The sequence below is a fragment of the Astyanax mexicanus genome, chromosome 13 (genome assembly GCF_023375975.1).
Source record: "Astyanax mexicanus isolate ESR-SI-001 chromosome 13, AstMex3_surface, whole genome shotgun sequence".
In the NCBI taxonomy this organism is placed as follows: Eukaryota; Metazoa; Chordata; class Actinopteri; order Characiformes; family Acestrorhamphidae; genus Astyanax; species Astyanax mexicanus.
In genome coordinates, this window is record NC_064420.1 from 48,947,501 (window position 1) to 49,910,000 (window position 962,500).

General features: G+C 37.3%; 21 protein-coding genes and 6 long non-coding RNA genes across 61 annotated transcripts; 11 read left to right on the forward strand and 16 right to left on the reverse strand.

The window, feature by feature from the left end:
- Positions 1-102,842: 102,842 nt before the first annotated feature.
- dhx35 (DEAH-box helicase 35) lies at positions 102,843-126,390 on the reverse strand. Its single transcript, XM_022666443.2, has 21 exons — positions 126,295-126,390; positions 124,332-124,459; positions 123,034-123,126; positions 122,673-122,750; positions 121,201-121,305; positions 120,361-120,422; positions 119,623-119,692; positions 118,378-118,437; positions 115,488-115,600; positions 114,627-114,723; positions 113,805-113,963; positions 111,601-111,811; positions 111,334-111,458; positions 109,831-109,885; positions 109,521-109,711; positions 107,878-107,955; positions 107,199-107,328; positions 106,975-107,056; positions 106,302-106,373; positions 105,835-105,946; positions 102,843-104,566 (listed from the first exon to the last, which is right to left on the reverse strand). Exons 1-21 carry the CDS (start codon positions 126,332-126,334, stop codon positions 104,525-104,527), a joined length of 2,103 nt encoding a protein of 700 aa, XP_022522164.1. The 5' UTR covers positions 126,335-126,390; the 3' UTR covers positions 102,843-104,524.
- A 1,554-nt stretch (positions 126,391-127,944) lies between these two features.
- LOC125780652 (uncharacterized) lies at positions 127,945-134,040 on the forward strand. Its single transcript, XR_007423923.1, has 3 exons — positions 127,945-128,180; positions 130,031-130,094; positions 133,837-134,040. It is a non-coding gene; the product is annotated as an uncharacterized LOC125780652 (long non-coding RNA).
- On the reverse strand, positions 131,302-141,227 carry rab5if (RAB5 interacting factor). The gene is made up of 4 exons (XM_007233824.4): positions 140,937-141,227; positions 134,037-134,140; positions 132,909-133,038; positions 131,302-131,980 (listed from the first exon to the last, which is right to left on the reverse strand). Exons 1-4 carry the CDS (start codon positions 141,051-141,053, stop codon positions 131,939-131,941), a joined length of 393 nt encoding a protein of 130 aa, XP_007233886.1. The 5' UTR covers positions 141,054-141,227; the 3' UTR covers positions 131,302-131,938.
- A 984-nt stretch (positions 141,228-142,211) lies between these two features.
- zhx3b (zinc fingers and homeoboxes 3b) lies at positions 142,212-169,682 on the forward strand. Of its 4 annotated transcripts, XM_022666447.2 has the most exons (4): positions 142,212-142,757; positions 142,841-143,007; positions 163,229-166,840; positions 168,899-169,682. In XM_022666447.2, the coding sequence occupies exons 3-4, from the start codon at positions 163,408-163,410 to the stop codon at positions 168,907-168,909; spliced, it is 3,444 nt and encodes a 1,147-aa protein (XP_022522168.2). In that variant the 5' UTR covers positions 142,212-142,757; positions 142,841-143,007; positions 163,229-163,407; the 3' UTR covers positions 168,910-169,682. The 4 variants fall into 4 exon arrangements, with proteins under 4 accessions (XP_022522168.2, XP_007233884.3, XP_049319069.1 ...); XM_007233822.4 differs by lacking the exons at positions 142,212-142,757; positions 142,841-143,007 and adding an exon at positions 144,275-144,494; XM_049463112.1 differs by lacking the exons at positions 142,212-142,757; positions 142,841-143,007 and adding an exon at positions 152,017-152,212.
- A 1,925-nt stretch (positions 169,683-171,607) lies between these two features.
- On the reverse strand, positions 171,608-268,877 carry plcg1 (phospholipase C, gamma 1). Of its 2 annotated transcripts, XM_049463109.1 has the most exons (34): positions 268,567-268,877; positions 261,129-261,426; positions 233,794-233,946; positions 232,674-232,767; positions 231,653-231,700; positions 218,621-218,705; positions 217,051-217,134; positions 215,925-215,947; positions 215,060-215,129; positions 213,873-213,974; positions 210,887-211,005; positions 204,900-204,985; positions 203,777-203,897; positions 201,088-201,256; positions 199,395-199,517; positions 198,619-198,720; positions 195,577-195,764; positions 192,715-192,915; positions 192,035-192,154; positions 186,568-186,748; positions 186,115-186,192; positions 185,918-186,021; positions 184,958-185,051; positions 184,524-184,590; positions 183,017-183,180; positions 182,637-182,733; positions 181,384-181,608; positions 180,607-180,755; positions 179,694-179,808; positions 179,425-179,586; positions 178,266-178,354; positions 177,147-177,412; positions 176,865-176,896; positions 171,608-175,682 (listed from the first exon to the last, which is right to left on the reverse strand). In XM_049463109.1, the coding sequence occupies exons 2-33, from the start codon at positions 261,340-261,342 to the stop codon at positions 176,887-176,889; spliced, it is 3,903 nt and encodes a 1,300-aa protein (XP_049319066.1). In that variant the 5' UTR covers positions 261,343-261,426; positions 268,567-268,877; the 3' UTR covers positions 171,608-175,682; positions 176,865-176,886. The 2 variants fall into 2 exon arrangements, with proteins under 2 accessions (XP_049319066.1, XP_049319065.1); XM_049463108.1 differs by lacking the exon at positions 176,865-176,896.
- Positions 249,389-250,548, forward strand: LOC125780650 (uncharacterized). Of its 4 annotated transcripts, XR_007423918.1 has the most exons (5): positions 249,389-249,529; positions 249,800-249,868; positions 249,914-249,979; positions 250,205-250,295; positions 250,518-250,548. It is a non-coding gene; the product is annotated as an uncharacterized LOC125780650 (long non-coding RNA). The 4 variants fall into 4 exon arrangements; XR_007423920.1 differs by lacking the exons at positions 249,389-249,529; positions 249,800-249,868 and adding an exon at positions 249,616-249,688 and having other exon boundaries at positions 250,160-250,295; XR_007423921.1 differs by lacking the exons at positions 249,389-249,529; positions 249,800-249,868 and adding an exon at positions 249,616-249,688 and having other exon boundaries at positions 250,428-250,538.
- A 4,034-nt stretch (positions 268,878-272,911) lies between the features above and the next one.
- On the reverse strand, positions 272,912-317,154 carry top1b (DNA topoisomerase Ib). Its single transcript, XM_007233821.4, has 21 exons — positions 316,999-317,154; positions 316,580-316,604; positions 303,099-303,204; positions 301,096-301,222; positions 300,024-300,082; positions 299,803-299,892; positions 297,092-297,188; positions 296,868-296,962; positions 296,158-296,273; positions 294,812-294,933; positions 293,786-293,908; positions 293,480-293,667; positions 290,151-290,295; positions 288,456-288,599; positions 287,586-287,771; positions 282,099-282,167; positions 281,473-281,587; positions 279,882-280,009; positions 279,379-279,473; positions 279,115-279,264; positions 272,912-274,690 (listed from the first exon to the last, which is right to left on the reverse strand). The coding sequence occupies exons 1-21, from the start codon at positions 317,029-317,031 to the stop codon at positions 274,588-274,590; spliced, it is 2,316 nt and encodes a 771-aa protein (XP_007233883.3). The 5' UTR covers positions 317,032-317,154; the 3' UTR covers positions 272,912-274,587.
- Positions 317,155-319,336: 2,182 nt separating this feature from the next.
- Positions 319,337-337,228, reverse strand: zgc:114123 (uncharacterized protein LOC569174 homolog). The gene is made up of 16 exons (XM_022666452.2): positions 336,843-337,228; positions 336,725-336,756; positions 335,460-335,639; positions 333,185-333,310; positions 332,768-332,830; positions 331,748-331,924; positions 331,377-331,457; positions 329,232-329,370; positions 327,665-327,741; positions 327,499-327,547; positions 325,662-325,786; positions 324,976-325,083; positions 324,043-324,110; positions 323,930-323,957; positions 322,334-322,461; positions 319,337-319,862 (listed from the first exon to the last, which is right to left on the reverse strand). The coding sequence occupies exons 1-16, from the start codon at positions 337,096-337,098 to the stop codon at positions 319,694-319,696; spliced, it is 1,806 nt and encodes a 601-aa protein (XP_022522173.2). The 5' UTR covers positions 337,099-337,228; the 3' UTR covers positions 319,337-319,693.
- Positions 337,229-339,292: 2,064 nt separating this feature from the next.
- ncoa6 (nuclear receptor coactivator 6) lies at positions 339,293-365,176 on the reverse strand. Of its 5 annotated transcripts, none has more exons than XM_049463107.1 (15): positions 365,055-365,176; positions 362,564-362,870; positions 355,113-355,268; positions 353,622-353,744; positions 352,610-352,732; positions 350,933-351,691; positions 350,057-350,200; positions 348,474-349,959; positions 348,205-348,326; positions 344,548-347,982; positions 343,244-343,291; positions 342,920-342,950; positions 342,426-342,467; positions 341,920-342,071; positions 339,293-339,907 (listed from the first exon to the last, which is right to left on the reverse strand). In XM_049463107.1, exons 2-15 carry the CDS (start codon positions 362,826-362,828, stop codon positions 339,855-339,857), a joined length of 6,939 nt encoding a protein of 2,312 aa, XP_049319064.1. In that variant the 5' UTR covers positions 362,829-362,870; positions 365,055-365,176; the 3' UTR covers positions 339,293-339,854. The 5 variants fall into 5 exon arrangements, with proteins under 5 accessions (XP_049319064.1, XP_049319061.1, XP_049319060.1 ...); XM_049463104.1 differs by having other exon boundaries at positions 343,256-343,291; positions 350,867-351,691; XM_049463103.1 differs by having other exon boundaries at positions 350,867-351,691.
- A 2,830-nt stretch (positions 365,177-368,006) lies between these two features.
- LOC103022494 (glutathione hydrolase 7) lies at positions 368,007-395,648 on the reverse strand. 2 transcript variants are annotated; one of them, XM_049463128.1, is made up of 16 exons: positions 395,478-395,648; positions 394,924-395,121; positions 389,445-389,671; positions 388,435-388,586; positions 387,282-387,396; positions 383,685-383,752; positions 382,377-382,450; positions 380,878-381,071; positions 379,906-379,993; positions 379,256-379,383; positions 378,005-378,093; positions 377,204-377,356; positions 375,968-376,085; positions 375,732-375,869; positions 374,096-374,195; positions 368,007-372,623 (listed from the first exon to the last, which is right to left on the reverse strand). In XM_049463128.1, the coding sequence occupies exons 2-16, from the start codon at positions 395,093-395,095 to the stop codon at positions 372,448-372,450; spliced, it is 1,992 nt and encodes a 663-aa protein (XP_049319085.1). In that variant the 5' UTR covers positions 395,096-395,121; positions 395,478-395,648; the 3' UTR covers positions 368,007-372,447. The 2 variants fall into 2 exon arrangements, with proteins under 2 accessions (XP_049319085.1, XP_022522157.2); XM_022666436.2 differs by having other exon boundaries at positions 394,924-395,648.
- On the forward strand, positions 383,240-610,711 carry LOC125780655 (uncharacterized). The gene is made up of 2 exons (XR_007423926.1): positions 383,240-383,507; positions 608,038-610,711. It is a non-coding gene; the product is annotated as an uncharacterized LOC125780655 (long non-coding RNA).
- Positions 398,986-420,320, reverse strand: LOC103046495 (tumor protein p53-inducible nuclear protein 2). 2 transcript variants are annotated; one of them, XM_049463164.1, is made up of 5 exons: positions 419,956-420,320; positions 414,299-414,374; positions 412,025-412,362; positions 410,315-410,876; positions 398,986-409,508 (listed from the first exon to the last, which is right to left on the reverse strand). In XM_049463164.1, the coding sequence occupies exons 3-5, from the start codon at positions 412,146-412,148 to the stop codon at positions 409,238-409,240; spliced, it is 957 nt and encodes a 318-aa protein (XP_049319121.1). In that variant the 5' UTR covers positions 412,149-412,362; positions 414,299-414,374; positions 419,956-420,320; the 3' UTR covers positions 398,986-409,237. The 2 variants fall into 2 exon arrangements, with proteins under 2 accessions (XP_049319121.1, XP_022522163.2); XM_022666442.2 differs by lacking the exon at positions 414,299-414,374 and having other exon boundaries at positions 419,956-420,317.
- Positions 475,587-484,802, forward strand: snai1b (snail family zinc finger 1b). The gene is made up of 3 exons (XM_022666437.2): positions 475,587-475,997; positions 479,420-479,956; positions 482,746-484,802. Exons 1-3 carry the CDS (start codon positions 475,922-475,924, stop codon positions 482,925-482,927), a joined length of 795 nt encoding a protein of 264 aa, XP_022522158.2. The 5' UTR covers positions 475,587-475,921; the 3' UTR covers positions 482,928-484,802.
- On the reverse strand, positions 534,104-558,550 carry LOC103045586 (6-phosphofructo-2-kinase/fructose-2,6-bisphosphatase-like). Of its 7 annotated transcripts, none has more exons than XM_049463135.1 (15): positions 558,346-558,550; positions 550,191-550,316; positions 549,191-549,287; positions 548,604-548,670; positions 547,270-547,344; positions 546,883-546,939; positions 546,335-546,456; positions 545,470-545,677; positions 545,100-545,246; positions 543,316-543,420; positions 542,695-542,824; positions 541,743-541,805; positions 540,666-540,730; positions 537,546-537,671; positions 534,104-535,968 (listed from the first exon to the last, which is right to left on the reverse strand). In XM_049463135.1, the coding sequence occupies exons 1-15, from the start codon at positions 558,425-558,427 to the stop codon at positions 535,909-535,911; spliced, it is 1,530 nt and encodes a 509-aa protein (XP_049319092.1). In that variant the 5' UTR covers positions 558,428-558,550; the 3' UTR covers positions 534,104-535,908. The 7 variants fall into 7 exon arrangements, with proteins under 7 accessions (XP_049319092.1, XP_049319094.1, XP_049319095.1 ...); XM_049463137.1 differs by lacking the exon at positions 558,346-558,550 and adding an exon at positions 557,592-557,926; XM_049463138.1 differs by lacking the exon at positions 558,346-558,550 and adding an exon at positions 557,610-557,911.
- On the reverse strand, positions 562,313-593,798 carry LOC107196953 (structural maintenance of chromosomes protein 1A). Its single transcript, XM_022666444.2, has 26 exons — positions 593,387-593,798; positions 592,133-592,321; positions 591,906-592,018; positions 590,763-590,966; positions 589,209-589,447; positions 586,296-586,554; positions 584,780-584,920; positions 584,580-584,662; positions 583,196-583,295; positions 582,851-582,958; positions 582,355-582,540; positions 580,900-581,079; positions 580,599-580,745; positions 578,976-579,113; positions 578,736-578,852; positions 578,058-578,164; positions 577,155-577,296; positions 576,375-576,520; positions 574,167-574,320; positions 573,265-573,375; positions 570,103-570,259; positions 569,059-569,213; positions 567,316-567,467; positions 567,138-567,207; positions 565,109-565,219; positions 562,313-563,002 (listed from the first exon to the last, which is right to left on the reverse strand). Exons 1-26 carry the CDS (start codon positions 593,493-593,495, stop codon positions 562,922-562,924), a joined length of 3,699 nt encoding a protein of 1,232 aa, XP_022522165.1. The 5' UTR covers positions 593,496-593,798; the 3' UTR covers positions 562,313-562,921.
- On the forward strand, positions 597,173-799,850 carry LOC111191435 (suppressor of cytokine signaling 2). Of its 2 annotated transcripts, XR_007423900.1 has the most exons (4): positions 597,173-597,872; positions 605,607-605,884; positions 606,701-607,509; positions 799,691-799,850. XR_007423900.1 is itself a non-coding variant. In XM_022666448.2 (3 exons), the coding sequence occupies exons 2-3, from the start codon at positions 605,614-605,616 to the stop codon at positions 607,195-607,197; spliced, it is 768 nt and encodes a 255-aa protein (XP_022522169.2). In that variant the 5' UTR covers positions 597,250-597,872; positions 605,607-605,613; the 3' UTR covers positions 607,198-608,916. The 2 variants fall into 2 exon arrangements, 1 of the variants encoding a protein (XP_022522169.2); XM_022666448.2 differs by lacking the exon at positions 799,691-799,850 and having other exon boundaries at positions 597,250-597,872; positions 606,701-608,916.
- On the forward strand, positions 618,952-632,768 carry smim29 (small integral membrane protein 29). The gene is made up of 5 exons (XM_022666438.2): positions 618,952-619,193; positions 622,611-622,852; positions 623,811-623,836; positions 626,371-626,476; positions 628,660-632,768. The coding sequence occupies exons 2-5, from the start codon at positions 622,745-622,747 to the stop codon at positions 628,723-628,725; spliced, it is 306 nt and encodes a 101-aa protein (XP_022522159.2). The 5' UTR covers positions 618,952-619,193; positions 622,611-622,744; the 3' UTR covers positions 628,726-632,768.
- Positions 637,017-658,796, reverse strand: hmga1a (high mobility group AT-hook 1a). Of its 4 annotated transcripts, none has more exons than XM_022666451.2 (6): positions 658,655-658,796; positions 656,728-656,823; positions 653,086-653,106; positions 647,410-647,493; positions 644,092-644,157; positions 637,017-640,828 (listed from the first exon to the last, which is right to left on the reverse strand). In XM_022666451.2, the coding sequence occupies exons 2-6, from the start codon at positions 656,812-656,814 to the stop codon at positions 640,760-640,762; spliced, it is 327 nt and encodes a 108-aa protein (XP_022522172.1). In that variant the 5' UTR covers positions 656,815-656,823; positions 658,655-658,796; the 3' UTR covers positions 637,017-640,759. The 4 variants fall into 4 exon arrangements, with proteins under 4 accessions (XP_022522172.1, XP_007233025.2, XP_007233028.2 ...); XM_007232963.4 differs by having other exon boundaries at positions 647,410-647,496; XM_007232966.4 differs by lacking the exon at positions 653,086-653,106.
- Positions 675,461-714,607, forward strand: si:ch73-181d5.4 (death-inducer obliterator 1). Its single transcript, XM_022666455.2, has 16 exons — positions 675,461-675,548; positions 677,643-677,700; positions 678,431-679,334; positions 680,780-681,089; positions 683,010-683,261; positions 686,211-686,418; positions 699,083-699,569; positions 700,281-700,440; positions 701,258-701,341; positions 702,719-702,835; positions 703,900-704,047; positions 704,744-705,410; positions 706,934-707,093; positions 707,213-707,302; positions 707,403-707,598; positions 708,892-714,607. The coding sequence occupies exons 3-16, from the start codon at positions 678,448-678,450 to the stop codon at positions 714,009-714,011; spliced, it is 8,886 nt and encodes a 2,961-aa protein (XP_022522176.2). The 5' UTR covers positions 675,461-675,548; positions 677,643-677,700; positions 678,431-678,447; the 3' UTR covers positions 714,012-714,607.
- LOC125780648 (uncharacterized) lies at positions 684,581-685,530 on the reverse strand. The gene is made up of 2 exons (XR_007423914.1): positions 685,385-685,530; positions 684,581-684,860 (listed from the first exon to the last, which is right to left on the reverse strand). It is a non-coding gene; the product is annotated as an uncharacterized LOC125780648 (long non-coding RNA).
- LOC107196930 (transcription factor-like 5 protein) lies at positions 715,891-746,988 on the forward strand. Of its 4 annotated transcripts, XM_049463150.1 has the most exons (11): positions 717,486-717,629; positions 717,905-717,942; positions 719,109-719,356; positions 720,819-721,255; positions 723,497-723,641; positions 725,599-725,758; positions 726,847-727,039; positions 729,068-729,209; positions 731,172-731,302; positions 737,626-738,130; positions 746,402-746,988. In XM_049463150.1, the coding sequence occupies exons 3-9, from the start codon at positions 719,111-719,113 to the stop codon at positions 731,262-731,264; spliced, it is 1,416 nt and encodes a 471-aa protein (XP_049319107.1). In that variant the 5' UTR covers positions 717,486-717,629; positions 717,905-717,942; positions 719,109-719,110; the 3' UTR covers positions 731,265-731,302; positions 737,626-738,130; positions 746,402-746,988. The 4 variants fall into 4 exon arrangements, with proteins under 4 accessions (XP_049319105.1, XP_022522179.2, XP_049319107.1 ...); XM_049463148.1 differs by lacking the exons at positions 717,486-717,629; positions 717,905-717,942 and adding an exon at positions 715,891-716,050; XM_049463149.1 differs by lacking the exon at positions 717,905-717,942 and having other exon boundaries at positions 717,494-717,629.
- On the reverse strand, positions 737,487-793,544 carry col9a3 (collagen, type IX, alpha 3). Of its 2 annotated transcripts, XM_049463129.1 has the most exons (32): positions 793,255-793,544; positions 792,248-792,319; positions 784,987-785,022; positions 783,754-783,825; positions 783,480-783,533; positions 778,656-778,691; positions 776,284-776,307; positions 776,134-776,187; positions 774,852-774,905; positions 773,825-773,866; positions 773,355-773,411; positions 773,187-773,240; positions 771,988-772,041; positions 771,581-771,634; positions 770,116-770,169; positions 768,577-768,630; positions 768,424-768,477; positions 766,138-766,191; positions 765,940-765,993; positions 764,022-764,066; positions 763,640-763,693; positions 761,816-761,869; positions 755,569-755,622; positions 755,329-755,400; positions 753,652-753,687; positions 752,467-752,511; positions 751,342-751,374; positions 746,414-746,560; positions 743,748-743,802; positions 742,167-742,349; positions 742,004-742,081; positions 737,487-738,108 (listed from the first exon to the last, which is right to left on the reverse strand). In XM_049463129.1, the coding sequence occupies exons 1-32, from the start codon at positions 793,312-793,314 to the stop codon at positions 737,924-737,926; spliced, it is 2,034 nt and encodes a 677-aa protein (XP_049319086.1). In that variant the 5' UTR covers positions 793,315-793,544; the 3' UTR covers positions 737,487-737,923. The 2 variants fall into 2 exon arrangements, with proteins under 2 accessions (XP_049319086.1, XP_049319088.1); XM_049463131.1 differs by lacking the exons at positions 792,248-792,319; positions 793,255-793,544 and adding an exon at positions 785,831-785,890.
- Positions 797,662-807,815, reverse strand: ogfr (opioid growth factor receptor). The gene is made up of 7 exons (XM_022666457.2): positions 807,484-807,815; positions 805,130-805,198; positions 804,929-805,010; positions 804,758-804,836; positions 803,811-803,877; positions 800,757-800,905; positions 797,662-799,067 (listed from the first exon to the last, which is right to left on the reverse strand). Exons 1-7 carry the CDS (start codon positions 807,607-807,609, stop codon positions 797,897-797,899), a joined length of 1,743 nt encoding a protein of 580 aa, XP_022522178.2. The 5' UTR covers positions 807,610-807,815; the 3' UTR covers positions 797,662-797,896.
- A 16,364-nt stretch (positions 807,816-824,179) lies between these two features.
- Positions 824,180-828,515, forward strand: kcnk15 (potassium channel, subfamily K, member 15). The gene is made up of 2 exons (XM_007232968.4): positions 824,180-824,466; positions 826,818-828,515. Exons 1-2 carry the CDS (start codon positions 824,184-824,186, stop codon positions 827,744-827,746), a joined length of 1,212 nt encoding a protein of 403 aa, XP_007233030.2. The 5' UTR covers positions 824,180-824,183; the 3' UTR covers positions 827,747-828,515.
- Positions 828,516-832,396: 3,881 nt separating this feature from the next.
- LOC125780646 (uncharacterized) lies at positions 832,397-836,709 on the reverse strand. 8 transcript variants are annotated; one of them, XR_007423907.1, is made up of 4 exons: positions 835,910-836,709; positions 835,620-835,764; positions 835,098-835,184; positions 832,397-834,894 (listed from the first exon to the last, which is right to left on the reverse strand). It is a non-coding gene; the product is annotated as an uncharacterized LOC125780646 (long non-coding RNA). The 8 variants fall into 8 exon arrangements; XR_007423909.1 differs by having other exon boundaries at positions 835,881-836,709; XR_007423912.1 differs by having other exon boundaries at positions 835,098-835,126; positions 835,852-836,709.
- A 979-nt stretch (positions 836,710-837,688) lies between these two features.
- Positions 837,689-855,065, reverse strand: LOC103042417 (TLD domain-containing protein 2). Its single transcript, XM_022666463.2, has 6 exons — positions 854,894-855,065; positions 844,710-844,949; positions 841,941-842,093; positions 840,388-840,483; positions 840,198-840,271; positions 837,689-839,051 (listed from the first exon to the last, which is right to left on the reverse strand). Exons 1-6 carry the CDS (start codon positions 854,921-854,923, stop codon positions 838,916-838,918), a joined length of 729 nt encoding a protein of 242 aa, XP_022522184.1. The 5' UTR covers positions 854,924-855,065; the 3' UTR covers positions 837,689-838,915.
- A 33,043-nt stretch (positions 855,066-888,108) lies between these two features.
- On the forward strand, positions 888,109-889,058 carry LOC125780654 (uncharacterized). Its single transcript, XR_007423925.1, has 3 exons — positions 888,109-888,367; positions 888,596-888,780; positions 888,966-889,058. It is a non-coding gene; the product is annotated as an uncharacterized LOC125780654 (long non-coding RNA).
- The last annotated feature ends 73,442 nt before the right edge of the window (positions 889,059-962,500 follow it).

The window sequence follows — 962,500 nt, forward strand, 5'->3', positions numbered from 1 at the left end:
AAACGAATTTCAAAAATGGTACCTTTTAGAATAATAACCAATCCAAATCATGCTGCTAAAACAATCATACACAAAAATAAATTAATACAATTTACTGGATATAATAAAACATAGAAAATATGAGAAAACTAATGAATACAAATATTTTGCTACTAAAGCATGAGTAGACTGATAAATTACTGTGCTAATCAGTTATTAAAAAGTCTCATTCCCTCGTTTTTTCATTCATTTTAAAATGTATTATTGTGGTCTCTAGTATGAATAAATGTTATGTGAGCTGTTTTTTTTTTTTTTTTGTGAAAAAAGTGCTCCGGTGATCCAGTATAACACTGCTTTAGTTCTGTAGAGGAGTGGAGCAGGAGAACTGATAGGATTTCGACTCTTGCTGACTGGCTAACAACACTGCGAGGCATCAATACAGACAAGAATTAGAAAGGTTTTAAAATAAATATATATTTTTTACACTAATAACAGTCTTTGCAATGTCATATGTTACTTTACAACATGTGTAATAATGCTCTGCTAAGTAAAGTTCAGCCACTGGTCTAGTCTTAGAGTCTCTGTTAAACGCCAAATCCACCGGAGATCCTATTTAAACATATAGTTACACGCAGAGGTGAGTATTCCAGGTCCTGAAAGTAAAAATTCACCCTTTACTAGTGTAAACAGAACTGTTCTAAACATACACCTACCTATCTCACTTGTACTTGGCTGGTGGTGTTTTTCCTCCATAGACTAATTCTAACCATTTGTTTCTTAGCTCTGAATTACTGGGTAAAGTATATAAACACTGATGTGTTATTCGCACAAATAACACAGGAATGAACTGCATGCTGTTCCTAGCGCTGTTAGCACCTATCTGACGAGACGGCGTCGCTGCCCGGCTTTCTGCCTGTGGGCGGTCCCAAGCCGAGGTGGGCGGGGCCATGAATACTAATTCACGGCTTGACGTAGACATGGTGCTTTTCCTGATCGACTCGTTTTTCTGAATATTTTCTTTTACTAGATGCTGCAGAGAATGAAGGTTGAGGAAGAAATTAATAACTGAGCAGTACAGTGATTTATCAGTCTACTCATGCTTTAGTAGAGTTTAGTGTTCAGCTATCACTTGCACCATAACTGCATTGGTCCATATATGTAACTTTCTAACAGTATAGAAGATAAAAGCCTTGGAAATATAAACATATCCAGACAGCATTAAAAAATAAAGCAAATCTATGAAATGCAAATAATTATGTTTCATAAGTTACTCAGAAATTCTCAGAACACAATAGTTCAGTATTGGCTCACTACTAAACTCTACTAAAGTAATGTTCTGATCAGTTATTTATCTTAGTATTACTGAACTCTACTAAAGCATGAGTTGACTGATAAATCACTGTGCTGATTGATCAGTTATTAATCTGAACTCTATTGAAGCATGAGTAACACAGAGATTAATAACTGATTGGTACAGTGGTTTATCAGTCTACTTATGCTTTAGTAGAGCACAGTACCACTAAGATACGTAAATAACTGAACAGCACAGTGATTTATCAGTCTACTCAGGCTTTAGTAGAGTTCAGTAACACAGAGATTAATAACTAATTGGCACAGTAATTTATCAGTCTACTCAGGCTTTAGTAGAGTTTAGTATTGAGTCAACACTTGCACCAAACTGCATTGGTCCATATATATAACTTTCTAACAGTAAAGAAGATAAAAGCCTAGGAAATATAAACGTATCCAGACAGCATTAAAAAAAATAAAGCAAGTCTATAAAATGCAAATAATTGTAATAAGTTACAGTTTATTAGAGTTCAGTAGTGCAACCCCTTACAGTATGTGCATTATTACTGTATGTAAAGCGTACTGTAGCTCTGTAGACGTCGATGGCTCTACAGGTATATGCCAACGCACACATAAAAATGACTGATTATCCCCACCGTACCCCACCATATGCCAAAGCAGCTTGGCCTCTTGTATTTTGCACTGCATTACAAGTTTTTATTTTTTGCATGATTAGGTCCAAACAGACACAAATAGCACCGTCTCCCACCGAGATCAGACACTTCAGAACTGCAGAACCTCCAGCATCAGCGAGATGAGCCGGCTCACACTCGGGCCTGGCGCCGGGAGCTGGGCTCGGGCGGGGAGTGTGGCGGGGAGGGGGTACAGCCTGTGCCTGTAGTTCTGTCAGCTGAGTTTATAAAACACAAAGCCTGGAATATTCCAGAACAGCGCTGACGTACCTGCAGAGCCACCGGCCTTCTGCCACCAGAACCTGCTGTCCAATCAGCCGCTTAATGCTTACACTACTGTATAATACACTACTGTAAACCTAAGAGAGGACTGGGGGGGGGGGGGGGGTATATAACACTAGTATTCACATAGTTTCTAAATTTATTTAAACAAAATTACTTATTTAAAACCAGTCTGATATCATATACATACAATTGTCAACACTGTCCACTGACTTTATTCTAAAGTTAATTACAGGTAGACACTATCGCTGAAATTACAGGTAGATGCCTTAAGCATATACTGTAAATGTGTGTGTGTGTGTGTGTGTGTGTTGTGTTTGCTGTGCCCCTCCTGTTAATATCATTAGGCTAATTTGCTGTGTTCAGTCCCCTAGCCCCCCCATACACACACCCCCCCCCAGCACCTCCACTCCCCTCCTCTAACCCCCCTCCTGCTTTTCTTATATTTCTCTTTTTTTATTGGGCTTATTACTGTAATACACCTTATTACCTTAAACAACGTTTACATTATATAGACAAAGGCATTGGGACACACTGTATGTTCATTCATTTTAGTTTAATTTAATACATTATTTGATTTACATAAAAAAAAATACTGTTTTAAATTAGGTGATCAGATATCCACTTACTATACATATAAAATTACTATATATGAATATACACAATATAATGGCACAATATATATACATACAGGTGTTTCACACAGTTTTCTAACATTCACCATCAGTTTGTAGTCAGTCCCCCGTTAGGCTACCTTATGTAAACTTGTAGATCATATATAATGATTAACTGTCTGGGTCTTTGTGTTGTAGGCCTTCCTGTCTGTTTATTTTCCCTTGTTTCCCTGTTCCTCCTGTGTCTCCGCCTTAAATATTTTCACCTGTGTTTCATATGTAGCTCCGCCCCCTTGTTAACCGTCCCAGGTGTTTCCTCTTTGTCTGTGTGTATTAATAGTCCATGTGTTTCCGTTCTCAGTTGTCGGTTTTTGTGCGTTTTTTTGTTGGTTATTGTTGTGTTCTGGTTTCCTATGTGTTCCTATGTGTTCTAGTTTTTATTTTTTTGTTGTTTAATAAATTACTTTGTCTGATAATTACATTAGAAAAGTAGAATGTCTGTGCAAAAATGTGCAATTGATATGAGAAAAATAAAAACATCAATTACATAAACTCACAATTTCGGAAAGTTTAATCAACTCAAGTTTTTTTTATTAAAATTATTTAAGTAAATTCAGCTTAAACAAGCTTACAGTGTATAATCTGTCACATACACACTATTACTACTATTATTATATAAATATTATAATATTTTAACCACATAAAATCATTTTCTATACAATAATTCATCTATTTAGGTGAATTATTATCATATTATTACTATTACAATATACAGAGCATTTTGTAGTGCCCACCCAATACCCCGCCCCCCCCCCCTTCCTCTCCCATACTGGTGCCCACCAGAGTGCTGAGTCCAGCTTTGTGCTTGTAAGCGGCCTCTCTACATCTGGGCCGTTCTGACAAGCAAGATTAATACCTCAGTCTAACACACACACACACACACACACTCTCATACACACACTTATACACACACACACACACACACACACACACACTGGCAACAAACACACACATATACGCACACACCTTTTCAAAACACTGTACTGTCTAAACTCTCCTGGACAAACTCCTAACAAAAAGCCCTCTCTCCATCACTCTCTTTTTCGTTCTCTCTCTCTTTCTCTCCATCTCTCTCTCTCTCTCCACCCACGCTCCTCCTCCTCCTCTCGGCCGATCCTCCACTTCTCCACTCCTCCACTCTTAAATAGACTCTCCAGGCCTCAGAAAAACAGGCTTTCTGCTGATCTGCCACTTTTCCTCCCCACCTCTCTCTCCGTCCTCCTCCCTCCCTCCCTCGCTCTCTCTCACTCTTCCCTTTCTTCCTCTCTCTCCTCCACTCGCATCATCACACTCACCTCTCCTCTCCTCCTCCTCCTCATCCTCCTCTTCTCCTCCTCCTTTTTGCCGACAGATGAACGGATGTAAGGGAGGAAAGCTGGGGAAACACAAGCTCACACTCTTGAGCAGCTCAACTCAACATAAGTCAAATTATATTTAGTGATATAGAGCATTTTAAGCTCTCCTTCCGCTAAAATCCTATTTTTCTTGTTCTTTTGTATATTCTGAAATACAGTAGGTAGCTTTCTGAGTTGTTTATGATGCTGCACATGATGAAACTCTTCCTCAACCTCTTCCTCATTGTCTGCAGCAGCTGGTAAAAGAAAATATTCAGAAAAACGAGTCGATCAGAAAAAGCACCGTGTCTACATCATCCCGTGAATTAGTATTCATGGCCCCGCCCACCTCGGCTCGGGACTGCCCACAGGCAGAGCTGAAGCCGGGCAGTGATGCTGTCTTGTCAGATAGGCGCTAAATAACAGCGCTAGGAACAGCATGCAGTTCATTCCTGTGTTATTTGTGCGAATAACACATCAGTGTTATTAATGCTTTACCCAGTAATTCAGAGCTAAGAAACAAATGGTTAGAATTAGTCTATGGAGGAAAAACACCACCAGCCAAGTACAATTGAGATAGGTAGGTGTAAAAACAGTTTAGAACAGTTCTGTTTACACTAGTTAAAAGTAAAAATCCACCCCGGGGTTCTGTTCCAAAACCTTTCTGGACCTGGACTACCCACCTCTGTGTGTAAGTAACTATAAGTTTAAATAGGATCTCCGGTGGATTTTGTGTTTTACAGAGACTCTAAGACTCTAAGGTCAGTATAGGCTGAACTGCACTTAGCAGGGCATTATTACACATGTTGTAAAGTAACATACGACATTGCAAAGACTGTTATTAGTGTAAAAATGTCTTTATTTTAAAACTTACAGTGATTTTAGCCAATCAGAGGCAATATGTATGAATATTCATAAACAAAAGCCAAAGTCCTATCTATATTACAGTGTAATTAGCCTATATTTGTGCATTAAAGTAGTCCATTGGTGGAGCATCTCGCAACTTGCATTCTTGTCTCTGTAGTCATTCTGTTGAATAAAATGATAGAATAAATATTTTTCAGCCTGCTAAACACGAGTGAGTGAATGAGTGTGTTACGGATATGAGGCATTACAGTTACATGTTGTTACATCTTTTCCACTTTTTGACACACGTAGAATCTGGAAGTTGTTCTTTATATCGTTTCTGTATTACACAACAACTGGATCAATAGAAATCCTACAAAATTAGTTGGAATTAAGTAGCTAAGAAGGTTTTTTGGAGATGTTTTAGTTCAACAGACACAATATGCTTTATATTCTATACTGCTCATCTCCTGTCTTCAGTAAAATCTATAAACCCTGTCCTGATTCATTATTAAGAGGTTTGAATCATTCAAAAGCTGCATTTCCTGTCAGATACTGGGCTTTAAATGGCTCTTCTGGACACTTTCAGTGTGTTGGAGGTGGAGATCTCTGTGAAAATGTGCTGAGAGATGTAGACCACGACCTGCCCGGCCACATCCGACGATTTTAAAGTGTAGGAAAGTGTAGAAAACGAGGGGAAAAGCACACAGGATATACCTCACCTCACTGTGGTTAAAGAAAAGGAAGTGAAGTCTGTTTAGTCTGTTTATATAGATACAGCTCTGGAAAAAAATGAGAAACCACTTAAAAATGATGAGTTTCTTTGATTTTACCAAATTGAAAAACTCTTGAATATAATAAAGAGGAAGATGGATGATCACAAACCATCAAACCACCAAACTGAACTGCTTGAATTTTTGCACCAGGAGTAAAGCAGCATAAAGTTATACAAAAGCAGTGTGTAAGACTGGTGAAGGAGAACATGATGCCAAGATGCATGATTTTAATTGTGATTAAAAACCTGGATTATTCTACCAAATATTGATTTCTGAACTCTTAAAACTTTATGAATATGAACTTTTTGTTTTCTTCGCATTATTTGAGGTCTGAAAGCTCTGCATCTTTTTTTGTTATTTCAGACATTTCTCATTTTCTGTAAATAAATGCTCTAAATGACAATATTTTTATTAGTAATTTGGGAGAAATGTTGTCTGCAATTTATAGAATAAAACAACAAAGATAATTTTACTCAAACATAAACCTATAAATAGCAAAATCAGAGAAACTGAATTAGAAACTGATTTTTTTTTTTTTTCATTTTTGTTCCATTTATGTAGGGAAAGCTATGTAAATAATTTGTAAAATTTTAAATAAAGGGAAAAAATAAAGCAAGAAATAATAACAGTAAATTTAAACGATGAAATGAAATGATTGGTAATAAATGAAGAAAATGAATAACAATTAACTAAAAAAGGAAAAAGTAAGAAAAATAAACATTTAGATAATAAATAAAGAGATAAAGAGACAAAGATAGATGATAAACTCAGTTAAAACAGTCACAGGTTTTTTGATGGTGATTAAAAACTAAAAGTTTAGCTAAAAGCAAATTCTCCTAGTTCACTAAAAACTTAAATAAATGACATAAAGGGATAAACTTACAAAATCAGCAGGAGATCAAAGGTTAAATCCCTATTTTCCCCACTTTGTATCACTATTACATCCCAAATATCATCTTCATGGTGTTTTATCTTTAGTAAATGAGTGTTTAACTGCTGTAGGAACATCTCTTTGATTCAGAGCTCAGCTGAGGTGTATTTTTATTATTAATAGTGTAACAGAGATCTGACCCTGCCGTTTCTGTATAAACAGTTTTATCTGCAGCTACAGAGAAGCACCAGCGTATAAACCCCTCCAGAACAGTGCGGTTAAACCCCGCTCAGCTCTGAGTAACACTCACATGAGCTCATTCACATTTCAAAGTTAGACAGATGTTTACTTTACTCCTTTAATTTCTGTTTAATAGGCGCAGCTGTGAGGAACAGGAAACACTGTACTAACACTTACTGTGTTTGGATCTGTATCAAAGAAAGCTTTCATCTGTCCTGCTGTAGCTTAAAGCAGAACTCTTCCACTCACTGACTGTGGCCACTTTATTGGAAACACCTACTACTATAACTAGTGCTTCCACTCACTGACTGTGGCCACTTTATTGGAAACACCTACTACTATAACTAGTGCTTCCACTCACTGACTGTGGCCACTTTATTGGAAACACCTACTACTATAACTAGTGCTTCCACTCACCGACTGTGGCCACTTTATTGGAAACACCAACTGCTATAACTAGTGCTTCCACTCACTGACTGTGGCCACTTTATTGGAAACACCTACTACTATAACTAGTGCTTCCACTCACTGACTGTGGCCACTTTATTGGAAACACCTACTACTATAACTAGTGCTTCCACTCACTGACTGTGGCCACTTTATTGGAAACACCTACTACTATAACTAGTGTTGTTCCGCTCACTGACTGTGGCCACTTTATTGGAAACACCTACTACTATAACTAGTGCTTCCACTCACTGACTGTGGCCACTTTATTAGAAACACCTACTACTATAAATAGTGCTTCCACTCACTGACTGTGGCCACTTTATTGGAAACACCTACTACTATAACTAGTGTTGTTCCGCTCACTGACTGTGGCCACTTTATTGGAAACACCTACTACTATAACTAGTGCTTCCACTCACTGACTGTGGCCACTTTATTGGAAACACCTACTACTATAACTAGTGTTGTTCCGCTCACTGACTGTGGCCACTTTATTGGAAACACCTACTACTATAACTAGTGCTTCCACTCACTGACTGTGGCCACTTTATTGGAAACACCTACTGCTATAACTAGTGCTTCCACTCACTGACTGTGGCCACTTTATTGGAAACACCTACTACTATAACTAGTGCTTCCACTCGCTGACTGTGGCCACTTTATTGGAAACACCTACTACTATAACTAGTGCTTCCACTCACTGACTGTGGCCACTTTATTGGAAACACCTACTACTATAACTAGTGCTTCCACTCACTGACTGTGGCCACTTTATTGGAAACACCTACTACTATAACTAGTGCTTCCACTCGCTGACTGTGGCCACTTTATTGGAAACACCTACTACTATAACTAGTGCTTCCACTCACTGACTGTGGCCACTTTATTGGAAACACCTACTACTATAACTAGTGCTTCCACTCACCGACTGTGGCCACTTTATTGGAAACACCTACTGCTATAACTAGTGCTTCCACTCGCTGACTGTGGCCACTTTATTGGAAACACCTACTACTATAACTAGTGCTTCCACTCGCTGACTGTGGCCACTTTATTGGAAACACCTACTACTATAACTAGTGCTTCCACTCACTGACTGTGGCCACTTTATTGGAAACACCTACTACTATAACTAGTGCTTCCACTCACCGACTGTGGCCACTTTATTGGAAACACCTACTACTATAACTAGTGCTTCCACTCACTGACTGTGGCCACTTTATTGGAAACACCTACTACTATAACTAGTGCTTCCACTCACCGACTGTGGCCACTTTATTGGAAACACCTACTACTATAACTAGTGCTTCCACTCACCGACTGTGGCCACTTTATTGGAAACACCAACTGCTATAACTAGTGCTTCCACTCACCGACTGTGGCCACTTTATTGGAAACACCTACTACTATAACTAGTGCTTCCACTCACTGACTGTGGCCACTTTATTGGAAACACCTACTACTATAACTAGTGCTTCCACTCACTGACTGTGGCCACTTTATTGGAAACACCTACTACTATAACTAGTGTTGTTCCGCTCACTGACTGTGGCCACTTTATTGGAAACACCTACTACTATAACTAGTGCTTCCACTCACTGACTGTGGCCACTTTATTAGAAACACCTACTACTATAAATAGTGCTTCCACTCACTGACTGTGGCCACTTTATTGGAAACACCTACTACTATAACTAGTGTTGTTCCGCTCACTGACTGTGGCCACTTTATTGGAAACACCTACTACTATAACTAGTGCTTCCACTCACTGACTGTGGCCACTTTATTGGAAACACCTACTACTATAACTAGTGTTGTTCCGCTCACTGACTGTGGCCACTTTATTGGAAACACCTACTACTATAACTAGTGCTTCCACTCACTGACTGTGGCCACTTTATTGGAAACACCTACTGCTATAACTAGTGCTTCCACTCACTGACTGTGGCCACTTTATTGGAAACACCTACTACTATAACTAGTGCTTCCACTCGCTGACTGTGGCCACTTTATTGGAAACACCTACTACTATAACTAGTGCTTCCACTCACTGACTGTGGCCACTTTATTGGAAACACCTACTACTATAACTAGTGCTTCCACTCACTGACTGTGGCCACTTTATTGGAAACACCTACTACTATAACTAGTGCTTCCACTCACTGACTGTGGCCACTTTATTGGAAACACCTACTACTATAACTAGTGCTTCCACTCACCGACTGTGGCCACTTTATTGGAAACACCTACTACTATAACTAGTGCTTCCACTCACTGACTGTGGCCACTTTATTGGAAACACCTACTACTATAACTAGTGCTTCCACTCACCGACTGTGGCCACTTTATTGGAAACACCTACTGCTATAACTAGTGCTTCCACTCGCTGACTGTGGCCACTTTATTGGAAACACCTACTACTATAACTAGTGCTTCCACTCGCTGACTGTGGCCACTTTATTGGAAACACCTACTACTATAACTAGTGCTTCCACTCACTGACTGTGGCCACTTTATTGGAAACACCTACTAATATAACTAGTGCTTCCACTCACCGACTGTGGCCACTTTATTGGAAACACCTACTACTATAACTAGTGCTTCCACTCACTGACTGTGGCCACTTTATTGGAAACACCTACTACTATAACTAGTGCTTCCACTCACTGACTGTGGCCACTTTATTGGAAACACCTACTACTATAACTAGTGCTTCCACTCACTGACTGTGGCCACTTTATTGGAAACACCTACTACTATAACTAGTGCTTCCACTCACTGACTGTGGCCACTTTATTGGAAACACCTACTACTATAACTAGTGCTTCCACTCACTGACTGTGGCCACTTTATTGGAAACACCTACTACTATAACTAGTGCTTCCACTCACTGACTGTGGCCACTTTATTGGAAACACCTACTACTATAACTAGTGCTTCCACTCACTGACTGTGGCCACTTTATTAGAAACACCAACTACTCTAACTAGTGCTTCCACTCGCTGACTGTGGCCACTTTATTGGAAACACCTACTACTATAACTAGTGCTTCCACTCACTGACTGTGGCCACTTTATTAGAAACACCTACTACTATAACTAGTGCTTCCACTCACTGACTGTGGCCACTTTATTGGAAACACCTACTACTATAACTAGTGCTTCCACTCACTGACTGTGGCCACTTTATTAGAAACACCAACTACTATAACTAGTGCTTCCACTCACCGACTGTGGCCACTTTATTGGAAACACCTACTGCTATAACTAGTGCTTCCACTCGCTGACTGTGGCCACTTTATTGGAAACACCTACTACTCTAACTAGTGCTTCCACTCGCTGACTGTGGCCACTTTATTGGAAACACCTACTACTATAACTAGTGCTTCCACTTGCTGACTGTGGCCACTTTATTGGAAACACCTACTACTCTAACTAGTGCTTCCACTCGCTGACTGTGGCCACTTTATTGGAAACACCTACTACTATAACTAGTGCTTCCACTCGCTGACTGTGGCCACTTTATTGGAAACACCTACTACTATAACTAGTGCTTCCACTCACTGACTGTGGCCACTTTATTGGAAACACCTACTAATATAACTAGTGCTTCCACTCACCGACTGTGGCCACTTTATTGGAAACACCTACTACTATAACTAGTGCTTCCACTCACTGACTGTGGCCACTTTATTGGAAACACCTACTACTATAACTAGTGCTTCCACTCGCTGACTGTGGCCACTTTATTGGAAACACCTACTACTATAACTAGTGCTTCCACTCACTGACTGTGGCCACTTTATTGGAAACACCTACTACTATAACTAGTGCTTCCACTCACTGACTGTGGCCACTTTATTAGAAACACCAACTACTCTAACTAGTGCTTCCACTCGCTGACTGTGGCCACTTTATTGGAAACACCTACTACTATAACTAGTGCTTCCACTCGCTTACTGTGGCCACTTTATTGGAAACACCTACTACTATAACTAGTGCTTCCACTCGCTGACTGTGGCCACTTTATTGGAAACACCTACTACTATAACTAGTGCTTCCACTCACTGACTGTGGCCACTTTATTGGAAACACCTACTACTATAACTAGTGCTTCCACTCACTGACTGTGGCCACTTTATTGGAAACACCTACTACTATAACTAGTGCTTCCACTCGCTGACTGTGGCCACTTTATTGGAAACACCTACTACTATAACTAGTGCTTCCACTCACTGACTGTGGCCACTTTATTGGAAACACCTACTACTATAACTAGTGCTTCCACTCACTGACTGTGGCCACTTTATTGGAAACACCTACTACTATAACTAGTGCTTCCACTCGCTGACTGTGGCCACTTTATTGGAAACACCTACTACTATAACTAGTGCTTCCACTCACTGACTGTGGTCACTTTATTGGAAACACCTACGGGGAGACAGTATGCAAACAGGGTCTATTTTCAGCCGCACTGTAAATATCAAAGAGAGAGGTTCAGGCAATGTCACTGTCCCAACTACTGACTAATGATGCTCCCTGCAGGGGGTCCTGTATCACACACACACACACACATACAAACACACACACACTCGACCTCTGCCGTCTCTTTCTCTCTGTCTAATACTGTGATACATACTCTGCGTACTTGCTACCAGAAGTGTCCTGATCAGACTACCTTAAGGCAGCATTATGCTTTCATTATAGCTTTCCTTAGTGAAAAAAAAGTAGATTAAAGTATATATATATATATATACAGCTCTGGAAAATGTTTGAGTAAAATGAACATTGTTGTTTTATTCTATAAACTTCAAACAAAATTTCTCCCAAATTCCAAATAAAAATATTGTCTTTTAGAGCATTTATTTACAGAAAATGAGAAATGACTGAAATAACAAAAAAGATGCAGAGCTTTCAGACCTCAAATAATGCAAAGAAAACAAGTTCATATTCATAAAGTTTTAAGAGTTCAGAAATTAATATTTGGTGGTATAACCCTGTTTTTTAATCACAGTTAAAATCATGCATCTTGCATTGATGTATGTTCTCCTCCACCAGTCTTACACACTGCTTTTGGATAACTTTATGCCACTTCTGGTTTTCAACGTGGCTTATTTTTTTATTTATCTTATTTTAAAATATCCTATATATCTTATTAAAACTCTGTTTTTTTATTTATTTATTATTTTTCTTTGACTATCCCTGCCCTATATATTGGCTCGGCTACATTGTAAATGAATCAGAGTGTATGCATTACATTTCATAATACTTGAAATGCCTCATGCTGTGTATCATGTGTGTGAGCACGCCCTCTGCACATCTTTCACTATTAAATATGGCTTATTTTTATTTAATTATGACAAACCAAGAGAATTCAAAGCCATTCAGATCTAATAAACACTTAATTTCTTTCTGGAGTGACTGAATAACATCATCGTATCCAGGAGGTATTTGCTTTTAAACTCTTATCTTCTTTAATCAACATTGCAACTAAATTACACACATGTTAAAATACATAAACACTGACGTTACATCATCAGGTTATCGTTTTATTTTATTTTAGAGTTGTTTTATCTCTAAATCTACTAATTAAACCCAGTTTTCTGCTTCTGTTTCTAATTAAACACTGTAATATTTCTACACACACTGATAAAAACATGCTCTTATGGTTTTATTTGCCGTGTTTCTGCTGAGTAATCAGACTCCTGTCTCTGTGTTTGACTCTACCTGCATGGAAACTGCGCTGTGTTCTGTCTGCTGCAGCAGAAACAGCAGCTAAAAGCAGGGAAAATACTGCTGCGTAACACAGTCTGTCCCTGCAGCTCCAAATATAGACGCACTATTCCTACTGTACGTCTATTTTTATATTTTTGGGTAATGATGATATTCTGTATCAGAGGGTTTCAGATTATCTGGGAACGGTTTCAGCAGTCTGGCCGACGCTGTTTACACCTTTAACAGAACAATCTGTATTAAAATGCTCATTAAATTAATAAAAGGGATGAAAATATATATAAATATATATATATATATATATATATATATATATATATATGTATATATATATATATATATACATATATATATATATATATATTGCAGTGTAAGCGTAGACTTGCTAATACATCTGCTGTACAGAAGAGATGAGCTAAATCCCTATTCAAAAGAAATATGTTTAATTTGTTCTTATCTGTAAAAATCTGCCAAAAAAATCAGTGTAAATAGGTGTTAAAATTAGTGGGTTAAAATGTGTGTTTCACACAGACACACACTCTTCTCTGCCGCAGTAAACCTATGGTCGACACACCAAAAATGAATCACTATTAAAAATAAATACAATTCAGTGCAATTCTCTATTACTGTTGTAGAAAGTTTAAAAATTTAAAATGTAATTACATAGAAAATGTAATTGAATAAAAAATGTAATTACATAATCTGTATATCAGTGTCAGTTACACAGAGCAGAATATTTTGTAGGTGTTCTCATAATAAAATCTAAATAATTATTTTTAATATTTATAATATAAATAATTACAACCCTAATAAGACGCCACACAAAAGAGCTGTTGCATTAATATAAATTTCACAATTTATACTAATTTATACTAAACACACTTTAACATGTGAGAATATACACACACTATGCCCTATTTTATTAAAGTTTATAACTTTATTTCCATACTTTAGTTTGTGAAACTCTTATATTATATTATAAAGACGTATTAAACACACAGAGTGATCATATTTTAATGGTTTATTTATTTTATTTTTGATTATTGATTATGAAGCTTACAGCCAATAAAAAACCCAAAGATCAGTGTCTCAGAAAATGAGAGTATTAGAGTATATAACTGAGACCAATTGGTGCTTTTGGTAGGCAGTGTGGGCAGTGTGCCAAGTCCTGCTGGAAAATGAAATCCACATCTCTATAAAAGTTGTCAGTAGCAGAGGGAAGCTGTAAGATATGAAGTGCTGTAAGATTTTGTGGGAAAACAAAACTGCACTGACTTTAGACTTGATAATAAAACACAGTGGATCAACACCAGCAGATGACAGACATGACTCTCCAAACCATCACTGATTGGTGGAAACTTCACACTAGACCTCCAGCAGTTTGGACTGTGTGTCTCTCCACTCTTCTCTCCACTCTGCTCCCTTCATTTACTTTAAATGAAATGTAAAATTTACTGATGATCAGTGATGGTTTGGAGATTTCATTTTCCAGCAGGACTTTTTTTTAGATGCACTAGTATAAGTAATTACATCATAACCTGTACAACTGTAATTAATCTGTAATTAAATTGTACTTCTCATGTAGTTACACTGTTATTACATGAATTGATTTTTTTTACCTACACAGTTATTACAGACAAATACACATTATTACATACATACATTAATTAACAAACACAATACTACATATATTCAATAGTAATGTATTGTGCAGTATTTCACTACTGTTATGACATGTTAAACAGCTGAAAAATATATTTCCTCACTTAAAGATTGAGCTCTTATCATCCGCAAAATTATATGTTTACGTTGAGTTGAATTAATGGATCTGTGAAACTTTTTAAATCATAAATTAAATAAAAAACATATATACGTATATGTTTACATGTATATATATTTATATATATATATATATATATATATATATATATATTAAATACAAAACATATATATATATATATATATATATATATATATATACATATATACGTAAATATATATATGTATATGTATATATATATATATTTACATATATATACGTATATAAATTCTAAAACAATATAAAATACAACAAATATTAAAATCATGCATTTTTGATAATAAGATCTCTGTTAAACCCCTGCATACAGACAGTATGTATGGTTTATATATTATGTTTTTTTTTTCACTTTTTATATTATGAAACATAAATATAAAGATATAAAGAACAATATAAATATTACATGTGAGATTCCAGTAGATCCGCCTCCTGCATACAAATATATTTCAAATTATACTTTAGATTTAAGAGATAATTCATATTTATATTCTGGTCTATTCCTAATTAGATTCTGACACAATATATTTTAAATGTATATTTGTTTTCAGATTACTGGTGATTAGTCATTTTTTACATACATAATTATCATATTCATACATTTACCTAATTGTATATATTATTATCAGATATTATTAATATGTGGCTGCACATTTAAGCATATATTTCTTTGTGTTAATTGTTTAATTGATATTTATATAATATTACTTTTTGTTACTGTATTCAGTCCTATTTTTTAATACTAATAAAATTGTTACCTGTTTAAATAGAAGCTGTTGCCAAATCCTTTTGAATTCCTCCAGTAGAGTCAACATAAAAAAAAAGCAAACAGCAAAAACCTCATATCTCCAAAATTGAAGATATTAAAGTTTACAGAAGATCTTCACTATGGAAATCCATGTAAAACAGATTTAATTCAGTCATTTTGGAGCATTCCTATTGGTCTATTCATCACAGAATTCTAATACAGATTCAAAAAATGTATGTATATTTATTAATATTAAATATATTGCAATTAGTATATATCTATAATTTTCCAATCTATCTATCTATCAATCTATCTATAACATTAATTTTGCTATCTAAAATTTAGTTCTGCCTAAAATTTTAAATACCTTAAAATTTACCTTAATGGAAAGGTTGCCTAATCTTTAGAAAATCCTCCAGTAGATCTTCCTTCTCCTCCATACAAATGGTTTTTAAATTGTACTGCATGTATAAGTGATATATGCATGAGGAATTTTATTAATAGCTATTAAAACTTAATCAGACTGAAATGAATTAAATGAATATTAGAGATCTGGGGTCTGAACCCAGAACCATCCGGGTCAGATCACCTGTACAGTCCATCTACCTCACCTGCAGCTTTACCTCACACAGTCCTGACCAGTCTCACACACTGTACAGAGCTCTGGCACCCCCTAGTGATCACACACATACACCCAGAGTATACAGACTATTACAAATATATTATTACTATTAATAAACTGCAATAAATACTACTGCCACACTTTAGATCTGTAAATACAGGTAAAGAACAGCGTGTGAGTTCTTTTTTAAAATACTAAAACAAATTGTTACCTGTTTAAACAAAAGTTGTTGCCAAATCCTTTTGAATTCCTCCAGCAGAGTCAACATAAAAAAGCAAAAAGCACTCATATCTCCAGCGTGTGAGTTTAAATCATGTGTGTTTGTTTTAAAAATAAAGAGCTTTTCTCCTCTAAAGAACAGCGTAATATTGCGTATATTACTGATATATGAATATAATCTGTGCTCTATAGTTTATCATTTTATCTGTATCTGTATTTCTGTGGTTCTGTGGGGATATTTTCATATGGAAGTTGAGAACATGAACATATATTTTGTCCTTAATCTACTTAATATGGTTATAGGTTTATCTATCTATCTATCTATCTATCTATCTATCTATCTATCTATCTATCTATCTATCTATCTATCTATCGTGACAATAAAAATATTATATAAGTTGTATCCAGTTATTTATCTCTCTGTCTGTCAGTCTAGACAGTTGTCTTTCTGTCTGTCTGGTCATCCACGCATCCATCAGTCGCTTTATTTGTCTACCTTTCTGTTTATCTGTCTACCTTTCTGGTTATCTGTCTGTCTGTCTGTCTGTCTGGTCATCCACACATCCATCCATCTATCTGTCTACTTTTCTGGTTATCTATGTACCTTTCTGGTTATCTGTCTGTCTGTCTAGCCAGTTGTCTGTCTGTCTGTCTGTCTAGCCAGTTGTCTGTCTGTCTGTCTGTCTGTCTATCTGGTCATCCACACATCCATCCATCTGTCTATCTGTCTACTTTTCTGTTTATCTGTCTACCTTTCTGCTTATCTGTCTACCTTTCTAGTTATCTGTCTGTCTGTCCGTCTGTCTGTCTGTCTTGTCTGGTCATCCACACATCCATCCGTCTGTCTATCTGTCGACTTTTTTGCTTATCTATCTACCTTTCTGGTTATCTGTCTGTCTGTCTGTTTGTCTGTCCTGTCTGTCTGTCTGTCTGTTTGTCTGTCCTGTCTGTCTGTCTGTCTGGTCATCCACACATCAATCCATTTGTCTATCTGTCTACCTTTCTGTTTATCAGTCTTTCTCTCTGTATTTTGTCTCTATGTTCATCTATCTATCTATCTATCTATCTATCTATCTATCTATCTATCTGTCTGTCTGTCTGTCTGTCTGTCTGTCTGTCTGTCTGTCAGGTTATCTTATCTGTCTATTTTTCCATCCATCTCTCTGTCTTTCAGTCTAGCAAGTTATCTGTCTGTCTGTCTGTCTGTCTGTTTGTCTGTCCTGTCTGTCTGTCTGGTCATCCACACATCAATCCATTTGTCTATCTGTCTACCTTTCTGTTTATCAGTCTTTCTCTCTGTATTTTGTCTCTATGTTCATCTATCTATCTATCTATCTATCTATCTATCTATCTATCTGTCTGTCTGTCTGTCTGTCAGTCTGTCTGTCTGTCAGGTTATCTTATCTGTCTATTTTTCCATCCATCTCTCTGTCTGTCAGTCTAGCAAGTTATCTGTCTGTATGTCTGTCTGTAATCTATAAGGTGTTATATTCTACACTGAAATGACTCTCAGGTACGTGATCTTAAGGTGGATTTAAGGGGGATTGCTCGCTGGAACCACTTCAGAAAACCCTGTTTGGCAAGAGAAGAGACAATTTACCAGGTTGAGAACAATGAAAGATCCACTGTTTATACAAAAGAACAGAAACAATGCTTTTAGATCATTTTATAAAGATTAATTACATTTTCTGGGTCCAGAAGTGGTTCTTTTCCGCCAGCAAAGATCTACACACTGAAATGACTCTCAGGTACGTGATTTAAACTTAGATTTAATGTTGAATGCTCACTGGAACCTCCCCAGAGAACCATTGCTTTGCGATTAAGTAATCACCATTAAAACCATGTTAAAATCACTTACATCACTGGCATTTTAATGTGTAGAAGTTCGCTGGGGTAAAAGAAGCACTTTTAGAACCAGAAAAGCCTCTATATAACTATATATGTAAGGGCCATAGAGCCATTGTTCACAAAAGAAGAGAACCAATGCATATAGAACATTTTCTAAAGATTATTACAGAACCATAAATACATTTTCTGGTTACAAAAGTGGTTCTTCTCCATCATCAAAGATCTACACACTGAAATAAATCTAACACACTTGATTGTAAGGTGGATTTAATGGCGATTGCTCACTGGAATCTCTCAAGAGAACCCTGTTTGACAAGAGAAGAGTCAATTTACCAAGTTGAGAACCACGAAAGAACCATTGTTTGTACAAAAGAACAGAAAAGGTGCCTATAGAACAATTTCTAAAGAATAATACCGAACCATGATACTTCAATATTTAAATAATGACATTTTCTAGGTCCAGTGACCTAAAATGATTGATAAAAAAACAGAAAGTACAGGTTTCAGCAAGCAATCGCTATTAAAACCATGTTAAAATCACTTACATCACTGGCATTTCAATGTATAGAAGTATGCTGGGGTATACTAACCACTTTTAGAACCAGAAAAGACTCTATATTACTATATATAACTATATATATGGCTATATAAGGGCCATTGAACCATTGTTTCTTAAAAAAAAAAACAGAAACAATGCATATAGAACATTTTCTAAAGATTATTACAGAACCACAAATAACTCTAACATACTCTAACTCTAACTAACGTACAGGCTGGAATCTCTCCAGAGAACCCTGTTTGTCAAGAAGAGCCAATTACCAGGTAAAGAACCATGCTAGAACCATTGTTCCTACAAAAGAACAGAACCAATGCATATAGAACATTTTCTAAAGATTATTACAGAACCATAAATAAATTTTCTGGTTACAAAAGTGGTTCTTCTCCATCAGCAAAGATCTACACACTGAAATAATTCTAACATACTTGATTTTAAGGTGGATTTAATGGCGATTGCTCACTGGAACCTCTCCAGAGAACCCTGTTTGGCAAGAAGAGCCAATTACCAGGTAAAACCATGCTAGAACCATTGTTCCTACAAAAGAACCGAATATTTGCATATAGTACATTTTCTAAAGATTATTACAGAGCCATAAAGTCCAGAAGTGTTTCTTGTACCCCAGCAAAGATCTACACACTGAAATCACTCTAACATACTTGATTTTAAGGTGTATTTAATGGCAATTGCTCACTGGAACCTCTCCAGAGAACCATGTTTTGCAAGAGAAAAGACAATATACCAGCTTGAGAACCATAGTTTCTACAAAAGAACAGAAACAATGCATGTAGAACATATTCTAAAGATTATTAAAGAACCATAAATACATTTTCTGTGTCCAGAATTGGTTCTTGTACCCCAGCAAAGATCTACACACTGAAAGAACCGTAACGTACATGATTTTAAGGTGGATTTAATGGCGATTGCTGGCTGGAACCTCTCCAGAGAACCACTGTTTCTATAAAAAACAGAAAGGCATTTCAATGTATAGAACTATGCTGGGGTAGACAAACCACTTTTAGAACCAGAAAAGCCTCTATATAACTATATATGGCTATATAAGGGCCATTGAATCATTGTTTCGTACAAAACATTTTCTAAAGATTAGTACAGAACCATAAATACATTTTCTGTGTCCAGAAGTGGTTCTTCTTCCTAAGCAACATCTACACAGATCTACACTCTACACACTGAAATGACTCTCAGGTAAGTGACTTAAACGTAGATTTAATGGAGATTAGAGAACCCTGTCTGGCAAGAAGAGCCAATTACCAGGTAAAGAACCATGCTAGAACCATTGTTCCTACAAAAGAACAGAAACATTTGTATATAGAACATTTTCTAAAGACTCATACAGAACTATGACACTTAAAAATTTAAATAATGACATTTTCTGGGTCCAGAAGTGGTCCTTCTACCTCCGCAAAGATTTACACACTGAAATGACTCTAACATACGTGATTTTAAGGTGCATTTAATGGCAATTGCTCACTGGAACCTCTCCAGAGAACCCTTTCTTGGCAAGAGAAGAGCCAATTTACCAGGTTGAGAACCACGGTGTGTGCTAAGGAACAGAAATAATGCATATAGAACATTTTCTAAAGATTATTACAGAACCATAAATACATTTTCTGGTTACAAAAGGTGTATTTAACGGTGATTGCTCGCTGGAACCTCTCCAGAAAACCATTGTTCCTACAAAAGAACAAAAAACAACCCTGACACAAATATTACTTAAAGAAACGTTATTTTCTGTTTTTAAAAGTGGTTCTTCTTCTTAATCAAAGATCTACACACTGAAATGACTCTCAGGTATATGGTTTAAATGTGGATTTAATGGCGATTGCTCAGTGGAACCTCTCTATAGAGCCAATTTACCAGCTTGAGAACCACGGTGTGTACTAAAGAACAGAAATTATGCGTATAGAACATTTTCTAAAGATTAATACAGAACCATAAATACATTTTCTGGGTTCAGAAGTGTTTTTTCTCCCCCAGAACACTGAAATAAATCCAACGTACATAATTTTAAGGTGGATTTAATGGCGATTGCTTGCTGGAAACTCTCTGGAGAACCTTATTTCTGGCACTTTCGCGTTGCGCCGTGTGATATCCGGTGTGTTATTCCTGTGGCAGTGATTTGAGTACACTTCTGGTTCTAAAAGTGGTTCTTCTCCCCAAAAAAACTGCTTACATATACTTGATTTTAACCTGGTTTAATGGCAAATGCTCGCTGGAACCTCTCCAAAGAACCCTGTTTCGCAAGAGAGAAGACAATTTACCATCTTACAGAACCATCAATACATTTTCTGGTTAAAAGTGGTTCTTCTTCTTAATTAAAAATCTACACCCTGAAATAACTCTAACATTTTAAGGTGATTTTAAGGTGGATTTAATGGCGATTGCTCACTGGAAACTCTCCAGAGAACCCCTTTTTGGCAAGAGAAGAGCCAATTTAGCAGGTTGAGAACCATGGTTTCTACAAAAGAACAGAAACAATGCATGTAGAATTTTTTTTTAAAGATTAAAACAGAACCATAAATACATTTTCTGGGTTAAGAAGTGATTCTTCTACCCAGTAAAGATCTACACACTAAAATGACTCTAACGTACATAATTTTAAGGTGGATTTAATGGCGATTGCTTGCTGGAAACTCTCTGGAGAACCTTATTTCTGGCACTTTCGCGTTGCGCCGTGTGATATCCGGTGTGTTATTCCTGTGGCAGTGATTTGAGTACACTTCTGGTTCTAAAAGTGGTTCTTCTCCCCAAAAAAACTGCTTACATATACTTGATTTTAACCTGGTTTAATGGCAAATGCTCGCTGGAACCTCTCCAAAGAACCCTGTTCCGCAAGAGAGAAGACAATTTACCATCTTACAGAACCATCAATACATTTTCTGGTTAAAAGTGGTTCTTCTTCTTAATTAAAAATCTACACCCTGAAATAACTCTAACATACGTGATTTTAAGGTGGATTTAATGGCGATTGCTTGCTGGAAACTCTCTGGAGAACCTTATTTTTGGCACTTTCGCGTTGCGGCGTGTGATATCCGGTGTGTTATTCCTGTGGCAGTGATTTGAGTATGCGTCTGAGTGGCGTAAACTTAGTGCAGCACTTTTTTTTTCCTTTTCCCCGCTGCTCTTAAACACCAGCTCTCGGCGTCTCCTCTGGATTCGTATCTAATTATCAGACTGGAGTTATGAAGAAAAAACTTTCTGCAATCTTGCAAGTCTTAATTTGGTATAGTGGGAGTTAACACACCTGCCATATTCCTGCTGACGGTGTGCTTTGACTGAAGGGTCTGTTGTTTGTTGTGTTGGTGGAGGGAGAGAGCGAGGGATGGAGAGAGAGAGAGAGAGAGAGAGAGAAGCAGACAACATCGCTCCAGAAATCTCTGACCGCTGCCAATACTCGCACGGCCCCAACATGTGAAAACGTTGACTAGCGGATGATTGATGGTAGTTATTTGTGGCTTTCTAACCCTCATCCCTCCTCCTCTCTTTCTTCTTCTCCTCCCCCTCTCGCCTCCCTCGCTCCTTCCTTCCACATTCCACCACTTTTACCCATCTTTCCCTCATCGCTCCCTCGCTTTCTCACACTGCTGTCCAGCTCCAGTGTGGTACAGTATACTGTATATACTGTAATTGGGAACCAGTATACAGAACAGTACAGTCTGCAGAGAGACAAACATATATTGCAAAAGTATTTATTTTTACATTTTGTCACCTTACAAACAGCATGGTGGCTTAGTGGTTAACACACTCACCTCCCAGCACTGAGGTCTTGGGTTCAAGTCCCTATCTGGGTGGAGTTTCCATATTCTCCCTGTGCCCAGTCCAAAAACATGGAAATCAGGTAAACTGAACACTCTAAATTGATCTGGTGTATATGTTTGAAGTCTGTGGTATGTCTGTCCAAAATCTCATCTTGTGTTCTCAGCTTAATTACTCAGGAATCCCTTCACACACAAACATAATCCATATATGGTTAGAAAGGGCGGAGCTTACTCTTTCTAAAAATAGTGATCACATCCCAGTGCGGTAAAGCTAAATCTATAAGAAACACATTGAGAAAAACACCTAAAAAAGTGAAAAGTCTCCTTCCCCAACCGATATTATTTACCTTTAGTGCTTCAAACACATTTATATGATGTTTCAAACCAAATAATATCAGTAAATAAAGACTCAAAAGTGTCCACAGAAAAAACAGTGTGACTAAACTACCTGCTTTACTCAAACTAAAGCTATAGGTATGGTGTGCGCACTACTTACTTATATAGTTTTTATTTTACTCGCACATTTTTACTTTTAAGTAGTTATTTTGCACTAAACATTTTTATTTATTTAGACAAAAAATTTTACATTTTTGTATTTAGTTTTCTTTGTGTGTCCTGATCCTCAAAATACTGAAAGGTATAGGCTGCTCTGAGTGTCAGGTTTTTAGTATCTACATGTATCCTAGAGGTGTGATTATTGATTATCAAGAAAAATAATAAATCTGCCTGATGCTGTTTCTCCATGTATTTTATCAAAGTAATAATTAATAAGCCATATAATGAACTCAAATCATCAATATTCTTATGCTTTTAACACATAAACACTCTAGTTAAACCATTTTTTTAAATCTCTAGATCTTAGGTGTGAATATATTTAAAGTCTATACATTCAAAAATAAGTAAAAATATTTTTTTTACCAAAACATGATCAGTTCCAGGAAAATATAACAGTTCTGCTTCCTTTTACATTTTAAATGATTATATTTTTGAGCAGCCGTATGTCTTCTGGAGTAAAAGAGATCAGGGCATGTGTCTGTCTGATATAATTACTGTGTTATAAGACCTGAAAGAGGAACTGAAAACAAAAACGGAGAAAAAACACACCAAAACAGCCTAGAGTTCAAAGGGTTAATTGGCACTCTGTTCTGGGTAAATGCTGTAGTGCCCGATGCAGTCCTCCAGGTGGACGGTTGTTTCCGGTTGAGAGTAGGCTGTGCGCTATTGGCTGCTGCTTCTGTATGTATGAGTATGAATGCTTGTGTGTAAAACCTGTAAATTGAAAAGTGTCCTTGGGTTTCTAGAAAGGAGCTATATAATAGTAATAAGTTGAACTTTATTAATTCGTTCATTCATACAACCACAAATTCAATGTATTTTATTGATATTTTAAGTGATAGACCAACACATAGAGTAGGACATAACTGTGAAGTGGAAGGGAAAAGCTTTATTTAACATGGTTTTAAAATGTTTAATCTAATAAAAAAGGGTGGCGTGCAAAAGTATTCAAGTATTCACTATCAATATTTAATAGAGCCACCTTTCGCTGTGCAGTTACAGCTGCAAGTCTGGGGTTTGGGGATTCGTCTCCACCAGCTTTGCGCATCTAGAGACTGAGATTTTTGCTCCATTCTTCTTTATAAAACATGAATATTCTTTCATCTAAACCAGGGGTGTCCAAACTACGGCCCGCAGGCCATTTGCGGCCCGTTTCCTTTTTTGGAGCGGCCCGTGAGGTATTTTAGAAATAGAATGAAAGTTGGCCCGCTGTTAAGCAGGTTTTTATAATGTGAGATTCAAAGTTTGAACACTAGGTGTCAGAAACGGGCCAAAGAGTCTAAAAGCGGAGAGAGTGCGCATTTCTAGAACAGAAAAATGGGCCAAAGAGTCTAAAAGCGGAGAGGGTGCGCATTTCTAGCGCAGAAAAACACGGCAAAAGAGTCTAAAAGCGGAGAGGGTGCGCATTTCTAGAACAGAAAAACGGGCAAAAGAGTCTAAAAGCGGAGAGGGTGCGCATTTCTAGAACAGAAAAACGGGCCAAAGAGTCTAAAAGCGGAGAGGGTGCGCATTTCTAGAACAGAAAAACGGGCAAAAGAGTCTAAAAGCGGAGAGGGTGCGCATTTCTAGAACAGAAAAATGGGCAAAAGAGTCTAAAAGCGGAGAGGGTGCGCATTTCTAGCGCAGAAAAACACGGCAAAAGAGTCTAAAAGCGGAGAGGGTGCGCATTTCTAGAACAGAAAAACGGGCAAAAGAGTCTAAAAGCGGAGAGGGTGCGCATTTCTAGAACAGAAAAACGGGCAAAAGAGTCTAAAAGCGGAAAGGGTGCGCATTTCTAGCGCAGAAAAACGGGGCAAAGAGTCTAAAAGCGGAGAGAGTGCGCAATTCTAGCGCAGAAAAACACGGCAAAAGAGTCTAAAAGCGGAGAGGGTGCGCATTTCTAGAATAGAAAAACAGGCCAAAGAGTCTAAAAGCGGAGAGGGTGCGCATTTCTAGCGCAAAAAATTGGGGCAAAAGAGTGTAAAAGTGGAGAGAGTGCGCATTTTTAGCTCAGAAAACGGGCCAAAGAGTCTAAAAGCGGAAAGGGTGCTCATTTCTAGCGCAGAAAAACACGGCAAAAGAGTCTAAAAGCGGAGAGAGTGTGCATTTCTAGCGCAGAAAAATGGGGCAAAAGAGTGTAAAAGTGGAGAGAGTACGCATTTTTAGCTCAGAAAAACGGGCCAAAGAGTCTAAAAGCGGAAAGGGTGCGCATTTCTAGAACAGAAAAACGGGCCAAAGAGTCTAAAAGCGGAAAGGGTGTGCATTTCTAGCGCAGAAAAACGGGCCAAAGAGTCTAAAAGTTGCCGTAATGAAGGAGTTTAAGTAAAATCTTAGTTTACACAACACTGTCAAAGATAGATAAAGATAGTAAGTAAAGTAAAATGGTGTGTAAATGAAAGTAATCAGGAAAAAAGTATTATTTAAAGTGGTATATTTCATTATTTGTTTTATTACAGAGTGTGGCCCCTGACTTCAAATATATTTCTGGAAAGGATATGATATGAATGTGAATGTGGAGTGTGTGTGGAGACGAGCGGTCAGGGTTTTGGTGCGGCTGTGGCCGAGTCTGAGTTTCATTAAATGGTCAATATATCTTGTGTTTTCTGCATCATTTAATCCACATTACAGAACAGCGTTTAATTTCTAAAGTGCCTTTCACCAGCTCTACCACCTCCGGGCACACAGCGCCAACAGCTGGACACACACACACACACACATATATCTCAATATACACACTCTTAAATGCACAATGGGCTGTTGTTACACCAGTAATACACAGCAAAGGACACATATTTTTTTATATGTACAAAAGTAATGGGTTTTCTGCTCCAGAGAGTCCTATTCTATTGGCAGTACTTCTCTATCTACAGTCACTAGACAAGCTGAGTGTTTGTGTGCATTTGAACATATCAGAAGAAATTGGGGCTGCAAGATATTAAAATATCTTTTTTGACAATATATATCGTGATACTAAACAATGCAGGACCCATGATGTCACCAGCCCCGCCCCCACCCCTCCGCGCGCTGTCTCGCGTCCGGACCAATCAAGAGCTGAGTCAGCACCGAGCTCAACTCAAAACTCAAGAAAAACATAGCAATTTAAATGGCTTTTAAAAAGGTAAATAAGAGCGTTTGTTTTTCTGGGATTAAAAGCATGAATTCAGCTGTAACTGGAAATATCTGCGCTGAAAAACCTTGTGGTTACCTTGTATTTTCTCCTGCCCCAACGCCCCCCCCTGCCCTCGCGCTCCCCCTCCCTCTCGCGCTTCTCAGGCAGCAGCAGCCTGTCACTCACACAGAGACAGCGCTGTGTATTTACTTCTTGTGTCAGGGAATCAAACTATTGCAACATGACATGTTTGATTTATTTACCTTAAATGACATCACACGTCCTGTGATGTGACTATTGCGCATGCGCACATCGCGAAGATGATGTTTAAATGATATATTGTGCAACCCTAGAAGAAATAGAATTGTTTGGATTAAAATCAGACACAAAAACTATTTTTTGTTCTGTTTTGTTTTATCAAGAATTCCTCTCACAGCCACATAATCTGTTATCTGGTCTAATTAAACAGCTACATTTAAACACAAAGCTCAACAATGAAATCCCATCATTTACTTTCACCTTATTCTCTTACCTGAACCTGCTCTTTAGAACCTGCTCTTTAGAACCTGGGACATCATGTACCTTGTCATATCTTCTATTATTCTGTAACATTAATCATCTGATACGCATACAGACAGTACTAGTCTAGCACCTCGTCTAGATTTAGACATTTTGTTGGTTATCAGAGACAAACTTCTGTTTATTAACATCAATACCAACATTAATTTATGGTTTCACTTTTTAGGGGTGCATGAGCGCCTCTTAAAAGGGGTAGTGATGCTAAAATAGTGATAAGCATTCACTATTTAAGGTGTCCATAAATATTTTTGGTGTATTTCTCTCTATTTTTCGTCTGGACACTCTCTCACTCTCTCTCTCTCTCTCTCTTTCTTTCTCTCTGTCCTTCAGTAGCTGAGGTGTGAGGGGGGTGATGGATGATGAGCAGGAGCTGTGACAGTAATAGCAGACACACACACACACACACACACACACACACACACTAACCCGTCTCCTACTTACTCATCCTTCCCTACTTTCTTTATATATGTACTCTCTCTGCCAGCGGCTGTACTAAATATAGATATATAGAATCATACAGATGTATTTGCGCTGTGATAAATGGACGCATCCGTTACTGCGCTGCAGCCGAGATGGAGATATTAATGAACAGCCGACTGGAGAACGTAGAACACAGTGATAGAACCTGATAATGTACCGTTTGTGAAGGGAAGGATTCTTTCTATCTTGATGTCAGAACAGATTAAATATGAATGAAAGGTATAATTGCTACATTGTCTATCACACAAAATATATTCAGTTCCTATGATGTTCCTCATTTTATTCACGTTCGCCGCTTTCCAGCTCTTTGTCTTATTTTCTGAGCTACAACTGCACATTCTCGCTGCTTTATAACTCTTTGGCTCGTTTTCTGTGCTACAACTGTACACTCTTGCCACTTTTAGACTCTTTGGCTCGTTTTCTGAGCTACAACTGTACTCTCTTGCCACTTTTAGACTCTTTGGCTCGTTTTCTGCGCTACAAGTGTACACTCTCGCCACTTATCAACTCTTTGGCTCGTTTTCTGAGCTACAACTGTACTCTCTTGCCACTTTTAGATTCTTTGGCTCATTTTCTGTGCTACAAGTGTACACTCTCGCCGCTTATCAACTCCTTGGCTCGTTTTCTGAGCTACAACTGCACACTCTCGCTGCTTTATAGCTCTTTGGCTCATTTTCTGTGCTACAAGTGTACACTATCACTGTTTTTAGACTCTTTGGCCTGTTTTCTGCGCTACAAATGCACACTCTCGCCGCTTATCAACTCTTTGGCTTGATTTATGAGCTACAAATGCACACGCTTGCTGCTTATCAGCTATTTTTCTTGTTTTCTGAGCCACAATTGCACACTATCACTGCTTTATAACACTTTGGCTCGTTTTCTGTGCTACAAGTGTACACTATCACCGCTTTTAGACACTTTGGCTTGTTTTCTGTGCTACAACTGTACACTCTTGCCGCTTTTAGACTCTTTGGCTCGTTTTCATTTTCTGAACAAAGCCCAGAATCCGCTCTGAAAGGAGACCACATCACACCCACCCAGTTTAAAATGATTTTGCATGGTCTGTGCAATTACCCATTCTCACCAGGGAGGGCCCTAAATCCCCCCCAAATCCCAAAACTTACGGACATCAGCTTCAAAAAACAGTGTTCAAAAACTCCAGCAGCACTGTTGCTGTATCTCATCCACTTACATGTACAGTACTGCAGAGTAAAGCCTTAAAGAGTTAAGAGTAAATAGTAAAAAAAGAGAGATGCACACACACTCTCGCTCTCTCCTAAACACACTTTACACAGAACTGTGTATCAGAAATGCAGTGTTTTATTAGACGAATTGCATCATTAAATAACATTATAAAAGCTGAAAATGCACCATTAATTTCCCCAAAACAGGAACACACCAAACCAGCCCGGCCTCGCGCCTCAATCTCCGGCGAGCCCCATTTCTCCAGGGCCACATTTCCCACCATTCCAGCCCATTATGCAAATAGGCGGAGCTGCAGAGGGCCGATTTGCGGAGGCGGGCGTGGGGCTCATCACGCCGAGATGTGCAAACAAATGGCTCTCTAATCGTCTGGCCTGGAGAACAGAACCGGACTAATCGAGCAGGCAGCCGGGCCAGCGCCGGCCCCACACCCAGCCAACGAATAAATAAATAATTAATGAGATCACTCACATGCAGCTTCAAGCCCCATCAGCTCTGCAGAACTGTTTAAAGGACCGGTAATGTGGTGGACCTTCTCAGAGGGGGTGGAACCGCAGCGTCTAAATACTGCTAAACATTCAATACACACAGTAAACTACAGTATTCCTAATATACAGCTCTGTAAAACATAAAAGATCACTTAAAAATGCTGAGTTTCTTAGATTTTAGCTAATTTAAAAAACTCTGGAATATAATCAAGAGGAAGATGGATGATCACAAGCCATCAAACCACCAAACTGAACTGCTTGAATTTTTACACCAGGAGTAAAGCAGCATAAAGTTATCCAAAAGCAGTGTGTAAGACTGGTGGAGGAGAACATGATGCTAAGATGCATGATTTTAACTGTGATTTAAAAACAGGGTTATTCCACCAAATATTGATTTCTGAACTCTTAAAACTTTATGAATATGAATATGAATTCTGATTTTCTGCAAATAAAAGCTCTAAATGACAATATTTTTTTTCTAAATGACATTTTTTATAGAATATAACAGCAATGTAAACCTATAAATAGCAAAATCAAAGAAACTGAACTGATTCAGAAACTGAAGTGCTCTCTTTTTTTCCCAGAGCTGGTGCATTTAAAAAAATTAGAATTTCATGGAAAATTTACTTTATTTCAGTAATTCAGTTGAAAATGTGAAACTCATGTATTATATAGATGTATTACATTCAGAGAATGATCTATTTTAAGTGTTTATTTCTCTTATCGTTGATGATTGTGGCTTACAGCCAATAATATAAAACCAACTGGTTCTTTTGGCAGTGTGGGCAGTGTGCCAAGTCCTGCTGGAAAATGAAATCCAGCATCTCTATAAAAGTTGTCAGTAGCAGAGGGAAGCTGTAAGATATGAAGTGCTGTAAGATTTTGTGGGAAAACAAAACTGCACTGACTTTAGACTTGATAATAAAACACAGTGGATCAACAGCAGCAGATGACAGACATGACTCTCCAAACCATCACTGATCATCAGTAAATTTTACATTTCATTTCATTTGTAAATCAAGGGATCAGAGTCTGGAGGAAGAGTGGAGAGACACACAGTCCAAACTGCTGGAGGTCTAGTGTGAAGTTTCCACCAATCAGTAATGGCTCGGACAGACATGTCATCTGCTGTTTCACATTTTGAACTGAATTATTGAAAAAAAGTAACTTCTCAATGATAAAAAGTGTGAGATTATTTTGCATTTTTTAAGAAATAATGATTTAAATCAAAATTATTTTAAGTAATTTGGCTTAAAAATAGGCAAAAAAACAACTCATTGATTTATTCTGACTCTTGTGTCCAAATTCAAGGCAAAAAATGTAAATTTTGCATAATTCAAGTTTAACTTTACTTGATTTAAGATTATTGCGTATTTTTAAAAATCCTACTTGTATAAATGTGCTTATTCCATTGGCAGATTTAGCTAAATATAAATTTATATATTTCTATTTACATATACTGTATACTGTCATTTCCGGCAATATATCACGACTTTTACCACACGCTTTGAACACTGCTAATATATGTTTTGTTTTGTTTATTTGGGTGCTTTACTCACCAAAATTAACTGTTTTCAGAAAAGAAAAGTTTCGGTGCCAAAGCCAAAATGCAATATAGGCTATAGACTATAGCAATGCCTCACAAAATGTGGAAACTGTATTATCTAATTGTAACACTAGAGCATTAATAATCAGAATGTTATTAGATATTAGAATATAGATAACTGATGGTAACCACAGCAGCCCTGTAACAGATCATGAGCGGGAAATACTAATTAAAAAGTAATTAATCTACTTTTTTCTTTTAATTTTACGACTTTACTCTCATGACTTTTCCTGGTAGACTACTGTATTTTTTTAAACCATGTTGCAGCACTGTTGTTGATACATAACATTTTTTGTGTACATCGCCTATTTAATTAAAAGTGCCACTTATAGTCAGGTGTGGCCTGTATATATGCCATTTTTTTTATTAGTGGGTGTGGCTTACATGTAGGTGAGCTCAATAACCCAGAAATTACCGTATTCTGTCTAGTTTTTGCCAATGGAAGTTTCTCTGGACAGTACAGACAGTTTTTAAAAAAAAATCAGGATAAACTCTTTATAATACTTTTAAATTTAGAAGAAAAAATGAATGAATGTTCTACTGAGGGCTCTTTTGAATGCTTTTCCGGACAGTGATGAAGAGCAGTGAGGAAGAGCAGTGATAAAGATGAAGAGTGAATTGATGAAGAGTTGGGACAGTTAAATAGGCGTAGTAATTCTGCACCTATAAAGAGACAGGCAGGGCTCCAGCCACCCAGATCCAGCTCGGCGTGATCCCGGTGTTGCCGCTAGCGCCGCCGCTGCTACAGCGATGTCACTTCCTGCCCGGGAAGCCGAGGGCGGCGGTGAAGGGTAGGCGGAGGGGGCGGCGGCGCAGGAGAAAAATTGGGGCTCGCACCTGCAGCGGCGTAATTAATGCCATTGCCACCGTCCAAAAATAAATCAGCACCTCAACCAGACTTTTCTGTTTAGGGTCAAAATCTCTTCCTCTCGTCTGCGAATTAATCACCCCGCCGCTGCTGCTGAGGAGCGCTGTCGAGGCGGACGGCGAGCAGGAGAAAAAACGGCTGCTCGTGCATTTCTCTCCTCCGTCCGCTCGCTAGAATAAACAACAAACAGCAGCATCAGAATGTGGAGCACGGTATAATTAGCTATTCCACCCCCACCCGCCACAAAAACACGCAATAAGAAAACAAATTCACCTTGATTAATAGGCGAACCTTTAGCGTTCATTTGTCATGCTGGAAATGCCGGTGAGCGAGTGTGTGTACGCGGCGGGGTGTGTACGGCGTGTGTGTACGATGCGGTGTGTGTGAAAGGTTAGGGGTCGCCTGCGGGATGGGCTGGGAGGTGTGTGTGTGGAGCGTGAGGAGAAGGGGACTTTTGTTTTGGAGGCAGTGAAATACGGAACGGAGGCTTCAGCTCCAGCGCTTTTTTATTTAGGATTATTATTTGAGTGTTTTCTGATTGCAAAAAATATTAATATTAACTAGTACATATCTGATTATATCTGTATATTTGTACAGGTCAAAAGTTTGGAAACACGTTCTCTTTTTTAATGCGTTTTCTTTATTTTCATGACTATTTATGAAGATGTGGATTTTTTTATACTTAACAAAAAAAGTGAAACAACTAAAAAAAATACGTTTTATATTCTAGTTTCTTCAAAATAGCCCCCCTTTGCTCTGATTACTGCTTTGCACACTCTTGGCATCATTCTCTCAATGAGCTTCATTTAAGAGGTGGTCACCTGAAATGGTTTGTTTTCCAACAGTCTTGAAGGAAGGAGTTCCCAGAGGTGTTTATTAGCACTTGTTGCTCCTTTGCCTTCTTCACTCTGTGCTCCAGCTCACCGCAAACCATCTGGATTGGGTTCAGGTCCGGTGACTGTGGAGGTTCAGCTCATTTTTTATTAAGTACATAAAACTCCACATGTGTTCATTCATAGTTTTGATGCTTCAGTGAGAATCTACAATGTAAATAGTCATGAAAATAAAGAAAACACATTGAATGAGAAGGTGTGTCCAAACTTTTGGCCTGTACTGTATATGTACATTATATATACATTTTTATAGACAAGACAGCCAGAAACCACATAAAAATCCAATTTTGAATATGGATTATGTCACACGGAGCTCTTTTGATACCGGCGCCAGGCGCCGATACACCACTAATGCTAACAGTTAATGCCATACATACTTTTCATGTTGAGCTACTGCTAATTTCCAGCTAACCAACTCTGTGGGTGCACACACATTGTTTGTAGCAATAGTTTAACAAAAGTACCACAATATAGTAGAATAATCACACACACACAGGTTTTCAATGTTTTTAATAACTTATCTTAGCGTGGTGAGGGGGAGCCACGTTCGTTTGTTTGTTTGTTTGTCTTTTCTCTCCTGCAGCACTTCCAGGTGACCAAAGGACCAGAACTCTGGAAGCCAGCTGGCTTTGTAGTGCCTGCCTCGTTATGATCCATGATCTCATCCAATTGCTGTTAATTAAGAGTAAATTAAGGGTTGTGAAGAGACTAGGGTTTTGTAATGTGAACGGATGTGTTGTATGTAATATGTGTAACAATTTGACTATTTGTAAATCTTGCCATTGTTTTGTAAATTGGGAGATTAATGGGGTTTTGTAGGTCTGCAGCTGTTTAGGGTTAATTGTAGGGGAGGGGCTAGTTGGTATTTAAGCCCTTAGAATGGGGGGTTGGGCGGCCATTTTTGCAACGGCAGTTTGGGTTGTAGCTCTGAGCTGTGCAGTTTGTTTTTCAGACTGGGAAGTTTGTACTTTATGTTAGTTATATGTTTGTTTTCCTTTTGTTAGTTTCATTGGCCTATATTATTTGTAGCACTTTGAAATTTCAACTTTATTTTTGTTAATTTTTGTTTTGCTCATTTGCTCACTTTTGGCACACTCGGACTGTAAATAAACACCTTCCTTGCTTGGAGTTGCAACTTTTGGCTGTGTCATCATTTTGTCACGGAACCCACGTGACATATGGTGTCAGAAGTGGGATGGCCAGCCGAAGAAAACCAGCCCGAGTAACCCAAAAGAAAAGCAACACCGACACCACCAACACCAGGCCTTCCACTCGAGCTACTACCTCCATACAAAGGAAAGATGATGCCTGGGAAACAGCTCAGTCGGGAACAGAGCAAGAGCAAAGCGAAACAGATGGTCAGAACTACATTACCAAGGGGGCCAGGCCGAAGACAAAGGGTGGTGTTCAAGCTCCTTCTGTAGCGACCACATCGCTAACAGACGTGGTACGAGACTTCCTCACAACTCAGCAGATGCGAGATGAGGTTCGCCAAGAGGCGCAGATGCGACGTGACGAGGCCATGCGAGAAGAACTACGCAATTTTCTCACCGCAATACGGCCACGCCAAGAACCTCCCCTCTCACACCAACTCGCCGTTTCCAGCATGCTTGCAGGGGAAAGCCCAAGACTCGACCTGCCACCAGTAACCCCAAAGCCAGAGCCAGACCGCGACAGCCAACCCTATGTAGTAAGCCCAGAATACTCACCAGTATACTTACCAACAGCATCAGACCCAGCACCGCAACCGCCCGCCGCCGTCCCAGTACCACAGCCTGTTAGGCCTGCATACCCACAAATGACGATTTACCCAGGACGAACCTGTGAACCAAAGCTACATCTTTACCAGCATGGAGAAGACATGGAGAATTTCCTGCTGAGGTTTGAGCGCCTCGCACGTACATGGCAGTGGCCAGAACGGGAGTGGGCAGTTAGGCTGGTTCCACTACTCACTGGCAAAGCCCTGGAAGCATATTCGGCGATGGATGAGGACCATGTAGATGACTTCCAGGAGCTGAAGGAGGCCTTGCTGCTGAAATTTGACATCACCAAGGAGACGTATCGACAGCGGTTCCGGAGGAGCACAGTACCAGCTGGAGAAACGCCAATGGAGACCTATCATCGCTTGAAGCATCTTTTCCGTCGGTGGGTGCAACCAGAGAAACACACCAAGGAGGAGATCGGTGAGAAGGTGATTATGGAGCAGCTGTTGAATGTCCTGTCCCCAGAGGTGCGGACCTGGGTCCGTGAACATGAGCCAGATGATGGAAAGACAGCTGCTAAGCTAGCGTTGCAGTATATCAATGCCCACAAGGTGACAACCAACCGCCCAGTGTTCACTCACAAGCCATCACAGGGCCATAAGCCAAGTGCAGGTAACTCTGGGGGTGGGGATTCTACTCCCATAGTTGGAGGTTACAATACTGCTCACACCGTTGGGGGTAATGCATTGGTATGTTTTTTCTGTCAACAGAAAGGCCACAAGGCATCTTTTTGTCCCTTAAGGAAGCCAAAACTGTCTGGGTTTTGTTATGTGCCAAGGGAGGGGGATGCCAGATCTGAGGTTAATGAGATGGGACCAGTTAACAAAAAAGTAAAAGTTAATGGGGTTACACTTGATGCCATGATGGATACTGGTAGCACTGTGTCGTTAATCAAAAGGTGTCATGTACCTTTGAACTGTCTTGATTATCAGAACGATACCGAAATTGTATGTGTACATGGAGATAGAAAGCAACATCCAGTGGCAGAACGTACTGTTGAAATTGATGGGGTAAAATATTTACTGCAAATGGTGGTCGTTCAAAACTTACCTTTTGATGTTATTCTGGGGAGGGATGTACCAGTTTGGGGTGATATACTAGGATCTGTTGTCGGTGTGTCTAATGCAAATGATGTGTATGTGTCATGTCCTGTGGTTACCCGTTCCCAGAAGGCTGTGGAGCCACTACCGGGTCTGTCAGATGACTTGATCCAAGGTGGGGATAAAGGGCCACGGAAGTCGCGTCGCCAGAGACGCTTAGAGAAGTACAGCCATGGGGTTTCTTTTCAGAACATTGATACTGAGGGGTTGAATGTTGATTGGGATGTGCCATATGACATTGTCAAGCTGCAACAGGCAGATACCACACTAAGTTTACTGTTTCAAAAAGCCGAGTCTAACATCTCTGAGAAGTTTGTCTCAGACAGGTACCTGATAGAGAATGGTATTTTGTACAATCAGTCGGATGCAGGGGTGAAACGATTGGTAGTCCCAGTTACCTGTAGACCTTTTGTTCTCAATTTAGCACATACTATCCCATGGGCTGGGCATTTGGGGCAACAGAAAACCTATCTTAGGTTAGGTGCAAGATTTTTTTGGCCAACCATGTACACTGACACACAACACTACTGCAAAACATGTCCTGTCTGTCAAAAAACCTCTGGTGTCCGCAGGTCGGCAAGAGCTCCGTTGTGTCCATTACCTGTCATCTCCTCTCCTTTCCGCAGAATTGCCATGGACATCGTGGGGCCCTTGGAAACAAGCAGTTCCGGGTACAGGTACATTCTAGTGGTGTGCGATTATGCCACCAGGTACCCAGAAGCATTTCCATTGCGAAGTATAACTACACCTAAGGTTATTAGTGCTCTTGTTCAGTTGTTTTCCAGAGTTGGCATTCCTGAAGAAATCATTACTGACCAAGGCACAAACTTCACCTCGCGCTTGATGATGCAGCTTTACCGACAGTTGGGGGTCAAGGCACGGAAGACCACACCGTATCATCCCCAAACTGACGGGCTCGTCGAACGGTTTAATCAAACCTTGAAGTCGATGCTCCGCAAGTTCGTGGATGACACAGGCCGAGATTGGGACAAGTGGTTGCCTTTTCTGTTGTTCGCCTATCGGGAAGTGCCTCAAGCATCAACCGGCTTTTCGCCGTTTGAGCTCCTGTACGGGTGGTCAGTGAGGGGGCCACTAGACCTCCTGAAGGGTTCGTGGGAAGGTACCACCACCAACGAGTCCAACAGCCAAGGCATCGTCCAGTATGTGCTGCAGATGCGGAATCGGTTGGAGAAGTACCAGCAAGAAGCCCAGGTGAATCTTCAGGAAGCCCAACGTGACCGGAAGAGGTGGTATGACCAACACGCAAGAATGAGGGAGTTTCAAGTAGGCCAAAAAGTGCTCCTGCTGTTGCCCTGTTCTTCCAGCAAGTTGTTGGCCAAGTGGCAAGGGCCATACACCATCCAACGAAAGATCAGCCCGACGACGTATGAAGTCCACCATCCAGAGAAGGGTAAGCCTCTTCAAACTTACCATGTGAACCTCCTCAGGGCCTGGCATGAGCGAGCAGACCACAAGACGGTGCTGTTTGCCCAGTACATAGAGGAGGAGATCGAGCCAGAAGAGCTGTTGCAGGCATGGAGTGGTGAGACGGAGGTGACCCTACCACATCTGGTTGGTGAGAAACAAATGGATTTGTTTGATCTGTTCAGTCATTATCCTGCACTCTTTCAACAGAAGCCAGGGAGAACTACGCTCCTGGAACACACAATCCGTCTTAAACCTGACCAGATCCCCATCAGACAACCACCATATCGCATTCCTGAGAGAATGGTTGGGGCTCTAGAGAAAGAGGTTCATGCCATGTTGGACCTAGGCGTAATAGAGCCGTCAGTGAGTGAATGGAGTAGCCCGATCGTGATTGTGCCGAAGAAAGATGGGTCCATAAGAGTGTGCCTTGACTTCCGGAGATTGAATGCCAGCTCGCACTCCGATGCCTATCCAATGCCACGTATAGATGAGCTGTTGGAGAAGGTAGGCCATGCCAATTTCATCACGACTTTAGACCTCTGCAAAGGATATTGGCAAGTGCCTTTAGAACAGAAGTCCAAGGCTTACACTGCTTTCCGCACACCAATAGGCCTGTTTCAGTTCTGTGTGATGCCCTTTGGACTTCATGGCGCACCTGCCAGTTTTCAGCGTTTGATGGACCAAATACTTGAAGATTGTTCTGACTGTAGTGCTGCCTATTTAGATGATGTTGTCATTTTCAGTAACACTTGGCAGCAACATCTGGAGCACCTACATCGTGTCCTTGAGAAGATCCAGCAGGCGGGCCTGACGCTGAATGTGCAGAAGTGTGAGTGGGCCAGAGCTGAAACGAGGTACCTGGGTTACCAACTGGGAAAAGGGACCATCAGACCACAAGTGGACAAGGTACAAGCAATCAGGGATAGTCCACGTCCAACAACCAAGACCCAGGTAAAATCTTTCCTTGGCCTAATTGGTTGGTACCGAAGATTTATCCCTCACTGTGCCACCATTGCTACTCCTTTAACTAACCTGACAAAGAAGTCTGCCCGTAACCCTGTCATTTGGAATGATGAATGTGAATTTGCCTTTAATGCTTTAAAGGAGTGTTTGTGTGCCTCTCCTGTACTCCAGACCCCTGACTTCCAAAAGCGCTTCCTTGTCGAGGTAGATGCTTCCGGATGTGGCCTGGGAGCTGTCCTTGCTCAAGGAGAACGAGGTGAGGAGCGACCTGTATTATACCTCAGCCGTAAACTACTGCCACGAGAAGCAAGATATTCAGCTGTGGAGAAGGAATGCCTAGCAATTAAGTGGGCACTAGATAGTTTGAGGTATTATCTCTTGGGCCGGGATTTTGATCTTTACACAGACCACAGAGCACTGACGTGGATGAATACCATGAAGAATAAGAATGCCCGGGTGACAAGATGGTACTTGGAGTTACAGCCTTTCCAGTTCTGTGTCCATCACAAGCGAGGCCAGCAGAATGTTGTTGCTGACTACCTGTCCAGGCTGCCCAGTTTTGCCACCCAAGGAGAGGAGGGCGGTAATGTCACACGGAGCTCTTTTGATACCGGCGCCAGGCGCCGATACACCACTAATGCTAACAGTTAATGCCATACATACTTTTCATGTTGAGCTACTGCTAATTTCCAGCTAACCAACTCTGTGGGTGCACACACATTGTTTGTAGCAATAGTTTAACAAAAGTACCACAATATAGTAGAATAATCACACACACACAGGTTTTCAATGTTTTTAATAACTTATCTTAGCGTGGTGAGGGGGAGCCACGTTCGTTTGTTTGTTTGTTTGTCTTTTCTCTCCTGCAGCACTTCCAGGTGACCAAAGGACCAGAACTCTGGAAGCCAGCTGGCTTTGTAGTGCCTGCCTCGTTATGATCCATGATCTCATCCAATTGCTGTTAATTAAGAGTAAATTAAGGGTTGTGAAGAGACTAGGGTTTTGTAATGTGAACGGATGTGTTGTATGTAATATGTGTAACAATTTGACTATTTGTAAATCTTGCCATTGTTTTGTAAATTGGGAGATTAATGGGGTTTTGTAGGTCTGCAGCTGTTTAGGGTTAATTGTAGGGGAGGGGCTAGTTGGTATTTAAGCCCTTAGAATGGGGGGTTGGGCGGCCATTTTTGCAACGGCAGTTTGGGTTGTAGCTCTGAGCTGTGCAGTTTGTTTTTCAGACTGGGAAGTTTGTACTTTATGTTAGTTATATGTTTGTTTTCCTTTTGTTAGTTTCATTGGCCTATATTATTTGTAGCACTTTGAAATTTCAACTTTATTTTTGTTAATTTTTGTTTTGCTCATTTGCTCACTTTTGGCACACTCGGACTGTAAATAAACACCTTCCTTGCTTGGAGTTGCAACTTTTGGCTGTGTCATCATTTTGTCACGGAACCCACGTGACAGATTAAAATATGATTATAACTATGCTTCAGCATCAGCAGCCAGAGTCAGAGAGAGTACAGTAGGTCATGCTGTTTCTCTCTGGGTGGGTACAGTAGGTGGCACTGTCTCCTTTCATTTCTCCATTATGAAGCTGGTCAGCACAGGCATCTGTTAGCTAATGTATTAGAGCTGGAGATGTGATGTTTTCCTTAAAGATGTTGCAGATACCACAGCAACCCATACACAGATACCACAGCAACCCATATACAGATACCACAGCAACCCATACACAGATACCACAGCAACCCATATACAGATACCACAGCAACCCATACACAGATACCAAAGCAACCCATGTACAGATGCACATCCTGATAACCCAGGGACAGGTCTCACTCTGTGAAATCAGGATGTGCATATACAGATACCACAGCAACCCTTATACAGATACCACAGCAACCCATACACAGATACCACAGCAACCCTTATACAGATACCACAGCAACCCATATACAGAAACCACACCAACCCATATACAGATACCACAGCAACCCATATACAGATACCACAGCAACCCATATACAGATACCACTGTAACCCATACTCAAATACTACTGCAACCCATACTCAAATACTACAGCAACCCATACACAGATACCACAGCAACCCATACACAGATACCACAGCAACCCATACACAGATACCACAGCAACCCATACTCAAATACTACAGCAACCCATACACAGATACCACAGCAACCCATAGAGATAGCACAGCAACCCATACACAGATACCACAGCAACCCATACACAGATACCACAGCAACCCATACTCAAATACTACAGCAACCCATACACAGATACCACAGCAACCCATAGAGATAGCACAGCAACCCATACAGATAGCACAGCAACCGATAAAGATACCACAGCAACCCATACAGATACCACAGCAACCCTTATACAGATACCACAGCAACCCATATACAGATACCACAGTAATCCATGCAGATATCACAGCAATTCATAGATATACCACAGCAACTCATACACAGATACCACAGCAACCCATATACAGATACCACTGCAACCCATATACAGATACCACAGCAACCCATATACGGATACCACAGCAACCCATATACAGATACCACAGCAACCCATATACAGATACCACAGCAACCCATACAGATACCACAGCAACCCATATACGGATACCACAGCAACCCATATACAGATACCACAGCAACCCATATACAGATACCACAGCAACCCATATACAGATACCCCTGCAACCCATAATCAAATACTACAGCAACCCATACACAGATACCACAGCAACCCATACAGATACCCCTGCAACCCATACTCAAATACTACAGCAACCGATACACAGATACCATAGCAACCCATAGAGATACCACAGCAACCCATATACAGATACCACAGCAACCCATACAGATACCACAGCAACCCATATACAGATACCACAGCAACCCATATACGGATATCACAGCAACCCATATACAGATACCACAGCAACCCATATACAGATACCACAGCAACCCATACAGATACCCCTGCAACCCATACTCAAATACTACAGCAACCCATACACAGATACCACAGCAACCCATACAGATACCTCTGCAACCCATACTCAAATACTACAGCAACCGATACACAGATACCACAGCAACATATAGAGATACCCCAGAAACATATAGAGATACCACAGCAACCCATACATATACCACAGCAACCCATACACAGATACCACAGCAACCCATACAGATAACACAGCAACCCACAGCAATGCAGATACCACAGCAACCCATACACAGATACCACAGCAACCCATACAGATAACACAGCAACCCACAGCAATGCAGATACCACAGCAACCCATACACAAATACCACAGCAGATTTCCTACATAGTAAATGAATATTGAAGTGATCCAGACTATAAAGGAACACATATGGAATCATGTAGGAACTTAAAAGTGTTACAGCGGTCCTGATGAGAGCCAGTTTCATCATAAAGGTTTTTGATGGTCTTTGCGATGAATGCACTTGAGGAAATTTGTTGGCTTGATGACTGGCCTTCATTTTTAATGAAGTAAAAAGTGCTTTTTTTTTACAATTTTACATCAACTGTACCTCTTTGATGACTTTAGTATTAATCTATAATTCAGATTTTTTTTACCTGTAATAAATCAAAAAATATATATATATATCATTTTGTTGTACAATAAGAATAAATACACAGAGTAGAAAGATTGTAGGCTACAGTGGAAGGCGATTGCTATTTTTTTACACTTCCTTTTTTCTCTCTCTCTCTCTCTCTCTCTCTCTCCCTCTCTCTCTTTCTCTCTTTCTCTCTCTCCTTCCGGCCGGAGAGCAGATGATTGAGTGCAGGTGAAGTGTTGGAGTCACACACACTGTTAGCTCATTCACGTCAGTATAAATCTGAGGCCGGTCTCAGTCAAGGCCGCGCTGTGCCTCGCCTCAGTCTGACTCGCCTCGCGCCTGCTGTTAGCGCTGTCAGCCGGCCGTGAGGAAGAGCTGCTGCTGGATAACTGTAACACTATTATTCACACGGATACGATCCTCATCACCAATCACATGTCCTGACACGTCCTCGTATCTGTGCACATCAAAACGTGCGTACAGTAACGCTAAAAAAAAACAATATTTTATAAAATACAGTAACTATAACCATATGAAATATATCTAATGTTGATATTGTGTGTGTATACATGGATCAAGCATAATATTATGACCATATACAGCTCTGGAAAAAAATAAGAGAGCACTTCAGTTTCTGAATCAGTTTCTCTGATTTTGCTATTTATAGGTTTGTGTTTGAGTAAAATGAATATTGTTGTTTTATTCTATAAACTACAGACAACATTTCTCCCAAATTCCAAATAAAAATATTCTCATTTAGAGCATTTATTTACAGAAAATGAGAAATGGCTGAAATAACAAAAAAAGATGCAGAGCTTTCAGACCTCAAATAATGCAAAGAAAACAAGTTCATATTCATAAAGTTTTAAGAGTTCAGAAATCAATATTTGGTGGAATAATCCTGGTTGGTTTTTAATCACAGTTTGGTACCACTTTAAAATAAGACCACCTTTATAAAGCGTTTATAAATGGTTTACAGTTAGTTTATTAATGGTTACTAATTAGGTTGTAAATGCCTTAAAAATCATTAATAATCAGTTATAACACATATGTAGAAAGGGCAACAATACAGACGGCTGTGGGTTCACTATTTGGCAAACAACAGGTCATTGTTGCCCTTTCTATGTATGTGTTATAACTGATTATTAATGATTTTTAAGGCATTTACAACCTAATTAGTAACCATTAATAAACTAATTGTAAACCAGTTATAAACCCTTTATAAAGGTAGTCTTATTTTAAAGTGGTACCCACAGTTTGTTTCATGCATCTTGGCATCATGTTCTCCTCCTCCACCAGTCTTACACACTGCTTTTGGATAACTTTATGCTGCTTTACTCCTGGTGCAAAAAAAAATTCAAGCAGTTCAGTTTGGTTTGATGGCTTGTGATCATCCATCTTCCTCTTGAGTAATGTTAAATCTTAAATCATTTGAGTTCAAACAATGTATGGGTTTTCAGTGCAGAAAATAGATCTATTCTCCTATTCTAACTAAAATAAAAATATATATAATATGCCCCCTTTAAATTATGGCCATGCTATCAGATAGGGCCTTTAAACGAGACATTTGGCGTCTCGTCATTCACTCAGAAGCTGCTATGGTACGTGTCAGTGTCAGTGTCGGTGTCGTCTGAGATCAGGCACAGATCAGAGGTGCAGATGTGGGAGGTGGTGGATGTGAAGTGTGAACACGCTCACTAATGTGTCGACTCTGCTGAAGACGCTCGGCGGAGAGCGCAGCGCTTAATCTGCGTTTACGCCGCGGCGCGCGGCGGGGTCATCCAGATAATAAATTAGCGCTGCAGCTGTTCCAGCGTAAGTGTTTGACAGTGACAGACTCTTCACTCGGTCCCTCAGCTTTACGCCCAGAGCGCTGGATTTAACTCCACAGCTCTACAGCGCTACATTTTACAGCAAACATTATGATAAACAGCTTTTATATTAATATAATCATCACTCAACTTCACGTAAAAGAAACTCATTTTGTATCTAATCTAAATATCTGATATTACTCATTTTCACATTGTTGTACTAATACCCTATAGTGAAAAAAGTAGATTAAAGTATACATTACATTACATTACATTACATTACATTACATTTGGCAGACGCTTTTGTCCAAAGCGACTTACAATAGTCAAGTACAATGTAAAATAAGTTTAAAGGAAAAACATCTTTGGATAGGGATAAAAGGAGGTCAAAGGGGAGTAATAGGATAGAGGAGTGAAGGAGGGGAAGAAGGAAATGAGGTTAGAAGTAGTTAGTGTTTTAGAGGTGTTAGGAGAGTAAGTGCTCTTTGAAGAGCTCAGTCTTCAGGAGTTTATTAAAGATAGTGAGAGATTCTCCTGATCTGGTAGTAGAAGGTAGTTAGTTAGAGGTGTTAGGAGAGTAAGTGCTCTTTGAAGAGCTCTGTCTTCAGGAGTTTATTAAAGATAGCGAGAGATTCTCCTGATCTGGTAGTAGAAGGTAGTTAGTTAGAGGTGTTAGGAGAGTAAGTGCTCTTTGAAGAGCTCCGTCTTCAGGAGTTTATTAAAGATAGCGAGAGATTCTCCTGATCTGGTAGTGGAAGTATACTAAGCATTATTATTATGCTATAGTGCACTAAATTGTTCTTGTAGCCACATTATTATTAATCAGTATATTTAAAGAGTGATAAAATTACAGTATAAAAATAGTACAAAAGTCTTACTTAAATTGTGCTAAGTGTTCTTAACTGTACTAAAATGGAACTATTTTAAATATACTTAAGTAACATTTAAACACTTAAACTACTTCATGTATGTAAACCCATATTTTAAATATGCTTACATTAAAATTATAATACATTTAATAATGAGTATTACAACTGTATCACTATTAATATTATACACCAGGTATGTTAGAAGAAATGTACGAAAAATTGATGTTAAATATATGTGATCTATTTACATTAGAGTACAAATATACTTCTTGTTCCTGTCTGTTGTAAGTAACACACTTCTAGTATACTTTGTTGGGTATAAAAATATATATTTTATACACTGAACTACAATTTTTAGCGTGTTACAAATTTATTTTTACTTTATTTTTTTAATTATTAGTAGTAATTTAAATTACTTTCTAAAAAGTTACATGATGCATTGTACTTTAAGTGAACTGCTGTAACAGGTGTTTTTAACACACTTTGCTAAAAATGTACAAAAGTATATTTGTAAATAAGTATGTTAGAAATATATTGAATTACATTAAACTAAAAGTGAACGTTATAGTATTCTATTCTTTAAAACACTATATTGTACTTTTTAAAAAAAAAGTATGATCAAAGTTAACTTTCATGAATTTGATGAAAGCATAATATTAATGTAATTTTAACATATTTTAAGTAAGTATATGTTAATATATTTACAGCATACTTAGACATTTCTCAATATGTTTTAAGTACAATTAAGTATATATTTTTTTCACCAGGGACTACAATATCAAAGAAATTAAATATCAAACTATTTGTACTTTTCTTTTAAAGGAAACATTAGTTAGAATGTTAATTATTAATTTAACATAATTATTAAGTTCTTTACTCAAAATCTCTCTCAAATAAAGAGAAAGAGATCTCACCAGCTCTATTCTTACCAGAACGAGCCATTTAAGGGCTCTGTTGGCCATGCCCCATGTTTACTCTAAGCATTACTTAATTCTCCCTTATCTGCCGACTTGCCATAAACAGTAGGTATAGATCCCACCCTCAGACAAAGTCTACTTCTCAACCAGCAGAGTGAAATGATGTTTCTTAAACTGAAGATCTAGTGGGTGGGGCTCTGATGGGGGTTGACAACTGAGGGGTGGAGCCAGGGTGGTTCTATTCTATGCAGGTTTCCTTAATATGACATCACAATAAAGGAGGAGCATCCAAACATCCAGATCATAGAAGCAAATTATTCCTAAAAAACAGATGGATGAATTTCTTGGTGTTTTGAGTGTTTATAAGGGCAGTCTAGACCCTGTGATGTCATAAAGAAAAAGAAGAGAGTCTTATTCCATTGAAACTACTGGATTTAGCTTGTTTCAAGTATTATTTATTGAACAAAGCAATATTATCTGGTTGTAATTCCTAAACGCTTTATAGGATTTCTAGGATTTTTGTTCAACACCTTGACTTAAACCTAAAAGGCTACACTTCATTATTTAAGATTTACCAGTTTAGTTTCTGAATCAGTTTCTCTGATTTTGCAGAAAGTGAGAAATGGCTGAAATAACAAAAAAGAGCTTTCAGACCTCAAATAATGCAAAGAAAACAAGTTCATATTCATAAAGTTTTAAGAGTTCAGAAATAATCAATATTTGGTGGAATAACCCTGGTTTTTAATCACAGTTAAAATCATGCATCTTGGCATCATGTTCTCCTCCACCAGTCTTACACACTGCTTTTGGATAACTTTATGCCTTTAATTCAAGCAGTTCAGTTTGGTGGTTTGATGGCTTGTGATCATCCATCTTCCTCTTAATTATATTCCAGAGGTTTTCAATTAGTAAAAGTTCACCTCAGATTAGTTGAATTCATGCTAATTGTGGGTTTACAGTGAATGATGGACAACCAAGTGTCCCCAGTGTCCCCGTCTTTTCTGAAAACTGAAATACGGTCACTGTACTGTAATGTCTCTGTTAGTAAAGTGTAGTATATACTCTGCACTCGTGCACTGTGCTGCAGCTCTAGCTCTGTGTGGTCTGTCTGCAGTCTCTCTCCGGATGGTACCTGTGTTTTTTCCTGTGGTGGGACAGCGCGTCTCCTCTGCCCTCATTATGGGGTGAATTAGCGCCCGGCGCAGTCCTGATCAACCCCCCGGCGAGCGCCGGCCTCCTCCTGCCCTTCCTCTCCGCAGCGCTGTCTCTTCATTCTTCTGGCAGCTCCTCATTTCTCCATTACAAATCACCGCCGGCTCCCCTCCGCATGCATCACGGGCGAGGAGCCGGCGCCCCGTCCCAGCCGCTCGCCCCCTTCATTTATTACACAGTTTGTTTTCACTCTTATCCACGGCCTCGCCCGGCCCCGCCATCCATCACCCACACGCCTGCCCGTCACTGCCGGCTCCCGCCATCCCCGCCGCCACCGCTGCCTCTCTCTCTATATACATATATATATATACTGTCTCTCTCTCTACTGCTGCCTCTCTCTATAAATATATATGTACTGTCTCTCTACTGTCTATACTGCTGCCTCTCTCTTTGTATACACATATATATATATATATATATATATATATATATATATATATATATATATTGTCTCTCTCTCTACTGCTGCCTCTCTCTTTGTATACACACATATATATATATATATATATATATATATATATATATATATATATATATTGTCTCTCTCTCTACTGCTGCCTCTCTCTATATACATATATATATATATACATATATATACCGTCTCTCTACTGCTGCCTCTCTCTATATACATATATATATATATATATACATATATATATATACCGTCTCTCTACTGCTGCCTCTCTCTATATGTATATACTGTCTCTCTCTCTCTATACTGCTGCCTCTTTCTATATATATACTGTCTCTCTGTTCCTCTCTACTGCTGCCTCTCTCTATACATATACTGTTTCTATATTTATACATACTCTCTATCTCTCTCTACTGCTGCCTCTCTCTCTATATATACGGCCTCTCTCTATACATATTCTGTCTCTCTGCCTCTCTTTATTGCGGACTCTCTCTATACATATACTGTCTCTCTGTCTATATATATATACTGTCTCTCTGCCTCTCTCTACTGCTGCCGCTCTCTATACATATACTGTCTCTCTCTCTCTCTATATATATATATATATATATATATATATACTGTCTATCTCTCTCTACTGCTGCCTCTCTCTAGACATATACTGTCTCTCTCTATACATATACTGTCTCTCTCTCACTCTCCTGCTGCCTTTCTCTTTCTATCTCTCTCTCTTTCTCTCTCTCACTCTTTCTCTCCTTATACATGTATATGTATATATATTGCTTCCTCTCTCTATACATGTATACTGTCTCTCTATATACTGTCTTTCCGTGTATACTGTCTATCTACTCTCTCTCTACTTCCTCTCTATATATACTGCCTATCTCTCTACTGCTGTTTCTCTATATACTGTCTCTCTCTTTAATGTCTCTCTCGCTAATGTCTCTCTCTACTGTCTCTCTCTCTCTCTATACTGTCTCCCTCTATATGTACTGTCACTCTCTCTCTTTACTTTATCTCATTCTCTATACTCTATCTTTACTCTCTCTTTGTCATTCTCTTTTTTCTCTTTCTCTGTTTCAATTGATGTTTGATCAGCACTTGCTAATGGAAAACACAGGTGCGACACTGACTGAATAAAACCCAGATACACAGCGGTGCAGAAAATCTGCAGGTGGTTTGGTCTGGAGTGCAGGAACTGAACTACAGGTAAAGGAAACTCCAGTGTTAAGGTGTAGCTCCTCTTATTGCATGCAGATTACCTCTCTCTGCTCGTATCTCTCTCATCATCAGCTTCTCTTTTTCTCATTTATCAGACGGCGGTTGATAAAACACAGGTGGTCCGCAGGCCGCTGTGGTGTAACAGCTGTATGCTCACACTGCTGATGGGAAAAGCACACGCTGAGCTAAACGGCCATTAATCACATTCACAACTATCAATACGCACTCAGCGCCGTATTCTAATCACTTAACCGGCCCAGAGTGAATCACTGCACGCTGTGAGCACTATTGGACTCCTGCCATTAAAACCCATTAACAATGTAATCACAAGTCAATCACAAAAACAATTACAATAGCAGCACGTACAGATCACTCTTATAACACTGAGGCTGGACTGGTTATACAGCTGTATCAGACGTATTCATCAATATATTACATTTAATGTTAATAAAACCACCAAAATGTTAAACGTCTGTTCACAAGGACAAATCAAGCAAGACACCACTGGTCACCATCATTACCAACCACTGCACTCAGTGAGATTGGAGATTTGGGCATCACTAGTGATAGGGGGAGTCCTTATGTGTGGGTTGGGTAATTGGGTGTGTAAATTAGGGAAAGAATGGGAAAAAAATAACAAAGAAATAAAAGGATTTTCAGGCATTTCTGTTTCAGAAGTGTTGATTATTCTATTAATGATGTAATTTTCTTTAAATGAAGATGCATTGTAACACAGACAGACAGACAGAGAGCGATGATAGATAGATAGATAGATAGATAGATAGATAGATAGATAGATAGATAGATAGATAGATAGATAGAGAAGCACATATATATAGACAGATAGACAGACAGACCGACAGACAGAGAGAGAGATGGAGGGATGGATGGATGGATAGATAGATAGATAGATAGATAGATAGATAGATAGATAGATAGATAGACAGACAGACAGACAGACAGACAGACAGACAGATAGATAGATAGATAGATAGATATAGAAACACAGATATATAGACAGACAGATAGACAGACAGACAGACCAACAGACAGAGAGAGAGATAGATAGATAGATAGATAGATAGATAGATAGATAGATAGATAGATAGATAGATAGATAGATAGATAGATAGCACATATATATAGACAGATAGACAGACAGACAGACCGACAGACAGATAGATAGATAGATAGATAGATAGATAGATAGATAGATAGATAGATAGATAGATAGATAGATATAGAAACACAGATATATAGATAGACAGACAGACAGACCAACAGACAGAGAGAGAGATAGATAGATAGATAGATAGATAGATAGATAGATAGATAGATAGATAGATAGATAGATAGATAGATAGATAGACAGACAGACAGACAGACAGAGAGAGAGATGGATGGATAGATAGATAGATAGATAGATAGATAGATAGATAGATAGATAGATAGATAGATAGATAGATAGATAGACAGACAGACAGACAGACAGACAGGTAGATAGCAAGTCCATGCTCTATGGATTTTTAAAATGTTCAAGTTGTAGGCCTGTGCCAAAATGTCTTAGTTTTGAGTATCGGAAATGCCTCACAAATGGGCGAAAAATGTCAAGAAGTTTAATAATAATAATAATAATAAGCAGACCAAAAACAATAGGGCTTTGCCCCTCCTGTACACATGCTACGCCTGCCCCTTCGGTGCGACGGATGGAGTCGGAGAGGTTCAGCTGCGTTTCAGAGGAATCACACTAAACGCTGTAAAACAATGATGGTAAAATACGATAATTATCGACGTTACGGCTGCAGAGTTCTTTCGGGGAAGTTTTGACAGAAGCTTTTTAAGAGTTCTCCTGCCGGCGCTATTAAATGCAACTGGATGCTGGACGTGGAGGCGGTGATCATTGACCCGGGGTCCTGTTTTCCTGTAAAGCCCGACGCGTCTCTGAACGTTTCCCTCAGACATGCTGCAGCGCAGTGAGCACGATCAATAGTGTTAATTGTGTTTTCAAGGAGCTGCTCACTCTGAGAGAGATGTTTGTGTATGGAGGGGGGGCATAAGATATGAAAGTATATGACAAAGAAAAATATGCACGGGTTACAGAGGTATAATAAGGTATATTACAGTCCACTGTACACTGTATACCTGGATAAGTTCTCAAATAATTAGAAAATTAGATGGCTATAGAGTTAATAGAGAGTATAGCATACAGCCAAAAGAGTAGCAGCTTAGAAAATATGATGCCTGCTCCTACAGCCTACAACATAGAGGCCAGGCAGCTTATCATGATATACTCTACGAACGACAAGTGTACCTAAGGTAGCTCTGGGGCAATGACTACACACTGACGGTGGTCGTCCGAATCCTGGGGGGCACAACCAATATAAGTAGATAGATTATGCCTTCTCCCAGATCAAGTTACAGCTCAGTCTAAAGCATCAGAAGCAGAGCAGATTATTTTGTTTAAACTAATTGTGCAGGTAAATGATGGACTGGCAATAAAAAACAATTCAAAATATGATTATACTTTAAACAGGTAAACTGTATACTGACTCAATTGCTGTTTTTTTGTATGAATTGGCCACAATTATTGGTGCAATAAAAATAGATTAATTTAAAATTACACTTTGTATTGTATGAGTGTGTATGGGGTGTGTAAGTGTGTATAAGTGTGTATGGGGGTGTGTATGAGTGTGTATGGGTCCAGCAGGGTTGTGGTGGTCCGCTAGGGGTCTGGTGGGTGTTCGAACGGGTTGTGGCAGTCCGGTGGGGGTCCAGTGGGGTCAGGCAGGGTTGTAGCGGTCCGGTAGGAGTCCGGTGGGGGTCTAGTGGGGGTCCGGTGGGGTCCGGTAGGGTTGTGGCGGTCTGGTGGGGGACCGACAGGGTTGTGACGGTCCAGTGGGATCGGTGGAGGTCCAGTGGGGGTCCAACAGGGTTGTGGCAGTCTGGTGGGGGTCCGGTAGGGTCGATGGGGGTCCGGTGGGGGTCCGGTGGGGGTCCGGTGGGGTCCGGAGGACCGGCTGTCGGCGCGGGTGAGGAACGGCCGGTCCGATTCACTTGTTATTGCTCTGTCCGGGTGACAAGTATACCTATAGAGTGAGTATTTATTTGGGGAATGTTTTGTTCTGTTTTGCCGGCGTGATGAATGTTTCTTTTATAAATCCATCCGCCGGCGCTTTTACACCATAAACAATATTTCTGCAGCTGAAGATTCCTTGTGCAGCACTCTTGAGGAACCTTGAGATTTCCTGGCCGTGATTTAATGGCTCATAACTCCTGAAAGGCAATTCTTCTTTTTTCTGCTTCTTCTCCTCCTTCTGTCTGCTCTCCGGCTGCTCTGCTGCAGCTCCACCACTCAGATCTGACTCTACAGATCCAGGCTGGAGTTACGCTCTGAATTAACTCCATCTGAATTAAATATACTATATCAGAAAACAAGACGAACAAGATGTTTGGGACCACTTTAAAATTAAGCTCCTTTATAAAGGGTTTATAAATAGTTTATAAATAGTTTAATTATGGTTATTAAACCATATTTAATCTATGTTTAAACCTGGTAAACCTCTGATCTTTCTGAATACTCATCTTACTTTGTCTTTTTTATCAGTCAGAATTAACATATCTAACTAGAAAAGTGCATTTCCCGAAGGAAATGTGGAATGGTTGCTCAGGTCATGGTATGATATTGCTATGGTGTTGCTAAAAGGTTGTAATGCGATTGTTTAGCTGTTGCAAGGTTGTTGCTATGATACCCTGTGATCTCTGTGGTGGTTGCTATGGTGTTGCTAAGTGGTTGCTAAGGTCTTGTCGTATCACTACTAGGGGTGACCGACTGTCACAGTATGTAATGCTCCCAGATCATCACCATGATATTTATGTTATTGTCACCAATATATATTATACAATTATAACCAGACATTTACCTTTTCTGTGTTAAATCAGTTGCTATGGTGTTGCTAAGTGGTTGCTAAGGTGTTGTCGTATCACTACTAGGAGTGACCAACTGTCACTGTATGTGATGCTCCTCAGATCATCATCATCAACAGCAGCAGGTGCAATGCATTTAACCTGGTTTACTCACTAAAGACAGTCCAGGTTTTCAGGTTAACACTCCCACCACCATGTTTAACAGATGAGAAAAAGGGGAAGAAACTACAGAAACTACAGAAACACTGAAAGTGAGTCTACTGAAATGAATGGGTTCTTTAATGAAGGTAAAGGGTTTAGCACACTGAGCTTTTGTTCTCTGAAGGTTATTAACAGCCAGTTTATTCAGCACAGCCTGGAAAAGACATGCTCATACATGTGAACACACACACTCACACACACTCACACACACACACACACACACACACACACACACACACTCTCTCTCTCTTTAGCACAATTTAAATTGGCAATAAATACACAGCAGTCGCCCCTGTGTAAAAATCATTAGGCTGATATCTCTAATTGTGTTTTTCTCTCCTCTTGCATAATCCCGGCGTTCATTAACAATGTATGAATTAATTAATGTCTTCATAGGATTTCTCCGAGCTGAAGCAGGGAGATAAAGAGCATCCTCCCGCTCGTTCTCTCGCTCCGCTATCTCACCTCCCTTTCCCCCCGTCCTCTTAATTCTATGGTTTCCATGTCGTGTCGATAGCTGGATTAATTTCACAATATATCAGGCTCATTGATCCCTCCGCCAATGTTATTTCATTTCTTATAGGTACTAATTACATACAACAGGGGGAGCAAATTGCTCCGTAACTCGCTCGGGGCTTGTCCAATAGGAACAGGCCAAAGAGGATCAACAATAAACACTGTTCTACAACAATCCATACTCTAAAACAGAACTACAGCTCGGTTAGAAAACCGAAAAACAGTTAAAAACAGTGAAATACAGAGAAAAAAAGAGAAAAACACAGAATAAAGTATTTTCTATTAATTGATAGGAAGTATATTGTACAACTGGTGTTCCTAAAGGTGGCCAAAGTCGAACTAGAATGTAGGTGTTTCTAATAAAGTGGCCAGTAAGTGAAAGTAAAATAAAGATGTTTCAAAAAAAGTGGCCAGTAGGTGAAAGAAGAAAGAAGGTGTTTCTAATAAAGTGGCCAGTAATCAACCTAGAGTATAAGGGTTTCTAAAAAAAAAGTGGCCAGTAAGTGAAAGAAGGATGTAGGTGTTTCTAATAAAGTGGCCACTGAGTGAAAAACGAAGTTTGGTGTTTCTAATAAAGTGGCCATTAAGTGCATGGAAAAAGAAGGTGTTTCCAATAAAGTGGCCAGTATGCAAAAAGAAAAAGACAGGTGTTTCTAATAAAGTGGCCAGTAAGTAGAAGAGGAAAGAAGGTGTTTCTAGTAAAGTGGCCAGTAACTCAAACTACAATGAAGATGTTTCTAAAAAAGTGGCCACAGTCAGTGAGTGGAAGCACTAGTTATAGTAGTAGGTGTTTCCAATAAAGTGGCCACAGTCAGTGAGTGGAAGCACAAGTTATATTAGGTATAGTAGGTGTTTCTAATAAAGTGGCCAGTGAGTGAGTGAAGAACAAGTTATAATAAGTATAGTAGGTGTTTCCAATAAAGTGGCCAGTGAGTAAGTGGAAGCACTAGTTATAGTAGGTATAGTAGGTGTTTCCTATAAAGTGGCCACTGATTGGAAGTAGCAGGTTGCTAATAAGGCTAATTCAGATTAGCAGGAGTTGAATAAGTGCCGTTAGCTCCTCCCTGTAGTTCATTTGGTCCCGAAGGCTAACATGTCCCGGGTCCTGAGGTCCTGTGTCCTGGGGCTCGTCCCAGTTTGCGTTCTGGTCCAGTGTTAATCGGTGTCTCTCGCCCCCCTCTCTCTCTGTATCTATCAGCTGCTGTAATGAAGGGAAAGGTCAGAGCGCTAATAAAACTATTAGCGTAGCGTCGTCCCCGCGATGTCTTAATGCACTTTTAATTCCTGTTAGCAAATTTCATCCCCCAGCAGTTTCGTCTCGTCCTAATGAGAAATAAAACGCCGTGAGCCGGGAGGGGGGGGTTGTTGGGGGTGTTGGGGAAGTAGCTGTGGTGGGGTTGGTTGGTGTAGGGGGTGGTCGGGGGGGTGTTCCCGGTGGTTCTCCCCTGCTGGGCTGCACGGTGCTGGGTGTTATTCACGGGCCGAGGGCCTGATTCTGCTGGGTTAATTACAGAGCAAGCCTCCATCTGTTCTCACTCAACTCCATCTCCATATCATCCTCAGACACATTAAACCTCCTTTATTCTCTCTCTCTATCTATCTCTTTCTCTCTGTCTCTCTTTCTATCTCTCTCTGTCACTCTTTTCCTGCCTTATTCAGCAAGTATGCTCATCCCACAATCACACATTTGTAAAACAATAAGACTCAAATAAATCAACTTCTTCATTTAAAATAATAGTTATAAACACTTAAAGTTGTTTTTAAAGAGTTAAAACTAAAACCAGAGGTTTACATTCACTCTACATAAAAAGAAACACAGACACAGAGTTTACAGGTAATTCTATCTAATACTAATGAAGTAAACTTGTGAATTTGTAAAAAGTACTAAAATGATCTATCTACCAATTTCTCTCTCTTATTATTCTGCAATTTAGCAAATCTTAGCACTTAATCTTAACACAGAAATATATGCAGCTTTGGAAGCAATGAAGAGAGCACTGCAGTTTTTCAATCAGTTTCTCTGATTTTGCTATTTATAGGTTTATGTTTGAGTAAAATTAACATTGTTGTTTTATTCTATAAACTACAGACAACATTTCTCCCTAATTCCAAATAGAAATATTGTCATTTAGAGCATTTATTTACAGAAAAGATGCAGAGCTTTCAGACCTCAAATAATGCAAAGTAAACAAGTTCATATTTCATAAGTTTTAATCAATATTTGGTGGAATAACCCAGTTTTATATTCCCAGTTTTTATGCATTTTGGCATTATGTTCTCCTCCACCAGTCTTACACACTGCTTTTGGACAACTTTATGCTGCTTTACTCCTGGTGCAAAAATTCAAGCAGTTCAGCTTGGTTTGATGGCTTGTGATCATCCACCTTTTATACATGTATATACAGTATGTATATAGCGACTATGAGTATTTACCTGCAGGAGTTATAGTTCGCTGTCTGATCTCACAGCTCAGCTCCTCCCCCTCCCCCCCGAGCTTTAAGTCTAATAGAGTCCAATAGATCTGCAGTAAATGCAGTCATTACTGCACAGAGTCCGGGAGAAAAACTCTTAACGCAAACATTAGAGGCAGGAGGCGGGGCAGACGCACTCTATTACCAAACTCAGCCTTTTAATCAATAAAGAGATAAAAGATATTTTAATCAAAGACATATTTCCTTGTTTGTGTAATGCCTTTCCGCCGCGCGCGTAATCTTTAAACGGGTGAAAATGATGCATAATGCACTCCCCGAGAGCCACTCATCCATATACAGGCGAAAGCAGGCCGTCAGCAGAATCGCGCAGTCGAGCCGCGCTGCAGGTCCAGGCGCTGCGAGCGCCGGCCGCTAAATTGCATTACCGCATTTATATTAAAGAAAATTGCATCCTGTAAACTCAAATATTATCCCTGCCTTCCCCCGCCACACATACAGCAGCAACACATTACTTACACACACACAGCCTAATACACACACTAACACACACCACTAACACTGGCTATTAAGACCAGGGCTATTTGTCCGACACTCTAGCATCCGCCGGCTGATATAACAGCATTAGCAGGGTAACCCGAGCCACCCCTCACCTGAACTCAGGCCAGGATAACGAGGCGCTGGCCGGATCGGGGGCGGATCGGGTTCCAGGGTAGCGGGTTAAACGGCTGTTGACACAAACAGACGAGAATAAAAAGAACCGGGGCGGCTACGCTAACCCAGACTAGCGCCGCTACCTCTTTCATCCCGTCGCCGCAACCGGCAGCAGTTTTATTGCCAGGGTTAAGTGAAACTCACCCTCCCGTTAGACAGACGGCTCCCCGGCCCCGCGGGGGACACCAGGGTGTGTTAGATGGCACGTTATCAGATTAGCAGTAAACAGCTCGGCCCAGCTGATGAAACACTGCTGAAATTGCTGAAATTGAGGTCCATTCCCCAGCAAAGCCACAAATGACAGAGATGGGGAAGCTCCCGGCCCGCTCTGAAGCATGATACCCACTCAGCTAGCGTCCAACAGAACCACCGAGTCCATTAATATACAGCAGAGAAACCTCTGGAACATGATCAAGAGAAAGATGGATGATCACAAGCCATCAAACCAAACTGAACTGCTTGAATTTTTGCACCAGGAGTAAAGCAGCATAAAGTTATCCAAAAGCAGTGTGTAAGACTGGTGGAGGAGAACATGATGCCAAGATGCATGATTTTAACTGTGATTAAAAACCAGGGTTATTCCACCAAATATTGATTTCTGAACTCTTAAAACTTTATTAATATGAACTTTCTTTTTTATTATATCAGCCATTTCTCATTTTCTGCAAATAAATGCTCTGAATGACAATATGTTTATTTGGAATTTGGGAGAAATGTTGTCTGTAGTTTATAGAATAAAACAACAATGTTCATTTTACTCAAACATAAACCTATAAATAGCAAAATCAGAGAAACTGATTCAGAAACTGAAGTGCTCTCTTCATTTTTTTCCAGAGCTGTATATTGAAGTCATCCAGTAATCTTAAAATTCTTAAACAAACCAAATTACCAAAGCTGTTATCTGGTGTGCTGGTGTTAAAATGAATTAAATTGTTGTTTTATTCTATAAACTACATACAACATTTCTCCCAAATTCCCCCAAAAAAATTGTCATTTAGAGCATTTATTTACAGAAAATGAGAAATGGCTAAAATAACAAAAAAGATGCAAAGTAAACAAAGTAAAATTTCATTTTCATAAACTTTTAAGAGTTCAGGTTTTATGTTTTTTGGATACCCGGATTGGGTTAGCACCCGAACATCCCTTTCAGACAGCTTCCTCTTACAGCGTCCACAGTTAATCCTGTTGGATGTGGTTGGTCCTTCTTGGTGGTATGCTGACATTACCCTGGATACCGTGGCTCTTGATGCATCACAAAGACTTGCTGTCTTGGTCACAGATGCTCCAGCAAGACGTGCACCAACAATTTGTCCTCTTTTGAACTCTGGTACGTCACTCATAATGTTATAGTGTGCATTGCAATATTTAGAGCAGAACTGTGCTCTTACCCTGCTAATTGAACCTTCACACTCTTACTGCTCTTACTGGTGCAATGTGCAATTAATGAAGATTGACCACCAGGCTGCTCCAATTTAACCATGAAACCTCCCACACTAAAATGATGACAGGTGTTTCAGTTTCATTGTCCAACCCCTGTATAAAATGCTGTATGCATTTGAATTAGAGAGAGAGAGAAAGAGGGAGGTAGAGAGAGAGAGCGGAACAGTCCCTCTAATGGTGATTCATGCTCAGCATCAGCTCCCCTGGCAGGCCGGGTTCGATCCTGTGCTCACTGCGCTGTAACACGATCCCCGCCAACATCATCATAACTGCATGTTGGTGGTGTTTGGGCACTGACTTATTGATTGGCCTGTTTTTCACCCACCGGTCATGATGGATAGACCGAGCTCTCGCTCCGAACAACAGCCGGGGGAGGAAGAGCGGTCCGAGGTTCCTGCAGTCCTGACGGGACGGGGGGTCAGAGGGTAACCGTCCTGTTTGCGCCGCTCTGTCATTAATAGGTTTCAACACAGGACACACACGGCGCTGGACACGGTTCTGACAGGTTCCCACACTGACCCGTCACTCAGCGTCCCGAGGAAGCAGCGCTGAGTTACACTGAATACAGCAGGACATTCTTTACATTACGTACCAGCAAAGTCCTCCAGGAAAAAGACTGTCCAAGCAATTGTCCTACACTGAAAAAATGATGAGTAAAATTTACTTAAATTAACTTTCTGCATTTGCTTTTTTTAAGTAAATCTAATTTCAGATAAATTTAAGTAACTTCAACTCAGTTTCAAGACTTAAATGTTACAGAGTAAATAAGTAAACTGAACTTTTGTCAATACTTAATTTATTTTTACTGAATCAATCCTTTCTTTTAGTAAACTTCACTTAATTTTTGCATACAATATTACCTAATAACAATTACTTCATTTCTACAGTATTACTTAAATAATTTATGATACACAATATATTATAGTTCCTGAAATGTAAATATTTTTAGTTAAAACACACATATTACACTGTCTCAACACATGGGTGGCATGTTTATACTAGTTTACTAAAAATAATGTATTACATGCCATCCATGTGTTGAGACAGTGAGTTGTGGTCTGTTTACAAAATAAATAAATAAAATATTTAAAAAAATAAATTATTTGATTAATATTGTATAAATGAAGTAATTGTAATTAGGTAATATTGTATGCAGAAATTAAGTATAGTTTACTAAAAGAAAGGATTGATTCAGTAAAAATAAATGAAGTAAAGTTCACTAAAAGAAAGGATTGATTCAGTAAAAATAAATGAAGTAAAGTTTACTAAAAGAAAGGATTGATTCAGTAAAAATAAATGAAGTAAAGTTTACTAAAAGAAAGGATTGATTCAGTAAAAATAAATGAAGTAAAGTTTACTAAAAGAAAGGATTGATTCAGTAAAAATAAATGAAGTAAAGTTTACTAAAAGAAAGGATTGATTCAGTAAAAATAAATGAAGTAAAGTTTACTAAAAGAAAGGATTGATTCAGTAAAAATAAATGAAGTAAAGTTTACTAAAAGAAAGGATTGATTCAGTAAAAATAAATGAAGTAAAGTTTACTAAAAGAAAGGAAAAAATGTACTCATCATTTTCTTTAGTGTGTGTTCCCCACTGTCCCACACTTCATCTTCTCATCAGATCATTAACCTCATGGCCTGAGACCTGACAGATATATTCTCTATGGAAGTCCCAAAAAAACATTAAATCATATGGACTTAAAAGCCAGACGGATCTTATCTTATAAAACATATAAAACATACAGTACTTATTATAAAATTCAAATGTTCTTGTACACCTCAAATCAGATCTTGTTATATTGTAGGTCCATAAATCAGATCATGTATTAGTGTGGTTCTGTCACATCTGGTGCTGTTAGCTCCTCTGTTTCTCACACACCCAGCTCTGACAGAGGTTCTCAGTCTAACAACTACATTACCCAGAACGCACCACCCGCTGACACGCACACACCCAGTCACACGTCACCTCACCTGCTCCAACCAGGAAGCCCCGAATATTAGTCTGGCACTATTTAAGGACACCTCTCACACACTTCTGTGCCGGGTATTGTTGGATTTTCCTCATTACTAAGCGTTACTCTCTATTGTCTCTGTTATCTTCGTGTATGACCTTGTTTTGTTTTTTCTCGACGCCGATTTTTGGATTATCTCTGATTGTGGATATTTTTGTGTATGACCTGGACTGTTTCACGTTTTTCGATTTTGGATTACCTCTGATGTTGGCCTGCTTGTGTTTGAACTCTGGACTGTATCTCACTCATGGTATGGTTATCCCTACGTTGCTTCTGTTTACCGGTGCTCTAACTTTGTTTGTACGACTACCCTTTTTTCTGCCTGCTATTTTAATAAACAACCCGTTTTACTGCATCTGCGAGTGTCTGTATTCTGTGCACACCATGACAGAATACCCGGCCTCTCTCGATCAGACAGCAGATGCGGATATGCTAAGATCAGGGTTGTTTAATCAAGGCAGATTGCTCGGTCAGCACCAGCAAACACTCGCCGGTGTGACCCACGCCGTTACTGAGTTAGCTAGCCAGCAAGCTAACCAGCAGCAGCAGCTCTCTAGCATTCTCGAGCACCTCAAGGGCTTAGCTGTAGCTAACGCTAGCCCTGTAGCTAACACTAGCATCATTAGCTCTCCTGTCTCCGGCTTTCAGGTGTGCAAGCCGGAGTATTTTGATGGTTCCCCGGAGAAATGCAGCGGATTTCTCTTACAATGCTCCGTATTTTTTAGTAACGCTTCTCCCGCCTCAGACAAAGCTAAGATCGGCTTTATTATTTCGAGGCTGTCTGGTAAAGCACTCGACTGGGCTACGGCGGTTTGGGACACCATTTCTGAAACCTGCTATTCGGAGTTTTTGACTTTGTTTCGAGCAGTTTTTGATCACTCACGCTACGGACAATCCTCTGGAGAGCTTCTACTGGCGTTAAAACAAGGTCAAAAAACTGTTGCTTCATATGCCACGGAGTTTCGCACTCTGGCAGCTGGCAGTGGCTGGAACAACGCTGCACTCATCTCTGTGTTCAAGAATGGACTTAACCCTGAAGTTTTGAAGGAGTTAGCATGCAAGGATGAATCCCTTACCTTGGATCAGCTGATTTCCCTCTCCATTCGGTTAGACCAGCTGCTCTCTCGCCAAACCAAGACCAACCTCCACGTACAACCCACTCCAGCAGAGCTACCTCACGCTTCATCAGACTCCACAGTGGAACCCATGGATGTTCAAAAGTCCAGATTATCTCCAGCGGAACGCCAACGCCGCATTCGGTTCCATCTTTGTCTCTACTGTGGAGAGGCTGGGCATCGCAAAGCTGCATGTGGTCTCCTGACCCGATCCGTGAAGGCTCCAGCCCTGGGAAAGCGCGTGGGGGGCTCTCCACGCGCTAACGTGGTACGTAATTCTATCTCTAATCACAAAGCTAAATGTTTTACGTTACCCGTTATTATCTCTTCACCCACTGGTATGTTCTGTGTCCCAGCGCTTGTAGATTCCGGGTCGGAGGGGAACTTCATCAGTTGGGACCTGGTCAAGGAACATGGCATCCCTACCCGTGACCTGCGCCGTCCCATTTCTATTCACGCTGTGGATGGGAAAACTGTACGCTCCAAGGCTATCACTCGTCAGACACTTCCCGTCGCTCTTCAAGCCAGCGCTCTGCATCACGAGGAACTGCCCCTGTTTGTGCTTCCCTGCTCTGAACACCCGGTGATTTTGGGCATGCCATGGCTCAAGTTTCATGATCCTGTGGTTTCCTGGACTGATGGTGATATTACGGTTTGGTCTCCCTCTTGTTATGAACATTGTTTAGCTCTTAATGAGTTAGCTTTACAGTCTACCTCGGTAGAGAGTCCTGACGCAGTAGATACTCCTGTTATCCCCTCTGAATACTCTGATTTTCTTGATGTCTTTAGCAAAGCCAATGCCACTAAATTGCCTCCACACCGTCCTTATGACTGTGCTATAGATCTAGTGGAGGGAGCTACGCTGCCCAAAGCTAGAGTCTATCCCCTCACCCTCGATGAAGAGAAGGCTATGGCAGACTATGTTGAGGAGGCACTCGCTCAGGGTTTCATCCGCCCGTCTAAATCTCCGGTTGGTTCAGGGTTCTTCTTTGTCAAGAAGAAAGACGGGGGGTTGAGACCCTGTATAGACTACCGTGGGCTTAATGACATAACTAAGAAATTTGCGTATCCGTTGCCCCTCATACCCAGCGCTCTCGAGCAACTTCGTGAAGCTTCCTTTTTTACGAAATTAGACTTACGCAGCGCGTATAATTTAATTCGTATCCGTGAGGGTGACGAGTGGAAGACTGCCTTTACCACTACTAATGGGCACTACGAATATTTAGTGATGAGTTTCGGTCTCGCTAACGCCCCGGCAGTCTTCCAGTCATTCATGAATGACATATTTAGGGATATGATTGGGAAATATGTCGTTCTATTTATAGACGACATTCTGATTTATTCAGCTGATTTTGAGTCTCACGTGATCCACGTACGTTCCGTTCTCCAACGCTTACTGGAGAATAGCCTTTATGCCAAAGCAGAGAAATGCGAATTTCACCGTCAACAAGTCTCCTTTCTCGGCTATGTTATTAGCTCCCAAGGCGTCCTGATGGACGACACCAAAGTTTCAGCTGTCACTGACTGGCCCGTTCCGCAGTCTATTAAGGATCTCCAGCGCTTTTTAGGTTTCGCAAATTTCTATAGGCGATTTATCCGCAATTTCAGTGGTATAGCTGCCCCTCTTACTGCTCTGACCAAGAAAGCCACTAAGATCCTGAATTGGTCCCCCGAAGCTGAGCAAGCTTTTAATAAGCTTAAAACTGCATTTGTGTCCGCGCCTATACTAGCTCACCCTAAGCCCGAACTCCCGTTCGTTGTCGAGGTCGACGCTTCTGATACTGGGGTAGGGGCTGTTTTGTCACAGCGTAGTGGGTTTCCGCCTAAAATGCATCCCATAGCCTTCTTTTCACGAAAAATGTCTCCTGCGGAGCGCAACTACGGCATAGGGGATAGAGAGCTTCTTGCTGTCAAACTGGCTCTCGAAGAATGGCGTCACTGGCTGGAGGGGGCCGCGCACCCATTTACTGTTATCACTGATCACAAGAATCTCGAGTATTTACGCTCTGCCAAACGTCTTAATCCTCGCCAAGCTCGTTGGTCATTATTTTTCTCTAGATTCGATTTCTCTATTTCGTTTCGCCCTGGCAACCGTAACACTAAGGCAGACGCGCTATCCCGAGTCTATACTGCTCCGGATAGCGCATCTCAGTCTTCCGAACCTGAACGCATTCTTCCTCCGGCCGTCAAAATTGCAGCTATTCGCTGGGAATTAGATGATCTCATTCAACAGAGTGTAGCGCACTCACCGCCTCCTGAGGGGTGTCCCTCTCACAAAACTTTCGTTCCTGGACAATTTAGAAATCGTCTTATTAGCTGGGCTCACTCTGCTCTCACCTCGGGCCATCCCGGCGTTACGCGCACTCTGCAGCTAGTATCAGCTCGCTATTGGTGGGAAACCATGCGAGCTGACATACACGCTTTCATCTCCTCCTGTTCCGTTTGTGCTCAATGCAAAACCCCAAAAACCCTTCCAGCCGGTAAGCTTGTTCCTCTACCTGTACCAGAAAGACCCTGGTCTCACATAGCTGTAGATTTCGTCACCGATTTACCTGTCTCCGAGGGTTACACCACAGTACTCACTGTTGTGGATAGATTTTCCAGGGGGGTTAAGTTTATTCCTTTCTCTGCCCTGCCCACTGCACTTCAAACTGCACAAGCCATTTACACACACGTGTTTAGACATTATGGTATTCCAGAGGATATTCTCTCTGATCGGGGTCCTCAGTTTACTTCCAGGGTTTGGAAAGCATTTTTTGAACATTTGGGTGTTCATGTTAGTTTAACCTCAGGGTTCCATCCCACTAGTAACGGTCAATGTGAACGTGTTAATCAAGAATTAGGCAAGTTTCTCCGTCTGTACTGTTATAAGCACCCCTCTGACTGGTCTCAGTTCCTTATATGGGCTGAGATTGCGCAGAATTCTCTCACTAACTCCACTTCTGGTCTCACACCGTTTCAGTGCGTTCTGGGTTACCAACCTCCGTTAGCTCCGTGGACAGCCGTGTCCTCTGAGGTTCCTGCGGTGGACGACTGGATGAAGCGGAGCGAGCAGGTGTGGGAGGAAACTCACCAGCAGGTTTCGGAGGCGTTACGCAAATACAAGGAGCAGTCCGACAGACACCGAGGCAGTACCCCCCAGTATCAACCCGGGGATCGAGTGTGGTTATCCACCCGGGACTTGAGGTTTGAGGGGGAGTGCAGGAAACTTCTGCCTAAGTATATTGGGCCTTTCAAGGTTTTGTCTCAAATTAACGAAGTTACTTATAAGATTGAACTTCCAGCCCAGTATAGAGTCCATAATTCATTCCATGTATCTCTCCTGAAACCTCTTGTCCCAGGTCCACTCGCAGAGGGTCTTCCGGATGACGTACCGCCCGCGGCTGTGGAGGGGGAGGCTTCATCCACCTACGCGGTGAAAGAGGTGCTGGATTCTCGCAGGCGCGGCGGTGGGCTCCAGTATCTCATTGAGTGGGAGGGCTACGGCCCCGAGGAGCGCTCTTGGGTTGCTGCCAGTGATGTGCTGGATCCGGCTCTTTTGGCTGAATTTCATGCTAGTCATCCGGGCAAACCTGCTCCTAGACCCCGTGGGCGTCCCAAGCGCTCACTTTCCTCGTCGGTTCCGGTTCATCGGGGTTCCCAGCTCCGCAACCCCCGCCTGTCCGGCACCTCTGTGGCTACTCCTGTTCCTCCCGCCGGTACTCCCTGTCCGTCGGGTGGGCGTCGTCGTGGTCGTCCTCGTTCCGTTCCCGTTCCGACTCCCTCGGGGGGAGGTACTGTCACATCTGGTGCTGTTAGCTCCTCTGTTTCTCACACACCCAGCTCTGACAGAGGTTCTCAGTCTAACAACTACATTACCCAGAACGCACCACCCGCTGACACGCACACACCCAGTCACACGTCACCTCACCTGCTCCAACCAGGAAGCCCCGAATATTAGTCTGGCACTATTTAAGGACACCTCTCACACACTTCTGTGCCGGGTATTGTTGGATTTTCCTCATTACTAAGCGTTACTCTCTATTGTCTCTGTTATCTTCGTGTATGACCTTGTTTTGTTTTTTCTCGACGCCGATTTTTGGATTATCTCTGATTGTGGATATTTTTGTGTATGACCTGGACTGTTTCACGTTTTTCGATTTTGGATTACCTCTGATGTTGGCCTGCTTGTGTTTGAACTCTGGACTGTATCTCACTCATGGTATGGTTATCCCTACGTTGCTTCTGTTTACCGGTGCTCTAACTTTGTTTGTACGACTACCCTTTTTTCTGCCTGCTATTTTAATAAACAACCCGTTTTACTGCATCTGCGAGTGTCTGTATTCTGTGCACACCATGACAGGTTCCGTAAATCAGAGCTGATAATAAAGTTGATCTATAAATCAGATTGTATAATAGATTCCTTAATCAGATCTTGTAATAGTGTAGATCCGTAAATCAGATCATATATCTCAGAAATGATTTCAAATCTCTTATCAGATCTCATTACAGATTGTTAAGTCTAATCTAACTCTGTGTCCCCTGAGAAGCTATTCTCATAATTGTTCTGTGCTATAAATCTCAGAATTAGAGAATTTCAGATCTCAAAATCTGAAATTCAAAATCTCAAATTCAGAGCTTTTAAAAATTAATGTCATTATGAATCTGATGTCTCTAAAGTTTCATATATTGTTACAGAACTCAAAATCTTGAGTTTTTTTGCTATTGATCTCTAAATCAAAACTTAAAATCGGATTTTCTTATGTAAACTACATACAAACAAAAAGTCAGTCCTTACAGATTTTTCATTTCTTGCTTTGGGTTTCAGAATTAGACATCATTGCACAAAATTTGATTTAAATTTAGATTAATCAGATGCTTTTACTGATTCACCAAATACCAAACTTTCAAAATTATATCTCAAAATTGTATATACTGTAATTACAGATGCCAAGATATGATCTCAAAATCAAATATAATTACAAATCTAAATAGTGTCTCATTGTGGTTTTAAGGCCACATATGGAATGTCTCTGATATAAGTCCACATTAAATTGGTCCACAAAAATTCAGGCCAAACATTGAGTTTGAGCCACTTCTGCCTTGTGAAATAAGTGTAGCCCAAGCCCCCTGAAAAATGTGGTGAATCTCATACGATCCAGTTAGTTCCTTTCTTGCTGGAAAGCACTGGGATGTTTATGAAGTCCCCCAGCCCATCCCGTCCCACGCTGCTGTCCTGAGGGGTTAGACGGAGTCATGGCAGCGCCTGCAGGAAGCTCTGGCCCGTCTCTCCGGCTCGAGGAGGAAGCAGCGGCGGCTGGCAGGGGAAGATGCCGCTGTATTGTTCTGCCAGCTGCCTGACAGGAAGTGATTTAGCACCGGCGAGGCCCGGGGGGTTGGGGTCAGGAGCGTAGTGCCACGGCCCGGCCCGGCAGCTCCACGGCCGTAAGATGGCAGCATGAATCATGCCTGACCCGAACCTGACCTGAGGCCTAGTACCATCTCAGCCTCATCTACGCCCCCCCTCCCCCTCTGAGCCCCCACCGCCGACACTAAAATGACAAATCTGGTGTTTATTTACTCAGAAAAAAGGAAAGGGTAAAAAAGAGCAGCAGGGCGGAAGAGAAAATGTCTAGAAAATCAATACGGGAGTTACAGGGGCTTGGCCTCCGATCGGAGTTTTTTTTCACACAGGCGTCCAATAAGATTCCCACACTAGTAGAAGTGATGTGAAGGCCTTAAGCTTTGCCAGGGGCATGCTGTCATTTATATCAATCATTTACTGTATCGAAAGACCACTGTCGAATTGTGAGGGACTATTTGAGTTTTTGATGCTGCCTTTTGGTTTAAGAAATGCTCCTGCTTCATTTCTGCACTGCAATTAGATTGTCAAAATATACAGCTCTGTATATCAGTTTCTGTGATTTTGCTATTTATACGTATATAATTGAGTAAAATGAGCAAAATGTTGTTCTATTCTATAAACTTCGGTCAACAATTCTCCCAAATTCCAAATGAAAATATTGTCATTTAGAGCATTTATTTGTGCTTAGCAGAGCTTTCAGACCTCAAATAATAATGCAAAGAAAACAAGTTCATATTCATAAAGTTTTAAGAGTTCAGAAAAATCAATATTTGGTGGAATAACCCTGGTTTTTAATCACATTTTTTCATGCATCTTGGCATCATGTTCTCCTCCACCAGTCTTACACACTGCTTTTGGATAAATTTATGCTGCTTTACTCCTGGTGCAAAAATTCAAGCAGTTCAGTTTGGTGGTTTGATGGCTTGTGATCATCCATCTTCCTCTTGATTATATTCCAGAGAATTTTATTTTGGTAGAAACTCATAATTTTTAAGTGGACCTCTACAAACACCTGCTAACCTGGATTGGTATAAATCCAAGATTCGTTATAAATCTTGTAACCAAGTGGAGACATTCCTGGGAAACCTTGCTGAAAGTGTGTTGGTGACCACTATCCTGCTGAAAGATGCTATTAGTTGGAAGTCCTGCCATGAAAAGCAGTAGCACATGTATCTGCAGAATGTTCTGTACATATCACTGATTTGTTACTGATCCTTGTATCAATACTAGGATAGAATACTAGATAATTGTAAATCACTAAAAAGCTGAATGATATGAAAAGTATGTTAAAATAAAATAAATTACTATTACAATAATGACTATTCATCATATGACAAAAAGTAAGATTAAACCGTTAAAGCTCTGAGGTTAATAGAGACAATGAAGATCCCTTGTACTGTTAGTATTATAGTAATAATAAAACTTGAAATACTAGGTAAAACTAAAAATATTGTTTAAATATTTACATTAGCATTAATATTGTACCAAAATAAAAATGTCAGAGAAAATAACTCCTCCCATCGGGGACGGGATGCAGCTGCTGACATTATTTAACCACTTAATTCTTAATTCTTTACACCAACGCTTCCCCAACCTCACTTACATTCAAGTACAGTTTACTCATGATTGGGGATTCACATATTCACTTCTCAGAAATATATTTGTTACATATTTATATTTATATGGCACATCAGTCTTTTTTATAATCAATGTCATTGAACCTTGCACTTTGCTCTGTTAATTATTGATTAGTAAGTTTTGTATAGCCTTATATATTTTCTATTCTTTTGTGTTTTAATTCATGCCTAAATTTCCTTTGGAATAAATAAAGTATCTATTTAAAAAAAAATTATATGGCAAGTTATACTGAATGAATGAATGAATCAACAGACAGAAATGAGTGGAGTGGAGACAACCAACAAATCTGTGTTTTGCACCATGTGGCACCATGGTCAGCACCATGAGAGTAGAGTCTGATGTCACATATTCAGAAGGTCTGGTGTCATTGTATGGGATACAATATTGTACAATACCATATCACCTTTAGTCTTTTATTACAGGCACTTTAGACTTTGGTTTCCTACCAACAGAGAATTTTATAGCTGGATTATAACAGGACTCCATTAGGAACCTCTACAACCCTCTACATGCTGATCTGTCTGGCATATTGAATAATGCATTACATGTGCATTACACACTACTACTGTATAACTTTTATCTTTATTCTGAATAGCATTACAATCCCACACTCTCTTCCTTTTTACTGCTAGAAAACTGTGAACGTCTGTAGAGTGGCAGGTATCATCAGGGCAGGACAGTCAACATGAATGGATGGTGGGGTCACCATTGATTTGTGCAGCTTTTGACAGACAGCAGCGAAGGAAATCCATAGAGGCCGCCTAACCCTCCGAACCCTCGGAGCGCCGCCGCCTCACTCGAAATCGACAAATCAACACGTAAGGCCTTGCTTCAGGCTGACAGAGATGAAAACACGGCCTCAAAAACACAGCCATCAAGGTTCCTGTCGTATCTTACATCATCCTGCCGCTCGCCAGTCAAAAGAGGAGAAAAATAACCAACAGCGGCCGCAGAAGAAGCCTTGGCCGGGGGATGAAAGTGTGAGAAAATGGGAAGTAATTCTAAACCATTTTCTGTCCGGGAGCAACCCTCTTTCACACACATGCACACACACTCCTCTCGCCTCAGGAAGACAAATGGTTCAGAGCCAATGACGGAGTGGCTGGCCCACAAATCACCCGCGCTGGCCGGTCCAAACCGCCCCCCCGCCGGCCCCCTCCATTAGTCATCAGCACGCAGGGAGCAGGCCCGCCGCCGTAATTAGACAAGGACAAATGTGCGGCCGCGGACACCGGTGGCTCCGGCCGCTAAATAAGGGCCCCGTTACCGTCCCGGCCGGTGGGCGGAGGGGCAGGGGGGCCAGGATTCCTCCGGACCGTGGCGGGAACCGCTCATTTGTTATTCAGTGACCCGAACACCAACGAAAGCCGATAAGAAGCGTCCCGAATCTCTGGAAATCTGGTTAACACCCTGAACTCAACCCTGAACCAGCGGCCAGAGAGAACGAGAAAATGGCCTGCCAAGATCCAGGGCCAGAGCTTTAGGCCAGAAGATCTGGAGACAATTAGCTTATTTCTGAAAATAGTTCTTGATGTTGTCCCCTATTCTGAGGGTTCCCTGTTAAATTACAGCTTCTAAATCCTTAAGAGCAGAAATGTCCCAAAGACCCAAAGATCCCCAAAGCCCACAAAGCTCCTGAGACCCTCAGTTTTTATGTTTTCCCTGCTGTAACATTTTATAAATATCTGTCAAATTAGAGCAAAAAAAAACACTTTATTGTGTAGGCCACAAAAAAACAGTACTACTGTACCTATGTAGGCCTTACAACACACCAAAAGAAAAAATATTGTTATATAGCAAATCATACCACATATTGTTATAATATTTTATATATAAAAGGTAAAAATGGTGCATTTAGGTTAAACTTCCAAAGCTATAAGAGCATAACCGACCCAAAGACCCCAAGATCCTTAGTTTTTATGTTTTAAGCTTTTATAATTATCTACAATTATATTAGAGCAAAAAAAACACAAAGTATTGTGTAGGCCACTATGTTCACAAAACCCACAGGACTCATCAAAAGTTTAAGGATACCTTTTATTATAGAAATTCATATCATATAACTCAATTTGAGTACTAGATCAAGCAAAAAAACAGTACTACTACACATAGGCCTTAAGACACCTTAAGAATAGCAAACCATAAGACATATCATTACAATATTTAATGTTTAAAAGCTGAAAATGGGTTTTAAGTGCTGACCCAAACTGACCCAAAGCCAGTTTTTATGTTTTTCCTGCTGTTACACTGTCAGTTCTCTCTAAACAGCCTTTACAATTATCTATAATTATAATAGAGCATCAAAAACACAGCATTGTGTTGGCCACTGGGTTGCCAAAACCCACAAGAACCAATTCAAAGTTTAAGGACACATTTTATTAAAGAAATTCATATAATATAACTACATTGTACTATAACTACAAGTACTAGATCAAGCAAAAAAACAGTACTACTACACATAGGCCTTAAGAGACCTAAAACAAATAGCAAATCATACCACATATCATTACAATTACATTATTTAATATTTAAAAGATAAAAATGTGTTTCAAGTGCATTCAAGTCTGGTATATTAGAGCAACAAAAACACAGAATTGGGTACACCACTGGGGTCAAGCAAAAAACAGTGCTACTGTAGGTATGTAGGCCTTAAGACACGTCAAAAGACAAATTATTATTATATAGCAAATCGTATCACACACAATTACAATATGTTATATTTAAAAGCTAAAATGTGTTTTAAGTGCATTCAAATGCTACAAATGTTTGTTTAACTTGTTTGTACTCAACATATTAAGTCCAGCTAAGGTTAAGCTTCCAAAGCCATGAGAGCAGAACCGACCCAAAGACCCCGAGATCCTCAGTTTTTATGTTTTCGGCTTTTATCATTATCTTTGAATCTATTAGAGCAACAACAACACAGCATTGTGTATGAGGTCAGTGGGGGAAAACCCTTTAATTTGCTGAGAGAAACCTTTAAGATAAGTTTTTTAATAGAAGAAAAATGTTTCTTAAATGTTTCTTGATGCACATTGATTTATGCTTTCGTGAAGTTATAGTTAACAGGGTTTATACTTTTTAACCAATACATTTCCATGATTTTTTCATGACTTTTCTATGCCTTCAAGGCAAATTCTATGACCATACAACTTTTAAAACAGTGCAGACATGGACAATAAAACAAAAATTAACTAAAACTATCTAACTAATCGAAATTTATTATATAAAAGGCCTAAAATGAATCGGACAAATAATTATTAATAATAAATGTGTTTCAGATCCTGAGAGCTCCATTGTGTCGGGCTAAATTACTGAATTAACTCTGAGTTGATGTATTTGTTAGCCCAAAAAAAAGTTTCTCCATCGATTAACAGAATCAAAGATTTGTAGACCAAATGTCCATAACTTCTACAAAACTTTCTTGGTATTTTTATTTTTCCAAAACTTATCCAGGCCTGGAAATTTCTATATTCAAATTCTATGACTTTCCAGTTTTTTGTGAGTGCACGAACCCTGAATTAATCAATGAATCTATACTTGAAACATTACATATCTTTACACAAATTGTTTGCACATTTACACTTTATGTCATCTGTATTGTAATGTTTATTTCATGTTGCACTATGATGATTCTGGGGGAATGTAAATAAGCTCCACTTTGTACTATAAAAAGCATCTTAATTTCACTTTATTAATGTTTTTTTTAACAGACATTCTCAAACTTAGCCTAATAATCCAAATACAGCTCTGGAAAAATTAATTAAGAGACCACTTCAATTTATGAATCAGCTTGCTTTTTGTAGGTTTATGTTTGAGTAAAATGAACATTGTTGCTGCTTTATTCTATGAACTACGGACAACATTTCTCCCAAATTCCAAATAAAATATTGTCATTTAGAGCATTTATTTACAAAAAATGAGAAATGTCTGAAATAACAAAAAAGATGCAGAGCTTTCAGACCTCAAATAATGCAAAGAAAACAAGTTCATATTCATAAAGTTTTAAGAGTTCAGAAATCAATATTTGGTGGAATAACCCTGGTTTTTAATTCTCTTCCATCAGTCTTACACACTGCTTTTGGATAACTTTATGCTGCTTTACTACTGGTGCAAAAATTCAAGCAGTTCAGTTTGGTGGTTTGATGGTTTGTGATCATCCGCCTTCCTCTTGATTATATTCCAGAGGTTTTCTATTTGGTAAAATCAAAGAAACTCATTATTTTTAGGTGATCTCTTATTTTTTTCCAGAGCTGTATGTTGTTACAAAAGGACTGTAGTTACAGACCCATACTCAGGGCCTTATCACGCCACTGCTTTGACCTGATTTACCCCCAAAAAAAAAACAATATAATAATTATATGTTTAAGAAAAAAACTGTTCAAATTAAAGTTTATAAACTATGTGTAGAGACCCTGCATTACGAACATTCCTCTGACCAATACGTCATCTGTTTCTTCTCTTCAGGTTCAACCAAAATAAATAAATAACAGACAGGAATAAGTAAATTAAAGTGAAGCACGGGCCGAGCAATAAAAGGTTTGAGAGTACATTAGAGGAAACATTAGGAGGAGGGAATTAGCGAAAACGTCAGCCCGGCCCGAATCGAATTACACACACCGCCGGCGCTCCACTCCGCAGAAACTGCTGCAGTACGGAAAGCGTCCGGCCCGAATCCACAGAGGAGCGGTGAGTAAAGATTGTTTGGGGTGACCCGTGTGGGCAGGGGGGGGGCGCGGCGCTCCGGGGCCCAGGGGCCGACCGGCACGAGCGCGCCGACGCCGGCCGCGTTACGCTGGAGCAAGCACTATTGATTCCCACCTAATTTCCTAATTATTTTCGTATTGGATTTCGGATTTCATAATCGTCATCAGGACACATTAAAAGAAACCCAAAACCCAAGCAGGATTTTTTCTGCCGCGGTAAACATTTTTTTTTGTTAAAGTTAAAAGAGAGAAAAAAAAAGAGCTGTGAAATGAAGCTGTATATTCAATTTCTCTCCCCAGCTGCTGGCCTGACCCTTTTTTCCCTCCAAAACGCAGAAACTCCGCGGAAAAGCAACGCGCTGCGACAAACAGCGGTGCGAGAGGAACGCGCGCGAGAGGGGAAAATGAAGATGTTGTGCTGACTGGTTTGCGAATGCATGTGTTTAGCATCGCACATTTTCTGCATGATCTGCCGCTGCATACATACAATTGTACACGACTTAGCCTGAGCTGTTCTGCTAACTGTAGCATTCGGAGGAGGGGAGGGATTTGCTGGAAGAGGCCTGAACTGGAGAAACTGTGGAGAGTAAACTACTATCTCCATTAACTCAGATAAATTATAAACAAGATGCTGCAGAAAAAACCCTTTGGTTCCTAAAACACCTTCAAACAAACTGTTTCTTAAAGTACTGTACTTCTAAATGAGATGTGTGATTCAGGAACAGGCGTCTTCAATTCTAGACCTTCTGAACCTCAATTGCAATCACTTACTTACAACAAAAATTCACACAAACATTTAATTAAATGATAAGTAAATGAAAAGTGAATGTCTGGAAGGGGATGGTTAACTGATTCCACTTCCACTTATTCTAGCAGTTGCTAGAATATGTTACTGCTGGTGTATTTGACATGGTGTCCCATTTCTTTCTTACTGGTTGCCATGTCGTTGCTATGTGGTAGCTATGGTGTTGCTAAGTGGTTTGCTATGTGATTGTAAGGTGCTATAATATTGCTATGGTATTCCAGGTGGTTTTTACAGTGTTGATAAATGTTACTAAGTGGCTGATGTGGTGTTACTAGGTGGTTCCTATGATGTTGCTATGTAGTTGATATCTAATTGCTGGGTGGTTGCTACAGTGTGTCTAGATGATTGCTAAATGGTTCCTATGGTATTGCTATAATATCCCAGGTGGTTGATGCGGTGGTTGGTTGGTTGGTTGGTTGGTAGGTAGGAAGATAACTGGGTTGGCATGTAGGTAGTTAGGTAGGTATACATATAGGTTGGAGTATTGACAGGTAGGTAGGTATATTGACAAGTGGATGGATAGGTTGGTGGACAGGTACATAAATAGGTGTTTAGGTAGGTATATAGGTAGATAGAAAGGAAAGGTAGGTAGGTAGACTGACAGGTGGGTATGTAGATAGATAGATAGATAGGTAGGTAGGTAGGTAGGTATATTGAAAGGCTGGTATGTAGGTAGATAGAAAGGAAAGGTAGGTAGGTATATTGACAGGTGGGTATGTAGGTAGGTAGGTAGATAGGTAGGTAGGTAGGTAGGTAGGTAGGTATATTGACAGGTGGGTATGTAGGTAGATAGAAAGGTAGGTAGGTAGGTATATTGACAGGTGGGTATGTAGGTAGGTAGATAGAAAGGAAAGGTAGGTAGGTAGACTGACAGGTGAGTATGTAGATAGATAGATAGATAGATAGATAGATAGATAGATAGATAGATAGATAGATAGATAGATAGATAGATAGATAGATAGATAGATAGATAGATATATTGAAAGGTTGGTATGTAGGTAGATAAAAAGGAAAGGTAGGTAGGTATATTGACAGGTGGGTATGTAGGTAGGTAGGTAGGTAGATAGGTAGGTAGGTAGGTAGGTAGGTATATTGGCAGGTGGGCATGTAGGTAGATAGAAAGGTAGGTAGGTAGGTATATTGAAAGGTGGGTATGTAGGTAGATAGAAAGGAAGGGTAGGTAGGTAGACTGACAGGTGGGTATGTAGATGGATAGATAGGTAGGTAGGTATATTGAAAGGTGGGTATGTAGGTACATAGAAAGGAAAGGTAGGTAGGTAGATAGGTATGTATATTGACCGGTGGGTAGGTAGGTAGGTGGGTAGGTAGGTAGTTAGGTAGATTGACAGGTATGTAGACAGGTAGCTAGATTGACAGGTACATAGATAAGAAGGTGCGTAGAAAGATAGGTAGATTGACAAGTAGGTAGACAGGTAGGTTGGTTGACAGGTACGTAGGTAGGTACGTTGGTTGGTAGATTGACAGGTAGCTAGGTAGGTAGATACATAGGAAGGTAGGTAAATAGGTATATTGACAGGTGGGTAGTTAGGTAGGTGGGTAGGCAGGTAGGTAGGTAGATTGAGAGGTACGTAGATAAGTAGGTACATAGGGAGGTAGGTAGATTGACAGGTACAGAGACAGGTGGATAAATAGAAACTTTGTCTCCTGTTATGAAAGTCTGATGAATCACTGATGTCCACTAAATTAGCTTTCTCTTTTCCTTATAGATGTATTATAAACTTTCACTGATGCTCTGTGAATCACGCTTTATACACGGGGGTGGGTTTCTCTCGGCCGGCAACACTGCGAGAGCTGTCACTCTCGTCTTTCTCAACACAGAAGAGACTGAACAGCTGTCGGGAAGTGAAGGTGTGACCTGCTGTCGCAACTGGAATTTAGTCACCATTAAACATCACACCCTTCCACAGAACTCCGCACGGCCACTTCCTCATACACAGGAAACGACAGGCCGAGAGTTCCTCAGCGCCGAGCACAGCAGCGACCAGATCACTCCGCCACTGATTCCGAGAAAACGCTGCAGATATCAAAACTGAAAGATACATTTTATATAGAGAGAGAGATTTGGGTCAGTTTGTGTTATATAGTTTATATATATTCAAACGTACAATTATAAATTGATTTATCATAATTGGGCTCAAATGATTTACTAATAAATGTCATAATGAGCCAGAGGGTCGTTGGTTTGAATCCTGGGTCATGCTGTTGCTCCATCAGCAGCCAGAGTCCGAGAGAGAGAGAGAGAGAGAGAGAGAGAGAGGGAGAGTACAGTAGAGCATGTTGCTTCTCCATCCGCAGCCGGAGTCTGAGAGAGAGAGTACAGTAGATCATGCTGCTTCAGCAGCCAGAATCTGAGAGAAGAGGGAAGTTCATATGAATGGGGACTAGGTAACTGGCATTGCAAATTGGGAAAATTAAAAACAAAAGTCATAAAAAATAAAGTGAATAAATAATATATGATTAATGTTTATAAGTCAGGCCTAAATAAACAAGAAAAAGTTAAACATACTAAAACCCTAATCTGTGTGTCTTAAATTCCTAGAAAGCATTCCCTCTGATTTACGATAGGAAACAGGTGCGCACATTTTTTTGTAAATGTGATGAAAAACATCCGTTCAGATGAAATGTGAAATATGTATCTGCATCACTTCTGCAGTTCTGCTTTCATTTTCATACATACTGCTCTTTTTCTGAGAACACAGGATACTGCTGTTCCTGAACTACAGGACGGAGAGCGTCTGGGGAAAAGAATTCTGGGAAATAGAGTTCAGTTCAGCTGGGGCTTAAAATGAGGATGAAATAATGCAACAATGTTTTCAAGCTGAGAGAAGTGTTTACAAGCCGTGCTTATTATGTAGAGGAAAACAACATCAAAACATCTTTATATCTGTTTAATGTGATCTTTATTTAACAGTTATCTGAAAAGTTCACACTCCTAAACTCATGATCGTGCTCTGAAGAGCAGCGCTTCACATGAAGTTTCAGTTTCATCGTCTCCAGCATTACAGGAGCTATCAGGCTGTTCCAGTGTATGAAACTGGGCTTATCACTGAAAATGTATTATGCACTATTGTGCATATGAAGTGCCCTTTTTGCAGTGAAATAATGCATAATACATTTTTTTAATAACGCAACTTCTTTGGTTTGTCCCCTTCTGCGGCTATGTTCCCAATGTTTTTAGAGATCTCTTTAGATGGGGCAGTTGCGATATGAGCCCTCTTATTGAGTTCAAACAGACAAATCCATCCAACTATTTATGTCTGTTACCTCACTATCTTTCAACTGAAGACCTCACTCACCGCTGTTGTCCATTTTCCCTTCTATGCAGTAAATAATAATCCCAATGCTGTGAATTAGACATGTTTCAGATGTCAATACCACATATGAAATATATATGTGACCAAGTCAGATTTGGGCCATTTTCACCTGCTGTGTGAACATAACCATATATGTCTCCTTCTGCTAAAATCCACCTTTTCTTGTTCTTTGTGAAATACTATAGGTCTCTCTGAGTTGTACATACAGTTGCAAGAAAAAGTATGTGAATCCTTTGGGATTATACTTGTATTTCTGCATAAATTGGTCATTAAATGTGTTCTGATCTTCATCTAATATACAACAATAGACAAACACAGTCTGCTTAAACTAATACCACACACAAAAAAAATATATGTTTGCATGGTTTTAGTGAACACAACATGTTAACATTCACAGTGAGGGAGGAATGTAGGTTTAAATCGGATCTCCGGTTGATTCTGCGTTTTATCCAGACCTCAAATAAACACTATGGAAGCACGGTTAGATAAAGTAACTCAACAGAACACCGGTCAAAGTGGGCACCGTTCGTGTCGGATTTTATGACACAGAGCAGACTCTGGGTCTTCAACGTGGTCAACGTGCCAATCAGAGGCAATATGTTTGCATGTATGAATATTCATGAGCAAGAGCCAAATCCTGTCTTTATTCAGAGACCACTAATTCAGTGATCTAAAACAGGGCTAAATAGAAACACCTGAGCACTTTTTTCACAAAAAAATGGCTAACGTGGCATTTATTCATACTGGAGACACAACTAGACATTTTAAAATAAATAAAAAAATTATGGAATGAGACATTTAAAGAAAAACAATGTAAATATATATATAAATGTCTCTATTAGTCTCTATTAGTCAGGTAAATAGAATCACAATCAGTGAGTGGAAGAACAGGTTATAGTAGGTGTTTTCAATAAAGTGGCCGTTGTTCTGGTCTGGCTGTAGTAGAGTGTATGAAGCTGTGTGTAATTAGTCTGAGTGCAGAGCTCAGGTCTTTTCCCAGCACGACTCCGTTTCCTCTTCTCCACCTTTCTGAGAATCACTCATACATCAGCCATGCTTCTGACACCAACCTCACACGCCCCAAAAATTATACGACAGGAGGATGGATATATAGACAGAGAGAGAGAGAGAGAGAGAGAGAGAGAGAGAGAGAGAGAGAGAGGAGCTGAACGCTTGATGCTGAATGTTTGATTTCCTGCACAGACTGAGAATATCCAAACACTCTCACTGATCACTGACTTTATTCTTTATGTTTATTTGGGTTTAGAATTCTAATCTAATGTTATACAGAGTTAAATAAATTACAGGTAGACACTCTCACTGATCACTGACTTTATTCTTTATGTTTATTTGGGTTTAGTATTCTAATCTAATGTTATATAGAGTTAAATAAATTACAGGTAGACACTCTCACTGATCACTGACTTTATTCTTTATGATAGTTTATTTGGGTTTAGTATTCTAATCTAATGTTATATAGAGTTAAATAAATTACAGGTATACTCTTACTGAACACTGACTTTATTATTATAGTTTATTTGGATTTAGTATTCTAATGTTATATAGAGTTAAATAAATTACAGGTAGACACTCTCACTGATCACTGACTTAATTCTTTATGTTTATTTGGGTTTAGAATTCTAATCTAATGTTATATAGAGTTAAATAAATTACAGGTAGACACTCTCACTGATCACTGACTTTATTCTTTGTTTATTTGGGTTTAGAATTCTAATCTAATGTTATATAGAGTTCAATAAATTACAGGTAGACACTCTCACTGATCACTGACTTTATTCTTTATGTTTATGTGGGTTTAGTATTCTAATGTTATATATAATTAAAAGGAGAAATCTTAGCATCTTTAGTAACATTTTTTTCCTGATTTAAACTGTGCTCTCTAATCCGGCCACATCAGCTATAAAGCATTTTTAAAACTAGTGCAGTGTAAAGCCGTAAATGAACCCATTAAATCACACCACAGGAGCACTTAGGTAATGAAGAGGCTGAAGAATGGAGCAGGAAAGCTCTGAGGGGTCCTCAGGGGTCTACAGGGGTCTCCACTGGTCGACTTTGGGGTTCCTGTTTTACTAGAGACCCTGTTGGTACTGATTTGTAAGTGAGTAAATCCTGACTTAAGTACAAGCGACAGGGTACTGAGTTACACACAATGTTTTAATACGTACATTTTTTGATGGTCGCTTTTGTGACTGCACTTGAGGATATTTTCAAAGTTCTTGAAATGTTTCGGATTGACTGACCTTCTAATGAAGTCATTTTTTACTTTTCTTTACTTAGTTGAGTAGTTATTCTCATAATCTGGATTCGAACATTACTCAAATATTCACTATTGACTGTATACCTGTAACTCTACCTCTTCGATTCAATTCAAGTAATTAACTCTTGATGAGTTCAGCACAGCTGTTAACTGAAAGCCACACCAAATCATAAAGTTGACTAAAAAATGCCAAGATAGTATTCATTAAGTATGTTTATAATTAATAATATTAAAGGGCTCATTCTGCTAAAATCTTTTTCTTGCTCTTTGTGAAATACTATAGGTCTCTCTGAGTTGTTTATGATGCTGCATAGGAAACTGTTCCTCTGCCTCCACTGTCTGCAGTAGCTTGGAGGAAAGAAAATCCTCAGAAATACGAGTTGATAAGAGAGAGATGTCAGGGTGTCTACATCAACCAGTGAGTTCATGGCCTTGCCCACAGGCGGAGCTTAACCCAGGCTACAGCATTAGGAGCTATAGCTAAGGGGGAGCTAACAGCTCTGTTTAATCTGTTTAAAGCTTTTGTTTACAGAGCTAGTTAGCGTAAGCTATCTTGTGTAAGTAACTGTAGGTTTAAATTGGATCTCCGGTTGATTCTGTGTTTTATGAGACATTAAATGAAAACTAGGGAAGCACAGTTTGACAAGGTAGCACAACTCGGCAGAACACCAGTCAAAGCAGGTGCTGTTCCTGTTGGATTTTATGATATAAAGTGACTCTGGGGTTTCGGCGTGGTGAAACTGCCCAAACACCAAATCACCAAGTCTGAGGTAAGAGTTTAGTAGCGTTAGTTTAGCTGAAAGAAATGTCAATAACGTTTCTCGGCCACTCGAGTCTGATGTTAAGTGAAGTTTAAGGGTTAACTTTATCGAGCACTCAGTGTTGTATCTTTATAACTAAAGCTGTATCTCTGAAAACATTTAGTCCTTTGAATTTTAGAGCTGTAAAATTGACTGTAGGGGGAAGGCAGAATGTAGGCGTTCTCTGCTTCAGTGCTGTTAACCAATCAGAGGAGATATATTTGCATGTGCAAGCAAGAGCCCAAAACCTGTCTTTATTCAGAGACCACTATTTTAGTGATCTAAAACAGGGATAATAGAAACACCTGAGCACTTTTTTTCACACGGCTCACATGGGATTCATTTATACTAGAGACACAACTAGACATTTTAAAATTAATTTAAAAATGATGAAATGAGACATTGCAAATGTAGAAATATTGCATATTTGGTTAAATATAGACAAGATATAACATGATTCAACATAACACGTCTCAGACCGCCTTCATTGAGTTTACAGCCTAGCCTATATTATAGCCTATGTTCAATTTTATAACCAAACCACTTAAGAATACTATTTTTTGTCATATGGGTTTTAATATTATCTCAATTAAGTAAAGAAAATTAAATGTATCTGATATGAAAATGTAAAGGAAAAAAAAGACTCTACTACTTAATTGGTAGACTCATCCCCTTCTCTCAGGACAATTGTCTCAGAGCGCCTTCATTGAGTTTACAGCACAGCCTATATTATAGCCTATTTTCTATTTTATTACCAAATCATTTACATTACCACAGCTTATCTTTGTTTTAACCATGTACAGAAGTGGTGTTGAATCTAGGATAATGGACCATTAAATGGAGAAAGCATGTGTTGTGGTCAGACCAATCAGAATTCCAGACCTTTTTTGGAAGAAATGGGCTCAGTCCAAAAGCCTCTTATGGAATAGGTTTTGTGGGGTGTCCTCAATCAAAAAGCAAAGTCATGTTTGAAAATTAAAAGCTGGCAAAATGTGTTATAATCTGTATATAAATATAATATATATATATATATTTTTCCTATGGGATTTTACAGTATCTCAATTAAATAAAAAAAACAAATGTATCTGTAACTGATATGAAAATGTAAGAAGAAAAAGACTCTACTACTCAGTTGGTAGACCCGTCCTCTTCTCTCAGACCAAGTGTTTTAGACCAACTTTATTGAATTTACAGTACAGTATTAGTATATATATATTAATATAAGTCCCAATAGACAATCCACTTTGTACAAGTGAATCCACTATGTAGAAATGAAGCCAAAATTATCTGCCTTGTTGTCAATTTTGCAATTTTGTCAGTTTTCACTGAGTTTACAGCACAGCCTATATTATAGTCTATGTTAAATTTTATTACCAAACCACTTAACAATACTATTTTTTGTCCTATAGGATTTTATATTATCTTAATTACAGTTTTTCCACATTGTTTACACAAAAAATGTGGAACTATGCACACAAATCCAAAAACATGAAGTTCATGTCAAAGTCAAGTCAAAGTCAAAAGTCAAAGTGGTTTTTATTGTCATTTCAGCTATATACAGAGTACACAGTGAAACGAAACAACGTTCCTCCAGGGACCATGGTGCACATAAACACAGTGTAGACAGAACAATAGTGCAACAGTACAAAAGTGCAGACAGACAATACAACACAATACAGACAAAGAATAATAAATAACAAGACAGTGTGCAATAGAGTCCAGTGAGGTAGTAGGGTTTTTTGTGCTTTCCATTTTCTGGGGTAAGTGGGGTAAGAGTGTGTGTGCATGTACAGAAAAACCATCAGTTCAGTCTCTGCAGTTGAGGAGTCTGATGGCTTGGGGGTAGAAGCTGTTGCAGAATCTGGTCGTGCTGGACCGGATGCTGCGGTACCTTCTTCCCGAAGGCAGGAGGGAGAACAGTTCGTGTGAGGGATGGGTGGGGTCATTCACAATGCTGGTTGCTTTGCGGATGCTGCGGGTGGTGTAAATGTCCGTGATGGAGGGGAGAGAGACGCCGATGATCCTCTCAGCTGTCCTCACAATACGCTGGAGGGTCTTGCGGTCAGAGACGGTGCAGGTCCCAAACCAGGCAGTGATGCAGCTGCTCAGGATGCTCTCAATGGTCCCTCTATAGAAGAGTGTGAGGATGGGTGGAGGGAGACGGGCCTTTCTCAGCTTCCGGAGGAAGTAGAGACACTGCTGGGCTTTCTTGGCTGTAGAGCTGGTGTTCAGGGTCCAGGTGAGGTCAACATTGTGTCAACAATGTTGTCAGCAATGTGTCAACATTGTGACTCCAAACTGCTAAACACTAAGCACAATTCCACATGTTCTCACTCAAATATCATTCTAAATCACAGCTTTGCAAATCGCTAAACACAAATTTCATCATTTAGAAAACCTTGGTCACCTGAGAATCACTGACCTTCAAATACAAAACTCTAATTACCAAGTAGTCTCACACAAGTTGCAGCTATGTAAACTTAACTAGAAGAATGTTTCAATCATTTGTCAGAGTATAAAAGAGGCCTCACGTGACTGATACAGCCCTCCTATGTTGTCATCGGGATAATGTAAGTTTCCACCGGGCAGCTCTGGTCAATGACTGGTCCTCTAAATCCACCGTTTGTTGTGCTGCACCTTCCACCATGATTTAGATGAGGTCCTCTGGTCTGACCGATATCAGAGGTCTGATGAACAGTGATCTTTTTCTTTGCCTTTTGCAATAAATACATTTTTGTTTTCTCTTTACATGTGAACTAATTTTCCTCATCATGTTTCTCATTGTACTTACATATGTGAAAATTACAGTTTTGCAACAAAATACAAAAAAGCTTACATTTTTGCCACATATACATGTAGTACTGTAATGCTATATGGGGGGGGGGGTCCTACACCACACCAAATAAATTTAAAGAACAGAAAGCCAACATATTTCCATGGACTTGTACACATTTGAATTTGTACAGTGGCCTCATGAAGTCAAAAACATAACCAAATACTTCTGATAAGGTTCGGTACTGGGACCCCTTCTCTTCTCCATATACACCACCTCTCTTGGTCAGGTTATCCGCTCACACGGATTTTCCTACCATTGCTTTGCTGATGACACCCAGCTATACCTGTCGTTCTCACCTGAAGATCACTCAATCTCTGCACGGATATCACAGTGTCTCTCTGACATATCCTCATGGATGAAGGAGCATCACCTTCAATTAAATCTCTCAAAGACTGAACTTCTGGTTATACCAGCAAAACCATCTTTTCAACACAACTTCTCTATAAGTATCGACTCTCTCTCTCTCTCACCGACAAAGGTTGCTAGGAACCTGGGTGTTCTGGTTGATGACCAACTCTCCTTCACGCACCATGTGGCCTCAGTTGCTCGATCCTGCCGCTTTGCGCTCTATAACATCCGAAAAATTAGACCGTTCTTGACGCAACAGGCCACCCAACTCCTGGTGCAAGCGGTCGTCATCTCACGCCTCGACTACTGCAATGCCCTGCTAACTGGCCTCCCGGCCTGTGTAGTAAAACCACTCCAGATGATCCAGAACGCAGCAGCACGTCTGGTCTTCAACCAGCCAAAACGGGCACATGTCACCCCGCTGCTCATTGAGCTCCACTGGCTACCAGTTGATGCTCGCATCAAATTCAAAGCTCTTACAATCGCCTACAAGGTGATGACAGAACAGGCTCCTTCCTACCTGCACTCGCTCCTGAAGGCTTACGTTACCTCCCGGCCGCTGCGCTCCTCCAATGAACGTCGCCTCGCTTTGCCAAACACTCACACAAAGCAATCCAGACTGTTCTCATACAGAGTTCCCCAATGGTGGAACAAACTACCTTCCACTACCAGATCAGGAGAATCTCTCACTATCTTTAAGAAACTCCTGAAGACAGAGCTCTTCAAAGAGCACTTACTCTCCTAACACCTCTAACACACTAACTACTTCTATCCTCATTTCCTTCTTCCTCTCCTTCACTCCTCTATCCTATTATTCCCCTTTGTCCTCCTTTTATCCCTATCCAAAGATGTTTTACCTTTAAACTTATTTTACATTGTACTCAACTATTGTAAGTCGCTTTGGACAAAAGCGTCTGCCAAATGTAATGTAATGTAATGATAATAGTGCTCTGAATTGATCTTGTCAGTGTTTTTTTGATGCTCTGCAGGAGATCATAAATAAATAGCTGTGTATGTTGTTTTGGTGGAAGGAATCAGTTTTGCTAGAGATTTGTGGAGTTTCAACAAAGCAGTTCATAATTTGCAGTTTGCGTTTAGAGTTTTGAGAAATTGAGCCAAGTTTATAGAAACGCGTTTAAACATTTGGGAAAAAGTAAAGAAAATCAAATGTATCTGATATGAAACTGTAAGGAAAAAAAGATTCTACTACTCTACTACTTATTAGTAAACCCGTCGCCTTCTCTCAGACCAAATGTCTCAGGTCGACGCTGATTCTATCTGGTGGACTTTGTCCAAAATCCTGGATGAGCAGGTGCCTACAGCCTTAACAGAACCCTCTGAACCTGAACCTTCATGAGGCATTTCACACACTGTCCGCTCTGCTGGTTTCTGGAACAGTCCTGGACATAAGCCTGTTTTTCAGCTGAGAGGAAGTGGACAGGAAGTGGTCGAGCGTATCTAAAAGAGAGAGAGGGATCAGTGCAGTCGGGTGGAGGTGTGAGGCGGGCAGTGTGTGGGGTCAGGGTATCAGGGTTTAAACAGCAGTGAAGATGTTTTTGGCCTTGATCACCGTGCAGATCGATCTGCGGCTGATTCCGCTCTCAGATACGTCTTATTTTATTAGTGGCTTCGGCCTTCCGCCGCCCCATTCCCGCGTGATCAATACGACGGGCCGGACGGCCCCTATTTTTCTCACTTTTAGTGCCTTAACGCTATTTAACCGTGTCACCTGATAAACGAGGGTTCCTCCCGAAACGCTGATTTCCTATCGATTTCTCCCTCAGTCCCTCCTTCACTCCGCCCGTCACTCCGCCACTGTTTTTATCTCCACTTATCTCCTCATACCCCTCCACGTTTACCGAGACGGAGCTGAGTTTAACATGAGGCGCCTACAGGTATTGTGTCTAGTGTAAATCACAATGGACAATTCTGTATACAGTTCTGAAAAAAATCAAGCGAGCCCTTCAGTTTCTGAATCAGTTTCTTTGATTTTACTATTTATAGGTTTATGTTTAAGTAAACTTCATTTTGTTGTTTTATTCTCTAAACTACAGACAACATTTTACCCAAATTCCACATAAAAATATAGTCATTTAGAGCATTTATTTGCAGAAAATGAGAAATGGCTAAAATAACAAAAAAAGACCCATAAATAATGCAAAGAAAACAAGTTCATATTCATAAAGTTTTAGGAGTTCAGAAATTTTTAATCGCAGTTAAAGTCATGCATCTTGGCATCATGTTCTCCTCCACCAGTCTTACACACTGCTTTTGGATAACTTTATGCTGCTTTACTCCTGGTGCAAAAATTCAAGCAGTTAAGCTTGGTTTGACGGTTTTCAATTTGGTAAAATCAAAGAAACTAATTCATTTATATACATATATTTATATATATATATTGTGGTAGGCCCCTGGGGTTAGGGGCGTGACCACTGTGACCCGGAAGGAGGAAGCTCACAGAAATACACAGACACGGGGAGTAAATGAACCCAAAACATACCTTTATTTTCTTAAACGCCCTCCACCACACCCAGAAACAAACTTAAAAGAACATAGCTCGGCCCAATGGGGCTCTAGAGTCTATATATCACTTCGGGGTCGTTTTAAAGGTCCGTGCGGCCTCAGCTCACTCCTCCCAAGTCCAAGTCTCTCTCGAGTGTGAGCTGAGGCAGAGTTTTTATGCCTGTCCCAGCTGGCGGCTTAATCAGTCCTGAATGCACACCGGCTGGGACAGACATGGCTGTGAGTTCCGGCGTGGGGCGGACCCACGGTTCCCCCGCCTCCTCACGCCACAATATATATATATATATATATATTATATTTGTCAACTATATATCAAATTACTTTACCTCAGCTGTGTTTATTCTCTTTACAGCTGAGATAAAGTGATGCTACTACAGAACAGAAGTCTCATGTTAACTATGTCTAAAAATGGTGTCCACTTTGTTCTTCACAACAAGAATGAATAGAACCATCCAGACTGTTCTCAGCAACAAGTCTCTTTTATTATGGCTGTTAACGTTAAAGCGTTATAAAAGCGTTTGTAGCGTCTTAAGAAGAACAAATGTGATTAATCACAGTTAATCATAGAATATAGTTGTGATTAATCTGATTTTTTTTTATTGGTTGACACCACTACTCTTTACACATATTAATGACATAAATGTAATTTGGGAAATGCTAAAATCAGTGTTAGGATCGCCCTGGCCCTTATATGGTGCAGTACTGGAACAGGTTTTACTGTTAAATCACTGGAATTTAGTCGTGAAAACTGGTTTTAAGCAGCTCTGTGTGAGAAACGAACTCTCAGTTTCCTCCGCCGTCACTTCAAACAGCAGAGGGAGAAATGTTGCTTTGCTGAATAAATTCACGCAGAGCTGTCCTGAGGTATTTATTGAATGTCAAACAAGTGAAATATGAGGCTGGGTGCCAAAATGTCACTTTGATAAATATAAAAATATTGAATTTGAATATAAAACCTTTCCCTGTGGAGCTCTGAGTCAATGTACAACAACTTACAGACCATTTCACTGCTGTAACATCACCCTCCTCACTTTCTCACTTTTTGACGCAATGTAAAAAAAATATGTGTTTTCCTTTTGAGGCATATAGTGGCGTGCAAAAGTTTGGAAACCCTGTTCAAAATGTCTCTTAATGTGAATACTTACTTCAGCTGAAGATCTTTAAACTCCAGACTGATCTTCTAAAGATATAAAGTCAAAGATAAGCGTGTCTCCTTTTTTTTTAACTATATTTGTTTTGTAAAAAAAGGGAAATAATATCATGCAAATGTTTGATTTTTCAAGCCTCATACATTTTGGAAACAAGTTGTGTGATTGATATTTAAGTTAAAACTCAACTTCTGAGCTGCAGTGAACGATGAAGTATGTTTGGAGAAAAAAAGCTGGAGATTTTCATAGAAAGAAGTCTTCATACTCCAACTGTTAAACATGGGGGAGGATGGATCACGTTTTGAGCTCGTCCTGAGCCTGTGGCATAAGGAATATTTCACTGGTAAAGGTAATATATACAGTGTTAATTTTTGTCAAAAAAGCTTTCTAAGGATTTACGACTCCAGAGAACCACAGTGATTCACTATTTTTCACAAATGAAGAAAACATGGAACACTGGTGAACCTTCCCAGGAGTGACCGGCCAACCGAAATTACTCCAAAAGGGCATGAACAACTCATCCAGGAGATCCCAAAACAAAATCCTGAAAGAGAATGTCTGGCCATCTGTTCATTACCTTAAGCTCAGGCGTAGTTGGGTTCTGCAGCAGGACAATGACCCAAAGCACACAAACAACTAAATGAAGGTTTTGCAGTGATCTAGTCAAAGTCTGATTGATTGAGATGCTGTGGATGATCTTAAACAGGAGGTTTATGCTGGAAAATCCTCCAATGTGTCTGAATTAAAACAATGAAGAGAAGAACAAAATTTCTCCACAAGGATGTGAAAGACTAAATGGCAGTTATCACTAAAGCTTGATTGCAGTTGTTGCCGCCAAGAGTGGCAAAACCAAGTTATTAGGTTTAGGGGGAACACTTTTTCACACAGGGCTAGATTGGTTTGGATGTTTGGATTACTTTAATAAATAAAATTATAATTTAATTTTTTTTTTATGTTTACTCAGGTTATCTTTGTCTGACATTAAAGTTAATAAATTTCAGTATAACAAAAAAAGCAAAAACAAAAGAATACTTTTTACTAGAATACTAGGCAAAAACGTTTTCACACTACTCTATAGATATAGATACAGCTCTGGAAAAATATAAGAGAGCAATTAAAAATGATGAGTTTCTTTTATTTTACCAAATTAAAAACCTCTGGAATATAATCAAGAGGAAGATGGATGATCACAAACCATCAAACCACCAAACTGAACTGCTTGAATTTTTTGACCAGGAGTAAAGCAGCATAAAGTTATCCAAAAGCAGTGTGTAAGACTGGTGGAGGAGAACATGATGCCAAGATGCATGATTTTAACTGTGATTAAAAACCAGGGTTATTCCAACAAAAAATGATTTCTGAACTCTTAAAACTTTATGAATATGAACTTTTTTGTTTTCTTTGCATTATTTGAGGCCTGAAAGCTCTGCATCTTTTTTTTATTTTTTTTTTTTCAGCCATTTCTCATTTTCTGCAAATAAATGCTCTAAATGACAATATTTTTATTCAAATATGGAATTTGGGAGAAATGTCGTCTGTAGTTTATAGAATAAAACAACAATGTTCATTTTACTCAAACATATAAATAACCTATAAATAGCAAAATCAGAGAAACTGATTCAGAAACGGAAGTGCTCAGTAGCATCTCAGAGCAGAAGTTTTACAATATATAAATAATCTAGAGCTTTTCTATAATAAAGGTAAAAAGGTAATAAATTCAAATCCACACCTCAGTTTTTAAAGGCAGACTCTGAATACCTGAACCTGTGCTGTAATCCCGGGGTTATACAGTGCGGTAGTGCCCCTCACTGCAGGTTTATTAGACCCATCAACCCTTTTACTGTGGGTTAAGAGATAAAGTGACGTTTACTGCACACTATACTACAGCAGCATTCACACACACACACACACACACACACTGCTATTAAGCCAGACTTATACTGAACAGCTCAGGAAAACTGTGTGAATATAGTGTATCAGACAAGACACGACGTGACAAGACAAAACATTTGATATGATACAGTATGTGTGATTGTAGTGATAAAATATCAGAGTAATTACAGTATTTATAGAGTATTTATTAGAGTAAATCTGTTGTGTAACTGAAAGGAGTCTCTAGTTTAGACTCTGTTGGATCCTCTATTCTGGATATAAGATGAGAGAGATTGAGATGGTTGGGTTTGGAGGAGGTTCTACAGGTTCTGACTGGATCCTGCAGCACATTTATCTAATTTTGTTACCTAATTTTTTAGTTTCTAATCACCATCAGAAAGTCTGTGATTGTTTTAAATGAGGTTTTAAATTAGTTTCTTTTTCTTATTATTTATTTATTTATTTTTTATCTAGTTCGTTTTTTTATTGTTATGTTTTTTTATTTTAATTCCTATTTAATCATTTCTTAGCATTCTTATTATTTTACTTAAATTTTACTATTATCATCTTTTTCTTCATTTTATATTTTATAAAATATTTTATGGTCTTTTTAGAATTTCCTATTTTTTTTCTTTTTACATATATATTTTATTAATCTATATTAAATGGTGATTTAAAATGTGTATTTCTTTTATCTATTCATTTCTTTTTACTATTTTGTTCCTTATAATTTCTAATTGCTTATTACATGTTTTCAATCCCTTACAAACTGTAAATGCTTGGCAGCATTGTAAATGAGGGTTATCCTCAATGTATTAATAAGTGAAAATAAAGGTTGATTGATTAATTGATTGATCGATTGATTGATTGACTGACCTACAGGTGTTGCTACAGCTGGACCTGTAGATCCTGCTCTACACGCAACTCTTTTTAATACTCTTAGTTTTAAAAGAAACAGTGGTTCCACTTTATAATAAATGTGTGTAATAACTGTGTAGTTACACATTAACAATACGTGTATTAACAGTGTAACTACTGATGAATTTCTCATTGTTACAGCTTTATTACAGTTATACAGGTTATATAATTACAGATATGTGTCAATGTCAATTTTAACTTGTGTGTAATTGGTTGGGTGTACTTTCACTTGTATCATAGTGTGTAAATTTTTGCATGTAATTAATTAATCAATCAATCAATCAATCAATCAACCTTTATTTTAACTCGGAAGTACATTGAGGGCAACCCTCATTTTCAGTGTAGCCGAGTGTTTACAAAAACAGGGATTAACATGACAAAGAAAATAATAGCTACATTTAATCATTTTAAATTAAAAGAAAATTTAAAACAGCGAATAAAAGATAAAAATAGATACAAATAAAACGTAAAGTTTAATTAATGATTAATAAAATGAAAACAAAAGTAAAAATTAAGCTAAACCTAACTTATATAGTACAAAAAATAATAATATAATAATATTATTAATAATAATAATAATACATAATAAAAAATACAAAAATAAGACAAGACCATTAAAACTTGGTTCTTGTCATATCTCCACAGTGAGGGGAAGAAAAACCGTGTAAATAAAAAAGACGTAGAATCTTAAAATAATTATATATCAAGTTTTGAATAATGTACATTATTCTCAGATTTTTTTTTTACTTAGGGTATTTTTGAAATCTTAAAATGTTCACTTGGTATCTTGAAATAATTATTTATTTTGTTTCAATACATTCCTCTTAAATCAGATCATATAATTTTGACTAATGACTGACATTCGAGAATCTTGAAATAATTTTATTCCTTAAAGTTTAGACTCGGTATCATAAGGTAATGAATTATATTCTTAAAATTACATTTTCTTAAAAGTTTGAAACAATGACTTAGTTTCTTTATATGATGATTAACCTTCTCAAAAGGATTGAAAGTGATTTAGTTTCTTTTAAAAATGACTAATTTTGCTAAATATTGAATATTTCTTTAAAGTTTTTTGTCTCAATACTTTCCTCCATATTATTGAGTATTAAGATTTCCTCTGAAGATCAGCTGATATCTCCTCCACAGCGAGGTGAGGGAGATTAATGGTGTAAATCAGATTTTTCAGACCGGGCTGCTGCTCTACATCCTCCTGTTTTAAAGGGTGAGCAGCGTGGATCGTGAGCGCCACCTTGTGGCCAGAGAGCATCTTTATCCTCATCCAGCCAGCACCCCCCACCCTCTCCTCCACCTCCTCCTCCTCCTCCACCAGCATCAGCGCCGAGCATGTCGCCCACAGCCCTGTGGGTATTAATCATAGGCAGGAGAGTGTAAAATTCAATCGCCTTCCTCCATCCATTTGAGGAGTAGCAGCCTGAAGGCCGGCCTTGTACCTCACTCGCTCCGGAGAGAAAGAGAGAGAGAGAGAGAGAGAGAGAGAGAGAAATATATATATAAATAAATAAATAAAGGACCCTCTCCCCACACTTCATCAGAACCCCCGAGTTGGTAACAAATGGAGTGTCTGTGCGGTGGATCTGTGCCATCAGGAACTCGCCCTCTCTCTATTCATTTAATTCTGCGAGGAGGAGGAGGAGGAGGAGGATGAAGGGTCACGCTGGGAGCGCTAGGCCTCGCCGCCGCCGCTCCCCTCACTCACGCTCCACACTACCTTTTAGGAATTGTTTCTCAATAAGAAATGATCAGTCCATTTGTCTGCGGCGGGCGGCGCCGGCTCCCAGCTCGGACCTCCAATATTTTTCGTTTGACCTGATCAGGGCAATAAACCCCAACCAGACACTTTCAATTTGTCACCCGAGCCCCGCCGCCCGGGAGCTCCGCCGACTGATTACATCCCCTACAACACACACACACACACCTCTATACCACACACACACACCTCTGTACCACACACACACACACACACACACACTCGAACATCGGGGTGTATTCCTCTCTTTACGGGACCCTTCCACTGACTACAATTGCTACGTGAGGCTGTGATGCATCCTCACAGTCTGTTTCCCAGTCAATTCAGTTCTAATGATATTTCTTCAAGTTTTGACTTAGTACAGTGTTACACTGTAAATTCTGACTTAATTAGTAATATTCTTATAATTTTTAAGTTATTTTCTTAAAGGTTCTCAATTTCAGCTCTGAAAAAAATGAAGAGAGCACTTCAGTTTCTGATTTATAGGTTTATGTTTGAGTAAAATAAACATTATTCTTTTATTCTATAAACTACAGACAACATTTCTCCCAAATTCCAAATAAAAATATTTGAGTCATTTAGAGCATTTATTTACAGAAAATGAGAAATGGCTGAAATAAAAAAAAAAATAAATAAAAAAAACAGAATAAGCCTGGTTGGTTTTTAATCACAGTTTTTCTTTATGCATCTTGTCATCATGTTCTCCTCCACCAGTCTTACACACTGCTTTTGGATAACTTTATGCTGCTTTACTCCTGGTGCAAAAAAATTCAAGCAGTTCAGTTTGGTGGTTTGATGGCTTGTGATCATCCATCTTCCTCTTGATTATATTCCAGAGAGCATCAGTTAAAGTAAAGTGGTGAAGAGGTAGAGTTACAGGTATACAGTGAATAGTGAATATTTGAGTAATGTTCTAATCCAGACTATGAGAAGAAACAACTACTCAACTAAATAAAATACAACGAAAGAAAACAAAGAAAACAATCCAAAATATTTTCAAGAACTTCAAAAGTATCTTCAAATGCAGTCACAAAAAAGACCATCAAAAACATTAGACTGATGAAACTGGCTCTCATCAGGGCCACCCCAGAAAAGGAAGAGTAACAGTTTCCTCTGTTGCAGAGAATAAATTCATCTGGGTTACCAGCTTCAGAAACCTAAACCTCAATTCAATTCTGTTATTTTCAGATGCTAATACATAGTTTGTCCATATAAAATATTTAATTTCAGTAATTTATATTATGATTTTAATTCATTTACATTGGGATTAAAAATGTGTCTAAGTCAGAAAATAACTGCTGTGGAATCTTTACTTTACTTTACTACTATTTTCTACTGGGATTTCCATTAAATCAGTAAACTGAATGAAAGAGTTGAGACATGAAATATAAAAACGTAATATAATTAAAATAATGGCTTACAAAGGTAAATTATGACTTACTTTCTCTAAATATTGAATTAGTATTTGACAATATTGACTTTTAACAATTATATCTCTCTAAAATCTGACTTATATTAGAATGACTTATACTTGAGATCTTGAGATTAAAATAATGTAATTTCTCAAAAGTTTGACTAAATATCTTGAATTTCAGGCTGAATATCTTGCCTTAGAATATTATTTATAGCTCTAGCTCACTTGAAATTTTAAAAATATATATTTTTTGTTGTTTGTTTTCTTTATTTTATCTTCTTTATCTAGTTATAATCCCGAAACCCTTTATCTGTGCAAACAGTAATTTGTGATTTGCAGTTTTCCATAAGATAAGATAAGATAAGATAATTCTTTATTAATCCCACAATGGGGAAATTTACAAGGTTACAGCAGTGCAGAGGAAAGGACAGAGAAACAGATCAGGAAAATGTATAAACAAATAATGATAAATCTATATATACAAAAAACGATTGCAGGAAAAAATATAAAGATACTTAAAAAATTATATATAGTAAGAAAAACGTATATACATCTAGTGCATAGAGATATGATTATGGTGGGGTGGCCCAGTGTTATTGCACAAAGAGTAACAGTGAATAAATATGTAGATAAAATAAATAGTAGATAAAAAAGGTGAGAAATATAAAATATATTGCACAGATGGTGATAAGGGGATCACAGCACTTGTAGTGAGATGGATATTGCACATGGTAAGCATTACAGCTACACTGAGTAGTATGTAGGTTTGTATGAAGTCCTGAGATAGTAATGCAGTTTCCATGCAGTTTCTCTGCTTGTGCCCCTGAACTGTGAGTCAGGATTCACTGCAGCAAAATCTGAGCTCCACAGGATTGTGGAGAAACAGCTTCATGTGGTGAACAGTGGCACGAGCAGTACCCACTCGATTATTGCTAAACAATTTCACAATATATCGGTTTCTGCAGTAAAACTGATCCTTTAAACTCAGCAACTTTTACTGCTGCAGCGTTCGCTCGAACAATACTTACATTACAACACAGTGTTTATATCTCCTCTTTATCCTCTCTCTTTAACATATAGATACAGATATATGTTCTGTATTTATCTTAAATTAATCTTTTGTAGAACCTTTATATTTTATAATATAGTCTACTATAGTATAGTATAGTAAAATAGCTAAAATTATGTTTTAAAATTTTTATACTATATATAAACTATATACTGTATCTGGCATTTTTGCTCAGTATCTGGAGATTCTGATGTACTTTCTCTATTTCTTTTTTATTTAGTATGTTGAAATTAGTTAATTTCCCATAATTATGGCTTAATATTTTTAACTAATGACTTTTTTTTATTGAAATTCTAAACATTCAAAAAATCTAAAATTGACATTTCTCCTTAAAAAACTTTTTTGTATTTTGTAATAATGACTTTTCAAAAGTGCCAAACTGTATCTTGAAACAATGACATTTCTAAAAAAAAAAAAAAAAAAAAAAAAAAAAAAAATTATATATAATCTTAAAATTTGTGTTTAGTCTTTTGGAAAAAATGACATTTCTCAAGAAATATACTTATTTCACAATAACAATAATGACTTGAATTCTCAAAATTGACATTTCTAAAAAAGAAAAAAAAGAAAATTAGATATAATCTTTTTTTGTATTTAGTCTTTATTTGATTTTATTTAGAAAAAAATAGTTTCTCAATAAATTGGCTCTATTTGGAAATTATGTAAACTAAATTTGTTAAAATAATAAATTATTCATCTAAATCTTTACTTAGTGTCTATAGTGTCTTTAAGGTCAGTAATGCTATTGTAATTTTAATTTTGTAATTTTACTGTCTCAAAACATTTAAATGTTCTGTTTTTAAAATATAGGAGACTCAAAAAAATACTGGAATTGTAAAAAATGGAAAAAATAAGAGAGCACTTCAGTTTCTGAATCAGTTTCTCTGATTTTGCTATTTATAGGTTTATGTTTGAGTAAAATGAACATTGTTGTTTTATTCTATAAACTACAGACACAATTTCTCCCAAATTACAAATAAAAATATTTTAGTCATTTAGAGCATTTATTTACAGAAAATGAGAAATGTCTGAAATAACAAAAAAGATGCAGAGCTTTCAGACCTCAAATAATGCAAAGAAAACAAGTTCATATTCATAAAGTTTTAAGAGTTCAGAAATAATCAATATTTGGTGGAATAATCCTAGATTTTAATTACAGTTAAAAGCATGCATCTTGGCATCATGTTCTGCTCCTCCACCAGTCTTACACACTGCTTTTGGATAACTTTATGCTGCTTTACTCCTGGTGTAAAAATTCAAGCAGTTCAGTTTGGTGGTTTGATGGCTTGTGATCATTTATCTTCCTCTTGATTAAATTCCAGAGAAAACTCCATTTTTAAGTGGTCTCTTTTCTTTTTTCCATTGCTGTATATTTTCTAACATTTTTACATTTTTCGATTAAATATTGTCCAATTACAACACAGTGTTCATGTACCTCAATCACCTACAATTCGGTCCCCACTAAGCACTGAATACACACACACACAAACACACTCAAACACAGGTAAAAATTCCTCCCTCTGGGGTCTTTCTGGCCACACCCTCCACTGTTACTTCCCAGGCCACGCCCCTCTCTGTCAATTCACAGGCCACGCCCCCTCGCTGTCACTTCCCAGCAGTTAAAAATTCAGCAATTCAGATCCAGACTGAACAGAATGATGAATTAAATGCGCTGTATTTAACATAATGTGCACGGGTCCCCACACCGCTGAGTGAAATGCAGCTCAGGACTGCAGACAGCAAGATAAAGTGTCCCGCCATCCGCTGCTTATGATTCATCCTGCAGAAAATCAGCATTAATCCACAAATATTAGGACTGAAGTACAGAGCAGCACTTACGGATCCGTTCCTAGAGGACAAAGCCCGAATACATTACAGTCCTGAGTCCCGCTGCGTTATTAAAACCAGAGCGGGACGCCGCTGAAATATTTAAACACAAATTCCAACAATTTCTCACTATTTCTGCATAAATCAGACGCTGACTTTTACACAAAGTCATTCAGAGAGAATTCAGACTCTTCAGATTTCTTTAGAGTGGAGGTAAACTGGGGCGCGTTTCCCAAAAGCTTTATAACACTAAGAATTCATTAACCCCTTAATTTACAAAACCAGTTGTTTTTGCAGTAAAATAATTTAAATATATAAAACCCTATATATATATATATAGGGTTTAAAATCTCCTACAGGACACTTGGAGAAGCTGCCTGTTCACTTTCTCTCTACTGCACTTAATAATTAATAATAATTCCAGATCCGTAACAGGAATCAACCCAAATTCTGCAGGTTTAAAAAAAGACGTAAAAACTAAAAAAAACATAACGAAACTAAAAGTTTGGAGGACATGAACTGTTTGATTTGTATTCAGGAAAGTATTGATTTTAAAATTAAGTTGAGGAAAGAGACAATTGTATGATTTTATGGTTTTTGAACCTGGATTGGTTCTGTTCTCTCTGCAATTTTTTACATTAATAACATGTTTACGGTGGGCGCCGAGTGCTCCAGCGGTCTAAAGCCCTGCCACTATGGGAGGTCGCAAGTTCGAATCCCGCTCATGCAGCTTTGCCATCAAGCTGCCGGCGCTCAGAGGGAGCGAAATTGGCCCCGCTCCCTCCGGGTGGGTAGATGGCGCTCTCTCCCCACATCACTCCTAGGGTGATGTGGATCAGCACAAGGCTGTGTCTGTGAGCTGATGTATCAGAACCGAGTTGCAAGGTTCGAAAAGAGGCGAAGTCTGACTTCACATGTGTTGGAGGAGCATCTTTGGGGCACCACTAGTGATAGAGGGAATCCTAATAATAAGTGGGTTGGGTAATTGGGAAATTTGGGAAAATATCTGGATTTGTGTGCACAGGGCCTTACAGTAGCCTTCCAATTCCCTTAAACAATGGTAGTCATACTTTTGTTCTAGTACACAGACACAAGTACTGTTCTTTTAATTCAGGGGTGTCCAAACTACGGCCCGCAGGCCATTTGTGGCCCGTTTCCTTTTTTGGAGCGGCCCGTAAGGTATTTTAGAAATAGAATGAAAGTTGGCCCGCTGTTAAGCAGGTTTTTATAATGTGAGATTCAAAGTTTGAACGCTAGGTGTCAGAAATAGGCCAAAGAGTCTAAAAGCGGAGAGAGTGCGCATTTCTAGCGCAAAAAAAAGGGGCCAAAGAGTCTAAAAGCGGAGAGAGTGCGCATTTCTAGCGCAAAAAAAAGGGGCCAAAGAGTCTAAAAGCGGAGAGAGTGCGCATTTCTAGCACAGAAAAACGGGCCAAAGAGTCTAAAAGCGGAGAGAGTGCGCATTTCTAGCACAGAAAAACGGGGCCAAAGAGTCTAAAAGCGGAGAGAGTGCGCATTTCTAGTGCAGAAAAATGGGGCCAAAGAGTCTAAAAGCGGAGGGAGTGCGCATTTCTAGCGCAAAAAAAGGGCCAAAGAGTCTAAAAGCAGAGAGGGTGCGCATTTCTAGCGCAGAAAAACGGGCCAAAGAGTCTAAAAGCGGAGAGGGTGCGCATTTCTAGAGCAAAACAACGGGCCAAAGAGTCTAAAAGCGGAGAGGGTGCGCAGTTTTAGCGCAGAAAAACGGCAAATAAGTGTAAAAGTTGGCGTATTTAAGGAGTTTAATATTAAGAGACATCATGAAATGAAACATCAATTTGAAAAATCTTAGTTTACACAACACTGTCAAAGATAGATAAAGATAGCAAGTAAAGTAAAATGGTTGGAAATGAAAGTAATCAGGAAAATATATTAATTAAAGTGGTATATTTCATTATTTGTTTTATTACAGAGTCTGTGGCCCCTGACTTCAAATATATTTCTCCTTCTGGCCCCCAACAAAAAAAGTTTGGACACCTCTGTTTTAATTGATTTATTTTAAATATAACTCCTCTCCTGAGCTCTAAAGTTCTCCCAAAGCTAAATATTAACTCACCTGTTTACCGTTATATAGCGTTTCTAAACTTTGAACAAGTCTAATTACTGAACGCACATGACTTCCCTGCTGCGGGTATTACTAACCGTGTTAAAGATTGACCAGAGACCAGAACAACACGTAAAAAACCTGCAGAAAGGCCTGGAAGACTCGGCCGTGCCGGGGGGTCAGCTGGGCATCGGACCCTCGGCCAGGCCTGACCGGTAAACAGGATCCGCGGGCCTCGTGACTCGCCTGTGCGTCATGAATTTTACAGAAGAGCCTGCAAATCAATAGCAGCCGCTATTACACATTATTACACCATTACAGCACAACATCCTGCTGTTTAAAGCCCAGCGCAGGAGGGGGGAGGGGGGGGGGGGCAGAAAAATCACATTACTATTGACATAAAACGCATATTTAAACTAATACCAGCAAATGTTTTGGGGGTTATTTATTTCGCTTCTTTTTTCTTTTTTTATTTGATGTCGTCCAAATAAGAACGGAATATGGAACATGCTGACATTCACTCTGATCAATCTAATCAAATAATACTTTATTGTTTTTCTTATTTATACATTTTGCACAAGTTAAGAATGTAATAAACTGATATATATATATATATATATATATAATATATATGATATATATGCTCTGATGTTGATCCATAATGTGCCTTTTGTGTTTGTGTATGTAAGTATTGGGACCCCTGCTCATCATTCACTGCTTCCTCTGAAATTAAAGCTATAAAACAAGAGTTTATTCTGCTTTTGTTGGAGTAACTGTGTCTCTACTGTCCAGAGTAGACTTACTAAAAGCCAAGAGGAAGATGGATGATCACAGGCCATCAAACCACCAAACTGAACTGCTTGAATTTCTGCACCAGGAGTAAAGCAGCATAAAGTTATCCAAAAGCAGTGTGTAAGACTGGTGGAGGAGAACATGATGCCAAGATGCATGATTTTAACTGTGATTAAAAAACAGGGTTATTCCACCAAAAATTTAATATTTCTGAACTTTTAAAACTTTATAAATATGAACTTGTTTTCTTTGCATTATTTTCTGCAAATACATTATGTAAATGACAATACTTTTAGTTGGAATTTGGGAGAAATGTTGTCCTTAGTTTATAGAATAAAACAACAATGTTCATTTTACTCAAACATAAACCTATAAATAGCAAAATCAGAGAAACTGATTCAGAAACTGAAGTGCTCTCTTCATTTTTACAGAGCTGTATATACTTATGTGTATATGAATATATGTATATACATATTTTCGTCCTCTTTCTTTATTTTTTTTTCTTTTTGTACACATCTTGTATACAACTACATCCTGATAAGGGGGTATGAGATTTGTGTGTCCAGAAGTGCATACTCAGGCCAACACTGCCACCTTTTGGTAAGGTTATGAAAAATCTCATTTAAGAAAATTTGAATCCACTGCTGTAAGATTTTTGTGGGAAAACAAAACTGCACTGACTTTAGACTTGGTAATAAAACACAGTGGATCAACACCAGCAGATGACAGACATGTCTCTCTAAACCATCACTGATCATCAGTAAATTTTACATTTCATTTAAAGTAAATCAAGGGATCAGAGTCTGGAGGAAGAGTGGAGAGACACACAGTCCAAACTGCTTGAGGTCTAGTGTGAAGTTTCCACCAATCAGTGATGGTTTGGAGAGACATGTCTGTCATCTGCTGGTGTTGATCCACTGTGTTTTATTATCAAGTCTAAAGTCAGTGCAGTTGGGTCATTCTCCATTTGGAGTGGGAAACCATGTCACAAGTGTTGGAAGGTTTCAAAAAAAGTTTAAAAACAGACATTTTCCTTTTGATTTCAAGATGGGATAACACCAGTGAGAAATTGACCAAAACTTTGCATTTTATTTTAAAAATATATTAAAATCTATTTGGAATTAAGCTCTGAATTTTGCATATTTGGTAAGTGGAGTTGGTAATAGACATTTTAAGGTTGTTTGTTTCTGGGACAAATTAAATAAGATTTTTTTTTTATAGTTTCCACTTGAATTCCCACTCTAAATGGAAAATGACCCACTGCATGCTTCCTTCTGCTGATAACTTTTATGGAGATGAGAATTTCATTTTCCAGCAGGACTTGGCACACTGCCCACACTGCCAAAAGTACCAATTGGTCTTATTATATAATATTCTAATTTTCTAAAAGATACAGATTTTTGGGTTTTCATTGGCTGTAAGCCAAAATCATCAACAATAAAAGAAATAAACGCTTAAAATAGATCACTCCGTGTTTAATACATCTATATAATATATAGTATAATGTATAATATATAGAGTTTCACATTTTCAACAGAATAATTTTGAGATGCACATTTAAATGTTGTGACAGTGCAGAAGCTTAAATCTCACAATAAAAGAAACAATAGGCAGGTTATTTGAAGTTTGTACAGGTTTATTGTTTATTGTTTGGGATCGTACAGAGCTCACAGGTGAAGGGAAATCTGGGAGGAGTTTCTTCTGGTTTTATCTGATTACATCATCTTACTCTTCCAATAGTTACGCAAGACTAATTGAGTTATTACGTACGTTAACTTACGCAGCACTACGTAACATTTTCACAGTGTCTGAGAGTTTATCTGAACATGCACAGATGATTAAACTGGTTCTAAACTTGAATTAAATCTGCACTCAGCCTGTAGTTCAGTGTGTAGCGCTGAGCCGCTACTCATACACTACTCGAGGTAATTACTAAGTTGGTATATTATCATGTATATCACCATGCAGACATTAGCAATAACGCTATAGGAGTAACCTTACTGAAACGAGAGCAGGTGTGTGGACGTTAAAATGCCAACTGTGTGGGTTTGTGCTCGCTTTTAAAATGTAGTTTAGCTGTAAAACTACTAATAATGAAGTTAAAATAGAGATTTACATATGAAAAAAGGTAAAAAAAAAAAAAAAAACTGAAAATAACAATTATAAACACTTTAATACAACCGGTTTATCCAATATTTCTCATTATTAGACTTATAAAGTAAAAATAAAGAAAGAATAAAGTAAAACAAAGGGAAAAAACATGTGCACCTTACACCTGTATCTACAATATATTACATTGCAGACGTCCCAGAATTTATTTACCTCTGTATAATAGAGCATCGTTTAAGCTAATCAGGAACTCACAGTGAGAACCAGCCAGGCTAAAGTTCACAGTATCTTCTAAACTTGGTGGAGGTAGTTACACACACTGTTAGTTACCTCACATCAAAAAAAATAAAAATCCATACATATACATTACTGTCTGCTGACATTACACTCCAATTATATAGAGTTATATGAGCCAAACTGTTATAAAAAAAAAAAAAAAACTATTAATTGGTGTGACCAACTGTCTCTCGGTACTCTCTCAGACTCCGGCTGCTGATGGAGAAGCAGAATCACATGACGAATCAAAGTGACGATCCTCTGATCATAGACTTAGACTGCTGAAGCTTTAAACAATTTCAAATAAAACACAAAATAATAAGTATATACAACTGAAATTAATCTTATAATATTCCTACAACAAGTCAATAATGAGAAATATTCGAAATAATCAAAATCACACATACTGCCTATATTTAAGATGCTTTAACCCTCCTGTTATGTTCTCAGGTTAAACTGACCCATAATTTATAAATATTAGATTTTGCTTAATTAATACAAACATGGTGAATTTTTAGTGCAATCTAAATTCTCACCCCTTACAGAGCATGGTTTTAGCATGATAATGCTAATAGTAAAAAGAAAAACAAAAACTCAACCAGAACAGTGTATGTAATACAAATCTAAAATTACATAAATAATATAAATGTTAGTGCTGTCAATGTTAGCATATGAACACATTACTAATCCGGAAACTTTAATGAGTTAAATGTTTTAAAAAGCATGGTACCACTTTAAAATAAGACTACCTTTATAAAGGGTTTATAAATGGTTTACAATTAGTTTATTAAATGGTTAATAATTAGGTTGTAAATGCCTTAAAAATCATTAATAATCAGTTATAACACATACATAGAAAGGGCAACAATGAACTGTTGTTTGCCAAATAGTGAACCCACAGCCATCTATACTGTTGCCCTTTCTACATATGTGTTATAACTGATTATTAATGATTTTAAGGCATTTACAACCTAATTAGTAACCATTAATAAACTAATTGTAAACCATTTATAAACCCTTTATAAAGGTAGTCTTATTTTAAAGTTGGACCAAAAGCATTAATCATTTTAACATTTTTGTCCCAAAGACCGGCCGTATTTCATTCTTTTGGTAGATTTTGGTTAAGTAAGTGTTTTTTTTTTTAGTTTTAGCTATAAAATCACAGCATACTGCATACTGAGTTCAGAATAAAATTAACTAGTCTGTCTCCAGGGGTGGGAATCACAGGGAATCTCACGATACAATGCCCACGATAATGAGATCACGATACTGTGATTTTGCGATACTCTATATATAACAAGATAATTCTCCACGATACTTTACAGCATTTGTGTTCCTAAAGAGAATAAAATGCGCCTAAATAATCAAATTTCAGGAATTATGGATTTATTGGTGTCAGTTTCACACAATTTGACAACCAATATTATTCACGGCAGGTTTACCCTATTCATTTGATTATAGAACCACCACCTGGACTAAAGAGTTCATAAGTGTAAACTGCAAACTCAAACTGGGGGCGAGTCTTAGGAAGTTTAGAGCGCCTATGTTTATATGTTCTATATATATATATATATATATATATTATCGATAATGCATCGCAAAAAAAAATGACAATATATTGCAGTATCAATATATTGTCCCACCCTTATCTGTCTAAGAAACTAGCTGAACTTAAAGCTGGTATATAACAACAGCTCACAAAGAACAATCTGCGCTCAAAAGGGAAAACGATACAATTAAACAAACATTTTTGGGTATAAACAAAATACTATTGACGAGATTTTACATTGATTCTTTTATTTAACATTTAGAAAATCCACTATGAAAAGTTTTAGTGTAAAGTAAGGAAAAATTGTGATTAGAAATGCATTTAATCTGTTTTACATGTATTTACATGTTTATTACACTGACTAAGGCCAGACAAAAATATTTCATGATCCAAAAATGATCCAAAACTATGTTTTTTTTTTACTGCATTTAAAGATTTTAATCTTTGAAATGGGTCAACATAACAGGAGGGTTAAATGCCAAAAGATCATCTCTGCAATTAGAAAATATTACAGCAATGTAATGAGGACTGCAGATTGTATACAGAAATTAAACTGGAAAATTACTATTACAATATTAATATAAATTGGTACTGAATTTTGTAATTCTTTGTTACATTCAGCATATCTCAGTAATAACTAATAATGAACCACATTAAACTCATATACTCTCAAAATAATGAAATAATGCAGAGAAAGTTTGAGGAATTTGAGGCTGATTCTACCTGAATGAATGAATGAATGAATGAATGAATGAATGAATGAATAAATGAATGAATGAATGAATGAATGAATGAGTGCAGCAAGTGGATGAATAATGAACGCTCATTTTTAGGCACTGGTATAAAAATGGCACTTCCCTTTGGGTTTAACTGCTAAATAACTACCAATGGTTTTATTTCCCATATCGTATACATTAAATCATGGCATTTTAAATACGATTCAGCTAGTTTTGGCACAAAATGGTGAAAAAGGCCACTAATATTTCATCTACACAGTATTTTGTCTGGTGAGGATTTCACTAGTCATTAGAAACAGTGGTTTAATGGCTGTACTGGGATTCATGCACTGCAGTAAATTGGCTTAATGGTTTAAAACACAAGCACTCATACAAATCTACATCCGGATCTTTCTTAAAGGAATGGAGTTCTATGGAAAATCAGATGCTATTATTATTTGGGTGCTGGGTCATTTATTCTCAGCACTACAGTGATTAGCTGGTACAGTGAGTTGATCAGATACAGCAGCAGTGCTGCTGGTGTTTTTAAACACTGTGTTTAAAAACTGGTCACATGACCACCAGTTCCACGTGTCCTTAATGTAATTCCAACTTTTACCTCTAACTCTTACCATTAATTTACATGGAATTTCACTCTTTCATATCAATTATCACATATATTTATTAGTAAAAGCTCCAGATAGTTACTGATCACTATAATTACTTTACTACTAGTAGAATCTGTCAGTTCTGCACTGTAATTCTGACTAGTTAAAACTAAACTTTCTATAAATGACTTACAATAATAAGTTATCTGTAATTTAGTCATTTCAGATAATTTCCAATTACTGCATTTCGAATATATGCAGTTTTAGCTCTACATAAATGTTGTTTTAGGCAAATTTCCAGACTAACAATGGAGATACCAATTATAATTTCTACCAACTTAAAAATGTGTGTAAATATTTTATTATATACTTTTAATGGGACAAATATGAAGATACACAAGAGATAATTTGATACAGTGTAAAGTAGTCAGTGTTCAGCTACAGTATAACAGTGTAAATTTACTGTTTCCTCAAAATAACTCACTTAACACACATTATTGTCTAAACCACTGGCAACAAAAGTGAGTACACCCCAAAGTGACAAATAAATGGACAAATTGTGGCTTTTATTTATTTATTTTTTTAATTAATGGCTGCGGGTTGAGTTATTTTGAGGGAACAAGTAAATTTTCCTTGTTATACTGTAGTTGTACACTGTATTAATGTCATATCTTCCGTGTTGTCCCATTAAAAGATAAAAAAAATATTAAAATAAAATATATTATATTATATAAAATATAAAATATTTACACATGTGAGGGATGTAGCTATATTGTAATTATAGTAATTATAAATAAGAGAGTGAAATTTCATATAAACCAATGGTAACATACAGTATTACCATTTAGAATTACATTAAGGATATATATATATATATATATGCCTGGTCATGTGACTAGGCAGAATATGTTTATAGATCCGTAGATCTGATATTATATACTGTAGTACAAATAAATAAAATAGAAGATCATTGAAAAGTTACTTTATTCCAATATATGTACATCCATATAATATGAGTTTCACATTTTTAACTGAATTACTGAAATAAAAGTAAATATTTTGAGGTGCACTAGTTCATTACAGAGATCTGTATTTTGATTTATATTTTACTGGTGAATTCTGTGTAAAACCATTATATAGGTTATATGCACGTTTGATTTTTCATCAACCCCATTCCTTTAACTAACATATAAACTAAATTAATCTCTCTATATTCTCCTCTCTCTGTTACGACGCCATGCAAGAACACAAAATAAAGCTGTACAAAAATAAAACCCGAGCTTCTGACCCTTTAATAACCTCCAGTTCTGAGGACAGACGCTCGATTGGTCGATTGGTTTATGCTCGTGTGCTGCTGGTGGAGGTACTAACTGGAATATGGAGAATTAAATATATAATACAACAATTTACACAAATACAAATCTGCCCTGCTGCCTGAAAAACGCTCACTGTCAGTGTAGAGGTGTGTGTGTGTGTGTGTGTGTGTGTGTGCTCAAGTGTTGTAGGATCATCAGTTCACCGGCCAGTGGTGATAATGGCTTATGCCAGTAGTGGGCAGTGTGGAGGAGAACGTCTCAGAAGACCTTCGTCCGTTTGCTGCTGCTCAGAGAACCGTGCTGAAGAGATAAAGAGAACGAAAAATAAGAATTCATATTTTATAGTATTTTTATAAACAGTACCAGTCAAAAGTTTGGATCCACCTCTTCTCATTCAAAGCGTTTCCTTTCTTGTTTGATGATGTTTTTATATTGAGCAGGAGAATCTCTCGCTATCTTTAAGAGACTTCTGAAGACAGAGCTCTTCAAAGAACACTTACTCTCCTAACACCTGTAACTAACTACCTTCTACTACCAGATCAGGAGAATCTCTCACTATCTTTAATAAACTCCTGAAGACAGAGCTCTTCAAAGAACACTTACTCTCCTAACACCTCTAACTAACTACCTTCTACTACCAGATCAGGAGAATCTCTCACTATCTTTAATAAACTCCTGAAGACAGAGCTCTTCAAAGAACACTTACTCTCCTAACACCTCTAACTAACTACCTTCTACTACCAGATCAGGAGAATCTCTCACTATCTTTAATAAACTCCTGAAGACAGAGCTCTTCAAAGAGCACTTACTGTCCTAACACCTCTAACACACTAACTACTTCTAACCCCATTTCCTTCTTCCCCTCCTTCACTTCTCTATCCCTTATTTCCCTTCGAACTCCTTTGAGCCCTATCTATCTTAAATCCTATTACTTTTGTACTTCATTATTGTAAGTCGCTTTGGACAAAAGCGTCTGCCAAATGTAATGTAATGTAATATTGTAAATTTAATATTGAAGACTATATTAAAGCTATACAGCAGAGGGTCGGCAATAGTCGAGCATGAAACATCTGGCTCGTGAGGTTGTTTGAACTATAATGAACTATAATGAACGATAATAAAAACCATAAAAAATAAAATAAGACGCTTCTCTGGTGAGCTTTTGTTTACATCCCTCCCCTGTCTCTGTCGCTCAGTGTGATTTTAGTTTCCAACCGTTTTTGTTTTTCCACCCATTCTTGGGCTCCTGATCTCCTTATAAGTGCGTTTTTTCCTGTCCGTGTCTCAATTCACTAGCCGGGGCAGCGGTAGTGTATTGGAGCGTGACTCTGATGACACGGGTTTGATCCCAGGTGAGGAGCGGTGTGTTTATTTATTTATTTTTTTGCCCCCATCTCTAGCATTGTTAGCCTGTTGTGAGCACGGGTTAAAAGCGCTGTATTTGGGAATGCTGCTGGGGTGAGCGGAGATCATGTTTCACTACAACACAAGTCCATTTCACACCGGAAGTTATTTGGGTGAATTTTTACTTTTACAACACCTCGAGTACGAGGCTAGCGCTTTCTCACCTTGGCCTGCTTATAAAAATGAGGTGCCAGTTCCACGAGCCAGGCCGACTCCACCGCCGTCACGTCCCGCATGAAATACTTGGAGGTCTGAACCACCTCATTAAAGACCACCCTGTAAAATACAGGAGGAGTTATTAAAATATCATTCCTTTTATATTTGGGTTTATTCTAAAGTTATATAGAGTTAATTACAGATAGACACTCCCACTGATCACTGACTTTATTATAGTTTATTTGGGTTTAGTATTCAAAAGTCAGTGGTCAGTGGCAGTGTCTACCTGTAATTAACTCTATATAACATTAGAATATTAAATCCAAATAAATAATAATAATGCTATGTAGAGTTAATTAAAGGTAGACACTTTCACTGATCACTGACTATCTTTTTTTTGGGTTTATTTTAACATTAACATATATTAAGTCTTTTTTGCTGGTATCTTTTTGCAATTTTTTTTATATTTACGTACCATTTTTGAGGCTTTTCTCCGTAAAGCACTGAGTTGGGATGGATGTGGAGCTCCCGATCGTCCCGCAAAGTTCTAACAACACAAAACACATTGACTGCCATTAAAAAAAGTGGTGCTGTTTTTTGATATGAAATGTTTATTTTAAGCAATCCAAACTTACATTAAATAATTTAATTAATACAAAATAGACAAGTTTGGCCTAAAGAGCTGCATGAATATGGAGTTAAATAGCTGACATAAGTATTTCGTACCTTCATTTTTTGTGTAAATGGTGTAACTTACAAATTTGAACATTATTTTTTTTTGGCTGTTTTGAAATTGAGAGGTGGTGAAATTCACTAAATAACAAACAAACAAACAAACAAACAATCACACCTATTCATTCACATATTTTTGTTTCAAAACACGCAAATACAAATTAAGGCCATAGATTTTTGATTCTTTATTTATTTTTTATTATTTTAAAAACAGCAAATTTTACCACTCCTAAGTTCACAACACAAAAAAAATATCCATAAATAATAATAAATCAAATTTATGAATTATACCACTGAATATTTCAAGTTTCTCAAATTTAAACTGACTTTTATGCTCCACACATAAATGACAGGAACAATTTACTGCATTACAATAAACTGTCAATGGTTTTATAACAGCATGCTCATGCCCGCACCTGTATGATCCGGAGTGATGCAGCCGGGCTGCGTTAGCGAAGAATCCCGACACGATACACCTGAGAATTACATCCGGGTCACCTGATGAAGACACAAAGGGACTATAAACTTCAATTTTAACTTTAAAAACAGGACATTAGTGGGTTTTAGACCACCAAATTCACACAACAACTTCCCACAATCATTAAGGGATTATTTAATGCATTAATGCGCTTTATCTGACCTTCGCTGGACGTTCGAGGCACCTTGAACTTGTTGAGCAGGCGCCGCAGCTGCTCTCGCACGCTCATGGCTCGCACCAGACCTTTATAGTTCAGGAAATGCTCCTGACACCACTGAGAACTCTTCTGATGCTGCAGCAATAATAAAAAATAAAAATGCATTAAATTATGATCTTATTTTACCCCAGTTTTTCAGTATTTACATGTTTTATTAGTGCAATCTGAGCATTAGCCATCACAAAATCATAATTTATTCTATAAAACTGAACAAATTAAAGCAGTTAATTGTAGAACTGCACTTAAGATCAGCATCACACATTTTATCTAGTATTTTCAGATTTTCTGAAGGGCGTGGTGGTCTGGAAATGGAGTGTGTTTAGGTACATTTCTGGAGTTTTGCTTGTTTAACAGTCAGACGTTCATTGCTATCTTGGCAGTGAATTGTCAACACAGGCAGTTTTTTTCAAAATGCAAATCCACCAATGTCAGAGCACATTTTGGTTTATTTTACGTTACGCCCAAAACGCACCCTTACACACTGCACTGTGCACGGTTAATGGCTTAACTATAGATCACTAAAAGAGAGCACTTAATCCTTTATGTATCAAAAATAGAAATCCATTTATATATATTTATTATCTGATATAATCTTATTATTTTAAGAAATCATGTCATATTTACCTTCACAAAAGCCTCGTAAACATTCAGCATGGTCAGGTGATCTCCTTCAGCCACTGCAAACTTCCTGTGCTCTCGAGCCTGAAGTTCAGCAGGAACAAGAGAAGCCAAAGAAAAATTAGGCAGGAATTTAAACATTTTAAAATAAAAGCACTTAAGTTAACAAAAATAATATTAAATACAGTGTATTGCATTATTAACAATACAAGTTTATCAGATTTCTACGGTGGCCGAGAAAGCCCAGCGCAGTGCAAATTGAAAAGCGCTGCAAAAGCACAAAACACATCCATCAAAATTACAACACAGGCGCAGCAAATAGAAAAACGCGCTGCAAATAGAAAAACGCGCTGCAAATAGAACCACAACACAACGGAAGTGAGTCACAACACAACAGAATTTTCCCGGGGGACCTTAAAAGATGCTGTACCAGCTGTATACAAAGGACAATAAGTGGCAAACAAGCTTCTGAAAAGTAAGTTATGTTTATTACCTGTGATTACCACGGTTGTGTGCCTATTATTAAAAGTTCTGCTTCACAAAACGCCTTGTGTGCCACTTATTGTCCTTTGTACACATAGTGAAGTCCGAGACGTTACTGAAGACGCAGCTTAGCTGGTACAGTATCTTTTAAGGTCCCCCGGGAAAATTCTGTTGTGTTGTGACTCACTTCCGTTGTGTTGTGGTTCTATTTGCAGCGCGTTTTTCTATTTGCAGCGCGTTTTTCTATTTGCAGCGCGTTTTTCTATTTGCTGCGCCTGTGTTGTAATTTTGATGGATGTGTTTTGTGCTTTTGCAGCGCTTTTCAATTTGCACTGCGCTGGGCTTTCTCGGCCACCGTAGATTTCACCACAAGTCAGTGACCCAACATGACTGGATATGTTTGATGCTTGATGCTTGACATTGAACTAAATATGTATATTGGATGGACTTCAGTTTATTTCAGTTTTGCAAAACCTATACACAAATTAGAACACTTTAAAGATACTTAATATAGAAAAGAAGAGGAAATATAATAATACAATATATAAAACCAATTGGAAAAAATGTTCTTGCAACTTAAAGCACTTAAGTTAACAGAAATAAAATAAAAAACAGTATATTGCATTATTAACAATACAAGATTATCAGAATTCACCTAAATTTAGTACTGATGCTTGATACTGAACTACATATGCATATTGATTTGACTTAAATTATTTTGGTTTTGCAAAACATATAAAACACAAAAGAAAAGGTTAAAAATACATAATAAAGAAAAGAAAAAAAAAATCATATATCTTGCATTTAAACAAATTAATACAAGATTTAGCTTATTTTGCCTACCCTTTTTACCTAACTAATATATATATATATATATATATATATGTTGTAGTGACACAAAAATAAAAACAAGTAATATTTACATCTACACAGGTGAATACACCTCACAGTCACATGAGTGCTGCCAGTATTGCTGCAGAGGTTGAAGAAGTGTGCACCACACCACATCACACATACCACACCATACACCACGTACTGTATTTGTATATTGTAACACTACAAAATATAAAATCAATTGAAAAAATTGTTCTTGCAACTTAGAGAGAGAATAAAAAATAAAGTTTAACAGCTAAAACACAAAACAGAAAGCAGAAACAGACTCTTACAGCGGCTTTCTTCTGATCCGACGGGAAAACGAAGATGTTCTGGATCTGCATCATGGCTGCTATGGTAACGATCTCCTTGGAGCATCCGAAGTTTCCGGACTCCAGCAGCATCTTTGCGAACATGGGGCTGAGGGGGAACTCGGCCATGCGGATCCCCATCGGCTCCGTCAGACGCCCGTACTGATCCAGCCCTGCACAGGAAACACGGGGGTTATCTTTACAAAACGCTGATAAATCATACTGCTCTCTCTGTTCGATTAGATTAGATTTAGTAATTTCAGAGTAAAAATAAAGTGTAGCTTCATCTTACCACCGAGAGCATACAGCAACTCCAAGGCCTGCACCATGGACTGAGCCGGCGGCGGCTAAAACACACGAAAAAAAAGCACAATATATTAAAATATTGCAATGGTTTCTACATGTATAGAACATTATTCTAAAATTGACAGAGAAACTAAAAATATCAAGGATCATGTTTAGTCCAGTATGAAGCTACAATACACCCTGATAACTAAACACCGCATTTACAGATTGCTGCAAAATTTTGTATGCAGTTCTGTCTCAGTCAGATATATAAATAAAAGTGTTTTATTTGGACTGTAAGGCACACTTTAAATCCTTTAATTTTCCCAAAAATCGTCAGAGCTCCTTATAATCCGCTGCTCCTTATGTATGAATTCTCTCTTGTCAGGTATTAAGGAGCAGTAAAGCTACTCTGCTGAAGTACAGAGTTATACAGGAGTTTCAGTGAAGTTTTTCCAGCACTAAGGCTGGAGCAGTATTAGCACTAGCCGCTAACCGCAGTGCTAGCTCTTTCGCTTTTCGTTCAGAGGTGAGTATATATTAGAATGTAGTCTGCATGTTTGCTGTGATAAAACAAGCTACATGGGATGAAACACTAGCTGACAGTGCTACACTCAGGAACCCTTAGGGTTCCAATATCCCAGAAAGCTATCAGGCAGCATTTACTAGCGCTAAGCACTGCTGCTAACTGTGGCTAGTGTTTTACCCACCGAAATAAACAGTTTTAAAAGAGAAATCTGTGTAGATTAACATCCAGTACTTGTTTGACTTCAAAAGAAAATGTTTTTTTACAGTTTCGTTTACTTAGGTGCCCCCAAAGGCGAGAACTGCAAAATTAGGAGGTGAACATGGCGACACCCCTGTTCCTTACTAGCGTCGCTTAAAATCGGTCCTTAATCCGATTTGCCCTGTGTATGAAAATAGACCAGAAAATTGAAAATCCAATTAGAGTGCGCCTTATAGTGCAAAAAAAATACACTAATTACAAGGGGAGCCGATTAGACAGTGGATGTTGCCACAAGAGGGCGTAAAAGGGCTTTGTCTTGGGTAGTGCACCTCCTGGTGAGAGACCACTGACAACTAGACATGACTCTATGATGCACTCGATATGTACACTGCTTCTGGAACAGTTCCCTCATATGAAAAGAGTACTTAAAGCTGATGTCCATAAGTTTTGTGATTTGGGGGATTTACGGTCCTCTCTGGTGAGGATGGGTAATTAAGAATCATTTTAAACTGGGCGTGTGTGATGCAGTCTTCTTTCAGAGCGGAAAAATCAGATTCCAGGTTATGTTTAGTCAGTTTGTTTCTTTGGTTTTACTATGAGTAAATGAAGCTACTGAGCTCTGAGTTTCCTCTTCTGAAGTCTCCATTGCTCCACCAGCCACTCGCATTCAGCCACTCGTGTTCCCATTAAACACAGTATTTTATCCATATTTTTCTCCACTAAGAAATAATTCTGCTTTCAGTTTAGAAACTAAACAATACAGACAGCCGCTTTAAAACTCACAGACAGGAAGCTGAAGCGGAGAACGTTGTCGATGCCCAGTGCTTTCAGCTGGAGGATGACTGGGGCCAGGTTACTGCGCTGCATTTCAGGAACTGTGGATTCTGGAAGCTTCTCAAAGTCTTCCTCTAGAGAGGAAAGAGAGAGAGAATACAGAAAATACAGCGTACAGTAACGTTAGTGATGGCAGTGTAAATACAGTACATAGGAAAGAGACTTAAAACTTTTTTAAAGCTTTTGTTAATTTAATATATCAGTGACTGTAATTACCTGTGTAAAGTCTGAAGCACTTGCCGGGCCGGTTGCGTCCGGCTCTTCCGGCCCGCTGAGCGGCGGAGGCTTTAGAGATGGGCGTGACCACCAGCGACTCGATGGCGGTGCGAGGGTTATACGCTCGGAGCTTCACAAACGCACAGTCTATCACAAACACGATGCCGTTTATAGTGATGGAGGTTTCAGCGATGTTAGTGGCCACCACCACCTGAGAAATGAGATAAATACAACAATTAATATTACATAAAATTTCTACAGATTAGATTCTCTGCCTGAACCCCGGTCAGGTCGGGCTCTGTTTTTCAATGCTATTTTTATTTTATATTTTACATTACATTACATTACATTACATTACATTACATTTGGCAGACGCTTTTGTACAATATTTAAGTGCAAATAATAGAAGAGGTTAAGTACAAAAATAATAGAAGTTAAAAATAAAGCATCTATAGATAGGGCCTTAAGGAGGTCAGAGGGAAATAATGGGATAGAGGAGTAGAGAAGAGGAAGAAGGAGATGAGGTTAGAATTAGTTAGTTTGTTAGAGGTGTTAGGAGAGTAAGTGCTCTTTGAAGAGCTCCGTCTTCAGGAGTTTATTAAAGATAGTGAGAGATTCTCCTGATCTGGTAGTAGAAGGTAGTTAGTTAGAGGTGTTAGGAGAGTAAGTGCTCTTTGAAGAGCTCTGTCTTCAGGAGTTTATTAAAGATAGTGAGAGATTCTCCTGATCTGGTAGTAGAAGGTAGTTAGTTAGAGGTGTTAGGAGAGTAAGTGCTCTTTGAAGAGCTCTGTCTTCAGGAGTTTCTTAAAGATAGCGAGAGATTCTCCTGATCTGGTAGTAGAAGGTAGTTAGTTAGAGGTGTTAGGAGAGTAGGTGCTCTTTGAAGAGCTCTGTCTTCAGGAGTTTCTTCAAAGAGCATGGTGTATAAAGTTATGGTGTGATAATCACAACAAAGCAAAGTAATAAATCAAACTGTTTTTTAAAAAGTTGCACAAGTGAGCAGTGCCTTTATTACACACTTGACTTGCAGCGCTGTGCAACACAGTGTGCAGTCTTATTACTGTTTTTGGTGTTTTTGCACATAGACTATAAGCTCAATATAAAAGAAATTGTTTGTTTTAGAAATTATTTTAAGCTGTGGATCATTGTTCGGACTGTTCGTGTTTTAAACAGTCTGAAAATGTTTTTGAAAAGTCGAGTTTTAACGCTCGACTTACTAAAAATACTGGGTTTAATTTGGGCTCAATTAGCAAGATGCTAACTGGAAGCTAAAATCATCAAATGGTGTGAAGGTGTTCAGTAATCTTTTCATGTGACATTACAGAAATAAAACTTGATTGCTCTCTTCTGAAAATAACTCAACACACCGCCATTAATATCTAAATAGCCGCAACACAAGTGAGTACACAGTGAAAATGTGCAAATTGTGCTCAATTGTATTATTCTGTCATGTTGTTGAGTTACAAGGTTTGAATGAGGAGTAAATTTTATGTAGTGTTTTGAGTTTATTCCCTCATATTTGCCTCTGGATATTCAGCATGACACCTCATGGCAAAGAACTCTAAACATGTGAGAAATGGATTGTTGTTCTCCAGAAGATGGTGGTGGTCCTGGATGTTAATCTACACAGATTTCTCTCCGGTTTATTTGAGTTTATAATTCCAAATTTCTCCAGCACTAAAGCTGGAGCATTAGCATTAGCAGCTAACTGCCACCTGACAGCGCTACACCAAGGAATCCAGAGTGCCCTGATAACCCAGGGTGATATTAGCTAGCGGTTCATCCCACGTAGCTTGTTTTAACACGGTAAATGCGCAGACTACAGGCCAATAATATTAACCTCTAAACAGCAAAAAAGCTAGTGCTGTAATAAGCATCTAATGCTAATTCTGCTTCAGCAGTGCTAGCTGGGGTTAGCGGCAGGCTATAGGCCAATAATACTCACCGGTGAACTGGGAATTATCGGTTAGCGTTTAGCGAAAATTAAAGGATTTTAAGTGCAACTTATAGTGGGAAAAATACGGTAAAATAAATATTCAATTTATTTTTTTGCCCTAACCCACACCCCTACGTGATTCCCTTTTTTTTTTATTACTGGGGAAGCTTAAAGTAAACTGTTCTAAAATGTTAATAAAATCTTAAAATCAATATACACCTAAAGCAATATAATAATTTCACGTTAAATATACTTTACTACACTTTACCTTCCGGACAGTAGGGGGCAGCCTCTCAAACACCTTCATCTGCTCAGCGTAGGGGAGGCCGGCGTACATGGGAAGAACACGAAGGTGCTTTTTAATCCCGTATCGAGAAAGAGTCCGAGCCTGATCCTGCAGCATCGATACCACCTTCTCAACCTCCTCCTGTACAGAGAAACACACATATAACACACATATATAACACACACATACAGTACAGGCCAAAAGTTTGGACACACCTTCTCTTTTTCAATGCGTTTTCTTTATATTTTCATGACTATTTACATTGTAGATTCTCACTGAAGCATCAAAACTATGAATGAACACATGTGGAGTTTTATGTTCTTAACAAAAAATGAGCTGAACCTCCACAGTCACCGGACCTGAACCCAATCCAGATGGTTTGGGGTGAGCTGGAGCACAGAGTGAAGAAGACAAAGGAGCAACAAGTGCTAATAAACACCTCTGGGAACTTTTCATTTCAGGTGGCCACCTCTTTTAGAGAAGCTCATTGAGAGAATGATGCCAAGAGTGTGCAAAGCAGTAATCAGAGCAAAGGGTGGCTAATTTGAAGAAACTAAAATATAAAACATGTTTTTTTAGTTATTTAACCTTTTTTTGTTAAGTACATAAAACTCCACATGTGTTCATTCATAGTTTTGATGCTTCAGTGAGAATCTACAATGTAAATAGTCATGAAAATAAAAGAAAACGCATTGAAAAAGAGAAGATGTGTCCAAACTTTTGGCCTGTGCACACACATCACCAGTTATAAACTAAACATGGGTTCCAAGTAAAATGGGCAGGGAGTGGAAGTAGATGTCTGACCTGTCCAGTGAGAAATGCCAGCACATCTCCATCCTCCTCAGCATCATGAATCTTCAGCACAGTCTCAACAGTTGCCTTCACGTAGTCTGGCACCGGACTATAAACACAAACACACACACTCTCAGTTCATATACTAGTCAATCTCAAAAAATTAGAATATCATTGAAAATTTACTTTATTTCATTCAACTCAGTTGAATTTAATTGTTGATTATGAAGCTTACAGCCACAGAAAACCCAAAAATCAGTGTCTCAGAAAATTTGAATATTATATAAGACCAAATGGTACTTCTGTGTGCCAAGTCCTGCTGGAAAATGAAATCTTAATCCACATCTTCATAAAAGTTGTCAGAAGATGACATGTCTCTCCAAACCATCACTGATTGGTGGAAACTTCACACTAGACCTCCAGCAGTTTGGACTGTGTGTCTCTCCACTCTTCCTCCAGACTCTGCTCCCTTGATTTACTTTAAATGAAATGTAAAATTTACTGATGATCAGTGATGGTTTGGAGAGTCATGTCTGTCATCTGCTGCTGTTGATCCACTGTGTTTTATTATCAAGTCTAAAGTCAGTGCAGTTTTGTTTTCCCACAAAATCTTACAGCACTTCATATCTTACAGCTTCCCTCTGCTACTGACAACTTTTATAGAGATGAGGATTTCATTTTCTAGCAGGACTTGGCACACTGCCCACACTGCGAACCAAAAGTACCAATTGGTTTAAGTTATATAATATTGTAATATATTTCTGAGATACTGATTTTTGGGTTTTTATTGTCTGTAAGCTTCATAATCATCAACAATAAAATAAATAAATGCTTAAAATAGATCACTCTGTTTGTAATTTACAGCAGAGTCACCTGACAGTGTAGAAAACGTCCACAGGGAAAGTTCTTCCCTCCACAGTCAGAATCCCGCAGGTATCTTTACTCGGGTCTCCAGATTCATTCAGGTTGAAAAAGTCTTGAAATTTCTGTAGTAAATAAAATGCAAGGTTGCAGTACTGTAGATTTAACCTTCAAATCCAAAATAAATTAAATAAATAAAAAAATACACTTAATCCCCAAAAATGCTAAACAGCTAAACATGTGCTGTATTTATTAATATACCTCACAAATGTTCTGACACATTTTTCTGACATATTTTAAGTATTGATAGTTTTGTTTTTGTTTATTATTTAATTTATTTTCTTATTTTAATCCAAATAATCTAAATAATTTAATCATTTAAACATTTAATAAATATTTATATTTATTGCGTAGGACAGGGATGGGCAACTGGCGGCCCGGGGGCCGCACACGGCCCTCGTCATCACTCAGTGCGGCCCGCGAATAGATCAAAAATAATTTCATAATAAAAAAAAAAATAAAATAAAAAATAAAAAAAAAACATAATTCTAATTTTGACCGCTAGAGGGCCAAACAACCACGAAAATTGACATTGACATCCAGTCCATTGTGAGCCAGCAGGCCAAACCACAGCTCTCTCATTAGCTTCAATAAATGTTGGGCCTCTGTGGTCTAGTTTTCTGCTATTATTGAATGAGCTATTTGCAATCAGTTTTTAAATCTTTTTTGTTCTTTGTTATAAATGAGTTCAAATGCCTTTTGCACTTTTATAAGCAAATGTTTTGTCCTTGTTGCTTATGAAGGACTTGTTATAATGAACTTATTTTACACAGAGGAACTACTGTATTTGCAATCAGTTTTTTAAGCAAACTTTTTGTTCTTTGATATGAAGGACTTCCTTTTTGCACTTTTTTTAAGCAAACGGTTTGTCTTTTGCCGTATTAAAATGCATTAATATGCAGAAAATAGTTGTTGATAAATGTTGGTGCTGTAAACATACAGATATAAATTCATATAAAATTTGTTCTTATTGAAAATCATTTGTAGCGTTTTTCATATTCAATTATTTGAAGTGCGAGGTCATGTGGGCCTCCAATGGACATGCTGAAAAAAATGTGGCCCTCTCCATCTTGGAAGTTGCCCATCCCTGGCGTAGGAGGTCAACTTTTAGCATTTATGTGAAAAAAGAAAGAGAAACAATCATTCATTTTACTACAACTCATCTTTAAATTAAATAAATAAAAAAAGATATAAAAAACATGTAAATGAGCTCTGTTCTGATTGGCTGTCCTTTGTAGTCCCTCGTAAAGCAGTCTAGGCTTAAACACTCTTTACCACTTCAATATGAGTGTACTGCTGTAAAACACGGTCCAAATTATTATGCAAGAGATATTTTTCTCAGATTTTCCGAAATGGTGAATGCAAAATGACCCGTTAAGTATAAATCCAAATTTTATTCAACAAACCTCCCAAATTATAGCAGTATTTTTATTTATTTTAATAAAAAACTTAAAATGTACTGTTTTACAAAATTAAGCAGGCCACAGGTAACAAGTCATGGCTTAGAAATAGCATAGAAAATATACTGACTGTCATTTGCATTGACCATTTAGGAAAATCTAAGAAAAATATTACTTGCATAGTAATTTGAAACAAGGTGTAGCGTCAATTTGTGCATCCGTGTAGCAATATATAAAATATGTTTTTTAAATGCTCACAATTATGTTATCTTGACCCTTATAAATAAACTTGTTAAATTATTTAAATTATAAATACAGGTCAAAGTAAAACATAATAAATACAAGCTCATAGTGTTAAATATACAGTTATTTCATATGAATCATGAGAATTTTGCTTGACAATAATTGCAATAAGCAGACAATAATGCATAACATACAGCTCTAAAAAAAATAAGAGGCCATTTAAAAATGATGAGTTTCTTTAATTTTACCAAACTGAAAACCTCTGGAATATAATCAAGAGGAAGATGGATGATCACAAACCATCAAACCACCAAACTGAACTGCTTGACTTTTTTGCACCAGGAGTAAAGCAGCATAAAGTTATCCAAAAGCAGTGTGTAAGACTGGTGGAGGAGAACATGATGCCAAGATGCATGAAAAAAACTGTGATTAAAACCAGGGTTATTCCACCAAATATTGATTTCTGAACTCTTAAAACTTTATGAATATGAACTTGTTTTCTTTGCATTATTTGAGGTCTGAAAGTTCTGCATCTTTTTTGTTATTTCAGCCATTTCTCATTTTCTGCAATTAAATGCTCTAAATGATGATATTTTTATTTGGAATTTGGGAGAAATGTCGTCTATAGTTTATAGAATAAAACAGCAACACTGATAAATTACAAGGCAGATGTTCCTAATAAAGTGGCGAGAGAGTGGCGGTACATGAAAGGGGTTTCTGATAAAATGCACAGGGAATGTAGGTAAAAGAAAAGGTGTTTCCAATAAAGTGGCCAGAGAGCAGAAGAACAAGTTAGCAAACCTCCACAAACCAGCATCACATAGCCTTTAACAAAATCTTTTAATGAAAATCGTTAGTGTCACTTAATACAAATAATTTAACTGTGATTAAACCGCAGTTAACTAAATGTAATGAAGTGTAATTAAGGATTTGTTTGAGAGTAAAGGTTGATATTAAAGGTGTGAGACTGTGGGTTTGGTGTGAACCGGAGTGAAAGTGCTGATGTGGGTTTAGAGGAAAGTGCGCTCAGTGCAGTTTTACAGCTTTTGCAGAGGAATAACGCTCTCTCTAATTCCACTCTGGAGAAAAAGCATTAAAGACTGCCCTTTATCTCCAATACTCACCTCCACTCATAATCCCTCTCTCCCTCTGCACTCATCCCTCTCTCTATTCTCTCTCACACTGAAACACTGAGTTACCTTAGCATCCAGCGTAGCCGACGCCACGATCAGCCGCAGATCTCTTCTCTTCCGCTGAATCTGTGAGAGAGAGAGAGAGACAAAGAGCGAGAGAGAGTGAGAGTCAGAGAGAGAAAGAGAGAGAAAACAGAGAGAGAGAAGAGAGACAAAGAGCGAGAGACAAAGAGCGAGAGACAGAGAGACAAAGAGCGAGAGACAAAGAGCGAGAGACAGAGAGACAGAGCGAGAGAGAGAGACAGAGCGAGAGACAAAGAGCGAGAGACAGAGACAGAGAAAGAGAGAGACAGAGAGAGAGACAGAGAAACAGAGAGAGAGATGGAGAAAGAGACAAAGAAAGACAGAAAGAAAGACAGAAAGACAGAGAGACAGAGAGAGAAAGAGAGACAGAGAAAGAGACAAAAAACTTTTAAAATAACTTGTTGTGATTTATTTCTGTATGCCAAATACCCCACTCACTCACTATGACTCTACCATCACTTGTATTGCCCCCGAACACGAGTGAAGGGTTGGTAGACAAGCGAATGCCTCCTCCGATACATGTAGTCAGACTCCGCCTCTTTTCCAGCTGCAGCCAATACAAATAGAGCATCACAACATGCTCAGAGGAAAGCACCAGATCCCCAGCTATAACAAATCAGTCAACAGCCGCCTGTGTCGACCAGGATCACAATGGGATTGATGAAGGGAGGGAGGACGACACCTACTGTACCCACCCAGAGAGAGCATGACCAACTGTGCTCTCTCAGACTTCGGCCGCTGATGGAACCAGTTATCCTCGAATCAAAGTGACTAAAATATTGCGCCATATCACCCATCCATCGTTTTAGCAAAAGAAAATTCACACTGTTCTCATTTCCCATTATATATCTACTAGAGACAGATGATATCTGTCCAGTATCATTTATTTTACTTTAATCCTGGATATATGGAGATATATAGAGTGCATTATTATTAGTATCATGACATTCTGGATCATTGACTTCTGTTACAAATTCTTGTATTTTTTAATCTCTCATTAAAACATTTTATCCTGCTTTGATGGAGTAACTGTCTCTACTGTCCAGAGAAGACTTTAAACACAGTGTGTGCGTGTCCTTCAGTTCTGTAGATTTTTAAAGACTTTCTGTTAATCTGAAAAGCTTGGTGTCCTTACAACTTTCTCCTGACAGTGTAATAATGCAGTAAAGAGAGAGAGAGAGAGAGAGAGAGAGAGAGAGAGACAGAGAGAGAGTACAGTAAAGTCACCTTCTTGAGAAGGCCGATGGCAATGTCAGTGTAGAGCGTCCTCTCATGAGCTTCATCCAGCATCAGGACACTGCAGGACAGAACAACACACACAAACATTTATACCAGCTCAATAACAATCCAAAACCTCCACACACACACACACACACACTACGACGAGGGTCGGCAACAGACTAAATAGGCAATTGGCTGAAAAAAATATAAACAATAGAAAAATAATAATAATAAAATGCTTCTCTGGTGAGCTTTTGTTTACATCCCTCCCCTGTCTCTCTCTCTCTCTCTCTCTCTCTCTCTCTCTCTCTGTTGCGCTCAGCGTGACTTTAGTTTCCACCTGTTCTGGTTTTCCACCTGTTCTTGTGCTCCTGATTTCCTTATAAGGGTGTTTTTTTTTTCCCTGGCCATGTCCCAATTCACTAGCCGGGGTAGCGGTAGTGTATTGGACTGCGACCCTGACGACACGGATCCCGCATGTGAGGAGCGGTGTGTTTATTTATTTATTTATATATTTCCTTTTATCTTGGGTTTACCTGCTTTGAGAGCAACTGTTCTGCAATTGGGTTCAACAACCCTCTGGGCTGGAGAGCTACTAGTCTGTAGCAGCACTCCATCCCATTACACTTCATTTTACAAAACAGAATTTTTTTTTTTTTTTTTGTGGTTCGCGGCCAAAATTAATTGGCGACCCCTGAACTACAGCATCTGGTTCTGGTCACATGCTTTAGAGACGAATCCAACCTGTACTTCTTCAGCAGGGGGTCCGCCATCATCTCCCTCACCAACATCCCATCTGTGAGGAACTGCAGGAAAAATAAAAAATAAAACACCACATCAGGTTCGCTTGTAAACTCTTCCAGCTGCATTTTTCAGCAGGATAATGCGCGCCCACACACAGCAAGGACTTAACTGGAACTGAAACACTACCTGGGGTGAATGCTGCTGCTGCATGCATTAGAAGTAGTGCTGGGCGTTTTACGTGATTAATTTGGTTAATTCAAATTACAGTTTCAATGCAATTTTTAAAATGGTGTAACCACGATTTTACATCTTTACATACAGACATTTTATCTTTTTAACACAAAATATCTGAAAACGCTCCTCATTTCTGAAGTGTTTATCCATCTTACCTGGTTACCGCCGCCTCCCACAGACTGACCCACGCATATATTCTAAACAGTCGGCTCAGTCTGAGGACTAAGCTCGTACATAACTGTTCCTGCACTTTCCACACAAACATCCGGTGGGATAAAGCTTATATATTTATCTAGAAATCCATAATTGGTGAGGATCCATCATTTATTGTGGAAAACAATAATAATCTCTCCTTTAAAGTTTTTTCTGTGACTCGATTAGGGCATTTTTTTCTCAATTTTATATCTTTTTTTTTTACAGTTAAACCTAGTTTTGAACCATTTCTTTGTCATATGTATTTAAATTTTATTAGGAGGTAAATAAAATCGATTAAAATCAAAAATCTGATTTTTTTTTTTTTTAGGCCATAATCACCCAGCACTAATTGGAGGGTATAGAAATATCAATATATTTAAATGCATAGCTGATATACTACAGAATTTATACCTTTATGCGAGTAGCATGAGGATCTGAACAGTCATCAAAGCGGATGGTGTATCCAACCTCATGCCCCAGCAGTGCTCCACGCTCTTCTGCTACACGATTAGCCACCTAAAGAAACACACACACACACACAGTCAGGTATCCGGTACATATTTTACCTCTTATTTTAACCATTTTAGTAGTCGACTAATCTGACTTTTTTTTTTTTTTTTAAGATTAGTCGATTAATTATGATTTGTTTTATCATGCCCTACACTTGTGTTTCCTATTGGTGTGTCTCTAGATCTATTGGTGTGTCTCCAGATCTATTGGTGTGTCTCCAGATCTATTGGTGTGTCTCCAGATCTATTGGTGTGTCTTGACAGCTAAACTTTCAGGGCCCTTTTGAAAACGATTCTGCAGCACATTCTGATAATTGACGTATCAACATAAAATTACAATGCAAATTATAGGAGACATTTACACAGACCCGATGTTATTTTCAGATAATTTTACTTAATTAACTAACAACACGTCTATTGTGTAACCCATTCAAGCCATCTAAGCCAGAACAAGCCAAAAAAAGTAATGTTTTATGTGCATTATTGAGCCAAAACTACTGAGAACTGTTTTTCTGGTCTACAGTTTCCAGTTTTTCCCCATTCAAAGAAATGGGGAGCTGGTTTTGTATGACTGAAAAGAACTACCCAGTTGCAATGCAAAGACAGCCGTCAAGAGAACATACATAATACATGAAGTAACAATGCAGAGGATGGGGCCATTGGTGGGCAGAGCCAATGGTGGCCAGGGCCAGTGGTGGGCGGGACCAGGGGGTCCTGTCTCTAATTGTTCATCTTTCTGTATATCTGTATATCACCCACTTCAAACACTGATCAGGTTTAGCATAAATATAAAACAATAAGGGTTTGAGGCAGATGTGTGTACTAGCAATTTGCCATATCGTATCGTATGCAATAATAAACGCCAACATTTTTAAATATGGTGAATGATATTATACTCTGAAATATGGTGCCATAATCACACACGCGTAATTATCACATCAGGGTTCTACTTTTTTTTTTTTTTTTTTTTTTTTTTTTTTTACTGTTTTTAGCAAAAGAAAAAAATCACACTCTTCTCATTTAACCATTATATATCTACTAGAGACAGATTTTATCTGTCCAGCATCATTTATTTTACTTTAATCCTGAATATGGAGATATTTGGAGTGCAGTATTATTAGTATCATGACATTCTGGATCAATGACTTCAGTCACAAATCTGATAAAATTCTTGTATTTTTTTTAATATCCAAGTTAGGGATGTGCCATAACAAAAAAAAATCATTTTGTTGCAGTAGTGTATGCTTTAAATATATTTTTTTCAATATTTATTTATTTTTTTCATATCACCTAGAGTATTGCTATCATGAAAATAACATGGAATATTGTGATATTATTTTAGAGCCATATCGTCCAGCCCTAGTGTGTACACACCGAGGTAGCCGCCACCCTCCTGGGCTGGGTTACACCAATCACCTTCCCTTCAGCAGCCCATCCAGCCTCCAGAAGATACTGTGAATCACACACACACACACACACACACACACACACAATAAGACACAGCGTGACAATGCAGAATTGATCTGAAGTTAAACTGCGCCTCATTAAAGGAGTGAGAGAAATCTAAATATTGCAGAAATGCACATTTCACTCCAGCGCAGCCCCAACTTCATCAAACCTGCACACATCAAATCACTCACACATCAGCTCTGCTGATGACCTTCAGCACAGCCTGAACCATCTACTACTGCTCAGAACTGCTTATGAGACATTATTATAATTATTATTATCTTACCTGAGGAATCTGTGTGCTCTTCCCACAGCCGGTCTCTCCCACAATCACCACCGTCTGAAAGCTCTCCACCAGGTACAGAATATTGTTCCTGTGCTGTGGACACAACAAGAACCGTCATCTCAAAAAAATAGAATATCTTTGAAAAGTTACTTTATTTCAGTAATTCAGTTGAAAATTTGAAACTTATATATTATATAGATGTATTACACACAGAGTGATCTATTTTAAGCGTTTATTTATTTTATTGTTGATGATTATGGCTTTACAGCCAATAAAAACCCAACAATGAGTGTCTCAGAAAATTAGAGTATTATATAACTAAGACCAATTGGTACATTTGGCAGTGTGGGCAGTGTGCCAAGTCCTGCTGGAAAATGAAATCCACATTTCCATCAAACTGCACTGACTTTAGACTTGATAATAAAACACAGTGGATCAACACCAGCAGATCACAGACATGTCTCGCCAAAGCATCACTGATCATCAGTAAATTTTACATTTCATTTGTAAATCAAGGGAGCAGAGTCTGGAGGAAGAGTGGAGAGACACACAGTCCAAACTGCTCGAGGTCTAGTGTGAAGTTTCCACCAATCAGTGATGGTTTGAAGAGTCATGTCTGTCATCTGCTGGTGTTGATCCACTGTGTTTTATTATCAAGTCTAAAGTCAGTGAAGTTTTGTTTTCCCACAAAATCGTATCTATTTACAGATCATTAGCAGTGACACTGAGGCGTTTAAAAACTCCAGCAGCACTGCTGTGTCTGATCCACTCAATATCACCAGGTTTGAACTCAATTTCAGCTTGCATTTCACTCCCTTATAAGACAAAACTAAAGGTAGAAAGAGACAAAAACCAACAACAACTGAAGACAGGCTGTAGTAAAGGTCTGGCAAAGCATTATAAAGGATGAAACCTAGTGTTTGGTGATGTTAGGAATGACTTAAGGCAGTTACTGCTTGTAAAGTATTTTCAACAAGTTCATTTGTCCAATTTATTTTTCAGCCCCTAAAATGAGGAAGTTTTAAAAATGGCTGCAATTCCTAAATGCTTCATATGATATTTTTGTTCAACCTCTTGAAACAAACCTGAAAGTCTCATTTTCACATATTTATGGACCAAACTGTACTAAATATGTACAATATCCCTCAAACCATCTCAAAATACAATATGCTTCAGCTGTTAATCTAACATTCTGCTGGATTCAGATCAGATCAGGTGACTGGGAGGAACCTCGACTGAAAATTACCGATACAACTCATAGTCATGTACTGAAGACCTGATCTGGATGCTTCTGTTACCTTAAATACAGGCAGTTTCTGCCTCTGTTTCTCCACAGACAGGGTGCTGTGGGGGTTGTAGATGAGCACTGGCCCGCTGGGCTCCGTCGACAGATCTCTCTCCTCAGAAACACCGGGACCCTCACACCCTGCAACACAGATTCATCTCAGATCAGAACAAAATCAAATGCAATAAGAAAAAACACACACAATATTGCATCACAGTATTTTCATGATACACAATATATATGACTTAAGAATCTTAAAGTGTAACTAAAACCTCTGATTTTAGCTGACTCCAACCTCTTAACCTCCAACCTCCAAAAAAAAAAGTAAAGGGTAGTTTGGGAGGGGCACTGGGTGATGTATGGGTTTAGGGGTGGGGCAGGAGGGAAAGCTAATTGGGCTAAACAGTGTGCTTTTGATCGTGATGAGGCACAGATGGTTGCACAACACCAGGGGGCGGTATTATTGATTGATTGATTGATTGATTGATTTGCATATTGTGAGTGTCTGCGTACCAAAGTACGCGGAAACATCATCTACAGCACAGTTAAAACTCTACATAATGACATATCAAGTATCTGAGGGATTTTAAATACCTTGCCCTCCTCCACCTTCCATTTGAGGATGCCCCACAGGTGCTCAAATGATTTTAGGTTAATAATACAAGTATCATATTGTATATTTAATATTTTGTACCACGGATCAAATTAAACACATTCACGTCAAACACTGAATGATGCAAAAATTTTGATATATATATATATATATTTTTTTTTTTTTTTTTACATTTCTCCCATTAAGTTGAATCAACGTGCAAGTATAAACACACAACATACATCCGAATTTAGACCTTAAATTACACTGGACAGATTTGGATGATCTTTTCAGAATCAATCTCTTCATTATCTCCTGCTGGAAAGACCATGCTAGGTCCCTCACAGTCAAAGAAAACACAAAACACACAATATAAACAAACAGAAATACAGGAATGTATAAAATACTTCATTGACACATTCAACCAATACATTATCTAGGATTTTGATGTAACAGTAGAACCTGTTCTCCGGAGACATATCTGACCAGTCTACTGCATCATCTTCAGCGTAGATCTAAGTTAGATGAGATACAGAGTTCTGTAAAGCCCCCAACACATGGGTTAGATACAAGGATGTTTTGTTTTTTTAGTGCAGTCTGATCTGTAGACTGAGGAACAGCAGGATTATCAGATATAATCAGACCTAGATTTCCCCCTTTATCTCTCCAAGATCCATCTTTTCATTATCTCCTGCTGGAAAGACCATGCTAGGTCCCTCACAGTCAAAGGAAACACAAAACACACAATATAAACAAATAGAAATAAAGGAAAATATAAAATTGCACACTTAAATTCAGCAATCATGCAATACATTATCTAGAACTTCGACATAACAGTTATTGACACAACTTAAACCCAAGTCGAGCCTGTTCTCCGGAGACATGGATATCCAGTCTACTGGATATCTTCAGTCCAAAACTAAGTTAGATAAGATACAGACTGGTTAAATGGAGGGATGGAGGGATGAATGAATGGATGGATGGATGGAAGGATAGATAGATGCTGTGTTTTTTTTAGTGCAGTCTGATCTGTAGACTGAGGAACAGCAGGATTATCAGACATAAACAGACCTGAGAAATCTGTTAAGGCTGTAAGAAAGAGAGAAAGGGTATAAAGCAGGGGATGAATAAATGAATTAATGGATTGATTGATGAAGGAATGGATGGATGGATGTGGGCAGATGTTTATGGTTCAGATCTGCATGGGACAGTAGTGCAGCAGCAGCAGCAGCAGCAGCAGGGCTGCAGTGAGACAGAAACTGCACACACACACACATACACACCACAGCCTACTGTTCACACACACATACACACACTACAGCACACACACTCTGAGCTGAAACACAGTGCTCTGTGTGTGTAATAAGCAGAGAAAAGCTCTTACCGGGCTTCCAGAACCGCATCGTGGAGTGGGGCGCCGCCATCTTACAAAACTACGTCATTTATTTCGCTATAAAGAAGTTTAGTGAGCAGCAGAGGGCGCCACTGAGTCACTATTAAATCCCACATTAACCCTTTAGAGCCCAGAGCCATTTCTCAATATTAGATATTACAGTGAGCAGCAGAGGGCGCCACTGAGTCACTATTAAATCCCACATTAACCCTTTAGAGCCTAGATAAATACAGTGCAAATCATTTATGTTTTATTATTATAATAATAAAAATATGTCTGAGAATATTTTTTTGCAACAGTAATGTAAATGACACATCAACAATTTCCCAACTATTATTAACATTTTGGTTCCAAAACCTTTTAATAAAAGCTCGGTTTTAATGGTCAATTAGCAGAAACAAATATTACACTTTTAATAGTAGGTATACATATATATATATATATATATATATATATATATATATATATATATATTTTTTTTTTTTTTTTTTTTTTTTTTTTTTTTTACGGGTAATGACAGTTTAAAAACACTTTTATATGTTTCTTTCCCCCTTTTTTATGGTTTTATGGTACTGGAATGAAAAACATACTTTAAAAAACATTTTAGAAAACATTATTAATACTTTTTCATAAAGAATCATTTTTCGTTTAGGGAATGAACCTCATTCGTTGAGATCCTATAAATCTACCTATATAGAGCTTAAACCAGAAAGAGAGGGAGAAAATTGGAAAATTGACTTGTTTCATGGTTTTTAATAATATTGAAATTGAGCAAGAGATCAAAAATACTTTTATATGTTTTTTTTTTTGGGTAAAAACCTTTTATAAAACATTACTAATATCTTTTTATTAAGAATAATTTTTCGTTTTGTTGAGATCCTATAAATCTACCTGTAAATGAAGCTTAAAGCAGAAATAAAGGGGAGAAAATTGCTTGTGTGTTGGTTTATAAATCAAATAAATTATATAAAATAAATTATATATATATATTTTTTTATTTTTTTTTCCTATTCTTTTGTGGTTTATGGTATTGACATGAAAATAGTCATATATTCTTTCCCTCTTTTTTCTGTTTTTTTTGTGTACTGACATGAAACAAATAGTTAAAATACTATACAGATTTAACATTTTATAAAACATTATTAATAATTATTAATTAAAAATCGTTTAAGGAGTGAACCTCATTTTGTTGAGATCCTATAAATCTACCTGTAAATGAAGCTTAAACCAGAAAGATAGGAGGAAATAGATTTAATGTTGGTTTATGTGGCAGTGATATTTTTGTAAAATATTTTCATATTTTACACTTTTTCTTAACTGAAATAGAAGGAGGTTATTTTTTACACCTTGTTTAATATAAAAACATGTAAGGTTGAAGGGGTTTACTTACAATTCTTTAAAATAAATACATAAATAAATAAATATATAAATAAATAAATAATTGTAAAGGAAACAATAGCTTGTGCATCACTTTATGTTTTTAAATAATTAATATTTTTTTGTTTCTGGAATGTAGTACATTGCCTACTGTACTTAAAGCAGAAAGTCCGGCACACAGATATTCAATAAAAAATATTTAACTGTGTTAACTTTTATGTTTCAGAAATTATTGTGCAGTTTATATAATAATTATATCTTCCGTTTAATCGCTCATTTAAAACCCAGCCTGCAGATCTGATGATCGGTAGAACATAAACACTACAGGGTGCTGGCGGAGATGAGTTGTAGATCAGCGGGCCAGGCGGCAGCGCTGCACCTGCCGGACTCACAGCTGGTCTAATCAAAAGCGCGGGAATTCAATTCTGAGGTAAATCGTTAGCTAAGCGGCTAATTTACCTCAGCGTCCTGTATAACCCGCGGACGCTTCGTTTGCTCAGGTAAATGTTTATTTTTTTTAATAAAGCGTTCCATATATAGTCATATTCTATTACTGTTAATTATATATGATATTTATTATTGTATTTTTAAAGAAACTCGCTATTTTCTTTAAACAATTTACTAATGTTAAACAACTGTAATTAGCTAATTAGCGTATTTACCATATTATAGCAAACTACATTAGAGGTATAAATGTTCAGCTGGGTGGAATTTACTTGTTGGCCTTAAAAATGAGGGCTAAAGAGGGAAAAAATAAAATTTTTAACATAACTGGCTGTGGTTGTGTGGGCAAAAGAAATATAGCTAGGTATAATTGTGACTTTTGGTACTGTAACTAATTTTGTTTTATATAACGTTATATTAATTGAGGTTAAAAAATTAATAGGTTAGTTAAATATGTAACAGTTAACCTAAATCACTTTATAACAATAGAAAACTAGAACTAAGGCTAAAACACTAACCTAAATTCTTTTAAAATAGAAAAGGAAAGTTTGACTTGGAAAAGCAGCTAATAATGTTCAAAATACTGCTTTTGGAGTCCAAAACATATGTCTAAATGGTAGTGTGAAAATAATTTCAGCTAATGGGTCTGTGTCCAAAAACTAATGGCGAAATGCTGAAGTCAAAAATATTTGGTTCAATGGTGACATGCCAATACTTTTGTCAGATAGAAATTTGTCCAAAAACATTTGGTTTAATGGTGGAATGCCAAAAAATTTTGTCAGATAGAAATTTGTCCAAAAACATTTGGTTTTATGGTGGAATGGCAAAACTTTTGTCGGATAGAAATTTGTCCAAAACATTTGGTTTTATGGTGGAATGCCAATACTTTTGTCAGATAGAAATGTCTAAAACCTTTTGGTTAAATGATGTAATGTCAATACTTTGGCTGATATAGAAGTGTCCATAAATATTTTGCTAAATGGTTGTATGCCAAAACTTTTGTCAGCCAGAGAAGTGTCCACAAACATTTGGATAAATAGAGGAATACCAATATATTTGACTGCTAGATAAGTGTCCAAAAACATTTGATTTAATGGAGGAATGCCAATACTGATATAGCAGTGTGCAAAAAACTTTTGGTTAAATGTGTGTGACAAAGCCATCACCCAGAAGAATTACATAATACCACACTGTACTGTATTTTTAATATAACGTTTCAAGGCATGTCTACATCCAATACAATGAGATGTACAAGTGGGTCATAATTAAAAAAAATAGGCATATGTGCAAGAATATGTAAAGTGTATATAAAACATCTGATTCAAATAATCCATTTGTTATGAAAAACTTCCAAAAATATCCACAAGGACTCCCAAGCTTTCAAAACTTATATTTTTTCTTGGAAAAAATATTAAATAATATAATTTATAATTTATAAATAACATAATTTATTTATTTACACTGCTTTAAATCTATAATAATAATTAATTAAGTACACTAGCCTTTACTACTTTAATTGTACATTGTAGCTAGCTATATATGTATATATGTATTGTGCTGCTTTTTAGAACATATTTTAAAAAAATAGTTGTTACTGGACACTAGGGCTGGGCAATGTTGTAAAAAAAATTACCTTGATATTCTTTAAATATATTAATGATTCATGATTAAATTTTTTAGTTCTATACAGGCAGCACTTTTTATTGTGTTTCCTGTATTTTAATTTTTTTAATATTTTTATTTTATTTTATTTTACGAATAGTAAGCAGCTCCTTTTAGCCTTATGTGCAAAAATTTCAGTTTTGAAAAAAATTACAATATGAAAATGATTCTACCCCTTTAGGATAATGTCAAGAGTTTATTATGCCTAACTCTAAATAAAATATGACCTCATTTATTTTAATAGATTTCCAAGATGGCGACTACCTTCACTGAATCAATCTCCACGATTCAGGACTCGTCCCTAATTGGTAAGTGATGATATTTTTATTTTATATTGATATTTTAATAGTTGTTACTGGACATGTATCTTTTATATTTATTACATATTATTTATTTAACTTTTGCCTAAATCATCTCCTCATGATGCATGATTTTTACTATAACATAAAGTTTACTTCTTGTTAATAAAGGCTATAGGCTATAAATATTGCATAGTTGTTACGATGGTTGAAAAGCCTACTTACAATTACAATTACAACTTATTATTGAGTTTGATAAATATATCAATGTACTTACCTGTTCAGTACTGTCAGAAATTGATGAAGTGTTGTTATCCCAACATATCTCAAGGTCTCCTAACATTTTGTAAATATTGTTCCAGATGTGCAAAGCTCCTCCCATTTTGCACTGCATTGTGGGATTATGGTTTATAATATAACCACACTCTAAACCAACCAGTTCTAAATATGTATTGTGAATATTTACTTAACTGAATACTTTACTTAACTGACACTTATCTGTAATGCATACTTAAAAAGCAGTCAAGATGCACCCTTAATTTAAGTGCAATGAGCAGTACTGAAATCAGACACAGTGCCATTGTTGCACCAAAATTTAGATCGGGGGTTCAGTACATCTTTCCACCTACTTATTTATTAATGCATTATTCCTGTAGTTATTTACTTACCCATCCATTCTTCAACATCCATAAGAAATAAATGCTATACCTTCTAATGCTATACCCTGTAACACAATGTTTTATAAACGGATTTTGTTCTAGCCATATTTTAATATACATTAATACTGAAGACAAATAAATAAATAGATAATATTTTTCTTTGTTCAAGGAATGAAAATCACACTTTTTAAGTCCTCTCCCTCGAATAGGGCACTAAGAAATCTTCGGCAACTTCGGTTTTATTTTTTTCTGTTTTCAGTCACATTTCAGATTTTTAGATTTTTAAATCAGGTGATTTAAAAATGTAATCCAATTAATTACATGCTCTGTGATTAATTTAGATTAATCATATTTAAATCATATCAATCATCAAGGTATTTTAAATTTAATTCAAATTAATTTCAGATGAGGAGTAAATGAATAAACAGATAACTGGCATAGACTTAAAAGCTCACTGTAATGAACATCAGTTATTATTTCTGAATTCCACTTTTATTCCTCAATTCTGTGATTCTGTGCTCATATCAATATCCTAAAAGAAAAAAAAAACACACATCTGTTGGAAAACCTGGGGCAGACAAAGCCCGTGATTTAATGCAACTCCTCAGAAAAAAAAAAATCAGGCATAAAATACAGTCTGTCCATAAGTACCAGGTACAGTACTTTAAGCTGACATGTACATTTGCACTTCTATTAATACGCTATAAAATACTGAGAAGTACAGAATGGTCACATCAGATGAGACATAACCGAGAAACACAATGAATTCATCAATACATTGCAGACCTGATGAGAGTAAGAATTTAAACTATACAGAATGTACACTCCTGTTAATTTATCTAAGCAGAACATGGGGCGAGAATATCTGATCTAGAAGCTACTGTATGAGTGTATGTGTGTAGGGGGGTGCTTAAATCTTAAATTAATGTCTAACTCTGCAGATTCAAAGTCATTCATATGAAAGAAAATTAAATAAAAGCATTGAATCATAACACATGGCAGTGCACTGGACAGTATTAGCTTAAAAAACTCAATGACCCATGGATCAAGAAGTCATTCGTTGTACCCATGATGCACCTCGGTCTCCAGGCTCCGCTATGCTGCTGGTGGCGCATGCGGAACGCCTCAGAGACGCACCCATTCCAGCCTTACATCTGTATGTTCATGTTTCTATAACGGGATCTCCTCAAGTTCTCAGTCGTAGTGTAGCGCTGTGTAGAATATTATCCACACCACCTATTAAAACAGTAGATAATATTTAGCATATTAACATTTATATATCAATATTACCTTAAAACATCAGCTTTAGATCATCATCATGTTGATGCTCCACCAACTGTTATGGAGTGTAATTTTGGTGAAGCTGCACAGTTCCTCTCTCCAGAACTGTGTAGCACTGCTTAACCCGAATTATAATAAAGGTGTAAAATCCTGTAAAATCACTCTATTGATTCAGAACTTTTGCCCCCACTACAGATGCTGCTTCTGTACCACTCAGCTTGTCAACAAATGCATGTGTGCTTCTGTTAATGAGTGGTTGTTTAAAGCATTAGTGTATTTATAGCAGGGGGGAAAATGGAGGTCCAGGATAAAAAAATAATAATAATTAAAAAGTGGAGACATTTTTTATCAATTTTATTTAAAAATATTTTTTGAATACATACAAATATTGTTTTCTCCACTTAGTACTTCTTGGGAATCTAAGCTCAAAAAAGAAAATGCCTTTGGACAGAACACTTTTGGTCAATATTTGCAAAACAGCTTTGAGCCAGTAATTGCTAATTAAATACTGCAATTATTTACATTACTCATGTCCATTATTTAACCATTATTAATACGTTTTCCATATAAATACCATAAACTCGCTGTTTTTTTTGTTTTGTTTTTTATATATATTTGCTATTTTTCGTTCCCTGTGCAATACAGAAATGTTTGCACTTTTACACATGCACTTGTTGACAAGCTAGGAGAACCAGAAGCAGCATCTGAAGTGAGAGAAACATGTGGACTGAGGTGGTAGAGTAATATTACAGTATTTGACACCAATATGTTAAACAGTTTTATAGAGAGAGTGTTCTCCCCCTATTACAGTCTGTAGCACATCGCCATTATTAAAAACTTGTTTGGCATTTTTATAATTTCTGACCATACAAAGGGAAATTACCAAGAATAAAGCAAAAGAAGTCATAAAGCCTTCTTTGGTCAGTTCCCATGTTCCCCCGTACTCCTCCTCGTCCACTTGCTGGAAGCTGCTGAAGTAGACGTACAGGACCCCCGCGTTGATGACGCAGAAACTGAGGGGCAAAAAATAAAAAATACGGATATTGTACAGATACAGATATGACATAAAAGACAGTTCAGGCCCTAAAAAGCAAAACCTTAAAAACTTAGAGCTTACATATTTACAATAGAAAGATGTATTTTTATACAAGGATTGCGCGGAATTATGGGACTGCCAGGGACTGTAGAAATTGTTGCAAACCAAATTATAAAAACAACTAACTTGAACTTAGGGCATCAACTTAGGGCTTTTTTGGAGCCAGGTGCGCTTTCTCTGATGGTTCAGTACGCTTAGTCAAGTGTGAAAGCTGATAGAGTACCAATACTGGGTCCTTCTAAAAACGGCGGTCTGGGATTCGCTTGAGTGTTAATTTTCACAGGTGACTTTGATTTAGTTTTAATCTTTTAACTAAAATATATATTAGACTTTGTCACATTTTTGACATTTACTTATTATTATTTATTATTAGTTTTAGTCAAATAAATGTATTTTGTTCATATGTTCACTATTTTAACTAATGTTTATTAAAACTAAATTCTTGCCACATTATATGTTTTTTTAAACATAAATGTTTTAAAGCAACTGAAATATAATAACAGTTAAAAGCGAGACTAATAAAGCCAAGTTTCTCAAATTATACACTTCTACTGCAGGACAGTTTTTTACTAACATTACTGGCTTCCAGTAGCCTAGACTTTCATTAAAAAACAAGTATTCTCAAATATTACTTATTCTTGCTGGATTTAACGTTAACTTGTGTTAAATGTATGTAAAAGTTTATTCCACATATTTTGTTTCCATGGGAGCATAGTTGAACTTATCCCACTGGTATGGCGGAGGAGCTTGGGGCTGTTCTACCAGATAATCCAGATGACTCCAGTAAGGTATGGATAACCAACATTTCTACTTACGTAAGGTAAGAGTATTTGTACTTTATTACTCAACAACTCTGACAGCATTTTATAGCTTACTTTTTTTTTATTTTCTGTGAGTAGGTGCTGTTTAACTTACATGGCTATGCCCAGGAAACCCTTCAGTGGAGCGACTCCCCAAATTATTCCTAATACGATGGCGATGATCTGACGAAACCAGTAGACAACATCTAAAAATTCATCCTGTAGAGGGAAAAAAAAGAACATAAAACAAATGCAGGAAATACAACATAAAATTTGATATACTAACAAAGGTCCAATAATACAACTGCAAATAGACAGGTGTATGCATTATTAAGTGTAATGCACTCTAAAGCACATTTGTTTAAATTTGCCTGACAAATTTATTCTTCTGTTTCTCAGAGACACTGTTTTAAAACATATGCTCTTCTAATTTAATGCTTTTTAACCGATTAAAGAGTAAATCTGAATTATTAATCTGTATATAAACTACTGATAATTGCTTATGCCTAATTCTAATTGTTGTGGTAATCACAACTACTAGTTATGTGTGCATTGACATTTTTATTGACTGCAAAACATGCTGTAGTTTATTTCCAAACACTATAAACTGGTCAGACAAGAGCTTTACCGCTCTCTAACCTCTAATCTGAACTAGGGCTCAAATTTCACAGATTAGGATCAGAGCAGAAAACACATTTACCAGAACCAAAAACAGTTACTCACAGGAAACTTCATACCTTTTAATCTGAATAGGCTGTTTTTGTTTAGGCAATATTTTACCCATAAATAATTGTATAATAATATTAGTTATTTTTGTAGTTGATATAATAAGAACAGTCTCATAGCATAATAATGAAACTACATATTTAACTTTCAACAACTTTTAATTTAATGTTAAGTTTATTATTATTTAATTTTACAAATATTTAATAATTGCAATCAGAAATAAAATAAAATAATTTTTAATCAAAGTCAGAATGTTACAAACATTTTGTATGGCAATCAATTTTTACATAACTTTGAATATACAGTTTTATTTTTATATAAAGATGTGCCTATACATAGTATATATCTATTTTTAGGGTATTGAGAACCAAACAAAAACACTATATTACACTAAACTACCCTATATTACAATGATTTAAAATAAGAGATATATAATACATTATTATTAATTAACAAGAATTTATTTGTTGAGATCCTATATGTTTACCTAAATCAACCTAAATGCTAGTCAAGACACAAAACTATATAATCTATACAACAAAACACATAATTTTATAATTTTATAATAATTTTATAACATATACTGCGTGTGTTACTCCTGTTTTAAAGGGAGAGCTCAGCCCACACAGGCCTTTATCTACCCATACGCCACGTTAGATTTGTTCGCCTGGATTATCTTCTTAAATCCGTCTGGCAGTTGAAATCTCACAGGATCCCACTGTAACAGTACCGCATAGACACACACTGTGTCATTCGCACCAATTATTTGGGCAGAAGGGTTGCCGGAACATCCTGTCTCAAAAATTGTTTGAAATCAATGATATTTTAGTAAGCACTGCTCTATATAGGGTCTAACACTTGTTGCTGGTGTTCCAATTGTCAATGGTATCCTTAGCTCCCAATAAGATGTACTATTAAGACCCCTAATACACTTAAGACTAGTGTCTACACCTGCTGCATGATTTAAAATAAATAGCACACTACATACACTGAGTATCTACGAGTTCTACACCTATAATACTGTATTAAACATCCCAGATCATTAAAAACTACCAAATACAGGGTTCATACTGTCATGAATAACCTGGAAAAGTCATGGAATTTTTAAAATAGCAGTTTCCAAAGGCCTGGATACGTTTTGGAAAAATAAAAATGCACAGAAAAGTTTTGAAAAAGTCATGGAAATTTGGTCTACAAATCTTTGTGCTTTACTTTATCAGTGGAAAAAATCTATTTTGAGCTAATAAATACGTCAGCACATAGTTAATTCAGTAATTTAGCCCGACACAATAGCGCTCTCAGGATCTGTCACTAATTTTTTTCTTAAAAATTGTGTGTCAGATTTATTTTAGGCCTACTATAATCAATTTTGATTATAGATTTTGTTGATTTTTGTTTTTATTGTCCATGTCTGCACTGTTTTAAAAAATCGTATGGTCATAAAAATGTGCTTTGACGGTATGGAAAAGTCATGAAAAAATCATGGAAATTTATTGGTTAAAAAGTGTGTGAACCCTGCAAATATCCGTCTTTTTTTTGTAACAAAGGGTTCATCATTATGTGCAATCACTGTAAAAGTGTATAAGTGTACAGTTACCTCACAAGCTGCAAATGTCACAAAAACACTCTTACAAACATCCATAAAAATAACAGTACTACAGCAGTTTAGCCTTGCCCATAAAGCCTACAAAATGAGTAGTGTTTCAACCTAGACTGCTATTTTGAGTGAGTCACAAAAAGGTCAGCCAATCAGAACAACTCTTGCCATATTTTCTATGATCCTTTAACTCACATTCTTCTCTATTAAAGCCTCTTTGAATGTTGCTGACACCTTAATGTTATTATATGCTTTTTGTTTGTATACTCTTCATGTAATACTTTCATACTCATTCGGTCGCATTTATACTGTCATAATCTATCTCTGTGATAATTCATTTCAAGCACAGTGTCCTCTCCTTTACGCTCATACTCACATTTCTCCTATTCCTTTTCATTACTTATTTACTTATTCTGTCTCCCTTACATATACGAACACTAGCATCGAACAGTAACTTCTTTATATGTTGTCTCCTTTATACTGTCCATTATACTGCATTTTCCCTTCCCACCCACCCATATATATATATATATATATGTGTATATATATATATATATATATATATATATATATATATATATATATATATATATATATATATATACACACATATATATATATATATATATATATATATATATATATATATATATACACACATATATATATATATATATATATATATATATATATATATATACACACATATATATATATATATATATATATATATATATATATACACATATATATATATATTAGGGGTGTCACGATCTCGATATTTTATCGAAATCGAATCGAAATGAGGTCACGATCTCGAGTATCGAAGTCAAAAAGAGGATCGACGATCCCTCCCGCGCGCGCTACGCAAATAGCGCAGCGCGCTACGCAAATGGCGCGGCACCAACACAGCGCATCCTATTCATTTAAATAGAGATAGCCACTGCATGAGCGCAGTCGGCGGGAGTGTGATCACTGTTTTTATCTGTCCAACGGGGGGAGGGGGGGCGGGGGTTGGGCGCGCAGGTTTTGTATCTGTATCTAACGGAGGGGTGGGTGCGCGCAGGTGAGAGCGTGTGAACTCGCTGAAATGCGTGTGTCAGTGTGACTTGAGAACACTGACTATAGATCACAGTGAGGTGGATTAAAAATCTTAAACTTATAATTGACTACACCTGTTGCTTTCCATTGAATTAAAAAAACATCTTTCTCTCAGATAAAGTAAACACAAGCGTGTTTCTGACTAAAATAAAAGCTTTTCAGGAGAGATATAAGTTATGTGTAAATATTTATAAGACAATACCCACATCACTTATCTAACCAGCCTGTACTGATTTCTGCCCCCCAATAATGCTTTCAATAACCTCTTGTAACCCCTGGGAGCCAGGGGTTACACTCTAATAGCCTTTAATAGTCTTCAGTAGCCTTTAAAAGACTTACCTGGCGGCCGTGGTGTGTCCACTAAACTCCGTAGTTATAAACATCCTGAGGTTAGCAGCGCGCTAACTGACCTGTTTATAATGTAATCCGAGCAGTGCCTCCGTGTCGGCTGTTCTAACCTGCTGCTGTTAGCTGCTTGGGCTGAAAGATGAACTGTAGTGAGCTGTATTATCCGGTTAGTGGGGTTAAAACCTTTATTTGTTTACAGAAACAGTAAAAACGGACTGGCTGAGCTCTGTAGCCCGTGGCTGGGCTGTACTGAAGTAGTGACTGAGTGAAGAGAGCGGGGCTTGTGCTGCTGCTGCTAGTGGTTGGATGAAGAACTGCAGCTTCATGTAATGAGCAGTTTCACCAGCCATCCACACACAGCTCTGATAAACTGCTTGTTTTAATAGTGCACACTGTTGCTACCAAAAAAAGTCACTAGATGGCATTACCATATATATCTTAATAAATAATAATATTTATAATAATAATAATAATAAATATATTATTTAAATTTTATGAGGCATAAAATAATAACAAGAAAAAAAAACAAGAAAATCGAGAATCGAATCGAATCGTGACCCTCAAATCGAAAATGAAATCGAATCGAGGATTTAGAGAATCGTGACACCCCTAATATATATATATATATATATGTGTGTGTATATATATATATATATATATATATATATATATATATATATATATATATATATATATATATATATATATATATATATATATATATATATATATTCAAATAATCACTCACTCATTTCTCTTTTGTACCCCTTGTTTTTTTGTGTAACAGAGCTATCCCTTGCCCTAAGAATTTGTACAACCTTTTAAGCAGTTATAGTTATAGCAGTGGAGCGCTAAAGTTCATCAACCTAACTGCTGGTTAACTAGTTAATTTTATGGCCTTTTATGCCTTCAGAAAGTGTAAAAAATGATTATTGTCCGACCCTTAATTGGACTAGCTTTTATTTTATTTTTCCGTTTCACCTTAAATGCTGCAGCCATCTGTTGCACCATTTAAGGTGGACAGGAAAGTTAGCTAGCTACTGAACTACATACTGAGACAAACTACTTGTGAATTTCTTTGTGCTTGTTAGCCCTAAAATATTGAAACTACACATTAAACTATGGTAATACAGTGGTTTCCCCTCCCCCTCCATTCTAACAAGAATCGAGACACCCTCCCCCTAGGTGTGTACATGCAAAACAGAAGGGTAGGGATAAGTGGCTCAATTTAAGATAAATGTTCTTTCCTTTATAGCCTCTTTTAATCCCTTAACACTCTCTTACTCACATTCTCTTGTATTCTCTCACCATTAACACTGATAACTCGCCTCTTTTACACTTTTTACACTCTAAATACTCTCCTACTACTCACTTATTCTCTGTCTCTCCCCAGTCGTTATCACAATTTAATCTTGTTTACACTCTCAACTCTCTTTGTAATCTCTCTCTCTTCATATTCGAACAGTCTCCTTTTTTTTTTACTCACTCACACTGTCACTCCTTTATACTTATTTTCTTTCTCTCTACACTCTCATATCAATGGCTTTCTCTCCATTATACTCTCATACTCATTTATACTAACAACATACTAACATCTTCTCTGTCTTCTATATTCCATCATTTATACTGTCTTTGACTCTTTATACCCTCATACTCTCTCTTTATTCATATGCACTTTCATGACAAATTCAATATACTCCTCTTTATACATTAATACTAAAATTTTCTGTTTTACAGTCTTATTTAAACTCTCTCACCTTCTACACGTTGTATATAGATTTTTTTATACATATTTTGGACACTTCTGCCCTGTCCTCTACACTGCTGTAATATTGTAATTACTAAAGGATAATCTTATGCTCCAGTCCTCACACTCTTCCCTATACCCCTTATTTTTGTCTTTTATAGTTTTTCTTTTATACTGTCTGTCAGCTTTTGCATCCTCATACTCATTTGTTTACTTACATTTACACTCATTCATAGTCTTTACCATTAGACAAACATATTTTACGAATATAGTCTCCCTAATACTGTTTGTTTCCTTTATATATTCACATTCTCTCACTCTAATTTGTGTTTATACTCTCTTCTCTATACTTTAAGTCTCTTTCACCCTCTACTTCTCTTCTATACTCCTCTTACACTCCTTTTATCACCTTTATACCACAATACACATTCACTCACTCACTCACCTTCACTCCCCAATACTTCCATTCTCTCTGATCCTTTTATATTCAAAATAAACCTCTTTACACTTTTGTACTCATTCACACCCTCCTATTTAAGTGCTTATAGTCTCTCACACCCAGTCTCTATCGCTGTACCCATGTTTTACACTCAAACCTCTCACTTTTAACATTGTGTGCAATGTCTCTACTTACATACTGTTTGTTTACTTGGTCACTGAATACCAAAACACATATTTTGGGAAATTATTTTTCATTATCATATATTTTTGGTATATTTTTGTGTATATTTCCTGACATTTTTGTGTTGCTGTAATATTGTAAACTGGGTGGCATTAATACTCCATACTCTCTCTCTTTTTTACATCCTCATACTCGTATTTCAATACTCCCAATCTCTCTTTCTCTAAATCCTATATTCTCTGAACTACTCATTCTCTCTGATTTCTATACTCAAATACTCGTATTCTCTCTCTGATTACAATACTCAAAATACTCACATTCTCTCTCTGATTACAATACTCAAAATACTCACATTCTCTCTCTGATTACAATACTCAAAATACTCACATTCTCTCTCTGATTTCTATACTCAAATACTCACATTCTCTCTCTGATTTCTATACTCAAATCCTCGTATTCTCTCTCTGATTACTATACTCAAATACTCACATTCTCTCTCTGATTACTATACTCAAATACTCACATTCTCTTTTTGATTACAATACTCAAAATACTCACATTCTTTCTGATATCTATACTCAAATACTCACAATCTCTCTCTGATTACTATACTCAAATACTCACATTCTCTCTCTGATTACAATACTTAAACCCTTACAAACTCTCTCTCAATTATGTACTCAATTACTTACATTCACTGACTTTGATTTATAGTTACTCATATTTTCTGAATTCTATACTAAAAAACTCACATTCCCCCTCTGATTTCTATACACAAAAATGCTTAATTTTTTTTCTTTCTTTGACTTGTATAGCCAAATACTAACATTCTCTCTCTGATTACTATAGCCATATATAATGTGTTTATATGTACCTTATCCTCCCACACTGCTTTGCTGCTCACTGCTTTACTCCATGTGTTCAGTTTGACTCCGTTACTCTGAGCTGCTGATTCCTCTTTCTTCTTGCTGCTGCTGGTGCTGTTCTTCATTCTCGGGTTCGGGTTCTGGTTCTGTCTCGATCTCGGATGAGTTTTGTGGTTTTATGTTTTTAAGCTGCAGCTTCTTTTGGCTCTATTTCGCTTTCAACGCCGTTCATTAATGCTGTGTGCTAAAGCCTCACTGCGCATGCGCCTCTCTGGCCATTCAGACACTGCGACGTCTGTACTTCTCAACCAATCAGAAAATTTCCTTTAAATCCGAGAAATGGCAAGGAAAACACTAACAGCGCCACCTGTTGGAGAGGAGTGCGCAAGGAAGCGTTAAATAAATAAATAAATAAATAAATAAATAAATAGTGCACTATGAATTCAATTAACCATACAGTATTATTTTACGCTATATGATAATAAATCAACAATGTAAAAAAAGATAACTAATAATATTTAACTTAATGCATAGATTATTTCTCATTATTAATTAAAGTTATTTACAGTAGAGTTAAATAAAATAGTGAACAAGAAATAAAGTAATAATACAATCAAACGAAACCATAGTCAGTCATAAAACATTCAACATCAAAACAAAAATGACAAAAATACAGTTATATTAATACATACATTTATTTTTATTATTAATTAAAGTTATTTACAGTTAAATATATAAACAGTTAAATCATAAAACATTTGACATCAAAACAAATGACAATAAACAGATATATAGTTCAGTAAAAGTGTTTATTTCATTTTAAAAATGTTTTAGGAACATACAGTCTAGGTGAACGTGCAATAGAAGAAAGCATAAATGCAATACAGTTAAAATATTTCTCAAATTAAACAACATAATAAAATACATTACAGTCCTAACTCCCAAAAGTTAAAAGTAAAATGTGAACAATGTCAAGTCAATCCATCTAGTACAAATGAACAAGTACAAATAAACAGTGCAATGAAATTCTGTTCCTCCGGAACCAATACAGTTCAACATGGAACAACAGTACAATATAGACAACAATAAAGTAAAGATGTTCAACAAATTGTGCAACATAGAACTAGAACACTCTATAAATTCAGCAGACATGAGACAATATAGTAGACAGGACAGTGCAGTACCAACACATTACAGTCTATTTGTGTGTAAGAATAAGGTGTAGAGATTTGTAACATACTGTAACAGGTACATGGTCACAGCAGGTAGAGAATATACCTTACTAGGTGGTATTCAGAATTAGCAGCAATTATTGCTAATAGGGATGGAAACAGTTTCAGTCACTGTGTATTGAGAGTGTTTGTGTATGTGAGGACTGAGGGGGTCATCTACAATGCAGAAGTAAATAAAAAACAGAATTAAATCATTTTCCAGTCGAAATAAACATACATTTTATTCACAATATAACTTGGAACACAAATTACATGTGATTTCCATGATGTTCTATTTGTGAAAGGTCTGGAGGGCAGGCAGGTAAGTTCAGCATCCTAGCTCTTCTTCTGTGAAGCCATGCTGCTCTAATGGGTAAAGTATGTGATTTAGCATTATCTTACTGTCCAATATCCAATGCCTTTCCTTAAAAAAATGTTGTCTGGATAGGCACAGATGTTCTTCTAAAACTCCTCTATACTGTTCATAATCTGTCGTAATCTGTCTCTATGTGTGTCTATCTGCAAGGCTGCAGGCTACCACCATCCGACCGTCCCAGGGCGTTAAATATAACACAGGCATTCGCTTTCGGAACGAAGAATTTGCGTGCAGTGAAAATGGTAAGCAGTTCATAAGGTGACCACCTGGTGGTTGAAATATAACTGGAAGTTTTCCTCATGCTTAACACAAAGTCTCTTTACAGATAGAGTCCTACCTTTCAACATAGAGCCAATCAGCTTGCTGGTAAAGCTGGAAGAGGAGGAGGGACAAGGTGGCACTATTGGAAAAAAGCCCCTAATGGATGTAATTGTGGTTGGTGGGTCCTGGGTCACCCTGTCAGTCAACTGTGGAGCTTCAAAAGCGGCAAAGGTAAGCAGGGAAACTGTGCCACTCACAGGCTTACACAGGAAAAGCTGATGTGGACAGACTTAAGTGTACCAATGAGACACAAAAACAACTGATGACATGACAGTAAAAAAAAAAAACACAAATGAATACAACAGTAATGTTTAAAAATAATATTAATAATTTTGTGATGTACAATTTTTAGTTTAAAGCTTCGGGTTTGGAATGGTTGTGAAGCCTGGATGTCAGTCTGTCTATCTGTTTGCCTATTTGTTTGTCTGTTTATATATCTATATATCCTAGAGTTGGACAATATACTGATATTTAATTTTATTGTGATAAAATGTCTTACTATATTGATAATAAGCATATTGAGAATACCATCCGTGCTTAAAGATTTTTATTACAGAGAGTGATCTGTGCACGAAAGAGTATTTATATTGCAGGATCTGCCACTGCTGTTGCTTTTTGTCTGTCAAAATATGGCTTTTATACAGTTTGCATCCATATCAGAATTACATTCTATTGACTGAAATTAATATATATACATTGTAATATATATATATATATATTTGCCTTATTGTCCAGGCCGAACACATACCTTTTATTTATTTATCAATACTATATAATAGATCTGATTCTCTCAGCATTAACAACTATTTAAAAAGCTTATGACCCTTCTTAAAAACGGCGAACAAATAAAAAATAATGGACCTGTTTTTTGCATGTAAGATAATTAGCTCTAGCCCATTTATCTGTCTGTCTGTCCAAAATACAGACTAATACACACACACACACACACACACACAGGGGTGGACGTGTTGCTTGCTAGGTCAAAATTTCAGCAAAACATATATTATGTGTTATATGTGTTATAGATTTTTGCGTCTGGCCCTAATATATCCCTACTATTTATCTATCACTATTATCTGTCTGTTTGTCTGTCCAAAATACAGATAAATAAAGACCAAAAACAACTTCAATTTCACATTAAACAGCACCAGCACAAACATTTAAAAAAGAATGAACAAACAATAATGAAATAAATAAAAAATATCAAAAACTACCATTGCTTTGAGTCATAAAAGAAATATAAATCAGAATAGGTCATCATTTCTGATTTATGCTCCTTAAAACGCTGAGACAATTGTGAATAAAATATTTTGCTGAAATTATGACCCAGCAAGCCACACACACACACACACACACACACACACACACACAGAGGTGGGTGTGTTGCTGCTCCATGATGTCAGCAGGGCTGAGCTGATGACGCAGCGAGCCACGTGACCCGCGGAGGTGGGGGTGCGTTTGGTGTCTCTGGGCCTGTTTGAGCACAGCGGCAGCAGCAGCAGCGCGAGCGGAATAAACACACGCGGAGAGGAAGGAGCAGGAGGCCGCGAGACCCGACCGCTCACTGTCTGTATCTCTCACCTGTCTAACGCTAAGCTCTCCATTCATTTACACCCGCGCGCTGCCCCGGGGTTCTGTTTGGACCGCGCGAGCGCTCGGTAGGTCTACTTTAGTACCTGTTTCTCTGTTTAGGGGGGCGCGCGCCTGTGGGGGCAACATAAACTGTATGTAGAGTTTTGTTTGTGTGCGTGCGTGCGTGCGTGCGTGCGTGCGTGTGTGTAGGGGGAAAGTTGCGCGCGCACGATTTGGGTAACTGAGGTGTGTATTGGGTAAGATGGCGACAGTAGAGGTGGGGGGCGAGTCTAGTTTTTTTGGGGTGGGGGGGCTTTTTGGGTTTGATGTGTGTGTGTGTGTGTGTGTGTGTTGGTGTGTGTGTCGCCCCGACACACTCCAGATGGCAACAATTCATAGATCAGGTCCAGGCTGCTTTCAGAATTTCTTGGTGTGTGTGTGTGCTTTGGTTTTATTGTGTTACTAACACACACACACACACACACACAGTTATTCTAGTGTTTTGTGTGTGTGTGTTACAGCCTTTATCTTTATCTAATATATATTAATATAACATAGCAGCAACTATTGTTCAGCACCTCCTGGAACTCCTTCAAGATGCTGAGAAAACTATTCTAGCTGACTCTCCCTCATGAAGACACTGAGATTAAAATACCAAGAGTGAGCAGATCTGTCCTCAAAGATATGTGTGATACTTAATTAGAAGAATCTATAGTATAAAACACATTCTTGTTTGTTTAACACCTTTTTTACCTTAAAAAATTCCATGTTTAGCTGTATAGCTTTAATATCTTTCATTTTAAATTTTAAATGTACATTATAACAAAATAATAGTAAAAAAAAATCACATTGGATGAGAAGCGGTGTGTCCAAACGGTTGTCTACTACAGTAAACCACAGTATAAAATGTCAAAGTTTTGACAAAGTGGATTGCCACCCTATAATTTAGTGGTGTAGATGTAAACAGTTATTTAGCTTTAGGTAGGGCTAGAAAACATTTCAATATCAATATATATATATATATAGTGAAACGTTTCAGTGGTGGTGATTGCGGCATCTGTCCCTGATGGAGTTTATTACAGGGCACATTACATCAACTGGGAAACTCTTGTCATCAGGTAGTTCTGAGGCTTTATTTAGGTATTATCTATTTAAATTTTAATGTATTGACTGAAATGAGGAAATCTCTTGTGTTGTAAATTTGCCCATATCATCCAGCTCAGGTTCAGAGAGGATTAAGTGTGAACTTGTGAAATTTGCTGTAGAGAAACTTCACACAGTGATGCTACTTACTCTGGCGGGAAATGTGTGGAGAGAGTGAGATATGCCAAAAGTTTTATCGTAATATATCTTATTTAGGGATGCACAATGATATCGAAATTCTCTCTGTATTGAGCAATAATAGCTTTCTTTTAGAAACATTGGTTCAATGCCTATATTTGGCCAATGTTTTACACTGATACTTGCTTATGTATTTATTGTATGCTGGCCGACACTGACCAAAAATTAAACTAATTTTTTAGGAGAAACCTTTCATTTTATTGTTGTTATAAAGCTGTTTGGAAGCTAAAATATAAGAAAAATATATGTTAAATTTGTTTTTTTTTTTTTAAGTTATACTGGGGTGTAAAGTCTCTCTGTAAGTTAATAAATAAATATGTATATTGGCATCGACATTGACTGATATATACATGAGTAATATCAACATCGACCAGGAATCCCCCGCATCTCCAATCTTATTGTGTGTAATATGTTGAGGATACACACACCGCATATGAATTATTGGTCAAATCTGTTATAGTGACATTGAGTAAATATTTCGTAAAAGAGTTCAGTTCCATCCACAGATTTAACATGTATTTATTAGGTCTGTAATTCAGATGTGACTGCTGTTCTTGCTTTTAGTTAATTATCAGCTGATAAAGGTTTGCATCATTATTTGTTTTGTCTGGCTTGGGAATGTCCGCACTTGAAGAAGATGTGAGGTGATTGTGTTGTGAGTGGTCAGTGTGCTCATGGTCTGATAGTGGATATAGATGGACGGGACACCCCTATCCCAACATTTCTGAAGTAGTGTGTCGGTAATTTGGCCTTCCTTGACCCACAGTCTACAGAGAATACACCATAGAAGGTTAATATAAAGCTAATATACAGGGTTCGTACAGTCGTGAAAAATCTGGAAAAGTCATGGAATTTGAAAGTAGCATTTTCCAGGCCTGGAAAAGTTATGGAAAAGTCATAGAAATTGGGTCTACTTTCTGTTTCCGTTTATCAATGGAGAGAAACTATTTAGAGCTAACAAATACGTCAGCTCAGAGTTAATTCAGTGATTTAGCCCTTACAAAATGGAGCTCTCAGGATCTGACACACATTTTATTATTAAATATTGTGTGTCAGATTAATTTTAGGCCTACTATAATCAATTTCGTTCCTAGTTTTAGTTGATTTTTTTGTTTTATTGTCCATGTCTGCACCATTTTAAAAATTGCATGGTCATGAAAATTAGAAAAATAATTTGGAAATTTATTTATCTGGTGGCATCTGGCTAGAATTGTCCATGTGAAAAGTCTCAAAGTGGCTCTGGCAAAAATCACATTCACATTCAGTGCAGGAGACCCCATACACTTAACAAAAAGATATTTCTATAAACGTGGCACTGAGCAGTATTCACATATTTCAACATATGCAATTTTTATTAGTACAATATTTTGTTGTTTACAGGGGAAGTGTGCAATTCACCACTTGTATCTGATAGAAGTTTAGTTTGGGTTACTGTTATTTGTAACTTCTGTAAATATTTTATATGCATTAATGCATTAATAAACTTTTGTTATTTATTTGGGTATATTATAGTTTCTAATTGTATTGTTTGTAACACTGGAGGGGGTTGCACTTTAATGCCATTATACCTGGTAGCTCAGTAAAGCATTCATTAGCTTTGGTGTGACATGGCAAAAGTTATGATGAGCTATGATGCTAGTACCTGTCCCATTTGGCATGTTAGTGTTCATTGTCACTGTCTTGCACACATCTTGTAACTACAAAACAAACACTTTACAGTCAATGAAAAAATTTGACACAAAATCAAGCAAATAGCTGCCAGGTCAAATAAAAAAAAAAACAGCTACACATATAAACACAAGGGTTATGTAGCACTGCAACAGTGTAGCCTGTATTATGATAGGATTGGACCTAATATTTGACCAAATTTAGTCTCTCTGACCCATTTTATAAATACACAGATCAGTAAAAGATACAGCCAGGGTGGAAAGACCCTGAGATGGCATGTCTGAGCTCTGTGGTGGTAACGTGGGGAATTATGTCAATAATGCCATTCCATACATGCTCAGACTCTTGGCCTTGACTGCCATAAAGGGATGTCCTGTCTGTGGAGCAGTGAAGGTTATGGTCATGAATATTAAGGCCTGAGAAATTAATGTGGACAATAAAAAGGCTTAATTAATTTAGCATCTTTTAGAACATGCGTGCCAAAAATGTTTATTGTTTTCTGTGTTATTAATGTAGAATATAATAATATGGCTAAATATACCCATTAATAAGAAGTTACTTGCTTTAAATGCTATTAAATAATCATTAAATTATTGGCATAAAAATGTATGCAGTATTGCTCAAACTAATTGATGTATGGTTATGTGCCTACAGTATATTACTTTAAGAGGAAATATTTTAGTATTAATTTGAGTTGGTTGAGATTGGAGAAAAATGCATAGATTCCAAACCAACCAGTAAACAGTGTCCGTATTCAGAGTTTTATGTGAAGTTATAATAATAGTAAATGGGTGTTAATCTGAAAAAATAATGACATGTCATTGGAGACTATTTAGTTGCACAATAACCTGTATGTATTGCTCTGCCATGAGTATACTGTATGACAAGAAATACATTTTTATTCAAAATTGTACTCAGAATTATAATAGACAGTGTATATAAACATTTGGTGTAATGCCATTTTGTGATGATGCTTTTAAAGGCTTGTCAGTCCCTTCTATTCATCATTACTGTTCACCTGTACGGTAAATCCCTCTTTTGACTAGTATCTGGATTGCATCCCAAATCTAATTGCTGCGTGGCTCGAAATATGTAAATTTGCTTATTGTTCAGCAATTATTACTGGTGTTTTTGTTGTGCTGGGAGGAGTTTCGGTTGTACTGGCAGGGGTTGTGGTTGTTTAGCTCAAATTCATGTCAGACCACATCCTGTAGTGCTGTGGGCGATTTGTATTTGTATCAGATTCAAAGGTCTCTCAGACCACCTCCTGATATGTTTTTGTGATCAGATTTTTATCAGATTTAAATGTGTTTCAGACCATTTCTAAAGTGTTGCGTAATTTGGATTTGCACTATTTTACTACAGACTATTTTCTAAAGTGGTTTGAGAGATCAGATTTGTATCCGTTTTAAACACATTCCATGCCACCTCCTGAAGTCCTGAAGTGTTTTTTTTGTGATTGGATTCATGTTGGATGTAAATGTTTCTTAGATTACCTCATGAAGTGGTTTATATAAATGGAATTGTAGTATATGTAAATGTTTCTCAGACCACCACCTGAAGTGAAACATTTACTTTGATCTGATTTGGATCTTTTGTAAATGTGTCTAATACTACCTTCTGAGGTGGTGTGACAGATTTAATGGTATGTCTCAGACCAGCTCCTAAAGTGTTATATGTGATCTGATTTGTTTGTATCTGTTTCAAATGCATCTCAGGCCGCCACCTGAAGTGGATTTTGTGACCAAATTTGTATCAGATTTAAACGCGATTTAGACCACCTTCTAAAGTGGTTTGAGTGAACAGATTTGTATCTGTTTGAAAGACATCCCATGCCACCTCCTGTAGTCCTGAAGGTTTTTTTAGTGATTGGATTCATGTTAGATGTAAATGTATCTCAGATTACCTCATTAAATGTTTTGTAAGAATGGATTTGTATTTGTTTTTAATGTATCTTAGACCACCACCTGAAGTGAACTGTTTAATTGATCGTATTTGGATCAGTTTTAAATGCGACTTAGACCACCACCTGAAGTAAACCGTTTGATTGATTGAATTAGAATCTGTTTAAATGCTTCTCAGACCATCTTCTAAAGTTGAAAGTTTGAGTGATGCGTTAAATGCGTTTCAGAACACTTGGTGATTCCGTTTGCATTGGTTTTAAAAATGCCTCAAACTATTTTTTTTTATAAGTGGTTTGTGTGATTAGATTTGTATCTGTTTTAGATTATTCTAATTATCAGATTTATTTAGGCCAGAATATTGTTTTATACCAAAACCACTTAATGTTATACATAAAAAACAGCCATTATTGTAATATGCATTTTAGACTATTTAAATGTACATAAGCTATGTTCTGACAGGCTGAAAAACTTGAGAGGGAGAGGGAGGTGGGGTTTTTCTGCTGTAAGCTAAAGGCCAGTTTATACTTCTGAGTATACTGTGTGCAGACTCCTCTGCATAGCGCACTCGCAGGGTACGCATAAGCCACAGCATTGGTTCAATTCAGAAGTATAAATTTGCCTGAAATGAGGCATGTGGATGTACACTCCTGCCTGGGCCAATTTTGCTGGTTAATTTATGTAAATGGACATAGTAAATGGTGTCCATGCTCTATGATACAGGCCCTTTAAATTTAAAACATAGACTTATAGACCATCCACTCTTAGTTTATATAGTTCATAAGGAAATCTTATATCTCGGTTTTTGAGTTTTATCACAATTTGACATGATTTGATTTTGAACCTGGCAGTTGAGGATGTTTATACTGATATCAGTATTTGATGATGAATGGACCAATAGAAATGATCCATACATTAACATAGATAGAAAGTAAATCTCCTATGTTGGGCGACGGCGAGAATAAACATTAAGCGTCTTTTGTACGTGTATTAGTGTTGTGTTTTTGTACAGTTAATTTTATTCTGTTTTCCTGAGCGCGCTCTGAGCTCAGCACGGGTCTGAAACCGGGCCGAGGGCGGCGGGCCGCTGTGTTTAGAGCTAGCGGTTTTGGTCAGCTCGAGCTGGCATTGCACCGGCTCTCGCTGGGTAAGAGGCGGTGATGTCAGCCATTTTAGGTTGGACAGCAGATCGCGTGGTGTGCCGCCATTTTTCCCCCCTCCTCTCTCTCTCTCCCTCCCTTTCTCTGTCCCTCTCTCACCCTCTCTTTTTTCCTCTCTCTTTTTCTCTCACCCCCTTTTTTAAACTGAATGTTAATAACTTAGATTCTAGCAGCATCTGTTCCACGGTCTTCTCTGTGCCTTAAAAAGCCGAGTTCTGGTCCGACGTTAGTTGAGACCTTTGAAGTGACCGGTGTGACGCGCTGACGCCAGCCTGCCTGCACTGGCATTGAAAAGCAAATTAAGCCGTCAAAGTGGGCCGAGGCCTCTTGGCATGGGTAGAAGTAGGCCGTTCCTGTTTAACCTGATAAAGGCCTGAGTGACCGAACACACGATACCTATACATATCCTCTCTGATTTATAGGATTATCGTGATTTTATTCTACACTATGTGGACTAAAGTATTGGGACACCTGCAAATTTATTGTTACTTGTTAAATCAAAAGTTGGTCCTACTTTTGTTTGAGTGACCATTTCTACTGTCTCAGAAGGGTCTAGATATTGAGGAATTGTTGTTGTTGTTGTCCCCAAATCATCCCATCCAACAGTAGTGGATGGAGCTTCATTATTCCAGAGTTCTGTTCTATTGGCAAATCATCTTCCTCAACAGGGACTAGACAGATTGTGTGAGTGCATTCCACATCTTTGTCAGCAATGGGTGCAATACGGACAAGACAGAACACAGTAATGTTATTGTGGTTTTGAGAGTTGCAGCGTAATGTGTGTAGGTGTGAGTGTATGCTGTCCTTGTTAGGTGCAGGTGTGATGGATCACAATATAAACCAATAGGGAGTTGGAATGGTATATGTTTATACTTCTCTACATCCAATCACAATCAGATTCACTCTCTTATCTGGATGGAGAGATTTATCTGGATAGGTTTTTTTTTTGAACGTTAAGAAGCTGAAAATGATGCAAGCTGAAATTAAAGGGTATTTTTAAAATACAAGGAGTAGAAAGTTCAGATAATTGAGTGAAAAAGTAAAGTATAGATAACCGACATTTCTGCTTAAGTAACGTAACTTTTTAAAGTATTTGTACTTTATAACTTGACACTGCTGGTCTCAGTGCCAACTTTACTGTCTTAATTAAACAAATATGGCACTTTTCCTTGTCATATCAGCTGTCAACTTAGTTATTTCTCTAAGTAAATAATAAACTCACTGTGTTGTTTGATGATAAGGTGACTAATTGAACAATCTTTCTTCTGTTGTTTACTCTCTTTGCTCCACCAGTCAAAAGTATATTGTTTTATACAGTGTAAGTAATAATAACTCAAATAATACAGGTCACTTTTCCCAAATTCCGTTAGGTAATGTAAAGCCTGTTTGTGTAACAGAGCTGATGTATAGCGTTCAGTCGGTTTGACCCGTACGCTCCGAAGCTCAGAGACACTGTGTCCTCATCAGATCTGATGAAATTAAGCAACGCACTCTTGCCCAAGCGAGCAAACCCTGTCCAGCCTGCTCACACAGAGCCGGAATAGGCGAGGGGGAGCTGTGGCGGGATGAAAAGGAAAGAAGTCGTAGCCGCTTGACCGTAGTAACTTTTTGCTGGACGGCTACTCCTCAGAGAAAGATACGGACACCGCACGAGGCGCTGAAATCGGAGGACGGTTCGGACTCGCAGGCTTGTGCGGAAAAACAGGCCGGTGAGAGCCAGGAACCTGATGTTGAGTGAGTGTGAAAGAGAGAGAGAGCGGGAGAAAGAATGGACGAGTGAGAGAGGGGGATTCTGGGGGGTGTTGAGGGTGGCAGGTTGCCATGGGGATAGTAACACACCAGTGGCGTAGCCGACCTGTCTCCCAGCAGACTGGGCCGAACTTGTTGAGGGAAACGGAGGTGGGGGAGGGGAACAGCCGTCAGGCAGACGCTGGTGGTGGTGGGAGGGGGGGGGTAGTATTACACACTCTGCGGAGTGGACACACACTTACACCGGCCACTCGTAACGAGAATGACAACTAATGTTTTTTTTTATGTTTGGCGAATAATCTATCAGTTAAGAGTCGATTATAATTATTCGATTAATTGTGATTCTGAGGGTCCGTCTGGGGTACATTGCAAACTCAGGTGGGGTGTGGGCGGGGTCATATTACACACTCTGCAGAGTGGACACACACATGCGCACACATCCATTTACTTGTAACTAGAATGTCAACTAATGCTAATACTTTTGTCGATTAATCTACTGCTTGTTATTCCATTGATTACTTGGGCTAAGGCTCCAAGTACATTACATTACACGTTCACGGTGGGGTGTGGGCAGGGTAATATTACAGAGTGGTAGTGTTATAGAGTGGACACACACATACATAGACAACTTGTAACTAGAATGTCGAAAAATGTTTATTCATTTTGTCGATTAATCTGCTATATGCTGTTTTTTTTTTCTTTGTCTGCCACAGAACCACCACTAACTAATAATATTACTACTAAGTCAAACTATTCTACTTCCTCTGGTGTCAAGTAGTGTGTGAAATGTGGGTTATGTATACTTTACTGGAGTAACTATTTTACATTTTCACACAATTATCTGAACTTTCTACTCCTTACATTTTAAAAAATAGCCTCGTTTCTCCTATTTCACTTCAGCTCGTTTTCATTCCGGCTTCTCATCTTTCAATAAAACCCCTATCCAGATAAATCTCTCCATCCAGATAGAGTGAATCTGATTGTGATTGGATGTAGAGAAGTATAAACGTATACCATTCCGACATCCTATTGGTTTATACTGTGATCCATCACACCTGCACAGGTACGCAGAAAGAGCATAGCAGATGGATTTAGCCTAGCATGAAGATGATCCCTGCAGAGACTCAAGAGAACTTGAGGGAAATTACATTACTTTTATACTTCAAGTAGTTTTAAAGATTGGGTGACTAAAAAGCTTGAGTTGAAACTTCAACTTCTACCGAAGTATTTTAAACCCTAGTATCTATATTTCTGCCTACGGAGTAATGAATGTGAATACTTTGAACACCTTTGCATACTTCACTGTTTTGTGTTATAGGACTATAACAATTTTAAAATCAGATATGCTTGATTTTACTCGTCCAGCAGTGAACGATTGTGTGCTGTAGTGGTGTTTTTAGGCTCTGGCTGCACCAAGCTGCCAAAATAGGCAGTCGACGGGAAGGGCTGAGTTGGAGGGGGGTGCGGATGGTAGTTGGGCAACCCTGAATCAGTGGTGTGTGGCGAAGGGCAGGCATGCGGGACATGTGACGTGGCGTATTAATGCGTTCACCAAAGAAACAAAAACATGCTGTGTACCCACAAGCCTCTTGTGTTTGAGCTTCAAGGAGGCCATGGAGTCAAATCCACAGCATGCGGGTGCAGGACATCGTCTGGCCTTGGATGAATGTGGGTTTCATGTCAGACAGGTGTGTGTGTGTGTTGTGTGTTTTGTTATGTAGTTTATAATGGTTTAGTTATCAATCAAACTAACATAGACTTAAATACTCAAAACTAATATATTGTAATGTATTATTGAGGACCTCTAGAATATTTGTTATTGTAGTTATGTAATGCTACCTATAAACCTAATCCTGACCCTAAATATAACCATACTAACCTTACTTAACCCAAACTCTAACACACATTTTTAGTTTTGCTATATTTATGAGGACTGAAAGAGATTTATGTGTTTATAGTAGCCAAGTAATTCTTAACCAAAACCATACTAATCTTAATCTTAAACCTAAATCGGTTCTGAGAGCAGAATCATATATTAGGGACAAATAATAAAACACCAAAGCAGAATTAAATATCGTGTGTATATATATATATATATATATATATATATATATAGTTCTATTTTTAAGTAGCTTTTTTCGTGCAGACTGATTCCCTCATACATTGTATAGCTATTGGACACATTAAACACTATAGTAATCAAAGGCTCTTTTTAAGGCCTTTAATGTAAATGTTGAATCTCTCAATCCAGATAGAGTGAATCTGATTGTGATTGGATGTAGAGAAGTATAAACATATACCATTCCAACTCCCTATTGGTTTATACTGTGATCCATCACACCTGCACACATCATCCATCAGCCCATAATCCAGCAAGAACATAGCAGATGTATGTAGTCTAGTATGAAGATGATCCGTGCAGAAACTCAAGAGAACTCCAGTCTAACTAAGCTTCTTTAATATATTTACATTCTACTAAAATGCATAGGGAGCAGCCTAGTGCATCCCAAATTATATTATCAACATTAACATTTTAATATTTTAACATTATAGGCATTATGGCTGTGGTGCCGCCTAAGCTTTTGTTCCTAATAGCTTTATTGTTTTCCCTTACATTACTTTTACTTTTATATTTTGAGTTGTTTTGAAATCAGTACATTTTATACTTTATTTAAGTGGATTCTTCAACTTCTACAGAAGCATTTTAAACTCTAGTACCTATACTTTTACCTACAGAGTAATGGATTTGCTCGTTGTTCCCGTTACAGTCGGCTCCAGCGTGTGGTTACTGTAAGTCTTGACTCATAGCGCTTCATCTGTGACTTCAAATGGACTAGAGTAGATTGCAGACAACCTTTTTTGAGCCAGGGTTGAATGTGGGTTTCACCAAGGACAGCAGTGTGTTGGCGGAGCGACGGTAACTCCGCAGGAATTTTAAAATGAGATACGCAGGCGAGGCCCTGCGGGTTACGTGAGCTGGTACGTGTCCCAACTTTCCATGAGGGGGGTGTGTATATGTGTGTGTGTGTGTGTGCTTGATTGAGATTTGGTTGGAGACCCTATTAAACATTTAAACATGCACACACTGCAGTATGGTTCTCAGGTTGGTCTGCTGGCTGAACAGTCTATGGCGGAACATTCCAGGGGCTTCGGAGCGAGCCAGGGACGAGGAGTAGGAGGAGGAGGAAGAGAACGGGGGAGAGGAGGGTGGGACGGTGAGAGAGAGAGGGGGAGAAGGAGCGTGTGATTGTTGATGGGGGTGGAATGGCGAAAAGGGTGGGTGGGTGCGGTGGTGGTGGTAGCTTGGGGGGGGTGGGTGTTTGTATCAGGGCAGAAAATTCCTCACCAAAGCACCTCACTGCTTCCTCTACCCCTCTGTGAAACACACACACACACACTCCCTTACCATAGACTGGCCTTTCGAAATGTACAAATGTATATACTTTATATGGATTATTTGCTTGTACAATCCTGTTACAGAGAATTCAAAGAATATTTGTGTCCCCAGAAAGAACCAAATACAAGAACATCTATAAATATGTTTGGATGCATAGAAAGTGTAGATTGTACACTGATATCTAGTGGGCAGGGTTTAAACACAAAACTGAGTGAACCAACGTCTGACATCAGTCTTTATATGTAAGCTTGTAAACTATTAATTAATCAAAATCATACTTTTAAAAATCGATACGGTATTGCAGTTCATAATATTCAGATTCTTCGACATATCAATATTTTCTTACACTCTTAGCTTTAGCGTACACTGTACACCGTAGCCTGACGTGCACCATGATTGGTCTGCTGAGTCTCGTGTTCCCGCCCACACCTTCCCACCATGCTGATTTAAACGGCAGTGCGATGCAGAGTTGCGAACACACAAATGCGAAAGTGTAAATGTGCCTGCTGCATAGGGCGCTCACACAGGTTACGCCATAGACAACGGCAAGCTGACTCGACACACACGTATAAACCAGCCTTACTGCACACTCAGCTGTGAACAAGCCCAGCCGCTCCCACAAAAAGTAGACTGAGGTACCCATGAAGAGACAAATATAGAAACACCTTTCTGCTTGTTTAGCAACTGCCCAGAATGTGCATAGACTCACACTATGTTATGCGTTTTTGTTTTTAGCTGTTTTGAGGACCAATTTAAATTATCCTGTCGTTAGGACACTGTGCAATCAGAAAGGTGAAATATAAGAATGTTTATATGTTCATAAACACACAGTATTGGTTTAAAACACTTTGCTGCTTATTTAGCAACACCCAAAATGTACATAGACACACACGTTTTCATTAGGACACTTTCATGAGTTGTTAGAAGTGGCCGAATAGGAGTGGACAAAAACGTCCATACTTTAACACACACCAATTGACCGGTCTCCCAAAAGAAAGAGGTTTGATGGCGTTCACACTCTTTCCTTTGACAACCCCCTCAACACCCCCACAATACACACACACACACACACACACACACACAAACACTCTCTGAATCGCTCACCTCAGCATAAGCTTGGTTGCCCAAAAGGGAAAAAAGGAATGAGGTTCAATATGGTTCACTTACTCTAGCCTACACCAGTTAGCAGTACCGGTATGTTTGTTATACAACATTATTGAGACCTGCCTTTGATTTTTGCAGTATTTTGATTAACTGTGTTGCACATAACCAAATCCTAACATTAACCATAATCCCAAAACCAAGCTGTACTTGGCCTTAACTTTAAATCTACTACCTTAAAGGGGAAATATGATGTGAAATAGACTTGGGTTGTAGTCAACATTATGACTAATACAAACTCCTAACGAATAGCCCATCTTCGTTCTCCCCCAGCATTCTGAAATAATATAGTGCTTTTAGCCTATGCTCCAACAAGCTTACAATGCTAGTGATGGGGGCATAGCGTTACCCATACAAAGAAATGGCTATTTTTACTTCATTGACAAGCTCAAAGTAGCTTCACGCTTTATTGGTAGAATTCTGAGAGCCCTGACATTTAAAACAAGGTGCTGAAAACTTTAAAAGTGCACAGGTAGTTTATAAAAACACTGTTTATACACACAGTACCTTAAGATAGTTCTCCTGCATCGTAAAATTAATTCATGATAAGTCGAACGAATAGGTGGGATATAGGGGAACAGATTGCAAAATCAATTCTGTGGAAATTCATGAATTTCAAAGGTATTTTCAGCAACAGCTGGAATTCATGCATTTCTACTGAACTAATTTTGCAATCTGTTCCCTATCCTACCTATTCCTTTGTGCTCATCAGTTGACTTATCGTGACTTTAATTCCAAGAAGGCGAAGCTATGACCCTATCTCTAGCCTTGTAAGCCTGTCAACCCAAGTCCAGTTCACAAAAGAATCTCCTTTAAATTTGGCAATAACCTTAATCTTTACGTACAAACACACTTGTTTGTTTTACTATATTAGAAAACATATAGTATGTAAAGTACTTCAGCCAAACTTATCCTCAACAGCACATCCACAACCATTCTAGGCCTAAACTAAAAACTTTAACCATAGCCTTGTGGTTGTACACTTAATATGCGAGATTCGTGTCTCCAGAAAAAACATAATGCAAGAATTCACATTTAAGTAAATGAATGATTTGATTAGAGATGGTGAAACTTAAAATGAGCAAACAGAGAGTTTAAAAGAAGCTGGTCTGTAACAGTTACCGAACCCCCCCCCTTCACCCCCCACTCGCACACCTACTCTAACACACTCTCGCTCGCTCACCCCAACTTGGGCCCGGTTGCCCAACCCCCACTCCTCACTCCCTCGCCCGTCTTCCCTCAGGGCCGAACCCACGTGATGGACGACAGGCTCTGCCCACTCTCCGCAGCTCCTTTTGTGTTGGTCATGTGACCCTGCAGTCTTGACAGGGCCGTGCCCCGTCATGCAGAACGCGGTGGCAGCGGAGAACCGCAGGCCTGGAGAAAGGAGCTAAAGGGCATTTCCATCTCCTGGGTACTGGAGGGAAGAGAGGGTGGTGGGGGTGGATACAGAGGAAGGGCTGGGGGTGTAGGTTGTAGTCCTTCCGTCGTGACGGATCCTGGCTTCCCTCGTCCGTTTCTGGCGGGATCTGAGATTTTATCGCCACCAAAGAGATCAAAGAGAAGTCACAGCTCTCTGTCAGGGAACAAAATAAAGTGATATACCGGCATTCTGTTCTCCGCAAATAAACTGAAGGCAAATGTGAGGCTGAGCGATAACGTGGGGTAGAAAATTGTTGTGATATTCTTAATTTCCTCATTCATAATAATATGAATTGGTTATATCGTAACACATAGATTCAACTGGTAGGCCTGTCACAATAACTACATTATCGACTTATCGTTCAATAAATTGTCATGACTTTGGTCATTTTAATAATTGTGATATCGTCCATTGTGTTGGCACTTACAAAATGCACTTGTGGCCACCGTGACCCGGTAGTTCAGGGAGTGAATTAACTCAAAATAAATCTTTATTAGGAAAAATGCCCACCGTCAACACCCAAAACTAACTTAAACAAACATAATAACGGCCCAGTGCGGCTCTAGTAGCTTATCTTAAGTGTCTCTTAGGTACTTGTTGCCACAGCCTTCCATTCACAATCATCTTTATGTTGGTTCAACGTGGGCCAGCTGGGACAGACAGTGGCTGCACATCATCTGCCTCCACACTTCGCAAAATTAGGTGCAGTTCCAAAATTAGGTGCGGAACAGGAATAGAAAGTTTATTGTCTTTAAAAGGATACATTCAATTGTTATGATAATATTATGTTATCATTTTACCAAATTAGTGGTGTAAAAATGCCAACAATATTGTTTATTGCAATAATTTCTGGGACAAAATATCCTTTGGCAAATTTATACTTCTACAGCGAATAGTTGAAATAGAGGGAATAGTTATTGGGCACTCACTTTTCTTTTCTTTTTTCACGAGAAAGGCAGCCAGTAGGGCATATTGTCTTTCGTTTGCCAATCTACAGGGCAATTTGTCAATGTTTTTCCAACTATGGGTAAAACAAGGGAACCTAAGCTTAAGTCTGCCAGTGTCCATGCCCTACCTCACAGCCTCGGCAGAATCTGTCATTGGTCCACCAAACCTTGTGTCCCCACCTACAGTCTCAGAGTATAGTTGGCCATGTTTTCATCTTGGTGGGTACAGAGGAAGGGCTGGAGCTGGCTGTACAGACACACCTTCCGTCGTGACAGATCCTGGCTTCCCTCATCCGTTTCTACCGGGAAGTGGGATCTGAGATTTTAAAGCCACCAAAAGACATCAAAGAGAAGTCGCAGCTTTCAATCAGGGAACAAAATGGAGTGATTTTCCGACATGCTGTTCTCAGTAATTAAACTGATGGCAAATGTGCACGATACCTAGGGTTGAAAACTTGTGATATTCTCAATTTTTTTCTCATTAATAATAATATAAATCTGTTACATCTTTAGTATATTTACATAATCAATTCAGCTGGGCCAATGTATGCTTCTGTTACCAATGTTCGCCATCGAAATGTGTGGCTGAGCGATACTTGGGGGTGAAAACTTGTGATATTCTCAATTTTCTCATTAATTATTATTTAAATCTTAAGTATTTTTACATAATCAGTTCAGGTTGGCCAATTTGTGCTTCTGTGAACAATATTCGCCATAGAAAGAGGGGCACAGTTAGCTAATGTATCAGGACTGGGGATCCAGCCCCCCCCCCCCCCACCCCCCCCCAAGCACTTTCGCTGCCTACTGATGCTACACTGGCAGCAGTTGGAAAAGAGGTGGCTGATAACTTCAGATATATAGCATTATGTGTTTTGATGTTAGAAAGAATTACTGATCCTTTAATATTATCCATTGTTAACCCTCTACATATTTTCTGGGAGGAAAAAAAAATATTTTTGAAAGCTTTGGAGTCCCTGTTAATATAGCAACAACTTAAATTTAGATTTAGACTTTTGATGATGAGCTAATACCGGTAATTTGAATCGGGTGTTTTAGAGCAATAAGGCACCCAAAACATGCAAGATAGAAGATCTCAAGGACCAGAGATGAGAACTGAGTGTTCATCATGATTAATCCAACAAAAATTGTCTTTTTTTTTTTTTTTTTTTGCACAAGCCAATGAATAAAATAAAAACTAAATAAATCAAGAATACATTCAAATATAAGCAGTCAAATATACTTCTTTACATATTCTTGCACAGATACATATTCTTATATTCTTTATAATCCACTTGTACAACTCATTTTATTGGACTTCAATGGTATTCAATGATAAGATATGCCTTTTTTGGTCATATCGTCCTGTATTATATTAATCCATCATTAAACCAGTGGCATATAATGGCCTTAAAGTGACAGTATTATTGTTTATTACTTATATTTGTGCAGCAACATCTAATGTGCATTTCTCTAATATCTGATAGTAGTAGATTACAGCCTTGAATGAATCCAAGATCTCGACTAAGGCCTTAAAAGTGGCAAGGACTGTCTGTCTGTTTGGCAGGCCTTGATTATAGTTATGGTAGAAGCAGGGTCACTTTTTAGACATTAGAATTATATTTATAGGTTTTATCATGGCTGTACCAGACAAGCCACGTTTATTAAAACTGTGTCCTTGTTTCTTTTTTTCTTTGTAGTTCTATAATTGTAGTCCTGTATCTGTTTCTCTGTATACTTTATTATTCTCCTCCTTTCATCTTGTTCTTTAATAACACATGATCAACCACCACAGAACAGCTATTATTATGTTGGTGGTGGTGTATGAGGTGTTAATGTGTATTGTGCTTGGATCAGATACAGCAGTGCTGCTGGAGTTCTTAAACACTGTGTTTAATCTCTCACTGTCCTCCACTCTATTACACACTCCTACCTACAGCTGCTTCAACTTGTAGATACAGGCCTACAAGATGCTGTGCGCTGGATATTTCTGTTTGGTGAACATTTCTCAGTCCAGCAGTAGTAAAACTGAAATGTTTAAAAACTCCAGCAGCACTGCTGTATCTGATCCACACAGATGCCTGTAAGGTCCGGCGAGGGAAGAACAGTGTGAAAGGGGGATAATAATGCAGAACTACAGTCTAATTATTATAAATATAAAACTACAGAGTGTTTCTATGGATGTATCATTGCTTATACTGTGGACAGAGAATGTAAAACAAATGAGTTTAATTAAGTTTTAATGTTGTGTGTATATAGTCAGTGTATATTTACAGTTGTATATTCGTAAGTCAAGCCAAGGAGCTGAGGACTGGCTCAGGACCACATGTATGTTGAGGGTCACTAAATGATTGTTGTGTCTACTGGCAGGATGGGACAGAAATGAAGGATTAGGCTTGTTTGGAGGCATCCTTTCATCTGTTTTCAGTCATTAATTAGCCGTCAGTTTAGCTGCTTCTGTTTGAAGTAGCTCTTCTGATTTATTGTTCCAATAACTGGCGAGCGGCGGCCTCTTTTAGGGTCTCGTTTTGTAGTGATAACAATGGAGAAGGGGGTGTGCTCTCTGAAAGCAGAATGAGAGGCTGTAAACGGTTCTTTGAAAACCTGGCAGAGGCTGACATAAAAGTAGCCGTAGTGTTTGGTGTGATGAGGACCAACTGTTTGCTGAAGAGTCTTCAGATTAGGTTGCTGTCAGCTTCCTTTTGAATGGCAGAATTTCAGGCCCAGGATCTGTAGTTTGGCTCGGAGTAGATCGGTCTCATATTCAAGCCGTCTGTTCGTTTAGTTTTCTGATGTGTTTTTATTACACTGATATGCCGCATGATAATACTTGTGTCTGTCCCATGATTTTTGTCATATCTCATAGAATCTAAAGATTCTATTTTAGCCAGATGCCGCCAGTCACGATCATTACCACCCACTGCGCTGTCCAATAATAGTAAATGATGAATAAATAAAGGAACATAAACCTTAAAGGACATGATAAACTTTTGTTGAATAGGCTCTGAACTTTTATTTCATCACCATTTAACTAAAGGAGGTCCAGGCATTTGTAATATATATATATACACATATATATATATATATATATATATATATATATATATATATATATATATACTTTCATTTAATTTCTCAACCCTTATTTTATGGGTTGGTTTGGTAAAAATGTTGAAAATGAGGGTTTCCTTCAATGTGCTTGGAGTTTAATTAAAGGTTAATTGCGTGATTGATTGAAATGATACCTAGTCCATCCTAAATTTGGCTACTGTCCACTGTGAGTGTTGTCGCTACCTAAAATCTTTTTTGTAATTCTGTTTCTTTCTTTCTTTCTTTCTTTTTTTCTTTATTTATTATTTACTGTTTTTGTTTTTGCCCTATAAATATTTAACTTTTTATCATTTGTACAACTTTGTTGTCAAATTAGATATTAAATATCTCTAGATTGCATATGGTTTATGGTTTACTCTTTACTACTTTTATTTAACCTATTTACTGTAACTTAGATGAGACAACAATTTCATTCCCTTTTAATTTTTTCGTTCTAGAAAACTGAGACCAGTTTATATAGAACCAGAAGCATTTTATTAAAGCATTTGAATTCGTAAAATGTTTGGAACAGATATGTAGTTTAATCTCAAACTCTAATTCAGCACTCCTACAGTCTATAAAAAAGGCCAGATGAACAAACACGGATTCACACACTGTCCTGTAGTGATGCTCTCAGGATGTTCAGTATATGTTACTTATGGCCGTCATGAGTTCTGAAGTGAAGGACAGAGTGCTATAAAGAACTTTACACAGCTCTGAGAGGGCCAGTGAGACATACAAGTCAGCATGGGTTCTTCTGAGTTAATTTCTTAACCCATATTTTGTTTATTGACTTCTTTCAAAGTATTTCAAGTTTAATTATAGGTTAATTATGTAATTGATTTAAAATGATACCTGGTCCACTAAAAATTTCCCACATTTGGCTCCAAGCCCACTCCACAGATTTGAAAATCCCTTAGGATAGGGTTCGGTTGTCATCATGTTGCTAATAAACTCTCTTTTTTTTGTGTGTTTTTGTTTTATAGGCTGAATATGTGATGCCTTAAATACAACACCACCCACCCATAAAAGAAGAGGAACAGCTATTGTGGACTGACGGCTCACTGTCATGTTCCACACCATCTTCCTGTCCATGGGCAACTTATAGGTGTGAAGTCTTAGTTGAATTAAGACATTTCAGTGGAGACACCTTTTATCAAGAGCCATGGCCAGCAAGAGGAAGTCCACAATTCCCTGCATGATCCCTGTGAAGACCATGCATCTGCAGGATGAGCTTGAGAAGGGCCGGAATTCTCCTTCGTCCAAGGAAAGCAGCTTCTTCCACAAGGAGGAAGCGAGTGGGAAAGGCTTCCATGGTCTGGACGAATCTTCTGGGCAGGATTCGAGTGATGCGCAGAAAGACGGTGGCACTTATACCTGCAGGCCCTGCAATTTTGAGACCCAAGACCTGAACCTCTTCCTGGATCATGTCTACAGTGGGCACCCAGAGTTTCGTTCAGAGCCCACCTTCCTATGTGTGGACTGTGGAGTCAGTGCTGTGAAATTTGAAGGGCTCGCCTTGCACAACGCCAGGGTCCACCCTAGCACGATGACCACCATTCTTCAACTGAAAAAGAAGGACAGGAAGGTCATTGTGGAGCAGAGCCTCGTTGTGGGCGCTGGGGAAAGTGCTGGTTCAAAGGAGTCTGAGATTTCCATCACCAAGACGCCCATCATGAAAATGCTGAAGGGAAAATCTGAGCCCAAGAGGATTGTGGTTTCCCATCCCATCACAGATGAGCCTTCATCAACCATCAAGCAAGTGGAGGCGAAAGATTCGCCAGCAGTTACGGTCACCCACGTCCCTACCATCGTACACAATGGCGCGGCAAGCAAAGTCACCTTGCCCTCTGCAATACAGATCGTCAATGGCTCTGGAGCGTTGCCTATGCTAAAAACAGCCATGACCCAAGTTGTCTCTGTGGTTCAGAACAGGAGTCTCAACCAGCATTCGTCATTGTCCTCCTCCTCCCCATCCTCCTCCTCATCCACCACATCCAACTCCAAGAATTTACCGAAAGTCATGATTCCTCTGAGCAGCATTCCCACCTACAGTGCGTCCATGGACAACAGCAGCTTCTTAAAGACGTCCTTCAGCAAGTTCCCCTACCCAACCAAGGCTGAGCTGTGCTATCTGACTGTAGTTACCAAGTACCCCGAGGAGCAGATCAAAATCTGGTTTACAGCACAGAGGCTTAAGCAAGGAATTAGCTGGTCACCGGAGGAGATTGAGGATGCCCGCCGGAAGATGTTCAACACCATCATACAGACGGCGCCCCCTGCTGGTCAACAGCAGCAGCAACAGCGTCAGATTCACCATAGCACTCCTCAGCAAACCATCACAGTCCTGCCAGCCTCTCTAGGGGCAAGCGGTATCCCTCACATATTACAGGGAAGTCTGGTAAGCCAAGGAGGAGTCATTGTTACTCAACCCATGATGGCTAATGGGATTCAGGTCAGCAGTGCCCCTGTTGCCCTGGCTGTTACACCCAAGCCACAGGCTGCAGCTAAGCCCACAATGCAGGCAAAACCTGCTGCAGCCCTTGTAGCTGACAAGGGACTCAACATAGTGGTGGGTTCTGTTGGAAGCAGCAATAGTGGGAATTACACCATCAGCAATAGCAGCAGCAACACAAGCAGTATTATTACTAGTGCCAGCACAAACACCAGCCTGTGCGGTCATGCGAGTGTTATTAGCATTGGTAGCAGCAGCAGCATCATCAGCAGCAATGGCAAAATAAATAATAACAGCAGCAGCAATAGCAACAATGGTAAGGCCAATTTACCTAGCACTAATAGCAGAAGCAGTACACCCAATGACAACAAAAGCAGCACTAATGGTAAAGGTGGCACTGCCAAAGGTAGTGTGGAGAGTAAAGGCAGCACTGATCCTAAAGCAAACGCTAAGAACAGCAGTGACAACAGGAGCAGCAGCAGCAGTGGTAGCCCCAATGTTTCTGCCAGCAACAGCCCAGCTCCCACAAGTACCACTGACAGCATCCCCACTAAATCTGATTCCCCTTCACCAGCTTCTTCTAACTCGCGCACTCTCTCCACCGCAAGCTTCCTAGACCCCAGCTTTTACAAAGCCAAAAAATCCCAAGAACAGCTGTTAGCCTTAAAGGAAAGCTTCCTTGTCAGCCAGTTCCCCAATCAAGAGGAGGTAGACAGGCTCACGAGCTTAACTGGCCTGACAGTCCGTGAGGTGCGCAAGTGGTTTAGCGACCGTCGCTACCATTTTCGCAATCTCAAAGGTTCCAGGTCAAGCAATGGTGGTCAAACATCAGCAACCAGCAGTCCCAGCTCTTCTAGTGCCCCTGCCTCCACTGCTGCTGGAGATAATTCAGACAGCCCTGCACCAACAGAAAGACCCAAAACCCCTCAAAAGATGCCTCTGAGCCCTACACGGCAGCAGCAGGCGACGACACCGCCCACACCTACGAGACGTACTCCACGAGCTCCATCTCCAGACTTCACAGCAATACGGTACAAAGAGAGGGAGCCACACCAGGTCCGTGCTCTTGAGGCTAGCTTTGCCCAGGACTCTGATCCATCTGGAGAAGAAGTGGACAGGTTGCGAGGGGAGACCAAAATGACTCGACGCGAAATCCACGGCTGGTTTTCGGAGAAGCGCAGGAGAGTGGCAGCAGAGAAGAAGAAGGAAGAGTTGGAACGGGCGGAGAGGGAGGAAGATGAGGAAGAGGAGAAAGAAGGAGAAGAGGGGGAAAGGAGGGAGAAGGGGAAGGCGGAGGCAAAAGGTGATAAAGAAGACACGGAAGAATCGTTGTCAGAAACACAGGAGCAGGACAAAGACGAGAAGCTGAAGGAAGACTCGTCTGGTACCGAGCCAAAGGTCAACCCGATAAAGATTAATCTCAAAATGCTGAAAGTCACTGAATCCAACGGAAAAGGTGAAGTGGAAGGAAGTCCGCAGCCAGAGACTACTAAAGTGCCTCCCTCTGCTCCCCAGACATCCACCCCACCACCACCATCATCATCATCATCTCAACCATCCCAAACTGCATATCGAGGCAAGAAGACACCTGAGCAGCTTCATATACTAAAGCAAGCATTCGCTCGCACCCACTGGCCCAGCAGCCCTGTGTACAATGAACTGATCGCCAAAACTGGCCTGCCTCGTCCAGAGGTGGTGCGATGGTTTGGGGACTGTCGCTATGTCCTAAAGAACAATCAACTCAAGTGGCTTGAGAGCTACCAGTCCATGGTAGACGAGGAAGACTTTCTGAAAGGTGACCTCAGCGTCCTTCAGGAACACTTGAATGCCTGTGGTAAGCTGGAGGAGAATCAGCTGGAGGAGCTGGCCAAGTCAAGTGGCCTAAGTGAGGAGCTGGTCAAGAGGTGGTTCTCAAGACAAACAAAAGCACCCGCTGTGTCCGACGACGCAAAATCAGAAGATACAGAGCCTGTGGAGCCTGCAGAGACAAAGGCTTCTCCCTCCACAGCTAAAGGCAAGACGGCCTCAAAAACAGCACAGCAGGACGACGAGGAAGAGATGGAGGAGTCGGCGACCGTCACCGGTAAAGATCAGACCACAAAGGTGGAGACTGGAGAAGAAGCTGCTGGTGATGATACTGAAGGTAAGGAGGCTTTTTGTTTAGGTCTTATTTCGAAAGGTGGTATCTGTGGAAATGTCCTAAATGGATCTTAAAAAGGTTTTAGGTGGAGCTGCAACTAATGATTATTTTGGTAGTCGATTAATTTGCTGATTATTTTCTGGATTAGTCAACGATTATTTCTGCTGTATCCTCCACCTCTAAAAACAATGGAAACAGCTTATCATGAGATTTAAAAGGCATTTAAATGTCTAGATGTTGTTTAAATGTGGAGAATACTGATTATTTAGTGAGTAAATACTTAATCTGTTGTGTTTGGGCACTTTTGGAGACAGACTAAGTTGAGTGTAACCTGTGTGAATGAGCCATTTACCCATCTGCCATTGCACTTCTGTCCCCAGCACTTTGTGTAATTCGGTACTGTTACAAATCGACAATGAAATCTGTTGTTTCAATTTTAAATAATCGACTTGCAGTCCTTGTTTTAGGCCACAAATCTTATCCAATCTCTTGTAAAACTACAGTATCTCAGGCATCAAGAAGTGTATTCATATATTTTTTTCTGGTTTATTAACTTTCGGTGAATGAGATTTTAGGCTCTGTTTACACCTCGTCACTTCATGTGACTAGTGCCTGGATTGTGTCTTGATAAACTTCTAACCACATGCATTTACACTTGTATTTTTAATTAGTCAGACTGAAATTGTTGTTTACTGCTACACTTTAGTTTATCATAGATTGAGATTTATACCTTGTATAAATATGTATATAAATAATCAGCATTATTATTATTATTATTATTATTATTATTATTATTAGGTTGCAGTACATTCTTAAACTGTATAAAAATTAAACATGTTGCTGTAGAACAGCTACAGGTTAACCTACTGACTTGTTTCCATTAAAAGCTCCTTTTTTCTTTACAGTTTATATCATATTTACAGCTTTTTTCCAGTTACTTTTTTCTTCAAACCACTTTGTCTGTTTACCCTTCTGTTATCTTTGAGATCAAATTGCGCTCATTTACATTTAGTTTATAATGACTTTGAATATTTTTGTGCTTTAATTTTATGGTTTTGTCTAATGTTTACTTGTTTGTCCTCTTTAAATTAAACTAACATAATAATGTATGTTTTTTGTTCTGTACACATTTTGTAACCAGAGAGTGATAGTTTGTGGTCGAGTATACTTCTAATCCAACCACAATCAGATTCACACACATACCATTCCAACACCCTATTGGTTTGTACTGTGATCCACACACACTCCAGCAAGAACATAGTAATATTTTAAATTTTTAGAAAAATGTGCACAGTCAAGGAAGCATCTGCAGCCGTGTGGAGTCAAACGCTGGTCTAGTGCTGTACTGTCTGCAGAGAAGTCAGAACCCCTCCTGCTTCTGTTTCTTACTGAATTAGTTATTTTATCAGAGTAAAATAGAGCAGTAGCTACAGCCCTTTTAAATATATTATTACTGAAGCTTGAAGGATGTTTTGAATGTATTTTTAGACTGGAGAAAGAAGGGAATTGTGGCTTCAGGAATAACCTATAGTAAATTTATATTAAACTTGCGTCTTGCTTGTGCAATAGAGCTTTTGAGATAACTCTTTGACCACTTAAACATTAAGCATTTAATGTCTATCTATAGTGTTTATGGAACAATTAAAAATATTAGTAATATTTTGTGACAGTAAAGTTGTTGGTGTATCTCTTTTTTTTTTTTTAGGTCTATTGTATAAATTCCTTCGCTTTTTTCTGCTAATGAAGTCTGATTTCTTCATACATTGTCTAATTTTGTGATACTAATCAAAGCCTTAATTTAAAGCCTTAGTGTTTTTTATTATATGTACTCCTAACAGTACAGTAACTCACACACCTATATTAAAGCCCAGTCATGCAAATAATAATAATGAAATAATTAAATCAGTACTTTTACACTTTTACTTAAAGAGTAAAGTAATGTTGATACTTTTCATACCTTTTGATTAAGTTTTTCTCCATGGTGTTTTGTATTGATGATAAAATCCAGAATTTAACTCCAGTGCTAATATATTATTTGTGTTTTATTTCTGTGTTTTCCAGGTTCTGACTGACGAGGCGAGACGGGACGGGACCATGAGTGAGTGTATGAGAGGGACGGATTGTGCCCCACGGGAGGTGCAGCACAGGTGGCCTTTAACTGCGAGTCGAGTGTGTGTGTGTGTGTGTGAGTGTGTGTAGATGGCAGATGTGATTGTAAGAGAATCACTGGAAGAGGAGGAGGAGGAGGAGGAGGAGGAGGAGGAGGGCTCTCCAGAAGTGATGCCCAGTTTTTAAACTCTTCACCCTGACGTCAACCAGCCACTCCACACCCCCTCCACAGGGGGAGGGGATCTCTTAGCCTGTTTTATACACCCAGGATTAATTTTTTAGGGCTACATTTCAACTCCAAGTGGAGAGATATGGGACATGAACTGAGGAGGTTCTGAGACGAGGCCTTCAGACTGGACGGACTGGGTCTGCTGGACTGTGATCGAGCGTGGGAGAGACGGACTTGTTTCCAGGAGACGTAGTGGTTGTTCGGTAGATGTACGGTACGATTCATACTGCACAGCTCTCAGAGCTTCATTTTTGTGCTTTTTGTTTTGTGTCGGGACGTTGTGATGACTGACGGTGCACGTCGAGGAGACGTTTATCTGTATTCCATAGCTGAAGCATCAATACTGGAGCACATTGTCTTTGTGTTACATTTTTCCTCTAGGAAAAAAAATAAATAAATCATGATTGTTTAAAGCGTCGAACGGTTTCACCAGTACGAGTACTGCTAGGATTGTTGTATAATTTTTACAGATATTTGCAGAATAAATGGAAAAATTAACAAAACAAATCTGTGGTGCGATAATTGGTATTTCTCCGTCTCCAGTGTCTAATTCCAACAGTTAAAAACTGCACTTTTACTGGTGAAACAAACTGGAAATCTCCAGCAAAAAAAGCAAACAAAAAAATCAGAGGGGGCAAATTTGCCCATATGTCTATTTTCTTCAATTCAGGTCCTTTGGATCGGTCAGCTTGTTTTCCATTATGTGGTGCTTTTAGTTTTGTTTTTTTTCTTCCGCTTGGACTGCCCCTTTAGGTCAGGTACTGTAATTCACTTTTACACCACTGGTGTAAATTAAAATCTTTAAGCTATACACTTACTAGTGCATCTCAAAAAATAAAAAATAAAAATAGAATATCGTTGGAAAGTTACTTTATTTCAGTAATTTAGTTAAAAATGTGAAACTCGTATATTATATAGATGTATTACACACAGAGGGATCTATTTTAAGTGTTTATTTCTTTTATTGTTACGGCTTACAGACAGTGAAAACCCAAAAGTCAGTGTCTCAGGAAATTAGAATATTCTGTAAGGCCAATGGGTACTTTTGTCAGTGTGCCATGTCCTGCTGGAAAATGAAATCTGCATCTCTTGATATAACAGTGGCTCAACACCAGCAGATGGCAAGGCTTTTAAAACCATCAATGATCTGCTGGTGTTGATCCACTGTGTTTTATTATCAAGTCTAAAGTCAGTGTAGTTTTGTTTTCCCACAAAATCTTACAGCATTTAATGCTTTCCTTTTATGGAGATGAGGATTTCATTTTCCAGCATGACTTGGCACACTGCCCACACTGTCTAAAGTACCAATCGGGCTTATATAATATTCTAATTCTCTGAGACACTGATTTTTGGGTATTTATTGGCTGTAAGCCATAATCATCAATAAAATGAATAAATGCTTAAAATTGATCACTCTGTGTGTGTGTAAAACATTTATATAATCTAAATTACTTAAATATCATTAACAAGTTACTTTAATTAAGTTTTTTGAGACGCATTCGTATATTTCTGGAGCTGAGAGGGCTAGAATCATTATTTTACACTAATATGACTTGTGTTACACAGCTTTAAACAGTTCTGGAAAGCGTAACTAAGTAGCTTCACCATAGTTACATAGTACAATAGCTACTCCTTCTTCGTCAGAGAGAATGCAACTTTTTCGTTTTTGATAGTTACAAATATTAATACTGCAACCTGGAGTATCTGCCGATTTAGACCTTTTTCCCCCTCTTTAAAATAGGCTGTTTTTTATTTAACAGAGCAACCCCTATAACAGAAATATGCTTTTAAAACAATGTTTTAAACAAATGTTTTACTTCCCTATACAGCCTAGAATACCAGCACCAGTTTCACCTTCAGTCAAGTAAGTGAAAAACACATACATTTAGCCCATTTAATTTATGCAATGGTTCATTTTATTATATTTATTTATTTATTTTTAGTGTAGTTCTGGCCAAATGCTTTTAATTTCAGTGCATCCCTACAAATTTATTTCTTTTTTTTAAATGTTAAACCCAGTGATTTTTGGCAAGTATCGACCCAATCCCAATACTAAGCTAAGCTACTAACATATCGTCACACCTTCGCTCCCTATTAAGTGTCAAATTTACATATTATCGCTGTCCAATGAAAAACTCATCTTCAAAACAGCAACTTTACAGGAGAGAGAAAAAAACCTTGTAAACTCTTAATGGAAGTCAATGTAAAAAGAGTTTATTCCAGGTCATTTTGAAGAGTTTTCTATTGGTCCGTTCATCAAGAATTTTTTGTACAATTTAAGGAACAGTTTGTCTGTTTAAATTATGTAGTAAATTAAAAATCGACACAAACAGAAAAGTGTTTTTCATTGGACAGCGACGATATACATATGTTGATAATACACAAACATTTTAAACCAAGATAGTAATAAAAGAAGTGCAGGCGACTCAGCGTAGTTGAATAATTACTTTATTTATTTAATTCTCAGGCTTGAATATGTTTCATATGAAAGGCAAAAATTAAAATGTATACTTTCCCCCCAATGTAGCATAGGCACATTACAGAAAAGGCTTCGTTTGTAAATAAGAGCATTGGTAACAAAACGGTGATGTCAGAAACAAATCATAAAAAAAGGCATACATGTCCAACAGGGTCTTTCATCGATGTATAAATATGTATATATGTACACACACACACACACTCGCGCACACACTCTTACGTACACATAGACTTAGGCACATTGAAACAAATGCGACAGGGCTGGGGGGGAGGGCAGGGACAGAATTACAGAGCCAGAAGATACAGATAGAACACAGAGTGTCAGTAATAAAACAGTGACTTACGCTGAAAACTAACCAAAGACATGCATGATGATTAATGTTAATACTAGTGAGGGTGGTGGTGGTGGTATTTTTATGGCCTTTTCTTGTCTTTATTCATTGGAAATGACTGCATTTTCTGAATGTTATAGACAAAATGAGCATTGGAATTTAACTTAACTTCAAGTAAAAATAATAAAAAACGTTCCCAAACAAGGCTGTTTACACCTGGGGAACCTTTATAGACCCACCATATCTTAATACTCTATGCAACACTTAAGCAATACTGTATTGTTGAGTATACTTGATTTCAGAATGCCCAAACTTCAGTCACATAGACTCTTTACAAACATACAGACACCACAACTATATGGTGCCTGATAAATTTATTTGGTCCGTTAAGGCAAAGAAAAAAAAAAAAAAAAAAAAGGAAAATTAACAAGCAGGGATGCACCAATATTAAAACAAACATTTGTGTAAAAAGCCAAATATGTTATGTTTTTGGTCATTAATTTTGCAACTTTTGTCACCATTGCATAAATTAAATAGCCTAAATGTATCTGATAGTCATCAAAAATGTAATTGTGTTGGGGAATATGTTAAAAGACTGAGTAACTTATACCAAACAAAGTGCTTTTTTTTTTTTTTTTTGCTTTTTTTTGGCCAGATATTCAGTGCATCCCTATAATAACAGTGTATTTCCCTGCAAATGTTCCTTCCGACATTTCCTTCTTTTTGGCCCATTTCAAATACAAAACCATCTATTTATAATCACCTGGAAAACAGTAACATGGAAAATTCTCATACTTCAGGGTTTTCTGCAGAAAATCGGCTAGCCAACTATGTATTTCACCTAAATGGCCGCAGTAACAAATTTAACCCACAGATGCTGCTATTCAGCTTAATTTTACTGTCTATGCACATGCAGGGACTTAGGGCGGCCACCTTGACTAAGTATAAAGCGCTGTGGGGAAACCCTGGACTTGAGGTAATAACAGAGGTGTGTCACAGATGAATTAGTGCTGAGTGGAGCTGCTACAGGAATGTAAAATGTTGAATACTGAGGATCTGGAATGATGAACAGTAGTGTAAAAAAGAGAGAAAATGTCAAGATTCAAGATGGTTCAAGCTGTTTTTAATGCAACACTGAAAACATCTAAAAATGGCATCATCTTAAAGGAGAACTCCTGTGTAAAATTGATTTTAGGTGTAGTAAAACATGATAAAAACTACTTACCTTTGTTGAATAGCACACCTTCGCTTTCCCACAGCTTTCTGAGATACAGTACTTTTGTGCTTTTTGCCCAGCACTCTGTACAACAATCGTATCGGGGCATGTTTTGTCCCAATAAATTGCTTTTTTATGCCGTTATCCCGCTCAAAATAGCTCCACACCTCCTTACTAGAATCTGGAGAGCCCTGACGTTTAAATCGAGGCATGAGTAACTTAAAAAGTGCACAAGAAGCTTATTAAATATCACTGTTTACATCCCATAGCGCTTCTTTGTAGCTCCAAGCACCGCCATCAATGTTCTGATGAAGACAGACATATATGCATAGACTCCACATAGCCTGCCTCCTGTGAAATCTATGTATATATATATATATATATATATGTCTGACATTATCAGTACAGTGATGGCGGCGCCCGGAGCTACAAAGAAGCACTATGTGATGTAAACAGTGGATTTTAATAAGCTTCTTGTGCACGTTTTAAGTTATTAATGCCTCGTTTTAAATATCAGTGCTCTCCAGATTCTAACAAAGAGGTGTGGAGCTACTTTGAGCTGGATAACGGTGTTGCCCCGATACGGGCGTTGTACAGAGTGCTAGGCAAAAAGCACAAAATTACTGAATCTCTGAATGCTGTGGGAGACTGGAGGTGTGCAGTTCAACAAAGGTAAGAACTTTTATCATGTTTTACTACACAAAAGTCCATTTTACACCAGAGTTCTCCTTTAAGAAGAAGATTTAACAGATTAAACAAGGCTGGACTGAGCACAATCCAAGAGCTGAAGACACTGGGCCTCATTCACCAATGCTGTAATTATTAATGTTTTTGAAATGTGCTTTTGGGAAATGTCTTAATTGTTTAAGTGCTGAATTATCCAAAGCTCTGACTGATTTATGATGATCGTACTGTCTAATTTAGGTTATGGGTTAGTGTTTGAGTTATTTGGCTAAAGGACCCCATGGGAATACATCGCAGAAGACTAATATTACCACCCACAGTGAACAGTGCAGTGTGTGGTAATGATGGTGACCGGCGGTGTCTGGTTAGACTTGTCAAGATCATGATTTGGATCCAAAACTACTTATTTTTGCACATATAAGTAAAGATTGTCTGTGAATGTCGATCTTCGCGAAAAGTTTTTAAATTAGACTTTAAGAAGATTTTTTTTTATTTTTCTTAAGGATGATTGGTGAATAAGGCTCATTTTTATCGTAAATCTATTGTCCTGCTGCCTCGTCCACAATACAGAAGTCCGGATAACGAGAAATGTAATCATCAAAATAAGAAAAATACGATTCTTTGTCGTTGCTTACTAAATAATAGAAACACTCATTTTAAACGTTGCTGAAAGGAAAAGGCTTGTTTAAAAAGGCCTCTGCAAAACGCCTGGTCCCGTTTTCCTGAATCTGCACAGGGAATCCAACACAAACAAACCGAGGCCTCTTTCCTGAGCTTTCTCTTATGGCTGCCTGGGCGTCTGCCTGACTTTAAAGACACAGAACTCACAAAAGTGAGAAAATGGGAAACTTAAATAAAAAAAAAAAAGTGTTTGCCGGGGGGAAAAAGCAGACACTGGATTCGGTCAGTTTGTAAAGTGAAACGTGAAAAGTGAAGGTGGGAGAAAAAGAGAGCGTGAGCGAGCAAGTGAGCGATTGAAGAAAAGAAAAACATATTAAAAGAAAAAGGCAAGCAAAGCCCTTGTGTTAGACACATACGGTACTTAAAAAAATGGAAAGAAAAAAAAAATCACATTATGAACGTTAAAAATTGCTGTTTAAATAATAATAAATTTGAAAACAAAATTAAAACAAAAAAAAGAAACAAAACGTGAAGAAAGAGAGAGAAAGGCTCTTTGAGAGCAGATCAGCTGCGGCTGTTCTCTGGTAGACAGCAGAGCTGGAATAAATATATATATACCTATATATTTATATACGCCAGAGAGAGAAGGAAAACTGAAGGAAAAAAGGAAAATCCTAATCTCGAAGCAGTTTCAAACAGATGCCGATAACACGATTCCCTCCCAGCTCTCGACCGCTGGGCTTTTATCTTCTTCATCCCCTCGTTCTGGAGACTGCTGCATGTCCCGGCCTTCGTTCTTAACGCCCCCTTCTGGCCCTTCGCTCACACGAGGCTGAACAGTTTCTCCATTCTCTCCACGGGCAAAAATCCCTCCCACTCTCTTCCTCTCAACACCGTCTCATCTCCAGGGAGGGAGGCAAGGGGAAGGAGGGACAAGAGAGAGAGATATAGAGACAAAAGAAAGGGAGGGAGAGAGAAATAGAGAGAGAGTTCTGCCTGAAATGTAGGCCAAAAGCGCTGGCGACAACGTTTCAATAGAAACAGGTTTCACAGCAGTCCATAACATCGTGAGCAGTGATAGACCCTCGCGGTGGCCCTGGGTAGGTTTGTGGGTGGGCGTGAGCTGGGCGGGGCTACACGCGGTTATCTGCACTCACTCGGGTCCTTCGCATTAGCCTGGAGATTAAAAATAATAATCAAAATCATCATACCATAAGGTAAGTACAACCCAGGGTTCCTGCACCATTTTAAAAGTGGAATTTAATGCTTTTTAAGACCTTGATAAATATAATTTAAGACCCCAAAATGTAGTTATAATTTCTTTGGAAGAAATGTATTGTATTGGAAACCGCTGATAACAGTATGTTAGCTAGCTCTCTGCTAACCTTAGGTCTCTCCTCAGTAACTAGCTAGCTCGCTGATTATGTTAGCTAACTCACCGCTAACATTAGTTCTCTCCTCTGTAATGTAGATAGCTCGCCGCTAATGTTAGCTACCTCTCCGCTAACCTTAGTTCTCTCCTCGGTAACTAGCTAGCTCGCTGCTTATGTTAGCTAACTCACCGCTAACATTAGTTCTCTCCTCTGTAATGTAGCTAGCTCGCCGCCAACCTTAGTTCTTTCCTCGGTAACTTACCTAGCTTGCCGCTAATATGACCTAGCTGTAATGTAGATAGCTCGCTGCCAATGTTAGCTAGTTCTCCACGGATTAGAAGTACACGGTGGGCCACTGTGTTTTCCCACTGGCATTAAACGCACTGTCTAAAAAATAATAACTGCAGCAAAGTTCCAGTAGATTTAAGACAAATTAAAATCCTGGTAATTAAGGTCTTAAATTAAGACATTTTAAGGATCCGCAGGAACTCTGCAACCATAATTTACCACACCAATCAGCATCACCATAGATCAGCATTATCATTAGTTTAGCTGTCAAGGTGCAGTTAAACCAGCAGTGAATCTTAACCCTCACCAATATGAAGAAGGAATGGAGGACATGATAAAAAGAATCAAACATTATAATCGACAGATTAGTCGACTACTGAAATATTCATTGTTTGCAGCCCTACACCACGTGTCGTTACCATCACCACATACAACCATCACCATATTTTAAATCACTGTACTGAATTAAACATGACCTGAGCTGTGTCCCAAATCTATGCCATGTTCTCTACTGTAGGGTTCCAGTATTTTGAAATGTTGTGCAGAATTTTGAGGGCTCTTTCCTTTATATGGTCACCAGAATTGGGTCATCAGCTCAATCACTGTTTCTTCCAGAATCAGAGGCATTAAAAAAAAAGTGTACATCCTGCTTTAGTAGAGATTTGATGGTTTAAGATGTTAGATGTTCATCACCCACCTCATCCTCCTCAACTCTCCAGCTAATTCCATCTAAAAGTGTTGGACAGAGAACCATCAACAGGTCAAAATTAAATGGGGACTTTATATTTATATACCCCTCTAGCCCACACCTGTTTATCTGCTTCAGAGACTCTATTGTCTATTCTATTGGCAGTACTCTTCTTCCACTGGGACTAGACAAGCTGTTTGTGTGCACTTGCACATCTGTGTCAACAATGAGTGCAAGTTAAAGTAGCTAAACGAGGCATTCATTACAAGAAGTGATGAATAAGTGACGCACCTCCTGTTCTGCGGGTCGACCACGTGCTCCAGCAGGGTCTCCTGGGATACTCTGAAGTCGTCCAGAGGAGACTGATAACGGGCCTCGAACGACCCCTCCCTGCCCCGGTACCCAAGCGCCTGTCCCGGAGACGAGGGCAGAGGGGACATGGAGGAGATGGAGGACACGGACGAGACAGAGGGCAGGGATCGGTTGGTGGACACCAACTCAGACACGCCCACAGCTCCCGCCCCCAAAAACGGACTCAGCATCTCTCCGTTCTCATGCTGTCAGTGAGAGAAAGACAGAAAATACTGTGAGACAGGCAGGAAGACTGACAGCCAAAAACAACAGCAGATCTAGAAAGATAGCCAGCCATGATGGGTGGAAAACAAAACAGGTAACATAATTTAACAGAGACTGGTAGATACAGTATGTGGACAGAAAGAAAGAAAGATGGATAAATAGAGACAGGGTAGGTGAACTGATAGAATAGGTGGATGAACAGAGATAGAATAAAGATGTGGATGAATAGAGACAGGGTAGGTAAAAAAAAAAACAGATTGATAAAATAGAGACAGAAGGTGGATGAACAGAGAGATAGGATAGAAAGAATAGGTGGATAAAAGATAGAGCAGGTGTATGAACAGCTAGATAGACAGATAGAATAGATAGAGTAGACAGAATAGGTGAATAAATAGAGATGGACAGAATAGCCTGAATAGGTGGATGATAATATATAAAAAACATAAAAAATAGACAGATTAAGTGGACATAGATAGATAGAAACTAAAACAAAGAAAGACAGATAAACAGAAGTTAGACAGAGACCGACGGATGGATGCGTGGATGACCAGACAGAAAGATGGGTGGAAAACTAGACAGGTAAGATAACTTGACAGATGCAGTATGTGGACAGACAGATGAGTGGATGACCAGATAGAAAAAAAAAACAAAGACAGGAAAGGAAAAAAACAAGACAGAAATACAGGAATATATATAGAGAAAACGACAGGAAAACAATGAGGAAGATGGACAGACAGGTAGACAGAGAGAGGAAGATAGGAAAAGACAAATACAAGATAAATAGACAGGATGACAGAAGAAGAGACACAGACGAGACAGGTTTCCCCTGCTTACCCTGCCTCGAGTTATTTCCAGATGTACGAGCAGCGAGGCTAACTCCAGATCCTCACTGTAGCTGTTCTTCAGAGGAACCGACCTGTAGCCTGCAGAGAACAGCACCATCAGTTTATCAAGTTCATCAACCAGACTTCAGCAGGTCTGTGTTCAGGACATCACATGCACAAATATACTGGGAACTGAACAGAGACGTTTTTAATGAGGAAACGAGCCTCTGACTGCAATATGAATGGGATGTTCATGATGTTTTTATCACTTTTTCTCAGTGATGTAAAATATGCTTCTGAAATAGTAATCCGGGTTCACACACCTGTTACAAAGTAAGATTCAAGCACTTTTAAGGCCCATTTTCAAGTTTTTCCAGCACCTTTCAGCTGTGGTAAATTAATGATAACTGTGATCTCAAAACTGTGATTTAGCGATATTCAAAATATCAAGATATCGCAAAACTATTCTCCACACTTTACAGCGACTATGCTACTGAGAAACAAAATACCTCTAAGTAAGTAAACAGCAGGAATTATGGATTTATTGGTGTCAGTTTCACAAAATTTAAATACCAATGTTCTTCACCGCATTTTTACCCTATTCATTTAATTCAGCAGTTAATGTAATATGTCAAATTTGGGGGATGAGTTGAGAGCATTTATACATAACTTACATATACTCAAAATTATTGATTTGTTTTGTTGTCACACTGCAAGAGATGGTATTGTTTTTTGTAAGCACAACCAGAATTGTGTTTGGTAAAAACAGAAGGAGAAGAAATTAAAGCCTATTTATTTTTATCCTCTGCAATTTTTTCTTTAATCAAATTTATCTAGTCAGATTATTATTATTTTTTTTTATTGTAAAGTAAATGTAGTTCGAATTTCAAGCACTTTCTCCAAAATTCCAGCACTTTCCAGGCCTGAAAAACAGAACGTTAAAATTCAAGTATTTTCCAGGATTTTAAGCACCCGTATGAGTTATGCAACCTTTAATTTCTGACTTGCATATATATTTTTAAACCATATTTTGACCTATGCATGGCTAATTAGCTTGCAAATACGACCCAAAGTTCAAGACCAGTGTTGCGGTACACCATGAAAATTCTATTCAAAAGGTGAGTGACTGCATTGTGTGTTCAGTGTTAGTATATTCTATAACTGCATACCTGTTTTGAGGCAGTTGATTGGGAAGGTGGCCTGAGCGAGAAAGTTCTGGTCGTTGAACATGTCGATCTCGTACACAACGAAGCGCAGAAAGGCAAAGGAGGGGTTACACACGTTAAAACGGAAGGGCTTCCGAGGCCAGATGGGGTTCAGACCATTATCAGCTGAAAAAAAAGAACAGAACAGATGGAAATTAATTCATTTTAATCAGTTAAGATCATTTATTATAGATTAATATAATACAGAGAAAAAGTGTCTTCGTAATCCTCACCCTCAGAGTCCGTCTTCTGTTTGGCACAGTCGTACTCCGCCCCACACACCTCGATTTCAATCAGCGGGCACACGATGCCCCGTCCATGCTTGGGCAGGTGGCGTGCCCCCAACACCTTTAGAAATAAAGGTAAAACTTATTCTTTAAACTACTTATGTACACTATATGGACAAACGTATTGGGAGACCTGCTCATTTACTGTTTCTTCTAAAATTTAAAGGGTATTAAAAGAGTTTATCCTGTTTTTGTTGGAGTAACTGTCTCTACTGTCTCTAAAGAAGACCTTCTACAAAAGCGTTTTAACATCTCTAAACCTCTAAAAGTATGGGATGGATCTCCATCATTCCAGAGAACACAGTTCTGTCCGGATAGAACAAGCCCTATCCGGTCAGGATTAGTTTCTCAGGGGGTTCTGGGGTAATTTTGTCTTTTAAGCGGGTTTTCATCCTCTGTGATTTTATTCCTGTCCAGAACGATTATGTACGTGTTTTTTAATCTCAGACATCCTCTGATAAATAAATTGGAGTCTGAATTATCTACTGTTTTTAACTGAACTCCTCCAGTGCTCCTCCGCTAATTTTAGTCCCGTCCGGACGCACATCTCTGAGTTTCGTCTCCTCACGTTTAATAAAATAGCTATTTGTCCACTGCCGCACACCGTAATTACACTTTGGGCACACGTTTCCACAGAGATTGACTTAAACACAACAGCGAGTGGAAATGGAGGAGCTACTGAACCCAATGTCATGTGACCGAGAAAGTCTAAAAACTCACTGTTCTTCCTGTTTTCTCAATTGCAGTCCGGATGGAGGAGTTTTATCACTGAGTAGAAGTGTGAGATATTTTCACAGACACCCCCCTGAGAAAGTAAACCCAGGGCTTAAGCATCCACAAACAGTGCATTTGCTCGTACCTCTATTATCAGTGTGATTGGCTCCACCCCTCTCAGAGAGTGCTTATCAAAAGGATCGAAGGTGTCGTCTCGCATGATTGGCGGCTGCAGCACGTAGCCACTCCTCCCGTTGAGCATGAAGAGAGCCTGGTTAATCTGCATGGGTTTATCTGAGGGGGAGGAGAAGCAGCAGCTCAGCAGAGGAAAAACAGTGCATTTAAAAAAAATATAAAGATTCACTATTTTCTATGTCTTATGTATATATTTATTATGTTGTCTGTGTAATGCTGGGCTAGACCTTGCCGACCTTGACAGAATTTATGAGTACCGTATTTTTCAGACTATACGGTGCACTTAAAATTCTTTACTTTTTCCCAAAAAATGTCAGTGCGCCTTATAATCCAGAGCTTTTTATTTATTACCTTAACCAGTCAGGTTGTAAATAACAGTAAAGTCACTCTTATACAAAAGTTTCAGTTTAGTTATCCAGCAGCATTAGCATTACCTGCTAACTGTGCAAAGCGCTAGCTCTTCGGTCATACAGAGGTGAGTATTATCGGACTGTAGCCTGGCGGCTAGCACTGCTGGAGCAGCATTAGCCGCTAACCACAGTGCTAGCTCTCTTTGCAGTTCAGAGGCGAGTATATCAGATGTATCCTACATATCCTCAGAAACATACAGTCTGAGATTTGCGATAATAATCGTACATTTTTTTTATATAATCTGCAGTAAGGATCCTACGATGCTCTCAAAAAACACAGTAATATGGAATCTGATCAGCATCACCCGGATTCTCACCTGCAGTCTGGAAGTTGAGGGCGACCAGCTGGCTGCCGCAGAGCCACATGGGTAGGGGGTCGTAGTTGGAGGAGTCGAGGCGCTGGCCGCGAGGGTAAATGCGCGAGAGCTGCAGGCGATTGTACTGCAGGAACTTCTTCCCTTTAATCCGGTTCACATATTTCTCGGCTTTCGTCTCCGGGAACGAGGACATGTCCCTGAAACAGGCCCGCTCCGTCCCGATCTCTGCACAGGACACAGTTACTGATCAGCAATCCACACACACTCTCGCAAACACTCTTACTTTACTCTCTCGCACACTATTAGTTTACTCTCGGGCCCTTTACTATCTCGCACCTCTCTACTCTCACGCCCCTACAATCTACACAATTGCGCCCCTCTACTCTCACGCACCCCTACTCTACTCTCTCGCAACCTTATACTTTACTCTTTCACACCCTTAACACTCAAACTCTTTTACTTTACTGTCTCACACCCCTTTTACTTAACTCTCTCGCGCACCCTTTACACTCGCACCCTTTTACTTTACTCTCACACCCTTTACTCTCGCGCACCCTTTACACTCGCACCCTTTTATTTTACTCTCACACCCTTTACTCTCATGCACCCTTTAACTTAAGTCTCTCACACCCTTAACCCTCGCATCAGTTTACTCTCGCGCACCCTTTTACTTTACTCTCTCATACCCCTATACTTTACTATTTCGCACCTTTTTTACTACTTTACTCTCTCGCACCCTTTACTCTCTCGCACCCTTTCACTACTCTACTCTCACACCTCTTTACTTTACTGTCCCACCCTTTTACTTTAACTCTTTCGCACCTATTAACTTCACTCTCTCGCACTCTTTTTACACTTTCGCAAACACTTTTTACAGGATCTGCTTGTTTTTATATTGTTAAAATCACTGTGAGCGGCATCCACTACAACTTTGTATAAAATCAAAGGCTCCAGTTTCCAACGTCTTTATGACTGTGTGGGTTTTGGTTTTCAGCATTTTCAGAACATGGCTTTTATAATAAAACACAAAAAGTAAAAAACTGTGTTTGGTAAAAGATTTATTTGTTGTAACTTTGTTGCTTCTTGGTAATAAATCATATACTGTTGGAAAGCCTATTAATTTCCCCTTTAAAATGGTTCTACATTTGTAAGAAACATGCCCTTGTGATAAGTTAAAGGTCTTTTACCCATATATATTTATACCAGGGTCAGAAAATACCAGAGTATCTTTTAAATACATGAAGAGCTCTTACTGTCTTCATCAAACGGAACCGGCCGGCAGTAGACCACCAGGTCTGAGAGCTCCAGTGCAATCTTCTTCCTCCTCTCCATCATCTTTCCCTCCTCCAGCTGAGGAACAGAACAGACCAGACCACCAATCAGATTATTACTTTATTTAAAAAAAAAAGAACCACACTCTTTATATTACATCATATCCATGTTCTAAAGGGCAGAGATGTGGTTGGTCTTTACATTTTTAAACAACTAAAAGCAGACTGAAAATCTCTGATCACTGAAAATCAGATTGATGTGTGGAGGAATTTACTGTATTTAAGAAGTGTTTGCATCCATAGTCACTTTATATATTTTTTCATACTGCAAACAATCATTTGCATCCACCTGACAGACAGACCTTAGCCTCAGAGGTCATGGTGACCTCACGGATCTTCTGCACCCAGTCCTTCAGTTCCTCCGGAGAGCTGGCAGCCACGTCCAGCATGGGACTGGTACGAGTAGAACCCATCGGCATCAGGGTGAAAACGTGGGGTCTGCTGCCCTTCCCCTCCGTCCTGATCACTAAACAGAGAGAGAGAAAAGGGAGATTTTAATCATACTTCATTAACAGTGAGGCAGATAAAAACATTAGCAATCAAGTAACATCAAAAAGTGAAATATAACACACACACACAGTTCTGCACAGTTTCCTAAAATTTAAAATTAATTTTACTTTTTAACTAAACCTATAAAACCCTACAGGCCTCATTAAAAAAAATAATAATAATTCTTCCCACTAAAAGTAATGTTTCTCTGGTTCGGGTCGAGCCATTTATCAGCTGCCACTTTTTCTGAGTTTCTGGCTGCACAGAAAAAATAAATACAAGTGATAAAACTTTGGGGGGAAAAAGAAAAAAAGAAAGAGAGACTGCACATATGAGAGAGATAGATAAAGGCAGAGGGAGCGAAAGGTGGAGAGATCACACGTTAGAGAGAGATGGAGAGGGATTGAGGATACACAAGAGAGTGGGAAAGAGTGATAGAGAAGGGGAGAGAAAGAAAGAAAGCACACAAGAGAAAGAGAGTGATGGAGAAGGGGGGAGCAAGAGAAACAAAGCACACAAGAGGAAGAGAGTGATAGAGAAGGGGAGAGAAAGAAAGCACACGTGAGAGAGAGAGAGAGAACACAAGAAAGAGGGTGACAAAGAAGGGAACAGAAAGAAAGCACATGTGAGATAGGGAGAGAGAAAGAGAACACAAGAAAGAGTGATGGAGAAGGGGAGAGAAAGAAAGCATATGTGAGAGAGAAAGAGAACACAAGAAAGAGAGTGATAAAGAAGGGAAGAGAAAGAAAGCAAATGTGAGGGAGAGAGAGAAAGAGTGATGGAGAAGGGGAGAGAAAGAAAGCATATGTGAGAGAGAAAGAGAACACAAGAAAGAGAGTGATAAAGAAGGGAAGAGAAAGAAAGCAAATGTGAGAGGGAGAGAGAAAGAGAACAGAGGAAAGGGTGATAGGGAGAGAAAGAAAGCACATGTGAGGGAGAGAGAGAAAGAGAACACAAGAAAGAGAGTGATGGAGAAGGGAAGAGAAAGAAAGCACATGGGAGAGAGGGAGAGAGAAAGAGAACACAAGAAAGAGTGATGGAGAAGGGGAGAAAGGGAGAGAAAAATGCATGCTAGAGAGGGAGAGAGTGATAAAAACAGGGAGAGCGTGAAATTGAGAGCACAAGCGAGAGAGAGAGAAATGGTGCACACAAGAAAGAAAGCACACACACGAGAGAGAGAGAGAGAGAGAATATAGTTTAGTGTGCTGTAAGGATTGTATATGGAACAGAAAATCACAGCACAGTACTTCCACCAGCCGACCACCAGAGAGCGCTGCAGCACAGCTTCCCACATCCCAAACCAGAGGAAACTACACTCACTGATCTGACAGGAAGACACGTCCATACTTCCTCTCAGCAGATCTCCCAGAGGACTGTTCTCCGTCGCCTGCAGAGAGAGAGAGAGAGAATGTGCAGTGTGTGTGTGTGTGTGTGTGTGTGTGTGTGAGTGTGTGTGTGAAAAGAAAAGCAAAGAAAACGTCAACACAGTGCAAGAGCATGAAAACAAACACACCTAACAGCACAGATTTACTAACTCTGATACTAAAGGTGAATCATTTTTTACTTAAATAAAAAAATATATAAAATTAAAATATAATCATAGAAAATTGCTATACTTAACAAATCTTTCAATAAAAAAATAGGGGAATAAAGTACTGTGAACAAAGAAATATGTTAAAATGACTAAATTAACTACTAAAGCAAAACAAAAAACAAAAGTTTATCATAAAAAAAAAAAAAACTAAAGCACTCACAGATCTGTCGGGCTCCACGGCTGTAGGACTGATTTCCTCCACATAATTAGCAGGAAACCAAAGCTGCTTCTTCCCCCCAAAATCACCTTTCCACCTGTGGATAGACAGACAGAGACAGAGAGGCAGAGAGGCAGACAACGAAAGAGAGACAAAGAAGGACAGAGAGGGGAAGAGACAGAGACAGAAAAAACAGGCTTATTTTTAGCATATGGACTGAATTAATTGATTACTGATCAGTAACTCCAGTGGAGAATTAAACACTAATAGACTTTACTGTAATTAAATAAACTTCAGGTATTTAATTACAGTAAACTATATTTAATTACAGTAAACTATATTATTTGCTACAGTACTACAATCAAAGTAAACTCTATTATTCAGTAGAGGTATTTAATTACAGTTAACTCTTATTTTCTTCAGGTATTTAATTGCAGTTAATATGATTATTCTCTTTAAGTATTTAATTACAGTAAACTATTATTCTTTACAGTATTAAAAGTAAAGTAAACTATTATTCAGTACAGGTATTTAATTACAGTAAACTATTATTCTCTTCAGGTATTTAATTACAGTTAACTCTTATTCTCTTCAGGTATTTTATTACAGTTAATTTGATTATTCTCTTAAAGTATTTAATTACAGTAAACTATCATTCTCTACAATATTTAATTACAGTAAACCCTATTAGGTAAACTTCAGGTATTTAATTACAGTAAACCATATTCTCTACAGTATATAAGTACAGTTAATTTTATTATTTCGTTTAGATATTTAATTACAGTTTTGGTTTTTATTCTCTTGAGGTATTTAAATACAGTTAATTTTATTATTGTCTTCAGGTTTTTAATTACAGTAAACTATATTATTCTTCGCTACAGGCATTTAATTACAGGTAATTTTATTATTATCTTCAGGTATTTGTATTTGTATGATTAGCAGTTCTGGGGTTTCTTTACTCACCAGCCTCCTTCCTGTTTATCCACATTCTGAATGATGGAGTTTTTACTGAAGGACAGTTCATCATCCCGCTGAGCTTTATACTCGTACATCGCTTTTACAGTGCACTGTGTACACACAGAAAACAGTCAAGTGTAATTAAATCATTACAGAAAATTATTTGTAATCTAATTAACTTTAAACTAAAATATGTTAAATACCTTAAATGTGGGCATCTGATTGGCTTCCACGTAAAAGCCTGGGTTACGTCCCTCATACAGAGCTCCATAATCAGGTTCCTGCAAAAATGAGACCATAAACTTTATAAAAATAAGAACTGCTGCTTATTTCTGTAAGATGCTCATTGCCCGTTTTCCAGAGATCCGAAGGTTTTTTTATCGATTAACACCACTAATCTAACACTCTGGAAAACTGCTGCTTATCCAGCACTGAACAGTTTCAACACGATTCCTTTAGCTTTCTAACAGCTGCTGCTGTAATTCTGCAGCGCATGGTGTTGTATGTGGTTAGTGATGTTTGTTAGCTCTACAATCAATTCGGTCAGCTGAAAATACCAATACCGACATATATATACAATCGTGGCAGAGTGTTTGTGTGTGTGTGTGTGTGTGTGTGTGTGTGTGTGTGTGTGTGTGTGTGGCAGCTGTACTCACAGCAGTTCCGATCTTCTCCAGTGTCTCCTCGTTGATTGGATAGCGCAGCTTCATCTTGCGGTACAGCGGATGCTTCTCATAGTAGCTGATCAGATCCACCAGACTGTCGAACTCAGAGGTACCGAGAACCACCGTCTGCCCCTCCTGCAGCACCCGACAGTGCTTAATCTTCCCCTCCGCCCTGAGAGAGAGAGAGACCAGAAAGAGAGAGACAAGAGAGAGAGAGACATAGAGAGAGAGAGACCAGAGTGAGAGAGAGAGAGACAGACCAGAGAGAGAGAGACCAGAGAGAGAGAGAGAACATTGTTGGAACATTCAGGGTCTTTACTCCTCAGGGTTTGGTCTGAAGATTAGAGATCCTGAATTTATAAAGAACACTGTAGGTGTAGACATCCTTGTTCTCACAGAGACTTGGTGTCGTGAAGACATGTCCACCCACTGTCCCTCAGGCTACTGTGAGGTTATTGTGCCCTCAATCAAATTAAGCACAGTCCAGCGCGGCCGAGACTCTGGAGGTCTCTCGGTGTGGTTCAGGGAAGAACTGGCCAAACACATTACAACTGTTAAATTAGGAAAATCACACTGCTGGCTAAAACTCCATAAACAAATTGGCATATCAGAGACAGATACATACCTCTGTGCTGTCTACATTCCTCCAGCAGAATCCCCATATTATGATGAGGAGTACATCAGCAGCCTCCACACAGAGATCAGCCATTTTCAGGCCCAGGGAAATGTGCTGCTATGTGGAGATTTTAATGCAAGAACTGGATCTAAATTAGACTATGTAGATCCACAGGGCAACAAACATGTGTTTGGTCAGGGCTCTCCATACCTCACACCATCACTCAGAAGCAGAAACAGCCTGGACTGCTCAGTAAATAAGAGCGGTAAAGAGTTAGTGCATCTCTGTCGAGCCTTAGGTCTATACATGCTTAACGGCAGGATCAGAGGAGACTCTTTAGGGAGGTTCACGTATTGTTCAGCTCTTGGAGCTAGTGTAGTAGATTACGCCATTACTGACATGGATCCCTCCTCCTTCAACGCATTCACTGTCCGACAGCAAACCCCTCTATCAGACCACAACCAAATTAATGTGTACCTGAAATGGTCACATCCACCCAAACAAACAGCAGCAGAGTCCAGTAAGCTGTACACAGTCCACAGGACCTACAGATGGGCTCCAGATAGTGCAGACAAATTCATCCATGCACTTCAATCAGTTAATGTATCTAACAAAATCACTAACTTTATTAACACAGATTTTGAAAACAATAAGCAAAGTGTAAATCATGCTGTGAGTGAAATTAACAGCATTTTTCACATAGCATCTTCTATGGCTGAACTCCAAAAAATTAAACGGAAACCAGGCAAAAAAATGAAAAAGGAAAAATGGTATGATTACGAGTGCCAATCAATTCGAAAAGAATTAAGAAAATTATCAAATCTAAAACACAGACAACCAGAAGATCAGGACCTGAGAAAAAAATATTTTGATACTCTTAAACAATATAAACACTCAATCAGAACCAAAAAACTAAACTATACAAACAAAACTCTGAGAGACATAGAAGATTCTATTGAACACAACCAGTTCTGGGAGATGTGGAATAACTTGAGCAAAACAAAATCACAGGAAATACCCACACAAAATAGTGAAATGTGGAAAAATCATTTTGAAAATCTGTACAAAGAAATCTCAGAGAAAGATCTAAATTCCAATTACAATCTGATCACACAAAAATTACAGTCATTTGAATGTGCAATTAAAGACAACCAAAATCCTCTCGATTATCCAATTACACAGGTAGAATTGGCTCAAAAACTTAAATCATTAAAATCTAAAAAAGCCTGTGGTCCTGACAGCATCAGGAACGAGATGCTTAAAAACAGCACTCCTGATCTGCAGAGAGCAATGCTCAAATTATTCAACCTCGTCCTGAGTTCAGGCTGTTTTCCTGACATCTGGAGTCAAGGACTCATTACCCCAATCCATAAGAGTGGAGACAAATCAGATCCCAACAATTTCAGAGGCATCTGTGTGAGCAGTAATCTGGGGAAAGTGTTTAACAACATTTTAAATAACAGAATTCTGTCTTTCCTTACCGAACACGATGTCCTGAGCAAGAATCAGATTGGCTTCCTTCCAAATCACAGAACTACAGACCACATTTACACCCTACACACCCTAATTAACCAACACGTACATCAAACCAAAAATGGAAAAATCTTTGCCTGTTTTGTAGATTTTAAGAAGGCATTCGATTCTATTTGGCACAAAGGACTATATTATAAACTTCTGGAGAGTGGTGTAGGGGGTAAAGTTTATGACATCATTAAATCGATGTATTTGGAAAACAAATGTAGAGTAAGAATTGGAGACAAACATACAGAATTTTTCACTCAGAAAAGAGGAGTGAGACAGGGCTGCAGTCTGAGTCCAACACTCTTTAATATCTACATTAATGAGTTAGCGGTGCAGCTGGAACAGTCTGCAGCTCCTGGTCTCACTCTGCAGGACGGGGAGGTGAAGTTCCTGCTCTACGCAGACGACCTGGTGCTGCTGTCTCCCACTGCACAGGGGCTACAGCAGCACCTGGACCTGCTGGAGCAGTACTGCCAGAACTGGGCCCTGGCAGTAAACCTGAAAAAGACCAAAGTTATGATCTTCCAAAAGAAGCCCAGATGTCAGGAACACAGATACCAGTTCAGTCTGGGCAGCACCGCCCTAGAGCACACGATGCAGTACACTTACCTCGGCCTCATCATTACTGCATCCGGGAGCTTCAGTTCGGCAGTGAATGCACTAAAAGATAAAGCTCACAGAGCAATGTACGCCATCAGGAGAAAATTCTTCAATATTGACATTCCCATTCCAATCTGGTGTAAAGTATTCGACAGTGTGATCCAGCCCATTGCGCTGTACGGGAGTGAGGTATGGGGTCCACTCAGTCAGCACAGCTACACTAGATGGGACAAGCATCCAACAGAAGTCCTGCATGCAGAATTCTGTAGAATGATCCTAAAAGTCCAGAGAAAAACTCCAACCAACGCATGCAGGGCAGAATTAGGCCGATTTCCTCTGATCATCAACATCCAAAAACGAGCTCTAAATTTCTGGATGCACCTGAAGACGAGTCCCAGTGACACGCTGCAATTTAGGGCGTTACAGACCCAAGAACTGAACCCTGAAAAGAGCTCCCTCAGTCAGCTGGTCCTGAGGCTTATTAACCCTCTAACAGATACTAATAGACAGCAGCCTCAGCCCAGCACTGCTTTACCACCCAAACTCAACATCAGGCAAATCACCAAACACAGTCAGAGTGATTATCTGGAACATTGGCAAAAAGAAATCCAAACTCAAAACAAACTGGAATGCTATCGGGCCCTAAAAACAGAGTATAAATTAGAGGAATATCTCCTGACTGTCAGAGATAGAAAGCAGAGACAGATCCTGACCAAGTACAGACTCAGTGACCACAGCCTGGCCGTAGAGACCGGCAGGTATAAACAGTCCTGGCTGCCCAGAGAGGAGAGACTGTGTGCTCACTGTTCGACAGGTGAGGTCGAGACGGAGATGCACTTCCTTCTACAGTGTGAAAAATTCAAAGAAACACGAAATTTCTTCATTAACAAATTTAATTATTTAATTCAAAATTTTGAAACATTTTCACTATTAGAAAAATTACGGATCACTCTGGGGGAGGGGCACACCGCCCCCCTCGCTGCCAAATACGTCAGTGCGTGTCACAGCCTGAGAGACAGTGGGTAACACCTCAAAATGACCTCTAAAATCCTGGGGACCTCATCCCAGAGAAAATGATTATTATAATATAATTATAATTATTGATAAATGATATAATTATTATAATAACCATAATTACTTTCTGTTATAAATGTTATTATGTCTGTTATGTATGTTCATACCATTGTTGTTAATTGTTATAAGGCTTTGGCAACACTGTAATTCACAGTCATGCTAATAAAGCTACATTGAATTGAATTGAATTGAATTGAGAGAGACCAGAGAGAGAGAGAGAGACCAGAGAGAGAGAGAGACCAGAGAGAGAGAGAGACCAGACAGAGAGAGAGACCAGAAAGAGAGAGACAAGAGAGAGAGAGACATAGAGAGAGAGACCAGAGTGAGAGAGAGAGACCAGAGAGAGAGAGAGAGACCAGAGAGAGACCAGAGAGAGAGAGAAAGAGAGACCAGAGAGAGAGAGAGAGAGAGACCAGAGAGAGAGAGAGACCAGAAAGAGAGAGACATAGAGAGAGAGAGAGACCAGAGTGAAAGAGAGAGAGAGAACAGAAAGAGAGAGAGAGACCGGAGTGAGAGAGAGAGAAAGAGAGACCAGAAAGAGAGACCAGAGAGAGAGACCGGAGTGAGAGAGAGAGACAGGAGACCAGAGAGAGAGAGAGACCGGAGAGAGAGACCAGAAAGAGAGACCAGAAAGAGAGACCAGAAAGAGAGAGACCGGAGAGAGAGACCAGAAAGAGAGACCAGAGAGAGAGAGACCGGAGTGAGAGAGAGACAGGGACAGGAGACCAGAGAGAGAGACCGGAGAGAAAGCGAGAGAGCGAGAAAGACCGGGGGGAGAGAGAGACCAGAGAGAGAGAGAGAGAGCGAGAGAGAGAGAAAGACCGGGGGGAGAGAGAGAGAGACCAGAGAGAGAGAGAGAGACCAGAGAGAGAGACCGGAGAGAGAGATAGAGACCGGAGAGAGAGACAGACCAGAGAGAGAGAGAGACCAGAGAGACAGAGAAAGAGAGCGAGAGCCCAGAGAGAGAGAGACCGGAGAGAGAGAGAGAGAGAGAGAGTACAGTGTTATATACGAGTTTCAGTTTAGTTATCCAGTAGTATTAGCATTAGCTGCTAACCACGCAAAGCACTAGTTCTTTTGCTGTTCAGAGGTGGGTATTATATACTGGCTGCTAACCCCAGCTAGCACTGCTGGAGCAGTATTAGCATTAGCCGCTAACCACATTGCTAGCTCTTTTGCTGTTCAGAGTATATGGGACTGTAATCTGTATGTTTACTGTGTTAAAACAAGCTACATGGGACGAACCGCTAGCTGATATCACCCTGGTTTACCTGAACACTCAGGGTTCCTCAGTGTAGCGCTGTCAGGTGGCATTAGCCACCAGCTACAATAGCCACATTAGCCGCCTGGCTAATGCTAATAATTTTACTTTAGTAAAAATCTGTAAATCTTAGCTTACTGTAAATAAACGGAAGTGCTTTATTCACCCAAATAATCATAATAGTAATTTTCAAAAGAAAAATCTGTGTAGATTAACATCCAGCGCTCGTTTAACTTCATTTAACTTTACTTAACTTAGCTGCTGATTTAGAAGTTAAACTTGGTGACATCCCTATTCCTACTACTAAGAGCAAGTGAGGTGCAAAAAAGAAAGACAAAATGAGAGAGCGAGAGAGAGAGAGAGAGAGAGAGACAGACAGTACCTACCGGAAGGAAATAGCAAAGGAATTAAATTCTGCTCTCTTCCTCACAAGAAAGGCTCCGTCTCGTGGAACCCTCATCAGCATGTTCTCAGCCTGACTACGGGACAAACACGCATGATACCACCTGCAAAAAAAACATAAAAACACATCAAAATGGGCAACAAAAGTTTCACTTTCAAAACAGAATATCAAGCATTGGGTAATTCATATGTTTCAGCTGCAACAGATTTAAATGTAACCCTAACTGATGCAGGGAGTAGCTTCTCACGGGTTAAACAACCATATGGAAACACTCATCCTGTGGTTGTAAAAATATTAAGCTAATCTGTTTCATAAGGGTAAAAAAAAACTGGCATCATGCATCTATAATGCAGAGAAAATATATAAGGAGATTGTAGCTGAAACTACTAAAATAAGGTTAAAAACTGTCCAGGCTTTATTATTAAACAGTGGAAGAACAGTGGAGAAAACACCATTCTACCAGGAAGGAAAGTGGTCAGAAAAAAATCTTTCAAAATTGTAGAAAAACAACTTAACTAGAATTCAGGGAAATTATGTTTAATAGTGAAAGTAAGAGCTTTCCCACACACTAACAATGCAGTGAAACTGCAGCTGTGTAGCTTTAATAAAAGCTCTTATTATTGAGGATAACCAGCAAGTGTAAATGTGTCGTTAGAGGCTCACTCTTTGCTCTCGTGGGCGTTGGTCTGTGGCACAGGCTCCGTCAGCTTCATCTCGAACTCGTTACAGCGCAGCGCCACCTGCTGGTAGTGAGTGATAAGGGCGAAGAGCGTGTCGAACACCAGGTTGTCGGTCAGGTAGAACTTGGGGCTGCCGGCCTCCTGGCGAGAGTGGATCCGGCAGTGCTGAACTCGACCAGAACGCCTGGAGATACAGAGAGGAGATAAAGCCTGGTAAACGTGATAAACATGACGTGTTAAAAGTGAAAATTCACTGCACAACAAGGCGTTTGGCAACAAAATAAGTACTGTATTTTCTGTACTATAAGGCGCACTTAAAATCCTTTACTTTTCCCAAAAATCACCAGTGTGTCTTATAATCCGGTGTTCCTTATGTATGAATTCTACCAGTTAGGTATTAAGGAGCAGTAAAGACACTCTGCTGAAGTACAGAGTTATACAGGATTGTATAGCATTAGCTGCTAACTGTGCTAAGCGCTAGCTCTTTCGGCTTTCAGAGATAAGTACATCAGACTGTAGTCTGTGTGTTTTTACCATGTTAAAACAAGCTACGTGGAATAAAGCACAAGTTGATACCGCTATGCCTTATGGGAACACTCAGGGTTCCTCAGTGTAGCTCTGTCGGGCAGCATTTACTAGCGCTAACCACAGCTAGCTTTAGTGGAAATCTGGAGATCTAAGCTTACTGTAAATAAACTGAAGTGCTTTACTCACCTAGATTAACATCCAGCACTGGTTTGAATTTAAAAGTATATTACAGATTTGTTTACTTAGCTTAGCTTTACCTGCTGAATTAGAAGGAAAATGTGGTGACACCCCTTTTCCTTACTAGTGTCACATACAGCACCTTATAATCTGGAGCGTATTATAGTGTGAAAAATAGGAAAAAAAAAATGCAGCACTTGTTGACTTGAGAATTTCCAATTTATTAAAAATACAAAAAATTATCAACGTGTTTCGGCACTCCGGCCTTCATCAGGGTTAAAAGACAAAAGGAGCAGGCTACTGGCGAATAATACTCAGCTCTGAACGGGGAACTGGAAGTTAGCAGCTAATGCTAATACCGCTACAGTCTCAGTACTGGAGAATAGGGGTGCAGCAAAAAATTGATTCAACTCTAATCACGTTTCTAACATTAAACAATTCAGAATCGATTCTAAATTTAAAACAAATCGTTTTTTTGAGGGTGTAGCTACTGTCATGCGGAGCTTTTTAACTGTAGCGCACAGCTCAGCTACTGTCAATGCTTTTTACTGTCCTGCAGAACTCTAACTGTTAAAGAGCTCCACAGGACAGTAGCTGAGCTTTGTGGTACAGTTAAAAAGCTCCACGAGACAGTAGCTGAGTTCCGTGAGACAGTTAAAAAGCTCCGCGAGACAGTAGCTGAGTTATGTGAGACAGTTAAAAAGCTCTGGAGACAGTAGCTGAGTTCCGTGAGACAGTTAAAAAGCTCTGGAGACAGTAGCTGAGTTCCGTGAGACAGTTAAAAAGCTCCACGAGACAGTAGCTGAGTTCCGTGAGACAGTTAAAAAGCTCTGGAGACAGTAGCTGAGTTCCGTGAGACAGTTAAAAAGCTCTGGAGACAGTAGCTGAGTTCCGTGAGACAGTTAAAAAGCTCTGCGAGACAGTAGCTGAGTTCCGTGAGACAGTTAAAAAGCTCTGCGAGACAGTAGCTGAGTTCCGTGAGAGTTAAAAAGCTCCAGGCGACAGTAGCTGAGTTCCGTGAGACAGTTAAAAAGCTCCACGAGACAGTAGCTGAGTTCTGTGAGACAGTTAAAAAGCTCCACGAGACAGTAGCTGAGTTATGTGAGACAGTTAAAAAGCTCCACGAGACAGTAGCTGAGTTCCGTGAGACAGTTAAAAAGCTCCACGAGACAGTAGCTGAGTTCCGTGAGACAGTTAAAAAGCTCCACGAGACAGTAGCTGAGTTCCGTGAGACAGTTAAAAAGCTCCACGAGACAGTAGCTGAGTTCCGTGAGACAGTTAAAAAGCTCCACGAGACAGTAGGTGAGTGTCGCGAGACAGCAGCAACAGGACAGGGTACGTTTTTGCTGTTCCTGTCTCTCCCTATTAGGCTACAGAGGGGTGTGTAGTGTCGTGTTACGGTGTTTGTTGTTGCGCCGCCAAAGTATAGAGGATGAAGGAAAAGAAAGATTTAAAAGAATCTGAAAAAAATCTAATCGTGACCCAAAGAATCGATTCTGAATCGAATTGTGGGAGAACTGAAACTCCTGTATAACTCTGTACTTCAGTGGAGTGGCTTTACTGCTCCTTAATACCTGACTGGTAGAATTCATACATAAGGAGCACCGGATTATAAGGAGCTCTGATGATTTTTGGGAAAATTAAAGGATTTTAAGTGCACCTTATAGTGAGAAAAATGCGGTACTTGATTGCAAAACATCCAATGAGAACACTTCACAAGTCCTTCTTAAATTCAGAAACACAGTTGGTCACCAATTTTACCAGGAAAAGACATTTATGCAAAAACACAGAGGAAAAAAACAAATACAACCATTACCAAACTGACAATCAAAAAAACACCCGTTCCCCAAATTCCCTAAAAAACTATTTTATAGCATAAAATTCTCATTCAAATAAACGTTTAAGATAAAAAACAAATCCAAAAAAAACCTCTATGGGTATTTTGTATTTGTTCAATACCCAAAAATTAAAAATAAGAAATGGTATTAATATTATTAATTTTTGTCTTTTACCCCTTATGAAGGCCTGAGTGCTGAAATGAGTTGGTAATTTTTTTTATATTTCTAATAAATCGTAAATTCTCCAGTAAACGTGATGTGTTCCAACATTAATCTTGATGTGATCTTGAGAAGATTATTACCAGAAGGACAGGGTGTAGTCTCCCACAAACGTCTCGCTCTCCCGGACCAGAAACGAGCCGTCGGGAGCTCCCGTCTCCAGGCAGTACTCAGACAGCAGCCGCTCAGCGATCTGACGACCATCTCGCCCGGCGCCCAGCTTACCGTGAAACCACTTCTCACTCACATGCTGATCCATACCGTTTCCCACCTGCAGCAGAGCACAGAGAAAACCTCACAATACAGACAATTATATTCATTTACACGAGGTATTTTAGAAATAGAATGAAAGTTGGCCCGCTGTTAAGCTGGTTTTTATAATGTGAGATTCAAAGTTTGAACGCTAGGTGTCAGAAACGGGCCAAAGAGTCTAAACGCGGAGAGGGTGCGCATTTCTAGCGCAGAAAAGCGGCCAATGAGTCTAAAAGCGGAGAGAGTGCGCATTTCTAGCGCAGAAAAACGGCCAATGAGTCTAAAAGCGGAGAGGGTGCGCATTTCTAGCTCAGAAAAACAGGCCAAAGAGTCTAAAAGCGGAGAGGGTGCGCATTTCTAGCGCAGAAAAACGGGCCAAAGAGTCTAAACGCGGAGAGGGTGCGCATTTCTAGCGCAGAAAAACGGCCAATGAGTCTAAAAGCGGAGAGAGTGCACATTTCTAGCACAGTAAAACAGGCCAAAGAGTCTAAAAGCGGAGAGGGTGCGCATTTCTAGCGCAGAAAAACAGGCCAAAGAGTCTAAAAGCAGAGAGGGTGCGCATTTCTAGCGCAGAAAAACGGGGCCAAAGAGTCTAAAAGTTGGCGTAATTAAGGAGTTTAATTAAGAGACATGAAGAAATTAAACATCAATTTGAAAAATCTTAGTTTACACAACACTGTCAAAGATAAAGATAGTAAGTCAAGTAAAATGGTGTGTAAATGAAAGTAATCAGGAAAATGTATTATTTAAAGTAGTATATTTCATTATTTGTTTTATTACAGAGTCCGTGACCTCAAATATATTTCTCCTTCTGGCCCCCAACAAAAAAAGTTTGGACACCCCTGTTTTACACTCATCTAAAGCAGAGCAGAACTGAGACTGGGTAGAAAGGTAGAAAAGTAGAAATTTAGTGTGGTGGCCTCAATTATTGGGCATTTCAATCAAAATATTGGAAAACTGAAAAGCTACTATAAATAAATGGATGCAATTTACTCAACCAAATAAACAGTTTTAATGAGAGAAATGTGTGTAGGTTAATAATAAGGACTGACATGACTTCAATTAAACTCACAACTGTTCAAATATATGTACCCAAGCCTTTTTTTTAATAAGAACAACTCTTATACAACAGTTAGTTCCGACCTCACAATCTGATTGGTTGAGAAGTGATCTAGCCGTGCTGATATTTGTGATAACATCACGGCCTTCTCACACTAAACCTGTATCACTCCGCTGATGCGTTGCTGAGTAACGGCGTATATACACACAGTACAGCTTAGAATCATCACCTCCAGCAGCACCAGCAGCAGTGTTAGCTTAGCACAGGCTAGCGCTCAGCCGCGGCACTCTCGCCCGCAGTGCTGGCTGTCTTTTGTGGAAAAAAAGGTAAAGAAAATCGCTCGGCTAATACCGTCTGAAGCCAGAACAGTAACTTAACCAGCCAGGCTAGGCTAAGCTAAGGTAATGCTGAGCTAAAGCAAGCTACGCTAACCTAACCACAGTCCATCCGGCTAGCTAAAACCACTAACACGACCCAGTAAAACAAGCAGAAATGCTCAAAAAATGCGCAGCGTTCAACTGAAGACGACTCCACGGAGCAGGAGAGGAGAGTATTAGCGTTATTTCACGCTCCTAACGTTACCATCTTCACTTATTCCCAATTTTTTATTTCAAGCTAACGTTTGTGGTGTTAGTCTGTATGAACTATACACTGTTTTGTAGTTAAGTTTCAGTTCTGTTACAGTTGTGGTGGAACTACTTTTTGGCGGAAGGCACAGTCCATATTAAAGCGCATTCAAACTGAATTTCTTAAAGTTATTTGATGAAGTTATTTAAAGTTATTCGTTTCCTATTTTGGAGCGGCCCGAGAGGTATTTTAGAAATAGAATGAAAGTTGGCCCGCTGTTAAGCAGGTTTTTATAATGTGAGATTCAAAGTTTGAACGCTAGGTGTCAGAAACGGGCCAAAGTGTCTAAAAGCGGAGAGGGTGCGCATTTCTAGTGCAGAAAAACAGGCCAAAGAGTCTAAAAGTTGGCGTAATTAAGGAGTTTAATATTAAGAGACATGAAGAAATTAAACATCAATTCGAAAAATCTTAGTTTACACAACACTGTCAAAGATAGATAAAGATAGTAAGTAAAGTAAAATGGTTTGGAAATGAAAGTAATCAGGAAAATGTATTATTTAAAGTGGTATGTTTCATTATTTGTTTTATTACAGAGTCTGTGGCCCGTGACTTCAAATATATTTCTCCTTCTGGCCACCAACAAAAAAAGTTTGGACACCCCTGGTCTAGACCACAACACTAAATTTTGCTCTACACAGGCCTGATGTCCTTATATGAGGCCATTATACTGTCACCTAGTGGTTGCAGAAGAGTTTAACATGTTACAATTTCGATTTTGCTCAGAAATTTAAGTGAACAGTAAAAACAGAAAATGTTTATGTATATTACTAATTATGACTTCATTGTGTTCTATCAAAATATAAAACTAAAGTCCTCATATGTCCACATCGTTTTTATAAGAAACTACATCATGTAAAAAGATAATTTTGTTTTTACACTATTTAGGTGCCAATTAGTCCAAACAGCAAAGAAAAAAATGCATTTCATGCAAAATTTCAAGGAACTGTCAAAGATTTTTAAACAAATTAATAAATAAAAACACGCCAACATATTCATAATACCCAAGAAAAAGATACAGTATGTTTATTTTATATTCAATAAAAACAGTGGGAAGGTACAATACAACACAAATGAACCACTTCTGACACCAATCTTCACATCCTAACATAAGAATCGATACAGTGTTGCATCTTTAAACATTCTCAAATGTATTAAAGTTTCTTGATAAATATAAAGTATCTCTCACCTCGCGATGCTCCTCCTCATCCTCGTTGCCTTGGTTACTGGTTGTCTCCTCAGAGTAGTAGATCTTGCTGCTCGTCAGCACAAAGAAGTGAGGGTACCACTCCTGTAACGAGAACGAGGAACAGGTTCTGTTAGAGTACGATACATGATTTTAATTAATCTGAAGAATAATTCCTGGTGTATGGACAGGTGTTGAAATGAAACTGAAACACCTGGTTTTAGAGCACAATAATTGATTGTGGTGACGGACAGTTCTGGTGGAAACAGGAGAGTTGAGGTGCACATTGAATTCTGCGTGATTTGATCAGCCGTGGTTTTATGTTTTTTGGATACAATCCGGGTTAGCACCCGAACATCCCTTTCAGACAGCTTCCTCTTACAGCGTCCACAGTTAATCCTGTTGGATGTGGTTGGTTCTTCTTGGTGGTATGCTGACGTTACCCTGGATACCGTGGCTCTTGATGCATCACAAAGACTTGCTGTCTTGGTCACAGATGCTCCAGCAAGACGTGCACCAACAACTTGTCCTCTTTTGAACTCTGGTATGTCTCCCATAATGTTGTGTGCATTGCAATATTTAGAGCAGAACTGTGCTCTTACCCTGCTAATTGAACCTTCACACTCTGCTCTTACTGGTGCAATAATGTGCAATTAATGAAGATTGGCCACCAAGCTGCTCCAATTTAGCCATGAAACCTAAAATCCCACACTAAAATGATGACAGGTGTTTCAGTTTCATTGTCCGACCCCTGTATTTGTGTGTATAAAAGTTCTCACGTGGTTGATGGGGTCCTCCAGGAAGAGAATGCCGTTTTTGATGGAGTTGCTGATGTCGTTTTCTGAGTAGGGCGTGGAGGTGGAGACCTCTTCATATGCACTTCCTTCTGCTAGCTTCTTGTGCTGTTAACAGAACAATTACAGCGTTAATAACAGTAAAACTGCTAGAGGACCCTCAGAATTCTACAAAGGTCCACAGTGCCTCATTTTAGAACCCTGTTTACACACAGCATCTTTAGCTAATTTCCCTTATTAATCCTCCTGTTATGTTCATTTGTCAGGAACAATAATGGTGTTCCCATGTCAATTTGACCTTGTGCAGGTTTAATTATCCAAAATATGATCTGAAAAAATCCTAACAAGCAGTGTGAATATTTAATTACTAACTCCATTACTGATTATTACTATCAAAATAGTCAATATTTAGTGCTGGGATGTTCCTCACCTATAACTGATAGTGGTTCAATTAGGAAAATTCACTCGTATTTCTAAAAAAAATTATGTTCAAGCTTTTTTTAATGTTATACTACTACTACTACTACTACTTTTGAAAGACCAACATATAAAACACAATAGTTTTACATAACATTGAAACATAACATTGCAATTATGTTTTAGTTTTAGTTTTTGCAGGGGGTGGTTTTTGCAAAAATACAGTAATTAAGGCAAGCAGAAGAAGTTTCATACTGAAAAAATACTTTTAAATATTTTTCCTAGATCTACAAACTTTAAAACGGGTCAAATTGACCCGGAACATAACAGGAGGATTAAAAGAGAATTCTGGTGTAAAATGGACTTTTGTTGTAGTAAAAAATGATAAAAAGTTCTTACCTTTGTTGAATAACTCACCTCCGCTCTCCCACAGCGTTCAGAGATCCAGTAATTATGTGCTTTTTGCCCAGCACTCTGTACAACATCAGTATCGGGGCATATTTTGCCCCAATAAATCGATAATAAATCAATTTTTTTTACACCCTTATCCAGCTCAAAGTAGCTCCACACCTCCTTGCTAGAATCTGGAGAGCCCTGATATTTAAAATGACGCATTAATAACTTAAAAAGTGCAATATATATACACATTGATTCCACAGCCAGTGCCAAGAGGCAGGCTATGTGGAGTCTATGTATATATATGTCTATGTCATTATCAGTGCAGTGATGGCGGCGCTCAGAGCTACAAAGAAGCGCTATGGGTTGTAAACAGTGTTTTTAATAAGCTTCTTGTGCACTTTTTAAGTTATTAACACCTTGTTTTAAATGTCAGGGCTCTCCAGATTCTAGCAAGGAGGTGTGGAGCTACTTTTAGCTACCGTTTAGGATAACGGTGTAAAATGTGGTTTATTGGGGCAAAATATGCCCCGATACAGCCACCGTACAGAGTGCTGGGCAAAAAAGCACAAAATTTCTGGATCTCTGAACGCTGTGGGAGAACGGAGGTGTGCTATTCAACAAAGGTAAGAACTTTTTTATCATGTTTTACTACAACAAAAGTCCATTTTACACAAGAGTTCTCCTTTAAGTCCACTGACGAGCATTAACAAAGAGGTAGAATAGAGGAGAATATAGAAAATATAGAAAGATTATCGTATTTGACGATGAACATAAATGAGTCAAAGCAATTGAGAGAACTCCATTGATCGGTAATAATTTTAACCTTAAACAGATCCAGATCCAGTAACCAATCAGCACCTACCTTGATGAGAATCTTCCTCTTGAGCTGATTGGGTGAGGGGAGTCCGTCAGCGGAGATATCCACAGCTTTAGTCAGCAGCATCTCTCCAAATACTTTCCTAAAGTGCTGGGCCATGTTCCTCTGCTGCACAATGCTGCAGTGGTCCTCGATGGAGAGGATGATGGGATAGCTACAGGACAAATAAAGCAACAAACACACAAAAAGATTAATAAATATTTAATATCCATAACATTTCTTCAATACATTAGTTAGTCTTTTTAAATTATGAGGGGACAAAAAAGATACACTGATGTACTAAGGGTGAGAAAATATATTGATATATCACGATATATTGTATCATATTTATTGATGATACATATCGAAATTGATATCAACGTGTGTTGACCTAATATAGATATTTTATTGAAACATAGGTGCTCTAAACTCACTAATTGGACTGTTTGAAGTTTACAGTGACGGACTCTTTAGTCCATGTTGTGTAACTTCTATCTAATGAATAGGATAAACCTGTGGTGAAGAAAATGAGTAGTTAAATTCTGCAAAAACGACACCAATAATTTCTTAATTCCTGTTTTTTTTTTTACTTATTTTAAAGTATCGTCATAAAGTATGTCTTGTGATATATCGAGTATCGCATGATTAAATTATTATCATGGGCAACATATTGATAGTGATATGGTATCGTGAGGTGCCCTGTAATTCCCACCCCTGCATCTCAAAAAATTTGAATATCATTGAAAAGTTACTTTATTTCAGTAATTCTCATATATTATATAGATGCATTAAACACAGAGTAATCGTATTTAAGCATTTTTATTTATTTAATTGTCGATTATGGATTACAGCCAATAAAAACACAAAAATCAGTGTCTCAGAAAATTAGAATATTATATAAGACCAATTGGTACTTTTGGCAGTGTGGGCAGTCTGCCAAGTCCTGCTGGAAAATAAAATGGTTTGGAGAGACATGTCTGTCATCTGCTGCTGTTGATCCACTGTGTTTTATTATCAAGTCTAAAGTCAGTGCAGTTTTGTTTTCCCACAAAATCTTACAGCACTTCATATCTTACAGCTTCCCTCTGCTACTGACAACTTTTATGGAGATGAGGATTTCATTTTCCAGCAGGAATTGGCACACTGCCCACACTGCCAAAAGTACCAATTGATCTTATATAACATTCAAATTTTCTGAGACACTGATTTTTTGTTTTATTTTTTTATTGGCTGTAATTCATAATCATAAACAATAAAATAAATAAATGCTTAAAATAGATCACTCTGTGTTTAATACATCTATATAATATACGAGTTTCACATTTTCAACTGAATTACTGAAATAAAAAGTAACTTTTTAAAGATATCCTTGATTGATTTTTGAGCTGTACAAGTATATACGCTCACATGCCAAAAGTCATGTCCCACAGTCTAGTACAGTACTTTTTAGTACATTTTTTTATATATACTAAGGGTGGCACAATATATTGATATATCACGATATATCGTATCATGTTTATTGGTGATACATATCGAAATTGATATCAATGTGTGTCGACCTAATATGGATATTTTATTGAAACATAGGTGCTCTAAACTCACTAATTGTGAAGTTTACAGTGACGGACTCTTTAGTCCATGTGGTGTAACTTATATCTAATGAATAGGATAAACCTGTGGTGAAGAAAATTGGTAGTTAAATTCTGCAAAAGTGACACCAATAATTCCCTAATTCCTGATTTTTTTTTACTTATTATAAAGTATTTTATTCTCTGTGAACACAGCTGCCTTGAAGTATCGTCGTTAAGTATGTCTTGTGATATATCGAGTAGCGCAAGATTAAATTATTATCATGGGCAACATATTGATAGTGATATGGTATCGTGAGATGCCCTGTAGTTCCTACCACTGCTTCTCAAAAAAATTAAAAAAATAAATAAAATAAAAATCTATCTATCTATCCATCTATCTATCTATCTATCTATCTATCTATCTATCTATCTATCTATCTATCTATCTATCTATCTATCTATCTATCTATCTATCTATCTATCTATCTATCTATCTATATATATATATATATATATATATATATATATATATTATATACACACTCTTAGCCCCTCCCCCAAATCTACCATGTCTGATAACAGGTGAGTAACAATTACAACACACACAAAATAGATAAAATCAAAAATGAATATGGGCAAAGATAAAAGCAAACATTTCTGAATGTTCTAGAAAACCACATTAGAACATTTACATCATTAATAATGCGCATAATTCCTTTCTTTTAGGTTCTTAACACCCCTTCCCTTCTACAGAGGATGTACTCACCCACTGGTACTTCATAGGTAAGTAGGAGCATTATAGGTGAATATAAACATTACAGGCTACTCAGATGGTAATGTGTAGGAGTACCATACATCTTTACAATGATATATTTATACAGCAAAGTAGTGCATGAACATTTTAAAGGTAAAACTGTGTTACTGTTGGCTCTGGTTGTTCATTACTGCACAGTGTGCACTATTTACTCTGTGCTACATTCTGTATGTTTATGAGCATTCACTGTGCAGCGCCTGTGCTGGTGGTGAGTGAATTTAAACCACAACACACAGGCGTCTGCGTCCACATGCAAGCAAACATGCCTATGCACACACACCTACACACATGCAGCAGTACAGCTACTCACTCAGAATTGACAAAGGCGTGCTCTTTGATGGTCATGAGGACGTCACAGAACTTGATCTTGGTGGTCAGAGTGTGGCCGTGGTAGATGACCGGCATCCCGTCTGGACCGTCCCAGCAGTCCACTGTAACACATCACACACACTTATCATTATTATTTTGTTATACTAAAAAATGAACATTTTTTTCACAGGTCTGCACTAATTTTGTCATTGAATAATTAAAGTGTCAGTCTGTATTATGTTGCTTCTAAGCTAGAAGCAGAAGCATTTCTGAGTGGAGAAGAATATGGATAAAATATTGTGTTTAAATGGTACCAGTTTGCTGAAACCACCATCCTTACTAAGCCTGCTAATATATTCATTCTAAAAACTGGGGTGTTGAGTCGCTTTTCGTGAGAGTTCTTCTTCTTCTGGTCATGTCACGCGTCTTTACGTACTTAAGTCACACGTACGGCCTCTAAAAGAGGATCCGGCTCAGTTTTACTGAATGCGAGCGGCTGGTGGAGCAATGGAGACTTCAGAAGAGGAGACTCAGAGCTCAGTAGCTTTAACTATTCACTCATAGTAAAAACAAAGAAACAAAGGAGTGAAGTTTCTGAGACAGAAATAATAATAAGTTTCTAAGTGAACTGAGCTCACTCTCTCTCTGGTCCCTCTCTCATCTCGGCCTCTCTCTCGTCTCGGTCTCACTCTCTCTCATCTCGGTCTTGCTCTCAATCTCTCGTCTCAATCTCTCTCTCTCGCTCTCAATCTCTCGTCTCTCTCTCAACATAACCTTCATCCGTTCTGAAAGGAGACCGCATCACACCCGCTCAATTTAAAATGATTCTTCCGCATGCTCGATACAATTACCCATTCTTACCCGAGAGGCACTAAATCCCCCAAATCCCAAAACTCACTGACATCAACTTTAAATAGCCTAAAAGTATTTTGTTTTCTTTTTCAAAGAAAATGCAATTACAAAACTAAAGATGTGGTGAAGTGAGGTAAAATAGAATAGAAATAGAAGGTGAAGGTGAGATACAACAGGGTGAGGTGAGGAGAGGAGAGGTGTGATAAAATGAAGGTCGGTGAAAGTGTGATGTGTGATAATGGTGAGGTGAAGGTGAGGAGGCGGTCACTCACACTCGATGCATCTGCAGCCCATCCGGAGGCAGCGGGCGTACGCCTCCAGAGACGACTCGCTGGAAAACTGGTCTCCGGTCAGGTAGCTAAATAAATAAAAAACAAACAAAAAAAACAAAACCACAACACACGATTAGCTCAGCTCTAAGTAACCTCTTAAAGAGAGAGTGCCACGAAAAAACTCTCTAGATTCTAGAGCAGTGTGAATTGTATGATTTTAGAGTAGTGTGAATTGTAGGGTTCAAGATGCAGTGTGAAATGTATGATTCTAGAGCAGTGTGGCTTGTTCGATTCTTGAGCAGTGTACGATTCTAGAGCAGAGTAAATTTATTTATATTTATATTTTAGAGCAGTGTGAATCGTATGATTCTAGAGCAGTGTGAATCGTATGATTCTAGAACAGATTGACTTGTATGACTAGATCAGTGGGGATGGCATGGTTCTAGAGCAGTGTAAGTTGTACGATTCTAGAGCAGTGTGAGTTGTATGATTCTAGAGCAGTATGAATTGTATGATTTTAGACCAGTGTGAGTCGTATGATTCTAGAGCAGTATGAATTGTATGATTTTAGAACAGTGTGAATTGTATGATTCTAGAGCAGTATGAATTGTATGATTTTAGAACAGTGTGAGTTGTATGATTCTAGAGCAGTATGAATTGTATGATTTTAGAGCAGTGTGAATCGTAGGGTTCAAGATGCAGTGTGAACTGTATGATTCTAGAACAGTGTGAGTTGTATATTTCTAGAAGTGTGACTTCTACACTTCCACACCAAAAAATATTACTATATTATAACAAAATTTCAAGAACATACTATTGCAACAACATAAACACACATGTTTTTGTTTTGTATAAATTGGTCAGTAGAAGTGCTTATCTTTTTTTCTAAACAGTAACTCACCAAGACTTTATTATTATTTATTATTATTATATATTTATTATTATTGTAACAAAAATAAAGAATTAAGTAATGAAATGCAGCCACGCTAACATCTACCACATAACTAAAGTGCAGCATATTTATGACAAAAAGTTGGAAATATTGTTGCTTACGATACGATATAACACACCTAGCGCACACACATGCACACACACACAAAAAAAAAAAAAGAGCAGGCGTAGAGGAGGAGGAGAGCAGGCGTAGATTTCCTGCTTTTTTGTGAGCTGAGGCAGCGAATAGTTTGCTTAACCCGGTAATTCATGCGTTTATCAGACCAGCGTTCCCATTCCGTATTGTTTCTGGTGTGTTCAGTCAATGGGAGGAAAACTGCTTCTGTTTTCTCTGAATGAGTTTTAGTATTATTCCATATCAGCGACTGAAGTTTCGTAATATTCCACAACCAGGACCCAATCCTGTTTCACCATGTGGCCCCTTGGCTCGACCCCTCTGTTTTACGTGTTCATGTTTAGGGGGTCCTGATTCTTGTTAGTCTTGTTACACTTTAATGTGTATTTTTAATACTTCATGGAAATTTACTTCATAACAAACAGAAAAAAAAAATGCTATAAGTTCGCCTCTAGGGGTGGGCGATATGGCCCTTAAATAATAATATTATATTACCACGATATTTCATGGTATTATCGCGATAACGATACTCTTGGCGATATGAAAAAAATAAAATAAATAAATAAATACACTACTGCAACAAAACAAAACTTACATTTTATTCTTGTATACAATATGATATTGCACATCTCTATCTGAGATATTAAAAAATACAATAATTTTTGCAGATTTGTAACAGAACTCCAAATATCTCCATATATCCAGGATTAAAGTAAAAAAATATATATTGGACAGATATAATCTCTACTCTCTAGTAGATACTTAATAGTAAATGAGAACAGTCTGATTTTTTATTTTGCTTAAAACAGCAGGAAAGTAGAACCCTGATGTGATATTTAGGGGTGAGTGTTATGGCACGATATTACAAGGTATAATATCGTTCACGATATTCAAAATTGTTGGCGATATTATCGCGTACGATACGATATGGCACACCCCTATTTGCCTCAGTAGATAACTAGCCTAACTAGCCAACATACCAGTTACGCACTCAACCACACCCTGGTGAGAAGCGGCAGCCAATAGCACACAGCATACTCTCAACCGGAAACAACCGTCCACCTGGAGGACTGCATCGCGCAATACAGCATTTACCCAGGACAGAGTGCCAATCCAAATCTGGCCACAGTCATACACACATTTTACACACACAAACACACATAAACACACACACACATAAACACACACACACATAAACACACACACACATAAACACACACACACAAACACACACACACAAACACACACACACAAACACACACACACAAACACACACACACAAACACACACACACAAACACACACACACAAACACACACACACAAACACACACACACACACACACACACACACACACACACACACACACACACACACACACACACACAGACACACACAGACACACACAGACACACACAGACACACACACACACACACACACACACACACACACACACACACACAAACACACAAAAACACACACACACACACACACACAAACATACACACACAAAAAACACACACACACACACACACACACACACACACACAGTCCTATACAATACACATACCTATACAAATCAGTGTATAGTATAGGGGTGGGCGATATGGCTCTAAAATAATATCACGATATTTCAGGGTATTTTTGCGATAACGATATACTTGGCGATATAGGAAAACTAAAATAATTCATTCATTTCAGGAATATAGTATAATAGTATAACAGAATAATCATATTGTGGCAAAATAAATAATATAGCATAAAATAATATAATGCAGCAAATAATATTGCAGAATATTTAGTGCATGCATATAAACTGCAAACTAAAACAATTATACAATAAATACACCTAAAGCTTCACAGTAAATAATAGACTACTTTTAAGACAGAACATCTCTATTATCACGATATGGATTTTTAATATCATGATATTTCTGTGTCATGATATATTGTATACGATATAATATTGGCCACCCCTAGTATAGTATTAAATTTGGAAACTCCACCCAGATAGGGACTTGAACCCAAGACCCCAGTGCTGGTAGGTGAACGTGCTAACCACTAAACCACCGTGCCGCCATCTTAGAGTAACTACACTCAAATATGTTGCTTTTGTATACAATATGTTGCTTTGTATTAAAAAAATCACAATTGTGAATTGTGTGAAGTGTACGATTCTAGAGCAGTGTGAGGTGTACGATTCTAGAGCAGTGTGAGGTGTACGATTCTAGAGCAGTGTGAGGTGTACGATTCTAGAGCAGTGTGAGGTGTACGATTCTAGAGCAGTGTGAAGTGTACGATTCTAGAGCAGTGTGAAGTGTACGATTCTAGAGCAGTGTGAAGTGTACGATTCTAGAGCAGTGTGAAGTGTACGATTCTAGAGCAGTGTGAAGTGTACGATTCTAGAGCAGTGTGAAGTGTACGATTCTAGAGCAGTGTGAAGTGTACGATTCTAGAGCAGTGTGAAGTGTACGATTCTAGAGCAGTGTGAAGTGTACGATTCTAGAGCAGTGTAAATTGTACGATTCTAGAACAGGTTGACTTGTATGATTCTAGATCAGTGGGGATTGCATGGTTCTTGAGCAGTGAAAGTTGTAAGATTTTAGAGCAGTGTGAGTTGTATGATTCTAGAGCAGTGTGAGTTGTATATTTCTAGAACACTGTGACTTGTATGATTCTAGAAGTGTGACTTCTACACTTCCACACACCAAAAAATATATTATAACAAAATCTTGGCGATAAAACAAAATAATTAATTTCGAGATAATTCATTTTTTTTAAACTAAAACGCAAATGGGAATATTAACAGAATTAAGATGTTGCCATAATTTTGTTCTAAATGAAATAAAAAAACTGGGCATTCTTTATTGTGTGTTTTTTTTAATACATCTTCTTATTAATCCAATTTGGCCGGGGGGCTTTTATTATGAAGCCCAAAATGGCAGATGTTAACTGGAGATGTTAACAATTTTCCGAGATTATTTAATGGCTGATGTTTGATATCAGAATGATGTTACCATGATGGTTAAATATGTTAAGTTCTGCTGTTTGATATGATGTATATGATGTCTTTACTTTTCTCTGCTCTTCAGTCATTAATCAGCGATAATTAACATTGATCAGCATCATTGTTCCTGTGATCTAAATGAACATGTTTAGCATTTAACAGCCCTATTTTTTTCATATAAACTCTGGTTATACATGTACCTATATTAATTAATGCTTACATATAAAATGTTCTGATCTCCACATATATATCTTATCTTTATAACGGAGCGTTTCTCACCAAACACAGGCTAAGATTTTAATCTTAAAGAGTGAACTTCCTCTTCCATCAGGCACCAATTTCACACACTTCAGTGCATGAGGTCCACCAGTCAAAAACCACAGCTGCACCCTGCTGCAGTTCTGACGCAAATTCTAGACCTGATCCCAACCAGAAGTGTGATTTACTGATGTTTATGGTAAAGTTCAGCAGAAATAGCACCTTTGAACACTTTAGAAATTACTGAGAACTAACCAGGACTAAAGCAGGGCCTCCTTATAGCTTCCTGTTCATTTATAACCCTCTAAATCCAGTTAAAGTAAGAAGAGCAATAAGTGCATTATTGGCTGTAGGGGTGTGAACCACAGGGCATCTCACAATACAATAGCATCATTATCGTCGGCAATGTATTGAGATGTTATCTCGACACTGTGAATCTATTATACTCTACATACAAATGTATCTAAAAAAAATAGAATATTATTATTTTATTGTTGATGATTATGAAGCTTACAGCCAATGAAAACCCAAAAATCAGTGTCTCAGAAAATTAGAATATTATATAATAAGACCAATCGGTACTTTTGGAGCAGTGTGGGCAGTGTGCCAAGTCCTGCTGGAAAATGAAATCCATATCTTCATAAAAGTTGTCAGTAGCAGAGTGAAGCATGAAGTGCTGTAAGATTTTGTGGGAAAACACATAATACATCACAGTGGATCAACACCAGCAGACATGTCTCTCCAAACCATCACTGATCATCAGTAAATTTTACATTTCATTTAAAGTAAATCAAGGGATCAGAGTCTGGAGGAAGAGTGGAGAGACACACAGTCCAAACTGCTCGAGGTCTAGTGTGAAGTTTCCACCAATCATTGATGGTTTGGAGAGCGTTGTCATCTGCTGACAACATTTATGGAGATGCAGATTTCATTTTCCAGCAGGACTTGGCACAATGCCCACACTGCCAAAAGTACAAATTGGTCTTATATAAAATTCTAATTTTCTGAGACACTGATTTTTGGGTTTTCATTGGCTGTAAGCTTCATAATCATCAACAATAAAAGAAATAAACGCTTAAAATAGATTAGTCTTTGTGTAATACATCTAAATAATATATGAGTTTCCCATTTTTCACAAATGAATTACTAAAAAAAATAACTTTTCAATGACGATCTAATTTTCTGAGATGCATCTGTTTCACAAGATGGATTTATTGGTGTCAGATTCACAGAATTTAACAACCAATATTCTTTACTGAAGGTTTACCCTATTCATTTGAATGTAGTGCCACTACCTGGACTAAAGAGTCTATAACTGTAAACTTCACACTCAAACTGTGTGTGTGTTTGGGTGAGCATTATCCTGCTGAAACATGCTATCAGTAGGAAGTTCTGCTATGAGAGGCAGCAACATGTATCTGCAGCAGGATGTTCTGCACACATTATATTAGTGAGCTTGTAGTTCCTATTAGAGTAATATCATGTCAGGACCACCAGGTTAATAACCCATGCTCTAGACTGTTTGTTTTAGATTAAAGAACACAGTAGACCTTACAGTGCCGTACATAAACAAACACGGTTCTAACCTAAATATATACAACATATATACATGAACATATATATATATATATATATATCCATGTTTAATCTGCTTACGTGTTGTGGGAAGAAGAAATCCAGTAGTGAGAGAGGGGATTGTTCATGTCGTCCGGACGCACATCATCAAGCTTCTCATCCCAGATGGAGTTCTCTCTGGAGAACAGGTACGTCAGGAACTGAGAGAGAGAGAGAGAGAGAGAGAGAGAGTGAGAATGAGAGTGAGAATATGAGAGAGAGAGAGAGATTTTTCTAATTTTTATATATATATTTTTTTTACGTTTTTTTATTTATTTACAGTGTTGCCACTATGAGCAGGAGAGCACCGGTTCACAATTCCTGTTCATGCAGCTTGCCATCAGCTGCCGGAGCCCCGAGAGAGCACAGTTGGTCTTGCTCTCTCTGGGTGGGTACAGTAGATGGCGCTCTTCTCTTTCCCTTCATCACTCCGAGGGTGATGTGGATCAGCACAAGGCTGCATCTGTGAGCTGTTGTATCAGAACCGAGTCGTAGCGTTTTCCTCCGAGCGTTAGCGCTGTGATGCTACTCAGCAATGCTACAGCATCAGCAGCAGTTCCAAAAGAGACGGAGTCTGACTTCACATGTGTCGGAGGAGGCGTGTGCTTGTCTTCACCTATCACTAGTGATGCCCCAACACACCAGGAGGGTGCTAACGAGTCCTAACGAGTGGGTTGGGTAATCGGCCATGTAAATTGGAGAGAATAAAATTATATATATATTAAAAAAAACGCTTCGATAACTTCATTAATTGTACGTTTTTTTTTTTCATCCATATGAATTGGCTGTGGACTTGTCATATGGGGTGCGACCATAATTTATCTAAAAAATAAATACATTTCTTTCACATGGTTTATTATTTGTACAGATTCTTAGTAAGGGTACATATACAAATATGGCATAATTTATGCATTCCCCATTTTTCTTTTTTTAAACTAAAATAATGCAATTGGACAGGCAATACCTTACTGTAACATTCACCTAAAATAAAACAAATCTTATTAATCTGGGTAGAATTGAGGTCATCATCAGAGAAAAAAGGAAGAAGAAAAAAGAGAGAAGAAGTCATTGTCTGATGACGAAACCACAAAACCTCAGGAAGAACTCGAAAGGAGGACAGATGTGGTCGGAGGGTTTTGAAGAGAAGCTAAACGAGGCCAGCTGGCTGAAATGAAAACTAGGTCTGAAGAAATGAAACTCTGCCCACTCAAGTCAAGTCAAGTCAAGTCAAGTAGTTTAATTGTCAATACTGCATATGTACAGGACATACAGAGAATTCAGATTACGTTACTCTCCTTCCCAATTTTACAGCAAGTACAGATAATAGATATAATAAAGGAGAATGGGAGACACTATGTGTACAATACAGCAGGGACACAAATAGACATACATGAGACAAAAACAAGGTGCAGTGGTGTGGGGGAGGAATAGATATATAAATATAAGTAAATAAGTAAAAATAGATATATAATTATAATATAAATGAGTGGGAGACACTATATGTTCAATACAGCAAGACACAATAAACATACGTAAGACAATAGTGCAATATTGATGGTGATTGAGATGGAATGACAGTAAAAATAGTAAATAACTGGCTGCTGTTCAGCCAGTTTCAGTGCAGTTAATACAAATAATAACTGCCTGCAAAGCGAAACACAGAGGGAGATCCGAGATATACAGTACCCGTCAAAAGTTTAGAGATTTATTCTCATTTTAATGTGTTTTCTTTCTTTTTATGCTTTTTTACATAGTAAATTTAATATTAAAGGCTACATTAAAGGAGAACTCTGGTGTGATATGGACTTGGGGTGTATTAAGACGTGATAAAAAGTACTTACCTTTCTTGAAAAGCCCACCTCCGCTCTTCTGCAGCTTTCTTAGATCCAGTATTTTGTGCACTTTGCCCAAACATGCTTTTAGAATGAGTGATATGGGGCATATTTTACCCCTGCACATAAATCACTTTTTACACCGTAACTCAGGATCAAATTGGCTCTACACTTCATTGGTAGAATCCGGAGAGCCCTGACATTTATTGAGGCTGAATTACGATGTAAAGAGTGATTGATATGGGGATATTTAGCACCTGCAGATAACTCATTCTAAAAGAGCCTGTTTGGGCACAAAATACTGGATCTCAGAAAGCTGCTGGAGAGCGGAGGAGAGCTGTTCAACAAAGGTTAACATTTTCTGCCCAATTTACACAGCCAATTACCCAACTCACTCAATAGTACCCCGATCTCCCCCCCCCCCCCCCCCCCCCCCCCCCCCCCCCCCCACTAGTAATGCTCCAACCCACCAGGAGGATGAAGACTAACACACGCCTCCTCCGACACATGTGATTTAAGACTACGACTCTTTTTGAACTGCTGCTGATGGAGCATTATTTCCGAGTAGCATCACAGCGCTAACGCTCGGAGGAAAGCGCAGCGACTCGGTTCTGATACATCAGCTCACAGATGCAGCCTTGTGCTGATCTACATCACCCTAGGAGTGATGAGGGGAAAGAGAAGAGCGCCATCTACTCTTCTACTGTACCCACCCAGAGAGAGCTAGACCAGTTGTGCTCTCTCGGGGCTCCGGTTGCTGATGGCAAGCTGTATGACTGGGATGCGAACCAGCGATCTTCTGATCGTAGTAGCAGCGCTTTAGACCACTGGACCATTCAGAATAATTGTCTTTTAACATTGTTCTGTATTAGGTCTTAAATTTTATTTCTTAAATTCCAAATTTTATTCATTTTAATTCTGTTATGTCTTTTCTAGCTGTTACAGCACTTTTATTCTTATTTATTTTGTCATTTTTTTCTAAATACATTGTTTTAATCATGTTTGAATCATGTTTTATTCTTATTTTATCTTTATTTCCATTTTATTGTTATTTTCTTACATGTTTATGAGACTCTCTTTGTAATTTCTAATTTGTAAAGCACTCTGAGTGACCATTATGTATGAAAGGTGCTATATAAATAAACTTGCCATGGTACTGTGTGTGTGTGTGTGTGTGTGAGAGAGAGAGGAGTTACCTCATCCTGGAGGAAGTAAGGCTGCTCGATTTCCCTCAGGGGATCCTTCAGGTAACGAAACATAAAATCCTGAACCTTGTTATTGTCTGTAGCCCAGAGCTCCTGAAACACACACACACACCCACACACACACACACTTACTTCAGCATAAACACATCAAAGAATATATGTGACCACACACAAACACACAAGACATGGTGACCCGGTGCACATTAAAAAGATCCGTGATCTATAACCCACTTTCAGAGATTCAGCACAAAGCCCCGCCCACCCTTCACCCAGCTAAAACACTATACCTTCTCTACAACAAACAGATCAGTCATCTGCTATATTTACCCAGATAATTACTACAGCTATAACTAATGCCCAACAACCTCTACACATATACACACACAAAGTCCAGAGCACACCTCAAACAGCCTGTATTCACTTTCTCACTCCGCCCCCCAGACAGGTCTGTACAATCAGAGGAGAGAACATGCTCATTTGGTTTGAAAAGAAGCATTCTGACATGCTTTGATACTGAATCAAATCAAACCAAACACAGGCAAACAAAGCGAACCAGACCAAGGGAAACCAGACCAAAGGCCAAGCGAACCAGACCAAAGCCAAGCGAACCAGACCAAAGCCCGAGCGAACCAGACCAAAGGCCAAGCGAACCAGACCAAAGGCCAAGCGAACCAGACCAAAGGCCAAGCGAACCAGACCAAAGGGCAAGCGAACCAGACCAAAGGGCAAGCGAACCAAAGAAGACCAAAGCAAATCAGACCAGAGCAAACTAGACCAAGAAAAACTAGACAGAAGCCAAGAAAACCAAAAAAAGACCAAACCAAACTAAACCAAGAAAAACTAGACAGAAGCCAAGAAAACCAGACTAAAGTCAAGCAAAGCAGACCAACGCAACCTAGAGCAAAGCCAAGCAAACCAAAGAAGACCAAAGCAATTCAGACCAAACCAAAGAAGACCAAAGCAATTCAGACCACACCAAAGAAGACCAAACCAATTCAGACCCAAGCCAAGCAAAGCAAACTAGACCAAAGCAAATTACACCAAAGCAAACTAGACCAAAGAAAACCAATCAAATTTAATAAAAAAAAATAATCATTGAATAAATCATTGATGGTTACAGTTTCTCATTCTTACAATCTGCTTTGAAAACATTTAAATGAGGAAAAAAATGGTCCCACCTTCTGAAACTCGATGAGAAAGCTCTGGAAGTCGTCCAGTGAGATCCTCTGCTCAGGCCTCTCAGTAAACCTGAGGGAGAAAATCACCAGAGCAGTTCAGCACCAGGACCGCTCATATACGGTGTATAGTAGTGCACTACTGGGGCTCAAAAATGCCATTAATTACAGCATGACATTAAAATAAGCTCACTGCTGCAGCCTGGAAGACTTACTGGACACTTCAGAATAAACCGGGCATTATTTATTTTAAAAGAAACAAGGGACTCCAGGGGACAGTCTGGATATGCCCACATCTGTTTTGGGGTTAATTTTAAAATTTAACTAAACCTAAAACAGTGATAAGACGCTCAAAACCAGCATTAATTGATTCAGCAGGGACTTTTAGATGATCGTATCAGTGAGGACTGTTCAGAAGTGTGTGCTGATGAGTAGTTTAATGTGTGAGTGAGTGGAGATGTGGGTGATGTATGGGTTTAGAGGCAGGCAGGAAAGAGAGAGCTGATCGGCTGAGCTGCAGCAGCAGCAGTGTGCCTCTGATAGCACTTAGACGCAGATGATTGGACTTCAGCAGGGGGGTGGTATTATTATTTGTCTGATCTGCATATTATGATGTGTCTGCATACCAAAGTGAACAGAAACACTTTTTTTTAAAGGTTGGGTAATCTTTATAAAGGTTTTAAGCAGGACTGGTATGTTTTATTACTTCAAAAAGAACACATTTCAACTATTAATGAAAAAAAAAAACATGGTTTAGGGTTTAGTGGCTCTTTAAGATGTGGCATGTCAGTGTATAGCAGCAGCACATGCCGTTATATTTGTATGGCAGGAATGTAGCAAATAAACAGGAGAGAGAAAGAGAACCTACCTTAGAAGAAAGGCTATATCCATCTGTGGAGGGAAGTATTGAGAGATAAATCAGATAAATATTTGTGGACACAATAAAACAAAAAGAGAAAAAGACCAAAAGGTAAAAGAGAAAATATAATAAATAAAAGGACAAATTAAATATAATAAATAAAAGAATAAACGAGCCGCTGTCCCATAGTAACTGCTATTACATCACACACACAGACACGCGTAGAGAGAGAGAGAGAGAGAGAGAGAGAGATGACCTCTGTGACCGGTGACTAAACAATTCAATTCAATGAGCTCACTCTGTGTGTGTGTGTGTGTCAGTGTGTGTGTGTGTGTTAGTCAGTGTGTGTGTGTGTGTGTGTGTGTTAGTGAGTGTGTGTGTGTGTTGTGTTAGTGTGTGTGTGTGTGTGTGTGTGTGTGTGTGTTAGTGAGTGTGTGTGTGTGTGTGTGTGTGTGTTAGTGAGTGAGTGTGTGTGTGTGTGTGTGTGTGTGTCTGTGTGTGTTAGTGAGTGTGTGTGTGTGTGTGTCTGTGTGTGTGTGTTAGTGAGTGTGTGTGTGTGTGTGTGTGTGTGAGTGTGTGTGTTAGTGAGTGTGTGTGTGTGTGTGTGTGTGTGTGTCTGTGTGTGTGAGTGTGTGTGTGTGTGTCAGTGTGTGTGTGTGTGTGTGTGTGTGTGTGTGTGTGTGTGTGTGTCTGTGTGTGTGTGTGTGTCCTAATGGCTTTTAGCAGAGAGATCTTGGGGCTTTTTAAGCGGAGGAGTATTGATTAGGAGGCCATTTGAGACAAGGGCGTGCTCACAGACACACAGACAGAGAGACAGACAGAGAGACAGGCGCACACACACACAGGCGCACACAGGCGCACACAGGCGCAGACAGACAGACAGACAGACAGACAGACAGACAGACAGACACAGAGACACACACAGAGACACACACAGAGACACACACAGAGACACACACAGAGACACACACAGAGACAGAAGAAAACCACATGAAGAAGCTCTGGCTGCGATCAGAGAAGGTTGTAGTAAGGAGGGTCGTGGAGGGGTGAACTCAGTTACCTTACTCTAACACACACACACACATACACACACTCAGACACACACACACACACACACTCAGACACACACACTTACAGATTTCTGTGCGTCGAACATTAGGCTACGGTACAGCTGGGCAAACTGACAATACGAGACGTCCCCACTCCTCAACTCCCCGTCCTGAAACACAGCAGCAGCATAAAATATATAAATTCCATTCAACATCCATTCCTTTAAATATATTTCAGAATAATCACCATATTTATTCAGAAATAAAAAAAAAACATTTTCAGAAAATGTAATTGTAAATGTACAGGAACCCTTAACCTCGGGTTGGGCGGTATCTGTGGTACAGGGTATAAACGGGGGATTTACGTAAAACTGCGTAGGTCTAGTGTTTACGTGGCTACAATAAATATAAATGGTCAAATACAACATTAATTATTGTTAGCTAACAGGTTAACTGCTAACAGCTAAAAGGCTAACCACTACAAGACAAACCACGAACATGCTACAAAGCTAGCTGCTATCAAGTTAACCGTTATCAAGTGAATAGTTATCAGGCTAACCACTATCAGGCTAACTGCTATCAGGCTAACTGCTATCAGGTTAACTGCTATCAGGTTAACTGCTAACAGGCGATCCGCTAACAGGATATCTGCTAGAGGGCAATCCGCTAACAGCCAAACTGCTAAAAGGCTAACCACTACAAGGCTAACCTTTAACAAGCTATCCACTACAAGGCTTTTCGCCAACAGGCTCTACGTTAAAGTGCTAGAAGGCAAATCGCTAAAAGGCAAATCACTAACAGGCTAACCTTTAACAAGTTAGCCATTATAAGGCTACTTGCTAAGAGGTTAACCACTAACAGGCTATCGACTAACAGGCTATCTGATAGAGGGCAAACCGCTAACACCCGAAATGCTAAAAGGCTAGCTGCTAGAAGGCTATCCGATAACAGGCTATCCTAACTGCTAAAAGGCCAAACACTACAAGCCTAACCGTTAACAAGCTAGCCGCTAGAGCGCTAACCGCTAAGAGGCTCTCTGCAAAAAGGCTCTCCGCCAACAGCCAAAGTGCTAGAAGGCAAACCACTAACAGGCAAACTGCTAACAGGCTATCTGCTAGAGGGAAAACCAATAACAGCCGAACTGCAAACCACTACAAGCCTAACCGCTACAAGGCTAACCTTTGACAAGCTACCTGCTAAGAGGCTAACTGCTAACAGGCTAATTGCTAACAGGCTATCAACTAACTGGCAAAACTGCTAGAGGGCAAACTGTAAACATCTGAACTGCTAAAAGGCTAACCACTACAAGCTAACCACTACAAGGCTAACCTCTAACAAGCTAGCCGCTAGAAGGCTAAGCGTTACAAGACGAACTGCTTAAAGGCTAACCGCTAACAAGCTAACCACTACAAGGCTAACCTTAATTTGGCATCAATATTCAGACATGGGTTAATAATGGATCATTCCAATGAAGATCGATCAAAAAATATATATATATAGATTTTTTTTTTAAACCCAGGCTTAGATATTATTTACAATAATATAATTAGGTGTTTAAAATCTCTGCACAATACTGAATAAAAAATATGAATGAATATAATATTTATAATGATTATAATAATAAAAGCATTAAATAAGGTATATAGAGGGCTTTACCGGAAGCTTCTCTCTGAGGAACTTCATGTTGGGAACCCGATAGTTGACCTGACTCAGCATGTTCTTCAGATCCTTACACGAAATCCTGCAAAAAAAATAATAAAATAAATAAATAACAGCATGGATAAATTATTACAGTATGAAATAATATACAGTTAATAGAGAACAGAGCATCCTCAACACTTACAGACCATAATACACACACACACTGATATTAATACAGGACAGGAACACAATAACTACAAGTGATTCACATGTAGTTCTTAAAAAGATAAATTATTCAGTGTCTACTATATTACTCTATTAACAGCTTTAAATTAATCAGTTACTGCTAAAATATTCTGTATCTATTATGATTCAGTATCCGCATTAGTGAGTCAGCAAATTATCTTGTATATACTATACATTATTCATTAACTGCAAATGATTCAGTACCTGCCATAAATGATCCCATAGATACTATAGTGATTCACTATATACTAAAAATGATTCAGTGCCTAACATTAATGATTCTATAGATACTATAGTAATTCAGTATATACTATAAATGATTTAGTGCCTACTATTAATGATTCTATAGGTACTATAGCAATTCAATATATACTATAAATGATTCAGGACATGCCATAAATGATTCTATAGGTACTATGGACGATTCAGTACCTGCCATAAATGATTCAGTGATTGATTGATTAATGATTCAGTATCTATGATACTTGATTCTTTAACTGCTATAAATGATTCAGTAGCAGCCATAATTTGTATAATATCTACTATAGCGATTCAGTATATACTATAAATGATTCAGTATCTGCCATAAATTATTTAATATTTACTATAGTGATTCAGTATATACAGTACTATAAATGATTCAGTACCTGCCAGAAACGATTCTTTATATTCTATAGCGCTTAAGTATATACTATAAAAGATTTAGTCCCTGCCATAAATGATTCTTTAGATACTATAGTGATTCAGTATATATTATTAATGATTCAGGACCTGCCATAAATGATTATATAGATACTATAGTGATTCAGTATATAATAAATAATTCAGTATTTCCATAAATGATTCTATATCTACTGGGCTGATTCAGTATTTTTATTCTAAATGATTAAGTGACTGCTATGAATGATCCTAAACCTACATTCCTGAATCTACTATAAAATATTTAGTATCTACTAGAAATGATTCAGTAGCTGCTCTAAGTGATCTTGTATTTGCTATGAAACGAACATGTATCTGATGTTGTTTTAGTAGTGAAGTGTTGAAGTTTGGGTCTGTGAAACACAGTATTACAGGTAAACTGTGTGTGTGAGTGAGTGTGTGTGTGTGTGTGCGTTGACTCAGTGCTGCTCACTGTACTGAAATATAAAGACTAAAGCAAACTCAAACCCCCAAACCGGCCTTCAGAGCTCTTCCTTTCCTCCCGTCTTCCTCTCTTCTCTCCCCCACACTCAGTTAGCTGTGTTTAAGAGTGTGTAAGTGTGTGTGTGTGTGTGTGTGTGTTGCGTGGGGAGTGCACACACTCATTCTCTAAAGCTTTGTTTCCTGTTGCAGGATGTGTCGTTGCTTGCAGCCCCCAGCCGAGGCTACACTCCATCTCTCTCTACCTGACAGGTCTGTGTGTGTGTGTGTGTGTGTGTGTGTGTGTGTGAATGTGTGTGTGTGTGTGTGTGTGTGTGTGTGTGTGTGTGTGTGTGTGTAGATAACTGATAAGGTCTCAAAAGAAAACGTCAGCAAGTTAACAGCAGTCTTGCAGCAGAAGAACAAACAGAAAAGCTACAAATTAAGAGTCATAAAGATTTAACTAATGTTACCATTATTTAAACAACTGAATTATACATCAGGCTGAAAGGTTAAATATATATAAAAGACAATATACTACTTTGAAGTTCTTAATTTTATATTTATATCACAATAAAAACACAAGAAATTGTTTAAAGTTCAGGTTTAAAATTAAAAATATTTGAGATACATCCCCAAATTCATCCTACAGCAGTTAAGCCCCACCCACTCAGAATAAAGTTATAAAGAGTGTTTCAGACTGGAGCACTTTCTGAATAAAGGTTAAGATACATAGCAGCCAATCAGAAAGAGAGAATTTACATACGTACGTCAGCCATTATGTGAGGAACCCAAGGCTTATTCTGAGTATTAATATTAATCTCTATGATTCAGTAACTACTATAAATGATTCCTCATCTACCATAAATGACTCACTACATACCGTAAATGATTCAGTATGTAATATAAACAATGCCTTAACTGCTATTAAAAGATTCTGTATATTTAATAAGTGTTTCAGTGAATTAGTGACTCAATAAAATCCATCAACAATTCAGTAACTACTCAGTATGTACTAATATAAGTACTAATATGATTCTAAATTCATTAACTACTACAAATGATTCAGTATCTAATAGAAACGATTCTGTATCAACTCTAAATGAATCTATATCTCCTATAATTGATTCTGTATCCACTCTAAATTGATTCTGTATCCACTCTAAATTGATTCTGTATCCACTCTAAATTGATTCTGTATCCACTCTAAATTGATTCTGTATCCACTCTAAATTGATTCTGTATCCACTCTAAATTGATTCTGTATCCACTCTAAATTGATTCTGTATCCACTCTAAATTGATTCTGTATCCACTCTAAATTGATTCTGTATCCACTCTAAATTGATTCTGTATCCACTCTAAATTGATTCTGTATCCACTCTAAATTGATTCTGAATCCACTCTAAATTGATTCTGAATCTACTCTAAATTGATTCTGAATCTACTCTAAATTGATTCTGAATCTACTCTAAATTGATTCTGAATCTACTCTAAATTGATTCTGAATCTACTCTAAATTGATTCTGTATCCACTCTAAATTGATTCTGTATCCACTCTAAATTGATTCTGTATCCACTCTAAATTGATTCTGAATCCACTCTAAATTGATTCTGAATCTACTCTAAATTGATTCTGAATCTACTCTAAATTGATTCTGAATCTACTCTAAATTGATTCTGAATCTACTCTAAATTGATTCTGAATCTACTCTAAATTGATTCTGAATCTACTCTAAATTGATTCTGAATCTACTCTAAATTGATTCTGTATCTACTCAAAATTTATTCTGTATCTACTGGAAATGAATCTGTATCTACTCGAAATTGATTCTGTATCTACTCGAAATTGATTCTGTATCTACTCGAAATGGATTCTGTATCTACTCGAAATGAATCTGTATCTACTCAAAATTGATTCTGTATCTACTCAAAATTGATTCTGTATCTACTGGAAATGAATCTGTATCTACTCAAAATTGATTCTGTATCTACTCAAAATTGATTCTGTATCTACTGGAAATGAATCTGTATCTACTCGAAATTGATTCTGTATCTACTCGAAATTGATTCTGTATCTACTCGAAATTGATTCTGTATCTACTCGAAATTGATTCTGTATCTACTCGAAATTGATTCTGTATCTACTCGAAATTGATTCTGTATCTACTCAAAATTGATTCTGTATCTACTCAAAATTGATTCTGTATCTACTCAAAATTGATTCTGTATCTACTCGAAATTGATTCTGTATCTACTCAAAATTGATTCTGTATCTACTCAAAATTGATTCTGTATCTACTCAAAATTGATTCTGTATCTACTCGAAATGATTCTGTATCTACTCGAAATGAACCTGCATATACCCTTAATCGAATCTATATCTCCTCTAAATGAACCTGTATCTCCTCTAAATGAACCTGTATCTCCTCTAAATGAACCTGTATCTCCTATAATTGATTCTATATTCACTCGAAATTGATTCTGTATCTACTCGAAATTGATTCTGTATCTACTATAAATGACTCTGCATCTATTATAAACCACTCATTATCTGCTATAAATTATTCAACAGTATTCAGCCAATAACTCAGTGTTTAAGTAAATTAATAAGTAAATAATTTAATTGCTACTCGATTCTGTATTTCTGGATGACTCAGAAACTGCTCTAAAATGATTCAGTATCTAACTGATTTAATAACTTCTACAACTGACCTAACATCCATTTGCAACAAATGATTCATAATCTATTTTCAAATGAAAAATAACTGATTCAAATGAATCAATATCTACTTAAATATTACAATATCTTCTAAAACTGATTCAGTATCTACTTTAAATGATTCATAGCTGTTTAAAAGTCTACTTAAAATGATTCCATAACTATAGCTGTAAATGATTCAATATTTGCTACAAATGATTCATAATCTACTTTCAATTGAAAAATAACTGATTCAAATGAGTATCAGTATCTACTTAAAATATTGCAATATCTTCTAGAACTGATTCTGTATCTACTTTAAATGATTCAATAGCTATAAATGATTCAGTATTTGTCACACATGATACAGAATAATCTACTTTAAATAAGCAATAACTAATCCAGATGAATCAGTGTCTGCTTTCAAACGATTTAATAAATATAGCTATAAATGATTCAGTATTTGCTATAAAGTATTCATAATCTACTCTTAAATGAAAAATAACTGGTTCACTTGAATCAGTATCTATTTTAAATATTGCAATATCGTCTAGAAAGGATTCGGTATCTACTTTAAATTATTTAATAGCTATACATTATGGCTTAATCAAAAGTATTTGCCACAAATGACTAAATAATCTACTTTCAAATGAAATATTAACTGATTCAAATGAATCAGTATCTACTTAAATATTACAATATCTTTTAAAACTGATTCAGTATCTACTTTAAATTATTCAAAGCTTTTTAAAACAATTTAGTGTCTACTTAAAATTATTCCATAACTATAGCTGTAAATGATTCACTATTTGCTACAAATGATTCATTAATCTACTTTTAATTGAAAAAGAAATAAATATTGCAATATCTTCTAGAACTGATTCTGTATCTACTTTAAATGATTCAGTATTTGCTATACATGATACAGTATAATCTACCAAACATAAGCAACAACTGATACAAATTAACAGTATCTACTTCAAATGACTTAATACCTATAGCTATAAAATGATTCAGTATTTGCTACAAATGATTCACAATCTACTTTCAATTGAGTAACTGATTCAAACGAATCAGTGTCTACTTCAAATATTGCAATATCTTCTAGAACTGATTCAGTATCTACTTTAAATGATACAATAGCTATAAAATGATTCAGTATTTGCTACACATAATTCATAATCTATTTAAAATTGAATAACTTCTTCAAGTGAATCAGAATCAACCGTAATTATTGCGATATCTTCTACAACTGATTCATACCTGTCAAGTTTTGGACTTAAAAATAAGGGTTTTTTTCCACCGCCCCAACAGGCCAAACGAGGGGAAAAAAAAAAAAAAATATATATATATATATATATATATATATATATATTTTTTTTTTTTTTATTTATTTAATAGATTTAAAATTGAAATTGAAGGGTGCACAAATTTACAAAAAGGACATGGATCAGATATATTCCATAAGTAAATAATAGTCCTAAGGGGCCTACACAATTAATAATCTTTCATTAATACTTCTTTCTATCGTTCAGTCCACTCCTGATCAGTTCAGTTAATTTCAGCCCTCTCCACATTTTCTCTCTCTCCAGCTCAACCATCTCTTCTACCCCTTCTAAATAATACATTACATTACATTATAATACATTACACCACAATACTTGAGATTTAAACCAATTCTAACAAACCCTAAAACTAGCCCTGAACTAATAGAGTTTGGAAATGATAGTTATTGGCTGATCAGGCACATCAGGGCAGGGCATTATATATATATACGTAGATTTTTCTCAAACCCTGAATATCTATCTAGCTAATTCTAAAGTTAAGCTAACTGAGTGACAAGCTGTATTTTATTAAACACACAGTGGGTTTAATTTATGTTTTGATTCATAGAAGAGTCTTTTTAACCAGCTATCAGAAACAATCTCATCACAGTTTACATGGTTAATTACCTTTCTTTTAGAAAAATCTCCGTATATCCAGATTAGTTTTAACGACAGCTGCTCCGACTAGCTGCCTGAACTCACAGCGAGGGGAGGGGCGGGGCTTCCCGCACACTAAACTGCGCTCTGCAAAACCAGCTAGCTGATTGGCTGTTTCTCCTGAAAGGCGGGACTTTCTCCTTGAACCGGCACCACGATTGGTTAAGAGACAGACAGCGGTCAGTGCATTGTCGCCTGTGGCCTATATATTTTTTTATTTAGTATAATACGGGAAATTTACGGGAAAATACTAATACGGGAGGACGGCGGGAAAGAGGAGTAAAATACGGTAGTTTCCCGGCCAAAACGGGAGACTTGACAGGTATGACTGATTCTGTATCTACTTTAAATGATACAAAAGCTACAAATGATTCATTATTTGCTATAATGATTCATAATCTACATTCAATTGGAAAAATAAATGATTCAAATGAATCAGTATCTACTTAAAATATTGCAAAATATCTTCTAGAACTGATTCAGTATCTACTTTAAATGATACAATAGCTACACGTGATTCAGTATTTGCTACAAATGATTCATAATGTACTTTCAATTGAACGATAACTGACAAATGAATAAGTCCAAGTTAAATGATTCAGTATCTGCATTAATTCAATACAAATCAATTAATTTCAAATGATATACAGACCAAATACAAAACACAATAGAGATATAGAAATATAGGGATATATAGAAGTCAGGAAAAGAATCTGTGTGAAATATTTTGGCACATACACTCAAATAGCAATCAGGGTAAAATACAAAAATCTGCATTTTAACAAGCTACTGTATTTTTTACGTACATAAATGTTATTTCTAAACGTGTGGAAACGCGTGTGGTTTATTACTGAACAGTTCAGTTGCTCTTTTTTAAACTCTGATAAATACATAATACAAATATTCAGGCACTGGCTGTTTTATTACTATAATCAGTAACAGGTTTTATCTGAGTTATCTGACCCGTTAGAGAACGTCCTGTAGCCGAGACTCCCTCCCTCACTAAAAGCAGATGAAAGAGCTGAAACAGGGCCGACCCGATCAGTACGACCATCTGTCACTCAGAACCGCCTTAAATAAACCCACAAAGAGCTCGGCCAGGAGCACCAACATCATTACATTACCCAGATACACACAGAAAACACATCCTGCGTAACTGTAAATATATACACAACACATTTCACTGTAAAGACATTTCAGAATTTCACAAACACTGTGCTCCATTACAACAGTGTAATTACATTAACTATATAATCAAAAATACACAATATTAAGTATTTTAAACAAGTCTTTCATTATAAAAGCTACAAACCAAATCACTCATTTATCTTCCCTGTTCACCAAAAAAAGATTCAGTTTTAAAATGCACTCCCTGAAACAATTCAGCGACTGGTGTAAGTGATTCTTTAACTCCTATAAATGATTCAGTCACTTAATATAAAAAAACAGCTGTTTATTATACAGCATCTACATTAAATGATTTAGCAACTACATTAAAGGACTGTATAACGTAATTTAATAACTGCTACATATGATTCAGCATGTACTTTAAATTTCTACTATTAATATCTACTTTTAATGATTCATTATCAACTATAACTGAGTCAATATCTACTATTAACGATTCAGTATCTTCTAAAACAGATTCAATTTATACCATAAATGATTCAGTATCTTCTAACATATTCAATATCTATAATTAATGATTCAGTATCTTCTATAACTGATTCAATATCTACTATTAATGATTCAGTATCTTCTATAACTGATTCAATATCTACTATTAATGATTCAGTATCTTCTATAACTGATTCAATATCTACTATTAATGATTCAGTATCTTCTATAACTGATTCAATATCTACTATTAATGATTCAGAATCTTCTATAATCATTTCAATATCTATTATTAATGATTCAGTATCTTCTATAATCGATTCAATATCTACTATTAATGATTCAGTATCTTCTATAATCGATTCAATATCTACTATTAATGATTCAGTATCTTCTATAACTGATTCAATATCTACTATTAATGATTCAGTATCTTCTATAACTGATTCAATATCTACTATTAATGATTCAGTATCTTCTATAACTGATTCAATATCTACTAATAATGATTCAGTATCTTCTATAATCAATATCTACTATTAATGATTCAGTATCTTCTATAATCAATATCTACTATTAATGATTCAGTATCTTCTATAACTGATTCAATATCTACTAATAATGATTCAGTATCTTCTATAATCGATTCAATATCTACTATTAATGATTCAGTATCTTCTATAATCAATATCTACTATTAATGATTCAGTATCTTCTATAACCGATTCAATATCTACTATTAATGATTCAGTATCTTCTATAACCGATTCAATATCTACTATAATCGATACAATATCTATTATTAATGATTCAGTATCTTCTATAACTGATTCAATATCTACTATTAATGATTCAGTATCTTCTATAATCGATTCAATATCTATTATTAATGATTCAGTATCTTCTATAACTGATTCAATATCTACTAATAATGATTCAGTATCTTCTATAATCGATTCAATATCTACTATTAATGATTCAGTATCTTCTATATTCGATTCAATATCTACTAATAACGATTCAGTATCTTCTATAACTGATTCAATATCTACTATTAATGATTCAGTATCTTCTATAACCGATTCAATATCTACTAATAATGATTCAGTATCTTCTATAACTGATTCAATATCTACTATTAATGATTCAGTATCTTCTATAACTGATTCAATATCTACTATTAATGATTCAGTATCTTCTATAATCGATACAATATCTACTATTAATGATTCAGTATCTTCTATAATCGATTCAATATCTACTATTAATGATTCAGTATCTTCTATAACTGATTCAATATCTACTATTAAAGATTCAGTATCTTCTATAACTGATTCAATATCTACTATTAATGATTCAGTATCTTCTATAACTGATTCAATATCTACTATTAATGATTCAGTATCTTCTATAATCAATTCAATATCTATTATTAATGATTCAGTATCTTCTATAACTGATTCAATATCTACTAATAATGATTCAGTATCTTCTATAATCGATTCAATATCTACTATTAATGATTCAGTATCTTCTATATTCGATTCAATATCTACTAATAACGATTCAGTATCTTCTATAACTGATTCAATATCTACTATTAATGATTCAGTATCTTCTATAACCGATTCAATATCTACTAATAATGATTCAGTATCTTCTATAACTGATTCAATATCTACTAATAATGATTCAGTATCTTCTATAACTGATTCAATATCTACTATTAATGATTCAGTATCTTCTATAATCGATACAATATCTATTATTAAAGATTCAGTATCTTCTATAACCGATTTAGTATCGATTATTAATGATTCAGTATCTTCTATAACCGATTCCATATCTACTATTAATGATTCATTATCTTCTATAATCGATTCAATATCTACTATTAATGATTCAGTATCTTCTATAACCGATTTAGTATCTATTATTAATGATTCAGTATCTTCTATAACTGATTCAATATCTACTATTAATGATTCATTATCAACTATAACTGAGTCAATATCTACTATTAATGATTCAGTATCTTCTATAATCGATTCAATATGTACTATTAATGATTCAGTATCTTCTATAAACGATTTAGTATCTATTATTAATGATTCAGTATCTTCTATAACTGATTCAATATCTACTATTAATGATTCAGTATCTTCTATAATCGATTCAATATCTACTATTAATGATTCAGTATCTTCTATAACTGATTCAATATCTACTATTAATGATTCAGTATCTTCTATAATCGATACAATATCTACTATTAATGATTCAGTATCTTCTATAATCGATTCAATATCTACTATTAATGATTCAGTATCTTCTATAACTGATTCAATATCTACTATTAAAGATTCAGTATCTTCTATAACTGATTCAATATCTACTATTAATGATTCAGTATCTTCTATAACTGATTCAATATCTACTATTAATGATTCAGTATCTTCTATAATCAATTCAATATCTATTATTAATGATTCAGTATCTTCTATAACTGATTCAATATCTACTAATAATGATTCAGTATCTTCTATAATCGATTCAATATCTACTATTAATGATTCAGTATCTTCTATATTCGATTCAATATCTACTAATAACGATTCAGTATCTTCTATAACTGATTCAATATCTACTATTAATGATTCAGTATCTTCTATAACCGATTCAATATCTACTAATAATGATTCAGTATCTTCTATAACTGATTCAATATCTACTAATAATGATTCAGTATCTTCTATAACTGATTCAATATCTACTATTAATGATTCAGTATCTTCTATAATCGATACAATATCTATTATTAAAGATTCAGTATCTTCTATAACCGATTTAGTATCGATTATTAATGATTCAGTATCTTCTATAACCGATTCCATATCTACTATTAATGATTCATTATCTTCTATAATCGATTCAATATCTACTATTAATGATTCAGTATCTTCTATAACCGATTTAGTATCTATTATTAATGATTCAGTATCTTCTATAACTGATTCAATATCTACTATTAATGATTCATTATCAACTATAACTGAGTCAATATCTACTATTAATGATTCAGTATCTTCTATAATCGATTCAATATGTACTATTAATGATTCAGTATCTTCTATAAACGATTTAGTATCTATTATTAATGATTCAGTATCTTCTATAACTGATTCAATATCTACTATTAATGATTCAGTATCTTCTATAATCGATTCAATATCTACTATTAATGATTCAGTATCTTCTATAACCGATTTAGTATCTATTATTAATGATTCAGTATCTTCTATAACTGATTCAATATCTACTATTAATGATTCAGTATCTTCTATAATCGATTCAATATCTACTATTAATGATTCAGTATCTTCTATAACTGATTCAATATTTACTAATAATGATTCAGTATCTTCTATAACTGATTCAATATCTACTATTTATGATTCATTATCAACTATAACTGAGTCAATATCTACTATTAATGATTCAGTATCTTCTATAACTGATTCAATATCTACTATTAATGATTCAGTATCTTCTATAATTGATTCAATATCTACTATTAATGATTCAGTATCTTCTATAACTGATTCAATATTTACTAATAATGATTCAGTATCTTCTATAACTGATTCAATATCTACTATTAATGATTCAGTATCTTCTATAACTGATTCAATATTTACTAATAATGATTCAGTATCTTCTATAACTGATTCAATATCTACTATTAATTATTCATTATCAACTATAACTGAGTCAATATCTACTATTAATGATTCAGTATCTTCTATAACCGATTCAATATGTACTATTAATGATTCAGTATCTTCTATAACCGATTTAGTATCTATTATTAATGATTCAGTATCTTCTATAACTGATTCAATATCTACTATTAATGATTCAGTATCTTCTATAATCATTTCAATATCTACTATTAATGATTCAGTATCTTCTATAATCATTTCAATATCTACTATTAATGATTCAGTATCTTCTATAACCGATTTAGTATCTATTATTAATGATTCAGTATCTTCTATAACTGATTCAATATCTACTATTAATGATTCAGTATCTTCTATAATCATTTCAATATCTACTATTAATGATTCAGTATCTTCTATAACCGATTCAATATCTACTATTAATGATTCAGTATCTTCTATAACTGATTCAATATCTACTATTAATGATTCAGTATCTTCTATAACCGATTTAGTATCTATTATTTATGATTCAGTATCTTCTATAACCGATTCAATATCTACTATTAATGATTCAGTATCTTCTATAACTGATTAAATATCTACTATTAATGATTCAGTATCTTCTATAATTGATTCAATATCTACTATTAATGATTCAGTATCTTCTATAACTGATTCAATATCTACTATTAATGATTCAGTATCTTCTATAACCGATTCAATATCTACTAATAATGATTCAGTATCTTCTATAACTGATTCAATATCTACTAATAATGATTCAGTATCTTCTATAACTGATTCAATATCTACTATTAATGATTCAGTATCTTCTATAATCGATACAATATCTATTATTAAAGATTCAGTATCTTCTATAACCGATTTAGTATCGATTATTAATGATTCAGTATCTTCTATAACCGATTCCATATCTACTATTAATGATTCATTATCTTCTATAACCGATTCAATATCTACTATTAATGATTCAGTATCTTCTATAACCGATTCCATATCTACTATTAATGATTCAGTATCTTCTATAACTGATTCAATATCTACTAATAATGATTCAGTATCTTCTATAACCGATTCCATATCTACTAATAATGATTCAGTATCTTCTATAATCATTTCAATATCTACTAATAATGATTCAGTATCTTCTATAATCATTTCAATATCTACTAATAATGATTCAGTATCTTCTATAACTGATTCAATATTTACTAATAATGATTCAGTATCTTCTATAACCGATTCAATATCTACTAATAATGATTCAGTATCTTCTAACAGATTCAATATCTACTATTAATGATTCAGTATCTTCTAACAGATTCAATATCTATAATTAATGATTCAGTACCTTCTATAACTGATTCAATATCTACTATTAATGATTCAGTATCTTCTAACAGATTCAATATCTATAATTAATGATTCAGTACCTTCTTTAACTGACTTATCTACTACAAAAGATAGAGAATCTTCTGTAAGATTTTATTCTGAAATGAACTGCAAATGGTTTATTATCCATTACAAAGGATTATGTATCTGCTATACACATAATTTATTTATTTTAAATGATTTATATAGCAGATCCAACATTAAATGATCAAGAACTGCTATAAATAATACAAAATCAGACGTACTTATCTTCCCTGTTACGATCAACAGCGTAAAACTGCTTCCTTAACCACCTGAAACATAATATAACATCAAACAATTAGAAAAATAAGATCAAGGGTTTTATCATTGAAAAAATATCTCTTTTATATAATCAATTCAATGTCTCATTCATCAACCTTAACAGCAAATTTCTAATAATGATAAGTTAAACAATAAATACATTTTTAAACATTGGAAAGAGCATTTAAATAGTTATGTATATGAATATGGAATGGCCATCACTACTCATAACCTCCTTGTCTTGCACAGATTTATTCATGCGGCTCGCCATCAGCTACCGGAGCCCCGAGAGAGCACAATAGGTCATGCTCTCTCTGGGTGGATACAGTACAGTAGATGGTGCTCTTTTTTTCCCCTAATCACTCCTAGGGTGATGTGGATCAGCACAAGGCTGCATCTGTGAGCTGATGTATCAGAACCAAGTCGCTGCGTTTTCCTCCGAGCGTTAGCGCTGTGATGCTAACCCTTTAAAATTTTCCAATAATCCAATAATGATTTGGAATTTAAATAATTCAGTATCCTAACTGGTTTAATTTAATCTGTGATGGGGGATATACAGTAGCAGCTGAACGGGTGGCCTAGCTACTAGGCATGGATACTTGGCCTAGCTAAATTGGAAGAAAATGTGGAAATATTTAGGAAAAAAGGCAAAAAAAAACATTAACGATTTTTCTTACAACATTTGTAAGAATTAGTTTAAGATTAATTTAAACTTTAGTTTAACATTCATAAATTTCCTTCGGGATAAATAAAGTATCTATCTATCTATCTATCTATCTATCTATCTAAAGAGATATTGATTAAAAAATTGAGAGAACACTTAAATTACACTACAGAATCTCAACAAAAGGCGCAAAATGAAAATATTTACTGCCACACTCATGCTAATGAATGGAGATACTTTTCACAGCTTATTCAACCAAGACTAGATCATTTAGGGCTAAGGGAATTCATTGATTGATTAATTGATATGCAGATACCCACCGTTCAATCTGTAACGGAGTGGAGGAGTCCAGAGTGTCCGACATCAAACACGTCAGACCCTTCACCCACATCGCCATCTCCTCATCCGATGTGGCTGCAACACACACAAACACATGTTCTTACTTAAAATGAAGAATAAATCACCACAACATTGTTAATCTTTTCTGTTTTTTTTTTCTTTTATTATAAAAAACTAAACATTTTAGTTTTATGGATATTTGATATTATCCAAAACAGCAACTTTACAGGAGAGAGAAAAAAAAAGTAAACTTTCAATGAAAGAAATTTCAAGAAATTTTGGCACAGTGTGAGAGACAGTTTGTCTGTTCAAGTTATGTAGTCAACTTAAAATCGACAAAAATGGAGATAAGTGTTTTTCATAGGACAGTGAAGATATTCTATTATTCCATTCATTTCTGAATTGTCAAGTTTTTGCAATGATATTTTTTCTGTATTAGTATGGATATATTTAGGTAAGTATAGTATCAAAAGTCATAATTTTGGTATTGTGCTATACTGTTAAAATCCTTTAATTTGGCCAAAAATCGATAGTGTGCCTTATAATCCAGTGCTCCTTATGTATAAATTCTACCAGTCTAAGGGCATAACGCCCTAAGGGTGAGTTTTCATGGAGGTTTCTCCAGCACAGAGACTAGAGCAGTATTAGCATCATCCGCTAACTGCACTAGCTCTTTCTCTGTTCAGAGCATTACTAGTGCTAAGTGCTAAATGCTGCTAACTGCACTAAAACACTGGAAATCTAAGCTTACTGTAAATAAACAGAAGCAGTTCATTTCCTTAAATAAACAGTTTTGAGGAGAGAAATCCATGTAGATTAATATCCAGTGCTTGTTTGACTTTAAAAGAATTTTTAAAATTACAGTTTTGTTTACTAAGGTGCCTCAGCAGCAAGACCTGCTGAATTAGAAGGGAAACCCCTGTTCCTTACTATTTTCACTTAAAATGCACCTTATTATACAGTATATATACACTGTATATACCGTAAAATATGGTAATTGTTTATTTTCTTCAGTAAAACACTATTTTCACAATAAATACAAATTGAATTCATATAAAAAAAGTGTTTTTATTTGTATAAACAGCGTGTAACAGATCGTACCTGCTAGACTGAGGGATTTAAGGCGGAACTCGGTTCCGTACAGGATGACGAAGCAGTGGGCCTGGTCCGTTCGGGCTGATGCATCCTCCAAATAACGATCAAAATCCCGAGACTTCTGACCCTGCCGGATCTCCTTTATCTCCCGAATGTCAACTGGACAGAACAGAAAGAGAGGACCATCAGTTACACAATCATTATCATCATAATCATCATCACCACAATCATACTGAGATTTACCAAATCCTTAACTTTTTCCAACCAACACTAATCACTAATCTCTGACCATGTGACTAAGGGAGTGGGTTCCCACAGGACAATGCTCGTCCACATACTGCTGCTTTATTAACAGCTTGCCTTGAAAAGACACAGATTGACACAGGACTCCATTAGGAACCTCTACAACAACTCAATGCTGAGACGTCTGGTATGTTGAACTGTTACATGTGCATTATACAATACTTTAGTATGTGTAGCTCAATAAATATTACCCCTACAAGTGCATTGGGGAAAAAGTGAAAAAGTGAAAATGTGAAACTCATATACTAGAGCATCTCAAGAAATTAGAATATCACCGAAAAGTTACTTTATTTCAGTGATTCAGTTCAAAATGTTAAACTCATTATATTATATAGATGTTTTACATACAGAGTGGTCTATTATAAACATTCACTTATTTTATTGTTGATGATTATGAAGCTTACAGCCAATAAAAACCCAAAAATCAGTGTCTCAGAAAATTTGAATATTATATAAGACCAATTGGTACTTTTGGCAGTGTGGGCAGTGTGCCAAGTCCTGCTGGAAAATGAAATCCTCATCTCCTTAAAAGTTGTCAGCAGAGGGAAACATGAAGTGCTGTAAGATTTTGATCATTGAGCTCCATTGGCTACCAGTTGATGCTCGCATCAAATTCAAAACTCTTACAATCGCCTACAAGGTGATGTCAGAACAGGCTCCTTCCTACCTGCACTCGCTCCTGAAGGCTTACGCTACCTCCCGGCCGCTGCGCTCCTCCAGTGAACGTCGCCTCGCTTTGCCAAACACTCACACAAAGCAATCCAGACTGTTCTCATACAGAGTTCCCCAATGGTGGAACAAACTACCTTCTACTACCAGATCAGGAGAATCTCTCGCTATCTTTAAGAAACTCCTGAAGACAGAGCTCTTCAAAGAGCACTTACTCTCTTAACACCTCTAACTAACTAACTACTTCTAACCTCATTTCCTTCTTCCTCTCCTTCACTCCTCTATCCTATTATTCCCCTTTGTCCTCCTTTTATCCCTATCCAAAGATGTTTTTCCTTTAAACTTATTTTACATTGTACTTGACTATTGTAAGTCGCTTTGGACAAAAGCGTCTGCCAAATGTAATGTAATGTAATGTAATGTAATGTAATGTAATGTAATTTTCTGGGAGAAAATCACTAGACCTCGAGCAGTTTGGACTGTGTGTCTCTCCACTCTTCCTCCAGACTCTGATCCCTTGATTTACTTTAAATGAAATGTAAAATTTACTGATGATCAGTGATGGTTTGGAGAGACATGTCTGTCATCTGCTGGTGTTGATCCACTGTGTTTTATTATCAAGTCTAAAGTCAGTGCAGTTTTGTTTTACCACAAAATCTTACAGCACTTCATATCTTACAGCTTCCCTCTGCTGCTGACAACTTTTATGGAGATGTGGATTTCATTTTCCAGCAGGACTTGGCACCCTGCCCACACTGCCAAAAGTACCAATTGGTCTTATAATATATAATATTCTAATTTTCTGAGACACTGATTTTTGGGTTTTTTATTGGCTGTAAGCTTCATAATCATCAACAATAAAATAAATAAACACTTAAAATAGATCATTTTGAGTGTTTAATACATCTATATAATATATGAGTTTCAAATTTCGAACTGAATTAATAAAATAAAGTAACTTTTCAATGATATTATAATTTTTTGAGGGAGTTGGGGGTGAGGCAGGGTGGGGGATCATCTAACAGCCTTTAAATCCTGAGTGACTTACTAACACTGTCAGTGTTGTTGCAATAGAATCCTCTAAAATCTATTAGGTCTTCACTGGACATTAGAGACAGTTACTCCAATAAAAGCAGGATTAATTCTTATTAAAACCATTGAACAAATAGCGAATGAGCGAGTGTTAAAATACTTTGGTCCATTTAATTGATACTTTTACCAAGTAAATCGAGATGTACTGAAAGTACACAGCTCAGAGTGTGTGTGCCTTCTATATCTAGTCTATGTGTGTGTCTACGTGTGTGTGTGTGTGTGTATGGTCAGTGGTGAGGTGTTAACAGCTGTCTGGCAGAGAGGGCAGCTCTCACACACAGCCAGCCTTTCACAACACATCCCAGGATAGAAGCACATCATCCTAATGGTGTGTGTGTGTGTGTGTGTGTGTGTGTGTGTGTGTGTGTGTGTGTGTGTGTGTGTGAGAGAGAGTGTGTGAGAGAGTGAGAGTGAGAGAGAGAGAGCACACAAAGGAGTCCTGTCTAAACACAAGTCTGCCAACGTCAAGCAGAGCAGAAGTTTACTGTAGACGTGTCCTCAGACTACAACCTGCCATAACATTAAAACCACCCGCATGTTATTATACGTGTAGGTCCTCCTCCTTGTTCCACTGGAGCAGTTGTGAGGTGGGCGGAGCCTCAGTGAACAATACTGAGCCTTAGCTATTGCTGCATGGCCTTCCTTGGTGCAACACTTTTTTAGAGGTGTGAACTAAAAATCAAGGCCGCAAAGGTTAGTCAGCCTAACCCTGACGTAAACACACCAGATAAGAGACAAAACAACACCTCAACTCACTGTGAATCAGCTCATTATTAGGCCCATCATAATAATGTTTTGCAAACGATAGGTTGTCCCAGAAATTATTGCGATAAAAAGATATTGTTGGCCATTAAATGGCACTAATGAAATGATAACAATGTAATTACACTCTTTTAAAGACAATAAACTTTTCATTCCTGTTAAAGGACCTAATTTTGGAACCTAAAAAGTTTCCAGCTTGAACGAAAGTAGGCTATAGTCGATAGGTCTGTCCCAGCTGGCACGCGTTGGACCAGCATAAAGGCTTTGCCTCAGCCTTGACACGAATAAGGCAACACAAACCTAACAGACACTGAAGTTAAGCTACTAGAGCCGCACTGGGTCGTTATTATGTTTCTTTAAGTTTATTTTGGGTGTTGATTAAGGTCATGTCCATTTATTGAACGGTAAGTCGATAATGTAATTATTGCGACAGGCCTACTCACTATACATTTAAACATATCAGAAATTGAATCAAACATTTACTGTCATCGCTGAAACAATAGGAAAAAAAAGCAGAAAGGAAGTTACAGATATTGATAAGTTTCTCACAGTAACAATATTCTGTCTGTCGCTGTAACGGACTTATCGTTCAATTAATGATCATAACCTCAATCGGTTAAATAATTGTGATTTCGTCCATTGTGTTTGCACTTACAAAAGGCACTTACATATATTGTGACTGTGGCGTGACCTCAAAATCTCAATATCTTTATTAAGAAAAATAGAAAAATCAACAGCATATCTCTCAAGTGAAAGCTGAGGTCAGTCTTTATGCTGGTCCAAAGTGGGCCAGCTGGGACAGACCGGGGCTGCACATCATGCATCTGCACTTAGCAATGTGTACAGGAGTTGGACAATGAAACTGAAACACCTGTCATCATTTTAGTGTGGGAGGTTTCATGGCTAAATTGGAGCAGCCTGGTGGCCAATCTTCATTAATTGCACATTATTGCACCAGTAAGAGCAGTGTGTGAAGGTTCAATTAGCAGGGTAAGAGCACAGTTTTGCTCTAAATATTACAATGCACACAACATTATGGGAGACATACCAGAGTTCAAAAGAGGACAAGTTGTTGGTGCACGTCTTGCTGGAGCATCTGTGACCAAGACAGCAAGTCTTTGTGATGCATCAAGAGCCACGGTATCCAGGGTAATGTCAGCATACCACCAAGAAGGACCAACCACATCCAACAGGATTAACTGTGGACGCTGTAAGAGGAAGCTGTCTGAAAGGGATGTTCGGGTGCTAACCCGGATTGTATCCAAAAAACATAAAACCACGGCTGATCAAATCACGCAGAATTCAATGTGCACCTCAACTCTCCTGTTTCCACCAGAACTGTCCGTTACCACAATCAATTATTGTGCTTTAAAACCAGGTGTTTCAGTTTCATTGTCCAACCCCTGTGTATACATATATTATTCCCAAATTAGATCCGTGAACACAAATGGAAAGTTTGTTGCTTTTAAAAAAGGGTGCAATTCTTTTATGATATTATGTTATCAATATATTAGTACCGTTTAATAATCTTAAAATGCCAAATACATCGTTTATCGCAATAATTTCTGGGACAACATATCGTTTGCAAAAAATTGTAATCGTGACAGGCCTAACAGTACACAATATAACACACACATGAAGCTGGATTTAGACTTAGTTCTGGACTAATAGGTGTAAAAATGTAATATAACTTTTAGAACAGTGTAGATTATCACTTTAAACCAACATATTCTTCACCAAAGATCAAAGCACATTTCACGGGTTCCACAACAAACCCAGATAGGAGAGGCCGGTCCCAGAACAAAGACTGGGGGGAGGAGTTATAGGAAAGCCTAGATTGTTCCTCAGCCAATAAATTCCATCCACGGCTTAAACGGATGCAGCGCGGATCCTGAGCTGGAGTTCAACAGCACTGCTGATTCAGATAACATTACAGAAGCTGCTCACATTAGCAGCCTCTAATAGCACACTACACTGACCCTTATAGAACTGGGAGATATTTAATTTAATCAATATCCTTTTATAGCCTTTATTTCCTTAATACAACATTATCCATCAACAATAACCTTAAAATAGCAGCTTCAAAATCATGCAGATGCTCTACTGAGTGTAATGGATACTAGGGGTGGGCGATATGTAGTGCTGGGCGATATGGGAATACATCATACATCACGATATTGTTTTTTTTTTTAATATCATGATAACTCTATATATATATATATATATATATATATATATATATATATATATATATATATATATATATATATATATATATATATATATATATATATATATATATATATATATATATATCATGATATCATATTTAAGTATGTTTTCAGTTATTCTTCGGAAAAAAAGACAAAATAATATCATTGCTTACTTTTTTCCAACTTTATTTCAAAGTGACTTTACACCAAACTTTCACAAATGAGAAATACGACCTTTTAAAGCAGCAATATATATATATATCTCTCAAATGAAAACAGATAAGATATAGATGAAATAGATGCAGTAGCTATTTTTTTTAAGAACAATGCGTCTCCATTGTTCAGCTCTCATGACCTTAATAACGTAAAGAAGCAAAACCACATTATGAAGCTTTTTTTTGTGAAGATTACTTTATCACTTATATAAACAGAGTTTATGCAAAGTGACTACAGCAATACATGACCACAGCATAGCCTACTTTATATATTTGCATGAATAGTTGATGAAATTACTGTAGAAACGGTATTTATCATCATATCGCACAGCACTAGGGTTGGGCGGTATTGAAGTTATTCATACCGTCATACCGTCGTCAGATTATATGGCGGTATATGGTATTGCTGCGGAGCTTTAAACGCACGGATGATTTATTTTTTATGTATATTTTTTTGCTTTGTACCTGTCTGTACACTATTTATTTTTCGTTATTTTAGAATTCGTTAGATTATATTTCTTTTAGCATTTTGAGCTAAGTTTAGTTACTTATTTTCCTATTTTATATCTAGTAATCTGTTTTATTAAATGCTGCGGAGCTTTAAACGCGCGGATGAGCTCGCGTTCAGTCTCGCGTTCACGCTCGGATTCAGTCTCGCGTTCACGCTCGGATTCAGTCTCGCGTTCACGCTCGGGTTTTAGGCAGACAATCTAAACTCTAGTATGCAGAACTACATTTTTATTGTTATTTATTTCCCATTCTTTTAAATAGCAGGATACTTTGATTTTTATTTCTCAGCCCGGACGAGACTCGGCCCGAGGAAAGTAATGGAAAATCTCGGGTCAGTCCAGGCTCCAGGAAATAGTCATCTGTTTTTTAATACTATTTCTATTTTATATAAAGCTATACGGCCTGATAATCACCATATAACAACGTATTACTGTTAACGAAAACGAACGAAATAACGAAAACTGAAAGTGAAAGTTCCCCTTAACTGAAACTAATAAAAACGGTTATTAAAAGAAAAAATAAAACAAACTGAAATTACAGATTGAATACCCTAATTTTTGTGTTAATTTATTTATAAGCGCTGTATCCACTACAGCAGCTTAACAGCGGGTGGTGTTGTGCCGTTTCTGCTCGAGAAGGGGAGCCGGGGTTCAGATGTCGGCAGCGCGGTGCAGCGCCTCGCGGTCCGCGGAATTGCTTATATTTACAGCGCTCGAGCTAGCGGCGAAATAATGACAGAAAACTCTGAGGAAACTGCAGAATTCTGTACGGTATTAGAATATGAGCGTGAGTGACATAAAAAACTGTTCTGTAGAGAAATAGGAGATGAGGAATATTTAAGGAAGCAGCTGTAACTTTGAGTAACTCACACAGAACACCCCATGCTGCAGGATAAACTGATAAATCTGATCATTTAGGTGGTTGGTTAGTTGTTAGGGATTTATTGTCACTTCAGCACAAATGTGGCTATTTGTGGCGATAATTTTGGTGAAAATTAGTGAAACCTGTAGAGTTTATTGAGTTTTTGCTGTATGATCTCCTCAGTGAGAATCCCCACCCCATAACCAATCAGGGTGCTCCAACTGCTTACCCCTCTACTGCTCTTTCATTGTGGATGCGCAGAATGTCTTAAACGTCCGTTTTTCAAAGTTCAGGTTTGGCACGTCACGTGGTTAATATACCGTCACTATTTTACAATACCGTCACCATATTTAAATACTGTGGTATACCGAAACACCGTCATACCGCCCAACCCTAGTCGATATAATCGACAATGTCGATTATTTTAAATTTGTTGACTACAAATTTCATTGTCAACTAATCGTTAATTTGTAACAGTACTGCATTACACAAAGTGCTGGGGAAAAAAAACGCTGCAACGGGAGACTTAGTTTGTGTCTCCAAAAGTGCCCAAACACAACAGATTACATATGAAACCACTAACTATCAGTAATTTCCATGTTTAAACAACATTCCGATATTTAAATGCCATTTGACTAATCAACTAATCGAAAAAATAATAGTCGACTACCAAAATAATCATTAGTTGCAGCCCTAGCGATACTGCCCTAAAATAATATCACGATATTGCATGGTATTTTTGCAATATCGATATGACAAAACACAGACTTAAAAATAAAATATTTCAAGAATACACTACTGCAACCAAACAACAAATAAATTATATTGTTGCATACGATATGATAATGGCACACCACTAACAGATATAAAAAAAAAAATACAAGAATTTTATCATATTTGTGACAGAATGACAGTCAAAGATTCAGAAAGTCATGATACTAATAATAATGCACTCCAAATATCTCTATATATCCAGGATTAAAGTAAAATGAATGATACTGTGTTTCTTTAAATACCGTTAGAATGCTCAAATTGCAGACAAGCAGCTACAGACTCAAAGGAAAATAATGTAATAAAAATAATAAAAACCTGACTGTGGCCAAATAATGTGTCTTTTTCAGCCAGCTGTTGTGAATTCCTGGTGATGAGCTCAGCTGCAGCCTGAACTGCTTCACTGCTCATGTGATTCTGGCTGAAGGATTAAAAGTGAAACTTAACGTGAAGCACTGCTCTGCGTCTGTGTAGATATGGGTCACATGAAAAAGATTGTATGAACAGTCTAAACTAAACATTTGATTAGATTGATTTGAGACTTTTATCTGCTGTATGAACATAAATAAAAATGTCCAAATAAACACACACACACACACACACACACCAAGTATATAAGCCACTGTAATTATAGTACAGTATATTTTAGCACTTGCAGCTTTGCATTCTCAGACTGCTGCAGCTATAAACCTGAACTGTGACTAAACTCAGCCTCTTTATGGTTTAAGACGAGTGTGTGTGTGTGTGTGTGTGTGTTGGGTAAACGTGCTGGAATGTATTAGAGAACACATGGAAAAAATGGTTGTGCTCATGCTCTTCCCCTCCTCCCCTCTACCTGCCAGTCTAAACCACACTTCCTGTACTGCTCCGTCACTCCGTCAACCACAGGAAAGCATGTGTGTGTGTGTCTGTGTGTGGTGTGTGTAAGATATATATATTTTATATATATTTAAAATGTGTTTATACAACAAAAATATGTCTGCAACCACAAACATTCAAAAATACATGAGTAAATAATGATAAACTATCCATATTTTGCTTTGGAAAGTAAATGTAAATTTCATCATAAATAAATTAGACTAAAACTTAGCGATACGATTCATACCTTGATAAAGGGGTTACAATTCGATATATCACAATATATTGCAATCCTCTCAACAGTTCTTTAAATTTTAATCAAAATTTAAAGAAAAAAATATATAAAAACCTGAATAAAACCTGAATAAAAGAAGAATTTACAGTGGAGTCTGATGACAGAATACAGCACTGCTATTATCTATTATTATTATCTAGTGGGAGGGGCTTCATCATAGCAAAATTAACCACTTCTGACACCAATCTTTACATCTAAACTAATAATTTAATAAAACATCGATACTCTGTTTTTGAAAATCAATGCAATATAGTACTGGTGGGCGATATGGCCCTAAAATAATATCACAATATTTTTTTTTACATCAAGTTCAAGAATGTACTACTGCAAAAAAATAAATAAAGTTCTAGTTTTTAAGTATGAACATTACAGAAATGTATAATTTATTTAACAGTAACTTTTCAGAAAACTGATTTTGTATAAAATAATGTAACATGATGTAAAAATCTACCACAAAACTAAAGTGTAGAATATTTACTGCATGGAAATTACAAACTAACATTTATGGTAAAAGTAGTTTTTAAAATGGGTTTTTATTGCGTACAATACGATATGGCACAACTCTACTGTATATCAAAAGAAAATATTGCGATCGATATATATATATATATATATATATATATATATATATATATATATATATATATATATACATATATATATACATATATATATATATTGACATTTTCTTAGACCCCTAATATCAGGGTGTTTAGTCCCTCTGAAAGTAATAAATGTGTCTATCAGTATAAGTAAATATATACATATAAAGCTCTGAAAAAAATAAGAGACCACTAAAAATGATGAGTTTCTTTGATTTTACCAAATTAAAAACCTCTGGAATATAATCAAGAGGAAGATGGATGATCACAAGCCATCAAACCACCAAACTGAACTGCTTGAATTTCTGCACCAGGAGTAAAGCAGCATAAAGTTATCCAAAAGCAGTGTGTAAGACTGGTGGAGGAGAAGAACATGATGCCAAGATGCATGATTTTAACTGTGATCAAAAACCATCAGGGTTATTCCACCAAATATTGATTTCTGAACTCTTAAAACTTTATGAATATGAACTTGTTTTCTTTGCATTATTTGAGATCTGAAAGCTCTGCATCTTTTTTGTTATTTCAGTCATTTCTCATTTTCTGTAAATAAATGCTCTAAATGACAATATTTTTATTTGTAATTTGGGAGAAATGTTGTCTGTAGTTTATAGAATAAAACAGCAATGTTTATTTTACTCAAACATAAACCTATAAATAGCAAAATCAGAGAAACTAATTCAGAGCATTTTTTTCCAGAGCTGTTTAATGTAATCCTGTCAGCTACACGGTTTGTTGCAGTTGTTTAAATTTGCATCACAATTTCAAGGAAACAGTTATAAAAAAAAAAACTTAATATGAACAAAAGAAATTTATACTTTTCACATAATCAGAACAGTGGGGTATAATGACAGTATACAGCACTGCTATTATCTAGTGGGTGGAGTTTAATCACAACACAAAATGAACCACTTCTGACACCAATCTTTACATCTAAACTAATAACTTAATATCAACACTGTTTTTAAAAATTCAATACTGTATAGTGGGAGTGGGCAAAATGGCCCTAAATATATAAGAATAGCACAATATTCTTATCGATATAAAAAAAAAAATGTAACATTAATTTTAAGAATATACTACTGCAATAAAATAAATATTAGTTTTATTTAGTATGAATATAAAAAGATAATTGATACAAATTCATGAAAAGTAACTATTTAAACCCTGATTTTGTATTAAAAAATCTAAAAGTGTAGCATGTATACTGCATGTGAATTACAAACAAACAACTAAAAGTAGTTTTTAAGCTTTTTTTTTTTTTTTTACTGTGTCAATTTTTGGCAATATTATTGTATGCAATAGGGGTGTGCCATATCGTATCGTACGCGATAATAGCGCCAACATTTTTAAATATCGTGAACAATATTATACACTGAAAAATCGGCCATACCACCCACCCCTAATTATCACATCAGGTTACTTATTATTTTACTTTAATCCTGGATATATGGAGATATCTGGAGTGCATTATTAGTATCATGACATTCTGGATCAATGACTTCTGTTACAAATCTGATAAAATTATTTTTTTATTTTTTTGTATTTGTTAGGGGTGTGCCATATCATATCCTATGCAATAATAAAATATAATTTTTATTTTGTTGCAGTAGGGCATACTTAAAATTGTTTTTTTAAAATTCAGTGTTTTGTCATATCGCCAATAGTATCGTTATCGCGAAAATGTAATGAAATATCATGATATTATTTTAGGAGCATATCGCCCACTCCTAGTGTACAATATTATATAGTAAACCCTACATATACCAGTATATCGGTATTGGTAGAGAAATATACACACATATATACACATATATACATATACATATACACACACACACATACATATATATATATATATATATATACATACATATATACATACATATATACATACATATATATACACACACACATATATATAAGAAGATGGATGATCACAAGCCACCAAATCAAACTGAACTACTTGAATTTTTGCACCAGGAGTAAAGCAGCATAAAGTTATCCAAAAGCAGTGTGTAAGACTGGTGGAGGAGAACATGATGCAAAGATGCTTAAAAAAACTGATTAAAACTCTCCAGTTATTCCACCAAATATTGATTTCTGAACTCTTAAAACTTTATAAATATGAACTTGTTTTCTTTGCTTTATTTGAGGTCTGAAAGTTCTGCATCTTTTTTGTTATTTCAGCCGTTTCTCATTTTCTGTAAATAAATGCTCTAAATGACAATATTTTGATTTGTAATTTGGGAGAAATGTTGTCTGTAGTTTATAGAATAAAACAACAATGTTCATTTTACTCAAACATAAACCTATAAATAGCAAAATCAGAGAAACTGATTCAGAGCATTTTTTTCAGAGCTGTTTAATGCAATCCTGTCAGCTACACGGTTTATTGCAGTTGTTTAAATTTGCATCACACTTTAATATATATATATATATATATATATATATATATATATATATATATATATATATATATATATATATATATATATATATATATATATATATATTACACACACATACATATATATATATATTTCTATCGGTTCATCCCTAACGCTAATGATAAGTGGATAATGTAATTACGGTGACCGGCCCATTTACTACAGTCAACTCCAAATTCACACATTTTCAACTACACACACAACCCCCAGACTTCACACACACTCAGAGCCTGAAAGTCTGAGCTAATGATGCTTTTCCTGCCGACTCTCTTTCCAAATAACCTTTCTAAAACCTCACATCCCCCGTTTCCTCGTCCCTCACACTGCCTCACAGCTGCACTCAACACCTCGCACTGAGACGACCACAGGCCTTCATCTGACTCTACTGCCTCACAAACAGCACACGCATTAAAACCCCGTAAAACAACAAAACTACAAACAAATTACAACCATAATTATAATATTTAAACATTAAAATAGAACTTCAGTCTGGACTAGGGTTGCAGCGGTAACCGGTTTCACGGTATACCATGGTATTAAAATGCACGGTTATCATACCGTGTGTGTTTGCTTATTACCGGTAAAACGCAAGCCAGCGGAGAAACTCACCCGCGCATGCGCAACTCTGCTCCGCTTCAGCTCCTCAGCACACAGCGGTGAGAACGGCAGAAAGTGCATCAGACTAAACAAATCTCCGTCCGCCTAAAAAAAGGCTAAACTAAAATCAGCAGTGTGGGACTATTTCAGAGACCCGCCGAACGCACCCGAGGATGGGTATCCGATTTATAATCAATGTGGCCGTAAAGTCACAGCTAAAGGTGGACATACGTCAAACCTGTTCTCCCATCTCCAAGAACACCACCCCGCCGTGCAGCGCAAAGTATGTTTAGTTTATAATTTTAATCTGAACATAAATAAAACCTCTTTGTAGTCGTGCACAACCCATGCGGTAAGCGCCCGCAAAAGCGCTGAGTTATCTGAAATTTGGGCACGCAGGTACAGGCGTGAAGTGCGTGCTACGATGGATTCACGTGTCCGTGTAAAGGTGCTCGCCGGACTGGATGTGAAAGACGCCATTCATTTACATGCGTTAATTTTCAAATTCTGACGTGCCTGTTTTTCATGTGTTAAAACCAGACTCTGGTTATATACCAACTTGGCAGTAAAACGGACGTTTACAACAGTTGTTGATCAGACACTGACCCAGGCTCAGTTTATCAGATATTAAATAATTTAAACTTAAATAATTGTACTGAATAGTTTAAACACAGGATCTTTACTTCTTAGAGGACATGTAATGTGTGACACGTGTGTGTGTGTGTGTGTGTGTGTGTGTGTGTGTGTGTGTGTGTGTGTGTGTGTATATATATATATATAAAATTATATACACCCTTAATGACCTTAAGAGTAGTGGAAAAACCTGGTTTCCTTCACCTAATGGTGTACAGTTTATTTTTTTTAAGGAGACATTAAAATTATAATTGTTCCAGGTTTCTACAATAAATAGTTAATTGAACAAAAAAACTTTGTTGTAATTTCTTTAAGGGTCAGTTTAATAATATATGTAACAAACTGTGATACCGTGATAACCGTGATACCGCGGTATTTTCTGAGACGGTTATCATACCGTGAAAATCTCATACCGTTGCAACCCTAGTCTGGACTTTTATTTTTTAAATCAACTGTAACACAAAAACATATAAAAAGAGTCATTTTTATACTAGAACTTCTATCACATTCATTATTGCAGAATATCTTACTCTATAATAAGTTACTATTATATAATCTACAACATATTTTATTATTATACTATATTACCACAATTTTCACACTATAAGGAGCACTTAAAATCCTTTAAATGTTCCCAAAAAAATCATGAGTGCACCTTATGTATGAATTTTACCAGTCAGGGCAATTAAGGAGCAGTAAAGTTTCTCCAGCACCAAGGCTGGAGCAGCATTAGCATTAGTCGCTAACTGTGCTAAGGGCTAGCTCTTTTGCCGTTCAGAATTGAGTATTATTATCAGCCTGTAGCCTGCTGCTTACCCAGGCTAGCACTGCTGGAGCAGCATTAGCATTAGCCTCTAAACATGCTAAGCACTAGTTAGCGCTTTCACCGTTCAGAGACGAGTATATAGAACTGTAGATTTCTGCTAACACAGGCTAGCACTGCTGGAGCAGCATTAGCGTTAGCCTCTAAACATGCTAAGCACTAGTTAGCTCTTTTACCGTTCAGAGGCGAGTGTATAGAACTGTAGCTTGCTGCGAACCCAGGCTAGCACTGCTGGAGCAGCATTAGCATTAGCCACTAACTACACTAGCTCTTTCACCATTCAGAGGTGAGTATTATCGGCCTGTAGCCTGCTGCTAACCGAGGCTAGTACTGCTGGAGCAGCATTAGCGTTAGCCTCTAAACATGCTAAGCACTAGTTAGCTCTTTTACTGTTCAGAGGCGAGTATATAGAACTGTAGCTTGCTGCTAACACAGGCTAGCACTGCTGGAGCAGCATTAGCGTTAGCCACTAACTGTGATAAGCAACAGGTACCTTATTCACCAATCAGAGGTGAGTAATATCAGACTGTAGTCTATGTGTTTACCATGTTAAAACAAGCTACGTGAAATGCTAATATCGCCCTGGCTTACCGGAACACTCAGGGTTCCCCAGTCTAGCGCTGTTGGGTGGCATTAGGGGAAATCTGGAAATTGAAGCTTACTGTAAATAAATTTAAGCATTTAGCTTCACCAAAATAATCTTCACAGATTTCTCTCCTGAAAACTGTTTAACATCCAGCGCTCATTCAACTTTCTTTTTTCTTCAATAAATACTGTTTTGTTTACTTAGCTTAGCTTTTTTACAGGTCGCGCCGCTGCTAAATTAGAAGGAAAACATGCCGACACCCCTGTTCCTGACTAGTGTTGCGTAATGCGCCTTATAATCCGGTGTGCCTTTTATTGCGAAAAATACAGTCCTCAATACAGTAATCTATACCTAATTTATTTTTTTTATACATGTCAGGCCTTATTGTAGCCACATGCTGTTCCTAATGAACAGGCCAAATGATCACAGCTACAGACCACGGCTGCAGTAAATTTTCTGTGATAAACTACATTAGCTGCACCCTGAACTCATTCACAGCTCGTGTGACTCTGACTGGGATTAAAGTGAAACTTACCATGAAGCACTGATCAGATCATAGTTTGTAAATGATGCATGCACAATGGAGCAGACATAAGTGAGATATGGGTCATATTAAAGATTAAAAGGTAAAAAGCCTGAAGTAAATTTCAGATTTTAGCCACTTTTACCTGCAGTGTGAATGTATCCCAAACTGCACCCATTGCTGACATAGATGTGCAAATGCACAAAAACACAACTCATCTAGTCTATAGACCTATTGGCTCCATGCATAATACCAGGAAGTGAAACTGGTGATTTCTAGAATGACTAAGCTCTGTCTAATAGGTTTTTAGTATGATTTGGAGAAGCATAACAACTGAATGCAATCAAATCCTCACAGAAATGTGGGTTGAAAACTCTACAGGAAATACTTTCTGCTGCATAGAGACAGTTACTCAAATAAAAGCAGGATCTTCACATTAACCATCTCTCAGAAGCCTTGGAAAAGTGTCAAAGCTAGACTAATCTGTGTTCAGCCTATCAGAGTAAAGTACAGCAATAAAAGTAGAATGAGGTAGAGGGCGGAGACTATTCTAAGGACACGCCCCCACTTAAATGACTGGGCTCATTTCCTAAAGAGGTTAGAAGCTCCAGGGACTTTGATTTTTGGAAAGCACAGCAGGCACTGAAATAAGATTCCTAAAGAACCTTTATTGATCCGCACTAAATCAATATGCGTAGAGAATAACTAGAGTTAAAACACATTAAATTATTTAAAATCTAATCGAACTTCACCTTACTTGATTACTTAAGTGTGTCTAAAACATCAGTGAACCTAAAAAATAAAAAATAAAATAAAATGCAATATAATGCAATCTGCCTAAACATTAGAAACTAGTCTATGGTCCACTTGATTCCTAGATTGCTTCCAAAATTAGTTCATCAAATCTAGGGGTGGACGATATGGCCCTAAAAACAATATCACGATATTTCCGGGTATTTTTACAACAGTGCAGGTGCAGGTGAATTATGGGAGTTGTAGTGAGGGCTGATAATAGTGGGTGCAGGTGAATTATGGGAGTTGTAGTGAGGGCTGATAATAGTGGGTGCAGGTGAATTGTGGGAGTTGTAGTGAGGGCTGATAATAGTGGGTGCAGGTGAATTATGGGAGTTGTAGTGAGGTCTGATAATAGTGGGTGCAGGTGAATTATGGGAGTTGTACTGAGGTCTGATAATAGTGGGTGCAGGTGAATTATGGGAGTTGTACTGAGGTCTGATAATAGTGGGTGCAGGTGAATTATGGGAGTTGTAGTGAGGTCTGATAATAGTGGGTGCAGGTGAATTATGGGAGTTGTAGTGAGGTCTGATAATAGTGGGTGCAGGTGAATTATGGGAGTTGTACTGAGGTCTGATAATAGTGGGTGCAGGTGAATTATGGGAGTTGTAGTGAGGGCTGATAATAGTGGGTGCAGGTGAATTATGGGAGTTATAGTGAGGTCTGATAATAGTGGGTGCAGGTGAATTATGGGAGTTGTAGTGAGGTCTGATAATAGTGGGTGCAGGTGAATTATGGGAGTTGTACTGAGGGCTGATAATAGTGGGTGCAGGTGAATTATGGGAGTTGTAGTGAGGTCTGATAATAGTGGGTGCAGGTGAATTATGGGAGTTGTAGTGAGGTCTGATAATAGTGGGTGCAGGTGAATTATGGGAGTTGTAGTGAGGGCTGATAATAGTGGGTGCAGGTGAATTATGGGAGTTGTAGTGAGGGTCTGATAATAGTGGGTGCAGGTGAATGAGAGTTGTACTGAGGTCTGATAATAGTGGGTGAAGGTGAATTATGGGAGTTGTAGTGAGGTCTGATAATAGTGGGTGCAGGTGAATTATGGGAGTTGTACTGAGGTCTGATAATAGTGGGTGAAGGTGAATTATGGGAGTTTTAGTGAGGGCTGATAATAGTGGGTGCAGGTGAATTATGGGAGTTTTAGTGAGGGCTGATAATAGTGGGTGCAGGTGAATTATGGGAGTTGTAGTGAGGGCTGATAGTCATATCCCACAGCTACATGATTGTTCTTTACCTTCTATAGGACATGGCAAAAGTCACGGGACACAAAACTAGTACTGGGATTGGTCCATGTGGTGCCAAACTGTGGAATGAGGAGTAACAAGAGCTAAACAAAAAGGTGGCCATTGGCAGATTTGGAGATAAAGCGGGAAATCGACACACACACACACACACGTCTGAGGGAGGAAGCTGACCTCCTACAGGCAGAAACACACACAGCTTAAGCAGCTGTCCACAGGCTGAGAGTGAACTGGCTGACCAGTCTGAGCAGGGCAGCAGGAAACACAAGACTGCAGAGTGCAGCTGAGACCCTTCCTGCCACACACACACACACACACACACACACACACACACACACACAAACACACACACACTCATAGTGCTAACACTCAGAGAAAAGCGCAGCGACTCGGTTCTGATACATCAGCTCACAGACGCAGCCTTGTGCTGATCCACATCACCCTAGGTGTAATGAGGGGGGGGAAAAGCGCCATCTACTGTACCCACCCAGAGAGAGCAAGACCAACTGTACTCTTTCAGGTCTCTGGCAGCTGACGGCAAGCCGTATGACTGGGATTCGAACCAGCGATCTCCCGATCATAGTGCCAGTGCTTTAGACCGCTGGACCAATCGACGCTCCACATGCTATGCTTTACATTATTGATATGTGGTGGTATTGAAACTTCCGGCACTCAGAGGGAGCAAAATTGGCCCTGCTCCCTCCGGGAGGGTAGATGGCGCTCTCTCCCCTCATCACAAAAGGGTGATGTCTGCAGCACAGGGCGTCTGTGAGCTGATGTATCGGAACCGAGTCGCTGCGCTTTCCTCCGAGCGTTAGTGATGCTACTCAGCAATGCTGCATCAGCAGCAGTTAAAAAAAACAACGGTGGCTGACTACACGTGTCGGAGGAAGCATGTGTTAGAAAAAAAGAAGTGGGTGCAACTTAAAATAGTTGAAGTGCTTTTCAGCGAACCACCCCATGTTTCCACCAATTTTAGTGGAATTGTCCAAAAAAAAAAAAAAAAAAGTTAAGTGAACGCAGGTATTCTTCAGTTCTCGCTGTGAACAAACGTTCCTGGTTCCAGAACCTACTTTTGTTTCCTTAAAACGCAGCGAACGATTCAAAATTAGTTCACAAACCAGAACAGTGCCAGTTCCATGTTGTTGGAACGCACTAAAAGGGATGTTTGCCCTATGCTGGAATATCATTTACACTGTAGTCCAAGACAAGGCTTAAATACATTATGGAATTATGGTTTTCAGGGACATGGATTAGCACTCAAAAAGTCATCATAACAGCTGAAAAACCCTGATTGTGGTATTGCAGTACAGGTAACACTACCCAGGATATCATTTAGAACATATCTTTTCAACCCCTGGTTAAAATGCCGAGTAGAGCTGCTTTTTTGTTTTTTTAGAAGAACTGGGCTTAAATCACCTGATTAATCACACTAAGCCAGACGTGACTCCTGAAAGAGGAAGGTGATGCCAGTTCTGCTTGGTACGAGGATCACACTGAACACAGTGTAGGGAGTGTGGGAACACCAGTGACGTATCTCCATACCCACAGGTCGCTACGCACCACCATCCAGCGCTCAATACGAGCATTCAGCATTAATAAAGAACTGATTCTGACCAACACGCTTTCTTAAAGTGACAGAGTGGCAAAGTCGGGCAGAACTCAGGCTTGAAAAATAATGCAAAGCAATCTAAACATTAATTTAGAAATAACAGTGGCTATATTCACACAGCTGGTGAATATGATCTTTTTAAATATGATCTATAAATCAGACAATGGTCTGAACAGTTCACACTCTTTAATTGATGCTTATGTGCTAAAAGCAGAGCTTCATGTGAAGATTCGGTTTCACCCACCATCCAGTTTCTCAAGCATCACAGGAGCTACTGTACTGAGAAGTTTCTGGACTACATAAAGCCACTTAAAAATGAAAATAAGTTAAAACACACCCAAGACACATTCAAAACAAATCTGATAATACAAACCACTTTAGCAGGTGGTCTGAGACGCATTTACAACAGATACAAATCTGATCACTTGAACCACTTCAGGAGGTGGGCTGAGGCACACTTGAGCCACGTTATTGCATTGTAAAGCACAACCAAACCTCCTCTCAGTACAACAAAAACAGTAGCAAAAACTGCCATGCATATTCCATCTCACACAATCAGATTTTTAAGTTTTTCACCAAACTGCTCCTCTAACTACGAGTTCTGTATTAAAGGGGACATATTATACCTGTTTTTACACAAGTTAGAATAGGAAAAAAAGGTCTATGTTCTATACAAAACATGTTCATGAAGTTCTTTTTACAAAAAACGCTCTCACAAAGATAAAGATCATCTAACAGATGATCTTTTAGATCATCGTCTTACCAGTTTCAGTCCCTTTCAGAATGAGACATTTAGGGTTTTGTCACTTTTATGCAAATAAGCTGTAGCTGGCTACGCATCATATTAAACACTGAGCACTGACACACATTAATCTAGTTAGCTACTTCATGCGTAACTACGCTAGAAGCACAAAATTCATTATTTGAAAGTTCTTAAATATCCCTCATCTGCTGACTTGCCACGAAGGGTAGGTACAGATCCCTCCCTCAGACGAAGTCTGCTGGCTAATCCGGCTGTGTACTGTCTGAGTTTTTCAACCAATCAGACTGAAATTGATACGTTTCATCAATAAATCGTGTGGCTGGGGTTCTGGTGAGGGTTGACGGGTGAGGGGTAGTTCTATGCAACGTTCCTTATTGTAACGTCATAATAAGAGAGGAACATCCAAATGGTTGAAAGAAGCATATGAACTCTTTCGGCAGATTCACACAAAACTTGTGGGTGGATTTTTTTAATGGTTGGGAGTGTTTATAGTGTTTCTAGAAGCAGTCGAGACCCAAGTGGAAATACAAAAGCATGCAAAAAGTGAGTTTTGCATAATATATCCCCTTAAAAATGTTAATAAGAATCAAAATACTTGACTGTGACTGAGAACAATCACACACATTTCAGCACTGTCCAGTACTGTTCAGTACTCAACATAAAGCCCAACTTACAGTGCGTTATTATAAACTGGTTTATCAGAGTAACTGCTTTCCACAACCACACTTCTCCTTTCATATCCTCAGGACTGACCGTCTCAACAATACAGAACAGTCCACTGCGTTCCTGACCACTGGAGGAACATTAGCTGTAACTCTAACGCTGTAAAGACACTGAACACAATACAGGAGATGAAATATCAGATTTAAACATCCTCATAAAAAAGATCTCTTACAACATGGAGAATAATTCATCAGTATATGAACATTAATCCACAATAATGCAACATCACCCAATGAGGAATAGCTTGGCAACAGATCATATTAACACAATTTCCTGCTAATAGAGTTTGATTAGGGAGTTTAGAGCGCCTATATCATATCATGTAGGATATATTTGTGAATTCTAACGGTAATGCTGCGTTCCATTAAATATACAGTTACAGTATAGTGCTGGTCGGTATACCGGTTCATCCGTGGAATTAAAACTAATACACTGGAGTAATGGAAGCTTAGCTCTATGGAGTCAAATGGTCGTCTTGCTCCGTCCTGCCTACAAAGAAATGAGAACAGCTCTTATCTGAGGAGCTACTGCTGCTGTTCCTCACTGTATGAATGTTTTCAACCATGCAAAATACAAAAAACACCAGCAAACAGCTATTATTCACTCAGAAAAGAGACGAATGGAATAATGCAATCTATCCACAGCTCAGACAAAAGTTCTTCTTGTCCCTTTTAAATTATTACTGCAGCTTGAAAAATGATTTATATACTATGGAACTTACAAGTCAGATTTGAGAAGGACATCCAGCCAAAATAGTTACAGTAGATACAGAATCACCAGCACTGTAATCTGTTGTTCCCATACTGCTCTGTAATAAATCTACAGTTACAGTAGATACAGAATCACCAGCACCGTAATATGTTGTACCCATACTGCTCTGTAATTAATCTACAGTTACAGTAGATACAGAATCACCAGCACTGTAATCTGTTGTACCCATAATGCTCTATAATTAATCTACAGTTACAGTAGATACAGAATCACCAGCACTGTAATCTGTTGTACCCGTACTGCTCTGTAATTAATCTACAGTTACAGTAGATACAGAATCACCAGCATCTGTAATCTGTTGTTCCCATACTGCTCTGTAATTAATCTACAGCTACAGCATGCTGAGGCAAGGTGTTATCAACCATTAAACAAAAGTGCAGCAGTATGGGTACAACAGATTACAGTGCTGGTGATTCTGTATCTACTGTAACTGTAGATTAATTACAGAGCAGTACGGGTACAATAGATTACAGTGCTGGTGATTCTGTATCTACTGTAACTGTAGATTAATTACAGAGCAGTATGGGTACAACAGATTACAGTGCTGGTGATTCTGTATCTACTGTAACTGTAGATTAATTACAGAGCAGTATGGGTACAACAGATTACGGTGCTGGTGATTCTGTATCTACTGTAACTGTAGATTAATTGCAGAGCAGTACAGGTACAATAGAGTACAGTGCTGGTGATTCTGTATCTACTGTAACTGTAGATTAATTACAGAGCAGTATGGGTACAACAGATTACGGTGTTTTTGTAGCAGCACATTTTAGTTCTTAGTTCACGGCAACTTTCACACCTGCTATTTTGGTTCAAACTAAACTGAGGAGTATGAAGGACTGATCACATTTTATTTATTTATTCTGTTTATCGTTTATTTGGGTGTAGTGCTGTACATGTCACCTCAGTAAGAGATCACATGCTCCGCAACTACTCTGAAAGAAACGATCAGCCAACAGAAAAAGAGAGAAAAGAATGAGAGAGAGAGAAAAAAAAAGGAGAGATCCTGCTTCACTGCTGCATCCGGAGCAGAGTGCAGCTGTACGCCATGCATCCTGCGCAGCCAACAGCCCAGACTGCACTCAGCCTGCAGACACACGCTGTAATCCAGCACTACAGTATACTACAGTATACAAGTACAAATACTTTATCTTAGGTAGAAATGTTGCTTATCTATACCTTACTGGAGTAATTATTTAAAATAAAATAAAAATAGCCATTTCATTCATTTTCACTCCAACTTCTTCTCATCGTTCAATAAAACCCCTATCCAGATAAATCTCTCCATCCAGATAGAGTGAATCTGATTGTGATTGGATGTAGAGAAGTATAAACATATACCATTCCAACTCCCTATTGGTTTATACTGTGATCAATCACACCTGCACACGTCCTGTATGAAGATGATCCGTGCTGAAACTCAAGGGAACTCCAGATAAACTCCAGTCCAACTAAACTTCTTTAATATATTTACATTCTACTAAATAAAATACATTCATTTACAATTAGCATATATGCAGCTGAAACACTACAGAACAGCCTAGTGCAAAATCCCAAATTATATTATCAACATTAACATTTTAATAGAACATTATAGTCATTATGGCTTTTAGTAAAATGTGTTTTGAGGAGGGGGAGGGGGTGTTTTAGTGCACTATAGGACTCTGTGGGCGTGGCCTAAGCTTTTGTTCCAAATGTCTTTATTTTTTTCTCCTTAAATTACTTTTACTTTTATACTTTAAGTAGTTTTGAAACCAGCACTTTTATACTTTTATCTAAAGAGTAAAAAGCTTGAGTTGAAACCCTAGTATATATACTTCTACCCGAGTAATGAACGTCAATACACATATATATATATATATATATTATATTATATTATATTATATTATATTATATTATATTATATTATATTATATTACCTGCCATAGTCCACTCTGTGTATAGAGGTGTCTATATTATTAGGGACGCACAATGATATTTTAAGTATATCAGTATTAGACAAAAATTTGAGCTTAGGTCAGGCCCAAAACATCCAGCTTGAACCAAGCCCGACCCGACCCATACACTATTTTTATGAGCCCAAGCCTGAATTAAACCAGACATTTTTTTTTAGCAAGTTAATCGTTAAAACTGAGCATTTTAAACACATTTTCAGACTGTTTAAATGAACAAAATCTGATCAGAATGATATTAACATTGCAAAACTGAAGAAGCATAGACATATTGTTTAAGAACTGATCTCCCCGTCTACTCTAATACAATTAACAATGTCTAAGAATATAAAATACTTTCTGAACAAACATTTTTTTGTATTATTTTAAGCATATAGCCTTAGTGTAAAACACATAAAACAGCAATAAGGTTTTGCGCGGACAAGCGGAGGAGCTCAGGTGTGCTGTTACAGACATTTTAACTTGTGTAATAAATTGTGTAATTTTATTTTAAACAATTTTATTTGTTACTGTTTGTTGCTGTATTGTGATTATCACGCCATAGTCTTATATAAAATAAACATAAATAAATAAATAAAAAAACAGAGCCCAATCTCGGCACAAACTGGCTCGAGTAAAATTAGACTGTCTGTAATGTAAATTATAGCTACAGATCTGCTGTGTTATTCTTCAGTACAGTAAAAATGGTGTATATGAAGTATGCTCCTGTAAATATGTGCGTCTGTTACAGTAACCATGCAGGTTCACCTGTTAAACTATGTTTGTCCTGCCAACGCACAGACCGGTTCAGATCAAAGAAAAGAAACCGGTTCTGACGTGAGGTCACGCTCAGCGACGTACGCATCGCTCTATCAGATGCATGTGTGGAACGTACCAGACAGGTTCACAAATAATAAAAGCACCAGATCTTCAATTCACCTGCCTTTTCTTATCGCAGAAGCTCAATGGGATTTACGTCAGGACTGTGACTCTAACTGTAGCTCTGGCTGTGTGTTTAGGGTCATTGTCTTGTCGGAAGGTAAATTGCTCTGTATTTATCTCCATCTATTCTCCATCTTCCCATCAACTCTGACAAGCTTTCTAACACTATCCCTGCTGAAGAAAAAGCATTTCCACAGCATGATGCTGCCACCACCACGTTTCACAGTGAATGATTGAAGAGTGATGCTTAGGATGCTTAAAGCTTGGGATATGTTTTAGAACCCAACCCTGCTTTTAAACTTATTTTTCACAACTTTATCTCTGACCTGTCTGGTGAGTTCCTGTTTGGTCTTTATGATGCTGTTTGTTCACTACTGTTCACAAGTATTTGACAAACCTCTGAGGTCTTCACAGAACAGATGTATTTATACTAAGACTAAATTACACACAACTCTATTACCTTAAAGTGACTTCTGAAAGGAAATGACTGCACTGGACTTTATTTATGCGTTTCACAGTAAAGGGGTCTGAATATTTTTGCACGTCACACTTCTCAGGTTTTTTTTTAGTTGAGCTACTTTGTGTTGGTTTATCATCTAATGTCTCAATAAAATGCATTTAGGTTTGTGGTTCTAAGGTGACAAAATGCAAAAAAAAAAAAAAAATCAAGGGTTATGAATATTTTTGCAAGCAACTGTAAGAGACAATAAACTCAGCCAATCAAATAGAAGCTATTAATGTATAGCATATTGTCTCTGTCATGTAAAAACAACTGGAGCCAGCTGTTAAATATACAGTTTAATCTGATATATATATTAATATATTAGCCAGATAATGCTAATTACCACAGCAATGCACAAACGCTGTCTCTGCTGCTCCATGCTGTTTACATACATTACTCAGTAATGTATGTGCAGCTTTTACTGCTCGCAGCTCACAGAATATTCTTGCTATATTTACTTTTTCACTCCTACGCCCGAAAGCTCTGACCAATCAGAAGAGACGATGTGCTTGCATGGTTTATTGATGCGCATTTTAGTGCATTTAGGTTTAAGCCTGTGTGAAAACAAACCAAACCAAACAGAGGGAGAAACTGAAGCTCCAAAAAAACCAACTCATCAACTAATCTGGACCATAGAAACCTTCACAACTACAGGTGTGAAAACACCCTAAAAACAGCTTTTTGCTGGTTTCCTGAGCAACTCTATACTCTTATGCTATATTCCTGAAATTACTTTTTTTTTTTCTGTTTTCCTATTTCGACAAGTATATCGTTATCGCAAAAACACCCTAAAATATCGTGATATTATTTTATAATATCGCCCACCCCTACTGTATATTTCATATTGACCTATATATTTCATAAACCATCCATAAACAGTAAAATTGGCCCCGCCCACTGCACTGGAAAACAGTAGTACTAGGGCCATTGGGGGAAAGTAACAGCTAATTTTTACTAGTTTATTGTGATTTAGAACACTTTTAAAATCATTGTTTTTGTTTTTATGGATGGTTTATGAAAAAAAAAAAACATATATTACAATATTACACACAAGCTCCCAATGCAGTGAAAATAAAAAAGAAAGAAATATTAAATATTAAGTGTTAATTGGATCTATTTGCTACACAGATTTTATAGTAGAATATTATAGAGTCTTTCTTACACTATTTTAGAATGCTGTAAAAGAATGTAAGAAAGACTCTAATATTCTTACTAGGGGTGGGCGATATAGCCCTAAAATAATATCACGATATTTCATGGTATTATCGTGATAACGATACTCTTGGCGATTTGACAAAAAAAAATGTAAAAAAAAAAATACACTACTGAAACAAAACAAAACAAGAATTTTAGCAGATTTGTAGCAGAAGTCAATGATCCAGAATGTCATGATATTAATAGTAATGCACTCCAAATATCTCCATATATCCAGGATTAAAGTAAAATTCACGATATTCAAAAATGTTGGCGATATTTTCGCATGCGATACGATATGGCACACTCATAATTATTTTCTATTCTATTTTCCCCCCCAATCACTGGAGATAATTCAGGGTTAAGAACTTACGATATCTTTAATATGCTTAACGAAAGCATGTTATTCACATATAAAGAAAATTCATCACAAGTTCAGCTCTATATCATACCAAACAGGACTTCCCCTACCCAACCACACATGAGAAAAAGGTATTAGTATGATAAGTGTCAGTATCAACACATACTTAATGATGCAGTTTCATATCAGTATCAGACATCATCATCAGACACGTTTCCTCCAGATTTTTTTTTTCCAGCAGTGACAGGACCACACGTTTAAAAAACACATCTTAGTATTTTATCACATGAAACCACTGTAGAAACCTGGTAACCCTGTTCTCAGGAAGCTCGACTCAGATAAATTAAATTAAATCTAGGGTTCAGCTTCACATATCACACTCAGTATCAATCCACTCACATTTACAACCTCTTCACAAACTGTCTGTTCACCAGATGAAAGACACGACAGGGCTGTACAGGACTAGGATAGTAATGCCAGCTTTCTGTGGTCTCAATATGGGTATAATTTAATGTAGCTCCATCAGAATAATGCATGTTTTTCAGTCGATACTATCTATCTAATTACCTTCATCCTATACACATTGTATCAAATTAAAAGTCATCTGCATAGCTTTGTAATTGCAATTTTACAGCATTTTTTTTCTAAAGAATATACTGTATCAGCCAAAAGTTTAAAACACCACCAATTCAGTGTTTTTCCATTATTTTAAAATGTTCTTCATTAGGGGTGGGCGATATGGCTCTAAAATAATATCACGATATTTCAGGGTATTTTTGCGATAATGATATACTTGGCGATATAGGAAAACTGAAATAATTAATTCATTTCAGGAATATAGTATAAGAGTATAACAGTATAATCATAATGTGGCAAAATAAATATAGCATAAAACAATTTAATGCAGCAAAAAATATTGCAGAATATTTAGTGCATGCATATAAACTGCAAACTAAAACAATTATACAATAAATACACCTAAAGCTTCACAGTAAATAATAGACTACTTTTAAGACAGAACAGCCCTATTATCACGATATGGATTTTTAATATCATGATATTTCTGTGTCACGATATATTGTATTCGATATAATATTGCCCACCCCTATTCTGCATTGTAGATTAAAACTAAAGTCATCCAAACTATGAAGAATGTTTAATATTTTACGTTCTCCAAAGTAGACAAACACCTTAGATGAATGGCTTTCAGTTAACAGCTGTGCTGAACTCATCAAGAGTTAATTACTTGAATTTCTTGTCTCTTAATAAAGTGTTTGAGAGCATCAGTTAAAGTAAAGTAGTGAAGAGGTAGAGTTACAGGTATACAGTGAATAGTGAATATTTGAGTAATGTTCGAATCCAGATTATGAGAAGAAACAACTACTCAACTAAGTAAAGAATTTTTTTTTTGAAAAAATCAAGGTCAGTCAATCCGAAAGATTTCAAAAACTTGAATTGAAAGCATCCTTAAGCGCTGTCGCAAAAACAATTAAAACTTTTTAAAATGATGAAACTGGCACTCATCAGGACCAGGGAATGGTGGAAAAGCAAGAGTTTCCGCTGTTATGCAGGATAAGTTACCAGCCTCAGAAACCACAAGTTAACACATAGTGGAAACACTTCGACATGGAAACAAAACAGCATCACTCCATCTCCAGTAAAGATAATAGAAATGAGTGAATAAACCCCTTTAGAATTAGACTTTTGTGCAAGTCAAAAAAAAACCCCAGTGCTACTTACTTTCTCCCTCGATTTTATCCGTGCCCCTGGTCCATATAATCTGCCTGGTCTCCAGCTTGACCTGAAATGTCCTCCTCTCGGGTCTCTGAGATTTTTTAGAGTAGAAAAGAGTCAGCACAGTTCCCAGCTCCAGGTCCCGGTAGATGCTGTTGAGCTCCGTGTCGCTGGGGGTCCACGGCACTGGGCCGTTGGAGGAGAAGAAGGCGGCAGCCATGGCCACTTTCCCTTCCGTTCAGTCCTTCCCTTATTATTCCTCTGATCACTACAGTTCAGAGCCTCCTGGGCCTGAGCAGAACACCTATCAACAGAGGGGAGGAGTAACAGAACAGCAGCCAATCAGAACACAGAGCACTAAAACAACACAGACATTCTGAGCTTTCACACTATCAACACCTTCAGCTCTTTAGATCTGCTGTATTCACTCTAACTTAATCTGATTAATCCATTAAAAACAGTTAAATAAATAAAAAAAAGAAATTAAATAAGTTAAAAAGTATATACATCTTGGGACAATATCAATATTGCGATATACTGTATCAATATTAAAAGTCAAATATGGATATTTTTATTGAAACAGACAACACCCTAGGAGTGTTGAGGGGAAAGAGCGTCATCTACTCGTCCAGAGAGAGCAAGGTAAATTGTGCTCTCATAGTGGCAGTGCTTTAAACCAATGAACTAATTGCGTCAAATACAGGTATTTTTATTGAACTATAGGTGCTTTAAACTCCTTAAGACTCGCCTCCAGTTTGACTGTATGAAGTTTACAGTTACAGACTATTTAGTTCAGGTGGTGGCACTACATTCAAATTAATAGGGTAAAGAATGCGGTAAAGAATATTAGTTGTTAAATTATGTGAAAATGACACTTATAAATCCATAATTCCTGGTATTTGAATACTTAAGAGTACCGTATGCTGTGAAATATCATAGTGAAATGTATCATTAAATATATTGAGTATCGCAAAGTCGTAGGATAATGAGATCATCGTTATTATGGGCACTGTAACAAAAACTGCATGTTAATGTTTATTGGACTATATATTACATTACATTACATTACATTACATTTGGCAGACGCTTTTGTCCAAAGCGACTTACAATATTGAAGTGCAAATAATAGAAGAGGTTAAATACAAAATAATAGAAGTTAAAAAGGTGTAGGAACGGTCAAATAAATAAACAAATAAACAACAACAACCATAATAATACTACAAATAATAACAATAACACCAACAATCATAATAATAATAATAATAATATTAACAATTATTATTATTATTATTATTAATATTATTACTATTATTACTATTGTTATTAGTAGTAGTAGTAGTAGGAGTCTTCTGACTAAGTATGTTTCTCAGAGACTCTAAGAAGCTCTAAATCACAGAGTGTTGGAACAGTCGAATAAATAAATAAATAAATAAATAAATAAATAAATAAATAAATAACAACCATACTATTAATAATAATAATAATAATTATTATTATTATTTTTATTATTATTATTATTATTATTATTATTTGTAGTAGTATTAGTAGTAGTAGTAGTAGTAAGTATGTTTCTCGGAGACAGCCTGTGTTCTCATGGATAATAATCAGCTTTTGGAAATCCAAAATGTGGAACACACGAAGCATGAATACTGTGTATCATGTATATTTTATCAAATAGAAACGATTTTTATAGTGTATTCGTCAAACTAAGTGTACTCAATTACAGAGGTCATTAAACTTCTACTAATGTGTACCTCTAAAGTACTTCAAAAATTGTGCTGGGAGTTGTAAATAATTTACAACAAATCAAATATTTGTTATTATTCGATTGTTTGCCCCAAACCTTTTCGCTCACTCTACACAAAATATTTGGTTCAGTTAAAAACTCTCCTGATCCATGTGAACTAACACAATAACACCACCATATGTGGCCCTCATATTCCAAATTCACGTAAACAAACATTACAAAACAGGTAAAAAGATTTGTATATCTCACAAATGTAGATATACATGGATTTTAATGCCATGCTAAGAACTTTTATATTAAAAGTAGTTTGAGAGATGCATGTTGATTGGCATTCATAGCAATATGACAAAACACAGAATTTTATATTTTAGTAATAAAAAATAATAATAAACTACTGCAACAAAAAAAAAATATTTTCTATAAATATAAGTGTTATACATTGATGCAAAAAGAAACATTAACATTTGTTTGTCTCATTTGTAAACAAAAGTAATTTACCAATACTGACTATAGTACTGTATAAAATGTTAAGTGTGACAAAATAAATATTAGAACATTAATAAAGTAATACAACAACAAAAAATTACCACAAAGCTAAAATGCAGCATATTTAATGCCTACATATAGGCACAATTAAGCATAGTCCACTACAGTCTTTGGACAACAAGCTTAATTTATTATAGTCTTTAACACATAGAGGACATTATTTGTATCATGATATGTAGCATTACTTTAAAATATCTTAAATATCATATGCTGAAGTTATACATAAAAATGCAAGACTAAACAGTTGGCAATAATCTATTCTAATCTATTCTAATTACTATTTAAATACAGTTAGCAACATCCTGCTACAGGATATACTTTATATAAACACAAATGCAACATACTAAAGTCTGTACAGTACCTTAAACTGTATAAATATGTCTAAATCTATTTACTATATTAATTTAAACAGTGTATTTCCATTTATTTAATTCATTTAAGTTTTATCTGCAGTAATTATACATTTAAACAAATTAAAGGACTGTCTTTGTTAGACTAGCCCATATTAATCTATAGTGATGCAATATTCTATACTCTGCATAAAAAAACATAACTGCATTATGCTGAAAGCTGTACACTGACTGTGTAAATATATGTATGTTTTCATCCAACCTAAATAGAGGAAGACTAAACAGCGTTTAAACACATTTTGCTGCATTTTACAGTCTGATTTAAAACATTTTGCCAGTGTACAGTCTTCAACAGATCTGCTCAAGACTATAAATATTTTTTATCATGTCTATATAACACATTAAGTCATATTCTGATAACATTACATATTAAGATGTATTCGCAGTTTGTAAAGTTTAACACACTACAGGTGTATGTTACGTTCCTGTAGCAGCCTGTGGTTAATGTAGACCACAGATCACAACAGATTACGGTTAAATTCAATAACTAAGTTTAAAAATGATGCCATGTTCTGGTTAAACACTGTTTAGGCTTCTATTTATTGGATTTAAACATTTTAATGCAAGAATCATTGCACAACTTTAACATATTACATATAAATATTTATATGTAATTTATATTTAGCATATAAATTGCAATATTTTAAAAATACATGACTTTTCATAATAATAAATTATATTGCGCAGATACAATATGCCTCTGGTAAATATGTCATGGAAATAAAAAACAACCCAAAGTTTCCTTTTGTATCAAGCAGCATAAAAGCTGTAGCATTTAATTCACCTACCCTAACATGACGTTACACGTCCTGCATTTTAACTATTGTGAGTGCACACATTGTGTTGTACAAATAAATAAAAAAAAAAAGAAAAAAAAAAAAAAATATATATATATATATATATATATATATATATATATATATATATATATATATATATATATATATATATATATATATATAGTCATAGTCCTATTTCATTGAGCAGGTAGTGGTAAAACGAGTTTATGCTGTTCACAGATCACAACAGATTCAACACATTATGTCAGGCTGTGGTTATAAACTATTTAGGTTTTTTACATATTAAACGTACACATTTTCAACATATTCATAAAGCAGACAGTCGATATACATGTTAAATCCATCCATAGAGTAGACATGAAACAGCATTTTGTAAAACTGTTTTTCTGCTAAATACAAAGCTAAAATTCTGTCTGTGAGCTGATACTCAGGGGAATGTGGGTCATGCAGCAAGACAACGACCCCAAGCACACAAGCTGATTTCCCAAAGAACGGTTAAAGAAAAATAAGAAACGTCTCTTGAAAAATGATTACAGTAAATCTTTGTACTGTGTTAAAATCTATTTTAAAAAATGCAGCTTACAGTCTTTAAAAGATTCAGTGTGGCTAATAGTACAGATATAGAGTAATAGATTACATTTGTTTATTTTCATAGTATTATTGTACTTTAATACAAAATAAACAGAGTTTAAGTATTCAACAAACTACGAGTTTTATTTTGTCATAGCTAGGTTGTATTAAAACCTATTAAAATGCAGCTTACAGTCTTTAAAAGATTGAGTTTGGCAAATATTACAGATATAGGTTAATCGACTATATTTGTCATATTTGTCATCATACTACTGTATTTCAATCTATTTAACTCCCAGTTTAAAGTATTCAACAGATTACCTGAGTGTTATGTTATAGTTAGGTTGTATTAAAATATTACCCATATTAATCCCATACCCATAAAACTAGAATATATAAGTAGAATTAGTCAGATATATAGCCATAATAGCTAGAATAGTCAACATTTAAACATGTATAGTAAGTGCTTACTGCAATATACTGAGTATATTAGTTGTCTAATCTGCAGTATTAGTTGTCTAATACTGCAGACTTAGACTAATAGACTCAATTCAATTATTATTATGTTGTATTTACATGTAAAATTAACACAGTTAAAAACCTTCAACACGTCATCTGATTGTTTTTTTCATAGATAAGTTGTATTAAAAGATTACCTATATTAATATATGCATTATAGGTAGAATAGGTCTACATTAAGGCATATATACTTAGTGCTACCTGCAATATATTAAATATATTAACTGTGTGGCTAATAGTCCCGATATACTAGTCAATTTGATTACTGTATTTAAGTCTATAACAAATGCAGTTTGAGTCTTCAAAATATTGGCCGAGTGTGGTTAATATAATAGATATAGACTGATAGACTCAATTTGATTATTACTCTTGTATTACTGTATTCAAATATAATAATAAAATACAGTTTACAGTCTTCAAAAGATAAGCAGAGTGAGGCTAATAGTATAGAAATGGACCAACATTAAACCTTGATTATTGCCCTTGTATTGTTGTATTTACCTGGGAAATATACATAAAAACAAAGTTAAAGGTCTTCAATGATCATCATGTAACCTATATTAGTAAAAAATAGTCAGATTTATGGCCATAATATCTACAAAAGTCTACATTTAAACATACATAGCTAGTGCTCACTGCAATATACTGAATATATAGAATATTGTGTGGCAGATAACCTAGTTAACCTAAGCTGTATTAGCTAGCAAAATCGTTTAAATACGACATGTAGAAGATTAAACCCTGCTTAACCATAATCTGGCACAGCCTGTATACTCGTTTAATATATTTACCTATAATCTGTATAATAGGATAAACTACATTTTAACATAGTTAATCTAGTTTATCTGTGAGAGTAGGGCTCACAGGCTGTGCATTTGAAGCAGATTTCAGTGTATCTATGCTAAGCTAACGACTCAAATGATTCCATCTCTGAGTGGATAACGCTACCAGCGTTTAGAAACAGATTAAACCAAATTTAATCTTAAATAACCAAAGTAAATGAGGAAATTAAAGGGTATTAAATTGTATCTGACACATTTAAGATTTTAAGACTCAGTTTTAATCTTATTTTGATCTTTTTAGCTAAGGTGGTTTAGCTAACTTAACTAACGTTAGATTGACTGGTAATAAAAATGTAGTATAAGACTGTTTTATAACCTAGCTAATGCCAGCTATGAAACATAAAAATAAACCACATTAAATTGTATATATTCGTAGAAAAACAGATTAAAAGGGTGTTTAAAATGTGCCTGACATTAATTTATATTTGGGTTAATTAGCTGTTAGTTAACCTAACTAACTTTAACTAGCTAAGCTTAAGTACTGTTGTTTGATAACCTAGCTATAAAACACATAAGAATTAAACTGGATTAAAACTTTATGTATTCGTAAATAACCCAATTAAAAGGGTACTAAAATGTGCCTGAGACGTTTAAGATATTTTTGCTAGTTTAACCTAGCTAAGCTTGTTTAGTTAACATAGTTAGAGTACTGGAGATAAAAAAAATAACCTGTCATTTTAATATGTAATTTTATAACCTGAAGCAGATAAAAAATAAACCGAATTAAACCTTGTGTTTTTCTGTAAATAACTGAATTATAAGGGTGTTTTAAAATGTGGCTTAACTTTTAACCCAATCGCTAGATATCCAACTAGCTAAACTAGAGTAATGGTAATTAAAAAAGCTAAAACTGTTGTTTTATAACCTAGCTTGCTATGAAGCAGACAAAAACAAACCGGATTAAATTAAAAGTATTTGTAAATAAACACATTAAAAGGGTGTAATAAATATGCTTGACAGGTAACGTTAACTTATAAAATTTTCTTGGGTTCATTTTTTTACCTAGCTACGCCAGTTTAGTTAACCTAACTAGGAGTAATGGTGATTAACAAAGACTTGTTTTAAAACACCTAGCTAACTAGAACTATGAAGCAGAAAGAAAATAAACCGGATTAAACCTTGTGTATTCGTAAATAACGAATAAAAAGAGTGATAAAAAGGTGTTAAAAATTAGCCTGTCACGTTTAAGATTTTTTCTGGATTATTTTTTTACCTAGTTTGCTATGCTAAGCTAGTTTAGTTAAGCTAACTAGAGTACAGGTGCTAAAAAAGGTAAGTTAACTGACTATGAAACAGATATAAAAATAAAATAAACCGGAATAAACCTTTGTGTACTCGTAAATAACATTTTAATTAAAATGGTATTAAAATAGGCCTGACACGTTTCAAATAGGTTTGGGTTAATTTTTTGGCTAATTTAACTAGTTGTAAGTTAACCTAAAACTAGCTAATCTTGAATACTGTTGATAAAGGTAAGACTGTTGCTTTATAACCTACATAGGTTGGCTATAAAGCAGATAAAAATGAACCGGATTAAATATAAAAAATAAAAAAAGCGAATTAAAGGGTGTTTAAAATGTGCCTGACACGTTTAATATATTTTTGGTTTATTTTTAACCTAGCTAAGCTAGTTTAGTTAACGTTAACGTTAGAGTAGCTATTGATGATAGAAAGGTAGGTTAAGCTAATACTGTTGTTTTATAACCTAACGCTAGCTAGGTTAGCAATGAAGCAGATTGAAATAAAAACGGATTGAATATTGTTTATTCGTAAATAACCGAATTAAAAGGGTGTTAAAATGTGCCTGACAGGTTTAAGATATTTTGGATTCTTTTTTTCAGTACTGGTGATAAAAAGCTAGTTAGCTTAAGGAGAGTGTATGTTGTGTTTTTTTTTTATATCCTAGCTATGGAGAAATGGATACAAATGAAACCGGATTAAAACAGTCAGCTAAAACCGTTTCATATTTTTTGGATAGTAAAAAAAAAAAACACTAATTCGCTTTCTTACCGTTTAAAAACGCAACCGTATCGCGGGGGCACGAGGACGAACGACAAGCACGAAGATAGACCGCAATCTCAGCCCCGCACATCTCGGTGTGGAGGGACGGAGGTGGAGGGATCAGCAGCGGCGGCGGTTCAGATCATCCTGCGCCGGCCTAGAGGCGTCTTAGTCCCGCTGTAAGTATCCCAGGGTTTGGCGTGCGGTGGAGCTCCCAGTGTCCGGGCTGCAGGGTCTCCCACACGGCGGCAGCAGGCAAGCAGGCAGGCGGCTGCGGCCCTTCCCCCATCCGACCCGCTTCTGCACAACAAAAGCGCAGGGAGAGGAGCCCGGCCTCTTAAAGACACAGCCCCAGAATAAAGCTCAGCAAACCCCAGTCCCAGTGGAAATCTGATATATACCAACACAACATTATGACCACCTCCTTTTTTCTCATTTATAAACCCATTATTTATTATTTCAACTCCACTGAGCATAAAGGACACTTTTACTGTAACGTTAGTCCTAAAATTAGGATACATACTGTAGTTCTGTAATATTTTATTATTTTTTATTTTATCTTATAATTTATTAAATTAACGTTAAAATCAGTACTATCAGTGTCCTGACTTGACCATCGCTCCAACACAATACGTCTATACTAAAAACAGAGTAGTCAGAGTTGTTTTAGTATTAATAACAGTAATTAATACAAAAAAAACACTACAAACATAGCAAATAAGCAAAATAATGACTGAAAAAGGCATTATAGTTATAATTATTACGTTTTTTATATAATTACATAAAAAAGTAAATTAACTTTTGCTTTTTACATTATTTGTAACGTTACTATTTTATAATATGGCTCGTTTACATAAGAGGACTATAAGCACTGCTGTTTTATACGCAGAATCCGACATTTTTACACAATATGATATATAAGGAAGTATTAGTGAACAATAAATGATATGTAGAGATTTATAATTCAGCATATTTCTAGACTTATACAGGATTTATATTGCTTTTGCAATCTTTCCTTTTATACATCAAATACTATTTCACTATTTCATAAATGAACAAAATAAATCAATGTTATATCCAAAGTATGGTATTATATAAGTATTAAAAGGCATACTTTATTATCATCCTCCTTTTACCCTGTTCTTATTCTTCAATCAGGTCAGAAAAGCAGGGCTGCTGGAGTTTTTAAACACTGGGTTCACCCACTGATATATGTATAAAGTAGTAGAGCGCAAAGGTTTGATAAGTATTCCCATTTTTTATTCAGGTAGAAGTAGGCCTGTCACAATAATTACATTATCGACTTATCGTTCAATAAATGGATTATTCAATCATTTTAATAATCGTGATATCGTCCATTGTGTTTGCACTCACAAAATGCACTTACATATATTGTGACTGTGATGGTGAATACCATGGCCCGGTAGTGCAGAAGCACAGAGAGACAGACACAGGGAGTGAATGAACTCCAAACGTACTTTAATTAGGAAAAATACCCTTCTTCAACACACAAAACAAACCTAAAGAAACATAATAACGGCCCAGCGTGGCTTAGTCGCTTAACCTTAGTGTCTCTTAGGTTTGTGTTGCCTCAGTAAGGTTCTTTATGCTGATCCAACGTGGGCCAGCTGGGACAGACCTGGGCTGCAATCACTTCACAATGTATATATATATTATAATGTTATATATATAATGTTTTTATATTATGTATCATTATATTAGTGCCATTTAATAGTCTGAAAATGCCAACAATATCGTTTATCGCAATAATTTGTGGGACAACATTTCTTTTGCAAAAAAATGTTATTGTGACAGGCCTAGGTAGAAGTATACTGTAGATACTAGGGTTTAAAATACTTCTTAAGGTTTTTAATCTATTAGTAATAGTACAAAAAGTACTGGTCAAAACGATTTAAAGTAAAAAGTAAAAATACCAGAGTGGTCTGGTAGGTTCGTTGGATGTACAAAAACATGAACAAAATGAATTCAAAAATATTATACTCAACACATTATATTATATGAGTATTAATAAGCTGTATTAACAGTACTCTTCCACATGTTCCATGCAATTACACACTCTCACCAGAGAGGGCTCCAAACCCCCAAAATTACAGACTGTCGCTTTAATAATCGTGTTTTTTCTGACTGCAGCCTGAAAGCAGATGTTCTCACAGTTCCTGAGCTGGTCTGCAGGTTTCTGCTCTGCAGCTCGTTTCTGCAGCAGTTCTCATGAGCAGTGACGACAAACCACAACCACAGAGGCACCACAGCATCTCGTCTGCACCCAGACTGTACGGAGCGGTGGCACAGAGGCGCCCGCCACCTTCACCTGCTCCACATTATACACAGCACCTCAGAGCAGCACAGAGACGAATAACAGGAGTGAAATATAAAACATTTTTAATGATACAAAATTAGTAATGGAATTGATACAAGCATATATAAATGTTTATATGCCTGTGAATGTGCAAAAGCCTGTGTCTAAAAAGAAGCCTGTTAAAAAAAAGCCTGTGCCTGGGCAGAAGCCTGAGATAAGACAGAAGCCTGTGAATGGGCAGAAGTCTGTGCTTGGAAGGAAGCCTGTGTCTGGCAGAGGCCTGTTAATGGGCAGAAGCCTGTCTTTGGGCAGAAGCCTGTGTCTGAAAAGAAGTCTGTGCCTGGGAAGAAGCCTGTATAAAAAGCCTGTGCCTGGGCATAAGCCTGAGATTAGACAGAAGCCTGTGAATGGGCAGAAGTCTATGCTTGAAAGGAAGTCTGTGTCTGGGCAGGGGCCTGTGCCTGGATAGAAGTATGTGCCTGGGCAGAAGCCTGTATAAAAAGCCTGTGCCTGGGCAAAAGCCTGAGATAAGACAGAAGCCTGTGAATGGGCAGAAGTCTGTGCTTGGAAGGAAATCTGTGCTTGGAAGGAAATCTGTGCTTGGAAGGAAGCCTGTGCCTGGGCAGAAGCCTGTGTCTGTGAATAGACAGAAGCCTGTGTATGGGCAGAAGCCTATGAATGGACAGAAGCCTGTGCCTGGACAGAAGCCTGTGTCTGTGAATAGACAGAAGCCTGTGTATGGCCAGAAGCCTATGAATGGACAGAAGACTGTGACTAGGCAGAAGCCTGTGCTTAGAAAGAAGCCTGTGAATGGGCAAACGTCTGTGCAGAAGCTTGAAAATGGGCAGAAGCCTGTGCTTGGAAGGAAGCCTGTGCCTCGGCAGAAGCCTGTGCCTGGGCAGAAGCCTGTGAGTGGGCAGAAGCATGTGCCTGGGCAGAAGCCTGTATAAAAAGCCTGTGCCTGGGCAGAAGCCTGAGATAAGACAGAAGCCTGTGAATGGGCAGAAGACTGTGACTAGGCAGAAGCCTGTGCTTAGAAAGAAGCCTGTGCCTGGGCAGAAGCCTGTGAGTGGGCAGAAGCCTGTGGTTGCTGGTTAGTATTGTTGGTAGGTATAGGTATATAGGCTTGTTGTAGAGAGCTTTGGACAGAGTGCCATTACTGTGCAATACTGGTACCCCCAGAGCATCTCTTAGCCAATCACATGGTATAATATATATTTGGTTGGTTTCTAGGTTCTGTTGTAAAACTCTTCATACCAATACAATCTGATTAAATGTAATAAAAGCCTCTACATGAGCTAAGTTCTTCTGACTGACAGGATGTTGCGTTAAAATTAGCCAGTTGTCTGATGCCTACTTTTCATGTTGGTGTTTTGGGGATTTACGTTACACAAGTACTCTTTTAATAAAAGATCAGAAATCTAATCTAATACTGGCTCTGAGTCACATGGGGAGTTTACCTTCAGTCTGAAGTTTAAAATAATAATGAGGGAAATTTTACAGAGAATTAACAGATGATGTTATGACATCTATGTGTTTTTTTATTCGTTAACAATTGAAGATTTAGACCTATATGAGCAGTTTGCTAACTTGTAAAAATGTGCTGCTGGCTAGCTACAGGCTTAATTAATGCTAGTGATGGGGGCATAGTGTTGGTCATGCAAAGAAATGGCTATTTTACACCTCTAAAAGTTCAAAGTAGCTCCACAATTCAGTTGTAGAATTTTAAAAGATCCTGACGTTTACCTTCGGATAGCCATCTTGAAATTAAGTCACAAGTTGAATGATGAGCACAAACAAATAGATAGCATAGAGGAACAAATTGCAAAATTAATTCAGTTGAAGAAATAGCCATTGTAAGCCTGTTGGGAGCATCAGATAAAAGCCCTGTTATCATGTTATCACTACAACTCAAGTCCATTTCACACCAGATTTCCCCTTCAACACATCATGATATGACTGTCTATCTGTGAAACATGGTGGCGGGTGTTACATGATACGTTACGAGATGTCCCATTTCAGTAAACACACACACAGTGAAGGTTGTTTGATGGTTTATTATGAGATTTTCTCTTTCTATAAGTGTGAATTCACTGGGTACACACATCAGCATTAGAGTTAAAATGGTACTGCAAAAAAAAAAAATCATCATTATCATCATCAGGTCATGTTCATACACTGGAAGAGTGACAAACACCAGCAAAAAAAAAAAAAAGAAAAAAAAAAAAAGGAAATATTGCAATACAAAGTTCATGACTTACATTTTATAAACAGAAAACACGAACAAAAGCACGAAAAGAACGCGGGATGATAAAAGCAGGAGCGGAATAAGACAACGAGCGGCGTGACGTGATTAAATCAGTTTAAAATTGAGCCACACACACTGATGGAAGGTAAAGAAAAAAAAACAACATGATGGTGAGCTAAGGCTAAAAGGTGGATAAAATGGTAAAAAGGCCAAAATTAGCTTCCTAAAGTAGCACATTTCCTAAAATCTATAAATAAGTGCAGACCCTCACAGGATTTCACATTAAAAAAGTTCATTTCATCAAAGACATTGTTGTTCCTAGTTCTTTACAGCGTTACAAAGAGGTCAAGACCCTGATTTTCTCCATTTCCGGTGAAACACCGTCATCGTTTGTCATCTTCTTCTCTCATTTGGCAAAATCGCGTCCCACATACGCTTAAAACTAACTCATCCATCACCGCCTGGAGAAATCAGGTCTTCATGTCTAAACGGGGACTGACTGCGCGTCGTATCCAGACATGGTTCAAGTAAAAGATGGAGGTGTTGCACTGAACTATAGAAAAACAGATTTTTGCACAGGAATTCAAATGAGGACAATACAAAAAAAGGTCAGACCTACGACCAAAAAAAATAAAATAAAATAAAAACAAAAACAACAAACCACTACGGCATCTGCGTTACCACTTTCAGCGTTACACTCTCAGTCAATGGAGGATGTTCTTTTCACATATACTTAAAAATGAAATGTACATCCCTGATAGAAACGGCAAAACAAACAAAAACGAACCGAAAATAAAAAGGAAAAAACAAAAAACAAAGTTAAAATTATTTTTTTTTTTTTATTTTTTTTTTAATTTTTTTTTTAGAATATTCACATTCAGGTTCATTTCCACATCTTGAGTTGTACTTTAGAACTTGAACTAAACATAAAAACAGTAATAAAATCACACCCATTCTTCTTACACCCATGGCTTTCCTTAGTTCAGGTGGGATTTCATGGGGGTTGGGTTGGGTTTTGGGGAGGGGAGGGGTTTGGGTAGATCTAAAACAGCTCTCTGGTTTCTCTTTATCGCTCCTCTATTAAAATATAGAATTCATCAATAACTCTGACGATGGCTACGGCCGTACTAAGACACTAAAACCCAAAGCAACGCTGTGAAGCAAGTGCGTGTTATTAGTGTGAGGCGGCGGTGGTGTAGTTGTACTGCAGGGTTCAATGCTCGGGACTTTCATCAAAAAAAAACTACTCGCGCTACTGGATTGTTTGAGTTTGAGTTGCCTGGTTCACAGGGGAACAGGTCTTCTGTCGTTGGCTGGGGAATGTCCTGTTTCTTTCCTCAGGCTTCACCTCCACAGCCTCCTCCTCCTCCCTCTTCCTCGCACATGGTGAATTCATTAAAAGCTAAACCTTAACGTCACTTCTTCAAGAAAAGGAACAACACACGGCTGGAACACACACAGAGCTCTAAAACTCAAAGTCTTCGTCGGCCATGTCGATGGCCCAGGCGAACTTCTCACGCTGGGTTTTGTTGTAGATCTTTTCGATGCCCACGCCCCACTTTTTACACCTGAAGAGCAGAAAAAATACAAGAAAAAAAAAAGTTATTATTGGAGCACTTTGTTTTAATTCAATGTTAAATGTTCTTTATTTTCTCCATTGTAGATAAATACTAAAAAGACATGAAAACGATTAACACGTTTTGTTCACAACATAATTTGCATGTGTTCCTGTATAGCTTTAATATAGTCTTCAAAATTAAATTTACAATGTTAAAAAAATAAATAAAATAAAAAAAATATATATATAGTACTCTATTTGAACACACGGTTAGAATGCTGTTCCATACATACTGTATATTTCCCTCTATATATTTTATATTTTTTGCTGTTCTGAAAAACTTAAAATGTTTAACTCTTTTGGCAAAATTTAACATGATTTAAATCTTTTTTTAGTCATAGAAAGTTTTTGAATTTTTTTTTATTCAACAATCTTAGAATGAATGGATTAACACTTAAAACAAGTGGACAAAAGGAGGTTTTCCATTACGTTGATACAGAACAAAATATCTATTTAGTCTGTTTGTTACTGTGTTTTTTTTATTTTTTATTTTTTGTATTTATTTTTTATACTGTAAGTTTAAAATAGTGTTTTCATTTTTTCTTATTTCTTTTTTTTTCATTTCTTTTCTTGTTCTTCATAGTGTGTTAATTTCATAATTACGGTAATGATCCAATAGAAATGCTTCTTTTCCTATTTTTATATCTTCAGAGACAGGTGGGTGGGGCTATACTGCTGTGGGTGGAGCTTAAAAAAGGCTGAATAAGAAAATGTATATGAACAGCAAACCGGAATGTTTTTGTGACGACATTAACAATGATTTAGTTTTTCACTTTTTGACACAATTTTAATCTGGAATTTATCAGTTTTTTTTGTTATTGAATCAGAATTTCATGATGAATAGACCAATAGAAATGTTTAGTTTTTTTTTTATTATTGCTAAAAAAGCATTAAATTATTTACTCTTTTAGCATAATTAACATTTTTGTTCTTTTTTGATTTTTAGGTCATATAAACGTCATTTGTTTAATTCACAATTTTAGAATAAATTTAAATAAATAAGTATTATACCTAATAGTTACACCTTATATTGTACAATTATTTTGTAAACTTAAGGTTTTGTCAAATATAGACAAGACTTATATGTATATGAAGATGTGTGCATCTTGTCAACAGATGCATGTTTAAAATAGTTTTTAACCATAAAATGTTTTTTTTTTTTATTTTAGAAAATGAAAGATTGAGTATGAAGCATTTTACAACATCAGGAGGGTTATATGGGTTTACTATATACTTTCTCTTTGTATAAAAAAAATGTGCAAAAAACAAAAACACACAACACACACACACACACACACACACACAGTTAGTGTGGGGAAAGTTGAGAGGGAAATTCTCCCATGCTTTCCCAAAACAAAGGGCCTGGCAGCGAGTGCAGCGCTGAGCTCCGGCGGGCGGGGCAGGTTGGGGGCAGTTCCTGCAGCCATTGTGTAATACTGAGGGGTTTCTCCCAAAATAGCCCCTGAGGTGGAGCGACCCCCGCCGGCCAGGGGACCAATCCCGCCCCCCGTAACCGTCCCACAACTTCTACACCTCCCCCGTCCCGTCCCGTCCCGTCCCAGACCGAGACCTGAACCTACAGTACACCCTCCAAACACACAGCCCGGCACAGCACCCGCCACTCCCACTGCCAGGGGCGGAGCCAGCTGTGCCAACATTCGCCAAACACCAACAATAACAATGACGCATCAAAACACACTGACGCAAGTACTGCGCACAGCACCCAGGCCTGATTTAATACTACACTATACTGCAGTTTTACACTGATGCACAGTGTATTAAAATACTTTAATTACATGGAGAAATACTATAGTACATAAATGTACTGAACTGAATAGAACCACTGTACAACATGTGCAGCGCAGAACTACAGCTCAGTACACACAGTGTATAGTTTTTGTATAGTTCAGAACAATAGTACACAAGGTACAGTTTAAGAATAAAGTACAAATTAGGACTATAGAACAATAGTACTCTGTACAGCATCGGGGACTAATACACTGTGTACAGCGTATAGCAACAGTTCACAGGGTACAGTATAGGAGAATAATACATATACAGTGTAGGGTCATTGGGCACAGTGTAAGAATGCAGTATATTGTACAATGTACATTATTTTATTGTTGGGTTGTCTTTGAAAAGCCGAGTTACTGTTACTTGTAATCTTATTATTCTATTCCCCTTTGAATTTTTAAATAAAGTTTAAAAGTGGACTTTTCTAGTAGGTCAGGACAGCAGGAAATCCCTCTCCCCACAACAACCACCTAGCTACACCATAGCAACCACCTAACTATACTAAATTACGTCACTTGTGCTTTTTGGAGCAATACATCGAATGGTTTTAGTACAACAGACATTTTTAGTTTTTATTAGGCCATTTTCTGGAAATTTCGTACATTTTTGCAGATAGAGGCTAGTGAATTGGGACACGACCGGGGGAAAAAAAAAACGGGCAGAAACTAAAAAGTCACACCGTGCGCAACAGAGAGAGACAGAGGGGAGGTACGTAAACAAAAGCTCACCAGAGAAGCTTTTTATTATTATTTTTTTTTATTATCGTTATCGTTCATTATATTGTTCAAACAACCTTACAGCCCAGATGTTTTACACTTGCGGACCACTTCAGGTCCACAGGTCACCTATTGCTGACCAGTTGATATATAAAATGGTACACAGTACAGTGTAGAACAGTTCATTATATATAAATATAATGTAGTTCATACATACAGTGCAGGAATGTGTGGTATGTAGTACAAATATACTGTATATAGGTGTAAAGTACACACTGCACCATGTAGTGTTAGTATTAGTAGTGTATAAAAGCTAATTATTAGTCTATAGTGTTCCTCATAATACAGTATACACTGCACTATTGTGCACAGTGTACTCTATTGCACTATATAGTGTTTAGCGCGGCCTTTCCCTCCTTCGTGTTCCTCCAGAGGGGGAAACTGGCGGGATGGAGTTCTCTCTGGCACAAAAACAAACCCCATTGTTCCTGCTCTCCCCAACACCCCACCCTGCGCTTTCCTCACAGCTGCTCAACACAACGCTGCACATTTCTACACAACTTTCCCTCCCACCACCACCACCACCGCTCCGTCCTGCTCACCATTACAGCACAGAACTGATGAAATTACACCTGTGTATCTTATAACACAGTGTCTGAGAAATTCAGATCTGTATCTCACAGTCGAGGAAAGAAAAATACTAAAAACACTCTTGCTTTTTATGGTCGAGCCGTTTTACGGTTCCTAGTTTACCCAACTATACTTTACCTTTTTACATTAATTAAAAATCAGGACGCAGGGATGTGAGAGTTCTGGGCTGATGCTGGTACACACAGTTATAACCTACAGATAGAGACTACACAACCCCGTATAACTTTAAAATTAATAGATGTAAGCTATTTTTAAGCTGTTATTTTAAAAGTAATGCATACAGCTTGGTCCTTTTCCTGCATACAATAAATACATCAAGTTTGGAGAAGTGAAAAAAAAGGGGGGGGGTGGAACAACAGCCAGTCGGGCCTTTTACGATTTATTTTTATTTATTTTAGTTCTTTATTTTTATGGTTTTAGTTTAGTTTAGTTCTGTTTTGTTCTGCCCAAGCACATCGAGAACATAGTCAGAGATGTAGGCCTACGTTTTTTTCTTGTTTTTTTTTTTTTTTTAATGGTATTCTATATTTTATATAAAGCTTTGGTGTGATAATCAAGTTAAAAATGAATAAATAAATAAAATCACACAGTGTGAGATTACACTCGAGTTCCATTCTCAACAAATAGACCTCATTCTGAACAGATTTCACTCATTCAGAAAGCTCAGAATTGTAGTTGAAACGCTCAGTGTTTACTTTCTACTTACATAAAAGGACAGTTTTAACCGTTTACTTACTTAAAAAGCTCAGTTTTAAGGCTCTACTTACAGAAAAAGCACAGTTTCACCTCTGTATTTACTGTAAAAGCTTAGTTTGAAAGCTCTTTTTACAGAAAAAGCTTCGTTTTAACACTTTACTTCTAGAAAAAGCTCAGTTTTAATGCCTTTCTTGCAGAAAAGCTCAGTTTTAAAGCTCTATTTAGAGAAAAAGATCAGTTTGAATGCTCTCCGTACAGAAAAATTCAGTTTTAATGGATCAATTTTAACAGTCTACCTAGAGAAAAAGCTCGATTTAACTCTCTACTCGAGTTAAAGCTGAGCTTTAACTCTAATTACACACAACGCTCAGTTTTAATGCTCTACTTAAAGAAGTTGCTCATTTTAAAGCTCTATTTACATAAAAAGCTCAGATTTAACACTCTACTTAGTAAAATGATGTGGGGTTTTAATCAGGCTCTTAATAACTGGATGTTTTGGGTCAGTTTTAAGTCTTACCAGGCAACTGAGATGCGCGGGTCCAGGTAGTTGAGCTTGGACGTGCCCAGAGCGATCTGTTTATTCTCCTCGCGGTCGGTGGCCTGAACCTCCAGCTTCATCAGCTGGTCAGACAGCCTCGCCACCGCCTTCTTCTTAGTCTCCAACGCCCTGAGAGCACAGCACAGAGGGGTGAAAAAAAACCCACAGCCACCACATACCCACACTCACTCTTACACAGTCATTAGTACAGGTGTAGCTATGTGAGGTGGAGGAAGGTCTCACTTTCTGCTCTTCTCGTCGTGCATTGTCTTGGCGTCTACTTTGGCTGATTTCAGCTCTTTCTTGGCTGCGGAGAGCTGCTGCTTTTTTGCATCGATCTGCAGGAAAAATGAAAAACAGGAGCACAGATTAATTATTATATCATATCAGGGTTGGAGCTCAGGTGTGCGGGGGGGGGCTCAGGTGTGCAGGGGGGGAGCTCAGGTGTGCAGGGGGGGAGCTCAGGTGTGCGGAGGGGAGCTCAGGTGTGCGGAGGGGAGCTCAGGTGTGCGGGGGGGGAGCTCAGGTGTGCGGGGGGGGAGCTCAGGTGTGCGGGGGGGGAGCTCAGGTGTGCGGGGGCGGGAGCTCAGGTGTGCGGGGGGGGGGAGCTCAGGTGTGCGGGGGGGGGGAGCTCAGGTGTGCGGGGGGGGGGAGCTCAGGTGTGCGGGGGGGGGGGGAGCTCAGGTGTGCGGGGGGGGAGCTCAGGTGTGCGGGGGGGGGAGCTCAGGTGAGCGGGGGGAGCTTACTTTGGTCTGCAGGTTCTGCATGGATTTCTCGAAGGTCTTGGGTGGCGCCCTCTGGTGGTTACAGAGAATAGCGACAGCTCTGTTAGCTCTGTTGTAGGAGAGGATCTTCGCTGGGGCGTTTTCTTCAGCTACAGAATATATACACACAGTTAATATACAGAATATATACAATATCTGTACAATACCCAATAAAATACAACAGAGTGAGGGAGAAAGAGAGATATAGATGGGGAGAAAGAGAGGGAGAGTGAGAACTAAAAAAAAGAGTGAGGGAGAAAGAGTGAGAGAAAGGCGGGAGAGATAGTAAGATGGAGTAAAGGGGAGAGAGAGAGGGAAAGAGACGAAGTGTAGGTCTGGGAGAAAGAGGGAGAAATAGAGAGGGAGAGAAAGAGGCGGAGAAAGAAAGATGGAGTGAGGGAGAAAGAGAGTAAGGAATAGAGAGGTAGAAAGAAAGGGAGAGAGGGACACAGATTAAAGGAAAGACAGTGAGGGAGAAACAGTGTGAGGGAGAAAGAGAGTGAGGGAGCGAAGGAGTGAGACAAAGATGGAGTAAGGGGGGGGAGAGAGAGGGAAAGAGACTTGAGGGAGAAAGAGTGAGAGAAAGGCGGGAGAGATAGTAAGATGGAGTAAAGGGGAGAGAGAGAGGGAAAGAGACTTAGTAAGGGTGTGGGAGAAAGAGAAAGAGAGGGGAGAAAGAGGGAGCGAGAGAAAGATAGGAAGGGAGTGAGAGAGAGAGAGAGAGAGAGAGAGAGAAAACATTTTCTCTGTTCCACTCTCCCCCTTAAAGAGAATGTGTGTGAGAGAGAGGGGATGATAGAGAGAGAGAGGGAGAGAAAGATGGAGTGAGGGAGAGAGAGAACTAAAAAAAGAGTGAGGGAGAAAGAGTGAGAGAAAGGCGGGAGAGATAGTAAGATGGAGTAAAGGGGAGAGAGAGAGGGAAAGAGACGAAGTGTAGGTCTGGGAGAAAGAGGGAGAAATAGAGAGGGAGAGAAAGACAGGAAGGGAGTGAGACAGAGAGAGAGAGAGAGAAAACATTTTCTCTGTTCCACTCTCCCCCTTAAAGAGAATGTGTGTGAGAGAGAGGGAGAGAAAGATGGAGTGAGGGAGAGAGAGAACTAAAAAAGAGTGAGAGAAAGGAAGGAGAGATAGTAAGATGGAGTAAAGGGGAGAGAGAGAGGGAAAGAGACGAAGTGTAGGTCTGGGAGAAAGAGGGAGAAATAGAGAGGGAGAGAAAGAGGCGGAGAAAGAAAGATGGAGTGAGGGAGAAAGAGAGCAAGGAATAGAGAGGTAGAAAGAAAGGGAGAAACAGTGTGAGGGAGAAAGAGAGTGAGGGAGCGAAGGAGTGAGACAAAGATGGGGGAGAAAGAGGGAAAGAGATTTAGTAAGGGTGTGGGAGAAAGAGAAAGAGAGGAAGGGAGTGAGACAGAGAGAGAGAGACAGAAAAAAAACATTTTCTCTGTTCCACTCTCCCCCTTAAAGAGAATGTGTGTGAGAGAGAGGGGATGATAAAGTGAGAGAGAGAGAGAGAGAGAGAGAGAGAGAGAGAGAATGATGAAGAAAGAGAGAGAGAGAGAGATGGAGAGACTCTTACGGGAGGTGAGCTGTTTGAGCTGCTGCTGTAGGGTGATGGAGGCGTTGTAGGTACGGAACACTTTGGCCGTCAGTCCTTCCATCAGCTCCTGGAGATGCTTATTCAGAATCGATGTCTGTGGAAAAGAGAGAGAGAGAATGAAATATATAAAATTACTGTTCACAATGATACTTGATGAAATTATACTAAGTTGACTGACATTATGAAATATAATGAAATATACACTTTGGCCTCTTTGACCAGCACCATTATGGTTACTATAAAATGCTGATTTACCATATAAAATTATTGATATAACATAAAAAAGATGAAAATATTAAAACAATCATCTCCACTGCTATACTAAATAATGTGTACATAACTTCTGCTCACTGAAAAAAAACAAAAAAAAAACACGTATCTTCATTATGGTCTGAGCTCTGTAGCTGCTGCGTAAACAGTACTGGAGAAACGGACCAATTAAAATGTTCCTAAATAACCTATAATACAGTATTTTTACATTTAATCCTTGTATAAAAGTTACAAGCCAATATTTCTACTATATCACACACATTTTAATCACAGGTATTCTAATAAAAACACATTATAAACATGACATTACTGAATTCAGTGAAAGGTTATCTTACATTCAGACGGTCGAACAGATCGTCCTCAGGCTGCTTACTCTCCATAAACAGCTGCAGATTCTTAAACACCTATAAAAAACACACACAACAGCATTAATTAGATAGATAAACAAAAGAATAAATATATACTTTTAAAAAAAGTTTTAAAGTTAGTTATTTTATATAATAGTATAGATTGTTTTCTATTAAGGTCAATAAGATCAACCATCACACATTCCAGAGCCAGGTGCTCTATCCTTCCTGTTCTAAACTCCAACACCAGGTGGCAGATAGGAAAGTGTGTGTGTGTGTATAAACATTAACATTTCTATGTTCCTGTATCCACTGAGGTAACACACTCTTGTTTATGGAGCTACAAAAAACACTGTGTGATTACTTATGTGAATTTAGTGTAAGTAAGCATGTGTGTGTGTGTGCGTGTTAGTGCATGTGTGTGTGCTGCCAGCAAACAGCAGGAAACAGAGCTCCCTAAAACAAAGCTGACGGAAATCTTACAGGCCTGGATCACCTGTCTGAACAAACATCCTCCATTTACTTTATACACACACACACACTCACTAACACACACACACACTCACTAACACACACACTCACTAACACACACACTCACTCACTAACACACACACTCACTCACTAACACACACACTCACTCACTAACACACACACTCACTCACTAACACACACACTCACTCACTAACACACACACTCACTAACACACACACTCACTAACACACACACTCACTAACACACTCACTCACTCACTAACACACACACTCACTCACACACACACACACTCACTAACACACACACTCACTCACTAACACACACACTCACTCACTAACACACACACTCACTCACTAACACACACACTCACTCACTAACACACACACTCACTCACTAACACACACACTCACTAACACACACACTCACTCACTCACTAACACACACACTCACTCACTCACTAACACACACACTCACTCACTAACACACTCACTCACTCACTAACACACACACTCACTAACACACACACTCACTCACTAACACACACACTCACTAACACACACACTCACTAACACACACACTCACTAACACACACACTCACTAACACACACACTCACTCACTAACACACACACTCACTCACTAACACACACACTCACTAACACACACACACTCACTCACTAACACACACACTCACTCACTAACACACACACTCACTAACACACACACTCACTCACTAACACACACACACACTCACTAACACACACACACACTCACTAACACACACACACACTCACTCACTAACACACACACACACACTCACTAACACACACACTCACTCACTCACTAACACACTCACTCACTCACTAACACACACACACTCACTCACTAACACACACACACTCACTCACTAACACACACACACTCACTCACTAACACACACACACTCACTCACTAACACACACACACTCACTCACTAACACACACACACTCACTCACTAACACACACACACACACTCACTAACACACACACTCACTCACTCACTAACACACACACTCACTAACACACTCACTCACTCACTCACTAACACACACACACTCACTCACTAACACACACACACTCACTCACTAACACACACACACACACTCACTAACACACACACTCACTCACTCACTAACACACACACTCACTAACACACACACTCACTAACACACACACTCACTAACACACACACTCACTCACTAACACACACACTCACTCACTAACACACACACTCACTAACACACACACACTCACTCACTAACACACACACTCACTCACTAACACACACACTCACTCACTAACACACACACTCACTAACACACACACTCACTCACTAACACACACACTCACTAACACACACACACACTCACTAACACACACACTCACTAACACACACACTCACTCACTAACACACACACTCACTAACACACACACACACTCACTCACTAACACACACACACTCACTCACTAACACACACACACTCACTCACTAACACACACACACACACTCACTAACACACACACTCACTCACTCACTAACACACACACTCACTAACACACACACTCACTCACTAACACACACACTCACTCACTAACACACACACTCACTAACACACACACACTCACTCACTAACACACACACTCACTCACTAACACACACACTCACTAACACACACACTCACTCACTAACACACACACACTCACTCACTAACACACACACACTCACTCACTAACACACACACACTCACTCACTAACACACACACACACACTCACTAACACACACACTCACTCACTCACTAACACACACACTCACTAACACACACACTCACTCACTCACTAACACACACACTCACTAACACACACACTCACTCACTAACACACACACTCACTCACTAACACACACACTCACTAACACACACACTCACTAACACACACACTCACTCACTCACTAACACACACACACTCACTCACTAACACACACACACTCACTCACTAACACACACACACTCACTCACTAACACACACACACTCACTCACTAACACACACACACACACTCACTAACACACACACTCACTCACTCACTAACACACTCACTCACTCACTAACACACACACACTCACTCACTAACACACACACACTCACTCACTAACACACACACACTCACTCACTCACTCACTAACACACACACACTCACTAACACACACACACTCACTAACACACACACTCACTCACTCACTAACACACACACACTCACTCACTAACACACACACACTCACTCACTAACACACACACACACACTCACTAACACACTCACTCACTAACACACTCACTCACTCACTCACTAACACACACACTCACTCACTCACTAACACACACACACTCACTCACTAACACACACACACTCACTCACTAACACACTCACTCACTCACTAACACACACACACTCACTCACTCACTCACTAACACACACACACTCACTAACACACACACACTCACTCACTAACACACTCACTCACTCACTAACACACACACACTCACTCACTAACACACACACACACTCACTAACACACTCACTAACACACACACTCACTAACACACACACTCACTCACTAACACACTCACTCACTCACTAACACACTCACTCACTAACACACTCACTCACTCACTCACTAACACACACACTCACTCACTAACACACTCACTCACTAACACACTCACTCACTCACTCACTAACACACACACTCACTCACTAACACACTCACTCACTAACACACTCACTCACTAACACACACACTCACTCACTAACACACACACTCACTCACTCACACACACACTCACTCACTCACTAACACACACACTCACTCACTAACACACTCACTAACACACACACTCACTCACTCACACACTCACTCACACACACACTCACTCACTCACTAACACACACACTCACTCACTAACACACTCACTCACTAACACACACACTCACTCACTAACACACACACTCACTCACTCACACACACACTCACTCACACACACACACTCACTCACACACACACTCACTCACTCACTAACACACACACTCACTCACTAACACACTCACTAACACACACACTCACTCACTCACACACACACTCACTCACACACACACTCACTCACTAACACACTCACTCACTCACTAACACACACACTCACTCACTCACTAACACACTCACTCACTAACACACTCACTCACTAACACACTCACTCACACACTCACTCACTCACACACACACTCACTAACACACACACTCACTAACACACACACTCACTCACTAACACACACACTCACTCACTAACACACACACTCACTCACTAACACACACACTCACTCACTAACACACACACTCACTCACTAACACACACACTCACTCACTAACACACACACTCACTCACTAACACACACACTCACTCACTAACACACACACTCACTCACTAACACACACACTCACTCACTAACACACACACTCACTCACTAACACACACACTCACTCACTAACACACACACTCACTCACTAACACACTCACTCACTAACACACTCACTCACTAACACACTCACTCACTAACACACTCACTAACACACTCACTCACTAACACACTCACTCACTCACTAACACACTCACTCACTCACTAACACACTCACTCACTCACTCACTAACACACACACTCACTCACACACACACTCACTCACTAACACACTCACTCACTAACACACTCACTAACACACTCACTAACACACTCACTCACTAACACACTCACTCACTCACTAACACACTCACTCACTCACTAACACACTCACTCACTCACTAACACACTCACTCACTCACTAACACACTCACTCACTCACTAACACACTCACTCACTCACTAACACACTCACTCACTCACTAACACACTCACTCACTCACTAACACACACACTCACTCACACACACACTCACTCACTAACACACTCACTCACTAACACACTCACTAACACACTCACTAACACACTCACTCACACACACACTCACTCACTCACTAACACACTCACTAACACACACTCACTAACACACTCACTCACTCACTAACACACTGTATTTTGCTCTCTTTTTTTGTCTCTATCTATACACGTCCCTCTCCCTGTGTCTTTTTTTGTGTCTTCTCCTTCTCTCTCTACATGCCTCTCTCCCCGTGTCTTTATCTTTGTGTCTCTCTTTCTCTCTCTACATGTCCCTCTCCCTGTGTCTTTCTTTGTGTGTCTGTCTCTCTACATGCCTCTCTCCCCGTGTCTTTATCTTTGTCTCCCTCTCTTATGTCCCTCTCCTTGTCCTCCTCTCTTTTTGTCTCTCCCTGTCATAGTTTTTATCTTTGTCTCTCTCTCTCGCTCTCCACGTCTCTATCTTTGTCTCTCATCCTGTATCTTTATCTTTGTGTCTCTTCCTACACGTCTCTGTCCCAGTTTCTCCATCTGTCTCTTTTTCTCACTCACTGTCTCTCTCTCTCTCTCCCTCTCTCTCTGCCTGTGTGTGGGTCTCTCTCTCTCGCTTTCTTTCTGTGTCCCTTTACAGGTCTCTCTCTCTCACTACCCATGTCTTTTTTGATCTCTCTTTCTCTGCCTGTGTGTCTCTTCCCTACAGTCCATCTTTTTCTTTTTTTTTACATGCATCTTCCTCTGTGTCTCTCTCTCTTTCTCTAGCTCTTCCCAGTAAAGTCTGACTTTATTCTCTCGTTTTCTCTTTCCATTCTCTCCCACTTCCTCCTCTCTTTCTCTCTCCTGTCTTTCTGCAGTCCTCTCACTCCCCTCACCCCCCCTTTCTCTCTCTTTCCTGTCCTCTCGCTCTCCCTTCCTTCCTTCTTTCTCTTTGTTCTCTCTCCATCTCTCTTTTCTTATTGTCCCCCCCCCCCCTCTCTCCCTCTCTCTCTCACCCTCTTCTCCACAGGTATCTTGTTGTAGTAACGGATGGAGTCTTTTCCCAGGAAGTCGAACTCCACCACGTAGTCCTGACCGTCCAGCTCAGGGTACAGTTTAATGTGCTCCACTCTGAGAGAGCAGCAGCCCACCGTATCCGCCGTCTCACCCTCCTCCTTCTCATTACCCGCTCTCAGAGCCAGCTACAGACAGAGAGACAGACAGGGGGGAGAAACAGAGAAAGAGAGAGAGAGAGAGAGAGAGACAGAGAGAGAAAGAGAGAGAAAAGCAGAGAAACAGAGTGAAATTTTCCACATTAATTCAATATTTCATTCATCAATTTTGTTCATTTGTGAACCATATTCATAATTAAACATTTTCTATTCTCTTTTTATTAAAAAAAGGATATATTTTTGTTACTGTGCCTTTAAGACTGATCTAGACATACAACTTTTTTTTTTTTTTTTTTTTTCGTGGCAATACAGGACAACCAATCACAAAAGGTAAAACATTGTTTAGAACTTGAGAGGGTGGGGCTAACCTGCTTTAGGCTACACAAGCCCAAAGACTACAATCCCTAGCACTCTACGGACTACAAACGTGATGGCGTCATGACGCGTCTACGGAAGAGCAGGCTGCGTCTTCACACAAACTTGCAGGCTATTGGCTAATTCAAACTGCAGCTCAAGCTATTGAAAAACCGTGTCCCTTCAAATCACTATTTCAAATAAAAAAATTTCAGTGGTTCAGCCCTAGTTGAGGTCGCCAAATTTAACAAATTCACCAAAACGTGCACAAGTCTGATCGTATTATTCTGTAAAGTGTAAAGTTTTTTTTTTTACAAGCGTTTGGAGACAGTGTAAGTAATGAGTGTATATCTGAGTTACCTTATCGATGAAGTAGAGAGCGACGGCTCTCTGTCTGATCCTCATCTCTTTACTCTTCCAGTCCTCGTGGTACTGCGCTCTGATTCGCTCCACACACTTCTTCAGCTGACGTGCCGTCTCGTACTTCTGCCAGTCCTTCTCTCCCTGAAACACACACACACACACACACACACACACACACACACACACACACACACAGGACTGTAACGGATGCGTAACTAACAGTTTTGGAGTCACAGATTAAAGTCAATGTCTGCTAGAGCTTCACACATCATTAACTCTCTCACATCAAACAAACATTGTATTTGATACAGTGGTGTGTTCGGTCAACTAGGTTCCAGCAACCAGGGCTGGAACTAATTATCTTTTTTGTATTCGACTACTAATCTGTCGATTATTTTTCTGATTCATCGATTAGTTAATGTTTACTGCAATCATGCCCCCCGTCTCCACCTCCTGCTGTGCCTAGATTTCTCCATATTCACTTCTGAACATGGATTTAACTATTATCTCATGAGACGAGACGAGACACGATACTGGGTTCACGAGATTTTTAAATATGGAAAAAAAAAAAAACTACAAAAATGAAAAATGACTTAGAGACTTAGAAAAATAGAGTTGTATTTGACAAAACCATATAACAAACTCAACAGACTGGTGTCTCTCATAAATTGAGCCTAAAAAAATAGAAACACTATGAATAAAAAATAATAACCTTTAATAACCATTAATAACCATTTCCCAATCACTAGCAGTAGTGTGTGTGCTGTAATTGTAATATAGCTGTCCGTAGCCTAGGTTGTCTAGACCTACAAACATCGGTTGTTACGGCTTTCTGCTTCTTTTAGACTCAGTTTAGTAACAGCCTTGGTCTCTTTGTAGAGACTTGGGACCACCGTGTTGGTATGGTGTTCCAAAGTGTGGAGCAGTCGTCTGAACCCTTTATTTTCTACAATTGAAAAAGGTCTCATTGTATAGTATTAGCCGCGGTTTGTGTCTTGTTGGTCGCTCTGTTACTGTTTATTGTTTCCAATTGGAAGCCAAAATGCAGACGGACATACAACTTAAAAATAGCGGGAGCATCTTCTATTCGAAAGCCCAAATTTCCCTCTTCTGATGTGGGGTGCTCTGACTGCTCACCCCAGGTATTCGCTGCCATCGCTGCTGTCTTGCCAGATCTCTCTTAAAAAGTCCACACTAAACTGATTTTTTTTCCCCTCGCGAGACTATCTATACTATAAATAATTTTATTTCTAATTTTTCTCATTTTCTCCCCAATTTACACGGCCAACTACCCAACCCACTCACTAGGACTCCCCCTATCACTAGTGATGCCCCAACACACCAGGAGGGTGAAGACTAACACATGCTTCCTCCAATACATGTGAAGTCAGCCACCGCTTCTTTTTGAGCTGCTGCTGATGCTGTAGCATTGCCGAGCAGCATCACAGTGCTAACGTTTGGAGGAAAGCACAGCGACTCGGTTCTGATACATCAGCTCACAGATGCCCTGTGCTGCGGACATCACCCTAGGAGTGATGTGGGGAGAGAGCGCCATCTACCCACCCAGAGGGATACTATACTATCTATTCGACTAATATATATATTGTATGTACTAATCACCGTAGCCCTATCGTCTACCACAGAGGGATAAACTGAAGCGCAGACCGTCTCTCTCTCTCTCTCTCTCCTCACCTTAATCCTGGAGCTGGGGTTCAGCATGATGTATTTAATGGAGCCCTGGATGTTCTCCGTCCACGACACCAACCAGGTCACTTTATTATCATGACGGACCTCCTTCCACCGAGTACCAGGAGGAGGCTTAGGATGCTTCGAGTCTCTGCAGAGAGATAGGGGAGCGGGGAAGAAATGAAGGAAGAAAAAGAAGGAGAAAGAAACAGGGAGAAAGAAACAGAGGGAAAAAGAAAGAAAAAGAAAGAAAGAGCAAAACAAGGGAAAATGAGAAAAACAGTAAAAAACAGAGGAATATCAAGAGAAAGAAACAAGGAAAAAGAGAGAAAACAGGAAGAAAGAAGGCAGGAAACAAGGAGAAAGAAAGAAATGGAGAAAGAAGTAAAAAACAGAAGGGGAAAGAAAAAGAAACAGGACAAAAGAGAAAAGAAAGAAATGGAGAAAGAAACAGGGAGAAAGAAAGAAGCAAAGGAGGAAGAAAAACAGGGAGAAAGAAGGCATGAAACAGGGAGAAAGAAAGAAGTGAGGTAAGAAGGAAAAACAGAAGGAGAAAGAAGGAAAGGAACAGAGGGAAAAAAAGAGAAAAAGAAACAGGACAAAAAGAGAAAAGAAAGAAATGGAGAAAGAAACAGTGAGAAAGAAAGAAGCAAAGGAGAAAGAAAGAAATGGAGAAAGAAGGACATAAACAGAAGGAGAAAGAAGGAAAGGGACAGAGGGAGAAAGAGAAAAAGAAACAGGAAGAAAGAGAAAAGAAAGAAATGGAGAAAGAAACAGGGAGAAAGAAAGAAGCAAAGGAGGAAGAAAAACAGGGAGAAAGAAAGAAGTGAGGTAAGAAGGAAAGAAACAGAAGGAGAAAGAAGGAAAGGGACAGAGGGAGAAAGAGAAAAAGAAACAGGAAGAAAGAGAAAAGAGAGAAAAATATGGAGAAAGAAAGAGGGAGAAAGAAAGAAGCAAAGGAGGAAGAAAAACAGGGAGAAAAGGCAGGAAACAAGAAGAAAGAAATGGAGAAAGAAGGAAAGGAACAGAGGGAGAAAGAGAAAAAGAAACAGGACAAAAAGAGAAAAGAAAGAAATGGAGAAAGAAAGAAGCAAAGGAGAAAGAAAGAAATGGAGAAAGAAGGAAAGAAACAGAGGGAGAAAGAGAAAAAGAAACAGGAAGAAAGAGAAAAGAGAAAGAAATGAAGAAAGAAACAGGGAGAAAGAAAGAAGCAAAAGGGGGAAGAAAGAAAAAAAGGGCGAAGGAGAGAGAGATTAAAATCACTCAGACAATATTCACAACAGTACAAGTAAAAATAAAAGATCAGCTCCATTAATACATAAACTAACAGTTTTGCATGAATATAAACTATAAAAAGCTAAATTGACCTTAAGTATTATATAAACTACCTAAAACCAGGAAATCTATTCATTTATACTGCAATTCTAACAACTGAATTTACTCAGTAAAACAATAAATTCACTGCTCTTTTAATAAGCGTATAATTGCATGTCTACTCCAGCTATTTATTATATTATTATCATATTATATCAGTGCTATAAACTGATATACACTGTTTATTGAATTTATTGAAATGTCTGTGGTGATATATTTTCCACACCGCTGCAGGTTTGCAGTGAGGAGCCGGAGAGCAGCTGGGGAATGTTTGGCACGGTACAGAATATTTTTGTACGTTGCTTTGATTGTTTTCGGAAAATAAAGTCGTAAACCGAAAGGACAACAACCAGTCAAAACAGGACGTGATGCTGAGTAATTATTCAGCACACTTCTCTATACAATAAAACTAAATCTAACTTTTAGATTAATATATTTTATATGACGTTTATATAAAAGAAATTTAGCTGACACAAGGTGTGATTTCTAAATCCGTGACCCGGTGTGTGTGTGTGTGTGTGTGTGTCTCAAGCTGTTTTCCTCCTACAGCTCCTGCTCCAGAACAAAGGCACACACAGCTGCTCCTCCTCAAAACACCACACACACAGGAAACGGCCCTATGACACACAGTCCCCCTGTGTGTGTGTGTGTGTGTGTGTGTGTGTGTTCACAACAATCACAGCGCATAAACAATTCCACCATGTGAGTAAGAGCACACGTTTTTTTTTCCACATAAACACTAATAAAAATAAAATAAAAAACACCCTATATGGCCTAAAGTAATGGGACATCTGCTCATTCATCGTTTCTCCTTAAAGTAAGTGTATTAAAAAGAGCTTTTAAACATTGCTGTGAGAATTTGATTGATTGCATTCAGACACAAGAGCCTTAGAGGTTCCTATACTATTGGCAGTACTTTTAGGTACAGAGATTAGACATGCTGTGTGTGTGTGTGTGTGTGTGTGTGTTGCACATCTGTCAGCAATGATCAGCAACAGGCAGCAAGCTTTACCAGACAGCCCTGTCTGTACACATTCAGCCATACTGCCCTCTAGTGGTGTGTGGTATTAAATACATACTTTAATTTTAATTATTTTCCTTATAATAATTATTATCTCACACTTCAGATACTGATTTGTCTAATACTTGGATCCAAATATTAAATGTCATTTAACATAAAATAACAATATTCATAAAAATTGTCCTGTTTTATATTTTACATACCATTTTAGCCAAATCTTAAACACAGGTTTGCTATTCGCTACAAACCTGTGGATTTTAGATGTTATTAATATGTTTTATGTTTTATGAGGTTTTAACTGGCAATATATTGCATTATAATCATAAAGTACCAGTCAAAAGTTTGAACTCCTTCTCCTTCAGTGTTTTATTTGTATTTTCCCTACATAGTAAATTAATAATAAAGTGATCTATCACATTATGAAGGAACACATAAGGAATCATGTAGTAACTTAAAAACAGTGTTACACAAACCTAAAATACTCTCTCGTGCTCTTACCTGGGGAGCTGTTAACTTGCTGTTTCTGAGGCTGGTAACTCCTGATGAGTGCCAGTTTCATCAGTATAATGTTTTTAATGGTCTTTGTGGTGACTGCACTTGAGGATACTTTCAAAAGTTCTTAAAATTCTTCTTTTCAGATTGACTTTTTCTTTATTTAGTTGAGTAGTTGTTTCTTCTCATAACCTGGATTCGAACATTACTCAAATATTCACTATTCACTGTATACCTGTAACTCTACCTCTTCACTACTTTACTTTAACTGATGCTCTCAAACACTTTATTAAGAGACAAGAAACTCAAGTAATTAACTCTTGATGAGTTCAGCACAGCTGTTAACTGAAAGCCTGAATTCCAGGTGACTCTACCTCAAAGTTGTTCCTGCTTTATTCATAGTTTTGATGAGTTTAGTATTAATCTATAAGATGTTTCTTTCACTCACTTGCTGCAGTTGATGATGATGTCTTCGGGCCGGATGCGTCTCTTCAGCATGCCCATCTTTGGATGATCTCCTCGGCCTCGGAAAAGCCCAGGCGGCTCAATACGGAAGTTTCCGATGCGCTCCTTGTGATTATCCATAAGGCAGAATCCGTACTCCTGCACGATTCGCTCGTTCTCTTCTTTGATTTTCTACAACAATGGAAAATGGGTTAAAAATTAGGAGGCATTTTTTTATTTATTAGAACGAGGAAAATCTGCAAAAGGAGGAGTAAAAGAACCAGTCGATCCAGTCGCAAGCTGAACTCACCAGCTTCTCTTCTTTAGTCATCTGTTTGCGAGCCTCAGTCTGAGCTTTGAAGTATTCACTCATCTCTCTGAAGTTACACTTGTTCAAGTCTGTGATTTTTGACTTCTCCTCCGAGGTCATTTCCTGTCAAGATGACATGAAGAGATGTTTTATGGTGTTGTAATCAATGTCCGAGTTCCTAAATACACCAATGATTCGAGTATAAACTCTGGTGAGGGTGTTCAATCAATCTGTTCAACTCCATCTGTAAAGCTCTGCTTACTACGATATATTTTAACCAGCAAATCAATAAAACCAGAGTGAAACTAAACATGGTTAAAGTCTGGTATCACTCTGGCAAAACTAAAACGGTTATTAAAATCTAAACTCAGCATCAGGATTAATCTGTTCAACTCCATCTGAAAAGCTCTACAAATCAATAAAACCAGTGGCGAATCAGTCACTTTTACTCTCTTCCAGAATAAAGCTCAGTAAACGCTATTTTTAAAGGCAGCAGATTATGAATGTTGTGCTTCTATCGAAGTTAAGTTTCTGTTTTGCCATTTAGCACAAGCTAAAATTAGTGTGCAGAAAACACTTAGCGTATACATGCTGGTGTGGCTAGCAACAGCTTATTTGCATAAAAGTGTCAGAGCTCTTAAACAGCTTGTTCTGAAAGGGACTGAAACTAAAGCATAGTGACCCATTGTTCAGCTCAGCACTCACCTTGGTTAAGTATAAGTAAAATTTAATGAAATTTAACAGAACAGAATAAACAGTGATTAAAAACACTAAACTCAGCATTAATCCGATTAATCTATTCAACTCCATCTGAAAAGCTCTGCTTATTACGTGTTGTTTTAATCAGCAAATCAATAAAACCAGAGTGAAACTAAACCGGAGTGCTGTTTAGCCGACAAGCTCCCGTTTAATAAACAGTACAGGAGGAAATATAATATAAATCACTGATATTCAGAGACTGTTGAGACGTCTATAGCCTTAACGTCCTGTAATCTGTCTGGATGGTTCAGCTGCACTGAGCATTACCTTCCTCCAGTCTTTAAAGAAGTTCTTCCTGAAGATGTCCTTGGTCGTGTACTCGTGGTCCAGCATCTTAGCGAAGAACGTCGCCACCTCCTCTGCAGACTCGCTCAGTTTCATGGCTTTACCTGTAGAAAAAGGAGCAGTTTATTATAAACTGCAGATCTACAGTGACTTACTTACAGAAATCAACGTTTAAACCCATTAATACTGCATTTAAATCCTTTAATTTCCCCAAAAATCATCAGTGTTCCTTATAATCCGGTGTTCCTTATGTATGAATTCTACCAGTCGGGTATTAAGGAGCAGTAAAGCCACTCCACTGAAGTACATAGTTATAAGGGTGATTTTTTTTAAGTAAAGTCTCTCCAGCACTAAGGCTGGGTGCAGCAGCATTAGCATTAGCCGCTAGCTCTGTCGCCATTCAAACAAGTATACTAGACTGTAGTTTGGGTGTTTTATGTGTTAAAACAAGCTATGTGGGACAAACCGCTGACACCCTGGGTTACCAGAACACTCAAGGTTCCTCAATCTAGCGATATCGTATGCCATTTAAGTCCCGCTAGCAAAGCAGCTAGCGGCTAATGCTAATGCAGCTGCACCCAGCCTTAGAGCTGGAGACACTTCACTGAAAACTCACTTTTAGACAAATGATTGGGAATCTAATTTACTGTAAATAAACAGAAGCACTTTACTCACCCAAATAAACAGTTTTTAGGAGAGAAACGTGTAGATTAACATATAGAATTATATAACTAGAGTTTTGTTTAATTGGGCGCTTCCCCCAGCTTCCCCATTAGAAGGGAAACATGGCGACGCTCTCGCTCACTTCAATTTAGGCATCCTTACTAGTCACTTAATGCGCCTTATAATAATCCAGTGCACTTTGTGTATGAAAACAGAAAGTTGGCCATATAATCCAAGAAGAAACGGTAATCAAAGCTTTGATCAGAAAGAATGACGGCTTTGATGTTCACATTAATCATTTTTAGTAAAGAGATTTGATATATAGTTTTGGTTGTTCATAAATCTTTTAAATTTGACCCATATCTGACATCACATGCATGACATAGCAGTGCTTCACATTAAGTTTCACTTTAATCCTAGCCATAGGAGCCACATAAGCTCTGAATGAGTGAACACACAAGACATTCTGCAAAACAAGTTTGAGTCAGTTTAGTGTGTGCCTACAGCTGTATGTGAAACTCCTACTGCCATCTAGGGGCTGAATGAGGTACTGCAGAGTCTTGTGGCCTTGCTCAGAGCTTCAGCAACTCAAAAATGTGGATTTTGGCTCAAAAGTAATTTTTTGGGCTGATCCTTTTCTCGATCCTTCCACACCTAATACTCACCATCATAAAAAAATCTAACATTATCTGGGAGGGGTTCGTATGGAGGCGCGAACACAGGACCCTTATGTTCCAGAAACCTCCACTTGGAGCCGTCTGTGTATCTCTCCTCCTCCCACCTGAGAGAGAGAGAAAGTAATGAAATGTAAGTTTAAGTACATTAAATTCCTTTTTTATTGTTATTACCATTTTTATACCTTTTAATATTACACTTATCGTTCATCACTTTGGTAACTGCAATTTATTTCAATTCAAATAACAGACACTAGACAGAAACAGTGAGAGAGAGAGAAAGAGTAAAAACAGTATGAGAAAAAGAATAAAAGTACAGAGAAAGTCAAGAAAATCAACAAATAGCGTGAGATGTATAGAAAAAGAGAGGAAGAGAGATAATGAAAGAGATAATGGCGACAGTGAAAGAAGAAAATTAAAGAGGGGAGAGATCAAGAAACAGAGAGAAAGAAAGATATAACAAACAGAAAGAGTAATACAGAAAAAGCTAAAGAAGAGGAGAGGGAAAAGATAAGAAGTTGGAGAGAGAGGAACAGAAAAAGAGAAAAGTAAAGAGGAAAAAAAGAGGAGAGAGAGAGAATGGAAAGAGGGAGAGAAAGAAAAAGAAGGGAAGAGAGAAAAATGATAGAAAGAGAAAAAGCTGAGATAAAGGAGATAATGGGAAGAGAAAGAGATGTGGGATCCGCTCTCTCGCTCCTCACCATTTCCACTTCTCCTCCGGCTCCTTCTTGGCCTTCTTCTTCCCCCCGGCTACTTCCTCCTTCTTCCCCTTCAGCTTCTTCTTGGGTTTGATGTCCTGCAGCAGAAAGAAAGAAAGAGTGAGCGTGAGATGGAGAGAGAGAGAGAGAGAGAGAGAGAGAGACAGGGAACAGGAGAAAGAAAACTAGGATAAATGATAAACGCGAGAGAAAGTCTCAGGCATCACCTCCTCCTCTCCGTAGTTGTCGTAGTCCTCCTCCTGCTTCCGCTTCTTCACCTTCTTCTCGTTTTCTGTTTTGATCTTTTTGGGTTTGTAATCAGACCTGCATTGAAAAACATCACAGATACAGATTAATATACGACAACAAATAAATAAATCTGCCACAGACAGTAGAGCAATATACCCAGATTTTATCGCATTGTGAGGTTTCAAGTTTCTTCTTATAGACAATATGCTTTAATACACATATTAAAAATCGTGAGAGACGATCAGTGCTTAAAGAACACTAACTGAGTAAATACAAAAATAACAGTTTTTTTTCCAAAAGCTTTTGTGTGGCTAAGAGAAAAAAAATGGAAAAAAAGAAAATGTTCCCTTATGTGCTCTAGGAAAAAATCCTTAACTATTTGGGCACCAATTTTAGATGGCTTGATGGATAGTACTTTATTGATCCCCAAGGGGAAATTCTAGACATCCAGCAGCAGGTATGTATAGTACACAAAGTTACAAAAGGATAAAATTAGAGATGGAACGATTGATCGGCAGTGTATCGGTATCGGCCGATTTCGGCAGATATTCTTCTGATTTTAGCTGATCTGATTTAGAAGTTAGGGTTCAGCAGTTTATCAGAGCTGTGTGGTGGTGGAAGCTGCTGTTCCTCATCCAACCCTTAGTCGGAGCAGCAGCAGCAGCAGCACAAGCCCCGCTGTCTTTACTCATTGCCAGTATATATTAACTGGACCAAGCCATCCTGCTGATTTCAACGGAGCCAGGTGAGGCCAATCGTGTCACTTCCTGATCGGCTTCTCGTGGGGCGTTAACCGGGAAAGTGAGAGATTGCGCAGGCGCCAGCATGACGCGAATCTTCCGCTTGCCGTGCAAACAACCGTACTATTTATAGGAGCTGCACAGACCTATTTACTCCACAGTGAGGAAACTTTTATTGAATGAACAGCAGCCAATATTAGTCCACGGATTTACTGAAGAATATTCATAGTTTGTCTATATAACAAGCATTTAGAAACTCTGTAATGAGAATAATAAATGTGTAATTATAAATTATAGTTATATCTATACATTATAATTCACATAGTCTATCTTACTTCTATTTACTACTATCCTACTATCTACAATGTATTATAACTGTTAGTAGTAGTATTATATTTGCACAATAAGAGGTTACTTTGACCCTGTTCTAATTCAATCAGCTCTGTACTTTTAAATTAAGAGGAGCAACTTCTCCAAACATTACAGCACGGTATTTTGGGTCGCTGTCTTTTTACGTCATCGTTAGCCTAGTTGTATAAAAATGTTATTTTCTAAAGCTATGAACAGATTATTAATTTTATGGATAAAATGACAGAAAATCCGTTCTTTGTAAAAAAAAAAAAAAAAAAAAAACGAACACGGGCCGCGTCATAATCGAAAACAGCTTGGAAATACATTTATTATTGGTTCAAAGACACGAAATGAATAGAAGTGAATGGACAGCTTGGCTCAAATGGTCCTCTCATCCCTCAGCAGCACACTTCCGGGGGCACGTTTTGGAAGGGAAAAAGCTGGGGGCCTGTCTTTACTCAGTCACAGAGCTACAGCCCAGCCACGGGCTGAAACTGTGACTAGTGCTGTCACAGCGATGTTTTTTAACGTCATTAAAACAGATTTTGTCAGGTATTGTCTTATAAATATTTACTCACAACTTATATCTCTCCTGAAAAGCGTTTATTTTGGTCAGTAACACTCTGGTAATTTATGCTGCTACTAAATAAACACAAGTGTTTGCTTTGGCGTGGATGTAATGAGGGGAATCTGTACCAGGTTTGCCTGGCACTTGTGTGGCATTAATGTGGCATTTGGCCCAAGATCGGTAGATCTTGGATAAATAGATAAAATATAATGATGCATATAAAAACACAATAAAATAAAATGTAAAGTGTATAAGTACAGTCTTTAGTGTGTGTGTGTGTAATGGAGAATGGAGGTAGTGCAGTTGAACACAATAGACCAGGGGTGTCTAAACTACGCGAGGTATTTAAGAAATAGAATCAAAGTTGGCCCGCTGTTAAGCAGGTTTTTATAATGTGAGATTCAAAGTTTGAACGCTTGGTGTCAGAAACGGGCCAAAGAGTCTAAAAGCGGAGAGGGTGCGCATTTCTAGCGCAGAAAAACAGGCCAAAGAGTCTAAAAGCGGAGAGAGTGTGCAGTTATAGCACAGAAAAACGGGCCAAAGAGTCTAAAAGCGGAGAGGGTGCACATTTCTAGCGCAGAAAAACAGGCCAAAGAGTCTAAAAGCGGAGAGAGTGTGCAGTTATAGCAAAGAAAAACAGGCCAAAGAGTCTAAAAGCGGAGAGAGTGTGCAATTATAGCACAGAAAAACGGGCCAAAGAGTCTAAAAGCGGAGAGAATGCACAGTTACAGCTCAGAAAAACAGGCCAAAGAGTCTAAAAGTGGAGAGAGTGCGCAGTTATAGCACAGGAAAACTTAAAGCTTTTAAATTATGATTTAAAAAGTGCTTTTCATATATTTGCTCAGGTTATATTTGTCTGATATTAAAATGTGTTCGATAATCGGTCAAATTTAAGTATGATTTTAAAAGAAAAAAGCAAAAACAAAAACAATCTGTAAAGGGACAAATACTTTTTAAGGCACTGTATATGATTGATATGATTTTCAGCCCTAACAGACACTAAGAGTGAAGATGAGCTGAGATCACTCACTCGTCCTCATCCCTCTCTCTTTTCGGAGGCTTCTCGTGTTTGGGGGAGTAGCAGTAGCCATTGTCCTCTTCTGTTTTAATGTGAAGAGGGCTGAGGAGAAGAACACAAACACAAATTAAATAATTAAAACATTTTAGAAAATAAATAAACTCAACTCTCAGCATGCATTTCTGTCATTTTGATGATTTAGAGGAGCTATTCGAAATGTGGAGCTTAAATACCTGGAGAAACCGTTCTCCTTCTCTCGCTTATGCTTCCCTTCAGAACTGGGAGACTTGATCTAACAAAAGAGAGAGAAATAATAATGCAAAATGAGATTAACTTTTTAGACCCTAGAGTAATGATTTGGTTATTAAGCCAGGTATTAGCAGGTATTTTTCTTCGGAGTCCCACAGGGCTCTATGCTATGGCCTACGAAGCTAATGAAGTTACGTCAGAAACGAAAAGGTGGTTTACATAAAGAGTTTATTAAGTTTAAGCAGTTAAAAGAAATGAAACTTCTAAATGCTTTAAAAATTGAGAACGCTAAATCATCCAACTACACAGCCTACAGTCTTACTTTTTATTATTGAAGCTATAAAACATTTAACGCTATAAAACGCAACCAAGAAAAGTTTTATTTCAAGTGATTTTACAGCATTTCTATTGGTAAATTCATTATAAAATGGACAACGTAAAGAACTTTTAAATTAAAATTGTCTACAACAGTTGTGTGACAGCTTAAAAACAAATATATTAACTGCCTTTTTTTTATTGTTTAATACTAAATTTAAAAATGTAAAAAAAAAGAAAAGGAAAAATGTATCCCTGCTTAGAGAGCATGGTTTACTTATGATTATTCACTTGATTTTCATACAAAACTTGTTTTTCATCCAAACTGTCAGTTTCTGTACATTTTATACTGGTTATATCAATATTAATTATATCGACCAAAATTAAGGAATACAGTATTTATCCTTTTTTTTATTTATTTCAATTGTTTTCTAATTTTAAATTATATATATATATATGTATTATAAATTATTTTGTTAAGGGAAAACTAGACATTCAACAGTTATTCTATAAACCCTTATTTTTGTCTTGACGCCTTATTTTTACGTAAAAGTCCCACTTCAAGTTAGTTTTCATTTACATGTTCTTTTACGCTAATACAAGTAAAAAAAAAAAGTATATTTTTCATATTGCAAAGAAAAGTGGAAGGAATATTATTAACATGTTTTCCCCCTTTAGAAACGAGTTAATTTGAAAGGCAGGATGAAAGGGAGGGTTAAATTAAAGTGGAACAGAGCGTACCTTCTCCTCCCTCCTCTTCTCTTTATCTTTATCTTTGTGTTTGTCGGAGCTCGACTCTCTGTGCTTCACCTTCTCTCTATCCTTCTCTCGGTCTTTGTGCTTCTTCTCGGACGAGTCTCTGTGATCACTAAAACAACCAGAGTTAAAACCAGAGTTTTAGATCAAATACCACACACACAAGTTCCTACACAACTTCTCATTTAATGGGTTTATTTATTTTATTTAATCTTTCCTACATAGTAAATAATGAGTAGTAAAGTGATCTATCAGCCTATGAAGGAACACATACGGAATCATGTAGCAATTTAAAAACAGTGTTAAACAAACTCTAATCTCCTTCAGAACTGTGAGACTTGATCTTATGAGAGAGAATCAAACCTGAAAATAATACACGATGTATAATATAATATAATAAAATGAGATTAACTTTTTAGAGCCTAGAGTAATGATTCAGTTATTAAGCCAGGTATTAGTAGGTATTTTTGTGTGGAGTCCCACAGGGCTCTATGTTAGGGCCTATAAAGCTAATGTAAATCATGTCAGCAATGAAAAGAAGGTTTACATAAAGAGTTTATAAAGTTTAAGCAGTTAAATGAACAACAAGAATGTCAAATGAAACTTCTCAATTTATTAAGCATTTTCAATTATTAAGAACGTACTCGTGATCACTAAAACAACCAGAGTTAAAACAGTTTCAGATCAAATACCACATACACATACCAGACACAACTTCTCAAATCAATGGGTTTATTCATTTTATTTAATTTTCCTACATAGTAAATGAATAGTGAAGTGATCTATCAGACTATAAAGGAACACATAAGGAATCATGTAGTAACTTAAAAACAGTGTTAAACAAACTCTAATCTTGTGGTTTCTGAGGCTGGTAACTCTGCTGAACTTATCCTGTACAATAAAAAAAACTTTTCCTTTTCTGGGTGGTCCTGATGAGTGCCAGTTTAATCATTATAATATTTTTGATGTTTTTTTCCAGTGACTGCACTTAAACCTCTTGTTATGTTCATTGGTCAGGAACAGCAATGGTGTTCCCGGGTGCATGTTTAATTATCTAATTAATATCTAAAATAATTATTATCCAAAATAATAATTATTCAAAAAGATCCAAACAAGAAGTGAGAATATTTTATTACTAACTACATTGCTATTTATTCTATCAATATTTAGTGTAATGGTTCAATCAGGATAATTCACTCGTTTTTCTATCATATTAGAAATATTTTTTTATATATTTTTTAGTATATATTTTGTATTATTTTTTACTATTTTATTTCTTATTATTTCTAAATTATTATTAAATGTGTTCAATCCCTTTGATGTTATGAAGGCTTGGCAAAATTGTAAATGAGGGTCACCCTCAACTAATTCACTAATTAAGGCAAGCATAAGTATACTGAAAAAATACTTTTAACTAGTTTTCCTAGATCTTCAAACTTTTAAACATGTCAATTTGACCCGTGACATAACAGGTTATGGGTTAAGGATACTTAAAAAAAAATCTTAAAATTCTCCTTTTCAGATTGATTGACATTTCTTAAAGATTTTTTTTATCTTTATTTAGTTAAGTAGTAAATATTTGAGTAATGTTCTAATCCAGATTATGAAAAGCAAGAACTATTCACTGTATACCTGTAACTCTACCTCTTCACTACTTTACTTTAACTGATGCTCTCAAACACTTTATTAAGAGACAAGAAATTCAAGTAATTAACTCTTGATGAGTTCAGCACAGCTGTTAACTGAAAGCCTGAATTCCAGGTGACTCTACCTCATAAAACTGACTGAGAAAATGTGAAAGAATGTAAAATATAAACACCTTTTTAGTTTAACACTTTTTTTTTTACTAAAAACAAACTTTTTTCATAGTTTGGAGGATTTAAGTATTAATCTACAAAGCAGAACATCTTAAATCCCTGATAAACTTCTCATTAGTGATCTGGAGAAAGTGTGGAGGAATCAGTAGAGTAAGAGACAGTAAACGGTACCTGTTGCTGTGCTTGGATTTCTCCCGCTCCTTGTCTTTCTTATGCTCTTTATGCTCTTTGTGTTTGTGCTCTTTGTCTCGGTGCTTGTCTTTATGTTTGTGGGAATCTGTGGAGAAAAGAAGACATGGTTACACTGATCTGACTCTATTCTGCACAACACCGACTGAACGCAGCGTCACCTGAGTACCGTCAGCTTACACCCCCACCCCCGCAGGCACAGCGCACAACACTGCACAGCTTTAAACACCCGACAAGTAGGTTTAATAGTATTTATTTAGTAGTAATTATTTAGTGTAATTTAAGTGTAAGTGTAATTTAAAGTCACAGTCAGATACTTCAGTTTTTTTTTTTTTTACTAATTACTGAATCAAAATTAACAGTTTTTAAGTCTTAACAAGGTTAAAATCATAAAAAGCAAGTAACAAAAACTTGCCAAAATAATATACACAACCAGTAGTGGCAATTTTAGGGGCCCAAGCACTGTGCGATACTGAGAGACTCAGTTGTTCCTAGTTGTTTTTGTCCATTACATTTAGTGGCAGTTTTGTGCCAAGTATTCAATTTTACTAAAAAAGTATTACATTTTATTTAAAAATACAAAAATAATAAAATGTTCAGCAGCATTTCCATTTTTTTGTAAATAGTTTGAATTGGATGGGTTGATTTTCACATTTTTTGCAGTTTTGTCATTTCTGTAAACATAAAAAAGAGAAATTAAAGAATATCTGAAAGCCAGTTACAATAAAAGCAACTAAATAAGCAGACTAAAGCACTATCTAAACTGTAAATATTTATAATAAATTGACAAACCTTCAAAATCCTAAGATCCTTCAAAAGTCTAAGAGTTATACCAAGTTCCCTAACTAAGATTAAAAAGAAATATACAGTATTAAGGTAATAAAACAAATGAAAAATTTATTTATAATTTACACTGAAATTAGGTAATGTAAATTGGCCACAACAGCCTAAATAATAAATAGTGGCAATTCCAGGGGTCCAAGCACTTTGTCTGACTAAGAGACTGCAGTTCAACTGTATTTATCCTAGTATCCTTAATGTTTAGTAGCATTTCTATTTTAGAAATCATTTGAAAACCAGGAGTGAGACATTTACTCAACTTTTCAGGGTCCAAGCATTTGAAAAAAATGCTAAAAACACGACTTTAGTTTTGTTAAGATCAAAACATCACACAAAGCTCCACCAACAAGGTCATACAACACGTCATACAGCAATTAAACAGACACAACTGGATCCAGCACAGTTTCTAATGTTTCTAATGACCCTGAATAAGAACATTATGACTGGACGGATATCGTTACTGTCGAGAGGACCAATCAAATGATGATAAAAATAATAATAATACAGCAAATCTGCTCCATCAATGCTACACACAAACACATCACTAAACCCTATCTACAGTAATACCAGTAATATACAGGACTGTTTAAAAGTGTGTACACAACTTTTTATTCACTTATATTTAAAGAACAATTTATACACTGAATTATTCTTAATATTCTAATGTTTAAGAATTATCACGGTCTTTACAAAATCTCCATTTTTAACTTGCTCTCAGTCTGCAGGTCATAATGAGATTTCACGTGTTCAGTCTTCACTAAAAGAGAGAGAGAGATTGGGATTATGATTATATCTGAGCAACACAAAAAACACAGACTTTAACAACAACACACACCTGTGACACACTAACCTACACCAACCGTCTCCTCACTGTCCTCACTGCCAGCAACAGGAGTATATGTTTTATACGTTTGTAGATCAAGAGTTTAATTCCAAGATGAATTATAGTGTAAGGGGCTGGGCAATGGTCAAAAATATATCATATTAAAAAATGTAAAAATCAGACAATATGTAAAACAATATTTATTACATAAATTAGCTAAAGGAAGAAAGCTGGTGGTTGTATAAACTGAATCAAATACTTTCCAATTTTTTTATATTACTTTTAAATTACTCCGCACACTCCCCAACTACTCCGCACACTCCCCAACTACTCCGCACACTCCCCAACTACTCCGCACACTCCCCAACTACTCCGCACACTCCCCAACTACTCCGCACACTCCCCAACTACTCCGCACACTCCCCAACTACTCCGCACACTCCCCAACTACTCCGCACACTCCCCAACTACTCCACACACTCTCCAACTACTCCACACACTCTCCAACTACTTCACATACTCCCCAACTACTCCACATACTCTCCAACTACTCCACATACTCTCCAACTACTCCACATACTCTCCAACTACTCCACACACTCCACACACTCCCCAACTACTCCGCACACTCCCCAACTACTCCGCACACTCCCCAACTACTCCGCACACTCCCCAACTACTCCGCACACTCCCCAACTACTCCGCACACTCCCCAACTACTCCGCACACTCCCCAACTACTCCGCACACTCCCCAACTACTCCACACACTCCCCAACTACTCCACACACTCCCCAACTACTCCACACACTCTCCAACTACTCCACACACTCTCCAACTACTCCACACACTCTCCAACTACTTCACACACTCTCCAACTACTTCACATACTCTCCAACTACTTCACATACTCCCCAACTACTCCACATACTCTCCAACTACTTCACACACTCTCCAACTACTTCACACACTCTCCAACTACTCCACATACTCTCCAACTACTCCACATACTCTCCATCTACTTCACATACTCTCCAACTACTTCACATATTCTCCAATTTCTTTCAAACTTTAAAAGGTTAACTTTATCGATTAAACTCAAATACTGTACAAAAAATAGCTAAAAGTGGTCCAAAAATAATTTGAGTAAAATTATGGATACTGGACAGATCTGCCTACATCACAATAAAATTTGAATACAAATATTTACACACACACACACACAATGATATTACAATGTTCTACAAAGCAGTTTTTTTATTTGAAATTTACTGTATTTACTCTTGTTTGTTTGAAGTTTATATGCATTAAATGAGCTACTATTTGATTTATAGCAAATTTTAATTGTGACATTATTGTAACTTGTTACTTTTTAAGTGTCCTACACTCAATTTTTAGAATTTTATACAAAATCAGGGTGTTAGTAAGTTACTGTTTATGAAGCATGTTTTTTTCATTTTCCTACTGAATTTATTTAAGTAATATATTTATACCAAACAAAACTTTATTGTCAATGTTGAGTCATATTGCCAAGAATATCATAAATCGCAAAAACACACTGAAATATTATTGAAATATTATTTTAATGACCATATTGCTCACTCCTAAATGGCACATTATAAATGTGTTATCTGATGTAAGGCAAATAAAACATGAATTTATTAATATATTAAACCTTCAAAACTGTATAATACTTCCCCATGTAATTATATTACATAATATAAATCCATATATTGTAAAATTACACCTAAAGAGTCTAAACCACATTACTGACCCAAACAGTACCACACTTCAGCACCTTATCCGTGGTGTGTAACCGGTCTGAGTGGAGACACTATAAAAGTGAGAGAGTTTGTATAGCAGTGAATGGACGCTTTGTTCAGGGCTGCTGTAACAGAAGATAAGAACACCACAATAGATTCCTGGAAAGCCACACGGACCTTCTGAAGGTGCACATCATCATCACACACTGACCAACTAATACCAACACTAATCCTTTACTCCAAAATCCAGTAGAAAGTCTTTTATGGACAGTATATACAGTTACTTCAACAAAAGCAGGATTAGTGTTTGGTGTGGCGCAGTGGATAACACAACCGCCTGCCAGTGAGCTACCACATGGGAGACTGGGGTTCAATTCCAGGTCTGGATGAATGAATGCTGTGCTACACCAATAACAGTCCTTGGGCAAGACTCCCAACACTACATTGGCTCATTTCTGTAATAGAAATAACCTTTCATGTCACTCTGGATAAAAGCGCAATCTAAATGCTGTAACTGTACAGTAACTGTAACTCTAAAATGCTATACATACTAGGGGTGGGCGATATGGCCCTAAAATAATATCACGATACGTCATGATACTTTTGTGTTAACGATATTCTTGGCGATATGACAAAACATTCCATTAAAACAAAAATATTTCAAGAATACTCTACTGCAACAAAATGAAAATTACAATTTAATATTGTATACGATATGATATGGCACACCCCTAATTGAGATATAAAAAAATATATATACACAAGAATTTATCAGATTTGTAACAGAAGTTAATGATCCAGAATGTCATGATACTAATACTACACTGCAAATATCTCAATATATATCCAGAACTGAAGTAAATTAAATCCGATTCTGATTCTGGAAAGATACAATCTGTCTTTAGTAGATATTTAATAGGAAATGAGAAATGTGTGAATTTTTCTTCTTATTGCGTACGATATGATATGGCACAGCCCTAATACATACTCAATTTATTTCAGAAGAAACAATGAATAAGAAGATTTTCAGTAGGGGTGGGACAATATATTGATACTGCAATATATTCTATTGCTTTAATTGCATCATATCTTATCGATACATGGTTTTAAACATGGATATTTTATTGAAATATACGCTCTCTAAACTCTCTAAGACTCGCCTGCAGTTTAAGTTTGCAGTTTACACTTATGGACTCTTCAGTCCAGGTAGTTTTGCTGTAATCGAATGAATAGGGTAAACCCACGGTGAAGATTATTGGTTGTGAAATTCTGTGAAACTGAACTAAATCCATAATTTCTGGTATTTACTCATTTGAGTATTTTGTCTTCTTCAGTAACTGTGGTGCAACTGTGAAGTATCATAGATAATTGATATATCAAATGTGATATATTGAGTATTTCAGAATTACAGTATCATGACTAGGGTTGCAACGGTATGAGATTTTCACGGTATGATAACCGTCTCGGAAAATACCGCGGTATCACGGTTATCACGGTATCACAGTTTGTTACATATATTATTAAACTGACCCTTAAAGAAATTACAACAAAGTTTTTTTGTTCAATTAACTATTTATTGTAGAAACTACACCATCAGGTGAAGGAAACCATGTTTTTCCACTACTCTTAAGGGCATTAAGAGTGTATATATACATAAAAAAAGTTGGTATATAACCAGATACTGCAGAAAGAGGGGATTTATTTCTGACATGATCCTCACAATAGAGATTTCTATTTTAAGGCTTTCACACCTTAAAACCTTCAACATATGAAAAACAGGCACGTCAGAATTTGAAAATTAACGCATGTAAATGAATGGCGTCTTTCACATCCAGTCCGGCCAGGACCTTTACACGGACACGTGAATCCATCGTAGCACGCACTTCACGCCTGTACCTGCGTGCCCAAATTTCGGATAACTCAGCGCTTTTGCGGGCGCTTACCGCATGGGTTGTGCACGACTACAAAGAAGTTTTATTTAGGTTATTTAGGTAAAATTATAAACTGAACACATACTTTGCGCTGCACAGCGGGGTGGTGTTCTCGGAGATGGGAGAACAGGTTTGATGTATTTCCTCCTTTAGCTGTGACTTTACGGCCACATTGATTACAAGCTTGTTGATTACAAGATTACAAGTCTGTTTTCAGGCTGTTTGAATGAGCGAAATATGATCAGAATTATGTTAATTAACACTAACATAGAAGCATATAACTATTATTTAATAAAAATGATTTTTAAGAACAGCTAAACACAGTGCGGAGAAGTTCACGTGCGAGAGAGAGACACACAGAGAGAGAGAGATTTGCGTGTTCTGATGTGAGCTACTCACAGGTAAAGGTTCTCTTTTATCTCCTCGTGCTCATTTTAGTCCAATTCATAATTCTGCAGTTTCTCAGTGTTTTCTGTCGTATTTTGCGGCTAGCGCGAGCGCTTACAACTAACACCGCGGACCGCGAGGTGCAGCCGCGCTGCCGCTGTTATGCCGAATCCGACTCCCTGCTCAATCCGACTTCCGCTTCGCGGACAGAATCGGCACAACACCTCCCGCTGTAGAACTGCGGGAGTGAAAACAGCGCTTATAAATAAGTTAGTTAAGTTTCACTTTCAGTTTTCGTTATTTGGTTCGTTTTCATTAACAATAATAATTGGTTACTTAGCAATATTGTGATTATCACACCAGAGCTTTATTTAAAAATAAAATATATAATTTAAAAAACAGATGCCTACATCTCAGACTATTTTCTGGAGCCCAACCCGACCCGGCCCGAGGAATGTGGTGGGAAATCTCGGCCCGAACGGACCCGATTTCGGGTCGGTCCTCGGGTCAGGTCTGGTTCGGGCAGAGAATCTAAGCTCTAGTCTGATGCACTTTCTGCCATTCTCACCGCTGTGTGCTGAGTAGCTGAAGCGGAGCAGAGTTGCGCATGCGCGGGTGACTTTCTCCGCTGGCTTGAGTTTTACCGGTAATAAGCAAACACACACGGTATGATAACCGTGCATTTTAATACCACGGTATACCGTGAAACCGGTTACCGCTGCAACCCTAATCATGACATTGTTATCATGGGCAACATTATCGAAATGCCCTGTATCTCACACCCTCAGTGTTCATTATTCTGTAACAGATTGTCCATGTGGTTCATACACTGTATGACTCAGTATTATCTATAACATGAGCTACAGAATTTGAGCAGTTGAGTAGTTGAATTCTGAATTTTCTCAGTATTTTTGTTCAGTCTTGTTAATAATTAATAATTCCTACAGTGCTTCCATTAACCTAGAAAATATCCATCTTAGTTACATTAATTTAACTTATCCAGAGTGTAAGGGACGTTGTGACGGGGATGAAGAATGGATGGAGGTTCTAAAGATGATATAACTGTACATTCCATTCAGAGAGTGGGGGGTGTTATCTCTGTCTTATCAGTCTCAACCACAACAGACAGGGAAATACTACACTACTGTCTGCATACGCACGCACTATACACGCAATTACACAGTGTCTCACTTATACCATTACTGAAACTACTCTTACTACTACTAAAGCTAATATCACTACAACTACTTAATAAAGCATTACTACTACTACTACCACCACCACCATCATAACAGCTACTAAAATTACTGTTATTACTACAACTACCTTTACAATACCACTTAAAATAACAAAAACCACTACTACTACCACCACCACTATTACAACTCATACTACAATCATTACAACTACTACTAAAACTACAATAATTACAACTGCTATTACTAAATCTACTACTACTCTAATCACTACAACTACTACTAAAACTACCATCAATACAACTATTACTAAAACTACAATAATTATAGCTATAACTAAAACAGCCATTACTAAAACTACTACTACTCTCATCACTACAACTACTACTAAAACTACCACTACTAAAACTACCATTATTACAACTACTACTACTATTACCACCATCATTACAACTACTACTAAAACTACCATCAATACAACTATTACTAAAACTACAATAATTATAGCTATAACTAAAACAGCTATTACTAAAACTACTACTACTCTCATCACTACAACTACTACTAAAACTACCACTACTAAAACTACCATTATTACAACTACTACTACTATTACCACCATCATTACAACTACTACTAAAACTACCATCATTACAACTACTACTAAAATTACTACTACCACCACCACCACCACCATTACAACTTTGGATAAAATACAAACACTACTACCATTACAACTACTAAAACTACTACTAATCATTACAACTACTGGTAAAATTACAACTGTTACAGCAGCTCCTGCTCACTGTAAGCCTTTATTTTTTGGTATTTGTACCTACTTTTTGTGCAATAAAACAGTTTACTTATTGCTAATCTACTATGTGTAATATCTAGTTTCACCAGGTATATAGTATATTTTTTTTTACAATCACTATTACTATGTGCAATATCACCACTTATACACTATTTATTTAGCTTATGTGCAATTTTACTGGTCATACAAAAATACACACTGGCAAACATTATAATCCTCAAATCCCTTTCCAGAGTTTATACATATATTTGATTATCACCTATTATCTTATAGAGTGTGCAAAAATGTAAACTAAAGCACATATGTAATAAAAAAACAATCATCAATTGTTTTTTCTATATGTATTTAGGAAGGATTGTGTAATTGGAATTTCCTCAGTCTGACTCTAAACATTATTCTAACTTCAGGAAACAGATATTGTGTCAGTCTGCTACACAATAAGAGAACTACAGAAGGTGATCATCACAATCATCTGCCTCAACAGGGAGCAGCGGCACGTTCTGAGAGGACTGGTAAAACTCGTACACTAACACCAGTCTGTGCAACACTGACAAAGGTGTGTAAAGTATTTACATCCTTTACTCTGTAGGTAGAAGTATATTGAAGATAATAGGATTTAATAAAACACTTCTGTAGAAGTTGAAAAGTATCGACTCAAGCTTTTTACTCTTTAAGTAAAAGTGTTTTAAAAAGTACTGATTTCAAAACTACTTAAAGTACAAAAGTAAAAGTAAAGTAAGGGGGAAAAAATTACATTAGGAACAAAAGCTTGGGCATTTAGTGCACTACCCCCCCCCCCTCCCCAAAACACATTTTTCTAAAAGCTATAATGACTATAATGTTTAAAACATTAAAATGTTAATATTGATAATATAATTTGACAGGATGCATTAGGCTGTTCTCTAGAGTTTCAGCTGCATATACTTCTCTACATCCAATCACAATCAGATTCACTATCTGGATGGAGAGATTTATCTGGATAGGGGTTTTATTTAACGAAATGAAATAAGAGTAACGAGGCTGTTTGTAATGTAAGGAGTAGAAAGTTCAGATAATTGTGTGAAAATGTAAAATAATGACTCCAGTAAAGTAGAGATAACCTACATTTCTACTTAAGTAAGGAAACCAAGTATTTGTACTTCATTATGCGACACTTTTGAACGCTGAGCACTCATCCTGAGACGGACAGAAACCACAACAGCTTCAGTAAGAGCCATGCTGCATGCACCAACACGTAAACCACACTGCCCAATCACGAAAACACACATTTACACAAAGACGCTAGCATCACCACACGCATAGCATAGCATAAACAACTTCAGTTCCATAAAGAACCTTTAATGAGGTCTATAGAACCATTTATAACCATGATGCAAAGGTCCTGTAACAGTTCAAACATCGACCTTTAAAAAGTTCCATTTTCTCTTTAGGGAACAAAAAGCGCTTCTTCACTGGCGTCACAAAACTGGCGTTTCAAAAGTGTAGCATTCAGTCACATGACCGATTGTTAGATCTCATTCTAACAAAAGACAGCAGACTTTAAAGAGCCAGTAATACCCAAACCATTTATTCATTAAGAGTCATTAAAAGCTAAAATATGGTTCTCTGAAGCTGCGGAAATGCTTTTATTGCCATCATTTCCACCTCTGCAGGGCTGTCTCAGGACAAAAATTGAGATTTTGCACTGTACCAGTATATATCTGTATCGCCATATTAATAAAGGCTATAAATATTGCATAGGGGTTTAGTCTTTAATATAATTATTTAACTGTTTTCTGTCTTTTTAATCAATAGTTTTACACTGTTTAATTAGGATTGATTCAGGTTGGTTCTGCTAATCAACTATGTGATAAAAAAAAATAATACTCTTAGACTATTGCTATTTTTTTTATTTGCTGTTAATATGATAAAAGCTACCAACTACTAAAACACTAGACACTTGGTACTTGGTGGTAAAAACACCATTTGATGTTACTTTTAGCATGGTACATATTCTAATATTAGTGTTTTACTGATCAAATACATCATTTTTATATTGTCGCTGTCTAAAAGGAAACAAAAATCTCCAAAACAGCACTTTTACAAAAGAAGGCTGAAGAATCTTTACTTAAAAATAAGAAAATCAGTGTAAAATTATTGTACTGTGGGTAGTTTAGGAGCATTTCTAGAAGAGTTCATTTATTATGATTGCCTCATAACAAAGCTGATGAGTTTAAATCATGCATTAAAACTAGAAAGTGAGGAAAAACAACATACACAAATCTTTTGGACATACACTATCTCTGAAGATATCTAAAGATTAACTTTACCATATCATATTCTTTAAAAACTGCTTTTTAAAGTGACTAAACACCAGATTTGGACATTTTAGGCTTTTCTACACCCAGCCCTTCACACATTCAGCTCAGACTCAAACTGAACCGGACTTTATTGCACTTGTTGAGCCCAAAACAGACTAGAATTCTCTTACTGAACAAGAAAAGTAGTGAAAAACAGCTAATCATGTAATTAGACTACAAGCCAAATAGCAATTCTACTTTGAATCCGGTGAATTCAATGTTGATTTTTGCAGCAAAAACAACTGTTTATGTGAATGTTGATTACATAATATAATATGGGTTTTATTTGAGATTGCATTGGTCATTGCACGACTGGCTAAAATAAAATGTTCACTAGGTATGTCACGGTAATTACATTACTATCAACTTACTGTAAAATAATGTGTGATAATGGTGGTTTATGGTGTTTGTTTGTGTGAATTCTGAATGGAATTCTGCACAAATAGTGAAGAAAAAAAAAGAATATTTTCCCTTAAACTATGATAAATTTACATTTTGTTGTCTTTAAAAGGGTACGTTTGCTTTGTTGTTCAATTCTATGGCTGGACAATTCTATTTAGTTTCTTCAGATTTTTTAAATATGATTTAAAGTAAAAGTGATGCACAAGCTATTTGTTTGCTTTATATGTAATTATAATATTTTGTTTTTAACTAATAGTGAACAGCCCCCTTCAATCTTTCATAAAGCAGTTTTTAATATTTAAACAAATCATAACCTCCTTGTATTAGAGTTAGGAAAACTGTAAAATATGTAAATCACTGTTAAATAAAAGAGTTTGTTACAGGTTTCTAATACTACAGAGATTCACTCTGCAGATTCTACATGTAAAGATGCACAATCTCAAATCATCCAATTTTGTAAATTGCATTAAAACAGCATCTGATTAATCAAATAATTCAATTAACCTCCAAGCCCTATGCTACTCTATCATTATTACGTCAGTGTCGTTCAGCTAACGGTTTTAAAATGATGATACTGTTGTTTAGTACGTATATTTCATTGAATTTACGTACCCTGTACAGACACGCTTCAACTTTAACATATCACTGAGTCATCTAGTTACATTCTTTATCTTGTTATTTGCTTAATCCTTGCTTTAAATCATCACAATTTCTGGGATAAATCAATTATATCGTCCTCCGCTAAGTGGTGTCAGGACTGGCTAAATTACTACAAAACATACAAATAAAGATAAGACATATTGAGATTATCAAATGTCTTCGAGGGCATGTAAATGTATTGTACGATAAATCGATAATGTAATTATCGTGACAGACCTAAATGAATCATCTTGATTACGTTCTCTACATTCTGTTATTAGGTTCATGAAAATGTAAAATGATTTGGTTTTAGAGCATTTCAATAGGGTTTCATTCGATGTGATTACCTCACAAACTGCTGTATTAAACTAAAATTGAGAAATACAACAAACATACACCTTTTTTACAGTATTATGTCATCAATATAGATACTGCTTAGTTAAACTTAAACAAATCACTGAATAATCTACTGGAAAATCTCTAATTTGTGTAATTTGCTTAATCTTGGTTTTAAGGATATATTTTACAATATAATAATAATAATAATTAATCACCAAAAAGTGGTGTCACGACTGGCTAAATTAATACAAAAATACAAATAAAAAACAATACTTTCACAGTAGTATGTCAGTATAGATACTGCTCAGTTAAACTTTAACATATCACTGAATTGTCTGGTTACATGTGTTAATTGTGTTTTTTGGTATATTTTATGATATATCGTCCACTGCAATTTAGTGTCACGACTGGCTAAATTACTCCAAACATACAAATAAACATAAAAGACAATATTAAGATATTTGATAATCAACCAGGTCATATACGCGTATTGTACGATAAATCGATAAATGTGGCTATCGTGACAAACCTAACTGAATCACTGAATCGTCGAGATAACTTTACAGTATTATGCCAGTATAGATACTGTTCAGTTAAATTTTAACATATCACTGAAGTATCTGTTAACATTCTCTACCTTGTTTTATTTGCATAATCCTGGTTTTAAGTTAAATTATCACAATTTCTGGGAAAATATATATCGTTCACCAAAAATTGAATAGACGAGATTATCGAGTATTTCAAATATTATTACGGTCATGTTTGTGTATTGTATGATAAATCGATAATGTGATTATCGTCACATGCCTGAGTGTACAGATAACTGCTGTTCATTTTAACTGCAACACATCACTGAATCACTGAATCATTTAGTTAATGCAATCTCTACCTTGTGTTATATGCTTAGTCCTGTTTTTAAGGACATATTTCACGATATATTGTCCAGCAAAAATTGATGTCATGACTAATTACTAATTACTAGAAATAAACATGCAAATAAACATAATAGATGATATCAAGATTATCAGATGTGTATCGTGTATCGTACAATAAATCGATAATGTGATTATCGTGACAGGCCTGAGTGTACAGGTAACTGCTGTTCATTTTAACTTTAACATATTACTGAATCATCAAGATTACAATCTCTACCCTGTGTTATTTGCTTAATCCTGGTTTTAAGGATATATTTTACGACATAGCCTCCACCAAAAATGTGTCACTACTGGCTAAATTACTACAAATAAACATAATAGACGATATCAAGATTATCAGATGTGTATCGTGTATCGTACAATAAATCGATAATGTGATTATCGTGACAGGCCTGAGTGTACAGATAACTGCTGTTCATTTTAACTTTAACATACCACTGAATCACTGAATCATTTAGTCAAATCATTCTATATCCTCTGTTATTGTTTAATTCTGTTTTTGTTTTCTGTTTTTTACGTGATTATACAGTATGTGAATCACTTTTCTTTTTGCCACAAGCAGTATTTAAGTAAATACGTCTTAATTTCGCGTTTTAATTCGATTTTAATAAGAGAATCGTGTAGCTATCCTCTGGTGAATCGACTCCTGGCGATTCGGCTCTTTGACTCGCTCGTGCAGTAACTACAGGCAGAGAGCAGAGAGAGGAAAAAGAAAATGGCGCAGAGACTAAGTCCTCAACCCCCATTCCTCACTTTCAGCGCTGAAATACGACCCGATCCCGGCCCGAACCCACCGAACCGGGCTCGGAGTCTTATAAAACACCTCCGGTTCTGTCGGGATCGCGGGGAATATTGGAGAATTCGCGGGGGTAAAGCGTGTTTTTGGGCGCTGGTTTTGAACAATAGGCGGCTGTGAGTGAGGGTGAGGGGACTTAGTCTCTGGGACGCCATTTCTGTTCTCAGAAACTAACAGTCTCTCCTGCTGGATCCAGCGCTCTCACAGGCTTTAAACACCCCAATATCGCCCCAAAACACAAAAATTTAGCTCAAAACTCACCGTTAGACCGAGATCCAGAGTCCATCTGTGGAAAAACAGCGGGGTTAGTGCGGGAATCGCCTCATTTTTCATTTAGAACAGCAGCACATTGTTCACTGTTAGCTACAGGAGGGCAGTTTAAATGGCCAAACGTGGGGTCAGCCAACTTAACATACAGAACAAACCCTTAAAAACCTTATATACACCTTTTTAAAAATTTAATACACTATTTAAAAATTAATATTGTAATTTCCATGCCTTTTAACTACTGTAATCAGCTACTATTAGCAGCTAGCTAACCCAGGTTATTAGATAAGAGCCACACACACAGAGAGAGAGAAAGCTAAGCTAGGAGCTAGGTTACAGTAAATAAAGCAGTAAAAGCTGTATTTCTATCTCTTTTTCTCCGTATTTCTTCGCGTTTTGCTGGAGCTCGGTACCTGGTGGTGCCTGTGTCCGTTGTCCCCGCTCATGGTGGGCCGGTGAGGGGCTGGAGAAGGCTGGAGCAGAGTGTGAGAGAGAGAGAGACAGTGTGTGAGGGACAGATGCCGGTAGGGAAAAGCTCGCTGGAGCTCAGACACTTCGCTTATCAGGCTAAGTCCCACTCTTCCCCCACTGCGCATGCGCAGCGCCGTTCAAAAAAAACTCCTCACGCAAGCACACGCTCCGCTCGCGAGGGGGGCGAGTCCGAATCCGACGCGTGGGGGGCACTACGCAGTGCACACTATCGAGTGAGCACTACTATAAATATAGAAACAATACAAACAAATCAACACACACACACACAAACACTGTACTCTGTATTATATTGAGAGTGGGTAATGGGTCAGTGTATATTAGCTGTACTGAGACTTATTTATTTATTTAAAAAAAAATAGAATATAATTGAAAAGTTGCTTTATTTCAGTAAATCAATTGTATAGATGTATTACACAGAGGGATCTATTTTAAGCGTTTATTTATTTTATTGTTGATGATTATTATGGCTTATAGCTAATAACAAAAAAACAAAACAAAACCAGAGTCTCAGAAAATTAGATTTTTATACAGTCTAATTTACTGATTATCAGTGATGGTTTGGAGAGACATGTCATCTGCTGGTGTTGATCCACTGTGTTTTATTATCAAGTCTAAAGTCAGTGCAGTTTTGTTTTCCCACAAAATCTTACAGCACTTCATATCTTACAGCTTCCCTCTGCTACTGACAACTTTTATGGAGATGCAGATTTCCTTTTCCAGCAGGACTTGGCACACTGCCCACACTGCCAAAAGTACCAATTGGTCTTATTATATAATATTCAAACTTTCTGAGACACTGATTTTCAGGTTTTCATTGGCTGTAAGCCATAATAATCAACAATAAAATAAATAAACACTTAAAATAGATCACTCTGTGTGTAATACATCTATATAATATATGAGTTTCATATTTTGAACTGAATTACTAAAATAAAGTACATTTTAATGATATTTAAATTTGTTCAGATGCACTAGTCTATGCACTAGTGAGAGAGAGAATTGAAGATATATTATTGTGTGTGTGTGTGTGTGTGTGTGTGTGTGTACAGTACCAGTCAAGTTTGGACATACCTTCAATTCAGTGTTTTTTTTTTTTCATTATTTTAAAATGTTTCGCATTGTGGATCAATATTAAAGAAAAACAGATTTATTCTTCAAAATAGACACGAAAACAGCAACTTTACAGAGGAGATAAAACCATCTTAACTTTCAATGGAAGTTAATGTAATTTCTATTGTTCTAAAACAAAAAACACACAAACGTTTTTGAATACTTTTTTATTTAACTATGGTGTTTAGTCCATTAGCAGTGCTGCTTTTTAATTTTCCAACTTATCAATTACTTTATTACTGCAGAATTTCTTCACCTGTCAGATTCACTATAATTCTAATTCTCCTCTTCTCTGCTCTGCTGAAACTGAGACTCAGTCCTTAATCATGTTAATCTGAGCTAAAGGCTAAAGCTAAAGCTGTTTCCATGTGGGTCAGCCAGACGTCTTCCTGTAGCAGTTTTTTTTCTCCAGTTTCTAAGAGTCTTTATTTGAAGGTGTAGGAAACAGTACTCACCGCTCTCTGACTTCATCTGTAATTTCCCTAAAGAAAAGAAAAGACTTCTACTTTTAATAGTTACAGAGTTCTCTGTGTCTTTATCTAGTTATTATGATGATGAAAGTGTGAATATGCTGTAAGTGTGTGAATGCTGCAATAGAGAGTAGTAACTTCATCTGTTATATCACTGCTTTACTACAGACAAAGACTTCAGAAACTGACATTTAAAAAAAATCCTTTTCCAAATCTCAGTATATTTCCATTGTTACAGACCAGAAACTGCTACAGGAAGATGTCTGGCTGACCCATATGGAAACAGCTTTAGCTCAGCGTAACACGAGAGAAGAATTAGAGTCTGGCAGATGAAGAAAAGCAGTAATAAAGTAATTGTTAAGAAAGATAAAATAATAAAGCAGCTTCTCTGGATCATACAGCACTGCAGATACTAGACTACTAAACCAATAGAAGTGTTTAAAAACTTTGAATCACTCTCAAATGAAGTGATTAAAAATAGTTTAAAAATTAAAATAGTTTAAGTAAACTAAAAATATGCATTTATTTACTTTTTTTTGGACTTACCGTAACAGGTTTTAGATTAAAATTCTGTCAATCAGTGGGGACATGCAATACTGTGCTAATGCAAGTCAGAAAAGAAAAGGAAAAAAAGAAAAAGAAAAATAAATAACAAAGAGAGACTACAGGAGACCAAATATAGAAAAAAATACATTTATTTACCTTAATATTACATTTAAAACTGTCTTTAAAAAAAGGTAAACATTTCATACAACTAGAACGCTGTTACGAGTGAACGCCACCGTGATTAGCAGCCCAAAAATTAAACCAGATCTCTAACAATAAAAAATAAACGCACACGGAAAAAAACAGGACACACCTCCACAGTGAACGTGGCTATAGGAACAGTGTTAAAGTGGAGCTTAGAAGCACCAAAATACTGTGTAAAAATGAGAAAAACACAACAATATCTTAAGACAAACACCAAAAAAAATTCACGCCAGCATCCACCTGCAGCGTCCGCACGCGATAAAAACGCCTGACCCGGTTCTGAGGGTCAGATCTCCTGAGGGTCAGTGATCGGGCAACGGGACTGTGCTGTATCACAGGCCTCCACCAGAAGGTCCTGGCAGCCCGAGCAGACGTCCTGACTGTGCCAGTCCCTCATCGCCAGGCTGTGGAGGGACACCGAGCTGGACATACAAGCTTCTAGAACCAGAGGAACCCTGGGAAAGGGACAAAACCAAACCCATCAGTCACAAACACCTCCATCATCCATATTTCAGCTCCACTGATCATATACTGTAGGAGCACTGAGCAGCAACAATGAAACAATGAGGTGTTTAAGAACTCCAACAGCACTGCTGTATCTGATCCACTCACTGTACCAGCTAAACACACACACAAAATACCTCATACACCACTACCATGCTAATCACTGCTAATCACTGCTAATCACTGCAATGCTGAGAATAAATGATCCAACACCCAAATAATAATAATAATAATAATAATAATAATAATAATAATAATAATAATAATAATAATGGCTCTGTGTTGGTTTTCTCTCATGTGGAGTACTAAACATTGTACTTATACATAAATTAATACTGTGAATGTACTTGAGATTACTTTCAAAAGACCATCAAATGATGAAACTGGCACTCATCAGGACCACCCCTGGAAAGGAAGACCAAGTGATACTGTGTTTAAACAAATTGTAAGAGAACTGAAAAGAAGACGGGCTATTGATAGAAAAAAAAACAATAAAAATATGGGACTTTCTGACCTTTTAACTTAATGTTACTATTTTGATATGTGAGAAAATGTGATGAAATGTGATGATATTTTGTATTTGATTTTTGTATTTGTAAACAAAAAAAATGATTTTTAATAAAGTTTACTAAAAAAAAAAACCTTAAACATGACAATTTTTTGTTAAATTGTATTTGCAAGTCTTTCAATCGATAAACAAGAAGAAATTTAATAAATCCACAACTTTTCTAATGTCCAGCATTAAAAAGCTTTGCATGGAATAAGCAAAGGAAAAGCATATTACTCTCATGTGTTCTTTAGGGCCAGTGTTTTTGGTATGATACAGATCTTGAGAATAAAGGGATTTCTTTGGTGAATTATGGTAGAGACTGTCCGTTTTTATTTTTATTTTTTAATTATTGTACGTTTGCATTTCCACATGTAGTAAAACAGGGTTCCCTTCTCTGTTCTGCATTTTGTACAACTATCAGGGATTTTATAATTTAAGTTATTGGGTTTTTCAGTAGTTATATACTAGTGCATCTAGTGCAAAAAATCAAATATTATTGAAAAGTTACTTTATTTCAGTAATTCAGTTGAAAATATGAAACTCATTATATAGATGTATTATATAATTGGCTTACAGCCAATAAAAAAATAAAAATTTAAATATTATACAAGATCAATCGATACTTTCTGCAGTGTGGGCAGTGTGCCAAGTCCTGCTGGAAAATGAATTCCGCATCTCCATAAAAGTTGTCAGCAGAGGGAAGCATTTGTATCAGTTCTGGATCAATAGTGATTGTGCTTAATAAAGCTTTTTACCTATTTATCTGCTGTAATTTTATGTTAAAGATCCTCTTTTTAATGTGTTATTTATATTTTATTTATTTTTATGTGTTTCTTATTATTAGGGAAACAATTCTAAACACAGCCCTAATTTTAAAATATTAGTTTTAGCTTAGTTACGCACTCACTATATAGAAACACTTGTGCACTGTTCACACTCTGCTTCACACTGTTCACACGTGTAAACAGCTCGATCCGAATTCATTCAAAACAAAAGCAGAGCGTTTACCTTTCCACCTCTTTACCCTGCAGCGGTTCAGCCCCACCCATTCACACTGACTGAAGCTATAAGGAGTGTTGTAGTCTGGACTGATTCTGAATGAGGAACCACACAGAGGGAAGGTATTTAAACCATTATAATGCAAATGTTTCACCCCGGGGGAAATCGGTACATTCTGACTGTTTTCTGCACAGGAAACAAAAACGGAACTGTGTGAAAAATCATTCTGAATGTTTTTAAATACATTTTAGAAGACCTGCTGCTCAAAGCTTAAAAAGGTACACTTCAGATTTAGATATAGTACATTTAAAATTTAAACTTCAGCATATTATTCCTGTATCATGAATATCAAAAAATCTGAATAGTGTACACATACCAACTCTAATAATCTTAACAATATAATGAAAATTACATTACATTACATATTATTGCACGTTTGACAGGTCTGTTACTTTAAGAATATTTTAAACATATTTTTCACCAAATGAGAAAATATTAAAACGGTTATGTGAACAAAAACATATGTTTAGCCATATACTTTTCTTTGGTTTAAATATCAGAGGCAATCATGTGCTTAAAAATAAATATATATATATTTTTAATTTACATAGTTTTAGGGGTGCTGGGAACATTGTCATTTTAAGATCACACTGTATGTTACATATATACTGACATAAAAACAGTCAACAGTATATTTTTTAATGCACTTTATTAAAAGACTAACTAAAAAAATAAATAAATAAAATGTAACTGTTTTGTTATATTTGGGAAGCTATTTCTGGCTTTGCCGCTTCGCGTTAACGTTAATAGTAAAATTTAACCATCTTACTTTAGAAGATGATCCGTAATCAGTACACAGTGCTTCTGACTCACCAGGACGGGTCCCAGGACCAGCGCTCGTTCCAGAAGTTCCTCTGGCTCTGCTCACTGTCTGAATTCAGCACAATTTTCTTAAAGAAGCTCAGGGGAAGATTCACGCACCATTTAAACGGCAGACGCATCTTCATCGAGGACAGAGACACACAGACAGACGGTAAAACAAAGCAATATAATAATAATATATATTATTACTAGAATATACCATATTTCCCCATCTGAAAAAAATCATGGCCAGCTGTTTGCTCATTATAGGGGATATAAATAAGGTTTTTGTCAAGTTTAATTGGTTGATTAGCTAGTCTAAGATCAAATTAAATCATAGACAAGTTCTCTATACACCAAAGTTTTGTGAAAAAGTTATGTGAAAATGTGAATCAAAAATATAATATGTAAATACAAAAATATTCTTTTCCCTGTAGGATAAGGTGGAAAGATAATATACTAGTGCATCTCAAAAAAGTAGAATATCATTGAAAATGTACTTTACCAATTTACTATCTAGATAAAGCGTTTATGTATTTTATTGTTGATGATTATGGCTTACAGCTAATGAAACCCCCCAGTGTGGGCAGTGTGCCAAGTCCTGCTGGAAAATGAAATCCACATCTCCATAAAAGTTGTTTGGAGAGACATGTCTGTCATCTGCTGGTGTTGATCCACTGTGTTTTATTATCAAGTCTAAAGTCAGTGCAGTTTTGTTTTCCCACAAAATCTTACAGCACTTCATGCTTCCCTCGGCTGACAACTTTTATGGAGATGCAGATTTCATTTTCCAGCAGGACTTAACACACTTTTTCTTATTATTTAAAAATGTATATTTATTTATTTATTTACCATTTTTTATTCAAATGTTTTATATTTAGATTCTTATGTTTTTAGTTAATTATTATTCATTTTATATCATTTCTTATTCTTATCATTTTACTTTACTTTTACTATTATTACTATTATCTTTATTTTATATTGTATAAATGTTTTACTTTTTAAGTGTCAATTTGTTTTTTTATGGTGTTTTAGAATTTTCTATTTTACATACATAATTTATTAATATATATTAAATGCTGTTTTAAAATTATTTATTTTTTACTATTTTATTCAATATTATTTCTAATTTCTTCTTACATATTTTCAATCCCTTTGACGCTGTAAAAAAAAAAAAAGACACTGATTTTGGGGGTTTTCATTGGCTTTAAGCCATACTCATTAACAATAAAAGAAATAAACGCTTAAAATAGATCACTCTGTGTTTAATACATGTATATAATATGTGAGTTTCACATTTTCAACTGAATTACTGAAATAAAATAAATGATATTTCAATGATATTCTAATTTCTTGAGATGCACTAGTACTATTTTTACCATATCACCCAGCTCTGTCAGTATAGAATTACAAAAAGAACACCACAAGTATTGGCTTTTATATGTTTATATCAATATAATCGAAATTATATCGTATCGACTGAAATTAAGAAATATATTGTGATATATATACACATTTTGACCATATCACCCAGCCCCATAGAGCTTATATCTGTCTTTTAGCAGATTTATTACATGACAATAAATAAAGATGATGGAAGAACAGTACCTCTATACGACAGTCTGGACACACAACCCTGTAAATAGATAAAGAAAATAAAACGTTAATATAAAAATACAAAAGATGAGCAGATTTAGACTCGTAAAATAAAGAAACCGTACCTACTGCAGAGAGAGCAGGAGTTATGGAAGGTGAAATACACACTCTTCTTCATGCAGCTCGAACACACCTGAGCCAAAAACAGATTTACATACAGTAACAGTCAAAAATTTGCACACACCATAAATTCATAAAATGTTTTTACCGTTGTATATTAACACTAAAACATGTAAAGTTGCTGCATATGATGAAACTGGCACTCATCAGGAATGCCCCATTAAAATTAGTATGTACTTAATTACATACTAAATGTACTATTTTGGGACAACTTACAGCTACTTAAGTATTATTCAATTGTAATTATTTAAATACAAAATAAAACATTAGGTTGTGCTTTTATTAGCTTTTTTCATATTTCTTCTGCGGACTTAAGTAGATTTAAGAATGTTTTTTTAAACATCGTTTTTAATACACTTGAAGTATATTGTAAAATAACTACTTTTCTTATTGATAAACTAAAAGTGCAATTTAAGCAGCATTTAATGCCACTACATATACAGCTCAGGAAAAAATAAAGAGTTTCTGAATCAGTTTCTCTGAATTTGCTATTTATAGGTTTATGTTTGAGTAAAATGAACATTGTTGTTTTATTCTATAAACTACAGACAACATTTCTCCCAAATTCCAAATACAAATATTGTCATTTAGAGCATTTATTTACAGAAAATGAGAAATGGCTGAAATAACAAAAAAAGATGCAGAGCTTTCAGACCTCAAATAATGCAAAGAAAACACAAGTTCGTATTCATAAAGTTTTAAGAGTTCAGAAATAATCAATATTTGGTGGAATAACCCTGCTAGTTTTTAATCACAGTTTTTTCATGCATCTTGGCATCATGTGTGTTCAAACTTTTGACTGGTAGTGTATGTCAAATATATCAAATAAAACAAAATAAAAGTCACTAAAATCAAATAAGACACTGGACACAACTCACCCGCCAGTTCCTGACAGCGTCACACGACGTGGTTTTCTCATCACTGGATTGGTGCATTTTAATCACATCAGCAATCGTCATGGGAACGGTCACCCTGCTTTTTAGAGCCTTAAAATGATAAAAACTGGTTAAAACACTTAATAGTTATAATACTATAGGTATTTAGAAATAGTAGCAACATAACTTTAGTGTTACTTTAAAAAATAGACTTTAAAAGGGAAAATCCTACACTATATCCTGACTACAGCAACTACGCGTTACATTCATCTTAACCAGTGCACAATATAGTGATTGTACAGTGATCACGGGTGAAAATACAACAGAAACTATTAAGCAACACCCCAGCAACAGCAAGATTTCATTTTCCAGCAGGAATTGGCACACTGCCCACACTGCCAAAAGTACCAATTGGTTTTATATAGTATTGTAATTTCCTGAGACACTGATATTTGGGTTTTTATTGGCTGTAAGCTTCATAATCATCAACAATAAAATAAATAAACGCTTTAAACAGATCACTCTGTGTTTATTAATACATCTATATAATATATGAGTTTCACATTTTTTATGTTTATGATTGTAAAATCTACAGAAAAAGGAGAAACCTGGAAATAAATAATAAATTAATACTCCTTAAATCTCAGAATTAAGCTGAAAATCTTTAAATAAAGATTTCTGAAAGGTACCAGGTGAATCTCGCGGTGGCTGGCGAATGATCTGGCCCGGCGCTTCCTATTGGCCAGCTTGCATCCTGCAGTCGTACCCATCGGCGTGGAGGAGAGACCAGGCAAGAACCTCACCTTCCCCTCACCTGATACACACACACACACACACACACACACACACACACACACACACACAGGACACACACACAGTACACAAAGTCATAATTATGAGTTATTAATAAATATATTATTAGTAATACATTACAGCTTATGTTTTTAACAGTAAAAAAAAATCTAAAGGTACAATAAACTGTGCTTTAAACTGTACTTAAATAAATAATTAATCATTTAGAGGTAAATTTAACACTCAGTAATTTATCCTTCAACCTTTATTTAAACTCATTGAACCCTTATTTCCAATGTAGCCGAGCAATTTTAAAGGGAAGGGACTGACAACAACAACAAAACAAAAATGTAAATAGAATAAAATAATAATAATAATAAGTAATAATAAAAAAACAGTATTTTAATAAGATATATAAGATACTTATTTTAAAAAGATATGTTTTAAAAATATTAAAATATAAAACAAATAAGGTAAAAAATAATAATTTAAGAGTAGGAATCATAAAATCATAGGTAAAAAGACAAAAAGGTAATAGAACTAAAAACCAGAGGTGGAAAGTAATGAAATACATTTACTCACATTACTGTAATTGAGTAGATTTTATGAGTAATTTGTAATTTTAAAGTAGTTTTTAAAATAGGTAATTTTACTTTTACTCAAGTACATTTTGACAAGTATTTTACTTCACTACATTGGAAAACTCCACGTTACTGTGTAAAAAATGAAATACTGGGGGAAAAAAAAAATTGTCTGAATTAAAAAAAAATAAAAATTGGCACGGATGATCAATAACGAGGCAACAACGTCCTCATGCAATACAAAATGTGCCCCGCCGGACAGAGCTGCAGCTTTTAAATCTTCCACATTAAACCTGAGAAAGCATGTGGTAATACGTTTTTTTTTATCATTAAACAATCTGCTAAAATGTAAAAAAAAACATGTAAATACCAGTTAAAGCTGCTATCAAAATACAGTTTGTAGTCACATATATGACCATAACTTTTTACAAGTAAAGAAAAAAATGGATCATAGAAACCACTTGTTCTTGAAAATGTTTTATGGGGTGGTCTGAACAAATACTGCCTGAAAGATCCAAATTATTATGTGGAATAATAATTCATTATTATTTATACGATTTAATTTATGATTTGCTTTTTTTTACATCAAATAATTAAAAGTAACTATGTAACTTTTACTCAAAGTACATTTTAAATTAAGTACTCTTTTACTTTTACTTGAGTAGATTTTTAGATGGGTATTTTACTTGAGTAGAATTTTGGCAAAGTAAAGGTACTTTTATCTAATTACAGTTTTTCAGTACTTTTTTCCACCTCTGCTAAAAACTAAAAAATTTAACTACAGATGAATCAATAAAAACTAAACTAAATAAGCTAAAAAAAAAAAAAAAAGAAATGTGAAAAAAACAGCTAAAACAAATCACAAAATTGAGTGACTTGAATTCTCCTCCTGACTTCCTATTGGTCAAAGTTCTCTATTAAGCAGTTCTCAATGTTTGTCCTCAGACTGAATTGCTCACTTATTATAAACACTTTTCAAATAACGAATCCCATTTTACATAATGTAAATGCAACATAATGTAAATTGTATGTTTTAAACTTGTTTTTCAAAGAAATATGTGAATAAAATTAATGACGACCTTTATTACTCTACAAAAAAAAGCCCCTTATTATTTTAAATGATAATTAAATAAGATAAAAACAAGTAGAGTACCTGTAAAACTGTCGTCCAGTGCAGGAGAGCTGCCTTTACACGTCCCTCCCTAAAAAAAAAAAAAAAGCTACATCTCAGCTTTTCCTTCTTCTTTATTATTAACTTTATTATTATCTGGATGAAAATGTTCAGAAGCTGTTAAAGGATGCAGGCTGCTGTATCTCACCTTGGATGGCGCCCCCTGTTGGCTGGGATGAGGGAGTGGATTCGGAGAGCTGGAGGTCACGTCTTCATGAGATGATTCTTATTAAAAGGACAGGAGACATAATTTAACAGGTGTGAATCATGTAGTAACTTAAAAATATGGTCCTGATGAGGGCCAGTTTCCTCATCATAATGTTTTGATGGTCTTTGCTGTGACCGCACTTGAGGATACTTTCAAAAGGTCTTGAAATTGTTATTTTCAGATGGACAGACCTTCATTTCCTAAAGTATTTTTTCTTTACTTAGTTGAGTAGTTGTTGCTTCTCATAATCTGGATTCGAACATAATTCAAATATTCACTATTCACTGTATACCTGTAACTCTACCTCTTCACTACTTTACTTTAACTGATGCTCTCAAACACTTTATTATGAGACAAGAAATTCAAGTAATTAACTCTTGATGAGTTCAGCACAGCTGTTAACTGAAAGCCTGAATTGCAGGTGACTCTACCTCATAAAGCTGACTGAGAAAATATAAAACATGTTCTGGTTTCTGGTTTGAATGACTTTAGTATTGAACATGCAGCAGAAAGTCTCTTCAGTCCCTTTAAAAATGAAACAGTGTGAAGGTTGTGATGTCACTGATTAATAATGATGTCAAAAATGACTTTTTAAAAGGGGCGGGGTTATCACAAAATGACAGCATGGACAGGGCATTAAAATAGATAAATATTTGTATGAAAATAGCTAACAATTGAAATTCCCATATTATTCAAAAACATTGCTAAGACATAAGGAATCTTTTTACATATTTTAAAATAAAATGTGTTATTTAATCACTTAAAACAATGATTTAATAATAAACGTAACTAGGCAGCACTGCGGACATGCCACAAAAAACACCCCTACATTAAATAAAACCACTAAAATGTAGAAAAGTAGTTTAATAAAATGAAGGTGAACTCTATTCTTCTATATATGTACAGTTAATGTGTTCAATCAGAGTGAATCTTGTATAAAATTGCTTTGTTACACAGTGTTAATTTAAAATTTAAACATTAAACTCTGCTTCAACACAAGAGACACGTTATTATTGATACTAATCCAGGTGTTTTCTTATTTTTTAGAATTTTATTTCTATTTTTAATCACATTTTCTCCCCAATTTACAATACCATTATTAATGCCCGAACACAAGGAGGGTGAAGACTAGCACACGCCTGCTCTGATACATGTGAAGTCAGACTCCGCCTCTTTTTGAACTTTTTGCCGAGTAGCATCACAGCGCTAACGCTCGGAGGAAAGCGCAGCGACTCAGTTCTGATACATCAGCTCACAGACGCAGCCCTAGGAGCGATGAGGGGAAAGAGCACCATCTACTGTACTGTACCCACCCAGAGAGAGCAAGGCCAATTGTGCTCTTTCGGGGCTCCGGCAGCTGATGCTACACGAACTACATGAACAGAATTTGAACCAGCGATCTCCTGATCATAATGGCAGCGCTTTAACCGTTTTTCAATAGTTTCAAACAGTAATTTTGGACACAAACAGCTCAATAAGAAGAGTCTCCAGATTTAAAAAGCCATACCTTTATAAGACTGACCCCTCCTGCAGGAGTTCAGTAGCTTCACCGGGTCAGCTGATCGGATCTCCTGCATCAGCAGCTCATGCAGGCTGGTCTCCTGTTTAGGATTCAGGACTCTGGGCTTTAGGTTACGCTCTGAGACCTACACAATAAAACAGAACAGGTGAAAAGGTGTGTTACAACCCAGGGATGTATGGTTGTAATGTTTTTCGTGTGTGCTGACTTATGCTCCTTGTGTTTTAATATATATTTCTGTTTTGTTTGTTTGTGTTTTGTGCCATATCAGCAACATATTGGCTATTTTATGGCATTGACAAATGTTCGTGACTTGAGCATAGAGCACAGACTTAAATCAGTTTCTTTATATGAAGGACTTCCAGAAAAATAAGGAAGTATTTTAGCTGATGGAATCTTTTTCAAACAGTTCTTTCATATTTGTAACCCTATAAAAAAGTTATTTGTGGAGGTTAAAAGTGCAGGGCAGTCTACTAAGATGTGTTTAATAGTTTGAGGAGTATCATAGACAGGAGGAGGTCCAATTCTTCACCTAGTCATGATTGTCTGATCTTGTCTATTAAGGGAGTCAATATTGCATTTAATATTAATGATGGGGGGTATTTAATAAAGTTAATTTGTGGATTGCTGGACCATTTATCTTGCCATTTTCTTCTACAGTGAACTTCGACTAGATGGTAGACATCCGTAATCGGAACATAGTTCCAAGTGAGTCTCTGGTTTCTTGCTTCCCTTGCTAAAATATCTTCTTTTTCATTGCCCCCGCCCCCAATGCCACTATGTCCAGAAACCTATTAATTGAAATATATTTCTGTAGGTGAAGTACCAAGGTTGACCACTAGTGGAGCACTATACAAGACCAGGAAAAATGTGAGCCCAAGAGACAATTACAAAGGCTGCGTCCAGAAACTTTTGCTACTCCTCCTCTCCTACTCCTCCTCTCCTACTCCTCCTCTCCTACCCCGGAAGAAGGTGGAGGAATGGAGGAGAGGAGAGGAGGAGGAGGAATGGAGGGAAGGAGCTGTAATTGGGGAAATGGGACAGCTGATCCCTTTTAGATAGGATGTTGACTGCCGTTGAACTGAGCCAATCACAACGCTCACTTTCAGCACGTTTCAGAACATTACTATCACACACAGCTAAAAATTCAGATATTCCAATAAAATCCTGTTTACTCCCAGACGCATTTTAGGCCGCATCTCTGACCAGTGACTCTGGCAGCCCTGTCTGACCTCAGCCTTATGAGGGATTCAGTTCCTCATCAGTCCCTAAGTTAAAATAAATAAGTAAATAAATGAATTAATTAAAATTATATATACATATTATAAATAATATATGTTTTTATATGTATAACATGATACACATAGGGTCATAAATATAGTTTTACTGAGCATACGGTTTATCTAAACTATAAATTATATTACTGCTTTACTGGCTGTTTAATTAGATAAGGAACCTAGTTAATTAATATGTTTATGGCGTATATTTGTGCGTTGCCTTCCGCATTTTCGCGTGCTCTGTGGGCGTGGATGCAGTGATGTCATTGGAAAATCCTTAAAAGTCTTCCGGAGTAGGATACACTGATGTAACCTCCGTTGGAAGCCTACTACAGGTGGATTTTAAGCGGCTTCTTTCGTCTCCTACGGTATTCGGACAGGCGGCAAGATGGCGTCACGAAATCAGTTTCCGGGTCACGGAGGAGAGGAGGAGGATCGGTAGGAAAAAGGAGACACTTTTGGGGTTTCTGGAAGCAGCCAAAGTCTTTAAAGACAAGTGACAAGTCATTTTTATTTTTTTTATTTTTTTTTACAGATTTTATTAGTTATTTAAAATCACAGGACCAGTTCGTAACGTTTGGCTCCATCATGCACAAAACTTTAGAGTAGTAGCCAGAACTGATTTTTTTCTGGAGCGGTTCGCTTGTAGTGAGAACGTAATCTGGTCTTGATCTGACCCAGCTATCAAATATACTTCTTTGTAATAGAGAAAATACAACAAATTAAGAAGAACAAGTGTGTTTGATGTTTTTATCTGATTGACAGCACTGCTTGAAATTCAATGATTTGGATACTTTTGTCAGGTATTTATTTTTTACTAAATAAGTAAAGCTGTTAAATTAAAGTTGACTCTTACTGGACGGAGTTTAGGTCCTGAGCGTATAACGCTGAGCAGGGCCTGATGAGGGTCCGACTTGCTCTGATCCTTCCGCCCCGTCTGGAAGAAGAGGGAACCAATAAAGATTAGCTGGTTAAAGTTCACTGTAATGAAGATCAGTCAGTAACAGATGCTGTAAATACTATTTTACTATTATACTTATTTTATTTTTGGTGTTATTTGTTCTGTAATTAATATAAATGAACGAGTTAAATGTGCCAGCTCTCGTAAAAAAATCAGCAACAAAAAAAACGTCAAGACAAGCATTAGGCAGAAAAACAAGAACAGAAACCATTTAAAAGAAACCAGCAGTCTATTTAACAGGTGAAAAAAAGAGCAGGTCTGCTGACCTGTACTTTGCGCAGTGTGTAGCGTCTGAGCTGGATGTCCTGCAGCAGCTGACTGAAGGGTGAAGTGTCCACAGGCAGGGAGGCGCTGGTGCCCGGTTTCACCTTCGGGGGGCGCAACACCACCCCTCTACTGAGCTCCTCCATCAGATCCTTCCAGCCAAACTCTGGAGCACCAGTCTGATGGAGGAGGAGGAGGAGGAGGAGGAGGAGGGAAAGCATCTGATTTATTAAATAAATCACTAAATCATTATGATATTAATTACAAAAACAGGTAAAAGGAAAAAAAAAGTGTATATATATATTCCATCACTGATTGGTGGAAACTTCACACTAGACCTCGAGCAGTTTGGACTGTGTGTCTCTCCACTCTTCCTCCAGATTCTGCTCCCTTGATTTACTTTAAATGAAATGTAAAATTTACTGATGATCAGTGATGGTTTGGAGAGTCATGTCTGTCATCTGCTGGTGTTGATCCACTGTGTTTTATTATCAAGTCTAAAGTCCAAATCTGACAGCACTTCATGCCTCCATATGCTGACAACTTTTATAGAGATGCAGATTTCAATTTCCAGCAGGATTTGGCACAATGCCCACACTGACAAAAGTACCAATTGGTCTTACATAGTATTAGAATTTTCTGATTTATGGGTTTTTATTGGCTGTACACCATAATAATCAACAATAAAATAAAAAAAACGCTTTAAATAGATCACTCTGTGTTTAATACATCTTACTACAAATACAATATACAAGTTTCACCTTTTTAATGGTATTCTATTTTTTTTAGCTTCACTAATATATATATATATATATATATATATATATATATATATATATATATATATATATATATATATATATATATATATATATATATATATATATATATATAGCTACATCTATTGCTATAGCAGCTAATCGGAATCTAAATAATAAAAATAAACTGATTTAGACTGTGATAGAGTACCTGTACCATCACAAGTATGTTATTTCTAGCACAAACACAGAGCACTTGCTTACCCAGTTGGTTGTGATATTTTGCACCAGACTGGTCTCAGATTCCACGATCATTTTCTGCAAACTCTGAAATAGAAACAAATTAATTGAGTTAATTCAATTTAAAGGAACGGAGAAAGAGAAAATGAGACAAATAAAGCAAAGATTCTGAAATTATACACTTCTACTGCAGAATAGAGTTATGCCAACATTACTGGATTATAGTAGCCTAGACTTCAGAACAAGCACTTTAGCTAAAAAAAAGAAGCTTTAGAAGCCAAATAAAGTCCATTTTTATCCAAGTTTTGTGTTAATGAAACAAACTCTCATCTCAGGTTTTTAATGCTGGACCTACATATGAATAAGTGTTAGTGATGGAGCCCCACCAGGGTCAGTGATTGGCCCAGGAAGCTTTTCTAAAGCCAGGCTCCACCCCCTCACCTCCTTGCTCTGCTGGATGATCTGCAGGTAGTGGCAGAGCTCGATGGTGTGGGAGTACAGGGTGGAACACACACTTCGGTAATGTTGGAGAGCCTGACTTGGGTTAAACAGGCGCTCCTCACAAACCTGTAATGATACACAATTAAAGGAGAACTCTGGTGTAAAATGTACTTGTGTTGTAGTGAAACATGAACGTTAGTACAAACTTTTGTTTGAATATCCCACCTCTTTTCTTCCTCAGCTTTCCTTAAAATACAGCGCTTTTAGCTGATGCTTCAAACAGGCTAACAATGCAAGTGATGGGGGCATAGAGCTGCCCATGCAAAGAAACCACTATTTATACACTATTTTTGTGAAAAAGAAGTATACTTAAGTTATGTTATTTTGGAACCAATAATTTGTACTTAATTACTACTTATTTGTAATTAAAATGATATAAATTTGCACTAAACTTATATTGAGTATACTAGTCGTATGTTATTTTCGCCACTATTTAATATAATTTAAGTATATTTGTGTGAGCTGCTGTCTGACTGAACATTAAAAATCTATATATAACCATAATAATAGTGTACTTGAACTATATGTGCAATAATTCAAGTATACTTTTTCTACTTATACTTACATTTACATTTTTACCTACTAAATCTGTATTTCAGTCTACTTTGAAAAAGTATACTTTATTTGGCTGTGCTGATTTTATACTGGTGATGTACTTAGTAAAAATATATGCTTAGTATTATTTTATGAAACTGTGCTTTTTATGATAAAACTATACTTTTACTAAATGAGTCTAAAGGAGTCGATATTTCTGCAGTAAAACTCTACTTCAGTCAAATTAATTAATTTTGTGTTGACAAATTGTGATAGATAATGAACTTTTGTGTGTTAAATTTATACCTAAAAAGTTTACTTTAGTGTCGGTAAAATAACTTAAAAAAAAAAAAAGATATATTGCTTTTGTTTTCTCCAGTTTTTATACACTCCTCAAAATTTGTGATGTTAAATCTATAATCACATTTTTAATAGATTTTAATGTTCAGTTGGACAGCTCACACATATACACTTAAATTATATTAAATAGTGGCGAAAATAACATACGACTAGTATACTCAATATAAATTTAGTGCAAATTTATATCATTTTAATTACAAATAAGTAGTAATTAAGTACAAATTATTGGTTCCAAAATAACATAACTTAAGTATACTTCTTTTTCACATGGGCACTATTAACCCTTTGATGTGCAACATATGCACACCCCCTCTAATGCACAACATGGGTCAAACATGACCCGCATTCATTTTCTATGTAACTTCAAGGTATGGCTTAGGGTTTTTTTGGTACATCTTAGCAATAAATTAATTTAGTCATTTAGTATCCAATGTATTCATCTATTGACTTGTTTTTAAAAATCATAGCATATCCTTTTTATTTTATCCTTTCTTACTTTTTGAATAAAAGCCCTTTTTGTATCACTACCCCATTAATTTTGTTATGGAACTTCATGCATGGCTGAGGGTTTCATTCATTTTTGACCCATGTTGCGCATTAGAGGGGTAGTGATACAAAAAGAGCTTTTATTCAGAAAGTAAGAAAGTAAATGATTAAATAAGGATGTACTATGATAAAAACAAGTTAATTGAGGAATACCTTGGATACTGGATATCTGAATTAATTTATTATGAAGATACAGAAAATTTAAACTCAGCCGATTCACTTTTGACCCATGTTGCGCATCAAAGAGAGCTTCACTCTTCATTGCTAGATTTTCATTTCCTCTATCCTATATATTCATTCGTGCTCATCAGTGGACTTAGTGACACTATTTCTAAATGGAGGCGCCTAGAGAACACCCTAAACAGTGTTTTAATAAACTACCTAAAGGTAATGTGTGTTTAAACAGTGTTTTATGTGCACTTTTAAAATTCTCAGTGCCTCGTTTTAAATGTCAGGACCCTCAGAATTCTATCAATGAAGTGTGGATCTACTTTGAGTTTGTTAATGATGTAAAACAGCCATTTCTTTGCATGGGCAGCTTTATGCCCCCATTACTAATATTGTAAGCCTGTTGGGAGCATCGGCTATATGCTGTGTATTTGGGAATGCTGAAGAATAATGGAGGTGAGCTATTCCACACAAAATTGTACTTGATATCATGTTTCACTACAACCAAAGTCCATTTCACACCAGATTTCACCTTTAATACACACCCCCAGTAATAAACCAGTACAATATGATTATACTGGGTCTATACTGTTCTGAACTGTCCCACCTGTAGAACCTCAGTAATGCTGAATATGGGCTGAAGACAGTGATCAGCTCCCAGTCTGATGTCCACTTTGGTCATCTGAGACACCAGCAGCTCCAGCGTCTCGTCCAGCTCCCGCTCCACGTCCGCTCCGAGCCCCCAGTCCAGACACGAGTACATCAGACGCCCCACGTAGTCCACAGTCTGTTACAGCGTACACACACAGCTTCTTTTTCTATTTAACTAATAATACATAATTCTAGATATTCTCAATATAAGGCTACATTCACATTACAAGCCACGTTGTTCAAATCAGATTTTTTTGCTCAGATCAGATTTGTCTATCTTGTTGGTTTACATTCACTGTAAATGTAAGTGATCTGTATCTGTGTGTAATGTGAATGAATCTGAATCTGTTCCTGAAACGTCTCACATGCTTCACATTGATACCTGTATAAACGTCTCCTTCTTCACCAACAACAAAAACCCTCATATTAGAGAGACGAGAGACTCGTAGCTTTATAAAGGGAAATGGATGAGTTAGCAGCTCATATGTGGAGCATCTTTTGCTGGAGTGGAGAAACAGTAAACAGCTGCTCTGAAGTTCATGCTCAGATTCAGGAGGTTTGCTTTTGCTGTTTTTTTTGCAGCTATAGCTGCACCGAGAGATGCAGTGTGGGTACGAGAGAGAAGCACGTAGCGCTAATGCTAATGCTAATACTAATGCGTACAAGCAAAAAGATGCATGAATTCAAATTTGACATCTTCTGATTTAGGAGCACATATGAAAGTGACTTAAATCTGATTTGAGTTATATAAAAAAAAAAAAAAAAAAAACAGATTTGGTACGTTCACACAGCCATGAAAAAATCAGATATGAGCCATATTGAGCAGGAGGTGAAAAAAGGCCGGGCGTCTTGCTTTTGCTGCAGCTGCACCAAGAGATGTGTGGGTACGAGAGAGAAGCACGAAGAGCTAATGCTAATGCTAATACAAATACTAATGCGTAAAAACAAAAAGACGCATGAAATCAGATTTGACTGGTCACATTCATGTTGCATGTCCATGGATTGGATAGGTCATCTGATTTAGGACCAGATTTGAAAGTGACTTAAATCTGATTTGGCACGTTCACACAGCCATGAAAAAATCAGATTTGAGTCACTTCAGCCTGATAATGGCTTAGTTTGTGACTTAGAAAATCTGGGTTTTTTCTTTAGATGTGAGATTAAAGGTCTTTATCTGTAAATTATCTGGTGTACATTTAGCATAAGGTGATCACTGCTTACCTGATCTTCAGTCTCCATCAGAAACTGCTCATCTAATGAAACAGGAGAAACAGTGGGTTTAAAGACAGAAGCCGGACCAGTTCTGAGGAACCCCGTGAAGATCTGACCCAGTTCCTACCAGTCTCAGTACTGTCTATCCTCACTGAGATGCTCCCATCGCTGGAGAACAGGATGCCCTCAGGCCCAGGCAGCCGGAAGCTCTTCCAGGAGCCGAACCCGTCCCCCAGGTCTGCGCTGAAGTTGGGCTCCAGCAGCGAGCAGAGCTGGTAACACAGCGCCCAGGCCTGCTCCTCACACACTGGCTGGTTCTGCAGGCCCAGAATCTCACTCAGAGACACCTGACACCGGCCAGGTGTGAACACACACCTGTCCATCCTCCACCTGCACTGTCCTCTGCAATCAGACCAATACTGATCAATATAATCAATATATTTATTAATATCTGCTGAAATATAGACCCTTCATATCATTCTGTCCAACCTCAAAACCTCACAACAAACCAAACCCGTCCTCCAGCCACAGATCAGTATTAAACTTAATTGCCATCACCTGATTGGTCCACCAATTAAGCCCTCCAGACCACGCCCACCCACTCTGCTTTAAGAGTTCAAGTTTAACATTTGTTTAATGAAATAAATGAAATTAATAAAACACAAAACATGGCATTACTCTATAGTTATTGTACATTGTGTGTACAATAATGTAATTTTGCATTAATATAGTGAAATGCACAAATAAATGTGAATAAATTATATATATATATTTTTTTTGTAGTTTTATGTGACTGTGTGTTAATAAATCATCATATTCGAACTAGCAACTAAGAAAAAAAAATATTATTTCAATTATTTAGAGCCATGTTTGTTTGTGAGATTTATATATATATATTTATACTCTATTGGTCGTAAACGTGGTCCAGACAAGTTGTTTTCATATTTTATCTTTATCTTATCAATGACTTTATAACTGCAGAACTTCTTCTTCACCTGTTAGATTCACTCTAATTCTAATTCTTCTCTTCTCTGCTAATGAAACCGAGACTCAGTCCTTCATCATGTTAATCTGAGCTAAAGGCTAAAGCTGCTGTTTCCATGTGGGTCAGCCAGACGTGGCTCTTCCTGTAGCAGTTTTTGTTCTCCAGTTTCAAAGAGTCTTTATTTGAAGGTGTGGGAAACAGTACTCACTCTGAACGCTCTCTGGCTTCATCTGTAATTTCTCTAAAGAAAAGAAAGAACTTCTTCTTTTAATATTTACAGAGTTCTCTGTGTTTTTTGTTTCTTTTTCTAGTTATAATGATGATGAAAGTGTGAGTGTGCTGTGTATTGTGTAAATGCTGCATATTATATTATATTATATTATATATAAGGCTTACATTGATATCACAACTCATTAGACTAGTATCATGCACTGATAACTAACACCTCACAAATTATACAGGTATGGGCGTGCCCAAGCTTTCCTCTGAGGTCACACCTGATCCATTTATTAGCTGTCTCATTATCTTTGGCATGTGTGAATAAGTTTTTTTTTATAGTGTGACAATTTTATAATGAATGGACCAATAGAAATGCTCCAAAATTACATGGAATACAATAATTCTACTCTGACTTTCTCCTGTAAAAATTATTGTGTGACAGGGATAGACTTGTTTATGTATAGTTATATAATATTTATATTATATAAGTGCATCTAAAAAAAAGAGAATATCAGTAGAAAGTTACTTTATATAAGTGAATAATTTGAAAATGTGAAACTCAAGTATTTATTTAGTGTTGTCCCAAAAAATCTTACAGCATGCTTCCCTCTGCTGACAACTTTTTTTGTTTAAAATGTGGATTTTATTTTCCAGCAGGACTTGGCACAGTGCCCACACTTCCAAAACTACCGATTGGACATATATGATAGTCTAAAAATATATATCATAGTCTATCATTAACAATAAAATAAATAAACGCTTAAAATAGATCACCCTGTGTGTTTAACACATCTATATAATATATGAGTTTCACATTTTTCACAACTGAATTACTGAAATTAAGTAACTTTTAAAAGACATGGGTCTCTCTTAGGAACTTCATGAACTCCAGAAATGTGGCACTGTGATAGTCCAACTGTGAAATTTCACTACTAAATATTCCACAGCCAACTGTGGACTATAATATAATGCATCAAATAATATTGCAGAATATTTAGTGCATGCATATAAACTGCAAACTAAAACAATTATACAATAAATACACCTAAAGCTTCACAGTGAATAATAGACTACTTTTAAGACAGAACAGCCCTATTATCACGATATGGATTTTTAATATCACGATATTTCTGTATCACGATATATTGTATATGATATAATATTGCCCACCCCTAGTACTCAGTTACAATTACATCTATATAAAGTGTGTTTCCCTTTCTAGGCAACCATACAATCAATTACACAATGTTGCGAAGCCAATCATGCACAGCATACTCTTAACCGAAAACAAGTTCTGAAAGAGTTTGTATATGTACTATATAACACAATGCATGTATGTACGTGGGGAAAAAACAGGGTCAAATCCAGATGTATTCAGGCGTGAAAGAAGTGACTGCTTGTGAAATCAAGCTTTTATTATTAAATTCAGGATCATAACTGGATTTCTGTCTGTCGGACACAGGGAGTCGTACAGAAAAATATTTAGCTGCCCATAAAAAAGAGAAAGAGAGGAGAGGAACAGGGTGGATCACACTGAAAGTAAATTTACTCGAGTGGCAGAGGGGAAAGGAGAAGTGTGCACTGAGTTACTGCTGCGTGTACAGACACCAGAGGAGTAGAAAATTTAATCCGATTCTGCAACCTTATTATACAATCAACATGATCATTCTATTATCATCAGGCTTCATGATTAATCCAGCATAGAATAAAAACATGACACACATCATACACACATCACACACATCATACACACAGCTCTAAATAGGATATCACTTTAGTAGCAGGGGACAAAAACATCATTAATTTCTTTTTAAAAACAGGAATCTGTACACGGTTATCACACACACATGATTAACAGGGGAACAGCAGATAAAACCGTTCATTTAAGAAAAGCTAATAATGTACAATTAATTCACAGCCGTGTGTTCAGCTTCATCACTTCGACTTCCTTCGCTTGGCCTGCGTGGGACTGGCTCCAGTGTTCGATTCTGTGAAGCAAAAGAGAACAGAAATTTAGGTTATGGCTTTTAGGCCTGATCCCATTTCTATTTTGTACACTACCCCTTGTTTTCGAGTGTAAGCTTTTACCTCTGAACAAAGTTAAGGCCAATTTATACTTCTGCATCCAAACTACGCCGTAGCCTACGCATATCCAGCGATAGTGCTGAGGGTGTTTATACTTCTGCGTGCGCGTATCAGTGGCTCTGCATCACTCTGCAGTTTAAACCGCAAACTTGGGAATGTGTGGCCGGTAACGTAAGACCCGGCGGACCAATCATAGCTGCGGCTGTCCGTGTCACAGTTACGTTTACAGGAAGGTGCACAGTAAGCTAAGGCGGAGGCTATGGCATAAGGTATGCGGTGACACATAAGCTACGGCATATGTTTAACACAGAACTATAAATTGGCCTTTACCAGAGGAAGGGGTGAAATCCTCTCTCTAAGTCCCTCACTCTCTCTCTCTGACTGAACATAACCTGGAATTGGATTCATCCACTCTAAAAGGAGACCGCATCACATCCACCCAGTTCAAAATGAATTTTCCGCATGCTCGGTAAAATGACCCATTCTCACAAGAGAGGGCCCTAAACCCCCCAAATCCCAAAACTTACGGACATCGGCTTTAAATAGTTAACTTTATGGCTTTATCGTATTTATTATCTTTAGAAACTGGGGAGGTGGTGCAGCAATTAATTACTATTATCGTCCATTCCTATGTGATGGGGAGCTGAAATGAGCCTTAATTAGCTTCGATTTTTCTGTTCCACCTTAAATGCTGCAGTCTCTGTAGTCTGTTGCACCATTTAAGGTGGAATGGGAAATTCAGCAAGCTAGCTACTGAAACAACAAACTTTAATGCTATTTAAAATTTATGGATTTCTTTGGTTGCTTTTTGGAACCATATTGCCAGTGATTTTCAATAGTCCTCTGTAAAAGTCCTCTGTAAAAATCCTCTGAAAATCTCCGCTTAAAGGACCATCTAGCTCTAACACTTTCCCTAACCTCCCCCTCCAGCTAACAAGAATCAAGCCCCCCCCCCCACTAGGACACTTTACCCCCTACCTAAAGGGTAGGACCAAGGGTGAAATTGGATTGGGCCAAAGTGTCCTTAATCTGATGTTCTCACCCAATAAAATGTTTAATTTAAGCTGTTCACACTATCTTTTTAATGTGACCTATAATTCAACAATAGTCTGAACAGTTCACAATTCTAAACATCTTAAGTTTCGGTTTTATCTTCTTGATAGCATCACAGGAGCTATTAAGCAGTTCCAGTGTCCAGTGTTACCTCATTATCCTGCCACTGAAAACTTCCCTCACTGCTGTTGTCCATTTTCCTGGCTACTTGTAGACTTTTCCCCCTTTGATGTAAAGAAAATTGCAAGAATTCCAGTCTGGCTGTTCAGTCTAAGTGCACACACTGTAGTGAATCAGATATCAATCAGAATCAAGAGAGCAATTGTGAGAAAAGAGAGTGTGAGCAAGTGTGTAAGAGAATGAGAGTGAGAGAGTGTGAGTACGAGAGTAAGTGTGTAAAAGTGAGTGTGAGTAAGCGTAAGAGCAAGGGAGAGTGAGAGAGAGAGCGCCAGTGTGAGAGTGAGAGTGTGAAAGCACAAGTGTAAGAGAGAAAAAGTGTGAGTGTGTGAGAGAGAAGGGAAGTGTTAGAGAGAGCACGAGTGTGAAAAAGAGAGAGTGTGAAAGTGTGAGAGAGAATGGTAAAAGTGAGAGAGGGTATGCGAGTGTAAGAGAGAGAAAATGCCTGTGAGTTTTCAGCACAGTGACTGTGTGTGGGCAGTTTGGAGGAAAATGAAGCGTGGATGAAAGTAGCAGATGGCTCTATAGGTAGCTAGCTGGATTAGCGTCCGTGCTAACTGTGCACACCTATAAAGAGTGCGACAGTGTGAATCTAGTACGTACAAGTGTACTAGAAGTCCCATTATGCAAAATTCGTACACCTTGGCACGTCTGTATAGTCAGAAAAAGACATTTCTGTGCTTACCTGCAGCTTTCCCTGCGTTGGACGACGCTGACCCGGGTCTGACCGCCCTCTTTCTCTGACCGTTATCAGCCATCTCCTCCTCGGGGTCCTTCTCCGCCCGCGAGCTCCGCCGGCTGGGGCCTTTCGCCTTCTCGGCGCTGGCCCTCGTATCCCTGCAACACCAGACAGTTGTGGGGCAAGGGGCGACTAACGCAACGGACGAATTTGTGGAAATTCCAACAAAACAAGCTGGTGTTTGGGTACAGTTCTGCATTGTAAATGCGTGTGTGGTGTATTCCAGGTGTTTCTTAGGTCCAGCTTATCATCATCATCAGTGTGAATGCTCCTCTGACAGGTTTACACTAGCACTACAGGCCTCTTTACAACTGAGGAACTGCCGCTTGCTGTTTTTCCTCATCTACCACAGATAACGTCCGTCCAGTTAACGACCACAGTCACTAAACTGGTCACGCTGCCCCATGCACACACCCGTGCAGGGTTTCTACAGGTCTGGTATATATACATACCTTGGCACTAAGTCGACGGGCGTCTTTCTTTTCTTTGCCCATCTGTCATAGAAGTGGAAAAACAGCGGTAAACTGCTTTGACGCTGAACAACAATGCTACTTCTCCTTCATCCCCAAATTTGTTGAGTTATGATTTGGTCAAATAATTATTGATAATTATTTTAAATGATTGTGACACCAAAGTTAGTGATTCCCATGAAATCAGCTCATACCACTAAGCCAATCACAGTGAGTAGTATGTTAATGAAAAAAAATAATTTATACATATAAAATAAATATTAAAAGTTACATAGTAATCAACAACAATCATCCAAAAATAAGGAATATGACAGACATAAAAAACAAATAAAAAAATATGATTAAAATGAGATTATTATTGGAGAATAATAAGACAAAACAAAATGATGACACTGATAATGGACAACAATGGAAGGATGACGGCACAACTTGAATTAAATATAATAATTAAATACTAAAATAAGATTGTTTCTTACCCCTGCTCTGCCACAGAGGGAGCTGCCTCTCCTTAAATGAAAAAAAAAAAATACAGATTAGCACCTGAAATCTGCACTATACTGTGTGGCTGGTACAACATGCACTATATACAAGTATTTTTTCATACAAAGTAAATGAATAGTGAAGTGATGAAAATGAAAATGAGAAAATGATAAGATGTGCAAAGCTGTCATCCAAGCAAGAGGAATGAATGAATTTACAATGAATTTAAGGTGTGTCCAAACTTTTGACTGGTACTATATAGTGTAAAAATTCAATAACGTAAGAAATAAAAGTGCTGAGATGTAAGACGTGCTGATTACCAGGTGGGTCACCTGAACGCTGTTCTTCCTGTGGGGCAGCTGGCTGTTCTGTAATGACAAGTAAAGGAAAGAATACATTTAAATAGAGAAACAAACAGATTTAGTGATTTTATTAAGAGCTTATCAGCTTTTTTCCTTATGGTTTTATTGCATTTTCTACCCAACCTGGCATAGGGGTGGGACGAAATATCAATATCGGAATGTACTGATTTTTTTGGGCATACATTATCAATACATTGTGTCAAATATTTATATATATTATGTTTTATATATATTATAAACCCCCCAGTCTGAAGTTTACAGTGACGGTCTCTTTAGTCCAGGTGATGAAGCTATAATCAAATGCATAGGGTAAACCTGCTGTGAAGAATACTGGTTGTTAAATTCTGTAAAACTGACAACAATCAATCCATGATTCCTGGTATTTGATTATAACACTGATGCTTTGAAGTATCATAGAGAATTACCGTTCTCATCGTAAACGTATAGTAGGAGGCCTGTAATTCCCACCCCTAATGTGGAAAAAGCAATTACCCCAACCACTTTTTAGGACTACCCCCATCACTAGTAATGCTCCCAATACTAGGAGGCTGAAGACTAGCACATGCCTCCACCGATACAGTTTAAGTCAGGTTCGCCTCTTTTCAACTGCCACTACTGTTGTATCACTGGGTATCCAGTGCAAACTGAGGAAAGCACCGGACCCCCAGCTCGTGATATATCAGGAAACAGACGCATTTGCCTACCAGCATGACAATGGAAGTGATATGTGGAGAGAGTGCCACCTATTGTACCCACAAAGAGAAAGCACAGCAAATCGTGCTCTTTTAGACTCCAGCTGCTGATGACAAAGGGATCTGAATCAGAGATCCTCAAATTATATTGACAGTGCCTTTTGAACAATTAAGCCACGCAAGCGACGAAAGCTGGTTGTTGCCAACAGTGCTGAGTGTTGGTGACACCCAGCTGCGCTCAGCGACGCAACCGTGACCAAAGTGAAACAAGTGAATTCAGCAACCCAAGCAAGATGAGCTCTGCTCAACTTTTTGCCAATAATTTGCAAAGGTTTGCAGATTCCCTTTGAAAACCAATAATACTTTTTTTATTCAGTCCACATTTTATTTTTACATGCATCAATAAACAAGGCCTTACAAGCTGGTGAATACGCTTGCAAGCGGCAACAGGGAGCGGTTTTATTGCTTGTGGTTTGTACGCATTGTCAGAATGCACCCATAAGACACTAATCCAATCTGCATATAACTTAAAAACATTTCATATCTGTAAAAACAAAGGTAGCCAAATACCTGGAAGACTTGGAGCTTCTGCAGCAGGTTCCACAGTTTGCGTTGGCCCAGGCAAGCTGGTCTCCGTTACTGCACTCGGCTGTTGTTCCACAGGTGGTAGTGGTGAAGATGCCACTACAGGCACAGAAGCAGGGGGAGGAAGCGATGGCGCAGGCATGCTAGTGGAGGGTGGGGAAGTGGTAACAGGACTGGCTTGAGCTACTACAGTAGGACTGGGGGTAACAATGGAAGGGTTAGCTGCAGGACTAGATGATAAGGACACTGGTATAGGAACAGGTGTAGGTATAGGAACTTGGGTGGGTGCAGAGGTGGAAACCGGGGGTAGTGGTGCTGCTAATGGCTGATGCGCTACTGGTGCAGATGAGACGGGTATGGAAGAGGGCTGGGGGCAGGGAGGAGCTTCACTTGTAACCACACGAGGAGTCACTGCTTGAGGTGGCGTCACATCTATAGTTTTACCTGCCTGGCCTATACTCTGCTGTTGCATCTGGTGGTTTTCCGGTTTGTTCAAGACTGGCTGAAGCGGACTCTTAACCGCAGTTGCTGGTGAGAGGGGACTCCTACGGGCAACTGCAGATGTAACGCCTGGGCTAGAGCAGGCAGCTGGAGAAGTCAGGGGCTGTTGGAAAGGTGGGGATGTACATGGGGATGAAGAAGGCGGGAGAGATTGTTGTCCAACAGGGCTTGATTTTGACACATCGGAATTACTGCTCTCTTGCTTTGAAGCTCCCGGACTTTGCTGGGGAGGTGGGAGTACCGTACTTACAGGGGAAGCCTGACTTGCTGGCACTTGCACCTGAATCTGGCCAATCATGGTACGGCCTGGCTGACTAGTGGCTATGCTTACAGCAGGAGAATGTGTTGCCATTGAAACAGATGCGGGCACTGATGCCGAAGCTGAAATGGGAGCATGAGCAAGTTGAATATTTGCGGACATCTGTATGGGTCCAACCATGACAGGTTGAGACACCACATTAGTGCTTGAGGGTACTGAAGAAGCAGGGACTTGGAATATAGGGTTGATGAACACAGGTGTTGTGATAAATTGTGGGGGGCGGTTTTGAGCAGAAACTGGCTGACGCACCTCCGGGGGTCTTATGTTCTTACTGGGGACTGCAAGGACAGTGGAGACAATGCCAGGCGGTACAGCAGACACAGTACTAGCAGCAGAACTAATGGCATTTGACGTCACGAAAACCGTTATTTGACTCGGCTGAGTAGGTCCTGATGAGGTGGGCCTCTGCAAGACTGTTTGTGGCATACTTACAATAGGTTTAGTGTTTGGGTTTGAACTCGAAGAAGAACTAATATGCAAGCCAGCAGTTGAAGTAGTGGTGCTAGAAAGCAACGCTGGACTTGGACTGATACTTGATACAGCACAAGACGATGGAAGGTTTGTACTACTGCTGCTGCTTGCCACCAAATTTGGGCTTGGCATTGACCCAACCCTGGGTTTCTGCTCAGGCTCGTTCCCTGGCAATGGATGCGGCCCTCCATCAGTGCTTTGTGGGGTACTAGGGTTACGCTGACTTTCTTGATCTACTGATGGAGGTCGAGGGCTCTCCTTCTGAACTAGCTCTCCACTTGCTTGGGGAGAAACCCTGGGTGGTTTCATGGAAGGAGGCAAGGATGGTAGGTTTGCATTGTCCAACAATTGATTGAGGGAGGTTGGGGCATCTCTGAAAGCAGGTGACACCACAGTGCCATGCTCCTGTTGTGCAGTATTCTGAGGCTGATGCATCTCCTCAGGTTGTTGCTCAAGTGCATTGCTGTTCTCTTGACTTTTTGGCGGCTCCTGAGACGGCATCCGTGGGCTTGCCATTCTGTGGGCAAATGGATCTCTTGGAGCTTGGACTATTTGACGCTGCTCTGTTTGTTGTGGTGGTACCTGTACCTGGCCTTCCCTCATTATTTCAGCGTTTGTAGGGAGAGTTTGTAGAGGATTCAGACTCTGTTGGGAATCGATTGCCACTCCAGGGGGCATCGATGCTGTGGGACTTGAGAGAACAGAAGAACTGGACATTACAGCTTGGAAACTTGCCATTTGTTGCTGATGTGGAGGAGAGGTCAGAGAGTTCTTGGTGCCCTTTTGCCTCCCTGGACTTGGAGTGGCAGCTTTCCTATTTGAGGCAGGGCTAGATCGACGACTATTACTGGGACTGGCCCGTTTTGCCTGTACCGCACCAGGCTGTTTATCTTGCTTTCCACCCGTACCTGGCATGTTACCTGAAGTAAAAACCTGCTGAACATTGTTATTCCCGCTAGAATTATTGTTGTTAGTAAGTGATGTTAATCCTGGTGGCGCTTGTCCAATAGCTTTTAGGGTTGTTGGGTTCAGACCTTGCTGATCAAAACCTCGGTTCTGATTAAGCTGCCTGGGTGGCAGAGGGATGTTAATCTTAGGGGGAAAAAGACCAGCAATTGACGCGTTCAACCTCTCAGGAGAGAGATTGATCTCTGAAGGCTCAGTGCTGGGAGGACGGTTGGTTGGAGTTAGTGGATGGTGATATGGTCTGGGACTGGCACGGTTTGGTGTCTTGGGGCGGGAACTCTGGGAACTTGAAGGAGCACTGGGAAAGTGAAGATTATGTGAGCTAGCCATTGACGTTACTTGTGGAGGCTGCTGTTGTGGACTTGCTCCTGGTTGCTGAGGTAAAGATGAAGGCACAGACTTCAACAAGTGTGCATTGGGACCTTGGTTGCCAATATTTTGAGGGCCGCCATTTCCTGCTTGAGATGCCATTTCCATTGATGCTCTGTCTTGCAAATTAGGAGCTCCTGGTGTATCATCTTGTGGCATTCCTGGGTTCACTTGTCCAACATCTGGATGGGGCATCCTTCTTGCTGGACCACCCAACTGGGGGTTCACGATAGGCATCCCTCTGGCTTTATCTGGAGAGGGAGGAACACCTCCATGTCCTTGAAGGTGAATCATTACTGGCATGTTGCCTTGTTGCGACACAGGCAATCTCTGAGCAGGGTCGTTAGGATTGACGAGACTTCTTTGGGGGTGGCCACCTTGTTGGAGGGGAAGTCGGTTCTTTGCTTGTTCATGCTGCATTTTGAGCATCATCATCATGTGCTGCTGCTGCTGTTGTTGTGATGTTGGGGGTTGTTGCTGCTGCTGCAGGTGCTGAGGTGGCTGCTGTTGTTGGAGCTGCAACTGATGAGGATGAACCTGATGTTGACCTTGTGAACTTTGTGGTGTTCCAGGTTGACTTACAGGAATCTGCATCCCCTGCATATGCATCTGTTGTTGTTGCATTTGTTGCTGCTGTTGCATTTGTTGTTGCTGCTGCATTTGCTGCTGCTGTAACTGCTGTTGTTGCTGCAGTTGTTGCTGCTGCATTTGCTGCATCTGCTGCTGCTGTTGTGCCATGAACTGAATTGGCATTTGCTGCAATACCCTTTGATCTCCTGACTGCCCTGAGAAACCTAAAATGGAAAATATAAAAGTATTTACAAGATGATGTTGCACTTAATAAATGCAATAAAAGCTTAGTTCTGGCTTAGTTCAGATTTCTGCTTTAACGCAACTGGAAACACATAGAAATAAAGCAAAAATGGGGGCTGTCAGACAAGACTTTATGGAAAGATAAATGTAAAATTAAATAGATCACACAGTGGGCTACATTTAACTGATTTCCCGTCACTTACCTGGGCGGCTGGTGAATTCAGGGAGTTTTGAAGGAGTGGAAGAATCCATGCCGACTCCTTGCTCACTTCCTAGTCCTGGCAAGTCTACGTCATCCATTCCTTGCGATACTGAATCCAGGCCACTGTGGAAGGAAAATTTGGGTTGTAACAATTAATTTAAGGACTAAAGTACACAACACTTCATCTTAAATCTTGTTTCAGTATCTGAAAATTCATTGTTGTGCATTGTAGTCATTTTGAAAGTATATGTAACTTATTTCTAACTTTACCCCATTCCATCAGCAGACTGCGGTCCTTCCCCTGCTTTAGGCTTCTTCTTACGAGGTGGTTTCTTCTTTTTCGGTTTCGCCTGGTTAGCACCGACCCCACCTGCTCCCTGTTTCCCGCCTGGCCCAAACTGTCCGGCAGAAATATCGCTCTGCAGGAGGTTAACTAACAGCGGGCTAGTCAGAGTTACGTCTTTGTTCACCGGGAAACCACCAGCTTGCCCACAGGGTCCACCCATCTGCATCTGGCCACTAAACTGAGGATTGAAGGGCATACCGTGACCGGGGAAGTGGCCGTTGCCCACCTGCATGTGCTGAGGTCCTCCCATCATACCTTGCTGCTGCATGTCCGGAAGCATCTGCTGTTGGCTGAGGTCACCTGTGCTCCCGCTGCCATCTCCTAGCTGATGTGGGTGTGGCTGGCCAGCCTGCTGTTGTTGCTGTTGCTGCTGCTGTTGTTGCTGCAACTGCTGCATCACATGTTGCTGCTGTTGATGCTGTTGCTGCTGCTGTTGTTTCTGCTGAAGCTGTTGCTGCTGAAGCTGCTGTTGCACTAGATGATGACCTGGAAGCCGCATCTGAGGCCCATGCATGCCTAAAGCTTGGTTGGGGTTACCGTTTATTGGGATCTGTTGGGACTGTTGCGCCATTTGTTGCTGATGCTGCTGCTGTAACTGTTGCTGTTGTAATTGCTGTTGCTGTGGCTGCTGATGCTGCAACTGAAGCTGCTGCTGTTGTTGTTGCTGCTGCTGCTGCAGCTGCTGTTGTTGTTGCTGCTGCAACTGCTGCTGTTGCTGCAATTGAGCAATTTGCTGCTGTTGCTGCGGCGTCATCTGCTGCTGAGACTGGAATTGAACCATGTTGCCTGGCAGATTAGGCGATGGACCTCGCATCATCGGACCCTGCATCACTCCTGGTTGGCCTTTGGGCCCGAATGCTTGCTTGTTACCCTGCATTTGGTTGGCTACCATCTGTTCCATCATAACATTTTGTTGCTGTTGTTGCTGTGATGCCTGCTGTTGCTGCTGTTGTTGTTGAAGCTGCTGTTGTTGCGGTTGTTGACCTGGTTGTTGCTGTTGCTGCTGTTGTTGCTGCTGCTGCTGCTGCTGTTGTTGCAGCAGTAATGCTTGGTGACCTGGTCCCCCACTAAGCTGTCCTTGTCCCTGCATCATCCCTTGCCCCTGTGGAGGCATCATCTGTTTAGGAGGTGTTATCCCTCGCTGTCCTTGATTCATAGGTCGGGACAGGACAGTCTGACCCCCTGCCTGGACTTGCACCATTTGCCCTTGAGAGGAGACCCCAGGCTGAGTCGTAAGCTGGGACTGAATGCCCATCATTTGGGTCTGTAGGCCCGAAGCCTGAGGCTGCCCCATACTGCCACCTGAAGTGGCTGGAGGTTGAGGAGCCATTCCACCATGATGACCAATCCCAGCAGCTTGTATGGAAGTGGGCTGCATGTGGTTCGGTGCCGAGACTGAAGGTTGAGCTCCTGCAACAAATTGGGCATAGGATTCAGAAAACTTCAACATACGATATGATCTACTATGATAAGAACCAAAAAATAAAAAATAAAAAAATCATTGTACCTGGGTGTCCCATGCCTTGGCTATTCTGAAGCTGAGGTGCACCGCCTGTGGGGGTTCCTGCTCCAGTAGCTGTAACCTGTCCCTGCACAAAGTTCTGACCCACAGGAACATTTGGGAACCCCATTGGCATTCGTTTGGGCATACCTTTAAAGAGGAAACGATACAGTGAGCGCAAACTACAGACTTAAATTTCTACCTCAGGAAAAAATGGTATACATGTTTTACATGTCCACACTTCTCTGCCATGCCCACTTTCAAGAACCTGTTTCTTCTGCATGCATGCACGTTAGAATATCTGGGGAACTCTTATAGTTAAAATGGTTTCTGGGCATATCACTTCGTATCGTTTAAAGTAAATGCAGTCTAAAGTAGCTCTTGCTGTAAACACTGATCAGAACATCGTTAGATGTGCTAACCCAGCATTCCAACAGGATATTTACCCATATTTAAAGCTATTTACATCATACATGGGGACACAACTTAGCTATATAGCTAGTTTACATCAATCCTTTGTTTACATTTAGCTCCTTCAACCACTGACGCAGCTCCCCTTTTGCGGAAGTTGGTGGATGCAGGTTATTTGGAGCTCCAAAACACTGCAATATTTTGTGTTTAGATCATTTTTCCCCTTCTCATAATTACTGTGATGCCCTGTAACTAATTGAGTATGTTGTATTACTCATTCTGTACATTTATCACCACCACTGTGGATGTAATGTATGTTAATGGTCTGCTGCTGCACCGGAAGTTCTAACCTTCCTTCCTTATTCCTGCAGAATAAGGTTTACAGACTAAATACAGAAAGCATACCTCCCATCCCGCCTTGAGGAACCTGTCCATGCTGCGGCATGCCGATAAACCCTTGTTGGACATTACCCTGCTGGCCCAGCACAGCCCTTCCCGGAGATCCAACTCCCTGTGGGAAACCCTGCGGCGTCGTGGGACGTGGACCTAGCTGACCTTGGCCCGGTCCGATCATCGGTGGAGTTCCAGGTGAACCCTGCTGAAATGGTGAAGATGATGATCCAGGGGATTTAGCAGCCAGGCTGCCCTGAGCAGCAGACACCGGAGGCAGGGGAGGAGGTGCCCTTGGTCCAACCACTCCTGCCACACCCTGTAGACCTTTGGGCTGGGGGGCTGCAAACTGGTTTGCCCCCGCTGGCTGCTGCTGTTGCTGCGGCTGACCCATGGTATTGAAAACCTGCCCAGCCTGCTGGCTTCCAAAAGGGTACGGAGGTGGCGGATGGTTTGGCGTCTGCACAGATGCCAACGATGGAGGACGCTGACCCATTTGTGCCTGTGGAGGGAGACCTTTTCTCCAGTTTGGACCCATTGCGCCCTGAGCAGGTGGTGGAACGCCAGCAGGAAGCTGGTTCCAGCCAGCAGGGCCGGGCATCTGGTTAGAAGGGTTAAAGGGGACTCGGGCACCACCCATTTGTGCCAGCTGAGCTTGCTGCTGATGTTGCTGCTGAAGTTGCTGCAGGGCTGCTGGATTGAGCTGTCGATTTGGTTGCATGCCCTGCATGTGATGACCTTGCGGGCCCATGGAGTTGGGTGGACCATGGGGTGCCTGTGGATGCTGGAGCTGCTGCTGCTGTTGCAAAGCCAGGCCTGAAAGCATGGGATCCATTGAGTCTAAGAAACAAGGAAAAAAAATATTTAGAACCGATACTTTAACCCAATCAGCACCAGACGTTTTACACAAAAATCACACCTCGTCATCTTCTTAGTTTAATAACTCAACACTACAGCCTCATCGCTCTCTGGAAAGGATCCCTGATTATTCCATTGTGGAAAAAACTTGATAATAATCTTTGCTTTACAGTTTCTTTTAGTGATTGTGTTAAAAAATGAGAAATAAAGTCTTAAACCAAACACTGAAGAATAATCCAGTGTCTGAGGAGAGCTCTGTGTCATCTCTGAGTTTTCCCAGCTCAGAGTCTACTTTCAACACATGCACTTCTAAACAACGTTTAGAATAATTGATTCCAATTTGCACCCAATTCCTGAACCGATTCATTCAATCACTGAGTCTCTAAATGCTACACTCAACCCATCGTAAGTTCCTCAAACCACACAGGTCACATGATGGTAATTCACACAATTTTAACGATTTTAACATTAACATTTTCCCCAGCTTTTAAATGCCTTATTTTTATGTTTTCTTAGATTTTCAGCAATTGATTGAATCAAAACACCAAAAAATGACTTTTTTTTTTTTTTTTTCTTGAACTTGGATTCCATTTCTGGTTGGGAGGGGCTTTCCTCTCAAACAGCTTACATACAAAGTTAACTATAAAAGAATAAAAATATTTTGTTCTTACTTGAAATGAAGAATAAACCTCACATTGTTAATCTTTTCTGCTTTTAATTAATAAAATACTTTTTTCACTTTTATTATTAAGAAAAAATAAAAATAGAAAATTGTTCCATGTTGGACTATTCTATTAATATTTGTAAATTACAAATTATTAGTTATAATTTCGGTTTTGTGACAACACTAACACATATAGGGTTAGAAGTAAAAAGAGAAACCACTAAAAACAATCTCACCTGTCTGTGTGGGTGGCCTGGGCACTCTCGGGTGCATTTGTCCGCTACTGCCTGGCACCATACCCTGGGCAGCCATGCCAGGTCCTGGGGGTACCATAGCAGGGTTGTTCATTCGCATTCCACCTACAAACAAAACAAGCATAGACGGACAATTACACTTTAAATTACACTTTAATGATCAAAATTATTGTACAGCATTCTAAAAACATATTTAGGCAACTAGCTTTAATTTTAGATTAATTTTAGACTTTATAAAATTTACTTCATATTATTAAAGGCTATATGCTGCAAATATAGCAGAGTTTTTTTAGTAATATTGAGTTTTATTGAAGTTTTTAGTCTGAAATTTTAGTCAGAGTTTAGTGGCAAAATATCTATTAAAAAAGCTAGCTAAAATTGTCTAATTTTTTGGATTTGTGGCTGTTAAAATGTTAATGTTTTCTGTCTTTTCAATCAATATTTTCAGTATTAGGAGTGTTAGAATAGTTTTTGGTTGGTTCTGCTGCTTGACTGTATAATAAACTACCCTCTTCAACCATTGTTTATTTATTAAATCGCCGTAACAACTCATATGTATTTTTTAAATTGTTATCTGATTATTTTAGAAAATATATTAGGGTAGACTTACTCAAATAAGGGCTTATTCTAGTAGATTTAATTTAAAGACAGTAGCAAAACAATGCATTAAAACAATGCAGTTATACTTTCAATAATACTATTTCTACTATTTAAGTAGAAATAGTAGAAATTCCTTTTTTATGTTTAATATCTCTGTTTTACAAATGTTCTGTCAATTATTTTAATATATCTGCCCATGTTGTAGCTGTTCTCAACATTTTTGTTGGTAAATAACATGATCTATCTATCTGCTGTAGTGAAACAGGAAATTGAATGGAAATGAGGAATAAGGTACAGAGTGGGAATAAGTAACAGAACAAAGACTTCTGTCATGTCTTATGGAAGCTAAATAACGTAGCGTCTCCCTGTAGGTGTGGAGTTTGGGTGAAATTACCAGGGCCCTGCTGCATGGGAAAGCCAACATCCATCCTCATCTGGCCGGGCGGCACCATCGGTCCATTCACTCGAACTTCCTGACCTCTGTTCTGTCCAACTGCAACATTAATGGGTCCTTCACCTAATAAAACGCATTTCAGTGGAAGCATTTAAATGAAAATGGGATGTTAATTTAAAGGCTTAGGATTATAAAAAAAAAAAAAAAAAACATACAATTAACACACACACACACACAGTCCAATCTCTCTGCATAGGATGTGGGATAGCTTGATGGGTAAACGCAATATTCCAAAAGACCAGAAAAACATCCCGTATAGAATGTAATCACATTAAGTGTCTGTGAATAAACTGCCACTGAACACTCAATCCACTGGTACATAAGGTGCACTGAATTATAAGGCGCATTATGCAACACTAGTAAGGAACAGGGGTGTCGCCATGTTTTCCTTCTAATTGAGGTTGGCAGGACCTGTAAAGGTAAGCTAAGTAAACAAAACTGTAATTCTTGACGTATTTTAAAGTCAATCGAGGACTGGATTTCTCTCCTAAACATTGTGTATTTTGGTGAGTTCATCGCTTCCGTTTAATTACAGTACTCTTTACAGTAAGTGTATTCACAGCCGCGGTTAGCAAATAATGCTAATACTGCTCCGGAAGTGCTAGCCGGGGTTAGCAGCAGGCTACAGGCCAATAATACTCTCAATCTCTGAATGACGCAAGAGCTAGCGCTTAGCGTGGTTAGCGGCTAATGCTAATACTACTCCAGTATTGGTGCTCAAAACTCAGCAAACTGAATTTCCTGTATAACGCTGTACTTCAGCGTAGAGGTCTGCATTCCCGCAGGACCCGTCAGAACTGAGTTTAATCAATCCAGGTGATGTGGGAGTGGATTCATATTAGCATGTAGTCCCTCTCCCACGAATTGATAAATATTTAAGAAAATTAGAATAATCACGCTATAATTGCCATGTTAGCAACATGAAAAAATTCGCCAGCAGTAAATTTCAAGCACTAAATGTGATTCATTCAATTCCTATAAGGACCGCAGGGCGGGAGGGGCAGAAATGTGTATGTGGCGGGCGGGTGCGGGATTAAAAGAAGCGAATTTTGGCGGGAGCGGGCGGTAACGGGACAAAAACACACAGGAGCGGGCAGGAGCAGGTTTCAAAAAGCAGTCCTGCGCAGACCTCTACTTCAGCGGAATGGCTTCACTGCTCCTTAATACCTGACTGGTAGAATTCATACATAGGAGCACCGGATTATAAGGAGCTCTGATGATTTTTGGGAGAATTAGGATTTTAAGTGCACCTTATTGTGTGAAAATGATGGCATGCCAAAAACTTTGTAAATGAGGATAAAATAAAGTTAGGAAAAAGCAGTGACTTCTGGGGTTACTGGACGCAGACAGAAACTGAATGAATTGATTATATTGGTGTCCCTGGTACAAACGCATCACCACCACTATAAAGGAAGCTGCCAAACTGCACACCTTCTATCTGCACGGAGAGAATCCCCAGGTCCCGGAGCTGCTGCTGGTTGTTTTGAGCCAGGAGACGGAGGCGTTCTGCAGCTTCTCTGGGGATGTTAAAGGTGACTCTCACACTGTTCCACGGCTCCACTCGCTGAGGTGCCAGCCTCTCAGAGCCTGTAATAAACACACACAGCAACAACATACAGTTAACAAGATACAGATTACAGATACAGTTGTTACACCTGTTTTACTGTGTGAATGAACCCACTGCAGAAAATAAACAACACTTGTGACTATTATGGAAACTTTAACCTGTAAATAACATTCTGTTCCAGTTTTTTTTTTTTGTTTTACATAATTTAACCTTTTTACAGATCCTGTACATTTACTTACCAATAGTGAAAATGAGCATTAATAATATTAGTAAATGCTACATGAAGAAATAAACTGAAAAACACAGAACTGCACAAAATTAAATATAAATAAAGTGTATAAATATACAAATAATCATGTCCTAAATTGATTATTTAATGAATAGACAGGTGGTTTAATCGTTAATTTATTTATTTCATTTTTTTGTTTTGTTAAGCTTGGTCCTCTGTACAAAATAATACTCGAAAATGGGAAGTAGTAGTGTTTAAATGTTATAATGTCTTCATAAGAAAAAAAGTGTGATTAACTGTGATTCATCACAGCATGTTATTAAGATTATTATGATTCCACCTGTCTGACTTTTGGAAATTGAAGAAAACTGCTACAGGAAGACGTCTGGCTGACCCACATGGAAACAGCAGCTTTAGCCTTTAGCTCAGATTAACAGGATTAAAGACTGAGTCTCGGTTTCGGCAGAGAAGAGAAGAATTATTAAAACATGAACAATATCCTGTCAGACACCCATAAATTGACCCAGGATGTTTAAACCTATATTAGAAATATATATAGGTGGAGGTTCCGGTGACATCATCCACCTGAATGGCAGCCTAGGATCTCGGCTCCTCCGAAAAACTAGCATTTCGCCCCTTTAAATCAGCTAAAACAATTGCAAGTTCATATTACTAAGTGGGGCAAGGATGGGGAAAAGGGACTTGAACAAAAAAAGCACTACAGAGGAGTCGTCAAACGAGGAAAACGCAGAAAACAGCTCTGCACAAGCACAAGGTAACGACGCTAATGCTAATCCTCAAGTACACGAGGCAGCTAGCTTAGCGAGAGTTCTGGAGGAGATACAGGACTTTCGCAAAGATGCGAACCAGAAGTTATCTGATATCAAGTCGGAGCTTAACAAGATCAACCATAAAATAGCTCAGGCAGAGACACGGATTGAAAAGACGGAGAGTCGCGTACAAAATGTCGAACAAGTTCTGGACAAACTGATAAAAGTAGTGACCCAGCATGAGAGCAAACTGCTTGACCAGGAAGGCAGGTCTCGGCGAGAGAATCTGAGGATATATAATGTCACAGAAGGAGAGGAGGGATCGTCTATGGTGGAGTTTATCGAGACTTTACTACGGCAAACGCTGGAGCTACCCACGAGCACCCAGCTGGAGATTGAGAGAGCACACCGCTCCCTCGCTCCGAGACCCTCCGGGAGCAACGAGGACAAGCCGCGGTCAATAATAATCAAATTTCTCCGCTACAAAACCAAGGAAGAAATTCTTCGCAAGGCATGGGGCCAGAAAAGAGTGCTTTGGAAAGGGAGACCAATATACTTCGACCAGGACTGTCCTCCAGCAGTACTACAGAAACGCCGTGAATACTCAGAGGCAAAGCGAGTGCTAAAGCAGAAAAGCATACGCTACCAAACCCCGTTTCCTGCAAAACTGCGAGTATTTTACAAGGACGGGACGCAACTATATCACACAGTGGAGGAAGCGACTAAAGATATGAAGGACAGAGGATTCCCTGTCAACATAACTACATCAAGAGAGAGCCTGACCGAGCAGCTCTCCTGCTCTGCGTGGGCAACTATGGGAGAACTGAGAAAGCAGAGGCAGGTGGAGGAGCAAGAGAGCAACATCCGAGAGAGGTTACGAACCTTCAGAAGACAGACTTCACCTCCTTTGGGCGAGTAAACACGAGTCCATTGACTTGAAAAATGCGGACAAGCTAAAATACAGCGCACAAATATGTATACATGACGCTGTCCTGTCATTGCCATGCATAAGATACTGCATTTCCTACGTACAATAAGCCATTATATTGCTTTCTGATATAATATAATTTCTGATACAATTTCCCCTACTAATATCGTAACAAATACATGGGAGGAATACATCGAAGTTAACGGAGAGTTTTTTTTCTGGGACTGCTTCGGTGGGGGCCCTTTTCACAAAGATGGGAGAGGCTTTCCCCCACGGCTGGATGTTTTTTCCAGCCCCATATAGGGTCTATTATTTGAGACCTCAGCCTTGGAACCAGACTCAAGTTCACGTTCGAGTTTCATTGTTATTGTGTTTTGTTTTTTTTTGTTTGCTTTTTGTTTTTTTATTCAGGGGGTGGATCAACCAAGTTCTATGTCTGTGAGTATAATTGGCCACCAGTCTGTGAACACATATGGCTAGTAATAAGGTAAAGATTATTTCCTTCAATGTAAATGGGCTGCTAAATCCTATTAAACGGAAGAAAATTATATCTAAAATGAAGAAAGAACAAGCCCATGTAGTGTACCTACAAGAAACTCACTTAAATGATAAGGAACATGAAAAATTAAGGGGGATGGGCTTTACTCATTTATTTTTCTCCTCATATAAATCTGGACATAGGAGAGGAGTTGCTATTATTGTCTCAAGTAAGTTACATTTTGAAAAAAATATATAATTTGGGGGATAAAGAGGGCAGATTTATTTTAGTACAGGGAAAAGTAGAGGGACAACCAGTCACCTTACTAAATATTTATGCACCACCAGGAAGTGATTTTAGTTTCTTCCAGAAGATTACTAATATTATGGTAACAAAAACAGAAGGGATTTTAATATGTGGAGGAGACTTAAATACACACCTACAACCTAAGTTGGATTCTTCTAGTGGAAAAACCAATGAACCAAAGACACTACATAAGAAAATAAACACTCTTTTTAAGGAGGTTGGTCTAATAGACATATGGAGAGAACTATTTCCGAACAGACGGGATTATACTTATTATTCTGCTCCTCATTCCCATTACACAAGGATAGACTATTTTATAACATTTGCAACAGACAAAGATAATATACACTCCTGTGGAATTGGAACAATAGACCTAAGTGACCATGCGCCTATATATCTGTACGTTGACCTTGGTACTCGGCAAAAGAATACAATTTGGAGACTAAACTCAAGTTTACTTAAGGACCCCTCCTTTAAGGAACAAATTAAAACAGAAATTACAAACTATTTGGAATTTAATGATAACGGGGAGGTTTCCCCGCCTATATTATGGGATACCCTAAAGGCAGTTTTACGGGGTAAAATTATAGCAACAACAACTTATAAGAAAAAAATAAAGAACCAGAGAATGGAGGAGTTACAAAGGAAACTGAAGGAATTAGGAAAAAAAACAAGTCATGCGGGGCACAAAACATATTTGAGGAAATTAGGAACATTAGATATGAAATTAATAGCTTGACTACACAAGAAATTAAAACAAAACTAACATTTTTAAAACAGAGATATTATGAAAGCGGGTCTAAATCAATGAAAATATTGGCTTGGAAATAGGGGTGGGCAATATTATATCGTATACAATATATCGTGACACAGAAATATCGTGAAATTAAAAATCCATATCGTGATAACAGGGCTGTTCTGTCTTAAAAAAAGTAGTCTATTATTTACTGTGAAGCTTTAGGTGTATTTATTGTATAATTGTTTTAGTTTGCAGTTTATATGCATGCACTAAATATTCTGCAATATTATTTGCTGCATTATATTATTTTATGCTATATTATTAATTTTGCCACATTATGATTATGCTGTTATACTATTATACTATATTCCTGAAATGAATTAATTATTTTAGTTTTCCTATATCGCCAAGTATAATCGTTATCGCAAAAATACCCTGAAATATCGTGATACTATTTTAGAGCCATATCGCCCACCCCTACTTGGAAATTTAAAAAAAAGATAGCAGAAAATACAGTACATAAAATTAAGGATCCAAGAATGAAGAAAATAAAACAAAAGCTAAATGAAATTCAAGATGCCTTTGAAACATTTTATAAAACGCTATATTCTAAAATTCCAGGGGGAAGTGTGACCCAGATCGATGCTTTTTTGAACTCATTGGAGTTACCTACTTTAAATGATGAACAAAACGAAGTGCTTATTAACGACATAACTGAAGACGAACTAAATGCGGCAATCAGTAAACTTAAATTAAACAAATCACCAGGACTGGATGGTTTTACAGCAGAATGGTACAAGGAATTCCGTAAAGAACTGATTCCGGTTATGCTTCCTACACTGAACTGGGTTTTGAAAGAGGCACAAACACCACCTAGCTGGAAGGAAGCAGTAATTTCAGCTATATTAAAGGAAGGCAAGGATAATACAGAGTGTGGGTCATACAGACCAATATCTGTTCTAAATGTAGATTATAGACTCTTTACTTCTATTATGGCTAAACGACTAGAGGAGTTTCTACCCAGATTAATTCATAATGATCAGACTGGCTTTGTAAAACAACGTCAAACACAAGACAATATACGAAGATCCCTACATGTCATAGATCATATACAAAAAAACAACATAAAAGCAATAGTGATGAGTGTTGATGCTGAAAAGGCATTCGATTCAGTTAACTGGATTTTACTTTATAGAGTTCTACACAGATTTGGCCTACACGATACAATTATTACAACTATACAGGCCCTATATAATAACCCAGTGGCCAGGATTAAGATCAACGGGCATTTATCAAATAGCTTTATAATAGAAAGGGGTTCTAGACAGGAATGTGCATGGTCACCCCAGTTGTTTGCTCTATACTTGGAGCCACTGGCCCAATTCATTAGACAAAATGAGGACATTATCGGAATTACAATTAAAGGGGTAGAGCATAAACTAGCTTGCTATGCCGATGATATCCTCGTATACCTAGCACAGCCAACACATTCTTTACCCCACCTGATGCGGTCGTTTGAACTGTATGGTCAACTTTCAGGATATAAAATTAATGTAAGCAAAACCCAGCTACTCTCATATAATTATAACCCACCAGAAACAATTGCAAATAGGTACCCTCTGACATGGCACACAGAATCTCTGAAATATCTAGGGATTACAATACCAAAAGATCTTGCAAAATTATCAGAATATAATTATCAGCCTATTAATGAAAGAATTAAAGAGGATATCACAAGATGGAATCTAATTCCTTTTTTTAGTTTTAGCTCAAGGATTCAATCCATTAAAATGAATGTACTACCGAGATTATTATATTTATTCCAAACCTTACCTATAGAAATTAACCAAAACCAATTTGATGAATGGGATAAAATGATATCGAGAAATATATGGCAAGGAAAAAGACCTAGGGTTCGCCTTAAAACCTTACAACTAATTAAAGAAAAGGGGGCTGGGGTCTACCCTCTCTAAGAGATTATTACCTTGCAGCACAAATGAGGGCTGTTATATTCTGGTGCAACCCAATATATAATGCACACTGGAAGAATATTGAAGAAAAAGCCATACAGACAATCCTAGCAGATGACAAACTACAAGACTATATAAATACCATTGATAATCCATGGGTGAAATGGACCCTTAAGTGTGGAAAATGATTATAAAAGAATATAAACTAGAGGGAGACATTGCAATTCTTAAATGGTGTGCATATGATTCTAACTTTACGCCAAATAAACTTGACTCCAGATTTAAGGACTGGACAACCAAGGGAATAACAGCAGTGTGTACAATTCTGGAAGAAGGAGCACTACCTAGTTTTGAAAAGTTAAAAAATATATATTTGTTAGAAAAACAAGATTTTTATAGATATTTACAGATGCAAAACTTTATTAAAACAAAGGCACAAAATATAACTGAGTTGAGTGCAGGTCTAATGGATTTGTTCAGGAAAGCATATAATGCATATACCGGTGGCAGAATTATTTCATGTCTGTATGGAGCCCTATTAGATTTAAAACTAGGGATGGGCAATATTATATCGTATACAATATATCATGACACAGAAATATCATGATATTAAAAATCCATATCGTGATAATAGGGCTGTTCTGTCTTAAAAGTAGTCTATTATTTACTGTGAAGCTTAAGGTTTATTTATTGTATAATTGTTTTAGTTTGCAGTTTATATGCATGCACTAAATATTCTGCTATATTTTTTGCTGCATTATATTATTTTATGCTATATTATTTATTTTACCACATTATGATTATACTGTTATACTATTATACTATATTCCTGAAATGAATGAATTATTTTAGTTTTCCTATATCGCCAAGTATATCGTTATCGCAAAAATACCCTGAAATATCGTGATATTATTTTAGAGCCATATCGCCCACCCCTATTTAAAACCACATTCAACTCTATATATTAAAAGTAAATGGGAGAGGGAAGGAGGGATAACTATATCAGATGAAGAATGGAAAACAATATGGAGATATCAATGGAAGTGCACTAGGTCCCTGTATTGGAGAGAGTTTGGTTGGAAAAACCTGATAAGATATTTTGTTACACCCTCTCAGAAGGCCCATTATGATAATAACCCCCCAGTGTGCTGGAGGAACTGTGGAAATTTAAATTCTACCCATTACCATATAGTTTGGGACTGCCCCAGTATTAAAGACTACTGGAAGAAGATACATGAAGCCCTACAAGAGATATTTGAATGTGAAATTTCCTTAGAAAGTAAGACTTTATATTTTGGGCTCATACCCCAAAAGTGGGAGAAAAGGGATAAATATCTAATGAACATATTGCTGGTGGCTGCCAAGGAAACTCTTACTAGGAAGTGGTTATCACAGGTGTGTCCTACTCTAAATGCATGGATGGATATTATAATGGATATATATGAAATGGAGAAGATAACTGCTTTTATTAATCTTACAGTGAGACAATTCCTCTCAGACTGGAAAAAATGGGTCGAATATGTCACACCCCTTAGACCTGATTTCATATTCACAAACTAACTATATCTCTGTATAGATAAGATCACCCCCTGTATGTATAAAGTTTTGATATTGTGGGCACTATTTTTTTTATTTTCTTCTTGTTCTTTCTGTTGTTTGAGGGTGGGAAGGCGGGTACAAAAAAAAAGTGTTAAGTATGGGGACTTACAGAAATGTATGACCACTGTCTGTTTTTGATGTGTGTGTACGTGTACATACACACACAAAGATTTAAATGTCCCATAATGACACGTATGATTCTGTATGACAATAAAAACATAATAAAAAAAAAAAAGAAATATATATAGGTTATTGAAAATGAATTCAAGACCAGAAACAATCCGAGGTGCCCTCACCCAGGGAAAGCATCGGGGGCATCTCGTTCAGAATGGCATCCAGCTTCTCCTGAAAGTCAGCATCGTCCAAATTTCCTTTAAAAGCCACAAAGATGGTGGTGTCCTCCTCTCCACGTGGACTCGGGGAGCGAGCCGGGCTGCGATCGCCATGATCACTGCAGACGTCGTCTCCATCCTCCAATGCGGAGTCGTGCTCGGCTGTTAAACCAACCCCAGGAGATTCTGTGCAGCAGGAGAGCTCAGACACGCTGCGCTGCTGCGCCATGGCTCTTATTAAAGAGCTCGGTGGTCTAATGCAGCTCAGTTACTGTTAGAACAAAAAACAACAGACCTTTTTATATAAACAACAAACAAATTAAATGCTTTACAACTGCAAATAAAAACAAGGTATCTACACCAATAAGGCACACTACATCCAAAGAAGTCAGATCCTAAATTAGTGTTTGTTTTTTTAATACACCATAGCAACACCTTAGCAACACCATTGCAACCAACAGGATATAACAGCAACACCTTAGCAACCACTTAGCAACACCATAGCAACCACCCACGAATCAGCACTGCAAACACAATCACAGTTTCTGCAGGAACTGCAATCTAGTTGCTTTTATTATTAGTTATGTTCTTCTTAGGTCAAAGTACATAATTTGCATGGGTTAACATAAGAAAAACTCTAAAAATTCATTGTCTAAGAAAACTAAGAAAACTTAGACTATTTTTCTCTGTTTCTGTCTTATTATTGTCATTTTAATTACACCTTTTACAAGACCTAATCTTTAAATTAGGGATGCACCAATAAGGAGATTATTTCATGATGCCAATATACTTATTAGTAACTTACAATAGAGACTATACACCATAGTATAACTTGTGTCTAGGCCTGTCAGGATATTTACATTATCGACTTACTAATACAAATACAAACAGTGAACAGTATTTTACTCAGTCATGACTGTAAAAGGTGAAGAATAAACTATATATTTTCCAAAATATATGATTAATGAAAAATATGCTGTGTTTAAAAGGTAATGAATGATTTGTTATACTATTATATTATCATCATGTCAGTGACATTTAGCTAAAAATCTTAAAATGGCAATATTATCATTTATCGGCATAGTTACTGGGACGATATATTGTCCACAAATTCCTCTGATTATTTACTAGCTAGGTAACACAAGCTAGCCCTAAAACTAACACAAATATAACCAACTAGCTAACTAAGCAAATTATGAACGTGCAGCTTAGCAATTTCACATATTTTTCTTTTTATGTTTTTAAACAAAGTCAACATTTTAGCTATTCATGTCATTGTAAATCTCACAAAAAAAGAATCACATAATTGTTGATATTAGGGTCATCAAAAATGTCTGTTCAAGACTGGATAAATCAATAATATACAAACTTATGCCTATACATTTGTACAAATCTATACCTCATCTATCTTGTACCAGTATCTTATTTAAATAAAGTAATGTAATAAAGTAAAATCTGTGTTTTTAAACAAAGTGGACATACACGATCATTGACATTAATCAAGGGTCTCTTCGATAAATCAATTAATTGTGGTTGTGTTCATATACTGTAGGAGAAGAAGTCTATAATGGAATTATTTTGACAGACCTAGACCTGACCCCAATCATATTTAATAATGGTGATCTGGTTTATAATAGTGATTAATGTGTATGTTTGTTCACATGTATAATGATGAACAGTATTTTAGCCAGTCATGCAGACAGAATGAAGAAGGTAAATAATAAACTATAACTAGCTTATATTTCCCAAAATTTATGATTAACAACGAATATGTTGTCTTTAAAGGGCTATAAGTGCTGTTTTATGCTATTATATTATCATTATGTCAGTGATATTTAGCTAAAGGTTCTAAAATAATCAAATATACAATAATATTGTTTATCGTAATAGTTTCTGGAACGATATATCGTCTAGAAAATATTGTTATTGTGACAGGCCTACGATTATTTAATAACTAAGCTAGATAACACAAGCAGCACTGAAACTAATACAAATATAACTACAGTTATACAGTAAACTAAGCGGATTATAAACATGTAGCTCAGCTAACATAGCTATTGTACACATTTCCAGCTCTGGTGTTTTAGTTATTAAATAGAAAATAGTCTCTAATTCGTCTCTAAACGCTTTGAATTCGCTGCAGAATTAAATTCAATGTATATTTTAACGGAGAAAAACGAATTAAACCCGCTCGCGCTGAGCTAACTAACGCTAGCTAACCTAGCTAAACACAATTAGCATCGATGGCTAACTAGCTCAGCTACCTATGCTAAGCTAACCGCTAGAATCTCGTTCACTGAAGCGGCGGCGGCTAACGGAGTTAGCTTAGCTGTGCTAACTAGCCAGGCTAACCATCAGAAATGCCTGTAAACTTCTGGCTAAAACCGTATTTAACCGTGTTTGCATGCCAGAACCCGGCGGTATCGATTATCAGAAGTGCAGTAGAATGATTTACCTTGATCAGTCCATTGGTAAATCGATCCGAATTAATGGTTATTGTGAATTTAGGGAGCTAGCGCGCAAACCGAGCGCGTAGCAGAGCGATCGAGCTTCTCCTTAAACCGAGCGAGCGACTGAGCGAGGCGTATTCACAAAGAAAAGTGCTAAGCTGCGCAGCGTCTACAGCTTAAACTGCTACGTAACTTGCGTAGAGAAGATGATTAGATAGATAGATAGATAGATAGATAGATAGATAGATAGATAGATAGATAGATAGATAGATAGATAGATAGATAGATAGATAGATAGATAGATAGATAGATAGATGTTTTTAATAGGTTGGCATGAGTAGGGGTGGGCGATATGGCTTTAAAATAATATCACGATATTTAATGGTATTTTTGCGAAAACGATACGCTACACTTCTGAAAAATGAAAATTAAATTTTACTATTGCACACTCCAAATTGAGACATTAAACAATACAAGAATCAATGATCCAGAATGTTATGGTACCAATAATGCCCTATACTGGACAGATATAATCTTGTCTCTAATAAATATACAATGGGAAATGAGAACAGTGTGAATTTTTCTTTTTGCAAAAAACAGTAAAAAAAAAGTAGAACCCTGATGTGATAATTAGGGGTGGGTGATATGGCACGATATTTCAGGGTATAATATCGTTCACGATATTTAATAATGTTGGCGATATTATTGGATCTGATACGATATGGCAAAATCCTAGTCATGAGATAATTAGGAAAGGAGTGGCCAATTGTGCTTTCTCAGGGCTCCAGCCACTGATGGCAAGTTTCATTACTGGGAACCGGAACCAGCGATCTCCTGATTATAGTGGCAGCGCTTTAGCCTGCTGGACCACTCGGTGCCCACATAAAATAATAATATTTTAGCAAATGAATGAAGTGAAAAGTGAAAGCCAATCGTGCACAGCATACTCTTAACTGGAAACCACCGTCAACCTGGAGGTTTCCGGACGAAACCCACACAGAAACGAGAAGAACATGGAAACTTCACACAGACAGGGACTAAAACCCAATACCCCAGCCCCAGAGTAGAACATCCCAACCACAAAGCTCAATAGCATTATAATACATTTACATTGTTTTAAAGAGCAATGAAACTTTAATGCTCAATAATATAAAGACATTTGTACTGTTTTTTTTATATATTTTAATCCAATTGACACAACACGTACTATGGATTAAGGTTCCCATTTTCTGCTCCCTAAATATTCAGTTTTACTGGCGTTTTATTCCGAACTGTGTGCTGCCAAACATGGAAGAGGAACTTAAAAATACTTAAATAGGATGCTCACAGATTTTTATTTATTATTTTTTTTTGTTCTTGTTATTGAAACGTTCACTGTGTGCGCTTTGAATGAAGGAGATGTAAAAACAACACAACCGACATTTGTGATACTCTTTGGAAAATATTAAATAATTTTTTTTAGAAATGTTTATGTATCATTTATATTACGGTATTGATTGAGTTATTCTTTAAAAACTAATTTGTGAATAAACAAATTATTACAGTGTCTGCCTAATATATAAATTTGGCAATTTCAGTTATGGGTGTAAGAAGGAAAATGCATGATAAAAAATAAATATGGGTAAATTAGGGGTTTGCAGTGATTTTATAATTTTATAAGTGGTAATAAAACAGTTTACACAAATCCTCCTTATTGTGCTTAAAATTATTTTCAGGTTTAATTTTTTTCCACCTAAATTATTTGTATGATTTTAAACTGTTATTTCTCAATGTTTTCCTGTAGTTATCAGTCCATATGTCAGAGTTGCGCATTTTGAGCTTGTGTACTCTTTTAACAGCGTAAACTGCTACGCAATTTGCGTAGGGACAGAGGCTGTACGCGGCTCTGATTGGCCGAGGGTCTATCATCTTTCGGGGCTGCGTCCCAAATCGCTCCAGGCTCTGAAGGGCAGTAAGCTGTTGTGTAGTGTACAACGTAGGTCTCACAACAATTGTACAGTATAAATAAATATAAACTGACTCTAAATGAATCATTCAGGACAGATTTAACTAGTTTTAAACTACATAATGGTGTAACAACTTGCAGCTTTTTAAAATTTTTATGTTTTTCTATCTAGTACACTAATAGTAGTAGAGCACTAAGGAGTTTTGAGCCGTTTGGAACACGACGTCATTGACGTCCATTCGTAAAAGCCGTGTTCTGAGTGGCGTCCCTGGCTGTGTTCCAATTTGCGAACCTGCGCACTACACTAGTGCATCTCAAAAAATTATAATATAATTGAAAAGTAACTTTATTTTAATAATTCAGTTGAATATAGATGTATTAAACACAAAGTGATATACTTTAAGTGTTTATTTCTTTTATTGTTGATGATTATGAAGCTTACAGCCAATAAAAACCCAGAAATCAGTGTCTCAGAAAATCTGAATATTATATAAAACCAATTGGTACTTTTGGCAGTGTGGGCAGGGTGCCAGGTCCTGCTGGAAAATGAAATCTGCATCTCTATAAAAGTTGTCAGTAGCAGAGGGAAGAAGCATGAAGTGCTGTAAGATTTTGTGGGAAAACAAAACTGCACTGACTTTAGACTTGATAATAAAACACAGTGGATCAACACCAGCAGATGACAGACATGACTCTCCAAACCATCACTGATCATCAGTAAATTTTACATTTCATTTAAAGTAAATCAAGGGAGCAGAGTCTGGAGGAAGAGTGGAGAGACACACAGTCCAAACTGCTCGAGGTCTAGTGTGAAGTTTCCACCAATCAGTGATGGTTTGGAGAGACATGTCATCTGCTGGTGTTGATCCACTGTGTTTAATTATCAAGTCTAAAGTCAGTGCAGTGTATGTGTATAATTTCAGTTGTTAATACAGCTGACTATCTGTATTATGATTAGGGATTTGGGTGGGCACATACTAAAAGCCTTTCAGAATAAAAAATAAAGAGAACATTTTCTTCAGTTCAGCAAAAAACTTTATTTGTGGTGTTGTGAAGAGCGGAGATTTCTGTAGTGTACAGACTAGCGGACACAAGGCGTTGATAAATAGTTCAGTAGAGCAGTAACTGTGAACGCAAAGAAGTACTGGAACTGTCTGAACAGAAGAATAATTACAAGCAAATTACCATTACACCTTATTATAAACATTTTTAATGTGCATCTGCTCTTAATTAGGCACACACACACTTTATACAAAAAAAGCTGTCACTGTGCAATAAGGAAGGCAAGGAATCAGGCAGGATTAGTCGACTAGCTGTGACCAAAAATGCATCATATGCTTTTAGGGCGTTTTCACACCTGCACCCCCTTTTTGAATTCAGTTAATTTGGAACCTGTTTCATTTTCCTTCTTGAAGCAATTTGTTCGGACGGCTGCAAAACTTCTGTCAAAGGCAGATATGTAAACGATTACAGGCGTAAAAGTGCTTCTTCTACTGCCCTATAAAAAGAGTCTTGGGGGCTACTTTTGGGTAGGAAGTGCACCTCCCAGTGAGAGTTCCTTGACTGCTGGATATGCCTCTATGATGCCATCAAAGATAAAAGGTGGGGCTTCTGGGAGATTAAATCAAATAAATAAATTAAATTGATTCGGAAAAAGATTTGATCATGTGAGATAGATAGAAACATTTATGGGCAGTCTAAAATGCTGCCACTATGATCGGGAGATTCCTGGTTCGAATCCCGGTCATGCAGCTTGCCATCAGTACAACTGGCCTTGCTCTCTCTGGGTGGGTACAGTAGATTGTGCTCTCTCTTTCCCCTCATCACTCCTAGGGTGATGTGGATCAGCACAAGGCTGCGTCTGTGAGCTGATGTATCAGAACCGAGTCGCTGCGTTTCCCTCCGAAATTGGGAAAAAAAACAGAAGAAAATCTAAAATAAATTAAAAAATAAATAAATAATACATTTAAGAAATGTTTAGGGGACAAAACATTTCCCATTCGTTTGCAGAAGTGAAGTGTCATGAACGGGGAACCAGGACAACTACAGGCTTCAACTGTATCTTAACTGTGTCTAAAGCGACGAATTTAGGTGCAATTCTGAGAAGGCATCACATTTTTCAGATGTATACCAGATTTATTACCAATCCGGCATTGATTTTAGAGTAGCTGGGACGCTGCAGCTTCAGCTTCAACCTATACGAGTGTAGAGGAGCTACAGGATCTACAGGCCCAGCTGTAGCAGCAACATCTGTGCGTAAATGTGCTGCAGGATCCAATCAGAACCTGTAGAACCTCCTCCAAGCCCAACCATCTCAATCTCTCTCATCTTATATCCAGAATAGAGGATCCAACAGAGTCTAAACTAGAGGCTCATTTCAGTTACAGAACAGATTTACTCTAATAAACTCTCTAATATATCATTACAATCACTCACCAAATTCAAAAACTCAAACCAACTACAGGTGTGAAAACTCCCATCAATAGCTGAACACGTGACGACACTGCATACAAAAGTGTAGCATTTTATATTTTTAAGCAGGGTCAGTGGTACAGTGTTCACTGGTTGTGTAAATATGAAAAACAACAATAATCATATTAAATAAATCTGTGAGAAAATCAAGTCTAGGGTACAGTAGCATCATCAACAAATAGAAAAAGAATAAAAAAAAGAAAACTTAAATTAAAACTATAAATGTGCAAATGTTCACAAATCAATTGTTGCACAAATGTTACTATAAAACAACAAAATATTCAAATAACAAATTAAATCAGACAAAAAACACACATTATTTTGTACATTCAATCATATTAAGAACATTCTTTAAAAATAATCCTTCTCTGATAAGGAGCTCATTTAATTCAGCTCACTTTCAGCCTGTATTTATATTCAACCAAACAAACTAACACTCAGACAAAACTACAAAATCACCAATAAATAATAACAAAAGGCAAATAGGTTACAGTGTAACTCATGCTTTGATCAAAACAATTATGATTTAAAAACTATTCCAATTTAATGTGGAAAATAACATATTTCTTATGTATCTACTTAAACAGAGTTACAGGTGCATCTCAAAAAATTACAATATCATTGAAAAGTAACTTTATTTCAGTAATTCAGTTCAAAATTTTAAACTCATGATAATTATGGCTTACAGCCAACGAAAACCTAAAAATCAGTGTCTTAGAAAATTAGATTATTAAATAAGACCAATTGGTACTTTTGGCAGTGTGGGCAGTGTGCCAAGTCCTGCTGGAAAATGAAATCCACATCCCCATTAAAGTTGTCATAGAGACATGTCATCTGCTGATGTTGGTCCACTGTGTTATATCACGTCCAAAGTCAGTGCAGTGTTTGCACTGAGATGCGGATTTATTTTCCAGCAGGACTTGGCACACTGCCAATAGTACCAATTAGTCCTATTATATAATATTCTAATTTTCTGAGACACTGATTTTTGGGTTTTTTATTGGCTGTAAGCTTCATAATCATCAACAATAAAATAAATAAACGCTTAAAACAGATCACTCTGTGATTAATACAGCTATATAATATATGAGTTTCACATTTTCAACTGAATTACTGAAATAAAGTAACTTTTCAATGATATTCAGAATTTTTATAGCCTTGATGATGTGCAGCTTGGTGGTGTTCTGATGTTAGCATGCTATCTGTATTAGCTGTAAGAACATCGATTGTAATTATGACTAGTCTAGTTGTGAACATGTGATCATATCACAGCACTCTGTAGTTGTACAATAATTACAGACTGTAGTTGTGTATCTGTTTCTCTGTATACTTTATTATTCTCCTTCTTTCACCCTGTTCTTCAATACTCAGAACCACCCAGGAGAGAAAATCACCACAGAGCAGCTATTATCATTTTAATGGTTATTATAACGTGTAGCTTGTAGCATGTAAATGCACTACGAGTCAAAAGTTTGGACACACCTTCTCATTCAATGTCTTTATTTATTTATTTTTTCCTACATAGTAAATGATTAGTGCAGTGATCCAGACTAAGAAGCAACACATGTAGAATCATGTAGTAACTAAAAAAAGTGGTAAACAACCTAAAATACTCGAAATACTCTAATTCTGATGAATTTATCCTGTGCAACAGGGCGGTCCTGATGAGTGCCAGTTTCATCATAACATTTTCGATGGTCTTTGTGGTGACCGTACTTGAGGAGACTTCTTGAAAATCTTTTTTTCTGATTGACCGACCTTCATTTTCTTCTTCAAGTTTTTATTTCTTTATTTATTTGAATAGTTCTTTCTTCTCATAATCTGGATTCGAACATTACTCAAATATTCACTATTCACTGTATACCTGTAACTCTACCTCTTCACTACTTTACTTTAACTGATGCTCTCAAACACTTTATTAAGAAACAAGAAATTGAAGTAATTAACTCTTGATGAGTTCAGCACAGCTGTTAACTGAAAGCCTGAATTCCAGGTGACTCTACCTCACATAGAGACAATCCAGCCAAGATGTGCAAAACTGTCTCTAACTAAGCAAGAGGTGCTATTTAAAAATAAATAAAATATAAAACATATTCTGGTTTGTTTAACACTTTTTTTTAGTTTACTAAATAAATCCATGTGTTTTTCTTCATAGTTTGGATAAGTTTAGTATTAATCTACACTGCAGAACACTTTAAAATAATTTTTAAAAACCCATCTAAGGTGTGTCCAAGCTTTTGTCTGGTGTTACTGTATATAGTATGAGAAGTTCCACAGTATGAAATTTTATGCTTTCTTGGAATTTCAGCTTTGGGTGGCTGTAGCATCACTAGGAATTGAACCTGCAATCTCCCAGTAATAGAGGGTGTTTTCCCCTTATTTGTTCGATATGGTCACTTTGTTTGAATATCATTCAATAGAATTGTATTGTTAATCCATCAGTGTTATCAGTGTTTTTAATAGCATCTAATTGCTCAATATCTAAATGTATTATATGTGGTCTCTATATGACACTAGAGCTCTATCCGGACGGGATTAGTTTCTCAGGGGGACGTCTGTGAAATATTTCACACTTCTGCTCTTTAGTGATAAAACTCCTGCATCTGGACTGCAATTGAAAAAAAAAAAACAGGAAGAACAGTGAGTTTTTAGTTTTTAGGCCTTCTCGGTCACATGACATTGCAGAGTTCAGTAGCTCCTCCATTTCCACTTGCTATTGTGTTTTTAACGTGGATCTCCGTGGAAATGTGCACCCAAAGTGTAATTACGGTGCGCGGCAGTGGACAAATAGCTATTTTATTAAACGCGAGGAGACGAACATGGTTGTTCTGGACGGGAATAAAATCACAGAGGATTAAAAAAAAAAACCATTAAACAGAAAATTAACCCCAGAACCCCCTGAGAAACTAATTCCAGCTTCTTTATCCATTTATTGCACAGACAGTACCCATCCCCACAGAGGCCGGGGTGGGCTGGGGGTTTCAGGGCATGGACATGGACATGGTGAGGGCGGAGGCATCGGCACTGCGGGGGTCCTTCACTCCGATAATGAGGTCGTTGGTCCTCCTGGTTCCCTCCACCAGAGATATAACGTCCACTCGCTGCACCTCGTGACCTTTCTGCCTCAGAGCCTCGACGTCCTCGATCAGAAACTCCGCTAATGAGGAAGAAAACGATAGATCAGATCAGATCAGATCAGATCAAATCAGACGGTATTGTAACTGAGAATTTGAGAAAAGCACTGCATAAAAAATAAATTATCCAAGAAATCCTTTAAAAACAGTGTTGTTTGCTGCTGCAATGTTCAAATAGCAACCACCTGTAACATCTTAGCAAATGCCTAGCAACAGATACAATAGCAACCTCCTAGCAACAGCTTTGCGAAACCTTAGCAAGCACCTGGAATACCATGGCAACAACATAAAACCACCTCAGTGTTAAAAACAACCACTTGGTAAACTATAGCAACAGCATTCACCCACTTAGCAACTTCCTGGGCTGCTATAGCAAGTGTCAACCAGCACATTAGCAACCACTTGGTAAACCATAGCAACAGCACAGCAATCAGAACTAATATTTCTTGATTAAAGTCTGATTTTATAGCGTTTTATTTAGTGAAACCTTAGCAAGCACCTGGAATACCATAGCAATTACTTAAAAACGCCCCTGTGTTAAATACAACCACTTGGTAAACCATAGCAACAGCAGAGCACCCACTTAGCAACTTCCTGGGCTGAAATACTAACTGTCTACCAACACATTAGCAACCACTTGGTAAACCATAGCAACAGTATAGCACCCACTTAGCAACTTCCTGGGCTGCCATAGGAAATGCCTACCAACACATTAGCAGGCACTTGGTAAACCATAGCAACAGCACAAAAACACTTAGCAACCATTTTAAAATTTTCAAAATGATTAGCGCACTTTTACAAAAGCCAATTTTAAGTTAATTCACAAACGTTCAGTTTCTAGTTACATGTTAAGTGGTATCAAGATAAATGAGCAAAAAATACTGTTTGAATGTATTTTACACACTTTTTAAAATTACTTTTTATCATTCAATGGTTGTCTTCCACTTGTTGGTATTGACCAATACTATTTAAAAATCTGAATCTCTCCAAATTATGTATTTATTCATTCTGTTTAGGATTATTTTCTGGATTCAATTAAGGTTTGGATACAAACTACATCACTGTTTTTAGACGATTTTTATACAATCTGTACCAATATAATCATATCAGCCAATCACACTGTATTGTGAATACGTTTCCCAATATAAACTATATAATAAAATATAGTAAATCTAAAATAGAGAATAATATTACACACATTTTATACCTGAAAAAAAGTGTCTTAAAAACAGCACCAAATACACAGAATCTGTATTTAGCATATATAATACAGATCTAGGCAGATATAGAAATTAATACAGGCTTTTTAAGATACTAATATAAGGTTTATTTTACTTCAGAAACTATTTAAAAGCCTTAAAATCTGAAAATAGAGTTTTTAAGCTCTGGTCTGAGCAGATGTGACTAAAAGAGAGCAGAGGAATGGAAGAAGAGTCTGTATTAAAGCTCCTGGGTGACAGTAATTATACAGCAGAGGAATAAAGACAGTGATTACCGTCCACCAGCAGGGTGTCGGGCTGCAGCTGGGGGTGGAGCCTGCCGTACGTCAGACTGTCACTCAGGTTTTTATGTAGGGATAAAACATTCATCAACACCTACAGAACAAAAACAGCAGAGGAAGAGCAGCTTAATGGAGTTTTAAACAGAAAACAAGAGAATACCTTAGCATTAGCCAAAGCAACCACCAAATAAATGCCATAGTTAGAAGTTTGCAAAATATCGCAGTTCGAAAACACCCAGAAAGAGTTTTAATCCCATCCTATATGCTCTATGTATCAGCTCCGGAACAGTGGGGCGGTGTTAAGACTGTGTGCCCAGATATATATGGCACTCTGTCCTGGGTAAATGCTGCGGTGCCCGATGCAGTCCTCTAGGTGGGCGGTTGTTTCCGGTTGAGAGTATGCTGTGCGCTATTGGTTGCCACTTCTTACTGAGTATAAATGATAGTGTGTAAAACGTGATTGTAAAATGTTCTAGCTAACAAACTATACTTTAGCAAGCTTAAATGAGCTAGCTAACTTTACCATGGACATAACTAAGGTTAGTGGAGAGCTAGCTTACATACTAACTGTAGCTGCGAGCTAGCTAACGTTACCATGGATAGAACTAAGTTTAGCAGAGAGCTAACATTAAATGAGCTAGCTAACATACTAACTTTAGCGGAGAGCTAGCTAACATACCAACTTCAGCTAGCTTAAATGAGCTAGCTAACATACTAACATTAGCTAGCTTAAATGAGCTAGCTAACATACTAACTTTTGCGGCGAGCTAGCTAGCATACTAACATTAGCTAGCTTAAATGAGCTAGCTAACATACTAACTTTAGCAGCGAGCTAGCTAACATACTAATTAAAGCTAGCTTAAATGAGCTTGCTATCATACTAACTTTAGCTAGCTTAAATAAGCTAGCTAATGTTTCCATGGATAGAACTAAGGTTAGCAGAGAGCTAGCTAACATACTATCTTTAGTGGCGAGTTAGCTAACATACCAATTAAAGCTAACATACTAACTTTAGCGGCGAGCTAGCTAACATACTAATTAAAGCTAACATACTAACTTTAGCAAGCTTAAATGAGCTAGCTAACGTTACCATGTATAGAACTAAGGTTAGCGGAGAGCTACCTATCATACTAACTTTAGCGGCAAATTAGCAAACATACTAATTAAAGCTATCTTAAATGAGCTAGCTAACATACTAACTTTAGCGGCAAATTAGCTAACATACTAATCAAAGCTATCTTAAATGAGCTAGCTTATATACTAACTTTAGCTAGCTTAAATGAGCTAGCTAACATACTAACTTTAGCAGAGAGCTAGCTAACATACCAACTTCAGCTAGCTTAAATGAGCTAGCTAACATACTAACATTAGCGGCAAATTAGCAAACATACTAATTAAAGCTATCTTAAATGAGCTAGCTAACATACTAACTTTAGCTATCTTAAATGAGCTAGCTAATGTTACTATGGACAGAACTAAGGTTAACGGAGAGCTACCTAATATACTAACTTTAGTGGCGAGCTAACTAACATACTAATTAAAGCTTGATTAATATCTATGGGTTTCTAGAAAGGTGCTGTGTGAGTGTAACTTTATTCATATTCTTACAAAAAAACAAGAAATGCCGAACCTGTGTGATGCCGCTGAGGGCCCGGTCACCATTAGAGGACCCCAGGGCCACGTAGGTCCCGCAGAACCCCAGAGAAGGTCTGACCACCGTGGGCATCAGGAACGACAGCGGCCTCTTTCCAGGTTTAATACTGTTACGCTGCAGAGAGGAGGGGCAGGTACTGGTCAGTGGTGGTTGAGGGTTGAGGGGTGGGGGTATGAAATAGAGAACAGGTGATGCTGATGTGGTTACGGTACCGGGTTTGGTGGGGCTGAACCGTGACTTTTGTTGGGCCAGGAAAAGTCCAGAATTTGACTGTTTAGAAGAATTCCAGAGGGGGTAACAATACGGCTCCCGAAAGGCTGATTCAGAGAACTGCAGAAGATATCAAACACACACAAACAAACACACACAGAATTATTAAAATTGCGTACTTTAGGGCCCTATATTAGTGATCCGTAGCACTTTGGTCAGTTACGGATCATGCATCGTATCGTATTATCGTATCCGTTAAATGAGTAGGTAGCTCATTTAAGCTAGCTAAAGTTAATATGTTAGTTAGCTCTCCGCTAACCTTAGTTCCAGTGTTGTGCGTGAACGAGTTCATTTTTTTGTGAACGTTGAACTGAACGCAACACATTTTAACAAAGAACTTGAACGTGAATTAGTTCACAGTGTGTGTCATGAACGGCAGACATCCCTGTAAATGAACGTTGGCTAGTTAATAACATACTGGCAACAACGCAGAGAGCGCGAGGGCAAGAAAGAGAGAGAAAGAGACCAATGACGAGAGTGAAAGAACGCGCTGCAATAAAAAAAAAAGGCTAGTGAAAGTGATGGCACGGAGACAGACACTGATTCTCCTTATGAACATTTTCACTAGTTCAGAAAAGCTGTGAACTGGCACAACACTGCTTAGGTCTATCCCTGGTAACAGTAGCTAGCTCATTTAAGCTAGCTAAAGTAAGTATGTTAGCTAGTTTATTTAAGATAGATTAGTTTAGTATGTTAGCTAGCTTGCCGCTAAAGTTAGTATGTTAGCCAGGTCATTTAAGCTATCTTAAGTTAGTATGTTAGCTAGCTCTCTGCTAATGTCAGTATGTTAGCTAACTCTCTGCTAATCTTAGTTCTATCCCTGGATTAGATGTGTACGATGGGCCACTGTGTTTTCTCACCAGCATTAAACGTACAGGCTGAAAATGTTATACCTACAGCAAATTTACAGTAAATTTAAGACATTTTAAGATTTTTTAAGGACCTGCAGGAACCCTGCTATAGGAATGGACTCTGAGGATTGACTGTTTTCTGCCAATAAGAAAGAAACACGTCAGGAATGAACCTGAACCTGAACACACCTCACGTCCAGACCACCATGCAATACACATCAGTGTCTTATTAATAAATCTTATTGTATTCAGTGTATTTAATTATGAACTCGCATAATGCATAATGATGCACCTTTCGCATATTTTATTTAAAACAGAATGTTATACCTCATCACAGACACAATGAAGTCATCTGGACCCATCACCATCACCTGGCTGGCCACCGTGCCCTCCTCCAGCGCGTAGCTGGGGGTGTAGTGTCCCGGAGGAGCCGCGTGAGAATCATTTATCATCTGCCTGAAAACTCCAGCCTGCGTCTTACTGCGATACAAAAACATTCTATATCATATACATTTCAGACTAAAGCACAGATTAGAGGATTAATATGATTAAAGTCATTCAAACTATGAAGAAAAAAAAACATGAAAATATTCATTATACAAAAAAGGGTTAAACAAACCAGAATTTGTTTTATATTTTACATTCTTTAAAAGTAGCACCTCTTGCTTAGATGACAGCTTTGATCATTCAGTTTTATGAGGTAGAGTCTCCTGGAATTCAGGCTTTTCAAATAATTACTTGAATTTCTTGTCTCTTAATAAAGTGTTTGAGAGCATCAGTTAAAGTAAAGTAGTGAAGAGGTAGAGTTACAGGTATACAGTGAATAGTGAATATTTGATTAATGTTCTAATCCAGATTAAAGATGAAACTGGCACTCATCAGGAACACTACAGAAAAGGAAAAACAAGAGTTTCCTCTGCTGCACAGGATAAGTTCATCCCATCTTAAAGCTTCTTCACAAAGTGTTTAACATTTTTTAAGGTACTACATGATTCCTTATGTGTTTCTTCATAATCTGATAGATCACTATACTATTCAATTAATATTATTTACTTTATATAATATTATATAATGTTGTGTTGGCACAGTAGGGCCAAATTTGTTAGTACAAGAGTCAGTATCTCTTACCTCAGCATCTGAGTCACGACTTCAGAGACAGAGGGGTCAAACATGGGGTCTCCAATCCCACTGGCCAGGGACAGTGCGATTTTCAAAGTCTTCAAACCAAACAGATGAATATTAATGAGCATGAAGGTTTTCTACAGTATGGTTTACATTACAATTGTTTTAAGTAGCATTGATTTAAGATACGAGGTAAACATCTAAACAACAGTAAACAGCCCTTTAATCAGGCATTTAAATGTCTTTTTAAAAGGTAAATAAAAGTGTCTGTTTTTCTGGGATTTAAAGTGTGAATTCAGCTGTAACTGGAAATATCTGCATTGCAAAACTGTGCTGGACTGAGATGCACAGCTTTCCACACATGCTTTCGTTTACAAGCACGTGTCCAACCATGTGGATGGAGGCCATGAGGTTAACTTGTGTTTAACTTGTGCTTCTCAGGCAGCAGCAGCCTGTCACTCACACAGACACAAAGACAGCGCTGTGTATTGTGGGCCCTAAATTGATGATCAATATATGCTATATTACCTTTATAATAGTATATTTGGATAAAAAGTCTAGAGTTCACTAAGTTCTGTTAAAACAGGTGTCTGACCCTTTCTCTGAGGCCTGTACAGTCTGTACCAAGGCGCGAGGTGCTGGTAGAGGCGACCTTGGTTTTGTCTGACTTGTGCCAAAAGCCCCCACCGTTGTTCACCCAGACGTTGCTGACTTAGCTTTGTCTCACGAGAAGAGTGCCCAAGTGAGGAACAGGTGTGCCAAAAGCCCCCACCGTTGTTCACCCAGATACTGTATAAAAGAGCATGTATTCCTCTGTGTTTTCAGAAGACTGAATCCTTCTGACTGAACCTGGCTGATTTCAAGACAATAAAAGAACATCTTAGAACTTCGAAGAACTCCGTCTTCTCCTTTCTTTGACTCGAGGCACTCGTCTGTTTTTATCTTCTTTCTTTTGAATTTAGAACTTTACATCGATGCATGACTAGATAATCTTTTAAGAGTCTATTTTAGCTAGCCCAGGCTTCCCTTTAAGGGAGGCCAAGAGTCGTCAGATTACGCACGACAGTATCTACTTCTTGTGTTGAGAATCAAAACATTGCAATATGACGCATTTTTATTTAATTGCCTTAAGTGACATCAGACGTTCCATCTATATGTTCTATCTATCTATATGTTAGACGGGTGGTCATAATTTTTTGGCTCGAACTAAACCTAAAACGATTACATATTAATGCCTATAGATGTGTGTTGCTGTACCTCAGCTATCCAGTGGTGGGTGCTGTTCCTCTGAGCCTGGCTGCTGATGTTATACCCCTCCAGGATGTTGAGGGCAGTAATGAGTGCAGTCCCAGCATGAGGGGGCGGGGCAGCCATTACCTGATGACCTAAATGGGACAAGATAATATTTTTACTTTATTACAAACACTTACTGTAATTTGTGCCTCCAATTTCTGATCATTTTATTTAGGAAGAAATAAGTTTGTTGGTCAGAAACAAATCTTCAGTGAAAAACGTTTGGTGAAAAAAATCAAATGGTAGAAAAACAGCACAAGTACTGTGGGATATGATGTTTAATAGTGAAAGTAAGAGCTTTACCCACACCCTAACAATGCAGTCATGGAAACTCAAGGGATTAAAGGGACTAAACAGATGTGTAGCTTTAAAAAAGCACTTATTAATGAGAATAACCAGTAAAAACAGGCAGAGCTATGATGATCAGGGGTTGCTGCAGTTGGTCAAGTCTAGGTTCAGCAACAGTATGTTCCCAAAGAAGGAGGTCAGCTGACTGTATACTGAATTTACTGAAACTCCAGGTCATTCCACCATTCAGTGGATTCATGGGATCAGACTAAGAATGATTGCAGGGTTCAGGGAGTATTTTAATGACCATATAAAGAGATCTGTACCCTGGTAGAGGCTCTGCACTGGCTGCTGTAGGACTGTAGTGTAGTTAGCGAAGTCCTCCTCAGTTAGAACTCCTCCACTGGAATAAACCTGAAGCATAAACACACACACACACACACAATCAGCACTAATACACACACAGTAGCTTATACAGGTGTTGGACAATGAAACTGAAACACCTGGTTTTAGAGCACAATAATTGATTGTGGTGACGGACAGTTCTGGTGGAAACAGTAGAGTTGAGGTGCACATTGAATTCTGCCGTGATTTGATCAGCCGTGGTTTTATGTTTTTTGGATACAATCCGGGTTAGCACCCGAACATCCCTTTCAGACAGCTTCCTCTTACAGCGTCCACAGTTAATCCTGTTGGATGTGGTTGGTCCTTCTTGGTGGTATGCTGACATTACCCTGGATACCGTGGCTCTTGATGCATCACAAAGACTTGCTGTCTTGGTCACAGATGCTCCAGCAAGACGTGCACCAACAATTTGTCCTCTTTTGAACTTTGGTATGTCTCCCATAATGTTGTGTGCATTGCAATATTTAGAGCAGAACTGTGCTCTTACCCTGCTAATTGAACCTTCACACTCTGCTTTTACTGGTGCAATGTGCAATTAATGAAGATTGGCCACCAGGCTGCTCCAATTTAGACATGAAATCTCCCACACTAAAATGATGACAGGTATTTCAGTTTTATAGTCCAACCCCTGTAGATCACTCTGTGTGTAATACGTCTATATAATATATGAGTTTCACACTTTGAACTGAATTAATGAAATACAGTTACTGTTTCTACTGTCCAGAAAAGGACTTTATACCCCTCTATAGCTTAAGCCTGATATTATGCATGGTTCCAATAGGCTCAAACTTCTTTATCTGTGCCAAAAAGTCCTATTCTATTGGCTCAATCCCTTTCTGGACAGCCCCGCCCACTAAGGTTTAAATGCTGGTAAATGTGTGAGGGTGCTGTACCGTAGATGCCATCTCCTGGCTCAGGTTTCCACTGTAAAACTCTGAAATCCCATTGGCTGCGATCCTGTCCAATAGAGCGGCCAGATCGAGGCGTCGGGTAAAGAGTCCGGAGAGAGGAGACTGACCATCAGGCAGGAAGAGCTCCCGGAAAGCCTCCGACACATTCTGATCCTTTACTTTAGACAGAGCGTCCGCTGCAGAAACACACACATTCATAAATCACACTCCAAACAACACAATCTATCGTGTGATAGGTGCTAATCACCACATACTTGGAAGCAGGGGCATCGCTAGCCTTTTTTTTAGGTGCTCTTATCTTAGCTGTACGACAGAGAGAACTCTTGCTTTTCCTTTCCTTGGGCGGTCCTGATGAGTGCCAGTTCCATCATCATAACGTTTTAGATGGTTTTTGTGGTGAATACACTTGAGGACACTTTCAAAGTCATTTTATTCTTTACTAAGTTGAGTTATTCTTCCTTCTCATAACCTGGATTAGAACATTACTCAAATATTCACTATTCACTGTATACCTGTAACTCTACCTCTTCACTACTTTACAACTGATGCTCTGAAACAAAAACTTCAATTACAGTATTTTTCGCACTGAAAATCACTTAAAATCCTTTAATTTTCCCAAAAATCATCAGAGCTCCTTATAATCCGGTGCTCCTTATGTATGAATTCTATCAGTCAGGTATTAAGGAGCAGTAAAGCCACTCTACTGAAGTACAGAGTTATACAGGAGTTTCAGTTTAGCTCTCCAGCACAGAGACTGGATCATTAGCATTAGCCGCTAACCACGCTAAGCGCTAGCTCTTTCAGCATTCAGAGGTGAGTATATCAGTATATCTGTAGTCTGTGTGTTCACTGTGTTACAACAAGCTACATGTGACAAACTCAGGGTTCCTCAGCGTGGGTCGCATGGAAATCTAAGCTTACTGTAAATAAACGGAAGCGTTTACTCACCCAAATAAACAGTTTTTAGGAGAGAAATATGTGTAGACTGACTTCCAGTGCTCGTTTGACTTGTAGTCAAATGTTTTTGTAAGAATTAAAGCTTTGTTTACCGAACTTAGCTTAGCTTTACCTGCTGAATTAGAAGGAAAACAATGGCAACACCCCTGTTCCTTACTAGTGTTGCATTATGATAAACCATTATTATAAGCCAGTGCACCTTGTGTATGAAAATAGACCAGAAAATAGACGTTCATTGATAGTGCGCTTTATAGTGTAAAAGAAATTCAAAAGAAACTCTTGATGAGTTCAGCACAGCTGTTAACTGAAAGCCTGAATTCCAGGTGACTCTACTTCATAAAACTGACTGAGAAAATCCAGCAGAGATGTTCAAAACTGATCATCTAAGAGATGCTACTTTAAAGAATGACCCCTAAATCTCTGATCCTAGAATCACCCCTTCCTGAAAAACTCCACAAGACCTGACTGCTGTTCTGTAGATGTTCAGACTCAGACGTTAGTGTACGTATGTGTGTATTACTTACCCAGGTCATGAGTAATATTAAATCCATTCCTGGCCACATCTGCAGCCATGCTGATCACCTCCTTCCATGGTCTCCTACAAAAGAGAGAAAATGAAAAATAATAAACATAATCTACCTATTCTGAGTATTTCTTTAGTTTTAGAACTACAGAAAACAGGTTTTACACACTAAAGACGCTGCATCTCTGATACTGTGAGCTGATTGGTGGGAATCTGATACTGGAGAGTTACAGGCAGAGCATTAAGTTTAAAAGTTCTATAACTACAGTTTAAAACCTTAAAAAAGTATGTATTTAGTACTGGAACATTTGGTATAGTTCTGTGTTGAGGACATAAGCACATGTTTCAGTATAAAACTGATCAGACATTTATAAACTCTGATTTAACTCAGTTGCGTTATGTTGGACTCACTTTAAGTGCGTATTCTCCTCTAGATTCTCGGGTTTGCCATCGATAGTTCTCGTGTGTTTAGTTCTGGTGTGTTCTCGTGATAAACGTGTTTCTGGAGAGCAGCCAGGTGAGTCGGCAATTTCCCCACAGTGTAAAATCGTGTATTTAGTGAACCTGTGTCGCTGATCAGTCATGTAGTGTGAAAGTCTCATCAGCTAAAAGACTCGCGATTAAAGTAATAGAAATAGTTGCTGAATGTGAACCTGGCATTAGTGGATGTGTGTGTGTTTTTTTTTTTTTATTAATAAACCAATCTGGTGTTTGTTTCGGGGGGTTACTGCCTTCAGTCTCCTCTTTTAGACATTAAAACAATATCCTGCTCCATCTGTCCACACAGTGCTGATAAACAGCTCCTGTCTATAAGTACATTTCATTTCTTAGGTTATTTTAATTATTGTGTTGGTTACAGTAGGGAATTTATCGAACAGTACCAGTCAAAAGTTTGGACACACCTCAAATTCAGTGGTTTTTCATTATTTAATTATATTAAATGTTCTGCATTGTAGGTTAACCTCTGCACATCTCTGCTGGATTTTCTCAGTCAGTTTTATGAGGTAGAGTCACCTGTAAATTCAGGCTTTCAGTTAACAGCTGTGCTGAACTCGTCAAGAGTTAATTACTTGAATTTCTTGTCTCTTAATAAAGTGTTTGAGAGCATCAGTTAAAGTAAAGTAGTGAAGAGGTAGAGTTACAGGTATACAGTGAATAGTGAAGATTTGAGTAATGTTTTTTTTTATTAAACCATTCTGTTTTTTGTTTTGAGGGGTTACTCCCTTCAGTCTCCTCTTTAGTGATTTAAATGCATGCTCTGTCTTTTAATGTCAAACCCAAATGTTTTCGGGAAACTTTTCTAACGTACTTTCCATAGAGCTGGTGTGCCTGATAGAGTCCACTGAGCATGCCCGGAACAGCCACCAGCAGACCAGGCTGAAGAAGAGACAAACACAAAGAAGCATAACATTAAACCCATTAAACCCATTAAACTTATTAAGCCCTTTCACACATCTCACAGTTCATACACACTGAAAATACCTGTTAAATATACATATATTTGTAAGCAATATGCTTTAATTTATACATTGTTACATTTGCATTTATGGCATTTAGCTGGTGAACCAATATAGTGTTTGGAGTCTTGCCCAAGAATTCTTATTGGTGTAGCACAGTATAGTCACCCAGACCGGGAATTGAACCCCAGTCTTTCACATGGTAGCTCACTGGCAGGCGGTGGTGTTATCCACTACATAACACCACCACATACAGTGCCCTCCATAATTATTGGCACCCTGGTTAAGATGTGTTCTTTAGCTTCTCATAAATTGAGTTTTGTTCAAAATAATATAGGACCACGATGGGAAAAAAAAGTAAAGTCCAACCTTTAACTCAAGTAAATTTTAAGGGGGAAATAAAATCCCTGACTAAGAAATAATTATTCTTCATAAAATCACCTGTTCCACAATTATTGGCACCCCTAACAATTCTTAGGAAATAAATTTAATAAAAGTGTTTCTGTCACTTCTACAGTAGTTTACGAAGTTGATCAGAGTATGTAGGAACATTTAATTAGTAATTCACAACTTCCTGTTTCCCTGGGGTATAAATATGACGTGACACAGAGGCCATTTATCTTCAACATGGGAAAGACAAAGGAACATACCATTCAAGTGAGGCAGATGTGTGTTGACCTTCACAAGTCAGGCAATGGCTACAAGAAAATCGCTACTCGCCTACACCTGTCCATATCTACTGTCAGAGGAATTATTAAGAAGTTTAAAACAACTGGAACAGTGGTAAACAAGCCTGGACGAGGACGCAAGTTTATTTTGCCACCACGCACAGTGAGGAGGATGATAAGAGAAATAAAAAGATCTCCAAAGCTCACTGTTACAGAATTGCAACAAATGGTAGCTTCTTGGGGTCACAAAGTCTCCAAAACAACCATCAGGCGCTATCTACGTGCCAACAAGCTGTTTGGGAGGCATGCACGGAAGAAACCATTTCTCACTCACAATCATAAACGCAAACGTTTGGAGTTTGCTAAGCGGTACTATGACTTCAACTGGGACCGTGTGCTTTGGTCAGATGAAACAAAGATAGAGCTTTTTGGCAACAAATGCTCTAAGTGGGTCTGGCGTAACACAAGAGCTGAGTATGCAGAAAAGCACCTCATGCCCACTGTGAAATACGGCGGGGGATCAGTGATGCTGTGGGCCTGTTTCTCTTCTAAAGGCCCTGGGAACCTTGTTAGGGTGCATGGCATCATGAATGCTCTAAAATACCAGGACATTTTAAAACAAAGGTGGCTTCTGCCCGAAAGCTGAAGATGGGTCGTCACTGGGTCTTTCAGCAAGATAATGACCCTAAACATGTGGCCAAATCTACACAGAAATGGTTCACCACACACAGAATCAAGCTCCTCCCATGGCCATCTCAGTCCCCAGACCTCAACCCCATTGAAAACCTGTGGGGTGAGCTGAAGAGGAGAGTGCAGAGGAGAGGACCCAGGTCATTGGATGATTTAGAGAGAATGTGCAAAGAGGAATGGTCAAAGATCCCTCTTTCTGTATTCTCCCATCTTGTGAAACATTACAGGAGAAGATTAGGTGCTGTTTTGTTGGCAAGAGGGGGTTGTACAAAGTATTAACATCAGGGGTGCTAATAATTGTGGCACACATGATTTGATGTTAAATAATTATTTCTTAATGTGGGATTTTTTTCCTACTGAATAAATTCACTTGAGTTAAAGGTTGTATTTTACTCTTTTTTCCCATCGTGGTCCTATATTATTTTGAACAAAACTCAATTTATGAGAAGCTAAAGAACACATCTTAACCAGGGGTGCCAATAATTATGGAGGGCACTGTATATATGTGTAGTGACATTAAATTCTGCTTAAAGTGCACTTTAATGTAGTTTTTTTTTTCCAGTGGCATTAAGACACATAGAATATATGTATAAATACCCAAAGTAGTACATTTACAATATACTTTGTATTAAAATGGAAAATCAACTGAAAATCGTGATCAGAAAAAAGCGAAGTTGTTCCAAAATACTACATTTAGTATGTATTTTAGTATGTATTCATTATTTTAATGCAAAAAGTATGTACTTTTCCATGTAATGTATACTTAAATAATATACTTAAATAGACTTTTCTTTTTTAAAAGAAAGTTAAGTGTACTCAAATCATTAGGGGTAATTTGTTGCCTGAAATGAATTAAGTTTTCAAAAGTAATTTATAATACTGTATGGAGTTCCTGGGGGGAATCACTACACACTGATGGTGAGTACCAGAAAATGCAGGACACACCCAGTATGCAAATAGATTGTGCCAGTAGCCAATGGAAAAGAAGCAGCCAATGGCAACAGACTAAACTCAGTTATTATAAGTTGGTTCAACTCAAAGATCTCAGTTTGAGTAGTTCAGTATATGCGCTCACAAATGTTCAACTAACTCAAAATAGTTGAGTAATGTTTAGAAATATCCAATTTTATGTAATTAGGTAATTGTGGGTTTACAGTGCTTTCAGAGTTAAACTGTGTGCCAAAAGTCATGGGACAGCAGCATGTTTATATTTTTTTCATTAATTAGTGAGAATGGCTTGGAATCGCACACACCTGTATAGGTAGTGAGGTGCTTTCTTGTAAATGAGGATGAATATGGATGATTTTTAACATTAATAGTAGGGGTGTCACGATTCTCTAAATCCTCGATTTGATTTTATTTACGATTTAAGGGTCACGATTCGATTCGATTCTCGATTCTCAAGGCCTATGCCAGTTTTAGATTAGTCTATGGTCAGTCATTGGTTTGATTCATCAAATTTACAATATCTTATTTCAAAAGGTGGGCTTGATATAAGTGATGCAAAGTGATACAAGTGATCTGTAATACACCCCATTAGGCACTAATGGTCAAATTTAAATAATTTAATTAAGATATATATGTAATGCCATCTAGTGGCTTTTTTGGTATCAGCAGTGTGCACTATAAAAACAGCAATGTGCAACATAACAAAATAAATAATAAAAAAATACAGGAACAGTCATGTACAAAATAATAGAACAATTAGAGCCTTAACAAACTGAACTCTATCCTACTGTAACAGTTAAACATGAAAAATAAGACTTTAAGACTTTTTCAGTCCCTGAGAATGACAGTTTTTTTTCTTTAATAAAGATATATTATTAACTTTATCTGAGAGAAAGATTCTCCTTAAGGTACCAAAACTATTAACATATTTGAGGCTAGACAAAACAACTGTTATTTTTATATTTTTAGGTTTTTCTTTAAGAAAATGAGAATGTCCACATTCTCTGGAGAAAGAGCTGCACCATTTGCGGGAGGGATCGTCGATCCTCTTTTTGACTTCGAGGCTCGAGACCATGACATAATTTCGATCGATTTTGATGAAATATCGAAATCGTGACACCCCTAATTAATAGTGTATTTTACCTTCTGCTCTACACTCAGCAGCATCTCTTCCCGAAGTCCAGACGGTACAGTTTCACGGAAATCGATGACCCGGCTCTCATTTTTCCTGATATCGTGAACCAGCATCACTCCACCTCTAAACAAACAGAGAACAGCTGATCATCATCACTAAAAGCAATATCCTGCTCCATCTGTCCACACAGTGCTGAAAAACAGCTCCTGACTGTATGTACATTTCATTTCAGAGCTGATATTAAATTACAATGTTGATTACAGTAGAGGATTTAGAGGAAGAGGAAGTACCAGTTAAAAGTTTGGCCACACCTCAAATTCAGTGTTTTTTCATTATTTTTTAAAATGTTCTGCATTGTAGATTAATCTCTGAACATCTCTGCTGGATTTTCTCAGTCAGTTTTATGAGGTAGAGTCACCTGGAATTCAGGCTTTCAGTTAACAGCTGTGCTGAACTCATCAAGAGTTAATTACTTGAATTTCTTGTCTCTTAATAAAGTGTTTGAGAGCATCAGTTAAAGTAAAGTAGTGAAGAGGTAGAGTTACAGGTATACAGTGAATAGTGAATATTTGAGTAATGTTCGAATCCAGATTATGAGAAGAAAGAACTACTCAACTAAATAAAGAAATGTGAAGGTCAATCCAAGTGAATCCAAAAATCAGTTTTAAAGAACTTTGAAAGTATCCCCAAGTGCAGTCACTGCAAACACCATCAAAAACATTATTCTGATGAAACTGGCACTCATTAGGAACATCACAGGGAAGGAAGAGCAAGAGTTCCTTTATCCTGTTGTTCAGGATAATTAAAAAAATAAATAAAATAAAATAAATAAAAAAATGAATGAAAAGGTGTGTCAAAACATTTGACTGATACTGTATGCTTAAAAATCCATTGATTTAAGTTCATTTTTACTTAAGTAATTTTTTATCAGTTTTAATAGATCTACTGAACCCAAGTACGTAAAATAGAAATATTAACTTATTATTCTTTTCATAATATGTTCCTAAATTAAGTAAACATAAATAAGATTTGGATCTTGCAATAAACCTAAACATTACATAAGTCAACAAATCCTTACATTTTTTATATTCATTTATTAATATAACAGTTGCGTATTATTTGTTAGAGCTAATAAGAAGTATGGGATGTTTTTATACATACCCGCCGATACCCGAAGCGTGGGGGTGGATGATGCCCAGGCAGAGGGCAGCAGCTATAGCAGCGTCCACACTGGAGCCCTGCTGACCCAGAACATCAAACCCCAGAGACGTACAGCGAGCCACGTCCGTCACCACCGCGCCCTGATTATATATCTGATACAACAGAAAACACATCACTGACAACACGCTTTACACCACAACATCGCCAGAATAAACAAAAATCAACTACTGTAATTTCCAGGCTATTAAACACACCTAAATGTAAGTCGTACCTACTAGAAAAAATAATTTGTACATAGCCGCACCTCACTATAAGCCGCACAAAAAGATGCTAAAGAAACTTTTGATTAAATAGGCTACAGACACAAATAATGCTATGTACCGTGAACAGTGCTGCGACATGGCTGGTTTAAAAACGAAAACAGACTAATTTTTTGAGCTGCCTATATATGAAAAGCTTAGAGGGAAAGGAGCATTTTCAGCTCATGATCTGTTACAAGGCTGCTGTGATTACAATCAGTTACTTACATTTATAAAATGCTGCTTATTAATGTTCTAGTGTTACAGTTAATACAGATAATATAGTATCCACTGTCTAGACTATACTGTGCTTCGAAATTACGATATTCATTTTCTTGTAGTAGAGTTAATTCCATGCTTCAGGAAAAATTAACTGTCTGAAATGTTATGCTAGGCTAACGTGGCTAACAAATATTTTATGTTGCCAAATGCATATAGACTCATTGCCAGTTATCAGTAAAGCTTAATTGCAGTTGTTTCTGCCAAGACTGACACAACCAAGTTATTAGATTCAGGGGTAAATACTTTTTTACGCTGGACTAGATTAGTTTGGATAGTTTTTTCCTTTTAATAAATTAAATTTTAACATTTAAAAGTGATTTTTTTTATATGTACATAGGTTATCTTTGTTTAATATTAAAATGTGTTTTATACTTAGTGTAGATGCAGGATATTTTAAAGCCCATGATGTTCCAATCTTCATGTTTGTACCTGAGGATCCCCGAAGTAGATCTGCATGATGAGGGCGACGGTGACCCCCGTGGCGAAGGTCAGGCAGGCGGTGATGATGACGGTCAGGCCGTCCCGTGTGCAGGCGCAGTCCTGACCAAGCGGGTCCTGCCGGGTCTCCCTCAGCGGAGAAAGGTCATGACTGGCCAGGTCTGAGGCTGAGGAGGCAAGACGCTGCAGTCTCGCCGACTTCAGGAACAGGTCCGGATCTGACGAGACAAACCATAACAGAAAATATATGATACGAGCTTTAGTAATCATCACATTAATGACAACGAGTGGTCCAGCAGTCTAAAGTGCTGCCACTGTGATCAGTGCTGGTTCGAATCCAGGTCATGCTGCTTGCCATCAGCAGCCGAAGTCCTGAGAGAGCACAATTGCTCTCGCTTTCTCTCTCTCTGAGTGGGTACAGTTGATGGCGCTCTGTCTTTCCCCTCATCACTCCTAGGGTGATGTGGATCAGCACAAGGCTGCATCTGTGAGCTGATGTATCAGAACCGAGTCGCTGCGCTTTGCTCCGAGAGTAAGCGTTGTGATGCTACTCAGCAAAGAGGTTCAAAAAGAGGCGGAGTCTGACTTCACATGTGTCGGAGGAGGCGTGTGCTAGTCTTCACCCTCCTGGTGTTGGAGCACCACTGAAATAAATCTTTAAATATAAATAAATAAATAAATAAATAAATAAATAAAATCAACACATTGTTAAAAACTGCAATTCTAAAAGGGTTATAATATAAAAATATTGCTAAATTAAAGCAGGTAAACTTATTTTAATAAAACTATTTTAGTAATAGTCTCATAAACATAATATCTGCAAATAAATTGTAAAAGCTAAGATGCCACCCAGAATCTCATCTTCATAGCACAGCAGGATTTAAATAGATTACACAAGTATCATATTTGACTTATACTGTATATCAGGCAGCAAGTGAACAGTCAGTTCTTGAAGTTGATGGGTCCTATTTTAGTGATCTATAGACAAGCAGTCAACCGTGCATCGTGCGGCTTGATTTGGGGCGTGTCACTGTGTCTTTGCTATCATAACGACGGGAAAAGTACACCTTGCGCTGCTCAAAACACTTAAAAGGCATTAACTAATTTTCTTAATTAATGTGCAACCATCCTGCGTTTCCTTCAGGAACCACATCTTTCTATTTAAAACAGACACCCAGTTCTTGAGAATTATTGTAGTACAGCAAAACATAATATCAAGATACTTTAACAGCAGTACAAGTTTAACTGTGGTGTTAAAAGGAAACAAATGCAGAAGATCACGCTTTGGGAAATAAAGCACTTCTCCTTCACTAAAGTTTCCCACAATGTGCAGAAACCTCAGTTGTGTTTCTATAGCTGGATTCTGAACAATAGAGCATTTAATGTGATCTACATTAAAATCTTCTGATCTGATGCTCTTTTCAGAAATCTCATCTAGAAACAAACAATAATACTGCATAAAATGTTTATTTTATAATATTTCAGATTTTAGACATAGTTTGTGAATCACGGAATACATTATGCAAAACTCACTTTTTGTGTGCTTTTTTTATTTCCACTTGGCCTTTCTGTCCCATATAAACATCTATCTGTTATAATATGTCATTTTAATGTCAATTAACGATTAGTCGACAAAAAATGTAATAATCAACATTGTCGATTATATCGACTAATCCTTGCAGCCCTACTATATTGATGGTCTTCTCTTTGTGACTGCACTTAAGGATATTTTCAAAGTTCTTGAAATTCTTATTTTCAGATAAGAGGTATAATATGTCATTTTTTAAAAATTGCAATATATTGCCTTAATTTAACTTAGGTCATACAGTACTGTATTGTATTATGCATCTTATCGCCCAGTCCCTGTAAATACACAGCTCTCCTGTTTATACTGCAGCACAACATCTGCCAACCTGCTTCCCTATTAGTTTACAGATAAGCAGCTCCACCTAATGCAAATACGGCTTTATCTGAAGTGAAAAGCTATATATACACACATTACTACAGTCCATTAGGCCTAATTCACACAATGTTCCGGCAGTTACTCCAGAGCACAGGATCTACAGTGTCCTTATATTCAGCATAAAACGTATACTACACCCTCCTGCATCCCCAGATCAGAAAAAGTAATATGTAAATACTCCAGTCATACTATAATAAAACAGATAATTACCGGTATATATAGCTCTGGAAAAAAAAACTAAGAGAGCACTTCGGTTTCTGAATCAGTTTCTCTGATTTTGCTATTTATAGGTTTATGTTTGAGTAAAATGAACATTGTTGTTTTATTCTATAAACTACAGACAACATTTCTCCCAAATTACAAATAAAAATATTCTCATTTAGAGCATTTATTTACATAAAGATTTAAGAGTTCAGAAATCAATATTTGGTGGAATAACCCTGGTGGTTTTTAATCACAGTTTTTTTCATGCATCTTGGCATCATGTTCTCCTCCACCAGTCTTACACACTGCTTTTGGATAACTTTATGCTGCTTTACTCCTGGTGCAAAAATTCAAGCAGTTCAGTTTGGTGGTTTGATGGCTTTTGATCATCCATCTTCCTCTTGATTATATTCCAGAGGTTTTCAATTTGGTAAAATCAAAGAAACTCATCTTTATATTTTTATAAAATACCAATGCATCACAATTAAAAGTTAATCTGCACTATTTGACATAAGATAATTGACTTTTCTAATTATACTAAGATATTGATCCATCAGAACCGCTACAGTGATTGGTTTTGAAGCTGTGATTGATCTGTGATTGATCAGGATGAGTCTAGACGCTGAGTTTAGGCTATTTTAAAGTTTTGGTATTGCAAAAGTAGAAAAGGCTAAGTCACACTGATGGCTCAGAAGGATAAACAGTGCAGCGCTAATTCCCATGTTTACAATGTTTACTGGTGTTTTTAACCTGGAGGGCAAGACTACCAGTTTATCAACATGATCTGCATTTTAAAATCATCTCCCTTACAGAAAGTTATGAAATACGCTTAGGAACCAATGCCTAAGATGCAGGTCTTTCTGATAATAGATACAGGGATTTAAATGTTTTTTATTTTGCTCAGCTGTATATCCCCAATCACTAGTAGTGATGTGAAGTCCGACTCCGCCTCTTTTTTAACTACTGCTGATGCAGCATTGCAGAGTAGCATCACAGCGCTAACGCTCGGAGATAAGCACAGCAACTCGGTTCTGATACATCAGCTCACAGACGCAGCCTTGTGCTGATCCACATCACCCTAGGAGTGGTGAGGGGAAAGAGCACCATCTACTGTACTGTACCCAGAGAGAGCAAGTAGGGCTGAACGATTAATTGCATTTGCGATAATCTCGCGATATTTTAAAACGCGATTCTCTAACCGCACTGGCTGCGATTTGACTGGTCACGTGACTTGGGAGCGAGCCAAGCTGAGGACGAGCGGAGCATACCCGAGCAGAAGGCAGGGAGGTGGAGAAGTGAAGTCAACACAGCACACTTTTGGGCGTTTTCACACCAGCACTATTTGGTCCGGTTAAAACGAACTCTGGTCCGTTTGTAACTTTAGTGCGGTTCGATTGAGCAGGGGTAAAAACAGTAATCGCACTCAGGTGCGGATCAAAAGAACCGGACCGAGACCAGCTAGAGGAGGTGGTCTCGGTCCAGTACCAAACGAACTCTGGAGTTGTTCGCTTGTGGTGAGAACGTGATCCGGTTTGGATCCAGCTATTAAATATAAGCCATTTATTTGAGCTAAACTGCTGATAAAGCAAGCACAGTTTAAACTGATATATTAGCCAGATAACGCTAATTACCACAGCTGTGAACAAACACTGTGTCCATGCACGCGCTGCATTCACTGCTCTGTTTATTATGTATAAATCTGCGCTGCATTCACTGCTCACAGCCGCGTGACTCTGTTTATTATGTATAAATCTGCGCTGCATTCACTGCTCACAGCCGCGTGACTCTGTTTATTATGTATAAATCTGCGCTGCATTCATAGCTCACAGCCGCGTGACTCTGTTTATTATGTATAAATCTGCGCTGCATGCAGAAACACTGTTTGAAACTGCAGCGTTTCAGCGTTCAGTGTTAAAGCACAGATATTTGCGCTGGAACACAAAATCTTCTCGCTGTATTTACTTTTTTCGTATATTTATATTTAATGTACTCCCGTGTCAGATAGCTCTGACCAATCAGAGGACACAGGCTGCTCGCGTGGTTTATTGATGCGCATTTTGGTGCGTTTACATTTATGCCTATGTGAAACCAGACCGAACAGAGCGAGAAAACGCTCCAAGTAAACGAACTCATTAGAAACGAACTACAGGTGTGAAAACGCCCTTGTTGCACAATGGCTTCAGGCTCGACAGAACACATCAGTTGTGTAGAATTACTTTGGCTTTAAAAAAGAAGATGCTGCTCAACGTCAGGTACTGTGCTAAACGTGCCTTGCTACTGTTGCTACGACGCGAGGTAACACTACAAACCTTTTTCAGCATTTAAAAAAACACCACAAAGCCTTGTGTGGTATTTGCAAGGCTAAAATGCCAACGACCAGTGCTGCATCTTCAAATACAGAAAATAACGAGTTGGTTAAAGCAGATTCTCTTTATGTTTTTTTGCACTTTAATTTTTCATTATGTTACTAGCTGGAGAGCAGTAAGTAAAATTTTGTATATCTATTGTTTTTCCTAATTTAAAAAAATGGTGAAAAGGAAAAGCTATTTATCTATTTATTTTTCTATAAAAAAACAAATGGTGAAAAGGAAAAGCATATATTTGCTTTATTGTTATCTGTGCTTTAAGTAAATCTGACATTGTTTATTATTAAACAGATTGATTTATTGCTTCTGTTGTTGAAAAATACTTGAAGACAAAAAAAATCGCATTTTAAATCGCAATCGCAATTTATAGATAAAAAATTGCAATTAGATTATTTTCCAAAATCGTTCAGCCCTAAGAGCAAGGCCTATTGTGCTCTCCTGGGGCTCCGGCAGCTGATGGCAAGCTGCACGACCGGGATTCAAACCAAATCCATGGTTGACGGATATATTTAGGATATTGAGGGTCGAAAACAGTCCTCCTTAAAAATATGTATTTTTTTTAGGTATCCCATTAATTTACCATCTTCAATATTAAGTACATTACTAGTCAAAACTGAACTGATGCTCTCAAACACGTTAACAAGAAATTCAAGTAATTAACTCTTGATGAGTTAAGCTGTACAGCTGTTAACTGAAAGCCTGAATTCCAGGTGAGTAAAAGGAAGAATTTCAAAAACTTTGAAAGTATCCTTAAGTGTAATCACTACAAAAAGCACCTAAATGCAGTATTTTGGTTTGTTTAACACTTTTAAGTTACTACATGATTCCTTATGTGTTCCTTCATAGTCTGATAGATCACTTCACTATTCATTTACTATGTAGGAAAATAAGATTCTGCCACTGTGACATCCTCCTATACAGCTTATATGATGTGTACCTGTGTCCTGCTCGCTCAGGAAGTTGTCATCATCTCTGCGGGACTTGAGGGTGTTCTCCCCGGAAACTGCATCATCTTCAGGTAAGCGTGGGAAGCTGGTGATGCTCATGTAGTCCACTGGAGAGTAGGCACTTCCCAGGGTGGTCTCCTGGCTGGCATCCTTCTCCACCATGGTGCCAGAGGAGTACCCAGCTCCAGCTGCAGCAGCATCAGGAGCAAACATGGTGATGAGGCCTGCACTGGACTACAGTTCTCCACCAGAGAGTGTGTGTGTGTGTGTGTGTTTCCTCTTATTATTAGTTATAAACCAAATAATGCCAGTGTCAATCAGTGCCAGTCAGTGCCAATCAGTGTCTATCAGTGCCAATCAGTGCCTATAGGCATTCACTTGCTCTGGAACATAAGGCAGAAGATAAACCCACCCCAGGTGCAGAATATGATCTATATAATACTCCCTATAATAATATTATTACTATAGCAGATCCAGCCAGCGTGACCTCAGGTCGCGCCCCAGTCAACACCACCAACCATCCGTGCCCACCACCGCTCCAAACCTGCTCCTCACGCCTCCAGAAGCCCACGGAATCTCACGGAGTCTCGCGGAACCCGGGGACCCGTGCTGCGGAGCTCGGTTCCGTGCTGAACGCGCTGAAATCCTCAGCAGATCCGCTGACATCACCGAGCTCTCAGCGCGGCCGCTTAAAGGCGCAGGTGCTCCCACAGCCCAGCATCCACAGCGGCCGCGCTCCAAATACACCCTCCTACCCTAGATAGGGAGCCTATGTAGTGCAGCATTCTTCCAGCAGGGGGACCCTTAGTATGGGACGACATAGGTATAAATAAATAAACGTACATTAAATAATCGTATAGATTAATAAATTGATAAATACATTATTAAATTATTTTTACATGTATTTATTTATATACTTATTGACTGATGTATTTCTACATTAATGTATTTATATATTTCTGCATTTATTTGTTTATTGATTGATGTAGTTCTACATTTATTTATTTGTTTATTAATTTATTCATATATTTATTGATTGATGTATTTCTACATTTATTTATTTATTTGTTTATTTATTTATATATTTATTCATTGATGTATTCCTACATTTATTTATTTACATGTTTCTGCATTTATTTATATATTGTTTATTTATTTATTTCCACATTTCTTCATTTATCTATTTCTGAATTTCTGCATTTTTATTTTATCTAGGCAGGTGGTCCTATTCAACTGGTGAATCAGACAGAAGCAACCGATTTCTAACTAACTTAAATATGGAAATAAAGACAAAATTAATTTATATATTCATTTAAAATGTGCATTTATTTTTTACATATGTAATTTTTTGTTAAATTGATTATCCTTTATAAAATCTATTATAAAAACTGCAGAGGAACATATCAACTACATGTATAAAATTTACTACAATAAAATTGAATTTAATATCAAAGACAAGTACAAAATCAGATGAGATGAGTAATTATTCCTTTTTTTAATTATTTATTCCCACGACTTAGACTGATTTAGAACTTTTAAATACTTTTAAACATGTTTTAATGTTTAGATATGGTTCATAAAATAAAAAGGCCAATATGAAATCTAAAATATTACACACACAGGCTCCCAATGCAATTAATTCCCCAATGGAAATAAAAAATATACATATTTTGTTTAGTTAATTGTATATATTGTAAGTAGAATATTAGAAATGATGTACCCTTGTTCCCTAGGCTGTAGTGCACACAGGCTGGATTTGAGACACAGTATTAGCATGCTAATCATACCTGAAGCTAATGAAAAAGCAGTAAAACAGGTTTCATTATGCAGGTTGGGCAGGTCTTCTGTTACTCGTATTTCGTGTTGGTTGCTATTTAGAGAAATGACCATTCAATACCTTTACCCTGGATTAGCTTTAGCCGTAGCATGATACTCACTCATATAGGGGCTTTAGGGGCTGTAGGTTCCAACTGAGATGTTATTAATGAAAAAGGAATTTTAGAATTTTTCTTTATACACATTTTGTATGCATTTGTATTCCTGACAAACATAAAAACTACTCTATTTAGGAAAATGAAACTGCTAGAGGGAGCATGTCAGTGTGTCCTTAATGGGTAAATGGAACTAAATAGTTAAAATTAAACTTAATTCTGTAATTAACTGCTTGTTCAGAATTTTTCTATCATTTTGGAATGCAATATAAATTATTTTGCTGGAAAAGCAAAGAAAACGTAACTGTATATCAGTCACAGTTAGGTTCTACTTGTGTTTAGTGCCATTTTGAAGGTATGGTTAATGTGGTTTTAGTAGTTTAAACAACCTCCTACCCTCCTAAATATTACAAAGCTCCAAAAAGAGCCTTATTTCAGGGAGGTACCCCCTGACCTGGATATCCATAATAATTAAGTTAAATACACATTTTAGTTGTATCCCTGGGTTTCAAACAGTCCTGTTACCGTAACACATTACCCCATCTGAAACATCTGGAACATTCTACAAGTCACAGCAGTCACAACAGGAAGTGACATCAGCTGGTTCTTCTTTTTTGTCATTTTTTTTTTTTCAATATCAGCAATCAACATTTTACAATTACTTTTCCAGTTTAGATTATATGTATGAACCCACCCTTCTTCTCCACATTAAGCCCCTTAAACCACCCCCCATCCCAACCCACTACTCATAATAACAATCCCTATCCCCCATCCCCCCACCCCTCTCCACCTACCAAATCAATATTCCACCCACCATAGCAACATTTTCATAGCAGTCCTACTTTAAGAAAAGATCCTGTAAATTAAATATCAATATCAATATCAATATAGGTTGTACTACAACCTTTTAGCTGCAGTCAAGCCTGCCAACCAGATTTTACGTGTTTTTTTTTTCTGTAAAGGAAAGCTAAGAATCATCAGCTAGTTCTTCTGAAGATCATGGGAAGACCAAAATTAATTTCCCTCATTAGTTTTTTCTGTATATTTGATCTTATTGTAATGATGACTGAGGAGCTCAATCTCAACACTCACTTCTGTTACCTAAATTAATTCTTAGATCTTATTTGTTTATTTTTACTATACACATTTGTGTGAATGTGCCTCATGCTATTAGCATAGCCGCCATTTGGCTATTTTTCAGGTTTTTGCTAATTCTATGCTAAAAAACCATTTCTGTTACTTGAATTCCTGTTACTTCAAATATAAAAAGTAACACGAGTGAGTGCCAGTAACAGGAATGTTTTTGTTTATCATAAATATGAATTATTTGAACATAAAGTTAAACCATTTCTTTAACATAAAGACTTTCTTGAGAGGAAATCAAAGGAATTTGTGGACTTGCTTTTAAACATGCTTTTAAAATGTAACATTATTTGTTTTTAACCATCTTTGGATTCAAAACCTTGTAAAACAAATAAGTAAAGCTGTCTTTGACCAGTTTGACCATTACATGTTTTCAATATTTATATATATATGTTATAAAAAAAGATACATTTAATTTTAAGTTTAATTTGGGTTTTGGGAAATGGTGCCCATTCAGTGGAATGGCCCTTATATATTAAACACACACACACACACACTGAAAAAAAATGATGAGTAAAATTTGCTTTAAAAAGTTTTGCAATATTATATGTATACTAAAAAGAATGTATTACATGCCATCCATGTGTTGAGACAGTGAGACTTGGACTGTTTACAAAATAAATCTTTGAGATTATGTAAATATTTGAATGTGTGTTTTGAATTTAATTTAAAAAATATTTAAATTTCAGTAATATTGTATGAATTAAATAATTGTAATTAAGTAATATTGTATGCAGAAATGAAGTAAAGTTTACTAAAAGAAAGGATTGACTGAAGTTCAGTTCACTTATTTACTCTTTGTAACATTTAAGTCTTGAAACCGAGTTGAAGTTACTTAAATTCATCTGAAATTAAATTTACTTAAAAAAACGCAAATGCAGAAAGTTGCAAAACTTTTTTAAAGTAAATTTTACGCATGTTTTTTTTTCAGTGCACACAACAGCCAACCTGATTCAGAAAAAAAGAGACGAGATCCAGTTTTCATCCTGAGAGTTTTTTTTTCTTTTATTCTTTTTTTGTCTGGTACCTGCATTTCTGAATGGATGCTGGAACCCCATCCTGGTATTTTTGCATAGGTCTCTACTACTGCTTCTGGACCACTGCCCACACAGATGGGATCGAAAACGTCAGCAAATCACAAAAACCATGCAGAATAGTGAAAGGCACAATCACCATAGATATCAGATACACCATTCAATTTTTTTATATACTCTATTTGTACTTTTTTGTATTTTTTTGGGAGGGGGTGTACTGGTTGGAAAGGATTCCCCCTTGAAGGTAAAACCCCTACGTTTCAAAAGCTGCCATAGTTTCAGGGCGCAAAACCAAAATGGAGGGACCGGCGCTCAGCCGTCGCCTCGTTCGATGGTCCACCCCCTTTATTTTCAACAATATAATAAGGTGAACGACTGTTCTAATAATATGAGATAAAAATACAAGCACATATAGTTTTTTTTTAGTTTTCTTTTATCAGTTTGTGTCGTTATAAGTTTTAAATTACCCTCCCTCTCTAGGTTCGCACATCACACCGGCTACACACTCAATTACACCCCAAACTCTCCTTTCTATACCCACACATTTCATATATACACACACACACACACACACACACACTTACACACACGCATACACAGAAAAATAAAATATCTCCAAATAAACCAACAACAACAACACCAGCAGAGGAGGACATGGTGGCCAGGGGGCACAAAACATAGAAGAAGAACAGTGATGGATCTCTGTAGAGCCGTCAAACAGGAGGCCAAACAAAACAGTTGAGCTAACGGCTAATGTTGGGCTAACGTTTTTAACGTTTTTTAAGTTTCAGCAATATTTAGATTCAGTTCATTGAGAAACAATGCAGCAAAGTCACTACATAACCTTGAGTTTCCTGTTTAAAATGCTAGTTAGCTAACTAGGCTAACTAGACCTATACGCTAACTAGCTTATCTAAATCTGCCTCCATGCTAACGTTAGCTTCAATCTAATAAACCTATCTATAAAATACTAACATACTATTCACCTAACACAAGAGAGTGCTATCTTCCATACATACACTCACACACACACACACACACACAAAAAAAAAAAAAATATATATATATATCAATATATAAAGATGATCTAAAACTAATCTTGCATTCTAAAAGACTTGTTGAGTTGTGTGCTACATTTTCTTATTAGCATTTGTGCTAACGTTAGCCTGGTTCTTAATCTTTTAAACTTCTCTAACAGCACTTTTAATTTTAAATTTCTTTTATTAGGAGAAAAACTGAATTGTGCTACATTGAACTCCGCATTGATTGAATGTGATTTTTGGTTATGTTTTATAAAATTAAAAAAAGTTTGGACACAACTCAGTATTAACAATTCAGTGTTTTTATGTTTTTCCTACATAGTAAATTATAAAAATACTGAATAAATCATATATCCTTTGCAACAACGGCAACTCTTGCTCTTCCTTTCCTGGGGCAGTCCTGATGAGTGCCAGTTTTATCATCATAACATTTTTTTATGTTTTTTTGTGGTGACTACCCTTAGAATATTTTCATCTTGATCTTGAAAAAGTATTTTTTTTCATATCTGTCAAGTTTTAGATTTAAAAATAAGGGATATTTTCCTCCGTCCGCTTAAAGTTGTCACACCAGCCCAACGAAGGTTCAGTATCTCTTACATTTTAAGGCAGGTTTACAAAAAATCTAAAATAACCACATGTGAACCATTTACACACTACAATTAGATTATCAGAATCTGAAATGTTGTGGACATTCCTACATATGTCATTCTTTTAATACAGCCAAATTAAAAACCCTTTTCTAGATATTTAAAAAAAAGTTAAGATTTCATGTCTTTTTTGCCTTTAAATGCACTCTTTTATATTATATATATATTTTTTTTATTTAATAGATTTAAAATTGAACAAAGGGTGCACAAATTCTGCAAAATGACTGTAGGTGACCTAAAAATAGTATTATGAGCTTTTACTAAAAGGCAATGGACCACACATATTCCATCAGTAAAAATTAGTCCTAAGTGGCCTACACAATTAATAATTTTTAAATAATACTTTTTTCTTTTGAACACTACTGATCAGTTCAGTTAATGTCGGTCCTCTCCACATTTCTAGTTAAACTGAGTCACAAGCTGTAATTTTTTTATTTTAAAAGGTTTAATCTGTGTGTTTTATTTCGGAGACGAGTCTTTTTAAGCAGCTATCAGACAAATCTCATCACAGTTTACATGATTAGCCTACCGTTACCTTTCTTTAAGAAAAATCGCTGTATATCCAGATCTGTTTTAACATCAGCTGCTCCGACTAGCTGCCTGAACTCACAGCGACGGGGGGCTTCCCCACGCTGACCCTCCTTTGCAAGCTGATTGGCTGTTTCTCCTGAAAGGCGGGACTTTCTCCTTGAACCGGCTCCACGATTGGTTAAGAGACACAGAGCGGTCAGTGCCCTGTCTCCTCAATAATATATATTTTTTAATCTTAATATAATACGGGAAATTTACGGGAAAATACTAATACGGGAGGACGGCGGGAAAGAGGAGTAAAATACGGTAGTTTCCCGGCCAAAACGGGAGACTTGACAGGTATGTTTTTTTTTATTTACTTAGTTGAGTAGTTCTTGCCATTATATGGATTAGAAAATTACTCAAAACTCAAATAGTTTATTTTTACTGTATACCAACTCGACATATAATTATTCATCATTTAGATTATTTTGGTATTAATCTATACAATGCGGAAAAATCTAAAATAATGAAAAAACACTGAATTTAAAGCATGTCCAAAAATTTGACTGGTACTATACATGAGCATGTATCAATTTAATGTTAGCCACATTAGCACATCAATTCAACTGTTCTGTTCTTTTATCTCAGGTTTAATATATAACACTGCGGGACAGGATGTACTGTTATTTCACCTCCAGGCGCACCTTAGGCCTGTTGGAGATGAGAAGCACCATGTAAAATCGACACAACCAGTGTCTCTCTGGGGAACAATGTAAAGATCCCTTTGTCTCATGTGTAGAAAAATATTTGTCCCCAGAGATCCACCCCTGACAATCATTATTATTCAGAGTAAGAGTGAAGTACACACAGTTCTTTTAAAATAATAATAATAATAATTATGAGAAGAAGGAAAAAAAAGAAAACAAAAAATATATTTATATATAAAAAGAAAAAAAAATGGGATATATTCGTATAAGTATATATATATTATATATATTAGTTTTGTGTTAAGATTTGTTGAGTATCATTACATTACATTACATAACAGGAAGGTTTGTTACAAATGAACAGCCTGTGAAGTGCATGTGTAACACATACAACCAATAGAAACAGAAGTGGGTATTCAGGTACATCATACACGCTCACTCTCTTTTGCTTAAAAAGTCTAAAAAAGAGGATTATTATTATTCAGGTCTAGCAGACACACGAGACATGAGTGTGAAAGGACTGAAATAACATTGTGGGAAAAAGAAAATAATAAAAACAGCAAAAATGCTAACGCTCAGCAGGGGGTGCTGTAATATCGGACTGAACAAAATTAAAAATTTAGCACTAAAATAACTCAAAAAACACACACGCCATTCAAACACTGTACTGTAAGGAGCTGTGCATTATATACATGAATGCAATTAATTTAAAATGAGTCATCTTTGTAATTCTTTTCCTAGCTCGTCATGCACATTAGCATCTCCCTCACATTCGCCGCCTCGTGCTGCGTCGTTGACGAAAGAAAATAAAAAGAATAAACAAACGAAATTGCACACAGCTAAAAACCTCAATTCACCATACAATGTAAGACAGTGCAAAAACTTACATCCAAGTCTCAACGATTTACAAATAGTAGTATATGTTCATATACTTTCAGCACCATAGTAAATCTATCAGCGTTGACACGACACATACTGTAAGCTAGCGCACAAAACGCAACGGAGGGTAATGTTTGGTGATGGCAGGATGGTAACACTGAGTACTGAAGACGTAAAAGATGTAAAACAACGTATTGTGCATGTAAAAACGACAGCGTTCAGATGTGTGAGGGTGTGTGCACAAGTATTTGCCCCTATATATATCAGCCATGCTAATAAAAACACCTGTGTTAGCGAGCTAATAGGCTAATAGGCTACACACTGAGCTAGCATGTTAGCGCTTAGCTTGGGTCACTTTTCGCTCTGGTGTTATCGTGCGAGGATCTTTTTTCAGTGTGAAAAACTATTAGAGCAGGTTCTGAAGAGAACCGATGAGATAGATGATGATAATCTTTCCTTATGAACATAAAAAAACTAAAAGTAATCACAGTGTTTTTTCTTTTTAACATAATCTGCAGAGTGACTGAACATGCTAACAAGCTAACCTAGGTGTCAACAAAGCTAGCTCGTTAGCAGGCCTTAGCTTAGCTTAGCTGAAGTGAAATTCTCCTAAATGAGTCTAAATATCTGATTTATATCCCTTTTTCATGTTACGTTCAACCAATTACAAGCTTATTTTTTGTGTGTTTTAATCGATTTTTCCTTCTAAAAGTGTCTTAATACAGATTATTGCTTGGATTTCGTCATGAATCTTTTTGTCATCCAGTGGAAAAAGACAGCTTCAGTGGATAAAATGACTTAAAACAAGTAATAAGTTGAATAAAGTTGAATAATCTTATAATATCTTAGAATATTTAGACTAGATTGCAGTGAATACAGGACTGGGACAGAAATGGCAGGGGTCTGAGGACTTTTGGTTGATGTAACAAGAAACAAATGGTCCAAAGTACACTGGTAGCCCAAAGTAACCACTCAAATGCTTTGAGTTTTTCAATTCTCGCCAATATACACCAAAAATATATGATAAAACCCAAATTTGAAATGCTAAACTCACTACATATGAAATTAGCATCATGTTGATTATTGGTGTAAGTACAGCTCGGTAAAAAATGAAGAGATCACTTCTGTTTCTGAATCAGTTTCTCTGATTTTGCTATTTATAGGTTTATGTTTAAGGTAAAATGAACATTGTTGAACTACGGCCAACAATTATCCCAAATTCAAAATACAAATTATGTCATTTAGAACATTTATATGCAGAAAATAAAGTTATAAGAGTTCAGAAATCAATATTTGGTGGAATATCCTGGTTTTTAATCACAGTTTTCATGCATCTTGGCAGCATGTTCTCCTCCACCAGTCTTACACACTGCTTTTGGATAACTTTATGCTGCTTTACTCCTGGTGTAAAAATTTAAGCAGTTCAGCTTGGTGGTTTGATGGCTTGTAATCATCCATCTTCCTCTTGATTTTATTTCAGAGGTTTTTAATTTAGAGTCTCTTATTTTTTCCAGAGCTGTATATTTAATATTTAGAGTTTATTTTAGCATAGAAAATTAACAATTATTGCTGAAATTGTCTTGAAATAAGCTAAATACTCCATTTATCATTGGTCAACCCATAAAATTCAGTTATAATTCTGTTTTTACATCTGAGAGGTCAATTTGTGGCCGCCGCGGTACATAAAACATAAAACAAAATAAAGAGTCGCCACCTATACCGTCCCTCACCTTCTATATACCAACACACCCCGTAACCCACTGCAGCCTGACCGAGTCTGAAATGTAATGTATACTGATAACAGCATCTCCGCATGCCTCTGATTGTGCTGTGTGTGTACATTCATCATTCATTATAGAGGTATAATAACAGCATTATCTTAAAGGAATAGTCCAGAATCTCATCTCAATCTGCTGTGGTGGTTCAGTATGGTTACGATTGACAGTAGAGTTGATAAAGATGAGACTGAAACACTCCAACACTGGATTATTCCATTAAATACTGATACGCACTGATATCTAATGAGGTATAAAAGTGTCCTAAGAGGAAATTCCACCCAAAATCGACTTAATCCAACACGTAAAGCACTAAAGAAAAAGCCAGTCAGAAAATGTTCAGTCTTTGGTTGGATTGGGTGGATTTTCCTCCTAATCTGGTACCATAAGCCTGTTTAAATAGGCCTATTCAGGCTGCTTAGTGGGCTACAATACTTACTTATTAAAATCCCCCTCTCTGAATCCAACTCCAACCCTTTTTTTACACTCTGGGCAAAATAAGGTTCTACAAAGTACTGAAAAAAAGGCTCTTAAAGTAACATTAACTAGCACACTGCAAAGTAAAATTATCTAATTTTAAAGCAAAAAATTATCCTTTTTATCCTACTAATCATTGTGTAAATGTAAGCTAATTTGTTTATTTTAGCAATAATTGATCTTAACCAGTCTCAACATTGAATTTTCACCTTATTTTTAAGTCATTTGAACACACAAGTCAAGCTATTTTGAGAATGTAAGAATTGTTTTTTTTTTTTTTTTTTTTTTTTTTTTTGGTAAATTACTATTGTTCGAAATTATATGGGTTGTATGCAAGTCCTTAGAGAGTCATTTTTTCTGTATAGTTCTACACAGTACTGAAAACAGGTTCTTGTCCACATAACAACAGTAGTTTAACCCTTTTTGTGCTATTAAGGGGTAGAATGGTTCTTTAAGCTTTGAAAGGACCCCCTCTTTTTAAAGAATGTATCTCTCCAATATGCTTCAGACCTTAAAAGTTCTGTATAGTGCTAAAAAAGGTTATTCAAGCACTGAAATGGTTCTTTGAGTTACCATTGAAGTTACCATTGACCTGAATCACTTCAATGCCCAATAAACCAGAGACATTTAAAGAGGTCCAACAAAAGGTCTAATAGCTAAAAGTTTCCAAATACGATTCATTGTTTTCTAATAATTCTACTAAAAGCATATTCTGTTGAGTCTACCAATGGTTTCTCCAATTTAAGCACTAAAATGGAATGGAACCCTTGTATAATATTCCAGAGAGGTTCTATTCAGTACTAAAAATGGTTCTTTGACTCATAATAACATATTAAACCCATTTTATGGCTATATAGAACAATCTATAGAAGAGACAAGAGGTTTTCCTTGTATCGTACTTGAAACATTGAACTATTTAAGCATTGTAATGATACTTTGAGTTGGAAGAGCCTTTGAAGAACCTAATTTTTTGTATGTCTTCACTTCTTCATCTAAAAGATTTTTAATAAAGTACTTAAAAAGGTTTCTTTGCATTGTTATAACTATTTTTCTTGCTATATAAAACCATCTACAGCTCCAGCACTGGACAGCACCATTGGAGGGTTGCATGCTTGTTGTCATGGTTGAACAAGAACCTTTAAAGAACCTGTTTTTGAAGAGTGTATTGGTCTGTCCTACACGCCCGAGACTTCTTTAGTCTGTTTTATTCCCACGCTCGCCTTCCTCTACCTACTTTTCCATTCTGTGTGTTGTAGAAGCTACACTGAAATATGGAAAGCGCATGTATTCAAATGCTGAAATTAACGCTTCGCTTTTTCAGTGCGGCTCTTTCTCCGTGCTGGAGAATGCCTCTACCTGCACGGCAACACGTTTCCACGGTATGCTCTCTCTCCTCTGATCATCTTACGTGACAAAAAACGTAACAAAAGAACGAAAGAATAGAGAATAATGGAGACGTCTTTTTCCAACACAAACAATATACGAGATGAAAGAACATGCGAGTTTGACCCCAGACCCATTTTTTGGGCAACATTTCAGCGTCCAGTCCTGTTTTGACCCTGTTTTTACGCTTTAAGTACCTTCTGGATGACGTTTTGCAATACATTAATAAAGTTTTATTGATATTATTTGACAGTTAAGCAGTTCTCAGTGCAATACACAGCTTTGCTCTACAATTAAACCAGATTAGCGAGGCTGAGTGTGTACGGATTTGTGTAGAAATGTGAAATATACTTATTATAATGTTAGTATAATGCTAATGCTAATTCTATTCGTACAAATTTAACGTAAGTTCATTTCGTTATTGCGTCAAAGGTTAAAATGTCAAAAGTCAGTTCTCAATAGGGGGCTCAAGAGGACAAAACCTAGCATAACAACTGACTGAACAAAAGCATGCTAAATTGGCTTTCACTGTAGCGCCCCCTTGTGGCCATGTTCAGAATGCAGCTTAAAGATCTGAACTTAAAGAGACCTAAAATGTTCTATATAGTACTAAAAATGGTTCCTTTGACCTCCAATAGCCCTATTTGGTCCTATATAGAACAATCTACACAAGGTTTTCCTTGTATTAGAAAAAACACCCAACCCCTAAAATGGTTCCATGGACCTATTTTTGAAGTGTATATATCTACCAAACTACCAAATATATTCTATTTACTATAGAAAATAAGTGGTTTTCCTTGTATTTTAAGAACCACCCAAGCCCTAAAATGGTTCTATGCACCTATTTTTAAAGTGTATTTATCTACCAAATTATTTGAGACCTAATATATTTTATATAGCACTGAAAATTGGTTATTGTACCTCTTATAGCTCTTTTTGGTGCTATAAATAACTGACTACAAGAGGTTTTCCTCCTATTTAAAGAACCATCCAACCCCTATAATGTTTCTTTTGAGTTGGGAGAATGTTGAACTTAACCAAAATGGTTGAGAACCAAAAACATTCTATATAGTACTAAAAGTAGATATTTAGTAACCATTTTTGGTGCTGTATAGAACAATCTACAAGAGGTTTTCCTTGTATTTGAAGAACCACGCAACCCCTATATTGGTTCTATAGACCTATTTTTGAAGTGTATGTATCCATCAAATTATAATATATTCGTTTTAGTACAGACAACAGTTTTCTTATACCTTTAATATCTCTTTTTGGTGCTATAAAGAATTGACTACAAGAGGTTTTCCTTGTATCTGAAGAACCATTCAAGAACTAGAATTAGACATTTGAGTTGTGAGACAAATATGATTTAGCATTAGCATCCTTGCATGAAGTATAAGGTATGTTTAACATTAATCCTAATAATCAGCCTTATAATCAGGCCTATCGAAATGTATAAATGTTCCTGCTGGTCATGTGATTGAGATAACAATAGAAGAAGAGTGTGGAAATGAGTGAGTGAGTGAGAAAGACAAAAAAGAAAGGGAGAGAAACTATCTTGACAGATGAAAACAGATAAAAACAGATGGATTTGAGCGCTTTAAATCTAAAACCGCAGCTTTAGCTTAGCACACTAGCGCTGCAGAGCACAGTAAATCAGACTAAAGACCTGTGGCCACACTACTGAACGTGAAAACTATGTAAAACAGGAGGGCTGTGCAGGAGGACGGAGAGACAGGTGGGTAAAAATGGACGAATACAGGTGTGTCTAGGTGAGGGGTGTCCAGCTGTGGTCCTGGAGGGCTGTGTTTCAGCACAGTGCGGTGATTCCCTGCTGGTTTATTAGGTATAATAAGCTCTGCTGGAGCTGAACTAGCTTCAGTAAACTGGTGTAAAGTAATGTAGTGTAAGCTAATGTGTGTTATAAAGTCATCATAGAATTAGAGGCCATATTATGTCATAATATGGCTTAATATGGTTATATCTTTTTAAATGTAGTCAATATATCTACTATTAGATTGTAGTGAGATCAGTGGAAATGATTTAGCTTATTTATAGAGATTTTAATTTAATAGAAATTCATTTTGAAAGGTCATTTTAAGTAAAGAAAATATGGTAGATCATGCCTAAAAGATCATTTTTTCCTGTTTAAATCAAATTATCTGCCAGTGGAATAAAATAAGAAGCAGAATTTCACAAATCTCTCTCAGGTTCTCTATTAAAATATGGAAAACAAGTCAAAAGACGTGGGATAGCAGTGGGTTTTTACCTATTTTTAACTTTTTTTAGTTGTTTTTTAATCTGTGCAGATACAGATATAATAATAAAAGCAATTAGTGTTAGATTAGTGTTTGTTTATTGTTATTTTTTCTAGTTTCAATAATATCTTTTTTTATGCTCAGAGAAATAAATATAATTTTTATCATTATTAAAGATAAATTACCTTCTCACAATGACAAAAAAGTTATTTATTATTGTTTATGACATGAATTTAAGAGCTAAAGAGTTATGATCCTAGATCTTATTGATGTAAAATGGTGGGAATCATTGTTATCCACTACCCTACGTCACCAAATCATGCAGTAGTATATGTATATGTATGTTGACTGTAATAAAGATGACAGCACTCAGTCCCTCGCTATTTCGGCTCCAGCAGAGTTTGAGAGCTGGAGAATCGGGTCAGGAAACTGTGCTGGAACTGGACACCCCCGCTCTACATGGTGTGTGTGTGTGTGTGTGTATTAATGCCCTCAGTGTGAAGTGATGCCCGGGGGCAGGTCAGTGGCAGATGCTGCGCTGGCACGGTTGGTGCAGGAAGGATTTGCGGGCGTTAGCGGCGTGGCGCGGGACTTGCTCGCGGACGCGGTTCTGGCGCTGGACACGGTTGCGGCCCAGGTGGCGGCGCTCCACGCGGGCTTTGGCCCTCTGCACGCGGGACACCTGCGTCACCTTGGCTAGGGGGACCGCCTGGCAGGCTGCCCCTCGCGCCATCCTGGGGGGCATCATGCTGGTCCTGACTGCGGGCGGAGGAACTGATTCAGACATCCGACTACAGATGAATGAGAGAGAAAAAGAGAGAGAGAGAGATTGGTTAAAACAGTATCAGGTAAAGGACATGCTTTACACATGCATTTTTTTGACAAGCATTACTGAGTTTAGGACTTACCACCTATTTTCTCACCTTTCACCTGCATAGTTTAAATACCAAAGATGCTTTAATTAATATATATATATATATATATATATATATATATATATATATATATATATATATATATATATATATATATACACTGATGAGAATGGTTGTCTTGAAATGAAGGTAAATTTCTGGTGTATTGCTATCTCGGCATCAGAAAACACAGATACTCCACTGACTCATTAGAGGGGGAGATAGATTGACAGCCGCGGCGGCCAATGACACTTTAGCAAGAACCGGCAGAGCCAGTCGATGAGCTTGTGGGTGGTCTAAAGGGAAACAGGCTTCCGCTTGAGGGGTCATTTTCTGTTTGGTCCTAGATTGATCCGTCTCTATTTAATATAATTTTAACCATAAAAACTGCAGAGGACCAAAACTGGCTTCTGAAAAAGTGCAGGGGACATGTCCCCCCCAAAATTACATCCATGTTTGTAAAACGTGTAAATTGTAAGTTAAGTATAAGTTAAGTTGAACTTCATTCATTCATTCGTTCACCACGGCCATCAACGTAGATGTATTCAGATGTACCGTTGCTATTTAAACGATGCAGGTAGAATGTGTAAAAATAGATTGTTGAGGCACAATTCACTTTGTGTAGGTTTTTAGATAGGTCCTCAAGTTTTTTGTTTTTCAGAACAGAAGATCTTTAAACTCACCTCACGCTGCTGGTCAGGCTGGCGGTGCTCTGCTCCACCACAGACAGGTTCCCGGGCGAGACGTAGACGGACATGCTGGGGTGCTCGATGAGCAGGTCCTCCATCGGGCTGGCCTCCGCCGTGGCTCCCTCTGCAGTGAAACAGGGGGGAGGGGTGACAAACCAGCTCTCGTCCATGCTGCCCCGCTCCAGCCCGCTGCCGCCACTGCTACAGTCGCTACGGGACCCCGGCGACACGGGGGCGGAGCCCAGCAGGCAGTGGGCGGGGCTGGACAGCACATTCACTCCTACTGACCCAAGGGGGGAGGGGGAACTGAGGCAAAAGGGGGAGCTGGGGGAACCGGGGGAACCATGGGAGCCTGGGGTGGGGGTACATGCCGCCTTAGCCTTGGCCATTCTAGTCCTGCGGCTTTTGCGTGGGGAAGGGGCGGGGTCACACGTCCGGAGGGGCGTGGCTGTGTTACATTTAGACTCCACCCTCTGACACTCACTGTTGGGGAGGGACTGTGCTGTCGGTGGTGCCTGCGCCCCATCCTCGCCCAACATGGTACAGTCACCATTACCTGGGCAACACAGTGAAAGGGGGCGGGGTGGGGGGTGGAGTTTGTGTAATAATATAATGATAATTATAAGGAATTGGGACAAATCAATAGAAGATCAATACAACAGGAGTGGTGGGGGCGGGTGCAGCCATATTAAATGAAGCCATGCGGGTAAAAAGGGGGTGCCGGCATAATGTGAACACACGCACACCAGTGGGGTGGGGGGGTTTAAGTCGAATATAGGGGGGATGGGAGGAGGTAAAGAACAACACAAGACATAAAACATAGGAATACTACTATTAGTATCATGTTCCTATGAGATATAAGGTATCGTTTCATACACGCTGGGTCATTTCTCCATGATTCTGACATCAGGAAGAGTCACACACATACACCACCTTTACTAACTTATCTATATATACACTAGTGCATCTCAAAAAAATATTATTTATCCGAATGTAATTGAAAAGTTACTTAATTTCAGTAAATCAGTTGAAAATGTGAAACTTATATATTCTATTTTAAGCATTAATTTATTTTATTGTTGATGATTATGAAGCTTACAGACAATGAAACCCCAAAAAATCAGTGTACTTTGTACTTTTGGCAGTGTGCCAAGTCCTGCTGGAAAATGAAATCCTCATCTTCATAAAAGTTGTCAGTAGCAGAGGGAAGCATGAAGTGCTGTAAGATTTTGTGGGAAAACAAAACTGCACTGACTTTAGACTTGATAATAAAACACAGTGGATCAACACCAGCAGATCACATGACATTTCATTTTCCAGCAGGACTTGACACACTGCCAAAGGTACCAATTGGTCTTTTTTAAAATTCAAATGATTCTGATTTTTGGGATTTCAGCGGCTGTAAGCCAAAATCATCAACAATAAAAGAAATAAACGCTTAAAATAGATCACTCTGTGTGTAATAAAGTAACTTTTCAATGATTTTATAATTTTTTTAAATGCACTAGTATATACAGTTAGCAAAGGTGGGCTACGTTGAGTAGCTAAAGCTACATTGCGCAGCCGCCAGCAGCACATCTCACACTCCAAACTGATTGATCGATTTCATTTGGGGAAATGGGAAAATTGGAAAACCGGCTAACACCTCAAGACCTAAAGTATGCTTCAAGGACTACACCTCCCACAATCCCCCTGGACACTTACCGGGTAAGTTGACCAGAAGCCATCCCTCCTCGTCAGCCTCGGTGACGCAGGGCTTGGGTCCGTTGAGCTCGGCGGAGACCTCCTCCACCTCTCCGAACAGCAGGTTGCTGAGCCGCTGGAACATGGCCGCTGAAGCTGAGGTCACGGGGTCCTGAGGGAGAGCTGCCTTGGCGTTTTCCTCGGAAAACGAACGTGAGGATTTATGTACAGTTGCTAAGGGTGTTGGTCTTCGGCGGCGGGCGGAGATTGATCGCTCGTTGAGCCCTTGTCGATGAAGTGTTGGAAGAGTCGCCGGGCTTCGAAGTGCAAATTTATGGTCTCTTTTCTACTGCAAAGGCCTGGAAGACAAGAAACAGGATGGAGAAATTGTGTCAAAGAGAACGTAACAGAGAACGTTAGGCTCTCTCTGACTCCGGCTGCTGATGGCGAAGCAGCATGATCCGATATTTGACTTTGATATCCTTGAGTTATAGTGCCAATGTCTTAGTCTGCTGAGCCTTTAGCCATTTCCTTATTACTGTGGGCCCTATTTTGGCTACCTCTAGGTGAACCCTAATCCATGCAGCTTGATTTAGGGCATCAGTGTGTCTTTGCTATCGCAACAACAGGAAAAGTACACCTTGCACGGCTCAAAATGTACAAAAGGCATGTGGTCAACTCAATTTTTTTGAGGAAACTGATTACCACAAACTATTTTAGTAGACAAACCCTATAATAAGTGCAAAGAATATAAAGTTTACTCAAAAAGTTGTATTACGTTTTAATTATAAATACTGTGTATGTTCACATGATCAGTATATAATGAAGATATCCGTTTGCATTTGAGTAATTTTGAGACTGTAGCCATCTCAAATTTTAATTATCATCAATTGAAGCCACTGCTTTCACTGATTTCATCTTGTGAGAGAAGGAAACTTGTGATAAAACTTGTGAGGCTTGTTATAAAATCCAGGAATAAAGGCTTCATACTTTTGCTGATATTTAATGCTTCATTTCTTTCCAGCTAATGTTGTTTCGTTTTCTAGAAGAGGTCACATAGCGGCGATCCGGCTGCCCTGACGCGTGATCTCCAGTTTCCACTTTAGTGGGCTGACCTTTAAAAATCACTTGCGTCTGTTTTTAAAGGGCCGGTATCCTGTAGTTTTCTGGTCTTTTTTTTTGTATCCATCAGTGTGTCACTTGCTCATCATTCCCTTTAAGATGCAGGTGAGCTCTGACTTTGGCACGTTTGTATCTCAACAGCACAGGGCTTTTGCTCATCTCAGCAGCCAGAGGATACTGATCAGCTGGTTTACACTGTGAAGATACACCAGCAGGTCATTTAAGGAAACAGCAGTGTTATTTTATTCTTTATTATGTCCTGAAGATTTACTGTTGTCAGGGTTTTAATCAGTCAGTGGAGATCCTGGGTTTTCTGCCTCCAAAATAGAAACAAGCCAGAAATTTACCTGAACACAACTCACTTCCAGACCACCACGCCCATCAGGGTGCACGGTGTGAAAAATAGACTGTTGACGGGGTGTAAGATAGCAACGAGCATTGTTAGATAGCAACGAGGGTATACGAAAAGTCCCTTTATGTCAATTTTGTTTTAAAACAGTGATTCAATTTAGTTTTGTTTGCCGAGGCCATCTTTGTGGAGAGCAATAATTCTGTTTATCACATCCTAAGACAGTTCTTTGCCATGAGGTGGTATGTTGAATATCCAGGGGCCAGTTTGAGAGAACTGAAACACCAAATTTAACACGCCTGCCACTTATTCACACCTGAGACCTGAGTAACACTGACGAGTCACATGACACTAGGGAGGGAAAATTGCTAATTGGGCACAATTCACTTTTGTTGCCAGTGGTTTGGACATTAATGGCTGTGTGTTATTGTGAGTTATTTTGAGGGCACAGTAAATGTACACTGTTATACTGTTGAACTGCTGCACACACATCTTCAGTATTGTTTAATGAAAAGATATAATAAAATATTTACAAAAATATTCAGCTCCAATATCTGATTATTTCTATTAATTAAAACATTTTGTTGCTTTTTAAAATCATATAATTGCATTGTAATCCTATCAGATAATCAGTATATCTATATAAAAGCTTATTACGGCTTTAAACTGACAATAGTATTGTTTATCTTTATTACTTCTTCATTTTAACAGGCCTAGATTAAACATGAAACCAGCTAATTTGTTTTGCCCTTGAAACACTTCCTATCCTACAGTGCTCACTGAGAGGTCAATGAGTGCAAACAAGATTTATAAGCCCCGCCCACCTCTGAGTGCAAAAAGACTCCAACCAATCAGGAGAGGCCTCTCAAGAGAAATGTTGTCACAGTTCAGGTGGCTGAACTGAGTCAAGCAGAAAGAAAGAAACACATAAATAATGTAGAGCCAAAGGACACACGCATACACAGATCAACCATAACATTATGACCACTATGTACAGAGAGCACTTCAGTTTCTGAATCAGTTTCTCTGATTTTGCTATTTATAGGTTTATGTTTGAGTAAAATGAACATTGTTGTTTTATTCTATAAACTACAGACAACATTTCTCCCAAATTACTAATAAAAATATTCTCATTTAGAGCATTTATTTACAGAAAATGAGAAATGACTGAAATAACAAACAAAGATGCAGAGCTTTCAGACCTCAAATAATGCAAAGAAAACAACAAGTTCATATTCATAAAGTTTTAAGAGTTCAGAAATCAATATTTGGTGGAATAACCCTGATGGTTTTTAATCACAGTTAAAATCATGCATCTTGGCATCATGTTCTCCTCCACCAGTCTTACACACTGCTTTTGGATAACTTTATGCTGCTTTACTCCTGGTGCACAAATTCAAGCAGTTCAGTTTGGTGGTTTGATGGCTTGTGATCATCCATCTTCCTCTTGATTATATTCCAGAGGTTTTCAATCTGGTAAATTCAAAGAAACTCATCATTTTTAGTTGGTTTCTTAATTTGTCCATATTTATATATATATATTTATACAGTATCTGTCAAAAGTTAGGACACACCTTAAATTTAGTGTTTTTTATAGTTTTTAAATATGCTGCATTGTAGATTAATGTTACAGTCATCCAAACTATGAAGAAAAAACTATATGGAATTATTTATTAAACAAAAAAGTTTTAAAAACAAACCAAAATAAGTTTTATATCCTACGTTATTCATAGTAGCTTCTCTTGTTTAGATGATCAATTTTGAACATCTCTGCTGGATTTTCTCAGTCATTTTTATGAGGTAGAGTCTCCTGGAATTCAGGCTTTCAGTTAACAGCAGTGCTGAACTTATCAAGAGTTAATTACTTGAATTTTTTGCCTCTTAAGGAAGAACAAGAGTCACATCTGTTGTAAAGGATAGTTTAATCAGAGTTAAATGGTTTGTTTAACACTGTTTTTAAGTTACTACATGATTCCTTATGTGTTCCTTCATAGTCTGGATCACTTCACTATTCATTTACTATGTAAGATAAAAATTAAAAACACTAAATAAGAAGGTGTGGCCACACTTTTAACTGGTACTGTGTACACCGATACACTGATACACTGATACACTCCCTCACATGTAAGACAATACAGGCCTAGGGGTGCATAAGGTCACCTTTCAGCCAGTCAGTATCACGTCACCACAGCATCACAGTAAATGTTATTTTGGATGAACTTAGAGGAGGTATGGTAGATGTGGGCACTGGGGGACTGGCAGAAGAACTGAAGGCCTAAATTAGACACGTTAGAGAGATAACGGCTCGGGAAGAGAGATAACACTGTGATGTTTCCTGAATGAGTAACAGAGTGCCCATATTAACTCCTGTATGTTACCTGACTGTGGCTAGCTGCTCTTAAAGGAGAACTCTGGTGTAAAATGGACTTTTGTTGAAGTAAAACATGATAAAAAAAAGTACTTACCTTTGATGAATAGAACACCTCCGCTCTCCCACAGCGTTCAGAGATCCAGAAATTTTAACAGTTTGTCAAAACACCCTTCAGACTGGGAGATACGGGGTGAACATAGTTTACCCTGATAAATCACTTTTTACACCGTTATCCAGCTCAAAGTAGCTCCACACCTCCTTACTAGAATCCAGAGAGCCCTGACATTTAAAACAAGGCATTAATAACTTAAAAAGTGCAGAAGAAGCTTTTTAAAACACTGATTATATCCTATAACACTAGCTTCAGCTCTGAGTGCCGCCATCACTGTACTGATAATAACACAGACATATATATACATAGACTCCGCATAGCATAGCAGCCAGCACCAGGAGGCAAGCTATGCGGAGTCTATGTATATATATATATATGTCTATGTCATTATCATTACAGTAATGGCGGCGCTCGGAGCTGAAGCTAGCGCTATAGGATGTAAGCAGTGGTTTTTAATAATCTTCTTGTGCACTTTTTAAGTTATTAATGCCTCGATTTAAATATCAGGGCTCTCTGGATTCTAGCAAGGAGGTGTGGAGCTACTTTGAGCTGCTGGATAACGGTGTAAAAAGTGATTTATCGGGGGAAAATTATGCAAACTGTTAAAATTTCTGGATTTCTGAACGCTGTGGGAGAACGGAGGTGTGCTATATATCAAAGATAAGTACATTTTATCATGTTTTACTACAGCAAAAGTCCATTTTAGGACAACTAAACCACTTGATTTTAGCTGACTCCACCACCAGATCAAATTTGAAAAATGCAAAAAAAAAAAAAATAAATAAAAAAAAATGGGAGAAGTAATTTGGGAGAAGTAATTTGGGAAGGGACTGGATGATGTATGGGTTTAGGGGTGGGACAGAAGGCAGAGCTGTTTGGGTTGAGCAGTGTTTCTCTGATAGTGGTGAGATGCAGATGGTTGGACTTCACCATTGGGTGGTATTATTGATTAACTGATTTGCATATTGTAAGGGTCTCCTACCAAAATACACAGACACATCATTTTTACCAATAGCACACTTGAACCTACTGAGGCAGATATTACCAAAATAAAAGCGTTTTTTACAAGTTAGGAAATGTTTATAAAGATATTAAGCTGGACTGGTATATTTTATTACTTCAAAAAGAACATATTTCAACTATTAATGGGAAAAAATATAATTTAGTGCTCTCGTCCTGTTTAAAATGTTCCCTACATCTCCTAACCAGAATAAATGACTCATTAATTCCATCTTTTTGAAGCCTCCCTTTGAAGTTAACTGGCTGATTTTACATGCAATTTGCATTAGCCTTTAGCACGTAGCATTTTCTCATGCTAGTATGAGTGGAAAACACTCTCATTCTCATGTGATTCCCTCCTGCCCTAAAACAACACAAAACAAGGCTGTCTTTTCTCTCACTGTTTAGTTTTAGGTTCGGTTTGAGTCATGTGTCGGGTCCCAAACTCGCTCTCCTGAGCACAGCATTCACGACATGAGAACATATTAGGGCTTAGATTGTGTTATACATACAGGATTTATTAGGGATGCACCAAAATGTCTGAAGACAGAATATTAAATATATATATAAATATAGTTTTTATATAAAAAAACTAAAACTAACATTTAGCTGAAGGCCAAATACCACATACGTTTTTTCTTAGGGTCACATGGGTCAAATAAATTACATAGCATAAATTGTCTTGAAAAAAGCACTTAATAAAAAAAAAAAAAAAAAACATTTACCTCAGCAGTGCCATTCTAATCACAAATTAACTTAAACAGTGTGATTTTAGTCAAATAAAATACATAATATTCAATTGAATCCCCTAGTATTTCTGTCTTGTTTTTAAAGAAAAGCGATAGCAAAAGAACGGTTTAAAAATATCTATTTTAACACTGAACATTTTTATTATCCCAAAAGCATCATTATTCATACATTATGTATTGTTGACCTCTTTTTCTATGAATTGATTTTTATGTAAAAAAAAATTATAATATAAAATACATTTTATTTGCCAGAAGTATCCAGAAGAATCTAGACACCTGCGGGTTCAAGATTCTTTTTTTTTTTTAACTCCAGGATCTCACACATCATACACTGAGATGGTGTGTTATGCTAATATATTTAATTGAATTAATTATATATTTTATTTTATATATAATTATAAAAAAATATATATTATAATTTTATATATAAGCTAAATATTTAAATTTGTTCAGAAATTATGCATTATATTTAATTATATTATATTATATTATGCATTTTATTCAAAAATATATATAGTTCATATATAAAGAAAAATAATTCATCAAATAATACATACTACTGTATGTAATACCTCTTTGTCTGTAGTTGTATCTACTTATTTTCCTCTAAAACGACCCAAAAATAGGTGTCTTTATTGTTTGTATGTATTTTATATAATATAATAAAGGGTTAATGCAGGCCTGAGAAACACTAGCATCTGTTTGAATGGCCTATGTGTGGGCGTGGCCTCGCTGCGTCTGGGCGGGGCATCCGGGACGCTTTGACGTCAGCGGCGTCGTTTATGCAGCTTAGCCCCGCCTACCGGGACCGGAGGACGGAAAAATACATGACAAAAAGAGAAAAATCTTCAGGAATATCGACTGATTTACAGCTTAAACAGCGGGGAAAAGACGTTTAGCGAATGTCTACGGCTTTAATCGCTTGGGAAACGTTTTGTTTTGCGTGTTTCAGGCGTTTAGACGATGAAAAACAACGACTATTTTCTCTGTTAGTCTATTGGTGCAGTGTTTTTGAAGGGAATAAACTGTGTAAAATGCGTAAAAATGTGTAAAAACGTTTGAAAAACGAGCCAAATGTACCGTTTTACGAAGAAAAGGCGTGAACTATTCTCCAGAGGAGCTGAAAAGGGTCATAGCAATGACATCTCGGATCAGTGGTATTATCTATCTAACCTAACCCAGCTGCCTACCACTGACTGACCTGTATAGCCTCTATAACCATAATATACACATAATACCAATATATATGGAGATTTATATATATTGTACCTCTTAAACTATCATAATAAAGCTCAACACGACGTCAAACGACGTTTAGATAGCTTACACAAACAATTATGTGCATTTATAATCAGCAAAGAAGCAAATTCTCATCATTTGTCCCATTAACGAAACTGAGGATCTATTTTCTTCACATATCTAACTATAAACATTAGCTAAATGTTTGGTCAACTAAGGTATACGTCTCTATTGACCAACAAATCACCATTAACTAACCTAACCAACCTAGCTTTTTAATGCTGACCTATTAAGGGTGCTAGGTTAGCTAAACTAGCTTAGTGTAGGTAGGCCCAGGCATCAAATAACGTTACATACAAGTACGTTAAAGCAACGTTCATTTTCTTATATCTGTAATGCATAGCAACAACATAAACATATTTACAATAGGAACAAAATAATTGGTTGTATATGTATTGTTGTTTGTGAATGCAGAGGAGCAGAGAAGAAGGAACCGTTCTTTAAAGCCATTAAATCAACAAATAAACGTTAATTCAACGTCAGAACTGAAGCCAGAACACTATAATAATCCTGATGCCTTTTATTGTATGCCTTTTAGAAAATGTTCGGTTTAAATAAAGGATGTTTTTAGGTTGTTCTTGTTGTTTGTTTTTGTTTTTTTTCTTTGCCATCATAAAGATATAAAAGCTAGAAAGCTTAATGTAGCTTATGTAGATTCTGTTATCTAACCTAGGTTGATGCAACGTTTATTTATTTTTTTGTTTGTTTGTTCTGTGCTATGATGGAAGCTAGATTAACGTTAGCTAACCTAGGTCGACGTCCATTTATGGTTAAGATTCTCTTAGACCATTGACTGCTATCAACATATAAACAGCACCACACAATTATACACGTACACGACTATTAATAGCACAAGCTGAAAGGGTTCAGACGACGTTTAAAATAAGAAACAAATGGATAAATATGATAAAAACAGATTAAATAAGACAAAAAACAAAGAGGATATCCTACCTGCCTCTGCAAGACAGCAAAGATGCTGAAGTTGTAAACGTGAAACGATTTAAAAAAAACGACAAAAACGTCGATCTTAAAGCAATAAGCTTTAGGTAGCCAGCCTTTTCACTGAGGTAGCCTAGTAATGTTAAGTGCACCAGCTTTTTACAAAAATAAGGGAAAGAAAAGGCTTGCAGCTTTCTTCTCAGAAGAAGTGATGGGTTTTAATTGTAAACTAAGGTTGATTTTAGATCATATCTGCAGTCTGGATCCCTCAGAAGCTCCTGCTGCTGCTGCTTTTTCCCTGCAGATATTGTTTGTGGTGTTATTGCTTCGCCCAGCTGATCCGCGGATCAGAATATAGAAACGTACAAAACAGCTGATTGTGAGATCACAGCGCTCGTAGCAACGCCCAGGCCCCGCCCACCGCAGAGCCCTCAGCCAATCACAGCGTTACACAAGGCCCCAGCCGAGCTCCAGGGGCAGAGTGGCAGGATGGAGGGGGTAGAGGGGCAGGAGTGAGGGAGTTAGGAGGGGGCAGCTGGGGGGTAGGAAGGCAGATGGTGAGAAGAGAGAAAGAGGGAGATAGTGTTCAGTCCCTTTCTTTCTTTCTTTATCTGTTTAATAATCCTTTCAGACCCTGCATCCATTACAATTCAAGAATTTCCCCCCGGGGATCAATAAAGTATCTATCTATCTATCTATCTATCTATCTATCTATCTATCTATCTATCTATCTATCTATCTATCTATCTATCTATCTATCTATCTATCTATCTATCAATGCACATCATATATTTCCTTTATGTTTAAAAATTTAGTTGCACAGAAAATTATTAACAATATTAACACTATTTAATAGATGATGCTCATCAGAATAAACCATGAACCAGAAAAAAGTAACAGCTACTAATTTAAATACTAATTTAACCCTCCCGCTATGTTCATTTATTAAGAACAGTAATGATGTTCCTGGGTCAATTTGATCCAGGGCATGTTTAATTATCCAATTAATAAATATCCAAAATTATAATTTTTCAATGCAGTGTGAATATTTTATTACTTACATTGCTAATTATTCTATTAACTAATTTAATTAACAATTAAAAAGACACATTTAAACTTTTTTTTATGTTTCACTACTCTACTACTTTAGAAATACCAACATATGAGACATAATAGCTTTAAATAACATTAAAACATAACTTTTAATTTTGTTTTAATTTTTTCGTTGTAATTAAGGCAAGAAGAAGAAGTTTTATACTGAAAAAATACTTTAAACTATTTTTCATAGATCTTTAAACTTTTAACAGGAACATAACAGGAGGGTTAATGTGGTTTAGAACTCTTTTAATTGTTTTTTTTACTGTTTAGAGATGATTTATGAAATAAAATAAAAGGTTGATAAGAAATATGAAAGTTTTTTAGTTAATTTGATTTATTTGCTGTATAAACTGTTATAGTATAATATTAGAATATTATTATTTTCTGTGCAGTACTATGGAAGCCCATACCCGCCACCTAAAAAAAACATCCAGCACATTTATTTTTCTTATTATTATTAAGTAAACTGCTCATCTCATTATTTTGAGATAGTCAGTCTTTTTTTATTTTGAGATTTTATTTAGATGTTCCTTTTTAAATGTTGTGGATATGATTAATTGTTGTTTAAATGTTGCTGTTTGAGTGATGCACATGAACTAATGTGATTTATTTAAGTTGTGTGTGAATTACGTTAATACATGTTGTGTAGATGTGTGTAATGTACATAAACAAAAATCTTATTGATATTTGTATGCTCATTATGTACAAATGTTGTTTAGATGTTTTTGTTCGAGTGCTCAATATGAAAAGATGTTGTTTAGATGATGTTTCTGTGGGGGCCAAACAAGAATAATGCTTTATTAAGATGTATGTTAGCTGCATATAAAAAAAATATCAAGCAATGTTATTTAGATGTGTGTAATAATAAAAATGAGTAGATATTGTTTAGATGTTCCTGTTCAGGAGATGAGTATGACTCCTTTATCAGGCGAGATAACCCTTATTACGCTGATGTCACAGTCTGTTTATAACTCATGTATAACACATTATACTATCTATAACTCTATGATTCATGAAATCTTGAAGAAACATCATGTTTTAACATCTAGTTATTTGCAGTACTGAATACGTCTTTAGGGAACAGCCGTGTTCATCCACTTATCACTCACTTTTTATCTGCTGTAAAAACAATGTAAGCTAATAAATAACCCTTGTTAATTGTTACTGTTTTTTCCATATGTACTGAATAATAAGCTATGAATAATTTTATTTTTTATGAATAAGTTTATCAGTGACTAATCACTCAGAACTGTAATCTGTGATTGTGGGCCATATACACTGACATGCCAAAAATCATGGGACAGCAGTATTTAAACTGATTATAAAATTTTACCTCAGGAGACAGCTTGCTTGGAAACACCCACTCCTGTATATGTTTTGAGGCGTTATCTTATCTTAATATCAATGGTCAGTGTGCTCATGGTAGGGCCAGGTGAATTATGGGAGTTCTGGGAGTGAGGTCTGATTAAATTTGATTTTTTTTAGTGCATTGGAATCTTAAAGAGCCCTATTTAAGCAATCTATAGCACACTGTCAGTGGATCTTGGTGTTGTAAGTGAACAAAAATATACCTTGCTCTGCTCAAAATGCGCAAAAGGCATGAACTAATTCTCTTAATTAATCATGGGTGTGGTTAATTTATGGCGTAACGTGAAAATAAACCAATCAAATCTTAACATCGCGATGGTTTTGTACGTCTCAGTAAAGGATTGTTGCGTTAAAAATCACGTTTGTGCTCTCCAGCGTGTTCGAGTGTGTGTATGTTTAACTAGCGGGGGTGTATGAGCGCTGGGAGCACCTATAGAAATGGACTCTGACTGTTGTCAGGGTTTTAATCAGTCAGTGAAGCTCCTGTGTTTCCCACTGCAAGATAAAAAAAAAAACACACCAGAAATTTACCTGAACACACATCACTTCCAGACCACCACCACACCCATCAGTGTAGATATATTTCTAAACTCTGACGCTATTTTAACAGTGTGGGTACAAAGCGTGAAAATAGGCTTTTGACGGGGTGTAAGATAGGAATGATCATCAAGACGATAAGTACGAGACAATAAGTCCCACAGTATTGTTTTATTTTAATTATAATGCAATGATATAAATGCACATTTAATTGCATGCTTAACATCATATTGATGGTTTTAATGCCAGTAAGTGAAAAAAAAATGTGGAAAAAGATGAAAAACCTTAAAAAAAAGCTTTAACATTTTGAAATATTTTTTAATAAATAAATAAATAAAACATCTCACTTTTATACATATAAAAAACACATTAGGATTAGAATTAGGATTAGAATATGATATATTTTTTCTTTTGCACTGTTTCTATACCTGTTTCAGTTAAAACACAGGTCAGAAATATGAGTACAGTACAGTACAGGTTTACAGTTTGCTATTTGCTGGAAATAACTACAACTTCAAAAGGGTTAACCTTGGCAGTCTGTGTGTGTTTGTGTGTGTGTGTGTGTGTGTGTGTGTGTTATATCATCCCCTGGTCCCAGTGTCAGTAATGTGATCCGGGCAGTAGATCCTGTAGTCTGAGAAATGTGTGTACTGTACCTTTAAGGAGTGTTTGTAAATATTGCTGGCCCCGCCCTCGCCTCATTCCTCTCATCACTCTCCTCGGAGAGGGAGGGGCTTCTGTCACCATGGCACATGAAGCAGCCAATCAGAGAGGAGAGGTTGGTATGCAGCATTTCAGCAGCCAATAGGCTTGCAGGTATTTAAAAGCCCTTGACTCTTGACTTTGTTTTTTTTTTTAAAGGCCTCGGAATTCCTGAGCTGGACACGAATATATGAACCTGAGGGACATGTCCATTTCTACTGCTAGAGACATCAGGAGAAAAATATACATTTATCAAAATAACATTTTAAGACTGAATAGGGGATGACTTGTGGACCTACTGTAATGTATAATGTATATATATTAAAATTTAATTGGTTGTTTTCTTCTGTAAACTATTAACAACATTTCTCCCAAATTCCAAATAAAACAATTGTAATTTAGAGCATTTATTTGCAGAAAATGATAAATGGTCAAAATAATGAAAACATGCAGAGCTTTCAGACTAAAAGCCTTCAGCTTTAAGTTAATTTACTGTCAACAAGTTCAGAAATCAATCAGTTTAATAACTTTGATTTCTGATTCCTTGGCATCATGATCTCCTCCACCTGTTGTGCACACTGCTTTTGGGTGACCTTATGCTAATGCCACTCCTACTGCAGAAATTCAAGCAGTTCAGTTTGGTTTAATGGCTTGTGATCATCCATCTTCCTCTTGATTACATTTCAGAGTCTTTTTTGCACAGGGAGTGGCATAAGATCACCCAAAAGCAGTGTGTAAGACTGGTGGAGGAGAACATGATGCCAAGATGCATAAAAACTGTGATTAAAAACCAGGATTATTCCACCAAATATTGATTTCTGAACTCTTAAAACAATAATATCATTGTTGTTGTTTCTATATGAATATTAAAAAACTTAGTTTTTTTCTTTGCATTATTTGAGGTCTGAAAGCATCATTTTGCTTATTATGACCATTTCTCATGTTCTGCAAATAAATTATCTAAATTACAATATTTTATTAGGAATGTAATATATACATATATATATATATATATATGTATATGTATATATATATAGCTTATTAGTTGAAAACCCAAATCTCCAACTTGTCAATAAGGATACAACATATTTACCCCCCAACATCACCAATTAGCAAAGAAACACATGACTATATTCATATTTATTAATTGTATTAATCATACTCTTTCTTCTATCTATAAGTTACAATTCTCTAATTTTCCCATTTAAACTGTATTTATTGTATTATTGTTTTCCCACCTATCTACCCTCTTTACTTTACATTATTTAGTATTTTCTGCTCTTGGTCCACCACAGGTGAGGTAAATGTCAGAAATCACCCAGGTATCTGTAAGTAGGATTAAAGCTAGATTAGTATCATCATTACCATTATATATTACACAATAGGAAACATGTCATAGCCTAGACACACCCATTAGTTTCATGAGCAATGGTAATGACAATATCAGTCAAGCATTAAACGTCTTACAGATGTTTGTGAGGATGTTTCTAACTTCTGTATTTCTTTTGTGTGCATGTGATCACAGCAGCTTGGTCAAATACGTCAAATACTGCACATCACGTCTCAACAGGCCTCCAAATTCCTCCCTCTAATTACTGACCACTTTATTAGTGCCTAAATAAACCTCCACCTGCTGGAAGTGCGCATCGACAGTGACTCTGTAAAGTAGAGCCAAATTTCAATTATTTAAAGCAGCAGTCCTTAAGATTTATTGTAATTTATTGTAAATTAAAAGTAGTAGTGTTAAAATAATAAGAGAGCACTTCAGTTTCTGAATCAGTTTCTCTGATTTTGCTATTTATAGGTTTATGTTTGAGTAAAATGAACATTATTGTTTTATTCTATAAACTACAGACAACATTTCACCCAAATTACAAATAAAAATATTCTCATTTAGAGCATTTATTTACAGAAAATGAGAAATGTCTGAAATAAGAAAAAAAGATGCAGAGCTTTCAGACCTCAAATAATGCAAAGGAAACAAGTTAATCCTGGTTTTTAATCACAGTTTTCCTCCACCAGTCTTGCACAATGCTTTTGGATAACTTTATGCTGCTTTACTCCTGGTGCACAAATTCAAGCATTTTCACTTGGTTTGATGGCCTGTGGTCATCCATCAAGGTTTTCAATTAGGTAAAACCAAAGAAACTCATAATTTTTAAGTGGTGTCTTATTTTTTCCAGAGCTGTAGATGGTGGTCTGGTAGCTCCCGAGACCTTGTTCTGGCTATAACTAGAGCCTTTTCTGGTTACTTGAGCAACTGTGGCATTGCTAATGGTGCTGAAACAAGAGCTACTGCGAACATCAGGACAGATAACTCTCATACTGCCTTTACATTCACACATTCACACCAAAAAAAGTACACAAAAAAACACAGAGCTAAAACTAGATTAGAATAAAAACTGGCATGGGTAACAGGGTCCTCACTAAAATCACCAGGTTCCTTTACTCTGAAAGGAGACTGCACCACAATGCACCTTTTAAAAGTACTCTTCAGCAAGCTTAGTACAATTACTGTATTTTCCACATGATATGTCCCACTTAAAATCTTTAAATTTTCCCAAGAATTGTCAGTACGCCTTATAATCCGGAGTGCATTATGTATGAATTTTACTAGGTATTTAGGCAGGTATTAAGCAGCAGTGTAATACATGAGTTTTAATAAAGTTTCTCCATCACAGAGGCTGGAGAAGTACTAGAATTAGCTGCTAACCGTGCTAACCACTAGCTCTTTTGTCATTCAGAGGTGAGTATTATTGGCCTGTAGCCTTCTGCTAACCCTGGCTAGCACTGCTGGAGCACTATTAGCATTACCCGCTGACCACACTAGGCACTAGCCATTTGGCCATTCAGAGGTGAGTATATTTGAATGTAGTCTGCGTGTTTACTGTTATAAAACAAGCTACGTGAGACAAACTGCTAGTTAATATCACCTTAGCTTACCGAAACACTCAGGGTTCCTCAGTGTAGCGCTGTTGGGTGGCATAAGCTGCTTACTGCAAACGCTAGCGGCTAATGCTAATGCTCCAACCTTAGTGGTAGAGAAATTCGGGAATCTAAGCTTACTGTAAATAAATGGAAGCGTTTTACTCACCCAAATAAACAGTTTTCAGGAGAGAAATCCGTCTAGATTAATATCCAGCACTTGTTTGACTTGTTGTTTTTAGGAATTAAAAGTTTTAAGAATTAAGTTTTGTTTACTTAGCTTAGCTTTTACCACCCAGCGGCAAGATGTGCTGAATTAAAAGGAAAACATGGCGACACCCATGTTCCTTACTAGTGCTGCACACTGCGCCTTATAATCTGCTGCGATTTATGTATGAAAATAGGCCTGAAAATAGATGTTCATAGATAAATTAAATGAAATCAATTAAACAAATAAAATAAATGTATGTTAAGGGCAGTAAACACACAATAATCACCCACAGTCACTCAGTCAGACTTTGATCTGATGTTGAAACCTTTATTAGCCTGACTGTAATACTGTAACACACTCCTGACTCAATCTTACAGCATGTTTCATCAGCCTGCACTCAGCCTCACCTCACACCAATCCAAATCACAGTTTAATTCTGTATTCATTTGCTCCTCTGAAGATTGTTTAACTAGTAAATATTACTTTGTTAGGGTCTTTGTTGGAAGATCAACCCACTAAACTCAGTGATCTGTAGTATAAACCACAACAGTGACATCGAGCTGCGAATTTCAGAGCATTATAAACTCCCAGTACTGTTCAACTTCATTGTATTATAATATAATATAACATATATTATGTTATATTATATTATAATACATTATACCTGTTTTTACACGAGTTAGAATAGGATAAAATGTCTGTTCTATATAAAACATGATCACTCTTACGTCTCAAGATAAAAATCTCACCAACTCCACTCTCATCAGTTCCAGCCCCTTTCAGAATGAGCCATTTAAGAGCTCTGTTACTTTTATACAAATAAGCTTTAGCTGGCCACGCCCCATTTTTATGCTAAGTGTTAGCTTGTGATAAATGGCACAATGGCAATAGTAGTCGAATGGTGTCAGGAATCATTTGCTTCTACGAGCCATTTGGATCACCCACTATACCTTTAGTTGAAGATCCACTATTTCCGTCTGCTGGTTGAGAACCTCAGACAGTACATTTGCAGGATTTGCCAGCAGACTTCTTCTGAGGGTGGGATCTGTACCTACTGTCTGTGGTGAAGTCAGCAGATAAGGGGGAAGTAAGAATTTTTTGTGTCTCTATCACAGTTAAGCATTAACTAGCTTGTTTGTGTTTTGCCTTCATTTAGCACAAGCTAACGCTAAATGTGTGGTAAATGCTCAGCATAAACATGTAGTGTGGTCAGCAACAGCTAACTGCATAAAAGTGGATCAGCTGCCAGGTACAGAAAGCTTTTACTGAACTGGGAAAATCTGCTTTGAGCTGGAATTCACTACAGGAAACTCTAAAACTCACTAAAGCTCATTTAAAACTAATGTTAAACTTTTAATATCTAACCATCTTCAGACAGCCTGTACCTTGTTTTACTTAATCTTAATTATTCTTAAGTTTTATTTCCTATTTTAGTTATTCTCTTAGTTCTTTATTTCCTTTTTATTTCTTTCATAATGTTTTAATAGTTTTGTACCATTGCTTTTTAACTTATACTGATTAGTTTATACGTTTTTTTTTTATTTTTCTTATCGTATCTTTTGATCATAATCTTTTATCAGTTAAACCAAGTTTTATTATTATTATTATTTTTATTCTTATGTTTTTCAATCTATTTTTATCTTTGATTTACTATTATTTTAAAATGATTGAATGCAGCTATTATTTTATTTGGCATGTTGATTTTTATGTAGCTCGGCTACATTGAAAATGAGGGTTGCCCTCAAAATAAAGGTTAATTGATTGATTGATTGAATGATTGATTGATTAATTGATTGATCATGAACATTCTAACTATCTATTTATTTGGGGATAGGCATTAGCCATTAGCTTTTTCTTGCTATCTAGCATCAGAATGCTCCTTTTATTTAGGGGTAAATGAGGTAAAAGTAGGCTGATGTAACAGACGGTCGGGTTGAGTCAGAGAGAACAGTGTTTTACAGTGACGATAAAGCAGATGATGAACTGATCCACCCAGTGAGGAATGTGCTATGACTGTATATATATATATATATATATATATATATATATTTGGGTGTATACAGGTGTGTGTGTGTAAGTATATATGTGTGTGAGAGAGAGAGGGAGGTTGAAACAGATACCTGGGATTGTTTAGAATCTCGTCTCCTGTCTGAGCGTACCTGAACAGGTTCTCACACCTGCACACCTGCCTGTGGCCTGTCTGAGGAGATGTGAGATCACTGAGTAAAAGCAGCAGAACTGCTTAACTCACACATTCACAACACCCTGCTCACTGATTGGCTGCTATAATTATTTATCTCTTACCTCTGGAATATAATCAAGAGGAAGATGGATGATCACAAGCCATCAAACCAAACTGAACTGCTTGAATTTTTGCACCAGGAGTAAAGCAGCATAAAGTTATCCAAAAGCAGTGTGTAAGACTGGTGGAGGAGAACATGATGCCAAGTGTCACGGAAATGGGGGTGACCCAGGCAGGGTGACGAGGAAAGCGGACACAAGTGCAGGTAAGGGCGAAATAAATCAATAATTTATTAAATAAATAACAAAGAAACAAGGAAACGAGGAACAAATAAACATGAAACAAAGAAACACAAATAACCAATAACAAACGAGCGATGATAATAGTAAAAAAACAAGGAATATATATATATATATATATATAAGGGAAATAAACTAGAAAATAAATAAGGAAATAAACTATAAACGTGAAAACAAGAAATAAACGAGAAACAAATGACTAAGGTTATATACAGGGAACATAGAGCTAAACAAGAAACTAAACTAGACAAGGAGAACTAAACTAAGCAGGGCAAGGGAGAAAACAATGGAAATAAACAGGAAACCAGAAATATACACGAGATAAACAGAGGTAAACACAGAGCAAGGTGAAACAACAGAGAGACAAAACAACAGGGGAAGGTGCAAAGACCGACGGAGACAAAGTGGCAGAGGAGGGCTATTTAACAAACAGGAAACACACTAGAATTGGAAACACCTGGGGCAGGGGCGGAGCTACAAATGAGAAACACATGGAAAAGTACTGAGACAGAACACAGGGGCACAGGTCACGTGGGACACACACAGAGACATGAGACAGGGCTAAGACCTGACACCAAGATGCATGAAAAAAAACTGTGATTAAAAACCACCAGGATTATTCCACCAAATATTGATTTCTGAACTCTTAAAACTTTATGAATATGAACTTTTTCTTTTCTTTGCATTATTTGAGGTCTGAAAGCTCTGCATCTTTTTTTGTTATTTCAGTCATTTTTAATTTTTCTCTAAATGACAATATTTATATTTGGAATTTGGGAGAAATGTTGTCTGTAGTTTATAGAATAAAACAACAATGTTCATTTTACTCAAACATAAACCTATAAATAGCAAAATCAGAGAAACTGATTCAGAAACTGAAGTGCTCTCATTATTTTTTCCCAGAGCTGTATGTTAAAAGACTCTTTTCTGGAGAGCTGTAAACTTTCTGTTTCTGATGCTGGTAACTCTGATGAAATTATCCTTTCCTGCGGTGGTCCTGATGAGTGCCAGTTCCATCATTTTTAACATATTTGATAGTCTTCGCAGTTACTGCAGTTGAGGATACTTTAGAGTTCTTGAAATTCTTTTTTTTTTTCTTGCAGCTCCTAAACTGTGGAATGGCCTACCACTCGGTATATGTCAGACAGGCCCCGTCACTGTCCACTTTTAAAACCACGTACATATTCTGGTTTGTTTAATACTTTTTTTCTTTATAGTTTGGATGATTTTAGTATTAATCTACAATGTGGAACATTTTTAAATAATGAAAAATCACATGTAATTTTTACTGCAGTATTTATAAAAGCATGCAGAGCTCAGTTTAAAAAGCTGTGAGGAGGATGTGTGTGTATTTTTTACAGTAAGGCTGAAGCTGACTCAGGTCTCTACAGTTACCAGGTGGAACACAACACCAGCAGCTAGCGTTCCTCCCTCCTGAGGCCCCGGGGCTGAGGAGGCCCTCAGGGGGCGAACCCAGGCCTGCAGCTGACCTCTACTGAAGCACAGGGTCAGGGAGTGTGTTGTGGAAACTGTGGATATTTAACAAAGCAGGATTTAAAGCCCAGATTCACCTTAAACCACTAAACAGGTCATGCCCTGTAGAAGAGTGATGAACGGATTTATATAAAAATGAACGGTTTAATAAAATACTTCAGAAACACTTTATAATAAGTTTCATTAATATATATTTAACTAATGATCAGTAGATGTGAACAAAGCATTAGTTAATCAGAATTTGAATATTAATAAATGCTCACACATGACACTTATTTATCAGCATGAATATTTCTATTAAAAATGTTAGCAAATAATTTATCAGCTCATCAGAATTTAAAGATTAATAAATTGCTAGTAAATGCGAATTTTAAACAGGGCAAATGTTTATTAGTTGCACTTCATGTTGCCAGTGTGTTCATTAGAATTTTAGAATAACAGTTATTAATCATTAGTTAACGGAATATTAATGAAAGTTATTATTAAGTGGTACCAATACTTCTGTAGACGTTGAAACAGTATCAACTCAAGCATTTAACTCTTTAAGTAAAGTGTTTAATTAAAAAAGTACTGGTTTCAAAACTACTTAAAGTATAAAAGTAAAAGTAATGAAAGGAGAAAAAATGAAGCCATTTTAAAACAAAAGCTTAGGCCACGCCCACAGAGTCCTACAGATGCTATCTCAAAATAATGACGTAGTATCTCAAAATATTGACTTGCTATCTCAAAATAATGACATAGTATCTCAAAATACGGACTTAGTATCTCATAATAATGATTTAGTATCTCAGAAAAAGGACTTGCTATCTCAAAATAATGACATAGTATCTCAAAATAAGGACTTGCTATCTCAAAATAATGACATAGTATTTTAAAATAAGGACTTTCTATCTCAAAGTAATGATGTAGTATTCGCAAAATAATGACTTGCTATCTCAAAATAAGGACTTTCTATCTGAAAATAATGACTTAGTATCTCAAAATGATGACTTAGTATCTTAAAATAATGACTTAGTATCTCAAAATGATGACTTAGTATCTTAAAATAATGACTTAGTATCTCAAAATAATGACTTAGTTTAATAATGGCATAGTATCTCAAAATAATGACTTTTGTTCTCAAAATAATGATTTAGTATCTCACAATAATGATTTAGTATCTCACAATAAGGACTTGCTCTCTCAAAATAATAACTTAGTATCAAAAAATAATGACTTGCTCAAAATAATGACATAGTATCTCAAAATAATGACTTGCTCAAAATAATGACATAGTATCTCAAAATAATGACTTAGTATCTCAAAATAATGACTTGCTCAAAATAATGACATAGTATCTCAAAATAATGACTTAGTATCTCAAAATAATGACTTGCTCACAATAATGACATAGTATCTCAAAATAATGACTTAGTATCTCAAAATAATGACTTAGTATCTCAAAATAATGACTTGCTCACAATAATGACATAGTATCTCAAAATAATGACTTAGTATCTCAAAATAATGACTTAGTATCTCAAAATAATGACTTAGTATCTCAAAATAATGACATAGTATCTCAAAATAATGACTTGCTCAAAATAACGACATAGTATCTCAAAATAATGACTTGCTCAAAATAATGACATAGTATCTCAAAATAATGACTTAGTATCTCAAAATAATGACTTGCTCAAAATAATGACATAGTATCTCAAAATAATGACTTGCTCAAAATAATGACATAGTATCTCAAAATAATGACATAGTATCTCAAAATAATGACTACTTTAAGTATAAAAGTAAAAGTAATGTAAGGAGAAAAAATAAGCCATTAAGAACAAAAACCTAAGCCACGCCCACAGAGTCCTATGGTGCAATACTCACCCCTCCCCCTCCCCCAAAACACATTTTTCTAAAAGCTATAATGAATATAATGTTAAAATATTAAAATGTTAATGTTGATAATATAATTTGGGATTTTGCACTAGGCTGCTCTCTAGTGTTTCAGCTGCATATATGCCCCATTGTAAATGAATGTATTTTATTTAGTAGAATGTAAATATATTAAAGAAGTTTAGTTGGGCTGGAGTTTATCTGGAGTTCTCTTGAGTCTCTGCACGGATCATCTTCATACTAGACTACATACGTCTGCTATCTTCTTGCTGTATTGCTGCATACAGACAATTCTAGCCAGATGCCGCCGGACACCATCATTACCCCCCCCCCCCCCCCCTCTCTCTGTCCACTGTGATGTATTGTATTATCTATTGTATGAATGGTCTGTTACTAGTGGTTACCATGGTGTTGTAAGTCCTTTGCCAAGTGGCTGATGGGCAGATGTGTTGGAGTTGCTGGGGGTTGCAGTGGTATCCTGGCTGGTTGTGCAGATTGAATGGGATTATTTGAGATCACACCCCCTACACACATACACACTCAAGTGAAGGGAGTAATTAAACTGCAGTATACCAAGGGGGTTACTATGGGGTTGCTAGGTGTTTTGTAAAAAAAAACGAGGTGGTTGTTATGGTCTTACTAAATATCTGTTATGGTGTTGTAAAGTATTTTCTAAGCAATTGCAGTGTTTTTGTAAGTCATTATTTTGTAATACTATCTCATTATTGTGAGATACTATGTCATCATTTTGTGATAGTAAGTCACTATTTTGAAAGAAAAAAACTTTTTATTTTCCAAAAGCAAACACACTTGCTATCTCAAAATAATGACGTAGTATCTCAAAATAATAACTTATTATCTAAAAATAACGACGTAGTATCTCAAAATAATAACTAAGTATATTGAAATAATGATTTAGAATCTAAAAATAATGACTTATTGTCTCAAAATAATGACTTAGTATCTCAAAATAAGGACTTAGTATCTCAAAGTAATAACTTATTATCTCAAAATAATGACATAGTATCTCAAAATAATAACTAAGTATATTAAACTAATGACTTATTGTCTCAAAATAATGACTTATTATCTCAAAATAATGACTAAGTATCTCAAAATAATGACTTAGTATCTCAAAATAATAACTAAGTATATTAAACTAATGACTCATTATCTCAAAATAAGGACTAAGTATCTCAAAATAATGACTTAGTATCTCAAAATAAGGACTTATTATCTCAAAGTAATGACTTATTATCTCAAAATAATGACATAGTATCTCAAAATAAGAACTTGCTCTCTCAAAATAATGACTTTGTATCTTTAAATAAGGACAAAGTATATTGAAATAATGATTTAGTATCTTTAAAATAATGACTTAGTATCTCAAAATAATAACTAAGTATATTAAAATAATGACTTATTATCTCAAAATAATGACGTAGTATCTCAAAATAATGACTTTGTATCTTAAAATAATGACGAAGTATATTGAAATAATGATTTAGTATCTAAAAATAATGACTTATTATCGCAAAATAATGACTTACTTACTCAAAATAATAACTAAGTATCTAAAAATAATGACTTACTTACTCAAAATAATAACTAAGTATCTAAAAATAATGACTTACTTACTCAAAATAATAACTAAGTATCTAAAAATAATGACTTTGTGTCTTAAAATAATGACAAAGTATATTGAAATAATGATTTAGTATCTAAAAATAATGATTTATTCTCGCATAATAATGACTTAGTATCTCAAAATAAAGACGTATTATCTCAAAGTATCTTTAAAATAATGGCTAAGTATCTCAAAATAATTACTTACTTTCTCAAAATAATGAGATGGCAGTTTACTTAATAATAATAAAAATAAAATGTGCCAAATCTTTTTTTTTTGGGTGTAATTATCAATACTACAGACCAGCTACACAAGTGTATTGGTCGTTTTATAGTTTTTAGTTAATTTATTTCTAAAATGTGTTGATATATTTTTATATAAATATATTTATTTCTAATTTAAGTCCTGGCAGTTTACTTCTTACCTTTTTACTATTTAAGTAACCATATAAATAATTTTTATATAACTTTTTACTATATAAATAACCAGGTCAGTGAACACATTCATCCTGTTTTGGTTCATGTGGTTCATGTCGAGTTTTGCAACTCTGAGCTGAAAAAGCACGCTGGAAGAAAATCACTCATCAGGCCGGTGGGCTTTTGACAGGATTCTAGGAAATGAGGCTCCAGTTCCTAGAAAGCTCAGCAACTAGTCCTGCAGCAGTTTGAGGGTAAACTGAGACTGCTGGAGCTTAATCAGAAAACAATGTACACAAGCTTTTTAATACGGACAAAAACCTCATATCTCCCAGTCTCCAATAGCCCTGCCCTCCAGCCTGCAGCACAGCCTGTCCCTGGCCTGTAGATAATACAGGACATTAAATATTAGCTGTAGCTATTAGCGGGTGAGGGTACAGCAGGCCGGGTGCTGGGAGGGACGTGATGTGCTGGTATGAGTGTGAGTGGAGGGGTCGGTCTGTTTCTCAGGTCTTTTCTCAGTATGGAGGAGTTGTGGTGGAGTTACGCCGCAGGCCGAGGCCTCTGATTGGAGGGGGAGGGAAAGTGGGTGAAAGTTCACGGGCTGCGTGAGACTCAGTGTTTGTTATCGGCTGTGTCGTCACGCCTGCTCACTGCTAACTCCCTGACCTGCATTACAGAGGCCAAGAACCTAATCTCTCACTGAGCATGCTGGGAAATGGAGTTTCTTTGATTTTACATAATTGAAAACCTCTGGAATATAATCAAGAGGAAGATGGATGATCACAAGCCATCAAACCAAGAAATAAAGGCATAAAGTTATCCAAAAGCAGTGTGTAAGACTGGTGGAGGAGAACATGATGCCAAGATGCATGAAAACTACTGATTTCTGAACTCTTAAAACTTTTGGAATATGAACTGAAAGCTCTGCATCTTTTTTGTTATTTCAGCCATTTCTCATTTTCTGTAAATAAATGCTCTAAATGAGAATATTTTTATTTGGAATTTGGGAGAAATGTTGTCTGTAGTTTATAGAATAAAACAACAATGTTCATTTTACTCAAACATAAACCTATAAATAGCAAAATCAGAGAAACTGATTCAGAAACTGAAGTGCTCTCTTCATTTTTTCCAGAGCTGAATATGGGTCAGTATCAATATACAATGTGTATTTTGTTGCTGCATTGTGCATTTATTAGTGGTGTCAATTAATATATGTTTTTAATCCAATTAATCACAACAATATTCTGTGATTAACTGCGATTAATCACACTTGTTCACCTTAAGACGAAAATACAAAGAGAAGTCAAATTAAAAAACATGTATAAAAATAACAATAAAAATTAAAATAAAAATAAGATAAGAATAAAGCATGACTGATTCAAACATAGTAAAACAAAGAGAAGTTAAAATAAAAAAAAACATATAAAAGAATAACAATAAAAATGGAAATAAAATATAATAAGAATAAAGCATGAATAAAACATGACTCAAACATGATTAAAATATTTATATTTTTTATATATATAAGAAGGAAAATGTACAAAATTAGTTAGAATAAAAGTATATTTGATAGCTGCGAACCACTCAAAAAAAAAACAGGAGAGAGAATACTTTTGGCAATAAATTGTCTCTAAAGCCCTTTTTACTGTAATGGGTCACTAATATTAGCTCCTCTTTTATTCTCGCATGCTGATACCCAGGCTAATGAGATCTGGAATATTTGCATATTTAAACAAAATGGAATGACAAATGACTCTGAAACTAAAACACTTTCAGTTTTACTTGATAAAATACCATATACAAATGCAAAAGCTTCTATTACATGCTAATTATAGGCCCTAAGCTAAAGTAGCAAACTAGAGTTTACCAAACATGTCTTAGACTATCAACTACAGTTTTATTACAGTTAAGAGGAAAATATATGTCTTTAATACAGTTCTTTAACATACAACCAGCTTTTCATGGTTTAGTTCACAGTAAAGTAAAGCTTAGATGCTGGATTAAGAATTTTTGAAACACCTCAGACTTTAGTCAGACATTCTCCTCCTGATTATAGGAAAAACGCTGTCACTGTTTAGCAAACAAACACCAGCATGACCCTCTCTTCCTGTCTTTAACGCTCATCCTCTCCTCGTCCTGAAAACACCTTTACAACCCCACTGACCTCCCTGATTCTCTGAGCATTAGATTATAAACTTCTCCATCCACAATTGTTTTAAAACACAGTGGTGGGCAGGTATGAAATGTAAATGATTACAGGTGTAAAAGTCATATAAAAAAGCTGTCAAAGCTGTGTTTGGGTAGTGTACCTCTTAGTGAGAGATCACAGACTGCAAGACATGCCTTTATGACATATTGTCTGAGACTAAAAGAAAAGGGATGGTTATATAGACTATTTAGGATGCAGTGGTGTTGTGAACAAGAAAGAGAGAGAAGAGATGTACAGAGAATGACAGAGAGAGAAAGAGGGAAAGAGAGAGAAAAAGAGACAGAGAAGGAGAGAGAGAAATAGTGAGAGAGGCAGACAGAGAGAGAGAATTTAAGAAAGATGGAATGAGAAAGAGTGAGAGAGGCAGAAAGAGAGAGAAATTAAGAGAGAGGGAAAGAGAGAAAAAAAGAGTGAGAGAGGCAGATAGAGAGAGAGAAATTAAAAGAGAGGGAAAGAGAGAAAGAAAGAGTGAGAGATGCAGATAGAGAGAGAGAAATTAAGAGAGAGGGACAGAGAGAGAGAAAGAGAGAGAGGGAACGAGAAAGAAAGAGTGAGAGACGCAAATATGTATATAAATATATATATATATATATATATATATATATATATAGAGAGAGAGAGAAAAAAGAGTAAGATTAAAATGTACAGATATTCTAAGAGAAAGGTAGAGATAAAGAGATAGAGAAAGGGAGACAAAAGAAAGAGATAGGCAGAAAGAATGTCACAAAGAGGGAAAGAGAGAGGGAGAGATAGAGAGAGAGAAAAGTGACATAAGTGACTAAGCGTTTCATATATCAACAGTAATATTTGGATTACATGTTCCTCTCTCTCTCTCTCTTTCTCTCTCTCTGCTCTCTCTCTCTCTGCTCTCTCTCTCTGCTCTCTCTCTCTCTTTCTCTGCTCTCTCTCTCTGCTCTCTCTCTCTCTCTTTCTCTCTCTCTGCTCTCTCTCTCTGCTCTCTCTCTCTCTCTTTCTCTCTCTCTCTCTCTGAGTGCTGGTTGATGATAAGAGTGAGGTCAGCTCAGAGGCCTGCAGCTCTTCTCCTCTGTTTATCATTTAGTTCCACTTGTGTTTGCTCTCTATCTCAGACTAACGTACTCCAGAGCTGACCTCGCTTTCTTAGGACAGAGACGGCCCCTTTCTGGATCTTACGCCTGATTGGTTGAGTTTGAGACATTCCCGATTGGCATTTGTGGTATTAGTGAATACTGTATGATCACTCTGTATTGTAGTAGAGAAGTGGGCGGAGCTTCTTCTGGGCATGGTGAACATAAGGCTTGTGTTGTGTACAGTAGTAAAGTTGTAGTAAAGTGGTATTAGTGAATATAGTAACTCTGTATTGTTGTAGAGAAGGGGGCGGAGCTTCTGGACATGGTGAACATAAGGCTTGTGTTGTGTACAGTAGTAAAGTTGTAGTAAAGTGGTATTAGTGAATATAGTAACTCTGTATTGTAGTAGAGAAGTGGGCGGAGCTTCTTCTGGTCATGGTGAACATAAGGCTTGTGTTGTGTACAGTAGTAAAGTTGTAGTAAAGTGGTATTAGTGAATATAGTGACTCTGTATTGTAGTAGAGAAGTGGGCGGAGCTTCTTCTGGTCATGGTGAACATAAGGTTTGTGTTGTGTACAGTAATAAAGTTGTAGTAAAGTGGTATTAGTGAATATAGTAACTCTGTATTGTAGTAGATAAGTGGGCGGGGCTTCTTCTGGTCATGGTGAACATAAGGTTTGTGTTGTGTACAGTAGTAAAGTTGTAGTAAAGTGGTATTAGTGAATATAGTAACTCTGTATTGTAGTAGAGAAGTGGGCGGAGCTTGTGGTCATGGTGAACATAAGGCTTGTGTTGTGTACAGTAGTAAAGTTGTAGTAAAGTGGTATTAGTGAATATAGTAACTGTATTGTAGTAGAGAAGTGGGCGGAGCTTCTTCTGGTCATGGTGAACATAAGGCTTGTGTTGTGTACAGTAGTAAAGTTGTAGTAAAGTGGTATTAGTGAATATAGTAACTCTGTATTGTAGTAGAGAAGTGGGCAGAGCTACTGGACATGGTAAACATAAGGCTTGTGTTGTGTACAGTAGTAAAGTTGTAGTAAAGTGGTATTAGTGAATATAGTAACTGTATTGTAGTAGAGAAGTGGGCGGAGCTTCTTCTGGTCATGGTGAACATAAGGCTTGTGTTGTGTACAGTAGTAAAGTTGTAGTAAAGTGGTATTAGTGAATATAGTAGCTCTGTATTGTAGTAGAGAAGTGGGCGGAGCTTCTGGACATGGTGAACATAAGGCTTGTGTTGTGTACAGTAGTAAAGTTGTAGTAAAGTGGTATTAGTGAATATAGTAACTGTATTGTAGTAGAGAAGTGGGCGGAGCTTCTTCTGGGCATGGTGAACATAAGGCTTGTGTTGTGTACAGTAGTAAAGTTGTAGTAAAGTGGTATTAGTGAATATAGTAACTCTGTATTGTTGTAGAGAAGGGGGCGGAGCTTCTGGACATGGTGAACATAAGGCTTGTGTTGTGTACAGTAGTAAAGTTGTAGTAAAGTGGTATTAGTGAATATAGTGACTCTGTATTTTAGTAGAGAAGTGGGCGGAGCTTCTTCTGGTCATGGTGAACATAAGGCTTGTGTTGTGTACAGTAATAAAGTTGTAGTAAAGTGGTATTAGTGAATATAGTAACTCTGTATTGTTGTAGAGAAGTGGGCGGAGCTTCTGGACATGGTGAACATAAGGCTTGTGTTGTTTACAGTAGTAAAGTTGTAGTAAAGTGGTATTAGTGAATATAGTAACTGTATTGTAGTAGAGAAGTGGGCGGAGCTTCTTCTGGTCATGGTAAACATAAGGCTTGTGTTGTGTACAGTAGTAAAGTTGTAGTAAAGTGGTATTAGTGAATATAGTGACTCTGTATTGTAGTAGAGAAGTGGGCGGAGCTTCTTCTGGTCATGGTGAACATAAGGCTTGTGTTGTTTACAGTAGTAAAGTTGTAGTAAAGTGGTATTAGTGAATATAGTGACTCTGTATTTTAGTAGAGAAGTGGGCGGAGCTTCTTCTGGTCATGGTGAACATAAGGCTTGTGTTGTGTACAGTAATAAAGTTGTAGTAAAGTGGTATTAGTGAATATAGTAACTCTGTATTGTAGTAGAGAAGTGGGCGGAGCTTGTGGTCATGGTGAACATAAGGCTTGTGTTGTGTACAGTAGTAAAGTTGTAGTAAAGTGGTATTAGTGAATATAGTGACTCTGTATTGTAGTAGAGAAGTGGGCGGAGCTTCTGGACATGGTAAACATAAGGCTTGTGTTGTGTACAGTAGTAAAGTTGTAGTAAAGTGGTATTAGTGAATATAGTAACTGTATTGTAGTAGAGAAGTGGGCGGAGCTTCTTCTGGTCATGGTGAACATAAGGCTTGTGTTGTGTACAGTAGTAAAGTTGTAGTAAAGTGGTATTAGTGAATATAGTGACTCTGTATTGTAGTAGAGAAGTGGGCGGAGCTTCTGGACATGGTAAACATAAGGCTTGTGTTGTGTACAGTAGTAGTAAAGTTGTAGTAAAGTGGTATTAGTGAGTATAGTAACTCTGTATTGTAGTAGAGAAGTGGGCGGAGCTTCTTCTGGTCATGGTGAACATAAGGTTTGTGTTGTGTACAGTAGTAAAGTTGTAGTAAAGTGGTATTAGTGAATATAGTCACTCTGTGTGTGTTTATGTGTGTGTGGTACTCATTGGGGATTAGATCCTTTGACACACACACACACACACACACACTCACAGTTACTCTGTTCCATCAGGGAATGCTATTTTAATTCCTCGTGGATTAGGATCGTACGAGAGCAATGCAATTTCAATCATACACACATTATAACTGATGCCAAAAGTCATGGCACAGCAGTATATAAACTGATCGTGAAGTTTTCCTTCAGGAAGCAACACCCACACCCGTATAAGTAGTGAGGTGCTATCTTGTGAGTAAAGCTAAGGTTGAACACTGAAGTTGTGTTTGATTAATGATGGTGACCAGCGACTTCTGGCTGGAATTGTCCATGTGAACAGAGACTAGCTACAAATTCAGTGCAGGAGACCCCGCCCACAATTCCTAAAGCTCAGTACGGCATTCATTTTTTTAGCTTGTGTGGGACATGCCAAAAGTCAAAAACTTGTACAAAACTTGTGTCCCATGACTTTTGGCATGTCAGTGTTTTATACACAGACACACACACACACACAAAACAAGTGTGTGTTCCAGATGTTTGAGCATGTGCACTGTGGGAAAATGTACTTTAACCTCGCAGCCAAACAAAACTCTGCTCTGAGCTAAAAATAGCTCATTTAATGCTCAGCTGGGCTTTCCTTATCAGTCTGCACCCTGTCTGTCTTTCTGTCTGTCTGTCTCTCTCTGTTTCTGTCTGTTCGTCTCACCCACTGTCCATTCATCTATTTTTGCTTCTTCTCTTTCATTAAGTTATAAGTTGCCTTATTTTCTACCAGACGGCTTATTATTTAATTATTCCAAGGCAAACTAATGGATTACCTACTCCAGGTAGGGGACAAACATTTGCCTCATGTTAAAGAGTTCAATTACCATATTTTTCACACTACAAGGATCACTTATAGTACTTTCATTTTTCCAAAAATCATCAGGGCATCTTATAACCCGGTGCTCCTTATGTATGAATTCTACAGTAGTTTCAGTTTCGTTCTTCAGCACCAAGACTGGAGCACTATTAGCATTAGTTGCTAACCATGCTAGTGCTAACCACGCAAAGCACTAGCTCTTTTGCCGTTCAGAGGTGAGTATTATCGACCTGTAACCCAGGCTAGCATACAGTTTTTTTCTTCTTTTTTCCTCTTCCATACAGTTGTGAGCATCCCGTATGTGAGCTATGGTTTATTAAAGGTTGAACGTACAATGAGCACAAACAACATTTCCATATCAACATTGATTCACTTTTCAAAATCAACACCAAATCCAACGTTGATCCAACTATAACATCAACGTTGGGAAGCTGGGAAACCTTGGTGTGGACTCTGGTCCAGACTTTCAGGTGTGAAAATGCACTAAATGATTCAGCTTAAAGCTACTATTTTTATATATAGTTTTTAATTTTTTAACAGTCTGCTATCCAAATCCTATACTTGGAATTGTTGCACTATTGCGCAAATAGTGCTTGTAGATGCCAGAAATATGCTATTTACGCTAATTGCAGACTTCCCAAGTTTCCCGCATATCAATAATGGCTCTCTGAGTCAGATAAAATCTCCTGGAATTTGGAATGAGCCACATGTACTATTACTATGTACTATGTACCTGCAGATGCCATTTACACTAAATGTGAACCCAGTTACACCATAATACTTAGTGTAAATAGTGTGAATTTACTACATAAGGCTTGGTGTAAATAGCCTCTTCTTTAATTATTACTATTAATAAGAAAGTTTGGCTAGCAGCATTGATCACTAGCCCCAGATACAGTCGACTGGCCAAGACATGTTTGCTATTTGTTCACTACTTGTGCTTCTTTCTAGGTTACTGATAACAGTGTTGTGGGTTCAGTGGGTTCGGTTCAACTATTGTTCCCTGAGAAAGGCCTTTAACCCTTACTGCGTCTTTAGCTGCCCCAGAAACACATATAGAAAACAGATAGCAGACATGTCTCGACTTGATTCACTGTGTCTGGAGTTAGGGTTCAACGTGTTAGTCTGATTTTCTGCCAAACTTTCCCTTTAATGGTGATATAAAGTGAGAATGAGAGTCTGTAAGTTTGGAAGATTTGGGGACCTCTCTGGTGAGAATGTGTAATTGCACAGAGCATGTGAAAAAGGACTTTTAATGCTGGTTAATGGGAATAAATAGTACATAAAAAGTGTTTAACTCTGAGAAATTCTGAGTAATTTTGAGTTTCAGAGTAAACAGTTTTATTCACATTGTTTATTCATGAAATATTGTCAAAATGTATATTGTTTATTGATATATTATATGTAATTCTAGTTATTAAAAGTCATTAATGTCCTGTATTTGATAAAGATGGTGTGTAATAAAGCTCTGTCAGTGTGTAGCAGTGAGAATCAGACTCAGACTGGGTGTTAAGCTGTGAAGTACAGAGTGTACCAGCGACTGTCGCTGTCCTACATGCAAAACAGCCCAGCCATTTACATCTGCACACACACACACACACACATTTTCTTATTAATTTTGCATTTACATCATGCAAAACATCCTCCTTAAGGGGAAATTCCATTGATTTCTACAAAACTCTGCATGATTCAGTGGTATAGATGTATAGGTATAGGGTGCTATACTCTTGCAGTTTGGTTGCTGTTGTATAATAGTTTTTGGCTAAGTTGTTGCTAAGTGGTTGCTAAGGTGTTGCTATGGTGTAGGTATACAGGTATAGGCTGCTATACTGTTGCAATTTGGTTGCTATTGTATATAAGTCATTAGCTAGGTTGTAGCTAGATGGTTGCTAAGGTGTTGCTATGGTATAGGTGTACAGGTTGCTATACTCTTGCAGTTTGGTTGCTGCTGTATAATAGTTTTTGGCTAAGTTGTTACTAAGTGGTTGCTAAGGTGTTGCTATGGTATAGGTATACAAGTATAGGTTGCTATACTGTTGCAATTTGGTTGCTATTGTATATAAGTCATTAGCTAGGTTGTAGCTAGATGGTTGCTAAGGTGTTGCTATGGTATAGGTGTATAGGTTGCTATACTCTTGCAGTTTGGTTGCTGTTGTATAATAGTTTTTGGCTAAGTTGTTACTAAGTGGTTGCTAAGGTGATGCTATGGTTTAGCAGTATACGTATAGTTTGCTATAATGTTGCAATTTGGTTTTATGGTATAGTAGTTGTTGGCAAAGTTGTTGCTAAGTGGTTGCTAAGGTGTTGCTATGGTTTAGGTATATAGGTATAGGTTGTTATACTGTTACAATTTGGTTGCTGTTGTATAATAGTCTTTGGCTAAGTTGTTGCTAAGTGGTTGCTAAGGTGTTGCTATGGTTTAGGTGTATAGGTATAGGTTGCTATTCTGTTGCAGTTTGCTATGGTATAGGAGTTGTTGGCTAAGTTGTTGCCAGGTGGTTGCTAATGTGTTACTGTGTTATAGGTGTAATATAACACAGTTTCTAAGGTACTAAGTGATTGCTAAGGTGTGACCATGGAACAGGAGTCATTGTCTATCGTGTTGCTTTGGTGTAGGTGTCGGTTGATTTGGTATTGCTAGTTGGTAGGAGTCACATGCTAAGGTGTGGCTAGGTGGTTGCTGAGGTGTAGCTAAGTGGTTGCTGAGGTGTTGGTTGATTTGGTGTTGCTAGTTGATTGCTAGGGTATAGGAGTCACAAAGTAAGGTGTGGCAAGCTGAGGTGTTGCCAAATGGTTGCTAAGGTGTTGCTTTGGTTACCAAAGTGTTGCTAGGTCTGGAGCCAAAAGATTTTCCCCAAACCTACACCAAAGAAATATATATATATATATATATATATATATATATATATATATATATATATATATATATATATATATATATATATAGTATCAGTAAAAAGTTTGGACACATCTTAAATTCTGTGTTTTTTCATTATTTTAAAATGTTCTGCATTGTAGATGAATACTAAACTTATCCAAACTATCAAGAAAAAAACACATGGAATTATATATTTTCTGCAGCAGTACCACAGTCTATGCAGAAGCCTGTGAATGGGCAGTGACTAAACTTTTGAGAGGGGTCTGTGTGCAACAGGGTCACATGCACTACCGAGTCCCGGAAATGCACTCTCAAGTCCCAAGTTGTTGCATTGTGGGTGGACTCATTGTTAGGTAAACCCATGAATATTAAATGTGTTAGTGTCTATGTTTTGTCTTACTGTTACGCTGTAAATAGCGAGTTAGCTTGGTTAGTGGTTAGGTAAGCTAGTTAGCCAACCTAACCAGTTAGCTTCTTGCTATTGTTATAACTGACATGTCCCAATTTCACTTCAAAATGTGCTTTACGCTAGCTAGCTAGCTACTCATAGAAGCTAAAACAATCTACCTGAAACGCTGATACCTTTACATTTAATAAAAGTGTGTGAATGTGATATTCTGACCTTTCTTCCGTAATACTAGGTGTGCTGGGTTAGCGCTGGAGATAAAACTAAATCTTTTTAAAAGTGTATTTTGTTTTCCATTCTGTAACACTAGTTCTGAAAGCATTTCTATAACAAAATGTTAGCTTAAAATACAAGATATGCAATTGAGTCCATCAGGTATTTCACCTTGAAATACCTAGTCATGTGCTGTTGTATAACAATAAGAAATGAATGCATGAATTATCTGGTTATTTAATTTAATCAATTTAATTTACAAGAACATCTAAAATACAATACACTGTATTTGCTAATTAATATGCTATTAAAACCATCACACATGTCCTCGCATTCCCAAGCTCACGCACACACACACAATTTCATTGGCCACTGACGGTTTGGGGCTTGAGAGTGCATTTCTGGGGCTTGGAGGTGCATGTGCACTGTGAAGCCCCTGCTGCACACACACAGTCTTGAAACTTTTGGATGGTACCGTAGATTATATTCTTTCACATTAAACGATATTTTAAAGCAAGGGACACAAGCAAGTGCACCTTTGTATATTACTACATACATGCTATTAATAACAGAAAGGTCACGTTTTACTGTCACTGTGGGGACATTTGGTTCTTACGACGTCAGTAAAGTCAGTACACCCACACACACTCACCGCCGGCAGTAAAGTACAGCGTGCCCGAGAGCCGTGTGCCACACAGTCCAGCACATCTTGAACCCAAACCTGAGATTACATAACTCCCTCCCGTCCCCGTCCTGAAATATCCTCTCCAGCTTCTCCTCTTACCCCCTGACTCACCTCACCTCAGATCAGATTAGCCAGCGCTGCTAATGCACCAGTACATCCACCAGCATACGCACCAGCTGGCTACACTGCTATGCTGCCAAAAATATTCACTCAGGTGTTCTTGAATCACCTCCATCTCCACCAGATACACTGTAAGCCAGGATAAGTTGAATTTACTTTAAAAAAATTGAGGAAACCGGTTGCCTTAAAAAATTTAAGTAATAGGTAATTAAAACTTAAGTTAGCGTAACTTATAACATCACGTTATTACAACTAAAGAGATGGTTGATTCAACTTTTTTTTTTTTTAAACTGTAAGACCGGATAAGTTGAGTTTACTTAACTTTTTTAAGGCAGCTAAATGTTTTTAAGTAATGGAGAATGAAAACTTGAGTTAGCATAAATTAAAACATCAAGTTATTACAACTAAAGAGAAAGTTGATTTATTTGTAAGGTAGCCCAGGGGGGAATCACTACACACTGATGGTGAGTGTCTGTCAGAAACTATTGGACACACCCAGTATGCAAATAGATTGTGACAGAAGCCAATGGAAAAGAAGCTGCCAATGGCAAAACAGATTAAACTCAGTTGTTATAAGTTGGTTTAACTCAAAGATCTCAGTGTCACGTCTGGTGCTGTTAGCTCCTCTGTCCCTTCCACACCCAGCTCTAACGGAGGTTCTCAGGTCAACAACTACATTACCCAGAATGCACCACCCGCTGACATCACGCACTCACCTGATCACGTGACACCTCACCTGCTTCCTCCAGGAAGTCCTGAATACTGATTACTGGCACTATAAAAGAGCACTCCACACAAACACCCACGCCGCGTATTGTAGGTTCTCCTCATTACAAAGCGTTCTATATCTCTTATGTCTCAGTTTATCTCGTGTATGACCTTGCCTTTGTTTTCTCGACGCCGATTATTGCCTTTGCCTCTGATATTGGATTGCTTGTGTATTACCTGGACTGTGTTTTCACTACTGCCTCTTGGATTACCTCTGACATTGGATCTCTCGTGTATGAACTCTGGACTGTCTCTCGTTTATGGTATGGTTTTGTCTACATTGCTCTGGTTTCTGGTGATTAACTGTTTTCTGTATCAACCACGTATTACATCTGTTTATTTTTATAATAAACATATATTTTTATCAGTATCTGCACGTGTCTGCAATTCTGTGCTCACCATGACACTCAGTTTGAATAGTACAGTATATGTGCCCACAAATGTTCAACTAACTCAAAATAGTTGAGTTTTGTTTAGAAATATCCAATTTTATGTAAAACAGACTTAAATCATTTGAGTTCAAACAGCGTATGGGTTTACAGTGTATAATAAAAGCAGCAGCTAGGCATTCTGGGACTGTTTCTACAAATGTAAGTGAAAGAATGGGTCTCAGGTTCTCAGTGAACTTCAGCACCATGGTACCGTGATAGGATGCAGCACCTGTCCAACAACAAGTCCAGTCGTGTAATTTCACTACTCATTACTAAACATTCCACAGCCAACTGTCAGTGATATGATAACACAGTGGAAGAAACTGGGAACAACATCAACTCTGTGCTCTGTCAGTGTGAAATAACACAGATGCTGAGGAGCATAGTGCACAGAGTTCACCAACTTTCTGCAGAATCACTACATCACTACACACAGTTGCAAGAAAAATATGTGAACCCTTTGGGATTATACTTGGATTTCTGCATAAATTGGTCATTAAATGTCACAATAATAGACAAACACAGTCTGCTTAAACTAATACCACAAAAAAAAAATATATATATATATATGTTTGCATGCTTTTATTAAACACAACATGTTAACATTTACAGTGAGGGTGGAAAAGTATGTGAACCCCTATGCTAATGACTTTTCTAAGAGCTAATTGGAGGCAGGATGTGATGAGATTGGATGTGTTGGTTAAAGCTGCACACCCCAGTTTTGAGTTTGCTGTTCTTAAGAAGCATTGCTTGATGTGAATCATGCCTCGCAGATTAAGAGCTCTCAGAAGACCTACGTTCAAGAATGGTTGACTTGCATGAAGCTGGAAAGGTTACAAAAGTATCTCTAAAAGCATAATACCTTGATGTTCATGTGTCTACAGTACGACAGACGGTCTACAAATGGAGAAAGTTCTGCACTGTTGCTACTCTCTCTAGGTGTGGTAAAGTCCTGTAAAGGTGACTGCAAGAGCACAGCACAGAATGATCAATGAGGCGAGGAAGAATCCTAGAGTGTCAGCTAAAGATGTACAGAAATCTCTGGCACATGCTGACATTTTTGATGACAAAACTACAATAAGGAAGGAGTTCATGGGAGGACACCACAGAGGAAGCCACTGCTGTCCAAAAAAAACCCATTGCTGCATTTTTGAAGTTTACAAAAGAGCACCTGAATGTTGCCAAGTTTACCAAGACACAAAACATGTTGTGTTCAATAAAACCATGCAAACATATATTTTTTTGTGTGGTATTAGTTTAAGCAGACTGTGTTTGTCTATTTTTGTGACTTAGATGAAGATCAGAACACATTTAATGACCAATTTATGCAGAAATCCAAGTATAATCCCAAAGGGTTTACATACTTTTTCTTGCAACTGTATCTCCAAACTTCATGTAGCTTCAGATTAGATCAAAACAGAAGAGAATAGAGAGACTTATGTTAGACTAACCCAACCTCACATTACTAAACACAGCAATGCAGGAGAACCCAAGATACTTTTGGCAATATAGGGCTCTACTTTAGTGATCTATATATGAGCCTTCGATTGCACAATGCTCAGCTTAATTTAGGGCGTAACTGTGTGTCTTTGCTATCATAATGACAGGAAAAGTACACCTTGCTAGGCTGAAAGAGAAAAATCAAATGTCAGCTGGTGAAGACTTATTATTATTATTATGCAACAGCTGCAGCTCTTAAGGTGGAATAGAAGGAAAAAGTAGTGAGTACAGCTGTTTATTCTCCAGCTTTAGTCTTTTTGCCACCTTAAATAGTAATCCTTCAACTTCTAAGAATTCTGCTAGCACGTGGAACTAACTACTTCACTTTTTAAGGTGGAATGGAATAGTAAGGAACTTTTAAAGTGTGTTGGGGCAACTCTGTAAGAGCTCTGTGCTAATTATAGTGCCGTACTGTGCTTTCAGACTTGCGTTCACTGTAAATACTGTAAAACAGATAATACGTAATCACCGGGATTACTGTGGTTCCTGTTTAAGACAAAGAGTTGCATGAAAAAAACTCAATAAGTGAGTCATCACAGCAATGCAGGTGACATGCAGGTGTCAGTCAGGCTCATAAAGACGAGCCGTCAGAACCCTGAGGGCATTTTCCATACCTAACATGGTCTGTGACCCAGTTTAAATCCTCGCCAGCAAAACTCTGACTGCTGAATAACATCCTGCACTACAGGTCAAACTGGGGGAGAATAGCAGGAGCTGAAAACAGACCAGTAGACGCTCAAAAGTGTTCAAAAGCATCCAGACGTTTGTAACTTTTAATTTACTAATAGGCAGTGACGTGCAGACGCTATGGCCCAATTTGCTTGGGCAACTGCCCTTTTGCCGTCCTTGGCTGATATTGCCCTTCCAAGGGAAGAGAAAAAATAATATAGGCATTTATGATTTCATATTTCAGCTAGGGTTGTGCCGATATCACGCCCACTTTTTTGTTAGAGTCAGGGATGAAAATTAAAATACCCTACTGCTACAAATATGCCTAATTCGCATATTATTCTATTATTTATTATTATTCTATTATTATTCTATTATTATTAAGATATTATTATTTATATCTAGGTTACAGCTTGTCTTCGTTTTTTTTTAACACTAACATTTCATGTTATTCACCCAAATACAATAAGCCTGCTCGTTGTGTGTCGGGAAACTTGCTCATTGTCAACCAGTGTTGGGCACCTTACTTTGAAAAAGTAATTAGTTATATTTACTAGTTACCCCACTATAAAAGTAACTAGTTACCAGTAAAAGTAACTATTGACTTACTTTAAATTATGTCATTTCGATTTTTATTAGAAAAATAACAAACGAAAATAAACCAAAAATGTTGACAAAAATATAATCTAACGAATGTCAAAACATAGAAACGAAAAACGTTGAAATGGTATTAATGTAACATAATATAATATAACTACGGTGGCCGAGAAAGCCCAACGCAGTGCAAATTGAAAAGCGCTGCAAAAGCACAAAACACATCCATCAAAATTACAACACAGACGCAGCAAATAGAAAAACGCGCTGCAAATAGAACCACAACACAACGGAATTTTCCCGGGGGACCTTAAAAGATACTGTACCAGCTAAGCTGCGTCTTCAGTAACGTCTCGGACTTCACTATGTGTACAAAGGACAATAAGTGGCAAACAAGGCGTTTTGTGAAGCAGAACTTTTAATAATATGCACACAACCGTGGTAATCACAGGTAATAAACATTACTTACTTTTCAGAAGCTTGTTTGCCACTTATTGTCCTTTGTATACAGCTGGTACAGCATCTTTTAAGGTCCCCCGGGAAAATTCCGTTGTGTTGTGACTCACTTCCGTTGTGTTGTGGTTCTATTTGCAGCGCGTTTTTCTATTTGCAGCGCGTTTTTCTATTTGCTGCGCCGGTGTTGTAATTTTGATGGATGTGTTTTGTGCTTTTGCAGCGCTTTTCAATTTGCACTGCGCTGGGCTTTCTCGGCCACCGTATATAACAGCTGGATCAAACAGTTCAGCGTCTGTCATAAGGAAAGCGCGTGCGGCATTGCGATTAAAAAAAAAAAAAACCTTTAGCAAAATGCGCCGCGCCACGCTCTCTCTCTCTCTCTCTCTCTCTCTCTCTCTATCTCTCTCTCTCTCTCTCTCTCTCTCTCTCTCTCTCTCTCTATCTCTCTCTCTCTCTCTCTCAGCGCGGAGCAGAATTCAGCGCGAGGCTAGAAATAATTTGAAAACTCATTTTAGTTAAATAAATTAAGATGAGTGAGGACCTGTAAAGTTAATCAAATATTGTCAAATATAAAGGATAGGTTGAGGTTTTGGGGAGCTGTTTCAATTATTTGAAACTGAAACTAACTGAAACTGATATTATTCTGCGCACTATTAGATAGCCTTTGATTGTGTTTTACACAAGTTTTTATTTTATATTAATTATTTTTTATTCATTTTAAATATTTTTTGTATTTTATTGATCAAACATAATCTGACGGCCTCCTATAGTGTGCCACGTTTAGGTAGCAAAAAAACCCTGACAGCCAGCTAGCAGTCAACGTTTAACTTGGCTCAGGTTGTTTTGTGGGAGGCTAATCAAACTAAGTTACATGCAGCTGATAATATTTCATTTTATCAAGCAAGATGAATGACGGACATAAAGCACTATTGGAATTATTCACATGCACGTTGTGTTAATGCAGAAAATTCAAAATGCCCACAGAAAAGAGACGAATACTGGAGAAAGAGAGACTCTTTCTTCAGGTTAGAGCAACTGCCCTTCAAGATTCCTGTGCACGTCCCTGCTAATAGGCTACTTTAATAATCTCCATTTAAAAAAAGCACTGGCCAATAGAACAGGACATTTTGGAGCAGCGGTTAGCTTATATAATGCTTAAATAATGTAATATTTCATAATAATGTAAGATTTATGTAAAATAAGGAATTGTGGTAAACCGCGATACTGGTGCTGTTATCCCACTGTAACCCACAGCATGCAATCACTGCCACTGCATTTAGGCCAGAAAGTTCATATGTTTCTTTTAAAAGTGTTTTTCTTCTTCCACTCTTCCATAAAAGCCATATTTATCAAGTGCATGACTTATGATAGTTCTGTCTTGTATACAGATTCTCCAACCTGAGCTGTGGATCTCTGCAGCTCCTCCAGAGTGACCATGGGCCTCTCGGCTGCTTCTCTGAGCATAGCTCTCTTTGCTCTCTATCTTTCAGTGTGGGTGAAATATGGCCATGACTTGGTAGGCTTGCAGGTGTAGAATATTTTTTCTTTCATTTTTAGATGATGGATTGTGGAACAGAGCTCCTTGAGATGATCAAAGCTTGGGATGTGTTTTTATAACCTAACCCTGCTTTAAACTTTAATCTTCTCCACAGCTTTATCTCTGACCTGTCTGGTGAGTTCCTCCTTGGTCTTTATGATGCTGTTTTTTGTTCACTAGTGCACTAGTGTTCACTGAAAAACCACTGAGGCCTTCACGGAACAGCTGTATTTATACTGAGACTAAATTACACACAGCAGTTGGATTAACTCTATTAACTTGCACTGTTGGATTTTATTTAGGGGTTTTAGAGTACAGGGTGCTGAATACTTTTGCACGACACACTTTTCAGATTTTTATTTGATAAAAATCTTGAAAACCGTGTATCATTTTCATTTCACAGAGTGAGTGTAGTGGATAAACATCACAGCACACCTGATTTACCGAACCTTCAGAACTGAGAACCCGTTTCTCTGGGTTAAGATGTTAAGATGTTTTGGTGATGGTTTATTATCCTTTATAAAATGTTAAGAGCAGATGTATAGCTGTTTGGTTGAATTAGGTGTTAAATTTAGCTCCTCAACCACTGATGCAGCTTCACTTCTGTGGAAGTTGGTGGATATAAGTAAAGTTTAACTCATTAAGACCCTGATATAATAGTGTTGTTCTGTTCCAGAGACTTTAAAAAAAGATGGACGCCGTGTCTCCGTTCCCATTCATTCAATGAAAATGAAGCCAAAATCTTCCTCCATGTTGGCGATCCTGAAACCCGAGTCTGTAGAGCGCAGTAGAGACCAGAGGAGGGAGAAAAACTGTGGAGAGACAGCCTACTCATTTAAATAACTCCGCCCCTGAGGGCTGCCTCGAGGTCACAGGCTGCAGAGCGGAGCTGACGGTCTGTTATTGGTCCCGCCCATAACCAGCCCTTTTACAATAACCACACCTTTTTTGAATAGAGCTGAATAACGTTTTAAAAAGCTAATTCTGTGGGGATATAAAAATTTGACAATATAAGCAGAGGTTACACTAGCTGCTGCATTTAAATAATGGAGGTAGAATTACAGTATATTAGAAAAAAAACGTGATTGAAAGTTGTTCTGTTTTGCCATTGAAACCTATGAGGATGGGTGGAGTTACACAGCTTTCTGAAACCGAACAGCAGGGGGCGCCCGACCTGTGGTGGCTTCACTTTTGAGAGACGATGCTCTGTTCAGCTATACACAGAATATGTTCTGTTCTAACACTGATGTTCAAGCGAAATTCTTCTCTTCTTTTAATTACTGTGATACTTTATAACTAACTGAGTTTATTATATTACTCATTCTTTATGTTTACTATCACCAGTGGTGAATTGAAGAAGATCTAACACAGTGTAAAAAACATGGCCGTCTTCTTATCATCACACAGAAGAATTAGGTTGATTGATGTAACGTTACATACATCGAATAATACACATACACATGCTGAAAAGCACCCTCCCTTAAAACACACACACACACAAACACACACACCTCGCTCACATGTACAGCAGGGGTCAAAGGTCACAGTGTACAGAGGTAAACTCCATAATAAGCATGTACTCAACATCACCACTGACCCAACACCGCCTTACCATTACAACACTGAACTCTACAGCCACGAGACAAGCTGTGTGTGTGTGTGTGTGTGTGTGTGTGTGTGTGTGTGTGTGTGTTTGCACATCTGTGTCAGCAAGGTTCCCTGCTTAAAGTAGCTGCAGAGTGCAGCATTTATTTAAAAAAGGGTGTCCACAATATATTTAATATGCCTGTGTCACAATATTTATGTTATCAATGTTATCTTATGATATATGGACATCGACATAGAAAAGGACACAGGAAGGAAAGTCTATTAACGAGAACGAGAGTCCCGTTTTTCTTTAAAAACAGTGTTTTTTTTTATTTTATTTATGTATTGCCGTTCCAATGTCTGAATATTCTTAATAATAAAACGTTTATGGCTCTGTAAAAGGGTGTGATTACATTATGATACTATTATATTATCATTATATCAGTGTTTATGGTACTCTTTATGGTTTGTAGCAATTTGCTATAAACTCTCTACCTCAGTAACTGCTGTGATCATGTATGTTCAATATGTTACAGTATGTTACACATCTCTGCACCTTTTTCTATCATACACACATCATTGTACTGTATCGGTACTGCACTGTCCTGTCTGTTAAACATCTGTCCTGTCTCGTCTTTTGTATTTATTGTTTTTGTTGTAGTGTTATAGTTTTATGTTGCATTTTCGTTGCACGCTTGCACTCACGCTTCCTTCTGCTCACAACTTTTATAGAGATGCGCATTTCATTTTCCAGCAGGACTTGGCACACTGCCCACACTGCTAAAAGTACCAAAAAGTCTTATATAATATTCAAATTTTCTGAGTCACTGATTTTTGGGTTTTCATTGGCTGTAAGCTTCATAATCTTCAACAATAAAATAAATTGTTTTAAATGGCTTTTTTATTAGTTTATCTTTTTTCTTATATTATTTATATATTTTTTATTTTTTTATTTTTTATTCATTTTTTGTTTATTTTTTATTACTTTTATTTTTTTTTTTCATTTTAATGTTTTGTATTTTCATTCTTGTTCTTAGTTCTATTATTCATTTAATCACTTATCATTTTTAATATTCTACTTTACTTTTACTATTATCTATTTACTTATTTTATATTTTAGACATTTTTTACTTTTTATGTCAAATTTGTTTTTTTTATGGTATTTTAGAATTTTCTGTTTTACATATATATTTTTATTAAATGTTGATTTAAAATTAGTACTTCTTTTAGTTTTAGTTTTATTTTTTTACTATTTTATTTCTTATTATTTCTAAATTATTATTAAATGTGTTCAATCCCTTTGATGTTATAAATGCTTGGCAACATTGTAAATAAGGGTCACCCTCAATGTTTCTTCCCGAGTAAAAATAAAGGTTGATTGATTGATTGATAGATAGATGATAGATAGATAGATACTTTATTTATCCCGAAGGAAATTCAGGCATCCAGAAGCAACAACACAATACAATCAGAAACAGATTCAAACATAAATTAAAACACAGAAGAATAGAGAAAAAAAAAATATATATATATATATATATATATATATAAGACTATACGTACTATACAAGGTTGACAACTTTTTTTTTGATTGATTGATTGATTGATTGATATAATATATGAGTTTCACAATTTCAGCGAAATTACTGAAATTAAGTAACTTTTCAGCGATATTCAAATTTTTTTGAGATGCACACAAATAAACACAGCTCCGGTTCTACACTCGGACTGTAAGGTTGTAAGCTGTTGTTTAAGGTGTAATTAGATCAGAGTGAGACCGAGGCCTGAGTTCTTCCTCTCAGAAACTCTCAGATCAGTCCTCCAGGCCCAGAAACAGCCAATCACACGCTCCCGACCACATTCCCCTCGTCTCAGGACTGTTTTTAACACTCCCTTCCTCTCTCTGCCTCACAACTCGGAAGTGTAACACCCCGTCACACCGGTGGACACTCCCACAACCAGACAGAGACCACAACATCCTGGACTTTACCCCATCCTGCAGCCGGGGTGGTGGAACCGACATCTCCTGGGGGTACAAACTAATCTAGACGGTACCACTTTAAAATAAGACTACCTTTATAAAGGGTTAATAAATGGTTTACAATTAGTTTATTAATGGTTAATAATTAGGTTGTAAATGCCTTAAAAATCATTAATAATCAGTTATGTGGCTGTGGGTTCACTATTTAGCAAACAACAGGTCTATGTACATTTCTATGTATGTGTTATAACTGATTATTAATGATTTTTAAGGCATTTACAACCTAATTAGTAACCATTAATAAACTAAACCATTTATAAACCCTTTATAAAGGTAGTCTTATTTTAAAGTGGTACCATCCAGACCAATCTGTTATCTTTTAGGAATTATGCACAATTATAATAATTATTGTTATCTGATATAAATGATTTATATTATTCTTCTTTCATTTTATTAAGATTTGTAACAGGCAACTCAAAACATTCAATATGCTTATTAGATTTTGTCATATCCCAACTTTTAATCCAAACAGTCTAACTGCATGATTTTGGCTTGTATCCAGCTTTTAGATTTTAGAGTTTTTTATGACATTTTTGCATAGGAAAGAATGGGGTCTGCTCTATCACAATGATACAAATGTAATGTAGGCCTACTAGACTACCTGAGATAATTTAGCAACCACTTAGCAACTCAATAGCAAACACCTGGCAACACCACAGCAACCACCTAGCAGCAGCACCAATGCACCCTTACAGCCACCTGTCATTCCACAGCAACTGCCCTGCAAAAACCTCCAAAAAACATTAAGTAACCATTAATTGACTCCTTCCATAGCAAACATCTATTAATCTTATAGTACAGATGCCTCCTAGCAACTACCTATCAACACCATAGCAACCATCTAAAAAAAAACCTTAGTATCCATCTAGCAGCACACCATCTACTACATCACAGATGGGATCAAACAATGCCATGGTATCCAACCTAGCAACATCTTAGCATCCCTATATCTTCAGAATGGTATACCACAGCAACCACCCAGCAAAACTATATTTACCCCAGTGTTATACTAGTGTTACCAGTGTACACACAGCCCAGATTTACTGAACTGAGAGCTAGGAGCTGCAGGAAGTCAGACGCAAGTGGTTTAAAGGGTTTGAACTAAATCATTACTTGTGTTTTGGCGCCATCTATCGGTAAAACGCGGGAATGCGAGTTTGTCAATGCGCTAAATAACCTTTATCAATCAGTAGGTGGCGCTAAAACACTGCAAATAAAAATAAGAGGGTCTGTTTCCAGAGGAACCCCAGTATCAAGGGATGCTTACCTACATGGTAGAGCGAGCATCACACTGATCTCTCTCTCTTTTCTCTCTCTCTCATTACACTACCTTTTTATCTCTGGATAGATTCTACTGCATATTTTGCATATATACACAGTGATGTATGTGTATATATTGTAGATTTTTTTGTATATCGTCGCTGTCCAATGAAAAACAAGTATCTCCATTTTTGTCAATTGTTATTTACTACATAATTTGAACAGACAAACTGTCTCTTCTATTTTGCCAAAAATTCTTGATGAACGGACCAATAGAAATACTTGACCTGAAATGATCTGTTTTTACATTGACTTCCATTGAAAGTTTAGAAGTTTTTCCTCTCTCCTGTAAAGTAGCTGATTTGGAAATACTTGTTTTTCATTGAACAGTGACAATATACTCTATATATTTTGTATATTTTTTCTTGCATATATCATTGCACACTTTATAAGTATAACTGATATATTTGTATCTGTAGTTGACGGCTTTATTTATAGTGAATGTATGGTAATTTAGAGTTTATTAATTATTAAGTTTATTAATTAAAATAAGTGAAATGTGTGTATCAGTAGTAATTATCTATCTATCCATCCATCCGTCTGTCTATCCATTCCCCACCATCTATAGCTTGTATTTAATAGCTATAAAGATTTGCAAAAATGAAGAGATCACTTCAGTTTCTGAATCAGTTTCTCTGATTTTGCTATTTATAGGTTTATATTTGAGTAAAATGAACATTGTTGTTTTATTCTATAAACTACAGACAACATTTCTCCCAAATTACAAATAAAAATATCGTCATTTAGAGCATTTATTTACAGAAAATGAGAAATGGCTGAAAAAACAAAAAAAGTTGCAGAGCTTTCAGATCTTAAATAATGCAAAGAAAACAAGTTCATATTCATAAAGTTCAGAAATCAGTATTTGGTGGAATAACCCTGGTTTTTAATCACAGTTTTCATGCATCTTAGCATCATGTTCTCCTCCACCAGTCTTACACACTGCTTTTGGATAACTTTATGCTGCTTTACTCCTGGTGCAAAAATTTAAGCAGTTCAGTTTGGTGGTTTGATGGTTTGTGATCATCCATCTTCCTCTTGATTATATTCCAGAGGTTTTCAGTTTGGTAAAATCCATTTAAGTGCTCTCTTATTTTTTTCAGAGCCTCTTTATTATGCAGAAAATGCTGCACAGTAAAACAGTGCATCAGCCTCTTGACCCTACTTAACAAACCTTCCCTTCATGCATATTCCTCACAGTCTCATCAGGGTCCTGATTTCTTATCAGCATATAAGCAGTCTTTCATCCTGATCTAATCTTGACCTCCACAGTTCCCCTGAAGAGCTATTTCTTTTATTATTACGCCAAAAACACTGGCAACAACACAACCCTAAAGCATGATGCACCCGCCCCCATGCTTCACAGTTGGATTTTGGAGGATTTTGGGCAAGAAGCAGAAACACATGCAAAACAGATTTTACTGGTCTAAACTATCTATCTAACCATCTGTCTGTCACTCTGTCAGTCTGTCTGTCCATCAGTCAGTCTGTCGGTAATTAGGGGAAAGTGCGGAGAGCTGAAAGTGGGATCAGGTTTTCGTTTTTATTATAAAAACAGATGAAGAGACTGAGAGAGGATTCCAGCATTCATCGCATGCTTCAGGCAACATGACACTAACGAGCTTCTTACAGTAACACACACACACACACACACACACACACACACACACACACACACACACACACACACACACACACACACACACACACACACACACTCATTACCGTATGGAGGAGCCGTTACACACACCACCATGTTCAGCCTTCTGTTCTGCCCAAAATCAGGTCCTGTGTGTTTTTTAATCTGTAAATAAACATTTATATGTTATTATTTTTTTTTTACAATTTTTGACACAATGTGATTGCATTTTACATTATATCAAAATTTGATAATAAAATAAATATTCCAATAGAAATGCTAAAAAAAGTGGAATAAAATCTTTCACACTGAATTTTATTGAGAGATAAGAAGATTATTTTGTTCTATGATGCACTGTTCTACTGTGCAGCATTGTCTGCATAACCTTTAGTAAAAGAGTAATAAGAATGATAAGGAAAAAATAAGGAAACTCAATGTTTCAGGTGCTGTAGAACATTTAAAGTAGTCAGAGATTAATTATTAATTGGAAACAAGTGTTGTGGACTAATGAAATCAAAATAGAACATTAGGGGGATGATACACAGCATTTCATGATTAGCACACCTTACCAGCTGTGAAGCATGGGGGCGGGAGCATCATGCTTTAGGGTTGTGCTGCTGCCAGTGTTTTTGGCGTAATAATGCAAGGTCAGAGAAAAGATTACACAAAAAAATACCAGCAAATGAAGACAGATTGAATAAGAAATTCCAGTTCAGGGGAACTGTGGAGGTCAAGATTAGATCAAGATGAAAGACTGCTTATATGCTGATAAGAAATCAAAACCCTGATAAGGCTGCCAGAAAGATGAATGAAGATTTGTTAAGTAGAGTCAAAAAGCTGATGCACTGTTCTACTGTGCAGCATTGCCTGCATAATCTTCATTAAAAGTGTCATAAGAATGAAAGATAGGGAAACGTAATGGTTAAAGAGTAGTCAAAGATTAATTATTAATTGGAAACAAGTGCTGTGGACTAATGAAATCAAAATATAACATTTAGAGGGGATAATACAAAGCATTTTATGATAAGCACACCTTACCAACTGTTAAGCATGAGGGTGGCTGTATCAGGCTGTATGGTTGTGTTGATGCCAGTTAGATTAGCGATATTGAACATTGTATATCCATAAAATATCAGGAAATACTGGATATGATTGTCAAATGACCTGAACATCAAAGCAAACAAATCAATGTTAGAATTTCTCAGAAATTAAGATAATCCTAAAATACAAAAAGTACTATACCTTTAGTCTAAAAACGTGTTAATTTTAGAAACCACTACTATACACACCTTCTTATACAATATGTATATATTTTTCTTTTTCTTACATAGTAAATTAATAGAATACATAATGAATCATGTAGTAACTTAAAAGTGTTAAACAAACCAAAATACAACCGAGGAAACTCTTGCTTTTCTTTTTCTGGAGCGGTCCTGATGAGTGCCAGTTTCCTCATTATAAACTCATTATAAACTTTTTGATGTTTTTTGCAGTGACTGCACTTTAATTCTTGTTTTCAGATTGACTGACGACAGTGAGACTGGGGTTCAATTCCTGGTCTGAGTGACTTAATATACTGCTGTACACTTTGTTCTTGGGCAAGACTCCTAACACTACACTGGCCCAACTCTGTAATAGTGTAGAAATAACCTTGTGTAAATATAAAATAATGAAATGAAACTGTAACGTACCTGTATATCATATATTAGTGATAATACTACTACTACTACTACTACTACTAATAGATATCTTCAGATTTCAATAATTAAGAATACTAATATAATAAAAAAGTTACATAAGTAAAAACAGCCAAATAAAACAAAAACAAACCCAAAAAACAAATAAATAAATAGTGTTGTGGGGCTGGTGGTGATGTGGTGCGGGGGTCCGGGTGGTGGTGGTCGGGTCGTTAGGGTCCTGCGGGTCAGGAGAGCAGGATTCCTGGCTCCCTCGGAGCAGAGTGGGAGTGTTCAGCCATATGTTTAAGCTTAAATTCCTGAGGGGGTCTGCAAGTGTCACGTCTACAGTATCTTATCTCCACCCTGCTGAGGCTACCAGCAGAGCTAAACCCCCCCCACATAGCCCTGACACACACTCACACACTCACACACTCGCGCACACAATGCTCAAAGGCCCATTCTAACCCAAGGAACAATCAGGGTCTTTCATTCTCTCAGGTAATTGACAGCAGAGTGGAAGTCTGTGGACGTGTGAAAAACGTCCGTTTCTGTAAAGCGAGACGGACACTTTTTAGGGTTAATGAAGTGTCCCTATTATGTGATTTCAACAAAAAAAGTGACTGTATCTTATAAATAACTGTGTATACTATGTACTGTACTCTAAAATTCCCTTTTGTCAACTGTGAAGCATGGGGGTGGGTGTATCATGTTAGAGCGAAGTGTTCCTATGTCATTAACTACCCTACAAAGTGTCTATATCTTTTTTATTTTTTTAACAGTAATTAATAAATGTAATATTATATTTTATAATATATATTTTACCCTACAAAGTAGGATATCCTACACTTATAATTAAAAATTATTGCTATATTAAAAGATTGACCTTGCCTGCTGTGAAGCATGGTGGTGGATGTATTGTGTTTGAGTAAAGTGTTCATGTATACTGTGTATGCTAATAAAGTGTGTTTGTCCCTATAAAGTGATTTTAACCACAAATTAACTGTATTTTATAAATGACAAATTAATAAATTTAAGTCATTCAGATGAATGTGTATACTGTGTATACTATATTAAACTGTGAAGCACGAGGGTGAGCGAGACGGACACTTTTTTAGGGCTAATGAAGTGTCCCTATTACGATTTCAACTAAAAAGTGACTGTATCTTATAAATAACTGTGTATACTATGTACTGTTCTCTCAAATTCATTTTTGTCAACTGTGAAGCATGGGGGTGGGTGTATCCATTGTTAGAGTGAGGTGTTTCCATGACAATAACTATCATACAAAGTGTATATATTTCTGATTAAAAAATTAAATAATCTCCCATAAATTCACCTTGTCAACTGTGAAGCATGGGGGTGGGTGTATTGTGTTAGAGTAAAGTGTTCCTATGACATATTTTATGCTACAAAGCGTCTACAGCCTGCATTAAAAAATTCACCTTGCCTACTATGCAGCATAAAAGTGGGTATATTTTGTTAGAATAAAGTGTTTCTATAACATTTTTTATCCTACAAAGTGTCTATATTTATAAATACAAATTAATTAACTTCTTCAAAGTAACTTTATATATATATATATATATATATATATATATATATATATATATATATATATATATATATATATTGTATACTATGTATGCTATTTAAGTCCCTTAAATTAGCTCTATATACAATGTATACTATGTGCTATATTCAAAAATTCACCTTGCCAACTGTGAAGCATGGGGGTGGGTGTATTGTGCTAGAATGAAATGTTCCTATGACATTAATTATCCTACAAAATGTCTATATTTATAATTAACTAATTAATTTAAGTCTTTCAAAGTAATTATGTATATTGTATACTGTGTATGCTAATGAAGTGTCTGTCCCTATAAAGTGATTTCTACTATAAAGTGAGTGCATTTTATAAATTACTAATTATTAATTAATTAAACTCATTCAGATAAATTCTGTATACTGCGTATATTATGTACTGTATTCAAAAATTCACCTTTGCCAACTGTAAAGCATGGGGGTGGGTGTATTTTGTTAGAGTAAAGTGTTCCTATGACATTATCCTACAAATTGTCCATATTTATAATTACTTAATTAATAAAAACTCCCTCGAATTAGTTCTAAATACTTATATATGTTAATATATGTTACAACCTATATTAAAAAAATGATCTTGCCAACTGTGAAGCATGGGGGTGGGAGTATCATGTGTTAGGGTTGTATTGACCATATTGCACAGGTGGAAGGAGATGGATCCCACATAATGCCAACAAATCCTGGATGCAAATGTCACACCATCTGTTAAAATCCTGAAACTGAAAAGAAAAAGCTTCTACATCAGGAATCAGGAATCACAGTCCCCTAAAATAAACCTAAAAATATAACATTTTATACACTGCTTTTATCAATATATGTACAACCCTTTGGTGCAGTGTGGACAAAAATATTTCATATTTATTCTGCTCAGCTTCACTTAATTTTTTTATTATTATACATCCATTCCTGCATTAAAAAATATATAAAATCATTATTTTTATTAACATATATAGGGGATATACTTATTTCAATATCTATAATATGTGACACTTAGCCAAGGTGTCGCAGCATAGACATTTAATTTAACAATATTATTTTCTACATTTTCTACAGTTTTCTTTGATGTGTGGGTGGGATTTTTGTATGTCGTTAAGCTGGAATATAAAAGTTCTATGTTGTCTGGAGTCTTAAAATATGGTTAATTGGATGACATAAATTGGATGATTTCATTTTCCAGCAGGACTTGGCACTCTTCCCACACTGAGTACCAAAAGTACCTTTTGGACTTATATAATATCCTAATTTTCTGAGACACTGATTTTTGGGTTCATTAATTGGCTGTAAGCCAAAATAATCATCAACAATAAAATTAATAATAAACACTTAAAATAGATCACTCTGTGTGTTTAAAACATCTATATAATATAGAATATATGAGTTTCACATTTTCAACTGAATTACTGAAATAAGGAAGTAAGTTTTCCATGATATTCTTTTTTTTTTTTTTGTGATGCACTAGTGTATTGTATGTGGTTAACATCACATACATTTGTTGAAATTTGACTTTTTTTATACAGTATTTTATAAACTTGCTGTTAGTAAAAGGTGAAAATAAACAGTATTCAAGCTTAAAAATATAATTTTTGTGTAGTCTGACATCTTAAAACGTGATTAATTTAAAAGTTTCAAGGCCGAGTATTCTGCTGATTATTATTCTTATTATTTTTCTATTATAACTGTTTTATTATTTGGTTCTGATTTTATTTTTATTTAATAGCTTTTAATTAGATCTCATTTATATCTGTCTTGTTTTGACTGTTTTTTTATATTAGTATTATATTTTATTAATGTTTTGTTAATTATATTTTTAAATGCCTTGCTTGCTTGTTGTGCTTGTGTGCTATTTCTTACGCTCTTTTTCTCTATTTAAAGCACTTTAAGCTGCATTTTTATGTATAAAATGTGCTATATAAATAAAGTTTATTATTATTATTATTATAATGACACAAATAAATAAATAAATACATAAAGAAACAAGTTCATTGTGTTACTTGGTGAAATTTTACAATATATATTATTTTACATTCTATACAGTTTTGGATAAATGCTGTTATTTTCTGTCCTGTAGCAAAAAGTGAAAATAAACAGTATTCAAGCTTGAAAACAGGATTTCTGTGTAGTCTGACATCCCAAAAAAGGCTAAGTATTCTATTATTGACCCACATAAATAAATAAATCAATAAATGTATAAATTCACTGTGTTAATTGGGGTGTGTGTTTTTGTGCTGTGTTGGGTTCTGGGTTCTCTCAGGCACATATACAGGATCCAGACCAGCATGAGAACCTCGTTAGGTGTGTGTGATGGGCCGATAGCCTGTGGACCTGCCGGGCAGGGGGGCATTTACGGGCCGTAACTCACCCTGATGAGGGGCAGTGCACCCCCGCAGCCACCCCCCTACAGTCTGAGCGAACTGGCATCTATCAGGCGGGTAAAGAGCGTGGAGCGATAGCCCGTTAAAGCGTAAAGTCCAGCAGGCCTGGGGCGTCTGGCTCTGTGCTCAGCACCGCAGGACCCGGCGGGTCGGAGCATTCACGCTGTTATCTACCTGCTGTTACACTACAAAGACTCCGGCACAATGCAGGAAGAGCAGGTGACCCCCAGCAAACAGGTAAACCACTAAATCCCACCCCCTTCAGAACAGAGCGCAGGTAAACACCTACAGCCTTATCTACAGTTTACTCTACAGACACCTGACTGAGTTCACCGAGCTGCTCTGAATGCTAATCAGCACGTTTATAGTGGTCAGTGCAATGCTTTCCACACTATAAACCTGAATAAACACAATTTACTTAAATCATTTGAGCTATTTAGTTCAAAACTTGACTTAATTAGACTTAAAACTTACATAAATTCATGTTTTTGTATTATATTAGTTGCTTTGCACAATAATTCTACTTTGAAATTTATGGTCATGTGAATAAAACAGATAAATAATACAGATAAAACAGATAACAGATAAATAAAACAAAAATCAGCAACTCAGAAAATGTGATGCTTGAGATGCTTTGAGATAATAAGTCATTATTTTGAAATACTGTCTCAACATTCTGAGATACCACTCTGGAAAAAAATTAAGAGAGCACTTTAGTTTCTAAATCAGCTTCTCTGATTTTGCTATTTGTAGGTTTATGTTTGAGTAAAATGAACATTGTTGTTTTATTCTATAAACTACAGACAACATTTCTCCCAAATTCCGAATAAAAATATTCTCATTTAGAGCATTTATTTACAGAAAATGAGAAATGTCTGAAATAACAAAAAAAGACGCAGAACTTTCAGACCTCAAATAATGCAAAGAAAACAAGTTCATATTCATAAAGATTTAAGAGTTCAGAAATAATCAATATTTGGTGGAATAACCCTGGTGGTTTTCAATCACAGTTTTCTTTCATCTTGGCATCATGTTCTCCTCCACCAGTCTTACACACTGCTTTTGGATAACTTTATGCTGCTTTACTCCTGGTGCAAAAATTCAAGCAGTTCAGTTTGGTGGTTTGATGGTTTGTGATCATCCATCTTCCTCTTGATTATATAACAGAGATTTTCAATTTGGTAAAATCAAAGAAACTCATCATTTTTAAGTGATCTCTTATTTTTTTCCAGATCTGAGGGTAGTAATCCTCTGGTTGGTTGGGTGTAAATGTGTGTATGGTTTGTTGGTGAGTTCAGCCAGAGCCGGCTTTGGTGTGTGTGTAGTGCTGAGAGTACTGTATTTTTTGTACTATAAGGGGCACTTAAAATCCTTTAATTTTACCAAAAATCATCAGTGCTCCTTATAATCCGATGCTCCTTATAATAAGGAGCAATAAAGCCACTCTGCTAAAATACAGAGTTATACAGAAGTTTCAGTTTAGTTCTCCAGCATCGAGACTGGAGCAGCATTAGCCGCTAACTGTGCTAAGCATTAGCTCTTTCATCATTCAGATTCAGGCTTTATATTGGACTGTACCTGCATGTTTACTGTGCTAATATCACCCTGGCTTACCGGAAAACACTCAGGGTTCCTTAGTGTAGCACTGTCAGGTGGCATTAGCTGCTAACTGCTAGCATTTAGATGCTAATGCTGATGCTCCAGCCTTAGTGCTGGAGAAATTTCTACGGAATCTAAGCTTACAGTAAATAAGCAAAAGCTCTTTACTCTACCAAATAAACAGAGAAATCTGTGTAGATTAACATCCAGCGCTCGTTTAACTTTAAAATAAAGTCTTTTTTTTAAGAATTACAGTTTTGTTTACTTAGCTTAGCTTTAGTTAACTTAAGTTAGCCACCCACCACAACAACCCAGCATTATTAAAGAAATAAAAGCTGAATTAAAGTTCCTTATAGTGTCTCTTAAAATGCACCATATAATCCGGTACAGCCGGAGCCGGAGCCGGTGTGTGTGTAGTGTGTGTGTGTGTGTGTGTGTGTGTAGTGGTGAAACAGCAGTGTAAGTGTTTAGCAGGACGTTGTGAACGAGCAGATAGTCTCCCCGAGAGCAGCACAAGGAGAACATCTGTTCCTAAACGCCGGACGCCTTCACGCTCCGGCCAGCCTGGTGTTGGGGTCAGGGGTCACGCCCGGCCTGCTCACCAACATGACCTGTGGCTGTTCTGTAATGTGGAGCGGCAGCCATAGCAGTGATACAAATTACACCATTACACACTCACACACGGCCCTGTCATACACACACACACACACACACACACACTCACAATTCATTCAGTGACGACAGTATCAATTAATATCCAATAATATCCATTAATATCCACAGTTAAACCTTATACCTCAAAAGTGAGCATCCTCAACTCAACTCAACTCAGTGCTGTACATAGATATTGTACATATAACATAAAGACAAACACTAAAACAATAAGACCAAATACAAATAAAACAGTAAAAATAAATAAGAAATGTATTAGAACAGTAAAAAACAGTAGTACTACAGTTATAATACAATATTTACATTCCCAAATCACCACATCATCAAAGCGAGAACAGTCCCAGCTAACAGAGAATATTATAAGAATATGATTCTGTGTTAGTCCTATTCTTTTGGCAATACTTATTTCTGTACCACAATGATAAGCAAGCTGTGCATGTGTTTGTGCATTTGCACATCTGTGTCAGCAGTGTGTGTGTATGTGATGAGTGTATCATTACACTCTGTACACTCTGTACAGAGTTTACTCAGTTTATAATTTTATAGTTTAGAGTCTTATATTCCTCACTGTGCTCTTTTATTTTATTTTATAATACTTATTGTTTGTTTCTACTGTGTACTGTTTGTTTCGACTGTGTTGTGTAACTGCTACTGGCTGCTAAATTTCCTTCGGGATCAATAAAGTATCTATCTATCTATCTATCTCTATCTATTAATTACAGGGTTCTGGTTGTGGGTGTGGCCTGTGACCCGCTGACCCGAGTGCAGAAATGCTCTGCAGGGAAACTCTACACGTACTGCACACGACTGTAGACCTGCTATACATATATATATATACATATATATATATATATATATATATATATATATATATATATATATATATATATATATATATATATATATATATATATATATATGTATATATGTTATGGATTTATTTTTCCCTAAATTTTAAGTATATTTGATTTGATAAATCTAATATTTATAACTTTACCATTTTAAATCCTATTTTAAATGTATTTTTATGTGTATTTGCACTAAAATACACTGTATAACTTGCAATAAATGTAATATTTGTGAATATAATTAGTTGTAATGGGTTAAAGGTCAGCTGAGCTGTACATCAATACTGATGTACACAGCAGTTACAGAAGAAAGGTAAGACAGAATGATATAGATAAAGGAACAAAGATACAATACAAAGAATAAAAGTATAAAAGTAAAGTCTTTTAGTATCTTTGTAATTGAGGCAGTGCAGTTAAACACAGTAAAACAACAAAAATACAGCTTTATTGAGTTCTAGTAAATTATAGAGTTTTATTGTTTTACTGAGTTTTATTAAGTTTCATTAAGTTATACTAAGTTTTACTGGGTTTTATTAAGTTTCATTGAGTTTTACTGAGTTTTATTGAGTGTTAGTGAGTTTTACTATGTTTTACTGAGTTTCATTAAGTTTCATTATGTTTCTGAAAGTTTTACTAAGTTTTATTGAGTTGTATTGAGCTTCATTGGGTTTCATTAAGTTTTACTGAAATATTATCTTATCTCTGCATGTCTGCATATCTAATTATTTCCATTATTTTTTCATCATATATTTTTAAATGTGTTATCTCTCTATCATTTTAATAATATTTTCTTTTTCAGATAGATAGACAAAGATACCATAGAAAGTATAAAATGAGAGTCCTTTAGTGCCTGTGTTTTATTAAGTTTTATTGAGTTTCATTGAGTTCTACCAATATTTATAAAGTTTAATTGTGTTCCTTTAAGTTTTACTAAGTTTTGCTGAGTTGTATTGGGTTTCATTAAGTTTCATTGAGTTTTATAAAGTTTAATTAAGTGTTTGTTGACTGTTGTTAAGTTTCATTAAGTTTTTACTAACTTTTACTGAGTTAGGTTGAGTTTTATTACGTTTTACTGAGTTTTATTGAATTTTATTGAGTCTCGTTGAGTTTGATTAAGTTTTATTGATTAAAATAATTTGAAAACAGTACTTTGGGTCATCCAGCACACCTGATGCAGCCGGTTGGGGTCAGGTGTCTGTGGGCAGGAAGAGCGGGGAATGCTGGGATCAGAGGGTCGTCAGGGCAGGAATGCGGCACCTCTGCAGTAAAGTGATGGTTAAGCTCATTCTTATCCTGCTGTCGTCTTTCACAACACATTCAGAGTCAACAGCAGCTTCACTCAGCCTGATAATGAGCCTTTAAACCCGGCCCGGCCCATTGTGCTGCTGGACGAGGCCGTCGGCCCGGCCCGGGACGGTGTGAAGTGGCCCCAGTTCACCCCACCTTACAGATCGTCCACTAGCTTTTGTGCTCCTCAGCTCAGTGGATAACAGAGTGACGGGATATTCAGATGCAGATACAGCAGACACACCTGTTCTGTTTGATATCCTCACAGTTTTCTTACTTAGAGTTATTTAAATAAATAATTACTCTAGCTAACTCCAGCTCTTGTGGCTAAATGCAATAAAATACTCACATCATTGCTGTCCATTAGGGTCTGGAATCTAGTAGAAGATCTGCTCTGGACAATAGAGACAGTTACTCCACCAAAAGCAAGACAAACTTGCTCTCAGACCTCTACATATAAATAAAACACACACACATACAATGAAGAAAACACCTAAATTCTCCTGCAAAATTAAACTTTACATTAAAATCAATGTTATCTCTTCTAAAAATGGTGTTTTGTGTGTTTTTAGTTCACCCACTCAAACCATCTGATGAATAGACATTTATAAGAACCAGTTTAACACTGATGAGCTCAATGTGAAACACTCCTTCTCTATTCACCATAATTACTTTAGTCCTTTTTATGTTCAGTGTTACACTTAACTACAAAATACAAATAGTAAAATATTGTAAATACTGTGTAGGAACACAAAGTAGGAATACAGCTTTGACAAAAAATGAAGAGCTCACTTCAGTTTCTGAATCAGTTTCTCTGATTTTACTATTTATAGGTTTATGTTTGAGTAAAATGAACATTGTTGTTTTATTCTATAAACTACAGACAACATTTCTCCCAAATTACAAATAAAAATATTCTCATTTAGAGCATTTAATTACAGAAAATGAGAAATGGTTCAGAAATCAATATTCACTTTTTTTTTTTTTTGCATCTAGGCATTATGGTCTCCTCCTCCACCAGTCTTACACACTGCTTTTGGATAACTTTATGCTGCTTTACTCCTGATGCAAAAATTCAAGCAGTTCAGTTTGGTGGTTTGATGGTTTGTGATCATCCATCTTCCTCTTGATTATATTCCAGAGGTTTTCAATTTGGTTACTTAAGTATATTTAAAATAGTTCCAATTTAATACAGTTAAGTACACTTAGCACAATTTAAGTAAGACTTTTGTACTATTTTTATACTATAATTAAAGTATAATTAGTTATATTATAATAAGTAAAAATAAGTTGTTTCATTTTAGCTGTCTTTAAATATACTGATAATAATAGTAATAATGTGGCTACAATAACATTTTAGTGCACTATATCATAATAATGCTTAATATACTTTAATTAATCTACTTTTTTTCACTATAGGGTTGTGCTTGTAGTTTAGCAGAACTGGTTCAGGGGGTTAAGTACCAGAATTTGTGTTTACACAAATAAAAAAACTATAAAAAAAAACTATAGTCCCTTAATTTCAGACGAGACAGTGCATAAGCAGATGTCCCATCACTTTTGTCCACTTGCTACAGGTCTCTGCTGGTGTTTATAGCAGCCTGTCCCGCAGTTTGACCCGCGCCTCTCTGGCGTCAGCCCGCGTGCGTGAACGACGTGTGACCCCCCGCACATTTGTGCACGCATAGAGCAGAATTACCTCAGTGGCGCCCCCTGTGGCGCTGAAGCGCATTACACCACATTATAAATAGACTTTATACGTGTTTAAAGACAGGTCTTACTCAGACTGAATCAACCTGCTTAACCCTTTCAGACCTGACCTGTGTTCTAGTGATGACTGTATATATAGAGAGAGAGTTAATTACAGGTAGATCCTCTCTGATTGGCTGATCACTGATGTAATGTTTTAATGATATAAAGTGCTTATCAAATATTATGTAGTGTATCTGCACTTCAGAGCTGCAACACATTAAAAAAAATGGTGGAATGGGCACAAATTAGGGCTAGCAATGAGTAAAATAAAAAACTTGAACAAAAAAAAAAAGTACCCACAATGATGACTTTTTAGTCATAATTACTGAAACACAAAGAAACTGAATATATGATCATGTATTTTTAAGTTCCTTAATGTATTTCAAACTATTGCATTTCATTAAGGAAAAAATATTTTTTTGGCCATTTTCACTGCTTTCCAAATGTATTTTGAAAATGCATTTTCAAATATTTAATTTCTGTATGGATTGGCCAATGGACATATTTGTATTAACCTACATTTTAAATGAATATTTTGCCTTTTTCATGCAAACAAAAATAAAAAACATGAAAAATATATTGAGAATAACAACCCTTTTGGCCATGACTGTATATAGAGTTAATTACAGGCTGATCACCGATATAATGTTTTAATGATATAGACTGTTTATCAAATATTATGTAGTGTATCCATTCCTGCACTTCAGACCTGCAACACTTTAAAAAACATTTTAAAAAATGGTGGAATGGGCACAAATTAGGGCTAGCAATGAGGATAATAAAAAACTTGAAAAAAAATCTAGTTTGTAACAAATGTGCTAGAAAATTACAGAAATGTTTAAATGTCTATGATATGATATATAGACTTTTTAGTCATAATTACTATTATATATGATCATGTATTTTTAAGTTCCTTAATGTCTTTCAAACTATTGCATTTCATTAAGGAAAAAATATTTTTGTGGCCATTTTCACTGCTTTCCAAATGTATTTTGAAAATGCATTTTCAAATATTTAAATTCTGTATGGATTGGCCAATGGACATATTTGTATTAACCTACATTTTAAATGAATATTTTGTCTTTTTCATGCAAACAAAAATAAAAAACATGAAAAATATATTGAGAATAACAACACTTTTGGCCATGACTGTATATAGAGTTAATTACAGGTAGACACTCTCCCTGATCAGCTGATCACTGATGTAATGTTTATTTGGGTTTGGGAGTGATGGGAGCTGATTGGTTGAGTCAGTTGCGCTACAGCAGATAACACCTGTATAATCTGTAGGACGCTGACTCTGTATCATCTCTGATATCTTCAGACTTTGATCAGTATGGATTTTTAAGAGTGCAGATCAATATTAGGAGCTGATCAGGGTGCTGGGTGGGGGGTCAGGGGTCAGGGGTCAGAGTTACTGGGAGAACAGCACTTCTATTTATCCAGGTTTCCAGCAGAGTGTGGCTGTAGGACACTGAGCCGGACAGCATGCAGGTTTATTAGATTGGGGGGGGGGGGGGGGGGGTAGTAGTGAGGGCAGTTACTCACAGGGAGCTCTGAGCACTAGTAAAACTGCCTCTATAGTGCAGCTGAATTGTGCATTGTGTAAAATGAACAGACTGTAGCCTGAAGCCTGAACACCACTAATCATTCACTAAACAGGAGATTATTAGAACCTATTGATCTTTAACAGCCACTAAACACTAATATCTGTGTTTAAATACACTTACACTACAAAATAAAAACACTACTCCAAATCATTGGTAGAAAACACTGGTAGAAAGTACAGAAAATCTGATTGGAGACAGTATGAACCCAATATATTATATAGTATATCCATTCCTACACTTCAGACCTGCAACACATTTTTTTAAAAATGGTGAAATGGGCACAAATTAGGGCTGGCAATCAGGAAAATAAAAAGCCTTAAAAAAGTTACATTAAATTTGATCAAATATAAAAAGTATCTAAAATGTTCAATTATTTTATTTATTTTATATTATTTTTTTATCATTATCATTTTTTCATTATTTATTTTATTATTTAATCAAAATATTTATTTTATTTTTAAATTATATAAACTATTATACTGTATTATATCCATTCCTGCACTTCAGGTGAAATGGGCACAAACTAGGGTTTTTTATTATATACTATATTTTTATATTATTTAAAATATATACATTTTATTTTTGTATTTTAATGACTATTATTTAACTTTTTTTTTGTATTTAAAAAATTATATTAATTGTTTATCAAATATTATGTGGTATATCCATTCCTGCACTTTTTACATTTAATCTCTGTATTGATTTGCCAGTTGATATATATGATGTATTAAAATATATTTTAAATGAACTTTTTGGCCTATATCATGCAAACAAAATCAAGCATGAAAAATGTATTGAGATAAATAACAAAACCTTAAAAAATACAAGATTTAAAGCTAAAATCTGAGTCCCTGAGGAGCAAAGATGAGCAGTTCCTCCAAAATGTGAGAGAAAATGATTGAAATGTTTAAAAACAATGTTTCTTAAAGAAAGACTGGAAGATATGTGTATAGTATATGTCATATTGCATAGTTTATTGTGATTTTAAAATAAACATATGTTGCCTTTAAGAGCACATGTTTTTCAGGAACATCCATTTATTTTTTTAACAAGACAATGCTAAAGCACATGCTGCACACATTACAAAGGCCTGGCTGTGAATATGTGTATTGTATACTAATTGCGATACAGATTAAAGTATATTTACTGGAAGAATAGAGCAAAATAACCCCTGAAACACTTCACTGATTGGCCTTATTTACAAGTGGTAAGTGTTTTACCCTGCTTGCATTTATATTTGGAATGTGTTTCATGTGTGAAATGCAGGAATGCATGTATATGAATGAATGAAATGTTACAGTTGATCAGATAAAACATGAATATATTGGATTTATACCGCCTGCAATTAAACACAAGTCAAAGTAAATGTAAGAGATATTTAATAAGATGTTAGAATTAATCCCTGATTTAAAATCTAAGGTCGTGCAAAAGGTGCTCAGCAGGAAAAGACCATGTTTATCTCACTTTTCTCAGTTCTCAATTCTAGGAGATCTAAATTAAGTTTAACACACTTTAGTTCACATGTCCGCTGGCTGACTTCAGTTTCCACTGAAAATGAGTTTAAACTGATTAAGTTAGATTTAGGTCGTTAGTTCAGTCCAGTGTCACGATAAGGTCAGGTAAAACACACATATTTAAAAAAAAGATGGTGGAATGGGCACAAATTAGGGCTAGCAATGAGGAAAATAAGAAAATATATATAAAAATGATTTTTAGTTTGTAACAAATGTGAAAATCATTAAAATGTTTAAAAAAAAAACTTGGAGCTAATATATGGATATATGGACTTTTGTTAGTCTTGATTACTTGATTACACATAGAAACAAAATATATGAGCATGTTTTTTTTACATATATTTCAAGTATATGTTTAGGTTCCTAAATGTATTTCAAACAGTTGCAGATTCAGGGATATGTAATGAGTTTGTTTTAGGTCGTTAGTTTAGACCAGTGTCAGGATAAGTTCAGGTAAAACACAGATAAAAGATAAAACCTGTTATAATAACATGTGATCAAGCATCAGTATTTCTTTATTTACTTGCAGTAATTGCATCTTGTAAACAATGGAAATATTTATACAGTATGTTTGTAGTTCAATATTTTTTTCTATGGAAAAATATATTTAAAATGCATGTGTGAAATTATTTGAAAATGTGCAAAAATTAAACAATATATTTTAAATATATTCTATTCCTGCATTTGAGTCCTGCAACACATTTAGAAAAATGGTGAAATGGGCACAAATTAAGGCTAGTAATGAGGTAAATAACTAAATGTATAAATGATGTGATTTAAAGCAGCTCAAGGAGTCTCTGAGGAGAGAAAACTGTTTAAATAATGGAAATATTTGTAACTCAATATTTCTTCTATGGAAAATGCATTTATGTAAAATGTATGTATTAAACGTTATTTTAAAACGTATGAAAATGGCCAAAAATGAAACAATATATTTAAAATATATTTCACGTGTAGTGACATGTATGTGTAAATGTTTAGAAATGTAAAAAATATATCCAACAGTTCACTGATGGACAGTATGAACCCAAAATATTTCATGTTTTCTATTCCTGCGTTTCAGACCTTCAACACATTTTTTTTTTAAATGGTGGAATGGGCACAAATTAGTACCTTATTAGTAAATAGATTGATAAAAAAAAAACTTTATGTGAAAAAAATTAATATTGTTAATACATGTACATTTATTGCATTAAATTAGATGAAACATTTCTCCCAAATTAAAAAAATATATATTGTCATTTAGAGCATTTATTTAGCAGAAAATAATGCAAAGAAAACAAGTTCATATTCATAAACTTTTAAGAGTTCAGAAATCAATATTTGGTGGAATAACCCTGGTTTTTAATCACAGTTTTTTTTCATGAATCTTGTCATCATGTTCTCCTCCACCAGTCTTACACACTGCTTTTGGATAACTTTATGCTGCTTTACTCCTGGTGCAAAAATTCAAGCAGTTCAGTTTGGTGGTTTGATGGTTTGTGATCATCCATCTTCCTCTTGATTATATTCCAGAGGTTTTCAAGAGCTTTTTTGTTAAAATTAATACATTTTTCAAATATACTTCTTTTGTATTATGGGATGTGAGTGCTGGGCCATGCCCCGGTGCAGCAGCAGGGAGCGCTGTGAGCTCAGCTGGAGGAAGCTTGGCCTCGGTGGTGCTCAGCTCAGCTCAGCCTGGTCTAATCTTCTCTCCAACGCTCATAAAGTGCTGTAAAGTGATGTGTTCAGGCCTGGGGTTGGAGGGCTGATGAATGCAGGCTTTGTTTGTGAGGAGCAGCAGTTCAGAAGTGAGATTAAACTCTTTAAACTGAGTGGATTTGCTGGGAAAACATGCAGAAGGTTGTGAAGGAGCCCTGTAATCAATATCAGCTAATATCAGCTAATCTTTCTCTTCTGTTCTGGTGATTTTTCTGATGCTCTTATGAGGTTCCTCTGCTGATGTGAAGGTTTTAATCAGGTTTTAGAAGGTTATAGTTGAGGTCTGCCACCTTTTGATAGTGGCGATTAGCATAATCTGTGCTGGAATGTGCTTTAAGTGGGGTAATTATCAACTATTAATGGGATTTGGGCCCATGAGGGATCAATAAGTCAGTGGTAGGGTTTCCTCAGGGCACCTGCAGGGTGGTGGGCACCAGGCCTCAGGCTTCAGCTCTCCTCATGCCTGCTTATTCTATTCACAAGCCCCGCCCACTTCACCCCATCCCAAAAAAATAAGAAGACACCCACCTGCCCCCTTTCCTCTTAAGCCACGCCCACCACAGCCCCTCCCACCCTGCCAGCAGTGCTATATGTAGGGACCAGTCTGAGCTCAATGGTTTCAGAGCTTCAGTCAGTCAGCCAGTCATTCCTTCTTCCTTCCTTCCTCTCATTGGCTTTGGATACACAGAGGATACTCCCATTTTTTATTTAAAAAACTACTTTAAACTTCTTAAAAAGACTCATTTTCTCCTATTTTTCTCCTCAAACTGCTTTGGAGGACTTGTAGCTTCTCCAAACCTGAGGAGGAGGTCCTGAGGAGTTCCTGAGAAGGTTTTAAGGAGGTTCTGAGAAAGTTCTGCTCTTCAAATTCCAGATTTCCTGCGTTAAATCTGCAAAACAGGAGGAGAATAACGGGACCAGGCTCCTAAAAAAGCCAACATGCCTCGCTCATTCCTGGTCAAGAAGTACTTCACCAACAAGAAGCCCAACTACAGTGAGCTGGAGAGCCAGAATGGTGAGTTCATGCCCTGGACTTCTTGTTTTTCCAACAAAATTCAACAAACTTTGCTCTTTCCAACAGAAGTTCACTCATTATTGGTGTGTGGGTGGGTTAGAGGAGGTAGCTGGGTGGCTTGGTGGGTGCATTGCATGCATGCATTGGCTTGTTTGTGGTATAATCACATCAAATCCACTGAGATTGAGCTGTTAATGAGATTTATGAGTTTTAAAAGAGTAGTAAAACATCAAATAATGTAGTGAATATAGCAAGTAAAAGTAAGATAAGTGACTTGAAATGCAAATACTTCAGTACTTCAGTATAGATGCACAATAAAAGTGCATTTAACCACTTAAATACACTTTTACTTACACTTTTTACTGCTTAACAGTGCATGGAAGAAAATGCATTAATCATCAAAATGTATTAAATATATAATTTGTATGGGTCAATAACATAAAAGGAGTTTTAGCTTTTTAGACTTTTTTTAAATGCTAAAGAATGTGTACACATATAATCATATGTTCAAACTGTAGATGAAGAGACTTTAATGAATGGCACCACACACTGTCATGTGCACCACATGACCTTTTTAAAACATGGCAGTAAACTAATGTTCTGTGAAAAGTTTTAGAAAGAAGCTCAACATATCTTTACATGCCATATATGACCTTATTTTATGCATTTAATTATTTTTTTGACAATTTTTAAAATTAAAAATTCAATATGTGTTGGATTACTGCATGTTATGTTATGTTTTAATCACATTTAATATATTTATTATCTGTATTTTTACCTTTTTAAAAAAATGACCATGATAATAATAATTCAATCAATGCATTAATGTGTATCAGTGAATAAAGAAAAATATATGGTATTAGGTAGATATAATAATATACAGTATACTGTATATTTTGAAAAAACTTAAAAAAAAAGCAGTTATAAAAAATGTAGATTAATCGTTTGTAGCTTTGTGTTGCCCTCAGATAATATACCACTTTTTTTGGATTACTACACTGTCCCTTTAAATATGTGCCCTTTTGTTTAATATATAAAGAACTATATTGTGTAAGCCTATTTTTAAGTCTATTTTTAAGCCTATTTTAATTTCATTGACCTCCTAAAACTGTTTTTTTTTTATTTTGTTGCCTCAGGGCAACATTATGCACTTAACATTTATACTCACAAGGCAATCCTATATATTGATTATGATTTAATATAACAGGGACCCTCAAACTCTTAAAAAGTGGGATAATTGTCATTCTCAACAAACAAAACAAACATCATGCTGTGCATAGTTATATTAGTAATATATTGCATGAATTGGTGAACATCCAACAATGTGACTGTAGCATGTCTACACTGCAATATCAATGCTTAAGTGATTAATATATTGTGTAAAAACGTTATTAATTCCAATTTTTTCAATGTTTCACACAAAATATATGGTTCTAAAAGTTTCCTCACACTAAAGCAGATTCTATTTGCATGCTACAAAGTGTTGCTGCAACTTTTGATTTGCATCCCACAACCAGATCATCCAGTAACTGCTATTATTTTCAGATTGGCCCATCTTCTTCACACATCTTTATTGCATTAGTGGTCTAATTATTTGTGCACTAGACTCGTGCATTCTTGAGGGCGTGCAAAAATCTTCAACCCCCCTCCTCCTCTCTCCTCCCTCCCAGTGGAGCCTCATTTCCACTTGTGGCTGTTCTAGGCAACAAATTGCATCCTCATGAATCTAGTTTAGCACTTAGCGCCGCAGTGCGCTGGCAGGCCTGTGTCAATAAGTGGTGGAAATAAGTCCTATTACCCCATAGCTGGTGTTCAGCCAGAACTACACACACACACACACACCAACACACACACAGATACACACACATACCAACACACACACACACACAATAGCCAAACTAATCCAATTGACGTAAGTCATTTCCAGTATTCCACTAAAAGAAAGACCCCGGGTCAGATACTCCGGCACTACTGGAACTCATGCCGAGGGAACACTGGATATACCATCCAAATCAAGGCCCCAAGGCATTGTGGGTAACAGCAATAATCAAATACAACTGTTTCTGACTGGCCTCCTTTGTGGCAAATCCACCATTTGACTGTAATATGACACTCGAGCATCAAAACAACTTAACCATCTAAGTGGATTAGGCCTTTGGTGAACAGCCACCTGACTCTCTCTTTCTCTCTTTCTCTTTCTTGTCATTCATCCCTTGTTCAACCCCCTCGTTCTCACATACCCAACTGTACTCAAGTCTGCACTTCAGCTCTTTTCTCACGTCTTTAATTTTTTAGAAGAAAAAATTAATTAAAAACAAATTAAATGATTAAATCAAACAATTAAATCAATTTTAGTTAAACCCTGATTTGCTTGATGCTATAAATATGCTTAATTTGTTTTAAAGTTAGCTTTTAGTGGTAAATAACTGATCTTTGAACTATTAAAACTATTTAAAAGATTGATCGTTTTTAATCCCTTAAATGGTTATTTTTATTGTGAAAATAATCTGTTTCTAATCATTTCTCTATGATGGGTAAAAATGAAAATCATACAATAAAACAGATAAAACATTACTCACTCCATTAGCTTTTTAATTTTTTTTTTTATTGTAAAGTTATTTGCCAAAGTAAAATATTGTGCAGTAAGTCAAGCTTATTGATTGATCTTGGCACATTTTTAGCTTGCATATCTACTAGTTAGCTTGGCCAGGACCAATCAAAAAGCTTGAGTTAAATCGTGATGGTTTGTGTAATTTAAAAAAATAACTTCTTACATCACATCTTGTATCTTTTTAAATTCCACAAAATACAAAAGTGCTTGCAAAAGGACTTTTATTTTGGAAAGGCATGTAAATATTAAAGAAAAGTGACAAAATGACTTTCCTATGGAAAAAAAAGTTGAAAAACATCCAAAACAGTAACTTTACAGAAAAGCTGTACTGTAAAACCTTCTTACCTTTCAATGGAACTTTATGTAAAAAATAGTTTATTTCAGCTCAGTTTGGAAAAATTCTATTGGTTCATTCATTTGGAAATGTTGACACAGTGTAAGGAACAGTAAACTAAAAATAGACTTATTTTATAATATGTAATAGATATATAGATTTATATATAGATTTTATATATGGTAGATTGAAGTACTTGCTAATATTAATAATGTTATTGTTATTAGGAGTGTACCCAATCTCATATTATTCATATTTTAAATCATAAACATATATAATGCTTTGTTGGTGTGTCTGCAGGAATATTAATATTAATAATATTCAATACATGTTGATTTTTGTAAAAAATATGTCTGGTATTATCCTTTGTCCCAATGTTTCAACCACAAAATGACATTTTAATAGATTATTATTATTATTATTATTATTATTATTATGATCATTATTATTAATGATAATGTCTCCATCTCTCCGCAGGTCCGCTCTCGGCCTTCATAACCGACTGTTACCCGCTGGCAGAGCTCCCCACCAAAGTTGACGGCTCTCTAGTGTCCACCTTCACGCCCACCCTGGTCTGGACCACGGGCACCCTGCCCATCTCCTTCACGCCAGTGTCGCCCACCACCCCTCCCTCCCCCATCCAGGGACCCCTGGACCTCAGCTCCCCATCCAGCTCCGGAGAGGAGGACGAGGGCCGCACGTCGGACCCCCCCAGCCCGGACCCCGCCGACCGGTTCGTCTGCGCCCACTGCGGGAAGACCTGCAGCAGCCCCGCCGCCCTGTCCCGCCACCAGCTGACCCACTGCAGTGGCGCGGAGGACGCCGGCCTGAGCCCGGCCGAGAGCGGCGCCTCCAGAGCCGCCTTCCGCTGCAAACACTGCCCTAAAGAGTACAACAGCCTGGGGGCGCTAAAGATGCACATCCGCTCCCACACGCTACCCTGCGTCTGCACCACCTGCGGCAAGGCCTTCTCCAGACCCTGGCTCCTGAGGGGCCACATCCGCACCCACACCGGTGAGTGTCCCTCAGCTACCGCCGGCGCCCGGGCGTCAAACGGTTAAACCAGAGAGAGAGAGGTGACAGATCATAGGAAGTTATCCAGTCAGTTAATGGCCAGGTGCTAATTAGAAGACATTAGCATTATAATTACTATTGACACATAGTGCAAAGTATAGGGACACCCATCTGCTCATCCTCCCGTCAAACAACAGCCAAATGTAGAACCATCAGCCAAATTAATCAGTCAGGACCTTTATGGTATAAAGAAGGAAAGAAGTTGAATTTTGACATTTTTGGCAATGGAGTTGCAAACCTAAAGTAGATAAAAAATAATGGAAGCTTATGTCCACTGGGGCTCGACCCCAGATTAACCCCAGAAAACAGATATTTAAAAATATTATAAATTGACAAAAGTAGATAAACATATTAGGAAATCTGCTCACTGTTCCGTCCCACAATCGGCCAAATGCAGCATCATTTAATCAGTCAAGACTTTTTTTTGTATAAATTTGTAAAGCTTATGAAGCTTACAAGTAATGGAAGCTTATGTCCATCGATAAGCAGGATGCTAACATCAATAATCTCTCCTAATTCACTGCAAAACGTGGCTCAAATTTGTTCAATACTCTTAAATATCTGCTTTCTGGGGTTATACATTGTAAAAAAAAAAAAGTGGACAAAAGTATTAGCATGCCTGCTCATCCCCCCGTCCCACTATCAGCCAAATGGCTGGTATAAAGGAAAAAGTAGCTTCTTTACTTTTTGACACCGGCGCTATTATGCTAACATCGCTAACAAGTAATGAACGCCCATGTCCACCAATTGGGAAGATGCTAATATGCAATAATCACTCCTAATTCACTGCAAAACGTGGCTCAAATTTGTTCAATACTCTTAAATATCTGCTTTCTGGGGTTATACATTGTAAAAAAAAAAAAAAAAAAGTGGACAAAAGTATTAGGGTGCCTGCTCATCGTCCCACAATCAACCAAATGTAGCGCCAATCAGCCAAGTTGATTTCTTTTCATTTTTGACAGTGGAGCTACAAAGCAAATGTAGTGTTTCTAGTGCTTCAGTACATGACTGGTGTAAAAGTAAAGTAGTTTGGCTTCGTATTTATTTACTTGTTGAAACTGTTGATGAAGTGATGTTGAAGATTAATGTAGCTAACAAGAAATTAAAGCATATGTACTCCAATTAGCATAGTGCTAATCACTGTGCAATAATCTCTGCTATACTTTTGGCTTTAGCCTACTTCTCTACTATAGGGATTAGACAAGCTGTATTTGTGCATTTGCACATCTGTAGTAGCAGCAGCGGCAGCAATGTGTGCAACTTCTAAAGCAGCTGAATGTAGCCTTTAATTGGCTGTGATTATCTGTAATTAGCTGTGATTAGCCTTGTTGGTATTATTAGCACTGGCTAACACAAAGTGCTGTCCTGTAAATGTGCATTGAGACGAGGCCAGACTTTCTCCAGACTCCTGTTACACTGAGAATCTGATAAGTGTCTCCGTCTTTAAACCGACAGAGAGACGCTGAGGTGTGAAATGGAAGCTGTGCCAAAAGGCAACAAAAGGAAGGTAGCAGCTATTAATTAGCAGGGATTAGCATTAGCATTACAATGGGCATCCTCTCACACCTGCTGCAGTGTGTGTTTCTAACAGCTGGTCTAAGAACTTTTACAGAGGCTCTAACTTTAGACAGAGTGATGGTAGATAGTGAAGTATGTGTGAAAGAAAGGCTAATAGCCTTTAAATTAATGAAAATGTATTTATATATGAATTAAAATATTGCATTTTGGTCCAAAAAATTGTTTCAGAATATATTACATGTATACCCAAATCACTAAATCATATATAGTGAAATACACGGGGATTCACCTATGTTTTTAATATATAGCATTTAATATGTATCATCTCACAGTTAAATATTAGAAACATCTATCTGTCTCTATCCCTCTATCTATCTGTCTATCTCTGTCTATTCAGCTGTATATCTGTCTCTCTCTTTATATCTTTCTCTATCCCTTTCTCTATCTATATCTCTTTCTGTCTCTCTCTTTCTGTCTGTCTCTCTCTTTCTGTCTAGCTCTGTCTATGTCTATCTCTATCTCTCTCTCTCTCTTTGTCTAGCTCTGTCTGTCTATCTCTATCTCTCTCTCTCTTTGTCTATCTCTCTTTCTATCTGTCTCTGTTGCTCTGTCTATCTGTCTATCCAGCTTTATATTTGTCTCTCTATCCCTCTATCTGTCTCTCTTTACATCTATCTGTCTATCTCTCGTTATATCCATCTATCTGTCTATCCAGCTGTCTCTATTGCTCTGTCTATCCAGCTTTCTATTTCTCTCTCCCTCTATCTGTCTTTCTTCACATCTCTATCTCTCATTATCTATTTAAATATTTCCATCTCTTTCTGACACTCTCTCTCTTTCTCTCTCTCTCTATTAATCTGTCTATTTCTATCTCCATCTATCTGTCTTATCTATTTCTAATAGTTAATATTTCAAAGTTATTTGTACTTTTAAACATCTTATACCTCACTAAGGGACTAATTATATTACATCCAGATTATTAATAAAGCTTTTAAATAGTTATTTAATCTCACATACTATATATGTCCAAGAATGCTGACAAAGATGTGCAAATGCACCCTGTAAAAGAGAAGTACTGTTAACACACAACTATATTAATATCCTTAATTTCAGAACACAAAACAATGAAAATGAATGTGCAGCTGTTCCATATTCTGCACTATATGCTTAGATGTTAAGCACCTCCTCTTTCTCTGCTCCTCCTCCTGCAGGTGAGCGTCCGTTCTCCTGTCCTCACTGTAACCGGGCCTTCGCCGACCGCTCCAACCTGAGGGCGCACCTGCAGACCCACTCCGAGGTGAAGAAGTACCAGTGCGGCACCTGCTCTCGCACCTTCAGCCGCATGTCCCTCCTGCACAAACACACCGTCTCCAGCTGCTGCCCGTCGGTCTAGCCCTCCCTCACACACACTTATACACATTAAAACACACATGTATACGTGCATACACACACACAAACATAATTACATAGAGGTGCCACCTTTCCATTGACTTCTATGGACGCAAGTATTGGCAATCTTTAGGGGTCCAAGCACATGAAGCGCCCGAAATGACTCAAACGGCTCAAAATGCCCCAAACGCCCAAAGAAGGACATGAAGTTGTGTGGGTTTTCTTTTTTCCTTTTTTTTTTTTTTAATACATGCATACACATCTATGCACACACACACACATGCACATAGTGTGATGTTTGGTGCCACCTTTCCATTGACTTCCATTGACTGAGTTTTGGGAACAATTTTCTCAGCCAAGGACGCAAGAATTGGCAATCTTTAGGGGTCCAAGCAGCTCAAGCGCCCAAAAACGCTCTAAAAACACCCTAAAGAAGAAGCTGAAGGTTCTTTTTTTTTTTGGTTTGTTTGTTCGTTTTAATACATTTATACATGCAGGAACAGATTATGGTGTTTGATGCCACCCTTCCATTGACTTTCATTGACGCCATGGACGCAATTGTTTGCAATCTTTAGGGGTCCAAGCACATCAAATGCTCAAAACGCTCTAAACACCCCAAAGAAGATGCTAAAGGTTCTTTTTTATGGTTTGTTTATTGCTTAAATCGTTGCATACATACAGGCACAGATTATGGTGTTTGGTGCCACCTTTCCATTGACTTCCATTGACTCAGTTTTGGGAACAATTTTCTCAGCGAAGGAAGAAAGAATTGGCAATATTTAGGGGTCCAAGTATCTCAAGCATCCAAAACGCTCCAAAAACACCCTAAAGAAGATGCTCAAGGTTTTTTTTTTGGTCTGTTTGTTTGTTTTAATACATTCATATGTACAGGCACAGATCATGGTGTTTGGTGCCATCTTTCCATTGACTTCCATTGACTCAGTTTTGGGAACAATTTTCTCAGCGAAGGAAGAAAGAATTGGCAATATTTAGGGGTCCAAGCACCTCAAGCGCCCAAAACGCTTTAAAAACACCCTAAAGGAGAAGCTCAAGGTTCTTTTTTTTTTTTTTGGTTTGTTTGCTTTAATACATGCATACGTACATGCACAAATCATGGTGTTTGGTGCTACCGTTCCATTGACTTCCATTGACTGAGTTTGGGAACGTTTCTACGCAAGAACGTTTCTACGCAAGAACGTTTCTACGCAAGAATTGGCAATATTTTGGGGTCCAAGCACCACAAATGCCCTCAGAACGAATGCTGAAGTTGTGTTGTGTTGTGTTTTTGAAGTCCATTTTGCAAGTTCACTCCAAGTGCCTTCCTTTTTTTTTCTAAAACCTTCCTACAGTATGTGCACTGCAAAGTGTGTGTGTGTACAGTATATATACAGCCATATATTTTGCTTTCCATCCTGGACTTTTATAAAGAGGCAGTGTGTATCGCAGATCGGACAGCGAAGAATGTTTTTCTAACCCAGTTTGGTGCCTGCTCGACTTTTGCAGGGGTGTCTCTCTCTCTTTTTTCCCATCCAGTTGGGCCTTTTGCTCATTCCCAAGATGCCCATTGGTGCCGGCTGGTCCGGCCCTCACACGGGCAGCTGCTGGAGAGTGTGTGTTAGTGTGTGTTATAGTGTGTGTGAGTGCAGCAAAGTGTGAGGGCGGGGGTGGGTCATCTCTCACCACGTCTCCCCCCCCCCCCCACACACACACACACACACACACACATGCATACACACTTTGCAGCGACGTATTGAGACAGCTGCCTGAGCACCGGGCCTGTGGACAGATACCTCGGCCACTGAAGCCTTTTCCACACTTCCCTGTTTCACTAAAACACCAGCAACGGCAATCTGATACCTGTCCTCGGATCTGTCACACAGTGTCTAATTAGATCACGCACTGGAAAAAAAGGAAAAAGAGAACTGAGTGCTGGTTCTGATGTGTGCATCATTTCCACATGGATAAACTGAATTAATGATACAATGAGGATGATAAAAATATACTTTTTATAGGGTTTAGTATGTACTCACTGTATTTAATGTTCTAGCAACTACTAGACATTAGAACTACTAGAATTGGGCTCCTAGCTGTTGTTGTATGTGCTGGTCTGTATGCTGTATACTTCAAAATCCCCTAGTCTCCAAATCCCATAGATTTTAAGTCAAATTAAGGGTTTCAGTTTGCATTAATTTAATGAAGTACACCAACATGCTGAAAGTCTTGGATCCCATTACTTTTGCCACATCCCAGAGATGTACAGTATGATTGCATTGAATATTCATGTGATTTTGCTTGGTCCTAATCCTTGGTCCTACACTATTTTAAAATTTAGTTGATCAGACTTTAAGATCTTGCTTGAACTCAGTGTGCTGGCTAATTCAAGCTCACTCACAAGAAATCGTCGCTGTCCAATGAAAAACCCTTATCTACAGCAACTTTACATGAGAGAGAAAAACCTTGTGAACTTTCAATGGAAGTCCATGTAAAAAGAGTTTATTTCAGGTCATTTTGAAGAGTTTCTATTGGTTCGTTCATCAAAAATGTTTGGCACAGTGTGAGGGACAGTTTGTCTCTTCAATTTATGTAGTAAACTAAAAACGACAAAAATAGAGAAGTGTTTTTATTGGACAGCGTCGATATACATGTGGGTGTCCCAAAAAACAACCCCTTCTGTCCCATGCTTTTTGGCATGCCGTTTTTTTTTTTATATATATACATATACTTTATTCAGGTGGAAATGATGCACATCTACATTAAAAATTGCCACAATTTTAAATGAAGGATTGATTAAAAAATATATATATAAAAGTACAGCCAAAGATCCGACCCTAAGTTGCTACAGATTGGTCCAGATTGCTGTTTCGAACCCAAAAAAGCTGTGTTGCAACCCCATAAATTGCCTTAATGCACATTTTTGCGCACAAAATGCTTGAAACCACCCCCCGATCCCGGAGCCCCGCTGCGCCTTTTAAAAACTCTTTTTAAAGCAAGCCATAGAGACGTATGAACCTGCCTGCATGTGCCTTTTTTTCATGAACCACATGTATTTATACAGTGACCTTCTCACTGAAACGCTATGCAATCACTTTGTGTTACTGTTGTTTTTTTTTAATTGGGTCCATTGTATATCTCCAGACTTTTGTACAGTCAGCCGAAGTGTTTTTTTCAATAAACTAATTTATGTTTGGATAAGAAAAGGCTGTGTGTTCACTGTGTGGCGTGAATGAAGCTGATGAAAGGGGCCGTGGCCGTGTGTGTTTACTGTGAAGCTTTCTCAGCAGACGTGGTGTAAAGTGTGTGTGTGTGTGTGTGTGTGTGTGTGTGTGTGTATGTGTGAGCTAGAGACGTGTCGAATGACGGATGGAAGGAGCACCTGCACACACCTGTCGTGCTCTCGGCTCCGGCTAACCTGAGCGCTAACATAGCAGTAATGACACAGTGCTGCTAACACATGTTCAACCAATCAGCAGCAGATGGCCAGAGAGAGAGAGAGAGAATGAAAGGGCGAGAGACTCTGAGCTAGACAGGAAAACAAAAAGTGAATATAATTAGATTAAATAATTTATTGTGCTGTTTTAATGTCTACTGCTTTTTGCTCAGTTTAAATGGAATTTATTAATAACAGTAAAGTGTAAATTTGTATTATATTTATCAAATCAAATCAAATTTATTTGTATAGCGCTTTTTACAACTGGTGTTGGCACAAAGCAGCTTTACAGAAACATGATTACAGGACAAAGAATCAGGCAAAACATTAAACATAGAATATACATAATACAGAACCCCCAGTGAAAAACTCCCTCAGAGCTGCAGGAGGAGGAAGAAACCTTGGGAGGACCAAGACTCACATTAAAGGGGGGACCATCCTACCACTGGTCAAACGGCTTTTAAATTAATTTTAAAAAGTCTTTCATACATCCACACAGGTTTTATGTATTCAGGAGTATAGCAGCACGACTAATGGCTTGGATGTAATCAGTAGTGGAGAGTAAGATGGATGATGAGCAGCTGATCTGTGGTGGTGGATGGAGAAGAGCTGACTTCAGAAACTTCCAGTCTGGCCAGACAGAGGACATGAGAGCCTGAGGGTCCAACATCCCTCGGTATCGGGGGTCAGACAGGTGGGCAGTCAGTAACTCGGAGGAAAGCAGAGAGATGGAATTAGTTTTTACTGGATTTATGTAAAACAGAGAATATAAAACATTATCAGAGTGTGGCAAATGACTCCGGCAGAACTGAATAAAACAGCCTAACTAAAGGCAGAGAGCCAGAAGGTAACATAGACATGGAGGCTCCCTGAAACACTGGCATCCACCCACTCCACCGTCCACAAACCTGAGTGACCGTGTGCAGTGGGAGTGGGATATTTATATGTTATATATATTTATCTTTAGTAAAATGATTAAGGTTGACCATATATTGCTAATATTAAACTATTTTAATAAGCATTTGTCTGCAAACATGTCTTAGCTTTAACAGCTTTTCTATAAAATTACTTTTTTATTCATTATTTATTTTTTAGCAAAGACGCTTATGAATATACAGCTCTTTGATTTTCCCAAACTAAAAACCTCTGGAATATAATCAAGAGGAAGATGGATGATCACAAACCATCAAACCACCAAACTGAACTGCTTGAATTTTTGCACCAGGAGTAAAGCAGCATAAAGTTATCCAAAAGCAGTGTGTAAGACTGGTGGAGGAGAACATGATACCAAGATGCATGAAAAAAACTGTGATTAAAAACCAACCAGGATTATTCCACCAAATATTGATTTCTGAACTCTCAAAACTTTATGAATATGAACTTGTTTTCTTTGCATTATTTGAGGTCTGAAAGCTCTGCACCTATTTTGTTATTTCAGTCATTTCTCATTTTCTGCAAATAAATGCTCTAAATCACAATATTTTTGGAATTATTTTTGGAATTTGGGAGAAATGTTGTCTGTAGTTTATAGAATAAAACAACAATGTTCATTTTACTGAAACATAAACCTATAAATAGCAAATTCAGAGAAACGGATTTAGAAACTGCATTGCTATCTACACTGATGGGTGTGGAGGCCTGGAAATGAGGTGTGTTCAAGTAAATTTCTGGCGTACATTCTATCTACTGATGGAATACAACCTAGACAGATGTCAACAGTCAGATGATCATTGCTATCTTGGCAACACAGCAGTGCAAACTCAACTTTGGCATCAACAAAAAACAAAATGCTATTTAAAATAGATGTTAATTGCTGTTCCCATAATGAGCTGCTGGAGCTCCTTCACAGCGTCAACCAGCAGCTCAGTTTCCTCTGCTTTAAGAGAAGTGTTTGTTGGACACGTCCAGGTAGCTGCACCATTAAAATAGCAATCCGCCAAAGTCAGAGCTCACCTGGCTCTTAAAGGGAATGATGAGCAAGTGAGATTCAGAATAGTTTATTTCACATTACGCCTAAAAATAACCACATCCATGATTAATTAAGCGTGGGGTATACTTTACCCGTGGTTACGATAGCAAAGACACACTGACACAGTTGCACGGTTTGCCTATAGATTGTTAAAATAGGGCCCTGTGTATTCTGCCATTAAGACCACTAAGACATCTTTAGTTTAGCACTAATAGAAATACTAATGGAAAGTCCGTTTTTCTCTCGCTTTCTGTTTTTAATGTTAAAAAAGAGACAGAAAACACTCAAAATGGAAACGGCCAGCCCACACACACCACTTACACCAGCTCACACACACCAGCACCACTCACACCAGCACCACTCACACCAGCACCACTCACACCAGTGCATCCAGCTTACACCCACTCGGCACACTGGAATCAGTTAAATATGGGAAGCACCAACAAACTGAGCCTCAATTCTGGCCTGAAGTCCAGGGGCTTTCCTCCCTCTCTCTCTCTCTCTCTCTCTCTCTCTCTCTCTCTCTCTCTCTCTCTCTCTCTCTCTCTCTCTCTCGCGCCCCCGCCCCTTTCCCCCTGAACCACATGTTGGATCTACAATGCCCTTGTGACCCGCTCACTGACGCCAGCCAGTCTTGCTGGAGTAACGATGCACTTCCTCCACTGCTTCTGAGGCAAGGAGCACTCTGTGTGGGTTTGTGTAGTGTGTGTGTGTGTGTGTGTGTGTGTGTGTGTGTGTGTGTGAGAGAGTGTGTGTGTGAGTGTTGGGTTTGGAAGCAGAGTGAATAAACTCTCAAAAGTTTGGGAACAGCTTTCGGTGTTCTTCAGTTCCCACATAATGTTTCCTTGTGCAGGTTTAGTGCTGTGTTCTATACGATTCTACGCTATACACACTATACTGTACTATACTATACTATACTCTACTATACTATACTATACTATACTATACTCGTACTGTACTGTACATGGACTATACCTCTACTGTGTGTTTTAATAGTGTTGTACTACATTACTCTATACCATGAGACACTACTGTATCATGGTATTATACTGTACTATACTATACTTTACAAAAATATAGTATATTAAACTATACTTCGCTAAACTATACTAAATTATGCTATACTATACACTTCACTACACTGTACTTTACTGTATTGTACTATGCTACCCTATACGGTTATATACTGTACTATGTTACACTACACTATACTGACAGAGTATACAATACTATACTATAACATACTATAATATAATATACTTCACTTAACTTGACCAAACTATACTATAACATACTACAATACTACATTATACTGTACAATACTGTTTTATACACTTCACTGCATTGCATTTACTGTACTTTACTCTATTGTTCTATGCTATTCTATACTGTTATATACTGTACTATGTATTAAGTTACTCTACACTATAATGAAAAACTATACTATACTATACTATTCTATATTATACTATACTATATTGTACTATACAACACAGTGTATAATATAGTTTAGTAGCTACATAAATTGCCATCAACTTTTCAATATGGTCTTTTCAATATGTTTGGTTATTGCATAGCCACACAGAAAGCTTTTGACCGTGAGTGTGTGTGGTGTGTGTGTGTGTGTGTGTGTGTGTGTGTGTGTGTGTGTGTGTGTGTGTGAGTTTTTGGTGATGTTAGTTTGATGTGGTCAGCCTGTTCTGCAGACACTGACTCAGTCAGTGCAGACACAGTGAGGGGGGGTTTATCCCCTCCAGTCTGGGACTGGTGTTCTGAGGGGGTGAAAAATGTGCGTGGGCGGTTTGATGGATGATGTAAGAACGGCTCCTTCCACTGGAAGAGACACGGTTTACACAGGCGTCCCTGTGTCCTGAGTTAAAGACATTGTCCTGAGTTAAAGACATAGTCCTGAGTTAAAGACATTGTCCTGAGTTAAAGACATAGTCCTGAGTTAAAGACAGTGTCCTGCATTACAAATCATCCCATCCCACAACTAAACAATCCAATTTAGGAGGAACAAGGCTAACGATGCTAATTAGCCAATTATACCAATTAGCATGATGCTAACTACAAGTATAACACCTACATCATCACAAACCTGCCTGATGGTTATGAATTCTCCTAAATATGTGGAGGCCCTGCAGTGGGACAGCTATCCTGCTTTTGTCAGAATACCTGTCTCTACTCTACTCTATTCTACTCTATATAGAGAATTAAAGAAGACACAGTGTTTCTTTGTTTCTTTGACTTTAATTTGACGATATATATATATATATATATACAGCTCTGTACAAAATGAAGAGATCACTTCAGTTTCTGAATCAGTTTCTCTGATTTTACTATTTATAGGTTTATGTTTGAGTAAAATGAACATTGTTGTTTTATTCTATAAACTACAGACAACATTTCTCCCAAATTCCAAATAAAAATATTCTCATTTAGAGCATTTATTTACAGAAAATGAGAAATGACTGAAATAACAAAAAAGATGCAGAGCTTTCAGACCTCAAATAATGCAAAGAAAACAAGTTCATATTCATAAAGTTTTAAGAGTTCAGAAATCTTGACATGTTCTCCTCCACCAGTTTTACACACTGCTTTTGGATAGCTTTATGCTGCTTTACTCCTGGTGCAAAAATCAAGCAGTTCAGCTAGGTTTGATGGCTTGTGTATATATATTGTGAGGGGGTGGAGCTTGTCCGGGAAATATCTGGGGGGAATATTTGAAATACATTTCTCATTAAACTCCCTCTTTAAGCGGCGCTGCTTTACTGTAATCTTCTCGTTTTACCCCTCGTTCGTCTCCTGTTTGCCCCACTAGCCATCGTGTGTGAGCGGCTGCCGGCGGTGTGTATTGTGTGTCTGTCACTAATGGAGCTGGAATGTCACATTAGTCAAGGAGCACATGTGTCATGCTCACTAAAACACACACACACACACACACACACACACACACACACACACTTGTTTAAGAAATTCTGTGAATATCCACACACACTCAGAGGGGGATTTCAGCAATTAATTACGAAGAATTTCTACAGAATTTAAACACCAGACCACAAAATGCTGGGAAAACACTGAGGGACTTTATCCAGATCCTGCTAAAGAGGCTGGCCTTTAGCATCATGGCTAAACTGCCCCAACCCTGCTGAGGCTGACCATTAGCATCATAACTAAACTGCTACAAAAAAGTGTTAAACAAACCAGAAGTGCAGTCACTGCAAAGACCATCAAAAACATTATGATGATGGAACTGGCACTCATCAGGAACTCTCCAGAAAAGGTTCATCAGAGTTACCAGCCTCAGAAACCAACCAGCAAGTTAACAGCTCCCCAGATAAGAGCACCTAAATGCTTCTTCACAGAGTATTTTGGTTTGTTTAACAGTTTTAAGTTACGACAATATAAAGATTAAACATTAAAACAATAAATATTTTGGATTTATATTTTCTCCAATCAAATAAAAGCCAAAGTAAATGTAAGAAACCCTGATTTGTCTGATTTCAAACGTACAGTAAAGTTTGACTCAATAATGTACAAAAAAATATTGTTTTGGCTACTGCACCTGCGCAGATCTCCACAGCGAGGAGAGAAAGTCCTCCCCACTAACACTAGTATGCTGACTCTCCTTCGTTCCCCACACAAGCAGCAAGCTGATTGGCTCTTTTTGTTGAGGGGCGGGATTTAGCATCATGGCTAAACTGCCGCAACCCTGCTGAGGCTGACTATTAGCACCGAACTAAACTGCTAAAAAAAAGTGTTAAACAAACCAGAAGTGCAGTCACTGCAAATCAAAACCATCAAAAACTTTGTGATAATGGAACTGGCACTCATCAGGACCGCCCCAAGAAGAAAGGTTCCTCAGAGTTATCAGCCTCAGAAACCAACCAGCAATTTAACAGCTCCCCACATAAGAGCTCCTAAATGCTTCTTCACAGAGTATTTTGGTTTGTTTAACACTTTTAATTTACCACATGATGCGAAAATGAAACATTAAAACAATAAGTATTTTGTATTCATATTGTCTGCAATCAAATAAAAGCCAAAGTAAATGTAAGAAACACTGATTTGTCTGATTTTGGATGTACTGTAGATACAAGACACAGCCCACCAATGATGTTTTTTGCTGAGGGGCGGGACTTTATCCATATCCTGCCGAAGAAGCTGTCCATTAGCATCATGGCTAAACTGCCCCAACCCTGCTAAGGCTGACTATTAGCATCGTAACTAAACTGCTACAAAAAAGTTTTAAACAAACCCCAAGTGCAGTCACTGCAAAGACCATCAAAAATGTTATGATGATGGAACTGGCTCTCATCAGGACCTCTCCAGGAAAGGTTCATCAGAGTTAACAGCCTCAGAAACCAACCAGCAAGTAAACAGCTCCCCAGATAAGAGCACCTAAATGCTTCTTCACATAGTATTTTGGTTTATTTAACACTTTTAATTTACCACATGATGAGAAAATGAAACATTAAAACAATAAGTATTTTGTATTCATATTGTCTGCAATCAAATAAAAGCCAAAGTAAATGTAAGAAACACTGATTTGTCTGATTTTGGATGTACTGTAGATACAAGACACAACCCACCAATGATGTTTTGACTGATCTCGCAGCTACAAGCTGTGTCTCATGCTGACTAAACCAATAGAATTTGCCCCTCCAGCTGGATGAAACATGCAGTAAAACACGCCCTGGTGTCAGGCCGACGTGCGGGCCGGGCTGCTCTCGCGCTCTGGGTCGGGGAATTGGGGCGCGAGAGAGAAAAAAAAGAGCAGAAATGTTGCAGCTAAAATTAGCGTGGTTTTTCCGCTGACTCTGGGTTTGGGCGTTTTTGGAGAACGGGAGCTGAAATATCTGAGTTGTGGAGGTTTTCTCTCTCTCTCTCTCTCTCTCTCTTTCTCTTTTTCTTTCTCTGTGTGAAGTACTGATTCTGCTGGAGTCATTACCGTATATCTTACGTTACGTGACAGCACTGACACACACTCGCCTCTGGCACCTAGTGTGTGTACCAGCGGATTCGGTTTCTCGGTAAAGAACTTTAAACACTGGAGTCGCCGCTCAGTCCCGCGCTGCAGTTCAGCTGAGTTCAGGAGGCTTTACTGCCATGACCATGTTTAGCTTTAGCTCCACTAAGAGCCGAGCCATAGCGTTAAAGGGCCCGAGTGATGGAAAATCAATATTTCTCATCCCAAAAGCTTGGCAACACCCACATATGTATACGTTGTAAGGTGCTATCTTGTTCAGCAAACCCTCCCTTTCCCTGTTTATTGAGACAGGTTGTTAGCATCATGGATAAACTGCCCCTAAAGTCTATATAGACAAGTCAGTTCAGTCGACAAAGGTCTAAACATGATGCGATAGAGAAGGCTTCCCCATTAGCATCTTCTCCTGAATCTGATTGGCTTTTTTTTTTGTTAAAGGGCGGGACTTTATCCATATCCTACCAAAGAAGCTGGCTGTTAGCATCATGGATAAACTGCCCCTAAAGTCTTTATAGGCAAGTCAGTTCAGTCGACAAAGGTCTAAACATGATGCGATAGGGAAGGCTTCCCCACTAGCATATTCTCCTGAATCTGATTAGCTCTTCTTGTTGAAGGGCGGGACTTTATCCATATCCTGCCAAAGAAGCTGTCCATTAGCATCATGGCTAAACCGCTCCAAAAGTCTGTATAGGCAAGTCAGTTCAGTCGCCCAAGGTCTAAACATGATTTTTCAGGTTGTAATGGCTTCTGCGCCTTTGCAGATCTCCACAACAGTAGGGAAGGATTCCTCATTAGCATCTTCTCCTGAATCTAATTGGCTTTTTTTGTTAAAGTGCGGGATTTTATCCATATCCTACCAAAGAAGCTGGCCGTTAGCATCATGGCTAAACTGCCCCTAAAGGCTTTTTAGGCAAGTCAGTTCAGTCGACAAAGGTCTAAACATCAAACCTACGAAAAATGCCCATTTGGTTTTGCATAAAGCAGATTTTGGAGTCCTATAAAACCAAGAAATCGAACTGTTATCAAATACTACCATTAAATTCTTGAAGAAGCCTTTCTATACTATTAATGATAAAAGTATGACGTGATTTAATTGTAGCATTTTGGAGTTATAGGAGGTCAAACTTAGGAAAAATGGCCATTTGTTTTTGCATAAACCAGAATTTTATGTACTGAATTTTTGTTTTCAGGGCTTTTCACCGCACTCTATTGATGTGACATTTTGACGGTTCCACTAAAACTGGTGGAAACGTGAAATTAACTGGTTCAGGAACCAGTTTGAAGTATCCAATTGACCTTGCTTTTTTTGGACTTTGGGAGGAAACCAGAGTCCCTGGAGGAAAATCAAACAGACACGAGGAGAACATGGAATCTCCACCTAGATAGGGACTTGAACCCAAGACCTAGGCAAACGTGCAAACCACTAAGCCACCATGCTGCCAAACAGCATAAGTGTCATGCAGTCAGTGGTTCTAATGTTATGGCTGACTGGAGTACACTCATACACTAAGTTCTGATTACCTTTTAAAGTGAGAATATTCCAGAAATCGCTGGAATGCTGAACATGTGACAAACTGACTGCTCTGTGTTAGCCTGCTCCAACAGCAGCAGTAAACACACACACACACACACACACACACACACACACACTGTTTAAACTTAAATCAGTGCTGTGACATGCTTGCATCTCCCACGTCTTTCTTTTCACTATTAAAGAAGTCTATTTTGCAAACACAGCAGAATAGGATGTATCACTAATGATGCTAAGAAACCTGTGAAATGTACTGTATCTCCATTCAGTACTCTGTGGGTAGAAGTATATTGTAGATACTAGTGTTTAAAATACTTCTAGAAGTTATAGGAGTATCAACTCAAGGTTTTTACTTTTTAAGTAAAAGTGTTTAAAAGTACTGGATTCAAAACTACCTAAAGTATAAAAGTAAAAGTAATGTAAGGAGAAATATTGTCATTTAGAGCATTTATTTTCAGAAAATAAGAAAATGTCTGAAATAACAAAAAAAAAGATGCAGAGCTTTCAGACTTCAAATAATGCAAAGAAAACAAGTTCATATTCATAAAGTTTTAAGAGTTCAGAAATAATCAATATTTGGTGGAATAATCCTGTTGCATGCATCTTGGCATCATGTTCTCCTCCACCAGTCTTACACACTGCTTTTGGATAACTTTATGCTGCTTTACTCCTGGTGTAAAAATTCAAGCAGTTCAGTTTGGTGGTTTGATGGCTTGTGATCATCCATCTTCCTCTTGATTATATTCCAGAGGTTCTTAATTAGGTAATATGTAAGAAACTCATACTTTTTTAGGTGCTCTCTTATTTTTTTCCACAGCTGTACAGTTAAATCTACACAGTAGAGTGGATAACACCACTACCTGCCAGTTAACCATCAGTGGTTCAATTCCAGGTCTGGGTGACTGAATGCTGCGTTACACCAATAAGAGACCTTGGGCAAGACTCCCAACAATGGATAAGAGCGTCAGATAAATGCTCTAAAAGTAAAGGTGATATGGAGGTGTCCCGGTACTTTTGTCCATATTGTAAAACTGTGTGTGTTGCACTCTAAACACTATACAAAATACCAAACACACACTAAACACACCATACACACACTAAACACACTCCTCCAGCTTGACTCTTCTGGGCAGGAAGCTCAGGCAGTTGTGCTGACCTAGTTTAAAAACTGGGGGGCTTTTTTCATTTCCAGTCCCCACCTACCTCTCTCTCTCTCTCTCTCTCTCTTACTCTCTCTCTCTCTCTGTATGAGCCCTAGCCCTTAGACCTTGGGACACAGGAAGCTGCTTGTCAGCCGCATGTAAACAGGAGCCATCCTGCAGCTCTGATAAAAAGCATCTGGGTGGAGAGAGTCAACGAGAGCGAGAGTGTGCGAGTGTATAAATGTACAATCCAGTAAAAGTTGTCTTATCTACGCTTTACTGGAGAGATTCCACCAAAAAAAAACAGGCGCATGAACAATCTTCATAATAATAGTAATCATAATAACATAATATTTTAAAATATATGTAATTATGTGAAGCATGTTCATGGATATAAGCAGTACAAAATAAAAACATATTTGCTGGAGAAAATGATGAATCTGTGTAAAAGTTTGAGTGCGCATGTAAACCGCGTATTACAGTATGCGTGCACAGCGCTTCTTTCCATGGTTCAGTGGGAGGTCAAACCAAGAAAAAATGTCGATTTGTTTTTGCATAAAATGGATTTTGGAGTTCTATAAAACCAGCAAATTGAACTGTTATCAAATGAAACACCTGTCATTTTGGTGACTTAAGAGTTTAAAAGAGGACAAATTGTTGGTGCACGTCTTGCTGGAGCATCTGTGACCAAGACAGCAAGTCTTTGTGATGCATCAAGAGCCACGGTATCCAGGGTAACGTCAGCATACCACCAAGAAGCACCAACCACATCCAACAGGATTAACTGTGGATGCTGTAAGAGGAAGCTGTCTGAAAGGGATGTTCGGGTGCTAACCCGGATTGTATCCAAAAAACATAAAACCACGGCTGATAAAATCACGCAGAATTCAATGTGCACCTCAACTCTCCTGTTTCCACCAGAACTGTCCGTCACCACAATCAATTATTGTGCTCTAAAACCAGGTGTTTCAGTTTCATTGTCCAACCCGTGTAAGTACGAAATGATTTTACTGCAGAATTTTGGAGTAATGGGAAGACAAAACCTGTGAAACCTCTATTCGGTTTTGCATATACCAGATTTTGGGGTTCTATAAAATCAGCAAATTAAACTTTAATCAAAGGACACCAATAAATTCTTGAAGAAACCTTTCTATACTATTAATGGTATATGTATTGAGTGATATTACTGTAGCATTTTGGAGTAATAGTAGATCAAACTTTGGAAAAATGTCTACAAATTAGTTATGGATATTTTGAAGTAACAACAAAACAAGTCTCTCTGGATAAGGGCGTCTGCTACATACCTTAAATGTAAATGGATTCAGTTGTGCATAAACCAGAATTTGGAGTCCAATAAAAACAAGCAAATCAATCTGTAATCAAGTGACACCATAAAATTCTTGAAGAATACTTTCCATACTATTAATGCTTTAAGTAGCAATGCTTTTGAAGTAATGGGAAGTCAAACATGGAAAAAAGTGTCTATTTGGTTTTGCATAAATTAGATTCTAGAGTCTTATAAAACCAGCAAATCAAACTGTTATTAAATGATGTCATTACATTCATGAAGAAGCCTTTCTATAGTATTAATCATACAAGAATCAAGTAAATATACTGTAGCATTTTGGAGCAATGTCAAACTTAGGGAAAATATCTATTCGGTTTTGCATAAATCAGATTTGGAGTTCTATAAAACCAGCAAATCAAACTGTTATCAAATGACATCATTAAATTCATGAAGAAGCCTTTCTATAGTATTACTAATATAAGTATGAAGTGAATCTACTGTAGCATTTTGAAGTAATAGGAGGTCAAACTTAGGGAAAATATCTATTAGTTTTTGCATAAACCAGATTTAGGAGTTCTATAAAACCAGCAAATCAATCTCTTATCAAATGAAATCATACAATTCTTGAAGAAACCTTTCTATACTATTAATGATATAAGTATAAAGTAATTTTACTGTAGCATTTTGGAGTAATAGGAGGTCAAACTTGAACCTGTAGAGTCTACTGCACCTCAGGACGGATAAGCCTTATATGGACACTTATATTTCACCATGTGACTCTAATTTGAGAGCACAGATCTAATTAGAGAGGACAAACGATGTGAACAGAGTGACCCGTCACGGTAAACAAGTGACGGGAATTACAGCTCTGCACTGATCTGTGTACTGTAGAGTCTGAGCTTCAGGATCACTGTAAAAGAGTCATGATGACACACAGACCACCCAGAGGTCAAACGTATGGGCTGGAATTGTGTAGAGGGGGAATGTTCCCCTGCTCTCGGGCATCGTGGGAGTGTAGTGCCGTCCCACGTGGGTTACAGTTACAGCTGAAGGGTGTTTGGGGGTGGGCGCTGGTCCTGGAACAGTGTTACGGGGCGCCGTGTCACCACAGCTGGGAGAGTGAGGATATATCAGAGGTGAAGCAGCTCTGGAGATGTTTGAGGCCTGACGTCCTGCAGCTTTTGTCTGGAGCTGTGGTTTGGAGAGTTGAGTCACTGAGGGAGATCAATGCTGTCATATGAGGCTGTCGGGATGTAAGGGAGCCTTTGGTGAACATGGTTATTTCTCTTTCTCTCTTATTTCCAAATATTTGTGGCCAATTCAGACAGTTTAAGGCTACAAATTGGCCCAATTTAATATGTGGCACAGATCAGAATTCATGTGAAAAAGGCAGTAAGTAAAAATAACACTGGTGTGAGTAGATAATAAAACACACAACTGCTATAAATAGGGGTTCCATTGGTTTGATAACGAGGTAAAAGAGCTTGAAAATGTTTGCACTGATATTTCTGTAGCAACCATTTATTGTTTCTAATGAAATTGCCAAATGAAGCCACAATAAGTGGCCACAGAAAATGATAAAACTAAAACTAGGAAAAAATGGTGTTCTCTAGAATTATAGTGCTCTATCCAATGTAGGACAGGTTAGCTTATGATCGTCCAACATCCTGAACTCACTTACTGTAAGCTCTTGTTGCTTGAATGCAATAAAATCCCGCCCAGTAATTAGCAATACCCCAAAAAACTATTAGAAAGTGTTTCCTGGGCAGTAGAGACAGTTACTCCAACAAAAGCGACTTGTGTTTCTAATTAAAATGGCCAAATATAGGGCATTGGACACAGCATTTGTTCATATCAATATATATATACAATATAATATATCAGTTTAAACTGCGCCTTATCAGCAGTTTAGCTCCAATAAATGAACTATATTGAATTACTGGGTCGGATCGAGACTGCATCATGTTCTCACCACAAGCGAACTGCTCCAGAGTTTGTATGACAGAGTGTCCTGCAGAGTTTAGAGAGTATGGAAGAGTGTCCTGCTGAGTGTCTTGGAGAGTATGGAAGAGTGTTCTGCTGAGTTTGGAGCGTATGGAAAAGTGTCCTGCATGAGTCTGAAGCACAAGGAAAAGTGTCCTTTTCTCTAGACTCATGCAGGACACTCTTCCATACGCTCCAAACTCAGCAGGATGCTCTCTTATCACCTGCAGGACACTTTTCCTTATCCTCCAAACTCCCGCAAGTAGTATTTTTTACTTTCCTTCCTGCAGGACATTCTTCATCATCATACAAACTCCTGCAGGACACTCTCTCATATTTTCCAAACTCTGCAAACACTCTCCCATATATTATCAATATTATTTCTATCAGATCTCAGTGGTTTTAATGATGTGGCTGATTGGTAATTTGGTAAATAGGGAAGTGTAACTGAATCTAACAAATCCGGTAACTCGGTTAGCATCCTTGTGTAGCTACAGTTGGTCAGTACAGTACATCTAGCGGATGTTGTGTGGGCTAGCTTCATTGAACTTTACTCAATCTGTGTAGCCGAATGATACTGGAGAATCAGTTTGTCCCAGTTCCATACACTGTCTCACTCCAGGTGTTTTATGTGCCGCGAGAGACATGAAGATGCCGGCCGTTGTCCTCCTTTGTGTCTCTCTGTTGTTTCTCTCTCTCTCTTTTTTTCTCAGTGAAGCCGGAGGGCGGCTCCTGTACCGCGACATCACTCTTCCTCTGCCTGCTGGAATAAAAACACTCCCACCATCCACCCCCTCGTTCCCTCTCAGGCATTTCTCCCTCCGCTAATGTGTTTCATCATCCCTCGCTCCGGTTCCAGATAGCTTGCGGACATCATGCACAATCTATTAGCTCATTGTGGAGAGGGGGCGGAGTCCTGCTCGCTCTGGAGGCTCAGAGACTTGCTGTGGAACAGGCAGGAGCTTCTGAGCAGGACAATCTTTTTCACCTTCCAAAATTCTGCAGGACACTTTTCCTCCCCCTCCAAAATCTCTGCAGGACACTCTTACTCACCATTCAAACTCCTCCAGTGCACTCGACACTTTATTTCACCCTCCAAAACCTCTGCAGGACACTTTTGCTTGCCTTCTAAATGTTTGTCCCTTACTCCAAACTCCTACAGGACACTGTTTCTAACACTCCAGACTCTCTTCTATTCTCGCCAAACTCCTACAGGACACTGTTCCTTACACTCCAGACACATGCAGGACTCTCTTCTATACTCTCCAAACTCCTGAAGAAGTCTAGATAGTGAGGAAGAGTGTCCTGTAGGAGTTTGGAGAGTATGGAAGAATGTCCTGCATGAGTCTAGAGGATGACTGAGAGGAGTTTTGAGCGTTTTGAGTGTGAGAAAAAAGTGTCTTGCATATTTTGGAAAATATGGGAGTCCTGCAGAGTTTGAAGAATATGGGAGAGTGTCCTGCAGAGAGTTTTTTCGTCATCATCCAAACTCCACCATGACATTCTTAAAAATTCTCCAAACTCCTGCAGGACACTTTTTTTCTTAACCTCCAAAGTCCTGCAAGTACTATTTTGCACTGTCCCTCCTGCAAGACATTCTTCATCATCATCCAAACTTCTTCATGACACCCCTCCATATTCTCCAAACTCTGCAGGACACTTTTCCTGTCCTTGCCCTTCAAACTCTTACAGGATGCTGTTTTATCCAAAAATAAGGTGTATGGAGAGTGAGGAAAAGTGTGCTGCATGACTTTGCAGAGCATGAAAGATTGTCCTGCATGATTCTGGAGCGTGAGGAAACGTGTACAGAACACTCTTTCATATTCTTGCAGGACAGTTTTCCTCACACTCCAGACTCATGCAGGACACTCTTCCATGAGACTTTTTCTAAGCTTCCAAACTCCTGCAAGTACTATTTTGTACCTTCTCTCCTGCAAGACATTCTTTATCATCATCCTGCAACCTCCTGCATGACACTCTTCCATATTGTCCAAACTTTTCAGGACTCTTTTTCATATTCGCCAAACTCTGCAGGACATTTTTCCACGTCCTTCCCCCTCAAACTCTTGCAGGATGCTGTTCCATCCAAAAATGAGAAGTTTGGAGAGTAAGAGTGTCCTGCAGGAGTTCGGAAGGTGAGGGTGGGGTAGAGTGTCCTGCAGGAGTTTGAATAGGGGGGAGGTTTTATAGTACAGGTTGTTCAGAGAGAGGGTGAAAAATGTTTGAGGGAGAAATAAACTGGGGGAAAGATCACTGTGGTGAGAAATGAAAAGAAGAAAGAAGGAAAAACGAGTGAGTCTGTTTAATAATGAGTAAAAACATGCTTTAGACTGAGAGACTGGAACTGCTGGACTGCACAACTGGTCTAAAACTATTGATAATGACGTTTTCTGTTCTTTTAAGTCATCTGTTAGGGTCATAATTTTTCTATCCTATTTTGTACTTCAAACTACATTTTGGGCCACTTTAGGAATTAATAAATGTACATTAACTGACCAAAAATATCTCAGGAAAATGGTACAATTGAAAAGAGGCTCTAGTGCACTGTTGGACCCTCTAGCCAGAATACAAGATGTACCAAGATGACACCAAATATCTCAGACCGCCTTCACTGAGCAGAATTTTAGAGCTGCAACGATTAGTCAGTATAATCGACAATGTTGATTATTTAAATTTGTTGACTAATCGTTCATTCGTAACATTACTACATTACATACAGTGCTCGGGGCAAAAGCACAATGGGAGATGGGTAAATGACTCACATTGTTTACCCAAACTCAACAGATTACATATTTAATCACTAAATATCAGTAATTTCCATGTTTTAACAACATCTAGACAGAAATGTCTTTCAATCTCATGATCAGTTGTTTCTATTGTTTTTAGAGGCTGAGGACATGGCAGAAATAATTGTTGACTAATCGACTAATCAGAAAAAATAATCATCAGATTAGTCGACTACCAAAATAATTGTGAGTGCATCGTGCTGCTCACTAGCCTTGAGCCTCAAAGTTTCTTTCACACGCGACACGTATACAAAATAAAAGGTCTTGAATCCAAAACTTTTCTTCGTTGCTTTATCTTTACTACAAACTTATAATACAACACAAAAGATGAATTCCTAACTAAATAACATTACTTTCCTTTTACAGTTACATGCTGGTCAAAAGACTGTGATGCTCCTGGCTCGAGGCTTCTGGAGTCTTCTATGCGTCATTACGCTTATATAGTGTAGGTAGTAGCCAATCAGATTACAGCATCACATATTTACATAAAATATTTACATAAAATATTAACTAAGTATTACATCCACATCTACCAAATACTACCTAATTAAAAACAAAGAAATGGCTCTAAAAATAATTATTAGTTGCAGCCCTAATGGATACCCAGTTTTACATCCCAAAAAAGAGGATCTATCTGGGAAAAGATACAAGGTTGTTACCCAAATGTTAACTTTCGATTTTATACAGAGTGTTTATCCTTTACATTGCAGCTTATCCACTTATTTGTGGATTTTTTTTTTATTAACTTTTATTGGTTTACTTGTACACTTGGAGAGTGTCCCGTCTGAATCGGGGTGCAGAGAGAGGTATTTCTGTGTGTTAGCATTATAAGTAAACACTCCGCTGCTTTCAGAACAGCTGTGTTGCTAAAGGGCGGCAGGAAATTCCTATATATTCCTCGTTAAATGCTGTTTTCTTTTATTTATGGTGAGTTGATGTGAGTTTGGTAGCTGCGTGTTTGACTATCAGGGCTGAATCATGGTGGGAGAGGCTGTAGAAAAAGCTTTAGATATTTAAATGCACATTTTTACATTAATGTGAATAAAAAAAATGGTTTTATTTTGACTATCCTTGATAAAATTGTGTGAATTTTTAAGTGGCTGCTCATCTTTTAAAAAATTAAATTATGTCAAGATAATGTTTGCATGCTTTAAGTCAAAGACATGGCTGAGTTTATATAGAATTAAGATGTATTTTTTTTACACTGATATGCTAAAAGTCTTAGGACAGGAACTAGTATTGTATCCCATAACTTTTGGCATGTCCTATGGAAGCTAAAATATGATGCACTGAGCTGTGGGTTATGTGGGTGGGGTCTCCTGCCTCGCTTGCCTGTATGCTTGGGCAGTTCTGGCCAGACACAGCCGGTTACCATCATTACAAACCACTGCACTCGCTGTCCGCTGTGTGCAGCCTCACTTACAAGATAACACCTCAAAACATATACAGTTGTAGACGCTCCCAGCCATTCCCTACTGTAACATTAAATGATCAATTTATATTGCAATCCCATATTCTACAAACTCTGCAGGACAGTCTTTGGTCACAGTGCATTACCAGCTGATAACGGCACTCATAGAACGCCTCCCAGCCAATCACATTGCAGGGTCCGAACTAACTGTGGTATAATACTACATAAAGCAGAGCTTCAGGCCTTCACGAACTCTGCTGACCCTACAGATCACGACCCGGCAGGGCTTCAGAGCGTGCCATGATGCAGTACACACCCTCGTACGGGCAAGATCAGAGCCACAGAGGGCGGAGGGGGGCAATTAGCCATTGTTAATGAGGGCAGGAATAAGACTGAGGGTAAAAGTGGGTGGAGTTTATGGCAATAAAGAGGTGGGGGGGGGGGGGATCAGTGAAAGAGGAATTGTTGTTTTGGTAAAGATCTCTGAGGTTTAGGGGGGCGTGTCCTCCACTGTGTGTGGTGCACCTGGCGAAAGGGACTGCGGGATCACCTGCGCTCTGTCTCCGCCCACCTCCTCCACCCCCCTCCACCTCTCCACAGGTATTCGGGCCCTCAGGAGCCGCTGGATAAGCCGAGAAGTGCAAGGTGCACTTTTGTTCTCCTGCCTGGACCTGCTGAGGATCTGAGCCCTCCAACAGCCAGGCTTACACTTCTATTGTTCCAGCACATTCCAGATCTCTGAGAGAGAGAGAGAGGGGGACAGAGAGAGAGAGAGAGAGAGAGAGAAAGAGAGAAACACTGGCTTAAAGAATAGATGTGTACAATGGAGTGCTATATCATTATAAATGTAACAGAGTGAGGGAGAGAGAGAAATTTAAAATAGGATGATAGTGAGAAGGAGAAATAGCAAGAGAGAGAGAGAGAGAGAAAGGAAGAGTGTGTCAGAAAATAATGAGAGAGAAATAAGGAGACTAAGAGAAAGAGAGAATAGGGAAAAAGAGAGTGAGAAAGAATGAAGTGAGAGTGCAAAGAGAGTGAGTGAAAAAAAGAGGAAGAGAGAATGAAAAAGCGACTGAGGGAGAAAGAGATATAAGAATGGAGAGAGTGAGAGAGAGAAATAGGGGAAGAGAGTGAGAGAAAGACAAATATGAAGAGAGTGAGAGAAAGAGAAAAATGAAGAGAGTGAGAAAAAGAGAAATATGAAGAGAGTGAGAAAAAGAGAAATATGAAGAGAGTGAGAAAAAGAGAAATATGAAAAGAGTGAGAAAAAGACAAATATGAAGAGAGTGAGAGAAAGAGAAATATGAAGAGAGTGAGAGAAAGAGAAATATAAAGAGAGTGAGAAAAAGAGAAATATGAAGAGAGTGAGAGAAAGAGAAATATGAAGAGAGTGAGAGAAAGAGAAATATGAAGAGAGTGAGAAAAAGAGAAATATGGAAAGAGTGAGCAAAAGACAAATATAAAGAGAGTGAGAAAAAGAGAAATATGAAGAGAGTGAGAAAAAGACAAATATAAAGAGAGTGAGAGAAAGAGAAATATGAAGAGAGTGAGAGAAAGAGAAATATGAAGAGAGTGAGAAAAAGAGAAATATGAAAAGAGTGAGAAAAAGACAAATATGAAGAGAGTGAGAGAAAGAGAAATATGAAGAGAGTGAGAAAAAGAGAAATATGAAAAGAGTGAGAAAAAGACAAATATGAAGAGAGTGAGAGAAAGAGAAATATGAAGAGAGTGAGAGAAAGAGAAATATAAAGAGAGTGAGAAAAAGAGAAATATGAAGAGAGTGAGAGAAAGAGAAATATGAAGAGAGTGAGAGAAAGAGAAATATGAAGAGAGTGAGAAAAAGAGAAATATGGAAAGAGTGAGCAAAAGACAAATATAAAGAGAGTGAGAAAAAGAGAAATATGAAGAGAGTGAGAAAAAGACAAATATAAAGAGAGTGAGAGAAAGAGAAATATGAAGAGAGTGAGAGAAAGAGAAATATGAAGAGAGTGAGAAAAAGAGAAATATGGAAAGAGTGAGAAAAAGACAAATATAAAGAGAGTGAGAAAAAGAGAAATATGAAAAGTGTGAGAAAAAGACAAATATGAAGAGAGTGAGAGAAATAGAAATATGAAGAGAGTGAGAAAAAGACAAATATGTAGAGAGTGTAAGAAAGAGAAATAGGGAGATAGGAAGTGCGAGAGACAGAATGGAGAGAGAGTAAGAGAAAGAGAAACAGGAACATAGAGAAAGAGAAATAACGAGAGAGAGAGAGAGAGAGAGAGAGAGAGAGAGAGAGAGAGAGAGAGAGAGAGAGAGAGAGAGAGATAGAAATATGGAGCGAGAGAGTGAATGAGAGAAAGAAGAAAAAATACAAAGAGAGCAAAAGGGAGAGAGAAGAAATGAAAGGAAGATAGAAAGAGTAGAATGGAAAAGAAAATATGAGAAGAAGATTGAGAAATGAGAAAGTAGAGAAAAACTATGGAGAATGGAGAAACACAAAAAGCATAAGGAAAGAGGATCAGAGCAAGGGGAGAGAAAAAAAGAATGGAAAAACAACAGATGAAAGAGAAGGACAGAGAGAAAACAGGTGCGACACAAAAAAAGAAAAGATCAAGAGACTAACAGGAGACATGACAAAGAAGGAAAATGAACGAAAAAGAATATAAAAAGAGAGGGAGTGAGAAGAAGAGAGAGTGAGAAATAAGAGAGAGATAATGATATAAATAAAGGCAGAATAAAGAAAGAAAGGCAGAAAGAAAGGGACAGTTAAAGAGAAAAGAATAGAAGAATAGAGAACAGGTGAGAAAGAGAGAGGGAGGGAGGTGCTGAGGTTTGGTATTGAGCCAGTGCAAGGAGCACAGATTGCTCACACACACACACACACACACACACTAACACACACACACTCGTCCCGAGCCTTGTTCCGTCACGTCCCTTAGGCAGGCCGCGGGTGCATGATTGCACCTGCTTGAAATCCATCCCCCCAGGCTCGCCTCTTATCTCTACATCAAATGCTCAGTGTGTGTGTGTGTGTGTGTGTGTGTGTGTGTGTGTGTGTGTGTGAGACATGCATGACGTGTCTCCTTACCAGAACTTATGTCAGTATATCACGTTCCTCCTTACAAAAACACACACACCACCCGCGGACCCTCTGAGCTCAGGTTTATATTGCAGGATTACATTCATATAATTTAGCTGTGATAAGTATATCACACACACACACACACACACACACATATATATATATATATATATATATATATATATATATATATATATATATATATATATATATATACACTTTCATTGTCATTCCTATTAACCCTATACTACCCTATACAACCATATGTTCCATATATAACTCTATACAAACGATGCCCCCTATTTTGCCCTATACCATATTGTTACTTCCCTATACTCTATATACTACCCAATGCTCTATATACTACCCTATACTACCAAATGCTCCATTTTCTACCCTATACTGCTCTATGCTCCATAGTCTACCCTATTATGTATATACTGTCCTATACTCCATATACTACCCTATACTACCCTACACTCCTTTTATATCTCTATACACCATATGCTTCATATACTACCCTATACTCCCTATATAATTCTAAACTCCCTATGCTCTCTATCTTACCCTATACTCCCCATACTACCCTACACTCCACATTTTACCTTACACTACTCTATACTGCTCTAGTCTAACCTATTCTCTTCATACACTCTGTTAAACCCTATACTACTCTACACTACTATAAATTGCAATACACTACCTTATATTGCTGATATTACGCTATACTGCCCCATGCCCCCAATATAACTCTTTACTCCCTATGCTCCATATAATGCCCTATGCTATAAATGCTCCATATACTTTGCTATACTGCCCTATACTCCTTCTATAACTCTATACTCCCTATGATCCCTATATTACTCTATACTCCCTAAACTACCCTATAATGTCCTGTGCTCCCTATACTACCATTTAGTGTCAATACTACCCTATAATGCTATATTCTCCATATTTTACCTTATACTACTCTATACACCTATACTACTCTATACTCCTTGTATAACTCTATACTACCTATGATCCCTATATTACTCTGTACTCCCTATAATACCCTATATTGTCCTATGCTCCATATACAGTACTACCCTATACTGCCATATTCTCCACATTTTACCTTATGCTACTCTATACACCTATACTACTCTATATTCTCCCTGTAGACTCTGTTATACCCTACACTACCCTATAGTGTCTATACTACCCTGTACTCTACCCTATACTACCCTATATTGCCTATGCTATCTATACAACCATATACTCCTCTATACTATCTTATACTGTAGTTCTATACTGTCTTAAACTCCCATACAAGATACTCCCTATACTACTCTCTGTACTACCCTACCGTACGCCATAAAGCCTATAATTACATATAATGACAAAAATGAAATTGACCAGTGAATATATATTTATTAGTATACCCTATGTAATATAACTTCATAATTTACATTTCATTATGTATATGTAAATATGTAATTTATTAACATACACTTCCCATTAAATACTGTATGGTACACATATGTGCCTAATATTTCCCCATATGTATGTTTAAAATTAAGTATTTTTTCTTTCTTAATACTGAAATAAGTATTTTTCTTGTACAGTACTGTAATTATGCTTATAGACTGTTGGTATTCATCCACTCCTGGATATTCCAGAGAGAATGCTCTTTGTTTGCAGACAGTGTGATGTAATGGATGTGGGGTGAAAGGGAGAGGAGTGTGAGGGTAAAGAGTGAGTGTATCAGGGGAGATGGAGGTCCCAGTGCAGAAGGCAGGGCCAGGTGGAGGGAAGGAAGACAGAAGGTGCTTTTGCCCTGGAGGCGTGGCCAGGTGGGACCACACCTGTTCACCAGCTCAGTGCACAGATTCTGGTTACACTGCCCACATGTTTGGGTACATCTTACCCAATCTGAGGAAAGCTGTTCACTGTTTCCTTTCCATTCAGGAGAAGCAGCGTTCAGTTAGAATTAAGCAGCTGTTTTTCTGTATCAGGTTAGCGTAGCCTTATGGTAAATATGATTAGAAACAGTAACTCAGTGGTAATAAGTAAGCTACCTTGCTAACATTCATTGTAAACATGCATAAATTGTAAGATAGATAACCTTGATAGTAATAACATATAGTAATAACAAGCTAAAATGCTAATAATGAACTTGTTGATAGTAATAATTAACAATTATTAGCTAGCTGTCTAACCTTGCTGGATATTAATGACAGTATCTAAGCGATAATGCTAATTTTGGCGATAAAAATTAGTCATTTTTAACTTTTTAATAGTTATAATTAATTAATTAACAAATATTAGCTAGCTGTCTAACCTTGCTGATATAAGATATAACCTTAAATGCAATAAAACAAGTAATAATTAATTTGTTGGTATTAATAATTAACAATTAATAGCTAGCTGTCTTACCTTGCTGATCATTTATGACAATAAATAAGCTAAAATGCTACTTTTTATAATAAAACCAAGTAATTATGAACTTGCTCATAGTAATAATTATCAATAAATTGCCAGCTGTCTAACCTTGCTTGTCATTAATGGCAATATAAAAACAAAAATGTTTGATGGATGATAAAAATGGATGATAAAAACAAGCAATAATTAACTTTTTGATATTACTAATTAACAATAAATAGCTAGTTTGTTAGCCTTACTTGCCATTAATAACAATAAACGCAATATTGGCAATTAGTTTCAGTAAATTAGCTAACTGAGCTAACTTACCTGGCTGACAATAATGGTAATATGCTAAGTGTGATGCTAATCAAAGACAAAAAGTAAGCTAGTTAGCTAGGTAAACTTCTGTTAGCTACCTAAGCTAATCTTGATGACAATTTATGACAATAATCAAGGTATAACTTTATAAATTTCTGGTAATTCATAAAGATAAGTTGACAAGCTTACATTGTTGACAATAATGCTAATATGCTAACTAGTAATGCTAATCAGACACAGAAATATTATATGAATGTTTTGTAAAACAGTGTAAATATGCTGTGCCCTTAAAATAACCAACACAGAGACATGAATGCCTAAACTACTGGCAACAAAAATGAATGCAACTCTAAGTGTGCCCAATTAGCCAGTGTCATGTGACTCGTTAAGAAATACAAGGTTCCAGGTGTGAACAGGATCCACAGCTCTGGAAAAAATTAGGAGATCAATTCAGTTTCTGTATCAATTTTTCAGATTATGCTATTTATAGGTTTATGTATGAGTAAAATGAACATTGTTGTTTTATTCTATAAACTATAGACAACATTTCTCCCAAATTACAAATCAAAATATTGTCATTTAGAGCATTTATTTGCAGAAAATGAGAAATGGCTGAAATAACAAAAAAACAAGATGCAGAGCTTTCAGACCTCAAATAATGCAAAGAAAACAAGTTCATATTCATAAAGTTTTAAGAGTTCAGAAATTCACATTTATCATGCATCTTGGCATGCTCTCCTCCACCAGTCTTACACACTGCTTTTGAATAACTTTATGCCTTTACTCCTGGTGTAAAGATTTAAGCAATTCAGCTTGGTTTGATGGCTTGTGAACATACATCTTTTTCTTGATTATATTCTAGAGGTTTTTTAATTTGCTAAAATCAAAGAAACTTATTTTGGTTGAAAATTGGGTGAAAATCTGAAGTAAGTCAAAAACAAGCAAAATAATCTTATACTGCCAATGCCAATAAAACAAAAAAAGAGAGAGGAAAAACACTTTGATTTATTGCCTTGAAATAAGATTAATTGCACTTGCTAAGATTGAGGATTTTTGCAATGTATAGTTTAATTATAAGAATGCATGACACACACACACACACACACACACACACACACACACACACACACTCACACACACAGAAAGCTGTTGAGCTGTGACAGGCTGAACAAGTGCCCCGTTTGGCCAGGGTATCCTGAAGTGTGTGTACAGCTGTCACAGTGTAACTCTAGCCTTCAGCCCACCTGAAAACTACAGCTCCAGCCACTGACTCCCGGCACAGACAAAACACCAGCATACCACCACCAGCACCGGCAGCGCGTCTGAGATATACACCACCTAAAATAAACCCATATAACATAAACTTCATATATAACATCAAATAATAACATACTCAAAACAATAGCTTTCATTCAACTACAATAAAGAAATATACAGACATGTACTTTTGTATATTTCAAATATGTTGTTTAATTTGCAAAGGATTTTGCAGTAAATTAAGGAAAAATACATGTAATTTGATAAATAACTTATATTTACATATAATACATGTATTTTAATAAACACTTTTACATTACTTTTAGCTAGGTAGTTTATTTATTGACTGATCATCAGTCAAAGTTAGCTTGCTAGACTTTCTCTCTAATTGACTATATAAAGTATACTTAAATTATGCTGAAGTAGGACTGTACTTAAGTTATGCTATTTTATAACCACTAATTTGTAATGAATTACTACTTGTTTGCAATTAAAATGATATGAAATTGCACTAAATGTATACTGAGTATAGTAGTCACATGTTATTTTTGCCACTATTTAATCAAATTTAGGTATATTTTTTGTGAGCTGTACAAATAAACATTAAAAACATATATAAAGTGTAATTTAAGTCTAGATTTGACATCACATTAATTTTGGTGAGTGTACATAAACTGGTACAACTAAAAGCAAGATATCTTATTACAAGCATTAACTGTTAAAAGGTTATTTTACCTAAACACAACTAAATTAAAATTTGACTGACGTAGTTTTATTGCGGAAAAATATGCTCCTCTGACACATTTATTAAAAGTATAATTGTATCATTAAAGAAAAACAGTTTTACAACGTTATACTAAGTATATATTTTATTAAGTACATCACCAGTACAAAATTATCACATCCAAATAAAGTATACTTTTTCAATGTATACTAAAATACTGATTAAATAGCTAAACATGAACGTATAAGGAGAAAAGTATACTGTAATTATTCTGCATATATTTTAAGTACACTATTATAATATTTAAACATACAACCTTTTCACAAGGGTCATCAACTTATCATTATAAAATTATCTAGATAACCTATTTTCTAAAAGTCACAGTTAGCTAGCTAGCTTACTGTGTTACTGAATAAAGTTCAACTTGCTACCTTACTTATTAATGTTACAGAATAACTGTAAAAATGAGTTAACTAGTTAGCTTACTAACCTTGACTTTATTCAATGTCAGTAAGTTAAGTTAGCTAGCTAACTAACATTTGGCCTTTGTTTTTTTATTTCGTAACTGTTGGTAAGCTAACTAGCTAACTACTTAAATTTTACAGTTTTTCAGAAACAATAAATAAGCTAGAATGCTAACATTTACTTTATTTAGTAACTGTCCTTAAGCTAGCTAGCTAACTGTGATTTTAAACAAATATGTTATCTAGATATAACTTTATTTCAGTTGATGATAGTCAGTAAGAAAGCCTTTGACTTTATTCAATGACTGTTGGTAAGCTAACTAGCTAGCTAAACATTTGGCTGTCAGTAAGCTAACATGCTAACTAAAAAATTGGCTGTCGGTAAGCTAACTAGTTAACTAAACATTTGGCTGTCAGTAAGCTAACATGCTAACTAAAAAATTGGCTGTTGGTAAGCTAACTAGCTAACTAAACATTTGGATGTCAGTAAGCTAACATGCTAACTAAAACTTGGCTGTCAGTAAGCTAACATGCTAACTAAACATTTGGCTGTCTGTAAGCTAACTAGCTAGCTAAACATTTGGCTGTCGGTAAGCTAACTAGCTAACTAAACATTTGGATGTCAGTAAGCTAACATGCTAACTAAAATTTGGCTGTCAGTAAGCTAACATGCTAACTAAACATTTGGCTGTCTGTAAGCTAACTAGCTAGATAAACATTTGGCTGTCGGTAAGCTAACTAGCTAACTAATCATTTGGATGTTGGTAAGCTAACTAGCTAACTAAATCTTTTGTCTTTGACTTTATTTAATGATTATCGGTAAGCTAACTAGCTAACTAAACATTTGGCTGTCAGTAAGAAAACTGGCTAACTAAAATTTTGACTTTATTTAGTTGCTGTCAGTAAGCTAACTAGCTAATTAAATATATATATATATATATATATATATATATATATATATATATATATATATATTCAATGACTGCCAGTAAGCTAACTAGCTAACTAAAAATTTGACTTTATTCAATAACTGTCGGTAAGCTAACTAGCTAACTAAACATTTGGCCTTTTACTTTATTTAATGACTGTTGGTAAGCTAACTAGCTACAGTAAATTATTAACAATAAGTAAGTTAAAGCTAACTAAACAACTTTATTCAATGACTAAAATCAATCTTACTATCTACCTTTTACAGTTATTCAGTAACAACAAGTAAGCTAGCAGGCTAACTAAATTAGCTGGCAAGCTAACTTTTACAGTTAATCAATAACAATAAGTAAACTGTAGCTAGCTAACATTGACTTATTCAATGTTAATAAGCTAAGTAGCTTTAGCTAGCTAACTTTACAGTAAATTAGTAAGTAAGCTGTAGCTTACCCTAAAATAGTATAGCAGCTATAAAATTATCTATAGCTAGTTAGCTTACCAACAGTCATTAAATAAAGACTAGAAGAATGTAAAATATAAAACAAATTCTTGTTTGTTTAACACTTTTTTGTTTACTAAACAATTCCACATGTTTTTCTTCATAGTTTGGATGAGTCTATTAAATAAGTATTTTTCTCTCTGTTAGCTGTAGCTAGCTAACATTGACTTTATTGAATTATTCATTGTTAGTAAGCTAACTAGTTTTAGCTAGCTAACTTTACAGTAAATTAATTTAGTACGTAAGCTATAGCTTACTGTAAAATAGTATAGTTAGCTATAGCTAGTTAGCTTATCAACAGTCATTGAATAAAGTCTAGAAGAATGTAAAATATAAAAAAAACATATTCTGTTTACTAAATAATTTCACATGTTTTTCCTCGTGGTTTGGATGAGGTTAGTTTTAATCTACATTGCATATACTACATTTAAAAATAATGGAAAAAAAACACTGTGTGTAGAAACTTTTGACTGGTATGGTACATAAAAGTTTAGTACACTCATTCACAATACTGTACTCATATCCAGGAGGTTTTTGAAAATGGTTCTGATTGTACATTTTTATCCCACAGTGCAGTGCAACATGGAAAAAGAGGGGCAACTTTGACTGGAAAAATGAGGAAGCAACAGTGGCAGGAGATTGAGGTATGTTGGCAAGGCAGTGCCTCATTACTTATGTGTTAGATTGAAATGGGTATATTATTTACTGTACTAACCTACCAAACATGTACGTTACTAATACTATTGTGTAATATGTATGTACTATTGTGAGCTAATTAGTTGTTAGCCAGCTAGCTAATGTTAGTGTACTTAGATGTGCTGGAGTGCAATGTTTGTACTGTCGTCACATTTTCAATCTGTTCTAGACCAAGTTTAAAATATCATTTAAAACATTATTTATCTTCTTTTAATGGTCACTGGTGCATGCTTACTCTTTCTGGGAGCACTGGGAAACCAGTAAAATATCTGCTTGCTTTTGGTGCTTTTGGTTGTGTTGTAAACTCAATGAAAGCAGTCTGAGACTTACATGCTTGAGTTTGTGAGAAGGGTGCGGGGCTACCAAATAAGTCTGGATTTGTCTTGTCTCTACTGTGCAGACTCTAGTTACAAATTTGACAAAATGGCGGACAGTTGTTGATTTTTTTTTTTTTTAGAATGGAAGGAATTGGAACTATGGTGTACATGCTTTTTTATTTTTTACAGTAATTAGTGTATAGTCTATTACTTAGAGCATTAGTGTGTGGTATGCAATTGGGACAGAGCCTATATCTTAACGGTTCTAGCATCCTAAAGGATATTTAACACGAACTGTGTGTGCACAGATGAGCTACAGTCTCTCTTGGTTAGTAGGATGTGTTCTGAACAGTACAGTTAACGGTCTTAGAACGTTCAAGCTGTCGATTTTTTGGATGTTCTTACACTGTTTTTAAACTTTTTGGTAACGTCACTGAAACTTTACTTTTGGAAATGATACTTATCGTTTCCATAATTTCACCTAATTTTAGAACGTTCCTGGAACATTATTTCTATCCCTTCTGGATTTTTTTTTACAAACGTTGCTAAAAGTCCTTATAACGGGAAAGATGTTTCTGATAAAGTGGCCAGGCAATGCTGCAAATTCTAATTAGTAACAGAAATGTTTATTAGCCAAGTCTGTTTTCACTGGGAAGGAATTTGCTGTAGTGAGCGCTCACACAAACACAAACATATATACAAACATATACACAAACATATACACAAACATAAACATAGAAAATATTCATTATTGGATGTGAGAAAATATAGCCAGAGAGAGAGAAAGAAAGAGAGAGTAAAAGAACGAGAGTGCAAGAGAGACAGAGAGAGAGTGTTTGTTTAAAAAAAGTGAGACAAAAAGTAAGATATTAAAAGTGAGAAAAAAGAGAGTGAAAGCGTAAAAGAGAGAGACAGCGATAAAGAGAGTAAAAGAGTTAGAATGAGAGAGTGACCGAGAGAGACAACAGGAGAGCGAGAAAACAAGAGAGTGTGTGTAAGAGCAAGAGAAAAAGGAAGAAAGAGAAGGAGAGAGAGACAGATAAAAAGTGATAGATAGAAAGTGAAAGAGTTATTAATTTCTGATTTTACTGATTTATTTCTTCTTATAAAACATTTATAAAGTCTCCACTCTCTTATTTTTGTTTTATAGTAAATTATCAATAATATTAATTGTTACTCCTCTAAATAACTGAAGTTCTGTTGTTGCTATTGTATGTTTTTTATGTTTTCTGTTATATGATTTGGCAAAAGCACTGTTGAAATGAACTAGAGAGAGAGAGAATGAAAGAGTTAGAGAGAGAGAGTGACTGAAAGAGAGAACAGGAGAGAGAGAGAAAGAGTGTGTGTGAAAGAGTGAGAAAGAGTGAGTAAAAGAGGAGGAGGGCCAGAGAGAGAGAGATAAAGAGTAAGAGAAAGATAGTGAAAGTTTGAGAGAGAGAAAAAAAAGCGAGAGACCGAGAGAGAGAGACAAATAAAAAGTGAAAGAAAGAAAGTAAAAGAGTTAAAGAGAGAGAGAGGGTAAAAATGAGAGAGATAAAGCGTAAGAGAACAGAAAAGCAAGAGAGGGGGAGAGAGAGAGGAATTGAGAGAGCGACAGAAAGAGAGAGGAATTAAAAGAGTGACAGAAAGAGAGAGGGAGAGAGAGAGAGAGAGAGCTACATCTGTGAGGGAAGCATATGGAGTTCTTCCTCTCCTGGGAAAAGAGCAGGCAGCAACAAACGCTCAAAACAAATGTGCATCTGTGTGTGTGTGTGAGTGTGTGTACATCTGTGTGTTTTTTTTGTGTGTGTGTGTGTGTGTGTGTGTGTGTGTGTGTGTGTGTGTGTGTGTGTGTGTGAGTGTGTGTGTGTGTGTGTGTGTGTGTGTGTGTGTGCGTGTCCACACACAGCAAGTGCATGTGCTGCTGTAAGTATGTACCACACTGGGGCGTGTCAAAGAGCAAGTGCACAGATTTCCATAAATGGAGTGTGTGTGTGTGTGTGTGTGTGTGTGTGTGTGTGTGTGTGTGTGTGTGTGTGTGTGTGTGTATTGTGGGCAAGAGTTCCTGCCTCCTGCAGTGATTCCACACAGCATGTGTATCACATCTTTCTCTCTCTCTCTCTATATATATAAACTGTATATACTTGTATATTTTTGCTTGCTTCTTTTTCTTTCTCTCTAATTTGCTCTGTTTCTTGCTCTTTTTACACTCTTTCAGTCTGTCTCCCTCTGCTTTATTTCTGTCTTTCCCTCCTCTCTTCCTTTCTTTTTTGCCATTTTCATTTTCTCTCCTTCCCTCTCTCTTTTTCTTATTTAAAATATCTCTTTTTATATACAGACCTTTTCCTCGGTTGCTCGTTTTTTTCTTTCATTCTTACTTTCTTTCTTTCTTTCTTTCTTTCTTTCTTTTTCTAACTTGATTCCTCTCCTCTCTCTTCTTCTTTCCTCTCTTTCTTTTAGTTTCTCTGCTTTCCTTTTTCGTTCTTGTTAAACTATTTTTCATTACCTCTCCCTTGTTATATCTTTTCATTTTTAAATTCTTTTTTTTTCTCTAACTCATTTTCTTCACATCTTTCTTTCTTTCTTTCTTTCTTTCTTTCTTTCTTTCTAACTTGATTTCTCTATTCTCTCTTCTTCTTTCCTTGCTTTCTATTTCTCACTACCTTTCTCTCTTTATATCATTTATTTCTAAATTCTTTTCCTCTTCCCTTTCTTTTTTCTTCATATCTTTCTTACTTTCTCTATTTTTCTTTTTTCAACTTGATTACTCTCCTTTCTTTTTCTTCTTTTTTGCCTTTCTCCTCTTTCTTTTGTTACTCTGCTTTCCGTTTTCTTTATTGTTAAATGATTTATAATTATCTCTCTTTTTTCCAATCTTTCTCTCTTTTTCTCGCTTCTCTTTGCAACAATGTTGCAACAATGTTACCAGAATGTTCAAAAACGTTCTAGAAACATACAGACAATATGACAGATTGAACATTCTAAAAATGTTAGTTGTAATGTTTTATAAAATGTTCTACTAATCAAAAATTGATATCTAGGTTCCTGCTCTCTTTTTCTTCTCTCTCTCTCTCTTTCTGTCTCTCTTTCTCGTGATGGAGTCATGAAGTCCATAAACAGAGCTGGTTGAACAATAGACAATAAGCCACATTACAACACTAAGAGAGAGAGAAAGAAAGAAAGAGAGAGAGAGCAGTTAGAGGAAAAGGAAAACCATGCCATCTCTCTTTCTCTCTCTCTCTCTCTCTCTCTCTCTCTCTCTCTTTCTCTCCCTCTCTCTCTCTCTGCTGGAGGCACACACTGAAGTCATTACCGCACTGCTTGTTTTTTCAGGGTTTCAAACCCCAAGGAAAACGGCCCCCCTGCAGAGGGAGCTGAGAGAATTCCCACACACACACTCTTACACACACACACTCTCTCACACACACACACACACACACACACACTTATACACACACTCTTACGCCAACCACAGAACAGGCACCACTCCATAGACCCCTGCCGCCACCACATAAGCCTTTCCAGATGTGCTTACATCCGTCCCTCAGCAGAGAGATGCCACCAAGCACACACACACACACACACACACACAAGTTCGGGGGTAGGTAATTTGTCACAGAGTGTGACAGTGTCATGTTAACAATGCTCGGACTGTGTGTGCCATGTGTGTCCACTCAAAGCGGCTCCGAACCCCAGCACTAACAGACTGTCGTGTGTAATAAGGTGGGATCACTGGGAAGCATGTAAAGCTCCACAACGTTCTGTTATAAACTCCAGAGGTGGGTTTCTGTAATCAGCATAGCCGGGCAGAACACTGTGTGTTAACGCGGTGATGGTGACGTCAGGTTGCGTAAGGCCAGCACCTTCTGAAAGGGCTTCCCGCAGGACCAACCACGTCATGGAATTCATTATTATACGTTCTAAAAATGTGGTACGATCAAAAGAGTCGCTAGAACTGAAAACGCTTTTCTATACAGTTCAGAGTTTCAAATCAATCACAGGAATTTGAGCCAGACTACCATCAAACATTAAACAATCCTTTACATCTCGTTCAGTTGGGACATTAAGGACATTGCAGCTTTTCCCAGCACCGTAAACTGTTGTACCCATACTGCTCCATAATTAATCTACAGTTACAGTAGATACAGAATCACCAGCACCGTAATCTGTTGTACCCGTACTGCTCTGTAATTAATCTACAGTTACAGTAGATACAGAATCACCAGCACCGTAATCCGTTGTACCTGTACTGCTCTGTAATTAATCTACAGTTACAGTAGATACAGAATCACCAGCACCGTAATCTGTTGTACCCATACTGCTCTGTAATTAATCTACAGTTACATTAGATACAGAATCACCAGCACTGTAATCTGTTGTACCCATACTGCTCTGTAATTAATCTACAGTTACAGTAGATACAGAATCACCAGCACCGTAATCCGTTGTACCTGTACTGCTCTGTAATTAATCTACAGTTACAGTAGATACAGAATCACCAGCACCGTAATATGTTGTACCCATACTGCTCCATAATTAATCTTCAGTTACAGTAGATACAGAATCACCAGCACCGTAATCCGTTGTACCCGTACTGCTCTGTAATTAATCTACAGTTACAGTAGATACAGAATCACCAGCACTGTAATCTGTTGTACCCGTACTGCTCTGTAATTAATCTTCAGTTACAGTAGATACAGAATCACCAGCACCGTAATATGTTGTACCTGTACTGCTCTGTAATTAATCTACAGTTACAGTAGATACAGAATCAGTAGATACAGTAGATACAGTATCTACTGTAACTGTAGATTAATTACAGAGCAGTATGGGTACAACAGATTACAGTGCTGGAGATTTCTTTATCTACTGTAACTGTAGATTAATTACAGAGCAGTATGGGTACAACAGATTACAGTGCTGGTGATTCTGTATCTACTGTAACTGTAGATTAATTACAGAGCAGTATGGGTACAACAGATTACAGTGCTGGAGATTTCTTTATCTACTGTAACTGTAGATTAACTTCTTCTTCCCACAACACTTTAATGACATTTTGGCACTGAAGAAACTCACAAGCTGAAGAGTTTCAGGTGTTATTTTGTCTCGTTCTCATTATAAAATTCTCCACACTATATTTTCTATTAGCAATAGATCAGGAGAATCGAGAACCCGAATCCCTTTTTTAACCACAGCCATGCCTTTGTAATGTGTGCAGTGTGTGGTTTTTCTTGTTGAAAAATGCCTGAATGCTCCTGGAAAAGATAACTTTTGTTGTAGTAAAAATTATAAAGTGTACTTACCTTTGTTGAATAGCTCACCTCCTCTCTCCTGCAGCTTTCTGAGATCCAGTAATTTTTTGCTTTTTGTCCAGCACTCTTTACAACAGGCGCTTCGGAGCATGCACTTGCCAAAGCAGATAAATCGCTTTTTACACCGTTATCCAGCTCAAAGTATCTCCACACCTCAATTTGGAGAGCCCTGACATTTACAATGAGGCGTTAATACTTAAAACTTAAAATGTGCATAAAAAGGTTATTAAAAACAATGTTCATGACCTGTAGCAAAACCGAATCTCTGGAGTCATGATCAGTATAGTGATCTAGCTAATGGTATGTGTTGTAAACAGTGTTTTTAATAAGCTTCTTATGCAGTTTTAAAGTTATTAATGCCTCGTTTTAAATGTCAGGGCTCTCCGGACTCTACCAATGAGGTGTTGAGCTACTTTGAGCTGGATAACGGTGGAAAAAGCAGTTTATCTGGGCAAAATATGCCCCGATGCGGCCGTTGTACAGAGTGCTGCGCAAAAAGGACAAAATTACTGGATCTTAGAAAGCTGTGGAGGTGAGCTATTCAACAAAGGTAAGTACTACACCCAAAGTTAATTTTACACCAAAGTTCTCCTTTAAGAGTGTACTGTATGTTGCTTTTCTGTACACTGGAGATCCTGTGTTCATTGGACTTTATTTTTACTTTGATTAGAATGTGTTGCAGGTCTAAAATGCAGTAATTGATGAAGATTTATAAAATTAATTATGTTAAGCAGATAAAACATGAAACACAAGCTGTGTAAAGCCCTATCTGGAGAGGATTCGTTTCTCAGGGGGACGTCTGTATATGCAATTGAAAAAACAGGAGGACAAGTGAGTTTTTTTGGCTTTTTTTCTCGATCACATGACATCGCGTTCAGTAGCTCCTCCATTTCCACTTGCTGTTGTGTTTTTACGTGGATCTCTGTGGAAACGCGTGCTTAAAGTGTAATAACAGTGCGCGGCAGTGGACAAATAGCTATTTTATTAAACGCGAGAAAACGAAACTCAGATGTGCGTCCCGACGGGACTAAAATTACCAGAGGACTACTGAGTTCAGAGAAAAACAGTAGATAATTCAGCTTGTAATTTTCTCAGAGGACGTCTGAGAAAAACACATACATGTTCGCTCTGGATGGGAATAAAATCACAGAGGATAAAAAAAAACCCATAAAAGTAAAAAATAATCCCGTCCAGATGGGGGGTTAAAGTGTGTATTTGTATGTATTGGTCAGAAATGAGCTAAAGTAGCTGAATGAGTCCACAAATAAATGTATCAGAAGGTGGTGAGGTGTTCTCTTCTCTGTGAAGGTGTGAAGAAGACCTTCAGGTGTTTAGTATGACCTTCTGTCTGGGCCTGCAGGAGTGTGTGAGGAGTGTGTGAGAGTTAGCGAGTTGTCTTTGTGGTGCTCTTCCTCCTGTTCCTCTTGTGAATTGGACATTAAAGCAGTGTGTTACTGTAGCGCTAACATGCTAATTCCATTACCGGCTGCTCCTCACCCAGGTGCTAAATGAGCAGCATGGCTAATTAGCTCAGCCTCAGACACCTACCTGGATCAAAGGGGGACTGGAGCTGTGTGTGTGTGTGTGTGTGTGTGTGTGTGTGTGTGTGTGTGTGTGTGTGTGTGTGTGTGTGTGTGTGTGAGAAAGAGGATGGGGGGAGGGGGCTTGAATTAAAGTAGCTATTAAACCCCCTCCTCCTCCCCTGCCCTCCCTCTAACACACACACACACTCACACACACACACACACTCTCACAGCTCCACCTCTTTAAAGACCCTCATGCCACAACAGGTGAGGGGAGGAGAGAGCATGGGAAGAAAGCAAAGATTAAAAGAGAGAGAGAGAGAGTGTGTGTGAGAGAGAAAGAAAAGAGAGAGAGAGAGAGAGAGCACGAGAACACCTGTTGTAAAGCCCCGCCCCCTCCTGATTAAAGAAGCCTAGACATGAAGACACTGTATACTGTACACACTATACAGTACCAGTCAAAAGTTTGGACACACCTTTTTTCACTACATAGTAAATGAATAGTGAAGTGATCCATCAGATTTTGAAGGAACACATAAGGAATCATGTAACTTAAAAACAGTGTAAAACAAACTAAAATACTTTGTTTACACTTGTTACTCTTTCGTTTCCTGGGCGGTCCTGATGAGTGCCAGTTTCATCATTTCAATGTTTTTGATGATCTTTGCGGTGACTGCACTTGAGGAGACTTTCAACGTTCTTGAAATTCTTCTTTTTGCGATTGACTGACTTTAATTTTTCTTAAAGTATTATTTTCTTTACTTAGTTGAGTAGTTGTTGCTTCTCATAATCTGGATTAGAACATTACTCAAATATTCACTATTCACTGTATACCTGTAACTCTACCTCTTCACTACTTTACTTTAACTGATGCTCTCAAACACTTTATTAAGAGACAAGAAATTCAAGCAATTAACTCTTGATGAGTTCAGCACAGCTGTTAACTCATAAAGCTGACTATTTCTCTTAATTAATCATGGGTGTGTTTAATTTTGGGCGTAACTTGAAATAAACCAATCAGAGTGTCTCTTGCTCATCATTCTTTTTAAGAGTCAGGTGAGCTCTGACTTTGGTGGATTGCTATTATAACGGTGCAGCTACCTGGACGTTTCCAACAAACGCTTCTCTTAAAGCAGAGGAAACTGAGCTGCTGGTTGACGCTGTGAAGGAGCTCCAGCAGCTCATTTACGGGAACAGCAATGTTATTTTATTTAGTATTCTGTTTATTGTTGATGTAAAAGTAACAAGCGGGGGTTTAAATGTGTTCACTGCCAAGATAGCGATCAACGTCTGCCTGTTGACGTCTGTCTAGGTTGTTTTAATTCAGTCAGTGGAGCTCTTGTGTTTTCTGTTACCAAGATAGAGATAGCAATACACCAGAAATGTACCTGAACACACATCATTTCATAGCCAGAACACCACGCCCATCAGTGTAATTATATTCAGAAGCACTGCTGCTGTTTAAACGATGCAGCAGGTGTGTAAGATAGCAATGAGAATTGGGACATGCCCTAAGAGTCTGTACTAAAATACTGCAGTAGATTCCACTCTGTCTCTCATTAACCCCACACCACTGCAGGTGGGAGCATCAAAGTGCCACACACACACACACACACACACACACACTACCCTCAATCCTACCATGGGGGTCTGGAGCCAAAGAGGCTCACCCCCAATGAGCGGCTGACACACACACACACACACACACACACACACAGTGACACGTGTAAGCTTTTAAATATGTTGCCATGCACAGGTGTAGTAGCAGTTGGGCAGTGTTTTGCTCCACAGCAAAGGCAAATGCATAACCTGCACCACCAGGTTATTCCATCAATCGACCTGTTCTTACCTGATGATACAGGAATATTTCAAGAGGACAATGGCATTTAATGGGTTAATGGAGCTCGGATTGTTTAAGAGTACATGGTTCAGAGAGCATGATTGTTCCTAAATCCTGTGCTGGAACAGAAGACTTGCAGTTCTCTACATCTCCCATCATTAATACAAGATCTTGTGGAAAAATAAATGCAACTCTTGACAGAAATAAATGTAGTGATGCTGCAGAAGCTTGTAGAAATTATGCCACAGAGAATGCCCTAATATAGAGCTCTGGAATCTTGAAATTAGGAGACCACTTCAGTTTCTGAATCAGTTTATCTGATTTAGCTATTTATAGGTTTATGTTTGAGTAAAATGAACATTGTTGTTTTATTCTATAAACTACAGACATTTATACCAAATTCCAAATAAAATTAGAGAACAATATGCAGAACTTTCAGACCTCAAATAATGCAAAGAAAACAAGTTCATATTCATAAAGTTTTAAGAGTTCAGAAATAATCAATATTTGGTGGAATAACCCTGGTTTTTAATCAGAGTTTTCATGCATCTTGGCATCATGTTCTCCTCCACCAGTCTTACACACTGCTTTTGCATAACTTTATGCCACGTCACTCCTGGTGCAAAAAATCAAGCCGTTCAGTTTGGTTTGATGGCTTGTGATCATCCATCATCCATATTCCAGAGGTTTTTAATTTGGTAAAATCAAATAAACTCATAATTTTTAGGTGGTCTCTTATTTTTTCCAGAGCTGTATATGTATAAACATGTTATAAACTAGTTAAAACAAACTCTGGTTGGTTTGTATCCTTAGTGTGGTTCAAAAGAGAAGTTGAGAATACAGTAATTGTCTCGATCTAGTCCCAAACGAACTCTAGAGTGGTTCGCTTGTTGTGAGAAAATGTGATCCGGTCTCGATCTGAACCAGCTATCAAATTTACTCCCTTTTATTTGAGCTAAACTCCTGATAAGGCGCAGTTTAATCTGATATATTAGCCAGATAATGCTGCTAATTACCATAGCTATGAACAAATTCTGTCTCTGCTGCTCCATGCTGTTTACACACTGAGCGCAAGTCTGTTCAGCATTCACTGCTCACGTCTGTGCTGCTCTTCCTATTGAAAACACTGGGTTTAAAAGATAAGCGTCAAACTTTTGTGTTCTGTGTTAAAGCAGCTTCACGCTGCATAGATATACAGATATACACACTGGAACACAGAATCTTCTTACTATATTTACTTTCTTGCTCCCGCACCAGACAGCTCTGACCAATCAGAGGAGACGATGTGCTTGTGTGGTTTGCTGGTGTGCATTTTGGTGCGTTTAGTTTTTTATGCCTGTGTGAAAACAAACCAAACAGAGGGAGAAATGCTCCAAATAAACTTAATAAACTCATCAACTGATCCGGACCATAGAAACCAAGGTTTTTTTTTAACTTTGTATATTAAGTTTTTAAAATACTTTGCATTTACAACATAAATATACTAATAACTTGCATAGTATAAATGTATAACCATACATTAGGAATTAGTAATAAAGTAATTGGCCAAAGTACAAAGGACCAAGTTTTGAACTTTTTATTCTTTTTTTTACAAACACAAACAAACCTTTCTGCTGCCTCATCAGATCTATAGCCTGAGTGTGTGTGTGTGTGTGTGTGTGTGTGTGTGAAAGAGAGAGAGAGAGAGAAAGAGAGATAGATAGAGAGAAAGAGATAGATGGAGCTGCAGTGTGGTGGTCTAAGAGCTGTAAGTACACTTAAAACCTTAAATCCCTCCATCATCCCTCCATCACTCCCTCCTTTCACCCTCTCTCTCTCTCTCGGCAGGCTGGAGCTTGGCTGGGCGTGTGTGGGAATGCGGGAATGCTGGGATTGAAGAACAAGAGAAGGCAATAAAAGAGGAAAAGAGAGATACAGAGAGAGATATAGGTATGAATGAAAGCAATTAGAGAGAAAAGAGAGAAAGATAAAGTGATAGAGTGTGAGATACTCACAAAGATAAAAAAGGGCCCAATTTTAGCATTCTATAGGTGCTGAGCCATCATCCGTGCACCGTCCAGCTTGAATTAGGGCAGACACAGTGTCAGTGTGTCTTTGCTATCGTAACGACAGGAAAAGTACATGTTGCACAGCTCGAAACGTGCAAATGGCATGTACTAATTCTCTTAATTAATCATGGGTGTGTACTAATATTTTGGGCATAACGTGAAATGAACCAATCAGCGTGTCCCTTGCTGGTCATTTACTTTAAGATCCAGGTGAGCTCTGACTTTGGCGGATTGCTATTTTAACGGTGCAGCTACCTGGATGTGCAGTGGGAACTGAGCTGCTGGTTGACGCTGTGAAGGAGCTCCAGCAGCTCATTTACGGGAACAGCAATGTTATTTTATTTACTATTCTGTTTATTGTTGATGTAAAAGTTGGGTTTGTGCACTGCTGCGTTGCCAAGATAGTGATGAACGTCTGACTGTTGGTGTCTGTCTAGGTTCTATTCAGTCAGCAGAGCTCCTGTGTTTTCTGTTGATACGATAAACAAGCAAAACTCCAGAAATGTACCTAAACACACCTCATTTCATAACCAGACCACCACGCCCATCAGTGTAGATATATTCAGAGGCACTGTTACTATTCAAATGAGGCAGCAGGAAGGTGTGAAAATAAACTGTTGATTGGGTGTAAGATAGCAATGAGCATCATGATACACCTTGCACAGGGTGTGAGATAGGGCTAGTGAGAATAATAGAATACGAGAGAGAAAAAGGATTTAAAGAGAGAGATAAAGTTAGAGGGTGGGAGGAAGTGTGAGAGAGAGAGAGAAAGAGAGAGAGGTGATTGTGTTGATGAGGATTGACGCGAGCAGGAGGTTTGGGGGGGTTAGTGGTGGTGGGGGTCAGGTCTGGTGTTTGGGGGACGTCAAAGTGAGCAATCTGCCAAAAAGGCAAGTGCAGCATGGTGTGTGTGAGTGTGTGTGAGAGGCACCTTGCAACAGCTGGACTCAATTAACCACCCCGGGGCCCGGGGCCGCGGGGGCAGAGTGGGGAGTAAAGGGGGGCGGGGGTCCGAGACGGCCGGCGCCAGTAGAGGAGCAACAGGTCAGAGAGAGAGAGAGATTATAAAAATACTGCGGCCAGTTGGCCTGTCTGTGGTCACTACACAGAGAGAGAGAGAGAGAGAGAGAGAGAGAGAGAGAGAGAGTAAAAAATGAGAGCGAGAGAGGCACAGGAAAGGACATAAAGTAAGAGAGACACAGAGAGAGAGAGAGAGAGAGAGAGACTGCACACTTGTGGAATATGTACTGAATGAGAGAATATGTCAGTAAGAGAGAGAGAAGGAGTATAAGAAATAGAGACACAAAAACAGAGGGAGAAACATAGGTGAAGATAAAGAGTAAAAAATAAAGTAACAGAAAGAAACGGCAAAAAAGAGAGACGGATAAAGGGAAAAAAATAGCAGGAGCAGAATAGAGAAAGAGATAAAAATAGAAAATGAGAGCAAGAGAGGCACAGGAAAGGACATGAGAGATAATGAGTGAGAGAAATAGAAACACAAACAGAGAGAGAGAAATAAAGTGAGAGAGGTTTAAAGACAGCTAAAGTGAGAGAAGCAAAATAAAAAAGAGAAAGAGCAGAAAGTTAGAGCGAGAGAGATAAAGAGAGAGAGAGACTGCACACTCGTGGGAGATGAGAGAGAGAGAGAGATAGAGAGAGTTAGAGAAATAGACACAAAAACAGAGGGAGAAACATAGGTGAAGATAAAGAGTGAGAGAAAGATAAACAAAATAAAGTAACAGAAAGAAACGGCAAAAGAGAGAGACAGATAAAGTTAAAAAAAATATAGCAGTAGCAGAATAGAGAAAGAAAGCAAGAGAAAGAGAGAGAGTAAACAATTAGAGTATAAGAGGCACAGGAAAGGACATGAGAGATAATGAGTGAGAGAAATAGAAACACAAACAGAGAGAGAGAAATAAAGTGAGAGAGGTTTAAAGACAGCTAAAGGGAGAGAAGCAAAATAAAAAAGAGAAAGAGCACAATGCAGAAAGTTAGAGCGAGAGACATAAAGAAAGAGAGAGAGAGACTGCACACTCGTGGGAGATGAGAGAGAGAGAAAGAGAGAGAAGGAGTTAGAGAAATAGAGACAAAAAATAGAGGGAGAGAGGTTTAAATACAGCAAGAGAACAAGTCGGAAAGGTAGAGCGAGAGACATAAAGAGAGAGCGAGAGAGAGAGAGAGACTGCACACTCGTGGGAGATGAGAGAGAGAGAAAGAGAGAGAAGGAGTTAGAGAAATAGAGACAAAAAATAGAGGGAGAGAGGTTTAAATACAGCAAGAGAACAAGTCGGAAAGGTAGAGCGAGAGAGATAAAGAGAGAGAGAGAGAGACTGCACACTACTGAATGAGTACTGAATCAATAAAGTCAGTAAGAGAGAGAGAGAGATGGAGTGAGAGAAATAGAGGGAGAAACATAGGTGAAGATAAAGAGTGAGAAAAAGATAAACAAAAACAGTAAAAAAACAGCAAAAAAGAGAGACAGATAAACGAGAGCAAGAGAAAGAGAGAGTAAAAAATGAGAGCAAGAGAGGCACAGGAAAGGACATAAGAGATAATAAGTGAGAAAAAAAACTGAGAGAAGAGTGAGAAAAAAATGAGAGAGTTTAAAAGACAGATAAAGTGAGAGAAGCAAAATAAAAAAGAGAAAGAGCACAATGCAGAAAGTTAGAGCGAGAGACATAAAGCGAGAGAGAGAGAGACTGCACACTCGTGGGAGATGAGAGAGAGAGAGAAAGAGAGAGAGAGAAGGAGTTAGAGAAATAGAGACAAAAAATAGAGGGAGAAACAAAGGTGAAGTTAAAGAGTGAGAGAAAGAAAAACAAATAAAGTAAAAGAAAGAAACGGAAAAAAGAGAGTCAGATAAAGTGAGAGAATTAAGAATAGCAGGAGCAGAATAGAGAAGGAAAGCAAGAGAAAGAGAGAGAGTAAAATATGAGAGCGAGAGAGGCACAAGAAAGGACATAATGTAAGAGAGAGCGCGAGAGAACCAGAGAGAATGAGAGACAGAAATAGAAACACAAACAGAGAGAAGAGTGAGAAAAAAGTGAGAGAGGTTTAAATACAGCTAAAGTGAGAGAAGCAAAATAAAAAAGCAAGAGAACAAGTCAGAAAGTTAGAGTGAGTGAGATAAAGAGAGAGAGAGAGAGAGAGAGAGACTGCACACTGCACACTACTGAATGAGTACTGAATCAATAAAGTCAGTAAGAGAGAGAGATGGAGTGAGAGAAATAGAGGGAGAAACATAGGTGAAGTTAAAGAGTGAGAGAAAGATAAACACATACAGTAAAAGAAAGAAACAGCAAAAAAGAGATACAGATAAAAGAGAGCAAGAGAAAGAGAGAGAGTAAAAATGTGAGCATAAGAGGCACAGGAAAGGACATGAGAGATAATGAGTGAGAGAAATAGAAACACAAACAGAGAGAAGAGAGAGAAATAAAGTGAGAGAGGTTTAAAGACAGCTAAAGTGAGAGAAGCAAAATAAAAAAAACAAGAGCACAATGCAGAAAGTTAGAGCGAGAGACATAAAGAGAGAGAGAGAAGGAGTTAGAGAAATAGAGACAAAAAATAGAGGGAGAAACACAGGTGAAGTTAAAGAGTGAGAGAAAGATAAACAAATAAAGTAAAAGAAAGAAACTGCAAAAAAGAGATACAGATAAAGTGAGAGAATTAAAAAGAATAGCAGGAGCAGAGAAGGAAAGCAAGAGAAAGAGAGAGAGTAAAATATGAGAGCGAGAGAGGCACAAGAAAGGACATAATGTAAGAGAGAGCGCGAGAGAACAAGAGAGAGAACGAGCGAGAGAAATATAAACACAAACAGAGAGAGAGAGAAGAGTGAGAAAAATGTGAGAGAGGTTTAAATACAGATACAGTGAGAAAAGCAAGAGAACAAGTCGGAAAAGTAGAGTATGAAAGATAAAGAGAGAGAGACTGAACACGTGTGGGAGATGAGTAAAAAAATGAGCAAAAGAGGCACAGAAAAGGAAGTAATAGAAGAGATATATTGAGAGAGATATAAAATCAGAGAGAGAGGTACAGCGAGGCACAGAAATGGAAAGAGAGAGACAAATAAAGTGTAAAGAAAAACAAGAATCAGAACAAGAGTCAGATAAAGTAATAGATTTAAAGTGATAGATTTAAAGAGAGGATGAAAGTAAATTGGGAGATAATTAGTAAAATATATACAAATATAAGATAAAGTGAAAGAGAGAGCAAAAGAGAGAAAGATAGACTGAGAGAGGAACGAGAGAGAGGGACGGAGCACAGTAGACAGATACAAAACGAGAGATAAAGTGAGAGAAAGATAATGATATAATGATTTGTCTCTAAAAATGTAAAATAACAGGTAGAGACTAGAAGAGAGAAAGATCATGATAAAAATTAAAAGGAGTATATACATAGAAATAGAGAGAGAGAGAGAGAGAGAGAGAGAGAGCAGGTCTGACAGCAGGCTTCGCTGAATCAGTGCAACAGGAAGTAAGCGAGGGCAACAGCTTGGCCTTTTAAACTCCACTTCCTGTAGAGGATTTTTCCAAAAACAAAAACAGAGAGAGAGAGAGCGAGAGAGAGAGAGAGAGAGAGAGAGAGAGAGAGAGAGAGAGAGAGAGAGAGAGAGAGAGAGAGGAAGTGCTATGATATCTAATATCTATAAATGCACACTGCCTGTCTTTATGTAAAAGATATGAATTTGTCTGGAGTGATGACTGAGTTTCATTAAACCTAGATGTGGCCGAATGCAATAAAATCAAATTTTTCTAGCAGCAATGTTCCATTGTTTACTCTGTTAAACCTTCTGCTATTTCTTTTTACATTTTTACAGAATTAGCTGAACTTTCTGCTCCTTACATTTTAATAAAAATATCCTCGTTACTCCTATTTCATTTCAGCTGGTTTTCATTCCGGCTACTCATCTTTCAATAAAACCCCTATCCAAATAAATCTCTCCATCCAGATAGAGTGAATCTGATTGTGATTGGATGTAGTGAAGTATAAACATATACCATTCCAACTCCCTATTGGTTTATCCTGTGATCAATCACACCTGCACACGTCCTGTATGAAGATGATCCGTGCTGAAACTCAAGAGAACTCCAGATAAACTCCAGTCCAACTAAACTTCTTTAATATATTTACATTCTACTAAATAAAATACATTCATTTACAATTAGCATATATGCAGCTAAAACACTAGAGAGCAGCCTAGTGCAAAATCCCAAATTATATTATCAACATTAACATTTTAATAGAACATTATAGTCATTACGGCTTTAAGTAAAATGTGTTTTGGAGGTTTCTGCTGCTTGTACTGCTGTTACTTGTGACCTTGGTTCTATTGGAGGAGCAGAACCGCTGTTCACACAGAGGGTTAACTGTAGAACAGCTGGAATGCTGGGGGGAGGTTGGGGTGTGTCTGAATGTAGGGCTTGTCATGTCTCTCGGTTTGGCTCTGTATTATACACACACACAACCACAGAGAAACAGCGGCATCTCCTGGTCACGTATATATTTATCTTATATTTATAAGATTTTGCTATTTATAGGTTTATGTTTGAGTAAAGTGAACATTGTTGTTTTATTCAATAAACTACAGACAACATTTCTCCCAAATTCCAAATAAAAATATTCTCATTTAGAGCATTTATTTACAGAAAATAAGAAGTTCAGAAATCAATATTTAGTGGAATAACCCTGGTGGTTTTTAATCACAGTTTTTTTTTCATGCATCTTGGCATCATGTTCTCCTCCACCAGTCTTACACACTGCTTTTGGATAACTTTATGCTGCTTTACTCCTGGTGCAAAAAATTCAAGCAGTTCAGTTTGGTTTGATTTTTTTGTGATCATCCATCTTCCTCTTGATTATATTCCAGAGGTTTTCAATTTGGTAAAATCAAAGAAACTCATCATTTATAAGTGATATCTTATTTTTTTCAGAGCTGTATGTTTTAAATATTTTATCCAGTCTATGAAGGAACACATAAGGAATCATGTAGTAACTTAAAAGTGTTAAACAAACCAAAATACTCTGGGGAGCTTGTGGTTTGTGAGGCTGGTAACTCTGATAAACATATCCTGTACAACAGAGGAAACTCTTGCTCTTCCTTTTCTGAAGCCCTTCTAATGAGGGCCAGTTTCATCATAACACCTTTTTTGCGACTGCACTTGAAATTGAAAACTTTTGGATTGACTGAACTTAATTTTTTCCTTTATTTAGTTGAGTAGTTCTTGCTTCTCATAACCTGGATTCGAACATTACTCAAATATTCACTATTCACTGTATACCTGTAACTCTACCTCTTCACTACTTTACTTTAACTGATGCTCTCAAACACTTTATTAAGAGACAAGAAATTCAAGTAATTAACTCTTGATGAGTTCAGCACAGCTGTTAACTGAAAGCCTGAATTGCAGGTGACTCTACCTCATAAAGATGACAGAAAATCCAGCAGAGATGTTCAAAACTCATCATATAGGAATGTAAAATATAAAACATACTCTGGTGTGTTTATTACTTTTTTTTATATCCACTAAATATTTCCATATATTTTTGTTCAGGTTTGGGTGACTTTAGTATTAATCTACAATGCAGAACATTTTAAAATAATGATAAAACACTGAATTTAAGACAAGAGCATTATACCCCTATTTTGGCCATGCCTCACTTTAAATATGGTGGCAGTAGGTTCATGTTTGTATATCTGCTTCAGAGAGTCCTATTCTATTGGCAGAACTACTCCTCCTACATGGACTAGATAATCTGTGTGTGTGTGTGTGTTTGTGCTTTTGCACATCTGTATCAGCAACCTCTGCAGCTTAAAGTAGCTGAATGTGTTATTCCTTAGACAGTGTGTCCACAAACATTTGGACACTGTTAATTGTAGTGGAGTGTACTGTCCTGATGTAATCATGGTCCTGATTGGACCGCGGGAAGTGATGACCCTCATGATGTTTGTATTGTCTGCACATCAAAGGGCAGTGGGGTCACCTTTGATCGGTCAGTGTCAGCAGTGCTAGCTATTGTCTAATCAGCTGCAATCTGCTGTAGATAAAAGTGAAGAAGCTCAGAGAGAGCAGAGTGACCTTTATACAGACTCATCACCACATTCCCTCACTTCTAACAGCATGTCTTTACTTACTGACATCACTTTAATACTTACACATCACTAGGAATGGCGCTTCGAAGTGGTTGCTATGGTGTTGCTATGTGGTAGCAATGTGGTTGTTAAAGTACTGCTAGGTAATTGCTTAGGAATTCCAGATGGGTTCCTAAAGTGTTGCGATGTATCTGTGGCGGTTGCTAAGGTGTTGCTATGGTATCCGTGGTGGTTGCAATGGCACTGCCACGTGATTTCTAAGGTATTGCTATAATATCTGTGGTGGTTGCTGTAATTTTGCTATGGTATCCATGTTGTTTGCTATGGCACTGCTACGTGATTTCTAAGATGTTGATATGGTATCTGTGGTGGTTCCTAAGGTGTTGCTATGGTATCCGTGGTGGTTGCTATTGCACTGCTACGTGATTTCTAAGATGTTGATATGGTATCTGTGGTGGTTGATAAGGTGTTGTCCTGGTATCCGTGGTGGTTGCTATTGCACTGCTAAGTGGTTTCTAAGATGTAGCTATGGTATCTGTTGCAGTTGGTATTGCACTGCTAAGGGGTTCTAAGGTGTTGCTCTGGTATCTGTGGTCACTGCTATTGCACTGCTAAGTAGTTTTTAAGGTGCTATTGTATCTGTGGTGGTTGCTATGGTATCCCAGGTGGGTTGCTAAAGTGTTGCTATGATATCCGTGGTGCTTGCTAAGGTGTTGTCATGGTATTTTTGTAAGATGTTGCAGTGGTTGCTATTGCACTGCTAAGTGGTTTCTAAGGTGTTGCTGTGGTAGTTGCTATGGTTTCACTATGGTATCCGTGGTGGTTGCTATTGCACTGCTAAGTGATTTCTAATGTGTTGCTATGGTATCTGCGGTAGTTGCTATGGTGTTGCTATGGTATCCGAGGTAGTTGCTATGATTTGAATTAATAATGGATAATAATTCTAATATTTAGGGTTCAAAAACATACTAAACTATAGTTTGATTTGATTTAATAATGGATAATAATTCTAATATTTAGGGTTTAAATAACATACTTATATAGCTATAACTATAGTTTGGTTTAATAATGGATAATATAATGTATTCATTTAACCACAGTTAACAGTAATCCACTCTATATTCCAGTTCAGTAATACAGATGTGTTTTGTAACACAGTGAATTCCAGCTGTTGTCCTGCAGTCTTTTATGTGAAGCTCTGGCTCCCCCTGCTGGTAGTTTCAATAATTGCTTACCTTAATTACCCAGATTGGCCTGTTTTGATCAACAAATAACTACAACAGAACGACAGTATTACGTTAAAATAAATGTTTTTCAGTTGTTAAATAACTTATTTAGACATCTCCATATATTCAGTTTATCACTGTTTAGCCCCACCTACCACTCGTGCTGTTTATGAACTGGCAGATTGATTTCTCTTCAAATAAAGCTTTACATGTATTAAATAAATGTTAATTCTGTTGTATTACATATTACATGTATATACTAGTGCATCTCAAAAAATAGGAATATGATTGAAAAGTTAATTTATTTCAGTTATTCAGTTCAAAATGTGAAACTCGTATATTATAAAGAAGTATTACACACTGAGTGATCTATTTTAAGTCTTTATTTATTTTATTTTGATGATTATGGCTCCAAATCCTGCTGGAAAATGAAATCTGCATCTCTATAAAAGTTGTCAGTAGCAGAGGGAAGCATGTAGTGCTGTAAGATTTTCTGGGAAAGCACTGCACCTATGGAGATGTGGATTTCATTTTCCAGCAGGACTTGGCCAAATATACCAATCGGGCTTATATAATATTCTACTTTCCTAAGATACTGATTTTTGGGTTTTCATTCATAATCATCAACAATAAAAGTTTTTTTAAATATCCAGATACATGTTAACAGGTCCTTGCTGTTGGTTAAAAGGTGGTTGCTACAGTGCTTCTTAGTGGTTGCTAGGGTGTTGCTAGGCAGTTGCTGCAGAATCCCAGGTGGTTGCTCAGGTGTTGTCAATGTGCAGCCATAATTAAAGTTAATATAGAATAGAATACATTGCATATTATTCTAAAGTGTAACCAACAGTCATTGAGAAAATACTAATAACGGTATTTTATATGGTATGTTCATATCTGACAAGATACACATCACATAGTATCATATCAGACAGACAACAGATAAAAAGATGAGCCAGGATGACACATACAGTAAGTGAAGTGATATATTTTAATGCTTCATGAATGCAAATACATTTTTAAACAGGAAATAAAACCTATTGCTTTAAATGTACAATTACAATTACAATTACTCGACTACTTGAAATCACTCCTAGTATTTATTTAAATCTACAGAGTAGTTCACATAATAATCTTTTAGCCCATGGGGCTAAACAAGGCCCTGCCGTTTGTGTAACCCGTTATATTAAAACTCTGACAGCAATAATTCTAATTATACGCGTTTACACCACACAGTTTCAGACGATACTGACTGAATAAAACATTTATTTATTACACACATCCCCGACGTAAACACCTCGCCCGGGCGGCGGATGATTTTTATAATCAGACCACTGTAGGTACAGGTAGATAAGATGGTAGCATCTTCATTATATTGGCAGTGCACTGTAACCACCGGCCCTCGTGCACCAGTTTCACAGCAGTCCAGCAGCTAATCCAGCTTGTGCTAGTCGATAGATTGTGAGTAAAGGAACAATTTGGTGAAAACATCGCTATACTGTATTAGAGCATCACAGTATTGTTCACATGTAAAAATTGGTGTCAGAAGTGGTTCATTTTGTCTTGTGTTTGTGTTTACACCCCAACCACTAGATGGCAGTGTTTCACAGTGGGATCACAGTTTAGACATACCTTCTCTTTTAAGGTTTTTATTCTTATTTTATTATCACATCACACGAACAATTTATCGAATCATAAGCCCTGCATTGTGATACACATTGTATCCCCAGGTTCTAGCTAATACACATTTTTATTTTAATGATTTTAAACTAGATAAAAACTACGTGTAGAAACAAGTTGGTGGTTTTAAAAATTATGGCTGATTGGTGTGTTTTGCCCAGAGCTACCTAACCCTGTCAGAAACCACATAAGCAAGTTTATTAGTTGAGTATGAGCTTCTGTTATTAATTATAAGCTAAATTAGCTTTATATCTGCAGTGTGAAAACACTTTTTTGGACGGTTCAGACAGACAAAGTAAAACAAGTAAAAGAAGTAAAAGTGGTGTTGTGCGTCAGCATGCAGCAGTAGATCAGATTACAGTGCTGGTGATTCTGTTTCTACTGTAACTGTAGATTAATCAGACATGTATAAAGTACTAGAGACTCAGACTTGAGTAAAAGTTAATGTCCTCTATTAAAAAAAGAGACTTGAGTAGAACTTGTAGTGTTTTTTAAGCTCCACACTTAAGTAGAAGTACTTAAGTATTTAACATTTTTTGTACTTCAGTACTGCAAGTAGTTTATAGTAAAATTCAGTACTAAAATACTGAAAGTAAAAGTACTGTATTGTGTTATTAGTGTATTTATTATAGAAAGCAGTGAAAAGTGACGAACAGCTTCATCAAACCTGGTGACAGTGCAGAGCATCTACCGCTCTGACTTTAGTGATAATGTAGGTTTGGAATGATTCCTAATATTTTTATAATTATAACAGGTAACAATGTAGGTTTGGACTTAGATTTCAAGAATTTCAGGAGTGGAAACACCCTTAAAAATGCTAAATTCAGACACCGAACATGTCTAAGATGTGCAGATACATTTGGGTTTAGTGTAAATTCGAATTTTCACCAAACGATTCCTTTAAAAAACACACAAACACAAGCGCGAACATTCCCCAAATATTCATTATATCTGTTTTGACTGTATCTCATTAAAAAATTTTAAACCCTTTTAAAATCAGAGAAAGGCCATTTCATTAAGCAGTCAACTTAAGCAGCCAGTGATGCTGATGAGGATAAAACTCCAGTGTTTTTCTTCTTCATGGACGTTGTGCAGCTCTAGATGTGGTCTGGAACCGTCACCAGAGCATCCTCAGCGTCCCTGTCCACACTGACATTCTGCAAAACACAAAAAAACAGCTCTGTAAAGGTTTTTCTGAACTCGTCAAGAGTTCATTACTTGGGCTGTCAATGTTAGTGTTAATGCAAGCAATTCATTTGGAATCTGTAACACGTTATTATTTTTTATAATGCAATTAATTACATCATCAAGTTTGACCCCAACTTCCGTTGTAATGTGCCCCACCCCCTAACGCACAGATTTTTTTGGAGTGGTTCGCTTTTGGTGAGAACGTGACCTGGTCTCTGGTATACTTCTTTTTAATTGAGCTAAACTGCTAATAAGGCGCAGTTTGATAATCTGATATATTAGCCAAATAATATACAGCTGTGAACAAACACTGTCTTTGCTGCTGCTCCATGCTGTTTACACACTACAAGCGCAATATGTAGTGCGTTCACTGCTCACAGCCGCGTGACTCTGCACTGCATGTCCCATTGAAAACACTGTGTTCTGTGTTAAAGCAGCGTCTCACTGTATATACACAGATATACACAGATATGACAAAACACTGAATTAAAAAAATATATATTTCAAGAATAAACTACTTTAACAAAATGATTTTTTTATTTAATTAATGCATACAGTATGCTATGGAACACCCCTATGAATTTTATCAGATTTTTTACAGAAGTCAATGATCCAGAATGTTATGATAATAATAATAATAATGCACTTCAAATATCTCCAAGAAAAAAAATAAATGATGCTGGACAGATATAATCTGTCTCTAGTAGATATATAATGGGAAATGAGAACAGTGTGAATAAAAAAAGTTATTATTACCCTGATGTGATAATTAGGGGTGGGTACAATATTTCAGGGAATAATATTGTTCACCATAGGGGTGGGCGATATGGCTCAAAAATAATATCACGATATTTCAGGGTATTTTTGCGATAACGATATACTTGGCGATATAGGAAAACTAAAATAATTCATTCATTTCAGGAATATAGTATAATAGTATAACAGCATAATCATAATATGGCGAAATAAATAATGTAGCATAAGATAATTTAATGCAGCAAAAAATATTGCAGAGTATTTAGTGCATGCATATAAACTGCAAACTAAAACAATTATACAATAAATACACCTAAAGCTTCACAGTAAATAATAGACCACTTTTAAGACAGAACAGCCCTATTATCACGATATAGATTTTTAATATCATGATATTTCTGTGTCACGATATATTGTATACGATATAATATTGCCCACCCCTAGTTCACCATATTAAAAATTAAAATTAAAATTAAAATTAAATTAAAAATATTAGAGATATTATTGAGTACAATAGAATATGGCACACCCCTATTTAGCAATTATGATTACTTGGACCAAGCACATAACGGCAATTAATACAATCAGTGAAATCAGGTGCCACCCAACAATAATGGATTATATCTCAATTACAGTGGATTAAATTGATATTTAAACTATTAATCACTCACTTTAGTTGAAAACCCAGATTATAACAGGCAGATCTGAGATTAGAAACTGCAGATTAGTGCTGATTATCCTGATTAGAGTCCAAACAGTGCTAAAATATCCAACCTCTTAATCCTTATACCTCCAGACTAAGCTCAGTAAGGCCCAGGTCTTCTAAGCAGGGGGCTTTGGTTGGGGCAGGACTGGCCATTGGCTGGGCGCGGCTGTGGCGTAACGGGGGTGTTTGACTGCACTGAGGTTCATCACACTAGTGGAGAGGGAAATTCGAGGTTTTGGGGGGAAAAAATTATAAATTTTGTTGTTTTTTTCAGTGGAAAAGCATGTAAAAATACTACGAAATCTTTAAAACCGCTTCAGTTCTTTAGTGTAAAGAAAGGTACACAAAAGCACTTTGACTAAAAACATGAAGATCCCTATTTTACACACCAAGAACAGTCTATTTTCACATCTTCGGTCTGCCTTGTTTAAACAGCAGCAGAGCTTCTGAATATATCTACACTGATGGGCGTGGTGTTCTGGTTATGAATGAGGTGTGTTCAGGTAACTTTCTGGTGTATTGCTATCTCTATCTTGGTAAGAGAAAACACAGGAGCTCCACTGACTGAATACAACCTAGACAGATGTCAACAGTCAAATGTTCATCACTATCTTGGCAACGCAGCAGTGCACAAACCCAACTTTTACATCAACAATAAACAGAATAGTAAATAAAATAACATTGCTGTTCCCGTAAATGAGCTGCTGGAGCTCCTTCACAGCATCAACCAGCAGCTCAGTTTCCTCTGCTGAGAAGAGTTTGTTGGACACATCCAGGTACCTGCACCGTTAAAATAACAATCCACTGACTCTTTTTTTTTTTTTTTTTCTGATTTTTCCCCCTTTTTCTCCCAATTTGGATATCCAATTGTCCCACCCCTTTGTGCGTCCCCATCACCGGTGAGGCCCGCGACCCTTGGAGGATGCGGACGAGCACACGCCTCCTCCGACACGTGTGAAGTCAATCACCCCTTTTTTCGAGCTGCTGCTGAAATGAATCATTGCCTGAGCGGCTAGTGCGCTCGGAGGAAAGCACAGCGGCTAGGTTCCGATTCATCCGCTCACAGACGCCTTGTGCCGCCCAGCGTCACCTTGAGTGTGATGGGGAGAGAGTGCCATCTACCCACCCCAGAGGGAGCAGAGACAATTTTGCTCCCCTTAAGCGCCGGCAGCTGATGGCAAAGCTGCATGAGCGGGGGTTCGAACCAGCGACCTCCCGCTCATAGTGGCAGCGCATTAGACCACTCGGCGCCGATCCACTGACTCTTAAAGGAAATGATGAGCAAGTGACACTCTGATTGGTTTATTTCACGTTTTGCCCAAAATTAACCACACCCATGTATGATTAAGAGAATATGTACGTCTTTTTTGCATTTCGAGCCGAGCAAGGTGTACTTTTCCCGTCGTTAAGATAGCAAAGACACTCTGACACGCTCTAAATCAAGCTGCATGGTGCACAGTTCACAGCTCGCATATAGATTACTTAAAATAGGGCCCGAAGTCATTCTAAATTAGTTAGGTATGCATGCTTTTTATTTTTGAAGTGTTGTTGGAGGATTAAAATATTTTGGTACATGAAAATATAAATATATCAAACTATCGTAACTCAAAAAGTATTCATTACATTCATTTAATGAATAGTTTACAGCAAAGATTGGTGTCAGAAGTGGTTCATTCAGTGCTGTGTTTAAACCCCGCCCACTAGAGGTCTGTGTTCTACTCTGATGTTAGATCCCTTTGCTTTGATTGGATAAAAAGTCATTTGTCTTGCTTACAGTGTTGCTATATATCATGATATGTTAAACAGTATAGTAAGTAATCTCCTAACATTTAAAAACATTTTCCTTCGAATCCTTAAAGTCTTTAGTAATGGATTATGACTGTCTTTGGTACATGTGTACTTTTAATACATGTTAATGGTGTAACGGTACTTGTATTCTGTACGAATGGTCAGGGTACGGGGGTCACGGTTGGGTTTGCGTAAATGCACGCAGAATACTCGGTACAGAGGGAGCCTATAGGAGACTTATAGATAGAACCAATGAACGTATTGCGGAATTAATGTTCACACGAGTGTTGCACTAGTCGCTGCGCTGAAATCACTGCCATAGGAAATGATTGGTCGTCTGACGCTTTCCAGTGTGAACGCAGGGTTAGGCGCTCGTACTGCCTCTCTCTCTCTTTCTCTCTCGCTTGCTCGCTCGCTCTCATTTGTGATGTCTCTCTCTCTCTCTGAGAAAATTATCTAGTCAGCCAGACCTGCACTTTTAAGTGATTGACGCAACTAATATGATTTAATTTTAACAATCTAATGCTGATATTTCTTTAAAAGAACTCAAACACTGAAAAGCATCCAGTAATATGCTTAGGAAAAAATATGTAATTTAATCAGTTAAAGTAATGCTTTTGTTTTTGTTGCTCACTGTTTGTTTCTTGTTCCAACAAGATATATAAAAGATGGAGCCTCTCATGATGACAGTAGGAGCGAAACCTGGTTTCAGTATTTAATAAAAGAGCTCGAGCCCCGTTACACCATTCCATCCCAAAAAAACTAAACATGATTATAATAAAGATTTATAGTTATTATGAAGTTAATAAAGGTGCGGCTATACAGAATGCCAGAATGTCCCGAAAACGTACTAAAAACGTACTAAAAATGCACTGAACCGTGTGGTTTATACCGAGGTGTGAACCGAACTAAGAATTTTCTGTATTGTTACACCCCTAATACATAGTGTTTAAATCACACTTTCATCTATAAATGTCTACGAGGGTTTCTTCACACACTCATTCAGCTGTCTCACACTCACACACACACACAAACACACACAGATAAATGAATGCAGTCTTTCTGCTCCTTTTCCAAGTGAACCCTACTGTCTGTGCTGAAATCACATGAATGAACATTTGAGTTCCAGTTAAAATCAGATGAAAATCAGTAACTCTGCTGCTTTAAACCTCTGATCCAGCTCCATTCACAACAACTGAGCTGATATTTATACCTCCTTCATGCTGCAGAGAAAACTGAGCTCAGCAATATAGTCACACACTGTCTGCGTTGCCTCTTATAAAAGCAAAAGTGGGCTGTAAAAATAATAAAAATGAAATATTTTGTGTTAATAGTACATGACTACACTACAAGTCCTCATAGTAGAGTTATTCTAAGTTACACTGAGTTATATATAAATAACTGTACTGCACTTACCACAGGCCTGTCTCTGTGTGTGTTCACTGCTTCAACATTCAGGAAAACAGATTCAACTTTACAGCCTGGAAATGACAAAAAGAGAGCTTTTTAAGAACAGAAACAGAAGTGCTTGGACATCAAATGCAATATTATACAAATACATTTATATTATTATTATACCGTATTGCATGTCTGAGGTATTTATGAATAATGCTTAATTTGGTACTAGTATATAAAAAATCATTTGCAACTATGACTAGTACTGCATCTCAAATAATTAGAATATCATTGAAAAGTGACTTTATTTCAGTAATTTAGTTGAAAATGTAAAACTCATTTATTATATATTAGATGTATTACACACAGAGTGATCTATTTTAAGCATTTATTTATTTTATTGTTGACTATTATGGCTTACAGCCCATGAAAACCCAAAAATCAGTGTCTCAGAAAATTAGAATATTATATAAGACCAATTGGTACTTTTGGCTGTGTGCCAAGTCCTGCTGGAAAATGAAATCCGTATCTCCATAAAAGTTGTCAGTAGCAGAGGTTCAGCATGAAGTGCTGTAAGATTTAGTGTGAAAACAAAACTGCACTGACTTTAGACTTGATAATAAAACACAGTGGATCAACACCAGCAGATGACAGACATGTCTCTCCAAACCAAATAGATCACTCTGTGTGTAATATATCTATATAATATATGAGTTTTACATTTTGAACTGAATTACTGAAATAAAGTCACTTTTCAATGATATTCGGATTTTGAGATAAATGAGATTCACTAGTATTTTTTGGTCCACTAGTTGGAGCTAAGTATCTTTTATTTGACCTTTTATTTTATTTTATTTATTGAGAATTATAAAGTGTAGTCATACACTCAAAACACCACAAACCAGAGAAAAAGACATTTATCAGAGTCAGCAGCTTAATTTTTTAGCATTTTACACTGTAATCATTTTATTCAGGGTTCAAAACACCAGGTTTAAACTAACAAACAAGCCTGTAATTGATACTGAGCTGTTAATATTATAGTTATTTGACCATTTATTACTATATTTAAAGATAAGTGGAAATTTTGCTGATACTCACCATAGGCAACAGGGGTGAGTTTGAGCACCGTGTGCAGAGGACACTTCAAATATGGCAGCTCACCTGAAGAAGAGAAGGAGGAGAATGTGTGTGATCAATTAGCCAACTCAATCAATACACAGACTTGAGCTTTAAATTATCACAGGACTCCATTGGGAACCTCTACAACTCGTAATAGTCATTACACATGCATTACACACTACTTCTGTCTGTGTAGCATACACGTACAATAAATATTATTAAAAGTGGCTCATATCAGTCTTTGGGCCTTATTTTAGTGATCTGTAGGCGAGGCATCAACTGTGCACCATGCAGCTTGATTCAGGGCGTGTCAGTGTGTCTTTGCTATCATAACGATGGGAAAAGTACACCTTGCTCGGCTCTAAACGAGCAAAAGGCATGTACTAATTCTATTAGCTTATCATGGGTGTGGTTAATTTTGGAGGTAACCAATCAGTGCGTCACTTGCTCATCATTCCCTTTAAGAGCAAGCTGTGCTCTGACTTTGGCGGATTGCTATTTTAAAGTTGCAGCTACCTGGATGAGTCCAATTCTTATTGCGGATGCGCCCTTGTTGCCAAGATAGCAATGAACGTCTGACTGTAGATGTCTGTCTAGGTAGTATTCAGTCAGTCTCCTGTTGTTTATATTGCCAAGATAGCAATACACCAGAAATGTACCTGAACACACCTTATTTCCAGACCACCACGCCCATCAGTGTAGATATATTCAGAAGCACTGCTGCTATTTAAACAACGCTGGCGGAGGGCACAAAAATAGACTGTTTTCAGAGTGAAAGATAGCAATGAACATCTCGAAACGCCTTGCGCGGGGTGTAAAATAGGGCCCTAAATGTTCAATCAATTATTGTTCCTAGTAACTTTTATCTTTCCTCTGGTTGCAACTATATTTACAACCATTTCTTTAACAGTAAGTGTATATAAGTGTATACCTGCACTTTTATCCAGGAAGTATGCCAGTAGACAACGCATCACAGCCTGGTGACAGACCACCAGAACATTCTCCTGCCTCTCCAGCTCCATTATTACCGGCTCCAGCCTCTGCACCAGGTCCTCATACGACTGACACAGAGAAAGAGAAAGTGATAGAGATACAGACAAAGAAAGAAATTAGGCTTCAGTTTCTTTCACAGTAACTTTCTGTGCTAATTTAATGCTTCAGTTTTCAGTTCTAAAGTCTAATCCAGTGTCTGAGGAGAGCTCTGTGTCGTCTCTGAGTTTCCCCAAGGCTGTGTTTGTGAGTCTCATATTTAACACATGGACTTTTTAACAATGTTTTGATTCATTGATTCCAATTTGCACTCGATTTTTGAACCGATTTACTCAATGAGTCAATTGACAATCAACAAATCGTGATCCAACCACATATCAATGAATTATAAAGTTTAACTGTCTCCCAGCTTTTAAATGCCTTATTTTCCGGTTTAATCTGCCTTTTAGCAATTGAGTAAATCAGAACACCGAACAATCACTGGGACTATAGTACTGATCACTGTTCCTACCTCATTCTTGGTCCAAAAACAATAAATAACCATGATAATGGTGACCCCTACCTCACCCTTAGGGTAGCGGTAGCGGTATTTATCCTGGTCTCTGAGCGCAAACTCCTCTGGAAAGTTTTCCTGAATCTCCTCATACGTCATCTCCTCACACACACCCTACACAGAGAGAGAGAGAGAGAGAGAGAGAGAGAGAGAGAGAGGATGGTAAACAAACCCTCTGCCCAGGTGGCAGTGCTGCCGCTGAGATAACAGGTGTTGGTGTGGAGCTAAAGCCGTAATTAATCAGTGCTGATTATTTAAAGACTCAGAAATGGCAAAAAATGAGCTCATCCTCCTGCAGCCTCACAATAACGACACCTCAACACAACAACACAACCTCACTGACCCTTACACAACATCTCCACAACCACACTCAACTCACTGCTTTTAATACTGCACCACCCTAATTAATGTATTATATTACTGTGCTGTATTGCGAAACTGCTACTGACTACTAAATTTCCCCCAGGATCAATAAAGTGTCTGTCTGTCTGTCTATTTGTCTGTCTATTTGTCTGTCTGTCTGACTACCTATCTATCAATCTGTGCTGTATTGTGTAACTGCTACTGGCGAGAAAATGTCTGTTCGTCTATCTGTCTCTTTCTACCTGTCTATTTGTCTGTCTGTCTATCTATATATTTTTCTCTCTGTCTATTTGTTGCTTTATTGTGTAATTGCTACTGGCTACTGAATATTTTCTGTCTGTCTTTCTGTCTGTCAATCTATTTATCTATTTGTATATCTATCTATTCGTCTGTCTGTCTGTCTGTCTAGTAAATGTTGTCTGTCTATCTGTCTCTGTCTATTTGTCTGTCTGTCTATCTATATATTTGTCTGTCTGTGCTGAATTGTGTAACTGCTACTGGCTCCTAAATGTTTTCTGTCTGTCTGTTTGTCTGTCTATCTATCTATCTTTTAACTATACAAATAGTCAATGAATTTAACTATTTGTACATCTATCTGTCTATCTATCTATCTATCTATCTATCTGTGCTGTTGGTGTAACTGCTACTGGCTACTAAATGTTTTCTATCTGTCTATCTATTTAACTATTTGTCCATCTATCTATCTATCTATCTACCTATCTGTCTGTCTGTCTGTCTGTCTGTGCTGTATCTATTGTTTAACAGCTACTGACGAGTAAATGTTGTCTGTCTATCTATATCTGTCTTTCTATCTGTCTGTCTGTCTGTCTATTTATCCATCTATTTGTCTGTGCTGTATTGTGTAACAGCTACTGATGAGTAAATGTTGTCTGTCTGTCTGTCTATCTATCTATATATGTCTTTCTATCTGTCTGTCTGTCTGTCTATTTATCCATCTATTTGTCTGTGCTGTATTGTGTAACAGCTACTGACGAGTAAATGTTGTCTGTCTGTCTGTCTGTCTATCTATATATATATTTCTATCTATCTATCTATCTATCTATCTGTCTATCTGTCTATCTGTCTGTCTATCTGTCTGTCTATCTGTCTGTCTATCTGTCTGTCTATCTGTCTGTCTGTCTGTTTATCCATCTATTTGTCTGTACTGTATTGTGTAACTGCTACTGATGAGTAAATGTTGTCTGTCTGTCTGTCTATCTATATATGTCTTTCTATCTATCTTTCTGTCTGTCTGTCTGTCTATTTATCCATTTATTTGTCTGTGCTGTATTGTGTAACTGCTACTGGCTACTAAATGTTGTATGTCTGTCTATTTAATTATGTGTCTATCTATCTGTCTATCTATATGTCTCTACTTGTCTGTCTGTTGTATTTCAGTATATAGTAAATTCTGGTATATCAGTACTCACAGCATCGATCTCATTCAGGGCTTTCCACTGCTCGTAGGTCACGCCCACTGCCTCCGCCGTCTGGATGGTTCTCTTCATGTGGCTGGTCCAGATCCTCAGGTCAGGGATGCACTGACTCCTGATGTACTTTCCCAACGCAGCAGCAAACTGAGGTCAGCACACACACACACACACACACACGCACGCACGCATACACATATATAATACTGCACCAGGTACAGAACAGCACCAGAAAATCAGAAATTCTGACTGATACTCTTCCCTCAGTACAGTAGGAGGACAACAGTGCAGAGTTACTGTACAGCAGTATTCCTGTGTTCATCACTGATTGATTACTCTGTATTGATACAATCCTATAAACCCCGCTCACCTTGTTTCCACGGGGGGACAGCCCCGAATCCCCCCCGATACGGCCCACCAGGTTCAGTTCACTCTCTCCGTGGCGGCACAGGTAGATGGTGCGCGGCGTGACGTGAATATTCATCAGATAGTAAACGATCCTGCTCTGGATATGATCCTGCACTCGGTTCACCAGGTACCTGCTGCCCACGTTAAAAATCTTTATATATGACAGGTTCCTGCAGGGGAGACACAAATAATATACAATAAATATATGATATTTTATTATTCTCTATTAGAACATTACTGGAAATTTACTAAATTTACTAAAATACAAAAAATAAAAATAAAAACTAGATTTTCTTTATTATTTTAGTGCACAGCTTTATACTTTCTGGTTATAGTTTTTACTAGTTATAGTATTAAGTTAAATATTATTTCGTTTTGACTTCTTTCCCTTAAATTCAGTTAATTTTAACTATGTTTTTACAGCAGGTTTGCTAGTTTTTATATATTTTTAATGCAATTTTTTGTATGGTTTTTATTAGTTCTAGTATTCTAGTATTGGTAGTTCTTATTAGTTTTTATATATATATATTTAATGCTTAGTTTTAGAAGTTTTTATTAGTTCTAGTATTCAATTCAGGTAAGTTCTTATTAGTTTTTATATATTTGTTAATGTTTCGTTTTAGTATAGTTTTTATTAGTTATGGTTTTCAATTCAGGTAAGTTTTAATTAATTTTTAAAGTGGTTTTGCTAGTTCTTACTAGTTTTTTCATATGTTTTAATGCTAATTTTATGTATAGTTTTTAGTTCTAGTATAAGTTAGTATAAGTATTAGTAGTAAATCTTAATTCAGTCAGAACTAATTGCTGCACAGGTAAATGAGTCTCACCTGTCTTTGTCGTCGTCCAGAGGAATGTAGGTGACCTTATAGCACTCGATCCTCTTCAGGAAATCTGCCACAGCCTCCTCTTTATCACAGTTCAGATAATCAGGACTGCTGAGCTTCACTTGCTGGATGAACAGAGGAGCAGAAACAACAGTTTCAGTACATAAAAAAATAAGAAAGCACTTAAAAATGATGAGTTTCTTTGATTTTACCAAATTGAAAACCTCTGGAATATAATCAAGAGGAAGATGGATGATCACAAACCATCAAACCACCAAACTGAACTGCTTGAATTTTTGCACCAGGAGTAAAGCAGCATAAAGTTATCCAAAAGCAGTGTGTAAGACTGGTGGAGGAGGAGAACATGATGCCAAGATGCATAAAAACTGTGATTAAAAACCAACCAGGGTTATTCCACCAGTTACTCCAACAAAAGCAGGACAAAACTCTTTTAATACCCTTGATTTCAGAAGAAACAATGAATGAACAGGCATCCCAATACTTTTGTCCATACATTTTAGTATCAAAATAATCATATAATCATTATTTACCTTGATATTTTCAGCAATAATTTCAGGATCATCACAAATGGATTCCACAAAGAACACCTAGAAAATAAACAAACAGTAATCAGACAGACTTATTAGAAAGGTTTATCCTGAATGTAATAAACTGTATCAGTTAACAAAACCCACCGCACTTGATATCTGTACATATATTTCAATATGTACAGTACCGGCCAAAACTTTGGACACACCTCTTCTTCTCATTCAGTGTGTTTTCTATCTTTTTATGATTTTTTACATTGTAAATTTATTATTAAAGACCATATTAATGCAATACAGGAACACATGCAGAATTATTCTGTAAATAAAAAGTGTTAAAGAGACCAGAATCTGTTTTATACTTTAGATTCTTCCACATTTTTCCACGCTGACCTTGTATCCGTTCTCTTTGGCGAAGAACAGGATGACCTCTCTCCGCTCACAGGTCGTGTTGGTGGCATCAAATACCTGAAGAGAGATAAAGACTTTAGAGTTAGTGCCAGATCCAGGCTCAGTTCTTAATACCAGTGATATAAGCAATATTTTTACTATGAGTGAATGGAGGAGCTACTGAGCTCTGAGTTTCCTCTTCTGAAGTCCCCATTGCTCCACCAGCCGCTCGCGTTCAGTAAAACTGAGTCGTACGTAAAGACGTGTGACGTGGCCAGAAGAAGAACGTTAAATTACTGCATTAGTTAAACTAATGTTAGCTGGATAAGTGTTAGAGAGATACTGTACTCTGTACACTCCATTAAAATTAAGTTATATATTATAGTAACTACAGACTTTAATTTAACTTTATTTTCTTAGACAAGCAATCAATGCAGGAGGTATCTCCTTGGAAAAAAAGAAAGAAAAAAGGTCAAAAATATGCAAAATATACTAGAATCTCCTAAAAATAATGTGTGAATGTGTGAATGTTTTTGCTTTGCTCTGTTTTCTGGTCTGTGCTCTGCTACTCTGGTCTGCTGTTGTGCTGGTGTTAGCTTGCTCTACTCTTCAGCCTCTACATTTTCTCTGTTTTCTTCAATTTTACTTTACTTTACTTCACTTTTACTGTACTATCTTACTTTACTACAGTCCGATATACTCCCCTCTGAATGACGAAAGAGCTAGCGCTTAGTGCGGTTAGCAGGTAATGCTAATGCTGCTCCAGCAGTGCTAGCCGGGGTTAGAAGCTACAGGCTGATAATACACACCTCTGTACGGCAAAAGAGCAAGTGCGGTTAGCGGCTATTGCTAATACTGCTGGAGAACTAAACTGAAACTCCTGTATAACTCATACAATTCATACATAAGGAGCACCGGATTATAAGGAGCTCTGACGATTTTTGTGAAAATTAAAGGATTTTAAGTGCGTTTTACAGTGCAAAAAATATGGTACTAAATAGAATACCATTGCTGGTCCATAAATTAGCTTCTCAAACTATTAAAAATGAGTGGGTTCAGTCAGAAGGTTCTGTTTTCTGAACTATGGAAATAAGAGCTGAAATGCTGATATTTTGTGTTATCAATTGTTTTAATGTCAAACCCCAGTGTTTTCAGTCTACAGCAGAAATAAAGGGATTGGTCTCACTGTCTCTCAACTGTATAAAGATCTAAGTACTGACTTAAATCAGAGGTTTCACTGTGTGATCAATCATTTAAAACACAGTGGTTTTCAGGGGGTATTTTAGTTTTTATTGTGTTGCTGCTTAACCGGCTGTTACTGTTCTGTGCCCACTCACCGCCACCTGGCCGTGATCCTGAGAGAAGTAGATAGACACGTCCTTTAGTGCAGAGAGAGCACAGGCTCTGAAATACACAGAAACATAAATATACTATAATGCTCTAACGATATGCCAAATACTATATAATATAATATAATATAATATAATACTAAAATATATAACACTATACTCAAGACATGAGCATGATAATAATATTAATACCAGGTAAATGTTTAACTATACACAGTCAAATCAGAATATTATAACCAGCATACTGTGGGCAAAGGTGTGAATATATATGTACATTCATTACTCTGTATGTAGAAATATATTGTAGATACTAAGGTTTAATAAAATAGTTCTGTAAAAGTTAAAGAAGCATCAACTCAATCTTTTTACTCTTTGAGTAAAAGAATAAAAGTACTGGTTTAAAAAAACTACTTAAAATATAAAAGTAAAAGTAATTTAAGGGAAAAAAATAAAGCCATTAAGAACAAAAGCTTAGGCCTACATATATTATAATATATATATATACACACATCTACATATATTGGGTGTAGAAACAAGGAGGTCATAATATCAGAATTCTAGATTAAGTTCCATACTTGCGAATCTTCATGGCTTCTTCATTGTCAGGACGGAAGAACTCAAAATTCTTGTAGGACTGGCAGGCCTCCCTGCGGTACTGCCCAACATTAAACACTGTTAAAACAGTAAACATAACATTAAAAACTTACTAAAAGTGCTGCTTTCAACTGTAGCAATGATTATACACAAAGGTGAGTATTATCAGGCTGTAGCCTGGTGCTAACCTCAGCTAGCAAACATCTCAAACCTTTTTGTTGTTCAGAGGGGAGTATATCGGACTGTAGTCTCAGTGTTTACTGTGTTAAAACAAGCTACGCTAGCTAATATCCCCCTGGTTTTCCAGAGCACTCAGGGTTCCTCAGTGTAACTTAGTCAGGTAGCATTAGCCGCTAATGCTACTGCTCCAGCCTTAGCGAAAATCTGGAAATCTAAGATTACTGTAAATAAACGGAAGCGCTTTACTCACCCAAATAAAACAGTTTTCAGGAGAGAAATCTGTGTAGATGTGTAGAACATCCAGCACTTGTTTGACTTGCCTGTTTCGTTTACTTAGCTTATCTTAGCTTTTTAGGAAAAACATGGCAACACCCCTGTTCCTACTACTTAGTTACTAGTGTCACATAAAATGTGATTTATAATCCAGTGCACCTTATGTATGACAAAAGAACAGAAAATAGACGTTTATTGATAGTGCACCTTTTAATACTGTGCACCTTATAGTGCAAAAAACACGGTACACATACAGTGTGTACTTGGGTATGTGGACACTCACAATATGCAAATCAGTCAATCAATAATACCGCTCCCCTAGCTGACGTCCAACCATCTGCATCTCACCGCTATTAGAGGCACACTGCTCAGCCCAATCAGCTCTTCCTTTTGCTTTCCCCCTAAACCCATACATCACCCAGTGGCCCTCCCAAACTACTCCACCCATTTCTTTTATTGCATTTATCAAATTTGAGCTGAGAGTCTGGTCAGCTAAAATCAAGGGGTTTAGTTTTCGTTTAAACTGACCTTTAGTAGGAACTCCGATCCAGTTGAGGTAGCGGGTGAGTTTTTTGGAGATGTAGGTTTTCCCTCTGGCTGGCAACCCCACCATCACTATCATAGTGGGGGAGTTAGTGAACTGCGGCACAGACGCTGCAACACAGAGAAAACACAACACATATATATAATCAGCATACGCTAAACCACAGTCTGAGACCAAACTGTGTGAATGTAAAACATAAATCAGCTATACGGGTGGACGATATATCCTAAAATAACATAATATCACAATATTTCCAGTGATTTAGTGAGAACGATATTCTTAGTGATATGAGAAAACATAAAAATGTATTTGTTTATATAAAAAAAAAAACGTGTACTTTGTTGTGAAGGATTTACATATAAATAAAACAGTTTCAAAATTCAGTTGCCTTGGAAAAGCCAACTTACTGTTATTCGTAATCTTCTTATTATTATTCTATTTATGTTTTTTTAAGACGCTACTCGTCCTACAGCTTTCAACGTGGAAACGTGGAATTTTGCAGGGTGGTAGGAACTTTTTGGAGCAATACATGGTACGGTTTAATAGATTTAGGGCCACTTTTGAGAGGGAGCAACACTACAGCAACCGTCTACCAACACCATTGCAACCACATAGAAACACCACAGCAACCACCTCACTCATGCTTTTTGTAAAACAACGCAAGGTCCGTTTTTTGTATAACAGATATTTTTTAGGACACTGTCCGAAAATTTCAGCACATTTATGGGGATCGAATGGGGGGACGAGATCATAAGTCGTGGCCATGACTTATTAAGGCATAAAAACGAGATCATAATTTGTGGCCATGACTTATTAAGGAGTGGGAATGAGATCCTAAGGCTTGACCATGACTTATTAAGGCGTCAAATGAGATCCTAATGTGTGGCACGGACTTATTAAAAGTGTGGAAACAAAAAAATTCAGCCCTGGCCATGTAAGTTGTCACCACAACTTAATTATCTTGTTCCCACACTTTAATAAAGTGTCCCGCATTAATAAGTGGTGGCCACGCATTATTTTTTTTTTGTGTGATGTCTCTTAAGGAGCTCTGTATGATATTGTTATAGTAGCACACCCTAATCTATGAAATCTAATCTATAAAATGACCTGTTCTTTCTTTTAGTCAATTGTATTATTTTTAATAATTCAATTTTATGTGTCTGTTTATTTAAGAATGAATTGATAATAAATTAATAGATTTATCTAAGCTGCTGTTAATACTGGATGATAAATGTGTAAAGAATGAGTGGATGGGCGGCTGAATCAGATGATTATGAAAGAGTAAGATTAGAATAGAGATTGGGATGAGGTTTTTCTGTTAGTTAACACCCTCGCCTTCATTCAGGCGTTCAGGGTTTTAGATGATTCACTCCGATTGACGAAAAAAGCTCAATGGAGACCCGACCCGAGCCTCGTCACACACCCACTCCATTAATTACAGCGTGTTAATTTAGCCGCCTGTACAGAGTGCTCCTGTGAGTGAATGGGAGGGAACAACTGTTCTTGTTTTTTAGATCTTTCTCAGTTTAGAGTTCAGATAGAATAAAGATAATCCACTTCTATAAGAAAAAAGAGGATCATAATGAAAATATGTTAAAAGCGAAGAGTTTTAGAACTGGTACAGAAGAATAGGGACCCTAAGCATATTCTGTATATAGCTGGACAGAGCATCGTCTCTCAAAAGTGAAGCCGCCACAGGTCGGGCGCCCCCTGCTGTTCGGTTGCAGAAAGCTGTGTAACTCCACCCATCCCTATAGGTTTCAATGGCAAAACAGAACAACTTTCAATCACGTTTTTTTCTAATATACTATAATTCTACCCCCATTATTTAAGTGCAACAGCTAGTGTAACCTCTGCTTATATTGTTACATTTTTATATCCCTACAGAATTAGCTTTTTAAACATTATTCAGCTCTATTCAAAAAAGGTGTGGTTATTGTAAAAGGGCTGGTTATGGGCGGGACCAATAACAGACCGTCAGCTCCGCTCCGCCCCGCTCTGCAACCTGTGACCTCGAGGCAGCCCTCAGGGGCGGAGTTATTTAAATGAGTAGGCTGTCTCTCCACAGTCTTTCTCCCTCCTCTGGACTCGGGTATCAGGATCGCCAACATGGCGGAAGATTTTGGCTTCATTTTCATTGAATGAATGGGAACGGCGACACGGTGTCCATCTATTTTACAGTCTCTGACCCTAAGAAACCCACCGCAAGACCCAGTCGATCAGTTAAGAAATAACTCGGAAAGTTTTTTCGTCTTTCAGAGAGAGATAATTCATCAAGATCAAGAAATAACTCAGAACAACAGACTGACCACCCCAGAGCCCAGACCTCAACTTCACTGAATGTGTAGGGAAAAGATTTCAGAACACCCACCATCGTGCTTACCAGATGAGGTTCTAATGTGTGGCCATGACTTATTCAGGCATGGGAACAAGATCGTAATGCATGGCCATGACTTATTAAGGCGAGAATTAAGATAATTAAAAAAATAATAATAATAATAATAATAATTAAGTCCCCACAGCTAAATTATCTTGTTCCCACTCTTTAATAATAAAAGTTTTAGAAAATTTTTGAGGATTTCAGAACCCCCATCACCATGTTTAACAAATGATCATCATATAGTGTACCAACCGAAAACAATAGAAGCTGTATAAAAGGTACAGGTGGATGCTATAAACTAGGCAGGCAATATGGCCCATAAATAATATGTTTATAAAGTTTTTTGGGAGAAATGTTGTCTGTAGTTTATAGAATAAAACAACAATGTTCATTTTACTCAAACATAAACCTATAAATAGCAAAATCAGAGGAACTGATGAATATAAATAAATAGAGAATGTTCTAATATCACTACAAAAATGTTTGCCGAGATTGCGTACCGCAGGGTTAACGGCCCTGTGTTCAGTGTATAAAGCGCACTGTTTACACAGTGTCTGTTATATATATATATATATATATATATATATATATATATATATATATATATATATATATATATATATATATATATGCTATATATATATAATATATATATATATGATGCTATCTATCTATATATATATATATATTGAACAGTGGAATTAAATGCAAATGTTGCTAACTGGCAATAAAGCTAATACTAGCATAGTGCTAAATGCATGGTTTAAAAACCTCAATCCCCCTAAAGAAAAAAGTGTTCAGTAATCTCTAATAGAGCAGATTATGTGTTTTCTGATCTATAAACATTCACTAAAGTATGTTAGCTCAGCTAAAAACAGCAGCAGCGACCTTGAACCCTGAATTTATCTGTACTTTAGTCCATTTTTAATAGATAAAAGATCACGTCAGAAGATCTACAGCAAAAACTCGCTGTTCGCTGAAGACGTTCCCTCACTCACAGCCTCTTCTCCGGCTCAGTCTGCTACTCATCCAGGGAACCCAGATCTTCTCCAGAGGGTTCTGCGTGAGTCCACTCTGCAGGTGATCCGGCATTTCCTCAAAACGGTCGGTATCAGGGTCTGCGTCCATCATGCAGCCGTTTATCTGTCCAGACTGTCCACTAAACGAGTGTGACTGAGCGTGTGGGCGACAATGGCCTCAAAAAGCTAACTTTAAAACGAGTGGACTAAGCCCTGGGGGTGGGCCTCCACTATCAGCTGACCAAGGTGAGCTGCCCTATAGTGCATTCAGGAGGCCCTGGTGGGTGTAAAAATATCGTAAACCTGAGAAATTCAGAGTTTAATGTAAGAAATCTGCACTCGTACGACTGCTCAGGTCATAAAAGCAAAGTTCACAACTAGGGATGCAACAATGTGACACGATATGAGATCTTATATAGACTGTTCACAGCTTTAGACCCTCTTTTTTATTAAATTAAACAACAAAACTAATGAAATTAATAACAATAATTAAAAATGGGCTTATATCAATAGATTTTAAAGTAGAACAGTCAGTGACAGCCAATTGTAGTAAATTGTAGTCCTTTTCTAGCATACAAATTTGGGCAGAACAGTGGTTTCATGGTTAGCACTGGGGTCTTGGGTTCAAGTCCCTATTTGGGTTTCCTACCACAGTCCAAAAACATGGAGATCAGGTAAATTGGATAATCGAAAATCACCCCCCAAAAATATAAATTTATCTGGGTCCAGGCATGGGTTGCTGTAGTTCCTGATACAGTCATTTCCGGTTGAGAGTATGCTGTGTGCTACTGGCTGCCAGAGTGCCAAAACCAATATCTTTATGATACCAACTTGCATCAGTATTCAACCATTTATTTCCATGACATTAAAAGATCTGATTTAGAGTGTCTCTTGCTCATCATTCCCTTTAAGAGTCAGGTGAGCTCTGACTTTGGCAGATTGCTATTTTAACGGTGCAGCTACCTGTACGTGTCCAACAAACGCTTCTCAGCAGAGGAAACATTTACGGAAACAGCAATGTTATTTTTTTTACTATTCTGTTTATTGTTTTTTTATTGTACTGACTAATGTTTTTACTCCTCCAGCAGTGCTAGCCGGGGTTAGCAGCAGGCTACAGGCCGAAAATACTCACCTCTAATGCTGGGGCTAATGCTAATGCTGCTTCAGTCTCTAAACTGAAACTCCTTTATAACGCTGTACTTCAGCAGAATGGCATTCTGGATTTTAAGTGCATCTTATATTGTGAAAAATACGGTAATTGAAGTGAATCGAACATTTTTATGCAACCAGGCACTGACCTGTGCCAAGCTTCTGACTCCACAGTTTTCAGGATCCTCCCAAAACCTGCCAGACAGAGTGAACATTACCGACCCTGTAAACCGACACTCGAGCCGCAGCAAACTGGCACAGTGCTTTGGTGGCCTTGGCATCTATGTAGATGGATGTCATCCTCAAAGGGCAATGAGAGATTTGTTACCTTCTAAACGCTACAACTCATCTAATCTCATACTGAAATATAACTGTAGCACCTCTCAACGTCAGGAGCGTTTCGCTACAACCATAGCCCTGTATCCCTGAAATGAAAATGGGCAGGTTTATGATGCTGATTTGGTATAAAAGCCGTATCTATCAGTTTCTGAAGAGTAAAGATGAGCAGAGGATCTCCAGATTATAGAAAGTGTGTGAAAAAATGATTGAAATTTAAAAACATTCTGTTCCTCAAAAAAAGACTAGAATGGATTTGCATATTTTGACTATATGAATATGCTAATGCATCTAAAAAAATGAATATCATTGAAAAGTTACTTCATTTCAATATTTCAGTTCAAAAGGTGAAACTCATGCAGCTCTGGAAGTGCACTTCAGTTTCTGAATCAGTTTCTCTGATTTTGCTATTTATAGGTTTATAGATTTATATAGATTCTATAAACTACAGACAACATTTCTCCCAAATATTCTCATTTAGAGCATTTATTTGCAGAAAATGAGAAATGGCTAAAATAACAAAAAAAGATTCGGAGCTTTCAGACCCCAAATAATGCAAAGAAATCAAGTTCATATTCATAAAGTTTTAAGAGTTCAGAAATCAATATTTGGTGGAGTAACCCTGGTTTTTAATCACAGTTTTTTTCATGCATCTTGGCATCATGTTCTCCTCCACCAGTCTTACACACTGCTTTTGGATAACTTTATATCAGACAAATTGACCAATAAGACCGAATGGTACTTTTGGCAGTGTGGGCAGTGTGCCCACAGTGAGTCCTGCTGGAAAATGAAATCCGCATATCCATAAAAGTTGTCAGCAGAGGGAAGAATGAAATGCCAAAACACACTGACTAGTAGTTACTATATTCACTAATACCACGTACAACTTTACTGTACACAACAAAAGCCTTATGTTCACCATGACCAGAAGCTCCGCCCAGTTTTTTACTGGATTCTACTGGGATAATGGACCATCAAACATGGTATTTTGATTGGATATTGGTTGTAAGAGCTGCAGATTTTAGGGTTCAGTAACTATAAGTCTTAACTGTGTCAGAAAAACTGGTTTAACTGAAAAATCCTGTTTAGTGAGGCGTCAACAGTTTTCCTGCACCCTTTTCATGGGGTTCTGACTATTCAGCCAGTCCAACCAGTTACTGAAAGATTCATTATCAGTGGCTGCACTGTGAGTAGAGTGTAGATGTTCACTGTTGATCAAAACCTCTATAATAATACACAATAAAATGAGTACATAAATCCACTAATGCAGAGTAAAGTCCAACTACTTCTTGGGGTTTCCTTAAGTTAACAGTTGTCATGGGTGGATGGTGAATGGGAACTTCTGGCTGGTGTTTTAATGATACTAAAATTACAACTTTCAATACGATTCCTGCCTAAATATCTCCATACAGATATTGAAACAATTCCATGGCAAAATATACCAACTCTAACTCTTTACAACTTAACAACTGATGCTCTCAAACACATTAAAGTTTGGGAGGGGCACTGGGTGATGTATGGGTTTAGGGGAGGGACAGGAAAGAGAGAGCTGATTGGCTGAGCTGCAGCCACAGTCGTATGTCTCTGATAGTGGTGAGACCTAGATGGTTGGACGTGAGCAGGGGGCAATATTATTGATTATTGACTGATTTGCATATCGTGATGAGTCTGCGTACCAAAGTACACGTAAATATAATCTATGCCTATAGCACAGTTGAATCTGAGAGGGCGCTGCAGAGGCTAAAATTATCACAATAATAGCGTTTTTTTTAAGGTTAGGAAATATTTATACAAATTTTAAACAGGACTGCTATGTTTCATTACTTCAAAAGGAACACGTTTCAGCTATTAATGAAAAAAAATGTTTTAGGGTTTAGTGGCTCTTTAAGATAAAAGAAATTAAAGTGATTAACTCTTGATAAGTTCAGTGCAGCTGTTAACTGAAAGCCTGAATAACAGGTGACTCTACCTCATAAAGCTGACTGAGAAAATCCAGCAGAGATGTTCAAAACTGATTATCTAAGCAAGAGGTGTAAATATATAAAATATATTCTGATTTGTTTGAACCTTTTTTTGTTTTTAAGACTTTAGTATTAATCTTACAATGCAGAACATTTTTAAATATGATAAAACTCAATTTAAGGTGTGTCCAAACTTTTGACTGGTACTCTACAGTGAATACTGTATTTACTGTATATGCACCTACATAACAAGCAACTTGATCCCGCCTCCTTTCACACCACTTAACACTCAATAATTTCAGCCTGAACTGTTTTTAAATGAATAAACAGAATCCAGAGCAGCAGCCAATCAGAACCTACGTCATAATTATTTTGCGTGAGACACGTTAGCTTTTCAAAAAAAAATCGGTACGAAGCAGCTACGCACAGTGACGTCACAAGGACGACCCTCAGGACAAAAACAACGCAACGAAACGCAAAACAAACCAACGCAACCGAGACACAACGCCTTAGCCTTTGAGAGAACAGCACAGCACCTACCTGTCCACCTGAGCTCACCTGTGCTCTCGCAGCGCGTGCGTTTCCTAGCCTGGTCCCTCCTGGGCTCCATTGCTTGTCTGCGTCGTGCCTACTTGCTCCAGTGTCCTTCCCAGCAGCCTGGCTGAACTGGACTCTGAGCTCGTGCTACTTGTTCTCCTTATTTTTCACAGACAACGTGCTCGCTCGCGACCCCCTCAACACCCACCCCCCTGCTGCTAATGCTACTGCTGCTAGCTGTGATATATGATAGCCTGCTGCACTGTTCACTGCACCAGCAGCCATTAGTGCCAGTGTCATGGTACATGCTGCATGCAAGCTTGTATTTGCATATGCATTTATGTGGCTGTTGCATGGACCACCGTGCCACAAGGAAAACCGATTATTGCAAATAAACAGTGCCTCGGTAAACACAACAGCTGATAGAGTTGGTGCATGCTAGTATGTGCATGCATGTGTATTTATGTGGCTGTTGCATGGACCACCGTGCATGCAACTATAATTATGCATATGGCCGCAGGAATCACCATGCATGCAACTAAACAGTGCCTCAGTAAACACAACAGCTGATAGAGTTGGTGCATGCATGGACCACCATGCAACTAATCATGCATATGACCCAAGAAAATAAACAGTGCCTCAGTAAATACAGCAGCTGCTAGAGTTGCTGCATGCTAGTATGTGCATTGCATGTACGGTGGTCCCTAGAACCACATGCATGCACATACTAGCATGCACAGTGTTTATTACTACTCACCATGTGCTCTCTGCGTGCGGGGTATCGCCCCTCCGCCGCCAGGGGGCGTCGTTAGAGCGCGCGCGATCAACGATCCGTTCATTTGGCATGAAAAACAAACCGTCCAGCTATTTTTGGAGAGGGCACTGAGGGTCCGTGCTGTGCGTATTGCGTGTCAGATGTTACGCAAGCGCGCGCGAGCACATACACACTCACACACACTCTCACACTCTCACATAAACACGCGCACATTGGTCACAGTGGTGTGAGGGGGAGCTGCTAAACCCAGCTGGGCGTAGGGCGGCCCTCTAGTGGCAGCAGCGTGTAAGTGCACGCTGTAGGAAAAGGGGGTGGTTCTATTATAAAACACAGTGGATCAACACCAGCAGATGACATGTCTCTCCAAACCATCACTGATTGGTGGAAACTTTACTCTAGACCTCGAGCAGTTTGGACTGTGTGTCTCTCCACTCTTCCTCCAGACTCTGCTCCCTTGATTTGCAAATGAAATGTAAAATTGACAGATGATCAGTGATGGTTTGGAGAGTCATGTCTGTCATCTGCTGGTGTTGATCCACTGTGTTTTATTATCAAGTCTAAAGTCAGTGCAGTTTTGTTTTCCCACAAAATCTTACAGCACTTTACGCTTCCCTCTGCTACTGACAACTTTTATGGAGATGCGGATTTCATTTTCCAGCAGGACTTGGCACACTGCCCACACTGCCAAAAATACTAATTGATCTTATATAATATTCTAATTTTCTGAGGCACTGATTTTTGGGGTTTTATTGGCTGTAAGTCATAATAATCAACAATAAAAAAAATAAATGCTTAAAATAGATCACTCTGTGTTTATTAATACATCTATATAATATATGAGTTTCACATTTTGAACCAAATTACTCAAATAAAGTACAATTTGTAATGATATGCTAAATTTTATTTGGATGGACGGAGCATTATTTTCTCCTGAATGAATTAAACCCTCATTACAGACTAACAGCATGACTGCTGGTCCCCTGGGGCAACCTTGAGCTGAACCCCCCCACAGATACATGCCTGATCCACAACACTCACTCAGACATACCAGGAATATCACAAGCAGAGTAAAACCCCCGGCCTGCTGATCCCCCTCAGGACTTAGGTTTATGTTTGAGTAAAATGAACATTGTTGTTTGATTTTATAAACTACAGACAACATTTCTCCCAAATTCCAACTAAAAGTATTGTCATTTACATAATGTATTTGCAGAAAATAATGCAAAGAAAACAAGCTCATACTCAAAGTTTTAAGAGTTCAGAAATCAATATTTGGTGGAATAATCCTGGTTTTTAATCACAGTTTAAATCATGCATCTTGGCATCATGTTCTCCTCCACCAGTCTTACACACTGCTTTTGGATAACTTTATGCTGCTTTACTCCTGGTGCAAAAATTCAAGCAGTTCAGAAATTATGTATATAAGTATATTAATTCCTCATTTCCTGGAGCGGTCCTGATGAGTGCCATTTTCATCATTCTAACATTTTTATTGTCTTCTTTGCAACTGCACTTGATGATACTTTCAAAGTTCTTGAAATTCTTCTTTTTTCAGATTAACGGACCTTCATTTCTTCTTAAAAGTATGTTTTTTTCTTTATTTATTTGAGTAGTTGTTGCTTCTCATAATCTGGATTAGAACATTACTCAAATATTCACTATTCACTGTATACCTGTAACTCTACCTCTTCACTACTTTACTTTAACTGATGCTCTCAAACACTTTATTAAGAGACAAGAAATTCAAGTAATTAACTCTTGATGAGTTCAGCACAGCTGTTAACTGAAAGCCTGAATTCCAGTAGACTCTACCTCATAAAACTGACTGAGAAAATCCAGCAGAGATGTTCATCTAAACAAGAGGAGCTACTTTGAAGAATTTAAAATATAAAGCATATTCTGGTTTCTATGTTTTTCTTCATAGTTTGGATGAGTTTAGTATTAATCTACGATGCAGAACTTTTTAAAATAATGAAAAAACCCTTCAAGATTTAGGAATACATCTGGAAATTTGAACCTTTTTCAGTCCTCAGAAGAGTTTTTTTGTGAAGTCAAACAGAAGTCCTGACTCTCAGGGCCCCCCGGAGGTGTTCAGTGGGGGTTAAAGGTCAAAGCTTTGTGCAGGACACTGGGGTTCCTCCACACTAAACTCATTAAGCTGCTCTTTATAGAGCTGCTTTGTGTTTGAGGGTTCAGCGCTCGGTGGTCCTGCTGTGCTGAGGGGAATCTGAGGGGTTTACAGTCCTGAGGCTGAGCTGTTGTTGCTCCTACAAGCTTCAATTAACAGCAATAGACTTACAGAGGACTGGGGCAGCTCTAGCAGTTCAGAAATTCCACACAAAACAAATATATTTCAGTTTTCTGTAGTTCTGTTATATTCTAATCTATTTTTACTGTATTATTATTATTATATATTTCTTTAATCATACATCTCTTAATAGGGCAGATACTCATGTGATGATACTCTTAGTAAACAACTTTAAACTGAACTATTTGTACTTTTACTTTGTACTTACTATTTTGACCTTAATTATTCATAGTTGCCCTGAAGTATTTTTAGATTTGAGTATTTGTACCTTTACAGAAGTATGTTTTAACTGAAGTATTTGAACTTTAACTGAACTATTCATAGTTTTACCAAAGTATTTTTAAACTGGTGTATTTATTCTTTAACTGAAGTACTTTGAAACTAAACTATTTGTACTTTTACTTAAGTATTTTTAAACTGAACTATTTGTACTTTCACTTTGTACTTACTGTTTTGACCTTAATTATCCATACGTTTACTGAAGTATTCTTAGATTGGAGTATTTATACTTTTACTGAAGTATTTGTAAATTAGAGTATTTAAAATCTAATGAAGCATTCTAATTTAAAATTAAATTAGAATCTATTTAAAATCTAATGAGTATTTATACTTTTAATGAAGTATTTTCAAACTGGAGTATTTATACTTTTACAGAAGTATTTTTAAACTGGATTGTATGAACTTTGGCTGAAGTATTTTAATTGGAGTATTTGTACTTTTATTGAAGTATTTTTAAACTGAACTATTTGTGCTTTTACCAAAATATTTTTAAACTGGAGCATTTGTACTTTTTCTAAAGTATTTTTAAACTGAACTTTGTTTTCTTACTCAATTAATTTAGTTATTCATAGTTTTACCTAAGTATTTTTAGATATGAGTTTTTTAACTTTTACTGAAGTATTTGTAAACTGAAGTATTTATAATATTACTAAAGTATTTTTACATTGGCATATTTGTCAATTAGAGAATTTTTACTTTTACTAAAGTATTTTTGAACTGGAGTAATTGTACTTTTGCTGAAGTATTTTTAAACTTAAGTATGCACTTTTACTTAAGTTTTTCTTAACTGGAGAATTTATATTTTTACTAAAGTATTTTTACATTGGAGTATTTGTAAACTGGAGTATTTAATTCAGTATTTTTGAACTGGAATATTTGAACTTTTACTAAAGTATTTTTAAACAGGACTTTATATTTTTACTGACGCATTTTTACATTGGAGTATTTGTAAAGTGGAGTATTTTTACTGGTGTTTTTCAACTGGAATATTAGTATTTTACTGAAGTATTATTTTACATTGGATTCTTTGTACTTTTACTGAAACAGTTTTAAACTGAAGTATTTTAACTTTTAATTAAGTATTTTTAATATCTATATTGTGTTTTAGCACAACACTCAGTATAATTATGGGATGTGGCCAGCAACAGCTAATTTGCATAAAGGCGATAGAGCTCTTAAACGGCTCCTTTTGAAAGGGACTGAAACTGGTAAGAATAGAGCTGGTGAGATCTTTCTTTATGTGGGAGTGATTTTGTGTAAAAAAAAAAGACATTGTGAACTTAACATAACTTAATCTCACTTGTGTAAAAACAGGTATAATCTCCCATTTTAAGTTACACTGCAAAAAAACACCTCAACAAATGTTATAAACAGTTTATTGTTCAGAAAAGTCCATCATTTTACATTACATAATAAGAAACAGACAGCATTAGGGTAGAAGCAAAAAAATGATGAGCCCATAAAGCAAGTTTTTCTAACAGTTTCTCTAAAAAAACACCAAATCACATGTTCGCTGTGGTTCTACACTTCTCTATAAAGCACTAATTAAGCTTAAAAAACAGTAACAGTTACAAATTTCAGGAAGAAATGCATGTATTTTACCCCTGAACCCCTGAATCTTTATCCATCCATCCATCAAAATTATGAATATTTATTACAAAGAAGAAACACGATCAGCAGGAAAAAGCAAAACAGCAGAAACAGAAATACATGATAAAAAAAGCTCACTGAAGTTCACTCAACATGGTAAAGTGTAAATATCTGTGTGTTAATACGTTTAATAACCCAACAGGCATAAAAAGAAAGCGTCAACGTCTATTTATCCATTACAGATGTTTTACAGATGCTCTTCCTGTACCAATAGAAATAAAAGAAGTGATCACAGACTCTCACTAAACTAAACCAGAGTCTGCAGGATTAATCTTCAATACAAAATAAAAGTCCTGCTAGGTTGGGAATGTTGGAGCTGCTTCACTCGTTGGGATTAGGATTGGCGTCGGGATACTGGGAGAGGTCGAAGGTCAGAACCTTACTGATAACACAGTCTCCTTGCTGCAGACAGACACAAAAAACAAAGATATTTACAATCCTGCTGATTTATGAAATCATAAAAATGTAGATTAGGAGTGTAAAGACCCATACACACATACAATTAAATAAAAAAAAAAATAAAAAAAACAGGAGCACTGAAAAATATATCTGTACATCTATAACAATATATATTTCTTAACTCTATCTGAACTCTAATGCTATTAAACTAATGCTATCCAATTCTATGCATGCACCTTATCTTTTAATGGAGGTCAATGCAATGGACTGCAATCTAATCTAATAGACATGGAACAAGCCAGTATATAGTAAGTCTAAACATTACCTATGTATTAGTCACTGTTGTGCCAAAGAATATATATAAATCTTATAAATCTATCTATAAAATGTCAACTTCTTAATAATAATAAATATATAATAAATTCTTAATAAAATTCTGATACAATACCAAGAACAAGTGTCGAATTGTGCCAAAAAGTCTGTAAACTTTACAGGATAAGGGAAAAACGACTATACTTTAAATGGAAGTTAATGTGTGAATGACCATTTATATTGTTACTGTCATGCAAAATGTGTATTTTGAAAGTTTTGTAATAGATGGAAATAAACTTAACTCTCAATGGAAGTCGATGTAAAACAGTTTTATTTTATTTTTTAGTTTTATTTTACTGTATCTCGTTGAAGACATAAACGAATATGTCTAACTGTATTTTACTGTGTATACTCTAAACCAGTGGTTCCCAACCTTTTTCTTCAGGGACCCATATTTTTACCATTGTAAGCTTTTGTGACCCAACATAAACCCCCCCCCAAATGTAAAAGATGTAAGTGTATAATTGAGTTGGGGTGGGGGGGGAGGGGGATTTAGAAATGACAAATAAAAACTGACATTTACTATAGATGAATAAAATAAACACGTAAAAAAGGAAAAATTGATACATAAAACATAAGGATTTTTTATCTTATGAAGAAAAAAATAATTAGATCAATAAAATAATACAACTATTTAAAATGAATAAAAAATTATTTATATAAAATAAAAACAAACAAACAAAAAAAAGAATAATATCAGTTTCAGTTTCAGTTTCAAATCAGTAAAACAGCTCACCAAAACCTCATAGGTTGGGTCGCGACCCATAGGTTGGGAACCACTGCTCTAAACTAATATATCTACATTGACAATTTTGTCTTTTTGACATAATGTGAAAATTGTTATTGCATCAGAATGTATTATTTACGATGAATGAAACAACAGAAATTCCCATAAATTACAGATATTAAAACTGTTTTACATTGAATTCCATTTTTTTTATATATATATAATTTTTCCCCTCTAAAGCCCTATCCGGACGGGATTAGTTTCTCAGGGGGACTGTGTAAAATATTTCACACTTCTACTCAGTGATAAAACTCCTGCTTCCGGACTGCAATTGAAAAAATAGGAGGACCAGTGAGTTTTTAGGCTTTTTTTCTCGGTCACATGACATCACGTTCAGTAGCTCCTCCATTTCCACTCGCTGTTGTGTTTTTAATGTGGATCTCCGTGGAAAAGCTCAAGCACCCAAAGTGTAGTTATGGTGCGCGGCAGTGGACAAATATCTATTGAAACTCAGAGATGTGCGTCCGGACGGGACTAAAATTACGGAGTTCAGAGAAAAACAGTAGATAATTCAGCCTGTAATTTATTTATCAGATGACGTCTGAGAAAAACACCTACATGATCGTTCTGGACGGGAATAAAATCACAGAGGATAATAACTCCCATAAAAGAGAAAATTACCCCAGAACCCCCTGAGAAATTAACCCCGTCCAGATAGGGATTACTAAATTTTTTCCTAAATACACATTTTTGCACGACAGTAACTCTATGAACAGTGATGTAAAAGGCCAAGAATATTTTATCAAAAGTCTGCTTGCAGTTGTGACGTAAGTAGATATTAGTATTTTAATATTTTCTGTATTTTACTATTTGTTTAAAAGAAAAGTTTTTAAAACTATTTAAAGGAAAAGAGAACACACTCATTAAACGCTCAGAAACTTTACTGTGTAAAGTTTAATTCCACTTCTGGCAGACAGTGTAAATCTGCACAGGTGTGTAATCATACTGACCTCAGGATAAACTCCAACCAGAGAGTCGGCCTTAGTGTAGAACTCCTCCTTCAGAGAGATCACGATGGCCTGGAAGTTCTCTACAGACTGATCCTTAATGTAGTTCGCCACCTACAACACACACACACACACACACACTCAAAAAATCACTAAAAGAATTCATTGTAAAACTAAACATGCAGATAATTTGTGATGCATGACAGCACATGTTCTCAGTTTCTGGTCAGGTGAAACTAAATTGATTACGAAATACATGTAATAAATACAATATTTTTGACATTGCAGCTAAAATACATGAGTAGTGTGAGATTCTTAAATACTACTATTAACATACACTATATGTATATATTGAGTACAGTTGTTTCTATTTCAAACATGCTACAGTTCATTCAGTAAAACAGTACATTATACTCTTTAAGACAAACATCCTTTGTTCAGTGTTCTTAGGCCCGGAAAATCTTCACCATATTCTCATTTTTTGGATTTATAGGCCCTCCCTTAAAACTATTAAGTATTTAAAACTACACCAAAAACTCAACATAAATTCGAAATAAACACGGTTCAGAAAAGTCCACAATTTTACATTCCATTATAGTAAAAAGACAGAATTAAAATAGAAGTAATAAGGAACAGTTTTTCTTAATAATAATAATAAAAAAAAAATCCACATGTTGAAAATCCACATCTTCCCTATATCTAAATCAGGGATGGGCAACTGGCGGCCCGGGGACCGCACACGGCCCTCGTCATCACTCAGTGCGGCCCGCGAATAGATAAAAAATAATTTCATAATTTCATAATTAAAAAAAAAACAACAAAAAAAAACGTAATTCTACTTTTGACCGCTAGAGGGCGCTGCCAAACAACCACGAAAATTGACATTGACATCCAGTCCATTGTGAGCCAGCAGGCCAAACCACAGCTCTCTCATTAGCTTCAATAAATGTTGGGCCTCTGTGGTCTAGTTTTCTGCTATTATTGAATGAGCTATTTGCAATCAGTTTTTAAATCTTTTTTGTTCTTTGTTATAAATGAGTTCAAATGCCTTTTGCACTTTTCTAAGCAAATGTTTTGTCCTTGTTGCTTATGAAGGACTTGTTATAATGAACTTATTTTACACAGAGGAACTACTGTATTTGCAATCAGTTTTTTAAGCAAACTTTTTGTTCTTTGATATGAAGGACTTCCTTTTTGCACTTTTTTTAAGCAAACGGTTTGTCTTTTGCCGTATTAAAATGCATTAATATGCAGAAAATTAGTTGTTGATAAATGTTGGTGCTGTAAACATACAGATATAAATTCATATAAAAATTGTTCTTATTGAAAATCATTTGTAGCGTTTTTCATATTCAATTATTTGAAGTGCGAGGTCATGTGGCCCTCCAATGGTCATGCTGAAAAAAATGTGGCCCTCTCCATCATGGAAGTTGCCCATCCCTGATCTAAATGAACTCACAGACTTTATAAAAAAACAAAACAAACAAAACAAAAAAACATGAGTACTTGAGCTTGATAAGAAAATATTTTGTTGGCTTAAAAATTCAGATTTGGCCAAAATAATTGAATATTTCACATTTTATGCTACAGTAGTTTTAGCTGTAATATCAGTTCTCAATGGACACTTACTAAAAAGCAAAAACTAAAATATAGTGTGGCATTGTTCAGAAAATATTACATTTGTAATAATTAGCTCTTATGTTTAATATTGACTAAATTTGTATTTATATTTATGTTTTATATAATGTTTTAAACCATTTTTGTTCAAATTTATCAGAACAGCCAGAGGCAGGTTTCACTTTACCACCGCAAGTTTAAGAAAAAAGACATTAATATTGTTTATCGCAATCATATACTAAACTGTATATGGGTTGGGCACTAATTTATAGTAAAATTGCAGCACCTGCATTTAAAGTACCTTGTTCAGATCATTGTGAAATTATCATCTTATTATAAAATTATCAAATTATCATAATCTGCTATTCTTATATAATTCTGGATCATTTAAACACTGTGACTGATGAAAACCCACCTTGCCGATGTTGGTGTTGTCCAAGGCAGCATCAATCTCATCCAGCACGAAGAAAGGAGCAGGTTTATAGCTGCCGGATGAAGAGAGATACGAGGTTTAGGGTTAAATATTGAGATGAGATGAAGATGAGTCTGATCAGTGATCAGCGGATCTTCGTTATTTAAAGGGATAAACTGACCTGTGAATTGCGAACAGCAGAGCGAGAGCCGCCACGGTCTTCTCTCCTCCAGATAAGTTATCCATCGGCCTGAAACGCTTTCCAGGAGCCACGCAGTTATAGTTAATCCCGTCCAGATACGGCTCCTCCGGGTTCTCCGGACCCAAAAACGCCTGAGATTAAAAATAATAATTACAGGATTTTAAATCCAAACACAATATTGAATAAAAAAAGCCTTACAGGAAGTCTTATAATTATATCTCAATATTTCATGGTATGTTTGCAATTATTATTGACGATCTGACAAAACATTGATTTTTCTTTAATTATAAGAATATACCACTGCAACAAAAAGTATTCTTATATTAAGAATTATTTACTATTATTGTGTAGTTTTATATTTCAAATATTCAGAGAAACCAAATAATCTATAAACATTTGTCTATTTTATAAATAGTAATTTACCAAAACTATTTTTATTTTATTTTAAATAAAGTACTGTAAGAAAATAAAATCTTCCACAAAACTTACAATTAAAAGTAAATACAGTATATAAAAAAAATGCAAAAACAAATGCAGAAGAGATCACTTTAAAAAATATTGCAGTACCATGATATGGAGTTTTTTTTTTTATTGTATCAAATAATATGGGCAATATTATCGCATACAATACAGCACACCCCTACTTTACAGATTTTTTTTTTTTTTTTTTTTTGGAAAACGGAAAAGTAGAGATACATTAAATATCTGGCAACCCAAAATATGGAAAATTGAGAAGAAGAGGGGAAAAAAAACTAAATTAAGAATATACCACTGTAACCAAAATATTATTATATTAAGAACAATTTCATATTAATATAACAGTTTCAATCGTTCAGCATAGACCAAATCATCTACAAACATTTTTTTCATTTCGTAAACAGTAATTTACCAAGACTATTATTGTTTCATACAACAAAACTTAAAATTTAAAGTAAATACGGTAAAAAAAAAAGCAAAACACAAATAAATACAGAAGAAATCGCTTTCAAGAATATTGCAATATCACCATATGGATGATTTTTTTTTTTGTATCAAATAATTTGAGCAATATTGTCGTGTACAATACAGCACACCTATACTTTACACAAAATAAATGTCTTTTGTTTTTCTTTTTTTGGGGAAACACAGAAAAGTAGATACACTGAATATCTGGCAACCCAAAATAAGGGAAATTGGGAAGAAAAAATTTGGTGGCAAAATAAGTAACAAAAAAAAAAAAAGAAACCAAACAGTTGTGTGTGGGGACGTAAAACAAAAAAAGCTAGTGTGGAATTTGTTTAAAAATTGCCTTTTCTTTGAAGAGAAAATGAAAAAAAATAAATGTAGAATGTTGAATTTTTCAATTGTTATAAAAATGATAAAAATTATGAAAAAGTACTCTGCTAGAAAGACAGGATATGACTGGAGGTGCATGATACTGGAGGAAAAACACATATCGCAATATACTGTATTTATTTTTTGCCATATTTACTACAATAGAAAAACAGTGATTGTCCCCCACATTTCACCAAAATTCAATATAAATAATGCTTTCCTAAATATGAGTATGACGCCTAATGTCATCATCTGTTATTATCTGTACTAAAAAATAAGAATAGTGTGGGTTTTCCTGTTGTATTAAACAGCAAAATAACATGAAGTGTATGAATTAAATTACGCTCACACTGCTGGATCCTCCACTTTATAAACAGCAGTTATTTGTTGGTATCAGTCAGGACTCACCTGGGCGCTGCTGTTGCGGGACAGGGCTTTGTAGATTTCGTCGATGTTGGTGGCGACGGACTCGAAACAGGCGTTGAAGCGATCAAACCTCTCCTTCTTTATCTGCTCGAACGCCTGCTTAGCTTTCTTCGCTCTCTTTCTTGCAGCCTCAAATTCTGAAAAAGAAGACAACGACAACTTTAAATCCTGCATCAAAATCAATATTCGTTTTGTCACGTTAAGCACAATTCTTTTAACTATCTTTGAGATCCTCCATTACTGCATGTTCTTTTACTCACTTAAACGTTTGGTGAAATTAAATGGTAGAAAAACAATAGAACTATAACTAGACATAGAACTCAGGGATATGTTGTTTAATAGGGAAAGTAAGAGCTTTACCACACACACAATGCAGTGAAAGAAAACTCAAAGGATTAAAGGGACTAAACAGCTGTGTAGCTTTAAGAAAAGCTCTCATCAGTGAGGATAACCAGCAAAAACAGCTTCAGTTTACTAGAGTAAAGATTGAACTCTGGAGTAATGAAAGGAGGTCATGTGAAGGTCAGATGAGTCCAAATTTACCCTCTTCCAGAGTGATGGAGCATCAGGCTAAGATGCATGAAGTAATCAAAGTTGTTTTTCTTCAACTTTGTTTTGCTTCAGTTTCTCCCTCTGTTTGGTTTGTTTTCACACAGGTATAAAAACCTAAACGCACCAAAATGCGCACAAATAAACCACACGAGCACATGTTCTCCTCTGATTGGTCAGAGCTGTCTGGTGTGGGAGCAAGAAAGTAAATATAGTCAGAAGATTCTGTGTTTCAGTGCGTATATCCAGCTGCTTTAACACAGAACACTGAAAATGTGCAGCTGCGCTTTCAAACACTGTGTTTTTAATAAGACTTGCAGCACAGATATAAGCAGTGATCTCTGCACATACTGTGCTCTTAAGTGTGTAAACAGCATGGAGCAGCAGACACAATGTTTGTTCATAACAGTATATTTTTTGGCCAATATATCAGAGTGAGATCAAATAGTGCTGGTGTGAAAACGGTTATTATCTCACCGTCGCTGGTCTCCTGGAACTTGTCCCTGACGCTCTCCAGTTTCTCCATGGCCTTCATGTTGGGGGCGCTGATCCTCTGGAGAATGCTCTGCTGCTCGTTCAGCCTCTGCTGCAGGGTGTTCATCTCCCCCTTTAACTCCTCATCCGACAGAGCGTCCTGAGTTATTAAATAAATCGTAAAATCAAATACATTAGTGTATTAAGAATGATTTATAAAATCACTGTTCAGGATTTAGGTCCAGAAAATAAAACACTGAGTTATGAGGCTACCTACAAAACCTGCTAGATTAACAATACATGCTGGTTCTGGAAGAGAGACGTTAGTTTCTTGCCAAGCCTGGTTAATAAACTGAAGGTAAAAAAGAACTACCTTATTTTTTTCGCACTATAAGGTGCACTTAAATACCTTTAATTTTCCCAAAAATCATCAGTGCGCTTTATAATCTGGTGCTCCTTATATATATATATATATATATATATATATATATATATATATATATATATAGAAAGAGAGAGAGAGAGAGAGAGAGAGAGAGAGAGATATCAGTGGTGTGCAGTAACGCCCTTCTTACCCTAACACATATTTTATAAATTAACTAAAATAAAAAACAGCAACTAATTCAAAGCATTAGTCTGCGTTTTTTTAGTTGCTACAGGACTCTAATCTCACGGACAGCTGTTCCAACCAATCACAGCTTTTTAAAATGGCTCCTCCCCCTTTGTGTCTGCGTGCCCCTTCTCCTGATTTTGAGAAGGGTGTAGTAATGAGTATATTAGCAGAGTCGCAGCACAATGTAACCAATCAGATTCATGTTTTTTTACTCCGGGGCCGGGGCCATGGCTGTGTAACCCCTTCTCAGCACCCTGCTGAAGGGGTGAGGTGTTGCTTAGTGTAAAACAGGGGACATGCTGGATTACTTCAATAGTTAAATAACTATCACAGAATTGCGACGGTAAATAAGACAGATATTGTGTCACATCATATTAAAAAGCCCTTTTAAAGGCTGTCCTTCAATGTGAAGCTAATTCACAATAATAAGCCGCCTGACTGGTGAGTTTTTTGTGTGTACTTAATGTTTTGGCTGACCTGGAGCCATGTAGGCACACAAATGAGTGATATTTGTTGGCTGGTTGTACTTGTAGTAAAATTAAGCATTGATTTTGTTGTTTGTAGCTGTATTTGTGGACTGTTAATGTGCAGTAAGCTCATAAATATACAGAGAATATGTAGTTCTAATATAAGTCTATGTGTAGGTCGGTTGGTGGGGGGGGGGGGGGGGGTGTATATGCAGTGTATATATATATATATATATACACTGCTCAAAAAAATTAAGGGAACACTCAAATAACACATCCTAGATCTGAATGAATGAAATATTCTCATTGAATACTTTGTTCTGTACAAAGTTGAATGTGCTGACAACAAACTCACACAAAAATCATCAATGGAAATCAAATTTATTAACCAATGGAGGCCTGGATTTGGAGCCACACACAAAATTAAAGTGAAAAAACACACTACAGGCTGATCCAACTTTAATGTAATGTCCTTAAAACAAGTCAAAATGAGGCTCAGTATTGTGTGTGGCCTCCACGTGCCTGTATGACCTCCCTACAACGCCTGGGCATGCTCCTGATGAGGTGGCGGATGGTCTCCTGAGGGATCTCCTCCCAGACCTGGACTAAAGCATCCGCCAACTCCTGGACAGTCTGTGGTGCAACGTGACGTTGGTGGATGGAGCGAGACATGATGTCCCAGATGTGCTCAATCGGATTCAGGTCTGGGGAACGGGCGGGCCAGTCCATAGCTTCAATGCCTTCATCTTGCAGGAACTGCTGACACACTCCAGCCACATGAGGTCTAGCATTGTCCTGCATTAGGAGGAACCCAGGGCCAACCGCACCAGCATATGGTCTCACAAGGGGTCTGAGGATCTCATCTCGGTACCTAATGGCAGTCAGGCTACCTCTGGTGAGCACATGGAGGGCTGTGCTGCCCTCCAAAGAAATGCCACCCCACACCATTACTGACCCACTGCCAAACCGGTCATGCTGAAGGATGTTGCAGGCAACAGACCGCTCTCCACGGCGTCTCCAGACTCTGTCACGTCTGTCATGTGCTCAGTGTGAACCTGCTTTCATCTGTGAGGAGCACAAGGGCGCCAGTGGCGAATTTGCCAATCCTGGTGTTCTCTGACAAATGCCAAGCGTCCTGTACGGTGTTGGGCTGTGAGCACAACCCCCATCTGTGGACGTCGGGCCCTCATACCATCCTCATGGAGTCGGTTTCTAACCGTTTGTGCAGACACATGCACATTTGTGGCCTGCTGGAGGTCATTTTGCAGGGCTCTGGCAGTGCTCCTCCTGTTCCTTCTTGCACAAAGGCGGAGGTAGCGGTCCTGCTGCTGGGTTGTTGCCCTCCTACGGCCTCCTCCACGTCTCCTGGTGTACTGGCCTGTCTCCTGGTAGCGCCTCCAGCCTCTAGACACTACGCTGACAGACACCGCAAACCTTCTTGCCACAGCTCGCATTGATGTGCCATCCTGGATGAGCTGCACTACCTGAGCCACTTGTGTGGGTTGTAGAGTCCGTCTCATGCTACCACGAGTGTGAAAGCACCACCAACATTCAAAACTGACCAAAACATCAGCCAGACAGCATAGGTTCTGAGAAGTGGTCTGCGGTCCCCACCTGCAGAACCACTCCTTTATTGAGTGTGTCTTGCTAATTGCCAATAATTTCCACCTGTTGTCTATTCCATTTGCACAACAGCAGGTGAAATTGATTGTCAATCAGTGTTGCTTCCTAAGTGGACAGTTTAATTTCACAGAAGTTTGATTTACTTGGAGTTATATTGTGTTATTTGAGTGTTCCCTTTATTTTTTTGAGCAGTGTATATATTAATGAGCAGTAAAGCCACTCTGCTAAAGTATAGCAATCTACAGGATCTTAAGTGAAGTTTTCCCAGGTTTATTGAATATTCAGCTGCACTACCATTTATTTCCTTCATTAAAACTCAATACACTATTCTATTTAGAATATTCTATTATAAAAAAGCATCAAAACTAACCTAAGACAGACATAATACCGTTTAATAATACAGACCTAAACCACAGTACACTTTTATATTACGGTCTCCCTCCAAAAAACACAGGTAATTACCTTGAGGTCTTCTGATAGGCTGCTGTAATCGATCTCAATAAGAGCCTCTTTGGCCAGAACAGTGCTGGACGTCTTCTGGCTGCTGCTCATCGATTCCTCCTGAGAACTTCCCTGCAGGAGTGACAGAAATTACACATTAAATATACATCATACAAACACATTCACATACTCACACATACATGTGCATCTAAAAAAATTACAATATCATTAAACAAAGTTACTTTATTTCAGTAATTCAGTTGAAAATGTGAAACTCATATATTATATAGATGTATTAAACACAGAGTGATCTATTTTATTGTTGATTATGGCTTACAGCCAATGAAAACAAAAATTAGAATATTATATAAGACCAACTGGTACTTTTGGCAGTGTGGGCAGTGTGCCAAGTCCTGCTGGAAAATGAAATCTGCATCTACATAAAAGTTGTCAGTAGCAGAGGGAAGCTGTAAGATATGAAGTGCTGTAAGATTTTGTGGGAAAACAAAACTGCACTGACTTTAGACTTGATAATAAAACACAGTGGATCAACACCAGCAGATGACAGACATGTCTCTCCAAACCATCACTGATCATCAGTACATTTTACATTTTATTTGTAAATCAAGGGTTGGGTTGCGTTTTCCTGGAAAATCTTACAGCACTTCACGCTTCCCTCTGCTAAAAACTTTTATGAAGATGAGGATTTCATTTTCCAGAAGGACTTGGCACACTGCCCACCCTGCCAAAAGTACCAATTGATCTTATATAATATTCTAATTTTCTAGAACATCTACATAATATATGAGTTTCACATTTTCAACTGAATTACTGAAATAAAGCAACTTTTCCGCACTATTCCAATTTTTTGAGATGAACCTGTATATATACAGATATAATTCAAGGAACAGTGAGATCAGTACCTCCTCCTGGCTGATGTCCTCCATGGTTCCAGATCTGAGGGGCAGTTTGATGTCCTGCATCTTGCAGGCCTGCAGCAGGTTGTGTCGGTCGCTGCGCTTCTGCTCCAGCTTAGTCTCGATAGCGGTCACCTCCTTCTGAAGCTGCGTTAACTCTCTAATAACACACACAAACACAGAGATATTACTCTTACTCTATGATACTACTGTTTAACAAGAGGGCTGGGTATCCCTACAGACTTCCCAAATCAATTTGATCCATTAAATCAGTTCATTAAGATTTATTTCAGCTACAATTACATGTTTTATTTAAATATGAAAAGAGATATTCAGAAAACTATCGCAATTTACAGGCTATTAAGCACACCAGAACATAAGCCGCACCCACTAATTTTAGAAAGAAATTGTAACTTTGTCTTATAGTCAGGTGCGGCCTCTATATGTACACAGTTGTCTATGTTATGTCTATGTTACAACATGATATATTTACACAGAAACATACGCAAATAATGCTACATAGCGTGAACTGTGCTGCAACATGGCTAGTTGAAAAAAAATACAGTCCACCAGGAAAAGGCACGTACTTATTCTCTTAATTAATCATGGGTGTGGTTAGTTTTGGGCATAACGTGAAATAAACCAATCAGTGTGCCAGTTGTCATTCCCTCTAAGAGGCAGATGAGCTCTGACTTTGGTGCGTTCGTATCTTAACAGTGCAGACCTGCTCGTTAACGATGTAAAGAGATACCAGCAGCTCATTTAAGGGAACAGCAATGTTATTTTAATCTTTATTCTGTTTATTGTTGAGTTAAAAGTCGGGTTGGTGCTCTGTAGTGCGTCTGTGTGTGTAACGAGCGGGGGTGTATGCTGCATAGCTAAGATAAAAACTGACTATTGACTATTGTTGTCTAGGGCTGCCACAAACGATTATTTTTATAGTCGACTAATCACCGATTATTTTTTATGATTAGTCGACTAATCGGATCATACGTTAATTGAATATAAAACACAGTTTATCACAATAGAATGCAGCTGCTATTATACAACCAACATTAGATTTCAGCTATATGCTAACTAAAAATAAAAACAATTAAAATCATAGTTCATTAAACCTTTAATGAAATATGCAGCTTGTTGTAACAGACAATTATTTTACTGTTTAGCATAAAGTGTAAACAACTGTGTAAAATAAGGATAAGGCACTGGCATTTATGAAACATCTCAACCGTGAGGTTGTTTGAACTATTATGAAAAAAAAGTATATTAATAAAAAATGCCTCTCTGTCCAGATATTGTGTACATTACCGTACACAGGGCAGCGGTCTGCACAGATCTGATTGGCAGAGGAGAGCGGTTGGTGATTTTACACCACACATGACTGATCTGTGAGTTTACTGCACCGAAAAGCACTGAAAACAGAAGCCACTGTCAGAATGAAATCCTTCTCTGTAGTTTATCGGTTTGGGACGGCATTTGTGACAACGTCTGGGTCCGGATCCGGATCGCGGTCCGCCTATTAGTGACCTCTGTTTTAAAGCTATCAAGATGAGTAAGTTAAGTACTAAGTTAACGCTCTGTTTACGCTAATTTTAGCAGCTAAATAGCAATTTAGCTTTTTCGTCATTTAATCAGCCACAACATGCCTCCTTTTCAGGTGCTCGTGCATCGCGGTTGTGCTGCCGAGGAAGGCAAGTTCTTCATTGCAGATATTGCATTGCACGCGTTTCACTTTTATTTTCTTGGTGATCCCACACTTTTGAGTTCTGTAGCGGGGTAGCCATGAAACCAGAGCCTGTCTGTATAATGTCCTGAGATGTCGTCCACTACCTACCCCGGTTTCCACTACTGCGCATGTGCGTCCAGGACAGAAAGGCAGTCGCAGCAGTTTGGAGAGAAAAACAAAGAAAAAAAAAAAAACGACTAATCGACTATTAAATTAGTTGTCGACTATTTTAATAGTCGACATAATCGTGACTAGTCGACTAATCGTGGCAGCCCTATTGTTGTCTAGGTTGTATTCAGTCAGTGGTGCACCCGTGTTTTCTATTTCCACCAAAATAGAAATAATCCATCAGTGTAGAATTATTCCTAAACTTTGACACTATTTTAACGATGCATGTGCGAGGTGTGAAAATAGGCAGTCAACGGAGTGTAAGATATCAAAAAGCTTTTAAAACCTCAAAAATAAAACCATCTTAAGCAGGAGCTCACTTGTTGGCAGAACCGAGCTTCTTGCGGATCTCCTCCATCTCATGGTTCTTGTCGTTGACCTCAGATTTCTTGGTCAGGTGCTGGTTTTTCAGGTCCTGCAGCTGAGCCATAGTCTCATCTATTATCTTCATGTGCCTCTGCTCCTCCTGTTACAAGTAATACAGATACAGTCAGGACACTGTAATCAGCAGAACAGGTTTTAAAGGGTTTTAAGTTGTAATATCATTAAGATTCTCAGGGTTTGCTGGCGTCTGTGTTACCTTATTATTATTTAACAGAAACAGTTTCTTTGATTTTACCAAATTATAAACCTCTGGAATATAATCAAGAGGAAGATGGATGATCACAAACCATCAAACCACCAAACTGAACTGCTTGAATTTCTGCACCAGGAGTAAAGCAGCATAAAGTTATCCAAAAGCAGTGTGTAAGACTGGTGGAGGAGAACATGATGCCAAGATGCATGAAAAACACCAAATATTGATTTCTGAACTCTTAAAACTTTATGAATATGAACTTGTTTTCTTTGCATTATTTGAGGTCTGAAAGTTCTGCATCTTTTTTGTTATTTCAGCCATTTCTCATTTTCTGCAAATAAATGCTCTAAATTACGATATTTTTATGTGGAATTTGGGAGAAATAAGAATAGAATAAAACAACAATGTTCATTTTACTCAAACATAAACCTATAAATAGCAAAATCAGAGAAACTGATTCAGAAACTGAAGTGCTCTCTTAATTATTATGTAGATCTTTGCTTGCTTAAGCTACACTCTTCACCTTCTTCAGTTTTTCGATTTCATTCTCGTCCTTCTTGACGGTCTGCTCCCACATCACCACCTTCTCCTGATCCTCCTTCAGCTGGTTCTTCTCATAGTCCAGCTGAATGGCAAGGCGGGTCTTCTGGGTTTCAAACTCCAAGCTGGAGAAAAGACGCAGGGTGGATTAGATACAAATATAGAAACAACTGAGGAATCAATTAGAGGAAAAGCCAAAGTTACTGTGAATCTTACAGCTTGATTTAGGGCACGTCAGTGTGTTTTTGCTATCGTAACGACGGGAAAAGTACACCTTGCGTGACTCGAGAAGCACAAAAGGCAAGTACTAATTATCTTTATTAATCATGGGTGTGGTTCATTTTGGGAGTAAACCATTCCCTTTAAGAACCAGGTGAGCTGTGATTTATTTGTTGGATTGCTATTTTAACGGTGCAGCTACCTGGACGTGTCCAACAAACACTTCTCAGCAGTGGAAACTGAGCTGCTGGTTGACGCTGTGAAGGAGCTCCAGCAGCTCATTTACGGGAACAGCAATGTTATTTTATTTACTATTCTGTTTATTGTTGATGTAAAAGTTGGGTTTGTGCGCTGTGTTTCCAAGATAGCGATGAACGTCTGACTGTTGGCGTCTGTCTAGGTTGTTTTAATTCAGTCAGTGGAGCTACTGTGTTTTCTGTTACCAAGATAGAGATAGCAATACTCCAGAAATGTACCTGAACACACATCATTTCATAACCAGAACACCACGCCCATCAGTGTAGATATATTCAGAAGCTCTGCTGCTATTTAAACCAGGCAGGAGGCGGAAGGTGTGAAAATTGAGTGTTGGCGGGGTGTAAGATAGCAATGAGCATCATGACGTGCCTTATGCAGGGTGTGAGACCTTCTGTATAAGTGAGCCTACCGTTTCTTGGCGATCTCATTCTGCCTCTTGACCTTCTCCTCCTCGAATTCACGGATGTTTCGCACACCAATCTCCTTACAAAACTCAAAGAACACCTCGTCCTCCACCTGAAATTCATAATTTATTTTCATAAGGTTTCTGGGAAACATCTGACCTAATAATATATTATTTCCTGTTTTGATGCTATAATGTGATTAGAATGTGATTCACGCCCAATAGGGACTTTGAGTGGTCCAGCGGATTAAGGTGCTGCGCCACTATGATCAGGAGATCGCCAGTTCGAATCCTGTTCATGCAGCTTGCCATCAGCTGCCAGAGCCCTGAGAGAGCACAGTTGGTCTTGCTCTCTCTGGGTGGGTGCAGTAGATGGCGCTCTTTTCCTTTATCACTCCTAGGGTGATGTGGATCAGAACAAGGCTGCATCTGTGAGCTGATGTATCAGAACCAAGTCACTGAGCTTTCCTCCGAGCGTTAGCGCTGTGATGCTACTCGGCAATGCTACAGCATCAGCAGCAGTTCAAAAAGAGGCAGAGTCTGATAAAGACAGTCCTAATGAGTGGGTTGGGTAATTGGATGTGTAAATTAAGAGACAAAAGGATAAAAATTTGAAATAAAATAATATAAAAAAAATAAAATAATGCCAAATAATGTTATACTATATTAAAAACCATGCCATACCACGTTCATACGGTCTTTCAGCTCCTTCATGTCTCGCTCACGGGACTGAACGATCCTCTTGATGTCGTTTATACGAGGCCCAAAGTTGGCCAGCTCACTCTCCAGCTTAGATTTTTCCTACAATTGAAACAGAAATAAGGTCAAATAAACAATCTGCAGATTCAAATACCTAAAAACAAACCACGTACAAGCTAAAATAAGGATATAAATGTAGATTTAAACACGTCATAAAATGTTTACCTGCATGTTCAGGGAGAGGTGGCGAGTCTTGGTCTGCTCGAGGTCACTCTGAGAATACTTCAGCCTCATCTGCAGACCGTGAGCCTGAGACTGAACCTGACGCAACTCCGCCTCCTTCCTCTTCGCCTTCATTTGCTCCTAAACATTAAACATTAAAATAAAGTTAGAATAGGTCTATGTTCTTTACAAAACATGTGCAAGAAGTCCTTTACACAAAAGCTCTCTCAAATAAAGATAAAAAAAAGATTTCACCAGCTCTAATCCATTCTTACCAGTTTCAGTCCCTTTCAGAACTAGATGTTTAAGGGCTCTGTCACTTTTATGCAAATGATCTGTTGGTGGCCACGCCCCATGTATATGCTAAATGTTTACCACACATTAGTGTATGAATGTGCTAAACAGCAAAACACAAACAATCTAGTCATACAATCTAATTGTGCTTAACATGCTTAATAGTTGAACAAAACTCGCTGAACAAATTATTGGTATAGATCCCTCTCTCAGACAAAGTCTGCTGGATAATCCTGCTTTAAGTAGGGTTAATTTTGATGTGATTTTGACTTCGTTTTGTAGTCTCTTCAGTCTTTTGACAGTAAAGGATCACAGTTTTAGTCACATTTTAGTCTTATTTGATTATTCTTGTTGGTTAGACACATTTGGTTATTATTAGTTTGTTACTTTTAGTAAAGTAATAAAGTGTGCATTGTGTATTTTTTTATTGTTTTACTATTTTAGATTTGTTTTGCTGTTTTGAGATTATTTACTGTTAATGTTTATTTAAATAATTGCCTTTAAATTTTGTTGAATTTAAAATATGCTAACATGAAGATTTTAAAAACGAATGACCTGTAAAGGGACAGATAAAGCTAAGTTTCTGAAATTATACACTTTTACAGAATTATTTAGTTTTATCCTGAAAAATGTGTCATCAACAAAGATTTTTTATCATAGTTTTCATTATTTGTCTATATCGTGAACGATATTATACCCTAAAATATCGTGCCATATCACCCATCCCATTTCCCATTATATATCTACTATGCATTATTATTAGTATCATGACATTTTGGATCATTGACTTCTGTTACAAATCTGATAAAATTCTTGTTTTTTTTTTTTAATATCTCAGTTAGGAGCGTGCAATATCATATCATGTAATAATACATATTTTTTTTTTATTTGGTTGCAGTAGTGTATTTTTGAAATCATTTTTTAATTCAGTGTTTTGATATATCGCCAAGAATATCGCTATTGTGAAAATACCATGAAATATTGTGATATTATTTTAGGGCATTATCGCCCAGCCCTACTGGCTATGAGCAGTCCGAGGTTCTCAGAAATGCCTTTTTTTTTTTTTACTTTTAATAAATGATCTAGTGGGCGGGGCTTTGGTGGGAGTTGACAGGTGAGGGTTGGAGCCAGGGTATGATTCCTGATAAAAACTCTTTAGCTGATTCTCACAGAAAACGGATGTTTTTTTTTTTGGTTTTTTTTGTGCTTGGGGTGTTTGTAGGGGCAGTTCCCTTTAAAGCTATTCCTTATTTTATTATTTTTAAATGCCATTGATCTTGATTATGAATGATAAATGGTTTTACCCCCCAAAAAGACAGAAAGTAGACTGACCTTGAGCTCATCTGTGAGCTTCTCCTTCCTGTCCTTCAGCTTGTCCACAGCTTTCTCGTCCCAACGCCGAGCTTTAGCCTTCAGATCACTGGCTCCTCCCGAGATCACACCAGACTTCTGGAACAGTGTTCCATCCAGAGCCACCGTCTGGAAACAGAGAACAGAAAAGAGCAGAACAGTTGGAATTAGCATCATCAGGTCTGCATATTATATCTGTGCTGATATTTTATCTACGAGTACAGTTATATTTACTCCTTCATACTGTGTGATCCTTCAATATTATATATGTTATATACAGTACCTTGTGTCTGTATGGTCCCCCGAAGGCGATTCTACGGGCGTCCTCCACGTTGTCACAGACGAGCGCGTTCCCGCAGGCGTACTGCAGGGCTTTCTTTATGTGCGGCGGCTCGTAACGAATCACATCTATCACCAGTTTAGCTCCACGCAGCTCTCGCAACTTCTCATCAGTCGGCTTAACCTGCAGGGGAGAGGAGTGAAGAGCACAGTTGGAGAATGTTGGCGAGACCTGTAAAGCTAAGCTAAGCTCAGTAAACAAAACTGTAATTCTTAAAAAAAAAAAAAAAAAACATTTCAGACGAATCAGACAAGTCAAACGAGTGCTGGAGGTTCCAATTTTGTTCCATTCTGATGCACATTAGCACGTTAGCTAGCTCACTGCTAATGTAAGCCAGCTCTCCGCTAACCCTAGTTTTCTCCCCGGTTATGTAGCTAACTTGCCTCTAATGTTAACTCCTTTAACCTTAGTTCTCTCCCGTTAGTGTTAGCTAGCTCTCCGCTAATGTAAGCTAGCTCTACGCTAACCTTAGTTCTCTTCCAAGTAACGTTAGCTAACTCGCCATTGATGCTAACTTTTGTTCTCTCCCAATTAACATTAGCTAGCTCGCTGCTAATGTTAGCTAGCTCTCTGCTAATGTTACATTGCTCTATGCTAATGTTAGCTTGCTATATGCTAACCTTAGTTCTCTCCCCAGTAACGTTAGGTAGCTCGCATCTAATGTTAGCAAGCTCTCTGCTAACCTTAGTTCTCTTCCCAGTAACTTGCCGCTAATGTTAGCAAGCGCTCCGCTAATGTTAGCTAGCTCTACGCAAATGTTAGCTAGCTATACGCTAACCTTAGTTGTCTCCCAAGTCACGTTAGCTAGCTCGCCACTGATGTTAGCTAGCTCTATGCTAACCTTAGTTCTCACCCCAGTCATGTTAGCTAGCTCACCACTAATTTTAGCTAGCTCTCCGTTAACCTTAGATCTCTCCCCAGTAACTCGTCACTAATGTTAGTATGTGTTTTCCCACTGGCATTAAACGCACCATCAAAAAATTTAATACCTACAACAAATTTAAGACAATTTAAGACCTTATTTATTAAGATTTTAATTTAAGACATTTTAAGACTTTTTAAGGACCCGTGGGAACCCTGTAATGCTGCTCCAGCAGTGCTAGCTATGGTTAACAGCAGGCTACAGGCCGATAATACTCACCTCTGGATGGCCAAAGAGCTAGCGCTTAGCGCAGTTAGCGGCTAATGCTAATACTGCTGGAGAACTAAAATAAAAGTCCTGTATAATTCTGCTCCTTAATACCTGACTGGTAGAATTCATACATAAGGAGCACCGGATTATAAGATGCACTGCTGATTTGTGTGAAAATTAAAGGATTTTAAGTGCGAAATATATGGTATGTTACAGTATAATACAATTATAAAACAGTTATAAACACATGTTAACAGAAACTATACCTCGAGGTAGTCGAGGGGCAGGAAGGTCTCAGGTTCTCCTCTCTGCTCTTTAATGTACTGGATGCAGTCACGGCCGGTCTTCTCCGAGTCCACGATGATGGCGTCCATGTTTTTACCCAGCACTTTAGTCACAGCGATCTGGTACTTCTTCTGAGTGGGCTGGCACAGATCTATCAAACGTCCGTACTGAAGAAAAATCAAATACAATACATATATACAATGAGTCAGAGGTACTAACTTACCCACAGCACATGGTGCTGCATATGCACCATGCACAGAATATGCTACTACCGCTGGGCGGTAAGAGCAAAAATGTATATCACCTAAAATACTCAAAATATAAGTATTCAAAAGAAATATTTCTCAAATTTCCTATTGCACAAGTCAGAAAAAAGTTTAATATCAACTTACAATGTGATATTAAAATTAAGATATTAAAAATAACTAGAATTTCCCCTCCGGTGTACCATATAAACTGGCCTATAGGAGATCTTACCACTGATCCAGGGTACAGCCTCTTGATGCTCTCCATGATCTCAGCTTTGCGCTGCTGTCTGCTGTTCTCCTGTCTGTCGATACGAGCATCACCGAGCTGCTCCATCACCTGACGGAGGAATAGACAAGAAATATATCTCCATCAGACTGGGAGAACTTTACATCTTATATGAAATATAAAGGCGCATAACAATACCTGTGTTGGCACTGTGTACAACTTAAAACTTAAAATCTGAATGCTGCATTCACTAGAAAGAGTCCACAAACATTTATAATATATATACAATATATAATGATGACTGACTGAAAGAGCACCAAACTCTCTTCAGGGATATCCTGTTAGTACCTGGTTCAACTCCATGTTAATTTCATCAATCCTCCGCTTGGCTTGCTCCACTTCCTCCGTAAGCTCCTCCTCCATTCTCTTCTGCTCATCCAGAGACTGCCTGTAAAACAAACCAATGAGAATTAGAGCGGATGATATTACACACGTTTACTGTACATCTGATTATGCTGATCTACACATTTATAACTTAGAGAGACTATATACCCTGGTATAACTTTATAAACTCATGGAACATGTATACACACACCTTACATTTTAGTTTTTAACCAGCTGTAGACAAACAATAATTTTTTTTTTTCTGAGTAATTAGTTTATACATTTATTTAGCTAATTGGTTCTTATGTAGACTGATTTAGACCTGCCAAAAGATTTGAGTACAAATCCCCCCACTTAACACCTGCGAGAGACAGACAAAGAGAGACAGACAGAGAGTGCAAGAGAGAGAGATAGAGACAGAGAGAGAGAGAGAGAGAGAAGGAAAAAGAGAAAAAGTAAAGGAAAAGACAAGAGACAGAGAGAGAGAGAGAGAAGTATAGAGAAAGACAGAGACAGAGAGAGTGAAGGAAAATGACAGAGAAACAGCAAGAGAGAAGGAAAAAGAGAGGGAGAGACAGACAGAGAGAGAAGGAAAAAGAGAGAAAAAGATAGAGAGTAAAGGAAGAAAGAGAGAGAGAAAGTGTGAAGGAAAAAGAGAGACAGAGAGAGAGCAAAGGAAACGGAGAGAAAGAAAGAGAGAGTGAAGGAAATAGAGAGAAAGTTAAGGAAGATAGTATAAAAAGAGAGATAGTATAAAGAGTGAGAGAGAGAGAGGGAAAACGAGAGATACTATAAAAAGAGCGAGAATGAAAAAATGAGAGAGAGAGAGAGAGAGAGAGAAGGAAAAAGAGCGAGAATATGAAGAAAAAAGAGAAAGAGAGAAAGTGAAAGAAAGAGGCTGTGTTGACATTTTGGAGGAAAATGAAGCGTGGATGGCTGGTACATATTTCAGTAAAATGAACATTGTTGTTTTATTCTATAAACTAGAGACAACATTTCTCCCAAATTCAAGCAGTTCAGTTTGGTGGTTTGATGGTTTGTGATCATCCATCTACCTCTTGATTATATATATTATTTTTTTTTAATTTGGTAAAATCAAAGAAACTCATCATTTTTAAGTGGTGGTCTCTTTAGTTTTATTCTCTTTATTTCTTATTTATACAGAGCTGTATTCTGTGTTACTGAAGAGGATAAAATATACCAGGAATTTAACAACCAATATAAAAAAAAAACACTGATAATGTATCGCAAATGAAAATTATACAATATATTCATCAATATATCGTCCCACCCCTAATCACAGATTATTGCTGGTTTCAGTGGTTTAGCCCTGGCTGTCTGTGTGTACCTGCTGGTGGTGATGTAATCCTCGAGCTTCTCGATACGTTTCTGGTTCTCCTCGATCTCTCTGATCTTCTGCTTGATTTTAGCCTAAAACAAAAACAGAATTAACCCATAAACTTACATTCAGAACTCACTGTGACCTGCTTTAATCAATCAGTCCGATCAGATTTATCAGATTTATTAGATTAATCAGATTCTCCGTACCTCCGTCTCCACCTTCTTCCTCTCCTCCAGGTCCAGCCGGTCCTGATCAGCTTTCTGGTCTCGGTTAAATTTCTCCAGCTCCTGGGCGAGGGTGGCGGCTCGCTTACTCGCCTCTTCCTTCAGCCGGTGATACGCTTTAACCTGAGACCAGGATTAACGGATTTATGGATTATTACAGATTCTTCTTTCATTTCTTACTAAAAACATGAGTCTGGATTCAGAGAGAGGTGTGAAACAAATCTTTACTAGAGGCAGTTTTAATCTCTTTAATCGTTTCTCAATATTGAGACAAAAACTGTTATTTGGAAGTCATTTGTCTTCATTTTATAAACATTTTATAAAAAAAAAATAAAAAAAACAACAACATTGAAAACCCATCAGTTCACTAGTGTTCTGATGATCCAATGCAGAAATATAAATGCTGTTAACAACACAGACTGATTTGATAAAAAAAAAAAAAAAAGAAGAAAATCACAAAAAATATTTAGAAGAAATTATATATATATATATATATATATATTTTTAAATCTAAGAACAGGTAACATTCTAAAAATAAATTAAAAATACTTAAATACGTAACCTTTTCATGGCCAGAGAGTAAGCTTAAGATTTGTCCTTAAACTCAAAATCAACCTAATTTAAAAACAGCTAAAAAACAAGGTGCTGTAAATAAAATATTTTAAAACATAAAAAACAGTAATAGGAATAAAACAGTAAAAAGGAATTTGCTTAAGCATTAATAAATCAGTAAAAACTAATAAACAAGTAATGCATCATGCTAGTTTGAAAGACAAATAATAAAAATGGGTTCTACAACTAGTTTTAAAAATGTAAAAAGTAATAGATAAAAGTAGTAGTCTGTACTACTTAGTCTGTAGCAAAGTTTTAATTATTTTTTCCATTTCCCCTATTAGCAAGCATTACAATGACTTCTAGCTCTTGTTTCAGTTAATAAAAAATCCCTTTTAAATTTTTAAATAATAATGAATTAAAGATAAAAATTGATAAAAAAAAATTAAACTTGATGTTTAACTGATAAGAAATTAAGATAAAATGAAATAAAACACAACATACATGGCAATTTTTTTAAAATACTAATTATAAAATAAACAATAAAATAAGTTTTATAATAATAAAATAAGTAAAAATACAAAACTATTATGAATAAAATAATGAAAGAAATATAAAAAGAAATAAAGACCTAAGAGAAGAACTAAAACAGTAAATAAAAGTATAAATAAGTAAAGAGGTAATAAACATGTACAGGCTGTCTGAAGGTGGTTAGATAATAAAAGTTTATAATAACTGAGTGACACCAGTGAGCTTTAGTAAGTTTTAGTAGCAGTTTTAGTAGAAGTTTTAGTAGTTTTCTGTAGTGAATTCCAGCTCCCTTTTTTTTTTTTACCTTAATATGCGACTCAAATGAGGTTTAATATACAAAACCCTCCAATCAAATACAGGAGATATTGATCAAATCAGTGTCTATTCAGTATAAAAGTAGAATAATTTTTGGTACCTGGTTCTCCTCCAGCTGGAGGTCCTGGCCCTGGCTCTGCGCCTCCTCCTCCATCCGCTCCTCGAACTCCTGCCTGGCCATCTCCACAGCTTTCTGCTCCTTATCCAGCTCGTCCATGTCTGCTTTACGCTTCTTGTAGCATTTCTGAGCGTTCTGCAGGGACTTCCTCGCCGCCTCCAGCTTCTTAATCTTATGAGCCGTGTTCTCTTTAGCTTTAATGTACTGCGGCCTCTTCTGATTCAGCTCAGCGTCTTTCTCCCTGAGAGGAGAAACACCAGTTTAAACACCATTTACAGGATTTAATACTGTCTACACCATATTTTAACTTTTAATCCCTTAAAATACCTTGTTCTGTATACAGGCTACAGGTGTAGGTGATACAAAACCCTTTTTTCTGCAGTAAAATAAGTTATTTACTAGGGGTGGGCGATATGGCTCTAAAATAATATCACGATATTTCAGGGTATTTTAGCGATAACGATATACTTGGCGATATAGGAAAACAGAAAAATAATTAATTAATTTCAGGAATATAGTATAAGAGTATAACAGTATAATCATAATGTGGTGAAATAAATAATATAGCATAAAATAATATAATGCAGCAATTAATATTGCAGAATATTTAGTGCATGCATATTGTATAAAAGGTCCTGAATCACCCCATCATTTGATGAGTCTTCTGATTGGTCCAGTAATTAAGCCCTTCAGCCAATCAGGGCGTTGGCTGAAAGTAGGTCATGCAACAATGTGCAGTGGAGAAAGGAACTAGGCAGACATGTTCCTCCATTCCTCCTAAGAAGCCTTACAGTTCCTGAGTTGTTTGAGTGTGGACTTTGGTGATTTGCAGTTTGAGTCTGTGACACAAAGTAAGCTGGACTTTTTCCTTTATCAGCTACTAGTTTAATTCCTGTTAGTTAGTTAGCTACTATTTTTACAGCTCATAGGATTAAAAGTTAAGTAGTATATTTGTATAGTTACCTGCATATATGTGTATGTTTAATGTTATTCCTTAATATTTGTGATACTGTGTTGCATACTGAATTATTTATGGTGTAGTTGAGCTGGTTAACAGTGTTGTATGTGGAAATTTCCGGAGTCAGTTAAATTGCAGAGTCATTGCCTTTACCTTCTTTGCCCATAAGGTGGTGCTAACTCCCTATTATTTTGTTTAGAGCATGCAGTGTATAGGAATGCTATGCAGTGAAATTATAGTGTTTTGTTCTACTTGTACAATTGTGTTGTAATTGCTCTTATTGTAATATATAATATATATTGTTATGTATTTTCTCTGTTATTGCAGACTCAAAGTAATACTACTGCTAATTGCCAAATCCATAAAGCCACCTAAACCATCCTATGCCTCTCTGTCTTCTATGTCCTGACCGATATACGGGAGTGTTTGCTGCTTATCCAAAACGTACTAGCCCTCCTAGTGAGATCTCCCTCACATATATAAACTGCAAACTAAAACAATTATACAATAAATACACCTAAAGCTTCACAGTAAATAATAGACTACTTTTAAGACAGAACAGCCCTATTATCACGATATGGATTTTTAATATCATGATATTTCTGTCACGATATATTGTATATGATATAATATTGCCCACCCCTAATATTTACACTCTGAAAATGTGAGGGTTTAAAATCTCCTACAGGACGCTTGGAGAAGCTGCCTGTTTTCTCTCTACTTCACTCAATAATTAATAATTCCAGATCAGTAATAGGAACCAACCCAAATTCTGCAGGTTTGAAAATAAAGACGTAAAAACTAGACAAACATAACGAAACTAAAGTTTTAGAGGACATGAACCGTTTGATTTGTATTCAGGAAAATATTGATTTTAAAATAAAGTTTAGAAGAGAGACATATTTAATCATTTTATCCATTATATTTTGACAACAACTTAATTTATATATTTTTGAGATTACAATTACAATTATGCTTTTTAGTAAAGTTTATTATCAAACATGAAAGTTTTTTTTATATAATACTTGAATAGAAATTCTCAAGATTTAGGGGTGTAATGTCAGGCAGAAAATTGGCAAAAACCCTGACCTGTTAAGGGTTTCAAATAGCACAGTAATTCTGCTCTTTTACTGACGTTAAAATACATTAAAATAAAAAATGTAAATTATCAGATACTTCAAATTCAAACCTAACTTCAAGTAAACTAAAAGTAAACACTAAAAAAAACCTTAAATGATAAGAGCTTTCCTATGCATACATTCCAACCATTTTTTTTGCTTACATAAACGGACAGCCTAGTATATTTTACAACAAAAAAAATTATAATAAAAAAATAAGCTAATCATATGTATTACAATACTATTTATTCTAACATTAGTACCATATTTTTCAGATTATAAGGCGCATAATCAATGAACGTCGATTTTCTGGTCTACTTTCATACATAAAGCGCACCAGATTTTAAGGTGCATTATGCAACACTAGTAAGGAACAGGGGTGACGCCATGTTTCCCTTCTAATTACTTCAAAAGGGACACATTTCAGCTATTAATGAAAAGCAAACATGGTTCAAGGTTTAGTGGCTCTTTAAAGTTCTGATACAAATATTAATAAAGCATTAATATATGTGATATGCATTTGTGTAAAACTACTGCTGAAATATGGATTAAATCACATAACTAACACTCTGTTGTCTATTGAAATACCGATGCAAATATACACATTAATAACTTACAGAGAATTTAACAAAAATATATATATATTCTTAAAAATCACTCAAATCGAAGAAATGAACTTTAAAGTAGCGCTATTGTAGCAGAACAGCCAGCGCTGCTCGATCCTTTTCCGGCATTAAATAAATAAATAAATACATCTGAAAGTATCTGTATCAAATATCAGGCATATCATCCAATGCAGATATATTTATCTCCACTTACTTAATCTCCTTCTCCACGGTCTGCTGTTCCCTCATCATCCTGCCCAGCTCTTTCTTCTTGTCCTTCAGCTCATCCTCCACGCGGTCCATGCGTTTACGGTCTTTATCGATCTCCTTGTTGCGCTGGCTGAGCTCCTTGTTCAGCTTCTCGATCTCGCACTCGTTATGATAGAGTTTAAAGAGCTGCAGCTGAACGTTCGCCCGCACCACCTCGTCCTTCAGCCTCTGATAACGCTCCGCCTGAAACACACAGAGAGAGAGAGAGAGAGAAGAGGAGTGAGGAAACCATGTAAAATATATGATTTCTGAAAGATCAGTTATACAGGGTTCTTGCACCATTTTAAAAGACCTTTTTAAGACCTCAATAAATATAATTTAAGACCCAAAAATGTAGTCATGATTTTTTTAGTTCTCTCCTCGGTAACATTAGCTAACTTTCTGCTAATATTAGTTCTATCCCTGGTAACGTTAGCCAACTTGCTTAAGCTAGCTAAAGTTAGTATGTTAGCTAGCCTGCTGCCAACATTAGTTAGCTTGCTGCTAACGTTAGTGTGTAAGCTAACTCGCGCTAATGTTAGCTAGCTTTCTACTAACCTTACTTCTATCCCTGGTAATGTTAGCTAGCTCGCTTTAGCTAGCTAAAGTCAGTATGTTAGCTAGTTCACTGCTAACATTAGCTATCTCTCCGATAATCTTAGTTGTCTCCCTGGATTAGATGTTTAGGATGGGCCACAGTGTTTTCCCAGACATTAAACGCACCATCTGAAAATGTAATACCTACAGCAAATTTAAGACAATTTCAGACCTTAAACTAGCATCAATATCAGCCCTGTATAAATCATACTGAAAATGCAAACTGCAAACGAACATATATTCCAAGATGTAATTAGATTTTTAGATTTACAACACTGTTATAAAGTAAAGACAGCAGCTGCTGTGTATGATTTAGAAAACGGGACAGTGTAAGTACTTCTTTATTGACTAGGGGTGTGAGCAAATATTGACATATCGGAGAATCATGATATTTTGCTTTGCAATACTATATCGATTTTTAAAACACAGAATTACTAACTTAGATGTAAAGATTGGTGTCAGAAGTGGTTTATTTTGTGTTGTGTTCAAACCGTGACCACTAGATGGCAGTGTTGTACTTTGTCTTTAGATCCACCCATTGTTCTGATTGGATGAAAAAAGTAAACTCTTCTTTTATTCAGATTTTATTAATGCAGCACCAGAAGCACCAGAGGCTGTGTGCACTTGTTTTAATACTTGTCAATATAGAAGTGACCATTGTAAATATATATTTGAAGAAATTCTCACGATACAAAACATTTATCATATTTTCACATACAGACAAAATGCATTAGTAAAAGCAGATTCTAAATTACTAAGATAGTGATAGCACAGCACTCGTCAGATAAAATCTGCTTCTAGTAGACTTATCCACTAAAAAAACAAGGTTTAAAATGTATTTTTGTATCAATAAACTGTGGTAAAGAGGCTGAAACACTATATTATGCAGCCTCAATAATCATGTTTTAAAAGTAAACCGCACCTCCTCTTTCTCCTGCTTGGCCTCCTTTCTCTCGGCTGCGATGTTCTTCTTGCGATGGTAGTTGAACTGCGTGTCCTCCTCAGCCTTCACCATCTCCTTCTTCCGGCGGTCGTACTCCTGAGCCAGCTCCCCGGAGCGAGAGATCTCCTCAAACAGAGCCGTTCTCTCCTTCGGGTTCTTCATAGCGATGGACTCCACTGCTCCCTGTGTGAAGAGATAATATATAATTTTACTTTATTAACCCGCCTGTACAGGAAGCTTACATACAGATAGATACTCACAAGTACACAAAGATGTACGAAGACATTCTGCATTGTAGATTAACTCTTCCAAACTATGAATAATTATGTAGTAAACAAAAAATGTTAAACAAACCAGAATATGTTTTATATTTTAGATTCTTTAAAGTAGCACATTGCTTCACCAGGCTTTCAGTTAACAGCTGTGCTGAACTCATCAAGAGTTAATTACTTGAATTTCTTGTCTCTTAATAAAGTGTTTGAGAGCATCAGTTAAAGTAAAGTAGTGAAGAGGTAGAGTTACAGGTATACAGTGAATAGTGAATATTTGAGTAATGTTTGAATCCAGATTATGAGAACAAAGAACTACTCAACTAAGTAAAAAAAACACAATATTTTAAGAAAAATTAAGGTCACATTCAATCTGAAAAGAGAAAAATTTCAAGAACTTTGAAAATATCCTCAAGTGCAGTCAGTGCAAAGAACATCAAAAATATTATAATGATGAAATTGGCACTCATCAGGACCAACCCTGGAAAGAAAGAGCAAGAGTTTCCTCTGTTGTACAGAATGAATTCATTAGAGTTACCAGCCTTAGAAATTACAGGTTAACAAACAGCTGCCCAGATAAGCACACCTAAATACTTCACAGAGTATTTAGGCTTGTTTAACACTGTTTTTAAGTTACTACATGATTCATTATATGTTCCTTCATAGTCTGATAGATCACGTACAGTATTCAAAGAAATTATAAAATAGTTAAAAATGAGAGTAAAATGAGTGTTACAGTAAAGTGCATTACAGTATAAGCAAGCAACATACAATCACATCTAAACAATCACACACTATATAATTATCTATACTCTTCAGCAAATACTGTTTAAGTGTAGAACACCCATCTCACCTGAAACACCAGGAAGTTCCTGGCCTTGATGAGAATTCCCAGCTTCTCCAGAGCTTCACTGTAATCAGACAGACCCACCACTTTACTGTTAATGCGATACTCTGATGATGAACCTGTGGAACGATGGACAGAGAGAGAGAGAGAGAACACAGATTAACCATATTTTAATGAAATATAAAGCTTCAAAATGCATCTAGAAACCCCTGATCTAAAGTGTGAGATCATACCGATGATGATTCTGGTGAAGGTACAGTCCTCTCCGTTGTCCTCATGGTACACCATGCTGACGTAGGCACGGTTGGCCGCAGGTTTGCCGACAGGAGCTCCATGAATCAGATCCTTCAGTGTTTTCACACGCAGGTTGCTGGTCTTCTCCGCCAGGACGAAGCTGATGGCGTCCATGAGATTAGACTTGCCTAAGGAGAACAGAATGTATGTATTAATAATTAGCAGAAATGAGCACAGGTGGGCAATATGGCCTTAAAATAACAGAAAAAAAGCGAAATTACAAAACAATGACTTTTAAACATTATTAAAATTTATTTCAAGAAGTTAATGTTAGTATAAAACAATTTCATACACTTACAGAAAATAAATAATTCTATAAAAGTTTGTCTAATTCGCAAACAGTAACTTCAAGACTATGTAGAGTAACAAAATAAAATAAAAATGCTACTAAAATAAAGTAATGTAACAATTACAATCTACCACAAATTTTAAGTGTGGCATATTTAGTGACCAGGGGTGGCCAATATTATATCGTATACAATATACTGTGACACAGAAATATCATGATATTAAAAATCCACATCGTGATTAAAGGTGTTCTGTCTCAAAAGTAGTCTATTATTTACTGTGAAGCTTTAGGTGTATTTATTGTATAATTCTTTTAGTTTGCAGTTTATATGCATGTACTAAATATTCTGCAATATTATTTGATGCATTATATTATTTTATGCTATATTATTTATTTTGCCACATTATGATTATACTGTTATACTATATTCCTGAAATGAATTAATTATTTTAGTTTTCATATATCGCCAAGTATATAGTTATCGCAAAAATACCCTGAAATATCGTGATATTATTTAAGAGCCATATCGCCCACCCCTACTAGAGATAGCTAAACGTTACCTAAAATGATAAATGTCAAATACTGTGCTAGGTTAAACTGTTTAATAAGAGTATTAGTGGCAATAAATACATATTAACATAGCTATAACCATTATATGACAGATCACAAGTAGGGAAGCCATCTAACTGCTGTCTATACTGTATGTTAGTTATTCCAGTAAGTATTATTATATTAGTATTCCAGAAAGGTAAAACCCTCCCCTGGATTTTGTTCCAGCTGCGCTGGCAGCTCTATATTAGCCAAGCTGCTGCAGAGCAGACAGCGCAGCTGGATCAAAATCCAGGGGAGGGTTTTACCTTTCTGGATCCGGATTCTCCAGCCTTTAGCTTTAGCCGTCTCTTACCTGATCCATTCGGCCCGATTATAGCCGTAAACTTGTGGAACGGCCCGATGATCTGTTTCCCCTTGTAGGACTTGAAGTTCTCGATCTCGATTAGTTTCAGATAGCCCATTTTATCCGAATTTAAATCCGAATTTAGAGAAAACCAGGGAAATCCGCTAAGCTAAGCTATTAGCTGAGTGTTAGCTTTAGCCCGTTAGCGGTAAAATAAAGCCGAATCCCGGCAGATCCAGCAGAGAAACGGGTCTAAATCGCGTCCTGAGCCGGAATAAATCATGCAGGTATCTGTAAAGTCCTGTATTTATATTTTAAATCAGTATTTCTGTAGATCTCGCAGCGACTGCGCTGTGTTTTGGGCTTAAAGCCCTGCAGCTAAAGGCTCAGTGCTGCGCGGGACCCCAGATCCCGGTAGATCTCGCGGGATTTGACGGACTGGGGCTGTGAACTGTAGCAGTGTGTACCAGATACTGTAAAAAAAGATATATACAGTCTATGGTGTGTACCATCAAATTAGCAGCATTACAGCAATGGATCTACAGTGGCTTACAGTTTTCATAACCCCTTTTCACATTTTGTCACCTTACAAACACACACTTAAATTTATTTTAGTGCAGGAATGAAAAAGATACATGTTTTTTTAACAGTTTCAGACCTGAATTTTATTCCAGTGATGGACCAATATAAGAATGCTGTTTTCTGTCTATTATGCACACAAAATAAAGCCCTATCCGGATGGAATTAGTTTCTCAGGGGGACGTCTGTAAACAAATGCGCGCCCAAAGTGTAATTATGGTGCGCGGCAGTGGCCAAATAGCTATTTTATTAAACGCGAGGAGACGAAACTCAGAAATGTGCGTCCGGAAATTTACCGGAAGACCACAGAGTTCAGCAAAAAACAGTAGATAATAATTCAGCCTGTAATTTTCTCAGAAGACGTCTGAGAAAAACCCGTACACGGTCGAGGACCCCCCCAGAACAGAGAAAATTACCCCACGGCCCTCCCTGAAAAACTAATCCGGTCCGCACATGGTTTAAGACACTACCATCCTAATATTAAACCTATATTTAATGCAATTAAATATTTTTTATTCCTAAAAACACGATGAATCACAGAATTAGTAAAAAAAAAAAAAAACTTGTTCTGTAGTGCTAACATCCTCTAAAGCCCTAAAAGCTGTTGTTTCATTGGCTAGAGGTGATACTCTAGTATCTATACTTCTCTCTCTCTCTCTCTCTCTCTCTCTCTCTCTCTCTCTCTCTCTCTCTCTCTCTCTCTGTCTCTCTCTCTCTCTGTGTGTCCTGTAGGGGGCGCTCTTCACTGCTGCCCCAGATCCAGCTCCTGCTGTACTGGGAATGGGTCGTGCTGGGCCCGGCTGCTGGTTCCTGGAAAGCTGCATGTGTCGCTCATCCTGCCAGAACAAATCCGTGAAATTCCAGGTTTGAGCCCGTGACGCGTGGCTGACTTCATTTACTAATAACCGCAGAAACAGCCGCCTTCCCCGTAAATCACACGACCTAGAACCTCAGAACCAAAACCATGTACATATATATGTATATACAGCCACTTAAAAATAATCAGTTTCTCTGATTTTGCTATTTATAGGTATATGTTTGAGTAAAGTGAACATTGTTGTTTTATTCTATAAACTAAAGACAATATTTCTCCCAAATTTCAAATAAAAATATTCATCATTAAGAGCATTTATTTGCAGAAAATGAGAAATGGTCAAATTAACGAGAAAGTGCAGAGCTTTCAGACCTCAAATGATGCAAAAAAAAAAGAAAGCAAGCTTATATTCATAAAGTTTTAAGAATTTAGAAATCAATATTTGGTAGAATAACCCAGATTTTAATCACAGCTTTAATGTGTCTCGGCATGCTCTCCACCAGTTTTACACACTGCTTTTGGGTGACCTTATGCCACTCCTGGTGCAAAAATGTAAGCAGTTCAGTTTGGTGGTTTGATGTCTTATGATCATCCATCTTCCTCTTGATTATATTCCAGAGGTTTTTTTAAATAGGGTTCAGGTCTGAAGATCTTGGTCTTGATGTCTTGATCTGGTGGTCCTTTATCCTTTATCCTTAATTGATCTACTGTAGCTGTGTGGAGTTGAGCATTGTCCTGCTGGAAAAAAAACAGTCCCCAGAGTTGGTGAATGTTGCCAGAGCAGAAGAAAGCAAGTTTTCCCCAGGATAACGTCACAAGCGGCTTGAATTATGCATCATTTGCAAAGACCAAACTGCCCAATTCCAGCCTTGCTGGAGCATCATCCCCAGATCGTCACCGATCCTCCATCACATTTCACAGTGGGTGCAGGTACACTTCTGCAGGTCTCCATCTAAACATTAGACAACCAAGTGTTGAACAAAGCTAAAAAAATAGGACTCATCAGAGAAGATGATCTTACTCCAGTCCTCTATAGTCCAATTCTTATGATCTTTTCCAAACTTCAGCCTGGTTCTTCTTTGCTTCTCGTTAAAAAGGATCCCTTTTCTAGCTTGAGTCCTGCCTCTAAGAGATTGTTTTGAACTGTTCTTTCCATGCACGTCACCCCAGCTGCAATTTGCCATTCTTTTTGTAGGTCACTTTATGTCATCTTGCGGTTGCTGACTGACACTTAAATAAGTTGACGGTCAATCTCCAGACCTGAACCCCACATGGTCACAATCCATCAAACCAAGCTGAACTTCTTGAATTTTTGCACCAGGAGTGGGAACAAGGTCACCCAAAAGCAGTGTGTAAGACTGGTGGAGGAGAACATGATGCCAAGTTGCATAAAAACTGTGATTAAAAAACAGAGTAATTCCACCAAATATTTATAAATTTATGAATGTGGTTTATTTGCATTATTTAACCCTTCTTTTAAATTGGTGTAATGTTTACTTATCCAGGTAATATCCAAAATAATAATTATACAAAATAATAATTATTCAAAAAAATGCAAGCAGTGTGAATATTTTATTACTAACTACATTGCTAATTATTCTATCAATATTTAATGCAATAGTGTTCCTTACCTCTAACAGGTAATGCTTCAATCAGGATAATCACTCGTTTTTTCAACAACAAAAAAAAAGACATTAAAAGACATAAACTTTTTTTAACGTTTTATTATTTTCCTACTTTTGAAAGACCAACATATTAGACATAATTGCTTTACATAACATTAAAACATAACTATGAATTTTGTTTTAGTTTTTGTTTATTGCAGGGGGTTATATGTTGATTACACTAATTTTTACACAATTTTTTTTATACTGAAAAAAAATACTTTGAACTATTTTTCCTAGATCTTCAAATATATATTATATATATATATATATATATATATATATATATATATATATATATATATATATATATATATATTGTATAAGTATATATATATATACATATATAAAATATAAATATAAAATATATACATATACAAAAGTAAGGAGCACACACTGATGCCTGGTATATATTGATATTGTTTATTTACTTACACTTTTGAATTACAATAATTGAAATATAATGTATATTATAATAAAACCACAAGCACACAGTGACATCATCGGTTACATAGCTTGTATTAATTATATAATAAAAATAATATATAATATCATTATCATTGTAATATATACACACAGTGTGTTATACACTATATACTATTGTGTAGTAGTATTTGCATTTGAGCGCACACTGACGTCACCGCCAGTGCCCGTGATTGGTTGAGCCGAGCCACCCACACACACACTCTCACACACACACACACACACACCCTCCCCCACCCTCTCCACACACACACACACACACACACACACATACATACACACATATACACACATCCACACACTCACACACGTGATCAGCCTTTCTGGGAATATTCCTGGAAAGTGCTGTGCTGCCTGAGTACTAGGGAAAGCTGTAAAAAATACATGTGGGGCAACAGCACATCCCCCAGCACCGGGACAGAACCAGCACCAGAACCACAACCAGCACTAGAACCAGAACCACAAACAGCACCAGGACCAGAACCTGCTCCGTATACACCAGAACCACACACACACACACACAGCAGCACTGCGTTGTACAGCACTGTAGAGCTGTAGAGCTGAGATTTGCCTGGCAGCAGAGAACCACCACGCTTCCTACCCTACCAAGCCTGGTTCTGCCCGACCCGGTTCTGCCCAACCCGGTTCTGCCCTGCTGGCACTGGGCACTGGCTTTAGGAATTGATTAGGACACACATTACCAGTGAAGGACTGTGGATCTGAACTAAGACGGAGCTCCAATTAGAGTGTTTTGGAAATTAGGCTGGAAACTAATGCCCACCTGAGATCAGCCCAACTGGACCTGGGTTCTGCAGATCTGAACCAGTAACCCGAATGTGCTTCTGGATCTGGATCATCAGCCATGGAGAACTAACACTGCATAAACTCTACAGCCACTGGTACCAGTCCATACGGGGGGATTCGGGTCTGTTCCCACACACTCTTCTCTGAAAAGGTAAGAACACACTCAGTTTTACTATTACAGGATTCAAAAATATTATATATGTGTGATATTCTATAGTATAGAATGATATAGTACAGTTTCAGATTGTACAATATAGTGTAGTATAGTTGTAATAGTGTATAGTTCAGGCAAGAAAACAAGTTTCAATATATATAAAATATAATATAGTATCATGTAGTATAAGATTAGAAGATAAGAAGTGTTAGGATGCTGTGTAGTAAAGAATGATGCAATAAAGTTAATGATTGTATAATATAGTATATTAGCATTCGGTATAGTTCAGATAAGAAAACAAATTTCTATATTTTATATAATTTAGCATAATATAGCTTGATGTGATATTGTGTAGTATTGAGTGATATAGTATAGTTTCTGATTGTATAGTTTAGAATAGTGCATAATTCAGATAAGAAAACAAGTTTCTATATATACATATATATATATATATATAGTAATTTTGTATAATATAACATTATGTAATATTGTATGGTATAGAATGATACAGTATAGTTTCTGATTGAATAGCATAGTATACTATAATTTAGTATTTTTATTATAGTATAGTTTTGTTTAGGTTAATATAGTATAGTAAAGTATAGTGTAGTGTTGTATAGCATAGTATAGTATAATATAGTGTAATATATCATAATATAGTATAGTATAGTATATTTCACTAATGTTTAGCATTATCATTTATACCATATATAGTATACAACAACAGCATGGTATAGTATACAACATTAATTACAGTGTACTTTATATAGTGATAGTATAATGTAGTATAGTGTAGTACAGTACAGTTAAGGTAAGACAACACTGATTTTTAGTTTCTTATATTTTTAGTATTTTTAGTTATGTATATATAGTATATATATATATAGTATTATTAAATGATATAGTATAATATAGTAAAGTTAAGGTGACAAAACACTTTTTGTTAGCATTATTATGTTACCTAGACATACGCTGATCGAAAAACTTAGGGTAGTATATAATGCAATACACTTTAGTATGTTATATTATCATATAAACGTAATGAACATCAATACAATATAGTACAAAATACAACACAAATTCTTTGTATTGAGAAATAGAACATAGTTTAGTGTAGTAAAATAATGTGAGTATAGTATAATGAAACAGATATAGTATAAAAACAGTAAAGCAGTATATTAGAGTATGATGTAATATTGCTTAGTATTGCATAGTATGCTATAGTATGGGTTTGTACTGTATAATACAATATACTTTAATATTACAACAACAACATATTACAATAGTATTATAGTATACACAAATATTTAGATATAGTATAAAAAACAAAAGAGTAACAACAGAAAAGTATAATAAGATCCAACATAGTGAAGAACAGTATTGAGAGTACTGTAGTAGTATTTACAGTTATGGTAAAACATAGTATTGTTATTTAATATTGCATTAGTATTGAATAATACAAAATAGGTGGTTTATTATTCCACAGATAACCTAGTATAGTTTAGTATAGTATAGTATATTGTAGTATAAAATAGCATAGTGCAAGTATCAAATATTAAAATATAGGATAAAAAAATTAATAGTATATAGTATGGTTGGCTATAGTATAGTTTAGTGCTGTGTTATATAATATACTGTACTATAATGTGTAGTGTATACAAACTGTAGTATAATACAAATTATAGTGTAAAACATACAAGAGTAACAGAGAAGAGTATAGTATGACTTTAATAGTGCTATAGAGTATTATATTAGTATTACATAAAGCAAAATAGTTGTTTTATTATTCCACAGATATAGTCACTGCAAAAAAAAGTAATAAAAATCTATTATATTTTGGTATAGTGGAGTATAGTATATTGAAATAAAAATAGTATAGTGCAATATAGAAAAACAGTGTAGTATAAAATAAAACAACAATATAATATAAAAAGATGCAAAAGTATATAGTATAGTTTACTAAAGTATAGTTTAGTGCTATATTATATAATATACTGTGATATAATGTTTAGTGTATACAAACTATAGTATAATAGAAATTATAGTATAAAACATACAAGAGGAACAGAGAAGAGTATAGCATGACCATAATAGTGTTAAAGAGTATTATATTAGTATTGTATGAAGCAAAATAGTTGTTTTATTTTTCCACAGATATAGTCACTGCAAAAAAAAGTAATAAAAATCTATTATATTTTGGTATAGTGGAGTATAGTATATTGAAATAAAAATAGTATGGTGCAATATAGAAAAACAGTGTAGTATAAAATATAACTATATAGTATAAAAAGATGCAGTAGTATATAGTATAGTTTACTATACTATAGTATAGTTAATATGGTGCTATATTATATAATATACTGTAATATAATGTTTAGTGTATACAAACTATAGTATAATAGAAATTATAGTATAAAACATACAAGAGTAACAGAGAAGAGTATAGCATGATATGTATAGTGTTATATAGGGTAGTATTGTATTAGGATTAAATATTGCGAAATAGTATAAAAAACATACAGTATAGTATATTGTTATATAAAATAGCATAGTGCAAAGTTAAAAAACAGTATACTATAATAAATTACTATACAGTAAATTAATTATTGCATAGTATAATGAAATATAGTATAGTGCACTACAAAGAACACAAACTTAAGTCTAAATAAATATATAAAATAAGCGCAAGCTTCTAAAAAGATATGTGTAAGATATGAATTATGACTTTTGTTCACATAATGTGTCCTTGTTGCTGTGTAATTAGATTATCATATGCAGTTTAGTGTTGTCTGAAACGCTCCACACTGTGAGGCAGCCAGGATAAATATTATTTTATTATGATGTTATAATAACAACAATTCAGTCAGAGAGTGTGAAGAACAGGCAGGAGAGCTCAGACTGTACAGACACTGGATTTCTGAGTCAAATAAACAGAAAAAAGGACACAGTGGAGGAGAGGAGGGCTAAATCCAAATAATATTAAAGAATATATTATTATAAAACTATTCACACTATGCAGTAATTTAATGTAATATGAGAAGAGCATTTTTACATATCTGATTGAGACATGTAATACTGCATGCTGTTCACAGAAATGATCATTTTTTTCACATATTACCAGAAAATATAAACAGGAGGATACTGGTGATTATTGATAAGGTGCCTTCTTTAGTCTCTGATGTGCAAATTTTACACAAAAACTAATACACATTACACAACAATAGACATAGACAGCTTATACTGCCAAAAAACTAGGTAAAATTAACTAGTTTTAAGGCAATAAATCTATTTGTATCTATTTTTTTGTCTTATTAAGCATAACTAATCATAAACGTATGATTATTTTGCTTATTTTAGGAATAATGATCAATCAGCTTAAAATGTTCAACTAAGTCATTTCAAGTCAAGTTATTCTGATCCTTGTGTATAAATTTAAGCCAAAAAAAAATCGTTTTTTGCTTGATTTAAGTCGTATTTCACTCATTCTAAGTCTTGTTTTGCTCAGCCCATTTGCGATTGTTTTTAAATATCTCAATTTAAATATATATTGTATATATTGTATCACAAAATTAGTGAATTAAGATTTAAATCAAGCAACAATTACTCATTTTTAGGCTTGTAATTTTCTGGGCTTATTTTAAGTTTAAATTACTTGAGATTTCGAGAAAAAAAAAGACTGATTAAGATCATTATTCCTAAAAATAATCAAATAATAATCGAATATACAAAATACAAAAATTCTAATCAGAGAGGAAAATAAGATTTATTTCATTAAAATGAGATAGTTTTTTTTTTTTTGCAGAACAAATACTGCACATTATATATAATCATGTACATTTAACAGGACTTAAAAAAAATCTGATACTAAAAGATACTGATGAGCATTTAAAAAGTTATAGAGCTTTATAGGGATTTATATCACAAGAAATAGCTGCATTTATAAAGATAAGAATGCCAATAATAAGATACATCTTATTAGAGAACTTTTTGCTATTGTAATTGTATACTACTTTAAACTGTATTGAAAATTGTAAAACATTATTTGATGGTTAATTACAGTAAAATTCAAGTCTTTATTCAAGACTGGCAATACAAGTTGGTCACAATAATCATTATAGTCATTATAATCAGTATTAACATTAGTACAACATCAATAACATGATTACAACATTGTAAATTATATATACATGTTTTTTTTTTGTTGTGATCAATATTTTAATATCAATAAACATGCAGAATAGATACCACACCACAGTATACAGTGATATTAGTTATTAACTTATTGTTAAATAAGCTTATGTTCTTAGTAAAAATATAAATTATATATTGTGTCAAATGAATGGGATAAATCTGGGCATTTTTAATAAGCATGGTGATATGTATTGATGATATTTGGACTGTTAAACTGTTAAATGTATAATAAACAATATATATATATATATATATATATATATATATATATATATATATATAAATCCAAGTATAATGTATTTGTGTAATTTAAACTTTAATACTTTCATTGCGTTTTCTTTATTCTGTGGCTTGGGAAATGGATTTCCTGTCAGGTTGAGTTCAGACTGTTATAAATAAAGGTTTTAAATCAGCAGAATTGTGGTTTTTAACCCAGCCGCCAACAGCACACTCAAAATATGAGGCTTTTAAGGTGTTTTATGGAGTTTTCCTTTGTTTTAACATGATTTAAACCACTTTATGAGATATGTTTCATAGTAATACACTTTTATAAGAGCTTTATAAGCAGGTAAATAAACAGTTCTGCCAGCTCTGACCCACAAACCCGAAGTGCAGAGCGGCTGGTCTGTGTTAAAGCTCTGAGATTAGGCCCGACCGGAGCCAGAGCTATAGTCTGCCACCGTGTCCTCGCCTTCCGCGGCTGTTTTTCTGCTGCACCTTTGTTTTTCTGCTTCCTGGTATCTGCGGCGGGATTCCTAGAAGGCTGTGTAATTACTGTTTAACCCCCTGCTGGAGGAGGGCCGTCCCGGGATTATCGGAAGACTGATCACAAGTGTTTGGACACTTTATCAGCCAGCAGATCGCTGCTGCTCATAAAGACACATTGTTTTGTTACAGTTGACTTTATATATATACACACACACACATACACTCACACTGATACACACACACACACTGATACACACATGCGCCATTGTGCTTTTTATTGGCGTCTGCGGTAATAAACCCAAATTAAATGATCTGAGCTTTATTAAACATGAAATAAAGTGAAACACTGTTCCAGTACATGGAGTTCCAATTACTCCACTCTGCTCTTTATATATAAAATATACAGCTCTGGAAAAAAAGAGATTAAGAGACCACTTCAACAGTTTCTGAATCAGTTTCTCTGATTTTGCTATTTATAGGTTTATGTTTGAGTAAAATGAACATAGTTTGTTTGTATAAACCACAGATTATATAAACCTAGAGCGTTTTTTGCAGAAAATGAGAAATACAAAAAGAAATACAAAAAAAAAAGATGAAAAGATGCAGAGCTTTCAAGCCTCAAATAATGCAAAGAAAACAAGTTCATATTCATAAAAAGATTTAAGAGTTCAGAAATCAATATTTGGTAGAATTACCCTGATTTTTAATCACAGTTTTTTTTTCATGCATCTTGGCATCATGTTCCCCTCCACCAGTCTTACACACTGCTTTTGGATAACTTTATGCTGCTTTACTCCTGGTGTAAAAATTCAAGCATTTGAGCTTTTGGTTTGATGGCTTGTGATCATCCATCTTCCTCTTGATGATATTTTTTTTAATTTGGTAAAGTCAAACAAACAGTACAGAGTTACTATATTCAATAATACCATATACAACTTTACTGTACACAACACAAGCCTTATGTTCACCATGTCCAGAAGCCCCGCCCACTTCTCTACAATACAGATACTACATTTTAGTGTATACTTTAGTGCAACATATGCTGCATATGTTTTAAAACCACATGTTCTTGGGACATCTAGGCATGTTTCAACAAGACAATGCTACACCACATGCTGCACACATTACAAAGGCATGGCTTAGACCATTAGTAACAGTAATGCACAATAAATAACTTTTAAATAACCACACAAACACACACACAGGACATATTGTACATTTATAATAGTTGCCATTAACAAACCCCCATTTGATGATCTCAGTTATATTAAAGGAAAAGTGCAGCAGTGTTCCAGCACAGGGAGTTCCAATTACACCCCTCGACTCATTAATGAGAGGACAAGCTGTGAAATGTGTTTGGAAGGTTTCCAGATCATCAAATCAATTCCGTTTGTACAGCAGTTCCTACAACAGCTTTCCCCTTGTTTTAAACACCCAGCGCCACTAATTAGTGATGATACACTCACGTAAAACAAATAAAAGGTGCTACAAATGGTGCTTTGGGTAATGCAGTACAAAAACCCAAACGCTTTCCCAAACCAACCCCAACCCAACAAACCTCAACCCACCCTAAGCTACTCAAACCACCTAGGACCATCCAAAGCCCATTCTTACCCACCAAGCACCCCAGACCCTACCCAAACCACCCAGACCCCAATCAAACCACATGCAAACTAAACAACTGAACCAATACCTACTGAGTTCCACCTAGGTCTCACCCAGTTCCACCCAAAGCCACTTAGGTACCACCCAGATCCACTCATACCCATCTAGCTACTCAGATCCACCCATACCCACCTAGGTCCCACCCAGATCCTCTCAACCCCAGCTAGGTACCATCCAGATCCTGCCAAACCCACCCAGATCCATCCAGATACTTTAAAATCCACCCAGATCCACTCAAACCTACGTAGGCTCCATCCAGATACTTCCAAACCCACCTAGGTACCACCCAGACCCACCCATACCCACCCAAACCCACCCATACCCACCCAAACCCACCTAGGTACCACCCAGATCCTCTCAACCCCAGCTAGGTACCATCTAGATCCTGCCAAACCCACCCAGATCCATCCAGATACTTTAAAATCCATCCAGATCCACCCAAACCCACCCAGATCCCCCAAACCCACCTAGGTACCACCCAGATCCTACCATACCCAACTACATATGACCAAGATCCAACCAAACCCATTTAGGTCCCACCCAGATACTTCCAAATCCACCTAGGTACCACCCAGATCCACCCATACCTACCCAGATCCACCCAAACCCACCCAGATCCATCCATACCCAACTGCGTTCCACCCAGATCCACCCAAACCCTAGGTCCAACTAGATACTTTCAACCCCACCCAGATCCACCCAAACTCATCCAGATCCACCCACACCCATCTATTCACACCTAGGTGCACACAACTTAATAGATATCACCCAAATCAATTTCAATTGATAATAGTTTATTGTTCCTGGTCTCTTCTATCTTCTTTCTGTCTTCTAGGTGAATCATTGTGTTTGATGATGAGTGTAAGTCAGAAAGTTGTGTGAAAGTGAAATAAAAATTAGTAATAAATTGTACTGTAGTAAATGTGTTTATTTTAAATGTGCTTTATTACTGCATTAGCGCTATTACATCACTCCTGTTCCTGGAAGCACAGGAAGCTGTATGAACTATTAATAACTGTTCTATTACTGTGTGTTTTGGGACGCTGGCTCTAATCCTCCTGTAATAAATGCTGTTTTCAGCAGAAAGCTCTGAGGTGATTGGACGAGCTGCGGGACCCGGTGGTCAGTGTGTACAGTGGTTAACTCAGGCTGATCTTCCTCCTGCAGATTTTGGATGGGGCACACACAGTGCATCTCCAGACCAGCAGGGACTGAAGCGAGTTTGGACCAGAGGGGCGGTTTGGGGCCGGATGCTCCGGGCCGGCCGCTGCCTGAACCCCCAGGGCCCCCGGCGCTGAACGGCCAGGAGATCTTTCCCAATATCCAACCAGAGAAACCGCACACCGCCGTCTGCCCGCAGTGTGGCGCACTGGAGCCCAATAGAGTGGACTCAACCGAGGATGCCAAGAGATTGCAGAACGCCATGACTCACCTCCACGAGTCTGGTAAGTACTTTACCTTTATTATATTATATACTACTCTTGTGTAATTCTGAACAAAACCATGTAACTGGGAATAAACACCATATAAGGTATAGAATTACTAGATTATTCATTTTAAATAGATATCTCTTCGTTTTCTGAAACTAGTACATTGTTCCAACTCTAATCACACAGTAAAGTTTAAAAGCAGATCTTCTGAATATATCTACACTGATGGGCGTGGTGTTCTGGTTATGAAATGAGGTGTGTTCAGGTACATTTCTGGAGTTTTGCTTGTTTATCTTGGTAACAGAAAACACAGGAGCTCCACTGACTGAATTAAAACAACCTAGACAGACTCCAACAGTCAGACGTTCATTGCTGAACACGCAGCAGTGCACAAACCCAACTTTTACATCAACAATAAACAGAATGAACAAGCGTGAACAATCAGCTCAGTTTCCTTTGCTGAGAGGTGTTTGTTGGACCAGGTAGCTGCACCATTAAAATAGCAATTCACCAAGAGCCGTCAAAGCGCACCTGAATGATAAGCAAGTGACACTCTGATTGGTTTATTTTATGTTATGTCCAAAATAACCACACCTATGATTAATCAAAAGAATTAGCTGTGCAAGGTGTACTTTTCCTGTCGTTGCGATAGCAAAGACACACTGACACACCCTAAATCAGGCTGAATGGTGCTAAAATAGGACAATGAGTGTTACTCTTTTTTACACTGGCAAATGTACTGTGCAGAAAAGCTTCTGGAATAAAAAATCATCATAATAAAAAAATAAATCTTAATAAAAATCAAATTTTCTTTATTTCCACATATCCCAGGCTGGTACTGGGGATCAATAACGGCTGCCGAAGCTAAGCAGCTCCTGAGCGAAGCTCTGGACGGGGCTTTTCTGCTGCGGGACAGCTCCAACCCGGGCTACCTCCTCACCCTGTCCGTCAGGACCTCTGTAGGACCCACCCACCTGCGGATCGAGTACACCGGGGGACAGTTCGGCTTCGACTCGGTGGTGATGGCTCGGCCTCACCTGCGGCAGTTTAAAGGTGCGGTGGACCTGGTGCAGCACTACGCTCTGGCTTACCGGCGGCAAGCCGCCCTCAGGGAGCCGGAGACCGACCCGCACCTACAGGACGCCGCGGTCCCGCCCGCCTCGGACACGACTCTGCAGCTAAAACTGACCAGACCACTGCAGAAATCAGCCCGCAGTCTACAGCACCTGTGCAGAGTGATCATAAACCAGCACTCACGCAATCACCAGGACTTACCCCTGCCCCAGAGACTCAAACACTACCTGCTGGAGTACCCCTTCCTACTATAGACCCGACTTAAACCACCATGATGAACAGATTCACATCTTTATATCATTTCCACATGAATAATATAGTATATATATATACTTTATATAAATACAGCTCTGGAAAAAATGAAGAGAGCACTTCAGTTTCTGAATCAGTTTCTCTGATTCTGCTATTTATAGGTTTATGTTTAAGTAAAATGAACATTGTTGTTTTAATGGCTGAAATAAAAAAAAAGTTGCAGAGCTTTCAGAACTCAAATAATGCAAAGAAAACAAGTTCATATTCATAAAGTTTAAAGAGTTCAGAAATCAATATTTGGTGGAATAACCCTGGTTGGTTTTTAATCACAGTTTTTTTCATGCATCTTGGCATCATGTTCTCCTCCACCAGTCTTACACACTGCTTTTGGATAACTTTATGCTGCTTTACTCCTGGTGCAAAAATTCAAGCAGTTCAGTTTGGTGGTTTGATGGCCTCTGATCATACATCTTCCTCTTGATTATATTCCAGAGGTTTTCAATTTGGTAAAATCAAAAACAAACTTATTATTTTTAAGTGCTCTCTTCATTTTTTCCAGAGCTGTATATATATAGTACCAGTCAAACGCTTGGAAACACCTTAAAATCCAGAATATGTTTTATATTTTAGATTCTTTAAAGTACTGTAGCTCCTCTTGCTTAGATACAAACAATTTTGAGCATCTCTGCTGGATTTTCTCAGTCAGTTTTATGAGGTAGAGTCTCCTGGAATTCAGGCTTTCAGTTAACAGCTGTGCTGAACTCATCAAGAGTTAATTACTTGAATTTCTTGTCTCTTAATAACGTGTTTGAGAGCATCAGTTAAAGTAAAGTAGTGAAGAGGTAGAGTTACAGGTATACAGTGAATAGTGAATATTTGAGTAATGAAGCAAGAACTACTCAACTAAAAAAAAACAGTCAGTCATTCCAAAAAGAAGTTGACATGGTGAAACTGGCACTCATCAGGGCCACCCTAGGAAAGCAAAGGAAGAGTGAGAGTATTTTCTGTTGTACAGAATAAGTTCATTTAGGTTTGTTTTAAACTCTTTTAAGTTACTACATGATTCCTTATCTGTTCCTTCATAATCTGATAGATCACTTCACTATTCATTTACTATGTAGGAAAAACGGTAAATAAATCTCTCTTATTGGAATAAGAGTACTGTAGAGTACTAATGTACTGTATATCACACGTACACATCACACAGTTAGTGCCAAAACTGAAGACAAATATATATAATATATAAACTCATCCTTAAATAAATATATGCAAACAGAAGGAAGATAAAAGACAACAGGAGTGTAATAAATAAATGATTTAAATGTTTATTGAGCCACACATACAGTAAAGGCTGGTTTATATTTCTCTGCATTGCCTACAGTGTAGATGTAGAGGGTTGTAGAGGTTCCTAATGTTCCTCCTGTGATAATCCATCCCATAATAACTCCATATTCCAGCAGCTGGACATGGTATAGTATATTCTAGTGTCAGCAGCATGTGGGTGAGCATAGAGCTGGGCGGTATAACCAAAAACGTATATTACAGTATTTTTCAAGATTCTGACAGTTTTACAGTATATCACAGGCCAATGAAAAATTAAATAGGCTTTTTAAAAACTCACCTCTATCACATTCTGTGGTAAATAAATATGTTCAGAACCCTGTACGTTTTATTCTGTGTACCTCCTAAACAAGTAATGAAATATACCACTTTAAATAATACATTTTTCCTGATTACTTTCATTTACACACCATTTTACTTGACTTACTATCTTTATCTTTGACAGTGTTGTGTAAACTAAGATTTTTCAAACTGATGTTTAATTTCATGATGTCTCTTAATATAAAACTCCTTAATTACGGCAACTTTTAGACTCTTTGGCCTGTTTTTCTGCACTAGAAATGCGCACTCTCTCCGCTTTTAGACTCTTTGCCCTGTTTTTCTGCGCTAGAAATGCGCACTCTCTCCGCTTTTAGACTCTTTGGACCGTTTTTCTGCGCTAGAAATGCGCACTCTCTACGCTTTTAGACTCTTTGGCCTGTTTTTCTGCACTAGAAATGCGCACTCTCTCCGCTTTTAGACTCTTTGGCCTGTTTTTCTGCACTAGAAATGCGCACTCTCTCCGCTTTTAGACTCTTTGGCCTGTTTTTCTGCGCTAGAAATGCACACTCTCTCCGCTTTTAGACTCTTTGGCCTGTTTTTCTGCGCTAGAAATGCGCACTCTCTCCGCTTTTAGACTCTTTGGCCTGTTTTTCTGTGCTAGAAATGCGCACTCTCTCCTCTTTTAGACTCTTTGGACCCTTTTTCTGCGCTAGAAATGCGCACTCTCTCCGCTTTTAGACTCTTTGGTCCATTTCTGACACCTAGCGTTCAAACTTTGAATCTCACATTATAAAAACCTGCTTAACAGCGGGCCAACTTTCATTCTATTTCTAAAATACCTCGCGGGTCGTAGTGTGGACACCCCTGGTTTAAGGGTAGTAATGAGAAAAATGCTAGATTTAAGCTAATGCTACAGCGCAGCGCACCAGTGAACTCCGGTCGGATCGTTTTGGATTATTATTCTTCTTCTTCACAGAGGATCATTAAAGCATTTAAACAGGTGAAAATTATTATCAGTATGGTGATGTAGAGCAGTGTAGACTGTGTTAGAGCTTTAAAATGGAGATAATAAGAGAAAGTGAGCTTTAGCTGTTCAGGAGCAGTGTTTCCCCACAGGGTTAAATATTTAGTTACGGTCATTAGTTTATTACAGCACACCTGACCCAATAAATTAACTAACAACTAAATAATCAACTAAGAGAGCTGAGTGATACAGCTCCAGAACCACAGAGTCTAAAATACTTCATGTAAAAACATTTAATGTGTGTTTTTTTGTCCACAGAAACCTGCTATTAGGACAAATCTTAATGTGCCTTAATGTACTAAAACAATGAGCCAGAAGCACCAAACATCTAAACATGCTGTAAAAATACAGCCGGAGTTCGATGGTGTTGCGCTGAAAAGAGTCCCCTGCCGATCTCTGCAGCTGCTCTGTAGCATTAGCTCAAATCTATCATTTTTCTCATCAGACTCTTAAACGATCTCCTAATTCAGAGAATCCAGTGATGTTCAGGAGTAAAATGATTGAAATGTTCAGGGGTCTAAACAGATTTATTTACTACACAATGTGACAGAGGCGTTTTTTTAAAAACCCTATTCATTTTCCTCTCTACCCACCAAGTTTCATTTCTGTTGATTAATTCCTTCTGGATGCTGCTATGTATTTACAGTGAGTGTTATGTGATGATGTGTTGATGTGATAATATACTGTACTCATGTGGAAATGATGTAAACACTTGAATGGTGTAAATTCAGTTCACGCACTCTCAGAATCGATGTGTTCATTAATCACACACTGTCTGTGTTTCATCATTACAACCCCTTTATCTCCACTGAGGATCCACTCTTCTCCTCATAAACACAGAATTACGCTTTAGTCTTACAGTAAATACTGATTCATTATAATGCATTTAATAATGCTAAATATTTAACAGTACCTACCTAACATTTCTCAGTAGATTCTGTAGTGTATCATTCAGAAATACTATATAAAACAAAAATTAATAGTTATTAAACAATAGATACTATTGATTAATAGATACTAAAAAAAATCAGTAATAATAAACAATTCAGATTACCTACTAAATGTTTTATAATAAATACTCAGTAGGTATTTAATATTCAGTGTATTCTTCAGTAGTATTAAGTAATTCAGTAGTTCTAATTATAGTGAATAATTCAGTAGTGCTTAATAATCCATTGTAGCAACTGATTTTCATAGTACAAACTGAATAATTCATATTAGATACTAAATAATTAATATTAGATACTGAATAATTCGCCAATACTGAATAATTAATATTAGACACTGAATAATTAATATAAGATACTGAATAATTCATATTAGATACTGAATAATTAATATAAGATACTGAATGATTAATATAAGATACTGAATAATTAATATTAGATACTGAATAATTAATATTAGATACTGAATAATTAATATAAGATACTGAATGATTAATATAAGATACTGAATAATTAATATTAGATACTGAATAATTCATATTAGATACTGAATAATTAATATAAGATACTGAATGATTAATATAAGATACTGAATAATTAATATTAGATACTGAATAATTAATATAAGATACTGAATGATTAATATAAGATACTGAATAATTAATATTAGATACTGAATAATTAATATAAGATACTGAATAATTTATATAAGATACTGAATGATTAATATTAGATACTGAATAATTAATATAAGATACTGAATGATTAATATTAGATACTGAATAATTAATATAAGATACTGAATAATTCATATTAGATACTGAATAATTAATATAAGATACTGAATAATTCATATTAGATACTGAATAATTAATATAAGATACTGAATAATTCATATTAGATACTGAATAATTAATATAAGATACTGAATGATTAATATAAGATACTGAATAATTCATATTAGATACTGAATGATTAATATAAGATACTGAATAATTCATATTAGATACTGAATAATTAATATAAGATACTGAACGATTCATATAAAATACTGAATAATTAGATACTCTGTGTGTGTAACTCATCAGTTCTGAGAGTGCTACAGCTCTATGTTCAGTGTTCAGTGTTTTTAATTCTGTGTTTTGATATTGATGAGATTATGATGTTTCCACATTAAATAAATCTTCTTTACATTCTCAATCAATAACTCAATAACCGATCACTCAATAACTGATCACTCCATAACCGATCACTCAATAACTGATCACTCAATAACTGATCACTCAATAACCGATCACTCAATAACTGATCACTCAATAACTGATCACACAATAACTGATCACTCAATAACCGATCACTCAATAATTGATCACTCAATAACTGATCACTCCATAACCGATCACTCCTTAACCGATCACTCCATAACTGATCACTCAATAACCGATCACTCCATAACTGATCACTCCATAACCGATCACTCAATAACTGATCACTCAATAACTGATCACTCAATAACTGATCACTCAATAACTGATCACTCCATAACTGATCACTCAATAACTGATCACTCAATAACCGATCACTCAATAACCGATCACTCAATAACTGATCACTCAATAACTGATCACTCCATAACTGATCACTCCATAACTGATCACTCAATAACCGATCACTCAATAACCGATCACTCAATAACTGATCACACAATAACTGATCACTCCATTACCGATCACTCAATAACTGATCACTCAATAACCGATCACTCAATAACCGATCACTCAATAACTGATCACTCCATAACTGATCACTCAATAACTGATCACACAATAACTGATCACTCCATAACTGATCACTCAATAACTGATCACTCAATAACTGATCACTCAATAACCGATCACTCAATAACCGATCACTCAATAACCGATCACTCAATAACTGATCACTCAATAACTGATCACTCCATAACCGATCACTCAATAACTGATCACTCAATAACTGATCACTCAATAACTGATCACTCAATAACTGATCACTCCATAACTGATCACTCAATAACTGATCACTCAATAACTGATCACTCCATAACTGATCACTCAATAACTGATCACTCAATAACTGATCACTCAATAACCAATCACTCAATAACTGATCACTCAATAACTGATCACTCAATAACTGATCACTCCATAACCGATCACTCAATAACTGATCACTCAATAACTGATCACTCAATAACTGATCACTCAATAACTGATCACTCCATAACTGATCACTCCATAACTGATCACTCAATAACTGATCACTCAATAACTGATCACTCAATAACCGATCACTCAATAACTGATCACTCCATAACTGATCACTCCATAACTGATCACTCAATAACTGATCACTCAATAACTGATCACTCAATAACCGATCACTCAATAACTGATCACTCAATAACTGATCACACAATAACTGATCACTCCATAACGATCACTCAATAACCAATCACTCAATAACTGATCACTCAATAACTGATCACTCAATAACCGATCACTCAATAACCGATCACTCAATAACTGATCATTCAATAACCGATCACTCAATAACCGATCACTCAATAACTGATCACACAATAACTGATCACTCCATAACCGATCACTCAATAACCGATCACTCAATAACCGATCACTCCATAACTGATCACTCAATAACTGATCACTCAATAACCGATCACTCCATAACCGATCACTCAATAACTGATCACTCAATAACTGATCACTCAATAACTGATCACTCAATAACCGATCACTCAATAACTGATCACTCAATAACTGATCATACAATAACTGATCACTCAATAACTGATCACTCAATAACTGATCACTCCATAACCGATCACTCAATAACTGATCACTCAATAACTGATCACTCAATAACCGATCACTCAATAACTGATCACTCAATAACTGATCATACAATAACTGATCACTCAATAACTGATCACTCAATAACTGATCACTCAATAACCGATCACTCCATAAACGACTATGTTACAACAGTGTAATAAAACACAAATTCCTGTGTTTTCAGATTCAGTATCGTTTTCAGAAAGGAGGTCAGGATTAAACTGGGTTTTCAGTATTTTGTATTATTTATAATCTGAACCGCCACAGATCCTATAAAGCCTTATAAAGCCTTTAAAAGCCTTATAAAGTCTTAAAGTCGATCTAATATGTCTAAAAATGTTCTATTTTTATTGAATTTGCTGGTGAAAAACATACACTTAAAAAAAAAAACAAGTTTAAAAATCCAAAAAATCACATCTATTCTATTTTATTTGATCTATTTTGGCCAGAGGTGAAACATCTGGTTTGTTAATTTGAGTTTATGGATCTGAACATGTCAAATAAAATACATTTTAAATATATAAAAAAGACATGAATTCATTAATTACAGCATGAAATATTTAATGTTTTTTAAAAGTCAGGTAAATTTAACTTTAATATATAAAAAATACAGATCCAAATACTCACGTCTGCTCTATACAAAGTAGGTGTTTGTAATAAACTGGCCAATAAGAAACTAAAGATAGATAATAAAAATAAAACAATATAAATACAGATAAATATAACATATAACAATATATAAAAATAGAAATCTCTCTCAGTATTTTTCAGTAAACCATAAAATAATTGAAGTATGCAGATGTAAGTAGAAATAAGTAATAAGTAAAGACTGTATAATATAGTAGCCATAATATGTATATATTCTACATATAGTATATGTACAGTACATGCATATAAATTCAAATGAAAAGAAAATCATTCCTGTTAAATAGAGCAGTGTATGGTCTGAAATGAAGTGTGTGTGTGTGTGTGTGTGTGTAGATGGAGATAAGTGTTCTGGGTTCAGCAGAAGTGCTTACGTTTCCTTTACTGGAGCCTTTTATATCCCTCTGCTCCCCAGCACTCAATTCAGCTCAAAGCTCTTTCTAAGAAAAGGAAGGGGGAGGGAGTGTACGAGTGTGTGTGTGTGTGTGTGTGTGTGTGTGTGTGTTGGGTACTTTCCAGGAAGAATGACTGAGAGTCTCCTCACGCATTAACCCTCTCTCACCTGCTCTCAGGCTTCACTGCTTTATCCTACCCTCTATATCCACAAAATCCCAGCATGCAGTGCGGTTTCGAGCAGATATGTAAATGATTACAGGTGTGGTTTAATTAGATACTGGGTCTTACCACTAGAGGGCGCTAAAATGCTTCCCACACTGCCTTTTAAAAAAAGGGCTCTCAAAAAAAATTTATACCGCAGAAAAAAGCAGAAATTGATTTAAAATCAACTTTTATTTTGAAAGTGAGCTTAAATCTGCACAGGAAAAGCAAGGAAAAGCACCTCCTCTCAGGAGTGCGTATCTAATAAAGTTAGTTAAAGCAATTATCTTCACTTTTATCAAGGAGACATACGCACTGCATACGCACTGCTGAGACAGGGTGCTTTTCATGGTGGGGTTGCAGATTTTGGCACTACTATGCTGCTGAATTCAGCACCCCCGCCATAAGAAGCACCCTCTCTCAGGAGAGGCTGCAGGTGACGTTCAGTTTTCCTTATTTCTTACGAGTCAACGTAGCCTAGAACCGTATCTTAGGTATTTTCGTCATGCCATAGAGGGTTAAATTAGACCAGATAATACAGAGAATACAGCTGTGGGAGAAATGTTAGGGCTAAAGTGCTGCCACTATGATCAGGAGATCACTGGTTCGAATCACGGTCATGCAGCTTGCTATCAGCTGCCAGAGCCCTGAGAGAGCACAAATGGTCTTGCTCTCTCTGGGTGGGTACAGTACAGTAGATGGTGCTCTTTCCCCTCGTCACTCCTAGGGTGATGTGGATCAGCACAAGGCTGCGTCTGTGTGATGATGTATCAGAACCGACAAGAGAGCTTCTTAAAAATGATGAGTTTCTTTGATTTTACCAAATTGAAAATCTCTGGAATATAATCAAGAGGAAGATGGATGATCACGAGCCATCAAACCACCAAACTGAACTGCTTGAATTTTTACACCAGGAGTAAAGCAGCATAAAGTTATCCAAAAGCAGTGTGTAAGACTGGTGGAGGAGAACATGATGCCAAGATGCATGAAACAAAAACTGTGATTAAAAACCAGGGTTATTAATGTTGTCTGTAGTTTATAGAATAAAACAACAATGTTCATTTTACTCAAACATAAACCTATAAATAGCAAAATCAGAGAAACTGATTCAGAAACTGAAGGGCTGTTCATTGGGGAGAAAATGGGATAGTAGAACAACCATAGTTTACCTGGCCTTACCACCAATCTCCCCTCTGTCCCATGACTTTTGGCCTGTCAGTGTGTTACATAATCATGTACATGATGGGATGTAAGAGTGTGTAGGGTGTCACGCTGCAGTGTGTTCAACCAAAACAGCCTGGTCGTGCTGAAACACGCACAGGCATTCTACATTTTATTATTATCACTACACGGACAAAAGTAATGGGACACCTGCTTATTCATTCACTGTGTCTTCTGAAATTAAGGGTATTACAGGAGTTTATCATCCTTTTGTTGGAGTAACTGTCTCTACTGTCCAGAGAAAAAATTATACTTTGTTCCAGGCAGTCCTATTCTATTGGCAGTAATCTTGTACTATTAGGACTTTTTCACAGTCTGTTAAAAATGGGTCAAGCTGAAAGCAGCTGAATGCAGCATTTACTCTGTACTGGTGTGTAGAGTACGTGTGTATCTGAGCATCTGTGTGTGTGTGTGTGTGTGTGTTTACTAATTTCCTGGATAGAATCATTCCTTTATTCCTAGAAAGCAGATTCCTACACGCCCGGCTGTCATGGGGGTGTGGTTTAGAGAGAGAGAGAGAGAGAGAGAGAGTATTGTCAAACACTAACATTATTATATTATTTATGAATATAACAGTGTAAATCCGTATATTCAGTATAATCACTGCTTATCATTATCATTTTAGCTGTTGGTGTAATAAATTTTAAATAAAAAATAAAAAAGTTAATCTGTGAGTTCTAGAGAGAGATAAAGAAAGAGAGGGGCAGAGAAAAAGAGAGAGAGAGAGAGAGAGAGAGAGAGAGAGAGCAACTGAGAGACAAACAGAGAAAGAAAGAATGAATAAGTCTGAAAAAAGAGGCAGATAGAGAGAGACAAATAGAAAAGAATGAGTTTATTGTTTGTTGTTTATGTTTGATGTTTTTTACAGTTTGTATTGTTTATTGTTTCTTGTTTATTTTTTGCTGTTCTTTATTGTTAGATGTCAGTGTGTGGAGATTTTAGTTCTATGTTAGCAAGAACTTTTAATGGGTTCTTCTTTCTTGTATCTTTTTTTCCCCTGTGTGTGTGTGTGTGTGTGTGTGTGTGTGTGTCTGTGTGTGTGTGGGATCAGCCTTGAAGTGTTAATCAGACAGAGAAGCACCAGGAATCCTTATTCTCAGAACACTCACCAACTCTGTCCAAAAGTTCAACAAACACACACACACACACACACACACACACACACACACACACACACACACACACACACACACACACACACTCTGTTCTGTCTGTGTTCAGTGTGCCTTACTTTAAAATGAATGAGACTGTCTTTATAATTGATGTAGAACAATCAGCCATAACTACTGGCCTCTGCAAACCCACCCACATCCACCCAAACCCATTAAGATACACCTAGTTCTTTTTAAAGAGTCTCGAATTCTTAAGTTTGTCCATTTTTCCTGCTTTTAACTAATACACTTACTGCTGCCTGCTTTATATCCACCCCTGACCCCTAGGATCCACAAGGACCAGATCATCAGTGGTTTTAATATTATGGCTGGTCTGATTGGGGGATAAGAAGTTTTGCCATAACAATAACAGAAACTCAGGCCTTGGTAAAACTCGTGCTGCAGCGACACCAAGCGGCTAGTCTGTGAACTGCACGTTAAACAAACTACAGCCTGACTCGTGCTTACATCTCGTTCTGCACAAAAGGTTTAAAAACACTCATTATATAAATATATATATATTTTTTTATCATTATTTTATTATTATTCTTTTTTTTAAATAAAAACATGGATTTAGATTTATTTTAACTTGTTAAGTTTTTAAACACTAAATATCTAATAATATATCATTTTAATTTAATCATATGTAATTTAATAGCAAATAATATGATGTTATAATACATTATGATTATTATTATTATTATTATTATTATTGTTATTATTAGTAGTAGTAGTAGTAGTAGTAGTAGAAGTTGTATTATGACAATTTCCAATTTCCCTCATTTAAACAATACATTTGTTATTAATGTATCATGAAATAATATATTATTTTGTACTGTCTACTATCTGTAAAAAAACATCACACACAAAGAAAACTCTCTTATTACAAGATTACAAGAGTAAATAAAATGCTGTATTACATACAGTCTTAATATTTTTTTTATATTAATATTTTATTTGATCTATTTTATGGTGTTTTTAGCTTTAAACATTATTAAACAATAACAAGATACTCACATCCATCATTTCTCAGGCCTCCATTGAGAATTTACGCATGTGTTGCCATTATATATTATATATTTATTTATAACAGGAGGTTTAAAAAAATCCCTAATATCAGAAACAATTCGATTAGATATTTTTGTTTTCGTTTCCAAATCATTACATCTAAAATAGACAATATATCAAATATATCAATCCATATGATACTCTTTTTTTATTTTGTTTCAATAACGGAGTTTAAATAAATAAATACTATTTTTTTTACTCTGTATACATATACCCATGAAACACAGGAAAAAAAAATCCCAGATGTTAGATCATCATTATAAAACAGATCACAATAGCAGAAAAACGTTCTATTTTTCTGTATTAATGCTACTTTAAGATTGGATAAGTTAATTAGACAGATTAGTTAAATAGATAGGAAAGCTTAGTTTTATTATATAATATAAAAGTTTAAAATATATTCTAAAAGTTTATTTAATGTATTGTTATAATAACAAATTCTATACTTAAGCGTAAAAGAGATGAGACAGTGCTAGACAATATTAGCCAATCATAGCGCTGGAGGCGCACCGTGCTAGCCAATCAGCGGGCTGTACGCTGGGAGCAGATCTGTAGATGATGTGTGAGGGCAGGCTGTGTGGGGGTATGATGTGTAGATCTGCGCAGGCGCTGTGCGGCAGACCCGTGACGTTTTATTTTCAGTTTATTTCTGGGCTCTGTCGCTGTGTGAACCCGAAGCTGCGCTAATACTCGGTTAATTGCTGTTATTTACTGTTATTTACAGTTATTTACTGTTAATATCAGGGATATTCCGCTTCACTCCGTTTATTTAATGTTAGTTTATCTGTATTTGTGAGGAGCTGCCTGTATTTCACGTGAGTCGCATGTGGGCTCAGTCTCGCGCTGCGGGTGAGTATGATCAGATTAATCAAATTAATCAGATTAATCAGATTACTGCATTAATTATCTCTGTGCAGAGAAGACTATACAAATTCTTTTTTAATGTATTAGTGTGATTTAATTAATGCAGGAGTAAAAACAGCTCCAAAAATAATACATTATTATCATTAAAAACGCTTTAAAACATTTAAACATCTACTAAACTAGTTTAAAATTAAAATTAGGTTAAAAGACAGCGAAATTAGAGATTCCTAATAACATTTCTTAATGCTGTTTAATGTAAAAAAAAAAAGTAAATAGAATTTATTTAATGATTTAAATTACCTTACAAAGCAATTATTATTATTATTATTATTATTATTATTATTATTATTATTAGTAGTAGTAGTATTAGTATTAGTAGTAATAGTAGTAGTAGTAGTAGTAGTAATAGTAGTAGCAGCAGCAGCAGTAGTATTAGTAGTAGTAGTAGTAGTAGTAATAGTAGTAGTATTAGTAGTAGTAGTAGTAGTAGTAATAGTAGTAGTAGTAGTAGTAGTAGTAGTAGTAATAGTAGTAGCAGCAGCAGCAGTAGTATTAGTAGTAGTATTAGTAGTAGTAGTAGTAGTAATAGTAGTAGCAGCAGCAGTAGTAGTATTAGTAGTATAAGCAGTAGTAACAGTACTATTAGTATTAGTAATATTTGTTGTAATAGTAGAGGTGATAGTAGTATTAGTGGTAACAGCAGTAGTACTTGTAATAGTAGTATTAAAAGCAGTAGTAGTAGTTTTAGTAGTAGTTTTAGTATAAGTAGCAATAGTAACAACAGTAGTAGTAGTAGTAGTAGTAGTAATAGTAGTAGTATTACTCATATTAATTGTTTTTAATGCTTTATTATCACTTTAATGTTCTATAAGCAGAATGTAATTTAAACTCTTATTCTTCTTTTATTATTTGCTAAATTTCTATTGCATATTCTAAAAACAAGCTCCTAAAGCCTCGAGCTCCTAAAAGGTTATACATTTAATAAACTAGCTATTTTAAACTTTTAAAAAGCTAAATATTTTAGTAGAAGTTTCAGTAGTGTTGGTATTATTATTATTATTATTATTATTATTATTATTGTTAATATTATTTGAATGCTTACTTAAAATATATTAAATAAATGTATATTTTACCTACTGTAAAAAAGATTATAAAATTATTAATATTAACATTTTTTAAACCTTTTTTGTTATTTTATTATTGTTTATATTGTTTAGTACTTTAGTACTCAAACAGTACTCGCACCGCTGGTTTACAATATAAAAACCTCTCTAATCTCTCTAAACATAAATGATTATAGTTCTGACACACTGTTATACTACAGCTCTGAGGAAGTTCTGGAATTAAACATGTTTTAATTATTACAAGAAATACATACAGAGGGTTCTTAGCAAAAATGTGTAGTCCCAAATGAATTTTTAAAGATTTGTATGCTGATAAATCATTGTGAAAAATCAGATAAATCAGTAGATCTGAATGACTGGAATTTCGTGATCCCCTTATCCTGCAGACAATCAGCTAAAACAAGTTCTGACTTTTTAGGTTTGGCTTCTTTAGCACTAGTATTACTCACTGGAGCTACTAGGCTAATGCAGATATTATATATTTTATTTTTTATAACATTTCAACTTTCCAACATTTAGACGTAATGTATCGGCTGTATGAATATGCAAAAATGCTTAATTTTGTAATGCCCTTTTTATGCATTTTTTTAACAATGGTGGGTTCCAATAACAGGTAACACAAGTGACATTTATTAGGAAAAATGTTGTTTTGAATGATGACTAGCAGGAATACAGCTGGTAGACTGTTTTAGGTGTTCTTAGTTGGTATGTAACAGTCAGTATAGTTAAAAAGCTTTTAAAAATACCTTATTTAACAATATATAACCTGATGTTTTGGTGTCTGAATTCTGGCTTCTTTAGCTTTGCACTGGAGATACAAGGCTAATCTTGTTAACAAGTAATGGAAGCTCACACTCCATCTATTAGCATGGCGCTAACTACATGAGCCCAAATCATATTGACTTAACTTTAACGTTGTAAGATCCTACTATAAACATGGACTACATCTGATTTAACAGACGCTGCTACTGTTTTTTAGCCATTATATATATATACTCACAGCAAGTAGAAAGTAGAAAGTAGACAGTTACTCCACCAAAAGCGGGATTCATTCTTTTAATACTCTTCATTTGAGAAAGAAACCATGAATGAGCCTAATGGCTGGATGAATAGAAGGATGGATGGATGGATAGATAGATAGGAGAACATGATGCCAAGATGCATGAAAACTGTGATTAAAAACCATCAGGGTTATTCCACCAAATATTGATTATTTCTGAACTCTTAAATCTTTATGAATATGAACTTGTTTTCTTTGCATTATTTGAGGTCTAAAAGCTCTGTTTGTTGTTTGTTATTTCAGCCATTTCTCATTTTCTGTAAATAAATGCTCTAAATGAGAATATTTTTATTTGTAATTTGGGAGAAATGTTGTCTGTAGTTTATAGAACAAAACAACTGAATTGGTCTCTTTATTTTTCCAGAGCTGTTTATTTTGTGTCTTTACTAATGTTCTGGTAAATCTCTGCTTTAAAACTGCATTAAAGCGACAATATGTCAAAATTGTCTCTCATAATTTCGTATGAAATAAAACAGAATAATAATTAGTCAAATGAGTCAAACTGTTATGATTGTAATATTAAGTGAATCTCTGGTTTAGTTTCCAATAGGCGATAATGTTGAAAATGCTGAAAACTAGAATGTGTAATGTGGATAGTTTGATGTTAGTATATGGAGTTACTTTACCAAAATATCAAAGTTTTTAGTGATTTAAATGGTTTAAACCCTTAACAGGACAATATTTTAGGAAATTTTCTGCCTGATATTACACACCTAAATCTTTATATATATATATATTTCTATTCAAACATTACATAAAAAAAGTTTCATGTTCGATACTAAACATTTTTAGCAGTTCTAATTGTAATTGTAATTTTAGTATAAATTATTAAAAAAAAAAAAGGTAAGTAAATCTGCAACTTTAATCTGGCCTCTAAACCTTTAGTTTCATTATGTTTGTCTAGTTTTTATATGTCTATTTTCAAGCCTGCAGAATTTGTGTTGATTCTGTTACTGATCTGGAATTATTATTAATTATTAAGTGGAGTAGAGAGAAAACAGACCTCAAATTTGAGTGTAAATATTTTGTTTTTACTACAGAAAAAGGGGTTTTGTATCATCTACACTGGTAGTCCTTATACGGGACAAGGCGTTATTAGGGGTTAACAGTTTAACAGACTTGAAATAAACCTATAATTCACTCATACCATCTCTTTCTCTTCTTTCTCTCTCTCCCTCTCTCTCTCTGTCTCTCTCTTTCTCTCTATCTTTTATTTAGCACTGATTAACAGACCCGCCGGCAGCATGAGGGAGTCATGTGAATGCTGAGGATGAGGCAGGAGCAGCTGGCAGGACAGAGGAACAGGCGAGGCTCCACCCAGCCCCAAAACCCCTTCATCCGCCCGGCCAGAGATGAACAGCACCACCCAGCCCCCGCACACCGTCAGCAGAGACACGGCGGTCGGCTACGTCCTGGTGCCTTTCTTCTCCATCACCCTGATCGGGATCATCGTAGCAGCGGTAGGTGGCGATTTGACTCCTGATGATCACATGACTCGGTTTATATCCCCTGTTTATCACTGTGTACAGGCGGCTCTGCAGTTACGTGTGAGTGGGTGGAGAGGTGGGGGTTAAGGTGGAGAATGCTGTATCACATGATGGAGTGACTCCAGCGAGTAACTGAATTGAAGGGAGGAGAAGGACGCTTTTATATTCTGTTCTCAGGACAAGTGTTCATTTATTCACAAGTCTTTTTCCTGTTAAACATGAGGACTTTTATTAGAAACACATGGCGATGTGTGGAATATTAAATATTATATACACTCACTGACAAAAACTGCACTTTTTAGCAGTTTTAGAGCACAAAAATTGATTGTGGTGCCGGACAGTTCTGGTGGAAACAGGAGAGTTGAGGTGCACATTGAATTCTGCCGTGATTTGATCAGCCGTGGTTTTATGTGTTTTGGATACAATCCGGGTTAGCACCCGAACATCCCTTTCAGACAGCTTCCTCCTACAGCGTCCACAGTTAATCCTGTTGGATGTGGTTGGTCCTTCTTGATGGTATGCTGACATTACCCTGGATACAGTGGCTCTTGATGCATCACAAAGACTTGCTGTCTTGGTCACAGATGCTCCAGCAAGACGTGCACCAACAATTTGTCCTCTTTTGAACTCTGGTATGTCACCCATAATGTTGTGTGCATTGCAATATTTAGAGCAGAACTGTGCTCTTACCCTGCTAATTGAACCTTCACACTCTGCTCTTACTGGTGCAATGTGCAATTAATGACGATTGGACACCAGGCTGCTCCAATTTATCCATGAAACCTCCCACACTAAAATGATGACAGGTGTTTCTGTTTTATTGTCCAACCCCTGTATATTTGGTATATTTGCAAACAATTCATTTATTCCTTCAGTTGTACCCGCTGTAAATGGTAATTCAGAAATTAATGATGGAGTTCTTGTTTTGCAGGTGATGTACCTGAGGAGGAAACAAAGGTAAATATTTCTCCAACACTTCCACCACCACCATCCATCACTCCTTAGATCTACAAAAATTAGAATATCATAAAAAAATTACTTTATTTCAGTAATTCAGTTGAAAATGTGGAACTCGTATATTATTTAGATGTATTAAACACACAGAGTGATCTATTTTAAGTGTTTTTTTAATGTTGATGATTATGGCTTACAGCCAATAAAAACTCAGAAAGCTATTATATTATATAAGACCAATAGGTACTTTTGGCAGTGTGGGCAGTGTGCCAAGTCCTGCTGGAAAATGAAATCCTGACTTTGGACTTGATATAACACAGTGGACCAACACCAGCAGATGACATGTCTCTCCAAACCATCACTGATTGGTTGAAACTTTACTCTAGACCTCGAGCAGTTTGGACTGTGTGTCTCTCCACTCTTCCTCCAGACTCTGCTCCCTTGATTTACTTTAAATTAAATGTAAAATTGACTGATGATCAGTGATGGTTTGGAGAGTCATGTCTGTCATCTGCTGGTGTTGATCCACTGTGTTTTATTATCAAGTCTAAAGTCAGTGCAGTTTTGTTTTCCCACAAAATTTTACAGCACTTCATATCTTACAGCTTCCCTCTGCTACTGACAACTTTTATGTAGATGCAGATTTCATTTTCCAGCAGGACTTGGCACACTGCCCACACTGCCAAAAGTACCAATTGGTCTTATTATATAATATTCTAACTTTCTGAGCCACTGATTTTTGGGTTTTCATTGGCTGTAAGCTTCATAATCATCAATAAGAAAAGAAATAAACGCTTAAAACAGATCAGTCTGTGTTTAATACATCTATATAATATATGAGTTTCACATTTTAAACTGAATTGAAAGTCCCTGTAGAAGAGAAGTATTGCCAATAGATTAGGACTCTGTATGCTTAATACCAGGTGTGAGCTGTAAAGTGGTATAAACCCCCAGTATTGAGACACTGTGTAGAAGAGGAACTATGTAATCTAGAATTATGGAGCTCCATCCAGTACTTTATTATGGGATGAGTTAGAAATTTGGAGATGACGCAGGGTTGTGATAATTTTAGACAACATCTTGACCTCACTACCTCTCACTACACTCTTTTCTCTGAAAGCTCAGTTTACAGAAGTTTATGACAGTAAATCAGGAAAGTGTATGATCATAAATCCGTCAGAGAAACAGGAAAACGTTACGTCACATTTAACCGTCATCGTAAAATAGAGAAACAGCAAGTTGAGCAAATGTTCCGCTAAACCAAGAGCGGCTCATTTACGAGAGGAATCCTCTCAGTGGAAAACAAACTGACTGATTTTACCCAGTATGAATCTGCACAGTGTGTAGTTTAACTGTATGTGAGTTTAATAATGTGACATTAACATGTGTAGTATGATTCTAATCCAGTATGAATCTACAGTTTGTGTGCGGTTGTGTTAAATTACAGTAATAAATCTACATGGATTTTAATCCAGTATGAATCTGCAATCCGTGTGGTTTTATCAAACTGACCATAGAAAGGATAGACTAATTTAAATCCAGTATGAATCTGCAGAGTGTGTACGGGTTTTACTGTCTGAGAGTTTTAATTGTGGTGTTGTTTAAATCCAGTATGAATCTGCAGTGTATCTCAGAGTTTTAACTGTGGAGTTGTTTTAATCCAGTATGAATCTGCAGTGTGTGTATACAGGTTTAATTGCCTGAGAGTTTTAATTGTGGAGTTGTTTTAATCCAGTATGAAGCTGTAGTGTGTGTGGATGTTTAATAGTGTGACAGTACACTTGTAGAGTGGTTCAAATTCAGTATGAATCTGCAATTTGTGAGGTATTAACAATCTGACCATAGTAAAAGTAGAGTGATTTAAATCCAGTATGAATCTGCAGAGTGTGTACGGGTTTAACTGTCTGAGAGTTTTAATTGTGGTGTTGTTTTAATCCAGTATGACTCTGCAGTGTATCTCAGAGTTTTAATTGTGGAGTTGTTTTAATCCAGTATGAATCTGCAGTGTGTGAACGGGTTTAACTGTATGATCATTTTTATTGTGTAGTTATTTTAATCACTTTCTGATTCCTTATGTGACTTCAGTATTCACAGTATTTACAATGTAGATGCAAAGAAAACAAGTTCGTATTCATAAAGTTTTAAGAGTTTAGAAATCAATATTTGGTGGAATAAACCTGGTTTTTAATCACAGTTTTTTTTATGCATTTTGGCATCATGTTCTCCTCCACCAGTCTTACACACTGCTTTTGGATAACTTTATGCTGGTTGTATAACTTTCAGTGGTTGTATACCACAAAATATCTGTTTTTGTACATAAAATCAAATAATTGTTATAAGCAGCCTAATACCTCTAATATCCCTTTAATATCAGTAATGAATATTAATAAACTCACAGGCAGTTCTGCAGTGCTAATCCAGCTTAGGGTAAATCGATGTAAATTTGGTCAGTTAAATGTTTATTAATAGTAATGCAGCTTTGTATGAGTGATTAAATGGTTTAATGGTTTAAATGGTTTAATCTTAATCTTTTCCAGGATTGACAGACTGCGGCACCAGCTGCTCCCAGTTTACACCTATGACCCGTCGGAGGAGCTGAACGAGGCGGAGCAAGAGACGCTGTGGAAGGAGGAGGACACCAAGGTATCACGTCACAGTAGAAATACCTAGAATTCTATACTGTGATGTGTTTAAAAATTAAAATATTTTTTTTTAAATGACATTCAATTTAAAGTCAATCTTAAGGCAGAAATCAATTTTCGTTTCACATATGCAATGAAATGTTCTGATAATTGACTGAAATGTCAAACATATAAAACTTGTAAAATTTTTATATATAGGTAAGAATTGAGATGTTTGGCCCTATTGTAGGGTGTAAGATAGCAATGAGCATAAAATTTTCATATATATATATATATATATATATATATATATATATATATATATATATATATATATATATATATATATATATATCAGAATATAGCTTTACCTAAAATATATGACGATAACAATTCAACTGTACATGTAAAATATACTTACATTCGAGGATCACTGATAAATATATTTTTTGTCGTGTTTATGCACCATTTAAAAAACATTTTCCAACATCTCTTAGCCTTTAAGACTGATATATCTGATATACCTGTTCTATGCTGATACAAAGGCTGCTTTGTATCGCACCTTATTTATAAAGCAGTTATAAAGCAGATGAAACACTCCTTATAACTTCTGCATGAAGGGGCGGGGCTAATCTGATGAAGGATAAATAGGCTTATATGGAAATGTGTATTTTGTGACCTTACAAATAGCAGTACATTTAAATCAAGCTGTTGTTGTAACATAATTTCTATATATGGACAATACAATCTAGAAATATTACTAGTATTTAATATTTTTTTATCCTAATTTCACCCCAATTTACACGGCCAATTACCCAACCCACTCATTTGGACTCCCCCTATCACTAGTGATGCCACAGCAACACCAGGAGGATGGAGACTAGCAGCCTTGTGCTGATCCACATCATCCTAGGAGTGATGAGGGGAAAGAGAGAGCGCCATCTACTGTACTGTACCCACCCAGAGAGAGAGCAAGGCCAACTGTGCTCTCTCGGGGCTCCGACAGCTGATGGCAAGCTGCATGACCGGGATTCTAACCAGCAATCTCCCGATCATTGTGGCAGCACCTTAGTCTGCCGGACCACTAAGAGCCCATATTATTGCAGAGTTCCTGCAGCTCCTTATGAAGTCTTAAAAATCATTTAAGGTTTTAAATAGTCTTAAATTTACTGTAAATTTGCTGTAAGTATTACATTTTCCGGCAGTGCGTTAAAGACAGTGAGAAAACAGATTGGCCGATCATAAACGTCTACTCTGGGGACAGAACTAATGTTAGCAGAGAGCTAACTAACATTAGTGGCAAGCTAGCTAACATATTAATTTAAAATGCTAACTTTAGCTAGCTAAAGCAAGCTAGCTATCATTACCAAGGATAGAACTAAGGTTAGCAGAGAGCTCGCTAACATTAGGGATGAGTTAGCTAACGAATTAACATTAGCAGCAAGCTAACTAACATTAGCAGCAAGCTAACTAACATTAGAAGCAAGCTAGCTAACATACTAAATTTAGCTAGCTTAAACGAGCTAGCTAACGTTACCAGGGATAGAAGTAAGGTTAGCGGAGAGCTAGCTAACATTAGTGGTGAGTTTGCTAACATACTAACGTCAGCGGAAAGTTAGCTATCGTTACCAGGGAGAGAGCTAAAGAAATTATGACTACATTTTTGGGTCTTGAATTATATTTATTGAGGTCTTAAAAAGGTCTTAAAAAGCCTTAAATTTTACCTGCATACGCAGGTAAAGGAATATTTAATAAATGTATAACAAGGAACAAACAAGGAGGACAGAATAAACTAACAGGGCATGGAACATAAACAAAGAAATAAACAAGGTAAAATAAACACAAAAATAAACAGGGAATAAACAAGGGCTATGACTGTGAACACAAACGCAGGAATGATAGAACAACATTGGTTAGTGCAAAGACCCACGAATACAGACTGAAACACAGAGCTATAAATAAACAGAAAACACACACGGGAGGTAGAAACACCTGGGGCTAGGGGCGGAGCTACAAATTACACACAGGTGAATGGAAAATTACTGGGGAACAACACAGAGGAGCACGGGTCACGTGGGGGTCACACACAGAGACATGAGAACAGACAGGAAACGGGGCAAAGATGTGACAGGTGGAATAACCCTGAATTAGTATTTTTTATGCTGTTGTATTATTTATAATTTAATTCGTTATGTCTTTGTGCAGGTGGTTCAGGGCTGGATGAAGAATTACCACCAGCGATTGCCTCTAATGAAGGACCTGAACGCCTGAGGAAGCAGAACTGAAACAGACTGGTGTAAAAATAACAGCGTTGAGCTGTGGAGCTCCGAAGAGCTTCTCTGGAGTGATGATGGAGCTCCATCCAACACTTCTGGTCCTTTGGGACGAGCTGGAGCAGCAGAACCTGACCTCACTGAAGCTCTTACTCTTGTGTGGCTGAATGCAATCAAATCCTTCTTACTACAATCTTCCAAAACCTAGAGTAAAGCCTTTTCAGAAGAGTAGAGGCTGTTAAATGCAGTAAATGGGTAAAAAATATACCTGCTAATACACTTTATTACAGAAGATACACTGGAAGAGCAGCTGTCTGCAAACTTTTGCACATTTTAGGACAATTCCCTGGACATAGATTTAATTATAATGGTAATGCTAAATGCTAATGGTAATGCTAATGGTGAAATACCATTCAAATGCATATTTATTCCAGGATTAAGCTTAATCTTGGTCCAGGAAATCAACCCAAATGTTGAAATTACAGCAAAAACATTATACCAGTAAGGCTAAGGCCCAATAACATTTCACCACTTAACCCTACTCCCCTGTTTTTAGGGTTTTCTGATTCGTATTAGGCTAAATAAGTAGTTTAGAGGAAGATTTAGAGCTACATGGTCCTTCAAACTGAGATTTTTAAAAGGAACACTCCAAACAAAAGGCTATAAGAAACACTGGCAAGATGGGGCCCAATAAATGACCAAAGGAACCCCAGTTTTTTTTATATTTTTCTTGTTGAAAATGTTTAAAACTACTATATTGCCAGAGTTTAATGTGTATTTTCAAAGTTTTATGGACATTCGGAGCATTAAAAAAATTGCTAGTAGTTCTCTTAGTCACTAGCTAACTAGATAACGTCCCCATTCCACCTTAAATTGTGCAACAGACAGCAGAGGCTGGAGTATTTAAGGTGGAACGGAAAAATTAAACAAAAATAAAAGCTAAAATAAAAAGCTTCCCATCACATAGGAATCAAGAAATATACAATATTATTGTATAATAATTAATTGTTGCACTACTTGCTCCACCCCACCTTTCTGAAGATATATAAGATAAAGCTCTAATGTAAACTAGCAGTTAATCAGCAGCAGCAGCTAGGTTGCTGAACTTTAGCGCTTCACTCCTATAACGCTATGTCTGTGTCGGGTTCTTGAAGGGTTTCCCAATCCTTAGGCAGAGAATTTGACCCCTTTACTTCATAACTCTGTTCCAATGAGAAGGGTTTCACTCGAAAAGAAGGGGAAGTGTTAAAAAAGGCTAAGCATTAGTCTGGATGACTTAACCTTAACCCTAATCTCTAATACTCGCTGCCTTAATAACCCAGCCACACACAGACCAGTGAATGTGAATGCTGTGAGACTCGAATGCTGAAATTACAGTATTTAAAATGCCCATCCCTTCTAGTGGCTGTGATAAATTAACACTCTATATGAAATTATTGCTCTTCAAAAGCATGTAACTGCATAATTATGCTATTTTTCAGCATAAAATTGTCTTAAAATGACAACAATTTTGTTTATCGCAATTATTTCTGGAGCAATATATCCCCCAAAAAAATAGTTACAGTGATTGTTGGCCTTGTTGAAGCATGATGTCGACTAAAAGTTGTTTTCTGATCGATATGAACGTCTCGTAATGAATATTCCTTTCAATCGGTTTGTTAGTAATCCAGTCAACGCAAATTCTAAAAAGTTGTTGCACTGTAAGTAAGTTAAATTTATTTATGTCACTTTTCAAACATTTTGCGTTGACCAAGCTGCGCTACCTGTAACTGTGCATGACTGATGAAGCAAATAAAACCAGAACAGCAAGCAATGAAACATGAAAAAGAAAACATAAGTCAATTTAAAAACATGTAATATTACCACAGTCTCTCGCTATTTGAATGCCAGTTTTTAGACCTGATTTAAAAACTGAGATTGAAGTGCCTTGGCAAATATTAGGTGGTAGGCTGTTCCATAGTCTCGGAGCATAAACTGCAGTCGCATCGTCATTTTTAAGTTTGTAAAAATGGTAAAAAAAGATAAAGAACTTCTTTAGAAGTTAGAAGATGAAGATTTATAATATATATATTTAATTCCTTTAGTTTTAGCGTCAATATAAAAGTGTTTTGATGGCATCTCACGAGTTTTGTGCTGTTAAAAACTACTTTTTCACACCTGCTTTGTGTTAAAATAAAAATGAACTTTTATTTATAAACAGACATAAAAGGAGTCTAAGGATAATCTTTTACACTCATTCTGCTGTGGTGGGGGGGCAAGTACGCAAAGGGGAGTCTGATTCTGACATAGAACTAGAATTAAGAATAATAATAAGTACTATTGCGATTATACCACTAAAAGATTTTGAGTTATAGAGGAGGAGATAATAGGATCTGTTTGGTTATAAAAACTCCACCAGTTAAAATAGTTCCATTGCTGCTCTGTTTGTAGCTGCGCTGTTTGGTTTGTAAGCGCTGCATCATTGCTAGGTTACCTGTATGTGTTGGAGTAATATGGTACATGGAGAGCTTCGGTCACAGTGCATTACCTGCTGATAACAGCACTCATAGAACACCTCTCAGCCAATCACATTGCAGGGTCGGAACTAACTGTTGTATAATTCAGCACAACACCGGGCAAAGCAACTCAAAATCAAACTCATAACTCAACATAGCTACCATTCTACCATCCAATTATTTATATGAAGTATAGAGAGACTCCACCCATGTATGCTGATGATGACCACAGGATGTAGTAGGAAGTTAACTAAACTGCAGTGTGAAACCAAAACATAACAAAGACACAAACCTTGTGAAAATGCCTGAGACATGCCAGAGTACTCTGGTTAAGAGTGTGCATGCAGTGAGTAATCTGATTTCTGAGCTCAGATTTATAATTAATTTTCTCACCCATTCAGCTGCTAGTCAGCTAGTGATGCTCAAACATAAGGAGGATAAAGACTATCACATGCCTCCTTCGACACATATAAAGTTGTAAAGTCAGACTCCGCCTCTTTTTGAGCTGCTGCTGATGCTGTAGCATTGCCGAGTAGCATCACAGCGCTAACACTCAGAGGAAAGCGCAGTGACTCGGTTCTGATACATCGGCTCACAGACGCAGCCTTGTGCTGATCTACATCACCTTAGGAGGAGTGATGAGGGGAAAGAAGAGCGCCATCTACTGTACTGTACCCACCCAGAGAGAGCAATGCCAATTGTGCTTTCTCAGGGCTCCGGCAGCTGATGGCAAGCTGCATGACCAGGATTCGAATCAGCGATTTCTCAACCATAGTGGCAGCGCCTAATTCAGATCTTTAGACCTTTTCTCCTATCTACGAAATCGGAGTATGCTGAGAGTATGCTGTTTGATGTATGACTACTTGAATAATCAGAAATGTACAGAAGTCTAAATGAATGTAAAATCACTCGCTGCATCCAGTGATTTCCTGAGATAACTCCACAGTCCCTGTTTTGTTTCCCAATTACATGAATGGTCAAGTATACATATACTCTATTTACCTGTAGGGGGCGCTAAAACTGTGAGATCTGATCCACAGCTGCACCACTTCACATCTCATTTGGCTTAAAGGAAGGGTCTGATGGAACACATAGTTGAAGATATATACAGTAGACACCACAGCTACCACCCTCAGAGTCCTGTAGAGGGAGCTGTTGCAGAGGCACAGATAGGAACAGCAGTAAGAAATGCAGGTGGTCATAATGTTTTGGCTCATTGGTGTGTATATTTGTATATACATTATAATATACTGTATTTTATTTGATTTGGTTTTACTTGGCAGTTTGTTTTCAGGATGTGAAGAAACTCAGGTTTCCACATTAAACCAGTTTAACCACTGCTCTGCTCACTTCCCATTACACACACACACACACACACCGGGGGACTTGTTACTGGGAGGTGTTTTACATGTGTGTTTAAAATATTGTTTACATGTGTATTAAGTAAACATTTTTTTGTTTACCTGTTGTTAATTTAGAGCATTGTCTGTTGTTTTTTTTACTGCATTATTGTGTGTGATTTATTATTATAAATGTAATGAAACTACCAGAATTTTCTTTCTTTTTTTATAAAGGACAACTACTAACTATTAACTTTATCTATAATGACATTTCACTGATATTTTAGTACATTGACAAATCATAAAATATTAAGTACACATTTTAAATCAGTGTGTCCATTAGGGGGAGCTTGGATACTACACAAACCAACAACAATAAAAAAAACACAACAGGTTCATAAAAAAGACAAAACATAAGAAAAGACAAGGGAGGGCATTTAACATATAGACAGTTGAACAGATAAAAAAAAATAATAATAAATAAATAAACCTGACTGATAGGGTAATTATATTGGATTGGCTGGCATATGGTTCTTTTGGTGAGCATGATTTTTTTTCCATTAAGATGTATTTTTCTTAAATTAATTATTTACTAAATCATTTATTTATTGAATTTTGCAATACATTTTGTAAAAATGACAGATCTTCATAAAATCCGAAAAAAAAAAAAAAAAAAAAAAAATATATATATATATATATATATATATATATATATATATATATATATATATATATATATATATATATATATATATATATATATATATATATATATAAAAGTGATTAATATAAAATCTTATACTTTTATCTGATTGGTAAATATGTCAATATTTTAGAAATGTAATATTTTCTTTGCAAGGAGCAGGAGTTTAATCATTTATAACGATTAAACAACACAATGAAAAGGATGGCTGATTGCAGCAGCTATGATTGGCTGGTCAGTATTAGGGTGAGCTGAAAGCAGGCAATGTGATTGGCTCAGTTAATCAGTATTTACATTTTTGCAGTGGGCGGTCCCAAGCCGAGGTGGGCGTGGTCATAAATTCTAATATATGGATAGACCTCACTCATGTGGCTTTTGCTAATTCACTGGAAGCATGTTGGAGGCAGGGGTGAAGGAGGTTTAAGGTAATTTTGTAAGTAACGTAAAACAAGATGTTTCTCGTTTTTATTAAATTTATATCTCCCCCACATTTAGCAAACAAATTAGCTTTAGCATTTTCCCCCAAGTTTCCACTTCTACCTTAAATTCCACCTTAAATGTAGCCGCTCCACAACAAGCTATAGTTTTAGTCAGGCGAACATAAGCAACAAATTCTATTTTTTCTCTTACTTAATGTTTCCAAAGCCAGCTTAAATGTGTTTAACATGATATGCCTCATTTTTTCGTAAATTTAGTGAACAAATTAGCCTTAGAATTTTCCACAAGTTTTTACTTCCACCTTAAATTCCACCTTAAACGTGTCAGCTCAAAAACAAGTTTTAGTTTCAGTCAAACTAACGTCAGCAACAAATTATTTTTTTCCCTGCTAGAGTGTTTAAACAAGATGTTTTTCATTTTTAGTAAATTTATAGTTATTTCAACCACATTTAGCAGAAAAATTAGCTTTAGCATTTACCCCCAAGTTTCCCCTTCCTCCCTGAATTCCACCTTAAATATGGCAGCTCCACAACAAGCTGTAGTTTTAGTCAGGCGAACATAAGAAACAAACAATTTTTTCTCTTAATTAATGTTTCCAAAGCCTGATAGAGTGTTTAAACTATTATCTATTTTTTAGTAAAGTTAGCCTTAGCATATTTACCCAAGTTTCCACTTCCACCTTAAATTCCACCTTAAATGTGGCAGCTCAACCAGTAGTTCCAAAATAAGTCGTAATTTCAGTCAAACTAATGTTTAAAAAGTTCATTTTTTCTCTTATAGAGTGTTTAAACTAGATATTTATTTAGTTTTAGTAAATATATATCTAACCCAAGTTTAGTGAACAAGTTAGCCTTAAGTTTAGTCCGGCTAATGTTAGCGACAAATGATATTTTTCTCTCACTCAATGTTATAAACATGCTTTTCATTTTTAGCAAATTTATATCTCACATTTAACAACATAATTTGCATTAAAATTTCCCTCCGAGTTTCACTTCCACCTTAAATGTGGCAGCTCGACCAGTAGTTCCAGAACACGTTGTAGTTTTAGTCAAACATTACATCTGATTCATTTTTAGTAAATTTATATCTCACTTGTGTTTAGCAAACAAATTAGCATTAGCATTTCCCCCTGAGTCTCACTTCCACCTTAAATGAGGCTGTAGTTGTAGGGAAGTGAACGTTAGTGACAAATTCTATTTTTCTCTCACTTAATGTTAGCAAGATGTTTATAATTTTTTTAAATATATAACTTAACCCATATCTTACTCATGTTTAGCGAGTTACAGTTCCACCTTAAATGTGGCAGTTACAGCCTTTTCATTTAGACAAAGTTATTTTATTATTTTTCTCAGTCAGTGTTACTAGAATCTGCTAGAATAGTTAAACATGATGTTCCTCATTTTTTGTTAATTTATATCTCACCCATGTTTAGCGGACAAGTTAGCCAAAGCATATCCCCCCAAGTTGCCACTTTAACCTTAAATTCCACCTTAAATGTGGCAGCTCCACAACAAGCTGTAATTATTTTTAGTCAGGCGACAAATTCTATTTTTTCTCTGCCTCAATGTTTTTAAAGTTTTCCAAGTTTACACTTCCACCATAAATTCCACCTTAAATGTTGCAGCTCAACCAGTAGTTCCAAAAGAAATTGTAGTTTCAGTCAAACTAACCCAAGCAAAAAGTTACATTTTTATCTTATAGAGTGTTTAAACAAGATTTTTCTAATTTTTAGTAAATTTCTTTAAGTATCTCTAACATTTAGCAGACAAGTTAGCCTTAGCATTTCCCCATGTTTCCACTTCCATCTTAAATTCCACCTTAAATGGGACAATTAAAAAAAGCTGTAGTCAGGCTCATGTTAGCGACAAATTATTTTTTTTCTTTGACTCAATGTTTTCAAAATCTGATTAGTGTTTAAACACTCAACATTACATTTTTAGTAAATTTATATCTCTCGCACACGTTTAAGGAGTTTTCCGTAAAAAAAATATATATATAAAACCGTTTTTTTAATAATAAATATTTTCTGACAAATGTAAATTTACATGACATACACTGTTGTTGCGTTATTGAATAATCATGATAATAAAATGTATGTAGATTGACTTTCAGGCTTATATTAGGATATGCGAATTAAATAAATCTGGCCTATTGCTGTTTCTGTTTTACTTTGTTGTACAAAAACTAGTAAAAATAATATTAATAAAAAAATAATAATATAAACCATAATTCCTGGTATTTGCTTATTTCTAAGTATTCAGTAAAACAAATATTATAGAGAATAATCTTGTGATATACTGAGTATTGCAGATTCAGTATCAGGATATCATCGGTATTATGGTCAACAGTGATTCACACTCTACTACTAATAAGAATACACTTTTGCCTTTAAAGGGGACATATTATATCTTTTTACAGGTTAGAATAAGTCTATGAGCTACACAATATATGTTCGTTACGTTTCAAGTAACAAAATCACCTTTTACATAAAAATAAAGATCTCCTTTCAGAATGAGCCGTTTAATGGCTCTTGTCACTTTTATGCAAATAAGCTGTTGCTGTTCAAGCCCCATGATTATGTTGAACGTTTACCACGTTAGTGTTAGCTAGCTTGTGCTAAATGGCAAAACACAAACAAGCTAGTTCATTAATTGAAAGTTCTTACATCTCCATCATCTGCTGACTTGCCACAGACAATAGGTACAGATCCCTCCCTCAGACGAAGTCTGCTGGCTAATCCTGCTAAACCTGGGTACATAATATGTCCCACTTTAACCCTTGTGTGGTGTTCATATTTTTGTTACTCGTTTACTTTGTTACTTGTATTTAATTCAGCAAAATTAAGCAATTTTACATTAAAATGCTTTACACATGCTCGCTTCACCTAAATTGCAAGCAATATAAACAGCTTACATGGTTAATATTTGCCCTTTACCTTTTTTATGTTACATTTCTTTCAAAAAGTGCTACTCTTTTTTTATTAGTTTTTTAATAAAATGTAAAAGAAAATGAATTAAACTCAAGATATGAGTAGAAAATTAGTTTAGTTTCAAATTTACAAATGAAGCAATGTTTATTAGCCCTTGGCCAAACATACTGTATGTAATATTAATGTGTGTGTGTGGGGGGGGGTGTACAGTGTGTGTTTATCAAAAATGTGTTTTTATATATGTTTTTCACAAAAAATAAGCCAATGCCAATGAGTTTGAGTTAGAAAAAAATATTTTTTTGTATCATTTGATGAAAAATGAAAACGGGTGCCACAGACCCGAACACCACACAAGAGTTAAAACAACACACGACTGCCAAAACGTATATGAATATTTTACTTTATTACCAGTTTGAATACAAATCTTGCAGGAGACAATAAAAAATACAGAGTTTGTACATTGAAAAGACTGATCCCGTTGCCATGTGCGCAAAAATAAAACCAAAAGCAGAAGATTTCATATTCAGGTGGGAGGGAAGGCTGAAGATATTAATAACTAAAGCCTGGAACAGCTGTTTTATTTGTTTATTTTAGTACCACAAACTGTAAATGAGGGTCCAGAGCTGAGGGAGAAGAGCGAGACACTTCCTAAAATAAATGAGCCTGCAGTCTGAAGAGGGGGAGGGGAAGAAAAAATAAAAATAAAAGAGGTAATCGCAAAAGAATTAATGCTGTTCGGGATGAAATGAGAACACAGTTGAGTGCACCAGACAAGAATGTATACAAAACAAACTAAAACCAAGCTAGACTAGGGATGCACCAATACTGCACTGTTCAGTTTAGAGTGAAAAATTATTCAGAATTCTGATTTAAAGCCAATTAATTTGTCAGTTCAGACCAGTTTTAGGTCATTTTCCAAATATGGAGTTTTTATGCTTTGGGTTAATTTGGTCGCTTTTGCCACTTTGCCACTCGTAGCGGACATTTCTGAAATTTTTACAAGGAAAAATATTTAAAAATAAAAATTTCACTACAGTATCGGTGCAACTCTACTACTAGATTTATATACTGTATACACACACACACACATATATACCACAGTGGGTGAACAGTTTTGCAAGAGGAGCTGACATTATTTTCTCTCTCCATCCCAATGCAGTCGTTCCTGTGGCGCGTCTAAATTCCCACAATTACGATTTTATTTTAAAAGAAAAAAAAAAAAAAGATCGATTGCTGTGCACCGGAGCGTACACACTGTTATTTCATTTATATGCAGAAAGAAAAATCAATCAAAACGATAAAACATACCACACGCACACACACATCCTACTGTATAGTTAGTAAAAGTCACACAAACTGAGAACCAAACTAAGACTAAAAAAAAAATGAAAGAAAACCGAACTGGACACCACACTCAAAATAAATGTAAAAAAAGAGAAAAGAACGGAAAGATATTCGGTAAAATAGGAAAGAAAGAAAAAACTAAAATTCGTATTCTCACACACTCTCGCCAAAGGCTGCAGCACTGAGACCGGTCTGAATATCACTTCTTTTCTTTTAATCAAAAGTAAGTCATCGTTCGTTCATCTGCCATAAAGTAAGTGAGGTATTATGAGGTGTGAAGGCCCCGCCCAGGAGAAGTGGGCGGGGCCAAGGTTGCAGTATTCCGGGTTTAATTAACCGTGTTTGTAGCAGCATTTATAGTTCTGAGAAAAAGTCAGTCACCGGACCGATCTGCGTTCCCTGACTCGGAGTTCAAAAAACGAAAAATAAAAACCTTAAAAAACCCCAAAAAATCGTTTAAAACAAAAAGCGCTACTCGCAAAGAAACAATTAATCAAATATAACAAAAAACACACACAAACACACACACTCCTCATAATAACGATTCATAACGAAACCAGGCCCGTAGCAATAATAAAGTAGTAGTAGTAATAGTATAAGCAGTACTAGGAAATGGTCTGAATGGTGGCTCCACCCTTTGGACAAGCAGAGAATTATTGATGGTACTGATGCAGAAAGTTGGGGAGGAAATTAATGGAATGATTATGTAGCTTCTTAATTTAGAAAAAAAAAAGTTTTAACCACGATTAAACCTATTTCTGTAACGGCTTGTGTACAACAAACAGCAGGATTAACGGTACATTATTCTATTATAGCTCAGTGTAGGTTAATGCTTTCAGTTTTAACATATCAATGGATCAACAGATGAATAAGATCAAGTTAAATTCCATTTTTATTCTTTAATTCAATTAGCATTTACGGTTTAAACAGCAGAGCAATGCTTAAGTCAAAGATGCTTAAATGCAGAAGCATAAACGCAGGCAGCTGCATAGGGCGCTCGCACAGGCTAGGCCATGGGCAACTCGCCGCAGACATACTGATCACAAATCTTAAGCTGGAACATTTATAGGAATAAGCAGAAGTGCATTGCTCCTGTGATGCATCTGAAGAAGTCTGAAATTTGACTGAACCGCTAATATTGTATTTATTCTTTTTGTTTTGTTTTTTTGAACAGCAGCCAATGAATCACCACTATGCAGAATCGCAATCACAATTGGAGGAAAGTACTGGATCCACAGCTCTGATACATCAGCTGAACATCAACAGATGCCTGTGCAGACAACCAGCATCTCAACAGGAGTTGAGAGTTTAAAATGCGCTCTCTCTCTCTCGGACTCCGGCTGCTGATGTAGAGTATTTTTTCAGAGATCTTTTAGCCCAAACGTGAGTATAAAATGCTGCTTTACCTATAAGTGTATGCCTGTTTCTACAATCAGATGCTACAAGTGGACTAATACCAATTTATTTAGCTCCATGTTTCAATGTTTTAACGTTTGTAGACAACATTTTAGGATGACCGATCATTAATTCAGAGTGAAACGCAGCACAAGTTCAAGCACAAGCTTGAAATCATTCGTTTAATTTAAGTTTTTAAAAAGACGAGCCAAATCCATCCAAAGTTTAATGTAAAGAATTTACTGTAAAATTACTGTAGAGACTCCCATTTAACCACATTGGAATATCAGTACACAAACACACGCATCATTTCAGACGAGAACTCGCCTGTAAAACATGGTCATTTTTGATCCAAAGCCAAAACAAACAAAAAATTTAAACATGGAGGTTAAAGGTGTTAAACTGACAGTTAAAGGGGAGGGGTCGAACACGAACGACTGCAGTGGTACATAACGATATGACTAAATTACATGAAGGTAAAATTTGGATACTTACAGATCAAATGCTCACACATACACACGCACACAAACAGAAGAAGTAGTAGAAGTATATCTAGTTAAGTCCTGCCACTATTTAGCTCTTAAAAATAAAAAAAAGGGAAAGAAGACAAACTGAGGCCTGTTTACAACCCACCCTCCCCTCCCACTACTAACACTTCCACACACAAAAAAAGAAACCAGAAAATATAAAAAAGTAGGTTGATTCACCTTTGTCCTTTACACAATGTGAACCCCAGAAAAACTCAAAAAAAAAAAAACCCTCAAAAGAATGAAGCGAAATTTGCTTCCGTTAAAAGCAAACAAATCAAAAGAGCCCTGCACTCGCTTCTGTCCAGAAAAGCAAAACCAAAAAACAGAAACCGACGAACGAAAACGACCTAAAGTTTAAGACGACTATCAGAGCACTTTTGTCCAGTATAACGACAGACATTTGCAACCAAATATCCAAAGAAAACAAACATGAAGCATATGAACATACGCATACAAGCACGCGAGCATGCATGCATGTATGAACAGAACATACATACAGTATTTTTGAAAGTCCTGTTTTGTCTTATTTGTCATTATTTTTCCAGTGGCGTTACAGAAAGAGAGAGAGATAGAGAAAGACGTGATGTAGTGTGCAGGCCTCCCCGGCGCTAGGGGGCGCCAGAGCAGAGAGGTGGAGGCGGCGGTTGGTTGGTTGGATGAATGGATGGTGCTGGCGGAAAGGGCAGAGTGGCACTGGCTGTTGTAAGGAAGGGTTGAGTCGAGTATAGAGTTGAGTAGAGTAGAGTAGGGTTGGGTTGAGTTGAGCAAGGTTGAGTTGGGTCGGGTGGGGTGTTTCAGTCCAGCTCTGATCATCGGGAAGTTACGATATTGAATGAGGTAGCGCTGCTGAAAAACTAATTACTGTTCCTCCTCTTCCTCCTCCTCCTCCTCTTCCTCAGAGGACTTGGATGGCTGCTCTTCTTTCTCCTGAAAGGGTGGAAAGAGAGGGAAAAAAAATCAATCATCAATCATCAATTACTTACTTTGCAACAGAGTTAACACACAATATAAGGGGGAAAAACCTATGCATAACAAATGCATAGTTTTTGCAATATACAGTGCAATATTATAAATTATCTATATTATACTACCACATTGCACCAGAGATATATGCACTTTGTCTATGCAACTGTAGAAAAGCACCATAAAAACAGTCAAAACCAAATAAGAAAATACATTTCCGATGTTTCCCTTCAGTTGATCTATTGTGCAGCCTTAGTTGTGGTGGGGCTGGTAATAAATCAAATACATAGCATTTTTTTTTTGCTTTTTGAAAAGGTAGTCATCAGCATTAGGAATGAAAGAGTACATTACTGGCAATTTATTCTTAATAAAAAAAATCTCCTATTTTTTAAGGAGACAAACCTACTGAAAGAAATTGCATTGCATCATCAATTACTGCAATAACGTAAACCAACACATATTCAGCACATTTTGCATTATATATTAATCAATTTCCATATTTTTTTTTTTTTTTTACATTATTGAGATACTACTACTACTACTACTACTACTATAACATGTGCTGAAGAGAATCAGGGTTTCCCCACAGTGCTTTATATAGTTAGGGTGGCTGCCTTGATTATACATACTTACATACTTACTATAAAGGCTGTAAGACTGTATGAATCACATTAAATTGCACTTTTTAAATAACTATCCAAGGTTGTAGTAACCTAAATGCATTCTTTTGCATCATGCTGTTACACTGCAGTTGTGATCTCTATTGACGCATCACAGAAAAGCTGAATGAAAGTAATAGATCTTTAATTTGGGGGAGGATGAGGGGGATTTTCCACACTGCAATAAAGAATAGAGAGAATCTGAATAAAACACTTTCACCTGTCCTCTTTAAAACGAGTGGGTGGGCAGCTGTTTATACAGGCCGACTCAGTGAATCACTGATTCGTTTACTCACTGAGCTACTATTCTGTGGGATTGACTCACTGCCGTTAAACTCCGCCCTCATTTTTTTACCCTTCATTCATAAAAAGCGAGAGCCGGTCCTCCGGAGAGCTGAGTCATTCCCGAGTCACTGAGGGAAAACCGACACGTGTAAATATTTCCCCAGTGAAAACAGAGCGAGTGGAAGCAGCCCTGCAGAACCCGGTCCAAGTACTGTTCTTTATTTTTAAATAAATAAATAAATAAATAAATATTACTACAACTAAAATAGGTCCAAAGGCCAAGAGAGTACAAGATAAGGTTCAGAGAGTGCAGTGTGTATAATAAAAGCAGTTATTTACATTTACGGACATTAGTTTTAGTTTTTTATACTAACATAATTAGTTTTAAAATCAATTATTGTTCAAATAAGCGACAAACAGCCCACTTTAAAAATCAGAAATACCAGCATATTTAATAGAATTAAAGAGGCACTGAAATACTTGGCAACCGAAATTTTGGGATTAAAATAAGTTTTATTTCTGGGCTGAATAAGTAAAAAGGCCAATTAATTCATACCAAACATTGAAATAATCAAAAATGTGGTTTGTTGCCTGAGAGCAACACTATGCCCTGTTAAGTTAACACACTACTCTACACACAAAGTGGTTTAGAATATGTAAAAACATTGTAAATGCCTGTTTAAAAGTTAAAAAGTCGTTTTTGGAGGTACATGAACTTTAATGTGTTGCCTCAGGGCACCATTACAGAGTTAGATCACAGGCTGAAACAGTGGTCTTCTATATTACATATATAAAATTACAAAAATGAAGTGAACAAAATGCATAAAATCAAATGTATTGTAAGTGTGCAGATCATGAGAAGCTAAAGGCCGTATCCAGTATATATGACCCAGATTTACCTCAGCAGTGAACCCGGGCTGCATCTGCAAAACGTTTATGAATCAGCAGCTTTAATTTGCTGTAATAATAGTGAGGGAAATGTTTACGAGGTTTGTGGGCAGGATAACAGGCGGCCCGTGTGTGAGTCAGGCCCGCGGATCTCTGGGGGCACAGTGAAATATTTCAGATGGGAACAGAACCAGAAGGCCGTGCCAGAGCTGTGCCTCATGTGAGGAATTCTCCCAGAAGAAAAGAAACTTGTGACAAAAGGGGAGCTGTGGAGGAGGAGGGAAGGGGGAGAGGATCTGGCAACCAGGCACTGTACAAAAATGATTTCAGAAATAAATCATTATTTATAAGTAGGACAAGCAGACTGAGAAGGGAAAAAAAAATGATTAGTGTGACCAGACAATATGACCAAAAATTCTACAATAAAAACTAATATTTTGGTTGATTCAATATATAATTATTCCAATTCCAAAATATGAGAGAGAATATATAGAAGAATCACTGAATAACTAAAGGACAAGGCTACAACAGATCTGTACCTACAAACAGCTATTATTTTTTTGCACTTAATGTAAAAAAGTCCTTTTCAGGTGCTGTAATTTAAATAAAATAAAAAAAAGTTTAAAGTGCGACGTCTACCATCGAATTACTGTTTAGCCTTAATGACGGAAAAGAAAAACTAAAATAAGAAGAAACTAAAATAAAGGAGTGTAAATAGGCAAAACTTGGTACTTTATTAGTTTGCCAGATGGAGGTTAAAAATGTTGTGTTCAGTAAAGACACATTTTTAGAGCACTTAGTTTTTAACTACCAAAAAAAAAAAAAAAAAAAAAAAAAAAAAAAAAAAAAAGCCATAAATTTAATGAAAACTGAAAAAAGGCCTTTAGGTATTTGACAAGTGGCTAAATTTTGTTCAGTTTTGGATCTGGCCAAACATTTATAATTTTGGTGCATTAATAAATGAATAAAAAATAAAAGAATAAGAAAGATTAGAAAGAAAAAAGGGACAGAAGTAGAGTGCAAGTAAGAGAAACAGGGGAAAAAAAAAAAATGCAAGAACATGTAGATAATAAAAACGAAAAAAAAAAAAGCAGAATGAAAGAGAGAGGTAGAGAAGCGCAAAACCGCCTGATTAAAGAAGAGGAAGAAAGAGGGGGGAAAAAAAACCTGATAGGCAACAACCCAAATCATTTGCATTTGGGTTCCAAACAGAGCTCCACACACACACAAAGCATGATAGTATGATAACAAAAGAGCGTCAGTTTGTGTATGTACAGGTGAGCAAACAGACACACCCCCTTTGACAGGTAACGAACACCTGAGGTGTCCAGCCTAAGGCTGAGTGGGTGTACAGGTAATATCTCCGTGCTAAACAGGAAGTGAGGGAATACTAACCGCCTTCTTGGGTCTTCCTCTGCGTTTCCCCCCAGAGGACTCCGAGGCAGCAGCTGCGGCTGCTCTCTGAAACACATTAAAAACACAGGTCAATTCCATTCCTCATAATACTCTGATGCAGTATAAAAAGATCTAGATTCAATTTCTTAGGAAACTAAAGAATGTCAAGGCTATCTAATCCAATATTGTGCAGCTTTAAAGCAGGCATATACACACATGATATCAGAACTCTATCGTTATGGCCAATCATTTTTTGGTATTTAATAATTATCTTTAGGAGGTAAATGTCTAGATATTTAAAACCAACACTTAGTATGCACGCTACAATTGACCAACACTGCAACACTACCTACAAAACTAAAAAAAAAAAAAAAAATTAAATTATCTTGAATTTCACTGCAAAACAGTCCACTTTTAAAAAGTCTCAAATACCAGTGTATTTATTATTAGGGATGCACTGAAATTTGGCAACTGAAAATACTTGGCTGAAAATTGAAGTTTCATTGTTCGGCTGAATAAGTAAAACAGTCTGGCATGAATTAATGTAAAGTAATTACACTCTAAGAAGATATACAACTGTATTGAACCTGTTAATAAAATAAAAAAATAGGTTAAAACCTAATTTTATAGTTTGTATGCAGTTGGTTAAAAGCTAAAAATGCCTCAACATCTCAAATTTAACGTGCTCCTAAATTTATACCTTAGCTTCTCGCCCAAGTTTTAAACGTGTAGATGAGCAGATATATATATATATATATATACACGTGTAATATGGGATATAAGCATCAGAACAGAATTCCCACATTGCTGCATCTTTATTCTCATTTATCCATATATAGCTCCATCTATTCTTTCTGGATCTTGAGTTTTCACACTGTATATTGCTGAAAGTATCATGTTTGGTGATTAGGTTTGGATGGATTTGAGCTGTTTAGCCATAGAAACTCTTCATTTCATGAGTCTCTCTACTGTCGTTGCTTTAAATCTGAAGCTACATGAAGTTTGGAGGTGTGTAGTGATAGTGACTCTGCAGAAAGTTGGTGAACTCTGTGCACTATGCTCCTCAGCATCAGCTGACTCCACCCTGTTATTTTACACTGACAGAGCACAGAGTCGCTGTGGTTCCCAGTCCCTTCCACTGTGTTATAATATCACTGACAGTTGGCTGTGGAATATTTAGTAGTGAGTAATAGTGAAATTACACAACTGTACTTTTTGTACAGGTGCTGCATCCTGACCATTCACTGAACTCCTGAGAGCCTGAGACCCATTCTTTCACTAATAAATGTTTGTAGAAGCAGTCCCAGCATGCCTAGCTGCTGCTTTTTATATTATTATACACCTGTGGAGACTGATTTAAGCAGGTGATTGGATACTTTTGGTAGTATAATGTGTTTATAATGTGTGTCTGTACTGGAAAATGACAGACGACTGGCCACTAGAGGGGGTTATGGAGCGTGTGCTGGCAGTTGGCCAGAGGGCAGCGAGTTCATTGGCTATTATGTTGGAAACGGACATGAACTGAACACAGGCCACTGCAGTTCATTGGCCACCTGGTTTGAAGCTCGGAGACAGCTGGCAGAACCGAACAGGCGCTGCTACCAACACACAGTGTGTGTGTGTGTGTGTGTGTGTACATGTGCATTGTGGGGTAGGGAAGGAGGGGGGCTGTCACCATGGTGACAGTAGACGGAAAGGAAAGCGTGGCGTGCATGTAGGCCTGCGGTTGGTCTGTCGGTAGAGATGGGCATGGCAGTCGCATGGAGATGGCACAGCTATCGGGTGCACCTGCATCACGCTACACGCCACACAGGAAGCTACAGCAGCACAGGGACCGCAGGAGAACCGACCATCTCGGTTTCGTTTAGAAGCTTTCAGTACAAAAGCCTGAGTAAGGAGCAGCCGAGGCTCATCAGCTGGATTTACCGACAGCTACAGTATAATATATAGTACCATATATGGTACTAGTCAAACGCTTTTACACACCTCATTCACTGATTGTTTACACTGTAAATGTAATATTGAAGATTATATTAAAGCTATACATGAACACGTGCAAAATTATTTTAATAAACTAGAAATGTCCTATACTTTAGATCTGCAGACTCTTAGTGAGATTTTAATCTCAATGTCTTCATGAGGGAGTCACCTGGAATAGTTTTCTCAGCAGCATCTTGAAGGAAGGAGTTCCTGGAGGTGCTGAATAGCTGCTGCTTTTCCTTCACTCCAGCTCATCTCAAATTAGGTCATGTGAAGAACTAATTTTTTTTTACTGTTTAATACGCAACTCCATATATGTGTCCATTAACTGTTTATGTATTTTAGTATTAATTGAGATAGAAAATGTAGAAAATAAATTTAAATAAGAGGTGTTACAACTTTTGACTGGTGCAGTATGTAAAATTCAGAGCTAATTTAGAAAGGTGAACAATTAAAAGCTGCACAGTGCTGAGTCATAAGTTTTGATGTGGCTGACAACAGATGTGGGTGCTCACAGGAGAATTGTGTGATTAAGTCAAACCATTTCTTCTTGGGAGGAGGTTGTTAATGTTCCTTTTCTGCATATTTAATCACTTTTTGTAATCGATTGAAATCACTAAATAAATATTAAATATATAACTAATTAAAAAAAACAAAAAAAACACATGCATCAAAGGTGTCATTCCAGGCTGAATGACTCAAATCTGATTTTTTTTGTTCAATGTGGCTGTGTGAACGCATCAAATCCAATTTTTTTTTAATGAGATGAGTCTCTTTTACATGTGGTCCCAAATCAGATACGCATCTGATCCATGGACATGTGAACTCATTAGCGCTACCTGCTTCTCCCTTGTACCCACACTGTATCTCTTGGTGCAGCTCTGCAGCTATAGCTCCAAAAAAACAGCAAAAGCAAACCGCCTGTCCTTTATTCACCTCCTGGACCTGAGCATGAACTTCAGAGCAGCTGTTTACCGTTTCTCCACTCCAGCAAAAGATGCTCCACATATGAGCAGCCAACTACTCCATTTCCCTTTATAAAGCTACGAGTCCTGAATATGAAATTTTTGTTGTTTGTGAAGGAGAAGTTTATACAGGTATTAATGTGCGTATTAAGGCGTTTCAGGGACAGATGCGTGTGATTAGGTGTAATTGTTTTGGTTAAATGCGTATGGATACATTTCGGGCGCATTTCTATTGGGATTGTTACAGAATGATGCATCCGAGCTGAAACCGTGTCAGTATGTAGAAAAATGCATGAGGCATAGAAGCTCCAAATAAACAGTTGGAGGATTTAGAGATCTGTATGTAGTGAGGTGTTGTATTGTTAGCTCTTACTTTGGCCTTAGTAGCTGCAGCCTTGTTTTTGCTGCCCTTAGGTCTTCCTCTCGGCCTCTTTGCTGTGGGAGATCCACTATCCTCCTGCTGGAGAAATAAAAAAAGGGTCAATTCTGAGTCTTTACACAGAGAGGATGCTCATAAAGCAGCTCAGAGAGTTCCAGAACCAGTTCCTCAAAACCTACACATCTAAACTCACACTGTATTCAATGAAAAGAGCTCAAATAGCTTAATAAAGTAACTAGTAACTGAAGCTTATACCAAATAGTATTGGGCCAAAATGTACCATTTGCAATAGAGACATTCTAACAATAAATGAATAAATATTTGTAAAAGCATCAGTTTTCATATAGAAACACTCATTTCAAGATTAAGTCATTATTCAGGGTTCATACACTTTTTAAAACAATACATTTCCATTACTTTTTCATGACTTTTCCATGCTTTCAAAACATACTTTCATGATCACACGATCTTTAAAACACTCATGCAGACATGGACAAATTGTTAATTTGACTTTAAAAATTAAAAAGTTTAAAAAGTAATGTTTACGGAATATTTAATCGTAAAATGTGTCAAATCCTGAAAGATTCATTGTGTAGGGCTAAATTACTTAACTGATATGATGCATTTGTTAGCTCAAAAAAAAAAAAAAGCTTCTCTGCTAATAATTGAAACCATTTGTAGAGCAGATTTCCATGACTTTTCCAAAACTTTAACTATTTAAACTTTTTATTTTTCCAAAACTTATCTAGGCCTGGAAATTGCTTTTATCTGGCTAATCTACCATAAAATCACACCGTGCTTTGTTGGGGCATCTGCTAAGATGCTAAAGTTTCAACATTTAACAAACATTTTACATTGAATTTCTGCTATTGTAGTTTTTAGTCTTGCATTTTTAATAATAAAAAAATAGGCTTTTAAAAAGAAATACAAATTGTTTGAAAAAGATAACTAAATGTATAAAAAAACGGCGCATTCACGTTTTGACCAAAAGTTTCGATTAGTTTCGATCTAAAATTCTCACTTCTACACGCAGAGAGTTTAGTTTTTAGCGACGCAACGCTAAATTGTGAGTAAACATCAGAATCCAAATGCCCGGACCTTTACAAATCAGCTGACATCAAAGCAGGTCTGCGGTTTGACATTCTGTTTATGATCAGGACCTCAAAGCTCAGCGTTGATCTCACACTTCCACTGAACACACGCGGTTAACACCAGCAGGCCGTCGCACGCACACCAACCAACCAACCAACCAACAATCAGCTGGAGCTGACGAGTGTTCAGCAGCTGTGTAATACTGAGCTCAGGACCTAAACTCTGGCTCCCTTAATCACAGGTTTGCGTGCGAACCAGGTCAGGATGTGGTCCCTGTATCAGTCTAGATCAGACTACTCACTACTGTATCTACGCCCAGGGCAACAACAACAACAACATTCGAGGGTGTGGGAGAAAAACAATCATTTTAAAAAGATAATTAAAAAGAAATAAATCAAATTTAAGCACTAACATACACTAGAATATCCAATAGTGAATTGGTCACCATTTAGTAGCGGGTATATACACACACAAATGTGGACATTTGGAAATGTGGAAAATAATCTTATTTTTATTGGGAACCATTGGGAAAAGAATTTTAAGTGACTTCTGGAGCATCTCTGCTTATTCATCCATCTATCCATTATAAAAAATTGGAATCTGGACATTTTTTGCATTGTAAAAGGCATTAAAAATGTTCAAGTTGTCAGGTTTAGTTTACAAAATCATAAAAATTAAGGTTAAGTTTATTAAACTTAGGTTGGATAATAAAAATGTAATATTCTAAATAGATAAAATACAATTAAACAAAATGAGAAATATCAAATTGGTCAAAAATGATTAAATAAGTCCAAATAATGTACAGTAGATCAATAACATGTAAACATATAAATAATTATGGCTCACTCAGGTTAATAGGTTAATAACCTTGCGTCCAATATCTGGACAGAACCTCAATGACCTCCAGGTTTCTTTAGGAACTCAAACATTATTTACAAATAATTTTAATTCAAATCTAGTATTTGATAAAAAGGTTATTTAGGCTACAATATCCAAAATTTGTCCATGAGAAACACCTTAACTTCATCTCGCTTTAAAACTCAGTCATGCAGCTTGCCATCAGCTGCCAGAGCCCTGAGAGAGGACAGATGGCTTGCTCGCTCTGGGTGGGAACAGTAGATGGCACGCTCTCTCTTTCCCCTCATCACTTCTATAGGGTGATGTGGATCAGCACAAGGCTGCATCTGTGAGCTTATGTATCAGAACCGAGTCGCTGCGCTTTCCTCAGAGCGTTAGCACACAGTGAGCACTACTCAGCAATGCTACAGCATCAGCAGCAGCAGTTCAAAAGGAGAGGCGAGAGACTGATTTTACATGCGTCGAAGGAGGCGTGCGCTAGTCTTCTTTACCCTCCGGGTGTTTTTGGGCATCACTAGTGATAGGGAGAGTCTTAATGAGTGGGTTGAGTTGGATAATTTGCATTGTAAATATTAAAAAAAAAAATACAAATCTTTAAAAATGTGCAATATTCGCCTCTTTAACGTATGAAACTGTTAATTTTGAAGCTCAATAAAGGTTTATTTGCTTAGAGGCATGTTCCTGCAAGAGGACGCACTTAAACCCAACAATGCTTGTAATTTGAGCAGGGGGTCCTGAACACAAAGCGACAGGCTGCGAGTGCATTTTCGCCAGGTCCAGGAGTCAGTTGTGGGCAGCTATATGCAATCTCTTAAGAGGAAGACTTTGTTGCAGCACAAAGAAAGCCCTGTTCAAGGTCAGTGCAACTGACACCGGTTGCTACTTTAAGACTAACAGGTGGCACATAGCTACCGGCTGCCAAATTCCTTTAAGTGCATCAGGCACGGCGGAGGAAACCAGAGGCCGAGTTCGGTCCACAGTTCAGCGAGGACAGCCAGAGGTAGACCTGCTCTGGAGCAACACTGTCAACAAACACGGGCGAGATACCAGCGTCTCGCCGGGGCTTATCGGAAATATGTGGGCCCAAACGATATACCGACTAGCTGCACCATCGGCTGAGAAAGAAACATACGCTAAATACAAGATACAAAAAGTATTGGGTAGGGCTGTAACGATTAGTCGATATAATCGACAATGCAGATTTAAATTTGTCAAATACAAATTAATGATTAGTCGACAATGAATTTGTAACAGTACTGCGTTACACAAAGTGCTGGGGGACAAAAGCGCCGCAATGGGAGATTAAAGGGTAAATGGTTTGCCCACACAGTTTACACTCAACGTCTGTGTCTACAGAAGTGCCCAAACATTAACAGATTAAATATTTAATTGCTAAGTATCAGTACTTTTCGCAATTAAACATTCAGATATTTAATTTGTCATTTAAATCTCATGTTCTGCTGCTTCTATCATTTTTAGAGATGGCAGAAATAATCGTTGACTAATTGAAAATATAATAATCAGATTAGTCAACTTGTTGATTGCTACAATAGTAAGAAGGGCTGCGACGAATCGATATAATCGACAACATGAACCATTAGCATTGCTGATTGTGATTGGCTGAGAGGTTTTCTATGAGTGCTGTTATCAGCCGGTAATGCACTGTAACCAAAGCTCCCCATGTATTACTCTGCCACATACAGGTAACATAGCAACTACCTCAACTCAAGTCACTCAATGAAATTATGGACAAGTGTCGTCACACATGCTTGGTTTCTACTAAAATCAAGAGTTTTTACAAAGTAAAATTTTTTTATTTAAGTAACTGTCTTGAAAAGTCCTGAAAAGACTTATTTGAAAACAGTATTGCTGTGATTTGATTGCATTCAGCAAAAAGACCAAGTGTTCATTAGGTCAGGATGCTGTATGATGCATCTTAAACCCTAACTCAATTACAAAGGTGAGTGAATAAATAAATTAAAGAATTAATGCATGAGAACAGGTGTCCCCAACCATTTGGACGTTTAGCCTTTTCCCTCACTTTCTACAGCACTCAGAACTTGCATCTGCAACGTTACAAAACTCGAGGAATTTGAAGGGGATGAACTTAATTACGCAGAAGTGTTACATACGTATGGAAATATTCCCGCTAAAGCTATAGACGAATACGCGTGTTTACAGTAGACGAAGGAGGCGATGCATTCTTATTCAATCACACAGATCTCCTCCGCTGTGCAGCAGCTGTTGGACATACTCCGGCCTGGCCAACTCGCGCTAAACGTAAATACAAAAAAATGTTATGCATGTTTTACTGCAGGATCCAGATGTATGTGTACGGAGTGCATTTTAGTAATGAGGTTATATAAACAAACTCATGCTCTCGAGGACATGTACAGAGCGCATCATTTACAAGGGAAAAGAGCTCAGCCTCAATGAGAAACTGAATTAACATTAGTGCATACCAAAAACACTCGAAACTTGCTTTTAGATCACTTTTAAAAAAGGTAAACTAAAAAAAAAATAAATAAAAATAGTTAGTCATTGTGTAGTCGTTCCCTCCATTAAACACCTGGTAACTGGCAGTAGAGGCATACCATATAGTATCGGCAACATTTTTGAATGTCATGAACGATATTATACCCTGAAAATCGAGGGTACCATTTTTTTCTTTACTTTAGCAAAAGAAAAAAAATCACACTGTTCTTATTTCCTTTTATACATCTACGAGAGACAGATTATATCTGTGCAGTATCATTTATTTTACTTTAATCCTGGATATATGGAGATATTTGGAGTGCATGATTAATTCTATTACATTCTGGATCATTGACTGTTACAAATCTGATAAAATTGTATTTAATGCAATAGTTTAATTTTCATTTTCTTGTAGTACTGAATTCTTGAAATATTTTTTTTTATTCAGTGTTTTTTCATATCGCCAAGAGTATTGTGATAATATTTTTGGGTCATATCGCCCACCCCTAACTACCAGATTTATTAGGTTTTCTAGAGCAGTGTAATAAAACTGTCCAGGACTGTCAGTCATCAGTTCTAACCTGATTTTTTTTTTTTTTTAGTTCTGTACTGTATTTGTTTTAAGTCAAGGACTGGAAACTGAATTTAGGACCCAGATTTGAAGACTGCTGTTTGAGCAAAGGCAAAAATAAATAAATAAATACATACATACATATATACACACACACACACACATTACATACATACACACACAGATTTTACACTTTAAAGGCATTGTCAATTCCTTAACCTTTAATTAAACAAGTTAAAAGAGTCATTTTATATCTTCTTTATAAAGAATAAAGAAAATACTAACAATCTATAATATTTACTGTAGAATAAACAATAAAAATACAATCACACACTACACAGGGTTAATAATAAAGCTCAAAAAACAGACTAGAAGTCTCCAGTTTATTAAAGCCCCTGTTTAAACCTCTTTCCTGCTTACAGCCCTCTCCCTACTGCTGAAGCTCACTGTATAATCCCACCAACAAAGACACGGGATGAGTCAATTGAGATTTCCCCATTAAAGGCCAGGCAAGTTTGAACACTTCCTCTGCATAACTGGCTTTCAAAAATGTAAGACGACTACCAGTAATACGCCTCCGCAACTCAATTATAGCATGCAGCGACAATCACAAACACAAATTAAAACAGTATAAAGTATGTATGTTTCACAATAGCTGATAACATGTAACTTACATATTTAAGGGAAGATTTTACCTGTAAGAGAAGAATATGGAAAATTTTAATTTTTGGTAAAAACTGACAGTACATGATTAATTATACAAAAATGTTTAAATACTGTTATAAAGCTGTGTTCACATATGGATGGAAAGTTAGCTACATAAGCTTGAGCAAGCATGCAAACCAATGACTACCATTTCATCCATCTTTACAGTTACAAACATGGCAGCCAACAGAGGGCGCTGTGGGATCTAAGCCACAAGATAAATACAGCTTTGGCAAAAATGAGAAAAGAAATTTAGTTTTAGACTTTACAAAATTGAAAACCTCTAGAATATAAATCAAGAGGAAGATGGATGATCACAAGCCATCAAACCACCAAACTGAACTGCTTAAATTTTTGCATCAGGAGTAAAGGCATAATGTTATCCAAAAGCAGTGTGCAAGACTGGTGGAGGAGAACACAATGCCAAGAGGCATGATTTTAACTGTGATTAAAAATCAGAGTTATTTCACCAAATATTGATTTCTGAACTCGGAAAATTGTTTGGGCTTGCTTTTGGAAAAAGACAATACATTTGGCATAAAATAGCATAATCAAAAGCATAGATAATTTATAAGAAAACATTGTTAAATGCATAGTAAGAGTCCTTTTAAAAAAAAATCTTTTGTGGAGAAAAATTGGGCATTGGCCCTTTAAAGCTTAAGACAGGAACCCATTACCTACTGCTGGCTAGCATGAGGAATTAGCTTAAGGCATTTACTACATAGCCCCTCCCCCACAGTGTGTGTGTGTGTCACTGGGCTAACCGACTATGTGTGTGTTTAAACTGGGCTGACTGGTAGACATCTCAGTGTTTCCATGCACTGATAATGATGAGCTGCAGTGTTTGATGTGGTTGTGTGTGAAGATACATCACACTACTGCTCTTTGTTTATTTACACCTCCACCTTTTGCGGTTGGGTATGTGTCACCCCTGAGGCATGGTGCCTCAGGTTTACCCAATAACCAATCAACTAAGGGGACAATTAAATATGCGTAATCAAGCACACTGGTATAAAATAATAATAAAAAAAAGGTATAAATTAGGGCTGGAATTGTTTCAAAATCAAAATGATTAAAAGTCAGTAAAAACTAAATAGTGCACCAAACATACTGTAAATAATGCATACTGTAGGGATGCACCAAATATTTGGCAACCAAACAGTTAGTTATATAGATATAACTAGTAGGGGTGAGCAATAGATCCAAAAAAAAAAAAATAATAATAAAAAAAAGCACAATATACAATAGGGTATTTTTGCAATAACTTCTCTTGAGAATTTGATTATTTTATTTTTAAGTAACGAGCAACAAATAATAAAAAAGCTAAAGTATAGCCAATTGTGTATGCATATAAGCTGCAAAAAAAAAAAAAAAAAAAAAAAATACATATTGTTCTCATCAATAATACTGCAATATCTTCTCATATCTTAGTATCGATTTTTGACGATATTTAACATAATGTGATTTGGCGCCATGCAAACCCTTAAAATAAAATGCATTGTATTTTAATGAATTAAAGTTAATTTTATTTTTAATCAAATGTAAAGAGATTACAGTTAAAAAAAAAAAAAAAAAAAAAAAAAAGAACCAATGGATATTCCCATTGCAAAAACTGTTCAATTTTGTATTACTGTAAAAACACTACAAATAGATTTATATTAAAAAAAAAAAAAAAAAAAAAAACACTTTACCAACTTTCCAAATATATTTAAAGAAGTATATTTAAAAAATGGTCTGCATCCAAAATTCAGTCTAACGGGTTTTGGGTGAGCAGGAACGAGAAACCCCACCCTGGGTGGAGTTAAAACCACAAAGATGATTAAAACTTCCGGATGAGGACTAGTGGCGCTGGCTTTTATTACCTATGGGCTCCGATTATAGTACTGGGTATTAACCCACTAATCCACCGCCAGCATTAGCGTCGGTGAACGACGCCTCCAAGAGCCAATCAGAGCGCTCGCAGTTACCCGTCCACCAATCCCTGAGGACCTGAGCTGGAGTAAAGTGGGTTACTGCTGGTTTACAGAGCTCACGTTACAGAGACTCGGTCAAACTGCCAGGCCAAATTACACCTTTGTGGGATGGAGGAGCATCAGGGCACGGGGGGATGAGTCAGAAAACCAACAGAAACCCAACAGCTTCAGGAACATCTGAGCAGCGATAAAACCACAATACTGACACCATGACAAATGTCCATCTCTGTACATAGCAACCTGTGATGACACACTGTGGCTCATAGACAATAGACATTTGTTTGGACCTCCGTCTCAATTAGCGAAAGAATGAGTGATTGCATATATAGATGACCTACTAATCTATACAGACGTTAAACTGGGGTGTTTGGAGTCATAAAGGAGACAGAAAATTACATTTTACATGGTTCTTGCACCATTTAAAAAAAAAAAAATAGTCAAATTTAATGCTTTAAGACCTCAATAAATATAATTTAAAATCAAAAACGTACATCTTTGGTAGAAGATATTATCGTATTGGAAATCAAAACGTTTCCAGTTTCCCATTTATCTTTTGTTTTTTTTTTTATCTTCTTCAAATTTGTTCCATTGTAATGCAGAACAGAGTCAACATAACTAATGTAAGTTGCATGAGCTCTTTCGTAAAAAAAAGGGATAAATTAAATTGTAGAGATGGCCATATCTTTAAAAGTAATGTCTGATAAAAAAATATATAATAATAAACACAAAAACATAATCATTAACTTTGTGCATTAAATGCACCGCCTAAAATGTAACACATTTACTGTAAATTTGCTGTAGGTAAAACAATTTAAGAATTTAAGGACCTTGTTAAAACCCTTTTTAATAAAATGTAATTGATTACACAAGATTACTCATTTTAATGACTCATGCATTAAATACACAAATTACTGAGTATTTATAAAACTACAGGAGCCCTAGTGCTGTAAATGTAGTACTGCAGCCTGTTACATATGTGTCACTATATCTTTCTCTATTTAGTCCAGCACATGTTTACAGGTGATGCTTGCTGGTTTTAAAACAGTTTATTTTGTATAGAAATAAACTATATCATTTTAAGATCAGTGCAACTCTAAAAGTTAAAACCTAAAAATGCTTTGTGCATTCTACTGAATGTCCTTTTACTACAAGATACGACAATTTCATATATTTCACTGTATTCATTCAAGTACGAGCTGCTATGAATTGTGTGTACTTTAAAAAGTAAGTTGAAGTACTTACTTTTTTGCCATATTGTTTAGTATTGATTCTTACCAGTAAAAAGGAAATGAGTCATGCCATTTCCTCACATGCAATGACACCTATTGTGAAGAACACTCTGTGCATTAGCTCAAAACCTCAGCATTTGCAGAGCATGTAGGTTTTACTGGTTTACCTCGTGCCCCAACTTTTAATCAAGTAGGTAGTATAATCTGTTTAACGTCTGTTTAATTCACATTTGGATACCAAGAATTGTAATACTTTAACTTGTTTGGCATAAGCATCATTCTACATCAAATTTAGCATTATAAAATGTTATTAATAACTACTGTTATTTTGTGAGAATTTCCTTTTTTGCATACGCTTGTACCACACTTAGTTATCTAGAATTAAGTATCTTGCATTACTGCACATTACCTGTGGGTGCTTCCTTGGTCTTCCACGGCCTCTCTTCTCTGCTCCATCCTTATCTTTAGGAGACATGGCGTCCTTGGCGTCACTCATGTTGACTTACTTTGGGAAAGAGAAATAAGAAGAAATCAATGCATGCACACCTTCAGTTTTTTAGTCCTGCAGCTTTAAAACTGCATGCACACTGCAGTCTAGAACCCTAAACCAAGGAAAGAAATTTAAATAGCTGGCAAGCAAAATCTCTTGTTTATGCAACTTCTCCCAAAGTGAGCAGTCTGATTACTAGATGCAAAAGCAAAATAAATAATAATAAAAAAAAAAAATCACAATTTGTGCATGCATGTAAGTAGCTACCTACACATATTTAATGTATAACAAATCATGCATCAATAAAATTATTTATTTTTCGCATGCATCAAAACCCTTCAAATCTCAATTTAATTCATACTATGCTATAGTATACTACACTAATAGTGTTAAAGCAAAACAAAAGCCTGTATAATCTAGTCTACACGTTTTAAAACAAGTTAGCTCACACTAGCTGGCTAAATCGAGGCAATGCTGATTACTAGCTACAGATACCCCTGTGGCTGCAACAGCATTGAAATTGAAAGCACAACATTTGCATGAATTTAAAAAGAAAGGAACTAATAAAAATAGCTTAAACTACATACACTCCAAAAATAAGTTTATCGTGCATCAATGAAGAGTGCTTCACGTGCTTCAAACTCTTAACTCGACACAAAAGCTAAAGAATAAGCAGGCTACAACTTCTATACACATATTTAAAATGCTTAAACTTGAAAAAAATAAAAATGCACGCACTATAGCTGGCTACATAACTACAAAATTCTCAATGAACCATGCATCGATAATACCTTATCTTACGTGCTTCAAAGCCCTTATTATCTCGTGTTAATCTCGAGAGCTACCATTGCTGGAATAAAGCTGATAACATCCCCATTTTAAGCACAAGTTAGCTACAGCCTTAGCCAATTCCAGAATCCAAAAAAAAGCAGTTTACTCGCTACGGATGCCCGCGTGGCTCCAACAGCACAAAAATAAAGCGAAATTACAACATATGCATGTATTTATATCACTACACAGACAGAATAAATAAGCAGGCGTGCATTATGAAATATTATAATAAAATAAAAAATTAAAAGCATGCACGAGAACAAAAATAAGTAAATACATGCAAATGCTTTAGTTAGTGCATAGGCGTGCGTGAATGCAAGCATGCATGTATGCATAAGCCCAGACTGGCGCCAGATTGCATGCATTTGAGCGCCAAAAACACGGTGGCGCACAAACAACAAAAGGCACCCTAAACCACCCTGTTTTTTGTTGCTTTTTTGGAAGAACGTGCGAATGCAGCACGATTAATCGATTAAATTAATTTAATCGCGCTCGAATCGACTTAAAAAGCTGGTTTAAGTGCTTTAATCGTGCTTTAACACCGTGCCAAAGGCGGTTTTTTGTATTAGCAGCAGCAGCACGTTGCATTGAACAATGAAGCACGAGCCACACACTAAAGGCTTTAGCTATAGCTCGTTATGAAGCTACTGAGCATGCGTGGTGCTAAGCTAGCGCCAAACTAGCTAGCCCTGCACGTAAATACACTCGATTTTAGACGGATTTACAGCGAATTTACTGCAAATTCACAATGAATCACGCATCAGAAAAATTGTTAACACGTTTTACAACGCGTACCTCGACTCAAACTCGAAGAAGGAGCTGAAATAAAGCAGATAATCGCCGCTAAAGTCGCTGTAAAGAACGGTCGCATTTTTTTAAAGCACGAGTTAACCTGGTTAAACCCCCCCTGTGCTTTATATGGATAGTAAATCAGAATATAAAAGGGTAAAATAAGGTTGTGAACAGGAGATAAAGCAGAATTTAGGAAGTTTAAATGAGTAAATAAAGGAAGTACCTGGTCTGGAGCTAAGCAGTGCGGCGGTGAGAAGGCTGAGGGCAGTCCCAGGCTGGGTGCGTGCTGAGCGGTGAGCCCGGTGTGCGGGAGTGAGGCGCTGCTGAAGGCCCGGCTGTCTCTCAGGGCATTTTAAACAGGCTTCCTCACGGGCCACAGCGAGGTGGGCGGGGTTATATATGGTAATTAAGCAGGGGACTATACACAAAAGATCACCTTAACATCATTTACACAATATTATTCAATATTACATAATATAAGGGTGTATTTTCAGAGTTAAGACAATTCAGAAGTGGAAAGTAACTTATTACATTTACTCATTTACTCACATTACTGTAATTGAGTAGATTTTATGAGTAATTTGTCATTTTTAAAGTAGTTCTTTTACTCAAGTACATTTTGACACAAGTAATTTACTTCGCTACATTGGAAAACTCTCCCCGTTAAACTGAGTAAAAAATAAAATGCTGGGGAAAAAAAAAAAACAAATTGTCTGAATTTAAAAAAAAAAGTTTTCCCATCAATATGTGCTTCTTTACGGCACTGCGCATGCGTCGACCAACATTTTTGTTTGGTTTTTTGTATTTTTTTATGTTTTTCATAATAATTCCTGAAGTTTTTATTGGGAACATTAAACATTAATCTGCTTGGATGTTAAAAACAAAACAAAACATGTAAATCATTTTAAAAACAGTTAAAGCATAGCAATGAAAAGTTAAACAAATAATAATGAACTGTAAATCTATAAAAATACAGTTAATAGTCACCTATATGACCATAACTTTTTAACAAGTAAAGAAAAAAATGGATCATAGAAACCTATGCCACTTGTTCTTGAAAATGTTTTGTAGGGTGGTCTGAACGAATACTGGTCCAAATTATTTAATTTAATATTTATTTAATTTATGATTTGTTGATTTTTTTTACATCAAATAAATAAAAGTAACTATGTAACTTTTACTCAAAGTACATTTTAAATTGATTATTTTTTTTACTTTTACTCGAGTAGATTTTTAGATGGGTACTTTTACTTTTACTTTTATTTTTAGCAAAGTGAAGGTACTTTTACTTAATTAGAATTTTTCAGTACTTTTTCCACCTTTTTCACAGTGATTTTTTTATTACATTTATTTATTTTCAAAATTTAGGCCTCTCTCCCAAAAAAATGGTAAATTGTGTTTGTGAAAAGTTTTTTTTTCTTTTTTATTGAAGTTTAAAAGAGTTACAGTGATAAACCGAAAAAGAATGAAAGCAGGAAAAACAACAACATATAAACAACTATCTCAAAGGCAAGTAAACATTCCAGAGATCCGCCACAAGATTTTCTCAAATTATTATTATTATTATTATTATTATTATTATTATTATTATTATTATTATTATTATTATATTTTAATATTTTTTTCAACACATTTCTTTTTTTCCTTAAATCAAATCAAATCAAATTGTAATGCTTTTAGGGATCTACCTTTTTTTTATTCAATCAGGGGCCCATTGACGTTTTAGGATCAGAGTTTATAAAGGAGTTTATAAATAAGATGGCAGTGTGATGGTCAAAAGTTAGTTATCATTGTATACCATCAGTGGTATGACAATACTATTAAACACTTATTACTCAGGTAGAAGTATATTAGTATATTCTAGGGTTTTAAAATGTTTCTGTAGAATTTGAAGTATCAACTCGAGTTTTTACTCAAGGAAAATTAAATAAAATAAAAAATAAACTGCAATAAAAAAAGAAGAAATAAAGTGGGTCAAAGGTTAGTTCCACAAAGGAAGTATTTATTTTTCATAATTATCACTGTATCAGTGGTATAAAAATGTTTTATTAAAATTACAATACTGTTAAACACTTTTGAACTCTCTAATTTTTGGCTCGATAGATAATTTGAACACAAACTTTCACTGCGTCACAAATTCTTAATGAATGGACCAAAGGTAGAAGCTGAAGCTTTACTACTAAACTACTTAAAGTATAAAAGTGGTGTCAGAGGAAAAGGAAGAAGAAGCTAAAGCATCAACTTAAGCTTTTACTCTTTAATTAAAAAGAAAAGTACTGGTTTAAAAACTAATTAAAGTATAAAAATAAAAGTAATATAAGGAAAAATGGCATTAAAAACAAAAAGAAGAAATAAACATTCTAAAAATGACAATATTATTAAACACTTTTTTGCAGTTTATTTTTGTATAACATTTACATACATTTTTAGTTTGCTAATGCTACATAATGTGAACACATATACTGCCCCTTACACTGTGTCACAATTTCCTAATAAATAGACCAAAGTTGTGAGAAGTATTTCCATTTATTACTCAGGTAGAAGTTTAAGGAAAAATGCCATTAAATGCCATTAAAAATCAAAATGAGGAAATAAACTGTGATTAAATAACAAGGAGAAAAATAATTATCATTGTATCAGTGGTATAAAAAAGTTGGTATTCCTAAAATGACAAAACTATTAAACACTTATCGCTATTATTTCTCTCTATTTACCCATTCATTACTCTGTATAGGTAGAAGTATAGATACTATGGTTTAATAAAATACTTCTGTAGCTGTTGAAGTTTCAACTCAAGCTTTTTACTCTTTAAGTAAAAGTTTAAATGTACTGATGTTAAAACTGATTTAAATATGAAAGTAAAAGTAATATAAGAGGGGAAAATGCCATTAAAAATCAAAAAGAGGAAATAAACTGATTTTTAAAAGCAAAAAAAAAAGAAACAAATGTTGGTCAAAAGTTAATTTATTATAATTATCATTGTATTAGTGGTATAATTCATTTGAATCCTTAAAATTACATTACAGGGCAAATCAATGTTTCCTTTACTACATAATTTGAACACACAAACTGTCCCTTACACTGCCTCACAATTTCTTAATGGATCAATAGCAGAGAAATAAATTCTGCACCTAACATATGAGTTTACGCATAGCGTCCATTCCCTTGCCCTATACTCTACTCAACTTAAGTTGCTATGGCTGTTTACGATCCAATCAGCAACATAATAATATCATATATACGTAAGATTTTTAGAAACGTTAAATAAGCAAAATTAAAATTTTATATATAGTCCAATATAAATTTGGGCCTTCTAGAATTATGCTATATAATAATGTATAGAAAAACATGATTCTTCGATAGAACATACTATTGCTCAAGTCTTATCCAAGATACTAGTACCTGTTTTAGTAACTGTTACTACACTCTTAACAAACAATAGCAGTGTCACAGGTTTCATGCTGTAAAATGATTAGACTTTAGCTCCTGCCACAATAAAGCTTTGTGTTTAAGTCATATATTATTCTTTTGATGTGTTCGGCACTCTGAGAGTATAAAAAAAGTGATTCAGACTTTTTATGTAACACTTTAAACTTTAATCTACTGGCATAACTCTAAACAATTTGATACTCCCTAAAACGGAACCCTGTGGAACTCCATATATAAAACCTTAAACTAAACGGTTACCTAATAGTCCTAAAAAAGCTCCTGCAGAAGGATTATTAACTCCTATCATAAAGCTACGGTTCAAGGGGTAAAGTCCATTCAGATTCAACACTCAGTGCTGTACAGATAACATAATAAACTAGTTTGTGTTCCAACAGTAAAGCAAAGCAAACTCACAAAGGTTACTCACACAAAAAGATTGTACCACTCAATTTATTACTTTCAGGAACTAAACTTTTACTTTATTTCCAAGTATTTTTAACATTTATATTAATCTGTTTATTGTTCATTGAATTACTATTCAGTCTAACAGCATAATGTGCCTAAGAATATAAGAGGAAAAGATCAAAATAAAGAGGAAATAAAGAGAAATAAGCATTAATCATCTTAAAATATCAATAAAGGTACTCAAAACCACCACTTACTGTCAGTATTTCAAATGAATGACTTTGTCTCTTAAAAAACTAAAATTATATCAATATAATTGCTTGGTTTTAGACTCACCTATCCTATATATATAAGTATTTTTATATATTCATTTATTATAATTGTGTTTTAGGTCATTTAGCTGATGCTCCATAGCGACAAGGTTATTCCTATTACAGAAATGGGAAAATGTAGTGTTAGGAGTCTTGCCCAAGGGTTCTTATTGATGTAGCACAGTGTACTAAAATGTGAAGGACATCTATTTTTATTTTAAATATATAGATTTTGTCCCTTTATCAGTGATATACTGGATGCAATAAGCAGTAAGAGAAATATCATCAAAAAGTGAAAAAGTTTTTTGGTTTCCTTTTTGTATTGGAGGTTTTTGTTAACACATTAAACTCTGTATGATGGCCCCACTTCAGTTCTTCATTTCATAATTAACATTCATTTTTATACGCCCTAAAATTGAACCCTGTGGGTCTTTTTTTATTTTAAGGGAATGGGCTTTCATTGTTTGTTTTTGCAAACAAATACAAAGGACAAAAAATATGAAGGACAATTGTTGGTTTTAAAGTATATACAGTACCAGTCAAAAGTTTGGACACACCTCTTCTTCTCATTCAATTCAGTGTTTTTTTTTTTTTTTTTCAATTTTTCGATTTTCAATTTTTTTTTAAACAAACCAGAATCTGTTTTATACTTTAAATTCTTCTAAGAATTTTAATCTCAGTATCTTCATGAGGGAGAGTCACATGGTATAGTTTTCTCAGCATCTTGAAGGAAGGAGTTCCTGGAGGTGCTGAACAATAGTTGCTGCTCCAGCTCATCCCAATTAAATCACCTCAAATCATCTAAATCTCAGTTCATCAAGTTTAGATCAGGGGATTAATGTGGAGGAATAACACTTTTTTTACTGTTTACTACATAATTCTATATGTGTCCCTTAATCGTTTTCATATATTTAATATTAATCTACAATGTAGAAAATAAATTAAATAAAGGAAAAAGGTATATACAATCTTTTGACTGGTATTGTAGGTTTGTTCCCGTCGTCATTAAAGTAGTGGGTGTAGTAAATTAGTAAGAACACCATCATTAAACAGTGTAAAAGTGATTTTAGAAGTGTTTTTGGGTCAGAACGTTTTGTTAACCCATTAAACTCTTTATGAAAATCAGTTCTTCAATCTATAAAACATATAAATGCACTACTATCATAATTTACAACCATTTGAAACACCCTAAAATAGAACCCTGTGGGACTCCACCATAATAAAATGCCTTTATTTATGTTGTATTGATGCTGTAAGAAATCCAATTGGGTACATTTTTCCCTATTATTAACCATTACTAAGAAACCTACTACTCCAGTAGCTTTGATCTAATCTCTGTTATTGAACAAAGTGAAATATTGCATCAATCGATCAATTAATCTTTTGAGGGAGCCTTCATTTACAATATAGCTGATCTAATATACAATATAGAATATAGAATGAAAATTAGAATTGCAGCATTTATACAACATAAAAATCAGATATAACATACCAGCTATTATATATAATGTCAAAAGGTAAACTCAAGAGTAGAAATCAAATGGAAGCATAAAATAGTGGAAATGATTAAAAGTCAAAAAAGTAAAATAAGAAGACAATATAAGATTTTATTAAGAAGAAATAAAATAATTCAGAATAAAAGGATATGCAGACAGGCTAAAATGTAAAGCAATAAAACAAAGAAATAAATAATTAGAATAATAAAATATTAACACAATTAACACAAGAAATAGAGGACTAAAATAACACCACAATTGTACAAAAAGGTACATTATGGAACTAAAATAAATAATAATAAGTTTAAAAAGAACAAAAAATAAAAGTAAAGTTAAAACAAAGTAAAAAAAGACAACTAAAACATACCAAAATCACATAAAATATTAATTAAAATTAAATTAAATGTTATGTTCAATATTACTGGTGGAATTAGCACCCTATAATAGTTCATACTGCATTTTATTTAACTCATTAACTGCCTTTAACCAATACTACTGTAAGCATAACTGTTACGCTAATTTAATACACAATTTACTTTATTTCAAGCCTATTTTCTTTTATTCTTTTATCTATTTACACAGTACAACAAGCCTGCAGTGATAAAATATAAATATAAGCAGAGTAAAATATACTTAGACAATAAATAAAAACAATAAAATGAAAGGTAAAGAAACATTAAAAACAAAGACTAATTAAATGTTATGTTCAATAGTATTAATTCAAGTGGCCTCGACCCAAACAAAGCCTGAGGAGAGATAAGTCAGAGCTGAGACGTCCCAGCGTTAAGTGACTGCTGGCACTTCATGCATCGTCTGCATTTGTAAAGTCTGGATTTCTCTTTAAAGCAGGAGACAAAGGATGAAGACGAGCGGAAGACGCGACATGCCTGAGCCGTCCACACCTCTGACGGAGTTAGCCCACCGTGGATTGTGTTGCAAATAAGGATGAAACGTTAGGCCCAAATGCCCTGTATCACCTTACAGAGAGAGGAATCTCACACCTACTCTTTCAAAGAGTCGCCCCCCCATCACCCCCCCAAAACTACTCGCCATATATAATACATATAAATACATTTACACCTCTTAAAGATAGTACCTTTACTACAGAATTACAGAAATACTATTAAATTATGAGATAAAGGAAGATAATATGGTAAAATTTAGTTTTTTTTTACAATGACTACCTTGATGCACAAAGCATCTCAATATAATGAGATAAGATTTAAATAAGGAGGAATAATGAGAAAATGCATTTATCACAATCATATAATTAAAAAACAATCGTAACTTTGTATCTCAAAAACAATAATGAGAATTTTTCAAACACAAAATACTATTATCTCAATATAATCACTTAGTATCTTTAAATATTGCCTTACTGTCTCAAAATAATGAGATAATATTTCATATAAAAGACTTCGTATCTCAGAATACTATTATCTCAATATAGTATCTTAAAATATTGACTTACTGTCTCAAAATAATGAGATAATATTTCAAACTCACAACTTTGTATCTCAGAATACTTTTATCTCAATATAGTATCTTAAAATATTGACTTACTGTCTCAAAATAATGAGATAATATTTCAAACTAACAACTTTGTGTCTCAAAATACTTTTATTTCAATATAATCACTTAGTATCTTAAAATATTGACTTACTGTCTAAAAATAATGAGATAATATTTCAAACTCACAACTTTGTATCTCAGAATACTTTTATCTCAATATAGTATCTTAAAATATTGACTTACTGTCTCAAAATAATGAGAAAATATTTATAACTAAGGACTGTGTATCTTAAAATACAGTTATCTCAATATAATTAACCTGTTTTGGCCAAAATAAAAAAATATATATAATTTCTTGGTAGATTTTCTATTTGAGGCCATGTCAACTTCTTTGCACATGCTCATGAACGGGATCTACTGAGCTATTCTGCAGGGGCAAATTTCTCCTGTTTCATAGGTTTATTTCTTTAAAATATTTCTAAATGGTGGAGGGATACGTCCACTAAGGTCCACTAAAGTGTCAAGTAATGAAGTACAAATACTTTGTTATCTATACTTTACTGGGGTAGTTATTTTACATTTTCACACATATATCTGAACTTTCGAATTCTTACATTTTAAAAATAGCCTCGTTTTTAATCCAGCTTTTGGTAGTGGTAGTGCACTATTATAGGACTCTGTGTGCATGGCCTATGATTTTGTTCTTAATTGCTTTTTTTTTTTCTTACATTACTTTCACTTTTAGACTTTAAGTAGTTTTGAAACCTGTACTTTTTCCAGTTATACTTTTACTTAAAGAGTAAAAGGTTTTGATGCTTCAACTTATACAGAAATATTTTAAATCCTGGTATCTATACTTCTGCCTACAGAGTAAGATATTATAGACTATGTTTTTCCTTCCGTTGGGAAGTCTCCATTCAAAAAGCTGAGTTGTCAAAGACTAGGCCTAAACCCTGTCTGGGAAACGTAACCACACATACCATAATTTTATGCTGCTACTGCAGACTAGTGCATTATTTATTGATCAGATTGGTGAAATACCACCCCATAATAGTTCATACTGCATTATATTTAACACTGCCTTTACCAACACTACTTTAAGCATTACCATTACGCCAGTATCAATGCAATATGCAATAAATGAATATATAATAATATTACACTCTGCACAAATGCAAATGTAGTTTATTTCAGGCCTATTTTCCTAATTTAAGTGAATTTAAGTTTTATTTGTATGTTTGTTTTGTGAGTACAGTCCTCACTGCGCTTCGTCCGAATTCCACCTGATCTATTCACACAGTAAAACAAGCCTGAAACTGAGAAGAGCAGGAACAAAGAACGAGAGAGAGAGAGAGAGAGAGAGAGAGAGAGAGAGAGAGAGAGAGAGAGAGATATAAAGAGAGTGAGATAGAGGTAAAGAAAAAGAAAGACTGTGAGATAGAGGTAGAGATAGAGTGAGAGGGAGATACAAAGACAGAGAGAGATAGAGAGACAGATAGAAAGATAGAGTGAGAAAGAGAACTAGAGAGAGGGAGAAAGTAAGAAAGATAGAGGTAAAGAGAGAGAGAGGGAGAAATAGAGAGAGAGGACTAGAGAAAGAGAGAAAGAAACAGAGAGAGATAGAGGAAAAGACAGAATGACAGAGTGGGGTAGAGAAATAGAGAGAGGGGAGATAGAAAGAGAGCAAGATAAAGGTAAAGAAAGAGAAAGACTGAGAGATAGAGTGAGATACAAAGACAGAGAAAGATAGAGAGAGATAAAAAGATAGAGAGAGTCTAAGAAAGATAGAGTGGGGGAAAGAGAACTAGAGAGAGTGAGATAGAAAGAGAGATAGAGGTAGAGAGAGAGAGAGAGAGAGAGAGAGAGAGAGGGAGAAATAGAGAGAGGAGTAGAGAAAGAGAGAAAGAAAGAGAGAGAGATGGTGGACAGAAAGAGAGAGAGACAGAGAGAGAGACAGAGTGGGGTAGAGAAATAGAGAGGGGGAGATAGAAAGAGAGTGAGATAGAGGTAAAGAAAGAGAAAGACTGAGCGATAGAGGTAGAGATAGATTGAGATACAAAGACAGAGACAGTTAGAGAGTCTCAGAAAGAAAGAGTGGGGGAAAGAGAACTACAGAGAGAGAGATAGAGGTAAAGAGAGAGAGATAAGAAGTCTTTATTCTTTTTTTCTCAATGAACTGTTGAGTGTGTGTTTAGCCACTATGCTCTTTCACACACTTACACACACTCCTCCCCTCAGTCACATGGCACAAAAATACTACACACTTCTCTCTCTCTCCCTCTCTATCACTCTATTTCTCGCTCTCTATCTATCTCCCTCTCCCTAGTTCTCTTTCTCTCTCTATTGTGAGATACTGTATCTGCTGGGTGCAACCTAAAGTATCTTAATATAGCATGCATTAGAAAGGGTCTTCAAATATATGTGAGCATATATACATATATGGCGTATGTAACTGTAATAAACATTGCTTATTGTTCCACACACAGTGTTTACACCTTCTACACACCCAACAACTATTACCAGACTATTTCAGCGCCCAGTAACAAAGAAAACCATATTAATCGGGACAGCAGGATTACACTGTAGTGTGGTTTAAGCCTGGGGGGGATCCACCTCGGCTTTGGGTGGTCTTTGAGCTTCTTTCGCCATGTGGATTCTCCTTCCATCCCCCACTCGCCCTATAGGCTTATCCTATGCCCTCTTTTACAGACAATGGCTTGTTTTCCTGTCTTTGTGGGGTGTTTGCATGGTCTCCTGTGTGTGTAAATTATAGCTGTGCTCCATCTAATCAGACCTGGATCCAACCAGAACTGCATCAGACTAAAGATCAAGTGTGTTTTGATGCATTTTATCATTTGTAAAGAAAAAACTTTGCAGAGAGCAACCTGAGGTCCCCACAAACCTGTACGTTTTCATGACCCCATGTGGATTAGGACCCCACAATGAGATAAATGCAAACGTGCACACACACAGAGACACACACATATAATGGGGCCATTTAGACCCAGCACAGAATTAAATACACACATGCACACACATGGGCGACAGTCACGCAAACACACACACACACACACACACACACATACACACACATACATACACACATACACACATGCATGAATGCATGCACATACATTACGCACATTTCCAAACCTGCAAACTGGGGACATGTGGTGGTCCCCACAAAAAGCTAAATACAAATACCCACACACTTTACAATTTGTCCATTTTAAGGCTGTGTAAATTAATAAAATATATATTTTTGGACGTCCAAAAACATTTAGTTCTCTCCTTACATCTGGGTTTCCCCCGCATGCTGCTGCTGCTGAGTACTATCTGGATCCCACTACAACTGGAAGTGAGTCACACACACACACTTACACACACTCACACACACACACTAGTGCTTTCATAGTTTGTCAGGACATGGAGTCACCAGCATGCCCCAGATATTACGTATGGGTAAGCACCTATATGTAAAAATAACAATATGCCCAATGTGTATAGTATTACTATATATGTATTACTATACATACTGTATGTATTTAAGTGTCTATATGCAGTAACAATAAGTCCCATAAAGGTTATGTAGACGTACTAGTGGTGTTAATCAATTAAAAAAATGTAATCCGATACAATATGATTAAACTGCGCCTTTTTTAACAGCATATATATGTTATAAATATATAGTTAAGTTTCTTTATTGAAAAACAATAGGCCTCATAAATAGTATATATATTTCATCTTATATATATATATCATTATTTAAAACATGTACTGTATCTCCAAACAGCAACTTTATAGATGAGAATTATAAGCTGCTTTTTTTTTACTTTCAGTGTAGCTCAAATTAAAAAGAGTTTATTACAGGTTATATATTATTCTGCGCATTTTCCATATCTATTTTATTATTGTGTTTATTTATTCTTTTTTATTTTGTCTTTATACCTATTTACATTTAATTGTTCTTTGGGTGTAAACTGAATCGTGAGAATACAATTTCATTCCAATTTTGGAGATTTTCTATTGGTCCATTCATTAAGAAATTGTGACGCAATAAAAAGGAAAAGTTTGTGTGTTCAATTAACTTAAAATCGACACAAACGGAAATACTTGTTTTTCATTGGATAGCGACAATATGGATGTATCTATAATGTGAATCTAATATGCAATTGGACTTTTCTAATCCTAATTAATTCATATTTGAATAAATTCAGAATTTTATTAGGATTATTCTGACTGTCTGATTTGTAGATTAGGTCATTTCAAGCCTGACAATGTTGTAAATACACACACACACACACACGGGCTGTATTAGGGCAGCAGAAGGCGGTGTGGGGACGGCAGCGTGGACCTGTGCCTTTATGTGGGAGTAAATGGGGGTGGATGAATGGGGGAGGAGGAAGAGGAGGATGAGGACGGGGGCGGGTGAGTAGGAGGAGGAGGAGTAGGGGGTTAGTGGGCGTTTGAACCTCCCGCTCTTACTCATTCACTCAGTGACTCAGAGGAAGCGGGCAGGGAACAGTGGACACAGGAAAGCATGGCCAGATGTAAATAAAAACCTGCATAAATAAAACCAGCCGTCATTCATTTCTCTTCGCTGCATCACCGGGACACACACACACACACACACACACACATCTGCTAATGATGACATTATAAGCAATATTATACATCATTTCAACCTCGAAAAACAAAAACTTTGCTCAAAAATGTTCTGTCTGAGCATATTTGCACATACATAATGAGGACCTGGGCAAATATTTCAATATATACATACATATATCATGTATACACATATATGAGTATCATATATTGATAACTTGGCTTTAATATCTGGAGCAGACATGCAATTTTAATTTAGAAAAAAGAGTGCTGATTTACCACTTACATATTTACTGTAAATATAGATATATAATATAGTTTATTGTTACTGTCCAATGAAAAATATGTATCTCTAAAACAGCAAAGATATAACTTTCAGTCTTTTAACTTTCTTGAAAAAGAGTATATTTCAGGTCATTTTCGAAAAAAAAATCATTAATTTATTCACTTATGTAAGGAACACTTCGTGTGTTAAAATTATGCAGTAAACTAAAAATCAACCAAAATTGAGTTAAATTGGTGTGGATTAATGTGGGTTTTTTTTCTTTTTGCGATTCTGACAGAATTGTTTTTGCATTATTTCATATTTAATTGAAATATATGCATGTACTATATTTAAAAATGACATATGACTCATGTAATTCAATGTGTATTAAAAATATATATGTTGTATGTAATCAAAATCCATGTATTACAATATGTGTCCTATATTTAAAACCTAAATATTGTTATATTAAACATTTCCATATTTTTTTTAATTTAATTCCTTACTATATTAATAGATACACAAAATTTAAAAAAGTCAATGCAATTAGGGCATTTCCTCCAAAAAAATTGTAAATAAAACTGTAAATCATTTTTTAATAGTTTCATTTACTACGTTTTAAAGCTTCCTATTTAGTAAATGCATTTAACAATGCAAGATGTTTTAGCTGGTCCTTTTAATTCATGATGCACCACTCACTCTGTAGCAAATATAAACTTCTTTATTTAATTAAAAACATGACATTTTGTTCAATGCATTAATGCCTTGGTCTGATAAACTCCTATGATATACCAGATATACCCTGTATGTGGTCTATCTGAAGAAGGCCTTAATGCATGGGCTGAAACTCATGTTTTTAATTAAATAAAAAAGTCTATTTTGCTGTATTTTGCTAAGTGGTGCAACATTTGTGATGAAGAGTTGTTAAAGTGTGGAAATTTGTGTAATTTTAGTAAATTAAATCTAATTGTTTGCATCTTTTTCCAGATTTCTTGCTTCTGTCCCACATGCTTTCTTTGTTTCTGGGTTCCTCTTTTCAGCCACATTTTCAGCTGGGCGGGTCTTAGCAGCAGGGCTACAGTCTATTGGTCAGTTGAAATCTGGAGTGACGCGGCCTTTGACCCTCACTTTTGGCGCCAATTTACGCTCTATTTACTCTGCATGAATGGGGCTCCCAGGCCGAACTGAATGGCGCACAGAAAATCCATTATAATCCAGTATGACTTTGTTCAGATACAATAAAACACAATAAAATCTGATTCAAAACTGATTTCAGTTTCAGTTCTTCAAAACTGACTCATAGAGGAGCTGGAAAGTCCCCAGTTTTACCAGCTCTGCTCTCTAAACGGCTCTCCACTGTTTCCACTGCTGGAGGGGATTTCAAGCTTCTGGTTTGTTTACAGAAGAATATTTTCACTTTTTTTGATTGGTTTGTTTATTTAACCAATGTTTTGGTCGAAATTTGTTTTGATTTCAGATTTCAAATTATAGGCCTACTTATAATATGTGATATTTATCAATTTTTAAAGGTATTTAACGGTTATTAAATTAATATTTTTTAGATTTATTTTATTAATGATACATTAAATTATTTTTTTAACGCAAAATGCAAACAAATAAATAAAAAAAACTATATACAAAGTAGAACATTAAGTTTGTTTCATTTGTTTATTTTTTCAGAATCAGAATCACTTTATTTTGCCAAGTATGTTACACATACAAGGAATTTGGCTTGGTGAGAGATATGTTACAATTACACAGACTATTGACAAACATTATACTATAAGAATAAGAATAAGAATATAGTTAAAAGGAGATAAATGAGAATATATATATATATATATATATATATATATATATATATATATATAAATCAGAACTGTAAACATATGAATATTATTGCATCCAAAGATTCTTGCAGTAGGTTTATGTTAAATATTGTTTAAAGAAAGTTGCAGATGATATTTACATTACAGAAGAATATCTGTACAGCTGTGCACATAAGCAAAATGCAAGTGAGTGAATTCTAAATATATTTTGTATTTAAGTATATAAGTGTACACAATATTTTGATATTAAATACACTGAATATACCATTTTAAAAGTTTAATTACATTATATTGTGTAAATAGTTATTGTTTTTTGTCACACTAAATGGTCAACTTCAAAATAACTCATAGCCACATAAATAAAGGGTATTGGGTGTTGAAAACATGAAAATATAAAGTGAGGGAACAGAATAAAAAAAATGTATGAATAAATAAAATACCTTACTGTATTATTAGATGCTCAATAGTTGTGTATTAAACATATATGTTTTAAGCTTTAATATTTATTGTTGATGTCCATTGAAAAAGAAGCATCTCAATTTTTGTTGATATTTAGTTTACTACATTATTTAAAAGCACAAACTGGCTCTTATACAAAATGTCTTGAAGAAGTTCTTGAATTAATATTCAAGAAATTAATTTATTTTAATCTATTCATAGAAAATTAATTTCTATTCTATTAAAATAAATATATAAAGTTGCTGTTTTGGAGATTTTCCATTGGTCAGTGACGTTTTATTGCTTTATCTCTAAACATTCTATATATTTTGGATCCATTAGTTGAATGTGGGAGGTCTGGATTCATTTATTTAACTGTAATGCACTTCAGTGCTGGTATTCCAAGAGATATGTGGCCTTATTTTAGTGATCTATAGTGCATCACGTAATTGCGTATCATGCAGCTGAATTTAGGGCATGTCGGGGTGTCTTTGGTATCGTAAGGGCGCAAAAAATACACCTTTTGCAGCTCGAAATGAGTAAAAGATGTGAACTAATTCTATTAATTAATCATGGGTGTGGTTAATTTTGGGCATAATGTGAAATAGACCAACCAGTGTGCCAGTTTATTTCTTTTAGAAGCCGGATGAGCTGTGACTTTGGCGCATTCGTATCTTAACAGTGCGACACTTTTGTGCATCTCAGCAGATATAGGATACTGAGCTGCTCGTTCACACTGTGAAGATACACCAGCAGCTCATTTAAAGGAAAAGCAATGTTATTTTATTCTTTATTCTGTTTATTGTTGAGTTAAAAGTCAGAATTGTGTGGTGCAGGGCATGCCTGCATGGCTAAGATAAGATTGGACGACTGACTGTTGACTGTTGTCAGGGTTTTAATCAGACAGTGAAGCTTCTGCATTTCCCGCCACCAAGATAAAAAAAAAGTCAGAAATTTACCTGAACACACCTCACTTCCAGACCACCACGCCCATCAGTGTAGAAACTCTGATGCTTTTGATGGGGTGTAAGATAGCAACGCACTGTATTTCAGGCAGATTGCAGCATCCTTATCTTGGCTAACTTTAGAAATTTATTTATGTTTTAAGTAAAACACCGTTGACTGGTCGAGCAATTATTTTTAAACTTTATGAAACTTCACACGTTTATTAGGCCCTCTATAGACTGAATGAACAATTTTATTTTATTTTGCTTTAGACACTATGAATTTTACCCGATTCTTTAAAATAAACACTCCAGCAGCCCTTCACTACAGTTTATTCTGTATTATTCTAACTGACCACACTGGACTGCTGAAGACCCCCCTCACTCAGTTTAGACCTAAAACTAGTTTAAATGTGTTTGCTGCCACCTTCTGGATCTTTCTAAACACACACTTTAGCATTAAAATGAGCTTTACTTAACAATTAAGTGCTAAAAGGCTTTAAATAAAATCTATTGATAGACATTATTATTATTTGTTTGTTTTAAAATAAAAAGTAAGGCATTTTTTTTAATCAATTCACTAAAAATTTCAAGTCAAAAGTCTTTTATTATCATTCCATCTGAGTACAAATAAACAGTGCAATAAAATTACGTTCCTCTTTAGACAACAATAAAAAAAAAACAAAATCCAAATGAACTAATGTAGAAAATAAATTATAAGCAGAAATAAAGAAGAACATTGCATGAGAGGGTCAGTGTAACGTTTAGCAGTTTATTTATTCTGACCGTATCAATTTGAATTTAAAAATAGAAAAGTGGGTATAAACTTAATTTTTCATTTTTGTCCATTCAGTAAAGTAAAGAAGAAATGAGTTTTTATCCAAATTTTCAATAATCCAGTTTTTCATTTTAGCCTTTCGCAAACAGAAATAATAATAAAAGTACAACTTTCTCTTGATTTTCAGATTTGTCCATTTTTGTTACTTGTAACGAATCTGATGGTAAAATCCAACTTGCAAAATGCAAAAACTGAAAATATCAGAAAATAAAGAAAAGATTCATTTTTTTTATTTTTCTAAAATTCCAATGATGATGGGTAATCAGGAAAAAAATTAAATTGGAAAAATGGATGAAAACTTATTTCTTGTACACTGCACTACATAAAAAAAATAGTTTTTAAATCCAATTTTCTATTTTTGCATTTAGCCTAAAATGTAATTAATCATCGTTACACTGACCAAGTTTTATACCCACTTTTCTATTTTTAAATTTAACTTGATACGGTCAGAAAATGAAACTGCTAAACGTTACACTGACCAGATTTGTGTTACAAAACACAAAAATGGATAAATCTGCAAATCAAGAAAAGATTTAACTTTTTTTTTCTGTTTTGCTAAAGTGAAAAATTATAAAATTGAAAATTTGGATAAAACCCAATTTCTTCTTTACTGTACTGAATGAAAAAAATAATGATTAAGTTTATACCCAGAAAAGTAAACTGCTAAACGTTACACTGACCCTGAGATGGTGTGCACAAACTTTTGACTGGTACTGTATATATTTTATACATGTGCAATTGATATATTTTATGTGCAATTAACTCTAGAACGCTAAACTGTACACTGTATACACAAATTAACACAAAAACGTTATTAAGCTGTAATATAACTCAGTATTTTGTTATAAGAACTGATTTAATTCCCAGTTTTTATTCCCCTCCAGTCCAGCAGTGCTGCTGTGTGACTCCATTTTCACCTCCTCCTTCAAAACACAGTGACGTCACTCCCACTTCGCCACGCCCCCGGTGCCTCTGTAGTACAGGGACAAAATGGAAGCTCGCGCGGTGTGAGACCCGCGCTGCGTGCTGTAGCCCCGCTGCGCGTGTAAGTGCTTCCATAACGGTCACTCTCCTGCTGAAGATTTGAATTTTTGACATTTCAAATTTGAATTTGAAAAACAACGGATTTAACCGAAACCAACGGTTACTCCGCTGTAGCTGTACTGGCTAACAGACCGGCGCTAACAATGGGCTACCTGAAGAAAGAGACATAAACACACACCCTTTATTGTCTTAATTACGTTATATTAGCGTTAGATTAACGTTTAATTGAGACAGAGAGTCGTCAATGTCTATTCAACGTGTAGTGTGGCTAATTAACGTTAACTGTTGTAGATTCATTTAATCTCATTTGGGCTAAGTTTTGTTCAGAAGCCATGGATGTTGGTTTTCCAATCTTTAAACCTAAATTAACAATTATTTTGTCTTAGCTGCTAATAAGTTAACTCTTACATGTCTCGTGTTTCGTGGTAAAATGCTTTAAGGTGTTGAGAAGTTTATCTGTTAACCTATCCTGTGAGGAGAAATTAAATGAAATGAGCTGAGGTAAAGCATCACAAGCTATGTTAAAATTATAGTTTAGCTTGCTAAGTTAAGTTGGTTGTTTTGTTCTGTTTTTGTGGGTTTAATAATGTTAGCTTTGTGTAACCTGTCAGTGTTGAATAGAGGTGATAAGAACTTTGGATTATTTGTTAGTTAATGGTAGTAGTTGATGTGTTCAGTTGGTAGTTCAGTGGATGTATTTAGGGTTTATGTAGAGATGTGGGAGTGAGGGAGTTGGCTGCAAAATATTGCTTATTTTCTTTAAATAATATCGTATTTACACAAATTATATAGTGTTTTACATTTCAAAGTAATACTTTGCAGTAAGTGTGCATTTATTAATAGTGCTTTCTTGTTTTTAAGGCATTAAAATGTAGTAATATTTTCATAATGTCTTTTTAAAGTCAATAATAAGTGAAGACATTACTTATACTATTTAATGTTATTGTTTTTTTACTGTCATTCATATTGTTATTTAATCTACTTTGTGCTGAAATTGTCATTAGAACACATAACCTAAATTAGCTATTAGAAATAGGATCATTTGTTCTTAGCTGCTAATAAATGTGTCCTGTTTAGGTAAAAGATGCCTTTAAGATGTTAAGAATTTAAGGAGTAGTTGATGTCAGTTGGTAACTCAGTGGATATAATTCAGGGTTTATGTGGGCATGTAGGAGTGATGTGGTTAGCTACAAATTACTGCTTATTTACTCAAATTAGAAAATGTTCAGCTTAAAGTAATACTTTACAGTAAGAGTGCATTTATCAAGAGTGCTTAGAACAGAATGACTCAACAATTACCGTAATCATTGATATTAGTTAGGAGTAATACTTTATTAAACATTACATGCTTTTAGACTGTTGACTTGTTTACACCATTCTTAAGTAATGTTTTTATAATGTCTTAACTTAAGTCAATAATACGTTGAGATATTACTTCTACAACTTAATGTCAGTGTTTATTACTGTCATGTTTACTGTTATTTGTGACCATGTAGAAAGCTCTGTAGAAATTACTGCCTGTTTTGTCTAGGAAAAAATAAAATCAGATTTTAATCACTTTAACCTACAAATGTAAGTGATAATTAAAGTCTAGTTTCCACCCTTGACTCTTCAGGGTTGTTCAGTTAAGAGTTTAAAAAAATAAAAAATAAACAGACTGGAGTACACTGCCATGTCTCTTCCTCCACAGGTGTTTGTGGTCATATTTTTGTTTTGAACGGTGACACAGATCATTCAACTGTTGTAGAACATATGTCTTACTTGTTCAGGTGTAATTCAAGAGTGGTAGGAGCACATCTCCCCACACGGTTTAGACATTGTTGGCAAAAAAAACAACAGAAAATACACCAACCTCTCAAATTCAGTGAAAGCACTATTTTGTATGTTGTTATTTGTACCTACATAGTTTAACAGATATTAGTAGGAATGGTTTGAGTTGGGTCTTTTGCAGACTAAAATCTGCACACTGTGATTGGTGTGATTATTTGATACTTTATTCTTGAGATGATTACTGACTTCTGTAATATTAGATTTTTTGGGGGGAGTTTCAGTATGCTCTGTACTATAAATGTCTGGTTTGTTGTTTTATTTGTAGATTTGTGAATGGAGAAAAGGAGTCACTGTAAGAGGATTACTTGATTTTCAACTCTGAGGTACTATTTTAAAGCTGTTGTATTATGTTTTAATCTAAAGCTGTCGTATTTGTACCTCAGCTTGTTTTAATGTTTGCCCACCCCTAATTAACACATCAGGGTTCTACTTTTTTTTTTTTTTTTTACTGTTTTTAGCAAAAGAAAATTTCATATGTCCCATTATATATTTACTAGAGACAGATTATATCTGTACAGTATCATTAATTTTACTGCAGTACTGGATATATGGAGATAAATGGAGTGCATTATTAGTATTGTGCAGTAGTGTATTCTTGAAGGAAAAAAAAAAAAATCAGTGTTTTGTCATATCGCCAAGAGTATTGTTATCGCAAAAATACCATGAAATATCGTGATATTATTTTAGGGCCATATCGCCCACCCCTAAATGTAATGTCAGGTTTTTGGTAGTGTAGTGATGAAGGTCTCTGTTACAATCACTATGGCGTCACTATGTCCTCTGAATGTTGCCAAGTATGTTGTTGGCTCACTACTAACAACCTTAAATATTTGGAATTGTTTCATTTAAATGAAAATAAAAGTTTCTTTAAATAATGAAGGAGAATTGAAAAATGAACTGTGAAAATAAATTGTCACGCTAGTAGACATCTAATTTAGTCATCAAGAAATAAAATGTTTTGTCCAGAGAACCTGAATTAATGTCAGCTGGTGAAATAAGCTGGAATAATGGAAACGTTATACCTATTTTTTGTTATTAATTTTCTCTGAGCAGTGTCCCTAATTGGCGAGATGGAGGAAGCTGGAGAGGGACATCAGGCCCTGGCGGACAATACTTCTAACACTAATGAGGTACCCAAAAGATGGGGCTTCCGAAGGAGCACGATAGCCAGGCGTGAGTTTATGGAGGAGGTCGGAAACTTGGACAGTACTCCTGTCTCAGCTCCTCGCCGAGGCGCTCGACAGGCCAGAGGCAGGGGGCGAGGTCGAGGTAGGGGTAAAGAAGCTGGCGAGGCGAGGCCAGATTCTCCAGCTCCAAAACGAGGAAGAGGACGAGGTGGCAGGAAAAGTGCCCCAGCAAACCTATCCTTTGTACCTTTAGCGGCACCACCAGATGCACCCACCACAACTAACTTTGGTGGAAGTAGTTTTGTAGGTTTAGGCACCACACAACAAAAAACAGCTAATTCGGCTGCTAATCTTCGGTCGTCTATTCAACTGCAGGCTGTTTCAGACATTGAAGCGTCTAGTGAAGCGGCCGTCTCCGACCAGACTGAGGATAGCGATGATCTCACCCTCCGAGAGCTTCAGGAGCGGGCGAGGAACCGACGCAGACTCGAGGAAGCTAGCGCTTTACTTGTAACTGACTTGAACTTGAACACTAACAGTGTAAATAAGGGTGTAGGAGAGGCACATGAACAGAAACGATGTTTAGAGTCTGAGCAGAATAATGATCTCAGAGTTCAGGGTGGTGCATCATCTTCCTGCTCTGATCAAAGGGCTGGTAGAAGCTTAGATGCATCAAACACAGACCAAAAGACAGTTAGAGTAGTCGTAACGAATGAAATGGAAGAGGAGGCCATGCAAAGTGAAGACTCGGACAAACCTTTAAACGACAGCAGCGAGGAAAGTGACCCCAATGCCATTTACTGTATTTGTCGACAGGCGCACAATAACAGGTAAGTGGAATATGTCAGTGGTGTTTTGGGTTAAAAGAGAACTCTGGTGTAAAATTGACTTTTGGTGTAGTAAAACATGATAAAAAGTACTTACCTTTGTTGAATAGCACACTTCTGCTCTCCCACAGCTTCCTGAGATCCAGTAATTTTGTGCTTTTTGCCCAGCACTCTTTACAACGGTCGCTTCGGGGCATATTTTGCCCCGATAAATCACTTTTTACACCGTTATACAACTCAAAGTAGTATTTCTGCTGTTTGTAACAAACCAAATTGTGTGAAAATTGGCTAAAAATTGGTTATTTGTTATATAGGTGTATTAAACACCTTCCTCCATGTAAATAAATGCTCTGGGCGCAGGGAGGCAGGCTATGTTGAGTGTATGTATATAGAGCTGAAAGGTAGCGGCAAAGGAATGTAAACAGTGGATTTTAATAAGCTTCTTGTGCACTTTTTACGTTATTAATGCTTCGTTTTAAATGTCGGGGCTCTCCAGATTCAACTATTCATATCCAAGTTCAACTATGACATTGTGCAAAGCACAGATACATAGCCACTAAAAATATCTAACATAGAGACATCTATGAAATGTCTTAGTTAGAGTTGAGACTGTATGTTGAACCATTTAAACCTTTGTAATAATCCTTGATAATGACCTTCTTTTTACATTTCATTTATTACATATATACATCAGTGCTTTAGATTAGTCTGCATCCATTACAGCAGGTTTACATAACTTGATAAAAGTATTTAGACATAGCCTAAATTTTGTTTTCACTTTTGACTATACACATTATTGACTAGTGTGTTTACTTGGGAAGATGAGTCCATTAAAGTTAATAAGCTGGTATATTGACTTTGCTTAAAAACAATGTTTTTATTTTGAGAATGTTTTATTTATTTTACATTAGGGCTGGGTTCACCATGTCACAATTATATATGAATAATTTATGGATATTTCAGTTACAGTTTATATATGAAAGAGATTTTTTAAGAGAACTAATATGGTACATGTGCTAGGAATACATGTTCCTATAATAATTAAAAAATTGGCATAAAACTAACATACATACAAGGGTTTACATGATAATCCAAAATATGCTGCTTCATTTTGTGCTTTATTTGAATTTGTGTTGAATCGTTCAAATGAAATTCAGCTTAATTTTGGATAGTTTTACATTTTTGCATTCCAATTCTGTATTCGGAATATTCTGAATAATTGAAAGTTCATTGTTCTTTAAAAATAACATTTAAGGTTCTTGAAATTACAGCATTGTTTCTAGAAAACAATGTTGTCTAGAAAATGCTTCAACGTCTTGTAATCTTTAGTGGTTTTGGCCAAACTGATGAACAAACATGAACATCATTTGTAATTTGCTGCTTTGCTGCTGATTTTTTTCTAAACACCTTTTTTCTTCCTCGTTTTATCTCTAAAATCTCTGTTCCAGGTTCATGATCTGCTGTGACCGTTGTCAGGAATGGTTCCATGGGGACTGCGTCGGCATCACTGAGGCTCGTGGTCGTCTTCTGGAGAAGAACGGAGAGGACTATATTTGTCCCACTTGTTCTCCTTGTCAGAGTCCTGTAGATTTCCTGAAGCAGCCGGTGCTCTCCAGAGCAGCACTGAGTTCCTCCTCTGAAAGCCTTTTATCCAGCTCTGCCGGAGAGGACCGACCCAGCGAGGACGAGGGCATCCGAGGAAAAATCCGGAAAGCCACCACACCCAGCACTAAGAGAAAGTTCAAGATTTTCCAACCGGTAAAACTGCTTTATTTGGGTTTTATTTGGAGCTGTTTGTCTTTTAGGAACATGTTTTTAGGCAGAGTGTTGATTAGAGTAGGACAATATATTGATAGTTTATTGTATTGTGATAAATGTTCCTATTTTGTCGACGGCATGCTTATCGAGTAGTTCATCACTGCTTAAAGAACACTAACCCAACTCTACACAACTATTTCCTTACAGAGAGTGTAAGAAATCCTGTTAAATAAAATGACGTTCATCAAAAATTCAATGTAAATCATATAATATTTTGACATATCACCCAGAGGGTTCCTACGGTCCTGGAAAACCTGGAAAAGTCGTGAAATAAAAAAAAAAAAAAGACATGGAAATCTGGTCTACAAATCAATTTAGAGCTAACAAAGACATCAGATCAGAGTTAATTCAGTAATTTAGCCCCAAACAATAGAGCTCTCAGCATCTGACACACATTTTATTATAAAAAAAAATCTATAATCAGTTTTAATTTTAGTTTTAGTTGATGTTTGTTTTTATTGTCCATGCTTGCACTGTTAAAAATTTTATGGGCATGAAAAGTTGCCTTGAAGGTCTGGAAAAATCATGAAAAAATGAATGAAGAAATGTATTAGTTAAAAAGTGTATGAACTCTGCACCCAGCACCATCAGTGCATTATTACCTACAAACAAGGGCAATTATATTGTATCAACCAAAATTTAGAAATATATTCTATTATTACTGTTGGCTATATTTCCTAGCACTAGTAGAGATAATATAAAATCCCTGAAATGGAAAATGCAAATAATAAGAAGTAATAATATTTTGCTCTTATAATTAAGGATATATAAGGATATAATAACCTGACCTTTAGGAATATTATGAAACCGTTTCCCAGACAGGAACTAAGCCTAGTTTTTCACTATGCAGAATTTTGAATGAAAAATTTTCTATTGAAAGGAAAACAAATTCTTGGTCTTGGACTTAACTCCTGTCTGGGAAACTTTAAACCTTAAAACTCCTGACGTCCCTAATAAGGACAACAGGTAAATTAGGCAGCTTGTAACAGAGTATAAAGGTTCATTTTCCCCTTAATGCTCACTGATAACAGGACTTGTGACAGTAATTAATATTGGTAAATGATGGTTAAGCAATGTCTAATCAAATTATTTATGGAAACTACTTGAGATTAACCATTACAACTTAATGTTTAAAAATATTTAAAAAGTACTGTTCATTAATGTAGCCTTGTAAAGCTTGTAAAAATGGTAAAGCTTGCTTATTGTAAAGACCTACTGCTAATATTGGTCTTGGTGCAAGAAAATACAAGACAACTTTTTTTTTTTTTTACACTATAAGACGCACTTAAATTCCTTTAATTTTCTCAAAAATCGACAGTGTGCCTTATAATCCAGTGTGCCTTGTTTATGAATTCTACCAGTCAGGTTGTAAGGAGCAGTAAAGCCACTCTGGTGAAGTACAGAGTTTCAGTTTCTCCAGCACTAAGACTGGAGCAGTATTAGCATTAGCCGCTAACCACATTCTGCATGTTTAGCATGTTAAAAAAAAGCTACCGCTAGCTAATATCACCCTGGGTTACCGGAACACTCAGGGTGTTGGACAGCATTTACTAGCACTAAGCGCTGCTAACCACGGCTAGTATCACTGCTAACCGCACTGTTGAAAATATTGGAAATTTATTATCCGGTACGCTTTATGTATGAAAATAGAGGTTCATTGATAGTACACCTTATATTCTGTAAAATACGATATTTTCCAGAGACCTTCTCTCACCATGTCTGACGTGTTTTAAAACACTGGATAATCTTGGGTAATCTGTTTAAGTTTTAGATCAGTGCTTTCTGACCCAAACGGTCACCACTATTAGTCCTTTAAAAGGTTGTGTGTTGCTCTGAGCTGAGCTTTGAGTTTTGTCTCAGGTGAAGGTTGAAGCAGCTCTGTTGGGCCGTGAGAAGGAGGACGAGTCGAAGGTGAATCAGAAAGCGACGGAGGAAAAGGCTGCAGCTCCTAAGTGTATCGGGCCAGGCTGTTTTAACGATGCCTTGCCTGAGTCTGTCTACTGCGGCCATCAGTGCATCATCCGACACGCCGCTGTGGCGATGCAGACCATCTCCGAGCCCAAACCACAACCCCAGATTCAGCCCAAACCTGCTCCTAAACCTGTCCCAAAGGTAACCCAACACCTTTTTCAACACCTTTATTTGTTTGTCTCTAAATTGTCAATGTACAGTAGGTGTCCAACTGTTTGTGGACAAATGAACAAACAGCTTGTCCAGTCCATGTTGAAAAATACTGTGTGATAAGGCAAGGTCTATCAATAGAATAAAACCCTCTGGAGCAGATAAACATGAACCTATTGACACCATACTCCACGTATTGAGCTGTGGAGCAGTGGAACTGTGTTCTCTGGAAGCTCACAATACTTTTAGATTGAAAAAGTTAAATAAGATGAGGTGGGGTCATGATCTTCCAACATCCTGACCTCACTAACGCTCTCAAAACAATGCTCCATAGTTCATTACAAAGTCTTCTCCGGAAAGTAGAGAACGTTACTCCCAGCAAAAGCAGAAAAAACTGTATTTAATACACTTGGTTTTGGAGTGCTCATGTAGTTCATTTATTGAAGGTTTATGGCAGGTTTCTTAGAATACCTCAATAATTAAAGATTGGCAATTTAAAGGTTTAAAGCCCTATCCGGACAGGATTCGTTTCTCAGGGGGTTCTGGGGTAATTTTCTCTTATATTGTTTTTTTTTTTAATCCTCTGTGTTTTTATTACCACCCAGAACGATCATGTACGTGTTTTTTAATCTCAGACGTCCTCTGATAAATAGATTACAGGCTGAATTATCTGCTGTTTTTCTCTCTCCATGCTCCTCTGGTAATTTTAGTCTCGTTTGGACACACATCTCGAAGTTTTGTCTCCTTGCGTTTAATAAATTAGCTATTTGTCCACTGCCGCGCACCGTAATTAAATTTGGGTGCAAGTTTCCACGGAGATCCACATTGAAAACACAACAGCGAGTGGAAATGGAGGAGCTACTGAACACAATGTCGTGTGATCAAGAAAACGAGCCTAAAAACTCACTGGTGCTCCTGTTTTTTCAGTTGCAGTCTGGATGCAGGAGTTTTATCACTGAGTACTGTGAATTGTTTAATATTGCAATACACACTAAGAAAAGTAAGTGCAGATTTGTACTTAAAAGAGTATAAAGCTTGTCTCTGGGGCTGTACCTTATATAGAGGCACAAAAAAGTACATTTCAGTGAAAGTCCTTTTTTTTCACCCATGTTTTTGTGCCAGTAAAGATTATAAACATTATTATCAACTAGGGCTGCAGCTATCGATTCTTTTTGTAATCGGGTACTCTACTGAAAAATCAATTTGATTAATCGAGTAATCGGATAAAACATTTTTTTTTGTTAAAGAGCAATTAAAAAGGAATTTTACTCAATAATGAATGACCAATTGGTTTCCTTTTTTAGATAAGTTATATTTTTTAATTCACAACATTTCCAAATTGCAAATACAAATAAATAAAACACAATAAATAAATAAATACCACAATAAAAAAAATAAATTTAATTACATTACTTTCACATTTGGATTTCTTGTAAATAACAAATATAGGGTATAAATCAATAAAAAAGGCATAAACATCGTCTTTGTGTTGTGCATCTTAGCTTCTGAGACGTTGTCAGTTCTGCCAGTGTTGGATCAGTGTGCTGCATTCTTTTACCACCAAGCCGCTTCTCCAAAATATATCAGGACCTGTGCAATAATTGTGACACACAAGTATTACAAATGTTGCTTTTTTCTTTATTTATATGTTGGACTATTTGGGTCTAATTACATCACTAAGACTAATAACTCTAATAATAAGTTCATGGCCGTGCATTTATTAAGATTGACACCTATCGCATTGGGGCACATTAGACACTAGTGGTAATCAATATTTTACCCAATAAATAAGAGACACACTTCCTTATATGAACAACAGTGTTCATACTTTTTTGTCTCACTGGCCAAATGTACCCTTAGATGAAGAAATCAAGCATTTAGTTTCCAGCCAAAGTAACTTCAGTTTAGCTAACTTTTAACATTTTTATTGTTTATATTCTGAACTCCACAGCGCTGTGTTTACTGTTTAAATAAAGCCTGTATGAACTCTGTTCTAATAAACTAACCACACATTATAGACAGTGCTTCTATTAATTCACACTCCAAAGCGCTGTTGTTTTGTTATTAATTCACATTAATGTTAATCTCATTGATTTATTATAAGTTATATTTACCTGCTCTCTCGGCGTCCTCGCGTCTCGGGTGTCCTCGGCTCAGATGGTGCAGCATTAAAACGCGCTGTTTTGGCACTGCACCGAGTACAGGTCACAGTTCCAACATAAAATGCTTTTATTCCTTTAAAATCGCTGTTTTCTCTCGCTCAAACCTCCGTCTCCTTGTTCCCGGGCAGGGTGACGTAACGCTGAGCGCGTTGTCAAAATAAAAGTCGCGAAAATACCGCGCGCTGAGTTTATTAATTAAATAAACGATTACTCGAGGCACAGAAAATGAATCGATCAATTTTGTGAATCGAGTTACTCGATTTACTTGAGTAATCGTTTCACCCCTATTATCAACTGAATATGTGTCAAAAAAAGTGCAATTAAAATAATATTATTCATTAATACAGTGATAAAGAATACTGAATGTACCTTTTGGCTGCAGGTTAAATGTAACAAATCTGTACTTATTGCTGTTAGGAGTGACTTTGATCTTCAGAGGGAACATCTGACCCTGTTAAGACCAGTATTATACCTTTGAGGATACAATTATGAAAAGTGTACCTTTGAGTACAAAAAGTACTCATATCGTACCTCTGTTTTTAAGAGTGTATATATTGCCGAAAAAAGAACGTTTGCAATATTATGCAGCCCTATTCTACGTCCAAATCGAGATGAATCTACGAATTGGAAATGGAAATTTTCCCCACCCTAGTCTGTTCAGTTATTCAGTATACCTTGTATACTTTTTAGTATTTGACAGAGAATTGGCTTTTCAGAAACATGGCAGCCTGATGTTGTAGCGTGTAATTAATGCGACTGTTGTGACGTGTGGTTTCAGATCCAGAAGAGGACGTTTCTTGAAAAGCTCTTTAAGAGGAAAGTGGTGGAGAAGCCGGTGAAGGAAGAGGAGGGCAGCAGTAAGGAGGCTGTGGTGAGCTCAGCGATGGAGGAGCCCGTCGCAGCTCCGCTGTGCGCTGACCCTGAGCCCAAAGCTACGGGGGCGCAGGAGTCTACGGCAATCGCTCCATCAGTATTTTACAAATCCAGTATGTATCACTCAGGGTTCATCATAGCGTATCGTATTCAGGTTCACCACACTGTTCTCACATGGTTATATACATCCACCAATCATCTGCTCAGAATTTAGCTAAGGTTAGCTGAGGTAGTTTGCTCAGTACTTGAGCTGTAGCCTAGTTAAATACCTTTTGTACACAAAAAACACCAAAAAACAAAGCAAACCAAACAGGTAAGTACTCAAATATGGGTGAGTATTTATGTCAATTCATGATTTTTAAAATAAAGAGCATTAGAAGTATATGAACAAAAATACATGTTCTAAACTATCTGCTTTCATACCCTCTTTCTCATACTCTCTTAACCCCAAAACTTAATTATTAGCTAATTATCCAAGTATTTAACCCTCCTATTATGTTCATTTGTCAGAACCAGAGACAATGGTGTTCCTGGGTCATATTGACCCGTTTCATGTTTAATTATCCAAAAAATATCTGAAAAAAATCCTAACAAGTAGTGTGAATATTTTATTTTTAATAAAGTTTTACCAACTTTATTGCTAATTATTATCAATATAATCAATATTTAATGCAATAGTATTCCTTACCTGTAACAGCTAATGGTTCAATTAGGATAATTCACTCGTTTTACATAAAAAAAAAAAAAACATGCTCAAACTTTTTTTTTGTTTCACTATTTTATTATTTTTGAAAGACCAACATTTAAAACAGTAGTTTTACATTACATTGAAACATAACATTGCAATTTTGTTTTAGTTTTTGCAAATATGTGAGATGAACCATTTTCATAGTATTTGTTGATTAAACTAATTAAGGCAAGCAGAAGAAGTTTCATACTGAAAAAATACTTTTAACTAATTTTCCTAGATCTTCAAACTTTAAAACAGGTCAATTTGACCCGGAACAGAACAGGAGTGTTTATAATAATAAGCCACAAAAAGAATACCAAGCCTGCTGTTTTAAATGTTATAAAATCACACCTGTTGTTACGTCATGAGAAGTTTGATAATTAACTTTTTTAAGAGTTCAAAAAGGAAATTTTGGTTAGGATAAATACACAATAAATATGCACAGTAAGGGACTGGGAAACAAAATACCAGTTGTAAAACTGAGGTGCTTCCTTTGAATTCATTATTTGCTTTTGAAATTAAATCAAAAGCACCAACACACATGTACAGTTAGTCTGTGTGGTCTGAATACTGGACTGCATCCAATTTACAAAGCAAAACATGTATAATTTATTATTTACTGAGTAAAAGCTGTACATTTTTGACTTTCTTACAGTAATGTTGGGTACCGGGCTTTCTCATGCGTTGTCTTTGGAATGGTGTTTCCAATCCACACACTAGTCACATGAGGTGGCCATGTGTAAAATGGATGTACAATTCTCATTAAATGCAGCTTCCATACATACACACATATATACATACCATTTTAGCTTTCTGATTATCTTTAACTGGACAAAAAATGATAAGAAATACAAATAAATGTTTCCGCTCCACAATGGGCAGTGTGCCAAATCCTGCTGGAAAATGAAATCTGGATCTATAAAAGTGGTCAGTAGCAGAGTGAAGCTGTAAGATATGAAGTGCTGTAAGATTTTGTGGGAAAACAAAACTGCACTGACTTTAGACTTGATAATAAAACACAGTGGATCAACACCAGCAGATGACAGACATGACTCTCCAAACCATCACTGATCATCAGTACATTTTACATTTCATTTAAAGTAAATCAAGGGAGCAAAGTCTGGAGGAAGAGTGGAGAGACACACAGTCCAAACTGCTCGAGGTCTAGTGTGAAGTTTCCACCAATAAGTGATGGTTTGTAGAGACACACTAGTTCATGCTTAACTGCGATAGAAACACAAAACTCATTGCTTTAAAGTACATCTCCCTCAGCTGCTGACTTGTCATGGACAGTAGGTACAGATCCCTCCCTCAGACGAAGTCTGCTGACTGAATAGGGCTTTGGTGGAGGTTGATGCCACAATAAGAGACCATCTAAACAGCTCATATAAGCATATGATTCCTGATAACAAGCTCTTCCACTCCCTGATATTTTTCAAAATATGCCCCCTTTAAATGTACCTTGTAATAAAACACACACCAAATATTAACTTTTTTTACTTTGCAAATTTAGATAGAAGTTTGAGTCTCACATATACATTGTCTTGGTTCTACTTACACAACAATACACCCAGTTCACTTCATCTATACTTTGCATTGAGATCAGAGATGCTTTTTTTGAGAATCACTCCTGCACCACACAATACATTCTTCATATAACCCTCAGAAGAACCTCTGCCTCCATCTTGAAGGCGTTCTTATTCTCAGAGGGTGGGTAGGAAGTTTGTTTTGAAGCCGTGTTCAAAATGGTGAACTTCAAGCAGAGCCTCAGGCTGAGGTGCATTTTGATTTTTCTTCAGAACCCTGTGGTGAAGAACCATCCAGAAGAAATCAATATTTTTTCTATTTTTAAAGCTGCACTCAACGTTGTCCAACACACACAAACATCCTGATGTTGGCAGTCGGATTTGTACACTGTCAGAATAAGAGCTACCAAACTGAATGAACCAGTGAACCCAATACTGCAGTTTGCTGTGAACAATGAGGTAGAACATTTTAGAACAATGGGAAGGTTTGTTGGGTCTGTGACTCGGTGATTTGGGGGCTGGTATTACACACAGGTCTGGATGTGTCAACATCTGTAGACCTGTTGTCAAACCTTTACAATTACATCTACTAAAAACACTAACACTCACATTACCATTGTAACTCGTGTGCATACAGGGGCATAGGTTCAATTCCCCTCTAGTTTGCTCTTTTCTGCATATCTAGTTTTTCAATGTGAACTCTGTCTGATATTCGTTTGAACAGTTCACGCTCCTAAACTGACGCTCAAGCGCTAAAGAGCTTCAAGCGCTTCACTTGAAGTTTCAGTTTCATCTTCTTTAGCATCACAGGAGCTATCAAGAGTTCCAGTGACTGACAGCCACACACTCACTTTCATTGCATCCCTGGTTGCTTTAAACTTAATTGGATTTTTTAAAAACTAGCTTTTATTTTTTTATTTTTCTCTTCTTAGATTTAGTGTGTTTTTTGTTCATACTTCTATACAGATAAAACAATATACTTTAGTACCACAATATTAGCTTATATAAATGTTGTGAGAAAAGGTTTCGTGATAAAATTATAGAAATGCGTTTATTTTTGCACAGCCTGTAGTGCAAGTACCATACTGTGATTGGTTAGCTTTGACTGTTGAAAACGCTAGTTACTGAGAAAGATGGTAGAAGGTGGAAGACATACGTCATTGATGTACATTGTTGTATTTGGATTGTCTTGTTCTTGATGATGTTGAGGAGTGTTGATGAATACAGGTGCATCTCAAAAAAATTTAATATCATTGAAAAGTTATTCAGTTGCCAATATGAAACTCATATATAGGTGTATTACACACAAAGTGATCTATTTTGAGCGTTTATTTTTATGATTATGGTTTACAGCCAATGAAAACCTAAAAATCAGTGTCTCAGAAAAAATCTTATTATATAAGACCAATTGCTACTTTTCGCGGTGTGCCAAGTCCTGCTGGAAAAAAGAAATCTGCATGTCCATAAAAGTTGGACACGATGGACCAACACAGAGTCTGGAGGAAGTACCAGTTGTTCTTATATAATATTCTAATTTTCTGATGCACTGATTTTTGGGTTTTCATTGGCTATAAGTCATTATCATCAACAATAAAAGGAATAAACTATTAAATAGATCACTGTGTGTGCAATACATCTCTATATAAATTGAGTTTCACAAGTTACTGTTCAATTATATTCTAATTTTTTTAGGTGCACCTGTAACACTGACCTTGGAATAGATGTTATTATAGAAGATGCGCTCATTGCAAGGATCTGCCTATTTTGTGGGTAAATGTATGACCCCTCTCATGTTGCGCCTTCCACTTTGCAAATTGTTTGTAACGGACAGTTTATGGCGTGATACATAATGTTCTGAAATGAGAGCTTTCTGAAATGAGAGCATCTTTAGTCTGGCAGTTATACTATTGCAAATGCCTTTTCCACAGTCTCTGAGCTTTTTTGGTTTGTCAATTTTTATGTTGTGTGGCTAAGATGAATGTGGCTGCATGGCTGAACTTGTAAGTTGTGTTCAGAGGTTTTGGAAATACTATGTATTGTAGATTCCAGTTGTGTCATTAGGAGTTAAATCATTGCCTGGTCTTTTTCATATGCCTCCTGACCTTTAAAGTCCCGTATTTTACAGACTATAAGGCGCAACAGACTATAAGGCGCACTATCAATGAAAGTCTATTTTCTGGTTTATTTTTATACATGAAGCACACTGGATTATAAGGCGCATTTTAAAGGAGAGCTCTGGTGTAAAATTGACTTTTGTTGTAGTAAAACATGATTAAAAAGTTAAAAAGTATTAACCTTTGTTGAATAGCTCACCACCGCTCTCCTGCAGCTTTCTGAGATCCAGTAATTATGCGCTTTTTGCCCAGCACTCTTTACAACGGCCAAATATGCCCCGATAAATCACTTTGTGCTGCGGGGATGGCTCCTGATTCTAGCTTCAAAATGATAGATACAGCTCAACCATTCCATTCCAGGGTCCAGAATATTGCCCTTTAAATGTAAAATTTGGTGCTATCTAGCACAGAAATATGTAAGTTGTTTTGTTTTGGCACTTTTGGAGACACAGGCCGAGATGAGTGTAAACTGTGTGGCCCCAAGCCCAATACCATTCACACTTCTGTCCTTCTGTTTCTGTCCCCCGTACTTTGTTTAGTGCTATTAATTAACTATACAGTATATCAGACATCCCAAGTTGCAAAAGTTGATTTCAGGGAGGTTACCCCCCTGGCCAAAAAAAACAAAACAAAATTTACTTGCACACACACCAAAGGATAACGAAACTTTACTTTTATTTTAATAAATTTTATTATTATTATTATTATTTTTTTTTTTTAATTAAATTTAGATTATTCAGAGGTGAAATGAGTTATCTTTTTTCTTTTTGGAAGGCCCGGCCTCTGCTTTCCTTTTTTTATTTTTTTTTGGAAAAAAGGCCTTTATTTGACAAAAATTGACAGTTACAATGTCACAAAAAATTGCACAACATCAAAAACGTTTCATATCATATTACAATAATTATTAATATTGCCTCCGCCATGATCTGCTTTCTCTCACTCACTGAACAAATCCCGTCCGGGAGGGGGAAAAAAACACTGCCCGCCCACACTAAAAACTGATTGGCTGTCTCACAGACTCTTTGCAGAGAACAGGCCAATCAGAACCCTCTCTGTTTTCTCTCTCTCCTTCCCACACGCGATTAGAGAATACAAGTCTGTGGCCTGTGTGCGCGTTTGGGGCGCTCGTTCTGAATTCCGGGAGATTATATGTGACTCGCGGGCATCAGGGAGCCACTACCGAAATGCGGGAGACTCCCACAGCTTCAGGGAGACTTGGTTTGTCTGAGTATATTAAAGCACTAGATATATCAAATAAGCTAATTTCCAACAGAAGTTATAGCAGTTTGATTCATTGCCCTTTTTTTTGTAAAAGCAGTTGTGCCACCTTTTTTCTGAATTGATTACAATTCCAAACAACACTGTTGTTTACACAAATCACTACACAGACAACTACACAAACACAAGAAATGAATTCTGATAGTGAATGCGAAAGTTCTGTTGGACCATAAATGGAGCAGCTACAAAGTGCATGGCCTTCTTCTCATAAAAGCCAACAAAGTGCATGATACCCAATTCCATCATAGGAAAATATGTTTAGAAATGCATTTGTCCTGAAAATCAAGCAGCAATCCTCAGCAGAAAGTGTTCTGGGCAGTAAAGTTGCAGCATTGTGGCTTTTCACACCTGGATGTCTTGACCTTCCACTCCAACACACTTCATTTGCTACTAGACATCAGGAAGATCCTGGAAATCTACATTTTAGCGATTTCTTTTTTGACCTGAAACTTTCCGAACGAGGGAAGGAGGACGGGTTCTACATTCTGGAAGAAGATCAAGGGTCTTCATTGGAAGAAGCATGCCTGCCTTTGCATATGCAAATACCTGACAGCGCTCTATGAGCTGATCCACACACATTTGTGGTTTAAAGCTTGTTTTTTTTTGTCTTTAAAAGCTAAATCTGCTGCTCTTAGCCTGCTTGCTTACACCTCGGCCAGTGTGACCAATCTCCTACACACATCCACAGTTTGGGAAATCTGGTTCCCAGAAGAAAAAAAAAATTAAATCCAAAAACATGTTAATATTGAGAACCCTTCACTGATGTGTGACTGAATTCACCCTCCATATTTAATCCATTCATGGCAGTTAACACACTCACACTTCTGATTAGAGCTGTGAGAATGGGGATAAAGTTGCTTTCTCCAGGTCTCTAAACCGTCAAGTGGTAAAACCAAAAAAGTAATGAAGTACAAATACTTTGTTACATTACTTAAGTAGAATTGTTGGTTATCTTTACTTTACTGGATTAATTGTGTTTACATTTTCATAAAATTATCTAAACTTTGTTCTACTTGCATTTTAAAAAATAGCCTCTATAGTAGTGCACTATAGGACTTTTTTTCTTAATGGCTTTATTTTTCCCAAACATTACTTTTTTACTTAAATACTTTAAGTAGTTTTGAAACCAGTACTTTTACTTAAAGAGTAAAAAGCTTAAGTTGATATTTCAACTTCTACAGAAGTATTTTAAACCAGAGTATCTATTCAGTATATGTTGTCATGCCAAAGGTATCATGTTCCTCGTCTTTTGCAATGTCCCATGGATAAGATTTTGGCCTGTTTGCATGGACAGTTTTAGCCAGAAGCTGGCACTCACAATCATTGCACTACACCAGGGGTCACTAATAGGGGGACCGCGGTCCGGGTCCGGACCCAAACCGATAATTCTGACTGTTCATTTAAAGCGGCGGAACATTTATTGTCTTTATGGTTTACGTGCTTTGCGGCGCAGTAAACTTACAGACCAATCACGTGTGCTGTAAGATCACCAAATGCTCTACTCTGCCAATCAGATCTGTGCAGACCGCTGCCCCAGCTAGTGAATTGGGACACGGCAGGGAAACCTGCCTTTATAAAGAGATAGGGAGCCCGAGAACTGGAGGAAAAATGAGAATGGGCAGCGAGCGAGAGAGAGAGAGACAGGTGGAGGAATGTAACTTACACAAAATCTGACCAGAGAGGCATTTTATTATTATTAGATTTTTTTTCATCATATTTCAAACATACCTCATTGGTCACATGTATATAGTATACAGGATATAGCACTGAATCATAAGTTAAGAATGGCGACGATTCGGACCTTGGACTGACAAAATTGTCTCCAACTGGACTGTACTGAATTCTAATTAAATACCCCTGCACTACACTGTTCACTGTGGGTGGGGATATTAGCTTCTATGGTGTATTTCCGGTACACGTTACACTCTGGATGGAGGAATCTTGCATACCCGCTGTACAACGTCAGAAATGGAACATCCCATCCATCTGCACCCACTATCGGAGATCACGACCATAATTTACACTGACTCACCATGAGCATATTTTCCAGTGTTCAAACAACCTCACTCACAAGATAACTCCTCAAAACATATAGAGGTGTGGCCTTTTTCCAGACCATCCCCTGAGGTGGCAGTTTATGATCAACTAATGCCAGGTTCAAGCCATACGACTTTTTGAGTTGTCAGTAATTGTGCTGTTCACACTACACGACTTGTGCTATAATCACAAGTCCTTTCACACTACATGACTGATCGGTGAACAGGGTGACGAATCATACAATTTTCTCGCTGTGAGAAATCACATGACTCACCAAGCTGCTCTCCAGAAACACATTTATCACGAGAACACACCAGAACTAAACACACAAACTAGTGATGCCATGCAGAGAATCTCTATAGAGGAGAATATGCACTTAAAGTGAGTCCAACATGACCAAGTTCATATGAAGCAACTGAGCTTCATACCGAAATATGCACTTATGTCCTCAACACAGGACTTAATCAAATGTTTCAGCACTGTAGACGTGGTCTACCTGTATCCCTAGAATCAGCTCGCCAACCAATCAGCTCACAGTAGCAGTGATGCAACGTCATTGAAGTGTAAAACATTGAAGTGTTTTCTGTAGATAAACTGAAATATACAGGCATGCTTTCTTTGCTTTTTTTAGTAAAATACATTATTCTAATTTCTAAAATTAAAGTAATACTCAGAACAAGTACTACATTATTATTTTTTTTTAATTTAAAGTTTTTAGCTTGTAACTTCATTCATCCCCGTTCATAGAGGACTCACTTGTGGGCTTCCTCTAGAGTTTAACAGTGATTTACTGCTATAACAAGGAAGGCAGAAAGTGGTCAAACTCTTTATAAACAGCTCTGGTAATGCAGGAGATTTGTTTTTGCATCCATGGTTCTTTCTTTCTCTCTTTTTGCATGATCCCATTGGCTGTATTGTCGCTGCTCCTGACTCCCAGTCGCTGTGCTTGGTCAGATATCTAGCATGACAAATATTTGCTGGGCGTCTGCGACGGCTCGGCGTGCATCTTTCAGTATTTCACTGAAAAACTGGGCTAAAATCATGTAGTGTGAACCTTGCATCATATACTTCTTTTTCATGACTTGACATGTCAATGTGATGTCTATAGTTTGGTCAGAATTGAGAGTATTTACCCTCAGTCATTACACAAGCCTGTAGAAGAACCTACAACAGGAAAAAGCACAATGGCCCCAGTCATGCAAGAACCTTGTATTTGCATTTTATATATAGATGAGGCATTGCTGCCCTCTAGTGTCATTTTGTGCACACTTCAGTCTAATGGAAAAGAAATGAACTATAACCCTGTATTGTGGCAGCCGGTCATTGTAATTTTTTTAACATGTATATTATGAAATCAATAGTTGAAAATATGTAAAGTACCAAAAGTAATTTTTGAATTAATTAACATAGTAAATGAACAGTGAAGTGATTCAGAATCTGAAGGAACACATAAGGAATCATGTAGTAACTTAAAAACAGTGTTAAACAAACCAAAATACTCTGTGAAGCATTTGTGGTTTCTGAGGCTGGTAACTCTGATGAACTGATGAAACTTGTACTCTTTCTTTTTTGGGGCAGTTCTAATGAGTGCCAGTTTCATCATCATAACATTTTTGACGGTCTTTGCAGTGACTCCACTTGAGGGATACTTTCAAAGCTCTTGTAATTCTTCTTTTGGGATGTTTTTCTTTATTTAGTTGAGTAGTTGTTGCTTCTCATAACCTGGATTAGAACATTACTCAAATATTCACTATTCACTGTATACCTGTAACTCTACCTCTTCACTACTTTACTTTAGCTGATGCTCTCAAACACTTTATTAAGAGACAAGAAATTCAAGTAATTAACTCTTGATGAGTTCAGCACAGCTGTTAACTGAAAGCCTGAATTCCAGGTGACTCTACCTCATAAAACTGACTGAGAAAATCCAGAATAATATAAAAATAATATAAAACACTGAATTTAAGGTGTCTCCAAACTTTTGAGGCATCATTATTTGTTAGTTATAACATTAAATCCACAATACCGCTGAAAGTGTTCTGTGGTGTCTGTACCAAGATTAACATTACTGCAGATACTTTAGTAAGTTCTCTAAATTGATGGGTGGGGCCTTCATAAACACCAAGTTTTTGGGGCACTGTCACCCAGTTGTTCGGTTCTCCTTCCTTGGAGTACTGCTTTTGATAGGTACTGACCACTGCATACAAGGAATACTACACCTGGGAAGACCAGCACACGCCTCCTCCGATACATGTGAAGTCAGACTCCGCCTCTTTTTGAACTGGTGCTGATGCTGTAGCATTGCTGAGTAGCATCACAGTGCTAACGCTCGGAGGAAAGCTCAGCAACTCGGTTCTGATACATCAGCTCACAGACGCAGCCTTGTGCTGATCCACATCACCCTAGGAGTGATGAGGGGAAAGAGAGAGCGCCATCTACTGTATCCACCCAGAGAGAGCAAGGACAACTGTGCTCTCTCGGGGCTCCGACAGCTGATGACATGCTGCATGTCCGGGATTCTGAACATAGTGGGAACGCTTCAGAGATCCCCAGAGAAGACTTTCTACTAGATTTTGGAGCATTGCTGTGTGGATTTGATTGCATTCAAGCAAAATGAAGATTATTAAGGTCATAATGTTTGTGTTATAATCAACACATCATAAGCTCAATCATTCTAGGGAACACAGTTCTTTCTCCACAGAGTTTCAATACTGGAGGCTTTATATCCCTCTATAAAGCCCATGCTTGACTTTAGAGCATAGGTTCATATTTGTTTATTTTGTCATTATTTGTTAGTAGTTGATTGGACTGGATAGGATGCCCCATACATACAGTGTGCATCACCATGAGAGGAAAAAAGCCAGTTATGTAGGAACAGAGTGTCTACATATATTAATTCCTCCATAGTATGGTTGAAAATGGCATGCAAGCCAAAGCTTTGTACTACTTGGAATTTATGCACTGTCAAAGATACAGCAAAATATGCAGTTTTTAAAAATATACATATTAAAAAGCTTGACAATGGACACAACAGACCAAATGTAAAAATCAAAACAAGGAAAAAAGGACTTGTTGACTTTTAAGACTGCCGATATGTACAAGACATTCCTGACTTTAAAGATATTAAGACTTTGGAGACTTACAAGACTTCAATGATTTGGAGCTGTTAAGATATGCTGATATGTTGAGACATTAAAGACTTTTGAGACTTTCAGATTTTGAGACTTTTGAGGAGTCTCTATAAAAAGGTTTTTAACACACATTAAAAAAAAAAAAAAAGGTCAGCAATGGATCCCAACAAGCCAAATGGTAAAATCAAATTGTTTGAAAGGATTTGTTTCCCCCCTGTACATCTCCGCTGCTCACACACTTCCTGCAGTGGTTGCCTTTTTCCTCAACGTACATTTTCCAACAGTCCCGCAGGCTTTTTACTGGGGAATTCTTTTTTTTTTATAATTCCTCTGCAAACGAAGGTTCATTTTCCAAACGTGCTTAAAAGGAAATCATTTTAAAAACATTCAAAGAAAAAGAAAACAACCTATGCACCTATACATTACCCAAATATTAAGAACAACCATTAGCATTCTCTCCAGGATCCACACCAATAGAATAAACTCATATAAACATAAATTCAGTGGTCGGTGAGAGTCTACCTGTAATTAACTCTATGTAACATTAGAATACTAAACCCAAATAAACATAAAGTTAGTAGTAGTGTAGATAGATAGATAGATAGATAGATAAAGTCTTCTGAAAGTGTTGGTTTGTGTTTTTTGACACTGTACAACCTACTGTTTTCAGTGAACATGGACTAAAAAGCAGTCACCAAGCCTTTGAGACTTTCGAAACTGATAAGATCTTTGATACTGCCAAGATGTTCGAGACATTTAGGACTATAAGACGTTACAGACTATGAAGATAAAAAAATGGGAGGGGTAGTTTGGGAGGGGCACTGGGTGATGTATGGGTTTAGAGGTAGGGCAAGAGGGAGAGAGCTGATTGGCTGAGCTGCAGCAGCAGCAGCAGTGTGCCTCTGATAGCGGTGAGATGCTGATGAATGGACGTCAGCATGGGGGCGGTATTATTGATCGACTGATTTGCATATTGTGAGCCAAAGTGTACTAAAGTACACAGAAACATCATCCTCGCCTATTGCACAGTTTAACCTGAGAGGGCACTGCAGAGGCAGAAACTACCACAATGAAAGCGTTTTCTTTTTTAAGAGTTAGGACATGTTTCTAAAAAAAAACGTTGCTTAAAAGGAACATATTTTAGGTATTAATGGAAAAAAATGTATATATTTTAGGGTTTAGTGGCTCTATGAGACTTTTGCAGAGCTTGAGACTTTTAAGACTTTTGAGACTTTTGAGAAGTTTTCTATGCACTGTAAACCCATACGTTGTTTGAACTCAAATGGTTTAAGTCTGTTTTACAAAAAATTGGATATTTCTAAACAAAACTCAACTATTTTGAGTTAGTTGAACATTTGTGGGCACATATACTGTACTATTCAAACTGAGATCTTTGAGTTAAACTAATTTATAATAACTGAGTTTAGTCTGTTGTTAGATTGTGACTTCTGTCACAATCTATTTGCATACTGGGCGTGTCCAACAGTTTCTGACTAACACTCACCATCAGTGTGTAGTTATTCCCCCTCTTGGCTACCTTACAAATAAATCAACTTCCCCTTTAGTTGTAATAACTTGATGTTTTAATTTATGCTAACTCAAGTTTTCACTCTCCATTACTTAAAAAAATTGAGTAAACTCAACTTATTTGGTCTTACAGTATAACAAAAATAAATAGTATAACAAAAAATAAATCAACTTTAGTTGTAATAACTTCATGTTCTCAGTTATGCTAACTTAAGTTTTGATTACCCATTACTTAACTTTTTTAAAGGCAACTTCAACTTAAGTTGAATGTAAATTCAACTTATCTAGGCTTACAGTGTGGATTATTACTATGTATTAACCTATTACTCTTCCCAGTTAATTATGGTAATGAAAATAGGTAATATGGTTCATTATATGGGTAATACCAACATGAGAATCAGAGTGTTTACACAGTCCTGTTTGCTTTGTTTTAGCTACGGTTAAAGATGTAACGGAACATGTGGAAAATAAAGCAGAGACAAAGGAAGATGCTCCTCAGGTTGAGCCTCCAAGTCCACCAGCTTCATCAGACGTTCCTGAGAAAGAAGAGAAGACGGAAAAAGCTGATGAAAAAGCATCTTCTCCAGATCCACCGCTCAGGAAACCAGTCTGTAATCCACTTCCCAGTCGGGCCAAGAAAACCATGCCCGGCTCTCCACGCCTGGCTGGGATCAGACCGCTTCAGCCAGAACCTTCACAAAGCAAGAAGAGCACCGTCACCGTTTCAGAGAAGCCGAGCCAGAATAATAAACCTACGATCGAACCTCAGGTCCAAACACCGTCCTCCGGTCCGGCACCGGAGATACGAGTTCTGCCTGTTACTCCAGCGCCGGTTGCTCCTTCCAGACCTCTTCAGGCTCATCCTAACATGCAGATGAGGCAGAACATCAGACGCTCCCTCACTGAGGCCTTATCAAAAAGGTTAAATGAAGTTAGTTTTATCAATATACAGGGGTTGGACAATGAAACTGAAACACCTGTCGTCATTTTAGTGTGGGAGGTTTCATGTCTAAATTGGAGCAGCCTGGTGGTCAATCTTCATTAATTGCACATTGCACCTGTAAGAGTGTGAAGGTTCAATTAGCAGGGTAAGAGCACAGTTCTGCTCTAAATATCACAATGCACACTATAACATTATGGGAGGACAAATTGTTGGTGCACGTCTTGCTGGAGCATCTGTGACCAAGACAGCAAGTCTTTGTGATGCATCAAGAGCCACGGTATCCAGGGTAATATCAGCATACCACCAAGAAGGACCAACCACATCCAACAGGATTAACTGTGGATGCTGTAAGAGGAAGCTGTCTGAAAGGGATGTTCGGGTGCTAACCCGGATTGTATCCAAAAAACATAAAACCACGGCTGATCAAATCACGCAGAATTCAATGTGCACCTCAACTCTCCTGTTTTCACCAGAACTGTCCGTCACCACAATCAATTATTGTGCTCTAAAACCAGGTGTTTCAGTTTCACTGTCCAACCTCTGTATATCGATCAATGATAACATTATAACTCACTCAGCTCCACTCAGCCCCACTTATCATATAGGATACTTTGTAGTTCTATAATTACAGACTGGACCATATTTTTGGCACTTTGTTTGTTTAATCAGTATGATGTTTTTATTATCAGGGTGTCTGAAAGTGATGATCTGGAGATGTCTGAGAGTGACGTTGGGAGGCTGGCTGTGAACATCGAGCGAGAGATGTTTAATATGTACTACACTACGGACAACAAGTACAAAAATAAGTACAGAACGCTGCTATTGAGCTTGAAAGACCCCAGAAACAAGGTGGGTTTACTAAAAATCTGTAAAAGCAATACTAATAACACGGTTTTATACTATTCATAATATATTATAATTTATCGCCATGTCTGCATTCACCTTGAAAAGTCATGGAAGATCTATCTATCTATCTATCTATCTATCTATCAATTATTGTTTTAGTTGATTTTTGGGAAAATCAACTAAAAAGTCATGGAAAAGTCATGGAAAACAAAGTGTGAAGAACAGGATTCATACATGTTTTAACCAATTAAAACCCTGTTTTTCACACTTTGTTAAAAGTGTATGGACCAATAGAAATGCTTAAAAATGCCATTGACTTCTATTAAAAGTTAAAGGGTAACTAAACCTATAATAATAATAATGATAATAATAATTATATTAATAATAATAGTAATAAACTAAAAATGGGAGGGGCACTGGGGGTGATGTATGGGTTTAGAGGCAGAGCAGGAGGGAGAGCTGATTGGCTGACCTGCAGCAGCAGCAGCAATGTTCCTCTGATGGTGGTGAGATGCAGATGATTGGACGTCAGTAAGGAAAACGTATAGTTTAGGGTTTAGTGTCTCTTTGATAATCTCTTTTCTTCTCTAAAATTACCATATTTAAGAAGCATAGCTTTTTCTTTCACTGCAATGTTTAGCTGAATACAGACTTTAACCAGCCTACTAATCCTCACACCCTGGTCACCTTTAACAAAGCGCTTTAAAACCTTTATTTTAAAGTATATTGTTTGCTTTAATTGGTAATTACTGCATCTGAAATCACAGAATGAATTTATACCTCACAGAAAAATAACACAGTAATATTTGTGTGTTTTCAGGGTCTTTTCTACCAGGTGATGAAGGGCTACATCACTCCATTTAAACTAACCCGGCTGAATCAGCAGGAGCTTCAAGGGGTTGAGGTACAGATACAGATGCCTGCCTTTTAATCATACATTTTGGGAATCTTATGCTTTGCATCGTTTAGAGTTTGCAAAATGAAACTCTGCTCAACTTTACCTTGATTTTTTTTTTTACCTTGCATAATTATACATTTAATTTTTGATGCTTTTTATTGCAATCAGGAATTGCAATCAAAACAAGATATACAGCTCTAGAAAAAATTAAGAGAATCAATTTCTCTGATTTTGCTATTTATAGGTTTAGGTTGAGTAAAATGAACATTGTTGTTTTATTCTATAAACTACAGACAACATTTCTCCCAAATTCCAAATAAAAATATTGTAATTTAGAGCATTTATTTACAGAAAATGAGAAATGAGCTGAAATAATAAAAAAGATGCAGAGCTTTCAGACCTCAAATAATGCAGAGAAAAAAAGTTCATATTCATAAAGTTTTAAGAGTTCAGAAATAATCAATATTTGGTGGAATAACCCTGGTTTTTAATCACAGTTTTCATGCATCTTGTTCTCCTCCACCAGTCTTACACACTGTTTTTTGGATAACTTGGATAACTTTATGTCACGTTATTCGGTTATCCGGTCTCGATCCGACCCAACTATTAAATATCCTCCTTTTATTTGAGCTAAACTGCTGTTCAGTTGCAGTTTAACCTGATATAATTACCCAGATAATTACCCTGGTTATGAACAAACTCCGTTGTCTCTGCTTCTCCATAATGAATATTGTGCCATGTCGTATCGTACGCAATAATATCTGCAACATTTTTGAATATGGTGAACGACATTATACCCTGAAATATGGTGTCATATCACCCACCCCTAATAATCACATCAGGGTTCTACTTTTCTACTGTTTTTGGCAAAATAAGAATTCACACTGTTCTCATTTCCCATTATATATTTACTAGAGACAGATTATATCTGTCCAGTTTCGTTTAATTTACTTTAATCTTGGATATATGGAGATATTTGGAGTGCATTATTATTATTATCATGACATTCTGGATCATTGACTTCTATTACAAATCTGATAAAATTCTTGTATTAAAATGCAATAATTATTTTCATTTTGTTGCAGTAATGTAATCGTAAAATATTATTTTTAATTCAGGGTTTTGTCATATCGCTAAGAGTATCGTTATCGCAAAAATACTGTGAAATTCTGTGACATTATTTTAGGGTCATATCGCCCACCCTAGTGCTCTTTAATTTTCATTAATGCAAACTTATATTAAATATTATATAATATCGTTTTGGGGGGTATACTGTATAATAGTGTTGAACATTGTCCATGTTTCTTATTATATTCCTTCCTGCTTTATTATATAAGAGCAGATCATTTTTATAAGCTGAATAATTATTTTTGTATTTGACAGAATATTGCTGCCACTCCCCTGAAGGAAGACCCGCCCCCTGTCTGTGTAAATATGGAGGAGCCTCTTTCTGTATCTGAGGAAAATGTGGTAAAATCAGAGAGCACTGCGTCTTCATTAGTAAGTTTTCACTTAATTCTTTCTTCATAATTTTTCATTTGAAAATTATTTGGACAAGTGCTGTGTATTGTGTTGCGTAGGGATGCACTGATACGCAGATATCCAATATTAAATATGTATTTATCTGCCAATGCTGCTATATAGGCATTTATAACTTACAGAGAGACTACACACTCCGGTTTAACTAAATAAAATATTATCTTAAAGGGTAAAAATTATGCAAAATCTCACTTTTTTGTGCTTTTGTATTTTCACTTTGGGTCTCAACTGCTCCTATAAACACTCCAAGCTCAAAAAAAAATTTATCCAATATTTTGAATCAGCTGAAAGAGTTTTGTATCAGGAATCACTTACTTCTATGAGCCGCTTGGATGCTCCTCCCTTATTATGACGTCACAATAAGAAAACCTGAACCACAATGACTCCATTCCTCATCTGTGAACTTCCACCAGAGCTGCACCCACTATATCAATCGAAGAAACACAATTTCTGTCATTTTGGTTGAGAACATCAGACAGTACACAGCAGGATTAGCCAGCAGACTTCACCTGAGTGAGGAATCTATACCTATCTGTAATTACTTCTATCGCAGTCAAGCATAAACTATTGTGTTCTTGTTTTCTCATTTTGCTCAAGCTAACACTAACATGCAGTTAACACTCTGCCTAAACATGGGGCATTGCCAGCAACAGCTTATTTGCATAAAAGTGACAGAGCCCTTAAACGTCTCATTTTAAAGCGAATTGAAACTGGGAAGAATAGAGCTGGTGAGATCTCTATCTCTAAGTGAGAGCGATTTTGTGTAAAGAACTTCATGAACATGTTTTTCAATGTATTTTATATTTTTGCGGCCAGCGTTGCTTGCTCCTTTTTTTCGGCATACAAAAAATACATCCGCAGGTATCCGTTTAAAATATTGGTTGTATCTTCCAATGTCTGCTTATCTAAAAAAGGCAATTATCGTTTGATACTGATATAATTCTGATATTATTGTGCATCCCTAGAGTTGTGCCTTTATAAAGACTCAGAAATAAAATATATTTTTATTTCTTTATCTCATTAAGGAAGAAAAAGCCTCCACATCTCAGGCGAGACCCTCACAACCCAGGAAGGTCAGCACTGCTGTATCGGACATCATCAGCAGCATGCTAAAAGATACAACGTCAGAGCATAAAGCCCATCTGTTCGACCTTAAATGCAGGATATGTACTGGTAAGAAGCTCCACTGTTCATTTTATGCCTTGAAACATGAGAAAATATAAAGCATTTCTACTAGGGCTGTACGATATATCGTTTAAGCATCATCATCATCATCGTGATGTGCATGCGCAATAGTCACATCCCTGGACTGCGATGTCACTTAAGGCAATTAAATTAAACATGTCATGTTGTAATGTTTTGACACAAGAAGTAGATACACAGCGCTGTCTCTGTGTCTGTGTCTGTGTGAGTGACAGGCTGCTGCTGCCTGAGAACATGAGGTAAACATGAGCACGTGTTGAAAGCTGTGCATCTCAGTCCAGCACAGTTTTGCAGTGCAGATATTTCCAGTTACAGCTGAATTCACGCTTTTAATCCCAGAAAAACAGAAAAAAGCTCTTATTTACCTTTTAAAAAGCCATTTAAGTGCCTGATTAAAGGGCAGATTACTGTTGTTTTGCTGTTTTTCTCAGAATTTAAGAGCTCGGCGCTGCTGACTCAGCTTTTGATTGGTCTGGACACGAGACAGCACGTGGGTGGGGGCGGGGCTGGTTACGTCATGGGCCCTGCATTGTTTAATATCGCGATAAATAGTCGAAAAAATAACTTTTGCAATGCAATGCAGCCCTAATTCCTACTAATTTGACCTCTTCCTGATTGTCTGTGAGTTCTGAAACTGTTTTGAAACCTTAATTTAATGTACCACAGGTCAGATTTCTGCTGATGAGGATCCTGATGCTAAGACGTTGAAAAAAGAAGAGCTAAAAGAGCCGAAAGAGGTGCAGGAGGAGAAACCACAGTTTGTTATTCAGATGTTTGATAAAAAACCTGAAGAATCCGACTCAGTTATGGAGTCTCCAGCTTCGCCGACTGCGGAGGACACCAGCATGGAGATGACCCCCTCAGAGTTTTCTCCAATGGTGATCCCTGAGGTCTCTCTCGTGTCCATCACAAGACGGGATCCACGTACAGCTGCGTACCGACCTGCACCTGTACCTACTGTTGCTCCGCCTCCTGCCCAGGCTCCGCCTCTAGCTCAGGCTCCACCCCATGCACAGGTAACAACCCTTACCTGGGCTCCACCTCCTGCTAAGGCTTTACCTTCTGCCCAGGCCCTGGTCCCAACCCAAGCTCCACCTCCTCCTCAGGCTCCACCCCCTGCTCAGGCACCGCCTCCTGCTTGGGCTCCACCCATTGCCAAAGCTCCACCTCCTGCTCAGGCATCAGTAATTGAGAAAGAGAAAGTGGAGGAACCTAAGATTCAAGTTCAACCCCTGCCTCTTCCTCCACCACCGCCCATGCCAAAATCCATACTAATGAAACCTTCTGCTCCATCATTACCAAGGTTTTACACTGCATCTGGTTCAACCACAAGGTATGTCTTTTTTCTTTCTTTTTTAAATAATTTTATTTCAAATTTTATCCCATTTTTTCCCCAATTTGGAAGGCCACTTACCCCACCCACTCATTAGGACTCCCCCTAGCACTGGTATTACTACAACTTTCTCAAGACTTGGAGGGTAAAAGCTAGCATGTAGGGCCAGGTATCATCTCTAATTTATCAAATCTCAAATTATGAATGTTTCGATTCATTTATTTTATAAGATAAGAAAACTTAAGAAAAAAACTAACTTTTTTTTTGCTAGCTAACTTCAAATGACTAAAAATAAGACATCTTGTTTAATATGGAGCTAAATTAGTGCCAAAACTACGCAAATAAAGAAAACGTATTCTGTAAATATGATACTACTTGCAAACAAACACAACGCGTTTTACAAATACAAAACTCGACTCTCTAACACACACGGTGTGTTTTACAAACACAAAACCTGATGGTTGTAAATATATATGTAAACTTCAAATAAATACACAGCTGTTTTCTAATACATTGCTCTTTACAAACAAATATAACACGTTTTACAAATGCAAAAAGTAATAAATAAAACAAGTAAAACATTATTTTCAAACATTACCGTGTCATGACTCACGAACACGCACAGCCCATTTGTAAATCACGTGACTTTTGGCACAGTTTTAGCAGAGTCGCAAACTCGTGTTGAGATTTTCTCACAAATACACCCAACCCTCGTACAAATGCATCGCCCCAGAACAGCAGGTGGCGCTGTGGGACACTTTACGAGAGGTGGCTGCACAGCAAAGCAAGCTCTCCTGTCCAGCGCTCCCCAGAGCATTAATTTACACTTATTAAGGTGTTTAATACACCTTTAATAATCACAACTCTACCATTTTATACCCGATTTACACACGGTTTGGTTTGTTACAAACAGCAGAGATGTAATTATGATATAGGACGCTGTTACACATCACAAATATGAGCTTTCATGCTGAAATACTTTGTATTATGCTCTTTAAAAAAGAAAGAAAAAAATATTAATTGATGTTTAAATTGTAATATAGATAGATAGATAGATAGATAGATAGATAGATAGATAGATAGATAGATAGATAGATAGATATAGAAGTGAGAGCATCATGCCCTACTGTACTCTCTCTCAGACTCCGGCTGCTGATGGAGAAGCAGCATGACCTAGGATTTGAACCAGTAACCCTCAGTCCAGCAGACTGGGGCACTATCACTGTGATTGAATATCGCTGGTTCACATCCTCATCCATCATGCTGTCTGGCATCAGCAGCCGGAGTCAGAGAGAGTGTACAGTAGATCATGCTGTTTCTCTGTGGGTGGGTACAGTATGTGGCACTCTCCACCCTCATCTCATCCCTAAAGGACATCAAAGTGTCCCCTTGACTCTAGGGGGATCCCAGGAGAAAGAAATGCCCGTTCTAGCGTATTGCTACATTAACAGATTTTTCATAAACAGCCTAAAAAGTTTAGTATTACTAAACTCAACCCATGTTTTTTCTGTTTGTTTCTGTAGAATTGCACGTTCACTTACACCAGGTGAAAATGAGACGGGACAGTTTTTGTCCAAACAGGATACAGTATGGAAGGGCTTTCTCAACATGCTGAACGTGGCCAAGTTTGTTACCAAGGCGTATTTAATCTCAGGATCAGCGTCTGCTGAGCTGCTGAAAAAGGTTCGTGCTTTAATGTCTTATGCACAGTTCTCTTTTTTAGAGTTCAGTCTTTATCCGTAAGGTAAAAATAAGCTATTTGACTAAATAGAAACTCTCTGTTTTTCATTTTCTTTGTCTAGGACTTGCCAGATACGATCCACATTGGTGGACGGATATTACCACAAACAGTTTGGGAATATGTTGAGAAAGTAAAGACATCCGTAACAAAGGTAAATTCAACAATTAATTTACAATACGTCTTGCTGGTATAAATAGATCATTCTGTTTTAAATTCCCATTACTTTGTTTTTACCATCACTTTTTCTCCAGGAGCTGTCTTTGATTCGCTTTCATCCCGCGACTGATGAAGAGGAGGTTGCATACGTGTCCTTGTTTTCTTATTTCAACAGTCGACGAAGATTTGGGGTTGTTTCTAATATTTGCAACAGTGTTAAAGACCTTTATCTCATTCCTCTTTCTGCAAAAGAGTCCATCCCCTCTCTACTGCTGCCACTGGAAGGACCAGGTAACTACATAAAAGTTTATATAGTAGTTAAACTAGGGTTTATTAATTAATTAATCTTTTAACATTTACCTTTTTTTTTTAAATATCCTAGCAAACAACTAACAAAGCACAACACATTTATCTTAGTAGTACTATTCAAGTCACACATCAACATTTTATTGTAATGTTTTTACCTAATTAGTGCTATTTTAGCCATAAATATAGCTCAGCAGTGCAATTTTACACTGAAACATTCAGTCAGTTTTTTAGTAAACAAAAGAAACGCTAAAGATAAGTTAGGTCAGATAGATAACTTTACTATCCTACCCTTGTACAGTTCATATCTTTTTGCAGCATATACAGTGGTACTTGAAAGATTGTGAAGCTTTTAGAATTTTCTATAGTTCTGCATAAATACGGCCTAAAACATCATCAGAAGTCCTTCTTCTTGAACCATTCTTTGTGTAGAACATCTTATGATCTTAGGGTCATTGTCTTGCTGCATGACTCACCTTCTCTTAAGATTCAGTTCATGAAAAGATATTCTATTTCCATTAGAATTCTCTGATTTAATTCAGAATTCATTGTTCCACCAGTTAAGGCAAACCGCCCCTTGTAGACGCAGCAAAACAGGCCCAAACCATGACACTACCACCACCATGCTAACTTTAATTTCAGGTTCAACTAACTGCTAATCCTAGAGGCTCACACACTTTTGCCACTCACAAGTATTGGTTTACTTTTCTACATATAATCTGTTTCTCATTTGTTTGACTGGTTTATCTTTATCTACTTTAGGTGTAAAAATCTAAGGATGTTTTAGGTCATATTTAGGCAGAAATATAGAAAATTCTGAGTTTACAAAACTTACCAAAAAAATACTTGTAGGACTTTTGTCAGTATCTGATGATGTTTTATATTGTCATATTTATGCAGAAATAAAGAAAATTCTAAAGGTTTCACAAACTTTCAAGCACCACTGTAGGTAATAAACTGATGATCAGCGTGATGAGAGATCCCAGTCAATTTATTTAGTTTAATTTATGTGAGTAGAGTGTTAAAATAAACGTAAATTTCCTTCTCTCGCTGCTGTCAATTCTAGCCTTACAGGAGGCACTTCAATATGACTTAAAACTAATTTTGAATTATTGTTATTAATTATTTTGTCTTTTTGTCCTTTTTGTCCATTTTCAAACTAATATTTAAATATTTCGGCTGCCAAATATTCTGAGCATCCCTCCTGAACATGGATTTTGTTCAGATTACACCTTGATTTTGAACTTACCTGTATTTCCTTTTCTATTCTTCTGTTAGGACTCGAGGAGCAACACCCCAATCTTATACTCGGGCTGGCAATCTGTCAGAAAATGAAGCGTCCTGGTGCACCTTCTCAGGAGTTTGATGAAAAAAGGCCAAGACTCTTGGTGCCACTGGATTCGCAAGGGGTGTCCCTTCCTACCAAACCTACAGTTCCTGATGTTAAACTACTAGATGGCAGTGAGCCTTATGACCCGGATATACCCATCAGCACTACTCCTCCTGGATCTCCACCAGCTGGAGGATCACCAGATTCGTCATCCTCCTCCTCAAGCTCTCTGACTGGCCCATCTGCACTGTCTAGTATTCTCTCCGTGGTCAATCCTTTAATGTCTGGTAGTGCTGGCACTGCCAAGACTGCCTCTTCCAGTCTTGTACCACCTTCTGGTGCAGGCACCTCTTCTAGCAATAATCCTCTACAGACTATTCTTAATACGTTATTCGGAAACAAAAAACAAGACTCTGATTTAATAGCGAATACTTCTGAATCAAGTCCTTCTGGAGCGAAAGAACCTTCAGTGACCAGTCCAACCAGTGTTGACCCCATTGTTCAGCAGTACCAGCAGACTCCAAAGGATACATTAGTAGAGAAAATTGAATTGAAATTGGATGACGATGATAGACCTTACGACCCTGAGGAGGAGTATGATCCCGCCGTTGAATATCAAAATGTTGCTACTTTGAACTTCAATGAAATCTCTTCCTCTACAAATAAGGTTGTTGATGGTGAAGGTGGTGGTGATGACGATGATGATGATAGACCCTATGACCCAGAGGAAGAATATAATTTAGGAAGTAAAGTTGATACTCAGTTAGTCAGCTCAACGAATGTGACAACAGTTTCTGAGATTCAACCACCAGTAGACCCCGAAATGAAAAACGACATGGCCTATGACCCAGAGGATGAAACACTCTTTGAAGAGATGCAGACCTACCTGGCGGATACAAATACACCCACCACCTCCCAGTGTGAAACAGCTCCATCTGTAACATTGTCTGAACAGCAGAGATTGCTGGAGGAGTTGAACAGACAAATAGAGGAACAGAAGCGTCAGCTGGAAGAGCAAGAGGAGGCGCTACGTCTACAAAGAGCAGCAGTTGGTGTCTCTATGGCCCATTTTTCAGTCTCGGATGCTCTTATGTCACCACCACCATGTTTTGGCAGAGAACCCGAAGAGCCAACAGTAAAAGCACCAGCTGGTTCAACAGTGAACACAAGTAGGGATCCGAGGCAGTCCAGAAACATAAGGCAAGATTCTGTTGTCGACAACATAAATATGGATAACGACGAAGTAAATTCTATAAATGAAAGTTTTATGAGAAAGCAAGCATTGACACAAGCAACCTTTTTGGAGCCTTCAAACAATGTAGTGGTACATGATATATCCATGCCTGAGCATAAGCTGGAGATAGATACCGATATATCATCAATAACATTAACTGACAAAAGGTCCACTAGTATCGACAGAAAACATCAACATCAAAGTGCATCTGAACTGGACGAAAGTACCCAGTCATCCAGTAATGAGAAAAATCAACACTCAGACAGTAGAACACAAAGGCATTCATCCAAACCGGAAAATAATAGTTCTCCCAGAAGAAGGTCGAGGCAGAATGACCGTAGATCACACCACGAGGAAAAGTCTTCCCGTGTCTCCAGAGGTGAAGCAGACCGGTATCGCAGAAGAGGTAAACGTTCTCCTGAGCGATCAAGGCGAAGTCGAAGCCGAAGTCATAGTCGTGATCGTGATCGTAGTCGTAGTCGCAGTCGCAGGCAAGAAAGAGTGTCATCCAGTCAAAGAGATCGCCACCGTCACAGAAGTACTTCAAGACATAGGACTAGAAGAGACCAGCGCTCACCAAGGTTACACTCAACTCAGAGTAGGAGATCTGAACAACGCGAGGATGACAAGTCCCGCCAGAAAGAACAGTCACCATCAAGGCCGAGAAGAAGGTCAATAGACCACAGCACTGAACTGGCACAGAGTACAAAGCAGGAAGCATCTATGCAAGTTCAGGGTGATGAATTGCCAAACAAGGCTTCTGAGAATGGAGAACAAAATGCATCAGAAGTGCATCAGGGAACTGAAAACAATCAGCCCAGCCATAGAAGGCAGCCATCTACTGACCTGTCTGGTCTGCATGACAAGGTTTCTCAAAGGGAGCAACTGCCATTAATGACAAATCTATATCAGGGTGACGTCTCTCAGCCTGGCTCTGAAAAATTTGGTACTGAAAATAAGCCTGCATTGGAGTCTGCAAAGGAAGAGCATTCAAATAAGGACTTTAAAGTAAGGGACGAAAACCGAGATGAGCCAGAAGTACCGAAAGATCATTTCTCTCAAAGAGATCACTCCGAATTACCCTCGCAGAGGAATAGAAATACTGGTTTAATTCGTCAAGCAGACCTACTCCTACCAGAGCCACAGTCATTTCAAAGTGAGGGTGCACCACAACGTGATCCTCGCCAGTCCAGTAAAAACAGCCCTCATACTTCTAGGGAAAACTCTTTGCAAAGAGACGATTTTTGGCAGGATGATTCAGAGAGGTTCCACTGCAGGGGCCAGCCTCGTTTTGAGCGTTCCCTACTGCATCAAAGTGAGGCTGACCAGTTCCCGAGTATCAGAGATTCGAGGGGTAATGTTCCACATGATGAGCCTGTACTTAGTGGCCAAAGAGATGAAAAACAGTCCTTTGGCTCACTACATTCGCAAAGGGGCCATTCCTCATACCATGAGATTGATCACAAAAGGCAATTTCCTCAACGGATACCCCAAACACATAGGGAAGATTCCACAGAACGTGAACAACCTTTTTCCAAAAACGAATCATTATCTGGACCTCCAGATTTGCAAAGAAGGCAACCTCCCCAACGAGTACTCCAAACACATCGGGAAGGTTCCTTAGAACATGAGCGGCCTTATTTCAGAAACCAGACAGCATTATCTGGACCTCCAGATATGGCAAGTGGTGGCCCCGACCTGCGTTTTAACAGGGAAGCTTTAGCAGTACGTCCATCTCAAGGCCATAGAGGTAACTTAGCACCGGATGAGACTCATCAAAACAATCACGACAACTACCCCGAAAGAATACCTCCTAGTTATGGAGAAGAAAGGGAAACCAACAAGGTAAGCCACAATGCTGATAGGTACTCAGGTAATTTTCCATTGCAAGAGACAGAGTCAGGCCATCAGCGAGGTCTACCGTACAGGCCAGCCCACTTGCAAGAAGGTAATTTTGTCCAGCCTGAGGCTGAAGAGACAGATTTCAAAAACCATCCACACCAGATGCCATCCAGTAGGAGGAGAGGTAGTTTTCATGAGGATGACGCCGAGCAGTTACATCACCAGGACCATGCTCCAGCTGATTTTTCACAAAGGGAGAGGGATATACCCAGAGAACTCTATTTTAGAGAGCAGTTTAGACCAAGAGCTCCTGGTGACCAGTGGAGAGGCCCACCTCCCAGGGTTCATGGCCCAAGAGGACCTCCCTTGGGTACATTGATGACACCAAGAGGTCCTATAGCTATAAGGCCCAGGATGCCCCGAGCTCCCCACCCTGAAAGATTTGAGAACTCTGCACCTGGTCCAAACTTTGGTCCAAGGGGACCATACCTACGACCAAGGATGGTTGGTGATGCTGGAACATCTCCAAACTTTGGGCCAAGGGGCCCACCTTCAAGACCTGAAACGTTTGAGGGTGCTGAGCCTTCGATTAACAAAAACGTTCGACCAAGGGGCCCCAGCCCAGTTTCACATATGTTTGAGGCAGAATCACCACAGAACCCAGTATTCAGAAGTCGATTTCAAGGACCTGGAATGTCTGAAGGTCACAGACCTCGAATGTTAAGGCCGAGGGGACCATCATTTGGTCCTAGGATGTTTGAAGGTCCTAGACCAGGGCCATTGCGTTTTCGAAATGTTATGGGTGGACCCCGTGGCCTGTGCCAACCACGACATGAAGTGCCAAGAGGCCCGATTGATGTTGGAGGGCCACCTCACCCACAGTTTGATAATGGCAACCCTGAATTACCAAATTTAAATAATCCAAAAGATTTTCATGGCACAAGTGACTTTGACCCAGACCAGCCATTTGATGAAGCTCAACCGCAGGGTTCAGATGAATCAAATTTCCATAATTCTGCCAATGAAAGTTTTTCCAATCCCCAAGAACAAAGATACCCCTTGGGAAGGTGGACTCAAGGGCAGCCTAGGATCCCTATGTCTAGGAGCCATTCATGCAACCTGCCTGAAACACCTCAGTTTCCTGACGTAGGTTCAGACATAAAAGGACCTCAGCGATTTGATGAGGTTGGAGAACAAGGGACACTAGAGGAAATAGACGAACCGCACTTTGAAGAACCTGACGTCTACAAAGGTAGCATGGATTGTGAAGATGATACTCAAACAAAAGTCCCACGTTTCAATCTGCCTCGGGATTTCAGTCGCCAAAGGGCCCCATCTCCTCATTTCTCTGGCCTGCGAATGCCTGCACCCCGGAACAAAGAGTCGTTTGAAGACACAAAGCCGTATTCACCACGTTTTCTGAATGCCCCAACTTTTACACAGCTACAGAGACCCCCAGGCCCTAAAGGAAATGAGATTCCAGGCTTGCTCCCACGTACACGACTACAGATGGTACGACCACTGATCGTACGACCACAGATGGTACGACCACAGATGGGACGACCACAGATGGTACGACCAGAAGTGGTGCAACCACAAACGCAATTAGTTGGTGGTCCATCCAAAGAACCAGATGTTCGCCCTTTGCGGCTATCAGGACCTTTGCTCCCAACACCCCCTGGTGGCCCAATTAGGATGCAAAACCCTAGGATGCAAAGGCCACAAGGACCTCCTGCAAGAGGACCTAACACAGGAATTAACCCTCCCCGATTTGACGATAAGTTTAACAATCCTCAAAGACAGTCCTCCCAGACTCTTATTCATGAAGGACCAGCAGAAGAGCATGAAGGGGAAGAAAGTAGTAGTCAGGACAGTAGTCCTGTAAAACATGGAAAGCGATGGCGAAGGAGGCCAAGAAAGAGAGAGGGCAGAAATAAGGCGGCAAGAAAGCAAAGAATTAAAGAACGCAGAAAGAGTGGTGGCGAGGGATAAGAAGACCGATACTGATCAGAACAGAAACCGATTGAAGAAGGAAGGGCTTTGGGAGTACTAACTCAAACAAGATAATTAATTGGGCACTGATTGAAAACCACAAGATTGTGAACTGCGATGGAAGGTTGAAAGGTTATTGTGCAAGCAAATCTTGTTCTCTATGAATACATAAATTAAATGGTTGCAGTATGTCACTTTAATAGTTCCTATTTTCTTTAGTTTTTAAGAAAATGGTTCAGAAATCATTTCTTTGTACATTTGAACAACTGTTTCATATCAGTCAAACGTGATTTGATTACCTTTCTTTACCACTATGTGTAATGTATAGTTTGTTTTTAGGTTTTCAAAGTAAAGGTGTTTTTTTTGTATGTAGCAAATTCTGAAACATTTCTTTGGCAAAAGTTGGTTCATATGTAATTATTTTAGATACATCTTTCATGTGGAAGCTAAATGAAGTTCTCAAAAGTTGTACAGTTGAGTCCATACAGGTTTTATAAGCTGTTTTCTAAAGATGCAATACAAGCCAGTTTCAGTTGAAGGATCATTCAGAAGCATATCCATTGGAGATTAACACAATAAATAAAAAAACTCAAAGATTTGTGTCCTTTTTTTGTGGTTCTAATGTAATAATATTGATAATATTATTCTCAGTAATAAATATTGAGAATATGTATATGTACATACAATCTAATGACCTTCTTTACATTTGTGACCCATTTAAAATGGATACGATCACTCAAAAAAAAGGCAAAAAAGGGACTTCCTCCAAAAATAAAAGCTACCTTCAACTAATTGAAGCACCAGTTGCTGACACACATATGCAAATGTAAACAGACAGTGTTCCAATACTTTTGTTCATATAATGTACATTTTAAAATCTTAAAAAGAAAGCAGTATGGCCTTTTTTCTTACACTATGGCAAAAGCAGATATAATAAGCCATAGTGGACCTATTTGTAAAATTACAGAATTTTGATATTGGTAATGGTTATACTTTATAGAAAACATTTATTCATGTATTAACTGATCAGCGAATAGGCATTCAATCCAATCTGGCAACCCTGGATTTAACCCAACCTCAGCAGTTCTATATTAAACAGCTTTGACCCAGACGCACTCAAAAAATACACCTGTAATATTAATAATTTAGCTCAATATTTGCTCTTATCTCCTAAAAGAACTGCACCATTTTTACTCTACTAAAATTATTTTAATGTTATTACTGATTACTAAAATATTAATGTATTAATGTTTAACTAATATTTTAAATAATGATTATAATATTTTCCTTAATTTATTAAACCATTCCCTCAGTTTAAGAGGAGGTGCTTTAGTTAAAGTAAGGGAAAATGTTTTTAGTTGTGTATTTATGTTTTATAAAATAAAAGGAATTATTTATTGCAAGAAAACAGCTTATTGAATTGCAGAGATATTTATACAAATGAGAAATGTTAAGTGGACTATGTTTCACGCTTATTCTATAACTGTATATTGTTGCCCTGAGGCAACAAATAAAAAATCACAGTTTTCGTAAGTAAATGAGAACAAAATAGCCACAAAAAAATGAATAATCATAAAAAATTAAAAGGACAGTGTAATAATCCAAAATGTGCCATGCCATGGTTAAGCAAACAATTTACATTCTGTAAATGATTTATTAAATCCAGTGATTGCTTTTTTTATTATTAGTAAAGTGTTTATTAAAATAAATCAATTGTTTTAAATAATAGTATGATTTTTTTTTTTTTACATTGAAAGAATTAGTTATTGAGGGAACATTGTTCATTTGAAAATATGGTTAATTTTGCGGTAGCGTTTTATTACATTAAAAAAAACAATAATGTCGATTTATTTTAAAGGGGGATTCATGTTTCACAAACATATCTGGCAACCCACATTTGGCGCCTAATGAGTAAATGTAGTTTTAGCGAGTTTTAGAGGCGATCTCTGCGTTAGCATCGCGTTAATTAAGGAAACTGTCTTATTTATTATCTTATGAAGCTGCTGTTGGAGACCAGGCGTCCCTATAATCTTTCTCAGGTGTGTAATTTTCTGTTTTTGAGGAAATATTGAGTAATTTTGTGTGTTTTAACGCTGGAGCTCGCTGGGTTAGTTAGCGTTAGGTTAACAGGTTAGCATTTACCTCAGTTACACTAATACAGTAATGCCAGTCTAAATCTTGATTTTTCTGAGGTAAATAGTGAATAAACAGGGGAGTTAAACCTCTGAAATCTGAAGTGTTGGTTAGCTTGCTGTGGTATTATGATATTTAATCGGTTTCTGATCGGATTTTTCATGATTTTGTGGATTTTTAGCTTATTTTAGGTTGACGAAGTCCCACACCGACCTTCGGGAGAGTTCAGTTTGGCTCCTCACTCCCTACGTAGGGCACCTAGCTAGTTTACTAACTATATAAGTCATAAATAAATGCGTTCTACACCAATATAGTGCTTTATTACTGTAATTTATATTCAGTCATATGTTGTCAATAATTATGTTCTATATTTGTTTATGGAAATATGTGTGAATAATATATTGAAGGCCATTCCTACCACCTAAAATAAAATTCAAAAACAGCACATATTTATTTTCAGTAAGTAATTTGCTATCATTATTTTTAAATTCTGAAAATGTAAAAATAAATTTTGACACATTCAGTCATATTTGAGATGCTCTCATTTTAAGATACAAGGTCATTTTCAGATTCTATCTCATTATTTTGATCTTGTTTTGAGACACTATTATTATTTTGAAATGCTCTCATATTAGTTTTAGAAATTTAGTCTATTTTGAGATGCTCTCATTTTGAGATCCTAAGTAATTTTGAGATGCTATCTGATTTTAGTCTTATTTTGAGATGCTATATCATTATTTTGTTCTTATTGTGAGATACTACCTCAATTACAGATGTTACCATTATTTTGAGACAGTAAGTCATTGTTTTTCTCATTGAGATACTAAGTAATTTTGAGATCTGATGATTTTTTTTCTTATTTTGAGATCCTATCTTATTATTTTGACATGGCAGTTTGTTTTCTATTTCTATAATATTTTAAATAACGAGATACTATTATTTTGAGATGCTGTCTCATTATTTTCTGTTTCTGTAGCATCTGAAAATAATCAAATACAAAGTCATACTACCAGTAAGTCATTATTGTGAGATGAGGTGCTAGCTCAAAATTATGACAGAGAAAACGTTAAAAGTGAGAACATTGTTAGTTTGATTAAATGTTTTGTTGAATCAAGAAGTTGTGTAATTACATAAAATATTTAAAATAACGAACATTATTTATTCATTCACGTGATCAATTTATATAATTTATGGAATGACTTTTTCAAATTGGGCTACGTTGTAAGTCTCTAAATAATATTTTCCCACATTAATATTTAGGAGCTCTGTGATTTATAAGGTAAATAAATGTTGATTGTTTTAAAGGGGGATTTATGTGTCGGAGTGAAATCTGGCAACCCACAGTTGGCGCCTAATGAGTAAATGTAGTTTTAGCGAGTTTTAGAGAGGATATCTGTGTTAGCGTCGCGTTAATTGAGAAAAACTGACTTATTTATTATTATGAAGCTGCTGTTGGAGACCAGGCATCTCTATAATCTTTCTCATGTGTGTAATTTTGATTTTTTGAGGAAATACTGAGCAGTTTTGTGTGTTGTAACGCTGGAGCTGGCTGGGTTAGTTAGCGTTAGGTTAACAGGTTAGCATTTACCTCAGTTACACTGATCTAATAACGCCAGTCTAAATCTAAAATTTTCTGAGGTAAATGGTGAGTAAAGGGGGGAATAAAACCTCTGAAATGTAAAGGTTTGGTGAGCTAGCTGTGGTTATGTGATATTTTATCCGTTTCTGACCGGATTTTTCATGATTCTACGGATTTTTAGCTAATTTAAGGTTGACTGAGACCCACGCCGACCTTCGGGTGAGTTCCAATTAGCTCCTCACTCCCTATGTAGGGCACCTAGCTAGTTTACTGACTATATAAGTCATAAATTAATGACTTCTACACCAATATATTGCTTTATTACTGTAATTTATATTCGGGATATATTTATGGGACTATATGTCTAATATATAACGTTAGAAGGCCATTCCTGCCACCTAAAATAAAAAAAAAACTCGTATTTTTTCTTATTATTAGGTAATTTGCTATTATTTATTTGAAATGCTGTTTCGTTATTGTCAGTATTTTGTTTTTTATTTTGAGATGCTATCTTGTTGTTATTCTGTCTAAAATAAAACCAAAATCACATATAATTTTCATATTAAGCAATTAATCATTAGTTTGAAATGCCGGCTTATTATTTTGAGGCATTAAGGCTTTTTTTAGATGCTCTCATTTTAAGATCTCATTATTTTGATTTGCTATCTCATTATTTTAAAGACATTTAATCATTTATTTTTGAGATACTCATTATTTTAAGCCATTGAAGTGATTATTTTTTATTATATTATTTTATATAAGTTATTTGTCTAGTGTATTATTATTGTGGCTAAAGGCAATTTTATATTCATGTAACTTATGTGTTTTACATTGCAAAGTTTAATATTTATTTTGGGAACTACAGTACCAGTCAAATGTTTGGACACACCTCTTCTCATTCAGTGTTTTTTTTTCTTTCTTTTTAATGATTTTTGTTTACATTTTAATTAAATATTGAAGAACGAAGGTATGGAATTGTTTTGTGAACAAAAAGGGTTAAACAAACTAGAATGTTTTAAGCTTTAGGTTCTTCTAAAGCATAAAACATCACATTTAAGTATCACATGTATCTTTGAGGTCAGATCTGCACATTCTTGATATTTTAATCTCAGTGTCTTTATGAGGGAGAGTCACCTGGAATAGTTTTCTCAGCATCTTGAAGGATTTTCTGGAGGTGCTGAACAATAGTTACTGCAGTATCTATATCATACCATCCATACAGTGATGTCCTTACTGTAACAGTTTCATACAAATACAATACCATAACATCCTAATGAATGTGCTATATATATATATATATATATATATATATATATATATATATATGCACTTGTATACACATCTTTTCTGTTAGTTTAAACTGTTCTGTTTTTTGCTTTGTTTAGAAATGAGCACTTCGGTAGCATGCAAGGCTCTACATGTCGCTCCTCCTGTGGGGCAGTTTATATCTGATCCGGTCGGCGTCCTCGTCGCTCAGAATGGCAGCGGTCCAGGAGCGGTCGACAGCGCTGAGTTTGACCTGATGGAGATGACGGATGTGGAGTACACGCACCTTCAGCACATCATTCAGACCCACATGGACACGCCGGCTGCTGATCAGGACGAGTCGGTGCAGATCCAGCCGTGCAAAAAGGTCATTTTTATCTAAATCTATGTGTTGACAATGTACTTTTGTAACATACACTGCGGTGCCAGTTCGATCTGTGTTTTTGGGGCCGATTTCGATTGCTGATACTGATCTTGGATGGGGCGAAATGCCACATAGCTACTTCAGTTTCTGAATCAGTTTCTCTGATTTTATGGTTTCTCTGAGGTTTATGTTTGAGTAAAATTAACATTGTTGTTTTATTCTATAAACTACAGACAACATTTCTCCCAAATTCCAAATAAAAATATTCTCATTTAGAGCATTTATTTACAGAAAATGAGAAATGGCTGAAATAACAAAAAAAAGATGCAGAGCTTTCAGACCTCAAATAATGCAAAGAAATCAAGTTCATATTCATAAAGTTTTAAGAGTTCAGAAATCAATATTTGGTGGAATAACACCAAATCTTTGTTTGTAATCACAGTTTTCATGCATCTTGGCATCATGTTCTCCTCCACCAGTCTTGCACTCTGCTTTTGGATAACTTTATGCCTTTACTCCTGGTGTAAAAATTCAAGCTCACCATCTTACTTTTAATTATATTCCAGAGGTTTTCAATTTGGTAAAATTCAAAAACTCTGTATTTTAAACAACAAAATATACTATATTTTTTATTTTTATGTTAATGATAAAAATAATCTAACGCACTGGCTCAGGTCCAGACTGAGAGTACATGTACAGAATTGCACTTTGGAGCTCAGGGTGGAAATAATAGAACATTGCTTTTTATCCAGCTCTAAAACCAGTCTGACCATTATTATTATTTTATTTTGTTATTTTATTATTTTATTATTTATTTATTTATCTTTTTTTTTTACCTTTTGCTTCCCTATTATGACAGTTGCTGCTGGTGTAATTCTGCAGTGCTTGTTGTTTTATGTGTGTGTATGTGGTTAGTGGTGTTTGTTAGCTCTGCTACTCACTGATTGGGCTGAAAGATGCACTCTAGAGAGGTAATAATCGGTTTGTGGTGTTAATGCTTTACACATCAACTGCAAAACCACAAAAAGTACTAATTCCAGAGAGGTGTGCTCCAGTTCCAGATTTCCTTCTAGCAGGTGTAAAAGGAACTGAAGCTTCCTATGACCAAACAGTTACAACAGTGATCCCCTCTGATCAGCTAAATCAGAGAAATATTTACTGATGGCGTATTTTGGCTGAAAATCGTCTGATACTGATTCATAACCGATCGATCTTCCCATTTCTTGTAAAAAGTAAAGTACGTTCTTGTTGAAAGGCAATTAATGGCACACCATACCCTTAATTATGCAGTATTGGCATTTAAGTAAACAAAATTGTAATTAAAATTGGGAAATTATCAAATTTGCTGCCTGAAGAGGTTAATGTGGCGATCGGTAATTGGACACAAAACATTGATCGGTCCATCTCTATTGTATTCACAGCACCTAACTATAAAAATATAAAAATATATCTTCTATTTTTACAGAGGATGTACAACCTATCCGCTGACACTGCGGAGGTCAATCTTTCTAACCATCAAACAGACTGTTCACCTCCCTCACCACCTGCCTCAGCCTCCTGCCCCCCCAACACCTCATCCACCTTACCTACAGCTGAGCACTTCACCTTCCCCGACTCTAATCATCACAAACCAGAGGCTCTTCAGGAAATTCAGCTGGTTTTGTGCAGCAACGACGATGGGGAGAAGACTCCAAACACCTGTGTGGAGGTGCCCAACTCTGTGCTAGCAAAGGCAAAATATGCCAAGAACCACAGTGAGAACCCGACTGATCACAGAGCGTTACCTCCGCTACAGCTCAGACCCAACCCACCTGCTCGGGTCTGCTTAGAGAAGAGGTTCACCTGCAGCCATTCAACAGACAAACCCAGGAAGCAGGAGGCTCCGGCAGCAGTTATTAATACGTAGGTTTTCTTTTATTATACACAGATCTAGTTTAACATTAATACTGTATTTAAGGTAAGATAAAATAGCACTTTAATGATCCCGAAGGAAATTGCAGTGTCGCAGTACTGTACATATTGCACACCTAATCAAACATACATTAAAAGAATAAACACAACAATGGTAAAAAAATATCTATTATCGCACAAAATAAGATAAATAAAAAATAATGAGGGTATTTTAAGTGTGTTTAGAAGCAGCATATGCATTATTGCAGTTGGAAAATAGATAAATGTTATTACTAGGAGCAACAGTAACATGGGAGTGAAATTTTATCAAAAACAGCAGGTCAGATAAAAAGAATAGCAGTAAAATGAGAGCCTTAAATAATTACACACACAATAATAATAATAATAATAATAGTAGTAATAATAATAATAATAATAATAATAATAATAATTAGATTAGATTAGATTAGATAATACTTTATTGTCAGATCCATGATCTGAAATTTGTTTTGCATAAAAACAGTAGCTCCGTTACAACATCATACATTAACAACACAACATATAAGGGCACAAACAACCATTATAAAAGGGAAAAAAAAGAAAAGGGGGTACATTAAATACATAGTTCGCTCGCATCATCTCGCTTCATAAAGATCTTGTATGATTATAGATTAGGCTCCCGGTTCAATTTAAGGATTGACTGGTGCACGAAAGAGTGCTTCAGTCTGACTTTATTAAACCGCGGAACACTGTATCGTCGTCCCGATGGGAGAAGTACATATTCGCTGTTCAGAACATGATTAGCATCAGAAAGAATGTTTTTAGCTAACCGCATTGTGTTGTTATGATAAGCGGTCTCATACAGACCTTCTAAACGCTGACCCACAATTTTTGAGCAAACTTTGATCAAGCGTTTCAGTCCAGACTTTTCAGATAAGGACAAGCAATTGTACCACACAGCATTACAGTACTGCAGAACAAGCTAATAAATAGGATGACATAGCAGTAGGTTTCGATTAGCAAAGTTCAGAATGTTTACAAGGTGCATTTTAAGAGACACTATAAGGAACTTCTAATTCAGTGGGGTCGCTAAGCTAAGTTAACAAAACTGTATTAAAAAAGACTTTCTTTTAAAATCGCTGGATGTAAATCTACACAGATTTCTCTCCTAAAATTGGTTTATTCTGTGGAGTAAAGCGCTTCCGTTTATTTACAGTAAGCTTAGATTTCCGAATTTTTCCAGCACTAAGGCTGGAGCATTAGCAGCTAACCACTAACTAATAACACTCGACAGTGCTACACTGAGGAACCCTGAGTGCTCTGATAAGCCTGGGTGATATAAGCTAGCAGTTCATCCCACGTAGCTTGTTTTAGCACAATAAACATGCAGAATACAGTCCGATATACTCACCTCTGAACGTCGAAAGGGCTAGTGTGGCTGATGACTAATGCTAATGCTTCTCCAGCAGTGCTAGCTAGGGTTAGCAGCATGCAGGCTAAAGGCAGATGACACTCACCTCTAAACTACACTGAAATTTTTTGTGAAAATCAGTGTTCTAAATGCTTCTTTTAGTGCGAAGAATACGGTACTACCTCTTTATTACCTCATTATTTCAGCTTCTCTGATCATACAGGACACTTTGTAGTTGTATAACTGTAACTATAACTGTAGAAAAGTAGAAATGCAGCCTGTCTTATTTGGTTAATGAACAAACAAACAAACAAACGCTAAGGCTAAGTTGAGCTGAGCTAATGTTACTATCCTAGACCTGTACAGCTCATGTTATTCAGAGTTTTTCTGTCTTTATTGTCACTCTTGTGTCAGTATGTATGAGCAAGACACCATAAACCAGGAATGTAAGTGCTATTTTGAAAATCTGTCTATATTATAATATTTAATTATGTTTTAAATCTCTTTTTTTAAATCATCAAAGTCATCAAACTTTATGCATCATTAAAAAAAGTTTTCACCCAGAAAGAAGGGTGTGATTTTGATGCTGTTAATCAGAAGGAAGATAATGATAAACACTTTATAGTTCTATAATTGTAACTATGACTGTAGAAAAGTAGAAAGGCATCTAGTTTTCTTTAGGTAAACAAGCAAAAAAATGCTATGGCTAAGTCAGCTGAGCTAACGTTTATATATTAGACCTGTACAGCTCATATTATTCAGCGATTAAATGAGATTTTCTGTCTATATTGTGACTCTTGTGTCAGTATGTTCTTTTTTTTTTTTTTGCATGTGTGTCTCAGGTTTTTGTCGATACTTCATCATTCTACGGACACGCACGGCATAGCGCTGCTCTCACAGTTCAAAAACGATCCCAAAGCAGAGACAGCGGCTGCAGTGGAGTGTGCTCATACATACGGAGGGAACTTCTTAAACTCCAATGTTCAGGTATTTAAGAATGCTGGATATTACAGATCCTTTTTTTTGTATTTGCTTTTTTGTTGAACTAAGGTTTTTCAGATTATTAAACACATTTTAATATTAGACAAAGATAACCTGAGTAAATATAAAAAGCAGTTTTTAAATTATGATTTCATTGATTAAGAGGAAAAAGCTATCCAAACCTACCTGCCCTCTCTGATGTGTTAATAATTAAATAAAAAGAAAGAGACTGGGTGAAAATGATCTCCGTGGAAGAGTTTTAAGGCAAAAACCACTGCTAATCAAAAATAACATACATTTTACAAGTCTCACATTTGCCAACAAAAATCTTGATGATCCCCAGAACTTTGGGTAAATATTCTGTGGACTGACAAGACAAAAGTGGAACTTTTTTGGAAGGTGTGTGTCCCGTTACATTTGGCGTAAAACTAACACACAATTTCAGAAAAGAAAACCATACTGAATGTAAAACATGGTGGTGGTAGTGGGGGAAATCCTGAAGGAGAATGTACAGTCATTTGTTCATGACCTCAAGCTCAGGCATTATTGGGTTCTGCAGCAGGACAATGACCCAAGGACACAAACAGGTTACCGTATTTTTCGGACTATAAGGCGCACCGTATTATAAGACGCACTATCAAAGAACGCCTATTTTCTGCTATTTTTCCATACATAGGGCGCATCGCATTATAAGGCGCGTTAAGTGACACTAGAAAGGGTGCCTATATCAAAGTGAACAGGGGTGGCGCCATGTTTCCCTTCCCCCACCGGGGGGGTTGGCTTGCCGGTGGAGCGTCTCAGTATACAAATCTAGCTCAAACGAGTGCTGGATATTAATCTACACAGATTCCTCTCCTGAAAACTGTTTATTTGGGTGAGTAACGTGCTTCAGTTTATTTACAGTAAGCTTAGATTTCCAGATGTCCACTAAGGCTTGCTGCACCAGCGTTAGCATAGCTATCCGCTAGCACGCTAGCTAGTCACCTAAACTAGTAAAGTTAACCCAAACTTAAACGACAGCGTTACACTGAGTAATCCTGCGTGTTCTGGTAAGACAGTGAGATATTAGCTAGCGATTCGTCCCCCGTAGCTTGTTTTAACACGGTAAACAAGCAGATTACAGGCTGATAAAACTCACCTCTGAGAGAGTTAGCGCTTAGCATCTAGCTAATGCTAGCCAGGCAAAGCAGCACAGACTTACAGGCCGATAACTCACCTCTGAACGGTGAACGCTTAGCGATTAGCATCTAACTCTAATAATACTGCTCCAGCAGTATTAAAAGTGCTAAATTTAGAAAATACTGATCTCTGAACAGTGAAAAAGCTAGCTAGCTAAGCGGTTAGCATCTAGCTAATGCTATTGCTGCTCTGTGTGTTTACTGCTCCTTACACCTGACGGGTAAAATTTAGATAATACTGATCTCTGAACAGTGAATAAGCTAGCTAATGCTATTTGCTGCTCCAGCCTCGGAGCTGCACGGCTCTGGACTCTGTATAGCACTGAAACTCTGTATAACGCTGCACGGAGTGTGTGTTTACTGCTCCTTACAACCTGACGAGTAAAATTTAGATAATACTGATCTCAGTGAATAAGCTAGCTAGCTTAGCGGTTAGCATCTAGCTAATGCTATTGCTGCTCAGCCTCGGAGCTGCACGGCTCTGGACTCTGTATAGCACTGAAACTCTCTATAACGCTGCACGGAGTGTGTGTTTACTGCTCCTTACAACCTGACGAGTAAAATCCATACAAAAGGCGCACCGTATTATAAGACGCACTGTCAATTTTTGTGAAAATTACAAGTTTTTAAGTGCGCCTTATAGTCCGAAAAATACGGTATTAATTATTTTTTTCTTCTTTTTCTTTAATATGACTGTGAGGAAACGTGCTGTTCTTCACCCTCCTGGTTTGGAGTTTGGTATTGCTGAATTTTTGACCTCATAAAAGTATTTCATTACATCACAGGGTCTTGGTTCCTTACTGGAGGGCAGCAAACAACCCGAGGTGATCCTTCCGCAAAACTTCTCCTTAAGTTTCCGACCAGACAATGCAGCTGAACTCTTGTTAAAGACTCCATACATTATCACTGCTGAATCTGGAGAGCAAGACACCGTAAACCAGGAAAGTAAGTGCTACTTTGAAAAACTATCTGAATAATATTTAAAAATGTTTTTAATCCGTTTTAAAATGTTCAGCTGTCACTTTGATAAACCAAATTTTAAGCATCATTAAAACAAATAGTTTTCACTCAGAAGGAAGTGTAGGATTGTGATGCTGTTATTCATAAGGAAGATAAGAAAGTTGCCAGGAACAATAAATGATTAGAAATTTCCACTGAAATCAGCCATCTTTATTGAGCTACACTAGTGCTGGGCTTGCTCTGTCTTGCTCTCTTGAGCTGTCTCTTGCTCACTCTCGCTTCCTCTCCCTCTCTCTCGTTCACTTGTGCTTTCTCTCCCTCTCTCGTTCACTTGTGCTTTCTTTCCCTTTCTCGCGCTCTCCCCCTCTCTCGCTCACTTGCTCTGTCTTGCTTGTCTCTCCTGCTCTCTCGTGCTGTCTCTTGCTTTCACTCGCTTTCTCTCTCTCTCTGCCTCGCTCTCTCTCCCTGCCTTGCTCTCTCTCCCTCTTGCACTTTTTTTGCTTTCTTTCTCACTTGCGCTCTCTCCCTCTCTCGCTTACTCACTCTGTCTTGCTCTCTCGTGCTGTCTCTTGCTTTCACTCGCTCTGTCTCTCCCTGTCTTGTGCTTTTCGCTCTCTTTCTCTCTCACTCACTTGCTCTCTCTCCCTGTCTCGCTGTCTTGTTCTGTTTCTCGCTCACTCGCTCTCTTGTGCTTTTCGCTCTTTCTCTCTCCCTGTCTCGGTCTGTCTCTCCCTCTCTTGCACTTTTCGCTTCCCCTCTGACTTACTCGCTCTGTCTCTCCCTGTCTTGTGCTTTTCGCTCTCTTTCTCTCTCGCTCACTTGCTCTTTCTCGCTGTCTTGTTCTTTCTTGCTCTGTCTCTCGCTCTCTTGTGCTTTTGCGCTTTCTCTAGCTGTCTCCTTCTGTCTCTCTCTCTCTCTCCCTGCCTCGCTCTGTCTCTCCCTCTCTTGCACGTTTCGCTTTCTTTAATCAAATACATTTTAGGCCTACCTGTAATCAATTTTGTCATGAAAAAGTCATGGAAATGTCTTAGTTAAAAACTGTATGAACCCTGTATCTCTCTGTTATTTAAAAGATGTGTCAGAGGGGAAACCTCCAGTAAAGCGTGCTGGGAAACATGGACTCAGAGCTTTGCAGGAACAGGCCCCTAACATTCTCCACAGTCCAGGAAACTGGAAGGTAGACGGCAAGCGTAGCAGAAGGACAGGACATCCTGTAGAGTTCTCACAGCGCAGAGAGAAACACAACAGCAAGGAAAGAGACCGCAGGTAGTTGGATGGAGCTCCATAATTCCAGAGAACGCAGTTCTTTCACTGCTCTACAGCTCAATACTGGAGCAGCGGCTTTATATCCCTCTACTAGCCCACACCTGGCTTTAGCCATGGTGCTAATAGGTTCATGTTTGTTTATTAATCTGCTCCAGAGAGTCTTATTCCATTGGTAGTTCATCTCTGTAGGGTCTAGACAAGCTGTTTGTGCATTTGCACATCTGTGTCAGCAATGGGTGCAACTTAAAGCACCTGAATATTCATTAAAAGTGGTTTCCACAAACATTTGGACGTGTATGGTCAGTTTCCACAAAGTAGAAAGCTCTCACTTGCGCTGTCTCTCGCTCTCACTCGCTCTCACTCGCTCTCACTCGCGCTGTCTCTCGCTCTCACTCGCGCTGTCTCTCGCTCTCACTGGCTCTGTCTCTCGCTCTCACTCGCTCTGTCTCTAGCTCTCACTCGCTCGGTCTCTCACTCGCGCTGTCTCTCGCTCTCACTCGCGCTGTCTCTCGCTCTCACTCGCTCTGCTCCATCTTGCTCTCTTGTGCTGTCTCTTGCTCTCTCGCCTGGCCTCTTTCTCACTCGCGCTTTCTCTCTCTCTCTCACTCACTTGTGCTTTCTCTCTTTTTTTTTTGCTCTGTCTCTCTCACATACTTTTGCTCGTTCTCCCTTTCTCTCACCCACTCACTCTTTTTCGTCCTCTCGCTCACTCGCTCTGTCTCTCCCTCTCACTCATTCTCTCCTTCTCTCGCTTACTCACATTTTCTCTTCCTCTCTTGCTTTCACTTGTGCTCCCACTTGCTCTGTCTTTTTCCTTTCTCTCCGCTTTCTCTCCCTCTCTCACAAACTTATTCTGTCTCTCTTCCCCTTTCTGTCTTTTGCCCTCTACTCTATTTATAGTTTAAGCACAAGTAATGCTGATTTCTTTTATTATAGTAAAGTGTTCAAACAAGATCCAGAAAGATTACTCATGTAGGCTGTTAAATAAACATGTTGTTTAAGAATAATTATTGCATTTTGTATTTTTGATTACAGTTTAGAAATAGGTATCCAAAAAAATATTGTTTGGGTTTTAGTTTTTGAATTGAAAAAATTTAAACAATACCCAGTGTGATGATGTCAGGCCCCTGAACACATCACCATCTACCAAGAACCCCATGTACATTTTATCTACACAGACATTCATATAACAAACACAGTACTTAACCTGAATCCTTTGAAAATGGCGGCGCGCGAGCCACCCGGGTCCTTATGGTCTGGGTAGAGACCAAGGGGTGTTCTGGGGCAGGGGAGTCTGGGGGTACCTGTGTAAAAGAAAACATACAAAATAATGGCTTTACATTGTAAAATAATTATCAGTACTTACCTAGACGTCCAAATGTATACATGCATGTCTTTATTATCTGTAAATATGTTAATATTGTATAATACCTGTTATGTATAGTTGTCTTACCCACCTGCCCACTAGTTAATTGCCTGTTTGTTTAGCCAGAGGTGGACTAAAAGTATTTAAGGGCAGGCTGGTACACTATTGAGGGGTCACACACTGGTTAAGCGTGGCTGGTATGCCAACGGGAGATTTTTCGAGCTGTTGATTTAGCATTTTGGGGGTAGCTGCCAATCCACCTTTAACTCCTACCAGTGGACAGTGTGTAAATAGTGAGTAAATATTGTACATTTCGTTTTGTTTCGTTTTGTTTTTGGTTTTGGGTGCTTCGTTGTCACAATAAACACTTCGAAAGGGATACTACCTGGTTCCAGACTGTTTTTACGTCTCTGCATCACCTCTCTCCGGTAACCTCCTGACCACTTGTCCTCACACTACCACACCCATCCTGTTATATTTCTGGGGAGGTGCACATCGGTCTGCGGCTTAGACTACAGCGTAGGGTAAGGGAGTACATGCAGGGTACCTGTTGGTTGGAGCAGAAGTGTAAACTGTATTAATCTTTATAATGTAACACACATCAGGCTTGTTTTAAACTCTTGTGCTGCATAATCTGAGACTAGATTAATCCCCCTCTGCAGGAGGAGGATCCGCCTCTGCTGTGATGAGCTGAATCTGTTGGTGCCGTTCTGCAGTCCTGAAACTGATAAAGCCTCCACGCTCCAGTGGACCACGGCCTTCATCAAGTACATCAGAGAGGTCAACGGAGACGCCCTCAGACAGGTGCAGAATTTACACAATATATATATTTAATAAAACAACAAATAATGTGTGGGGAAAAATGTCACTCAATGTTTTATTCCTTCAATTTACTCTGATATTTACTTTAAAATTTCACGTATTATTCACATTAATACAAGCGCCTACTGCTAACTAACTTTATCAGAAACACTTTTCTTGTAGCTCCACCTCTAGTTATTTTAAAATTACACTATTTCGTTTTTCATCGTTTTTTTTTTAATCATATTTCTACTTACATGCTCTGTGGAATAATTAATCTAAATGAATCACATTTAATTGCAATCATTAGGGTGTTTTAAACAGCAGAAGGCACAAAGATAGAGGGATTTAAACGCTGAAATAAGTTTAACTTATTAGTACCTGCAGGTCCTTAAAAAGTCTTAAAATGTCTTAAATTTAGTTCCACGTATTCAAGGTCTACACATTTTAGAAGGGGAGGCATTCAATTATATCGGAGTAAAAAAGGAAGGAATGAGAAAAATGTAAGATTAATTGATTATTTGCATGTTTTTTGTATTTCTTATTGATTACTACTTTTTTTTATTAAATTAAAGCTAATTATAGTGTACGTAGGCATGCGAATGGTTTATTAATTGATGTTTTTAATTTTTTAAATTTTTGTTACCTTATTATTCTTATATTGCATTGATTAACATATTCTAAAAATTGAGAATGGCAAATAGATATCTAGGGAACAAGCCAGTTATTCTGCCAGTGCTTTTGGGAAAGTAGTGAGAAATTAAAAGGCTGTTTTGTCGAGTTACCTTAACAGCCCTTTTTCATGTTAATTTGATAGTTACAGTCATATGAAAAAGTTTGGGAACCCCTATTAATCTTAATCATTTTTAGTTGTAAATATTTGGGTGTTTGCAACAGCCATTTCAGTTTGATATATCTAATAACTTTAATAAACTCCTGAAGACTGAGCTCTTCAAAGAGCACTAACTCTCCTAACACCTCTAACTAACTACCTTCTACTACCAGATCAGGAGAATCTCTCACTATCTTTAATAAACTCCTGAAGACAGAGCTCTTCAAAGAGCTCTTACTCTCCTAACACCTCTAACTAACTACCTTCTACTACCAGATCAGGAGAATCTCTCACTATCTTTAATAAACTCCTGAAGACAGAGCTCTTCAAAGAGCACTTACTCTCCTAACACCTCTAACACACTAACTACTTCTAACCTCATTTCCTTCTTCCCCTCCTCCACTTTTCTATCTCCTTACTTCCCTTCGACCTCCTTTAGGCCCTATCTAAACAATGTTTTACCTTTAACTTCTATTACTTTTGTACTTGACTATTGTAAGTCGCTTTGGACAAAAGCGTCTGCCAAATGTAATGTAATGTAATGTAATGATTTGAATATTACTAACTACTTTTTACTGACTTACTGAAGCACTAAAAATGATTAAGATTAATAGGGGTGCCCAAACCTTTTCATATGACTGTATTTAAAATATTTTTTGCTAATAGAAAGTCAGTAATGTCCGCTACGCTGGACTGAATTTCATGAATTCAGTAAAGGTTTTTTGTATACTGTCACCTAGTTTGTCTTTTTTGTTGTTGCCACAGTAATAGTATTATTTTTTTCTTAAGAGGCATTAAAAAGATCTTATAAGTCATTAAAATTGAGCTTTAAAAATGTGCAGATACTGATACTGTAAGTACGGGTGTTGTCTTGTCCCTTATCTGGTGTGGTTACGTTTTCGAAAACACAAAGGAGGAGGGATAATGGGATCCAACACTTGTCTCTCTCTCTCTCTCTCTCTCTCTCTCTCTCTCTCCCCATTTCTCCATATCTCCATCACATTTTAAGGGTCGACAATTAATTTTTGATTTCAGATATACAAATATGTACTGTATTTGATATGCTACCAAAACCTGCAGTAGTTTATCTAATAAGTGTGAAATTAATTCTTTAATTCTCTTTTCTGCGGCAGGAATTCGAGAGCACCTTCTGCGGTAAAACTGGAATTCGGCTGAAGCCCAGCAGCGCTGCAGCGGTCCAGGAGATCACAGAGAATAGAATTTAATCTGACCTGAGTATCTGGCAACCCGAAGAGTGATACAGGTAGAGTGAAATACTGAACTTTTCAGACTGTTACTCAAATTTACGGTTTAAATATTTTTTTATTTGACCCTTTAATGACCTTTTTATTTATGTATGTTTTTAAAAAAGAAAAATAGTTTAGGAAAGAAAAGTAAAAAAAAAGAAAAAGCTCTGTGTCCATTAAGACATCAGGTACCTACTTTATGTTCTTAAACTCCGTGTTATAAGAGGTCTAAAGGAAAAAGGCTAGAAACGTCAGTTCCATTGTTATATATGTTTTATATTTCTTTTATATTTTTCCACTTGTTAAAATTTTTTTGTTAAATAGTGTACAAGTTATAATCTAACTAGAAATATTATTTTTTACATGTTTTAACATTGTATTATATTTCTGTCAATATAACAATCAAATCAAATCCCTCATAAAACAGCAAAGAAAATAATTTTAATTAGGGTTTTTCTTATTGTTGTTCCTCATTTTGTTCTAATATATTTTCTAATACAAGTTCTACAGAAAATAAGAAGCTTGTTTTAATAACAGACTTAAACAGACAAAACCCCTCCTGGTTCTGTAGGCCCAATACCCTGCACATTTTAGTGTCTTACCTGCTTTATTTACCCACTTTAACCTAATATACGGCTGTTAATCAAGTAGCTAGTTGGATCAGGTGGAAAAGAAAATATACAGCACCAGTAAAAAGTTGAAAAACACCACATTTATATTCATTTTCTTATTTTTTCCTAAATGAATAGTAGTAGAAAAGTGATCTATCAGATTATGAAGGAACACATAAGGAATCATGTAGTAGCTTAAAAACAGTGTTAAACAAACTAAAATACTCGGAAGAAGCTTTTAGGTGGATCTGTTAACTTGTGGTTTGTGAGGATGGGATGGTCCTGATCAGTGCCGGTTTCATCATTATAATGTTTTTGATGGTCTTTTTTAATGGACTGCACTTAAGGATACTTTCAAATTTGAACTTGAAATTCTTCTTTTGCAGATTGACTGACCTTAATTTCTTTTTTTTATTTTATATTTTATCTTTATTTAGTTGAGTAGTTTTTGCTTCTCATAATCTGGATTAGAACATTACTCAAATATTCACTATTCACTGTATACCTGTAACTCTACCTCTTCACTACTTTACTTTAACTGATGCTCTCAAACACTTTATTAAGAGACAAGAAGTTCAAGTAATTAACTCTTGATGAGTTCAGCACAGCTGTTAACTGAAAGCCTGAACTCCAGGAGACTCTACCTCATAAAACTGACTGAGAAAATCCAGCAGAGATGTTCAAAACTGATCATCTAAACAAGAGGAGCTACTTTAAAAGAATGTAAAATATAAAACACATTCTCTTTGTTTAACATTTTTTAGTTTGGATGGGTTTAGTATTAATCTACAGTACAGAACCTTGAATTTAAGATGTTCAAACTTTTGACTGGTAATGTATATTTATTTGAAAATGTGTAAATATGGCCACAAATTATTTTTTTCTTAATTTACAGAGGTTGTTTGAAATACAGGTAAACATTTACAGTAAGGGTACATTAAGGGCAATTAACAGTTTTTCCGACAATATGAACTAAATCAATTGACGATAGTCAAGGCATTATTAACTAATACAACGTTTTAATGCTCTAATGTCCTAATTCATTATTTAAAGAATCCTAAAAATTCTAAAAATGTAGTAATTAGTTTAGACATTACTTAACCATTTAATGTTTAATGTTTAGTTAACTGTCGTAAGTATTATTTGTCCTTTATTGTAAGTTTTAAGTTTTACTGAAATACATTTGTGTAATACAAGTTTCCATATATATTAGATGTACAGGTGCTGGTCAACGAATTAGAATAATTTGAAATAGTTCAATCATGAAATTCTTTGAATGCATTTTTTGTGCAGAAAGCAAATCAGGTGTTCACCGCACCTGTCCTACTCGTTAGACTAATCACAGAACTCGTTACCTGGAAAAAAATTTGCTCAGCTGAGCTTTCCAAAAGGCCCATTTAGGCCATTTAACTGTGACACTGTTGTTTTATTGAATTAGAATAATGGAGAAACCGTTTCATTGAATTAGAATAAATGCTCGAATTTTTGTTTTCTGTGAAGAGTGTTCACTGTGCAGTATAAAGTCAGGGTTGAGTAGAATTTCTAAGTTGTAAAATCAATCATGGGTAAGCAGCGCGACCTCTCAACCGGAATAGTGGCTCAAATTCAAGCCCTTCGCCAACAAGGCTTGACCCAAACTAAAATTGCTGAGCAGCTCGGCATCAGCCAGTCTTCCGTCTGCAAAGCTCTCAAGAAAAACTGCAGCAAGCGCACCAACTGTTCCGGCGTCCGAAAAACTTCTGCTCGCGACAACAAGCAGCTGAGAAAGATCGCAGTCAGCAACCGGTTCAAGTCCACTTCCGAGCTCACCGACTTGTGGAACAAGCAGACCGGCGCTGACGTCTCCAGATCAACCACTTACCGTCGTCTGCGCGAACTCGGCTTCAAATCTCGCGTTCCAGCAGTAAAACCGATGCTGAACAAGAAACAAATGGAGAAACGGCTGAAGTGGGCCAAAGAACACGGCGAGTGGACTGCTGAAGACTGGCAGAAAGTGGTCTTCAGTGACGAATCACGCTTCTGCATCTCCTTCGGTGACCAAGGTCCTCGTGTCTGGCGTCGTGGTGGCGAAACCTACAACCACGAGTGCGTCAAAAGATCCGTCAAGTTTCCCCAGAGCGTTATGGTCTGGGGATGCATGTCCGCTCGAGGTGTAGGGAAACTCTGCTTCCTCAAGAAGACTGTCAATGCTGCCGTATATCAAGATGTTCTGGAAACGTTCCTGATTCAGACTGTTGAGGAACAGTTCGGCGAAGAAGACTTCATATTTCAACAGGATCTTGAACCGGCTCATGCGGCAAAGTCGACCAAAGATTGGTTCACTAAAAAACAGCTTGAAGTTTTGGCATGGCCGGCCAACTCGCCTGACCTCAATGTCATTGAAAACCTTTGGGCCATCGTCAAGCGGAAAATTTGCGACAGAAAGCCTACTACGCTGGATCAACTGAAGCAGAACATCGCCACTGCCTGGGAAGCTGTGAGTGCGGAAACTTGCGACAAGCTGGTCAAATCGATGCCGCGGAGACTTCAGGCAGTCATACAAGCCAAGGGGGCAGCCACAAAATACTGAGAAAGTGATGATTGTAATTATAATAAAAATTATTCTAATTCAATGAAACGGTTTCTCCATTATTCTAATTCAATAAAACAACAGTGTCACAGTTAAATGGCCTAAATGGGCCTTTTGGAAAGCTCAGCTGAGCAAATTGTTTTCCAGGTAACGAGTTCTGTGATTAGTCTAACGAGTAGGACAGGTGCGGTGAACACCTGATTTGCTTTCTGCACAAAAAATGCATTCAAAGAATTTCATGATTGCACTATTTCAAATTATTCTAATTCGTTGACCAGCACCTGTATTTCCAATATAGTTAAATGTTTCTCTCTCTCTCTCTCTCTCTCTCTCTCTCTCTATATATATATATATATATATATATATATATATATATGAGAAACATTTAACTATATTGGAAATACATCTAATATATATGGAAACTTGTATTATACAAGAATGAAATGATTAAATATAACATTTTTCATGTGGGAAAATATTAAAAGTACATGGCAGTGGGTCTCCATCCAAAGCAAGGCAGGTATTAAACCACAGGTGGCGCTGTTTCTCTAAAAGTCATAAGGACCAGAAAAGCAATTTCAGTTCATGCTCTACAGTTACTCTCTTAAAATCACATGTGCATTTTACTTTAATTAATGTTAATTTGGTAATTGATCTAACTTATGGTTTGTTTAATTTATGCTAAAGGAAGTGAGCAAAATTGAACAAAACTTAAATTATATATACAGCTCTGGAGAGCACTTCAGTTTCTGAATCAGTTTCTCTGATTTTGCTATTTATAGGTTTATGTTTGAGTAAAATGAACATTGTTGTTTTATTCTATAAACTACAGACAACATTTCTCCCAAATTACAAATAAAAATATTCTCATTTAGAGCATTTATTTACAGAAAATGAGAAATGGCTGAAATAACAAAAAAGATGCAGAGCTTTCAGACCTCAAATAATGCAAAGATAATAAAGTTTTAAGAGTTCAGAAATCAATATTTGGTGGAATAACCCTGGTGTTTTTTAATCACAGTTTTTTTTCATGCATCTTGGCATCATGTTCTCCTCCACCAGTCTTACACACTGCTTTTGGATAACTTTATGCTGCTTTACTCCTGGTGTAAAAATTCAAGCAGTTCAGTTTGGTGGTTTGATGGTTTGTGATCATCCATCTTCCTCTTGATTATATTCCAGAGGTTTTTAATTTGGTAAAATCAAAGAAACTCATCATTTTTAAGTGCTCTCATTTTTCCCCCCAGAGCTGTATATCTCTTAAGCAAGAGACCACTTAAAAATAAATGCTCTAAATGAGAATATTTTTATTTGGAGTTTGGGAGAAATGTTGTCTGTAGTTTATAGAATAAAACAACAATGTTCATTTTACTCAAACATAAACCTATAAATAGCAAAATCAGAGAAACTAAAGTGGTCTTTTAATCTTTTCCAGTGTATTTCTGTACGTATTAAAAATTAGTTCTTTCTAAAGTGTTGGGAAAATATTTTTAGTTTTAGATTTATACCATAAATATTCCCATATTATCTCCATCATCTATTAGCTGCTGAACGTCTAACAGACTGGACGTCTAAGAGAGGACTGACATTTTACTGAAAAGTGGCTTTATTCAATATTTCTCACAACACGGTGCTGTAGCGTCTCACTGTACATACAACAGTCACCCACAAATAATAAATAATATTTAAAGTCACGTATATTTAGAGTTACAGCACCAGTACATATATAGTGGATGTGGTGGAAGTTCCAGGGCGAAAAGTGAAAACTGCAGAGAGCAACAGTTCCTCAAGCATCCAGACTGATGCTCTCAGTTGTTTTATTTATTATTATTATGAAACGGGGATCTGTCATCAAGCACATTCGAGAAAAATAAGAAAAAATAAAATCAAAGTAACGTAAAAAATAAAAGACCGCATAAAATAATAAAAAGTAAGATGCTGACAGTTTGTATTAAAATAAACTAAAAAAAAACAATATAGCAACTTGAAAAACTAATTGGTGCAGTAATATACAACATATTTTAATGCATTTTCAATACACCTTATTATACTGATTGATTTTTCTTTTTGTTGCCAGATTGTGAGGTAAAATCCCTCCTGTTGAAAGGATCATGGCTAAATATCCGAGGCTAAATATTGCTCACTTTTTGTGCCGCACTATTTATTTATTTATTTATTTTTTTACACAAGAGAGTCAGGACAGTCACAGTTGATGATCTATAGAAGTCTGAACTAGGGATGCACTGAAATATTTGGCAACCTGAAATTATTTGGCAACCAAAATTATTTGGTGATTTACTTTGGTAGCCTGTCTTCAGACAAATATAATTGTAAAGATCAGTCATTAATTAATTGTTAATTATAATTTTTTTTATGTTGAATATTTTTAAACTGAAGTTTAGCAATTGATATTGCTTTAAAATGCAGGAATAAAAATAGATTTAGGCTATTTATATTTTTATTTGATTTGAGAAACTAGCAAATCCATCTAAACCTTTTATAGCCCACATCTTCAGAACACATTCTCAGCTATTTAAATTATTTAACCATTTATGGCATGAAATTCATATTTTTGGACAATTTATATAGTTTGCCTTTAGGTTTTCCAACATGGTAAATGTTGCCTTAATGCCTTAATTACTGTTTAATGAATAAATAAAACAAAATATCTTTAAATGCCCAAAAATACTTTTTACATATACATATGCATGCATGCATATTTTACATTTGTGTAAAACCCATTTAAATCCCTATTAATTATATCTAAAAATGCAAATTTAATGATAATTAAATGAAGGGTAACAAACCAAGTTTTTGTTCATTTCTCCAAAAAGCAACACCATGCCATAGAGGTTAAATTAAGGAAAGAATCTTGGATTTTATTTGTTTTTGAATGAAAATGTTTGTTTAGTTTTCGGTGCATCCCTAATCCAAATAATTAAATTTTCTTTTTCTTTTTTTTGTTTATACACACATGTACAAAATATATATGTCTGACTGGCCAGTTTTCACCATTTCAGGAAAAAAAAAACAAAAAAAAAAACAATTTTTAGTTTACTTTCTCTTTTTTTTTTTGCACACACATCTACACATAACGACATGCTTCTTTTTTTAATGTTTGGTTTTCTTCTTTTCTTTTCGCCCGGCCTTTGTTCTTTAGTTTTCTCAGATGAAGAGATGAAGAAGATGAAGTCTCAGCGTGAAGTCTCTCAGCTCTCTCGCTCCTCCTGTTCATCCCAGCGTTTGCGTCGTGTTTAACATGTTCTCCTGATGTTCCTTCGTCTTTTGATTTCTCACATCCACTGATATATTTCTCTTTATTCGGACCCCTGAACGTTCTAAACGGGGATTTCTGTGCTTCATCTCTCTCTTTCCCCTCGGCTCCTGCTGCTGCTGCTGGTTGTGTTCTCTCGTTGGGGGCGGTGGGGGCTGTTTGAGGAGGATGAAGGCTCTGGTGTTTAATGGTTTTTGGGGTTGGAGGATTTCCCGTGGGCCGCTGCTCCCTGGCAGGCCGTCGTGTCGCAGATTCCCGGTGGTCCCTGGTGTCCCGTCCTGCCCGGGCGCCCGGACTCTCCCGGCTCACCTGCGTCTCCAGGTGCGCCGTCGCGCCCGTCTTTAACGATGCCGTGCACTCCCTGTAGACCTGCGGGAGGAAGAGCGAGCGGGTGAGTGAATAAATACTTTGCTTTAAATTGTTTTCTTGCATATTTTATCATTTATACCTGATTATAATTAAAACAAACTTTTGTAGAATAGCCAATCTCCTTTCTCCCCAGCACTTCCAAATATAAGGCTTTTAGCCGATGCTTCCAACAGGCTTACGATGCTAGTTGCGTTACCCATGCAAAAATTGGCTTTTTTTTTTAACACCATAAACAAGCTTAAAGTAGCTCCTCACTTCATTGGTAGAATTCTAAGGGTTCTGACATTTAAATCGAGATATTTTATCGAAATCGATCGAAATTGTCATGGTCTCGAGCATCGAAGTCAAAAAGATGATCGACGATCCCTCCCTCTAAACTACACAAGCACGCGCGCTATGCAAATGGCGCAGCACACTGTAGCGACGCCGCGGACATTGTGACCGCTCAAAGAGCAGCTCTTTCTTTACAGAATGTGTATCATTCTCATCTTCTTACAGAAAAAACTAAAAAAAATATATATATAAAAATACTAGTTGTTTTGTCTAGCCTGAAATATGTTAATAGTTTTGGTACCTTAAGGAGCATCTTTCTCTCAGATAAAGTTAATAATATATCTTTATTAAAGAAAAAAACTGTCATTCTCAGGGACCGAAAAAGTCTTAGTCTTATTTTTCATGTTTAACTGTTTTAGTAGGATAGAGTTCAGTTTGTTAAGGCTCTAATTGTTCTATTATTTTGTACATGACTGTTCCTGTATTGTTTTATTATTTATTTTGTTATGTTGCACATTGCTGTTTTAATAGTGCACACTGCTGCTACCAAAAAAAGCCACTAAATGCCATTACATATATATCTTAATTAAATTATTTAAATTTGACCATTAGTGCCTAATGTGGTGTATTGCAGATCACTTGTATCACTTTGCATCACTTATTTCAAAAGGTGGGCTTGATATAAGATATTGTAAATTTGATGAATCAAACCAATGAATGACCATAGACTAATCTAAAACTGGCATAGGCCTCTCTGCTGTAAAAAAAAAAGAAGAAAAAAAAAGAAAACCGAGAATCGAATCGTGACCCTAAAATCGGAAATAAAATCGAATCGAGGATTTAGAGAATCGTGACACCCCTAGTTTGTACTTGTTTCACTACACCACAAGTCCATTTTAAATTAACGTGTCTTTATAGTACTTAGCATAAAAATTAGTTCCGTTCCAGACACATCTTTTCAATTATTTTATTTTTCCATACATAGTAAATGAATACTGAAGTCACTCAGACTACGAAGGCAGTCCTGATGAGTGACAGTTCTATCTTAATGTTTTGATGATGTTTTTGATTGCACTCAAATTCAAAGTTCTTAAAGTTCTTCTTTTCAGATTGATGACCTCCATTTTTTTTCTTAGTCATGAAATGAAGGTTTAAAAAAGTTATGAAGACCATCAAAATCATTATAATAATGATGAAGCTGGCACTTATCAGGACTGCCCCAGGAAAGGAAGAGTGAAAGTTTGCTCTGTTGTACAGGATAAGTTTATTAGAGTTACCAGCCTCAGAAACCACAAGTTAACAGCTTCCCAGATAAAAGCATCCAAGTACTTAACACTTAGTTACTATTTTATTCCTTATGTGTTCTGCCCCAACATTACTAAATACATCACTTTTTTTAGGTTCTCTTATCTGGGGAGCTGTTTGTTAACTTATGGTTTCTGTGGCTGGTAACTCTGATGAACTTATCCTGTACAACAGAGGAAACTCTTGCTCTTTCTCGCCTGGGGTGGTCCTGATGAGAGCCAGTTTCATCATAATGCTTTTGATTGTCTTTGCGACTGCACTTGAGGATACTTTCAATTTTGTTTTGTTTTATTTTAATTGATTGACCTTCATTTTTCTTTACTTAGTTGAGTAGATCAGTCAAACCAAAACATTTCAAGAACTTTCAAAGTATCCTCATGTGCAGTTGCAAAGAACATCAAAAAAAAAAAACCGTTCTGATGAAACTGGCTCTCATCAGGACTGCTTCAGAAAAAGGAAGAGCAAGAAATCCCTCTGTTGTACAGGGTAAGCTCAGCCTCAGAAACCACAAGTTAACAGTGTCGGTTAATGTCAAACTGTAAAAACATTACAAAAATTAGAGATATAACGAATTAAAATCAGTTTTTTTTCTAAATGCAAAAGCTACCTACTCTTTACACAATTATTACTTTCCGCCTTAAAGGAGAAATCTGGTGTGAAATGTTTTTGGGTTCTAGTGAAACATGATAAAAAAAGTACACTAAAAGTGTTTCTTGATTACCCCTCCTCCAGCGTTAAGAAATATAGTATTTTTAACCCAATGCTCCTTACCGGTTTACAATGCTAGTAATGGGGGCATAGAGTTACCCATGCAAAGAAATGGCTATTTTTGCACCATTAACAACAAACTCAAAGTAGCTCCACACTTTATTGGCTGAATTCTGAGGCTTTAATTTGAAACAAGACACTAAAGGACTAAGAAAGTGCACAGTTAGTTTATTTAAAAAAAAAAAAAAAAAAAACTCTGTTTACACACACAGTACCTTGTAGGTAGTTCTCAGACACCACCATCCTGAAATTAAGTCACGACGAGTCGACTGATGAACAAATTAGTAGGTAGAATAGTGGAACAGATTAAAAAATAAATTAATTTCCACAGATTTAATTTTTCCCCTATCCTACCTATTTGTTCGTGCTCGTCAGTCGACTTGTCGTGACTTAATTTTTAAGGATGGCGGTGCCAGAGAACCGCCATCCTGTTGGGAGCATTGGCTTAAAGCACTGTATTTTAGAATGAAATTTAGAATTTCACACGAGTTTTCCTTAAAAAAAACGCTGCATATTCATACTGGATTAAACACTCCACAATTATCAGTTTATACAAACTAAACAGTGCTGTAATCATACTTTAAAATCACTCCACCGTTATTACTGTTAGACTGTAAGAGGTAAGCACACCAAAGGTTCATACTGGACTTATCAGACTGTTAAAACTACACAAATAAAGTTCATACTGAATTAAAAACACAATTTATTATTCTCAGACTTTAATATTTGTGTAGTTTTACTCTCAGACTGTAAAAGCTTAACACATGGCAGCTTCATACTGGATTAAAACCACTCCAGCTATTACTATCAAACTTTAAAACCAACCCACACTGCAGAAAAAACTCTTCCACAGGTTTTAAGACTCTAAAATGTTAAACAATGCAGATTCATACTGGATTAAAACCATCCCAGATCGGTTACTATTAGACTGCAGTAAATAATAATAAAAAAAACTGTAGATTCATACTGGATAAAATCCGACGTTATCAATAATTACTTAAATGATAAAAACATTCCAGGTAGAGAAATCTTTGATTAAAAAAAAAAATCCTATTTTCGATTTAAATAGATTTTTTTTCCCCTACTAAAATCTCCTAAAAGTCGCTAAATGACGTCATCGCCTAATTTGCATAATACATGTTTTTGAAGCTGTAAAGGATTAACATTGTGAGATAGAAAAAAGTGAGTAAAAAACACTCTAAATATGGTAGAAATGATACAAATGAAACTCCAACAAATGAACAACTGTTGCTTTTTAAACAGGCAGTCACGTCTCAAAATAACTTTATTTTTACGTGAATTACATAAATCAGTTTTTTGCCGTGTTGTTAAATGTTATTATAAAAGCAGTTTTTCTGCGCGCGGGACAAAGGGGCGGGGCTAAGCTCAGGGGAGCGTCGGTGGCGAAAATTCAAACTCAGAAAATCGATTTTCATAAAAACACATCGTCCTTAACTGTAAATTCGAATTAGTCGATAAAATCGAGTAATTGCCCAGCTCTAATTCAAGGTAAAACGAGTAAAAGGTATGATATAGGGGATGAACATACCTGGTTCTCCTTGGTCTCCAGGTGGCCCATCAATGGCTTTTCCAACAGATCCCTTATCACCTGGTTCACCAACATCACCTGCAGATATTCAGATATATCAGTAACTGATGCCTGATCATTAGATCCCTTTAAAATTACGGTATCTCTCTTAAACTGCTCTTACCTCTGGGACCTGGATCACCCAGTTCTCCAGGAAGTCCTCTGTAGCCTGGAGGTCCACGAGCTCCAGGGAGGCCAATGGACCCGACTTCACCCTGCTTTCCTGAGGGACCAGCCGGCCCTGGGCGACCAACTGCACCAGGAGCCAGGGGCCTCCTCAGATTAGCCGCTAGCTGTGCCATCTGATCTAAAATAGAGTAGAAGAGACAGTGTTTTTAGTTAGAAAATGTAGATTTGTCCAAAAGGAAGTGTCTCCAACAAAATAAAGTTTAAGTATCTCAATTCAGTCAACTCTGTAGGTAGAAGTATAGACAGGGTTAACACACATTTTAACCAATACATCAACCAAAAAACAAATATCAACTAAAACTACAATTAAAATTGATTATAGTAGGTCTATAATACATTTGACACACAATCTTTAATAATAAAATCAATGCATCAGATCCTGAGAGTCTCATTGTTTATGGCTAAATTACTGAATTAACTCTGAGCTGATGTATTTGTAGCTCAAAATAGATTTTCTCCATCGATAACACAAAGATTTGTAGAGCAAATTTCCAGGACTTTTCCAAAACTTTTGGGGTATTTTTATTTTTCCAAAACTTATCCAGGCCTGAAAATTGCTATTTTTAAATTCCATGACTTTTCAAGGTTTTTCATGACCGCATGAACCCTGATCGATACTAGGGTTTAAAATACTTTTGTAGAAGTATTAACTTAAGCTTTTTATTCTTTAAGTAAAAGTACTGGTTTTAAAACTACTTTAAGTATAAGAGTAAAAGTAATGTAAGAGGAAAAATAAAGCCATTAAGAACAAAAGCTTAGGCCACGCCCACAGAGTCCTATAGTGCACTACCTCTTCCCAAAACACATTTTACTAAAAGCTATAATGACTATAATGTTAAAATATTAAAATGTTAATGTTGATAATATAATTTGGGATGCATTAGACTGTTCCCTGTTTCAGGGGGGCGGGACATGTGCAGGTGTGATGGATCAGAGTAAGTCAGAATGGTATATGTTTATACTTCTCTACATCCAATCACAATCAGATTCACTCTATCTGGATGGAGAGATTTATCTGGATAGGGGTTTTATTGAACGATGAGAAGCCGGAATGAAAACCAGCTGAAATGAAATAGGAGTAACGAGGCTGTTTTTACTAAAATGTAAGGAGTAGAAAGTTTAGATACTTGTGTGAAAATGTAAAACAACTATTGCAGTAAAAGATAGATAACCAGCATTTCTACTTAGGTTGACACCTCTGGTCTCAACTAAGACAAAATGAGAATAGCAGTGACGAATCCCACTTTTGTCTTGATGGAAACAACCAACAAATCAAGTCCTGTGGAGGCACAGAGGACAGCAGCAAAATCACTGTTTGCTATTGGATGCGCTATTAGCACTCTTATACCCCTAATGCACAATCTGCAGGAACTGTACAAGAATATTGGAGCTGCTTGGGATGGACTCCATTAGGAACCTCTGCTTCTGTATGTGTAGCTCAATGAATATTACCCATACCTTCTGAGTGCAGCTATTTTTTTTGGTGATGAGTGTGTAATATTACAAAGATTCTCACCATCAATCATTGGTCCACAGAGTTCTCGAATGTGTTGTTCACTTGACAGACGTCCCTGAGAGGGAAACATAAAAAAAACAAAACATTTTAATACAAGTGCGATTATCAGAGGGTTCAAGAAACAAAATCTTCAAAAGTCTGGTATAGGTCAACAAATCGTAACCGTATAGAGTTGATGAAGATGGTTTGACAGGCATGTCAAAATGTAATTCTCAATGATATTATTTGGAACTTCAAGTTTTGGGGGAAAAAATCCCTTTCACCACTAGATGTTGGGAGACGGAATACTTTTTTTTTTTTTTTATAACAAAAGATAACGAAAACATAAACCTACACTATATTTAGCGCATACAGTATTCAATAAGACATGCGGTTAGTGATGTTTATATGTATAATCATAAAGTCTAAAAACGTTTCCAATGGCAATACGTTGATTGCCATGTCATACACAACATTTTTGTCCCTCACGATGTTCACTATGTCAGATTAAGCAGTTATCTTCGTTTTGTGTCGTTCTCGATGGACTGGCAACACTACTGACTACTGACCAATCATCGTCCGCGTCCTCATGTGAGTTCGTAGGTCATCGCGGGGGAGAAGCATGTCAAACTAGGCAATAAAATACAGAAACTTCTAACATGCTAGTCTTTCCGTCAGACGCTCCGATGGCGTCGCTTACATCAAATTACTGCTCTTTAACTGTGTCACACTACACGGACTTTTGTTGCTGGCGACACTTAAATTCGGATTCAACGCACGCATTTTGTTGGCGCCGACAAAATCGGGCTAAAATCGTGTAGTCTGCTCCGGGCATAACTCTGCCCATGAGTTAATTGGTTGCTACTAGTTCTAGTCTAAAGTAAGTCTAGTTTAGGTCAAGGAAAAAATCACTGTCTAGTTTTAATCAGCAAAAACAAACATTTTAGTCTAGTTTAAGTCAATGAAAAAAAGGAACAACATTTAATTTAGTTTATTATTCAACACTCGAGTTTCTGGTGAGCCCAGATTTAATAAAAGAATAGTTAATAGTACCCGTACTGCTGTGACGCTTCTGCACATCGCCAACCAATGGGAGACGAATTTCAGCACAACACCTCTTCTTTTTCTTCTTCTATTGTTTAAATGTGACGATATTCTGACTCTACTTTCTGTAAATAGTCTAAATAAAGTCTGAACCTTCTAAAAAAGATTTTGCGGTCTCTTTCATGTCTGTGATTTTGGTAATGAACGTACTCGAGGAATAATTTGAGTGAGTTAATCACTTTTCCTACTGTTCTGATTTATTGATGTCTATCTAATGTATATTTATATTTTACATAATGGTTAATTTTTTCTAATACCTCTTTTTATTCTTATTTTCTTCTTAGATAATATATATATATATATATATATATATATATATATATATATATATATATATATATATATATATATATATATATATATATATTTTTTTTTTTTTGTGGAACTGGACTCTTGAGATTACTCTTTTATTCCACCTTATGTACCACATTTGATGTGAATGACAATATAAACTACGTTCACATTACAAGCCACATCTGCTCAAATCTGAATTTTTTTTTTTTTTTGTTGCTCAAATCTGTTTTTTTTTTTTTTTTGCTCAAATCTGTTTTTTTGCTCATATCTTGACGGTTCACATTCACTGTAAACGTAAGTGATCTGTATCTGTGTGTAATGTGAACGAATCTGTTCCTGAAACACCGTCTCACATGCTTCACATTGATACCTGTATAAACATCTCCTTCACAACAACAAAAAACCCTCATATTAGAGAGACGAGAGACTCGTAGCTTTATAAAGGGAAATGGATGAGTTAGCAGCTCATATGTGGAGCATCTTTTGCTGGAGTGGAGAGTAAACAGCTGCTCTGAAGTTCATGCTCAGCTCCAGGAGGTGAAAAAAGGACAGGCGGTTTGCTTTTGCTGTTTTTTTTTTTTTTTGCAGAGACACAGTGTGGGTATGAGAGAGAAGCATGTAGCGCTAATGCATTAGAGCTGCAACTAATGATTATTTTGGTAGTCGACTAATCTAACGATTATTTTTTCGATTAGTCAACGATTATTTCTGCCCTCTAAAAACGATAGAAACAGCAGAACATGAGATTTAAAAGGAATTTTTAATGGCTAAATGTTGTTTAAACATGGAAATTATTACTGATATTTAGTGATTTAATATGTAATCTGTTGTGTTTAGACACTTCTGGAAACACAAACTAAGTCTCCTATTGCGCTTTTGTGCCCAGCACTGTGTGTAATGTGGTACTGTTACAAATTAACGATTAGTCGACAATGAAATTTGTAGTCGACATATTTAAACAATCGACATTGACGATTATATCGACTAATCGTTGCAGCCCTAGCATGCATAGAAGCAAAAAGACGCATGAATTCAGATTTGACCGTTCATATTCATGTCGCATGTCCGTGAATCGGATATATATATATGCGATTTAGGACCACATATAAAAGTGACTCATGGATGTGATCTGGATTTGGCGCATTTACACAGCCATGAAAAAATCTGATTTGAGTCAGTTCAGCCTGGTAATGTGAACGCACATTGAAACCTTGAATGAGGCTGAATATTATCATGTTTTTAGTGTCTGTCTGACTTTTTCTGTTTTTACTCCACAGTATTTTACTCACGGGAACACCAGGCTTTCCAGCGACACCAGGCAGACCTGGTTCTCCTTGGAATCCCATCAGACCAGGCTTTCCAGGAAGACCTCTAGCTCCGGTTTCTCCCTGTGGTCCCACAATTCCTTTAGGTCCCAGCTCACCACGCTTTCCAGACTGTGAACAGTAATGCAGGGGGGTTATTTTTAAGTTTAAGAGTTTAACAAATCACACAGGTAAACCCTGCGTAGTGCACAGGTCTAAAACTGTAAATAAAATTGGCAAACAACAGCAGATAAATAAGAATAAACCCACAAATGATTGTCATTAAATTAAAAATAATATCAGAATGAGTCACATTAAAATAATGGTCTGTTGTTGGATTTGTATTGGAAATGCATTGTGGAAAATGTAGTGGATGTGGAGTGTTGCTAAGGCTGCAGTAACTGTAGTCTTGTTTGTCCCCCTTCTCTCGTCTCTTTTGCTCTTGCTGCAGCTTGCAGAGAGTCTCGTACACTTGTGTTTGATTCATTCTTTATTCCATATCTCTCACTGTTCTCACCTTTGGATTAAAAACGACTGAAAATAAACAAGATTTTGTTCGATTCTCTGCCTTTGAAATGTTATTTCAAATAATCAAATTATGGTGAACTGAATAAGATGGGGATGATTGTGTTGTACATGCTAACATTTATATTTACCTAGTTAATGTGTTTTAATCTTGTTTTAAAGAAAAACAATTTAGTTTAGTTTTGTTAAATGAAATCAAAAACATTGTAGTCTACTTTAAGTTGACATTTTAGTCTAGTTTTAGTCAATGAAACCAAAAACATTTAGTCAGGTTTTGGTTAACAATACCAAAAACATTAGTTGAATTTAATCAGCAAAAAACATTTGTCTAGTTTTAGTCAGCGAAAAACATTTTAGTCTAGTTTCAGTTTAAGAAAAATATTTTTGTCTAGTTTTGGTTGACAAAACCAAAAATATTTTAGTTGAAGAAAACATTAGTTTTAGTCACCAAAAAACATTTGTCTAGTTTTAGTCAATGAAACCAAAAACATTTTAGTCTAGTTTTCTTCAAAGAATACCTTTTATTCTAGTTTTAGTGGAAGAAAAACGATTTAGTCTAAGTTCAGTCATAGAAAACTAACATTTAGTCAAGTTTTAGTCAATGAAACAAACATTTTAGTCTAGTTTAAGTAAACGGAAAAACTAGTCTAGTTTTAAGTTTCATTTGAGGACAAGTAAGTTGAATAAGAAGTATGTATGGCACATTTTTATGGTTTTCAGTAGGGGTGGGAATCGATTACTATCTCACGATTCGATTCGATTCCGATTTTGGGGGCCACGATTCGATTCAAAATCGATTTTTGATTCAAAACGATTTGATTTATAAAAATTTATTGAAAACTTATTGAAAAAAAAGCCTCCAAAATATACACTGGTCCTGGAGAAGGTAATGTGTTACAAAAACAATAAAATGTGCAGGAATGTGGGTCTTCAGTGACAGAGGAATCACTGGGATATCACAATGACGTTAATGAACAATAAATAAATAATAAATAACACTGATTTATTACCAGGCTACTAGCGGTGGTGTGTAGGTGACGCTGCTGGGCTGATGTGAGGATAGCAGTGGAGCGCTAAAGTTCAGGAGCAGCTGCTGATTAACTAGTTAATTTAAGGTCGTTGTATTTCTTCAGAAAGGGGGCAGGAGGTGGAGAAATTAATTCATATTGTCCATTCCTTAATTCCTCTGTGATGAGGAGCTGAAATTAGCTCTGATTAGCTTATTGTTATTTTTCCGTTCCGCCTTAAATGCTGCAGCCCGCTGCCACCTGTAGCGTTATTTAAGGTGGAACTGGAAAGTTAGCTAGTTAGCTAGCTAACAGAAACTGAAACTAACTACTAGCGATCTTTTTTATGCTTGTTATGAAGCATTCTGCCATAAAACATTAAAACTACACATTAATCTAATGTAATATAGTGCTTGTTCTGCCATCTTACCGGTAATTCTCATACACCTACGCTCTGTGTGGGTCTGACGGTAAGTTCAAACTGCAGCGGCCACGGTCGCTTTGGGCAGTGGGAGGCGGAGCGAAAAACGCTTCGTGCCGCTGCAGTGTGAACTTACCGTGAGGGGTAGGGCCAAGGGAAGAAATGGGATTGGACCTTAGAATCGATTTTGGGACATTTTAAATCGATTCTGAATCGTAGTAAATGAGAATCAAGATTCTTATGTGAATCGATTTTTTGGCACACCTCTAGTTTTCAGTGTATTAAACCTCGTCCTAGTTTTTGTTTAAGTATTATTTTTTATTTCTTGTCTCATTTTAGTCATTAAAAATTGGTTGTCAATGAATATTCTATGGCATAGTTTTCTTTAATGAAATTAACACTGGTGACAAGTCTGCTTGTACTGAACTGTGCTGTTTAAATGGTGGTAGTATAAATAGTTAGGGTCATTGAAAAATGAAGTATTTGAAGTTTAATTTAGTTGAATTTTTTTTACCTAATGTGATTCTATTGAAAGTTAAGAAGACTATAGCGACGGTATGAAGCTGTACTTTCAAGCCTAATATAAAAAGATGTGAAGGTCGTTCTTGGTGGCTAATTAGAGGAACAATAACAGAGCGATGCTACCAGACTACTGAGCCAGCGTCACTTACATCACAGCAGACTGGGTAATTACATTAATTGGGCGTTGAGGGTTTCCAGCCTCTCTCTCACTCTCTCTCTCTTTCTCTGGCTTACTCTCAGTCTCTCTCTCATTCTGTCCCTCTCTTTCTCTCTCTCTCTCTCATTCTCTCTCTCTCGCTCACTTACTCTCTCGTTTGCCCTGGAGAAATCATATTACAAAAGCTTAAGAAGGCATCCATTAAGATAATTAATCCAGTTTAACCTGGAATGCGCTTTTAAAACATGCGGAATTGGTTCATACTGAGCAGTTTAGCGCTGTAGCAGTGCTTTATTAGTGTGTGTGTGTGTGTAATAGAGAGGAAGGAGTCAGGTCAGAGGTCAAGTGCCGTTCAGGAACTAAATATCAAGGAAAAATTGAGCATCAAACTGAAATGAAGAGATATTTTTTATCATAACAGAACAGCAGAGTTCACTATGGGCTTTTTTTTTTTTCACTGAAAGGCCGAATGATTACTGACCCTGTATTCAAGTTTTTCACATCTTAAAACGTTTTTCTTGTGAGTGTGTTTGAGACCGCTCTCATCCAAACAGGAGGATTAGTTTCTCAGGGGGTTCTGGGTAATTTTCTCTTTTATGGGGTTTTTTTATCCTCTGTGATTTTATTCCCGTCCAGAACGATCATGTAGGTGTTTTTCTCAGACGTCCTCTGATAAATAAATTACAGGCTGAATTATCTACTGTTTTTCTCTGAACTCTTTTCGTGCTCCTCCGGTAATTTTAGTCCCGTCCGGACGCACATCTCTGAGTTTCGTCTCCTCGCCTATATATAAAATAGATATTTGTCCACTGCCGCACACCGTAGTTACACTTTGATCCACGTTAAAAACACAACAGCGAGTGGAAATGGAGGAGCTACTGAACGCTGCAATGTCATGTGACCGAGAAAAATGCCTAAAAACTTACTGATCCTCCTGTTTTTTCAATTGCAGTCCGGATGCAATTTTTTTCACAGACGTCCCCCTGAGAAACTAATCCCGTCCGGATAGGGCTTAAGTTGAGTATGGCTATATACTGTATTCATATAGAGCAATTAAGCAAAGTTGATTAATTTTGTACTCACTTTAAGTGTGTATTCTCCTTTGTAAAGATTCAGTAAAACAGTACTGCTTGCTCTTAAATGCATTTAGTTCACCTGTGTTTTTCTGACAAAATAAACCCTATTTTTGGAGTGTTTTCGTGATTTTACCTAGTGAAAAATTGTGTAATTAGTCACTGTGTGTTGCCGAACAGTAACACAGTGTGAAAGTCACAAGAACTGAAGGGTTTGCGATTAGAGCACAGACAGAAGGTGTTATCTTCTGAATTGTGCATCAGATCTAGATGTAAATACCTGGAAATAACAACTAAAATGTTGATCTTTTGTCTCATATTTATCTTTTAATATCAAACTCAAATGTTTCCAGAAAACAACATTTTAGTCTAGTTTTAGTCAACCAACATTTAGTCTAGTTTTAGTCAACATAAACAAATATTTTAGTTGGGTTTTAGTCGAAGATAAACATTTTAGTCTAGTTTTTTTTTTTTTTACTAAAACATTTTAGTCTAGTATAAGTCAACGAAAATAAATGTAGTCTTGTTTAAGTCAATGAACACACATTTTTTGTCTAGTTTTGGTCAACGAAAACAACATTTCATCTAGTTTAGTCGAATAATGTATGTATGGTGTATTTTTTATGGTTTTTAGTGTAATACATTTTGACCTAGTTTTCGTTTCATAAGTATTAATTTTTAAGTTCTTGTCTTATTTTAGTCATGAAAAATAGGGCGTCAAATAATGTTTTTCGTCATAGTTTTCATTAATGAAATGAATACTGCTGACAAGCCTATTTTGTACTTTCAATGTTTCTAACACTTTTAGAGGGCACTGTATCTGTTGTGCATATACAACATGCAAAGCACCAATCTATTGCGCCCCCTTGTGACGAATCTTCAGCCTGCTAAACCTGGGTGAGTGAATGAGTTAAAACTCCAGTTTTCGAGTTGCATTTTGAATGTGATTATTATTAATATCGTACAGTCAGCAAGCCCATGTTTGACTATGCTTTAGAAGAAGAATTAAAGAGTAAAGAGTTAAAAGGCAGAGTGTTTGTTCAGCAGTGGATGTTATTGATCAGCTTCCCGCTGAGAAGCTGCAGAAGGAGCCTGTAAACAGTAGCTGGTTTTAATGAGCTCTCAGCGTTAACCTTTCTCTCAGACACACTGGGGTCCGTCTCACTGTACTGGAACATCATTAATCAGGGGGGGGGATTAATACTCACCTCTCCTTTCTGTCCGGGAGGACCGAACGGACCCTGAAACAAAGAACAGAACAGTTCCATTTCTGTTTTTCAGACTTTATATTCAGTCTTAAGCCCAGTTTTCTAACTCATCTGTGCACACATCACTTATTCAGATAGGGAAACGTACAGGGGTTGGACAATGAAACTGAAACACCTGGTTTTAGAGCACAATAATTTATTGAGGTGACGGACAGTTCTGGTGGAAACAGGAGAGTTGAGGTGAACATTGAATTCTGCGTGATTTGATCAGCCGTGGTTTTATGTTTTTTGGATACAATCCGGGTTAGCACCCGAACATCCCTTTCAGACAGCTTCCTCTTACAGCATCCACAGTTAATCCTGTTGGATGTGGTTGGTTCTTCTTGGTGGTATGCTGACATTACCCTGGATACCGTGGCTCTTGATGCATCACAAAGACTTGCTGTCTTGGTCACAGATGCTCCAGCAAGACGTGCACCAACAATTTGTCCTCTTTTGAACTCTGGTATGTCACCCATAATGTTGTGTGCATTGCAATATTTAGAGCAGAACTGTGCTCTTACCCTGCTAATTGAACCTTCACACTCTGCTCTTACTGGTGCAATGTGCAATTAATGAAGATTGACCACCAGGCTGCTCCAATTTAGTCATGAAACCTAAAATCCCACACTAAAATGACAGGTGTTTCAGTTTCATTGTCCAACCCCTGTATACTATTACATATCAATAAAATTAAAATTATACGCTAATTATACTATATTGTACTAGCATTAGTTGATTTAAAGCATAAAATCCCCAACTTCCCAAATGAATCAATTGTTTAATAAACGTTCATTTTCACTAGGGAATACATTGAAGGTAACCCTCGTTTTTAATGCAGCCAAGCATTTTTAACTTAAATAACTAAAATAAGTAATTTTTTAAATTAAAATCAAGTATTTAATCAGGTACCGTAATTTTTGGACTAATGGGGCTCTAGATTATAAAACGCACCATCAGTGAACATCAATTTTCTGTTAGCAGCGCTATTTAGCCGCAGTTAGCAGCGCTAACCAGCAGTATAAACATTTGAACAAAGTGTATAGTGTATATATACAGAAATATAAGGGTTATTGATGAACATACCGTCTCTCCATTCTCTCCTGGAAGGCCATCACTTCCAGCCATACCCTATAAACAACAAACACAAAAAAACTAATACATTAAAATCAGATAATATCAATACATAACAGTAGTGGAACCCTGAAAGTTTGAAACACATTAAAACCAGTGTTTTGAATTGTAGATTAAAAGTGTTAAACAACCCAGATTATGTTTTATATTTTACATTCTTCAAAGTATCTCCTCTTGTTTAGATGATCAGTTTTGAACATCTCTGCTGGATTTTCTCAGTCAGTTTTATGAGGTAGAATCACCTGGAGTTCAGGCTTTCAGTTAACAGCTGTGCTGAACTCATCAAGAGTTAATTACTTGAATTTCTTGTCTCTTTATCCCAATCCGGATGGGATTAGTTTCTCAGGGGGTGCTGGCTTAATTTTTTCTTTAATGGGGGGTTTTTATCCTCTGTGATTTTATTCCCGTCCAGAACGATCATGTATGTGTTTTTCTCAGACGTCCTCTGAGATAAAAAAAATTACAGGCTGAATTATCTACTGTTTTTTGCTGAACTCACATTTTCACACCAGCGAGTGGAAATGGAGGAGCTACTGATGTTGTGATGATTCAAGATTCATGTGTCATGATGTCATGTGACCGAGAAAGCAGAGAAAAACTCACTGGTCCTCATGTTTTTTCAATTACAGTCCAGATGCAGGAGTTTTAGCACTGAGTAGAAGCGTGAAATATTTTACACAGACGTCCCCCTTAGAAAATAATCCCGTCCAGATAGAGCTATAATGTGTTTAAGAGCATCAGTTGTAAAGTAGTGAAGAGTTACAGTGAATGGCTCTATTTGAGTAATGTTCTAATCCAGATTATGGGAAGCAACAACTACTCAACTAAATAAAGAAACAAATTACTAAGAAATAATAAATGACAGCCAATCCGAAAAGAAAAAATTCAAGTACTTTAAAAGTGTCCTCAAGTGCAGTCACTGCAAAGACCATCATTAGAGTATTTTAGTTTGTTTAACACTGTTTTTAAGTTACTACATGATTCCTTATGTGTTCCTTCATAATCTGATAGATCACTTCACTATTCATTTACAAGAAGTTCAGGATTTTTTGTGGAATTACAAATGTTTACAAAAATTACAAATTTTAATATAATGGACAATTTTTTTTAATTGATTAGTAATTATACAAAACTCACAATGTCTCCTTTAGGTCCTGAAGCTCCTACTGGACCCTGAGAGAGAGAGGGAGAGAGAGGGGGAGAGAGAGAGAGAGAGAGAAAATATATAAATTAACAGCAACATGTTATTATTATAGAAATCAGTGGCAAGGTATAGGTGTATAGAGTGTGTGCATGTGGTTGTGTGTGTAGAGTGTGTGTGTGTGGTGCAGACGCTGCAGGCAGTATAAAGCCGGGCTTTGTTCTGGTCCGGCTGGGTGAAACAGTGCTGGGCTTTGTTGGTTCTCAGAGTTTCTCTGTGAGAACTTTACTCAGGGTCGACCTGCAGAGGAGGAACTGTGCCTTCCTCAGCTTCAGTGTGTGTGTATGTGTGTGTGTGTGTGTGTGTGTGTGTGTTTAGATACAGTGTGTGTGTGGTGGTGTAAAAATAGTAAAGAGAATCCCACTCTGTGTGTGTGTGTGTGTGTGATGTTGGAGTGTTTCTGGAACGTGATCTGATTTTATAATTTGAGTGATAATCTGATTAATCTTCTTCAGATTAAGTCTGGAGTTTAAGACGTGCCATTTGACCTGTGTGTCAGTTTTTGTGGATTCTCTGTTAGTGTTGGTTGGTGTCAGTGGGTTTGTTTCTTTGTAGTTGTTTATTAGTGTTTGTCTGTGTTTGGTTGTGTCTGTAGGTGTTCATCAGTATTTGCTTGTTATTGGTGTCTGCTGCCTTTCATAGCATGTCAGTGTTTTTGCTGTTGTGCCGGTCAGTGGTGTTGGTGTCAGTCAATGTTTTTAGTGTCAGTCAGTGTTCTTGCTGTCGGTGGTGTTGTGTCGGTCAGTGGTGTTGGTGTTGGTCAGTGTTTTTAGTGTCAGTGTTTTAAATGTCGGTCAGTGTTGAGGTTTGTCAAGTGTTTTTGGTGTCGAGTTGGTCAGTGTTTTTAGTCTTGGTGTCGATCAGTGTTTTTGGTGTTGGTCATTACTGAGGTTCGTCAGTGTTTTTAGTTTTGGTGTCAGTAATGAAGTTTGTCAGTGTTTTTGATGGTGAGTCGGTCAGTGGTGTTGGTCTCTGTGTTTTTAAGGATCGACAAATTGTTGGTCAATATTTGGGAGGTTTGTCAGTGTTTTGGTGTGAGTAATGAGGTCTCTCAGTGTTTTTGGTGGTGAGTCGGTCATTGTTTTTGGTGTTGGTCAGTGGTGTTGGTGTCAGTCAGTGTTTATAGTGTTGATGTTTGTCAGTATTTCTGGTGTCGTGTTGGTCAGTGGTGTTGGTAGCGTATGTTGGTGTTTGTCAGTGTTTTTGTTTAATATTGTTTGTTGGTGTTTTGTAAGTATTTGCCTTTGGCTGATTGATATTTTTGTCAGTGTTTTTAAGGTTTGTCAGTGTTTTTTGGTGTCGTGTCGGTGAGTGGTGTTCGTGTGAATCAGTGTCTTTGGTGTTGGTCAGTGTTTTTAGGTGTTGGTCAGTGTTTTTTGGTGTGAATCAGTGTTTTTGGTGTGCATCAGTGTCTTTGGTATTAGTCAGTATTTTTGGTGTTGGTCAGTGTTTTTTGGTGTTTCGTAAGTATTTGCCTTTGGCTAATTGATATTTTTAAACGTTTGAAAGTTTGGTCTGTCCGTGTTCATCATTGTGTTTCAGTGTTTGTCGGTGTTTATGGCTGGTGATAGTGTTTGTTTTGTCTGTATTTGTTCGAGTTTGTCCTCACTTACCCTCTCTCCAAATCCCCCCCTGAGTCCTGTAGGTCCTGGAAGTCCTGGGTCACCAAGGGCTCCTTTAATTCCCTGTTAAAGACAGTCAGAGTGATCCTCACTTTAAATACTTAACAGCAATATTCTCTCAGATTATAAACAATACAGAAAGAGCACCATAAAATAATAAACTATGGATATTACACAATTACAATATATAGATCTGGTTTCAGTGTCTTGTCATGTTCACTGGATGCTAACCTGAAATCCTTTTACTCCTTGAGGTCCAGCGTTTCCAACCAATCCGAGAGCTCCCTGTAAAACACCAGAACACCAGACTGAGACTAGTGGCCTAGTCCAATTTCACTCTTACTACAAAAATATATAAAAAATTACACATTTTACTTATAGTATAACAAATAATTCATAATATTCAATATTAATAAAATCAGATTTAATCATAATAATTCAATATCTATAATTTAGAGAATTACAAGTAAATACTACTTTCTAGTAGACACTAAATAGTTGATATAGTGGATATGGAATTACTCAGTAGGTACTAAATAATTCATAGTGGATACTGACTTATTTTTATTTTAATGGATAATAAATAAATCATAGTATACCCCAAATATTTCATAGTAGTAAATATATTTTTCAGTTTAAAGGGGACATATTATACCCCTTTTTATTTAGAATAGATCTATATGTTTTATACAAAACATGTTTATGAAATTCTTAACACAAAATAACTCTCACATATAGATAAAGATCTCATCAGCTCTATCCTTAATTTTCTTCAAAATCAATATCTATCTATTCAAGTATCTATCTATCTATCTATCTATCTATCTATCTATCTATCTATCTATCTATCTATCTATCTATCTATCTATCTATCTATCTTCCTACCAGTTGTTTAGTCCCTTTCAGAATGAGCCGTTAGGGTTTGCTTGTGCATAATGACAAAACAAGAACAAGCTAGTTCATGTGTAACTGCGTATAGTAGGTATAGATCCCTCCCTCAGACAAAGTCTGCTGGCTAATCCTGCTGTGTGCTGTTTAGGTTTCTTTAGCAGCAGAACAAAATGATGTTTCTTCAGCTGATCTAGTGGTTTGATGCAGGTTTACGTATTGTGAAGCAACACTGCTTCAAATCTTCAGAGTTTCTCTACAAAGTTCGCCAACAGATCTTTAGATCTTTTATCAGAATTAAATGACCTTTAAAAAAATTCTAAGTCAGATCTGATCTAGAGCCGTAATCCTCCTCCACGGCTAATTCTCTCTACTTCCTCTCGGAAACATCTCATCTCCCCTGCAGCGCTCTCCACTGTCCGAGAGATGCTCCAGCAGGATGCTCCGTGTCTCCTGGAGATACGCTCGTATCCTTGTGTTGCTTAGCAACACCTGACCCTCACCATCCCCTCGTCTCATGAGCAATCACAGTCTATTGTTTTATTTGGCTAAATAAGCGGGACGCTCGCGGAGGAACAGGCTGTTATTCCTCTCGCTGTGATTCATCTGAGCTCTGAAGCACAATCAGAAACAGGTTAGCGTGGAGGAGAGATCAGAATAGCCTCTCAGGGCTGGAGATATCGGCACTCGGGTCCCAGAATCCAGCACACCATCCCACATTTCCTCCTCGCCGCCAAAGATACGCGTAGAAACAAACTGCGTTAAAATAGATGATGGGATGACTTGAGATTTTAAAGTATTTCAGGTAGGAAAGGAAGAAAAAACTAATACTGAAGCTGTTCAAGTTCTCTACACCCAGGATTTGTCAGGGCTCTGCACAAAAGTATTAGGACACCTGACTGATTTCTCGGGTTGTTCTAAAACTTTGCATATTGCAATGCAAACAACATTATGTGGACATACCAGAGTTCAAAAGAGGACAAATTGTTGGTGCACGTCTTGCTGGAGCATCTGTGTCCAAGACAGCAAGTCTTTGTGATGCATCAAGAGCCACGGTATCCAGGGTAATGTCAGCGAGATACCACCAAGAAGGACCGACCACATCCAACAGGATTAACTGTGGAAGCTGTAAGAGGAAGCTGTCTGAAAGGGATGTTCGGGTGCTAACCCGGATTGTATCCAAAAAACATAAAACCACGGCTGATCAAATCACGCAGAATTCAATGTGCACCTCAACTCTCCTGTTTCCACCAGAACTGTCCGTCACCACAATCAATTATTGTGCTCTAAAACCAGGTGTTTCAGTTTCACTGTCCAACCCCTGTACATCAACTATAGAACAGCCCAGTTGCTAACACCAGAAAATACAAAAGTGATGGTTGTGGAACTGCAATAACAGTCTGAAAACTTCTCAGAAGCTTCTCATTCTGGGTAGTGCACCTCATGGTGAGAGCTTGTAGACTGCTAGACATGCCTCAACCATGCACTTACAGACATTTTACCCAGTTGAGAGACTTTAAGAGGGGGAACGTCATTGGACTAAATGGATAAGACACTGTGCGACTGCTGGAGATACGGAAAGAAATTTATTGTTTTAAAAATAGATGATGGAATGACTTGAGATTTCAAGTATTTTAGGTTGGAAAAGACTGTAATACTTAAGCAGTTCAAGTTCTCTACAGCCAGGATGTGTCAGAAAATTTTCTGGAATTGTTCTAAAACTTTTGACGGCAGAAATAGTATTACACATACGTGGATATCAACTATAAAAACAACCCAGTCCCTAAGCACCAAACACTAGAAAAGAGATGGTAGTAAAACTGCAATAACAGTCTGAAAACGTATCATTCTGGGTAGTGCACCTCATGGTGAGAGATCGTTGACTGCTAGACTCCTAGACATGCCTCTACGATGCACTCAGACACATTTTGCACAGTTGAGAGAATTTGATAGGGACAACATCATTGGACTAAATGGATAAGACACTGGGCGACGTTTCCTCCTTGATGCCAGAAATATGAAGAAATGGATTGCGTTAAAAAAATAGGTGATGGAATGACTTGAGATTTCAAGTCTTTCAGGTAGGGCTGGGCGATATGGAAAAAAATCTTATTACGATATAGTTTTTCATATCAGCCGATATCGATATGTATCACGATATAAATCAAATCACTTTCTGTTACACTTAAAGGTTTCTATTTTTACTCAGAAGTGACAGAATAAGGGAGTTATGGACAAAATCACTAGCAGGCTCAGAGCCTTGTGGACAGACACTAGGATGTTAACATCTTGCCAGGTGGGTACAGCTTTTAAATTAATTTTAAAAAGGGGACAAATATATAAACTAAAAAATATGTAAGACCCTTTACATTATATGTCTGTTTAATTTAAATTGCAATAACACTTTATTTATTTTTATAAAATTATATTTAATCAAAAGATCATTCCCCTCCCTGAATGCAGGCAACTACATAAAGCAAAATACAAGAGTATATCACAGTGTTCATTTTGACAGGTGATTTTGATACAGTCTTAGTCTTTTCACTAAAATGTATAATAGTTTTAGTTACATTTTAGTCTATCGGATATTATTAGTTTTAGTCAGATTTCAGTCTAGTTTAATTTTGGTCATATAAAAAGTATGTATTACATATGTTTTACTGTTTTTCTATTTTCTATTTGTTGTAATTTTAGATAATTTACTGCTTATGTTTTTTTTTAAATAAGAGCCTTTAGTTTTTTTTACATTTAAATTAAGCTAACATTTAAATATTTTAAAAAAAGTGGCCTATAATGGAGGTGGGAGGAATAAAGTCAAGTTTCTGAAATGATCCACTTCTACTGCAGTACAGATTTATACTAACATTACTGGCTTTCAGTAGACTAGACTTACATTACTTAAGTGTATTTAAAACTCCAGTTCAGTAACAGCAATGTTTAGCTCAGTTCAAATACAGCTAGACAGATTATATAATCTTCTGTATTTAGTAAAATATCCAGCATAACAGACTCTCTATCTGTTAAAAACTATAAAACACAAAGACAGAGGAGAATGCTGCCCTCAGGGTTTTCTAACAGAAACAGTGAGAGTTAGGAAAAAAGATGGAAAGTGCTTCCTTTCTGTGTGTTTATATACTAACCCCTCACTCGTGCTGAAGTTAACCTTAATTTACACGAAACGTGGATTAACACGGCTAACGTGCGTTACCCATTAGTTTATTAGAATGTAAAAAGCAGTGAAAGCATCTTAGCTAATGATGACAGATTGCACAGATCCCTTTTACACCTAAACATCGCTAACTTTAAACTGGAGACAAGCTAATCTAACTAGCAGCAAACAGAGCAGCGTTTACCTGCCTTCAGAAATCTGAACAAGCTCACCTCTCTAAATATCTTGGAGACGCATGCCTCATATTTAAAAGGTGAGTTTTCCAGTGTAGCGCCGCTGAATAGTATAAATGAAGTTTATCCAGTAAATGGGAGAGAAGGAGCCGCTATGTGAGGAGTTCAGAGTGGAGGGGCTCGGGGGGTGGGGCGGAGGGGGATGGTGGAGAGGGGAGGGGAGGGGTTGTACTGGGCTGAGCAGCAGTTCAGCGTGCTGCCTGGTCTCGTGCTGCGCCTTTTCACAACGCTACTTAAACGGGAAATAGAAAATTTAGTTTATCGAATTTCTCGTCCCGACTTATCGCGATATATAGTTTCCTCGATAACTATCGATATCGTTTTATCGCCCAGCACTACTTTCAGGTAGGAAAGAACTTCAATACTGAATCTGTTGAAAGTTCGTTTAAGCCAGGATTTTTCAGCCAATTTTTTGTGGGTTGTTCTAAAACTGTTCTAAAACTTTTGACCTGCAGTAGATACAGTATTATACATATATAGACATCAACGATGGAACAGCCCAGTCCTTTAGCAACACACTAGACACTCTAAACACTAGAAAAGTGATGGTAGTGAGACTGTTATAACAGTCTGAAAAAAATTCTGAAGCTTCTCATTCTGGGTAGTGTTCCTCATGGTGAGAGCTCGTTGACTGCTAGACATGCCTCAAGGATGCACTCATAGCGCACTCATTTTCCAACAACGTGGAACTGGCACCGCTCTGGTTCGCAAAGTTAATTTTGAACCGTTTGCAGTGTTTCTGCCAACAAAAGTAGGTACCGGAACCGCTGTGCAACGTCCCCTGTTGATGACGCATGGCGTGACATTTTGACGGCTCCACTAAAACTGGTGAAAGCATTCAAAAAACATTCTTTTGGTGGAAAAGCGCTCTTAAAGAAATTCTGCACAGTTGATGGACTTTAATGCCAAGCTTAGACTACACAGCATTTTAATTCCCCTGATGTTCACTATGTCAGATTAAGCAGTTATCCTTGTTTTGTGTCGTATTCAGAGAACTGGCAACTAGGGGTGGGCGATATGGCTCTAAAATAATATCACGATGTTTCAGGGTATTTTTGCGATAACGATATACTTGGCGATATAGGAAAACAGAAAAATAATTAATTCATTTCAGGAATATAGTATAATAGTATAACAGAATAATCATAATGTGGCAAAATAAATAATATAGCATAAAATAATATAATGCAGCAAAAAATATTGCAGAATATTTAGTGCATGAATATAAACTGCAAACTAAAACAACTATACAATAAATACACCTAAAGCTTCACAGTAAATAATAGACTACTTTTAAGACAGAACAGCCCTATTATCACAATATAGATTTTTAATATCATGATATTTCTGTGTCACGATATATTGTATATGATATAATATTGCCCACCCCTACTGGCAACACTACACATTAGTCACCGACCAATCATCGTCCACGTCCTTGCATGAGTTCATAGGTCATCACAGGGGAGGAGGATAGAATCTGACAATGACAACGACACAGAAATTCGGATCCGACGCAGGAAATCTGTCAGCTCTGACAAAATCGGGTCAAAATCGGGCTAAAATCGTGTAGTCCGATTCGGGCATAAAACTGGTGGAGAAGCACTATGGTTCTTACAAGCTCGAATTTACGAAAATAGTTTAAATGGTTTGGAAAAAAGCGCTCACAAAGACATTCTGCACAATTGAGGGATTTTACGAGGGGGTGCAACAGTGACATTCGGTCACCACTAGTAGTGATACGAGAGACAATATCAGCTCAGTGATCTGTGCAGATCATCCTGCAGATACATGTGTTCATCCTCTCATAGCAGGACTTCCAACTGATAGCAGCATTTTTTAGCAGGACAATGCTCACCCACACACAGCAAGGGTTTCCCATGAACGTATCCAACAGATTTATCACTAATCCAGCATTTATGGAGCAGCTGGGACTCTGCAGCTTCAGCTTTAACCAATACAAGTGTAGAGGAGCTACAGGATCTACAGGCCCAGCTGCAACAACATCTGTGGGTAAGTAAATGTGCTGCAGGATCCATACAGAACCTGTAGAACCTCCTCCAAACCCAACCCTCTCAATCTACCTATCTAATATCCAGCATAAAGGAACCAAAAGGGAACTAGAAGATCGTCCATTTTTGATTTAAGTTTGGTCTAGATGACCTTTTATGACCTTTTATATACTTACAACAACTCCTCTTGGTCCAGCTTCTCCTCTTTCTCCTGGAATACCGATGTCACCCTGTTAAAGGCATCAGAGATAACAAAGCTGAGTGAATACTGGCTATAAATTATCTCAGGAATAGCAGTTATTTAAAGATATAATCACTAATGTGGCTATCAAATGAATAATACAGTAAACATCTGCAATATTACACAATATGTAATAGTATGAAGGTCTAAATACCATTTAAACTCATTACATACTGTAGTATTACCTACAATACTGAGCAAACTATACAGAACAAGCTCTATTTTCTCAAAATTTGGGCATTTAATTCCAAAATCTGCACTTTTTGCTTTTGTAAAAAATCAAGCAAGTCATGAGCCAGCATTAGGTGTGACCGATATGGATCTAAAATAGTATCACAATATTTTTATAGTATTTTTACGACAACATACTACTGCTACAAAATAAAAGTCAAAGTTTCAAACATTTAGTAAAAAACAAGAAAAGAAATTCTGTATTTTTTTGTAAACCACAACAATTTATCTATGCAACTTGAAAAAAATATAGTAGAATATAAAATAAAATATAAAATATATTCAGAATATTTAGCTCAAGCATAAAATCTGCAGAATAAATAGTAGTAAATAGTAAAACAAACACAGAATACGGCTCTTTTTATGACAATATGGATTTTTTAAACTAAAAACAAAAAAAGTAAAAAGTTTGGATTCACCTGCTAATTTAATGTTCTTATTTATTTTTCCTACATTAATAAATGAATATTGAAGTGATCTATCAGATTATGAAGGAACACATAAGGAATCATGTAGTACCTTAAAAACCGTGTTAAACAAACTAAAATACTCAAAAAGGTGCTTTTATCTGGGGAGCTGTTGACTTGTGGTTTCTGAGGCTGGTGGTAACTGATGAGTGCCAGTTTCACCATCATAAAGAGTTTTATGGTCTGACATTTATTTTTGTTCTTCACTTCACTATCTTTTGTTGCTTCTCATAATCTGGATTCGAACATTACTCAAATATTCACTATTCACTGTATACCTGTAACTCTACCTCTTCACTACTTTACTTTAACTGATGCTCTCAAACACTTTATTAAGAGACAAGAAATTCAAGTAATTAACTCTTGATGAGTTCAGCACAGCTGTTAACTTAAAGCCTGAATTCCAGGTGACTCTACCTCATAAAACTGACTGAGAAAATCCAGCAGAGATGTTCAAAATTGATCATCTAAACAAGAGGAGATACTTTTAGGATGTAAAATATAAAACAGAGACAATTGGATGGATTTTCATCTCTGCCCCTCACATTCACAAACCCTTAATACATTTTCTTTTTTATTTCTTCAGATATTTAAATTTTTCAAGCTGGATTAAACCATTAGGTTTGTGTTACAAGATACAATAATGGACAAATATTAAAATCGAGTGGAGATTCAACTTTTAATTTTTCTTGAAATGCTGTTTGCGAAAGTATGGAAAAAAAAACATTTCTTCTTTAATTTGAACTTTATTATAAAATTAAACTGTTAAACGTTACATTAACCTATTCTGGTTTGTTTTACACTTTTTTTGTATACTAAATAATTCCATACGTGTTTTCTTCAAAGTTTGGATGACTTTAATATTAATCTACAATACAGAACATTTTAAAATAATGAAAAACATTGAATTTAAATAGAGTTCTGTATAGAATTTCAGCTAGAATCAGCTAATGAGTGCTAACAAATGATGCTATTTAACATGTTCATGCTTTCTGTGCATCAGATCTAACATATTAGATTATTTCTAAAAGTTTTTAATCAGAAGCGTATCAGATACATACAGGAATACCTGGTTCTCCAGATGGCCCTGCTTCTCCCATTTCTCCTGGGTCACCCTGCAGGAAAACACAGTAAAACTCAGTATAACTCAGAAAAACTCAGTAAAACTCAGAAAAACTCAGTAAAACTCAGTAAAACTCAGTAAAACTCAGTAAAACTCAGTAAAACTCAGTAAAACTCAGTAAAACTCAGTAAAAAATGCTCTTATGATTTAGGATTAATGCTTATGTTAATATTTATTGTCTAGTACATCATAGTCTGGACCAAAAATGTGGAAAACATGGATGCTATGTCTCCATTCTCTTCTGTTCTATAAAAATTAAGCAAAAAAAACATTTATTGAAGCCCAAAAATGGACTAAAAGTAAAAAAAAAAGCTACTTACGACTATTCCTTTGGCTCCTTTTCCTCCAGCTTTTCCTTGCAAACCCTGAAACCCACAGAAACAAACAGGAACATACAGAGTGTCGTCACCAAATACCAAATTACACAGCCTGTCTCACAAATACTAAACTAAAATACTCAATTAAAACTTTAAATACATTCAAATACACAAAGTCAGAGATCAGTGAGCATGTCTACCTGTAAAACTGTGTGTTTGTTTGGGTTTATTAGTTATATACAGATATTATCTTCATACTGAGTTTAAAAAGGGGTAGAACATAAGCTGTCCATGCGTCCACCCTGTCACAATAAAATATCACAATAATTAAAATAATTTTAGCAAATCAAAATGTATATCTTTGAAAGTAGAACAAGAATATTTATCATTTAAAAAATCAACTGTTGCTAAATTCTGCAACTCTAGCCCAACCATATTTTAATCAAATGCCAATTTTCACTAAAATTGTCCAACCTGTCATAGTTCTAAACCCTGTAATTTTCAGGGCTGACAATAACCAGCTTGTCATTGTCCACGTTGTCACTGTCCTCCCAGTTATTGTCCCAGTCTGTCACTTTCCAGAACCCTGTCATTGTCCCTCCTGTCACTGTCCAGAACCCCGTCATTGTCTACCATGTTACTGTTCAAAACCCTGTCACTGTCTACCTCGTCACTTTCCACACTGTCACTGTCCACCCTGTCATTATCCACCTCATCAATGTCCACCCTGTCACTGTCCATCTTTTCATGGTCTACCATGTACTTTTTCCACACTGTCGCTGTCTACCCCATTCATTGTATACCATGTCACTGTGCATCTCATCATTGTCTACCACGTCTCTTTTCACACTGTCCACCCTGTCATTATCCAGCTCACCAATGTCCACCCTGTCACTGCCCACCCTGTTATTGTCCATCTTATTATTGTCTACCATGTCTCTTCCCACCCCGTCACTGTCCATTCGGTTACTTTCCACCCAGTCATTGTCCACCCAGTCATTGTCTACCATGTCTCTTTTCTCACTGTCCACCCTGTCACTATCCACCTAACCAATGTCCACCCTGTTATTGTCCATCTTATCATTGTCTACCATGTCTCTTTCCATACTGTCACTGTCCACCCCGCCATTGTCTACCATGTCCCTTTCCACCCCGTCACTGTCCATTCGGTCACTTTCCACCCAGTCATTGTCCACCCACTCATTGTCTACCATGTCTCTTCCCACACTGTCCCTGTCCACCCTGCCACTGTACACTCTGTCACTTTCCATCCTGTCTCTTTCCACCCAGTCACTGCCCACTCCAACACTCTCTACCATGTCATTATCCACCTCATTACTGTCCAGAACCCTGTCACTGTCCACCCTGTCACTGTCCACCCTGTCACTGTCTACCATGTCTTTGTACACCTAGTCACTGTCCAACCAGTCATTGTCTACCATGTCACTGTCCACCCTGTCACTGTCTACCATGTTACTGTCCACCCAGTCATTGTCTACCATATCACTGTCCATGTCAACTGTCCACAACCCTGTCATTGTCTACCCCTGTCATGCAGCTTGCCATAACAGAGTGGGCGCATGGACCACAGGAAAATAAAAAGTGATTAATCCAGAAAACACAATTTCTGTGTGGGTTATACACGTCTATTCAAAGAATCATGAAACTATTCATAATATTTTGTAATGACCCAAGATATTTATGACCAAACAGATTTATGGACCATACGGAATTCTTTATAGAAGATTTTAATATTTGAGACTCTTCGTTGTTATCCTTATGCTGATAAAAGCCGTCTGATTTCTTCTGTATTATATAAATCAATACAGACAGCTCTTCTTCCAATAGTGCAGACTATAAGTTGATGGGTTATTAATAGTAGTGTGTTATATCACCGCTGGAGAGAAACTCCAACACTCACCGGCAAACCGTTCGGCCCCTTCTCTCCCGGCACACCAGGCCGCCCGGCGTCGCCCTGGCAACAACCATAAAATAACACTCACTGCGGCAACCGTTCAGAGTTTATCAGCGTTTATATGGAACGAGCTTCTACTGTATAAAAATAAAAAAACAATAAATAAATAAATATATATATAGATTTAAAAACGCTGTAACTCACCTTCTCTCCATCCAGCCCGTGAGTGCCATCCTTACCATCCCGGCCTGGGATTCCCTGCGAGAGAGAGATCATAGAGATCAACGACCAGATAACATAATATTATAATGTAATAATGCACGCAGATCATTATAATTATCATCGTCATCATTATTATATACATACAATACCATACAATTAGGCCTGTCACAATAAATACATTATCGACATATCATTCAATAAATATACATGGCCTCAATCAATTTAATAATCGTGATATTGTCCATTGTGTTTGCACTTACAAAATGCACTTACATATATTTTGACTCCATCAACACCCAAAACAAACTTAAAGAAACATAGTAACAGCCCAGTGTGGCTCTAGTCGCTTAACTTCAGTGTCTCTTAGGTTTGTGTTGCCTCATCGTTCCTCTTACCATCAACATACCTCTCAAATGAAGGCTAAGGCAAAGTCTTTATGCTGGTCCAATGCGTGCCAGCTGGGGCAGACCCACGGTTCCCCTGCCTCTATATATATATGTGACTATACTCTACTTTGAATCAAGCTGGAAACTATTCAGGTTCCAAAATTAGGCCCATGAACAGGAATGGAATGAAAGTTTATTGTCTTTAAATATGTGTAATTCCTTTGTTATGATGATATGTTATCATTACATTAGTGCCATTTATCATTTATCGAAATAATTTCTGGGAAACATACAATACAGCAGTTCACCAAGGTTCTCTAAGGTGGGAGGGGCCAACATTGCTAGGCAACTGTCTACTTCCTGCTTAACTGAGTATATAGGATTACTTTGTAGTTCTATATTTAATACAGACTCTATTCCTTCTGTTGCCACTCTGTATGTAGAAGTATATTGTAGATACTGGGGTTTGATAAAATACTTCTGTAGAAGTTGAAAAAGTATTGACTCAAGCTTTTTACTCTTAAAGTAAAAGTGTTTTTAAAAAGTACTGGTTTTAAAACTACTTTAAGTATAAAAGTAAAAGTAATGTAAGGAGAAAAAAATAGAGCCATTAAGAACAAAAGCTTCCTATAGTGTCCTACAGTGCACTACCAAAAAAACACATTTTTCTAAAATATATAATGACTATAATGTTAAAATATTAAAATGTTAATTTTGATAAAATAATTTGGGATTTTGAACTAGGCTGTTCCCTAGTGTTTCAGCTGCATATATGCTTATTAAAAATGAATGTATTTTGCATACAGTAGAATGTAAATATATTAAAGAAGCTTTAGGTGGACTGGAGAAATAGAAAAATTAGATAATTGTGTGATTTATAAGTATAGATTACACTACATTTAGACATAAGTAAGGTAAAGTATTTGTACTTCATTATTTAACACATCTTTGATGTGGTTTATGTGGTGTTAGTGTGTGTTGAACTGATTATAAGAGAGGATCAGATACAGCAGTGCTGCTAGAGTTTTTGAACACTGTTCACTAGGGGTGGGCGATATGGTCCTAAAATATTATCACAATATTTTAGTGTATTTTTTGGTGATTTTTTTTTTTTTTTGCGATATTCTTGGCGATTCATTTTAAGAATATATTAAAGCAACCAAATAAATATTAAAGCTTTATTTAGTATGAATATAACAGTTTTCCACATACAGTAAAAACGGTAAAATCTATAAACGTTTTTGTTTCATAAAAAGTAATTTATCAAGACCCTGAATTTGTATAAAACAAGAGTTTAGCAAAATTTTAAAAGTGTTATAATAATAATAATAATAATAATAATAATAATAATAATAATAATAATAATGTGACGTAATAAAAAATCTACTGTAATGCATAAAACAAACAATTAAAAGTAAATACAGTAAATAACTAAATAAATGCAAAATAAACATCTTTACTGAATATTGCGATATTACGATTTGCCGTTTTTTTATTGTCATCGATTTTTTTGGGATATTATTGTGCATGATTAGATATGGCACATCCCAACTGTCCACTCTATTAAAACTCTATCCTAACTAGAAGTATAGTTAAAAAGTATGTAGAGTAAAAATGAGGAGTATGATGCTTAAAAAAAAGAAATAAGTAAATGAATAAAAATGAAAAATGTTTGTAAAATAGTAATAATTCAATAAAACATTGAAGAAATACACCAATACCCAAAAACACACAAATTACTGTAGATATTATTGTATTATTATTAACAATTCCATCACCAAGCACTGTTTATTATTAACAATGAAGTATAAATATATTTTTTTATATTTTTAAGCCAATCAGAGTCCAGAACAAAAAATAAATGATACTGATAATGACTTACAGGTTCTCCTTTCTGACCCACAGGTCCTGGCACTCCCTTAGGTCCTACTTTACCCTGTGGACAAACAAAATTCAGATCAGAGACAGTGTGAGATAATGAAAATTTATCCAAATTCTACAGATATACTGATATTTAACCAAACATCAAACTCACGATCTCTCCTTTCGGCCCTTTAAATCCCTCTGGTCCTTTCTCTCCAGCATCACCCTGGAATTATCAGATGAGAAACACAGAGAGCTTTTTTTGTTGTGACGAAATAGGATAAATAGGGGCGGGGCTTTGGTTCTTGTTGGATGCACTGTGTTTTTCCTGAGTGAGCACCACGAGTGTACGAGTGTTAAGTTAGTTTTAGTTGAACAAAATTTTTATTTTTAGTTTATTTTAAGATTATTTATGTTTTAATGTTTATTAAAACATTAAAACAGCCTTTAAGTTTTGTTACTTTTAAATTATCCAAACATTAAAATGCTCTAAAGCAGCTGAGCTATAAAAGAATGAGACAAATAAAGCAAAGTCCCTAAAATGATTCACTTTTACTGCAGTACAGATTTATACTATCACTGGCTTTTAGTAGCCTAGACTTAATAGTTTTATAAGTTATAATCTCAAAATTTTTTGGAATATCACTGAAAAGTTAATTTATTTCAGTAATTAAGTTTGAAATGTGCAACTCGTATATTATATAGATGTATTAAACACAGAGTGATCTATTTTAAACGTTTATTTCTTTTATTGTTGATTATTTTGGCTTATAGCCAATTAAAAAGCCCAAAAATCAGTGTCTCAAAAAATTAGAATATTATATAAGAACAATTGAATTGGTACTTTAGGCAGTGTTGGCAGTGTGGGCAGTGTGCCAAATCCTGCTGGAAAATGAAATCTGCATCTCTATAAAAGTTGTCAGTAGCAGAGGGAAGCATGAAGTGCTGTAAGATTTTGTGGGAAAACACAACTGCACTGACTTTAGATCTGATGCGGTTGGTCCACATATATACATAAAATAATAGTATTAAAATAGCACAATCACAAAGTTAATTTTTACTCCGATTATACTGAAATACAGGTATAATTTTAAGCATAAACCAAAAAATATATACTTTATTTATTCTGCATATATTTATACCAAGTATATTAGAATTATATGATATTTTTTATTTATTTTTTTACAAGAAATGATAAGCATTGTACATTTTATGGAATATTTTTTGACCTCTGTTCCAAATAAATTATACCTAGCCTGGGATAGGTCAATATTTTGATGACTGTGTAGAAGGCAAATGTTAAAATATAAAAGTATACTTTAAATTATCCCACTGGTCACAATTGTGACCGACCATAAAACCCACCTTTTCACCTTTTTTTTAGTAACTGATTATTTGAAAAGGCTGTTGAATGACCCATGATTTAGATATTTTCGTGTCTTGAGGAAAAACTGGGATAAAAATCACAAATTATCACAAAGTGAAAGTGAACGATTATTTCACTAATCTGTAGCAGCTCTATGTTACTTAGCAACTGGTACCGAGTGAAATGATACAGGTACGAATCTCAGTTCAGGAGTCGGACTGAAATATCTGCTGTTTATAGCAGTAAAATATACATTAGCACACATTTAAACAGGCAGTAAACAGTTTGAGTATTATTTAGTATGATCCAGAGCGTTGTAGTAAATGTAGCTGTAAAGATACTCACTGTTTTCCCGATTAATCCAGCAGCACCAGGCTTTCCTCTGAAACCAGGCAAACCCTGCAGAAACAGAGAGAATTACACACAAATACGACTGTAGCTGAATGAGTATTACACTGATTTACAGTATCGTTTATTTAATAGAGATGCACAGAATATCTGGCAACCGAAAATGTTTGGCTAAAGATGGCAGAAGAAAGCACTTTTGGTGTTCTACAGAAGAAACTGAAAATGCTGAATAAATGGTACCTGTAAAAATCTAAAATATGGAGGAGTTTTGTCCTATAGTACATTGTTCCTTAAATATATTATTTATTTCATTTTCATTACCTATATTTATTGCATTAAAAACACTGTTTCTGCAGAAGATTAACTGAAATTTGACAAAGCTATTTTTTTTACACCAGATACAACATAAATCAGGATCTCATTTGACTAAATATTTCAGTACCATATTTAATTTGACTATAGTTTAATTTACCATATTTTTCAGACTATAAGGCACACTTAAAATTCTTTAATATTTAGAAATTCTACCAGTCAGGTTAAGATTAAGGAGCAGTAAAGCCACTCCACTGAAGTACAGAGTTATAAGGGTGAGTTTTCAGTGAAGTTTCTCCAGCACTAAGGCTGGGTGCAGCAGCATTAGCATTAGCCGCTACCCGCAGCACTAGCTCTTCAGAGGTGAGTATTTTGGACTGTAGCCTACACGTTAACCGTATTACAACAAGCAACGTATGACAAAATGTTAGCTGATAGCGCCCTGGGTTACTGAACCACTCAGGGTTCGTCAGTGTAGCGCCATCTGGTGGCATTTACTAGCGCTAAGTGCTGCTAACAACGCTTAAATACTGGAAATCTAAGCTTACTGTAAATAAATGGAAATTTTACTGGCACAACTAAACAGTTTTCAGGAGAGAAATCTGTGCAGATTAATATCCAAAGCTCGTTTCACTTTAAAATAATTTCTTTTTGTTTCCTTAAGCACTCCAAGCAGCTAGACCTGCTTGAAATAGAAGGGAAATATGGCTACACCCTTGTTCCTTACTACTGTCACTTAAAATATGCCTTATTACACTCACATGTAATTAGAATAGCACTGTTGAAGTAAATGTAAATGTAAATTGTGCTTGATTGTAACTTAAAATATTTTTTCAATAAAACAATAGTGTACAAAGGGACAGAATGAATAAAAACGTACAAAAAAAACCCTGTTTGGTGTGTTTAATTTTGCTATGTTCTGGTGTTAGCCAAAAAAATAATAATTTTAGCACTTCCATACCATTTAAAAATATCATCAGAGCTGTTCTGTATATCTCATAACACATACTCATGTAGAAATGGTCCACAATGTATTTGTTGTTTTTTTATTGTAATTTTTCATAGTTTTTTGTTCTATTTTTCTATTGGTTTTGTTTGAACCACATGATAATTGACAGAAACTGTTATAATAAGAAGATTTTATACTCACTCTGTTTCCAACTGCACCAACTGGACCCTGAAGTCCCCTCAAACCTCGAGAACCCTGGGAAAAAAAAAACAAAAAAATAAATAAAGATAGCTTGATTTAGGGTGTGTCAGTCTGTCTTTGCTGTCAAAACGATGGGAAAAGCTCAAAACATGATGCAAAAGTCATGTACTAATTCTCCTAATTAATCATGGGTGTAACTTCAAATAAATCAATCAAAGTGTCTCTTGCTCATCATTCGCTTAAAGAGTCAGGTGAGCTCTGACTTTGGCAGATTGCTATTTTAACAGTGCAGCTACCTGGATGAGTCCTACATGTCATGTGCCTTTGTTGACAATTTACTAAAAAGATAGTAATGAACATCTGACTGTACACGTCCATCAGTGTAGATATAATTTGAAATAATTTACCTGTAGACCCACTGTTCCTGGGATGCCAGGGGGTCCGGGGGGTCCTGCATCACCCTGTTAGGAAGATTGAGAAATGATTAAACTCACTCACAAACAGTAATTTACTTTACGTTACAGTATATTATTAATAATAGACCTTTTTTCCTTGTTGTAATCAATGGCTGAAGCTACTGCCCATTTCTAAACACACTGGAAATTCAGTTTATACTCCACCAGGATCAATCTGTTTAACTCCAACTGAACAGCTCAGCTTATTACGTCTTATTCTAACCAGCAAATCAATAAAAACCAGAGAGAAAATTCAGCTTAAAATTCAATTCAACTCAACATTCACATCAATTTATTTAGCAATTAATTACTGTATTTTTCTCACTATTAGGTGCACTTAAAATTCTGTAATTTTCCCCAAAAATGTCAATGAGCCTTATAACCTGGTGCACTTTATGTATGAATTCTACCAGTCAGGTATTAAGGAGCAGTAAAGACACTCCACTGAAGTACAGAGTTATACAGGCGTTTCAGTGAAGTTTCTCCAGCACTAAGGCTGGAGCAGTATTAGCATTAGCCGCTAACCGTTATCTCCTCTCTCCGATAATAGAGGTGAGTATTATCGGCCTGCAGTCTGCTGCTAACCTTGGCTAGCACTGCTGGAGCACCATTAGCATTATCCGCTAACCTAATCCGCTAATATTGTCCTGTAAGCACTTTACTAACCAGAATAAACAGTTTTCAGGAGAGAAGTCTGTGTAGATTAACATCCAGTGCTTGTTTGACTTTAAAAGAAAGTCTTCTTTTTTTTTTTACAGTTTTGTTTACTTAGTTTAGCTATACTTCCTAATAGTGTCTCTTAAAATGCGTCTTATAATCTGGTGCACCTTATAGTGCAAAAAATGGAGATCAGTGGTTTTCTCCTTGCAACCCTGCCATGAACACCATAGTTATTCAGTGTGCTCCTGATGGTGGACTCATGAATATTAACATTAGCTAATTCTAGATGTTCATACACTTTTTCGTTCATAATTATGTAATATAAACGAGCAAGTATAATTTTATTGTCTAACTGGGTTATCTTTATCTACTTTTAGGACTTTTTTACATTTAACTTATATATAGTATATAGATATACATAGATATATATAGAAATATAGTAAATTCTAAAGGGTTCACAAACTTTCAAGTATGTTCACCCATGATCTTACCTTCTCACCGTCTTTCCCCAGCTCCCCTTTATCTCCTTTGTGACCCGTGTGGCCCTGAAAGAATAAGCAGGATTTAGAAATCAGCCAGAATTAGCTTTCCAGGTTTTAAAATACTGTATTTTATTAAACAGTAATTGAACACAGTGGTGGTATCAGGTGTGGTTGTACCTTAAAACCAGGCATTCCAGGAGCTCCCGGGGGGCCTGGTGGGCAGATGGCGGGGCACTGTAAATAAAATAGTGATATTGTGAAAAAAAAGGTTAAAAAACGTTTTCTAAGTTTTTATTTAAATTTTAAGTTTCTTAAAATAAATTTCTTAATTTGCGCTTTACTTTGTTTTTAAATGTTCTGGTTTTTAAACATCACTGAACTGTCTCTGTGTCAATGGCTCAAAAATGTTAGATTCCCGAAAATGAATAAAGTTAAATGTTTCCGTCTGATTTTATATCTTAAATTTCGACACAAGAATCAAAATGACTTAACTGTTTTTTTTTTATTATTATTTTGAGTCAAATTACTAAAATAAGGTGAAAATTCTAAGTGAGACTAATTTTAATTCTATTTTGTGTAATCTGCCATTGTGTAAGTGTAAGATTATTTTGCCTATTGCAGGAGTACAAGTGATTCTGAGAACTTACCAACATGTCTCCGTTACCCTCAGGAAAAGAACCAGGAAGTCCCTAAACACACAAATAAAACACTTATAAAATCATAATTCTACTAAAATTAGCATTCTTGTTACTAAACTCTTTTTACGATATACCACACATTTTAATGCATTCATATTAAACTATGTGGGGAAAAATTCAACACGTATGCATCTTATATTAAGCATACTTAGTGTTTTTATGTATTAGCAAAAATATATTTAAACATTTATATTTAAATGAGCTTCATAAAATCAAGAACTAAATTAAATGTATTGCAAAATGTATTAGGTAAAAAAATATTAATTGACCAATTTCATATGCTTGCAAATGTCATTATGATTTAAAATACATGGTGAAAATGTGATGTTTAATAATAACAGTTAATAAATGCACATATATTGAACAAATATTAATTTAATAATATTTGATAAATACATTTTGAATATATACATTTTCATATGGCCTCACACCAAATGAGTTTGTGAATTTTTAAATGTGCAAATTTCTGCATATTTAATTATGTATTTTTGAGAATTTCATACATAAAAACAAACCTAAGATAACTGTAGATTTGTATGAGATTAATTTTAAATCTATTGTTTAATTGTAAAGTATATCAAACAAAAATTCATTTTTAAATGCAATTCACACAATTCAATTGTGAAGATTTAATGTGACTAAACCCTGTAGTGTCTGAAACTCTTTATTCTATCTATTCACAGTCTTTGAATATGATTTGCATTATTCTACCCAACTAAACCTTTAAACAGTTATATTCTATTAAATCACTTGATAAAGTGTTATAATTATAAACTAGCTATAAATAATCAGCACAGTTCCTTCATTCACGCTCCAGTAACTCTTAATTACACACCTGCAGTTACACCCACTTATTACACAGCACTGAACTGCTCAACTATGTATATCACTTTATTATGTATTTTACATTACTGTTATTTACACCAGTATGAATTTAGGGGCAGTTCTCTCATTAGGAGGCAGCTGAGGTACTTACGGGGAGTCCGTCTGGACCTGGCAGACCAGGGAGTCCTGGGAGACCCTCCTGTCCCTGAAAAAAGAGGCAAAAACAAACATATAAACGATTTAATTTTAAAACGATTTCCAAATATGCCTGCTATTCTCTAAACACACCTGGATTTAACTAATAAATAATAATTACTGCATGGATGATTAATATGTTTTAGCTGCAACCAGCTTGAATTGATTCCTAACTGATGCAGGAAGTAGCTTCTCATTTGTTTAAACATCCTGTTGTTGGTGGAAAAGGTTGACTTAATCTGTTAAAAAGGGTCAAATTATTGCCATGCATTAATAATGCAAAGAAAACAGAAAACAATGAGATTGTAGCAGAAACTACTAAAATCAGTTTAAGAACTAAAATCGGTGCGCTGCACGGCTACAATTAAAGCTGCACGTAACACAAATCAATGTGTTGTGTGACTAATATTAAAGCTCTGCACAGCTAAAATTAAAGCTTTGCAAGGCTAAAATGTAGGCTTTACACAGCTAAAATAAAGCTCCACACAGTTAAAATGAAAGGTTGTGAGCCACTAAAATTAAAAGCTCTGCACGGTTAAAATGAAAGCTCCGCAAGGTAAAATTAAAGCTCTGCAAGGCCAAAGTTAAAGTTCCACATCATTCAAATCAGTACACTGCGCGACTAAAATGAAAGCTCCGCATGGCTAAAATTTAAAACTGCGCGCAACTAAAATTAAAGCTCCACACAGCTAAAATTAAAGCTCCGCACAGCTAAAATTAAAGCTGCACGTCACTCAAATCAATGGGTTGTGCGCCTAAAATTAAAGCTCCACACGGCTAAAATTAAAAGCTGCACCCTGCTAAAATTAAAGCTCCACACGGCTAAAGTTACAGCTCCACACGACTAAAATTAAAAACTGTGCAGGACTAAAATTAAAGTTCCACACAACTAAAATTAAAGCTCCGCATGGCTAAACTTAAAGCTGTGTGTGACTAAAACTGCATGCACAGGAACAGGAAACAACAAAAGTTGATGGTTGTTATGTATTTGGTTTTAAATAGAAAATAAAAAATTAAATCTAATAATCTTGCCCCCATGAATGTGTTCATGTTGCTAATTCTCCTTCTCCAACACAGAACACATGCATCAACTACAAGAACTGACTGTCTCACAGAGAACCAGGACCTTCACCTGCAGCACACCTGTTACCACATTATCAATATCCATTAAATTAACATCCTGTCCTAAATTAGCATATCTGACCCCTGTCTCTGTCTGAAGGACAATTAAAACTCACCACAGGTCCCTGAGGTCCCATCCCACCTGGAAGTCCATTAGCACCGGAAAGCCCCTGATACAAACACACACACACAGACACACACAATAATTGACAAGAACTGACAGATAATTAATCATTAATTAACCAACAGATTAAAACAGTACTCACAGCTGCTCCAGGTCTCCCTCTGCCCTAAGAAACACAGAGAAAAGTTTATTATATTTGGTATACAGAACCATCACCATCACCAAATGTCAATTAAACAGTTCAGTAAAAAGTACAAGAGGGCGCTAACAAGCTTCCCCACTGCCCTCAAAAATGTCTCTTAGGGATTACTTTTTGGTAGTGCACCACTTGGTGAGAGACTCGAACTAACAAGCTTTATGCCACCAAAACACGGCAGTTCAATTAAAACCCTGGAAATGTAAGCTTACCGTAAATAAACAGAAATGCTTTAATAAAACCCAAATAAATCCCGGTCATGCAGCTTGCCATCATCTGCATGACCGGGACTCGAACCAGTGATCTCCCGATCATATTGGCAGCGTTTTAGACATCAGGACCAACTCGAACTCAAACTGTTTTGTCTTTAGCGGTTGAGATTCCACTATGGATGAACTTCCTGATGTTGGTGTGATTATGAGGCAATTATAAGAAGCATACAAATAGTGTGAAAACATTGCAATTCTGCATAAAACTAAGCATATTTTGAATTAGAATTCACAATAAATACTGTACTGCACTCCATACAGTTTGCATACATGACCTATAGTGTGGAGATATAGGGAAACACATCTCGCACAAGAACAACACAAATAGGTTTGTCATAATAATTACATTATCGACTTATTGTACAATAAATGGACATGACCTCAATAATATTTTATATTCAAGAAATCGTCTATTGCGTTAATTAAAAAAAAAAAAAAAAAAAAAAAAAAAAAAATATATATATATATATACACATATATATGGTCCAGAAGTCTAAAACGCTGCCAATATGATCACTGGTTCGGATCCTGGCCATGCAGCTTGCCATCAGCTGAACGACCGTTTTATTTGGGTGAGTAAAGCACTTTTGTTTCTTTATGGTAGGTTAGAGCTTGGATTCTCTGCCCGAACCCGACCTGACCCGAGGCCCGACCCGATCGGGCCGAGATTTCCCACCACATTCCTCGGGCCGGGTCGGGTCGGGCCCCAGAAAATAGTCTGAGATGTAGGCATCTGTTTTTTAATTATATTTTTATTTTTAAATAAAATAACGAAAATAACGAAAACTGAAAGTGAAACTAAACTAATTTATTTATAAGCGCTGTTTTCACTCCCGCAGTTGTACAGCGGGGGTGTTGTGCTGATTCTGTCCGCGAAGCGGGAGTCGGATTCAGCAGCGGATTCGGCACAAGCGCGGCGGCACCTCGCGGTCCGTGGTGTTAGTTGTTAGTTGACAGAAAAGACTGAGGGAGCTGCAGAATTAAGTATGGGACTAGAATATGAGCACGAGGAGATAAAAGAGAACCTTTACCTGTGAGAAGCCTCCGCGTTTGACTTGCAGCACTGTGTTTAGCTGTTCTTAAAAATCATTTTAATTAAATAATAGTTCTATGCTTATATGTAACAGTGTTATTTAACATAATTCTGATCATATTTCGCTCATTCAAACAGCCCGAAAACAGACAGTTTATGGTTCTGGTCGGGTCGTGCTCGGGCAAAACGTGCACGGGCTCGGGCTGGGTCGGGTCGGATTTTTTGGGCCCGATCTAACCTCTACGGTAGGTTTACATTTCCAAGCTTGTTAGCCCGTATTAAAACAATAATAATAATTAAAACTAAAAAAGTAGCAGTTTATAGCCAGTTTATATTGTTAAATAAATAGGGTATAGGGCAATATAAGCAAAATAAGCTTTAGCCTATACCTTGTCCGTCTGTATTGATTTGTTTAAACGCAACACTTATTTATAGGGTTTTCCTTTTTATCCCATCCTCTTTCCAATTTACAAGGCCAATTACCCAACCTTATTTTTAACTGCTGCTGATTATGATGCTGTAGCATTGCTGAGTAGCATCACAGCGCTAACGCTCGGAGGAAAGGGCAGCGACTCAGTTCTGATACAGCAGCTCACAGACGCAGCCTTGTGCTGATCCACATCACCCTAGGAGTGATGAGGGGAAAGAGAGAGCGCCATCTACTGTACCCACCCAGAGAGAGCAAGACCAATTGTGTGTGCTCTCTCGGGGCTCCGGCAGCTGATGGCGAGCTGCATGAACGGGATTCGAACCAGCGACCTCCCGATCATAATGGCAGTGCTTAGTCTTTCTTTTTTGTGTGTGTACATCTTGCAACACCAAAACGAAACTAAATTAATTACAAAAGAAGATCGTGGCTAAACTTGGCGTAGTGATTATAAATTTGCATTTAGTAAGTACTAAAATGTACCGTTTTAGCTTATACCAGGTACTTACACAGTACTAGAGTGTAAGAGAAAGTACTGTGGGTGTTACAGTATGGTATAGTATGTGCTCTGTTGTAGTGAGATACTTACAGGAGGTCCAGCTGGTCCTGGAGGTCCTGGATCACCCTGAGGAAACACAAACAAACATTATTAATGTTGTATACAACACACACACACACACACCCCTCAGCTGTGTTTGAACTGACTGTTTGGTGTGAAGAAAGAAAGAAAACGAATGTATTTGCCATTCTTTTGCCACTGTGACCCTGATGACCCCAGCATGTGTACACTAAATGCCTTCTGGGGGAATAGGGAATGGTGGATTGTGTCCCATGACTTTTGCCATGCTCCACGACAGCTAAAGAATGCTGCACTGATCCGTGGGATTTGTGGCCATGGTCTCCTGCATTAAAAATAAATGTAATTCCTGTCAAACGTGATGCTTTGACAGTCTATATCAAGCTTGATATTACGATGCCCATATAGATCTAACATAAATACAATTCATAATGAACTCTAATGGCTAAGGGGCTAAGGCTAATAAAGAATACACGCTAAAACTTACAGTTCACATTTATGATCAACTAGAGTAAATAAAAAAAAAAGAGAGAAATGGATACCACAAGATATTCAACACAACATTATTTTAAATTACCCAGCCAGCCAGTATAGTCAATTCCAGTATAGTAAAGTCTAGCATAATGTAGCCCAATGTAGTATAGTCTAACAGTCAAGCACAGTACAGTATTGTCTACTATACTACACTACATTAGACTAAAATATACTAAAGTATAGTATAGTCTAGTATAGTCAGGTCCAGTATAGTACAGTATAATTTAGTATAGTATAGTATTGCACAGTCTAGTGAAGTGTAGCATAGTATTGCCTAGTATATTTTAGTGTAATGTAGTATAGTATAGTAAAGTATAGAAGAGAATATTTGCAAAATATAGTATAGTATACTATAGTACAGTATAGTATTGTATAGTATAGTATAATATAATAAAGTAAAGTATGGTCTAGCATAGTCTAGAATATTTTAGTCAAATGTAGTATTGTATAGTAAAGTATACTATGATCAAGTATAGAATATTTTTGTCAAATTTAGTATAGTGAAGTGTAGTATAGTATTGTCCAATATATTTTAGTTTAATTTAGTATAGTATAGTATTGTACAGTATGGTGAAGTGTAGCATAGTATTGCCTAGTATATTTTAGTGTAATGTAGTATAGTATAGTAAAGTATAGAAAAGAATATTTGTCAAATATAGTATAGTATACTATAGTATAGTATTGTATAGTATAGTATAATATAATAAAGTAAAGTATGGTCTAGCATAGTCTAGAATATTTTAGTCAAATGTAGTATAGTATAGTAAAGTATACTATGGTCAAGTATAGAATAGAATAGAATATTTTTGTCAAATATAGTATAGTGAAGTAGGAGTGGGCGATATGACCCTAAAATAATATCACGATATTTTATGGTATTTTTGCGATAACAATACTCTTGATGATATGACGATATGACAAAACACTGATTTTTTTTTTGTTTTAATTCAAGAATACACTACTGCACAATACTAGTTATGCACTCCATATATCTCCATATACGCAGTGCTGCAGTAACATTAATAATACTGGATAGATATAATCTGTCTCTAGTAGATATATAATGGGAAATAAGAACAGTGTGCATTTTTTCTTTTGCTAAAAACAGCAAAAAAGTATAACCCTGATATGATAATTAGGGGTGGGTGATATGGCACCATATTTCAAGGTATAATATCGTCCACGATATTAAAAAATGTTGGCGATATTATCGCATACGATACGATATGGCACACCCCTATAGTGAAGTGTATTATAGTATTGTCCAGTATATTTTAGTTTAATTCAGTATAGTATAGTAAAGTATAGGATGGTCTAGTATAGTGAAGTATAGTATATTATATTTTAGTCTAATGTAGTATGATAAAGTACTGTGTAGTCTAGTATAGTAAAGTATAGTGTGGTCTAATATAGTACAGTAAAGTCAAGTCGAGTAAAGTCAAATGTAGTATAGTGAAGTCTAGAATAAACTAGCCCAGTGTAATATAGTCTGTTTAATAGAATCGAGTACTGTTTAATCTAGTATAGTATACTATACTATAGTATATATATATATATATATATATATATATATATATATATATATATATATATATATATATATATATATATATATATATATATATGTGTGTGTGTGTGTGTATTACAACAGGCATGTTGAGCTTAAAACCAGGGGGCGCTATATCCCACTAATCAATTAATGGTATTAGGCAGCATGGAGCCAATAGGCTAAACATTGTTTACGTTCAGTATCTGCTAAACAAGCTTTGTGTGTGTGCTGACACAGATGTGCAAATGCACACACACACACACACACACACACACACACACACACACACAGACACACACACACACACACACAGACACACACACACACACACACACACACACACATACACACATACAATTGGCACACCACACTAGAACACTTTACACGTTTTTTCACGTTTTCATATACATGCAAGAGTATATTAACTCTTTTTGTTAACAGTCACATAGAATTCAGTGTACCATCATCATTCTCCATTAGATTAACAGCAGCTTATACTGCAGCAGCTCTCTGTACAGGTCCATAACTCCAGTCCTACATCCTCCCTCACAGGTTCAGCGTCTGATTCCACCTTCACTAAATCCCATCTGGCTGTTTCTGAGCTTTCTGACGAGAGGTGGGAGGCTTTAGCATTCTTTACCGGATTAGAAGTGCAGGCACTGCCTCCATCCACACAGATCCAGCTCCAGTCAGCTGACTCCGCTCGTTAAAAAGCCTCCCACAAAGAGCCGTCAGTGGCACGGCCAAATCCGGCCCGACAGCAGCGGTTAAAGGGCCCGGCTGCGGCCCAATCCTCAGAACCAGCTCCTCTACCCACACAATTCACCAAGCGTGACCCGCAGATCCACAGCAACCGAGAAACTAGAATGCTGTGTAAGCTGAGGAAGCAGCTAAACCATGCCCAAACTTCAGAGAGAGGTGGGAGAGGAAGATCTGAGAGTAAGAGTACGCTATCTTCCGACTGTCATTAAAAAAAACCTCTTATCTAAATATCTTATCTTTTATACCTCTATTGCATGAATTATATTTTTTGTTAGGAAAATTTAAATATAAACAAAAATGTTTGAAAGCCTGGGAGTCCCTGTGAATATATCATATATAAGTTTCTATTTTGACATTTGATAATAAACTGATAAACTGGGGGTTCTTTGTATATCTTTGTTTGGATAGTCCATAATAAAAGCCTCATGGATGCCCAACTAACATTAAACAACAGTTACTTCCAACACTGCAATGTGATTGGCTTAGAGACTTTTGTGTCTTATTGAAAGCCTGACTTTTCTTTTAAATAAGGTGTTACTATACTGAAGCTGCTGGTTTCTAAAGTGTTTCTGTGGTAACAGGTTGGTTGCTATGGTATAGTTGTTGTTTGCTAAGTTGTTGTTATACTGTAACTGTTTTCCCACTGTAACTAAGGTAACAGATCAGTTGCAAAGGTGTTGCTATGGTACAGCTGTTGGTTGACAAGGGCTTGTTAAGCAGTTCCTAAGGTATTGTTTTAGGCTGTTGCTGAGATGTTGCTTTGGTATAGTGGTTGTTTGCTAAGGTGCTGTTATACTCTAGCTGTTGTCCTATTGTGCCAATATGTGGTTGCTAGGGTGTTGATAAACTATAACTATGGCAACAGGTTGGCTGCTGAGGTGTTGCTATGGTACAGGTGTTGGTTGGCAAGTGTTTTAATCAGTTCTTAAGATGTTAGGCTGTTGCTAATCTGTTGCTAGGTGTTGCTATGGTATGGTTTTGGTTAATAAGATGTTGACAAGTGTTTGCTAAGTTGTTGGTATGGTATAGTTGTTGATTGATAAGGTGCGATTACACTGCAGCTATTGGGTTCATAAGGTGTTTGCATGCTTTTGCTATTATAACAGGTTGCTAAGGTTTTGTTAGGCTGTTGCTATGGTATAGCTGTTGGTTGCTAAAGTGTCGCTATAATATGTCTGTCGGTTTCTAAGGAGTTTCTGTGGTACATCTGCTGTTTTGTGGTACAAGGTGTTGTTTTACTGTAGCTGTTGTCCTAAGGAGCTAATATGTGGTTGCTAAGGTGTTGGTATACTATAACTATGGTAACAGGTTGGCAGCTAACGTGTTGCTAGGTGGTTGCTAAAATGTTGCTATGATATAGTTATTGGTTTCAAAGGTGTCGTTACACTGCAGGATGTAGGGTTCTAAGGTGTTGGCATGCTTTTGCTGTTATAACATGGTTTTGTTTAGGTGTTGCTATGGTATAGCTGTTGGTGTCTAAGTTCTTGCTATAGTACTCCTGTTGGTAAGCTATTGCTATATTCCCTTGGTAGCTGTTGCTTTACATTTGATGTTGGCTTCTAAAGCTTTGATATATGCTATGGTAAAAGGTTGGTTGCTAAGGAGTTGCCAGGTAGTTTCTGTGGAAAGAGATTGGTTTCCACTGTGTATCAGGTGTTTACTGAATGGTTTTAGGATGAGGTTCAAGTAGTTGCTGATACGAGTTCATTCATTTTCATGATGTTGTTAAAAATGAATGAGAATGAATGGGAGTCTGTCTCTCTAACTCGACTCATTTCCTTTAAATATTTATGCTGACGAGACGAGTTTCGGGGCTATCTTTGGTCATCTGAGGACATTCCACACGTTCCTGATCCAGTATGAATTGGTCAGAAAAATCTCTTGGCATTTCTGCCCCTCGGTCTAAGCAATCCAGCTCAAAAAGCAATTCTGAGAGCAATAAATACAAAACAGTTCACACAGCAGACTCACAGAGACATTCAGACACTTACTCTCTGCCCCGGGGGTCCGTCCTTCCCCGCCGGACCATCAGGACCCGGCAAACCCTGAGAAAATACAAAACACACCATTCAACCTACTGTACACCCAGCCATACAGCACACAGGTAAACAGTACAGTGTATTACAGGCCAATACAGGTGCATGCTGGAGTGTATTCCAACACAGCTTTAGAGAACCTCTATCCACTGGACCCAGAATTACACTATTAATTAGACCGTTGATATATATATATATATACAATTATTTAGATGGTTTTGTAACTTACGTCTACTCCAGGCAGTCCAGGCAGGCCGGGGGTCCCAGCCGTCCCTGGGATCCCAGCTTTACCTTTAGGCCCCTGCATCCAAAATAAAATAAACACACCATCAAACACAAATCCTCACTAAAATCACTCCATAAAAATATATACCTAACTAGTGAGAAATGCCAAAAAAATGTGCTTTCCCCAACTATAGAAGCCTGCCAAAAAGTGATCTTTACTTAAAAAAAATAATAATAATCTATGCATAACTAGAAGCATCTGCCAAAAACTGATCTTCCCCTAAATAATAAACTAATGAAGGTTGCCAAAAAGTGATTTTTACCAAAAAAAAAAAAAAATTATGCACAACTAGTAGTATCCAACAAAAAGTGATAATTCCCTAAAAATCTATCCCTGCAAAATGTAATCTTTGCTAACTAGTGATGTCTGTCAAAAAGTGATCTTTCCTTAACTATTAAACTAGTGGTATCTGGCCAAAAAAAAGTGAGCGATCTTTCCCTAATTTATAAACTAATAGCATCTGCCAAAAAGTGACCTTTCCTAAAAATATCACTGTTTTCCAAAAAGTGATATTTCTCTAACTAATAAAATACTGAAGTCTGCCAAAAAGTGATCTTCCCCTAAAAGGTAAACTAGTGGCATTTATCAAAAAGTGATATTTACCTAAAAATATATCACTGCCTGTGAAAAAAGTGATCTTTTCATACACTAGTAAACAAGTGAAGCCTGCCAAAAAGTGATATTTACCTGAAAATATATATCCTTGCCTGTAAAAAAAAAGGAGCTTCCCTAACTGGTAAACTAGTGGTATCTGCCAAAAAATATCTTTTCCTAACAATATATCACTATTTTTCAAAAAGTAACTTTTCCTTTACTAATAATCTAGTGAGGTCTGCCAAAAAGTGATCTTCCCCTAAAAGGTAAACTAGTGGCATCTGACAAAAATTGATATTTACCTAAAATATATCCCTGCCTGCCAAAATTAAATCTTTTTCTAAAAATATATCCTTAACTAATGAGGCCTTCTAAATCTTTCCCTAACGAATAAAATAATTAACTAGTAAAATCTTGCATAAAGTGATCTTTCTCTAAAAACATATTCCTAACAAATTTTTCCTAACTGATTTTCCTAACTTTCACTAAGTATAAAAGGTAACAGAATGTGTGTAAATCAGGCCTGTAAAAAAAGCACCTGTCCAGAGTAAAGATCCACAGGACTATACAGTTAATACTTACCGGTTTTCCAGGAAGTCCGGCTGGTCCTGGTTTTCCCTTCAAAGAAACACAATATAATATTTACTTATATATACTTATTTTTTTACATCTTACAGAAAAATAACAAAATCCTGCACCTAACCATTGGGGTTACAAATATGGTATGCCTAGCATATAGTGTTAATTTAGTGCTGGTTTACTAGTATATAGTGTTAGTTTACCAGCTTTATGCCACTTCACTAGTATATAGTGCTAGTTTACTAGTTTAATGCCACTTTACTAGTGTATACCGTGTTAGTTTACCAGCTTAATGTCATTTTACTAGCATATAGTACCAGTTTACTAGTACATACTGCTAGATTACCAAATGAATGTCACTTTACTAGTATACAGTGCTAATTTACCACCTTATTGTCACTTTACTAGTGTATATAGTGCTAGTTTACCGGTTTAATGCCACTTTACTAGCGTATATAGCTCTGGTTTACCACCTTATTGCCACTGTACTAGTGTATTTAGTGCTAGTTTACTAGTTTAATGCCACATTACTAGTGTATACCGTGTTAGTTTACCAGCTTAACGTCATTTTACTAGCATATAGTGCCGGTTTACTAGTACATAGTGCTAGTTTACCAAATGAATGTCACTTTACTAGTAACTTATATAGTGCTAATTTACCACCTTATTGCCACTGTACTAGTGTATATAGTGCTAGTTTACCAGTTTAATGCCAATTTATTAGTATAAAGTGCTGGTTTACCACCTTAAAGCCATTTTACTAGTGTATATTGTGCTAGTTTACCAGTTAAATGCCACTTTACTAGTGTATTTAGTACTATTTTAGTAGTATACAGCGTTACTTTACTATTTTAACACTAAAGCCGCTGACTGGACCGTTCAGTAACTTCATGGCTGCCCTCAATTTACTCACTTTACCGGATTCCCGCTCTCCTGAGCGGAGTAAAAAGTTTGTCAGGGTCTCAGTTAGCTTAAAGCTAAAAATACACGGGACTGCCTATAGCCGCTGCGCTGAGAGGCTGTTAGCAATCAAGGCTAATTAGCTCCAGCCCTGCAAACGTCGCTGCTGTGTCAGAATTTCAAATTAAAAGTCCTGTTGCGGCTTTATTATTTAGTTGTGCTGGCCTACTACTGCAATATTACTGCTGCCACAAATTCAGGTTTTTATAAAGTATAAACACTGTATTATGCTTTGTTGTTCTGTCCACAGAAATGTTAAAAATGTTTAGTAAATATTCATAATAAATCACTTCAGTAAAAAGTACTGGTGTACTTTTTTTAATTATTTTGTTTATTTGAAAAGCAAGATAAAAATACACTTAGGTTATATATTTATTTAATTTAATTTATTTAATTTATGCAACAGTGGAAAAAATGAAGGGTAAGATGCAGAATGCTAGCTATTCTAAACCTAAACTCTTTTTTAATGATTTTTGAGTAAATAACACTCTAAATATTTATTAATTAGCCAATTTACACACTGTTTACTTTAGCCAGATTCCGCTTTTAAAATTAATTAAAATTCTGGAACTCACTCCTGTTACTTTTTATGCTTTGGGTAACAGGAATGAAAGTAACAGGAATGAGTATTTAGCATAGAATTAGCAAAAACATGAAAAATAGCTAAATGGCGGCTCTGCTAATAGCCTGAGGGCACTGAGCACATTCTAGTGATCTATAAAAAAAAATTGATAAATAAACAAATAAGATCTAAGAATTAATTTAGGTAACAGGACAGAGTCTTGAGATTGAGCTCCTCAGTCATCGTTACAATAAGATTAAATATACAGAAAAACTAATGAGGGAACTTAATTTTGGTCTTCCCATGATCTTCAGAAGAACCAGTTGATGTCACTTCTTGTCGTAGGTGTGACTTCCTGTTGTAGAATGTTCCAGATGTTTCAGATGATCAGGGTAATATGTTTCGGTAACAGGACTGAGTGTAAACCAGGGACACAAATAAAATTATTGTGTATTATGTATTTTAACTTAAATATTATGGATTTATTATGAAATAAATATTATATAAGCATAGACAGGATTTGGAGTCTCACAGCGATGCAAAAAAATTACATCTCTGAAGGATTTTAATTTTTATATTTCATGGTAAAGTTTATAGTTAGAGAGTGGGGACAGGTAACAAGTGGTTTTATTATCATTTTTTAAAATACATATCTTACTTTTGCTATTAGGTCAATGTACAAGACACTATGCTTAGTAATAAAATGTATTTTAAAATTATTTTGTGTGCACATTTATACATGTAATTTCCTGGGGCTCAGATTTGGTGGAATTGCCCTTATGCAACAGTGACAAAGTGGCAAAATGAAGGGACTCAGTAAAATGCAGAATGTGGCAATTTGGCAAATGTGTACCAATATTTAAACCCTGCACTCGTCCTCCATACACTGTCCTTTACACATAAAAAACGAATAATCCTGCTGCCACCATCTACGGCCATATTATTAACTAAAATTTTGAGGGCACTTTCTAGAGACCTCGGTACTCCATATGTACTGAAAAAAACATAACTTATATACTGACAAAATGTGCTTTACAGTCCCACAGCCAGCACATACAGTCTCTAAAAAAATATCAACATTTTATTATATTATATACTTTTTATGGGACAACACTGAACATATGACACTTTGATACAACATAGAGTAGTCAGTGTACAGCTACAGAATAACAGTGTAAATGTGAAAATGGCCAAATTCTCCCAAATTAGCAATTTTCCCTTTTAATTGTAATGTGAATTGAAATGATGGAAGATCTCAAGTACAATTCTCTCATTCTGGCCACTGAATATTCAACATGGCACCTCATGGCAAAGAACTCTCTGAGGATATGAGAAACAGAATAGGCTTGGCTACAAGAAGATTGCTAACTCCCTGAAACTGAGATACAGTGCAATGGCCATATTCATACAGCAGTTTTTCAGGACAGGTTCCACTCAGAACAGGCCTCACCAGGGTTAGGAAGCTAAGCCCACATGTTCAAAATTATATCCAGAGGTTGGCTTTAGAAAATAGACACGAGTGCTGCCAGCATTGCTGCAGAGGTTAAAGAAGTGGGAGGACCATACACCTTGCACACATTGATAATGCATCAACTCTGTCTGCATGGAACTGTCCTAGAAGACAGCCTCTTCTAAAGCTGATGCACAAGAAAGCCTGCAATCAGTTTGCTGAAGACAAGAAGTCCAAAAACACTCAGATGGTGTTCAGCATATGTGGTGGCGCCGTGGTCAGAAGTATTAAGAAACTGTAAACATGGTGGTGGTAGCACAGTATGATTCTCTACCTCCAGGAAGTGGGTCGCATAGCAGTTTTCCAACACAATAACAACAAGAAAACACATCCAAGATGATAACCACTTTGCTGAGAAAGCTAAAAGCAAAGGTGATAGACTGGCAAAGTATGTCCTCAAACTGCAATAAACTCTATTGAGCATCTGTAGGGCATCCTCAGATGGAAGGTGGAGGAGCAAAAGTTCCAAAATCCAACAGATCTGTAATGTTGTCATATAATAGTGGAAGGCGGTTCCATTTTCACTTAGGGGTGTGCTCACCTTTGGTACCAAGTGGGGTTTCAGACATTAACGGCTGTGTGTTGAGTTATTTTGAAGGCACAGTACATTTAAATAGTTATGCTGTAGCAGCACACTGACTACTTTACACTGTATTAAAATGTCATATCGTCAGGTGTTGAGCTATAAATATATGTAATGAAATATTTACAAAAATGTGAGGGGTATCTTTTTTGTTATTTCAGACATTTCTCATTTCTCATTGTCTCTAAATGAGAATATTTTTATTTGGAATTTGGGAGAAATGTTGTCTGTAGTTTATAGAATAAAACAACAATGTTCATTTTACTCAAACATAAACCTATAAATACCAAAATCAGAGAAAATGATTCAGAAACTGAAGTGGGTTATTTGGGTATTAAGTGAATTTAGTGAAGCTGAGAGGCCTGAAGGTGGAGGTGGTGGCTGGGGGCCGATGGGGGGTTGAGAATGTAAGGTGGGTAGAGTGGGACTGGGATTAGATAGAAACGTGTAGGGGGCCGGGGGGGAGTCGGGGGGTAGGTGGGGGTAGGTAGGGGTGGGCGGGGGTAACTGTAGAAGGCTGTGTTTGGTTTGGGAGGCAGTATGAATGGCCCTCTGTGTGCCCAGCCTGCCGGACTGCCCCGCTATGCTGTTCCACATTTACTGAGGAAACGTTTGCTGTTGTTTCAGTAAACTAAACCGCATTTTCTCTTCCACCTAACAACTCCAGCAAGTGGCCATTAAAACATTACACATGCAAATTAGCGTCGGTCACAGAGCGGCCGAGCGCCAGATCATGCCAACAGTGTAAAGGCTAATCTGTGCAGATTTTTAGTGGATTAGCTGCTGTTAGTGTTATTCCTACACTCTTTAAACTCGATTAATTTAAATTAAACTTAGTTCAATTTTTATTTAGACTAGAAATCACACTACGAGTGCATGTCTGACAAAAGTATTGGGACTAGGGGTGGGCGATATGAACCTAAAATAATAATCACAACATTTCATGGTATTTTCACGATAATGATACTCTGGTACACTGAATAAAAAAAAAGAAGAATACACTACTGCAACAAAATTAAAATAAAACTGTATTACTCCATAAAATATGATGTGGCACATCCCTAACTGAGATATTAATAAATATAGAAAAATAAGAATTTTATCCAAAATCAAAGGTACTTAAAAGAGTTTATCCTGCTTTGGTTGCCTCCGTAACAGTTGGCCGTTAATAATGCTTGGACCCCTATGATTGCCACTATGTCTCTCTTTGTAGTTTACAGTTAATAGAAATAAATGTTCTACATCAATTTATGACAAAAACTACATATTAGCTAGATTTCCTGGTTACTAAAAGGATAATTTACACAAATTAACCATTTTTTTTCACAAATGCAAAACCAGCCTTCCATCAAATGCCGGATTACCATTTCAAAAAAAATTAGATACTAATACAATCTCAAAAAAATATATCCAGAACAGTTTATTGCTTTCGACTCGACAATAAAAAAATACTTGATTTTCCGGCTTCTTATGGCTACTGCACCAGCGCTCACCCAGCAAGCTTATTAGATGCTTCTGCTAGAGGGCGGGACTTTGTCCTGGAACAGGTGCCATGATTAGTGACCTGTCTCCTTATGGTTAATAAGATCTCAGGAGAGTATATATATATATATATATATATATATCCATACAGTGTGGAAAACTAGTACCACTTGGTTCTTGTTTGTTTATCTTCTTGTTCTATTATATAAATTCCAAATAAAAATATTCTCATTAGAGCATTTATTTACAGAAAATGAGAAATGGCTGAAATAACAAAAAAGATGCAGAGCTTTCAGACCTCAAATAATGCAAAGAAAACAAGTTCATATTCATAAAGTTTTAAGAGTTCAGAAATCAATATTTGGTGGAATAACCCTGGTTTTCAATCACAGTTTTTTCATGCATCTTGGCATCATGTTCTCCTCCACCAGTCTTACACACTGCTTTTGGATAACTTTATGCTGATTTACTCCTGGCGCAAAAATTCAAGCAGTTCAGTTTGGTGGTTTAATGGCTTGTGATCATCCATCTTCCTCTTGATTATATTCCAGATTTCATTTTTAAGTGGTCTCTTATTTTTTTTCCAGAGCTGTATTTCATTCTCTACAGAAACACTGCTGTTTTCAATTATTTAAAAGAAAAGATGTTAAGGACTGCTGCTTTAATTTATTAATCAAAACTATTTTTTTTAGTTATTGGACAAATCTTTTCAATAGTCACAATGTCCCAAATATCCCCCCAAAAAACACAGTAGACATGCAAAAATATATTAAATAATTGATAGAACCTGTGGAATCCCTCAAAAAACATGTGTATTTGCATATGCTTGTTTAATCCCTTTATAGCATTTATTCGATTTGCTTGATGCTTATGTTCTGCAGTTATAGAGTAAATAAAGCTAATTTATTAATAAATACTGAGTTTTTCTACAAAAAAAGCCACTACCTGCTAGAGACTGGGGTTCAATACCCAACTCTGCACTAAGTGAATATGTGGAACTATGAATGACCTAGATTAAGAATAAACTGCGGCAAAGGTAAATGTAGAAGTAAAAAAAAAAGAGTTAAAGTAGTGATGAGAATATATTTATGCTAATATAAAAAACACATCATGAATAGTTTACAGTGATATAGACTCAATAATGCATTAAAAAAAACATAATTCTTCGATTTCTTATGGCTACTGCACATGCGCAGATCTCCATAGCGAGCAGGGGCTACCCCACTGTGATTCAACAAGCCCCACCCCTTAGATATGTCATAAGTCTCCAAAACAAAAGTCCCAAAATCTTCAAAAATGTGCCCAAATCTAAAATACGTCACAGATGAGCTGCACCTATCAGAGACGCTGGAACGGATACGGGTGTAGACAGGGGGAGGAGCTTACAGTATAGCTGCCTGATCTAGTAGAGTTTGGTAAATAATTCTTCACTGCTGCCATCAAAAGTAGTACTACAGATCTACAGTTATTTGATATATGAAAAAACAGACATTTATCTGGGCACAAGAAGTATTTTGAAGCGAAATATCATTAAGATTAAATCAGATTAAATTTTTCTGGGTTTTTACAATCTAAACAAAAACATTAATGAATATTACTGTTATATTAATGTTACGGCTGGATAATATTATTAATATGATTAAAATGTATTTATTTAGGTAAATACAATATAATTCTAAAATCAATATGATAAAAAAAAGCTGTAATCTGTAATATCTGTACATACAAACTTCATTTTTTGCCAATAGAAGTAAGGCTTTAAAAGATGTATATTAAAATATTGGAATTGTATTTAAAACAAATCTTTTGATATACAGTGACACTTATTTATCGTTAAATGAACATATATAAGTCTAAGGGTATAAATGAAACTATCCAACTTAGAAAACTTTACAAGAGTAAAACCACTCTGAAACACTGAAAATGCTGAAAACACTTTATAATAGTTGAATATATTTTTAAAAAATGAGTGCATTTTAAATATAAATCACTATATACCATGTGTACATAATTTATTATGACTTGTGAGCCATGAAATAGGTCTTAAAATGCTTTCTAGTGCTCAGTGTTTAATAAGAATAATTGTAATAAAAATAATTCATTATCACTAATATTAATGATTATTAAAACATTTAAGGAATTTAAGGAGTTTAAGGAATTGACTCACATCAATGCCATCCTTCCCTGGGGGTCCCGGTGGTCCTGCAGGTCCAGGAGCTCCACGAGGACCAGGTCTCTGCTGCAGAGGAGAGTGTGAGGATTCCTCAGAGTGAGTGTGAGCATATACACTAATAATCTATCCATACGTACATTTATTCATATTTATATTAATAACAGTACCTATACCTTTCATTAACTTTCTTTCACATATATTGTACATATATTAATGTTAATTTTATGTATATTCAAAAACAAATCAAAACATTGTTTTGCTTTTAATCTTCTATATTATCTAATTTAAATCAAAATCTACATATAAATCTATATATGCTAGATTAGACTCCCCACTAAAATTGGCCAAATCACACAATTACGCACACATGCGCAAAAGCGTCTCCAAATTACGCACGCATCTAGCTTTAAACACGAGCACAAAATCAACATCATCACAACATAAAAAGCTCTATTAGAGCTTAATTATCTTTAATATAATCGCCCACAGCTCAGCTTTATTCCGTTTAGCTCTGGGGTCTCGCGCTTTTCGCTTGGAACAAAGGTGCCATTGTGGAGAGGCTGCTGAGGCGCGCGCCGCATTCCAGAGCGCGCAGGCAAAACACCAGCACCAGCTTCACAAACTTCACGACTGTGTGAGGACAAAGCTCCTCTAAGACCTTCAGAAACCTAGAAGACCCTAATTTTTTAACCTCTTTCACTGAAAATATGCTTAGATTTGCGCAGAAACCAAACCAAAACCGTATCCAGAACGTTTAGACATGGTTAAACAAATTCGGTTGGATTAAAACTGGATTAAAGTCGTTTAACTTGAATGATCTTGTATTTTCTCATAATCTAGAGTTGAGTTCATCATTTGCACTCTCAGAAATGATGCTAACTACAGTATGTACAGTATCTCCAGGCCTGGATCTTCTCCAACACCATGGAACTCTCTACCCATCTATCATCCCTCTATGCATCTGTCCATATATCCATCTACACCTCCAAGGCTTGACCTACCTGGGCGAGTGATGATCCCAGAAGCAGGCAGAGCAGCCCCAGGGCTGAGAACATGGCCATGGTCTGGTCCTACTCTCTGCAGAGTCTGGCTGTATAAATCTGGAAGAGGATAAGTGGAGTCGAGACCCCCGGGTTTCCCTGCGCCTCTCGCCGGGCCGTGCGCTCCTCCCCCGGGCTTCACCGCGATGGACCGACCGCTGCTTCTCCACACGGCGTGGGGCACCTCAGCGATTCCGTCAGGGTTCCAGATAAACCCGAGGCTCCAGCTGAAGAAGGGGACAGAGGGCTTTCTCTGACCGGAGCCAGCACTAAGGGGCGGGGCAACTTCAAATATGGGCGGGGCAATATGGTCAAATACTTGAATAGACAGCAAGGACCTGTAAATGGGCGGGGCCTACAGATAAGTGGAGATGGAATGTGTCCAAATATTTGTGGACCCCTTTACTCAAAGTCATAATACCTGTAGATGATAGAATTCTGCCACTATAAAAAATATATTAAATAAGTGTCATCCAGTAAGTCATTATTATGAGATACAAAGTCATAATTCTGAGATCCATAGTCATAAATATGATACACATAATCATAATTATGAGATACTATGTCATAAGGGGACAGCAAGTCATGAGATAGTAGGTCATAATTTTATGATATACGAAGTCATAATGAAAGTCATAATTATAAGATACATAGTCATAATTATGAGATAGTAAGTCATAATTATTAGTCAATTATGACAATTGTAATTCTGAGATAGTAAGTCATTATTATGATACAATATCATAAGATGGTAAGTTGTTAGATAGTTAGTCATAAATATGAAATACATAGTCATAATGACAGTAAGTCATTATTACAAGAGTCATTAAAATGAGATACTAAGTCATTTTTATGAGTCATTATAATGAGATACTATGTCTCTGTGTCTATGTGTATTATGAGATCACAAGTCATGAGATAGTAAGTCATAATTATGAAATAGCAAGTCACAATGAGTCATAATTATGAGATACATAGTCATTATAAGAAAGTAAATTGTGAGATAGTATGTCATATTTATAGTCATATGAGACAGTAAGTCATAATGAGATACTAAGTCATTATTATGAGATACTAAGTCGTTATTATAAGATACAGTCATAATTATGATATAATAAGTCATGAGAGTCATAATAGGATACGTTGTCATAATTATGACATACATTATCGTAATTATAAGATAGTAAGTCATTATTATGAGATACTACGTCATTAGGAGATAGTAAATTGTGAGATAGTAAGACATAAATATGAGTCATAGAAAGTCATAGTTATGAGTTACTAAGTCATTATTATAAGCTACATCGACATAGTTAGAATTATGAGATACTAAGCCATTATTATAAGATACATCGTCATAATTATGATATACATAGTCAGAATTCTAAGATACTAAGTCATAATTACGAGATACAGTCATTATTACGAGATACACAGTATCTAAAAATTAGGGCTTCTCATAATAATTACTAAGTCATTATTTTAAGATTTGTAGCCATAATTATGAGAGACTTACTTAGTATATTATAATAATGACTTAGTATCTCATAATAATTACATAGTATCATTATTATGACTTATTTCATTTCAATACGAGCAAATGCACACACACAGAGCCTGTCGATTCCCTGTATTAAAAGAACTACTGCCGAAAGAATAGGACCCCTGGATCAGATTAATAAACATGAAGGGGGAGGGGCTAGAGGGTAAAATACTTAAATTGCCACTGTATATTTAACTACTTTAGATCACACCACTTGCTAACACAGATGTGCAAATGCACATACACAAACAGCTAGTTCCTGTAGTAAAATAAGATGAACCTATTGGACCCATGCTGATCAGAGCTGGCTGCACAGGGGCGGGGCAACTAGAGATAAGGGGGTGTGGCTATAGGGGCTATGGAACATTTCCAAATATTTTTGGCACTCATTTCTGACAAAGATGTGCGAATGCACACAAAAACACACACTACTTTGTAGTCACTGTAGAAAAAGAAGTACTGCCAAAAGAATAGGACACTCTGGAGCAGGTGAATATTGGCATCATGATGCCAGGGGTGTGGCTACAGGGTCACACCCACTGCTGACACAGATGTGCAAATGCACACAAACACACATTTTTAACAAGACTATCTAGAGCAGATTAGCAGATAGAGCACTCCTAAAACCAATCAGGGATTAGAGGGTTAAAAAGCCCTGGTGGGAGCAGTGGAACTGTGTTCTCTGGAATGATGGAGCTCAATCCAACACTTTTGGATTGAGTTTTGGAGTTGGGGAATCACAAACGCTCAAAATTTGGTTGGTTGTTGGGGTTTTAATTGCCACTTCAGCACATATTTAGCTGTTTGTGGTCAAGGATTCGAGCACGATAAGGGACATATATTTCTTTACATATGTATTAAATTAGGTGTTTGAGGTTAAGATGCAATAAGAACTTTAACAAATGCTCAAAAGTTAATCCAACAGAATCAAGATACTCTCTTTTAATACCCTTGATTTTAGAGAAAGCAGTGAATAAACAGGTGTCCCTTCATTTTTGCCCATATCTCATACCTTCACTGAAGTGCAATTTCCATGAATAGACTGCTGTTCAGAGTTAAAATAAACTGGATTATAATGCCGGGCTGTTTGGACAGAGGTTATGAGCTCCTGTGTTGGTTATTAAACATGCATGAGGAAACGTCTAGACCACCGGCTGCAGGCGGAGAGACTGAAATATGAGCTTCAGAAGATTACTGATACCAAAACAAACACCTGCAGCAGAACAGGATTAATTTTGTAACATAAAATCACATGAGAAAGAACTAAGCAAGCAGCTCACACAAAGCTAAGGCTGTGTCTCGAGTGTTTTCACACCTGTAGTCGGTTTCTTTAGTCCGAATCAGTTGATAAAGTTTACTTGAAGAGTTTTTCCCTTCGGTTTGGTTTGTTTTCACACAGGCACAAAACCTAAACGCACTAAAATGCACCCAACACACCACGCAAGCATCATGCAAGTGTCTCCTCTGATTGGTCAGAGGTGTTTGCTGCACTGCATTTGGAACTTCAATCCAGGCAGAAGTCAGCGTACACCTTGGACTGGCCACTATTCCATCGCAAATATATTTTCATTCGAGATATAAAATGAGACGATATTGTCGATTTATCGATATAGACTACGTTGCGTTCCAATTGGTTAGCTGCAATAACTTGCAGTTTTGTCTCAAGCGTATTTTTCAAAATATTGAGATATATTGTATAGCCCTTTAGCAAAAAACTATCAAGATATTCGTTTAGATCCAAATCGCCCAGCCCTACTTACTATTGCCATTTTATTAGAAACTCCTCCATTCTGCTTTCAAAACTGGCCACTTTGTTAGAAATGGCTACTACTATAATATACTTCTACATGATGGCCACTTTATCAGAAACACCTTCCTTTTGCTTTCAAATCTGGCCATTTTATTAGAAACGCTTACATTCTTTTTAAGACTGACCACTATATTAGGACCACCTACTTCTGTAACGCGAACTTCTACACAATGGCCACTTTATTAGAAATGCCTTCCTATTGCTTTCAGAACTGGCCACTTTATTAGAAACACCTACTTTCTGCTTTCAGAACTGGCCACTTTATTAGAAACACATTCTGTTTTCAAAAATGGCCACTTTATTAGAAACGCCTACTACTGTAACTTGTGCTTCAATTCTATTGACACTTACTTTAGGGCTGGGCGTTATATAGAGTTTTAAGTTATTATTCCTTTATTTTTATAATTAATATATAAGACATGACAATATGGTTTATATTGATATAGAGTATGTTGCATTCCAATTAGCTCCAAGTAACTATGTATTTCTAATTTTCTCCCATTTTCTCCTAAATTTAGCTAAGCCGATAGCACCCATTCATCTGCTACTCAGCTGTACATCCCCTCTCCTCCGATACATATGAAGTCAGACTCCGCCTCTTTTTGAACTGCTGCTGATGCTGTATCATTGCCGAGTAGCATCACAGCGCTAACGCTCGGAGGAAAGCGCAGCGACTCTGTGGTTCTGATATATCAGCTCACAGACGCAGCCTTGTGCTGATCCACATCACCCTAGGAGTGATGAGGGGAAAGAAGAGCGCCATCTACTGTACTGTACCCACCCAGAGAGAGCAAGAAGCAAGAGCAACTGTTCTCTCTCAGGGCTCCAGCAGCTGATGGCGAGCTGCATGACCGTGATTGGAAGTGTCTTTTTTTTTCGTTATTACCTTATGAGATTTGAGATGAAAAAATATTGTGATGTTAGTTACTTTGATCCATAATCGCACAGGCCTAGTTTTAACCGTCAAACAAAGGAAAAACAAAAACAGACATGCAGAATTAAATTCAACCCTTACTACTTGAAGAATAAACTTCATTTATTTAATTGTTTAACCAGATTTCATAACTTCATCAATGAACCAATGAATGAGATTAACAGCTCATACCCCCGTCTGTCGTCTGTGTCAGTTTGTGTGTGTTTCTTTTTTTTGTAAGTGTTGTTTATGACGGTTTCAGAATTGATTTTTTTTTGTTCCTATCTATTCAAACTAATACATTTAAATTCAATCCTTTCGCGTTTTTTCGCTGCGTTTAGGAATCACTTCGGGAACCTACGCTGGGGTCCGTGTCCATCGGCTCGACCTTCTCCGTGCCGTTCGTCTGTTTCTTGACACTGTTGAGATTGTTTGAGTCCGAGTTTCCTTGGTTATCTAGCAAGCTGACGCTCATGGCGTCTCCTGGCGAGACCTCCGTGAGATCAGACGAGCCTAAAGCGCAGTCGGCGTTGGTCCTGGGAAGCTTCTCTGCCCGGCCGCCCAGCGGCGGGGACGGCAAGGTGTGTTTGGGACTTTCCGCCTGTGCTTTTCCCGAACACGTAACCGTGGCGGGGCTTCCTTCAATCTCTCTGGGCTGGGGATCTGCGGTGAGCAGCTCATTCTCAGACTCCTCCTGGGAGCTGGAAAGTTCTGGGGAACAGTTTTTGGTTTCTACCACAACGTTCTCAACGGTCTTGGTGTTGGTGCCGTCGTGGTCGGACTCGTGCAGAACGCTCTCGTTCTTTAGCTCACGTGCTTTAGCTGCCATTGCTGGACTGCTGTCCTTCATGGGTTCATCGGTATTTGCATCCTGAATTTTAGCAGCATCGGGTTCAGCGCTGTTGGAGTGGTCCATCTCACCACAGTCAAGACCTCCATCCATTCCTCCTTCAACACCACCGTCAAGACCTCTGCTGCCATTGTTGAGAGGCGAATGGTGGTGGTCTACCGATGAACCCTCATTGAACGTCTCAACGTCAGTCGTGGAACTTTCCAACTGCTTCTCGAAGACGACGCTCAGAGGGTCGTCGTCGCTCTGCTTCTGGATCTCGAAGATCTTCACCTCTCTGTCGCCGTCCCGGTTTTTGCCTTGAGTTCGGCTCGGGTTTGGCTCCTCGCTGGTGGTCGCCAGGCCGTTCCCCAACGAAGGGTCCTGCCTCTTCTCCGCCTTCTTCTTGAAGCGCTTCTGGATCTTCCGGGGGCACCACACGAACTTGTCTTTGGGCTCAAAGTGCTGGAAAGCGTAGCGGATCAGCTTGCGGCGTTCCCGCTTGTCCCTCACAGCGAACAGGAAGTAGTCCAGCACACTCCTCTTCATGCTGCTCAGGTTCTTGCGGACGAGCGTCTCCTCCAGGAAGAAGCGCACCAGAGGAGCCTGGTAGTGCTCGAAGCCCAGCTCCCCAAGGCTCTTCAGGATGCGGGTGATCCGCAGGTTATTGTGCATGTTTCTGGAAGAGGAACATTTCCAAAGAGAAAGATTCGTTATAAGTCATTTTTACTCAGGTGTTAATTTGTGCTGTAGAAAAAGCAGATTATTTTTCCTACTTTAAAAAGTGTGTTCAAGTACCAAACTACACCTGGTTCCACATTAAAAACATCTTTTTCTTAAACATCTACAGAAAAGGTTTTATAGAAGAAAAAAAAACAATTAATATTTTAAATATATACAGGAGCAATGACAATTTTGGACACTCCTCTTCTCATTCAGTGTGTTTTCTCTTTTTATGATTTTTTTTACATTGTAGTGGACAAATATTATATATTTTTACCTGTTTAGTACATAATTCCATATGTGTCCCTTAATTGTTTGTCATTAATATAAACATTATATTAATATATAGCTCTGGGAAAAATCAGTTTTTCTGATTTTGCTATTTATAGGTTTATGTTTGAGTAAAATGAACATTGTTGTTTTATTTTATAAACTACAGACAATATTTCTCCCAAATTCCAAATAAAAATATTGTAATTTAGAGAATTTATTTGCAGAAAATGAGAAATTACTGAAATAAGAAAGATGCAGAGCTTTCAGACCTCAAATAATGCAAAGAAAACAAATTAATATTCACAGTTTTTAATCACAGTTTTTATGCATCTTGGCATCATGTTCTCCTCCACCAGTCTTACACACTGCTTTTGGATAACTTTATGCTGCTTTACTCCTGGTGCAAAAATTCAAGCAGTTCAGTTTGGTGGTTTGACGGTTTGTGATCATCCATCTTCCTCTTGATTATATTCCAGAGTTTTTCAATTTGGTAAAATCGAGAAAAAACATCATTTTTAAGTGCCCTCTTATTTTTTTCCAGAGCCATATATTAAATAAAGAAAAACATTGAATGAAAGTGTGTCCAAACTTTTGACTGGTGCTGTGTGTATGAATATTATGAATATATATTATTTTATAATGCACTGAAATAAGAAAAAAATATATTATGTTTTTGCATTTTTCAATGTCACAATATTTCAGGGTATATATATATATATATATATATATATATATATATATATATATATATATATATATATATACGTATATAAATAATACATTTCTGCAACTAAATACATGTCAAAGTGTTATATAGTACAAATATATTCAGTAGAAACAACCAAAAAAGATAAACATTTTTAATTTTTTTTAAACAACTGTAACTAATGAAGAGTGTGATTTTGTGTAACAAAAATAAATAAATAAATAAATAATGTAATGCAGGAAAAACTTAAAAAACACAACTAAAGTGCAGCAAATTTAGTGCATGCATATATACACTACAAACAAAGAATTACAAGAAAATTAAGTAAGAATATCCCTATTATCATGATATGTTTTTTTTTATGTGCCAAAATGTTTTGCAATATATATGCGTACAATACGAAATGGTAGACCCCTAAATATTTTAGAATTGTGTGTTTTTTTTTAATTTATTTTAAATGATCTGTAATGGACCAAAATCAAGCAATTCTGACCGTGTGAAGGACATATAAAAAGTCTTTGAATTAAGTAGCTAATGCTTTGAAGTAACGCTCCTTTGAGATTGTTATCTCACAAACTTGTTACAGCTCGGCAAATCACAAAACATTTAGATTTACAACTCAAAGCTTCACTCCTATTATTATTCATTAATATTACTATTACTGACCGCTCTAGGTTGGCGAAGCGTTCCCTCCAGTTTTCAGAGCGTTTAACCTCTCCGGTCTCTCGGCTCAGCAGCTGAATCCCGTAGAAACCCAGCATCAGTTCATATGAATCTACCAGCCGCCGTTTAGCCTCGGCGCTCTCCCGAAACGCCTGCAGAGAAACACAGACCTCAATCATCAGTCAGGATACCGTCAAATCTAACGTAAATCTGCACATTTTAAATTTAGCTATTTAGCTTTTAACCTTAATTAACAATAAAATATATACAGTAAAAGCTTAAATTATAAACCTGAATTTTAACAATTGAAAAAAAATTAATAAAATGCTGTAAAAAAAAAAAATAATAATAAAAAAAAAAGAAACCTCAGAGTTTAGAATTAAATAGAATTGAATTTGTGTATCTGAGCACCTTCTCCTGTCTGTGTCTGTGCTCTTCAAACTAGCAGTTTTGGGATGCAATACTGCCATCAATAAATAAAATACAAGCAGAAACAATTATGTTCAGAAATTAGAATTCCAAATTTAGAGTTTTGAATTAGAATTTTCTGAATCTGAAAAATAAAAAAAGTATAAAAAAAATCTGATTTTGTTATAAAAAAAAAAAATTAAACTGATTCTTTTCAGCGGAATTTCACAAGGTCAAAACACACAAAAAAGCAATGTTAAAATCCATATTTGTGTCAATAAAAATGTGCAAGCATTTGCAACTAAAAGGGATTGATAACACCAACAAATAGGAAAATAAAACTAAATTAAGTTTTTAATCAAGTTAATCTAAAATAAGGAACTTCATAACCAAAATAATAAATATAAAACAAAAGCCTTAAAAAACTAACAAACAAAAATAAAGATTTAAAAGCGAAAGATTGAAATAATTAAAATTCAAGTTAAATTCAATTCAAACTACAGAAAAAAGTGGACGGGCTAAAATGTAAAGCAGACAAATTATGAGATAAATGATTAAAATTTTGAATTTAGAAAAAAAAAAAAAACTAAAAATAACAGAAGACTAAAAATTGATTGAGTAACTAAAAATAACACTAGGTTTAAAAAAAACCGTAAACCGTAAAAATAAAATAAAAAACAAAAATAAATAAATAAATAAAATGGGAAAAAAGGTAAACCGAGAAGAAAAAACTCCGGCTGTCTAAAGGTAATTAAAACTTAAAAGTTTAAAATGATATTTGATCTGTGCGAGTTATAGCAGGAAAACCTCAATTTCTGCAGGGTACCCTTGTGTAAAGGTAGTATACTTAAGAGCATTAAAAGTATGTTGTAATTAGATAAAGAACACTAAAAGTGCATTTTATAAATTGAATATACCTAAAACATAAAAATACACATTTAATACACTTTCTCTGTTTCCATAAAACGTATTTTTTAAGAGATATCCTTAAAAATAGGAAAGAAAAAATAGTGGCATTAAATACTGCTTAAAGTGCACTTCAGTGTATTTTTTTTCCAGTATGTGCATCAATATGCAAAGTATGTTACAGTAATACATTTACAATATACTTCAAGTGTATTAAAAATGATGTTTAAAAAAAAAAAACACACTGTACTAAAATCTACTTAATTTTGCTTAAGTTATACGAAAAAAGCACTCAAAAACACAACCTAATGTTTTATGTTGTATTTAAATATAGCTTAATTACAACTAAAAACATACTTAAGTTGCTATAAATTGCTCCAAAATAGTAAGTTTAGTATGTATTTAAGTACATATTTTAATTTTAAAAAGTATGTACTTTTTCCATGTTAAGAATACTTTTAAAAATATACACTGTAGGGGTAGTAGGGGTGCTTAATACACTGAATATGGAAGCAATTATTTGTATAATCAGATTTTAATCCACTCTGAGGAAATTAAAACACACTTTTATCCTTTAATGTAACTGTCGGTGTGTTTTAACAGATATAAGAACAGGGAAAAGAGACATGTTCAGAAAGCCTCTGAGAGCAAACCCCTGTAGCAGGGCACTCTGAGACTGAATTATTCAGCTTCAGCTCTGTGTAAATTTAATTCACGTCCAAAAATCTCATTTTCAGACCCCGCATCTATAATGCATAAAGCCCGTCTAAAAACACGCTCCATCACACTCCTCTACACTGCTGTACTGTGCCTGGACCCCTGCGATTACCACTCACTCATTCTCACAGTGATGTAAAATTACAGTTAAGAGGAATAAAAGTACAGGAATTTTTACTAGGGCTCTGAAATTAATGTGTTAATTTAGATTAATTAATATCAAACTGATATTCTGATATCAAACATTAGCCATTAATTCATCTCAGAAAAAGTTAACATCGCCACTTGGCTGATAGCCATTATGAATAATCTGTCATTATGGGCTTCATAATAAAAGCCCAAGTGAAAAGATGTACTGACTAAAAATAATAAAGATTATCCTTTTTTATTTTATTTAGACTATTTTATTTTACTTTGACTTGACTAAGTAAACTTTATATTTGCATCTGAATTGTAACCATCACTGATTGGTGGAAACTTCACACTCTTCCTCCAGACTCTGCTCCCTTGATTTACAAATGAAATGTAAAATTTACTGATGATCAGTGATGGTTTGGAGAGACATGTCTGTCATCTGCTGGTGTTGATCCACTGTGTTTTATTATCAGGTCTAAAGTCAGTGCAGTTTTGTTTTCCCACAAAATCTTACAGCACTTCATGCTGAACCTCTGCTTCTGACAACTTATGTAGATGTGGATTTCATTTTCCAGCAGGACTTGGCACACTGCCTACACTGCCAAAAGTACCAATTGGTCTAATATAATATTAAAAATTTCTGAGACGCTGATTTTCAAGAAAATTGACGTTCACTGACAGTGCGCCTTATAGTGCAAAAAAATACAGTTCACATTTTTTGCAGGTTTGCATTGATTTTGCACTTTTTTTTAGAACTGCATAAATGAGACTGTATAAATTTATGTAGTATTTCCCTCAAATTCCTCCTCTCTTCTCCTTCTCTCACTGGAAGGCAGCAGGTTTTCATGCATGATGCATGAAAAGGTAATCAGCAGGTAGAGTGTCTCTCACCTGGATTTCTTTCTTGGTGAGCTCCGTCGCCATGTAATTAACTCCCGGCTCCCGCAGCGGAAACAACCTGCAAAACAACCGGGCATGCAGACATCCCATAATCCCTTAATTCCTCTCAATACATTCAAATCACCACAGATCAACACATAGCCATGAACAAATATACATATCAACTCAACCATTACCCCCTGGCGTTTAATATGACAGCATTAATATGATTAGTAGTGTTAACGTTAAATATCACTGGATAAATGTGCATTAAACTAAAAAAAATAAATAAATTAATTAATTAATTAAAAAAAAAAAAATTAAAAATTAATAATAATAATAATAATAATTATATATATATATATATATATATATATATATATATATATATATAAAACAAACATGACCTAAAATTCAAAAATATATTTCTCAAATATTCTACTGCACAAGTTAGACACAAGTTTAATATCAATTTAAAATATATTGTTATTATTGAAGCCATTACATTAAATTTAGTTCCCAGCTTACATTAGGCTACAGCATTAATGCATTTAAAAGCTCTATATATTTTTTTGGTCCTTGTATCCAGAGTTTTAGGGAGTTTTGTCTTATAACTATAACTGATTGGTGAATTCCTTTTCTCTCTTTTCTGAGGGAATTATAGCTGTTCGCTGTTGTTTTTCTATTTTACTTGGATAAAAACTCATACAGTGAGGAACAGCAGCAGGAGCTCCTCAGATAAAGCACTATTCTTATTTTTCTCCAGGCAGGACAGAGCAAGACAAGCATTTGACTCTACACACAGCTAAGATATCATCACTTCAGTGTATTAGCTTGTTATGCTAACTGGCTAGCGTTAGCTAGCGAGCTGTATCTGCTTCTTTGGTGGTGCTGTTCTACACGGTCCTCCACAGCCCCTTTAAAGCTATTTTTAAAATATTTTATTGTCTAATGCTTACCACTGAATGTAGGAGTGAACCCGTTCCAGACGTTTGTAGTCCGTTCTCCACTCACTGTGAAACGTCTCAATTGACACATCTGAAACAATAAGAGATAAAAATGAAGATTAAGAAGAAGAAGAAGAACCCCACTGCAGAAATCAAAAGCTAAAACCAGAGCGAGATCCGTACCATCAGGAGAAGACTTAATTTCATTTAAATAGAATTTCAGGTTAGGCATCCTTTCCTCTGGACCATCGTCGTCTATGATACTCTGAGGAGAGATAAAGATGAAAAACAGAATTTAAAGACTGATTCTCTACAATCATGATCAGATTAGCCTGAAAGTGTCAGTACTGCTGCTGGTTTATTAATAGAGTATAAAATACTCACTGGATAGCCGTGTCTGTAGTTCTGCATGTCTTTGGCTGCCCGGAGGTTTCTGGAAGAGGAGTTGGACCACTGTGGGAAAATAAAGAGCCGGATATTAAATTCCAACAGGGTTCCTGCTCTGTTTTAAAATTAAAACTTTACGTTTCCCATTTGTTACCAATTTTCTTTTTCAATTTTGTTTCATTGTGATGCAGGACATGTTAGCATATTAGCTAACATAAGCAGTGAGCTAGCTAGCTCTAACAAGACTCTGTACCCTACATTGGCCTACATCTGTAATAGGAATTACCTTGTAAGTCACTCTGTGTAAGAGCATTAGCTAAATGTCAATTATGGATATATTTATCGCATTGTTGTTGTTTGGAGTATCAGCTAAAAGTTCTGTATTTTGAAACGCTGAGCGTGAACAGAGGTGGGCTATTCAATAAGTGTGCACTTTTTATTACCGGTATGTTTTACTACAACCCAAGTCCATTTCACTTCATATTTCTCATTTAATAGATGTTTTCTGACGCTAAAATTGAAATAGTGACATTTTAACATTGCCCTGTTTGCTAACCCCTCCTGAAGAACTGAAAAGATGTGAACGCTTGCGTCACTAATATTGATGAAACGAAAGTAAGATTGCACAACCAATTTATTCGCTCTACTTAACGGCTTGTAAGTGTTCTCAGGATTAACCCACCTACCTTCATTCCTGCTTCAAACCTACTGATGTGGCTACACCATCCGTTCTACACTTTTTCCCCTGTTTTTTAAGTGTATTTTGTGTTTACAAAAAGGAATAACTGAAAATATCAACATTTTCAGCCACTCACTGAACCAGGAGGGGTGAAAAATGGGCTGTACTCAGTATTCAAGCAAAACTGGGTCCCAGTACACTCATGTACAATCCCACTCCTAGCCCATGTGAGCCACACGTGTTTATAGCCAGCTAATATTTTTATTTCTAAGATCTCTTTCCCTAGTAGCGTTCTGTAATGTTAAAGAACCTGTTTTTTATAAATATTTATCTATAAATTGGGCAACAAAAGGCATTCATTTTTAAAAATGTAATTTTAGAGGTATTCTACTTTTTTCCATCTAGTTAAATAATAATAAAAAAAAACGTCTAAAAGCATTAAAATGGTTTAAATGCGCTTTATATTTACTGTAGAAGCATCCCTCAGTACTTGTCTGTGTGGGAAATTTCCATTCTTCTCATATTAGGGTGTTTTGCCATTTATTCATCTGATTAACCATATGAGGTTTGTGAAATTAATTAAACAATATTCTGTGTTTTTATTTTTCATAATCGCCAAGAATATCGTTATTGCGAAAAACGCTGAAATATTGTGATATTTTAGGGCCAATTCGTCTGGTCCCTAACAGCAAAGCTTTATAAATAACAGCTTAAAAACATATTTAGCAAAAGCAAAATTGTGTAAATGTGTGTAAATAAAATATTCTAAAAAAAAAAAACAAAAAAAAAACAATGTTTATCAGCCTATTTCCTGAGCTTTACCTCTTATATTAGGGTGTTTTACATTAATTCTTATGTAATTTAATTTATCAGTCCACTGCATGAGGTATTTATTGTTATTTATAGAGGTCCTTGCTCTATAAATAACAATAAAAAAAACAATTTAGCCACAAATTGTGCAAAAGCAAGGGAAATATTTTATCAGCCTATTTACTGAGTGTTTATGCTCATTTTAGAGTGTTTTCCCATTCATTTACACCTCATTTAATTAATTAACTTACTCCATTTAATGCATGAAGATTACATATACATTTAAAAGCATTAACGTTGTTTAAATGTGCTGTATATGTATATATATATATATACAGTGATATTTAAACAGCAGGTTATAGGATGTGCACGACTTTAACCATTAGCATCAGTGCTTATCAGCCTGTTTCTGCTCATTTTAGGATGTTTTTCCATTAATTCACAACTTATTTAGTGAATTAACTCTTTTTATAATGTTTGCGATGTTAAAACTGAGGTTTAAAATCATTAAAACGGTTTAAATCTGCTGTAAATTCACTGCAGGAGCATCTTCTTCTTTAGTAACCTAACGTTACCTTAGCTTAGCCTTTAGCTTAGCCGTTAGCTTAGCATAGCTTAACTTAGCATAGCGGTTCCCCTGCAGCCCCTTATCTGCTGCTGCAGCATCATCATCATCAGCGCAGCCTCAGCAGCAGCATCAGCGTGTTATTTAGCAGGCTAGCGTTACAAAACACCCGAAATAACCCACTAAACTCCCACAGAAATACACCAAACACCGCTACTAACATCCCCACGGGTCCTATCTCCAAACCCCAGCCCGCAAACCCGCGTTTTAAAGCGGTATTTAAGCTCCAGAACGTACGAAAGCCGCCCTGGCGCGTTTATTCCGGTCCTGGTTGCAGCGCCGCGCCGGGTTCTCCCCCAACTCGTCCCCGTCGCTCTCCGTGTCCCAGGTGGAGTCGTACTCGCACACCAGGTCGTCCTCCATGCCGCAGAGATCCGCCCGGCCTCTCCCGCGCCCGCAGCAGCCCGTTAAATAGCCCAATAGGTTCCGAGCTCGTGTTCCCCGCCGCTTCCCCGCAGACCGCCACCATCCGGCTCCTCCGCAGCCTAAAGCCCCATCAGCTGTGATGCAGGGCCGGCTAAGCGGCTAGGCTAAACCCCCCGCTCACCCATTCATACACCCATACACACTGCTGCCTATAGAGAGACCAGGCACTGGGGGACCTTCTGCTATATGGGCCCAATACTAACTCACTATTACTAATAATATTATTATTATATACACCATCATCTATTATCATCTATATATATACAGAGTTATTTAAAAAATGCTTTGAGAACTTTGAAAGTGTCCTCAAATTCACTAACAAAAACCAACAAAAAATGTTGATGGAACAATGATGGAACTGGCTTTCATCAGGACCCTCCATAAGGGGGAAACATCTTTATGGGCCCAATACTAAAACACTGTTATAATATACTTTATATTATATTACAATATACATTACAAAATATACAGTAATTTTAAATATAATATACAAATATATACACAAAGTATCCAGTAGCAAAGACCATCAAAAATGTTATGATGGAACTGGCTCTCATCAGGACCCTCCATAAGGGGGAACATCTTTATGGGCCCAATACTAAAACACTGTTATAATATACTTTATATTATATTACAACATACATTACAAAATATACAGTAATTGTAAATATAATATACGAATATATACACAAAGTATCCAGTAGCAAAGACCATCAAAAATGTTATGATGGAACTGGCTCTCATCAGGACCCTCCATAAGGGGGAAACATCTTTATGGGCCCAATACTAAAACACTGTTATAATATACTTTATATTATATTACAATATACATTACAAAATACACAGTAATTTTAAATATAATATACAAATATATACACAAAGTATCCAGTAGCAAAGACCATCAAAAATGTTATGATGGAACTGGCTCTCATCAGGACCCTCCATAAGGGGGAAACATCCTTATGAGCCCAATATTAAAACACTTTTATAATATACTTTATATTATATTACAATATACATTACAAAATACACAGTAATTTTAAATATAATATACAAATATATACACAAAGTATCCAGTAGCAAAGACCATCAAAAATGTTATGATGGAACTGGCTATCATCAGGGCCCTTACACAGGAGGAATTCTCTGTATATACATAAAATAATACAATTATTTTTTTTATGTTTTATGATTTAGTGGATTGTTGTCATGAGTTGGCATGTCATATAAGTTTATCCAAGAGTTAATTACTTAACTCTTACTTAACTCTCCAAAAATACTCAAGTAAGTAAAGAAAAAAATACTTCAATACCTTTGAAAGTATCCTCAAATCCAGTAGCAAAGACCATTAAAAACATAATGATGGAACTGGCTCTCATCAGGAACGTCAAGGAAAGGAAGAGCAAGAGTTAATATATCCAAATTAAAAAAAAAACTTTGGAATATAATCAAGTGTAAGATGTTCACAAGCCATCAAATCAAGCTGAAGTGCTTGAATTTTTGCACCAGGAGTAAAGCTGTATCCAAAAGCAGTGTGTAAGACTGGTGGAGGAGCACATGATGCTAAGATGCATGAAAACTGTGATTAAAAACATGGGTTAGTCCACCAAATATTAATTTGTGAACTCTTTGTGAAAGCTCAATTTCTCATTTTCTGTAAATAAATGCTCTAAATGAGAATATTTTTATTTGGAATTTGGGAGAAATGTTGTCTGTAGTTTATAGAATAAAACAACAATGTTCATTTTACTCAAACATAAACCTATAAATAGCAAAATCAGAGAAACTGATTCAGAGGTATCATAACTTTTTTCAGAGCTGTATATATATTAGTTGAATGTCTTCATATTATGGCATGCATATATATCATTATCTATTATATACAGTTTACATATTCTATAAAATGTGCAGAGTTATTAAAAATGCTTTAAGAACTTTGAAATGATCCTTAAATGCAGTAGCAAAGACCATCAAATACGTTGATGGAACGATGGTGGAACTGGCTCTAATCAGGACCCCTCCACAGGGGAATCCTCTGTATGGGCCCAACAATAAAACACTGATTACAAACATTATACAAATATATACATAAAAATTACTACATATTATGAACTACTCAAGAAAGTAAAGAGAAAAAAAATACTTTAGCAACTACTACAAAGTCTCTTCAAATTCAGTACTAAAGACCATCAAAAATGTTAGGATGAAACTGGCTCTCATCAGTGCTGCCATACATATACAGCATCATCTATTATATACAGTTTATATATGCTATAAAATATACAGAGTTATTTAAAATGGAACTGGCTCTCCACAGGGGGAATTCTATGTATGGGCCCAACACTAAAACACTGAAATAATATACTCTATATTCTATTACATACAATATACATTACAAAATAAGCAGTTATTCAAATATATACATACATTTACTAAAACATTTTTTATGTTATATGATTTGGTGGATTGTTGTCATCAGTGGTATATATAAATTTAGCCAAAATAACTAACTCACTATTATTATTATATACACCATCATTTATATTATATTTAAACATGTATATAAAATATACAGAGTTACTTTAAAAAATACTTTAAGAACTGTGAAAGTATCCTCAAATGCAGTAGCAAAGACCATCGTCCATACATTCACCCACCCATTTATTCATCCATTAATGCATCCATCCATCCAATCATTCACCCACCCATTTATTCATCCATTAATGCATCCATCCATCCAATCATTCACCCACCCATTTATTCATCCATTAATGCACCCATCTATCCATCTATCCACCCATTAGTGCATCCATTTTTTCACTTGTCTATCTATCTAATTGTCCTATCCATTCACCCATTCATCCATAAATGCATTCATCCATCCATCCATCCATCCATTCATCTATCCATCCATCTATTAGTGTATCCATCCATTCACCCATTTATCTATCCATCCATTAGAGCATCCATCCGTGCATTAATGCATCCATCATTCAATTAATTCACCCACCCATTTATCATCAATTAATGCATCCATCCATCCATTAGCATTCATCCAGCTATATTTTTGTCATATCATCCATCCATCTATCTTTCCATCCGTGTATATATCCAGTGTATACAGTACACGCTCTCCTGTAGGCCTTATTTAATGACTTTTTATGTTCAGCTTTGTGGCTAAATGCTCTTATCTACACTGACAGACTTAGTGTGTGTGTGTGTGTGTGTGTGTTGGTAAGTGTGTGTGTGTGTGTGTTTCAGATGATCATGCAGAACTAAATATGAAGCTACTGTAAGCAGCCCTGTGTTTCCAGTGCAGAGGAGACAGCGGAGGAGGTGGAGGAGGAGGAGGTGGTGAAGGAGAAGAAGAAGGAGATGGAGGAGGAGGTGGAGGATGTGGGGGAGGTGAAGAAAGGATTCTAAAGGCTAACAATAAAGCTGCATTCACACAGCATGTAAAAGTAGTTTAAAAATCCAATGTTTATTTTAATCTGTTCACATGCACTAAAAAGCAGCAGCGCTTCACCTGATGTTTCGGTTTCATTTTCTCCAGCAAAACAGGAGCTGTCAAGGAGTTTCATCACCCTTTGATGCTGCAAAGATGGATGGAGATAAATTACAGGAAGAATCCTGGAAGAAAACCTGTTGGAGGCTGCAAAAGACTTAAGATTGGGAAGGAGATTCACCTTCCGGCAAGACGATGACCCGATGAAAGAGTTTAGATCGGGACAAAATATCCAGCCCGAACCAACCAATAAACTCTCATTATGAGGCTGAGCCTGAGTTAAACCCCACATTCTTTTAGTAAGTAGAGCATTAAAACTAAGCTTTAAAATATATATATATATATATATATATATATATATATATATATATATATATATATATATTTCTGGCTGTTTGAATGCGCGAAATCTGTTCACAATGATGTTAATTAACATTGCAACACTGAAGAAGCATAGATTAGCAATTATTTAATTATTTGATAATTTGTTTATTAAGGACAGCTACACATCACGCCAAAGCTTTATATAAAATAAAATTAGCATTTAAACCATCATCCGATTATTTTTCTATCATTTTCGTTCCACTTTACAACTACGTGCTGCTTTGTGTTGGTTTATGGTTGAAGCTTGTAAAGCTGGTAGATCTCCACAGGATGGTGTATAGATTTGGGACAGGTCCTCAGTCTAATGGAGCTGAGCAGCAGGGTTTTACAGGATGCTTACGCACTAAGGGGCAGCAGCGCTTCACTTGAAGTTTTGGTTTCGTCTTTTTCATGCTGCAAAGATGGATGGAGATAAATTACAGGAAAAATCCTGGAAGAAAACCTGTTTGAGGCTGTAAAAGACTTGAGACTGAGAAGGAGGGGCACCTTCCGGCAAGACGATGACCCTAAACATACAACCAGAGAAACTAATACCATCCAGATAGGGCTTTAGTCGAAGTCCTAAACCTAAAGGATGATCAAAGCTGGTAGAGACAAACCCCAAAAGACATGCAGCTGTAACTGCAGTGAAAGGTGGATCTACTAAGTATTGATATACTGTAGGGGGTTGAATACTTTTCCGATTTTTATTAGATTAAAATAATAAAAAAAAACACATTCATCATTTTCGTTCCATTTCACAACTACATGCTGCTTTCTTTTGTTTCATGGCTGAAGCTTGTAAAGCTGGTAGATCTCCACAGGACGGTGTATAGATTTGGGACAGGTCCTCAGTCTGATGGAGCTGTAGAGCAGCAGGGTTTTACAGGACGCTGCTGAACTGGTGCGAGCTCTGCGCTGAGTCTGGGTATTATGGGCTGGAGGCAGAGAGTCATTTGCCCGGGTTGTGGTGACACTAATTGGATGGCTAAGCACCACGTAGCTTCCCTCACGCACCGCTTTCACCAGCGGCGGATATAAATAGCATCCTGCATCAAGGGGAATGTGGTGTTGAGTGCCCCCCTGCATAGGGCTGCTATTTTTGGAGCCGGTTACCGTGGTAACCGTGGGAGGATGGGCACGCCGTCCACGTTAAACTTGGCCATCTTCAAGCTCATTTACTTCGTCGACTGACACCGAATTAACCGACGCAAACCGCCACGCTGTAAAAACCAAGCGTTTAAAGTGTTCAGATTATTACCAAATTTAACCCATTCTTTCCATCAACTGTGAGGAAAAAAGCCACAGAATCTGTTCTGATCTGAATAAAGTGATGACATTTGGTGGAACTATACTTTACATAAACATCTATCAGTTTAAAACAGTAGTTTTTGGTTTCTATTTCATTTTAATACTTTTAATCCCAATTAAATGGTATATTAAGTGATTTGGTTTGGTTTAGAGCAGAGACTGTAAAAAAGATGGAGAGCGGGGCGGGGCGGAGCGGAGCTGACGGTCTGTTATTGGTCCCGCCCATAACCAGCCCTTTTACAATAACCACACCTTTTTTGAATAGAGCTGAATAACGTTTTAAAAACCGAATTCTGTGGGGATATAAAAATTTAACAATATAAGCAGAGGCTACACTAGCTGTTGCATTTAAATAATGGAGGTAGAATTACAGTATATTGGAGAAAAACGTGATTGAAAGTTGTCTGTTTTGCCATTGAAACCTATGGGGATGGGTGGAGTTACACAGCTTTCTGCAGCCGAACAGCAGGGGGCGCCCGACCTGTGGTGTCTTCACTTTTGAGAGACGATGCTCTGTCCAGCTATATACAGTCTATGGTTTAGAGTGATGTAATTTGGTGGAATTTTACATTGCATAAACATATATCAGTTTATGACAATAGCTTTTGGTTTATTGTTCATTTCAATACTTTTAATTCCAATTAAATGCTATATTAAGTCATTTGGTTCAGTTACGTTTGGTTTGTTTGGTCTGCTGTAAAAGTACTTCATACAAATATGAATCTGTCAGTTGTTCTATACTATTTTGTGACAAATTAACATATTGAAATACTGCAAAAATGACTGAAAACTAGATGTTATTACATCAATGATCACTGAAAGCTGAGAAGAGATAATACTTTGCATTTTGTACTGCAATGAAAAAAGCCACAGAACCTGTTCTGATGTAAATAAAGTGATGTAATTTGGTGGAATTGTACATTGCATAAACATCTATTAGTTTATAACAGTAGTTTATGTTTTATATTTCATTTTAATCCCAATCAGTTGGCATTTTTTTCATTTTTTATTTGGTTTGGTTTGTTTTGATCCAAAACATGAAATTGATTTAAGGAGAATTTATACTCCATCTTATGTAAAAGTATTTACTTTTTGACACAAATATGAATCTAGCAGTTGTTCTTCACAATTTTGTGACAAATGAACCAAACAAAATGCAACAAAAAGGACTGGAAACTAAATGTTATTACACTAACCTCCACTGAAAGCTAAGAAGAAGATAATACTGAAGTGAAAAAATGCCACAGAATCTGTCCTGATGTGAATAAAGAGGTGGAATTTGGTGGAATTGTACTTTTCTTGAGCATCTAACAGGACCTGGTTCAATATTTCCGTCTTTATGTGATTTTAATGCTTTCAATGCATTCCCAATTAAATGTTATATTAAGCTATTTGGTTTGGTTTAGATTGGTTTAATGAAGTCCTTTGATCTTTTTATACGGATTTAAGGAGATGGATTTTCTTCTGCTGTACAAAGCTGCAAAAAAATCATTCTTAGCCAGTGAAATAACAGTAGAGACAGTTACTCCAACAAAAGCAGAATAAACTCTTTTTAATACCCTTAGATTTTCATTTTCAGAAGAAACTATCAATGAGCAGGTGTCTGAAAACTTTTGTTTAGATATTACTGTAATAACTGTCTTTTTTTGAAGTTTAGAGTGTTGAGGTTAAAATATATATATATATATATATATATATATATATATATATATATATATATATATATATATATATATATATATATATATATGTGTGTGTGTGTGTGTGTGTGTGTTTCATTAGGTGTTAATACAGACAAATCTGCAGCTCAGCCTTCTCCAGGCTTCAGTGTTGAGATATGATGGATTGGGGTGAACACAGTGGAACTGCAGCTCAATGAAGTGTATTCATGTGTGTGCGTGTGTGTGTGTGTGTGTGGGTGGGAGTGGGCCATTATATAAACACACACTGTGAAGAGTTGATGTGTGGATATATATTTGCTCATCCGTGTGTCTGTGCTTATATAAGTGTGTAAGTATACATGTATATATACAGCTCTAGAAATAAAATAGGAGACCACTTCAGTTTCTGAATCAGTTTCTCTGATTTTGCTATTTATAGGTTTATGTTTGAGTAAAATGAACATTGTTGTTTTATTCTATAAACTACAGACAACATTTCTCCCAAATTCCACATAAAAATATTCTCATTAGAGCATTTATTTACAGAAAATGAGAAATGACTGAAATAACAAAAAAAGATGCAGAGCTTTCAGACCTCAAATAATGCAAAGAAAACAAGTTCATATTCATAAAGTTTTAAGAGTTCAGAAATAATCAATATTTGGTGGAATAACCCTGGTGGTTTTTAATCAGTTTTAATTTCATGCATCTTGGCATCATGTTCTCCTCCACCAGTCTTACACACTGCTTTTGGATAACTTTATGCTGCTTTACTCCTGGTGCAAAAAATAATTCAAGCAGTTCAGTTTGGTGGTTTGATGGTTTGTGATTATCCATCTTCCTCTTGATTATATTCCAGAGGTTTTCAACTTGGTAAATTCAAAGAAACTCATCATTTTTTAAGCTAAGTTTTAAGTTAAGGTAGTTATTCATGAAGGTTCTACAGGTTCTGTATGGATCCTGCACCACATTTACAGATTACAGATGTTGCTAAAGCTGGGCCTGTAGATCCTGCTTTACACTCTTGCAGTTGGAAGTTCTGCCAAGAGAGGCAGCAACACATGAAATCGGACGGGATTCGTTTTTCAGGGGGACGTCTGTGAAAAATATTTCACTCTTCTACTCAGTGATAAAACTCCTGCATCCGGACTGCAATTGAAAAAACAGGAGGACCAGTGAGTTTTTTAGTTTTTAGGCTCGATCACATGACATTGCGGCGTTCAGTAGCTCCTCCATTTCCACTCTCTGTTGTGTTTTTTTTTTAACGTGGATCTTCGTGGAAACTGTGGCGCGCCCAAAGTGTAATTACGGTGCGTGGCAGTGGACAAATAGCTATTTTATTAAACGTGAGGAGACGAAACTCAGAGATGTGCGTCCGGACAGGAGTAAAATTAGCGGAGGAGAACGGAGTTCAGAGAAAAACAGTAGATAATTCAGCCTGTAATTTATTTATCAGAGGACGTCTGAGATTAAAAAAAACACGTACATGATCGTTCTGGACGGGAATAAAATCACAGAGGATAAAAAAACCCATAAAAGAGAGAAAATGACCCCAGAACCTCATGAGAAACTTTAAAATGCTTCTTTTAATTGCTATATAATTGAATAGTATTATGAAAGCATTGCAACATGTGTGTATGCTTTTGCGTATGTGTGTGAGTGTGTATATGAGTGTCTCTTCAGTGCACTCTTGTTGGAGTGTTATCGGTAGCAGAGTGCAGCAGAAGGAACCCCTCAGACATGCTATTCTGAGGATCAGCAGGATGTTCACGGTACAGATCGGCACAGGAAATGCAATAAAGCTGCTGTTGCCAATGTGATTTCCTCCAGTAAACAAAATACAACCACCACACAAACAAAAGTTTAGAAACACCTTAAATTCAGTGTTTTTTCATTATTTTAAATTGTTCTGTATTGTAGATTAATGATAAACTTATCCAAACTTTGAAGAAAAACATATGGAATTATTTGGTAAACAAAACAAGTGTTTAACAAACCAGGATATGATTTGTATTTTAGATTCTTTAAACTAGCTTCTGTTGTTTAGATGATCAGTTTTGAACATCTCTGCTGGATTTTCTCAGTCAGCTTTATGAGGTTGAGTCTCCTGGAATTCAGGCTTTCAGTTAACAGCTGTGCTGAACTCATCAAGAGTTAATTACTTTAATTTCTTGTCTCTTAATGTTAATTGTAAAGTAGTGAAGAGGTAGAGTTACAGGTATACAGTGAATAGTGAATATTTGAGTAATGTTCTAATCCAGGTTATGACATATTATTAAAAAGTATCCTCAAGTGCAGTCATTGCAAAAACCATCAAAAATTTTATAATGATAGAACTGGCACTCATCAGGACCGCATAGGAAAGGAAGAGCTAGAGTTTTCTCTGTTGTACAGGATAAGTTCATCAGAGTTTCCAGCCTCAGAAACCACAAGTTAACAAACAGCTCCCCAATAAAGAGCATCTTAATACTTCACAGAGTATTTTAGTTTGTTTAACACTGTTTTAAGTTACTACATGATTCATTATGTGTTCCTGTATAATCTGAAAGATCACTTCACTATTCATTTACTATGATGATCTGAGAGGGTTTTCTCTCTGAAGCCGGGCTGTGGGTGGTTTACTGGCCGGTTGGGGGGTCTCTCTGTCTCTTTGTCTCCCCTGGATTCATGAATATGTATGAGCTGCAGTTATCGAGGGTCAGAGAGAGCTGTTCAGAGTGAGGCGTGAGGAACTGAAGAGGAATTTACTGTTTATTTATCAATCAATCAACCTTTATTTTAACTCGGATGTACATTGAGGGCAGCCCTCATTTTCAATGTAGCCGAGCATTTACAGAAACAGGGATTGACATAACAGAGAAAATAAAAGGTAAATTTAATTATTGTAAAATATCAGTAAATAAAATATAAAAATAGATAAAAAAATATATATATATATATTATAATTAAGTATGGGTTAATTGACAAAAATTAAAATCTAAAGAAAGGAAGACTAATACAACAAAAATGGGTTAAAATTAATAAATAACCTAACAAAAAAAAAACAATATATATAAAAAATATATATTACAATAATAAAAAATAGTATTACAATAAAAGAAATTGGAAATAAGATAAAAAGCAAAAATACAAAACTATTAAAATCAGAAAAGTTAGCATTTAGTCAAGGGCTGCGAGGAATGACCTCCAGAACACACACACACACACACACACACACACGCATTCATAATCCTGAATCATGAGTATTAAAAAACACTTTATCCTGCTTTATGTGCTTGGACCCCTGTGATTGCCACTCTCTAATTGCCAATCAATAACTGCAAGACTTCAACTAGATTTTTTCTGAGATTATTACCCATCATGCTTCTGGTGGAGTTTACATAAAATACATATTACATATTAAATTATAAACAAATAATTAAATTACAGTTAATACTGTGATTTATCATATATCAACTCGTCCTATAACCTTATTTTCCTCCTTTTTTGCTACACTATTGTATAGCAAAGAACCACAGTTTCGCTGCTATACATTTGCCTTTGTTTTAGATAGAAGTTCAGTGTAACTCCGCCCCCTCGTTACCTGTCCCCAGCTGTTTACTTTTCCCTCCATTTGTATTTTTTTCCCTTTGTCCCTTTGTTTTTTTAGTGTTAGTTGTTGGTTCTTGTACGTTGTCACATCGGTTAGGTTGTAGGTTTTTCTTATTTTCAGTTTTTGTGAATTCACTGTTTCTCCTAGTTATTCTATTTGGTTATTTCTCCTGTTTTGTGTTTATTTTCGTTCATTTCTGTTAATAAATATCTCTTGCATTTGCGTCTTCCTCCGTGTCCTCTCCCTGCTACAACCTGACAATAACATTTTCCATATTACCATATTTTTGGCACTATAAGACGCACTTAAAATCCTTTCATTTTCACAAAAATCGTCAGTGCGCCTTATAATCCGGTGCTCCTTATGTATGAATTCTACCAGTCAGGTATTAAGGAGCAGTAAAGACACTCCACTGAAGTACAGAGTTATACAGGAGAGTTTTCAGTGAAGTTTCTCCAGCAGTAAGGCTGGAGCAGTATTAGTATTAGATGCTAAGCACTAGCCCTTTTGCCGCTCAGAGGCGAGTATATCCGTCTGCAGCCTGCTGCTAACCCTGGCTAGCACTGCTGGAGCAGTATAAGCATTAGCCAATAACCACGCTAAGCGCTAGCTTTTTTTGCCTTTCAAACAAGCCACATAAGACGAACCACTAGCTAATATCGCCCTGGCTTACCAAAACACTCAGGGTTCCTCAGTGCAGCACTGTCACGCAGCACTTACTTATTCTAACCCCCTACTAGCACTAGCGGTTAGCTGCTAATGCTAATGCTAAAAATCTGGAAACCTAAGCTTGCTGTAAATAAACGGAAGCCTTTTACTCACCTAAATAAACAGTTTTCAGGAGAGAAATCTGTGTAGATTATCATCCAGCCCTCGATTGAATTTAAAATATATATTTTTGAAGAATTACAGTTTTGTTTACTTAACTTAGCTCAGCTTTACAGGTCTCACCACCACCCAGCGACGAAACCTGCAGAATTAGACGGAAAACATGGTGACACCTCTGTTCCTTACTAGTGTCGCATAATGCGCCTTCTCATTCATGGTTTCTTCCAAAATCAAGAGTTTTAAAAATAGTTTTTTGGAGTAACTCTGTCTATACTGTTCAGAGAAGACCTTCTACTAGAGTTTAGACACACTTTGCTGTGTGGATTTGATTGATTTTGTATTTATCACTATTGAGCCAATATAATGCTTCATGTTGGTTTATCTGCTCCAGAGATTCCTATTTTATTGGCGGTACCTTTTTTTCTATAGGAAATAGACAGGCTGTGTGTGCACATGTTTGCACATATGTGTGTTGCACAAACATTTGGCTATATAGTGTATCTATATATATAGCAACAATAATATATTCTTGCACTAAAAACACAAGTAGTCACACACACACACACACACACACGTCTGACAGAAGTGTGAGAGCGTGGCATGCTCATCTCTCTCTGTTCACAGTGTGGTAATTATGTCTCATGATTCAGAGAAGACATCTGCAACTGCATCTTGTATCTTGTCCTCTTTCTCTTTCTCTCTCTCTCTCTCTCTCTCTCTATCTATCTCTCTGTCTCTCTATCTCTCTCTGTTCTCGACATATCGTTTAGTATCCTGATGAGTTCTTTAATCTTTATATCACAGTCAGTCTTTCTTCTGGTTGAGATCAGGGAAAGTCTCTCTTTTCAACATATTTCAACAAGGCAATGCAAAACCAGTGTGTCTTTGCTATCATAACGACGGGAAAAAGTACACCTTGCATATGTACTGAAGGGTTGCCAGGTCCTTCGAAAATATCCTGCCCAAAGACAGTCTAAAACCTGCCCTTCATAAGCCTAAACTAACCCAAAATCTACATCTGTAACATGTTTAATGCAATTGGCAAAACAACTGAGTGTACGACTTAACCCCTATCTGAATGGATTAGTTTCTCACTTTGTTTCACACTTCTACTCAGTGATAAAACTCCTGCATCCGGACTGCAGTTTTTTTGGCTTTCTCTGTCACATGACATCACGATCAGTAGCTCCTCCATTTCCACTCCCGCGCCCAAAGTGTAATTACAGTGCGCAGCAGTGGACAAATAGCTATTTTATTAAAGGGAAAGAGACGAAACTCAGAGATGTGCGTCCGGATGGGACTAAAATTACCGGAGGAGCACGGAGTTCAGAGAAAAACAGTAGATAATTCAGCCTGTAATTTATTTATCAGAGGACGTCTGAGATTAAAAACACGTACGTGATCGTTCTGGACAGCAATAAAATCACAGAGGATAAAAAAGAAACATAAAAGAGGAAATTACACCACACAGAACCCCCAGAGAAACGAATCCCATCCAGATAGGGCTATATTGTTTATAAGGGATTTATTATCAGTATTGCTATTTATAATCAGTATATGCTAATTAGTAATAGTAGCATAATTGTAGCATTAGTGTTTTATTAGTTCTTTTATAACAGTTTTAAGAAAAGAACTGACTTTTACATCCTCATGCAACTCTTTTCTTTCCTTTTCAAACAAATGCAATTTGGCGGAAAAAACTCTGACGTACTAAATCTCTTAATTAATCGTGGGTGTGTTTAATTTTCATTTATTTATTCATGCAAAAAATGCGACACAAAAGACACATCGTATTGATACTGACCCAGTCGAGCCTGTGTCTGGTTTAATCTGATGCAGGTTATAAACTGAAACGTACTGTCCGTAGATCGTGTGTAGAGAACATCTCCATCTGTAGCTCAGAGCTGTTATTAACCTGAGAGCCGGCCCGGCCCCGCCCACTCCGCGCCTCCGCCCTGCTCACCACTTAATCAATTAAATCTCCAGCGATAACAGAGAAAAGCCGCTGCGCTAACGGCTATCCATCAGCTCCCGCTCGCTCCTGCGTCCAGCGGCCAAAACAAGATTTCATCCGTCTGCAGGAGGAGACAGGACAGGACGGGACGGAGCATCGGGAGGGGATCAAAGTGTCATTAAAGCTCAGAAACACTCCATCAACCCGACATCCCCCCGCCCACAGCGCCCAAAACACACCGCCAGGCCTCCTGCTCTCTAAACAGCACACTGACTGATTACACAGCCGCGTTTCCTCACCCTGTACACTGATACCATCAACACGACACGATCAGGAGATACACTCCCTTCTACCGCTTCTACCTCTTCTAACCCTAGACCTCCCAGCTGGCATTGACCAGCATAGATGTTATGGTTGATTTTAAAAAGTGAATCAATGTTGAGATAGCAACGTTGTTTTAACATCATCCGTAAGAAAGTTAGAATCTCAAAAACACTAAAATAGTAAAACTATTAGAACATAAACATGGTATTCAATTAAAAATCAGTTCCTGCAAATAGAAGTAAAACACTGTTTCATTCCTCCATCCAACCATTTTTAGAAATGATATGGTGACGAAATGTAAAATGCTGATTCAAAAGGCAGAAGGTTGAGGACATTAAATGTTGATTCAACGTTAAAATTTCAATGTTAGCACTGAACATTAAAGGTTCAATTTATGTTCATAAATAAATTTAGTAATTTTTAAACCACATTTATGTTTAAACCACATAAAACCAAGATTATTGTTTTGGTTTCTCAATTAAACTCATGGATGGTATTGTGTCTCAGGGCTCTTAGGATCACATTTCTCATTTGCCAGGTGAGCCCAGTTAAAGGAAAACTACTTAAGAAGGATGTTCCACATTATTAAGCAGGCCACAGGTTTCAAGCAACATGAGAAAGAAAAAGAATATCTCTCTGCTGCCGAAAAGCGTCAAATAGTGCAATGCCTTGGTATTACAAGGTATGAAAACATTAGATAAATATTTCATGAAAACTGAAGCGTGATCATAATACTGTGAAGAGATTTGTGGCTGATTCAGAGCACAGACGGGTTTGTGCGAATAGAAAATAGTTCACATCAAAACAGCAGCTTTAGGAGGCTACTCTGACATCACGCAAACAAAATTCAAGCAGAAACTTTCCAAAAAAAACCCCCAAAAGTTCAATGGATGCAAGAATATGCAAGAATATAAGTCACATGATATTTTGGACCACCCTAAGACCCCCTAAGAATTGTAAGAACCCTTCAAGCCCCCGATACAGAAATACATTAACTATAGCAGTAAAGCCATAAAGTTCACTTAACTGCTGCTAGCTAGTTAACTTTAGGGTGTATTTTAACATATATATTAAGAAAGGGATGGAGCAGGTGGTGTAGCAATTAATTATCATTATTGTCCATTGCTAAATTCCTCAAATAAGCTTTTAGTAGCTTTTATTTGGTACCACTTTAAAATAAGACTACCTTTATAAACCTTTATAACTAATTAGGTTGTAAATGCCTTAAAAATCATTAATAATCAGTTATAACACATACGTTGAAAGGGCAACAATATAGACGGCTGTGGGTTCACTATTTAACAAACAACAGGTCATTGTTGCCCTTTCTATGTATGTGTTATAACTGATTATTAATGATTTTTAAAGCATTTACAACCTAATTAGTAACCATTAATAAACTAATTGTAAACCATTTATAAACCCTTTATAAAGATAGCCTTATTTTAAAGCGGAAACTTTTATTTTATTGTTCTGTTCCATCTTAAAGGAAAACTCTGGTGTAAAATTGACTTTTAGTGTAGTAAAACCTGATAGAGAGTATTAACCTTTGTTGAAGAGCTCACCTCCGCTCTCCTGCAGCTTTACGAGATCCAGCAATTTTGTGCATTTTGCCCAGCACTCTTTACAACTCCCCTGCAGATAAATCACTTTCTACATCGTTATTCAGGCTCAAAGTAGCTCCACAGCTCATTGGTAGAATCCAAAGAGCCCTTACATTTAAAACGAGACATTAGGAACTTTAAAAGTGCGCAAGAAGCTTATTAAAAAACACTGCTTACAACCCGTAGCGTAACCGCTTCTATCCCTTTCTTCATTGTGCCTACATTCAGAGTTGCCAGGTTCGTGTTTTTTCCACCAAATTGGGCCTGAATATCCAGTCGCGGGTGAAAATTCAGGGGTGATGGGGTAATAAAGGGTACTAAGCTTTGTTGAATAGCACACCTCCTCTCTCCTGCAGCTTTCTGAGATCAAGTAATGTTCTGCTTTTTGCCCAGCACTCTTCACAAAGGTCATATCGGGGCATCCACTTGCCCCTGCAGATAAATCGCTTTTTCCACCGTTATCTAGATTCAAAGTAGCTCCACACCTCCTTGGTAGAATCCGGAGAGCCGTGATATTTAAAACGAGGCATTAATAACTTAAAAACTGCTCAAGAAGCTTTTTAAAAAACATCATGTTTTAAAACATCAGGGCTCTCCAGATTCACCCAAATTATTTTGATTTGTGTATATAAACATAAGCCACAAAATAAGGGATTTATAATTGCTTAACTCTTACTTACTTCACTCATTTTTTAAGAATTTATGATTGAAATCGTACTATGAACAATATTGTCATTTACAGCATTTATTTGCAGAAAATAAAAACTGGCTGAAATTACAAAAAGTAAAAAAGATGCAGAGCTTTCAGACCTCAAATAATAATGCAAAGAAAACAAGTTCACAAGTTCATACTCATGACTCATAAGAGATCAGAAATCAATATTTGGTGGAATAACCAATTTTTTTTTTAATCAGAGTTTTTTTCATGCATCTTGACATCATGTTCTCCTCCACCAGTCTTACACACTGCTTTTGGATATTTTTATGCCTTTAAGTTCTCTTGGTTTCATGGCTTGTGATCATCCTTCATGTTTTCAATTTGGTAAATAAAAAAAAATCATAATATTTAAGAGATCTTTTATTTTTTTTCACGAGCTTTATTTATGTAATGCTGCTTGTTTTATTAATTAGATGTTGTAGGCTGTCAGAGCAAGCATCACTTTCTGGGAATTTTCTTTTCTCCGTCTATTTTTCCACGAGTCTCTCTCTGTCTCTCTCTCTCTCGGTTCTCTCTCTTTCTCTCTCTCTCTTTCTTCTCCGTCCCTCCCCTTCACCTCCCCCTCTCTCTCTCTCTCTCTTTCTGTGAGTGTGATTAAAGAGAGAGAGAGAGAGAGAGTGCGCGAGAGAGAGAGCGTGAGAGTAGAGTGCGATGCAGAAGCAGACGGTGCGGACGCTGTCGCTGATCCTCTGCATGCTCTCCTACCTGCTGGTGGGCGCCGCGGTGTTCGACGCGCTGGAGAGTGAGACGGAGAGCGAGCGGCGGCGGGTGCTGGAGCAGAAGCGTGGCGAGATGAAGAGGCAGTACCGCTTCAGCGAGGAGGACTACCGCGAGATCGAGCGCATGGTCCTGCAGGCGGAACCGCACCGCGCCGGACGCCAGTGGAAATTCGCCGGATCCTTCTACTTCGCCATCACCGTCATCACCACCATAGGCAAGTGTCCCCCCCTCACACTGCACGCGCACTGCACCTGAACAACACTCACCTGGTGGAAGTTTCTCAGCCACAGGTGTGTTAATGCCTGATCAGCATGGGCACATTAATAGAAACAGAAGCGCACTGGCTCGAGACAGCATGCGGCATCACCCTACTGCCATTCACTGCAGTCTCACCACTAGAATAGACAAGACAAGACAAGACAAGAATTGTCTTGGTATAAGTTTTCTAACATCTTGTCTCTTGTCTTTTCTGTTTCTTGTCTTGCGTTACCTTTTCTTACCTAGTCTTGTTGTGTCTTATCTACAATTGCCTTTTTGCATTCTGTATTATTTAGTCTTGTCATGTCTTGCCTTTTCTTATGTTATTTTTTCTTGTCCAGAATTGCCTTACTTTCTTGTCTTTCCTCGTCTGGTCATCTCTTACCTAGTCTTGTCTTGCCTTGTCTTGTCTAGACGTGTCTTGACTAGTCTTTTCTTACTTAATCTTGTTGTGTCTTGTCTAGAATTGCCTTTTTACATTCTGTCTTACCCAGTCTTGTCTTATCAAGTCCTTTCTTATTTTGTCCTGTCTAAGAAGTCAAGTCTTACCTAGTCTTCTCTTTTCTTGCTTTACCTTTTTTACCTAATCTTGTCGTGTCTTGTTGTGTCTTGTCTAGAATTGCCTTGTTGCATTCAGTCTTACCAAGCCTTGTCGTGTCTTGCCTTGTCTTGCATTTCCTTTTCTTACTTAGTCTTGTCTTCTCTTATCTTTTCTTGTCTAGAATTGTCTTCTTGTGTCCTGTCCTACCTAGTTTTGTCTTGTCTTTTCTTTGTCTTGTCATGTCTTAACTAGTCTTGTCTTGTCTTGTCTGGTCGTGTCTTAACTAGTCTTGTCTTGCTTTACCTTTTCTTACTTAGTCTTGTATTCTCTAATCTTTTCTAGTCAAGTCTTGTGCTGTCTTGTCTTACCTAGTCTTGTCTTGTCTTGTCTGGTCGTGTCTTAACTAGTCTTGTCTTGCTTTACCTTTTCTTACTTAGTCTTGTATTCTCTAATCTTTTCTAGTCAAGTCTTGTGCTGTCTTGTCTTACCTAGTCTTGTCTTGTCTTGCTTTACCCTTTCTTACCTAGTCTTGTCGTGTCTTGCTTTACCTTTTCTTACCTAGTCTTGTCGTGTCTTGCCTTGTCTTGCGTTACCTTTTCTTACTTAGTCTTGTCGTGTCTTGCCTTCTCTTCTCTTATCTTTTCTTGTCCAGAATTGCCTTGTTTTCTTGTCTTGCCTTGTCTTGTCTAGTCGTGTCTTAACTAGTCTTTTCTTACTTAGTCTTGTTGTGTCTTGTTTAGAATTGCCTTTTTGCATTCTGTCTTACCTAGTCCTGTCATGTCTTGCATTCCCTTTTCTTACTTAGTCTTTTCGTGTCTTGTCTTCTCTTATCTTTTCTTGTCTAGAAATATCTTGTTGTGCCCTGTTCTACCTAGTCTTGTCGTGTCTTGCCTTGTCTTGCGTTACCTTTTCTTACTTAGTCTTGTCGTGTCTTGCCTTCTCTTATCTTATCTTTTCTTGTCCAGAATTGCCTTGTTTTCTTGTATTTACCTAGTCTTGTCATGTCTTGTCTTATGCAGTTTTGGCTTGTCTAGTCAGTCTGTCTTGTCTTACCCTGTATTTTCTGTTTGGATCTAGTCTTGTCCCACTAGTTTTACATGTATTTTTGTCTTGCTTTTTAAAGAAATGATAAAACTATAAAGCTATATTTATTCAACATTGAACAAATGATCCAACATTGAACATAGTATCCAATTATTTCTGTCTGACATGAAATTGCAATTGCAATGTTGCAGAGGGCTTTTAATTTGAAATGCTGGATGCTAACTCAGTAGCCAGCCTAAGAGCTAGTCATGTGTTGTCTTCTCTTGCCCTTCCTAGTCTTGTTTTATTTTGTCTTATGTTATCTTGTTGCTTCATCTTACCTAGTCTTGTCTTATCTTGTCTTGCTTTTTTTTTTATAACATGTCTTTTATTATTGTGTTGGTTTGTCTTGCTTAGTCTTGTTTTGTTTTACCTAGGCTGGTCTTGAGAAAACTACCTAGACATGACAAAAACTGTGATACAGAGTCCAAGTCACTTAGTGTGGTTTGAGCTTTATTACTTTCTGATAGTTGATGATAGACAGATGTCTCTGTGTAAGCTCTGTCTTTACATGGCCCTGTGGCTGTTGTTAGCTTTAGGCTAACTCTGCTAATCACTGCGGCATTGTTTCGCTTCTTCGAAAGCACAAGATATCCTAAATGACTCCACCATTTTCAGCCAAATATGTCCGGTTGCCAAGTATTTGGCACATTTGAACTGACTGTGGTTCTTCCCTGTTGCAGGTTATGGCCATGCTGCCCCCGGCACGGATGCTGGCAAGGTCTTCTGCATGTTTTACGCCGTCCTGGGCATCCCTCTGACCCTGGTGATGTTCCAGAGCCTGGGCGAAAGGATGAACACTTTCGTCCGGTTCCTCCTCCACCGGACCAAGCAGTGCCTGGGCTTCCGGCGTACCGAAGTCTCTATGGAGAACATGGTCCTGATCGGCTTCCTGTCTTGCCTGGGGACGCTCTGTGTAGGAGCGGCTGCCTTTTCCCACTTTGAAGGTTGGACGTTCTTCCACGCATACTACTACTGCTTCATTACCTTGACTACCATCGGCTTTGGAGACTTTGTGGCCTTGCAGAAGAACGAGGACCTTCAGGAGAAGACACCCTACGTGGTTTTCAGCTTCATGTACATCCTGGTTGGGTTGACAGTGATCGGCGCCTTCCTTAACTTGGTGGTGCTGCGGTTCCTGACTATGAACAATGAAGACGAACGAAGGGATGCGCAAGAAAGGGCCTCGATGAAGAGGCGACAAAACCTGGGGTTCCTTGCTGATGGTAGAGACAGGCACCGCCATAGTACCCTCTTTTTGCCAATGGAGGAAGGAACCAGCTGCACCAACCTCATCCCATCTCCGTTGGACGAACGTTACTCCCGTCCCTCCTTGCCTCGACTTCCCTCAAGTCCATCCCGGGAACAATCGTGCATTGGCTCCTTCTGGTCGTACGTTTGTTACCGTCTTGGCTTGTCCAACAGCATCGCCGTTTCCCGACACGATCGTCCCAGCTGCCACGTCAATTCCGTCTACTACACCTCCATTTCCTACAGAATCCACGGAGGCTCCCTGACCAGGGACAACACCGGACTTTCTTCCCCAGGAAGCAACCTCTCTCCTGGCCACTGCTACAGAGAATTCCCTCGCTCACGGCGTAAGTCCTTGTAACTTGCCGTAACTTGCCTCACTTTGTGCAAGTGACTGTTTTTGTTTGCACATGAAAACGATGATGGATTCTATAGCTACAGTATATCTATTTTTGTAGTGCACAGAAAAAATATATAATAGATGATTATGTACAGCAACAGTCTTTCCTAAAGTGACTTGACGTCTTTCCAAGACTAATTCGAAGGGTGCTTTTACACTACAGTATCTTGTTTTGTCCAGACCCTTGAACTTTCGGTTCTTTTCAGAACCAAAACTGCTGAAGAGAAAAACCACAAAAATGCCACAAACCACAAAATTTGGATCAACCAAAAGAGGTGGTACAACTGGACGATGGTCTGTTTCTTGTTAGAGTGAAAACGCTTTTGTGGATGGTCCTTTTTTTGCCATTTCTGGACTTAAAGGAGAATAAATAGAAGAAGAAAAAGAAGCGACGTTTGATGTGCCAAAATCCTTCTTTCAGTGCACTCAGTCTCTAAACTCTAGTATGAAACTAAGCAACTCAAAAGTAACCAGACTAAATGTACAGTATTCAATGTAACAAACACCTGAACCTTTTTTGGGACTCTGGTCTAGACTTTCAGGTGTGAGAATGCCCTTAGAGTTTAAACCCAACAGGTTTAAAATGCTAATGATAGGGACATAGGGTGTTGCCCATGCAAAGCAATTGCTAGTTTTACAGAATCTTAGAATTAATTCTGTGGAAATGCATGAATTCCAGCTGTTGCTGAAAATATATATAATTTGAGAATTCTACAGAATTAACTTTGCAATCTGGGAACTAGCTGAAGACACTGTGTGTAAAAACAGCATGTGCACTTTTAAAGTACTCAGTGCCTCGTTTAAAATGTTGGGACCCTCAAAATTTTACCAGTTAAGTGTGGTGCTACTTTAAGCTTGTTGTTAATGGTGTAAAATAGCCATTACTTTGCATGGGTAACTCTATGCCCCTATCGCTAGCACTATTGTGGCTAAAAGCTCTGTATTTGGGAATGCTGGGGGAAAAAGGGAGGTGGGCTATTTGACAAAAGTGTTCATTTCCCACTTGAGTTCTTCTTTAACCCTTTGAACTCTAGGCTGTTTTGTTGTGTTTTTCCTCAGTTTTTGTTTTTAGTTCCTCTTTCAGGTCTTATAACACAGTAATTATATCAGACAGACACATGCCCTGATCTCTTTTACTCCAGAAGACATACGGCTGCTCAAAAATATAATCATTTAAAATGTAAAAGGAAGCAGAATTGTTATATTTTCCTGGAACTGATCATGATTTAGCCAAATTTTACCAAGCGCCTGTTTTTATATAACTTATTTTTGAATGTATAGACTTTAAATATATTCACACTTAGGATATATTTTCAAAAATGTTTAATCAATATAATATATAATATTGATGATTTGAGTTCATTACATGGCTTATTAATTATTACTTTGATAAAATACATGGAGAAACCGCATCAGGCGGATTTATTTTTATTTATTGATAATCAATAATCACACCTCTAGGATACATGTAGATACTAAAAACCTGACACTCAGAGCAGCCTATGCCTTTCAGTATTTTAATCAGGACACACAAAGAAAACTATATTTAGACTTTTTAGTCTAAATAAATAAAAAAATAGTTTAGTGCAAAATAACTACTAAAAAGTAAAAATGTGTAAAATAAAAACTATATAAAGTAGTGCGCACACCATACCTAGCTTTAGTTTGAGTAAAGCAGGTAGTTTCACACTTTTTTTCTGTGGGACACTTTTGAGTCTTTATTTACTGATATTATTTGGTTTGAAACATCATATAAATATGTTTGAAACACTGAAGGTAAATAATATTGGTTGGGGAAGGAGATTTTTCACTTTTTTAGGTGTTTTTTCTCTCAACGGGTTTCTTGTAGATTTAGCTTTACTGGGATGTGATCACTATTTTTAGAAAGAGTAAGCTCCGCCCTTTCTAACCATATATGGATTATGTTTATGTGTGAAGGGATTCCTGAGGAATTAAGTTGAGAACACAAGGTGCAATTTTGTATGTAAAATCTGTTCATAGGGTTCTAAGGGTTAAAGTCTTTCTAAGAGAATCAAAAGTTTGGACACTTTTTTTAAGAAGTGTATAAAAATTATCCCAAACTCTAAAACCCTTAAACGCTCAAATCCCATTGCAAATTACTCTATTTCTACTGTAGATGTCAAACTTCTGACTTTTTTTTCCGAGCTACAAATAAACCCCTAATGATGTTGCACGAGTTTCACAACAGTTGTTTTTTTCTAGTCGCACTTCTGAGGGGTGTCGCACTGTTTCACTAATTACAGCAGGTCTTATAATCCTGCTAAATATGGCTTTCATCATCAACAGCTTCGCCCGGAAACACCTGGGCCACCGAACCGGCGTCAGTCTTCCCTTCAGGGACGGAGAGACGCTTAAAATACCAGTGTATTATTTTCTCTGCTTTTGAACGACCCTTATTTAGCAGAAGTGCCACTCGGTGCCGAGGGACAGCCGCCGGGCCGAATACGACCCCAACCGACCAATCAGCAGCCTTTCCTCCTGGTTTACGAGTGAAAGTGAGCGAGCCGGATCCGGCGAGGACTACTTTCTCTACTCCTCTCTAGCTGTGTGTTAATTGCTGAAGGCGATAGATCACCTCCTACACGTTATATTTTTAGAAAACTCATCCACTGACTGCTTCCCTACACGCCGAGCAACGACCAGACGCATTTACAACACATGCCTGTACAGCTGAACTGGACCCTTTTGAGTTTTTATATCATTTTAAACCATTTTTATGATTTTTTCTGTGTTTTTTTTTTCTATGTTTGGTAGCACTTCTTTTAAGGAACTCAAATTAGGGGCTGATTCATGTCTGAAGCCTGAATTAGACTATAAATCTATGAATCACGTATTGTTAAAACTTTAAAATAAGATAAGACCACCTTATAAATGGTTTATAAAGGAGTTTAAATATATTGTAATAGGGACTGAATGCCACATTAATGTTATATACTGTAGATGCCAGGCAAACTTGGTACAATTCCCCCAAATTATGGCCGTATTTCTGGTTAAAATAGCCTTTAATTACTTTAAAATTATATAACTACATTATCATTTTAAAAATGCACTGTGGAGCTCAAAGTCAAAAGAGAGTTAATGCCAGGGTTTGGTTGAGGTTAAATATGATCTGCAGTTTTTAGCTGTTATGTGTGGTTAGTGGTGTTTGTTAGCTCTGCTACTCACTGTATGAGCTGAAAGATGCATCCTGGAGAGGGGTATCTGGTTAGTGTGGCTAAAATATTTTATTATCTGTCCACCACAAGACGTGTTAGGCCCTATCCACGAGAATTTGATGTGCAGCATTTTTAAAACATTCTCGTTCCACACAGAAAAAACTCTTCCAAATTGCTCTGTATTTGTGCAAAGATGCATCATATAAAACGGAAAATTGTTAGTGGTGTTTGTTAGCTCTGCTACTCACTGTATGAGCTGAAAGATGCACTCTGGGGAGGGATATCTGGTTAGTGTGGTTAAAATCTTTATTCTTTTTCCACCACAAGCGAGAATTTGATGTCCAGCATTTTAATATCTCTCAAAAATGCTTAAAGTTGCTCTGTGTTTGTGCAAAGATGCATCGTATAAAACAGAAAAAGCAAAAACTGTGTCTAGAATCCTCTCTGTCTTGTTCAGAGATGGTTTACAAATTTGTTCGGCCAATCAGTGTAGAGCTGACAGAGTTTTTTTTCCAAAATCTCCACCTTGGAAAACAAGTTTCTGTGTGAAAGACAGCCAAAACGCAGAACAAAAACCTTTATTTTAAAAAAATATCTGTATTCGTTTGGACAGGACCAACACAAGAACAACATTTCTAATGGGCATTATAACAATAAAAAGAAAAGTGTAATAGTACAATAGTAAATCATTTATAAATGTCTAATTCAGGCTTTATTGGTTAATTAACCCTTAAATTTAAGTGCTATCATATCTTATAACTAACTGCATGTATGTGCAACAGCATGACCAGACGAACGTGATTGGACGAAGCCTTGAATTGAGACAATCTATCCTGTATCTGCATGAGAACAATGGGAATACTCTTAAATATAACCCTGTATTTCTGATCATCCTTTAATTTCACAGGAGAAAATGGGATTGATAAGTGAAAATGAGAAACAGAAATCCCATAATTCTGCTTTTTGTTTCCCGAGAGCCTCGGCTGAGAGAGAGGCTCCCTGCAGAACTTTCCTGTTTGTATTTATGAGGCTGGCATTTGATATTGATGATATTAAATTTGCACCAGAGAAATGGATTTAACCCTTAAACTGAAGGTTTTGGTTTTCTGCTGTTCAGAGACCAATAATTAAACTCTGCATGCATTGTCATCTTCTGGAAATGGAGATTATTTGTATTGATGATCTTGTTGTTTGTTTTTGCTGCAGCTATAAAATTACAGAGAACACTGAAGAGCTGAACATCTAAGACTTAACAAATAAACAAAATACACACATTTCTATTGGACGCTTTATCAACAGTCAATCCCTAATTTGAGATGGGATAATTTGAGTTCATTTGAGTTGTGTGTTAATTTGAGTTGTGTTATGTTAATTAGTTGAATTCATTTGAGTTCAGTTAATTTGATTTGTGCTATGTTAATTTGAGTTGTGTTCATTTGAGTTGTGTTAATTTGAGTTCAGATCATTTGGGTTGTGCTTTATTAGTTTGAGTTGTGCTATATTAATTTGAGGTTAGTTAATTTGAGTTGTGCTATATTAATTTGAGTTTGAGTTTGTCAAATTATAGTAAATCAACAATTTTTTTTACATATAAAAAACAAGTATCTTCATTTTTGCCTATTTTAAAAGTTTACTACACAATTTGAACACACAAACTGTCCCATACACTTTCAAACTACAAGGTCAAAATTTCTTAATGAATGGACCAATGGCAAGTCTCCAAAATGACCTGAAATAAACTTTTTTACATTAAAATAAAAAAATAAAAAACTAGACATACAGCTCTGGAAAAAATAAAAGTCAGTTTCTCTGATTTTGCTATTTATAGGTATATGTTTGAGTAAAATGAACATTGTTGTTTAATTGAGAGCTCAAACAATGCAAAGTTCATATTCGTAAAATTCAGAAATCAGTATTTGGTGGAATAACGCTGGTGATTTTTAATCAGTTTTTGTTTCATGCATCTTGGCATCATGTCCTTCTCCACCAGTCTTACACACTGCTTTTGGATAACTTTATGCTGCTTTACTCCTGGTGCAAAAATTCAAGCAGTTCAGTTTGGTGGTTTGATGGTTTGTGATCATCCATCTTCCTCTTGATTATATTCCAGAGGTTTTCAGTTTGGTAAAATCAAAGAAACTCATCATTTTTAAGTGTTTTTTTTAATTTCTTCCCAGAGCTGTATTTTGTCTAGTTTTTGACAATGGAATTTTTGCAGTGTGTTACCTTTTGTGCTTGTTTGGTCACTTAAAATAATATTCTTTAAGATCATATTTGTGGAATAAGCAAATAATCTTACATTTATACAATGCTCTAGGAATGCATAATTTCAGGAAAGAACATCATACTGAACATGTAAAACATGGTGGTAGTGTTTGTGATGGTCTGGAGCTGCTGGATAAATTGCTGTAATGGATGGGAGCAGGAATTCTGCTGTTTACCAGAAAATCCTGAAGGAGAATCAGAATCCAGCCATCTGTTTGTAACACTAAGCTCAGGAGTACCTGGGTTCTGCAGCAGGACAATGACCCAAAGCACTCAAACAAGGTCACCTCTGAATGGCTAAAAAACAAAACTAAATGAAGGTTTTAGAGTGACCTAGTTATGTCTGCTGGAAAAACTCCAATGTGTCTGAATTAAAAAAATAAAATAAAATTAAAACTGAATGAAGCTTCAGAGCATCTTCAGATCCATCCCTCATTATAGAAAATATGTGTGATCTGTTTCTATTGGACGCTTAATCAACAGTCCATCCCTAATTTGAGATGGGATAATTTGAGCTGAGGTCATTTGAGTTGTGTTATGTTAATTAATTAATTATCTGAGTTGTATTAATTTGGGTTTACGTAATTTGAGTTGTGCTATATTAATTTGAGTTCAGTTCATTTGAGTTGTGCTATATTAATTTGAGCTCAGTTAATTTGAGTTGTGCTATGTTAATTTGAGTTCAGTTACTTTGAGTTGTGATATGGTCATTTGAGTTGAGTTGAGTTTTTTTTCCTTTAATAAATAAAATTATCATATAAAAGGTGTTGAATCTGAATGCTGAAGCTCCAGACCATTTGCATCTGCTATATTAGTTTGAGTTCAGCTAATTTGAGCTGTGCTATGTTAACAGCCAAGTCTTAAATTGAGTTGTGCTCTATTAGTTTGAGTTCAGTTAATTTGAGTTGTGCTATGTTAACAGCCAAGTCTTAAATTGAGTTGTGCTCTATTAGTTTGAGTTCAGTTAATTTGAGTTGTGCTATGTTAACAGCCAAGTCTTAAATTGAGTTGTGCTCTATTAGTTTGAGTCCAGTTAATTTGAGTTGAGTTGGGTTGAGTTGTGCTATATTAATTTATGTTCAGTTAATTTAAGTTGTGCTATATTCATTTGAGGTTAGTTAATTTGAGTTGTGCTATGTAAATTTGAGTTGTGCTATGTTAATTTGAGTTGAGTTGATTTGTGCCATATTAATTTAAGTTCCGTTCATTTGAGTTGTGCTATATTAATTTGAGTTCCGTTCATTTGAGTTGTCCTATATTAATTTGAGTTCCGTTCATTTGAGTTGTGCTATATTAATTTAAGTTCAGTTCATTTGAGTTCAGTTAATTTGAGTAGTGATATGTTCATTTGAGTTGAGTTTTTTCCCTTTATTAAATAAAATAATCCTATAAATAGTGTTGAGCTGTAATAGAGTAATAGAGCGGAGCTGGTGATGCTCCACAGACAGTAGCTCTATTCCGTCTGTCACTCAGACCATCTGCTGCTCAAAAAACAGGAAAAAAAAGCACTTTGATCAGATCCATCCCAATCACTGTGATCTTCTCAGCCCATCATCTCCTCACTTCCAACTGCTGCTCGCCCGTTACCCCGGCAACCTCCTCATTTCCTGACCTGCAGCATCCATCAGCCCTGCGGTACCTTACCCACATCCTGCAGCCCAGCGGTACCTTACCCACATCCTGCAGCCCAGCGGTACCTTACCATCATCCTGCAGCCCTGCGGTGCCTTACCCACATCCTGCAGCCCCGCGGTACCTTACCCACATCCTGCAGCCCTGCGGTACCTTACCATCATCCTGCAGCCCCGCGGTACCTTACCCACATCCATCAGCCCAGCGGTACCTTACCCACATCCATCAGCCCAGCGGTACCTTACCCACATCCTGCAGCCCTGCGGTACCTTACCATCATCCTGCAGCCCTGCGGTGCCTTACCCACATCCTGCAGCCCTGCGGTACCTTACCATCATCCTGCAGCCCCGCGGTACCTTACCCACATCCATCAGCCCAGCGGTACCTTACCCACATCCATCAGCCCAGCGGTACCTTACCCACATCCTGCAGCCCTGCGGTACCTTACCATCATCCTGCAGCCCCGCGGTACCTTACCCACATCCATCAGCCCAGCGGTACCTTACCCACATCCATCAGCCCAGCGGTACCTTACCCACATCCTGCAGCCCAGCGGTACCTTACCCACATCCTGCAGCCCCGCGGTACCTTACCCACATCCATCAGCCCAGCGGTACCTTACCCACATCCATCAGCCCAGCGGTACCTTACCCACATCCTGCAGCCCCGCGGTACCTTACCCACATCCTGCAGCCCTGCGGTGCCTTACCCACATCCATCAGCCCTGCGGTGCCTTACCCACATCCTGCAGCCCCGCGGTACCTTACCCACATCCATCAGCCCTGCGGTACCTTACCCACATCCTGCAGCCCTGCGGTACCTTACCCACATCCTGCAGCCCCGCGGTACCTTACCCACATCCTGCAGCCCTGCGGTACCTTACCCACATCCATCAGCCCTGCGGTACCTTACCCACATCCTGCAGCCCCGCGGTACCTTACCCACATCCTGCAGCCCTGCGGTACCTTACTCACATCCTGCAGCCCCGCGGTACCTTACCCACATCCTGCAGCCCAGCGGTACCTTACCCACATCCTGCAGCCCTGCGGTACCTTACCCACATCCTGCAGCCCTGCGGTACCTTACCCACATCCATCAGCCCTGCGGTACCTTACCCACATCCTGCAGCCTTGCGGTACCTTAACCCGCTTCCATCAGCCCAACGGTACCTTACCCACGTCCTGCAGCCTTCGCGGTACCTTACCCACATCCTGCAGCCCTGCGGTACCTTACCCACATCCTGCAGCCCTGCGGTACCTTACCCACATCCTGCGGCCCAGCGGTACCTTACCCACATACTGCAGCCCTGCGGTACCTTACCCACATCCTGCAGCCCTGCGGTACCTTACACACATCCTGCAGCCCTGCGGTACCTTACCCACATACTGCAGCCCAGAGGACCTTCCTGCACTGATCACACAGTCGAGCAGGACCACGCTCATCCACACACTGCAGATACTACAGCATTATCCTCCTCCCCATCTCCAGATCTATCCCTGATTATCCCTGCGTTTATATTGAACACTTCATCTACACTCAACCCGTAATTTAAGTTGGGTTGATTTGAGTTGAATTGTGTTCATTTAAGTTAAATCCATTTAAGTTGAATTGTGTTCATTTGAGTTGAGTTGGGTTAATTTGAGTTTAATTAATTTGAGTTGTGTTAATTTCAGTTGAAGTAATTTTAGTTTAGTTGAGTTAAGTAGAGTTGGGTTATTTTGAGTTGATTTGTGTTAATTTGATTTGTGCTAATTTGAGTTGAGCTGGGTTAATTTGAGTTGAATTAATTTTAGTTGTGTTATTTTAGGTTGGGCTAATTTGAGTTGTGTTAATTTAAGTTAATTTGAGTTGTGTTAATTTGAGTTGTGTTAATTTAAGTTAATTTGAGTTGTGTTAATTTGAGTTGTGTTAATTTAAGTTAATTTGAGTTGTGTTAATTTGAGTTGGGTAAATTTGAGTTGAATTAATTTAAGACAAGTTGTGTTATTTCAAGTTGAGTTAATTTGAGTTGTATTAATGTAATTAATTGTGTTGTTTGAGTTTAATTAATTTGAATTCCACTGTGTTAATTTGAGTTGTAATAATATAAGATGGGTTAATTTGAGTTGATTTAATTTGAGTTTAGAGTTGGGTTAATGTGAGTTGAGTTAATTTAAAATAATTTGTGCTTGTTTGAGTTGAATTAATTTGAATAATGTTGTGTTAATTTGAGTTGAGTTGTGTTAATTTGAGTTTTTTTTTAATTTAAATCCACAGCTCAATACAGGGGTTTATACCCCTTTATAGCATTAGCTTTAGCATGGAGCCAATAGCTTTATTAGACGCTTATCTGCTACAGAGAGTCCTAATCTATTGGCAGTACTTTTCTACAGGGTCTAGACAAGCAGAGTTTCAGTGTGTACAGTTTCTCACAGTGCAGCGTAACAAGCATTTCACACCAACATTCTAAACTGAGAGAACACACACACACACACACACACACACACGAACACACACACGAACACACACACGAACACACACACGAACACACACACGAACACACACACACAGCATTCATTCATTGATAACATATTTTTAAGGTACTGAATAAAGCACTAAACAGGTAACAACTCTCAACTATGGAGAGGAAAAAAGCAATTCTCAAGATTAACACTCTCTCTCTATCTATCTATCTATCTATCTATCTATCTATCTATCTATCTATCTATCTATCTATCTATATATATATATATATATATAGAGAGAGAGAGAGAGAGAGAGAGAGAGAGAGAGAGAGAGAGAGAAAGAGATGACTAGTACCTTTAAAAAAAAATCAATTTGCATATGCAAAATTAAAGAATCAGAACCAGGTTTTATTGGTGGAGTCTCATAGTGTCTCACAGTGTAGCATAATAAACACTTTACACTGAATTCCCTGCATCACACACACACACAAACACAAACACACACACACACTATAGACTATATAAATAGTACAAACTACAAGAGATAATAAAATAAAATAGCAAATGATAAAAATACAGTACATTGTCATTTATAATTTTTCACTTTTTGATCACAAAATTCTTAAAATATTCAGTAAAAACCAAAAATCTAAATATAATTAAAATGTAATTTTCATTGTTTGCAGTGTTTATAACCATAATGCCACAATGTATAGACAAAATATTGTGAATATATATATTTTAAAACATAGCAAAAGAGATTTCAAAGAACCTAATTAATAAAAAAAAAAAAAAATTATCAAAGCATTAATTGATTTAGTTTTCTTTTTGGAATAATAATTTGCTATCAAAAGTAAAAAGTCTTCAAATATATTCCCAAATATATACACACACATATACTGTATGGGTTTTTTAACTTTTTTTAAGAAGTGTGAGAAAAAGAAAAACAGAAAAACTACTTAATTGTGATTAAAATGCACTAAAACTACTTTTAAAATCAACTAAATGGCATCTTAATGGTTTCTTACTTTTTTTTTTAAGAAAAAGAAACGATATGCTGCCAAATCTGCCAATATACTACAAATCTTATTAATATTATTAACAAATCAGATTTTTTTAAAATGGATAATATAATCATAGAGTGTCTGTAGTGGCTGCACTAGACTAGAAGTTACAGTGAAAAACATTGTAAGATGTTTAACCATCAAAATGCCCTTTTTTAGGCTAAAATCTGACTTTTTAATGAAGATTTCAGGCCTGAAAATCAGTTTTTCTGAAAATCCTGCACATTTCTTTGCTGATAGCGCCATCTAGTGGCGGCACAGCCCGTCACAGTCCATCCTTCAGTCCCTCCAGCCTGCACTCACTGCACGTTTCCACAGCCCTGAGACTGAGAATCCTCCAGACCAGCAGCTCCTGATCCAGCTTAGTGCCTGAAGAGGCACTGCAGTGTAATCTTATTGGGAAAGCTTAGGCTCATCATCGCCAGACCTGGCACCAGACCCGGCACCAGACCCGGCACAGGTTGTGACAGTTCAGGCTGGCGCTGGCGAGGCCGACACGCCCCCGATCTTCCTCAGATACGAACAGAACGAAGCGTCTACAGAAGAAAAGTCAGACAAGAGCCCAAACCTCCAGCTCATTAATCACGAAATCTTCCTCAGAGGACAGAGTCTCGTTATCGAACGTGTCACACTTCTGACTCCGCCCCCTGATCAGGTCCCCGTTTATCCACAGCCCGAACCGACCTCTAAAAACCAGGAGAAGAACATTATTAATTAAATCAACCAATTAGAAAGAGTCTCAGCTCAATTAGGAATACAGTGGCTTTCAAAAGGTGTATTCATTCCCATCACTCCTCAGCGTTCCTATTTGCCCTCATACTGATTACACACACCTGGACTCTGCACTATAAATAATTCCCTCTATCTAGTAGGAGGACCTTACTCTGAGCGGAGGGGAGGAGCATACAACACCAAACACCTGTATAGTACTGTTATATAATCGTTAGCTATACATTAAAAATTGAGAAACGTTTGGCCAAAAGCCTAATACTGAATATCAAGCATCATTTTTTAATGCACTTTTTTATCCATTTTTTAATTGCATGAATTATATGTATTAAAATTACATTCTTTTGTGTCTTCTTTTTTTTAAAGGAAATCATTTTTGGCCAAAAAATATTCAGTGCGACCTATAGTATATAAAAAAAAATAAATAATAATAATAATAAATCAATTTGGAATACAGTGGCTTGCAAAAGTATTCATTCCCCTTGAACTTTTTCACCTTTTGTCACCAACCACAAACCTAAAAAAGTTATTTTTTTTTTCTCTCCCATTTTTCTCCCAATTTAGCTAGGCCAATTGTCCCACTGTCAGTCCCGTCACTGTCCGTCTGTCTATAATGCTTCCGAAACTCCATTTCCCATAATACACCTGCACTTAACTCTCCGGACATGCCGGATCACATGACTCATCAGTGTTCCCGTTCGCCCTCCTACTGATTATACACACCTGTAACCTGCACTATAAATAACACCCACTTTTACTCACTCCTTGCCCGGTATCGAATCTATTTCATATAGCTCTTCTATCTCACGTTTCTTCTGTGTTTTGTTTGTTTTGTTTCCGACCCTTTTTGCCTTTTTGACTATTTATTAGCTTCTTTTGATTCTGACCTTGTTTTGTTTTTTTTCGATTATCCCTTTGTTTTACTCTTTGCTGTTTTTGTTTATTTACGCTGCAATTTTGCTCCTTGCACTGCCTGCATATAACTACTCTTATCTGTTAAAGCCCTCATTAAATAAACCATTTTTATTGTATCTGCGCTTATCTGTTCCGTGATTGGCTGCCATCTATTCAGCTTTTACTGGTGTGAAAAGAGAGTGCCTCACCTTCCTCCCCCGAACAGCAGAGCGTCCATGCCTCCTTTAATGAAGTACGAGTTAACCCCCGTCCACTTATATACCTGCACAAATAATGTCATATTAATAGTTAAAAAAATACGGTAAAAATTCTAATTTAATAAAAGATGCAAAAGAAAAGAGAGATAAACGGGGTGGGAGGGAGGAGAGTTATACTGACCTGTAGATGAGGGGAAAAGGAGAACAGAAAGGTCTGCCCTGTGCCGTAGTAGGAGGAGCTTACTCGGAGAGGGGCGGAGCATACAACACCAAACACCTGAAACAGATAACATACATATTGTATAGTACTGTTATATAATCATTACTATACATCAAAATAAAATAAAAAAACATTTGTCCAAAAGGCCTGATACCGAATATCGAGCATTAATTTCATTATTTTACCATTTGTAAAATGTATTTTGTGTGTCTTCTTTTTTAAATAAAAAGCAATTACACCAAAACTATAACACAAAACATTTATTGAACACTGAATCGCTAACATTCCCAACATAAAAAAGTTAATTTCCTAAGCAAAACACAAACTGGATGCACCACATGAATAATGGATCACACTTACTGCAAGGCTGTTGCTAAGTGGTTGCTAAGGTGTTGCTATGGTACAGATGTTAGTTGCTAAAATGTTGCTAGGCTGCAAGATGTCGCTTGGTGGTTGCTAAGGTGTTTCTATGGTATAGGAGTTAGTTGGTAAGATGTTGCTAGGGTGCAAGAGGTTGCTTGGCGGTTGCTAAGGTGCTGCTACTGTATAGGATTTAGTTGCTAAGATTTTGGTCGGCAGTTGTTAAGGTGTTTCAATGGTACAGGAGTTAGTTGGTAAGATTTGCTAAGGTGTTTCTGTGGTATAGGAATTAGTTGGAAAGATGTTGGTTGGTGGTGGTTGCTAAGGTGTTGCTATAATATAGAAGATCATTGGAAAGATGTTGCTAGGTGGTTGCTAAGGTGTTGCCATCAAAAGAAGTGGGATTTTTTTTGTTATACTATGGAATGGCAGTGATAACTAAGGTGTAAAATCTCACTATTTAACACAATAAATTATTAATTAGGCAACTAATAGATAATAAACATTATACAGGTTTTCAATTTGTATATTTTTAATATTTATTGTAATAATAGTTAAATATTTGTTATTTCTAATATAGGTTACATTTTAGAAACTTCTACAGAACTTTATAACAATTAGATAAATTCAGCTTATCTTATGAACACTAATGTCGTGAAGTCCCTCCTCATAGGCTTCTCTGATTGGTCCTCTCATGTTTTGGCTCCACCTCCTTATCATCAATGCAAGTGCGCCTTATAATCCGTGGAGCCTTATAGTGCGAAAAATACGGTAAATCGAAACCGAAACTTCACATGAAGCGCTGCTTTTTAGCGCATTAGCGTCGGTTTAGGAGCATGACCTGTTCAGACCAGTATTGAATATAGACCACATTAAATCAGATAGTGTGTACAAACCAAAACTAGAGAAGTCAATGAAATTTATCCTAAATGAAAAACAGTATGGTTGTGCAGATAAATAAGGGGGAACGAGGGATGAAATATATCAAATAGGTGCAATAGAAGAGTGGGCGAGTAGAGCTGTGGATTACAGTTTGGGGACCTGTCCAAAAGAAGCTCAATATATGAAGTCAATAGGGTTGAAAATGAATGGCAGTGAATGGGAGGAAGGAGGGATGAAAAGGAGAAGTGTAGAGGGGAGGTCAGCAGGCGTACCTGGCCGTAGGTGTCTCGGAGGATCAGCACCATGCAGCGCTCCAGCTGTTCGGTGGCGCGGTACAGCGTCCTCAGACTGCTGCCGTGGGTTTGGGTCTGATAGATCAGCATCCACTCGCACAAACTGAGCACCTCAGGGAGGTGCTGAGAGAGCTGGATAAACAAACACAACATTCACACACAAATATTATAATATAACAGAAGTAATGTGTGTATTATAGTATTTTTATTCTGAAGGCATTTTCAGACGTTTCAGAGTTACAGAAGTGTAGATGAGTTTCAAAAGCAGGCTTCTGGAACCTTCTGTGTATCTCTATTCAGTGTTTTACTTAATCTTATTTCTTCTTAACTTTTATTTTAGTTCTTCTTTTAGTTTTATTATTTTCTTTTTTTTATTTTGTTTCCTTATTTTATTTTCATTTTATTTATTTTTTATTATATTATTATTTTCATTATTTTTAATAGTTTTGTATTATTGCTTTTTAACTTATTTTGATTTTCTTTTATTGTTATTACTATTATTTTTATTGCTTTTATTTTTATTTCATTTTTTTTTTTTATTGTATTATGTACAAGTTAGTTTTAGCTAATTTTAACTTATTTTTGTTGTATTAGTCTAACTTTCTTTTGATCTTAATTTTTTGTCAATTAAACCATACTTAATTATAATCACTAATTTTATTTTTATTTTTATATATTATTCGAATTCTACTTTTATTTTTTTTATCTATTTTTATATTTTATATTTTTTCTGTCATGTCAATCCCCTTTTCTGTAAAAGCTTGGCTTCATTGGAAATGAGGGCTGCCTTCAATGTACATCCGAGTTAAAATAAAGGTTGATTGATTGATATTCAGTGTTGGGCACGTTACTTAAAAAAAAAAGTAATTAGTTATAGTTACTTCTCCAAAAAAGTAACTGAGTTACTCCACTATAAAAGTAATTAGTTACCAGTAAAAGTAACTATTGCGTTACTTTTGTGTTACTCGCCTCCTTTAATTTTTACTTTGGCTTTTATTTGATTGCACACTTAAAAGTTTGGACACACCTAAATAAATAGTGAAGTGATCTATCAGACTATGAAGGAACACATAAGGAATCATGTAGTAACTTAAAAAAGTGCTATAGCTGCACAGCTGCACCAAGAAATGTGTGGGTACAAGAGAGAAGCTTGTCGTGCTAATGCTAACGCTAATGCTAATGCGTAAAAGCAAAAAGACGCATGAATTCTGATTTGACCGATTACATTAATGTCGCATTTCCATGGACTGGATAAATATCCAATTTAGTAGAGAAATGGGCGGAGCTTCTTCTGGTCATGGTGAACATAAGGCTTGTGTTGTGTACAGTAGTAAAGTTGTAGTAAAGTGGTATTAGTGAATGTAGTAACTCTGTATTGTAGTAGAGAAGTGGGCGGAGCTTGTGTTTTGTACAGTAGTAAAGTTGTAGTAAAGTGGTATTAGTGAATATAGTAACTGTATTGTAGTAGAGAAGTGGGCGGAGCTTCTTCTGGACATGGTGAACATAAGGCTTGTGTTGTGTACAGTAGTAAAGTTGTAGTAAAGTGGTATTAGTGAATATAGTAACTATGTATTGTAGTAGAGAAGTGGGCGGAGCTTCTTCTGGTCATGGAGAACATAAGGCTTGTGTTGTGTACAGTAGTAGTAAAGTTGTAGTAAAGTGGTATTAGTGAATATAGTAACTCTGTATTGTAGTAGAGAAGTGGGCGGAGCTTCTTCTGGACATGGTGAACATAAGGCTTGTGTTGTGTACAGTAGTAAAGTTGTAGTAAAGTGGTATTAGTGAATATAGTAACTATGTATTGTAGTAGAGAAGTGGGCGGAGCTTCTTCTGGACATGGTGAACATAAGGCTTGTGTTGTGTACAGTAGTAAAGTTGTAGTAAAGTGGTATTAGTGAATATAGTAGCTCTGTATTGTTGTAGAGAAGTGGGCGGAGCTTCTTCTGGTCATGGAGAACATAAGGTTTGTGTTGTGTACAGTAGTAAAGTTGTAGTAAAGTGGTATTAGTGAATATAGTAACTCTGTATTGTAGTAGAGAAGTGGGCGGAGCTTCTTCTGGTCATGGTGAACATAAGGCTTGTGTTGTGTACAGTAGTAAAGTTGTAGTAAAGTGGTATTAGTGAATATAGTAACTCTGTATTGTAGTAGAGAAGTGGGCGGAGCTTCTTCTGGTCATGGTGAACATAAGGCTTGTGTTGTGTACAGTAGTAAAGTTGTAGTAAAGTGGTATTAGTGAATATAGTAACTCTGTATTGTAGTAGAGAAGTGGGCGGAGCTTCTTCTGGTCATGGTGAACATAAGGCTTGTGTTGTGTACAGTAGTAAAGTTGTAGTAAAGTGGTATTAGTGAATATAGTAACTCTGTATTGTAGTAGAGAAGTGGGCGGAGCTTCTTCTGGTCATGGTGAACATAAGGCTTGTGTTGTGTACAGTAGTAAAGTTGTAGTAAAGTGGTATTAGTGAATATAGTAACTCTGTATTGTAGTAGAGAAGTGGGCGGAGCTTCTTCTGGTCATGGTGAACATAAGGCTTGTGTTGTGTACAGTAGTAAAGTTGTAGTAAAGTGGTATTAGTGAATATAGTAACTCTGTATTGTAGTAGAGAAGTGGGCGGAGCTACTGGACATGGTGAACATAAGGCTTGTGTTGTGTACAGTAGTAGTAAAGTTGTAGTAAAGTGGTATTAGTGAATATAGTAACTCTGTATTGTATATAGAGAAGTGGGCGGAGCTTGTGGTAATGGTGTTACCTGTTGAATCTGGCTGAAGGTGAGCAGTTTGCTCTCCTCTGAGAGCTTCAGTTCACACATCAGGTTCAGGTTAATCTCATCCAGTCCTAATAAGTGAGGAACACTCCATGTGCTGCTGTCCACACCTGGACTGTCCACCTGCTCATCATGGTGCTCCACTACGTGAAAATCTTCATCACCATCCTCCTCATCTTCAACACTGCTCTCTTGCCAGGGCTGGGAGAACTTGTTTTTCCTCACCTGTGAACAGGTAAAGATAGAACTGAAATGTATTAGTTTGTCATTAGATTTTAGTAAATAATCAACTTTTCTTGTTTTTTCCTACACAGTAAATGAATAGTGAAGTGATCCAGATTATGAAGGAACACATAACCCTGCGTTCACACTGGAAAGCGACAAAGCGACAGGCGACCATTCATTTCCTATGGCAGGGCGCGATTGGTCGCCGCGACACGCGAGAGGCGACAAAGCGACAGAGCGACAGAGCGACAAGCGACACGGAGATGAATTTTTCTCAACTCTATGCAAATGAGTTATGACGTGGTGAAGCGACATTCTAACCCGATTGGCTCCTAGCTTTTCTTTGGACCAATCACAAACAAGGCGGTTCGACGTCCTCTGAATTTCTAGTTTCTTTCCCGGTTCTTTCTGTTGAACGGGGTGGACCCTAATCAGTCTGTGGGAACGGCTGCGTTTCCAGCGCAGTTAAATCACAGAAACGCACAAGAGTCCAGCAAGTTTGGGAGTTATAGCTGGAGAATAAAGTGGCCGAGCGATTCCTTTTTTGTGCCTTTTTTCTTGTCGGAGGCTGGACCATGATAAACGCGGGCGTTGAGCTTGACACGCCCACAAGCGACAAACGCTGGGCAACACAAGCGACTCGTCGCGTTCCAGTGTGAACGCAGGGTAAGGAATCATGTAGTAACTTAAAAGTGGTCTTTACTTTGTTTTGCTGGGGCAGTCCTGATGAGTGCCAGTTCCATCCTTTTTTTCAGAGCTATTCACTGTATACCTGTAACTCTACCTCTTCACTACTTTACTTTAACTGATGCTCTCAAACACTTTATTAAGAGACAAGAAATTCAAGTAATTAACTCTTGATGAGTTCAGCACAGCTGTTAACTGAAAGCCTGAATTCCAGCTGACTGAGAAAATCCAGCAGAGATGTGTAAAACTGATCATCTAAACAAGAGGAGCCTCTTTTTAAGAAATAATTCCATAGGTTCTTCCTTCATAGTTTGGATGAGTTTAGTATTAATCTACAATGCAAAACATTATAAAATAAAAAATAAATAAATAAAAAAACGGGGCGAGTAACACAAAAGTAACGCAATAGTTACTTTTACTGTTAACTAGTTACTTTTATACTGGAGTAACTCAGTTAGTAACTCAGTTACTTTTTGGAGAAGTAACTAGTAACTATAATTAATTACTTTTTCAAAGATAAATTACTGATGTTTGGCGTCAAATATGGATATTAAACTTATTTGACGAATAAGTTTACACTGACGGATTCTTTAGTCCAGGTGGAGGCACTGTAATCAAATGAACAGGGTTAATAAATCTGCGGTGAAGAATGTTGGTTGTTAAATTGAGTAAAATGTACACCAATAAACCTATAACTTCTGGTATTTGATTATTTAAGAGTATTTTATCCTCATTAGTAACACGGATTCTGTGTAGTATCATAGAGTATGGTATTTTAATATACATTGAGAATCGCAGAATCACAGAATTGCGATATAATCATTAAAACTCAGTGTAAAAACCCATTTTAATATATATCTTAATGAATTCTGAATAAAATAAAATTAATTGTAGCTTTTATCCAATCAGAACAGAGGGTGTGCTTTAAACACAGCACTTAATGAACCACTTCTGACACCAATCTTTACATCTAAACTAATGATAAAAAAATTATACTGTATTTTTGAGAATTGATATAGTATTGGCTGTGGTTTAAAGGACTTTTACACCTGTTTTTTTGGTTATTTTGGAAATTAAGGTAGGTGTGGAAGGAATTAATTGACATCTCTTAAAATTTCTTCCCTCTGCTTTTATCTGGCATATTTTACTTGTATCTCCGGTTTTGTGCTGGTAACAAGGTTCCTGCCTGCCTTTCTTACTGCAGCTCTCATATAAAACTAAAAAATATCTAAAAAAAATAATAAAAATCACACATCTATCACCCCAGAGACAGACAGCAGAGCTCTCCCAGCGCCGGTGTCGGTCGGGCTAATGGCGATCTGGCTCTGCCTCGCCACAAAAACACATTGTTTAGTGCGTCCTGCAGGACCTGTGTGTAAATGGCTTTTCTATGGATTCCTCAAAGGGTGTAAAATGACTCAGTGGAGCTCAGTGCCTCTGTTATGAAGTCTGGCGTGGACTTATTGGGCATCTGGGGGGTAAAGTGAGCAAACAGTGATGCAAAAACCCACTGCAGATCCATACTGCAGAAAAAAAACCCAAACCCAAAACCTGAACATGCTACAGATAAGAGCAGCTAAAGCTGGGTTTGAACATTTTAATCAGAAAACAAACAGAACAATAATGATCTGATTCAGTCCATCCAAACCCACAGCCCAACTTAAGATAAATGTCTATCCATATCCAAAAAAAAACTGTCTACGTTTGACCATAATCCAACAAAATAGTCTTAATTTAAGAGTTTATTCTTAAAAAGGTCTGTAATTATCAGGCTGTGTCCTCAAAATGTGTAAATAAAATAGATTTTTTATTTAATTTATATTTATTTTGTCATAATCTAGCTGTATCCCAACAAAACAGTCTGAGCTGTATCATAATCCAACAAAATTCAACTTTAATCCAACAAAATAGTCTGAATTTAACGGTTTATGCCAACAAAATATGTAATTATTCAACTGTATTCCCACAAAATTGTCATAATCTGACTGTTTCCCAAACATTTTCTACCATAATTTGACTGAGGCACCAAAGGGTCTGATTTTCTCTATAGCCCAACATATTTTTTTCATAATCTCACTATATCCCAACAAAGTCTACCACAATATGAATAATACATACAACTGTATCTTGACAAATGTCTGTCATAATCTAGCTGTATCCCAAAAAATTGTCTGAACTGGACCATAATTCATTAAAATTCAACTGTAATCCAACAAATTCGTCTGAATTTAACAGTCTATCCCTACAAAAGTCTGTAATTATCAGACTGTATCTCCAAAAACATTCAATGTATCCCAACAAAATTGTCTGAATCAGAAAAAAAATATGCCACGATATGATTCTATTCTGGGACAAAACAAAAAAAAAAAGACATAAAACTGTTTCCCAACAAAGCAATCTGAATTTGACCATAGTCCAACAAAATTATGTCATAGTCTAAACATATGACAAAAAAAATAGTCTGAATTTAACAGTGTATCCCTACAAAAGTCTGTAATTATCAGGCTGTATTCCCACAAAATTGCATAATCTGAACTTTATCCTAAAAATTGTGGTGCTCCTTAGAAGTTCCCCCAAAAAGCCTTTGATCCAACTGTTACATTATTGTCGTACTTTTTCTGCATTTTAACTAAATTCTGTTGTAATTTGGCTCCATCCTGAAAGTTTGTCTGAATTCAACTCTATATGCAGAAAAAGTCATTATCCACTTCTGACTTCACATTCTGACTTTATCCTCACATCATTCTGAAAAATAATCTAGCTGCACCTCAAATATCATCATAATCTACTTGTTTTCTGACAAATTCCGTCATAATCCTGTAAACTGACTAATATTTATACTGATCTGGTAGAATCTGAAACAAGACTATAGACTATAACCTGAACTAAATTTTGTCCTAATTCAACTATAACTCAACATATTTCCACTCAAATACAACTAAACCAAACAGAAACTAAAACAAACATAATTAGACTGTAAACTAACACATTTTACACCTTAACCTAACTATAACCTGAAACAATTCTGTCCTAACTCAACCGTATTCTAACAAAATTCCATCCCACCCAAACAAAAATAGAGAAAAACAAATAGAAAACTTTATTTCATTTTTTTAAAAACTTTCTTTACTTCAGCTTTTTCCTTCTTATAACTCTAAAAAAAAATCTTTCAGTTCTCCAGTAGAGGCTGAATAAACCGTATTAAGATGAATAAGTAAATAATGAGCTTGGGGTTCAGGGGATTGTTATGGCTGGTGGTGACAGTAGCAGATGTTTCCTGATCATCAATAATTACCAGCTTTACAGACTGAGTCACTGTAGAGCCCCAGAACCACCGCCGCCTCCGCCGCGGTGGCCGGTTAACGGGGAGCGTCGTGGGGACGCAGGGCTGGGTGCAGCTGGAGGCTGGGGAGTGGAGGGATGGTGTGGAGGAACAGAGGGATGGAGTGGAGGAACGGAGGGATGGAGGGATGGGGTGGAGGGGACAGATTGACGGTGGAACTAAGCCACGCTGTCAGTGATGTATCAGCGAGCCGGGCGTGCTGCTTATTTGGGGATTCAATATGGCCGTGTTGGCAGGACCGGCGCTCTGACACATCCAGTTGAGCAGCTGCCAGAAAACTTCGCTCGTCTTCCTCGCTCTGCTCGAGGAATCCAGAGCAGACGGAAATTTCCAGACGGATTATTTTGGGCAGAAGAATATAAATAGTCGTGTTCTGGGAGTGAGCTGATTTCTATCTGCAGCAGTTTAAAAATCAATCAATCAATAAAAACAGTGTTTTCTGAATTTGTGATGATCAGAGAGACTTAAGTATCAAATCAATGTATAGATATTCATAATCATATAAAACATATAGAATAGTGTTTTTAATTGTAATGAATGGCAGTCAAACGTGAATGGATGGATTAATGGATGGCTGAATGGGTACAGGGGGGTGGGTGGATGGATGTATAGAGGAATGGGTAGGTGGACTGATTATAGAATGACTGGGTGGGTAAATAGATTGGGTACATGAATGGATGGATGGGTTGATGGATGGGTGGATGCATAGAGGAATGGATGAGTGGGTGATTTGACGGATGGATGGATGGGTGGATGCATAGGGGAATGGATGAGTGGGTGATTTGACGGATGGATGGATGGGTGGATGCATAGAGGAATGGATGAGTGGGTGATTTGATGGATGGATGGATGGATGGGTGGATGGATGGATGGGTGGATGCATAGAGGAATGGATGAGTGGGTGATTTGACGGATGGATGGATGTGTGGATGGATGGATGGGTGGATGCATAGAGGAATGGAAGTGAGTGGATGGATGCCTTCATTGACAAATGGGTAGGTGGATAGATGAGTTGATGGATGGGTTGATGGATGGATGGACAAATAGAGGAATGGGTGAGCGGGTGAGTGGACAGATTAATTGGTGGCTGAGCGAACGGTGGGTAAAGGAATGGGTGGATAAATGGGTAGGTGCATAGAGGGATGGGTAGATGGATGGATTTTAGATGAATGGAAGAATGACTGTGGTTAAATAGATTGGGTACATGAATGGATCGATGGATGGGTTGATGGGTAGGTGGATGAGTTGATGGATGGGTGAGTGAATGCTGGGTAAAGGAATGGGTGGATAAATGGGTAGGTGGATAGAGGAATGGGTAGGTGGACAGAATAATATGTATGGGTGAATAGTGGGTAAAGGAACGGGTAGATGAGTGGACAGATGAATGGGTGGCTGGATAGATGGGTGGAAATATGGTTGGTAAGAAGTGGGTGGATGGATGGCATCATGGATAATTGGGTAGATGGACAGAGGAATAGGTAGGTGGATGGATTTTAGGTGAATAGAAGAATGTCTGGGTGAAAGTGTGGGTAGACAGTTTGGGTACATGAATGAATGGCTGGTTGGATGCACGGGTAGATAGGTGAATGGATGGATGGGCGAATGGTGTGTAAAGGAAAGGTGGATGAATAGGTAGATGGATGGACATATGAATAGATTCAAGGGTGGATTAATGGGTAGGTGGATAGAGAAATGGGTAGATTGGTGGATGGATGGATGGGTGGAAGGATGGATAGGCAAATTGTAAGTAAAGGAATGGGTGGATGGATGGCTTAATGGATAGATTGATAAAGGAATGATAGGGTGGATGGAAGGGTAGATTGATGGACGTATGGAGGGATTTTGTGGGCAGATGAATGGGTTGGTGGGTAAAGCAACGGGTGGGTGGGTGGATGGATAAAGGAATAGGTGGATGGGTAAGAAATGGGTGGATAGATTGAGAGCTTCTTCTTAGATCGAGACATTATTCACGTTCTTAGTTGTTTTTGAGTTAGATGGTTTTATTTTTAAAGCCAGAACAATTGTTTTATCAGTTTTACTGGAGGAAAGGAAAACTCTACAGAAGCACAAATAAATAAATAACTAAACTCACTCTGTCTACAACACTAAAGTCTCTATTGCTGAATGTCAGAAGATGAAATACAAAGAGCTACAAATCCCATCATGCTCCACAGCAGCAGCTCAGCCCAGGCCTTCAGCAATTCAGTCACTTCAATAAGAAATCAACCCAGTTGTTTATTTAGCCTTAACTCTCTCTCTCTCTCTTTCTTTATTTCTCTTTTTACACTGTGTTAACAGTCTGAACACGCCAATCCCGACCGGTCATCTCCTGCTCTATTTCTGCTCGTCCACTTTGATTTGAAGCTCTATTGTCATTTCTGCTGCTTGTTATCTCATCCATTACACACAGGATTAGCATGTTTACGGTGAACGGGGTGCTAACTGCGCCTCTATTCATACTGGATAACCGGGGCACGTTTTTAAAGGTCTAAAGGTGAGTACAGCGTTTTCACACCTGAAAGTCAGGAACAGAGACCAGACCAAACAATGTATTCTGTACATTTAGATTCGGTTTCACTCTGCAGTTTAGTGACTGAGCACAATAAACAACTTTACTACATCCTGCCATCATTACTAACCTACATGGGCGGAGTCTCCCTATAGCAGGGGTGTCCAAATTTTTTTTGTTGGGGGCCAGAAGGAGAAATATATTTGAGGTCACGGACCAAAGACTCTGTAATAAAACAATTAATGAAATATACCACTTTAAATAATACATTTTCCTGATTACTTTCATTTACACACCATTTTACTTGACTTACTATCTTTATCTTTGACAGTGTTGTGTACACTAAGATTTTTCAAATTGATGTTTAATTTCCTGATGTCTCTTAATATTAAACTCCTTAATTACAGCTTTTAGACTCTTTGGCCTGTTTTTCTGCGCTAGAAATGCGCACTCTCTCCGCTTTTAGACTCTTTGGTCCGTTTTTCTGCGCTAGAAATGCGCACTCTCTCCGCTTTTAGACTCTTTGGCCCATTTTTCTGTTCTAGAAATGCTCACCCTCTCCGCTTTTAGACTCATTGCCCCGTTTCTGACACCTAGCGTTCAAACTTTGAATCTCACATTATAAAAACCTGCTTAACAGCGGGCCAACTTTCATTCTATTTCTAAAATACCTCGCGGGCCGCTCCAAAACAGGAAACGGGCCGCAAATGGCCCACGGGCCGTAGTTTGGACACCCCTGCCCTATAGTATACACTGATTGGTTTGAAGAATGTCAGTGTAGAAAGTTGTTATTTCCGGGTGTTGTGACGAATTCTGACTTCCTGCCAGACTCTGCATCCCTGGATCCCCAACAGATTCCCCTTGAATTGCTATAATTTCTGTTTATAAATAAGGGTTAATCTACAGTTACAGTAGATACAGAATCACCAGCACCATAATCTGTATCCAGCACTGAGAAACTGACCCAGTACAGAGGGCCAATATAGTCATATACACAAACACTAACCAGGGCCATTTTTAGAGAAATTTTAGAGTATCCAATACATCTGATCTCCATGTTTTTGGACTGTAGGAGGAAACCAACGCAGAAGCAGGGAGAACATGGAAACTCCACCCAGATAGGGACTTGAACCCAAGACCCCAGTGCTGGGGTTAACCACCATGCTGCTGCTTTTACTTCTATTCGGGGACTCTAACATTTCTGAGTAGAATCTGACGTGTGAAGGCAGTTTAACTTTACGATTTTGGGCCTAAAATTGATTTTAAAATGTCTGGTGAGTGTTAAAAAGGAAATGATGTTTTGAGGGAACTCATGTACGGTCACTGCTGGGGGAGAACAGTAAATAAAATGGCTTTATTTGTGTTGTAAAGAATCCAAACAGGTAAAACACCCCCACCCCCACACTCTACATGACTGCTGTAAACTACTACATTGTGTTAGAAGCCAATGGAATCCCCTCCAGGCCTGACTGGGTGGGGGTTTCTAATAAAATGGCCAGCACAAAGTTGGGCCTTCTAACTAAAGAGGCACAATGTAGGGGATCTGAGAGGAAATAGGAGTTTCTAATAAAGTGGCCAACGCATGGTAGGAGATTTTAAACACAGTGGCCATCCCCCAGTAAGTGTGCTCTACAAAATGGCCGGCACAAGTGGGGGTTTCTGATAAAATGGCCAACACATGGTTGGGTTTTTTATTTTTATAAAGTGTGGCCAGCATGTGTAGGGGTTAAACATAAAATAATAAAATAGCAAAGTCACAAATAAAGTTCTGCTACAATGTCGAGCCATTTTATTAGAACCAGCTATATCATTAGGAATGTGATGGCCATTTTATTAGAAACCCCAATTTCCAACAAAATGGCCTTCTCTCTCCACACTCAACTGAACTGCCTGTAACCAACTCTATTGATCTTATTGATCAGTGATTATCAGTTAATCCTATCTAATAGTGACTGAAACAATGAAGTAATATTTAGATCAATACTGAATCAGTTTCATTACAACAGTCTGATCACTGCTGTCAGACTTCAAAGACTGGGGGTTCATCTTCATTTACAGGAAGATAAGCCTCTAATGTTACAGAAACAACTTTCCAGAAATGTTCTGAAAATGTGACACGAAATAATATTATTAGAACGTTTCTCACATAGATGAATACTAACAAAGTAACAAAACTAAAAATTAAAACATTGACACCAGTTACCAGAACGTTTAAAAACATTAATTAAAAACATTTTAACAACATACAGAATGCTTGACAGATTTAACGTTTAAGAACATTAACTGTAACATTAAAACATTATACTAACTAAAAATTGTTAACTGATTGTCCGTAAGATCAGTAAAAACAAGCTGTTGACCAGTAAAACCAAGCTGTTGACCAGTAAGATCAGTAAAACCAAGCTGATGACCAGTAAGATTAGTAAAACCAAGCTGTTGACCAGTAAAACCAAGCTGTTGACCAGTAAGATTAGTAAAACCAAGCTGTTGACCAGTAAAACCAAGCTGTTGACCAGTAAGATTAGTTAAACCAAGCTGTTGACCAGTAAAACCAAGCTGTTGACCAGTAAAGCCAAGCTGTTGACCAGTAAGATTAGTTAAACCAAGCTGTTGACCAGTAAAACCAAGCTGTTGACCAGTAAAACCAAGCAAATTGACCAGTAAGACCATGCTGTTGACAAGTAAGACCAAGCTGTTGACCAGTGGTACCAGTAAAACCAAGCGTTTGATCAGTAAGACCAGCAAGGCCAAGCTGTTGATCAAAATGACCAAGCTGCTGACTAGTAAGACCGGCAAGACCAAACTACTGACCAGTGGCTGACCAAGCTGTTGACCAATAAGACCAGTAAAACCAAGCTTTTGACCAGTAGTACCAGTAAGACCAGGCTACTGACCAGTAAGATCAAACTTTTGAGCAGTAAGACCATGCTGTTGACCAGCATAAAACAAGCTGTCTAAAAAGACTAAGCTGTTCCCCAGAAACGATCAACCTAAGGACCAGTAAGACCAAACTGTTCACCAGTAGGCCCGGTAGAATCAACCTATTGACTATTATAATCAAGCTGTTGACCAAAATGACCAAGCTGTTGACCAGTGGTACCAGTAAAACCAAGCTGTTGTCCAGTAACACCAAGCTGTTGACCAGTAGAACCAGTAACACCAAGCTGTTGTCCAGCATAATCCAACTCAAATGCTGTTAAACCAGTTAGCTTACCAGTATAGGGTTTATTTTCAACAGGATGAGCGGATTTCCCCCACTTTCACCATCAAAAACCAGTTTAGACCATCAAAAACCAGTTTCCAGCCCAAACTGGTTTACATGCTGCCTTTCAGGTGGCACCAGTTTGAGCCAGTCCTGATATACAGAACCCTAAATCCCAGTAAACTAAACCAGTGATTACTCACCTTGAACTGGAAGCGCAGGGACTTGAGCATCCTCGTGCGTGCAGGTACTCCACAACACAGGTAGGTAGCTGATATACAGGTGAGTGCACGTGCAGGAGGAGTGTGTAAGAGTGTGTGTATGAGCTGGTGTGTGTGTGAGTGTGTGAATTTATGTGCTCACAGGGAGCTCGTGCTCAGCAGAAGACCCCCTCACCCCCTCACCTCTAATCTAAGCCACGCCCCCTTCAGCCCCTACACCCCCTGACCCACGTCCACACTCTCACACTGCGTGTGTGGCCGAGCGTGTGCACGTGTGCGTGCGTGCATGAGTGTGTGTGTGTGTGTCCGTCCTGTCCCATTGATAACAGTGAACTCAATCAGCAACACACTGCAATTCCTAAAGCCACCGCCAGGCTGCGCCACAGAGCCACGCAGAGATGCGTATTTTTATTTATTTATTTATTTGTTTATTTATTTGTTTGTTTGTTTGTTGCAAAAACACAATGTATATTAATGTTCAAAATACAGTCTGTCCAGTAAAAAAATATATTTCAATACTAAATAAATACAGAAAAAAACATATGCACACAAAATACATAATACAAAAATACAGCTCTGGAAAAAATGAAGAGAGCACTTCAGTTTCTGAATCAGTTTCTCTGATTTTGCTATTTATAGGTTTATGTTTGAGTAAAATAAACATGGTCGTTTTATTGTATAAACTACAGACATTTCTCCCAAATTACAAATATAAATATTGTCATTTAGAGCATTTATTTACAGAAAATATAGAAAAAGCAGAGCTTTCAGACCTCAAATAATGCAAAGAAAACAAGTTCATATTCATAAAGTTTTAAGAGTTCAGAAATTAATATTTGGTGGAATAACCCTGGTTTTTGAATCACAGTTTTTTATGCATCTTCTGCTGTTTACTAGACAATTCTAAAAGAGAATGCTCCTCTATAGGTTTGTGACCTCAAGCTCAGGCACACTTGGGTTCTGCAGCAGGACAATGACCTAAAGCACACAAACAGGTTCACGTCTGTTGTACAGGATACGTTCATTAGAGCGACTAGCCTTATAAACTGCTAGTTAAGAGCACCTAATTGCTTCTTCACAGATTTTTTTAGTTTGTTTAACACTGTTTTTAAGTAACTACATGATTCCTTATGTGTTCCTTCATAATCTGATAGATCACTTTTCTATTAATTTACTATATAAGAAAATAAATAGAACATTGATTGAGAAGGTCTGTCCAAAGTTTTGACCTTTTACACAGTTTAGAAATCCCGACTGGACACATTTTTAGATCTCAAAAAAGACGACCTGTCCTGGAAAAAGAGGACACATGGTCCTCCCAGGGGTTAAGACCTGCAGCAGCTGAACTTACAGAAGAAGGTCTGATTGTTATCAGGTGATTGACAGCAACATACACCTCAGTGTTACTGCTGGACTGAAAATAGTCCTGTGGGTTGGTGCTGCAGCTGTAGGTAGGTCCTGTTTAAGATCATCCACAGCGTCTCAATCATTCTTTAACTAGACCTCTCCTAAACCTTCATTTATTATACATTTTTTAAGCCATTCAGAGGTGAACTTGTTTGAGTGCTTTGGGTCATTGTCCTGCTGCAGAACCCACGTACTCCTGAGCTTAGTGTTACAAACAGATGGCCGGATATTCCTGCTTCCATCTATTTCAGCAAGTTTTACCCAGCAGCTCCAGATCATCACACACACCACCACCACCACCACCATGTTTTACTACGTTCAGTATGATTCAGTTCTTTTTCTGAAACTATGTGTTAGTTTATAGTTTTACGCCAGATGTAACGGATGAACACAAAACTTTCAAAAAGTTCCACTTTTGTCTCGTAACTCCTGTAAAGAATATTTACCCAAAGTCCTGTGGATCATCTTTCAGAAATGAGTGCCAGTAACAGGAGTGAGTGCCAGTAACAGGAGTGAGTGCCAGTAACAGGAGTGAGTGCCAGTAACAGGAGTGAGTGCCAGTAACAGGAGTAAGTTCCAGTAACAGGAGTGAGTGCCAGTAACAGGAGGGAGTGCCAGTAACAGGAGTGAGTTCCAGTAACAGGAGTGAGTGCCAGTAACAGGAGTAAATTACAGTAACAGGAGTAAATTACAGTAACAGGAGTGAGTGCCAGTAACAGGAGTGAGTTCCAGTAACAGGAGTGAGTGCCAGTAACAGGAGTAAATTACAGTAACAGGAGTGAGTGCCAGTAACAGGAGTGAGTTCCAGTAACAGGAGTGAGTGCCAGTAACAGGAGTAAATTACAGTAACAGGAGTGAGTTCCAGTAACAGGAGTAAATTACAGTAACAGGAGTGAGTGCCAGTAACAGGAGTGAGTTCCAGTAACAGGAGTGAGTGCCAGTAACAGGAGTAAATTACAGTAACAGGAGTGAGTGCCAGTAACAGGAGTAAATTACAGTAACAGGAGTAAATTACAGTAACAGGAGTGAGTGCCAGTAACAGGAGTAAATTACAGTAACAGGAGTGAGTGCCAGTAACAGGAGTAAATTACAGTAACAGGAGTGAGTGCCAGTAACAGGAGTGAGTGCCAGTAACAGGAGTAAATTACAGTAACAGGAGTGAGTGCCAGTAACAGGAGTAAATTACAGTAACAGAAGTGAGTGCCAGTAACAGGAGTAAATTACAGTAACAGGAGTGAGTGCCAGTAACAGGAGTAAATTACAGTAACAGGAGTGAGTGCCAGTAACAGGAGTAAATTACAGTAACAGGAGTAAATTACAGTAACAGGAGTGAGTGCCAGTAACAGGAGTAAATTACAGTAACAGGAGTGAGTGCCAGTAACAGGAGTAAATTACAGTAACAGGAGTAAATTACAGTAAAAGGAGTGAGTGCCAGTAACAGGAGTAAATTACAGTAACAGGAGTAAATTACAGTAACAGGAGTGAGTGCCAGTAACAGGAGTAAATTACAGTAACAGGAGTAAATTACAGTAACAGGAGTGAGTGCCAGTAACAGGAGTAAATTACAGTAACAGGAGTGAGTGCCAGTAACAGGAGTAAATTACAGTAACAGGAGTGAGTGCCAGTAACAGGAGTAAATTACAGTAACAGGAGTAAATTACAGTAACAGGAGTAAATTACAGTAACAGGAGTGAGTGCCAGTAACAGGAGTAAATTACAGTAACAGGAGTAAATTACAGTAACAGGAGTAAATTACAGTAACAGGAGTGAGTGCTAGTAACAGGAGTAAATTACAGTAACAGGAGTAAATTACAGTAACAGGAGTAAATTACAGTAACAGGAGTAAATTACAGTAACAGGAGTGAGTGCTAGTAACAGGAGTAAATTACAGTAACAGGAGTGAGTGCTAGTAACAGGAGTAAATTACAGTAACAGGAGTAAATTACAGTAACAGGAGTAAATTACAGTAACAGGAGTGAGTGCCAGTAACAGGAGTGATAAATATCAGTTATTTGAACGTGCAGTCGAACATTTCTTTAAAATAATAGGACTAAGTGGACTTGCTTTTAAACATTTGTGTTGGTGTATGAGAACTTGAAGCCTTTATGATGAATGGTAAATTGCTATGTATGAGTGCGTGTGTTTCTGTGTGTGTGTATGTTTGTGTGTGGTGTGTGTGTGTGTGTGTGTGTGTGTGTTTTATCCCTTTGTGCTGTACGTGTTTATATGTATGTATGTGATTATGGTAGTAAATACTCTCTGATGTGAGATGTGTATGTTGCGTGTGTGTAGGTGTGATTTTATAGCAAATTATTGCTCAGTGTGTGTGTGTGTGTGTGTGTGTGAGAGAGAGGCAGTGTGCGGTGGCTGTAATGGTGTGTGTGGGTGTGTGTACAGTACACAGGGCAGATAAAGGGGGTCCTGAAGTCGTGTTTTATGGTGGATCTGCAGTGTGTGCAGTGTTATTGATCTGACTGATGTAGAGTGTGTGTGTGTGTGTGTCTGTGTGTGTGTGTGTGTGTGTGTACGGGCCGGGTGCTCTGCTGGCCCATTACTGCCCTCGCCATCACACACCACCCTGATCAATCCCTGCCCACTGAGCTATTACTGCCAGCACGGGATATGTGATGCTGCTCCACAGGGCTTGTGTGTGTTAGTGTGTGTATGTGTATGTGTGTGTGTGTGTGTGTGTGTTTGACTCGGCTCTGGGGTGTTAGAGATATGGCAAATGATGACAAACAATTCAATGAACAGTGTGAAAGGCCCAAAGCTAACGGAGGATGATATACTACTGCTGCTATACTCACTTTAGAATCACTTCAGAAATATATATATATATATTCACTTTATTACTTTAAAATTACATTACATTACATTACATTACATTACATTTGGCAGACGCTTTTGTCCAAAGCGACTTACAATATTGAAGTGCAAATAATAGAAGAGGTTAAGTACAAAAATAATAGAAGTTAAAAATAAAGCATCTATAGATAGGGCCTTAAGGAGGTCAGAGGGAAATAATGGGATAGAGGAGTAGAGAAGAGGAAGAAGGAGATGAGGTTAGAATTAGTTAGTTTGTTAGAGGTGTTAGGAGAGTAAGTGCTCTTTGAAGTGCTCTGTCTTCAGGAGTTTATTAAAGATAGTGAGAGATTCTCCTGATCTGGTAGTAGAAGGTAGTTAGTTAGAGGTGTTAGGAGAGTAAGTGCTCTTTGAAGAGCTCTGTCTTCAGGAGTTTCTTAAAGATAGTGAGAGATTCTCCTGATCTGGTAGTAGAAGGTAGTTAGTTAGAGGTGTTAGGAGAGTAAGAGCTCTTTGAAGAGCTCTGTCTTCAGGAGTTTATTAAAGATAGTGAGAGATTCTCCTGATCTGGTAGTAGAAGGTAGTTAGTTAGAGGTGTTAGGAGAGTAAGTGCTCTTTGAAGAGCTCTGTCTTCAGGAGTTTATTAAAGATAGTGAGAGATTCTCCTGATCTGGTAGTAGAAGGTAGTTAGTTAGAGGTGTTAGGAGAGTAAGTGCTCTTTGAAGAGCTCTGTCTTCAGGAGTTTATTAAAGATAGCGAGAGATTCTCCTGATCTGGTAGTGGAAGGTAGTTTGTTCCACCACAACACAATCATAAAATTATAGCTGACAGTTACTTGCAACAACATTACCAATGTTTACAAACAACATTTAGTCAAAACTTTACAGTGCAAAACCTTAAAAAAAGCCTTATTTTAACCTCCGCAGCAATACTGGCAGCGCTCATGCTTCTGTTTTTTAATGCAAATATATGAAATTTTAGCTGACAGTTACTTTGAACTATATTACCAACATGCACAAACAACATTAAGACAAAACCTTACAGTTCCTACACTGCAAAACAAAGCAAACTAAGCAAGTAAAATGATGAATATCAAGGCAATATACTTTTTATTCTCTGATACATATTTTCGTATTACTAAGCATTGGCTAATTTTGTAAGATTATTATTATCAAGTCTAAAGTCAGTGCAGTTTTGTTTTCCCAAAAAATCTTACAGCACTTCATATCTTACAGCTTCCCTCTGCTGAAAACAACTTTTATAGAGATGCTGAAGATTTCATTTTCCAGCAGGACTTGGCACACTGCACACACTGTGTACCAAAAGCACCAATTGGTCTTGTAAGCCATAATTATCATAATCGTCAACAAAAAAGAAATAAATGCTTAAAATATATCACTCTTATAAAGCCTTATTTCAACCTCTGCAGCAATACTGGCAGCGCTCATGCGTCTATATTTTATTGAAGATAATATGTGAATATGATGCTGGAACACATGGAATCACGTATGTTTTAGAACAGTGGTACTCAAACTGTTGGTACTTAAAGCATTTTAAGGTGGTACACTAGATGACCTCAGACAAAAAAACAATTTGCATTAAAATATTAAGGACTGAAATCTCTAAAGTTTCCACCTATAATTTCCCCAACATTACATTTGTTCAGGCTTTTATTCTCAGAACAACAGTTTTATCATTATTAATGTCAGTTTCATTGACCCTAGAGTAAAACCCTGTGGAACGCCACAAGATATGCTATATCAACCAACAGTTCACCAACAGTTTCTGCGTTACGATTAATAGTTAAATAGGGTAGCATGTGTGTGGAACTTATGTTTCTAATAAATGGCTTGTAGGTGGTACTTGGAATTTCATGTTTGGTCATTGGTGGTACGTGGTCTAAAAGGTTTTAGAACTACTGCTTTAGAATATGTTTTATATTTTAGATTCTTCAAAGTATCTCCTCTTGTTTAGATGATCAGTTTTGTTGATCTCTGCTGGATTTTCTCAGTCAGCTTTATGAGGTAGAGTCTCCTGGAATTCAGGCTTTCAGTTAACAGCTGTGCTGAACTAATCAAGAGTTAATTTCTTGAATTTCTTGCCTCTTATTGTGTTTGAGAGCATCATTTTAAAAGAGTTTTATTGGTATAGGCATGAAGGTCAGTGTGACGACAGCCAAACACAGGACAGACAAGTGCGGATACAATAAAAATGGTTTATAAAATGAGGGTTAGAAAAATTAGGGTTAAAAAAAGCTAACAAACAAAGGGCTAAGCTAAAGAGTGGTCCAAAACTATCTGCAACAAAAGGATTATAAAACAAAAGAAACGCAAGGAAAAAGAGCTTTGTGAAATTATGTTTAATACCAGGCAAAGAGTGAGTGAAAGAGAGTGAGTGATATTTATAGTGCAGGGTCCAGGTCTGTGCAATCAGTAGAACGGTGAGCCAGAACGCTGATGAGTCATGTGATCCGGCATGTCCTAAAAGTTGAGTGCAGGTGTATCATAAGAAATTAAAGTATTCTCAAGTGCAAAAACCTTCAAAAATGATAATCAAAAAGTGATGATGAAACTGGCCCTCATCAGGACCACCCTAGGAAAGTAAGAGCGAGAGTTTCCTCTGATGTACATGATAAGTTAATCATACTTACCTGCCTTAGAATCCCCAGATAAGAGCTCCTAAAAGCTTCTTCACAGAGTATTTTAGTTTGTTTAACACTGTTTTTAAGTTACTACATGATTCCTTATGTGTTCCATCATAATCTGATAGATCACTTTACTATTCTTTATATACTATGTAGGAAAAAAAAACATAAAAACATTGAATATCATGAACTTTGATGTGTAAATGTCAGATATTAGTTTTTCAGTGAGTAGAACATATCAGGATACATATCACTGTAAATAGAAGACTGTAACTGGTTCAATACAAAATAATGTAATGTATTATTAATTGTGTTTTGAACAGCAAAACCATATACAGCTCTGTAAAAAATGAAGAGAGCACTTCAGTTTCTGAATACGTTTCTCTGATTTAGCTGTTTATATTTATAGGTTTATGTTTGAGTAAAATGAACATTGTTGTTTTATTCTATAAACTACAGACAACAATTCTCCCAAATTACAAATCAAAATATCGTCATTTAGAGCATTTATTTATTTGCAGAAAATGAGAAATGGCTGAAATAACAAAAAGAAATCAATATTTGGTGGAATGACCCTGGTGGTTTTTAATCACAGTTTTTTTTCATGCATCTTGGCATCATGTTCTTCTCCTCCAGTCTTACACACTGCTTTTGGATAACTTTATGCTGCTTTACTCCTGGTGTAAGAATTCAAGCAGTTCAGTTTGGTGGTTTGATGGTTTGTGATCATCCATCTTCCTCTTGATTATATTCCAGAGGTTTTTAATTTAGTAAAATCAAAGAAACTCATCATTTTTAGGTGCTCTCTTCTTTTTTTTCGAGAGCTGTATATTAATTGTGTTGCTTCTTGACTGGTAATGGTAAAGACACTCAGTTTGACCTGAAGACTGTGACCTTCTCCAGATTCCTGCGTGGTGATGGTCGGGGAGAAGTCCTGCGTTTGTCTTTGGCTGTGGAGGATCGAAGTTATCAATACGGGACTGATTAGAGGGCTAATGCTGGTAATCAGCTCCTTCAGCTGATCAATAAGGGAGCTGATAGGGCTTCAGTCTGTACACAGAGTGCTGATCCCTGATGACCTTTGTTTTGTCTCTCTGTTGACTCTTTGGTTTGGTAATACAATACAGTTCTATGGGAAAAACATGATGCAACGGAGCGTCCCTATTGGTCCATTCGTCCTGAGCCGTTTACACAGTGTAAACTGGGTAATACCATGTTCCTATAAGTATAGAATTTAGAGCTGGCGAAAGACCACGGAGAAACAAGAATTGCCTCTTTTTTTAACCCCTTAACAGGCCGGGGTTTTTGTCAGTTTTCTGCCTGATATTGCACCCCTAAATCTTGAGGATTTCTATTCAAGAATTAGATAAAAATCTTTCATGTTTGATGAAGAACATTGCAAAAAAATACATATATATGGAATAGAAAGGATAGAAAAAAGTTGTAACTGTCAAAAAATAAGAGATAAAATCATAAAATTGGCTCTTTTCTGAACTTCATTTTGGAATCCCTACAAAAACTCAATATAAATCAATCGTTTTACGTATATTTACATATATGTATATATATACTGCAAAAAACTAAATCTTAGCAGTGAAATGTTCTAAATTTAAGGCAATAAATCTTATTTCTTATCTGATAAGACTTTTTTTTGTCTTACTAAGCATTGTGTGTAAGTGTTAGATTATTTTGCTTATTTTAGGGATAATTATCTTAATCATTCTTACTTAGAATTTGTACCTTATTTGAAGTAATTTGAACTCAAAATAATAAGCACAATCAAGCAGCAATCAAGTGATTCTGATTCTTGTGTCCAAAAACAGCGACTTTTCCTGCTTGGTTTAGGTGTTTCTTCACTCATTTTGAGACTTTGCCATTGCTTTTTGTAAGAAATCTTACTAAGAAAATTTAGCTTACCCCATTGGCAGATTTTTTTGCTTAATATACATATATTTGTCTAAATTTGCATATATTTTGTCTAGTTTTTTTGCAGTGTACCGTGTTCCTCAACACTGGATGTACTTTATAAGTACAGAATTTAGAGCTGGCGAAAGTGTTTAAAATTCACATAAAGACCACGGAGAAACAAGAATTGCCTCTTTTTTTAACCCCTTAACAGGCCGGGGTTTTTGTCATTTTCTGCCTGATATTGTAACGCTGTGTGAAGGACGGGACGAGGAGAGCGGACGCTAATGCAAGTATCATTTATTATAGAACAGAAAACAAAACATAAATCAAACAGAAACTCAGAAACAGGAGACTAACTAACAGGCAGGATTTAACACAGCCGTGACAGACGTATACACGCACAAGAACCGACCAAAACACTAATGACAGAGACGCTTAAATACACACACAAGGCGGGAAAGAGAACAGGTAACACCTGGGGACTGACTAATGAGGGGCGGAGCTACAAATGGACACAGGTGAGTGGAAAAACACAGGGGCACGGGTAACGTGGGACAACACAGGCACGAGGACAGACAGGAAACAGGGCCAGGCGTGACAGATATTGCACCCCTAAATCTTGAGGATTTCTATTAAAACATTACATAAAAATCTTTCATGTTTGATAAGGAACATTGCAAAAAATAAATATATATATATATATTGAAATCGCTACAAAAAATCATTATAAATCAAACGTTTAGTTTTGTTATGTTTGTCTAGTTTTTACGTATATTTTCAATTCCTGTTACTGATCTGGAATATATATATATATGTGGCAAGTACAGTGCGGTATGGGGGTAGTTATTTATGCTCTTAAATGGATGAACCCAATAAATAACTAAATTGGTAGCCAACTACGCCACCTGGACAACCCAGGAATTAAAAGAATGACCCCAAAACCCAAGTTTTAATCTACCAATTGAATTAAGGTCACACAGGTTCAAGTCACATGGTCTGAGACAGGGTTATACTTAAAAATATAACTTTTAATAAATATCAAATATTACAAAAAAACAAAACCAATAAATCAATAAATAAATACAGAAAGAAACACAACGAAAGAAACACAAACACCCAAAAATCAAAAACAAAACCTGAACAGGGCTGGAGCACACTGTGACCAGTGCTAACTGCAGGTGAGAGGAGTCCCCACTACACAGCACACAAACACCACTAAGCACACCCAGTTAGACTTCAACACCTCAGCAGCCTGTCACCACTCCCAGCTCCTGTTCAGACACAAAAGAAAACAAACAAATTAACTCAAACAAACAATTATACCAACACAACTAAACCATACACAGCCCGGCAACATAAAAATAAATAAATCACGCTTACTGACCATACAGGCTTTCCCTCCCGCAGCAGCGCGCAACTCAGGACCCAGGAAGTATAGTAACACACACACAGACACACACACACACAGCGCGCTGAGTCACATGCAGCGCGCGTTCAGAAAAAAAAACAAACCAGTCCGCTACAGCTCACCGGAGGCAGCACACACACCAGGACTGAGTCTGGACATACAAAACAATTAACACAAAATATAACAATAATAAGCAGAGGAGAAAAAAAAATAGACAAGAACCATAAAGCCTAAAAGAAAATACAAAAAAAAAACAATAGCACTAATGCAGGGGGAGGAGCCTCCGCGAAGAGGGGGACACAGGTGATCTCACACACACACACGGGTAGAGCTGTATTGGACACTCCCCGTACTCCACCACCCCAGCTTCCTGCAAAACATTAGGACCACCCCGTAACATCAGAACTAGAAAATAACTAAATTTAAAATATACATAGGCGCTCACCCATACCCACCAAGGCTTCACTTCTCCACGGCAGACAGCGGGAAAGTCACAACACTTCTCGTAGCTTCACACTAAAGATATAAACCAGATTAACCCACTGAGGGTTTATTATAGCATCAAAGTTAGTGAAAGGAAATTATAACCTACCACAGACGGAAACCTTTGCACGTGGCATAAACCACCGGAGCAATCTCCTCACAAATGCCTCAGCACTGAAATGGAGCAGGAGAAACACTCAGCACCAGGATTAATCAGAGAAAACAGCGAAAAACAAACTGAGCCTACCGCACGCTTGTGAAAATTCCCAAGACAAAGGAGAGCATTCACCCAGCCACACCAAACGCCAAACTGCAGACCTCGCCCAGCAGCACGCCGAGGAAGGGGGGTGGGAACCACAGAGGGTGTGTCCCAGGTAACAGCCACCTGGCCTACATATAGTCCCAGGTCAGATTATTCAGCCAATGAACTAAAGGCAATCAACCCATATATTAGAATTAGGCACGCAGGAATTACACCACCCACAGCCGGCTGACAAAAAGGGAAAGATTTGCTGGATGTTTGTAAACAACTCACGTCAGTTAAAGTAGAAAAAGTAAGCAAATCACTAATATTTTAACACAGAGCTTTATTTAGCCCAAATGCTTACAAGATTACCAGACAAAAACACCCATCCTGCCACATCTACCCCCCCTTTTTGAATCGGTGTCCCACCGATGGGAGATAAAGACAAGAACCAGAGCCTAACACCAAGGCCTAAATAAAGCAGTATGAGCATTTGATACCAAACCAACTACAGAACGAGGGAGATGGTAAACATTTCCATGTTGACCAGCTGTAGACCGTGTGGTACGACGCTGACCCAACGGACTAAAGTTATGGGGACTCTCCACAGATGAATGAGGCACCCCCAGCAAAGTCCCTGAACCAGACGACACTTCTGCACACCCCTGAACTTCCTCAGGTGCCACGGCACACTCAACTTCCTGAACTGGCACAAGGGTAGAGGGTACCACAGAAGATTCCGAAACCCATAGCCAAACATCCTCCTCACTAGAATCATCCTCCACCTGCACTGCAGATACTGGAGGAGCCTTCGACAGGGCTGAGGGGCCCTTAATGGGCTCTACACCCACCCGAGCCTTCAAGAGGTCCCGATGGACACGCTTCACCCTTTGCAAGTCCCCTACCGGTGCAATGGTGTAAACTGAACCCTCACCGGCCGGAGCCTGAAGGACCTGATACACGGTTGAATGCCAGACATCATGGATTTTATGACGACCTCGAACTCCGTGGTCTCGGAGGTATACCATCTGACCCACCTCTAATGGTGCCTCCCGGACCTGTTGATCGTACAGCTCCTTCCTACGACCCGCAGCAACTGCCAGCCTAGCTCGAGCACCCTCAAAGGCAGCCTGAAGCTGTACCTGATGCTCTGCAATCCACTCCTGAACTTCGCCCCTCACTGGATCCTCCACTCGGCCCAAAAGAAAATCCACAGGGAGCCTTGGCTCCCGTCCAAACATCAGGAGAAATGGAGATTCTCCTGTGCCCTGATGAGGGGTGGTATTATAACAGAACAAGACCTGCGGTAAAGCAGAAGCCCAATCACGCTTCCTGGTCGAAGGGAGCACACGCAAGAGGTTATGAAGGGTACGATTGAAGCGCTCGCACTGGCCATTCCCAGCTGGGTGGTAAGGCGTAGTGCGAGACTTCACAACCCCGTACAAATTACACAACTGCTGTATAAGAGAGCTCTCAAAGCTCCTACCCTGGTCCGAATGAATTCGGCTTGGAACACCAAATTTAAAGAACCATTCCAGCAATAACACTTGAGCCACAGTAGAAGCCTGCTGATCCCGAGTTGGGACAGCCACAGTATACTTACTAAATACGTCAGTCATCACCAGCACATTCTCCAACCCATTCCGAGACGGTTCCAACCTAGTAAAATCAATAGCTAATATTTCATTTGGCCTCGAAGCAGACAAATGACCCATAAAACTATGAGGCACAGAACCAGAATCCTTGGCAACCTGACATCGTTCACACTGCTGACACCAAACTTTAATGTCTGCCGACATCCCTGGCCAGTAGCAGCGACGGCGGACCAGCTCAGTCGTTCGCTCGATACCCTGATGGCCATGCTCCTGATGTAGCTGCTGTAACACCTCAGAATGAAGAGAATCAGGCAAGACAAGCTGCAGGATCTCCTCGCCCCCATCAGGGCGAAGAATCCGTCTGAACAGCACCCCATCTTGCATTACCAAGCGGCCCCACTGGCGCAGCAATGCCAACACAGACCTGGAAAACTGCCGTCTTTCAGCCGAAGTTGGTGGAACCTGCCTCCCCACAAATCTCAGGACTTCTTTCACTACAGGATCTGCCTCTTGCATGGAACGAATGTCACCAAGGGAGTGACTTGGAAGGGCTGTAACCAAGGCCTGTGCAGCAATCACCTTAGGGGAAGCTCCCAACACTAGCCGTAAAGGGTCTGGAACAAGTGTACCTGGTACAAAAGACTGCACCTCGCTGGATCCAGGTACACACTGCCGGGACAAAGCATCAGCATTACGATTACTACGGCCTGACCGATACCTAATCTCAAAGTTAAAAACAGCCAGCTGTGCAGCCCATCGATGCTCTGTAGCACCTAACTTAGCTGATTGAAGGTAGCTCAAAGGATTATTATCCGTATAAACTGTACATTGGTGCCCTAATAGATACTCCCGGAATTTTTCAGTCATAGCCCACTTAAGGGCAAGAAGCTCTAATTTCATAGAGCTATAGTTGGTCATATTGCGCTCGGTGGGTCGCAAACCTCTACTGGCATAGGCTACTGGTCGAACTACCCCACCCTGCTCCTGGGACAAAACGGCCCCCAAGCCACTATAGCTGGCATCCGTCTCCAAGATAAAGGGAAGAGAAAAATCAGCGTATGCCAACACTGGGGCAGAAACCAACTTAGCTTTTAAAAGCTCAAAACTCTGCTCACACTGAGGGGTCCAAGCTAGCTCAAAATTCCGAGCTGAATTTTTCTGGGTTTTGTCCTTCACCTGCTGAGCCACCAACTGATGCAAAGGCCCAGCCAATTGGGCAAACCCCTTTACAAACCGTCGGTAATAGCTAGCAAAACCCAAGAATGAACGCAGCTCAGTCACATAACATGGACGAGGCCACTTGGCTACTGCCTCTACCTTTGATGGATCCGTAGACACCCCCTGGCTTGAAATCACGTGCCCCAAATAGCGGACTTCCCGCTGAAAAAATGCACACTTGTCCAATTTAACCTTAAGTCCCTCAGCCTGAAGCCGAGCAAGAACAACTCCCAACCTCTGCAGATGCTGGGGAACAGAAGAAGAATATACCACGATGTCATCCAAGTATAAAAGAAGGGATTGGTACTGCTGGTCTCCAAACATCCTCTGCATTAACCTCTGAAATGTACCAGGAGCGTTACATAACCCAAAGGGCATACGATTCCATTCAAAGAGGCCAAAAGGTGTACAAAAAGCAGTCTTAGACTTATGTCCCTCAGTAACTGGTACTTGATTATACCCACTCGCCAGATCCAAAGTGGAGAACCAACAAGCCCCAGACAGAGCGTCCAAACTTTCCTCAATTCGAGGCAGAGGGAAAGCATCCTTACGGGTTTTACCATTAAGCTGACGATAATCAACACACATCCGGAGGCTTCCATCCTTCTTCCTCACCAGGACAATTGGGGAAGCATATGGACTACTACTCTCGCGAATGATCTGAGCTTCCAACAACTGATTTATATGAGCCTTAACAACCTCATACTCAGAAGGGGGAATTCGGCGATACCTCTGGCGAACTGGCACCTCGTCAACTAAAGGGATGTCATGGGAAATAAGATTAGTACACCCCAGATCCATATCATGAGCGGAGAAGACAGAGCTATATGAGCACAACAGAGCTCGAACCTCCTGCTGTGCTGGCTCTGCTAGAACAGACAAATCCAAATCTTCAATCTGGCGACACACAGAACTTCCTGCCACCGAGGCAGAGGTAGACCGCACCTCACAGACACCAGATGGTAAACTAATCACCTGAGCATCACTCAGGGAACCAAGGGTCATTCGTGGATACAAACAAGCCTCGAGTACTCCTACGTTGACCACAGGAACATAGGCAGTTCCACTAAACACCTGAACGAGGCAGGGGGGAACTAACAGTCCTGCAGGTAACCCACCCTCTGGAGGCTCCAACAAAGCCACCCGACCTGAGAGGTGTTCCGAACAAGTACTGGGCACCATTTTCATGGTACCCCCAGGAATACGTACCACAGTTGCTCCACGAACCCGCACAAACCCAGAACCCCTTTGGTCTTGATCTATTAACTGATGACACTTCTGGAATGCAGAAACGACAGGACTGGATGCTCTGGACACAGCTGGTAAGCTGAACAAAGAAAAACCATGAGCTCCAAAAAGCTCCCGGTAACACCGGCTAATAATATTCATCCCCAAAACCCCTGGAACAGAAGACAAAGCACCAGGTGGATCCTTCACAATCAGGATCCCACAGGAAGGAATATTTTTATCACACAAGAACACATCCAGTTCCAAATAACCAACGTAGGGGATCGCAAGCCCATTAGCAGCTTGAAGACGTAGCCACTGACAGGCCCGAAGCCGGTCATGACCCCAGGGTTCGAACTGCTGCCTAAAGAAACTTTCCGTTACGGTAGATACCATAGACCCGGTATCCACCAAACATGGAACCAAAACTCCACCAATTAAAACATCAGTAGTGGGACACGACGACATAAGGTTCAGACCGGAACCTAATTGAGAGCCAACAACTGCCCCCCCTGAACCGTGGCTCAACGATTCAGTGGGTGCTAGTTTTCCGGCTGCTGACCGGAGGACGATGGCCTAGACAAGTTAGGGTGTAAACTAGGGGTAAGGACCCGCTCGCCGTCACAGTCGCGAGCAAAGTGACCAGGTTGCTGACAGCGTCTGCACAGAACACTGGCAGGACGAACAGGCCGAGAAGGTCGGGCAGGAGCCCTTAAGGACTGCACCAGCTGAGTAAGTTGGTTCAACTGCTCCTGCTGCCGCTCCACCAAGCTCCGAAGTTCAAAGAACTCCGGCCCCATTAAAGGAACTGAACCAAGGGATGAATTTCCCTGAACGCCATACTGAAGTCCATACACAGGTGCCATAGATGACGTACCTGTGGCAACACCCCCAGAACTCCCTTCACGCTCCCAACGAATAGCCTCACCTCGTACCTCCAGCAAAGTAGCAGCCGGCCGGCGGCGGATGAACTGCTTCAACTCACGGCGTAATGCCCCGTCTAGGACATGCTCCACAAACTGGTCACGCAGTAAGACCTCAGAGTTCACCAGACCATCCGGTGCATTCTGCTTCACCCGCTCCATTAAGGCCAACAAGGCGAGAGAAAATTCCTGCAATGTCTCACCTTCCCGCTGCCTCCTGGGGAAAAATGATTGTTGTAGGGTTACATATGAGTGAGAACCGCCATACAACTCAATTAAAATATCTAAAACCTTTACTGGATCACCTCGCTCTATAACAGGGCGATACTTAACCTCCTCACGTGCTTCTCCCTCCAAATGGTCAAAAATAAATAAAGCCTGGTCAGCACTAGAAAGATGTCGGGCTCGCATACATGCCTGAACCTCCTCTACCCACTCGGTTACTCCTAGTCCTGATCTACCATTAAACATAGGGCATTTACGGTCCCGAGGCACCACCACCAGACGCTCTACCACCCTGGTGCTGGTACCTCCAGGAACCTCACCATTAACATTTAGAGAACCCCCAATGGCTGTACTAGGACCAGATGCAGGCTGAAGTAACTGCTCTTTTTCAGCCCGAAGCTGGGCTACCAAATCCCTAAGTTGCTGTACTTCTTCCTCCATACTGCTAGGGATAAATTAAACTTGACCAAGCCTATTTAAATTAACCTCTTTACACCTAATGCTACTGTTTTTTTTTCTTTTTTTTATTATCTTTACTATTAATCCCCTTATCACAAAAATAACTTTACACTTTTAATAAACCAAAACAAAATTTACAACACAAGAAAAAAAAGGAACCCACGTCTCAAGTCAGTGATCCTGCCGACTACGCCAAAATGTGGCAAGTACAGTGCGGTATGGGGGTAGTTATTTATGCTCTTAAATGGATGAACCCAATAAATAACTAAATTGGTAGCCAACTACGCCACCTGGACAACCCAGGAATTAAAAGAATGACCCCAAAACCCAAGTTTTAATCTACCAATTGAATTAAGGTCACACAGGTTCAAGTCACATGGTCTGAGACAGGGTTATACTTAAAAATATAACTTTTAATAAATATCAAATATTACAAAAAAACAAAACCAATAAATCAATAAATAAATACAGAAAGAAACACAACGAAAGAAACACAAACACCCAAAAATCAAAAACAAAACCTGAACAGGGCTGGAGCACACTGTGACCAGTGCTAACTGCAGGTGAGAGGAGTCCCCACTACACAGCACACAAACACCACTAAGCACACCCAGTTAGACTTCAACACCTCAGCAGCCTGTCACCACTCCCAGCTCCTGTTCAGACACAAAAGAAAACAAACAAATTAACTCAAACAAACAATTATACCAACACAACTAAACCATACACAGCCCGGCAACATAAAAATAAATAAATCACGCTTACTGACCATACAGGCTTTCCCTCCCGCAGCAGCGCGCAACTCAGGACCCAGGAAGTATAGTAACACACACACAGACACACACACACACAGCGCGCTGAGTCACATGCAGCGCGCGTTCAGAAAAAAAAACAAACCAGTCCGCTACAGCTCACCGGAGGCAGCACACACACCAGGACTGAGTCTGGACATACAAAACAATTAACACAAAATATAACAATAATAAGCAGAGGAGAAAAAAAAATAGACAAGAACCATAAAGCCTAAAAGAAAATACAAAAAAAAAACAATAGCACTAATGCAGGGGGAGGAGCCTCCGCGAAGAGGGGGACACAGGTGATCTCACACACACACACGGGTAGAGCTGTATTGGACACTCCCCGTACTCCACCACCCCAGCTTCCTGCAAAACATTAGGACCACCCCGTAACATCAGAACTAGAAAATAACTAAATTTAAAATATACATAGGCGCTCACCCATACCCACCAAGGCTTCACTTCTCCACGGCAGACAGCGGGAAAGTCACAACACTTCTCGTAGCTTCACACTAAAGATATAAACCAGATTAACCCACTGAGGGTTTATTATAGCATCAAAGTTAGTGAAAGGAAATTATAACCTACCACAGACGGAAACCTTTGCACGTGGCATAAACCACCGGAGCAATCTCCTCACAAATGCCTCAGCACTGAAATGGAGCAGGAGAAACACTCAGCACCAGGATTAATCAGAGAAAACAGCGAAAAACAAACTGAGCCTACCGCACGCTTGTGAAAATTCCCAAGACAAAGGAGAGCATTCACCCAGCCACACCAAACGCCAAACTGCAGACCTCGCCCAGCAGCACGCCGAGGAAGGGGGGTGGGAACCACAGAGGGTGTGTCCCAGGTAACAGCCACCTGGCCTACATATAGTCCCAGGTCAGATTATTCAGCCAATGAACTAAAGGCAATCAACCCATATATTAGAATTAGGCACGCAGGAATTACACCACCCACAGCCGGCTGACAAAAAGGGAAAGATTTGCTGGATGTTTGTAAACAACTCACGTCAGTTAAAGTAGAAAAAGTAAGCAAATCACTAATATTTTAACACAGAGCTTTATTTAGCCCAAATGCTTACAAGATTACCAGACAAAAACACCCATCCTGCCACATATATATATGTATGTTTGTGTATGCTCTGTATATACAGTTTAGGTCTAACATGTATTAATGTATTTGTACCCTTTGAAGCCTGTATTGATCCCCCCCTAACGTCTTAAGAAAAAATATAAAAAAATATAACTTTTCCATCTTATTTAAGTGGAAATAAAACAATTAATTCACTATATCTGCCTGCAGTCTTACACTCAACCAGCCAGAACTGTTCTAACCCATCAGGATATGAAATCCACCAGATCTTTAAAGGTGCTCTGTGGTTCCTACACTGCATAAAAACTTAATCTAAGCAAGTAAAATGATGAATATAAAGGCAAGACACTTTTTTTATTCTCTGATATTTTTTTGCATTACTAAGCTTTGGCTTATTGTAAGATTATTTTGCTTATTTTAGAAAAAAAAATCTTAATAAGTCTTAATCTTAATAAAATGTTATTTTGATTAATGTGTGCACATTTAAACTTTGCAATTGCTAATTTTATGGGGATGCAAATTTCATTTTCCAGCAGGACTTGGCACACTGCCCACACTGTGTATCAAAAGTACCAATTGGTCTTATTTAATATAATATTCTAATTTTCTGAGACACTGATTTTTGGGTTTTTATTGGCTGTAATCCATAATTATCAACGATAAAAGAAATAAAAGCTTAAAATAGATCACTCTGTGTGTTTAATACATCTATATAATATATGAGTTTTAACTTTTGTTTAACTGAATTACTGAAAATGTAACTTTTTTAATGATATTCTAGCTTTTTTTTTTATAGATGCGCTAGTATATGTTCTGTTTGACCCACATCAAAACAGGAGGGTACAGAGGGACAGCAGTGCTATGTGACCTAAAGACTGAGTTAACTGATAAATTAAGTGACTTTTGTAGCTGTTAATGTTTCCACACTTACCTAACCTACATTTCTGCATATATTTAAGTTTATATTTAATGGAAAAACACTGACAAAATGACACTTTGACACAATTAAAAGTAGCCTGTGTGCAGCTTAGCTTATGTAACAGTGTAAATTTATTCTTCCCTCAAAATAACTTCAAATAACTCAATATACAGCAATTACTGTCTAAAAAACACCCACAACAAAAGTGAGTTCACCTCTTAGTGAAAGTTCCTGAAGTGTGAATATTTTGTGTGGCCACCATTCTATTTTTTTTTGGGCATGGAGTTTACCAGAGCTTCACAGATTCCACTTGAATTTCTTTTCCACTCCTCCATGACGATTATTACGGATCTGCAGGATTATCCAGACTTTACGCTCCTCCACCTTCTGCTTGAGGATGCCCCAAAGATGCTCTATGTCCTACTCTGTGTCGGTATTACATACAATATTAGATTTAAAGGTTACTTTTATTGGGGAAAACTGTACAAGTTCCTCTATCCTCTACAGCAGGGGTGTCCAAACTTTTTTTGTTGGGGGCCAGAAGGAGAAATATATTTGAAGTCAGGGGCCACATACTCTGTAATAAAACAAATAATGAAATATACCACTTTAAATAATACATTTTCCTGATTACTTTCATTTACACACCATTTTACTTGACTTACTATCTTTATATATCTTTGACAGTGTTGTGTAAACCAAGATTTCACATTTTACTTTCATTTCATTTATTTTAAACTCCTTAATTACGGCAACTTTTAGACTCTTTGGCCCGTTTTTCTGCGCTAGAAATGCGCACCCTCTCTACTTTTAGAGTCTTTGGCCCGTTTTTCTGCACTAGAAATGCACACTCTCTCTCCGCTTTTAGACTCTTTGGCCCGTTTTTCTGCACTAGAAATGCGCACTCTCTCCGCTTTTAGACTCTTTGGCCCGTTTTTCTGCGCTAGAAATGCGCACTCTGTCCGCTTTTAGACTCTTTGGCCCGTTTTTCTGCACTAGAAATGCGCACTCTCTCCGCTTTTAGACTCTTTGGCCCGTTTTTCTGCACTAGAAATGCGCACCCTCTCCGCTTTTAGACTCTTTGGCCTGTTTTTCTGCGCTAGAAATGCGCACTCTCTCCGCTTTTAGACTCTTTTGTGCCGTTTTTCTGCACTACAACTGCGCACTCTCTCCGCTTTTAGACTCTTTGGCCCGTTTCTGACACCTAGCGTTCAAACTTTGAATCTCACATTATAAAACCTGCTTAACAGCGGGCCAACTTTCATTCTATTTCTAAAATACCTCGCGGGCCGCTAAAAAAAAGGAAACGGGCCGCAAATGGCCCGCGGGCCGTAGTTTGGACACCCCTGATCTACAGGTTCTGATTGGATCCTGCAGCACATATACTTACCCACAGATGTTGTTACAGCTGGGCCTGTAGATCCTGTAGCTCTACACTCGTGCTGGAGTAGTGATGAATCCTATAGTCTGTAAGCCACAGACCCAAAATTGTAAATGAATACTGAACTTGTCCACCAGACGGTTGGAAGCTGGTGATTGGTTGAGAGATGACATTACATATTTTCTTTCTTTCCACTCTTCTTCTATGCTTTTTCTCTCTCTTTCTCTTTCGCTCTTTTCAATGTCTTCTAGACTCTCTCTCTTTCCACTCTTCTTCTATACTCACTTCTTCCCAAAATCTTCTATACTCTTTCTTTCTTTCTTTCTTTCTTTCTTTGCATTCTTCTGCTATGCTTTCTCTCTCTCTCTTTGTCTCTTTTCAGTGTCTTCTGTTCTCTCCTTCTCTTTCCACTCTTCTTCTATGCTTTCTCTCTCTCTTTCCCTTTGCAATGTCTTCTATTGTCTGTCTCTCTTTCCACTCTTCTTCTATACTCTCTCTCTCTTTCCACTCTTCTTCTATGCTTTATCTCTCTCTCTTTCTCTCTCGCTCTTTTCAATGTCTTCTATACTCTCTCTCTCTTTCCACTCTTCTTCTATGCTTTCTCTCTCTCTCTTTCCACTCTTCTTCTATGCTTTCTCTCTCTCTTTACACTCTTCTTCTATACTTTCTTCTTTCCTATATCTTCAATAATCTTTCTTTCTCTCTCTCTTTCTCTCTTTCCATTCTTCTATGCTTCCTCTCTCTCTTTTCAATGTCATCTATTCTATCCTTTACTTTTTCCACTCTTCTTCTATGCCTTTTCTCTCTCTCTTTTCAATGTCTCCAATTCTCTCCTTCCACTCTTCTTTTACGCATCCTGTCTCTCTTTCCACCTTTCTTCTATACTCTCTGTCTCCCTCTCTGTCTCCCTCTCTTTATACTCTTCTTCTATGCTTTCTATCTCTCTTTCATTCCACTCTTCTTCTATACTTTCTCTCTTTCTCTCTCTGTTTTCAATGTCTTCTATTCTCTCTCTCTTTCTACTCCTCTTCTATGCTTTCTCTCTCTCCTTCTCTCTTTCCACTCTTCTTCTACGCATCCTGTCTCCATTTCCACTTTTCTTCTATACTCTCTCTCTCTCTCTATACTCTTCTTCTATGCTTTCTATCTCTCTTTTATTCCACTCTTCTTCTATACTTTCTCTCTCTCTGTTTCCAATGTCTTCTATTCTCTCTCTCTCTTTCTACTCCTGTTCTATGCTTTCTCTCTCTCTCTCTTTTCTCACTCTTCTTCTATGAGTCAGTCCCTTTGTTCGTCCTTCTTTCTACCATCCCTCTTCCTGTCTATCCATCTCTCCATCCATGCTAGAAAAAGCAAGAGGTGCTACTTTTAAAACAATCTAAAATATAAAACATGTTCTGGTTTGTTTAACACTTTTTTCACTTGTTTACTGGATGTTTTTATTTGTTTTTCTTCATAGTTTGGATGAGTTTTTTATTAAACTACAATGCAGAACCTTTTAAAATAATTAAAAAACTACAAAACGGCTGATCACATGACTCTCCTCAGCTCCTGCTGGATCGGAGTTCCTGAAGCAGCTTTTTAACTCCATCAGCTGTTTCATGTGGTGCCTGGTAGGAAGCCCATCTGACGAAACCTGCAGCAAGTGTTAACACCGACCCCACGGGAGAACGGAGAGAGAGAGAGAGAGATGATGATGAAATAAACGTGTCCCTACTTCTCGAGAAAAAGAGAAAATAGAACTTTCCCGACTCATTTACGTGAGAAAAAGGAAAAAGTGGCACGGAGTCGAGGTGCCGGTAAAAGTGAAAAATCTAATTTACACACCTCCCTCCCTCCCTCTCTCTCTCTCTCTCTTTCTCTCTCTCTCTTCTTTTAATGTAGTCCATCAACCCACACCATCCATGTCACGCCTGGCCCTGTTTCCTGTCTGTCCTCGTGCCTGTGTTGTCCCACGTGACCCGTGCCCCTGTGTTCTGCCTGTGATTTTCCATTACCTCATGTCTCATTTGTAGCTCCACCCCTTCCCCAGGTGTTTCCACTCCCAGTGTGTTTCCTGTTATGTTAAAAAGACTTCCTCTGTTACTTGTCCTCTGTCGGTCTTTGCACTGTCCCCCGTTGTCTGTCCCTCTGCGTTACTCTGTTTTCAGTGTTTTCATAGCCTTAGCCCGAGTCCCTTGTTCTTTGTTTGTAGTATATATTTATCTTCCTGTTTATTCTGTTATTTTCTAGTTCCCTGTGTTTTCCCTAGTTTATTCCCTTGCCCTGTTTTAGTTTATCCCGCCTAGTTTTATAGTCTCCCCGTTTGTTTATCTTTAGTATCTCTTGTTTGTTTCCGTGTTCCCTATTCACCTGCTTAGTGTTTAGTCTTTAGTTATTCCCTGTTTATGTTCTTAGCTCTGTTTAGTTTCTGGTTTAGTAGCCTCCCTATTTGTTTTAGTTTTATCTTGCCTCCGTTTCTTGTTTATTTCTTTGTTTCGCTGTTCTTTGTTTATTTGTTTATATTTATTTAATAAATTCGCCCTACCTGTGTTTACGTCCGCCTCCTCGTCTCTCTGCCTGGGTCAACCCTGACAATCCACCACATCTACCTGAAGTTCTACACACTGCTGCTCCCGTGATATACTGTACTGTTAAAATGATCAGTTTCTCTGATTTTGCTATTTATAGGATTATGTTTAATTAAAATGAACATTGTTTTTATTCTATAAACTACAGACAACATTTCTCCCAAATTCCACATAAAAGTATTGTAATTTAGAGCATTTAATAAGGGTGTGGGTGGGCTGGGATGAACACAAGGGCCTTCCTTTCGATTCAACCAATCACAACAAGACAAGAGAAAGCCTGAAACTAACTTCTATTTCTAACTGGCACTGAGTTAAAAGAACATTTCCATTATTTTTTTAGGGGAACAAAATGTGTGAGTAACAGTCTCCTTTTGCTCGGAGAGCAGAAACAGCAGTTTAAGAAGTTAGGATTGTCCTTATTAGGTGAAGTTTGATGGAGGGTGTTTTTTCTTTTAGTTAAAACAAGCAGAACTCATCTCCAGCCTCAGATATTCCATCCAAATATTTTTTAAAAAGTAGATTTTCTTTTAAATGATCAGGAGCAGCATTGAAACAAAAGGATGGAGAGCAGGATGAGCAATGGTCTATCTAGTTCTAGCGAGGGCTAACATCTCTGTGCCATCTAACACACAACTGGGAGCACAAACACACCAGACAGTTTAGGGAGAGCACTGCAGAGCAACTACCGTAATTTTCACACTATAAGGTGCATTGGATTATAAGGCAGTTATATTATGCGACACTAGTAAGGAATAGGGGTGTCGCCATGTTTTCCTTCTAATTCAGCAGGTCTTGTAACTAAGTAAATTAACTAAGTTAAGTAAACAAAACTGTACACTGCAAGTGAAATTATCTAATTTCAAGGCAATACATTTTATTTTTTTCCTTAATAAGAATGTTTGACGTACTAAGCATTGCAAGTGTGAGACTGTTTTACTTATTTTAGGATGATCTTTTTCAGTCTTATTTTTTACATAATTTTTTTACCTTATTTTCGCCTTATTTTAAGTATTTTAAACTCGAAATAAGCACAGAAAGTAACCAGTCAAGTTATTCGGAATCTTGTTTCCAAATTTAGGCCACAAAACAAGGGATTTTTGCTTGATTTAAGTCATACTTTACTCATTTTGAGACTTATTCTAAGAAATCTTACTAAGAAAAATTTTCTCACTCCATTGGCATATTTTTTTGTTTAATTAAAGCATTTACGTCTCAATTTACATATATTTTGTCTAGTTTTTGTAATTCTTAAAGCCAAACGAGCGCTGGATGTTAATCTACACACTCTATTTCTCCTCTCAAAACTGTTTATTTGGGTGAATAAAGTGCTTCTGTTTATTTATAATAAGCTTAGATTCACAAATGTTCTCCAGCAATAAGTCTGGAGCATTAGCATTAGTGACTAAAGCTAGCACTAAAGTTTAGCAGCTAATGCAGCCCAGTAGCGCTACACAGAGGATCCCGGAGTGTTCCGGTAAGACAGAGCGCTATCAGCTAGCGGTTCGTCCCACGTAGCTTGTTTTATCACGGTAAACATGCAGACTACAGTCCGATATACTCACCTCTGAACAGCGAAAGAGCTAGCTTTCTCACTTAGCATGATTAGCGGCTAATGCTAAAGCAGATGTTACCAAGTCACCAACCACACATGCCCACTGATGAACAGAATTTGCATTGCTTTATATACAGTAAGCTGGAGATCTGTGCATGGATTACCACTACCACTATCTCTTTACTCTTTTTACTATTTGCCAGTATTTTAATGTTTCAACCTTGTCTTTGTATATTTTTTTTATTTTTTTGCAATATTTAGGTGTTAGTTTGTATGTAGTGTTGGTTTTTTGACTGAAGATAATGCCATAAACAATCAAATTTTACATTGCTACACTATTTGCATGAGGTAATGCTCTTACTTTCACTATTAAACATATCCCTGAGTTCGAGTGTTGCTTTTCTACCGATTGATATGTATATATATTTAATATTGGTTGAATTTCCTACACTCACTCACTTACATTCTTATAAGTCTTATAAATCTTGCTATAACAACATTTGTTTTTGTTGCAAAAAGCTCTATAAAAATAAAAACTGGAATTGGGTTTGATGAAAATATTTTAAGCCTAAAATAAAACTAATAATTATATAATACTATAAAAAATCTGCTGAAATCTGAAGTGATACAACAAATAAATAGACATAATTTGAATTAAAAGTTAGATTATTTTAATTTCCTTGTTAAAACTGCAAACATTGACACTGTATATAACTCTGTTATCTATAAGCACAGTCTAAAGGTCAGAGCAGAGCTAAAAAAAACAGCAGCAGTGCAGCGAAACCTGAATTTACTGATGATTACTTAATGATTTAGTCAGTTTCCACAGATAATAGTTCCTTCCTGATAACACTTCAGCACTGATAGAGAGATATAGATTAATTGATGCTTTTTATGTAATTACAGAGAGTACAGTGAAATCAAGTGGCAATCCTAATGAATGTAGAATTTATAGTATATCTATATTTATTTTTATATTTAGTGTGTATATATCAGCTATGGGATTTCATATCTGCAGTCTTTTGGGATGAGTACTACATATACACAGTATCAAGCAAAAGTTTGGACACACCTTAAATTCAGTGTTTTTTCATTGTTTTAAAATGTTCTGTATTGTAGATTAATACTAAACTCATCCAAACAATGAAGAAAAACATATGGAATTATTTATTTAACAAAAAAGTGTTAAAAACAAACCAGAATATGTTTTATTATATTTTAGATTCTTCTATAAAGTAGCTCCTTTTGCTTAGATTAGACAGTTTTGAACATCTCTGCTGGATTTTCTCAGTCAGTTTTATGAGGTAGAGTCTCCTGGAATTCAGGCTTTCAGTTAACAGCTGTGCTGAACTCATCAAGAGTTAATTACTTGAATTTCTTGTCTCTTAATAAAGTGTTTGAGAGCATCAGTTAAAGTAAAGTAGTGAAGAGGTAGAGTTACAGGTATACAGTGAATAGTGAATATTTGAGTAATGTTCGAATCCAGGTTATGAGCAGGTTAAGCAACAACTACTCAACTAAATAAAAAAATAATTTTAAGAACTTTAAAAGTATCCTCAAGTGCAGTTGGAAAAAAGACCATCATAAACGTTATGATGATGAAACTGGCTCTCATCAGGACTGCTCCAGGATAGGAAGAACGAGAGTATCCTCTGTTTTACAGGATAAGTTTATGAGTTTCCAACCTCAGAAACCGCAAGTTAACAAACAGCTCCCCAGATAAGAGCTCCTTAATGCTTCTTCAAAGAGTATTTTAGTTTGTTTAACACTGTTTTTAAGTTACTACATGATTTTTATAATGTGTTCCTTCATAATCTAATAGATCACTTTACTACTCATTTACTATGTAGGAAACGCAGAGACGTGTGCAGTGAATGCTGCAAATACTGTGCATGTAAACAGCATGGAGCAACAGAGACAGCATTTGTACATTGCAGTATATTATCTGGCTAAAACAGGGGTTGAAACTGAAACACCTGTCTCATTTTAGTGTGGGATTTTAGGTTTCATGTCTAAATTGGAGCAGTCTGGTGTTCAATCTTCATTAATTGCACATTATTGCACCAGTAAGAGCAGAGTGTGAAGGTTCAATTAGCAGGGTAAGAGCACAGTTCTGCTCTAAATATTGCAATGCACACAACATTATGGATGACATACCAGAGTTCAAAAGAGGACAAATTGTTGGTGCACGTCTTGCTGGAGCATCTGTGACCAAGACAGCTAGGGTTGCAGCGGTAACCGGTTTCACGGTATACCATGGTATTAAAATGCACGGTTATCATACCGTGTGTGTTTGCTTATTACCGGTAAAACGCAAGCCAGCGGAGAAACTCACCCGCGCATGCGCAACTCTGCTCCGCTTCAGCTGCTCAGCACACAGCGGTGAGAACAGCAGAAAGTGCATCAGACTAAACAAATCTCCGTCCGCCTAAAAAAAGGCTAAACTAAAATCAGCAGTGTGGGACTATTTCAGAGACCCGCCGAACGCACCCGAGGATGGTTATCCGATTTGTAATCAATGTGGCCGTAAAGTCACAGCTAAAGATGGACATACGTCAAACCTGTTCTTCCATCTCCGAGAACACCACCCCGCTGTGCAGCGCAAAGTATGTGTTTAGTTTATAATTTTAATCTGAACCTAAATAAAACCTCTTTGTAGTCGTGCACAACCCAAAAGCGCTGAGTTATCTGAAATTTGGGCACGCAGGTACAGGCGTGAAGTGCGTGCTACGATGGATTCACGTGTCCGTGTAAAGGTCCTGGCCGGACTGGATGTGAAAGACGCCATTCATTTACATGCGTTCATTTTCACATTCTGACGTGCCTGTTTTTCATATGTTAAAACCAGACTCTGGTTATATACCAACTTGGCAGTAAAACGGACGTTTACAACAGTTGTTGATCAGACACTGACCCAGGCTCAGTTTATCAGATATTAAATAATTTAAACTTAAATAATTGTACTGAATATTTTAAATACAGGATCTTTACTTCTTAGAGGACATGTAATGTGTGTAACGTGTATGTGTGTATATATATTATATATATTTATATATTCTTTTTTTATATACACTCTTAATGCCCTTAAGAGTAGTGGGAAAAAATGGTTTCCTTCACCTAATGGTGTACAGCTTATTTTTTTTTAAGGAGACATTAAAATTATAATTGTTCCAGGTTTCTACAATAAATAGTTAATTGAACAAAAAAACCTTTGTTGTAATTTCTTTAAGGGTCAGTTTAATAATATATGTAACAAACTGTGATACCGTGATAACCGTGATACCGCGGTATTTTCTGAGACGGTTATCATACCGTGAAAATCTCATACCGTTGCAACCCTAAAGACAGCAAGTCTTTGTGATGCATCAAGAGCCACGGTATCCAGGGTAATGTCAGCATACCACCAAGAAGGACCAACCACATCCAACAGGATTAACTGTGGATGCTGTAAGAGGAAGCTGTCTGAAAGGGATGTTCGGGTGCTAACCCGGATTGTATCCCAAAAACATAAAACCACGGCTGATCAAATCACGCAGAATTCAATGTGCACCTCAACTCTCCTGTTTCCACCAGAACTGTCCGTCACCACAATCAGTTATTGTGGTCTAAAACCAGGTGTTTCAGTTTCATTGTCCGACGCCTGTATATCAGATTAAATCGCGCCTTATTAGCAGTTCGGCTCAATTAAAAAATAAATATATTGGATAGCTGGGTTGGGTTCAAATTTGGTGGCGTATTTAATTTGTGTAAAAACTGTTATCCATTATTTGTTAGCCACATTAGCCGCATTAGCCTAGTAGACTCTTCAGCATAAAAACTACCGAAGCAAAGCTCCAACGGACCGAGTCTCAAAACCTGTCGGATCTGGTTAAAGCGAGTAAATGTTATAAATGTGATTCAGTGCTGAACTTTCGCTTTAAAGCGTCGCTCTACTCACAGCCCTAAGAGACGCATTCATTACCCCCTCGCCGCGGCGGCGACCGAGCGGAAACAGCCGTCCCGCCCGTACGACAGAACTTTCACCAGAGCGAAAATTACATGTTTATGCTTTTATACGGAGGAAGAGCCGCAGAAACAGAGCAGCCGCCGCTCTGTAATTCAATTACTCCTGGCGGAAGACGAGAAGAGCCGCCGGGCGAACGGCGGACGGGTGGTTAAAATAGATTTCCCTCTTTTTCTCTCCATCTTTTTACCGTTTTTTTCTTGTCCTCCCTCTCTGTCATCACCATCACTCGCTCTATTCGAGGCGTGAAGGAGGAGGTGGGGGGGTATGGGGGGGTTAGAGAAAGTGACATGCTGTTAATATTCCAGACCAGAATATAAAATTTAAATCATTTCCACCAAATAAAACTACAATCAGCTCCTATTTAAAACCCGACCGCCACCGAGACGCTCCATTTGATAACAAGATTCAGATTTATTACAACTAAACAACAACAACAGCAGAAAACAGCATAATAATAATAATAAAAAAATATATATATAATAATAATAATAATAATAATAATAATGAATCTGTGGGTCTGTGGTGATTTCTCTCCTGTTGTATCTGTTTATACTGAGACTTTTTGGTAACACTTTATAATACTGTTCCATAGTTAATAGGTAACTAAGCAGTAACTAATTAATAGTGCTGCATTAACACCTAAATATTTTCTATTAACTACCAGGGAGTACTGAATAATTACTCAGTAGATAGTACTGAACTAATGATTATAGTAGTTCACTATTAACTCCACAATAATTACTGAAACTTACATATCTCCCAGAGAACTACTTACTAATGATGTCTCCTTTATAATAACTATTCATTAATTACTGCTCAAATCAACATTAATTACTGAAAACCCTTACATCCCACCTGGGGAACTATAGATCTAAATCAGTCTAAAGGCATATTGGAGTTAAATGCATATTAATTGAAGGCATATTTGAATTAAGCAAGTGACACCATTTGTAGTAGTGGTAACTTTAATTACCTTATTATCCTCAGTTCCTTCCAAATATTAGCAACATATAGTAAAATACTTAACCAGCTTTAGGATGTGTGTTAGCTAGCTAAGTTAGCTAAGTTGTGTGTGTAGTTAGCGTTAGCCAGCTAAGTTAGCTAGGTTATGTGTGTGTTAGTTAACTGGCTAAGTTAGCTAGGTCAAGTCAAGTCAAGTCAAGAGGCTTTTATTGTCATTACATCTGAGTACAGGTACACAGTGTGATGAAATTACGTTCCTCCGGAACCATGGTGCAACATAGAACAACAAGCAATAGACAACATAAAGTGCAGGAGTGACGACAGTGCAACATAAAATTATAAAATTATAACACTAAATAACAATAAACACAATAAATACAAAGGACGAGACAATTTAAAGACAGGACAGTGCAGTACCGATACGGTATAATAAGTGTATAGTGGGGATAAGGTGCAGAGATGTGTGACATACTGTAACATATAGAACATATATAATCACAGCAGTTACTGAGGTAGAGTTTATAGTTTTTAAGAGTGCAGCAAATAAAGTCATGTCAGCCTCTGTGTGCTGACTGGGTGTGTGTGTGGGTGAAGTTCAGTTCTTTGTGAGTGTAAAGGGGGGGGGGGGGGTGTACAGTTTAGTTTTGTGCGAGTGTGTTGGGTGAGTGGTGGGTGGGGTGTGGGTTCAGTTCTGTCTCTGTGCGTTGAGAAGTCTGACTGCCTGGTGGATGAAGCTGTTGCAGAGTCTAGTAGTGGAGGCTCGGATGCTCCTGTATCTTCTGCCGGACGGCATCAGAGCGAAGAGTCCGTGTGAGGGATGGGTGGGGTCGTCCACAATGCTGGTGGCTTTGCGGATGCAGCGTGTGGTGTAGATCTCGGCGATGGAGGGAAGAGAGACTCCGATGATTTTCTCAGCTGTCCGCACTATCCGCTGTAGGGTCTTGCGGTCTGAGGTGTTGCAATTCCCAAACCAGACGGTAATGCAGGTGCTCAGGATGCTTTCTACAGTCCCTCTGTAGAACATGGTGAGGATGGGGGGTGGGAGATGTGCTTTCCTCAGTCTCCGCAGGAAGTAGAGGCGCTGCTGGGCTTTCTTGGTTATGGAGCTGGTGTTGAGGGACCAGGTGAGGTTCTCTGCAATGTGAACACCGAGGAACTTGGTGTTATCCACAATTTCCACAGCAGAGCCGTTGATGTTCAGCGGGTGGTGGACACCTGGAGCTCTCCTGAAGTCAACAACCATCTCCTTGGTTTTATCCACGTTAAGAGATAGGTTGTTGGTTCTGCACCAGTCCGTCAGCCACTGCACCTCCTCTCTGTATGCTGACTCGTCGTTCTTGCTGATGAGGCCAACTACAGTTGTGTCATCAGCGAACTTGATGATGTGGTTTGAGCTGTACTTTGCAGTACAGTCATGAGTCAGCAGAGTGAACAGCAGTGGGCTGAGCACACAGCCCTGGGGGGCGCCAGTGCTCAGTATGGTGGTGCTGGAGGTGTTGTTTCCAATCCTGACTGATTGTGGTCTCTCAGTCAGGAAGTCTAAAACCCAGTTGCAGAGGGAGGAGTTCAGGCCCAGCAAGCTCAGTTTTCCGATCAGATGCTGAGGGATGATGGTGTTGAATGCTGAACTGAAGTCGATGAACAGCATTCGAACATAGCAGTCTTTGTTGTCCAGGTGGGTGAGAGCCAGGTGGAGCGCAGTAGAGATGGCATCGTCTGTTGATCTGTTTGGACGATACGCAAACTGCAGAGGGTCCAGTGAGGACGGGAGCTGGTTTTTGATGTGCCTCATGACCAGCTTCTCAAAGCACTTCATGATGATGGGAGTAAGTGCAATGGGACGGTAGTCATTAAGGCTGGACACTTGAGACTTCTTCGGCACAGGGACGATGGTGGTCGTCTTAAAGCACGTCGGCACAATTGCAGTACTCAGAGAGATGTTGAAAATGTCCGTGAGAACATCCGTGAGTTGTTCTGCACATCCTCTGAGCACTCTGCCAGGTATGCTGTCTGGTCCTGGGGCTTTCCGTGGGTTGACTGTGAGTAGAGTTTTCCGCACATCAGCTGAGGACAGGCACAGTACCTGGTCGTTTGGAGGAGGTGTAGTCTTCCATGCTGTCGTGTAGTTCTGTGCTTCGAACCTTGCGTAGAAGGAGTTCAGTGCATCTGGAAGGGAGGCATCACTGTTACAAGCAGGGGGGGGTGACTTGTAGTTGGTGATGGTCTGGATGCCCTGCCACATGCGCCGAGTGTCAGTAGTGTCCTGGAAGTGGGCGTGGATTTTCTTTGCGTAGGTGCGCTTTGCCTCTCTGATCCCCCGGGAGAGCTTGGCTCTAGCTGTTCGGAGGCCAGCCCTGTCCCCTGACTTAAAGGCCTTGTCTCGGGATCTCAGCAGCACACGCACCTCTGCAGTCATCCACGGCTTCTGGTTGGGGCGGGTTGTGATGGTTTTGGAGACAGTAACATCCTCAATGCACTTGCTGATGTAGCCAGTCACTGAGTCTGTGTACTCCTCCAGGTTGATGGAGTCATCAGAAGTAGCAGCTTCTCTGAACATGTCCCAGTCAGTGTGCTCAAAACAGTCCTGAAGAGCAGAGATGGCTCCTGGAGGCCAGGTTGTAACTTGCTTCTTCTCTGATTTGGCATGTCTGATGAGCTGTCTGTATGCTGGGATGAGCATGACAGTGATATGATCAGAGTAGCCGTAGTGGGGGCGGGGCTCTGCTCTGTACGAACCGGGAATGTTAGTATACACACAATCGAGCAGGTTAGCTCCACGGGTTGGAAAATCCACATGTTGGTGAAAGCTGGGCAGCAGAGCCTTCAGATTACTGTGATTGAAATCACCAGCAACAATAAACAGTCCGTCGGGGTGTGAGTTCTGGAGTTTGGAGATAACAGTGTACAGTTCTTGCAGAGCGTTAGCATTAGCACCGTTAGCATTAGCATTAGCACTGGGTGCTACATACACTGCTATTATGTACACGCTGCTAAGCTCTCTGGGCAGGTAGAATGGCCTGGCTCTGACTACAGCAAACTCCACCAGCGGCGAGCAGTAGCTGGAGATCAGCGTAGCGTTGTTACACCATGCTGTGTTGATGTAAACACACACCCCACCTCCACGTACTTTGCCCGAGAGGCCGGCGTCGCGGTCCGCGCGGTAGCTTAGCATGCCGCTCACCTCAATCGCGGAGTCCGGGATGGAGTTCGTTAACCACGTCTCCGTGAAAACGAACATACAGCAGTCTCTGAACTCGCGCTGGGATGTCCGCTGGAGCCGGAGATAGTCAATCTTGTTCGGCAGGGAGCAAACGTTGGAGAGAAGGAGAGATGGAAGCGCTGGCCGGCTGGAGTTAGGTTATGTGTGTGTTAGTTAACTGGCTAAGTTAGCTAGGTTATGTGTGTGTTAGTTAACTGGCTAAGTTAGCTAGGTTATGTGTGTGTTAGTTAACTGGCTAAGTTAGCTAGGTTATGTGTGTGTTAGTTAACTGGCTAAGTTAGCTAGGTTATGTGTGTGTTAGTTAACTGGCTAAGTTAGCTAGGTTATGTGTGTGTTAGTTAACTGGCTAAGTTAACTAGGTTATGTGTGTGTTAGTTAGCTAGTTTAAATGTGTGTTAGTTAGCTAGGTTATGTGTGTTCGTTTGCTAGCTAAGTTAACTTTTATGTGTGGGTTAGTTAGCTAGGTTATATGTGTGTTAGCAAGTTAAATGGGTGTGTGTTAGTTAACTGGCTAAGTTAGCTAGGTTATGTGTGTGTTAGTTAACTGGCTAAGTTAGCTAGGTTATGTGTGTGTTAGTTAACTGGCTAAGTTAGCTAGGTTATGTGTGTGTTAGTTAACTGGCTAAGTTAGCTAGGTTATGTGTGTGTTAGTTAACTGGCTAAGTTAACTAGGTTATGTGTGTGTTAGTTAACTGGCTACGTTAGCTAGGTTATGTGTGTGTTAGTTAACTGGCTAAGTTAGCTAGGTTATGTGTGTGTTAGTTAACTGGCTAAGTTAACTAGGTTATGTGTGTGTTAGTTAACTGGCTAAGTTAACTAGGTTATGTGTGTGTTAGTTAACTGGCTACGTTAGCTAGGTTATGTGTGTGTTAGTTAACTGGCTAAGTTAACTAGGTTATGTGTGTGTTAGTTAACTGGCTACGTTAGCTAGGTTATGTGTGTGTTAGTTAACTGGCTAAGTTAGCTAGGTTATGTGTGTGTTAGCTAACTGGCTAAGTTAACTAGGTTATGTGTGTGTTAGTTAACTGGCTAAGTTAGCTAGGTTATGTGTGTGTTAGTTAACTGGCTAAGTTAACTAGGTTATGTGTGTGTTAGTTAGCTAGTTTAAATGTGTGTTAGTTAGCTAGGTTATGTGTGTTCGTTTGCTAGCTAAGTTAACTTTTATGTGTGGGTTAGTTAGCTAGGTTAAATGTGTGTTAGTTAGCAAGCTAATTTAGCTAGGGGAAATGTGTGTGTGTTAGCTAGGTTAATCGTGTTAGCTAGTTTAAATGTGTGTGTTAGTTAACTGGCTAAGTCTGTGAGACTGCAAGGCTAAAGATGAACGTTTATAAGGTTGGTGCTGAAAATTAAAGCAGTGACCATTAAAACAAAATTGAGTACAGTCAGTCTTAGAGTCTTCTGGAGAACATAAATAATGTCTACTATGTAATAATATTACGTTATTTTTTAAAAATATTTTTTATTTAAAAAATGGGGTTTAAGCAGATTACGACACACTGTAGTATTTTACTATATGTTGCTAATATTTGGAAGATAATTATGATAATAAGGTAATTAAGGTTACTACTACTACAAATGGTGTCACTCAAATATGCCTTTAATATCACCACTGATAGAATAATTGTTTGTGTAGACTGATTTAGATCTATAGTTCCCCAGGTGGGATGTAAGGGTTTTCAGTAATTAATGTTGATTTGAGCAGTAATTAATAGTTATTATAAAGGAGACATCATTAGTAAGTAGTTCTCTGGGAGATATGTAAGTCTCAGTAATTATTGTGAAGTTAATAGTGAACTACTATAATCATTAGTTCAGTACTATCTACTGAGTAATTATTCAGTACTCCCTGGTAGTTAATAGAAAATATTTAGGTGTTAATGCAGCACTATTAATTAGTTACTGCTTAGTTACTGCTTAGTTACCTATTAACTATGGAACAGTATTATAAAGTGTTACCGACTTTTTTTATAGTCCACTTATTCACTTAGTCACTCATTCATCCACTCGTTCACTCTTTCACTCACTTATTCAATGACTCATCCACTCATTTACTCAGTCACTCATTGGCTCATTCATCTACTCATTCACTCACTCACTGACTCATTCATCTACTCGTTCACTCTTTCACTCACTTATTCAATGACTCATCAACTCATTTACTCAGTCACTCATTAGTTCACTCACTCACTCACTCATTCATTCATTCATTCACTCACTCATTGACTCATCTACTCATTTACTCAGTCACTCATTGGCTCACTCACTCACTTACTCATTCATTCATTCATTCACTCACTCATTGAGTCATCTACTCATTTACTCAGTCACTTATTGACTCATTTACTCATTTACTCAGTCACTCATTGGCTCACTCACTCACTCATTCATTCACTCATTGAGTCATCTACTCATTCATTCACTCACTCATTGACTCATCAATGCATCAACTAATTCACTCATTGGCTCATTCATCCACTCATTCATTCAGTCACTCATGGACTCATCCACATATTCACTTACTCAGTCACTCATTGGCATATTCATCCATTCACTCATTCAGTCACTCATCCACTCATTCATCCACTCTTTCACTCACTTATTCATCCACTCATTCATTCATCCACTCACTCATTTACTCATTCACTGACTCATTAATCTACTCGTTCACTCCTTCACTCACTTATTCAATGACTCATCCACTCATTTACTCACTCACTCACTCACTGTCTCATTCATCCACGCACTCACTCACTCACTCACTCATTCATTCATTCACTCATTAAGTCATCTATTCATTCATTCACTCACTTATTCATCCACTCATTCATTCATCAATGCATCAACTAATTCACTCATTTGCTCAGTCAATCATGGACTCATCCACATATTCACTTACTCAGTCACTCATTGGCATGTTCATCCATTCACTCAGTCACTCATTCATTCATCTACTCATTGGCTCATTCATACACTTATTCACTCAGTCACTCATGGACTTATCCACTCCTTTACTCAGTCACTCATTGACTCATCAATGCATTGTCTCATTCACTCATTGGCTCATTCATCCACTCAGTCACTCATTAACTCATTCACTCAGTAACTCATTAATTCATCCACTCATCCTACGAGTCTGCCCATGACTCATCCACTCATTGATTCAGTTACTCATTGACTCATGCACGCACTCATTTATGTATTGACTCACTCACTCACTCATGTTTAACAGGTATAGATTCTGTTAAAAACCCAAATAAAAGTAAACTCAGTGCTGTTAAACTGTTATAAAAAGCAGTAATAAAAAGCAGATTCTTCTTTATGAATTCCACTGATTATATAAAATTGGTAAAATATATATAAATCTAAAACAGTATAAAGTTTATTGTTCTGTATTTTAGTGTCTGTAGACTGATCTTAACTTCATGCTGTAAATTTAGCAGAAGCTCCTGAAGCTGTGATGTGTTAAGCCCCGCCCCCTCGGCGGCGTGTGATACAGCAGGTAATATATACTGTAATATATTTAGAGTCTCTCTCAGGTTCAGGAAGCTCGTCCTAACGGAGAATTTCATTACAGCTTTTCTCACGTAGAGAATCTGATAAATGCCACCAGCGCGGCGTCGCCCCGGCCACCTCCACCCAACAGCCCTAATTAACACGCTCCACCCACCAGTCAGAGGCGGGGTCACGCCGCGGATACGAACGCTCCACTCGCTTTTCCAGGTCGTAATCCCGCCGCTGACTGAAGTGGATGTAAGGCTGCTGAATTATTTAGCGCTGCTTTATCTACATGCTGTGTTAAAGGCCAGCGTTTCTGCATAATTCAGAGGCTGAGATATAAACACAATCATTCAGAGTGAAATCCTGCTTCACTGGAGATCAGGAAACGTAGAAATCTGATTTCTTTACAGCGGCGGAGAATAAAACACAAATATAGCTAGCTATATATTTTTATGTACTATACAAACACGTTACTCTATATACGGTGATGCTTAAACGTTTGTGAACCCTTAAGGATTTCTATATTTCTGCATAAAAATGACTTAAAACATCATCATAAAACATCATAATATCATATCTTAAAATCATAATGTTTTAACTGGTTATTGATGATTTTTAAAGCATTTATAACCCAATTAATAAACTTTTTTCCTTTTATAAGGGTAGTGTCACGCCACAAACAGAAGTGAGACACTTGCAGTAAAACTTAGTAGTAGCTTTAATAATCAGAGCTAAACCAACAAGCTTAAAATGATTACTAATAAAATAGCGTCTAAACCAGAACAAAACAGGCAAGAGAACTTAACCAGAAGTGCAAAAAAATCAGAGACAAAAGCCAAAAATAGGTGAAACACAGAAATATATAAACAAGAAGAAATAACGTTCTGTATGCAGCTAAAAACAGGACAAACAGACTGGTACATATACACAAAAAAACACCAGTCATTAATCAGAACTCAGGTGAAGCTGATCTAACAATCAGGTGCTGATTTGAGACACATGACTCGGAGATGCATTCTGGGAGTTGTAGTGTGTGGTGGAAAAGTCAGTATGCAGCTAATAACAGGTGCAATACTTCACAAAAAAACTCCAGGACAAACAGACTGGTATATATACACAGAAAAACACCAGTCATTAATCAGAACTCAGGTGAAGCTGATCTAACAATCAGGTGCTGAGTGGCTGGCTGAGACACATGACTGAGAGGTGCATTCTGGGAGTTGTAGTGTGTGGTGGAAAAGTCAGTACGCAGCTAAAAAGAGGGTCAATACTTTGCAAAAAACAGGACAAACAGACTGTGGTACATATACACAGAAAAACACCAGTCATTAATCAGAACTCAGGTAAAGCTGATCTAACAATCAGGTGCTGAGTGGCTGGCTGAGACACATGACTGAGAGGTGCATTCTGGGAGTTGTGGTGTGTGGTGTAAAAGTCGGTAGAGGTATAGGAAGGTGTGACAGGTGGTTTTATTATAAAGTGGTATAAAGTTTGTCTGATATCTTGTATAAACTCTGCGGTAACTCTGGGCAGTGTGACCGGGTCGTTTCCTGAGTTAAAGCCGGAGATAAAACCCCGGTTGCGGACGGACGCGGCTCCCGGGCTTTTCACTTTTTCACTTTCACAACAACTCCGACTCAATCCCAGCGCTCTTCTGATAAAACCACTGTCTTTACCTTCAGACCAATCCGACGACCTTTACCACCTCCATTACTGTAAAAAAAAAAACTCTGCGCAGTGTATTAAACTGGGGGGGAGGGGGGGATGGGGTGAGGTACCTGTCTGTCTACCTGACCATCTGTCTGTCTATCTGTGCATCTGTCCACCTCGCTATACATACACCATATCTTTGTCTGTCTGTCTGTCTGTCTCTCTGTCTATATACTGTATCTTTACTGTATCTATCTATCTAGAAACAATGTGTTGTATACTAAGCTCTATTTCTAGCTGTTTGTCTACCTGCCAACCTGTCTGTTTACTTCACGGTCTGTCTGTCTATCTGTGCAAATGTCCACTTGACTGTCTATACACTATATCTTTGTCTACCTGTCTGTCTCTCTATATACTGTATCTTTTTCTGCCTGTCTGTCTCTGTATATACTGTATCTTTTTCTGCCTGTCTGTCTGTCTGTCTCTCTCTCTGTGTATATGCTGTATCTTTATGTATCTATCTATCTAGAAACAATGTGTAATGGTACAGTCTATCCATCCTGTCTATCTGTTTGTTTTATGTCTGTCTGTCTACCTGTACAACTGTTTGTCTACTTAGCTCGATGTCTGGTTGTCTGTTTACCTGTCAACCTGTCTGTTTACTTAATCACCTGTCGGTCTATCTATCTTTTCAACTGCCTGTCTGTCTATCTGTTTGGTTTTGTGTCTGTCTGTCTGTCTTCCTGTATATCTGTATAATATATATTATGTAATGGTTCCAGGGGGGCCCTGATGAGGGCCAGTTTCATCATTGTAACATTTTTGATGTTTTTTTTGTGACTGAACTTAAAGATGCTATCTATCTATCTATCTATCTATCTATCTATCTATCTATCTATCTATCTATCTATCTATCTATCTATCTATCTATCTGTTTGTTTTTATGTCCGTCTATCTATCTGTTTGTCTACTGTTTCTAGCTGTCTGTCTATCTGTGCATAAGTCCACCAGTCTGTCTATACACCATTTCTTTGTCTACCTGTCTGTCTCTCTATATACTGTATCTTTGTCTGCCTGTCTGTCTGGCTGTCTTTATACTGTTTATTTGTTTGTGTATGTCTGTCTATACAATATATCTTTGTCTACCTGTCTGTCCCTCTATATACTGTATTTTTGTCTACCTGTCTGTACACTGTACGTTTATCTATCTATCTGTCTGTCTCTCTGTATACTGTGTCTTTGTCTATCTGACTGGCCATATATTTTTGTCTGCCAGTATGTCTATCTATACAAAATATCTTTGTCTATCTGTCTGTCTGCCTGTCTATATACTGTATCTTTGTTTATCTGTCTGTCTATATGTTTGTCTGCCGGTCTGTCTGTCTATGCACTGTGTGTTTATGTATCTGTCTGTCTGTCAATATACTGTATATTTGTCTACTTGTCTGTCTGTACACCGTCTTTGTCTACCTGTCTGTCTCTCTATATACTGTATTTATGTCTGCATGTTTGTCTTTGTATATGCTGTATCTTTGTTGACCTGTCTATCTGTCACACACTGTATGATTATCAATCTGTCTGTGTACTATATATTTGTCTGTGTCTGTCTGTCTATCCTTACAATATATATTTGTCTGCCTGTCTGTCTACATACTGTATCATTGTCTACCTGCCTGACAGTCTGTTTCTCTGTACACTATGTTTTGTATCTACCTGTCTATATACTGTATCTATATCTGTCGGTATAGGTTGGATTTTATGTTTCCCTCAATGAACCCAGTGCACTCCCCAGTACTGGCAGCACTCTCACAGCCCCAGACACGATGCTACCACCACCATGCTTGACTGTAGGCTTTCTTGTGCATCAGCTTCAGAAGAGGCTACCTTCTAGTACAGTGCTATGCAGACAGAGCTGATGCCTCAGTGTGTGGCGTGTGGTCTGAGCACTGCAAGCTGACCTCCCACTTCTTCAACCTCTGCAGCAATGCTGGCAGCACCCATGCATCTATTATTTAAAGCCAATCTCTGGATATTACCCTGAACATGTGGGCTGTTCTGGAAAACTGCTGTATGATCTTGGTCATCATGCTGTATCTCAGTTTTAGGATGTTAGTATACTTCTTATATCCTGGGCCATCTTTATGTAGCGCGAAAATTCTGTTTCTCACATCCTCAGAGAGTTCTTTGCCATGAGGTGCCAAATTTTGAAATCCAGTGGCCAGTTTTAGAGAATTGGACCCAAAACACCAAATTTAACAGCCCTGCTCCCTGTCTGTCTTTCTGTTGTTCTGTCTGTGTATATAAAGGTCTCTCTGCCTGTGTTTAAATGTGTTATTATATTTAAATATAACAGAATTGAGTGTGACTCTTATAAAATCAGTGAAGTAACACAGACTCTTGAGTGCACTGAATGATGTTTAAATTAACACTTCATAAATAACTGTGTAGATTAAAAGTGTGTGTGTGTGTGTGCGTGGAAGTGTGTAATGACAGTATTTGAGTGAGGCCGGGGATAGAGGGAGAATTATTTCCTTTAGTATTATAGAGGCATATATGATCAGATTTCAGTTAAATATATCTTTGGAAAAATAAGAGAGCACTTAAAAATGATGAGTTTCTTTGATTTTACCAAATTATAAATCTCTGGAATATAATCAAGAGGAAGATGGATGATCACAAACCATCAAACCACCAAACTGAACTGCTTGAATTTGTGCACCAGGAGTAAAGCAGCATAAAGTTATCCAAAAGCAGTGTGTAAGACTGGTGGAGGAGAACATGATGCCAAGATGAATAATTTTAACTGTGATTAAAAATCAGGATTATTCCACCAAATATTGATTAATTCTGAACTCTTAAAACTTTATGAATATGAACTTGTTTTCTTTGCATTATTTGAGGTCTGAAAGCTCTGCATCTTTTTTTTTATTTCAGATATTTCTCATTATCTGTAAATAAATGCTCTAAATGAGAATATTTTTATTTGGAATTTAGACAGACAGACTCTCATTGAAAGATATAGGAAGAGTTTAGAGGCTGTTATTCCTGCAAAAGGAGGATCTTAGACTAAATATTGATGTATTTTTTCTGCTTTATTTAGTTTAAAGAATTATTGCACACTTTCTGTAAATCATATAAGCTTCATTTCACTTCTGAAATATCACTGTGTTCATCTGTAATATGATATACAGTATTTAACTGAAAAATTGCAGAACTAAAAACAACCAATGATTTATAAAGGAAAGTCATAAAAAATCATCAGGAGTGCCCAAACCTTTTTTTACACCACTGTATATTATTTTATTTATTATTGTTTTGATAGTTTTGTACTATTGTTTTTTAACTTACTTTTTTTTATTGTATTATGTGAAAGTTAGTTTTAGCTTAATTTTAACTATGTTTTGTTGTATTAATCTTATCTTCTTTTGATCTTAATGTGTGTGTTTTTGTTATCTATTTTCATCTTTTATTTACTGTTATTTTAAAATAATTAAATTTAGTCATTATTTTCTTTGTCTTGTCAATCCCTGTATTTGTAAATTTTGACTTCCAAGTCAAAATAAAGGTTGATTGATTGATTAATTGATTGATTGATTGATATGCGATGTGCTGACTCTGTTCAGATGTTCAGATGTCAGTCAGTAGTGTTTATATGAGATATTCAGGCTGTGTTCAGCAGTATATCAGCAGTGTTTGAGTGTGTGGTGTCGGTGCTGGTCTGTAGGGGGTGGTGTTGGGCTGCTGTGGTGATGCTGGGTGGTTGAGATGATGTTATCGGGATAAATTTAGCGTGAAGCTGCTGGAGTTCAGGCTTTAGCTGCAGGGGGAACTGACCGAGCTTTACTCCACCACCACTCTTTCATCTGCCCCGCGTTCACCCCATCCCTCCCCCATCACTTTATCTCTCTCTCTCTCTCTCTCTCGTTCTCTCTCTCTTTATTTCTCTATTACTCTCTATTTCTGCCCTTTTCTATCTCTCACTCACTTTCTTTGTCTTTGTTTTAACAGCAGCATCTCTGATTGGCTGCTGAATCTGAACCACATCAGATTCAGCAGCCCCAACCCCCCCCCCCCCGCCCCCCCCACACACACACACATATACACACACACACACACACACACACATACATACACACTTCAAGACAAACAGAACTGAGTCAGAAAACTACAGTAAAAGAGATGCAGAAAAAGGGAGTCTAAATGAAAGAGAGAGAGAATCGTACAGAAACACTACAGGAGAAGAAAGGGAGGCGTTCAATAAGAGAGAGAGAGAGAGAGAGAGAGAGAGAGAGAGAGAGAGAGAGAGAGAAAAGGAAATATACAGACTAAGAAAAGAGAGAAACAGAATGATAGTAAGAGAGAGAAGAGAACTGAGAGAGTTGTGCAGAAAGACTAGAGAAAGAGAGAGACTGTGGGAATAGAGTGAAGAAGAGTGAGAGACAAAGAAAGTGAGAAATAGATACAAAGAGAAAGAGAGAGTGAGAGACAAAGAAATGGAGAGACAGATGCAGAGAGAGATAGAAAGAGAGAGAAAGACAAAAAAGGATGAGATACTGTAGAAGACAAAGAAAGGTAGAAACAGACGCAAAGAAAGAAACAAAAGAGAGTGATAGATTTGCACTTGATGCAGAGATGGATATAAGCAGACTGAGAATAGACAGAGTGATATAAAGAAAGAAAGAAATTATGAAAAATGAAAGTGTGTAAGAAAGAGAGAGCTGTGGGAATAGAGAGATAGAGGGAAAGGAGAGGAGTGAAAGAGAATTAGGCAAAAAAATAGACAGAATACAGAGAGAGCAAGAGAGAAAGAGAGAGACAGTATAAGAAAAGAGAGAGGAAGGCAGAAAGTGAATAAAAGAGAGAGAGAGAAATAGCAAGAGAGGGGGAGAGAAGGGGAGAGAAAAGTGAAAGAAAACGAGAAAGACAGAGAAAAAAGACAGAATAGGAGAGAAAGAGAGAGGGAGGCAGAAAATGAAAGAAAGAGGGAGAGAGACAGAGATAGAGAGTAATGGAGACGGAGGAAATCATGTAGATGGAGGAGAGAATAAACCAAGAAAGAAAGGGAGGGGTAGAGAGAGAATAGAAAGAGAAAAAGAGAGAGTGAAAGAAAGAGAGAGGCAAGGAGAGAGAACAGATAGAGAGAGAGAGGTAGAGAAAAGATAGAGAGCGAGAGCATAGAGAGAGGTAGAGAGAGAATAGATAGAGAGCGAGAGCATAGAGAGAGGTAGAGAGAGAATAGATAGAGAGGTAGAGAGAATAGATAGAGAGAGAGTTAGAGAGAGGTAGAGAGAATAGATAGAGAGAGAGTTAGAGAGAGGTAGAGAGAATAGATAGAGAGGTAGAGAGAATAGATAGAGAGAGAGAATAGAGAGAATAGATAGAGAGAGAATAGAGAGAGAGGTAGAGAGAGATAGAGAGATAGAAACAATAGATAGAGAGAGAATAGAGAGAGAGTTAGAGAGAATAGATAGAGAGAGAGTTAGAGAGAGGTAGAGAGAATAGATAGAGAGAGAGTTAGAGAGAGGTAGAGAGAATAGATAGAGAGAGAGTTAGAGAGAGGTAGAGAAAAGATAGAGAGCGAGAGCATAGAGAGAGGTAGAGAGAGAATAGAGAGAGAGTTAGAGAGAATAGATAGAGAGAGAGTAGAGAGAGAGGTAGAGAGAGAGATAGAAACAATAGATAGAGAGAGAATAGAGAGAGAGTTAGAGAGAGGTAGAGAGAATAGATAGAGAGGTAGAGAGAACAGATAGAGAGAGAGAATAGAGAGAGATATAGAGAGAGGTAGAGAGAACAGATAGAGAGAGAGATATAGAGAGAGGTAGAGAGAGCAAGTGTGTCATAAGGAAATAAAGGCACTGATTGAGGGGTGTGTGTGTGCGGGGGGGGGCAGGCTGGTGGTCTGTGGTCACACAGATCTGGGGAATGCAGATCAATGAGTGTGATGTCAGCGAGAGTGTGTGTGATGTAAGTGTGAGGTGAGTGTGAGTGTGTGAACGTGCAAATGGACAGAAACCAGGGAGGCAGATTAGACTCTAGTTATCAGAGAGAGATGACCTCTGACCCTGAGAACTGCATCAGATTAATATTAAACTCATCCAAACTACGAAGAAAAGCAAATGGAATTATTAACTAAACAAAAAAGTGTTAAACAAACCAGAATATGTTTTATATATTTTAGATATATTTAGATTTAAAGTAGCTCCTCTTGCTTATATGATCAGTTTTGCACATCTCTGTGTCCTATAGGACAGGGGTCGGCAATAGGGGGCCTACAGGCCAGAGTGTTTGAACCATAATGAACGATAATGAAAAAAATATATATATATAAAATGCTTCTCTGGCGAGCTTTTGTTTACATTCCTCCCCTTTCTCTCAGTCGTTCTTGTTTTTCTGCCCGTTCTCGGGCTCCCTATCTCCTCATAAGGGCGTTTTTTCCTGGCAGTGTCCCAATTCACTAGCCGGGGCAGCGGTAGTGTTTTGGAGCGAGACCCTGATGACACGGGTTCGATCCCACTTGAGGAGCGGTGTGTTTATTTATTTATTTATTAATTACTTGCTTTGAGATCAACTATTCGTTACTTTAGTGTCGGTAAAAGAACTTAAAAAAAAAAAAAACTTATTATAGTAATGAGTATTTAGGTTTGTTTAACACAGTTTATAAGTTACTACATGATTCCTTATGTGATCCTTCATAGTATAATATATAGTTTTGTTGTATTGAAACTCTATTTGAGAGCTGTTGTCTGAAAGGGTTAATTTAAGTGTATTTAATGTATTTCTACAGATCTGGAGCGTACTGTAGAATAAATATAGTGTATTGTTTAATGTAATCATATACACACAGTGAGGTTAAGTGGTTATTTAGTGGTAATAAAGGTTCTGCTGTGTTGGTCGTGTGTTTATTGACGGTAGCGCAGCGTGCTGAGCTGAGGTACGGTAAATAAAGCTAGGTTATTATTAGCGTATTCAGAGCGGCGGGTTCAGTTCTGCAGGGGTTCTAATAAAGAGCAGAGCGCGGGAGTGGACGGCACGCTGGCTGTAATTCACTCTCAACATTACGCCTGATATTTTCAGCTTTCTGATGCTGCTGATTGAGTTCAGCCGTGTCTAGACTGGAACTGAATCCTGAGTTTTATTTAGCTGAATGGAGAAAAGTGCACGGGTCATAATTTTACAGCAGTGTTGCATCTCCCTAAAATAATTTAAACACTATTCACCCTACATAGAAAGCACTCTCCATGTTATTACAGTAACAACACGACCATAAAACCAGCTAAATAGAAACATACAGTTTAACATAGTGCTAAAACTACATTAAACAGACATCCCACCTCTTCCAGACGTTCCGGGAGTCTCCCACATGTTGTAATTGCACTTTAAGCAATATTTAATGCTACTATACAGCTCTGGAGTTTCTCTGATTTTACTTTTCCAAATTCCAAATAAAAATATTCTCATTTAGAGCATTTATTTACAGAAAATGAGAAATGGCTGAAATAACAACAATAAAAAAAGATGCAGAACTTTCAGACCTCAAATAATGCAAATAAATTAACAAGTTCATATTCATAAAGTTTTCAGAAATAATCAATATTTGGTGGAATAATCCTGGTTGGTTTTTAATCACAGTTTTTATTTCATGCATCTTGGCATCATGTTCTCCTCCACCAGTCTTACACACTGCTTTTGGATAACTTTATGCTGCTTTACTCCTGGTGTAAAAATTCAAGCAGTTCAGTTTGGTGGTTTGATGGTTTGTGATCATCCATCTTCCCCTTGATAAATTCCAGAGGTTTTCTCATTTACTCAAGTTACTGTAATTGAGTAGATTTTATGATTAATTTGTAATTTTTAAAGTAGTTTTTAAAAATATGTAATTTTACTTTTACTCAAGTATATTTTGACACTAGTAATTTACTTCGCTACATTGGAAAACTCCCCGTTACTGAGTTATAAATAAATTGCTGTAAAAAAAACTATTGTCTGAATAAATTTGAAAAAAAATTGCACGGATGCTCGTGCCTGGAATAACGAGGCAATAACGTCCTGCTGCTGCTTTGAGATTAGTACCACTTTAGTGGCTCCTAAATAGTTGTTTTTTTTTTTTCATTTTTTTTTTTTTTTTTATATTAATATTTCATTGTTTGGTTTCTAGCCCAGGTGCAGTTTATTTACTTTGGGATATCTGACTTTTAAAATGGTGCAGAAATACAGTTATAATCCTTTGTGCCTTATAGTGCAAAAAATAGGGTCATTTTCTTATGTGAATGACGTCTTCTACGCTACAGTTGAGCACCTCTAGAGGTCGGGAGGTGAAAAAAGAGTACGATTCAATTCCTGATCAGTGTTTTTATGAATAAATGAGGCGTATTCTCCGGTTTCCGCCGGCGGAGCAGCGTTTAGCTCCTCACTGCGCTGAATTTTAGCAGCTAACCGATTTAGACCGAGACGCCTCCTGTCAAAAGTTGCAATTAGTCAGACGCCGGGAGTTGGGGCAGGGTGGGGGTTTGTTTAACGGCTTCACGGCGAGCGAGCGGCGGGGTTTGATGGATCCCGGCTCTGACAGCTCGGGTGAATCACTGGGTGGATAAAAGCTGAGGTGTGTTGACAACACTTCCGCGCAGGTTACCCAGACTGATCGCAGATATTTAATCCCGACGCCGTTCCCTTTCAAACACACAGAACAGAGAGAAAGAAAAGAGAGAAAGAGCCAAAAAAATGAGCGGCGCAGGAGAACTGAGGCGTTTTTCATGGTTAATGGACTTTATTTCAGCTGGTGTTGTTTTCTCTGCTTCTTTATTTGATGTCAGTTTACTCGCGACAAGCTTCTCTCTCGTGTTTTTCACGTGGGGGAACGAGATGGTATTAGGCAAATCAGGCAGCTCGCGTTACCGCGCGTTTCCTGCACAGATGGGTTTATGAATTATACTTCATATATGTGTGTGTTTGTGTAAATACAGAAAAATGCTAAAATCTGCGGTTGATTAGCATGCGGCTGAAGCGAGCGTCGCTCTACAAATGAAAGCGAGTCTGAGAGCCGGAGGATGAATTATGCATCGCTCGGCGTGTTTAGTGTAAGGACAGGGATTTGACGAGGGGGTGGAAGTGTTCGGTTCAAGTGGCTGTTGGGGGATGTAGTGTGGCCAGGAGCGCTTACAGAGAGTCTGAGATACGGTATATAGAGATTATAGAGATTATAGAGATTATATAGGGTATAACAGATGCTTTCGGTACACCTGTGTAGGTTTTAAAAGGTTTAACAAACCAGAATATGTTTTATTTTTCAGTTTTGAACATCTCTGCTGGATTTTCTTATTCAGTTTTATGAGGTAGAGTCACCTGGAATTCAGGCTTTCAGTTAACAGCTGTGCTGAACTCATCAAGAGTTAATTACTTGAATTTCTTGTCCCCTAAACACACTAAGAAAAATAGGTACAGAAAGAATTATAAAGATTATAAACATCATCATCAACTGAATGTGTGTCAAGAATTAATCATCCAAAATTGTCTGGCTTTCAAGAAAATAATAGCTAAATTTTATCATTTAAAAATAACAGTAAATAAAATATAGAAATAGATAAATTGATGAAAATAGAATTTAAAAAATATATATATTTTAATTTATAAAAATAAGCTTTTTACAACAAAAATGAGTTAAAATGTGCTAAAACTATCTTTTACATAATACAATAAAAATACAAATAAATAAATGAACAAAAAAAAAAAAATAGTAATAATAAAAGAAAATCAAAATTTGTTAAAAAGCAATAATACCAAACTATTTAACTACTTAATAATAAAAAAAAAAAAAAAAAAAATAAATATATATATATATATATATATATATATATATATTGTAAAATTTAAATATATATTGTTTATTAGTACAATGATACAGAATCTTGAATGTACCTTTTGGCTGGTTAAATGGTACAAATCTGTACTTATTGCTGTTTCTCAGGTGGTCTCTCTTTTATGGGGGTTTTAATCCTCTGTGATTTTATTCCTGTCCAGAACGACCATGTACATGTTTTTCTCAGACGTCCTCTGATAAATAAATTACAGGCTGAATTATCTACTGTTTTTCTCTGAACTCTTTTCGTGCTCCTCCGGTAATTTTAGTCCCGTCCGGATGAACATCTCTGTGTTTCGTCTCCTCGCGTTTAATAAAATAGATATTTGTCCACTGCCGCACACCGTAATTACACTCTGAGCGCTTGGGCCTTTCCACGGAGATCCACGTAAAAAAAAAAAACACAACAGCGAGTGGAAATAGAGGAGCTTCTGAACTCGATGATGTCATGTGACCAAGAAAAAGCCTAAAAACCTCCTGATCCTCCTGTTTTTTCAATTACAGTCCGGATGCAGGAGAAGAAGAATTTGTCCTCAGGTGCAATCACTGCAAAGGCCATCAAAAATGTTATGATGATGAAACTGGCACTCATCAGGATAACCCCCAGGAAAGCAAGAGGAAGAGCAAGATGTCCCTATGTTGCACAGGATCAGTTCATTTCATCAGAGTTACCAAAAATGAGGTGTGTTCAGGTACATTTTTTGGAGTTTTGCTTGTTTATCTTGGTAACAGAAAACACAGGAGCTCCACTGACTGAATATAACCTAGACAGACGCCAACAGCAGACGTTCATCGCTATCTTGGCAACACAGCAGCACAAACCCAACTTTTACATCAACAATAAACAGAAACAGTTTCGTAGAGCTGAGCATTGAACCCACAACCCTGTGGTAAATAAACACCACAATTAAAAACACAGAATAGGAAGATGTTTAGCCATGCAGTAGCACCCCTGGGGCAGACCTGATAAAGAGATAGATACAGAGCAAGCTCCACCGCCCTGACTAATATAAAAAAAACGAATCAATTTTGTAATCTGCTGCTGAAGAAGCATGTTTTTTAGAGCCCGTCCTAATGATCTCTCCTCTCCGGCATCTTCCTCCTCTTCTGTTTTTTTGTAATGAGGGAAATAATGATATTTTTCTGCACTCACGACACTGGAAAAGCACCATCTGGGACATCCTTGGATTAGCATTATAATGTAGAAGAGAAGCCGCTGAAGCTGAAATGGTGATGGAGTTTTATTCAGTGAACCTCCTTCACTCACCGGTGGCTCGTCTGTTCGCTTCTCTGCCAGAAAAAGAGAGAGAACATTCGCTCCTCTGATTTTATACACACTCACACATACGGGCTTGTAAAACTGCCGTCGTGGGTCTGGTTTGAAACTGAAATACCTTTTGAACATTGTTCATCAGACCATAATCCCACCTCCACCAAACTTTACACTTTCGGCAAAATGCATTTAGACATAAAAGTAAAAGTACTCTTTTACTGGACTTCCATTAAAGTGATTGAAACACCTCTTCCCTGAAGGCTTTCCACAAGGTTTAGGAGTGTGTTCATTAGACCTTTTGACCATAATCCCCCTCTACCAAACTTTACACTTTCGACAATGCAGTCTGGTGTAGAAGTAGAAGTACCATTCTACTAGCAATTACCAAACCCAGACTCTTCTATTGGACTACCATTGAAGTGATTGGAACACCTCTTCTCTGAAGGCTTTCCACAAGGTTTAGGAGTGTGTTCATCAGACCATTAGACCATAATCCCCCCTCCACCAAACTTTACACTTTCGGCACAATGCAGTTTGGTGTATAAGTAGAAGTACCATTCTACTAGCAATTACAAAACCCAGAAGTGATCAAAACACCTGACTTCAATGATTTTGATGGAAAAGTAAATCTTTTATGCAATATTGTGTATTTTGTCCATTCAAGGACAATATTCCTTTCTCCATATTGCAATTTGCAAACAAAAATTAGCTTATTACTGCAACATAGGTGGACAAGCTCACTATTAATTCCCCTGATTTTGGTAGATGTAAACTCACCAGATCATCCAGGTCTTTATGGAGCTTGATTTGTGCACTGGTGTGCATTAGGCATTGTGGGAACAGGAAGTGGCCATCTCCAAATTATTCTTGCAAAGTTGGAATGAAATTGTCCAAAATCTCTTGGTCTGGTGAAGCATTAAGAGTCCATCAGACCATAATCCCCCCTCTACCCAACTTTACACTCGGCACAATACATTCAGATGTAAAAGTAGAAGTACCGTTCTACTACCAATGAACAAATCCAGACTCTTCCATTGGGCTACCATTGAAGTGATTGGAACACCTCTTCCCTAAAGGCTTTCCACAAGATTTAGGAGTTCATTTATCAGGTCATCAGACCATAATTCCCCTCTACCCAACTTTACACTCGTCACAATGCAGTCAGACGCGTACCATCCTACTAGAAACTGCCAAACAACTTGGGAGCATGAAATTTTCCAAAATCTACTGGTCTGGTGAAGCATTAAGAGTCCATCAGACCATAATCCCCCCTCTACCAAACTTTACACTTTCGGCACAATGCAGTCTGGTGTAGAAGTAGAAGTAACGTTCCACTAGCGAATACCAAACCTAGATTTTTCCATTGGACTACCATTGAAGTGATTGGAACACCTCTTCCCTTTCCACAAGGTTTAGGAGTGTGTTCATCAGGCTACAGACCATGATCCCCCCTCTACCAAACTTTACACTTAGCACTATGCAGTCAGATGAGTCCAGTTCTACTAGCAACTGCCAACCAACTTGGAAGCATGAAATTTTCCAAAACCTCTTGGTCTGCTGAAGCGTCTATCAGACCGTAATCCCCCCTCCACCAAACTTTACACTCGGCACAATGCAGTCTGATGTAAAAGTAAAAGTACTCTTTCACTGGACTGCCATTAAAGTGATTGAAACACCTCTTCCCTGAAGGCTTTCCACAAGGTTTAGGAGTGTGTTCATCAGACCATTAGACCATGATCCCACCTCCACCAAACTTCACACTTTCGGCGCAATGCAGTCAGACAAATCCTGTTCTACTAGCAACTGCCAAACAACTTGGAAGCATGAAATTGTTGTAAATCTCTTGGTCTGCTGAAGCATGAAGAGACCATTACACCATAATCCCCCCATCTACCGAACTTTACACTGACAGCACAGTACAGTCAGACGTAGAATTACCGTTCTACTAGCAGCCAAACCCAGACTCTTCCATTGGACTGCCAGTGAAGTGATTGGAACACCTGATTTCAATTATTTGGATGGGAAAGTTATTTTTTAGGCAATATTGTGTATTTTGACCATTCAAGAACCATATTATTTTCTCCATATTGCAATTTAGAAACCAAAATTAGCTGTTACTGCAGCATAGATGGATAAGATCGCTATTAATTCCCATGATTTTGGCAGATAGTATTAATACTAAGTACTGTGTCTGCAGGCACTAGTTTCTCAAATCTAGTTTTTTGTAACGTTACAGAAATAATGCTCTAGGAATATTCTGAAAATGTGCAACATAATAATAATTTGCATGTATTAGCATTAGTAGAGCATTTCTAATATAATGTTCCCAGCTAGATGAATATTAAAGACGTTCTGGAAATGTTAAAAGAAACATTAAATAAAAACATTCAAAGATCACTCAGAAAACCTTCTGTTAACCAAAAAAATTGTGTTAAAACGTCTGATTACAATTGCATTTCAAATGTAGGTTGTATCTAATAAGCAAAAGTCATATTTCGCATGTTCTTTGCTATCTTACACCAAATCAACAGAATATTTTCACAGCTTGCCTTCACACTGTTAAAATAGCATCAGAGTTTAGGAATAAATCTACCCTGATGTGGTCCTGGAAGTGAGGTGTGTTCAGGTTATTTTTTTGGCGTATTGCTATTTTGGAGGTGGAAAACACAGGAGCTCCACTGATTGATTAAAACCCTGACAACAGTAATAAAATAAAATAACATTGGTGGAGCTCCTTCACAGCATTTTCTCCGCTGAGATGCGCAAAAGCACAATGCTGTTAAGATACGAACGCACCAAAGGTTTATTGTTTCATGTTACGCCCAAAAGTAACCACACCCATGAATAATTAAGATAATTATTTAAGGCATTTTGCGCATTTTGCGCATTTTAAGCAGCGCAAAGTGTATTTTTTATGTTCTCATGATACCGAAGACACTCCGACACACCCTAAATAAATGCACTATAGACTATAGCATTATAAATGACTAAAATCTGTGGTCGTGGGCCTCTGGAAGAGTTAAATACATGCACTTTTACACACACTCATACACACGCTATAACACTCCTACCTGCGCTGTATTCAGTAGAGCCGGTTATGGATGTGAAACATCTGTACATTTGCACAGAGCGCAATATATACACCATACTGAGTATCATACTGTCTGCTTAACTTCATTAAACTTTATCTTCATCCATTAATATACTGAATATACAACCTTTATTTCCACTCTGTAAATACAGTACATTGAGGGTATCCCTCATTTTCAATGCAGCCGAGCATTTACTAAATTAAAGGGATTGAAAATTGAAGTTTAAATTATAAAAACAACAAGCAAACAATGTAAGATTTGATTAAGAAGTAAAAATAATTAAAAATAAAATGTAGAGCAATAAAACAAGGAGATAAATACGCAGAGTAATAAAATATAAACACAGTTAAAGACATAAAGGACCAAGTGGTGCCGAGTAGCATCACAGCGCTAACACTTGGACGAAAGCGCAGCGACTCGGTTCTGATACATCAGCTCACAGACGCAGCCTTTTGCTGATCCACATCACCCTAGGAGTGATGAATAGGGGAAAGAGAGAGCGTCATCTACTGTACCCACCCAGAGAGAGCACGGACAACTGTGCTCTCTCAGGGCTCTGGCAGCTGATGGCAAGCTGCATGGGTGGGAATCGAACCAGCGATCTCTAATCAATAGCATCACAGCATGTTTGGAGGCAAGCGCAGCAATGAGGGTGATGAGGCGAAAGAGTGCCATCTACAGTACCCACCCAGAGAGAGCAAGGACAATTGTGCTCTCTCGGGACTCCGGCAGCTGATGGCAAGCTGCATGGGTGGGATTCGAACCAGCGATCTCTAATCAAAAGCTTGTGAGCATGGAAATTATATCAGATATCAGACCAGAGCATTATTCAGCTCATCCTTCCTCCCAGAGCGAAGCGCCATCTTCACCAGACTTTCAATTCTGCTCTGTTTTTTTAAATTAATTAATTAATTTATTTATTTATTTGCTCGTTTGTTTATTGTTTCCTTTTCTGACAATCGATACGACAGCAGCTTCAGGTTTTAAAGGCTGGACTAGTAGAGAAAAGAGCATTTTTTACTCAGTTTTTCTTATCTTTTCCCTTATTTTATTCCATTTTCTTCCCCAATTTACAATTTACACTTAATATAATTAATGATTCCCCAACACTAGGAGATTGAAAACCAGCACATGCCTCCTCCGACACATGTGAAGTTAGACTCCGCCTCTTTTTGAACCTTTTTGCAGAGTAGCATCACAGCGCTAACGCTTGGAGGAAAGCGCAGCGACTCGGTTCTGATACATCAGCTCACAGATGCAGCCTTGTGCTGATCCACATCACCCTAGGAGTGATGAGGGGAAAGAGAGAGCGCCATCTACTGTACTGTACCCACCCAGAGAGAGCAAGGCTGACTGTGCTTTCTCAGGGCTCCGGCAGCTGATGGCAAGCTGCATGATCAAGATTCGAACAAGCGATCTCTGGATGAAAGTTTCAGTGTATCGCCAATTCTTACAGTTAAAGAGAAAAAAGAGATTCTCCATGCATTTAAAAAGTCCTAAGCATCTCTCAATATGATCCGTCACACCAGCTCTTTACTGGAGGATGAAGGCCAGACCATCATCACAAGAGTCTCTTCTTCCTCTACATCCTCTTCACTGGTTTGAAGAGCTCTTAAAGAGGAAATGTTATGTACAGACTGTAAAATAACCAAGACAGATATTTGTGAGCTGCCTAGATCTAGGACTTTTTATATTACATTTAGGTCTAAAGACATACGAGCCTGTTTGAAATCCAGCATTACTCAGATTCAGCTCCAGACCATGATGCTACCACCACCACGCTTATCTGTGAGCAAGGGACAGTTGTCTTTGTACTTAAAAATGATGAGTTTCTTCGATTTCACCAAATTGAAAACCTCTGGAATATAATCAAGAGGAAGATGGATGATCACAAACCATCAAACCACCAAACTGAACTGCTTGAATTTTTGCACCAGGAGTAAAGCAGCATAAAGTTATCCAAAAGCAGTGTGTAAGACTGGTGGAGGAGAACATGATGCCAAGATGCATGATTTAAACTGTGATTAAAAACCAACCAGGGTTATTCCACCAAATATTGAGTTTTAAGAGTTCAGAAATCAATATTTGGTGGATCTGGTGGTTTTTAATCACAGTTTTTTTCATGCATCTTGGCATCATGTTCTCTTTCTCCACGAGTCTTACACACTGCTTTTGGATAACTTTATGCTGCTTTACATCCATCTTCCTTCATCACTAAGTGGTGTCTTATTTTTTTCCAGAGCTGTATACTATATATCTATACATATATACATATATATATATATAGGCCTCTCTACAGCTCTGAGAGTTATAGGACGAGTGTAGGAGAGGAAATCAGGGGGAATAACAGCCTGGGGGCGACGCCGCGACGGCAGATGAGGTATTATCTCACTCTCATTCTGCACGTCAGAAGCGAACAGCTCTCGTCTCGCGTTCAGCGCTCTGATATAACGGCAGTACGAGCCGGCGTCTGCTCCGAGACGAGAGAAGCAGATGTTGGAATGCAGTGATGTGGGTGATAATTGCGTTCAGCAGAGTTTAACTTCTTTCTTATTGTCCTAGAAAAGCATTCTGCTCTGCGGTAATGCGCCGCGGCGTCGTACACCGTCGAATACGCACCACTACAACCGTCATAAACAGTAATCAGAGCGCAATTACACCGTAAACTGCTGTCTGTATGGATCTCAGCGCTGTCTGAGACACTCACTGTAGAAGAGGAGGGAAAGTACTGCGCCTGATTTATATTAATATGTATTTAATCGCTGTCAAAATACAGACGTTGGGTTGTGATGTTGTTTAGAAGGCAGATTAAAGTTAGTAATTATAAATTCAGACTGATATGGATAATATTTATTGAGCTACACATACAAAAGAAGCTCCAGTATTCGTGGTGTTGCCATGGTGTCCGTGGTCGTTGCTATAGTGTTGCTACTGTATCTATGCTTTTTTTACGGTGTTGTTAAAGTGTTGCTATAGTGTCCACAGCGGTTGCTATGGGATCTTTGGTGTTTGCTATGGTGTTTTTATGGTATCTATGATGTTTGTTATGGTTTTACTATGTTGGTGGTTGCTATTGTATCTATGATGTTTGCTATGGTGCCATGCGGTGGTTGCTATGGTGTTTTTAATGTATCTGTAGTGTTTGCTATAGTGTTGCTAAAGTGTTGCTATGTGGTTGCTTAGGTATTGTTATGGTGTCTGTAGTGGTTGCTATGGTGTTTTTAAGGTATCTGAAGTGTTTGCTATGGTGTTGCTAAAGTTTTGCTATGTGGTTGCTGAGGTGTTGCTATGTTATCAGTGGTGTTGATATGATATCTGTTGTGTTTGCTTTGGTGTTTCTCTAGTATCTGTGTTGTTTTTAGTATGGTGTTGGTATGTTATCTGTGGTGTTTGCTATGGTGTTGCCAAAGTGTTGCTATGTGGTTGCTTAGGTATTGTTATGGTGTCTGTTGTGGTTGCTATAGTGTTTTTAAGTTATCTGTAGTGTTTGCTATGTTGTTGCTAAAGTTTTGTTATGTGGTTGCTGAGGTGTTGCTATGTTATCAGTGGTGATTGCTATGGTATCTGTGTTGTTTTTTCGTATGATGTTGATATGATATCTGTGGTGTTTGCTATGGTGTTGCTATAGCATCAGTGGCGTTTTTCCTATGGTGTTGATATGGTATATGCGGTGTTTACTATGGTGTTGCTGAGGTGTTGCTATGGTGTCCACAGTGGTGTTTGCTATGGTGTTGCTATATACAAAGCCCATTATACCCAATTATGATGCTTTGGTTGTTGCTTTGGTGTTTGCTATGGTGTTGCTAAAGTGTTGCTATTGTGTCCACAGTGGGGTTTGCCTTGGTGTTGCTAGGCGGTTGCTATGGTGTTGCTATATACAATCCCACTATTCCCGATCATGACAATGCACGTTTTAGAATTGGAATGTTGTCAATATCTTGAGTTAAGAAAAACAAGAAGAACTTAAGAAGAACAATGACAATTTAAGAACTTAAGAAGAACAATGAAAACTGAAGAACTTAAAAAGAACAATATGAATTTAAGAACTTAAGAAGAACAATGAGAACTTAAGAACTTTAGAAGAACAATGAAAACCTAAAAACTTAAGAAGAACAATAAAAAATGTAAAAACTTTAGAAGAACAATGAGAAATCAAGAAGTTTAGAAGAACAATGAGAACTTACAAACTTAAGAAGAACAATGAGAACTTACAAACTTAAGAAGAACAATGAGAACTTAAGAACTTAAGAAGAACAATGAGAATTTAAGAACTTAAGAAGAATAATGAAAACCTAAGAACTTAAGAAGAACAATGATAACTCAAGAACTGTAGAAGAACAATGAGAATTTAAGAACTGTAGAAGAACAATGAAAACCTAAGAACTTAAGAAGAACAATGATAACTCAAGAACTTAAGAACAATAAAAAATGTAAAAACTTAAGATTAACCATGAGAATTTAAGAACTGTAGAAGAACAATAAGAACCTAAAAACTTATAAAAGAACAATAAAAACTCATGAACTTAAGAACAATAAAAATTTTAAAACTTAAGAAGAACAATAAAAAATTAAAAAACTTAAGAAGAACAATGAAAGCTTAAGAACGTAAAAAGAACAATGAGAACTTAAGAACAATGAGAATTTTATAACTTAAGAAGAACACAATGCTGCCATCACACATAATTATAGAACTACAGAGTGTTCTATATGATCAGTGGATCTGATAAACTGATATTATTTATAATTCTTAAAACAATGAGGTGGAATTCTGGATTGAGTAATTAGAAACAGGAATTGTCCTTTATTTTGATGCATTTTATTAATTATTACCGCAGGTTATTTTCAGCTGAGTCTCTGCTTTAATTAAATGAGATAAAAAACGGATGAACTAATGCAGGATTTCAGAATTCTGACAGAATGTACAGTTGATTAGATGTTTGGAGTGACGGCTGTAGATTTCGCCCTGGCCTCTGGATTTACTGCATAAACAACAGCGCCGCCAAAAACACAGCGCTTTTAAACGACGTTCTGTCAGAAATATCACTGATTTACGGCCTTGACTGTCAGCTCTCACGTCTGAAGCTGCTGTTTGTGAATTTATGCGAGAGATTTCACCACTAGCGGATCCGGCCGTGCAGCGGTTCTGTTCGGCTGTCCTGAAAAATGAAGGTTTTCCAAATGAGGAAAAAAATAACTTAAGAAAAAACGAATATTACGGGAGAAATTTCACCTTTTCCTCCTTCAGCTGCAGACGGATCGCCAGCCCCCGACCCGGGGCACTTTCAGCACGTGACAAAACCTCGTATATTTCCCCCGATTTCGCTCATGTATCAGCGGAGTGATCACAGCCATTCGTTTAATAGTAGAGAGGCTTTCAGCTGCTGCTGCTGCCCTTGGCTTTTCCCCATTAGGAAAGTCTAGACTGCTTTCTACTCTAAAAATCACTTTAAAAATAAAATGTTATTGAACTTAAAGCAGATCTGTCTGCCTTTTACATCTTTACAGTGTCTCTTATTAGTGTGACACACTGCAATCTCTATTAGCCATGTTTAAAACCATTAAAACACTCAATTTACTTTAGTTTACTACAGCACTTCAGTTTCTGAATCAGTTTCTCTGATTTTGCTATTTATAGGTTTATGTTTGAGTAAAATGAACATTGTTGTTTTATTCTATAAACTATAGACAACATTTCTCCCAAATTCCAAATAAAAATATTCTCATTTAGAGCATTTATTTACAGAAAATGAGAAATGACTGAAATAACAAAAAAGATGCAGAGCTTTCAGACCTCAAATAATGCAAAGAAAACAAAAAGTTCATATTCATAAAGTTTTAAGAGTTCAGAAATAATCAATATTTGGTGGAATAACCCTGGTTGGTTTTTAATCACAGTTTTTGTTTCATGCATCTTGGCATCATGTTCTCCTCCACCAGTCTTACACACTGCTTTTGGATAACTTTATGCTGCTTTACTCCTGGTGCAAAAATTGTGATCATCCATCTTCCTCTTGATTATATTCCAGAGGTTTTTATATTTGGTAAAATCAAAGAAACTCATCGTTTTAAGCGATCTCTTATTTTTTTTTCCCAGAGATGTACATCCTCAAATCAGGGAAAGTTGGGCTGGTAGGGTAAATGTATATAAAATATAATAAAAAATATAATAAAATGAAGTGTTTCTATTGTGTGCTTTTGCTTTTATTTTTTGATTGCAGACAATATGAACCCTAGATATATATTTAGCCTGATTTGTCTGCTCAATTTACATCCCTTCCTGCATTTAAAACCTATTTATAGCTTGTAATGAGCTAAAGTTTGTATCAAATGTTTCTCAAAGAAAGACCAAAGGCCCTATTATAGAGATCTCACATCAGTGCTTGATTTAGGGCAGTGTGTCCGTGTGTCTTTGCTATCGTAACGACGGGAAAAGTACACCATGTGCAGCTCAAAACACGCAAAGCAAAAAGTATGTACTATTCCTCTTAATTAATCATGGGTGTGGTTAATTTAGGGCGTAACATGAAATAAACCAATCAGAGTGTCTCTTGCTCATGCTCGTCAGGTAAGCGAATTGCTATTGTAACGGTGCAGCTACCTGGACGTGTTTAACAAACTCTTCTCTTAAAGCAGAGGAAACTGAGCTGCTGGTTGACGCTGTGAAGGAGCTCCAGCAGCTCATTTACGGGAACAGTTTTAACATTTGGGAAAATGTTTGAGGTTTAAGGTTTTAGCTGAGCCAGCCCTGCTTGTTAGCTTCCATGCTGCAACACCACTCGTTTGCTGCTTTTTAGAAGAGGGTATGGGTATTAGACTGGCCTGTCTGCAGTCCTGACCTTTCCCTAATATAGAATATAGTGTGGAGAATCTTTCTGTGGTCCAGTCCAGATATATTTTATATTGTATTTTTTATATTTTTACTTTTTTAAATCCCTGGTTTTCTTTTCTTGGGAGAGCGACACGCGAAGGACAGGGTTTGAATGCTCTTAATGAAAGCTGTAAAAGACTGAACAGTCTCACCTGACACCCAGTGACTCGTCCTCATTATTCCCTTATTCTCTCTCTCTCTCTCTCTCTCTCTCGCTTTCTCCTTCACTTTCTCAGTGTCTCTGCTCCCTCGCTCGCCCCATCGTCCCACTCCTCTTTCCTCTCAGGCCCTTTTTTTTGGTTCAGACTTTCTGAATAAAACTTTTCCCGCTGTAAAAGAAGAGGAAGAAGAGAAAGGGAATAAAAGCTGCTTTTGTGAGAGCGCTCTCGCGCTGGAACACTGTTCATCATACATTAAGAAAATGCTGCGGCGCTCGAATCTGAATGGGGTGTGGAGAAAAAGGAAGATAAAGAATGTAGGAGGAGATAAAATTCATTAAACTCGCCCAGTCCCGCAGATAATGCCGGCTTTCCGACGGGGGGAAGCGGGAGGCTGGGTGATGTGGAGAAGAAAAAGCCGCCTGACAAACGAAAGCACAAAACAAAATCTTAAATAAAACCAGAGGGGGGAGAAGAAAAAAATCGATCCGCTGAACCACATACAAAGACGTTCATTATTAATCTCATTCTTCTGCCTTTCGCTTGTTTCTCGCCGCCAAACAATCAAAAGCTTTTGATTAGAGCATCTGAAGAGCAGAGAAATTGCTTTCAAATGTCCTTAACATGTTTATTTAATTATTTCTTATTATTATTATTATTTTCGCAGTGGTATAAGAAACTGGCCGCGCTCCAGACAGCTCTGTTTGTGTGCTGATTGGCACCAACAATACTGATTGATGCTGGTTGAGGTTCCAAAAAGAAAAAAAACGCAGAAAAACTGAGAAAAAAAAGCGAAAAAAATGGTGCTCCAAGTGGTCCAGTGGTCTAAAGTGCTGCCACTATGATCAAGAGATCACTGGTTCGAATCCCGGTCATGCAGCTTGCCATCAGCTACTGCCAGAGCCATGAGAGAGAACAGTTGGTCTTGCTCTCTCTGGGTGGGTACAGTACAGTAGATGGCGCTCTCTCTTTTTCCCCTCATCACTCCTAGGGTGATGTGGATCAGCACAAAGCTGCGTCTGTGAGCTGATGTATCAGAACCGAGGCAAAAAAGTTCAAAAAGAGGCGGAGTTTGACTTCACATGTGTCGGAGGAGGTGTGTGCTAGTCTTCACCCTCTTGTTGTTGGGAAATCACTGATTATAATAAGCGTAAATTGTAAATTGTGGGAGAAAATGGGATAAAAACTGATTAGAAAATGGTTAAAAACAGTTAAAATGCTCTTTTCTTTAATAGTCCAGCCTTTTAAACTCGAAGCTGCAGTCGTATCGATTGTCCGAAAAGGAAACAATAAGCAAACAAGCAAACAAACAAACAAACAAACAAACAAATGATTAAATAAAACCAGAGCAGAGTTGGAAGTCTGGTAAAGATGGTGCTTCTCTCTGGGAGGAAGGATGAGCTGCATAATGCTCTGGTCTGATGTCTGAATTTCAGTACTCACAAGCTTTTGATTAGAGATCGCTGGTTCGAATCCCGGCCATGCAGCTTGCCCTAAGATGCCAGAGCACCGAGAGAGAACAGTTGGCCTTGCTCTCTCTGGGTACAGTACAGTAGATGGCGCTCTTTCCCCTCATCACTCCTAGGGTGATGTGGATCAGCTGCGTCTGTGAGCTGATGTATCAGAACCGAGTTGCTGTGCTTTCGTCCGAGCGTTAGCGCTGTGATGCTACTCTGCAAAAAGTTAAAAAAGAGGCGGAGGAGGCGTGTGCTAGTCTTTACCCTCTTGGTGTTGGGGAATCCCTGATTTAAAATAAGTTTTAATTATAGATTTTGAAAATTTAAAAAATGGTTAAAAACAGTTAAAATGCTCTTTCCTCTACTAGTCCAGCCTTTAAAACCTGAAGCTGCAGTCGTATTGATTGTCCAAAAAGGAAACAATAACCAAACAAGCAAACAAACAAATAAATAAATAAATAAGTAAATAAATAAATAAATAAAGAAATAAACTCAGAGCAGAACTCTGGGAGGAAGGATGAGCTGCATAATGCTCTGGTCTGATATCTGAATTTCAATACGCCGCAGTGGAAAAGCCTCACATTTTTCAAAGTAATTGTGCGTCTATTGAATGATTAAAGGGCTGCTATCACGCAAAATTACATTTTCAGCACGTTCTGATGTAGCGCGAGTAAACGCTGCTCTGTGTGAAACTCTCTCTTTAAAAAACAGCGCTAACTCAGTCTATACTCTTTAAAAAATTCAATATCTCAATATCTGATATTAGAGTTTTACCATAAAAAGCACAAAGAATGACCCAATTCACTGCAAACCAATTTATCATCGTCGTTTATTCAGATTAAAGAGTTCAGAGTAGCTGAAAACTACTGCAAAAACTTCAAAATGCTGCTTCAATCTCAAGCTGCTAAAACAAAAAGGTTTTAGAAGAACGTTCTGTATGATTTGTACTTTTTAAATACATGTTTTGTGTTTTTACATTTATATTCATGTGTTTTCTAACCATAACTAGGACATTTTAAATAATGAATGATATAAAATGCTATGTTTACTTGATATTGTGTTCCATACCTGGCAATCCATGGTGAGGAAATTGGCCTGGGAGGAATATTTGCTGGTTGAAGCATCAAAATATCAAACATACTGTTTATTTAAAGGTATGGTACAAAACCTAAGGGGCAAAATAGAGATTAAATGGAAATGGAAAGTGTCAGAAAGTGGTCACACTTAAAAAATAAAGGTATTTAAGTTATGTAAATCTGCTAAAACCCAGGAAAATGCAAGATATACTGGTGCTTTTTGCATCCTAACAGCAAAATTCAATTATGGGTCGAGAAAACAGATATAAGAGAGTTTTAATAGTTGCACTTTCGAAAGCTGAATATTAAAATGATTTAGTTTACCTGCGATTGTGCTCCATACCTGGCAATCCGGGGTGAGGAAATTGGCCTGGGTGGAATGTTGGCTGGTTGAAGCATGAAAATATCAAACATACTGTTATTTTAAAGGTACGGTACAAAACCTAAGGGGTGAATATAGATTGGAAAGTGTTGAATAATCATCATATTTCAAAAATAACAGTATTTAAGTTCTGTAAACCTGCTAAAACCCAGGAAAATGCAAGAAATACAGTTGCTTTTAGCATCCTAGCAGCGGAATTTAGTGGAGAGCCAGGAGAACAGATATAAGAGGTTTTTAATGGTTGAGGAAAGCATCTGTGTGCGAGGGTCTTTATGCGCCTGTTGATTATTCTGGAAAGGACCAGTGCAACATGTTTAGTGGTCAGGTCGGTTATAGCTAATTGCTAATTCAGCGCGTTTTACAGAAGCTAACGAGTGAATCACTGCTAATGACAGTTAATGGTGACACAGGAATGTTGACATAGAGCATTTTAGCCGAGCACTCTCGTACAAAGTGCGGATAATAGTCGCGCGTATCGCAAATTACCATAACATCTGGGGCCGTAATGGCTTCCTAAGTGCTGTCGCTCGTGTATCAGGTTACTTGCTTTGTTAAAGCTTTTCATTTCCCGAGCGAGCCCTCGGCTTTTTACAGTCGGCTGCGGCGGATTTTTCCGGACAGATTAGTTAACGCCTCAGCCGCGCTGGAAAACTGTTTAATTGCCGGAGCTCTCGGCGAATCGCTTCATTTGGAGGGGACTCTGGCTAATTTAACGGGTCATGAAGTCCACTTTATGAAATGCTGCTGAACGATAAAATTATGGGGAGAGAAAAAAAAAAAACATCATTGGCTTCGTCTTCGATCCGGAGCCGCCGCCACAAGTCCTGCCGCCACGACTGCGCCGCCCGCCGCCGGAGGTGTGGGAGGGAAAGGGCAGCCGTATTGCTGACAGTTTAATGAACGCCAGCGTTTGAGCTGTTGTGATTTTGAAGCCATTACCTCACCGACATTCACTGGAGCAACCCTCAATTAGCTTCCGTCCACGGTGGAGCGTAGTGCACCCACTACACCCCTTAAAACCTCCTCAAACTTTACACAAAACCTCTTCAATCTTTCCTTAAACTTTACACAGAACCTCCTCAAAACCTCTTCAAACTTTAAACAAAACCTCCTCAAACTTCCCTTAAAACCTCCTCAGATTTTCCACAAACTTCCCTTAAAACCTCCTCAGATTTTCCACAAACTTCCCTTAAAACCTCCTCAAACATCCCTCAAACTTCCATCAAACTTCCCTTAAAACTTCCTTAACTTTTCCTCAAACTTCCCTTAAAACCTCCTCAAACTTCCCTCAAACTTCCATCAAACTTCCCTTAAAACCTCCTCAAACTTCCCTCAAACTTCCATCAAACTTCCCTTAAAACCTCCTTAACTTTTCCTCAAACTTCCCTCAAAACCTCCTCAGATTTCCCACAAACTTCCCTTAAAACCTCCTCAAACTTCCCTCAAACTTCCATCAAACTTCCATCAAACTTTCCTTAAAACCTCCTCAAACTTCCCTCAAACTTCCATCAAACTTCCATCAAACTTTCCTTAAAACCTCCTCAAACTTCCCTCAAACTTCCCTTAAAACCTCCTCAAACTTCCCTCAAACTTCCATCAAACTTCCCTTAAAACCTCCTTAACTTTTCCTCAAACTTCCCTCAAAACCTCCTCAGATTTCCCACAAACTTCCCTTAAAACCTCCTCAAACTTAGCTCAAACTTCCCTCAAACTTCCATCAAACTTTCCTTAAAACCTCCTCAAACGAGAAGGGCACCCTAGTGGGCACTTGATCACTTTGTCCCCACAAGAAAGGCAGCCAAGAAATCACTACATCTGCTTTTTTGCTGCTTTAGAAGCTATTTTTGCAATATCTTTCTCATCCATTAATCTCGCAATACATCCTAACGCTTTGATTTGCGACACATTATTCATGTATAGCCTTAAACTTTATATTATTATTGAAACATAAAACAAATTCTAACACTCACATGGTGGCGCAATAATCAAATTAAATTAAATCCTCTTTAGTAACACAGATGGGCCATTCCACTGAATGGGTGCCATTTGCTTGTTGTTACTCATCCAAATTATTATTATTATTATTTTTTTTTTTTTAGCTTTTTCAACTCTGAATCTAAAAACTCACATATTTAAATATTCATAACATCTACTGGTCGAACTTTTATAAGCTTTCTAATCCGAATATGTTTACAAAACTCATGTGACATTTAAAAAGCATGTTTAAAAGCAAGTCCACTAATTCCTAATGATTTTCTCTCAAGAAAGAAATGGTTTGACTGCATGTTCAAATAATTTATATTTATGATGAAAAAAAATCACTTCTGTTACTGGCACCCATTCCTGTTACTGGAACTCACTCCTGTTACTTTTTATGTTTTGAGTAACAGGAATGAAAGTAACAGGAATGCATAGAATAGAATTAGCAAAAACTTGAAAAATAGCTAAATGGCAGCAATGCTAAAAGCATGAGGACACTGATAAACAAGATTTAAACAAAGATTTAATATAGGTAACAGGAGTGAGTGTTGAGATTAAGCTTCTCATTCATAGTTATAATAGTCATAATAAAATCAAATATACAGAAAAAACTAAAGAGGAAAATTTTGTACTAACAACTAAAATGTATATTTTATCTGAAATATTATGTATTTATTATGAAAAAATATTTTTAATGTGTAGACAGGATTTGGAGTCATGCTATTTAGTAATTTAGGAGTACTTATCCTCTTCAGTAACACAGATGCATAAAGTATCGTAGAGAATTTAAGTATTGTGATATATATATCGAGTATCACAGAATCACAGTATCGATTGAGATAATATCATATCATGAGATGCTCTATGATTCTCACCCTTTAGTATAGAGTTCTACCCAACCATGAAGCCTGGCTCTCTCATGAAAACATGAAAACACCATGACGCATCCCGAGTTGAGGCTCAGATATTAAATTCAGTTTGATTTGTTGGAGTATGCTATCATTAGTGTAGACTCAGTGTATGTGGAATAGATTGTTTTCCCCTTTTCCCTGTGATTCACCAGCGGCGCCGGATGTTTATTCATTTAGGAGGCGATGCCTTACGCTGGCAAACGGCACTAATAAAATGTTTTGCTGCGACGCCGAAATTACAGAGCCGAAAGACAAATGATTCCCTTTCCACAGAGTCAAATCTGACAGACTGAAGCTCGTAATAAATTAGACCATGTCTCGAGCGAGAGCATCAGAACACGGTTCCTCAGCCCCGGGTTCACCCTGCCATACCGCCGGTATCTGGGTGGGGTTTATCAGGATGATCAAAAAGAACAGAGACAAAATGGACATTTTTCCTAATTTTGACCTCCAATTACTCAATAATTCTACAGTAAAATCACTTTATACTTATAGCATTAATAGTATAGAATGGATTATGCAAGAATATAATGATTTAATTTAATACCAGTTTCATTTTCTGGTTTTATAGGACTTTAAATTCTGATTTATGCAAAACTAAATTGTAATTTTTTCAAGGTTTGACCTCCTATTACTCCAAAATGCTACAGTAAAATCACTTCATACTTATAACTTTAAAAGTATAGAAAAGATTCTTCAAAAATGTAATGATGTCATTTGATTACAGTTTTATTTGCTGGTTTTATAAGACTCCAAATTCCGGTTTGTGCAAAAAGTGAACATACATTTTTCCTAGGTTTGACCTCCTATTACTCCAAAATGCTACAGTATAATCACTTTATACTTATATCATTAATAGTATAGAAAGGGTTATTCAAGAATTTCTTAATTTCATTTGATAAAAAATTGATTTGTTCGTTTTATAGCACTCCAAAATCTGATTTATGCAAAACCGAATAGACACTTTTCCTAGGTTTGACCTCCAATTACTCCAAAATGCTACAGTACAATCACTTCATACTTATATCATTAATAGTTTAGAAAAGTTTCTTCAAAAATCTAATGGTGTCATTTGATTACACTTTGATTTGCTGGTTTTATAAGACTCCAAATTCTGGTTTGTGCAAAACTGAACATACATTTTTCCTAGGTTTGACCTCCTTTTACTCAAAAATGCTACAGTAAAATAACTTTATACTTATATCATTAATAGCATAGAAATTGTTATTTAAGAAGATCATGGGGTCATTTAATAACAGTTTTATATGCTGCTTTTACAGGACTTTAAATTCTGGTTCATGCAAAACCAAATAGACATTTTTCATAAGTTTAAATTGCAATTACACTAAAATGCTGCAGTAAAATAACGTCATACTTATATCATAAATAGTATAGAAAGGGTTCTTTAAGAATATATTAATGTCATTTGATTATAGTTTGATTTGATGGTTTTATAGAACTCCAAAATCTGGGTTATGCTAAACTGAATAGACAATCATTTCTAGGTTTGACCTCCCATTATTCCAAAATGCTACAGTATAATCACTTTATACTTATAGCATTAACATTATAGAAAATTTTTTATAAAAATGATATGGGGTCATTTAATAACAGTTTGATTTGCTGCTTTTACATGACTTTAAATTCTGGTTTATGCAAAACCAAATATACCTTTTTTTAAGTTTGAATTTCAGTTACACCAAAATGCTGCAGTAAAATAACTTCATACTTATATCATTATTAGCATAGAAAAGGTTCTTTTAGAAGACCATGGTGTCATTTGAAAACAATGTAATTTGCTGGTTTTATAGAACTCCAAATTCTGATTTATGCAAAACTGAATAGACATTTTTCCTAGGTTTGAACTCCTATTACTCTAAAATACTACAGTAAAATCACTTTATAGTATAGAAAGGGTTATTCAAGAATTTCTTAATTTCATTTGATAAAAAAATTATTTGTTGGTTTTATAGCACTCCAAAATCTGATTTATGCAAAACCGAATAGAAACTTTTCCTAGGTTTGACCTGCTATTACTCCAAAATGCTACAGTAATATCACTTCATACTTATATCATTAATAGTATAGAAAGTGTTATTCAAGAATTTCGTAATTTCATTTGATACAAAATTGATTTGTTGGTTTAATAGGACTCAAAATTCTGATTTACGCAAAACTGAATAGACATTTTTCCTAGGTTTGACCTCCCATTACTCCAAAATGCTACAGTACAATCACTTCATACTTATAGCATTAAAAGCATAGAAATTGTTATTTAAGAAGACCATGGGGTCATTTGATAACAATTTAATTAGCTGGTTTTATAGGACTCCAAATTCTGGGTCATGCAAAACTAAATATACATTTTAGCTAGGTTTGACCTCCTATTACTCCAAAATGCTACAGTATAATCACTTCATACTTATAGCATTATTAGTATAGAGATTGTTGTTTAAGAAGACCATGGCGTCATTTAATAACAGTTTGATATGCTGCTTTTACAGGACTTTAAATTCTGGTTTATGAAAAATCAAATAGACATTTTTCATAAGTTTGAATTTCAATTACACCAAAATGCTACAGTAAAATAACTTCATACTTATAGCATTAATAGTACAAAAAAGGTTATTCAAGAATGTAATGATGTCATTTAATACCAATTTAATTTTCTGGTTTTATAGAACTTTAAATTCTGGTTTATGCAAAACCGAATAAAAAACCAAATAGACATTTTCCTAGGTTTGACCTTTCATTACTTCAAAATGCTACAGTAAAATAACTTCATACTTATACTTTTAATATTATAGAAAATGTTTTATTAAAATTATATGGGGTCATTTGAATACAGTTTGATTTGCTGGTTTTATAGGACTTCCGTTACTCCAAATTCTACTGTAACATCACTCAAAACATAAACCTATAATACTTGAGCATGAGATCTTTATGAATTTATATGATATGATTTGATAACCCATTGATTTTTATTTGAGTTTTATAGAACTCAAAACTTGCATACCATAATACATAGTTTAGAAGTGCACTTTACCCACTTATTCAGCAAATATGTTATTTTTGTATGGCTTATATCTATTTTTATGCTTTACATATTTTTATTTTTAGTATGTCGTTATTATGCTTACTATTATTATGCACAATTCTGGAAAAAAGAGGAACTATGGAGCTCCACCAAAGTTAAATAGTGTTAGTAGCGGCTTTCAGAATTACAGTGGGAAATAAAGAGAAGCCGTTCTCCTCCTGCTACAATCAGTAGAGCATAATTTTTACTCCTTAGTAGGATTTTATGGAAAATGTACATCATTTTGCTGCTTTAAATTCTTCAGAAAGTTCTAAAACTTTGTTGAAAAAGTCAAAATGTTCCTTCAAAAGTCTTCAGATCGAGTCAAATTCTGATCCAACAGCTGGAACTAAGCTAAATCTGAGCAGTTTTCAGCCTTAAACACAACAACAATCAAAGTTAATGTGTGTTTAAGGGGTTTAGCGTTAAACAGCGTATCTCCTGAACACACACTAATACCCTCAGCCCGGCGGAGAGGAACGGGCCGAGGCGAGAGGTTAAATATTCCTGAAATCTCAGCTGTCACTCAGCGACGGTATATAACACACATCTGTGAAGCAGATTAAAAACAGTGATTTACATTAAAAAGGTGATCCGGAAAGCGGAGGTCTTCAGGGAATTCCTTGTTTTTTTTATTCTGACTCTACTATAGCGTTTCTGAAGAGGAAGCTCGGTGGTGAAATCTCCGAGGAAAAGAAGAAGTCATTTAAAAACAAAACATTTGTGGTGAGAAAGTAAAAAAAAAGTGGATTCAGCTCCTAAAGTCCTATAGTAAACACAGACCTGTGATTTCCACTGGTTTTGATGTGGGATAAATCTGGATTCTGCTGTTTTCCTGTGTTAATTTCCTCCCTGGGGTTTCGCAGGAAGCGTCTGGAGCGTGATGAGAGCTAACGCTACGCTATGCTACGCTACGCTACGCTAACTGACCTCCAGGGGTCATAGTTACAGTACTAATCTCACTACTGAGAACTCAGAGCGAGAAACGAGACGAGATTCTTCTGGAATAGCCCTGATTCTACACACTTTACGCTTTATTTTAGTGATATATAGACGAGTCGCTAATCATTCACTAAACAGCTTGATTTAGGGTGTGTCAGTGGGTCTTTGCTATCTTAACGACAGGAAAAGTACACCTTGCAAAGCTTAAATGCACTAAATGCATGCACTAATTCTGTCAATTAATCATGGGTGTGGTTAATGTTGGGTGTAACATTAAATAAACTAATCAGAGTGTCTCTTGCTCATCATTCTCTTTAAGAGTCAGGTGAGCTCTGACTTTGGCGGATTGCTATTTTAATGGCGCAGCTGCCTGGACGTGTCCAACGCCCAATAAGGGGATCAACTATAACAGAGAGAGAGAGAGACAGAGAAAGAAACAGAGAGAGAGAGAGAGAGAGAGAGAGATTCCCCTTGTTTTTCTTTCTCTCTCTTTATCTTTCTTTCTCTCTCTCATTTTTTATTTTTCTTCTTTACACTCGCTCACTCATGTCTTTTTCTTACCCTCTTTAATTCTGTTTTCTTCCATTATTCTTTCTTTCTCTTTCTCTCTCTCTCTCCATCTTTCTTATTAAGAATATTATATGGGTCTTGGACTATTTTATAGCACTTTGTTAAGATAAGACACTTGATGTCTTAAAATGAGCTTTAGGAATAAAGCTAACTTGACTTTACTGGAGTTGACCAAAATGTTCAATAACCAAAAATTGCATTTTTGTATGGATGGGAGGCTAAAATGTATTGAAAAATAAAATCCAACGATAAGAAATATACATGAATACATGTTAATGTGGCCTTACAGAGCAACTAAACAACTATTATTTTCATTAATAGCTAAAAACGTGTTCCTTTGAGGTTGCCAAACATACCAGTCCTGATTAAAACATTTAGAAACATTTCCTAACCTTTAAAAAACGCTTCCGCCACTGCAGCGCCCTCTCAGATTCAACTGTGCTATAGGTAAGGATCACGTGTCAATATTATCGTTCCCTTGGTTACACCAATCATCTGCTTCTCACCGCTATCAGTAGCACACTGCTCAGCCCAATCAGTTCTCCTTTCTGCCCCGCCCCTAAACCCATACATCACTCCATACAGTGCCCCTCTTAATCTACTCCTCCTCCATTTTTTAGCATATTTCAAATTTGAGCTGAGGGTGAAGTCAGATAAAATCAGGGGGCCCTATTTTAGCGATCTTAAGCGCACTAGTTAAAAGTGATTTAGGGGCGTGTCCTGTGTCTTTGGTGTTGTGATTGCACGAGTAAATACGCCTTGTGTGGATTAAAACACGCAAAGGCATGTACTAATTCTCTTAATTAATCATCAGTGTGATTTGGGAGTCAGAAATAAATATAACTAATATAAATATAGTTACTGTGCACATTTTTAAGGATATTTTATTTTATTGTATAGTTGATTGTTAAAGGCTCTGGGTGAGGTGTTTTTTTTGCTGTGGTAAAGAAGTGTGTAAAGAAGTGATGGTATGTGGTATTGTGATTGGGGTGAGCAGTGCTCACAGTGATCCGTGATCCAGACATGAATCCAGACAACTGCGCAGCTGACTGTTGACTGTTTTAACCCTTGTGTGGTGTTCATATTTTTGCTACTCGTTTACTTTGTTACTTGTATTTAATTCAGCAAAATTAAGCAATTCTACATTAAAATGCTTTACACATGCTCGCTTCACCTAAATTGCAAGCAATATAAACAGCTTACATGGTTAATATTTGCCCTTTAGCTTTCTTATGTTACATTTCTTTTAAAAAGTGCTACTCTTTCTTTTATTAGTTTTTGAATAAAATGTAAAAGAAAATGAATTAAACTCAAGATATGAGTAGAAAATTTGTTTAGTTTCAAATTTACAAATGAAGCAATGTTTATTAGCCCTTGGCCAAACATACTGTATGTAATACAAATGTGTAGGGGGGGGGTGGTGTACAGTGTGTGTTTATCGAAAATGTGTTTTGATATATGTTTTTCACAATGCCAATGAGTTTGAGGTAGAAAAAATATTTTTTTAGTATCATTTGATGAAAAATGAAAACAGGTCCCACAGACGCGAACACCACACAAGGGTTAATGTCAGGGTTTTAATCAGTCAGTGGCGCACCTGTGTTTCCTGCCGCCAAGATGGTTTAGTTGCCCTTTTTTGAGCTTGAATTGTATGATAATGGACTGATAATAAAATATATTTGGCACAACAGCAGAGAAATATAAATATTGAGTATTAAGATGCAGTGGGTGCCGGCAGTGTTTTGAGCTCTGTTATGTTCGTCTCTCTGAAGCTCAGGGGGGCGGGGTTTAGCCGCTGGCCTTCACCTTTGTCTCGGCGGAGTCAATACCTCAGCTCATGGCTCTCGCGCTGCTCTCGCACGGCTCAGAATCGTACGAATCCGTTAACCTGAGCTCCGCTGCGGCTCGCGGTGAGACTAATGAAAAGCGTGGGAGGAAATAACTTTTCCAATTGATTATGCAAACGAGGGCGACCTCCGTATTCAGGCTCTATTAAGTGTTTTAGTAATTTGCTTCATGGGAAAAAATGCAATTAGAGCTCGGCGGGGTCGGGCTGCGATTGTGAGTTCTGGTGATCGTGTTGAGCACGGCCGGATGTGTGTGAGTGTGAGTTCAGAACCGGAGCTGATGCTGAACGTCCTCTAAAAAAACATCCGTAATAAACTCAGCAGAGCTCAGCCGCCGGCAGATTACAGACCTGATCAGAGTTTCAGCTTTTTTACGCTGCGCTGATCAGTACTTTCAGAAAAGTGATAAAAAATAAAGATTATTATTCAGTGAATCATTAAAATATATTAAAAACTTAACAAAAAAACAGCTAATATCTACTAAATTAAATACAAATGTAAAAAGTCTTTTTTAATCTTACAGTCAGACGTTCATCGCTATCTTGGCAGCAGCACAAACCCAACTTTTACATCAACAATAAACAGAATAGTAAATAAAATAACATTGCTGTTCCCGTAAATGAGCTGCTGGAGCTCCTTCACAGCGTCAACCAGCAGCTCAGTTTCCTCTGCTGAGAAGAGTTTGTTGGGCACGTCCAGGTAGCTGCACCGTTAATATAGCAATCCGCCAAATAAATCAGAGCTCACCTGATCTACTCTTAAAGGGAATGATGAGCAAGAGGCGCTCTGATTGGTTTATTTTTACATTACGCCCCAAAATTAACTACACTCATCATTAATTAAGAGGATTAGAACATTCCTTTTGCGCTGCTTCTTTTTGAGCTGAACAAAGGTGTACTTTTCCTGTTGTTACGATAGCAAAGACACACCGACACACTGCCCTAATTTAAGCTGTACGGTGCACAGATGGCAGCTTGTTTATAGATTACTAAATTAGGGCCCTATATCACAAAACTTGATTGATATATATATATATATTAAAATTTATGTACACCTCTACTGCAACAACAGTGTGATAATAAAAAATACATTTATAATACATTTAATGAATATTATAACTGTATTACTATTTATTATACACCAGGTATATTAGAAATATACTAAGAATTGATGTTAAATATATGTGATCTTTATTTACATTAGAGTACAAATATACATGCATCTTGTTCCCGTCTTTTGTAAGCTGCACACTTCTAGTATATACTTCGTTGAATACAAAAATATATTTTTACATACTGTACTACAATTTTTAGCATGTTTTTAGCAATTTACTTAATTTTTTATTTGACATTTAAATGTGTTATTTAACACTGTATCATCTAATTTATTTTTATTTATATTTTCCTAATTATAATTACAGAGCATTGAAATACATTTGAACTGTTTTAATGTATTAACACAATACCTAAATATATTGTTAAAATATTTTACCAATGTAGTATTTAAAGTAATTTAATTTACTTTCTAAAAAGTTACATGATACATAGTACTTTAAGTGAACTATTGTAACAGCTGTTTTTTTAACACACTTTGCTAAAAATGTACAAATGTATATTTGTAAATAAGTATTTTGGAAATATATTGAATTATATTAAACTAAAAAAGTGTACTTCATAGTAGTTTATTTATTTAAAATACACTATATTGTACTTTTTAAAAAGTATGATCATTTGATGAAAGCATATTATTAATATACTTTTAATATATTTTAAGTAAGTACATACATTTGTTTATGTATGTTTAAGTATATTTATATTTACAGCATACATTTCTCAATATGTTTTGAGTTCAGTTACGTATATATAAAGTATATATATTTTTCCAGAGGATGTCCAATGCCAATGCCAAAATATATTTTATGTTAATGTAGAATAATGTTATTTTTTTATGTTCTGTTTATTACTGAAACATATATATATATATATATATATATATATATATATATATATATATATATATATATATATATATATATATATATATATGTGTAGATATATTTTCAAAGCACTGTTGCTATTTAAATGATTCAGGTGGATGCATGAGCGATTAATTAATATCAAGCAAATTCACCAACAAACAAAGCAGACGTTTATATTTATATAAATATATTATTCATATAAACATCTGATCAGAGACAGTTTAACGAGCCTCGTTCTCTCTTTCTTCACGCTGAGATCTTCTTTGGAGATACGGATCTGATCCAGTATGAATACGTCTCAGCTGCCGCTGTTGCTGCCGCCAACGCTGCCACTGCTGCCACTGCCGCTGTCACAGAGCTATAAAAACTTCATGGCGTGAGGAAGTTGAAACGTGGTGATGACAGTCGAGCTGTCGGGATGATCAGATTCTGCAGATCTTCTTCTTCTTCTTTTTCTCCTCCGCTCTCAGATCATCACTCATCACTTGTTTGGAGAGGAAGTGACCTCATCTTTAAATACATCACACCATCATCTTCATCACCATCAGCATCATCATCACACGGCGATCCTCACCGACACCGACCGACGGAGATTCAAACAGAGCTCATCACTGCGTTTAGCATCAGCGAATCAGAGGAGAGAGAGATAGAGGGATGGAGGGATGGAGAGACGAGGTTTTGAACGTGGGGAGGTGTTTGAGTGGTTCGCTGGTTTATTGTTGTTCTGGGATTATGTTTTTTCACTGTTCTGCAGGAATCTGAAAGGATCAATAGAATCTATGCTTTGGCATCTGTGGTGGTTGCTGTGGTGTTGCTAATGTGATTCCATGGCATCTGTGGTGGTTGCTTTGGTGTTGCTAATTGGCTGCTAAGGTGTACCTAAGTGGTCGCTAAACTGATACTACGGCATCTGTTTTGGTTGCTTTGGTGTTGTTAAGGGGTTGCTAATGTGTACCTAGGGTGATGCTATGGCATCTGTGGTGGCTGCTATGGTGTTTCTAAGGTGTACCTAAGTGACTACTAAGGTTATCCCATGGCATCTGTGGTGCTTGCTAAGGCGTACAGAAGTGGTTGCTAAGGTGATGCTATGGCATCTGTGGTGGTTGCTATCATGTTTCAAAGTGGTTACTAAGGTGATGCTATGGCATCTGTGGTGGTTGCTATGATGTTTCTAAGTAGCTTCTGAGCTGTACCTAAGTCGTTGCAAAGGTGATGCTATGGCATCTGTAGTGGCTGCTAAGTGGTTGCTAAGTTGTACCAAAGTGTTTGCTAAGGTTATGGCATAGCATCTGTGGTGGTTGTTATTGTGTTTTAAAGTGGTTACTAAGGTGATGCTATGGCATCTGTGGTGGTTGCTATGATGTTTCTAGGTGGCTTCTGAGCTGTACCTAAGTGGTGGCTAAGGTGATGCTATGGCATCTGTGATGGTTGCTGTGGCATTGCAAAGTGCTTGCTAAGGTGTACATAAGTGGTTGCTAAGGTGATCCTATGGCATTTGTGATGGTTGCTATGGCATTGCCAAGTGGTTACTAAGGTGTCGATAGGAGAAATATGCCCCTGTGTCATGTCATATTTATCTTAGGGGGGAAAGGAAGCGATAAATTAACTGATATCTAGATGACAGGTTCATCATGATCATGATCATCATAATCATCATCACACGGTGATCATCACTGACACCGACCGGCGGGGCTTCAAACAGAGCTCATCACTGCGTTTAGCATCAGCGAATCAGAGGAGAGAGAGAGAGAGAGGGATGGAGGGATGAGCTGTTTGGTTGTTCTGGGATGATGCTTTTTGTCGCTGTTCTGCAGGTGAAGATGAGCAGGAGTGACAGTAGTGAGGGAATCTGAGAGGATCAGGAGGAGGATAACAGGAGGATGAAGGGATGAGGATGAGAGGGATTAGTGACGAGAGGAGAGAAAAGGAAGAGATCCTCGCACTGTTCACTAATACTGACGCTTTACCCCCCGTCTCAACACCTTTACCTTCACACCTTTGAAAAAATTAAACCACACCCATGATTAATTAAGAGAATTAGTACTTGCCTTTTGCTTTTAGAGCCGTGCAAGGTGTACTTTTCCCGTCGTTACGATAGCAAAGACACACTGACATGCTGCCCTAAATCAAGATGCATGGTGCATGGATGATGTATTGTTTATAGATCGCTGGTATTCATCATGGTAATCATTATCTACAATAAGGTTTTGCACTATGACTAATTAGTTATTCATTATGAATTATTCACTAACCATAAAAAAGTATTCTCTAACCACTTTGATCTATTTAGTTTCTGCTGTTAACTAGAAAAAGAGTTCACTTACTGAAGAAAACGCAGATCAATGCGCTATCCCAAGTCAAGGTATAAGGTTGCAATGGTTGCTATGGTGTTGCTAAGTGGTTGCTAAGATGATGCTATGGCTTCTGTGGTCGCTGCTATAATGTTGCTAAGCTGTTGCTATTGTGTACCTAAGTGTTTGTTAATGTGATGCTATGGCATCTGTGGTGGTTGTAATAGTATTGCAAAGTGGGTGCTAAGGTGTACCTAAGTGGTTGCTGAGGTGATGCTATGGCATCTGTGGTGGCTGCTATGGCATTGCTAAGTGGCTGCTCAGTTGTACCTAAGTGGTTGCTGAGGTGATGCTCTGGCATCTATGGTGGTTGCTGTGGTGTTACTAAGTGGTTGTTAATGTGTACCTAAGTGTTTGCTAAGATGATGCTATGACATCTGTGGTGGGGGTTACTAAAGTGTACCGAAGTGGTTGCTAAGATGATGCTATAGCATCTGTGGTGGTTGCTTTGACATTTATAAGTGGCTGCTGAGGTGTACCTAAGTGGCTGCTAGGGTGTACCTTATCTTAGGAAAAAAATAAGTGATTAATTATTAATTAAAGGTTCCTAGATACTCTGATCAACTTTATAAACTACTAGAAATTACAAGAAATGCTTCAATTGCATTAGCTTTCTAGGAATTTTTAGGGGTGACATTAATTGTGAAACAGAGAGTGCTGTATTATATAAACTGTTCATCATCATAATGCATAGCAAACATGGCTTTAATGTGTTAAATACTTCTTTAAATATTTATATCTATGTTCATAATTCCTTATGGATACATTATAAAGTGTTAAGAATGTGTTCATAGAGTGTTAGAGACACGTTGTTCATATAAACCACAGTAAATGTAAGGTGTTTAAATGGTTGAACACTAAATTAAGCTTAAAGGTGTTATAGAAGCGCCTGAATAACGGGAAGCAGTTTGAGGTCAGATGGTGAAATTTAAGGCGGTCCGGTTCCTGAGTTTATATATAGTTTATATACAGGGTTCCCGAGCTGCTGGACTGGAGCCAGGAATCAGACGGCAGTACTTTTTCAATATGCAGCGGAAACTTTCCCCCGTAATTCAGCAGTTCACTCTGTCCCTCAGAGATGCAGCGCTGATTACCTCAATACAAATGGATGTTCTGGCGCTCGGAGGGAACGGGGAGATAATGGCGGAGTGTCGATAAGCAGAGCAGAGCGGAAAAAATGAAAATACAATTTTCCCAAACGGAGAGATCCGCTTCCTCTCCACCACCACTCTCCTGTGTTTTACCTTCTTCTGGTCATTTCTGGTGAAGATGAGGCGGCCAATCAAGTCCTTCCTGCATCCAGAGAGATGCTCACTTCCTCTCACTGAGACAGACTGAAAAATAAAACAGAGGAAATATGTTAAAATTGGAGGAATAAATTGTAAAATTATTGATTGTACAAAATGTCCAACATTTTTATTATAAACAGATTCCATATAGATGCCTTTGTTACATAAAGTTTAAACTTACAAAATAAGGTTTACTGTTGTATACTACATCAATTTATCAGTTATAACATATATACATGCCCTATACTACACTATACTACACTACAGTACCTTATATATTAGAAATGATATATACTATCATATATTGCCCTATACTCTATACACTATCCAAGCCTTTACTCCCAATACTACTCTATACTCTCCTTTAGTCTCTATATTATGCTACACTATCTTATAATACATTCTCCCTATACTATACTTCCTTATAATACTTTATACTATCATATATTGCCCTATACTCTCTACACTAAGACTTTACTCCCAATACTACTGTACTACTGTACTTTATACAAATATACTGTATATCACCTTATGCTCTTTATACTATCCAAGACTATACTCGCATTATTAAAATATTCACAATAGTATTCTATACCCCAATGTACCCAATATATTCTCCTAGGTTACCCTATATTACACTACCCTATACAACTCTATACAATACAATATTACCCTATACTACATTATACTACCCTATACAACTCTATACAATACAATATTACCCTATACTACATTATACTACCCTATACAACTCTATACAATACAATATTACCCTATACTACCTTATACTACCCTATACAACTCTATACAATACAATATTACCCTATACTACCCTATACAACTCTATACAATACAATATTACCCTATACTACCCTATACAACTCTATACAATACAATATTACCCTATACTACCCTATACAACTCTATACAATACAATATTACCCTATACTACCCTATACAACTCTATACAATACTATATTACCCTATACTACCCTATACAACTCTATATAATACAATATTACCCTATACTACATTATACTACCCTATACAACTCTATACAATACAATATTACCCTATACTACATTATACTACCCTATACAACTCTATACAATACAATATTACCCTATACTACCTTATACTACCCTATACAACTCTATACAATACTATATTACCCTATACTACCTTATACTACCCTATACAACTCTATACAATACTATATTACCCTATACTACCCTATACAACTCTATATAATACCATATTATACTATACTACTCTATACAATACTACATTACCCAATACAACTCTATACTATATTATATTACCCTGTACTACCTTATACTACCCTATACAACTTTATACAATACAATATTACCCTATACTACATTATACTATGCTATACAACTCTATACAATACTATATTACCCTATACTACCCTATACAACTTTATACAATACTATATTACCCTATACTACATTATACTATGCTATACAACTCTATACAATACAATATTACCCTATACTACCTTATACTACCCTATACAACTCTATACAATACAATATTACCCTATACTACCTTACACTATCCTATATAACTCTATACAATACTATATTACCCTATACTATATTACCTTATACTACCCTATACAACGCTACATAATGCCATATTACCCTATAATACCCTATACAACTCTATACAATTCTATATTACCCTATACTACCCTATACAACTCTATACAATACTATATTACCCTATACAACCCTATACAACTCTATACAATACTATATCACCCTATACAACCCTATACTATACTATATTTGCCTATGCTATCTTATAGTACCCTCTACAACTCTACATAATGCCATATTACCCTATACTACCCTATACAACTCTATACTATACTACATTACCCTGTACTACCCTATAGTACCCTATGCAACTCTATATAATACCATATTACCCTATTCTACTCTATACTACTCTCTATATTATCCAAGTCTACAGCTCCTCTACTGCTGTTTACTCTTCTAGCCCTTGAAAAGAGAAGACGAGGAGGAGAAAAGGAGAAGAGAAGAAGAGGAGAAGAAAAGGAGAAGAAGAGAGTGAGTTTAGTCTCTCAGTGTTTTGTGTGTGGGTTTGGGGACTGAGCTGAAGTCTCATCAGGAGAACATTAGCGGAGGACAGAGTTTAGGCGTGTGGAGCTGAAATGTCAGCAGCAGCTCCGGCCGGCGGAGGCAGTTGAGCGTCTCGGGCTTTTTAAAGCTCAGTTGAGCAGACGGACGGGCCGGGGATAGCGTCGCGGATAACACCGCGCTCGTGGGAGCAGGGCTGCTCTAATGGAGCGACGGGAGGAGACGGGAGAGAGGAAGAACAGAGCAGAATCCTCCTCTTTCTTCACTCTGGCTTTTCTCTCGTTTTCCCCGCGTAACACATCGCTGACTCAGCCTATCAGCACACAGTGAATTGGACGCCCGCGGGAGAGACGAGTGGCTGCACTCGTTCTGTAGGAGAGAGGGAATGGAGTGATAGTCATGGAGCAGTATGGATCTCGCTCACTAATAACTGATTATTTGTGCAGCTGCTGGAGTGGGAAGGGAGTGCACTCTCTGCTGTCCCTGCTTGGCCGCTTTATCAGAAACCCCTATTTGGAATTGGCCACTCTTTTACACTTCTACAATTACAGCATTCTCAAAACTCACAAACTTCTCCTGATTAGGTACAAGGTGCCCTTTAATAGAGTAATACTGTAGATTTATGCTACAGTAGATGTTCAAATATTTCCAAAGAATGCTACATTACATTTAGCTCTGTACATTAAAGGTCTTATTCCACTAAAATCTACTTTTTATATTCTGAAATACAGTTGGTCTCTGAGTTGTTTATGATGCTGCACATGATGAAACTTCCTCTTCATCATTGTCTGCAGCAGCTAGTAAAAGAAAATATTTAGAAAAACAAATTGATCAGGAAAAGCACCGTGTCTACATCAACCCGTCAATTAGTATTCAAAGCCCCGCCCACCTTGGCTCAGGTCCGCCCACAGGCAGAGCTGAAGCGGGGTAGCGACGCCGTCTCGTCAGATAGGAGATAACTAACAGCGCTAGAAACAGCATGCAGTTCATTCCTGTGTTATTTGTGTGAATAACACATCAGTGTTTATATACTTCACCCAGTAATTCAGAGCTAAGAACAAATGGTTAGAATTAGTCTATGGAGGAAAAACACCACCAGCCAAGAACAATTGAGATAGGTAGGTGTGTGTTTAGAACAGTTCTGTTTACACTAGTTAAAAGTAAAAATATTTTTACTTTCTGGACCTCTGTGTGTGAGTAACTATAGGTTTAAATAGGATCTCCGGTGGATTTGGTGTTTTACAGCAGAGACTCTAAGACTAGGTCAGTGGCTGAACTGCACTTAGCAGGGCATTATTACACATGTAGTAGTGTAACGTATGACATTGTAAAGACTGTTATTAGTGTAAAAATCTCCTTATTTTAAAACATTTCTAACTGTTGTCCGTCTCACTGCCTCCTGGTGTCGCAGTGCTGTTAGCCAATCAGAGGCGATATTTTTGCATGTATGAATATTCATGAGCAAGAGCCAAATGCTATATTTGCTATCACAACTCAAATAAACTCAAATCTAATAAACACAACTCAAATTAACACAACACAAATTAGTTCAAATCTTATTAACACAATTCTAATTGACTCAACTCAAATGATCACAGATCTAATTAACACAACTCAAATAACACAACTCAAATTAACAGATCTTAAACTAACCCAATTCAAATGAACTTAACTCAAATGAACACTTTTTAAACTAACCCAATTTGAATGAACTTAACTAATATCAACACAACTTAAATTAAGGAGTGAAAATGTGTTGTACCGCAATATTTTGGCGAATTGGGTTCTGTTTGTCTATTTCTGAAAATATCTCACCAAAATATGATTGATTAACATGTTAAGATGTGATTATTATTTATGTATTAGTCTGATTCTATTTAAAATTTTAATTTTAAAACCCAACTAATCAGAATACTTTGATTAATTAAAGCAACAGATTCAGGTTCGAACCCCCGCTCATGCAGCTTTGCCATCAAGCTGCCGGCGCTCAGAGGGAGCACAATTGGCCCTGCTCTCTCCGGGTGGGTAGATGGCGCTCTCTCCCCACATCACTCCTAGGGTGATGTCTGCAGCACAGGGCGTCTGTGAGCTGCTGTATCAGAACCGAGTCGCTGCACTTTCCTCCGAGTGCGAAAAGAAGCGGTGGCTGGCTTCACATGTATCGGAGGAAGCATGTGCTGGTCTTCACCCTCCTGGTGTGTTGGGGCATTACTAGTGATAGGGGGAGTCCTAGTGAATGGGTTGGGTAATTGGCCATGTAAACTGGGGAGAAAATGGGAAAAATTAGAAATTAAATATAAAAAAAGCAACCGATATGAAAAGAGCTTGAAATCGGGTTTCAGGTGAGTCTAGAATCTCTGAACTATTATTGAGAAAAGTGTTTTGGGCAGTGGAGAGTTTTGGAGAGAGGAGATAATTGGTTAATTGGACATGTGTTCGTTTAAAGCTCCTCCTCTTTTCCTGGCTGAAGGAAATGTTCCGTTCGCACAAAAAAATCCAGATTTATCAAACCGTGTGCAGGCAGAATCCCACGTACTTCCTCTTAGTACATCACAATCAACTTAAAATTAAGCGCATATGCACGACTTCTCCCATTACACAGAGTATAATGTTATAATAATAAAAATAATTATTAATATTATAAATAACTAATAATTACCCATGTTTTAAATTGTATTATTCTAAGATGGATAATAAATGCTTTCATTTAAATGCTTTAAATGAGTTGCTTACCAAGAAGCCACCCGTCACGCACTCAGCTTATTTTCTTATCCTCTTCTGCTCTTGGAAATCTAAAACGGCTTATAAGTCAGGCATCATCATCATGGGCCAAAAAAACATAATGGTCATGGAAAATGCGCTCTCAATGAATTCGGCCATTAGCAATATTTTCCAATAATGCCAACGCTGCATCTCCAACAACTCCAGCGCAAACCTTTATACATGTTTATATAATCTAGGCTAAGTGGAAACATGTTCAACGATTATTTCAGTAAGCCAATGAAATTGTCTGATTAATTTACTTTATTTTACCCAATAATGGCTTAGTACTACGATGTGTGCGTAAAGGATAGAGAGATCTTAATAGTTGTAATTTCAATGCATCGCCTCTAAGTGTCGCCAAATGACAAAAACACATTAGAAACATGCGTACAAAAAACATACGTACGCCTGAAACGAAAGTGGCGTGGGGGAACGCGCTTTCTCACGTTCAAGTCAAATTTAGTACATCTGACCGTGAGCGTGAAATATATACCTTAAGTAGATGAGGCCCCTGGTCCAGAACCCAGAAGTCACTCTCAGTTCTTCTCCAGGCCTCAGTGCTGGTGCTGGTTCTGGTTCTGGTGATTTAAGTGTCTCTGGACGCGGTCAGGCTGTTTTACAGCACGTCTCCTCCTCCTCTTTACTGCGGGGTTATTGCTGTAACAGCAGGAGGAGGAGGAGGACGGTGTTTGTAGAAGCTGTAAAAGCGTTGTATGAAGAGTCTAATAAACAGCAGCAGGTCTGAATCAAATATAAACACAATAAACCAGATTAATAAATCAGATTAATAAATAATAAATATACAGGCCGGTTAAACAAATAATAAAACTACTGATTACAGTTTTAGCGTTTTGAGTGTACGGCATCCATTATTGTCCATTAGGAGTTTCTCAGTCATGATAGAAAGATGCGTTTATAGAGGGTTAGAAATTGTCTGTAAAAAGCAAACACAATTCAAATTTGTTTTTTCTTGAAATTATTTTTTTCTTTATTTAGTTGAGTAGTTCTTGCCATAATATGTATTAGAACATTACACGGATTCACCCAATTCAAACAAACTCAACTCAAATGAACACAATTCAGATGAACACAACTCAAATAAACATATATCAAATGAACATAACTCAAATTAAATAAAAATACAATTAACACAACTTGAATATTAACCTAAAATTAACCTAAATCAAATGAACACAACTCAAAGTAACACATATCAAGTTTACGCAACTCTTAATTAACACAACTCAAATGAACACAATTCTAATTAATGCAACTCAAAATAAAACAACTCGAATTAACGCAACCCAAATCAATACAACTCTAATTAACACAACTCTAATTAACACAACTCAAATGAACACAACTCAAATGAAAACATCTCAAATTAACACAACTCAAAATAAACACAACTCAAATGACCTCAAATCAAACTTCACTTTAAATGAAGACAACTCAAAATAACACGACTAAAATTACCTCAATTCACATTAACTCAACTTTAAATGAACACATCTCAAATTAACTCAAATCAAGTTAACACAACTCAAATGACCTCAAATCAAATATACTTAACTTTAAATGAACCCAACTTAAATGAACCCAAATCGTATTAACACAACTCATGTTAACACAACTGATGCTGTCAAACACATCAAGAGGCAATAAATTTGAGTGAATAACTCTTGATGAGTTCAGCACAGCTGTTAACTGAAAGCCTGAATTCCAGGTGACTCTACCTCATAAATGAAATACAAAAATATATATTCTGTTTGTTTTACAGTATTTAGACAGTAAATAAGATGAGGATTCTGAAGGATAAGTGTAGAACAGAGGCTTCAGTTTAAAGTGTGGATATTATAAGAATTTTTTGTACCTAATTATCATATGAAATGTATAAATATGCTTTTTTTAGAGCGCGTGTGAATTTGCATACAGTCGTTTATCAGGAAATCCTCAGCGTTCAGCGAGTGGCGGAGGAAAGGTGTTCCGGCGGGTTTATCCGGGTGAACGGTATGAAAGGTTTCCGTGGGCAGAAGAGAGAAAGAGAGAGAGAGAGAGAGAGAGAGTTTATTCCTCCTCCTGCAGTGAGGCTGTTCTGATTGGCTGATCTGTTTTACTCTGCTTTTCTCTTGTTTTGAGAAGCTGTGGAGGTTCTGAGGCTCGGCTGCTCGTTTCCAGCGGATCGGCTCCGGCCCGGTGAAACCCAGCCGCACGGCTGACCCTTAACCCCCGTCTAAATTAGCCAATCAAAAGTTCCTCAAGCCTGAAATTGTTATAATTAGAAGCAAAAACAGAACAGCTTTCTGCTCGTAATTAATTCTCTCACACGAGTTTAACATGGAGACGACGACGTGCGGCTCAGAAACTCACAGTTACAACAAACACACTCACAACTTCTCACTAAAACACACTCACCCAAATCTCACTGTCTCAATCTCATTATCTCATTCTCTTTTTACTTCTTTACAAATATTACATTTATTCCAACAAACCCGTCTCGGTTCCGTCTGGAACATTACAATAAATATATAACAACTGCAGTCTCATCTTCATCTCATCTGTTTATCTCATATTCTTCTCATTTTCACCTCTTCTGTTTACTTCTTCTTAATCTAATCTTCTTCTCATCTTATTCTACTTCAGTCTTTTATTCTTCACTTTTTATTGTCTACAAACACTATAAATCATAAAACACTAAAATATAAAGTGGCCAGTACAAGGTATCTCATCTTCTTCTCATTTTCATCTCATCTTCTTATCATCTTTATCTCAGCTTCGTCTCATCTTCATCTCATCTGTTTATCACTTCTTTATCTCATCTTCCTAATCTTAATCTCATCTTCATCTCATCTTTAGCTCATCTTCTCTTAATCTCATCACCTCATCTGTTTATCTCTTCTTCTTCTCATCTTCATCTCATCTGTTTCTCTTCTTCATCTTATCTTTATTTCATTTTTATCTCATCTTCAGCTCCTCTTTAACTCATCTTCATCTCATCTGTTTCTCATCTCCTTCTCCTTCATTCCTTTATTCTTTTATTCCTCATTTATTATTGTCTACAAACACTATAAATCCCAAAACACCCAAATATGAAATGGCCAGAACATAGTCTCACCTTCATCTCATCTTTATCTCTTCTTCATCTCAATCTCATCTTCTTATATCTCACATCTTCTAATAAAGTGGCCAGTATAAGAAAAGGTGTTTCTAATAAAGTGGCCAGTACATAGTAGGTGTTTTTAATAAAGTGGCCAGTATAAGAAACAGTGTTTCTAATAAAGTGGCCAGTACGTAGTAGGTTTTCTAATAAAGTGGCCAGTATAAGAAAAGGTGTTTCTAATAAAGTGGCCAGTACATAGTAGGTGTTTCTAATAAAGTGGCCAGTATAAGAAAAGGTGTTTCTAATAAAGTGGCCAGTACATAGTAGGTGTTTTTAATAAAGTGGCCAGTATAAGAAACAGTGTTTCTAATAAAGTGGCCAGTACGTAGTAGGTGTTTCTAATAAAGTGGCCAGTATAAGAAAAGGTGTTTCTAATAAAGTGGCCAGTACGTAGTAGGTGTTTCTAATAAAGTGGCCAGTATAAGAAACGGTGTTTCTAATAAAGTGGCCAGTACGTAGTAGGTGTTTCTAATAAAGTGGCCAGTATAAGAAAAGGTGTTTCTGATAAAGTGGCCAGTACGTAGTAGGTGTTTTTAATAAAGTGGCCAGTATAAGAAACGGTGTTTCTAATAAAGTGGCCAGTACGTAGTAGGTGTTTCTAATAAAGTGGCCAGTACGTAGTAGGTGTTTCTAATAAAGTGGCCAGTATAAGAAAAGGTGTTTCTAATAAAGTGGCCAGTACGTAGTAGGTGTTTCTAATAAAGTGGCCAGTATAAGAAAAGGTGTTTTTAATAAAGTGGCCAGTACGTAGTAGGTGTTTCTAATAAAGTGGCCAGTATAAGAAAAGGTGTTTTTAATAAAGTGGCCAGTATAAGAAACTGTGTTTCTAATAAAGTGGCCAGTACGTAGTAGGTGTTTCTAATAAAGTGGCCAGTATAAGAAAAGGTGTTTCTAATAAAGTGGCCAGTACATAGTAGGTGTTTCTAATAAAGTGGCCAGTACATAGTAGGTGTGTCTAATAAAGTGGCATGTAAATGAATCACAGGTTATAGTAGTAGGTGTTAAGTAGCCAGTATAAGATTAGGTGTTTCCAATAAAGTGACCGGTACAAAGTAGGTGTTTCTTATAAAGTGGCCAGTACAAAGTAAGTGTTTCTTATAAAGTGGCCGGTACAAAGCAGGTGTTTCTAATAAAGTGGCCAGTACAAAGTAGGTGTTTCTTATAAAGTGGCCAGTAAAAAGCAGGTGTTTCTAATAAAATGGCCAGTACAAAGTAGGTGTTTCTTATAAAGTGGCCAGTACAAAGTAGGTGTTTCCAATAAAGTGGCCAGTAAAAAGCAGGTGTTTCTAATAAAATGGCCAGTACAAAGTAGGTGTTTCTTATAAAGTGGCCGGTACAAAAGCAGGTGTTTCTTATAAAGTGGCCAGTACAAAGTAGGTGTTTCTTATAAAGTGGCCGGTACAAAGCAGATGTTTCCAATAAAGTGGCCAGTAAAAAGCAGGTGTTTCTAATAAAATGGCCAGTACAAAGTAGGTGTTTCTTATAAAGTGGCCGGTACAAAGCAGGTGTTTCCAATAAAGTGGCCAGTAAAAAGCAGGTGTTTCTAATAAAATGGCCAGTACAAAGTAGGTGTTTCCAATAAAGTGGCCAGTAAAAAGCAGGTGTTTCTTATAAAGTGGCCAGTACAAAGTAGGTGTTTCTTATAAAGTGGCCGGTACAAAGCAGATGTTTCCAATAAAGTGGCCAGTAAAAAGCAGGTGTTTCTAATAAAATGGCCAGTACAAAGTAGGTGTTTCTTATAAAGTGGCCGGTACAAAGCAGGTGTTTCCAATAAAGTGGCCAGTAAAAAGCAGGTGTTTCTAATAAAATGGCCAGTACAAAGTAGGTGTTTCTTATAAAGTGGCCGGTACAAAGCAGGTGTTTCCAATAAAGTGGCCAGTAAAAAGCAGGTGTTTCTAATAAAATGGCCAGTACAAAGTAGGTGTTTCTTATAAAGTGGCCGGTACAAAGCAGGTGTTTCTAATAAAGTGGCCAGTACAAAGTAGGTGTTTCTAATAAAGTGGCCAGTACAAAGTAGGTGTTTCTAATAAAGTGGCCAGTACAAAGTAGGTGTTTCTAATAAAGTGGCCAGTACAAAAGCAGCTGTTTCTAATAAAGTGGCAAATACAAAAGCATGTGTTTCTAATAAAGTGGCCAGTATAGTAGCAGGTGTTTCTAAAAATGTGGCCACGACATGAGCAGGTGTTTCTGATAAAGTGGCCAATAAGTGGAAGTATAAATTTGGTGTTCGTGTTTGTCTCTATAAGTGCAGATGATCAGTGTTCCAGTTGTTCAGAACATTAGAGCTAATTAATGTTATCCATCATTTATCTTTAATTATTTTTATTTCTTTAACTTTCCAACAGCATTAATTCTATTTATTTAATTCTATCTAATATCTAATTCTGTGAGTTTATTATTATTATTATGAGACAGCGCTCTGACTCATCAGTTGGTCTCAGCTGGTCTCCAGAACGTAGCTGTGATCTGAGAGGATGGTCCACATGGTGCATTAGGAGCTGGTGGTTGCCGTGGCGTCGGCGGTTTCATGTTCTGATTGTTTGTTTGTACGAAACGTTGCTTTAATGACATTTACGACTCCAAACAGCGCCGGCCGGTTCCAGACGGGTCATTTCCGGATTTAGCGTTTAGCATTCGGCGCGGCGCTCGCTCACCCACCTGCTCCACCGTGCAAATTTACATATTTCCCATCTCTCCCTCTCTTTCTCTCTCTTTCTCTCTCTCTCTCTCTCTCTTTCGGAATGAAAGCCCTTCATCTGCGCTGCTGAACAAATCCCTGCGTTCTGTCACTCCCTGCTCTCAATGTAAATATTAATTTCATGCCTTTCAATTTCAATATGCGAGGCTTTTTCTCCAGGTTTTGGTGGTGCTATTTTCCCCCAGATGGGTTTCAGATGTTTACCGCAGGAAGTCATTAGAATGCCCCACACGCCAAACACTGTTGCTAATTTTAAGACAACAGTGCTTCTGTTTTTCTGTTTTGGAGCCGCGAATAAAAGAGACTGTTTTATCAATCAGAGCTTTAACTTTAAGGGCATTTTCACACCAGCACTGTAACTGGATCGGTTAAAAGAAACTCTGGTCGGTTTGTAACTTTAGTGCGGTTCGATTGATCAGGTGTGAAAACCAGAGGTGGTCTCGGTTTTCAAGGATTCAAGGAGATTTTTATTGTCATTCGCATCACATGTGGTACATGAGGTGGAACGAAATTGTGATCTCACGATCCAGTTTTACACCCAAAGAGCTGTTATTAAAATAGATATATAGATAAAAAAAGAATACAATAAAAAAAATAGAATATACAAAATAGATAGATAAATACCCCAAAAGAATAAGAAATAATTATAGAGTAGAAAGGTTCAGCAACATGAAGTCCAGAGTGCAAGTGTGCTATAGCAGCATGATAATGTGAATTAGAGCAGTGGAGATAAAGTGTCTCAGTGCAAGTAAAGTGACCATGTTTGTAAACAGTATTTTGTCCTTGGTGTCAGTGCAGTGTGGTGTTAAGTGGAGTTTAAGAGTCTTACAGCTTCCGGAATGAAGCTGTTCCTCAGTCTGGTTGTTTTGCACTTAATGCTCCGCAGCCTCCGGCCTGAGGGGGGCGGGACAGGAAGTGCGTGTGCTGGATGGGTGGGATCCTTCCTGATGCAGGTGGCCCTTTGGTCCCTTGTATATATTTATTTATTTAGTCCATTTATTTCAGCTAAACTGCTGATAAGACACAGTTTAATCTGATATATTAGCCATATTAGCCAAGCTAATTACCACAGCTATGAACAAACGCTGCTCCATGCACGTGCGGTCTATCTATCTATCTATCTATCTATCTATCTATCTATCTATCTATCTATCTATCTATCTATCTATCTATCTATCTATCTATCTATCTAATTAATTTAAACACCAATTAATATTTTTTCTGACTTTTTTAAAGAGCATAATATAAAGTATTTCAGCATGAAAGCTCATATTTGTGATGTGTAACAGCGTCTTATATCATAACTACATCTCTGCTGTTTGTAACAAACCAAACTGTGAGTAAATTGGGTATAAAATTGTAGAGTTGTGATAATTAAATGATAAGTAAAACGTGTTATATTTGTTTGTTAAGAGCAATATAATAGAAATATTATATAATATAATAGTGTATTTATTTAAAGTTTACATATATATTTACAACCATCAGGTTTTGTGTTTGTAAACATCTTTATTTGCATAGTTTTGGCTCTAATTTAGCTCCGTAATTTTGGTGCGTTTAGTTTATGCCTGTGTGAAAACAAACCAAACACAAGGAGAAACTCTCCAAGTAAATGAATTCATCAACTGATTCAGACCAGAGAAATGAACTACAGGTGTGAAAACGCCCTGACTCTAACTCAAAGAACCACAGTACTGGACACTTTAATGGAAACCCCTCCCCTGGTGGTCCACGTCGAAGGTTTAAGATAACGGTTACCAGGAGCAAAACAATTTCTAAACATATAGAGCCCTATCTTACCATCACTCTTCAGTCTGTTACTGTTTTCCTTGCCATGTTCTCCTTAAGCACATGGCTCTGTTTTGTTTTTGGTCTATGTCTCCTCCGCCTTAGCCCCGCCTTGTCATCCGTAACCACGCCCCCTTGTTTCCTTCACCAGGGGCTTCATGTACTAAAGGTCAGATGTACTAAATGTGACTTTTTTGGTACTTTCGTTTCAGGCGTACGTATGTTTTTTGTACGCATGTTTCTAATGTGTTTTTGTAATTTGGCGACACTTAGAGGCGATGCATTTAAATTACAACTATTAAGATCTCTCTATCCTTTACACACACATCGTAGTAATAAGCCATTATTGGGTAAAATAAAGTAAATTATTCGGATAATTAAACAGTAAATTAATCAGACAATTTCATTGGCTTACTGACATAATCGCTCAACGTGTTTCCACTTAGCCTAGATTATATAAACATGAATAAAATGTTGAGCTGGAGTTGTTGGAGATGCAGCGTTGGCATTATTGGAAAATATTGCTAATGGCCGAATTCGTCGAAAGCATGTTTTCCGTGATCATTATGATTTTATGGTATTATACTCTGCGTAATTGAGCACGGTTTGATACATCCAAAATTTTTTGTGCGTACGAAACATTTTACTCGGACGTTCACGCAAGTCTTAGTACATGATGCCCCTGGTGTTCCCCTACCGTCTTTTTTATGCATTGTCGCTGTCCAATAAAAAAAAAACAAGTATCTCCATTTTTATCAATTTTCAGTTTACTGCATAATTTGATCAGATGAATTTTCACTTCCACTGTGCCAAAAGAAATACTTCAAAATGACCTGAAATAAGCTCTTTTTACATTGACTTCCATTGAAAGTCTCCTTTAAAGTTGCTGTTTTAAAGTTCTACTATTACGACTCCAGAAGAAATGTTGTTAGTTGAACCATTTAATGTTTTAACATATTTAGCAAAACAAAGATACATATATAAAGAGGTTATATAGAAACAGTCTCTTCTAGTAGAGTCTTTGGCGTAGGCCCCAACATCGGCCCCAGGACTTGATACATCTGGGCCAGGGGTGTCCAAACTTTTTTTGTTGGGGGCCAGAAGGAGAAATATATTTGAAGTCACGGGCCACAGACTCTATAATAAAACAAATAATGAAATATACCACTTTAAATAATACATTTTCCTGATTACTTTCAGCGCACTCTCTCCGCTTCTCTTTGGCCCGTTTTTCTGCGCTACAACTGAGCACTCTCTCCGCTTTTAGACTCTTTGGCCCGTTTTTCTGAGCTACAACTGCGCACTCTCTCTGCATTTAGACTCTTTGGCTCGTTTTTCTGCGCTACAACTGAGCACTCTCTCCGCTTTTAGACTCTTTGGCCCGTTTTTCTGCGCTATAACTGAGCACACTCTCTGCTTTTAGACTCTTTGGCCCGTTTTTCTGAGCTACAACTGCGCACTCTCTCCACTTTTAGAGTCTTTTGCTCGTTTTTCTGCGCTACAACTGAACACTCTCTCCGCTTTTAGACTGTTTTGCTTGTTTTTCTGCGCTACAACTGCGCAATCTCTCCGCTCATAGACTCTTTGGCCCGCGCTACAACTTCAATCTTGCTGCTTTTAGACTCTTTGGCCCGTTTCTGACACCTAGCGATCAAACTTTGAATCTCACATTATAAAAACCTGCTTAACAGCGGGCCAACTTTCATTCTATTTCTAAAATACCTCGCGGTCCGCTCCAAAAAAGGAAACGGGCCGTGGGCCGTAGTTTGGACACCCCTGATCTGGGCTCTGCAGATCCTGTCGTACGTTGGAGACAGGGGCGGAGCCAACCCCTGGGCAACCAAACGGGACTAACCTGGAGGCGGTGGGGAAGGAGGAGGGTAAGAATGACCATCAGCGTCTGAAAGGCAGCAAAGGTACTACTGAATGAGTGATCTTATTTAAAGGCAGAAGGGAGCAGCTGATTGGATAGGTAATTAGGTGACGTAGCATTTGAGTCTTTAGTAGAGCTTTCGCTGCGCTTTCATTTACTTGTTTTTTATTGGACAGCAACGATATTAGCCCATAGTTTGAGTGTTCCTTGTCTAGTCTTTTGTATGTTTTGTATATTTTGTAAAATTTAGATATTCTTTGTGTGCTCTCTGTTACATTTAATCCCGTCTGTTGGTTTTTATAAAAGGTCTTGTTATTTTAGTTAAGTCTATTCTGTCTAGTTTCTCTTTATGTCCACTTTTTCTGTCTGGTTTCCGCCCTCGTTGGTCTGGAGTTTTGCTCTCTCTATCTTGGTAACAGAAAACACAGGAGCTCCACTGACTGAATACAACTTAGACAGACGCCAACAGTGAGACGTTCATCGCTATCTTAGGCCATGTGTGCACTGGCTGTGTAATATTATCCAAACTGTACTTTAATCAGTCGATTAATCAATGAAAACAATCGTTACTTTTATGGCAGTGTATGTACTCATTTAAATATTTTTTTAAACTTGATTGCAAGTAGTCTATTTTTTCCTCTGTTTCCTACTATTTTTTAATAATTTTGTATTATTTTTTATTGTATTTGTTTATTTTATACATATTAATGGCGATTGTGCTGAGTTGTATGATTGCAATATGAAAAAGTGAATATCTCCTAAATAATGCATTCATTAACATTACGTATTTGGGTCACGGTTCTCATATTAAGTTTTTTTTTTAATAAATTATATTTATATAATATAATTATATATTGTACGGGAAACACACTCAAGGTCAGTTTCCTCTGCTTTAAGAGAAGCATTGGATACGTCCAGGTAGCTGCGGCGTTAAAATAGCAATCCGCCAAAGTCAGAGCTCACCTATCTCTTAGAGAATACGGAAAGTGACATGCTGATTGGTTTATTTTTACGTTACATCCAAAAGTCCTGTCATTGTTTCTTCACATGTTTCCTGCAGGATTCTCTGAGTAGGATATTCCAGGTTGTGGAATAATAATAAAAAATCTCGGCGGGAATTAGACGGTCGGATGCGCATGAGAGCGATCTTGTTTTGATGATGTCACCCAGCGTTTCGAGCCAGACATTGCGACTCGTTTTTCGCATTAATTTCCCCAAAGGAAATTAAAACATAAACTTCATCACAACACCGTATCACTGCGATCAGTGATTAATACACCCGAATTTACATCTCATAAAAAAACAAGTCGGTTGCTGAAGTGTTTGGCTGCGTTGCCGTGGTTACAGCGCTCCGTAATTTTAATGCTAATTACGAGGCTGACACGGTCGAGACAAACAACCGAGGGGGAAAAAATAACGCAGCAGCAGCAGACTCGGCTTTTGTCTGATTTATATTTTTATATCACGTTTTTATCATTCCTTCATTTCCTGCACGTTTGCTTGTGAACATAAATCTAAAGTGGTGATTAAAGTGAAAATGCGTTACGGAGCCTCACCTCTTCTCGTCTCGCCACGAGAACGTCCTTGTAAGACCTGTTCAACCCCTGTGGTGAGTCTGTTTAATCCAGATACAGCGTGAATCCAGACAGTGTTAATACTCATTTATATTAAGGTGGCCTTGTTGTAGAGCCGCTTTATTCATTTATTAATACAGTTTCTAAAGTATTAAATTAGCCACGACTGAAAAATATAACTTTAATATACGAACTCAATTTAGAGATCAGTGCACAAAAAAATCAGAATTTTTAGAACAAGAGCCAGTCAAGAGATTAGACACACCTTTCTTACCTTTTAATGTTTTTCTTTATCTTTATTTCTTTAATTAATTCATTTTCTACAAAGTAGGTGTTCCTAATAAAGTGGCCAGTATAAGAGTAGGTGTTCCTTATAAATTGGCCAGTGAGTGGAAGCACATAGTACAAAGTAGGTGTTTCCAATAAATTGGCCAAGAGGTACACTACCTAAAAGTAGCAGTGTGAGAGGCACCTTTACTTGTGTTATGACCCAGTGTCTAGTTTTGCAGCGATCCCTGCCAACCGTTACACCATTACACTATTACACTTTTACACTGCTACACTCTTAAATGTTATACTCTTACACTGTTACACTCTTAAATGTTATACACTGTTTCACTGTGACACTCTTACACTGTTACTATCTTACACTGTTTCACTGTAACACTCTTACACTGTTTCACTGTAACACTCTTACACTGTTTCACTGTAACACTCTTACACTGTTACTATCTTACACTGTTTCACCCTTACACTGTTTCACTGTAACACTCTTACACTGTTTCACTGTAACACTCTTACACTGTTACTATATTACACTGTAACACTCTTACACTGTTTCACTGTTACTATCTTACACTGTTTCACCCTTACACTGTTTCACTGTAACACTCTTACACTGTTTCACTGTAACACTCTTACACTGTTACTATATTACACTGTAACACTCTTACACTGTTTCACTGTAACACTCTTACACTGTTTCACTGTAACACTCTTACACTGTTTCACTGTAACACTCTTACACTGTTTCACTGTAACACTCTTACACTGTTACTATATTACACTGTAACACTCTTACACTGTTTCACTGTAACACTCTTACACTGTTTCACTGTAACACTCTTACACTGTTTCACTGTAACACTCTTACACTGTTACTATCTTACATTGTTTCACCCTTACACTGTTTCACTGTAACACTCTTACACTGTTTCACTGTAACACTCTTACACTTACTATCTTACACTGTTTCACCCTTACACTGTTTCACTGTAACACTCTTACACTGTTTCACTGTAACACTCTTACACTTACTATCTTACACTGTTTCACCCTTACACTGTTTCACTGTAACACTCTTACACTGTTTCACTGTAACACTCACACTTACACTGTTTCACCATTACACTGTTTCACTGTGACACTCTTACACTGTTACTATCTTACACTGTTTCACTGTAACACTTTTACACTGTTACTATCTTACATTGTTTCACCCTTACACTGTTTCACTGTAACACTCTTACACTGTTTCACTGTAACACTCTTACACTGTTACTATATTACACTGTAACACTCTTACACTGTTTCACTGTAACACTCTTACACTGTTTCACTGTAACACTCTTACACTGTTTCACTGTAACACTCTTACACTGTTACTATCTTACATTGTTTCACCCTTACACTGTTTCACTGTAACACTCTTACACTGTTTCACTGTAACACTCTTACACTTACTATCTTACACTGTTTCACCCTTACACTGTTTCACTGTAACACTCTTACACTTACTATCTTACACTGTTTCACCCTTACACTGTTTCACTGTAACACTCTTACACTGTTTCACTGTATTACTCTTACACTGTTTCACTGTAACACTCTTACACTGTTTCACTGTAACATTCTTACACTGTTTCACTGTAACACTCACACTTACACTGTTTCACCATTACACTGTTTCACTGTAACACTCTTACACTGTTTCACTGTAACACTCTTACACTGTTTCACTGTAACACTCTTACACTGTTTCACTGTAACATTCTTACACTGTTTCACTGTAACACTCACACTTACACTGTTTCACCATTACACTGTTTCACTGTAACACTCTTACACTGTTTCACTGTAACACTCTTACACTGTTTCACTGTAACATTCTTACACTGTTTCACGCTTACACTATTTCACTGTAACACTCTTACACTGTTTCACTGTATCACTCTTACACTGTCACTTTCTTACACTGTTTCACCCTCACACTGTTTCACTGTAACACTCTTACACTGTTTCACTGTAACACTCTTACACTGTTACTATATTACACTGTTTCACACTTACACTGTTTCACTGTAACACTCTTACACTGTTTCACTGTAACACTCTTACACTGTTTCACTGTAACACTCTTACACTGTTTCACTGTAACACTCTTACATTGTTACTATCTTACACTGTTTCACCCTTACACTGTTTCACTGTAACACTCTTACACTGTTTCACGCTTACACTGTTTCACTGTAACACTCTTACACTGTTACTATCTTACACTGTTTACACTCTTACACTGTTACATTGGTACACTGTTACATTGGTACACTGTTACAATCTTACACTTTAACACTCTTACACTGTAACATGCTTACACTGTTCCACCATTGAACTGTTACACTTTTATATATTACACAATTACATTGTTATACACTGCTACATCGTTACACTGTTATACTCTCACACTCGTAAACTGCTACACTGTTACACTTTTACGCTGCTACACTGTTACACTACAGTTGACCAGACAGAAGGCCTGGCTTTTGCTAGACGCCCAAAACACTCTCTTTATTAATTAAGAGCATTATTAGTAAATACCTGTTGTGTGTTTTGAGCTGTTTCGAGTCTAGTATTGCAGAGATCACTGGTGTGCTTTTTTCTTCTTCATCAATGAAGGTATTGTTATAATAAAAAAAAGCTCTTACTGAACATAAAGCTCAGATTCTGAAATCGGTCCTGGTGTTGGTTTCTATATCCTGATCATCTCCTCCAGAGCTGCGGGTTCTGAATTTGGGCTGATGACCTGTTATGTAACATTTCCACTACGTTCAAACAGCAGAGTGGCTCTGAAGCTCCAGGCTTCCCTCAGGCTCCTTCTTCTTACTGCATCCACAAACTCCTCTCTCTGCTTCTGTTTATCATCTGCCCTCCACCTCTCCTCAGATCAGTTCATTACACACTCTTTCATCTGCTGCAGGAGATCCTCTTACACCGTTACACACTTACACCGTTACACACTTACACCGTTACACACTTACACCGTTACACACTTAAACTGTTACACACTTACACCGTTACACTGTTACACTCTTACACTGTTACACACTTACACCATTACACACTTACACCATTACACACTTACACCGTTACACTGTTACACTGTTACACACTTACACCATTACACACTTACACCGTTACACTGTTACACACTTACACAGTTACACACTTACACCGTTACTGCATCCATAAACTCCTCTCTCTGCTTCTGTTTATCATCTGCCCTCCGCCTCTCCTCAGATCAGTTCATTACACTCTACTGCAGGAGATCCTCTTACACCATTACACACTTACACCGTTACACACTTACACTGTTACAATCTTTCATCTGCCCTCCGCCTCTCAGACCCTCAGATCAGTTCATTACACACTCTTTCATCTGCTGCAGGAGATCCTCTTACACTGTATTACACTGTACACACTTACACCGTTACACGCTTACACTATTACACACTTACACTGTTACACACTTACACTGTTACACACTTACACTGTTACACACTTACACCGTTACACACTTACACCGTTACACACTTACACTGTTACACACTTACACTGTTACACACTTACACCGTTACACACTTACACTGTTACACACTTACACTGTTACACACTTACACTATTACACACTTACACTGTTACACACTTACACTGTTACACACTTACACTGTTACACACTTACACCGTTACACACTTACACTGTTACACACTTACACTGTTACACACTTACACTGTTACACACTTACACTGTTACACACTTACACCGTTACACACTTACACCGTTACACACTTACACTGTTACACACTTACACGTTACACACTTACACTGTTACACACTTACACCGTTACACACTTACACACTTACACGTTACACACTTACACAGTTACACACTTACACCGTTACTGCATCCATAAACTCCTCTCTCTGCTTCTGTTTATCATCTGCCCTCCGCCTCTCCTCAGATCAGTTCATTACACTCTACTACAGGAGATCCTCTTACACCGTTACACACTTACACCGTTACACACTTACACCATTACACACTTACACCGTTACACGCTTACACCGTTACACGCTTACACTGTTACAATCTTTCATCTGCCCTCCGCCTCTCAGACCCTCAGATCAGTTCATTACACACTCTTACATCTGCTGCAGGAGATCCTCTTACACTGTATTACACTGTACACACTTACACTGTTACACACTTACACTGTACACACTTACACTGTACACACTTACACTGTTACACACTTACACGTTACACACTTACACTGTTACACACTTACACGTTACACACTTACACTGTTACACACTTACACTGTACACACTTACACTGTTACACACTTACACGTTACACACTTACACTGTTACACACTTACACGTTACACACTTACACTGTTACACACTTACACGTTACACACTTACACTGTTACACACTTACACTGTTACACACTTACACGTTACACACTTACACTGTTACACACTTACATCGTTACACACTTACACTGTTACACACTTACACTGTTACACACTTACACGTTACACACTTACACCGTTACACACTTACACCGTTACACACTTACACTGTTACACACTTACACGTTACACACTTACACTGTTACACACTTACATCGTTACACACTTACACTGTTACACACTTACACTGTTACACACTTACACGTTACACACTTACACGTTACACACTTACACCGTTACACACTTACACCGTTACACACTTACACTGTTACACACTTACACCGTTACACGCTTACACTGTTACAATCTTTCATCTGCCCTCTGCCTCTCAGACCCTCAGATCAGTTCATTACACTCTACTGCAGGAGATCCTCTTACACCATAGACTGTGTATAGCTGGACAGAGCATCGTCTATCAAAAGTGAAGACACCACAGGTCCGGCGCCCCCTGCTGTTCGGTTGCAGAAAGCTGTGTAACCCCGCCCATCCCCATAGGTTTCAATGGCAAAACAGAACAACTTTCAATCAGTTTTTTTCTAATATACTGTAATTCTACCTCCATTATTTAAATGCAGCAGCTAGTATAACCTCTGCTTATATTGTTACATTTTTATATTTCCACAGAATTCATTTTTTAAAACGTTATTCAGCTCTATTCAAAAAGGTGTGGTTATTGTAAAAGGGCTGGTTATGGGCGGGACCAATAACAGACCGTCAACTCTGCCCCGCTCTGCTCTGCAGCCTGTGACCTCGAGGCAGCCCTCAGGGGCGGGGTTATTCAAATGAGTAGGCTGCTCCCCACAGTCTTTCTCCCTCCTCTGGTCTCTACTGCGCTCTACAGACTCAGGTTTCAGGATCGCCAACATGGTGGAAGATTTTAGCTTCATTTTCATTAAAAGAATGGGAACGGCGACACGGCGTCCATCTTTTTTACAGTCTCTGTCTTACACCATTACACTCACACCGTAACACACCTATCTCACATCCTCTTACACCGTATAATAAATAATAATTCCATGCAGCCATTGTTGGATAATCAGAATTAGAGTTTTTTCCTATTGTTCTCTTGTATCAGTCTAATCATCACTCTGAAACATCATCACTGATCTAATGCATCATCAAACAGCCCCACGACCCGCCTTATTTTTTTATGAGATGTAAATTCGGGTGTATTAATCACTGATCGCAGTGATACGATGTTGTGATGAAGTTTATGTTTTAATTTCCTTTGGGGAAATTAAAGCGAAAATCGAGTCACAACATTCGGCTCTAAACAAAGCGCGATGACATCATCAAAATATACTCGCCATTCTATAGCTATCACATACTTTTGTGCTGCTTCTCACTGGCCACTTTATTGGAAACAGAATTTAGAGAGACTCCGCCCACATACTGTAGTTGATGATGACAGTAAAGTAAATGTAACACATCATGTAAACATAATCAACTTTGGTCCCAACTCTAATACGGATGTTAAGGGTGTGCAAACGTCCCTGCAGCATGATTAAGGGTGTGTCCGTGTGTCTTTGCTATCGTAACGACGGTAAAAGTACACCCTGCTCAGCTCAAAGCGAGTAAAAGGCATGTACTAATTCTTAATTCTTAATTAATCATGGGTGTGGTTAATTTTGGGCATAAAATTAAATAAATAAACCAATTGAAGTGTATCTTGCTTATCATTCCCTTTAAAAGAGTCAGGTGAGCTCTGACTTTGGCGGATTGCTATTTTAACGGTGCAGCTACCTGGACGTGTCCAACAAACTCTTCTCAGCAGAGGAAACTGAGCTGCTGGTTGACGCTGTGAAGGAGCTCCAGCAGCTCATTTACGGGAACAGCAATGTTATTTTATTTACTATTCTGTTTATTGTTGATGTAAAGTTGGGTTGCCAAGATAGCGATGAACGTCTGTGGCCAGCGAGTGTGTCCGTCTCGTCTTCAGTTCACCATCGCCACGATTACGATTACGCCGCTCCTCAGACTCACTGCAGCTTAGTGGATCAGCCCAAAATCAAAACCCAGTATCTGATACTCTCAGTTTTATTTGATCAAACTCCCACATGCATCCAGTCTTTTAAAAAAAACAAGTTTTTATATTTGAGCCACCAAACCTGCTACCGGAGGCTATGCAATATTAAACTCCTGATCCATCCTTTCATTCCTCCTCTCTTCATCCTCACATCGCGCTGTTGAATCGTCTGGGTTTTATACTCATGTTGTAGCTTCACGCCGGCAGAATCAGAACTGAATTGTAGCTCCAGGCCAACTTTTGTACTTCCTTTTTTTTAACAATCAAAAGTTTTCAGGCTTGTTCTCACCGAAATCAATTTTTCCAAAGTTTCTGAGTCTCGTTGCATCAGCTGCACTCAGAGAATCAATCAGTAATCAATCATTTAGTTCAGAAAACAAAAGAAACGTTCTGCTGGATCACACCACCCTCACGTCTTCTCCTTTCTTCAGAAACTGAGCTGAAACGTGGACGGACTGAATAGAACTGCAGATTAAACCGCCTGGCAGTAAAGCTCCGGGTAAAGTTTATCACTTTAGTTTAGCACATTTATACACATTTTATTTGTAAACTAATAATGATTCTCGTTAGGATACAGTTCCAATAAAAAAAAGTATGTGAACCTTTTGGGATTACTTGAATTTCTGCATAAATTGCTCATTAAATGTCACTGACCATTCTGTGCTGTGCTCTTACAGTCACCTTTACAGGACTTTACCACGCCGAGGGAGAGTAGCTCCAGCAACAGTGCTGAACTTCCTCCATTTGTAGAGCGTCTGTCTTATCGTGGACACATTTTAGAGATACGCTCCTAAAAATTGTTTATTTGGGTGAGTAAAGTGCTTCAGTTTATTTATTTAGTAAGCTTAGATTTCCAGTATTTTTAACAGCACAGTTAAAAGCAGCAGTAGTGCTTAGCGCTTGTAAATGCTACCCGACAGCGCTACACTGAGGAACCCTGAGTGTTCCGGTAACCCATGGTGCTACTAGCTAGCTTGTTTGAGCACAGTAAAGGCGCAGACTCCACAGTCCAATATACCCACCTCTGAACTGTAAAAGAGCAAGTGCTGCATTTAGCGGCTAATGCTAATGCTAACGCTGCTCCAGCCTTAGTGCTGGAGAAACTTCACTGAAAACTCATCCTTATAAGGATGCATTTTTAGATTATTTAAAGGATTTTAAGTGCACCTCTAACAAAAGCAGGATATATTCTTATAATTACCCTTAATTTCAGATAAAATGGTGAATAAATAGGTGTCCCATGACTTTTGGCCATATTATGAATAAGGTCTAATTTGGACACTGATGATTTCATTTAAGGCCCAGTTTTAAGATGCTTTCACTCACTTTGGCATCATTTTCTCCTCTGTAGGGTTCAGTAGGTGAACATGACAGACTACACACACACACACACACACACACAACCATACACACACACACAACCATACACACACACACACACACACACACACACAGCGCAACCCCACCACCGCCTTGCGCTCCTCTCTACATCTCCACCGCCACACACACACTCTATAATGAGGCCTCTGGGAACTGAGGTGTGTGTGTGTGTGTGTGTGTGTGTGAGTGTGTGTGAGTGAGACAGCAGGGGAAAGTCTTTGTAGTGTGTGTGTGTGTGTGTGTGTAAAAGACTAAGAGAGGAGGAAACACTCTCTCGTCTCCGTCTGCATCCCGCCAGGCCAGCGCAGATTAACTTCACCAGACTTCTCCCAGAATGCCGTTTTCAGGGTAAACACGTGTGTGTGTGTGTGTGTGTGTATGGTTGTGTGTGTGTGTGTGTGTGTTCAGGCTTCATGATCCTGGAAGCAGCTGTCTTTTCTGAGACATCCAGGACGAGTGTGTGTTTGATCCATCCACTCTGCTGCGGGCCTGCTGGAGTACAGTGTGTGTGTGTGTGTGTGTGTGTGTGTGAGTGTGTGTGTGTGTTTGAGTGTGTGTTTGTGTTTGTGTGTGTTGTTGTTTATACAGGTGTATAAGTGCATATTTAAGAGTGAAAAGGAGATTTTTCTTAGAGTGAAGTTATACAGACTGACAAACTGTTTAACCCCCTAGCAACCACTTAGCAACACCTTAGCAAACACTACAGACACTATAGCAACCACCTAGCAACAACTTAGCAAGATCATAGCAATCACCACAGACACTATAGCAACAGCTTAGCAACCACCCAACAACAGCATAGCAACCACCACAGACACCTTAATAACACCTTAGCAACCACCTATCAACTCCTTAGCAACCACACAGCAACACCGTAACAGACACTACAGCAACACCTTAGCAACCACACAGCAACACCCTAGCAGCTACCACAGACGCTACAGCAACACCACAACAACCACTTGCAACACCTTAGCAGTTGATTGGTGGTTGCTAAGGTGTTGATAAGGTCTTTGTGGTGGTTGCTATGGTGTTGCTAAGTTGTTGCTAGGTGGTAGCAGCAACAACTTAGCAACACCATAGCAACCACCACAAAGACCTTATCAACACCTTAGCAACCACACATCAACTATTTAGCAACACCTTACCGAAAACTTAGCAAACACCACAGACACTATAGCAACACAACTTAGCAACCACCGAGCTACTACTTAGCAACGTCACAGCAACCGCTTGCAACACCTTAGCAACTACCTGGCGACAATTTAGCAACCATCACAGACATTAAAGCAACACCTTAGTAACCACTTTGCAAGACACCTGAGCTATCAGGTCAGGTTTTGAGGTGCTATCAGGTCAGGTTTTGAGGTGTTATCAGGTCAGGTTTTGAGGTGTTTTCAGGTCAGGTTTTGAGGTGTTTTCAGGTCAGGTTTTGAGGTGCTATCGGGTCAGGTTTTGAGGTGTTTTCAGGTCAGGTTTTGAGGTGTTTTCAGGTCAGGTTTTGAGGTGTTTTCAGGTCAGGTTTTGAGGTGTTTTCAGGTCAGGTTTTGAGGTGCTTTCAGGTCAGGTTTTGAGGTGTTTTCAGGTCAGGTTTTAAAGTGCTATCGGGTCAGGTTTTGAGGTGCTATCGGGTCAGGTCTTGAGGTGTTTTCAGGTCAGGTTTTGAGGTGTTTTCAGGTCAGGTTTTGAGGTGCTTTCAGGTCAGGTTTTGAGGTGTTTTCAGGTCAGGTTTTAAAGTGCTATCGGGTCAGGTTTTGAGGTGCTATCGGGTCAGGTTTTGAGGTGTTTTCAGGTCAGGTTTTGAGGTGTTTTCAGGTCAGGTTTTGAGGTGTTTTCAGGTCAGGTTTTGAGGTGTTTTCAGGTCAGGTTTTGAGGTGCTTTCAGGTCAGGTTTTGAGGTGTTTTCAGGTCAGGTTTTGAGGTGCTTTCAGGTCAGGTTTTGAGATGTTTTCAGGTCAAGTTTTGAGGTGCTTTCAGGTCAGGTTTTGAGGTGTTTTCAGGTCAGGTTTTGAGGTGTTTTCAGGTCAGGTTTTGAGGTGCTATCGGGTCAGGTTTTGAGGTGTTTTCAGGTCAGGTTTTGAGGTGTTTTCAGGTCAGGTTTTGAGGTGTTTTCAGGTCAGGTTTTGAGGTGTTTTCAGGTCAGGTTTTGAGGTGTTTTCAGGTCAGGTTTTGAGGTGTTTTCAGGTCAGGTTTTAAGGTGCTATCGGGTCAGGTTTTGAGGTGTTTTCAGGTCAGGTTTTAAGGTGCTATCGGGTCAGGTTTTTGAGGTGTTATCAGGTCAGGTTTTGAGGTGAGTGAGTTCTGCCGGTGTTTTCTCTCGGGAACATCAGTGTGCCGCATCGCCGTGAGCCGAGCGTCTCTCGGGAACGCTCAGAGGCGTCTACAAAACACACAGAGGCTTCAGGCGAGCTGTTAGAGACGCCAAGAAACACAGTCAAACGCAGGGACCCTGTCAGCTGTGCAGGAAGCACAGCACCATCAGCTGCACTGTCAGCTCACTAACGATGAGCGCCAACATGCACCATCCGGCACTAACACACACCAACACACTGCACCAGCTCACACCGGCTCACACCGACTCACACCGGCTCACACCGACTCACACCGGCTATCACCAGCTCTCAGCAATTCAGAACTATTATAATTTATTAAGAGAGGTGGCAGTGCAGGTAACAGAGGCTCCAAACTGGCTAATTGTGGGATTTGTGTGTTTGGGCCATGTCTTCGGGCCATGTTTGAGCAGGTGTTTGGGCAGGTGTTTGGGCAGCTTTTGGGCAGTGTTCGGGTGGTATTTGGGCCATGTCTTCGGGCCATGTTTGAGCAGGCGTTTGGGCAGGTGTTTGGGCAGTGTTTGGGCAGGTGTTTGGTCCGTGTTTGGGCAGTGTTCGGGTGGTATTTGGGCCATGTCTTCGGGCCATGTTTGAGCAGTGTTTGAGCAGGTGTTTTGGCCATGTTTGGGCTGTGCTTATGTGGTGTTTGGTTCGTGTTTGGATCATGATTAAGCCAGGTTTGGGCTGTGTCTGGGCTGTGTGTTCAGGCCGTGTTCACGTGGTGTTTGGTTTGTGTTCGGGCAGTGTGTTTGGGCCATGTGTTTGGGTCGGGTTTGGGCTGTGTTTGATACATGTTGGCTGGTGTTTGGGCAGTGTTTACGCAGTGTTTGAGCAGGTGTTTTGGCCATGTTTGGGCTGTGCTCATGTGGTGTTCGGTTCGTGTTTGGCTGATGTTTGGGCCATGTTTGGATCACGTTTAAGCCAGGTTTGGGCTGTGTCTGGGCTGTGTTCAGGCCGTGTTCGCATGGTGTTTGGTTAGTGTTCGGGCAGTGTTTGAGCAGTGTGTTTGGGCCATGTGTTTGGGCTGTGTTTGGCCAGTGTTTATGCTGTGTTTGGGCGTTGCTTGACCAGGTATTTGGGTCATGTTCACATGGTGTTTGGGCTGTGTTTGAGCAGGTGTTTGGGTCGTGTTCACGTGGTGTTTGGGCTGAGTTTGAGCAGGTGTTTGGGCCGTGTTCGGGCGGTTTTGGGCCGTGCAGGGGTCGTGTTAGATATGTATCTTTTGGGAGGATTCAGCTCTCTGAAGGCGGGCGAGTTAAATAATAATGTGTGAGCCCGGGGGAGAGTTTCTGTAGGAATGGAGTTTTAATTAGATAACGCTGCTTCTCCAATTTGCGAGCTGCTTATGCAGAAAGCGGCGGCGCTGCCGACGCCTCGGGGGCTCGGATGGAGCATTACACCCGGCGCGAGCGAACACCGCGGCGGCGGCGTGCGCCGGCTGAACTCCGGCTGCCCCCGGGGGGCCTGCCAGAGAAGTGAGACATCCTTGAGAAGATGTGAGGAGGGTTTAATACTGGAGCGCCGGGTGGAGGGAGGAGCTGAGAGAACTGTACTGCTGTACAAATACAGTCAGAGTGATGCTGATCCATGCACCATCTGATTTACAACAACATCTGCTGAGCTGCACACATTTTACACACACTTTACACACACTTTACACACCTTTACACAGATTATACCTGCTGTAGATCAGCAACACTTACAGGATTACAGTCAGAAGGCTGGATTATTTAGTTAAAGGATAATATAGCAAAAATTAATGGAATATAATCAAGAGGAAGATGGATGATCACAAGCCATCAAACCACCAAACTGAACTGCTTGAATGATTTTTTGCACCAGGAGTAAAGCAGCATAAAGTTATCCAAAAGCAGTGTGTAAGACTGGTGGAGGAGGAGAACAAAAAACTGTGATTAAAAACCAACCAGGGTTATTCCACCAAATATTGATTATTTCTGAACTCTTAAAACTTTATGAATATGAACTTGTTGTTTTCTTTGCATTATTTGAGGTCTGAAAGCTCTGCATCTTTTTTGTTATTTCAGTCATTTCTCATTTTCTGTAAATAAATGCTCTAAATGAGAATATTTCTATTTGGAATTTGGGAGAAATGTTGTCTGTAGTTTATAGAATAAAACAACAATGTTCATTTTACTCAAACATAAACCTATAAATAGCAAAATCAGAGAAACTGATTCAGAAACTGAAGTGTCTCTTTTTTTTTTCAGAGCTGTATATTATTATAAATTTGGTGAGCTTGGTTTATTACCATCGATAAAACACTAAGATGAAAGAGCCCTTTACACAACAGAGTCCCGGACCCCCGCTGTGTTATTTTACAGTCTGAGAGTGTAGAGGTCTCCTCCAGAACAGTACAGTCACAGTGATTTAGGGCACTTCCTGTGTTTAATAAAGTGCACAATACTACAACAGTCTGCTCATTTTTCACCCTAGTCTTTATCTACTGACCTCTAATACACACAACAATCTATCAGACGCGGGACTGCGATTAATCTGTAGAATATATGGACTTTTTAGTATGTATGATAATTGTATTTATGCATTTTCTGACCTTTTAGTTGATTTGATTCATTTTTTATCTGGGGTTTTCTTTAAAACTTATTATTTTACCATTAAACACTTCAAACTGCTATAAACAAATTTAGTATATGAAGAATACCACTGAGATAAATAATAATAATAATAATAATAATAATTATATAGTTTATTAAGACCTGGAAAGCTAAGCTAAGTACACAAAACGCATATTTTTTTGCAACGTTGTGCCAAAGTCAGAGCTCACCCGGTTCTTAAAGGGAATGATGAGCAAGAGACACTCTGATTGCTTTATTATTTAACGTTACGCCCAAAATTAACCACGCCTATGATTAATTAAGATAATTAGTACATGCCTTTTTGTATTTTAAGGCGTGTAATGCATATTTTTTGCAATGCTGTGCCAAAGTCAGAGCTCACCCGGCTCTTAAAGGGAATGATGAGCAAGAGACACTCTGATTGGTTTATTATTCAATGTTATGCAAAAAAATTAACCACACCCATGATTAATTAAGAGAATTAGTTCATGACTTTTGCATATTTTAAGATGCGTAAAGCATATTTTTTGCAATGTTGTGCCAAAGTCAGAGCTCACCCGGCTCTTAAAGGGAATGATGAGCAAGAGACACTCTGATTGGTTTATTATTCAATGTTATGCAAAAAAATTAACCACACCCATGATTAATTAAGAGAATTAGTTCATGACTTTTGCATATTTTAAGATGCGTAAAGCATATTTTTTGCAGTGTTGTGCCAAAGTCAGAGCTCACCCGGCTCTTAAATGGAATAATGAGCAAGAGACACTCTGATTGGTTTATTATTTAACGTTACACCCTAAATTAACCACACCCATGATTAATTAAGATAATTAGTACATTCCATTTGTATATTCTGAGACGCGTAATGCATATTTTTTGCAATTTTATGCCAAAGTCAGAGCTCACCCGACTCTTAAAGGGAATAATGAGCAGGAGACTCTCTGATTGGTTTGTTATAGTCTTGTCTAGTCTAGTTTTGTATCTCTGTGGTTTGATTCTAAGTTAAGCGGATTGGAGTCTCGACAGTAAGTAACGGAGGAAAGGAATGATCTGATAAAGTGGAGAAAGTGGTGGAGGACAGTCTCTTCTCCAGAACTAGATAAGGAAGATAGGACAGATCCTCTCCTGCTGCTCGCAGATCAGGAAGAAGCGATAGATC

Excerpts from the sequence above, each read along its gene's own strand:
- dhx35 (XM_022666443.2), bottom strand. The coding sequence starts at position 126,334 with ATGGCGGCGCCCCACTCCACGATGCGGTTCTGGAAGCCCG. Across the intron at positions 124,460-126,294 it reads GATGCGGTTCTGGAAGCCCG|GGTGTGAGGGTCCCGGTGTT; the intron begins GTAAGAGCTTTT and ends TCTGTGTTGCAG. Across the intron at positions 123,127-124,331 it reads AGAAACTGCCTGTATTTAAG|CACAGGAACAATATTCTGTA; the intron begins GTAACAGAAGCA and ends TTGTGTCCACAG.
- rab5if (XM_007233824.4), bottom strand. The coding sequence starts at position 141,053 with ATGAAGAACAGCACCAGCAGCAGCAAGAAGAAAGAGGAATCAGCAGCT. Across the intron at positions 134,141-140,936 it reads AAGCAGTGTGGGAGGATAAG|GATGAATTTTTAGATGTTGT; the intron begins GTACATATAAAC and ends TTCCCTCTACAG. Across the intron at positions 133,039-134,036 it reads GGTTTCCTGGGCATAGCCAT|TTTCTGCGTCATCAACGCGG; the intron begins GTAAGTTAAACA and ends TTTGCCCCTCAG.
- zhx3b (XM_022666447.2), top strand. The coding sequence starts at position 163,408 with ATGGCCAGCAAGAGGAAGTCCACAATTCCCTGCATGATCCCTGTGAAG.
- plcg1 (XM_049463108.1), bottom strand. The coding sequence starts at position 261,342 with ATGGCTGCCGCCTTCTTCTCCTCCAACGGCCCAGTGCCGTGGACCCCC. Across the intron at positions 233,947-261,128 it reads GGATAAAATCGAGGGAGAAA|TTGACATTCGGGAGATAAAG; the intron begins GTAAGTAGCACT and ends TGTTCTGTCCAG. Across the intron at positions 185,052-185,917 it reads GATAAACAGGAAGGAGGCTG|GTGGAAAGGTGATTTTGGGG; the intron begins GTGAGTAAAGAA and ends GTCTATCCACAG.
- top1b (XM_007233821.4), bottom strand. The coding sequence starts at position 317,031 with ATGAGCGGGGACAACGGACACAGGCACCACCAG. Across the intron at positions 301,223-303,098 it reads AAATCCAAGCACAGCAACAG|TGATCACAGAGACTCGTCCG; the intron begins GTACCGTTTACT and ends TGGTTGTTTTAG. Across the intron at positions 279,265-279,378 it reads CACGACGAGAAGAGCAGAAA|GGCGTTGGAGACTAAGAAGA; the intron begins GTGAGACCTTCC and ends CTGTGCTCTCAG.
- zgc:114123 (XM_022666452.2), bottom strand. The coding sequence starts at position 337,098 with ATGGACAGGTGTGTGTTCACACCTGGCCGGTGTCAGGTGTCTCTGAGT. Across the intron at positions 333,311-335,459 it reads GCATTACTGAGGTTCTACAG|GTTTGTGAGGAGCGCCTGTT; the intron begins GTGGGACAGTTC and ends GTATCATTACAG. Across the intron at positions 331,458-331,747 it reads ACACACTGCGCAAAGTACAG|ACGGGGCGGAAGGATCAGAG; the intron begins GTCAGCAGACCT and ends CTCTTCTTCCAG.
- ncoa6 (XM_049463103.1), bottom strand. The coding sequence starts at position 362,828 with ATGGCGCAGCAGCGCAGCGTGTCTGAGCTCTCCTGCTGCACAGAATCT. Across the intron at positions 347,983-348,204 it reads TGAATTCACCAGCCGCCCAG|GTTTCTCAGGGCAGTCAGGA; the intron begins GTAAGTGACGGG and ends TTTCCATTTTAG. Across the intron at positions 342,072-342,425 it reads CCCGTCGACTTAGTGCCAAG|GGATACGAGGGCCAGCGCCG; the intron begins GTATGTATATAT and ends CTGGTGTTGCAG.
- LOC103022494 (XM_022666436.2), bottom strand. The coding sequence starts at position 395,146 with ATGTTTGCTCCTGATGCTGCTGCAGCTGGAGCTGGGTACTCCTCTGGC. Across the intron at positions 383,753-387,281 it reads TGCTGAGTGTAGAGCAGAAG|CCTGGTCTGCTGGTGGCTGT; the intron begins GTAAAATACACT and ends TCTCTTCTTCAG. Across the intron at positions 376,086-377,203 it reads TTCATTGTGTCTGTGATGAG|TTCTCTGAATCAGCCTTTCG; the intron begins GTATAACATTCT and ends TATCTTCTGCAG.
- LOC103046495 (XM_049463164.1), bottom strand. The coding sequence starts at position 412,148 with ATGTTCCAGCGGCTCAGCAACCTGCTGTTCGGAGAGGTGGAGGAGGTC. Across the intron at positions 410,877-412,024 it reads GCTTCTGGTCAACTTACCCG|GTAATGGTGACTGTACCATG; the intron begins GTAAGTGTCCAG and ends TGTGTTGCCCAG. Across the intron at positions 409,509-410,314 it reads AGCCTGACCAGCAGCGTGAG|TCGGATGTCTGAATCAGTTC; the intron begins GTGAGTTTAAAG and ends ATTCATCTGTAG.
- snai1b (XM_022666437.2), top strand. The coding sequence starts at position 475,922 with ATGCCTCGCTCATTCCTGGTCAAGAAGTACTTCACCAACAAGAAGCCC. Across the intron at positions 475,998-479,419 it reads TGAGCTGGAGAGCCAGAATG|GTCCGCTCTCGGCCTTCATA; the intron begins GTGAGTTCATGC and ends ATCTCTCCGCAG. Across the intron at positions 479,957-482,745 it reads CCACATCCGCACCCACACCG|GTGAGCGTCCGTTCTCCTGT; the intron begins GTGAGTGTCCCT and ends CTCCTCCTGCAG.
- LOC103045586 (XM_049463134.1), bottom strand. The coding sequence starts at position 553,717 with ATGATGGACGCAGACCCTGATACCGACCGTTTTGAGGAAATGCCGGAT. Across the intron at positions 545,247-545,469 it reads TGTCCCCCCGTGGAAACAAG|TTTGCTGCTGCGTTGGGAAA; the intron begins GTGAGCGGGGTT and ends TGCTGACCTCAG. Across the intron at positions 543,421-545,099 it reads CCCTGAATGAGATCGATGCT|GGTGTGTGTGAGGAGATGAC; the intron begins GTGAGTACTGAT and ends CTCTCTGTGTAG.
- LOC107196953 (XM_022666444.2), bottom strand. The coding sequence starts at position 593,495 with ATGGGCTATCTGAAACTAATCGAGATCGAGAACTTCAAGTCCTACAAG. Across the intron at positions 581,080-582,354 it reads TGCCCCTCGACTACCTCGAG|GTTAAGCCGACTGATGAGAA; the intron begins GTATAGTTTCTG and ends TCTCCCCTGCAG. Across the intron at positions 563,003-565,108 it reads TGGTTGGAGTTTATCCTGAG|CAAGGAGACTGTGTTATCAG; the intron begins GTCAGTATGATT and ends GTCTGTCTGCAG.
- LOC111191435 (XM_022666448.2), top strand. The coding sequence starts at position 605,614 with ATGGGGCACACACAGTGCATCTCCAGACCAGCAGGGACTGAAGCGAGT. Across the intron at positions 605,885-606,700 it reads GACTCACCTCCACGAGTCTG|GCTGGTACTGGGGATCAATA; the intron begins GTAAGTACTTTA and ends CACATATCCCAG.
- smim29 (XM_022666438.2), top strand. The coding sequence starts at position 622,745 with ATGAACAGCACCACCCAGCCCCCGCACACCGTCAGCAGAGACACGGCG. Across the intron at positions 623,837-626,370 it reads TACCTGAGGAGGAAACAAAG|GATTGACAGACTGCGGCACC; the intron begins GTAAATATTTCT and ends AATCTTTTCCAG. Across the intron at positions 626,477-628,659 it reads GGAAGGAGGAGGACACCAAG|GTGGTTCAGGGCTGGATGAA; the intron begins GTATCACGTCAC and ends GTCTTTGTGCAG.
- hmga1a (XM_007232963.4), bottom strand. The coding sequence starts at position 656,814 with ATGAGTGACGCCAAGGACGCCATGTCTCCTAAAGATAAGGATGGAGCA. Across the intron at positions 653,107-656,727 it reads GACCAAGGAAGCACCCACAG|GTAAAATCTTCCCTTAAATA; the intron begins GTAATGTGCAGT and ends CTTCTCTTACAG. Across the intron at positions 640,829-644,091 it reads GAGGAAGACCCAAGAAGGCG|GAGAAAGAAGAGCAGCCATC; the intron begins GTTAGTATTCCC and ends CCACCCTTTCAG.
- si:ch73-181d5.4 (XM_022666455.2), top strand. The coding sequence starts at position 678,448 with ATGGAGGAAGCTGGAGAGGGACATCAGGCCCTGGCGGACAATACTTCT. Across the intron at positions 701,342-702,718 it reads AGGAGCTTCAAGGGGTTGAG|AATATTGCTGCCACTCCCCT; the intron begins GTACAGATACAG and ends TGTATTTGACAG. Across the intron at positions 707,303-707,402 it reads TAAAGACATCCGTAACAAAG|GAGCTGTCTTTGATTCGCTT; the intron begins GTAAATTCAACA and ends CTTTTTCTCCAG.
- LOC107196930 (XM_049463148.1), top strand. The coding sequence starts at position 719,111 with ATGAGCACTTCGGTAGCATGCAAGGCTCTACATGTCGCTCCTCCTGTG. Across the intron at positions 727,040-729,067 it reads AGCAAGGAAAGAGACCGCAG|GAGGAGGATCCGCCTCTGCT; the intron begins GTAGTTGGATGG and ends CCCCCTCTGCAG. Across the intron at positions 729,210-731,171 it reads ACGGAGACGCCCTCAGACAG|GAATTCGAGAGCACCTTCTG; the intron begins GTGCAGAATTTA and ends TTTCTGCGGCAG.
- col9a3 (XM_049463129.1), bottom strand. The coding sequence starts at position 793,314 with ATGGCCATGTTCTCAGCCCTGGGGCTGCTCTGCCTGCTTCTGGGATCA. Across the intron at positions 778,692-783,479 it reads ACGGACCCCCGGGGCAGAGA|GGTGATCCAGGACCTCCAGG; the intron begins GTAAGTGTCTGA and ends GTGTTTCCTCAG. Across the intron at positions 773,412-773,824 it reads AGGGTAACGGAGACATGTTG|TGCCCCGCCATCTGCCCACC; the intron begins GTAAGTTCTCAG and ends TTTTATTTACAG.
- ogfr (XM_022666457.2), bottom strand. The coding sequence starts at position 807,609 with ATGGAGGACGACCTGGTGTGCGAGTACGACTCCACCTGGGACACGGAG. Across the intron at positions 805,011-805,129 it reads ACTACAGACACGGCTATCCA|AGTATCATAGACGACGATGG; the intron begins GTGAGTATTTTA and ends ATCTCTCCTCAG. Across the intron at positions 804,837-804,928 it reads AATTAAGTCTTCTCCTGATG|ATGTGTCAATTGAGACGTTT; the intron begins GTACGGATCTCG and ends TTATTGTTTCAG.
- kcnk15 (XM_007232968.4), top strand. The coding sequence starts at position 824,184 with ATGCAGAAGCAGACGGTGCGGACGCTGTCGCTGATCCTCTGCATGCTC. Across the intron at positions 824,467-826,817 it reads CACCGTCATCACCACCATAG|GTTATGGCCATGCTGCCCCC; the intron begins GCAAGTGTCCCC and ends TCCCTGTTGCAG.
- LOC103042417 (XM_022666463.2), bottom strand. The coding sequence starts at position 854,923 with ATGCTCAAGTCCCTGCGCTTCCAGTTCAAG. Across the intron at positions 840,272-840,387 it reads CCTTTTCCCCTCATCTACAG|GTATATAAGTGGACGGGGGT; the intron begins GTCAGTATAACT and ends TTATTTGTGCAG. Across the intron at positions 839,052-840,197 it reads CTGCTGTTCGGGGGAGGAAG|AGGTCGGTTCGGGCTGTGGA; the intron begins GTGAGGCACTCT and ends CCTGGTTTTTAG.